The following is a 1073189-nucleotide window of genomic DNA, read 5'->3' as shown; positions in this document are numbered from 1 at the left end:
CTGCATCCTCCGAATTACAGGTAGATAATGTGAAAGGCCTTATTTCTGAGTCAGTAGATCACAGTTCAGTTCCTGGAGCCTTCAAATACTGACTATGAGCCTTAATCCCAACTTTCACTAAATGTTCACCAAGCCTCATTTCCTTATCAAACCATGAAGAAACATGGAGAAAGATCCTCTGGGCTTTACCGAGATTGGTGGACACAGAGCTGAGATGGCGATGCTGCCCTCCCTGTGACAGCTAAATCATCCTTGTGACCCAGAGACCCTCAGAGGTAGACCCACTGGGTTGCAGAGTATTTGCGTATGACCAAATGCTACGTTCTTCTAATGAGACTAAGAGGTGAGAAAGCTCAGAAATTCAGCAGGAATTGAAAAGTCAAAGATGACTGACCATCTAACTATGCAACAGATCATTGGATACATGCTGAACGTAGTCTTTCAATGTAGTCATCTTCTAAGAGTTTTAAGTTTAAGAACTTTAACCATGAAATTCAACTTTTCACAGCTCCCAGGATCTGACAAACTTGCAGTCCCTTGTGCATCCGCAGTTTCTTCATCCGTCAAATGAGGGACCAGCTTTACTCAATTGAAAAGTGATCAGATAATAGGAGGAAACTGATAGTAATTTGCAAGGTCTCTGCTGTTTCTGAGCTTTTGATAGAAAAGAATATATTTCCAAGATCATAAACATACAAATAACGTTATATGGACTGAGTGGGATATGTGTGTGTATATATATATATGCATATGTGTGTATATATATATATATATATATATATATATATATATATATATATGAATGATATATTTGTAAACAATTAGAGAAATAGAGACCATAATTAGATAAGAGGGGGCAGCATCAATACATAGAGAAGATTAGAGGTAGGAATCAGGGAAATTATGTAATTATACTTTAAAAATGAAGGAGAATAAAATGAAAGGATATACTCTTTCATGCTGCAGAGATGGCACAATGGTTAAGAACACATGTTGCTCTCTCGGAGGACTCAAGTTCAGTTCGCAGTGCACAGATGATTCCTAGCTCTGTCCTTCTGACTCCACCTCCAGGGTTCTTTGATACCTCTGGCTGCCTCAGCCACTGGCACCCTCATGAACAAACCCAAACAGACACATAATTAACGGTAAAATACACCTTAAACCATGAATTTTTTTTTAGAGCAGTAGACTATATACATTTATTAACATAAGCTACCAATTATGTATTTATTAATGTTTTATTAGCTCTTTATTAGTTTAAGGACTATACTAGGTAAGGACTAGCTATGCAAAGGTTGACAAGATTTAACCCTCGTTCTTCTACTTAGACCTTGATATGTGACAAGCAGTGAACAAGGAGTAGGATCCTGGGCAGGAAGTTCTCTAAGTGCCACAGAAAGAAAGCATTGCAAGCGAGGTCATCATCAGTAGACACACACCCTAAAGGAGGCCAGAGGAAGAAGAAACCCAACTGTTTGTCTTGATAGTAGAATGTGTTTCAAGGCTTTACACAAAATATCAAAGTTAATCCAGTAACCGAGGATGGAAAAAATACCAGGCCCTTGGCCAAAAATGTAATACTTTAAACATAATTTGTGATATAAAATTTGTGCACCAGCAACTGGATTCATCTATCCAAAACCCTTAATTGTATCCATTTCCACATAAACTCCAGAGTATAAGATTTATGATGGAAGAATTTTTGATTTTTCTGTTTCCCAATGGTTCTCCGGCAGCAACATTTGATAGTATGTTTCTTATGTTTTGAGGATCTTGTTTGAAAAATGTACTCTGCCACCGGGCAGTAGTGGTGCACGCCTTTAATCCTAGCACTTGGGAGGCAGAGGCAGGCGGATTTCTGAGTTCAAGGCCAGCCTGGTCACAGAGTGGGTTCCAGGACAGCCAGAGCTACACAGAGAAACCAGGTCTTGACCCCCCCTCCCCCCAAAAAAAAGAAAGAAAAGAAAGGAAGGAAGGAAGGAAGGAAGGAAGGAAGGAAGGAAGGAAGGAAGAAGGGAAGAAAGAAAGAAACTGTACTCTGTCATGTTTCTTTTATGTTGTCTCCTTTTTCTTTCTTCAAGACCTATAAGAGGAAGCATCATTCAAGAGATATCCATAGTTATTATTTCTAGTATTGATAAATTCAGTATCTTTAGCTTATGTTTAAACACTGGTAGAGAAGTATTAACGAGTCAACATGCATACTCTCCTGTTTTCATTAAATATATTTGTGGACTAGTATTTGACACTGTCATTCTGAGATATGGGGAGTCACAGCAAAGTGTCCTAAATTTCTTCTTGTGCTTGCATATTTGTACCCATACATGATTGCCTGGTCACTGAAGTTGCTAACTTCATGCTTCAACAGAGTCAGAGTGCTTGGCTTATTCACATACTATTTCTTTTTTATTTCTATTAGAGTTGTTGAAATATATGCAATTACATTTTAGTCTTATCCGTTTGTTTACCCAGTCACTATATTATTTCCTTAGAAGGCGTATTAGTGATTTAATTTACTGGTAACACATTTTCAATAGAATTAATTTAATTTCATAAATACCTTATTAGTCATCTCATATGTTCAAGGATTGGGAGTGTATTTGATATTCTCCCAGTCTTTCCAGTCCAGAAAAGTAGCTTATTTTCATTCCATTTTGGAGATAAATAAACTAAGACTCAGAGATACTGAACCATTTGACCTGGTAACATTAGCACCTATCACCAGGAGTGCCTATGTTTTAGGGGAAGAAAAGCTAACACTTTACCTTGTTGAATACTTAGTGTTTCAAACATTTATTTCAGAATCACGGGTGCTAGTCTCACTCACTGTCCCTCCTTACCCCTGCTAGCACTAGCCACTAGCCACTCTTCACATTGCTGGAGATAGAGTCAGAGGCAGGAACTTGTGGAGGCAAACATTCTGTTTCCAATGTAAACCACTACAGCTAATAATAAAACAACTGTCTGCTTTGAAATATAAAATCTGTTCTTGCTAGAAACTTCATTCAGAGCTAGTTAAATCCTCTTCCCTTAATTGAATCTTTTTAAATTACATGGCAGAATCCAGAAAAGGTTTGCAAAAGGCATTAGCATACCAAGAAAATATGTTTAGCCAAGTTTTAAATAGAGTATAACAAGCACAGTTTCATATGAGAAAAACAGCACCTTCTCAGTGAAACTCTATCAGCCTGAGTGTTAGGAATTATTTTTGACTGATTCAAGGTATCACCATAGATTTCCTAACTCATATAGCCTTGTCAAAAATGGCATTAAATTAAGAGGAAGAATCAACCAGTACTTCATTATGTAAATGTGTTAAACTCATCATTAGAAAACTATGTTTGTTTATTTTGCGTTAGTCATGATTTGCTCATTGCTTTAACAGAACCTTTGTATTCTTACTGCATGTTAAACATTGTTCTATGCACTTGAGGTCATGAACTATATGAAACAATAAATTAGAAACTAAATACTGGGTAGAGAATGAAAAAGCTGGCAATTAGAATCCATCTAGAATAACTTTAGGTTCACTAAGGACCAAGGTACAAAATATAACATCCCAGAGAAAAAGTGAGCCAAGCCCAAGAGGTAGATAGATATACTTGAATAAATTAAGAGTTTGTCATAGACTCTCAGAAAACAACAAGCCATTGAGAGCTAAATAGTGAAAACTCATGTAATTAACAGAAATACAATGAATCTTTCACTTCATGCCTATTATAAAAGAAACTACAAATAATAATGAATGTTAAGGGAAAACTTTTTGGTAGTATCTACAATAAAATGTGCTAACAGCAGAATGAAGATTTACTAATTCAGAGTTGGATATCAGAAAACCGAAGAAGAAGGGAAAATATTAAAAGTCAATTCTCATTATTTTTAATTTACCTCAAACGAATAAAAAAAAGAAGAGTTTTAAAGGGAGGAAAGCTGAAATCTGAATAATTGTTCTTCAGTTGTATGATCTTATCTGTATTTTCTCATATCATTATTGTATAAATTATAAATATAATATTTTTACTGTGCTTTCTGTGAGGGATAACATGATTCATAAAGTCTTTCTGATTTGTGGGTGTCTTGTTTATGTCTGTTTGGTTCACACAATGTGGAACAATCTGAAATTATTTTTGATTATTATCTTTAGGTGACGTTGTGATTAGTGTAAATTGAAAGGTTCGTTTTGAATTGGACGTCATTTTGAATTAAAAGTTGGCATCAGGGGTGATCTTGTAATAAAGGAATTCAATTAAAAACTTTTAACTTCCTTTTGTTATTATATACCCAAACCTCACATTTTCCTAAACTGATATTTATGTCTCTTTAGACATCACAGGGGATAAAGAGGCATAGTAAAACACAAATGCAAAAAAATAAAAACTGTACACAGTTCATCTTTCCTCATTATTTCTCCATATTTCTCATTTTTGGGGGGGGGTTCCACAATATTTAACATTTTTTTATCATTATGAACTAAGTTTTTTAGTTAACTCTGAGTAAAAGATTCTATCTGTTTGTTGTGCCAGATACTGAAGATTGGTAACAGGGCTACATGGGTGAAAGCCACATGCCCACACACTCTACCGCTGAGTTACTAAGCCACAGCCCCAGGCAGCCCAGAGTCAAAGATTTTCTGTTTATCCGATGTACCTTAACCACTTGCTGTGAACCAAGCACTAATCCGGAGCTTTTGCTTAGCTTCGATGAAGAGAGAAAACTAAATTATAAATATAAATCACCAATAAAGTAGATACCTTTAGGTTGAGTTATTCATAAACACTGGTCTGTAGGACCTCGTTTTATGTATTTTATCTGAGCAATATTTCCAGGTATGCCTCACTGATATTTTTATACTAGATGTGATGACAGCAAATACTATGTAGGAAAATTCCTCGTTTTTTTTTTTTTTTTTTTCTGGAAAGACAATTATTATGCCCTTATGACAGGGCCTATGTTGGGTTTGAACAAGAATGACTCCTATAGGCTTCTATATTTTCCATGCTTAGTCCCAAGTTAGTGAACTGTTTGGAATGATTAGGTGTGTCCTTGTTGGAGTAGGCATGACTTAGTTGTAGTAGGTGTGTCTTCATTGTTGTAGTAGGTGTGACTTAATTGTAGTAGATGTGGCTTAGTTGTAGTAGGCATGTCTTAGTTGGAGTAGGCGTGTCCTCATTGGAGTAGGTGTGACTTAGTCATAGTGGGTGTGGCTTAGTTGTAAGTGTGTCTTAGTTGGAGTAGGCATGTCTTAGTTGGAGCAAGTGTATCATTGGGGCTGGGATTTGAGGTTTCCAACACCAAGTCAGGCCCAGTACTGCACTATCTACCAGTCTGATCACAGATAAATATGTAAAGCTCTCTTCTACTGCTCTGGCACCACACCCGTCTGCCACCATGCTACCTCCCATGATGACAACGGACTAACCCCCCGAAACTGTACACTAGTCCTTAATTTAGTCTTATCTTTTATAAGAGTTGCCTTGCTTATGGTGTCTCCAAAGCAGTAGAATGGTGACTAAGACAGCCCACAAAAGGATCAAATTGTACTTGATAAAACTGATTTAAGCTCAAGAAGAAGGAAGACCAAAGTGTGAATCTTAGAAGGGGGAACAAAATACTGGAGGAGATACAGAGACAAAGTGTGGAGCAGAGACTGAAGGCCATCCAGATACTGCCCTACCTTGGAGCTATTTCATATACAGTCACCAAACCCAGACACTACTGTGGATGCCAAGAAGTGCTTGCTAGCAGGAGCCTGACATAGCTGTCTCCTGAGAGGCTCTGCCAGACAAATACAGAGGCATATTCTAGTAGCCAACCACTAGACAGAGCACAGGGTCCCCAGTGGAGGAGTTAGAGAAAGGATGGAAGGAACTGAAGGGGTTTGCAACTCCATAGGAAGAAAAACAATATCAAACAACCAGGTGCCACAGAGCTCTCAAGGACTAAACCACCAACCAAAGAGTACACATGGAGCAACCCATGGCTCCAGCTGCAAATATAGCAGAGGATGGCGTAGTTGGTCATCAATGGGAGGAGAGGCCCTGGGTCCTGTGAAGGTTCTATGACCTACTGTAGGGAAATGTGAGGGTGGGGGAAACGGGAGTATGTAGGTGGGTGGGGGAACACCCTCATAGAAACAGCAGGAGGGGTGATGGGATAGGGGAATTCCAGGTAGAAAATGGTAAAGGAGATACATTTTAAATGTAAATAAAGAAAATATCTAATAAAAAAGAAAAAGAAATTGCCTTCCAAATGAAAAAAAAAAAAAGGAAAAGAAAAAAAAGGAAAAAGGAAAAAGGAAAAAGGAAAAAGGAAAAAGGAAAAAGGAAAAAAAGGAAAGGAAAGGAAAGGAAAGGAAAGGAAAGGAAAGGAAAGGAAAGGAAAGGGAAGGGAAGGGAAGGAAAGGAAAGGAAAGGAAAGAAAAGGAAAGAAGGCAAGGCAAGGCAAAGCAAAGCAAAGCAAGGCAAAGCTCTTTTTAAACAGGATCCTTGTATTCTTTACTGACCAGGACAATAATGGACTTGGGATAAAGTTAGAAATAAGTCTCCATGTTACTTGTTGAGGGGTTTATGAAATAATTAGAATGGGTTCAGAAGCATGGAATTAGTTATTAATGTATCCCCAAGAAGAAATGATACCATACATTTGTATGTTTTAATCTGTATTGTGAACTGTTTTGGAAGTCGTTCATTTTCCTTCAGCGGAAACTAGGATATTTTCTTTCCTGCATGTAGATAATAAAGTGATTTCACCCCCTCTAGTCTTAAGAGATACACTTTCAGACTTTGATTAGGGCCATCTAGTTAAGCCGGCAAGATCTAAAGGATTTCATAGAAACTTAAGGCAGGCAGTGACAATGATGTCAGTGAATTTTCTGTTAGGCTGACAATTTACCGATGGTGAGCACCCACCATCCTTATCACCCGAGAGACCTTGCTTTGGGTCTCATCTTCAGGCAATTTTCATTGTGTTTATTTGCGGGGTGTTTATGTGTGAGGGAGGACTATGCAGAAGCACCAGAGTGCAAGGCTGGAGGTCAGAGCCAGTTCTCCCCTTCCACGTGGGTGCTGGGGATTGAACTCAGGCCATCAGTCTTGGTCACAAACACGTCACCCGATGAACTGTCTCCTGGGCCCAGATTTTAGCCTCCTTTAAAAGAAGATTCAAATAGCTTTCTCTTGACAACTTGTAGTTTTCATTTCTTTAAATCCAGCTTACCTTATTCCAGCCAGCAATATAATTTTCCTCTAAATTTGGCACTGTAGGATTAATTAAGGATATTAGGAAGAAAGAGACATAAAGGCCATTTCTGAATTCTTCTCACATTCTCTCACAGTCCAGTAATTGGGGCTGGTAACAGAATTTACACCAGGCACACCGACTAACATAGATGTCAGTAATTAGCAAGTTTAAGGGCTAAACTTGCCATTGACATGGTCAGCACATTCAGAAGAATTCTACCATTGGTTTTTTTGTTTGGTTTTGGTTTTTGTCTTAATTCTCTAATTTAGAATGGGAAAAATGGTACAATTCCAATGTGTTCCTTCTGGTCCAAAACAGGAATTTCTAAAATTAACTAGGGCAAATTATGCTCCTCTAAAGTGGAAAACCCACCCCACCAGCTCCTCACCTTTCTGACTTTTTGGGTACTGGTAGAACTCTTGCCATTCGGGTGGACTTTTCTGGATTTTGACTATCCTGCCTTTCACATATATCTGAGTCTGTGCAGATCTCAGGCAGATCTGCTTGCTGTACTGCAGTGTCTCCACAAACTTTCCTTCCTCAAAGATTTTAAAGAATTTTTATTTCTTGTTCAAATCATCCACTCCTGTGTTAGACCCACTTAAGGCTTTATGACAGCTTCTTGGAAATTCTACTAAGAATGAAAAGAAACGGAAAAATGAAAGTTTTAACTCTGCATCAGTGTCTCATGGTACCCATTATGTGGGATGTAGTATGGCTCTACTATGCCATGTCAAGCATAATAAATATTTTTATCTAGGCTTTCAAGCTGCAGCTGTCCTCTACAGTGGAGAGAATAGGAAACTCTCAAACCCTTACTTAGGTAAGATAAGGTAGGTACATTTTGGTTAGCTTTTATTTATCCTATTTCTCTCTCTCTCTCTCTCTCTCTCTCTCTCTCTCTCTCTCTCTCTCTCTCTCCCTCCCTCCCTCCCCCCCCTCTCTCTCTCTCTCACTCTCTGTCTCTCTCTCCTCCAGACATGGTTTCTCTGTAGCACTGACTATCCTGGAACTCACTCTGTAGAGCAGGCTGACCTTGAACTCAGAGATCTGCCTGCCTCTGCCTCTCAAGTGCTGGGATTAAAGGCATGTGCCACCATATGCCTGTATAGTCAATTTTATTTTTAATAAGGATTTTGCTTTGAATATTTAAGAATGAGTCAGTGCATATGGTAAACAATCCAAGGATTATTCCAAAAGCCCATTCACCAGGATAAACAAGTACAAAGCCTTTTCAGTATATACGTACACTGGCTTGAATGTGTGTGTGTGTGTGTGTGTGAGAGAGAGAGAGAGAGAGAGAGAGAGAGACAGAGAGAGAGACAGAGACAGACAGAGACAGACAGACAGACAGACAGACAGACAGACAGGCATAGATGAACCTATTAAAAAACTAAAATGAGATTCTGATACATATATTGTATTTAATTGTTACACTTATGAGAACAGAGTTATATAATCTTTCTTGCCTTGCCTACTTTCAAAATAATTCAATATGTTGAATATGTTTTCAGAGTATAACTAGAATTTTATTCTCAAATAGTACACACTCCTCACACAAATGACTTTTTAAAATTTATATTGCATGGAGGAGATGGAGATAGCTTGATGGTTAAAATTGCTTGCTTCAAAACATGAGGCTCTGTGTTTGTATCCCATAACCCATGAAAGAAGTGGAGTGTGGGCAAGTACCTCTAACCCAGCACTGAAGAGGGCATATAAGACAGTGTCGCTGGGGGGTTGTTAGCTACCAGGTCAACAACAACAACAACAGCAACAACAAACAGCTCACCTAAGGCTCTGTGTGAGACCTTGCTTCAAGGGAATGAGGCAGAAAATGATAGAATGAGACACCTCCATCCTCTGAACTCTGGAAGTTGTGGGTGCATGCATCTTTCCTCCTTCACACTCAGAGAATCCTTCTGTTTATGATTTCTACTTCTCCCTGGCCTTCTACACGTTAGTTCCTTGGTGTGAACGTGCCTCTTTCTAATTGTATAATTCAGGATTATAACAATAACAACAACAGCAGCAACAACAACAATACCTGAGACCAGCTTATTGTTGCCTTCCTATACACCTGTTGTATGCCAGTTGATTCCTCATGTTGATATAAATATCACAGAGATTTTGACTCTTTATATCTAAAGTGATTAAGTAAAACATGGATGCCACATAATGATCACCATTTTTTCCCTTAAAATGTGTACCATACACTTTCCAACGGTATAGTAAGTCAAAGTTATTATGTTAGTTTTCTGCTAAGAAGCCAATAGTGTGAGTGTCTCAAGAAAGATAAATTCTAAAAGCTTAAAACTCCACTTAAATTTTTCAGCATTACAGAAAAAATACGTACATTTATTATGTGAACATACTTTAAGGCATATAAATATTGTGTGTGTAGTGTGTGTGTGTGTATGTGTGTGTGTGTGTGTGTATTTTATCGAATGAACATATGCTTAGTCACACATAGTGTTTTCATAATTGAATATTTTATATCCAAAATATCATAGCTGTTTTAAAAATATGTTCTCATCCACTTTAGTTTTTATGTTGTGCAATAATGAGTGGATAGACACTTGTGCGTATTATGTGCTTGTATGTTGTGTTGACGTTTGTACATACATAAGTGCACATCGGCCGGAGAAGACCATAGTAGGACATCTTATGTCCTACTGTATTCCCTTCCCTTTTATCATATCAAGGTAAAATGTCCCTTACAAACCCTGGAGCTAGAATGCTTCCACACCGAGCAGTCATGTCTTTGCCCACAGAGCACTATTATGGACATGCACTTGACCTTATCTAAATTGTCCTGTGGACACTGGCGTCTGAACCCAGGCCCTCATGATTGTATAGCAAAGCCTTCTCACCCACAGGGCCAACTCTCCAGCATCTACCTAGATGCTGGTTTGTTCATTATTTTATTTACACCAAAATAAGTAACAGGAATACACGAAGGACATGGAAAACTGCAGGGAGATGCTGAAGTGCCTTAGTTTTCAAGGAAAAAGAAGCCAATCTCATTAAATGGCTAAAATATAAAATTTAAAACAATAAGGAATATGGTTTCGCTAATTGTAATTCAAAGTCTATTTTAAAAGTTAGTGCATGCACTGCTCTCTACTGGCCTCATTGTTATTGCAACTATAACCAGTGTCATATCTGTAGTTATGTGAGGTGATGAATCCTGTTTATATCAAAGGGCTCACAGAATTTTAAAGTCTATTGATTTATACAACATGGCTATGTTTATATGTATAGATGTGCACAATCATTCCTTGTATTTTTATAGTACAGTCAGTTGAGGAGTCTATAAATATGCAGTTAGCAAACAGACGTACACCTAACTATGTACTAAAGAGAAAATACAAAATGATAGATATAGAATATACGTTTAAGGCATAATGTGTTTCAGTTCAGCTAATTAATGGTGACAGTAGCTACACTGTTTGCTTTCTCTTTCTCTCTGGAAACAAGTGAAGGCTTCCATGGAGCAGGATGGGTGGCTCTGCATATTCAATAATTTACCTTGTGTTCACCACAATGGACTCCTGCTTCTGTTCCCTTTCTGCATCGTTTCCCTTCAACATCCTCATTGGTGTCCTATGAATGCATGGGAAAACATTTTACCACTAGAAGTTACAAAAGTCTCAGGGTAGGGGGGAGGGAAAATTTTACTCATTGTATAATTCTATGCTTCATCAAGCAATGAAGACGATACTTCATTCAACAATACTACAGACAGACTGTCAGTGTTCCAGCGAGATTCCTTGTATTTGTGGAATTACTCCTCAGTTAAAACAGTTGCAAATGCTGTAAAATTTCCTAATGTATATAGTGTAATTTACACTAGGGTAATTTGTGGAATGAGTGGGTTAATTGACCTCAGGATTGAGCCATTTCAGAAAAACACATTAGGAATTTAAGATATTATCCCAAGAGAAACAGGAGACAATAATGAAGCTACCTAGGGTAGTTAAAAAAAATAAACATATTTTAAAAGAATCATTTGAACAAAATGTGTAGAGTGACTGGGCCTCAGGGAATAGGTATAAATTTGAAGAGAACCATTTAAAAAGCTATCCAAGAATTCAGGTGAGAGAATTTTGGTGTCTTGAACCAAGACAATGGAAATAAAATTTAAGTAAAGTGAATGCATATACCAGACATATTTGGCGGTCATTGCTGACAAGTCTTGGTAAGGGCTTGAAGACAAGAAAGAAGAAAAAGAGACAAGATACAAGAAAAACTTATTGTAAATGTCAATTTTATTTCCACAGATGAAGAGATAAGATGAGAGCCATACCTAAGCTGTGCAAACAAACAGCTTGGGCTGAGCCCAGGTCATTTCTTTCTCTGTTCTAACTATTCCTAGATTATGGTTTGGAAGCTTATAGCCTCCATCCATACAATCTAATCTTCCAAGTTGACTGATTCAATCAGGTTTTTCTCAGCTTCTGACTGAATTGCTCTGCCTGGCTTCATCCTAACTTTGACAATATATTCTAATCTTCTGGTTTCTTTGTATTCTTTAGCTTGTTCTGTCTTCACTTGTGTCTTGCTTGTTCTTTCTGCTATCTCTCTCTGTAATATTGTCCCAGTAAAACTGTCACACATGCAGACCCTCCCTTCTTCTCCCATTCTCTCGCTTTGTCGCTCTCTTGCTCTTTCTCTTGCTCTCTCTTCTCTGAAGTAGTCTCTCCTTTTTTGTGCATTCTCATGAGAGTTGGGCATATCCTATCTCTGACTCATTCTGTCAAATCTTTCTCTGATTCTTCACTTTGTCTCCCTGTAATTAGATGCCACTTGCAAACATGATTGTTTTCTTCTACAAATTAACCTTACTTTCATTGTTAAGTATTAAAGGTAGTTAGGGCATGTCTGTATTCCAGCCAGATCATACTGTAATCCAGGACATATCTGTATTTCAGCCAGATCATAGAGACCTAAAAGGTCTTTGTATGTGATCCCTTGCCAGAGCAGCCATGTTGATGGATTAAAATTCCTCTACATCTTCCCAGGGTTACAGGAAGATGTTTTTCCCCCTTTGAGTGCATGGAATTTGATGTAGCTTTGAGGTATGGAAATGGTTATGATGTTTGTGATATATTCATTTGTAGCTTAGGGAGTTCTGAATTAAAGTTATAAATGTGAAAATAATAGAATTATTTGAGTTAAGAAACCACATAAAGGAAAAGTACTACATTTTAATTTTAAAATATTAATATACCATGAACTTCAATAATATTTAAGCCATATAATGTAAAAAAAAAATATCAAAATTTGACTAACAATGGAGAATGAAACCCACAGAAACCACTTTAGCTCCCCAACTTTTCCTGGATAATTCAGAATAGGGAGAGACCATGTATTGGTTAATACCAATGCAGTGTAATTCCATCATGCTATTACAATACTAGATTTTAAATTATGTGAGTAGATGGACAATGCTTTGTTTCCCACCATTTAGTCACTACCTGGCATAGAACTGATATTTAATAAATATTTTGGGTAAATATTTTGGGACACAAAATATATTCATATGTTTCAAACCAATCCCAATTGGCATAATACTATTGTGCACTATGTAAATATTATCCTTGTATTATTTAAATGCTGGTTTTTGTAACCCCATATTTGGTTGCAATCCTTATTCTAAAGAATCTTCTGTCTCAGTATTGTGTAAATATTGCTCCATGATTATTCTCTGATTGGTCAGTAAGGAAGCTGATTAGCCAATGACTGAGTAATGAAGAGAATAGGGCTGGATTTCTTCCCAGCCACTGGAGGAGGAGCAAGAGGAAGGAATAGAGATATTAAGGGAAACAGTGAGGAGATTGTTTCACTCCCACTCCAGATGAGTCTCACGTTCACTGGAGAATGAAGATGGACTTCAAAATAATGATATGATCATTTAGTTAACATGTTTGCATGAAAATGAAGTAGAGTAAAAGAGTGTGACTATGAAGATTCATCAGTTCTGTAGCAATTACCATTAACACCAATCTTATAATCACAGGGGAAGCCAGGGGAAAACAGAACCTACACCTCACTGAACCTGTAGAAATGATATCATCAAGTGGGAATCCTTTAACTTTCACACCCCACGCTTTTCACATGTTCACCAAGGATATTCCCCATAATAATATTTGGTATAGAGTGTCTGATATTTTTATTCAGACAATTGGACATATTAATCATAAACATATATATATGTGTGTGTGTGTGTGTGTATGTGTGTGCAGCATATTTTAAATATATAGGTTTATATTTGTATATATTGCATGTATATTTGTATATATATTTAATGTATGTATTATATAATTTAGGTTTCACTTTTATGTTGAGGGTATATAAACATTAGCTCTGTGAGACAGTCCATCTACATCTAGTGTCAGCAGGACTTTCACATTGGCTGATGTAATAAAATATTTAGGGAAAAGAAGAGATGGCAAATGAGCAAGTTCACAGTTTTCTGTAAGTGCAGCTCATAACTAGCGATGTGAGGAACTCATGCTGAGTCGATGCACATGTGGGTGGAGGTGAGTGCCAGGTTAATTGTTGCATTCAATATCATTCAGAAGAAAACAATAAGAGATGAAATTGCAGCGTTTACATTCCTGCCTTTCAATTTTACTCATCTCCTTTATTGCTTTTATTTTTCTGTTCCTATTATTTGTGCCTCATGTTTGATATTATTTCCCTCCCCTTTCTCCGCAAATTTCTTTTTGAAAGGATTTAGCTTGTGAAAAAAATCCTTTCCAGATGACTTGAAAAATAAAGAAAATACCATGTATTCATTTTCCATATAGAGTTGAAAAGATAGGTCCATGGAAAATATTGTCATGTTGTCTACTTGAAAAAATAGGTCTTTTGAAGGGAGGACTGTACTGTGAGATGCAATCATTGCCTGCTCTGGTTAGAGGGCAGAGGCAGCCTGAGAGCAATGCTAATTATCCTCGACAAGTCATTTTTCTTTCTTAGTAGTTTTCGGCCCTTTGGCACCCACTCCTCCATTTGATTATGGATGTCTCTTCCATGTAACAAAAGCACTGTGACCTCAGGTACTCACGTTCCCATTCGTCAGGCATGTTCATCTTTATGTTGTGATTTAGATATTAGCCATGACACAGTCATGTGGCAAAGATACTACACCCTAACATGACCCCAAATGCCAGGCTGAATGTCTTCTTGTGTTCAAAGTTTCAAATTACTGTAAAAATTTGTTAATTCAGGAAGCCCCCAGTTACGTAAGATCAACCATTCTGCTTTTACTTACTGTCTATGTACTTTCTTTTATGCCTCTTTTTTTTTCAAAATAGCTCATAAGCATGTTTGATTTTGCTGATATATTTGTAATCAGCATTAATGTTGATCTTCCAAATTCTTTTTTTTCCATTTTTTATTAGGTATTTAGCTCATTTACATTTCCAATGCTATACCAAAAGTCCCCCATATCCACCCACCCCCACTCCCCTGCCCACCCACTCCCCCTTTTGGATGGACCATGTAGAGACTGCCATATCCAGGGATCCACCCCATAATCAGCATCCAAACGCTGACACCACTGCATACACTAGCAAGATTTTATTGAAAGGACCCAGATGTAGCTGTCTCTTGTGAGACTATGCCGGGGCCTAGCAAACACAGAAGTGGATGCTCACAGTCAGCTAATGGATGGATCATAGGGCTCCCAATGGAGGAGCTAGAGAAAGTAGCCAAGGAGCTAAAGGGATCTGCAACCCTATAGGTGGAACATTATGAACTAACCAAATTCTTGATATTTGAGAAACTCATTGTCTGTATCTGATACTTCCTTGGGGGACACACGTGAAAGGCTTGGTGGTGGTCTGATTGGCTTTGGGGATGTGATGAAGCTACAAGTGCTGTAAACTCACCAGTGGGTTAATCCACTGACTGCAACCTTCCATGACTTTATTCAGGGAAGGTAGAAACTAGAAGGTGGTACCTACTTTGATGGAGGAGTTCATGCGATGCTTTGAGGGGCGTACCTTAATGCTCAGCTTCACTTTAATGCTCAGCTTCATTTCTTCTTTTGTGACTGTTTCCCAGCTGTCAGAAAGTGGCGATACCCTTCCTCCATAATGTCCTGCTACCATGGTGTCTCTGCTTCCTTACTGCCCTAAAAATGAGAATCTCCGAAGCCATCAGTCCACATTGTTCTGAAGGTTCTTTCACTTAGATATTTTGGTGTAGCAACAGAAAGCTGAATGGGCATTGTATTCTTGCATCTGAAAATAATTCACACTCATGACGAGGGAGTTGTCAGCAGAAAAAAAAAATGAAATATAAAATCTTCCATGAATTGTAAACTGCTGTACCCTTTAAATACAAAAGATCATTTGGGGGCACATTCTTACCAAATGCAGGAACCTACATTGCTTTTCCTGTTACTCTGACAAAATACTAGTGTTTCGCTTGGTTTAACCTTTCCATTCAGTTTAGGACCCCAATCCAAGGGATGCTACTATTTAGTGTAATTCTATCTTGGATGATCTAATCTAGAAAACCTTCACAGAGATACCTAGAGCTTTGTCTCCTCTCTATTTGTATCTTCTCAAATAGAAAACTAATATTAAAAATCATAGGCTGTGAGTTCAAATTCAGTCATTACAATTTTTAACGTTTGATTAAATGCACCATAATTATACGTATTTATTGTCTGGCGTGTGATGGTATAGATACATACATATGCTCTATAATAATTAAATCAAGCTATATAGCTTTTACATAATCTGAAACACAAATAATACTGTTTATCTCTGCCTCAACCTTTCAAGTAGTGCATTGAAAAGTAACTTGCCATTGAAAAACAACATTTCAGAGGTGTTTTATGGAAATAAATTTCAAAATAAATCTATAAGGCTCTGAGATCACATACATTCAGACTGAAGTTTCTTTTCTTCACAATTATGTTTTTGGGGAAAAAAGTCAATCCTCTTTTGGAGAGAAATCATCTAAAATTGCCAGTGAACTTACAAAATCTGAGTGTTTTCTATGGCTGAAAAGCTCATATTATTATATTAATTCATTAAACTCATGAGTAATTTGGAAGACTCTTTTTGTCTGTATAGAAAGTGTGATTATCAAATGGATGGACCTGGAGGGCATCATCCTGAGCAAGGTAACCCAATCACAAAGGAACTCACACAATATGTACTCACTGATAAGTGGATATTAGCCCAAAACTTAGTATACCCAAGATATAAGATACAATTTGCCAAATGCATGAAACTCTAGAAGAATGAAGACCAAAGTGTGGACACTGTGCCCCTTCTTAGAATTGGGAACAAAACACCCATGGAAGGAGTTACAGAGACAAAGATTGGAGCTGCGACAAAAGGATGGACCATCTAGAGACTGCCTTATCTAGGGATCCACCCCATAATCAGCTTCCAAACGCTGACACCACTGCATACACTAGCAAGATTTTATTGAAAGGACCCAGATGTAGCTGTCTCTTGTGAGACTATGCCGGGGCCTAGCAAACACAGAAGTGGATGCTCACAGTCAGCTATTGGATGGATCACAGGGCTCCCAATGGAGGAGCTAGAGAAAGTACCCAAGGAGCTAAAGGGATCTGCAACCCTATAGGTGGAACAACATTATGAACTAACAAGTACCCCGGAGCTCTTGACTCTAGCTACATATGTATCAAAAGTTGGCCTAGTCGGCCATCACTGGAAAGAGAGGCCCATCGGACACACAAACTTTATATGCCCCAGTACAGGGGAACGCCAGGGCCAAAAAATGGGAGTGGGTGGGTAGGGGAGTGGGGGGGTGGGTATGGGGGACTTTTGGGATAGCATTGGAAATGTCATTGAGGAAAATACGTAATAAAAAAAAAAAGGAAAACACTTGCTGTCCTGAATTTAGATAAGTAGAGCACCACTGCCCATCTCTGGGAACCAGAATGTAAAATATTTAAGTGGAATCCTTCCCTTGAATGATTCGAATGATTCGGCAGTGCTAAAACTTGTTTGTGCTACAAACTGATAAGAATCCAGGAGTCAAATAAATCTGGTGTTTCAAAAAAAAAACAAAAAACAAAAAACAAAAAAACAAAAAACAAAAAAACAAAGAAAGTGTGATTATTTGGTCATTTTTCTGCATACAAAATGATTTAAGCCAATTAAAATATGTTAAGATGTCTTGCTGAACCTCAGCAATATTATAAATACAAGGCAAAAATCTTTTCAGATGCATACTATTGCAATGAGAATGCAAGGTTTTTGTTTTCCTGCAGAAAACATCCTGGTTAAATTTCTTCATCTTCTTGGCATGAACTTCCTGCTTCCTCAGCAATTTATTAATAATGCCATGGCATCACTCATGATTCAGATGTTTTCATGTGGATAAAATACAAATTCTACTTGTGCCGTTGGAATATTGGAAAGTTAAGACCCAACAATTTTTACTTGAAATGTAAAGTGTGAAGATATAAAAACAGGATACAGACAGCCACAAATGATTCCCAAGGTTGATTACAGATAAAAATGTGTTAGAGCCAAACACATCATCTATATTACCCACTCATAAATAGAAAAATGCCACAATGACATATATTCAAATTACATTTTTATTATTCTAGCCACACAGTAGAATTTGCACATTGAAGTTCTAAAATATGAATACTAAGATTAATTTGGTGTATCTTAAATTTACCTGTAGGTTTAAGGAAGAATTGTTTTAAATTGTGTCTGTATGTGTATGTGTCTACATGCAAGTGTGTGGTGTGTGTGTGTGTGTGTGTGTGTGTGTGTGTGCATACAAAGATCACAGGTCATTCTGCGTGTCATTGCTAAGGTACACTCAACCTTATTTGTTTATCTATTGATTGATTGATTGATTGATTGAGTATAAGTATTATGTCTATATCTATATCTTTGTACTACATGTGTGTCTGCTTTCTGCAGAGAAGAGAAGAGGGCAGACGATCCTCTGGAACTGCAATTATAGATGGTTATGAGTCATCATGTGGGAGCTGGGAATAGAACCTGGGTCCTCTAAAAGAGCAGTCAGTGCCCTTAACCCCTGAGCAATCTTTCCAGCTTCCAACTTTCTATTTCATTGCACGTTTGTCTGGGTAGTAGTATGTTTGCATGTGTGTATGTGTGTTCCTATATGAGCGGGTGCACATATGTGCACATAGAGGACTGAATATGATGTCAAGTATCATCCTTGCTAAGTCTCCTCCTTAAACATGTAGACAGCATCTCTGTGGACCCAGAGCTCTCTAGGTTGGCTAATCTCACTAGACAGTTTGTGCCAGCTCTATTTCCTTCTTCTGCTTCTCCTGGGCTAGGACTAGAAGCAGGCTGCCATGCACACACAGCTTTTATGTGAATCCAAATTTAAGCAGTTCATGGCTTACCATCTGAGTAACCACCTCTACCCTCTGCAATCCCCTCCAACACACACACACACACACACACACACACACACACACACACACACTTTAAATGCCAAGTCTCTTATGAACTAGTAAATTTCCAGAGATCTATCTCTGGTTCCTTGGTACTGGGATTACAGTGCACAGAACTAGCACCTGGATACAAAAGAATTAATTCTGGAGTGAGAAGTTGATTTGGTGGGTTTAAGTGCTTTCCATGGAAGAGTGAAGACGAAGGTTTGAACTGCCAGAACTTTCATAAAGTGGATGCGATGTATGTATAATCCTGATGCTTCAAAGGTGAGATGGGTGACTGGGAGAGACAAGAAGACACTAGCAATCTCCTGAGTTCATCAGTAATCCACTGAAGTAACCCTTCATCAAATAGGGAGGAAGGTAAAGGGACTGACCCTCAAGTTAATTTTCTGACCTTATATGTGTGACATGTGCACCTCTCCCTCTCCCTCTCCCTCTCCCTCTCCCTCTCCCTCTCCCTCTCCCTCTCCCTCTCCCTCTCCCTCTCCCTCTCCCTCTCCCTCTCCCTCTCCCTCTCCCTCTCCCCCCCCTCTCTCTCTCTCTCACACACACACACACAACCATGCCATACACCGAACTTTATTATAAAGAAAATTCTGTTGTTTAGCATTCAGTCTGTTTTGAGTTAATACAATCCTGAGTGCTATAAAAGGTTGTTGCTCAGCAAAAGTGAGCATGGTGCTCATTAACAGAACCATGTACAGGTGTTGTATTGTTTGGTTCACAAAGTTAGTCCATGGATATGAATGAGTGATGAATAACCAGTGTGAAGAAAGGGAACAGGAAAGACAAAGCAAATGAGCAGATATGCCTTATGCAGATTAATTTTACTAAAATGTCTGACCACCGATGAGTTAGTAATTCATCTGTGATTAACATATACAATTGCATCGCTAAGGAGCACTGGTATTGCAGCCTGCATGCAATTCTGTGTATTAGGGTAAGATTGCTTCACAGGAGGTTTAATTTCTCAAGTTAGTAAGGCAAAATTGCTGTTGAAATCCCCTAAGGCTGCCAATCAAACTTGAGTTGAACATGTACACCTTTGTATAAGAATCTATGAATACATTAAAATTTGAGAAACACTACAATAAGTTTAGGTAAAAGCAAAGTTAAATCCCTGGCTAATAATTTACCCATCACTCAGTGAAAGTGTAGCTTTAACAGAGTCCTTAGTTTGAATTCAGCATGCTTTTTTGTGAGTCCCTGGTCCATAATTTAGTGGCCTTGTAATATTAGCCAAACAATTTGCTATCTCTTGCTTCATTTCCACATCTGTGAAACTACAGTGTGATTGCACCTATACATGTGATTGCAACCAAGAAGTCGTTTTGGGGGGGGGCATCACATGAGATGATGTAAAAGATCTGAAGCAGTATTTGCCATGCAATAGATGTGTTTGCTATTCCTCACAACTTTATGATGACGATAGAATTCCTAATGGTGCACAAATGATAGATGAGAATTTTAAAACATTTCTTATGCCTGAAGAATTGACTCCACTCTATTGTAGTAAGCCAACCACTGTAAACTTGAGGTACACAAATATGATGTTTCTTGGAAAGAGGTAATAAAGGAGATACACGTTGCCCAGCACACAGTAGGTGGTGCTTACTGGGCGTGTATTTAAATTTTGCTTGAGTAGATCGATGTCAACACTATTCCTAGAAACAATGGAGAGATGCCCTAGGCTGCTTGCACCTGATCTTTTCAGTACTATTTCGAGACCTTACAGAACAGGAACCTGTCCCATGGTTTTATGTATGAAATGCACCTGAATTCAGGTTAGATTCTCAATCCAGTCCAAAATTAAATTATACTGGTAGGGTGGCTCTACTTCCCTGAGATGGATTAACTGTGTGCTGCTGCAAATCTCTTTAGCTCCTACATTTTATCTGGTCATATATTATGGATGTGAAATCTCCAAAGGAGTGATTCCTCTATATTGCTGCGGAGCTACCAAGGTCTATGTCAGTGTGTGTGAATGTGTATGCATACATGTGTATACACACACATATGTGTATGTAATATACATATATACATATATATGTACACACATATATAAATCTTTCTATGTATCTATGTATGTATCAATGTATATATTAGATAGATAGATAGATAGATAGATAGATAGATAGAGAAAGAGACAGACAGACAGACAATGAGACAAACAGACAGATATACTTGTCCTGTCTCACTTATTGCTGACAGTTCTCTCCCTTTGTAGTCAGCACAGACTTTGAGCTGGCCTATGTTGGAACCACCAGACATTAGCAGACTCGCTGTCTCTGTTTTTGTAAGGGTCATGTTTCTCTTTTCCTGCTGAAAGAGTAATGGTACCCGTATTATATTACTGGCATAACCAGTCTCCATCTGATGCCTCTCAGTACTACAACCCCAGAGATTCCATAGTAGCAGCCTTAACACACCAAGTTTATAACATTGCTGATCTGGAAGGGAAATTTTAAAATAATTAAGGAAAGTTTGTTGTCCTGTATGCCTCTGGTATGAATCTGAAGCCTACCTACTCTGTAGATTGATAAGAAAGAAGCACATCCTAGCTAAATATGAAGTATTTGTGTGCACTCAAGTATGTACAGTACACTCATTTGCGTGACAACTACAGCGATTTGAAAAGTAACCACTCTTTCCTCTCCCATTTCTGTATGTGCAGGAGGGAGCTCAGGAAGACGTCTGGTGTATTTTTCCCATTCTGCCAGGTTGTCACGCAGCCACTCTGGGGTCAATCTTTCCTCCATACTTTAAACAGGATGAAGAGGAAAAACTTGTTTCTCAGAAGGTGACCTTCTTGCCACATATTTAAATACAAATTGTTATTTTCTCATCATTTTTACTGGTGCTAATGAGTAAGACAAGACCCTATAACAGCTAAAGAGTATTAAAACCCCTAATAAATATTAGAACGCTTTAAAATATCACAGCAATGTTCCTTTGGTATCCTGGGTTACATTGTTATCTTATAAAATCAGATTCATTATTGATAGAAGCGACAAGCACCATAGTTACTGAGGACTTACAGTGTGTGCCAGCTACACAAGGAATGTTTCAGAGTATCGTTTTATTTAACCATTCTTGAGTATCTGCGAGGAAGATAACATTCTATAGTTAAAGATAAGAAAGGCAGGATGTGGGCGATCAGGGAAACAGGAACATATTCTCTGCGGAGTTACATCCCCAAGCTCATCTTATTTTCCTTATCCTTCCCCATCGTATCTTTTAGAAAATTACATTTAAAAATCTACTGGCGCACTGTATTGTCTGGGCACTCTAAAGAAAACGAACCAAACAAGGTCAATATTACTGTGAAAAGGGAGATTTTAGGTTGAAATACAGGATCCAGGCTGAGTAGTCTTAAGGGTGAGTGTTTTCCCAGCAGTAAGGCGAAGAACCCGGTCCTTGCTCAGCCGATGAAGCTGAGTATCTTTCCAATCCTAACTCGGCACTAATGACCTGTAGATTCCTCAAGAGCTCCTGGACTCCAAAGTGTCTTAGGAGGTTGAAGAAGCAGGGTCCTGGTGTCAGTGATGATGGTGGCACCAGTAGCAGAAGTAGACGCTGAGCTGCGTTTATTATTTTGTCAACTTGCTACAAACTAGAGACATCTGGAAAGAGGGAACCTTTAACTGAGGACTCCTTTCAATGAGACTGACCTATGAGCATATCTATGGGGGCGTTTTACTGATCGCTAACTCATAGAGTGGGGCCGATACAACTGTGTTGTGGAGAGCTTTGGGGGCCGCTTCTAGAAACTTGGCAGCAATTTGACATTGGGCTGGGACAAAAAAAGATACCTTGGTTATCCTGATAAGCCCCTAGAAACTGATCACCGGACATTGTTATTGCCTTGCTTGTTCCTTAACCTAGAACTGACCTTATTTCTTGCATGTAATTAAAATGGTATAAAAGCAGACTGAGAAAAATAAGCCTGCTTCAGCCTCAGAACAGGCTGGGGTCATGCTACAGTGTTGTCTAACTGTCTTTTTCTTTTTAATCCTTGCTACCCCCCTGGAGAGCCCCTTGACTGACTGAGCTAGCTTGGTCACTGTGGGCAGCACCACCCCTGAGCAGATGCTGCTGGCTTTATGGAATATACTTACTCCATCCTCTATGCTTCTCTTTGGGTTTCTGTCACTTCGGGTGATGGTTATTATCTCAGCAACAGAAAAACAAAACAAAACAAAACAAAACAAAAATAGCAAAATACCTAAAGCCAGTGCTTGCCATAAAGAAGTGAAGATGGCAAGCCAAGAACCCTACGTTCCTTTTTCTTTGGTCCTCTTTATATCTGGTCTACTGATGGAAAAGGCTGCCCACTCTGGGGGACTCTTCTCCTCTCAGTTTCTTCTTCTCTCTTCTCCTCTCATTTATGGAAACAAGCTCATCAACACATCCAGAGGTGCATCCCTCAGTTGAATTCACGTTCAATGAAATGTCAACTATGGATGATACAGGTTTGAACACACTTTTCAGAAGCCACTTCATTTGACCCCATTATTTTATCTTTTTGGTTAGTTTGTCAGATATGATTGCTCAAGCTTGTCAATTGCCAAGAGTTTTCAAATTTATACAAACAATACTTTGATTAAAATTCTAACGGCAACAAAGTAATCTAACTGAAACAATGAGGCCATAATTAGATTTGTGACACCGCTGTTAGATTTATTTGATGTTCCACTATATTTCTTGTGAAAATTAGCACAAATATTTTCTTTAGCTGTTCTCACATGTATACGTAATTACTCTAAGAACCAAGTGGAGGTTTGAGCACTCCATACACACACATGAAAACAAGTAATGTTTCCTTTTCATTAAATTGTGCCTCTATTTAGGTTCCCATGAAAAATTTCCAAGAGTTTTCAGAGGATAGACCCAAGGGCTCACATAGTACTTCCACTTTATTTTTGGCAATTTCTATTACAGATAATGGCTCCCTTTAGTTTTTGCTCTGTCTTGAAGCTTTGTTCTGGTTTCCAAATGTCTTTGAAAAGTTTGAGATGTTCAGAAACAGCAAAGGACCACAGACTTTCATCTCAGCTGGCTCCTTTTATCTCAGTAATATCTCTCGTCTGGTCTCAAAAAAAAAAAACTTTTGGCATATGTTTTTGTTCTCTAAAATGATAGCTATAAGCCGGTGAGGACCATGAGCATAAGCATAGCGTATCAGAAGTTTGTTTGCAGCTATTTGCTTTTACAGTCTCTGGACTCTGTGACTGTGTCTTCCCTACTTCGAAAATTTGTACTTTATAGTTTTATTCTGAACATTTCTACTTAATAACATTTGGAAATTGACCAGTTTTCTAATTTGTATCTGGAATTATCATCTGTCCTATAAGCATAATGCATTGAAGTTTATTGTGGTTTCTTATTTTCATGATGTTTATTGATAATTATTAACTCAAAATCAAATATTTGAAATGTCCAGTGTCTAATTTTAAGCACAAATAAAGTTATAGGATTTTTACTGTCTCTACGTTTAGATGTTTCATTATTCCCAGAGGGGAGCTCATTCCAGTCAGCACCCCCTTCTTATGTCAATAGACCCTGGCCCATAATCAATCTCTCTACCTAGATTCACTATTCTGAATAATTAATGTTCATACAGGTTTAATATATATGTATATTTTTAAATATATATTTATATTATATATTTTAAAGCCTATTTTCATCTACTGTGCTCTTAACTGCTGAGCCATCTCTCCAGCCCCCTTCACTTATTGTTTTAATATTTTAAAGGTTTTACCATTCCATAGTATTTATAATGACCTCCTTGTGTGTGTGTGTGTGTGTGTGTGTGTGTGTGTGTGTGAGACCAAACATACTCCTTTGTATGGATATGTCATTATTTCAATCTACTGTTCAGTTGATGGATATTTATAGTTTCCGGAGTCTTTGTTGTCACAAGCCTGCTTCTATGACTATCCATGTATGAATTCTTCTGTGGATGCATCTTTACTTCCCTTGACCATAAAACAGAGTGACATCATTGTGTTGTAACACAACTTGATGAGTTATACCATTTTACTTCATAGCTCATCAGCAACATATGAAATCACAGTTTTTCACCTCCTAGCCAGCACTGGCAAGTGCTGTCTTCTGCTTATTTTATTCACTGACTGGTGATGGTGTGGTACCACGTAGCCCTTCCTATTTGTACCTTTTAGTAACAAGTGACATTGAGCATCTTTTCCTGTGTGTATTGATTACTTGTGTATCTTCTTTGAATATATATCCAATCACTTCAAGTTCTATAAATATGAATCTCATCTTCTGTTGTCTATAAAAGTTTCTTTACATATCAAAATACAGTTTTCTTACAGAATTTTCTAACGCTCCCCCCCCCCCCCACACACACACTCTTTTTATTTTCTTGGTGGTTGCTTTTGAAACACATTTTTTTTTGATGTAGTTAAATTTACTCTTTGTTTTTCAGAAGGGTCTCTTGTCAGCCTCAGCATGGCAAAAATGGCCTTGGCAGGCCTTGCTTTTCTCCCCTGTTCCCTCTGCCTTGCTAAAAGCCTTTAGATTACATCCCGAGAGCTAGCTGCCAAGGTCTATTCCCTTATTTGGCTACTTCCTCTTCCTAAGATTGACTACCAAAGTTCAGCTATCAAAGCATTATAGTCCACTCATCGAAAGCCCCTTTGACTCTCCTAATTAACATGCTTAATTGAAATTTAGCACCTCATCCTAACATGGGGTTTCTCCTTTTACTGTTATAAACCACCATTTGCCTTTGGGTTGAGTCTGTCTCCTCTCTATCCAAAGGCAGTCCTTTGTCCCCAAGGGACAAATACCCCTGACCTCTCCCTCTCCTTGTTCCTTTCCCCTTCTCCCTTGTCATGCTTCTACTGTCTTTCTCTCTTATTCCCTGTTCTATATCCCTCTGGGGCAGACAATATCTCCTTTGTGCTGAGAACTTGGTCTTGGGGTGTTCTGAGCCCATATGAATTCCTTTAATTTCTTTCTTTTCCTGTTCATGAATTTGATATTATGTCTAAGAGACTGTTGTATAACCAAAGGTCACAAAGATTTACTCCTGAACATTCCTCTCAGAGATTTATAAGTTCCGTTGTCACATACAGGACTCTGGTTTAAGAACACTTAAGTGTGATACCAAGGTGATTGGAAGAGTTCTTTCCACATCATTTTTTTCTGTATGACCTCTACACCAAATACTTTGAAGCATTGAAGAACCGTTTCAAGGTGAGTTTAATTTCTCCCTCACAACATACAGGACTCCAATATCTGTACTTATTAATGTACCTTTGCAGTTGTCATTGTGGTAGACAGAAAAGATTGGACACTGAGTTTTCATGCACTATTTGTTCAAAAAAATTTTCTTTGCATTGAATTGTCCTAGCAGTCTTGTTGAAAATAAATTGAACGTAAGTCCAAAATTTACTTTTTCCTGCTAGAATTTCTACTCCACTTACCTGTATTTTCTGCTTTATACAAAAAGCATCCCAGCATTTGATTACCACAGTTGTGCAGTAAATTTCAAAGTCAGAAAGGACAATATGTTCATCTTCATTCTTTTTCAAGATTGTTTTCATTTTTCTGTTCCCTCCGTATTTCAGTAGGGAATGTTAGGGTCCTTTGTTAAATCCTTCTGATGAGGCGGCTCTGATAATGAGAGAACTTTCAATGAATATGTAGAACAATTTAGGAGGCTGTTGTTACTTAATAGGGAAGAGCTTCAGGATTCATTACTATGTATCCTTGCATGTCTTTGCATTCACGATTCATAAGTAAAAATGTCTAGCTTTACCAGGAATGTCTACACTGTAGTTAGTCTATGGCAAGCTGCAGGTGTCCCAGGACAGTAAGTTACCAAGCATAACCTAGCACAGATGTAGATGAAAAAGTCATGTATGATGTTGGTTTTAACTGTCAACTTGACATGGTCTAGAATCACCTATGATACGAGTCTTGATCAGGGATTCTCAAACTGGGCTATGGGAATGTCTGCAAGGGATTAGCCTTATGATGTTAATTGACATGGACAGCCTCAGCCTAAAGGTGAACAGCATCTCTCCCTGGAACTGGGAATCTCATACAAGACTAGAGAAAGTGAGCTGACTGACAGGCACACCCACCCTCACTCCCTCTGGGCTTCTGTGTACGGATGTGATTGTCTGCTGAGACTTCCTTCTTGATTCACCTTTAGTGATGGATGGACTGTTGTTACCTGAAGGTGTAAGATTGTTAAAATCTGTCTTAAAGTATTTTCCTCCAGGGTATTTTATCACAATAATAGCAAAAAGACTGAGACGTGTTGTAATGTCAAGATGTTGGTTACACTTGATAATGAAAATGGTTACTAATGCAAATGAATCTTATGGTTAATTCAAGGGTTTTTTTGGGGGGGTGGGGGGCTCGTTACATGTCCATTCATATTTTCTATTTATTTTTATCTTATACTATGTCTATTTTAATAATTTTTATATTCCTAGGATTTGTATGTATGTCATTTAATTTAATATCTCAATGCTTTTAGTATTTGTTATGTATCTATTTTTATTTTTGAGAGGGAAGTGGTAGAATGCTCCTTGTTAATTTTGACTTCAGTCATTTGACTCTTCAGAATTCTAGTTCATCTGGCTAAAGTTACATGTTTTGTTGATAGTTTCAAAGAACCAACAACTTCATTCATTGCTTTGGAGTACTGCTTTTCTATTCTCTCCTGAGTTTGCACTCTTAATTTCCTTTCTGTAGGTTTTTCCCTGGTTATTTTAGTTTTAACTTTCTGTATTGTTTCCAAAAGTAAAAAGATAGGCTCTTCACTTGAGACGCTTGTGCTTTTCCAACAGGGATTTTATGAATGCAAGTGTAGCACTGACGAACATTTTGTCTGAATCTCATATGTTTCCTTATGTTGTGTGTTTTTTGTTTTCTGGTGTCTCAAAATAATTTCCTTTGGGATTTCATTTGTGTCAACAGTTGCTGAGGAGTGTGCTATTTAACATTTTTCTAATTGTATGTCTCCTCATTTGCCTGTATTTTCCTATTGCTTTTCAATTATGTTTAGGTAGATATGCAAAATCAGTATATCAATCCATAGCTATACAGAGAATTATTTGATAGTATAAAGTACAATCTATACTGATGGAAATTTGCTTTTTACTTGAAATAAATGTATATTGTGCTACTACTTGAAGTAGTCTGCATGTGTCCATTAAGTCCAACGTTTTGTCATCATTTTTGAGTCTTCAATTGGTTTGAGGTTTATATTTCTATCTTTGTTCTAAAAGTATTCCTTTTAGTGTTTCATTTTGTTCCTTGCCTTCCACCTGTCTGGTTACTGTATCCATTGTTGAAAGTTTGGTATTGAAAACACTGTATTTCCCAACTCTAGAATCTCATTCTTTTCAATATTTTCTGCTTTTTGTTGATATTCCATCCAATAAAGTGTCTTCATATTTTCATTTAGTTATTCAAACATAGTTTCATTTGGCTCTTGGGATGTTATTATAATAATTTAAGCACACTTTTCAATGGACTGTGTTAATCCATTTTGTTACTGAAACAATGTGCTTGACATAAATCAATTTTAATAAAGAGATTCCCAGATTTTTCTGTAAATGTTTGTTAAATCCATTTGATGTATGATGTGAGTTTATTCTGGCATCTCTTTTTTTCCTAGTTGACTTTTTATTAAAGAAAATGGGGTATTGAAATCACCTACTGAGATCTTCTTTAATTTCTTTCTTCACAGACTTGAAGTTCTTTTCATACAGATCTTTCACTTCCTTAGTTAAGCGTCATGCCAAGGTATTTTATATTATTTGTGACTATTGAGAAGGGTGTTGTATCCCTAATTTCTTTCTCAGCCTGTTTATTCTTTGTGTAGAGAAAGGCCACTTACTTGTTTGAGTTAATTTTATATCCAGCCACTTCACCCAAGATACAAGATACAAAGCAGATGAAACTCAAGAAGAATGAAGACCAAACTGTGGACACTTTGCCCCTTCTTAGAATTGGGAACAAAACACCCATGGAAGGAGTTACAGAGACAAAGTTTGGAGCTGAGACAAAAGGATGGACCATATGCGGGGATCCATCCCATAATCAGCTGCCAAACACAGATACCATTGCATACACTAGCAAGATTTTGCTGAAAGGACCCTGATATAGCTGTCTCTTGTGAGAGTATGCCAGGGCATAACAAACACAGAAGTGGATGCTCACAGTCAGCTATTGGATTGATCACAGGGCCCCCAATGGAGGAGCTAGAGAAAGTATCCAAGGATCTAAAGGGATCTGCAACCCTATAGGTGGAACAACAATATGGAGCTCGTGTCTCTAGCTGCATATGTATCAGAAGATGGCCTAGCCGGCCATAAGTGGAAAGAGAGGTCCATTGGTCGTGCAAACTTTATATGCCTCAGTACAGGGGAAAGCCAGGGCCAATAAGTGGGAGTGGGTGGGTAGGGGAATGGGGAGGGGAGGGTATGGGGGACTTTTGGGATAGCATTGGAAATGTAACTGAAATAAATACCTAATTTAAAAAAATCACCTACTAATAATGAGTAGTTGTTAACTGATGTCTTTAAACCTGGCAGTAGGTTTTTGTTTTAAATGAATTGCATACTCTAGAGTTTGTCACATGTATGTTAAGGATACTAATGTGTTTTTGGTGAACTGTTACCTGTTTTCTTGATTAGAATAAAATGCCTCACTTTATCTCTTCTGATTAGTTTTAGTTTGAAATCTTTTAAATCATAGATCAGGCTAGCAATGGCTGCTTGCATCCTTGTCTCATTATTTTTTGTCTGTCCTACATTGTAAAGACTGGATAGGATATGTGTGTGTGTGTGTGTGTGTGTGTGTGTGTGTGTGTGTGTGTGAATACAATTAATACAAAGAGGACATATATATATAAAAGAGAGAAAAGGGATTCTATAGAAGGGCTTGGCAGAAGGAAAGGGAAGAGAGAAAGTTGTGTTTTATAATCTTTAAAAAAGTAGAATGAAGAAGAAAATGTTTATTTTCGCTTCCACTTTCAGAAGTTTCCACTCATACTTAGCACAGCTTCTGATGATGAGAAAAACTGTTAAAGAACACTGTTCACCTTACACAGTACAGATGGAGAGAAAGGAAGGGGTCAATGTCTTACATAGTGTTTGACAGCTCCTCATAGCCCTGTGCTCCCCGCTAAAGCGTCCAACTGCCTCTCAAGAGTTGCATTTCCTGGGTACCAGCCTTTCAACACATGAGCTTCTGGAGACATTTACATTTAAATCATCCAACATTGACCCCCCAAGAGGGTCATGTCTTTCTCAGTGCAAAACTGCACCCAGTCCAGCTTCAAGATCTATTGTGATGATATGTCTAGCCTTGGGCCAAAAACTCTAGTCAACCTCTCCTCTGAGACACAAAGCAAACTTATCTGTGAGATCGCAGAAAAACAAAGCATTCCACGATATAATTTTGTAAAGTAAATATGCCTATTTCAAGAAGGAAGAAAAACAAACAGCATGAAGGAATTTGATCAAACCAAGAAGCAAATATATATAAATATTAAATCTTCACGTCTCTTTCTGACACTAGGATTGATTACATAGTGATCACAGTATCATGGGCATTCCAAAGCTATGTTCATGCCATATGATAAAGCTTTCACTTGCATTCAAAGGAGCTTGTACTTTGGATGGAGCTCCAGGCTAGAGTAAATGACATAAGGGGAGGTCACTTAAGATGGCAATCCTATTCAGTACTCAGCCTGTTTGTTTTAGCTGACTTTAAAACAACCAATCTTACTTGTCTAAGGATTTCCCATGTAACCAACATTCACAACCTATATAAACATAAATGAAACATAAATTTAACCTTAAATTATATATATATATATATATGTATATATATAAATGACAATCATTAATAATATCAAATATAGGTTAGCAAATATCAAGTATAGGTTTAAAGCAATCCTATGAATGGAATATCTACCATAAATGGAAAGTCTACCATAAATCCTCCATATTGCTTGATAAACACTGATATTTGTAGTACTATTAGTTATCTGTTCCTTATCTGGAGTCAGTTGGGGTCAGTTGGGATCAGTTGGAGTCAGTGGCTTAATAATTGTAAAATTCTATGAAGCATCCCTCCTTCCTTCCCCATTTGCTATTTTATGTGCTGTTTAATAAAAGAGAACATTGTCAGAGACAAGTATGCTCAGACAGAAAGTAACAGGCATAGACAGAAGAACGGGGACATAAATGCATGGCAGCCTTCAGGCAGGAGCAGATTTAGATTCATACAACAGGCCAATATGGATGGTGGAAAACAGAGGTAGTGCAAAGTAGAGAATTTAAATTTGGGCTCCATCATTGTTAAACAACTCGAAGGGGAAGTACTTGGATTTTTTTTTCCTTAATGTGAACCTAGTGCATTATTGGTTACTTAGTTCATTATTATGTTTAAAGTGCCACACAAAGTATATAGCTATTCCTGCTTTTATGGCCTTACTGCTATACTGTCACTGGTAGCTGTGGCAAGAATTCAATGTTACTGGCCTGCCCAGTTTCTTGGAGTCTCCACTCCAACACCAATTTCACTCATACAGCTTTACACACTGCCCACTCAATGCAAGTGTCAGGGACTCTAACCCAGCTCCAACTGCTGCTTCTTCCTTGTCTGTGTTTGAAATATGAGAGGAAATGTGTGACACTGTAATTCTTCCAGGCTTTGTGTTTGCAAAAGCAGTATTGCAGGAGCAGTGCTGTTACTGGAGATGCTGGGGTCAAAGCTAGGTTTTGGCATTCCCTATTCAACTGGGCTCAGCCCTCCATCCTCAGTGTGGCAGTTACAAAGTATTGTTGACAAGCAGAAAAAGGAGATTGATTCATTGTAGCCGTAACAAGAAGAGAATGATTCCTCCCCACTGATTCCTCCCCTAATATCTTTGGTGTTATAAAATAAAATATGGTTTAGTTTTAAATAGCTTTCAATAACTAAGCAGTCTTATTTAAGGTGCAGTCCTAATCTTCATTGACCCACCATCGTCTCCTGCTCAGTTTGTCCTACAAAGTCATATGGCAGATCATCAGATATGTGTAATCACTTCTCCTGGGAGAGAAGTTTCTCCTCTGCCTGGCACCAGGCTGCAGCCTTTTCCTTGTAGGCTAAGATTCTTGGAGAATTTTCAACTTTTTGCTATCTATTGTTTCAAAACTCTGAAAATTAGATATGTGGGCACAAGCCTCTCTTTAGAATCTCTTCATTCCTGGCAGGATGGCCAGGGTGGGTATTCAGCGTTCTCAGAATTACTCAAATGCTGAGTACAGAGACACAAATCTGGAGGAATGACATCCCTGAGTGGTGCCATTGTAGCAGGGCATCCAGAAGTCCTTATCTCAGATTGAAACTGAAATGTCTACATTTTTATAGCCCTAAACCTATTTAAAAGCTGTTCTCAAGATGAAAAAAATGCTTGAGTTTTTCTAAAATGAGGGCCCACTGTGTGTATTTTTGCCAAGTGTTCTGCTCTTGACCTACCGACCCAGCCTCCTTTTGACTTTCTGTTTTGAAGCAAGACCCCATTATGTTGTTCTGGCTTTCTTCCTGTGTAGCCAAAGAAGGTCTCTAACTGGTAATCATCTTGCATCAGCCACATAGTAGCTAAAGTTACAGAACTGGCTCCTTTCTAGTGATACTGATCTTTAGAAACCACATCTTCCTTGGCTCCAACTTTCAAAGAAATCCTCTTCTGGCCAGAGAAAGATTCTCAAATTTTTCCACTCATGGTTTTTTACTCTTGATTCTTACCCTAGGTCTAACTGAAAGGAGACAGCCATTCCTGTGGCACCTCTTGAGTACTGTGCGGCCCTGACATACCTTCCATCCTATTAACTAGCTGTCACCTTAAACTTAACTCTTTAAAGACTGAAGGCATGAACAGACTTAACTCATTCTACTCCAGAACAAATGACTTCTGTTCAAGGTGCCCAGTGTATGGCCTTATTTCAATCTGGAAGTTCATGAGCAGAGCCTTTATTGTCCACAGTTTTCATCATTCTGGTTTGAACACAGACCAAAACCACCCATTAAACTGTCATACTCCTTACTTTCCCCAGTCTTCTTATCCAGGCTTCCCCAAACACCTCCTGCAAATAAGTTGGAAAGACCTTGGATCATATGGCATGGTGTTATTATTATCCTTATTAATTTTCTGCATTAATTGCCTTTCTGTTGCTGTGACAAAATACTCCAACTAAATAAATTTAAAGGTTTTTGGATGAGGGCAGAAGGATAGATTAGTGGGGAAAAGTATTCATCATACATGCCTTGTGACCTGAGCTTCATTTGTGAAGCTCCGCATAAAATTTCAGATGTGGTTGTATACACCTGTGATCCCAGTTCTGATGCCTCTAGATAGGAAGCAGAGATAGAACTATTGCCTGAAAGCTTTCAAACCAGCTAGGGAAAAATAAGAGGGACAATAACAGATACCTTATCTGAACAAGGTAGAAATAAGAACCAACTTCTCAAAGTTGTCCTCTTATTTCCAAATACATGCTATATACCACACACACACACACACACACACACACACACACACACACACACACACACACATATGTATAACACAACAATAAGAAAGTAAATATAATTTAATAAAAATTTATTTTAGTTTACACTGTAAGTGGTGTAAGTCCAGACATGATCCTAGTACTTTGTAGCCAACGGCACAGCAGAAATATCATGCCAGGGGAAAGATGTGGTAGAGTAGGCTGTTAGCATCCTAGTATCTGCAACAGAAAGTGAGAGAGGAAATAGCCCAGGTCCAACCAGGCTTTTTAGGGAAATATTATCCAGAATGACCTTGCTTCCTTTACCTGGGCTACTACAGCTTTTGCATTCTCCCAGAGCACCATCATTCCTGCAGTAGAGATAATCTTGAGGAACATTTATGGCCCAGTACACGATATGCAAGTTCCTATTGACTATTTTATGTGAACATCCTTTTTATTCCCCTTTCTCCTCTTTCTCCTAGTTCTCCTCCTCCTCCTCCGGGTTCCATTTTTTTCTGATAAAATTTGACATGTAAAATCATGTAATGTAGTAACACTTCAGATTTGAAAGAATACTTTGTAACTTGGCTCTTTTGCTATTTGTGGACTTTTAAAAAAATCATTGCTAAAATTTCTCTTTGCCTATTTAATACCTTTCTCACCTAATTTTTGTAAGTTTGTGTTCTTGGTTCTGTTCAGCTATGAAATTTATTCTCTGTTAGCTTAATATTTGACTAATAATTAAATGGGAGTTTCCTTACCAGCCTTAAACCAATAAGCCAAATCTTTGCTATATTTACATGTAGTGTATACTTTCAGGGTTCTAGCCCATTCAAAACATCTTTAGTCTTTGTTCCGTGTTTAAGAAGAGCAGGAGTATAGATCACAGGTGAGAGATTGGGGTTTTCTTTTTTTTTTATTAGGTATTTTCCTCGTTTACATTTTCAATGCTATCCCAAAGGTCCGCCATACCCACCCCCCCCCCAATCCCCTACCCACCCACTCCCCCTTTTTGGCCCTGGCGTTCCCCTGTACTGGGGCATATAAAGTTTGCAAGTCCAATGGGCCTCTCTTTGCAGTGGTGGCCGACTAGGCCATCTTTTGATATATATGCAGCTAAAGACAAGAGCTCCCGGGTACTGGTTAGTTCATATTGTTGTTCCACCTATAGGGTTGCAGTTCGAGATTGGGGTTTTCTAAGGTCATCCCCAGCATGTGTATAGCTCTTCACGAGGAGCATGATATAACGTTCAGTGATACATTGTATCTGTCTAATTCCCCTGAGGCCAAGTCATTTCCATTTTCCCTTGTAAATAGTTTTGGTAAATTCCCTGTTAGCTTTTAATCACTTTATTGTTTCAGCCACCTGCAATATAGTGCATTTCCACTGTTTTCTCCAAATACCCTAAGGTAAGAGCCATTGAGGAAGAATTCTGCGTTTGTATCAAATAAAGGCAAGCCCTGAGACTAAGCCTTAATTGGGAGCTGCTAGGAAGAGAAAAATGAAATGTGTTTCCTGGATGGGCCCTTTAGAATCCTCCAAATGCACTTGATGTCTTTCTTGTCTGTTGCTATGCTAGCTGTTCCTCTGGCATATTGTGAACTTGCTGACTGTCAGAGCGGTTATGGAATTCGGAAGACAATGATGGAGGGAGTGGAGTGTGAGGCAAAATGTCACAGTGCTCATTGTCTTTGCTGACTTTCAGCCATCGTTCTTCTCCATGCAGTTTTAAGATTTGGGTTGATTTTCCAAGTTTTAAAGTAGCTAATTTAGGTAATTGTTTGTATTCTCATTATTTCCTGAGTGGATGATTTCAGAGTTTTTGGTTTCTGCTTTGTTGTGTTTTTTTTGTTGTTGTTGTTTGTTTTGTTTTATTCTGACACCCAGATGTGCCTTCACTCTTGTTTCGGTGGTATCTTAACCTTCTAAAATAGATGCATTCTATTCTACCTTGTCAGAGTTTACATCATATTGATTTTTCTAGTCTACCTGAAAGGACAGCGACAAAGATTATGGTTCAGTAGCCAGGATTCCTGAGGCAACTTTTACATTTGTTTGTCTTTATTTCTCTTCCCTTTTGCTCAGTCTATCACTAGGTACAAATGATTCTTTACATGATCCTCACATTTGCCCACTTTTTGGTGTCCTCAGGGAAAACAGTCTCGCTGAGGACCTCATTATTTTACTCCCCAATTCTTTACTGACCTTGTAACCTGCCTGTTCCCCTACCAGACTATTCTACCATTTAAACACTCTGTAGACCTTGGGAGTTTCAAAAAAACAAAAATAGCCCTTTGTGCTTTAAGTTTTCAATGCCTTCCTATTTTCTTAAGAGAATGGTAAGCATCCTTTGCCTCTTCTAAATTATTATTTAAGCGATTTCACCTTGGTTTGCCTCTTCTAGATTATTATTTAAGCAATTTCACCTTGGTTTGGATGAATACTTAATTAATACCAACATAGTATATCAGACTACTAGTTCTGTGATAAAGCAGACTGGCTTTCATGACAGTTCTGGCCTCAAAGTATTTGAACAAAGCCTGGTGCAAATGTAGAGGTCATTGGGTATTTGCAAGGTAGGATATTGCTAATTGAACTGTGCCCATGCTATCCTGAGACAAGCATATTAAATCAATGGAAACTATCTGTTTGCTTAGTTCTCCATTGGCATTTCCCTCCCTATTGACCAAAGTATCAAAACTGGTTCCTTTCATTGTTCACTTCAAACAATGGCATCAGGCAGAGGCACACAGGCTGAAGTGTGCTCAATTAATTAACATAATCTCATTTTGAGAATTATTTTGTCATATCATACCAACTTTCTGTTTTGTGAATGTTTTCTATTTAACATATATCTCAGGTCTAATATTATAAAATACATAAATACATAGGTGAAACCACTTTTTTTCCCCCAAATCGTGAGCCACATGAAGACTAACAGTGTTCTTTAAATATATTTTCACATCACAGTCCGGGTGACTTTTGATGATGTTCTATTATGCTGGAGAAGGTTTGAAAGTATTGATCTTTGGATAATAATATTCGTAACAGTGAGTCCCTTAGATTGCTTACTTATGCTTCTGTAGATTGAAAATGTGATTTCCTGAGGATTGAATGAGGATCCATCTCTTTGTATCTGACAGTAGAGGGCAGAGATGCCAATGACTCCCTGTCCTGATGGACGGACAGAACTTGACCCACCCCTCAAACAGTATCAGTTTCCATGTCAGAATGACTACAGTATGCTTAACTGGTTCACAATCGGTGCTTTATGTATGTTATAATGAACAGTAGCTTTGTACGCACCTTTCCTTGAGTCTTGAAAGCTTTCAAATTTCACCAATGCATAGGTTGAACTATGTGTCAATTTTAGATCTATTCTTGGCATAGAAATGTCCTTGTTTTATGAGCCACACATTTTCTACCAGGCAGTAACAATTTCTTTGGAAATACACTGTGCTTTAAAATGTTTTCCCCCCTTTAAATACAGGAATTTTCTCTTTCTTATGCTGATTTCCCTCCAAAATACAAATGAGCTGTTGAATCGCTGTGTTGCTCACTATAAAGTCCCAGAGGTTGTACCAGCACTTTTGTTGCTTTTCAGTTATTTCCAAAACACAGTCCTTGAATTAACTGTGTCCCCAGTAGACTACACCCTTTACCCACAGCCTCTCCTCTTTCTATATTGTTATTATGTGGAGCTTCTGAAGGACTCCAGTGTAGCCAGAGCGTGACTGTGACTTCCCACTCTTTTTGTCCTGTCTTGAAATAGACTACCTCATTTTTCTTGCACTTGTAGGAAAGGAGCCCATGAGTAATAAATAGGAAGACGGCAAAGGGTTTCCAGTGAAATGTTTTGTAACTTTGCAGCCACCTCACCTTGCTTTATTAAAGTAACGTAATATATTACCTTGAAATATGAAAGACACAATTGTCTGGGAGAATACATTTCAGGTGTCTTCTGCTGAACTTAAAAATAAACCTTTAATTTAAATTTTTAATTTAATATTTTTATTAATTTAATTTAATTAATTTAAAAAATAAAGGTTTTAGATTTACTGACATTTTTAGATTATAAAATTTAGATTACAAAAAATAATAATTTAGATCTACCTCACAGCCACTTTTCCTTATTAGCATTTTATATTTTTATGATACATTTGTTACAATGAACAAGATAAAATATTGTCACTATTTTATTATCTAAAATTTATCAAGATTCATATATTATTTTCAGATAATGACTCCTCGATGATTGCCAAACAAGAAATCAGGCTGAGTTAGGGATCTCTTAGCTTGTCTTTGATGGCAATGGAACCTGACACAGCGACACAGCAATCATGAAGTATCAGTTTCTACTTCAAAAAGACCAGAATTCTGCATTTTGGCTTAGAATTTTATTGCATCACCATCTGGCACTTTGGTTTTAGGCAAGCATAGCTATAGAATATAGTTAAGCTGAGATCTATACTATCAAATCCTTTCTCTAGAATAATAAAACAGTAATGAGAGTCACATTAATCAACAGCATTAAGTATTTGAATTAAAATTATATGTACTATAAGTAAATACATAAATTAAAATACATGTAACATATTATACATATATCTTAAACTGACATCGGAGAACTCAGGTGCCAGGGATATCCAGGTTTCACATTTACCCTAATAATAAAACTGTTCCATTCATGTATCCCATAATGCTAGATTTGAGATACCTTTACTATCTTTGAATGACTTTGACATTGTTTCCCATTTAAAAAGTACCAAAAAGGAAAAAAAAATCAAAGAAATAAATATTTGTTTTTTCTGTGCTTCATCATTTCAGGGATTTTGTTCATTGTTATATAGCACATAAGCATTAGTGTTACAGAAGTGTCAAGGAAGAGAATAGGACTGTGAATCACTTATTTTGTGACAACCAGGAAGAATAAAGCAAGAGAATGGGGAAACTACCCAGGAGAAAATACATTTTGGATGAATTTCCCCAGTGACCTGTATCCTTCCTTGAGGCACCGCCTCCTAATAGCACCACCTGCCAGAGAACAATCCTGTAGTAGATGAGGCACTGAGATACCACAGATTCAAGCTATAACAGTAATTGGCAGGTATTTTGCAGAGTTTCTCAATTAGGATTTATCTAATATTTTTCTGTTGAATTAAACTTGATTATGCTATAAATGGGTTTTTTTTGGGGGGTTACTAGCGTTTGAACCCAGGATCTCTTGCATCCTAGGCAAATATTTTACCATTGAGCTATATCCCCAGGAGAGGGATAAGGACTCCAATCCACCCACATTGGACAGAGGTCGGGGACTCTTATGGAAGAGTTGGGGGAAGGGCCCTGAAGGGGATGGTAATCTCACAGGAGGGCCAGCAGAGCAAACTACCTTGGACTTTTGTAAGCTCTCAGAATCGGAGTCACAAACCAAAGAATTCACATGGTCTTGAATAAGGACCTGGGTACATATGTAGCAGATAGACAGCTCACTCTCCATTTTGGGCCCCCCAAAACTGGAGCGGAGGTCCTACCTAAAGTTGTAACCTGATTGTGGTATCCATTTCCCGGCAGGGTTGCCTCTTCTGGCCTCAGTGAGAAATGATATGCCTATCCTGGGAGAGACTTGATGTGCCAGGGTGTGAGTATGGGAGGTTACATGGAGGTGGGGCACACTCTCAGATAAGAATGGGAGGGGGTAGAGGTAGGGTCTTTGTGTGGGGCAGGAGCAGGAAGAGGGGGTAATGTTTGATGGAAATCAAAAAAAAAAAAAAAAACAAATAAAAACAAACAAAACACCTGAATTATGTATTTTGTGGAGAAAGACCACAAAGTAAAGTAGCTATCTTAATCATCATTTCAAGGGTAGGCACTGTCAGCCTAAGTTTTGCCTTATGTCAAATTTACACGTTATTGTCAGCCTAGTGTTAGCCTTAGTTGCCTGGCTAAGGAAGTGTCTGTTGGGTTCTAGAACTGCAAAGTTACTGTTTTTTTTTCCATCCTGCTTTGCTCATTCTAAGGAAATGACTGTGTACAGTTCAGACAGAAGTAGACGGTGGTGACTCACCTTCCAGAAGTTAGATGAGCTATGTAAATGCTATCAGATTCCCTCACCAGTGTGTCTGCTATCTCCATTATTTCTTCATTCAGTCATTTCTTTATATTCAATCACTGTTCCAACTTGAACCCCATCCTGTGGCCAAGCACCAGCCTCTGACACTAGGAATGATACTATGTTATGCTTACAGACATGAACCTAACATAACTATTCTCTGAGAGGCTTTACCCACAGCTGCGGGTAACCACACGGAAATATTGGACAGAGGCTGGGGACTCTGATGGAATTGTTTGGGGAAAGACCCTGAAGAAGATGGGAACCTCACAGTAGGATCATAAGGATGTATTTATATTTTGAGTTAGAACCCAATATCACTGGGCTTATGCATTTCTTACCTTTCTCAGCTTCGACTACCTTGAAAATCATAATCGGCCTCATTTGTCTTCTTGATATCCCTATATTTATATTTGCTATATATTTTTTCTCTTGTTTTGTAGCATGCTCTTTACTTCTTCACAGGAGTCTTACAGGCAGGTTGGAAGTGATGATTAATATTCTGTGCATATTAATGCTGGAATTTTATATGGGTGACAGTTATTACTTAACCAGCTATTTCCTCAAAAAAGCACAATTTCAAAGCTTAGGTCTTAGCTGGGCAGACTCTCAACTAGTTCATTTCACTTGAACACCTAATCTATTCTAGCTATACCTTTCCGGTCCTTAGTCATGTCCAAAATCTCTCATGTTTTCTGGTGAAAGAGGCTTTCCTCTTCTTCCCACAGTTCCTTTCTCTGACCTAGGAAGTTCCACCTTCCACTTACTGCCCAGCTAACTAGACATTTACTAATGTTATTAGATGTTTACTACCGGAAATCTGAGAATGTCTTTGGTAGGTGAGGAAGGACAGAGAAACAATGTCACACAGAGTACCTCAACATTGGATCTTGTAAAGTTTTTATCCTGCTTCTGAAATCAGGTATTTTCCCACGTCCCCACTCCACCCCAGGGATGTCTAGTTTCTTTCTTGTTCATGCTGCTAGCAAAATTTGATGAGGTACTCCATTGTGTATTTCAAACCAAAAAAAGTAGATAAATAAGTAACTAAAATCTAAAGACCTGTAGTTTCTAGCATAATCTATATCAGAGGTCAGCCAGTGTTTCCTGTAAAGTGTCAGATGGTAATTATCATAGAATATGTAGCCACGTGGTTTTTGTCTCCATGACTAAACAACTTTAGAAGCAGCAGAAATGGCCAGTTTAGTATGTAAACGAATAGACGTGCCTATGTTCCAATATCCTTTTTATTATGAAATCAATAGCATGGTACGTTGGATGCCCATTCCACATGTGCTTCCCTGATACTTTTCTGTGGCTTCTCTGTGGGTGCATGAGGGGATCTATTGGAACAAAGATGGAGATGAGAATGAGGGCAGGGGAAAATGAAGGGACAAGAAGAGGACAGTGCAGGGGGGACAGGAGAGATGGGCAATTCAGAGTTGCAGGTTGAATTCAAATGCTCTCATTTTAGGACTCGTTCTGTTATTTTGCTCTCTCCGTATCAATGACTCTTCAAATTACATCCCAAGAGCTAAATGTACTTTTCTTTTTAAGTGATAGACTATCTCAAGTCTATACTAATCTCATACTCCAAGAGGTAAAATGGGGACAATGACTGTAATTCTACATGCAGTACTTTAATATCAAATCTTCTTTATTTATATTAACGCACTGTGCAGTTATATGCTCTAGTTCACTAGGAAAATGATAAACTTACCCAAAAGCTTATTTTCTAAAAAATGTTCCTGAAAAAGAATTGTTCAGTACAGACATCTTCTAGCTAGCAGGTTCAACGCCCAGCTATTTATAGGTCTAACTGCATAACAAGGAGCCTGTTGTCTGAAAGCACAAGCCAGCATCGAAGGTGACAAGTTCAGCAAATGTGCTCTTCAGAGCCTAACAGGGAAAGACAATGAAGACTGATGGACATGACAATTTAAAGACACAATTAAAGCCGTCAAGAAAGAGGAGAATGGGAATCAAGAAAATTTAACAAATAGACTGGTCACCACAATCACAAATGTCCACTAAATTCATCGTTATGACATATATACTCCCTCTTCTCATTACTGACTTTTCTGGAACACTCTTTGAACTATTCTTTAGTTGTAAGTCCTCACAATGACAAAATCTTGCATGAATGTATAGTTTTGGATATCTAATGCATTGACCCATGGGTTTTTTACCCAGACAGACCAGCTGTTAGAAACAAATTACCTTTGCTTTGCTGTGAGACAGTGTTATCTGTGGAGTATATATTTCCTCCCTTCAAACAGTTATAAGTCACGACTAATCAATAAAGAGCTGAAAAGATAACGTTTTAGAGGTAAATCACACAATATTTCTAGACAAGCTTGCCTTGTAGCACAGAAGGACTCTTCTTTTATTGATTATACATTTTTCTAATTGTCCAAAAATCTGTACTCCAAAATGCCAGTGACCCAGTGATCGTAGACTTATTTTAAATAAACTAAATCTCTCCTCGCATTAGACCATTGATGAGAGATGAAAATAAACCTAGAGGAGAGTTAAATGAAGCATCCGTTCATGTAACCATTAATTACCCAATGTACACACTTCTAAGTTAAGGACGGTTTCTGTGAAACAGCATGGGAGAAATAGATTGCAAAAGCTATGTGGGAAGGTTATGCTGAGAGATGTTTCCATCCCTAGAAAGTATTTCTGTGGGATACAACAATGCTGCTGCAATGGATATTAACAATAGTGGAAGCTGCTGTGTACAGTCTGAACAACAGAAACGAGGTACTTCAACTGTAGGGTGGTTTGCTGCAACGAATTAGTTACAAAAGAGAAATGAAATCAACTGTTGGTCCAGAACTGATATTATCAAGGCTCAGTCCTGCTTTACCACTACTTGCCTGAAGACTCTGCTCATGTGATAATAGCATCACAAAAGCACGTGGGAACTGATACATCTATCCTGATATTACATCTGCCAAATGACTTGGCAAGGAAAGTGGGTAATAGGTACCATTTTTCCTTCTTCTTTCCAATCTCAGAGCAAATCATAAATACCATGCAGTCTGCAAACCATCGTGCCTGTAACTTAAAGGTGATCTGTGCATATTAGGAAAAAAGGAAGACATGGAACTTATAATTAGAGAAAAACTGACAAAATGTGCTCAGGTATTTGAAGTATTTGTCTTTAAGTATTCGAAGACATGTGGCAGATATAAACTGATAGCCCACCAGGAACATACATGATATTCATTCAATTTTCTCCACAAGCTTTGTGGCAGAAGTGCTTTAGTCCATATTTTTAATCATTGGGTAACTGAAGCATAAATGGTTTTGTTATTTGACTAAGTTCCCATAGCTACTAAGATGTAGAGCTAAGACTTAAACACAGCATAGAGTAAATGCAGTGTTCATTTTTCAAAAAATATTCCACAATCCAGCATGCACTTACCCCATGTGCTCTCTTGCTTAACTGAAGAAAAGGTTCCAAGCTTTTTCAGGTCTTCGCCCAATATTTATTTTTATTTTTATTTTTTGATATGCATCTCCCTGCTATCTCACAGAATTCATGACCTTCATTTGCCTCTTCATGGCCAAGCTGGATCCAGGTGGTGCTTCTACTTTGGGTTCTCAACAGTGAAGTTAAATAATTCCATATTTGTTTCATTCTTCCAGACCCCTTCCCCTAAGGTATTCCATTATTATGTTTCCATTATAGGGAGCTACACTACAAAACAATCAATATCCCACTCTTTTTTTTTTTTAATTAGGAATTTTCCTCGTTTACATTTTCAATGCTATCCCAAAGGTCCCCCATACCCACCCCCCAATCCCCTACCCACCCACTCCCCCTTTTTGGCCCTGGCGTTCCCCTGTACTGGGGCATATAAAGTTTGCAAGTCCAATGGGCCTCTCTTTGCAGTGATGGCCGACTAGGCCATCTTTTGATACATATGCAGCTAAAGACAAGAGCTCCAGGGTACTGGTTAGTTCATATTGTTGTTCCACCTATAAGGTTGCAGATCCTTTTAGCTCCTTAGGTAATTTCTCTAGCTCCTCCATTGGGGGCCGTGTGACCCATCCAATAGCTGACTGTGATCATCCACTTCTGTGTTTGCTAGGCCCCAGCATAGTCTCACAAGAGAGAGCTATATCTGGGTCCTTTCAGCAAAATCTTGCTAGTGTATGCAATGGTGTCAGCATTTGGAAGCTGATTATGGGATGGATCCCTGCATATGGCAATCACTAGATGGTCCATCATTTCGTCACAGCTCCAAATTTTGTCTCTGTAACTCCTTCCATGGGTGTTTTGTTCCCATTTCTAAGAAAGGGTAAAGTGTCCACACTTTGGTCTTCGTTCTTCTTGAATTTCATGCATTTGGCAAGTTGTATCTTATATCTTGGGTATCATAAGTTTCTGGGCTAATATCCACTTATCAGTGAGTACATATTGTGCGAGTTCCTTTGTGATTGGGTTACTTCACTCAGGATGAAACCCTCCAGGTCCATCCATTTGCCTAGGAATTTCATAAATTCATTTTTTTAATAGCTGAGTAGTATTCCATTGTGTAAATGTACCACATTTTCTGTATCCATTCCTCTGTTGAGGGGCATCTGGGTTCTTTCCAGCTTCTGGCTATTATAAACAAGGCTGCTATGAACATAGTGGAGCATGTGTCCTTCTTACCAGTTGGGGCATCTTCTGGATATGTGCCCAGAAGAGGTATTGTGGGATCCTCCGGTAGTACTATGTCCAATTTTCTGAGGAACCGCCAGACTGATTTCCAGAGTGGTTGTACAAGCTTGCAGTCCCACCAACAATGGAGGAGTGTACCCCTTTCTCCACATCCTTGCCAGCATCTGCTGTCACCTGAGTTTTTGATCTTAGCCATTCTGACTGGAGTGAAGTGGAATCTCAGTGTTGTTTTGATTTGCATTTCCCTGATGATTAAGGATGTTGAACATTTTTTCAGGTGCTTCTCTGCCATTCGGTATTCCTCAGGTGAGAATTCTTTGTTCAGCTCTGAGCCCCATTTTTTAATGGGGTTATTTGATTTTCTGGAGTCCACCTTCTTGAGTTCTTTATATATATTGGATATTAGTCCCCTATCCGATTTGGGATAGGTAAAGATACTTTCCCAATCTGTTGGTGGCCTTTTTGTCTTATTGACGGTGTCTTTTGCTTTGCAGAAGCTTTGCAATTTTATGAGGTCCCATTTATCGATTCTTGATCTTACAGCACAAGCCATTGCTGTTCTATTCAGGAATTTTTCCCCTGTACCCATATCTTCGAGGCTTTTCCCTACTTTCTCCTCTATAAGTTTCAGTGTCTCTGGTTTTATGTGGAGTTCCTTAATCCACTTAGATTTGACCTTAGTACAAGGAGATAGAAATGGATCAATTCGCATTCTTCTACATGATAATCGCCCACTGTTTATGATCATAATGCCTCATCCCCAAGTGGAGCATTCCCTAGCTTTCATTTTGTAAAACACCAGTAAGGAAGAGGCTATAAAAACCTGGCCATAATTTAGTCAGACTCTGGGAAAACAAAAGGGCATTCGTGAGTCCTCAGTCAGACTTAGTTTCTGGCCTTCCCCTAAATAGCTGGGGTCAGGTGATACATGGAATGACTCTGAGTCTGTACTTGTCACCATCCTTGCTTGCGATGCTTGTTCTAGTCAGAAAAAGCATTTTTTTTCATTCAAGATTGAGATGGGATTTCTCAGATCTTATTTTATTTCTTCTACAGTGAAAAAGTATGCAAACGTTGGTGGTGAGAGAAGATGGTGGCCATATACCCATCCTTCACTAACCTTATCAAATTCTCTAAGAAGCGTCCGTTTGGTTTGATTTATATTACTACTGATAGCATTGCAGACTGTATAATTAAGTTTAACCTTTAGAAACCTGTTAGAATGCAAATGATTTTTATCCAGTTGAGATGCAAATGGTTCTTTCTGAGAGACAGGAAAAAAAGTAACCCAAAGGTCACTCTCTATGGTCTTGGTGCTAGAAGACATTTAAGGGTCTGGTAATTAATTTAGCAATGTTTTCAGCACTTTTATCTTCCTTTGAGTATACATACTTTTGTCCTCTTTATAATGTGTTGAACCAGTGTGACCTTTGGTGTAATCTCTTATTAAAGTGTTAACACGCACACAGGACCTTTCTTTGTTTGGCCGAGTTATAGTCCTTCCTTTTAGGAAAGTGCGTTTCGCCTATCTAGCTTGATAAATATTGAAACTTCAAAGTCCCAATGCAGTGATAAGACCATTTTTATCAATTTTTAAAAATGCAATTCTATACTGGAACACATCCCATAAGATTCTCAGATCTGTCCCAGAACTGGTCAAAGGAGAAATGTGTCCTTATGACAGAGTCTCAGCGATTTCGGATTTCTCCAGGAAAACATATGGACATTGTTTTGCAAGAAAATAGTTTGGTTCATTTTTTTAACACAGAATTCAGAGATTTGTCAGAGACTCCACAAATCTTTTATAAAAGAGACTCACCTGCCCAAGTTTCAGCTTCCTCAGCATCTTTTGAGTTCAGAGTGTGGCTTGACTTTCATCCTTGAGAAACTTCTGTTATTTTCTTAACCCTCTTTGTGTATCTAATTTTTGTAGCACTCAATTGACACTTCTATAATTTGTCTGAGAATGGCTAGAGGATGACATTTGATATTTATTTTGATATTTCAAAAACCATTATCAGGGCTGGGAAGATGTCTCTATGGATAAAGCTCTCACTTTGCAGCTCTGAGTCAGGTTCTATAGCACTCACACAAAATCTGGCTAATCACATAAAATCAGCACACAAGTGGTTCTGCAGTGCTCGGTGGGGTTGGGATGTGAGGCAGATCTTGGCAGCTTACTGGAGAGCTGGTGTAACTGAACTGCTAAGCCTTAGATTAGGCGTGATCACCTGTCTCAAAATGTAATGTGGAAAACATTATAGGAAGGCACTGATCATTAACTGCTGGCCTCCACACTTCAGCATGTACACCCGTATACACATATACACAGACGTGCATGTAGCACAAAGACAGACAGACAGACACACACACACACACACACACACACACACACACACACTCTTCACTGTTGCAGAGTGAAGCCGTGTGCGTTTGTTTTTATTTTCTTTGTAGCAGTTCAATATAACCTATATATAGCATACAAATGCTAATTTTCATAGTAGTTCTGTATATATATATGTATATATATATATATATATATATATATGCTAGTGACACACTGATATTTTATTTTATAAGGTTGCTCTTGAGAATCTTTTGTTTATTTTATCTTTGAATCAAATCACATATCTGTTATTTGCTGTCCAGCAAGGTTTTCCTGTGAACATTTGGTATCACCCTTGTGTTAAGAATAGAAAGCACCATCTAGTAGAAATTTGTGACATATACTGTACTCAGAAGGTTTTTATGCTTTACAATTCAAAGCAGCAAAATAAAAGTTAGAGTTAGTCTTAATGTAATTTATTCTATCCAACGTACCTAAGATATCATATAAACAAGTAATCAAGAGAAAACATTGATATATGCTGTATTTTCAAACCAAGTCTATATAATTCTGTTTATTTTGCAAGTCTTGTGCTTTCGCTAATGAGTATCATGTTAAATAATATCTAATCTATACTGAGGAGCAAATTTAATATTTCATGCTTCCAACTTTCACTTGTACAGCATTTTAAAAGTGTCTTTAAAAGAATTGAAAGCAAGCCAATACTCAGTGTTCTTGTTATTAGCAGCAGCAACAACAACAACAACAACAACAACAAAACAAAACGGTATCATCAAAACTTTATTGCATATCTGAGGGAAGGGATCTGGTAGGTTTGTTTTTCAAGCATCTCACCTTAACCACACAGTCTGCATCTTTTATTTATTTATTTATTTTTATTTTTTTATTTTTTATTCTTTTTTTTTCCTTCTCTCGTATTGTACATCCCAGTCTCAGTTTCCCCTTGCCGGACTCCCTGCAATCTCTCAACACCATCCTTTCCTCTCCCCCAGGTACCCCTTCCCCCAAGAAGATCAGCCAAACACAACATAATAATGCCACAATAGGACCAGGCACACACTATGGCATTAAGGCTGGATAAAGCAACCCTCTACCTTTTAAAGTAGGGCATCACTCAACTTTCTGCAGAAGCTTAAAGACAATTCTCTTCAAATGAAGGACAGGGCTGAAAGGAGCCCTTCCCGAGCTTTGGTCAGTGATTATGAAATGCAGAGGACTCACAACTGGATTCCCAAGTAGAGCTCAGAGGATGCTCCCCGAAAGTGTCTGTAACAGAGGCCAGATCCTTTTTTTCAGGAGCAACTGATGAAACAGGAATACTCGCTCCACATTAGGAAAGTACTGCATAGCCTGCTGGAGAGAAAGATGGGTAGGGGAGATGGATTTGGACCAAAGGGAAGCATGCAGAAATAAAGTTCGTAATTAAAAGGCACACATGATTTCCCTCAAGAGCAAGGAGGAGGCCGGATCCTTGCTTTATTTGTGTGTAAGCAAATACCTAAAAAAAACTCATTGTCCAGCCAAACAAGCTTGAACCTATGGTCTCCATTACACCATTTTATCTCGGTTTCTTTACAAGCTCCACCCTCTAATTCTATCTGACTTCTTTCAAAAACTGACCATTTGAAAGGGTTAATGTAAGGTGTTTTTCTAGGTGACTCATTTGTAGAAGATTTTAAACCACATCTGTTCCATCCCAGCTATTATTCTAGTCACTGGCGGTAAAACTGCACAATCCACACTTGTGGTCTTTTACAACGATATGTCGTTTTCTGGATTATTTACTTGCCTCGGTGAAAGTATTACTGTAGATAAGGTGCAGGAGGAACGCAGAAGGGACTGTTAGACAAATGGGCACAGCATCCATTCAGAGTGATTCCTCCAGGGTAATGAGAATTAAATTCAATTCCCTACATTAATCTGTATTCGCTCTCTGACTACTGATGACCTTGGAACCACAAATAGACACAATTCAACTTGAGAGCTGATCTCAGCTGGAACTCCCCTTCAATAATGTGCTAAAGCCACAAGGGGAGAAAAACCCAACTCAGTTACTTTTACCACATGTCTGCAATCCTCACATCTGTCCAGACAGCACTCAACTGTTTATTCTAATGGAGGGATCAATGGGTTGTCTGCAGCTTCTGATAACTTACATCATTGCCCCTCTTTGTTTAGGGATGGAATAGAGAATTGAATAGCACCATTAAGATAGAAAAAAAAAACAAAATGGCTTTTAGAAATTATTGCTAAGAATGTAGTTTGTTAGCTCTGGACAGCTGTTGACTTAAGTGGAATAAGACATTGTGTTTCTGAGCTCAGGCCCAACACTTTCCTGCATGTGCCAATGAATCATGGTTCTTGATGACATAATAAAGCAACTTAAAAAATAATGAAGTTGGGAGGAAAAAAAATTCAGTAGTATTCCCAAATAACCTGAATCATAAGGAATAATAATTCACTGATTTCTTTATTGGAAAACATTTATGGCATTCTATTTAAATAAGAGGGAAACATCTCATTAGATGTTCATTCTGTAGTTCCTCAAAGCCATAATGTCACTACAACTTACATGACTATATAAACACAGACACACACACAGACACACACACACACACTTCCAAGTACTTCAGAGTATCTTCATTATATTATCACACTACCTTCACAATGGACCTAGAAGGCACAGTGAGGTTTTGTGTGTCACTTCCTTAGAAACATGCGATATGAAAGACAATAGCTTATAGGAACAGAGGAAACCATAAGTTTCTTCGTAGCTTTAAAGCCATGCATAATGAAATCATGCTTAGTTTACAGTTTATTTTCTAGAAATAATGGTTTCCCAGATGTTGTAAAGGTTGTATTTATCACCCTACACCTTATCTGATAATTGTAAAATGTAGTGATTTTTGTTTGTTTGTTTGGTTTTTTTGTTTGTTTGTTTGTTTTTTCAGTTACTCTGGAGACTCATTTTATTTTACACGATACACAGTCACCTAAGAAAATAATATGCCCAAATGATATGTACCTAAATTCTAATAAAATTTTGATCAACAATTAACTAATGGAGAAATTTCAATCGTTTCTGCATATGCATGAGTCTGTGAGTAATTCATTTATGGGTAAATGTCAGCAATGCAATTCACATTTCCTGGTAAGGCTTTACTATTCTCAACATCCCTCTCACAATCATTCACTTTCAAATGTGTCATATTGAAAGGCTTCATGAGGATGTGAAACGGCTCATATACAATTCAAATTACTTTTATAACCTTGGCTCAAATCAAAAGGTGTGAGGGAGGACCATCCAATATATTTTAGTAACAACAACATCAACAACAATAGGCCCAGGAAAAACCCTTGACAATAAATAAAGAACCTCAAAAATCCTTTGTTAAGAGAATGACTGATCTCTGACTGCTGGCCTTGGGGAGCAGTTTAATTTATGTTCTTGCCTAAGGGGGTCCCTAGGATGCTTTCAACTCATGGCCCAGCATTTACCTCTGCTCTTCATCCCTTCTCAGCACCAATACTCCAGTTTCTTTACTGACATACTGGTTTTGTTGTTGTTTTGTTTTCTTGAATCTAAGTGAAGATGACAAAGTCCTTTCTTTATTTGCTCCTTTGGCTCTTCTAAAGAAGAGTACATATATGTATAATTTACACATAGTTAACACATTGGCTGTCCCTCTCAAATCAGCACAGATGTGGGTTGTGACTAGTTAAATACCCACCAGAAGAGGCACTTTCTCTGTTGTAGGATTCTGCAAACTGCTTTCCTGTACTGATTAACTGCACAGATTTGTTGGGGAGCCTCCAGGTCTGTGTCCAGGCAAATACTGAAGAATAACTGAGAACATGATCCAAGGCTGCTTGGACAGACAGAGACCAGTGCTCCAATAATTATGTCTTTCTGACATGGAAGGGTATAGAAATGGGAACTATCCAGCTTGTCTGAGGAACACAACGAAGGTTCTAAAGAAACCTGTCCACTTTCCCTCTACTCCTTTGGACTGTACATGTCAGCGTAGGATCCTTCCTTTGCCTTAACATGTAGGAGAGATGAAGAGGGAACATATTTAGTCTCCTGTGCATAGTGGCTCAAGAATAGCCCATCCTTGCACAGGCAAGAAGCTCAAACTCACTGTGTGTGAGAATTGCTGCATAATTTGCATTGCACTTAGCTTCTCCTGTATCATTGGTCATTAGCGTTATCTTTGATGCCACAAGGCACTGGAGCTTCTATCTGGCTGACACTTTAAATTTGGTTTTAATAAGAATAATTCCCCTTTGATCAGTCAGCAAAAACACTGTGGTAAGAAGGAGGGTTTTTGGTGAATGTCAGAGGGATGACATTTTCAAGCTGAAGTGAATTGACTTTGTACATCTCCGTGCCTGGAACACTGCTAAGAGCCAAAAACAGAGAATCAGATGGCAGTGTGATTCTCATCATCCCTAAAACCCTGTTGTGCTTCTCATGGAAATTATTATAATTGGACTTGTGGCAAGACTGAATACTGGAGAAGGTACACGTTAGTGGTTGGTAGAACCATTAGAGGGGCCAAACAGATCCTCTCTCTGGGGTCAAATTGGCTTACTATATGTTTCCCTACCCCCACCTCAAACTACTAATATCTTTTTTAAAGCACTTTTCTGTTCTTTGCTACTGTTGTTTATTTAGCTTCTTTATTCTGTGTAGCACAGATGTAGTTCCGAAGGAGGTTATATTGTAATAGGTGTACCTATCTCATGCAAATGACATAAGAATTGTCCTGTCAACTTGTCAATGTAAAATGAACCACTTCCCCCAAGCCCTGCACAACCCTTCATTTCATCTTTTGAAATTTTCAAGTTTACTTGACTTTCCTTTGATTTCCTGTTTCATATCTGTGGTTCCTATGAGTTCAGATCCCTTAACATATAGAAAACTGCCCCCACCTCAGCACACATATAATTGTGTGCATGTGTGCATGTGGGTACTTGTACCTGTGTGTATGTGTACTTGTGTGTGTGTGTGTGCGTGTGTGTGTGTGTGTGTTTACACGTGCATTGGTGCCAAGGCATACATGTGAAAGTTAGAGACAAAAATTGGTATAGTCATTTCTCATTCCATCTTTTATTATCTTTGAGAATTCCATTCATGTATATAGCATGGAACAACCCCAACTCCTCAGTTCATCCTCTCCAACTCCTCCCACAATCTAACCACCATTCTTCCCCTGTTGACTTTTTAAGAAACAACCCAACCTACAAACATTAAGACCATTTAGTGTTGTTACTATGTATGTGGGTGTGGGCCTCTCCACTGAGGAATTGGTAACCTTCCAGGTGCTACATCCCTGAAGAAATCTGACTCTCCTTCCCTCACCAACTGTTAACTTCCAAAAGCTCTTCAGGTATAGGTAGGACTCTGTGAGGCCCTCTCCAGTCCGTGCTGGATATTTGGCTGGTTTGATCTTGTACAGGCTTTATGTGTATAGTCACAGCCATTGTGACCCGTGTGTGCAATGGCCCAGTCATGACTAGAAAACACTGGTTCAAGGCAGTCCTCCACTACAGTTGGGTCTTTCAATATTTTCATTTCTTCACCCATGAGGATCCCTGAGCTTTGAGAGAAGGGTTGACACAGTTTGTTTCATATTTACCTGAGTCCTATTAATCACACTCATGTGTGACAAAGTGCTTTTAGCTGCTTATCATCACTGTTCGTGTTAACATCATCACAATTCTCGTGGCCATAAAACAACTTGCATGAATAAATGAACAAGAAAGAATAAAGTTTTAAAGAATTTTTTTTCTTGAGGAAATTATTACTCCAAGGCTAATGGTTTTAATTTAACTTTGGATTTTAGACACATCTAAGGTAAATTAAAGTAAAAATAACCTACTCTTTTAACATCATTGTTTTTTTTCTTAAAAAGAAAAAAAATTTAAACATTCATGTTCCCATATTTCTTAAGTCCTATGAGAATGCCCAACTTTTAGTACTATGAAATAGAAACCAAAGAAAATCTGGAGTTATTAGATCATAGGAGTTTAGCTGATACTGGGGCAAATAAGAAACAATGTGAGCCAAGTAAAATTTAACTTTTTATATGAAGAATGAAATATTTTTAGAAGGTTGCTGAACCCTACAAGAAGGCTCTTAGTCACCTGAATCCATTATTCATCAGGTGAACAGTTAAAATAGGGACAGAGACTGTTCTAGTTGTATTGTCTATCCACCATCATAAACTTTCCTAGATGGGTTTACATAACCTTGTGGGCTATATAACCTAGAAGGTCTTGCATTTGGTTCATAAATATAAGCAACAATTAATGATATCTGCTGTCTTAGTTTGATCTTATTGCTGTGATGAGGCAGCATGACCAAGACATGCTTATAAAGGACAACATTTACTTGGGGATGGTTTACAGTTTCAGAGGATTCATCCATTATCATCACAGCAGGAAGCAGGGCTGCTCTAGGCAGACTTGATGCTGGAGAAAGAACTGAGAGTTCTACATCTTGATCCAAAGGCCACCAGTGGAAGACTTTCTCCTTTAGGGAGAAAGTAGGGAGCTCTCTTCTGTACTGGGTGAAACCTGACCATAGGAGGAGACCTGCAAAGCCCATCCCTACAGTAACACACTTCCTCCAATAAAGCCACACCACCTAACTGAGCCACTCCCTATGGGCCCAGCATATTCATACCACCACATCTGCCAAAATACTGAGATTGAACAATGATGCTATGATGTTAAACTGAAATTCACTTTAGTCAGTAATCTATATAGCAATCAACCTTAGTGAGAAATATATGTCTAGGAAGTTGTTCTCCTCTGTAATCAAGTTGATGTAATGAGATCTTTTCTGGCACTGAAAGAATTAATATTGGCTTTACGACTTGTGCTAAAAATATGTATATAATTCAGATAATAGATGTTTAATATTATTCAGAAAGCTGTGCTACAGTGGAAAACACCAAAATCTTAATTATATAAACCGATGTCTGCTTCTTCCTTATGTTTGCATCCAAATTTTAAATAACATGGCAACATAAAAATCTACATGGAAAGTTTGTGTAATTAACCAGTAATGTCAGATTCAAGTGGAGGCTTGTATGTGTGCCTTGGCAGTAAAGGAGGACAAGGATATTGGCTATCCATTCTGAAATTCTCCTACCAAAGTGAGGCAAAGACACATTCACCTGGTACTCACATTTAATGAAATCAAGCAGGTCAGCCTGACATCACAGCCTTAAAAGAAAATACTTCTCCTTCTTCTTCTTCTTCTTCTTCTTCTTCTTCTTCTTCTTCTTCTTCTTCTTCTTCTTCTTCTTCTTCTTCTTCTTCTTCTTCTTCTTCTTCTTCTTCTCCACATTCATTATCACTTTTGGTTAAAAATCTGAGGCTCCTTAATTGTTGACTCCTACTATGTGAAGAGCATCCACTCTCTGAACTGTTGTACCATGAGCTAGAAGTGAATCTCCACAGTCTGTAAGTCTGCTTCAAATACTTGAGGTTTTTGTTTGTTTGGTTTGGTTTGGTTTTGGTTTTGGTTTTTGTTTTTTGGGTTTTTTTTGAGGGCAAAGATATAATAGCAACATTAACACATTATGGTAGCCAACAGCAACCACAGAGCTTATATGCTACAAACAAACCACCTCTGAGTCGAAGCTACATGCTTTTAACTTCTAAGCAACCAAACAGTTGAAAGTAGAGTTCTCTGTATTCATGAGGGATGCTTGGATAATGACTTCACTTCTTCCCAATCAATCACAATTATATAAGTACAAGTGCATATGCTCATTAGTGTGGCAAATTGTTTGGATATATAAATTATTTTTCAAATTTGGTTTGGTGACCTCACAAACAGTTTCAACATAAGGTGAATATTAGTTAGTAAGTCCTTCAAGGAATGTCTCTAGGGGTTTCTGTGGTCATAAGCATAAATATTATATAAAAGAGTTTGGAGGTATAAAATCCAGAGGCATATAAATGAAAGCCTACAAGACACTAAAAAATAAAAACATTAAAATGTGATATATATTAATATATATGCATATATATTCATATGTGTGTGTGTGTGTAGTATAAAAAAATACAGCAATTGATGAGTTTAGGAACATTCCCTGTGTGGCAGCCTTTTGGTTAGAGAGTCTTATTTAATCTTCACAGGAATCTTGATGTATATATTCTGTCATCATTGCTAAAGTAACACATGAAGAAGCAAGATAGAAAATAAATTTTGTTAGAGCTCATGACAGGACCAAGCTCTTTTATCTCAGTAATAGAACTTGTTCTTTGATAAATGCCCAAGAAGCAATTATAACAGAGGTACAGTTCTGCACAACTCTTCCTGAAGAATTCAAATTATATAATCTTCATTGAGAAAGGCAAGCTTTGAATAAGAATGCCCAGTGGCATTTTGACGTTTCCAATCATACATTCTAGGTAGAACAAAAATGCATAAAAAGAAGATAAACATTAGAGGAAGCATAGGAATGTGACTTAGTCAGTTAGAAGAAAAGAGTCCCAAAGCACTCTATTAGAATTTTTCTTTTTGGGTCTGTGTTTGCACAGTGGTTTTTGGAAAACCATCGCACAATTCTCAGCAAAATGTAGCTTACTAATATTTGCTTGTGATGCCTACTCATGACAATAAAATATTGTTATAATACAGAAGGAAAGTCAAGTTCTAGACACATTGTATGAAGGTAGGTTAGAGAATCAACTAATGTGAAAACCATGGGTTCAAAGCCACATAGGGTGAGATTGAAGCAAGTTTTTGCATAACTTGTAACCATAAGCATTCTGTACAACATTTTAAAGTCTGTTTTTCTAGTAGCAAAGTGACAGCATCAGCAGCTCTTATCCTATGGAAGATAACTTGATGACTTAAAAAAATACTGGTCATGAAAGTATTAGACAAGAAGCTGGGACATGCTCTGTACTGGAACTCATCAACTCTCAATATTGTGAAAATGCTTCAGAGAGTATTAGACACATAATATGTGTTTTAGAGTTTCATTGCTGTGAAGGAACACCATGACCAAAACAGCTCTTATAAAGGAAAACATCTACTGCCTTACAATTTTAGAGGTTCAGTCCATTATCGTTATGGTAGGAAACATGGCAGGGTTCAGGCAGACATGGTGTTTGAGAAGAAGCTGAGAGTTCTACATCTTGATCTGAAGACAACATAAGGAGACTGGACTCTACACTTGGTGGAGCTTGAACATAGGAAACTTCAACATCTGCCCACACAGTGACACACTTTCTCCAACAAGGCAACGCTTCCTATTAATGACACTCCTCATGGACCAAGCATTCAAACACACCAGTCTAAAGAGGTCATACCTATTCAAGCCATCATATCCCTATCCCTGGCACACACAGGTTTAGAACTATAACATAATGCAAAATGCATTTAGTCCAACTTCAAAAGTCCCCATAGTCTAGCGCATTCTCAACAATGTTTAAAAGTCCAAAGTTTAAAGTCGCCTCAGAGATTCCTGCCATCTTTTAACTGTAAACCTTATACCATGAAAATCATTAATCAGATCACATAATTCAAATATATCATGGTGCAGGATATATATTACAGTTCTAAAATGTAGGAAAGGAAACATAGTGAGGAAATACTAGACCGAAGCAAGACCCAAAATCATGTGGGCAAATTCTCAACTCTGTATCTCCATGTCTGATGTCAAAATGCCCTTCAGATCTCCAACTTCTTTTGGCATTGTTGACAGCAACATACTTATTTCTCTTGGCGTGATTCTACTCCCTGTTTTCAGCTTTTCTTAGCAGGTATCTCATGGTTCTGGCATCTCTAACTGCTTTGGGTCTCTAGAGACAATCCAGGATTCACTGTCACAGCTCCACATAATGGTCTTTCAAATCTTCACAAATGACCTCTCTGAGCCTTCCCATGCAGGGACACCCCTGCCATGTACCTGCCCTCAAAGACTTTCCTTTGTCAAGGAGGGAGAGTCTATAACCCCTTTCTTCTATTCTTGCTTCCAAAGCCACAGCCACATGATTGAAACTGCCAAGTTCTGCTGCTTTCTATGGGCTGGAACATAGCCTACTTGTTCTATTATATCTCTAATCAGCTTTCTGGTTTTGATGATTTCCTTCACCAAGGATGCTAAGCTTGGCTGTCCTGGAACTATCTCTGTAGACCTATCTTACACTCAGAGATCTGCATGTCTCTGCTTCCTGAGTATTAAGATTGAAGGCTTGTATCACCGTGCTTAGACCTAAGTGTTTCTTTAATTCCTTTTCACAAGATAGAACCTTGGTTAGGTGGGATCTTGTATAGAAATAGAGGTCACTAGTCCAATTATAACATTTCATATATTTAATGTGTTTATCTCGTTGAACTCAGGATTTAGGTCCATTCAACTTACTGGTGCTCCTTTAATCCTTGAACCATATATTTTTGTATTTTTCCTGGCTGAGTTTCCAAAAATCTCTCATCCTAAGAGTACAAGGGAAAAAAAATCCCTCATTTTCACCAAAAAATCACAAGTACAATTTCTAATCAATGTAATATTCTTCTCTGAAACCTCTTGAGTAAGGCTTCCATAGTCCAAATTATGCTCTGCATGACTGTCTTCCATGTCCCTACTAGTAAACCAATTGAACCCTGCTTAAATATTCCACAGATTTCTTAAATCAAAGTCCATATAACTATATTCCTCTAAATAAAAGCCTGGTCAGGCCTATCACAGCAACACCCCACTCATCGTACCAATGTCTGCCTTAGGCTGTCAAGAGACACCATGGCCAAGGCAACTCTCATAAAACATTTAATTGTGTCTTGCTTATATTTTCAGAGGTTCAGCTCATTATCATCATGGTAGAAAGCATGGGAGGTTTCAAGCAGACATGGTGCTAGAAGGAACTGATAGTTCTACATCTTGACCTGAAGGCAGCAGAGTCTGGACTCCAAACTGGGCAGAGCTTGAGCATAGGATAGTTTAAGGGTCATCCCCACAGTGACACACTTCCCCCAGCGAGGCAACATGTCCTAATAGTGGAACTCCCCATGGGGCAAACATTCAAATACTATAGGGACCATACTATTGAAAAGGCCAGTGTACCTGTAGAAAATGATAGCTTTTTCTTGCACAGATATCAACAACTTTATCAATCTGAATAAATTTTTTATGTTCAGTCACAGCAGCAGAGTATATTGTAAAGAAAGTATTCAAATACCAGACTGAAAACAATATGAATATTAAATAACCCTTGCAAATAATTTTTCTCCCATAAAAAAATCAATGTAGACCACAACATCTGGGGGAGCCATCTTGGGTTCCCAGATTCCCTGGAGACTGGTATGCGCAGGTGAGAGTATGGACTGCAGAGGTTAACAGCTTCTGGGACAGGCAGAAGCCACAGAGCTTCTGGGGCAGACCGAGTTTCAGGCTCCAGACATCTGGGCAACTTCCCTGCCAGAGGAGAGGTGTCCGCCCCACCCAGGAGGGCTTTACCACAGCATCTGGGGGAGCCATCTTGGGTTCCCGGATTCCTCCTAGATTGGTCTGCACAGATGAGTGTGTGGACTGGAGAAGCTAACAGCTTCTGGAAAAGGCAGAAGCCACAGAGCTTTTGGGGCAGACCCAGTTTCAGGCTCCAGACATCTGGGCAACTTCCCTGCCAGAGGAGAGGTGTCTGCACTGCCCCTGAGGGCTTTGACACAGCTTCTGGGGGAGCCATCTTGGTTCCAGGACTCCACCAAGACTAGCCTGCAGAAAGTGTGGACTGCAGAAGCTACACAGATTCAGGGACAAGCCCTGTTTCAGGCCTTCATCTTCTGCCAGGAGGCAGGTCCGAACGCCAGATATCTGTCCACCTTCCCTGCAATCACCATGCCTGACCTAAAGCTGTACTACAGAGCAATTGTGATAAAAATTGCATGGTACTGGTATAGCTACAGACAAGTAGACCAAAGGAATAGTATTGAAGACCCAGAAATGAACCCACACACCAATGGTCACTTGATCTTTGACAAGGGAGCTAAAACCATCCAGTGGGAAAAGACAGCATTTTCAACAAATGGTGCTGGCACAACTGGTGGTTCTCATGTAGAAGAATGTGAAATGGATCCATTCCTATCTCCTTGTACTTAGGTCAAATCTAAGTGGATCAAGGAACTCCACATAAAACCAGAGACACTGAAACTTATAGAGGAGAAAGTGGGGAAAAGCCTCGAAGATATGGGCACAGGTGAAAATTTTCTGAATAGAACAGCAGTGGCTTGTGCTGTAAGATCGAGAATCGACAAATGGGACCTCATAAAATTGCAAAGCTTCTGTAAGGCAAAAGACACAGTCAATAAGACAAAAAGGCCACCAACAGATTGGGAAAGGATCTTTACCTATCCTAAATCAGATAGGGGACTAATATCCAATATATATAAAGAACTCAAGAAGGTAGACTCCAGAAAATCAAATAACCTCATTAAAAATGGGGCTCAGAGCTAAACAAAAAATTCTCATCTGAGGAATACTGAATGGATGAGAAGCACCTGAAAAAAAATGTTCAGCATCCTTAATCATCAGGGAAATGCAAATCAAAAAAACCTTGAGATTCTACCTCACACTGGCCAGAATGGCTAAGGTAAAAAATTCAGGTGACAGCATATTCTGGCAAGGATGTGGAGAAAGAGGAACACTCCTCCATTGTTGGTGGAATTGCAAGCTTGTACAACCTCTCTGGAAATCAGTCTGGCAGTTCCTCAGAAAATTTGACATAGTACTACCGGATGATCCAGCAATACCTCTTCTGGGCATATATCCAGAAGATGTTCCAACCAGTAAGAAGGACACATGCTTAACTAGGTTCATAGCAGCCTTATTTGTAATAGTCAGAAGGTAAAAAGAACCCAGATGCCGCTCAACAGAGGAATGGATACAGAAAATATGGTACATTTACACAATGGAGTACTACTCAGCTATTAAACAGTGAATTCATGAAATTCCTAGGCAAATGGATGGACCTGGAGGGCATCATCCTGAGTGAGTCAACCCAATCACAAAAGAACTCACATGATATGTATCACTGATCAGTGGATATTAGCCCAGAAACAGAATACCCAAGATGCAAGATACAATCTGCAAAACACATAAAACTCAAGAAGAGCGAAGACCAAAGTGTGGAAATTTTGCCCCTTCTTAGAATTGGGAACAAAACACCCATGGAAGGAGTTACAGAGACGAAGTTTGGAGCTGAGACAAAAGGATTGACCATCTAGAGACTGCCATACTCAGGGATCCATCCCATAATCAGCCTCCAAACTCTGACACCATTGCACACACTAGCAAGATTTTGCTGAAAGGACCCTGATATAACTGTCTCTTGTGAGGCTATGCTGGGGCCTAACAAACACAGAAGTGGATGCTCACAGTCAGCTATTGGATAGATCACAGGGCCCCCAATGGAGGAGCTAGAGAAAGTTCTCAAGGAGCTAAAGGGGTCTGCAACCCTATAGGTAGAACAACAATATAAACTAATCAGTACCCCCCGGAGCTCGTGTCTCTAGCTGCATATATATCAGAAGATGGCCTAGTCGGCCATCATTGGGAAGAGAGGCCCATTGGTCTTGCAAACTTTATATGCCTCAGTACAGGGGAATTCCAGGGCCAAGAAGTGGGAGTGGGGGGGGGACCGGTATGGGGGACTTTTGGGGTAGCATTGGAAATGTAAATGAAGAAAATAACTAATTAAAATAAAAAAATTAAAAATCAATTTAATTATCATACATTCGTGATAAAGAACATCAGATTAAAGCAAGAGGAATATTGTGTGAACCATGGATTTGGAGTCCAGCTTTACATATTGCCTGCCTTGTAAGCTTCTCAAATGAACAGTTCTCCCACATTAAAGATGGCACAGAAAGCAATAACAATATCAAAGCATGGAAGACTGTGTCATGGGAGAGGAAAAGACAGGGTGACATCCTCCTATAAATGTTAACTTTCAAAATATAACATGTGCCAATAATATTCTAATACCATAATACACAAAAATAAAGATGGCATATACTCCAATATACACATATCAATTGGGCTTCAGTAATAAGCATAGAAAGGATGCCAAAAGGAAAAAACTATTTGCCAAAAAAGGCAGGTGGAGTAAAGAAGAGGAGAGCATCTATGCAAGATCAAAACCCTGACTTAGAAGCCAGCCTGGGTTAGAGAGTATGACTCTATTGCAAATAGGCAACAACAAGAAACAAAACAAAACAAAACAAAACAAAACAAAACAAAACAAAACCCAAGAAAACGCCTCCAAAATTGGCACATTCCCCCCCTAGCTTTCTCAACAGTCGCAAAGCATACAGCAATCCTCTCTCTCTACTTATAGCTGCATGGAGCTCCAGGGCAGGTATTTTCTGGAGTATCCCCAGAGGCAGTTGCAAAACTTCACATTAGCTTTAACTCGCACTATCCCACTGTTGCCCCAAGAGCTAGAGACATTTTTAGCCTCGTTTCTGCTTCTCATTTCTCACATGAGTGACTCTTCTTGGTGAATCTGGGGCAGTATCATCTAGACAAGGAGAAAAAGACAGAAAATAAGAATCAAGAATGCTAATGAGTTCTAAGTAATCCGATACAATGGAATTTTTATTTTTATGATATAATACATGCATATTTGCTAACCCAGGCTACTGCTGTCTTACAACAATCATAAAAATTTTACTGAGGGACTTTAAAACAATGAATAGTTTAACCTTTTATATTGATTTGTGCACTTAAAGCACTTTTACCAGTATTAAATGTATGTGATAAGTTATTTCTCCACCAGTGAAATGAGCCAATTCAAGTCAGATTAAAATATATAAAGGTTTATTGCCATGGGGAGCGAGGAAGAGGGGAGGGGAAAGAGAAAGAGAGAAAGCATGCACACAGAGAGAAGAAGGAGAGACAAAAGCAAAAAGAGGAGAGGCCAAAATGTCTGGGTTATATAGGGAAGAGCTTCTGGGGGGAAAGGGCAGCCCAGCCCCTGGGCTAGAAATTTCAGAGTTGTGGGCAGGGTATGCCAGGTAAGAAATAAGGGATGCTGGGAGAACCTGGAGGCCAGGTCTGCTTTGGTGTGTAAAATATGCACCTCAGTACCTTGTTCCAGGTCTGAAACTAAGCATCATGCATGTTCCATAGATGAGCAATAAACAGAAATGCTTCTCATTGATATTAATATCTAGTACAGTCCCTTCAACAAAGGTTAGGAAACAGCTGGACAGTCACAGGCAGATGAATAACGCTGAACCAAAAAAAATTTACATCATAACAGATAAAATGATGAGACATCACTTCAGATCAAACTCCGACAACTGTCAGAACATTTTTTTAAATGGGTTTGGATTAATCCATGTCTTCGTAAACATGAGAGAAGAGATTCAAGCTTCATAAGTCAACATAAGTCAGTGAGAAGAAAAAAAATGATATCTTCAAACTGCAGCATTCATAAAGTAAAATCATTACAACAGAGACACGTTGTTTATAGATCATATCTAATAAAGGACTGGCAACGTGTACCTAGAACATATAAAACACTTTAGCAAGTCAGCATTAAGTTGCCATTGATCTAAATGCAAAGGAGGCAAGGGATTTGAATAAACATATCTCCAAAGAAAATGAAAACATATGCATATGTATGTGAAAATAGGTTTAACCTTTGTCCATCATGAGGGAAATGTAAACCCAAATCATAAAATAATTACTGGTTCACACATCCTAGCATGACTGAATGGAACAGGAGAGAATGCCAACTGCTCCTTAGAGAATAGAAAAACAAATCCTCACACACTGCTGCGTTGCTGTGAAATGCCTTAACTGCTTTCAGAAGAATATTAGCATTTTCCCAAATGCCAAATATAGAATTAGTGTATGAAACGGCAATTCTTTGCCTTTTTGCATACATACATGACAGAAAACATTTATTTATAAGATGTATATGTAGATGATTGTTACTTTCTGTTCATCATTCAACCCCAATATCAACCAATTGATGACTGCCAAAAAAAAAAAAAAAAAAAAAAAAAAACAAAAATCAAGGTTTATCTATACTGCATTATTTGTTCATTAAAAGGAATTCAAGTTTAAAACATGCTTTGGCATAAACAAACCTTGAACATTATCCTGTTTGAGTGAAATCATATGCAAGTCTGAATGGTATGTGAGTCCATTTTTATGAGTAGGTAAAATCGCACAGAGGGAAATTTCATAGTGGTGTCTCATAAAGGGAGATGGAAGGACAAGTGATGAGGGATTTCTTTGGGGAGTAGAGTGGATTGATAGGAATGGCCCGGGGACTCACATGCTTGAGTGTTTGAACATAGGGAATGGCACTGTTAGGAGGTATGGCTGTTTGGGAGTAGATGTGGCCTTGTTTGAGGAAGTGTGTCACGGTGAGGGTGGAATTTGAGGTCATATATGTTCAAACTATGCCATTGTGATATACAGGTTTCTTCTGCTGCTTGCAGAGCAAGACAGAGAACTCTCAGCTCTTTCTTCAGGTCCACGTCTGCCTGCACAAGTCTATATTTCCATTCATGATGATAATAGACTAAATCTCTGAAACCGTTTACCAATTAAATATTTTCATTTATAAAACTTGCCATGGTGTCTCTTCATAGCAATAAAAACGTAACTAAGATAGGGAGAATTTTTTTTTGCTAAAATTACACCATAGTGAATATACTGAAACCCATGGATTACACCCTTTAATTGATTGAATTTTAAGCTACATAAACAATATTTCAGTGAAGACTGTCTTTAAAAAAATAACTGTGTACTGAAAAGTGAAAATATTTTCAGAAGAGAATTCTATGGATTTAACTTACATTAGCAAATTAATATTAAAAAACTATATTGAGAAATAAAGAAAATACTACACCTGATGAAAAGAGATGGAAATAATTTATCCATAGGTGTGTAAAATGAGGAAGATTTAGACTGATTTATACATTAAATCATATATATATATACATACATACATACATACATATAATGCATATGAATATACAGATTTCCACAGAACAGTGATTGTGTATTCTTTATACTGTAATAAATGTGGCATCAATACTCTGAGGATGCCTGACATATATTTTTAATGATTCTTCTTTCATCTGCTGTGTTGTTGTTCTAAGAAAATAAAATGCTAATACTTAGACCTAGAAAAATTAAGGCCTGGTAGAGGATTCTAAATTTTAAAAATCCACTACATTTACATAAGATATGCACCATAAACATGTACTATAAAAGAGATACCATAAAAAGAGCTGTAAAATAAACACAGGTAAAATATCATAAAGTAAGGTTATAAAATGCAAATTTTAAGATGCAAAAAGAATTAGTAAGAAGGATAACTTGTAGAGAATTTAGATAAAAACATTTTTCATCTATTTATTTTGTTTCAGTTGAATCAAAGAGTTTTGCTTCTAAAACAAGTAATAGTTTTCCCACTACAAACAGTAGTGTGGCTGTGACTAACCACACCAGCAGAGAATAATGAGAATTATCCCACAGAATGATTTTGATGTGTCAGAACAATGTTACTCTTAGTGAAAATGAAAGAACCTGTATATTTGGGTGTTAAATATATACATATCTTGCATACTTTTATTTCAAACTACATGTCTGCATTTCTTACCATCAACATTGTAAAAAATGTTATTTCTTATTCACCAATAATTAATAAATAGTAATTTGGATATTTTTGTTTGCATTTTTGCTGTTTTAAAAAGTGAAGGCAATTTTTATAGGAAGAATGACTCCATTAATTTTTCATTTATGACAAACAAATTTTAAAAGAGTTAGCTGCAGTTTGTTTCCACCTATCAGGATTTTTAATATATATATGTATATATAGGCTTCTCCATTTTCCAAGAATACTTCACAGAAGTCTTGATCATTTCTCTGTTCTAAAAGAGTTTGGGTTCACTACTTTGACGATAATCTGGCCCAGATTATCCTAGTTCTCTTGGAATATCATCTGTTACCAGAAGGTTGGTGTGGGGATTCTATATCAGGTCAAGTGGGGGTCTCTGAGCTCTTGGTGGTAGACTAAGAACATCTTTCTCTTAAAAGTTCTTTAATCTGTCAGCAAACTTGTCATTGAGCTAGCTAGAGGACCAATCACTATTGTACAACCCTGTCTGTCCAAGAATCCCCCAGATTCTGAGGCAAATGAGAGGTTAAACTCATGCCCATGAGATTTACTCGTCTCCCTAGGATTTCCACTACCTAGAACAATAATGGAAACGTAAGGGATTGGATTTGAGAAAATGAGCAGAATAGACCATCTTCATACTGCTCTCTCAATGCCTGCTGGTTTCTAAGTGAGGATAATGCAACATTCTTTTGAAGCTAAAAATTAAGTTTGCATCCTTAATGGCTCATGGTAATGAGCCCACAGCCAAAGAAAGGTCTTACTAAACAGTTTGGGTTGAATGATTTTGATTATTAAAAGAAAATGAGGTTGCTGTTATGCAATCGTAAGGGATGTAAAATAAGGGAAAAGTCTCTTGAAAACCTTTCGTTCCTTTTTCTGCAGTGGGATATGCTAATAGGAGACTATAGCATTTCGATGTAGATATAGTTCTAGGGGCTGGACACCACCACCTACTAAAGGCTCATAGCAGTAAAGATACCTGCTGAGAACACATGAGACAACACACAGCCTTCAGAAATAAGAAATGTTTTTATTCAATCATTGCTGCTTAATCAGGTTCAGGAATAACTGTAATACCCAACTATAACTTCATTTGTATATGCTAGATCTATAATTTTATATGCAGTAATTTGATAGGGAACAAACTAATATCTTGTGTGAAGGTTTGTGTAAATGTATTACTACTGAGCATCACCCAGATTTAAGTAGCTGATAGAGTTTAGGTTCTTTTCTTTGTAGACAGACTCCCTCTCCACTTTAATTAGAAATAGTTGCAATAGGCTAGATTTGAGGGTGCCGTTTTATTGCTATGCATAGGTTCTGAATAGCCACAGTAGTGAATACATTGCACAATATTTTCCAGAGAGTAATTAGCGTGTACTGTGGTTTCCTTTTCTGGCTGTCTCCATTTCACAGTGACTGGAGGCCGAAGAAACACATTATCCAGAATGCTTGCCAGCAGCTTTCTGGTTTAGAATCTACCAGGCAGAGGCCAAAAGCTCTGAAAGGTCAAAGACAAGAAGAAACGGTTATTCTCTGTCCAGGGAGTGAATCCTTGTGGGTTTCAACAGATTGTGACTCGTTTGTAACCAAAAACCGTGGGAATTATTCTCTTGCTGCTTTGGTGATCAAAGAACATGGAGGGAAGATTTCCTGGATGCCGGAACAATACTAGGCTTCTCACCGCAGCCCATGAAGCTAAGACAGGGTGAGCTCTGTGTTTGGCCCCCTCAGGTTCCAGCCCTTGGCTCGGTTAGTTTCTTTCTGTTTAAAATATCAAATGTGCAGTTACTATTCTCTTTTAGTAAAAATTTTCTTTCCTTTTAAAAATAATAGGTTTGACTTCTCCTTTGAAATTTTTTTATGGGTGTATGCTGCATGTCTTGATCATGTATTGATGTGCACAGCGGTATAGGAGTATCAGGCATGTGGGAGGTAACCAGCTGTTTTGTGCTTGGATTTGCAGTTTTGACAACTCTTGCAGAACAGGATTCATGTCTCATACTGCAAGAGTTGTCAAAACCCATGGGTATTGAGGACATAAGCCCTTAGGTGAATTTAATGGCTGTTGTTTTGCTAAATAAATGTGTTTGTCAACGTTTCTTCTAACTAGATGGTCATTTCCATAGACCGGAGCTGCTTTTAACCTTGATCAGGGAAGCTTCTCATGTAATGAATACTGGAATAGTTTACTTCTTAAACTATAAGTAATACCACAATATATACTGCAAACAATTCAGAAAATTTGAAATTTGGCAACAGCACTACATTTAGCTGTGTATTTAAATAAAAATTGATAGACCAGCTTTTGAAACAAAAAACTGGTAAACCTGATTTTTTAAATAAAAATCGATAGATCTGTTCTTCACACTGTGAAACTCCTTTATCTGGGCATTACAGGATGAGAAATGAGATAGCAGATTCACGGGATATATCATCAGAATCCTATATTCTAGGTTGGGGAGATGGCTCCAGCAGTAAAGTGCTTGATGTATGAATATAAAGACCTGATTTCAACCCCCAGAGAGCACTAAAAAAGGCCAGGCATATAGTGGCGTACTTTTATAACCTTTGTTCCCAGGGACATGGGAGGGGGTGATCCCTGGGGCTCAACAGTTAGCCAGCTTAGCCTAATGGGCGTTTCTCAAAGCACAAGGTGGACAGCCATCGGGAATGAAATCTAACGTTGACCTCTATCCTACATACACACACACACACACACACACACACACAAATGCATACACACATACACACACACATTCACACACACACACACACGCACTTTGCAACATAATTGCATGGAATTAACATTTTTAGAGCATGTACACAGTGCTAGACTGTTCTGGAAAATTCAAGTATACTGTAATTTAACTTACACCTCTCCTTGAAAAAAGTACTGTTATAAATATATGAGCACAAAGGCCTATGGAGAGAAACGTGTATATCGCATAATTTGAATGTGATGAAAACACATTGGTATTCAGGCATTTTGGTTTTAATTATGGAAGACAGGTACCATGTCCACTCAACCAGTACAGCTGGGATCGAGCTGAGCTGGAGTGCGTGTTAAAGGAGAATCTTTCAGAAAGGTATTTTGATTCCTGACCCCCTGCACTGCCCCACCCTGTTTCCCTGAAAGATTTAACTCCTGTTCACTTCTGTTCTTTGAAATAAACTAAAGGTCGGCCGAAAGAGATGCAATCAATAAAAAAAGTGGTTAGACCACAGCTCTTTAACTCAATGTAAAACCTACTCAACAAGAAGAAAATAACACTTGGGAGAAAGGGGAGAAGGCTTGTAACCGCCCGAGGAACAAGGATTTTGCCAGGACATCCTGTCTCCTAGTAATGTTAGAAGCTTCACCTATGAAGTCTCACAAAAACTGCCTGAACTTGGGCTGAGCAAAGATCACACCAGTCACTAATAGAAATGCTAATGCCAGAGGGAGAAATCACAGGAAGTATCAGCCCTACACAAGAACTACAGGCAGCTAAGCAATGCTGAGAACAGGAGAGATAGTCTTCCCCCAAGAAGAGCACACTGATTGGTTATCCAATACCAAATGGTCAGCCCCTAAAACATTATTTAGCTAAAGGTTATATTTAGGTGTGTGTGTGTGTGTGTGTAAAACATGGAAAAAGGCAATGAACATGAAAGTGAGTGGAAGCGGGTTAAATGGGATGGTTTTAGGCAGAGGAAACGTATGGGGGAAATGATGTAATTATAAGCTCAAAAAATAAAAAGAATTAAATGGGTAAAGTGGATTGTATAGGTATGTATAAGTTTACGTGGGTTGGGATGTGAAAGCACCAATTTCCCTTGGACCTTCACAAACACATTACTCTCCTCCTCTAAGGCACTGGCATTGGCTACGTTGACAGCTAAGATCGATGGAGCATGTATTGGCTAGTCATCGCATTATGCATTTCATGTATGTATTTTGTATGACTCATTTGCACTTAACTGTTGCTCACATTTTACTGACTGACAGTTTGAGGCTTAGGCAATTTATTTACCCATTCAAAGGGACACAAAATGATATTAAACAGCATTCCTGCCCAGTCACCCGAAACAGGGTACCTACTTGCAAGTTCTGAGTTCTCAGGAATCTTATAACACGAAGGGATTGCACTCTGCTCCTTAGACAAAGGTCTAATCGCTTCAATGCATTGAAAAAATTTCAAATGTAAGGTTCTCTCTCTTCTCCTCTCTATAAATACCTTTGTGAAAATAAACTCATACCCAGGACCTAAATTAAACTAAAGTGGCAAAGAAAACGAGGACAGTACCCTAAAATAACATATACTTTCAGCTTTGTTGATGGTAGTTTTCTGGGAATCTGCTGGTTCTCAAAAACTCTAGATTTATTTCCTCCAGAACGAAACCCTTATTCTCTTCATTTAGGAGACAATGAAGTCAACCCAGAGAATAAAAATACTCTATACTTTTAAGGCAGAATTTTACATCTGTCTTGGCTTTGGAAGCAACCTGAAGGCATTTATTTGTCTCCTCATTAGTGTCTTCCTCAAGTGATATGAACGCTTATTTGACAGTGTTGTGGGGTGAGGCAGAAGGCTTTTCAACTTCACAACCTTGAGAGGGAAATATGAAGGAATGTCAGCAGATGAACGTGTTGCAGATTGCCTTGCATTTCACTCTGACCTTCATTACACACACTAACTGGACGGCTGCCCTGCACCCACGGCTACCAGTCTCAGTATGGTTGGGTTTCCATAATTGCTATCTCTTAAAAACCACTGTTTCCCTCTAAGGCAGTCTTCCTCCAAGCGTCTCATTAACCTTCTCCACTTTCTATCACAATTTGTGGCACTTAGCACAGTCACTGGACATTTACAAAACTATTCATTTTATGGTAACCATCTTCTTTGGCCTGGGAGTTGTGTTATGTTATAGAGCAGGGAATTTGGCTTATTCATAATTCCTGCAAATTAACAATGGGAGAGTATAGCCATAAAGAAGATAGCAAAGCAGCACTTTTTATTTTTCAGGAGCGATATTGGAGACTGACATCTTTCTGTTTCAGTATCTTGATGGATCAGAAGACTAAAAGTCATCAGGGTTAAAGCAGGAGTTAAGGTAAGTACTGTCAAACAATGAAGTGATAAATCAAATTTACTTGGAGTTATTTATTATGTACACACAATTTTGAAGAAAAGCATCCAGAATTTTAAGTTGTGCTTGTCTGAAGATGGCCTAGACAGTAAAGGCACTTGTAACAAAGCCCAAGGAAGTTTTCTCCCCAGAACCCAGATGGTAGAGAGTCTAATTTCCAAAAGTTGGACTCTCCCTTCCATAGTTGCTTTGTGATATCTGCACACACATAATAAATTCACATAAAATTTAAAAACCTCACAATATATAAAAATAATCTGGAAGGGATCTAAATGATAGCCCAGATAGCCAGCTTTACATGTAAACAGACAACTTTTAAAAGTCACAATTACGAACTTTCAAGTTGATATGGAAGATGGTGGATTTTTTTCTGCATAAATTACCCTTTCCAATAAGTAAAAGACAGTACTATGGATCATACATTTGTATCAGCTGATTATAGAAAGTACCTTCTGTTGCAAAAGAGAGAAATGGACTCTGGCTTGCTTTAGTACAGAAGAAATTGGTCGAAGCATTCTAGGAACGTGTGAAATAACATTCCTGTGAACTGGCTTCCTTTGGGTCAATCAAAATGCAGGCTTGAGTCCAAACCTACTAATTTGTAATCAACATACCAAACTGTAGTCACCTTTCATTTCAGATTGACATAACTTTGAGAAACTAGGAATCTGCAGTGGTTTAGTATACCGGTGCCCTGAAGTTCTGAACAAATCTTTCTCAAGGGTGAAGTTACGTGGATGAATGGTAACAAATCCATACAGGGAAGCAAGTGATTAAGGCCAGTGTTTGAGGTAATGTATTGGATTGTGAATCTCTGGGATATGTGCTTATAGTGATATCACTTTTAAAGTTTTATTATTTTCCACGTTGCTCAATATGCTTGGCATCTGCTTTCATTTATATTCATTCCTTCACATTTGCAGACACATTTGTTAAAGTTCTGAAATTCCTCATATGAGTTTCTGCTTTAGTCAGAATTTCAACTCTGTAACAACAACAAAGTCTATATTTCTTAAGGCAAAATGGATTTAATTCAGCTTATGATTTTAGCCCATAGTCCTTGGCTCTATAGTGAAGAAAGTCATCCTGACAAGAGTAGAATTATTCTGCTCATGGTAGATAGGAAGGAGAGAGAGAGAGACAGAGAGAGAGAGAGGGAGAGAGAGAGAGAGAGAGAGAGAGAGAGAGAGAGAGAGAGAGAGAGAGAGAGAGATTTATATTTATGTGTTGGTACCCATGGAGAAGATAGTACTGGTTTCCTTGGAACCATAGTTATGGGAGGTTATGAACAAGAGACTTGGGTGCTGGGAATTGAACTGAGGTCCTTTAGAAGAAGAGCAAGTGCTCTTAATTACTAATTCACCTTTCTAAGCCATATATAGCTATGAGTTTTATTTCATAGAGGTCAAAAGAAATACAATTCTATGAATGGAAGAGAAATATCTGAAGAAAAGAAGATGACATTTTTGTTTGTTTTAATTTTGGTTATAACACTTAACATAAAATCAACCATCTTGACAATTTTGTTTTGCAGGGCACACCACAGAATCGTTAATCATAGGCACCATGATATGCAGAAACTCTAATTTTGATATTGCCAGAGCCTGAAAGTTCTTAAGAAAAGGAATCAATTCTTGATCTTACAGCACAAGCCATTGCTCTTCTATTCAGGAATTTTTCCCCTGTACCCATATCTTCGAGGGTTTTCCCTTCTTTCTCCTCTATAAGTTTCAGTGTCTCTGGTTTTATGTGGAGTTCCTTAATCCATTTAGATTTGACCTTAGTACAAGGAGATAGGAATGGATCAACTCGCATTCTTCTACATGATAACCGCCAGTTGTGCCAGCACCAAAGAGAGGCCCATTGGACTTGCAAACTTTATATGCCCCAGTACAGGGGAATTCCAGGGCCAAAAAGGGGGAGTGGGTGGGTAGGGGAGTGGGGGGGGGTATGGGGGACTTTTGGTATAGCATTGGAAATGTAAATGAGCTAAATACCTAATAAAAATGGAATAAAAAAGAGAAAATGCTGTCATTTTTCCATTGGATGGTTTTTGCTCCCTTGTCAAAGATCAAGTGACCATAGGTGTGTGGGTTCATTTCTGGGTCTTCAATTCTATTCCACTGGTCTACTTGTCTGTCGCTATACCAGGACTTTTGAAATAGCATTGGAAATATAAATGAAATAAATACCCAATAAAAATGGAATCAATTAGTTCTTAGAGTAGCTTAAACAAACAGCAGCCATTGTCCTTCTTACAGCATATAGGCAAGAGTAGTCAACATTTGTCTTTTTTTTTCCTTTTAATCGAAGAGGAAGATAGCCACAGAACACCACCATTCATGTTCATTTCACTGCAAATGTGTTAAGATATAAAGCATATTTTTTATTGCCATTTGTCATGTCCTCAGCTTGAAAGATTGGGAAAATTACACTATCCTGCTCTCCTGCTTGCCTTTCATTTTCTCTACGTAATTAAATGTGAAAATAGCAAGCTAGTATAAATGAACTCTGTAGGACCAAGGGACCATGTTAAAACCTCATCACACCAACCAACAGTCTCTTAATCAAGAAGAATGTATGCCTGACACAACACAGCTGAATTCTGACTCTGGGGCTGACAAACACTGCAAAGGAGAACTAGGGAAATTTAAAAAAAATGGCTTTTAATCTAATTCTGATTGACTCACAATGGAAAAATGGTACAAAGAAAATCAGGTGTGAAATACTCCACATTCTAGTCTAATTTTCTATGTTTTTCTCATCTGATGTATCAGTATAAATTTTAACTTATTTAAGAATTCATAGGTAAGTTAAATAGTATTTGATTGAATCAAAATTCAATTCAAAAAGTAAAGGTAAATCTAACATTACAAAAATCAGCTGTGATTTTTGTTGGTTAATGTTATTGTATATTATAATGAGCTTTTATTAAGTGCCTTCTAAGAGAACAGTCTGAACACATAATATTAAGTCATATACCTGGGTGATTAATTCAACTTCTGTACAATGATTTGAAATGCCAATTTGGTAAATGTGTCCCAGATGATTATATTGCAAGCAATTTGATGTAATCAGCTGGCTAAGTGACTTATCTCCACCTGGCACATAGCTACTTTCTTTATCTGCATCAGTCATAAGTGCCAAAATGAGATATGACTCCAGCTGCTTTGGTACTGTTGCCCCCGCCTATTAAGTTATAGAGTGCTTTGCTTCATTAGACACCGAGATGGGCCTTAGCTAGAAGAACCCCAGTTGTACGTGCAGCCTTTATTTCTGCAGTACTCCATGTATCAGGCAATCAGAAAATCAATAAGGGTGAAAGGTGTCATATTGTTTTTCGTAGAATACTCATGGTGCTGAGAAATGAGGCACAGTGAGGGTGACCGAATTGGGGGTGGTGGAGCATCTGAGAGAAACTAGCAGCTTATTGCTAGTACATCTGATTCACCATTCTAACTTCTTAAAATTCTCGTAGATCATAGCTAATGCTCATTACACTAATAATTAAATATCTGCGCTTTATTTATGAATCCAGAGTACTGAGGTCTGCATTGTTCTTCTGTTTCAAGATTTTTTTTTCAAATGCAGCTTGATAAAACAGTATACATTAAAGAGGACTATAAAAATTTGCAATAAAATAAAACAAAATCATCACCCCAAACCCTCCTTCTGTTATTAAATTAATTTGAATGTTATGTTACTTAACACAATAAAAATATTCTCGCAGGAGTGTTCTTCATTACAATTTGATCCCTCCTGATATTTTGTGCATATTTTATTCTTCAATGTCCATCTCATTCTAGGTTTTGTTTCCTGTTTATTCCATAAACTTTTAATGAGAATCAAATGTATTCAAGGAAATCTCCTCATATCAGTTGTTTGAAATAGAACAACAGTGGAAAGAATTTATCGGAAGCCAACATATGATAAAGACTAAGAAAAAGAAAACGATCACAACTCATTACTAGTTTCAACAGAGAAATGAGTAACTGTGGAGTGGAAGTTGAATTACATCAAAATGAGGAACTGTTAACATTATACAAATATTAGCATGATAATTATAATATTACTTTAACACCTTGTCAAAAATATTGTTAATTCTCCTAAGTAAATTTCATGTGACACTTGCTTGGGAACTGCTAAGCAAATAGCAATAGGATGTGGTAATGAAAACCACTAAAGTAGGATGCAGAGCAACACATGGTAAACACATGGTATGGTACAAATGTACCCTATATATGCCACTCAAATCAAAGCAAGGGAATGACTTTTCAGGGTAATGGTGCGTGATCATTTGAAATGTGCGTGAAGCATAAGACAATCTTAATTCATATAAATGTATCACCTGGAATCTTCTAGAATTTAGTAAGAGTTTAGCTGGGAAAGAGACTGCATAGCAGCAGTGAATCAAGATTTCAACTATAAAATTTCACCATAAATTGAAGAAGAATTATATGTGTGTGTGGGGTGTGTGTGTGTGTGTGTGTGTGTGTGTGTGTGTGTGCGTGCGCACAGGTCCTTTTATTTAAAGTCAAAATCACAAAAATATGAACTTTGGTCATGTTTCTTTCCTTATGATTTATAATAAAATAGGGCACTCAGGTATCTCTCTGTGATCCCAGCACTTAGGGCATGGAAGTGAGGGAGTTGTAAGTTGAGTCACGCCTAATGCTACAGAGCAGACATTGTTTAAAGAGAGAAATTGTAAAACATTCATTTCCTTGCTAGATTTTTTTGTTGTCTGGAGGATTTTTCTATTTAAAGCTTAATACAGTCCAAGATTGAAATTTTGTCCTGACTACATGCATAAATTAACTCTATTAGACTCATAAAAAGAACCCCAAAGTGGTTCTGGATGGCATATGAATGAAAAAGTAAAAACTGGTAGAATTTCCGATCATTACAATGATTTCCTTAGGATTCTAAAAATTCAAAACCTTTAAATAACTCATTGTGAATTTTTTCAGACTCACTTTATTTTTATCATTATTCTATAAACCATCATGCAATCCACCTACCCTTGACAGTGCAATTCCCTCAGCATAACTCCATTTAATTTCTAATCATACATTAAATAGGCTCAGGATACCTAAACATTAATTAACCTAAAATAGAATACCTGATGAGAAAGTTTAATTTGACATTAACTTCAGTATTAAGAAGATGCTATAAAAAGTACATTAATATATTTTTTAAAAGTGACAAAGTGCATGGTGCCGCCAGGCTGTTAGTCAAAGCTAATGACTCAGAGGATAATCTTAAAGATCATAAAAATAATAACCTTACAATTTATTTTACAAGCTACATATCTATAGTTATTCATAGTTAAGGGTAGACTGGTCCTATGATATATATTGATATCAATGTATCATAGGAAAGCTATTTCAATACACTCATATCTACATTTTATTTATAGTGTTAGTAAGTGCCTGGAAACTAATGAACTAGGAGGAAAATGAAGCAAGCGGGTTATCATGGAGACTTAGAATATATTTGTGTTGACTTGGGAGGTGTGTGATATTAATTTGAAATCTGGTACACACAGAACACAAGCCACTGTACTGCATAAGATGCACATGCTGTAAACAGTGAAATGGAGACAATTACAGGTCAATAGTTTCAGTAGAATCCAGGAATAAGAGAGAATGAGCAGAAAGTACTCAAAGCTTGTGTGCTTATCTATGTGATTAACAGGGCATAGATGTCATAGATGGCTGTAATCCTTTTTTCTTCCCAATATACCCAATGTTAATATACTTTGGTGAATATTAACTCTACAAAATAACAGGATTCATAAGGATCCATGGTTATACATTTTTTATTAGGTATTTTCTTCATTTACATTTCAAATACTATCCCCTTTCCTAGTTTCCTCTCTGAAAGTCCCCTATACCCTCCCCTGCCTTGCTCCCAACACACCTACTCCCATTTCCCAGCCATGGCATCCCCCTGTACTGGGGCATATAGTCTTTGCAAGACCAAAGGTCTCTCTTCCCATTGATGGCCGACTGACTAGGTCATCCTCTGCTACATATGCAACTAGAGACATAAGCTCTGGGAGGTACTTGTTAGTTCATATTGTTGTTCCTCCTATAGGGCTGCAGACTCCTTCAGCTTCTTGGGTACTTTCTCTAGCCTCTTCATTGGGGGCCTTGTGTTCCATCCAATAGATGACTATGAGCATCCACTTCTGTATTTGCCAGGCACTGGCATAGCCTCACAAGCGATAGCTGTATTAGGGTCCTGTCAGCAAAATCTTGCTGGCATATGCAATAGTGTCTGGGTTTGGTGGTTGTTTAAAGATTTCTGAAAGAACAGTGAGAGGGTTCTTAAAAGAGATAGACAGACTCGCTCCTTGGTTTGCCTCCACTGGATCGCTGATGCTACCTAGTTGGGAAAAGTTAGGGAGAGATACAGCGAGAGAGGAAGCTGAAGGGAAAGTGAAAGCAGGAACGAGATCACTATGGAAGTTGATTAAGGCTTGTATCCAGGACAAGAAATGTGAACTGGCTGTTAAGGAAGGGCAGTGACTTTTGCAGGAGCACCAGGAAAGCATGTCAGAAACAGAGAGAAATGAAAAGGAAGGAGCGTGCAGAAAAATAAGTAAAGGAAGAGATATAAAAAGAGAAAAGGAAAAGAAACCAAAACATAAAGATTCAAAAGATGATATAAAGAATGAAGATCAAAAAATTAAGTCAATTTACCCTCCTCTCGAGGACTTTGAGTTATTAGAATTATCTAGCTCAGAGGACTCAGAATTATCAGCAGGGGAGGAGGAAGATTTGGAGGAGGCTGCTACAGAGTATGAGGCAGAAAGATATGGTCCAATAGGGAGGAGTCTCAGTGCTCCCCCACCACCTCTGCCTTATACAGAAAACAATTGGCAATGGCCACTCTTTTTGCACTCCTAGAGGGTTGTGTAAAATATGTCAGGCTTTCCCTGTTTTTCAGGATCAAGCTCAACAGGGATATTATGAGTCAATATCGCATAAACAATTGAAAGATTTAGCAGAGTCAGTAAGGACATATGGAGTCAATGCCTCTTTTCTCAGTCCCAAATTGTTAGACTGGCTCACCATGCCATGACTCCTTTTGATTGGATGAGTGTGGTAAAGGCATGTCTTACTATGGGACAGTATCTAGACTGGAAGTCTATATGGCATGATCTGTATTTGAGTCAGGCCCGTGCTAATGCTGCTGCAACCAGCATGGAGCTTTGAAATGCTTACAGGCCAGGGTCAATGGACAAACAATCAATTAGGATACCCAGTGCAGGTCTATGATCAAATCAATCAGGCAGCAGTGAAAGCTTGGAAAGAATTGCCTAATCAGGGAGAGGTAGCTGGTAATCTGACAAAAATTATTCATAATGAGCCGTTCTCTGACTTTGTGGCCCACATGATGGAAGCAGCTGGATGCATATTTGGTGATTCTGAGGCTGCAATGCCATTAATTGAACAATTAGTTTATGAGCAATGTACCAAGGAATGCAGAAATGCTATCACACCTTGGAAAGGGAAAGGACTACAGGCATGGATGAAAGCCTGTAGAGAAATAGGAGAACCCCTTTCAAATGCAGGGGTGGCTGCCACAGTTTTAATGGCGCAAACAAAAGGAATAACCTGCTATAATTATGGACAAACAGGTCATATGCAAAAACAGTGTTTAAAGGGTAAAAAGAGTAGGCTTGAAAAGAAAGTACCAGGCATTTGCCCAAAATGTGGGAAAGGAAGACATTGGGCAAATGAATGTAGATCAGTCAAAGATATAAAAGGATAAAAGGAAGGCCAATACCTCAGTTTAAAGTGCAACAGCCAAAAAATGGAGTGAGGGGCCCCGTCCCCAGGGCCCCCAAATGTATGGGGCACTCTAGACCACATTGTCCGTGAGGCCACCCAAAGACCGAGGAGAGCCACTCCGGGTTCAACAGGATTGGACATCTGTGCTACCTCCAGAGTAATTCTTACACCTCAAATGGGGTGCCAACCTATTTCCTCAGATTTTAGAGGTCCCTTACTGAAGGATACAGTGGGCCTGCTGTTGGGTAGGTCCTCTTCTGCCTTGAAAGGATTGGTGATACATCCCGGAGTTATAGACTCAGACTATGAGGGACAAGTTAAGATTATGTGTTCTGCACCCTGAGGTATCGTGGCCATTTCTCCTGGAGATCGCATTGCTCAATTGTTGATTCTTCCTAGTTTGCATAACACGTTCTCTAGTAGCCAGAATTCCCGAAGGGATAAGGGATTTGGTTCTACAGGAACTAGTGTGGCCTACATATCTTTAGATTTGGATAATCATCCCACTTTACAATTACAGTTAGAAGGAAAATCCTTTAAAGGTATACTGGATACAGGAATGGATAAAAGCATTGTATCCAGTAACTGGTGGCCTGCTTCTTGGCCTGTTAATCAATCATCACATAGCCTACAAGGATTAGGATATGAGGCTACCCCAACCATAAGTGCAAAATCCTTACAATGGAAGGATAAAGAAGGAAGGACAGGGCTTTTTCAACCTTATGTGCTCCCTTTACCTGTAAATTTATGGGGAAGAGATGTGTTGTCAGCCATGAATTTTATATTGACTAATGATTATTCTCAGAAAAGCAAGGAAATGATGAAAGGAATGGGATATATACCTGGACTAGGTCTTGGAAATAATTTACAAGGCAGAATTTCACCAGTTGGAACCACAGAAAAAGCAGATAAGAAAGGGCTGGGGTTTTTCTAGGGGCCGCTGAGGAGCCTTTGCCCATTCTGTGGCATACAGAGGACGCGGTGTGGGTGCCTCAGTGGCCTTTACCCTCTGAGAAGTTAAAAGCAGCTAAAGAATTAGTACAAGAACAATTAGACCTGGGGCATGTGGAACCCACACAATCACCCTGGAATACCCCTATTTTTGTTGTAAAGAAGAAATCAGGTAAATGGAGATTGTTACATGACCTATGACCCATTAATGCACAAATGCAAGTTATGCAAGTACAAAGAGGACTCCCCCTACTCTCAGCTCTACCTAGGGATTGGAGAATTATAGTAGTGGATATTAAGGATTGTTTCTTTTCCATTCCACTAAATAAGAAAGATAAACCTAGATTTGCATTTACCCTGCCTTCTACTAATCATATGGAGCCTGATAAAAGGTATCAATGGCGGGTATTACCCCAAGGAATGGCAAATAGCCCTACCATGTGTCAGTTATATGTAGGAAAAGCTTTGCAACCAGTTAGAGATGGTTTTCCATCCTTAAAATATGTCATTTTATGGATGATATTTTGATATGTGGACCCGAAGAAGAAAGTATACAGCAAGCTTATGGCTTGCTTAATGAAACTTTAAAAAATAATGGCTTGATTATTGCACCAGAAAAGGTACAGCAGTCTAATGTTAGTCATGTTTTAGGAGCCACTATTACTTTATGGTGTGTTACCCCACAAAAGATTAGTATAAGAAAAGATCATTTAAAGACATTAAATGATTTTCAAAAATTATTAGGATACATAGATTGGATTAGACCTTATTTAAGAATCCGTACTTCGGAATTGAAACCTTTATTTCAAATTTTAGAAGGAGAATCACATATTACCTCATTGAGACAATTAACACCTGAGGCTTCTGAAATTCTTAGGAGGGTAGAAAGAGCTATCCAAAAAGCACAAAAAAAGTTAAATCGTATAAATGAGCAAGAACCTTTGTGTCTATGCATATTACAAACCATAAATTTGCCAGCTGCTGTGTTATGGCAAGATGGCCCTATAGTATGGATACATCCACATATATCCCCTAATAAGACTATAGAGCATTATCCCACCATGGTGGCAAATATGGCCCATAAAGGTATAAAAAGTTCAATTACTCACCTTGGAAAAATGCCTGATAGCATAATTATTCCATATACTGAGGCACAAATGCAAATATTGTATGCTACTATAGATGAATGGGCCATTCTTAGATGCACTTATTCTGGTTTAATTGATAATCATTATCCTAAACATCCTTTATTACATTTTATGTTATTGCATCCAGTGATATTTCCAAAGGTGACGGCTAATACCCCTATAAAGGGAGCCTGCCAGAAATTTTAAACAGTCTAGTCCAGTATCTGAAATTTTGATGAAAATACAAGATTGGATTTTGATGCATGAACACCCCTTTTATATTCAACATATTAGAGCCCATACATCATTACCTGGACCTATGGTTAAGGGAAATGCAATTGCTGATTCAGCCACCAGAGATATGGTTTTGCTATCACAAAGTTCTATAGAAGGTGCTAAGAATTTTCATCAACTTTATCATGTCCCTGCTTCTACATTGCGACAGAAGTTTAAGCTCACACGAACGGAAGCTCATGATATTGTCCTACAGTGTAGTAAATGTGTAGAATTTATTAATACACCTTCCATGGGCATTAATCCTTGCGGATTGTGACCCCTAGATGTTTAGCAGATGGACATCATGCATATCCCAGCTTTTGGTAAATTACAATATGTACATATGTCCATCAATACCAGTTCTGGTGTCCTACATGCCTCTCCCTTGACAGGGGAAAAGGCAGTTCATGTCATATCCCACTGCTTAGAGGCTTGGGCTGCATAGGGCAAGCTCCTGGTGCTAAAGACAGATAGTGGTCCTGCATATACCTCTTCTAAATTTAGTCAATTTTGCAAACAAATGCAAGTGAAACATATTACTGGTTTGCCCTATAATCCACAGGGCCAAGGCATCATTTAAAGAGCCCATCGTACTTTGAAACAATATTTGCAAAAACAAAAAGGGGGAATAGAGGCTATGACGCTCTATCCCTTACAATATTTAACCTTAATTTTTAAAAATTGGATGATGCTGGGAGATCACCAGCCGAAAGGCATGGACAATGGCCTCAACTGTCCAATGAAATGGTCAAATGGAAAAATGTCCTTGATAATAAATGGTATGGCCTGGATCCCATATTAATCAGACCCAGGGGAGCTATTTGTATCTTTCTACAGGGTGAAGGGAATCCACTTTGGGTTCTGACACGACTGACAAGAACCATGAAAGATTAAGATGAATCCCAAGATGATTCTGTTATTCTTACTCCTGATGATTGAGACAGGGATAAGTATACCTTTGTGGACCATAGTGAGATCATAGCCAGTACCTTACCGGTACATTCCAATTCTTCTATCTTGCCATTGTTTCTTGCAACTGAATGCTTTTTGGATGTGCCTTGTGCACAACAAACGCCTCAAGGGCCACAGGTGTATAATAGTACGAGTTTTCATTTAAATTATACACTATGCTTTGTGCATAATGTGGATAAACCTTTCACACCCTGTATGTTTTTAAAGAAAAAGATTATCTCTAATTGGGCAGGTCCCATTAACCAAAATAAAGTGAGCTCTGGAGTGTTATTTAATGCTTTAACGCAAGTTGTTCAAGGAGCACAATCAGGCTCAAGTGATGTTAGAAGTAATGTAACTTCACCTATAAACATCACCACTATTATGATAAAAGGAAATGTGACTATTCCCAAAAGATCACGATGGCCTGTTGGTAATGCTACAATTAAACGCAGCATGCCCTGGTGTCATCCAGACCTTGCATTTCCTATAGTTTTTTCACCTTGTCAATCAAAAATTTTTCCTCAGAAAGAAATAGCACAGGGTTTTGTTTTGTCACCTCCATTGGATTTCGCCGTAATGAATGATAGAGGAGATGCTACAGGAAAAGAAAATATTTGGCCATATTACCAATGGATTTTAAGTAATGAGGCAGGTGCTAGTACCAGTTTGTCAGCCTTTGCATTGCTGACTGGAACCTTTTATGAGATACTGAATGTTTCTGCCACATGTTCCAATACCTCTGCTCATTTAGATAATGTGACATCTAATTGAGTTATCAGAAATATGACTACTTCTCCAGTAGAAGTTTGTGTCGATCCTCCATTTTTCTTTATATTGGCTGAATTTCAAAATAATTCAGAATGGTTAGATTGTACAAATGTCTCTTGTTTTTTGACGCAATGCTGGAATGGAACCAATTTCTTAGCTTTAGTGGTACATCTACCAACCTTTGTCCCTGTGCCTGATGAGGCAGATTCAGAGAAGTTCCCAATCATGAGTCTTGTTCGGCAAAAGAGAGATTTTGGAATCACAGCTGTATGGCCAATCAAGTTAATACTGCTGACACCATAAATCAGGTAGCGGAAAAAACATCCGAGGCATTGCTTACCCTGCAAAGGGCAGATTCTCATATTGCCTCAGGATTATTGTTAGTAAATCAAAGAGTGGATGTTTTACAACATAACATGGAACAGATGATGGATGTCATACAAATGAGTTGTGTGGCATCAACTCTACATGTGTGCATTACTCCCATTAGGTATATTAATGATTCTTTTATTAAAAGTACAGATTTATCGAATTATCTGAAGGGGAACTGGTCACAGGAGCTGGAAAGGTTGCAGACAAAGCTGCAGATACAGATCCTGAACCTTAATTGAACCAGAGTGGAACCAGTGACCCTTGGAGAATTTACCTCTTGGCTTACCTCTGCATTTTTGTATTTTAAGGAATGGGTGGGAGTGATTTTGTTTGGTGCTGCCATATGCTGTGGACTGGTATTCATGCTTTGGTTGGTTTGCAAATTCAGAACCCAACAAAAACGTGACAAGGTGATTATAACTCAAGCACTTTTAGCCATTGAAAACGGTGCCTCCCCTAAAATTCGGTTATCTATGCTCAAGAATTAGTCGGCATCTGAGTCCTCTGCTCTTGCACCCCATGGGTCTATGGATCCATTGCACTGGGATGAGAGAGACTCAACGATCATTGATCAGCCCTTGCACACTGCTGAGGTTTCCTCATTGCACGAGGTAGGGTGATCATGCTTTGCCCTTCTAAATCCTTCTTGATCGTTTTGTGCTGAGGAAGTTTGAGACTAGATAGTCGGATTAGGCCTTTTCTATTAAATAAAAAAGGGGAGATGTGGGAAGTCAATAAACGCCATTACAAGATGTCACTGGTTTCAATAAGCCGACGACCATGAGTATGGGTAAACAACCAATGTGCGCATGTGCAGTAGAGTTTTTTCCTGAATCACTGCCTGGCCCAAGGCATGTAAATGAGGTACTGAAAGCATAACCAATCAGGTGTAGACACACCTATCCTAGGCCTATATAAGCAGCACTGGTTTTCGGGCTCAGGGTCTTTCACTTTCCTTATCAAGCTCTCCCAATAAATGTGTGCAGAAGAATCCTGTTGTGGTGACCTTCTTGCTGGCAAGTCGGGCGTCTACATCCTTCCTTCCGTGTCAGCTCTGAACTTTGTTCTGTATGCTTCCATTATCAGCCTCCTCTTCCCTCTGTCTCTACTATTCCGTGATTCTCCTTCCATGAAATGTTAAAGCCATACGTGAAAGACATCTTCATACTGGTCTTTCTCTGCCTGCCTTTCTTCACTTAACACAATAGTCTCCAATGTAATACATTCCCTTCTTAAGCACTTATACAAGTGCTTTCTTTTAATGGTCGAGTAGTACCTCATCCTTTATGTGTGCTGTATCTGATTTGTCCTTTAATTTGTTGATGGATATCCAGGTCGATTTCATGGCTCGTCTATTGTAAATAGTATAGTAACAAACCGAGGAACGCAGGAATCTCATATGCTTGCTTTGCTGGCTTTAATTGCATACCAGGATTGGTATGGGGGAATTAAATGAATATAGTAATATTTTAAATGAAATATTTTAAATTATAATATTGTAAAATTAAGTGAATATAGTAATATTTTAAATTAAATATTTTAAATTATGATATTTTAAAATTAAGTGAATATAGTAAATAGTAATATCTTTCAGTTCTTTTATGGGCATACAAAATATTTATTTTCATAGTGGTTGTTTTAATTCATCAAAACCAAAACAAAAGCCTTAACGAGCTCGTTTTGCTTTGTTCCTGTGTGTTCCTTTCCTGGGGAACACTTGCCAACTTTTGTTGTTGATCTCTTCTTCTTCATGATTGCTGCTGTCTAATGGATGTGGTAAAATCTCACTCTACTTTTGATTTGCATTTTCCCAGTGGCTTAAATTACTGACTATTTTTATATTTTTACTGATCTTTAATCATTCTTCATTTGAAAATGTTTAATTTGTAGTCTTATTGATTTATTTATTCCTTTAGTAGTTTATTATTTTGTATATTGAACATTTTATTTTTAGTCATTTAGTCCATCAGATATATTATTCCACTTTTCTCCACATTCCAATTTCATGTTGCTATTATGTTTTTATTTATTTGTAATTATTTACTTCACAAATGCTGACTCCTCCCATTCGCTCATCACAGAGACCCTACCCCATCCTCTCCTTCTCCTTAGAAAGGGCAGGGCCTCTGGGTATCGCCCCACCCTGAGTTACTATTACTTTAAATGTAACGTATCTTTTCACTTCTCAGACATGCAATTACTTGCCTTTCATAGTCATTGGTGATTTAATTATTTAATTATTCACTGTATCATCTTTAAATAAATGTGTGGTGAGTTACTCTTTGTTTTTGCACCAAGTTTATCACATGACTTTCAAAGTTTGTCTGGGTTATTCTTCCAATTCTTTTCTAGAATTCTAGCTCCATGTATGTCAGATTTAGTATTTATTGCAACTCACCGAGACTTTGTTTATTTCCATTTTCCATTAGTTTATTTATTTATTAATTTATTTCAACTTTCCCTAAGCTTATTTCCTACCTACAGATAGCATAATTTCAGGGGTTATGTGTTACTCTCTTCTGTTCTCTCCAGTTCGTTATTACACTCATTGAAACGACGTCTAGTAACTTCTATGGATCTCCTGTCTGCCCTATCTAATACTGTGGCCACCTTGGAGGTTTGAAAATTACCTTGACTGAAAATGAGTCATATTTCATTCCTTCTTTGAAAAGTGAACTTTTCACTGTATGTTCAGCTGTGAAGAAAGGCATACTCTGCTTTGATTTTTGTCCTTTGAAAGTATTGTTTTTTTTCTAATAAATAGTTATGTTTGTGTTCATTTTCTTGGCTGTGTGGAGATTTGATTAATATTTCCTTACACCATTTTAACATCTGAAATGTAGAGGTTTAATGATGATCTTAGTTAGGGTTTCTATTACTGCAACAAAAAAACTGCAACTTGGGGAAGAACGGATTTATTTGGCTTATACTTTCACATCGCTGTACATATGTACATGTATCCACCAAGGGAAATGAGAACAGGAACCAAGCAGGACAAGAACTGGGAGGCAGGAGCAGATCCAGAGGCCATGGAGTGAAGCTGCTTCCTGATATGTTTCCCATGGCTTGTTCTGCCTGCTTTCTTATACAGCTCAGAACCACTGTCCAGGGATGGAATCAGCCAACATGCCCTGGGCTTTCCTCCATCTACCAGTAAGAAGATGCCTTAGAGCCAGATTTCATGAGGGCATTTTTTTTCAACTGAGGCTCCTTCCTCTCTGTCACTCTAGATTGTGTCAAATTGACAAAAAAAAAAAAAAAAATAGCCAGTACAATGATGACATGCTAAGACCAGCTAAGAGATCCTTGGGGGAAGCTGTAAGAATAAATATGCACTTCCTATAAACTCATTTACTTGACCTTCTATAACCTTCCCTTTTGCATTCCAGAGTTTGAGCTACCTGGGCCAATTATGTGTACATTTTAAATAACATTCATTATAATATATTATTAGAATTAATTCCTTTATTTTATTATTAATGTTTTGATTGCTTACTGTACCCCAGTATATAAATTGAATAGAACCATAGGCATTTATATGCAAGAAATAATGTAGTATAAGTAAGATTTGCTACTAGCTAAACGTTTTGTCTCTATGAGAGGGAGTTGAATTGTCTCCTGTGGGAAAGGAGAGCGTTCTGTTCACTGAGACTGGGAAGGAAGTGAGGAAATCAACGCTCTTCCCCTTACTGCAGCATTAAATGCAGTCTCTTGAGATTGACACATACCACCCCCATTGCTCTACCTAGACAGTCTGTATGTTTTTCTCATTCCCTCTTTATTCTACTAATATCTAGCAGTAGAATCTCATTCATGTCAAGGCTCTGAGCTTTTGCAAGTGCCATTCTGCACAGTGTGGATCCTCCTGCAGTGAATATCTCTTAATGCCACTCACACGTGACTGCTTCAAAAACCTGGCCTGATTCTTTCAGGCAAAGTTAAATCCATCGCCCTGAGATTTCCCACAATACTTTAGAAAAGTGTGTATTACAGATCTTGTTCAACATATTATGTGTTTAGAGAAAGGCCTCTAATTCATTTATTTAATAGCTACTCTGCATATGTAATGCACAAGACCATGGTCTGGATTCTGAGGATCTAGTGATGAAGACTTCAGGTACATCTTCTCCCCTCACAGTCTTGTGCATCTTGCATCCAGATTTTTATGGTGAGAAGCAGTGTCAGGTGAGGACTCAGGGAATAGACCTAGAAGTAGCTTCTCTGCTTTAGAGCTCATCTCTATTTATTGAGCCATGCGGGAGGAAATTAAATTCCCTGTGGACATAAGTAAGCCCTAAATGGGAAACTTATATCACCCTCTCAGAGTCTGAAGGATCATCTAGAAAGAAAAGGTAGATGGAGAGTGGCAACCAGAGACTGGGAAGAGTGAGTTGAAGAGGAGGCTTCTGGATATGGCTAAAGTAACCATGAACATGTGGCAGCTATGACCACCAGCACAAGGTACACACCACACAAAAAGCATACACAAAACCTATGCACACCAATCTACCTACCTACCTACACACACACAATTATCTACCTAATACACACACATTATCTACACACACACACACACACACACACACACACACACACACCTACAGAGGATACATGGCAGAAAGAAGGAAGGAAAACTAAAGGAAAGGAAAGGAGGGATATAGGCATAGGAGAGGGAATACTGTGAAGAAGGTTATCAGTAGGAAGGGAAAGCAGAGGAAGTGAGTTAGTACTGGGAAGGTGGGTACCATCAGAGTGCACTGTTTACAAGCAAGGAATTGTCAATAAATAAATAAATAAATAATTTATTATTTATTTAACAATTAAATTATTTATCAAATCTATTAAAATATGTTTATTAAAACATGGTAATCATTTTAAGGGTCCTTGGCACATAAGAATGGAAAAATTTGAAGGGTAGCTTTTCTGTCTCTCCTATGGTGTCTAAAATATCACAACTACATTTGTTTTTGTTTTTGTTTTTGTTTTCCAGACAGGGTTTCTCTGTGTAGCCCTGGCTGCCCTGAAACTTACCCTGTAGACCAGCCTGGCCTCGAACTCAGAAATCCACCTGCCTCTGGCCCCTACATCTAATGATTGAATGGATGGGTATCCATGCTCCTGAGTACAAATGTCAAACTTCATGTTTAGCCCTTTCTAAAACAAGACTAGATAAAAGAAACCCTGTTTAGATAATACTCTGAATACACAATGACTGTATTGATTTCATTTCTTTAGTGACATCTGAATTAACCTCTTGTTGGCATGTTTCTCTACACATCAAGTCTCCGAATGCTGCATATATGTGTGTGTGTTTATCTTCATTATAAACAAAACAATGTGGCAGTATTTTTCATCAAAAGTCTAAAATATATGAGCCCATTGACATGCTTTTAAGTGTATACAGCAACACAGTATGAAAAGACTAGGATAGAATCAAGTAATCTTACCTCCAAAATCACATGTAAAATCCTTAAGCATCTATTAGTTTTGATGATATGAAATTGCTAACAACTTAAGGTTTTTTGCCTACTCACATGGAAGTTTCACATGGACTGAGAGAGTCACAGATAATAAAAATATTACATGCCTGAGAATACTGTCGGTTTTAAGAGAAGGAAACATTCAACTAAGATGAATAAGTAATATTTTAAGAAGACAATTAGAATAAATCAGAAAAGTTAAAGGCCAAAGAGTGATTTAAAGAAGCATGGTATGATATGAGCAGAACAGTTAATGATCAGAGAGAACCTAGCACAGAGGCTATTGTTCCTGTGTTTATAAAAATTGTTACTTCATGACACTGATTTAATTTCTTATGATATACAACTCCCTGAAGCTGTGGAGGTCAGAAAGAAACTGATAAACAACAGGTATAGTAAAAGACAAATTAGCTTAAAACTAAGAATTTCCAAATGAGCAACTAAATATTTCTGTAACTGGCAAAACTTTATAGGCTTGATAGCAATTTCAAATATCTAAGAGTGTTTTCAATATTGATACTCCATTTTTTCTTTTTTCTTAAATTATTTATTTATATTCCAAATGTTGCCTCCCTTCCCAGAGTCCATGACCCCCTGTCCCCTCCTCTTTGCCTCTGAGAGGGTGCTCCCTCACCCACCCAACCACCCTTCCCCTTCACATACCTCACCTCACTACCCTACCTCATGCCCCCCCCCAGCAAGATCAATGACAAATTGCACCTCATGAAACTGAAAAGCTTTTGTAAGGCAAAGGACACTGTCAATAGGACAAAATGACTACCTAAAGATTGGGAAATGATCTTTACTGACCTGACATCTGATAGAGAGCTCATATCTAAAATATATAAAGAACTCAACAAGTTAGACTCCAAATAAAACAGACAATATTTCATTTAGGCACTTTTTACAAAATCAGTATGCAAAAGTTAAAGTAAGTAAGGTATATTTTTAAAGTTCTAAAAATTGTCTAACACTAAAATATACTCTACTCAGTCGAAAAAGAAAAAGAAAGAAAGAAAGAAAGAAAGAAAGAAAGAAAGAAAGAAAGGAAGGAAGGAAGGAAGGAAGGAAGGAAGAAAGAGAAAGAAAAGAAGAAAGGAAAAGAGAGAGAGAGAGAGAGAGAAAGAAAGAAAGAAAGAAAGAAAGAAAGAAAGAAGGAAGGAAGGAAAATAAACTTCTACAGTTCCTTGACTTACTTAAACACTATCTGCAGTACAGATTCATCTCCTGTAAGGAGTTGGCCCTTTTATCCAAATAATTTATTTAATGAATAAGAAAAAGGCAGAGCCGCAGGGCATCTGTATGTAAGAACTGCAGGGAACTAAAATCAGTGAATTTATCAGAAGCATTTTCCCTGAAATGTCATGTTTTAAAGTGCAAGCGATTTGAACTCTGATTAAATATAGATGGTTGATGTTTTGCACATTAGGCCCGAATTTATGCTTTTTTTTAATGTGGAAATGATGTGTGTGTGTGTGTGTGTGTGTGTGTGTGTGTGTGTGTGTGTGTGTGTTGGGATAACCCTAACTAGCTATGGGAGAGTTTTGATTAAATTTTACAATAATTTCTATACTTCAATATTTTAATGCTATTTTTATATCTCCACATTAGGTAGGTGTAGCTACTTGTTTTGTTTGTTTGTTTGTTTGTTTGTTTGTTTTTAAAACATGCCACACGGCTATTAGGATCCTTTGCAGATTCAGAAACTGACAAGATAATCACACGGACTGACCAGTGCGTTATGCTCTTTGGTATATCATTACAGAGAACATTGAAAAATGATATGCTAGGAAGTGAATGCACCTTACTAGTTAGTTGAGAAGAAGCTAGAGATTTAAAAGTATTTGAATATCATGAGATGACCTCTGATCTGGGATGTAGAAGCCTTTAATCACCTCCTGGAAATGAGGCATTAAGCTTAACCTGCCTTTAGAAGGTTTAAAGTTTGTGCTGTAATACTGGATTCACAGAGAATTATGAGCTATGTAGCAATGTTGGGAAAACACAAAGCTTGTCTTTGCAAGAACATGAGCTGTGTTCTGTCCTGCCTGTTTCTTTTACTTCCCCAATTTAGCTTTATTTGGCACAGTTACTATATTTGGAGAGGTCTTTATACTTATAAAAAAATGCCTGTTTAAGTGAAAGAATTTAAAAACAGTAGAAATGAGCATTCTTTTCTACATTTAAACAATTCACAGGAATGATTAAAAAGCCATTTATTGGTTTGATAATAGCTTTCAGTGGATTTCATAAAACCTATATATGCATGCACGGAATAAATTGAAAGCAGATTCGTGAAGAATCTATAGGAGATGCCTTTTTGAGACAAATGTTTATTCCTAGGCCCCCCTTCCGTTCCCACGGCTTCTTTAACTGAGGCACTTGTGATCGTTCCCTGCTACACCTGGAATAATTTCCCAACTGGCCCTCTCCTGTAGAGCAGCAGACAGCAGTTTATGATCTAATTAGCCAGTGATGGATGCATAGATCTTCTGGGAACTGAAACAATTTGATTCCAACGTGACAAGATTTCAATATTATAGCATATTTTAGTAAGTCTTTCTATCATCAAACAAGCAAGATGTTAGGTACCAGGAAAACTGCTCACTTGTTTGTTGCTTTGTGTTAAATTTATGCAAGTCTTCTCAGTTGAATTTTTGGAGGGGAAACCTGCTCATGTAGGCATTAAAAATAAAAGACTTACAGGTATAAAATTATATATAATAAAGGATTAGAACAGTGTATGAAATGATCAATTTGATGATACAAAGAATGAACATTATTGCAACTACCATAAGCATTGACAGATATTTATCTAGCAGAGAAAGGAAAGAATCAAGGTGATTTACACATGGTGGGTGAACTGGTGTTTAACACATAGCAGAGAGCACTTAACACAGTTGAAGACCAGTCTTGTGTGTGCATACACACCCTCTGACTCCTCATTAATCCCTCCAGTAACTTCCCACATCCTTCAAGCATGCCCAAAATAAATGAAAATTCCTCCTATTTTTACTTCCCTGTTTTTGCCATCACTCTATGAATTAAAGTGAAAATTTTTTCCTTTACTTTTGAAGAAAAAAAGAATATTTTTCCTTGATTAGAAAAGGAGAGAATACAGTTTTTGCAAAGCTAGTTTCAAATACATTCAAGAGTGAGTTAATAGAAATATAAACACTGGTGATATATTAAAAAACAAGTATGAGACATTTGAATTGATGAGGCGGATCAATGAGTAACAGTGCAAACACATAGACCTGCATTTGTATCCTTGAACCCATATAACACGAGCAGTACCAAGCACAAGGTCTTGTCTCAGGAGGATAAAACAGAAATAGAGCAGGCTATCTAATGTCCTTCTTCTGTTCCCTGTACTTACACATGGATGGGCATTAGCACATGAACCTACATATAGCTACAAGTACCACATAGATACACTTGCAATATAACCTGGAATACTAAATGCACAAACTCACTTTTTGTCTCTGTTTCTCTCTATGTAGCATACGTTTTAGAGACCACAGATTCACCTGGCATTCTATTCCCTATGAATTTGTATATGAGAAAAAGGATTGTTGGGATACAAATACAAGGATAAAAAGAGAAATATCTTTGGAGTGAACACATCAAAAAATTGACGATGGGCACCACAAAACCAAGATGAATTTGATAGGGAATTATGTGGATGTAGCAAAGAGACACAAAGAATATGCAAGATGCTTGGATATATTGCTTATTTGACTATATCTTTCACAAATGAAGTTTTTATTTCCAATCATTCTTCACTTAAATATGCCACTTGATTTTGTTAATTGAATGGGAGCATTTAACAAGGGCCAGACAACCACGCTGGTATTTGAAAAACATGCTGAACATCAGTCTGAATTCTCCAACTGCTATGCTATATACTCTTCCTTACCATCTGTTCGGCCTTTGTCTTTTTAATATATCACTTTAAGAGAAAGACAAAGGACAACAACAAAACACACAAACAAAAAGTCAACCAAAACAAGAATACTTGTCATTTTCTTTAAAAATATATATTTTCAAGAACACTCAAATCAATAGATCACATGTGTATTTGCATATATGTATTCTCCCACCAAGGACATTTGCTACAAATTGGAACAAGCATCATTGAACATTTGATAAATAAAGGAAGTGTGGTACAAATATACAACGGGACGTCATCTAAAGGACAAAATCATGCCAGTCTTGGGAAAAGGGATGGGACTAGAGGTCATTGTAAAATGTGAAATTAGCCACACTCAGAAAGAAAAACGACCCATGTGGAATTTAGATACAAAGATTTTTGAGTTTGTGGGACAGGAATATTGAAGGGGTTCTATGAGAGCAAACGAAGCAGTTTTAAGGGAAGGGGGAATGGGAGAGTTAGGACATGAGTGTGGTGTAAACACCGAAGAGGGATATACTTTGACAGAAAGAGGACCATCCAGACGACAGAGGGGAGGAGGACAAATAAGTAAAAAGAGTACACTGAGATGCCTTTATGAAAACACAACACAGCAATAGATTACTTTTTATACTTTAAAAACTTTTAAAAGTATTTGACAGTAAGTCTTAGACTAAAAATAAAATGCAGGGTGATAATTTTATTTTTATCTCTCTCAGTGTCGACCTCAAGTTTTTCAGAACAATAATTTCATGATGTAGTGGTTTCTGCGCTCAGTGTCGAATCCATATAATTGCGAACTCCTTTCTCCAATTTGCATATTATTGACCTATTCAACTGTGCAACCAATTAAGAAAGTAACACATGGGTGGGAGGTTGAGGTGGGCGATACACTTTCCACATCACCATATTTATGAGTTATGAAAACAGTTACTGCAGTAACTTTAGAAACTAGGAATGTGAGAAGGACCCCCACCAGTGTGAGCGTTGAAGAGGAAAAGCAATAAATAGGGGAATAGCAAGGTACACAGCATCTGTTGAGGAAAATTAGAATAATGGAGGGGCTCTAATTAAGGAGCTAGAAAGTGACAAACACAGAAGGAGAGTAGCAAAATTAATGGTAAGAAAGCTTGGAAAGGGCATAAGGGATCAAACTATTACCTTTTTAGTTTAAAAAAACAGAATACACATAAATCAGTGTATAAATTATACATACAGTTTAAGTAAAAACTTTCTAGTCAAAGACCACCTAACAAAAAAATCCATCACCAACATTTTTTTGATCAGGTTGACCAAGATATTCTCCAAATATTACAAACTAATGCTATTAGTCGCCCTTAGTTGTTCCCAAAGCCGTCAAAGGTAAGCCTGTTTTGCTGAAGAGGCTATGTGCTTCAGACACAGGGCCTGAAGCTCCTGAGCTAGGACTGATTTTTGAAAGGCTCCTCAATGAGATTAGCTTTCATGATACCAGAAGGCACCAAACAGGTTTCCAAAGGAAAGAAGAAGCCAACAATCCTACACAACTATGATGCCTATTGACCATATCAAAAAGTAGTGTGTGACATTAATGGTACTCCAGAGGCATGCATACATGGGCAATGGCCAACAGATCTAGAACTTCGTGTAAGGTTTACTCAACCAGAGGAAGATTGTGCCTGGCACTGGAAACCTAGCCAACAACTCTGGTCTAGAGAAGTTATGGGTTTTCTAGGAGAATCTACAACCTATTCCTTATTAAAACAACATAATTCCTAACTACCTATTCTAACCATTAGCCCTTATATCCACAGATCAATGTATTCCTCCCACGCTCAGCAAGGAAGTGTCTCTTGGCAGCAGATGGAGAGCATTTCAAAAAACTACAACCAGTCAAAATGCAGAGCGGTGGAGTTTAGCGAGTTTGGTGTGAGGTCACATCCTTAGCTAGGAGTGTCAGAACTGGGTCCTTGAAGTTTCACCAACATCATTGCCTAAACCTGAAGTGAACAAAAAAAATCAGTAATAGACATACTAAGATGAACAGGGAAAAGCATAGGAAACCCCAGCCCTAGACAAAAATCTCCAGGTAATTCGGGACAGCTGAGCATGAGGGAAACATGAGGGAAACAGTCTTCCTTGAGAAAGGACACTCCAATTAGTTATCCAACACCGAATGATCAGCCCTGAAAACACACAAGTACCATTACACAGACTGATCAGGGTGCAATTATGTGTTTAGGAATATATGTATATAAGTATACGTATGTGACAACAATTGATGAAAAAAGTCACTGAATTGGAAGAGGGCCAGGAGAGGCCTATGGGAAAGTTATGAATGGGAAGTGGGAGAAATGATATAATTACTATAACCCCCCAAATAAAAAATAATAAAAAGATCAACTAATAATAAAGACATAGTTGCTTTAGAATATCGTGACACTGACTCCTTTAAAAGCCTATTGAAGTCACTAGAAGGCATTCTGCCTTAGGAATTAAGGCTTTGTGTTAAATAAGCTTTGAGTCATTTATCTATCAGTTTTGTATTTACTGAAGAATAGACCTTCAATTAATAGCTACCTAATTGTATAACCTCACAATCTGGGTTTATAAAGCTTTTGGGTGGCTTACGTTTTGTTTATTAAAAAATTGACATTTTGCAATATGTCTCAGTTACTTTTCTGTTCCTCTGGTCTGATAGTTTAGGAAATGGGCCTTTCTAAAACCATACCAAATAATGAGCTACAAACAACAGGAAGTGAGATCTGAATGGTTCACATTCAAAGTAAATGAACGATGGATTTAGACATGACATGTTTATTTGTGAAATATTTGAATTTACAAATTAGATAACATATTCATAAGTGTTCAAACTGATCAGATGACATTACAATTTCATATTATTTTGGTTATTCCTCTGAAAAATTCATTTTAATAATTTTGTGCCTTTTCATTACCCCTTATATCAACAATTAAATATATATATAATTCCCACTCATCAGGCATAATTTTAGATTTGTGATTATCCAATTATGGTATTGGAATTATTTATTTTCATAAACATACCCTAGAGGTGTACTGATACTAACTCATAACCAATGTATATTAAATTGATTCATCTTATCTTATGGCTCCACAGTGCAGACAACGAAACTGAGGCTTATCTATCATAAATTACTTACTCTTACAGAGTACACTAGGTATCTTGATGTCCAATCTAGTACTATAATTTAACCAATTCATGGACTAATATCAATATGGGCCATACTGCTCTGATGCAGTGCAGAGAGTAATATGAGAAAAGACTATCTATCATTAGTTGTAGATCTATTATTTGGATTGATTAATGCAATCAAAACAAATTAATAAGGACTTCTCAATACTAGCATCCACCTTCAACAAGAACAAAAAGTTAATTAGTGATTGGTATAAAATTTCTTGATATAAACAGTAAGATATAGCCAACAATCAAATTATTAAGTCTAAATGTTTTCTAATTCCGACTGGCAGTATGTGAGATATAAAATGTACAGAAAAAAGTGTTTAAGAAGATAAATTACAAATCAGATATGAGTTAGTGGTATACTGTTTGTCAAGCATACAAAAGGCTCTGAATTCTATCTCCAAATTTGGGAGAATGAAGTAAAACAACAAATGTAAATGAAAATATGTTTAAATGAAAAATTAAATGTAAATGAAACATTAAATGTAAGTAATTTGAGTCTTGTTTATCTCTTATTGATTATAACAATGAGATCTATGCCAATCACTAACTTATTGTTTATATTTGGAAGTGGGTAGGAGAATTGAGAAATCATTATTAGTTTGATTTGATTGCACTGATTAGTGGAAATAGTAGATTCACAACTATTGAAGATTGGCAAATGCACTAGGAAAATTCTGTAGGAGAGCAGAACTTATCAAAAGCACCACAAACACTGTTTAAAAGTTCTTCATCTATTGAAGAATTTGAATTTTAAGTTAAAATCTTCAGTGTTAAGAGAGTACTTCTTATTCTAAGTGTTCTAAGCTAAAAGAGAAACCCATACAGGATTCTCAAGTGGCTTGTGGGAGTGATAGTTGTTTCTATAACCTTGAGTGTGGGATGATTTTACAGTAGACTCAAAATTTGCATAGAGAAAATATGCATAGTTCATTGCATGTAAAATTTAGCCCAATTAAATTTCTTAAAAGAAATGCAGCCTTTGCAAATGTAAACCTCAGGCTTTATTGATCAACTCATTTAAATGTATAAGAAAAAATGCCAATGTGCGAGCAAACAAATTTTCAGGGCATTTAAAAAGATGGAGGACTTTGCAATGTGTTTTATGAAGTTGAAATAAATCTGGTACTAAAGCTTGACAAGAGCCATAAAAGAAGGAAAAATCACAGGCCACTGTTTCCCTTGACATGAAGAAGAAAATACTGCCATGTCACTAAAATAATATATGAAATATACAATCTATTGCATAAAAAGGATTTATTTAGTAAAGGAGGTTTTATTTAGTATCAGAAAGTTTAACATTATGATTATGTACATAAGAGAATGATGGATAAAAGTTACAAAATAATCTCCATTTGATTCATTGATGATAAAATAAAAACTTTTCAAACTCAATAATAAAAGTGTCAAAAGTATGTCTGTATATATATTTGTGTGTGTGTATATATGTATATATATATGTGTGTGTATATATATACATATATATATATTCAAACTTTCCAAAATCAACAATATAAGTGTCAAAAGTGTGTATATATCCTATATATATGTATAGATATACACTATATATATGCAAATATGCATATATAATGATGACGCAAGCTCAGTGGTTTGAGAGCTCACTAGTGTTTTCCAAGTGTGAGCAATGTCCTAGGTGTGTGTTCAGTACACCTGAGCCCTCTCCAGAAACCTCAACATTAGCATCCTATTCAATAGTAAACCACTAAATGCTCTCCAGTTGAGGTGAGAGCAGAGCAGGGATTCTTCTGGGTCACTTTTCTTAAGTCTTAAGCTGTAGGTCCCATCCAGTGGAAAGTCCATCCCTCAGACTATGTGATGAAGTGATAACATGATTCTATACATATAAAAGCTTATAATTCACAGCGCTAAACTATTACAACCAGTTAGGCAATGTTGCGAAGCTCCAAACTCCACATTAATATGTTTCTCTGGGTTAAAGTAGAGTTAGAAAATAATTATAACAACATCAAATTGTGAAGTTCAAAAAGTTAACTTTCTAAAAAGAAATGTTACCAAAGATGTTCGTGAGACCTCTACAAATGTAACTACAAGATGAAGTAAAGAGAACTTCCAAGTGGCATAGGTAAGATGTGGTGTTTCTGCATCAGGAGAATACTGCTTAGTATTGTAGACAGAATCCCTATATAAGACAAAGTATCCTTCGACTTTCCTACGCATAGGACATTTAAATTGCCTCTAATTATAAGAATATGGCTATGGCAAGGGACATATGACAGATGATTAAATTATGATGTATGGTAAATGTGGAGGAATCATGCAAACATAGTTATAGAGCTAACAAGTTGAAGTAAGACAAATAATTTTCTGACTGATTCCTTTCAAGACTGTTTTGATACCAGAGAACAAAGTCAGACATGTTTGTCTTATCATCCTGAAGCTGCTATGAATTCCATACACTTAATGTAAAAATGTATGGCAGTGGTATCCAAGTGTCTTAGCTAGGCTAAGTCTAATTCTAACATTTATAAGAAAAGGCAAGAGATGGCTGTGACCCAAAGTGTTTTTTTTAACAATAAAGTTGAATTATTTATGCTATCAAACATGGAAACATATTACAAAAACTGACCTCATTGTATGAGGTATCAGTGTGAGTACAGGCAGAAATTCATGACAAAGATGATACTGATTGACCCACCACATATGTTCATCTCCTTTGTGATATACTTCAAAAATTTGTGGTAAAAGGATGGTCTTTTTAATAATGATGGAAGCTCAAATGGATATTTTAAAGCAATAGCTGTCTTTGACACATAAAAAGTAATTTAAATGGACCATTGCCCTACATAAAGCTTCAAGAATAAAAATGTGGACTGCTTTCATGTGCTTGGGGGCTATACATATATCTGAAACAATTTCACATAGGGTATAAGAGAAAGGATTGACTCATCCTCCGTGATTAAGAACATATGCTCTATAAAGAAGATGTGGGAGAGGGAAATTCCAGGCCAATCTGTTGCCTGGGAAAAGATGGACGCTTCACATAATAAAACGCAGAACTCAACTGCAGAATATTCATGCCACTCAATTGACAGTGAGTTTAAGAGTATCAGCAAATAAAAATGTCCAATCTCAAGTACATAAGACAACAGTTGAAGAAATTGGACGATCTGGGTGGCCAATTGACATGAAAACATGCTCCCCATCACTAGTTCTGAGGGAAATGCAATTTAGAACCATAATGAGATTTCAGTGCAGATGCTGCAGTAGTTGACTAATGATACGAAATAAAATATTCTTACAATTTTAAGACTTTTCTCGCTTTCTCTTTGTCTGTAGGTCTGTCTCTCTCTCTCTATTTCTCTGTTTCTCATCTCTCTGTTTCTGGTTCTGGTTCTTTCTTTCTGTATCTCTTTGTCTCGCTCTGTCTCTATCTCTCTGTCTGTTTCTCTCACTCTCTGTCTGTTTCTCTCTCTCTCTCTCTCTCTCTCTCTCTCTCTCTCTCTCTCTCTCTGTGTGTGTGTGTGTGTGTGTGTGTTTACTTGTTGACAAGCCAGAGCACAACCTCAGGAGTGACATTAACATCCACCAAGAGTCACCATCCACCTTTTCCAGACATGTGCTGTCCTTTACCCAGATCTCACTGATTGGGCTAAATTTTACCCTGTGCTGCGATTAAAACAGGGGCACCCCATGCCTACATTTTAACATGGATTTAAGGCTCAAACTTAGGTGCTTACTCTTGTGTGTCAAGTGCTTTATCCACTGATCTATTGTCTCAGCCTATAAACATCTATTTAAAAGGACTTGTAAGTTAGGTATGATTTAGATTGTGTTTGAATTGGTAATGGAGGCCTAATAGTCACAAACAGGCAGTACAGTTGTACCCATTGACTCCCTGAAAGAAAATCTGCCATTCTTTATCTTCACAAGAGACACTGTGGTGCTTTTCAGCATAATAAATAGCCAAGAAAAGCAGATTTTTTTGGGGCAGGCACTGGTTAAAAAAAAAAAAAGCCAAGCCAAAGCCAAAACCCCAAAACCAAACACTAAAACAAAACAAAATACTCCTAGTCTAAGTTAGCCTTTATGAAACGGTACGAAAGAACTTTTATGAACATTATGTCCTAACAGCTGACTATTGTACTTCTGAATAAAAGTCACTGCTCTACGGGTGTTGTTTATATTCATTCTCTTTCAGGCACTTGTGTGTTTTAAACTAGTGGATATAATGGCAATGCTTCCAGACTTCCACATTATGCCATCTGACTGTGGTTCTCTATAAAAGTGGCTATTTTTATAATCTTCATTCTGAGCACAAGAATCTGAACTCCTCCTTCCCATGAAAGTCCCTATCCTGATCTAATATAATAATAACCTTCGACAGATTCCTTTAATTCACAGGATAAGAAACTGAATGAGAATGATTCAATTGGTACCACAGCAAAATTAATTAATGAGCTATAAGTAATTCACTGATTTCCCATGCTCATTACTGAATCATTTGCTAAGTTCCCCAGACATTAGCTAAGAAACTATAAAATAGCTTTCTTCCTCTGTGTCTGACAGCTGCTGATCTCAGCATGTCCCCAATTCTTCCCATTCCCCTAAGCTCTGAGAAGATATCACTTCTTTTTATCAGATCCCTCGTAAGAGTAAAACTAACCAGACTGTAATATGCTTCATTCTGGGTTTTTTAAGTATGAGATTCATTTTCTTGAACACAGATGAGTGAATCGCTCATGAACACTTAACCTCATCTGATGTAATCAAATTTTCTTTTCCAGGAATGTGAAATTATGATTCATAGAGATTGGCAGTCTATGTGTAAGTGAGTCTGAAATTTGAAGCCCAGGAGATGTGGGGTTCCTTGCATGGGCAATCATAACCATGCTAATTGAAGTGCTCTAGATCTCCAGATAGAGAACATAGCAGTGGTATGTGTGTGTGTGTGTGTGTGTGTGTGTGTGTGTGTGTGTGTGTGTGTGCATTCTTTCTTGTGGCAAAATGTTTAAACTGAAAAGAAAAGTAGCTTTGAAAGTTAACTTGCTGTAAAAGGCATTGCTCAATGTTTCACAATGATAGATGACCATCACTGTGCACATATAAGTTCATTAAACTCTTTCACAATAAATGCCACCATCGGATACCTAATGCACATGAAATACTTCAGATGGTCTTTGACAAAGAACAGATGCTATAGAAAGTAGGGTTTGGTGAAAGGAAACAGAGACTCATTCAATGAGAAAAGAAGAGAGGGGGAAGTAAAGGAGAAGAAAGGATAAAAGATGTGTTCATCAGAACATTCTTGAGAATGTTCTCAGAACAGAAAACACAACCATTGAGTAGCCAAGTTCTTAAGTAAGTAGTGAATAACAGTTCAGTAAGGAGTGTGCTTCCTTTCAAATTTCTAAAATGTGCTTTTATTTTTCTTTGTAAAAAGATGCCCAATTTCTTTTAAGTATGCACTTCAAAAATTGTTGCATGGAAAGCAACTGTGAACACTTATTACTTGGGAGTAAGTTCACAAGCTTGGGCCACAATTGTTGTCAATATTCACAAACCAACTGCTATTGATTGATTAATTTTCCTTTATTTTTAAATTTTTATCGAAAATAGATTTTTCTTTCACCCAATACATACTGACTTCAGTTTCTCTCCCCTCCATTTCTCTCAGCTCCCTGTCACCTCCACATTTTCCTCAGATCAACTGTTCATTCCCTTTCAGGAAAGTTCTGGCCTCCACGAGGTGACAGACAAAAGGGTTAAAATAAGGTAGAATAAGACCCAGCCAAGGCCCGAGGAAATGAGTTGATAGTGAAGTAAAGTTTACTGATCATCATAACCTGTCTCTTCATGGAAACCGTAGCCTGGACATAAAGCAACCTCAATCAAATTTAGTTATACTGAATAAATATTCTTCAAAAATTATTTATAAAATGAAATCTAAGCAAAGTCGATTTTAGAAGTCTATTTAATGTTTATGCATTTTTATTGTATCAGAGAGTCTCTGCTAAACATTATTTGTTTTTGTTTATTTTACTGCACCATCCGCTGAGATGACCTGAAGCGACATTGATTTCTGTGTGCACTGTGACATTCTGTCTCTTCCACCATCCTTAAGGCACTATTCAGGTCAAAGTTGTGTCTACCCATGCCCAACACCTTTTAAGGGCAGCTGCCATTAGGCAATTGTATCTTTATGTTTTTATTTAAAGGTGAGCAAAGGCCAGTCTTCTTATTCTACAGGGAGGATCATGAGAGTCAGTACTGTTGGTTGCTACTTTGTCCTATTGACAGTATCCTTTGCCTTGCAGAAGCTTTGCAATTTTATGAGGTCCCATTTGTCTATTATTGTTCTTAGAGCATACATAAGCTGTAGGTGTTCTGTTCAGGAAATTTTCCTGTTTGCCCATATGTTCCAGCCTCTTCCTCACTTTTTCTTCATCCTTCAGTGTGTCTGGTTTTATGTGGAGGTCCTTGATCCACTTGGACTTGACTTTGTACAAGAATATAGGAATGGATCTATATGCATTATTCTACATGCTGGCCACCAGTCTAACCAGCACCATTTGTGGAAAATGTTCTCTATTTTCCACTGGATGGTTTAAGCTCCTTTGTCAAAGATCAAGTGGCCATAGGTGTGTGGGTTCAGAAGCATAATATCCAATATATACAAAGAACTCAAGTTAGACTCCAGAGATTCAGATAACTCTATTAAAAATGGGGTGCAGAGCTAAACAAAGAATTTTCAACTGAGGAATAACAAATGGCTGAGAAGCTCCTAAATAAATGTTTAACATCCTTAGTCATCAGGGAAAGGCTAATCAAAACAATCCCGAGATTCAACCTCACACCAGTCAGAATGGCTAAGATCAAAAACTCAGGTGACAGCAGATGCTGGCGAGGATGTGGAGAAAGGGGGAACACTCCTCTATTGCTGGTGGGATTGCAAGCTTGTACAACAACTCTGGAAATCCGTCAGGCAGTTCCTCAGAAAATTGGACATAGTATTACCTGAAGACCCAGCTATACCACTCCTAGGCATATATGCAAAAGATTCTCCAACATATAACAAGGGCACATGCTCCACTATGTTCATAGTAGCCTTATTTATAATAGCCAGAAGCTGGAAAGAACCCAGATGCCCCTCAACAGAGGAATGGATACAGAAAATGTGGTACATTTACACAATGGACTACTACTCAGCTATTAAAAACAATGAATTAATGAAATTTTAAAGCAAATGGGTGGATCTAGAAAACATCATCCTGAGTGAGGTAACCAAAAGAACACACAGAGTAAGCACTCACTGATAAGTGGATATTAGTGTAAAAGCCCAAGATACAATTCACAGACCACATGTAGCTCAGGAAGAGGTAAGACCAAAGTGTGGGTGCTTCGGTCCTTCTTAGAAGGGGGAACAAAATACTCATGGGAGGAAATACAGAGAAAAAGTATAAAGCAGAGACTGAAGGAAAGGCCATCCAGAGACTGCCTCACCTGGGGATCCCATATAGAGTTAACAAACACAGACACTATTGTGGATGCCAACAAGTGCTTGCTGACAGGAGCCTGATATAGCTGTCTCCTGAGAGGCTCTGCCAGAGCCTGACAAATATAGAAGCAGATGCTCAAAGGCAACCTTTGGACTGAGCCCGGGATCCCCAGTGGAGGAGTTAGAGAAAGGACTGAAGAAGCTGAAAAGGTTTGCAACCCATAGGAAGAACAAAAATATCAACCAACCAGATCCCCCTCCCGTCCAGAGCTCCTAGGGACTAAACCACCAACCAAGAAGTACATATGAAGAGACCCATGGCTCCAGCCACATATGTAGCAGAGGATGGCCTTGTCCAGCATCAGTGGAAGAAGAGGCCCTTGGTCCTGTGAAGGTTCAATGCCCCAGTGTATGGGAATATGAAGGTGGGAAGGCAGGAGTTGAGTGGCTGGGCTGGGAAACACCCTCATAGAAGCAGGGAGAAAGGGGATGTGATAGGGTATTTCTGGGGGTTGGGGAAACCAGTAAAGAGGATAACATTTGAAATGTAAATAAAATATCAAAAAAAAAAGAGTCAATACTATTGCTGCTATTTGACTACCATGGCACAGAAATCTAAGGATATGGAGCCAGACCTGAGATTCAAACAACTGAAAGTACTGAAGAGTTTACTTACATGGTCCAATGTATTTTCGTTAAGGCTAATTTAAGTTATGTTTTGTGGCATGAACAAGAATTTCAAATTACATATAATTCTCAATATACAAATGAAGGGCACATTCAGAGTTGCTATGCATCATCTGAGAAATTAGTCATAATTCTTAGAGTTAACTGCATCTGGAAATCTGCAAAACCATGGAGTATGGTTAGAAAGATGGTCTTCCTAAAGCATAGGGCACATTGTGATATTTACTATTAACAGATTTAAAGAACTCACTGCTATCTTCCAATCTAGTTGAAATAAAATTTATGTTTCTAAAGGTAACATACAAAATAATAATTCCATTATAACATTTTTATACATGGATTGGTACTGTAAGTTATCCCCATTTTCTGATTTTATGTTTTATGTTTGGTGTGGTGGTGGTGTTTGTGTGTGTGTGTATGTGTGTGTGTGTGTGTGTGTGTGTGAATCTAGAGTCTACATGTAAATGTAAATGTGATATACATTTCTTTACCCCAGCGCAGTATAATTTCCTCCTTCTTAGTGTCTTTCATTCACAAATAGTTCCCCTTCTATTTTGTGTCATGTGTTTGTGTATATGTAGATATATTTGTGTGTGTTTTCTAAATTCTGTGTATGAGAAAAGGCATGCATATTTTAGACTCTACATATGAAAAAAGTGATTTATTTCCTGTAACTGGCTTATTCTGCTTAATATTATGACTCCCAGTTCCATTAATTCTCCTGTAAATGACATAATTAGTTCTGTGACTGAACTAAATTCTGTTGTGCATATTGACCAGTTTGTTGATAAGGCAGTTTGTAATTTGTTGGAAAGTGGAAAAAATGGTTCAGAAAATACATAGGGTGTTTGGAAATTAAAAAACATGGATGGCTGACTGTTTTTAACAGAAAAAATCATGCGAAAGATGAAAAATCAAAGTCAACTTTCAATTTTTCTAACTGGAAATCATTAGTATCCTGGGAGTGACCTGTACCTTTAATGTGTTGGACAGTCTGTGTAGAGAAAATCTCCTGTGTACTGTATGGATGTAACAACTGTCAATTAAAGCTGATTGGTCAGTAGTTGGGGCAGGAAATATGAAGTGGGCAGGTCATCTGATAGGAGAAAGGATCCTGGGATAGATCCAGGCTGGGAAGGATTCGGACTCTATATGCATGGAACCTGGGCAGGGTTAACTTGCCATGTGGCAGAACTTAGATCAGAATAATGGGATATTACCCTATGAGATAGCTAAAGTTTATGGCCTAGGTATATTCAAGATCTCATCTTATACATAATTTGAGTCTCAGAGTCATTTTTTCAGGAACTTGTCTCCTGGAAGAAAATAGCTTGTTACAATCTACTTAAAGAAATCTGGAAGGTGCTTTCAAGTTCCAATTCTTCTAAGCTTGAATACTTCTAACTGAAGGATCAGTTCTGAAGTATTTTGTGATAACTACCAGCCTTTGAAGCTCAGAATTCTCTTCTATTATAATTAATAATATTCACCTGCTTGTTGAAGGACTGAGACATGATAACACAACTCTGAGAAGCTAAAAATAATACCTCAACAAATAGTATCAAAATTATGAAATCTCTTATAAGTTCTATGTAATACAGGCTCTACTGAGAGTGCAGGATTTTTAAATCCCTAAGCAATTATGTTTGTCAGACAACTATTGCTGGCAGTATATGTATGATTTTTCAATAAAATAGAGGAATATTTGGAGCAAACTCATGTTGAACGTATTTGGACATTTCCATCCATTTTTCTGTTGCACAAGATATTGTAAAGGATTTTTGCCTGTGTACTACAGAATTCCACTCTTAATTCTTGAAACTACTGAGTGGATGAATTGGACCAGTTGGTTTTTTCTCTCTTGTCGTTTACCAAAAACAAAAGTTATGGTTTTATGGACTAAATAGATGGATTAGAGCAGACAGACAGCTTTGACTACAACCATGATGGCCTAAGTGATGCATGCAAAGAGTCCTGCATAAATTAGCAGTTGCTTTGATGTTCATTCAGTCCTCCCCTCCTGTCTCCTCACCACCATTACTGGAGCATAACATCAGAACCTTCTTTTACCTAGAGAAATTCAGCCCTTTTTAGTGGTGAAAATGTTCTTTCTTTGAAATAAGAGGAAAACCAGGAAATCCAAAAACATCCATCTGGAAACGCCGAATATAGCTCAAAGAGAAGTTTAAAATTAAGCCAAGAGCTGTGTCTCTTGTGCTTCTGACACACCAATGAGCATCTACCTATTACCAGAAAATGTTAGTTCGGAACTTCACCTAACTCAGAAATTTAGGGCACTTTGGAAGCCTTTGCAGACTTTCTCTTTTCCCTGAAAATTTAAAGCCAACTAGTTTGATCAGTAAAATACATAAAGGATCATGTCACACAATTTGGCTGTCCATGCATGTGTTCAGGGACACACACACATAGAGACATTCCATAACATAGCAAAGCAAAATCACACAGATCTTAAATAGTCTTTTACATTTACATATACTGGAAGATCTCATGTTAGAAACACAAATAATTGCTTCAACACGCTGTTTCTCATGGGCTTCAGTACACTTTAAATTTTACTCTTTTATATTAGCTCTGCTGGTTCTCCCAGTAGGTCAGAATGCAGGATTTATTAAACATATAAAAGAAATAAAACAAAAACAAAAACAAAACAAAACAAAAAATCCCGATGCTTTATAATGCATTGTCCTCACTACAGTGAATTAAAACGCTCTCAAAGAAACAGAAGTATGGGCAGAATGCTAAGAAGTTGCACATTTGTTGTCATAGCTCTGTATTTCTATGACAAATAGCAGCGATTCTTTAAAAAAAAATCAATAAAGGAAAAAGAAAGAGCCATGAAGTAACTGGGAAGACAATGAAGGCAGGTGCAGAAGACCACAGTATGCAGGACAGAGTAATGGCAGGCTTTCCCTTTGGGCATTTGTGCTTTACATATTTAGTATTAGCTCAGTGTCTTCTGTGGAAGACTGACTTAAAAGGACATGTAACTAAGCTGGTGGTAAAGGTTCCTTTAAAAGAGAGGAGTATCGTGTGGGGACTGTCTATCATCTGGCACTCCCAAGATCAGTTCTAACAAGGGACCATATTAGGATGCAGTCTTGTGTTTTCTTCCTTTTCCAGTTTTTGTTCTTGGAATGAGGTATCCCCATGAAACTCATTAAATCTCCTATCTTTGCAGCTGACACTCCACTCAGGCATGAATAATCAAAAGGGGTAAACAGAATGTTGATATACATATTCAAGTGTCTCCTGATGAACCGTGATATAATAGGTAGCTTAGAAAATGAAAACTTCCCTCACAAAATGAACTTTGTGCTGTTATTATGTGTAGTTATGAGAAACTATTTTCAGAGGCTTAAATGCTTGCCGAATTGCATGTCAGGGCTCATAAACTGTCAGTTCATCATAGAGGTGTCAGATATTAAGATTGTGAATCTTGACGGCAGAGAACGGAGAAGATTCAAATAAATAGATGTAAGTTTCATTCCTTTAATTATTGTCTGTCATAATTCTTGGAAGATATTTGTATATTATCAAGAAAGAAATAGGCTTGAGTTCACAAATTCATGTGTACTCAGAACAGCATCCATTCACTTTGACAAACAATTTTGCAATATATCTCAAGGAAACAAATCAAAAGAAAACAGATCCCCTGCAACAATTGACACATCAAAAGTGGCCAATATTTAACATTTGATCACACTTGTACTTGAGTAAATTCAGTCTGCAGGTAAAAATATCAATTGGAGAATTTCCTCAGAAAAACTGGTCAGTCTTTAATTGATTCCAAAGTAATGAAACTCTTTAATTCAATAGATCCATTCATATGGTATAACCACAGAAAATCAGTGTTTGTGTGTATAAGGGGACAAACTGTAGACTTTCTTGTACCAGAGAAAACTTTCTTATGATGTGTGCATTCATATAACAAAAATCATCATTCACATTATATTTTAAATGTATTTCTCATGGAAAATCATTTGTAGAATTAGTCTTTGATAAATTGCTACATATCAGATACGTGCATACTTTTTTTTTTATTATTGAGCAGTAAAGAAAAAGCACAAAATACACAGAAAGCATGAAAACTCTAAAACATACATTAATTTTAAAGGGTCTTTTAAAATGAGTCACGAAAAGGAAAATCATCTCTGTCACCCCATACCACCCTACCAAAGCTCTGGAAATGGTCTGGAGAAAGAAAGAATGCAAGAGCCCAAGGATTCGAAATGTGCTGACATGACATAACACTGTACTGAGTTCATAGCAGCTGTAGTTACTTGGACAAGGACCTGCACAAGATCAAGCCAGTCAAGATTGGAGCATGTGTTTGTGTTCCAAGATACAGGAACAAAACACACAGAGTTAACAATTAACATCTTATTAGGTTTTAAGTGTTGGTACCTTTCTTCTGCATTTCTGTAAAACAAATCTCATGTTGTAATTGCATGTATTTCCTCCTTTCTTTCTTGATGATGACATGCTTTCAAGTGGCAGATACAGCGTTGAGATTAGCTTTCTATGAATGTGTGTGTAAATGTGACTATGTAAGTAGCTGTCTGAAAGGTATCTTTTCTGTGTTTCTTCATTGCATTGATGTTACATTGCTCCTTCTAGTTGTCATTTAGAGTTTTATGTGAAATCATTGCCTTTCTTGAAATCAAGTCAGTTTGCAACATATACTTTTCTCATTTCTCAGAGTTCCCTTTGTTCTTTCCTGTAACAGCTTGCTTCCTGGGAATACTGCTTCTAGGGCTTCCCAAAGTGTACCTGGACATCCTCTTTCCTTCCCATCTTTGACTTAAGTCATGACTTCCTGTTCCAGTCCTGGAATTACCATCAGCAGATCATTATCAAACCATGGTCAGGACTACCACACTGTAATCACTGGACTTCTTTCCTACTGGCTACTGTGCACATCTACATTTGGGCATACCAAACTCTTTCCAGATTCAGTTCTGATGGGTGCTTGTCTGTCAGTACTTTCAAGTATTGGATCTGAGGATGTGTTCTTTACCCATATCCTGTCTGTGCACACATTGTGTTGCTCTCTTTCTTTCTCCCCAGTGCTTCTCTTGATCCTATTTGAAAACATAAGTACACACAGATTATATATATCCAGCTATAATATACCTAAGTAAATACTTGAAAGACTCAAACTCAGCATACCACAGAGATATTTGTATGCTGTATGTTCATTGCTTCATCATTCACATATGTCCATCAACAGTTAAAGAAATCATGGCATATGTATACAATGGAATTTTATGCAGTTTTAAAGCAGAATGAAATTATGACCCGCATAGGAAATGAGTAATAATGTAGGTGCTCATGATAATCAATATAAGTCATTTTTTCAAAAGACAATTATTGCATATTTTCTCTTGTATGCAGAATCTATATTTACATATATGTACATGCATGTGTGTAGATAGGTCATGAAATGAGACTGAGGGATGAGAGGGAAGCAAGGGATCTAAGGTAAGGACCAATGGGAAAGAAGAGAGGACACTTGAATGTAAGAAAAATAAAAGCAGAGGAAAGAGGAAGAGTAAAATGTAGAGAAATAAGGGTAAAGAAGACCAGCAGCAGAATGATTTATATACATAAAATGCTACATTGAAACCCATTACTTTGCATGCTAACTTTCATCGGCAGTAAAAATGTATTCACAGAGCTTGCAGCTGCGTCTGCTTTACCTCCTACTCATCAGTGTTGGGAGCATTTCATTTACCTTTTCAGGGTTTGTTTTTCTTTCAAATGTTGTTTATAGTTTGCCAGCACACACTTTTCCTGGTTTTATGCAAGAATTTGGGAAGACTGATAAACAAAGCCAGCATTGCAACTGCTAACTTCTTACAGACCTTTTAAATAATACAATTTTAGAACAATGGAAACATTCAGGCAAACGGAGGCTGGGTAAATGGTTTACAAGATGCAGCGAATACTGCTACAGGTTTTAAAATGGATTAACCAAAGTGTACCTTAGCCAATCCAGAAACATCTATTTTAAACGTTGGTCTTTAAATGTTGATGCGACTGAGCGGATCATCATTTTCTCATTTCTTCTAGGAATGATTTAAAGGCAAAAAGAGAAATTGGAACTAACACGTGCATACATTATCTACATGACAACACAGAACTCAGTGGCTTAAAATGACAATCAGTCATTATTGCTCCCACACCTGCCTGCTGGCTAGGCTCATCTGTGCAAGCCTGCTTCCTGCTCCATGGCTGTGATGGCTGGGTTTCCCACTGCAGGTCGGTGTGCCCCACAAGGCTGTCCAGCTTCATCTGACCTTTATCATTCTTTTCTTTTTCCATTTTTATGATTATTGAATAGCTATTAGGTCAGGATGCAGCAGCGACTGCCTTACATCATAGAGCTGGGGACACCACTGTGAGGATCTCAGTTCGGAATTAGCAGACCATTTCTTTTGTTCTTTACACAGGTAATGAAATCAGATACCATAGCCTTACTCAGGGTAAGAGATGACAATAATAAAAAGAGGGTGAATGCGGGAGAGGAGAGTTAGTGCCACCAAACATGATCTAAAGCAAAGATATATACTCTATTTTTGGTAAATCTGTGATATAAAAATTACTCATTTATTCAGCACTTCCAGTAAATCTTCCCTCAGCAATGGGGCTCAAATAGTAGCATCATGCAATAGACTAGATAAAAATCAGTGTTGAGGAATCACGGTAGGTGTTGTGCTACTAGATTTGTGTGTGTGTGTGTGTGTGTGTGTGTGTGTGTGTGTGTGTGTTTGTGGGATCTAAAACTGAGGTCTATTCTCAACATTAACAGTCAGATCCTTTATTTTCCACCACACATGGAAACAGATGTATCTAAGGACTCTGAATTTTAAAAAGTTGAGGCATAGCTTTAAAATGACTTACAGAAAGTACCCACACCCACAGGAAGTATGCTGTCTCTGCAGCCACAGGAATGAACCATTCTGACACGGTGGGAACTAAAATGTCTACAACTCTAAAGAGTGGCAAACATTTTAAAAGAAGGTCAAAATTTACTACAAAAATCACTCAAAGTCATGAGTTTACAGTTCATTCTGTATTTTTAAAAAAATGATAAAAACCTAAAAAATTCTAAAAGAATGCACAAAAGTATACATTGAGAAACATTAAATGATGAAATATAGAAAAGACTAATGACATACAATAACTGAACGTCAAAGTAGGGAAAAAGAATGACAACAATCAAAGAAATGAAAGCAAACCAAGAGGAGTAAAAGGAAAAGAGAAATTCTGGAAAATTCATGGATTATAGATGAGAAAGATAAACGACAGAAACTGATTGATTAAAAAGATTAAAATACAAAAATATAACCAGAGTTTAAATCAAGTTCAGAGGATTTACAATTCAGAAGACATCCCTGACAAACTACCAAAATAATGGATACAACAAATATAAGAATGTAAAATTCAGTGGACTATCATTTAACCATAAAGAAGAAACAAACATCATTTGAAAAAATGGATGAAACAACTAGTATGTGTCAACGCACATAAAAATAAGACTAGACCTCATTAAAACACAAAAGCAAAAGATACATTTTATGTGCTCTATTACCTAGTAATTTCCATATTTAAGAAATATCCAAACATTCAATAGTGCCTTTTATATTGATATTATAGATAGATAGATATCAAATTGGATTCTCAGTTCTACAATATAAGAACAATAAATACTAATTAAAAATGCACACTAGAAAAAAATTACTTTATTATTTTAGTTAGTCCTACTAATGATATGAACTTCTTTTTTGTTTGTTTGTTTGTTTTGCTTTTTTGTTTTGTTTTGTTTTTTGAGACAGGGTTTCTCTGTATAGCTCTGGCTGTCCTGGAACTCACTCTGTAGACCAGGCTGGCCTCGAACGAAGAAATCTGCCTGCCTCTGCCTCCAAAGTGCTGGGATTAAAGGCATGTGCCTCCACCACCTGGCATATGACATGAACTTCTAGCTATACATTTTCTTTAAAAGTTTCCTCATATGATAGACATGCTTATGTTTTCTCTCTTAGCAGTGAGAATAGAAACAAAGAAACTGTATGTATGTGCATTGATGAAAACAGAGGGTATTTATGGATGCATGGACAGGGTATAGGTTGCTTCACTATTGAATAAATGTTCTTTCTTTCCTTTAGTAGCAATTAAATTCTTGGGGAGCAGCATGGTGTCATGGACCTTTCTTCCTTGTAACTTTAAGTACCCATGAATTCCTAGGAAGCTGGGGACCACATGAGTCCTTTCCCCTTGTAACATTCAAAAGTTTATAAATCTTTGACGACAATGGGCAGTGTGTCAGGAGGCCTCACACTTTCATGAGGAAAAGTTAGTGTGCCCGTTTTGTGTAGGCCTCCTTCAGGTAGTCACTGCAGCTTACAGTTCAAGAGAACAGGCACTATGTCATGTCCAGAGGACAGAATTTCATAACAGTCATTTGGTAGGATATGATGTTTTAATTGACACTATTGACAGCTCTTTTATGACTTAAGTATATTTTCCACACATACATATATATATATATATATATATATATATATATATATATATATAACTTTAGCTTTTTGAAATTATTTTTCTGGAGTGTGTGTGTGTGTGTGTGTACCCATACACTTAATGTGCAAGATCTAGCTAGGTTTTAGAGGGTCATTTTCTATTGCTACCTTCCTTATTTGTTAAAGAAAGGGTCTTTGCTGAACTTGACACATTCTGTTAAAGCTAGACTACCTGGTTATCAATGCTAGTAAGCCTCTTGCCTCTGTATCTCCATCTCCAGGGCTAGGGATATAGATACACATTGTTGTGCTCAGCTTTTAACATAGGGCCTAGGGATTGCTACTCATGCTGTGTAGCAACCACTTTAACCCACTGTTCCATCTCTGTAGCCCTCACATTGATTGTTAATTTGACTGCATTGCAACCGTATAATGTTGATTATCATATCTGTATTTACAAATATTTATATAGATTTTATTTATGTCATACCAATCACTGAACTCATATGGATGTTGGATAGATGTTTGGAAAATCATATTTTATGTCTTCAATATACAGTATTGAATATACACTATATACATAAATATATGAAAGCCATTTTGATATTATATTAGATATAGTGTGTATGACTATTCTCTGAACTTATATTCCAAGAGTATAAGGTATGAAAATGATGAGCAATTTTGAGCAATGTACTAGCATTTTGAAGATGCAAACATTATAAAGACTCAGTAGCTCAGGGAGTCCAATATTGGTACAAGCATAGAGAAATAGCACACAGGGGAAAGTCCAGACCTAGATCAAAATACTCTAAGGCATTTATTTTTATAGGGAGCATATGAAATCTCTGAAAAACTATGCATTATTCAGCAATTCGTGTTGCCATAACTAGAAACTAGTGTTGGATACACTCTTTCCCAGCTTGTTACAGTAAATTGCAAGTAAATCCAAGATGAAATGACATAAGAGGAAATGATTAAAAGCAGGAGATGACTTTTATAGATGAGATTTTAACTATGAACCACAATAGAAAATGTTGACATTTGAAAAATATTCAAAATAGTACTAGTGTCCTCAAAATAGAACCCTAAGCAAGTGAAGCTGAAAGGCAAATGATAAAGAGAAACTTTTTTGAAGCTCTCATAATATTGACAAAAGCCCTAAAAGATAAAAATCCTCCTGTATTTTGATATGCCAAATGTGACAGTGCAAAATAATACAAGGCTGAGTTGAGAGAAAAAAAAATATATATAAATGCCTTTTATAAATTCCCAGCTATGGTTATAATAAAACTTCAATCGGGGAGATACCTGAAGTTCAATAATGTATTAGAAACATATGTAGAGATGGCATTTCCTCACATTCTTTTTGAAAGTGTAATTTGTTATTCATTGGGCTGAGCAATTTAGTAATACAGTTGTAATTTCAGACGCAGAATTGATTTGAACAATTACCACTCTAAGGACTTTTACTCTGCAGATAGAACCATGCTACTGCTAAATTGATCCTGGGATCCTGATCTGGAGAGGCCCTGTGTAATGACAGAGCCGGGAGTCAATGGATTCACTGACTTTTGGTGAATAACAAGTAGTAACAGAGTGGTGATGACAAGATGTCAAAGATACGGTTGCCTAAAAATGCCACTCTATTATATGCATGTGCCCCCTCCCTCCTCTCTCTGTCATCTATATGTCTGCCTATCATCTATCTATCTATCTATCTATCTATCTATCTATCTATCTATCTATCCATCCATTCATCCATCCATCCACCCACCCACTAACCATCCATCTATCCATGTATCTCTGTATCTATAATCTATGTCTGTTTTTCTATTTATCTACCATCTTCTATTCATGTTTTTTATATCCCACTTATATCTTGTTTCTCTAAACACTTTCAACAATCATGATTCGAAAACAGATTTTACTTTACTCAAGCCTTCAAGAACACAGGCCTAGCCAACCTCAAATCACAGCCAGATGGGCATTACTGAGTTAGAAAGAACTTAGTTACACTGTCCTGGATTCTTGTCCAACAGAATTATTATACCACAGAAGGTTATTAATATCACCTATGTGTCTAAAGGTACCTAAACCATATACATTTAATACATTATTTTTATTTGTTAAGAAAGCAGAAAGAACCTAATGTCCAATCAATAAATAATGGATTCAATATGATATGACATTTTCATTAAAAAGAATTTTATACAATGAAGAAAATGGATATCCCTTGTATATTGAAATGAAAATAAAACTATTAACTATTAGAAGCAATGCACAGAAGAGGACACACACCATGCTGCAGTTTATTTATACATTGAAATGTCTCTGGGAAAACACAGAAGAACACACACTGTTCTGCTGGATAAAGTGGGTGGAAGTTGATGGTTGAGATACAGCAGTAGGATCCTTGTCTCTTACATTTTTTATTGACTTCTCAATTATATGAATAGCTCAGATACTCCACAAACCATTGAAATGTTTACATAAGGAAAACGATACCTAGAAGGCATGTACTGTGTTTTAAGAAACAAAACTTGGAATAAGAAAAAGAAATGAATGTTGCATGTATAGTACATATGCATCTACTAGTAAGCAAACGGGAAAGAGAAAGAAATAAACGGGATTGAAGGAGAGCCCAGATGGCTTCAATCACATCATTTTATATTTTTACTTCAAATTGCGCCAGATGGATAGGTAAGTGAAATGTTGATTTCAGGGACAGGAATTAATTTAGGTTATTCAAATGTATTTAAACATTTTTATTAAATTTATTTATTTGTGTGTGTGTGAGCACATGCATGCTTGTGTGTGCATGTATGTCCCCTCCAATGCTTTCCATGTGTGGAGGTCAGAGGACAACCTTATAGAATCTTTTCTTTTCTTCACAATGCAAATCCCAAGGCTTCATCTAAAGTCGTCAGGCAACAAGCAATGGTCTTTACCTCCTTAGTCATCTTGCCAGCCTGATTTAAATGTATTTTATGATTCAATGTTCTAATATTAACATGTTTCTTTTATAAATCATATAAAGCTTGAGGAAGCCAATAAACTAAGGTCATTGTACTGATTTAAGAAGATTCATACAAAGAAACTTAGACGCTCATGCAGAGTTCTTCAGTCTTGGCACCTGTGAGGGTGAAAACCTTATCGTCATCAGGACCTACTGGTTATAAATGACTCTAACAAGACAGTCAGAGTTTATGTTCATAATAAGCATATCAATTTGAAATAGAATTAAAGTTCATTTAGTAAAAATAAAAAAAATTATCATCACATTAGCGAGGGAAGCAAAGTGAATAGATATTGTGATTTTCAAACATAAAAGAGCTACGAACACACACACACACACACACACACACACACACACACACACATATATATATATGTTCACTTTCACCAACTGCCTACTCTGCCTAATTTTAGTGGATTTCCTATGTAACATTCTAACCCCAAATGATGGTTTGTGTAACATTTCTGAAGGATGATTTTCTAGCTCCTCTGCCCCCTCAGGTGATCCTAATTATGCCCTCCAGACCCACACAGAGCAAATTCAGTTCCTCTTGCAGCAGACCTTTAAACATTTTGGATTCTTTAAATTATCATCTCGATTTTCTACTTTAGAAATGGATACATATCATCCTTAAATTGTTCTTTCTTTGATAAGTGGCCCAGCCTTTGGTAAACTGTGTTTGAGGGGCTTAGTTTTCTCATAAGTTTGGCACTCAAAACATAATTGTTATTGAGGCAAGATTTCAGAGATAAATGTCTTTTTAATTGAAAATAGATTTTTCCCCTCATACAATACATCCTGACCACAGTTTCCCCTCCCTCCAATCCTCCCAGTCCCTGCCTCCCCTCTCTCTCAGATCCACGCCCTCTTCCTTTCCCTTCAGAAAGGAGAAGGCCTCCAAGAGATAACCTCTCTGAAATAGAACATCTGTATTTCCCCATTTAAGGCTCAAGGAAGGTCATAGAAGAAATAGAAGAAGGATCAGAAAGCAGAGAAGAACATCACAGAAAGCTCTTTTCCAGGCATGCAATGGTTGTGAAAACATTAACTTACAACAGAAATGGTTGTCATCACAAAGCTTCCACACAGATGTCAACATTCAGTCATGATTGGGGTGGGGATCATGAAAACCCTTCCTCCATGAAGTATTGTATAACTTAATACAAATGTATACAAATTGTATAAGTTAATAACCAATGATCTCTGAATAACAGTAAGATAAAATAAGACAAGTCAAAGCCTTCATGTTGAGCTGGACAAGGCAACCAAATAGGTAAAAAAAAAAAAAAAAAAAAAAAAAAGTCCCAAAAGCAGGCAAAAGAATCAGAGACAACCTCCCTTTCATTATTAGGAGTCCCACAAAACCATCAAGCTAATAGCCATATTGTATACACAGAGGACCCAGTGCAGAGTAAAATGTCTTAAGTATTAATAGATATTTGATGGATAAATCAGCCTGGTAGAGATCAGAGTGAACTGCATTTCTGACAGCTGTCAGGTTATATTAACTCCAATAACAATCCCCAAGGCTATTAATTTAATAAAACAAATGTTTTACAATGCAGTCTACAAACAGGAATAACATGAGAAAGGTACCACAGAAGTGGGAAAAGCCATTATGTAGGAGGAATAGAGCATGCGGGAGAGGAAGGTAAAGAGATGAATACTGAAGTAAAAACCATCAACTGGAAAAGCAGGTAGAGGCAAATTACATGGGGAACAGAAAAAAATATGCAGAGGGTTAACCCAAGCTAATGATGCATGAAAAAGAACTCACATGATATGTACTCACTGATAAGTGGATATTAGCCCAGATACTTAGAATACCCAAGATATAAGATACAATTTGTGAAACTCATGAAACTAAAGAAGAACGAAGACCAAAGTGTGGACACTTTGCCCCTTCTTAGAATTTGGAACAAAACACCCATGGAAGGAGTAACAGAGACAGAGTTTGGAGCTGAGACGAAAGGACAGACCATCTAGAGACTGCCATATCCGGGGATCCATCCCATAATCAGCCTTCAAACGCTGACACCATTGCATACAATAGCAAGATTTTGCTGAAAGGACCCAGATATAGCTGTCTCTTGTGAGACTGTGCTGGGGCCTAACAAACACAGAAGTGGATGCTCACAGTCAGCTATTGAATGTATCACAGGGCCCTCAATGGAGGAGCTAGAGAAAGTAACCAAGGAGCTAAAGGGATCTGCAACCCTATAGATGGAACAACAATATGAACTAACCAGTACCCCCCAGAGCTCGTGTCTCTAGTTGCATATATATCAGAAGATGTCCTAGTCTGCCATCAGTGGAAAGAGAGGCCCATTGGTCTTGCAAACTTTATATGCCTCAGTACAGGGGAATGCCATGGCCAAGAAGTGGGAGTGGGTGGGTAGGAGAGTGGGGCAGAGGGTATGGGGGACTTTTGGGATAGCACTGGAAATGTAAATGAATAAAATACCTAAAACAAGAACAACAACAACAACAACAACAAAAACAAAAAGAAACAAACAAACAAACAAACAAAAGAAAAAGCTGCATGGAAGTATACTACACTGTGATGTAATGTAAAACTTACTACAGAAGGAGGAGGGGCTGAAGAGATGGCTCAGTAGTTGAGTGCCTACTGATCTTCCACAGGATTCAACTACCAACACTCACTTCAAGAGGATCATGGATCTGTGCAACTCCAGCTCCGAGGGATCCAAAGGTCTTGCTTCTAAGGTACCTATGATTTAGAGCTCATATCCTGTTGCAGACATGAACATGTACACAGTTAAAAATAAAATAAATCTCCTTTTTAAGAGAGTTTAAAGAGAGGTTACCTGCATAGGTAAATCATGTTGGTCACAGAAACTATAGGTTATCAATTGAAAATCCTAGGTCCCTTGGAATTGTTGGTCAACATGGCCCCTGAGGCAGGCAAAGCCCATTGCCACTGCTCAGACCTAGATAAAAGACCTACTGCTGAAGACATCTTATACTGTGGTGGCAGGACACAGAGAAAATATACTGGCACTGGGGCAGAAGCTCCCTGCCCGCTGGCTGGCATTGATGGTGTCAGAAGACGTGCTTCAGGTTGTTTAGAGGGAAAAGGCATCATTGCGATTACCTAACTGTAGATCCCCCATATACACAAGTCAATTGTCAGGTAATAGGTGCACATTGGTACAATAGCCCATGAATATTATGGCTGTAATCACCTGTTTTATTTATGTTTTTCTGAATTTGAGAACTGGGAGAGAATTTTCGCTTGGTCCTGTGAACCTGGTCAAAAGTCCTTGACCAGAGAGAACCAAAGCCTTTGAGAGATAACCTACTTCCAATGCTATGCTAAAAGGTTATGTTGCACTCAGAAAACTGCTATTACCACTGTTAATTTGCCTATGCCCCAGCAAATAAGCCTTCAGCTCATGGTCATGGGACCAAACCTAGTTAAACCCAATGGGTCATAAATAAATAAATTACATAAAAGCAGAAAGAAGTCTAGCTGAGAAGAAGAGAGTTCTGCAGGAGAAGGTGGAGGATAGGAGAAGGTAATGGGGTGAATATGATGAAAGTCCATTATACACACATACAACACTGTAAAAATAAACCAATAAAAGTTTTATTTAAAATGCAAAGAAAAACTCTTAATATGTTCACACAGTAAGTAGAAATATAGTTAATGAGAGGACTGGCAGGGATTTGTAAAGCTATGCTAACTTTTAAGTTCTCCCCTAACTAGTTTCCTGTGGCTACAGGCTGCTAATTACTCTTCAATCACTATTTAAACCATTTTCAATTTTAGCTAGATATATGACAATTATTAACTTTGTATTAGAGCACATGATGGAATTCCAGCTATTAATAATAAATGTAAGAACAAGGTGTTCAACTTGCAGGGTGTACAGCCATTTCCATCTCTGTTCTTACTGGGTAGGATGGGCAATTAAGTCTGGAATGTCATTACTTAGAAAGGGTCATAGATATGCCCTTGGACAGGTAGCCTGGGCAGCATCACAACAAAGCCAAGGAGCTTAGAACAGAATCCTGCTATCCTGTGAATAGGAGGGTGTTACCGTTGCTTATGCTGCAGTTATTTTGATGGTGTCTTATTTACCTCCTTTCCAATCTTTAATATATTACTCTATCTAATACTTCTACTAGAGAATGGAAGATCTCTCTCTCTCTCTCTCTCTCTATATATATATATATATATATATATATATATATATATATATATATATATATATCCTAAAGGATGCCTTTGGATTTTATCATTCTGTATCATTCAGCAGAAAAATAATTGAAAACGTACTTGAATAATTGTATTATGCCATAGCTGTTATAAAAAAGTTTATGTAAAAATATGATAATCCAGACTCTTACTCAAGTATATTTTAAAGTTCTTTCTATCTGAGGAAGTGTGCGATTCATCAAGTTGAAAATGTAATATATTTCAGTAGGAACCGAAACTCAGATGTACTCCAATTTAAGTCGCTGAAAGTCACACTTAAAATCCCAAGGTAAATTTCTAATAAAAATATAGAAACTTTAAACAGGTGATTGACATTAGGTTCTCCTGGGCTAACATTTCCAACTGTGGACTTTAAATCATCTTAAAGGGAAGTGAACAAAATGCACATATTTCATAAAAGAATGTTTATACCAAGTGCTGAAGACTGTCAAGTAAAAACTGTGTCCACGCAAGTGTTACTCCATAATACTGGACATCTGTATACGTGGTAGAATGATGAGGTGTTCTGCAGTATCAGACATCTGTATACATGGTAGAATGATGAGGTATTCTGCAATGCTGGATGTCTGTATACATGGTAGAATGATTAAGCTCTTACCCACACTAAGTACATTGGTGCCATCTCAAAAGGAGGACAACAGAAGTGTTTATCATGATTTAATCAGATACCTCTGCAAGGTTTGTCCATTGTAACATTTTTCTTTAGAAAAAGACGTGGGAAACTTACATAGCAAACTTTTCCAAAATCTCCTTTTTACATCTAATTGTTTCTCCATTTGGGAAAGTAAACAAAGCCCTGAGGCAGCTTCTAAGTTTAATCTGTTTGCTATTTCACTGCATATTCTGCAAGGAAACTGTTTGTAAACCCCAGCTTGTGGTTTCCAGAGGAGAATAGAGAAGATCAACAAGCTCTCTTCAGGCACCACACGCTATTTTGCCTTTGGGGCTAGGCTTCTTGCAGGCAGTGCTCTGTGGGCTAGGCTTCTTGCTGGCAGTGCTCTGTGGTTCATATTCAGAAGACTTACCATCGTATTGTGAACCCTGGTCGACACTGGACACCCATTCAGTCCCTTTATGTCTGTGGACAGATAATTAAAGAAGGAATTTTAGTGATTATTTCATGCCTTTCCTTACTTGTAAGTCTTACAGTCTTGCATGAGTAATAAAATAGTTGTTTTTTTTTTCCTTTGCATCTATTAAAAAAAAGTGCAGCAAGTGTCTTAACTTAAATGAATAAAGAGAGCAGCAGAACATAAAAAAATATAAAGCCTCAGTACTTGGAAACATATTCTTTTTAGTACAGTACCATGGTTTTTGTTCTTTTAAAATGTTTTGTCTATCAAGAAAACAGAAGTTTTCTACAGAGACTAGGAGATGCCATCTGGTAATTTTTATACTATATTACTAAAATAAAAAAAGTCTCTTTTTGCCAATTGTTAATGTGTCTAAAGACTCATCCTTCTGAGTAGTTAGAGATTATATCCCAGGAAACCAGACATTTTTCTGGTTTTGTTTGTTTTGTATTTATGAAAATAGGTTGAAGAAAAACCAGGAAGCCAGAATATATTTGTACTAAGAAGTCAGGAATAAATAGAGACTAAGATACATACCAAGAATCATAAAGTCTTAGAATTGCTCATACTCCAAGACTTTTGAAGACATGTTCTAAGAATGATAACAAACATCTTTCCTTTGAAATTGACACCATCAAAGTCCATGCTAAAAACACATGTAGTTTGATTGTCGACCAGATGGCAGGTTTTCATTTCATTGAGTTGTTTTACAAATTAGTGAATCAAACATCCAGTGAAATTTTTATTTTAATTTTATTTGCACTTATAAGCTGTAATTGCACATATTGGAGTGCTAAGATTAATTAGCACAGTCTCTTTATGAAACCAAAAATTATGATGTTGAATTATTGATTGAAAGATATTTTTCCTGTGGAGATTCAGAAATCAGTCAAACATAAGAATATGAAATCTTTTCTCTGAAATATCACTTAGCTTCATGTTCAAAAATGTCTGGGTTCAGTTATAGATGTGTTTGCCATTGATTAGCACTGATAAAAATGCAATGGTTAAAATACTGAACACAGTAAATGGAAGGCAAGGACATCTGTAAGAGATCACAGTGCTGACCACCTCTTAGGATTTTTAGCCAAACTGAGTGCATGAGTGCATGAGTGCATGAGTGCATGAGTGAGGTTGAGGGAACTTTTTGTACTTATTTCTAGAACTATTACATGAGTACCAAACGTAATAGTGTGTATGTAACCCAGAGTGGAAAGTATATTCTCCTGTCAGCCTTAGGGCTATAGTTTCAGTTTGAATGCAAATGTTACCTTGCCCAGAGCAATACTTTGTGAAGCCATTGAACTTAGGAACCCATCAGCCTACGTGGATGTCTTAACTTGCACAATGTTTGATTGTTGTTCTGAATAATTGCTAAAATTAAGACGTGTATATGCTTCAGAATATTCAATCTTGAAATCTGATATAATATTTCAGTTCAATCTATTTACTTCGCTCCCTAGGAAAGATAGTAACCATTACAATTTCAAAGCTTCACAGCGCCTTTCCAATATGTGGTAGAAATAATGAATTGAAAATACCCTCTTCAGGTTTCCTCAGGGGGTCTAGCTGTATTCTATTATATACTGTCCACTTTCTGACAAATAATATAATCACTGTTAATCCTACCCTTTAAAATCATTGTACTCATCTTTGCAGATGATAGTTTTAATGAGACAAGACTCTAAAGGGTTTTGAAGGCGCAGTGAAACTCTGTCAGGGTTCTGTACCTGCTTCTGTTAAAAAAAAACATCCTTTCAATAAGTGAATTTAATAGACAACAAACTATTTACGTAAATCTCAAGTATATTATTTTATTGCAATCTACATTAAATCCAACCCTAATAAGTGAAATAAAATAAAATAAATACCGACTGCCAGTTAGACCAACACCACTCACTGAAGATGCTTTCTCTTTTTCCATTGTATAGTTGTGGCTTCTTTGTCAAAGATCAAGTGTCCGTAAGTGTGTAGTTAAAGGTTGCCCCACCACACCATAGAAGCATGTGCTACACTCTGTTTATTTTGGCCTTATCTGTAATAGTCAGAAGCTGTAAACAACCCAGATGTCCTACAACAGAAGAATGGAGGCAGAAACTGTGGTTCATTTACACAATGGAATACTACTCAGCTATTGAGAATGAGGACATCATGAGTTTTCCAGGTAAATGGATGGAACTAGAAAATATCATCCTGAGTGAGGTAACTCAGACCCAAAATGACATTCATGATATGTACTCACTAATAAGTGGATATTAGCCAGAAAAGTACAGAATACCTGGGATACAATCCACTGAACTCAAGAAGGTTAACAAGCAGAAGGTTCCAAGTGAGGATGCCTCAATCCTACTTGGGAGGGAGAAGAAACAATTGTGGGATGCGGGGGGGGAGGGAGCTGGGTGGGAAAGGGGACAGGGAGGGGAAAGGGGGAACATGGTATGCGGCAGGGAGAAACAGGAGAGATGCCCTGAGGGTCAGCATAATGAATAGAATATACCCTCAAAATATTAATTAAATGTGCTGGGTGGAAGATTCAATTGCTAAAATGCTTGTCATGCAAGCATAGGTACCTGAGTTCAGGTCCTCAGAACGAATGTAAATGCTGAGTGAGGGGGTAATTATTTATAATGACAGAACTATGGGGGATGTTGGATTAAAGACAAGAAGATTCCTGGAGCTTGTGAGTCAGCTAGTCTATTAACTCCAGGATTGGTCAAAAACCTGCCCCAAACAAACAGAAACTAAAACAAAAACAAAAAACAATAAACAAAAACAAAAAACAAAAACAAAAATGGTTAGAGCATGATACCTCACATCAACAACTGGCCTGCAGACATGTACACACACACACATACACACACACACACACACACACACACAGAGAGAGAGAGAGAGAGAGAGAGAGAGAGAGAGAGAGAGAGAGAGAGATTCTAATTGTTCAAACTTCTGCTTGTGACCTCTAATTTATTTTAGCTGAGTCGGCATTAAAATATTGAGATTTTTTTGTGTGTGTGACATTTGATCATAATTCATTTGCTCAGATGGGATAGGAGTAGAAAGTCAACATAAACAGATAAGAGAAGAGGGTTCAATGCCCAGATCTATATAATTGAAATAGGAGTGCTAACATGGGCTCTATCATGGAGGGCACTGTCAGCTAGGTGGAAGTATTTGTAGTTTATTTGAGAACAGTAGGCAAACACAGTTATCTGCATTTCTATCTCTGGGGCTATTGGTTTTGTTTTGCTTTTAGGTCACAATTTGACATGAACACCTCCATGAATTATTTTTTTTTCACATGCACTTATGTTGCTTTTAAAATCTTCACCAATAACTGTATCTCATTTATTCTTTTATTCTTTTAACCACACACCGTTGGATTCATATTTGCTCCTTTCTGCATATGTTGAACAACTAAAATTACCAGATGATACTGTTCATGCACACTACACTGGGGCTGTCTGCAACTTAAATTGATATTTTTCAGTGCTGAGCATTCCATCGTTGTGTCTATTTTCCCAGCAGCCTGTAAAATTCCATTTCTGCTCCCTTCACCCTTGGAGATGGATTGATACTGTCTAGATCAATTTCAATTGGGGGACTAGTAACCTCCAAGTAATAACAGTCAACCACGTACACACAAACACGAGTACACACAAACATGCAAACAAACAGAAAAACCAGTCCAAATGAGTAAACACACATCCACATAAAAACACACATACAGATAGATGATTTAACAGCCTTCAGTGACTCCCAGTTACTGTGAAGATGAGTTCCATCTTACCCTCTGTAGCTTAGAGAGTGCTAATCTTATAAGTCCTGATTACTTCTTCACTTCACAGATTCACTGTCTATGCGTGAGGTGAGTTGGGGCAGCCAGTGAACAAAGAAGAAAGCTCCTGAGAGATGTCTTAGCATATGAAAAGAATGAGAGTTTAGGAAAAAAATATCCAGTTGAAACTATAAAAAATTGAAGTGTGATTTCAAAGTGCTGTTTTCTCTGTCTACAATAACTTTCAGCCTTGTTATTTCCTACCCGGTCCTTGCCCTTTATCAATTTCTGCTGCATCTTTAAGCAAGCAGTATTTGCTACTTAATATTAGAGAACGGCCATACATTCCTTCACAGTTTACCTTCTTAGTAAATTATAGTTTTATGTTGAAAATCTAGATAGGAATATATTTGTATCAGACATCCTGGTACATATCTGTTGGATGCTTGGATGGAAATCTCTGCCAAGTTAGCACCACTTTTAAACTAAGCACTGGACTGATTATGTACAGCCTTACCCAGATTTACAATAACTTTATGAAGGATAATTGTTACTGCCCTTATTTTACACAACTCAAGGAAATTGAGTCATAGAATGAAAAACCTGGTCAAAATCATGTGACCAATAAAACAGGGTTGAAATCAACATCTGACTGGAAAGTTTAAGTTCTTAAACTTTATCATATATATCAATTCAGTCTTGATAATATTTAATGTTTATACCTTTACTTTTCCTTTTCTGGGCTTTTTGAAATACAGCAAAGGATAGTATAGTGATGAGAAAATTCAGCACTTAAAAATGACTTTAAAAGTTTCTTTCTTTTATGCAATTGGATTCACATACTCATTGCATATATTTATACCTATTTATCAGTAGTATTTTCAGGGCATGTGCTTTTTAATTATGTTGAATTGCTCATAAAAATGATTGCATGACACCTTGGTCCACTTTTGTTAATTTTTTTAAAAAATTTTTATTGGTTATTCTCTTACTTTAATTTCTAATGTTATCCCCCTTCCTGGTTTCCCCTCTGAAAACCCCCTATCCTACCCACTATGCTTCTATCAGTGTACTCCCCAACCCACCTACCCATTCCTGCCTCAGCACCCTAGCATCCCCCTGCCCTGGGTCACCGAGCCTCCACAGGACCAAGGGGCTCCCCTCCCAGTGATGCCTGATAAGTCAGTCCTCTGTTACAAATTCAGCTGAAGCCATGAATCCCCCCATATATACTCTTTGGTTGGTGGTTTAGCTGCTGGGAGCTTTGGGGGAGGGGGTCTTGTTGGTCGATATTGTTGTTCTTATGGGGCTGCAAACCCTTCAGCTCCTTCAGTCCTTCTTCTAACTCCTCCTTTGGGGTCCCTGTGCTTAGTCCAATGGTTGGCTGCAAGCATCCGCATCTGTATCATAAGGATCAGTCAGAGACCCTAAGGAGACATCCATAGTAGGCTCCTGTCAGCAAGCACTTCTTCTTCTTATTATTATTAATTAGATATTTTCTTCATTTACATTTCCAATGCTACCCCATAAGTCCCCCAAACCCTCCCCCCTGTCCCCTCTTGACATCACCAATAGTGACTGGGTTTTGTGGTTACATATGGGATGGATCCCCAGGTGGGGCAGTCCCTGGATGGCCTTTACTTCAGTCTCTGCTCCACTCTTTGTCCCTGTATTTCTTTTAGACAGGAGCAATTCTAGGTTAAAATTTTGAGATAGGTAGGTGGCCCCATCTCACAACGGGGGTGCTGGGGGGAGGGCATGCTTAGCCTCATGCTGGTATAGGCCTATTCATACAAGTATAGGCCTACTTCATGACTGCCTCTTGTTAATAAATCACAAATAAACCAATACACAGTGGTGTAATTATATTACAATCCCCCCAAAATAAAAATATATTTAAAAAATAGGAAGATATATTTTGCAAAATCCACTCAGGTAAATGTGTACCCACTGGATTGTGGGGGTGTTTATTATCTGTGTTACCTATTTCCCCAATGTGTAGCATATAGTAACAAAAGCTCTCATTTTAACATTTTCTTATGATATGAATATAATATATAATCAAAATTGTCTGGGAATAATTATTACACTTATACTGCAGGAAAATTATTGTATTTCAACTGACCAGGACAATAACTCTCTAGGAAAAAGAAAACAGAAAGCTCATTTAGGTTTTCTTTTCTTTTCTTTTTTAAATACTTTTTTTTTTTTTTTTTTTTTTTGCTGTGCAGAGCTGAACTTTTTATTCTTTTTTTAAAAATACTTTTTATTAGGTATTTTCCTCATTTACATTTCCAATGCTATCCCAAAAGTCCCCCATACCCTTCCCCCCCACTCCCCTACCCATCTACTCCCACTTTTTGGCCCTGGCATTCCCCTGTACTGGGGCATATAAAGTTTGCCTGTCCAATGGGCCTCTCTTTCCAGTGATGGCCGACTAGGCCATCTTCTGCTACATATGCAGCTAGAGTCAAGAGCTCCGGGGTACTGCTTAGTTCATAATGTTGTTCCATCTATAGGGTTGCAGATCCCTTTAGCTCCTTGGCTACTTTCTCTAGCTCCTCCATTGGGGGCCCTGTGATCCATCCAATAGTTGACTGTGATCATCCACTTCTGTGTTTGCTAGACCCCGGCATAGTCTCACAAGAGACAGCTATATCTGGGTCCTTACAGCAAAATCTTGCTAGTGTATGCAATGGTGTCAGCGTTTGGAGGCTGATTATGGGTTGGAACCCTGGATATGGCAGGCTCTAGATGATCCATCCTTTTGATACAGCTCCAAACTTTGTCTCTGTAAGTAACTTCTTCCATGGGTGTTTTGTTCCCAATTCTAAAGAGGGGCAAAGTGTCCACACTTTGGTCTTTGTTCTTCTTGAGTTTCATGCGTTTAGCAAATTGTATCTTATATCTTGGGTATCCTAAGTTTCTGGGCTAATATCCACTTATCAATGAGTTCCCACTGGAACTACAGGGCTAAAATAAACCCTTTCTTCAAAAAAGTAATTGTGATTATTAATAAGAAATCTATAACATATCAAAATGCCTAGGCATTAAGTGTTTAATGTTGTTACTACAAAAGTCCTTTCTGTGCATTGTTATTTCAAAGAAATTGAAAGCTTTCATCGTGGATCATATTTACAAATTACTTTGGGCCATTACTACTTCCTTTTTATCAGCACATATGTATTTGTATTGTTGAAATTCAATCCTACCTTTTTATATGGAATCTTGGACTGTGACTCTAGGGAGCACTGCTAAAATCAGTGGGGAGTCTCTTTAACATAGACTATAAACAGCTATGCAGTAAGTCTTAGTTGATTTGCTATTCTGTTGTATAGTCTTCCAAAAGGTAACATTTTACTTTCATGAAATGTTTTTTTTTTTAATATTTTATTCTGTCACTGTTTGTGTCCCTTGCGACATCCAGATCCTCATTGTTCTCAGACCAAAGTGAGGACTTCCTTCAGTTTCTATTCCTCGAGCCCTAAGGAGACAAGATGTAAAGAAGGTGACCATTTACTTGAGATTCTGCCTCTTCTTTATTTAGTGGATGTTTTTGGTATACAATGTTACTCTAGGACAGAAGATTCAAATGGAAAAATCATTGTCTTGATAGCAGTAAGGAAAAGGTATATTGCGGTGGAGACAGAAGGAAAGAATATCTTTAAAGTCACTGATAATTTTATCTAAGATTAAGATCTGTTGGATACACTAAACCTAGAATATCCATTGAGAGTACTCCAGGTTGCAAAGCAATGAACAGTGTGACAAGAAACTCAAGTAATTGAGCACAATTTGGCTACCACTTTAGTTCATACCAAAGCCCATACAATTCATCTTGAAATTTCAAAAGACCCAAAGTGGGATCTGAGCTAATAAAAGTTTCTCTGTGGGTGATAAGTTCCTTTTAGCTCCACAGTGTAGGCTTGCAAAGAAAATTATCAAAGGTTAGGAATGTTTGAAGTATTAAGTGCTTGTCTAGCCAGTGGGTCGAACTACAAATCAGGGGGCAGAAGGCAGGGCTTCCTGTTCTTTAGTCAGAGTCAAGTGGGGAAACTAGCTTTGAAGTTCTGTTAAATTAAAACAGATTATAAAGGAAGCACACTGTATGATCTTTTTAAGAAAAGATGCAATCTGAGAAGAAGGAAGAGATGACTCATGAAAAGTCTCAGTTAATGGAAAACATTGTACCTTTTACACAACATGTAACTGTGAGTGGATGTGTGTACTCACCCCAGCTGTTATAAAGTATCTTATTTATGTTTGTACCATTTGGGGATTTTGACTAACCTTATCCTGTCTCTTACTATAAAGATTTGCTACTAATTCTGGCTTCCATGATTTTTATATTCAATCCAAAGTTGACTTGGATTTGCTACCAGTATGGTCTTTTTAATTTATATTTTAATTTGGTAGAAGTTCAGAACTGGTCCTAACTTGAGTTTACCTAATCTTCAAGAACCACTCTCAATAGAATTCATTAACCTACCTCTTAATCATATGGGAAGATAAATATATTTTGAGGATAGAGTTTTAATCTTTTAAATGTAATCATCATCTTTCAATAACTCATTGTAGAAATTAAATTTCAGTGAGTAGCAAATTTTAGAGAGGAAACCATATTCAAACACAGTAGAACATAAATTTGGACTTCAGTAGGAAAAGGAGAGGGGCAAAGAGATGGACAGGGAGGGAGGGAGGGAGGGAGGGAAAGAGAGAGAGAGAGAGAGAGAGAGAGAGAGAGAGAGAGAGAGAGAGAGAGAATTACCTCTTGAATGATGGAATGCTGGAACAGCTTGAATTGAAGTGCATCAAGTCAGTTCTCACTTCTTTTTCACACAAACACACACATATGTTGGTGTGTGTGTGTGTGTGTGTGTGTGTGTGTATTGCATTGCCATTTAATATAACACCATGCTTGCATATGCACATTGTCATGGTTTGAATGAGAATATTTGAATGCTTGGGCACCCGAGAGTAGAACTGATTTAAAGGATTGCCAGGATTAAGAAGAATGTCATTGTTGAAGTAGGTGTGTCTATGTTGAAAGAATTGTGTCACTGAGAATGACCTTTGTAACTTAAAAAAAAACATGCTTGGCTGCCTAGTCTTTCTCCTCTCTCCCCCCTCCCCCTCCAGCTCCCTCTACTGCTCCCACTCCCCCTCTCCCTCTCCCATCTCTCCTCTCCTCTCTGCTCTCTCTACTCTGTCTCTCTCCATCTCCTCTCTCTGTCTCTCTCTCTCCCTCTTTTCTCTTTGTCTCTTCTCTCCCTCTCTTCCTCCTTCCCTCCCCCTCCCTCTTCTTCCTTCTCCCTTCTTCTCTCTCTCCCTCTCCCTCTCCATCTATACTCTCCTCTCTCCTCTCTTTGTCTCCCTCCGTCTCCTCTCTCTCTCTCTCTCTCTCTCTCTCTCTCTCTCTCTCTCCTTTCTTACATCTTGGTCTCAGGAACTTCTTCAGCATAAACTCCTGTCTGTTTTCATGCTCCCTTCCGTGTTGACAATGGACTAAGTGATACTGTAAGCAAGCCCCAATTAAATGTCTTCTTTTATAAGAGTTGTCTTGATCATGGTGTTTCTTCTCAGCCATAGAACAGTGAGTAAGACACACATACACAGTTTTCGTATTCACTAAGTTAACTTGTATTTAAAAAGTATGTCCTACATTATAGCGCTAGGTAAAGTATGGGGAACATGAAGTAAACCGAATTATCCAGCATGTTCCCTCCGTGGGCTCACACCCTTCTGAGTATGTAGAACTGTTATCCTAACCTTTTTTTTTTCAGATTTAAGAAATATTTAAGTCAGTGTAATAAATAAGTTGGCAAAGATGTCAGTGGAGCAGACAAAAGCAGGTGCTCACTGTGCTTAATGAAGTCTGGAAGCATGTACTAGAAAAGATATTTATTTTAAGGACATCATGAAACAGGATTCGGAAAGGTTCCAAGTCGGTGATGGCGCTTCATAGATGCCTGATTAGCAAAGACAGAAAGGATGAAAACTTTACAGGTCCAGGTAGTCCATAAGCACATGCTTGTGAGAGAAAGGTAAGATGTCTGACGTACCCCCCCGACACACACACACACACACACACACACACACACACACACACACACACACATATATACACACACAAGTTATGGGAGCTATTTCAAGTTAATTAGTACCTGCTCTGTCCAAGTCTAAGTAATGAAATAATTTTTTTTTACATAGTGTACTGGCTAGTTTTGTGTCAACTTGACACAGCTGGGTTATCACAGAGAAAGGAGCTTCAGTTGAGGAAATGCCTCCATGAGAACCAACTCTAAGGCATTTTCTCAATTAGTGATCAAGGGGGAAAGGCCCCTTGTGGGTGGGGCCATCTCTGGGCTGGTAGTCTTGGGTTCTATAAGAGAGCAGGCTGAGCAAGCCAGGGGAGGCAAGCCAGTAAAGAACATCCCTCCATGGCCTCTGCATCAGCTCCTGCTCCCTGACCTGCTTGAGTTCCAGTCCTGACTTCCTTTGGTGATGAACAGCAGCATGGAAGTGTAAGCCGAATAAACCCTTTCCTCCCCACCTTGCTTCTTGGTCATGATGTTTGTGCAGGAATAGAAACCCTGACTAAGACAAATAGCAATAGATATGAATAGATTACTCATTTCTGTTTTCTAGGGGAGCAGGGAAAACTCTAAGTATGATCCACAAAAATATGCTAAAATCTTTGAATTTTTTTTTACTACAGGATATAGAAGACCATTGCAATACTTTAGGGAAGAATGCTATATAAGTTCTGGTGGTTTAGATTCATTGCATGAGGTTTGAACACAGGTTTTCCCATTCCTTTCCTTGGTTTCTTAATTTTTAATTTTTGAACGGTCACAGAGCTCTAAGAGACTATGGTACTTATAGACCCACTGCCCTCCACCTGTTCTGCCATCATCCTAAGAGCTGAGAGCTTTTGTCTTCTAAAAAGCATTTTTAAATGATTTTGTAAGTTGCTGAGCATAGTAAGAGTCTCAGAGTAAGAAATTGCTAATTAATCAATATATATGGGATAAACATATATTAAGGGAACAAGCTAGGTTAACAAGCTCACTGGAAAACTGACAAAGGAATGAATTTTAGACCTGCAAATAAAAAAGAAAGTAAGCAGAAATTAATAATTACACACACACACACACACACACACACACACATTTACAGTTAGTTTTGAAGGTACTTCTTTTTTAAAAAATCTTTTACATTCTGGTATTGTGACAGAGAGAAAAAGAAGTGATTCCTACATCTTAAATGCTCTGGTAGAGCCTAATGATGTTTCTTGAAAGTCAGAGTTTTAAAAAGAAATGAAAAAAAATAAGATTGTTTGCTTTTTGAGATAAATTATTTTTAATATATGAATATAGCAAAATTATAATCAGCTTCAGTATAAGTCAAATTATAATTTTGTAGTAAAGCACTATACACATATAAGGTTATAGAAAATACATAATAAAAAATTTTTTAAAAAAGAAAAAAACATCTTTTTTTAAAAAATTTTTTTTATTAGGTATTTTCCTCATTTACATTTTCAATGCTATCCCAAAGGTCCCCCATATCCACCCCCCTAACCCCCTACCCACCCACTCCCCCTTTTTGGCCCTGGCATTCCCCTGTACTGGGGCATCTAAAGTTGGCAAGTCCAATGGGCCTCTCTTTACAGTGATGGCCGACTAGGCCATCTTTTGATGCATATGCAGCTAGAGACAAGAGCTCCGGAGTACTGGTTAGTTCATATTGTTGTTCCACCTATAGGGTTGCAGTTCCCTTTAGCTCCTTGGGTAATATCTCTAGCTCCTGCATTGGGGGCCGTGTGATCCATCCAATAGCTGACTGTGATCATCCACTTCTGTGTTTGCTAGGCCCCGGCATAGTCTCACAAGAGAGAGCTATATCTGGGTCCTTTTAGCAAAATTTTGCTAGTGTGTGCAACATCTTTTTTTTTATTACGTATTTTCCTCAATTACATTTTCAATGCTATCCCAAAAGTCCCCCACACCCTCCCCCCCAACTCCCCTACCCACCCATTTCCATTTTTTGGCCCTGGCGTTCCCCTGTACTGGGGCATATAAAGTTTGCCTGACCAATGGGCCTCTTTCCAGTGATGGCCTATTAGGCCATCTTTTGATACATATGCAGCTAGAGTCAAGAGCTCTGGGGTACTGGTTAGTTCATAATGTTGTTCCACCGATAGGGTTGCAGATCTCTTTAGCTCCTTGGATACTTTCTCTAGCTCCTCCATTGGGGGCCCTGTGATCCATCCAATAGTCGACTGTGAGCATCCACTTCTGTGTTTGCTAGGCCCTGGCCTAGTCTCACAAGGGACAGCTATATCACGGTCATTGCAACTAAGGTTTGCTAGTGTATGCAATGGTGTCATCGTTTGGAGGCTAATTATGGGATGGATCCCTGGATATGGCAGTCTCTAGATGGTCCATCCTTTTGTCTCAGCTCCAAACTTTGTCTCTGTACCTCCTTCCATGGGTGATTGTTTCCAATTCTAAGAAGGGGCAAAGAGTCCACACTTTGGACTTCGGAAAAAAAACATCTTTTATTCATCCTAATATATGTGAATGGCTGAATTAAAGGGGGGAAGTGAATGTATCAGCAAATGCAAAAGGATGATGTGATTCTGTTTTTGTTTGATAGGAACATACTAGAAATTTCAAAGTCCTCCAGACCTCTGGATTAAATTCACACAAATCTCCTATTCGAACAAATATTCGTTGTAAGCTATTAGTGGTTAGTTGCTCAATTCTACAACAGGGCAGCAGTTACATTAGCAAGAAAAAAAAATAAAGGAGTCTCGAGATCCATCGGTGTATAGCATTCATTCAAGTAACGGATGAGAAAATGCATCCATAGAACTTGCCACACTTCAGTTATTTCCAGTTACTACTGTCTTCTTGGGGACCCAGGGTGTGGTATGATGGTGACTGTTGAGATATGAAATCCCCCCAAGGGTGCCATGGAGGCACACATACCTTGACAGTAACAATAGCTCTCTAACTGTTCTTACGGCTTCTTCAGGGAGAAGTCATGAGTCTTACTGGAAACCTAGACAAGTACCCATGGACCTTGGAGCAGAACCTACAGCGGCCACTTTACTATAGTAGAATAATCCCTTATTATATTCTAAATATTTATCTTTATACTCATAGACAACTTTAGGTCACTCCTCAAGAAAACTTATTTCAACAGAGACTATTACAGAAACCTACAGCTGATTAAAATAAAGATTTATGAAGCTTTGTCACCATTGACACATCTAAAATGCAAGTTTTGGACCTAAGGCTCAGTGATCACTGTGGAAAAGAGGACAGAAAGATTGTAAGATCCAGAAGAACAGAAAAGTTGACTGTGAGATTGTGTCTCCTAAACATTTTAGAAGCTGCACTCTGGAAGTCTTACCAACATGACCACCTCTGTAGGATGTGAAAAAGAATGGCATCAATGGTCATGTAACACAGAAAAAGGAGAACTATGGAGGCCTCAACCCTAGATGGAAAGGTACAGGAAATAAGGAATATTGAATTCAGGGGAAATAGTTCTGCACAGAAGAACAATTGGCTATCAAATAGGGAGTAATCACTCCTGAAAGCATAAATATATGAATAATATTATACAGAATGAGTGGGTTGTTTTTATACATTTAAGAGCACACACACACATGCCATGCAACAACAATTAAAAGGCCATGAATTGAAAGAGAGAGCACAGGTGTGACACACATGGTTAATCTGGAGGAAGTAAGGAGAGGAACAAAGGATATAATTTCAAAAGATACTATTCTTTTAACCTTTTATTGGTTCTTTGTGAATTTCATATCATGTACCCCAATCCCACTTATCTCCCTCTCCCCTCATACCTACTTTCCACCCTTGTAACCTCCCCACCAACAGAAAAAAAAAATCTCATTTAGAAGCTGTAGTGTGTCATGATGTGTTGTCCCCCAGTATACCCTTTGACCATACTTCTTTGCTTGCAAATGTTCATTGCAATGGCCCAATCTGGTACTAGGCCTATGGCTTCTGCTACTCTATTAATACTGGATCCTCACTGAAACTCCTCTTGGATATCTTGTTTTTGCTTTGTGTCATGGAGATTCTGTAGTTTTGAATCTGTAGGATTGGCCCCTTCATGAACCCCAGTAGTTCTTTGATGAGCCAGATGTTGGGTTGGGGCAATTCAAAGTCCTGGAACTGGGGCTGAGAAGTATCTGAGGTGGCCAGCCCTTCAACTCTCTCTGTCTCACCCTCTTGGGGCCTGCTCACGAGCTACTGTTAAAACCAGGGCCAGCTTTATCCTGCTGCAGAGGTGAGGTGTAGGGCCTGTTCTTTCGAGTGTGGCAACGAATGAGGAACACAGCCAGTTCCCTTACTCTTATGACCTCAGGCCAGTTTTCTTGCTTTCCATCAGTGGCAAGGGATGGGTAAAGGGAGGAGGGCATCGCTTCCTCTTCTGTGCCACATCAGAGCAGACAATAGGCAGGGCCTGCTCTCCTGCACTCATGCCCTAGGAATCAGCTCTACTGTGTTTCTCAGACAGTCATAGGGCCCACTCTCTCGAGGACTGTAGCTGGCTACGAGCAGGGTCAGATCTTCTACTCTCGTGCCCCCAGGGACAGCTCTCCCATGATGCCCAGGTGAGGGGCAGGGCCAGTTCTGTCCAGTCCTTAGACATCAACAAGTCCCCAGATGGCATTCAGACCAGGGATATCTGCCTGGCCTTTGGTCTCCTCCTGCTGCAGGGCTACAAATCCACTGTAGCACAGGTCAGGACCCCACCATGGTCCCAGGTGACATCACTAGCTATTCATATTAGGCTGTTCCTCATCACCCTCAGGTCTTCGGTTCTGCCTCTCTGTGCCCAGATCCTTTGGTTTCTCTTTCTCTTCCATTTCTCCACCACTTCCTTGCTCTTCACAGTGGTCCCTTGGGTATCTGAGTGTCTGGGGTCACCTCAGGATCTTTCTCAAGAAAGCTATGGCCTACTTGTGCAGGGCACAAGGCAGGGTGGGGCCTGCCCACTCCCTCTTCCCCACCTCTGCACACCAGCGTCAGGGTCATCTTAGGCAGGTGTTTTGTTTTCTTTTTTCAGGGAATATTAGGCTACTAATCATTCTGTTGTTCACAGTTCAGAACGCTGAGTGTAGACATAGCCTCTCTCCTCTCTGCCACCTGCAGATAATCCATTCCCACACATATTCACCAGGTTTCTGCTTGAATGAATTAGCAAACTCATTAAGCTCCTTAGTAGTGTAGCGAATTTCCTCATGGACTACACTTTCTACCTCCCCTCTAGGAGCCTGTTTTGCTTTGAGTCTGGTTACAGGTCTAGAAGAAACTATTGGTGGGCCGTGAGCAGACTCTGCAAAATTAATTTCCTCATGTGGGGAAGGCATTATTTCAAGGGGTGGGGCTGAGGGTACTACTTCCTCAGGTGGGGCAAACCCTTGAGAATCTGAAGATTCAAAATTCTCAGCTTCAACATGGTCTTCCCACACATCCCCGTCCCATGTTGTAGGATCCCATTCTTTGCCAATTAGAGCCCTTACTTTAACTGTCGACACACTCTGAGGCTGAGACTTGAATTTTCGCTGTAGTTCAGCCAACCTTACAATGAGAGTTTCTGTTTGATTTTCTGCAACTTGAGCTCTATTGCTACAAGAGAGAAGATTCTCCTCAAGGACACACTTAGCAACTTTTAGATCGTTTACTTGTGTCTGGAGCCTTTCGATTTTATCACACAACTCCTTCCTTTCATTCATCATTTTTTCCACAGATACTAAGAGCAGCCAGCCAGTAAAATCATTTTTCGATTTTTTCCCCATCTTGTAGAAAGCTTTGTGCACTGAATCACCTAATTCATTAAGAAAATCAAGGGCATTAGCTTCTTTAAGTTCGGAATATAGTTTCAACCATGGGTCTTCAAAATTCTCTGAGCTCCCAGGAGGGAGAGAATCTGGAGAGGTTTCAATAGTTGAAAGTGCTGGTTGATCAACAAGCCAATTCCAGAATTTTAAAAGATTCATCCTTGTACTTCTGTTACTCTAGAACCACCCCACTTCTGGTACCAACTTCTGTATTAGTCAGGGTTCTCTAGAGTCACAGAACTTACGGATAGTCTCTAGTTAGTAAAGGAATTTATTGATGACTTACAGTCGGCAGCCCAATTCCCAACAATTGTTCAGTCGCAGCTGTGAATGGAAGTCCAAGGATCTAGCAGTTACTCAGTCTCACGCAGCAAGCAGGCGAAGGAGCAGGAGCAAGAGCAAGAGCTAGACTCCCTTCTTCCAATGTCCTTATATTGTCTCCAGCAAAAGGTGTAGCCCAGATTAAAGGTGTGTTCCACCACACCTTTAATCCCAGATGAAAGGCATAGCCCAGATTAAAGGTGTGTTCCTTAACTCGGAGATTCAATCTTCTGGAATCCATAGCCACTATGGCTCAAGATCTTCAAACCAAGATCCAGATAAGGATCTCCAAGCCTCCAGATAAGGGTCACTGGTGAGCCTTCCAATTCTGGATTGTAGTTCATTCCAAATATTGTCAAGTTGACAACCAGGAATAGCCACTACAATCCACCCCTTGTCAACTTGACACAAATAATATCTCATGTTCACATGAAACAATAACAAGGTTGTAAATACGCCTAACATGATATAACTATCCCTCGTACAATCGCAAACGCATTAGTAAATTTACAATGGGCATTCATATTACTTTATAATCCTCGTTTCTGCAACTGGTTACGTGGCCTTAATTGGTATTTATAACTACCTTCCTCTACTACCCATTCTGTATTTCCTTCACCTTCAGCCAGCACCTCAGCAGGTCTTGGCTCTTTTCCTGGAGGATTGACCCATACCTTCATTCCTGATGGGTCTGCGTCCTTTGTCATCCTGCTTGGATTAGGCTGTTGTAGTTTCCCATTGACTTTAATCACAGGACATGGTAGTACTAAGAGACGCCCTAAGGGATCTCCTACACTCCAGACATAATCTTGCTTACCACCATTGTGAAGAGGTAATCCAATTTCCCCATGGTAATCTGGATCTATCACCCCTCCTAACACTGTTATTCCTTTTTTAGCCTGTTGGTTTAAGGGCATTAGAAGCCCAAAATGACCAGGGGGAAGTCTGAGCTTCCAGTTCAATGGAATGTTTGTTGTAGCTCCTGGTAGGAGCACTCCCTTCTCTGGAGCCAAAACTTCTAGGCCAGCAGAACCTAGAGTTATGGGGACAGGAAGCAAAAATTTTCCTAGAGGGTCACTAGGAGTGATAGTAAGTGGAACTATTCCGTTTTCCACCCCTTGATTCCTGGACCCATGAATCCTGGCTATGGGTGAAACTGTACCATATATCGAGCGCTGATTCAAAGCATATACTGCCTTCTGAAGAACTCTGCCCCAGCCTTCCAAGCTGTTACCACCTAATTGGCGCTGTAACTGCGTCTTCAAAAGGCCATTCCATCTTTCTATCAGCCCAGCTGCTTCAGGATGATGGGGAATGTGGTAAGACCAGTGAATTCCATGATCGTGAGCCCACTGTCGTACTTCTCTGGCTGTGAAATGAGTTCCTTGGTCAGAAGCAATACTGTGTGGAATACCATGACGATAGATGAGGCATTCTGTCAGTCCGTGAATGGTGGTTTTAGCAGAGGCATTACGTGCAGGAAAGGCAAATCCATAACCAGAATAAGTATCTACTCCAGTAAGAACAAAACGCTGTCCTTTCCACGAAGGAAGTGGTCCAATGTAGTCAACCTGCCACCAGGTTGCTGGCTGGTCACCTCGAGGAATGGTGCCATATCTGGGGCTCAGTGTTGGTTTCTGCTGTTGGCAGATCTGGCAATCAGCAGCAGCCGTAGCCAGGTCAGCTTTGGTGAGTGGAAGCCTGTGTTGCTGAGCCCAAGCATAACCTCCATCTCGACCACCATGGCCACTTTGTTCATGTGCCCATTGAGCAATGACAGGGATGGCTGGGGAGAGAGGCTGACTGTCCACAGAACGGGTCATCTTATCCACTTGATTATTGAACTCCTCCTCGGCTGAAGTCACCTTTTGGTGAGCATTTACATGGGACACAAATATCTTCACATCCTTTGCCCATTTGGAGAGATCTATCCACATACTTCTTCCCCAGATGTCTTTCTCACCAATTTTCCAATTGTGATCTTTCCAAGTGCCTGACCATCCAGCCAATCCATTGGCTACAGCCCATGAGTCAGTGAATAATCGTACATCTGGCCATTTCTTCTTGCAAACAAACTGTAATACCATGTGTACTGCCCGAAGTTCTGCCCACTGTGAAGATTTCCCTTCACCTGTGTCTTTCAGGGTTGTCCCAGAAAGGGGTTGTAATGCTGCAGCTGTCCACTTCTGGGTGGTGCCTGCATAACGTGCAGAGCCATCAGTAAACCAGGCTCTAGTCTTCTCCTCTTCGGTCAGTTGATCATAGGGAACACCCCATGAGGCTATAGGCACATGTTTGGGAGCAGATGGCATTGTAACAGGAGTAGAAACCATAGGCATTTGAGCAACTTCTTCATGTAACTTGCTTGTGCCTTCAGGACCTGCTTTGGCCCGATCACGTATATACCACTTCCATTTGATAATAGACTGCTGCTGTGCGCGTCCCACTTTATGACTTGCAGGGTCTGATAGTACCCAGCTCATGATGGGTAGTTCAGGTCGCATAGTAACTTGGTGTCCTATTGTCAAACGTTCAGTTTCCACTAAGGCCCAATAGCAGGCCAAGAGCTGTTTTTCAAAGGGAGAATAGTTGTCTGCAGATGATGGCAGAGCTTTGCTCCAAAATCCCAAAGGTCTTTTCTGTGATTCACCTACAGGGGCCTGCCAGAGGCTCCAAACAGCATCTCTATCAGCCACAGACACCTCAAGTACCATCGGATCTGCTGGGTCATATGGTCCAAGTGGTAGAGCAGCCTGCACAGCAGCCTGGACCTGTTGAAGGGCCTTCTCCTGTTCCAGGCCCCACACAAAGCTAGCAGCTTTCCGAGTCACTTGGTAAATAGGCCTAAGTAACACACCCAAGTGAGGGATGTGTTGTCTCCAGAATCCAAATAGACCCACTAAACGTTGTGCTTCTTTCTTGGTTGTAGGAGGGGCCAGGTGCAATAACTTATCTTTCACCTTAGAAGGAATATCTCTGCATGCCCCACACCACTGGACTCCTAAGAATTTCACTGAGGTAGATGGTCCTTGAATTTTGGTTGGATTTATTTCCCATCCTCTGATACGCATATGTGTTACCAATGAGTCCAAAGTGGTTGCTACTTCCTGCTCACTTGGTCCAATCAGCATAATGTCATCAATATAGTGCACCAATGTGATATTTTGTGGAAGATCCAAACGATCAAGATCCCTTCTAACTAAATTATGACACAGGGCAGGAGAGTTAATATATCCTTGAGGCAAAACTGTGAAGGTATACTGTTGGCCTTGCCAACTGAAAGCAAATTGCTTCTGGTGGTCCTTATGGACAGGTACTGAGAAGAAGGCATTTGCCAGATCAATAGCCGCATACCAGGTGCCAGGAGATGTGTTAATTTGCTCAAGTAAGGAAACTACATCTGGTACAGCAGCTGCAATTGGAGTTACTACCTGATTTAGTTTTCGGTAATCAACTGTCATTCTCCATGATCCATCTGTTTTCTGCACTGGCCAGATAGGAGAGTTAAATGGAGATGTGGTGGGAACCACCACCCCTGCATCTTTCAAGTCCTTGATAGTGGCAGTAATTTCTGCAATTCCTCCAGGAATACGATACTGTTTTTGATTCACTATTTTCTTTGGCAGAGGCAACTCTAAAGGCTTCCATTTGGCCTTTCCAACCATAATAGCCCTCACTCTACAGTTCAGGGAACCAATATGAGAATTCTGCCAATTTCTGAGTATATCTATCCCAATTATACATTCTGGAACTGGGGAAATCACCACAGGATGTGTCCGGGGACCTACTGGACCTACTGTGAGTCGGACATCAGTCAAAACTCCATTAATCACCTGCCCTCCATAAGCCCCTACTTTAACTGGAGGGCCACAATGTTTCTTGGGATCCCCTGGGATCAGTGTCAACTCAGAACCAGTATCCAGCAGACCCCGAAAAGTCTGATTATTTCCTTTTCCCCAGTGTACAGTTACCCTTGTAAAAGGCCGTAGGTCCCTCTGGGGAAGAACTGGAGAAAGGGTAACAGCAAAACCTTTGAGTGTCTTATCAAGATCCTTCCTCAGAGGAACCTGGCCACCCCTTCATTCAAGGGGTTCTGGATCTGCAAACTGTCTCAAGTCTGGAAATTGATTCACTGGCCGAGATTGCTGTTTACCACGATCTAATGTAGCCTTTCTTTCATTTGGCTGTTTACCACGATCTAATGTAGCCTTTCTTTCATTTGTTTGAGAATTTTTCTGCTTATACAGATCAAACAAATATGCAGTAGGCTTCCTATGTATTTCATTCCTGGAAACACCATGATTGGTTAGCCAGTACCAAAGGTCCAACCGAGTCATGCCATTATAAATTTCACCTCTCCTGTGCTGACCATTACTGGGTATGTTATTATAAACATTCTTTTGTCTACGCTGTCCATTATAATAACTAGAATCACCTTGTCTCCGGCGATTCAATGCTGCCACCTGGCCCTTGTTACCTCGGAATCCAACTAAACCCAGTGAATTTAATTCATCTAATTGAGCAGAAGCATCTCCAATGCTAAGATCTGGCACAAGGAAAAGGGAAAGAACAAAACCCTTCAAATGTGCTGGTGCCCCTCTCACCAATTTGCGTCTTATAGAGCTAGTGAAAGGCATATCTTCTGGACCTTCCCATTGTGGACAATTATGCTTTACACAATATATCCACTCTAGCATTGCAATTTCCCTAAGTCTTAAAATCCCTTCATCAACACTAAGCCACGGAATATCAGGCATCTCCAAGTCATTTCCAGTAGGCCATCTTTTGATAAACACCTCAGCCAACCATTCAAACAAACTTTTGACACCTTTTTTAACTATGCGAGCTTCCGTATTAAACCTAGAATCTCTACTCAGAGGACCCATGTCAATAAACTCAGCCTGCTCTAGTCTTATGTTCCTTCCACCCTTATCCCACACCCTTAAAATCCATTCCCACACATATTCACCAGGTTTCTGCTTGAATGAATTAGCAAACTCATTAAGCTCCTTAGTAGTGTAGCGAATTTCCTCATGGACTACACTTTCTACCTCCCCTCTAGGAGCCTGTTTTGCTTTGAGTCTGGTTACAGGTCTAGAAGAAACTATTGGTGGGCCGTGAGCAGACTCTGCAAAATTAATTTCCTCATGTGGGGAAGGCATTATTTCAAGGGGTGGGGCTGAGGGTACTACTTCCTCAGGTGGGGCAAACCCTTGAGAATCTGAAGATTCAAAATTCTCAGCTTCAACATGGTCTTCCCACACATCCCCGTCCCATGTTGTAGGATCCCATTCTTTGCCAATTAGAGCCCTTACTTTAACTGTCGACACACTCTGAGGCTGAGACTTGAATTTTCGCTGTAGTTCAGCCAACCTTACAATGAGAGTTTCTGTTTGATTTTCTGCAACTTGAGCTCTATTGCTACAAGAGAGAAGATTCTCCTCAAGGACACACTTAGCAACTTTTAGATCGTTTACTTGTGTCTGGAGCCTTTCGATTTTATCACACAACTCCTTCCTTTCATTCATCATTTTTTCCACAGATACTAAGAGCAGCCAGCCAGTAAAATCATTTTTCGATTTTTTCCCCATCTTGTAGAAAGCTTTGTGCACTGAATCACCTAATTCATTAAGAAAATCAAGGGCATTAGCTTCTTTAAGTTCGGAATATAGTTTCAACCATGGGTCTTCAAAATTCTCTGAGCTCCCAGGAGGGAGAGAATCTGGAGAGGTTTCAATAGTTGAAAGTGCTGGTTGATCAACAAGCCAATTCCAGAATTTTAAAAGATTCATCCTTGTACTTCTGTTACTCTAGAACCACCCCACTTCTGGTACCAACTTCTGTATTAGTCAGGGTTCTCTAGAGTCACAGAACTTACGGATAGTCTCTAGTTAGTAAAGGAATTTATTGATGACTTACAGTCGGCAGCCCAATTCCCAACAATTGTTCAGTCGCAGCTGTGAATGGAAGTCCAAGGATCTAGCAGTTACTCAGTCTCACGCAGCAAGCAGGCGAAGGAGCAGGAGCAAGAGCAAGAGCTAGACTCCCTTCTTCCAATGTCCTTATATTGTCTCCAGCAAAAGGTGTAGCCCAGATTAAAGGTGTGTTCCACCACACCTTTAATCCCAGATGAAAGGCATAGCCCAGATTAAAGGTGTGTTCCTTAACTCGGAGATTCAATCTTCTGGAATCCATAGCCACTATGGCTCAAGATCTTCAAACCAAGATCCAGATAAGGATCTCCAAGCCTCCAGATAAGGGTCACTGGTGAGCCTTCCAATTCTGGATTGTAGTTCATTCCAAATATTGTCAAGTTGACAACCAGGAATAGCCACTACAATATATATGTGTATATGTGTGTGTGTGTGTGTGTGTGTGTGTGTGTGTGTGTGTGTGTGTGAGAGAGAGAGAGAGAGAGAGAGAGAGAGAGAGAGAGAGAGAGAGAGAGAGATTTATCTGTATGTATACCTGCATGCCAGAAGAGGGCATCAGATCCCGGGATAGAATCTTATGTGGTTTGCTGAGAACTGAACTCAGGACCTCTGAAAGAGCAGGTAGTGATCATAATCACTGAACCACCTCTCCAGCCCAATTCTTTTGAGAATTTTATAGAGATAATTTGACCACAATCACCTTCCCTCCTGCACTCCTTCTGAATATCCTCCTTCTCCTCCCTACCTACTTAACTTTATGTTCATGTTCTCTCTCTGTCTGTCTCTGTCTCTTCCTGTATGTCTCTGTTTCTGTCTGTATGTCTGTCTCTCTTTCCTCTCCATTCAGCCCAATTTGTGCTGACAGACTACTTTTGGGTCTGGAGCCTGCCTTAACATACCAAGTGTCACAACATTAAAGAAAACTGACTGTCCCTTTTCCAGCTGCTACCAAATTCAAATAGATCCTCAGTTGGTGACAGCAATTCACACCTATCTCCTCCCCTCCTTCCTGGGTGTATTGGTTAATTTTGTCAGTTTGACACAAGCTAGGGTCATCTGGAAAAATGTAACCATAATTGAGAAATATTCCTCCATACTATTTGCCAGTTATCAAGTCCATGGCGGAGCGTGGGTGGGGGGATTTTCTTCATTAGTGATTGAGGAGAGCCTAGTCCATTATGGGTGGAGCCAGTCCTGAGCTGGTAGTCCTGAATTTATAGAAAAAGTTGCCTGAGCAAGATATGGTGAGGGGGCAAGCTAGTAAGAAACAGTCCTCTACAGTCTCTGCTTCTAGGTTTCTGCCCTGTTTGAGTTATTGGACTTTTAAATATGAGTTATCTGGGGAGCCATATACCCTCCTCTACCCAGCCTTCCCATTCTCCACCCTGTTAAATCCATCCACTTCTGTTTTCTATATTGCCATTGCTATGAAGGGCGAACAGAAGACATTTTCAAAAATTAAAGTTTACAATGTCATTAAATATTCGACTTCATTTTTAGAAGTTTGAAAACGATTTTAGCCCACAAATCTCAGCATATTTCCTAAATACGTTTTGCTGAATCCCAGTAAATCTCAGCATGCCTTTGATTTCAGCTCGCCTTGTGCCTTGTACCTGCTTCACAGATAAGTGCTTTCAACAAACACTTCTACTCATAGAGTTCTCAGTACTTTTGGGAAACTAGGCATGTAAGAGTCACAGGACGCTTGGTAATAGTTCTGATGCTTTCCTCTCGTTAGGCATTTTGCTTTTGTCAAAGCTAGGCAAAGGCATGATTGGCATGGCTAACAGTACGTACAGCCCAGGTAATTTATTAATAACTTTAGGCTCTCTCTCTTCTTTACCATTATTAGTCAAGTCCATTGCTGAATGAAAATTAGAAAGCGGAAATCACTGACTGGCAGATCGATGCATCTTTCTACATTATTTTCCTTGTTCCACCACTTTCTTAGGGATTTTACACTCAGCATCAAGTTTCTTCCCTTTTCCGTATAGTGGCTTGAACAGGTTTTCACAGGCTTCATTCTTTCTACTCTGCATTCTCTGTATTACTTTCCATCATCTTTATACTTCTACAGTGTATCACATATTTCAGAAAATCTTGGAATCAATGTATCATTGTTTAAGGCATTCTAAATGTCACTCAGAAAGTACTTTAATTAGAATGTTATATCAAGAAATACATAAGGTATATTTAAAAGCTGCAGTTTCACATGGTTTAAGCATCGATTATCTCATTCTCCAAAGACATTAGAGTTTTCTTTTGAAATAGTAAAAATATTGCATGCATGCTTAAAATCACACCATGTCTTTTGAAATAGTCCGATTGCAAAGGTTTAGCTATAGTAAAAAGATTTTTGGAGGGCGGAGTTGTTTGTTTATGAACTTTACTGCTATCTGGAATTAGCTTGGCTTACCATTGCCCTAATGCAATTTACATATTATTTATATATCATATCAATCATCTGGTATGCTATATCCATTCAGATTACAGCCACAGAAATTACAGCATGGGAAAGTTAGTGGAGCATTCCAAGTTTCAGCATGTAATGTTGTAGTGTTTGCACTATGAACAGACTCAGCAGTTGATTCTTTTAAGCATTTCCTGTGCTTAGTGATTTGTACACAGCTACCACCTTTATGTCCAGAGGCACTATCTATTCCATATAATTTATGTAAAAAATCAACATTATGTGATGTCTTGTATCTCCAGAGAAAGGGTTTTTATCTGACAACAAGGGGGTTTACCTTGCCTGTATTTTTATGGTCAGTTCTCTTGAATGAAGCCATAACCTTCATTCTGAATAGCCAAAGGAATCCAGGGCTCGAAGTCCTGAGATATTCCAGGTATTAGCAAAGAACTCAGGATTATTTTCTCTTAGAAGCTAAATCCAATTCTGCCTTCCTTGCTTTTAAGACATATGCTAGGATCTAAGTGGATCAAGGAACTTCACATAAAACCAGAGACACTGAAACTTATAGAGGAGAAAGTGGGGAAAAGCCTTGAAGATATGGGCACAGGGGAAAAATTCCTGAACAGAACAGCAATGGCTTGTGCTGTAAAATCGAGAATTGACAAATGGGACCTCATGAAACTCCAAAGTTTCTGCAAGGCAAAAGACACCGTCAATAAGACAAAAAGACCACCAACAGATTGGGAAAGGATGTTTACCTATCCTAAATCAGATAGAGGACTAATATCCAACATATATAAAGAACTCAAGAAGGTGGACTTCAGAAAATCAAATAACCCCATTAAAAATGGGGCTCAGAACTGAACAAAGAATTCTCACCTGAGGAATACCGAATGGCAGAGAAGCACCTGAAAAAATGTTCAACATCCTTAATCATCAGGGAAATGCAAATCAAAACAACCCTGAGATTCCAACTCACATCAGTCAGAATGGCTAAGATCAAAAATTCAGGTGACAGCAGATGCTGGCGTGGATGTGGAGAAAGAGGAACACTCCTCCATTGTTGGTGGGATTGCAGGCTTGTACAACCACTCTGGAAATCAGTCTGGTGGTTCCTCAGAAAATTGGACATAGTACTACCGGAGGATCCCGCAATACCTCTCCTGGGCATATAACCAGAAGATGCCCCAACTGGTAAGAAGGACACATGCTCCACTATGTTCATAGCAGCCTTATTTATAATAGCCAGAAGCTGGAAAGAACCCAGATGCCCCTCAACAGAGGAATGGATACAGAAAATGTGGTACATCTACACAATGGAGTACTACTCAGCTATTAAAAAGAATGAATTTATGAAATTCCTAGGCAAATGGATGGACCTGGAGGGCATCATCCTGAGTGAGGTAACACAGTCACAAAGGAACTCACACAATATGTACTCACTGATAAGTGGATATTAGCCCAAAACCTAGGATACCCAAGATATAAGATACAATTTGCTAAACACATGAAACTCAAGAAAAATGAAGACTGAAGTGTGGACACTATGCCCCTCCTTAGAAGTGGGAACAAAACACCCATGGAAGGAGTTACAGAGACAAAGTTTGGAGGTGAGACGAAAGGATGGACCATGTAAAGACTGCCATATCCAGGGATCCACCCCATAATCAGCATCCAAACGCTGACACCATTGCATACACTAGCAAGATTTTATCAAAAGGACCCAGATGTAGCTGTCTCTTGTGAGACTATGCTGGGGCCTAGCAAACACAGAAGTGGATGCTCACAGTCAGCTAATGGATGGATCACAGGGCTCCCAATGGAGGAGCTAGAGAAAGTACCCAAGGAGCTAAAGGGATCTGCAACCCTATAGGTTGAACAACATTATGAACTAACCAGTACCCCGGAGCTCTTGACTCTAGCTGCATGTGTATCAAAAGATGGCCTAGTTGGCCATCACTGGAAAGAGAGGCCCATTGGACTTGCAAACTTTATATGCCCCAGTACAGGGGAACGCCAGAGCCAAAAAGGGGGAGTGGGTGGGTAGGGGAGTGGGGGTGGGTGGGTATGGGGGACTTTTTGTATAGCATTGGAAATGTAAATGAGCTAAATACCTAATAAAAAATGGATAAAAAAAGAAATAAAAAACATATGCTAGGAGACCTAGTTTCTTTCAAGTCTTTCATTTGGTTTCTTCTTTCTCCTCCTCTTCCTCTTCTATCTCCTTTTATTCTCCTTCTCCTCTTCCTTCCTTGTCTTTCTTCTTTCTTCCTTCTCCTTCTTTTTATTCCTCCTCTCACTTCCTCCTTCCTCCTCTTTCCTTCTCCTTCCTCCTGCACCCCCTCCATCCTCCTTCTTCCTCCTTGTCTTCCTCCTTCTTCTTCTCCAGTTCTCTATGTCCTTGCTGAGTCCATAACACTACCATTACCCAGTTTGGTTCTTATGTGGTGTGGTTTTGCAAATGAGAATATATATGTGAATGTTTAATTAATTATATTTAGTTGAAATTATAAAACAATCTCACGGTAATAATTTGGAGTCCTTGAAATTTGTATGTCAGAGGGCAGCATTGAGTAGGAAGAGGGGGGTGGTAGAGATGGAAAGGATTTTGATTTAGGCGATGGCAGTCTTCTAAGAAAGTTGGGAGGAATAAAACATGCTGTGGGTGGGTAGGAAAGGTGTGGAGTCTTGCTTCTTAGTTAAGGAAAATAGCTGAGGGGGTTACTTAAAGTTATTTCTCTCCTGCCTTGGATTAGATTCATGCTTGCAAAGTTTAGCCTTTATCTCTGCATCATTTTCTGCCTGCAGGATCATTTGTTTACTGCTTTCGAATTTATGGTTGTTTACAGGGTCCAGGACATTCCACCATTTCTCACCTAAGACTTGAGAATACATTATTTTTACACGTAAAACTTCAAATATTGTGACGCTAAAACAGAGTGGGCTTGGCACGATATTAAAGCAAAAGATTGTGACTTTCATTGAATTGTGAGAGAAGGCAGGTCCTGTAGAAAGGCAAAAGCCAGGCAGGGAAACACACCTGTGTGTTTTAAATTTTCTCAGCTTCGTCTTTATTAAGAGTCATTTTATCTTTTGATTTGTTTGAGAATAGCCTTCTGAGACTTAACCCACACATTACACAATTCACCCTCTCAAGGGGTAGGTACACTACAGTGAATTCTAGTTTCTTCAGGGTTATGGTGTGGTTACCATATTCGATTTAAGAGTATTTTTATTACTCCAAAGAAATCTCACAACCGTGTGTTCTCTCAAAGAGAGTCAGCATAACTCCAAAGGGAGTTAGAAGGGAGGAAAGGTTCCAAGTCCTTTGTATTCCTGCCTCTAAATACTGTGGAATGGACAGGCAGGTGCCTCCTGCTCTCAGCTTGGCTGTTGTCGCTAGTGGCCAGACCTGTCAATCACTCCTGGAAACACGCCCCCCCCCCCAACCCTGCTGGGTAACCCTCCTTCCACACCTCCTCTAGGTTGCCAAGAAATCCTGGAACAAATGATGCCCCGGAGCTGCTTGTGGTTTTAGTAAGTAGGGTTTGAGTTGAATTTTAAACAAAGAAATAAATGTGTAAAGGAAAATGATATCCCAGAGCCTCACTATAATGTCCAAAGTTATATGCTTTTGCTTTAGGAAAGAGACACATGCTTTATTTTAAATAAGCCATTGGGCCCTTTGGGCTTTTTCTAGGCGTCTTTGTGTGTATCTAAGTCCTATTAAACTCTCTGTCAAATTGCAAGTGACTGTCATGGGCTGAAAATGCGTGTAAGAGTTGAATTTAGGGGTGACGCAACTCAACCCCTATAAACTCCTGGCCACTTTCCCCAGGCCTCCGTTCCAGCCTGTTGCTTTCTTGCTGACTCCAGGTCGGTTTTTATCGCAGACTTCAGTTTGACTTCCAAACTTCGGGGCTAGGGGCTCACCTCTTGATTAGCCCCGCCTCCTGCAGGCTCCCCCTCGGGGCTAGTGCCACAGCTGTTGGGACTGCAAACTGCTCCGACTGCAGCTAGGGACAGAGAGAAAGTATGAAGCCATCCTGGTTGCAATGTCGCAAAGTAACAGGCGCCGGGACGCTTGGGGCACCTCTGCCAGGATCCCCTTCAGTAAGAGGAGCCGCTGTGACCCGAAGGGCTTTGGTGGCCGGGTTTGGGGGCAGGGGCTGCAGGGCTCTGACCACCGGCAGTGGTGGTGAGTACAAGACCCACTTCGCAGCCTCTGTGGCTGACCCCGAAAGATTCTGGGGTAAAGCTGCTGAGCAGATCAGTTGGTACAAGCCCTGGACCAAAACTCTAGAGAGCAGATACCCGCCTTCCACAAGTTGGTGAGTGGTGTCTTAGTCATTTCCATTATCTCCTAACTTCTTAGATGCCAAGGCTGGAAGGTCTGGGACCAGGGATCTAAAGTTCTAAGAATGAAAAGAAAATCAAAATGTACGATGCCTTCAGCTATTGCTTGTTTGTTGGTTTCATTCTCATAGCTGTCCTACATTCTCTTTCTGAAGTTCTTGGTTATCTAGGGTGATCCCAGTGCCACAGAGGTTGACTTGCCAAGGCCCTGCTTGGCAGTGGGGATGAAGTTAAGTGACCAAAACAAAGGCTCAGGAAAACAAAGGCTTGGCTTGCATGGACTCTGCTGACTAGAAGAGGAGATCCTGTGTAAACAAATATAGAGTGTGTAATAGACTAGGGAATTATGGAGGGAGAAAGGGGGAAGGGCTGAGCAAGCCCTGGAAAGATTAGATCTCATCATTTCAAAGCTGAAGTGATCTTAGTATCAAAGTTCAAGGGGGTACCAGAGAGCCTGAAGTAACGGACACTGTAACTGTGTTATCTGGAGAAGTGAGAGAAAGGAGTTGGGGTAAAAGGAGGATTAGATAGTGTGCTAGGTACCATAGGCTTGTGCGTATGAAACCCCAGGATTGCCTAGGGGCTGATAGAGGCCAGGTGACCCATGGAGTCACAGTAGGAAGAAAGCTTTCATCTTGACATTTCAATTATAAATCCTTTCAAACATTGCTTTTATATTCAAAGGAGAAGACATTGTAGAAAAGTGTCTTTAGGCTACTGAGAGAGTGAGGCCCACAGACATGGAGTTTCTGGGTGCCTAGCCCTTTAAGGATATGGCTTCTCCCATCTGCTAGTTATTAGGAAATATTATCTGTAAAATTTGAAAAAAGAGCTTCGTAGCAGATGAGGGCAGTGCATTGGTCAAGCTGCCCTCTGTCTGTTCGGTTGATGACTTTATTCTCAGAACAGAGAATCTGTAATGAGAGTGAGAGGAGTCCCTTTTGCGTCTTCATCCTGCCTTGTTCCCTTTTGGTTTTGTTTGTGGGAATGTTTCCATGGTGATTCACATGCCCCCCCCCCCCACACACACACAATTTCATTTCTTATTCTAGTAGTATATGATCCATTCACTTTTTTTGTGGTGACAGCGAACTAGGCAGTAAGTATATAGCCATGGGTGAGTAACAGTGTTAGCTCTCTGGAACACATTGCCTGTGACTTAATCTCCATTTTTTTTCTTCCTTAAAATCAAGTCATTAGTTTGAGGATTAGCTGATTAAAGAAACAAGACTGGGTGACCCTGTGGATTAGACTGTAATTGTTATTAGTGGAAAAGCTAACTTTTTAGTTTTCATTTTGCAATCATGGTAGGAACAGGAAGCTTTTTTATTGCCCTTCATATGACAACAGAGATTATCACCCAAGGTTGTTCTCAAAGCTCAGTATATCTGTCATAAATTACTGCTCTCTAATAGTCTTATGTGGCTACCTTTACCACAAAACCAATATGCAAAGATTTCAGGTAGAAGGTCACTGGGGGCTGGTGAGATTGGCTCAGTTGGTAGAGGTTAGGATCTTGATGCCAGTATTGACAGCTTAGGTTCAGTCCTGGGGACTCTCAGGGCAGAAGAAGAGAACAGACTCCCAAAAGTTGTTTTGTTTTGTTTTGTTTTTTTTTTTTTTTTTTTATGGGAGGGGAGGGGATATCTGTATCCATGTTGTAACACACAGGTGCGCACGCGCGCGCGCGCGCACACACACACACACACACACACACACACTAAATAAACAAAGTTAACAATTTTACAAAGAGGTCACTGGGATACTGTCACTGAAACCTGAAGATAGTCAAATAAGTCTTGGGCAATGGCAGTGACAGAAGAGAGACTGAAGTGAGTCCATAGGCCCAGCATGGGTCAGTGAAGCTCCAAGAAACAGCAAAGAAAGAAAAATTAATGCCCGTGGCAGAAGGTGACTTAGGACACAAGAGCTCCTTCCAAAGACTTGTTTTTCTTCTTTAAACTCAAACTTTTAGTGGAAATTTTAAAAGTTGTGCAAGTAACATACTGCTTTTAACAAGAACTTTTGAAGATTTGTATGTCAATCATTTTAATCCGTGGTAGATCACTAGCATTTGCTAACGTTGCACCTGAATTATTCATCTTTGAACTCAAGGGTCAAGATCTCTCTTACCTCTTTCCTGGCATCCTAGATTAATACAATTTTTTAGTCTCATTAAGTTCAGAGGTTTCATTCAGTGTTTCTGAAGTCATTTGGTTGGCGTAGCAAAGTTGAAGTGGACAGAGATGGGGCAGCAAAGTTCCATTTCATTCAGTAGATGGCTTCCTTTTGAGTTACTGCTATTATTATACTGTATTGTTATATAATTTGTGGATATTACTGTTTGGTTAGTGATTACCAATAGGGCCAAACACTAAGAAAGGCAAATGTTCTTCACCGTCCTAAGTATCTCTGTGCCTAGAGTAGAGTTAGCATGCATTTTTAAAGACAATAGTCCAATAGCAGCATTTTCGACAAGAGGAGTTTCATTGCTGTATTTGAGTAGTAAGTGAGTGTAACCATGAGTTGATGTGAGGTAACTGCCTACTTTTCTCAAGCAGAACAGAGGGATTGCTTATAGGCAACTTCAGGTTTCCAGTTGTGGCGGACGTACTTTGGTTTAGTGTCTGATTTCTGTGGACTCACCTCAACCTACGTGTGTTCTCTTTCAGTAAAAGCCCATCTTGTCATTTTAATCATGAAACTTTTCTCAGAATGTGTGGGTCTGTCAAAGCACTTAACACACATGGCACAAAGTCTCTGACTATCTTACACGCACAGGCATACAAACATGGGATATAAGTTTTGAGGATGTCATGTACTTTTCGCAACATAAGAAGCTCACTGAAATTCATCTCTAGCTCTTTGCTCTGAGATGACTGAACAGGGAAGGCCAACATTAAACCGGTGGATTAAAGTTGCCAAAACAAACAAAGAAACAAACAAAAACCAACCAACCAAACAAACAAACAACCACCCAACCAACCAAACAACCAACCAAAAAAACAAAAAAACAACCAGAAACACAAAAAGCTTTGCTCATAGCATGGTCACGCCTTCTTGATACTTTGCTTTCTGGGTGATAATGTCTCTATTTGAGAGACTCTCATTGGGGCATTGTAATCAGAAGGGGAGCAATGTAATGTCTTTAATCTTGGAACACAATAGTTGACATTCTGGATCCTTTTTCTCGGAGGATTAGACATTCTTTTGCCTATCCTGAAATTGAAATGCCACTGCCCCACTCTCCAGTATTAGGCAATTTAGTTCTTTATTCAGATTGTAGTTTAGGTTCTGAGCTATCAAGATTGATTCTTCTCTATAGAAGCATCGGAATTCAATTTTTATCCCATATTTATTTAAATGATACTCAGTGTTAAGATTCTCAGTTTCTGGGAGGCTGATGCAATGACTTAGTGGGTATAGGCACCTAACACCAAATATGGGAAACAGTTCAACTCCTGGAATCCATCTGTTGGGAGGATAGAATCAATTCTGCAAAGTTGTCTTCTGGTCTCTACAGGTCCACCTTGGCGTGTTCCAAACTCAAATAGATAAATAAATAAGAGTCTCAGATATTGGATAAGAATCAAGTGTGTATCTTTATAAACTGAAAAGTATTATAAATGAAAAAGGGTATATAAACTAAATACATATTATTAAAAACTGAAAGAGACTAACTTTAGATTACTAGAAAATTATTTAATTTAGATTAACATTTCCTAGTGGAAATCGTGTGGTTTGAAGAAGTGCAAGGTGTTAATTTCCTGCTTTGGTTTTAATGTACAATACTTTAATCCTGCTAAGTCTTAAATTGGCTCAGAAGACTTTAAGGATACCAAGCTCTTATTCACTGTGTCTTCACTATAGAGAAAACAACTGGAGAGGTCATAAAAGGATTCAAGATGGTGATACATCAAGGACATCATTGCAAAACGATAATGGGGTGGACTGGGTGTAACTGTCAGGCAGAGAGCAGGGCAGATATTTTTATGAGCTAGTGTGTGCCAAGAAGGATTTAAAGAAAAAAAATGCTAGTCTTGGAATTCTAGATCTTTAAGTAGAACTCTGAAAGTTAGCAGAACATTTTTGTGTGGCAGACAGCATAGCATGGTAAATCCCTGGAGATAAGAAGGACTTAGGGCCCTTGGAAGTTAGTTAACAGTGCACCATGGATTTTACAGTGTTGCTTTTTTTTTTTTCCCTGAGTTGGCCATTCGGGCTTATTGGAGGCTTCAAAACGTGTGGAGTAGCAGTGAGCCAAGGCATTTACAGCTTCATAAGCTCTGGGTCATAACCCTGGGGAGGTCTGCGTATAACTGTGACTGGTTGAGGTGATGTTTTATTTATTTATGTTTGTGTGTGTTTATCAATGTATCCTTTCACAATATTGTACAAGCACATTATGCCCTCTGATTATTATAGTCCTCTCTCTACCATCTCTTATTCTTACCCTACTCCATCAGTTCCCATTTTCCCCACCAAGTCACTATCCCACTTTCATAGTTTCAATTTTATTTTACAAATCTTGTTTTGTGACCCATTGTATTTAGCCAAGGCACACATATGAAGCTATCTATCAGAGCATAAGTAACTCCAGAGGCTACCTCTATGAAAACAATGATCTCTTCCATGCCTTCCTACACTCTTCATGCCATGACTTCACAGGTGGGAAAGAGTCCCATGGACAGTCCCTCCTTCATCTATGATGGAATGTTTGTTTGCTGCCTCCGACATTGTACACACCAACAGGACAGTTGTGAGTTCCTGAGTGCTGTGGCCCATGTCTCACTCATAAGACAGCATTCCTTTACACCCTTGTCTATCCTTGGGCTCTTTCTGTTTTTCCATTATGGTTTTGAAACCTTGAAGGTACTGGTGGTGGTAGTGGTGGTGGTAGCAGTGCTGTGTGGCTGTGTGTGTTTCAAATTGTGAATATTGTTTAAATATTTGGTTATTTTATCTGAAATTAAACATTTTGCAAAGAGCTCTGTGTCTGAGTTTTTTGTTTGTTTGTTTGTTTGTTTGTTTTTTGTTTTGTTGTTGTTGTTGTTGTTTTGAGACAGGGTTTCTCTGTATAGCTCTGGCTGTCCTGGAATTCACTTTGTAGACCAGGCTGGCCTCAAGCTCAGAAATCTGCCTGCCTCTGCTTTCTGAGTGCTGGGATTAAAGGCGTGCGCCACCACACCCAGCTTGTCTGAGTTTCTCTTATAAACACCTCTAAACCCTACCCCTAAGAAAGAGAGGGAGAGAGACCGGGGTTAGAGGATGGGCAGGAGAGGGGGAGGGAGAAAGGTGAGAGGGAGAAAGATTTCTGTATGGTAATATTTGTCTAACCCCCTTGACTACTGTTCCCACCTCTGTTGCCTCATGTTCTCCTTGTTCTGCTCATTGGCTTTGACCATGGTAAGCACTTTCTTCTAAAGTAGAGAAGCTGTAGTACAGTGTTATGCTTAAGGCTAAAGAGATAAAATCATTCTAGGTCACATTTGACTTTATGTTTCTGTAGTTCTTGTGTAGTTGTAGAGTACAAAGCTTAGAGCTATTAGAGGAGCCTTAACGGTGGACCCAGTGAAGCCAGGCATGAGCAGGAGGAACGAAAACAGGAGCCTCAGAAACATTAAAGGAGAGAAAGGGCAGGTGGCTTGGGAATGAGATACCATAACAAGGGAAACCGAATCATGCATTGAAGTTTAGGAGTTGATTGGGGAATGAAAGATAATTGCCTGAAAACTATGAAATAACTTAATCTGGAATTTTAGATTTGAGTAAAAGTTGAAAAGAGGTGATATTTTAACTAGTGAAGGAGTTATGGGGGAAAAGGAGGTCAAGGGACAGGAAGGGAGGGACTGAGTGATTGACAGGGGAGGAGTAGAACAGGATGGGAGGGGGGAGGGAAAGGCCACATGTAAGGATTAAACTTTGTGAAGAAATCCAAGACATAAAAATGACTGTCATGGGACTGGATAGAACTTGTTCAAGAACATGTCAGAAAAGAGAGGAGTGTCCTTTAATGTTATGAAGAATAAAGAAGGGATGATTTAAGAATATCGGTTTGGAAGATACTTAATTCTTACTCAAAAGTACTTTGTGATGTGTAATCAGGCGATGGCCACAGAGAGAGAGAGAGAGCCGTGCCAAGGATAGAGCAGTGTGTTGTAGAGTGACCTGCTGGCAGGCAGAAAATTTCTGTGGACTTATTTGACAGTGACAAGAGAGAGAGGCAGAAAAACAGCTCACTGAAGTTTCTGTGTCAAGTGAAAGTTGATTTGTTCACTAGCTACCTTTTTCTTCTGTCCTCTTTGGGGGAAATGTGTGCTTCAAGGGTGAAGTGAAGAAACTAGGAAGGAAAGGAATTTTGTTTATTTGGAAACTCATTGCTTCAGAACGCAGTGATTTTGCAAGCTGGACATTTTGTGCTTTGTGTTTTGTTCTTTTTGGTGCTGGAAGTTCTTGGAAGAAACAAGATAGCAAAATCTAGAAGATGAAATTCAGAGCTACTTAGGTTTTATTTATTTATTTATTTATTTATTTATTTTTATTATACCCTGTAATGATTCAAATGAGCCTAACAGCAAAACATTCCATTATGATCCCGGCAGAGAAGATAAGGAAATAGTTTTTTTTAAAATTATTTTTAATGCATGCTCTTTAAGTTATGGACTAAACAAATGGGTTTGCATGTCTTTCCATTATTGTTTTACTGGGTGCTACAGAGTTAGTAATGCTCATGTGCTTTGCACACAGGAGGGGTGGAAGTCAATCTTCCCAAGAGGCCATACAGCCAGTTAGAGGATGGCAAAGATGGTTAGTTATAATATAACTTCAGTGGTCCTGGATCAGAGCCCAGAATCTTTGTCTACAAATACCTAGGCAACTGTTTCAGAAGCTGGGTGCCAAATCTTGAATCATTTCAAGGAGGATTTGGACAGAAAAATTGTTCTAAATTAAAAGAGAATAAAGAGACCTGAACTACTTGTGATAGGTAATTCAGAATTGGATATAGTTTGTTTTAATTGACATTTTTTTTAAGGACAATTAAAGACCCTGAACTGGAATTGAGGATTATGCTGTCATATGTCAGTGTGAGTTTCCTCGATTTGATGGTTAGATGGTGGCTCTCCAGGGGACCCTTGTTTGTACTGATTAGGAGGTAATTTATTCTGGAGTCATTTGGCATTGTGTCAGAAACTTGTTGGGAAGCAAGCTTTCCTGTGCTTGCAACTTTTCTGTGAACTTGAGTTTATTGCAAAGCAAAGAGAAAATAATATGAAACTAGGCTGTGATTTGTTCTCTATAATGAATTGGCTGTTTGTTAAGACAAATCTGATTACCATTAGGATTATATAAAATGTTGCTCCTATTTATCAATATGCATTTCCCTTTCACATTATATGTCTTTATCATGTGCAGAATTTTCTGAATTATATACAGATTGCAGAATAAATAAGCCTAATTAGCATAAACACTATTTCTCATAGGTCCTGTGTGTGTGTGTGTGTGTGTGTGTGTGTGTGTGTGTGTGTGTGTGTGTGTGTCTTAGGACTACCTGACATCTATGTTTCAGCATTCATCTTCAATTCTAGTTTGAAATGAGAGTTTTGTCTGAGGTTGAGACATGGGGCCCCTCCTGACAAGCTTTAAATTAAGCAGATTTATTCATAACACCTGTACAGGTGTACTTAAAATTTCAAATGAACCATCTTTACAGATGTAAATATGTTTTAAGAAGGCACATGGTCAGCATGAAATATCACCTGTTAGAAATAGTATCCCTCAAATAACCTCATCAGGGAAAGACCAATTTTAAAAGATGGGCCTTATTTTGTATTCTGAAGGTCAGGAGCTTGGTACTGTGCAGGATCTAATTTTCTCAGCCTGTCACACTACTGAACCTTCAGGACAGAACAGGGTGAACTACAGGAATGCTGCGATTACATAAGCAAGGATGGATTGCCTGGCAAATAGCACAATCAATGAACAATGGAAATTCAATCAGCTGGGACAGATCAACTCCCAGGTGTGGGGAGAAAATCTGAACTCTTAGTGCCTCCTGCAAGGGACCTTACTTTGCCTTTGTTCCAGCTCCTTGTTGTTAGAAGAGAGAGGGAGAGGAAGTGGAAGAGGGAGAGGGAGAGGGAGAGGGAGAGGGAGAGGGAGAGGGAAAAAAGAGAGAGGAAAGACAGAGAGAGGAGAGGGAGAGAGAGGACAGAGAGGAGAGAAAGAGAGGAATGGGAGACAGAGAGGAGAGACAGAGAGAGAAGAGGGAGAGAGAAGAGACAGAGAGGAAGAGGGAGAAACAGAGACAGAGAAAAAGAGAGGAAATAGAGAGAGAGACAGAGAGACAGAGAAAGCAAAGGAGAGGGAGAGAGGCAGAGACAGAAGAAAGGGGAGGGAGAGAGACACAGAAAGACAGAGAGGGGAGGGAGGGAGGGAGGGAGGGAGGGAGGAAGGAAGGAAGAGAGAGGAGAAAGGAGAGAGAGGAGAGACAGAGAATAGGGATGAGAGAGAGAGAGGAGAAAGAGAGAAGAGACAGAGAGGAAGAGGGACAGAGACAGAGAAAGACAGAGAGAGAAGAAAGCGAGAGAGGAGGGAGAGAGACAGAGAGAGGAGAGAGAGAGAAGAGAGGAGAGGAGGAGAGGGAGAGGAGGAGAGGGAGAGAGAGAGAGATGCAGTGGTGAGAGTTACTTGCTTCATTTTTTTTAAATTCACCTTCATAAGCAATTAGAAGCCATTTAATAGAAGAGATCATTGCTTTCCCTGTCGAGAGTCAGTGCAGGAGAACTTCTGGGAGGCCAATGGATCTTTACAATCAAGATAATCAATATAAATATATCTGTGCACACTAAACTCTGTAAATTACAGTGGTATGAACATACTTGTGTAGAACTCAAATCCTTTATCTAAACCACAGAGCAAGAGATTGTTATTCCAAGGGTGCTAATTATATTTGCTTTTTCTGCTATTGTTGCTGAATGAGGTCTGTGGTGGTGGATAAAAATAAGTTACTATTTTAATAAAAATTATTTTTTTAAAAAAACCTAAAGTACAAGAGCTCTGGGTGTGAAAGAATCCAGTTGAAGAAAAAGAAAAACAAATACAAACAAACAAACAAAGCCAGAAACATAAGGACTTTCAAACACTAAGCTAGAGAGGGGTAGGGTATAATTGTATATATTTTAGGTAAGTAACCAAGCTTAACCGACTTAACATAGCAAATGAACAAACTTGATATAAAACCAGCTAAAACTGTAAGCTTTGGATAATAGAATTACCTTCTGTTCAGGTTTGGCTATTAGGATAATAACACTTCTAATATATATATCTGCTAATATTTAAAAGGAATATTGAGAAGTGAAAAATAAAGAATTCTCAGTCTCTCTTGTTGATCTATATGGACACTTGTAAAAGTTAACTAAGATGGAATGATAACACTTTTCATTGTTGAGGAGACATAAAATCTGTATTATTGATCATTTGCTAAATAACATTGTGCTAATGGATGCATAGACACTGAGAACTAAGTCAACATTTTATTTAATGTCATTTTGTTTTCTCTATCTTCTCTCATTTTTGACTCTCAATTGAGAGCTAAACTAAATTTTCTGACTCTTCATTTAATCAAAATGAGATGAAGGTAGGCAGTCGCATCAATGGGGAAATCTCAGATACCCTACCTTTGGTAGCTAGCACAAAATAAAAGTAAAGGTTATTCAGTGTTATAGAATTTGTGATCTAGAATCCTGGATCTGTTTGCTCAACCTTGCCTTGTCCCAAATAATTATGAACTGGGAACATTGTAAATAGCATCTGGGATATACCTCAATGTTTGGTGTCTTCCCCTCTCATGTGTTCTCTACCTTAGGCTCCACAGAGTGGAGGGGAAAGGTTAGGTATCTCTGGACAAGTGTGATTGTGTGATAAGCTTTGGATAATTGTAGTAAATGAAATAAGACTTGTCACTTGAGTATGAAGCATGTCATTGCTACAAATTTAAGCCTCGTGGCTAACCAAGCAGGCAGGACTGAATAAATGTAGATTGCCTAGCAACATTGAATAGAATACAGTGCATTGGGAAATCCTCTCCGAACCACAATGTGGTAGCACGAATGACAGACAAATATTTTTGTAAGCTACTGAGATTCTAAAAGTTTTATTATGATACAAATTATCTCATTATAGTTGGTTAAGAGGAAATAATGTATAGGATGGTTGCCATTATTAAATATTTTAATGAACACAGACAGTGTTAAAACAAAACAGCCAACCTTTGTTATAGCCACATAGTCCCAGGGCACAATGCTGAGTACTTTAATTGTTTAATATTATCACAACCATATGATGTAAAAACAGCTTTCTGCCTATGGAAATGGAGGTGCAGACATTGTCAGGAGTCTGACAATGTCCAAAACTCCCAAGTAGATGACAAACCTAGATTTGAATCTAACCTACTTTTGTTCTAAATACACTGAATTGCTTCTATAACAATTTCAATTAATTTTAGTATTTCATTCTTCTTGTATCTGTTCTCCTCTGAAACATATAATACTAATTTATTTATGTATATAAAGACTAGTGGCATAAGATAAATACAAATATCTGGATTTGTATGGCAGAAATATTTGATAAATTTCGTACTAGCTATGCAACCATATTTGCACTCTGATAAAACAAGCTGTATTTTACTGCGCCCAACATACCGAACAGTAGGGAGGGAGCTTTAAATCAGCTGACAATTACTGTTTCCTGAGCAGGAGAACACAGTATTTATCTTCATCCTAAGAATTCCCCATTAGTTTCTGGCTTAAGGAAAATCTATAATGACCACATTATTCATCATGTGCAGTAATGCTTCAGTGTTATGTTTTATGAGAAGATGGTGAAAAATGGCTTACTTAATTCATCTAAGTATGAATATTTGAAATTTTTTTTCAAGCACTCATTAAAATGTTAGGACTCACAGTGTGTTTGTAGTTATGAAAGTTGTTGGTTTGGTTTACCTTCGAATACATTTATATGTAGTAGTCCTTGCCACCCCCATAACTCTGTCCTGATACATGCTTTCTTCTGCATATACAAGAGGCAAGATTCAAGTCAAACAGACCATGAGAAGTGGCATGCTTAGTAGAGTACAGAGATATATTTCTCAGGAGTCTTTACAATCAATAGTTTTTAAGCTTATATCTGTCTATCCATCTATCTCTCCACCCAGATATCTACCTACCTACCTACCTATCTGCCTGCTTGCATATCTAACTATCTATACTTATGTGTATCTATGAATCTATCATACCTCTCTCTCTCTCTCTCTTTCTCTCTCTCTCTCTGTCTATCTATCTATCTATCTATCTATCTATCTATCTATCTATTTATCTATCTATCTACCATCTACCTACCTACCTACTTTATTATCTGCCAACCTGTCTATCATATCTATCTACAATCTACACATCTGTGTATCTCTGTACCTGTCTATCATATCAATCAATCAATCAATCAATTTATTATCTGCCTATCTTTCTATCATATCTGCTATCTATCTATCTATCTATCTATCTATCTATCTATCTATCTATCATCTATCTTCTATTTACTATCTACCCATCTACCCATCTATCATATCATCATGCCTATCTTTCTACAATCTATCATCTATCTATTTATCTATCTATCTATCTATCCATCCATCTATCATCTATCTATTTATCTGTCTATCATCTCTTTCTTTCCATATCTATCTGTCATCCATATATCTCTTCCTATTTATCTATCTATAACTGCTCCTCTGTCATAAGTGATAGTGTAGCCTCTATCACTTTTATGTTATTCAATAAAAATTGTGGCAGTTTGGGGGAAATGAATGATCTAAAAAAAGATGATATGCTTCATTTCAATATGTTAAGGATGAGCCGAAATGTGAAGTAGGTTGCTGGAGTCCATGATTTATCAAAAGGAAATGCATATACAATTATTCTTTATTTTGTGACTGAGTCACCCCTTTCTTCTGTACTGGTGTGCTACCTCTCAATCATGACAATCATCATACCATAATTACAACAACAAACAATAGCAAACGTAGCAATTATTGAGCTCATGTTTTGATCAGCCTCCTTGCTAAGCCTGTCCCTTTGTTTTCTTAGAGCTGACTCACATGTTCTCTTCATTTTATTTCCTTCCAGTGTGACTAATGATTTTTAACCTAAAATCTTCACCAGTTATTTCCTAAAAAAGATACCAATCTTGTTATCCTTTGTGCTAGTTAGGCAAAGAAAAAAATGCTTATTGTATTCATCTTTACTTAATCATAGACATCTGCTGTATATATGCTCATGCCCTTCTGTGCTCTTCTCATACCAATAATTAAAAAAAAATCAATGCCAGGTAATAGAATGGTAGATTCAGATTCAAGTCTCTCTCTCTCTCTCTCTCTCTCTCTCTCTCTCTCTATATATATATATATATATATATATATATGTGTGTGTGTGTGTGTGTGTGTGTGTGTGTGTGTGTGTGTATGTGTGAGAGAGAGAGAGGGAGAGAGAGAGAGGGAGGGAGAGAGAGAGGGAGAGAGAGAGAGGAAGAGGAAGAGAGAGGGAGAGAGGGAGAGAGAGAGATTTAAACATATATTTAAGTCAACACTGCAGGTTGTTCAGGGTACATCAGTTGATAAGATTTTAATATGCCTTATATACATATTTACCTTCTTTATCATTTCAGGCATCTGAGCTCCAATGTAAGTTACACTCTGATAGTATTTGAATCTTTCATTCAATTAGATTTTCACATGGCCTATAAACCCTCTTCAAAGGCGTCTAAGTATAAAAGTTCTTCATGGGTTTAAGCTTTGTTCTGAGTCAAGTGGCTCACTTTTTACCTACCTGAATTTTAAGGTAGAGGGTCTTTTACAGCTACCAAGTATTTATGTTCATCAAGACCAAATGTGCCTACTACCTAAGGCAGTCTCACTTGTTTGTGTTACATAGAATTAGAAATGAATATGCAGTAAGAAAGTAGGCTGGAACATCGTGGTTCTCTACCTGTGGGTCACAGCTCCCTTTGGGGTTTGCAGATAAGCTATCCTGCATACCAGATATTTGCATTATGATTCAAAATAGAGGAGAATTACAGGTATAAAGTAACAACAGAATAATTTTGTGGATGAAGGCCACTACAACAAGAGGGTTATTATATTAAGGGGCTGCAGCATTAGGAAGGTTGAGAACTACTGCTATAGTATAATAGAATAAAAAGATTTGAAAGTTCAGAGCTAGGTTGATATTATGTTAATAGATCACTTTATTATAGGAAAAGTATTAAATGATTTAAAATGGTCTAATGGCTCACACATTTAATCTTTGTACTACAGAGGTTGAGGCAGGAGGATGTTCACACATTTAAGACCACCCTGTATTAGAATGTGTGGCACTGTATCAAGAACCAAACACTAAAAAAGAATTAAAAATGTTCATTTTATAAATCTTAGAATAGGTTTAAAATTACTGTATATTGTGAATTGTCTTATAGTTAGAGAAATAAACACTACTTTCATGTATAGAAACTTGATTTTATAAAGATATCAAGTTTTTAATTTGTTTTTGCATTTTTAAAATTCTGCATTCTAACATCTCCATGTGTCTATGGTAAACACTTCATTATCTCTAAAATATGTCTAATATATTATTAATAATAAGTCTATAATTATAGGTTAGATTTAAAAATTATAATTATAGTGTTATTAGGTACAATGTGATAAGTCTTTATTTAACTAAGTTTTCTTTGTTTATAAAATTCTTAGTTTAAAATTTATAATTAATGAAAATAACTTAATCAAGAATATTGTGTTTTCTTATTAAATACCTAATTATTCCAAAGGGCCATACTTTCTGGAAATAATAACATTCTTCAATAAAATTCTCTTCAACTAGTGCTTCTGAACTTATTTAATGCTCTGACCCTTTAGTAGAGTTCCTCATGTTGTGACATCCAACATAAAATTATTTTCATTACTACTTCATAACTGTAAATTTGCTACTTTTATTAACCTTAATATAAATATCTGTGGTTTTTGATGTTCTTAGCCAACCCATATATAAGGATTATTCACTTCTAAAGGGGTCATGATTCACAGGATGAGAATCTCTGAATACTTGTAAATAAGTATGTGTTGTTTTGAGTGTGTATTAAGGTACCATAGGATTCAAAACATATACTACTAAATCAACAGTATATCCTATAGTTGTTTACTTTTTCAACACCAGATAGTGTTAAAAAAATAGTTCAGGGTATTTACTTAACTGGCTAATGTTCTTAGCTTATAGACAGCAGATCTAGGCTGCAAACTCACACTTGTTAGATTCTAAGGTGCACCAGGTTCACTTCTTGTCACACTTGACCAGGGGGAATCCTTCTTTATTTATTTTTAATTTATTATAAATAAATGCCATAACTTTAAAAATAAGTCATATGCACATGTACCTGCATGCATACACAAATTTGTATTTATATTTGTGTAATATTTATGGGCTTGACATATTCATGAAAGTATATTTCTTGGCTCTGTAATTTACTTATTCTTTAATTCATTTCCCCCTTCATTTATACTTTTTCTTTCATAAGTTAGTCATTCATCAAATATTTATCAAGCACTTTTACAAGCCAGGTAGTATCCCAGGTGCAGGATTAAAGTCCAAATAAAGTATAAATTGGAACAACAATCTAATATATTAGAGAAAAAGTATTTTGTTTATAACAAGGCAGCAAAACAGATGAGCTATTTAATAAGGTAGGACTATTATAGGTGATAGGGACTATCTAGTTATTAACTTGTGAAATTATACATAATGAAGTCCATTTTGTTTTATAACCAGCTCTTGTCTGAATTGCCTTTGACAGTTGAAGTATGAGTACTATAAACCGATTCTATTCTGGCAGACAGTGGCTGCTTTCCATCTAATGGGCCCTTCAGTAGATAAAAGAATCAAGTCATTTTCATTTTATCCTTCTGGGGAGTCTCTCCTTTTTAGGTGGAGGTGGTAAGAAGTGGAAGGTAGAGGGTGAGAAAAGATAGGTAGCAAAAAGAGAGAATAAAGGGAAATAATGCCCTTGATTAGCACCAGCTAGATAATGATCTCTTGGAGAATTAAGTGGGCTGCACTGTATTCAGGCTTCAAAGTACTGACCTGCTAATGGGAAGTGTTTCATTTATGAATGTGGCCTGTGGAAGGTTAGCAAAGATGTAGCAAAGAGTCCTGTCTGGCATTATTTTCTGATGGTTTCAGGATGAAACTAGGGAAAAAAAGGGGCAGGATACATTCTTTTCTATTTGTCTCAGTAATTTAAATTATAACCAATAATTAGTCCAGTTATCTGTGTAACTTTGCATGTTATGTTTCTGTCTATGTGGAAGGTACTTTTATTGAGATGTGGAGTTTGAATGGAAATATGGGATTTAATTAAAAGAGGAGAGATTTTATAAACATAATCTCTTAGGTTTTACTGCTTAGGTGTGACTTAATTTATATTGACATTGCATAACTCAGAAATAATCATGGCTGAAGTTTATATCCTTGCCTTTTATTCAACCATAACTTTAATATTATTTTAAAATTTAAGTTGACAATCTCAAGAAATATAAAAATGGTAGAAAAATACAGTTTCCACATAAAATATGATTGCTTTATTAAATATCATCTATCAATTATCTATCTAGCTATCTACCTATCTACCTATCTATTTATCTATATTCTATAGTCTATCTATATACTATGTATATGATGTATCTGTGTGTGTTTATTATAATTCTTTTCAGTCTTTTTGTTTGCCTTTTAAGATTTTATCTTGAAGAAGCTGTAGACTAAGAAGAAATCTCAGAAATTGTAAAGATTGGATGATTGTACCACCACCCAACTTCCTTCACTGGCAACCTTTTGGTAACTATAGCCAAAAGAGGTTTAAAGCCCAAAGAGATTTTGGGGTGAAACCACTCATTTGTACACATTTTCTGTAGATGCTCCCAATTTTACATGAATTCACATTTTCTCATGTGTGTTTAATGTTGATTTTAAGATGTGGTACTTGAAATGTTAGCTAGAACAATAAGAAAACAAAAAGAGATCAAGGGGATACAAATTGGTAAAGAAGAAATAAAGGTATCACTATTTGCAGATGATAAGATAGTATACATAAGCGAACCCAAAATTTCTCCAGAGAACTTCTCCAATTGATAAACAACTTCATCAAAGTAGCTAGATATAAAATGAACTCAAATAAATCAGTAGTCTTCTTTTATACAGATGATAAACTGGCTGAGAAAGAATTTAGGGAAACAACTCCATTCACAGTAGGCACAAATAAATAATATAAAATATCTTGAGGTAACACTAACCAAACAAGTGAAAGACCTTTATGACAATAACTTCAAGTCTTTCAAGAAAGAAATCAAAGAAGATCTCAGAAAATGGAGAGATCTCCCATGCTCATGGATTGACAGAATTAACATAGTAAAAATGGCCGTCCTACCAAAGGCAATCAATAGATTCAATGCAATACCCATCAAAATCCCAACATAATTCTTCAAAGACAAGGGAAGAGCAATTCTCAAATTCATCTGGAAAGGCCAAAAACCCAGAATAGTGAAAATACTTCTTAACAATAAAAGAACAGTGGGGGAATCAACATCCCTGACCTCAAGCTTTACTACAGAGCAATAGTGATAAAGACTGCAACATATTGGTACAGAGACAGACACATTGATCAATGGAATAGAATCAAAGACACAGAAATAAAACCACACATTTATGGACACTTGATTTCTTTTACAAAGAAGCCAAAAATACATAATGGAAAAAAGAAAGCATCTTCAATAAATGGTGTTGTTCCAACTGACTGTCTGTATGTAGACCCATATTTGTCACCTTGTACAAAACTTAAGTCTAAGTAAATCAAGGACCTCAACATAAAACCAGATACACTGAATCTAATAGAAGAGAAGGCGGGAAAGAGCCTTGAACTCATTGGCACAGGGGGAAATTTCCTGTACAGAACACTCTTAGCTTATGTCCTAAGGTCAAGAATTGATAAATGGGACCTCATGAAACTGAAAAGTTTCTGTTAGGCTAAGGACATAGTCAATAAAACAAATCAACAACCTACATATTGAGAAAAAAAATCTTCACTAACCCCACATCAGATAGAGGGCCAATATCCAAAATATATAAAGAACTAAAGAAGTTCAAAAACCAAAAACCAACCAACCAAACAACAACAACAACAACAAAAAAAGAACAACCCAATCAAAAAAATGGGGTATAGAACTAAACTGAGAATTCACAACTGAGGAATCTCGAATGGCTGAGAAGCACCTAAAGAAATGTTCAAAGTCCTTAGTGATCAGAGAAATGCATATCAAAATAACCCTGATATTACATCTTGCACCAATCAGAATAGCTAAGACCAAATCCTCAGGTGACAACACACGTTGGAGAGGATGTGGAGAAAGAGGAACACTTTTCCATTGCTTGTGGGATTGCAAATTGGTACAAACACTCCGGAAATCAACCTGGAGGTTCCTCAGAAAATTGGAAATAGATCTAACTAAAGACACAGAGATACAATTCTTGGGAATATACCCTAAAGATCACCCACCATGCCACAGGGGCACGTGTTCTACTATGTTCATAGTGGCCCTATTTGTGATAGCCAGAAGCTGAAAACAAATCAGATGTCCCATGACAGAAGAATGAATACAGAAAAGGTGTTTCATTTACACAATGGAATACTACTCAGCTATTAAGAACAAAGACATCCTGAATTATGTATGCAAATGGATAGAACTAGAAAATATCATCCTGAGTGAGGTAACTCAGATCCAAAAGGACATGCATGATATGTACTCACTAGTAAGTGGATATTAGCCAAAAAATGTGCAGAATACTCAGGATACAGTCCACAGAACTCAAAAAGCTCAACAAGCTGAATGGCCCAAGTGAGGACACCTCAGTCCCACTTGGGAGAGAGAAGAAAACTATCACAAGTGGGGAAGGAGGGGTCTGGGAGGGAAAGTGGACTGGGAGGGAGTGGAGGGAAAGAGGAGAACATGATCTGGTATTGGGTGAGGGAAAAGAACTTAAGCCCTGAGGGCCAGCAGAAAGAAGGGAAACAGGCAACCTAGGAAGAAAAGAGGTTGGGGAACCCTCCAGTATGCACCAGAAACCTGGGAGGTGAGAGACTCTCAGGACTCAAAGGGAGGGACCTTAAATGAAATGCCTGACAGTAGAGGGAGGGAACTTATAGAGTCCACCTCCAGCAGGAAGACAGGGCATCAAGTGAGGGATGGGGTTGCCATCCTACAGTTGCAACTATGACCTATAACTGTTCCTGTCTGAAAGAATTACAGGGATGGAAATATAGAAGAGCCTGGGGAAAAGAAGGTCCAGCAACAGGCCCAAAATGGGATCCAGCTCAAGGGGAGGTCCCAAGGCCTGACACTATTACTAAAGCCATGGAGAGCTCATACAAAGGGATCTATCATGACCTCTGAAAGACCCAACAAGCAGCTGAAAGAATCAGATGCAGGTATTAGCACCCAACCAATGGACAGAAGCAGCTGACCCCTGTTGTTGAATTAGGAAAGGCTAAAAGAGGCTGAGGAGAAGGGCGATTCCGTAGGAGGACCAACAGTCTCTATTAATCTGGACCCCCAAGATCTCTCAAACATTGGACCACCAATCAAGCAGCATGCACCAGCAGACATGAGGCCCCCAACACAATATAGTAGAGGACTGCCGGGTCTGTGTTCATCCAGAGATTATGCACCTAACCCTCAAGAAACTGGAGGACCCTGAGAGTTTAGAGTTCAGGTGGGGTGGGGGGTTGTGGATATCTACGTGGAGACAGAGGGGAGTGGAGGAGGTATGGGATGTGGAATAGTAGGAGGGTGGATGGGATGGGGGGGTGAATAAAACATGGAGTAAAAAAATTTTAATTAATAAAAAATGTAGGTTTTATGTATGATTGCTTCTCTTCCTGTTTGTTCCAGAATTATTATAACTATATAGTTCTCATTATCTGACATCTATTCTTTCCTCTTCTAATTAATTTTTCTTTTTTTCTTGAATTTTTTTTATTGACATTTCAAATGTTGTCCCCTTTCCTGGTTTCCTCCGCAGAAAACCCCTATCCCAACTCCCTTCCCTCTGCTTCTATGAGAGTGTTCCCCCACCTACCAACCTGCCTCCTGGCCCTCACATTCCCCTACACTGGGGCATTGAGCCTTCACAGGACTAAGGGCCTCTTCTCCCATTGATGCCCTACAAGGTCATCCTCTGCTACATATGTGATTGGAGCCATGGGTCCCACTATGTATACTCTTTGGTTGGTGGTTTAGTCCCTGGGAGCTCTGGGGTGGGGGTTGGGGGGTTGGTTGGTTGGTTGATATTGTGTTCTTCCTATGGGAGGGTTTCCTTGTTGCAAACCCATTGGGGACCCCGGGCTCAGTCCAATGGTTGCCTGTGAGCATCCACCTCTGTATTTGTCAGGCTCTGGCAGAGCCTCTCAGGAAAACAGCTATAGCAGGCTCCTATCAGGAAGCATCCACAATAGTGTCTGTGCTTGGAGGCTGTATTGGATGAATCTCCAGGTGCGGCAGTCTCAGGATGGCCTTTCCTTCAGTCTCTGCTCCACACTTATCAGTTGTTACCCGCGTTCGCCCAACTGGCCAGGAAGAACGACGCTGCTACAGGATCCTTCTGCACACATTTATTCAGTCCTGTTTCTTCTTGTTTATATCTCCCTTGTTTATATCTCCCCTGTTTATATCTCCCTTGTTTTTATATCTCCCTTGTTTATATATCTCCCTTGTTTTTATATCTCCCTTGTTTTTATATCTCCCCCGAACCCTGGGCCTCTCACTCCTTTTATACTCTCTCTCATCCACGCACTGCAGGCCACGCCCCCTCGCCAGTCACGAGGCTTCAGCTAATCAGGGCAGCAGGGGCAAATCTCCACCAAATTGGATTCACCTGTATCCTGGTACACCTGCGCAGCACTCAAGATGTTTGTGTCTTATATGAGGAAGTCAGGTGCAAGTCATATGACTTAGCTGCAGTCCCTGGCACCTTTGGGACTGCCGCCACACCCGCTCCTAACATCTCCCCCTTTTTTCTTTTCTGGCAGAGAGAATGTCTGTAGATAGCCCCCCGCAGCCATGCCCCTTACCCGTCCTTGGGAGACAAACAGCATTGGTTTGATCCCTGTCTTAGGTTGGTGACATGCCCAGGGAGTCTTATCACTGACTACCTCTCTATCATGCCAAGCCACACCTGGGGAGATGGTGTTTTGCTTGTGGCAGGTGCATCAAAAGGCCAGGATGTTGATTAATCTATGGCCAGATCTTAATTGCTGCAAGCAAGCCTCATGGGTGAAGGTAGAGGTCTGATCCCCAGTGTGCAAGCATAGGGGCCCTACACAAAACCATCCCTTGGGCTCATCACCCAGAGAGGTCTTGGCCAGCTCCCGTGTCATTTTTCCTGAGGGAAGGGAACTAGGACACTGAACCTTCATGCAATCAGACGTGCCTTCCACAGGATGCCAACAGCAAGCTATCCTCTGTGCAGTGCTTAGCCTCGCACCCCACGGCATAACGCAGCATAATTTCTTTTAGAGCGGCAAACCGAATCTGAGGAGATTGTCCCGCCTCCACTGCAGCAAAAGCCTACGCTACCATGGCGAAAGTGCGGGCCGCACACTCTGCACCTAACACATGTGCCAAACACAAAAAACACACACACTATAACAAGCATACATCCCAGGGCTCTCATCCCCGCTCATCTTCCCTGAAGCAAGGGATAGATAGCCAGAGGGGCTATCTCTTTAAGGGAAATTCAGGGATCAAAAAGGCATGGAAAAATTTGAATGTCATGTTGAGCTGGTATCGGCTTCTGGAATACCGAAAGGATCTCTCATCTCGGCTCCATCCTTTGTGCTTGTGGGATCATCCACCACATCCACAGGGGCAACTGGATCAGGAGCCTCATTCTTGCAGCGTCTCACCAATCTCTCCGGCACCCAAAGAGGTTCCATCTGGTCCTGTGGAAACACACAAACAGACCCTCTCGCCCACGTCAACACCTGATCTGGTCGATCCCAGGGGGGATGGACACAATACCTCGTGGTGATGAGACCATAACCTCAATCACCTGTGTGTCCATCTGGGGAGTCAATATGAGAGTCAAGTTTTCACTAACTTCCCCTCTGTTAGGCAATGATTTCCAAGCCCTTATAGGAATCTGATTCACCTGCTCAAACACCTGCAGTGGATATCCTGTCTGTTGTTGTGCAAATCGACCTTGATCAAGCAGCATATCTCTATCCCATGCAAATTCAGCTTGATCAGTGAAAATAGGACATCCCAGCAAGGAGAATCTATCCTTTTTCCAGACCTCCGGACAGAAGGTCTGCCCATAGATGGCTGACGAGGAGGCATAGGGAGGGGGAGCAAAAGCTAATTCGCCTTCCTCCTCTGCCTCAGCTCTTTTATTTTGTCCTTTCTGTCCACCTGATAACACTGTGTCTCCTTTCTTTTTCCTTTTTCTTTTTAAGCCCTTTTCCTCTTCCGACATACTTTCTTGTTGCTCTGTAAGGATTTTCTGACCTGTCTTGACTGCCTCTACACACAGTTTCAAACAGTAACAGAGTCCATATATCAGAACAAACAAGACCAAAACTATCAGACCTACCCACAAAGGGTCAATGGGAGAAAAAAGCATAACTACACAGCGAGGATCTCTTGATCACTACACTGAGGTTATCATACTTCCTTAATCTATCCTGAAACCAGGAACCTTAACTTGTCCCAAAGCCGGGAACCTTTAGTTACCTTGTACCTGCTTCCTGGCAACGTTATATTCGCCTCTATTTTATCGGAGGTCCTTCCCAAACTCCTGGGTTACTTTGTGCCTACTTCCTGGCAACTTTATGCTCACCTCTATTTTATCCGAGGTCCTTCCCAAACTCCTGGGGTTGCATGTTTCACTCACCGTGAACTTACCCTGCCGGCAACCACTGACTGCTGAAAGTTCTGAACTCGGTGGGGGAGTCGGTTCCCCGTACGGGCCACCAATTGTCGCGCCCGCTCTCGACCAGCAAGAACGACGCGACCACCAGTCCTTCTAACAGCAGTTTATTCAGTCCTCATCTTTCTTCTTTCTCTTCATCAGTACCGTTCCCCAGCTGAAGAGTTCTGAATCCACGCCGGATCCTTCTCAACAGTCTGTTTTACAGGAACCTTTATTAACCCCTTCTTCCCCGTTATGCAGTTCTGAATCCTCCCTGTAGCAGGGGGTCTTCACTCTTGCCTGAAGATGTTTCTTGTCCCGGGTTTCGGCACCAACTGTTACCCGCGTTCGCCCAACTGGCCAGGAAGAACGACGCTGCTACAGGATCCTTCTGCACACATTTATTCAGTCCTGTTTCTTCTTGTTTATATCTCCCTTGTTTATATCTCCCCTGTTTATATCTCCCTTGTTTTTATATCTCCCTTGTTTATATATCTCCCTTGTTTTTATATCTCCCTTGTTTTTATATCTCCCCCGAACCCTGGGCCTCTCACTCCTTTTATACTCTCTCTCATCCACGCACTGCAGGCCACGCCCCCTCGCCAGTCACGAGGCTTCAGCTAATCAGGGCAGCAGGGGCAAATCTCCACCAAATTGGATTCACCTGTATCCTGGTACACCTGCGCAGCACTCAAGATGTTTGTGTCTTATATGAGGAAGTCAGGTGCAAGTCATATGACTTAGCTGCAGTCCCTGGCACCTTTGGGACTGCCGCCACACCCGCTCCTAACAATCAGTGAGTGCTTACTCACTTATCAGTGAGTGCTTACCATGTGTGCTCTTTTGTGAATGTATTACCTCATTCAGGATGATATTTTCTAGTTCCATCCAGGCAAGGGTTTGATGAAGACACCCCATTTAGGACTGAATGCTGCAAAGTCACTTTCTGCACCTTGCCAGTTTATGGGCCTCTGTGTTAATTCCCTTCCAGTGCAGAAGTAACCTCCTCTGATGTGAGCTGAGTGCAGCCCTATGGGCATAGCAATATGCCATTTTTGCAATAGAGTCTTTATTGCTGTTGTTGCTAAGTTCCTTTGGCAGAATAATAGTATTTTGTTCTCCCCCAAGCCAAGAACTATCTAATCGCAGGTTCTTGAGCAGTGTCAAAGGTGGGTTTCATCCCATGCAGTGGCTGTGACCTCCAATGTAAACAACAACAAAGTAAACAAACAAACAAACAAACTCCCCCAGCCCCCCAAAATGATTTGGTCATCCTATAACCTTTGTGCGACTATTGCAACAGTATGTCTGGTGGGCAAGTTACTGTTATAAATGTGAATACAAATAGGGTTCATAGCTAGGAATATTGATGGTGATCTTTCCCCTTCTGGTAGTGTGCAGAATGCCTTCTAGGGCCACAAATGCTGATCACTAGCAGTGAAACTTCTATTTAGGAGTCAGTTCGATTTCTCTGTGTTTTATGGCTTGGTGAGTGTTGTCTTCCACAATAGGCCTGTAGTCTCAGATTGTTGAGAAAGATCAATAACTTTCTCAGTAACCTGTGATATAGAGAGGGGTTCCCCTGGCCAATGGCCCAACAAGTTGTAACCCCCTTCTGACAGTGAAGGTTTTACTCTGTGTTTAAGATGGCTAGTTGGACATTATCTCCTTTTTCATGTGGTGACTTTATTTGAATTCCTAACATATGTGTTTATATTTTAAGGAAGCTTCTCAAGTAGGAATTTACCACATGGCTTTTCAAATGGCCTTTAGTTTACTGCCCCTCCCTCCACTTTCTCTCCTTTACCCGCCCACCCACATTCAGACCAACTCCTATTCTAGTTTTTCTTTATCTCTCCACAACACTATTTTATTTTTCTTTCCTTCCGAAATCCTCTTCTACCTCCTTATACTTTACTAGTTACCTAACTTCTGGAGTTATTCACATTGCAGCATACTATCAAAACCTTAAAAGCTAGCATCCACATGTAAGAGAAAACATGCGATATTTCTTTTGAAAGGGCTCTGGGTCACCTCACTCAGAATGAGTTCCTTTTCCTAGTTCTATCCATTTAGCTGAAAGTTCTATTTTCCTTTACAGTTATGTGAAAGTACAATTTCATTATTGATTTATATGTTTATGAACATCTAGGTTGCTTCTAATTTCATGCCATTATTGATAATGCAGCAATAAGTGAGGATGAGCAAGAATCTTCATAGTACGATGGAGAATCAGTTGTGACTATGTCCAAGAGTGGTATAGCAGGATCTTGAGGTAATTCAACTCCCAGATTCCTGTGAAACCTCCATATTGACTTCCATAATGGCCATACCATACCAGTTCGCCCTTCTGCCAGTAATGAATAAATTTCTGCATTCCCTGCATTCTCTCTTACATGGGTTGTCATTTGTTTTATTGATCATGGCTGTTTTGAATGGGACAAGATTATATTACCAAGTAGCTCTAGTTTTCATTTTCCCCCATGGCTCATGATGGCGAATATTTCTTTACCTATTTCTAAATGATTTGTGTTTCATGTCATTTTTTTTAGAACTTTTGGCTTAGTTCTCTACCCCTTTTTAAAATCTGTTGTTTGTTTTCTTGGTGTTTAGATACCAATTCCTATTAGATGTATTACTGGTAAAGACCTTTTCCCATTCTGTAGCCTGCAACTCATCTGGATATGTCCTTTTTCAGTTTCATGAGGCCCCATTTATTAATTGTTAATCTTAGTGACTAGGCTATTGCTGTTATGTTCATAAAGTCTTTTCCTGTGCCAGTGAGTTCAAGGCTATCTCCCCATTTCTTCTTCTATCAGATTAATGGTATCAAATCTTATTTTCGGTCCTTGTTCCATTTGGAATTGAGTTTCTTACACAGTGGTAGGCATAGATTTACTTTCATTCTTCTACATACAGTCACCCAGTTTTACCAACATCATTTGTTGAAGATGCTGTCTTTTCTCCAGTGTATATTTTCGCCTACTTTGAAAAATCAGGTGTATGTAGCAATGTGGAAACATTTTCTTGGTCTTCAATTTGATTCCATTAATAAATGTGCTTTTTTTAAAAAATGCAAATACCATACTGTTTATATTACTATAGCTCTGTGTAATTTGATTTCAGCAATGGTGAAGCCTCTAGCAGTTCTTCTATTAAGGATGGCATACTGGCTGGTTTTGTGTGTCAACTTGGTACAAGCTAGAGTCGTCAGAAAGAAAGGTACCTCAGTTGAGGAAATTCCTTCATAGATCCAGTTGTAAGGCATTTTCTCAATTAGTGATCAGTGGGGAAATGTCTGGCCTATTGTGGTTAGTGCCATCCCTGGGTTAATGGTCCTGGGTTTTTATAAGAAGGCAGGTCGAGCAAGCAGCGAGGAGCAAGCTAGTAAGCAGCACTCCTTCACTTCATGCTCTCCGCATCACCTCTGGCCTCCAGGTTCTTGTCCTGAGTTCCATCAGTGATGAACAGCAATGTGGAAGTTTAAGCTAAATAAATGGTATCCTCCCCAACTTGGTTTTTGGTCACAGTGTTTTTTTTGTCGAAGCAGTAAGAACCCTAACTAAGGGCTGGGGGCAGTGGTGGCACATGCCTTTAATCCCAGCATTTGGGAGGCAGAGGCAAGCAGATTTCTGAGTTCAAGTGAACTCCAGGACATCCAGGGCTACACAGAGAAACCCTGTCTCAAAAAACAAAACAAACAAACAATCAAACAAAAGCCACCACTACCACCACCACCACCACCAACAACAACAAAAACCTAAGACAGATGGTTTTAGTTACCCTGGTATTGGTGGTGGTGGTGGTGGTGGTGGTGTGTGTATGTGTATGTATGTATATGTGAATATGTGTGTGTGTGTGTTTCCATGTGAAGATGAAGAATTCTTTTTTAAATTTCTGTGAAGAATTGTGTAAGAATATCAATGGAGATTTCATTGAATCTCCATTTTCTCAATGTCTTCAATTTCTTTCTTCAGTGCCTTCATTTTTCATTATAAAACTTTTTGATTTGCTTGGTTAGAATTATTCGGGGACTTTGTTTTTGAGGCAATTGCGAAAGTTACTGTTTATTTTTCTGATTTCTGTCTCAGTATATTTGTTGTCTGTATATAGGAAGGGTACTGATTTTTGTGTGTTAATTTTGTGTCCTCCTTCTTTGCTAAAAGTGTGTCTTGACTGTAGACATTTCCTGATGCAATTCTTCATTTCCTGTTTAGTTTCTCTTTATCCCTCCAGTTCCCTTATTGCTCTACCACGTGGGGTAGGTTAACTCTATTCTCCCTCTCTTTTTCTTTACTTCATTGTGATAAATTCTTAGACGGTAACTGACTCGAAGGTAATTGTAAGTTGTTAATTCTTACTAAATTGTTCTCCAAAAATTAATACTCAAGATAAGGTCTCGCAGTCTTTTACAGAGTATTTAGCCTTTACAAAAGCAAGAAACTCTGAAAGAATACCTAATGTTGGCTTTGGAAATCTAAGCATTCTGCTACGTTTATCTGAATCATTATACTGTAGACAATGAAACAACATGGCAGCAAAGCTCCTTGTGTATCCTTTCAAGCTCTATGGTCATTTCAGGAACAAGCCCAGAAAATTATATATAAGGCTCAAAGGAAAAAAATGTCCATAGGTATTTGTAATTGATGGGTCACAATCTTCCTCTTTAATAACAGCTTGCACTAAGTGTCTCTCTGGACTTCTCTAAACAGTGAGCAGGATGGGTTAACAAATAGAGGTTGCCTCTGGTAGCCCTGGGTGTAGAAGTTAGCTTCATCACGATATTACAGAGTTCCCATCATTATCCTGGACAGAATGATGATATTTATATATTTGTGGCCTCCCTTTGAATACCACACTCTAGGAACAATGCATGCCTCAAATTAGAATTTCTCTTTATGAATCTTATCCCAGGAGAAGGACAAATATGAAAACTGGATATAGTTAGCATGGAAGTCTTTTCTCCAAAAGAAATTTCACGTTATTTTGAGCATCTGTGAGATCAAATTTATGATAGATTAGAACTGAATCAATGATGGATCAGCCATGAGAAAGACCACACCTCACCTCAGACTACTCTGTACTTAAAATGCAAACTTATATCATGATCCAACATCATGGATTTGTGCAAAGTAGCCCCTGGACACCCCTCTGTTTCTTTTTTAGCTGTGGAAATATTGAGTAAGCCTCTTGTTTCCACTCATCTCTGTTACTTCTCAGCTATATTGGCTGTAATTTCCAGGGCTCTCCCTGACCCTAACAGATCTCCTTCCATAATTCTCATGAGTTATAACCCCATACAGCAAGCAATTCTAGGAGACTGCACATTACATGGTAGCACATTTATTTTCATCTCTATATATCTGACCCGCTTTTCACTTCCAGTAATTAAGAATATTATAACAACAAGTAAATGAGTTAGACTCCTTCCTGATGCTGCCAGGATTGCTTTTCTCATCTTCCCTTTGCCTGTTCTTTCCTTCCTTCATTGATTCATGATTCTCACCATCACTGGGATTAAATTCTGGAAGGCATCTTCTTCCTCTTCCAACAAACACACATCAGTACTGATGAATACATTTTGCTATTAGCCAGCTTTTTATCTCACGGGATTATTCTGCAATCTCTTGCAGGGTGCCAGCTTGGAATCTCTGTGGCATCATGAGTTATAGGTGCTCTCTTAAAAAATAACTTGTTCAACTTTGCAATCTACTTCTCTGTGACCTCATGACATTTTATTTTCTGAGTCAGTACAGGGAGGAGCCTGTTCCTAACATATCGTACATGCTGCCATGGGGAGACTAGTTGAAGGAAGAAGTTTGCTCATCCTTAAGGAACTACTTTACTATGTCCATTTGGCTTATGGTTCATTTTAATAAACACAGAATTTAAATTTTTATTGTATTTGGTCTTACTATTTACTTCTGACCCTTTACATCAAGTTAACTGTAACATCTTTCTTCCACATTGAACCAAATCTTCTTTTTTTTCTACTTGAATTCTCCATTGTTCCTGCATTTACTAGTAGAATGCAAAGAACCATGATAAATTTGTGTCCTCACCTTCTTTTCTGAGTTTACCGTCAGGTATGACTCACAACCTGAGAATCCATTCATGCCTTTTCTCCTTACCGACAGTGGATGTGGTTCAGATCTCAGGTATTGATTTCCGGAAAGCCTTTCTTTCTATTCTTTTCACTTTGGGATGCATTTCTTGCCATTGCCAATTCATTCACCTTGCATCTGAGATGATCTGGCTGGGCTGTGGATGGGTGCAATGTCCTTTCATGCCAAAGAGGTCTGGTCCTTTCTCAGAACTTATGTGATAGGTTCTGAGGACAGATACTCATGGAAAAGAATAGGGAGGGATAAAGAACATCTTTCTATTTGCACCGAGTTTCTTTGTCAAACTCATTGTCCTTCAAAGAGAAGCTCTTTCCAAACAATTACACACACACACACACACACAATATCCCTCGTGGTTACATTAACATAAGGTTATTACTCTGCTGCAAGTAAGCAATTACCCAATTTGGAGGGTTTCCTGGAACAGCCAGTTGCTACTGCCCAAAGCCAAGTGCCTGTCATTTAGATAGGATGTCACTGTGTGAATAGAGCAACATGATGCTTTCTCAAATGTGCTTAATGCGCCCTCTGTTCATGGGTAATAGTAGTCTTTTGAGCTAGCCATTGTTTCTGTTGAACAGAAAACTTTAACTCATGAGTCTCTTTCCTTATTTGTGTTCATGTGTCAGAAGAGTACTGTTGATTTATGCTCAAATATTTATTTAAAAATATGTGTGGAGCATTTGCCCTTTGCAATGAATGGGTTACAACAGGCCTCTGGTTGTAGGAAGCTAGTAATCTAGCAGAATGCGAAGGTTAAATAAGTACCCAGAGACTTGAAACTGGAAACGCATTCATAGCATTCGCCTTCAAGCCAGGAAACATCCATGTTTTTTATTCTAGAAAAATTGACATTTCTGAGACTACTTCCTCTCTACAAAATGGGGAGACCATTGTCTATCCTGAGGGATATCATGTACATTAATAATTTCATATGCACATAAATTTTAAAATACAATAATAGTATGAATAAAATGTTTGTATACCCTCTACTTCGAAACTATTTCTTCTTATCCTTGTTCCTGATCTGAAAAGGGCATTTAAAACTGACATTTGCAGATCATAAATTCTCTTTCTCTTTGATGGCATAAATTCTCTCTCTCTTTCTCTCTCTCTCTTCCATATGCTTGTAATTCCTTTTGATTCAACTCCTTCCCACTCATGCTTTTATTTCTTATTATGACTCTCTCTCTTCCAGTCAGTATATCATTCCAGATCCCATTTCCTCATTTATTTCACAAGTCTTACATTCACTGTGATCTCCAGGACTTCTCCCCCAAATTCATTTCTGAGAAGATTTTTTTTCTGTGCTGAAAACCCTTTCTTAGTTTTCTGTTTATGCACACAGGGCTCTGGCTTTGGAGAAGAGGCTGACACTTGTCATTCCTGCCTCCCTCAGGATGAGGACTCCAGCTTCAAAGGAACCCCTTTGCTTGGCATTAAAGCACTTGACCTTCCCAAGCAGAACCTGTTGCCCTGTTTACACTCTCATCTCACTTACCTTGGCCACTGAAAAACATCCATCCCATTAATTTTCAGTTCCTCTCTCCTTAGTATTAAACTTTCCATTTAATATGGAAACCAGGTAGTAAACTTGTACACCCTGAAGTGAAGTCCCCTACTTCAGCCCAGTTTTTAAACATCCTAATTTTCATAGTCTCAGTTTCCACTCCATTTTCAATCCTATACCAACCCATCCATGGCTGTGGGGCAAGATGGTCCATCCTCTATCTAGAGTCATCTCCCAAGTTCTTCAATACTTGTCTGTCATTTTCTTTGGTGACTGATTCCCAACATGATCTTTCTTCTAATACAGGCAGTTGCCACTTTCTTGAAATTTTCTATAACTGTGATATTCTATAGATCTAGTTTCATAAAAATTAGATGAAAATTTAATGTCACTTCTCTGTCGCATTATTTGTGATTATTGCTTTGAGTACTTGATAAATAGCTAGGGTGGCCGAGGAAACCTGTCTCTGATACTCAGTATGGTAGGTACCTGGCCATTTAATGAGTGAATGGGAATGGGCAAGGCTTACTTACTAGAATTCTATAGGCTACAGGTTGAAGCTATACCATGTTTCATTCTTATAAAATAGGATAGTGTCATGGGATTGAGGGACAGAGTTTATATTTGTTCAACTCATCTTTTTGTAGCAGGATCATTAATGCTACAACTTAAATGCTATCTAGTTCCCATTCATATAAAGGACAGTATTTTTAGGGCAAGAATTATATTATCTTTTAAAATACTTAAATAATGAATGAAAATTTACATAACAAAATATCTTGGAACACAGGGGAAGAACAACATGGCATTAATAGAAGAAGAGGCTCTTGGTCCTATGGAGGCTTGATGTCCCAGAGAAGGGGGATGATAGAGGAGTGAGGTGGGAGTGGGTGGGTGAGGTAGCACCCTTTTAGAGGTCAAGGGAAGAGGGGTTGGGTGGGGGATTCATGGAGGGGAGACAGGGAAAGGGGATATCTGAAATGTAAACAAATAAAATGATTAATAAAAACAACTGAAAAAATGTGAAAGCTAATTTCCAGCTAGAGTTATAGCTTTAACATTGACCAGTGATTGAATAGAGTATTTTGCCATCATTCAACACATTTTATATTAAAAAAAATAAGTCAGGCCTTTGGGAAAGCTCACTGTACAATGCTAAATACAGTGTCAAAGTAACACATTATCTTTGCAGTGAGCCATATTTACACTTTGAAAGAGAAACAAAATTCTGTGAAGTGTAATTTTTGGAGTATTAGTTATTTTTATAAATGGGAAAGACTCTCATTTCAAAGCTACCCATGGATTTAGAACTAGCAGAGGCAAGGCAGCATGTAGCTTTTCAATTGACCTTTACTGACGTGATTTGATTTAAGAAGAAATAAACATCTTGCCATAGCAGAATAATCAGGATCTTTGAGCTGAGAAGTCCCTCACAGTTCACTTGATTCAGTCATGAACAGTGCATCCATCTCTCTGGCCAATTTGTGCTGCTCCTAAGAGCCATGTAGCCCTGCTCACTCCTGCAGCGAGGTTCAGCTGAACATTGCTTGCAAGCCCTTTTCCTTCTGGATTCTCTTCTTAAGTTCTCCAGAAGACATTATGTTTTTCCTAAATTGCTTTAAGCAGAGTCTCAAAAGAGGAAAGTATACGGTTATAGCAATGTGAATATTAAGCTATTCAAAATTTAGAAACAACAGGCAAAAAGCCAAATTCAGTGTGTGTGTGTGTGTGTGTGTGTGTGTGTGTGTGTGTGTGTGTAAGTTTGTACATGTGAGAGCACGTGTTAGAAGTCATATAATAACTTTGAGGAGATTGTTCTTTTTTTTTTTTTTTACCTTATTTATGTTTATAAGACAGCATCTCATGTAGGCCTGATGATTTGAACTCAATATGCAACCAAAGATGAACTTCATCTTCTAATAGTGCTGTTTGTACCACCAGGGTTCTGGAGTGACATGAGGAGGATGTCACCTTGCCACGTTGGGGATTGAACCAACAGCCTTGTGCATGTTAGCCAAACACTCTACAAATGAAGCTACAACTCTAGTCTCTCTACTTGATTTATGAGACAGAGTCTGATTTATTTCTGCTTATTCCAAGGTTGCTGGCGCACAAGCATCTTGAGAGTCTTACAGTCCTCTCCCCTTTTAACTTCCACTTAGGAGTGCTATGGTTACAGATATACGACTGCTTTGTCCATGTGTGATGAGGTTTAAAGGTTATTGGGTTTTTCTCTGAGCTATCTCACCGGCCTTTTGTTGTTGTTTTAATGGGTCTACACATGTGAAGAATTGACCTATGAATACAGATTAAATAAAAACTAGGGGCTTCTGGTTTTGATTTTAGGTGGAAAACACAATTCACTTTCTTCTCTTTTAAGCATAATGAAAAACCTGGAACTTTATAATTAAAGTCCAAATAGGAAGACTTCTGACAAATGAGTGCAACCAACTTAGAATTCAGGACATTAGAAGTGGGGTAGGAATGAGTTCTTTATGTTTTCTTTGTGCTTCTATAGCACAATCTGTTTGCTGGAGAAGCTGACAACCCAAAAGGACTACAGAACATACACTGAAACATGAACTACAATCAACAGTTCTCTCTTGGGGGAAAAAAGCGGAAAATAGAAAGCCTACCTGTACAGAAAACACTAAGTGATAAGTATCCTAATCTTTTCCAACAGTACAGAAAATATTGGTTCTAACAGAGTACTCACCAGGAAAAACAGAATAGAGGGTTTTTTGTTTTTGTTTTTGTTTTTTTTTTTTGTTGTTGTTTTTTTTTTGACCAGGCTGTAAGAAATCAACCCAATAGTCCTTTCTTTTCTACTGATGTCTGGTAAGTTTGTGAGCTAGTTTATTCCGATTAAGGAGGTCACATAATGAAGAGCCATATAGAAAAAAAAATTCACCTTCTCACTGGGGATGGAGAATGAGAACGGAGTTGAAAGCTGAAATTTCACCCCAGCTCATTTCCCAGGGATATCAAGGAATCCTGATAATAAGCAGAACTTAGACATAGGTTGGGGAAGAAGTGTCACCCTTTTCAACTACACTGTGCCAGAATTAAAAAGGAGATTGCAATTTTATATTTAAATTAGCTACAGAGAGATGTAACAGCACATCCATGATGTTCAAGGTAAAATCAAAACATGCTGTTATACTGAAGACCAGGAAAATGTCAGCATGCATGACAAGGATGATCAAATAGATATGAGATTTAGATGGCACCAATACTAGACTCATCTTACAAGGATTTTAAAGCAGACACCATTAAAAATGGCTCACATAATTCTCAACACATCTGGAGGAGTTAGAAGCCTACACAAAATTAATTAAAGAGAAAAAATTAATAGGATTGTGAAATGTAAAAATAGAAAAAAAGAAATAAAAAAAACCCATACTGCTGAATATAGCAGAGCTGAATGGAAGTGGGAAATAAGTTCATTAGTGAGCTGGAGAACAGGAAACAGCGTTATTTGTAAGTGATGAATAAGCATAATGCCATGACATCGACACCAGCCAAGATGTCTAAATATTTTTATTTCAAATATGGCTTTCTGCCATTCCTAACTAATTACACTTGGTTTTTCTAGGTCACTCTTGACTTTTTCTTAAAAGGGGAGAGTTAATGTACCTGGGTCCTTCATGCCATTTTCCTTGAAGAGTTACTAACATTTTATTGCACTCATTTGTCAGCTACTAGCAGAGTGCATAATGTATGGGAAGCACACAGGAGATTGTTGCATCAGTACAATGACATGGTCTCAGCTCTTAGGTAGTTTACAGTATAACAACAAAAACCCTATGGGTGGTATATCACTTGTTAACATGATGCAGCAAGTGCTATTGTAGAAATACAGAAGAGAGCTTTGGAAATGCTTACAACTGGTTTGTGTTAGGATAAAGTATAGACCTGGAAGTATTTCCTGACTGAATTGAAGAAAATACCCATGTTTAAATCAATATTATTTGATTGTGTAAAGTCAGTTAAAGGAAAAATAATCAGGAGAAACTAATCAGTTATTTATAATCATCTATATTATATACTTTTACTCCAAAGCTTAAGGAAAGATATTTAATTATTTCAAGTGTCACTTCACCTCCTACTGAGGCTGGGTTGGACAGTTTGAGAATACCCTTTCGTGCCTGCTTATATCTTCCACCTTGAATATATCAGACTCTTCATACACAGCGCCAGTCATGTTCAGTATTTCCAGAATTCGATTGCTGAATCCACATTTGGCTCACAAGTCCACTGAAGGAGCTCCCGCTATGTATCTTCTGACATGGTATTAGGTGAAGCACAAAACTAGAGGAATGACAATCAGTGATGGCATCTACTAAGAGCCCACCATTAACAGTACCTTGTTTCCCCTGTGGCAGTCCATTAGAGGAAACTAAACTTTCATTTGCAATTGGTTATCAATTTGGACACAGCTTCTTGGTTAAGGACCAGGGCATGTGTCCACTCCTCCTTTCAGCTAAGGATCTCTTCTGGAGCGGACTTACAACCATTTTGTGTGTTTTATAAGTTTGGGTATGCCGTCCATTCATTTTGATTCCATTTTAGTAGGTCTTTAATTTCTGCCTTGATCCATTTTTTTTTTCATTGAGTAGTGAGTCGTTCAGTTTCCTTGAGTTAGTCGTCTTTGTTTGTGTTGTTGATGTCCAGTTTTAATCCATGGAAGTCAGATAGGATGCAGGATGTTATTTCAGTCTCCTTGTACCTGTTGAGAGATGCTTTGTGTCTGAGTATGTGGTTGATTTTGGAGAAAGTTCCACAGTGTGCAGAGAAGAAGGTAGATTGTTTTATTTTGGGGGTGAAATGTTCTATAAATATCTGCTTGGTCTTGTTGGCTTGTCATGTTAACTCCAGCATATCTCTGTGAAGATTTTGTCTGGATGACCTGTCTATTGGTGAGAATAGAATATTGAAGTCTCCGACTGTCAGTGTGTGAGTCAATATGTGATTTAAGCTGTAGTAGTGTTACTTTTATGAACTTTGGTGCCCTTATGTGTGGTGTCTAGATTTGTAGGAATTGCAAGGTCCGTGGAGGATTTTTCTTTTGATGAGTACATAGGTAGCAGCCTTTCCTATCGCCTCTGATTCATTTGGTTTGAAGTCTATTTTGTCAGATATTAAAGTGGCTACTCTGGTTTACTTCTTAGGTTTACTTTCTTGGAAAATCTTTTCTATCCTTTTACCCTGAGGTGATGTTTATGCTGTTAGGGTGTAGTCTTTGAATGCAGCAGAAGGATAAATCCTTTTTTCATACACGTTCTGTTAGCTTGTACCCTTTTATTGTGGTATTGAGAACTTTGATGTTGAGAGTTATCAATAAGCAGTGTTCGTTGATTCTGTTATTTTTGTGACTGTCATTTTTTGTCTTTATTTTTCCATTTTTTGTTTCTCCTTCTGATTTGCTGGTCTGATATTTTTTCCAAATAATTTATTTATTTTTATTTTATTTGTGTTTGTGTTTTGTATGCATGTTTGCCGGTGTGATGGTATTAGAGTCATGGAATTGTAGATAGTTGTGAGCTGCCACGTCAGGGCTGGGAATTGAATCTGGGTGCTATGGAAGAGTTTTCAGTTCTTTTAACCACTGAGACATCCCTCCAGCCCCCTAGTCTGATATTCTTTATTTCTTATGCTTGTGGTTGTGGTTAACCTCTTCATGTTGATGTTTTTCTTCTTGTGCCCTTTGTAGGGCTGAATACTGCTTAAATTTGATTTACTGTGGAATGCCTTTCTCGTCCTATTGCAATACAAAGTATATAATAGTCTGGGCTGACATCTGTGGTCTTTGAAGACTCTGTAGCATATCTTTTTAGGACCTCTGGCTTTTAGACTCTTTATGGTGTGGTCAGGTGTTACTCTAACAGGTCTGCCTTTCTATGTGTCTTTATTAGGGTTTTATTGCTATAAGTAGGCACCCTGACCAAGGCAAATCTTATAAGGATAACATTTAATTGTGGCTGGTTTACAGGTTCAATTCGTTATCACCAAGGCAGGACAATGGCAGAATCCAGGAAGGTAAAGTGCAGGAGGAGCTGAGAGCTCTACATCTTCATCTGAAAGCTGCTAGCAGAAGACTGACTTCCAGGCAGCTGTGAATAGGTTATTAAAGCCCATGCCAACAGTGACACACCTACTCCAACAAGGCCACACCTCCAAATAGTGCCACTCCCTGGCCCAAGCATATACAAACCATCACCATATGTTATTTGGTCTTTCTCCCATGCATCTTTTAATATTCTTTGCTGTATGTCCAGTGCTATGATTATCATATCCCTAAGGGAGTTTCATTTCTGGTCCAGTATATTTGGTGTTGGGGAAATTTTCTTATATGATTTTGTTGAAAATGTATTCCTGTTATTCACAGATTTGGTCTTTTTATAGCGTCCCAGATTTCCTGGGTGGTTTTTGCCTGGCTTTTTTTTTTTTTTTAATTTAAACTTTTTCTTGACTGAGGTATCTATTTCCTCTACATCATCTTTAATATCTGAGATTCTCTCTCTTCTTCTTCTTCTTCTTCTTCTCCTTCTTCTTCTTCTTCTTCTTCTTCTTCTTCTTCTTCTTCTTCTTCTTCTTCTTCTTCTTCTTCTTCTTCTTCTTCTTCTTCTTCTTCTTCTTCTCTTCTTCTTCTTCTTCTTCTTCTTCTTCTTCTTCTTCTTCTTCTTCTTCTTCTTCTTCTTCTTCTTCTTCTTCTTCTTCTTCTTTTGTATTCTGTTGATGAGGCCAGCCTCTGAATTTTCTGCTGGAATTCCTAACTTTTCTTTATTTCCAGCCCTCCCCTCCAGTTTTATTTTTCTTTATTGACTGTTTCTGCTTGAAAATCTTAAACGGTTTTCTTCATTTCATTCTGGTGTTTTTCTGTGTGTTTCCTAGGTTTCTTTAAGGGGTTTACTCATTTCCTCTTTAAGGGCCTCTGTAGTATTCAAAAGGCTCTTATGAAGTCATTGTCCAGTGCTTCATCTACATTGTATTTCCCAGGGCCTACCATGGTAAGAATTTTGAGCTTTAGTGGAACCATTTCGTCCGAGCCATCATATTCTCATGCTGCCTTCTAGAATCTGGATTTATATTTGTTGAAAACTAGCTGGTGCTATCTGGACTTGTTCTTGTTAGATTGGTAACCCACCCCTGGCTTGCTGCTGCTCTCTCTGGTTCCTAGGGTACTGTGTTGGCTGTGTATTGACTGGTAGAGAATGTTTCTGAGGCCCTGGTAGGTGTGACCATGGGCGGGGCCTCAGAGGGATGGTTAGACTGATTCTTGCTATTGGAAGCTTCCACTCAGGGATGGAGATTGGTTAGAAGAGGGTGTCTGGAAGGAGGGAAGGAATCAGGATATGACACCAGGATCTGCTTAATCTCCTGGGATAGAGAACAGAGAGAGCAAGGAGGCCACAGTTTATAGTCTGCTACAGAGATGGGGTTGAGTGTCAGAGACTGGGTTCTGATGAGACAAGGGTTAATGAACATCTGAAGAGCACCTACCTGACTCATTGGCCAGTGTGGCCTGTGAAAGTGGTTTATTTTGGGGCAGGTGATTGTTCATCATGAAGACTCAAGGCAGGAACTTACCAGCAAGAGCTGCGGCAGAGACATGGAAAAATTCTGTTTATTAGCTTGTTTTATCTTGCTTGCTGTCTTAGTTAGGGTTTCATGGCTTTGAGGAGACACCACAACCAAGGCAAGTTGTAGAGATAAAAACATTAAATTGGGGGTAGATTACAATTTCAGAGGTTTAGACCATTATCATCATGGTGAAAAGCTTGGCTGTATGCAGGCAGTTTAGTTGCTGGAAGAGCCTAGATTTCTACTACTTGATCCAAAGGCAGCCATGAGGAGGAGACTATATTCTGTAGACAACCAGGAGGAGGGTCTCTTTCATTCCTGGGAAGAGTTTGAGCATATAGAATTCAAAGCCCTCCCCACAGGGGTACATTTCCTTTAACAATGCCACACCTCTTAATAGTGTCACTTCCCATGAGCCAAGCATATTTAAACCATAGTTCAGGTCCATCTGACCGTGAATGGGATAGTCTGCACTGGGTTAGATATACTACTGTTAACTAACACTTTTAAGAAATGGCCCCAAAGACTTGTACACAAGACATTCCAATGGAAACAATCTATCAGGGAGGGTTTGCCCTAAGTGTGTGTTTACAATTGAAGCTCACAATTATGATATATTCAAAGAACTGCTTTTGCTAGTGTTTGCCTATTTGTAATAGCTAGCAGGACTTCCACTGTACATCTGCCATTTTCCTATTCATAATTTTTAATGCTTCTGCACCACACTTACACAGGACTCATTTTACCTTTATAAAGTATATTACTCAGGTGCTGTAGACTCCACTTTCATCTTAAGTAATAATATCCACAAAGTGTATTTTTTTCTGTTATATGTTAATATAGATCCATATTATTCAAGTGAAAGTGTTCTCTGGGTGTCATTTTCAAAAATGTGCTTTGCCACCCTCATTTCCTGACATGAAGTTCTGTAGCCAACACTGTCCTAAGGAAATCTATGGCAGCAAGATACGGAGCAAAGTAGTTAAAGAAAAACTCTATTGTGAAAAGAATCATTCATTTTTCTATCTGCTGCGTTTCAGGTTTGTGGAAGGGATGCTGAACATTTGTTACAATGCTATTGATCGGCACATTGAAAATGGCCAAGGGGATAAGATTGCTATCATCTATGACAGTCCCGTTACAGACACCAAAGCAACTATCTCCTATAAGGAAGTCTTGGAGCAGGTAATATCATAAACTTTCTCTCTCTCTCTTGGTTATTATAGAGAAGTTATGTAGATACATATATTGTCACAAAATAACCATTTTAAATATGTCTTAGCACTTTTTATAATTTTTGAAGTTATCACTGATATCCAGGCGGACAAATTAGATACTTTTCTATTAATTCCTTGGCTTATATTTTATAGTACTGAAAGGTACCTGTTTTACTGGGAGAAGTGGCCAAATGCTCAGAATAATTTTAAATACTTTTCTTGCCCTTGTTCTCCATACCCACTGCTGCCACTGTGATTAAAAGAGGCCACACCTTAGTTTTATATGATTAATGGTCTCCTATTCGCTCTCCTTCTTACCTAGCGCTGCTCATGTTTTATTATCATATAATTTTATTTCTTTCTCATTTTCTTTAAAATTTCAAGGCAGTTTTAATTTCCATTTATCTAATTACTAAGGATATTGAACCCTTTCAGATTTATTTCTTGACCGTCTTTATTTCTTCTTTTGAAAACTCTGCATTGAGTTTGTTAGCCCATTTTTAACTGGGTCATTTGTTTTCCTGCCTCTTTGTTTTTTGAGTTCTTTGTATATTCTCGATATTAATCCATTTCTCATCTGGGCTGTGTCACTTGCAAAGAGTCTGATCCTGCAGGTTGGCTCTTCTGTTGATGGATTGGAGAGGCTTGATGGAAGAATCGAAAGGGAAGAAGTGATGTAAATATATTTTAATTAAAATGTATTTTCATCATACTGTTCATTGGAGAGTAAAATTCAGATTCCCATGGTGGACAAGACACAACAACATTATTTTCTATTTGTAATCTAATATTCACTTCCTAATATTCTTAGCCATTTATACCATGTTTCCTCTTCTCCCCTCCCACTTTCTCTTTCTTCTTGTCTTTGGTGGATGGGTGTGTATGCACATGATTGTGCATATATATGCACGTGCATTTTGGAGGCCTGAGGTTGATTTGAGTGTCTTCCTTTATTACTCTCCTATGTACCTGAGACAAGGTCTCCTGGTGATCCTGACAATCACTGCTTTGCCTATATTTGCTGGTTACTGAGCTCCTGGGATCTGCCTTGTTTCCTTCTCCCTGATGCTAGGTCACAGACATGACATGTGCCCTCATAGTCAGGTTTTAAGTGATGGCTGGGACCCCAATTCAGATTTTCAGCCTTGTGCTGTAAGTACTAAAACTATCATCCATTCCCTCAATATTTGTGTCTTTGAAGCTCTGCCTTCATTCCTTGGTCCCACGCACTCTTTTTAATGTGTGGTCTTAGGTGAATCATGTTGTTCACAAATGGATGACAATATTCTTTTTGCTACGTTAAAACATGCATAAAGTTCTAGAAGCAATTCTAAAGATGTTTGAGTATTTTGGATGATGGAAATTATTCCAGCCTTGTGGGCATTTCACTGTATATGATTTTAAGGGGAAATACAATTGCAGGACACTATTTCTTACCTCACTATTGATATTTTGCATTGGAAAAAATTTAATGGGGTCCTGCCGAGTCATCCTCTACATTGGACCATGTTTAGGAACACCCTGACTTCTACTTGCACGTTGCCAGTAGCAATCATGCCTGGGTTGAGATGTAAACATACACATTTAAACATTGCCTTCTTTGGCAAAATTTCCCCAGATTGTGTCTCATTGTTAGCTAAGCAGTCTAATTGGCCGCACTTAGGTCACATGAATAGAATATCGGAAATGGGGAGGAAGCATTTCATTCTTTGTTTTATACCATCAGTTGGGACTCTGCCTCACTCTAGCCAGCTGGTTCTCAACCTTCCTAATGCTGCAACCCTTTAATATACTTCCTCATGCTGTGGGGACCCACAGCTATAAAATTATTTTTGTTGCTACATCGCAACTGCAATTTGCTATTCTCAAGAATCATAGTGTAAATATCTGATATGCAGGGTATCTGATATTTGACCCTCGTGAAAAGGTCCTTCATCACCAAAGGGATCCTAGCCCACCCATTGAGAACCACTAGTCTACAACAAATACAAAGGAACTTCAGTCCAGTCAAAAAGACTTTACATGCTGAGTAAGCCAAGACATGGCAGAAGATAAAACCCAAATGGAATGTTTTACTATGTTGCTTGGTGTGTTTGTTGTCCTGCAAATAGAAAAATCTGTATTTGTGAAATGAAATACACAAGGAGTTGACACTGGAATCAAGCAAGGAAGTTACTCTATTACCAAATTGTTTATAATATATGAGAATCAAAGTGTTAATATAGGAGGAAATAACAAACTCTACAAAGTACCACATACCTTAGTATAGGTCCGCACTGACACATTTTAGAAGATGTTTCATCTGTGAGCAAAAGAGTGCTCCTGTGATTTGGGCATACTGCCACAATCTCACTTCGAGAATTGGAAAATTTAAGATACTGGTATACTTCAGTTGATGTTAGACTGTACAGAATATGATATATTTCTTCATGCACTGTAAAGCTATTGTCTCTATTAGCATATTGAGTTTGATAGATATGCAAACACTAGAGTCAAAGAAAGATCTGCAGTGAAAATTTAAATAATAAGAGTGGTGTCTTTTTTTGTGACTTTCTCTTTAATTTATGTAATTGGCTAAGATCATCCCATGCAGGTGATTATCTCAGAATTTTTTTTTTCTGCTAACTCATCTTATTTTCACGTGTCAAATCTGGACTCAGACTCTTTTGACTTCCTTGCTAGTTCACTGGTTTCAGTTTAGCCTGACATGAAAGTACTGAAGAGGACCATTTCTCTCAGCTGCTGACAGCCTCTGATTCTTTAGGCTTTCTTCTCCAAAGTATTAAAGGAAGAACTGTTCCACTGGTGTGTGGGGGTGGGTGGGTGGGGGCATTGTCCAGCTGCTTTGATTACCTGCTCCCAGCTCCCTACGGTCTTTATATTACTAAGTGAGGAAGACAGAGAAAGATTTAATGAGCATTGCCTTGAGAACAAATACAAAGAACAGTTTATTTTTTTGTACCAGGACTCATTTAACCTACTGGTGCTTCATTTTCATTTGGCCTTTCTGGATAGGTGAAACTTGATTTAAATTTCTTATTTAACTAACAATCTGCAAATTTCAGGCTAACTCACCTGTGTGATATGGAAGACCTGACAGTTTTAAGGGAGGAGCCAGAGCCTTTCCAAACTGCTGTGTTCTCTGCAGATCTGATTATCTTCAACAACCTTTTGGTAATTCCTTGTCCAGGGATTAGAGTCCTGCTTAAGGTCTACCTTCCATTCAGTAAAATGCTGACGATTTTGTTGTTGTTGTTGTTGTTGTTGTTGTCAAATCTTGCTTGGAACAAAGGAGGCCTTATAACTGGATGATTCTCTTACTGCCAAGTGCTGAGGATTTATGTAAATTCAATAAATAAGATGAATTCAATTGTAATACAAGAGTCAGAGTTGGGTGGAGCGATGTCCTCTGCAGGAAAAACATGGAGAAGCACTGGTGTTTTATGCTTATTCCTCAGCTGTAAACTCCTGCAGTGACTTGATGAGCCAGGGTGGGTTGATGCCCAGGCAGCCCTGCTCCCCATCAGAAGAGAAGCAGAGGGAGCATGGGTGGGGTGGTGTAAGGCGGGGGTTGGGAGGTAAGAGGGTGTTCGTGATCAGGATAGAAAGCGATTAAATGAATAAGTAAATAAATGAAAGAAGAAGTTACTCTTGATAACTAATTTATCATTTTTCCTTTTTTAGCTTTAATTTTTTAAGGGTACATGTGTTTTGTCTGCATGTATGTGTGCACATGTGCTCAGAGGCCATAAGAGGATGTAGAATCCTCTGGAAGTGGAATTGCATACCATTGTGAGCTGCCATGGCAGTACTGGGAATTGAACCTGAGTTCCCTGGAAGCGCAGTTAGTGCTCTTAACGACTGAGCTATCTCTCCAGCTAGCTCCTATAATGACTTATTTCTTAAGACAAAAGGTTTACTTACCATTCATCATTGCATGGACCTATTTATTTGGGCCTGAGCTGTGTAGGATCACAGTGATGGAGAATTTGTGGTGAAGCAATGTCCTCATATCTTGGAATTGGAAAATAAGCGAGATGCCAAAGAGCCATAAAATTCTCTGTAGATACGAAAGATCAGTGACCCAAGGAGGCTCCACTGCTAGTTCTGGTCTGTAAGGCATATAGAGTTAGAGGTGTTTGTTTTATCTGCAGAACATTGCCTGACACAGTGAATATTTATCGAGTTATAAATGCATAAATGAATGAATGAATATACTATCATTTGAAATTTAATGTCTACCATATTTACTTGAATGGAATTTTCGAGAGTACATTAGTTATAGAACTTGATCACCTTTCCCAAATTATTTTTATTCTGCTTGGTTATCAAAGATATATAGATTCCCTTTTGGTTCTTCATATTAGTATCTGAAAACCCTGAATTCTAGGAAGCACACATACGCTTATTTTACTCTTTTCATTTTATTTATATTCAAGTTAACGGATGATCATATTAAACCTCAGTGACATATAAGGCAAATGTACTTGTATGGGCACACATATATTACGCAGAATGTCACTAATTTAACATTGAACTTGTCTCTCGATTTGGATTTTAGTTTTTGTTCTCCCAGCAATTACGAATTTTTATATTTATCCACCAAGTAAAAAGGTGACCTTCCATGAAGGACATCTGAGAATTTTCATGAATAAAAGTATCTGAAGAAAATTGATAATACATAGTGTGTGTTAAATTCTCCTGATCTAATTCCTCTCAAAGTGCCTATTATCTTTATTAAAGGTAATTTTTGCAGTATAATTATAGCTGTAATTATGAAGGCTTAGTAATTTGGCAGAGGACATTACTCTGAAATCATTGGCTGTGGTTTGTGAAAAGTCCACTTCCAGCCCCTGCTTTTCAGAAGGCTCTCCTCAAAGCATAAAATCCATCTTCTGAGAAATAGTTCAGGGGAGAGCAGCCTGACGCTCCTTTATCATTGGAACCAATATTTTTTTTTAAATAGACACCTAAAAGACAAGGAATAATATTATATACTCAAATCTATCCCTGCTGGTGATGGACTTGTTGAGGGAAAAGGAAACAGTATTTCTTCTATTTTTTTTCTCAAGTTACCCAAATAAGTATTAAAAGCATCATTTATATTGCAGTCAGTCCCACGGAAAAATGTATATATACAAGGTAAATTATTGCTTTGATGCTTGGTGAATAGATGGGAATGATCAATATGTAGAAATTGTTATCATTCATGTAATCCCCCTCCCAGGGTGCAATGTGTTCAGCTTTATATACAGAAAACATATTCAAATAAAAGTAAAAATGATATCTATAGGCATTATTATATTTTTACAAATCATATTTATATGCAAACAGCTCATGAAGCACAGAATTCCCAAGCATGTGTAAGTCCTCATTATTAATTCTTTACTTATTTCTCATCTAGTTCCTATATAAGTATAACTCTGACATGTACAGACCATTCATGAGATATGCCTATGTTTAAACTTCATACAGATTGAATAATGCGAAATTGTTATATGTGTACAGGTTTTTCTGTCCCAACTTTCTGTTTGTGACATTCATTTCATCCCTAGAGGCTGTGGTCTGGTTATTTGGGAACTGCCTGGTTCAGAGTAGTGCCAACATGGGTGAAGATAGGAATTTGGATTGGGATACATTTAGGAATGAGGTGTTTAGTTCAATTTTGGCTCAAGCAGAGAATTATTTGTTAATTCACAGTTGTGTGATTTTATGATCTGAGACTGAGGAAGATATTCTTTTCTATTTTTAAGATAACTAATGAAAAAAAAAACCCAGAAATCTCCACCATGATATTTCCCCTTAGCTATTCTTTGAAATAATTTGGACAGAAATACTCTCCAGCAGAACGTCTTGAAAACAAAACAAAGACAAAAACCCACAAAGATAGACCTGTGTTGATTCTTTTACTAATTTAAAAATATCCAGGAGCATTGGAATTTCTGTGATGAGTTGCATGCATTTGGATTGGGATACATTTAGGAATAAGATGTTTGGTTTGATGTTGGCTCAAGCAGAGAGTGATGTGTTGTGAACTAATTTTGAGTGATCAAATGCAAAACTTCTTAAAATATTTTTCTATTTGTGAGCTCTTTTTATGATGTACTATTATATACACTATTATATACACTTGCCATGAGCAAGTAAATTTTACAAAATCACAAGGCTCTTTATTATTCTGGACTAAAAGGATGAGAAAAATGTATTTATGCAAAACACACAGGAGCTACCCATATATGATACCTTGGATACCTCATGAGTGTCAGTTGTGAATAATAATAGCTCTGTATTCAGGGTAAACACTTTGTTGTTGTTTTTTTTTAAATCATGTGTATTTAATTTAAAACAAGTTGTAATCAACTAAATACTAACTTGAATTGCTTCAAAACTCTTTACAACTTAGAAAATTTGTTAGAGTTGGAGACCATTCAAAATAAAGGGCACAATTACAAGTGCAATTATAATAGACAATACAGGAAACTATTAATAAAAGGGAAGAAACAATGATTTGATACTTGCTAGCTTCCTGTTTTCAATATTTGGAATCACTTTTTCTGAACAAAAGCTGTCTGTTATTTTTACATCAGTCTAAAATAGCAGCAATACAACCAATCTCCTTCAATTTTCTCAGCTTCATTTTTATAGACGATGTTACCCATGAAATCAAGATAACTGTTTGAAATAAAAACTAACTTCTTTCCACTTCCTGCCATGCCATATGCTATTTTACCCCTGCGAGACTGAGAGCACCTTCCTCGTAATTTTCTCCAAAGATTGGTTTATTCTCCATTTTTACTCTACTTGTTAATGTCCTAATGTGATCTCTTAGGTGGAGAAAAGACTCCTGTGAATAGGAGCAATAATCTATTCATCTTCTAACCTACACAGTAGCTACACCAGGCCTCCCACAGAGAAAGATCATATCACACACAGATAGAGTTCAGGAATAGAAATTCAATAGCGTTCATTAAAAAGTAAAGACAAATCTAGTCTGTGACTAAGAGAAATAATTATTTCTAAAAATATCACTGTCCTCCCACATTTTAATTTCCACACGAGGATTTTTACTTTTAATGGGGTGAGCACAGGCCCTGTCTTGATGTGTACCCTAACTTTGAAGATCTATATCCTGTCCTATTTAAACTTCGACTTATGACACTTTCCTTATGTTGTTGTCTTTAAAACCCGGAAAACTTGTCTTTATTCTTGTATTTTTTTAGTGAACACATCCTATTCATTGGTTGGTAGACCTTACTAAATATGTACCTTCGAGGTGGTTAACCTCTGAGCTATCAGCAAATCAATTCAACAAAGTCACAGGGCTCTTTTCTTTAATTCATTATTCTATACTAAAATGATGATACAATGTATTCATTTATGCAAAACACACATGAACGACCCTATATTGATACCTTGCGTACCTTTTGAGTGCCAATTGTGAATGACACTGGCTTCGTACGCAGGGTAAAGCCTTTTTGTGGAGGGGGGGGATATATTATGAAGATAGATGAAAACGCACTATAATGGAAGCAAAGGAAGAATCAAAGGCCAGAGAGGAACGTGGGCTGCTTCTTTACATATATATTCAGATAAATCTGAGCCAATCCATGAATACAATGTAACAAATAACATTTAAATATTCATGTGAGAATTTTATCATGCAGAGACTGTGAAACAAAAGTAGACCCGGCCCACTGGGAAATCTAGGGAGTGGTAGAAGTTGATGGTGGGACATCAAACTGTGTAGAAACTTATAAACCAGGATTTTATTCCCAGTTTAATACAAGATGTCAGATGGCTGAAGGAGTCATCTTGTCTTCTCAGTAGAAGCATGTGAGTACAAACGGATGGAAGCAGATGACAGAGGTTCAGCAGAGAAATGCATAGGGACAACTTAGACTAAATGACCCCAGAATAGCAGCTTCCAGTGACATACAGACAAAGGGGAGACAGAGTAGAGATAGTTTGTGTCATGGCTTTCTGCTGGCTGTTCCACACTTATTGTCATCTCGAATTTCTTACTGCAGTTAATGCATTTGCAAAAATCTCTGATCTATCAGTCACTTGCATGTGCCCCCTTTGCTCTCATATTTGTTCTTGTTCTTTCACCATAAAGGGCTGCTTGTTTCTATCTAATTTATTCGCAGGGAATCATTTTAATGATGATTTATTAGTTATTTTATTCTTTTTTATGTATCTATTTCTTTGATTCCACATCATAGACATACAATATGCATGTTTTTCATAATTTAAAGGGTTTGTAAGAACTTATGTAATTTTTTGAAAAAAAAAAAGTAATATCTTAAATGTTGTCTGAAGGCCAAGCTGCTAAAATTTTAATACTCAGTTTTCCTTTGTACTCTGCCTTGGACCTACACTCCCACTAACACAGCCAGGAGATATTCTTGCTGTCGTGCCTGCCCCACTGTGTGCTCCAACAGTGAGGCTAGAGAAATCTTTTATTATTCCTCATACAAATATGCTTGTACACTGGTTTAGTTTATTTTAATTTGATCCAAACCAATTTCAGAAAATCTTATTGTACCCTCATCTGTTCTTCATGGCTGTCATTTGTATCATTGAAGTTGTAATGAAGGCCCATATGTTCCAACTCTAGAAAAGGTGGGTGAAGATATAAACAGACTCAGATGGCCTTGCTAGAGATCTTCCATTTGACCATTATCCATAAGGAAAGCAAGAAAATAGAGTGTAGTCAGGTGGATTGAATGTAGAGTTACAAGTGTCAACTACAGAGAATCATTTCATAGTGTAAACTAAACATTTCAGTAATTATTGTCTATGAACATCAATAAATAATGAGTCTAAAGTGAGTTGGTGCTGAATACAAAGTATCATTTGCTGGCTAGTTAGAAATAAAAATGCATTTTGCTGCAATATTCCTTAGAGATGTAGTGCATGTTGTCTCTATATCATTATTGTATTAGGCAAAGAGATTATAAAAATGAATACATGTTAATTCTTCAACCAAAGTGTTCCATTGTTTTCCTGGTGAGAAAAACACAAAAACAATTGAAAATATTGTGGTGCTGTTGCAATAAAGCCCTCTATAGTGAAGCACTAATAATCTTTAGTATGAAGAAGGAACCAGCCCAGATTTAGTAGCTCCCAAATGACACATAAATCATTTGGGTCATGAAAGGTGCGTAGAACTATGTGTCTCTTACCTAAGTGGCTCTGGTAGAACTTGTGTAGATCCTACCATGACTTGCCTTTGCCATACTTATGAGTGATGGCACACATTCCAAAGCTAAAACACCTTGCTGGGTGTGGTTCTAAATCTATGCTCATAATGAGTCTAGTGGGGGCAGAAGACGTGTGGTTCTGATAGAGCAATGGAGGAGAGACCAATGTCAATGTTAAAAACCAGCAAGGAATGAAAGAAAGATACTTTTATGAGTAGAATTACAACAGTTGGATATAATTATGCCCTTTCCCTGTTGATTAGCACATGAGTCTACTGTATGCTCAGCAATAGCACAGCTGAACACCTCAGCAACTCAGTTTCTGACCTTTGATAATTAACATGGGAAATTAGAAAATCATTTTACCTGACATAAATGTCATAAGAACTAGAGAATAAAGCTCATTAACATATATTGAAGAACACTGAGTGGGTAAAGTGGTGGAAATAAAATCGGGGAATAATGTTGCCTTTTGAGTATGTGAAAGAGAATTTTTTATGAGTCTTTTTCAATTAGATGAAATAATAACATTGTGAAGATGATGTTATCAAAATTATTTAAATTAATTTTATTTGAATAATTTGCCTGTTTTATGTTCACATTTATGAACTTTCTAGGGCTGCATCATAAAGTAAAATAAATTTGAATACTACAATGGAAATTCACAGTCAATTAAATAATTTCAAGATTATAGATCAGGGGAAATTGATGGTTTATCATGTCATACATGATATTACAAAGCGATACAATTTTATTTTATGTGGTTTATGTGGGAAATTTTTATATATAAATATTTATGGTACATTCTTATCCTATCTGCTTTGTTTATCAGTTAATAATGTGTGTTTTATATCTGTTCTTTTAAAAATTTTTTTACTTACTTATTTATTTATTTATTTATTTATTTATTTATTTATTTATTTATTTTCATGACAGGGTTTCTCTGTGTAGTCCTGGCTGTCCTGGAACTCACTCTGCAGACCAAGCTGGCCTCGAACTCAGAAATCTGCCTGCCTCTGCCTCCTGAGTGCTGGGATTAAAGGTGTGCACCACCACTCCTGGCTCTGTATCTGTTCTTTAGTCTTCATTTAATTCCACAAAGAGTCTTTGGTTGATTGAGTCAAATGTTGTTGACTCAATCCATCCAACTATTAAGATGGTCCTATATCTTTATCTCACTCCTTCTTCCTTAGTCGAATAGTTTTTCATGAACACTTTGCAAGCATTGATGGACTTTCAGGATGTACCAAGCAACAAAACCATAAAGGTCAGTCGGAGCCTAGCCCAGGGCAGCAAAAATGTGCTTCCTGTGCCCACAGCAATGGTCATGGTGTGGACTGCTGATGGTGTTTGTTTAATTAGATGTTTAATTAAATAATGAATACAGAAGTGACCTAAACAGGCATGGTTTCTTCTTGTACCTTGTTTATTTTATACCAAACTTTCTTTAAAAGATAAGAGACCGTAAAAGAGGAAATGAAGTTATTAATCTATTTTCTTCAAAATCATGAGACATACAAACATTTTATTTTTAAAAAAAATGTATAATCTTTTGGTACTGACTGGTTCATTTTAACATGCAATTCAACCTCTTAGTCTCTCTGTTTTTTTCTCTTTCTACATACTCACACACACACACACACACACACACACACACTCAGTAACACACAAATCAGTCTGATAAGATAAAAGTAAACCTACAAATTATTGAACTACTTACTACCTCAATATAGTAATTTAACATAGTGAAATATGTCTTCCTAAACCTACATGACTGAAGATTGATATAGGTAGTTTTGACCTTGGAGACATGTTGTTTTCAATGCCTCAATACTTGAATCACATATTAGTGACTGAACTTCAATAAAATTTTTGATTATAAGCTGTTTTATGATGTCATTATTGTCTGAATTTACAAGAGATTATAAAATGTAGCACATAGTTAATTTAACTAATTACCTAGAGAACCTCAAATAGGATTCTACATTAATTTAAAAATTATTCTGTTAATGAAAATGCAAAAATTTAAGTTTCGTACAGAAAACTAAACTCTGAGAACATTTCTATAGATCCCTGTTAGAGAAACTCTGAAGTGAACATCTCTTTAGGGCAAGGGAAGATTAATCTGACTTCATTACCATCATAGTTTAGTATATTTAATGTTCTTCACTAGCTGATTGTTGTGGTTTGAATAGGAATGACTCACATAGACTCATGTGTTTGAATGCTTGGCCACAAGGAGTGGCATTATTAGGAAGTGTAGCCGTGTTGGAGTAGGTGTGGCCTTTTAGAAGGAAAGGTACCACTTTGGGGAGTGGGCTTTAAGGTTTTGTGTGCTCAAGATATGCTCAGGGTGACACATAGTCTCCTGCTGCCTGTCTTCAAAAGGTAGAACGCTCAGCTCCTTCTGCACCATTGCCATGTTTGTCTGGAAGCTGCCATGTTTCCCACCATGAGACAACGGACTAAAGTTCTGAAACTGTAAGCCAGACCCATTAAAGGTTTTCTTTTATAAGAGTTGCTTTGGTCATGGTGTCTCTTCAAAAGCAATAAAACGCAAATCAAGACACCAATAAATACAGGGTATGCAGAGAAAGAGAGGGTGCCATAAAATAATCCTTGCAGAGATTGCTCATTAGGTAAAGAGATGTTTGCATTAGAATGAAAACTTGAAGGTGACAGCCTTAACATGAAACCCTAGAATTAGGGGGTAGAAGGCAAAAACAAGAATCTTAGGAATTGCTGGCCAGCCATCCTAGTTAAACAGTCAAAACATTTAGTAAGCTCCATATTCAACAAGACACTTTTTTCTCTAAAAATACAGTAGAGAATGATGGAGGCAGACACTACATATGTAGGGACACACACATTTATGCATGCACACAAGTACATGTGCATATACATGTGTACAATACATGCAAATAAACTAAATAACTTTTCATGTTTGTTATTGCATAAAAAATATGTCGGTTTTTAAAATATCATTAAGGAATCCATTCAAAAGCCCTCATAGGATACAACCTGACATAGTGAGAGAGTATTTAAAATGCATTATATATCTGTGCACATTTTCTGACAATCAGTTTACTTAAAATAATACTATTAGTGCTTCTAGGAGAGAAATTATTTCATCAATAAGTGTATCTTAAAAATTTCAAAATAGCAAAAACTCTTTGAAGTTAGACATTAAAAAAGTGCAGTTTAAGACAGGGGTGACCTGACAGGGGGATTGTGATCATTTCAATCTTCTTGTATCTGTTGAGGTCTGTTTTGTGACCAACTATATGGTCAGTTTTGGAGAAGGTACCATGAGGTGCTGAGAAGAAAGTATATTCTTTTGCTATAGGATAAAATATTCTATAACTATTTTAGATCCATTTGGTTCATAACTTGTTACTTTCACTGTGTCTCTGTTTAGTGTCTGTTCCCATGATCTATCTGCCCATTTCTGAGAGTGGGACGATGAAGTCTCTCACTATTATTGTGTAGGGTGCGTTATGTTCCTTGAGCTTTAGTGAAGCTTCTTTTATGAATGTGGGCACTCTTGCATTTGAGCATAGATGTTCAGAATTGAGAGTTCATCTTGGTAGAAATGCAGAAAACAGTCTACTTTGAGTGGAGTAAATTTTAAAAATTCATTTGAGAACTTCAGTGGGAATTCATACATTATTTCTCAACATATTTGTGAATAGTTACTTTTGAGTATTTAAATTCTTTTTTTTTTAAGACAGGGTTTCTCTGTGTAGCCCTGGCTGTCCTGGAACTCACTCTGTAGACCAGGGTGGCCTTGAACTCAGAAATCTGCCTGCCTCTGCATCCCAATTGCTGAGATTAAAGGCGTGTGCAACCACTGCCAGTCTTAAATTCTTGTTTTGTTTTGTTTTGGTTTTGGTTTTTTTGTTTGTTTGTTTTTTAATTTTTTTAATGATGTATTTTCCTCATTTACATTTCCAATGCTACCCCAAAAGTCCCCCATATCCTCCCCTCCCCCCCCCACTCCCCTAACCACCCACTCCCACTTCTTGGCCCTGGCTTTCCCCTGTATTGAGGTATATAAAGTTTGCAAGACCAATGGGCCTTTCTTTCCACTGATGGCCAATTAGGTCATCTAGGCAGCTAGAGACACGAGCTCCGGGGGGTACTGGTTAGTTCATATTGTTGTTCCACCTATTGGGTTGTAGATCCATTTAGCTCCTTGAGTACTTTCTCTAGCTCCTCCACTGGGGGCCCTGTGATCTATCCAATAGCTGACTGTGAGCATCCACTTCTGTGTTTGCTAGGCCCTGGCATTTTCTCAAAAGAGACAGCTATATCAGGGTCCTTTCAGCTAAATCTTGTTAGTGTACGCAAAGGTGTCAGCGTTTGGAGGCTGATCATGGGATGGATCCCCAGATATGGCAGTCTCTAGATGGTCCATCCTTTTGTCTCAGCCCATAATTTGTCTCTGTAACTTCTTCCATGGGTGTTTTGTTCCCAGTTCTAAGAAGGGGCAAAGTGTCCACACTTTGGTCTTCATTCTTCTTGAATTTCATATGTTTCACAAATTGTATCTTATATCTTGGGTATTCTAAGTTTCTGGGCTAATATCCACATGTGAGTTCTTTTGTGATTGGGTTACCTCACTCAGGATGATGCCCTCCAAGTCCATCCATATGCCTAGGAATTTCATAAATTCATTTTTTTAATAGCCGAGTAGTACTCCATTGAGTAAGTATACCACATTTTCTTTATCCATTCCTCTGTTGAGGGGCATCTGGGTTCTTTCCAGCTTCTGGCTATTATAAATAAGGCTGCTATGAACATAGTTGAGCATGTGTCTTTCTTACCAGTTGGAACATCTTCTGGATATATGCCCAGGAAAGGTATTGCTGGATCCTCCGGTAGTACCATGTCCAATTTTCTGAGGAACCGCCAGACTGATTTCCAGAGTGGTTGTACAAGCTTGCAATGCCACCAACAATGGAGGAGTGTTCCTCTTTCTCCACATCCTTGACAGCATCTGCTGTCACCTGAATTTTTGATCTTAGCCACTCTGACTGGTGTGAGGTGGAATCTCAGGGTTGTTTTGATTTCCATTTTGCCAGGCTTAAATTCTTATCTAACCATTTTAAGTAGCTTGAATGAGAATGACCTCTGTCTTTTCTTCCTTCCTCACTCCCTCCCTCCCTTTCTTTCTTTCCTGATGTCTTAGTTATTTCTCTATCATTATGATAAAACCATGATATCCTTGGTCTTATATTTAAATACTTGGTTCTTAGTTGGTGGAACACTATGGAAAAGGTTAGGTTTTTGGAGGAGATGTGTTACTAGGAGCAAGGCTTTGAGGTTTCAAAAGACTATGGCATTCTCAGATTTCTTTCTCCCTGCCTCCTATTTGTAGATAAGGATGCACACTGATAACTATTGAAGACCAGTGTACCATGTGTGGCTTCCTGCCTACTGCCACAATCTGTAACATGATGGTGTTATACTCTCACCCTCAGCAACCATCAGCCCCTGTGGTGGTTTGTATATGCTTGGCATAGAGAGTGTCACTATTAGGAGGTATGGCCTTGTTGGAGAATTATGTCACTGTGGGGGTGAGCTTTGAGACCCTCCTTTGTAGCCACATGGGAAGCAGTCTCCTCCCATCTGCTTTTGCATTGACATATAGAACTTTTGGCTCTTCCAGCCTCACATCTACCTGGATGCCGCCATGCTGATAATGGGCTGAACCTTTGAATCTGTAAGACACCCCAATTAAATGCTGTCCTTTATAATACTTGCCTTGTTCATGGTGTCTGCTCACAGCAATGGAAATCCTACCTAGAAAAGAAGTTGGAACCAAGAGTGGGATATTACTGTGATAGGCCTGAGCATACTTTTGTTTGGAAGACTTTGGATTTGTAAAGTGGTAGAGTGCTTTAAGTAGAGGCCAATGGGCTATTGTAGCAGGAATATGGAAGACTTTGGTGTTGAAGGTGAGTTGAGCTGTGGAAACCTGGATCTAGAGGTTTCAGAGGAGAAGAATTTTAGTATGTGACTTGAAACTTTTTTGTGATATTTTGATGAAGAATGTGGCTGGTTTTACCCTTGTCTGAAGAGTCTGCCTGAAGTTAAGGTGAAGAGAGTCAAACTAACTGCATTGACAATGGAGGTCTCAAAACAATCCAGTTTAGATTCTTTGCTGTGGTTTAATTTCATGAAAAATGTTTGGATGAAGTGCAGCAGCAAGTTTAGGAAGGAAAAAAGTACAAAATGTGTAGTTTATGTAATAAAAGGGCACCAGGAAGTACCAGGAGCTGGATACTATGTTCAGGGAGATAAACATACTAACCTTGGGGCAAGAGAGAGTGGTAACCTTGGGCCAAGATCCCACCCAGCTAAGCTTATTTTTTATGTGTTTGCATTTGAACAAGCAATAGTTATAGCATTTTTATCTGATTATTGTTTTCATTTGGACTTCTAACTGGAAGGAATTACAATCCAGAAATGGAGAGCACACATGTGAACCTGATCTTGAGGCTAGAGGACACCATCTTTTGATCTGGATCTTGAGGAATAGTAGTCATGAAAAGTGGGCCATACCTTCTCCTAGAGGCCTACATAAGGCCTTTGGAAGAGGGAAGACCCTCTCATCTTTGCCTGTTTGCACTTACTTGCCAGCACATCTGTTGGAACCTATTTCTTCAGGATTCTAGCTTATACAGAAGACCAGCTGAAACTAGCCTTGTGGAACTGAGTAACGATTAGATTCTTGGCTTTCCCATTCATAGCGACACCATTGTTGGAATGACTGTAACTCATTCCAATAGTTTCCTTTAATGTATAGAGACATTCCATAATTTCTGTGACTCTAGAGAACCCTGACTAATATAGCTCCCAATTCAGTGTTTTATTTTATAAGTAGCCTTGGTCCTGGTGTTCTGTCCTGACAAAACAAAAATGTCTAAGACATCTTTAAACATTTAACTCATAATATAACTGAAGTGCTATGTGTTAAGTAATGAAAATTAATATAATTAGAAAACAAGAAGAAAAATGAACAAAAATGCAGGCCCTTGAACTCACATTTATAGAAATGTATAATTAAACTTATTGGTCACAGGGATGGTGTGGGTGAAGAATTGAAATGATCCAGACTTACAATTCCATCATGGAGCTAAGAATTACTTTCTGTCTCCATTCAAGAGATGTGACAATATTGGCAAGAGAGGAGTTCCATGATTAAACAACAATATAAAGCAATAACAAAAATCTAACCAGAGGAGGTGATCTGAATGAAAAATGGTCCCCTTAGCCTCATATGTAACCAAGGACTTTTCGACCTGTGCCCCAGTTTTCGAAATAGCTACTCTGAGACTTAATTATATATGAATAAATACTTAGGCCATAAGTTTGGCCTTGTTCCCAGACTATCTCATAACTTAATTAACCTATTTATTCTATTCTATGAGTGCCACATGGCTGGTTACCTCTTTTCAGTTGCATACATCACCTCAGAGTTAGATATGAATTTCTTTTGCAACTAACTCTATCCCAGAGTCCCTTCTCCCTACTGGAACTCCCACCTCCTATTTTCTGACTCAGCTCATTGGCCAATTGACAAGTGATGCTTCTACATAGTACACAAGACACTCTCTCTACACTCATGTATTTGAATATTTGGTTTGGATCTTTGTGAAAGGATTAGGAAGTATGGCCTTATTTGAGGAGGCATGTCACTGGAAGCAAGTCCTGAGACTTAGACTCCTGCCATTCCTATCTTTTTTCTGTCTGACTCTGTGGATTGAGATATGAGTCCTCAGATGTCCTTTCCTTCTACCATTATGGACTCTAATACTCTACAATCATAAGCCTAATTAGACACTTTAAAAAATACATTGCCTTCATTATGTTGTTCTATTATAGCAATAGAAAAGTAACTAAGATACTAGAACAATGAAAAGGAAGAAGGGATGTTAGGTAGTGAATATATATGATTAGAACCACTGAAATATACTGTTTTAAGAATATTGTGTCTAACATGCAAAGTGTTTGAAAATATGATGTGGTTATATTACTTATTACTCCAACGGGTTTTAAAAATAACCACATTAAAAGTTATAAAATCTGATGTCAAATTTTCTTCATGCACTTTCTAACTTCAATCTGCCATCCCCTCCCCTCAAAACAAAACCAAATTATAGAAGTCTGTTGTGCCTCAGTTTAAAGATTACCTCCACAGACATCTTTGCTCATTTTAACTGCATGGCACAATGGAAAACTTGAATCAGTTCTGTTATTTCCATCTTTACACAATGTGTTCAATACTTGGAAGAAAAAATCAGTAGTCAACCAAAGTCAGTCCTTCTTTGTTCAGACTCCAAAACCTCTGGAACCTTCATGCCATCTTTAAATATATATTTTAAACCAGCTCTAATAAATTTCAATTCATTTTAAACATTCGAACTTGTACATTCAGGGTAATAGAGAAAATTCTTTAAAACCCAGGAGCCATGATTGAAACTTTCTGTTATTAAACTTACAGACATTTTGCCTACAGACTTTCCTGTGCCCACGTGTTCTGTGTATGTTTCTCTCTGTTCACAATTGTCCTTTTTTGGGGACGTGAAAAAGCGGTCTTTGACATCTTTCTCATCCGTTGTTCTCTTGAACCGATGCAGCATGAACCAGTGCTGGGCCTTCCCTTTAAAACCATGCTTGCTGCACAGGAGGTTGTCCCATGTACGTATCATAGATTGCGTAGTTCCCATAGTGAGAGGATTATGAATGCTTTCACGATAAAGGAAAGGGTAAGTGTTTAAACAGTTAGATGTTTAACCTGACTGGATCAGTACACAATGTTTGCATGTATTGAAATATCATATGGAATATCATAGTTAGTAAGCACAATGTGTGTGCCCTTATATCAATGAAAATTAATTCAAATTTTAAAAGTAACTTAACTAGTTGATTTTGAAATGATAGCCAGTATGCTTTTTCCTGTTTTTTTTTAAATCACATTCTTCCCTAGAACTCTCTAAAAATATTTTACTTCTGAAGCTGCTTCAGATAAATAAACATTCTATTACTTTACGATATTTTATATTATTTCTTAGATTTTATATTCTTGGAAACTCAGCTCACCGTTCTGCCTGCCTCCATTTGCATCTTTCCTTGGCACTGTGTTCTCTCCTTGTTCTCTGTAAGTGCATTTCTCTCTGGCCCCTCCTTGCCATTCCGTTAGGCTTTCTCCTCTTGGCTATAAACATCTACCCTGTGTGATAACCCCTGACCTCAAGACTTCTGTTGATAATTTTACTGTGTTCAGCTCTTTCACACCATCCCATATCATTCTCTAAGCACTGAGATATTTCCTGGATGTGAATAGATATCCACACTTGGTACTCCATCTCCACTTAGTCTAAAACATGCCAGGTCCACCCTTCTCCCTTTGAATCCATGCTTTGTGATTGATATCATTTGGCAGACAGTTATTAAAGATGAAAACCAAGTCCTATTCTTACACTTTCTTTCCTTCTACTTCCCTGAATCCATCAATTACCCTTGTCTGTACTCTATAATGAACATTTCTTATTAGTTTATTTTTAACCACAGGTCTCACAGCAATAATTCAGGAAATAACCATCACATTGTAGGAATCTATAAAATTTCTTCAATTATTTTACCTTTTGTGTTTTGAGCACAAAGTATTTCATAAGTCCAGTATTAACGGGTTGGGGCCCAGAATGGCACATGGGAGATGATATGGATATTTAGGTTGTATGCTGTAATGGGTGATCGTTGAAAGTGTGCCCTTTAGAGGGTTATCGAATTCCATTATCATCCTGTCTCTCTGTCGCTCTTTCTACCTTATCTTCCCAGTATAATGTGCTACCCTGCTTAGAGACTCAAAACCTCGGGTCTGCATATTTTTAAACTCTAAATTCCAAATCCCTGAGCTGAAATAAATATTTGTGTTTACACGTTTAATTCCTCAGTTATCTTGTTTTAGAAGTTGAAGCTGACTAATAATACAACATCATTCTTAGGACAAATCTAACTCAATGGGCCTTAACAAGTTTGCATATTTGGTATTCTTTCCTGGCATTTCTAACCATCTCATATCCTCATGGTGAAGTGTTTCCAGAGCCACTCAGAACTGCTTTGATATTCACAGCTAGATGACACAGACAATGAGGACTAGTGATTTGTCACACGTTGTCATCTGAGGAGAAGTGGGAGAAAGTTATAATTCTCAAAGTATTAACACCTAGTGTTCAGGGATGTCAGACTGGGTATAAAACAGAGGAAGCTGAGGACCCATTCTTTGTCTGTGTATTTCCTTTCTGTTTTGTTTCATACACTGTATTTATTTTTTTAAACTTTTTTATTAGATATTTTCTTTATTTATATTTCAAATGCTATCCTGAAAGTTCCCTGTACCTACCCCCTGCCCTGCTCCCCTACCCACCCACTCCCACTTCTTGACCCTGGCATTCTTCCGAACTGAGGCATATAAAGTTTACAAGACCAATGGGCCTCTCTTCCCAATGATGGCCGACTAGGCCATCTTCTGCTACATATGCAGCTAGAGACACGGGTTCTGGGGGTACTTGTTAGTTCATATTGTTCCACCTATAGGGTTGCAGACCCCTTCAGCTCTTGGGTACTTTCTCTAGCTCCTCCATTGGGGGCCCTGTGTTCCATCCAATAGATGACTGTGAGCATCCACTTCTGTATTTGCCAGGCACTGGCATAGCCTCACAAAAGACAGCTATATCAGGGTCCTTTCAGCGAAATTTTGCTGGCATGTGCAATAGTGTCTTGGTTTGGTGGCTGATTATGGGATGGATCCCCAGGTGGGGTAGTCTCTGGATGGGCCATCATTTCGTCTTAGCTCCAAACTTTGTCTCTGTAACTCCTTCCATAGGTATTTTGTTCCCAATTCTACGGAGGAATGAAGTATCCACATGTTGGTCTTCCTTCTTCTTGATTTTCTTGTGTTTTGCAAATTGTATCTTGGGTATTCTAAGTTTCTGGGCTAATATCCACTTATCAGTGAGTGCATATCAAGTGACTTCTTTTGTGATTGGGTTACCATACACTGTATTTATGCTGTGAATTTGATAGGCATAAATTACCTTCAATTCCTGAGCCTTAAATTTCTCTTTAATGTTGAATTATTTTCTGTATTAATAATGGTCTGTTATATAACAATATTGTTAACAAGGTATTATTTTCAAGGTGTGATAAAATCTAATGCTCTATGTGTAGGTTTCAACATGTGCATATTAAAGAAATAGGAAAATATATCACATTCCCAGATTGCGAGCACATAAATATACAGAAATATGAGATTGAACTAATTTTCTGTGAAATATAATATGGAGTTCACATTAGTCGAAATGTGTTGAAAGCACACAGATTATTGAAGTTGAAGTTATTTCAAGCTTGAATCAAATGAATTGAATGATTCTTAATTGCACTGCCTGCAAATGTATAGTAATAAAATGACTAAATATTGATAGAAACTCACATGCGAAGAAAGCACAAATGAGAAAAATTATTATCAGTGATGATATTTACTTCTTTACTGGAGGAAATTATTTCACAAGAAGAAACATTACAGCGAATGTTTCAAAGAGTCACATAACTGTTTTAAGTGTAATATTTTACACGTTTTCTTCCAATATGAAAGTGTCATTCTTAAATATTCATTATTTTCTGCTTTAGAAAAACAATAGTAAACATCCCTCTTGAATAATATGATATGATGCTGTTAGAAAATTGTTATTTTTCTTTGTTTAATAATATGTCTATTTCTGCTGTTGGAAGATAGGAGACCTATATTAACACTGGTGTAATAATATATAGTATCATGTTTCTTGAAACTCGTTTTAATGTTGAATATAGTAAAGTCCCACTGTCTTCAAAAATGACTTTTCTAGAAGTGTATGTTATAAGAACAAATGCACATGCCAAAAATATTAGACAGTTTTGTCTTTTTTAAATTTTTAAATTTTATTATTTTTATTTTTTATGATTTTTTTATTTTTCTCTTTTTTAAGATATTTTCTTTATTTACATTTCAAATGTTATCCCCTTTCATAATTTTCCCTCCAAAAATCCCTCATCTCCTCCCCCTTCCCCTGCTTCCCAACCCACCCACTCCTGCTTCCTGGCTCTGGCTTTCCCCTATACTGGGCATAGAACTGTCACCGGACCAAGGGACTCTCATCCCATTGATGACCGACTAGGCCATCCTCTGCTACATATGCAGGTAGAGTCTTGAGTCCCACCAGGTGTTTTCTTTAATTGGTGGTCTACTCCCAGGGAATGTGGTTTACTAAACAGTTTTGTCTTAATTTTAGATATTAAATATTTTAAAATAGTGAGTGTTCATAGATATTTACCTGAATACTCAGTTGATACGTGGCCAAATTAAAAATCAATCATGAAAAATGAACACGTGTGGAAACATTCCCTGGGGTGCAAGGATGCATGATCAATGATCAGTATATGATCTGAAATAAAACAAAGGTATTTTCAGTAATTAAATATTATACCCAGAAGGTCTTCTGTCCCCAAAGGTAGTAATATGATTCTTCAAGTATTATTTGTCAAGTTGTACTTTTGTCATAGAGTGTTGATTACGATTGCTTGTGTGTAGCTGTCATAAAGCACTCTCACTTAAAGCAACTTGGAGAGAAGAGGATGACGGCTTCTTAGGCTGTTATCCATCAGTGTGGGAATTCAAGGCAGGAACCCAGAGCCGCAGACTGAAGGAGACCATGCAGGAAGGCTGCTCACCGGCTTGCTCCCCATGACTTACTCAGCTTGCTTGTTAATACCCAGGACCACCTGCCTAAGGGTTAAACCTTCCACAGTGGGCTGGCGCCTTCTACATCAATCATCAATAAAGAAAATGCCCAACAAGCAAGCTCACAGGCCAATCTAATGGATGCATCCCTCAAGTAAGGTTGTCTTTTCCCAGATGATCTTACGTAGGGTCAAGTTGGAAAAAAAATTAAGCAGATCCCCATTGGATAAAATAATATATTTATTCTCTTTTTGATAAATTTCTTTTATTTTTTAATTTGAAGTTTATAAACACTTCAAAACCCTGAATGTGCAGTAGTACTGGTGTATCTTTGCTATTAAATTTTCAATTGCACTGCTTTATATGAGCCATTATAAACTCTTAGATAGCTGGGGTTTCCAGATAGTTTATACTCGGTTGTTCACTATTGCTTACACATATTTTAAAAATAATTTTCTTTGCACTTGAGACAAGATTACTGAGTGCTTTGTTCTGGACCTTCCTTAAAAATTGACTCTAGATTTTATTTTATTTTACTTTATCTATCTTTCTTTCTTTCTTTCTTTCTTTCTTTCTTTCTTTCTTTCTTTCTTTCTTTCTTTCTTTCTTTCTTTCTGAGACATGATTTCTCTGTGTAGCCCTGGCTGTCCTGGAACTCACTCTGTAGACCAGGCTGGCCTTGAACTCAGAAATCTTCCTGCCTCTGCCTCCCTAGTGCTGGGATTAAAGGCATGTGCCACACTGCCTGGCTAGATTTAATTTTATTAAGAAATAGTAAATTGATAGAATTGAAAGAGTTCTAAAATGGCGAACCATACAGTGAAGGATTGCCAAAGCATCCACGGCACCAACCCTCAGTATATGGTGGAGAAGATCATCCAAACGCGAATCTATGAATCAAACTATGGGAAAGAAGGATGTTTTGGACTTACAGCTGAACTTGTAGTGGACAAAACCATGGAGTTAAAGTTCGTGGGTGATGTGTATGGTGGAAACATAAAGCCGACTCCTTTTTTGTGTTTAACCTTGAAGATGCTTCAAATTCATCCTGAGAAGAATATCATTGTTGAGTTCATAAAAAAATGAAGATTTCAAGTATGTTTGGATGTTGGGGGCACTTTACATGCGGCTGACAGGAACTGCAATTGATTACTATAAGTATTTGGAGCCTTTGTACAATGACTATTGAAAAATCTGAAATGGAGAGTTTGTACTAATGCATGTAGAGTTCATTTATGAACTACTCTGAGTTCATTTATGAACTACTGCACAGTGAGAGGGTCTGTGATATCATTTTGCCCCGGCTACAGAAACGGTATGTGCTGGAAGAAACTGAGCAGCTGGAGCCTCAAGTTAGTGCTCTAGAAGAGGACATGGATGACGTGAAGTCTATTGAGAAAGAGGAGGAAGAAGATAAGAAGCTGGAAAGAGTTCCATCACCTGACCATCAAAGAAGAAGCTACAGAGACTTGGACAAGCCAAGACGCTCACCTGTACTGCGCTACAGGAGGAGCCAGAGTCGTTCTCCAAGAAGGCGAAATAGATCCCCTAAAAGAAGTCCTTCTCCCCGAAGAGAAAGGCATAGGAGCAAGAGTCCACGATGCCATCGAAGCAGGTCTAGAGACAGACGACACAAATCCCGCTCTAAATACCCAGGTCACCACAGTAGTCACAGACATAGAAGCCACTCAAAGTCTGCTGAAAGGTCTAAGAAAAGCCACAAGAAAAGCTGGAGAGGAAATGAGTATGGATCCAGCTTGACTTTAGTCCAAATGACCTCCTGTGGATATGAGAGCATCTGTTTAAGTGGAATGATCAAGATCTCCTCTTCAGGCAGCTATGAGTATTTTGGGTTTTTCAAAATCAACTTCTTGTTTTGTTGGGTTTTGTTTTTATTTTAATATTACAGAGGTGCTAAATTCTGTATCTCTTTGGATTATAACCAACAGCTCTGAAGAGTGTTTTTAACCAAATCAAGGTCAAGTTTTGGCCTAACCAACTATGGTTATTCATACTTAACAGGATCAAGAAGACCCGGGAATTTGAGAAGTTCCTGAGTAAAAAGATGTGATCCTTTCATTTGTAAATAAACCTTCTGAAGTTCTCAAAAAAAAGAAATATTAAATTATACATCACAAATCAATATATATTGACTTTTATTATGAACTAATGTATTATGAACTAATACATTTTCATAAGCTATTTGTTAGAAACCAAATACCTCACTATACTTCTTCCTGTATATTTTTCCTGTTAACAACCTATTTAAAATTTCAAATTACAATGAAAAAATAGAGAGACACTTGATTTTGAAAACTATTTAAAAGGAAGTATCTGTATGTTTCTCATGTAAACATTTGTTTTGTACCAATTCTAGTGTTTACATAGTACCAAATGAAAGCCAACAGGAAGTTCAAACATACTCCATCTAGTGCTTGCACAGAACTATTACATCTTAATTTGATGGCATGTCAGTCAAAGCAGTGATTGACAGTGAAGTTGCTTGCATAAGCTAAGCACTTATAATAAATAGGTGAAGTAGGTAGTTAACAGAAAAATCAGTTACTGGTGTTTATCATATCATTTTTACAGTTATGAAACTATGACGTAAGATGCCAGTAGAAGCACACACACACACACACACACACACACACACACACACACACACCACACACACACACACACACACACACACACACACACACCACACACACACACACACACACACACACACACACACAGGTTTTTATAGAAAGTATTTTAAATTTTAATGATATAATATATAATATTTATATTAAATGCCCTCAGGAATAATAAGTAATAGCTCAGATGGCCATCAGTTGATTGATATCCTTCAGAGCACAGGCTCGTATCAGGAAACCTTCCTGCTTTTTAGAGAAATCCCTAGGTTCTCTGAATTTGTATAATATCGTAGTCTATTTAGTCTATCACAAAATATTTGAATCTGGGTAGCTTATACAGAGCAATGTGAGGGAGAAAAGATCACATAGTGAACAGGAAATAGGATAGATTCATAGCTTGGGTGATTTCTTTTTATAGCAGTCTGCTCCCACAAGATCCGACTTATATCCCAGGGGAACTACTTTTATCCCTGCCAACAGTGATGTTCATAATGACCTCATTTTCTCATCTGAGACCTCAACACTTAAAAGATCTGTTACAACTCAAAAAAAAAAAGCTATTCCTGGTACTAGGCATCTTGTTTGATAGCATATAATTTCTAGTCTGGCCTGTCTCCCCAATTATATGGCAATGCCATTTAAATTTGTAAAATTTTCTTCCTATGAATTTTAGCAAGCTTCTCCATTAGTAGATTTTCATCATTTAGCTTTAGCTTTTTGTCACTGACCAGGGACAGGACAAAATGCCATTGTTTTGTGTTACCATTATGAATTAAAGGGAAGCTCACACATTGTCTGGAGCCCTTGATGTCCTATAGATGAAGGAAGAGGATGTCCCCAAGTTCCTTGCCACAGAAACCCACTTACATGGCACCAACTTTGACGTCGAGATGGAACCCTATGTCTCCAAAATAAAAATGATGTTATATAGTTCACAAATCTGAAGAGAACGTTGGAGAAGGTATTGGTCAAGGTGAAGCCATTCTTGCTGTTCAGAACCTTGCTCATCTCCACACTGGTCAGAGAGCTGTGCTGAGGTTTACTGCTGCAATGGGATCCACTCCAATTGCTTGCAGCTTCATACCTGGGAATTCACTGACCAAATTCAAGCAGCCTTCAGAAAGTCACGACTTCTAGTGACTTTCTAGAGCCTAGGCCTGAACACAACTCTGTCAAACAGGCCTATTATGTCAACCTTCCCACCATTTCTCTGTGTAACAAGCTCTCCTTTGTGCCATGTATGGTCATTGCTATTCCAGGCAACAAGGGGGCTCATTCAGTGGACCTAAGGTAGTTGTTGTTGGACCATGTAGTTCTCCACATCTATGTCATGATCTCCCATGAGTACCCATGGGATCTTATGCCTCATCTCTACTACTACAGATATCTGCTCTGCTGTTGAGAAGTTTATGCCTAAGGAGGAATATCAGGGTGAATGGACTGCATTAGTTCCTATGTTTACTGATGCTCAGTCAAAGGCGGTCTCAGTGTGTGCATGTGCCCTCCATGCCTGTCCTACAGTGTGCACTGAACAAAGGAGTGGCCAGCCAGCCACTGAGGACTGGAAAGTAGCTTCCACTGCACAGATCATTCAGTGGATTGGAATTACTCAAGACTGGTCCTGAGCAGTATTGATGACTCTTGAGGAAAGAGAAATAAGGTAGAAGGAAAATAATGTTTTTATAAACTGTGTGGGGGTGGGGGCAAGTGAGCCTTTAGAATTATTCAGCCTTCCCTTACTTTATCCTGCCCTTCCATCTCCTTCATCTTTAATCCTCCTACTATGATATTCCTTTATATCCCTTTATAATAACACTATATTCTAATACCCTCTCCACAGTGGTCCCTTATGGTCTTCCTAACTTCTGTAGATATTCTAAATGAAGCACGTATCTAAAGCTTAAAAGAAAATATCCACATATAAGAGGAAACACACAGTGTTTGTCTTTTGGAATCTGGGTTACCTCACTTAGGATGATTTTTTTTCTAGCTCCATCTACCTGCAAATTTCATTTTTCTTAACAGCTGAATAACATTTCATGGTGTAAATGGACCAAATTTGCATTATCTAATCATCATGTGATGGGCAGTTAGTCTATTTCCATTTTCTAGCTATTATGAGTAGAGCAGTAATGGACTTGGATGAGCAAGTGTCTCTGTAGTAATACATCTTTCAGTTTATGTCCAAGAGTAGTGTAGCTGGACTTTGTAATAGAGACGTTTTCAGATTTTTGAAGATCCATCAAACTGATTTCATACCATTCTGTACTCTCACCAGCAATGAACAAGGGCTGTCACTTTGCCGTTTGTTTTATTGGTCTTGGTTATGCTGACTGGGACAAGATGTAATTTCAAAGTAGTTTTACTTTTCATTTCCCTGAAGACTAAAGGGGTTAAAGTGCTTCTTAGCATTTGTCCTTACTATATTGAGAGCTCACTGTTTAGTTCTACATTTCTATTTTTAATTGGGTTGTTGGTTTCTTGAGATTCAGGTTTTGAGTTCTTTATATTTTCTAGATATTAACCCTCTGTCAATACATATAATCAGTAAAATTTTTCTACATTCTGAAGGCTGATTCTTCTTGAATGTTGGTGTCTTTTGCTGCTCATAAACTTTACATTTTTGTCTTTATAAGGATCCACTTATTAATTATTGGTTATATACATAATACATATATGTGATATAATATACTATATACATTATATTTTGCATATATAATGTATAATACCTACATTATTAGGGATCTGTTCAAAAAGTCCTTTTATGTGTGAAGGAGTTCAGTTCTATTAGTTCTAATAGTTTCCTTTTTGTCTTATTCAAGCTTACTTTGAAGTTCCTGGTCCATTTGGAGTTGAATTTTGTGCAAATAAGAGATGTAGATCTAAATCATTTTTTTACATGTAGCTATCCATATAAATCACTCCCTTCTGAACTACAGTCTATTGTTAATGTTATTGATTACCATCCCCAACCTAATGGTAATACCCTACAGATGTGTCCACAAACAGAGAAATTGTTCAACAATAAGCTCCACCCCTACTGAGTAGCGTTTAGTGTGCAAAGGTAATATATATGTTACCAGAGGAAATGTTATCAAAACTGTAATACTGACCTGCCTATAAGATAATCATATAAGTACAATTGTGGCACAAACATTATGTCATGGGCCTAGGGTAAAGCTGTGTGTGTGTGTGTGTGTGTGTGTGTGTGTGTGTGTGATTGAGTGATATAAGTGATATATATGACTCAATGCACATCAGAGACGTTTCTTCTTGTAGTAGAAGATGATTTACATAGGAACTCACAAATAGATGGAAGACATTGGTGTGCTCACTACTAAACGAAATGCCCTTACTGTACCTCTACCCTAAAGGCTTAGGGATTTAGGTGGAATAGGAGGCAGGCTCACTGTAAGCGCCAGTGGTGATGCAAGATAACAAATAGTATTTAACAAAGACAACAGGACCAATGCACACAAGAACTCACAAATACAGCGGATGCCCGCAGAAAACTTACACCAGCTCAAGTTAGACAAATTCCTAACATGGAGAAGAGGAAGTGAGAACAAAGCATCATCCCTAAACAGGAAGTTATTTCAGTTCATTGTTGTTGGGAGAGGGAAAATCTTTTTTTTTTTTTCAACTGAGTAAGCCTGGGTACATCCATGACCCTCCAGGGTAGACCTCATTCTCAGGAATAGTTAGTTGGCCCACACAAACTAATACTCCGTGATTTTTGTGTGCTTGTTTTCTTTTGAGTTTTAAGAAAGAGAAAGAAATGAAGTTGGGTGGATCAGGAGCGAGGACCAAGGAGTGGTAAGAAGGGCAAGAAAAAGAAGAGGAACAAAACATATATCAATTTAAAATATAAATAAAAAGAAGATCAATAAGCTTCTGCCACTTCAGATCACCATAGGGGAACAAATTAATTTAAAGGGCTCACCAGCTCACACTCAAAGGAGAGCAAATATGAAGCCTAACAAATTGTATATGTTGCTTACCTGTTATTATCTGTTATAATTCCAACTGAAACTCATTGTGATGTCACATTAGGTAAATTACTTATCTCTACAAGATATAGGTTTTTTAAAGTAACTTCTTGAGTCTGTTGATTTTATTTCTTTCAGTAGACAGAAACACTGCAGCCATCTTCCAGTTTGTGAGTGAGACTAAAACATACAGTTCGGTTCATCATTCCTAGATCAGCCTTTATTGGAAGAATATTGTAATTTAATAACAGACATCATTTTATTTTATTTTTTAGGTTTTTGTTTTGTTTTGTTTTGTTTTTCGAGACAGAGTTTCTCTGTGCAGCCCTGGCTGTCCTGGAACTCACTTTGTAGACCAGGCTGGCCTCGAACTCAGAAATCCACCTGCCTCTGCCTCCGGAGTGCTGGGATTAAAGGCGTGCACCACCACACACAGCTAATAGCAGACATTATTCAAAATGTTAATGTTAAACTTGTAAACAAGCAATCTTGTCCAGCACTCCACTCTAAATGGTGTACTGGGCAGTGCCATGCCATGATTTCTGTAGGGATTACACGCTGAAAAGTTTGTCTACAGCTCCCTAGTGTTTATTTCCATTCCTGAGACTTACATGGAATTTAAGTTTGGTATATATATATATATATATATATATATGTATGTATGTATTTTTCATTTAACTTTCTCCTGGGTAGCACTTCACTATCAGATTTGAAATATTAGGAAAAATAAAATACTGTTTGTTTTGTTTTGTTTGTTTCACCTCTCTTTTTAAATTTAATTAGAAATGTTTTGACTTATTCACTCTACATCCAGCTCATTGCCACACATCCCACAATGTTTTCCCCATAACACGGTCCCTTCTCCTCTGAGTGGCTGAGGATCCCCTGGGTATTCCCCTCACACTTGCACTTCAACTCTCTGAGAGGCTTGGTGCTTCCTCTCCCACTGAGTCCAGACAAGGCAGCCCAGCTAGAAGAACATATCCCATGTACAGGCAACAGCTTTTATGATAGCCCAGGGCAGTCAAACAGCACATGTGCTAAATATGAGCAGGGAAGTCTAGGACCAGCCCATGTATAATCTTTGGTTGGTGGTTCAGATTCTGAGAGCCCCAAGAGTCCAGGATAGTTGTCCCCTTTCTTTTTTATCAGAGCCCTTAACATTAGAGAAACATGGTGAGAATTCAGAGCTGTTTGAACTCATCAGAAAGGAGAGGTAGAGAGAAGAGATGAGAACTGCCAACAGCTGTGTGCCCTAGTTCCTTCTCACAGGCCTCCTGTGCTCATTGTTTTTGAACAATCATTTTATTTTTAAAGCCATAATCCTTGTGGTTGCCCATTGGGCCCTTCAGGTTCCTCAGCTGTGGCTCTCTCTGTCTGAAATAGCATAATTGTAGATATCTACTTGGCCTTCTACATGTCTTTGCTAGAATGCGGTTTCCTTGGGGATATCTCTACTTATTGTCCCATTGACAGCTACTCCTGCCTCTCCCAGGAGACTGATGGTCTTTGAACAAAACACGTGCACACATATTCAATTACAAGTTTTCATTTTTCTAAAATTAAATATCAAGATGGTAGCGTCTTTTTTTCCACAGCTCTGCTCTATCATCTAAATGAAGAGGGAGCAAAAGAGTAAGGAGAAAGAAGTGGAGGGAGGGAGGTCAGACACTGTTCCTATTTTGGTAGAAACATTTTGAAGAACAGCTTTTAAGGGATAGAATATTGGACTTATACTGAAGTCTGGGCACACAGCCTGCTGTAATTGGGTGTAGAAAGTTTGCTTGCAGTAAATTACACATGTGTTTATGAGCTGTTTTGGTATATTTTTACTAGAAACTGCAAAAAAAAAAAGTTTTAAGAGGAAAGACATTTTTATAATTGATCCCAAAACACATGATAAACGTGTAAAGAGGTTTGTGTAGTTGGTCCAAAAGGAAATTACTCTGTAATTATTTTATATAAACACATAGCAAAAAAGTATAAAGAAAAAATTGGCCTGACTTACTAAAAAAGCCAAGAAAAGGTCAGCAACCCAGACAATTTCATCATGATTTCGTTTACTAGCTATATGACATTTGGTTATCCGTGTGTTACCTCTGTGCCTCAATTGCCTAGCCCATAAATGGGAAAAGCAGTGTAGTAAAATCTGCTTTAGTTGAGTTTACATTTTTAGCCATGTTTTCTTTCCTAATGCCTTTATTTTCACAGTTAGCCCACCATATGTCTACATTTATAGCTCTTTTATTTTCTCTTTTGCTTAACTGACTGCAAAAACAGAATGGAAATTCTATGAGGAAAAAAAATATATGTTCCTGTTTCAATTTAATTTATATGTTCCTGTTTCAATTTAATTATCAAGTCAGGCATGATAAGTTGCTGAGTAAACATGCTGTATGATGAGTAAGCAAATGGAAGTCATGGAGTTTTTCTGATCCAGTGATGGCAAACCTCATACGCAATCATTTAAAGTAGAGAGACACCATTGTTACCACATCTAAACCATTATCTTCATTATCAAGTCTATTCTCCAAGACTCGTGAGTTTGCCACAATGGAGACGGTTGGTTGTCTTCTAGATCTACTCCCGCAGTTTCAAATTTAGTGATATAATCCAGTTCTATAATGGTTTTCACAACAGGTCTCTAAGCTGGCTGGTGTCTTGGTCAAGCAGGGTGTCAAGAAAGGCGATACAGTGGTCATCTATATGCCCATGATCCCACAAGCAATATATACCATGCTGGCGTGTGCAAGGATAGGAGCAATCCACAGTCTCATATTTGGAGGATTTGCATCCAAAGAATTAAGTACGCGCATTGATCATGCGAAGGTAAGTGCTTTCTTCAGGATCAAGTCATCAGCTGCCTATAGCATATCTCTTAACTGGAGGACTATTTGGTCTTACTCTCTCTCTCTCTCTCTTCTTTTTTCTTTCATTTTTCTTCCTTCCTTTCTTCCTTTCTTTTTCTCTTCCTTTATTCCTTCCTTCCTTTCTCTGCTGTATCTATCTATTCATCATACACTAATATTGGAGTTAGTGACATATCATATACATCCTGCTAGGTGCTTGTAGGAATATAAAATAGGAGATGAAGCACGTGCCTTCCATGTTATCTAGTTATGTACTGAAATGTATAAGACACTGGAGAAAAACAAGTGACAAGTTATTTCCTCCCTAGACATCTCTAAGTCCCTGATACTTTTCTTAGAAGTGGACAATAAATGATTATTATAGAGATTGACACGTAGAGATAGGTTTTAGAGGGAACAGTTGTGAGATTGGTGTCATGCGATTAAATTTGGATACTAAAATAACAAATGCCTTAAACCTATTGTGAAAGATTCTAGAGGTTTCACTTTAAATCATCTAGTATACTATTTGTGGCTTATATGACTGGAAAAAAATGGCTTTTCATTTCATGAATTTAGCAGTAGTCACCACACATTTTTCTGTAAGCTGTTGCACAGTAAATACTTTAGGATTTGTATATGTCACCTTGCTTCTGGTGCAGCCATTCAGGCACTAGTGTAGCACTAAAGTAGCCACAGAGAAGGATGAAGTTATCTGTGTCACAGTAAAACTTAACAACAGCAAAAAAAAAAAAAAAAAAAAAAAAAATCATTGGCTTTTAACTTAGATGTAGGACATAGTCATTTTGTTGCGTACCTGAAGAGGAACTCCTGGAAAATGGAAATATTTAAGTGGAATCTTGACTGTGATATCCTGGTTGACCAAGATGAGACAATGAGATACACAAACAACACAAACCAATATCTAGAAGCAAAAAGGGAGAAGAGTAATTTGGGAGAGAGCATGAATATTAGTCTGTCAAGAGATAAGGAGAGAGCTCCCTAAATCAGATTCCACTGAACCTACAGAAATAACAGTGAATCCTTAGAGCAGGCAAGGGATGTATTTTAGGTGATGTTAGAAGACAGCCTTGCTGTGAGGGAAACTGAGATTGAGCAAGGATCTATTTGCAAAGCCAATGTGAATATATGGAGGAAGTGGTGGTGGGGAGATCTTGGTAGGAAGGAGGAGATGGCTTACCTTACACTTACACAAGCTCCAAATACACTCTTGAGAGGACTAGGGGTTAGTCTACGAGACATTGGGAAGTGGCACAGTGTAAGACTGCGCATCTGCCTCATCTGGAAAGCAATTAGTTATTAGAACTGGGAAATAATTTTGTGAATTAAGTACTTGAGTTTATTGCATTTTCTTGTTTGTTTACTTGTTCTTCTTTTTATTAAGTCTCATCAACAAAGAAACAGCAACAGCAGCTTAATAAAAATACTTTAATAAAAGTACTCTAAAGGAATTATCAGTCAGTGACTTGTAAACAGAAGGAAAAAAAAATGAGGAGACAGTAGACTTCAGTTTTTGGAACCTGAAATCCTGAACACTATTTTGACAAATGTGTTGAATGTGTTACTTGCTTTTATAAAAACTTTTATAAGGTATAAGAAAATTAATATAAAAAATACAGAGACTGTTTGTGCTATATCATTGAGTTTTGTTAACCATACACATGCATGCATACTTAACCCTACTAATAGGTTTAGGGCATAATGCATGCTATTATATGCAGAGCCATTTATCATGTCAAATTAAATAAATTCATGAGTTGAAATGCCTGTTTTCATATCATGATTAAACAAGTAGAATAAAAGTTATTTTGACACCATAGAAGCAGGGAGGAGGGGTGGGATAGGGGGTTTGCAGAGGGGAGGCAGAGAAGAAGGACAAAATTTGAAACGTAAATAAATAAAATAACCAATAAAAAAGTTATTTTGACACATAAACAAGGAAAAAGTGTATTCTGCCAAGTCAGTCCAAACACCATAAAACCTATAAATACTGATAATAGAAATGCAAACGGAGTTCTTACTCAGAGAACAAGTCCAATTCTGACTTCCTTTAGTTGTTCACATGTCTCAAGTTGACATGTGTTCTTTATTCAGTGCATAGCTTACTTTCATTTGTTCCAAATTCTAATATTAGAAAGTGCCATCAAGTGCTATGCTCACACACATTAAAAATAATGTGAACTAAATTAAAATATATATCATTTCAATTTAATAACACGAAGAGGCAAGTTATATAACTACAGTGAGCTTCAGCTCCACAAACATTAAGTGACTTTCAAATTGCAACATTGACTGCATGGGTATGTATTTGAAATAGTCTAAACCTTCCCAAAATGACCTATATTGTAACCAGAAGTCAGACTTCAAGAACAGATGCAGTACTGTAGAGTGACTATCTGTTTCTTGATTATTCATTACCTGCAAACTTGTCTTGGTTAAATTCGTTAACAAAAATAAAGATGTACTTGTTTCTCTAAACTTCTAAAAATTTTGGGTTACACTCAAGGTTGCTGTTGACATTGTAAGAACTTTATTAGGCATAAGAAGCATGAAGATGTTTGACATCATGTGCTTAACTGGAGTGCTTACTGTGTTAGGAGGAGAAGGAATGTGTGGAGTGTAGTTACATATCTGAGTTATACCCAGCATGCTCCAAAGGAAGATTAACATGGCCATTCCAGGGACACCGTTCTTTTACAGTTAAAATATGTAAACAAGTGTTCTTTAATGGAAGGAGGAAGTTCTGAACTTGTGAGATCTAGACAAGTTATTTGGCAGAAAAATAATTCAAGGCAGGTCTACTGGCATCCCTTTAATCCCAGCACTCAGGAGGCAAAAGCAGACAGATCTCTGTGAGGATGAAGGCGTTTTGCTCTAAGAAATGAGTTCCAGGACAGCTAGAGCTATATAGTGAGGCTTTTTCTCAAAATAATAACAATTATTATTATAATAACAATAATAAACTATATAATATGTGCTAGCACAATTATGTATTAAGAAGAAGGGAAAAATCAGTAAAATATATTAAGTTTTGGATTGCCTTCTTTGTCATATTTAGGAGATAACCCTCTTACAAAAAACCTGCTTTGTGGTTTCTGCTTGTTACCTTCTTGCCAAACACCCATAAACAAAAAGATCTGGATCTCACATCTCTGTCTCTGTCTCTGTCTCTGTCTCTCTGTCTCTCTGTCTCTCTCTCTCTCTCTCTCTCTCTCTCTCTCTCTCTCTCTCTCTCTCTCTCCCCTTCCCCCTTCCCTCCCCTCACCTTTTTTCTTTCTCTCTCTACCTCTCTGTGCCACCTGTGTGTGTGTGTGTGTGTGTGTGTGTGTGTGTGTGTGTGTGTGTGTGTATGTGTGTGAATGTCTCTGTGTGCATCTGTATAAGCATGTGGGTACCTTTGGGTGTATATGTATGTATATACTTGTGTGTGTGTGTGTGTGTGTGTGTGTGTGTGTGTGTGTGTGCATGTAAAAGAGCATTTTACTGGATGACAAGTGATTGACTTGGCTTAATGAATACTCTGGAAGGTATTTTATATAGTTCATATTTATGAGCCCTAAGTGTCATTGAATGTATAATTTTGAACAGGTGATATTTATGTATAAATAGTCAGGATTAAAAACATTTACATGAAGAACATGTTGGTTTTTAGGCCATTTGTTTAATAGCAAATAGAAACCAAACATTTCTTTCAAGACATTAAACTGACAGTCTACACTGAAATACTGTGTGATCACCTTCACTATGATTGTGAAAAGATTTCCTTTTGTTCTTTTTTCCCATTTTAGCCTAAGGTGGTTGTTACGGCATCATTTGGCATTGAACCAGGAAGGAAGGTGGAGTACATCCCACTTCTAGAAGAAGCTCTGAGGATAGGACAGCACAGGCCAGACAGAGTTCTCATTTACAGCCGTCCAAACATGGTAACATGAAGCTTAAATTTCTTCTTTCTGACAGGATTGTGCCAAAGACAAGTTTAGTTTTAGACTTTTGAAAACTACAGGTGATTCATAAACTATTAAATATCCTGAACATAATTTGCAATTATGGGAGGGAAAAAAGATGTGGATGATAGCGTATGTGGAAAACCAGATGAAAATAACTAATAATAAAACATGCAAATGAAGGTGACATTAGTGCTTGGGGCTTAGTAAGGCTCTCCTGGGCTGTCGTTTATTACTTTAAGCTTTATGATAATACTAGTAAATAGTAGCTAACTATCTTATATTTGGTTATCAAGATAATGTGGATATCTTTTTCAAGATTTTAGGAGGATTAAAAAAATAAAAAACAATTCCAAGAACTGTTTGAGTTAGAGAGCATTGTTACTCCTATTTGAGAAACAAGAATCATTGTACTTTAAGATGAAGTACCCTGCCTAATACTCCTAACTTGGCCTCAAGCACTTGTACTGTGTGTGTGTTCTTAAACCTTCCACTGCATGGTCTGTTAGAAATGTCTCATTAGTTTACACACAAATATCTTTTAATGACTAAGGAAAGTTCTGTTTGAGCCAGAGATAGATTACCCTCAGAAAATTAAAATTTGACTGTTCTACACAGATAAGTTGTTCTATAAATCATGGAGAATGAAAGATTGTAGTAATAAAAATGTTTCTTGTAATTTTGCTTGATGACCACCTTGAATCTAATCACAGTTGGTCAATTTTCTAGCTACACATAAAGGGACTAAGTTAAGTTTTTTTAAAAAACAGATTATTAATCTATTTGCCAAATATAAATTATAAAACCACAAACACCCATGTGCCCTTTTGTAGACCTACTGAGATCTTTACAGCAGAAGGTACTTAATCGACAAGTTTTGAGACAAACCTGTTAAGACTGTGCCATTGGGATGATTCCATAGTAAGAATCATTGCCACATTAAATTCTCTTGTGGAGTTTCAGTGTGTTGGTACAAGAACTGCTGCACTCCATGAATTTAATGTCCTTACTATCTCAGACTAGAATGATAAGTTTCTTTCAAGCACATATATTTTTTAAGGGGGTTTTGATGTCATTTAAATCAAGGAACACAGAGTCAGCAGCTCATCAGCGTCTAGGCAAGGGAAGGGCAGGGGAATGGCAGAAACATGACCACAGAAGTGTTTATTTGAATGCTTCCTCTTTACCTATTGATATGAAGTTCCTTAGGCTTTGCGAAGGTCTTTTGTTAGCCTGGGAACAAGGTTACATGCTGTCAAGGGCTTTGCTTATTTAGTTCTTGAAGATCAATGCTTTGCGTCTTATAACTGCTTCCATTTTACTGCTGAAGAAACAAGAATCAGCAAATACCCACAGTCTCACTAAGCGACAGAACAATGTTCAAATTCTGGTTTGATAACTTTTAGAGGACAAGATATACAGGATATATGCTATTTTGTCTGCCCTAAACACACATCATGTTTAGATATTCAGTCTCTCTATTAACATTTTAATATGATTCTCTTCATTTGATAGAATTGTTTTAGCTCCTTTTCCCGCACGACTGTTCCACATCCCTACACTTTGCCCGTTCTCCAACATGTCTCTATAGAGGTACAGATGAAGGCTTTTCGTGTATCTTGCCTTTATATGAGATCTATTGTTTAGGCAGTAATTAAACCCAATGGATTGGATTTGCTTTGAATTTAAGGGAAAGAAATGATGAGGTTGGGTATTGCATTTTATTAACCAGCATCCACTTTTGCCAAATGAGGTAAAAATTTGGTTGTTATTCCTAAGCCTCAGGCAAACTATGTCAGAACCAAAGGAACACTACTTGTTACCCTGGTATTCTTCCAATACTGACTGTTAAGAATTCTAATATCTAAGATGAATTGCCTGCCTATAGAGAGAAGCACACACACACACACATTGCATATAGTAAACATTAATGTTGCTACTTCCCTCTTTATTTCTTCAGATCTTTTTTTATTGACGCTTACAGTTTTTTACACCTAAGGAATAAACATTTATCCCAGTGCCCATTTCATGAGAGGCCTGTAAAAATTAAAAATGTTTGTAATCACAATTTGGTTTTCATTTTGCAGTATGATGAATTTTACAGCTCTACAATTATGATGTTAAGGCTTTGATGGTTTGGAATTGGTTACTTTTCTCTTCTGCATCTAAAGAAATGGGAGCATGATTTGCACAGCTAGCTGTCCTGTTTATTTAACTGATACCAGCTATTAACTACCCAAGGGAGGCAAGCAAATTCAGCTGTGCTTGAAACATAAAATTTACAAATGGTGTAAAATCTTCAATTTTTAAAAAATCTACAAGTGAATATATTCAGGCATATTGTATTTATGATACTGCCTTCATGCATAATTTGTAAATGTGAGTATTTAAATATATGACAAGTATTTATAGCCTGGTTAATAGTAGGGATCCTGGACAAGTGAATTTTAAATCTTTTTATTTTTATTTTATTTTTTAAATTTTATTTATTTTATTTTATTTTTTTATTTTATTTTTATTTTTTTGGTGAATGCCCTAGAAACTATTAGAGTAGCCCAGACATCATCTTGATGAAGTCAATAGTTACATACATGTTTGGCTCTGTTGTTTATTTACTCTTCTGAACTTGGTTCTGTTTACATATTTCTTAAGTAAAAATATGCTGCTATGTCTTTAATCAGAGAACTCTTCAGATAGAGGCAGGCAAATCTCTGGTCTTAGAGCCAAGTCTATATAAGGAGTTTCAGGCCAGTCAAAGATGCAGAATTTGACAAGGTCTCCAAACCAAACCAAACCAAACCAAACCAAACCAAACCAAACCAAAAAACAAAACAACAACAACAAAAAAAAAAAAACAACAAAGAACAACAACAAAAAAATCCCTTCCCTGGAAAGGAACTGGCTATTTCAAGAAGAAGCCTGTAGGTTCTCCTATCTACATAAATGTATTTTTTCACTAGAGCCACTTTTCCACCAGCTCACTCCTTACTCTTCACCTTTGTGCCCTCTTAAATGCTGCTTAAATTTATCTAAAGTCATATCTATTCATTGATATGGCTGTTACCACAAAATTTGTACCAACAAATCCCTGTTCTTAAGAAAGGAAAAATGAGACTTTTTTTCAACTATATTAATGACTGAAAAGGAGGAAAACATTTTGACTCTGTCACATACTCTAATTTCAAAAATTGTTTTCCCTTTTGAGAAAACACAAGTGGAACTCTTTCTTATCCCTGAAAGTATCTTTAATTGCCTCATTAAAAAGACATCTGAAGTATTACACTCAAATGTCCCTATATAAAAATATTTGAGGGCTGGAGAGATGGCTCAGTGGTTAAGAGCACTGACTGCTCTTCTGAAGGTCCTGAGTTCAAATCCCTGCAACCACATGATGGCTCACAACCATCCATAATGAGATCTGACCTCCTCTACGGAGGTGTCTGAAGACTGCTACAGTGTACTTACATATAATAAATATATAAATCTAAAAAAAAAGTAAAAATGTTTGTATATATTAGGTGATATTTCCTGTTAAGGTCAGAGGATCCAAATTAAAAAGTTAAGCTGGAACTTAGTTTTTCAAGTTACTTGTGCATATTTATATTTTGAACCATATCTCTGAGTTAATTAAGCCATGGATTCATAAAAACAAACAAAACAACAACAAAAAAGCAAAAGAAAATAACCAAATCAAACCAAAACAAAAAACAAGTTAACATCACATAGGAGTGCTTAAAGGTAATTCTAGAGTGCGTTAACAACACATGAGATTCAAACTAACATCAAACCCCTGAATTATGTTAAAAGATAGTTTATAAAACATCTACTTTCCCTTATAACTTTGAGATTTATTCACACATGCAATGTGAGTGTCATGAAAGATCACATTTCTATAAAGATTAAGCCCCTCCTTCATTCTTCTGTAACTTCATCTCCTATTCACTGTCCACGTTTTCCTTTTTTTTTTTTTTTTTTTTTTTTCTGTGTAGGAGAAAGTTCCTTTGATGTCAGGTCGTGATCTTGATTGGGAAGAAGAAATGGCAAAAGCCCAGTCTCATGACTGCGTGCCTGTTCTCTCAGAGCATCCATTGTACATTCTCTACACATCTGGAACAACTGGGCTGCCTAAGGTATTCATTGCCTTTGAGATATGCGCAATGGCGGGTTTTCATTGTGTCAGGGTATCTGTCTGATTAGCAAATGAAAATGTTTGCAGATTGTAGCTTGATGCTTAAACATAATTCCATTAACCCTCAAATAAAAATTGTACAAGTACTTTTAAAGGGAAAATTGCTCATCACATTTATTCAGAATTCTCAGTAGTCAGCAATAAATACTTAGTAAATTCATAAGGTCGGTATGCAGTTAACTAATATTGATTGGTTTAATGATATTTTGAAATATTGATATACATCACTTATTAGCAAATGATAATTTACTAATATAAATTGGTGGCACTATACTTGAACTGAAAGTAAAAGATATATTTGAAAAAGTATTCTTATTCTTTTAAATGGAGGATTACATTCTATACACTATGAAGTGGATTTTTTCAAGTATTTACATTGTATGTGTATGCGCATGTGTGTATCTAAGGGGTAGCCCTGTATGCCACAGCAGGCTTGAGAATGTGAGAGGACAGGAGATGAGAATTGGTTCTTTTCTTTTGTTACATGGGCTATAGTGATCAAAATGAGGACATCATACTGAGTGGCAAGTACTTTGACCTTCTGAGCCATCTTGCCAGCCTTGAAATACAACTTTGACCAAGGATCATTCAATATCTTGTTATAAATCAGAAGTGGAAACCTAGACAATTTGAGTCAGAGGCAATTTATCCAATCCATTCAACTATTTGATTTATAATAAAGAGATACTTGACATCCTTTCATCAATCTTTCATGAAAGGTGGTTTTGCAATGCAAAAAAAAAAAAAAAAAAGGAATGCATCAATATTCATGAATGGTGTCAACAGTCATGAGTGGTGTCAACAAATAGCATGTTGGTGATAGATCCTGCTCTCAACTTCATATTCATATTATCCTTGTTTATCTTCATTAGATGGTTCAATATTCATTAAACCAGAATTTTACAGGGAGACCAACCTTTCAAAATTCTGTATGCCTCTTAGTGGTATTTCTTTATTATCCTTAGGTATTTAGAGCAACAAAGTTTAAAAAAATGTAATCTAAAGCATACTAAGATAATGACTCCATTAAATTTCCTTTAAAGAGAAAACGTAAGGTAGTCCATGGAAGAGTTATGTGTGAGAAGGACAGCATCTGGTAGGAGAATACATCCCCTGTGATGACATGTTTCATCATATTGTTTTCTTTTATTGTGTTCTGCATACAGTTGATGCTCAATAATCTTTCGTTGCTTTGCTGGCTAGATATGTGCATATATAAAACTATATTTGTTTTTACTGAATTAAAATCTAGGACTTCTTTTTTACAACTCTACTTACCTGAGAAATAGATGTTTCTTCATTATTGAAGACCAAGATTTGTTTGTATAAGCAGTCCAACTGATTTATTATCATTTTGCTTTTCTTACTCACAAGTCCCATGCAGTTCAACTGGACATGAAATTACACTGAGTTCAGCAAAACTACATGTTTTTTTTTAAAAAAATCTTAATATGAAAGGAAAAACCTAATATTTACAATTGGATAAACTCAAGAGGCTCATTTCACCAAACATCTCAACTTTACATGGTTAAAAGCCTAGACAGTGTATATATATATATATATATATATATATATATATATATATACACACATATATACATAATGTATATATAATATAGACATATATACACATATACATTATATACATTATATATACGTAATACATATTACGTATATACATTATGCATAGTATATATGTACACACATAAAAGCATATATATATACATACACAGACACACACACAAGTATGTATGTGTGTTTATGTGTTTCTTTCATTCATGCCTGAACTGAAAATAATCTTTTGCTGTTTCTTCTGTATCGTATCTATTCACAATTAATGGATTATCCTGAAGAAAATTTATTTCAATGTTGGAGAAAACTAGATAAAATATGAGTAATTCATAGTTATTCTGACCTGTGAGGGTGTACATAGATATGACTAATGTAATACAGACAGTAATCAGTTGGTGGAGGAGATACACAACAGACACAAGGAGATTGTTTTCTTTCTTTCTTTTTTTTTTTTTTTCTTCAGGCTACATGGCTTAGAATTTTACTTAGAACAACACCAGTAGTTGGTATGAATCAGACTTGGTTCAAAGTTAGTAATGAGACTGAAAAGAAACCAGGACATTAAATACATGTGAAAGAAAAGAAGATGGTCTTGATGTGGGAATGAAGGCAGGTGCTGAGCATATTGTGTGTGGTGTATTTTGGGGCTATTAATACCAGTACAGTCAGTAACTGGAAATGAGCCTGATCCATTGAGCTACACTGGGACCTGAGTACAAGTCCTTGTGGATCATCCATGCGGAGGTCTGGCTTTCAAACCAGAGAGTGGGTGGATTTTGTAAAAGATGACATGTGGTATGCTGTTGTGTGATTTTTTTTTCCTGGATAGAGGTGAATAAATAACTCTTTACTACAGATGGGGCATTGTGACACATCAAAGAAATTATCCCAGTCAGTCTTGAGATTTTAGTGCTGTGGCTTACAGGAACATAGGTGAGGTGTCCTTAGGGGGAGCGTGGTGACGCAGAGGTCGCTGCATCACCACACTGATCATCTCAGCATGAGACAAAAGCTGTATCCATGGAAGCTCCCCATCTACTTCCTAGGAATTCTGTCAGAGACTTTTCACTTCTCTAGCAATTCATTAGAGTTCTTCTACCACCTCAGCGATGGTGTGTTGCAAATCATTTAACATCCGGGTCTTTCCAAGCTTTGTATATTTCATTAAGTTCCCACACTCTATGAACCTCATCTCTCTACCATAGGGAATATGTCAATTTGGAGGAAACAGCTGTAAAGCTCTTTGGCCCCTACCGATTCTCTTGCGTTTTTTTTTTTTTTTTTCCACTTGCTTTTCCATCATGTTCCCTGAGTCTTACAGGGTTTGCTATATTTAGTCTGGTTATTTTATTTCATGTGTGGTGGAGTATTGGGCCACAATGCTATGGTAATAGTCACTTATTCTCGGGAACATGACTTGTTATGAAATTGCAGTAATCACCATCTATTGGAGAAATAATTTTCCCTTCACAACCAACCAATGTTTAATGATCTATGTATAAAAATCAAATATTTAGACAGCAATTAACAGGCACCTCACATCCATTTAACAAAATAATAGTGATGATTTCCTTTCTGGGTCCTGACCTCCACAGGCATAGTTCTTTGTCTCAGGCTACAGTATTAAGAATAAATTCCTCAGTACAAAGATCCTAAAATTGAATCAGAAAACAGTTGTTTGAACTTATAACAGTCATGCCAAAGGACACATAGTGGCCTGTCATATTGGTAGTCTAGTATGCATGTTCCATACCAAGCAGAGCATGGGTGACAATTTACCCCTATAATGGTGTGCATAATATCACAAAAGCCATTCAAAGGAGAAGGACCTTACACTGTAATCTCATCTTGATTTCTCCATGTCCTATAACTAAAACATGTGAAGTTCTTAGCATTAGGGACCTACTCTCTAATTCTAAAATAGAATTACATCAGTCAAAACCTTTAATAGTTTATTGAGCTAACTTGGATAGAAATCCTTCTCTAGCAAGGGATTTTAAAAAAGTGTGTGTATGTGTGTATGAGAGAGAGAGAGCGAGAACACTTGTATTCTATAAATTTTCTATACAGAATATTTCTTTCAATCTCCTTAAATGCTGTCTATACTGTAATTACAAATGTTCCCAAACATTAAAAATTAGAATAATATAGTGAAACCTAATTTTACACATGTTGGGCAGTGTTGTCTCTTTTATGCCATTGTCCATTGGTCTTAAATGGTTAAAGGGACACGAAAAATAAATATTATCACCATTCAATACAGTATGGAGATATTCCCATGGTTTGTATCATTTATTTCACCCAATGAATGACATTTGCCATTGATAAGCTATCTAGTCATTCACCCTCTACTATCCACAATTAATTTCCGTCAGTCATCTGGCATTCAGATCTTGGGTTATTTCTGTATTGTTGCCACTATGCATATCCCCAAACCAGACATCCTTGATGGGGGTCAGATTGTATATTTGGGCCTGGTTTATGTCAAAGACAGAGTAGGGCCATGTTCTGGTTGCTTGCCAATGGAGAGGGCTTCCAAGAACTTATCAGTAAGTTCTGGAGAAGTTCCATAGCCCTTGACTTTCAATGAGCTACACCTGCTACTGAAAGATTCCTGGACAGAGTGGAAATCTCTACTACACCCAGTGCACTGGTTTTGCAAGAGAGAAAATGTAAACTTTAATGAGAGAAACTTTAAATGAGAAACGTTAATGAGAAAAACTTTAAAGAGAGAAAATGTAAACTTTAACCACCAACTCCTAGCACAAGCTCAATTTTTTAAAATTAATTTTACTTAGATAATTTTATCACGTGGATCTCCCATTATTCGTTGCCTAAGAGTTCAATCAATCCTGATGTAACTAGCTTAGCACCTGGTTTTCTGTTTCTGTTTTTGTTTTTTTTGTTTTTTTTTCCCCTAGCTCATCTGGCTGGACCCAGATCTTGCGACATTTTTTTTTCCACTCACTTGGACTGACTTCTTTTGTTTGTTTTAACTTTTGGTCACCATTCTCTTTCCCAATTGCTTCGGCACTTTAGATACCTGGTTTGCATGCCAGCCTAAATCGTTTAGATCTGCTAGAACCTTCTTCATAAAGCCCATGTCCCAACATGTGACTTGGCAAAGCTGCCAAAGCCTCATATTATTTGGTCTTCTTATTGCTGCTATAAAATTCCTGATCCCCCTCCCCCAAAAAACCGAAATGAAAAGAAAACACAAAACCAAACCAAAAGAAAATATAAAGCTTAAAGAAGGCAATTTAGTGCACACTCTGATTCACAGTTCAAGGCTTCCATCCATCAAGATAGAGAAGTCAGGAAAGCAAAATTTTGAGGCAGTTAGTTATGTTTTATCCACAGTGTGTGTGTGTGTGTGTGTGTGTGTGTGTGAGAGAGAGAGAGAGAGAGAGAGAGAGAGAGAGAGACTGTGTATGGGGGGGGGCATGTACATGCCACTGGGTATGTGTGGTCAGAGGATAACTGAAGATATTGGTTCTTGTCATCCACTTTGTTGAGATATGCCCCTCATTTACTGCTCTAGATTCTCATATCTCTACCCTCCATTTCTGTAGGACACTCTGATTACAGCCATACACTATTTAAAAGAACTTTCCCTGAGTTCTACCTATCTAAACTGAGGCCTTCATGTATACATGGCAAATACTTCCCCCACTAAGCCATCAGCCCAGCTCCCCAGTGGACAATTTTCCAGCCATTAACCTCTACTCCTTGTACCCTTAAGCTTCTGATCATATCATTGTGTAAAATAAATTCAGTCCCTCATAAAGAACTTATAGTCCTTAGCAACACTAATACTGTTGGAGAGTCTAAAGACTACGTCTCTTCTGAGAATGAGAACAATTGCTTGATTTTTGAGCTTCTATAAAATTAAAAATAAAAACATGTTCCCTTGTCCCTATATACAATGTCACAGAATAAATAGTCCAATTCTATACGGGAAAATGGGGACAGAGCAAGGAAAAGGGAAATAAAAAGACTGAAATTCAGCGGGGACACATTCTGAATCCTGCAGCTCCATGCCAGGCACCTAGACATTTCGATGAAATCACCTGAGATGCCCTGATTAGCTAACTCCTGCAACTCTGCCACCTGAAGCAAGTAGAACTTGGGCCATCTCTACTTGTGTAACCAGCTTTTCTTGGCAGCCTCTCCATGGTTTTGGCATCTCCCACATCCTTGTATCTCCGTTGAAACTTGGACTTCATCATCATTGCTTTACACAGTGACCTCAGGAATTTGCACAGAATAACAGCCCTGTTTCACATGGTGTTGGAGAACCTTTGGCATATGCTCCATGATTTCCTATCGCCCTCACTCTTGTATCTTTTATGTCTGTAATCAAATACCATGTATGTAGCACTGTCTAGATTGTTTTGCTCTTTGGGATTTGAGTCTGTCCCCCTTGAGCTAAGATTGCATTGATGTTCACTGGACCTAAGATCTTTGACAGTTGTTTTTAGCAGGAAACTTCATCCTATGTTGTACTCTGTCTAGGCTCTCTATGTTTTCAAATTGATTTCCATTTTCAATAGGTGGAGCCTTGCAAGGGTGGAATGTTATCCACTAGGAGACCGGTTCTATCAGTGCAGAACAGTTGATTTCTCTTTAATGACACTAAACAAAGACAAGTACTTTAGAACATGACATGCATTCATTAATACTGTTTTCCTTGAGATTTCTTCTGCCGAACATTAACCTTGCTTTTGGATTTAGCCACACTAAAGTTCTCATGGCACAGGCAGAATGCAACCAGATTATTTCCCAGAACATAACATAGGTGATCTCTAGCCCAGTTTCTGGTAGATTTTGGAACCTCATAAATAAGGCCACTGCCATCTGTATTTAGCACGGCATTGTGTCCTTCCAAACTCCCAGCAGATGGCATTAGCTTATCAAATTATGTCTGTGATATTCAAGGGATTTTCTAACCAGTATTTCAGACTCCTCAACATTTTTCTTGAATATCTAGACCCAAAGAACTAAGAACCACAGGGTCAGGTTCATCACAGCTGCAAACACTGCAGATTTCATGTTAGATACTCTTCCTGTTGCTTTAAATGAATACTCTATAAATAACTTCATGCACACATGTCTTTTGTATTTCCCTCAGAGTTCAAGGGCACACTGAGCCTTATCACACAGTATAGGATCCTAGGCCATGGAATGGTAACATACACACTTAGGGTGCCTCCTCCTATTTCAATTAATCTAATCTAGAAAACTCTTCACAGACTTACCAGAAGTTTGTGTGTTAGATAATTAAGAATGTAGACAAGCTGTCAATTGACATTAACTATCACAAAGCCCATGCCAGTCCTCTGTTATCTGATGAATCAACGTTTGCAACTCTCCTAATGAACACAGTCTTCTCCAGCCCAGTGAACTGGAGATCAAACTACCACCTCTCTCATAATTAGTGCCATTAGTAATTTCTGTCTTCCTCCGTGGTCTTCTTGCCTCTGATTCTTATGGAGAGATCAGTTAGTGATAAGCAACAGCCTTTAATGGCTCAGTCCAAACGAGCCAATGTACCATCTACTGATTTTCCTTATCCTGCCTCAGGGTATACAATCATTTTCCTTGAGGAATGAAGCAGTTAGGGAACTCCATTTCTCTACCTCCACCGCACCCAGACTGATCCTATTAACCCACATGTCCTACAGCCTCACAGAGCAGTCTGGGAGAGCTGCTTTCATTCTTGTTTGGAAATTCTTTACTAGTTCAGTCTCTTCAATGGCAGACTGTTCCCCGATTATCTCAGTTTCCTGCACTGGACTATTATCAAAGCCATCATCTACATGCTGCATGATGAGGCTTATCACTTCCTTTGTATTAAAGGCAAGACTTGAAGGGCATTTCCCCCCCTCATTTCAAACTTATTCTGTCCTTGACTCGTTCTCTGATTCTTCATTCGAGTTTCAAGAATTTGAGTGTTAGGTGGGAATCTGCTGCACACATCTGACCTGTACTGCCTTTCTCTTGCAGCCTCCCAATGTTAAGAAATGGCAAGCCAAGCTGTGTCCATTTCATCTTCTCTTTTACCCTACGCCCCTCCCCCACTCCCAGGCTTATGTGGAAGATAACATGTAAATGTCTGTTTCCATGGCAATTCTTCCTTTATATGGGCTTTTTTTTTTCCCCTGTGAAGACAGCTCTGTCTCAGTTGTATTTCTCATTGTGCACAGCGAAGGACACACAACAGGCATATATGCTTCCTGTCCTGGTAGATACATGGTATTTCCAGGGATTGCGATATATTCCCTAATCCATCCGGTTTTGTAAGGGCATCCCCATGCTCCGGAGGTGGACTTAATTCATCCTGGAGGCGTGTTTCTCCAAGGGATTCCCCTCACAGGCATTCAGTTGGAAGCACTGAAGAAGATTAGGCTTTCATGGCGGGACTTATCACTAATATCAGAAAGCATACAAACTCTAGTACTGTAAGAAGGCAGAGTGTCCTTTATAATATAGGGGAAGGTAGTTCAGTGGTTTGAATAGGAATGGCCCTCATAGACTCATGTGTTTGAATACTTGATGTATAGCAAGCTATACATAAAGTTGGAGTGGGTGTGGCTATGTTGGAGATCTCAGAAGCTCAAGAAAGTTCATTCCCTGCTGCCTGCAGATCGAGATGTAGAACTCTTAGCCACCCCCTCCAACACTACGTCTGCCTGCATGCTGCCATGTTCCACACCATGATAATTGACAAAATCTCTGTAAACCAGCGCCAAAGACATGTTTTCCTTTAAAAGAGTTATGGTGGTCATGGTATCTCTTTATAGCAATAAAACCCCGAAGACAGGTGGCTGTACAAATATTGCCTTCACAAATAATCTACACATGGATGAGTCAGCTACCATTGCATGTTCTCCCCCTTATTGCAAGGGCCATGCAGTTTCTCCTCCACAGCGAATCCCTGGTTCTGTCAGTAACTGTCCAGCTACCAATTGCATTTTGTAACATTCGAGGAAGAGATACCAACGAATGCTTTTTCCTCACACAGCACACTGATGAGAGAACAAAGAAACAATCTGTGCCACGTCTATGATGCTGGACTAATGAATTTGTTCGAGGTTGCTCTGTGGAGAGCATAAATGGTGTAAAGGCAGCTAGCTGCATTGGCCAAAGCATTGTCAAATGAGTGAATGATAGCTCGTGAACTCAGAATCCTTGGAGCTCCCTACACAACTTGCTGGCCGGTCTACTGGAGAGCGTCCTTTCCTCTTGCCATTGCTTATTGCCTATTCCTTGGGGTAGAGCATTTTTCAGTCTTGTAAATTCCTAAGCTCTTGGGCTATTTAGGTTTTACTAGTTCCCTTATTGTTATGACCTTCCTCTTTCTTGCAGAATGAATTGTTTAAGTTAGTAGAGAAATCCCACAGAACAAATGGCAAGATATCTCTCAGAACCTCAAACACATTTTCTTCCTTTCTGGAGACTTAAGACTTGTAATTGTTTGGTATACATTGACATCATACCTTTATGCAACTTACTTTATTATATACTTTACATATTAATGCTTGTCTTAGAATATATCCCAACTCTTTTTATTCCAAGCAATTTTATTATTTATGACCAAGACAGGACTTCAAAATATTTGGTGAACAATTTTTCTACAGTTGGTCTGTTTCAGAGCCTTCTTTTTCATGCCTATAATCCTTATTTCATTTTAAAAGCATAATAAAAATTAATTGTGTTGGAAACTATGAACATAAGATGAGTGTATTTGCAGTAATGAAACATTGACCTATAAATTTTATGCCACCATGCAGCATTTTTTTCCTTAGGGAAAAAAAAAGGTACTTCAAAGTACTTAATGTGTTTTAAAACACTCTTGAGCTGGAGAATGGCTCAGTGAGTAAGGACAGACCCCCAGATTTCACATAACAAGCTACACCAGGAGAACACATAGGTCTGTAATCCTGGGGTGTCTACCTGGAGATGGGAGGTAGACAGGAGAAGTACTGGAAGTTCGCACATATGTGAGTTTGGGTAAAACATCAGTGAATAGCAGCACTTTGTCTCAAATAAAGAAGATGCCAGGGATCAACAGCAGAGAGTTTCTTCTGACCTCTATGCATGTGCTGTAACTCATGTATGTCTATACCCATAGGTACCTACACATATCTCACATACTCTCTTGAGATTCTATACATTACATGCATATACAAAGTCTACATTAGGTAGTCAGCTCTTTGGTTAAGTTTGTAGATGTATGTCAGAGTGGTATTTTTATCTACATCTACCAGCCCCAGAGTTGACTGGGAGCTGCATGAGAGGTTGGCTTGTTGGCTGCTGCCAATATTTAAGCATCTATTGCTGAGCTACTTCTCATACAAGTTAGTTTTGTTGTGGTTTTCATAGTTTGTCTGCTACTCATGACTGCACTCAATAGAGTTTAATAATGATCACCTTTATCTCCACTCAAGTTTAATCAGTAAAGGATAAAAAAATTCAATTGCCAATTAATAAAGGAATAAGGGGGGGGGGAAACACAAGCAGAAGCATGGTGCTGAAATTAAAGCAGGGAAGGAAAGGCGGGGATAAGGCATTTTATAGGTTCACAACACTTTGGTAAATTTTGTTCCTTCTGTGTACACTTATTTCTCTTCCCTGCCCTAGGGAACAGGAGAGAGAAAGAGAGAGAGAGAGAGAGAGAGAGAGAGAGAGAGAGAGAGAGAGAGAGACAGACAGAGACAGAGACAGAGACAGAGACAGAGACAGAGACAGAGACAGAGACAGAGAGATAGACAGAGAGAGAGAGAAATAGAAAGAAGTGACTATTTTTCATCTCTGGTACAATGCTTGCCGGTAAAGTGCTGGACTTGTTACATCTTAGCCCCCTAACTCAGGGTTGTACAGATCAATAAGAAATTACAAAGCTTGCTAAAGAGTCCTCCCCAGGGATAGTCTCGGGTCCATAAGAACCTGTAGCAAGAGATTTTGTATTTGAGGAAATATCTCCGATGGAAACATTCCATCTCTTCTATGATGCTTCACTAAGTTCTATGACTTAGAGGGATTTCTTCAGGAAAGAAAAAGAACTTTTAAAAAACTATTGTCTTGTTGGTACAAATGCTTAATCACTTCAATGTTTAGTTTTTTATTCTATCAAAACATGGACCAATGGGCTGGTGAGATGGCAAAGTGGATAGGAGCACTGATTGCTCTTCCGAAGGTCCTGAGTTCAAATCCCAGCAACCACATGGTGGCTCACAACCATCCGTAATGAGATCTGACACCCTCTTCTGGTGTGTCTGAAGACAGCTACAGTGTACTTACATATAATAATAAATAAATTAAAAAGAAAAAAGAAAAAAAGAACCTAAAAAACAAACAAACAAACAAAAAACAAAAACAGAAACAAAAAAAAATCCATGGACTAAATGTCTATTCTGTGGCATACACAGTGCACTATGTCAGGCCTCACCCCTGAAGGAAACTGACTCTTTCTCCTCCTACACATCCTAAATGCTCATGCACATTGTGTTTGATTTTTTTTCCATACTGTATAAATCTTTATTTGATCAAAAATAAAATAATATCTAATTTTTGTACTTCTCATTCTGAGACAGTATTCATTTCAGGCCTTCTTTTAAGTACTAAGTGCTATAATCACATGAAGAACTTTCAGCTTTTCTATATCATAGAGTTTACCTCTGGTCCTGCAGAGTCCAGAATGTTGGTACTGCATGGGGTTTTTCTGAGATTGCATTAGATTCCTAAGACTTTTACATTTAAGATGGAGTATAAACACAGGTAGAAAGTGGTAAAAGACACTAAAAAGTCTGAAATACCTAAGGGAAGCATTATTCTTGAATAAATACTTTTACTTTAACCACAGTAATTAATATTTGCCTTAAAATTACACTCTTTAGCACCAAGCTGGGCAAACACATCTATAGTTTCTTGTACTTGATGCTGAAGGTAGGAGGGTTTCTTGGGATCAGGTGTTTGAGGCCAGCCTAGGCAATGTAGCAAGAATGACTCTTAAAAACATCTATTTTTAGATTCTTATTAATTTCTCTTCTGAGAATGCAATGAGTTGGTGTTCTGAGTTTGAACAACATTTCTCCTTCACATTGCAATTATCCTTACCTGACAACCATGGTTAGAGGCAAGAAACAAAACATGCTTCTCTTTTATTAGTGAGTTAATATTTATAATAATGTCTGTTAAAACCTAATATTTCTTTCTTCTTTTACTTATGAACTCATAAAATATCCACACTGTGAATAAGAGTCTGTGTAGTTCCTTATTTCTACACCATTAAGAAGTCTCAGAAATTTATAGTCTATTGTCTGAATATTTCAGGTTGCCTGGGCAAATTACATAACTATAGTTGATTAATGCACTGTTGCTGTCTAATTTTTTTAATTTTATTTTATCTCTTTACTTATTCATTTTACAACTTGCTCACTGCTTTGTCCCGATCACTACCTCCCACAATCCTTCCTCCAACCCCCATCTCCTTCTCCTCTGAGTGGGTGGGGACACCCTGGATATATCCAGACACTGACCCTGCAAGTATATGAAAGGCTAGTCACTTCCTCTCCACCTGAGGCCAGACAAATCAGCCCAGCTAGAAGAACATATCCCAGGTACAACCAACAGCTTTTGGGATAGCCCCTGTTCCAGTATAAGACCCCACATGAAGACCAAGCTGCCACTCTGATACATATGTATGGAGAGGCTTAAGTCCAGCTGGTGTATGTTCTTTGGTTGGTTCAGTCTATGAGAGCCCCAGGGGCCAGTTTAGTTGACTGTGTTGGTCTTCTTATGGAGTCCCTATCCTATTTGGGGCCTGCAATCTTCTTTATTTTTCCTCCAAGAATCCCCAAACTCCACCATCTATTTGGCTGTGGGTGTTTGTATCTATTTGAGTCAGCAGTGGGATGGAGCCTCTTAGAGGACTATATGTGCCTGTCTGCAAGCATAACAGAGTATCATTAATAGTGTCAGGGATTGGTGCTCGCCCATGGGATAGGTCTCAAGTTGGGCTGATAATTGAGTGGCCGTTACCTCAGTCTCTGTTCCATTTCCCCATCCCTGCATTTATTGTAGATAGGATACATTTGGGGTTGAAATTTTTGTGGGTGGGTGTCTCTATCACTCTACTGGGGCTCCTGCTTGGGTATAGAAGGTTGCCTCTTTTGATTCACCGCTAAGGTCACCCTCATTGATTCTTGGGTGTGCCTCCCTTATCCCAGGGCTCTGTCTCAACCTGGAGTTACCCCCTACCTCCTGACCTCATCAATTGAGAATTTCTGGTCATTTTCATGGCTATTAAGCCATCACTCCTGTCCTTTCCAACACCTTACCCTGAATCCCCCTTTCCCTACCCATTCCCACCTCTCTTCCAGTTTCCCCTCTCCATCTGCCCCTTATGACTATTTTATTCCACTTTCTAAGTAAGATTCAAGCTTCCTTGCTTAAGCCTTCCTTCTTGTTTAGCTACTTGGAGTCTATGGAGTGTAGCATGATACCTGTATTTTATGGGTAATATCCACTTATAAGTGAGCACATACCATGCATGCCCATTTGGGACTGGGTTACCTCACTCAGGATGATATTCTCAAGTTCCATCCATTTGCCTGCAAAATTCATGATGTCTTTGTTTTTAGTAGATGAATAGTATTGCATTGAGTAGATGTATATTTTCCTTATCCATTCTTCCGTTGAGGGAGATCTAGTTGTTTCCAGTTTCTGGCTATTATGAATAAAGCTGCTAAGTTGAACAAGTGTCTTTGTGGCATTTTGGAGCACTTTTGGGGTACATGCCCTAGAGTGGTGTAGCTGGGTCTTGAAGCAGACAAATCCCGATTTTTTGAGAAAATTTCAACTTGATTTCCAAAGTGGTAGTACAAGTTTGTAATCCCACCAGCAATGATGAAGTGTTTCCCTTGCTCCACATCCTTGCCAGCATGTTTTGGATCTTAGATATTCTGATGGGTATGAGATGGAACTTCAAAGTTGTTTTGATTTGTGTTTCCCTGATGACTAAAGACTTTGAACATTTCTCAGGCATTTGAGATTCCTATGTAGAGAATTCTCTCTAGAGTTCTGTACCCCATTTTTAATTGGGTTATTTGGACTGTTGGTGTTTAACTTCTTGAGTTCTTTGTAAATTTTGGTTATAAGCATTCTGTCAGATGTAGGGCTAGTAAAGATCACTTTCCAATATGTAAACTGTCATTTTGTCCTATTGACAGTGTCCTTTGCCTTACAGAAGCTTTGCAGTTTCATGAAGTCCCATTTATCTATTGTTGATCTTAGAGCCTGAGACATTGGTGTTCTGCTCAGGAAATTGTGTTCTGTACCAACATGTTCAAGGGTATTTTCCACTTTCTCTTCTATAAAATTCATAGTATCTCGTTATATGTTTAAGTTCTTGATCCACTTGGATTTGAGTTTTGTGCAGGGTGATAAATATGGATCTATTTTCATTCTTCTACATGTAGACATACAGTTAGTCCAGCATCAATTGTTGAAGATGTTTTAACTCTTCCATTGCATGCTTTTGGATTGTTTATCAAAAATTAAATGTCTATAGATGGGTTGGTTTATTTATGGATCTTCAGTTTATTCCATTGATCAATTTGTCTGTTTTTGTACCAATACCCCGCAGTTTTATAACTATTGCTTTGTAATACAACTTGCGATCAGAATTTTCGGGAGATCAGAGATGATTCTTCTCGAAATTCTTTTATTATTCAGGATTGTTTTGGCTGGCTTCATTTATTGTGTTTCCATATAAATTTCTCTTTCAAGCAATTACATTGAATTTGTAGATTGCTTTTGGTAAGATGGCCATTTTTACCATGTTAATCCTATTTATATCTATAAGCATGGGAGAGTTTTCCATCTTCAGATGTCTTCTTCATTTTCTTTCTTCAGGATCTTGAAGTTCTTATCCTGCGATCCCTGCTTGGTTATAGTTACATCAAGATGTTTTATAATATCCATGGCTATTGTAAAGGGTGTTTTTTGCCTAATTTCTTTCACAGTCCATTTATCCTATGGATAAAGGAGGGCTACTAATTACTTTCAGTTAATTTTGTATCCAGCCACTTTGCTGAAGGTGTTTTCACCTTTGGTAGACTCTTTGGGGTCACACACACACACACACACACACACACACACACACACACACACTATATATATATATATATATATATATATATATATATATATGTATATATATATATATATATATATACTTCATATAATCTGCAAAGAGTGATACTTTTGTTTCTTCCTTTCCAATGTGTATCCCCTTGATATCCTTTAGTTGTATTGTTGCTCTGGCTAGAATTTTAAGTGATAGATTGGCTACATAAGGAAGTGGGCAGCCTTGGCTTGTCCCTTATTTTAGTGGAAATATTTTAAGTTTCTCTCCATTTAGTTTGATGATGGTTATTGACTTCCTTTATGCTGTTTAATTATGTGTAAGTATATGCCTTGTATCCCTGACTTCTCTAACACCTTTAACATGAAGGGGTGTTGGATTTTATCATCATGTGATTTTTTTCTATCCCTTTGTTTATATGGTGGATTTGGTTGATGAGTTTTCATAGACTGCATCATCCTTGCATCCCCAGGTTGAAGCCTTCTTCATCTTGATGTATGATATCTTTGATGTGTTCCAAGATTTGGTTGTGTGTATTTTATTGAATATTTTGCATCACTGTTCATAAGAGAAATCAGTCTGAAATTCTCTTTCTTGGTTGAGTCTTTGTATGGTTTGGTTATTAGAGTGGCTGTGGCCCTGTGGAGCAAGTTTAGCAGTATTTGTTCTGTTTCTATTTTGTGGAATAGTTAGAGGAGTATTGGTATTAACTCTTCTTTAAAAATCTGATAGAATTCTGCACTAAAACCACCTGGCTCTGGTCTTTTTTTTTTTTTTAAGTTGGGCTACTTTTTTTTTCTTTCCATTTTTTATTAGGTATTTAGCTCATTTACATTTCCAATGCTATACCAAAAGTCCCCCATACCCACCCACCCCCACTCCCCTACCTGCCCACTCCCCCTTTTTGGCCCTGGCGTTCCCCTGTTCTGGGGCATATAAAGTTTGTGTGTACTTTTAATGACTGCCTTTATTTGTTTAGGGGTTATAGGGTTGTTTAAATAGTTTTCTTGATCTTGATTTAACTTTTATAATTTAAATGGCTAAGTATCATAATTTTTTTTCTTTTTTGATAGCATAGGCTTAACTATTGATTCATTTCTACAATAAATTTTTAAGCATCATGCCAAGAAGTAGTCATTTTATAGAGAAATAGAAACATTTTCATAGTTTAAATTTAACTTGTAGGTTTTATTATTGCATTAATACTTAGTTTTATAGCCCATACCTTTACTCTTCATAATATCTAGACATTGCATTTTACCATCTAAAATTTTAGTCCATTAATGTTAATAAATAATTCCTTGATACAATACAACAGCACTAAGATAACACTTATATGTGTCATTGTATGTGGAAAAATCTACTTCATGCCTGACTAGAAGCATCACCCTTACTAACTAGTGTATATGGTACTGGAAGGTACTCTGAATCCTCCTGGAAGAAAAATGTAACCATCAATATCAATAGCTATGAATTCTATGACCTAAAGCAGTGACCCACCTAAAATATAAACTGATGTAAAATCAGTAGAAAGGTTTTGGGAGTAACCAACCATATTTTTTGTTGTTGTTGTTTTTTGAGACAGCATTTCTTTTTGTAGCCCTGGCTGTCCTGGAACTCACTCTGTAGAACAGGCTGGCCTCGAACTCAGAAATCCTCCTGCCTCTGCCTCACAAGTGCTTGGATTAAAGGCATGTGCCACCACTGCCTGTAACCAACCATTGTTTTTATTTCTTTGAAGGTCTATTCCATGATGGAGCACATACCCAATACTGCACAATCCAAGAACATGATTCTAGATATGTCATGGGCCTAGGGCAAAGACTAATGTTATTATTCTGCTAAAGAAATATAGCAACAACATGACTCCTAATAGCATGCTGCTATGTCCCTAGATAAGTGCCCCACTTCACCCCCAACAGAGGAGCTGCTTCTTGCACTAGGTACACAGAGTCCTACAGCTGGGAAATTTGCAGAGACTGAGAAAAATTGGAGTACTTAGTGCTAAATAGGACACCTTTATCGATCCCATCCTCTCAAGTCTCAGCAATCTATGTTGAATGGGCATGGAAAGATTTTAAGAGCCAGAGGTAGAGGATAACTCCAAGGAAACAGCATCTTCCTTACCTAGAAGGACTGATACACATAGGAACTCATTGGGACTGTAGCAGTATGCTCAAGACCTATACAGGTTCAAAGCACATGGGGTCCCAGCAGTGAGAGGTGGAAATGCACATAGGTTATAAACCTAACTGAGAAGCTATATGCAATTGATATCTACGGACAAGGGAAACTCATTTTTCTCTAATGGAGTCAAGTGGGTTCATCAACTACACTATAGAGCAGGCTGCATGCCTACAAGTATTGGGGCAACACAAAATCAACTCAATTTTATTTTTGTGTTTTATTTCATTTTTCTTTGTTTTCTTTGTTTTGACATTTGTGATTTTTGTCTCAGTATTTTGCTTCTTTATTTTGATTTTTAGGGGGTTTGTGTGAATGGGTGTTTCTTTTTTTCTGTTTTTTTTTTTCAAATTAAATATTTGAATGACAGACAGAGAGAAAACATAAACTGGATGGGGAAGAAGGTTTGGAGGAACTGGGAGGAGTTGGGGGTAAAGTATGATCTAAATATACTGTCTGAATGAAAGTCAAGAAAAAAATACAAATTAAAACAGCCTTTCATGAACATTGGACAAAGTACTGAGTCCCACACACTGATGCTTCTTCAGATAAAGGACAAAGAAAAATGGAATAAACTCTATGAACCTCCTGTGCTCAAGCATCTCAGAATATGAGAATATCAGGCACTTTGGTCTACCTTATTGGAATTTCTCCTGAAAGTTGAGCTTAAAATATGATCACATCTGTTTCTCTTCTTTTCATAAGTAGTTGTCTCCATTTTTCAAATGTAACATAAGGGCTAATGGTTATATCTCACATATTTTGAGTAACAGTTAAAATAGTTTTACAAGGCTAGTAAAAAAATTAATAATCCCAGAATATGAAAACTGCTCACATCAAGCTTTTTTTTTCAAATAAAATAAAATAAAATAAAATAAAATAAAATAAAATAAAATAAAATGCTATGTCAGGTGTAGTGAAAAGAAACATCATAATTGAAATCATTGCTGGCATTAAATAGTGTTCTCTACTGTAATATACAAAAACATATAGTATACAAAAGAAACTCTACGGCGTTTTCTATTCAAAAGAATGGAAGGTTTTTAGGAAAAATGATTAATACCCAAACGTTACTTTCCTAGACCATAAAAAACACCAACATGTTTTAATTGAAACTAATTAGCAAATGGTGCTGGCACAACTGGCTGTTATCATGTAGAAGATTGCGAATTGTTCCATTACTATCTCCTTGTACTAAGGTCAAATCTAAGTGGATTAAGGAACTCCACATAAAACCAGAGACACTGAAACTTATAAAGGAGAAAGTAGGGAAAAGCCTCGAAGATATGGGTACAGGGGGAAAATTGCTGAATAGAACAGCAATGGCTTGTGCTGTAAGATCAAGAATCGATAAATGGGACCTCATAAAATTGCAAAGCTTCTGCAAGGCAAAAGACACCGTCAATAAGACAAAAAGACCACCAACAGATTGGGAAAGGATCTTTACCTATCCCAAATTGGACAGGGGACTAATATCCAATATATATAAAGAACTCAAGAAGGTGGACTCCAGAAAATCAAATAACCCCATTAAAAATGGGGCTCAGAACTGAACAAAGATTTCTCACCCGAGGAATACCGAATGGCAATGAAGCACCTGAAAAAAATGTTCAACATCCTTAATCATCAGGGAAATGCAAATCAAAACAACCCTGAGATTTCACCTCACACCAGTCAGAATGGCTAAGATCAAAAATTCAGGTGACAGCAGATGCTGGCGAGGATGTGGAGAAAGAGGAACACTCCTCCATTGTTGGTGGGATTGCAAGCTTGTACAACCACTCTGGAAATCAGTCTGGCGGTTCCTCAGAAAATTGGAAATAGTACTACCGGAAGATCCAGCAATACCTCTTCTGGGCATATATCCAGAAGATGCCCCAACCGGTAAGAACGACACATGCTCTACTATGTTCATAGCAGCCTTATTTATCATAGCCAAAAGCTGGAAAGAACCCAGATGCCCCTCAACAGAGGAATAGATACAGAAAATGTGGTACATTTACACAATGGAGTACTACTCAGCTATTAAAAAGAATGAATTTATGAAATTCCTAGGCAAATGGATGGACCTGGAGGGCATCATCCTGAGTGAGGTAACCCAATCACAAAGGAACTCTCACAATATGTACTCATTGATAAGTGGATATTAGCCCAGAAACTTAGGATACCCATGATATAAGATACAATTTGCTAAACACATTAAACTCAAGAGAACGAAGACCAAAGTGTGGACACTTTGCCCCTTCTTAGAATAGGAAACAAAACACCCATGGAAGGAGTTACAGAGACAAAATTTGGAAGTGTGACGAAAGGATGGAGCATCTAGTGATTGCCATATCCAGAGATCCACCCCATGATCAGCTTCCAAACGCTGACACGATTGCATACACTAGCAAGATTTTGCTGAAAGGACCCAGATATAGCTGTTTCTTGTGAGACTATGCCAGGGCCTAGCAAACACAGAAGTGGATGCTCACAGTCAGCTATTGAATGGACCACAGGGCCCCCAATGGAGGAATTAGAGAAAGCACCCAAGGAACTAAAGGGAACTGCAACCCTATAGGTGGAACAACAATATGAACTAAGCAGTACCCCGGAGCTCTTGTCTCTAGCTGCATATGTATCAAAAGATGGCCTAGTCGGCCATCACTGCAAAGAGAGGCCCATTGGACTTGCAAACTTTATATGCCCCAGTACAGGGAAACAACAGGGCCAAAAAGGGGGAGTGGGTGGGTAGGGGAGTGTGGGGGTGGGTATGGGGGACTTTTGGTATAGCATTGGAAATGTAAATGAGCTAAATACCTAATAAAAAAATGGAAAAAATCATGTGAGCTTCCATATTAAACCTAGAATCTCCATCCACTCTGTGGGTCCATATCAATAAACTCAAGCCTGATCTAGTTAAAAAAAAAAAAGAAAGAAAGAAAAGAAACTAATTAGCAAAGGAAGATAGGATACAGTTCTTCTAGGGTATTTAGATTTGGTGACTAAGTGTGTATTGAATGGTTATTGGAAAGAGGCTTACAATTTCTAATATTCCCAAAGTGAATAAGAGAGGCAGCTGCATGTTAATTTCATCATACAACATAGAAAATAGCTCTCAAATGCTAACAAAGCTATGCCTGATATTTGCCAAGAGACCAGGTATTGTTGGGGATACAATTTGTTCCACAGTTTGACGCCTACGTTTTATTGGTGGAAGCTGTGGAGAGCAAAAATACTAGGAGCTCTAGCAAAGTCACTGTGTTTCATTTATTTTTTTCTCTGCCATCTCCTAAACCATTTACATGTGTTAAAATTGCACGGTGATACCAAAAGTGTACAACTAAGAGAACATCCATCAATTAAGACTTGTTTAGTCCACTGAGTAGCGTAATGTTTTGAAGGCAACAATTCAGAGATGCTTTGAAGGGCAAATGAATTTTAAATTATTGTTTTTAATCTGTACACATTTGCTGTCTCCTTTCAATAGCCATGTCTTTTGGCACTAATGACCACTAATATTTACAATGATGAAATACACAGATCTAATTATATTTATCATTCATTCTTATCTTGGTGACTCATGTGCCCACATTTCAAATATTCTCTGTTGAGTTTGGATAGTTTCCAGCGTTAAGGCAAGGTACTGGAAACAGATTTGTGAAAATGTAGTAATGCCTTGATTTGCCCCAAATGCAACATAAAACACATCTGTTAGCCTTAAGGCTAACTCATCGGGATGCATTGTTCAGTGTTCTGGAAATCATCATTAAAGTGTTGCTCAACTCCTATATTGTTCCGTGTGATTTCCACTTAGCGGTGTAATTAGGTCTCAATTAGAATGTAACTTTGTTTCCTCTACACAGCATATTGTCATCATCATAGGGAATGGATGTTCTTATGCTGGTGGTCTATATTTCAAACTGATAACTTCATTTAGCCTTTTGTTAAATTTAATTTAATTTGCATTTAGTTTGAGTAATTTCAATTTTTGCTCTTTTAGTGCATTCATAAATGTAATATTAATACTATGTATTACCACAAACATTGTATTATATGACAGTGAAATTGAATGTTTTCATATACTATTAAGAATGCCATATAACAATGTTAGGCTATAAATAGTAATGATGAACACATATGCTCTGGAGTTTCTATTAGAGAATCAAAAACAGCAATTGAATTACTATTATATATGAGTCAATGTAATTTGTAATTTACAGAATATTGAATGACGTAAATCTGTAAATTTTATGGGATACTGTATGAAGACAGTGAATCTTTTAACAGTTTTCAAAATGTTAACTTCATTGTCTCCTCTCTTTAAGGGTGTGGTTAGACCCACTGGGGGCTATGCTGTCATGTTGAACTGGACAATGTCTTCCATATATGGACTCAAACCTGGAGAGGTAGCCACGATTTTACATTTATACCACATGGTATTTCTTTGACTAAGACATATCGTATTTATTTATCTATTTATTTATTTATTTATTTATTTATTTATTTATTTTAGGTATGGTGGGCAGCTTCTGACTTAGGCTGGGTTGTTGGACATTCCTATATTTGCTATGGGCCTCTTCTCCATGGAAACACAACAGTTTTATATGAGGTAACAAAATAGAAGTGATACTATATACAGGATCCTTATTTTACTGACTGTTCTTGATCAATAGACCTGGATAGTACCGGTGAAGGAAGAATGGCAACAGGAAGCATCGTTATAGATGTTTTTTACTTAAAAGTTATTTCAAAAGGGAAACAAATATGATGAAAATAACTGCCACCTGTTTTTATTGTGTTAATGCAAAAAAAAATCAATAGAAACAAAATTCGGGAGAAAACACAATAACAAACATAAAACCCATGCCAGGAGAGCTGTATTTTCAAAGCAATGTGGATTTTAGAATCCTAAGAAAGCATTATCTTAAAACGACCAATGTAGATTCACATTTTGTTTTTCTACAGAATCGGTGGACTTACAAAAATATCTTTGCCTATCTTAATTACATCTTTTCCATGGTTTCTAATAACAACTCTGGATGTAAAAAGAGGAAGAAATCTAGAGTGACTAGATTTGAAGCTGAATAGTTAACAACTTGAAAACCCCAGTACAGTAATTAATGTTGCTGTGAAATAAGATTTCTATATATGTGTTGTGGAATTCCTCTCAGGAGCCAGCTTTCCGTAGTTTATCAGCCACATACATCAAGGCTTATCAACATTCCCAACAACATACAGTGGTTCACAACCTGCAGGTCATGACCGCCATCAACCATCCAAAATCATGGGTATTTACATTACAATTCATAACAGCAGCAAAATTACCCTTCTGAAGTAGCAACACAAGTAATTGTATGCTTGGGGGGTCACCACACCATGAGAAACTGTATTATCAGACTCGGCCTTAGGAAGACTGAGAACCACTGAGTTAGAAGTTGGGCTCTCAAGGTGAAGCTCCTTAGTACCACGTACAATGACCTGAGTTCATTCGGCAGAACGCATGTGACAGAAAGAGGGAACTGACTCCTCCTGCGGGTGGTCCTCTGACTAAACCATAGAATGATACAAGCATGCATGTATGTGTGCACACAGAAAGAAAAATGGAGTTTTTAATACTTTCTAAACATCTGGATGTGATAACTAGTATCATATCATATTTAAGGTCATACTAGATTTTTTTGGAAAAATCCAACAAGATGGAAAATATAGAAATCTTTACAGATTCCGATTTAAAGTAAAACATAAGGAAGAGATGTCTCAGTGGTCACGAGGGCTTAATGCTTTTGCACACAATTGGAGTTTGCTTTCCCAGCATGCATGGCTGGCAGATCACGAAAGCATATAACTGCAGTTCTCTGGCATCTACCAGCTCCTCCACAGGCACATGCAACACACAGTGCACACACACATTCTTTCTCCCCTCCCTGCTCCTCTCTCTCTCTCTCTCTCTCTCTCTCTCTCTCTCTCTCCCCTCTTTTCCCTCCTTCCCCATCTCACTCACACATACAGAAGTAAAAAATAAAAAATAATATATAATTTTTACCCTAATAATATTATAATATTTTAACCATATCTTAGGAATAAAATAGGATGATCTTGAGTTGTCTACAGCTTTTGCCTCAAAATTTTCCAATGATTACCTATCACTCAGCAAGCTATTGGTATGTTGCTTTAAAAATATTCACCATATGCAGTGGTATAATCTTATGTTTCCACACTTGACATTTTTTCCAGTTCACATAACCATGTACTTTACTAAGGCCTCTGAATACAATTATGAGACATGGTTTATGAATAATCAGGCACAAATGAAATCTCTGACAGCAGATAGATAGGCAGCTTCTCAATAATAGACTGTCTTTCACACCAGCTGTCTCTCACTAGGGGATAAGGAATATCAGATCAATAAGTAGGGCGTGTAGGGAAAAGTATCAGATTATTTAGATATTTTGTTATATTAAGAATTGGCAACTCAACAATTGTATGGAAAATGTGAGGCCATTATCTACCTTCATGAAATTCTCCTGCACACTCCACCATTTTAACACTATACTCACTCTTATTTGGCTAGTTTTCTGTCTCGGAAAAAAAGGAAATAGACATTGAAGCAAGTGTTAAAACATCTCACACTATTTTGCTTCTCTTGCACCGTGTTTTCATATCCTGCAGACTTGATAGACATGTAGAGTTTGTAATATAACACATGAAATAATCTCGACACATCTGCTCCATACTAACGTTCTTGCAACACATCAAGTGTTTTTTTTTATATTAAGTCAGCCCTCTTGAAGAAAACAAAATAAATCCTAACATCAAATGCTTACTTTGAAATGTGACATGGCCTATTCAAATGTGACAAAGCAGAATTCATTAGTAAGCGTTCGTGCTCTTATGCTGACCTCAGAGTTGAAAAACCGCGACTATGAGTATCTGAGTTTGAATTGGTTTTCTAATATTTTTCTTGTTTATTTAAAACATGTGCTAACACTACCAAGAGAGCTTGACTGTTTATCTTGGAATGATGTTCTCAAAATCAGAAGAGCGATTCTATAAACATTTGTTGTGTGCCTGGCAAGATATATTTTAAATCTTTGTAAGTTTTCTGGATTCTTTTTTTATCCTCCTTACTTAGAATGTCTTGTTTTTTGTTTTCTGACCTCAAAAAAAAAAAAAAAAAAACAAAAACAAAAAAAACAAAAAAACAAAAAAACAAAAAAACAAACAAACAAAAAAACCTCTTGATTTTTTTTTATCCATTCAAAAGTTATCACATACTAACTTTCAGACCTTCATTTTCTTCTATACAACCTAGACTTCCTGAAAAGCAGCTCTCTCCAAATCATCTTGGCTTCATACTCCTTAGTCTGTGCTTCATCTCACTGTAATCTGTCTTCAGTCAATATCACTTCACAGAAGTGTCTGCTATCAGACATCACTATTGGTGTCATAAGTGGCAGCGTCAAAGGCCTTTGGAGTTTGCTCTGTCAGCAGGCATCATCACCTATATCTTTCTTCATCCTTACTTATTCCCCCCCCCCCACACACACACAGGCAATTAATTTTCCCTTGTGTATTTTCCTTGGTCTCTTCTTCCAAAGAATAGGACTTTTGTTTGCTTGTTTGTTTTGCTTTTGGCCTATGTGTATGCGTGAAGCAATGGATTTATTAAAGTTACTGAGAGTATCATGGGTGGGAAGTTAGTGAGAGGAGCCCAGGTGACAAAAAGGCAGCAGCATCACAGAAGCGCACATTGAGCATGGCTGACAAGCTATAGAATTGGAAATGTAATTGAGGAAAATACGTAATAAAAAAAATGCTAAAAAAAAAAAAAAAAAGTACAGCACATGCGCTCGGTGTGTAACTTGTATGCAGGTCAGCTGGTCAGCAAGTCTCTTCGATCAGAATTCTCTTCTCGTTCCTTTTCTCTGATATTATGTATATTTAAAGTAGACTTTTAGTGCACTATGCTCTCATTATCATTCCCTCTCTTCAACTCTTCCACAGCCTCCTAACTTTCTTATCCATGCAAATATACATCACTTCTTTCTCTCTCTCCTAAGAAAGGAAGCAGACATCTAAATGATGATGATGGTGATGCTGATATAAAAACTAACAAACCAGAATAGGAAAAAAAAAAATAAACGGAAAAACAACGCCAAAGAAAAAGCACAAGAAACACATATACATCCAGAGAGATGTATGCTAGCACACCCAGAAATCCCAAGAATACAAAACCAGAAATCATCATATATGTGCAAAACAAAACAAAAACAAAACAAACAAACAAACAAACTGTAATGGGGGAAGAAGTTCCCAGACAAATAACTATGAGACAAAATTTTCCAAAAATGCCACTGAGCTAATTTGTGTTGGCAGTCTACTCTTGGTTATGTACTCTGCCCATAAGTATGATTTGTTTCCTCAGTTAAAGCTTGTACTGTGTTAGGATTCCATATGACCCCTTAAATGGCCCCTAGCTAAATGGCCCTACTTCTATTGCCTCTTAAAACTCTCTTCTCTCCCCACCGTTGTTAAATTCAATTGTTTAAATCCTTCAAATGCCATCATCAGCATCCATCTATAACTACCTATTTAATTTGCCCTCCCTATGAAGATTCATCCCCCCCCCCCAGGCTCTTACTCTTTACCTAACCTCTGTAGTTATACAGATTGTAGCCTGTTTATTGAAGATTTAACAGCTAATATCCACATATAAGTGAATACATAGCTTATCTGTCTTTGGGTCTGGGTTACTTCTATCAGGATGGAATTTTCTATCGGCATCCATTTAGTTACAGATTTCCTGATTTTCTTCTCTTTAAACAGCTTACTAAGTTCCCATTGTTTAAATGTACCAAGTCTCTTTATCCATTCGTCTGTTGACAGACATCTAGGCTGTGTGATGTTTTGGCTACAGTGAACATGTGCTATCATATGTCTCTGTATTAGGATGGAGAGTCCTTTGGGTGTATGGCCAAAAGGTACTTGGAGAATGTTTCTTGTCTGTGAGACCTCAGCTTGAATCATACCATCCCTTGAAAAATGTCTCCGTACCTATTTGTGCCTTTTATGTGGTGGAGTTGCCTATTGAGCAGCATCTACTGCAGGACTGGCCACACTGTATTGCAATGACCTAATCAGATTTACAAAGGCACAAGGCAATCAAAAGCTAGTCTTTCAGCTTTCAGTAATGGTGTGCATTAAATACCTCATCTATATTTTGGAAATTAAGTTGAATTCTCTTTCTCACTTGCATCCCTTTTCTCTCAAAATTGTTGTCACCCTCCAGTCATGATTTCTCTTCCTTTCACCTAAAATAGGGGCTATTAATACCATTTTATTAGCTCTGTGTTTTTATTCTGCTTATATTTCCTAGATAAACTCTTTGCAGCATTACTATGTCCTGTATCTGTGCATTATTCTTTCTTCTCACATTATATTGACTATTAAACTGATTGGAATATGGAATTTGTGTCTTTTATTTATTAGATGTGTTTTTTTCTTCTATTATTACGTATTTTCTTTATTTACATTTCAAAATGTTATCCCCTTTCCTGGTTTCCTCTCTGAAAAGCCCCTATTCCTTCCCCCGTTTCACTGCTCAAGGACCCACCCACTCCCACTTCACCTGAGTTTTGCATAGCATCCGCGCCTTATTCAGATAGATTACATTCTTGTAGACAAAGGTTTACTGTTATTAGTTGAATACATGTGAAGACTCAATTTTGTATGTAATAGTTAAAAAAGATCCTCACAATTGATTTTCATACTCTTGAGAGGAACAAAATAAACAGAACCCTTCAGACTGCTATTTTATTGATGTAATGTTGATTGAAACAGGCCTAACTCCAGTATCATATGGATGGGGACAGAGGTTCATTATGGTAGCTACTTAGCTGTCTTTTTCACCTGTGACAAACTATCTAAGGTAATCATTCTAAACAGAAATACAAATTACTAATTTGGGTTCATAGATAGAGTGGTTTCAGTCTGTCCTTGCTCGGTTCAGTTGCTGTGGGCCTATGACAACACAGGAAGAGAGAGCAGGAAGTACATGGCAGCAAAGAAGCAAGGGCAGAGAGGAATGGGATACTGTCATAGTCTCCCCTTTAAGAGAATAAGCCTAGAATGAGGTCCATGGCACACAGGGCGGCTCAATCTCCCTGTGAGTCCTCCAACAAATGGAGCAGAGACTCTCCCTAAAGCTGTAGCCTGACTGAGCTATCCATTCCCCAACAGAGCTGCCTTGACTGGCCTCAGTGCGAGAAGATGTTCCTAAACAGACAGAGACTTGATGTGTGTGTGCAGAGGTGGGGTGGGCTGTGGGGGGTAGCCAGGGGCATTGCACCCTCTCAGAACAGGCAAAAGGTACCATCCTCTCATAAGAGAAGGGGGATGGGGAAAGGGTGGGTCACAGTGAGGGGGACTAGGAGATGGAATTATTTACTGCACTTAGGATATTAATTAATTTATTTATAAAAAGGGCATGGGTCCAATGACCAAATCACAAGTCTGCCCCCATCCCTGCCAAAAATAAAATAAAATAAGTTGTTTCCATCAGATCCTACCACTAACAATTCACATCAGCATTTGTGAACACAACAGACATAATGATAACATTTTTTATAGGAACTTTGATGCCTAAGCAACTCTAATATCTTAGTATCAGGCACAAAAGTGTCACATGGTGAATATATGCATATATGCTTTTTGGTCTCTCTCTGTCTCCTACTTATTTGCCTTTTCTTTCTGGCTGCTAAATGAAGAGTAAAGCCTAAGATTATTTCCCAAGAACAAGGAATTCTTGTAGAACCTGGGTTTGCTTTTAAATTTGTTGTGCACCAGCTGCATATGTGTGTCCTATACACACATTTTCATTTCAGAATCCAGTGTACCCATGTGTCTTCCGTGGCAGCAGTGTTGTTGAGCAAGAAACCAGCAGAGTATTCTTTAGCTCAGTTATTACCTGTGTCCAAAGGATAACATTAGTTATGGTTACTAGTCTATCTATCATGAGATTAAGCCATAACCTAGCTAGTATACTCGATTTTGACAGAACTGTTGTTGTTCCAATATAATAAAAAATTTAGGAGCCCTCAAAAAGCTGATGATATAGTTCAGTTGGTAGGCTACTTGCCTAGCTCAAGGAAAGCCCTGGTTTGCATCCTAGGCACCAGCAAAACCCAGCATTCTAGGACACAGAGATATAAGGAGTTCAAGGCCATCCTCGGAGTCACAGTGAGTGAGAGGCCTACTTGCATTCTTACGGAGGAGTTTAGATCTGGTTGCAGCAAGTGATTCTTTATAAGTTCTTCAATATTCTCTTCAGGCTAACTAGGATGGATGGCTGTTAATAATTCAATAATGAACTTCAAAGGATTGCTCTAAAAAAGTAAAAGACTTAACATTCTGAATTATGGTGTAGAAGCATGGTCACTGGTCTGGACCAGGAATTTTAATATTTCTCTTTATTTTACTATTATGACCCTGGGTAAATTCAGCTTCTTTTTTTAATTGGTTTTATATATATATATATATATATATATATATATATATATATATATATATATACAGCTTCTTTTTTTAATTGGATATATATAAAATGTTATCCACCTTTCTATTTTTTTCCCTCCACAAGACCTCTATCCTCTTCCCCCCACTTCTATGAGGGTGCTCCCACCCCTCTCTCTCTCTCACACACACACACTCCCTCCTCGGTGTCCTAGAATTCCCCTATGTTGTGTCATTGAGCAAATTCAACTTCTTTAGGAATGCATTTCTCATACATGAAAGGAGAAAACTGACACACATTCTCCAGCTTCCAATTCTGCAACTCCTTTTTGGATCATTTGCCTTTTTCAGAATAAAATGTATTTCTTGGTATATTGTTTTAACCTTTATGTTTGAAATTCATGCTAGCCTCTGGATTTCACTCTCGTTTCCTTCTAGAGATTACTGATAATAGTATATTTGTTGGAGAAACTGCTCCTTGTGTGTTACGGTCTCAATGGCAAGGATCCTAGCAGTTCTGTGTCCGTTCTGCTTCAGGCCAGTGACTTACCTACTGAGATTCAGATTAAATACAGCAATCCCTGTGCATCACTTAGCTGATCAATTCTCACAAAGCATGTAGAATAATTGGCACATCATAAAAATAAAGTTAATTTTTTGAGAGTCCTTATAAGTCAATACTCAAAAAATGCAAAGTATTTTTTCTCTGGGATAGGCTATTAAAAATTAAAATACAAACGACTCATTCCTCTGCATTCCAGCTATTATAAGATGAGGTGTTTTAAGTACTCCACATTTCTTCTTTCAAAGCTTGTTTGTCCTCACAACACAGGAGTGGTCACTGGAATACTGGAGGCAGCTCCCTTTGGAGCCCATTAATTCTTTTCTAAGCCAAGGCTGAAGGACCAGCACACTAGGTGCCAGTCATCGTGCTACCACCAACTTGGAAGAAAGAGGGGCAGTGTGGAGATTATCCCAAGGGTCTCTCTGCTCAAGGATCTGTCCTTTATGAGTAGAGCTTTTGAGAGAAATAAGTCTGGCTTTGAAGCTTTCATCTGAGAGAAACAACAGTTCTCATGGCTTGCCACAACCCACATATTTATAACCTCCTACATCTCATTTCAGTCTCTAGGTTAGAGGACCTCAGGACAGTGAGCTTGTTAACCTTTTATTACATGCCTGCTTTGTTCCTGAATAGTAAAATGAATTGAAAGTTGAGGTGACCCTGCCTCTGTTCTTTACAGAAGGAACAGCATAAAAATGAGCTCTGTGTTCTCCTGTATTGCATAGGATACCACTGGGATGGCATATGGGAATTCAACTTAAAACCTCAGGGAAATATTTGTATGTGAATGTGACAGTATAAGCACATTTTATAGATGTATAATTTATCAGTAAATTATAAGTAATTATAACCATTTCATAGATTTTATGATATTTTCAAGTATGAAAATTTCATATTTGAGAATATTAAAAATTAGAAATACTTAGCAGTTGCCTTTGTAGATGACAAACTTGCCTAGCTACCTAATCTTGGAATGTATGCTCTGGGATGTCTGTGCTACCCTGGATTTATAGTTTTCATGAGATTATGCTGTGTAGTGCTTTGCAAAACGTTCACTAGTAATGTTTCTTAATTTACTCTTAGAAAAACAAATAAACAAAAAAACCAATCCAACTGTTAAAAGAGTGTATAGTTGTATTCCATTATGCATTGTTTGAATTTTTACATATTTTCTCTTGTTTTTTATTTCATTCTCAAAGACATGGAATTTCACTTCCCTTTAAGACTTGTAGCTGTTATATAACTAAGTAATACACTTAATAACAGACATATAGATTTCCTGTTTCACTAATATGATGGAAAATTATTTTCCCCCTTTTTCTTAAATGTAGCATAGCAGCAATATACTGAGTGTTTGCAATGAGGAAAATCACTAAGTTATCACTGTGATTAGGTTTGTATAATTTGATCTTCTCAAATAAAAAAAAAGGAGCAGACACCAACACCTCTTAAATTCTTCAAATGGCAAGCAGTGCAGAGATATTTATTTTTGAGTTTGTTTTCTTTATATATACCTGTGTGGTGTTAGAGCAGACAGGTGAAATGTGTCATAACCTAATGGGCAATGTTTACAAGAGCATATTGTGAACCATGTTGTTTTAGAGAATGTGAAGGGGAAACAGAATAGGCATCAGATATGGTCCTTGCACTGTAGGAGTTGAAAATATAGCCAAAGAATTAAAATTGATCTGACAAATGGAAAGCAAACAAATAAGGACAGTATCAAAATAAGAAATCTCTCCTATAGTATGAAAAGTGCAAGCAGAAAAAAATCCTAGTCAATTTCACAGAGTACCAGCTATGGAAGGTATCCCAAAATAGAATGGAAAGCTATGTCTGATATCTGTCCATTAATTTTTAAGAGAACATTATGTCTTATAAAAGGGAAGAGTTTGTGTACAAGAAAGTAAGGGGAAAATCGCTATTATTGATTGAGTCTTGGGGAATCAGAAATCTTCTAAGCACTTTCCATATATGAATCAACACTACCAATCTATAAAACAGGATTTTGACTCTCTGACTTATAGTAATAAAAAACATGGGCCAGCAACTATTAAAGATCTTTACTAGTGGCCTTGCATGCTGAAGTTAGGTTTTCAAGTCTGCCTCCTTTGTCCTTTCTGCAGACATTTGGTAATTTCATAGCTGATCAGAATAACATAGCCATACTTTTATTAGGTATTTTCTTAATTTACATTTCCGATGCTATCCCAAAAGTCCCCCATACCCTCTGCCCCACTCCCCTACCCACCCACTCCCACTTCTTGGCCCTGCATTCCCCTGTACTGAAGCATATAAAGTTGGCAAGACGAATGGGCCTCTCTTTCCACTGATGGCAGACTAGGCCATCTTTTGATACATATGCAGCTAGAGACACGAGCTCTGGGGGGGGGGGGGGAGAGATACTGCGTAGTTCATATTGTTGTTCTACCTATAGGGCTGAAGATCCCTTTAGCTCCTTGGTTACTTGGTTCTAGCTCCTCCATTGGGGGCCCTGTGATCCATCCAATAGCTGACTGTGAGCATCTACTTCTGTGTTTGCTAGGCCCAAGAATAGCCTCACCAGAGACAGCTATATCTGGGTCCTTTCAGCAAAATCTTGCTAGTGTATGCAATGGTGTCAGCGTTTGGAGGCTAATTATGGGATGGATCCCTGGGTATGGCAGTCTCTAGATGGTCCATCCTTTCATCTCAGCTCCAAACTTTATCTTTCTAATTCCTTCAATGGGTGTTTTGTTACAATTCTAAGAAAGGTCAAAGTGTCCACACTTAGGTCTTCATTCTTCTTGAGTTTCATGTGATTAGCAATTTGTATCTTGTAACTTGGGTATTCTAAATTTCTGGGCTAATATCCACTTATCAGTGAGTACATATCATGTGAGTTCTTTTGTGATTGGGTTACCTCACTCAGGATGATGCCCTCCAGGTCCATCCATTTGCCTAGGAATTTCATAAATTCATTCTTTTTAATAGCTGAGTAGTACTCCATTGTGTAAATGTACCACATTTTCTGTATCCATTCCTCTGTTGAAGGACATCTGGGTTCTTTCCAGCTGCTGGCTATTATAAATAAGACTGCTATTAACATAGTGGAGCATGTGCCCTTCTTACCAGTTGGACCATTTTCTGGATGTATGCCCAGGAGAGGTATTGCAGGATCCTCCGGTAGTACTATGTCCAATTTTCTGAGGAACCGCCAGACTGATTTCCAGAGTGGTTGTACAAGCTTGCAATGCCACCAACAATGGAGGAGTGTTCCTCTTTCTCCACATCCTCGCCAGCATCTGCTGTCACCTGAATTTTTTATCTTAGCCATTCTGACTGGTGTGAGGTGAAATCTCAGGGTTGTTTTGATTTGCATTTCCCTGATGATTAAGGATGCTGAACATTTTTTCAGGTGCTTCTCTGCCATTTGGTATTTCTCAGGTGAGAATTCTTTGTTTAGCTCTGAGCTCCATTTTTTAATGGGGTTATTTGATTTTCTGGAGTCTACCTTCTTGAGTTCTTTATATATATTGGATATTAGTCCCCTATCTGATTTAGGATAGGTAAAGATCCTTTCCCAATCTGTTGGTGGCCCTTTTGTCTTATTGACAGTGTCATTTGCCTTACAGAAGCTTTGCAATTTTATGAGGTCCCATTTGTCAATTCTCGATCTTACAGCACAAGCCACTGCTGTTCTATTCAGGAATTTTTCTCCTGTGCCCATATATTCCAGGCTTTTCCCTACTTTCTCCTCTATAAGTTTCACTGTCTCTGGTTTTATGTGAGATAGAGAACTTCAGACCAATTTCCCTTATGAATATCGATGCAAAAACATTCAATAAAATTCTCGCTAACCGAATCTAAGAACACATCAAAACAATCATCCATCATGACCAAGTAGGTTTCATTCCAGGGATGCATGGATGGTTTAATATAGCCATATTATTCATCATGTTCAACATATAGCCATATTATTCATAGCGTTCAATATTAAGTAACAGGGCGACTGTGGAAGTGTCAAATGGGCAATATTAGAAAGATAAGAAGGACATTGAATATAGCTCTGATGGCTTCAACTAGGAGAACTCATAAAACCAGTTATAAACTGTAGTTATGTAGTGGGAAGAAAGGCCAGTTGAGGAGGACATACTGTTTTTTGGTTTTGATCACTACTTTCTTCATTCTATTCACACATCTGACTGAAACTGATGTGTCAGTTTTGAGGCTGCGGAAAGCTTCAATAGCTAGCTGATTTAATAATTTAATTCTCCAAGTTAATCAAGAAACTCATAGAAAAGAACATTAAGACTAGAAGTTGGGTGAACCACAGGAGGCTTAACAAAAGAGAAGCAGCATAAAGTAAAAATTGAAACCTGGGAGACAATAGCAGAAACTGAGAAGCAAAGCACACTGGGGAGGTGGGCAGTGGGAAATAGGTTCCAGCCTAGATGTGAAACATCATTAAATTCTAGGAACTTACAGCAGGATGGCTAAAGTGAACTTGAGGGACTAGTGTGTCTGGAGTCACCTTTATGACAAGATTTACATAATTTTGAGGGATCGATATGTGGGGGTTTTTTAATGGAAAAATATAAGCAGGTTCAAGGTGTGTGGGCAGTGCTGGACATGTTGAAGGACTTAAGCATCGTACAACGTCAGATAGTGAAGCTATAGTGCTTCACTGCTTGCCTAGAAGCCAGATTGTGTGATTAGCAAGAAGATATTTAACTTCTCTACTTATAGCCCACACTCAGTGATCACTGTGAATAAAAAAAAAATTCTTAATGTTTCCCTCTAGTACACTGTAGCAGAGTGATTGAAAATCAATTAGCATGGAAGAGCACAGGGGTAAAAAACATCCTACTGGAAGCTGTGAACTACTAGCTGTGCTGCAGATAAATGCTCTCTGTGACTACTGAGAATGCTAAATATGTCAGACCTCTAATTAGCTCTGCACCGGGCCTACAGAGTTGCCAATTGCATGCTCTGTATCATTTACTTGACACTAACGCTTCCAGAAGTAAGTTTCTATTTCTGGAGATACATAGATGCTAATCACCTAGATGGGGGCAATGGCTTCTTAACTGGGATTAGTCTCATTTTTAAATGACTTCCCAGTGTGCTTTACATAGCTGGCAAAAGGCAGGTGAAGAGCTAAATAAAAACAACAACAACAACTGGAACTAGACATCTACAGTTCTTCAGGATATATTCATTTAGAACTGCTCTAACAATATGCCACAGACTGAGTGATTTTAAGAGTAGTTATTTATTTCTCACGGTTTTGAAGGGTAAAGAATACCTACTGTTTGTTTACGACACGGAATCTTGTTATACCCTGCAAGCAGGGGGTAGGAACTATCCACAAGTTGTAGGAAAATAAATAGATGAGAGAACAAATCTACTCCTGCAGACTCTGGATAGCAGCGTTAATCAGTTTATGAAGGGGGATAGAGCTCCTGCCATCTAAATGTCTCTTTAAAGACCCTTCCTCCACAGACTATATTAGGTATTAAACTTCTGATATGTGGAAATATCCAGACCACATAGTACTTCATGTAATTAACAGACATGGATGTCATAGACATGCATACACACACACACACACACACACACACACACACACACACACACACACACTAGTACCCTATGATTACCTGGGATATTTATTCTAAAACCCTCAGTGGATGTTGGAAGCCACAAATAGCTCTGAGCCCTGTGTGTAAAAGGTTTTCCTGTAAGTATATATCTGTGAAAAACGTAAATTCATTAGTGAATAAAGCAAGAAATTATCAACAATTAGAAAACAGAAAGTCTCTACTAGAAATAGCTGAATAAACAAAACAAGAGCAATGACAGCATCAACAGACATCCTGATGAGGAAGTGGCCTAACTGGATGGGGTTCTACCACTATACAAAGATCTAAAAGCAAGTAATGGCTGCAGTGGAGGAGAACTAGCCTCTCTTGGGGAGGAATCTCCAGTTATTCAATAAAAAGCTTGTCCAGCTCTGAAGCCATGGAAAATTATCCCCATATATTAAAGCTTCCTATTTGATTGCTTCATGTTTCAGAGCATAGAAAAAGACAAACAACGGGAATTAGTCTTTTCTCCATTTCCAGATTTTTTAAATTCCTGTCACTTGAAGTCAATTTTTGGCTATATATGTGTATATGTATATACATACATATCATATACATACACACATACATACACACAAAATCAGGTAATTAGTGTATCAGCAATATGTTTTCTGTTTCATACAGATAGCTCTGAACAAACTCCATACTCTATTCTGCATTCTGCCTTCCACTAAATGGTAGATGTTGGAGATTTGTTTGTTTTCATAAGTCTCAAGTTTAAATGTTGTGAGCCAAAACTTTCATGCTTTGGTAATGGCATATGACATGAAGTAGAAACTTAACAAATGCTGTTGCCAGATCCACCACTATTCCAACATAAACAAAGCAATGCTCTGCAACACCTGTCTGCCGAAATGAAATTCACACTGACTGCTGCCGAATGTTGTTCTCTTCGCCTCAAAACCTCGGTGAAACATGCCTTGGGTGACATTCTCGAAAATAGTGTTCAAAAAGAAACTAGATGTATTTCCAAGCTTGAAAAAACAGAAGCAAGCACTGCACTGGACCCAAAAATGTTTGTATCAAAGCCTGAAAACCACAAGGAAGAATGGCCTCCACCAACAAACTCACAGAGCTTGTAATAAAGGGCTTCATTTTGTTTAGAGTTCAAAGATTTAACTTGGATGTTTATCATTCTTTTGATGAGGGTTTAGACTTTCCCACTTTCATTTTTTGAGAATTTAATATCAACAGTAAATATGTGTGGATTTGAACAGTTCTTTGGTTTTCTAACCAGAACCTTGTCTTCTGTGGTCCATCAATAACAGGCTGCGTCTTAATGTGGTAGAAAAATTATACAATGAATTTAATTTGGAGTATGTATACATCGAATATATATCTTTGTGCTTGTACTGTGAAATGTTACCACTTATAGGTCTAGTTAATAATAGTAACTGCTACTTTATGAAATTGATGTTAAAATGTTATGTTGTGTGGACTGGCAAGATGGATCAGTGGTTAGAGCTGTTTGTGTGGCAACCTGAGGATTTGAATTTGATTGTGGGATATCACAAGGTAGAGAGAGAAAGCTGACTGCTAAGAATAGTCTTCTTATTTACACATGTGTCCTGTAGCACACCTGCCTATGCATACTCTCTCTGTCTCTGTCTCTCTCAACATAGATACTTACTTATATAAGTAAAGAAGCAATGACATGGATTTGAGCATAGGTTTTTTATTTTTTATTTTTTAAATGCTGGGTCTTTTGGCTGCATTTTGCTTTTGGTGTATCTTTTCGTTTGCTTTTCAACATCACAACTTTAGAATTGTATTTTTAAATTGAGTGATTGCCTCTTGCGAGTCACTGAAATGAGAGATATGCAATTGGGGTCGTTTTCCACTGTCAGATCAGCATGGTTGCTGCATTATTGAGTTCATTTGAAAGGCATTACAGAGGTTCTATTTTGCTTATGTGCACATTTGTTGATGTGTATGTTTGTGCAGAAGGTGCATGAGAGGAAAGAGTAACCAATAAAATCAATAAGGTATTGACATCACTTTTATTTAATGTTCATAAAGAAACGTGTCCCTGGAATTCGCTTCAGGTGTGTGTGTGTGTGTGTGTGTGTGTGTGTGTGTGTGTGTTTAAACAAACTAACAGCAATAAACTGACAGCATAACACTCCCAAATGCCTTCTATTTATTGGACACACACCCTGCAGCATTGGTTATATGAATATTTATAATATGTATGTAATGTATGTATATGTTCTTCCAAATCATTTTGGTCAGATTACATTAGTGTAGGGGCTTCTCTGGATTTTTAACAAAATAGTCTCTATATCTAACCAACCCATAGTGAATGCTCAATAAATATTTGTTAAATCTATGATTAATTTAACATCTAGGTGTTTTATGTTTTCTAATGCAATGTCTATCCAGGTTCTGCTTGATGTTAACAAAAGTATTTACTTAGATATTAATAATTATGTTAATCAGCAGGCTGTTTTAGGAAAAATATTTTCTTTTATGTTATTTTGTTCTAATCAGTCTTGAGATATATAGAAGTGATTAGGAAAATAAATAAAATATATCTTTTCAGTAATTTTAAAATAAAAACCATTTTAATAATATCTAATTATCTTCTGGATAATGGGGAGTAAAATTCAAATCAATGGAATGTTTCTAGTTCAGTTACTGTACATTGGATCATGAGACTGTATATGTCACTTTAAAGACTCCTGGTAGTAAATCTACATCATGATTTTTTTAGGCTTATGCTCAATAAATATAATGTTGGTATATATTCATTTGACACATCATCAGAATTGTAACATAGTTATAATCCCATATTATTCATAAAATATTTGAGTAGTTTTTCTAATATTTAGTTTGTAATTTTGTTTTGATTAGATGTGACTAATTGAAGTCATTAGAAAAGAATCAAAGCACATCTTGTTTGTAGATAGTCCCACATGGCACACTATGTTCATTGTGACACTTATGTCTTCTTTTAGCTGACATAAATACAAGTATCAAGTTTGATGCAGTATCATTTTCTTCTGACCCTGTCAAGCAGTGAGATTCTATGTCAATTTGCCATAGATTGTTTCTTTAGTGGTGGCTACACAATTTTAAGAGATCATCTCGGTATTGTTGACTTACCAAGCAAATATTGACAAAGTGGTTTATCCTTACTTAGTGGGCAAGAGAATAAAAAGATAGACAGGGAAAGTCAATTGCATAAGGCTTATTTTATAAATCATTTCTATGTGGGTGAAATCTGGTTTACCAAATCACTATCCAGTGCTCACAAGATTGATTGATGCTTAAGATACTTTGAAGACATATAAATCAAGAGTGTTCACCTCGCTTTATGAGAAAGAATAGAGTTGTAATATTATTCCTGACCGATGGTCTTACAGCTTCAAAATTCATCTTACATTATGTGCGTGTGTTGTAGACTTGTAACAGATAGCTTTCTTTTCTATTTGAATTTACTAACCCATATAGAGGAGTAGTGATATAAAGGGAAATTGATTCTAGGATTCATTACAATGAGTTTCCAGCTGTAATAGATCATATTTAAACTATGAGTGAAAGCATTACTGGCCTATAAGAGGCCGGAAAGGTTATTCTGTTTAAAGAGAAGAAATATAGATACATTAAAGAACATTAATGGTGATTATTTAAAAACAAAACAAAAAACCTAAGCCCTAATAATGTCTTATCAAATACCCTCTCTGAAATAAGAACTGAATCTAAATTATTGTCCAGGTATGATCTTCCTCAAATTGATTGTCTTAGTTACATTTCTATTTTCATGATAATATAACACAACAAAGGCGAATTATAGAAGAAACAGTTTATTTGGAGCTTATTGTTTCAGAGGGTTAGACTCCATAATCATCGTTGTGGGGAGCATGGCAGGCAGGCAGGCATATCACTGGAACAGTATCTGAGGTCTCACAATTGGAAATATAACCACAAGGCGGGGAGAGAGAGAGAGAGAGAGAGAGAGAGAGAGAGAGAGAGAGAGAGAGAGAGAGAGGGAGAGGGAGAGGGAGAGGGAGAGGGAGAGGGAGAGGGAGAGGGAGAGGGAGAGGGAGAGGGAGAGGGAGAGGGAGAGGGAGAGAGAGAGAGAGAGAGATGAATATCATGGAATTTTGCAACCACTAAACCCTTCCCAGGGCCATACTTCTTCCAACAAGGCCACACCTCCCAATCTCTCCCTAAGAGTTCCACCAACTGAAGAGCATGTGCTAAAATATAGGGTCCTATGTGTTGATTCTCAGTCAGACCATCACACTGATTGTGAGTTCTTTTCGTGTTCTCTGGAGAGATTTCTCAGTTTGCTGTAAGTTTGCTGCCTTAGTTTAGAATTACCCTGTAAGTTTTCTAGAACCAAAGATGCCCGGGAAGCTTAGATTAGCTTTGATCAGTGGACCCCAGCAAATATTATAGAAAGTGCCCCATGTTTCACGAATGTCTAATGTTCTTTAGAATATTCAAGGCAGCAAAAATAAACTAAGGTAACTATTTTCTTTTGTTAATTATAATTTGTGCCTAATATGTTTTACACTGAAATATGTGTATACTTTTATTCAACATACATTAATAACCTAGGTACCTTGGTCTAAGAACAGGAGGTCTTGCAGTGATGAGAAGAGGTGGACAAAGGATGGAACAGGGATGAGTCAGGATCTCTGATCACTCCAAAAAGTTGGGAAATTACTGGCCTATTCTTCAAATCTTTCTTACTTGTTTTTAAAGAACATCTACCAAAATAGTTTGTGCTTTTGAATTACATAATTTCGAGCATTGCTATGTTCTTATCCATTATTCTTCAGTTGGTATATATATATACACACATACACACACACACACACACACACACACACACACACACACACACATACACATACACATACACATACACATACACATGCACATGCACATGCACATGCACATACACATACACATACACATACATATACATATACATATACATATACATATACATATACATATACATATACATATACATATACATATACATATGTGTGGTGTATAATCATTTAAAGATCAAATGGCATATAAAATGGCTAGCATGTGGAATGTTTTAATTTGTAGAATTTTCTTTCCTTAGAGTCAGAACTTTAATTGTGAAAGCACAGGAACCATTGTGATTTTAACTTTTTTTTTTCCTCAAGAATTGCTCTTATCACTTTTAATGTTGGAAAATATAAATTTGTTAATATTGAGAAAGTAATTATATTTCTCATTTACTTTACAGCAAAAATTCTCTCTATATAATATTTTATATATAAATACTAATATAGGAATATATTGTTTAGATATACTATGTAAAATATTAATACATAATAAATAATTGTATTGTATATGTAATTATTTGTATTTTTAGGTTTATACAAATTAAACATGTAATACAATATATAAATATATAACATAATATAGATACTGTCTATATATGACTTCTTGACATAGAGAAGATTCTATTATGCTTCTAATTTCACTGTGATACATACATCCAAATTTTATCCCTCAAAACATTGAAAAAAATTAATTTAAATTTAAAAGCTCCCAAGATTCTAAAAGGGAGAAAATAGCCTGGGTAATTTTCTCTTAGTTTTGAATTATAACAGAACAAGGTAATGTTGTAGAATCAGGATTTGTTGAGAAGCTATCTTTGTTAATATTGCTGAGTTGAATATGTATGCATAAAAGTGTCGTGGAAATATGAGACATTTACCCAGTGACATTTTAAATGAATCTCATCCTAGGGAAAGCCTGTGGGAACACCGGATGCTGGCGCTTATTTCCGTGTGCTTGCAGAGCATGGAGTGGCTGCCTTGTTTACAGCACCAACTGCAATTAGAGCCATCCGTCAACAGGACCCTGGGGCAGCCTTGGGGAAGCAGTACTCTCTGACAAGGTGAAGTAGAGATGAACAGGGCAAATGACATTAGAAGCTGACGTCCAAATGTAACTGCAGTCAAAATAACACTGAACATTGTTTTTTGGTTGTCTAGTACCTCCATAGAAGGAGTAAAGTATTTACAATATTGTTAAGAATGGCTCTGTATGTGTAACTCAGACTGCTGAAGAACCTCTCATATTTTAAGCACTATAGTCTTGTTTGTTTCAATCCAACTCTAACCATAACACTTTTATTCTCTCCCATTTCTCTCTCTCTCTCTCTCTCTCTCTCTCTCTCTCTCTCTCTCTCTCTCTCTCTCTCTTTCCCTTCCTCCGTCTCTCCCTCTCTTCCTTCCTTCCCCCTCTCTTTTTTCTTTCATTCTTTTTGGTGAACCTGTTTATATTTTAGTTAAGAGCAAAATTCTGATTCTGATTTCACATACATGTTATTTCAGTACCTAACTCTTCCAGAAATGTTAATATAATCAGGTCTTAAATGGAGAGATACATTGCCTGACTACACATAGACGGACATACTGTGAACATTACTGTCCAAATTCCATCTGTTTGTAATGAGACCAATTATTCCACTTTAACTTTGTAATGGTATCCTGTAGATACCATAGATACTTTTGTTACTTTGTGATTTCATTAGTTGTGATGTATATCTCCAAATATAAGTATTACAATTACATCCTCAAGGCTGTTTCCAACCCTGTAACATGGGTCACTGCGAGCATGAGCTAAAAGATGAGCTTTTGTTTTTCTTCAAGTTAAATATTAGGCTTGATTTAGACAGTTTGAATATTTGAAGTTAAATATCATGATACTTAAATTATAGGTTTCTGTGGGCTGAAGTAAATAGCTGAGATAAAATAGGATTTAAATCTGGCAGGATTCTTAGTTTTGTTTACTCATATCTAAAATTATTTTATATTGTGAAACAATAAACCTAGATTTACTAAAAATTACAGAATGTAAACATTACAGTCTTGCTTTTTAAAAGTGTGCATAATGTGACTCATGCACTACAATATTCTGTTTATCTCCATTTTGCGCCTTCATTTATCATACTCATGTTGTCCCTAACTTCAATGACAACTATATAAAATAGATTTTGGCAAAAATATTCTAGAACTTATGTAGTATACATATTCTTTTTCTTTTACTTCTATAGCTTTATTCTTTTTTTATTAGATATTTTTTTCATTTACATTTTAAATACATATCCTAGGACACCTGTAGAGGTTTTGAGAAGGCATTTATTTTCTTAAATGTCTATTCACTAACTTAATATACCCCAATTGAATGTAAGGCATGGAGTTACATTTGCCAGTAGACATGAATGTCTTTTGTTTTCTTCTGTGTTCCTATTTATGCATGGATTTTTATATATCATGTTCCACACAATAACGCTCATTATGTTAACACTTTTCACATAAATAACTACTCACAGGATATGAGTACTTGTCAAAAAAATCTCATCATCCTTCTCCTCTATTGATAGGAACCAATGGTATTTATGATGGCACATTTATCTGTCATTACTTGATATTTAGGAATACTTAAATGCTCAGAAGACTATTAATTTGTAAGCACCCCCAATCTTGAAAATATTCTTATTAAAGAGTTTATTGGGGTCTTGCTTAAAGTTTTAGAGTGTTAGTCCATGACCATCATGGCAGGGAACATGGCAGTAGGCAGGCAATACATGATGCTGTAACAATACCTGGAAGCTTGCATGCTGAGAAAACAACCTCAGGCAGAGAGAGAGAGAGGGGGGGGAGAGGGAAGAGAGGGGAGAGAGAGGAGAGAGAGGAGAGAGAGAGGAGAGAGAGGAGAGAGAGGAGCGAGAGAGGAAAAAGAGGAGAGAGAGAGAGAAGAGAGAGGAGAGAGGGGAGAGAGAGGAAAGAGGGGAGAGAGAGGAGAGAGAGAGAGGAGAGAGGAGAGAGAGAGGAGAGAGAGGAAAGAGAGGAGAGAGAGAGAGGAAAGAAAGGAGAGAGAGAGAGGAGAGAGGAGAGAGGGGAGAGTGAGGAGAGAGAGGAGAGAGGGGAGAGTGAGGAGAGAGAGGAGAGAGAGGAGAAAGAGATGAGAGAGAGAAGAGAGAGGAGAGAAGAAGAGTGGAGAGAAAGAGAGAGAGAGAGAGAGAGAGAGAGAGAGAGAATGCCAACTGGTGGAGTGGCATGAACTTTTGAAACCTCCAAATATACCTCCAGTAACACACTCCTTTTAATAAAACCACACTTTCTTTTTTATTGGGGGGGGGGGTTACAAAAGCCCTTTTATAAAGCCATTTTTAAACAAAACAAACCAAAAGGTTTACAAAAGAAAAGAAAAAGATACAGAAAAAGAAAACCACACTTTCTAATCCTTCCCAAACAGTTCTACCAATTGTTGCCCAAGTATTCAAACCTTCTATGGGGGCCATTCTCATTCACACTTCCATAGCACAGTCTATTACAGAAGAAAATCAGATGAGGAACTCAAGCAGGGCAAGGACTGTGCAGAGGCAATGGAAGAACACTGCTTTCCTGCTAGGTCCTCCAGGCTTCCTCACTCTGCTTTCTTATATGGCCAGGACCACCAGCCCAGATGTAACTCCACCCAGAATGTGCTGGATCTTCTCACATCAATCACTGATTAAGGAAATTAGACTTGCCCATATGCCAATCTGGTAGGCACATTTTCTCAATTGAAGTTTTCTCTTCTGTAATGGCTTTACTTTGTGTCATGTTTACATACAACTAGTTATCACAGACACTAAATAGATCATTTCTAATGATGAAATGGGAATGGCTAAAATATCAAGAAATAAATATTCAACATCTTTAAAACAAATTGAACCTACTTAATATATATATATATATATATGTATATATATATATTAAAAAAGAAAATACTCTTATTAATGAGTGAACAAAACGTGAACTAGACGCAAGTGGCTTAGTAACTCATTTAGCAGAATCATCTTCATAAGTAATAACTGTAAGCGTTATTTTTATTTGGCCACTGAGTAAATCTAGGACCTGAGGACTTATGTATCTTGCCAGGAAGAAACTAATTCAGGTAATCTCACACACTTACTTAGACCACAGAGTTGTAGTGGTACTATTTTAAAAAAATGTATCATCACTCAAAAGGTGTTTTGACCTTCATGTAATGAAAGTATCTTTTGAGGTCTGCAACACCATAGGAGGAACAACAATATGAATTAACCATTATCCCCCCAGAGCTTGAGTCTCTAGCTGCATATGTAGCAGAGGATGGCCTAGTAGGCCATCAGTGGGAGGAGAGGCCCTTTGTCTTGTGAAGGTTCTATGCCCCAATTTAGGGGAATGCCAGGGCCAGAAGTGGGAGTGGGTGTGTTGGCAATCGGGGGGGGGGTATAGGGGACTTTCAGGATAGAATTTGAAATGTAAATGAAGAAAATATCTAATAATAAAGCATCCTTTGCTTTTCATATTTATATCCCACAGAAATAATGCCACCATTGAACTGTTTTAATAGATTCCCATTTGGCAACTAAGGTTACAGGGAAAACAGAAGAGTTTCTAACTGTTTTATTCCGGGGGGAAAAAAAGCTAATCAAGGTCCTCAAAGGTCAAATTTGGGTCAGAGTTTGAGTACTGAAAACAATTCAAACCCTCTCATATGTGCATCAGTAACACCACGTTTAATACATTTAGTACTCACTGGATAAGACTAAAGGGAAAATAGAAACGGAAACAAATAGGCAACACTAACAGAACTTAATTTTAAAGCCTTTCATCAAGGAAAAATAAGCATATAGTAGGATGGATAGGGACCTAGAACAAGCAGTGCCACCGGGATCAGGTAGATCAGTGAATTTCCATAAACACCTATACAACCATGATGGGATGCTGTGTTTGAGTAGAAGCCAGAATCACTTAACAGTAAAAGAAAATAATCGTTAAGAGTTAGCTCAAAATGCAAGGATAATCTTTGTTGTATATTGAGAAAACATCTAAGATATCCCTTTGACTGTGGGGAGAGGTTGTAACCCATGGGATGTGAGAAGATCATGAAACCCTTTGACTTGGGAAAGCATTACTGTGCTGAGAACACTGTACATTCTTACACTTCTATGAAAGCTTGTTCATAGGAGAAGCAGCTGGACAAACGAGTGATGTGGCAGACTCAGATAGATGAGTACCAAATGGTTTATCAAGCACAGAAAAATAGTATTCCCCAAATAGCATTTAAAACTACATCAAGCCAGGAGTAGTGGCGCATGCCTTTAATCCCAGCACTTGGGAGGCAGAGGCAGGAGGATTTCTGAGTTTGAGGCCAGCCTGGTCTACAGAGTGAGTTTCAGGACAGCCAAGGCTACACAGAGAAACCCTGTCTTGAAAAACAAAAAATAAATAAATACATATTTTTTTAAATTACATCAAAAGTAGTTTGCTAGATCAAAGTTATAAGGGATGTGAGCTGTTGATGTTTCCCACAAGGAATGATTTGTTTATAAATTTGTGAGTTACACATCATGTACCCCAATACCAGTCATCTTCCCATATCTTTCTATCTACCTTCTGCCTTTGCAACTTACCCTCAAAAAGGAAATAAATAAATAAACAAACAAATAAATAAATAAATAGCATAAAAGATATCTCATCATGGAAGCTGTAGTGTGTCCCAGTGTGTCCCACAGTATACCTTTTTGTCCACACATCTTTAATTGCAAATGTTCATTTCAAGGTGTCAATGGACTGTTTCAAGGCCTCTGGCTCTTGCTATACTGTCCATACTGGATCATCTCTGGGATATTTTGTTGTTGCTCTGTGTCATGGAGATCCTGCAGCTTTGGATCTATAGGACCTTCATATGCTCCAGCAGATGATAAATGGCATAGATGTTGGGCCAACTCAAAACTCTGGAGTAGGCCTGGGGAGCAGCTGAGTTGTTCAGCCTTCCCGTTTTCCTGCTCTGCTCCTAGTAGGCCACCCAGGGCTGAAGCTGGCAAGAGGCAGAGCCAGTTCTCTTGTACTCAAGATCTTATGGCTGACTCATGCCAATAGAGCCAGTTCTACTGTGTGCCCAGTCAAGGAGTGGGGCTCACTCTCCAGAGGACTACAGCCAGTGAAAAGTGAGGCTGGTACTTTTGATCTCATGACCATATTACCATCTCTCCTGAATGCATCAGGTGGCAAAGGAGATAGATTATCTTCCCCACATTCACACCATCTCAGGGCAGGTGAGGGACAGAGCCAGCTCTCTGGTACTCACTCCCTCAGGTGTGGCTCACCTTCTCCCCAGCCACCAGGACCTGCTCTACTTTGCTGCCAAGGATAGGGTCTTCTCTCCCAAGTGCTACAGATGGTGAGAGGTGGGGCCAGTCCTCTAGAATGTCACGTCTGGGGTAGGGCCAGCTCTGTACAGCTCTTAGACATCAACATGGTCCTAAGTGGCAGCCCAGACCAGAGATGTCAGATGGAAATATTATCCATATCCATTGACCCAGACCCCTGCTGCTACATGGCTATTCAATATAAATACTGTTTTTAAAGTATGATTCACAAAACATTAAGGAAAATATGAAATTTGACTACCATAATTTGTATAATTGTCCATTAACTATTTTGAAATTAAAAGACATATACCAAGAGAAGAGGTTTGTGGCATATACAATTATTTATATTTAATATACAGGATATGTAGATATTCTCAGTATGGAAATAGACAACTCAATAAAGGAATGGACGAGTCATAAAATGAATTCATGAACCAGGAAGCTGGAGCATGACAGGTTCTTAACTTTCATGAATACCAAAGAAAATTCTAAATTAAGTGAGATTGTATTTTATGCCCATCATAAATCAAAAACAAGTCCAGCAGTGGTGGCGCATGCCTTTATCCCAGAACTTGGGAGGCAGAGAGAGGCAGATTTCTGAGTTCGAAGCCAGCCTGGTCTACAGAGTGAGTTCCAGGACAACCAGGACTAAGGCTATATAGAGAAACCCTGTATCGAAAAACATATATATGTATATATAACAAAATTACATATCAGTGATCTTCCTGACAAGGAGAAAATACACCTTACATTGCTGCTGAGAGTTTATACTAGAATTATTAGTAATATGTTTATACCCTATACTCAACCCTTTGGTAGTATGGAGGGATAACAATGAGAGGAAGGCAATGCTGCTCTTTGTTCCCTAACTCAGAGAATAGGCTGTTGCCATGGGATACTATTCCAGGGCTCAGAGTCAACACCATGTGCTTTCTCATTCCCCCTGAGTATAAGCTGTCACTGTGTCTTGTTAGTATTTATTCCTGCATTGCGGCTATGCTAGACTCACCACAGTATAGGCTCAGAAGCATTTTCTTTCCTCCCTGCACCGTACCAGAGCTGTGCTCTTCCACTTTTCCTATCACCATCATGAGAATCAGAGTCCACCCCCCCCCCCATTATTTGGAGCCTGTACTGCTGCAATATGCCATAGGCCTACACAGTGTAGTGTGTGAGCTGGATTCAGTTGCAGGAGAAGAAACTAACTTATGTTTCTCTTCAGAAGCACTATAGAACTTTTCAATATTCTTATTCCAGGAATCTGCCTCCACAGCTTCTTTGAGCATTTGGATCTCAGTGCTGTTATGAATGGCTACAAGCCTAGTCTGACTCATCAACAGCGCAACAAGCAATTGTTAAATACTTTTTCCTAATTACCTATGCAGCCAACATCACTGTCATCAACTCTTGTAACCCTAAAACATCAACACATCCATAGCCATTGTTAACACTGATCACCACTGAGTAACCACATAAAGACTAGACCTCTTGTCCATGCAGCAACAAATGTCTTATTCTGACCTACCAACCAGTATCGCAGGCCTTTATATCTGGAAGCGACCCTGTAATGTTTGGGCAAAGTGATTCTAGTGTTGAATACAGATATAATGAACAGACCTAAAGAATATGAAAAGCAGTTGTAAGACATCACAGTAGGACATGATTTTCCAGTAACTGACCTCACAGAAACAGCTCATGAACTGCCACAATCGTGTGTAACGTAATGGAAAGGTAGATTTCATAACAAACAAACAATTCTTGAAGCTAAAGAATTAAGTTGATTAAATAGAACAAACAATTTAGAGTTTTAACTGTAAACTAGATAGAACAGAAGAAAAGTTGAAGATGAAGCTAGTCCTTCTTTGGTGACTCGACCAAAAAGGAAACAAGAATTAAAAACAGTAGGGACAGTTGATAGGCACCAAGGATACCATTAGGCAGCCAAATATTCACAGATATGAGACTCAATAGGTACAAGAACAGGAAGATCATTTATTTAATGAAATAACTGGAGAATTGTCATTTTTATAAGCTCTCTAATTAGTAGAAGAAACACTACCTTCAAATATAACTATGCAGGCTTATTGTTTACTTTACTGCCTGCTAATGTTATGTATGCGTTTCAGGATGGTATTATTCATCAAAGTATTTTTAAAGCCTGTATCTGATAATCAGAATCATGATTTTGTGTCAATTTTCCTGTCTTCTTTCTGTCATGTGAGTTTAGTTCTATGATACTTTCTCTAGTAAAGTGAAAAGTAATGTAATGAATTGGGCTTTCTACAGAAAAATCATTATTTGGCAGCCAACTATCCTAAAGAGAAATATTTCTGTCCATTTAGACATTAAGTGGTTGGATGCTGGACTGAAGTCTTGTGGAGGAACATACATACATACATACATACATACATACATACATACATACATATACATACATACACACACACACAAAACATATATATATATATATATATATATATGTGTGTGTGTGTGTGTGTGTGTGTGTGTGTGTGTGTACCCTAGCTTTCTTATTAGGAAATAATGTCAGGTGCTACAGATGGACATCCATCCAGATTTATTACAACACCCTTTCCTACTGTAGGCTTGGAAATATAATTGCCTTTTCCTAAATCAGGATAACGATTGGGGACATATGAATATTCTTAGCCTGTGAACAGAGATATTTCTTACAGTTTCTGAGTGTTTAAAATCCACTTCCCAGTGAGACTCAAGTACCTTCCATTATGTCCTCCTTTCTACTTTTTGGGTCGGTCTGTGGATTGTTGCATGGTTATTTTGTACTTTATGGCTAATATTCACTTATCAGTGAGTACCTACCATACGTGTTCTTTTGGGTCTGGATTACCTAACTCAGAATGATATTTGCCTACAAATTTCATGATGTTCTTGTTTTTAATAGTAAATAGTATTCCATTCTGTGAACATACCATATTTTTTTTATCTATTCTTAATAGATGTTGAAGAACATCTAGGTTGTTTCAAATTTCTGGCTATTATGAATAAAGCTGTAATGAAAATAGTTTAGCAAGTGTCCTTGTGGTTTGGTGGAGCATCTTTTAGGTATACGTCGCTTAGTTTTTTATCTCAGCAATTCTGACAGGTGTAAAATGGAGTATCAGAGTCTTTTGATTTGCATTTTCCGATGACTAAGGATGTTGAACATTTAAGTGCTCCTCAGTCATTAGAGATTCCTCTGTCAACAATTCCCTGTTTAGCTCTGTACCCCATATTAAATTGGGTTACTGGTGTCTAATTTATTGAGTTCTTTATATTATTTGGATATTGGCACTCTGCCAGATGTAGTTTTGGTGAAGATCTTTTCCCATTCTATAGGACGATGTTTTGTCCTAATGCTGGTTTCCTTTGAAGGTTCACAAGGTCCCATTTATTACTTGTTGATATTAGTGCCTGAGCTGTTGGTGTCCATTCAGGAGTTGTCTCCTGTAGCTATGCATTCAAGGCTATTCTCCACTTTCTCTTCTATCAGATTTAGTGTATCCAGTTTTATGTTGAGGTCTTTGATCCACTTGAACTTGCGTTTTGTGCAGGGTGATAGATATGGATCTATTTGCATCTTCTACAGGCAGACATCCAGTTAGGCCAGCACCCTTTATTGAAGATGCATTCCCTTTTTCCATTTGTATAGTTTTGGCTTCTTTGTAAAAAATGAAGTGTCTGTAGGTGTTTGAGCTTACTTCTGGGTCTGTTGATCAACTGGCCGGCTCTTATGCCAAATCCATGTGGTTTTTATTACTATTGCTCTGTAGTACTGCTTGAAATTATGGATGATGACACCACCATAATTCCTTTTATTGTAAAGAATTGTTTTTGCTATTCTGTGTATTTTTTTCCATATGAAGTTGAGTATTGCCTTTTCAAGTTCTGTAAAGAATGGTATAGGAACTTTGATGAGTATTATATATTGCTCTTTGACTCTTCATATTCCTCTTGGTAAAATGACCACTTATATTATATAAATCCTACTGATACATGAGCATGGAAAATCTTTCCATCTTCAATCATGGGGTGGACAGAAGAGAGGAACTGAGTGCCAGAAGGAGGGGGGAAGAAACAGGAAGTATCATATTTGGGGAGGACAAAGGGAGGGACAACTGGGAGAAATAACTGGAATTGGTGAAAGAGGCATCTCTGAGATGAGCTAAAAACCTAGGACAATGGAAACTCCCAGCAAAAAATTGAGGGTGACCCTAACTAAGACTCCTAGCAATAGAGGATATATAACTTGAAACAACCACGTACTATAACTAGGTAACACTTAACAATGGAGGGCTGGAAACACAAGCCTAGCCACCCAAACTTAGACCCACAATATGCCCTACATATAAGTTGAGCAGAGTTAAAGTTGGAGCAGAAATTGAGGGAATGGTCAACCAATGACTCACCCCACTTGTGGCCCATGCCATGAAACAGAGCCCAACCCTGATACTATTAATGATACTCTGCTATACTTGCAGAGAGAAGCCTAATAAAACTGACATCTGAGAGGCTTTACAAACCAGATAATGGAAACAGATGCAGAGACCCAAACATTAGGTGGCGCACAGGGAATCATATGACTGTGGGGGGAGAAGAAATTAAGGAGCCAGAGAGGTCAAGGGTACCACCAGAATCAACTAACTGGGCACATGGGACTCAGAGATTGAACCATCCAGCAGAGATCATGTATAGAATGCCCTATACATGTATGTAACAGATATGAAGCTTGGTTATCATGTAGGATCACTAACAGGAGGAACAGGGGCTGTCTCTGATTGTTGCCTGTCTTTGTATTACCCTTATCTGTGATGCCTTGTCTAGCTTCAATAGGAGAAGATGTACTTAGTCCTATTATAACTTGATAGGCCAAGGGGTTGATATCCTTGGAAGGTTCCCCATTTTAAGGAGAAAGGGACAGAGAGGTAGGGAGAGCATAGGTGTGAGGATCAGCTGCAATTGGGATGTAAAATATTCATTATATTCACTATATTCATAAATTTTCAAAAGTTTCAGCAAACAGTGAAGCAGTAACTGGCTTACTCTTTGTAGCTTGCCTCCATTTTCTCTTTCCATGTCTGAAGTCTCAAACGTTTATTGCTCTTTACTGATGGATCCAAAGGATACTGCTTTTGTGTTTTGTTTTGTTTTGTTTTGTTTTGTTTTGTTTTGTTTTTCAAGCTTATTTTCTGGTTGTATTTTAGAGAAATGTTTACACGGATTGCTAGTTGTTCGTTGGCAGAATTTGCAAAAACATGTATGATATCAGCAGAGGAAACTTTACTTTCTAAAGGTGAATCCAAATGTTAAGCAGAGGGAAGGGAAATCAGATATTAACATGAGAATACATCGGATAAAAAAAATGGTGATCTGACATAGAGAGTGGAAATTGAGATGGTCTATTTAATATCTGTTGTCATAAATGAAGCATAGTTTTGCTTGTTTGGTATTTAGTAGACCTTGAAAGAAAGATTCACTTTTTCTTTTGCACTTACTAGTTATTTACTCTCTATTGCGAACAAAATTTATTTGGCAATTTACCTTCTTTCTTTGTTATGGTTCAAGGATCAGGCTCAGGACCTCATTTACACTACGCACACTCTGTACCATGAAGGCAACTCATGTGTAAGATAACTTTAAATTATAGGTTTTCCTGAGATAAGATCTTTCGATACATCCCTAGTTGGCCAGGAATTTAATCTGTAGCCTTGACTGACCTACTTTGAATCTCTCCACAACTCCCGGTGCTTGCATTATAGGCAGGTGCCACAATTCTCAAAAAATTACAGATGTATAGTAAGATATTCTTTTAAATGTCTCATGGTTAGAAAATGCTATGAAATCATCTAACAGTTTCTTTAACTAAAAGAAATTGGGAGCTAAATAAATGATATTTGATTGAATGTAATATTTAATATTATTTCACTAATTTTATTCTGAAACTTTTTTGGTGTTTTCAATTTTTGGTTTGATTTTCAAAAAGATGTATTTATTTTACATATATGAATGGTTTTCCCACATATATGTATATGTACTATCCACTTCTGGTGCCCATGGAGGCCAGCAGAAGGCATCCAATTTCCTACAACTGTAGTCTCAGAAGGTTTTGAACCGCTAGATGAGTTCTAGGAATTGAACAGGTCTTTGTAAGACTGGACAATCATTCCAGTCCCACATTTTTTATTTTATAAAAGCAGCAGGAGACAAATAATACAGAAAATAGATTTTATAGCTCTGGGAAATCTTAATTCATAGGTTCTGACTACTTTTAAATTCCTAAATCGTTAGTGATCTCACAATTTTGCTTATGGCAAATGGTAAAACCATTTTAATAAACATAAGGAAGGCTGGGGGATCTGGAGATGTGGCTCAGCAGTAAAGAGAAGCATCTTTCACCTGTAAATCCTAGCTCATAAGTGTTTGGAACTCCAGCCTAGGACATCCATCACCATTTTGCCATCTAGTATCCTATCCTACTTTGCTTGGTTTTTGTTGTTGTTGTTTTGTTTTGTTTTTAATTAGATATATTCTTTATTTACATTTCAAATGTTATCCCGAAAGTTCCTTGTACCCTCCCCCAGCCCTGCTCCCCTACCCACCCACTCCTAATTCTTGGACCTGGCATTCCTCTGTACTGGGGCATATAAAGTTTGCAAGACCAAGGGGCCTCTCTTCCCAATGATGGCCGACTAGGCCATCTTCTGCTATGTATGCAGCTAGAGACATGAGCTCTGAGGGTACTGGTTAGTTCATATTGTTGTTCCACCTATAGGGTTGCAGACCCCTTCAGCTCCTTGGGTACTTTCTTTAACTCCTCCATTGGGGGACTCTGTGTTCCATCCAATAGATGACTGTGAGCATTCACTTCTGCATTTGCCAGGCACTGGCATACACTCACACAAGACAGCTATATCAGGGTCCTTTCAGCGAAATCTTGCTGGCATATGCAATAGTGTCTTGGCTTGGTGGCTGATTATGGGATGAATCCGCGGGTGGGGTAGTCTCTGGATGGTCCATCCTTTTGTCTTGGCTCCAAACTTTCTCTGTAACTCCTTCCATAGAATAGGTATTTTGTTCCCTATTCTAAGGAGGAATGAAGTATTCACATGTTGGTCTTCCTTCTTCTTGATTTTCTTGTGTTTGCAAGTTGCGTCTTGGGTGTTCTACTTTGCTTGTTAATGCTCACATGCAGATTGTTACTACATCAGCTATAATCTAAAGACAATATAATAAAATTATACTATGAAACACTACAGTGCTTAAAATATATAGTGTTATAATTAGCACGCCTTGGATAATTAGCCATAAGATAACCCAGGGCCAATGTATTTCTCATTATTACTGTTAATTAACATAGTTTACCTTTGCTACTTAAAAATATACAGTGCTATAATTAGCACTCCTTGGGTAATTAACCATAAGATAACAACCCAGGAGCCAATATGTGTTTCATTATTACTATTAGTTAACATAGTTTACCTTCTGTCAGTAGAGACAAGCGTTAAAGTAGATTAAATTATATCAGTAATATATCCTCACTCCCAATATTCAGGAAGAAAATGCAGAGGGATCATGAATTTAAAACCAATCCTGGTTCTATGGTGGTTTCTAGGCCATCTTGGGTTACACAGTAAAACCATATCCAAAACCAATGCAAAATAAGAGCAATTATTTTAAGAAGTTCCTCATATAGACATTCAGTTTGACACAGAAGTCAAGAAGACAGCATCTGAACCTCCTTCACTTCTAAGAACTCTCTTGCTTGATAAATGAAAGATGTGTTTTTTTTTTAATTAGGTATTTTCCTCGTTTACATTTTCAATGTTATCCCAAAGGTCCCCCATACCCACCCACCCCCAATCCCCTACCCACCCACTCCCCCTTTTTGGCCCTGGCGTTCCCCTGTACTGGGGCATATAAAGTTTGCAAGTCCAATGGGCCTCTCTTTCCAGTGATGGCTGACTAGGCCATCTTTTGATACATATGCAGCTAGAGTCAAGAGCTCCGGGGTACTGGTTAGTTCATAATGTTGTTCCACCTATACGGTTGCAGATCCCTTTAGCTCCTTGGGTAATTTCTCTAGCTCCTCCATTGGGGGCCGTGTGACCCATCCAATAGCTGACTGTGATCATCCACTTCTGTGTTTGCTAGGCCCCGGCATAGTCTCACAAGAGAGAGCTATATCTGGGTCCTTTCAGCAAAATCTTGCTAGTGTATGCAATGGTGTCAGCATTTGGAAGCTGATTATGGGATGGATCCCTGCATATGGCAATCACTAGATGGTCCATCCTTTCGTCACAGCTCCAAATTTTGTCTCTGTAACTCCTTCCATGGGTGTTTTGTTCCCATTTCTAAGAAAGGGTAAAGTGTCCACACTTTGGTCTTTGTTCTTCTTGAATTAATAAGCATGAAAGCACTTCCTTTTGGCTGAATTTCAGGTGAAATGAACCTGCAGATACAATTGGCACTTCTTCACGTGGAGACATCATTTATCGGATATGCATTTGTACTTTGTTGATCAACATGCATTTTCCATCACGTGTCTCCAACTAGTAGTTTCTCCTTGAAATTTTACTATTTTTCTTTCTATGAAGGCTAAGCTAGAGCTTTGGGGTCAATATTAGCCATAACTGTAAAGGGAGATCATATCCATGAACATTGTGTTTATTTAATAACCCAATTTTTTATTTCTCCATATCATGTGTTTGAATCACTGATTTTCCCTTTTCCCACATTCATTCTGGGACTTCAGTCAGTTCGTTTGTTTGTTTGTTTGTTTGTTCAATAGTTAGCTCCTTGGATAGTTTTCAATATTTTGATATTAAATCTTCTCTCAATTTTATCATATTTCCTCCAGTGTCTTATCATGTTAAAGTTTCTCTAGCCCCTAAACTCTGTCCTTCATTATAGACAAACCGCTAAGATTTCTACCTTGTTTGACTTACTCTGCCTTCATTTCCACCAACATTTTAATTCTTTTAGGAATTGCATGCTTTTTTCCCTAATGTTTTCTCTTGAACCTTTTTCATGCTTCTCTCACTGTGTAATCACACTATTCTCTTGACCTGCTTTAATTCTCTAGATAGTCTTGCTCCTGGAACTTCCATTCCTTTTCCTCTGTTTCATACCTAACTCTGACATCCTTGAGTGGAACTCATTAAGTTTGTGAAAACTAAGTTGCTGGCCTAAATCCTCTCAAGGCTATATTACACATGAAAGATTCCCTTAAATGACCACTTAAAAATTTTTCTCCTCATATCACTATACCTTCATCAATCCCTGTGTTCTGCAAACCATATATTCTTTTCTTGAATTATAAGACTCATATTCAAACTGACACACATTTTTGCTCACACCAACCTTCATACCTCCCCGTGTTTGTGAATCCAGAAATCCAATAAATCTTCATGGGCTTCAGATTCATAAAGATGAATGTGCATAAGCAGGATTAGGTGTTTTGAAGGTTATATGTGCTGTTAGCAAATAGAAACAGAATGTTGCTGGATCACAGAGACAGGGTTCTTTAAAACTGTAAGATCTATGTGATCAATGTAGAGAGCAGTAAGATACTGTCAGTGGTAGACTGCATTGTTCAAGATGAGCAGGCAGGTTGTCATTTGTTGAATATTTTTCCTTTGACGATAACGAATTAACTGCTCATTCACACATTCTTTCTTCTGACAGACAGGCCATGAGGGCAATGACCATGAAAGAAAAACAGCCTTTCTTTCAATGAATCACTAACAGGGTCAGACTAGGTCTGTTTTTCTATTTTATTCTTTCTACTCTGGGGCACAGTTTGCTCTGTCAGTGATGTTAATTCTCCTTCATCCTTCAGTAATCCGGGTTCTTTGCGAGAAGAGTCTGTTTTGGCCCTAAAGGCTACGCCAATGCTTCTTTATTAGCCAGTTTTCATCTGTACGTTTCTCAAAATAGAGGAAATATGTTCTTGAGAGCATAGTAATCTCTCCCAAAGGAATGCATGAGAAAGACTCATGTGTGTGTTCAAAGTTGCTGCCTTACTGCGTATTTGTGAGTGTATTTCTGGGTACATCCTTCATAAAAATAAAGAAAGGAAATTAGGAGTTAAAATTAGCAAGGCTAATGTTAAGGGTAAAAGGCTTTTCAGGTTTGATCATTAGAGGAATGTGATAAGTACATTGCAAAGTCAACTCAATTGCCCTTTCCAGAGCTGAGCATCTATGTGTAGTTCTGAACTCTGCTTCTGAAGTACTGCAGTGCTGCAAATTGCATGCAATGACATTTGAAAACATGCACAAAATTTCTTTCATTCTCCTGCAACATAATATTCTTCATAAAGGGCCATTTCCCACAGATATAAATGATATGGTTAGATTCTAACAGAACAGCTTTTAATGTTAAAGAAATTATTTAGATTAACTGTCAGGAAACACTTTGACCTCAGTATCTCTCTTATATTCAGGTTCAAGACACTGTTTGTAGCTGGGGAAAGATGTGATGTGGAGACCCTAGAATGGTCCAAAAAAGTCTTCCGAGTTCCCGTTCTAGACCATTGGTGGCAAACAGGTAAGTGTTTTCTAAACCATTAATGGCAGCTATTCAAGTCCTCCAGAGTGCACAGAGCAGCTTTTCTGTGTGGACTGGAGGAGGCTCTTAGTTATGCCAGACAGGATCCATAGTTCTGGCTTTTGTAGAAATAAGCACTTTAACATCATATTGCTAACAGTGTTTGCATTAGTCACATAGACATGAGCATCCTCTTAGCCACAGATATACAGGTCTGATGGCACCTTGATCATCTTGGCTTTGTTTCTTTTACACAGTGAGTTGCTATATCTCAGCTTGCCCTTCCTCCGATCACCAGCATCCTCAGGGCTTTTGAGTTGTGACACATGGGCGGGTTCTGACCATTAAATGTCAGCTGTGCTCTGTGCTCTCTAATTCACTCAGCCCCTTGTTTCCATGGGATTTGTTAAAGCACAGTTCCAATTTTTTGGGAACTCTGTCAAACCTTGGCTCATCAAAGTCTAACTTCTCCTGTGTCATTCTGGCAGTAGATTCATTAAATTTTCTCCAAAATAATAATAATAATAATAATAATAATAATAATAATAATAATAATAATAATAATAAATGGTGTCATTCATTTACAAGTTTGGCTATGATATATTTTCCTCACACTAAGTGGTCTTTGTGAATCAAATTGTATATGAGGTAGATAAAATATAAGCTTTGGAAAAAAATAACTGGAAAAATAAAATCCTTACTTTTCACTTTTTTTTTTCTTTCTGTTTTTGCATGGATGGCTTGAGTGTATGTGCAAGTAACTCAGTGATCTGGAATCCAATTTCCTCTTCATACTTCGCATATTTTTATTTAGCCGTCTAAAAATAGTTGGCTAGTGGCCTTCATATGTTACTCTAAGTCCAGCAATTTAGATCAAACCAAAGATGTAATGTTTCATACTTCAATTTTCCTAATGTCTAGGATAGAATATTCACTTTGAATACAAATACTGAAGTTTCACATTGAAAATTACTAGTGCTCTTAGCTGTAGTTTAAACTTATATATGAACATTTCTAATCACTGCCAGTCTCACTTGACCTTACTGTGTATATAGCTTAGCACATTTGCAGACTGCATTGTGTCAAAATGTTGGTACCCTTCATAGGAAAGCAAAGAAAAACTAAAGCGAAACTTGATAGTTGAGATTTTTTTATTTTATGCATTTTTATTGTCTTCTTGTATGTTGCTTTTCAGAAAAAAATATATTTTGTCTTCATTTTTGTAATATATAGTCTAAAATAACTGACAAGATCATAATACCCGTTCCCTCTATAAATCAAACGAAAGACATGATGGTTCTCTTGTCTGAATATTTAGTTACCAAAGGAAAGCTTCTTTACCTGTGTGCATATTTTTAAGTACTTATGGACTCAAAAGATAGAACACATTACATTAAAATGTCAAGAAAGTAATTATGATGTCAATAAAAAAACAGTGTTAACAGTATCGGTGTATTCTCTATTATACATAAAGGTTGTTTTCCTGGCCATTACTGGAAGATACAATGAACTTTCAAAAAGGTTTTCCTTGCCTGGAAAAAATGTAGATGTGTGTGATTAGTGTTTTCTAAAATATGATAGAAACTCACCAAAGCCTGTAAAAAAATACATATTTCTCAAAGCACTAACTACATACATCTACATTGACTATTACATATAAAATATCTATTAGAAAAAGTAATATCATTTTATTTTTCAATTTTATGGCCTTTTAAAAGAGAGGTATAGGCATAGTTATATTTAATAATGTAAACTTTTAGGGAAAATTACTTAAAGTTGAGCAAATTATCCATTTTTTGAGGAAAGAATTGAGTGCAAGAATGAAGAAAAATATTTAATTTCAGAACTGAGTTGAAATCTAGATGATGCAAGTATCCACTGATAATTGTATGGATACATGTAAGCTCCCATTCTTACTTACCTGGTCAAGGTTACCTGATATAGCTGGGTAGAAATTAAACCAGACTTTGGTGGGTAAGGCCATAGCAAGACTGAAGTCATGACAATTTTATCAAGAGCAATCAAACATTTTCTACCCTTATGAGAAACAGAATATAGTGGTGTTTGCCAGGATCAATATAGTTGGAGTTGCCAGAATATACTGATGTTTGCTAACTATACTGTGGACAAACGATTAATGCCCAAGATCAATGATCCTATTAAATTTCTGTGTTTCCTTAACTTCCGAGGAAACATACAGAGAAACACAAAGCAACCTGAATGTTCACTGCCTGAGAGCGTGATTCTGTTTCTCAGGAACTGGAAGGCACATTGGGCATCAGGAGTCATAGACTGAAACATAAGAAGCATTTGATGCATGCCTCTTAAGGTGGCTAGGCCAGTCCAACTCTATGGTTCTCTGTAGATACATCGTTAGAATCTCAAATTATTTGCATAGGAAATTACTTTTTTCACTTCAAAAATTGTTGCTCTAACGTGTAAAGCAACACGGAATCTCACCATTTGCCAGTATTGATTCTTAAAGTATGAACTAGCATAGATGCTAGGAACCCAAATCTGGCACTCTGAATTTGAAGCAAGAGCCATCTCTCTAGCACCAACAGCTTTCTTTCTTAATGTGGAATTAAAGAAATATTAAACCCACATGAGATAAAGACAAAAAATTAAAATGGGTGATTATTAATTCACCAAGAAAAAAAGGTCTTGATATTTTTAGTAAATATATAAATGTCCTTATGTTTCTCTCAACAAATAGATGTTTGCTTCTCTTCACAGATACATACTAGAAAACACCAGGTAGTATTCCTAAGAAGGTTAAGCTTTGACCAAAGAGTGAATGTCATTGTTGTGAGTCTCAAATATTCTACTGGGCTCCTATTGTTATGTACATTGAAATTAATATTTTTTTAAAAATATAAACCTTGTTGAGTCTCCCATACAAATATTTGAGTGAAAGATTCATGGACTTTATTTGCTTTGTTTTCATTAATATATATGTGTGAGTGAGCAGTTTGAAAATAGTAAGGATTATATCAGTTACTTATGCATCTGTAAATAAAACCCATCATTTCATATGATTTCAGCTGCAGTCAATCTGTTCATTTAACCGTGTTTTTAAAAAATAATTTATTATTTGTGTGTGTTTGTTGACTATATGAAGTGTGTGTGTGCGTGTGTGTGTGTGTGTGTGTGTGTGTGTGTGTGTGTGTGTGTCTTTGTGTGTGTATGCCTGAAATGGCCAGAAGAGGATGTCCAATCCCTTGGAATAAGTGATTATAAGCCAATAGACTTGCATGCTATGACAGAACTCAGGTACTTATGAAGATCCGGGAGCACTCTTAACAAGAGAATCATGTCTCCATCCCTTTTAGAGATAACTATTCTCTTTTGACCCATTAATAGCAATATTCTTTGATGTTTGATTTAATAGCTACAATTTCCAATTGAAATCTAGTCTCTTTGTATCTGAGACTAGATATGCACCCCCACCACCACCCCCAAGATTGTTTCAATTAAGACTTTTTGCTGCTCAGGGCTACTGAAGCATTAAACTCCTGTTTTTTATTGTAATAATCTAAATCTTAATGCTATCATGAAGAAAATCAGTTTTGCTAAGTCTAGAAAGGTTACATCAAATTCACTCATTAGTCTCGATGGAAACTGAATTGCTATTCATTCAAGAATTTTATCTAAGCAATAACTTATCTGTACGATGATTGAAAACAGCTGGATTGTTGACTGAATTTTTCATTTTCATTTTCAGCATAGAAATATGGAAATGGGCAGTATTATCACCATTTAAAAAGGATAATTAACGGAATAGATAGCCATTGTACTAAAATATGGCATTTCATGTACAATGAAGCAGTGGGAAGTTCATTATCCCCACTCGTATAATCCCCAGATAAAATACTGTATTGTTATAGGTAGTTTCTAAGGACAAAAAAGAAGCTTTCCCATAAATCAGACAAGATCATAATTTTCAAAATAAAGGACATTTCATGTAGTAAATGGTGTTCCTTGCAAGAATTTCATTGTCTGACTCAAGATGAGGTAAGGAAGTTCTTAAGAATAAATGGCCTAAAACAACTTCCCTCACATTTCAGACTAACTTCAACCAGAATAGACTCTGTCCAAATGTAAGGTTTACTTTCTTCTCTCTTTTCCTTCTAAATTTCTTTCCTACTTGTTATAAAAGATGATTCACCTATAGGGTTGCAGACCCCTTTAGTTCCTTGGATACTTTCTTTAGCTCCTCCATTGGGGACCCTGTGATCCATCCAATAGCTGACTGTGAGCATCCACTTCTGCGTTTGCTAGGCCCTGGTGGAACAACATTATGAACTAACCAGTATCCCCAGAGCTCCTGTCTCTAGCTGCATATGAATCAGAAAATGGCCTAGTCAGCCATCAGTGGAGAGGCCCATTGGCCTTGCAAACTTTATATGCCTCAGTACAGGGGAACACCAGGGCCAAGAAGTGGGAGTGGGGGAGTAGAGGAGTGGGGGGAGGGTATAGGGGACTTTTGGGATAGCATTGGAAATGTAAATGAAGAAAATACCTAATAAATAAATAAATAAATAAATAAATAAATAAATAAATAAATAAAAGATGATATTACTTTAGAACTAATTACAACAGAACATGTCAGGATTATATTTTTTACTCTCTCTCTCTTTTTCTTTCTTTCTTTCTTTCTTTCTTTCTTTCTTTCTGTCTGTCTGTCTGTCTCTTTCAGATTTTTCATTTGTTGTCATGTTAAAAATAATGGACACTAGGCTAGAGAGATGGCTCACTCCCTAAGAGGACTTCATAATTTTGCAGAGGACACAGATTCAATTCATACACTCATGTGGTGGCTCACAAACACCTGTAACTTGGATTACAGGGTATCTGAAGCAAAAAATTAATATAAATAAATAAATAAATATTTTAAAATAATTTATTTATTTACATATTTGTTCTTTTCTCATATAATAGATTCCACTGCTTCCTCTCTTCCTAGACAACCCCCACTGCCTCTCTTTTGCCAATGTCCGCTCTTCCACCCTCGTAATTCTACTTTTTTAAAACTCTACTTTTAATGATGTTTTTCAATGCTTTAACCTTCATTGTAACACACCACTCACAATGGGTAGTGGAAAAGAAAGGATACAGGGGAAGTGAACATGTTTAGAAATGGGATTTTGGAGAATATTCCTGTCCGGCATAGATTAGCAGCAGCAGACAGCTTCATCTACACTAGAACATTTTATGGATATAGCAACAGTACAGTTCAGTAGTGTCAGGATAGCAGCAGGTGGGATGACATAGGAGGAATACCCAGGCAGGAGGGATTCAGATCAGCAGGAATGTCTGTAGCAGTTCTTTGCTGTGCCTCTTTCAATGAAGCGAAGATCAGAGAAGATGTGAGACCAACAGACATTACATGGCTAGCTCGAAAAGCAAGCCAAGCTCAGTCGCTGTTCACTGGCCATCAAGTCCTTTTTACACTCCCTGTAAACATCACCCATGTTCTCCATGAGTCTTGCCTCAGCAAATGTTTTGCCTCAGCTGACATCACTCTGCCAATCAGCCCAAGTCTGTGGAAGCAACAAGAAACAACAACAACCACTAGACGTTTTTTGGTGCATTTCTCTGTATGGAATCTAGAGAAATGAGGCTCAACTACCCTGAAAGGTGGACCAATGTATTGGTGAATTAGTTAAACACGATTGGCTTCCGGTAGGTTGCTCTTCTAGCCACCTGCCAGGGACCTCTAGATTATCAATGGAAAGACAGACACACAAGGTAATTTTGATGTGTCTTGATTAGTTCAGTAGCTGGGCATTTCAATCCTTCTTTTGGCTAAAAACATCCCCCTCTGGTATTCCTGAGTAAATATCTTTCAAAATGTATATTTTATCTTTGCTGCCCTGGCTTTTTCTTGTTAGCCCCTATCTTTGCTGCCCAAAATGCTTCTGAGCAGCCCTCTTAGGGGGCCACTTTCCTTCTTGTAGCTACAGTTTGACCTTTACTCCCTTCCTGGCCTGGTTGGTCCCATTCATTCTCCTGGGAGCCCTATCTTCCTCCTCCCTCGTGCCCCCTCCAGGAACCTAGAAATCCCACCTGTTTCATGTGTTCAGCCATTGGCCATTGGCTCTTTATTGATCAATCAAAAACCAACTGGGAAAAGGGACCATTAGCTTTTGGATATGTAGATTCCTGATTTTAGGGGCCAAATTAAGAAAAAGCATTAGAACAAGTTCCCAACATCTCACCTTTTCTATCCATTTCTTTTAAAAGCTCTTCTCTTATATATAAATTAAGCATAACCATAACAATTACATATATTACAAAATATAATATATAATTAACATCTAGTTTATCATAATTGCCAATTAGATAAAGCACTCTACCATCTATCCTAACTTAGAATAGAATTTATAGAATTTATATTTTTATACTTGAATTATGTTTTGATTTTAGCTTGTTTTACCATTTGAAAACCATCCTTTCAAATCTATATCATCTCTGTCAATGCTAAACAATGTGAATTTCATTATGAGCCTATAACTAGTCTATAACCTCGTTAGAAATCCAAGAACCAATTAAATATGATGTGAATATATAGGAAGAATAACACATAGCTTTCAAACTTAAACAAATCATAGAGAAAGCTGACTGCTTGGACAGTATCCTAATTTCTGATTACATCGGAGCATCTATCTTCAGCCTTCTGTCCTAAAACCATCTGACAGACTTTGAAATGAAGCAGAGACTATGAAGGACTAGTTTGCTCTGTATTGGCAGAGCAAAATTGTCAACAATCCCACATTGTGTGTCCTTTCTTGGATGTTATGTTTCCTCTGTAGATGAATAGGGCAATTTCTTTCCAGTAGCTACATTGTCAAAATTGGAGCAACTCTATATGGAGATTTTGATGTTCAAATTCTTTTTGAAGGGCAATGGGGAAGCCGCCAGTAGCAGACATGTCTCATTGTCAAATGATTCTTAATAATGAACTAACATTAAATGTCATATTCTGTGGATTTCTTATGTTTTTGAAGACTATTTTTCTATGTAAAGTTTATGTTAAACCTTAACTATTTTTAGTCATTTCTATTTGAGTAAATTGAAAAGCACTTTATTACAATTAAATCAGAATCTAATATAACCATGAGTTTACTCTCTGGTTCCTAAATTGTCTTGCTTACTCTTCTTAAATAGTTTGAAATAGCAGCTATCAGAAGGACTGGGTCAAACCTTGTATTCTTAAACGACTTGCATATGCACAATGCCTATCTAAGAGTAACAATATTAATTTTCATTTTGTATCAATAAATAGATTTATATTAATAAAAACCTTAGTTCTATATCAATAGATTTTTTATACCAATATAAGAAATGATAATTTCAATTTGTATCAATTATTTAAAAAAATGGGAATGGGTGGGTAGGGAAGTGTGGGGGAGGGTATGGGGTACTTTTGGGATAGCATTGGAAATGTAATTGAGGAAAATATGTAATAAAAATATTAAAAAAAGATTTCTATCAAGGTAAGATTATGGCTACAGAATGTTTTGTTCAAGAATAAAATTAGTAATCCAGCCCATCTATTTTCTTCCTATTCAGAATTATGACCATTTCTAAATTATCCTTTAAAATGATAACCTATATATAATTTTAAGATCATCATAACCAGATACCCAAACCCAAGGGATGAGGATAATGAGTCTCCATGGCTTTTTCCTGTTGAATAGGGTTAACAAGAAAAATTTTAAAGGGGTGGGGAGGGGCAGGAAAATTAGAAAAATTGGTTAGACTTAAAAAAAAAAAAGCTAGTTTTAGTATCTGCTATCCAGTCTCTGTATGCTTAGAAGGCTCAAGGGTTGACTGAAGTTTTGACTGGATCCATCTGAAAGTTTGGATGAAGCAAGATCATTTGGAAGCAGCGATAATTCCTGAAGCTGTTTTGCAAGTAAGTCTCAGGACAGCATCAGGAAGCAGAGGGCTGGAATAACAGGTCTGTTCAGCATCCCAACAATGAATCTTGTCCCAGTTGTACATTCTGTAGAATTTGAACATCATAACTAAAATATTAGTACTACTGAGATATTCCTATGAATTGTGCAAGGTGCACAGATTAGTTAAAGATGAATTTTGCTCCTTGTTTGGGCAGGTGAAAGGCAGCTGTCATTTTTAAGAATTAATTTGATCAATAACCAATTATAATAAATCTTTATTCATGCCATGTGAAGGATGGCATGATGAATCTTAAGAATTGCATAACCAACAAGATTTATTGTCTAAATTTAGTTGAAATTTGGGCTTGAAACATTTATATATCTAAACCAGTTATTAGGCTTTCCCCAGGTTGTGGAATCAGCAGATCAAGTTACCTGTCCTGTTTGGTCTTCTTTGTTTTTTTTCTTTTCTCTCTGTCTCCAAGATCTTTAGGTGGTCTTCCTCTATCATATGAGATCCACATAATTCTGGAAGGGGTTCAAAGTCTTTTCTCCTTTCCTGTCAACACAAATAAAGAGACTCTCTCCTAAAATAGTATGACCTTGGTCCAGTAACTAGAAACCATTAAAGTTATAGAATTAATTAGATTACTAGTTTGACCTCTCTCTCAGAGGGTTTTTAAGATCATAAATACCACCGAATTTATAATCATTTCCATTTTGATAATTAAAACAGTTCAAAGCAATTAAAACAACTCAGTAGGAGAATAATGGTCCCAAGAACAGTTAAAAAAAGTCAGAAACAGCTCCACTCTAACTCGTAAGAGTCGTAGAAGAAGACCACACCGAATAACCATAATATATATTCCGAGAACCTAGCTCAGACCTATACAGGCTCCTTAATTGCCTGTTAAGTCACTGTAAGCCCCTACAAGCCTTGGTTAAATAACCACTTAAAGGTATTCTGCGTGCTCTTAGGGTGACTTTGATGCCTCTGACTCTTAGAATCCTTTCTCTCCTATTCCAATAAATCTTAAAAAGAAATGCAATTACCAGCCAAAGGTGGTGGAGCACGCCTTTAATCCCAGCACTCGGGAGACAGAGGTAGACGGATTTCTGAGTTCGAGGCCAGCCTGGTTTACAAAGTGAGTTCCAGGACAGCCAGGGCTATACAGAGAAACCCTGTTTCGAAAAACCAAAAAAAAAAAAAAAAAAAAAAAAAAAAGCAAGTACCACAACGTGTAACCTCTAAGTTCTTTAATAACTTTGTTTAGGAGTACCATAGTAAAGGGCTTAGATCAACAATCCCTGAGTCTTTTTAGTTATGTGAATAGTACTAGTACTCTTGCTATTAGCAGTTACAGTGTTTTTATGGAAAGCACTTTAAATGTTTTTATGGCTAGGGACTAATGATGTAACTGAAGTTAGTTAATCACCACCTTCTTAAGCTTTTCTAGGTTACTTCGTTATTACTTTTTTTTTTTTTTAATTTTGGTTTCATCAGTCCAATAGGAGACTAAAATTCTTCCTAGTAGTTGAAAAGTCTTAAGAAATAATTTCAGTGAGAAAATGATAGTCTCATAATAGACATTGGTGGTAATTGAAATTATTGATTTCACTCTATGTGCCTTGACCATGGTTGTTAAGTTCTACTATCTTAATTAAGTAGATCATTTCTTGCCCTATTTGATTGAACTGCTACAATTTTAATTACAGCTCAAATTCTAACATAACTACAGTCTTTATACAGCCTAAATATTTGTCCTTTGAGAAAGAATTTGATTACTCTAAATTTTATTAAACTAGAGGTTAAGATGCTATAGAAAATGTTGGCATGCCAACACAGAAATCAAAGCCATTCTTCTAAATGGTGCCCACATGCTGCTAGCATGTTTTAAAGGACATCAAAAGCAGTTGAAGTGACAGATGCATTTTTTTCTCCTTTGGGTACTGTAGTGGTTTGAATGCAATGAATAATTGGTCCCCAGTTGGTGGAAATGTTTGGAAAGAATTAGGATGTGTGGCCCTGTTGGAGATGTATGACTATGACTTTGAGGGATCAGAAGTCTTGCACCATTTCCAGTGTACACTGTCAGCCTTCCATTCATAATCCTGAGATATTAGCTCTCAGATATTCCTGTCACCATGACTTCACTCTGCTATCACAAACGCTAAACCTCAGAAACCATAAGCCTAACCTCATTCCCCCACAATTCCTTGCTCCGGTGTTTTGCCAAAGCAAGAGAAAAGTATCTAAGACAAGTAGAGTATACTTCCAGACAATAGACTATGGCAGCATGTAATTTAACCACTATAGTTGGTTGGGCTTTCCAAATCACTTCTGTAAACTTAGGAAAATATATAGAAGACTCAATAGACCAGGATTCTTTCCTTTCTCCTTCCTTCTTATAAGAGAATAATTAATTGCAGATTCTTTTAACAACTATACTAAACAGAGATCTCTGTGGGAAATGTTACGAGCACATACTTGTACTGTCTATTTCTCATATAGGCATACATATATAATATATATTATTTCTCATATATGAGAAGTATATGTGAAAGTATGTTGAATACATATTGAAATATATTTATATAGAAATGCTAGGCCCCCAATGGAGGAGCTAGAGAAAATACCCAAAGAGCTAAAGGGGTCTGCAACCCTATAGGTGGAACAACATTATGAACTAACCAGTACCCCGGAGCTCTTGACTCTAGCTGCATATGTATCAAAAGATGGCCTAGTCGGCCATCACTGGGAAGAGAGGCCCATTGGACTTGCAAACTTTATATGCCCCAGTACAGGGGAACGCCAGGGCCAAAAAGGGGGAGTGGGTGGGTAGGGGAGTGGGGGTGGGTGGGTATGGGGGGACTTTTGGGATAGCATTGGAAATGTAAATGAGGAAAATACCTAATAAAAATATTTAAAAAAAAACAGAAATGCTAGGCTAATATTTGACAGTTTGATCCATAATGTATCAACATATAAGTCACTTACATTTCTGAATTATTCTTTTCCTTTCTTCTCCTTGTATTCTCAGAGACTGTGTCTTCTGCATGTGTACAGGTTGGTCTATGTATTGACAAGGGACTTCAGCTCACTAGTCTATCACTTTACATTTTGTCTCCTAGAATAAATTTCAGCTCTGAACGCTTTACAACTCCTCTTATTCCCCATATACCTTCAGTTTACCACTTTGCTGTCTTCATGGCTTTCTTCTAGTTTCAACATACCTGTGTCTGTATATAGCTTGCCCCCCTGAGAAGCTTCGTAACTTTTACTGCACAATACCTTCTCAGAGTGAAAGCATATGGGACTCCACTGAGCTGGCACAACAGAAGTAAAGAGCCTTTCTGGTGACTTTATCTTAAGGACTTTATTTACAATCCTATTTTCTGGCTATTGATTATTAATTGCCACTGGTCAATGTTTTGCTGCCTGTAAATCTGTGAGCAAAATATAACTGTAGATACTGAAATGCTGCTTTCTAAATTTATCTTATTAGCTCTTTGCTATTTTCTGTATCAGGGTTTGTCGCATTCTTACTGTCATATCAAATTTATGCTATGGTGAATATTTCTTCAGAGTATATTTCTGAAAATGCAAGAACAGTATATGCACATATACTGTTCTTGTTTGCATGTATGCGCATGGTGTACATGAAAGACTGGAAAACTAGACCAATATTGCCATTACTCGTGTGCTGGATTATCAAGAAGTTTCTCCATAGTATTTTCAAATAGTAAAATTCAAAAGACCTTGGGAAAATATGAATGAATTTCTAATGGATGGTTCAAATTTACTTCTCACAGTTTCATGCTCAAAATAGATTCATCTTCCTTTTTCTTCATAGAAAGGATCTTTGGGATATCATAGTATCTTATGCTGTGGTTGGGGCATAGCAGTTATACAGATGAACTGTCACCTCAGTAATGTGCAGCTAGAGAGACTGTACCTGTATCCCTCTGGAAAGAGAGAGACAGAATCTTGATGTCATCCCTGTTGCCTGGTAACTGGATTTTTCTCTCATTTAGAGCAGTCTTCATTAGTTCAAAGTAGGTGATTTTTAATGATAATTTGAAACATGGGAGCTTAGAGGTAAGCGATGTGAATTTTGTTTATGGAAAGAAGAATCTTTTGTCAAATGTAAGGCATGCTTGATAAGACTCTTGTTTGGAAAGTGAATAACTATTTACAAATTGTCAACCCACCTGAAAATGAATTCCCAAACCAAGCAATAGTTTTTGACTGAGACATGAATGACACAGTTTGTGACATTATTATATTAGTGATAATGTATTGGAAAGAGGCATTATATTAGAAAACTGATCAATAATGTTGCTGGCTTGGTTGTTGCAATATCACGTACTCTAATTCTCCTGCCTTTGACATGGATCCATTATAAGCTACCCTACAGTGATTAATATTGTTTCATGTTTATAAAGATCTTCATAAGAACAAAGGTTTCTAATGCTTTTCCTTGAGAAATAATGATCTGAAAATATATTTTCTCCTATATCACAAAACCCTTTTTTTTAGCCCAAGGGAATCAGCCCAGGTACTTTTTACTGTCATTCTTAGCTTAGAGAGCAGCAGGTGACAGTGTTCCTTGGAACAGCGAGGTAGGGAGGATAAAGTGCTATGGAATCCTAATAGAACAGTGTTTAAATCATAGTCCAGCCCTTTACTCTACTGCAACAAACGCATCCTTGATCTTCTGCTCAGTTGTTTCCCATTGTGGGCTTCCACAAATACTTTTAATAAAATGAAATGTGTAAAATAAATTAGAAATTCTCAGTTTATTACCAAAACAGATATTACTTCACTTTTCTTTTCTTGCTATGTACACCTTTTCATTGCTCTGAGGGTCGCCTTGGTCATTCTGCCCTGTAAGTACTCCGGATTCAGAAACACAGCATGCATGTGCTCTGCTAGCCCACACATAATATGCCTCATTTACATTTCCTGTCTTTTTGTTTTTCCTGAATGCTCTTTTATGCATGAAAAGGCCTGTAGACACTACACAGTTAGAAAATCTTGATTTGCATGCACATGAATGAAAGGTCAACATTTACCATACAGAATTTAATTCTGTGGAGTCATTGCAGATTTAGCTAGAACTACCTTTGGTCTCTTCAGTCTAGGGTGCTTTCTTCACAGGCTTTATCTCATGCCTTGATTCGTTCAGCTTTTCTTATCTAATTGAGCTGCTGATTATATATGGCACACTGCACAGAACCAACCACCGTATGCTGAGGTCAGTTTCGCAGCTCCAGAGAAGGCTCTGCATCTAATACAGACGTTAGATTGCTTTAAGTATTTTAAACCATAATTCTATCACCTCCTGAACACGGAGATTAAATTGATTTTCTTTCACCAGTGTACAGCCCACTGTTTCTTCTTTCTATTTGCTACCACCATTCAAGTTATTTATAGCTCACGGTATAGATTCAGAAGTGGGAGCGAACGATTTCTTTACAAATTGCCTCTGTGCCCACCATGATGCTATGATTAATATGACTCAGCAGTAGCCAGCCTGCTGAACTGATTTATCCCTGCAACTTCAACCTTGAACGTGGACAAGCAAGTTCTCATTCCAGATTGCCTGATGCAGCGTCTCGAGAGTCACCATAGGGGCAGAAGAGTAGTTTTTCAGATTCAGCAGGGACTCTGAATCACACCACTAGTTTTGTCCCCCTGCCACCTTGCCCATTCTCTTGAATGTCACTCACATTTAATGCTGATTGCTGATTTTCTGAAATAAATCCTGGGAGATTTAAGAGACATCTCCTCTTGCTCTATTTAACCACAGCCATCACTATGACCTATTGATTCTGAGTATAACTTATGTCAGTCTTATTTTTTTACCTCTGTTTATTAATGCTACATTATCATCTACTGCTGGTTTCATATTGGGATTATTAATTTAGTGCTCTAGAGTGCAAATAAGGAGATTATCTTATAAAGTAATTTAACAATGATTGCCACTGCTGATCTCTGTAGATCCTCCTGTTCTTGGGCAGATTTCTAAGCTTGGCATGGACAGTCCTTTGTAATTTTCCTCTTTTACTTTGCCATTTGTTTATCTTCTTTAATCCACTCATTCTCTCTGGACTTTGCTCCGCTGAACAAATGAAATTCTCAGTGGGCTCATTAGAGAACATTCACACATGCTGTTATTTCTACTCGGTGTGTAATTCCACCATAACGGTCCTTTATTTCAAAAAATAACTTCTTTGTGATGAGGAGACTCTATCCAACAAATATGTATTGAATGATAGACCTTTCAGTATTATTGTAGAAAAAAATCTGTAATGGGAATATAAACTACACACAATCTTTCTCTTTCTGAAGTCTTCAATATCTCTTTCTCTGTGCTACATTTGGGGAGCACAATCGGTGATTTCCGATTTATTTTTAAAAGCTCTGACCTCAGTAATGAAAACTGAAACCTAAAACATATCAGAGGGTGCATTTGCCAGTTGGGAAAGGTTTCTTTGGGACAAAGTGAAAAGAATTGGAATGTTCAGTCCTGATGATACAACTGATTCTTGGGTTCAAAGTCAAAATGTACCTGGTTCTAGTCAAAATTAGAAAATGTCTGCACTTAAGTCATACACTCATTGGATGTATGTATGTATGTATGTATGTATGTATGTATAATGTATGTATAAATGAATGTATGTATATATCTATGTATGTATCTATGTGTGTGTATGTATGACTGTATGTATGCATGCATGCATGTATGTATGTATTATTTTCGTGAGGATTACTATACAGGCTCTCTGCACATGTATTATGGTATTAGCTTATTATTTTATTGGACTCCTGAGTGTGAGACTCTTTTACCTGCATTTGGAATATTTTTCCTCCTGTTGAGTTGCCGTGTACAACTTTGACATGATAGTATTTGCTTCATCTTAATATGTTTTATTCTGTCAAAAAAGGGCCTTTGTAATATTTCAAATGATGTCTTCCACTTTTGTGAGCAACTACATAAAATCAGTAGGTACAGAAAACCAGTGACTTAATTAACAAAAATGTCTCATGGTTTTGTGGATCTGATGCTCCATGTGCTATTGAAAATACATCTCAGGCAATTCTTAGTACTGGATGGTTCATTCTGAAGAGCCAGACTTTGTAGAGTGGCTTTTTAGAAGCCCTAGGAATGACTGGAAGCCAGCTCTCACCAAGGACTACTGATCACAGTGTCTATAAACAACATGTCTACCCTGGTGGATTCAAATTACTGGCACATACATAATGGCTTAAGGAGAAGGGGTCCCAGAAACTTATATCAACCATCTCCATTCTTGGTCAAAGTAATCAAAATGACTCCAAGTTAAGTAAAGCTGGCCACTGCTTATTAGGAGGAGTATGGACATTTTTGAGTCAACTTTCTAACTAATGTGGGTACTTCTCAAAACTGTTGGTGTACCTCTCTAGAGTCAACCATTTCCTCTTTAAACACCAACCAAAAATAAATTCTCTTAATATTTTCATGTGTGTCTCACCAAGATGAATGCAAACATAAAATATCCATGTGGCTCAATGTACAATGTATTTTTGGAAAAAAAAGAAAACAAATCACATTGCACACTTTGTTTGACAACTTTATTCTAGATCTTGTTTTGTGAAAACCATTCTCTCTTTAGTAACCATTCACCTATGGCATTTGAATGACTTCACATTCTTTTTAAATATGAGACGATTCCCACTTGAAAAAACAATCTTCTATGCTTTGATGCAAACAATATAGTTGAAAACATGCTTGTCATTAAGTATCTATGAACGAAGCGTTTCTTCACATACATCCCTAGAATAAATGTGTAAACTATACGTGCTTTTTAAGGTTCTTTTTTTTAATAATTATAAACATACATTTATTTATATATAACTATGTAAAATACATAATTATAATGTTACAATACATGTAAAACTTTCTAGTCCTATTTTCTGAAGACTTCATCAATAGTTTAACATCAAACAATAACAAGTTCAACCCCTTCACCTTCATCAAGTAGTGGAATTCTTACCTGGGACAAAAAAATGAAGAATAGAAACTTGGAAAACTCATACAAATACTAAAGCCATAATATGTAACTTTTTCTCAAAATCATCACAGTATATATACACTGTTTGGTTTCCCTTTCAGATGCAAACATATATATTTTGAAGTTTAATTTTAAGTTCTTCAAAATATACCATTCAAGAATACAATTTGAGAAGTAAATTATTTTTATGCTTGAAAAAAACTCTCATATATGTATACAATATATCTTGGTCATAACCACCTTCCAATCCCTCTCTCCACTCCCCCCAGGTTCCCAACATATCCCCCTCTGAGCTTTACAACCTCCTTTTAAATTAAGCCCAACATGTCAGGTTAACACTGACCACATGTGCAGGGAATAGCCTCATCTAATAGAGCATGAGAAACCTATCAGTAGCCAAGACCCAAAGAAAATGATTTGCTGTCTCCCAACAGCCATCAACTGCTAAACACTCCCCAAGTGGGGTTGGACCTCATGAGCCTCTCCCACACCTACATAGCATTTCTTAAAATTTACTTTTGCTTTTATTTATGTGTTTTATGCATGTCTGTGTGAGTGTATACTGCCTATGTGTAGGAGTCCAAAGAAGCCAGAAGAGGATGGAAGTTGTATCTTTTGGAGCTGGAGTTACAGGTAGTTGTGAGACACTCAATATGGGACCAGGGAAATGAACTCTGGGAGTTTGCAAAAGCAGCAAGTGTTATTAATGGATGAGCCATCTCTCCAGTCAAACTGTTTTTCTTTTAGAGATTTATTTATGTTTAATTGCATACAGACATGGGTGTGTGTGTGTGTGTGTGTGTGTGTGTGTGTGTGTGTGTGTGTGTGTGTGTGTTGCTGTATATCCTACATGCATTCAGAGGCCAAAGGGAATCAGGAGCTATGGCTACTTGTTAGCCACCTGCTGACAGTGCTGAGAATCAAGGATTCTTGTTCAAGTATTGCCAAATTTACTTTCAGATATGCAACCATTATTTTTAAATGTGTGTGTATGTGTGTGTGTGTGTGTGTGTGTGTGTGTAAAACTTTACTTGCTGAACATGCATACTCTCTTTTCTACTCAGTGAGCTGTATTGCTTGCTCCAGAAAGGCAACAATTTATATACACACTTACACATAGAAAAACTGTACTATCTTTGGTCGTGTGGGCCATCTGCCCTTGCGACTCATGTCCCACTTCCCATTCAGGCTCTGGTTCTTTCAGCAATCTTTTGCCTTCTCCTATAATTGGCCCATTGATTTTCAAGAAGCCACAGAAATCTACCAGTCAGAGACTCTAATACACTTGCTATCAGCTTCTATATTTCCTCTATTATGGATGGAGGGGGTGGGTTTTTCTCTAGCTAGAAAGCTACATTATACTGGACCACCTTGATCAACACTGTGTCCATCAGGACTTGTGAGTGTGGTTGGTTGGACACCTGTTCACGTGATGGTGTGACAGAAGACTAAGTTATTATCTTTCTCAAGCTATTTATAGTTACAAAGATAGAAAACTCCTATGCAAGACTCCATATTACCCTGACAGTCCTTAGCACTGCCTTTTGGTGGCTCATATCATATGGCTGTCACTAATAATCTCTCCAAATTATTATAACAGTTAGCAAAAACCTAATATTCAAATTACTAATGTTACAAGTGTAAACCGCATCTAATTTAAGTGACAGAACTCAATTTTCTTTTTTCATCACCCTTACAATTTCTGAGTCAAACTAGTTATATAGAAGATGTGCTTTTCATAGCTTTTAAAAATAAAAAAATAGATGGCTGGAGGTTGAAAGAAAATAATTATGTAATAACTGAAACGTGACAGGAAGTGTGTGCACCTCCTTCTCCTCATGCAAGGAAGGACTGAGGAAGGCATCTCATTTACCCTTTACTGCATTTTCATTTCAGGAACACTTTGTTCTTCCATCTTTTTTCGACAGCCTATTTCTATGTGGAGTTGGTAGATCAGAGCGTTGACACCATTTATACGATTCTACAATGAGCCAGGCTTTCTGATGCCTGCCTTTAATCTTCACAACTCAGGAGTCAGAGACAGGAGGATCTCTGGAAGCAGCCCAGGCTGGTCTACATCAACATAGAAAGTTCCCGGTCAGCTAGGGATATATACTGAAACCATCTCGGAGTAAATTCCCCACTGTAACGGCACCAAGTAGTTTAGTAGTTTTGCTATTTGTCCTGAGGTTTGCTTTTTAGTATTTTGGGAGGCAATACTAGAGTCGGATAGGCACTAGAGACTCTGAATCCGTTGTAGATTCTCAAACTGTTAACAAGTTGCACAGGTCTTACATTGATAGAACCTGTAGAATTTGAACTCCAGTTGATTAGAGTGACCATTGTGACAAAACTTGATAAAAAATACTTTTAAATTAGATGACTGTAGCAGCTGATAGAGAAACAGAGGCATCTAATAAGGTCTGTCCTTTCTCCTAACATGTCCCAACACTCTGTTAGGTTGTGTTTGTGTATGTAGAGCACACCCACATCCTGTGTACTGTTCTTTAAGCACACCACTCCACAGTGGTCCTTCTTGTCACTATCACCAATCCTCTCTCATATCAGGTCTGAAGTATAGCTAAGGTGACTATGTTTTCCAAAAATAGGAAGGAGAAAACACACACAGTCTTTCCAGACATATGCATTTCCTTCTTTGCATTCAATATATGGTAAGGGAAATAAATGTAAGAGGAGTATTTCATGGATACAAAATATCATTTTATGAAAAAAATGAAATTAGTTATGACATAAAAATAACTATGTATTCTCCCTTAAGATTCAGGATATCTGGTCCTTGTAACTAATTATTTATACCATGTCAGATATCTTAATCTTTTTTTTTTCCATTTTTTATTAGGTATTTCGCTCATTTACATTTGCAATGCTATACCAAAAGTCCCCCATAGCCACCCACCCCCTCTCCCCTACCCACCCACTCCCCTTTTATGGCCCTGGCGTTCCCCTGTACTGGGGCATATAAAGTTTGCGTGTCCAATGGGCCTCTCTTTCCAGTGATGGCCGACTAGGCCATCTTTTGATGCATATGCAGCTAGAGTCAAGAGCTCCGGGGTACTGGTTAGTTCATAATGTTGTTCCACCTATAGGGTTGCAGATCCCTTTAGCTTCTTTGGTACTTTCTCTAGCTCCTTCATTGGGGGCCATGTGATCCATCCAATAGCCGACTGTGAGCATCCACTTCTATGTTTGCTAGGCCCAGGCATACTCTGACAAGAGACAGCTATATCAGGGTCCTTTCAGCATAATCTTGCTAGTGTATGCAATGGTGTCAGCATTTGGAAGCTGATTATGGGATGGATCCCCGGATATGCTAGTGTCTACATGGTCCATCCTTTTATCTCAGCTCCAAACTTTGTCTCTGTAACTCCTTCCAAGGGTGTTTTGTTCCCACTTCTAAGGAGGGGCATAGTGTTCACACTTCAGTCTTCATTTTTCTTGAGTTTCATGTGTTTAGGAAATTGTATCTTATATCTTGGGTATCTTAGGTTTTGGGCTAATATCCACTTATCAGTGAGTACATATTGTGTGAGTTCCTTTGTGAATGTGTTACCTCACTCAGGATGATGCCCTCCAGGTCCATCCATTTGGCTAGGAATTTCATAAATTCATTCTTTTTAATAGCTGAGTAGTACTCCATTGTGTAGATGTACCACATTTTCTGTATCCATTCCTCTGTTGAGGGGCATCTGGGTTCCTTCCAGCTTCTGGCTATTATAAATAAGGCTGCTATGAACATAGTGGAGCATGTGTCCTTCTTACCAGTTGGGGCATCTTCTGGATATATGCCCAGGAGAGGTATTGCTGGATCCTCCGGTAGTACTATATCCAGTTTTCTGAGGAACCGCCAGACTGATTTCCATAGTGGTTGTACAAGCCTGCAATCCCACCAACAATGGAGGAGTGTTCCTCTTTCTCCACATCCACGCCAGCATCTGCTGTCACCTGAATTTTTGATCTTAGCCATTCTGACTGGTGTGAGGTGGAATCTCAGGGTTGTTTTGATTTGCATTTCCCTGATGATTAAGGATGTTGAGCATTTTTTCAGGTGCTTCTCTGCCATTCGGTATTCCTCAGGTGAGAATTCTTTGTTCAGTTCTGAGCCCCATTTTTTAATGGGGTTATTTGATTTTCTGAAGTCCACCTTCTTGAGTTCTTTATATATGTTGGATATTAGTCCCCTATCTATGTTTAGTATCTTAATCCTTAAACCAGTGCTTCTCAACCTTTCAAGGCTGTAACCCTTTAATACGGTTCCCCATGTTCCACTAAATTACAGAAAATGTAAGTAAATAAATATATTTAGTTTAAATAAAAGAACACAGTTCCATTTTTGGTGCTACTTAGTAACTGTAATTTTGCTACTGTTATGAAGTATAAAGTAAATATCTGTGTTTTCTGATAGTCTTAGGCAACCCATGTACAAAGTGGTTCCACCCCTCAAAAGGGTTCAAAACCCACAGGTTGAGAACTGCTGCCTTGAACTTTGGCTTAGGACCTATGTTTTAATGTTCAAAATTCCATCTTCTGCTACCAATGACAAATGAGCCACTAATGATAATATGGGAATTGTAAACCTAGCTTTGGTTAAAAAAAAAAAGTTGTGAACATTTCCCAACCCTCAGTTAACATAGGTTTTATAACAAAGCTCATAGAGGAAATCGTATAGTCAGAATACTTGGATCAATGGGTGTTACAGATTTTTTATGGCTTGGACAATTATTGTCTTCACATTTAATTCTCTCTCTCTCTCTCTCTCTCTCTCTCTCTCTCTCTCTCTCTCTCTGTGTGTGTGTGTGTGTGTATGTGTGTTTATGTGTGTGTGTGCTGATCATGAAGCAAAAAGGGGACCAGTTCATTCACTATCATCCTCTTATACTGCCCCTCCATTACTATGAAAAATCCTTTTGATTCCAAATGTTTGTTACAAACAGAATTCTCCAAAATACAATTGCCTTCAGAATTTATGGTTAAGATCATCAGCTCTGGTTATTCTGGCAGATGATTTGGGGGCGACAAACTTAACACTTTCTAATTCCTTGCAGAGTGATTGTAAGCCAATGGGCTTGGTGCATAGTGCAGTATGCACGTGGCTTTCTGCGTTTATAGCGGTGATGGATCCGTGAACAGTGTAGTATGCATGTAGCTTTCAGTGTTCATAGTCATGTTAGATCCATGAACAGCCACCTAGGATCTTTTTAAATAAAGCTTGTGTAAGTTCAGCCCCAGATGTCTCAGGAGACAACAAGCTAAAAATATCAAATGAAATGTACATTGAAAAGTAAAATAACTTTAGATAAGTCCATAAAAATGTCTTTTCTGGTGCTCATATATCTTTTAACCTATGTTGTGAAGCTCTGAGGGTTGCTATAGCCCATTCTTCCACTTCCTGACCCATTACTGACACTGGAGCCCTCTTTTTATTCTTTAGAACAAACATACCACATGAAATACTCTAAACATATCTTTTAGTTTTAAAATTATGAATGCACCAAACACTGCTGTTTACATTTTTAATAATGTTTATGCAATTTCTCTGATTTCCCTTATGATATAAGAATACCTGAAAGCTCTGTTAAAGGTTGAGTGAGTCTGATTTCTTGTTGCTTCTCTTCAACACTGACCATAGCTTTAAGCATCTTAAATACTAGATTACAACTAGACTTGAGTCTATTCCTAATGAAATGAAATTATGTAAACGTATCTTGGTCCATTGCACAAATACCAAAGCAACACAATACTGAAGCACTAAGTGATAAGCCATACTTTTTTCCCCCAGAGACTGGATCCCCCATCACAGCATCATGTATTGGATTAGGTAACTCCAAAACACCTCCACCAGGACAAGCAGGAAAATGTGTTCCAGGATACAATGGTAAGTCACTACACTGGCAATTTGAAATGGTCACTTTCAGGAATTTGGCATTTTCTCATACCTAGTGAATAAAAAGTATTTGCTTTCAAGACAGTCGTACATTAGAAATGAATGCCTCAGTTTTTGCTATTGAAACTAATGATATAGTCTTTTAATGGGTTATTTCATATGAATAGCTAAAACAATCAAGAGTCTTTTAAGAGTATGAGTTTGAAATTATTACATGAGAAGTACACAGTACTTACATATATCATTTCATTTTTGATGACTCACATTTAATCTACAATGTTGTATTTAGAAATGAGTAAATTGAAGTGCATTGAGACTGCACATCATTGCTATGGTAACAATGATAATAGATTTTTAACAACATACAAATCACTGGGGTTTGTTTTGTTTCCTTGCTTCATTAACAAGAAGCTATAGCTTATTCCATGATGCTCTTTAAGATTATTGACAAAGTTTTTCAATCTTGTTGGCTGAAATTAAATGCAGAGTAAAGGACTTTTAACAAGCATTTTTGTTATGAGATATAATGACAATAATGTATCCTACCAATATTTGATTTTAATTTCATAGTAGTACCCGTTATAGCACAATAATTTTTACAAGACTCTTCTCCTTTGTTGCAAAATTTTTAACCTTTTAACATTCAGGATTATTACTTCTAAATGCCTATTATCATTGTATAGTCTTTCTTGGGATGTTGAATTGTGATGTGACACAACAAAGCAGTTACACAGGCCCCACAAGACAAAATGTGGAACGAGACCTCAGCTATTGGTGCTGCAAGCATTTCACAGACTCCTTGTGAGATTTTCTCATCCATGTTAGCATGCCTTTTTCTCTGTTCAGCTCAGGTTTATAATTCATGTTTGACTTTTTATTGTAGGACGATACCTGCTTCATCATTCTGCAGAGTCTCTGACTCCTCCTGCTATGGGAAAATGAGCCCATATCTGATGAATCCCTCAACTGAACAGTGGTTGTCCTCACTCTTTGATCAGAAAACTTGCTTTGTGTTAAGATACTTTTAGTGGTTGCCAATTGTGGGAGATGCTAAACACATTTTCCCCTAGTATATGTGTTCCATTCTTATACTCAGTAGTAAGAAAGAGTTAAGCTTTGATGCCTCCTGGAACATTAATACAGAAAATTTTCATTTCAAAAACCACTGGCTACCAGAGGAGGGATTAAACTACTCTAGTTGAAGCATCAGGGACTTTGTGACTGATACACTTTTAGTTTGTTTAATGGATATACATAACTTTGAAAGTATAATATAATACACAGCACGATAGTAAAAGAAAGCTACTTTGAGAAAGGAAAGGAAACCTTTCTTTGTGAAAGAATCCATGTGGTATTATATTTAATTTTATACCCATTCTCTAGATACCCCTACAATGAGAAGACATTGCTTTTGTTTTATAAAGAGGAAACCAGAAGGGTATAAAACAACATGGCCTGGGGCATGTAGTAATTAGGATGTTGTCTTTCATTTGATGAAACAAAGATGAATTTGGACTGGTTTTCTCTTATAATGAACTCATAATCAGCAAAACACGGATATTTATAACTTAAATAACTGTCATAATGTTTTCCAATAGTGCCCTCTAGAAACACAAGGGAAAGTGATTAATTTAATATCGGTTCAGTGCCTTCCCAAAGTTGTTTAAGAATAATCTAAATGAAAAGAACAATATACAAGACTTCAGAATCTAGATAATTGCTGTTCATTTTTACATGTGATGTGATGAATTCTGGACACCAGATACTTTATCAAACATTTTCCATATTCTATCAGGCATCATGAAAAATATTGGAATGATATATTTGGAAAAAATAAAATGACCCAGTTTACATATCACAAACAGATTAGCTTGCTCTGATTTCATTATACGTATATTTGGCTGTACATTACAATATCATTTTATTTGATTTTATTTTGGGGGTGAGGAAGTAGTTTACTTCGTTTACACTTCCAAGTAACAATGCTTCACTGAGAAAAGTCAAGGAAGGAACCTGGAAACAGGGGTGCTGAAGGATCACTATTCACTGGCTTCCTCCTGATGGCTTACTCAGCCCCTCCTCCTCCTCCTCCTCCTCCTCCTCCTCCTCCTCCTCCTCCTCCTCCTCCTCCTCCTCTTCCTCCTTCTACTTCGTGGATATTTTCTTTATTTACATTTCAAATGTTATCCCCTTTCCCGGTTTCCCCTCCAAAAACCCCTATTTCACCCTCCCTTCCCTTGCTTCTATGAAGATGTGTCCCAACACACCCACCTACTCCCTCCTCCCTACCATTGAATTCCTCTACACTGGGGCATCAAGCCTTCACAGGACCAAAGGCCTCTTTTCCCATTGGTTCCCAGCAAGGCTGTTCTCTACTACATATGCAGCTGGAGCCATGGGTCCCTCCATGTATAGTCTTTGGTTGGTGGTTTAGTGCCTGGAAGCTCTGGGGTGTCTGGTTGGTTGTTATTTTTGTTCTTCCTATGGTATTGCAAAACCCTTCAGCTCCTCCAGTCCTTTCTCTAATTCCTCCACTGGGGACTCTGTGATCAGTCCAATGGTTAGATGCAAACATCCATCTCTGTGCTTTTAGGCTCTGCCAAAGACTCTCAGGAGACAGCCATATCAGGCTCCTACCAGCTTGCACTTCTAAGTATCCACAATAGTGTCTGCATTTGGTAACTGTATATGGGATAGATCCCAAGGGTGGGCAGTCTCAGGATGGCCTTTTTTTCTGTCTCTGCTCCACACTGTCTCTGTATTTCCTCCAATGAGTATTTTGTTCCACCTTCTAAGAAGGACAGAAGCACCCCACTTTAGTCTTCTTTCTTGAGCTTCATGTAGTCTGTGAATTGTATCTTGAGTATTCTGAGCTTTTGTGCTAATATATACTTATCAATGAGCACACACCATGTGTGTTCTTTTGTGATGGGGTTACCTCACTCAAGATAATATTCTCTAGTTCCATCCATTTGACTAAGAATTTCATGATTTCATTGTTTTTAATAGCTGAGTAGTACTCCATTGTGTAATTGTACCACATTTTCTGTATCCATTCCTCTGTTGAGGGACATCTGGGTTCTTTCCAGCTTCTGGCTATTATAAATAAGGCTGCTACGAACATAGTGGAGCATGTATCCTTATTACATGTTGGAGCATCTTCTGGATACATGCCCAGGAGTGGTATAGCTGGATTCTTAGGTATTACTATGTCCAATTTTCCGAGGAACCACCAAATTGATTTCCAGAGTAGTTGTACCAGATTGCAATCCTACCAGCAATGGAGGAGAGTTCCTCTTTCTTCACATCCTTGCCAGCATCTGTTGTGACCTGAGTTTTTGATCTTCCCATTCTGACTGATATGAGGTGGAATCCCAGGGTTGTTTTGATTTGCATTTCCCTGATGACTAAGGATGTTGAATACTTCTTAAGTGTTTCTCAGCCATTCAGTATTCCTCAGTTGAGAATTATTTGTTTAGCTCTGTACCCCATTTTTAATAGGGTTATTTGATTATCTGGAATCTAACTTTTGGAGTTTATAAAGTGATAAACATATTTTTAATATTCTTCCCTTGTTATAGGGATGTAAACGTAAATGACCATAAAAATGAGGTTACAGTAGTCTTCAAAATGTAAATGAAGAAAACATCTAATAAAAAATATGTATTTTCTTTAGGAATGTCCTGAAAAACTTTATGATCTTGCTATATGTCAAATGCATGCACCTTTTATATTTTTATAAAATATGCTTAGCCTACTTATGTGTCTTCATGGTCTCATAGAAATACAAATATTATTTTTTGCTAGAAATTTTAAAATTTATTTTATAAAACACAAGGAAATATTTAATGTTTGGGGGTTAGTATTTGTGTTCATAATTATGTTTACATTGTGTTCATATTTTTCTTTATAGTTATGATTTTGGATGACAACATGCAAAAACTGAAGGCTAGAAGCTTAGGAAACATTGTGGTAAAGTAAGCAGTTTAATTTTTATTGGTTATTTTGTTTATTTACATTGCAAATGCTATCCCATTTCATGGTTTCCCCTCCACCACCCCCCCTTCCACCTCTTCTCCCACCCACCCTGCCTCCATAAGGGTGCTCCCCTGCCCTCCCATCCACACCCACCCACTCCCACCTACTCCTGCCTCGCTGCCCTAGAATTCCCCTATGCATCAGGCCTTTATAGGACCAAGGGCTTCTCCTCCCATTAATACCAGATAAGGCCATCCTCTGCTACATATGTGACTGGAGCCTTGGGTCCCTCCATCTGTATTCTTTGGTTCCTGGTTTAGTCTCTGGGAACTCGGTGTGGGGGGGTGTCTAGTTGGTTGATATTGTTGTTCTTTCTATGGTGTTGCAAACCCATTCAGCTCCTTCAGTCCTGATCCTAACTCCTCCCTTGGGGTCTCTGCACTCAGTCCCATGGTTGGCTGCAAGCGTCTGCATCTGCATTGGTAAGGCTCTGGCTGAGCCTCTCAGGAGACATTCATATCAGTTTTATTTTTAATGTGACCATTAAAAGTTAAAAATTTGGATACATTCAGAAGCACAAAGATTGATTGCGCTGGTATTACATGTGATGAGTTGTGTTTTGCTTGAAAATTACTCGGACTTAATTGTACTTTAGGGTGGAAACCCCTTAAGAGATAACACATTCAGAGAAAATCTAAAAATGGTATACCTTGTTCTTTTAAAGTACTTTTTTTTTCTTATTAGACAAAGTCATGTGTAGATGGTAAAAGTATCTTTTATATAAGAAGTATAAAACAAAACCAATGGTCATCTCTGGAAACATGCATGCAATTATCACTGTACTGATGGAGCTGGTTATAGTTAGGGAAATGTGTGTGTGTGTGTGTGTGTGTGTGTGTGTGTGTGTGTGTGTGCACAAATGCATATATGTGGGACCATGAAACGTAGCCCGTTTTCTGGTTGAGTTAGGTTTAAATCCTGGAGACCCAGCAGGTGTTCCTGCAAGAAGAGAAGGCGTTTGCCATGCACCCAGACACTAGGCTCCTGACAGGAGGCCTCAGCTCTCCATAATTCTGTGGCCATCAGTCACATAGGGCAACGTCCCAAGCCCCTCCACAGGTAGAGGTCATGACTACAGATCACAGAGCCTCAAGCTAGATCTCCATTTTAATGAGGCACCTAAAGGCCTGAAGGGCTTAGCCAATTAAGCTTCCCTTCTCAGACACTCATCCCTGAAAAAGGTATTCAACCTCAGGCTGACCCTGAGAAAGAGGGGTACAGTTTCACTCATCAGAACTCTCCACCATGACAATAAATGCCTTAAAATCATGGACTGTGTCTTCTCATTGGATCCCGCATGGGGAACAATGGAGCAGGTCTTCCTTTAAAGAGCCACATCTAAAGTCTCACACAGGAGGCCTCTGTGAGCTCACAGACATGGCCTCCACCAAGCCAAGCTGCCTGCCTAAGCAAGCCAAGGACTCTCTTGTCCCTGTAGGACCCTGCCAGAACTCTCCTTCCCCTCTTTTCCCTTCGCCCCTGGGTTAGAGCCCGCCTAAGGGTCCCCACTCTGTTCCAGAGGTGTCTGAGGTGCCCAAGATTGAGAACCTGCTTCCTGACCCCTGAAGTACAGTCCTGAGGCTTCTCACAGCCTGAGGCCTACCTGCTGGCAGTGTGGGGGAATGAACAGTCAAAACTTCCCGCATCCTGCCTCCACGAGTAGCCCTAGCCCTGTGGTGGACCAAATGCTGTATATCACTTTTAACCCACATATATGCATGCAGTAACAATTGGTGAAGAAAAGAGGATGTGATTTTGAAAGCTTTGAAAGGAAAGCTTATATAGAAGAGCTTCGAGGGAAGAAAATGGAGGGAGAAATGATGTAATTATATTATAATCTCAAAAATAATAGAAACATGCAAAGTGGAAAGTAGCTGCTGTGTTCCCTCTTGCACAGAAGCCAATTTTCTAGGGTTCAGTTCTGGTGACATATCTGCCATGCTGGATCCACCATGCTCCTGCAAGATTTTAATGCAAACTTCTTCCTGCTTACACCTTGTAGTGAATACAGCACTCAAGGGTTTGTGTCACGCTAATGCAGACAACCTGCTGTGTTCATGTATTCTGTTAATGTTTGAAAGTGCATCATACCTAATATGTATGGATTTTTATACTTGATAGATGGAACAAATATCTATGTTATAAGCTTCTGTATTCCATACGTTACATCATCCGTTCATCGCCTTGGTATTTACACATAAAGAAACATGACTGTAAAACAGTTCAATGTTTCACAGTGACCATAACTTATAAATGTCATGTCTTATTCTATTGAATACGTGTTCAATATTTTATCTGTATCATTAAGTTTGTGAAAATAAACTCTAGGATGCTCATAAATTACTTAAGAATATATATATTTTAAAACATGCTGCATCATTCCTGATTGAATATGATAGTCCATTTTTGACAAGCAGTTCATATTCTTAATTCAGTAAAATATTTTATTTGCTAGCATTTTCTGTCTCCAAAGCAGTCTTATTTTTTGTCTTGTCCTTTAAATTTTTATCTCCATTATGAAATTCAGTTCCTTTGGCACTTTTATTATTATTTATAATGTTGTATTGTATATCTCTTTAATTTCATCTTTTCTCATCTTTGGATGATCTGTATACTATTGAATATTTAATAGAATGTAAAATTATTCAGTCAAACAGTAGTATAGTATAAAATCCTGACAACAGTAAATACCACAATCTCTTTAAACATTCTTCATCACCGCCCCTTTTATTTATTGATGATTGATTGATTGATTGATTGATTGCAGGCTGTGGGCATCACTACCCCTTCAATTAGCAAAAATGCTGAAATTTGAATAAAAATATTTTAATTTACATTGATTATAAAATACTGTAGAGATATTATGATAGGATGATCTAAAATGGAGTTGATTAGGTTGGTAAATACATAATATGTGACATTTAAATAAGTGATACAGGCTCCCTTATAGTTCCGATTAACAATTTTCACACCTTTATTGGTATGTGTAAAGGGGCCGGCTTCAATAGAATGAGTTTTTATGAGTAAAGAATAACACATGTCAGATCTTAAACAAGATGTGACTTACGATTTATTTCTTCCTAATGAATTTTATTACTTTCATCTTCAGGTGGTATACGGTTCCTTTCTTTTAATAAAATGCATTGTATGCTATATGTTTGCTTGGAATGCTTTTATGCAAAATATGTCTTCATGTATAAATACATTGTGCCCCATAAAATGTAAGGAACCCATATAAAATTTTTAAAATTTAAAAAGATGGAAAATTTTATTATCCAAGTTCTTGCTTGTATTCACATTTCTTTAAATCACATTTCACTCCTGAGCACACACCCACAAAACTCTATATCCTACCCTAGAAATAATCCCAGCCATATTTATTGCTGTTCTACTCCCTATAGCAAAGAGCTATAATCAACCTAGTGGTAGATCAACAGATGAATGTTTAATGAAAGTTATGCAAATACTCACATACACACTCACACATACTGTAAACTACAAAAATAGCATAATTCTTTAAATCGGAATCCTTGTCTTTATAGATCTGGTTATAATATGATCTGCTGCGGGAAGAATGGAGAGAGAGCAGGGCTTGCTAGAGAAAATAAAGGCCAATTTGTGGGTGGATGCTAACTTAATTTATAAAAGTACACGGTTTTTGGAACTTTAAAAATCTCTCTAGCAGCATACACATTTATATAATCTAGCTTGAAATGAGTCATCTCTATCAAACATGATGTTTTTTCATGCTCTCTGAGGTGAGATTTGAGGCTTCTATGGTTTTAAAGCATTTATATGTTCCCTCTTTCTAATTACTGAGGGAGAGCTTTGCTCTGCATAAATCCAGAAGAGGTAAAATACAGTAGTGTCATTCATCAGCTATAATTCTTCCTTATGGCTATTACTGTTATTTAAGTCCTTGAAGATAAAACAGTGTTGGCCTAAAATCATTTCATGCTTAGCCTGATGCCTGGAGGAGTGGATGGTATTTTCCCTCTGTATCCACTTAGATTTTAATAGATTGTGAGTTCTAGATTTTACTCTAAAGTTTCAATGTGTCAAGGCATGGTGGAATTTGATCTCTTCTTTTGCTTAATGATGAAACAATGTATTTGAAAATAAACTATATAACTATATTATATGTGGACAATAGAGTCCTTCAGAAAAATGAGCACAAGGATATCTCTCTTTTTTCTCGTTAACAAAAGAGCTTTGGGAGATTTTTGTTAATAATTTATTTTTATCCATAAAGGAGAAAGAAACTTCTAGATTCACATTTCACTAGCCATAACAATCAATTCTTCAGCTGGGAACATTTGTGTAGTCTAGTGCCTGCATAACTTGTATTTGTAGGGGTTTTATTTTTTTAAATAAGACCCCTCCCTAAAACTTGTTTATACACCTCTTGTTTTAAAAACAGTATTATGTATGTATGGGGTTGGGGAGTAGAGCAACCAAACATAAACCCCAAAACCTTGTGGTAATCTTAGGTTCTTCCATTTGCTGTATACGAATTATAGCATTCTAGAAGTCATTTCTTTATGGGTGACTTCATCAGAGAGCATTGGCGATGTCCCAACTCCCGCGGGCCCCAGAATGAAATAAACAGGATCCCTGTGTCCTTACTGTTTAATGGTAATTACTTTCATTTATAGGATTTGCATTTCTCTTAGAAGAGAAAACTTCACATCCACGTGGTTGTTAGAAAATTCTTTTGATTTTGAAGCCTACTGCAGCCAGTTAATTTACTGCGGCAGTTATGGTGTGTGAGTAGCTATGAATACAAAATGCTCATGAATTTTAGAAGGGGCTCCTGTAATTGCATCGAGAGTTCCAATGTGCAGAAATAAAACTGTGAGTCGGTAATTTCCAGACAACAGACCGCAGTGCCTTTAAGATTTTAACTGCAATTGCCTCCCTTCAAAACACCGGGCTCACTGTTATTAAAGCCATTGGTCTTCGACTCTTCCCCTCTCAGGGGCATCCATTTTTTTCTGACCAGGTCTATTGCTTCTATGGAAAGTACGGCTTGCCCGCTCCCTGATGTTTTCTCCTGACCTTGTCCCGGGGCAGCGGTAGGATGGCAGCGAATTGTGTGGAGTTGTCCAAACGGCTTTGCGTTCACTGTCTGCCAATTTCTCGTTCTACAGATATCGAACTCCTGACATTTAATGATGTTTGTTCACATCGTGACAGTTTCACACCAGCTACTTATTTATTGGGCTCCCATCTAGGGAAAGAGGGGAGAGTGTTTACTTTTGGGGACATCTCCCGACTAAGAACAAGTATGCCACAGGGTTATCTGCTTTCTCATAAATCCCAAATCTTGGTTTTAGTATGATCTTTTTTGCCTGGTAATAATACTGTGAGGGAGATTAAGAGAGACATCGCATCCTCAATTTTGACATATAAAACAAACAGTAGTATCAAGAGTATCATAGCCGGAATCCACGCAGTCTTTCCTTCATCCAGAGAGCAGGAAATGTTCTGGGACCTGTCTTTTAGGAATACAAAGTAACTTTGTATTGAAATCTGAAGAAACACTACACTCTAGACCACTGCAGGCACTACCAAAGGGACAAACATCGTGTTTCATTCCAGAATTCTTCAGGAAATAGGGATAAGGTCTGCATTCTGAAGCCCAGGGTTTCTGCATAGAATAGAGAATAAAGTTTATAGTTCAAGAGGAATGGTAGGCACCAGGAAGCTCTGCATTTTCGATAACTTGGGACTTTGCTCCTGTATCTGGCAAGTGACTATCTTGTCTTGTTTTTTAATGATTTCATAACACTCTGGTCTCCTCACATACAGGCATTGTTGCTGCCGTGGCTATTTCTTTTCCCATTCAGTGTGGTCTCTTTGAAAAGGGTATTATCTAAACTGAACTACTAATTTAAAATTAGAGAAAAAAAATCTAATTTCACTCTGCTTGCAAAAGCTAAGGAAAGTATTATAGGGGAGTAGAATTTGAAGGATGAGACTAGGAACTAGCAAGATCATTTGAGTATTTTTACATCTTTCATTTCTTCCAGCCCAGCTTACTGTGTTCATTTTGTATAATATCAGAAAAAGACCACATTGTACCATTATTTCAGAGGGAAGACTTGCTCTTCATGCTAGATAGTACTTAAGATATAATACAGTCAAAGTGCTTGCTTGGAATATTGCCAAAAATGTTGTCTCTATCTTGTCTGCATTTAATTTCTCTATTTATCATGTGTCTATTTATTTATCTATTATCATATATATGTATGTATCTGTCTGTCCCTCTATCTGAATGTGTGTGTGTATATATATATATATATATATATATATATATATATATATATATATATGAACATGATATATAGGTGTATATGTGTGTGTTTGTGTGTATATGTATGTGTGTGTGTACATATATCACAAATATTTTCAACTCTGAAACTTTTCTGCTATGCTTTTCTCTAGTGTCATAATGGGTCTATGGGTCTTACCTCAAAGTTCTCTGTTTAAACACCTTTTTAATATTCCAGAGAAAGTCATCTGAATTTATATTTTTAGCAACCCACCCTGCTAGTGAACAGCAGAGAGCACTCCACTCTTTTATCTTTAAAGAATGTTGAATTTGTGAAGAATTAAGTTGTTTTCTTGAGGTGTTTTGCTGACTTGAGATAGCTCTAGTTGTCATTTCTAGCAACACACATCTATTTCCAGATAAAAATTTCATTCTGGAAGTCTCTGGAAGTACAGAGTGCAAATAACTGCTGTAAAGCATTCTTTTCAAAGTATCTTGGGTAATTGCATTTTACATTACTTGATGGCGAAGGCACCATTAACTCTAGCCTTCCTGCTATTTGTGTTTTTAAATATTAATTTTTTACACTTCACTTTATGCCAGGATCTCCATGCATCAGAGATCATATCTTATTCCATTGCATTATTGATGCATGGCGGCACTGGGTGAGCAAAAGCAAGCACTGAAGAAATAGTAAGTCAACTAAATTGAAGAAGAAAATGAATACCTGACTTAACACAAATGGGAATTTGTGAACCAATGTTATAAATGAATGATTACTCTGGCATCATTTTGCTTCTCATATCTTCATTTTCCCTCTACAAACTATTTCCTCAATTAAGCCATTAAGAGGTGCCTCTCCTAGTTAAGTACACTATAAAATCTTTTAAAAAACCATTTGTATTGGTTATTTTATTTGTTTACATTTCAAATGTTATCCCCCTTCCGAGTTTCCACTCCACAACCCCCCCATCCCATCTTCCTCCCCCTACTTCTATAAGGGTGTTTCCTCACCCACTCCCCTCACAACTGATTCACTGCCCTAGCATTCCCTTACACTGGGGCATCAAGCCTTCACAGGACCAAGGGCATGACCTCCCATTGATGCCAGATAAGGCCATCCTCTGCTACATATGTAGCTGGAGCCATGGGGTCCCTGCATGTGTATTCTTTGGTTGGTGATTTACAAATTATATGTATGCATAGTGTAAGCCAGGTATGTTAGCACATGCTTTTAATCTCAGCACTCAGGAGGCAGAGGCAGAGGCAGCAAGGCAGAGAGGCAGAGAGGCAGAGAGGCAGGGAGAGAGGCAGAGAGGCAGAGAGGCAGAGAGGAAGAGAGGCAGAGAGAGAGGCAGAGAGAGAGGCAGAGAGGCAGAGAGGCAGAGAGAGAGGCAGAGAGAGAGGCAGAGAGGCAGAGAAGCAGAGAGAGAGAGGCAGAGAGAGAGGCAGAGAGGCAGAGAGGCAGAGAGGCAGAGAGGCAGGCAGAGGATCTCTTGAATTTGAGGTTAGCTTGGAGTTCCGGGCCAGGCACAGCCATGCAGTTATCTGTCTCATCAAACCCAAACAAACCAAAGGATACAGTCTCCATATATTCAACTCATGCTTTTTCCAGTATATTTCTGTTTTCTGCCCTACATTTCAGAAATGACAATCCTAAGAATCTTCATAATATCTTACTCAGATACTAAGTTTCAACATTAAATGAAGAATCCTACTTGAAAGCAAAGTTTGTCATTCATTTGACCTTGTGGGATGCCCAGTCGCTATTAGTTTTTTCAGACTTCTATAGATACATACTGTACTCTACTAGTTCTTCATTTACCTGAATTGATGTTTTTCTTAAATTTTCTTCTTTCTCTTCCATAAACTTTACCTCGATGGTCCCACTAATTTCTTTTTTCTTTTTTCTTTTTTTTTTGTTTTTTGTTTTTTGTTTTTCGAGACAGGGTTTCTCTGTATAGCCCTGGCCAGGTCCCACTAATTTCTAAGTGTTTTATTCTTCCTGAGCCATTCATGCAGGTTTATTTTCAAACTTATAGACATAGGATTATTATTCTTTTGTGTGTGTGCATGTCAATCCAGGGCTGCCCTTAAAGTACTCCTTCTAAGGGTTTGAATTACAGACATCATTCACACTACCTCAACAGGCATGGCTTTATCAACACTGTAAATGACAGCTCTGCTTTTTCAGTGTGAAAGTCAACTTTGCCATCTCTGTACTCCCCCAGTTAAATGAAACACAAGGAAAGAGAAGTTTTTGGTCCAAATAGGAGGCTGACACATAATTCATGGTATTCTCCAGTAGTGAGGTTTATTAAGATGGAAGGGCCTCAAGGCAATGAATCAAGCTTCAAGGTGAGAGGGAAAGTGTTAGATCAAGGCAAGATGATATATGTGACGATCTAACATGATAGGGTCTTAAAGGGAAGGAATGAAGGAGCATCATTATAATAAGAGATGAGCAAGGTTTGTGTGTGTGTGTGTGTGTGTGTGCATGTGTGCTGGTGGAATGTGAGGAAGCTGCACAAATGCTTATGAAACAGAATTTTGTGTTTTGTATAGATACAGTAAGAAAAACAATTATTTAACAATATGCTCCTTAGTATGCAAAGTCTCATGATGGAGAATGCATGCGTAGGTAGCTGGCCCACACTCCTGTGTTCCAATACTCTATTATCCTTACAGCGGTTTGGATATTGGTCATCATCTATTATCATAGCTTTACTTTCTTCTTTTTCCTGCAATGTAATAGAGAAGTTATTTCTGAAACTCATGTGTCTGTACAAAAATGTCATGAAGAAGGTTAGAAGGGGCTTTGTATCATGAGATTTTTTTGTGGGAGCAATTGAAAATGACCTCTTCAGTGTTCTGCCCCCTGTTGGAGTTATTCTCATTTATTTATAGATAATCTGCTTCACTCATTATTGTTGTTCCTCATGGCCCTTTTTGGGATGTGATTTTCCACTTAATGTCTGTTTTGCTTTTCTCCTTCTGGCATCTCCATGATACCCTTAATTTGATTATTAGAAGTTGTTCTGTTCGTTTTATGTTTCGGTCGTTTAAAATTGACTTTTACTTCTATTTGCAAAACGTTACCACGCTGATCAAGAACAAACTGATGAAGCAAAATGATTTTCATGGTGTTATAGAAGAATTAGCATAGTAAAGTCATTTGAAAGGGCCTAGGGGGGTTATCACCTTTCAGCCTGCTGCCTTTAAACAGATATAAGTGATGAACAGTAATGGTTTTAAGGGCTACAGGGGTAGCAATGAGTCAGCATTTCTGGAGCCTTTGCTGTTGTTCTGCAGTTTGGGATAACTGGATGCTTTCACATGCATTTTCTGTAATCACACAATGTCCCGAAATAATAGCATAGTACTATTGTTTTTAAGAGAGGAAATTCAAAGTCCTAATAAGGGGGAAATTGAGATAACCCTTGGTGGGAAAGGGAAGTGTCATCTTGGATACCCAGGTTGGTAATCTCAGCTGCTCTCACTTGTGTTAACACCCTCTGACCAATGGGGGGTTAAAGATCAGTGTCAGGAGTGCCTGGTACAGGATGGCCTTCTGACTATCTTGCCCCATCTTATCTCTGCATGGAAAAGTCTGTATGGGATGGAGGTGACAGGATGCCTTGTATGGGCAGTAACCACATCTGCTTCACTTTCCCTTTTATCTGTCATAAAATTGTGACATCATCACTTGACTTAGTACATGTTTTTTAACTGAATGAGTTGAAAGTCCTCATGTTGTCTCTTATTTAAATTTCCAAACTGTAAAGCACCTGAAATTTTTCTGTGTCCAGTAAAGTACTTGAGGCTACGACTAGCCATATTTTATTAGGAGCCATAAGAATTTATGTAGATTTCTATAAGCACAGATCACCAGTACTAGAGGTTAAGCCTTTCTGTGCAAATAAAGCAAGTTTGACAGTGGAGAGGAAGGCATGATGTGATGGAATTGGTGGGATAGAAAAGAAATATATTGCCTTGTATTCCATACGTTTCATGTTTCTGTGTATTCATTAGTTATAAAATATACAGGACTTAATGGTCATGAGAAGAAAGAATATTCAGTGAAAAGCAACTTTAAAGGGCAGGGGAGGAGTAAAGACCACAAAGATAAGATTACGGTATACTATTTAAATGAAAATATTCCATTATTCAAACAAGGTTAAAAACTGACACCTTGGTTCTTTTCAAAGAATGAAATCATTTTCCTCTAAAAATAATGTTTTTTTTCTTAAAAAAAAGTAATTCACTTTGTGTGATCAATTGCTAGATATTATGGTTTCTGCTAAAATAGATTGTTCACTTGTACCACGATGCTGTATGTTTGTGTGTGAGTGTTGTGTCTGTGCTTGTCCTATTAAGAAATTATAATTCTTAAATAATTGTACTATGATATGGACTCTACTTACACTCAAATTAAACATGATCTTCCTAGCAAGATTAGGGTCTGCATGAATTATTTCATTATTTTAACCCAATGTAAAATAATAGTAACAGTTATTACTGATTGTTTTTATTATTTGGTTCACAGTACTTTTATCTTCTCTGTGTTTAAGGTTGCCATTACCACCTGGGGCTTTTTCAGGACTCTGGAAGAACCAGGAAGCATTCAAGCATTTATACTTTGAGAAATTTCCTGTAAGAGCTTTAATAGACTTTCAAAATTTTGTGTGGTTTTTTGCTGTTTTTGTTGTGGCCTAGTCACTGAAGCAACTAGCTTCCAGCGTCATAAATCAAAAAGAACTCTTCAATTTTAAACACACCAATTTGCAGATCTCAGAGACAACAATGACCAAGTCAAGTTTATCCAACCAAGTCATGTGGATAAATATCATTAGTCTCTACACACAGAAAATTTTCATCCACTCTTACTATGATACTAGAATATTGAAAAATTACGTCCAGGAAAGTTGGACTCCAAAAACGTTACACATATGATTAGAATCTGCTACACAGACTGAGAGCAAGCAACCAATCAGAGCCAGAAAGTCATTAGGAACCCCAGCCTTCTTCTCTACACTTATGTGAGTTAAATCTAATGTATTATTTTTATCCTATTTTGTTTTTAACAGCTTCCCTTGATCTTTTTCTTTTAAATGTCATTTTATTTTTAAATAAAGAAGTCATTAGAGACAGTATTCTTAAAGCTCCGGCCCTTGCCCCAGTAACCTGGATAAACAGGTTTTCTTCCTATGTGTCAGAGTGTCATTCATTTACTACCCTGTAGCAAGGCAATGGGTGCTGTGTCCATGGCAATTCTTTTGAGAGTGCAATCCACATCCTACCTTCACCTTGTCCTTATTATGTGCCAGGTAGAAATGAAGGAATCATGAGACTATCATAAAAACAATGATTTCGAGTACTTAGTATTCCATCATTATTGTGTGTGAAGGAAAGATGGATACCCCACTTAGCTAGGCAAATGGCAAGGAGTAAGATAGCTTTCTTTAGAAAGTCCAAGATTAAACATTCTCCTGGTCGAGTGTGTCAGAAATATGTGTCACTTGACTTGACTGCAGTCATCCAATTCAGTCTATATCATGGGCCACACGTAATTCAGCTGAGTGCCCATACAATTCTTTATCGCCTGATAATGGCAAGCACCATGTACACATGGTTTGGCATGCTTACCTTTAAGACCAAAAGCTCAAGTGCATGGCCAAACTTGATGAAGTACCTCTCCATTTTGCCTCGATTCCTGATTTCAGGTCTCTCCTATACAGGTTTAATAAAAGCATGTGTCAATCAACTTAATCAGAGTTCATGCAACTTAGATGTGCTTGGGCTGAAAGCTGGAACAGAAATGGACTGCCCTTCACTATATTTCTAGATGGTCTCTCTCCTAATTATAAGACGTGATAAGAACTATAGTTCCCAAGGGCTTGTGGGGTGTCTTCTCCTGCCCTTCTGCCTTTCAAACCATTTTGTAGAGCTCACTCTTCAGTGAAAAGAAAGACTGTATTAACTCATTTAAGAGTGGTCCATAACCAAGTATTACAAAGGTTAAGACATGCAAATAGTTGCTATTTTTGGATGTTTTTAGAGACTATGCTTAAAGATGAGTATCAAATAAATTAGAAGTATTAAAAAAATAATATGTACTTTTCTTTGTTCTTTTTACTCTTGAGTCTTCTTTCTATTGTGATTTGTAAACCAACAAAGATATATTACCTTCATATTGGTGAAATGTTATATTTCATACCAATTATTAAGCTTTGCTGAAGTCTGAGTTCAATTCCAGTCAATGTCAATAAATTAGTGATGTCTTTCTGTTTTTACTTTTGCTTCTATAAAATTGTAATGGATGTTAATAATCATAGAGACTGAGCTATAATCCTTAGCATTTACAGTCTGCTTTCAGAGCTTTTATTGGTGGTTAAGGCTTGCAGACAGACTGCCTGTTCTTGACATTTACCTTCACATCTTGATCAGAGTCCCATGCAGAGGTCCCTTCCATCATTTGCTTATAGATTTCATCAAACCTCTAAGCCTGAACCACAGTAAAGTGGTTTTTCCAATCACCCACACTTCCTTTTTTTCTTTTTTGTTTTCATGAAGGCAGAGATGGACTGGTCCAGGGTAGATTGGCAACAATTTGTCAAAGGATTCGCTTTCATTTCTCCAAATGATGTCTCCTGAACGATTGAACGATTTTACCCAGTACTGCTTCATCCAAGTTTTTGATATTTTTAAATTTTATTTATTTATTTATTTATTTATTTATTTATTTATTTATTTTTACCAAAATCTGCGTTACCTTCTGGATTTCATGGTTTGAGTCCATAATCATAGCTTCAGAGAAGAGGAAGAGAATCTGTTGTTTGTGTTGAATTTTCCAGCATTCCTCCTGGTCAATACAAGATCCCCAACTTACTTTTCCATTGATGAAGGTGTCCAAATACTCATCCCAGGTTCCTGGATCTCTGAGAACCTGGCTCATCCTACACAAGTGGTAGTAGGAAACCATGCATTCATTGGTGTTCCAAGCCACATAAAAGAACATAGAGTTATTTTCCAGAAAGATGGTGGCAAGCAGCTGAGCAGGAAGATGGATCCTCAGAACTGGCATCTCATTGGCTTCGTCCACACCTGATGTGTCGGGTGGCCACACCCACTTAATAAAGGGTGCTGGTGTTAGATGACAGCTCACTGGCACATCTCTACATTCCCATTCTGTTAAATAATGTCTATGACTTCTTGAATCCACGTTATTCTGAATTTAGCATAAATACAAATGAGGAGGTCATCTGGCTTGGCATTGAAAGTCTGAATCTGCCTTCAGTTGTCCACAGATGCAGCCTGCAGGGGATCCCTGCCTTGCTACCTCTTTCAGTTATATTTGGTCACTTCTGGACCAATAGGGATCAGGGTGAAAGGTCCAGTCCCTTCAAGCTCTAGTTGTGAGTAATCCCAAGGCTGAGTTGCTCCCTTTTCTGTAATATATAGAGAGAGCATTTGAAATATATACAATTTGAGATAGCTTCATTAAAAAAACACCCTTTTAACACCAAGATATATAAGAATTATTGAGCCATTCCTTCTCCATTAAAAAATTAATTGAGTTCACAAATGTTAGAAATCTAAGTTCAGATACCGAACTTGAACACACATAACAGCATTTAAAGTTTTTTTTCTTGTTGTTAAAAGGGTTTCAAAACCAATCAAATTAGGATTCAAAGCTAAAAGCAACTTAATCTCAAAGTCCAGCAAAAACCAGTTGAGTGCTCTCAGTAAATCCATCGAGGTCACATTCTAAATTTTACCCAGCTGTAAGATGATCAGACCTTTACCTAGCACTGCATGCTAGCTGCATATATGTATTCTTATTTCCAGGGATACTATGACACTATGGATGCCGGCTACATGGATGAGGAAGGCTACCTATATGTGATGTCCCGAGTGGATGATGTCATAAACGTTGCAGGCCACAGGATTTCTGCAGGCGCTATTGAGGAGGTATTGATGAACACTGCTCTTGTGCACCACGAAGTGACTACGTACCATGATGAACTGAAGAAATACTGAGTGTCACTTGTATACTGATCATGCCTTTATTAGTGAGAATTGCTCCCCAATTCTTACATCTCTGTGTCTCTCTGTCTCTTCCTCTCAATTCTCTACTTTCACATTTTTCCCCTTCATGCTAGGCAAGTCATTTATAAGCAACTGCACATACTTGCTCTTTGTGGAAATGCCTGTGACCATTTGATGCTTCTTATTTGATGCTTAGTCACCTCCAGCGTTATGGGTTAAAGTTCTTGTGTAATTAGGCTTGCTTTTAACCTTCAGGGGATTTGAATTTTTCTCTCTCTCTCTTAATTCTTGAAAGTTTTTTTTCCAGTGTCATTCGTACAACTATCCCAAATTGTTCTTTTACCATTTAAACTTAATCAAACGGTAAATATATTTCACTGTATAAAATCCGAGTATTTATATTTGTATAGATCCTTGCATCTATCATTAGAAGACTTAATATAAAGAATTTCATCAGTGTAGCTGAATTATTTAATATCATCTTTATATTCTAATCCTCATAACTCTTCGCAACCCTGGATTTTTCTTTGCTCCTAAAATAATGATAATGTAAAATTTCATATTAATGACATAAATATAGTACTGCAACCTTTGAGACTGGGGTATTTCTTATAGGCTTTTATGTTGGTAATCTATTGAAGTTGCTGTGGGCATCCATCATGTTTTTCTATATGTCCTGATGAGTTAAATATATCTATTCATCTATTGAAAAATTCCTGTGTTCTAATGTTGAACATTCAGTTTTAGATTCCTTGGGTAACAACTGTTTTATTGCTGTAGGCTAAATATTTACAGTATATTTATATGGAATATAAATTATATGGTTATATGGAATACCTACATGCATTTATGATAAAGTAACATACTCCTCTTGAGTAGATAAACATTTTGTGTACCCATTGACAACATTAGGTAATTATTTCCTTTTATCTTTTGTAGAACTTGATTGTGTTACTAGTCTTTAAGCCATTCAAGTAGTTATATAATAGTACGTCATTAGGTTTATTTTTCACTGAGGTAAAAAATATCAATGTTGAATTTTCCTGTGCTTATTAGCCAGAGAGAGAGAGAGAGAGAGAGAGAGAGACAGAGAGACAGAGACAAAGAGAGAGACAAAGAGAGAGATACAGAGAGAGAAATACACAGAGAGAGAGACAAAGAGAGAGACAAAGAGATACAGAGAGTGAGATACACACACACACAGAGTGAGAGAGAGAGAGAGAGAGAGAGAGAGAGAGAGAGAACATTTGAAAAATAAACTTGCTCTGTTTTAAATGACATAACTGGTGTTTTTGATAGTATTTCTTCTCTGGCATCCTTTTCTTTTTCCTAAGATGATAACACCTTAACTCAGTGGCTCTCATGCTTTGGGGTACATCCCCTTCACAGGGGTCACCTAAGACCACCAGAAAGCAGAGGTATTTTCATTATGGTTCATTTCACAGAAGCAAAATTATAGCTATGAAGTCACAATGGAAACAATTTTATTCACAGGGGTCAACACAACAGGAGGAGCTGTATTAAAGCGTCACAGCATTAGGAAGGTTCAGAAGCCCTCAGCCTTATCAGCCACACGAAACAGCTGATGATATTTGAATGGTCTGTGTTTGAGCTCATCTGTTTCATTAGTCCAGGTGTTGGTCATCTCCCCTGTACATGGCTGTATTGATGCTGCAGCCTGAGGAGTCTCTTGGGGTCAAATACAATGTTCTCTGCATTTAAAGCTCTTTCTCAATATCAATTTGGCGACCCTAGCTCTTCAGCTTTTACAGACACAATAAGCTTTTCTCTAGCTTCTATGAGTCCATTCACCAACGTTGATTGTTATAGAAAAATCCATAGCCATTAAATCTACCGGCCGCCTTGGGAAAATTTATTTATAAATGACTGACTTTCTAACCCATAAGCTTTATGTGTTTCCTTATTGTTTTCATGTTTTATGTTTCCATAATATATTTGGTGAACATATTCTGTCAGATCCATAGTCAAACATGTAATGTTTAGCTGTGGAAGGTAGGGTACATTTTAAAAGTAGTTTATGAATACTCACTGTAAGTAAATGTAAATATTACAGACTCTTCTAAACTCATAACTACTCTGCTATGTTGCTAACACCACAGAATTAATTCTAAATATTTTTTTGTCTTAGGTAACATAATACTGTGTGTGTACATTCATACTGTCTGTGGATGTAGTTTCTTTTTTAAAATCTTATGTTCTTATGCTTATTTTTCTGCTCTTCGGGAACTGCATGAAATTTCCCATGTAACACTGGTCAGAGTAGTGAAAGCCAAAAAGGTGGCAAAAAGAGGGGTAGAATTCTTTCCATTTCTGGGTTAACTTAGATGTAACCCATCAGGTTAGGCTGTAGCAAGGCCAGTTTTGTGTTTGCTTGTTTGTTTTTATTTTGTTTTGTTTTTTGAAAGTATGGCTTACATAGAAAAGTGGAATGTTCTGAAGCCTTTCAAAGTCGTGCTTTTCTTTATTCTGTGCACGAAGCAAGAGGGGATTTTGTCTCTGGCTTTCACCTTTGCTCTTAGACATGAAACTCAGACATTCCGAGGGCAGGGCTCTCTGTGAAGTTTTCAGCTCTCCTCCATATTGAACCACATCATTTTATCCATTTCTTACGGGTTTCCTTCCAGGACGGTGTGATTGTTTCTCCCTTTTGCCTTCGCAGTTTTTCTGCAGCGAACTGCCCTGTGCCTTCACATTTTAGTATACCCCCATCCCCCACCCCCACCCAATAAACATTGAAAATTTCACTTTTTCCCTTGATTGGCTGCCAGGATAAAGTACTGACTTTAAACCTTTAAAACAAAATCCAAGTGCCAAGCCTTCATTTACTCTAGCTTCCTGGTCTATTGCTAGCTAGCTGGTCTTCTGTGTGATAAGCTGACCCTTCACTTTACCATTGTGTTACCTGAATTCATCCCTTGGTATCCTTAAAAAATGATATCAATAGGAAGAGGACAGATACAGGTCTGTGTGAATCTTGTCACTTCCTGAAGTAGAGCAGGGCAAGTCCACAAAGACTCATTCTCAGGGTCTTGATAGATCCCGATGGGGAAGGAAATTAACCATGAGTCTCTCTATGTCTTTTTTTTTTATTACATATTTTCCTCAATTACATTTCCAATGCTATCCCAAAAGTTCCCCCACTTCCCCCCCCCACTCCCCTACCCACCCATACCCATTTTTTGGCCCTGGCGTTCCCCTGTACTGGGGCATATAAAGTTTGCCTGTCCAATGGGCCTCTCTTTCCAGTGATAGCCAACTAGGCCATCTTTTGATACATATGCAAGCTATAGTCAAGAGCTCCGGGGTACCGGTTAGTTCATAATGTTGCACCTACAGGGTTGCAGATCTCTTTAGCTCCTTGAATACTTTCTCTAGCTCCTCCATTGGGGGCCCTGTGATCCATCCAATAGTTGACTGTGACCATCCACTTCTGTGTTTGCTAGGCCCCAGCCTAGTCTCACAAGAGACAGCTATATCACGGTCCTTGCAACAAAGGCTTGCTAGTGTATGCAATGGTGTCATCGTTTGGAGGCTAATTATGGGATGGATCCCTGGATATGGCAGTCTCTAGATGGTCCATCCTTTTGTCTCAGCTCCAAACTTTGTCTCTGTAACTCCTTCCATGGGTGATTGTTTCCAATTCTAAGAAGGGGCAAAGTGTCCACACTTTGGTCTTTGTTCTATTTCAGTTTCTTGTGTTTAGCAAATTGTACCTTATATCTCCGCTATACTAAGTTTCTGGGATAATATCCACTTATCAGTGAGTACATATCATTTGAGTTCTTTTGTGATTGTGTTACCTCACTCAGGATGATGCCCTCCAGGTCCAACCATTTGCCTAGGAATTTCATAAATTCATTTTTTTAATAGCTGAGTAGTATTCCATTGTGTAAATGTGCCACATTTTTTGTATCCATTCCTCTGTTGAGGGGTATCTGGGTTCTTTCCAGCTTCTGGCTATTACAAATAAGGCTGCTATGAACATAGTGGAGCATGTGTCCTTCTTACCCATTAGGACAGAGAGGCTACTCTTCCCCCCCTCCCCTCCCCCTCTTTCCTCCCCCCCCCTCCTCCTCCTCGGTTTTGCTGTTTGATCATGAGGGGAAAAAAGATAGAATTTGGCTTACTTTGTGTTCACTAGGTGTGAAGTGTGGACAGTGTTGCGGTTAGGAATCTGGCCAGGTTCAGTAGGGAAGATAGAGCCTGTTTCAAAGCTCCTCTACTCCTTCTTGTGGGCCTCCGGCAAAACAGAGTAGGTGTTTGTTTGTTTGTTTGTTTGGTGATTTTAATTTTGTTTCTTTGCTTCCCTGCTTGCTTTTTTGGATTTCTTTTGTATATACCTATTGGAAGTTCCACATTTTGGAAAAAAAATCTATTTCTCTGGGAAGAGTGAGGAGAAAGGTGTAGGTAGGAGTAACAGGAAGGTGCAGGGCAGTGTGAACATTGACAAAGTATGCAAGAACACCAGGAAAAACATCCTTCTAAGCCCATCACTGCATATAAAATAAATCAAATAAAAATTAAAATCAAGCATAGAAAAGAAGAAATGGAAAATGTGGTCAACTAATTTTACATCAAGTGTGAAACAGCTTCAAACCAAAACTTCTAAATCACTATACTTACAGTAAGAAAAGTATATATATATATATATATATATATATATATATACATATATATATATATATATATATATATATATATATACATATATATATGTGTGTGTGTGTGTGTGTGTGTGTGTGTGTGTGTGTATAATTTTGGTGCTAATTTTCTAGAAGGAAGAAATAAAAATTAAAAGTTTATGCCACCAGAAACACGATTTGACAACAGTTTAAAATCCTTGAAGCAAAAAAATTTCTATTTCAGGTTGAGAAACCTCTCCTGTTTAAAAAAGGATAATAATATTATAAAATAAAATAATGGTTGTATTGGTTGCATGTTCTAGGACATTTAATGATATTTTTATTCAAAAATACCACACTGACTGACACTAAAGGAAAAACTACAGGCATCATTTTATATATATATATATATATATATATATATATATATATATATATACAGAGAGAGAGAGAGAGAAAGAGAGAGAGTTGGTTTCTGAGCTATAGTTGACTTCTGAGAGCTTCATGAAACACTCCAAAAACCCTGAGAGTTACCCTAACTTTGCCATTTGCATATATAAAATAATATATGGTTGAGAAAGGTATTTTGTATCATGAAACATCTTATAGGTATTTTAGCTTTTCAGAGTTCATTTTAATTAGAAAGGGTAAAGTAGCTCTAGTTTTTCAACTTCTTTTCCTATAGCAAAAAACTCCAGAATATTGCATGGAGTGAACCAAGAACAACTCAATGAAGGAGAGTGTTTAGGCTCACATGATCCACAAATCAGTGTACCAGGATCAGAAGATTCACAAGCCCCATTCTTCTTGTAATTGGCAGGTTCATCCTCTCTAATGGACCTGCCCAATGTCACACCAAATTTAAAATCTTAATTTATTTTTGTACTGATGTGATGACTGTAGTTTTTCCTTTAGTGCTATTTTTTAATGAAAACATCATTAAATGCCCTAGACTATGCAACCATTATTTTATATTATAATAATATTATCTTGTTTATAAGTAGGAGCTTTTTCTCATAACCTGAAATAGAATTTTTTTGCTTCAAAGATTTCAAACTGTTGTCAAATGGTGGTTCTGTTGGCATGAACATTTAATTTCTATTGCTTGCTTCTAGAAGATTAGCACCAAAATTCATATGCATTTCTTGTAGCCTAGCTAATCAAAATATGAAGGTGCTGTTCACATAGCTTTTATCAGCCTATTTTCATAGTTTTCTTACTTTTAGAATGAAAACTGCAATTATATGTTGTGAATTTTTATGTCTCTGCTGATATCCCTCTCACTGTGTGTTACAGCAGAGTTTAGACAAGCTGAAATAAGCAGATAAAGTGGAGAAATAAAAAGAACAGGCCAGTGTTGTTGACTTCCAACAGAAACATTGTTACGGGGTCTTAGAATATTTCTTAGCCCGTTAATCTAACATCTCTCTTTATATAAATACATGATTAACTTTTATTGAATATTTATGCTTAATAAGGCCTAATCACTTCATTTCATATCTGGCTTGGTTTTTTTTTTTTTTTTCTTAATTTGGAATCTCCTGTAGACTCGCTGAGTTATTGGCATTTGCCTGATAACATCTCTTAGAAAATTAATATACAGTCCTTTCTATGATTTTACTGTCTGTTATCGACACACCCAATTTTACGATTTAGTTTCTCATGTCTTTTTAGTGAGGAAAGCTCGCTTTTAAACACTGTTAGAAATAGAATGTGACATGTTTTAGCAAGAAGTAATTTGTGATGCACTCTACAGCGCATGACTTTTAATGTTATTATTGTATTAACTTGATATTAAATGGCTATAATTTGGGATAATCAGAAACATGTTTCAGTGTGTTTCAAAAGAATTGATATCAATATATATCTTTATTTATACATATATATCAACCTACCTATATATATTCATATTTCTGGGTCTGTTTAATATTGCTTGTGTGTATACAATGTTAGGACTGAGTATTTGGTATTGGATAACCAATTAGAAGGCTAAATAAAAATTTAAAAGGGTATTAAATTAGTAAACGTGAAATCAGTAGATAGTCTATGAAAAATTCCTGTCAGAAATAGCTGCAAAGAAATTTGTTCTTTCTGTCCTTTGTAAGAGAAAATGGAGCTGTCCCATAGATTTTATAAATTTAAAAGGACGTTATTATTCTTGCAGATCCCTGAACAAGAAATAGCCTTCTGTGACTGTGTAGTAATAAAATCTATTTTAAACACTGATTAATCTTTCAAAGCCTAGCAAGGAGCTGGAGAACTGAGAACCCTGGAGGAAGTTCAGAGCGCTCCCCTGAAAACTGTGACGTAAAATCTCTAGTTCAGGGTTAGTGTGGCAATATGAGGTGGAGCCAGCATGAGGCCTTTCTCTCAGCTCGCTCTTATGCTGTAGACAGTGTTCCTGGGAAAGAAGTTGGACTCTGAACCTTCATTCTTTCATGTGTAGCTAAAGTTTCCATTTGTTAATTAATCTAATCATATCGCTGGTAGTGTGGGAATCCACTCTCAATACGGAGCCTGGGCAGCCCAGGGCAGCCTCTTTGTACATCTCTCTCAGGAAAGAGCAATCTGATCAAGTACCCTGTTTTCAACAAGAAGGATTACACCAAGATAATCGAATATATTGTTGTGTAGTGCTGTGTCCTCTCTAAAGAGCCCCAGCAATTTCAGTTCCCCACAATGTTAAATGACTATTGTATGTAAGTAGTGACACAATTTCTGGTATATCGTGAGGATCCTGATGAAGATCCTGAACAACTGTAAGCACGTTGTAGAATACGCCAGTGGGAGAGGAACTGGAAAAGCATCCTCCTCCCTCCTGCTGTGGAGACCAAAAGACATAGAGAATGATTGATTTAAAAAAAAAATAACATTAAAGAAATTATTAAGGTTTTGCAACAGAAATTATCATTCCCCTCTTTTCTTCATGCCCTCCAGTTTTCCCATATGAACCCCTATGTCTCCTCTCTTTCCCCTTAAATTCTATTAAATTCATGGCATCTATTTCTATGATCATCATTGTTATATATGATCAATATTGTTATATATATGTGTGTGTGTACATGTGCATATGTGTATGTAAATATAAATACAACATAATGAGTCTGTCTAATGTTGCTTGTATGTAAAATTCTTTAAAATGTGCCCTCAAAAACTTGATTATGTTTCCTTCAGAACTTACGGATCTTATAAATTCAATAAAGTGGCCTATATAAAAGTGGCCATATTTGGAACAACAATGACAGCTATTTACCAAGAAAGTTAGTTGTGTTTTAAGTAGCATTCTTGTCTTAGCTCCTTAATGCAAGTCCATTATCAGTGCTTCATTGGCTTCACATGGAGGAAAAGCTTTCACTGTCCTCCTTGTGGGGTTTTGATTGATTTCTTGATCTCAGATGTTGTCAACATGCATTTTTGATGCTTTTCTCTTAAATTGTCCATTTAAAACTGCCATTTACGATGCAAATGTCATTAGTAGAACAACTAAGAAAGCCTCCCCTCTTCCTTTCTTGTTTCTACTGAATGGTTGAATGACATCATATTTTATCCAGTATTATAATGTACTTTATTTAGAGCTGACACGACATTCCGGAAAAATGAAACATTGTGATATTATATTCCAGGGGACTGTATGACTTATCCACAAATTATCTTTGGCTTTTAAAAATAATCAGCAGTTTCCTAACCAGATCAACATGTATCCCCATTAAAGATAGAAAAGCGAAGCAACTGGATGATAATTGGTAAAAAGTACACTGGAGAAGTTTTAGTATTTATATTTGGTTACCTGTATTGTCTTACTAGTTACACAACCAAATACCTGAAAGAAGTATTCAATAATGACCTTTGAATAGATCATAGCATCTTACAAATTAAGTTTCAGATGTTTGGAGCACTATTGAACACATTGTTGATGACCATTAACTCTAGATAACCAAGTAAAATGGCCATTCTTCATTCATCCAATCAAATAGACACTATCTAGCCTACCTGTATGTAAGTTGCTCTGGGTAAATATTCTGTTGTCAAGACTGGCAAGCAACTATAGTAACTACCTAAGAAAATCAGGCACTAAGTTATGTCTATATTTTCAATATATGGATTTTAAAAGTAAGATTCTAAAAAAAAAAAATTGTGAAGCAGTTTGGAATGTCTCCAGACAGAGAATGAATTCCTTTCTTAAAGCACTAATTTAGCATGCATTATTTTCAGTTGTGAGCATGGAAATTCTTACAACCCAGGAGTTTAGAGAAGGGATGCACTCATGACTTGTATATCCAAACAGGACCATGTGAGGTCACACATTGGATCTGTACCAAATGATTTTGTTTATCTTGAGTATTCTGAGTGTTTTGAAAAAAGAAACTGCAGTTTCACTATGACTTCATAAAAATAAAACCAGTAAAACAGCAACAGTAACAAAAATCACGTGGATCTTAAAGGTGGCACACTCCTCATTCTGTTGTGTTTTGTTTTATTCTGTCTTTCTGGCTTTTTATTCTACTTTGCCAACTCTCTCTCTCTGTCTCTCTCTCTGTCTCTCTCTCTCTCTCTCTCTCTCTCTCTCTCTCTCTCTCTCTCTCTGTCTCTCTCTCTCTCTCTCTCTCTCTCCCTTTGTGTGTATCTCCATTAGATATTGGGGTTTCTTATGTCCTTCAAACTTTCTTCTTGCTACTTTCTTCCTAAATAATCTGATCTATGTCTATAACTTCCGTTGTCATCTTTGCATGGATCAGAAGTAAATGTGATATTTAGATCGTGAATCTTCTTGGATCCCTGTATACAACTAACTCTTTTACTTGGGTGTCTTGAAAGCATCTGAAGGGACTGGCTGTCTCTCTGGTGTTTTTTCCTAAGTACCTTTTATAACAAATATGCCACTTTGGTACTGGTGAGTCAGGGATGTTGTGCATATGTGAGGGCACAATCTATATGGGAAGTTTCTACTTTCGGCTTAGTTTATTATAATTTTATGGCTGCTGTACAAAATGTGCTTTAAAATTTCACTCTGACCTTATGCTGCCTCTTCCTGAAGTTGCTGCATTCTTTCCCAGTTTTGCTAAAATAAAGGTTGAGTTAAGATCCCTAAAGAGCTCCCATTTAATAGGTAGCTGCTTCTCATCTACTGTCGTCACCAATGTCTTTCTGTGTTCTCCAGCCTCACCCACTTCTTCATCTGAATGCATGTTGCATAGTTTCGCTGAGATTTTCTCCTCCTCCTTATGTGGTAAATGTCTATCCATATATTCTTATCATCATCTGCTAAGGGATGAGGTCCATATTCTTGGGCCTAGATAACACATTTCCTTAGAAGCTGTATCCCTTTTCAATATACACGTTCATAAAAATCAAGCAAACATCTTCCCTGGTGGACTAAGCTCCATTAAATGATACTCTATGTATTTCTGCTCTTCCTTGAGCTTGCTGTATTAACACTGTGGTTTAGAAAGCATCCGATATTAGTCAAATGCATGAATAGAAGATAGAAAAATCTCTAGGGAAGGAGCTTTGTATTCAGATTATTGGCTGCTCTTTCTTGTTAGACTGGTGAGAAACCTGAAATATGAATCAATCTCAGAGGAGGACATAAAAGTAAAACAGGTACAGTTTTATAAGTCCCACCTTAGCATACCCTTAAACTACAGGCATTTATGTCCTGTGGTAGATCAATCTGTGTTCCTAGAGAGATGGCTGTATTGTTCTGTATAGCCTAGAGAGCTTAGGGGACCACTATATGTTGTGGTGCATACCTTTAATCCCAGCACTCAAGAGGCAGAAGCAGGCAGATCTCAGAGTTGAGGGCCAGCATGATAAACAGAATAAGATGCCTGACAGCCAAGGTAACATAGTAAAACCTTGTATCAAAATGAAAGGAAGGAAGGAAGGAAGGAAGGAAGGAAGGGAGGGAGGGAGGAATTACTTCCTATAGTGGTGATAATCTGATAACAGGACTACTCTTCATGACAAACCTCCCGTAAGTGCTAGAAAATCCTCTCTAGGTGGAAGGACAACCCACTGAGGAGAATACTGTTTATTCCTCAAAAATCAATCTACTCCCTCATCTTGGGACATCCTTATTAGGTAGGCGTCCCTGAAATGAAGTCAAATACACTCAAGGTTTCCCATTCGAGATGGCCCGTGTGCATTGTTTGCGTGCGGTACCCACAGCACGGCACGTTCTTTGATTTCGTTAATAAGCAATTAAGAAGCAGCAACAAGTTACTACTTTTCTGGGTAAGCTAAGCAAATTGTCTTTGTCTCCTTCAGCTCTTAGGAACAATCGTGGGAATCTGAACTGTTCACCTCAGATGCTGTGACATGAACCGGTTGGGAATTTCTGGACAGCAGCTCTGAATTTCGTCATTCTTTTTCTTACGTGTTAAGATTATAAGTGTATATGTCATCTAACGGCAGGTCTTTTCTCATTACAGTCAGTCCTCTCACACGGCACTGTGGCTGACTGCGCTGTGGTTGGCAAGGAAGACCCCTTGAAAGGTCACGTCCCCTTAGCACTCTGCGTGTTGAAGAAAGGTGAGGCATGTTTGTCATCTGTTACTGTTTGGCCCTAAACGAGTGGCATTAATTTGGTACTTAACGGCTCAACTTTCTCCCTAGACGTAAATGCATCAGAAGAACAAGTTTTGGAAGAGATTGTGAAACATGTTAGGCAGAGCATTGGCCCTGTGGCTGCTTTTCGAAATGCGGTTTTCGTCAAACAGTTACCCAAAACCAGGTCTGGCAAAATTCCACGGTCTACACTGTCTGCCCTGGTTAATGGCAAGCCTTATAAGGTAAATGATTTAGAATCTTTAATGCTGAGTCCTGCAATAATTTTCACAATGTCTTTGGCACCAGGAAAGCTCTATTGGATTAAAGTTTTCAACATGAATTTTATCTACACCAAGCCATCTTCATTCTCTATGAGGAGAGCTTGAGAAAGAAGCATTGGTTAAAACCACGTGCTTTAATCATAGGAACTGTTGTGTGAACATTGCTTTCAGCAGTTTTATAAACTTCAAACAGACTTGCAGAAATTCATTCCTTTGAACTAAATGCACACATTACTTGATTTCAGTCACTAATGACCATCCACGATGAGAAAGTGAAGTGTTTGAGAAGTCTAAAATGTTCTAACCTATCACTTCTAATTATTTTTACTATTTTGAGGGAAATCATTTTTGGAAACTTTAGACTGATTCAAGCACATATATATGTCAATGTCAAGGCATGTTATTGGCGTAGAGATCTATAATTTCATCAAAAATTTATATAATAATAATAACTTTCTAAGCAATTTTCAGAATAAATAAAATGCTGGAGAAATATGTAGAAATACGAGCAATTTTGCTAAATAAATTCTTTCCTTCATTATCCTAAAAGATCAGTATTTAAGTATTTGGCTTGAAGTTCCCTATTTTACAGGTGTTTTATGAAATAACTGGGGGTATAAATTCTTTGCACCTATAGTCCCAGTATTTAGGAGGTAAAGCAAGGCAGATAAGGAACCCAAGGCTGAGTTTTCATACCCAAGACATTTGAAGCCAACCTGTACTCCATGAGACCCTATCTCAAGAAAAAAAATCAAAACAAATAAAAATCAACAAAAATGAATGGTGAAACAACGCATGTCACTGTTTGTTGTACAAAGTCACAGCAAAGTTCACGGGAGGACGCGCATCTGACACTGCCTATTTATTTCCAGGTGACCCCTACGATTGAGGACCCCAGCATTTTTGGTCACATTGAAGAAGTGCTGAAGCAGGCTGTGTGATTTTTGCTTCCTACGTTCAACCACTTGGTCTTAACTTTCTAGCTGGATTTAAGTCATTTATTTTCTATAAATGAATACTTGAAACAAAATCCCTTATCAACTCAGATGTGAGCTGTAGTGTTTTGTCAGTCTAGTAGCCCCTGAAAGAGACTATATATATTGTTTCATGTGAGCCAGTTTGCACAATTACCTCTTTTCTGTAACATGGATCATTATATGCTATCTAGTGTATTGAGGAACGTGTCTTTGGTGTACAGTTTTACAAATTCATGTGCTTTACAAACACATTTTAATCAAAAAATATCTGAACTATAAATGTACTTTCTGGAGATAGGAATCAACCACACTTTGATCAAAATCTAAACTGAAATCAAAGTTGGAATATAATTTAAAAGGTTATTGTGGAGACTCAAATGTTGTCTATTATTTTATAGATGACCACTATGCTTTTAGGTAATTATCAAAACAGAGTAGGTTGCTTAGCAACACAGGACCCCAGGGTGGAGCACCCCTTCTATGTTACTAGTTACTGGGTAAGGAGAGGCATGTATCTGGTAGAGAATTTCCAATGCATTCACCAAATATTTTGAAGAGATGAAGACTTCTGGAATCCCCTGTCATGATTGACTCTATGTGTCTGGATGCTTTCTTTTTTCGATAGAATCAAGGGATGTCCTCCAATTGGAAAGGCACGACGAGAAGGATGCTATAAGAAATTGAAACATTTTCACCATCTGCTAAATGTCAATACATTTTCATGGCCATGCTAATATCAATGAGCCTTCTTTCTTCTCTGTCTCTCTGACTCTCTGTCTGTCTCTGTCTCTATCTCTGTCTCTGTCTCTGTCTCTCTCTCTCTGACAAGGATGTGTTTCCTAAGTTGGCCTCAGAAATCCTGGTCCTCCTGCCTCTTACTCATAGTTGCTGGGTTTACTTCCAAATTAGCACTTTTTCCTCTCATAAGGGTTGAACCCAGAGTTCTGTGCATGTTAGATAAGCACTCTTCTACTGAGCTGTACCACTGGTGCTCAATGAGTTTATAGTGGTTCTTGTGGTGCATAATCCAACAAGTGATTTAAGAACAATATATAGCCTTAAATACTAGAAATCATATATTCCAGCAAGGGCCATCCCTATCAGATCCCAAAGAAATATGGCTCAGGAGAGAGGCTTTACCTTACTGCAAGAGCCTCTTGTTTTCAAGAGAACCCCAAACATTTACTTGTATTGCAAGTTTTAATTTGAATTTGAAAAGATATTAAATATTCTAAAATTATGGTCTAACATACATTTCTTCTATAAAATGATGGAGTCTTTTCAAAAATTGGAGATAAGGCTTTATTAAGTTTAAAGAAATATATCCATTTGCTAGAGTAAGAAGTAGTAGTTGATTAACTAGCTTAGAGCTCTACATGTGTTATTTTTTAGAACGTACACTTAATTAAAAAAAAAGTATACTGTATTTATTGAACCTCTGAGAGGTCTTGGAAGAGTTTCTCAATTCTTCAGCTTTTTGGAAATATTATGAAGAGCATGATGTCCTCACAGAATAGTCCAAATAGATGAAAAATGGATAAGTAACAATATATTTGGATTTACTGGTCATAAAAGCTATGCATATCTTACATAAGGCTCTCATTTTAGGCCTCTTTGGTCTGTGTCCTAACAGATAAATCCAAATACAAGAAATATAGGTGAGAACTAACAGATGGCAACTTACTTGTCATAAATATTATTACTTGTCATATATATTATAAAGACTCATTTTTAGGCAACTTTGGGCTGCAGAGTGGATAATGAATGGCTTCTCAAAGGGAAGTTTTATTAATTAAACTACTTTCTTTATTGGTAATATTAAAAACAGTTTGTTATCATCTTTAATTATTTTGGTATTCCGAATTTAACCAACTGACATTTTGTAACTTGAAGCTCTTGAGTTTCTTGAATTATTAATTGTATATATACATTTTATCCATTTTCACAACTGTGGGGATTACAAATCAATAATTTTTAATATGTTAGCATGAAAATACAGATCATTACTTTCTCGACATGAACCAGGTACTTTAAGTTTGTCATTTTCGTATTTGCCCATTATAAACTCAGGCAGATCTAAGAATTGAGTAAAGTTTTCATCTTTGGATCATATGTAGATTTTCCTCTTTCCCAGATCTGAGGGGATACATCAGCAAGTAAGCATGGGTTATTTTCCCGTAGAGAGAATCTATAAAAATAAATTAATAAAACTGACAAAACAAATGAATAAACAAAAAAACACAGTTTCTCACACCTGGGAAGGAGCTGTTTTTCTTATGTTTCAATGAGGAAAGCCATCTCTCCTGCAGATAGAGGCAGTTATCACGGCTGTGGTGCTAAAATGAAGTCATCAGACTGCTTAAAACATTGGGAGAAAATTAAAGAACTTTCTATTTTAAAATCTCCCCATGAGGTTTCTGTTTTGTCTTGTTTGTCAAATCACATCTAAAATATTTTGAATTGAATGTGTCTTTGATCGCAATGATACAATCCAAGAAATGTGACCACACTTAAATTCACCTTGATGGTGTCCCTGTGATCTTGTACTTTATGAAATTTTTAAATTTGTAAGACACCTGCAAAAATGAAAATAAAAGTACCTTTAATATTTAAAGAGTGCGACAATTTATTTTTCCCCATAAAAAATACACTAACTAGCTAAAAGTGAAACTTGTTTTATTCGCCAAAAGGTTGTTTTACTTATATAAAGTTGTGTTTGAAAGGGTCCGATCTGATATTCTAACATGTTTGAATTCCTAACATTGATGGCTAAAGGGGAAAACCAAAACCAAAACACCCAGAAATATAGCTGACTACAATTTTCTTATACATTAAGCAATATTTTACATAATTCTCAAGGAAAGTAATTTGATACTTTGTATCACACTATCGGGGTCTATGACAGATGATCAGTATTTTGTAGGTGATTTCTAAAAAGACGAGACTGCTTTAGGTGACAGTGTGAGTGGTTTACCTAATTGGATATTGATTATTCCCCCAAAAGCTTCTGTGCTGAATGCGTGGCCAGGATAATGCTGATGCTAAGTGTTCAGGTCACAGAAATGTGCCCTCTTATGTGTCCCGAGCTGAGCAGCAGCAGCACCGGGCTCCATGTCTCCTGTCAAGGAAGTGAACAGTTTCCTCTGGTACAGGCTTCCGACCACGCCACTCGACCCCAAAGCCTGCAGACTGCCGGTTCTTGAGACGGAACATCAAATGCGCTGGGACAAAATAAAATGTTCTTCCTTGTAAGTTAATTATCACAAGGGTTGCACTACAGCTATGCACAACTGTTTGTCACACAGGTATCTAAATACGAGTATAAATCTTTCTGCCATGCAGGTATCAGAGTTTCTCTTATCTATTTCATTTTGATGAATCGAGAGTTTCAATGTTCTTTCACATTGTCTTTACTCAAGCAACATTAAAAAAAAAAAAAAAAAAAAAGCCAAGCCACCTCTATCAGCTGGTTTAGACCTCCCTCTAGTGGCAGACTCAATTTTGAATAGAATCGCATTTGAAATCGTTGAATGATTTTCTTGGTAATCGAAATAAATCGTTAAATGTCAGGCTACTAGAAAACAAAGCTTAAGCAGGAAACTGGAGGCATTTGTTGTTGTTGTTGTTGTTTTATTGATAATGGAGAGGTTTTCTGTTACCATTACCGTTTGATTGAATCTGTTCAACAAAAATAGACATCGAAACAAATGTACGTGCAAATACAACGAATTGAAATACAAAAAATTAATAATAATTTACTAATGACGGGTCTTGCATTAAGACCAAGCAGCAGGGAAACAGATCAATGGTATTATTAAATAGGTTCCACTTTGAAATCTCCCATATCAATAAAGAATAAACAGCAGTGACACCACCGAATAAAGCCACAAGGAAGAGATTACTCATCTTTACTTTTTATACACTATATATGTTAATCATTCTGTCTTTATTTCCTCTGATGAAAGTGAATTCAGGGAAGTCACAAAAAAATGGTTATTTCAGCTAAAGGCTCGTAATAACAGACTTGAGTCTGGCTAATGCCCTGTTAACAGTGATTTTTAAAATGGGGGTAGGTTATGGGGTTCTGCCCCTCCACCCCACACCCCAGTGGAAATGGAACTCAGACTCTACAATGGTTGACATTCACTGTCCAGTGTTGGCTATTTGAATGAACATGTAGTTTTTAGTAAAGTGTGTGTATATGCATGTGTGTTTGTGTGTGTGTGTGTTTCTTGGTCCACAGGCAACAAAATTAGGTAATGGTTTTCATAATATAAATTGTTAAAATCATTGCATTTGACTCTTGTAAACAGTTTGGCTTTGTTTTCTTTTGAAACAGGTTGAGCCATCACAGTGCTTCTGTAAGGAGAGAGAGAGGGTGTCACATCCCTGATGGCCTTTAAAGGTCATTTTGGGCTCCAGGTTTAATCACATGATCAGAGGCAGGTGTTCAGCTTTAAGGTTTGACAGACTTGAAGGAGAAGCATGTCGAAGCATGAAACACACTTCTAAGGAACATATTGATTGACCATTACAATTCAAAAAACCGTATAAATGGTGAAATGGTAAAATACAAACAGTACTTGGAATTGTTCAGTTTGCACTCGAGACTCCATGAACCATATATTTTATTTTTTTAAAAAATCATATTTATATCCATTTACAGAAGACTTACACATTTAAAAAGAAATGGTACACAGCAATACATAAATGCCTATTATATTACAACATGAAGAAAAACAAGTGGTTCCATCTCATAAAGGCATCAGACGTACGGAAGTTATGACGTAGATGATGCTCTTATATCAGATAACTTAAGCATTTTTATTACAATCATAGTAAACTAATCAGACTCAATACCCAACTCCCCCCAGAGTCACATATTTAATGTTTGGTAAACCGTTACTTATATTATTCCCTTAGGATTCAGTCTTCACAAAGGCTTCTCCATTTGTCTTCCTAGGTGGTAGTGCACTTTAGGTCGTGTAGACTGAAAAGATGACATCTGAAAGGGGACATACAGCATGAGCTCACTGTCAACTCCCAGCCAATAGACCCCACACCTTTGCACTGGCAGATATCTCCATGCAGCTTGTATAGGCCTGTCCTAGAACCCCAGCACAAGGAACGGTATGGAGGATGTAACTTAGAGTAGATGGTGTGACATTTACTAGTCTCCACTTACTTATTTACTTATTTATATTTTCAGGAGCATGAAGTAGACCTTATTCAACTTCAGGGAAAATATGGGTGTACTATAAGTGGTATAAAATGTCAGCATGCCTTCTCAAGTTTCTTTAGGTTGCTAATTTTTAAATTGGGTGGAGTTGGCATATTCCATAGGATAGATTTATATTCTAGTTCATATATTTTAGAGTTTTAAAAAATGATGCTTTTCTTTGATCATTATAGAACATAAAACAGCATATTTGATGTCTCTGTATGAGCAGTATGTATTACACTATAGATTCCAGCCATGACATCACATAGAAACAAATCTCACATTACTATTACTGACACAACAGACTAATATAAAGTATACTTAGGCTTACTTTTCATAATGACCATTTTAATTTCTCACTAAAATAAAATAAATATTGTCTTTTATTATCTTGTTAATATTTTTATTCCTTTTAGTGGTTAAAACTAAAAAAAATATGAACTAGAATAACATGCAGGAAAAAAATTGCAAATAGTTCAAGATAAATTCTACTCATGAGTCTAGAGCTAAGCAGCAAGCACTACTGAACATATTAGTCATTTATGAGCTAGTAAATTATTAAGTTTCTGAGAAAATTATTATGCTATGTGTTGGATGTTATAAACAGTGTTATGAAAAGTCTCTTATTTTAGCTAAATGATTATATATTGCAGGCCATGACTAATGAGACCAAATTTTGTATCACAAAATGTTTGTCTCATTGTACCATTTTGAGAAATTAAAGTATTTGTCTGAGTGCTTTTTTTTTGTTTTCTGCTTTCTTAATTAGTGACCCACGGAAGGCAGCATGTCAGCCTCTTTGTTCGTCTCCCAAGAGCCATGATGTGTTGTACATCGATGTTGATCCAAGGCTGTTTACTCATAGTAAAAAGCACAGGCAGACTGCTGCTCTACCCTTTCCTTCTCCCATCTCTGGGCACAATAGAGTTGAAAACTATTTTCTTTCAAATATCAGCTCATTGAATATGATAGAATAGTTTGGTATATCCAAAATTTAGGTTAATATATTTTTCACCCATTTAAAGTTTATAAATCTAGGAAACCAGTTTTACATATATGGAATATTTACTATAAAATTTCATGTTGTATTGATATAGCAATATTTCCCACCGATTAGCATTTTCTCATAAATATTATATCTTATATGTGTATAATGAAGTTTCATGCTATTTCTACTCCTAATTCTTATAATTTTTTCTATATTATACTTCCCAGGTTCTTAAAATTTATACTTGATTTCAGCAAATATAAATCATAGTGATAGGAAATAAGATGTTGTGATTTGTATAATTTTATATTCAACTTTGTTGTTAATATTAATCCACATCTAATTTCCTGTTTCTTGCACTATTTGTCTGTGAACTTGCACAAATTTCTAGTGCTCTCTTTTGACTTCCTTCTAAGACAGGCACTTGAGATCTGTTATGTTTTTTCAAATGCCAGACTCTTTATTAAGAAAACTTTATGGAGTAAAAAAAAAAAAAAAAAAAAAAAAAAAAACCAAAAAACCAAAAAAAAAAAAATGCTCCTGAAAGCAATATGTTTAGCAACCCGTTAATGTGGAATGACTGAGTGACAGACCTTCAACAGGCAGACCACCAAACACAGAAGACAGGTAATGATAGGAAATGCTATTCTTCGAGGGGGCGATCACCTCTGCATGGCTAGACCATACCAAAGGGCATGGACTATATTGACTAGACTCTGTGAATCCCATCTTTCTGTTGGTTTGTTGTTGGTCGGCCAAGAGAAACTACTCACAGCAGGTCAGTGCTGCCTCCTTTGAGTGACTTGTCAACATGAGTATGTGCGAACAGTGGAGTTGTCTAACCTCTGCAGTCTTGATGAAGCAACTGCAAATGAGAAAAGGGCTTTAGAGGTCTCAGACATTAGATGAGAGAGATTGATTTTTCTCCTCGTAAAGGGATCTGGAAGATATTAGTAGACTGTCTTGTCCCAGACAGAAGCCACTCACATTCCTCTCTTCTAGACCCAGAGACTAATGAAAATTTACCCGAGTGCAATTCAGCTGAGCTCTCTCTCCACTTGCTATGTATTCCTCCTTAGATGAAATCTGTAACAAAGCACCTCCCAGGGGTGAGTCTGCTTTTGTTGTAAGGATTGCTCTCAGGGAGCACAGTAGTGTGGATTGTGTTGTTCTTCTCTGTGTACTGGCCAACTTCTATGCTAATTTCAGTCCTGTTAAATTATTCATGAACCTTGCTAACAAGTTCCAAAATATTAACACGCTAAAAGAAATGTAGATCGAAGACCACACTTTATGCTCGGATGAATTTTAATTGCCATAACAGCTTGAGAAGAAATGAAGATTCTGGATTATTATCTTAATAATAAGAGAAAGACTATTTTTCTTTAATGCCTACCAAACAGAAATAATTTGGTGGTTTCTATTATTATTTCTAAGTTGTCTCTCCAGAATGACTTTTGTCAAAGATGTATCAAAAGTCTAATGTCCACAGAAGGAGATGTGATTGAGAAATCACTGTTGGTTTTGTGTTTGTTTAATTCTCTTCTCACGTTTGTGCTTGTTTATTTAAGGCTTTCTGCCTTGGTCAGAGACAAACATGTCTGATGAATCTGAATTTGAAAGATAAAATATAAAATTTATAATATTTCAACATGTAAAAGAACAAGAAATTTCCATATCTAGTGGGATTTGACTTCAAATCTAACCTCCATTTTAAATGGAATATTCAGTTTTGAAACAGAAGGAGTAAAGAAACACAAATCATGAAGATGCATGTTGCTTTTGCTAGATGTGGACATTAGTGGAGCTATTTTGGGGGGATGTAATTTATTTTTTTTTCAAATGCATATCAAGTGCATATCAAGTGTCATGGATTCATGCATTGGTAGTTTTCAAATGGTCTTCTTCTTTATAAAAGCAAAGTAAATTTCAAGCAAAGCAAACTAATTTAAGGAAAAAAAAATCAGTTCCAGAAAGGTATGCAAAGTTTAAGAATTATATAGCTTTGTCCAGACAAGATTTTTACTTCATAAACAGAAATGTAAAACTACTGTACCGTCTGTCGTCATTTTCCTGGACTGCCCAGACGTTGTGGTCAACCTGAATCCAGCTGGTAATGTTTCTGAGGACCCAGGCATCATGCTGATTCCATGAACTTCACGAGGAGGGAACTGCCTTCGCCAGGTTGATCCCCGTCTGAAATTCTTGTCGTCACTCTGCCAGTACAAAGGTAGAATTCAATGTCGTGAAAACAGATAAGGCCATAGCACATAAATCTCTGTGCTTGGGAGTTCCTGATAGAGTTCATTTACATTCAGTCTGTCAAGTACACACAGGCATGCTTTGCTTCATCTTGAATCCCTCTGTTGATTCCATACTGAGATAGTAAATATGAGAGAAATGTGAGATTTAAGGCCCCAAGGTGTAGGGAGGTCTGGTGGGGTGGAGATGGGGGAACAGAGGGGAGGAGGTGTGGGATGTGAAACGGTCAGGTCAGAGGGTAGACCTGGAAGGGGATAGAACCTAGACTGTATAAAAAAAAAAAAGGATTAAATAAAATTTTAAATTATTAACATGATTTCAAATCTAAAGTTTGTTACCTTTAAAAATCCTTGAAACTAGAAAATACTCAAAGTTTTCTTCTACCAAAATGGATCATTGGATTTATATTTTTTATGCATTGTGCTAGTTTTTCATTGTGAGATGATATACCTAATTGTATTATCTGTTACATAGGATAAAAAGGACTTAAATAATCGACAAGTATCACTTTCATGTACACAAAAGTGAGATAGTATGCAAAAATCTATATTGTAGACACCCTTGTTAGCATATGATACAATGGGCTATAATCTAAGTGAAAAATGTTGAACTTGAGATTTGTGAGATTTTAGGTGATTCCAAATTAACTGGAGTTTATGAAAACCTTTGTAGCCTGGGTTCTACCCTTTCAGTTAACACAATTGATTTTAACGTGATGCCCAAAGGAAAAGATAACTCTAGTTAATAACTATTACACAGTAAGGACTCGCTTCCTGGTTCCCCTTCAGAACCTGATGGAAAGATCCTATTGCTGAAAATAGCAGATATATGAGCCATAAATCTTAGTGAGTAAAACCTGGAATTCTAGGAACTTCATCCCTATTGACTACCTTTTATAGTTCTATAATATACTGTACTGATACTGGAAAAGAAAAAAACAATTATCAATCCATCATATACAGCTGCAAAACCTGTGAGTGTCAAGGACTGGGGGTTAAAATGGTGTCCTGCGTCTGGCCCAGGGCTCGGGCCACTAGACGAGGCAGGAAGTTAGACTGCACACACCCCACATCTGTGAAAAGCCACAGGACCTTGATCCATTGTTCCAGCATGGTGGATCCCAAAGAGAAGAGGCAGTCCATGGTTTTAAGGTGTTTATTGTAGAAAGGCAGAGAGAGGGAGAGATTAGGGAAGTAGAGGGTGGCCATGGCCATGTGTAGAGAGGGGGATGGGGGTGTGGAGAGAGGGGGAGCAAGAGAGTAGAGAGGCAAGGGTAAGAGAATAAGAGCAAGAAGAGTAAGAGAGGGAGAAGGGGCAAACAGCCACTTTTATAGTGAGCTGGCCTACATGGCTGTGGCCAGGTAACCATGTGGGTGGAGTACAGATAGAATACCACGAGCTTGGGGTATTGCCCTACGTGACTGATGGCCACAAAATTATGGATCTGGACCTTGTTTCAGAAGCCTAGTGTCTGGAAGCATGGCAAACAGACCTTCCATCCCTTGAGAGAACACCTGATGGGTCTCCAGGGTTTAAACCTAGCTCATCCAGAAAACAGGCTGCCTTTCACGGTCCCACAAAGGACAATAGGCATGACAACACATGCTCCATGGTGCAATGGTGGCACTCACATTATAGGAGTAAACAACCATTTTCACATTCAATTTAAGGTCTGTTCCATAAGTCAGGACTCATACTTAAAACTGCTTTCATGGTCAAGAATAGGTGGCTAGATGGAATAAAGGTCATAAAAGAGAACATACTAACAACGTCTTATACTGCTAAAGGGACAGAGTGTTATCGTGAGTTCTAATGACTTCCTCGTGTACCTGTGGATTGGTGTAGTTTTTCTAACCTCATTAGAAAAACTTCTACTTGCAGTTGATTGTGATTAACCTAGAGGTGCTCACGTGGTCAAGGTGCAAGGAATAAGAATGGACATCTGCATCACACCGTGTCCTCCCAAGAGTAGAAGGATGGTAAGAGCCGAAGGTAGAAAAGGCTTTAGGCACAGCAGGACAGCTGTACATATGAACTCACAGTGGTTGTGATTGCAGGCCTGAGCAATCTCAAACCAGACAGAATTCCAGTCTGGAGAAAGAGATGATCCTAAAACCCCACTTATATCTTAGGTGAAATTGATAACTGATAGTTTTCTCGAAAAGTGTGGCACTTGAGAGGTTGATCACTTTGGATAGTCAGGTTACCAATTGTACATACGCAGCATTAATTGGATTCTGTGTTTTTACAACAAACCAACAAAGAAGTATCCAAAGTTGGGGGACATATGTTGAGGATTTGGTGGAGCATTAGGGAAGGAGTTGGCATAATTAAGATATAGTGTTTGATGTTTTCAATAAAGAAAAAAATGTAATTCTGGTCACCAATTCTGGTGTGTCTCAATGAAATAACTGCTTTTGTCTTTCTGCATATACAAAGTTACTGTTCAAAGGCAATTATTCTCCTTTGAATTAGTGAGCCCACACATCTAATTCACCATTTTCTTTGTGTTGGTTTCTAACAAATATATAAATCATTCCACATACATCTTACCTTCTAATATCACCAGGACATACTCCCTGAAACTACGCAGCCACATGTATAATAAACTAAGTATTGACTCACTAAGGTAACAAGGAAGTATGGACTATGAACACACCCACTGTTTACACCAGAGCAGGAGAACAGGTAACTGAGTATACTGTGAGAGAGCGACAGCTTGATGAATGGACTGAAACATGCTGCAGAAGTCTCCACTTGGGACTCTTCTTCTTTGCTGATAATGTGTTTTTTCTCATTTTCCATTATCTGACATGTGATCTATACTGTGCAAAGGAACCGAGTTCCATAGGGCAGTGGGCAGGGCTAGGAGGTAGCGTGAGTGCATGTAGTTTTTAGTTTATTTATTTATTTTTTTACCATGCAAATAGAGACCATGAAAATCAAGGCAATCCTAGCCACTCGGTTCTGCTCAGAGGGTCAGGGCACAGGACACAGTGCAGAAGGCATCTGATACAGGACACAGGGCTGCTGCTCTGTGGTGTCAGAGTATAGTCTTCTTGGGCTAGAAGTTTGGATTTATTTTAACACACTTGTGAAAATGAGAGACCTGCTGCTCCATTTTCTGATCCAATTGGCAGTCGTCGTGTAACAAGACATCTGCCATTTACTTTGCTACCTCATTTTACTTCGTTCTGACATGTCGGGAAATAATTGACAGTACTGATTTTGAATGACTTTGGTTCTCTATGAACAATAGAGTTAAAATCCCTGTTGTCAATACCTTAATTTCATTTATATTTGGTAACAATTTTTAATTTAAATGATACATGCTATATCAAATGATTTTGTTTGACATTGTCCCACATCTTCTATGTTCTCAGATTGAGAAAATAACACATATTTTGACCTCTCTGACATCTAGATTTTTGGAGAAATTGTGTTTAAGTTAAAACTTATCAATTACACAAAACCCTATCTGACATTTTAAGGCTGTATGGTTCTTTATATTAACTATTCTATTTATTTACATCCCAAATGTTGTCTCCATCCCTTTCACTCCCACAGATTTCTAGTGACTTCTTTAATAGACATTCTTTAAATCAATGGGCAAATGTCTCAATTATGATACTCATCTACTGTTCTTTTACCATACAAAGGAGACACTGCAGAAAGACAATAAATGTTCAAGAAGCAGTAACCTAAGAGAAAGTCTTCAAGATACTTTTAAAAAAGCGTATCTGACTTTGTCTATATGTGGGTTTGTTTGTATGCAGTGCCTGTAGTAGCCAGAAAGATTGTCAGATTCCCTGGAGCTCACAGGACAGGTGGTTATGTGTTGCCTGATGTGGGTTCTTGGAACTGACCTATGCGTGGTTCTCTGAAAGAACAGGGCATGTTATTAACAGTGGAACTGTCTCCCTAGCCCTGAAAGGTTTCTTTTAAATTGAAGTCAAACTCTTAGATATACATTAGAACTTCAAAAATTATTTCTACAGAATATACATGGGTCAATTGAAATGCAGAAGTGATTTCACTACTGTTAAGGCAAGTTGCTTAACTAGATTTGTTCATATTCAAAAACTAGACGGCTGGCCATCATTTAGCCTTGTGTCGTGATATTGTGTGTGTACATGTATTGTGTATGGTGCATGTGTTTTCACATGTGTGTTTGCACATACGCATGTGCCCTTGTGTGTGAAGGCCAGAGTTTTTCATTTATCATTAACTGCTATGCACGCTTCAGTGAAGTTTGCTAGGCAGGCTGAGAGGCCGGAGAGCACTCACGAGGCAAAGATTTTCAGAGAAACCCACCTCCTGGATCTTTGGCATTCTCATAACCTGTATACTCATACCCTATCCCCGCTTTAGTCTGGTGTATGGATCCTCATGTTCTCTTTTAGAATTAGTTCATTATAAGTGCCTTTAAAGATTGAATTCTGACATAGTTAAGCCTTCGCCAGTGTTCCAATGTCCCAGAAAATCCTTGAAGCTGACAAACTTGGAATTCAGTAGGAATTCAGTGAGAAGGTTATCTATTCAGTAACATTCAAATTTACTTCTAGTAGAGACAGTGAAACTAATTAGGTTTTACAAAGAAGGGAGCTAGAATAGCTCAGGGCTAGTCTGCAGAATGATTTCTTAGGACAGTAGCTAGTCTCACCTAAACAAGGGAATACACAATGGCCTAGCTAATAGATGGGTTTACCAAGTAAGAGTTAGGGAATCCCACTGAGACAGGAATCTTCACTACAGCCAGGTATAGCAGGCTACATTGCATATTTTTTTTCCATTTTTTATTAGGTATTTAGCTCATTTACATTTCCAATGCTATACCAAAAGTCCCCCATAGCCACCCACCCCTACTCCCCTACCCACCCACTCCCCTTTTTTTGGCCCTGGCGTTTCCCTGTACTGGGGCATATAAAGTTTGCGTGTCCAATGGGCCTCTCTTTCCAGTGATGGCTGCCTAGGCCATCTTTTGATACATATGCAGCTAGAGTCAAGAGCTCCGGGGTACTGGTTAGTTCATAATGTTGTTCCACCTATAGGGTTGCAGATCCCTTTAGCTTCTTGGGTACTTTCTCTAGCTCCTTCATTGGGGGCCATGTGATCCATCCAATAGCCGACTGTGAGCATCCACTTCTATGTTTGCTAGGCCCAGGCATACTCTGACAAGAGACAGCTATATCAGGGTCCTTTCAGCATAATCTTGCTAGTATATGCAATGGTGTCAGCATTTGGAAGCTGATTATGGGATGGATCCCCGGATATGGCAGTCTCTAATGGTCCATCTTTTTATCTCAGCTCCAAACTTTGTCTCTGTACCTCCTTCCAAGGGTGTTTTGTTCCCACTTCTAAGGAGGGGCATAGTGTCCACACTTCAGTCTTCATTTTTCTTGAGTTTCATGTGTTTAGGAAATTGTATCTTATATCTTGGATATCCTAGGTTTTGGGCTAATATCCACTTATCAGTGAGTACATATTGTGTGACTTCCTTTGTGAATGTGTTACCTCACTCAGGATGATGCCCTCCAGGTCCATCCATTTGGCTAGGAATTTCATAAATTCATTCTTTTTAATAGCTGAGTAGTACTCCATTGTGTAGATGTACCACATTTTCTGTATCCATTCCTCTGTTGAGGGGCATCTGGGTTCTTTCCAGCTTCTAGCTATTATAAATAAGGCTGCTATGAACATAGTGGAGCATGTGTCCTTCTTACCAGTTGGGGCATCTTCTGGATATATGCCCAGGAGAGGTATTGCTGGATCCTCTGGTAGTACTATGTCCAATTTTCTGAGGAACCGCCAGACTGATTTCCAGAGTGGTTGTACAAGCCTGCAATCCCACCAACAATGGAGGAGTGTTCCTCTTTCTCCACATCCACGCCAGCATCTGCTGTCACCTGAATTTTTGATCTTAGCCATTCTGACTGGTGTGAGGTGGAATCTCAGGGTTGTTTTGATTTGCATTTCCCTGATGATTAAGGATGTTGAACATTTTTTCAGGTGCTTCTCTGCCATTCGGTATTCCTCAGGTGAGAATTCTTTGTTCAGTTCTGAGCCCCATTTTTTAATGGGGTTATTTGATTTTCTGAAGTCCACCTTCTTGAGTTCTTTATATATGTTGGATATTAGTCCACTATCTGATTTAGGATAAGTAAAGATACTTTCCCAATCTGTTGGTGGTCTTTTTGTCTTATTGACGGTGTCTTTTGCCTTGCAGAAAATTTGGAGTTTCATTAGGTCCCATTTGTCAATTCTCGATCTTACAGCACAAGCCATTGCTGTTCTGTTCAGGAATTTTTCCCCTGTGCCCATATCTTCAAGGCTTTTCCCCACTTTCTCCTCTATAAGTTTCAGTGTCTCTGGTTTTATGTGAAGTTCCTTGATCCACTTAGATTTGACCTTAGTACAAGGAGATAAGTATGGATCAATTTGCATTCTTCTACACGATAACAACCAGTTGTGCCAGCACCAATTGTTGAAAATGCTGTCTTTCTTCCACTGGATGGTTTTAGCTCCCTTGTCGAAGATCAAGTGACCATAGGTGTGTGGGTTCATTTCTGGGTCTTCAATTCTATTCCATTGGTCTACTTGTCTGTCTCTATACCAGTACCATGCAGTTTTTATCACAATTGCTCTGTAGTAAAGCTTTAGGTCAGGCATGGTGATTCCACCAGAGGTTCTTTTATCCTTGAGAAGAGTTTTTGCTATCCTAGGTTTTTTGTTATTCCAGATGAATTTGCAAATTGCTCCTTCTAATTCGTTGAAGAATTGAGTTGGAATTTTGATGGGGATTGCATTGAATCTGTAGATTGCTTTTGGTAAGATAGCCATTTTTACAATGTTGATCCTGCCAATCCATGAGCATGGGAGATCTTTCCATCTTCTGAGATCTTCTTTAATTTCTTTCTTCAGAGACTTGAAGTTTTTATCATACAGATCTTTCACTTCCTTAGTTAGAGTCACGCCGAGATATTTTATATTATTTGTGACTATTGAAAATGGTGTTGTTTCCCTAATTTCTTTCTCAGCCTGTTTATTCTTTGTGTAGAGAAAGGCCATTGACTTGTTTGAGTTTATTTTATATCCAGCTACTTCACCGAAGCTGTTTATCAGGTTTAGGAGTTCTCTGGTGGAATTTTTAGGGTCACTTATATATACTATCATATCATCTGCAAAAAGTGATATTTTGAGTTCCTCTTTTCCAATTTGTATCCCCTTGATCTCCTTTTGTTGTCGAATTGCTCTGGCTAATACTTCAAGTACTATGTTGAAAAGGTAGGGAGAAAGTGGGCAGCCTTGTCTAGTCCCTGATTTTAGTGGGATTGCTTCCAGCTTCTCTCCATTTACTTTGATGTTGGCTACTGGTTTGCTGTAGATTGCTTTTATTATGTTTAGGTATGGGCCTTGAATTCCTGATCTTTCCAAAACTTTTATCATGAATGGGTGTTGGATCTTGTCAAATGCTTTTTCTGCATCTAACGAGATGATCATGTGGTTTTTGTCTTTGAGTTTGTTTATATAATGGATTACATTGATGGATTTTCGTATATTAAACCATCCCTGCATCCCTGGAATAAAACCTACTTGGTCAGGATGGATGATTGCTTTAATGTGTTCTTGGATTCGGTTAGCGAGAATTTTATTAAGGATTTTTGCATCGATATTCATAAGAGAAATTGGTCTGAAGTTCTCTATCTTTGTTGGATCTTTCTGTGGTTTAGGTATCAGAGTAATAGTGGCTTCATAAAATGAGTTGGGTAGAGTACCTTCTACTTCTATCTTGTGAAATAGTTTGTGCAGAACTGGAATTAGATCTTCTTTGAAGGTCTGATAGAACTCTGCACTAAACCCGTCTGGTCCTGGGCTTTTTTTGGCTGGGAGACTATTAATAACTGCTTCTATTTCTTTAGGGGATATGGGACTGTTTAGAAGGTCAACTTGATCCTGATTCAACTTTGGTACCTGGTATCTTTATATTAAAAGCAAGTTGGTGAATTCTTCTGAGAAATGGAGATTCTTCACAGATACTTCACAGAACAGCCAACTTACACTCATACAAGAATGTATTAGGGCCTAGGAATTAGGGGGGTTGTGGTATTGCATTATTCATGAGACTCAAAGGAGTAGCACAAATTGTGACTAGGGTGTGAAATCCTTACCTGTCATTAGCTGACCCTAAGCAGAGGTGTTTTATCTTTACTGTAAATATTACCTGGTTCCTGTAAGTCCTTTTGAAGTCATTCCTTTGTTCAATGTACTTTGCCTGCTGTGACATCCTACCCCCCTTGGTTTTCTGTATTATATAAGATTGGTGTTCACTTTGTGACAATACATTCAGATTCTACACAATCTCCTGTGTTGCATCTGTTTGTCATTCATTCTCCGACTCCTTGTCCATCTGCAACCAGAGACCCGTTCTTCACAGACAAGGGACCAAAAGGGTCTGCGGCAATTACCCTTATTCATTTACTTATTTGTGTTTTTGTTTATTTTTGTGATAGGTATTCTCACTATATTTAAAGCTTACTGACTCAGCTAGTTTAGCTAGCAAACTGCAGCCATCTATTTGTCCCAACTGCCCAGTGCAAGGACCACAGATGTGTGGTGTCTTGCCTGTTTTTGCATATTGGTATAAGAAATCTAAACTCAAGTATCCATGCTGTAGTGACAAACAATTCAATGGCTAAGCTACCTACTGTGCATGTTAACTATGTTTTAGAAAATTATACATCATCCTCATAGGGCAAAATTATTATTCTATGAGTTGGTTAGGGTTATATTTATAAGGTTCTCAAATTAATTTTGCACAAGATGACATGGGATTATAGCAGCAAGGTCATCTGCCTTGTTCATTTAAATATAGAATTATTGCTGTATTGATATTTCAAATTAATTCTAATTTGATGCATCTCTGCAGAATTGAATTGAACCTAAGATCTTGAATTTTTTTTCTAGGTTAACCCCCTACACAGAGTTATACACATTTTCAGAATGAAAATATTTCCAGCAGCTGATTTTATGGTTAAGGAACACCAATACTTTGCACAGGAATTATGCAACACTGTTTTCTACTCTATCCCAAGATTTCATTTTACTTCTTCCATAAAAAAATAAAAATCTTAAAAAAAAAGAATCTCAAATGGGCTATTTGAAACATCTTTCAATTGTAGAGATTGTAAATCTTCATTGCATTCAAACAACTTAGGCATCTTCCTACATAGTCCTTGTCCTCCAAATCACTTAATGTGTGTTAACTATGCTCTGGGATTCTTATGTTCAATTTAACCATCATAGCCAATGATTTTTTAAAGATGTTCTCTATTTTGAAGAAAACACAGCATCTCCATATAAAATTACAACGTTTATCCAATTCAATTGAAACAAATTTTCTCCATTTTAATACTCTGAAATTGTTTTTGAAGATGTAATGACGCTGAGAAAATAAGCATATTCCTTATTTTGAAGTCAAATTATCAATACTAGTATAGTAATTGCTTATAATTAAAAAATGTTTCTTGAAATATGTTTCTTATGATCACTACACACACACACACTCATACTTTAAGTTATTTTCAATGTCTAAATATCAAAGTAAGAACATTCACTGGATCTTAGTCCTAAATAAAAAGTCATAACTAAGAAATATAACTTAAAATTAAGGAAGAAAAGAGAAACTTTCTAGATGTTAAACCTAGAACTTGCTCATTCAAAGCAGAGATGTGTTGTCATTCTTCCTTTAAGCTTGAAGGAATGTCTTTCATTTATTTATTTATTTATTATTAGATATTTTCTTTATATACATTTCAAATGCTATCCCAAAAGTTCCCTATATCCTCCCCCCCCCCCCCCTGCTGCCCTATCTACCCACTCCTGCTTCTTGGCCCTGGCATTCCCCTGTACTGGGGCATATAATGTTTCCAATACCAAGGGGCCTCTTTTCCCACTGATGGCCGACTAGGCCATCTTCTGCTACATATGCAGCTAGAGACAGGAGCTCTGTGGGTACTGATTAGTTCATATTGTTGTTCCACCTATAGGGTTGCAGACCCCTTCAGCTACTTGTGTGCTCTCTCTAGCTTCTCCATTGGGGACCCTGTATTCACTGTGAGCATCGACTTCTGTATTTGCTAGGCACTGGCATAGCCTCATACAAGACAGCTATACCAGGGTTCCTTCATCAAAATCTTGCTGGCCTATGCAATAGTGTCTGTGTTTGGTGGCTGATTGTGGGATGGATCCCTGCGTGGGGTAGTCTCTGGATAGTCCATCCTTTCATCTTAGTTCCAAACTTTGTCTCTGTAACTCCTTTCATGGGTATTTTGTTACCTATTCTAAGGAGGAACAAAGTATCCACCCGTTGGTCTTCCCTCTTCTTGATTTTCTTGTTTTGCAAATTGAATCTTGGGTGTTCTATGTTTCTGGGCTAATATCCACTTATCAGTGAGTGCATATCTAATGACTTCTTTGGTGATTGGGTTACCTCACTAAGGATGATATCCTCCAGATACATCCATTTGTCCAAAAATTTCATAAATTTATTGTTTATAATAGCTGAGTAGTACTCCATTGTGTAAATGTGCCACAGTTTCTGTATCCATTCCTCTGTTGAGGGACATCTGGGTTCTTTCCAGCTTTTGGCTATTATAAATAAGGCTGCTATGAACATAGTGGAGCATGTGTTCTTATTACCAGTTGGAACTTCTGGGTATATGCCCAGGAGAGGTATTGCGGGATCTTCTGGTAGTATTATGTCCAATTTTCTGAGGAACCTCCAGACTGACTTCCAAAGTGGTTGTACAAGCTTGCAATCCCACCAGCAGTAGAGGATTTTTCTCCACATCCTCGCCAGCATCTGCTGTCACCTGAATTTTTGATCTTAGCCATTCTTACTGGTGTGAGGTGGAATCTCAAGGTTGTTTTGATTTGCATTTCCCTGATGATTAAGGATGTTGAACATTTTTTCAGGTGCTTCTCAGCTATTTGGTATTCCTCAGTTGAGAATTCTTTGTTAAGCTCTGTACCCCATTTTTAATGGGGTTATTTGAATTTCTGGAGTCCAGCTTCTTTACAAATTAAAATACAATTACATCATTTCTCCACCCTGTTTTTTAACCTGCAAGCCCTCTGGTGCTCTAACACTCAAATTCATGACTTCATTATTTTTGAGATAGGAAAGACAATTACATTTCTTTTTTACTGCTTCTAAAACCTTCCTAATACTCTTCTTCACTCTTTTTTTAGTTCATCGCTTCTTTTTACCATTAATTGTTTTATATGAATATATGTGTCTTCATATGGATTCCTACATATAAGCTGGTGAGTCTCTATGTTGGTACTTGTATCTATGATTTCAGGATTGACTATTGTGGATAGCCCTGAAGCTAATTATATTTGATGTTAATTCTGTTCTCCTGTGAGTGGCTGTGGACAAGGAATGAGTCAGCACTCACTCAGGTGATTTCCTGTAAACCTGCTCCCCACCTTAATTTGTAAAATAAAGGAGAGCTGATGATTAGGCAGCTAAAAGGGAAGGTGGAGCAGAAGGTGAGAGGGAAATAAGGAGATAATGGAAGAGGGAGAGAGGATGCAGAAGAGGAAGGATAAGGAGAAAAGCTGAGCAGAAGCACATGGCCTGGAGAAACCGAAAGTTCTAAGGGGTCTCATAAGCTGTGGAAGATGGTAGTGTAGCAGTACATCTGCCCTATCTAGATGCACAGCATGTAATGGTATTTATTGTGTTGTGTTTTCATTGCCAGGGCATATCTGGGTTGGAGAGATTTATCCCAACACTATGTGGTACTGGAGAGTCAATCAGTGTCTCCCTCTCAGGGGTAGTGGGATGGGGCTGGGGGGGGGGCAGTGTTGTAAGATAATTTGGAAGGAGAGGTAAGAACTTACTTCATCCAGTCTCCGCTCAGTTCCCAGGGCCAAGAGGTTGTTGTACTCACGTTCAAGAATCTGCCTTGCCTGTTAACATCAAATAAAACCTACTGTCACTGAAAGTGCATTTTATCAAAAACATAAAACCAAAAAAGTTTTATTTATATGAAGATGTATTATAAAACAGTCTTTAGTTATAAGACTTTACAATCCTCTGTCTTGTCATTGATTCTTGTTGTTGTTGTTGTGTTCTGTAGACTATAGAGATAGATATACCCTTGTATGTTATAGTCAAGAAGCTTGCACTTCAAATGTTTATTTTATTTCAATTGAGCATTTTATTTAAACGTAAGAATGTTAAACACAGAGTAAAGTTGCCTTGCATTGGATTTTATCAAGCTTAATACGAGTTCAGAAATGAAAATAGATTTTTTGTTTGTTTGTTTAGTTGTTTTTAGCTCTTTTCTTCTCTTACTTTTTTTTTTTTTTTGAGACAGTCTTTCTATGAACCCAAAAAGATAGAAGGACCCTACCCCAGATTTGCTTTGAACTAGTGGTCTCCATGCCTCAGCCACCAAACTTATAGAATTACAGGCATGCAACACAGCACCATGCCCACTTTAAAGTCACATATTTAAGGATCCTGTTCTGTCCCTCTTAAAATGTTATTTTATGGACTGTAAAGCAGATTGGAGATATTTTTACTTGTGTGGAACTCTGCTGAATCATACAATTCCCTAGATTTAGGGAGAACTGGAACACTCAGCTAAATGTAAGTATAATTAGATATATAAAGAGAGGGACTTCCCCTTAGAGAGGTAGAGACCAACAGCCATCACTTACACATGCTGTATTGGGAAAGCATGGTATTCAGGTAGGAGATTTTACCACACAAACTCCAAGTCTGCTTTTCTAATTTTAAGATTGTGTTTAGATAGCAATTCATTACCTTATAATTAAAATTCCAGCATCAGAAATAAATCATGACTCTATTAAATGGGACAAGCCAGGTGCAAAGAGACACATGCACAATATCTTGGGCAAATGTCAGATTTGAGCTCACAGATTTTGAATGTAGGATTGTGGTTAATAGAGTAGATAAAAGGTGGACTGAAAGCAAGGTACTCAGTGGTCACAATGTCAGAAGGGAGCAAGTAATCAGTACAATTGCAGGTAACCATAATAAATTTTGAACTACTAAACTTAGAAGAAATATTCTAATTTCTTTCTAACAAGTCTTATCTATATCCCTGGCTGGCTTAGATCTTACTGTGTATACAAGGCTTGGCTTAAAGGTAAGAGGCTCTTGTTCTTGAGTACACAGATAAAGTGTGTGCAGAAAAGCCAGGCTGGTTTAAAAGTTTTTCCATAACAAAATGAAAATGTCTGAGAAACTATATGTACTGGCTGGTTTTATGTGTCAACTTGACACAAGTTGGAGTTATCACAGAGAAAGGAACCTCCCTTGAGGAGATGCCTCCATGAGATCCAGCTGTAAGGCATTTTCTCAATTAGTGATCAAAGGTGGGAGGGCCCATTATGGGTGGTGCCATCCCAGGATGGTAGCCCTGGGTTCTATAAGAAAGCAGCTGAGCAAGCCAGGGGAAGCAAGCCAGTAAGTAAAATCCCTCCATGGCCTCTGCATCAGCTCCTGCTTCCTGACCTGCTTGAGTTCCAGTCCTGATTTCCGTTGATAATAAACAGCAATGTGGATGTGTAAGCTGAATAAATCCTTTCCTCCCCAACATTTTTCTTGGTTTGTGCAGGAATAGAAACTCTAAGACACAATATATGTCTAATTGAACTGAAACAGTACTCTGTTAAATATATATATATCATATTATTTTAAAAAAATATATACATATATATTTCATATTATCTCATTTTACATATTACTATGTTTATATGTGTTAAATAAAATAAATTTAATAAAAAACAAGAGTAAATTCACAGCCCTCACTTTCTTAAAGGTTTTATTTGTTATTAACCAAGGCCCAGTGAAGAGCAGCACGAAGGAGCATGCTTGCCTGGGTGTTCTGTGTTGGAATCTGCAACAATAGAGCCAAGCTGCTGTAGTCAAAGTTCTCATCCAGGGCTATAAGTGAGCCATGCACGCCACTCTCAAGAATGTTGTTTGCATATTCCCGAAGTCCAATTGCTTGTATCCAGCGAATAACTCGATCATTGCTCCACACTAAAACATCTAGGAAAAGAGACACACACAACATGTCAAGATACGATACTTGGCATAACCAACACAATCCTAGCCACAGGGATCTGGCCGAGTCACATTTATGCTAATATCTCTGCTCCTTAAAAGCCACTGGTTCCTTTCTGTTACACAAACACACTGTTTTAATCATCAACTTCTGCTGCAATACATCCTGCAATGAGTTGGTATTTTCAGAATGCTTATTGTTACTGCAATGACAGCATATGCATCATGCTGAACACTGAAAGGGTTTCTTGCTACTATTAAATCAGGACCCCGGGGTCTATCTGCAGTTGCATGTTTTGCCACCAGATGGGGATAGTTCTCCTTTTCCCTGCCCCCCTCTCCGTGGTGTGTGTGTGTGTGTGTGTGTGTGTGTGTGTGTGTGTTTCCTTCTCTCTCTCTCTCTCTCTCTCTCTCTCTGTCTGTCTGCCTCTCTCTCTCTCTGTCTCTCATAGCATTATGGATCTAAATCTCTTCTTTCTTTGAAATGTTCCTTTACTACTTCACTATTGCTTATAATTAGATACCATTTTTCTACTGAGATTACATTTAAAACATAGTAGCAGCATAATAAAGAAAGTCCATTGACACTTTGGTATTATTAAGTCACTATTTTCCCAATAATGTATAAATGAAAAGAACTGTGGTGTGTACATTGACACACACCACAAAGTTGATTTTTCTTTGTTTAAAGGTGGCATTTTAATGAAGTGGAAAACATTTTTAACATTAACTTCCTAAAATAAAACCTACAGATGAAATGTCTTATATGCCTGTTTGAAGCAAAATCTGAAAAAAAGAAAAGATTTAATTCATTTATATTATCATATGTTTCTTTTATGAGTCAGCAGAGTGATGCATAAAATCTATAAAATCATTTATAGACTATAATGCTTTATATAAAGAATAAAAGATTAGATGAGAAAATATAAAAGACTTTCTTTACTTGTAGACAAAAGATCAAAGCATTTCCTAGTGGGAAACTGATAGCTGTATATCTGTAAGTATTTTTCTTGAGTAAAATGTACACTTAATATATATGTATGTGTGTATATATATTTACATAGTTACAGTTTGCAAAACTTTTATTAACTTGTTCTAGCTTACTTATTTGTCATTAGCATGGGCAAAACTATACAGGAATTTTAATCCAGTAGCATAACATGGCTGCTCTGGCAAGAGATCACATTCAAAGTCCTCCTGAATCTATATGATACTGCTGGAATTCAGGCACATGCTACAGTGCAGTAAGGTCTGACTGGACTAGAGACACATCCTTAGTATACTTCTTTTATCCCTAACAATGAACATAGGATTAGTTTGTGGAAGGAAGAAACCATGTTTGAAAGTGATGTCTAATTGAGGGGTAGACAAAGTGATGAATCAGAGAAAGATTTGACAGGATGAGTCAGAGATAGCACAGGCCCAACTTTCACTAAAACAATCGGGAGTAAGTGCAGGTGGGTGGAGCTGTTGGTGACTGTTCAGTTTGTGGAGTTCGGAGGCAGTTTTTACCCAGACAAATTTATACATAGGTTGCAAAGAAAACAAGCTAGACACAGATAAAGATAAAACAAGAGAATGAGAAAGAGCCAGAAGATTAGAACAGACTGCTAGAGTTAGTTTGAGGCCAAACAGAACAGTACAGCGAGAAGCTGAGGGAAACCAGTTTGAATCAGTCAGCTTGGAGAAGAGTATGAGCCTCCAAGAACAGAAGAGTTGAATCAGCTGACAAAATTCAGAAAGATCTAGAAAAGGTGAACTTATTGAGCAGTAAGCCTCTGAAACAGATACATCTGGCCAAAAAAAAAAAAAAAAAAAGTTACTTTTACTCAAAATGATACTACTGTCCTATTTATTTTCTCAGTCATGGATCTCATTCTGACATTAGCCTGTCTTAGCTCTGACTAATACTTATATGTGTTTCTCCATTGTTCTTATCTTATGGTGTATCTTCTATACATACCATGTCAATTTCAATTTTTAATTTCTGTTTTGAACATTTTAGTTAGTACATATATCTTATATTATTACTCAGATATCTCAATGTAAATCTATCATCATTATTCATGTCTTTACCTTTCATTATTCTTACCATTTTATAATTGTATATTTTCTTTTTAATTTTATTCTATCTCTTTAGTACAGTTCTTCTAGTTTATATTATTCTGCCGCAAGTTATAATAAAACTTAATGTACACATTCTCAACTTATTAAAATCTTCTATATCTCAGCCCTTTTATTATTTTCTAGATAATGTAGAGATCTTAAATTATTTAATTTCTTTTGCCCCACTACAATCATTGAATCATTTAAGTTGCTATTTCCAGTAATTCTGTGTAAAATCAAAGCCCTTTAGACGTTATTAACTGCAGAAGTAATAATAATTTCTAATACATTCTTTGGACGTTTATCCATACTACAACTTATATTATCTTCATAGTTTTTTTGTCTAGATTTTTTAATATTTATTTTCCATTATAACTTTGTCTCATATTCTGTTTCCCTGAAAATGTATTGATTTTGCCTTTACTATTAGTGTACTTATAGATTCCTAATGATTGATTACCTGCTGTGGGTAATGTAGACATGTTAATACCAGTAGTCCAACTTTTTTTTTTTACTAAATGAATATTTTTTTAGACTAAAGAGATAAATGTTCTTCAAAAATGACAATTCATAACTAGTTTTCAACTTCACATTATGAAGATGCAGATAAATGCATAAGCTTGCTTGTTCATGTTAGGTAATCTAAGACATATTGGCTTGTTTTTGCAATTATATAGCAAGAAAAATTTCCATCATATATATAGTTAAAAATAATTAAGTGAAATAACACATTCATGAGATTAAGACAAATAATCTCTAATTATAACTTTTCTTATTCAGAACAGCATCAGAGTAACTATAATATTATAAATATCTTTCACAGCAAAATTATACCCTGCCATTTATACTTAACAGGAATCCTCTTGACCTAAACAACAAATGGCTGGAGATCAGTGTCAACTGTTTCTTAGCAACAAGCTAAAAGCATGTTTTCAACACCTTCCTCACATCAGAAACCTGTTTTCTAATGTCGAGGTTAATTAGCACTTCCGATAATAACAGAGAAGTCTAGTCAGAGTTGAGAGCTATTTCTCTAAATGCCATCAGATCAATTGTTGGAAGCAAAAGCTCTTTATGATCTCACTCACAGCCACTTATCATATGTGGTTGTTTGTATGTAATCACAGTGAATCAGGACAGCTTTTTCTCCGGGCTCTAGCAACTGCCAAATAATAATAGAACATTTGCCACTGGGCCAAATGACTAATCCTTCTTCTTTCAGATTGATCCAGCTGTAAAGAAGTTCATGTAGTGTGAACAGGCAAAATGAAGTCTAACTGGGAAAAATACTTCAGAAAACACACTAGAAAGTGGTATCCCATGGCCAATAGCTGCTCATGAAACAAAACATCTTTTGTTAGGTCAAACACACTTCTTTCTAGGTTCTGTCCTCAGCCCATTAGTTCCAAATTTTAATTCAACTGTCAAACAATACACTTCAAACAACCTACAATTTCCTGGGGTCGGAAAAATAAAGGAAAATCAAAAAACTTGATTTTTGACAAAGAGAAAATGTATTCTTGTTTCTCCATAGCAAGCTAAATGAAGTGTTAGAAGAAACCAATTGTGTGTTTATCTACTCACTGAAAAATAGTATATACAAAAATATTTTCAAGTATTCATCCTCATAGCATTCAGGTATAGCTTTCTAGAAGTAATATCATGTTCAAAATTACTAGAGATAAATTTTTTGAAGTTCACAGAAATAAATACCTCAGAAGCCCGAGACAGGTAATCCTAAATAAAAGTACAAGGGTGTTAAACTTTAATATAGCAAGAGATGTCTGTAATACATGCCATATTCATATGTAAAATAAGCCCCAAAGAAAATTAAGATGAAAAAGAGAGTTGTACCAAGTTAAAGTGGTTAATGTGACAATGTGGCATACACAATTGATGAAGTGCCTGCAAGTGTCAATTCATGGGTAATAGGAAATGAGAAGATAACTGATAAATAATTTCATATCTGTGCTGGATATTTAATGTCAACTTGATACAAGCTGAAGTCATCTCAGAAGAGGGAAGTTCAATTTTAAAATTACCTCCATAAGACCATGTGGTTGGCATTTTCTTAATTAGCAATTGATTGGGGTAGGACCAGGCCCAGCCCACTGTGAGTCTTTCTATCCCTGGGCCAGTGGTCCTTCTTTAAGGATTCAGGCTGAGCAGGCCATGAAGAGCAAAGACAGTAAGCAGCAACCCTCAATGGCCTCTGTACCGGGCCTTGTGCCTCTAGGTTCTTATCCTTTCTGAGTACCTATACTGATTTCCTTTAATGATGAACATATGGACTTTGTAAACCAAATAAATGCTTTCCTCTTCAACTTGCATTTTGGCCATTGTGTCTCATCATAACTATACAAATCCTATCAAAGACAATATCTAATTATTTTTCTCAAATGCATTTAGACACAATAAGGATTTATCATCTTTTAACAAATATGCACAGATTAAAATTGTTGATTAAAAACAGAGGCCTGTGGATGCTCATATCTTACATACAACACTTGTTTTCCTTTAACAATTAGAAAGATCTAATGGTCCTTAGTGAAAGTCTCTAGCATATTGGCTTTTTAAATCATGTTTTCTCCTCTATATGATTGAGAACATGCAGTTTGATATGACAGTGTCTCCAAATTTTTCTGTGTTGGATGCTGGTAATTATACAATCTTATGTAGTGAAGCTAGCTAGCCTGGAAGCCTTAAGAGGAAAGTTATGAGAGGTCATTAGCAATGGATACATCGCTTAGAAGGGAAGAACATAATTATTGTGGATCTCTTGCTAATTCTCATTAGAGGGTTGTTTAAATGGTGGAGTCTGGTAAGATGCAGAATATTATTTCGCAAGGTAATTGTCTATAAGCCCTGTTTGTGTCCTCATTGCTAGCCACCATGTGTTTATGAGGGCAAGGGAGGTGCCCACAAAGTCTGTGCTATACTGTGTGGATCTTTAGCCTCCCAAACTGGGAGATTCATCTTTTCTTTTGAAAGTTAGCTTACCTTGGATATTTTGTTATAGTAATTCAAAATAATAGAATGGTTAATTATTAAATACAGTACTTTTCAAATGATCCTGCAACAGTGACTGTCTTTGTACAGAGAATGATTGCAACAATTAGCCTTGCATCATAACACAATTCTGAATAAAAACCATTAGTGGGCTGGTGAAGTTTAGAGGGAAAATATTTATAGAATTTATACATAAATATGTAATATATTTTGTAACTATGAAAAATAGTTGAGTGGTGAAATTAAATTCAAATGCTATAACTAGGATAAACACAGTAGCAACAAAATACTATGTTTCCTGAATTATAATGACAACATTTGTTTAAAAGTTTGACAAAAAGCTCTACTGAGAGCAATTTTTAACATAAGAAGAATACATAATGAATAGGTTCAGAAAGATAAATCTAATTCCAGAAGGTCAAAAGTATATCCACCAAATGATTACCCCTAGAATGCAGTAATATTCTTTTCTGTGTTATAATTGGGGACCATATAGCAGCAACACTTGGAACAAAATGTAAAATACATTCTGATGATGTCATCACATACATCACCTTCAGTTTAAATATGGAGAGGTATAAATCCCCACAGTAAAGGCATTTAGTACTAAAGGAGGGCATGTACCTTTTATTTCATGTTGACTTGCTTCTCGTCTTCTCTCTAGTTCTTTTCTGTCATAATTCAATCTTTTCAAGCACATAATTCCATACTGTAAACTTGTTCTATTTTCATAAAGGAGAAAAAATGAATATTAAATTGGATCAGTAAGTGAAGAATGTTCCATTATTAAATATGGTCAACTTTATGTTACTTCTGCTTGGGCATATTTATAATTTTCATTCACAACTGCATCATTCAGTTGGGAAGGACTACACTTATGTTGAGAATAAAATTTTTCTGAAAAGAAAATATTAGACTGGAATGTAAATAAATAAAATAGTTAAAATTTTATAAAAGGAAACTATTTGAAGTATTTAGTATTCATAGTTTAGAAAATAATTATCCATAGTTCCATATAAAGGAGCTTATACATTATAAGTCTAACTCCTTTTTTAAACATCAATGGAATAGAATTGAAGACCCAGAAATAAAACCACACACTATGGATGCTTGATCTTTGACAAAGAAGCCCAAAATATACAATGGAAAAAGGAAGGCCTCTCCAATAAATTGTGCTGGTCTAACTAGCAGTCAGTTTGTAGAAAAATGAAAATAGATCCATATTTGTCACCTTGCACAAAGCTCAAGTCTGCATGGGTCAAGAATCTCTACATAACACTGTATACACTAGATCTAGTAGAAAAGAAAGTGGAAAAGAGCCTCAAACTCATTGGCGGGAAGGTGGAGGTGATTTCCTGAACAGAACTGCAATGGCTCAGGCTCTAAGATCAAGAATTGATAAATGGGACCTCTTGAAACTGAAAAGCTTCTTTAAGGCCATGGATATAGTCAATAGGACAAATCAGCAACCTACAGATTGGTGAAAACAATTCACTAACTCCATATCACATAGAGGGCTAATATCCAAAATATATAAAGAACTCAAAAAAGCTAACCTCCAAAAGACTAACCCTTATATTGACTTTTGAAAACAGTTGCATCATAAACAGCTCTCCATTAGAAAACCCTTCAGTGTTATGCCTGAACACTTGTTGCAAGTAGAATTCACAAACCTTGTTAACAGCAAACATTTTCTTTCTACTGTTCTATTTCTCTCCCCTCTCCCTCCCCTCCCCTCCCCTCCCCTCCCCCCTCCCCTCCCCCCTCCCCTCTTCTCTCTCTCTCTCTCTCTCTCTCTCTCTCTCTCTCTCTCTCTCTCTGTCAGCTGCATATTGTTTATGGTTTCATTTGCATTATTCTTTGAGCACAACCTACCGATGGAAACTATCCACCATTTTTAAATGGACACGAAGATCCTTTTTTGTGAGGTGGTCTAACATTCTTGCATCAACCAAGCATTCCATAAAGTAACTTCTGTATTGAGGTAACCCCAGGCTGGGAAGCCATTCATTTCCAATCCACTCGTGGTTCATATCTCCATAAGCCAGGGTCTGTAGAAAAACCGGACACTGGAATTGTTTTATAGCAGTCAAGTTTCTTAGCCAATAAGATGAGATGGTAAATGGAAGATGTCAAACTGAAATGCCACTGCTATGATATCATGATACTATGTATCAGCAAAGAAGAGAAAATATTTAAGCTCCATGTATTTTCTTTAATATAAAACAAATTGCATAATTTCTTAGAATATTTGCCCATGAACTAATTAACATATATTTAAAAATAACCTTTTTTTTCTAAATATATGTATTGTTAATAAAAAAATATAGTTGATGTATGGTATGGGTTTTAAGCCTAAAGATTCCATCTCTGTACTGTTAGAATTTTTTTACTTCTTTTATTTTTAAAGTACTGTGCCATTTGCCTTTCATCAATGGTCCTGTTGCCAGTGCTCCTGTGTCAGAGCAAAGTATGATGTGAAACAGAAACCTCTGTAAACGGAGAAAAAACTGAATCTGAAAGACAGCACGCTGACACTTAAGTCAGCATTATGCTTTTAAGAAGAGTGTATATCCAGTGTTTCATTAGGTTCCTGGAAGAATCATTAACCAGAAATTTAGACTATGTATATAAAGTAGACATAATAATAATAATGATGATAATAATAAGGACACTAAGACAGATAAGCTAATTCCCTTTTGTAATGTAAGAACTGTTTCTGTCTGATAGTACTCAAAACAAGTGAAAAAATGTCATAGCAATTATCATTATGAAACCCAATATTTATAAAAGTATAATTCATTGTTAAGGATGCTAGTTTAAAAGATATAGATCATTATTTAAAAGATATTAATTTGAGACAGCTGTTTACTTAGTTCTTAATTATGCTATGAATCTGCAGTTCTAATTATAGTATGTAACTATAGAAAAAATCTGAATGGTTTTTAGTTATGAGATTTGTGTTAATTTCCAAATTGAGTACAACCCTGTGCTATAGCATGTTTAAATAAAGATTCTTATAAAGGAAACAGATTTAATTTATTTTTTCAATTTATTTCCCAGTTCCCCAATGTATAGAAATGCTGAAGTAAATGTATACTATCTTTTGTGCACTCAGGGTTATTTATGATAAATTTATGTCTCCTGTGATCAGTTTACCAATTAGGATTAATCCCATCTTACACTCTTTGCTAACACCTGTCACTCTCACACCCACACCCAAATACTACACATGATACCTTAAAGCATATGGGACACCAAAGATGTCTTTGAAAATTTTCCGCCGAGATAAAGCTTGAATGATTACATATCACAGTTAAATATATTACAAGAAACTGAAGTTATAGATCTATTTCAGAGGAAGAAAGAAAATTACCCTGTTATGTGCACAAATTTTAAAATGATATTCATCTTAGTTATAACATATGGTTCAAAAAGATGCACCTATAATATTAGACATAATATTGATTTAAATATAATCAGTATCATTAGTAAGATAAGTGATTATTTCAAATATGATGGCCTACAATTGTTTCATAGTTTATATCTGAAAAGTTAACTATGTCTTAAAGCATTTGAGTTTCCTACCTGGGCCCAGCTTCCTTCCTCAGATTCTTTCTGGGTTAGCAGCAGAAAGTGATTATAAAGCAGGTAAACATACATTAATTTCAAATTCTATTAGAAGCAGAATTTTAATATAGTATGTTAATTATCTTGACATAGGCAGACATGCATATTATACCCATTCAATATCCCAAATAAAGAGCCCAAAATAGAATTTAAATTAACTGTAATTTAAATATACATAAAATATATGGGAAGTTATCAGATTTGTAAAAATTTGGACTTGTCATTTGTAAATTTCTATACATTTTCTAATTTAGTACAAACTCATGATTATGTGTTTCAATATATAATGCAGAAAGGTTACAAATTTATGCAGAAAGGTTACAGATTAGAAATGAATGAAGTGAAGAAAAGAACTGTGTCTTTCTGACAAAGTTTATGGATAAACAAATCCAACAACAGCCAAACAAGAAACCAGAAGAAAGTATGCAACTAAAAAACACAATTTGGGATGTGACTTTGTGTTGATACTTTTACAGCATTCCATTCTAGATAATCAAAATTTTAAATGAGAATTAAAGTGAAAGTAATTTAAAATGAAATTGCTAGAGGTAAAATACATGCTGTGCCCAACTCTGATCCTTCTTATTAAGAGTAACTGCAAAACATCATATTTTTAAAGCTGGTGACTAGAGTCCTCAAAGTAATTTAAAAGTGTGTTTGTAAAACCAAATGAAGATAACACTTCAATTCTTTTTAAGAGAAGGCTACATGTGGGATGGCATAGCCCAAGGACCTACAGAATCACGTTAAAATTGAAGATTCAATGTATCCTTTCCTACAACTGGTTAAGATCGATTTAGTAACCGTATTCCTTTGACGTTTCCCAGGCCTAAGAGGCACTGACTACCAGTCCTAATTTTGACTATATTATTTATTATTGTCTGTGTGTAACAACACACAGACTCTTAGGATGCAAAGCAATAGCAATGTAACAGTTTCATTTTAAATTGTCAAACTAAAATAAATATATAGACAAACATCAGTTATCCTTGTGTTTAGTTACATGAACACATTCCATCTTTTTGGTTTGTGGTAAATAAATTTCTCTCTCTCCAGCCAAATAACTTAGTTCAGATTCAAGGTAGCTTTAAAGACTAACCGTTTTTGCTGGAGCTGTCAGATTTTCCATTTCTTCATGGGTCACCCACACATTGCCTGAAGGCTAATGAGAGCCAAATGGGAACAAAGCCATCCATGAAAGGGAACCGGGGTAGAGAGAAAGGAGGCACCTCTGTTAGTTAACAGCATTACACACAACAAATTCTGATCTACACATGTATCATGAGCAGCTAGCTGAAAGCCGCCTTTATTTTTATTCAATAGGCTAACTGGAGAAAGATATGCTATGATACTCATTTTGGTAATAATCCTTCAAATCTGCATCAAAAATTGCTGCGGTTAAACTTCACATTCTAAAAGAATGTGACCATCAGGTTCAACTTTGTAAAACTAACAACTTTGTCTTCGGTCATGGTGACCCAGTATACCAGGTGTTTATCAAGAGAATTCCATTCACACATTTTTATTCATCAACATCCTTGGACATGGTAAACTGAATGTCACAGAGAAGCTATAAACCTCACAGACTGAAAAACAGCATCAGCTTTACCTATTGGTTTGTGGTTTTTGTTTTTTGTTTTTTTTTTTTGTTTGTTTTGTTTTGTTTTTTTAAATCAAATAAATGTGTCCTTCCTTGCCTTCATGGAGAAGAAAAAGAACTGAAACATTATTTCCAGATACTGTCATTTAGAAAAAGGTATTTCTCAGCCTCCTCGTCAATAATGATAATTCCAAGTATTCATTTTCTTATTCTTCACATGTATCTCAGTACCAACTGTTGTGGTCTGAATGTGAAATGTCTTCCATGGGCTCAAGCATTTGAAAACTCAATCTCTAAATGGTGGCAATGTTTAGGAAGGTTGTGGAAACTTAGGAAGTAGAGCCTTAAGGGACAACTGTGTCACTGTGGTCAGGTCTTGAGGCTTTATAGGCAAGTTCCAATTCTGTGCTCAGTGCTATAGACTATAGACACAGCTGGTCAGCATTTGGTTCCTACCACCATGTTTCTCTGCCTACAGCCATGTCTTCCCCACCATGATGGCCCCGGTCTCTCTGAAATTTTAAGACAAAGTACATTCTTTCTTCCCTAATTTCCCTTTTTTCAGGTACAGAAAGATAACAAAGATACCATTATAATATGTTTTTCTTGTGCATTCAAGGTAAGAGCTTTCTCCAGAGTCATACCCATAATATGGTGGGAAACAGAATAAATTAAAATATTTTTTCTACCATGGACTACTCTTTTAAGAAGTCTCTCCTTTCTTTTCTCACAAAATAATCTTTAGTACTAGCTCTCTATATAACATATAATCAACAATTTGAATCTAGTATCTACTTGTTAACATAGAGATCATGGTATTATTTCCTTCAATTGGAAACCAGTTCACATCAAATGTCACAATATTTCTTTTTCCTAGCAAATCTATACACAAAGTTCTCCAAATCATGGAACTTCCTAGTTCCTTGTTTTCAAAGAAGCAGCAAAGGGAATGTGACTCCTGGAATTTTCTATAATTTACCTAATACAATGTTTAGCATTTTTAGGAATATAAAGATATAATTTTGAAATAATTTAAAATAATGCTATAGACAATAAAATAAGTATTACTTTATATAAGAGAAATCTCACAAAATTATATATCAGTGAATCATATATATTATTCACTTATATATATTTTATATAATGACATGTACAAATGTATTTCTTCAACAAACATTTATATAGTGAAGATTCATAATTTTAGTAAATCAGAAAATTTACAGAGGCTAGATGTCATTCATATATATATATATATAGACAGAGAGAGATAGACAAAATTACCCTACTTAACAGCTTCAGAATTTATACCAAGCCAATTTTTCCTATAAAATAAAATCACCCACTTATGAAACACATTTAGAATACAAGAGCTCCTTATGTCACTGAAAGTCTCATTAACTGTGAACTGTGCAGTTTCTCTATTGATTCTCATTCCCAATTGTGATGATCTTACTTTTCCATGATCAGTTTTATGTCTTAATTGAGCGGAACTGTTTCACAGATTTTCTGAAATTCTGCACTGGTCAGCATGCAAAGTATCCTGGGATTGGTAAGATTCTAGAAGCTAGAGTTGTATTTTTTTTAATCACTACTTACAAAATGAACACAATTCCAGGACAATGTGTGAAAATGTGATTGCCATACTTCCAGAAGTAGCATGTTCAGAAGTTGCATTTCATGTGAAGGTTTCTTCTTAAAATGTGCTTTTATTGATTGTTTTTGTGCATGTGTAGGAAACACAGTGTGAGTGGGTGTGCTATACACGCGTTTTCAGTGTCTGCGAAGGTGCAAAGTTCAGAGAGGGTGCTGGGAATCTCACTCTATCCTTTTCTGTCCATTCCTGATGGGGCACACTCTTTCCCTAAACACAAAGCTTGAGTCTTCTTAGCAGGACTGGAAGTCAGCAAGTTCCAATGATTCTTTTCTCTCTGTTCACTCCATTGAAGGAGTTTACAAACATGTTCAGGATGCCTGGCTTCTTATCTGATGGCTTGCATCACTTAAGCATTAAACCATTTCTCCAGCCCACGATGCTTTGAGCTTGAAGAACATTTCTTGCCTTAAAATACTGTGAGATAACCCAAAATGAATCTTCTATACAGATCTTTCAGGTAAACAGAAGAGGATGTTTGGGGATTTTGTTATGTGTTTTTGATTTTTTGATTGTTTGTTTGTTCACAGTATCTTATTCTGTATTCTTTCTTGGTCTGGAACTCATTAGGTATTCTAGGATGATCTCAAATTCTGTCTTCTAAGGGCTGAGATTAGATACATGTACTGCCATCCCAGAATAGCTATGGGTTTACTTTGCAATCAAGCCTATATCTACTAATTTATTGTATATCTATATTTATTGATTTATTAGCAAATAAATTAATCAATTTACTTTCCTCATTCTCCCACTATAGAGGACTCAATTCTCATCTGAGTGTATGTCACTTAGAGGTCCACGACTATATAGGAGGAGGAGAAGAACATCATATCTAGGAGTCTATGAAAAACCAAATCGTTATACGACATTGAGAGCAAGGGTAAAGAACATACTAAGAGTATTTTAGACAAGTATAAGGACAGACATCAGAGACTATGTGGCTCTCTGAGAAGCTCACCACCAAAGCAGTTTATGCTTAATACCCAAATATATGAGGTTCATGGAACAAAATTTAATAGCCTTCTTAGTGGCCAGCATTGTATAGCAGGTGATTAATGAGGCCACACGTGCATTACTAACTACAGTGTTGGAAGCTTAGATTCCTGTATTGCCACTTTTTAGTAATTTCTCAAAATGATGCCAAAATATCTTTGAATATCAGATTCTCTGTGTCTTAAGCAGAACTGAAATTATATACTTCATACTGGAAAAATAGCAAAAGTTTAAATCATAACAGAAAGGCAGAGGAGAATAAGGAGGGAAAGATGTCTTACGGGGAGAAACTTAAGGAAGTACTCATTTTCAAAGTAATGGAAATACAAGTTTGACACCCAATACTGAGTACCTCCTTCAACTGTATTTCCCTAGACTTGCTCCCCTGCTTTAAATGAAGATGGGCTAGAATACTTACAGCATATTACTAATTGAGACTTGAGAGGAAAATTCATGAAGGATGTTAAAAATTCTGATCCCTACCAAATTAAATCATCCTGGAAAGAGCTATGACAGAAAAATAAACATGAAACTAACTTAAAGAATAACTCATGACATTTAATCAGGAGAAGTAATTAGTTCTCTAGCTGTCAAAATGTAATGACTCAACGAGCTAGACCTCAGAATGTTCCTACAAAGTGTCTTGCTCAAAGTAAGATTGGTTAATAAGTAGATCATGTTGAAGTACTGTTACCTTTTATAAGTGAATAGCAAAGTAAAGTAACTTAAAATTCATAATTTAAATCTTCGGGAACTGTAATCTTAAAGTTGTGCATATGTGTGGGCATACATGTGACCATGGTAGTATGTACACATATATGTGCAAGATAAAGGTCTATCCTAGGAGCCATCTTCCATCATTCTTCCATCTTACTAATTTTTCATTCAACCAAACGCACAGATCACTAATATGGATTAGTTTCTCCTCTGCCCCATATATAATTTTGAATAGAATTATATAGGAAAGTTTTGTTTGGTAAAGCAAATTACATTTGAAATGTATCTGGGTCAATGGTCCTATGAAGATGGAGTATGAGGAAGAAAATAAATTTAGTAGATTAAATTTGAAAGAGGTATAGCATTGCTTGACATATGAATTTTGTATCAGTATATTGCCTGGTACATACAAGCCCTGAAACTAAAGGACTTTAATTCATTAGTTAAATGGCTGCCAGCCCTTTAATTCAATGGAGATTCTGAAAACATCCTGAAAAGCTCAGACAACTCTCAGAAACCTACTAAGCCATCAAGTTTACTAGTGATTTAAAAAGTTTAAATATATGCAGGATGATAACCAGATGCTAAGGCAGGAAGAATGGCAATAGAATTTGATGATTAAGGTGTTAGGAAAGTTCCCCATTTACAATTATTGCTATGGACATGAATATATTTTATACAACAATATATGTACATGTACACATTTTATGCATAATGTAATTATTAAATTACTTTTTGCTTAAAAGTAATGATTTTTATTTAAATAGTAGTAGTGTTATTTATATAAATTTTGTATAAATTTTATAAAGAATACATGCAACAATTAAATTTATATTTTAATGCTTGAAAATATAGATTCTGTTACTAATTTTGAAAGGTTACATAGTAATAGTATTATAATAAAAAACTCTAAAACATCTTTATTAGAATTGTGATGAAAATACTTTTTCTACAGTAAACTTTGTCATTTAAAAAATTGTAATTTTTTCTATTCTTGATTCTGTCTCACATGTTGAAATTAAACAATTTCACATTGAACTTACCATTCAATAAGCCTTCCTTCCCTAGTTTTATTTTACGAACTCACAGCCATATCTAGTTTATATCCTCTGTATATCTGGGAAGAATGTTTGACAAAATTACAGTGCTGTTTGTGTGTGTGTGTGTGTGTGTGTGTGTGTGTGCATGAGTGCATACACACATAGACAGATGTGCAAATAGAGAACAGAATTAGGCCTTAGGTGTCTTCCTTGATGGTGTCCCAACTCATTGAGGCATCTTCTCCTGTTGAACTAAGAAGTTAGAGGTTTAACTAGTCTCTATCTCCCACTTTGAATCTCTGCTTCTCAGAACTAGGCTTACAGGCATGCCAACAAACTCACCCAGCTTTTGACCTGGGTCTGAGTATTGAAATTGCTATGCTAAAGCTCACATGGCAAGAACTTTACCCATTCATACATTGCTCAGACCTGCAATGATTATTCTTCAGATGAATAGCTATAGGAATTACTATATACCTAATGATAATTTAATGTGACAAGCACTGACATTATGATTGTTTAGTTTACTCAACAATGAAGCAAGAAAAGGGATGAATTTTCAAAAGACCCTTAAGGGTACACATAAGTCAATGCATGGTTAAAAACAAAGCTCAACTTTAGGTTATTTAATAGAAAGTTTTTCAGAGATGCTACATACATAGATTAGTAATGGAAAGGTGTGTGGAGGTGGTTTTATAACCCTGTGAGTGACAAGAATGTTTTAGGAACAACAGCAATAACAACAGAAGCAACAACAACAACAACAACAAAAAACTTTTGAAGCCAACTGCAGGTAACTTCTGAGTATTTTAAAAGTTCTCCATTTTAAACAATTAAAATGTATTTTTAAACAATTTAATTTTAAATTTTAAACAATTTAATGTATTTTAATCTTTGGATTTGTAACTTAACTTGCTTCTATGTAAACATTTTTGGGGAAAGGTTAAATGTTCTTTAAAAAAACCATTTTCTGATAAGAATGGGATTTGTGTTTGCAACTGATGGAAATGAAATAGTTTACCTCATTTTTTTTTTTTAATCTGGAAGTTGGAAGTTTGAACCTTCTAATTTTTGCAGGATTTGAATTTATAAAAAATTTTTTTACTGTATTTACTTGTGGGAAATGGCCACTCTCTATAAACCTGTTGCAATGCTTTTATTGTCAACTGTAAATACCCAGGAAAGTCTTCAGATCTGAATATGGCTTACATTAATAACTATTTTAATGATTTCTGATTTTACTATTAGTGTATTCTAAATCACTTTTTATCTGGGATACATTAGCAGAGTATATTCTTATCTATTTGAAATAAAACTGTAAGTAGAAATCACACACACACACACACACACACACACACAAACACATTCCTTACATTGTACTGAAGTGACTTATATGTATTTATTCAAAACACAGCTCTTTGAAATCTTACCACGAGTTTCTGACTTTAGAATCTAGTACACTAGGAGTGAGGGAAAGCTGTATAAATATGATAGATTTGCATCAAATTCTTTAGGATTACATAAGGCCATCTTTAAAATATATTGAAGTCAGTTCTGTGTCTGAAAGCTGCAGTAAAGCAATATCACTTTTCTCCTTAGATTTTATTTTACTCTCTCACATGGTGCAATATTGTTTAAGATATGGGGGGAGGGACAAATCTAGTTCACAGGAGGGATTATAAATTTATCAGAAAAAAGTTACTCAATTGAGAGATAAAACATTTCAGACTATTTCTTGATGACTGTATTTGTTATTATGAGTGCCTGTTTTTTAGTAATATTCTCATTAGTGCTGTGTTATGGATACAATCATAAAAGGGTTTTTAGAAAAGAGAGGCACATCTTGAAGGAGTAAAGGAATCTAATTTATATTTCTAAAACAAATCATATATGATTGTTTTAAGCAAGAAATTTTCCTATCGGTAATAAATTCAGCAGTGCGTCTTCGGAAACTTGGGATGCTTTGGGCTAAGCCCAAGAAGATGCCTGATTAAAAAGAAAAGGAACTTCTGAGAAACTGCAAGGTTTGAGGTCTTTTAGCTAGGGAGGGAAATCTAAATGCTAGCACCAAAGTCTGTCGTGGTTGCAGCTTTCAAGTCTGATAGGCATAGGAGCTCCTTGATTGAAAACCGATTAAAAGGAGCAGCAAGGTTAATGAGGAGCTGGTCGCTTCTCTTTGAAATAATTCATCCTGACACTGAACTGTGCATTGCCACATTTTGCTCTGTGGGGTCAGGCTGCTGTGCGGTCAGCATAAAGGGAAGGAGGGGCGCACATTGACTCACAGTACGCGATGTCGGAGGCGCTGAAGGGCTGGTGAGAGAAACCATCTCTTGGATAGCTAGCCTGAGCTTTAAGCGGTGCAGAGGGTTGCTGATTCCAATCTCCCTTTGGATTTCAGTGTCCGATAACGCTGACATGATGGCACCACTTTTCACGTTGGCTCTGCATGCTGCCACGTACCAAGCTGGCATTCCCAGCCAGAGCTGTTGTATTGAAAGAAAAAAAAAAAGAATACAGAGTTTAGAATAACCATAGTGTTTATTTGTGATGGTTGAATCTTCGTTACAACTTAATTGGGTGTCAGAATCACCTACCAAACTTACCTCTGGTAATGTCTGTGACAAACTTCCTGGAAAGGCATAACTGAGCAAGCAAAACCAATGATGGATGTGGATAGAAAAACCCATTGGTGTGAATTTGAGAATGAATAAAACCCAGAAGGTAAGTTGAATATCAACAGTCTCTTTTTCTGTTTCTTGATTGATGGTGCATTGGACCACCTGACTCACTATCCTACCTTTATACCTATGCCCCTTCTAGCTGCCCACCTGTCTTCTATTCCATACGCTACTTGCACCATCAAAATCTGATCCAAAATAAAGCCTTCCTTTTTTTTAGCTGCTTTTGTTATTTATTTTTTTCCACAGCAACCAGAAAACTAATACATCATTTAGTGTCTTTTGTATCCTCCAGGTATTCAAGGTTATCTTGAATATATAAATTTTTTTGCTGTCTACAACTCCAGGAGATAAATTTTATTAATTTTGACTAGAGAGCTAGATACATAGAGACACTGAGTATATGTTCCAAACAACAGTCAGGTAGGAATTCATTTGAAATTGAAACATTATGGTATTAGTGCTAAACTTGACAGGCACCAAACTTCTCCTACATATAATAAAAATATCAGCTATCTATAAATTTCACTGAGTAAGTGGCTTGAACAGTCTTTAATGATTGCATTATAATTCTCCTTTTAAATTGTAAAGACAGTTTCTAGAGACAGTTTGTCTGTCACGGATTGAGACAGGATCCATTATTGCTAGCCTTGTGATTTTGACCAAAGCATAAACCTTAGCCAAACCAAATATTCTCCTCAAGTACTTATATCTTATCCTTAAAACTAGTGAGAAAACATATCCATGTTTGAGGATAGTTTATTATGTAAGACTAGATAACTCATACAGACATCCTTTCCTTCTACATATACTACAAAATAATGAGTCGATAATGGGAAAAAGACAATGAACAGAATTCCAGATCTGAATCAATGTGCCTTGGATTGTGGCTAAAATCAAACACATAATATAAAGATTTAATATAGGAATTGTATAATCTGTGCTGTGTTCCAGAAGGGCAAGCACAAAGGGATTAGGCTTATATTGACAAGGACACTTGAGGTGACACATGATCAACCATCTTTCTTGGTTCATAAACACAAATTCTTCAAGATAACTCAGCATCATATACCTTGACTGTTCCCTAACGATTTCCTATCTTCTAAGATGCTTGAGTTTCCACTTTGGTTAATATTACCCAATATTGTCTATTAATTCTTACAAGTGTCATCTGTGGTGAGAAACTTTAGAGTAGATAATGTATGTGGAGAGCTGTAGACTCACTCCCAATCTACATTCTTTATAGACTGTGCCCACAAGGATGAAGGAAAGAGCCCAAAAGTTATGGGCACCCATTCACAGGCTCAGAGTGACTGTTCTCCTCGCTTATTCCATTTGTCATTTGTGTCACATTAGGAAATGCATTTGAGCAATTTCTGCACCCAGGATGCTTTAATTAGCTCTGGCTCCCTGGCTGTCATTTCTTAGCACCTTAGTGTCAGTAAATCTGTTTTTTTTTTTTTTTTCTGAAAGAGTTGCTCATCCCTTACTAAAATAGCAACCAAGTCTCTGTCAAAATATAGCTCATTTTACTGAATTAGTATCTGCACAAGAAATACCTTTGTTGAGGTAAGATTTCTTAAACTGTTTGTCTAGTAGTAACTTCAGTAACTAATTGATTTTAATGAATATATCTAAAGGAAAACACAGGTTTATTTCAGTCAGTCCAAGAAAAAAAATCTTAAAAGTGTATTTTTTTATATCTACCTATCTAAGAGAACAGTTTTAAAGCAAAGTAGGCTTTAGTTTTTCTTAATTGGCTATTTTCTTAGCTCTGAATTTAATATAATAATAACGTTATTTTATAACCACAGATTATTTCATGTATGCTCTTTCTTGGAGGCAGGACAAACCTCAATGTTATCCTTTGACATCAGGTATACTAGGGGCCGTGAATGGAGAACTGAATTCAAAAGTCAAGCAATACTACTGTCGTGCTAGCCAACCTGGGGTCCAATATATCGTTTCCTCCCTTTTAGAATGCTGTCCTCTATCCAGATCAAGTACTTATGCATTATCCATAACATTGTATTGTGGAGGAAACACTAAATACTGTTCTTGTTATATCAAACTAAATTTAATGAATTAATTAACTAATTAATTAATCTATTTAATAATCATAAAGTAACCTGAATGCTCAAGTGATTTAGACAAAGGATGATACATAGTCTTCTGCTTTTTCATAGATGTCTAAATTTAGGCAATATATAGCCATTTTAGAAATACATTATACTCTAAGGAAGAGCATATTAAACAGTTCATCAGCGTTTAGTTCATAGTGAAATGAAGTGTTTATTTGTTTGTTTCTTTCTGATGAGAGGTGATGTACAGGTGCTGATATATCCTCAAAACTTCCAAAACATATCAGTAATTATTTCTTCTCCTATGCTAGTACAAATCAGGAGGACCAGATGTGGGTACACTTCTCTTGCACCCTTGCATAATTTCTTCTGTTCCAACACAAAAATAATGAGTCATATCTCACTGCTGACAAGTCTGTAGACTTCTCTTTATGGGAAGTTGTAGGATACTGAAGCCGTGGTTTCAGAATCCAGTCTTTACCCGTCTCTAAACAATCAGAATCAATGATTGACTTAAGTTTTGCTTACCTCCAGCCACGCAACCACGGTGGGTCCATCCCACTGGGCAAAAGGTAATCCTTTTCTACGAGCTTCTTCAAGAAGTTCATGCCTGAAGTACAGCAAAGATCACTAGTTAGGTCATATGGAAAAGGTGCCCGTGGTTGCTTTGAAACCACAGTAAACCATTGCAAGTATTTAATGATGGGGGGCACAGAATGGCTGAATTCCTTCTTGCTTTGAAACATATGAAAATTCCCCTTTGATTTCACTGAAACATTCATATTTAAAAAGGAAGTTTCTCTAACATTGGTTCACAAAGATTTGAACACTCTTAATATGGTAAGCTGAAGAGTACTATCAGCCAATATCATTTTGTTATAACTAGAGTACAGGTCGCATATTCATTTGTAATCATGCATTCTAAAATCTGATGCTTCTATCTGTCCTTCTCTATTTCTTACTCTCTTAGTGGTGGAGGCAAAGCTTGTACGTTGAGACATACCTAACCCATGGTGATTTTAATCAGTTCTCATGTTGTTTACTTTAAGCATGGCCTCTGAGACATTCTATTTTAGAAGTTACTTCCTTCTCTTAATCATTTTGAAGTCCTGAACAAAATATAAAGGAATTGGATCCTTTGTCTCTACCTCAAGATTTTGCTGGTACATATTTAAATACAACAAATATTGCCTCGAAAAAAAGAACATATAGTAAGATAAAAGTGAATAGCAGTGAGGGTTATGCCAAGCCAAGAAGTAAGCTAGGAGCCATGGACTTGGGGTACACAGGAGATAAGGCATGCTCATAAGGCAAAAACAACAACAACAACAACAAAATGTTAAACAACCCTTGCCATCTATGGTCTAGAGTTTAGGTCTTCTAAGTGAGTGAACTGCTGTGAACTCTTCGGGATTCCCCAAGATTCCACACTTGCTTCTGCAGCTATTTGCTTACCCACTCTCTGATCTCTTGATTTTATCAAGGACAGTTGAAAACCCAGGCCACACTTGGTGGAGTACACCAGTATAAATTGATTTCTTTCACTAGGAGGCAATGTGAAGTGTATAATTCACCAGAGATTTTAATTCATAATCATTACTATTTACTAATGAAAGGCTAATACATTAGTGAAAGCAAATGCTTCCTCCTGATAACTATAACCTTTACATATACATGAATTCATTGCCCTCTAAGAATTTAGGATTGACATCCATGTTTAAAATCAGATTAAAACAATTTACAACTGAAATAGTATACTCTAGCTGGGTGGTGGTGGTGGAACATGCCTTTAATCCAAGCACTTGGGAGGCAGAGGCAGGTAGATTTCTGAGTTCGAGGCCAGCCTGGTCTACAAAGTGAGTTCCAGGACATCCAGGGCTACACAGAGAAACCCTATCTTGAAAAACAAAAAACAAAAAACAAAAAACAAAAAACAAAAACCAAAAACAAAACAACAAGAAAAGAAATAGTAGAATCTATTTGTATGTAATCTCAAACTATTATATTCATCTGGGGCTATAGTGAGAAGTATATTCTCTGTACCTCCATATGCATACTTAGGTATGCAAAACTATAAGTGTTGTATAATAATTGTTTTATTGTTAATGTATGTCTTTCATGTTAACAAACATAGCATAGATTTCATGTATACCCCCCAAAAGCATGTGTCTATTTCCAGTTACTAATAGTTACTTAGTATTGAAGAATCATATATTAAAATATGTGAGAGAATGCCTTTAGCTACAAGATATATTGTGCTTTTCAATAGAGGTTTAAAAAAATACATGAAGACCTACTAGGGATAAAGAAAAAGTTGAAGGCATTAGCAACTTAAAAGACAAATAAGTTAACTTCTGTTTGAGCTGAGGAGACTGCAAAGGCAAGTTGTGCATAGAAACTATTCTTCGGCTGGAAATGTGTTTGGAGACATGGATACTCTGAATATACAGTGGAAAGCACAAGCCTAAATGTAGCTTTCTGTTCCATCATCCAATTCCCTTGGGTTTCCCAGCGACACCCTGCTGAAAGTCTGTTTTCAGCAAGTTCGTCTCCCTGTGACAGATATATTTATAGAAGTGGGGCAAGGTATCAGCTGCCCTGTGTTGTGCACATGCTACAAGCTGAGACTTGTGCTCAGTGAGGTAAGTAGAAGTATGGATGCGGTTTCCAAGAGAATCATGGCTAGACACAGCAAATGCACAGAGGCGCCCAAATGTATATTATGCACAGATAGCAGTATAAACCTGTGGACACACATCCTGACCCTAACAGTTTTGCTTATTAATGATTCCAAAGGTTGAACTGAATACCAGACACCATTTATATTTTAGCGAGTATTCAGTTAATTTGGTTCCATAATGTTTAAATTTTGATTATGTGTATTTTGGTAATTTTTTAATACAAGGACCATGTTTAGATTTTATGACTGAAGAGTATAAACATTATTATGTCTTGTCTCCCTTTGATTATTTATTTTCTCTCAGAATAGTAGTGGTTCTAGTTGAGTTCACAGCTTTGATCTGGTTTGAGGTCACTGAAAAAAACTCTAGTTATGATGCTACCTATGTGCTGAGATGTTCTATTCTCGTTTTGAACAGAAAATATGACATGATTATGTTGAAACATACAGAATAATCTTGTCCCTAAAAACATTCTTAATTTCAGTTAAATCACAACTTTCATAACAAATCTTCAGTAAGATAACTCAAAGAATGAGACAAAAGTGCCCAATCTGCCCCAGCTATCCAGTTGTTATAGCTAAATGCAAAGCAATGTCTTTAATGTCATGAATTTGAGATTATAGAAGTGAGTGACGTGGATTTTACCTGGACTTACACAATGGGAGAGTAACGCCAGACTACCTTAACCTTAACACAAGGGTTGTATCAGTTATATGTGTCTACTTGAACATGGTGACTTTTAAGAAATTCAGTGCTGAAGAGGTAACATGGGCAGTGGTAAATGTGATGCTCTTTTGACAAATACTAAAGAGGCCCACCGGACACAGGGAGGATAAGTATTCTTATGAGAAATTTCTTTTCAATGGCCAGAAAAATAGTGAATGCCCAAACCCTTCATAAAAACAAACAGACAAATCAGTTTACCCCAGAACCTACGATATTTGTGTATGCCTGCTTTCACAAAAAACATCTGAGAGTTAGAAATGGAAAGATCATAAATTTATGAGCTCTCCCTGCCTTCTTCCCAGTTACATAATGAGCTTGTCTCAAGAAATCAGTGGCTCAGATTGTAATTCAGTAGTGGAACACTTGTCTTGCATGGACGAGGCTCTGGTGTGAATTTGTAAGACCAACATGAAACAAAACACAAGCAGAATGGAAACAAACAACATTGATGATGCCTGAAGGACTCATTTATATATTCCAGAGTACTTTCTCCCCATAACTGGAATCCAGCCTTTTAAATAGCAAGTCTCAGTTTCACAATGGTGTATGGCCATTTCATCCAGAAATAGTTCACTTTGCAAACTACTCCCTTTTCCTTTCCTCTTCCGATAATTTAGTGTTTAATCATTCTTTCATCCAAGGATCCCTTGTATGTCATTGTAGGGATTAGCATGAATCTTAGTTTCCAGATATAGAGTAGACTTTCAAGGACATTGACTGATCTTTCTTTCCAGAGGGTAACATGTGCAAACTTGTCATTATCTATGTGAACCCCCCCCCCCAAAAAAAAAAGAAAAGAAAAAAGAAAAAAGAAAAAAGAAAAAAGAAAAAAGAAAAAGCAATGGACAAAGCAGCATGAGCTCGTTTTGAATGAATACAACTTCCAAGTCGTTCTGTAATTTTAAGAACTGGGTTCTCAGCTGGAATGTACTTATATCCTTTACAGTCCTGGGACTCTTGCCATCAGTGACAGATTATGTAATGGGATGTGACATGTTCATTAGGCTCAAACTGTGGTGAGCATGCAAGGATGTTGAATTTGCATGTCATCATATAGAGAGACAGAAGGATACCTGAGGCAGGAGTTTGAGGCATGCCTGGGCTAACTAATCAGTGGGTTCCACTTCAGCCTGGGCTATATAGACCTTTTCTCAAAAATAGTGATAAACAAAATAACCCGAGGCAACTGTATGTGTGACCAAGGAATCATGTCAGAGGTCATTGCCTTGCCTCTAGTCTCTGGGGAAGTCCCCTTATAAGAGGCATAATTTGACCATCAATATTTTTTTTCAAATGAGATGAAAATTTATGCTTTCAAAAACACAAGAAGTATTTCAAGGAGAATAAATGAAATGTATTTTGAGTGAAAGGTGTGGAATTAAATGTTTGGGCAAGAAAGACAATCAAGGCTGGACTATCATGAACAATGGGGTGAGGCACATGGAACTGGAGAGTCAAGAGATCACAGGCATAAGGGTGTTATAAGCAGAGGATTCTGAGTGCTAGCTGAAGCAATTAGATGCTGAATGCACAGGCCTCTTGCATGGTGTGTACATTATAAGGTTATGCTGGCTATTGACAGTGGAATAGACTTGGAACTGGCCAGAACTAAGAGTTATGCAGTTAAATAGCCGTGACAGTTCTCACATAACAGGTGTCTCTACCTGTATATGTAGCAGAGGATGGCCTAGTTGGCCCTTAGTGGGAGGAGAGGCCCTTGGTCGTGTGAAGATCATATGCCCCAGTACAGGGGACTGTCAGGGCCAGGAATCAGAAGTGGGTGGGTTGGGGAGCAGGGTGGTGGTGGGGGGAGTACAGGGAGCTTTGGGGATAGCATTTGAAATGTAAATGAAGAAAATATAAAAAAAGAACAACAACGATTCAACTGTGGGACTTGAAAGTATAAATAGTGAGAGGCTATTAGGACAAGGACTCAAGCATTTGTAATAATTTCAGTGAAATTTAACTGGATGACCAAATGATTCCCGTATTTTCTTCTTATCTGCTACATATCTCTGGTTACTTATTAATTTCTTTATAGGTAGTTTAAGTTTGTGCTTACAGATGGTTATAGACAAAGTCAATGTAAGTTATAGAAATGTGAGAATAATACTTATAAGACCATGTAACTGCCAATAGATATTTAAACATACTAATTCCTGTCCCAGCTTTTTCTTACTTTCCTAAAACAAGTCATTTTATAAGTCACTATCAGATCAAAATCCTTAAGCAGAAACATTTATCAAGTTAGCACAGAGCTCAAATTCCTGTAATAACTTCACTGACTACTGAATCCTGTTTTCCTAGTACTATCAGATTCTATGCTAAATTCTATTTCTTCTATGTGTTCTAACATAATATCACCAGCCTTTGCATTTTCCTTCCTCTGCCCTTGTGCCTTCCACTCCTTTCAGAATGGTCTTTACCAGTTCTTCTATTTCAACCTTCCTGGTTCTATGAATATGGCTGCTCTAAGTGGGAACATTCTATTGTGGATGAATAACCCTGGTCTCTTTATGGGCTTGTATCCAGAATATGAGCCAAGCTTCACCAGCCTTCATATCCCCACCTGTGTATGGTAGTTCAGTGACTATGCATATATATACATATATATATGAAATTTAAGTTTGCTGTAACATGACAACAAGCAGAGCAGCCTCTTGGATAAAATATTTAATTAACACAATTTGTTTGTATTTTGATCTACCATACCTAAATTGTAAGGAAATTTAAGAATTTCCAGACTAGATTTATTTAGAACCTTGGTCCAAAAAGGAATAAATTTGTTCACAATCTCCTTTTTCTCCTAATGTTATATTAGTATATAGATATCAAAACCGTTACACAGACAAAAAGACATAACAGATGGATGGGGAGACTGTCTGATTCTGTTATAATGTATTTACAAAGCAACACTACCATAATTTATGATTCTGAGCAATTATTTGTTAATAAATTTCTTTGAAATAGCTGCCTTTCAGAAAAACATATCAAATGGCAAAACCTGCATGATCAGTGTTAGATTTGCATCTCTGAAAAATGAAATGCATTATTTCCTTAGGAAGTCACACACTCTGTGGGGAATACTGCATGCTCACTATATATTTTTGACAATGTGGACAGGTCTGTCATCAAAAAAAGGACTTTATTTTCAGATTATTGTCCACAGAGTTATTTTAGGTCCATCGCTTTGTGGAATGACAGCCTCTCCAAGACACGGTACTATTCCTCTCTCTAACTTGTCCATTTCATTTACCTTTCATTCAATGCCTGCCAATCTTCCCTTACTGTTTTGTACTGCATCTTCCTTTGGTTTTGGTTTTTACTGGCACCATGCTTTTTAGTTCAGCCTATAATTGGCCTTTCTCCCCCTAGGCTTGACTCTTCTAGTGCCATGAAAAAAATATCTTCCTAGGAGTGCGAACATTTTAATAGAATACACGAGAGTTTAGTCTCTAAACTGGGATTGTCTCGTTTGATTCTTGTGTTTGGATATTTGCAAGTGTGTTTTTTTTTTTTCTTCTTCTGGTTACAGCCCTGTTTCCTCAGTGTATAGTGAAACTGAACTGTACCTATCTCAAAGGACTGAAAATTTCATGAGAATAAATGTAAAAACTGACATGGCTCACAGAAAGGAAACAGTCAATAGATGTGTCTTGTTACTAATAATTACCTAATGTAGTATAATCAGCCTATGTTTTACCTTAAGCAACCTTTAAGCCATTTTCCCATCTTTGAACCAGAGTTGAAAACTTTCCTTTTTTTCCCCTAAGTTATATATTGCTGCCTCTGTTTAACAGAGGGGAAGAAATAGAGGGGAAGATTTTGTTGTGTTAACTGTTTTTCTCTCTGTTTCAATTTTCAGATTTTTTTTTGGCACAAAATAATACTTTACACCATTTTTGATCACAACTCAAACTCATCCTCCAGCTGTATCTCATTTTCTATCCTTCTTGTTATGATTGCAGGATCCCTCCCAAGAAAACTCATTATTTTTTGGGTAAATACAATGTGAATAAATCCTAGCTATTTTACTACCTTTTTTAAAAGTGTCTGAATTGTTTTGGGTATATAAAAATGTATTATGTTAGGAGTTTATCTATCATTTTTCTCTCATTACAAGTGTGTAACTTCATATTCTTGCAAGACATTCCACAGTAGTTTGGAAGAACAAAGGTTTTAGGGGTAGATAAAGTAGTCACTGCATGTCACAAGATAAGAGATAACATTCATTCATCATTAAATATGTGTGAAGCCTTCTCTAGCATAAGTGCAAATGAATGTATATATGGTCATATAAATGAATTAACTCTCCACAGTAACTCATTGTGCTGTGTATTGACACACGTGAACACAGGAACAGATGTCACTTACAATCAGAGCCATGGAGGAGAAAATCAAAGTCTTAATCCCCAACAATCTGGCCACAAAATCTGAAAGTTTTAAAAAGCTAAATAATGAAGAGAGTAATTGTGTTTTTCTTGTTGTAGGTAAAAATAAAGATACGTCCCAGCTTCCCTTTCCTGCGGCTCACTCATTTACATCTTTCTGTCCAGTGTGATGCCTGGCGAGTCTTATCTGTGTACCACGGGAAGACTGCTTTACGTTGCCATTCCTACTGAGTTCTGTGTCTTGCCCAGAAGATGATGAAAATAGTTAATAGAACAAAAATCAAATCTGTGAACTTGCTGTTACAGTGATTACCTGTGTTACTGCCATCTTGTAGTTGAAAGGCATGACTTGAGAGTTTATGGTAAAGTGTACTTCATTGAAAGAACTTAGTTAAAACTAAGAGAAATAAATGTGTGGCTTGAGAAAAATTTCAAATGATTCGATGCTACATTCACTCCAGTAGTGACCTGTGTGACAGGCCTAGAAACCTGGACATAGTCCCGAGGTAAAAATTCACGGAAACTTAGTCTCCTGGAACCGTGGCATCCTGTAAAAACGAATGCTCCAAATCTGTCTTTGCTTTAGTCGGTGAACGGATCTGTGTGCTTTCCCTCAACATTGCTTTATTATAAGTGCCTCTAAGGATTGATTTTGACATATAGCTAAGTTAAATTCCTCACCAGTCCTAGGCAGTCCTTGAGCATGGATAGCTGAGCTACTCCCATACACACAGGAATTACAATGGCCTAGGGGGAAGGTGGACTATACAATAGACTGGAATTGGAACTATGGCTAGGGCATGAAGCCCTTGCCCCTGGCTTCCAAGATTAAGCTGACTTTAGGTTGGACTGCTTTTGATTCCAGTTGTTAACATTGATATTTATGCCATTTGGTTCCTGTTAGCTTTTTGTATGCATTCCTCTGTTTTGTGTAAAAGTCACTTTATAAGACTGGTGCTTGCTTTGAGACAAATCACATCCAGATACAGCACTCCCTTGTGTCCATGTCTGTTTGTCACCCCCTTTACATTGCCAACTCCTTGCCCACCTGTAACCGGAACCCCAAAATTTCTTCCGTGGATTGAGGGAAGCCGACTGGGGCCGGTCAGCGGCAATTCGACAATTTAATCATAAGTTCTTAATGTTGTGTCAGCAGCTATGTCTTCCAAATAAAGTGTTATTAGGAAGTGTTCCTAGATTTCATAGAGTTATTCATTGTCAAATCTATTAGAATCCAACAGATGACAGGGTATGATTTAATCTTCCTACAGTTCAGCTAAAGAGTGGGTATGCGATACACAAGCATAAAGTCACAGCCCTATAATGCAAATGTTGGAGAGGCCAAAGTAGGAAAATTATGAGTTTGATGCCAGCCTGAACTACATAGGAAATGAGGGTGCAATTTATTACTCTATTATGAAGGAATTTGTATTTCTTGATCAAGTCTATGGATATCATGCTAACATCTAAAACCAGTTGGGATTCTTGAATGCAACGGTGAATACGGTACGGTGCCACCTGATCTGTGAAACATCTGCAAACTGATAAGGCTTGTCATAATTACCATAATTATTCTGAATAGAAATACATCAAAAATCCCAATCAGATGCCTCAGAACGCTGATTACTTAAACATATCGTTGGCTTCATACATTTAAGTTTCAAATTCGAAATTAACAATGTTGATTGATTTTTAAACAACAGCATACAACGATAATATGTATGGGAAGGAGTTTGTAGGTGTCAGGTCACTGGGTACTTTCATACCAAGCTTTGAATGTATCCATATTTAAACCTTTTTTTTTTTTTTTTTTTTTTTTTTTTTTTAATTCTAGAACCTCTGAAATATAGGTGCTAGTATCAGGGAAGAAATGTAATTTATTTGTGAGTTTGAGTTTGGATTTACATAATTTCCTCCTTCAATTTATTTGAATGTAATCACTTTCAAAACCATGAAAAAGAAGTAAACATGTATGCTGACTGTGTTTACGGAATACAATTAGCCATGCTGCTTTTGAGAACGGGGAGGGGGGGGGAGCTTGTATTACTTTCCATTAAATGATGTCATTTTTATTTGAGACTGCAGTCTGAAATCTCTACTCACTTCCTGATAGACATTGAGCATTTACTGGAAATAAATTTACCAGATGTAATTGCTTTAAAAATGCTGTGCATATTTTGCCTAACTATTACTTTAAAACTTTGTTTATTATATGAATACCCTAATTTTATTTCTAAGAATAAAATTTTATTTTTTTCTCACTTTTAAAAATCTTTCCATAGTTTGGAGAAAAGAAAATTGAAGTTAAAATATACTTCCATCATTTTACATCTGCCTTTCCTTCCTCAAGTCTCTCTTGGGCTTCTCTTTGGCTTTCTGTCAATGTGACAACTTTCTTTTCTTTAATTGTTGTTACACAAACCCTGACTCTCCAACCAGAAAAGCCCCAATACCCAAATATGATTTAATATTCTAAATATATACCTAAAACCTGTTTAGTCTATATAATTATATATGCTCATCAGCCTAAATAATGTTATATGCTCAGTCCATACATATACACACACTCCACCATATACATACGTGCATATATATATACACATATACATACATATATATATATATATATATGTATGTATATGTGTATATGCATATTTACACACACACACACACACACACACACACACACACACACACACACACACACACACATGATTTCCAGATGATCATTTGCTATTGGATAAGCAGTTGGTGTGCTCTTCCCTGGAGAAGAATATTCTCTTTCTCAGTATTCATTAGTTGCCTATAGTTCTTTGTCTAGCAATGAGAACTTGTGTGATTTTTTTTTCCTTTCCATGAAAGAGGGGTGTTAAATTTGAAACTATTATTTGAGAAATATGTTTTGGATCACTAAGAAAATATCCATTAAAATAATAAACATTTGGAAAAGGCACAGATTTTGCTAAAATCTAGGGTTACCTTAGCCATCATAAAAACCTTGCTGGGAGGATGCAACCCTTAACCAGTTCTAGCTAAGTAAGTTCTGAAAACAAACAGACAAGTTTCTCTCCTGAATATAATATTAAAGAAGCACACCACATGCCCAAGGAAAGTGCATTTTCACACGTGCAGTACCGAGGGGTAAAGCTCATCTTGAAAGCACAACTTGATGCTTAGAGAGCTCCATTAACTCCCGAAGCCAGACTCAACTTGAGAGCTAGTGGGATAAAGTCTGCAGGGTCACTTTGCATGCATCCCATAGAAGTAAGCACTAACAGTGTCCGAAAGGCCAGTGGAATTCAAATGTCAATATTTCTCTGAACCAATGATCCCTTTTTTTTTTCTGTGGATAAATGAGTGAACATCGTGAATTTCATTTTAGGTCAGAGGCAGTGCAGTTTGTGTTACAACTGAAAAGAGAAGTACTAAAGGTAATAAAACAAAATAAAAGATGGTGCTGAAAATCAACACGGTCAGCAGTCGTTGTGAGTCAACTTACCCCGATGTGCTTTTCATGAGATGGGGGGAGGATGGGTGGAAAAGAAAAGCACACAAATGTTAATGGATACATTTCAATCCAAAGGAAGCCATGGAATAAAACAACAGCATCATTTCAGATGTGAGAAATCTCATGGGAGAACAACATGGTGCCTGAGAAAATAGTTCAGTAGTGGTAGTACTGTTTTTATTCCACCATGGTTCACAAACTCTGTCAGGAAGGCTAGTTAAGCTGAAGGCAGGTCTGGCAGTTGACCATTAATTAAGTCTATTATTTAGTATGAGCCACTCTGAAACATGCAGAGCCAAATTTTCTTAGCCTCTAGTACATCCCAGGAGGAAAGCAAAGAATATTGTTTACCTGTGGCCATATGTGCGTCATGTTATAAATAGGGACATTGCCTTACTTAACAGCCTACAGTCTTTGAAGGTCACTGTAAAATCTGAAGACAAACTTCAAATCAGAGAGACATACCTTAAGTGGAAAAAGCACTAATTTGAGGGTCAGAACATTTGGATCCATTTTTCATACATATTTTGATAAAACTGCTAGCAGGAGCTTTATACAACTTTATCCAGTTGCAGAAATCTTATACTAACAAGTTCTACAATAATTACTATTTTTAAAAGACATGTACACCTGTAATAAGAACTGAAGAATATACAAAAACAGCTTGATTATCTTCTGTTGTTTTTATTACATTCTCTCTTATCTACACTATAAAAAACCAAATACTAAATTTAATCCAATTATATGGATTTTAGAGGGAGACTTAGTTACTTGAATAGATATTTATAAATGTTGCTTAGAAAAGGTGTAAATGGGTGATTTTTCAATCCTACTAGACTGAGATCACTATAAAAGCAATCTCATTCCAATTTAGGTTTGAACTTAGCCAATTACTCCCTGGAGGTAGTAGAGGCATTTAGAAAATATGGCAGTTAAATAATCCAACAAAAAGTCATGAGAATAATATTTTAAAATTTCTACACAAAACATAGAATAATTTATAGAAAAATGAAACTGTGTCTACAACTTATAAACTATATTCAATATAACAAAATATGAGGCAGAAAAATCTTATTTCAGAAATTAGGCAAAGTAAAGCATTTCCTTTTTGATTGCAAAGCTATTATAAAGAAAAGCTGGATGCGTGGCAGAACACCCTGCACATGCCTCCCCCAGTGGCATTCATTCAGAGAAACCAGGGAGCTTTGAGAAAATGCATATTCTTTGGCCTCAGATCCGGGACAGCTGCAGCAAGCTCTTTAAGTTTTCTTATAAAGCAAAACGTAAATGTCTAAAAATTGGCAACACAATATCCTAAGAAACTTAAGTCATTTCTTTTCACATCACACATGGAACAGAAATAAGATGTGACCTAAAAGAGATAATTTTATACATGTTAACAGGGTTTTTTTTTTTTTTTTGTTTTTTTTTTTTTTAATCAACACATCTGTGTGCTGTATTGTGAACTTTGAACAAAAGGCATACAGCAGTTTCTGAGACTTCCAGGGAAACTGCATAGTGACCTGGGATGGGTTATGACCACGAGCAAAGGATTCACCCTTAGCCTGACTGTGATTGAGGTATCATTTGTCAGTGACATGAGTTGATTAAATTTGTGCACAGGGAAGCATTAATAGTTCTAAGGTCTTCATTTGTCATACTTTTAAAAATTATAGATTGAACAGTTATGGAAAAACAATTGAAATATAAAAATAATAGAAATTCTGAAAATCAACATAAAACACAAATTTCAAAGTGGAGTTCATGGTTGTTGAATTTTCTTATCAGTTTGTTTGATTTGTTTGGTATCTCATCAGTCGCCTAGAGTTTCTTCTCTTCAATACTTAATGAATTCTGAGTTGATATCTCACTTCAGAATATTAAGTACTTTAGCTCAGAAATGTGTTACACAAAGAACAAAAATGTGTAGATAAAGTGTAAAAAATGTCTGTGAGATTGTGTGGTATCAGCTTAACTAATTATATATATATATATATATATATATATATATATATATATATATATATATATATATATATCCTAGTTATGTTAATATAATATGTATACATACACACATGTATATATATATACATATATATATTCCTCTTTTATATAAGGTGTTTATTTTTTCTTTTATATATCTTAATTTACCCTTTCCTACAATTATTTGCTTACATTAAGTTATGAATATTATTATTTTAATATCTATCATATTGTTCCAGAGGTACGATGACAGGAATACAGTTTTTTTTCAAGAACAGGCTTTCTTCAGTTAAGGATTCATTGACTGTAACAATCAAAGATGGTTTTATGTATTCATAATGAAATGCATTTTATTACTAATGAAAAAATAAGTCTAATAGTGATATGTTTTAGAAACTTCAGTTTACGTTCAGCCCCAACAATTAACATATGGTTTTTGTGTGCATGTTTGTGTGCGTGCATATGGGTCTGTGTGTGTGTGTGTGTTTGTGTTTGTGTGCAAATCTGTTGGTGTGTGTGTTTGTATGTGTTTGTGTGTGTGTCTGTGTGCTTGTGAGTGTCTGTGTGTTTGTGTGTGTTTGTATCTCTGTGTTTATGTGTGTATCTCTGTGTGTGTAAGTGTATATGCTTATATTTTTGAGTCTGTGTATTTCTCTGTGTGTGTCCGTGTGTGCTTGTGCATTTTTCTGTGTATATATGTGTATCTTTGTGTGTATGTGTGTCTATGTGTTTGTGTGCATGTCTGTGTGTTTCCCTGTGTGTTTCTTTCTGTGTTCTTGTGCGTGTATGTCTCTGTGTGTTTGTGTATGTGTTTCTGTGTGCTTATGTGTGTCTGTGTGGGTTTGGGTGTGTCTATGGGCTTTATGTGCGTTTGTACCTGTGTGCTTATGTGTGTATCTCTGTGTGTCTGTGCGTGTTAAGTGTATGAGCTTTGTGTTTGAGTCTGTGTGTTTCTATGTGTGTGCTTGTGTGGTGGCTGTATATATATATATATATATATATATATATATATATATATATATATGTGTGTGTGTGTGTGTGTGTGTGTGTGTGTGTGTGAGTGTGTGTGTGTGTGTGTGTGTATGTGTGTGTGTGTTGCGTGCATGTCTGTGTGTTTCTCTGTGTGTATTTTTTCTGTGTCCTTGTGTGTGAATGTCTGTGTGTGTTTGTGTGTATCTCTGTGTGTATATGTGTGAGTTTGTATGTGTGTCTGTGTGTTTCCATGTGTTTTATTTGTATCTCTGTGTTTGTGTGTATATGTGTGAGTTTGTATGTGTGTCTGTGCGTTTGCATGTTTTATTTTTATCTCTGTGTTTGTGTGTATCTTTGTGTCTATGTGTGTGTGTTTGTGTGTCTTTGCGGTTTGTGTGTGTGTGTGGTGTGTTAATTCAAATAGTGGAGACTAACCTTTTCAATTGACCCAATGGAGTCTATACAGTCTGCTAAAAGTTAGGACCTCTGTTTTTTAATTTTTAAACCAGCCAAGTTTAGATTTGAATATTCAGACGAGAAGCTGCTCATTCAGTAAATCTCTTGCTTCCTGCGGTTCAAGTTTGTGAATCACAAATACTTTAATTCATTTATCATTAGCAAATTCAGGAAAGCGTAGGTAGGTAGTAGTTGGAATAGATGAGTGCAATAAAGATTGCACTTGAAATCACACATGCACTTGAACTTATTGTGAATTCTTCTCTCTTGAGCATTAATAGTGTATCTTTTAGTCTTGCAAACCTTAGAATTTTTTTGGCCTTGCTAAAGTCACAGATGAGGTAAGATTGGAATAATTAATCATAAAATGGCCTAGGAAATAGGTAGAAATAATCTTGGATAAGTAGAGTAGTCTAGATTTCTGGTGGTATTTTTCTTTCTGTCTTTCCATCTCTTTCCTTGATGCATTGTAAACTAATAAGCAGAAGATGAATGTTGAGTGATTGGAAAAAGAACGAACTCACTAAGAAGAATCATAGAAAGTGGGAGGAGTGTCAGTGAAAGAACAACACTATCCCAGAGGCACGGAAGGCATGAATGAACCAGGTACACTTCCCTACTGAGAGTTTTCTCCAGCAGCTCAGACAGCCTGAGTTACATAGTAGAACATGAGAATTCATTGATGGCTATGGATATGACTCACAGATAAAAGTAGAGTAAGAAAATTTAACATTTTTTTCTTCAGTTTACTGAAATTCTGTACGTGAAATATTAGTTACAGAAGGGGCAAGGGAGGACGTAAAAAGTATACTGAATATGGAAAGAAAGATATTATTAAAAGATCATTGCACTAAACTTAAGCAAAAAGACTAGTGTTAGGAACCAATGATCTGTCCAAACAGGTAAGTTCAGAAGAATAATTAGCATCTAGTGCTTAGTGATCCTTATTAAGGACAAACAACATATCTAAAAGGTATAGGTATAGCTCATCATAACAATACTTCATTCAACATTTGATTGTTAGTAATAACTTCAAGAAAATAGAATTCTCTAGGGTCTTTTAAAAAGATTATGAAATCTTTATTTATGAAATCTACACTGTCAGCTCATATTTAGAATATGTAGAATTTACAGAATATATTAGAGTATGTCTGCACATGTATATGTATATATATATATATTACATAAAATTTTAAGTGAGAAGCTTTTGAGTCTAAAAATTATTATTCCATAAAATGATGGAACGTTAGTGGGTCAACTCTGAAGAGAAATTTGCTTCAGGAGTGGCCATAGATAGGATATACTTCTTCAAAGACTTTAAGAAATGTAGATACTGGAGAGGAATTGAGAGCAGTGTGTGTGTGGGGGGGGGCGGGACCATAATCAGGATATATTATGTGAGAAAAAGTTTTGTTTTTCAATATAAGGGAACAAAAGAAAAGTAATTAGAAGAAATGTAGTTACTATTGCATAGCTGTGTTCTTCATATTGAATTTATATCTAAGAGACAGCAGGGAAACTCAGAAACAGGAAGCTCAAGAGAACTTAAAAAGTTCTGAGCTGATAAATCCTATAAGACTCTTTTGAAATTGTCTACAGCAGTGATTCTAAACTTGGGTGACCCCTGTTGGGGTTGAAAGACCCTTTCACAGGTGATACATAAGATGATTGGAAACCAAATATATTTACATTAAGATTCACTATAGTATTTAAATTACAGTTATGAAGTAGCAACAAAAATAATTTTATGACTGAGGGTCACCCCCGCGGGAAGGACTGTATTAAAGGTCATGACATTAGGAAGCTTGAAAGGTATTACTCTACAAGCTTCATGGAATCGTCTTCAGGAATCAAGTTTTCATGAATCCTGACTTATGTTGAGTGTCCAGGCTGGTTTCGTGTGACAACTTGACACAAGGTTGAGTTATCACAGAGAAAGAATCCTCCCCTGAGGAAATGCCTTCACCAGATACAGCTGTAAGGCATTTTCTCAATTAGTGATCAAGGAAGTAGGTCTCATTGTGAGCGGTGGCTTCCCTGGGCTGGTAGTAGTGAGTTCTATAAGAAAGCAAGCTGAGCAAGCCAGGGGAAGCAGTCTAGTGAGCAGTGTCCTTCCATGGTCTCTGCATCAGCTCCTGGCTCTAGGTTCCCGCCCGGCCGTGTGTGAGTTCCTGTCCTGACTTCTTTTGGTGATGAGCCACAGCAATGTGGAAGTGTAAGCTAAATAAGCCCTCTCCTCCCTAACTTGCTTCTTGGTCATTATGTTTTGGAGAGGAATAGAAACCCTGACTAAGACATTTGAGTTAGACATTTTAGTGATGGTAGCTACCTTGCAGTCACCCATTCTTTTGAAAGTAATTGAATAAACTCATTAGACCACCAAGCTAAACTCTAGATGGCTTTTTTTTTTCTTATTGTCAATGCTGTATGTGGGGTGAATAGATGCTGCTCTGGGTCTTCCAAGGAAAAGTCATTTTATAGCAGAGCTAATATGTAATACTATACTTGCAACAATGAATATATTGAATTATCCTTGGCTAAGGTCAGCACTGTATTTAAATGTAGCATAATTAATGGAATTCCTTCATTTGGTAAAGGAAAACAAATATTACTTATTACTAAATTTTAGATAGATAAGTTTTAAATAAATAAACACTATAGTCTCGCATTTCATGTGTTCAGATTATTGCATGGCTTTTTTCTCATGAATGTAATATTTTTATAAACAGAATAATATATGTATTGTATCTATACATGTATTATAACAGAAAGCATTATTTTTGTAAACAAATACATTTCCTGCAGTTTTACTCCATGTTGTACCTGGAACAGTATGCTTCCCTTTTAAAAATATTGTTTTTAGAGATGGTAGTATAATTATATCATTTCTGCTTCACTTTTCACTCTCAAAACTGTCTCATGTATCATCTTGTTCCTTTTTGAATTCTTGAATTTTTTCTTTAATTGTTCCTAAATTTATATATAGATATGTATATGTATGTGTGTGAATTTCTAAATCCACAAATACAAACTTCTCAATCTGTGTAATGTCTCAGTTTATATAGTTCTGTTTACTTGTGTGTATATGTCTTCAGGATTGCCTATTTGATATTGGATAATCAATTGTTGTGTTCTTCTCTGAAGAATTTTTCCTGCTCTGTTCTTATAACTTACTTGTAGTCCTTTGTCCAGAATTGAGACATCATAAGATTCCCCTGGCCACATTAACACATTTATTGATATCATCCTTGTTCAGGTCATGTATTGTCAACTAATTTTGGTGGGACTTCAAAAATGCAGCTTTTGAACTTTCTAGGAGACTTCCAGAAAAGTAGTTTGTGTGCCAAAGACTCCATGTGCTACAAGAGTAATATATGTTAAATAAACAGAATGATGCCTAGCCTTGCGAATTTTATTTGTTCACTGTTGTTATTGGTTGATGCATATAAAACAGATATACTCATGATTATGGAAGAAAATATGAAGAATGAACTTAAGCAGAGACAATGTACACAAAGCAGTAGAGGAAATCCTAACCAATCCATTGATAAGGGTTTCAAAACCATGAAGTTCAAGATGATAAGCCGAGCCAGGTGTGGGTAGTGAAATAAGTAGAAACGTGGCAATAAGGCAGTATAGAGGCTACTTTTGAAGGTATTTGAAAACTATTCCAAGGAATCCAGGCAATGACTGAAGGATTTTAAGGCATTCAGAAATATAATTTAGATAAATATGCTTATCTAAAATATGAAGAATGGATTGTAGAAAGGCATTCTGGAACAAGAGAGTCTGGTATAGAATGAGAACTGCAGCTGCAAAGAGACTCTGGTCTAAAAGGTCAGAAAGAGTTGTAACCGGCAAGATTTAAAGTAACATTGGCAGTACCGTAAGGACTCTGTACAGGGAAGTATGTAAACAAAGCAGAAGCCTGGGGCTTGGGTTTTGTAAACTTACTGGAAATTAGTATCCGTGTTTTGATTTGCTCTAAAGATCTTCTCTTTATCAAGTTCAAGATCCAAATCATAATTCCATGTATTCTGGTAAGGTACTTATGCAAGACAGCTGGATTTTTTAAAAAGGCATTCAAATGTTCTTTTGACTTACATTCAGCTCTGATTTGAACTCCAGCATCTTAGAGTAAGGACAACTTAAAGAGCAGTTAATTCAATCTCTTAGGTAAAGTTGATTCACCAATTAAAATCCTACCATATGGACATGTTAATTCAATTGGTCTGAGTTGTATGTAATCACAGGTCCATTCTCCCTTCCAGGTGTTGAGTACTTTCCTTGAAGAACTGCAATTACCAGTAGTAACTCTATGTTAAAGTTGGCTCAACTTTATCAGCTCAATGGCCTCTGTCTTTGGCCCCAGTTCTTATCAAAAGAACAGAAGAGCACATTTTTCATTGACACAACTCTTCACATTGCCTGGGGTCACATTCTACACATTCTCCAATCTTTCTACCAGAATTTGAAACCATGTCTTGATGTCTCCTAACTCTTTTTGACAATGTTTCTCTGAATTAGCACAAAATTAATTTAAAATATATTTCCCAGAACTTTACACAAAGTCCACATACAATCTGATTACTGCATAGAATTTTGATCCTTCACCACCTTTGCTGAGTGTAAAATTTCTTATTAGGCATTGTTAATTTACCTAATTTATAGAAATTATCTTCCCACCTCTGAGGAGCTACAAAGATGTATGCACCTGTAAGTAAGTACACTTATAGTAGTCCTGCAGTTGACAGAAGAATTATATAATTATTTCTATTGAAATTCATAAATTTTTGATACATGTATAAAGGAGCTTACTGAAATGCTTTCTCTAAAATCTCAGGTGCACTTTTTCTTACATGGTTCGACAAAAACCTGTTCTTATTTTCGTCACTTATAATAGCGCCTTGTGTGTACTTTTCATTTTCTTTAGTAATCATCAAATCTTTTGTTCAGCTTCTTTTGTCTGAAAGGTCATTGGTCTTAATCTTGAAGAATATGTTTCAAATAAGAGCAACAGGTGGCTTTCAGGCTGTGACACTTTCATTATTCCCTCTAAAGACTTCTGACTTAGATAAATGGTCGTGGAACCAGAAAAGCTTAAGTATAGTATTTTGTCTCCATGTGTGACTCCATGCAGACATTCCCTGTAAAATGGAAATGTCAGTAACCTTCATGGAAGTCACTGGGCTATAACAATCCTAAATGAATGGATGAAGTGTTACAATTCGTCAAATTTGTCCTGGACTCATTTTTTTTTTTTGGTCAGGACTTACTAAGTCAAATTAATAATAGGCTATTTAGTCAGACCAATAGTAGACTTTATTTAGAAAATAAAATTCTTCCAGAATTTGTAAAAACTTGGACTTTAGTATCTAATTAGCCCTTATCATTTTAACTTCTCTAAATCAAAATATTTCTTGAAAGCATAATGCATGTATATGAGTTCAATCATGCTTATCCTATAATCAAAAGTTACTCTACAGTTGGATCAAAATAACTCTCTCTCTTTTCTCACTTTTTTCCTTTCTTCGAATAGATCAGATATAGATAAACATAAACAGAAGAAAGCACTCCCATTTCCCTTACCTTTAGCTTTCATGCAAGAGCAGTAAATTATTATTCCTGGTTAGTCTTTATGTCTTACTTAGTTTCACAAAATATTTTTAATTCTTCTTGGCTGGAGCAAAACAGGTCTCTAATGTGATAGGTCAGTCAAGTACAGGCACAAATCCAATCTCTGGGTTCTGAGGAAGAGCGTGAGACATATTTCCCCGGAGAAATATTGGGTTTAGGTTCTAAGAAATTCTACTATACTAGATCATTTTAGTTAGCTGCCCACCAGAAGATTATAAGTAATGGTATGGACCCTTGACTGACATATACTGGCTGTAGAGAAAATTCTTACTTTTCATACTTTAACTGGATTTTAATAAACATGCTTATGAAAGCACATTGCAGAAATATGATCTATTATTTTGATCTGAATGAACCCTGGCTCTGATTTCTCATGAACCCGCTAAAGGTTCAGTCTTTACCAGTTGCTTCTCTTTTATACTTTATGTAAATGAAGTCCATTTCTATAGTGTACTTAGAAAATGGACATATGGATAGAAGCTCATCTGTTTTCCTTCCAAGTACACAGCACCACGTATAAAGGAAAACATCTTCACATCTTTGAACACAAGTTCTGGACTCCAACTCATTTATAAGTTAAAACTGGCTCACAGTTACTAGATAAATATTTATTTAGTGGAAAACGTTGCAGAGTTTTGTGGTACCTTAGAGTATGAATAATTTAAGTGGCATTTGCTTTGCTTAGAGATATATGCTTGCTCTGAACCTTTCAAATGCTAAAGATTAAAAGTGAAGCATCTCAAAACATAATACAAATTATGCATGGAAATAGAGCCTCAGGACTGTGATGGGAATAAATTAGCCAAATCTATAGAGCTTCACTTTGAGCTCTTTGAAGTTCTGATATAAAGATTCATTGGTGGTGATTAAGGTTGACTGCTGTGCTCCAAGGATATAGTTGCTTCTCTAGTGTGGATGCTGTTGCTAGCTGAACTGGAGTGTAAATTGATTCAAATACAAAAGCAATGTTCACTTAGTAGTGTTATCTGTTCAGGAGGATGCAAAAATTAAACAAAACTCATACAATATTTTTCAACTATACATGAAGATGTGGGAGATTGTTTTAGCACATCTACTCCTTTCACTGAAAATTGATACAATGGTTAGAAGCCATGGGGAATATAACCATAAAAAATTTTGCTAAAATTTCAATGACTAATGCCTTTGGAGATAAATAATCACTGAGCAACATTTCTATAGTTTTTGAAAAGTGCCCTGCTTGCTCATGGTTGTCTTCAGAGTTAGGTAGTGTTTTTCAAGCATACATCTTTAGCTTTAGTCCCATCCAATACCAAGTTTCTTGGGATCAAAGAAGACGCTACAAATGTAAACTCTTTGGATCAATATACGTTAAGTCGTCTAGAATGACAACTCTACAGAGTGAAGATATAAGGAAGAAAGGCGAAGTGTACATACAATTCATTATGGCTGGGTTTTAGGTCAGTGCTTCAGTGTTTGCTAGCACACACATGGTCCTCCACCATCACAGTAAAAAAAGGCAACTTGACAGAATTTAGAAACGCCATGGAGACAAACCTCTGAGTACTCATGGCAAGAGTTTTCTAGAGTAGGTTAATTAAATGGGAAGATGAACCCTCAATGTGGGTGGTGCTATATCCAGGGTTGGACTTCTCAGTAAGACCTGTGTCCTCTGAAACTGTGAGTCAACAGTGAACATTTCCTGTCTTGGATGGCTATTGTTAGATATCTTGTGACAGCAATGAGAAAACCAACGTAGGAAGAACCTTAGAAGAGTGTCATGGAAACTTCACATAAAATTTGGGTGAACTGAAGCTCATTCAGAAATCGAGAGATTTTGGTTTTGTTGGATTGCTTGTCTACACTAGTCCATATTTGGCTAATTCACAACAGTCTATGTTTTTGTGTTTAAGAGATGAATGTTTTAAAAAAATGGCTGGATGGCTAAGAAAAGCAAATAAGCACTTCATGATCAGCATGATAGGAAGGTGAAGATGCAAAGTTCTTATTCCCAGCTATTCCCATTGCCAATGTTTAAAAAGGAGATGTTTGTTCCCATTGATAGGAAGAGGCACCTATAATGCAGTTAGAGAAGAGGGAAGGATGGGTAAGATCTCACCATCCAACACATGCAGAGAGGTCACACGCTAAACATGACAACAACACTGGAGATGACATTCTGAGAATAAATGGCTCAATCCTTGAAAGACTCAGAGAGCAAAGGCAGGAACTGAATGAGGACTTCTGAGACTTTTGATGGGAAATATTCAAATGATGAAGTTACGGCTTAAGAACAAGCCACTGATTTGTAATGCGAATAACAAACCAAAGAGTATAAACTGAAAGGTAATCAATACACAAACTAAACATCACTTTTTGATAACCTTGCAACTGAGATAACAGTTTCATGCAAGTGCTGACTAAATGTAAGATTTAATCACATCAAGTCTTACTGCACTGACTGCCTACATATGCTGTTGAGTTCTGTAATGGAGTAGTCAATATAAAGGAAAATATTTTATCTTTGTGTATTCTTTAATAAATTATGTCCACTAGGCAGATTTGTTTTAAAATTTCTTCTTTTTTAGAGTTGCAGTAAACTAGCCAGAATATAAAGAAAGGAAAGAAAAGAAGAATGTGCTCCACAGATAGCTATGAAATTAATGATTTAACTTTCTTAATAGGATTATAGAAATTAAGATATTTGAAGCAGGTTACAAGAAATATTGATATATATCTTTAAATTATCAGTAACTAAATAAGAAACATTTCATGATCTGTCACTTATTCCTATTCAAGATATAACATTCTCAAAATATTTCTTTTCTAGATTGCATTTCTATTGGGTCTGGATAAATAATTTCAGTAAATTATTGCCAACTAATAAATTATTACTAATGATGAGCCTGTGTTTTGTAATAGTAGAAATATATCTATCACAAAATGATATCTAGGTTAGTAACTATTCTTTAGTGGGAGGAAGCAGAAACATAAAAATATTAAAAAAATAAGTTATTAATGTTTTAGAGAGTGGAGAAGGAGCGACTCACAAAGAGAATGTGAATAGAATGAGATTATAATGCTTTTAAAGGCTATACTCTCAGGGCGATGCTTTTTTTGTCACTGAAAATGTTACTACACAGCTAAAAATACGTTATTTATGGAATCCCTTTCTAACAGCTGTTGAAGCCCAAGATTTTTTTTTCCATTTTACAAGTCATTTAAATGTTCCATATTACATGTGAATGGAAAGATACACTATCGGTTTCCTGACAGATGCCAAACAGTCTGTTCCTGCCTAAGATAACTTTATATTCAGCCAGAGAAATATTTTTCCTTCTAAAGCCTCCTTTATGAAGACTAGACACATAACTGTCATAAGAGGGAACACAAAATATCACTCCCGTTTTGTCATGCCAAATCAGAACTTCATTTGACTTCAACAGTGCTGTCAATACTCCTTCTAAGTATATTGTAAGTAACGACAGTTTGAAATCAATGTCTTGGTCACTGGTTTCAACTGTGTCGTTTCTGGTGTGGACGAGCTTTATGCTGATTTGAATCTCAAGTTCATTACTATCAATGTAGAACATGGGCACCATGTGCCTGAGAGAATACCAGGAACACTGTTAAGTGGTGTTAGTTCCCATTTCTTTCTTCCTTGCAAAAGAGACAAAAAGTTAAAGGAGCATAACAAAGCCTTAGAACGGTGAGAAAAATTAACCTCCAAACCTACTTTTTCTTCAGCCTTCTGTCCTTTTCAGCTTGAGTTCCAAGTTTGCCTAAGCCCAGGGATTCCTGTGCTGCAGCTTCTGTCTCCATGAAGCCTCCTGTGGAGAAGAGACTTGATATCAAAGTAGAGCTATGTGTTCATTCTGAAGTCAACATCTTGAAGGATTATTGGAGCAACTAGTGAGAGGCGTGCTTTCTGTTAGGATTGCCCTGCTATTAGTGTCTCAACATGCATCAGAGAACAAAGTTACACACACACAAATGCACTGAGAAAATCAGTGCAAAAAATGTACCTACCAATGATCATTCATTTTCAAAAGCATGGATGTGGAAGATAGTAAATGTGTATGTGTACCAACAGCCAATTGTACAATATTCAAAGTCCAGGCCCATTCTGTTTGACTTTTCTAGTGAAAGGTAAGAGTGAGTAATTGAATAGCAAGCTTGTCATATCTCCCTTACATCAAGAAACGTTCTACTGAATACAAACCTAGACATATGTTTTCAGTCCCAAATTTAAACATACAGACACCCTTACTGGCTTCTAAATGTTCTGCATTCCGAGTTTCTAGAACTCACTGTGTACACCTGGCTGAGTCTTTTGTTTTTATCAGAAGACTCATGCATTCTGAAATGGCCTTCTCATTGTTAAATATATGCCTGAAACAATTTAGGTCTGTTTCCAAAAGACCCCAGTAAGAATATTATCCTTGAATTAGTGTCAGTACTAGTGGGGTAATTATAGTATGCAATATGTATATATATGCATGTTATAGTATGTGTAGTATGCATGGTCTTGGTGTGAACAAGAGAAATTTCATGTGTTTCAGTTATGGAAATACACATTTTATAATGTCATTGATTCATAAACTGCTAACCACAGCAAAAAAATATGTGAGCTTAATACTACATCTTTCTTTCTCTTTGATATTTTGTGTACATAAAAAAGACATTAAGTCACATTCAAAGAAAATTATTCACTATTTTGAAGTGGATGAAGATATACACATGCTTTTAAATAGAAAAGATTTAAGTTACATGTGAACATAAGATTAGAAATCTTCAAATAATACCAATCTGATATTAATCATAACTTCATTCAAATACCATAACAAATTCCATCCTCCACATTTAACCAATACACCAGAAACTAGTGCAGGTCTCTTCATTATTCAATGGAAGTTATTGTCATTCATTTTTTTCCATAAAGTGATTTTAAGTACATGCTAGATCTGAAAATAGATATGTGTGTGCAGTCAACAAAAGTGATGGCCAGGCAAGTTGATGGATCATATTATTATATGAGGAACAGACTTTTAAGTATAACTATTTTCAGGAAAACAGCAAATAGTGTCTACCTACCCTAAAATTCTGATCTGCATGCTTACGTTCATTTTGAGATCCTTTTTTAAATTTTATTATTTTTTTTATTGGATGTTTTCTTCATTTACATTTCAAATGCTTTCCCCTTTCCTAGTTTCCTCTCCCTCTGATCCCCAACCCACTCACTCCCACTTCCTGGCCCTGCATACCCCTATATTTATATTTTCTTGTTTAAAGGCTGAGGGCTTGACCATGATGTGATTTCCTTATTATCAGAACAAAAATGTTCAAGTAGTGACTATTGTTTTTCATTTATTTACTTTAAATTTATTTGTAAATTAATTTAATTTACAAACTGATTTGTAAAGCTGGAGAGTATCAATACAGAATCTTGATAAAAACTAAATTCTTAGCCTGACATCTTATTACTGGGGTAGATAACTGTTTTTTTTTAAGTCCCCTTTAATCAAAACACATCATTTACTTGTCCAGATTCAACTCGGCGTAATGGAGATAGAAGGCCAACTGCATTTTATTCCTTATATCCGTGTGCAATTAATTCTGCAGGAAAGAGTTTTATTATGTAAGAAACTCACAGTGTTCTTCTATGGAAAGCCACCCAGTGACGAACTGAAAGCCTCCTAGGGAGCATTTTCAGATCTGAAATTTTCCATTATGCACAGTAATAGAATATTTTGGCCTCGTTTCTCTTGTCTGTGTATATGCCTTAGTGTATATCCATAAATTATCATTTATAATCAGAAAGTAACAATAAAAATGTTCTCTTAAAATGGAAATGAAGTGAATGACTGACTTAAAAGTCATAGAATTCTGGATGGCTCCATATGGTTTCACCGCAGATTGATGAGACAGGTCTATCTGATTAGTGAGGAGTTGCTTTCAGCTTCCAGGTCGTTGGATGATTCAGGCATTTTGGTTTTCAGAGTAATAAGAGAACAATTAACTTGTGATTTAAAGCTTTTTTTTCAAAATATTAAACGTTTAAATAAAACAGGATCTTTTTTAAGCAATGGAATCTTTGGAAGAAAAGAAAAATTTTATAGTGAGACTAGAAGTGGGTTTTGCTACTTCCTGAGTTTGGAGGAATTGATATGACTATAACTATAACTGAGTATAGTTTCATATATTCTGATCTAAAAATGCACAGCCTCTGAACGTATAAAATAAATCTTAGATTGCTAAAAGACTGCATTTTCTAGGCTTTAAGTTATATCCTAAGTAACTCAATAAAACACAATTTTGTTTGAAAAAAATCCTAATGGTTTAGTATTTTCTTCTCAAATTCAACTGAAAATAAATATTAAAAAAAGATCTAAATGTAAAGGTCAACCAAAAGAATTTTAGAGGGAAAAGGTTAAAATATAGAGCACATGTGTTAAATAAAAATGTTAGTCAATAAATTACCCTCATTTTAGCAAGCATTTTTACAGCACAAATGTGGGTTATACTACAATATGTTAAAATTGACCAATCATTTGGTAAAGTCCACGATAAGTCAGCAAATTAGATAAAACAAACATTGTTGACTGGTTTATGTTTAAAAACAGCTTTTAATTTCCTATGTTATGTTTCCACTGACTAAGGATCCCTCCTCCATGGAAATGAAAGTTGAAGAGGATTCAGCTGCCTCATTGAGTCATGACAGTCACAAGTGTGCATCAGCTCTCCATAGCTTCAGTTGCTTTGTGTGGTAGCACACCATGAGTGCCCGGGAAAGAATAATGAAAACATTTACTGTCACAAAATTCAAACGTGAACACCATGAATCTAAGTGATGGGGCATTGAGTGTAGATAATCATTTTTTAAATTGAGTAATCCCAGAACATACCTAGATAGACATAAGATTTTCCATTAGAAGCATTTTAATCTTTTCCCAATAACTAATCTCTAAAGGGGAATACACTGAAAGATTCAACCTCCCACACCATTTTTTGCCTGCTGACTAATCAGGATGTAGGACATAAGGTTCATTGCCACTGCTCCAGTGTGATGTTTGTCTGACTCTCACCATGATGTTCATACCTTGAGCTTTTAAAGCTGTAAGCAAGCCCTCAGTTAAATAACTTTTTTTTAAATAAGAGTTACCTTGGTCATGGTATCTTTTCAACCAAAGGAACTTTGACTAAGACCATATTCTTCCCGAAGTATCAGGGCTATAGCTTTTATTTCAGAAATTTAAATAGTTAATTTTGGATAATTTTTATATGTATGGATGTGCTTATATATTCTTTTCATAGTTATACACTTATTTAGGATCATTTCAAAAATACTAATTCATATATTCCTATTATTAGTCACTCCTGATAACTTATCCTACTTTAACATCAAATGCTTCATTTCTTTATCCTAATCTTATTTATATTCCTTAGAGTTCTTAAGGAGAAAGTGTGGTAGCTTTTACTTTTGCATCGTATTTTATCCACTTGCATCTTATTTAGTCTGACATTCTCATTTCTTTTTTTGTGTTTTTAGGTTTCATCACTTTTCTGCCAAAAAATATTTTAAATTCACATAATTAAGATTTTATATTCTTACATGCTCTAAGTGACAGCATATTCTTCTATTTCTTTTGCCTGGTCCTTTTGTGTATGTTTATAACATGTCTATACATGCTCTTGTAGGTTTTTCCATGGGAATTGGCATGGATATATTGGTGTGTATGTGTGGCTATGCACATGCGTGTGCTTGTGGGTATCTTCCTTAATCATTCTCCAAACTTACCTTTGTATTGTGAGTCACCCAATGAACGTTAGGGTCACTGATGTATTTAGTATGGCTGCCCAGTAAGTGCCAAGAATCCCCCTATCTTTAACCCTACCAGCGTTGGAGTTACGTATATGTACTGTCAGACTGACTTTTACGTATGCACTGGCAATCTGAACTCAAGTGCTTATAACTGCAAGTTTAGTATCTTATCAACTGAGCCATCTCTCTAGCTCCTTTTATGGTGGTCTTTCTTAGGAAAATCACTAAGACATTGTTTCCTCGACAATAGAATATGCATGACAATGATAACATTTGATTCACAGTGTTAGTGCGATTTCATTAAATAAGCATTAATACACCCTGGCTTTTTATTTAGCCTTAGTTAGCTAAACTGACTTAACAAAGTTAACTAAACTGAAAGCTCACTCCTTAAGAAAAGGAACTTGCAGGTGAGAAATGAAATATGGGGAGGCTCAGAAGCGACAAATTCAAGTAGTAGGAGAAAAGCAAAACCCCATACTTACGAAGCTGCCCGAGTCGAGCCTTCTCTTTTTTCCCAAATAAGCGCCCAATTGAAGACTTGATTCCTTTCTTCTTGGGGGCTTTGTGGAGAGAATCTTGGCTGCTATTGGCACTGCCAAGCCCAAGACTGTCTGGCTCAAGAGAGGCAGATAAACTGCTTCAAAACACAAAAGAGGAAAGACTGTTCATTTCGATGCACTATCCACGGAGTACACAAGGTTTCTATCTTTTATAAGCGACAAAAGAAGGAGAAAGTAGATGTTGAAAGTGATTTTTCCACTTTTCTTCGCACCTTTCTCTACGTTATTGAAACGTATCTTCCTTGGTTCCTTGGGTCTCCAAATTTTGAATAGAAGTGAAACTCATTTTGTTCCAAACAACTTTTATTCCTGTACACTGTAAAATTACCACCTCAGCTCAGTTTAATAACTGTATGTTTAATATATTTTTTGTTGAACTTACAAACCATTATTTTTTCACATTTTTAAAAATTTAAACAGAATGACCCATGTCAATATGTTAATTGCAAAAATGAAGCTGCTAATTTAACCGTTGTCTTTATGGGTGATCATTTTAGCCATCTTTTCTTTCTTGATCACACATCTGAGACTAATTCACTTACTATAAATGACATCTTATTGGGATCTAAAAGCAAAACTTTACAAATGTTCAACACCCTCCTCCTGACCTACAGCTATCAGTAAGATAATACTTTTGATGCATGGCAAACTGAAACGACTTCTACATGGTTGGTCAGTTTTCAATTTTGATCAATATGTCTGGCAATGTTTTAATACAACGTGTTCACTATATATTGCTATATATTGCTCATATATACAATTTTTAACTTTACTAATCCTATGTGTTCTGAGTTTCTACACCCTAATCTTCATAAAGAAAGAATTTTTCACTTATAAAAATATAATCCTCTGCTTTTGAAGAATAAAAATGTACATTTGTTTGAAAGCAGTAATTGAAATCAACCTAATAGATATAAATGCCTGTGTGCAAAGAAGTCATACTTTTCAAAAGTCATTTCTCATGAAGCTACTCATTAGAAAATGCAGTGATCTTTACAGAATTCTGTTTGTGTTCGGGTATGTGGCTGCAATTGATAACCAAAGAGAAGGCCGGTGTGTAAGATTTAAACTGAATACTGAGATATAATTATGCTATAATTATTGAAATCAATGTGAAAGTTTTAGACATTTGGATAGAATGGGATTTGGATAAAGAATTATATCGCAATGTTAAATACTCTTTCAGTATGTTTTCTTAAATTTTGGTCACTGTTCATTCTCATGCTAAGACCTTTTTATCTGAGGATTTTGAATCAACTCAGTAGCACAGGATATACAAAAAGTGAGGCCCAGGGGAAGACTTTCCAGACCTTAATTCCTCTTACAATTAAAAAAAATGCAACACAATATAACACAATAAAAATTTATAATCTTTTCCTACAAATAATAAAATTATCACTAGTCATAAACTTAATAGAAAATGTCTTCTTCATACGGAAGAGTAATTCTTATTCTCTACTAGGCTGGTAACAGAACACAAAGACAAAAGTGTATTGGCTTGCTAATTTCAAAAGTGAAAGTGATATATGACTGGTAATTTTCAAGTGTTATAAGAGATATAGAAAAAGGAAAAGCAGGAAAGAGCATGGTGAAAAATTATATTTCAAGTCAAAATTATGTACGTAAATTTATTTTTAATTATGTGTATACATGTATGTCTGTATGTGAGTCTCTTGTACATGAGTACAGGTGTGTGCAGATGGTATTAGAGGATACTGGATCCCTTGCAGCTAGAGTTCTATGCACTGAGGAGCTGTCCAAAGTAGGTGCTGGGGAGCAGGCTCTGGTCCTCTGCAAAAGCAGTAAGCACTCTTAACAACCGAGTCCTCCTTGAGTCTTATTTTTCTCTAAGTTATCAAATAGTTTATTTGGCAATTGCGAATAAAGACAAAGAATTTGGGGGAGGAAGTATTGAATATGTGTACTGCTTGAGCCTTACCTCCGGGCATCATTGTGGTAGGAAGATGGTAAGGTGTGAGTCATTCTGACGGCTCTGGGTGTTGGGGGAGGAGAAGTCTCGCATTTAATTGTGGCTTTATCCTCCCGTCCATCTTCTTCCACCACTGCAATCTAGAAATAGGAGCCATACATTCAGGGAGCTAATTATAAGTCCAAATGAAAGTGCCTCAAAGGAAGACTCATTAAGGTAAGGATACTAGAGTGATTCTAACACAGACATACATGTCTTACACAGGCAAGCTCTTATTAGTAAAGATATGATCTTCATATCTATTTAAGAGTAAAGCTGATACATCTTGAAACTAATGAGCTATTACCCAAAAATGTGGTTTAAGGGTAAAAAGGTCATATATCCATAGGAAGCTGTTCTTGCCATTCGTGGACACATTTTATTTTCAATACTGTATATAAACCCAGCACCTCTCACATTAGGCAAGGATGCCTCTGAGCCGCACTGCCATTCCCTGGATGAATGCTCTCTACAAAAGGACCTGGACACATTTCAGGAAATGTATTGAAGAAAAGAAGTTATGCCCAGTAAGGGTCTTACAGCAAAGGCATCCTTAAGCAAACATATGGAAAAGGGGAAGGAAGACAAGTTGATAAAATATGCTTTGTCAGAAAAAGTGGTTTACATTAATAAATACAATGAAACACAGAGTAAGCATGTTTAAGACACGTAGGCAGAGTGCTCAACAAACATTTATACAGAGAAAACAAAATAAATCATGTTGTGGGTAATATGAAATATAGTTTTTTTCCCAGTGAGGCAAATGAAAGCTAAGAACATAATTCCTAAAATTGTTCAATTTTGCTACAATTGATGGGAAAATTTGAAAGCAAGCACAAAATATGTGAAGCTTGAGAGCAAAGAGCAATGTTGTTCAGAATCCTGAAAAACTCCAAAACAGCATTCAGTTTTCAGGAAATAGAAATGCAAAATGATTATTTAAATCCTTTGGCACAAATCAGAGTTCTCATTGCATCATACAGCATATGTAGAGAGAGTAAAGTTATGGAAAATTGGCTATTGATATATGAATTTGGAAATACACATGAGAAGTGCTTCTGTGGCTATAGCACCCACTTAAAGCTGTATACTGCAAAATGCCTTACTGGTTTCTACCTTAAGTATACTGGGCACTGAAGTTGTTATATATGATGAAGGCTTCACGCATTCTAGGGACATAATGCTGAATTTTTCCAACCATTTATTTGTTTGGCTTGGGTTACTCTTACAATTCATGGAGACTCCTGAATATAATCCCTTCCCTCCATTCAACCATATGACCCTATATGAAGAATGTTTTCAATAATCATTTTCAGCATGACTTCAGTGTGATAATATCAAAGATGTTTAAGCCTGCATCTATTCTAACCTGCTTGAGCATAGTTCAGATTCAGTCCCAGCTTATTAGTATTTTCACAGTTTCATGATGTAACCATAATTCTTTCCTGAATGGTTCCTACTAAGAGGATTCATTTCTGCTTCTCGATTTTCTCCCTGATTCATCTTCGAATAAAATTTACCTCTATGTACCATCAAACTACACTCTTCCCAATGTCAGATATTCAAAAACATTAGACTAAACAGATCCTAGGCCTTGAGGTAGAAGGATTTTGCCATCAGTCAATAAAATAATTATAATGCTTATATTAATTCATTTTTCTGATAAATAATAAATCTTTGCCCTTACACAACAGTTTTTGGTCAGTTTTTCCTCCTGCAATCTTTTGTTGCAGTCACCAATTTCCTTACAAAGGCATTCATCCAATCTTTGTTTTTTTCTTTTCAAACTTTTTAAAACATCAATTACTTAGATTTCTTTCTATATTCAAAATTGTGTTAGATCATTTACAGCATGTAGAGGAAGTCAAAAGCTGATGAACCTGAAGGCGAATTTGATCGCTTAGAGCCAACTGGGAATGTTAAGTTGATGTTCTATCCATATACCTGGTCATATATGTATAGTAAAGCTGTCTCTATGAACTAGTTATATATATAGAAACTTAGTTTTGTAGGTAGGTCATAGCTAAGAAAAGACACAAAAATTCCCACCAACCTAAATATTTTTAGTAGTAACATACATATATTTAAGAAATAATTAATGATGTTTTCTAGATTCAGATGTGTTTTAACATATATTAACTACCAAATATTTTTCATTATTTCAAGATATCAAAACTTATTTATTTTTATACCATAAGTATCAGTGTTTTCTCTGCCTGTATGCATGCACAGAAGCCTGCAGAGGCCAGTAGAGGTCCTTGGGTGTTTGTGAGCCAGCATGTGGGTGCTGGATATCAAACTCTAGTAAGCTGTAGCAACAGCAGGTGTTCTCAGTGCCTGAGCTATCTCCACAGGCCCTGATCGCCTCATCTGGAATATTGTGAGTGTCAAGAAGGAAGCTGTAATCTGAAATCTTTTCCATGTATATCCAGAATCAAATTTGTTGTGTTTTGTATTGACTTCATATCATATTTGGTGTCTTGATTTTATCCCATAATTAAGAAAATGGTCATTCTTTTCTCTATATAAACTCTCTCTCTCTCTCTCTCTCTCTCTCTCTCTCCCTCTCTCTCTCTATCTGTGTGTGTGTGTGTGTGTGTGTGTGTGTGTGTGTGTGTGTGTGTATGTTCTACTATGTGCCACTGTGTTCCTTTAGGTCAGAGGACAACTTGCATGTGTTTGTTTTTCGTTCTTTTCTTCCTCCATGTGGGTTCTGATGTCTTAAAATTTATAGTAAATACCTATCTTGGCTAAGTTATCTAATTAGATTGTGTCTTACAAGGCTAACTAATAGGTAGAGATAGTAAACTACTTTGTAAGTAATTTTATATACAAACCTATTAACTGAGATCTTGTTCTATGAATCACTCTCACTAGATGTTGTTTATACTCCCGATGGAATGATAACTTGACTGAATTGCCCAGGAAAAGATGTTCGACACCCTATGCCACCTGAACTTCTATCAATCCTAAACTTGCTTATCTTGCCTTTTCTTCATTTTCTGAAACAGAAACACACACATACACACACACACGCACACACACACACACATGCACACACAAACAAAACAACAACAACAACAAAAGCCCTAGCTCTTAAAAAAAAGCCTCTTGCATATCCCTCCTGCTTTCTCAGTGCACCGAGTCCTGTTCTCTTTGGAAATTTTTGGTAAAGAACTGTTATTTTTTGATAAGTGTGCCAAGATCTATTGGCACATCATTTAGTAACAATAAGTGAAACATGAAAAGCAGACAGCAGTGGAAAGAAATGAAAACAACCAGTGCTGTTCTAACACTGATTTTAAGGTATCTTGCTTTACCATGAGTGGCTTATATAAGTCACTTCTCATAATTGAATCTTTTCCTAACAACCAGAAATAATAGTATTTTAAATTATTTGCTGTTATAATCATATCTTGAAACTCAGCAACACCTAAATACATAAATATTTATTCCATGCTAATAAATAGTTTGGACAATAATATTTTAGGTGCTTTAAAGAAAAAAATGATGCCCAATTAATAAACATTTAAAAGTTTTTACATTACCTTTCTCCGATGTTTCCTTAGATCACTTGGCTGTTAAGGGCAGTAATAAAAGAGACATAAAAGAGAACTAATTAATGATTACTATTTGATGATGTTATAATTTGGCTAGCATCAATAACGTGATTATCATTTTTCATTCCATACTTTCCTAAATACACCCTAATATTAAATGAATAGTAGTCAAAAACAAATTAGTTTCAAAATGATTATTTTTCTACAACGTTTTATGTAGATTAAAGAACACCTAACTATAGATCTTTATACAAAATAGTGAAGCTGGTTATAGAGTATTATTGTGTGTTAAAGACTTCCTGGATTGCATACACTGCTTTTCTGGCATAGATATTTAAATTGCCATTTTCCTTTCAGAAACTGTTTTATGAACTAAAATTTCAAACCTAAGTGACCATAAATACTTCATTATTATAAGGTAAACAGATGATATGAATCAGAAAGAAGTAGTATCAGGTGGTGAGACAAAGAAAGCAGAGGAAGGGGTGGTAGATAGATAACTAACATATGGATGTTTGAAAACATCATGTAAAAACCTAGCATTTCATAAGTTTCTGAAATACATATATACATTCCTATGAATAGTTTGATTGGAATTATAGAGGGATAATACTCTTTCCTAAAACCAGAGGTTACCAAGTAAAACACAGTGCAGGTGTAGACTATCTTCCTTTGAGTTGCTGGTTGTTGATGTCCTAGAGACAGCCAAAAGTTTACAAATTACTGTCAATGCTTTTTCACTGCAAACCAGAACTCTATAAGTTTTTATTGCTAAAGACACCATACATTTCTTTTTAATCACAAGATATGGAGAAATCAGGTTGGAATGAATAAGAAATTTCCTCCATGTTGTCTAGCTTTTAAGGTACTAAAAATATTATTAACATGATATAGCAGTTGATCATCAGCAGTTTTACCCATCTGTGAATCCTCTGAACTATAGTGATGGGCTGTATGGTATGGCTATCTTGGTGCATTATAGTACATAATTTTTGCTATTATCTAAATTTATAAAGGTACTGATATACTTTTCAACTGATAAAAGATACCCATGGTTTAAGTAATTTTAAAGTTCTGATGTGTATTTAGATTCCTGCCTTCCTAGTGGCTCTGAGAAAGTTTTGTCAATGTCAATGGGTACTGTTCCCTTAACCCATAATGTGATGGATAAAGGATGTTAACTATCAGAAATGGCTATTGTGATAAACAAATTCACACACTATTTACATATGTAAATATGTAAATAATCAATGAAACGCACAAACAGCTAGATGAGAGGAAATATCCTGTAGCATTTCTAAATGTAATTGAGGAAAATACATAATAATAAAAAATATTAAAAAAAAAAGAATGCATAACTGTAAAAAGTCCAGTTTCTCTGGACGCATAATCATACCAGGGTCATCACTCCCATGCGGTCCATTTCCCTGGCAGGGCTTCTTGGTGTAAGCTTTGGCGTTGAGTGTCCACTTGGGGGAGATGAACTGGCCAGTGATGAAGCTGTAACAGAGGCAGTGATGGAGGTACCTGGATGGACCCTCGCCAAATTCAGCCCTTCTAAGCTTACACTAGCCACTCTATTCTCAATTTCTTCAGCACGCAATTCTGTCGATTCCTTTTCTTCTTGAATTAGTCTAGAAGATAGAGAATTAGGTCTTTTTATTATGAGGTCACTTAATGGCAATTAGATTTCGCCTAATAAATACTCAGTTAAGTATTGTGAAAATTTTATTTCCAACCAAGCTTTTTCCATTTCTTCTGATGTTGAACAACTTTAAATTTCATGGAATTACTGACTATGATTAACAAAAATAACTTTAGTCTATTTTCAAATTATTATAGTGTATACTTGAAATTTCAAATTCTATACCTTTAGCTGCATAGTGGAACTTTCCACTGAACAATCTCTTCTGTATATAATAGGTAATTATAAAACATTGTCATTTCTACTATGAAATAATTCATATAAAACACATATTCCATATGTTTCATTGGCTCTGTGTTTTCAAAGTAATGAAGGTAGACATAGTTGTATAAGACTATAATCCCACTTCTGATTTTCTGAAGATCTATCAAGGCACCAGGAGATGCTAAGCCTAATATTTTGAGAAACATATATAAAGTATTAAGGTTTTCTAAGCTGTTAACACAATCAGTATCGATACCTTATTTCTTTATTGATTGCATCCAATTGTTCTTGAAGCATCATAGCTAGAGTCTGGGCATCAGAATGGCCACTTGGAGAGAGAAGATCCATTGAGCTAAAAATTGTTTCTCTGTCATCATCATCAATATCAGACATTTCAGTGTCACTTTCGAAAGGGTGGCTTCCTAGTACTCCAATTTGCTGAGTTCTGTTCCACTCATGATCTCCAAGGGATTTCACCTGAATAATGAGCGAACAAATCAGATACTCATATTAACAGAACTAATCAGAAAATTGACAACCACAGCAACAACATCAGAATATACATGCATGCCTTCACAGCTGCCCAGTCAAATGCAGATTTTGAGGAAATATTTCAATGTAATGTTTCAATAAAATTTATCTTGACATCCTATGAAGTGCAAGCTATTAATTGTTCACTTAAATAAATATTTTGGCAGGAACAGAGATGATAGATTTTCATTTCATTTATATTCTAACAGCTTTCAAGATAGCAATTGTTATAAGCTCTCACACTTGCGACACCTTTTTTTTCAGACTTCTAAATGTAACAATCCATTTAAACTCAAGCATTATCGTTTCTTAATGTAATTAGTCCTGCACTTTTCCTATTAAAAGATGAGCACATAAACATTATTAGGTAACATATTGTATAATAATTGTCTTTTCAAAATTTACTTAGTAGGTTGATCAAAATATTATTTTCAGTATTGGAAAACAACATAATTTCATCTCCACTGTCATGTTCAATTGTACCCTCAGTAACCTTTTAATGCAAACATGGTAATTTTAATGGCTTAAGTTTTTAAATATAAATACTCTTCTGTTTGGGGGTTTTGAGTAACCAATAAATCAATTGCAAACTGTGATCCCAATAGAAAGGCTCTAGAATTTTATGCTTTTAATATAAATAATTTCACTGCTATAGTCATTCAAAATGAGTTATGTAGAAGATAAAATTGTACTTTGTGGTATATTTAATCAATGACTAAAGACCTGAAGTAGAATTTGTGCTTTGAAATATTTTGTTATAAAGAACATAAATTAATTTCTCTTAAAGTAAGAAGGGACAAACTGAGACTATCTTGTCTTTATTTGTTCTTTTATATTTTCCATGTTTTCCACAATTATTATATACTACTGTGACAGATTGATTTACATGTGACCTATTTATATTATCAACCAAAAGCATTAAGATCCTATTAAGGGAAAAATAAAATTTTGATATAATTTTAAAATGTTGTATAAACAAAATATGCTTAGGGAGAGAGGAAATTTGTTAATTCTCATACAGCTGTAATGATTAAACAGGGACACTACCTAAAGTTTAAGCTATATTCAATGAACCTCAAAAATATGTTTGCATAATGAAAAGCTGCTCATTGACAGCACCAGTTGACATGTCAATCTGGATGGGGGAGATCGCACAGGGCCCTAAAGCCTTGAAGAAGAGCTACATGCAAAGAATGGCTGCTGAGAGAGGAATAGTCTTCTCTTGGGACAAGTGTTCTGATGGGTTATCCAATCCCAGGAGATCAGCGCTAAACATGTCTATATACCTGAGCAGGTTATAGTTATAAAATGCATGTATTTGTATATGTCAATAATAATTAAAGTGCCATGAATTTGAGAGACAAGTGCAAATGACTCAGGACTTGAAGGGAGAAAAGGAATAGGGGGAAATGTTATAAATGTAGTATTCATACATGTAATTCTCCATAAAATTAAAATTTATTCTTTCATATTCTCCTCCTCCTCATTATTCTATATATACTTCTTGCATGTTCTGTAAAGAGGGTGTCCTGTCTTGACAAAAGATATCCTGGGTCTGTTGTAATAATGCAATAATGGACTCAGCAGGGTGCTTTGTATATACACATATACGTACATAGTGATAATTATTAAATATGAGGTTATGGATTTGAGAAGGAGTAGGAGATGGGGAGGAGATGGATTAGAGAGTGGCAGTGGTAGACATTACAAATATATATAGTGACATTCAAATACTAAATAAAATAAGTTATGAAATAAAGGAACAGAACTACAGTTTATCTTGAATAAGTCTTCATAGGTACTTTAAAAAATCCATGTGCATTTTTAAAGAGGTGTTTTCAAGATAGCAAATTTTAACAAATCATTTTCTAAATATTATAGAAAAATATAAATGTCAGTACTCAAGAATCCAAATACATAGAATACCCATTTGTCTGGAAACATAATATAACACTCTTCCAGTCACTATCTATATCTAGTTGCAATTTTGAATCAATCAGGGTGCTAGCCCCATAAGGTGGAACACTAAAACTTTTAGTGCCTAAATCTTAAAATTCCTGAAGTTGGTATAAAAATTGCACAAAAATTATAATGACAGATAAATAAATATGTGGAAAGCTCTAGTATATATATAACACATTAGGTAAATTTAAAACACATCATTTTTTATGCACAAAACTAACATAAATTACTGCTGGCATTCGGGTGTCTAGTAGAAATTCTATTTAGTATAGCATCCTGCATCCTCTTTTTAGCTAAAATGACTAAAGAAAAGCAATCACCTTTGGTTCATCTCTTCGCACACCCATGCGGCCTCTCCTTGGTCTTCGTATTACTTTAGTGGTTCTGTAATCAGACTGGCTGTCTACAAGGGACCCAACTGAATACCGCAACTCAGTGGAGGTGTCTATATGAGTTCTGAAAAACAGAAACAATAAGATTGAGTCTCATAAAGTAAATTTACAACCACCTGCTTCTAAATTATCAATGAGTCAAAATCTCTCAAGCAAATAAACTCCAAGAAAGAACAGCGTTATTCTTGTTAAGTTTTGGGACACGTGCATCAGGTGATAGAGCAGATATTTATTCTTGAATGTAAGGTGCATATTTTTTTCATTTTAGACTACACTCATAACCTTGTTTTTTATTATTTTCAATGTTTTACTACAATAAAACATGCTAATATTAATAGTCAATGTCAACTGATTTAAATTCTAGACATTCCTTTATTCATCATTTTTCTGTATCTGAATATTTCTCTATTTTAAAAAAGGTTTTTGGTTGTACTTACTGAAAAATGTATCAATTTCTGAGTTCAGAACTTTTAAGTTTTATTGATTATGAAGAAATATATTAAAATTTTCTAATGCAGTGTTCTGTTGTCCAATTTAGAGAAACAGTAATGTGCTCATTTTACAGTGAATAATCTCATTTTTGTAAATAGATAGGATTTTAAGCTTTGAGTAAATCATTGTTCAAGGTGGCAACAAATCTTGGTAATCACACTTGATGCTGCAATTTGCTTAGAGATAAAATAGGTGGAAAATTACTATTGGAAAATATCACCACATTCATTTTCAATAAACATGGTAATAAACTATACTGTAATCAAAATATAGAGTCAGGTACATTGTCTGTATGTAGATTTATAGCAAGTTCAATTTATTCCTGTAATCATGGCGATGATAACAAAAACAACCTCATGCTGTCCTATAAAATGAAATCCCAGATCTATCATCAGTAGGTGTTTTCTGTTCAACTTGAGGCTCCTACTGCTTGATCATATCACCTCCCTTAACTAACTTGGAGATTAGAGATAAGCACTTATATATTTGTCAAGATCTATAAAACTTAGATGAGCTCTGGCTCTTAGTCGCAGTGGGAGATGATCACATAACTTAAGGAAGACCTTGTTTTACCAGATCCTTAATGAGGTCTAATGAAATGAGGGAATCATTTTGCAAACTGATGACACAGTGTTTTTATCGCGGTAAACATGAAGTGAAACTCAACTTGTGTGTAGTGAATGAGTCATATACAAAAGTAAACTAGCGAAGACATACTTAGAATCAGCACAACTCTTGATCTTAGTCTGTTGGGTAGACCACTACGTTTCATATACATAAAGATTAAAAATTTTAATTGTCATTATTTACTCAGAGAGATGTGCCTTCCACACAGTGAAGACATCATCAGTTCTACTGAGCCAATGAGTGAAAGAAAAAAAAATTAGTTCACAAACTACCTATAACAACAGAACGTAGGTGTGTATCATCAATGGCTGCTCTTTGGGTGTCAGAGTGGATTGTCGGACATTAGAATTTGCCATTCAGAAAATGGCTTTCTTGTTTTGTTTTGCTTTCCATGAATTCTATATTATTTTTAAAATTATAGAACAAATCAAAACTCACACAAAAGTATTGTGTTTAGAACACACCAGTGTCCCTTTGCAGTCTCTATAATTTGGGATTTCCTAGTTTGCAGACTCACTTTAGCTACTTCCTCCTTTCCATCCTTTTCTACCCAGCTTAACTGACCAGCATTCGAGTCCCTCAACAGCTTACACTTTAGTTCATTTCTGTCCCTTCGAACTTGCTATTGTTTCTGTTGTAACAGTCTCTTAGCATGTTTTTATGTCTAGCACTCTTTGAGTTTCAGCTTAAGTGTCCACTGATCACATTCTATTCTAGTTTCCTCATAGTTCATCTTTGCAAGAGTCTCTAAGGTAGCATTTTTCTGTCTGCTTTTCAGTGGCATCTGTCTTACTCACAGCTGGAGTTCTAGTGCATACCTGTCTGGCAAATAAAACATGATTAAGAGATCTTTAGAGAAAACTTCTGAGCAAACACCAATCTAGAAGGGGCACTACACAATCTTCATGTAAAAATTACTGCTTACTGCTCGACATTTTGTCACAATTTTTATATTGTCTTCTAACAAAAGGAGACAGAGACTATATAGCTACTAATTTTAATTATATTTTCAAATCATTTCACACATAAACTAAAAGAGAGTTAGTAACTCTAAGTAAGTTTTACAAAATATCTTTTATTCATTTAAGCCATGAATGAATCAATGTAACTATACTTCCAATTTTTTAATAACTGTTTACCTATGATTTGACTGTGCAATAAAACCCTTTTCTAATACAATTCATTTAGACAGCTTGTGCAATAACCTGGGTGTTTATACATACATATATATATATACATATGTATATATTCATATACATATATATATATATGAAAAATCTAAAACATGAAAAATTATTCCCCATACCAAACAGCAAACATGTCCATCTGTGTAAGAATCTGGACTCTCACATATATGGTCTTGTCCCCACAACTTACTTCCTGAGATACTGGTATTTTTTTATTTTAATTTTTTATCAGATATCTTCTTTATTTACATTTCAAATGTTATCCCCTTTCCTAATTTCCCCTCTGAAAATCCCCTATTCCCTCCCCCCTCGCCCTGCTCCCCAACCCATCCACTCCCATTTCTGGTCCTGGCATTCTCCTATACTGAGGCATAGAGCCTTCACAGGATCAAGGGCCTCTCCTCCCATTGATGACCGACTAGGCCATCTTCTGCTACACATATAGCTAGAGCCATAAGTTCCACCATGTGTTTTCTCTGATTGGTGGTATAGTTCCAAGGAGCTCTGGGGGTATTGGTTAGTTCATATTGATGCTCCTCCTATGGGGCATCAGTGACTCCCTTCAGCTCCCTGAGTATTTCTCTGGCTCCTTCATTGGGAACCTTGTGCTCCATCCAATGGATGACTGTCAGCATCTTTTTATGGGCCCAATACAAATACAAAAAATATGGACATGGCATTTGAACATAATAGAATACACTTGATATAATCAGGCAATGATTGTTCTATGCATTGACCCCTATGATATTTCTATAGCTATTCTCTGTCTTCATCATCATTTTCATTATTATATCTCTCACACTTTGTGAGTATACATCACATTTAGTCATATTCAGGATTTTTGGTATCTTTGTGTCACATAACTTTATTTCTCTAATTTTAAAAACACTCAACTATTGAATACTGTGTTAATTTGTAGTTCTTCTGAAAAGGGTAAAAGACTGTTTAGTGAAATTTTTAATATTTATTTTATTGACTATATATGAGTGGCTTGTCTGCATATATTTATATGTCCTGTGTAGTTCCCTGCTACCAATGAAAGTCAAAAGAGGCAGTTTTTCCTTTAGATCTCAGTGACATATGGTTTTAAGCAACGACATAGTTTCCAGGGAAATAATATTTATCTATGCAGAAGAAATAAATGTTCTTATTCTACTGAGCTATCTCTCCAGCCTACCCCGCAGAAAAGTATTATTTTTGACTTGTCTGGTCATTTGAAACATGGAATTTAGGTAACCATTTATTTTACCAAGAGCATACTATACGTCAGATAGATTATGTGGTGCCCTGACACAGTATATTAGCAAAGCAGGCACACATTTTTGCTCTTGTGGAGATAACATTCTTAGCAAATAAATGTTGAGTTCTGGAAAGCAACAGTTTTTGAAGTTTCATATATTATCCCTCTGTTCTTCTTAGAAAATAGATGGCTTAATTAATTTCATTGCGTCTTAACAAACATAAGAAAAATCTAAATTATACGTATATTATTGTCAAGTGTATCTATCTATCATCCTAATATTTATCTACCTACTAAGTGATCATGTCATGTCTTCTTGCCCTAATTATGGTATGATAGAACAGATGAGCTTGGATAAACTCCACTGAGTGCTTCTTGTTTTCATAAGTAATTTTAGTTGCTATGTTAATCTTCAATTTATTAAAACATGGAGATATTTGTTCAGTCATTTTAAGGATCTATCATATTTATGTGTTGAATGAATTAAGAAAACTCAGACAGGTCCATCAATGAAATCAGATTGAAGGCTCGGACAAGAATCCATGCAGCTATGGATAACTGATTTTTGATAAAGAGGCTAAAAATACAAATTGAAAAAAAGACCACATCTAAAAACAAAAGATCTTGGTAAAATTTGATGGATCCAATAGAAGAAGTCAAATAGATCCATACCCCCCCTGCAAAAACCTCATCTCTTAAAGGGTCAAAGATCTCAACATAAAACCAGATGAACTAAATCTGTTATATGAGACAGTGAGGAATAGCCTTGAACTTGGCATAGAAATATTTTGTAAACAGAAGAACACCAATAGTACAGGTTCTAAGATCAACAATTAATAAATTAGATTTCATGAAACAGAGAAGATTCTGAATAGCAAAGAACACTGATGTCCAGACAAAGAAGCATACTACAAAATATGAAAATATATTTTGCTAACCAACTACATATCCAATAGAGGGCTAATATCCAAAATATATAAGGAAATAAAAATGTAAAAACCTAGATGTCAAGAGAATAATAACTCAAATAAAAATGTAGTGTATACATGAACAGAGAATTCTTAAAGAATAAACTCAATTGACTAAGAAAATTTTCAATGTTTAACATTCTTTTTTTTGGTAACATGATTATTTATATTATTAATATTTTGGACTGCACAATACTTTTAAGTATAAGTTTGAGAAAAATGCTTTCCACACAGTACCATGTAGAGGCTACTACAGCTGGAGGGACCCAAGAACCTCAGCTCAGTATGGCTGTGTCAGCAATTCACTCCACCTATACTGTGATAGTCTGAAAGAGAATGGCCACACAGCTTGTGTTTGAATACATGGTTCCCAGTTGGTAGAACTCTTGGGAAGGATTGTTGGACATGTGTCACTAGGTGTAGACACTTAGATTTCAAAAGACTCCTGTGTTTCCCAGTGCTTGCTCTCTGCTTTAAAGCTGTGGATCAAGATGTGAGCTCTAAGCTCTTAGCCATTAGGGAAATGCAAATCAAATTTTCTTTGACATTTCATCTTAAACCCTTCAGTATAGCTAAAAATCAATTTTAAAATGTAACAGCTTATGCTGGCAAAGGTGGGGATTAAGAGGAACAATCCTACCATGTTTGTGGGAGTACAAACTTGTACAACCACTATGGAAATAAGTACCATATTTTCTAAGAAAACTGGAAGTTAATCTACCCTAAGAGCCAGCAATATCTTTACTGAGCATATGCCCAAAGGATGCTTCACTTTTCCTACCCAGAGACACTTGTTCAAACTTGTACATTGCTATTCTATTCATAGCAGTCAGAAAGTGAAAACAACCTATATGCCCCTTAATACATGAATGGGTAACAGAAATGGGATGTATTTACACAGTGGAACTTTACTAAGCAGCTAGAAAAATTAAATCATGAAATTCACTGCTAAATGGAATGGAACTAGCAAACAAACTATACCTAGTCAGGTAACCAAGACACAGAAAGGAAAAAGATGGTATGTATTACATGTGGATATTAGCTTCTAAGGCAATGATAACCAAGATACAATCCATAGATCCGGAGAAGATGAGTATATAGTAAGAGACTAGGGGGAATACAAACATACTCAATACAAAGTTATGGGTGGGTGGGAATGGGGAACTTGATCAAATGAGGAGAGAGGAAGATGATGATGATGGAAGGAGTAGTGAGAGACAGCCACAATTAAGAGCAACTTGAGGGGTAGTTTGGAACCCTAGTACAATATGTGCGTGTGCGTGTGTGTGTGCGTGTGTGTGTGTGTGTGTGTGTGTGTGTGTGTGTGTGTGTGTGTGTGAAGTTGATATAAATGAAAGAACCCCAGTTGGACATCTTTTGTGATTAAATGAAATTTTCTGTACAGGATTGTGTTACATCTCATTGAATGTTTAGCCAAAGTGTTCCTAGGAGAACCCACAAACAACTCATGCTCTTGCCAGTACTGTAGACAGTTTTCTTGCCATAAACTTACAGGACTCCTTAGAGGTGAAGACTCTACCTGTACAGCTCATTAAAGATGGAGACGTTGAACTGGCGCTTACATAGAGCCTTCACATTGGTGCTAGCTTCTTTGGAACAGGAAAGGTACTCTGCACACTACAGAAGAAAATATGTAGCTACCAGCACAGCTAAAAATGCTTTGATCTACACTGGTAACTTGCCTACAGGATATGCTAGGAGAATGGTAAAACAAAATTGTGGGAATACCCAAGCAATATTTGATATGACTTAAGGCCACTTCATGAGATGGAAACCAACCCTGATGCTGCTTGACTGATCATGAACCAGAGAAGGGATAGCCCATTGACCTAGGGTAAAAACAAACACTATTCTTCTACAAAATGAAATGTCAATAAAGCAATCAAATGAGGTTATTTTATAATTATGGACCAGTTACTTGTTCAGCCATCACCAGACAAGCTTCATCCTACAGCAGAGGGGAATAAACAGAGATACCAGATGATATTCAGAGAATGAGTAACCTTGAAATGCTCAGCTCTAAATGGGATAAGTCCCGCCCCTAATGGCTCAGGGAATTCAATTGAAGAGGAGGTGGAGAGAGGGTAAAAACTAAAGAAGATAGAGTATGATTGGAAAACGAAACCCACTAAAATCAACTGGCTCAGTACCTCCATGAACTCAGAGAGACTGAAGTAGAATGCACTGGTACTTAGGGTATATATTAAGGCACCTGATAAGCATATATATATATATATATATATATATATATATATATATATATATATATATACCCCATGTGCCACTTTGTCTGCTTTCTAAATTTCATTTCTTCTCTTTGTCTATTCTGATGTGTTGCTTTTTGTTTTATCTTAGTATAGTATATACTTTTATCACTTAGAAGCCTTTTTACTTTGCAGTTAAGAGTCAGAAAGGGAGTGGATTCAGAGGGAGGAAAGGTGGTGAGTATCTGAGAAGCATAAAGGGAAGGGGACCATACTATAATCAGTATATATTATATGAGAAAAATATATTTTCAATATAAGGTGAAGGATTATTAATAAAAACAAAAAAGAAAAGGCTAATATATCCTCTTGGAATACAATGCAATTTTCATTTGTACTCCCAATTTTCATTAAAGAATCTTTATGCACTGTATAGTTGAACACAGAACACAAAAGATTTTCAGTTATTTTGTGATAGAAGTACTTTCAACAGGAATTCTAATTAGGGAAACAACACCCTTCTCAATAGTCACAAATAATATAAAATACCTTGGAGTGACTCTAACTAAGGAAGTGAAAGATCTGTATGATAAGAACTTCAAGTCGCTAAAGAAAGACATTAAAGAAGATCTCAGAAGATGGAAACATCTCCCATGCTCATGGATTGGCAGGATCAACATTGTAAAAATGGCTATCTTGCCAAAAGCAATCTACAGATTCAATGCAATCCCCATCAAAATTCCAACTAAATTCTTCAACGAATTAGAAAGTGCAATCGGCAGATTCATCTGGAATAACAAAAAACCAAGGATAACAAAAACTCTTCTCAAGGATAAAAGAACCTCTGGTGGAATCACCATGCCGGACCTAAAACTGTACTACAGAGCAATTGTGATCAAAACTGCATGGTACTGGTATAGTGACAGACAAGTAGACCAATGGAACAGAATTGAAGACCCAGAGATGAACCCACACACCTATGGTCACTTGATCTTTGACAAGGGAGCTAAAACCATCCAGTGGAAAAAAGACAGCATTTTCAACAAATGGTGCTGGCACAACTGGCGGTTATCATGTAGAAGAATGCGAATTGATCCATTTCTATCTCCTTGTACTAAGGTCAAATCTAAGCGGATTAAGGAACTCCACATAAAACCAGAGACACTGAAACTTATAGAGGAGAAAGTAGGGAAAAGCCTCGAGGATATGGGTACAGGGGGAAAATTCCTGAATAGAACAGCAATGGCTTGTGCTGTAAGATCAAGAATCGATAAATGGGACCTCATAAAATTGCAAAGCTTCTGCAAAGCAAAAGACACCGTCAATAAGACAAAAAGGCCGCCAACAGATTGGGAAAGGATCTTTACCTATCCCAAATCGGATACGGGACTAATATCCAATATATATAAAGAACTCAAGAAGGTGGACTCCAGAAAATCAAATAACCCCATTAAAAAATGGGGCTCAGAGCTGAACAAAGAATTCTCACCTGAGGAATACCGAATGGCAGAGAAGCACCTGAAAAAATGTTCAACATCCTTAATCATCAGGGAAATGCAAATCAAAACAACACTGAGATTCCACTTCACTCCAGTCAGAATGGCTAAGATCAAAAACTCAGGTGACAGCAGATGCTGGCGAGGAAGTGGAGAAAGGGGAACACTCCTACATTGTTGGTGGGATTGCAAGCTTGTACAACCACTCTGGAAATCAGTCTGGCGGTTCCTGAGAAAATTGGACATAGTACTACCAGAGGATCCCGCAATACCTCTCCTGGGCATATATCCAGAAGATGTCCCAACCGGTAAGAAGAACACATGCTCCACTATGTTCATAGCAGCCTTGTTTATAATAGCCAGAAACTGGAAAGAACCCAGATGCCCCTCAACAGAGGAATGGATACAGAAAATGTGGTACATTTACACAATGGAATACTACTCAGCTATTAAAAAAAAGGAATTTATGAAATTCCTAGGCAAATGGATGGACCTGGAGGGTATCATCCTGAGTGAAGTAACCCAATCACAAAGGAACTCCCATAATATGTACTCACTGATAAGTGGATAATAGCCCAGAAACTTAGGATACCCAAGATATAAGATACAACTTGCCAAACGCATGAAATTTAAGAAGAACGAAGACCAAAGTGTGGACACTTTACCCTTTCTTAGAAATGGGAACAAAACACCCATAGAAGGAGTTACAGAGACAAAATTTGTAGCTGTGACCAAAGGATGGACCATCTAGTGACTGCCATATGCAGGGATTCATCCCATAATCAGCTTCCAAATGCTGACACCATTGCATACACTAGCAAGATTTTGCTGAAAGGACCCAGTTATATCTCTCTCTTGTGAGACTATGCCGGGGCCTAGCAAACACAGAAGTGGATGATCACAGTCAGCTATTGGATGGGTCACATGGCCCCTAATGGAGGAGCTAGAGAAATTACCCAAGGAGCTAAAGGGAACTGCAACCCTATAGGTGGAACAACAATATAAACTAACCAGTACCCGGGAGCTCTTGTCTTTAGCTGCATATGTATCAAAAGATGGCCTAGTCCGCCATCACTGCAAAGAGAGGCCCATTGGACTTGCAAACTTTATATGCCCCAGTACAGGGGAACGCCAGGGCCAAAAAGGGGGAGTCGGTGGGTAGGGGGTTGGGGGGGTGGGTATGGGGGACCTTTGGGATAGCATTAAAAATGTAAATGAGGAAAATACCTAATAAAAAGAAAGAAAGAAAGAAAGAAAGAAAGAAAGAAAGGAAGGAAGGAAGGAAGGAAGGAAGGAAGGAAGGAAGGAAGGAAGGAAGGCAGGCTAGAGTCATCTCAGAAGAGAAAACATCCACTGATTAAATGTTTCCATAATGTAGGCAGCTGTGCTGTGTACATTTTCTTTTTTTTTTCCATTTTTATTAGGTATTTAGCTCATTTACATTTCCAATGCTATACCAAAAGTCCCCCATACCCACCCACCCCCAATCCCCTATCCACCCACTCCCCCTTTTTGGCCCTGGCGTTCCCCTGTACTGGGGCATATAAAGTTTGCGTGTCCAATGGGCCTCTCTTTCCAGTGATGGCTGACTAGGCCATCTTTTGATACATATGCAGCTAGAGTCAAGAGCTCCGGGGTACTGGTTAGTTCATAATGTTGTTCCGCCTATAGGGTTGCAGATCCCTTTAGCTCCTTGGCTACTTTCTCTAGCTCCTCCATTGGGAGCCCTGTGATCCATCCATTAGCTGACTGTGAGCATCCACTTCTGTGTTTGCTAGGCCCCGGCATAGTCTCACAAGAGACAGCTACATCTGGGTCCTTTGGATAAAATCTTGCTAGTGTATGCAATGGTGTCAGCGTTTGGATGCTGATTATGGGGTGGATCCCTGGATATGGCAGTCTCTACATGGTCCATCCTTTCATCTCAGCTCTAAACTTTGTCTCTGTAACTCCTTCCATGGGTGTTTTGTTCCCAAATCTAAGGAGGGGCATAGTGTCCACACTTCAGTCTTCATTTTTCTTGAGTTTCATGTGTTTAGGAAATTGTATCTTATATCTTGGGTATCCTAGGTTTTGGGCTAATATCCACTTATCAGTGAGTACATATTGTGTGAGTTCCTTTGTGAATGTGTTACCTCACTCAGGATGATGCCCTCCAAGTCCATCCATTTGGCTAGGAATTTCATAAATTCATTCTTTTTAATAGCTGAGTAGTACTCCATTGTGTAGATGTACCACATTTTCTGTATCCATTCCTCTGTTGAGGGGCATCTGGGTTCTTTCCAGCTTCTGGCTATTATAAATAAGGCTGCTATGAACAGGAGCAATTTGCAAATTCATCTGGAATAACAAAAAACCTAGGATAGCAAAAAGTCTTCTCAAGGATAAAAGAACCTCTGGTGGAATCACCATGCCTGACCTAAAGCTTTACTACAGAGCAATTGTGATAAAAACTGCATGGTACTGGTATAGAGACAGACCAGTAGACCAACGGAATAGAATTGAAGACCCAGAAGTGAACCCACACACCTATGGTCACTTGATCTTCGACAAGGGAGCTAAAACCATCCAGTGGAAAAAAGACAGCATTTTCAACAAATGGTGCTGGCACAACTGGTTGTTATCATTTAGAAGAATGCGCATCGATCCATACTTATCTCCTTGTACTAAGGTCAAATCTAAGTGGATCAAGGAACTTCACATAAAACCAGAGACACTGAAACTTATAGAGGAGAAAGTGGGGAAAAGCCTTGAAGATATGGGCACAGGGGAAAAATTCCTGAACAGAACAGCAATGGCTTGTGCTGTAAGATCGAGAATTGACAAATTGGACCTAATGAAACTCCAAAGTTTCTGCAAGGCAAAAGACACCGTCAATAAGACAAAAAGACTACCAACAGATTGGGAAAGGATCTTTACCTATCCTAAATCAGATAGGGGACTAATATCCAACATATATAAAGAACTCAAGAAGGTGGACTTCAGAAAATCAAATAACCCCATTAAAAAATGGGGCTCAGAACTGAACAAAGAATTCTCACCTGAGGAATACCGAATGGCAGAGAAGCACCTGAAAAAATGTTCAACATCCTTAATCATCAGGGAAATGCAAATCAAAACAACCCTGAGATTCCACCTCACACCAGTCAGAATGGCTAAGATCAAAAATTCAGGTGACAGCAGATGCTGGCGTGGATGTGGAGAAAGAGGAACACTCCTCCATTGTTGGTGGGATTGCAGGCTTGTACAACCACTCTGGAAATCAGTCTGGCGGTTCCTCAGGAAATTGGACATAGTACTACCGGAGGATCCAGCAATACCTCTCCTGGGCATATATCCAGAAGATGCCCCAACTGGTAAGAAGGACACATGCTCCACTATGTGTACATTTTCTTAAATAGTGATTTTTGTGGGACATCCGTGTCCACTGTGGTACAAACCCTGGGCTGGTGGTCTTATGTTCTTTCAGAAAGTAGGTGAGCAAGTCAAGAAGAGCAACCTAATAATCAGCACAGTTTCTACCTCCGGGTTCCAGCAAAGGTAATAGAGTGGAGCCAGCGTGAGCAGTGGCGATAAGATATATGTTCTGAGGCTTAGGAACAGTCCAGAAGATCAGGAGTTAATCTCTGACATTGGACACTGACTTACTTACACAGTCAGAGCTGGTTTTGCTTTGACTCTGCCCTGGTTATACCCTACTGGAATAAGAGATTATTTAATTTATTTGGATTTTACAGGGATCTGTAGTTCATAAACTTTGAAATTCTAAAAAGTTTTTTGGATCATTTAAGAAATGGGATTTTTAAAGAGAAAAAAAGGAATTCTAAATTAGGATATTATATTTGAATTCAGAAACTTGAGTCTTGGTTTATGTTATTACAATGTCTACTGCGAAATATAAGACCCTTTTATGGAAAAAACATTAAAATATAAGAAAATTTACATTGATGCTTGCTGAAAGCAAAATAAACATTTAACGTAATGTTACCTTGATATAGTGGGTTCAATTAGAGAACCTGTTCTCATTTTCATTTGATCAAGTTCAGACCTCAGCTTCTCGATTTCTTCTGCTAATCTTTCCTAAAAATAAGAAAGTAGTTACTCAGAAGATGGTCACACACCATGTATCGGCATTCCATTATGGCAAATAAATGGATACTCAAAAGAGAACATGATTTAATTCTATTAAAGGACATTGTATATTGATCAGAAAATATACTTATGTTTACCTTATATTATGAGTATGTCAACAACAGAAATCAACTCCCTGGTATTTATTAATCCTAAACATTTGCAAATTAGTGAGATTATTAAGATCCTGAATACTTATAGATATGTCACTTCAAATACAAAGGACAAATCACACCGAGTTTTAAATTAAACAACACATCTGTATGAATTAACTGAACGTGATGGTTACTGTTTTGTTTGTGAACTTGGTTACACATGGAATTATCTTGAAATCCAAGTGTTGTTTTCACCTGTGAGGAAGTTGGTTTTTTAATTAATTTATTGGAAGTGAGAAGACCCACTTTTAATCCAGAATTTTTGAGCTAGGAAGATACATTTTTGATCTGGGCCATCTCTCCTCACGGCAGCCTACATAAAAGTCGAGGGTGAGGTAAGCTTGATTGCTCCTTGCAGGCTTTCTCTCTGTCCCTGGCAAGTCTCTCTCACTGCCATAGGAGCCTATTTCTTCAGGATTCCAGTGTGTACTGGAGACAAGCTGAGACTTTGAGCCTTGTGACCGAACAACCACTGGATTTTTGTACCTTCCATTGTAAAGGAGCCGTTGTTGGAATAGTTGGACCACAGACTGTAAGCTATTCTAATACATCCTCTTATTTTATCAGTTCTGTTCCTCTTGACAACTCTAATCAATACAGTGAAGGATTTCATTTTTTTCCATCAGGATTGAAGGACACATCAGTAAAATAAAATGGGCAAGACAAGGACCCAGGATAAGAAGGGCACCCAAGAATCAATGGGAGTGATTCTTAGCTGTGACTCACAGTATTGGGTACAGTGAATGTTAAGAGGCCATCTCCTATATCCAGGCAGAAATTCTAATGGAGCAATAGGGACAAGAACCTGCAAAGAAAACTTTTTTATTTTGTCTACAAGAAATTTAGGGCTTGGGGATAGAGCAGAGACTAAGGGAATGGCCAACCAATAACGTGCCCAACTTGAGACCCATCCCATGGGCCAGCACCAATTCCCCAATTACTATTGATGATGCTTTTTTATGCTTGTAGACATGAGTCTAGCATGGCTGTCCTCTGAGAGGCTCCACCAAGCAACTGACACAGACTACATCTGAAGAGACTCACAGACAAACATTGGATGGAGCTTGGGAACTCTTATGGAAAGTTGGAGGAAGGAATGAGGGCCCTGAAGAAGATAGGAATTCCACAGGAAGACTCATAGAGTCAATGGACCTGAACCCTTGGAGATCTCAGAGTCTGAACCATCAGGGAAAGAACATACACAGGCTGGATCAAGGGCTCTCCACATGTATGTAGCAGATGTTCAGCTGGTCTTCATGTGGGAGTGGAAAAACTGGTACATGTGGCTATCCCAAAAGATGTTGCCTGTATGTGGGATATGTTCTTCTAGCTGGGCTGCTTTGTCTGGCCTCAGTGGGAGAGGATGTGCCTAGCCTCAGAGACTTAATGTACTCTGGTGGGGAATACTGGAGCAGGGGGCACCTGCTCAGAGAAGAAGCAGTGGGGGGAGGGCCAAAGGATTGTGGGGCAAGGTCACTTGGAGGGGTGGCAATAAGTTGGTTGTAAAGTGAATAAGTAAGTAAATAATTAATAAATAAATAAAAGTAAAACAACTGAAAGAAGCAGAAATTTATTATAAAAAGGAAGCCTATAGTCTTAAATTTAAAGTTTATTGAGATGTAAATAAGTGAATAAGTAAGGTACATTTATGATTGATAGACCCACAATGAAAGAAAGGCTGCCAATAATCTAATAACAGGCTTTTAAAGTTTATATTTCATTTCTCAACACAGTGAGACTGTTTTTAATGAGAATCTCCCCCACAGACTCATATGTTGGCATGCTTGGGCTCCAGTTTGTAAAACTCTTTGGGAAAAGTTAGAAGTATGGCTTTTTTGGAAGAAGTATGTCTTTGGGAGTTTGCTTTGTAGTATCAAAAGCCCACAATATTCCAGTTAGTTGTTTTTCCTCTTCCCATGTATGGATCAGATTTAAAATCTCAGCTATGCCTCTAATAGCATGCTTGTCCTAGATTCTGTGTAGTCTGCCATGATGATCATAAACTCAAATTCTGGGACTGTAAAATCTAACAAACTCTGCCTTCAGTAAGCTTCCTTGGGCATGATGTCTCTTCCCAGCAATAGAAAACCAGCTAGCACAGTGGCAATGCAGCATTTGTGACATTTCTCTTATATGTTCTTTATATTTTCAGGACTACAAAAATCCTATTTACTCGATGTTTCTTTGACATTTTTGTAAATTATTACTCAGGTTAAGTACCTCTAGCACACATTTTTATGCTAGTATATCACTTTGAAACATGTGGATAGTCAAGTAATTTTCTTAAACGATTTCTTGTTTAATAATGATAATTAATAAGTTTATTACTGATAATAAATACAGTAATAATTTTATTATTTTCAGATAAAAACCTATTCATTGAGCTTCTCTTCTGTGTACCTAGTGTACAATGCATACAATACATGTATTTCCTTAATGTACATTAGTAGAAAAGACAACCAATAAATAAAATTCCTGAGTAAGTTATATTGTTGGTAGAAAATAGAGCAACTGTGCAAGGATGATGCATAACATGACATTGCATAGAAGTCCTGAATAAAATGTAATAACCTATCAAGAAAAAAACTTTACAGATGGAAGTATATTTGGTGAGACAGGACCCATCCTCGGGGTTGTCACTTAGAGACATCATGGCAAAACACAGCTAGGATGTGGAGTTAGTAAAATTACCCCTGAAAGAAAGAAAAGCATAGTTCCAAAAGACTCTAAAGTACTTTAAAAGTCTATGGCTTTCTTACTAGGAGTAGGAAAGGGGAGCAAAGCGGGAAGATCTGGGCAGAGTAGCATTATAGCTCGGTGACCACAATGGCTCTGAATAAAGGCTTGCATAGAACTGGAAGGCAGGTGATAAATACATGTGGAGTTCTCCAAAATAATATCAGCAGAGTTATGAGATAGACATGAATCTTCACTGGAGAAAATGCATAGACTTTTGCTATGTTTTGATGATAGAACTAACAGAATTTGATGATTAGGTTCTACAGAAAAAAATATAAACACAAGAGTTAGCTATTGCTTACTCTTTTGCTGGCATATCACTCTGAAACAGATATATAGCCAAATAAATAAGTTCCTTAAATAATTTCTTGTTTGTTTACCTAATTTCATCATTAATGTATGTTAGTCAACGTTATTCATGTTTAATTGTGGGGAAGGATATATGTGATTTACTCAGAATGGTAATGGACAGGCTAAGTGGCAGTAGTGTTTGCTGTATGTGATATGGGCTAGGTAGGTAACACTGGAAAAAAATCAACATACTAAATCAGAATTTTTAAGTGTCCAGATGAAAACATGAGTTGGCCCTGAAATGCAAGATCTTCCTCTTGGAAAAATAGTAGGGGTCAAAGTTAGAAAGTACTCCATAGTGGTGTTGAGATCCGCTAGATTAAATAAGCCTGCCAGGAACTGAGTAAAAATTGCTTCAGAAATAAGTGTAAATACCTTAAATTTCAAAGATACATGTTATAAAATAAAAGACAGGGAAGACATGCAGAACATATTGTTCATAGTGGTTTGTGGTCATAGTAATTTTAGTGGACATTGGAATAAGTATAGATGTTCTAATATCAGTGGATGTGATATGATATAATATGATATAATAACCCCAAAATGAAGTTTGGCCTAGGAATACACTTTTTGGAGATTGACATTAGCAAGGACATATTGCTTAAGATGATTTGCAATGTTGGTAGCTTGGGTAGATTTCTGTAGCTGTAGGATTGTGTAGGTGCTGGGGAGTAGGTTTTGAGGATCTTGCCAGAAGCACACAGAATTTTAAATAACTTAACACTGCATAACAGGATCAAGGCCAAAATTCACAATATGGTCAGAACTAGTTCACAAAACATGTGATACTTCCAGCAAAATTCTGATGATTCATCTAGTCATCCATCTTTGATTCCTCAATGCTATTTCGTAGGTCTAGCTTCTACCTGGACCAGTAGCTGCTCACTAAATGGGTCTAAGAGCCTACTAAAATATTGACCCTTCTGTGCAATCTCTATTAACCATTCAGTAATAAATTGAACCAATCTTTTATCAACACCTGCAACAATGGTGTATATCAGAAGAGTATGGGCATCAGGCTGTGGAACCACATAGTTATTTTTTTTTTTTTTAATTATTGTCACAATATATAGCATTCTAGAAAAATATTAAGTTTACTTTTCCTGTCTCATTTTCGGTCGCCTTCTGTATTACTGTTCTGGTGCCAGATCTTTAATTCTTTGCTTTCTCCTTCTCCTTTCCATCCTTTCTACTTCTTTCTTACTCTCCTTTCTTTTCTTCATTTACCTTCCCCCTTCCCTTCTATTCCTTTTGCCGTGTTTCTAATACACAACTAGAGGATATACACTAAGCTAGCATTTTAAATGAAAACTTAACGAACTAGGCGAATGAAGTAAAAACTTCATATTACTATCACCACTTTAGAGATTTCACAACTTGTGCTTGGTCAGCATATTACCACAACTTTTATAAAGCGAATGGCTTGTCCTCACCAAGCTCCTGCTCATTTTCAAAGTATCACACATGTGAAAAACACCCTCCAAACTAACAAGATCATCTAAGCATGATATGTATTCTGTGCTTGCAAGGTCTGTGGATGATATACAATTGCCCATTTCTTGAGTCACATGACATATCCCTGAAGTTTCTTTATATCATCAGAATACTCTGATTGTTACTACCCATGGCTCATGTGGCCTTTGACTTCTGCCATTCTAAATCAGTGCTCCTAATATGTCCTTCTTCTTCCAATTTTAAATTACTCCAGAAGTAGGAATATGCTAGAAAATACTTAGTAACCCAACTAAATATAACAGTATTTTTTTTTCAGAAATAACTTCCATAACTTCACAAACTGTAGTGAATATATAGTAATAAATATGATCCAAAACAAGATATTGATAGTGATTTTAAGCTAACATGGATTGTTTTCAGAGTACTGGTTTGCAATGTGTTCAATGACAAAAGCTTTTCAGTATCTACATAAATATAAACTATGCTAAAATGAGTGAAAACTGATTTAAAATCCAACACAAAACTGTTTCTATTGCATTTATTTTATAATATATTCATGAATGTGAATAAAAATATGTGTTTCCATGATACCTTATCATGTAAGGACTCTTCAAGATTTTTTCTGAAGTTTTCTGATTCTTGAATCAAAACATTCTATGGAAAAGATAAAAGAAAGAAACAATATGCTGAAAATATTTAAATATGTACATGAATACTCTAACACTCAAAACCTTTATGATTCCTTCCCTGATAAATATATTTCCTGGTTTCTATGGAAACCAAGTTCTATTGAAGTTTTTAAAAGTAATAGTGAACCTTTTGCAAAATAAATTATTTAAACAAGAAATGCTACTTTGCTACACTTGAATAGACAGACAACATACATATTACCCTATGAGCTATTACTCTGATTCTTCACAGACTTTATTGTAGACAAGAATTAATCTATTCAATTATTACCCAACTATTCATAGTATGCTTCGACTTCCTAATGTGTCAAAAAAATCAAAGTTGGCTAACATTGTGTTAAAACATTTTGCTTGACTATATGAACATGGAAAATGCCTCAAGAACAGAGTGAGTGAAATTCTGTTTAGGTTTCTGAAATAATTTGTGCTTCTGAGGTTTTAGTGTTTATGTCTCTGTCTTATTTTGAGTTTGGTCACCATCTCTAACAATTCTGATTATTGTGATAGTTTCTAGTTATTAACATGACAAGCATGATTTTTGCATCAATTTTCAGGCTGAACTTAAGCACATTTCTTGAAACAATGCAGTTACAAATAGAGGGCTTAAAAGCCTCTATCTATTACAATATTACTCTTCTACCTGACATAGCCTCTCATGCCTTGGCTTGCAGTGTTGGTGGTTATTAGGCAGATTAAGCACACAATAATTTCAAATAAACACACACTCAATATTTATTTATGTCCTCCTCTATATTTAACAAACAATGAGAAGATAGGTGAAAATTTCATCATGTATTCTGGCATGTTTTCATACATGTGTTTCTTATAAACATACTAATATGTAGTATTTATTATGTGCCATCTGATAATTTGTTCAATAAATGATGTTATAGCATTTTGTTGAAGTTAGTAACTCACTAAGACTGTATTGAGGATCTTTTAGGCTAAGGAAAGCAGGTTGATTGCCTGATGCAAACAATGAGTACAGCTGGCTAGGAGCAGTTACAACCTAGACAATAGAGCAAAGCATCCATGTGATGCTCTTCCTGTGTGAGACTGTACCTTCTCTTCCAAAGCAGCCATCCTTTCCTTCAGGTGTAGTTGCAGGCGCTCATTGGATTCTGTCAGAAGCCTGTCCACCGTATCCGATAATCTCTTATTATGCTCTTCATTCATTTTCTCCCTTTGTCTAGCCTTATAGTTAAGGAAAAGAGAAAAAAATATATATTCGGCACAGTAAAATAAAACTCATTGCTCTTCAAGCTTAATTTTATAGTTTTGTGGGTTTTATGCTGAATGTAATTTTATGCATGTTTTTGGTTAAAGTTGTAGAAACTATTTTCTTTCAAATGCCTAGATCATAGGCAAATGATGTCAGCACAGCTTCTAGCAGGGGATGTTTTCCTCTTATATGCAGTCTGTAAATTTAAAAACACTAATGATAGATGGGAAAGCTTCATGCATACTCTTTGAAGTTCTTGATTCTTCTCTTCAAGTTGGCCCTCGAGGTGTCTCATACGTTCTTCAATATTTCCATGCCTCTCTTCAGCCTGTTAAGGAATACAAAGATTGGACCCAAAATGTAAAATGAGTTAATGCCTCCCATCCAAACAAACTGAAATAAAATGTAAAGCAAGCTACTGCCAACTGCAAACTTAGTTTCCAAACATAAACTTTCTTTAAACAGGCAGCTGAACAGCATCGCTTGAAATGTGTCAGCTAACAAGGGCCTGTTCCATCCAAGCATCAGCAGAACACTGGACTTATTTATGAGCAATGGAGTCAGCCAAATGTAACATGCAGAGTGTGCATGGCTTGAACACAAACCTGCCATTGTCCAATCTTAAGCTCCTGAAGCACTGAACTGCACAGATGGTCGATTATCAATAAATAAAAGTAACATAATCTTTTATAGAAATGAAAAGAAAAAAAACTTAGATGGATTCTATTCAGCAATAGAAAGTAAAGTCCACTAGGACTACCTTCCTACGTATGGAGATCATTTCCTGTAGTTTAGCTTCCATAACATATTGATAATCATCAGATGAGGTAGAAGAGGTTGGATCAGACTAACAAGTCAAGGAAAAGGAGAAGGACAAAATTGAAAAAAATCAGAACTAAAGACACTGACACCAAACAGAACATAGTACAGAATGCTTAAAATAAAAGTGACGGCAAATTCAATACTTTAATACACTATTCTGGTATCTGGTGAAGATAATGCAGTTGATGGTTATAAATGGAAGACAATGATATGCTCACATCAAAAGCTGTGAACCTGAGGTATGAAGGGTTAGTGACAGCTGGCAGTAATGGACTTTTACCGGGTGAGTTAAAGCAACTCTAGAAATGACATGTAATAACTGGAATTATGAGAAACCAAACACTAGAATATCTCTGATAGATACTTAAGAACATCTTAGTTTTGTTTTATCATGTACTTAGGAAAAGAAACCTGATGCAAATATTACATCTCAACTGCATTTCCTTATGACTCAGGAGTGCCATATTTGTATCAGGATTATAGAAGACCTGGTATGTAGAAATTAGAGATAGCACTAAGCCAACGGTATATATTATTATGAATATTCTTTAATTCAAATTGAATTGAGTTTCATCTGCAACAGAGCTGCATATAAAAGATGACTGCTGTACACAATGTGCATTGCTCTAGGATACAATGATCCCATCCTTAAGTGTAATTTAAAAAAAACAAATAAATGAAAATATTAAAACTTCTCTACTTATTATGCAATGATAATGTCATAAGGACAAGAAACTTTGTGAATGCTCAAAAACAATGTGACAAGAAGGACCACACCAAGGTGCATCTGCAATAATTTGTTGCTATGGAAACAAAATAGTTCCCTAGGGTGAAAAGGATGCACAGACTCTTTGTCTGAGGTTAGTTACATATCTTGCTGTCAGGAAACCACAGGTGTAGAGTGTCAACACATGGGACATTGCTATAGCTGAATTGTATTAGCATGTTATGCACAAACGCAACATTGAATCAACATTTTAATTTATAATTACACATTAAATAATTATGACACCAAAACAGTCTTATGTCAGGAATACAATTTTAACTCTAAAACATATCCTTTGACATGATATTAGCTCATGCTGAAATAGTAAAGAGGACTATATGCAAACAGTTCATACAGTATCTGAAAAGAAATAGTGACCAGTGACCATGCATTTGTGCTACTTTATACAACAAATTCTAACTTACTCTAAGGAATAACATTTAACATTTCAAATTTGTTATATTAAATTATAATTTCCTGTCTCATAGATTTATTTTATAAACACTGTGTGAGTGCTGGGAACTGACTGAGCCCAGGTCTTCTGTAAGAACTTTCTCCTTTCCAACTTGTTTTATGCCATCTAATATTTGCAAGTCATATTTTTAAAAGAGTGCAGCGACTTGGCAAAGCAGTTGTGTGAATTATGCGATTTAAGTTTGTAATTTGTAATTGAAGCTATATAGTTTATAGTCATTTAAGTTATTAAAACTAAATAAGAGATTGATCAAAAAAGTGGTGTGAATATTTGAACTTTTATAAGTTAGTCTTCAAAAGTACATGTTTTTTAATGCTTAAAAATTTTCATGTTTCTTCCTTCAGTAATGAACATGCAGAGACACTGAGAAAATTCATTTCAGATTTAAAACACAGGTATTGTCATGACTAAATTATGTTATTACTGATACTTTTATTAGTACTAAATAAATGAAATAGCTCATAAAATTCAAGAAGAATTATATCCTACTTGAGTAAATGTGGATTTTTAATTAGAAGAGTAGATATAACAAATCATAACAGTGGGAGTCCAGAATGATCTCTGCGGGTTAATTATATATAAATACATCAAATGTAGCTCTATTTATGGCCATTAAGCTAGAATTCTTAAAAGATTAAATGAGTTTTACCTACTTTACCTTTCTAGCTAGATGATTAATAACAAAACAGTCTTATAATACAAAATGTAAATTTAGTCAGCATCTATAAGCAATACTGGGACCAGTTTTTATGTTGCCCTTAGACCTGTCAGAGCAAAGTTTTAACTACTGACATTAGCCCAGGACTGGAAAGCACCAATCAGCTGCTATTTGTCCTTAACGAGTCCATCTTGGTTTTACTCATAGATATTGGAATTTTAAATGAATTAATATTTTATCAAAATAGTAACAGATATTATTATGGGAAGAATGTGAATACATACATAATGAAGAATATAGTTAGTAAGAGAAAATACAAACGAAAACAAAAAGATATAGATAGGTAAAAATAAGACACAAACATATACACGTCAAATTAAATACTTGATTAGCTGCTGAAATATAATTAAAAACTCAAAGGAAAACATCTAAGGCTTAAGCTAAGTAGATGTTTTGTAATTTAGAATGGTGGAAAGACAAAGAATAAAAAAAAGGCCATTAATAATAATGATGTAATCACTGTTTATTGAAATTGAATAAAATGGAAACACTGCCTAATTCTTCTCTGAGTCTTGTAAGAGAATCCAAGAATGAGTGGGGGAGAGTTGAAGTCATAGTGCTTAGAGGAACTGATTCATCCACAAACCTATAGACATGTCATAAACTAAGGGATATAATCTTATCAGTTTTAATTTACAAACTAAAACAACTATCCAATCATATAAAAACTGACTTAAACACTGAAAGTATTTGTAACTAACTGTTCAAAGCTAAATTCATAGGAAGCAAAGAATCAAATATGCACTAATAGAAGAATTTTAAAGAATGCTAAGTCTTTTCTGAAATACTAAAATTTCAGAGAGTTCTGATAAAGAGGAAAGTTATTCACCATAGTAATTAATTACATCATATACTATATAATTATAGTACATAATGCTGTTTGTATCATGTTCTAGATTCTAACAAAAGTCCTGAACTGCTTACAGAACAATGGCGATAATAATGGAGTCATTTTCTAGGGCTTTTATATCATAATAGGTGATTTATGACTAATTTAAAGCCATGTAAGTCAATTATTTCATTTTAAAGTATATTTTATTCTGTCAATCAATGGCTAATTTATGGTAGTGATTTAATAAATCTTAAGCTGTTTTTCTTTAGAAAAAGTTCTAAAGTTTGTTTTTCCAGTAATATTAATACTGATGATTAATCTACCCCATTTTAATGGATATTTTATTATTCAATCTCACAATAGCAAAATTTAGAATGGTTGCTCTTTATGCTAATGGCTTATATCTCTTGGATTAAAACAGAACAACTCTCTGTGTCTTGATCTATATTATAGTCATTTACAATAACTCTTTGTAAGGAAAACCATAATACTATTGGCATACTTGGGTAATTTTAATATAACTTAGGATCTATTCTGAAGTTACCTGATCATACATGCTAAATTTTGAGGCTCTATCTTTCCAAAGTACAGAGTGACTTACTGATGAGACCTATGGTTATAGAAGAGTGTAAATTTAGTAGTCTTGCCAGATAAGATTAATGTTTCATCAGATGGCACCTCAATACTACTAAATTCACCACGTAAATTCAGTGCTTTCTCCCCTGTCCATCTCTATGTGATATTTGATTTCTTATATAAACGCATTATTTTAACATATGAACACCATTAATGTGGTTATCTCCTTTCCTTTTCTAGCAAAGACAATGAGTTTGTGTCCCTTTCTGCACCACTGAACCGACTGTTTTGCATAATTTGCATTATCATAATGTGACTTCATGTTCACATATCTACAGTACCTACTTATTGTGCAGCCTACTGGACTTAGAAAACCACATCCGTCATATGAACATTTAGAATGTGTGCAGAGTTTCAGCTGACATAAAACAAGTCAGGACATAGTGACAAAAAGTGTACTTTTCACGTGAAATGGATGCAATTTCAATTTTTTCCCCATGGTTTCAAACAGCTTTGTTTGAGTGGCTTTATAATATATTACACCAAACAGTTTTATAATGTACAGTTCATATTATGGGAAAAAACAGTTCAACAGTACACTATCCCCAATTTAATTTCTCTTTCAGAAGAAAACAATTATAAACGTACTTCATGTGACTGAATGGCTTTCAATGGTACATTTTAAACTCTTTTTTTCTAACAATGTTCACCATCATACAATAAAATTGGAATCAACAGTTATTATATTTCTTATTATTCCAATAGCAAACCACTTAAAACAAGCTCATTCAATTGTTGTATTTCATATATTTTTGTTTAGATTTTATATACCATGATTATTATTATGTGCAAAAACTACCATAGAAAATTTCCTGTATCAGCAACATGATACTTTGCCTTTTTTTGTTAATGTTAAGTTAGGCAAGGATATCTTCTTACTCATGTAACAATCATTCAAGTCACAGTTAATAAGCTATATTCAATAAGGAAACAAAATGTTATGAAACGAAGACAACAAGGATCCAACTAATATAACTTTCATGTATTCTGAAGACAGTAACTATAGACCCCACTTTGATGGGCAGTTATTTCTGCAAATGCATCTTGGCTGAACAGATGTGTTTAGTGCAGTACCTTTGTTAGGGCTGCAATTCTCTGAGCAAGTTCAGCCTCTACTTCAGGTAAAGTTTCAGCTTTTCTCATGGTCTGCTGTAACTTTTGCTCAGCCAGTTCAAGACGCTCTTGCAATTGCCTGTTTTTTTCTTCCATCTGAAATGGGAACAATAGGGGGACCATTCAAACAGTGAGGAGTTAGAGGAGTTAGAGCAAGTCTATGAACTCTGTACTTCAACTGCTCTTGGAGCCTCAAAATCAACCATTACCATACTTAACTGTGCAAAGTAAATAGAGTTATCATGATTTCGTGTGTTGTCAATTTTAATTACTGAATTTTTACATGATAAAATAGCGACTATCATGACATTGGCAACAAACAGAAAAGAAACTTCTAATGAGTATGAATTTGAACAAGTGGAATATATTTCAGTATTAATTCTGCAGGGTACCATCATCACCATCACCACCACAACAAAAATCATATTGAAAATGAAAGTTTTAGACTGGAATAATATAAAGAATGCAGTAGTATAAGAGCTCAAACTCTAGAGATTGGATGAACACCTTCTCTGAATAGGACACATAATATTTTATGATTGCGCCTTATAGCCTCTCCTGTTCAATTCCTTCACTATGCTGTGGTGACACACAAACAACAACAACAAAACCAATTAAATCATTAGGTGTTAGTGAAAATTTAAGACTGGTCATTTTTTTTTTCTCTAACATGGCTAGCTCCCAAATAATTGAAACGGAGACAATTAGATTTAACAAACTTTCAGACACAATAAGAGAACATATATTAATCTATTCTAATTTTCTAGAGTAATCTAGCTACTTTGCAGCCCAAATCCCTAAGATTTTTGAATTTTAGTGTTGATCTTGGTCTCAGTGCTCATGTGTGTTCTCATGGAGGCTCCTGGTCTTTCACATGCTGGTGGAAAATCTCTTCTTTCCTTTATATTCCTCCCCTTACTGGCATCAGAAGTCCAACCCTATTAGTTCCCCTGCTCCATCATTGACTTTTTCCTTCATAAAACAGAGACAATTTTGGAGCAGTGTTTGAACAATACTGAGACAGGAAATTTATAGATCAAACATTATAATTCCATGACTGGATTGCAACTGGATGCAGAACCACAGATGTCTACATTTAAATAATATAAGGATAATCTTTACACAGTGCACAATAACAGTATGCCAAAAATTAGGAGTGTTTATTTGATTGAAACTGCATTTCCATAAGACAGCTTATAACCATCATTGTTTTATAGGCTGAAACTTCTCTTTTGCTGTAGGCCTGGGTACACCTTCCGGTCTGTAGTTTATCATGTATGGGACCTGGGGAAATAGTCATGTCTTTGGTCCTCAGAGTACTCAGTAGGTTGACTGCAACTAACCAAGTAGTTGGTAGCTAGAATTAGGTGAAGTAATGCAAGCAAACTCCCAATTGCCTGCTTCATAAGATTCAAAGTCAGTAGTTGCAATATCATTATTTTTGTATGTGTGACTTCTTAATTTTGTTAAAAATAAACTATAAAATAAGAATGTGTTTCATGAATACTATCCTAAGTTTTAAACCATAATTACTTATATGCTAAAAAAATATCATACTCTATGCTTTAAACAAATGACAAGAACACATACATAGTCCAAAACAAGCTCAAAACAGAGATACTGAACCTGCCGCAAGATGGCTTCCTTGTTCGCCAATTCATTTTCTAGTTTATCATTCATATCATGAATGGAGGTAGATTCTCTCTGAGCACTCAGGTAACGCTTCTCCAGAGTTGTGATTCTTTCTTCCATATCTTCCTTCTGAGCCATGGCCTGTAAATAACACTGTAAAGGTCATGTGCAAGTCTCTGATTTCAGCCTCATCAGGGCAAAACGCAAAAGAAAATCACAGTCTTAGACCTATGTAGTTTTCTTACTTATACATACACACACACACACACACACACACACACACACACACACACACACACACACACACACATATTAAAGACACATTCCTCAAGGCATTTCAAAAATTTCATGTATGCCATTACTGGTGGCACACACCTTTAAATCCAATATCTGAGAGCCAGAGGCAGGCAGATCTCTGAAATTGAGGCAAGAATGGTCTACAAATAGAGGGCCAAGGCAGGCAGAACTACACAAGGAAAGAATTCCTGTCTTGAAAAACTAAACCGAAAATTGTCCATATACATTTTTATTATTTTTATCATAAGTTTTTGTTTTTAACTGTTTAATCAGGAATTTTCAAATGTTTAGCAGAAAACAACAACAACAACAACAACAACAACAACAACAAACCCTTCCTGTTGTAGAATTAAGTGGCAGGCAAATTTTTTTTATTATAAAGTACATAGAATTAAAAGTATGGGTAGAGTTGAAAGCCAGGTAATTACTAAATTGGTTACTATCATTTTGCAACTATCTTTCAATAAGACATCTATCTGTCAGAGGGCTGGCTGGATGGCTTAGTGCCTAAAATCATTTCTTGCTTTTGCAGATGGACCATATTTGGTTCCCACTACCAACCAGATATCTAAGATCCATGTTTAACTCTAGGAGAACCTAACATGCTTCTCAGTAATGCCTGCCCCCAACTCATTGATCACACAAAGTATACAGACACACATTCAGGCCAATCACCACACACACAACTAAAATAAAAACAACAAATATTTTTAAAAATCTACTCAGTGCTAGTCCAGTCATGGTTATGAGAAGAGCATATACAACCACTAATGTAGTAATCCAACATAATTCCTACCAACAATCTATAAACATTTGTTTGTAAACCCCCAACTTAAGTGGTGCCTTCAGCCCTCACTGAGGAACTTTCTCCTTACAGAAGACACAACGAACTATAGAAAACCACAACTAGTTAAAATGTAAACTTGTGGAACATAGGACCAACTTAAAAGCTCTATACAACTGCACTTAAGGTGCAGGGAAGATTGAGAGAGAGGAGGTAGTAAGTTTGAAAGAGTCAGAAGATCAGGGAGTTTGCTATGAAATTGTGTCTCCTAGTAATGTCAGAAAGTATACCCATAAAGTCTCACCAACATGACTGTCTAGATTGGAGCAGAGCAAAGACAACACCAATGACCATGCTGAAGTGGACAGAGAAAAACCCACAAGGTCTCAACCCTACATAAATGTCGGTAGGAGAATGAGAGTAACTGGGAGCAGAAGAGAAGGTCTTTCCCAGGAAAATGAACACAACGATTATTTTCCAGAGCCAAATTATCAGCTCTGAAAATATGAACACAAGTAACATTGGAACTGAGCAGATAGGAGCATAAGGAATTGAGGGATGGTTGTAGAGTTTTTTTACATTATTACCAGGATTTACCATATCATTCCATTCTTTTTTTCTTTTTCTTAATGAGATCTTGCTTTACTCTAAGAGTCCAGAGCTCATCTGAAACTCCTAATTTGCAGCATTTCTTCCAAATTTCCAAAAGAAATAGAAACCTATAAAGGACAATCCATTCTTCTTCATCATCACCAAATATGATTATTTACATATAAATCCTTATTTCCTTTTTAAAGCTTAGATGACTATTCCCCCATTATCCAAAGAAAATCACTCTTAGCACTCTGGCTCTCCTTTAGAGACATCGATTGCTCCTTTTTCTGTTTTGAATTGTTAAGATAACACTTGTCCTATTTCATTTCTGTTGCTTTCAACCAGTATCCTACAGTCAGTAATGTGGAGTGGGAATTCATCTGGCATATAATTCCAAGTTGTATTTTACTGTTTTAGGGAACTCAAGGCAGGATATAAAGGAGTTAACCATATCACATCCACAATCAAGAGTTAGTGTCCTTGTATCCTTGTGCAAGCCCATTTAGATTTTTCCTCTCTTGCTATGAAGGGACCCATGTCTAAAGAATGGGGCAACTTCAAATGTGTGCCTTCCAAAACAGACATCCTTACAGGGAAACTTGAGTTAGAAAATCCTTCATTAAGACTCTTCTGAGGTGAGTTTACATTGTGTCAAGTTGAGAGTTAAACAGAGCTAAGTCCCATGACACAAAATGCTACAGACAATAAAAGGAAGACAGAGGAAAATGAGATGGTTCCAAGGAAATAAAATTCAAAGTGGTGCAGTCCCTTTCTGGTTTTAATGAAAAAATTAAAGGACTTTTGTCAAACTGCTAGATAGTATGACAAGATTCAACCAAGGATTAAAGGAAAAGCAACAGCATAAATATAAGAATTAGCTAATAAGATTCTAGAAAAACAGAAAGATGTACACAATGGAAAATATTACAGAAAACTACTGATTGGATCAATTGTAAAAATTATTCACAAAGTAATAATAATAGTACAATAAATTTGATTTTTTGTATAATTACAATGGAAATCAAATATAAGATCAAGTCATGCAGAGTATAAGCTAATACCTAATATATTAATTAGCAAGACTTATACTAGGTTTTAGTAGAAGAGAAAGCACTAACAGAAATGCCCAAAGGGTTGAAAATTAGAATTTAGGGAAAATGAGATAGAGAAAAATAAGGTAAGAGATTGTAAAGGAGCTATCTCCATGTCTTTGTTTCCTTCTCATCCATGACTCCCTCTGTGAGCCTCTTGACCTTTCCTCCTGTTGGAAATGTATATTTATGAAAGAATTAATTAAAAGATGATAATTCATGCTACCCTGAGCCTCTTTGTCCACATAGAAGCCAGCTGTTCTTTTGGAGCAGAGGTACCAAATGTCCTTGAAAAACAAATAGCCTCATTTACTATCATACTTTTGATATTCTTTGTCATACTATTGTGCTATTGACCAAAAGTCTATTCTGAATGCTAGTTTGATCATATTATTCCTTGAGTTAAAATAATGTATTTGTTTACTTTTATCTTCAAAGTAAAAGATGAGCCATGATACTCTTGCTTTTTTGGCAAATATATTCCAAATTCAGTGTATTGAGGTATATAATATTCATTCCAAAATTGTACCTTTCTTTTGATTTATGAAAGCAAGTTTATAAGCAAATAAGATGCTAAAGTTATAATCAGATAAAGGCAAAACAAAGTAGTGTTTGAGTAGACCCTAAATTGCATGATTGCATCCAGAGATAGGGAATGGGAGACAGAGAGGGAGTTGCAGATTTTGAAGTTAGTGTGCCACTTAGCCACGAATGCTATGCTCTGTAAACATTTACTAGAAGCTCAAAGGAACAATGAATGTATTCTTCCTTATTGCCCTCGGAGAGAACCTGATCGTGTTGAAACATTGATTTCTGACAAAATCCTTAGCATATCTGAGGAAATGAATTAGAGTTTCTAAAACAGAAAGAAAACTTTTTGACCAGGTAAGGACACTTGGTAAGCAGAAGCAAGTCAGAAAACCCAAGGTACATGACTAGAGTCCACACCAGAGTGGAAGGAGAGAACTATCACTATATAGGTGTCAACTGATATCCACATGGGAACTGTGATACGTGCATCCACAGAAATGTCACACACCACACAGTATTTTAAATGACAGTTATTACATGCTAATCATTTTGTACCAATTTGCTAGGGCCATCACATAAAACTATCATACAATGTGATGACTTCATTTCCATCTGCAAAATCCTTCCTTGATTTGTTTCAACCTTTCTGACCTTCAGAAACTAGTGAAAGAAGAGTTATTTATGTTAATATTAAAATATAAACATATAAAACCAAAACAATCCATTATTTTGGCAATAATAATCTAGAATAATGTTATAAAATGTTGCCAGGATTTCACTAGGTTTTAGAAAGCCCAGAAAATAATTATGGTTTTTAGTGTTTAAAAAGATGTTGAATCATGTTCTTTATTTCTGTTATTTTATATTTTTCAATTAGTGTGTTTATATTTTGTGATAATTTTCATAAAGACCGCTAGAAATATTTGTCAATTTCAAGGGATAAAAGAAAATTCTAAATCTATCATCCACATAAAAATTTCTCTCGATATTTTAAGGCAATATCTTCAGAAGTGAAAGACAGTCATTTCTTTTTGGGAAATGGAAGTTGGCAGGATGCACCCTTTGAGTAAATGTTTTCCTTTGGTTCATTTTATATCCTTTTTGTAGATTATTAATAAATACCATATAATTACTAGGAATGGGGTGATATAATAGCTTAGTTACTTTGTAGAGTTCCTAGAGTGGAATATACACTCATTAAATAGATACTTTGTATTAGTGATTACAAACATTTCCATGCTTAGCTGCTCAGATCTCCTGCACAAATTCCCTGCAGGAGTCAGTGTATGGAGATTTGGAACTGCATTTTTGACTCAGTGATTCATGTTAGTGATTCAATTTTTAACTACAGGCTGTGTTACCAAAAATAAAATTTGAACTTACAAGTCATAGAAATAGCTCTTCCTCTGTGTTATTTGAAGTTTCTAAAGAGAAAGCTTTTTCTTTAGCTCCTAAAAGCTGTTACGTAAAAATAAAAATAGCAAAGTTTATATATAACTGGATTTTTATTATAATAAATACATATAGTTTTATAGTAATGTAATGTAGTAGACTGAAAATATAATCCATGCCTCAACTAATATAAAAGGGAAATTATAGATTCATCCTTTGGTTAATTTGCAGATGTAAGAAGAGCTGTTTAGTGCAAAGTCAGAAGGATACATTGGCTTTATTCACAAAGTAAATGTAATCAAAGTAATTTACTGAGAATTTTAACCCTTCTCATACCTACATAGAGAGTTAAATGCTAGTATTCATATATGGCTGATATCTTCTCGATTAAAAATTGGAGAATAAAGGCAAAGTCTATAATTTCATTTTTGAATAATTGCATTATGTTTACCTCTGTCTATTTTAAGAAAAAAATTAATGCAAAGAGCTGGTAAAGGGAAACTTCAAAGATTCTTGATGAAGCAATTATAAACTGTGTTCAGAAGGCATTGACTACGTGCAATTATATAAGTCAGTTTAGATTTCTTAGATTTTTCTTAATAGACAAAACAAAATACATTTTAATTTGTAATTCAGTGGTTGTCTGCCTCTAATGGCCCATGTTTTTCCTTAAGTCATTCAATGAGTTGCTTTACTTGTTATATATTGATACCATACTGTGTTGCAATTTGAGAAACAAAAAAAGAATTATCTAACTCTCATAATATTAAGAAATTAACAATACATTAGAAACATATTTAAGAAGCAAAATCAGGACTTTGAGTTTAAGTGAGAGGGAGTTCACATAATTTTGACTTTGGGGGCAAAATGACAAAATATTGGTTATTTAATTGGTAGTATACTGTGGCTGAAAATTTGTATGATAGTTGCCATAGAGTAAAACTGTATTTAGGTTGAAAACATAACCCAAAACTAAAAGAGAGTAAGAGAATCAATTCTTGAAGCCAAACATAAGTGACGATGATCCAGGAATACAGATTTAGATTACCCCAAATTCCATGTTAAAATGTAGTAACAGATTGATGATTCTTCTCATAAAAGATAGTGATAAATAAAAACACTTTTCAAATATGTTGTTGGAACATTAGAAAGGAGAATTAGGGACACAGTAAAATTACACTGCTACAGGCCCTGGGTGCTCCTCTTAGGACTGAATGGTTAGAACGGTTAGAGTCTGTTTGTACATTATAAAGGATGTTCATAATAGTCACAAAAGCACTAGTCCAGGAATGGAGGGGTTAAGGATGCCCTGATAATTTGACTCTGGTCTGGAAAACATTTTAACCTTTTGAAGTGTTTTTGGTTTTTTCGGTATTTTTTGTTTTGTTTTGGTTTGGTTTGTTTTGGTTTGTTTTGGTTTGGTTTTGGTTTTGTTCTTGTTCTTGTTTTGGTTTTGATTTTGTTTTTTTTGTTTTTCTTGTTCATTTTGCAGAAGGTTCAGGGAAAGGTGTGGTCTTCTTAGACACTTTCCTTCTCAGAAGTATGAAGACTGGGGAAGCACCATAAGTGAGAGAAACACAAATTTGAGGACATAGTATTTCGTTTGCTGCCAGGTTCTAGAGTGTGGTTACTTCTCAGAGATTCTGAAGAAAGGATGGTAGCCCATAGGCCATGAGTAAGTCATGTTACCTCAGTGAGCCTCATGTTGCTCTTCTAAATGGGATTGGTGTCCTCAAGATTACTGGCAATTGAGGAAAACAAACATAGTATACTTGTGATGGGTTTACTATAATATTTCTTTCCGAGAAAGGAAAAAGACAGAGCTAAAGCATGTGGCTTTAAAATTAATACTCAGAACTATTTTATTCTACGTAGTATCTTCTGAGCATCTGTCTCTTGTTCTTCTCTGTGACTCTCTGTGTCTCCTCTGTCTCTCTGTCTCTTTTCTCTGTCTCTTTTCTCTGTCTCTGTTTCTCTCTGTTCCCCACCTTGTGTGTGTGTGTGTGTGTGTGTGTGTGTGTGTGTGTGTACTCAAAGTCCTGTTTTGTGCAGACAGCCAGGGTTGAGGAGTGAGTGCCAGCTCCTTCCTAGTTCTGTCAAGGATGTCCCTTCCTCCCTACTTCTTACACCTATAAGTTGTCCTTACACTTCCCTTTGCTGCCAGGCTCTGAAAACATTTTTTTTCTGGTTGTCTGTCTGAGGTGGATGATGGGATATGTTCCTTTTCCATAAGTCTTAACTAAAACATGCCGACCTAGGAATTAGGAAGCTTAGAAATAAAGTTATATGTTGCATAAAAATTGCTTACGATAGGAAAGACCTAACTCATTAAAATACATTCCTAATGAACCCATCCCTGGCAATACAAGGTTGATCGTTCCTGCCTCACCTGATTTTTGGTCACCTATATCTAGACACTATTTTTTATCAAGGAGCTATTTTAAAACATGCAACAAGGAAGGGAGAGCCGGAGATACTGTGCCCTCTCTGCAAGAGATAACTAAAAATAAAGTTGATGAGAGGCTAAAATGCAATTTAAAGAACTGAATCGCTGGAGCTACAAGCATGAAAAGCTAAATGAGCAAAAGTTCATGTAATGGTGTAACAACTTAAATCTTACATTTTTGTGAAGGATGATAAGTAACCATTTTTCCAACAAAGGATTTTGGTGTTATGTGCACAATAGTTATACAGGTAGGTAGAAAAGATAAGCCAACAGGACTCGGTGAAGGGAATGTTTTAAATAAGGAGGAATGTGTATTGTTATATTAAAATTGAAATGAAATATAAAGGAACATTTGTACCTGTAAAAGGCAAGGCCAGGGTGCATGCGCTTGAGAGGAGAGCATTTGAGCAAAAGGTCGAGGCTAAGAACACAGAATCAAGCAAGTCCTGCTTGTCAGCTTGTCAACATAAGCAAAATGCATGTGATGAAAAGAATAAAGATGTCTCAGAAAAAGGAAACAAACAAACAAACAAACAAAAAGAGTTCACTTTAATTGAGCAACGTGGGGTAGGATGACAGGGGACAAGACTGGATGCATTACACTTTAAATATTTATCAAGCACCTTACATGGCTTTAATATTACTACAAGTATATTATACAGCAATTAAAAGATTTAAAAATAATAGTGTGAGCCAGATATTTGTAAGAAGGCATAAGCCAACGTCGGCCCACTAAATACAGTATTGTAACCTCATGTTCAAATATAATGAATGCATAAAAGTAGGGAAAGCTGTGGAAGACAGTGAGAAGTCACATATTGAACTTACAGATTATAGGATTTACCACGGAATCAAATGCAGAATGGAACTTAAATAAACTTCCATGGAATATCTATGATTTAGGCCTAAGCAATGATATTGGACACATGAAACTGCTGAATAGTAAGGTTTATGGGGTGGGGGGAGGGTGAAAGAAGCAAATGTCAGGCTGCTTTTGCTGAGACCCCTGTTAAAAGGCTTAGATCTAATCTCTGGGAAAGAGAGAAGACAGAGAAATGGAGTTAGAGAAAGAAACTACTAGCCTATGGTGGCTTTGTAGCTCACTCATCTTTTTTAACATAAAGAAAGCAATAGGAGACTGGATACAGAAGGCATCAAGGCAAGAGAAGGAGAGTGAACCAGTTAAACACATGAGATGAGGGAACAGGCAAACAGGACATCAAGGAAAATTTGGCATAGTACTAGCCTAGAGAAAAACAAATGTTCCAAGGACAGACAAGTAGAAAATGCTAGCCCTTCAAAGGATGGAGCATTTATCCCTTCATTCAACAATACAAATCAATAAAATGCTTTATTATGACACCTTTCATGGGTCAATAGGCAAAGATGTGATAACACATCCTTAAGAAGAGAAAGAAACAGATTTGGATACAACAAATAGTGCAGCTATAGTAACTTGTTAAGCACATGGTAACATACTGAAGGATATGAAGATATGCTGCATAGGAAAATGTTAAAATGGAAAATGTCAAAAAAGCGAAATTTTCTGATATGTAAAGAATTGTATTTTTAAGAGTAAGAAAGAAGAAAAGTATTTTGTACTTTTATTCTAGTAGGTGAGAGAATTTGATGCCATAAATAAAATCTTTTCCTAGATCAATCATTTAATAAATCTGAAACTTTTCTTTCTTTTCTTTTTCTTTCTTTCTTTCTTTCTTTCTTTCTTTCTTTCTTTCTTTCTTTCTTTCTTTCTGTCTGTCTGTCTGTCTGTCTGTCTGTCTTTCTTTCTTTCTTTCTTTCTTTCTCTCTTCTCTCTCTCTCTCTCTCTCTCTCTCTCTTTATTTTCTCTCTGTTTTGGAGACAACATTATGTTAATCCTAGCAAAATGTAATATGCTATACATAAAAAGAAAGGTTATATTATTCATATGCATATCTTCTTCATACGCAGGCACTCACAGACCCAAACCTGAAATAAGAGACAATTTAAAGCAGTGTTTCTGAACACTCTATATTACACAAAAATCATGATTCATTTCCCCATGCACATTTATTCAAATTTAAAATATGGAGTCTTCAAATGCCATTACATCTTCAGAAAGACTTTATAATAGCTGAGCCTTGATTCCAAAGCTCTCCATTCATACGTATCTAAAGAACCGATAAGTAAACCATTTCTGTCTTCCTGAACAGGTATATAACTAAAATAACAACCCTAATTATGGTCTTCAAGAAGAAAAGACTATTGGCCATTAGGGAAGTGCATGGGTAGAGCTTCTCAGAGCAACATTTAGGAAGCCATTTAAGAAGCAAAGACAAACTGCTATGAGCTACCTACCTCTCGGATGTCCCTTTGATATTTTGTGTTCATTTCTTCTGTTTTAATGAGGTCCTTTCTTGCTGTCTCTGCTTCTTGTTCCACCTCTCCCACCCGGGAAGAGAGAGCTGTTAAGCGTTCTTTCATTTGGGCCATTTCATAGTTTTGCTTCTCAAGCAATTCTTGCAGCTCGACGATTTGGCTGGTGTCATCTGTCGAATCTATGGAGCCATTGGATAGACGCTGCAGGAAGAGACAAAAGCATGGCACTTAGGATCTTCTTTATTCATAACCCAAAGGATGAGAGGTAAAATGAAAACAAAAATGTCTTCACAATGAGAAATAAGAATTCTGAAACAAACTAGTGTTGGTGAGAAACTATGAATTGGGGAGTACTGATATTAATAGATAAAGAAAAATGGCATGGAGGAGCCAGATAGGTGGCTGAGCAGTTCTGCTCAGATAGAGGACCTGAAAAGTGTTCTGCTTATAGCCCCATGTAACCCTAATTCCAGGGGATCTTTTGCCTCCCTCTGGACTGCACAAGAACCTGCACGTGCACACACACACACACACACACACACACACACACACACGCACACGCACACACACACACAGAAAATAGATATTTTTAAAATATGAAAGCAAACCAGTAGTTTTTTAATTAGGGTGATAGATGCATTTGCACGATAATTTTATAAAGTATATATGAGAAATCTATATTATACGTGATTTAAGACAGACCACAAATATATGTGAGACATATAGCACATTGATTTAATTAATAGATAGGGATATAAAGTATGTAATGTTTTCACTTCTGATCCAAATTCTTTTGAGTTTCACAGACTTTATTTCACTTTGCGTTTGAAATAAAATATTTCATACACTTTAAACAGTTTATCTGGATCATGTTCTTTTGCTTCCCCAAAATATTCCCAGATCCTCCCACCCCAAACCTACCCAACGCTTGAAAACATGTGATCCTGATTTCCTTATGCTGGCCAACTTCTCCTAGGCACAGGGCCCACGTTAGAGGGTGGTTGGAATACTTAATGTCACTCCATTGGAGAATATTGATTTTCCAATTCCCAGAAGGTGTCGATTACAAGGAGCTTCTTGTTTAAGGATGGAACTTTGTTTCCAATTCACCTTCACAGGACTGAGATTATCTAATTTAAATTTGGGCATCATATATGTGACATTACAGTCTCTATGAGTTCATATGTGCATCAGTCCTGTTATGTATGGATGGTGTCTCTTCCTTTGAGTCATTAAACACTTCTGGTTCTCACAATAGTTCTCCCTCCTCTTCCACATAGATTCCCCAGCACTGAAAATGGGACCAGTTGATAAAGAAATCCCATTTCGGTCTGTATGTATCAAAATCTTTCACTTTGCATATAATGTCCAGTTGTGGGTGTCCATTTTAGCATCTACTATAAAAACAAAGTTTCTCTACTAAGGGCTATGTGGTGAAATGATTTATTCAAATAGCAATATGTCATTAGGAGTCACTTTATTGATATTTTTAGCAGAATAATAGTATTAGCATTTTCCTTAGAGACCATCACTTATGTAGCTTCAGGTTCTTGACCATTTTATCAATATTGGGTTTGGTTCCATCTCATACAATGGGCCTTAAATCAATAAAATATTGTCTGATTATTCCTATAACTTCTGTTCCATCACTGTACCAGAATATCTTGTAGTCAGATTCTTGTTGTAGATTTCAGGATCTTTATCATGGTATTATTTGATGATTATTTTTCTCCTCCTGTAGTGTGAAAGTACATTCTAGAACCATGAAAACAAGTCACTAGAAGTTAAGTTTCAAGCTGGGCACCAACTTTATTTCATGTTGTATAACCTAATTACATCGTATTTTCTGCAGTAGGGCCTTATCATCAGTCTGTGAATGGTAAGCAAAAGTGTTGACCATCTCTGATGATGCTTAGGCAATCTTAGGACAATTTCAGGCAACTATTCAACAAGATGTAATCCATTACTAGCACTGTTAGCTCTTGGTGGTTGTAGATGTCTAGTTGAGGCGTTGTCTTTTCCATCCTAGAGTGACTGCATTTAAAATTCTTTCATATACTTATAAATTCTAGAAACCTATAGTAGTAGGTTTCCATATGACTTGTCAAGGATCTTTGAATGACAGTAGGCCCTCCCCATATTTCCTTCTTTACTCAGGACTCCATTCTTCTCCCAACGTATTTTTATAGAGTGATGAATGGGACACCAAAATTACAGGTTTTAGTTTTCATGACATTCATACGAATAAAATTTACATTTTTGGTTGAAATAACATAACTTATATGATCCCTCTGAAATTCTGATTTCTGCATTATCAAAACTTAAACATTATATATGTACAATACACAGTGGAGGAAGCTGAAAAAGGTCAAATATGTTGAAGCAGTCATTTCTCCTTTTTGGGAAAGCTGTCTAGTAAGTAGGAAATCTATTTTTCAAAAATTTCTTTTAAAAAATATGAAAATATTTAAAGAAAGCAGAGAACTCAATAACAAAAGACTAAAAAAAATATATGGAGAAATCTTCAAAAAATCCAGAAAGACATTTCTTAAAATAAAAGTTATATATGACCAGATTTACGAAAATAGTTCCAACATTAGAAATCATCAAGGGAGGTACAAAATGAAACCACAATGAAAAATTATCTCATGATTATTCTAATGCCTGGTATACAAATGTTAGAGGACAGCACATGTTGGCAAGAATTTACATTAAGTGAATATAAGTTATACAGCCATTATGGAATGTGATAAGGTATCAATATAATAAAAAATAGAATTGCATGTAATCTAGTGAGCTCGCTGTTCAGTGTATTACTAAATATACAAAGGAGAATTTTACTATGCCATCTCTACCTTGTTATTCAATGTAGTATTACTCATAACACTCAACATATGACATCAAAGTGCTTCCTAACTGATCAGATGAGTAGAGAAAATGTGGTTATATGCTAATATAATACTGACTCTACAACGAAGAGCCTTTCCATTTTATGTACCATGATTGAACTTGGAAGAGATTATAAATATGATGAACCAGAAAATTGGTAACAACATAATCTTGGTTATATGCAGAATTTCATGTGTATGCAAAGTCAAACAAAGGTAACAAAGTATAAGAGAGTGATAGGACGAAAATTCAGAGAGAAAGGAAGGCTCATTAGAAAAAGAATACATTAATCCAAAAATGCAATGTTTCAGTTTGATGGAAGGAGCATGCTTTAGTGATCGATTGCATATGTGAGTAGCAGTTAAAACTTTCAAGTGAATTGGATATTCAGGCAGGGCAATGCAATTATCATGATATTCTTTCCTGATAACTAAATTATCAGGAAAGAATATACAGGAACTATTTTTCAATTAATGGAATGATTGGGATATCGGCTTTGGTGAAAAACACATACAGTGCATATACAAGGACCTGAATTCAGTCATCAATACAGTACACAAGCAGGGGTGGGCCTATGAGTAGAAAGAAAAGAATGGAGAGAGAGAAAGGGAGGGAGAGATAGGGGAGAGAGGAAACTAAGGGAGATAAGAAGAAGGAAGAAATGACAAAGGGAATAAATGACAAAGCAAGGAAGGAATGGAGGGAAGAAGAAAAACAGCGGTAGGAAGGATGGATAGATTGGAGAAATGAAGGGGAGAAAAGAAATATGGGAAGGACGAAAAGCAAGGAAATGAGAAATTTTGTCCCATAGATGCTAAGTTCAAGTTCTGCATCTAGAGAACAGAGACGGCAGAGGAGGAGATGATTTTCAGAAAGAGAAAGATCCTAACCAAGCATAAACAGGAAGGTCTGGGAAGATCAAAGCAGCACAGCTTGTTCCCCTAAGACACTCCCTTAACAGCATGAGTTTGTTCCAACCCTCCATAAATTAAGAAGCATTTGAATAAAAATGTAAATGTATCCTCCTCCCATGTGCAATTTTGTTCCTAAGAAGCATCACTAAAACCAGAAAATAGCCCCTTTTAAAACCCAACTGCCAGGCTCTCCCTGCCCATTGGCTACCTAAGTGGATCTGCGTCTGAGGCATGAGTTACACATTTGCCTCACAAGTCTCTGTGCCTCTACAGCTACAATTTAACAATTAAAAAAAAAAAAAGCTTTCAACTCTTGTGACACATGCATATACCTTTTTAAAAGCAGTGCTTTTTGTTGGTAAAGGTTTGTATTTTTCTCAGTTCCAAGATGCTTTTTTTAAAAATTTAAAACCCTGTAAAACTATCATAGCTACTACACACCTAACAAACAGTACCAGCCTCCCCTGAAATTCATCTCTGAATTGCTCTTTAGTGTTCTCTTTTCAGTCGTTGTTCAGATATTTGCATAATGCAAGAGGTCACAGTTGCCTACCTTTGTTTGTTTGTTTGTTTGTTTATTCATTCATTTGGCTATTTTCTTTATTTACATTTCAAATGTTACCCCCTTTCCCAGTCCCCCCTCTGAAACACCCTATCCCCTCCCTGTCTCCCTGCTTCTATGAGGGTGCCCCCCCACCCACTCACCCTCTCCCTCCTCCCCGCCCTCGAAGTCCTCTACACTGGGCATCAAGCCTTCACAGGAGCAAGGGCCTCTCCTCTCACTGATGCCCAACAAGCCCATCCTCTGCTACATATACGGCTGGAGCCATGGGTCCCTCCATGGGAATTTTTTGGTTAGTGGTTTAAAGAAAAGACTGAAGGATCTGAAGGGGTATGCAACCCCATAGGAAGAACAACAGTATCAACCAAACAGACCCCAAACAGACCCCACCCCCAGCCCAGGGCTCTGAGGGACTAAGCACACCTTATTCTATGAACTGTTCCTGGATAGTCCCTCCTTTCATCTTAGCTCCAAACTTTGTCTCTGTAACTCCTTTCATGGGTATTTTGTTCCCTGTTCTAAGGAGGAATGAAATATCTACCCGTTGGTCTTCCCTCTTCTTGATTTTCTTCTGTTTTGCAAATTGTATCTTGGGTATTCTAAGTTACTGGGCTAATATCTACTTATCAGTGAGTGCATATCTAATGACTTCTTTTGTAATTGGGTTACCTCACTAAGGATGATATCCTCCAGATACATCCATTTGCCCAAGAATTTCATAAATTCATTGTTTTTAATAGCTGTGTAAATGTACCACATTTTCTGTATCCATTTCTTTGTTGAGGGACATCTGGGTTCTTTCCAGCATCTGGCTATTATAAATAAGGCTGCTATGAACATAGTGGAGCATGTGTTCTTATTACCAGTTGGAACATCTTCTGGGTTTATGCCCAGGAGAGGGAGTACTGGATCTTCCGGTAGTATTATGTCCAATTTTTTGAGGAACCTCCAGACTGACTTCTAGAGTGGTTGTACAAGCTTGCAATTCCACAAGCAATGGAGGAGTGTTCCTCTTTCTCCACATCTTTGCCAGCATCTGCTGTCACCTGAATTTTTGATCTTAGCCATTCTGACTGGTGTGAGGTGGAATCTCAGGGTTCCTTTGATTTGCATTTCCCTGATGATTAAGGATGTTGAACATTTTTTCAGGTGCTTCTCAGTCGTTCGGTATTCCTCAGTTGAGAATTCTTTGTTTAGCTCTGTACACCATTTTTAATGGAGTTATTTGAATTTCTGGAGTCCAGCTTCTTGAGTTCTTTGTATATATTGGATATTAGTCCCCTATCAGATTTAGGATTGGTTAAAATCCTTATGTGTATTGTAAATGAATAAAGTTGCTTTTTAAAAACACTTTTCAAATCTGTAAAATGATTCAAACCTACTTTTATAATGGGAAAATTCTATTTAAAATCACGGAATCCTTAATACCTTTGGCATGCTAAGACTTACATAATTGTCTTTGTTCCATATCACTGTGATAAAACACTCTGATACAAAGAAACTTGGGAAGGAACGGGTTTGTATCATCTTGAACTTCCAGGTTATATTCAATAATCAAGAGAAGTCAAGGCAGAAACTCAAGTAAGGCAGAAACATGGAGTGAGAAATTCAAGCAGAAACCATGGAGAAATGCTCCAAATGGCTTGTTATGACTGTCTTCTAAGCTTCCTAGAACTTCCAGGCTTAAGGTAGCACTGCAGTGTGTGTGTGTGTGTGTGTGGTGTGTATAAAAATCAGTATGTTATATAGATATGATATATAAGTATATAGAATATATATGATCAGTTATGTGTGTGTTCATAAACATATGTATATAAATAATATAGATCTATCTCAATTATGTGCATATTTTGAGTATTTATTTCATATAAATGGTTGTAATTTTATAATTAGAAAAAAATTTATTATTGCAATTCTGTGCACCTGAAGTCCATTAAAATCTTGTTTAATACAGCAAGCTTTATTAGGTTTAAGATGAGATAATTTTAAATAAATATAAACAGTAATCAGGCAACTAAAATAAGACTCTTTTAAAATGTTAACCTTTAAATTCATTAAGCAGCAGAAATGCATTGCATCGCTTGGACACACCTGTGAAATTTAGAGCAGTATGTGAAAATCTGCTGGAGTGATCTGCCAATTTACCTTTACCTGAAGTGTTTGTGAAACTTCTCTGTTTATAAATATACAAGCTGATTTAAAATTCTATGCTATGGATGAAACCAGGGGATGCGACTTAAATACTATATCCCCCAAATTGCAGCTCAGGCCCCTAAAATAAAGGTTCTTTTAAAAAACACATTCAATTCAGATTACTCATATATTTAAATATTAGCTATTTATTTACTGCTGATGGGAAAGAATAGTTGGTGTCTTTCCTTAACACTAATACATTTAAGAGTTAATATATATTTTCTGTTATAAGAATATTCTCAACATGTACATGTACAAAAAAGCTAGTTTGTTACTTTACTATATTTCAAATAGATTATCATTCTCTCTTACTATTCTTACTTCTTACTATTTACTGATCTTTCTAAAAGAAAATAGAAATATGAAAGTAGAGGAGTCGGTGATTGAAATTGATCTACCTAGTAAATAAATTCTTGTAATAGAGGCATAAATATTATTAAAATTTACTAGCACATACAGAATAACCAATAAACAGTTCCATCCCATTTTTACAAGTAACTCTGGCATTTAATAGTTAGCAATGTATTGCCGATTACACTGTCAAGAAGTTATTATGACATTCACAGACATTCCCATAAATCATCAGACTTTTCTAGACTAGGAAGAATTATCTCTGTGAGCAAAAGAATGTATAAATGAAGGTATCTAGAGCTATAAAATAAATAACACAGATTCAGACAGGAAATATTGACAGGCATAAAAATAATAAGAAGAAGAATAAAAATGTAGGTGGTTGATGTACACTTAGCATAAATCAATATTGCATTAATATAAAGAATATTTTTGAATGAAATATTAAATATACTATTCAACAATCCAACACAAATATGAGTGAATGACATAAATAAATTCTATCCTAAGCATTAGTACAAGTAGAGATTTTGGAAGGATACAGGCAGTGGAGTGACCTACAAACACCACTGTTTCTTCCTAGAGATCATGAAGGTTCATGTAATATGCTAAATCTTGAGCTTCCATTTACATCCAAGTCATCAAATAAGACTGTATACTGATTACAATAGCTATATGAGCTGCCTTCCCCAGAAAATAGTCGTAAGGATTCTATCTCCAAGTGTGGGTTCAAAACAATATTTCTATGTTGCTCAAATTCCTTAAGTTCTCATTACATGATAGCCACAAATATAAGTGAATGACATAACTTAGTTACTTAATATCTAATAATTATACCAGATGCAGACTGTAAACTGATACACAAAGAGCAAAGTAGTTTGGTTGACACTTTAAAACATCACAAGATAAAGTCTTCACACTCGACATTTTGGTTCCAGTGTCTGCTTTAAAAGCTGTGTTTCTCATGCCCGACTCCTACTATTTCTGTACATTCTTCTTTCTTTCCCTTATTTACTAACTCAATAAACCACCACAATTCCAACTCTATTTATTTGTATTATGCCAGATACAAAGGAAGGTCCTTAGATGAGCAAAACTCCTGTTTGACAGTAACATAATGTGTATTCACTGAGTATGAATACAAGGAAACCATGTAACCAAATATGTGCAAGGAACCTGAAATAATTTACTGAATACAGACACAAAGGCTTTAAGGTTATAAGTCATAACTTAGTTGAACTTTAGGACTGTCTACAATATTGTTTTTTAAATTTTCTTATTCTGCCTTCTTTTCTTTTTCTTTCAAATATCTGAAATGTTCACTAATTTCAAATGTATCCAACATAGACCATGTTGTATCTGTTGTTTGAGGTTCTCTACCACAGAACCAAGAGCTGTTGTTTTCAGTTCTGCATTGTCTCTTTAAGTCTATTTTATACCATTAATGATGTGCATTTTTGCGTTTTTATAAATCTAGAGTTTAAGAGAGCAAAAACAACTTTTCATTCAGTGTCTGTGATTTTTGGAACACTTTGGAGAACTGAATCAGAAAATACCGATGCACTCCATTCTGGATGATTCAAAATGGTGAGATTTTCTGTGCAGTTGTTTTACAAATTTTCTTAGGTATTGATAATATTTAGATGGCACTAAGAATCAAAGACCAAGGTCATGGTTGTGCTTTATTGGTGGTTGTATCTTATTAGCCACTAAGTATAAAAACAGCACAACAGGAAAATGAAATAATAAGATCATTGAGAAACTAAGAGTAATAAAATGATAGTCCCCAAAATATTTTTCTTTAACTTAGCATCAATTAGTTACCTTTAAATGTTTCAAATTAAAAGTCCTCTATCATTCCTAATATTAATATGACCAGTGATGTTTGTTGATAAGTATAAAATACACTTTTTCTTATGCCACTCTTATTTATTTGTCATTTTTAAGTGACTGAGTTTAGTTAATGCTACCAATTTATACATGAGTGGTGGGGTCATCCACTGAACAAAGGGAATCTACCAGTTGCCAATAAATCTAAAAACTCTCCTTCCTTGAGAGCAATCAAATGTCAGGAAGCTCTCCTCTTATAAAGGTGAAGCCTTAAAATCCTGTTCTTTCATTTCTAAAAGTTTCAGTAGCAGGATTTGGTGCACGTCATTTGTAGGTAACCACAGATGTTATGTATTTGATTTTTTTTTTTTTTTTTCGAGACAGGGTTTCTCTGTATAGCTCTGGCTGTCCTGGAACTCACTCTGTAGACCAGGCTGGCCTCGAACTCAGAAATCCGCCTGCCTCTGCCTCCTGAGTGCTGGGATTAAAGGCGTGCGCCACCATGCCCAGCTTGATTTTTTGATGGCAGCCAACAACAACAGCAACAGCAACAGCAAAAATAACATCTCCTAGCTCTTTTGGCCATCTTCCATCTCTTGTGTTCTCAATCCCCTCTTCCCCCACACTGTTGGAGACAGAAATCCTCCTGCCTCTGCTTCCCAAGTCCTGGGATTAAAGGCGTGCGCCACCACTGGTGACCGCAATGAAAAGCCTATTTGACCAAGGTCAGCAGCAACACAAATATGAAGATAAACATAAATATTTATAGGCTACTTTGACAACATGAATAGATTCAGAAAAGCAGCATCAATAGATCTTTCCTTGGGCCTTTGACATGTTTACAGTAGGAGACATGAAGTTTTTTCTTTGAACCAGGTCTCTCGAATTTAATTAAGAGAATGACTGGCTCCCCTTATTAACAGTTTTGCCAGTGTTGCCTCTGTGAACTCATTAGTCTTACTATGTAAGTCAGCTTTGTAGCATACAGGGCCCAGTGCTGATAAGACCATTGATGACTTTGCTTTTCTGGAAACTACAAAGCACCTTCTAGAACACTGAGAGCTAGCCAGCAGGGAAGGCTCCCTGCTCAGTTCAAGGTTCATTTATCCTTTTAACTAAAGTGAGTTGTAAGATTAGAAATACTGTTTTACATTTAGGTAATGTTGAACAACTAAGAACAAAGGCTCTTAGCATCACTTTGGTACTTCTGAGAAAACTTGGACCACCAAATTATAGGCAGTTCTCTGTGCTCCACACTAATAACCAATGTTGCCTGGGAATTGAGCACTCTCTCAGTTCTCTCTCTCCTCTCTCTCTCTCTCCCCTCCCCCCTCTCTCTCTGTGTCTGTACATTTTTAAAAACATTTATTCTCTTTTTGAGAGATAGAACATGGGGCTGGTAAGGTAAAGAGCTGTTAAAAGATCTGGGAACAGTTAAGGCCAAAGAAAAAATATGATAAAAATATAAAAATTATTAAAAAGAAAAAATGTGTAATATCCCCATTAGACTATTTATAAGTGAGAATAAAAGTAAATTTAACATCAAAACTAAACTGCTATAAATACACAATGTTGCTGAACTTTAAATAGAAAAAATTATATTGAGTGATGTCACTCAAACACACGAAGATGAACAACACAGTATGAGAGTCATAGTTTCAAAATAAATTTTACTTATTTATAAAAATTAGAATATTTTAAATTTTTTCCAAATTTAAAATCAAGAGTTTGTTTCTATTAGTTTGTTTTTGTTTGTATTGTTCCTTCTAAAGAATTGTAGTGTACTTAACTTCTTTTATTCTCATAATATTTAAACTACCATGTAAGTAAACTCACTGTATTTAATACATTTGGATTGGTAGAACTATGGCATATTATAGCATTTTAAATCAAACATAACTAAGGAATTACTGTTCATCATTTTTATGATTAATGTTCATAACTATTAGAAGTTAAAATTAGTAGACTTATCCTATATTATATCATGAAATAAACATCTTAAGTGATTTACATGAAATGGACACCTATAACTTTTTCAAATCTTGTATATAGTTTGCAAGGATAAAGAAGAGAAATGACTAGAATTAATATTTTATTATTTTATTTATTACTTTTGTTTAGAAAGTCACTAACAAAATTTCAGAAATGATTCTATGCTAAACTAAGAACTAAAGAAAAGCAGCGGTTCTATTTTCTCAAATATATCATTATTGGTTGTTTAGATGTGTACAGATTGCCCCCAAATGGGTTATATCAACATATCAACTAGGTTCCTGTCAGACTTGCTATTATTAGGATCAATGAGTTCATTTTCATTTTGCTAAGTACAAAGACACTTTTCCCATCTGTGTCTTAACTGGGTTGAAACAATCCTATGTGTGAAGGACTGATGGCAAATGTAAAAACTATAAAACATGAATTAAGGAGAAGAAAGTTTATCTTTCATCTGTATAAAATATTATTCCCATCAGGGAAATGTGCATATGATTAAAATACAAATATAAAATTATGTATTCATAGAAACATGATTTAGCATCAGAATAACTGCCAATGAAATCAGCTACGTTGTCTTGGGGCAAAGGCAAGCACTTTATTTATTTCTTAGCTAGATATATAGCCCACATTAGAGTAAGCAATGATCTGTTGGGGATTTGAGGTACCAGCACGTGAGTGTAAATATTGGACCTTAGCTAAAGTTGGAGAGTCATACATACAATAATCAAGCATTTGGAATGCTGCTTCCTTGTGAACTCAGTTCTGCATTAAAAAACTATACTCAGGAGAAGTTGCAAGTCCTTTGTAATACTCTCACATAAAATAAGTATCAACTCTAGAAAAAAAAATAAGTATGGGTAATTCTGAAAACAAGAACACATTTACTATCTTGAAGAAATGTGAAGAACGTTCTGATGAAAACTTTTCTGTGAAGAAAAGTGAAATAAGTTGTGGGTGTTGAACACTTTGGTCCACACAGGTCATTTTATCTCTGTCATGTTATTTGAAAAGAAAACTACCTAGGTCTACCTACTGAAGAATGGAAAAGTGACAGATATACATTAACCCGTCATTCAGATTATTTAAAATAATGTAATTAAAATTCCAAGCCTAAAACCCTTTCAACCTTTTCCATTGCATAAAGAATAAAGTGAACTCTACCAGGGACTATTAGAATTTTGTTACCCACACTGTTCGCATTAGCCATTGCTATAAGCTTTCCTGTACACTAGTATAGAGTTGTTGTGATATTCTCCCATCCCTAGACTATAAAAAAGGCATGTCATCCATTCTTAAAACATTTGCATACCAATTCTTTACTCTAAATTCGCTCTAAGTTTTTTAAATGTCTAATGCCTTATCTTTTTCTTAATCTTCAATATAATATTTATTTAATGCCTAATACCATTTGATTTCACGTCTTATCAGGTTTTCAATATGACTCTTGCATGAATATTGTTCAGTCTAAGTTTTTACCAAATTTATCATGAGGATATGACTTTTGAATTTTTACCATTACCATTCTACCTATCGATATCTCTTAGTTTACTAAGAGACTAGAGCCAAAAAAAGGGAAGCAGACAGCTTGGAAATTTTAAACATGACTGTCTCAAAGAGCAACATGGGTATTGCTGTAGTAATTTGCAGATTAACTCCATCACTCTGAAACAGTAGCAAAATAAATCCTGTTGAGCCTAGTTTAAGCAAGGTAACAAGTAGTGTTCTGGAATTTTGTTACATGAAAATATTCTTTGGACAACACTAAATCTAAGATCACAAAGAAACCTTTAAAATTCCTTCATCTAATCTTATTTCCTCGCTTCTTCTTCTTTCTTTTCTTTTCTTTTCTTTTCTTTTCTTTTCTTTTCTTTTCTTTTTTTTTTAACTTTTGTTCTAGAAATGTTGACAATAATTATAGGGCACTCTTGAGTATTAAAATCCATTTTTGAGGGTACTTCCAATGAGACTATTTTGTTAACTCAGTCAACTGAATTCTCATGGTGCTATTACAAAATATCCCCAAATGGCTAGTAATCTACCCTGTTTATGTAATTTGAGTGATTTTATTACTCTGAACAAGAGGTTATCACACATTCACCAAACTAAATTCTGTTTTCCTATGCTTAGATAGATTTAAAAAGCAACGGTTAAATTATAAACCTATTATAATTTCTTGGTCGATGGTATTGCTATATCTCAAATGGTCATGCTATGAAAATAAGACTAAAAATAGATAACAAGCAATGCTTTTATGTGTAACTACCATACATAATTAAATGATAAACCTGACCTTATTTTTTTTATTTTGTATTTGATTAACATTCATCAGATAAGAAAATTTCCTCTAAATGCAGCATTTAATTGTGAAAACCCAATCACAGATTTAATATTCAATTGATCACAGTTTTATTATTAAAATTCAAATTTAAAATAATGTACAAATCATAATTTTTAGGTTTGTCCTCATGAGGGTTATCATCACTGTAATGAAACACCATGTTTCATTTGGGAAGTAAAGGATTTAGCTGGCTTATTCTTCCAAATCACTGCTTGTCACTGAAGGAAGTTATGATGTGAATTCAAGCAAGCCCGAAACCTGGAGACAGGAAAGATTGCAGAGGCCGGAGAGGAGTACAGCTTACTGGCTTGCTCAACCTGCTTTCTTACAGAACCCAAGACTAGTATCCTAGGGTTGAACCACCCACAGTGGGCTGGGCCCTCTTCCATCAATCACTACTCAAGAATATACCCTGCAGGCTTTCCTACAGTCTGATTATGGAGACATTTTCTTTATTGAGGATCAACTTACTAACACGATTGATCCATATTCATGTTGACACATAAATATCACCTTTCCTTTATTGTTCATCCCCAAGATCAGACATTGATATAAACACCAGGATAATACATTCTACAAACTCTAAAAGGTCCACAGTCTTAAAAAAAATCCTGACACTTTAAAAATTTAGTCTCTTTAGACAAAATCCACAGTCCTTTTTAAAGTCCAAAGTCTCTCACTTAGGCTCTGATAAAATTCAGAGTAAATTATTTCAAAAGGAAGAATGAAGGCATGGTCACAATGTGATACAAATAAAACCAAGAGTCAACAGTATAAATCACTCAGTGTCCAATACCAGGGATTCAGTCACAATTTCCTAGGCTCCTCCAAGGAGGGTTCACTTCTCTGACCCTGCCCTTTGCAACATAGGTAGCTTTTTTTTTTTTTTTTTTTCAGTCTGGGACCAGTTTCACCTCATACTTGCCACTGTTCTTGGTAGTTATCTCCTGGTGGTGGCCTCTCCAAAATGCTGAGGTCTTCTACTGCAACTCTGCTATTCTTTCACAAATATCTTTGCCTGGCTGTTCTTCACGTTACAAAGCCTCAACTTTCTCCATGACCCCTTCTTTTCTGGATTCCCCTACTTCTCCTACTTCGTGTTTACCAATGCCCCACAGGGCCAAGCCTCAGCTGACCCCTTCATGTCTCCAAAACCAGTAACACCAAGGAGACTCTTACACATGACCACGTTTGGCTGCCAAAACAAGACACACACTTGGCCATCTCAGAGACATAGCTTTGGTGTACTGACTAGAAGATTTCACCCCAATAAAGCTGGTCTCTGTTTAATCACTGCTAATTTCTCAGCTCCAGATAACCAGCACACATTGTCACAGCAAAGTACAAAGGTTTTACTTTAGTGTGTCTGGTCTCTTGATGATCACAGCTGATGTTTTATCTCTATCTAGCCAGGCACCACAGATTCTTCACACAAAAGCTCTGTGGAGTCTTTGCTGCCCTCTGATGCTTTACGAGCCAGGCCTCTGTTGTCTGTCTTGCTCTCCACATTCTTATCTTCTAAGTTTCCACAGAACATCTCACCAAGCTTTGAAAGGTCAATGGCTTTTCTCTTTCAAAGTTCCAAGCCCTTCCATAATCTTTCCCAAAATACATGGTTGTGTCTGTCACAGCAGTACCTCACTATCCTGGTACCAATTTCTCTCCTAGTTAAGGTTAGTTAATATTGCTGTGCTCAAACAACATGATCAAGATGAGTTGCATACAAAAGGGTTTCTTTGACTTACATATCCACATCTTAGTCAATCACTAAAGGAAGTCAGGAGAGTAACTCAAGCAGGGCTGGATGCTGGAGGCAGGAGCTAATGCACAGGCCATTAGGAACATTAGCACTTACTGGCTTGCTAAACATGGCGTTCCAGGCTTTTGTTTGTTGGTTTTTCTGTTACTGCCCACCTCCCCTCTCCTGCAACTGCCCTCACATTCTCACTCTCATTAGGAAATAGCAGGCTTCTAAGAAATAACAACCAAACATGACAAAGTTAGACACACGGTACCCCAATAAGAGGAAAGAGTCCCAAGAACAGGCAAAGGAGTCAGAGCATGACCCATTGTTACTCAGGAATCCCATAAAAATACTAAGCTAATAGACGTAATATATATCCAGAAGACCTGGTGCAGATCTGTGTAGGTCCCATGTCAGTCGTTCTAAGCTCATATGAGCCTTGCTTAGTTAATTTTGTGAATCTTGTTTTCATAGTGTCCTACATCCCCTCTGACTCTTACCATCTTTCTGCCTCAGGATTTCCTGAGCTTAGAGTGGAGGGATTTGATGATGAACTCCAAGTTAGACTCTCTCTGTATAATGTCTGTCATCCTTCTTTCTTATAGAACACAGGACAAACAGCCAAGGAATGGCACCAACCACAATGGCTTGGGACCTTTGTTACAATCACTAATTAAGAAAATGCCTTACAGGTTTGCCTACAGCCTGACCTTAAGGAGGATCTCTTCTTTCAGATGATTTTAGCTTCTTTCAAGTTGACATAAAGTTATCTAGCATAAGGCTCATACTGAAGGCTATTGAAGTGGTTTTATAAACCATGGTTGTACACTGCGAATCTCAAGCACATGGAACTATCTCTTCAACTGTCAAAAAAAACAAAAAATGAATATATAATCACAATGTTTAAAAAGTTTTATTTATATTTCTGCGAAAAGAATGAACAGAAGTACAAAGGTTTTGAAGTCACCAGTTTCTCAGCTTCTTCCATATGTATACCTGGAGCTATAAGGTCAGTTAGTTTTAGTCATAATGTTTTTGTATACTGTGTGTAAAGTATATGCTTGGATTATTCAAATGCTGATTTTCTGCCCTTATATCTCATTTCAACCTGGACAGGGCATTGTAATACTTATACTTATCTCCTGTCTCAAGTTGTGTAAACAATTCTTAGCCTCATCAATAAATGTTGATCACCCAATGCCTGGAGAGAATAGAGAATAGGCATGACAACCACCAGCCAGAGGAAAGAGATGAGAGAGAGAGAGAGAGAGAGAGAGAGAGAGAGAGAGAGAGAGAGATTCAAATCAGCGAGGGAGGAGGATGGAGAAATAGGAGCCATGAGGAAGGGGTCCCGAGGCAGATCATGGAAACACACTTGAAGCCCAAAGAGCCAGGTCAATATTAACTATACAAATATCATGGGATGGGCCTGGGAGGTAGCCAGATTAGCATAGAAAAGAAAAGGTAAATCATTTTACTGCTCAGCTATTGAGGTGCAGTTTTAAATTAATCTTGTTTATGTGCATGGATATTTTGGGGAGTAACACAAGGTAAAGAAATTCAGTCACCAGATTAAATTATTGCTACATTTATATTAAAGATATTGCATTTAGAGTTAGTGACAAAATCCAATTGTATAGAATTATTCTTCCTATTTCAGAAGATGCAACCTGTGAATTAATCTGATAAAAACTATCTATAGTTTAGCAGAAAAATCATGGAGCTGTGTGCTGTCTAATAATGAGAAATAATGAGTAAGTCTTATGAATTATGAATAATATATCATGAGACAACCTTGTCACACAAGAAATACAGCTTAGTTACACACCAGTAGTTGATATGCTCACTACGTACTATAGCTGGCATATATCATCATTTATGCGATCTCTCATTAATTGGGGCATCATTTTGTTGCTGCTAACAGCAAATGCATGCAGATACATGTGGATGTGTATATATGTATGTTAAAAATAGACAAGCATTTACGTTATTTATTCCTGAAAACGTATTTCTTGTATTTCTTCTATTTGAAGTCCAGTAGCACAAATGTTGTTATGTATTTTTGCTATTATAGATACCTAAGTAAAGATTATTATATACATTCAATTTTCATAACCAACTCTATGTGACTCTATAATTTTTGAAGAAAGGTCTATTCCCGATAACATCAGGTAAACAAATCAATGATGGCAAATTTTATGTTCCTCTCCTTAATATTCTTCTAAATACAAATACCTTGTTCTAAAAAGAATATGTGGTACACTTACTGACTTAACTGAAGAATGGGTAAATTTTTTTTTACTTTAATCTCATATATAGCTTGTGAAATTGTCATAAATCATTTATTATTAATATTCAGCTTAAGATTTCACGTAAACACATGGAATATTTCTAAATGTTGGTTTTAAATAAAGACCTGTCCAGTTGCCAACAATCAGATACGAAGGACGCCTCTGGAAACTCCTCTGACAAACTGAGTGTCCCTGACACTTGAAGGAAGACTGAAATTCCCATTCATCGGCTCTAACAGCATCAGTGAGCATGTGCCTACTTTAAAATTCAGCAGGAATTTAATGCTATTTGCTGTCATTCTGTCACTACGTTCTTAATCTCTGGGTTTTAGAACCTCTTGGCACTTGCAATTACACCAGTTTAGCTACCTGATTCATGTGGTCCTAAGGAGCTTAATGTCCAAAAATATAACAGGTTACAGCAAACTAGTAGATTCTCTTGAGTTTTAAGCCTAGCTTATGCAAATATTTAAGTAATTTTTGTCTAATTTAAGACCCACTTATAATTTATATTCCCTGTCTTATGCTAGAAACACAGGAACCATCTTTGGATTGTGGCCAAATAGACCACTGATATCCTTTTTCTGCATCTAAACTATATTGCAAAGAAAAACGGCTTCTTTCTAAAGGCGAATGAATGGTTGGATGGATTAATGAATGAAACTGGATAGAGATCAATGACTTCCTGTATTTAATTTCACAATATTATCAGAAGTATGAATAAGATTATTGAGAAAAGAAAAAGAAATTAATTTCTAAATCAAAAAGATCACCAAGAGCATTTTTATTAACACGCTATGACACCATTGCATACACTAACAAGATTTTGCTGAAAGGACCCAGATATAGCTCTCTCTTGTGAGACTATGCCGGGGCCTAGCAAACACAGAAGTGGATGATCACAGTCAGCTATTGGATGGATCACAGGGCCCCCAATGGAGGAGCTAGAGAAATTACCCAAGGAACTAAAGGGATCTGCAACCCTATAGGTGGAACAACATTATGAACTAACCAGTACCCCGGAGCTCTTAACTCTAGCTGCATATGTATCAAAAGATGGCCTAGTCGGGCATCACTGCAAAGAGAGGCCCATTGGACTTGCAAACTTTATATGCCCCAGTACAGGGGAACGCCAGGGCCAAAAAGGGGGAGTGGGTGGGTAGGGGATTGGGGGGGTGGGTATGGGGGACCTTTGGGATAGCATTGAAAATGTAAACGAGGAAAATACCTAATAAAAAAAAAGAAGAAAAAAAAGAACACTTATAAACTAAAATGTAGTGCCTTTAAAAAAGTACCATGCAAAATACTTTATATGTAGTTCAAATTATATATTTTATGTACTTTTAATATATAAATTAAATTGTACATATACTCAAATGAACAGCAATTAATAAAATGTCACATGTATGTAATTACTACAAATCAAACACACTAAAATTTAAAATAAACAATCTTCAAACAAATAAAATGTCTCATTAAAACACTGTGCACATACTATAGCTTTTTCATTACATTATTTTATCTTATCAAATGAATCAAGAAGTAAGCATATGCATTTAAATTATGTGCATCATACCTTTTCATGAACTTTCTGGCCTGCTTCCATTCCTTCAAGATGCTCTGACTCCGTGGACCCCTCACTTGATACCATTTTCCTTTGAATATGAACATTTTGCTCACGCAAGGCAACAATCTGAAAAATAAAAGAATGCTTTCTTTAAAGGATAATTTACATTAATGTAGCTAATGGCTAATGAAGGTGGCTAAATGATTGAAATGCAGGTATTAGATTTACCTGTATTATTATATCAAAAATGCTGTTATATAATTTAGGTTGGCATTTTGAATAACACTTTGGCAAATTCAAAACATTACTCTTTGAAATTTAAAGTCACTGCAAATTTTATCTAAAGAATATATTTTCCTGTTTGACACACTCTTATTGCCCTGCTAGAGTTCTGAGCACATCCATGAAAGGTTAGTGGCTATCGCAAGCACCCTACAGGGAAAAGATCTTCCACAAAGAAGAGGGACAATAGGGTCTCTATAGTACAACAGCCTGCTGCTTACTAAAACTCTTAAGCAATTTTGAAAAAAATGAAGAATACAGTTTCCATTGATGCATAGTCACTAATTGCAAAAAATTGCTTTTAAGTTGTGTTGTTATAAAAATTCTTGTGTGTACTTTCAAATCATACAAAAAGTATATGTAAAAATATACACTGAAAAATAATTAATTATAGTTCCATTTATTTAATCTACAGAGATAGCCTGTAGCAAATCCATGAGCAGGACTTACATGACTTTATAGATGATCCATACTTATTTAAGTCTGACCCACAGTGGTTATTTCAATGGTCATTTCTCTTCCAAATTTGCTTAATTAAAAAATAAGTCAGCAATAAATTCTTGTGATTCTCAGCTCAACTTTATGGCATGATATTCTAACAAAGAAATAGATTCACAAACAGCTCCAAATGTGATCCAACTAATAAGCTGAGAATAAAATATTATTATCATCTTTTCAAATGTTTTAAAATATAACTACTTATTATATAAAATAAAAAATATACATGATAGTGATAGTATAACTTCACGAAATTTTATTTTATTTTTTTGAGGCTGAAGCGAGTTTATTTTTTTCCTAGTCTTCTTTTATACCATTCAAGGTATTTGCAAAAAAAAAAAAAAAAAGGGTCAGTTCTCAGAAGAAATACAACGTACTCAAACAAGGCAATAAACAAAGGGGATCTTTTTTATATTATGTTTATATGATATGACTAGATCCAGAACAAATTCATTTCTGTGATAGTTTTGTATGTTGTAAATACTGAATCCTACAACAGTATATAATATTAGAAGTCATTTGACCAAAGGATCACACAGAGCAAGAATCACCAAAGAAGAGGACAGCCAGAATCTGGGGGTTCGATGTATTACTTGTCAGTTCTTCAAGGGCTAGGACCTCCATGCTGTGTATATGAGTTTGCATGATCTTCCATTTGGTCTTTAACATGTGAGTGTAGCGTAGTATTGTCTTATGGAACACATTACTACATAACAAAGAACAATTATTTAAGTATTGTCTTATAGGGAAACAGTTATTACACTATTGATTTTTTAAATCTTTCTTAATTCATTTTACTATCCATAAAACGGTAAGAATCATTTTGCAAGAATGTATATACATGTGTCTGTGTTTGTGCTGTATACATACATATTCATGTGTATGTGTGTGTGTGTGTGTGTGTGTGTGTGTGTGCATTCATAGCTGAGTTTGAGCATTTTGAGGCCAGAGGTTGACATTGGGTGCATTACTTAATTTTCTCCACATTATCCATAGAAATCGTTTCTCACTGACCCTGGAACATATACGTTGGACTCTGCTGGTTAGACTGAGCTCCAGGGATCCATATGCTCCTGCCTACCTAACACTCAACCACAACTCAGGACCATAGTTCCTGGTGCAGGCTTTAACACTTTGGATTATGGGTGGACTTTGGGAATCCCAGTGCAAGTTCTCGTGCATGTTAATCAGGGACTTTACCAATGGAGCCATTTCCTTGGGTTTGAATTAATTTTGAATAATTTATTTTATATCGGGTTACTCTACTTTTCGAAATAAAAGTGACATTGTGTCCCCAATTTATTTTCACACATCTAAACTTCTAACAAGTTCTCTTCCATATTATCTTGATTACTCTTTAGAATCCTATGTTATGAAATATGATCATATTTACTCTCTGAAACTCCCTAAATTTCTCCCCAAATGGCCTGCTCTCAGATTTATCTTATCTTGCCTTGACATGTCTCTTCTTTCATTTTAGCTTTGTCATCCCTCTAGGTTCATCTGACCTGCTGCCATAAGTATGGACATGGGGGCATCCACCAGAGCAAGAAACTTACACTATTGGCAACAGATTCAATTTATGAAATTCTTAGGCAAATGAATGTATCTGGAGGATATCGTCCTGAGTGAGGTAACCCAATCACAAAAGAAGTCACTTGATATGCATTCACTGATAAGTGGATATTAGCCCAGAAACCTAGAATACTCAAGATACAATTTCCAAAACACAAAAAATCAAGAAGAAGGAAGACCAATGCATGGATACTTCATTCCTCCCTAGAATAGGGAACAAAATACCCATGGAAGGAGCTAAAGAGCAACATTTGGAGCTAGGATGAAAGGATGGACCAACCAGAGACTGCCCCACCTGGGGATCCATCCCATAATCAGCCACCAAACCCAGACACTATTGCATATGCCAGCAAGATTTTACTAAAAGGATCCTGATATATCTGTCTCGTGTGAGGCTACGCCAGAGTCAGGCAAATGCAGAAGTGGATGCTCACAGTCATCTATAGAATGGAACACAGGGCCCCCAATGGAGGAGCTAGAGAAAGTACCCAAGGAGCTAAAGGGGTCTGCAACCCTACAGGTGGAACAACAATATGAACTAATCAGTACCCCCAGAGCTCTTGTCACTAGCTGGATTTGTAGCAGAAGATAGCCTAGTCGACCATCATTGGGAAGAGAGGCCCCTTGGTCTTGCAAACTTTATATGCCCCAGTACAGGGGAATGCCAGGGCCAAGAAGTCGGAGTGAGTGGGTAGGGAAGAGTGTATAGAGGACTTTGGGGATAGCATTTAAAATGTAAATGAAGAAAATATCTAATAAAAATTCAAAAAAAAAAAAAAAAGAATGGATCAATGGGCTTGGAGAGATGGCGCAGGAATTCCTAGTGTTTGATACTCTTGAGGAAGACATAGACTCAATTTCAAGGACTCACACTGGACTCTTTAAAACAACCTATATCTCTAGTTCAAGGGTAATTGACTCCTTATTGTGGCTTCCATAGATAAGTGGCAGGCATGTGCTATACATATGTAAGTTCAAACACTCACACACATATAATATGAAAAACTCTAAAATCAAACTACAGTTTTAATTTCCAGTATTTGGGTTGATTACCATTTATTTAGCAAATCATATGAATTTCAAATATAACTTATGGCTTAAAACAACACCAAAAAAAAACTATATGAAAATGTAAAGAACAAGTAACTGGATGGGTGAATTAATTTTTTGTCGAAAACATTTTTTTATTTGAAAACTACCATACACATGAATGCAATACTACTCTCTTTTTAAATAATTAATCAATTAATTGATATTACATCCCAGTCATAGATTCCGTCTCATACAGCCTCTCCCTCCATCCCCCATCGTCTTCTCATCTGAGAATGGGGGAGTCATGTTCCCCTCCTGATGCCATCCCACCTAGACAAGTCAAGTCATTCCAGGACTAGGTGCATTCTGTCCTGCTGAGGTCAGGCAAAGCAGCCCAGTTAGGGGAACAGGATCCCCAGACAGGCTTCAGAGTCTGGGACAGCGCCAGCTTCAGTTTTTAAGGGACCTGCATGAAGATCAAGCTGTATTTCTGCTACCAATATCAGGACAGGACGGTTGCTAGGCCTAATCCTTGTATGATATTTGGTTGAAGGTTCAGTCTCTGGGAGCCCCAAGAGTTCCTATCCGCCCCCCTACTTCCCTCTATATTTCCCCCAACTCTTCTACAGGATTGCTTGAGCCCCTTCTAGTGTTTGGCTGTGAGCCTGTGTGTCTTTTTTAGTCAGCTGCAGTGTGAAGCCTCTCAGAGGACAGTTGTGTTAGGCTCCTGTCTGCAAGCACGACAGATTATCATTAATAGTGTCAGGGATTGCTATTGCCCTCAGGTTGGGTCTCAAGTTGGGTCAGCCATTGGTTAGCCGTTCCCCCAGTCTCTGCTCCATCTTTATCCATGCACTTCTTGTAAGTAGGACAAATTGTGGGCTGGAGATTTTTGTGGGTGGGAAGGATGACACTACTTTCAAATGTCATATATTTCAAGTTTTTCAAAAAATATACATAACTTTGTTTGATGTAAGTCAACATTTTCAACCGCTACCATGAAAATCCTGATTTTAGATAAATCAAAATGTTAAAATAAGACAAAGAATTTAAATAATTTCAATCAATAATTTTATAATTTTATTCTGTTCTGTTTCTGCAAATAACAAATTTCTATAGGGGGCTATGGGAGTGACCTTTTATCAAGTGATTTAATTATTGGAGTTAACAAAATGAGTCTTCCTTTTACATTAGAGAAAGCAAGACATTCTCTCCTACCAATTTAATTTTGGAGGCTCTACTCCCACTAACATGCCTTGAGGAGTGAAGACATTGCCTAAGAAATGTTTGTTGATTGAGATATTTCATGCATTTTAAAAAATTGCCCATTGCCTAAGAATTGGAGTTAAGAGATGACGAAGGAATCAACTAGAGACACACACCATAATGAAAATTAGCCAAAGCTTTCAAAACACTTCATGATTTCTCTCCCTCATAAGAACACTGTTGGAAGGAATGCTACTTTGGAATAACACTAAAGTAGGTCCATGCTACTCATTACTGAATACCACCATTCCTTCCAAACACAATGAATCCAATGGGAGGAAACACTTCTGTCAATCTCTCACTCCCTATCCATTTCTTGACAAGCTTCAGAAAATGCAGACTGCTCACTGGGTGCAAACACTATATTAAACTATATTTTAAATCAGTGATAATGGTATTGTTCACTTTCAATAAATGATTAACACTGAGTTTTCTTAGTGATAAATGGTATCACTGAATAGCCTATGGAAACTATAAGGAGAAAAATGTAGATTAAATGATTAGATGAGAAAAAAAATCTTCCCTTCTGAATGAGACTGATTCTTTATTACAGAGCTTTTGAGAGAAAGAGGACCAAGTACCTCTTTGACTTTCCTCTTCAGCCATGCAGGAATTAAATGCTCACCATACCAACTTGGAAGAAGAGAAAACCATGAAACACACAATCAGGGGCTGCTTGACCTTTGACCTTCTAGTTTTCAAATGTATTCAAATACATCTTACTGTTCATAAAATGGCCAATCTTACATTAGAACAGAGCAATGAAAGTAAGTTATATAGTAGTAGTAATTCCAAGAATGGGATGTGGTTATATAAATACCTGAACATGTGGGAGTAGTTTGGGTCTGGATAGAAGATGAAGAAAGGTGAGACTTTGAAGACTAGTTTAGAATAAAGCTTACACTATTGCAAATGAAACAGGCAAATTCCGGAGGTGCCAAAAGGAGAGGGTGATAGGGAGCCTAGATCTGAGACCACTTGAATCATCCGAATCCGAATGCTGGTGCTAATAAAGTCTCTGGTAAGGTAATTTTAATGAACTTCATTAAATAGGGAGCAAGGTGTTCATTATGAGGCAGATTAATAGGATTCTATCATGGTCCTAGTGCTTTGTAGAGTGAAAGTAAGGAACTCTGTGTTGATATTTCATGGAAGAAATTTCCAAGCGAAATATTCAGTGTGTGGCATGGTTCTCCTTGACTAAGTAAAAGGGAGATGAATTTTAGCATAACCCATAACCAAATGGTGAGAAATACAGTTGGAAGGCTTTTAGTGTGGCCAAAGTATCATAGATATTCTGGATGCTCCAGTATACAGAGTCATTTGTGCTCAGATCCCATCCTCAAGAGCTATTATACAACATACACAGTTCCTGAAAAAGTCACAGAGATGGTTGCCCCATGCCTTGATTATCTAGCCTTTATAGCAATGTGGCAGGGTGTGTGTCCAAGATAACACCCTCACATAGAGATTTAATGTTGTTTTTCATATTGGGTTTGAATTTACATAGGAAATTTTATTTTCGAATGGGAAACTTTCTAATCACCATGGCATTGTGAGTACAATTTACTTTTTTAAAATTTTCATAGGCTCACAGCCAGAGGAAAAATTTGCATTAGTATAAAATACATGTTTATGTTTCACATTTTCAATTACTAATATATTTATTTTAATACAGAGTTGTACTGGATAGATTATTCTTTTTTGTTTTATTATTTTTATTTATTCTTATCTCATACAATATATTATTACTATATTTCCCCAGTTCTCTCCTCCCACTCTTCTCTTTTCTTACCCCCATATCACTACTTCTTCATTTCCCTTTCTAAAACACCAGGCCTCCCAGGGCTATCGATTGAAAACATAATAAGATACAGTAAGCAGTCACTACAGTCTTTTGAGAAGAGGGGACCTCAATTAAGAAAATGCCTTCCTAAAATCAGGCTATAGAGAAGCATGTAGGGCATTTTTTTTTTTTTTTTTTTTTTTTTTTACACAGTAATTGATGGAAGAGGCCCAGCACATGGTGGGTGGTTCGTCCTCTGGGAAGAATTGTAGAAGGATTTTAAGCCAGCAACATGTCAAAAGGATCCCATCAAAAGACCTATATGATCCAGTCAGGAGGCAGACATGCCCTGGATTACAGTACTTTCTGGCTAGAATAGAGACAAACTTTTTGTATTCACATTTAATTCCTAACAATGAGATAAGGCCACTTTGTAGAGAGAAACAGCAGTTTTTGAAAGTGATTTCTAATTGAGGAGCAACCAAACTGATAAATCAGAGAAGGATTTGTTAGAATAAGTTAGAGATAGGATATGCATAACTCACACAGGAACATCACAAGAAAGAAAGGCTACTTAACAGTGGGAGAGAGAGAGAGAAAGGTGATGTGTGACTTGTATGTTGTATGGCAGTTTTACTGGAACAGTTTGATTCAAAGACAGATAGTACAAGATAGAACAAGTTTACACAGATAAAGACAGAATGAGTCAGAGAATGAGAGGGAACAAGAAGACTAGAATATTGTCAAAGTTAGTATGAGGCCAACGAAAGCAATTCAGGCAGAAGCAGAGAGAAACTGGATTGAATCAGTCAGCTTGGAAGATCAGATTGTATGGATTCTAGAAGCTTCCAGGCCTAGGTATAATTGAGGAAAGGGTCTAGGTTCAGCCCAAGCCATATATTCACACAGCTTCACTATGGCTCTTATCTCATCTTTTCATCTGAAGAAATAAAAGCTTCATTCACAAAGGCTAAGCAAGTCATGTGGTGAAAACCAGTATGTAACACCCCACCATAGGCTCTGTATTAGCTCCTGCCTTCAGGTTTCGGCCTTGTTTGAGTTCTCGTCCTTATTTCCTTCTATAATAAATAGTACTGTGAAAGTGTAAGCCAAATAAACTCTTTTCTCTCCAACTTGCTTTTTGGTCATGGAGTTTCATTATGTCAATAATAACCTAAGACAAGGGTCTCATAAACCTAAGCAGGCCTCCAAATAACTGGGTACCTGAGGGTGTTTGAACTCCTTAACCTCTTGCTTATGTGTGCCTAGAGCTGAGGTTTGCACTATGCACCACCATACCAAGTCTTACCTGGCAGTGGGAATCGAACCCAGGGTATTGGGTATGCTAGCAAACATTCTACTAACTAAGCCACATCCTCATCCCATCATCTGTATTCAGTTTATATGATACTTCCAGGAGGTATGGAATGAAGGTCTTCAAGACATATTGGAATGACTCATGATATTGGTTATATTGTAAAAACAATAATCTTGAATTGCATGGATTGTAGGACAACTTGAATAGTGCTATGATGTTAACATTTTTGTCAGCCCACAATACTTATGCTGAAGATTCACGATGAGAATATTAATTTATAAGCCTTTAGGAAGTGATCAAATGATGAAAATTCTGGAATCAAAAGTAGGATTGAAATTTTATCAGATGAGTTCAATGAAACAAGGTAGGCCATTTGTCCTCTCTGTGCCTTTTTACTGTGTGAGGGGAAAATGTTCCCAATCTCATTTGGAAACCAGACTGGCCTGTCTCTTCTTCCTTTTCCTTAACATCGTTCTCTTAGATTTTCCAGCCTCCAGAATCATGACGAACAAATCTTTATTCTTAATAAACTACCCAGGCTTGGGGATTTTGTTATGAGCTAAGAAAAGATATGAGTAGGAAAATGCTACTATTTATATTTTGCTCCACAGATTGAATCTACTTTGCTATATTGCCTCACATAGTCTTGCATTTTCAGTAAAGTATTAAAAAGCCATAGCTAATACTCAGTCTAGTTGTGGAAAAGAAGCATGACCCCACCACATACACACACAAACACACAAACACACAAGTTCTGACATCATCTCACTCTAGAATATTTTATAGATCATGTAGTTTAGACTCTTGTGTAGACAGATGTAAGGAACGTCTTCAAGATGTTATATAAATATAAGGCAATTATTTCATTCTGTCTCTAGATGGTGTTAAAGTATTTTCACGTGTATTTTAGATTGGGTTATCAATGCATTAAGCATGGTGTATTCGGTTTCTCAATTTGAAATAACTTTATATTAGATGAAAAAGTAAATTTCCAATAATATCTAAGAATTTAATTTTTCCATAGTTTTCTAAAAATAGCACAAGAAAGGCCATATATACGAATCTAACTTTTATTCGATTTTTCCATATTTATGACTTTGAAAATTTCATTTATAGGAGATATTAGTAAGATTTTTCCTTATTCATAAGGAAGACAAGTATGAATTTTTAAATGTAACTCTAGTTAAAATACATTCCTAATTTAAAACTACTAGCATTAATAGTAGCTACCATAAACTAAACATTATGTGTCATGTACAGGATATAAACATTTTAATAAATATATTCTTTAATAAACATATTCTTAGATTTCCTGTAGTGTTATAAGTTTAGAGTTTTATTTTTGCTAATAAGGAAACTTGTAGAGTATGAATGCAAAAGCATACATCTATTTTTAGAGTAAGCAATATATCATAGCTAATTTTCCAATCTGTATATAATTATTTCAAAGCCTGAACATTTTCTACATTATTTGTTCATGATGTTGAATAACTAATGGAATGATTCCCTGTAAATGCAATCTAAATTCTTGCCTAGATCCGGACAATAGTTCTCTGTTCTGGGAGTAATATATTTTACCTCCTTACTCCTGGCAAACAATTTGAAGTACATATTTTGGAATGAGTTTGAAGATAAGATGTGTAGACTTTTTATTTTTTTTTTTATTTTTTTATTTTTAGAGACAGGGTTTCTCTGTGTAGCCCTGGCTGTCTTGGAGCTCATTCTGTAGACCAGGCTGGCCTTGAACTCAGAAATCCTCCTGCCTCTGCCTCCCAAGTTCTGGGATTAAAGGTATGTGTCACCACTGCCCAGCTTAGACTTCTTATAGTAAGAAAAATAATGCTGTCTACATTATTCAACTTTTTTTATTTCTAATTTCTAGGTGGCCCCTAAAGCAATTAATCTTGAAATTTTCCCACCTATTTTTAAAAATTAACTTGCATCCACATGAACCCAGAGCTAGTTCTACAGGGATTTTCATGCTCAGAGTTTAAAATTCATATTATTGTCCTCACCAATTTCACAACAATTTTCAGGCTTTATACCCATGTGATTAACAGTGATTCACCTCATCTATTTTTATTTCAAAATCCAAGAGTGAGACAGAGGAACTCTCACCATATCAACACATAATTAGCTTCAAAATGGATCCATATTTTAATTCTAGCTGAATTCCACGTTTATATAGCACTGTGATGGCAATAAACAAAAACAAAATGAAAATCAGCAGGCCAGTAGAGTGCTCCTGATTCAATGACTGTTTCAGTCTGGGCTGTTGTCTGCATTTGGAAAAACCCGATATGTTGAGTCTCATTCACACAGAATTTAAAGTCCTAAGCAATAACCATTTCAGTTTCTATCTTTGTTTTAGGGATTTCAAAAAAAAAAAAAGGTTTATAAAAACCACAGAAGCATATTAAGATTGTGTGAACACTTTTCAGTGATCTGCGCAGAATTATCAGTTTTCAGGCTCTATTCATTTTATAACGTTTCAGGAAGCATGGAAAGACGGTGAATACAAACTTTTCCTGTGATTGGCTGGAGATGAGAATACAAGCAGGCATGTGTATCCATCAAGTCAAGGCAAGGTTACTTTGTGAATGGCATATTCATCCTAATGAGGACTTGCACTTGATTGCCTTGAGTTTTGTTCATTTACTCTACCTTTTCTCGGACTACAGATATTTATTTAAATGTTCTCTTACATTCACCTTTGGTTGGTCAGGCCCTATACTTCCTGGACAGATTAGCTTCAATGCTAATTTTCAGAAGCACATTATCAGATGGGTTCTCGGCATCCTTTAAGGAGAAACAGTGTACCTAAAAAGTATGTGAAATTACCTACCTACTGCCAAGTTTACGACGGAACTGCTTTCATTTAGATGTAAGAAACATAATAATTTTTGACCAAGAAATGAAGTTTTAGTATCTGATTGTCATAAACAAACAAATAAATTTAAAAGTAAACACTTTTGAAGATTAGAAACGTATCTGCTTATTTTGTATGTGCATATTTGTGTATGTGTGTGTGTGTGTTGGGTACACTTGCTACTATCCCATTGTGGGGGTCAGAGGTCAGGTTGTGCGAGTCCATTATCACCATCTGCCATGTGGATCCCAGGGATCAATCAGATCAAACTCAAGTCATCAGGACTGGCAGCCGCAGCCATTTTGCCATTCCTTAGAAGCTTTTTTAAATGACACTGTACAAGCATTACGTTGTAAATGATTCCGCATTTGCTCTTCATTTTTGTTTAGTTTTAGGTGAAATCATTTCAATAGCAATAAAATATCAGCTCTGTGCCCATTATGCAGTGGATGCTTATGATGAGTACTTTCAATAATAGCCATTTTTAAGAATAGCTGTATTTTTTTAACACACACATTGATAAAATTTCACATAAATTGAAATTTTCTACCAAACTGACTTGTTTGGTAAATTCACCTAATAATTACTTTAATTATAGTTTCTCATTTTCTTGGTTGCACTCTATTTCTACTTTTGAAATAACTATCTGTTATATGTACTGGAAATGTAATTAAATACTGGGAATTTGGTGAGAGGCCACATAAAAAACAATATAACAGAGGCTAGAAAGAAGACTCAATGGTTAAAGAACATACTGCTCTTTCAGATGATGCAAATCAGTAGATTGTCCCTAATCTTAGGTAACTCTTTCCCAGGATCTGACATGCTCTAGACCATTGTAGGCAGCAGATGCAAGCAAAACACTTATACATCATAGACATAAAAATGAATAAATCTGAAAAAGAAAAACACAAAATATCTAAGATTATCTAGAAAAATTAATAGCAGGTTTTAGGGCACAGGTAAAGAGCTTATTGTGAGTTCCCATCTAGGAATGGCATGCAATGGGAATAGTAGTAAAAGCTGACGACAGACAATCTTAGATGTTGTTAAGTTCAAGAGTTAATTCAGAACATGTGAGAGAAAATAAAACTGTAAGCGGCTTTCAAAAAGTAGAAGTGTTATGAAGACACACTTTGTTACTTTACTTTGGTGATTTGTGACAGTATTGCACTACAGATAGGTAGCTACCTTCAGATTTGCCATGGTATTTCTGATTCTACCTGTCAAGTACTGGGGTTGCAAGGATATGGCACAACACCCAGCTAAAGAAACACTTAACATTATCTACTTAGCATTTTATGCAAAGAAGCCACTACTTAAAATATAAATAAACAAGAAAACAAGCAATAGATTATTCATTGTGGGTAAATAAGAGGGACAGAGAAATTCATTTTACATCAATATAAAATTGAGTGGCATGTATAATGTAGAGACCTCAATGTTGAGTTCTGAGAAGGCTAGCTATCACACAGCTAAAGGTTTTGAATTACATCAAGACATATTCTTAAATCTCCTAGAGGTTGTCCTGGCTAATAATTTTTCACGTTTAAGAAGCATACAGCAGAGTCCAACTTTTACAAAATGAACTTTGTGTCTAGCAGTGGGACTGAAAAATAGAACTGATTCGACGTCTTTATTTTTATAAAGTACTTCTTAGCAAGAAATGGGATCTTTCTTCAGCTACACTCCTCTGGAACGCACATGAATTGATCCTCTTGTATTCTGAAGCTACAGAAGCTACAGAGAATAAGATACGCTGAAGTGGTCTTGCCTTTAGCTAAGGAAGAGAAGACAACTGATTATATATGAAACTTTCTCCTTCATGATAAAAAATACAAAGAATCATAAACGAGGAGACCAAGCTAGGTGGAGAGAAACAGGAAAATGTCCAGTGGGTTCATAGGTTACTACTGTACAAGCAGAAGGTACATTCTGTGAATAAAATTCCCTGGCTTCAACAGTCTCAGAAAATATTTATCTTTAAATGATATGAATAAGAGTTCCTTTGAAATTTGTTCTTTTTATGCTAGGCTAGATACCATAAAACCCTGGCAACAAATATTGACTATAAATTAAAAAAGTATATTTTACATAATCCTAACCTTGTCCTTATCTTCTGGTTATTCAACTGTGGCTAGTTTGCTGAGAGGAACTTTTGACAGTTTAGAGTGAACCTTCTGTTTTATAACCAAACACGCTATAGTTCTATGAACAAATATTAGCATCTTGTAAAATGCCACATCCATGCCGATCTCTGTGATGATGGACTTACTCCTTACTGTCTTTCCCCTTTCAGGTTCATAAAATATGACCTCCTCTGGAAGGCATGGTAAACACTGTAAAAAGGCATTTTGGTTATTGTTTTGTTCTGTTTCCCAATCAAGGCAGATGTGGCAAAATAGCAGGCTGTGTTTTAGCACCATTCTTTTTAGCCCTATTGTAGCAAGTAAAAGAGTCTTAAGGGAAAAAAGTGTTTCCCTGTGTTTGAGAACCGCTTGAGCGAAATATAAGGAGCAGAAACAATATCCATTAGTCATTGCTGCATGTAAAAAGTAAGTCAGGGAGATGAAAGGGATTCATGCATGCAGTCTTTTCCTTAGAAATAACAAAAGCCCACTAAGCCCATTATTCTGAACAATTCCTTTTAAAGTAATCCATTTGCTTGGGTTCCAATGATAACTATTATGTGCTATGTGCATACGCATACATTTCAATTTTACCTTTATGTCATTGTAAGTGTGTTCACATGGCAAAATATCACTAGGGGAATGGAAAAGTGTGGTCTTAATAACCTTATTTAAAGCCAAAGGAGAAAAAAAACTCAGACAATGAGCAATAATCTCTTTTCCTATTGCCAAGAAATTGTCATCGATACAGTTCCATTTTGGCAGAGATTCCTTGGATCTTTCTTTTTCGACAGAGCTTAAAGAATATTAACTATATTGTCCAGGACAACGGTGACATTCATACTATCCTTTACCACTGTGATAGTTATCAATAGGTTCTTTTGTTATGAGAATCATTTTCATTTTATGACATTAATGCATGAAGCAATTTAAACATCACAACATGTTTGTGAGATGGTTTCTATCATTATGTCTGAGGCAATGGAGGAAAGGCAAATAAGAAGGTTTTTCTTGCTCATGGAATGACAGAACCACTATGGGAGGAGAGCTAGTTACCCTGAACAGGAATGACAGTTCTTGGTCTGTTTGTGCTTATCACATTCCTTTTTTCAGCCCATTCTCTTCAAGGTAGCATATACTAACAGCAGTATTATATCAGATATATTGCACAGGATGCTGGGTTATACATATCATTTTCTTTTAATATACCCATGTTAAGTTTTGATTATCCCTAACTATTCGTTTATCTTTTCATATTTTGTGTATTTCTACATTGTGTTTCTATTTTGACATTGTGAACAAGCTACAAATTACTGTTTTATTTTTGAATGGTTAAAAAATAAAAGGGTGATAATATTTTAGTAGATTAAAAATAGCAAGTCCCTGTATCTCTTTTCATTGGCTTCTGGGGGAGTCTCTCAGTAGAGGGTTATGCTCCACCCTGCAGCCAATGGAAAGAGAACAGAAACCATTAGACAAACATTAAACTGAGCTCAGGGGATCTTATGGAAGAGTTGGGCATAGGACTGAGCAACCCGAAGTGGACAGGGACTTCAGAGGAAGACCAATGGAGTCAACTCACCTGGACACTTAGGGTTTCCCAGAGACTGAACCACCAACCAAAGAGCAGCTATGGGATGGACCTAGGCTCCTGTCCTGGGCATATGTAACAGATATGCAGCTTGGTCTTCATATGGAACCCTTAATTACTGGAACAAGTTCTATCCCTGAATCTGTTGTCTGCCTGCCTACCTGTGGATCTAGTCTCCTAACTGGGCAGCAGTGAGAGAGAATGTGTCTAGTACTTCAATGACTTAATGTATAGGGGTCAAGGGGGATGGGGTGATAGTGTAGGGGTGAGGAGGGAGGAGTGGGAGGAGGATCTACATAAAGGAATATCAAGAAGAGAGGGAGGCTTATATTGGGATGTAAAGTGATTAAATAAATACAAAATGATTTTTTTAAAAAATTAATAAGATACTATATTTTTAGTAATACCAAATGACTTTCTTTTGGTTTTGGTTTTGGCTTTTCAAGGCAGGGTTTCTCTGTATAGCCCTGGCTGTCCTGGAACTCACTATGTAGACCAGGCTGGCCTGGAACTCAGAAATATGCCTGTCTCTGCCTCCCGAGTGCTGGGATTAAAGGTGTGTGCCACCACGCCCGGCTATGTTTTGTTTTGTTTTGTTTTGTTTTGTTTTGCTTTTTGGTTATGACTTTCTTTTGGAACACAGCTAAAACTCATGAGTTTGCATATCATTTCGGTTGTTTTCATTCTGCAAGTGTCATAAGTGTTCTAGACTCATAGTGTCTAAACTGTAGGTTAGTATCAGAAAATATTTATGTTGTTTGAGCCAGTAATTCTTTTCCATTTCCTTTCAAAAACAAAAGAAAATAGCAAAACACTACAAAACAAAATAAAACAGACAAAAAATGTCCATCATATAGATTGATGAAAACATCATGATCCAAATGGACAAAGCTACAGAAATCAAAATGCCTGGTCTCAAGACATAATACAAAGCCAAATATCCCATCTCAAAGAGCTTTGTGATAGCATAAAAATCAACACATAGACAATACAGTTGAGTACAACTATATATATCCATACAAGAGTGATCAAATGATCCCAAACAAATATGAAAGAAAAAAATATTTGAGAATGAGAATTCTCTTTAATCAATAGGGCAAAAAAAAATTGAATATCCACAGACAAAAGGGCAAACAAGAACTATTGTTAGAGGTCAAAGACTTAATTGTTAGAGCTGAAACTATGTGAAATTACTGAAACACATTTGGAGGAGTAAATACTTTAAGATATTGGTATAAAAATGACATTCTTGTTAGACTTCAATAGCAGAGATAACAAAAGCTAAACAGATGGGGCTATGACAAACTAAGAAGTATACATGCAGAAATATATCTATCTGCAGCATTGGAGTGAGGAAATAAACCGTACATCTGACAAGGTGTTAATAGGATGATTCATCAAAAACTAAATTAAATCAATGACAAACACGCAATAATCCAATTGAAATGGATTAAGGATGATAACACATATGTTAAAAAATTTAGAGATGTCTAATATTTGAAATGGTGAACACTAGAAATATTCTATGGGTGGTAGAATGTAGGTGAAAATCACAAGAAGTGAGTAGAAGAAGTATAGAAGACTATAGTTGAGTAGAAGACTATAATTTAAAGACTGAAAACAAACTACTTTGGTGAGGATTACAAAAAATGGAGAGCTTTTACACTACTGGTGAGAAGTTTAATTATTATCACTTTGAAGAAATTAATATGCACTTTTCTCAAAAAGCCCAAAATAAAATTACCATATATTTTACCCCTCCTTTGATTTTTCTATACAATGGAAAGAAATAAAATTATCACATGAAAAAACACTTATGCTCTCATGTTTATTCTAGATATGGATTCCATATTCGAGGTATAGATTCAAATTAAATATTGAACAATGGATATATAGTTTAAAATATAGCATGTGTACATAATGAGACACTGTTCAACTTTAAAAAAAACAAGTAAAACCATGAAATTCTGTATTAACTATAATGTTGATGGATTTGAAGGATGTTCAGTGAAATAGTACATGCATAGAAAAACATACAAGAAATTATCACTCAAAAGTGATAATATAATAGCAACTGTGAATATATAATAGTAATTTACTTTAAAAGAGTGTTAGTAGAGACTTAAATTAGTTAGGGTTTTATTGCTGTGAAAAGACACCATGACCAAGGCAAGTCTTATAAAAAACAACATTTAATTGGGGCTGGCTTACAGGTTCAGAGGTTCAGTCAATTACCATTAAAGTGGGAGCATAGTAGCATCCAGGCAGGCATGGTGCAGGAGGAGCTGAGAGTTCTGTGTTCATCCAAAGGCTGCTAGTGGAAGACTGTCTTCCAGGCAACTAGGGTGAGGATCTTATGCCCACACCCACAGTGACACACCTACTCCAACCAGGTCATACCTATTCCAACAGGGCCACATCTCCAAACAGTGCCACTTCCTGGTCCAAGAATATACAAAATATCACATTCCACTCCCTGACCCCCATAGACTTGTTCAAACACATGAGTCTTTCGGAGAGCCTACTTAAACATAGCATAATGCAAAATTTAGTCCAACTTTCAAAGTCCTCATAGTCTATAGCAGTCTCAACAATGTTAAAAGTCTAAAGTTCAAAGTCTCTTCTGAGATTCATCCAATCACTTAATTGTAATCCTCAAAGCAAGGCAGGAAACCAGCTGGGCAAATTCCAAACTCTGCATCTCCAAGGCTGATGTCAAAGCAGTCTTCAGATCTCCACTCCTTTTTCCATCTTTGTTGACTGCAACAAACTGCTTTCTCCTGGACTGGTTCTACTCCCTGTTAGCAGCTTTCCTCAGCATGTATCCCATGGCTCTGGCATCTTTAACGTCTTTGAGTCTCCAAGGCAATTTCAATGTTACAGTTTCTTGTTTCAGTGTCTAAGGTTCTACTTTATCTTTTGGGCTCCCCCTAAGGGCTGGCATCACTTCTCCAGCTCTGCTCTCTGTAGCACTCTAAGCTCAGGTTGATCCACTCCACTACGGCTTCTGTTCTTGGTGATCATCTCATGGTACTAACATCTCCAATACAATGGTGTGTTCCACTCCAACTAGGCTTCACTAACAGCCTCTCATAGGCTTTCTTCATGGTGCCTAGCTGCAAATCCTTTGCATGACCCCTTCAGTCTTGGGCCATCAACTACAGCTGAGGCTGCACCTTCACCAATGGCCTTCCATGGCCTCTCACAGTGCCAAGCCTCAGCTGCTCTTCATGACCCCTTCATGCTTTCAAAACCAGTACCACCTTAGTGACTCTTTCCCATTACCAAGTATAGCTGCAGCTGTAGGTGCAACCTAGGCTATCTCTGGAACACAGCTTCTATATGCTCTCAGAAAACACTTCCCAGAAAATTTCACCTCAGTAATGCTGGTCTCTTCTTAATCACCACTAGTTTCTTAGCTCCAGCTAACCACCATCGATTGTCCAAGTAGTCCCTTCTATTATTCACTCTAAAGCCAGAGTTACATGGCTAAAAATGCAGAGTTCTACTGATTTCAGGAGCTGGAATATGGCTCCCTTGTTCTATTACATTATCGCCAGCTTTCTGTTCTCCAACTCCTTCACTACCTAAGATTGGCTGTTCTGGATCTTGCTCTGTAGATTGACCTTGGACGCAGAGACCAGAATGCCTGTCACCTGAGATTAAAGTTGTATATCACCATGCCTGGATCTAAATTTATCTGGGTAGGATCTTGACACAAGGTCCCACTCCCTTAATCTGTTAATTCCTAGAACACAAGATTTTGCTCCATTTCACTTCCTGGTACCCCTTTAATACTCAAACCATATATTTTATATTTTTCCTTTCTAAGCTTGCTATGCTGGTTCAAACTTCTCTTCATAAGACTTAACCCGTGAACAAAGTCTCTGCTGGGCTTTTTTGAAACTTCCTTTGTCAATGTAATTAATCTGAGTCTCTTCACCTTAGCCTCAGGCAGACTTTTCAGATAAGGGCAAAAAGTAGCCACACTCTTCACCAAAATATCACAAAAACAGTCTTTATGTGACATTCTGAAATTCTTCTCCTTTGAAATCTCTTGGGCCAGCTCAACATAGTTCAAATCACTCCCAGCAACAAAGTGACACACCAACTCCAACCAGGTCACACCTATTTCAACAAGGCCACACCTCCAAATGGTGCCACTCCCTGGTCCAAGAATATACAAATCATCACAAGACTTGAGAGATTCCTAGGAAGGAGACAAAGCTGGAGTTGCCATCCTAATATCCAATAAAATTGACTACCAAGTGAGGGGCGGAAGAACACTTTATAGTCATCATGGATTGGCAGAATTAAAATAGTAAAATGGCCACCCTACCAAAGGCAATCTACAGACTCAATGCAATCCTCATCAAAATCCCAACACAATTTTTCAAAGACATGGAAAGAGCGATTCTCAAATTCATCCAGAAAGGAAAAAAAAAAAAAAAAAAAAAAAAAGCAAAAAACACCTGGAGGAATCACCATCCCTGACTTCAAGCTCTACTACAGAGCAATAGTGATAAAAACTGCACCTCTGTATTGGTACAGAGACAGACAGGTTGATAAATGAAATAGAATTGAAGACCCAGAAATGAAAACACACACTCATGCACACTTGATCTTTAACAAAGAAGCCAAAAATATACAAGAAAAAAAGAAAGTACCTTCAATAAATGGTGCTGGTCTAACTGGATGTCCGCATGTAGAAAAATGAAAATAGACCAATATTTGTCCCCTTGCACAAAGCTCAAGTCCAAGTAGATCAAGGGCCTCAAGATACAACCAGACACACTGAATCTAATAGAAGAGAAATTGGGAAAGAGCCTTGAACTCATTGGCACAGGGGGGAATTTCCTAAACAGAACTCCAAAGACTTATGCTATAAGATCATGAATTGATAAATGAGACCTCATGAAACTGCAAAGCTTCTGTGAGGCAAAAGACATACTCAATAAGACAGCAACCTACAGATTGGGGAAAAAAAAACTTCACTAACCCCACATCTGATAGAGGGGTAATATCCAAAATATATAAAGAACTCAAGAAGCTAACAACCAAAAAAACCAATCAACCCAATCAAAAACTGGGGTATAGAACTAAACCAAGAATTCACAACACAGGAATCTCGAATGACTGAGAAGCACCTAAAGTCCTTAGTGATAGAGAAATGCAAATGCAAATGACCCAGAGATTCCACCTTATACCAATCAGAATAGCTAAGAACAAAACCTCAGGTGATATCACATGTAGGTGAAGATGTGGAGAAAGAGGACCACTCCTCCATTGTTGGTGAGATTGCATGCTAGTACAATTGCTCTGGAAATCAGTCTGGAGGTTCCTCAGACAATTGGAAATAGATTTGAAGACCCAGCTATAACTCTCTTGGGAATATACCCAAAAGATGCCTCACCATGCCACGGGGGCACGTGTTGCACTATGTTGATAGTGGCCCTATTTGTGATAGCCGGAAGCTGGAAACAACCCAGATGTCCCACAACAGAAGAATAGATACAGAAAATGTGGTTCATTTGCACTATGGAATACTACTCAGCTATTAAGAATGAGAACATCCTGAGTTTTTCAGGCAAATTGATGGAACTAGAAAATATCATCTGGAGCGAAGTAACTCAAATCCAAAAGTACATGAATGGTATGTACTCACTAATAAATGGATGTTAGAAAAAAAGAAAAAAAAAAAAAGAATACCGAAGATACAGTCCACAGAACTCAGAAAGGTCCATAAGCTGAAGGGGTCCAAGTGAAGATGCCTCAATCCCACTGCCCTACTATGGAGGGAGAAAAAAGCAATCACAAGGGGGAAGGGAGAGACCAGGGGATGGGGGGGGGGAGCTGGAAAGAAGGGATCATGATCTGGTATTGGGAGGGGGAAAAAGACTAAAGCCCTTAGGGCCAGCAGCAAGAATGGAAACAGGCAACTTCAGGAGGCAGGAGGTTGGGTGGTCCCTCCAGTATGTACCAGAGACCTGGGAGATGAGAGACTCTCAGGATTCAACGGGAGGGACCTTAGATGAAAGACCCAACAGTAGGGAGAGGGAACTTGTAGAACCTACCTCCAGCAGAAAGACCTCCAACAAGTGAGGAATGGGATTGCCATCCCACAGTCAAAACTCTGACCCATAATTGTTCCTATCTGAAAGAACTGCAAAGATGGAAATGGAGAGGAGCCTGAGGAAAAGGAGATCCAGATCCATGCTCAGAGTAGAGTCCAGCTCAAGGGGAGCTCCCAAGACCTGACACTATTACTGAGACTATGGAGCACTCACTAAAAGGGACCTAGCATGACCACACTCTGGAACACCCAACAAGCAGCTGAAAGAGTCAGATGCAGAAAGTTTGCACCCAACCCGTGGACAGAAGCTGCTGACCCCTTTGGTTGAATTAAGGAAAAGCTGGAAGAATCTGAGGAGGAGGGAAACCTGGACCCCAGGGGTCTCTGACACTGGATCACCAACCAGGCAGCATAAACCTGCTGATATGAGGCCTCCCAACACATATACAGCAGAGGACTTCTGGGTCTGGTTTCAGTCAGAGAAGATGCACCTAACCCTCAAGAAACTGAAGGCCTCGGGGAGTTTAGAGTTCTGCTGGGGGGGGGGTGCATCCTCATGGAGAGAAGGGATGGGATGGGGAACAGTCAGGGGGTGGACCCGGAGAGGAATAAAATCTGGAGTGTAAAAAAAAATTAAATAAAATTTAGAAATAAATTAAAGGCACTGTAGTTTAAATAGTCTGATACCAACAACTTTCTTTTATACCTTTCCCCACTTTTATATTTCTTTATCTACAGTTTTCTTTTCTTTTTTTTTTTTTCTTTTTCTTCTCACAACACAGATTCTCATTCTAGTATAGGCTATTTTCCTATTTGTGTCCCAATAACATTGTTTTCTGAGGGGAAATGGTATGTTCATTTTAGCTATATGTTAGGAATAAAAGAAGAACTTAGTTACACTAATTGTTCACCAAAACTTTGATTAAGATATAAGTAGTTAGGCAGTTTGCAATTAGGTTTCGAATGGAATTATATGGGAAGATTTTTTTTCTTGTTTAATTTGAAGAGATCTCTTTGTCCTTATCTTTAAGTGGTAATCATTAGAACTCATAATAAGAGTGTGTCAGTTTAAGGAGTTTGACCACAAAGCATTTTAAGCAAGAGGATTAGGATGGGACAAGTTATGTGAGAAAACATTCAGTAAAATTAGGGTTCTTTGCATGCCACCAAAGAGCCCAAGAAAAACCATGTGGCTAGTCACTAAGTGGATTTTGTTATATAATGAAAGATAATAAAATATCTTGGGTGACCTTTCCTTGTTGATACCACTCTCACTAACAGAGATTTGGGAAAGCATTGCTTTAGTCAGCAAGATAATGGGCATTCCATGTTGGGAATTTCCTGAGTTCAGCTTTTTGATATTCTTTCCTTGTCTGACTTTAATGTGCATCCTTTAATGAGATAGATCACATCTCAAGAGAACCTGCTGGGAGTCTGGGAGTGTCCTGTATTTTAGGATTTTATTGGAGGTAGGAGTCTTGTGAAATACCATGCCATTGGGCTTTGCAGTTTGTTTAAGTTCTGATAAAAGCTCTGGTAAAGACTTGGCATTGGAATTCTAAAGAGTTATATTATTTCCTAAAAATCATATATTAAAGTATTTCTCATAATGATAATGTGCTGTGATTTTCTTTCACAATATTCTTTATATAAGAGATACGCACTTTTGGATTGTACTCTTTTTAATTTGTGATGAGTTTATTGGGACATATTTGTATCACAAATCAAAAAGTGTGGTGATTATTAATAATTCTCAATTTGATGCAATGAAGAATCAAATAGAAAATGAAACTCAATGAGAGGTTGTCTATCAGGTTGACTTCCCTCAGATGGATTGCAATCCAAACAGTGAGCTAAAATCAGCCCATTATCCTCTAAGTCAGTGTTTGTCAATCTATTTGTCAGAGAAACAGAAATGAATCTTCTATAAAGAGTATTGTAGTGCTGATTAAACTGTTATTTTTGGCTACCAATTACTTTCAAAATCAATTTGTTCAGTAATTAATTATTAGTTAAAATAAAACAATCAATGTCTTTTTTGTTTATTTCAACAATAAGGAAAATGAATGAGATGGAAAGTACTTAATTTACTCAAGCAAATGAAAGACCTGTATGACAAGAAATTCAAGTCTCTGAAGAAAAAATTTGAAGAAGGTATCAGAAGATGGAACGATCTCTGATACTCATGGTTTAGTAGGATTAACATAGTAAAAATGGCCATCTTACCAAAAGTAATCTACAAATATAATACAATTCCCATCAATATTCCAGCACAGTTATTTACAGATTTTGCAAGAGCAATTCTCATCTTCATATGGAAACACAAAACACCCAGGAGTGATAAAACAGTAATGTACAAAAAAAAAAAAATCTTCTGGACATATCATCATCCCTGATTGTAAGCTGTACTACGGAGCAATAGTAATAAAAACTTACATGATATTGATAGAGAAACAGATAGTTTAATCAGGAAAATTAAGTTGAAGACACAGAAATTAATCCACATGCCCATGAAAGCTTGATTTTTGACAAAGATGAAAAAAAAAAGTACAGTGGAAAAAGACAGCATCTTGAACAAATGGTATTGGTCTAAATGGATGCCTGCATATAGGAGATGGCAAATAGATCTATTTGTACCAAACTCAAGTCCAAGTAAGTCAGATAACTCATCATAAACTGATATACTAAATCTAGCATAAGAGATAGTGGGGAATAGTGCTGAGCACGTGGGTACAAGAGACAGCTTCCTAAAAATAACACCAACGACTCAGGCTCTAAGATCAACAATTAATAAATGGAACCTCAAGACACTGAAAAACTTCTGTAAGGCAAAGGACACTGTAAAGATGAGAAAATAGTAGCCTATGGAATGGAAAAAAATGGCAGCCTACAAAATGGGAAAAGATCTTCAGCAACTCTATATGTGACAGAGGGTGATATCCAAAATGTATAAACACAAAATGTTAGGCACCAACAAACAAACAAAAATCCAATTTAAAAATGGGCTACAGAGTTAAACAGAGAATTCTTAACAAATGAATCTCTAATGGCTGGGAAGCACTTAAATAAATGTTCATGTCCTTAGTCATTAGGGAAATGAAAATCAAAATGACTCTGAGATTCCATCTTACTCTTGTCAAAATGGCTAAGATGGAAAAAAAACTCAAGTGACAGCACATGCTGTAAAAATAATTTTTATTCATGAGATGCAATTGTTGTCTCAGAGGCTTACTGCTGAATAAGCTCATACTCTTCTAGTTTAGTTTGAACCCTGGTTGACTGGTTCAACTCAGCTATTCTGTCAAAAGTCCTCTCCAAGATGACTGACTCAAACTGGTTTCTCTTTGCTTCTCACTGAATTATGCTGCTTCGGAAAACTGCCCCTGAATTACACAAGCTTGCCTGCATTGACTGCACTTACTGCACAGACTAAGCAGGACTGGATAGACCTGCACAGACTCAACAGAATGTAACTGAATTCAATTGAACTGCACTCACCTGACCTCAGTGAAACCCATTGCATTGACTGAACCTCACTGAACTACACTCAATGAACTGCCATCCTCCTGACTCACTCTGCCCTCCTCTTAAGTAGCCCCTCTTTTACTGACTGTAATTTTTTGACATATTAAAGTTAGTTACCTCCACTTGTGCCTCACAAAGACATTTCTTATTTACTTTTCATTTGCTCTAAAACATTTACAAGTCTTAAAACACACACTTTAGAGATCACCACTCAGGCAAACAGGGAAGTGATTAAAACCATTGCAAATATTTTTCCCCTTCCATGTTAACATGTTCAGTAATACTGCCATTGTTCCCATCTCCTTGGTGCATCCATTTCTAGGAGGGACTTTATAGCAGACGTCCTGGCAATATGACTCTTGGCATTCTTTCCTCCTTTCCTGAGATGTCCCCTGAGTCACAGATGCTGGGGCTGTTGTAGATGTCTCCATTGAATCTGGGTGCCTCACCATGTTGATCTCTGCCTTGTGTCCAGCTGTGGTTTTCTGTGATGGTTCCTGATTACTGTAAAGGAAAGCTTCTTTGGTAGGGGTGTAAGTAATGCTTATCTTTGGAATTAGGATAAGATTTAGAATTTGGTAAGGCATTATGCTGGTCTAGTCAGAATTCTTTCTGTTAAATGATTTGAAATTGCTACAGTAGCAAATATTCATTGAGTATCTTCTATGTGTCACAAACATTGGCTCATGGGGTGTAGGGGTAGGAAGAGATCAGTTAATACATATTTATAATATTTTAGGGGGGTGTAATCCTGGCTGTCACTGAACTCACTCTGTAGACCAGTGGAGCTTCAAACTAAGAGATAAACCTGCCCCAGCCTCCTAACTACTACGATTAGAAGTGAGTGCCACCATCATCTTGATACATTTTTAATATTTTTAAATTTTAAAGAATTACATCGCTTTCCCTGATCTTTTTCTCTCCTCTAGCTCCTCCAAACAACCACCTATCCAACAATTCCTATGTCTTTCCACTCAGTGAGGGAAGTAATTCCTGATACTAGAGACAACATAGCCTTCCTGGGACAAGTCATATCAGAACTTAAGTCAGCATGGTACTTAAGAAAGAATCTATGACCAATACTTGACTAGGCCAGCACACTTTTTTCCTGTTCCTATGAGAGTTGGGTGTATCTTATCTCTGACTCATTCTGCTAAATATTTCTTTGATTAGTCACTTTTCCCTCAAGTAGTTGCCGCTTTTAAACATAGCTACTTTCTTCTATAAACTAACTTTACCTTTATTCTTGGTAGTAAAAATGTGCACTAAGGGCATATTCTTGGTAGTAAAAATGTGCACTAAGGGCATGTCTGTATTCAAGCCAGAGGGTTTAAAGATGTATCATTCTATCCAGATCACACAGACCTAAAAGAGTCTCTCTCTCTCCTCTCTCTCTCTCTCTCTCTCTCTCTCTCTCTCTCTCTCTGTGAGCGTGTGTGCGTGTGCGCGTGTGTGTGCATGTGTGTGTGTGTTTTCTTTTCTATTTTGTTTTGTTCTCAAAACTGGGTTTCACTGTGCAGCAATGACTGTCATAGAACTCACTCTGTAGACCAGGGCGGCCTCAAACTTACAGCTATGCATGCCTCTGACTCTTGGAGTGCTGGAATTGATGACAGTTATTGTGGATGTCAGAAGTTTTTTTTTTTTTAAGAGTTTAAACTTATGAAATGTTAGGAAAATATGTTTTCTGCCATTAATTCATAAGACAAACATCACAGGACACACATTATATTAATTATTAAACAAGCACTTAGACATAAATGTGATGGAAAAATTCCATGCTCTTTTGATTTGAGCACTGTGGAGAACCATTGTTTATTTGATGTTGAAACTTTATGAGAACTTCATGTCATCTTCTAAAATTCCCTTGCTTAGCATAACTGAGTCACTGGTATATTATCTTATTCATAATATCCTTATGTTGTTCCCACATGTTAGGAGATAAGGGTGATTTTAGGCAGAATATCTCTTATAAAAATTCCTGCATATTTCTCATTTTTCAAATAAAATCTCTATGACCATCAGTTGTAAGAGCTCCCTTGCTTGTGTCTATCTCAAAGCCATGATTCTATTCCACTGCCTTTTCTACTAGTAACTTCCTCTCATTTGATATTTTTCCTCCCTCCCCAATTGGTCATAAGTATTTTCTTTCTACTCTGAAAAGCATATCTCACCATATTTCAACTTTTATCTTGATAACTCTAATAAACAAAATCCTTTTAAAATGAAACAAAAATTGATAATATCCACCTTATAAACTTCAAATTAACAAGTAAGTTCTTTTCTCTCCTGTTCTGTTTTTATTATCATTCCTGGAAACTGTCTTTGCAGCCTATATAGTGATTATCTGATAGCAAACATGTCCCAATAACCACTCATGTGGCTATTTGACATATAGACTTTGGCATACAGACTAAGTACAATCTTATGCCCCTTTATTACTTAATCCCCTCTCTCTCCTCTCTCTTATGTTGGATTGAATTTTTAATATTTATATTGCTCCTCTTCTTCAGTCTTTCACTTGTATACTCAAAATGTTTTATGACCTCTGCTTGTGACTATTCATATTTTTCTACTTCTTTAAAAGAAAATTTTATTTCTAAGCATTCATTAAAGTACTGGGTTTTAATCTAGCTCGCAGGATTGATTGTATCAAACAAAGTATGGGAAGCCATGGCTCTAATCAAAAGTTCTAACTTGTCCTCACCTAAATATGAATACAAATCCTCTGATTCCTCTCACCATTCTGACCCAGGTTGCTTCTGAATGTTTGCGAAGGTTAATTTTATATCTGGGTTCTTTGTTTTCTCTTTAGGAAAAAATAAACAATAAGTCATATAAGACAGTAGAAGGGGGGCAATGAATTCTTTATTTTCTTAAGAAAAAGTTACTTGAATTTTGGTAAATTAAGTTACTAGAATGAGCATGCAAGGAATAAAATGCATGTTAAAAACAGTTCTGCATGCAGCTGAATGGCCTGGGTATTTTGATGTTTAATGCAGTCATGTGGAAAAGCTGTTTAAAATAAACATGCTTGCTTCTGTAGTCACTGAAAATTAACCTGCCAATGGAAGCTTTAGAGGTACTTCTGAATAATCCATTTTGTGTAATTCTATTAAATAATTAAATGACTATATGGGTTTCTGGTAATGGAAAACACACTTTTAGGATTCAATGTACTTTTCTTTGGACATGCTTTGTATTATACATCTTGTGTGCTTTTCTGATTTTAAGCTACAATAAATTTTCTATGAAAGAAACAAAGAAGTTTTTTGTACCTATTATATCTACATAATCTAGAGTCACTATTTAAAGATAACAACCTAGAAAATGGATTGTGCTAACAATGCAGTCTCCCTAGATAGAACTGCTCAGAGAGAGTTTGAATTCAGCAAATTTCAATTATGTGTCTGTGTATTTATAATAGTTTGTCTTTTCTAGTTGTGTTTCCCAGAAGTAAAAGGTTCAAAAATGCAGATTTTCAATTCAGTATGTTGTATTCGGTCATTGCCCTGAAAAATTATAATGATTCTTTACTGTTACAAATCGAGAAAATATAGCAATTCTTTTTAATCAACACTGTAATCCATTACCAAGCTCATCACATTTTATAAACTTCTCAGTTAATCTGCAGAATTAAACACAAGCTTATTTCTTGCCTCCGTAAAAACACTGTTTGGCTTATTATTATCCACAGGATAAAGTACTGTCACTAGAAACTGCCAACTCAAGTAGTGCTTTCTCTGGAGCCTGAATCCCATTTCTTCCCCACCCTGCTTCCAGATTCAGCTGTGTTAAATACATTTCCATTGATAGTCCCAGCATATATCTACAGAATTTTGTCTCCCAAATTGTGACTTCACTGCATTAAATACTGCCATCATAATTAAAGTGCAAGGCACTTTTCTCCTTTACACTACTTGATCTCCCATTTAGCAACAACAACAACTAGTATACAAAAACGGTTAGCTTTAAGGTTTTGCAATTAAAGAAACAGAGGCATATAAAATGTGATTTTAGTGCTCTTTTAAGATCTCTGCTGGACCTGAGTTCTATCAACCCTGTCATCGTCCTCGTCTTCCTTTTCTAACATTCTGTTTCTAACATAGCATCATCTACTGTTCTGAGCTGGTGTTTCCTGTTTCCCTAATCATACTTTTTGCTCACCTGGAAAGAGATTTCATAACTTATCAGTGTATATAGATTACGTTATATGACCACAAACACACATTACATAGTACAATAAAGGATTTTGAGTTTCATTCTTAGTATTTCTGCACATGCTCACATGTTATCTGCAACATGAATACAAACAATTGACAAACATGTATTAACCATGGGTTCAAGTTATTGTAGTGAATGAAACAAATAATGAACAAGGTGTATTTTACTTGTTTGGGAAGCAATGATCCAGCCTTGGAGAATGCTAGCTCTAGTGCTTATTGAATATTTACAATGCATGATAAAGCAGTGTGATTTAGACATTTAAACTAAGGATCAAGGTCTGGTTGTTGGTAAGGAATAATAAGGGGCTTCATGAGGAAGGTAGCTTTAATGATCTCAATGTCGTTGTTGGAGTTGCGGAATGATTCCAGGGGAGACATTATTAACACAAGTAAGATGTAGAGTCAGGACCCTATGGAATGTTTTCAACACCAATGTATGCTATAATCATAAACAATACTCTAATCTTCCATTGATTTGGACAAGGGGACAAAGGATCAGTAAAACTGTATTTGTTGGTCAAGATTATTTAGCAGTATATTTCAATTCTGTGTCATTATATCATTGCCCTGTTAGTATGTTTAGTACTGTATGTTGCATATTAAGATTGAACATATCACACACACACACACACACACACACACACACACACACACACACACATACACACATACATATCCAGCACAAAAATTACAAGAAATAATCTTGGTCAGGTTTAACCTTGCATGAGAACAGGTAAAGGCATTAGTGTGCATCTTCAATTTGATTCCACTAATCAATGAATATGGTTTTTATTTTTTGTGTCAATACCACAGTGCTTTTGTTGCTCTACACTTTGAGTACATTTTGAAATTGAGGATTGTGAAACTCTCAGTGTTATTTAGTATTCAGAATTGTTCTAGCTATCTTGATTTGTTTGTTCTCTTGTTTCCTTATAAACCTGAAATTTGTCCTTTAAAAATATGTGAAGACTTCTGTTAGAATGTCAGTGGGGATTGCATTATATCTGTGGATTACTTTTGGTAGGCTGGCCAAAATTACTATATTAATCCTAACAATCCATAGGAATGGGTGATGTTTCCTTCTACTGTAACCTTCTTCACTTTCTTTCTTCAGTGCCTTACAAGTTATTATCATACTGCTCTTACACTTGGTTTTTTAGAGTTACCCCTGGGTAGTTCATACTTTTTAGCTGATTAAGAAATTAATTGATTTTTTGACGTCTTCTCTCATCTATGGGCCATTAGTATATATGAAGGTTTCTGACTTTAGTGAATTAATTTTATACCCAGACAAGTGATTTTCCATGTGAGAGTCAGTGAATATCTGATCTATATGTATTTCAGTGCACATGTGGTTAATAAGAACAAATGGATGTGGGAAACATCACAGACATAGTCACATATGGAGGCTGCAATCTCCTGAGTACAGAATGAAGACAGTAATGACTTTATGGAAGGGTAGGTGATTAATACCTTAATGGAAATAATGATTTGGTCTCCACCATAAAGCAATTACAGTAAATAACTGTTAGGGTTATTATGCTCTCGTGAATACATTCACTAAGGAGCCAGAGATGTAAAATTCAGTAAATATTAGCTTCTGTTATTAAGGGTACACTATAATGATCTAATATTATTGTCATCATGAAAATGGCCTATGAATATAAGATGTTTTTATTTACTAGAATTATGTCATAAAACAACTCAAAATCTCTAAGTCCATATAATACATATACTCACAAAGACTGAAATCAACTAATAACTTTTATTACATATAAAATATTTTCTTTTTCTTAAAATGCTATGTCCTTGTAACTTGTAGTTACAAAATACTGGGATCGTTTAACAAAACCTCATGCTTTACATGAAAACAAAGCATTTTGGAGCATTTACAAGGTTGGAACTTATAATAGCTTCAAATTATTTTTAACAAAGCTACTTATTTCATTATGTTATTAGACCATGTATAGGCTAAAGAAAAAGTATATATAATTAATGAAAATATCAGAGTAGATGATGTCCTTGGAAAAATTAAAAATGGTGGTCCCAGAACCAGTTAGTCTTTTCGGGGTTTGAACTGATTAGCCAATTAGAAGTTGTATTTCTGTTTAACTTTCACATCCAGTTAGACACTTTTGGAAGAGAACACTGTATAAAACCTACAGAAATGGACATTATCTTTAAAATATTTTACAGAGATAAATAAACTCCTGTGTGAGAACAAGAAGCCAAGGTGGGAGAGTGATAGCTAGCAAGAGACAGAGAAAACACTGTTGACTGAATTATATAAGATGACATGAGACAAACTATCAGATTGTATTTACTCATATAAATACGTTTATGTATGAATGTGTCAAGATATGTCCCCACCAATCTGGATCTCTACCCTTTGCCTTGTCATTTCTGATCTCAGAGTCACTGCCATCAGAAACTCAGGGACCAAAGTGATGTCATAACTGTATGCTGACTGTCCAGGGTGGCTTCCTGTGGTCAGGAAACGATCCCTTTGACAAGGATCTGCACTATGTAGATGGAGAGAAAATGACCTGACCGGTAGCATGCAGACATTTATTGGTTGCTGTCTGTATGATTATGTCTTAAGGTGGCTAGGTTCTTATACTGTTGCTGCCTTGACTCTTCCACAGGGATGGACATTAACCTGCAAGTGTGAACTAAAATAATCCTGTTCTCCCTTACACTGCTTTTGTGCGAAAATTCTATCACAGCAACAGAAAGGGAACTAAGATAATTCACCTTGTTCTTGCATGGCAAGCTCTTTAGCCACTCTGCCATTTCTCTAGTTCATTTTCCAACTGTCTTAATGCTGCAAACGTTTAACATAGTTTCTTCTGTTATGGTGACTCACCCACCTGCCAACCATAAAATTATTTTTGTTGCATCTACATAAAGGTAATTTTGCTCATACAATGAACAGTAATGTAAGTATTTGATATTCAGGATATCTGATATGTGACCCCTATACAAGGGCCATTCAGCCTTCCCCAAAAGGATCATGACCACAGGTTCAGAACCACTGTTCTATCAAAAGTCCATTATTTTCAAGGTTTTAATTATTACATCTGAAGCCAACAAAAGCATAAGCAAATGTAGTGGCTATTCCTGGTGCTCAACTTTACTATATCTGGAATGACTACAATCTAAAATTAAAAGGCTCACCTGTGATCCTAATCTAGAGGCTGGGTGATACAAGTTTCTGACCTAGATCTTGACATCGAGATATTGAGACACAGTGACTACAAATCCCAAAAGATTAAGACAGGGAGATCCCTGAGTTCAAGGTCATCTGAGACGAAACAATCCCAGATCCAGGCATGGTGGCACACACATTTAATCTGGGCCACACTATCTACTAGCGATAAGGACATTAGGAAGAAAAAAAGAGAGAGATTCTCTCAATCTTCTTTGACTCCTTGCCTTGTGAGTCTGGAGAACTGCTAGATCCTTAGACTTCCATTCATAGCTGCTGCTGACCATTGTTGGAGACTACAGATTATAAGTCATCAACAAATTCCCTTACTATATAGAGACTTCCCATAAGTTCTGAGACTCTAGAGAACCCTGACTAATACAGCAAATGTCATTGTTAAAACTAAGTTATTTTAAGGAACCAACACAAAGCAGTTTGTAACAAACAGAATTTACTCCATCTTTCAAAACATGAAAATATTCTGTATGACTATCAAAACATCATCAAAAAAGAGTTTTGTTTAATATGTTTCAACATATTATTTTGTTGGTACACTTCTGGGTAGAGAGTGCATTGGTAAATAACCATAAAATTAGTGTAGATGGTACTATTTTATTTTCTAATAAAGACCCATACTTTTAATTGTGCACATATATTATAATTATTCTGGTTTACTAATAAAATAAAAATACAAACTGAAAACTTGACAAGAAAAAAATCTTTACATCTCCTTTTCCCCTTTTTATAGTTGAAAGTAGAGTTTTTCATATAATACATTTGTCATGAGTGTCCCTCCTCCAAGTCCTCTCAGAATCTCTTCACCTCCCTAGTCAAACTTTCATTCTTTCTTGCTCTCTCTCATTAAGAAAAAAAAATAAAGAAAAACAAGACAAAACAAGAATATAACAAACAAAAAGACATAAATGAATAAAAACAATTAAACTTGAATGGTACAAAACAAACAAATGTACAAAACAAATGGTACAAAACAAATGGTACAAAACAAACAAATGGTACAAAACAAACAAAAGAGGCAAGGAAAAACACAAGAAATATGGAAAGACTTAAGAGACACAAACACTAACATTTTATAAAGACATAAAACCATAAACTATGATACATAATCAAAAGGCCTGAAGGGTAAGGAGGAAAATAAAAAAAAAATCCCAGACAAAGCCTTATGAGGCAAAAACCTTCCCAAAATACCACTGAGTTCATTTTGTGTGGGCATCTACTGCTGCACATGAATCTTATCCTTAAACATGGCTTGTATACTCAGTGAGACTCCTATTGGAGGAAACTATTTCTTTCATTTGCAAGTTACTATCTATGGGAAATAGCTTCTCGGATCACATCAGGGAGACACGTCTTCAAACACAGCAAGCACAATGCACGTATGAACTCACAGAGGCTGTGGGAACATGCAATAGATCTGAGCATGTATGAACCTGATGGGGGTCTCACTCTTTGAATCTTAAAGCCATGCCTTTAAACAGTCTCTTTGATTTTTACAAAGATGCTAATTCAGCGGTGCCATAAGGTGTGGGCACACTGTTTTGCGAGGTGGATAAATAGGAAGAATCTGAGGGAAAATGTATAAATGTGTACATCTGTGTACAGATTTTCTTCATTTCTTGTATTTTCAATGTTTAATAGGTACTTAACACAAATTCCAGTTTCTGTGCTATTTTATCAAGGATGGTGTTTCTAACTATCTCACTAACCCTTGGTGGCTTTTATTTGGTCTTCTGGTGACAGATCTGAACAGCCAGACATCAGCAAACAGGCCTCTGGCAACTCATTTAAGTGGGCATCATTCATCAGCACAGATAGAACATAATTGATTTAGTGACAGATTTAATGAAAGCAACGTGTAACACAAGGGCCAGCATGTTAGTAAGAGTGGGCCTCCAAGGAGGAGAGGGTGGTGTGTTACCTCCTGATTAGCTGCAGCTAGTTCCTCTTCCAGTGCAGAGACTCTTTCTAAAGAAACCCTCAGTCGCTCCCTTACCTAGAAGAAAAATCAAAATATGTGCAGTAATGTACATTCCAAATATAGGAAATTGTGCTGAAGCCATCATTAACATCAGAAACCAAAGGTCATAATCTTTAAGCATTTGTAACCCTAAAATCTCAGGATGATCTTAAACCTGGCAAGAACAACTTGGAAACACTGTCACCTCAAAAGCATCATTGTTTCAAGGAACATCCTTGTAGAAAATCCTTTGGCATGTGAATGGATAGATCTTCCAACAGTGTTGTGAATTGAGTTTGCTACAATTTCTGATTCATACTAAGAAGAGGCAGAGCTAAAAGCATAACCAGAATACTGTAAATCATCAGCGATTAAGAAAGAAAATAGGCAGAATAGATCTTAAAAATAAGTGAATTTTATTTTGGCCTTTAGTGCCTTACTTCAAAAGTGATTTGTTTAAAAGTGAAGAGCTCTTGGAGACTGAAAACTGACTTGAATTTTTTGAGGGACTGCAAAGTGTTAAGGATATTTTGAATTCCCACTTTGTAACCAGATACCTGGAGAAAGGGCACTCCATTTTATAGACTAAATAGTTTAGTTTTAAAGCAGTGAGTCTTAGAATTGTTTCCTATGTAATTGAACTTCAGAGGACTGTTTCCCTCATGTATGTTTTCTGACAGCTTCTAAGGTTGAAAGGATGCATGGTGGCACATGACGGCAGACCTCCAACACTTGGAAGAGTCAGGAGGAAGGTTATAGTTCAAAGGCCAGACTGAGATGTGTAGAAGGTTTTATATATATAGGCTAGCTTGCTTTACTTAGTGAGACCCTGTCTCAAATGAAGCAAAAATCAAACGAAATTAAAATGAAACAGTAAAAGGCACAAATCTTTATATCTTTACACTGATGCATTATTATCTCTGGCTTACATTTATCAAAGACAAGCTACCCAGGGTAAAAATCAAGTCATTTTTCTTAATGACGATTGTAGTTTAATTTGCCTAAAAAGCTAATAAACCTTAGATCTGAATACAATTCATCACAAGTTTTCGATTTCTTATGAATTAATGTATTTTCTGTAAAGATATTATAGAATTGTCTCTATAAATATGAATTTTAATGCTATAGTTATATTCCTAAAACTGAATCTGTTATGTAACTGAGTGTTTTTCTCATTTGGCACAATCATTTTTTTCTCATTCTTACACAATAAGGTTTAAGTAAGAAATACAGGCTAAATATTTAATACACTGAGTTTTATTAAAATTTAAGGTTAAAGTAATTACCTTACTTATTAATTATGCAAGAAAACCAGCAAATGATTCTTCTTTAACTTTAAAGCCAAATACAAATCTTAAAGGTGTCAATCTTTTGCTTGAATGTTATGTTAGTGTGTTGAGTTAGGAGAAAGAGTGTTCTTCACTGCTGAAGCATAGGCCAAGGCTGGCATTGCATTCTAATTTATGGTGTACCATTAATATGAAATAAAATAACATTTATCATTAAAAATTTACAGATTTCTCTTTACCTCTATCATGATAATTGTCATGCTCCTTTGTTTAGATAGATATCAAGTCTATGTCTTCCTCAAGAGTATCAATAAAAACATCACGCAGTTAATTCTGATTAACAACTAAATTGGTGTCAAATAAAAGTTGCCTGAACAAAAGCAGTACTGTAGATTAAATTATCTTTTTAACTATTTCTGCTAGCTTGAATATATTAAAAAGTCTAAGCTACTGATTTCTTTTCCCAGAAGTAACACATATCAAGGCATAAAAGTCATGAAGTCTATCAAGAAATATGAATAATGAATTACTTCTTCATGAATTCATAAGTTTTTGAAAGCATTTTAATTACAAATAAAGGAATATAAAAACATCTTTATATGACAATAAGCACAATTTTGAATATAGTTTTGAATAGAGTTTCAATTAATATTATGAATGCAAAATCTTTGCTGCCACTTTCAAAGAATGAATCAATAATGATTAATTAATAACTTTGCTTCTCCATCTTAGACAACATTTCTATGAATAAATTGTTAACTTTATTTACTAAACTTTCTAAGGAAAAGAAAAGAATACAAATTCGTAACCTTTCCAGAGATAAGAAGTTGATCATTTTACTCTATCAGGTTGGCTTTTATTGTATCACAGGAAAAAAATTATTATGCAACAGAACTGTTCAGTTCTTTGCTCTGCCACCATCCGACAAGCCGAACATCATACTTTTTTCAACACTCTTGGTTTTTGTCGGATTATTTGTTCCTATATATTTAGGTAGATTGTATAAATTGTGGAAATTAACAATTGTTTAATTTTTGTCCAAAGAAGAAGTAAACCTTTGTAGTTGGCAACTATTCCTGCCTCTAATTCATCTCTTTTGATAGGACTGAACCACTAGTATCATGAAATTTCTCTTACTTGTACTGAATGCAGGCACATGGTGACTGACAATCTGAATTCGTATTCATCAAAAATTTTTATTTCTAATTTTTCTGTTACTTCTTCTGTTCTTTTAAATGGCATGAAAATTGCTTAGTGAAACTTTTAACACATATATGAAAGAGATACTAATTCTATCACTGAAGATTAAAAGAAAACAAGTCACTTTATAATGACAAATGCATCGCCCAATGAAGAGACTGATGGAAAGAGTGAATATTTCAAATTGCAAGGTTTTATTTTAGTAATTCCTGACTCTAAAATAGAAAAAAATGAGAGAAATTATTTTTGCACTAGAACACCAAGTCCAATTTGACTCTATGACATTTGACTATGTAAAAATAATTATATATATATATATATATATATATATATATATATATATATATATGTATGTATGTTTATGTATGTTTTCTGTTACATTTACCATAATATAGGATCAACAGAGGCAGATGCCAAAATGACTGTTGGTTTTAGTTATACATGAAAAGTCTGTCTGTATCAGTGAATATAGTAGTGAACATCAGTCTTTAAAACTGCTGGCCATTATAAAGGTGAATGCCCATGCTCAATCTTTCATGTTTTATTTATTTTCTATATTAACGTCTGAAGTTTACTTGCCTGAGGTATAGTTACATTTTCTTATCTTTTTCTCTCTACTTTTATAGCCATAGTATTTAGGTTAAAATGCTAATTAGTTATTTATACACCTGTGTATTTATGCTCTGTTTCACTCCCAGATAAACCGTTTATGAAGGCAATTGGGAATGAATTAGTACCTAAATAAACAAATTAAATATTATTTGGTCTCTGGGCCAAGAGGGAACTCAACTCCTTAGTTTCAAACTCCCCACAAACACTGACATTTTCTGATGCCAATGGGACTATTAATTAACTTTAACTGATGTGTTTCTTATTGTAAGGAGTGGTTCAAAGCTCTGCAGTTGTAGACGACTCTTTCAGCAGTTCAGGGTAGATACAGCGGTTATCTTTCTCTCTGAGAAGGAGTGTGACGTTAGTAAGGCTAAGCCACTTGCACAGATCTGTCTGTACCAGAGGGGGACCTCAGCATTTGCTCATAACCATCAGTTCAGTGGCTTGTAACCTTGCCAAGATCTATGACGCACGAGGCCAGCTCATAAACACTGTATCTGTTCATAGATTGCATTAAAGAATATTTATATTACGCTATATTTCACTTATAGAGCGTCTATGTGATAGTTTTTTTTTTTTTAGATTCTTTTAAATTTACTCACACAAGCAGATCATTGTCTTAAAAGTTATTTGTTAATTTCTACTCTGGTTAATCGCTCACTCTCTTAAGTGATGGCAGAGTTCTTATAGCGAACCTGAAAACAATTACATACTCCCTAATATATTGATTTAAATCATTAAATATAGTTGATTTCTCTGGAAATCACATTTTTTTCTTTCTGATCCAGGTCACTTTAGGTGTCCATCCTGTGTGTTAGGGTATCTGTCTCTGGATTCAAAATAACTGCCTTTCCTTGTTCTTTAATATTTAGTTAAGATATGGGATTCACTTTTAACTGCTTTTCCAATCCAATGAAGTCAGACAGTACTTTTGTCACACCTTGGGGCATTGTTCACTTGTGTTTGTAACTGCCTCTCACTGATGTGTGAATGTCTAGGACTCAGAACTCTTTAGTCATAAAGAGAATGTCTTACTTGGTATGAAAAAATCTGTCTCAGATTCTGACACAAAGCAAATGTCCTATAAATTCTTGCAGAATTTTATTTTATGGAACTAAATAAATTATAAATAATATGTATAATTATTTGATATTATACTTAACATGGCTATTTATATGACATGTAGTTTTGTTTCCTTCAAAAATTTCATGATTTTCTGCCTCTCATAACCAAGATGAAAAATGGGATACAATTTCTTCTTAATAATCTAGAAGACAGAAATAATGTTATCCTTGTCCATACATTTCACATATCCCTCTCCTAAGAACTATCTGGGAGACTGATGATAATAATATATAAGTATATAAATATTAAATGGAACAATTCTACATACTCAAAACCTAGATATAAACCGACAATAATCCCTAGTTTGGATATTAATGCTCAGAGCCTGTCATATATTTTACAGTGAAGTGCCCTAGTTCTTGCTATACTAAATCCTAATATTTTTTTAATTTTTAAAAAGCACTGCTTTGAACTTCTTTGAAAATTGAAATTGTGTCATAAACCTTAATTAATCCCTAAAGGATATTACCTCCAGATTGCCATATATTTGCTAGCAGATCTTACTTGAATAGCAGCTGAGAGAAGCTTACAGCTCCTTTTGTAAAGACTGAAAAATGAGATTTCCGTCTAATAAGTGTCAACATATATATTCGCAACTAAAATATTAGCAGCAACAACGCCACGCAGAAGGGTTTAAATACAGATGTCTAAAGGCCAAAGCGTGCCCAATTTGCACTTCAAAATCCATGTGATTTTCTGTTACTGGTATGCTATTTTGGGAACTATGGCTGCTAAGGGCATGCATGTAAGAGACTGAGAGATGGAGTGATGTTAGGTGTTAGAGAGAGAGAGAGAGAGAGAGAGAGAGAGAGAGAGAGAGAGAGAGAGAGAGAGAGAGAGAGAGAAAGAGAGAGAGAATGCAATTACACCATACTAGATTCTAAATTTACAATTATTAGATTATGCCTCTGGACACGGGGGAGGGGGCGTCTAAGAATGCAGTAATGTTTAATTATGACAAGTTATACATTTAGTGGTATGTATTATTAAAATCCACAGTATTTTAAGTAGTTTTTTTTTTTAAACTCAAAAGTGTTCCTTTGACCTTAGTTACTTGTTTAATTGTGTGAAATTAAGGCGTTTCCCGCTAATGATGCAAGCACGGATTGGCCTGAAATCATGTATCTGTACGATACCTTTTCATCCAAGGCTTTGTGGTGTTCAAACAAAGATTTCAGTGCCTTGAGAACCTCCACTTCACTGGACACTCCAGAGGGAGACTGGGCTTGCCGCTTGACCACCGTCATTCTTAGTGACCGTTCATGTCGGGACACAAGGCACTCCAAGTGTTCCAGTAACAGCTGTGGGATCAACAGGGAAGTTAGTTAATTTAAACAGTTAGTTTAAGCAGGCACTTGCTTTTTTTGCAGGCAGTAAGAATGCTTGGCCTTTTTGGTAGCATTGCTAAGAAAATTAATGTGGATACACTTGAGTTTTCAGAACTAAAGGCCAGAAACTCACTGCAAAGCCAATGAGGAAACTGATTCTCAGCTTCACTTCAGAACCAGGGCTTCTTTGCATACCCATGGATCAAAACGGATGCTTGCACATACCCCTCTAGAAAGCCTTCTATCTTGACAGACTATATAATTAGAAAAAAAAAATGTGTGGTTAAAAAAAAAAAAAAACAGGGCAGAAAATTGTAGTATTTTTGTGTGTGTTCTATGTTGGGAAAATGGAATCTGCAGTTTGAAGAACTTTCCTCAAGAAAACAGGGCGATGATGAGATTTAGGAGGACTCTAAAAACAGCTGTCTGTGGTAGGAGGATAATCTTTAATCATGTTCCATCATGTTAACCTGATATAACCTTCTCATCCTATCCTGGCCCCATGCCATGTACAACCCGCAAATATTAACTGAATCTACAAACCCCCATTTACACTTGGGGGGAAATGAATAGTAAGGTTCGTTTTTCCATGAAGATCCTCTGATTGAAATGTGCATGCATATGCATATAACCACCCTGATTAGCCTACGCCTTCAATGAGTGCAGTGCACCCACAGCCTCTGCTTAACTTAGACACTGAGGCGTGTGGGCACAGGGACACTGGCTTCACTTTTTACCCAGTGTGTATTTCCTCCTGTTGGCGGCTACCCAAACACACAGAGCTTCAAAACCTGGTACCTAAATACATAAAAGGCTCTTGCTCTGAGGCAACTTAACTCCATCAAGCAAATAAAGCAAACGATCCAAAACAAAACCAAAACCAAAACCAAACCAACAAACAAAACACCTTAAGCATCCTGACATAGTCTGACAATAATTCTCAAGTGAATAATAATATATACTAAAATTGTTATGCACTTGTGTTTATTTAAGGGAGAAATGCTGACTAGTCAACTATCCTCCTCTTGCAACACACACTTTCTTCAAGTCTTTCATTTGTACAGATTTGGGGGGGGGGGTCAAATGATCTTTACACAGGCGTCACTTAGCTAAAGGGATCTGCAACTCTATAGGTGGAACAACATTATGAACTAACCAGTACCCCGGAGCTCTTGACTCTAGCTGCATATATATCAAAAGATGGCCTAGTCGGCCATCACTGGAAAGAGAGGCCCATTGGACTTGCAAACTTTATATGCCCCAGTACAGGGGAACACTAGGGCCAAAAAGGGGGAGTGGGTGGGCAGGGGAGTGGGGGTGGGTGGATATGGGGGACTTTTGGTATAGCATTGGAAATGTAAATGAGCTAAATACCTAATAAAAAATGGAAAAAAAATATAAATGGAAACAGTGAAAAAAAATAAAATGGAAGAACTTAAAAAAAAATCAGGAATTACGTGTGTTTATATTATGATCTAAAACATTATCAAAATTCCAGCTATGAATTAGCAATGAAAATAATTCTAATGTTGGGGTCATTAAAACGTGAGGAACTGTGTCACAGGGTTCCAGCATTAGGAAGGTTGAGAACCAATGTGTTAGAAGTATTTATGCAACATTACGTATCATTCAGTGGTTTGTTACATGGCTGAAGGCAGCTTGGCTCTTAATGTGTTTTATAAAGATTGAACTGGCTACGTTGAGCTTCTTTTCTGTTCCCTGTTGTGTCTTCTAGAGTTATCATGGGCACCGTGAAAACTTGGCATAGTTTAAACTAGATTTCACGTACATATGCTGGTCAGCTTTACTCATAACTAATACACTAACTATACTGAATTCTGTTTTCTGTGACTAAGAGCACATTAACAACTAAGTTGTTAGGTTCTGTTGACTGTTAAACTTTCTTGTAATTATCAGTTCCCAGGGCTATCAATTGAGTATGTGCTAAGTCAGTTTCCTGATCATTCTGATTTCTTCCAGTGATTGTTCCATCCATACTTGTTGATAATCTTTATCTTTTTAAAAAAATTTTATTATTAATTATTTTATTTATTTACATCCAAAAAGTCTATCCTCCCAGTCCTCTTTCGCAGAGTACTCTCCCTGCCCCATCCTCCTCTCCTTTGCCTCTGAGAGGGTAGGGCCCCTGGGTATTCCTCCCTCCCCCAACCCTTGTATGCTCTTTGGATTGTAGCTTAGTCTCAGGGAGCTCAGGGAGAAGAAAATAATCATGGGAAGCAGAGGTTGGGACAGACCTCTGTGGAAGAAGGGAGGGAAAGGGGAAAAGGGGAACAGGATCAGGTATGGGAGGGAGAGACAGAAGAGAAGCCCAGAGGGCCAAGGGGATGAATGAAAATATCCAGCTGTGAGAGGAGGTTGGGGGTGGGGGGAATCTTTTGAAAGTCCAAGAGACCTAGGATGGGGTAGGTTCCCAGGACTCAATGTGGGTGACCTTAGTGGAAATGTCCAACAGTGGGGATATAGAACCTGAAGAGACCACCTCTAGTTGTCAGAGAGGGCCCTAAGTGGAGGGATAGGGACACAAACCCACCTTCAAATTTTATTACTCATGTAAATGATTTTTCTAATGTTTTCAATTTCTGTAAATTTCTAAATTTTATGTATTCTAACAATCTATATTTCTACTCTATCTAATTTCTCTAACTCACACACAATGGTTTTATTATAGACTGCCATTATCAGTAAAGTGTAACTCTTTCATAATTGTAGTTATATGTCCCAAGCATCACATGACATTTCTAGCTTGCCTATTTATATGCTCAACCACAAAAATTAAATTAACTTTCAAGTCCTTAACAAAGGGGATTTGATATTTCAATCCCACACTCTTGGCATTCCCTCCATCTTCCATTCCCCTTTGCATATTCTTCTGTGTTCTGTCAGCCTCCAGAATTCCTTCATCTGCCTTTACATCCACTGATGACATGTGGGTTCAGGATTCATTATCCTCTCCTGACTCAGTCCAAATACAGTTTGTGTTGATTTGAACATGTTTGGTCCAGGAAATGGTACTATTGGGAGGTGTGGCCTTCTTTAGGTGGGTGTGGTCTTGTGAGAACAAGTGAGTTATTGTGGGCGTGCCTTTAAGACCCTCATCCTAGCTCTTTGGAAGGCAGTCTTCTTCATTTTGCCTTTGGAACAAGAGGTTGAACTCTCAGCTACTCCATCCCACTTTCTGCCTGGATGGTGCCATGCTCTCTCCTTGATGATAATGGACTGAACCTCTGAACCTATAAGCCAGCTCCATAAAAATGTTGTCATTATAAGAGTTGAAGCAAAGGCCATCCAAAGACTGTCCCACGTGGGGATCCATCCCATATACAGACACCAAACCCAGATTGTCAGGAGTGGGTGTGGCAGCAGTCTCAAGATGGCACCCAGGACTGCAGCCAAGTCTTATGACTTGCACCTGACTTCTTCATACACCTGAAAATAAGCCGCATCCATCCATCGTGAGAACTGCACAGGTGCACCATGATGCAAGATCGGACCATATGACAAGTAATGATTCTGGCCAATGGACTGCTGTTACGTGGACTGGGCTGATGGGACGTGGTTGAGAGGATATATAAGGGATTGCGATTGGGGGCAGGTTGTTTTTTTCTGGAGAGATTGATTTCTGGAGAGAGATTCATGCATGATATTGAAAGGTTCCTGAATAAACTGCTTTGAGAAGAACATAGTGTTGTCATTCTTTTCTGCTGGTCGGAATAGGAGGCAACACCAGATACTAATGCTGATGATGCCAAGAAGAGCTTTCTGACAGGAACCTGTTATAGCTGTCTCCTGAGAGGCTCTGCCAGAGCCTGACAAATGCAGAGGCGAATGCTCACAGCCAACCATTGGACTGAGTTTGGGGACCCCATTAGAGGAATTAGACAAAGGACTGAAAGAGCTGAACGGGTTTGTATACCCATAGGAAGAGCAATAATATTAACCAACCAGACACCCCAGAGCTCCCAGCGACTAAACCATCAACCAAGGAGTACACATGGAGGGACCCATGGCTTCAGCCTCATATGTAGCAGAGGATCGTCTGTCGGGCATCAAGGGAAGGTGAGGCCCTTAGTCCTGTGAAGGCTCTATGCTCCAGTGTAGGAGGATTTGAGGGCAGGGAGGCAGGAGAGGGTGGGTGGGTGAGGGAGCACCCTCATAGAAGTAGAAGGAGGGGTTGGGATAAGAGGTTTGGGAGGGAGGTGGAAAGCAAGAAAGGGGATAACATTTGAAATGTAAATAGAGAAAATATCTAATAATAATAATAATAATAATAATAATAATAATAATGAGTTGCTTTGATCATGTATATGTTCACAGCTATAAAACCCCTAAGACAAGTTTATTAACTGGCTCTCATATTTGAATTCTTTCATCCATCAGGTTATTGCCCCAAACTCTTAAATTTAAAATATAATCTAGGCCATTTGTGTTTTAGCTTAAGTCTTTAATGTCTTCTCATTTGGCCAAAACAAAATTCAGAGTCCTTACACATCCTAAGTGAAATCTAAGTAACTCTGAGCTCATCTCTCTTCCTTACACATCGCCCGCATTGGCTTAGTTGAAGCATTTGTCAGTGGAGCTTTGCTCAGCTTTGTAAAATAGTGGATATGTGTCTGTTCATGTGCATTGTAATATAGTGGGTATGCATCGGTTCAAGTGCATCAAGTTTTCTTTTTCTTTTTTTTTTTTTTTTACTAAGCTCTTTACTTTTTGTAAACCTAAAATATCCCTTTCAGTTACCTGTATGGCCTTATCAGCCCACAATCCTTACTTTTTTTCAGTCAAGAGTCACTTATCTATACACTTCTCCAACTCCTTATGCTGCCTCTTTCTTTCCCCACTTGGCATTTGCCTCTAACTAACATTCCTATCCAGGTTTACGGTATTTGTTAACTACCTCCCAAATGTTAATATATCAATAAAGAAAGGAATATTATCTCTACTTTGCTAACTTCTGATTTGCCAATGCTCACAAGATTATACAAAGTCTATGATCATCCAAATTGATTGAACAGATAGAAAAAAAAACAGTCTATTAAAGCAGAAATTTATATATACTTAAGAGAACTGGGCATTTGGGATATGCATTCTGGATAGATTTCACTACAGTAAGTAAATGATTAATTTCACAAGAAAGTAAGATATCTTCCATGGTATATGAAGGAAAGATAGTTATGGAAACAATCAATAGCTCATGATTTCATCAAATGGTGGGAATGTAGAAACAAGACTTTTGATTTGAGTCACTGCTGTTATAGGATGCTTTGGAAAGCATGAAGAATATAACACATTGAAGTAAGCCTTATGCGTGAAGGAAAAATAAGAGAGAGAAAAGATGAAGAGATAAAATGTCCAATGATTCTATAGGTAGCATCATTCAGAATTCACACATTATTTCAAAGAAAGACAATAGTTTGGTATAAGAGATGATATTAAATTATAGCATATTACAATTTCTTATGCAGAACAGGTGTCTTCTGTGGAAATTCTTCAATAATACTAAAAAAAAAATGAAGTAGAAATTAGCAAAGAGACATTTGAGTAGTTTCAATTGTGTTAGCCACATACCCTGGTGATACCTGGCCTCTCAGAAGAGGCCAATCCCATTCATTTTAATGAATCTGTAAAAATTTCACTGAACATGGATGTCTTACTAACAAAATCTCTGCTTAGCGTGCCCTACTCTTGAAAACCTTTCCTGACCCCAAACTTTAAGAAGATAAATATTCTAAGTTTGTTTTGTTGTTGTTATTGTTATTTGATTGTTTCTTTGTTTTGTTTTACATGTGGTATTTCTACTTTGTAATCTCAGAATGCTGTGAATGTTTGTGAAAAGGAGCCAACAGAGATCACTAGAAATAGGGGGATAAAATGTTTGATCTGATTATATATGCATTTACTCCATCAAGCTGGCATCTATGTTCATGGAAAACAATGCTTTTAGTACCCAAGATGGCTATGCATAGTTTCTGAGATATGTGGGACTCATCTGCACTATTTGATGGGTTTACATACTGCCTTCTAAAACCATTAGCATGGAAAAAGATCAAAGCTAATAAAAAGTAAGAGGACCCAAGATGTCTGATATTCTGAAGGAAGAAGTGTATTTTAAAAAAGGAACATGTCACAAAAGGAAGACATAATAACAGTCACCCTTAGCATAAAGACATAAGCATATCACAACTACAGCAAAGAAGCTCTCAGCCCAGACCCCCTCCCCCAAAAAAGTGGCTACAGCAATTCCCAAAATGACACTTATCTCAGCCAAAGTAGATTTAGAATCTGGAGCTCTAAATGAGTGGAGTACACTAATTACAACATTATTAGTGACTCTGGTAAGTGTGAACCTGGCACTATAAGGATCTAAGAATGTAATAATAGCAAGTAAAATGTTAGTAAGGAAGATATTGGTCATGAGAGGCAGGAAGAGGAACAGGAGGAAGATGCAGTTACCAGATGAAGTCAGCAGCTCTTGTCCTTGCTGCAAAGGGCAAGTGCAAGGAACAGGACATGTCAGATGACAGTGCTATCATGATGAAGGTCAGACAGAGAAGAGATTGTAAGACTTCAGGAGCTAAAGGAAGGTAAGGTTCTGCTGCAGGTGTTCCTGGGAAAGCTGAAAGCATAGGTACAAGGGAGAAGTAAGAGAAAAGCTAACAAGAGTACCAAGGAGAGATGATGAGGAGGAATTCAGAAGGATGGGAAGGAAAAGAGCCAAGATGTAGAATCAATGAAAGATAACAAAAAGAAAGTGGTTTCAAGAACTGGAAATCATTTGATTCCCAACATATATACAGCAAAGGACTGCCTTGTCTAGCTTCAGTGAGGGAGGATGCACCTAATCCTCAAGACTCTTGAGGCCCTAGGGAATGGGGAAGTCTGGTGGTGTCGGGGCATGGGTGGAGTTGGGGGATATCCTTTTGGAGTCTGGAGAAGAGGTACGGGATGTGGAACAATCAGATGGCAGACCTGGAGAGGGGTAATGACTAGACTGTAAAGAAAGATTAAAGAATGAAAGAGAAAAAGAACAGAATCAGAAATCAGGGGCCCCAGAACCAACTACATCTTTCCACCTCTCTTCAAAACCTAAATGCTCACAAATCCAGTGTTAAAAATTGATACCAGTGATCTTTGCTTTTATCAGAAACTGCTTTTGTTACTGGGCTCAGAATTGGTACATCGTAATTACGTGGGCCCTCTACTGAGGGCCCAGTAAAATCTTTAGAACTCACCACTTTAATCCTTTGCTATTGAAATCATACTGGAGAAATTACAGAAAAACATGAAGTGATATTTGAGAATATATTAAGGCAAACCACTGCCTTACAAAGTCACTTGGGATAAATTAGCATAAGTGTCTGAAGATGCTCTGAAGATCAAATTAGTCAGCAAGCTGGAAGAAGATAAAACGTTTGATTGCTCTATTAAACCAAGACAAGAACGAACTTAGAACCAAACTTTTGAAGGGAGCAGGAACAGATGTAAAGTCAGCCTGCTTCCCTGGAGAAAAAGACTAAGATCAAGACTACAGAGTTCCAGAAAGAAAAGTATTTGGAGAGGTGAATCAACTACTCTGGTTTCAAGCATCCCTCCTCTTACAGAGCTACAGAAGAAACACTTCAATAAGTGTTTGAGGAAGCAGATTCTATCTAAATGGCCTAATGTCCTATGACTGTAATAAAAATCTGTGTGTGTGTGTCTAGGGGTGTGTGTTTGTGCACAATCAGGAGGGATTTCCCCGATGCTGTAATGGAAGCCAATAGCAATCCAAAATCTGTCAAAGGTCTATGTGAGGACATTACTGAGAAGCTGTTAAAGAAATCTTTTGATGGCTCCGTTAACCTAAAGATAGCCACTGCACAGGAAACCAGATCCCTCAAAGGGTTTGGTTTTGTACATTTCAATAAAGGAAGATATTTTAGTTTTCCAGGATGCCATGGGAGGTGGCAATGCCCAAAAGAGGACAATGGCTTGAGGGTTTTGGTGGCCACAAAAGTTGATTTGTAAGATAAGCTGGTGGTGCAGGAAGCAAGTACAGATTTGTTGGTAGAGGTTTGGGAAGCTGTAGAGAAGTAGAAAGCTTCTGAGAAAAATGGGAGGGAAGACCACAAGGTAGGAAAAGAAAGACAACGTTTGTATATTTTCTTTTGTGAAAATGTTTGGTTTTTTGTTTTGGTTTGTTTTGGTTGTCTTTGTTTGTTTGTTTGTGTGTGTGTGTGTGTGTGTGGTTATTGTTAGTTGACGTTTTAGCTAGAACAATAAGCAACCAAAGCAGATCAAGAGAATACAACTTATAAAGAAAAAAGTCAAAGAATCATATTTGCAGATGATAATGGTATTATACATAAAAATCTCACCAAGGAACTCAAACAGCTGATAAACACAGTTTAACAATGTGGTTGGATAGAAGATTATCCCCTCCCCCCCAAAAAAAAAACAAAAAATAAAACAAAACAAAAAAAACAAATAAAAAACAAAAACAAAAAACAAAACATTAACCCTCCTATATAAAAATGGCAAACAGAATGAAAAAAAAGATATCTGGAAAAAATTCCATCATAGCCTCAAATAATATATAAAATATCTTGGAGAAATTCTATCCAAGCAATTGAAGACTTGTAGAATAACCACTTCAAATTTTTGACAAAAGAAATTGAAGAAGATATGAAAGATCTCCCATGTTTGTGTATTGGTAAGATTAACATAATAAACCTGACCATCCTACCAAAGGCAATATACAGATTCATTAAGTCCTCATCAAAATCTTAAGATAATTCTTTAAGAACCTTGACAGACAATTCTCAACTTATTGTAGAAAAACAAAAACTCAGGATAACTAAAATAATTCTAAACAATAAAAGAATTGCTGGAGATACCACCATTCCTGGTTTCAAGTTGTACTGCTGAATTATAGTAATAAAAACCACATGGTATTGCCATAAATACAGATACATTCATCAATAAAATCTAATTGAAGATGATGACAAAAATCTAGATAGTTATAGATACCTGATTTTTTATAAATAAGTCAGACATGCAAACCTAGGGGAAAAAATAGGATCTTCAACAAATGGTGCAGGTAAATTGGATGTCTGCATGTAAGAGAATGAAAACAGATCCATATTTATCACCCTCTATGAATCTCAAGTCCAAGTGCATGGAAGACTTCAACATAGAATGAGATACACAGACAGAAGAGGAAGTAGGGTATAGCCTTGAATGCATTACTATAGGAAATGGATTTCTGAACAAAATACCAATAATGTAGGCACTATTTCACAAGTGGAACCTCATGAAACTGAAGAGCTTCTGTCTGTAAGGCAAAGGACACTGACAAAGGGGCAAAGCTGCATCCTACAGAATGGGAAAGTATTTTAACCATCTTTGCATCTGAGAAAGGACTAATATCCAAAATATATAAAGAACTCCAGAAAGTAGCTAAAAATAATCTGGTTAAAAATCCAAACAGAGAATTCTCAATAGAGGAATCTTAAATGGCTGAGAAACACTTAAATTAATGTTCATCATTCTAGTCCCCAGGAAAATGCAAATCAAATTTATTTTGATGTTTTATCTTACACCTGTCAGAATGACTAAGTTCAATAATGAAAATGACAGATCATTCAGGTAAGGACTTGGAATAATGGAATCACTTCTCCACTGCTTGTGGAAATACAAACCTTTGCAGGCACTGTGGAAATCAGTATGGCAGTACCTCAGAGTCATAAATCTATCTACCTCACCCAATGATACCACCCTTGGGCTTATACCTACAAGGGCACTTGCTCAACTAAGCTCATTGAGGCTTTGTTCATACTAGCCTGAAACTGGAAACAACCTAGATGACCCTAGACAGAATGGATAAAGAAAATATCCCTCATTTACACAATGGTATATTACTCAGCTATTAAAAAATGAAATTATGAAATTTGCAAGCAATTGGATGGGATAAGAAATACAAATAAATAAACCATCCTGAGTGAGATTAGGTAAAGAGGAGGTTTCTGGGGAGATGCATGGTTCTCTCTGGGAGGAGAAAGGTAATAGATTTTATGGGTGTCCTGGTGACAGGTAGGGGTAGAGTTGGAGGGATCAGATGGAGGAGGATGGGCTAGAGGTACAGAGTACAGAAAGTAGTTAGAATTGGAAGCACATTTGAGGGATGGTATGGAAACGTAGTGCAGTAGAAACTTCCTGGACACTGTGGAGGCAATCCTATGAAGGCTCCTAGTAAAGAGGTATATGTATTCTCTACTGGCCATGTTTTATAGTCAGGGGATGCTTCCAGTGATTGGACTAGGTTACATTCAATTCATTTGTTTGCTAAGGTGATTCCATTAAAATCCACAAACATCCCAGATTATTTCTAAGACAATGGGTTGTTCTCTGCAAATGACTGGCAGTCCCATTACTGAGGAGAGCACACACACACACACACACACACACACACACACACACACACACAACTTTTTGAACATGGAGATGTTTGACTAGTATCTACATGGAGAACTCATCCTCATGTTGTAATTTCTTTAGAGAAACACAGAAACCAACCCAGCCACAAAGCCTTCTACCTACAATCTCTCCTGCCTGCAACATATGCTAGGGCAGTGGTGGCACAAAGCTTATGGGAGTGACCAACCAATGACTGGTTTGACCTAAGGATCAAATAAGATAAGAAAGAAAGAAAGAAAGAAAGAAAGAAAGAAAGAAAGAAAGAAAAATAGGGTACTGATTTTTATTGTTTATGAGTGATTTATTTATGCTAGTGCCTTCTGAGGATGTTCTAATGTAGTTGAAAGTCACATGGGTTTCTAGAAACCCATAATTTTAATCCTTATACAATTAGAATCCAGTTTATATGATAATGATATGAACTTTTAAATGTATGGTATTGTGAACACTTATCTGCAAATTTTAAATTCATATTGCTTAAAACCATGTACAGTATTGCCTGAAAATATCTCTTTCCTTCCCTCAATTATGGTTGAAAACTATAATTTCCTATCATGAGTTTTTCTGCAGTAACTTTTTTAAACTGTACAATATTGGTGCAGGAAAAAAATTTCATGAATTGAACTGAAACATATAATTATACTTCTGTAGTAATGTGTATTTCTGTTGATGTCAAACTTTATCAAGTTGAAAATATTAACTAGGGCATGAATTTTATAAATAATTAATAAGATGTATTTTATATTATATTTTAATAAATTACTAAAATATAATAATATGTGGGTGAGAAAGTGCCTAGCATCACAGAGACTTTAGGTACCAGGGTCAGGTGATATCAAGTTGTTGTTATTGGGGACAATAACAAAGTCAATGGTACCCGAGGGCGGTATCCATATCCACAAGTCGATGACCAATAGAAAACCAAATGAACATTTTTTTGTGGGCATTTTTGTTTCATTTTGCTTTGTTTGGGTTTTCTCATTCTTCTTTTTCTTTCTTTTTGTTTTTATTTTCTTTTATTGTTCATTTGCTTGGTTGTTTTGATTTTTGTCTTTGGTTTTGTAGAGTTTTATTTGTTTGTTTCTTTTTACATTTTTGTTTTTGATGTTTTGTTTTATTTTTGAGAGGAGAGAAATAAGAACATAAAGTTAGGTGGGTAGAGATATTGGCAGAGTCTAGAAGATTTGGAAACGGGCAAACATACTCAAGATTTATTGCATGAAAAACATTTAAAAATTCAGTGATATCCTAGATTAAGTAATTATGTGAAAATAATTAGTTCTTTTGTTAAAATGTAAAAGGGAACTAATAATTTATGAAAAAAAAAAACATAAAACAGTGTCTTTAGAGGCTAAGGGATGCCTGAGGGTAGGAGAACTTGTGATCATCGTGTATAAAGATGCACATGGCCATGGGCATTTCTGTTACCATATTCTTGGGGGCTGGGCTGGGAAGGGATAAGAGGATTATTGGGGCTTGCTGGATGTCAGCCTAGCTGAAAATAGACAGGATTTAATGAAATATTGTGACTACAGAAAATGAGGTATAAAGTAACACTGGATATTTTCTAGCCTCCACAGGTGCCTACAAGAACATGAATACCTGAAGATACATGAGGACACAAATAGATCATATAACACACACACACATGTGCACACAGAATGAGAGAGAGGGGGGAGGGAGAGAGAGAGAGAGAGAGAGAGAGAGGGGGGAGTGGAGGGGAGGGGAGGGGAGGGGAGGAGAGGGGAGGGGAGAGGAGAGGAGAGGAGAGGAGAGGAGAGGAGAGGAGAGGAGAGGAGAGAAGAGAAGAGAAGAGAAGAGAAGAGAAGAGAAGAGAAGAGAAGAGAAGAGAAGAGAAGAGAAGAGAAGAGAAGAGAAGAGAAGAGAATTTACTCCCAGATAATTTTCAAGAAGGCCAAAGCAACACTGTCCACACTCAGGCATACCAGTAGGAAGGAACTTATAATGCAAACTTTTGATAACTCTAGTTCTCTAGGGGAAAAGAGGAAAAATCAAGAGGTGCTGGTCCTATGTTAGGACCTAACATAGACTCTGAGCTCCCTGGGAATGAAAGAATTTTTTCCGTGACAGAATCTATAGACCTAAGAAGTCAGATGGATGGGGTTACTCTATCATGTAAAATAGCATTCAATGAAGAACTTGAACTCTTAGTTACTACAATAAGACAAGAAAAAGTAATAGAAGCAAAATGAGCAGAAGAAGAAGCCAAAGGATCTTTGCCTGTGTTTGCAACATTTTATAATTTACATCTGTGTATTGCATATGGATGCAAATTAGATTTTAATCACAAAACTTGTGGACAAATATTTTCATTTGAAAATGGCACTCAAATAGACATGCATATTGTCAGGTAGATTAGTTTTTCTGTTGTATGATCATATAATACAACAGTAACAGTTGAATATCAATATATTTTAGTTATAATGTTCTGCATGAGCTTACAGAAAGCAAGAATAGGTCAGAATGCAGAGATCAATGGGTCGAATGCACCCTAGCAACAATGGGTCTATTTTTAACACAACTCTTGCTCTTAAGGATCAAAAACATCACAAAATAATAAGAAGAAATATCAGAAGAGCCAGAGGACCAGAAGTATGCTATGAAGTCGTATCTCCTAAACGTGAGAGAGGAGCCAAGCGTATGATATATAAAATATATAGCTGCATAAACAAGATATGCACAATAATAATACCAATGGACATTATTATTCCACTAACATGGAAAGGCAAAGTCTCTAAGAGTCACTTCCCTAGAAAAAGAACTACAGGCAACTGATAGATGGTAAAGTAGAGAGTGTGTTGGCCCCTAGAAAGAAGGGGCTCTCTGCTTAGTTACCCAATACAAAATGGTCAGTCTGAGTTAAACAGATTCGGTAGATTAAAAATAATAATAATAAGCGTATGCCATCAACTCTGAAGGACCTGGCCAGTGTTGGATCGTATGGATATGTGAGGAGCTGAAGTGATTACAGAAAAGAGGGAAGTGATGTAAACATTTTAAATAAGTATTTGATAAAATATTTTAATTTTGTTGATTTCATGCTCACGCAACTGCTTTACTTTTAAAATTATTTAATATGCTCAATTTTCCTAATAAGTATTCCTGACTATACTGTCAGGAATAGTTGGAACAACTGTTATGTCCTTTAGTTCTTATTTGCATTCTGCTGATGTGATAAAATACTGCCAAAAAGAATCTTGGGGCAGAAAAGGTTCATTTGTTTTAAACATTACAGTCTATCACCAAGTGAAGCAGAGAAACCTGTTTATGACCATAGTTGAGCATATGTCCTTGTGGGATGGTGGAGCATCTTTTGGGTAATGCCCAGGAGTGGGATAGTTGAGTTTTGAGGTAGAACTATTCCCAAACTTCTGAGAAATCAAGTAAATTGATTTCCATAGTGGTTGTACAAGTTTGCCATCCCAACAGCAGTGGAGGACTATTCTCCTTGCTTTAGAACCTCTTGTCTGGCCTCAGTGGGAGTTGATATGCCTAATCCAGCAGCAACATGATATGCTGGGTGGTGAGTAAGGAGCGGGAAGTGGAGGTATGGGGTGGCTTGACACCCATAAAGGGGCCTTCCCTTCTAAGAGGAATGAGTAGAGGACTTACATGAGGAGGTACAAGAAGGAGAAAAAGGGTTGCCATTGGGTTATATAGTGAAATAATGATAATAATAATAAATAATAATAATAATAATAATAATAATAATAATAATAACGATGATGCAACTATAACTAGGTAAAGCTGCATGAACTTGTAACTCCAGCATTTGACAGGTTGATTTGACAAGTTGAAGCCACCTTGTCTATATTGTGAGATTTTGTTTAAATATAAAAAGTATCTATTGATTAAAAAAATTACCACCAGCCGGGCATGGTGGTGCCTGGTTTACAAAGTGAGTTCCAGAACAGCCAGGGCTACACAGAGAAACCCTGTCTCGAAAAAACCACACACACACACATAAAATAAAATAAAATAAAATAAAATAACCACCATAACCACCACCACCAACAACAAAAGAACCTATATATTATGCAGAATGCTCTAAAGAGATTTGATACATTCCATCTTTCAGGGAAGCTCATTAAGCACAGGAAGCAAACAATGCAAAGGCTTCAGGAAGTTCCTGAAACTTAGCACAATCACTTCTCCTCTTACCTCCAAATCCATGTGTATCTAACTGACATGCTCAGATGAGCTGAGCTGTCTAGAAGGCTTTTAGAGATGTGGGCTACCTAGAAAAAACCTCTGGAAGGAGAAGATACTAACAAAGATCCACAAAAGAAGCTGAGACCAGCCAACATGCCTAGACTTAGATAACTGAGCTGCCTGGAAAAGATACTCTCTAATCTTTTGTTCTGCATGCAAGCTGTGAAGTGTGTTTCAGGTTCCCAGTTTCTGTGTACCATCACCTATGCTGTGGTGAATTTTGAGTTATGCAGTTGCCTTTGAGTTATTTCTACTCCAGTAAATATCTTCTTATATGTTCCTGTATTAATGTCAAAAAAAAAAAAAACAAACCAACAAACCAAACCAAAACAAAACCTCATTGGTTCCCCAAGTTAGACTTTGGTGTTATCCTCTATTTGGTCTGTTGTCAAATCACTCTCTATGGTGACTAGATACTTGTTTTCCTAGTAACAGTGTTACCCAAGACATACATATAACTTGCCTATGTGTTATCAGATAAATTTTATGAACAAAAATGCTATTTTATATTTTTCTATATTCTTATGGGGCATAGAAATATTAAGCAATAAAGCTTATATATATATAAGCTTTATTGCTTTTTATATATATATACACAAATGTCCATTATAGGTTTTGAAGTTTTATCACTGTATAACAATGCACGCTATCAGTTTACTTGGATACCTGCATTAAATTACTTGGGGAGCAGATGGCTTTTTAGAACAAGACTAAGTTGAACCTTGAATTCTTTCCATCACTCAATACTTGGCTGTGGCCTGGACATTTCTTCAGTGACAAAAATTATTCATGACCAAAAGTTTCAGCTTTGCCTGAATAAATGCACTATTCATGCACATATTATACGCTTCATTAGAACCGAAGTACAACATTTGAAGCAAACTCTTTATCATCAGATGTTAATTGTAGTCACATACAAATAGAATTTCTGAAACATAGAACCCATGGTTACTAAAGAAGCAGACTATATTCATATTACTTTGGTCATGATTGTGTGACTTTTAGAGATACTGAACTTGCTGGGACTTTCTAGTGAGGTAGCCATGTAAAAGTTTAGATGTACCCATAGCCCATAATTAATGTTAAATACAAGGTTTACATTGTTGAGTTTGTATATTAAACTCCATTCATCTATCATAGAAATTATGGTAGACAATAAAATTCAGTTAACTAGGATGATGTAGATTACTTTCTGATTTGTTTTGGATGACAGTCCGAATTTACAAGATTCATCACATCTAACAGTTTACCGAGTGCATTGTCCTTTTGTTACTTCAATTTTTAAGTAGATGCTAGCTCATTATTGTGGAAAGGTCTGAGTGTTTATCATATCCCTAGAAATTAGAACACTCTTTTCCAGTTAATCTCACAACTGTACACAATCTGGTTCTCCCTAGACGTGAGCAGGAAGTTTGTATGATGCTTATTTGCTGTCTTCACAGCAGCAATGCACAGGGGTTCAGCACCAAGATGGTAACACAACATACAGCAAAAATACTACCATATACGTCTCTCTGAAAGGCGATCCCCTGTAGCTATATCATGGTGTATTCAATATGGCACTCTGGAGGAACAGGAGGATAGGTTTGAATCCTAGTCCTGCAGTTTTTTTGTTTGGGTTCGTTTTGGATGTCATCAAGGAGATCAAAGTAGTATGTAACCTAAAGATTCATTGCATCATCAAAATTTTATATTTCCTAGAATCCAGAAATCTGTTTGCTTTGATCTAATCAACAACAAAACATCATGATAATACTTCTTTAAAGAGAACTGAAAAATTTTGTTTGTTCTCATTGTTAAATATTAGTGACTATTAATCTTGTTTCTAATTAAAAACTTTATTGTTGTCTTAAAGGAAACTTATATTCCTCTCACTGGTCTTGCCAGGTGTTTCAGACTAGCTTACCATACTCTTGTGATCCTTTGTAGATAAATACCTGAATGTGCTTGTAGACTCAGAGCATTTAATATGATAAAAAGGATCTGGCTATTAAAACAAATCTCCATCAGTGACAATTTAGGAAAAGCCATATGCCACACAGCAGGGGTTGACTCTTGAGCAAGGTTTCATCTAAGCCATGATAAATCTTTGAGGTCCTGAGTAGGTACAATGTGGGTAGCTCTCCCAGTGGCCTCATGGGTCTGTGCCAATGGCACAGGCTCTATGTACATTGGATTACCTTTCTAATCCTCTGCTCTTTTACTCCATGTGACCTATGGTACATTTGACTTGCTTTGTCTGGAAAGCAGGGATAAACACAGTATCATCTTCACATGAATGTATAAAGCAATACATGACTACAGAATAAAAAGACATGGCTAGAAGAGACACAGATGTGACTAGCAAAATGGTATGCTGCATTGTTTAATGTGAGTACTCTTTGGAAATAAAACCAAAGGATTTTATTTCCCAACTTTTCACTTTTCTTCTTTCAAATTTGTATGTACTCTGCTACATTAGGGAACATAGAATAACATTTTCCAGTTCAAAATAACAGGACAGGACAGAATAAATGATATGGTAGAAAGAGGTAAATTTGCATGGAAATGGAGTACTAGTTTTTAAAAAGAACTATACACAGGGAGAGAAACCAAAAATTCCATCCCATCACATAAACTGTCTTTGTGATACCCTATTACAGGCAATCTATGTGACTGGCTCATCAAACCCTTGATGAAAACGAATTCACATGCACAAAGCACATGTGAGAACTGTTTTCACCATACAACTAGATCCTGGTGAATGAAGGCAGAAATGAGTTTGATGGTATAGCCCTCATGTAAGGAAGCCCATTTCTTATGGGAGACACAGCACTGTCCCTGGAGCTGCATTTGTATAACACTCTAAGCACAAGCACAAAATAAGTTGGTTACTAATCACTTTATCTGCAGAGGATTAACCCAGGAACACTGTGATGCCAAATATAAGTTCACCTTCTTAATAGTAAAATTGCATTTATAATCTTATGAAAGTGGAATTTCCTTTTGTTTAACAATGAGAATACATTAATTTATGAATGATATATATATATATATATATATATATTCTAAGAAATTTAGTAATATTATTCTGGCCCATAAAAATACACCATCTTTGATCTAATTATAGGGCACATCACCTGACTGACAATAAAGAAGAATTTCTACTAGCAAAATGTATAAAGTACATATTTTATCATACAGCAGGATGCATGTAAAAGCTATCCATTCCAGAATATCTAATAAAATAAGTGTATTACATCTCTTTTAAATGGTAGGGTTTGTTCCAATACTTTTATAATTTGAACTCCTTTTTTCTTGAATTTTTAAGTAAATTCTTTCCCCAAATGAACTGTGGACCAAATGCAGGTCGCTGCAATACAGCAGCCCATCACTTAAGCTCCTTTAAAGGACAAGGAAGGAAAGACCAGAGGAATGGAAACATTTTGCAAGGCAACATAGTGATTTAGCAGAAACTATAATTTTGGTTTCCTTTCTTTTTATTTTGGGTATTATACTATGTTTCCATCTTTTAAAAGTAACTGACTGTGAATTGGAACCTACACAGTTTTAGGACTTTAGTTTACCACCCCAAAGCCTTTGCAAGCTTTCAGAATTGGGTCCTGATACTTGACTTATGGCAGACTATGCCTAGCTACCAAAAGATGGCTTTAATACATACTCTTGTGTTGTTTCTTTCGGCTTTCAGCTCTGAGATTTCTTCTTCCTTTTCTAGAAGTTGTTCACGGCAAGCATTCAACTCTTTAGTCAGTGCAGCAAACTCCTAGAAGTGGGAGAAAAATGTTTGAAGATGGACTTTAAATATAAAAATTAAAATTTTCAAGTAGGAACAACATAATATGAGACATAAACTTTGAAAGAAGTTTAGAAAACTCATCTAGTTGGCTGACTGGTCAAGGCATACTACTATTATTTAAGCATCTTGATTTTTGGTTCCAACAAACACTAATCCGTGACGTTTGTGACATGCATAATATGGTGCTTATTTATGTTTATCAAATATATATTTCAGAGGTATCACATTTTGTTTAATTTAGTGTAAATTATTGCTAGAATACTTTGATGATATTTTGTTCAAGTTATCTGATCTTGGAGTTTGATTCATTTATAGTTTCAGACATGATAACATAAATCACAATCACAATACATACCCATGATCAATATACTGTTATTTAGAGCTGTTATATAAGCTGATAGCACAGAGTTTAATTAAACAACAAACACTTTCATACTTTTCTTCCATCATTTGTCTGCATAAGAGGTTCCATTGTTTCTATTGTTATGAAATGAGCATTGTTTTATAAAAACGAATACCTTAACATATCAAGCAGTGTTAAAATGACAGAATTCTTAAAAATAAAAGAACATCAAGCAATTTATATTTTATTAATAGTGTATAAAGCATTATTAATTTATATATTGATTACAGAATACATTGATATTTGATTATTATATTTTATCATTGTATTTATCAATTTAAAATATAATAAAAAGTTTATTAAAGTGTATTAATTAATTTATTCTTTATTTTTAACAAGCTTAATATTCTTTTATTCATTAAATTAGGTGCATATTTTTTGTTTGTTTAATTTAATGTTTTACTTAATTACTTTCCATTCCTCTCACTACCTCCTTCCCAGTGAGCCCCTCCCACAATCCTTCCCATCTCTTCTGAGAAGTTGGGGGCCTCCTGGATATCACCTGAGCCTAGTACTTCAAGTCTTTGTGATGCTAGGCACTTTCTTGCCCACTTATTATTATATTTTATTAACTTATTAAAATATAATGTAAAATACATTTTATTAATTATTTATTAAATTCATGTCCTAGTAAATACTTTCAACTTGACACAGCCTAGAATCACCAAGAAGAATCTCAGTTAATAAGTAATTGTCTTTAACAGGATTGATTGTCTATGAATATATCTATGAGGGATTGTTTTGATTGTCTTAATTGATATAAGACTGCCCAGCCCTTTTGGGGTGGTACCATTTCCTGGGCAGGTTCTAACTCTTATCTGAAGTCTAGAGTGAGCCAGAAAGTGAGTTAACAAGCAGCCCTGCTTCATGGTTCCTGCCTTGAGGCTTTTCCTTGCGTTCCCTCAATAAAAGATGGTGACATAAGAATTACAACTTAAGATAAACCCCTCTTTCCCTTAACTTGTTTTTGGCATGGTGTTTATCACAGCCACAAAAAGTAAAGTAGAAACATGCCCCAAATGTAGAATAAAAATCTCATTGAGACCTTCAGAAGTTGTATTATTTTTGAGAGGTACATACTGAATCCATTGCCACAGCTGGCTATATATATTGGCCATTTATCTCCTAGAAGATGATTTCACTCTGTATGTTAATTTTCTTCTGGCATAAGTTTTTTTTTTCTTCTACTTTTTTCATCCCTTAATCTCTGTGGGATTTACATATTTCTCAAACTCACAAAATTTTGAGAGGTCTCTACTACCAAAAATTGCAATTATTAAGACTTTAAGATTTAAAATTTTAAACTATACAAAACTTGAGAACCTTTCAAGATTATGTGTTAGTTACAAACGCACATTAGAACTACCATTTTAAATGGTAGGCATTTTGTATTGCTTGTTGTGCATTTCTGCATTAAGAGTTAGACACTGGATGAACTATTTTTATAACTTTCTACTTTCACTATTTAGGTGGCAAAGCTTGACACAAATCAATAACCTGCTCATATGTACAAAACCTAAGAATTACCCTCTATAGTCCTACAACTCTGATTTCTGATGCATTGATTCTATATAAAGATGAACTTATCAAGTGAAAAAAAATTTCCCTCACTCTCACCCAAAATACCGTCTCTTCATTCATGAATGATTCCTTCATCCATCCATCCATCCATCCATCCATCCATTCATCCATCCATCCATCCATTCATCCATCCATCCATCCATCCATCCATCCTTCCATCTACTATTCATCCATAAATAATATCTATCCATCATCCATCTATCCATCTGTACATCTAAGGACCAAATATTTTTTCAACACATCTGCATTTCATAGTATATGCTGCATATTGTAGTTGTAAAAGTAACTTGAAATGGTTACTTCACTTTGTATAATTCAGTACCCAAAATTCATATTTGAGTGATTTCTACTATTCTTAAGAAAGCAGTACCAGTGTTCATAGTGCTATTCCTGTAATAACATTTAAAACCACTGGATATATGTGAGAGGTAAATGTAATACCGCTCACGGAAGCCATATGTCAGATGTATAGTTTGCACCTACTAGAGTATTTCAATTTCCTACATCTATTTCTAACTATCCAGTTTCTCACCTCTGTTTATTTCCAACAATATTCTTTCATAAACCATTAATATTTAAGCATCACCTTGCTTTGGTATTGTTCTGTAATACCTCACTTTATTTTATACTAACTTAATATGAACATTTAATAGGTTGTTTTTATTGCCTTAGGGCTAAGCATAATTTCGAGACTATGAGAAACAATAAGCAAATAATAAATCAATGTTGTAAGAATAAATTAAAGATTAGCTAATATAATAAATTTAACTTAAATAATGAGGTAGTATTTATTAGCTATATATCTTTCATTTTCTAAGAGCATTATAATTCCCTTAACATAAAGAAATGATAAAAAATTATCTCTTCTGCTATTATGTTCTTGTTGTTATCTGATATTTAAACTATACCAAGGTAATATTATCATCTGCTGTATCTTATTCCATGTGTGTAAGGGATTGGAGGTTGCCTGGAAACTTTAAGAATTCAAGAAAGTTTTCAAGGAATCTCCTCTGGTCCTCATAGCTTCTACAAGAAGGTGTGCAGTATGTCTAAAAGTTTGGGATCAGCCCACTCTAGTTCTAAAGCTCCTTTTCATGTTTGTGTTAAACATGAAGCACATTAACATAGATGAGAACCTATGTACTTGAGTGTGTGTACTTGTGAAGAAACAATAACACAACTATTTCCTGTCCTTCAACGCTGTGACCTGCAGGGTCTGGATGACTCTTTTATATACATTTCCCATTCGTTAATTTGTAACATTGCATTGTTCCTACTCCAGAAACACAGATATAAACAATATTTTATTTATCTTTTCTAGAGTACCTAAAATTATATTCTATAAACACATTTCTAAAAACATTCCAGGGAGAAAAATCCATAAACAGATGGATATGAGAAATAATATATGCTATATAGTTAGCCATTGGAAATTTATACACAACAGTGAGCATGTAGCTGATTGTGAGCCAAGAACTGGCAATCATTCCTAGCCATCACTATAGAAAATTAATAAATGGATATAGAAACTCCGCATGTTGACACCTCATACAAAGAGTACAATGCCTAGGTCAGATGCCCACCTATAAAAAGAAGAGTTCAAATTCTACAGTTGACAGGGTATTATAAGAAAGTGAAGTCAATGAAAGATAATTGCTAACTAAAACTTTGCCCATGTTTTGAGAAGTCTAATCAAAGGAGTCTACAGGAAAAGCTCAACTTTCTCTAAGGTAATGAGATACAAAAGCAGGCTCATTACCAGCAGAAGCACCCAGTTCTCCAGACTACTCATTTTATTCCCGACCAAATTTGGCACGTTCTTACTTTTCCAATAACCAGAATTATTTTTGTCCAGTTTGTTTTTCTTGGAATTTTAAACGGTGGTAGCAATCTGCACAACACAATTCCACAAAATACTCTCATACTCAAGGGCGTCTTTCTTTTTGTCCCGGAGTTACTGGTGCATATTGCTCACATGATTTTGAGCACATAGTGAAATTCACAGTTTTAGGTGCTGCCAAACAACATTAAAGGAAAAGTAGCTACAGTTAATAAATTTATGCACATTTTATCAAATATTTACACTCATAACATTTTGGTCAGAAGTAAGCTTTTCTAGACACATTTATATCCATTTTCACACAAAGTCGACTCATGATATAGAATGAGTTCCTTTTAAAACACAAATAAAATAACTGCTTTATAATTCACGTCTAAAAAATTGAAGATTGCATGGCATTTCTTATATACCAACACAACTCTTGTCATTTCTGTGTATTCCCATTTTAAAGACAATTCTCGGCAATCATATAAAATATAAAGTTAATTTTCCTACTTTGCCATTTCTTTATCCCAGCTTCTCCTCTACAAAGATATGGTGTTATGGTAACTTTATTTTAAACTAGAAGTGCCTTCAAGATGTCTTTGCATCCCCTATATTATTTATTGATCTTGGTAGTCTTAATTTTCAGAGAGTATAAATGGAAAAACTTGTATAAAATAGATTGGAGTTAGTAATGCTAGCCAGATTCATTTTAGTATGTGGTAGTATCTACCAAAGTGTCAATGTCCCCAAACTTGGCGCATGCCAGAGAAAAGTTCACCTAACCTGGGTCCTAACTGTGGAATCATGTACATTTCCATCAGTACTAAGGTGATCCTGAGTCATTCATGATCTTCGTTGTTCATATCTCAAATGATAACCCTTGGTCCCAAGAGTTGTATCCATTTAGGTTTTCTCTCATTATTTGTTTTGCTTGTTTTATTTTGCTTTGGTGAATATTGAGACAAGGTTTTGCAATATAGGTCAGGCTGGCCTCAAGCACATCTTTTCATTCCTGAGCCTTTTAAGTTTTGAGATTAGAGGGATGCACCGCCTCTCAGTGCTTCATAATCAGTTTATTACATCGAACCAGTTTTTGTATGGGTCCCTTCATACTTTGGAAAATAGACATTCATTTCACTTCTTGGGTCTGTGACACTCGATGACAGTAACCTGGGTAGAAGAAGGAAGAATGCATACTAAGAACAGTGCCATCCTTTCTTCTCTTCATCTCGGGCCCTTTTCCATCCTGCCCACCAATGGCAGCTGTCAGGATCCCTCCAACAGATGTGGCAATTCTATCCTCACATCTGTTCACATTGAATCTCATTTTGATGCTCAATATAAATGTATATGAGTCACTGACTATTCTATTTTCCTGACTCATTTCATATGGTTCATTTACTTGAGGTTAGTTGTGAAAGCAGAAACTTCACACACACACACACACACACACACACACACACTTTTGCTTACTAAATTTTAAAAGATTTTACTTAGCAGAAGAGTCCTTTATTTAAGAAAACAATTCAGGAGCTGCACACCGAGAAGAGAGTTCACCCTTTCTAGTGTGTGAGTCACTTAATTAACAAGCCCCACATTGGTCTTACTTTGTCAGTGATATATCTGAGTATGTAATTACCAGTTTAAGATTCATAGGTGTCCATTAGACTGAGAAGGATGACAAAATATAAAGAGTGAGTTGAGAATCAGGTTAACTAATTGTTGTCCATGCTCTCCCCAAATACAAATAATCATTTTTGTACTTTATTCATCAATCATTGGTGCCACTCAAAAACTAGCTCCCAGGAAAAGTGTTTATAGCACAGATACATACAGATATCAATATTTGAAAGTAAATTAGAAGCATCAACACTTTTTAACTTTAATAAGTACTATTGAAATTTTGAGATTATAACATAATAATATTATTTCCACATTCACTGTTTTCTCACAAAAGTCCCCTGCATGTCTATCTCTGCCCTTTTTACAAATCGTGATCTCTTTTCTCCATCAGTTGTTATATATGTGTATGCATAAATGTCATTGTGTGTGTGTGTGTGGTTGTATAGCCAATACCAATGGATTCTTCAATAATAAAACTGCAGTACCTCAGGTCAGGGATCATTTAGAATAGAGGACAGAGACATTGTAGGAGCTATAAAAGCATATATTTTGCTGTGAGAGTACATCTCTAGGAATACAAGTAGCTATACATAAATACTTTTAAAATATCCAGTAATGACTGCCTTCAGAGTGTGCGATTCCCTTCTACGAGGTTTCGGTATTCTTGAAAACTTGGCTCTTCTGGTGATTATTTTGTTTTGAGTACTAAGGGGAAGGTGCTCTTTTAAAATTTGTGTTTATTTTTATATAAGTGCACATAAATTTACATGTACAATGGTAAGTATACTGTTCTACAAACCTGAAGATGTATTTTTTTAGAATAAATTGAAAATAGAAACATTGTGTTAGTGAGATGAGCACAATGCAACACAATGACTATGCCCTTAAAACAGTTATAAGTTAAAATGTCTTCAAATGTTTAGTTTAGAAATGTTTTATGGCAACTGTGAGTTTGCCTTATATATTAATGCCCCAGTATTATACCAGTATACAGAATACATACATATATGGGTATTTGAATTAATGTTACATAATAAATTGTAGTACTTATGACCTCTGTTTCTAGAATTGGCTCATAGACTCAGATAAACCCAGGGAAAGCTGTCATGCACAATTACTTTGTAAAACAGCTATGTCTCATGGTCAGCTCTGGGCAAGATAGCTTGAAGGAAAAATCACTTGCGTAAATAATGCAATTGGACAGACACAACAGAACTCAGGATTTTAACCAAACTCTAAATAAGGCAGCCCAGATTAAAATGAAAGATATTCCAACTCTATACAAATGTTTTTTGCCTTTTGATTATTTTTGCATATCCTAACTACAGACATTTTTGCCTTCTCCATAAAACTGTCTGATGGATCATTCTACCCACCACAGTGATCTGGGGGCTGAAAGAGAAGCACGTGTCTAACACAGCAAGCTGCAGGCGCCTTTTAAAAATGACAGATATTTACATGAGAACTTGTTAAACTTCTGTTTTCAAAACTTTCCAAACAAGGCAAGTGAATTCTTGTAAATTATGGATGTTTGTTGAAATCAAACTGTGGTGCTGTCAGGCAGCTCCAGGCTGTGCAATCATTGAGCCGTGTTTCTCCCATGAGTCATTTACTGTCCTCCCACTGAAATGTGTCTTGTATCCTACTTGCACTTCACTCTATAAACTATAATTTGTTGATCACTAGCCCTTATATGTAGATACATAGGCAGATCCCCTAGGGGATAGTTTTTGTAATTTGGTGAATCCTCTATCATAGAGGGCAGATTGCTTGAAAACAGGACCTAGAGAAAAAAAATGTTTCATTTTCATTTTTAAAAATTTTTTGTAATTTTGTAATCTCCCTTGCTGGCCTTTTATTATATTTTCTGAGGGCCCTCTTTGGTTTTAACCATCACAGGCATGTTTGGAATTATCTTGCATGTATGGACAATAGAACTCTGAAAGGACTTGAGTGAGTATTTCTGGCATAATTGATATCCTTCTTGGTGACAGAAGCTCATTTGTAGGTAGGTTGGAGAGAACGGGCATCAATGGTATTATTGGTTCAATACTATGTGTGCTACAATATAGACCTTCCAGCCAAGATATAATGACTAGCATAGTAGTGGCATGACCATTATGGGACGGGATATCTAATGCCTTCTGATTGAATTTGTGGCTTACTCAGGATAAGAAAATTTTTATTTAATCCTGGTCAAAAGCTTAGTGTTGAGGATGTCATAGGGCTCTTGCAGATCTACCTTTCTAGTTGATCAGGTTGACAAATTAGCATTTAAAAATATTGATGTTTCTGGTGTTCCCCTGTACTGGGGCATATAGACTTTGCAAGATCAAGGGGCCTTTCTTACCAATGATTGCCAACTAGGCCATCTTTGCTACATATGCAGCTAGAGACACGAGCTCTGGGGGTACTGGTTTGTTCGGGAGTGGGTGGGTAGGGGAGCAGGGCAGGGGGAGGGTATAGGGAACTTTTGGGATAGCATTTGAAATGTATATAAAGAAAATAATAAATTAAAAATTAAAAAAAAGAACAGTCCCCAGGAACTCTGGGGTCATCCAACTCAAATGTGGCTCACGTGCCCAGTCAAAATGTAGACTGCCATTTTCTAGACTAAAAGAAGCTTTCACTATGTTCGTATTATCTTGCTTAGGACCACCTTATGGATTCTTTTAAATTATTTTATTTAAATCATTTGCTATATTTTTACATAGCATATACAAGCATACTGAATCAAGTGAACACTTTGATGATGATGGTGTTGCTGCTGGTGATGTCCCTATGCTGTAAAAGTTGGTAAATTATGGAATAAAAAAAGAAAACTAAAAAAAAAAAATGATGTTTCTATTCCTAGACCTAGGCTGCTCCAACCCTGGTCAGTGGGACATACTCAGAGATTTACACATGTCAAAATACTATGACTAGGAGACTGAAATATCAGCCCCAAATGAATTGTACTTCTTGCAATCACCCCAGATTGCTTAAAATTAAAGAGCAAGGAATGTTTCAGAAGATGAAGTAGAAAAAAAATTAGAAGTTCTGAGAATGGAAAACATCTGGACCTGGGAGTTTGCAGTTGATACCCATCAGGAAATGGAAAATCACTTTTCTTCAATGCAGTGACACTGGGTACATCAACCACAATATAGGGCAGGCCTTATACCCAATATCTTGCCAGCACAAAATGCAATTTTTATTTTGTTTTGCTATTGTTTTTGTCTTATTGGGTTTTGTTTGTTTTGACTTCTGTTTTAGTGTTTTATTTTTTGAAAGAGAAAGAGAGAGAGAGAGAGAGAGAGAGAGAGAGAGAGAGAGAGAGAGAGAGAGAGGAGGAATGGAGAGGGACAGGCACAGAGACAGGAAAGAATACAAATTTGGATCAGTGGATAAATAGGGGAAATCTAGGAGAAGCTGGGTGAGGGGAAACATGATCCAAATTTATTGTATAAAAATTTTAATTGGATATGTTTTGCTCACAACAGCACCAAAATTATAGCTATGAAGTAGCAACAAAATAATTCTATGGATGTGAGTCTTAACATGAGGAACTATATTAAAGTGTCCCATCATTAGGAAGGTTGAGAACCACTAGTTCAGAGTAAACTATCCATCCATGACTACTGTCATACAGATTTTTAAATTTCTTACAGAGCTCAGTTCTCCATATTAGGAAAATACATTAATGTATTATATGTGTTATAATGTATATAAACATTAGACATTTCTCCCATTGGTGTTACAGAAATACACTCGGAGAATCATCTTGAATCTGATTGGCACTAATCCTATGTTTACTCATTGTTCATTGCTTTAAGTTGTCCTGACAATGATCCTCATTACAAAGTAGAGAAAGCATAACTATCTTCAAGAGGAGAGGAAGTTGATCTACCCCATTATCTGACTAGTAATATAAATGAGACATTATCATGTCAATGTAAAAGTACTTGGCATATTTATGCAAGAAGGAATGTCTCAGTGTGCCCCTTTGCTTCATTTTACGTAGCAAATTTGTCCTGAAAACACACACACGCACACACATACACACGCACATATGTATATATATATGGTTTTAGTTTTATATATAACTAAAATATGAAAGTCTGCTTGACAAGAGTAATGTTGACAGAGATATAAAGCTATAAAGGAATCTTTTCAATATCACAAAACTGTTTTTATTTGTCTTTTCAATTCTTGTTTTGAGATAGAATTTCACTATGGCGCTCTGGCTGACCTGGAACTTGGTACGAATACCAGGATGTCCTTGAATTTACAGAGATCTTCCTGTTTCTGCCTCAATAGTGCTGGGATTAAAGATCTACATCACTACACCCAGCACAAAACTGTTTAAAACAAGAACAACGAAACTCTAACACACATCTTTGACTCTTTTCCATTTTGTTTCTGTCTACATGCTCTTCCAAGAGATCACAAAAGGCCTCAATTGATATCTAGTTGAATAAAATGATAACAAGGCATATTTGCACCATCTTCACTGAATCTAAGTGTTTGTTCTTACAAATGTCACTTTAAAAAATTAATATTTTTTTAATTAATTAAGTTATTTATTTATTTTACACTCCAATTTTTATTCTACCCCAACCTACCCTCTGACTGTTCTACATCCCATCCCTCCTCCCCAACCCCTGTTTCCATGAGAATGCCCGCCTCCCCAACCAAACCTCTAAACTCCCTGGGGCCTCCCGTCTCTTGAGGGTTAGGTGCATCATCTCTGAATGAACACAGACACAGCAGTCCTCTACTGTGTGTGTTATGGGGGCCTTATATCAGCTCATGTATGCTGTCTGTTTGATGGTCCAGTGTTTGAGACATCTCGGGGGTCCAGGTTAACTGAGACTGCTGGTCCTCCTACAGGGTCGCCCTTCTCCTCAGTTTCTTCTAGCTTTTCCCTAATTCAACCTTAGGGGTCAGCAGCTTAAGAGATCCTGTTACCTACTATTTTGGTAATGATATAAGGTTTCCTCACTAAAGTAAGTAAAATAAGGCTTTCTGAAGTAAGATAGTTCCTGGTCTCTGGCTCTAAGTTTGGGAGCTTCCTGGCCCCCTCAGCCTGTCATGATACATATGGAAAGATACTTATGGAAAGATATAAACACAGAGGCTTAGAATCATGGTGTAGTTCCCCAGTCCTAATTTACTAATCATTTGGTCTATTTCACCTCTCCTTCAAATTCCCTTAAATCTATGTTGGCATCTTCTGGATATACGAAGCATATGAAAGAAGAGAGAGGCGTCTCAGAGACAATTTTTCACCACGGAAATAAGGTTTCTAGCTTTATAATAAAACCAGAGTGCTGTTTTTTATTTTAATTCATCTATATGGAAAGGAAAAGAAACATTTTTCCTACTGCGATCTGCAAAAGATATCTTCTATTAGTATATGCTTGAATTATTTATAAATGTATTAAAATATAACCTTTTAGATGCATTAGTAGAAATTTCGAGTCCCAATAAGCACTATTGCTCACACATGTCAAGGCTGAACCCTTGCCAATGAGCAAGTCTTTTGGCAGGAAAATCCAGGTTTCCACAGGTCTGACAGTGTGAAGCAGGAGGCATGCTAAACAAGATGCTCTGTATTAATTTGAAAGGCTTTAGCATCTGGTCAGATAATACCTGCTGTGGAAGACACACAAAATAGCATCCAGGATGAATATTTGAAGATGCCAACAATGCTATATATAATCAAATCATGTCTCTCTTGCAATCAAGAGAATTATAATTACATAACCAACAATGTTTGGACTAGGACTGAGCTAAAAAGGTTGCAGTGGGTCCTGTTGAAATTGTAAAGACTAGACAAACATTGTCCTGCCTTTGAGCATCCTGCTGGTGGATTAGAAGATGCTCAGTGCTTAATGCTCAGTGTCCTGTATTTTGTGTTGTCATGATGTATATAATTCTCTAAAGAAAAGGGGGAGGATGTAATAGCATTGAATAACAGAATAAAAACAGGCATAGAAAAGAAAGCTGACTGGTTTCTACTAAACACTCTATCTGTGAAAAAGAATTCTGGCCTAAAGAGTATAGCTTTCTGTGACCAGAAGTATACACAGATGTATTAGTGTTCTGGAATTATCACAGAACTGTACCCCTGGATCACAAAACACTCAATGCAATGTGTTCTGATTGCATGTACGCCAAAAAATATTCCTAAAATAGTATAATGTTCTATAAAGTTTTTAAAGGGTTTGTCTTTTTTTTTCAGACAAGTTTCAATAAAATTTCTGGTTGGTGATTCAATTTTTTACTTCGAAGTAATCATTTTGACTTTTTTATTGTTTCTTCCAATTATTACTGGAAACTTAGCATAACACAATTCCATAAATTACTTCTGACAGTATAATATGTATAACTGTGAACAAGTGTGACAATTAAAGAGAAATGTCAGTGTCATGTGACAATTGTAGTGATGATAGGGTTTATGCAAAGTGCTCCAAATATACAGGCAGCATCAAACTATGCCCTGCATGCTAGATGCATGCTACAGAAACAGCTAAAGAGAAAGGAGGACTAGTTCGCTCAGAAAAATATACCCCTCGAACATAATAAAACTATATCATGCCTAGGATAAATGATAATGATACATCTTTATTAAGAAATGTTTTCTGAAATACAACCTCAAATGACTTAAGAGAAAATAGAAAAGAGAGTCACCACCAGCAATGGAGTGAGCAGAATCCCACAATTCATTATGTTGAAATTCCAACTATTACCTACTGAACGTTTGGAGACAAAGCTATTGGAAACTTCATATATTTAGATGAGTTTGTGAGGGATGGTTCTCTCATGACCTAGTTGGCTTTTTTATTAAAAAAAAAAAAGACATCACCTCCCTTCTTTTGCTATGATAAAAAGGCTACCATCTGCCAACCAAGAGAGAATCTTACCAGGACCTAATTAATAATGGAGGTACCTCATATGATACAGGCTTCCGGGCTGATAGAAGACTAACTCATGAGGACTAAATCTTTGCTGCAAAAGATAAATGATTTATGATATAGTATATAATATTTTTGTCATGAGATCTCAAGGTGATGTACTATTAACAATTTGCACTTGAAGTTAAATAAAGAAATTAGGAGACCACCCATAGAATAAGGGCAAGGATGTGAACATGCAAACATCTGAAAAAAGTAAACATTTGAACAAGAAAAGTTGGAGTATGTTTCCAGAATAAAAGCTCTTTGCAATCTTATAATAAAAAAGACAAATAACCAGACTTAAAAATACATGATCCAACTAGACAAACGCCTGAAGATGGACACATAAACATTGGGAGAGCATAAATGGAAATCTCAGTGAAATACCACTTCATAGCCCTAAGGATGGCTCTAAAAACACGAATAAGTGTGAAAAATGCCTAAAATCATGGATAATGAGAAGACTTAGCAAGTATGCAGAGAAAGTTCAAATATTGACAATGGAAATATGAATTAGTAAAGCTGCTTTAAAACAGACTGGCACTTTTCCAAATAGGAAAACATACAACTATGATATGACCTAGAAATTTTTCTTCCAGCTACATAGTGAAGAAACCAACATGTCTGCTTATAAGCTTATAGATGAGTAAACGTCCAATATAGCTTTTGTAGTACATTTTAATTTTTATTCAAGAGACTCAATATACTTTCATGCTGCTCTTCAGCTTACTATGTCACCTTGACTGACTCTGAAGTTGTAATCTTCCAGCCTCTGAGTTCTAACTTTTGGGATTATAAGTATGGATAATCACTATCAGATCTAGTTAAACAACAGATTCAGTCCTAGTGTCCATCAAAAGAAGAGTGGGTGTAATGAATGTTAGGGGAGCTTTTAAATTCTTGTCATGATAATAGGAATCTGGTGCGTAACAATTTAAAGTGCAAGCACTGGATAAATATGATGTGTAGGCATTATATGGTATCACATCATACTTGTCCATTGCCTTGGAACTCATTGCCTTGAATAACAGTGATTTTATACATAACAAGCTTATAATGCTAAAGAGATCATGAAAATAAATATATTTTCTTAAAATTTTGTTTTAAATCCTTTTGGATAATTACTGCAAACTGGGATTGCTGAATATTATGGCAAGTGTACATTTTAAGTATACTCAAACTGATTTCCAAAACAGTTGCAACTCTCTACAATCCCAACAAATTTGTAGTGTTTTTAAGTACATGTTATTGTGTTTACTTTATTACTGTTTTGTTATTGTTACTACTATTATTATTAGTTTATAAGAGAGGAGATTGCTATTATTTTATGAATGTGTATATATATGTGTGTTTGTGTGAGAAAGAGAGAGAGAGAGTCAGAGAGAGAGAGTGAGTATGCAAGTCCCATGATGTGTTTATAGGTTAAAGGACAAGCTCTACAAGAAAAGTAATTTTCTCTACTAATGTTATGCATAATATAAAAACAACTTTAACAACCTTAAAAATACAATTTAATTTTTATTAAATCGTGAAACAACACATTTTTTTTCTGAATTGAAAGACAATTTTAAAATTACAGAATCTGAGAATTCAAAAATTACACTAAAGACACCTTCTTCAGAAAGAATGCACTGAAAAATTGTCTATCTGTCTATCTATCTATCTATCTATCTATCTATCTATCTATCATCTACCTATCTGTCTGTCTGTCTGTCTATCTATCCATCTATCTATTTTAACTAGGCTCTATGAATCAAAGATCAAAGGCTAATTTTAAATTTCTAATACACCTTTGGACACCAGGTCCACTGTGTTCCAAATTTTTTTCTCTGGAGATTGTAACATGTTTAGCCTTACATTACTAGTCTACCAAATGTATTTCTGATGATAGTGAATTTGCTCCATTGTTGAGACTGAACCACATTAATGGCTCGATGATTTTGTTCCTTTTTTAGTTTGAAGGTCCTGATCCCTCACCTGCTGCCACAGTTTACGAACATCTTGAGATTCTAACATTCTAGATAATAGAATAAGCAAATATCTCAAGGAAGATCCAACATTCAGAACACTTTGTATTTTTTATTTAATAGTTCATTATAATTTCATTGTCTAGTTAATTTTGTGAAAAAGATGGTTTTATGTATTAAATAGCAATTACATTACATTTTACTTAGGTTTATTTAGTGGAATTTTTCAGATGTTCCTATTTGTCACACAGACAAAACCAAAAGTGAGCATGATGAAATATTTATAAATGTTGAAATCCCACATCAAATTAGCTTTATATGTGATCCATGCCATTGGGGAATTATTTTTTTTTAGAAATTTTTCTCTTCAGTTTATACTTTTGGTGAGACACATATTAAACACAATGCTTATCCTACATTCATAAAGAAATTCAGGTGTGTAAAAGAGAGAGAAAAAGGCACATTTGAATACTAAGCATGTTTTCAGTAAAGAAAATTGGCTTAAACTGAAGTAAAAGTTCATTGCTAGGTAGTGTGGAGAAGAAAAGCTGACTCCCACTACTGGAAAATCTTTTGTTTGGAAACTTGAAAGGGTTTTGTTATCAATGGAAAGAATGCCATCAAGAGAAAGATATGAAAATATACACTTACTAAAGTATAAATTTACTACAATCAAACTACCCATTATTTATTAAATGTTTTGCAAGTAACTCTCTTTGTCAAAAATCGCTGTGATAATAAACATGAATTGAGTGAGTCCAGCTTTGAATGTTGTGTCTGTGGTTTAAGGAGCAGTCAGGTCCTTACAGTAACCAAGATTATATTTTATGAACATTTAAGTCTAATCTACAAATGAATAGAAAAACTTCACAAATGGACTGAACTCAATGAAAATAATGAACTTGCATTCACGATTGTTGGCAGAATTGCAAAAATTTGTTACTTCCAGTAACTGAAATTCATCATTGCTTTTAAGTTTAAAGTGCTTCAAAAAATTAAATATTGGGCAAGAGCACAATCCAGAAATTTATTATGTAAGAGAAATGAGAATACATGTGCATATTTGTGAGCAGTTTGATGTAAAAAATTCTATCAGCATTTTAAATAATAGTAAATAAATTGAAAGTATCCAGATAATATATCAGTTGATTATATGTAGATTAAAAAGCTGATATATACATTCAATAGAATATAATTTGATAAGAATAAGAAATAAAACATTTATACTGCTATAGGAATAAGTCTTGAAATAGATACTAAGTGGAAGATGCCAGTCATAAGTGAGTACATATTGTATGATTTCAATTACAAGAAATGCTGAAAGCAGGCAAATATGTATAACAATAAATTACATTACGAGGCTGAGGACAGGGCTCAGTAAGTAAGAGCAGCATGCTTCTCTCCCAGAGGCCCTGAATTCAGCCACTAGTACCCATGTAAGACCACACACAACTACTTGTAACTTCAGCTTCAGAGGGATCAAATTCCTCCTGCCTCTGTGGATGCCTTCATTCATGTATACAAGCCCACACACAATGCATGCACAGAGTCAAAATAATAACAAAATGAGAGTGTAGATTAATGGTTGCTATATAAAAACAGTTGGATGATGAAGATAATTGTCAATGATACAGGTTATTTTGTGGTGGTAAGGAAGTAAGGTTTTGAAATATTCTAAAGTTGATGAAACACTGAAACATAAGGTAAGATTACTAACATAAACATAAAAACAGTGCGATCAACACATATTTTTAAACACCAATAGCCTCAATTTTCCATCAAAAGACACAGATAATTTGATAGATTAAGAGGAGGCAGAGGCAGGCAGATATCTTTGTTTGAGGCTAGCCTGGTCTACAGAGATTTCCAGGACATCCAGGGCTGCACAGAGAAACCCTTTCTCAAATAAAAACAAAACAAAAGAAAACAAAAACAAAAAAAAACAAAAAAGAAAACAAACAAACAAAAACAAACAAACAAACAAACAAACAAAAATCAAAATCCATTGGAGAAAAGTGATCAACTTTCCCGGCAGATATCAATTGCAGGAAGCTTCTTTGTTAGAGGGAGGCCTTCGTATACACTTCTCTTTCTCACAATGTGATTTTTGTTTGGTTTGCACCTGTGTGGATCTTGTGTGTGGAGATCACAGTCTGTGGATTCATATGTGTGTCAGTTTCTTGGGTCTGGAGGAAGCTGCTTTCTTGGAGACATCTATCAACGCTGGATTTTACAACCATTCTGCCTGATTTTCTGCAACTTCATAGATCCTGTTGTTTTGGTGTTGTTCTTTCTGTTATTGTTATTTTTTAAGAAATAAAATGAAAGGAGAGAGAGAGAGAGAGAGAGAGAGAGAGAGAGAGAGAGAGAGAGAGCGCTTCTGATATTCTGTAATTGAATTGAATGGTTAAGGAAGTGGGAAGATCTAAAAGGAACTAGTACAGTGAAAGTATGATCAAATATATGAAAAAGTTAAATAAAAAAAAAAAACAAAAAACAAATGCATCTTTATATTGTCTACAAGAAACTCACTTTTTCTTCACAGATAGAAACCAATTCAAAATGAAGGGATGGAAAACAGATCATTCTGAACAAATAGGAAATGGAAACAAGCAGGTACCTCCTCTCTCCTAATATCTGACACCTAAGCTTAAAAAGAAAACAAATCAGAAGAGACTGGAACAGAACACTTCTTCAGAAGTAAGCGAGCCATTAACCCAGAAGGCACTGCAATCCTAAACATGTAGCCATCAAATGCTGACATATCCAATTTCATACTGAACATAGACAAAGATGAGTTCTGACTCAGCAAAAGTTAATGATTTCATCATTATCCTCTCTCTGACAGACTCCATGTACACTAACATGCTCTCCAGCTTAAAATCAACAGCAAATGAATCTCTAGGAATATCCCAAAATTAGATAGTGGACATAGATAACTCTAGCAACATGGTAAAAAATACTGGCATTCTTTTTAAAAAGCAGATTCTACAGTATATATGTTATGTTTCAATACAGCCTACAAGCTATGAAATAACCATACAGGGCATTTTCAAATCAAAATGGAAAAGAACATTTAGAGGGGAAAGTTCTGTTCTATTTCCGAAGTCTAATAATTTTGGTTCTCTGAAATGTTTATTTAAACTTAATTAAACTCCTGTTGCACTCTTGGGAATCTTCGCTTAAAATTGATTCCCAGAACAAACTCTCTCACCATTCCCCACTCCCTCCTTCTTCTTTTTAGGTTAATGAACTTACAAAAGTAAATTAGTTCTTGTCCATATGTGTGAATCTGAAGTATTTCCAAGAGGTTGAAATCATTCAAAAATTACCTCCCTGTTCATCTCACAGTACTGAAATCTCTAAGGACACTGAAAAAAATTTTTTAAAAAAACCTGTCATATTTTGTGGGTGAAGGTCATTTCTTTAGTAGTAGCTGCAGGGAATTATTGTAATGTTAAGTTAGAGACTTATTTTACTGTTATACGTAAATCCAGGAAAAATCCTAAAATACCACAGGAGTGAAAGGCAAAAGCTCTTATATACAAATACAATAGACATATATATAAATGACTCTCATTGTTTTTACAGGAGGAGGGGGAGGGGATGGGGGGTTTCAGAGGAGGAAGCCAGGAAAGGGGCTAACATTTGAAATGTAAACAAAGAAAATATATAAGAAAAAAATAAATAAATAAATAAATAAATGGTTCACGGTGATTTTAGCTCAGATCTATGGTGGGTTTTGTGAAATTGGGTGTAATTCAGTGACACTTAGGTTATTGTCTAGTGACCCCAATAAGTTCAATGTCAGAGGGACACAGCCACTTGGACCTGTGGTGCAGAAGCAGTCAAGTTCATAGTCCTTGGAAATAAAATCCAATTCAGTGTTTGTCAACGCCCAAAGCAAAGATCCTTATAAACCGGATCTCATATCATCTAGCCATTGCACAGACTTTAAAAATATAATGCTTTAATAAATTGAAATGTTCATGTTTCTTATAAAGTGTTTTGAGAAGATTCACTCCTCTCCCTCCCTCTAACTCTTCCCAGATCTATCCTTTTACTTTTGCAAAAATAATAAGGGCCATGAGATGACTCAGTATGTAAAGATATTTCCTTATGGTGACTTGAATTCTAACCCTGGCTCTTACAAAGGCACAAGAGAGTACCAGCTTTTGAGAGTTGGATTATAACTGCATATTTGTGTAACTACACACACAACTATATACTCCAATATCCACATCCACACAGTCACATCCCTTAACTCCCCACACCCTCTCTCTCTCTCTCTCTCCCTCTCCCTCTCCCTCTCCCTCTCCCTCTCCCTCTCCCTCTCTCTCTCCCTCTTCCTCTCCCCTCTCCCCTCTCCCGTCTCTGTCTCTGTCTCTCTGTCTCTGTCTCTGTCTCTCTGTCTCTCTGTCTCTCTGTCTCTCTCTGTCTCTCTCTGTCTCTCTCTCTCTCTCTCTCTCTCTCTCTCTCTCTCTCTCTCTCTCTCTCTCTCTCTCTCCAGTCCATATAATGTCACTTGTGTGTGTGTGTGTGTGTGTGTGTGTGTGTGTATTCTCAGAGCCGGCCATTTGGTCCTGGACAACTAATTTGTGTGCTCCTCCCTGGGGAAGACCATCTTTCTGCTCTCAGCTTTGCCTATAGTTCTGTGTGTAAGGGTGAATTCTCTTAGGCTTTACCCTATCCACTTTGACATGAAAGCACATGCCAGAAAGTTCTCAATCAAACAATGAAATATATGAAAGTTTGTTGTAAATTATTTTAAAATATTATGTTACTATGCCTCTGTGTTTATTCAATAAATATTTATATGTCATGAAGCCTGGTGTCATCATTGACTTTAAGGAACCCTTTTAGGAAAGAAAATAAAACACTCACACAAAGCACAGTATGTTAAAGTTTGGAGTCTCTGGACTCTCAACTGGTCATGACTGGGATGGACACTAATGTCCACTGTTTGCCATTCGTCTATTTTCATGAACAATAAAGATATCTGTTGAAAACTGTGATTTGAATGACAATGGCTCCCACAGGGTCACATATTTGAAAACATTTTTCTTCTTCCAATACTTCCCATAGAGATCCACCATGTTCTCTTCAAACTCACATCTGTTTTGGGAGAAGTAGAAGATGTGGCCCTGTTAAAAGATGGTGCATCCCAACTGGAGGAGGTGTAGGCTTGCTGGAGGAGGTGTAGCCCTACTGGAGAATGTGTGGCCCTGCTTGGGGAGGTGTGTCATTGGGGCAAAGCTTGAAACTTCAGAGGCCTCACATCGTCCTCATTATCTCTTGCTGCTTCAAGAATTATCAGCTCTTCCTGCCATCACAGATTCTAACTCTATGAAATTGTAACCTCTGTTTAAAACTTCCCTTCAAAAGCTGCCTTGGTCAGGGTGTTTTATCACAGTAATAGGAACGGAATTCATACAAAGAGGACCAAGTAGTGAATTGGTTAAACCTCTAGCTCTCATGGCAACTGCTTCATCGGAGTTCAAGCATGGTTCTTCCTTCTTAGATGTGAGCCCTTGAGGAATTTGCTGTGCTTTTATGTCTCAATTTATTCATCAGTTATGGCAAAGTCACAGCAAAAATATACATTAATTATGAACCCACAAGTCCTTAATTATTTGTAAAATGTGTTTAGGAAAGTGTAAATACTTAAGAAATTTAACTATTTGGACTATTATCATAATGATATTGCAATGTAGGCACCTCGTCACAGGTGACTCTGTGGAAAACCCAAAGGTCAGCTTTGGTACTGATTCTGTCACATGAGAATTCTGCTTCCATGACTGATACCTCCCATGTCTGTTCCCAAGGACATTCTCTGAATTCTAGCATAATGGTTTCCAATTATTTATGTTATCGTCTTATGTTTGGCTCAATATCATGATGATGATTTATGTATCCTGGCCACTCTGATGTTCAAAGAAGCTGGTAAACAAGATAAATTAATTATTGTGAAGGTTATAGATGACTAATCAAATATAGACAGTTAAGATCATACACACATTTATATGAGAAAAAGAGTACTATATCTTGATTTTGGGATTAACACTTCCATTTATATTTGATATCTATTCAGTGCAGTTAAATTTAATAAGATTTAATAATCATATTCTTGACTTTGGTTTAAATCTTCTTTAATAAACTTGTAAAGATTAAAAATGTTTTGGGACAAGATTCAATAATTGAATAGCACTTACTTGTTTTAGTATACTATTCTATTATGTGAAATATATTGTGTGGTCACAATTCTTTAGCTATAATTAAAGTATATCTTTCACACAAATATATCTTAAAGTTTTGGATTAAATATCAATGTTTCCTAAAAATTATTTTTTTCCAAAACTATAAAGATTGATGAAAGAATGTAAATGGAAGAAAATGGTAAATGACAGAAGTTTACAGAGTGCCCTTGAATGCATGCATGCACACATAGTTTAGTGTCTCTGGCCTCCAGTATCAAACCCAGAACTGAATCCAAGGGATATGCTGAGTGAATGCATGTCTTGCAAAGCTGGGAAGCTCATGGTGCCATGTTATATGGATTACACAAAAATGGTAAACATGTGTCGAGGCACAGAATCTTAGAAGGTGGGTATCGTCTTTTGATACCAACCATTTGGTCTCCTTTATGATGTCATGCCACAGAATAATTAATAGAGGCACACGTGATAGATGTAAGAATAGTTAGAATTGCTGACATTTTATTTTATCTAGAGAACTAGCTTACATAATTTTATAATGTCAGTTATGAGTATATCTGTCATAGTTAAAGAACAAAAAGGTCAAAATGTATGTCCTGACCAACGTTTAGTTTGTCCTGATTGCAAGCAGCTTGGCATCAGTCCCACCTCCCTAGAGACAACTTAACGCTTTGTTTACCAATGAGAGTTGAGACTATAAAAATGATTCCGTCACAGAGAAATCTATTTGATTAGTTAAAATCAGAACAGAAAAAAATTGCAACATATCATCTTTTCAAGTAAAATCATTATTATTTTGATATAAAAATGAAGTATTAGAAAAAAACTTTTAATTTTCTAAATGAAGCTGGATATTTTATTTTTCTCTTCCCACATTTTATTATTTTTATCTTCATTAGGGCACAGGTTTTTGTAAATGCTCTTGGCATATCTGTATTATAAGCAAAACCATAAATTCTTAAAAGGGTAAGGTCTATCCCTTGAGTTCGTCCTGCATCTAAATAGGTGTCCATAATTCTTTTAGGTGCCCCGGAAAACTACTTAAAACTTTAATTGAAGAGTTCCTTTCACCTTTCTTGGTAAGGCTAAACTTCCTTTTCCATGTGATTTCTTTCTCATGCCTTTGGGCTCTGCCAGAGCCTGACAAATACAGAAGCAGATGCTCGCAGCCAACCGTTGGACTGAGCATGGGGTCCCCAATGAAGAAGTTAGAGAAAGGACTGAAGGAGCTGAAGGAGTTTGCAGCCCTATAGGGGGAACAACAATATGAACCAACCAGAACTCCCAGGGCCCCCAGAACTATACCAACATCAAAAAAATACACTTGGAGGGACCCATGGCTGCAGCTGCATGTGTAGCAGAGGATGGCCTTATCAGGCATCAATGGGAGGAGAGGCCCTTTGTACTGTGAAGGCTCAATACCCCAGTGTAGGGGAATGTCAGGGTGGGGAAGCAGGAATGGGTGGGTGGGAGTACATCCTCATAGAAGCAGGGGGAGGGGGGATGGAATAGGGGTATTCCGGGGTGAAACCAGGAAAGGGGATAACTTTTGAACAATAAATAAAGAAAATATCTAATAAAAAAGAGTTTTTTTTAAAGATAGCAACGGGGGGGGGGGTGGGATTCAGAATTACAGAGCTTGAAACAGTCTATATAGCTGTTATTCACACAAACACAGCTGGTGTGATCCAAGGGATCAAGTGTTCTAGAAGGGTGTTTTCCCCTTAACGATAGTTTGAAATAATTTTAGGTTCATAAAGGTCTTACACACATACTACTGTTCATAATCTCTTGATCCAGCTGCAGCTAGTGTTAACGGTGTGTATAATCCTGGCACATATATTTTTAAAAGCAATATTTGTGTAGGACTCCTGATTACATACTGCCTTTAAGTTTATCAATTTTTCAAGTATACTAAGAAAAAGAACATAACCATTATTTACACATATGAAACTGAGTTTTATAATGGTAAGGTAGGAAATATATTTAAGGTCACAAAGCAAGCTTATAACATAGCTAGTGTTCTAGTCTGTGTTCCAAACTATGTTTTATAGCCACACAACATCCCTTTATGATCATTGTTATTACCCTATGGAGGTCTGAACAACACTAGCTCTCAGTCTTTCTAGGAAGTAACTTACTTGGAACATAAGGACATCAGTGTATCAAAGTAAATAATTTCTGTGAACATATGCATTTTTTCTGTGTACAGTACTCCCCAAATTCTAGACCACTCAGTTAAGACAATGCCTAGAATAAAGAATACATATTTTATGCACGAGATTCCTTTAAGTACACAACTTCCAACATCATTTCAAACTAACAGTATGCTCCATGCGTTGCAATAGAAGTAGAAGCTCACATTTCTAAAGACACGTGAAATTATTTTTTTAAATGTAACATAAATACCTGCAATTAAGGTTTTGTTTTTTCATGTTAGTGTTTCACAAAGTAAATGTGTTAAAAAAAAAACTATGCTAGAGTTGATCTCAGATGAAAGGTGTTAGTGTCAAACACTTGATTTAATTTTATTAATCATGCACTTATCTCCCATTGCTCTGTTAGCAGTATATTTGAACAGTGATTTCTCAGAAACTTATCTTTTATATTGACACTGATTTCTGAACTGTTGCTTCTGTTGATAAATTCACCTAGCAGTTTGGCTTCTTACTGTTGCTCTTCATAATCAGATTAATTCAGACAAAGCTGCTTCGGCGAAGCAGCCAAAAGCACTGCCAATAATAGTCTTTGCCCTACTTCTGCCTGTTTCCAAAAGAGTTGCCAGTGGATCTTACACTATAGTCACATTAGCTCATTGCTGTCCCTGCTCACAATATAGTCACTACTGCAATGGACTGTGACACCAAGTCTGTGTGTGTGTGTGTGTCTGTGTGTGTCTGTATGTGGTGGGAGGGAGAACTCATTTAGACCTAATTTATAATTTCAAAGAAATAAATTATAATATCTTAAGGAATCAGATCTCTGCAACCACATGCGATTTAAATAGCAAGAATCCAGTAAGTGGATGCATTTATTGCCCAGTGGTTACTCTGCAGGGAATTTGACAGTTGTGGCTTAAAGAAAAATAATATGGCACCGCTGGTTTTCCCTTCCAGAATGAGCAAACCTGTTCTCTAGAATAAATCAGAACAAATAACATCTAGTATATCATAATCAAAAAAGCACTGGTGCAAAGGACAATTGGTCCTCACCATTTTGCCTGTCTAATACTATCTTGTGGGTGTTTCTGAAAATAAATTTGTGGGTTTGGTAAGTCTGTGCTTCTTTCACAACCAGAGAAATATGTCCCAGTAGGTATCAAGCAGATAACATTTTGATAGTTTTCCAAGGAATTTAGTGTGCCACATTACTGAGAAATACATAGAGGGAGAATAGTGCCTAAAGGCCTTTCTGTCTAGTGCTCTTTATTGATTCATCTGTTTTGAGTTATACCAAGGATTTACTATGCATTAGGAACATGTCTACCCAGTTCATACATTAGTTGATAAAAAATTTATCAGAAAAGCAGAAAACATTACAGGAAACATATATAAGCCACAGCTATATCCATTCAAAGTAATACTGATCTTTTATTTCTTTTTAATTCATACTCTTAGAAATTTTGATATCAAGCTAATGGTATGTTTTATTCTTTACCTAAGGCATATCATGGGCATGATAAAATGGGGCCACCTCCTGTAATTCATCACAACTGACACTACAGCCAGCTTTCTCCAAGTGAAAAGCCTTTTCCTTCAAAAGCCCCTGTATGTGAGGAAACCTTAAGTGGAAGAGAGAGAGAGAGTTTTCACTTCTGGTCCAGGCAAGGGCTCATCAGTGGTTTTGAAACCCTGTATGTGGTGCAGGACCTCAGCATAAGCATTCCTATTCTCCATATCCAAGAGTTCTCTCAGAGTATTCCTTTGTTTTCTTTTACTCCTGCCCTTTTTACTGCTCTGGTTCAAATAGTGTCTTAGGTTAACAGCCTTCCAGACCTTATTCTTTCTTTAAGAAGAATCACTTTCCATACAGAAATTACACACACACACACACACACACACACACACACACACACACACACACACATAGATATATATCAGAAAAGCAGAAAACTTTACAGGAAACATATGTAAGCCACAGCTCAACCCATTCAAAGTAATACTGACTTTTTATTTCTTTTTAACCCATACTCTTAGAAATTTTGATATCAAGCTAATAGTACATTTTATTCTTTACCTAAGGCATATCATGGGCATGATAAAATGGGGCCACCTCCTGTAACTCATCACAACTGGCAGTACAGCTCAGCTTTCTCCAAGTGAAAAGCCTGCTCCTTCAAAAGCAGACTCCTTCAAAAGCATACATATATATATGCTGTGCTCATTTTCAAAATCATACCAAAAACAAAAGAACTTCACTTCCACCAATGGACATGTCAACAAAACAGAAATTAAACAGCGTCAATAAAACTAACAAAAGTCATGAACCAAATGGATTCTACAGAACATTTCACCCCAAAACAAAATATACCTTCTTCTCAGCACATCATAGACTTCTCTCTAGAAGTTTTAGCTTCTGGAAACTGACCAAAAAATAAGATGCAAAATAAATCTCAACAGATACAAAAAGACTGAAATAACCCCTTGCATTCTCTCAGATTACCATGAGCAAAGGCTGAAATTCAAAAACAACAGAACAACCAAATACTAATGGAAATAAAACAACACTCCACTCAATGGTAATTTTTGTCTAGATTTTCTAGAATTCAGTGACAATGAAGGCACAATTTATCCAAACATATGGGACACCAAAGAAGAGTAGATAGCAGGAAATAGTCAAATTCAGGAGCTAAAATCAGCCAATTAGAAACAAAGAGAATAATACAAAGAATCAACAAATCAAGAGATGTTTCTTTGAGAAAATAAACAAACCCTTAGCCAAACTAATTAAAAGGCTGAAAGATAGTATCCAAATTATGAAAATCAGAAACCAATAAGGAGACATAACAATAGAAACTGAGGAAATTGAAAAAAATCATAGGGTCCTACTTCAAAAGCCTATACTCCACAAAACTGTAATATCTAAATGAAATGTATGATATTCTAGACAGATACCACATACCAACGTTAAATATGTCAAGATCAACTGTCTAAAAGGTTTGATAACCTCTAAGAAAATAGAAGTAGTCTTTACAAACCTCACAAACACAAAAGCCAGGGGTGGTTTTAGTACAGAATTCAACCAGACTTTCAACGAGCTAATACCAATACTCTTCAAACTATTCCACAAAACAGAAACAGAAGGAACACTTCTTAATTCATTCTATGAGACCACAGTGGAACGGAATGGAGGTTGTGGACCCCTGTTGAAGTGTTAGGGCAAGGATTAAAGGAACGGATGGGCATGGCAACCCCACAGGAAGATCAAGAGTGTCAGCTAACCTAGGCCACTGGGAGCTCCTAGAGATTCAGGCACCAACCACAGAGCATCCAGTCTGGTTCGAGGACCCAGCACATAAGGAGCAGAGGGCTTCTCCTCCTGGCCTCAGTGGCAAAGGATGTGCCTAATCCTGTAGAGACTTGATGCCCTAAGTGGATGAGATACCCAGAAGGTGGTCACCCTCTCAGAAGTGCAGAGGAAGAGGGATGTTGGGAAGAACTCTGCAAAGGGGACTTGGAGGGAGCAGCATTTGGGATGTAAATAAATAAAATAATTAATGAGTAAATAAAGAATTTAAAAGGTAAGGATTTGTCTGTTACTAGTGTTTACACAAAAATCAAGTGGTTAAGCCTGCTACACTACACACAGTTTTCTACAATCTCTCTCTCTCTGTCTCTCTCTGTCTCTCTCTCTCTCTGTCTCTCTCTGTCTCTCTCTCTCTCTCTGTCTCTCTCTCTCTGTCTCTCTCTCTCTGTCTCTCTCTCTCTCTCTCTCTCTCTCTCTCTCTCTCTCTCTCTCTCTCTCTCTCTCTTTCTTGCCCTCTTGCCCTCCCTCTCTCTTCTTGCTCCCTCCCAATAGGGATTAGATCTATGTGCTTATAGTTGTTAGACAAGCAATTGTTCACTAAACTACATACTTGACCCTGCTGTGCTGCTTTTCAAACATGAATAAGCTTTATTAAATGAAGAGGACACAAATAATGGAGGCACTGCAGCCATGTATACAATTCTCATAACACCACAGCTAAAAATTAATTTAAATTCACAGCCTTTGTACAGGATTTTCATCTTCCAGTCACTGAAGAGACTGGGTAGACACTTCCCTCCTTGCAATTCTCACACCATTTAAACTGACCCCATTGCCTAAATAATCACGAAAATGTCCATACACAAGCAAGAAAACTTTATTTTACTGATATACAATGCTTGGAAATCTAGGACAAGTCTAGCAAATAGTGCTTGGTCCCCTTTCTAATTATAATCACAATATTTGAGGTTGTTTAAATTTACAAAAGAAGAAATGAATCCACCTTAGCAAAGAATATGCATAAAATAAAATGATTAAATTTTTGCAGCTGTAACTTAGAGTCATTAATTTTTGTGATGAGATACAGTTGTGTGCAGTTAATAAATAATTTAATTGTAACCTAATTATAAATAAATTAGTTGTCTTCCAGATATTTAAAATCCTCTCCATGCATAATCCTCTTTTTTCCCCACAAATTATTGAAGCTTGCACACTTGCAAAATATGAAAAAAAAAAAACAGAAAGGAAGAAAGAGCCCAAGTACTCAAACTAGGGACCAAATAACAATTTCGTGGGAGTTTTAGTAGAGTAACTGTTTTCCTTCATCTTTACAGAGAGTAAATAATTTTGGCAGAAGCTAGAACCAGGCATTCTGTTTCCTTCAGTAAACTATTAACCCACAGTGCTTTTTGTCAGTGTGTTTACAGAGCTTTTTTGTTCCTGTACAAGTGGATTCCAACACACTTAGATTGAAAGGCATTCAGTGCTGGGGGTTATTTTCTGTTTCACTACAGAAGTATCACAAAGCAGTTAGAAAGACCACAAGAGACATACAAATGTAGCAGTTCAATAATGTCTACCTTTCTCTCCATTGCAGCTACCTTTTCTCCACACAGGGACCTCAGATGTGCATGCACGTATGTTCATCCTGGCTTATGAGTATAAAACTCTCCAGCACACGCTAGCTCCAGTGATGCACATGCTAGATGCAAAGTTTAAAGGTAAAAGAAGAGGTACAGCTAGGTTTGTAAAGAGGCAAAAAACAGAGGGTCAGGACTACCAGGTTCCTAGATCACAGAATTGCTCTACAGTGAGTAATAAGGTGTCTAATTGGATGTAGTTCATAACCTTGGAAACATTTAATCTGGTGTGGAGAATTGAGGTCAAAAGAAGATCACAGAAAAAGCATAACTTGCTGACACAGAAAGCCTATAGCCCAGGTGCCTAAGATTCATGGGGCCCTGAGGAAGATTGCAGGCATATTGCCAGTATGACAAGACAGTTGCTCTTACCATGAAAATGTGGCCATGCTTTGGAAATAGTAAGAGCTAGATTCCAGAGGTCTACAGAATCATATGGGTTATGGAATACATTCATACTTTCAACTGCCTTTCTCTTACTCTCTCTTCCAGTAATGCTCATCCGTCATCAGCAGTGTTTGCCTTTCTTGTGTGAAAATGCCCCAACATTTCTTTAAAAGCCCAAAATAACCACCTCTATTATTCCTTCTCTAAGCTGACAGCAGCAGAATTACATTTAGATACCACTATTCATGTTACTTTAATATAATGTTGCCACACAAAATTACATTAATTAATACTGTAGTCTCTCTATTATAGTATAACTTTCTTATGTTTTATAACATAGAACATTCATTCTTTGCCTTAAACCAGTCCAACACTTGTTGTATACAAAGGACAGAATTAATGGTGGATGCATTGGAAACACATTTTAGGTTTTCTTTTAATTACTGTGCTATTACGTCCATCTTTTAAAAAACCCCTTTTACCAAATTCTTTAAAGGATATGTGACATATTATAGTAAGTGTTGCAATCATGAGTGGCCTCCAGTCGGTAAGCGTGCTTCCCAGATCCAGGTCAGTACTTCCCTACTTTTAATTCTTATGTAAATGGACATCCTGTGAATAATACCCAGCTTTGCTTCCCTGTGACCTAACATTTCTGATATGTCACAAAAGCAGTCTAGATAATGTGGAAATGAATGTGTGTGGCCATGTCCCAAATACAACCTCACTTCTGAGAACAGATTGTGGGACAGATGCAGCCCAGATATATACAGCCTTTCTCGAAAATAATTAAAAGGGTGAATTAATTCAATTCCTGAAGTTACACATTTACTTATTTGATGGATGTCTATCAACATTATGTATCTAGATAACTGAAGGCTATTGTAACCATCTAAGGATTTCAGAATATGGCTGCTAGCTTTCTTTCTTCTCTCTCTCTCCTCTCTCTCACTCCGTCCTTCCTTCCTTCCTTCCTTCCTTCCTTCCTTCCTTCCTTGTTCCTTCCTTCTTTCCTTTCTTTCTTTTTTATTTCCTTATGCTTCAGATGACTAATCTGGTTGACAAAAATATATGACTGAGTCAAAGAACATATAATATTTTATCATACATAGGCATCATTTTATATTGATTTTTGTTTCAAGAAATGCTTGGCTCTTTCTTCATCACTTGAGTTATTTTATTTTATATAACTTGAAATTATACCTTTATCACTACTAATTCTTTTCTAGGCATACTATCAAGAAAAAATTGAATTTTGTGCAAATTATAAGTACTATTTTCCTTTAACTTATGAACTTGAAACCTAATAGAAGCAGCTCTATTCTAATACTTGAAAGAAGGAAGAGAAAAGAAAACATTCTGATTAATTTCCTATCTTGGAAAAGCTTTAACTAGATTTTTACAGGAAACTCATATGTAACTTTTTGATATAAAATAGTTAAACAAAACTCTTCAGCCGGGCAGTGGTGGCGCATGCCTTTAATCCCAGAACTTGGGAGGCAGAGACAGGTGGATTTCTGAGTTTGAGGGCAGCCTGGTCTACAGAGTGAGTTCCAGGACAGCCAGGGCTATACAGAGAAACCCTGTCTCAAAAATACAAAAAAAACAAACAAACAAACAAACAAACAAAACAAAAACAAAAACAAAACAAAACAAACAAACAAAAAAAACCTCTTCAGATATTATTTTCTCATTTTATGCAGTTTACTAGAAATTCTGTTATCTACATTAAAAAAAATCCATTCTTTGTTTAGCTCTGAGCCCCATTTTTTAATGGGGTTATTTGATTTTCTGGACTCCACCTTCTTGAGTTCTTTATATACATTGGATATTAGTCCCCTATCTGATTTAGGATAGGTAAAGATCCTTTCCCAATCTGTTGGTGGCCTTTTTGTCTTATTGACGGTGTCTTTTGCCTTGCAGAAGCTTTGCAGATTCATGAGGTCCCATTGAGGAAAATATGTAATAAAAAATAAATCCAGAGCATAACTACTTTTGATCATTTATTTAAGCAATCAAGTTGGTTCAAACCAAACTCCTTCCTGTCCGGCTATTCTTATTTTCTTTAATTCCCTCTCAAGAAGCTAGGGAACATAAAACTAGGTGGCTGGGAAAATGGCTTAGGGTCCAAAATACTTTCTGTGGAAACCTGAAGACCTGAGTGCAGACTCCGTAGACCTATATTAAGAAGAATGGGAGTGAGTTACCTTACATATATATTACAGGAATATATATTACAGGAATATATAAAAATATCAGATATGCATATGAACATTAGTATAGATTGGGTCTTGGTAGCATGTGCCTATAAATCCAGTGTAGGGACATTAATTAGAATCATATAAATCTAGGAGATTCATTGGCTTGAAATCCTAGGTGGAACTCAAACCTCCTAGACCACTGAAAGATAAAATTTCAAAATACAAGGAGGAAAGCAATAGAGGAAAAATTTCCTAAAGTGTACATCTTCTCAAACATGCATGCAGTTACATACTCATATACACATAGGTACATTCACATAATGCACAACAAACAACACACACACACACTCACACACATACACTCACATACACACACACATACATGCACACTCACACACACACACTCACTCACACACACACTCACACACACACTCACACACACACACTCTCTCTCTCACTCACACGCACACACACACACTCTCTCTCTCACAAAACACACACACACACACATACTCTCTCTCTCTCTCTCTCTCTCTCTCTCTCTCTCTCTCTCTCACACACACACACACACACACACACACACACACGTTTTTCTTTGATTTAAATCCAAAGTGTAAGTATGTCCAGGGGTCTGGCGTAGGGAAGAGGATCTAAGATCACACAGATTGTGGACAATCTGTTCTGTTCTGGAGACCAAAAACAAAACATCTGGCAATGGAGCTGCTCTCTAATCACATGACTGAGTTCCAAATTTAGGCTCATATGCTCTTTGTTTTAGTGCTATGAATTTTATAATCTCACAATATCAAATAGTCTTTATCCAAATTCTGACATGAATTACTTTTAGCATTCCTATGTCTAATTCTAGTAGCAATATTAAACTTCACAAAATGGCATTCACTTATAATTTTGTCTTAATATCAGAAAGAAAGCCCATGGTATAAATTCTCTGTCTCTCATGCCTTATCTACAGGAACCAAAAGATCAAATACTCATGACTGTAATTTGTTTCTTTAAAACTTTATTTACCTATAGAGTATAACTTTGTCATATTGCAGTCCAACTTTCCCAGATCCTCCTGGACTTTATTTCCATGTCTTTAAAAAATAGACACACAGTCCAATTAATGCTACACATATGTGCATGGGTACAGACAGAGTCATTTACTAGATCATGGGCAAATCTGCCAATAGCCAGGCCTCTCTCCCTATACATCCACCAACTGACATGCAATCTGCACCTAGGCAGAGTTGGCTATAGTGAGCTACTCTACATTCATATTGCAATTCTTCATTGGCTTAATCTTATCCATATAACCATAAATACTGTATATTCTTGTGTTGAACAGTCATTCTATGTTCAGGGACCAGAATTTCATGCTAAAGGATGACTTCATTTCATATTATAAAAATAATTGCACAATTGTTTTCATTGAAGATTTATACACAATAGCTAGAAAATAAAATTAGCCTAGATATTATCAGCCTAGAAATGGATTATGAAAATAGGGTACATATATAACATGGAATATTACTTAGCACTAAGGAAAACAGAAGCCATAAAATTTTCCTGTAAGTGGGTGAAACTAGATCCAATTATTCACAGCCCATCATCAAAACCCAAAGAGATAACCACTGTATGTTATTTTATATGGGGGTTAGCTTTGTCCTTGTATTGTCTGTTTAGCTTTGGAACATGTAGAACCTACAGACCTAAAAGTGAACCACTGACCACTGTAGTGTTGTGCAGAAGAAGGAGAGTGTTGGATGCTGAGGGCAGAGAGGTGAAGAAGGTAATGGAATCATTGCGAAGGAGAAACGAAGGTGGAGAAGAGTTAGGTAAACTGAAGTGTATATGAGAAAGCTCCATATATATGAAGCATATATGAGAAACCTCTGATCTTGGAGCACACATAAAATAAACTAAAATGGTAACAGTAGAACACACATGACATAACAGGATGGGGGGGTGCAGAAATCAAAATGGCTGAGGATGAAACAGAATTAGGAGGGAAAGAAGTGTGATGTGTTAACTGAATCTTGTGCTGTATGAAGAAGCCATGTGAAATCTCACTAGCTTGAGAGCTAATTAAACAAAACAATACACATAAAGATTCTCTTCTCTCTGTCTCTCTCTGTCTCTGTCTCTGTCTCTGTCTCTCTCTCTCTTTCACACACACACACACACACACACACACACACACACACACACTACACATATATACATATTTTTAAGGATTTTCAAACTTATTGCGCATGGTCAGACACTGCTGCTTCCAGAATACCTATGTTATTAAATGAAAATCAGCACATGGTCTAAATTTTTCAGTACTATAGAACTACAAAAAGAATAAGCACATAATTCCATAAGATGAGGCATGAGCAGGTTACTAGGGCTGAAGGCAAAGAAGAACCCCTCTGTAGTACTTCTCAGTAAAGCATATGGACGCATCTGTGATGTACAGAGCTGGCTTGTGATCTTCAGATTTCTGGTCACATAGGAACCCCAAAATTGTTAGGGCGGTGCTTAGTCTGTACTTTTAGCATGATAAGATACAGACTCACCTTAGATATGGGCCTCTATGTATGCATGCAGCATAATATATTGTTTAGTTTAATATAAGGTAGGAAGGTCCACACTTGGAGGTTGGAACTACTGCCTTGGGTGAAGTCTTGAACTATATACAAAGATAAAGTGGACTGAGCAGAAGTATTCATGGCTGTCTGCTTCTCAGATCTGGATTCAACCAGAGCATTTGCTTCAAACTCTTGTTGCTACGATCTGCCCACCACGATAGAGTGTAACAACCTCAAACTGTGAGGTAAAATAAACTCTTCCTTAGGTTGCTTGTGAATTTAATTTTTCCTCATCAAAATTGGAAAATTAACCAGGATCAAAAAGGAAAAGATTTGTGTTCCCATCTCTGGATAAAGGAACACAATTGAAGGAAGCTTGTGTAGCCACAAGCTTTTAAACCTGGCTTCTTTGTTCCCTGAGTAACAACAATGAGACCTAATTATTTATGAATAAATGCATAGGTTATAACCTTTGGCTCACTCCCTGACTAGCTCAGAGCTTATATAACCTGTTTATTATATTCTTCACGTGCCGTATGGCTAGATAATTCCCTTCAGTTACATTTATCCATCTTTTCTGAGTTAGAGGTAAAAATCTATCACTCTGAACTCTTTCCCAAAATCTTATCTCTCTAATAGATGTCCCACCTTCGATTTTTTTGCCTCAGATAATAGACAATCAGCTTTTTAATTAACAGGTGATGATTCCACAGTAAATAAGAGATTGTCTCTATAAGCTTATGCCATATTCCTTCTCCATCCTGCTCTAAGTGTCTGTGAACATATCACAGGTGCTTTTGTTAAGATTCAAATGAACAGACTTTTAACTTCAGGGCCTGGGGTAGGATGTTCCTTTCATCAAAGGGTCTTCTAGGTCCTTGATGCCCTCCACAGATGCTATTCTTCAACAATGACATCTTTAATCAGGGATTAGTTCATAGGTCTTTCTTTAAGAAAAAAAAATGTCACTCTACCTAAGCACTTCTTCCAGGTTTTGCTCTTGTTATGACATTCTTCACAGAGTTAAAATCATATAAAAATGTATTTCATAAGACTCAGTGCATACCTGCAAACACCAAGTTTAAAACTGTGGGCTACCTCCTCCCAGTCCTATACCCAGATATAGACTCTGTGGGCACATAGAACGTTAAGACTTTTGGAAATCTAGCCCAGTCAAACAAAACGTCAGATATATGATTTAAAATATTCTTCCTCTTCCTTGACTGCAAAATATTCAACAGCATTTCTATGAGAACATAATTTGTTCCCTTCACCAGAATTCAAATGTGAGCATGTTTCAGTCTATGAAGAACAAATTATATCTATAAGATATTCAAGCTGGAAAAGGAGTAAAGGAAACCACATGGACAGAGGCAACTTGGCCACTCCAAGTGGCTTAATAGCCTATAGGTTATATTTTAGTTTCTCTACCTAGTTTATTAAAAAAAACCCTTCTATGCAATTTTATCTATTAATGATAGTTTAGAATGTTATTAATATTCTAATATTATATATTCAAACTACTATTCTATATGTATGTTCTCTTAACAGGTTGTCGAGAAAGTACCCAAGGAGCTGAAGGGGTCTGCAACCCTATAGAAGGAACAACAATATGAACTAAACAGTACCCCCAGAGCTCGTGTCTCTAGCTGCATATGTAGCAGAAGATAGCCTAGTCAGCCATTATTGGGAGGAGAGGCCCTTGGTCTTGCAAAGATTATATGCCCCAGTACAGGGGAATGCTAGGCCCAGGAAGCAGAAGTGGGTGGGTTGGGGAGCAGGGCAGGGGAGATTAGAGGGGACTTTGGGGATAGCACTTGAAATGTAAATGAAGAAAATATCTAATAAAAATTGTTTAAAAAAAAAGCTTCACAGCAGATACCTAGAAAAAAAGTGTATGTATGTGTACTAGGCTCATACAGAGAAAGTGTGTATATATGTGTGTATTTGTAAATAGGGCTTGTGTGCATATGTGTATAGGGGACTTGTAAGTGGGTTTACTCCAATTACAGTTCCCACAAAACCCTACTCATATTCTTAATGGGCTCTTGGCAGTTTTAACCCTGTTTGACCAATCCTCCTGCTAGTTCTTTGAATTATCAATTATAAATTCAAACTTCGTCCATTTGTGCTTGGGCCCCTTGTGTTACTGACCTTTCTTGTTAATAGTTATATACCTGTCCTGAATTCACATCAATCATTCTCTCTCTCTACCTACCTACCTAGACTTGTTTCTATGCTCCAGTCTTCCCACAAGTCTTACTTACAGGTGCATGGCTTGTTTTATTTTGTTTTATTTTTTATAACCGATTGTAATTAACAGGGTCACTAATCCTACCATAGTTTTTGAGCTCTTTGTTGGCACTTGTTAAGTCCAGAAGTGTACCCTACTAGAGATAGTGACTTCCTTTCTCCCAGCCTGGCTTCCTATCCCTATTGTTCGGACATAAAATGTCGAATCCCATGAGGTCCTTGATTGGTTGCTAACAAGGAGTCTTCTCTTGTGGGCCTACACTATGAAGCTACAGTTGAGAACTGTGATTGCAATGGTTCTATCAACTCTAGATAATGCCATTTCAAAGTCTTGTATGACTCTTGTTTACTTCCCATCCTTTGTTTGGTACTATTCCCTGGGCTGTAGTGAAGGAAGTATAAATGAAATGTTTATATTGGTCCACACTACTACTTATTTTCTGAATTGTAGACAGCTACCATTCTCTATATTATGTAGTAGATAACTAATGGCCCTCAGGTTGGATTCAAATGCCATTCCATGGTGGGAGGGAGGATGTGTGATACTGTGAGCCTAGCTAACAAACCAGATCGGGGAAGGTAATAGACCCACAACATGAGCTTATTTCTGATGGTTAATTAAAGTGTTCTAGAAGCAATTACCCTTTAAATACCTGAGTTGATACATGTGGGTTCCTAAACATAATCAGAGAGGCCTTCCCTTGCTATGAATGTGGGGAATGTGGACTCATATTTGTCTTGTAAAACCTTGATGTAGTAACTCAGCAGCAGTGGAACCAAGGCATGAATCCTCCCTTTGCTCATCATATACACACTCTCTGCTGGCTCCTCCTTGCTTGCAGAGTAGCTAGCTCCTTTCTTCCATTCAGCAGATTACTTAACCATTTCTAATATAATACCTAACATTCATTTTCACTTTTTAGGTGTCAGAAACAATTCAGAAATCTTTACAAATTCTATTCCTTTAATCCCTCCAAAATGTCATAGGTCTTAGGATTTTACAGCTTTTTCAAAACAAAGAGTAGATACAGAATAATATAAATGTATGAGATACAGAAAATATTTAAACACAAAAATAACTCAAGAACCAACACCCCTAACTGTTTATATTTAAAAATCCACATTATGATGTGCTAATCTTGAGCAGTTGTCAAAAAACACTTCAAAGAAAATGGTCTTGTAAACAAACTATTCATGACCAGAAAGAATGAAAAGAAGTTCTATTCTGAAAACATGTCCACCCACACAAAGCATCAAACTCAAACCGAGGGAGGGAAGTTAATGTGCTTATTAAACTGTTCTTATTAACTGTCTTCTATTATCTACCTGGCTGCTCATCATCATTGTCCCCTTCATCTTCAAATGGCAGTTTAATAGATGGCCGTTGTCACATGTGCAACAATGATTTACTAAGTGAAAGAAAACTCATCTTCAGTAATATTTTCATTGCAGATTATATTCCAATTTTCTGAAAGCTGTATATATTCAACATGCAACGTAATTATCCCTCAGTAAGTTCATACACTGTTAAATATTACAGAGACTTGGTACATATAAAAATAATGGGGAAATTGTATGACCACTTTTGACTAATATCTGAACATGTTCCAATATCACATGAAGAGGTATTATTACACGTGAAATGTATAAAAACTGTTCACTGTTTCCATCAGTTATTTTGCAGGTTGTAGATTTAACCAACTGTATGACATGTAGTAAAGAGAGGGGCTTCAGGGGGGACAATAGAATATTTAGAGTGTACAACTGCTACTGGGTGAACTAGGGCAGTTCAAAAAAATCTTAATAATAAATTGAACAGAAATATTATACTATAGTAAATGTGAAATGTTCAATTGGCCATGTGTAATGATATATGGAAGTATTTAAAGAGAGTAAACACATTTGTAGCATCTTTTGATTAGCTCTAACTATGGTTGATCCAAACATCTGTCATGAAAATATTTCATAATGTTTATAAAACTGGCAGTGTTAGAGAAACCCAGAATCCTGATAAAATGAAAGATAACATAATTAAGTTAGTGGTGATCATAACTATCAGTCAGTGTATCTGCATCTCAACTCATTAAAGCTTTTGTTTGTTTTCATTGAATTATTTTGGCTGTAGGGAAACGTTTTATTTTTACTGATTAAACTTGTTCTTTGGTGGGCCTCTAACAAGGATAGCAGAAGTGTTACATTACAGAGGATGTGCATTTACAATTTAATACTATCAACCTTCCAAGCACTTACACCATTCTCTTGCACTTCCACATAAAAGGCATGGAGGTACTGACTTACACTTTCTTTGTATAAGGCCGTGCATAAGTTCTGTTTTGGACCATTCTGCTTATTCTCAATATGTAAAGTGCTATATGCATTTAATATATAAATGTTGATGATCTTGGAAATAAATATGTGCATGTAGAACTACACACCAGTATCACAGTTACTAATACATTTGTTGCTGCCCCAATTTTTACATTGCACCCTTTCTTACTGTGCTTTGCTGTTAAAATTCTAGGGAAAGAGCAAGATACAGTTAACAGGAAACAGGAAACAGGAAAATGAGAAGTGAAGAAGTGTGTCAAACCTCTGGACAAAACCTGTAGGAAGATAATGACTATGAAGAGAAGGAGACTTAGCATACCAATGTAAAGTGCTCAGTCCTGAAGCCATATACTCACAAATGTTATAATAGGATCATGGAGGGGTGTTTATACATAAGTTAATAGTCAGGGAAGAAGAGGCTACTAATTGAGGTGAGGTGTTGGAAGGAGTGGAGGTTTGGGAAAAGGGAGGGGCTGAGAGGGATGAAGGAATGTAATTAAAATTGTTTAACTCTTTTTTTACTCTTTTAAAATTTTTATTGGTTATTTTATCTATCTACACTTCAAATGTTATCCCCTTTCCTGGCCTCCCATCACATCTCCCTTCCCATGCTTCTGTGAGGGTGCTCCCCTGCCTACTCACTTACTCCAACCTCACCACCCCAGTATTCCCCTACACTGGGGCATCAAGTCTTCACAAGACCAAGGGCCTCCCCTCCTACCAATGCCAGACAAGGCCAACCTCTGCTACACATGCAGCTGGAGCCATGGGTCCCTCTACATGTAGTCTTTGGTTGGGGTTTTGGCCCTGGGTGCTCTGGCGGGGGGTGGTGGTGGCCATTGATATTGTTGCTATTCCTATGTGGTTGCAACCTCTTCAGCTCCTTCAGTCTTTTCTCTAACTCCTCCATTGGGGTCCCCCCATGCTCAGACCAATAATTGGCGGCAAGCATCTACATCTGCATCGGTTAAGGCTCTGGCAGGGCCTCTCAGGAGACATCCATATCAGGCTCCGGTCACTTCCTGGCATCAGCAATAGTGACTGGGTTTGGAGTTTGCATATGGGATGAAAACCCAGGTGGGGCAGTCTCTGGATGGCATTTATTATGAAAAACTATGGTTTATCTTTGACATATCTGAGATGCCAGCATCATTGGTGCTTGAGTAAAGCAATGGCTATTAAGCACAAGTCCTTGTATCTAATAACTAGTGATCAGATAACGACTATTAAGGTAATGAGAAGCAGGTGTGTATGATGGAATGAAGGCAGATGATCGCCTACATATAGCAAATAAGGATACATGAGATATCAACTAGGTACTCAGAACAGTGAATGATTTAAACATTATGAATTGTTTATTTCTGGAATTTGGCATTTACTAGTTTCTGCTCACACACATTCAACCGTGAGTGGATATTAGAAAGCAATAAGAAGGAAATAATGTAAACTTACAGCATCAAATATGTCAATATATCAGCTGATAATATATCTAATACACAGACATTGTCTCATCATCCCTCACTCAACATCACTTAACTGCACTTGATGCCTCCATGACAAAATATACACACTTCACACAAATACAAAAGACATTTGATGGATTACTTTCTTTTTCATTCCCAACCCTCAACTGTTCTTTTTATATAGTTTGAGCAAAAACCACAAACACACAAACACACACACACACACACACACACACACACACACACACACACACCACACACACACACACACATTTCATTACTGTGCAATGTTTTTGTCCCAAGCTAAGAATGAACTTTTTTCTTTTAACTTCTGATTGGCTTTTAGAATCAAGTTCTTCACTACACACAAGCTTCATTGCCCTGGGATGTTGTTGAGACAGTCTCAGGTGTATTTCATTCTAGACCAAGGTGAGGTTCTGTGTATTGTTGACTATTTTAGGTGTTTAGCATAAAATTCAAACCAAATTAAAGATGAAACAACAACTATAAAATCGGGTGATTGGCTACTTCCTGAATAGATATTAACTAGACAAATAGAGTTTGTGAAAAGCATTTAGGAGAGTACTATATTGAATTAGTTAGAAATTACAGAAAATGTCAAAGCTCATTATTTAATTAGAGCTACATTGTCAAAAGAGCCAACTGACCATCAAAATACCCAGAATATGAACCTGGTTTTGCAAGGTATCTTACAAATTAGAAATTGAATCCTTTATGTTCACAGCCATAAACAAAGCCCCGTGTCTTTCTGATAGAGTTCTTAATTGTTATGAGGTTGCTAACATGATTTTCTCTTTATTGTTAAACATATATCATAATCCTATGTTCTAGAAAAGCATTTGTTATAATCCAAAGGAAAAAAATGAAACAAAGCCAAAAAATAACCACAGCCTATTTTCCGAATAAGACAGAAAGGCAACATGCATGAAAATTTATAGTGTACATTTATATACTGTGATTTACTGTTTGCAATATATCAATACATCTAGCCTAGAGGAACTACTGCTATGAAATTAGTATTATGAATTTTAAATTGTCAAAATATTGTTTATTTACTTATATTTAAAATACTTTACCATCACAGTGAAAGTATAGATAAAACTAAACAGAAATTTTATTTCAACAATACAATTTTGATAAAATCTAAAATTCTTCTGACATACTATGAAATTCAAAACAATTTGTTTCCTAAAATTATTAACTTCATGTTTATTTTTAAAACAAATATGCTAAATTATCCTGGACCATTATTCCTTTCCTTTACTCACTGTAAATTCTTTGATAGCATATTGATAGGAATAAATTACTTGTTACTTGGATATTAGGAAATTTACCCTAGGTCTTAAAACTTTCGCAGCTAGTGCTGCTGCTCAGTAAGCCATCCTCCCAGTCCCCAAGTATACTTAATGTTTGACTGATGGCATTTGGGCCTTAAAAAAACCATGAGTAAATCTAACCCAGATTCAATGGAACCTATAAGTTTGGGTCTCTGTTTCTAACCAGCTGGATGCGCTGAAATGTTGGAATAAAGTAAGACAAAGAATATGAATATGGGACATAAAACATTTTGCTGCTCAAAAAATTTAAGTATTTACCAACAGGGTAACAAATACTCTCTGGGAAAAAAATTATTTCTACCAAAAATCAGTTGCATGATATTCATATTAATAAATTCACTGTTTATGCAATTAATCTTAAATTTAAATAGACTCATTAATACTTTGGCATTTCATGTTTTTATCTGATTCTTGATACAGGTTTGGATGGTTCTACCCTTCAGTGTCTACTCAATGGTAAAATTTTGGTTGTGTAGCCTATCTCTTGCCTCTGCCATCCTCTTAGTTGCTCATATTCTAACGCATTTCTGCATGTTACCTGAAATGTCACAAAGTCACGTCCAAAGCCGTGTCCTCTATACTTAAATTCATTGTATTTCTCATCTTAGAATGATGAGCTATACACAGGGATGTGCTCTTGCACAGGACTTTCTTCAAATCGTAAATTGAAGAGTCATTCTAAACTCTCTTTCTCTTCCTGTGCACTATACAGCGCCTATGTCTGAGATGCCAGTCTTTCCTGTTTCCATAGTCTCTGCAACCCATTGTCAAAAGTCTTAATTTTCCAGGATTCCAATATGCTTGGACATGCTTATAAGGGTTTAACTAGGTTAGCCACTGGCCATGACAGTGAAAGATTATCTGGATTAGGTTTGTTGAGGTGGAAAGACTGTTTATCTATGAGTGTCAGCATCTCATGGACTGGGGTTCTGGACTGCATAAAAAGGGGAAAGTGTGATATGCAACTGAATTAATTTCTCTTTGATTCCAGACTAGATGATGCTTAGTTAGTTACGTGGAGCTTCTGTCAGGGCTTTGCAGTAATGATGATCTAGAACCATAAATTATGAAACATCACCATGCTTTTCTTTCATAAGTTGCTTTTGTCAGTGATAGAGAAAAGGCGGTGAGAGTGACAAACAGAGCAGGACAGTCAGGACAGTGACAGGGAAAAGGGGTGGCAGTGGCTAACACAGCAATATATCAGGATAGAGGGAAAAATTAAGCTCTCACCATGTCAAGTATCTTATTCCTTGGAATTTTTATTTTCTATGGAATTAATATAAGTAGAGAAAATTATGTTTTTAAATTTATGATACCTATATATTTCCTGGCTAGGGAACTACTGTTAAAGAAGAGAAAGAACCTTTTGATTGGCCTTAGATAGATTGGCTTTAGTATTTCAGAGCTCAGAATCATAATCCTTATTTACACTTGGCATACTATAGCAAGCCACACATCCAGTTTAAAAGGAGAATAAACCTTTTTTTTATAAAGTTATTATTTGTATTAAATAAGGTACAAATTTGATGTTCTTTTATCTGTCATGTTTAGCATGTTATTGTTTATTATTTATTACTTATTATTATATCTAATATTATTATTTGTTTCACTTATTGGATAATTGAGACTTAAAATATAATGATTTGGTTTTATTTTGGGTTGGGTTGTGTCAATAAAATATATCATCAGCCCAAACCATCTGGACCTGTGAATGTGGACTTATTTGAAACCATGGCCTTTGAATATCATCACATCGATATCATTTAGTGTTTCCTAATTCAATACGACTTTATTGATGATAGAGCAATTGCGATGGATTGACACATGCAAGGCAAAGGCAGTGTGAAGTTAGGTGAGAACGCCATCCAAAACCAAGGAGAGAAAACTGGAGTGTACTCCGCTTCCCATCTCTCAAAAAGAATCAACTATATAAATACTTTGATTTAAGACTTTTGTGTGGTCAAAGCTGTGAGAAGTAACCTTCTCTTATTAAAGCCTTCTTACTCTAGTGTTTTCTTTTTTGTTTGTTTGTTTGTTATGTTTTTGTTTTTTTGTTTGTTTTGTTTTGTTTTGTTTTTCGAGACAGGGTTTCTCTGTATAGCCCTGGCTGTCCTGGAGCTCTCTTTGTAGACCAGGTTGGCCTCGAACTCAGAAATCCGCTTGCCTCTGTCTCTAGTCATTTCTTATAGCAGCTATTTAGTAAAATAAACTTGTTATATGTACTTCATTTAATACAACAAAACACGATTAGTGAAACAAAAATATGAACTAAGGTTGTTGATAAGCCAGACATTGAACATTGAATTCTATCAAACCTAAACAGACACAGCGAATTTTTCTTATATTCTATAAAGCCAAGAAGAAAGACTTCATAATCCAAAAGGAAGCTAAATAAAGTTGTTCATACTTTCTTTCCTCTATAGTCTTTCTCCAAGTATATCATGAAATTCTAGTCACTTCTACAGACTATCAATCTACATGGTTCCAAATTCTAGTAGGGTGACCAGAATCCGTTCCACCTAGTGAACTTTGACAGCATGTTGAATGTCATATAAAGTTTAAGACACCTTGAGTGCTGAAAAAATTGTAGAAAAAAAGAACCAGGAAACATGAGCTCTTCTTTTCATCAGGAACTCACAAATCCTCGTCTTTCATCACTCTGTCACACCGAGTAACAAACACTATGGTAGCAGTAACAGGTCCTGACTCCTGAAACATTTGCCAGAGTCTTCAGTGAAATCTTTGAAATTCTGCATCAAAAATGCTTAGAAAGATGGTGAGCCCAGTGCTGCTATTTCCAGGCAAGCTTTAGATGTAATTGCTGATAGATGCAATAGTAAGGCAGAGAAAATTCTAGAAAAGACATGGAATGGACCCTAAACCATGTGTAGAACTGAGTGTGAGACAATTATTTAAATATTAGTTTCTGCTATTCATCAATTTCCATCAGAAGGAGAATGGGAAAAGATGAATTTGGGGTAGACTTTTACATGTCATTTTTATATTGTTAGTAACAATAATAGTACTCTCAAACTGTTGATCTCAATCCTAAATGTCTTACAATCCCTACAGATAGCGGAATTTCATTAATACTCCAAATTTAACAAAATTTACATTTGTATCATTCTACCCCATTTAAATTCACAAGCTGAATTCCCTAACTATACATTGTGAATTCTAAAAAATCATTTATACAATCACTGATATGTAGAAAAATTCACATTTCAAGAATTCCCTCTCCCCATGCCTTCTCTAAACCATTTCCCCTGCCTTGTAATTTTTCAAAACTTCCTCTGGTTTATCCATCTTTCATCCATTTCAATATAATTATTAATAAATTAACTATTAGTTAACTGTTATTAACTCTTCTGCTTATGTGTTTGAAACAGTCTCTGTTGTGCAGTAGGAGCTCAATAAATATTTACTAAGTAAGTGAGTGAAATAATTACATTAATCTTAATTTAATTACAATTCATTATGTTATCAACATTCCATAAAATAGATGATTTACAAAGAATAAAATTTACTAAATTAATGTAAACTCCTAAAATTCTCTCTGTTCTTCTCATTAAAACTAACATCAACTTTGTAAATCAATGATATGCAAAAGATATACAATTATTAACAAGTTTTTATAAATCAATGTTATACGCTTATTCTAATTTCTTATAATGGTTTTGCAATATGTTCTGCTTTGAAAATGTTCTCTTAAAATATTATTCATAAATATTCCACATTTTAGTAGAAATTAATTCAGTTAAGATGATACATTTTTGTGATTAAGAATGTTTAAGATAACTAATTGGATGATTTTTAAATTGGTCACTTAAAACAATGTCGTTTTATATTGATGTTGTATTGGACCCCAGATAATTTTCATATTGAATCTGCTTCTAAGGAAGAAAATTAAATGGCTTGAAAATTTTTAAAGATTCATTTTAATTATGTAATTGAGCAGTCATACAGTGGTTGCCAAATTGTTAATTATTTCAGCTAACTCATCCATAATACTCTATTAGTAAGAAATAGAGAATAAAATTAATTTAGTAAAAATTATTTAAAGTGATTATCTTCTTATGGAGACACACATTCACAATCATGCAGTCGGAGAGTTTATAGAAATGCCTTGTGGGCAGAAACCATGGCTAGTTTACTGCGATGTTGCTCTCAGTAGTGTTATGAATAATATGTGAGTCAACAATATATTGAATGGCATGGAATTATATGTTTTGTTTTTTAGCTCCCATCCTCATATAGCTGATGAAGAGTTAAATCCTGCACAGCATATATTACATAAAATGCCCCCCCCACACACACAACTTAGCATCTTGCAATTGATGATGGTTTAATTTTACAAGGTTATTTTGTAAACAGGTTTGTGTCAAACTAGAGTATGTAATATAAATCACTAAAGTCAATTACTTTTGTGGGATTTGTTTTTGTTGTTGTTGTTGTTGTTGTTGTTGTTGTTGTTGTTTTGGCCTTCCTTCAATTATTGCTGGCTGTGCACTATGTGCCAAGAACTTTGACAGATGCAGCAGAATAAAACAAAAGAAGACAGAAAAGCTGATTGAAAGTCAAAGGACAGGAAGTAGTTACTCACACTGAAGGAAAAGAGGAGATAGAAATATTCACACATGTTTCTTCTGGTGGAAACAGGGTAAGTTTGAGAGTTGAAATGCTGAGATTAAAACAGGTGGCAATGTATGCAGCATAGGAAAAAAAGATAGTAATGAAAAAATCATACCCATACCATGCAATGCCTGAATAATAAGAGAATGTGTGTGTGTGTGTGTGTGTGTGTGTGTGTGTGTGTGTGTGTGTGTGTGTGTGTGTAGGGGGGTATGGCTATGTGAAGTTAAAGTTAGGAGAGGAGGGAATAGATAATAACACCTGAAGCACAATGGGTGAAAGAGAATTCTGACAGCTCAATGTTCTATCCTGATGATGTACAGGCATCAGAATGCATCGAAAATAGGTTGATGCTGAAATAAACAAATGAAAACTCTAGAAAAAAATGTCAAATGGTAAACCACATGTAGACTAAATTTCCTTACATGAGCAAGAATAAAACATGTCTGCTATTAGAACTATGTGGGGCTACTGAAGCCATGGATCTTGGAAGAGAAGCTTTAGTCAGGCCATTATGAAGACAGCATAATCCTTGACTACATTCTAAATATTATCCTTATATTCACAGGTGAGGGTATTTCCCACCCACAATAAAAGAAACTTCTCTTTGCAACACAGAACATTATAGAAAATTATAACTGAGCCAAATGAAGAGAACAAGAGACAGTACAGCATCTCGTTTATGAGTAATACTTTTGTTTCACAACAAAATTCCTGTACCTAAGGCTCAAGAATTGTTGTGATGAGGTGAAAATATTTGAATAATCAGAGGAACAGGAATTTCTATTTGAGTTTGTGACTCCTAGAAATGTCAGAGAAACTGGACGCATAACGTCTTGCCAGCATGGCTACCTACACATGACCTGAAGAAGGACTATACCAATAGATGTGCTAATGTGGAAGGCATAAATTCATGAGACCTCAGCTCCACACAGAATTACAGACAACTGTGGAATGCTGAAAGTGGGAGAAATACTTGTCACTAGGGAAAATCAGACCCATTGGTTATTCAATATTAAATGGTCAGCCCTCAATACCTACAAAAGATATACGTTTCTGAAGTTTAGTAATCAAGCGCAATAATCAATGTGTCTTGTGTCCTCCTGCAATTGGAAACCCAGCTTCACTGTCACCTAGGTCATTAGAAAGCACCTATCATGAATGACACAGGTGACCTGAAATAGTTCTGAAAGGCTTTGTCCACCTCTTGTGAGATAAGCTGCTATTCTCCAGCACTGATTTTTTTTTCATTCCAAAAAGATGGAACCAAAAATATTAGAGAAAAAAGTCTAATCTTTCCAAATATCTAAATTTATGGTATTAAATCTTTTACCTTAGCCAGAAAGATTAAACTCTTTAAAACTCTGCTATTCTTTTTACTGCTCTTCAGTCTCTTATGGCGAATTCATTCTTAGAATGAAGGTGATGACCTTGGCATTTTTCCCTCTGATACTTGGTCTCTATGTACACGTTCATCTAGACAGCACCTTGATTGGCTTATATATAACAAATTCCAGTAAAATGAGAGTGAATTTTTCATATGCATTCAACTTTTAATGGGTGGATTTTTATTGTAATCAAAAGCGAATATTATGCTGGTTAACTTTTAACTCAATTAGATGAAGAACTTCAAATAACAAAACCTTAAGGTATGTGAAGCCCCTTGAGGAATACTTTCCTCTTAAACTTGATATAAAGGTATTTACTATAGGCTGGGATGTTCAATACTCTGTGTGTAAGAACTTAATTTCTGTCAGTCACTGGTGAACTAGAAGCTATACTTCCTCTTGGTGGAATAGATCCCACACTTCACTCAGGTCAGTGTGATATCCTGATTATCCACTTGTAAGTCTTTGAATATAAATCCAACTAAATTGTGCAAAGTGATTCCTTACCTAAGAAAAAACATGAGCTAATGTGTATCATATTTACATATTTGTTTTATAATCATTTATCAGTACTATAAAGTCAATGAAGAACTTCTTTACATGTTTCCCTAGGCTGTGTTCTAACTTGGGTACCAGAACTGATGTGATATATCCATTGCTTGTTTATATATTTAATGAAACTTTGTGACTTCTTTGAAGGTAGTACCATGTCTCATTTATAAAATTTAATTACATTTGTGAATACTTTGTTGTAGGTTGTATGAAATGAACACAGCAAAATTTTTGCACATTCCATTTTAATGATCTGATTAAAAGATATTAAATAATGACATCAGAAAACTCTTAGAAAATTTAAGTCTCATTATTTGATACTGTTGCTACTATCTCTCATCAATATATTTGTAGTTTAGATTGGACAATTACCTCTGTCATAGCTAAGCTGAGTCTCTGAAATTATTATTCTAACTTCAAAGAATTGTTTTTTTGGCTTGCGATACATTGTATTTTCTTGATGTCATCCCTTGACCTTCAGAATTTGCCTCAGTGACTATTATTTGCAATATATGAAACAGAAAAGAGTCATTCGCTTGTTAGATGCAAATAAAGATACAGTGGCCTGATTTTAAAAGAAACTAGCTTGTGTCAGTGATTTTTTTCTCTCTCTTTGTAGATGACATTGGGGAGGGCAGAGCTAAAAAACGGAAAAAAAGTACATTTTATACTATTTTATAGCTGAAGAATCTACTGATGAATCATACCTTATTTCTGGACTAGATTTTAAACAGAGCTCCACATGATTTATAGTCAAAATCAGTTGTGGCTCTGTTAATGTAGCAGGATGTTCTAACTACTACCATGTCTAAAGCTTTATTTGCAATGCATCACTAGAACCTGTTATAAAGAAAAAAGAGCTCAAGCATAACAGAAGAAGACCCAAAGAGTTGATTAGCCTGGGACCATGGGGGCTCACAGAGCCTGGGCCACCAACCAGGGAGCATGCAGAAGTTGAACCTAGATACCTTACACATTTGTAGCAAATGTACAGCTTGATCTTCCTATGGCTCCCTTAACAATTTGAGTGGGGTCTTTCTCTGTTCCCTGTCATTGAATCCCCTTCCACCTATGTGAGTGAACTGCCTCGTTGGGCCCCATTGGGAGAATACATGCTTAGTACTGCTGGGAATGGATGAGCCAAGGTCAGGTTGAACCCAGTGGTGTACCCTTCTCTGAGGAGAAGGGGAGGGGACAATGGGAAGAGGAGTTAGTTTGTAATGGTGAGACTGGGAAGAGAGGATGGATGGGGGCTGTAAGCAGGATGAAAAGTGAATAAAAATTAAATATGAAAACTCAATAAAGGATTTGCAAATCAAATGAAAGAAGAAGAGGGATGGTACAAGGAGGCTGAGGAGGAAGGGAAAAAGGAGGAGAAGAAGAAAGAAATATTTCTATTATCTTATAATCCTCTAATTGCTTCCAGCCTGTTTTTGCCTCTCTTTAGAATAAAATTCTTTGAAAAGTTACCATTTATATTTTCTTCCACGTTCTATGTTTCTTAAGATTTCAACTAAGTTCATCTTGACATCTTCCACAATGGCCACCCCTGTAATTAACCCAAAACTGATATCCTTGTATTTCTACCCTCTTGCCTAGAGTTGGTATTTAAATGGTGCTGTCTCCCCTGAGACATCTCTCCTGTGTTCCTACTATTCTGTTTCATTATTTTTCTAGTACTTGATCAATGGACATCCTATATGATTAGTAATATTTGTAATAGATCCAAAGTTTGTGTGCCCTCCCCTTTCCCAATTTATACCATGGGACACCACTCCCTAACATAAGGCGGGAGGTGATATTTGGGAAGTTTATTGGAATTCATTGACATTAAGGTTGAATTCCTGATGCTATTTTGTTGTAATACTCTACAAGGTAAAGCCATGTTTTTTTTTATAATTACCAGTAACTTACTAGATGTAAGGTTATTTTTTAAGAATGAATCTTTGTATTTGTTTTCATTATATCATATTTCCAGTTCCTAGAATAACTAGAAATTGAGTTCTTAGCTCAAAATTAACATATTTTTTTTGAGTGAATAAGACCATCAACCCACCAATTCAGCAAAGTTTGGTAACCCCCATCTGTAGAAAGAAGATAAACAGTAGATGCCCCGCATGAAGAAAACAGCTCATATGAAAGGTAATAATACCTCAGATAAGCCATGAAAAGTGGCCCTGCTGATGAAAACCCTTTCTGAACAAGCCTAGAAACCACCTAAATGTCATCTCCCATAAGCACATGAAAAGCCGCATGCAATGATTCTACCTATAAGCTTGGTTAGTTGGGAGTAGACACAGTCAGGAGAACTCCCTGAATCTCAGTGATCTAATATTCTGTATTATTCAGTGTAGAAACAATTGAGACCTTAACTTTAAAACATACCAATAATGGGACAAACTACCTGAAGTTTCCCTTGTGAACTGTGCATACACATTCTGGCATCTTTGAGTCCATATGCATGTACACACAGTTAAATGAAGAAATGCAAATATGATGAGATGGACAGCAGAAATTCAAGGACTCAATATAATGACAGAAAAAGGCATAAGACACTTACAGAATAGAATTTGCCATTGCTTCAGTTATATCAGAACAATCATCAGTACCATACTCTAGGTACAATATTTTTTTTGAAGTAGACTGACTTCTTTCATTTCCCTTTCTTTTCTTTCCTCCAAATAAGAAGGCTTATTTCTAAATGGAAATATTACTTCTAGATGTAAGGGGAAATAGAAGGAGTCTTGAGAGTGAAAAAGAACATGAAATCTATTGACGTCTTGAGCATGAACTGATTTGAGTGTAAGCTTTATAATTGTCTATAGTCACAAAGTAGACAAAGTTCATCAGTTAGTGTACAAGGAAGTGAGTAGTCTCCCCCAAATAAGACAAGCATCAGAAACTGATGCTGCAAAGGGTATCATTAGAAGCATTTTCATTCGACCTAAGAATAATTATAATATTTATAATAAATATAATAAGAAGCTTTTATCATATCAGATTCATGGGGGATACAAGCTCATCCACAGCAGAATCAGCAAGAAGAACACCAGGGAATTATGTTTTATATAAAAAGTGTCATAGAATACTGCACACTTATGTGTAAGCCGATGATCATAAAATTTATCTCATATTAGTTACTATGAAAAATATTATGGTTTTAAATTTCAATGAACATATTTTTTCAAAAATTAACATTGAAACTATGGTCCCAATATTAGGCAAATACAAGTCCAAATAAAATATCGTAATTTATATCTCTATTAATATAAATATTTTCCTCTAACACTGGCAATATCTGTCTGGTTCTAAGCAAAGCATAGACTAACATAGCCAGTGACCTAGAAGTGAGTAAGGATCTTTACCTATCCCAAATCGGATAAGGGGCTAATATCCAATATATATAAAGAACTCAAGAAGGTGGACTCCAGAAAATCAAATAACCCCATTAAAAAATGGGGCTCAGAGCTGAACAAAGAATTCTCACCTGAGGAATACCGAATGGCAGAGAAGCACCTGAAAAAATGTTCAACATCCTTAATCATCAGGGAAATGCAAATCAAAACAACACTGAGATTCCACTTCACTCCAGTCAGAATGGCTAAGATCAAAAACTCAGGTGACAGCAGATGCTGGCGAGGATGTGGAGAAAGGGGAACACTCCTCCATTGTTGGTGGGATTGCAAGCTTGTACAACCACTCTGGAAATCAGTCTGGCGGTTCCTCAGAAAATTGGACATAGTACTACCGGAGGATCCCTCAATACCTCTCCTGGGCATATATCCAGAAGATGTCCCAACCGGTAAGAAGAACACATGCTTTACTATGCTCATAGCAGCCTTGTTTATAATAGCCAGAAGCTGGAAAGAACCCAGATGCCCCTCAACAGAGAAATGGATACAGAAAATGTGGTACATCTACACAATGGAATACTACTCAGCTATTAAAAAATGAATTTATGAAATTCAACTGTCAATTCAAATGAAAACTGAGTTTATAACACACCCCACCAAACAAGAACATATCACTTTATGTACAATGTATTTAATGCATAGACAGAAAGCAAAAGTAATGATAAATTCATTTTGCCAATCAAAAGCTATATATCTATGTAAGAGTATTTACTAGTGATCCATTTACCATTTTAGCATCCGAAGTAATATTTTTAATTTAATTTTCTTGTTTTTTAAAAAGGGAAGGTACCATTTTTGTTTCATATTTTATAATCTGGGAATCATGTCTAATACAGTTTTCATTTCTTTTACGACTAGAGATGGAGAGAAAAAGGAAGGCAAATTTTTAAAATAATAAGGTAGAGCCTAAACCAATGGCCTTCCATCACAGAATAATTTTCCATGGCAATACACCTCTCCATTCACTAATAAACAAAAGGGACAAGGAGACCTACAGATCTACATAGCAGGATTATTTTAGATATGTAAGTTTACACTAGTTATAAACAACTACTACTCCATAATGTGAGTCAGTTGAAATCATTTAGAAACTGACTTTGTGATAGATAGTTAGGCCCATAGTCAAAGCCAGCAGAATCTTTGATTTCACTGGTCACACCCTTACATAGTTAAAAACTAACAATGAAATAAGAATTATATGAAATTTGACTTTCAATGGCCAGCTATATACAGCTATTTTGGAATGTGGTAAAACCACCTGGTCCTTATGCCTTGTCTGATCTTTTAGAGACACTGGAGCAAAAGTGACTGGTTGTCATACAGACTTTCTGACATGCCAAATATGCATGTATTACTGATTTTGTGCTTTATATACTGTCAGTAGGTTCAATAATGGTTTGAGAGGCAGCGATTTAGAACATTAATAAATGAAACCTTAACCTCTATAATTGGCACCTGGAATCGTATGGAAATTTAAAAGGAGTTGGGCAGAGCAGTAGAAAAGGATTGGTAGTTAAAACTATTTTCAGGCGGTTCAGAGGACCTAAGTTTAATTCCTAGCAGCCATGTCAGGAGTAACCACTTGAAGTCCAGCTCTGAAAGATCCAATGTCCTCTGATGATCTGTGAAACACACACATACACAAACACACACACACAGACATACACACAATAAATAAATACATACATACATACAGACAGACAGACATATTTTAAAAGAGAAAACAGCAACCCATGAAAAAACAAGATATTTAGAATTAAAATCTTATGAGTTTAAATGTGATAAATTTGAACCCAATAATATAAAACAGATATCAGCCTCGTAGAAGGAACCCACACCTTAGGAATGCTAGAAGAGTAATTTAAACAAGATTTATTTTGTGATTTCTGGGAAGTTGCTCAGTATGGCAATGACAGAGAACAACAGTCATAACAGTCCATTGGAATGTGAGTGAAAGCCGTTGACTGATGGTTTAGTCAGCCGAAATGGCACAGACACCTTCTTGTAAGCAATAAAACAGGCAAAGGAGTCCAGCCCAAGGCAAATGAAAATCAAGAAGAGAAAAAGAGAACATGTACTGTATTCTATTTGTTGCAGAAAATAAACCTCTATGTTGAATATCATGTCTGTGTGATATTTTTATGAATTGTGCTTTTATTAGAACTAGACACGGCCTGATGTTTCTCACTAAGAATCTATACTTGAGGAATTGATCACTGTGTACAAAGAGTATCAACTGTAGCTTCTTCTTCAAAGATAGTAAGAGCTAGAGACTGTTAATTTACAGAGGCCTCCTACAAAGAATAGCCAACGCATTCTCCTGTGCCAGACTGAACAAACACATAGAGGCTCAGGGTCGTGGAACTAGCAGTACAGTAGCAAACTGAAGGCCGAGGTGGAAAAATGAACATCCTAAAAGTAGTAAGTACATCATTGTGCAAAGATTACATTATATGACTTAATTTCAAAAGCTCCTAAATTTAATCAGTAATCACAACACCACTGACAACTTTTATTTACCTCTGCATCAGATTAACATTGTAGACATGGCACCTGCTGTATACAGTAAATACACAATTAATCACTAGCTCAGCACCACTTGTAAACTTTAATATGCTTACTAATATATAATATTGTATGATACCATACCTTTAAAATCATTGACTGTTACTCAGTCTTACAAATAGCCTTGCAACCATTCAACTGTCATATCAAAAATGATCGATTACTACTTTTTAGATGTGTCCTATGGACAATTCAGTTTCCTACCTGAAAAACAGAGTAAACAAAACGCCTTCATCCAACTTCTAAAGTGTCTTTAAGGAAGCTCCGTATGGATGTCTATGTATGTTGATTTGGGGGAACAAATATCTTCACTTTTATTTTTTAAATGTATGTGTATCATTTTCCATTATTTGTAGAAATGTGGTTCTATGTGAGTGTGTGAACATGACTGTAGGAAGTAAGAATCACGGGATTCTTTGTAACTGGAGTTACAGAGTGTTATAAATAACCTGACAGAAGTGATGAAAGCCAAAATTGAGTCTTCTGGGAAAACAACCAGCACTGTAAATGGCAGACTCATCCATTATGCTCCTTAACTTGACTTTTAGAAAAGCTCCCTGGGACTAAATCACCAACCAAATAGTACACATGGTGGGACTCATGGCTCTAGCTGCATATGTAGCAGAGGATGGCCTAGTCAGTCATCCATGGGAGTAGAGGCACTTGGTTCTGTGAAGGTTCCATGCCCCAGTGTGGGGGAATGCCAGGGCCAGGAAGCAGGAGTGGTTGGGTTGGTGAGCAGGGGGAGGGGGAAGAGGATAGGGGGTTTTCAGAGGGGAAACCAGGAAAGCGGACAACATTTGAAATGTAAATAAAGTAAATATCTAATAAAAATGAAAAAAGAAAAACTTTTCTGCTATGAAGAGGAGGCTTGATGGAGGTTGTGGTAAAGTTTAACAAAGCTAGGTAAGAGGCTATATTTCAAATAGACTATAACTGTTGAGAAAGCAACATAATTTAAAATGCTATGCTTTCAATTAGTCACCGGCTAGCTTGCATTTTTTATGAGTTCTATTTTATTAGGTACAAACTGCAGAGCACAGGATTACCTTAATGCCTGACTAGAGAGACAATGGTAAAGGACTGTTTTAATGGATGCTCACAGTTAGCTATTGGATGGATCACAGGGCCCCCAATGGAGGAGCTAGAGAAAGTACCCAAGGAGCTAAAGGGATCTGCAACCCTATAGGTGGAACAACAACGTGAACTAACCAGTAACCCCCGGAGCTCGTGTCTCTAGCTGCATATATATCAGAAGATGGCCTAGTTGGCCATCAGTGGAAAGAGAGGCCCATTGGTCATGCAAACTTTATATTCCTCAGTACAGGGGAATGCCAGGGCCAAGAAGTGGGAGTGGGTGGGTAGGGGAGTGGGGGGAGAGGGTATGGGGGACTTTTGGGATAGCACTGGAAATGTAAATGAAGAAAATACCTAATAAATTTTTTTTAAAAATGTAAAGCAAGTATATTAAATAAGGAACTTAAATGTGTAAATGTTTGATGAGAGAAAAAGAATAATTTAAACCAAAATATTCCTGCAGAAACCGGGAAACAGATGATAATTATTTCATGTGATATATGGTTTTAAAACCTTATTTGCTGCAAAGTAATGTAGCATATGAATTTTAAACACTTGTCTTTACTTTTACCATGGCTTTATACAATCCACTGACTACTCATTAACTACTAGAAACAAGAAAGAAAATGAAGATGCAAGGGGAGATAATAGAGAACAGACTATTGAGGTCCTGTAAAACAGATGGGGTCACCATACCCCAAGTTCTCCCTCCATTTAGCTCCCCACTGTAATGTTCTTAGATTCCTTCTTGTCCTATTCTCTAGAGAATGGAGTTATGGTTTTGATGTACCCTTTGTATCTTCTATTAATATGTACAAGACTAAGTAATATTTTTATTTACCACCCCAAGATTTGGTAAAATGTCTTAAGAAGGGTTAATGGAGCAGAAGTAGACAAGAGGAAATGTGAGAGAGGATTCTCTAAATGATCTCTTCCTGATATTGTCGGGAGAGACATTTGGGAAAGACAGAGGTGGGTATCTAAATGAGAGCGACAGGAAAGGGGCTGACCCAGGCACGCTATCAAGTACCTGTCACAGAGTTCATTTTTCCAACCCCTAGCTCTAGTGTCCCACACATTCTGAAGGAAGCTGTTTGCTTGCTTCGGGAAGAGAAAGAGAATTCATTAAAAATAAAGTTCCCATGACACATTTTATTGTTCCCTTTATGAGAAAGAATTGCCAAATCTGTGTTTTGAAAGTAAGAGGTAAATTTCATCCCTCGGTGATTTTAAGAATTACATCATCCATTTTGAGTGGGATGGGAAAATCTTTAAAGACAAAGACAACAAAGGCTTGAGAGTTGTTGCTCACTGTTTCTGATGTGTAGACAACAAACCTGTGACAATTAGGACACTAGCTAAATTTAGGATGCATAGCTAGAAGACCATGGTATAACAACGACCTAAAAGATGAAAAGTAGCATCTTAAGTTAGGGAGGCAATAGCTTAAATGGTGAGATATGTACAGTCATATTTCCCCCTGGGGTGGACGGTGAAAGAGGACAATTTCAATATTTTCACACTAAGAAATGATGTGTGAATTATCATATGCTGGAGTCGGAGGTTGGGACAGAGATAAAGTATTTGAGAGTTCTGTGTTACAATGTTAGATATGAGAACATAGTTACTGACAAAGAAAATGAAATGTTAGGTGGGCATCTGCATATATATATATATGTGTGTGTGTGTGTGTGTGTGTGTGTGTGTGTGTGTGTGTGCGTGCGTGTGTGTGTGTGTGTCTAAATTAGCAGAAATCCCTTGGGAGAAAATAGTTTTGAACATCAAAAGATTTTCTGATATGTGGTAAGGTTAAAGTTTGGTTTTTTGGTATTTTAACATTATAAATTCTGGAGAAGAGAAACCAACAAAGATCATGGAGAAATAGTTAATGAAGTAAGAGAAAAATAGTTGCATTTTCACAACTAGTATTAACATAAATATAAGAGAAATCATGGCAATGCAATTTTTATGCCGCACTCAAGCCTCCATGAACCAATAGCTACAGAATGGGGCATAGGAATTTGTGTTTCAATAACCCTTTCAAGTAATTGTTATATAATCTGACAAATAAGAGATGCTGATGTAAAGTAGGCATATGAATTTAGCATAAAAGAGAATATTCTTTAATTCTTTAATTGTTAGTAAATTAACATTGAAATTATAAAAGAATCACCTACTTGGTATATATTGATAAGTCACTCAGGAATATACACAATTTCACTCTGAAGTGCTACTACACGTCCCTTGATGTATGCTTTATATATGTTTACATCACTTGTCTGGCTTTTATGGATATTAGACTCAGTTGCTCAAACTATTTTATTACCACAACTTAAACTCATCAACTTCAATTCCTATCCATCGAATCTTCTGATTGTAGTCCCTCAAATTTAACATTCAGAAGAATTAGTTTAATAAGATCAATTAGTATGATCTGGGGTCTTGGGGGGAGAATAAAGGGAGATATGAAAAGAAGAAATTGAGGAGAAGGGATGCATGGAGACAGGAGGCTGAGGCAAAGAGAGAGAAAAGAAGAAGGGAAGAGGAAGAGAATAAAATGGAGAAGAGAAGGCAGGAGAACGGAATAGAAGTGAGTCAGTGGATGCCTCGTTTGTTGATTATCTGTTGCAGGTAGAATCTAAACTTCTTGCTAATGCATATGTCATCTAGGAAAGCTAATCAGTCAACAAGTAAACAGAGGCAGGAACTGCAAGAACAGAATCTTGCAAGACAAGTGGCAAGATAATCTTTTGAAGTTCCTTAATAGGTAAAGAAGTTAAAAGATTGTTCATAGAATTCAGCAATTCATACCAAAAAGAATTGAACTGGCAAGATGATTCAACAGTGAACTCATTTATGGCATGTAAAAAATGAGGAGGAGAGTTCAGAACCTCAACAGCCACATAATTGCCAGGTATCGTGGTCAACCTTTAATCAGAATGAGGTAGTGGAATTAGGGTATCCTGGTCTAGTTGACTAGCTAGAGAGGTTGATTACTGTGCAACAGGTTCAATATGTGATCCTGCCCTTGTAACCAACAGAAAAAGGCTCTTTAATTCAGTCTTATATATACACATGTATGCAAAGCATGTGCATGTGTGCCCATGAACTTCAGAACACATATGCACCTCACGTTCAAAATAGTTGTACCCTTAAAAAAGTAATAATTTACAAAAATATTTTTATATTCTCCTACACCAAATTTACAAATTGGATTTAACTTGTTATCTCAACAGACACTGACAATTGGTACAATGATGCCTATATTCTATACACTTATATGAGGGCTGGTATTGGTAGAACTCTCAAATGTCCACATGCTTTGTCAAGCCAATAAATAATAAAAGGTTGTATCAATAATAAAACAGAAGATAGCTCTGTGTTCCAGGAAAGAAAGTGATTTTTAGGACAGGAAATATTTATTATTTACTTTAAATAAATTAAACTAGAACTTCAATAATCGTTTAAATACAGACTTCATAGATCCAAATGAGTCATTAAATGACAAGCATACTCCATATTTAAAACAAAGATTCACATAATTAGTTATCTATAATTAAATAATTACAGATAATTATAAATAACAGTGAATCATTTTAGAAAAAAACTCCAGAACACATATAAATTGAAACAAATATGTGACTAAAGTGAGTTTTGAAGAAATATCTCACATTATTATGTTTATTTTAAAATCTGTCATAGGAATAAATGTGTCACAAACCTGTGCTTATCATTTCCATTCCAAGAATAGTCACTATCTTGAGTTTGGGTTGTATCATTCTCATGCAAACCCATGTACGCTCTTTGCATATGCACGTACTCCTGGGTAACATACAGCATCATCCTGTTTGGAAAATTCTATAAATAACTTCCTCTTTTACTTACCATTGAACCTTTGAAGTTTATCAGTGCTGATATACGTTGCTAAGCAGTCTGCTGTTATAAGAATAGAATCATTTATTTATACACTTACACAGAATGTTGGGTTATTTCTACTTTCATTCTCTCCTGTTACAAGCACTATATTGGCAGGCACTTTCTCTCTCTCACTCTCCTTTTTTTTCAAAATGAATCCTATTCAAATGAATTCAGCTGTAGGAAATTGTCTGTGGCATATTCAAATTTGACAGTCCTGTCCATGCGCTCCTCCTCAACACCTGTGCATGCCCATGCAGGATGATTTTATGTGAAATTAATGTGTCCATGAGAAGTTCCCATGAGAGGCCCTGTCTTCAGTATTGGGAAAGCTAAGGTCACTGAGAAGTCAAAGCAGCCACAAAGAAATGTGCAATGAAATAGATCAGTTTGGGTGGTTTCCCACGCAATGCTTGCAGTGCCTACAATAATTGGGGAAAACTTATTTAAATTTTATAGAAAAATGAAACAGAATTTCAAGCATTTTTTTTTACTATTGGACAAATGGTATCCCTTTTATGTTAATCTAGGATATGTTCAAAACAATGAATAAGAAAAACTGTAATAGTTATTTTATACTTAGCATGGTTGTGATTGAAATCAAACCTTTTGGCCCTTTTGGTTGAAATGCACAAGGAGTTGACTTCCTTCACTGGTAAGCACAATGCTCAACTCCCTATACCAAGATAAGGAGAATGAACAATGAAACTAAGTAAGCGATGCTACTAGCAGCCTGGTTTTGCAGTGGGTGGTTATGAGTGGGCAAGATAATATAAAAGGTTGGAATAGTCAAGATGCGGCAGCACTGAAGTGAAATGCACAAGAGTACATGCACTTTTTATTTTTTTTCAAATACAGAATGCTGCTAGGGTGGGGTCATGGATGACATCCTAAAGGTTGTGCCTGTTTTATCCCAGAAACATTATTTTACATAGTAATAATTAGGTGTTTGTGTGTTTGTTTGTTTGTTTAAAATTGGGTTAATGATCTTTATTGAGGTCTTTTCTAATATACTTGAAAAAGCATTCATGAAATCAAAGGTTTCTTTTCTTTTTATAACATAGAACTGAGGGTCAGTGTATTGAGGCAGAGGAATTCCTAATATAAACACAGAAACAAAAATGTTGTAGGCATACTGGAAAAGAGTATCTGAAGCTACCGGGATTTTAGAGAGATACATGATACATTCTAAGGTTACATTGAAGAGTAAGAGGCTCTATTAACACTTGAATATAGAATGTCTGTCTTTATAGGACTAGATTGGGAAAGATTCTTGGTTCCTGCAATCCAGGGAGTTTTCAGTAATCTTCAAACATAAACACACACACACAAATATAATGATACTTTTATGGTTAGATAGATGAGAGACAAATGATGGATTACATACAGAGGATAGAAAAATAGACAAACACAAGAGTTAAAAATATAAATGCATTTACTGGCTCTGCCAGCTGAGAAAGGTGAAGACTCAGGACCCAGTGGACAGAGAAGTAAGGCACTGGCCTTTGATCTCACGTGATTCAAACTTTAGCCTGATCTTTTTTTCTGACTGCAGAGACTTCCTGAGAGTTTCACTTTTAGATATGCCTTTTGAAAACCCTCTGAAGAGTCTTATAAAGCAGCGATATCGTTCTTCAGGATCCAAACAGAGTACTTTTTTTTTTTTTTTTTTGTTTGCATGCTATACCTGATGTTATTTATTTAAATTGGATAATTGGGCGGGCAGTGGTAGTACACGCCTTTAATCCCAGCACTTGGGAGGCAGAGGCAGGCAGATTTCTGAGTTCAAGGCCAGTCTAGTCTACAGAGTGAGTTCCACGACAGCCAGGGCTACACAGAGAAACCCTGTCTCGAAAAACAAAAACAAAACAAACAAACAAACAAAAAAACTGGATAATTTTCATCTTAAAAAGCAATCTCAGGACAGAAAATGAAGGAATACTTGTTAATAAGACAACTGCAGTTTTGACAGTGATGGTCTATAATACAAGGCATATAAGAACACAATATAGGAGCACAAAACCACGAGGAAAGACCACGAACTTACAGTAAGCATTCTAAAGTAAATTTCATCACATAGTATAAAATGGAGATAAATAAATAAATAAATTGTGTTTATCCTATGAACACAACTTTTTTTTTTTTAAACACAGACACCAAAGTACAGGTTGATAAGTACAGTTCTTCAAATTAATAAGTTACGGGAGAAACAACAAATCCTACGGAGAGGTATACAATGTGAATTCAATAAAACTTAAGCATGATAAATGTTCTTAGCAAACTAGAGATAAAAGTGCTTTTAGTGTCCATTTATAAATCAGAAATTATTCTTGGTCTCCAATAGTCTTCGGGAAAGCCAAGCTCTCTTCTCATCTCAGGAGACGTGTGAGCCTTGTAACTTGTGCAGCACTCAGTCCCAAGTTAGAAACAGAACACTTCTGAATGTGAACAAGCTTTCCCTTTGTATAAAGACAGGTAGCACAGTGGTGGCCTAATATCCCCTTCCCTCAGTGTTCAAAACCTCCCAGTCCTTTGTCTTAGGGAAGTTGAGCTCAGCTTGAGTTCTGGTTACTCATGCCTTCTGCAATTGCCCATATTGTTTAGCTTTGCCAGGTGCAGTCTGTATTTTGACACTAAGAGCCCAGATTTTGCCCTCTAATGCTCTTCTCCAACAAAAGGAATGAAAACTCTGGTGATAAATAGCTCATTCTAGGACAGAGATGGGGAGTTATGGTTTTGTAAGATCAGTATCTTGAAGTTTTTAGGAAGAACATGCTGAGAAGACAGAAAACAGGAATAATAAACTGCATACAGGTAACACATGTACAAACACACACAGACATATAAACAAACACACATTGCTGACATATATACATAAATATATATATACATAATACACATACTATATACATATATATAGTATGTGTATATACATCAGTTATCAATGACCAAAATAAGAGCACTTGGAGCAAAAATAAGAAAGAAAATATTATTTTATTGTAACTCATGGTATAAAATAAATGCCCATAAGTTTATCCTGATGAAAATTACCAATATGTAATAAATACAGAGAACATGCAAATCTCAAAATATTTGCAGAATTCAAAGTGATTTGTGGAGATAGTCTTACTCAAAGGGTTATAAAGTCAATGATACATGCTTACACATGTTAAACATAGTGACATTCTTAAGAATAAATGCTGAAGATGGGGTTGGGAATGGAAGGAGCAGCCCTTAGACAGGAAGTCAAAGCAAGCACCATCAGTGAAGTGTAACATGTCCTTCATAAGCAAAGATGCTTGTTTATATCATCCACAGGATCAAGGTCTAAATAAAACAATTCAGAGAAATGCCATAGGTAGTGGGAACCAAAAGATAAGCTGAATTATGTATATTGTCCAGGCACACAGAAATTATAATAATAGAAAAAAATGAAATATGAATAGAAGTGTAATCTTAGCTGATAGTGCTGTCATGATCCTGGCTTAGTGACTGGGACAGATGCAGCGAACAACTGGATGATGGTAAAAATGAGGCAGCTGGGTATGGACAGACATACAGACATGCAAACTATACATTATCTTTGCATTTCTTCCCAATTAAAATTTCTAAAATAAGAAAGTTTTATGTTTGCTTGACTAGTTTAAGAAAATCCTTTATGCTGGAGTTGATTTTACAAGAAATAAAAGGGAAGATATGTTTCCTTCAAGAATGGCTAATATATTCATCAGCATAAATGGTGAAACCTAGACTACTGCCTACATGCCTATAAGAACAACAATCAATTATTGCTTCTAGTTCCTGAATACAGTGAAGTATATGGATATGACAATTGGTTATGAAATACCTTCTTTCTGTTCCTGAACAGTTTGATTAGTGTATCACATTGACAATTGCATTGTATAGGTAGATGGACTATGTTTACTTGAAATTGGCGTCAGGGAGGAAGGCACGTTATTTATTGTTTCAGATTCCTGCATCCAGAGCTTCTGTTTCACTGACTGTTTTCTCCTCTAGAGTGAAAGTGTTAGCAGGTTGTGACTTTCCAGCTCCTAATCATGCCCTGTGTCTGGCAGGAAGAAATGTGGCAGATGCCGGGGTGGGTGTGCTGCAGGGAGAGCGAAATAACATGTTCCAGCACCTAGCGTTTAGTGTTGGCATGGAGATTATTTGTCCATGACAAAATGCATTTATCTTTTTATAGAAATCATGATGGAGTTGGTGCATTCAGTTCTACTAATGTCAACTGGGGATCAGAGCTGCATACATTTTTATTTTATTTAATCACTCAAAGAGCATATTGATTAATCATGTACTTTAAATGATACCAAATTCAGATATAAATGTCCAGCTCTGAATTTTAGTCTAAAAAATTCTACATTCTTACTAGAAGGTAAACTAATGGACTAAAGTTTTCATACATTTATATGGATTGTATTTTATGTGAATTTTGCTTCAGACAATAAAACAATATTGTATTGGGAGACTATTTATTATGTATTGAAGAAACAGGGAGCAACAAGAGAACAAAGAGAATTGGGAATTTGAGTTCAATCCTTCTGTGGAGTTGCTCTGAGCTTTTTTTTTTAATCATCCATGGAACAAATATTTCATTAAGAAAAAGAAATAATAACTATTTTCTCATTATATCTAAGATAATTAGTAACTAGACAGAATTGAATATATAGGAAAATACATAAAAGCTCTTCTGCATTTTTCTAACAAAGGGGCAGAACACCATGAACACAGGATCTAACAACAATAATTAATGAAAGAAAACTCATAAAACTGAGAATTTCTCTGCATGACAAAGGATGCTGTCATTCAAAGTGACAATCTACAAAATTGAATAGGATTTTTATCAACTATACCTTTAATAGGGGGCTAATATAAAAAATGCATTTATTTTTTTAAGAAAACTTAATATCACTAAAACAAATAACCCCATTTGAAAACTGAAAATTACAGATCTAAACAGAGAATTTTCAAAAGAGGAATTTCAAATGGTTAAAAAAACATGTAAAGAAATATTCAACATCTTTATGTATCAGGGAAATGTAAATCAAAACTACTTTCAGATTTCAACTTATACCTGTCAGCAGGACTAAAATCAATAAAACAAGCTCATGCTGGCAAGGATCATGTGGGAGTTCAAATTCATACATTCTCTGTGAGAATCAGTGCAGTGGTTCCTCAAGGAGATGTGAATCAGTGTGCCTCCGGACCCACCTCTATCACTTTTGGGCATACCCAAAGATTACTTAATTAATCCTACCACTGAGACACTTGCTGCTGTATTGGTGATAGTCAGAAATTGTAAACAACGTAGATGTCCTTCAAGAAAATAATGGGTTAAGAAAATGTGGTACATTCACACAATAAATTATTATGTGGCTGTTTAATTATAAAAGTGAAGTCATGAAATTTGCAGGTAAGTGGATGGAAAAAAATCTAAAATGGGAGAGACAAAAATCACAATTGTCTATCTATCATCACCAAATGAAGTGTCAAGTGTAGGGATTGGATCACCTTCAATTGGGTCATTGCCCAAAGGGATCTATCCCACAGGAATCCCCAAACATCTCAGATTGTTGCCAAGTCTGTGAGTTTTTCTTCACAAACCAATAGAAGGCCTCACTGATGAAGACAGTAGCTAAACATGGAGAAATGGAGCTGGTATCCACATAAAGTATCCATGCCTACATTCTATTGTCTTTGTTACAGGGAAGTACTCTGCATCCTAACAAAAGAGAAGCTTAAGAACCAAACCAGATACAAACCTTTTGATTGACAATGGTATCCTGGTTCCAGGATATGATATTCCAATGGGAACAGGAAGCTTGGGGGAGTTTAGTGCCTTGCTCAGCGATCATCAGAGGAAGCAGAAAGAGTGTAAAGCCAGAGAGGGTGGAGGAAACCAAGAAAGCAATTCTCTCTAAATCAAGAAGATCAAACCTCACATGAGCTCACAGAGACAGAGGCAACATGCACAGATATATTACTGCTTCCAGTTTAGTGTTTTATTGGGATTCTTGTGAAGCAATGGGTCTTTGACTCTTGTGCCTTCCCTTGGGATTGTTTCCTTCTGTTGGTTGTGCTTGCCCATTTCCAATGCTTTGTTTATATCATATCATATCATATCATATCATATCATATCATACCATACCATATGTTATTATGTTATTATCATATGTCATATATTATTGTATTATTTCTTAGAATCCTGTATATTTCGAATAAGAGACAGAAAGGGGATCAGAGGAGATATGGAAAGAAACTGGGAGGAGTAAAGGGAGGAGAACCCATAATCAAATGTATTCTATGAAAAATATATTTTCAATAAAGGAAAAATATCTAAAATGTTAAAACATGAAAAGGTAAGAATAGTTTCAAGGCTACTAGAGTGATATCTCTGTAGCTGAAAATACTGGATATTCTTCCATAAGATCCAGGTTTGATACCTAGCACTCACATGGGAGTTCATAATTCTATGTAACTGTATTTCTAAGAGTTCTAATAATGTCTCTATCCAATGTGGCACCAGACATATGTGAGTGGTATACAGACACACTGGGAGATATTGATACATAAACAATAATAATATGTTAAAAAGATTTTAAATAAGCAGTTTTGAAAAAATACTCTATCAGATGAAGTTGAATAATATAAGATTTTATGGTAATTTATATAGCAAAGGAAAATTTTACAATTCAAGTTACTATATCAAACCTAGACATTAAGATATTTGCCATTCTGAGGGCTCTTACACACATACACTCACTATGATGATGAGATCATGATGATGATGATGATAACGATGATGACAACAACAACAACGATGATGACGATGCCAATGATGACTTTAAAAAAATTCCTATTTGAATGTCTGCATTTTCACGTTAAAAATATAGGTTTTGCAAATTTGTTCAAATGATGGAGACTAAACTATGATGCATTGATGTTAGTCAACGATTCATCTGTAAGTAGTTTTTAAAGCCTCGTTATAACATTTAAAAATGTAAAATAAAACATTTAAAATTTGAGCCATTTCCCAGATTAAATGTAATGTCAGATGTAGAAAAGAAAAGAAAGACATATTACTGAAATGAAATAATTGAACTGGTTATTAATTTTTCAGCTCAGTTGAATGGATATTCTGATTATACACATATAAACTGCAAATGTTTGTTATAAAACTACACTAAAACACTGAAAAGAGAATATTTGGGTTATTCACATGCTTTGGTTGGTAAGATTAAGATTCTCTATAACAATATACATATATATGGAACTTTGTTTCTCACTAAAGATATGATGTCTTTGAGATGAAGCTGGACTACATAAAAGCAGTGATTAATATTCCATCCATTTCTAACCTAAATCTAAACTTTAGAGCTTTCTGTCTATCAGGGAAAACATTAGCACATATATGCATCATCATTTCTCGTTTATAGATAGCTCTAATTTTGTCTCTATCTCTCTACAGCCATCTGTCCTTTTATGGTATTTAGTAAGGGTCATATGGCTTATTGAAAAGTTCACTCACTATTATTCATAAATGAAAGAGTCTTTAAATTGACTCATGGGGAAATTCACATAAATTATGAAGATATTAATGATGCATACTATAATTACTGTAGGGATTGAAAAGTATGTCTATAAAAAATATGCCGGACATGTCAGTTGGAATCTTTTTCCTTTTCATAGCCAAATAACAATTAACTCTTATCCATGTTATACTCTATGGATGCATTTCTCCTATTTTTAAAAAAATACAAGTTTTCATTTTTCAGTACTTAGTCACTCTAATGTCACTTTCTAAGTCTTTCAATACACTCCTTTCTCTTATAAAAAACCACCACCAACAACAAAACCAACCTTGTCGAGCATATAAACTATTTATGTATTTGGTAATAAAACAATACTTTCACAGTAATATTAATGTGCACAAATAACGACCGATTAATACTAGCCACACAACTGTCTGTTATACCATTCTACTCTGAAGATATTTGTGTTTGCCAGTTATCATAACAAAAGGTTTGTACCTTCCTAACTATTTCCTTGGCGATCCTTAGTCTCTCTCTAGACAGGGTCTGATTATGCAAACATTTGTTTTATTAATCATTCCATCCGTTTACATCTCAGATGATAACCCACTTCACGGTTACAACTCCATTAATGCCCCCATCCCACATTTGCCTTTCCCCTGTCCCTTTGCCTGTTTGAGGGTGCTCCCCAACTCACCCACACTCTCCCACCCCACCACTCCAGCATCTCCCTTGAACTTTGTAGGCAAATGGATGGAACTAGATAATATCATCATGAATGAAGTAACCCAGACACAGAAAAACGCACATGGAATGTATTTACTGATAAGTGAATATTAGCCTCCAAACTCACAATGCCCATGATACAACCCATAGACCATATGGAGTGTAGAAGGAAGGAAGACCAAGGTATGGATGCTTCAGTCCTGCATTGAGAGGGGTACAGGATGATTGTGGGAGGTAGAAGGAGAGGGGAAGAAGGGAGGGAGAAAGGAGGGGGAGAAATAAGTCTGGCAGTATCAGAAACTAGAGGAGATATGAGAAGGGGGTAGAGAGGGTCAGAAAATCAAACAAAAATAGGCAGCAGGGAGGATGAAGAACTGGAAATAGCCATTGGAGGGTCCCAGACACCAGAGAATCATGAGGCTTCCAGGACGCAATGAGATTGACCTTAGCCATAATGCGCAGAGAAGGGGGAGATAGAACCCGGGGAGACCACCTCCAGTAGATAGGCCACACACCCATCTCAAAGACTTTTTTAACCCAAAGGAGGAACAGGGACGAAAAATGGAACAGAGACGGAAATAACTTTTTACATGAAACCATTTGTCAATATCTCTCGCAGGTGAGCTAAACTATCCCTGAATTGTTATGTATGAGTAAACACTGAAATTAAGATACATTCTATGAGAAAGATGGTTATCCTTCAGAAACTACTCTGAGTTTGCCAGTATAAAAGGATATTTTATTTTTTAAAAAAGGGTAATCTTTAAAATCAAGTAAATGCTTGAGAAGCACCTAAAGAAGTGCTCAAAGTCCTCAGTGATCCGAGAAATGCAAATCAAAACGACCCTGAGATTCCAGATTACACCAATCAGAATGGCTAAGATCAAAACCTCAGGCAACAACACATGTTGTTGAGGATGTGGAGAAAGAGGAACACTCCTCCATTGCTGGTGGGATTGCAAACTGGTACAACTTCTCTAGAAATCAATGTGGAGGTTCCTCAGAAAATTGGAAATAGATCTACCTGAAGACACAGCTATACCACTCTTGGAAATATATCCAAAAGATGCCCCACCATGCCAGAGGGGCATATGTTTCACTGTGTACATAGCAGCCTTGTTTGTGATAGCCGGAATCTGGAAACAACCCAGATGTCCCACAACAGAAGAATGGATACAGAAAGTGTGATTCATTTACACTGTGGAATACTATTCAGCTATTAAGAATGAGGACATCCTGAGTTTTGCAGCCAAATGGATAGAACTAGAAAATATCATCCTGAGTGAGGTAACTCAGGCCCAAAGGGACAATACATGGATATTAGCATAAAAAGTACACATTACCCAAGATACAGTCCACAGAATTCAAAAAAGTCAACGAGCTGAAGGACCCAAGTTAGGTTGCCTCAGTCCCACTTGGAAGAGAGAAGAAAGCAACCATGAGTAGGGAGGGAGGGAAGGTCTAGGGAGGGAGAAGAAAGCAGTCACAAGGGGGTAGGGAGGGAAGGACCTGGGAAGGAAAGTAGACTGGAGTGGGGACAGGGGTGAAAAGCAGAACATGATCTGATATTGGGTATAGGAAAAGAGCTGAAGCCCTGAGAGCCAGGGGAAAGAAAGGAAATGGGCAACCTCAGGAAATAGGAGGTTTGGGGGGATCCTCCAGAATATACCAGAGACCTGGGAGGTGAGAGATCTCCAGGACTCAAAGGGAGGGACCTTAGATGAAATGGTCTACAGTGGGGAGAGGGAACTTACAGAGCTCACCTCCAGCAGGATGACAGGGCATCAAGTGAGAGATGGGGTTGTCACCCCACAGTCAAAACTCTGACCTATAATTGTTCCTATCTGAAAGAACTACAGGGATAGAAATGCTCAGGAGCCTGAGGAAAAGAAGGTCCGGTGACAGAGACTGGAAGCCCCAGGGAGTTTAGAGGTCTGGTGGGATGGGGGTGAGGTTGAGGGGGTGAGGACGTCCGTGTGTAGATAGAGGGGTGGGGAGGAGGTATGATATGTGCAACATTTAGCAGGTGGACCGGAAGGGAAATAAAATCTGAAGTGTAAAAATTTTCTAACTGGAACAATAAACAAGTAAAAAGCATATCAAGTAATATTCAAAACATTGCCCTACAGCTTTATATTTATGGAAAAGGGTACATATGGAGATTATAAACCCTGGACCTTGGAACGAATTCACACCCAAGGGAACATCTACAACATCTAGCTTTGAAGGTTGAAGCAACTTTAATTTGCAACATGGAGGTTGGGATAGTCTTGACCCAGGGAAGAGAGACCAAACAAGCAGTTGAAAGACTCAGCTGCAGATATTTACACCCAAGCAATGGACAGAAGCTGGAGACCCCTGTGGGTTGAATTAGGGAAAAGCTGGAAGACAATGAGAAGAAGGGCTATCCCAAGGGAAGACCATCAGTCTCAACTAACCCGGACCCCTGAGATCTCTCAGACACTGAGCCACCAACCAGGCAGCATACATGAGGCTCCCTGCCAAGCATACAGCAGAGGACTGCCTGGTTTGACCTCAGTGAGAGAAAAGGCACCTAACCCTCCGGAGATTTGAGAACCCAGAGAGTGGGAAGGTCTGGTTGGATAGAGGTGCCGGAGATATCTCCTTGGAGACTGGGGGGACAGAATGGGATGAGGAACTGTTGAAGGGAGGCCGGGAGAGGGATAACAACTGGACTGTAAGAAAAGATTAAAGAATAATAATTTAAAATAAAATAAAATAAAAAGAAGCACGTGTTTCAGAGAGCCCAATCTTCGTTAACTGATCTTGTTTCTTGCATGTACTTTCTTTGTGTGTTATCATGATGCTTCCAGAGCTAGAATTTTAGGGTTTTGACTATTGCTTAAAACTTTTTACTAGTTTTCCATATTCTATGTGGCAGGGAATGCAAATAGTTTTCATTTGCATATGTATTTTTATCATTACAAGTTTGAATGTATTTGTAATAAAGCACTTTATGTTATATATTATATATCACAGTATAAAATAGCATGTGTCAATCATATTATTATTTAAAGTCAACTGAATTCTATTTTATCTGATAAAGATAGCATCGCTGTGAATTATTTTTCTAGATTTCTCAGCATAAAAAATATCTCATTCAACAAATTCCTTTGAATGTATACTCTATAAATCTAAATGTAAGCTTTATATAGTGATACGTTTTATTATTATTATGAAATAAAGATTTAATCATAATTTTTCTCACCCTATGCACCAGTTTATGTGAGATAAACACAAAACATCACTATTAATATTAGTTGCATAGGAACAAGTTAGAATACAAACTGATAAAATCTTAATTTTCACTTAAATGAAGTGGGAGAACACCGGAAATCCCAACTAATAACTACAAGTCAATAAAATCCAGACACTTGCTTTCCGTATGTTATAGTTATGAATTTTCTAGGCATTTAATTATACCACTCACAAAGTCTAATGGTCTTGAGCTGACAAACAGGAATGCAGCAGGAAGAAGCTGCTCAGGTCTGTTTGATTATAAAACTTACACACACACTCGTACATGCACAGATGCATGAATGCATAACAGGCAAGTTTTAACAAATACATATTATCTCTACAATCCTTAGAAAATGCAAATGTATGCATGTAATTCTACTTAAGGTAATTGTCTTAGTCAGGGTTTCTATTTCATCACAAACATCATGACCAAGAAGCAAACTGGGGAGGAAAGGGTTTATTCAGCTTATATTTCCATACTGCTGTTCATCACCAAGGAAGTCAGAACTGGAACTCAAGCAGGTAAGGAAGCAGGAGCTGATGCAGAGGCCATGGAGGGATGTTCCTTACTGGCTTTCTTTCCCTGGCTTGCTCAGCCTACTCTCTTATAGAACTCAAGACTACAAGCTCAGAGACGATCCCACCCAAAGGGGCCTTTCCCCCTTGATCACTAATTGAGAAAATGCCTTACATCTTGATCCCATGGAGACATTTCCTCACCTGAAGCTCTTTTCTCTGTGATAACTCCAGCCTGTGTCAAGTTGACACAAAACCAGCCAGTACAGTGAGTGACAAATAACCACACAATTGAGTAACTGGTAATATCACCTCAGTTTTCCACTAAATTGAGCCTGCAGTGACAGCAACAGGATTGTGGAAAACAGGGAATTATGTAGGTGGGATATTAACTATGTTAATCTATAGATATGTTCTTATCCTCTTATCCAGTTAAAGCCTTCCTTCTTTGCTATAGTTTTGCATTTCTCTGTGATATACCTTGAGTGATTGCGTGATCGCATTTGTCTGTCCAATGGACTGAACTTGCAAAGAGGAGGTAGATTTATTTCCATTTAAAATAATATTCTCAGACTATTGTAAGTCTCTGGAGCAGAATGGGTTCTCCAAATGTCCAAATTCCCACATTTATAGGAATATCCCAGCCCTTTTCTGATATAGATATACAATGCCCAAGCATAGATCAATGCTTGGGCAGTGAGGCAGGAGTTGGTAGGTTGGTGGGGGTAATAGAAGCAGGGTAAGGGGGAATGGGATAGGGGGTTTGCAGAGGGGAAACCAGGGAAGGGGATAACATTTGAAATGTAAATAAATATTTTTTTAAAATAAAAGAAAAATTCATCTTCAGTGTAAAGCCATATGGATATCAGTGCAGTGCAATACAATATTCAATTCATTTTGGTTAGAATTTCCATATGCTTTCTGTTCCCTTTACCATGGTATAGAAGGAACTTCTTCCTATAGGGTTGCAAACCTCTTCAGCTCCTGGAAGGAACTTTAAACTGATCAGTATTAAGCAGTCACATAATTTTAAGAGTATATGCTTTCTCACGTGAAAGATTCATCGTAGAGTTATCAGTTGATTGGGAAAGCATCACTCCTGTAATTTTTATTATGTATCACTAAACACTAGTTTAAAATTTGTGAACAGGTAAATTCCTTCCTGGGTTTTATGTTAATTCATAGAAACTATACTAAGTTAAGGCTATTACTCAGTGTTAAATATTTTCAGATGATAGCTAGTCCTTCTCAAATTACATCATAGTTGTTTCACTAAATGTGTAAGTTATTTAAATGTGTTAATGGCCTTGAAAGAATAAATGCTTATGCTAAAATATTCTTACAAATTCTCTGGCCATAAATTATTCCTCTAATATCCACTCAGACTTCCAGAACACATTTTAGCGAACAGTGTGGTCTGATTTATATGAACTTCCCTATAAACAATTTAAATGCACTCAGCCTTGCTGAGATTTGCCGCAAGTACTGTACTTCTCAAGAGTCAAATGAATTATTAGTAAAATGGATGAACAAGACCTTGAAGAGGTGGATTTATGTTGTGTATTTGGCTCTGGGCCATTTAAAATTATATTACAGTTTCTTTTAGCTTTCATGTACTTGTTCTATATATTTTTTTGGTACTCAACATATTTTATTTTAGTGGAAGCTAAATATTTTAGTGATGTTCTTCAAAATGTGTCCAAATATTTCATATATGTCATTTAAAATTCTACATAGTCAGTGGATATAAAATCTAATCTTTGTCCAGTCCAGTCTTCATGTTATCTAACATGTATCTTTAAAAATTTCTGACTCTCATCTCTAAAATCTGATATGTGGAAATATAGAATTGCACATCAATTAATCACAATGATTGTACAGTTATCCTTTCAGAAAATATCTGTAAAATTAATTTGCTCATAATTAAACTTTGTGAAAATATGAATTTGTAGAAATATGGTATTAGAACATCTTATTTGATAAGAAAATAAGTGGTATTTATTAGATGAATAAGATTGTCTCTACAGATTTCTAAATCTCAATTATATATATATATATATATGTATATATATTTAAATATTTCAGTTTTTTAATACAAACATCTATGTGCTATCAACAACCCAAGTAAATAAATAACAATCTACTCAAATTTTTAATATTTTTTAAAATATAAAAATGAATGAAATTTATGTTTATTTTATTTAAATATACATGTCTTTCTGTTTTGATGCAAGTTCTCACTGTGTAGCATGTTGATGACTTGGAACTCATTATGTAAACCAAACTCTCTTTGAATTCACAGAAACCTACCTGCCTCAATCTCAAGAGTATTGCGATTAAAGTAAGGCACCACAACGCATGACCAGTTTCCTGTTGTTTAAAAGTAAGTGTGTATATGTATGTTGTGTGCAAAAGCTATACACTGTGAATGAAGAAAAATGTTATTGAAAGTATCACATATTTGTAATTGAGGAATACCAAAACAGACTCTATGGAGACATCCCCAGGACAAAATTTCCACATCTGATACCTGCCATAAGACAAGCAAGAGTAAGATATATGAAGCTTCTTTGTAGTTTCTTGTTGTTGTTGTTGTTATTTTAATGGAATTCTATCTGTATTCATGTCCCTGTGAAATATGAGATTTTATAAAATTATCAAATATGACATTATGGGACTTGAAGGTTGCATTTTGTTTCTTAAAAAAAAATCTGACTAGAACTTAAGTAATTTTACTACACAATATCAGGTTTTTCACAAGACAAAGTTGTGAACACATAGAGAACCATATTGGTGACGTTCTAAGTTTTCTGTGTACTTTGCATTTTGTGGAATTTGGCTCCTAAAGCGGCACTTAGAACACATAGAAGACTGAGGAGTTGTAAGGAAAAATCCTTAGCTGTTCTCCCTTAGGTAAACACATTTTCATATAAATTATAATTTTACATAAGATCGCTGTTTTAAAAAAGAGGAAATAAGGTAAACAAAACACAAATAACTAAATGATAATTGCAATTGGAAGTTCTGGAATATTATTTTTTCACATTTGAGTGGTTAATGCAGAGGTTCCGTGATATATTGTCATACTGGCATTAGTGAATTCCTAGTGGGATCATGGCACTGCAGAAGAATGCATATGTAGCACAGCAGCCAGGATAGCACTCGATGGGAACCTTGCCTGAAACATTTGCCTGGGAAGCTATCTAGGATGTCACTAGGTTCTTGTAATTTGCTTGAATGTGAGTCTTGTGCTACGACTGTGCAGTTCTGCAATGGAAACTGTGGTACTACACCTCCCACACAGGCTTGGAGATATATCTACACTGCACTATGTAATAGCAATCAATATGTGACTTCCATTCTTTATTGTACAATGGTGTTATGCCAACTCTAAAGAAGTATGTCCTACATGTAGAATGTCAGTTAATGTGGGGAGGGGGTTGGAAAGGTGGCTCAGGGATTAAGAGGGGTTCAGCCTCCGCTTGGGACTAAGGCCTCTGGACAGATTCGGGGAATCTGACTGTGTACAACCCCACGGAACCACTGAGTGAGCACTGGACTGCCGGAAGCCACAGGATCCCGCTCCAGGAGTGAGGAAAGGGCACAGTCTGGGGACCCCAAAGACCTGCCATAGTATGGCTCCACTCTTTGGCACCACAGATGCCACTGGGTACCACGGAAGAGCCGGTTCTGGGGTCCCTGGGCCACAAGGAGGCTAGGGACGACAGGTTCTCTCTCTCAGACATCGCAGATTGCTATATGTTGCAGAAGAGCTGAGAATGGGTGAGGACCCCAGGGCCAAAGGAAAGGGAGTTGGAAGGAGAGTTCTGGCATGTTACCACTAGGAGAAGAAAGTATGGCTCGCTCAGTCATCTTGCTCCAAGGCAGCACTTGGGCTGGTGGCTGGAACACAGGGAGGGTAGACATGCAGCTAGTTAGGGGAAGACCTGCTCCATTGCTACAGCACTGTGGATCTGATGAGAAGAGGCAGTCCATGGTTTTAAGGCATTTATTGAACAAAGGCAGAGAGAGGGAGAAGTGTAGAGTACTAGAGGGAGACTATGGCCATGTGGAAAGAGGGGAGAAGGGAAGGCAGGGGTAGGGGGAGCAAGGAAGGAAGAGAATAAGAGGTAAGAGAGCAAGAGAATGAGGAGGGGGCAAGCAGCTCCTTTTATAGTGGGCTGGGCTACCTTGCTGTTGCCAGGTAACTGTGGGGGTGGAGTCCAGACAGCCTACATGACTGATGGCCACAGAATTATGGAGCTGGAGCTTCATGTCAGGAGCCTGGTGTCTGGGAGCATGGCAACCTCCCATCCTTTGCAGATTGATCTGCTGGGTCTCTGGAGTTTAAACCTAGCTCGACCTGAAAACATGCACCTTTCACAGTCCCACATGCCTCAGGGAATTCTAAATGATGACACTGTAAGGGATGGCTGACAACAGTGTTTTAAAATAAGTATGTTGAGGAGCCTGGCAGGTCTTAATTTATGATGAATATGAGTTTAGGGATAGTAGTGACTACATGTATGTGTGCCTGAGGACACAGGGTTTTATGGGTAGGGATATTAAAAGGTAAACAAAACAACAACAACAACAAAAAACAAAAACAAAAAAACCAAAGGTGGTAATTCTAGATCTATTATGCATGATGTATCCTTCAAAGGAGGAATATTTCATTTAGTCCTATTGAGAGAAAAATGATTTTTATTCTAAAACTAACACTTTCTTAATGCATAATGAATATTATGACTTCAACCTAAGGTGCTCTCATAAGCACATAAAATTGTAGATAAGCTACTATGAGAAAAGATTCTTTTCTTTGGGGATGACCATTTTAGAGTTACATATGAGTTGTCTTGATACACCATCAAAATTTTATTGAAAATGTCAAAAGAAAAGTATGTTCATATCATGTCAGGATTCTGCAAATCTTGTTATTAAAAATTTTGGAATTAATTAGTTTTATATTTTTTTATTTTTGTACCCTATTTTTATAAAAGACAAGTTTTATTATCTTATGTCTTATTTCCCACCTCCCATGAAATGGTGTTCATGTGTAAGTTCTCCAGTAAATTAACATCTAATCACAAAAACAAACAAACAAAACCCAACAAAACCAACTAATTTGTACTGAACCAAAAGTTCAAGTATATATTTCTAGGCTGAGCAAGTGTGATTAGACTTTGCGCTAACACAGACTATAGAGCAATGAGACACCCTGAAAATTCTTCTATGTATGCATGTATGTATGTATGTATGTATGTATGTATGTATGTATTTGTATACATATTCTTTGAGAATTTCATGTATGGATGGATCATATCTACCTTTCTCCCTTCCTCCAACTTTCCCAAGAATGTTCCACAGTCTCTCTCTCTCTCTCTCTCTCCTCCTCCTCCTCTCTGTCTCTGTCTCTGTCTCTGTCTCTGTCTTTCTCTGTCTCTCTCTCTCCCAAGCTCATATTATTTCTTTATTTTTCTTCTCATCAAATAAATGCAGGTAGCCCTACCCATATGCACATGAATATAATGCTGTCTACTCAGATAGGCGACCTTTGAGGGCCACAGTCCTGACTCACACTCTTCCAGAAGCCTGAGATTGCCAAATGCTCCCAGCTAAGGATCCTGCTTGAAAGCTATTCCCCAAGTCACACTGAAGTTCTGATGAGAATAGCCCTGTGCAGGATTTAGAGTGGCAGTCACAATTGTAATTTCATAAATACATCTGTCTTGTTATGTCCAAAAGGCATTATTTCTGAGAAGTTTCTATCACTTCAGGGTCTTACAATCTTTTTATCAACTCATTTTCCATGTTCCTTAAGCTTTGGCGGTAGGAGTTACTACAGGTGTCCTATTGGGTGGTGAGAACACCATAATCACTCATTTGACTATTTGTAAGTCCCATTGATGTCCACTACTTGGATGAGGAAGTGAGTGACGTGCTAATGTATGAATATGAGGGTAAGTACAGAGAAGACTTTTTGATGTTTGCACATTTAGAAATTAGCTAAGTGCAGACTATTGAAACTTCTGATCACAGAAAAATAGATATCAACCAAACAGTTAACAGCTACCATTTGTGAAAAGGACTTTATATATGAATATGAATGTCTCTGAATTACCTATGTCCCTGCGGCCTGCAAAGAGAAAACGGGTATTGGTCCCCCTATGACTGGTGTTACAGGTACTTGTAAGCAGCTATGTGGGTGCTAAGATTTTAACCTTGGTACTCTATAAGAGTAGCAAGTGCTATTAACCATTGTACTATCTCTCCAGTTCCTATATACAAATAATCATTGTTTCAAAATAAAAAGAAATATGAAATGCACATAATTTTAATACAATGATTTTAATTCACTTTTTAAAGTTAGAACAAGTCTCCAAATTAGGCCTATATATAACTGCACATATTTCTATTGTGCCTTACAAAGGAAGGAAGAGACAGAAATCTTTTCCATGAGATGACAAAGCAAAACCCATGAGCATACCATGGTGCCTACTTCATCTCAAGTCTCCCTTTAGAAATTCAACTAAGTTAATTTTACCAGTTTTAAATATAACATTTACATTTTTGATATGGGTATAAACATACAAGACTCATTTAAGGACTTTCAGTGTGATAATGAATATGAAAGAATATGTAAAGGTAACACAACTCATTTTTTTCTTTTTAAGTTTACCAATATAATGTGGTTAATCTTGTGGAAACTTGGTGCCCCAGGGAAGAGGGATGCTGGTGGGGGTGAGTGGGGGGTGGTTGGGCAGTGAGAGAGCATGCTCTCACAGAGGGGAAAGGGGTAAGTTTTCAAGGAGGGGGGGACCAGGAATGGGGTAACTTTTGTAATGTAAATAAATAAAGTAATTTAATAATAATAGAAAAACAATAAGGCAGTGTAGGAATTGTAGTGTAAACAGGACAGTGTGGGAAATGCTTAAAGCATTCCTCCAAGGGGCTCAGTTGACTACTGCCCTGCTGTGAACTTCCATTTCTAGGAAGAAATGCTAACTGGGCCTTATTTCTGAGATTCCACTCACTGAGGAAGACTTTCTCTTTCTTCAGAGTTGCATTCTATTAGTATTTATCTAATAAACATATAAGTCCCCAGTATCAGGATTTAGGACCCTGTAGGTTTTTCTCATTGCATAGCTTATTCCAACTGGCTTAATAAATAAAGAAGCGATACATAAGATAATTTTACAGACAAAGTAGTTTATCCAAGTGATGTTGGAAGACATAAGGTACACAAAATAAGCAAGAGGCTTTGTTTGTATAATAAAACTAAGTATATGTAACATATTGCCTAGACAGCAGTAAGTACTGTTGACTATATCTTTCCAGAATCAAGCTTTAGGAGTCTTTTAAACTATGTTAAAGACAGGTTTGATGGTACCCATATGTGTTTCTAGACCTCGGGAGTTGGAGTCAGGAGGATCAAAGACACCCTGCTACATGAAAATTCAAGGATTAGTTGGGCTGTGTGAAAACTTGTCTTTAAAACTGAAACATAAAATAAATAAACAGACAAACAAAAAAACACTTTATGTTTAAAATGTCAATTGTCTCTGTCAATATGAATGTTGTGAAGGAGCCAGCTTTGCAACAAGGATAGATAATCTTAAAGGCTTCTCAATGGGTTCTAGTATCCTTGCTTGCATGTAGAAAATATTAGAGATGCCTAAAGAAGGCAACTCAATAAAAAAAAAAATCATACAAAATGCTACCAACTGCAGATTAGTATTCAATGTGTTTTGGTATTGCATAAGATACCTGACTACTAAGAGATATAAATTAGGAATTTCCTTAGACTTCCCAAATTGAAAAAGAACCCTTATTACATCTGAAAAATGGCTTATTATATTTGAAACGAGATATGTTATAGTTGGACATGCATAGCATAATTTACTAAAATATAATTAAAGAAATATTTTACTATTTAAAAGTAATTCTTGATAGGAGTTATATTATAACAGGAGGATGCCTACAGGAGAGAAATGGCTTAGAATGTATGTTAGGTTGACTAAAGCTACTTCACTGGCCTTACACACCTTGGAAGGATAAACTTTGAACTTCACCAGAGAAGATTGAATTATACACTCCCTGGGTGCTGATTAAGACAGCTTCAAAAATCACTTTTTGTAAAAATTACAACACAATGTTCTGATGAAATGAGTGACAGATGCAAAGCACCAACTTCTGTTTTCTATTTAAAAGCCAGCCTTTTGCAAAGCTTCACCACAGTTTCCCGAGCAAACTTTGATCAGGGAACATATTATGAAATATCTATCGTTGGGCATATGGCAGCTAATATCAAGTCAAAAATTCTGCCTTTAGATATTCATATACTTTATCAAAAGCATCGCATGTAGCTATTGAGCACTGAAGAGCTGCTAATAACTTTATAGGTGAGTAAAATTGCATCTTGCATTCACTCTTTGAACTGGCTGTGAGGAAGCCAAATGTACCCGAAAGAAGAGAACAATTTAGAGTGATGATCATGGACGTCTCCCAGGCATCAGAGATGGGAAAACTTGGTCTCAAAAATAAAGAATGTGGAATACCTACATGTCACGATATTGACTCCATTAATTTATACTCATCTATTTCTAGTTATTTTCCCTATATTTTTACAGTGCCCCTGCATACCTTTTTCTCACTTCAATACCTCCTGCTTCTCTTCTAAGTATTCCCTATTTTGTTAAAAAAATAATAAGACCTCACAAAACTCCAAAATTTTATGTGTATATGTGCAAGTTCATTCTTCTGCAGTTTTGTTCTTAAAACTCTCTTAAAATCTTAATTGGGGTACTAGGCTATAATGGAGGACATTGTTTGAACTCTTGAGTTGTAGGGATCGGTGAGTCTTGAAGGAAGAAAATGCATGAATTGAACTTCAAACTCCAGATGCTTCCTCTGGTGTTAAACAAATAACTTTCACCCGCATAAAAGATCTTTGAATGCATGTATCTGAAGTTTATAATGACACTTTGGAGGAAAGTTGAAGTCTCAACCCCTACCTGTGTCAGGTCTCATGTGCTACACTCTGAATGATAGAATAGGTATATCTGACCCCAATGACCCCCACAGCAGACATGGAACTATCCGGGAATAGCTTTTCATGCCTCAAGTATGGTTCTAGTAAAAGCTATGGAGACAGTGATGACATCATGGGGTGACATTGAGGAACATTTTTAGTTATGGATTTAATGTATAAAGCTCTGTTAGCTCTAGTTTGTACATGGAGATCAAACCTTAAGAACAACTCTAACAAACTTGTTAAATAGTAGTCTTGATTCATACAGCTTATCCTCACTAACTTGTTATGTGTATTTTTCTACCTGCATGTCCCTTTTAGGGAAATATGCTAATAAAAATTCTGACTAGGCTTTCCGTTACGTTTAACAAACATTTCATTTTTACATATTTTGATAGTGAAAGAGAATGCAGATGTTTACAAAAATGACAATCAGTTAATAAATTAATATTGACAAGGCTTCTAAAGTTTTTTTTTTAATTAGGTACTTTCTTCATTCACATCTACAATGCTATCCCAAAAGTCCCCCCCCCCTCGCCACTCCCACTTCCCGGCCCTGGTGTTCCCCTGCCTAAAGTTTTACTATCTCTCAAGAAGATAAGCTAAGGCCATATTATGCAGCATTTTTGTTGCTTTTTTTTTATTTACTAAGTGTTGTAATAAATAACATAACTCAGATAACACCAAAAACAATATAAAAACCAGTGAAATAAATGTAATATTTAATAATCAAAAAGTGGTAAGAAAAAATAATAATACTTTAAATTCTAGGGTCAATTACACAATGTTCTATTATTAAATTGTGTGTGTGTGTGTATGTGCCTGTGTAGGGTGTGTGTGTGTGTATGTGTGTGTGTGGTTTTATTCTCTAGCATTGTCTTACTACTTATCTCTGGCTAGCCCAGAACTCATTATGTATATCTGGCTGGCCTTCAACTCAGAAGATATCTGCCAGCCTCTGTCTCCCAATTACCAGTATTAAAAGCATGCTCCACTCTGCCTGGCTATAAAATTATATTTCAAATAAAAACTAACAATAACAACAACCTTAAAGTAACTCAGGGAATCCTTTGCTTTAGTGCTAAGTGCTAATTTGTTTTTTATTATATAAGTAAATACAAAACTATTAAATACTGTAAATGCTTAAATTTGATAATTTTTTGCATTTATATATAATAGAACAAACTATAAATGTACATTTGTGAGCAAATAAATATTTAAACCACTACTATGCATCACTGTCCAGGTTATGGTATGCGTCATTACTCATGCTACCATTTAACTAAAAATAATGATCTCTTGATTTTGAAAAAATGCAACACATTTTTCATTAAGTTATTGGCAATGTATCAAAAAATCAATGTTACTATTCAAGTAAAAAATCACTAAATTATTATACATAGATAATTTTATTTGAATAAAAAACAAAGATAAATCACTTTCAAATATTTTTATGAACAAGAAAATCCTACTATTTCATTTTGTCAAAGAGTAAAGACCATGACCTTTGAATAACATTGGATGTTTTGAAAATTTAATTAACAGCATAAATAGATCATAACACACAGTAAACTGATCATTCCTATGATGCTTTTCATGCAATGTATTTGATGTGAGAAACCTTACACAACTACATAACTAAAACTGAAGGACCTTTGGGACTACTGGCTAAAACATTATTTCACAAAGACGAGATTATTGTTCAGAAAGTTACTTGCTGCCTTATCGCATGGCTTCTGTGCTTCAGTCCAGTAATCTTTCAACTGTGCGATCCCTTTCTGAAAGTTTTTACAATTATCTAGAGAAAAGTATTGCAATAAGGTGAGTGCTTGCCTGCTTCTATAAACATGGTCAAAAAATCATGGCTAGGGAAGCCAGAGGCCTTAGGTGAGAATGCGCCTCTATGTTTTGCTGAGTCAACATGTTGTTCAATTGTCCTGTAATACTTATGGTTATTTTTATGAATTTATGCTGTTCTCAACATTGTTTAGAGAAGCTCCTTATTGTTCAAGATGCTGAGTGTAAGCAGCTGGGAGTGTTATAATGATGGAACATCTTTATGGACCACCTTTCTCACAGAATCAGAGAACATTATGGAAGAGGGGCAGAAAGGATGTAGGAGTCCGAGGATGAGAAGAGGTACTGGGAAAACCTAGCCTCTATACAGGGGGTGATTGCTGTACACATGAACTCACGGCAGCTGTGATGTTCAGTACATGACCTCCACATGTTCAAATGAATTAAAACTTTCTGCATGAAACCTATGGGAATAACAATGTCATATTACTAGCTGGGGATTTAGTAGTGGTTGATGGCTGCTGAGGAAGAAAGATTCACTTTTCTTTGGAGGGGTTGACAACTGATAGGTCTCTTATGCCCTGGTGGATGACTCCACACATGAGAATTTTGGCCAACACTATGAACTTAATGGTTACATATAAAATGATGAGATGTTTTTAGATGATCTGAGATAACCTTGGGGGAGGGAGTTAGGAATATATGTTTTCGAGATACATTGACTTCATGGATGGGTTTGCTAAAATGATATGTGTCAGCTGAACAAGGATGACAACAATGGACATGCTAAAGTGGATGAGGGAAAGGCCACAAGACCTCAACCCTACAGGAGAAACTATAAGCAACTGAGGAAAGTTAGTCATGGAAGGAATGGTCTTCCCTGGGGAAGAACACAATACCTTTTTGTTCAGTGTTAATAGTCAGCCTTGAGAAAACATAAAATTAACATTATAAACACTAAGTTACATTTATAAATATATATGAATATACATGCATGCAATAACAGTTAATGAAAGGAAATTAGCAGGTGAGAAGGAAGAGGCCAATGGGAGAGTTCAGAGGGTAGAAATCAAAGAGAGAAACTTGATTACATTAAATTCTCAAAATCCATTTAAAAGTGGAAAACCAGCTTACTAAAAGTCTAAAACAAGACAGCCTGAAAGTCACAAAATAGATTCACTTCAATGAGTCACAGATATTTTACTTATAAAATTATATGAAGTTCTTATAACTCATACACCAACTTGTCCATATGTATTTCATACTTTGATAACAGTTTTTTTCTCTCATTTTACATTTATGATAAGTGAAGGCTAAATGGAGTTTTAAAATTTATTTAAAATATCGCCTCTTGGCATGGACAAAATATCCTGTGATACCCTAATTGTTCCCTGCTATCCATTCCAGCCAACATTCTAGCCCATTTCCATTCCTTTATGACTCCTTTCAACCTGAAAGACCACTCTATCAGGGACCACGGCTGATACAATGGCTGTGACTTGGATCAGTGTGTCACTCAGTGCTCATCAGAGAAGTGTCTTGCACTTGATGTTAACACAGAGACCTAAAACTCAACAGTGTACAGAGAGAGAGGGGGGGGAGAGAGAGAGAGAGAGAGAGAGAGAAGGAGAGAGAGAGAGAGAGAGAGAGAGAGAGAGAGAGAGAGAGAGAGAGAGAGAGAGATATTCAGGAGCATTCACACCCAAACGAAAATCTTTCATCAAAAAGAAGAGAAATGCACACAAAGCACCACCAATAACTATGAAGCAATTTTCAGTTGATAGTGCAGAGAACATGAAAATCAGGTTTCTCCACTGGAGTGTTACTGGGTATGTCAATTACAATCCAGGGAAGGTTTTATGCCCAAGAGTACTTGATCAACACAAAATAGACTGTGTTATCTGTGTGATTGAGTGTGTGTGTGTGTGTGTGTGTGTGTGTGTGTGTGTGTGTAGGCAGCCATTTGTTTTGTTTTGTTTTGTTTAAGTATTTCTTTCATCATATTGGATATTTTGTTTGCTTGTTTTGATTTTTGCTTTTTGTTTGGAGGATAATTTTGATTTTTGGGGGAGTGAATTAGGTGAGGAGAGCGGTGAGGTGCACCTTGAAGGAGATGGGGAAAGGAAGTAATATGCTCAAATATTTTGTTCAAAAATTAAATAAAAATAAATTTAATATGAAATTTGCAAAGTAATAAATAAATTCAAAGTAAATAAATAAATTCAAAACCTTTGAATTTAGAAAATTTTATGAGCATTTATTTTTATTGAGTATGATTTAAAATATATTGCCCTTTGATTGGTTGTTTCTGTTTACCAGGCTAATATGTGGTATACTTATATGAAAAAAAATCATCCTATATTTGACAATAAGAAATGGTGATAGGTGGGCATAGATTAGAGAAGAAAGGAAGAAAGGTTGAATATTTTATTCTGAAGTACTTCAGACCCACACTGAGTAACTTACCCCACTTGGAGAAAGGCATAATCTATACATCTTATGCCCTCATACATTAAAATAGCTTTCTTTAATTTTTTTATTTCGTTGAAAATACGTGTGTATTGTATTTACATCGTTTCTAACACATGCTCTCTCTGTTGTAGGAAGCTACCTCCTGCCTGACACTGAGTTATTAATTTAATAACTAATCCCTAGGAAGCATCATCAGTGACCTGTGCAGCCTCCTTCTGTTATAATTCATTCTTCTGAAGGACAAGGCTTCAATTAGCTTACAGACTACCAAGTTTCTTAAATCTTCTTTATATAACTTTGGTTTTGTTTAATCACTCCCATCTGACTGTTAATTTCCCAAATAACCCTTTACATCCCCCTCCCTGTTCTATTCTCTTTTGTTTGTATCTCAAGTGTTTCACCATCCCCTTTGATTTTCTACTTTGGTTGAAAGATCATAGGCTACCATGTAGCTTTAGCATCCACACTTGGATTTGATTAACCCTTCCCTCCTCTCCCCTTCCTGTATGCCCATCACTTTACTACCAACTTCAACCTGTCTGTCCCCAGAACTCCCAATTCCTACTTTCATTTCAGTTCTAATCTACTGATGCTTTTCCACAACAAATGGCCCATCACAAGTTTCCTAACATCGTTTTAGTCATTTGACAACGTTTTTAATCTCTAACTGTATCTTTAGGTTGATATTTAGATATTGCTTACAATACAGCAACTTTGATGGAATTACAAAAGCATCCACACATCTCCAAGTTGTTCTTGCCCCATAATAGAAGTTCAGAGGTCACTTTACCTGCTTATATTTACATACAAATTTTATGTCCTACAAATCTAGACTCACGAATTATTTTTCTTCCATACTGAGTATAAATTGACCCTCGTAGACCAACAAGTTGTCTTCAGGATATCTTCTATTCAACACAGCAATATGGTAACTGATATTTTCATATTAAAATATTATGAACGCTACTGTTAGGAATAAACAGACTACAGCAGACAACACAACACATGCAGAGTCTACTCAAAGTACATCAGCATGAATGAAGCCAGGATTTTATGTGAGTGACAACTTATTATTTTAACATTCTGAAATACACTTTTAGTACTTAAGTGGAAACCAGTGATGGGTAATAAAAAGTCTACAAAATTATGAATATACAAAGTCAGAATATTAAAAGAAAATCTTTATAAATACTTTCAGCTTTCTTCCTACTGTTCTGTTTTAGATTGTTATCAGCAACAAGTTCATAAACCACTTGCTTGACAACATCACTAATTGGTTCATAGAATTGGAACCAGACTGCTCAAATTGAAATACCAGATGCCAGAGAATGGTTTTATAACCTTAAGCAAGTCACTCATCTGAAAATGAGATAATTATACCAGTTAGCAAAGTGAATTGTTATATAAAGTTCAACTAATTAATAGTTGTGGGTAAACTGCTCAGTATAAAACAACAAAACACTAGTGTATATATGCACAGCATTTATAATATAAATTAAATTCATTACTTATTTCATAATCTCTCAAATATATAATTATTGAATAATTGCTCATTCACCTATTCAAAAATATTTATAAAACTCTACACATATATTTGATTATTTTCTGGGCAGAGAACAATTTCTCAAAAGTGTCAAAGAACAGTATTTATTAAATTAGAAGTGGTATAAATTGAACAGAAGAGAAATATAGTGTGTCATATGAAATGTACCCTCTTAAATATTTAAATAGATTGATATCTTTTACTTTCTTTCTTTTTACCCTACATGAACTTGTGTAAATATATTACAGATTCTGGTTTTGTATATTTAAAAATTTCTGAGTGTGTGAACAAGTGGTTTTCTGTGTCTAATCTAGTGCCTCTTCGTGGCAACTTTTCCTCTTGTTTGTATATTTTGACCTATTCGGATGTGCTTGTTTTTTTTTAACTATCTTACATTTTATTAATATCCATTAGGTGCCAGTTTTATTTTCTAATGAGAGACAAAAAGCTGGTGGATCTAGATAGGAGGGAAGGTGGGGCCAAGCCAGGAAAGCAAATCACAATCAAGGTATCTGGTATGAAAAGTCTATTTTCAATAAAAAAAATTCATCTTTCTAAATAGGGCATTATCTAATATGTGTCCTGAATGAGCAGAGAAAATCCACTCCTCTATTATGCAGTCTTGATATCCAGGGGTGCTAAGGAAAAGACCTGCTCCAGGAGTTCCTTAGAGCTTGCCAGAGATGTATGGCTGCCTAACTGTCTTTGCTCAAACTTCAACAGTCACATTAGCCTTTCTCTATTAGGGCACATCAAGTGATGTTTTGCACAGGAATTTATATCTGTTGCCACTTCCTTCTGGTGTATTGTTTCCCCCATGCCCCATTCACAGTCTGCCAACCTTATTGCTATAAAGAACATGCCTGCATGCTCCAGCTATTTAATCCTCCAGTATTTAACACCATATCATTTGTTTGCAAGTGGCATGCTAAAGGATTTTCTTACTGTGTTTTGTTTATTCACCACGTCATATAAACTATAAGTCAGACAATAGCTACTTTCTGTAGGCATGTGCATCCTAGGTTATTTTCTTTCTTTCAGGCCAACCAAATCAGTCCTCAATTTGGCACCATACACAGTGAGCATAGTGTCTGGTGTGTACCAGCACCAGTGCACACTGTGAGACCCAGATTCTGGTTTCTAAACACCTTGTACATTAAATAGAACAAGAATCCTCTGAATAAATAGCTGATATGGAGAAGAGAAGAAATTTAATCTGCATATGCTATTTTGTTTGATTTTATTTGGAGTAGTGAAATAACCATTCAAACAGTAGCAAAGACGTGATATGTTAGGGTTCAAGTATCACTGAACAATGATACCCCAGACACAAATAGTATGAAAAGCGTATATTCTTCTGAATTTACTGCATGAAGGGGTCTCCCCATTTGGGAATGGTGACCTCTCCTGGAGTCTCAGGTCCAAATATTTTGACACGGCAATTCCGGGAAGGATTATGTGTCCCTTTACCTTGATTTGTGAGCTCTATCTCAAGAGGTTAGGTCTGACTGATTCTACAATTCACTAAGCTCTGGTAACTTCCCAGGGAGTTGCTTACTCATTCCATCTACCCATTCTTCTTGCGGACCAGATGACAAGGTGTCCACAGATTGGCTGCCCATGGATCTTGCAGCCAAACTTGGGCCTAGTCTCCCAAACTGACAATTTGCAGCCTGTCGTGGAGTTAGCCTGGCTCTGGCTAACTCAGTCCACACAGCTAAAAGACACAGGAGCTTCTCGATGGTCTCGTGTAGACAAAAATTGTGATGACTTCATGATTTAAAAATTATATCCCATGTTTCCTTTCATTTCTGCTTTCCTAGATTTTTGCATAGCTTCATAAAATCATGTATGTGTGTATAATATGAAAATAGAGATAATATTTTATGTAAATGAAAGAAAATGTTGAGTAGAGAAGACAAATGAAGATAATAATAATAAATAAACATTAACTTTAACTTATTTTTATGTGATAAAGAAATAAAAGTATGATAGTCCACAGCCAGCACTTGGTAGCCTAGAGAGGGACGTAGTGGCCACGTAGAAGTTTCAGGGGGAGTGGGTGAGTAGGGGAGTGGGGGGGGGTGGGTATGGGGGACTTTTGGTATAGCATTGGAAATGTAAATGAGCTAAATACCTAATAAAAAATGGGAAAAAAAAAAAGACTTAGGATCTTCATGAAGCACATCTCCAGTGAGATGATCTCCAGAGCTTCCAGGTAAATCAGAGACTGGCATTTACTTTGACTGCAGATAATCTTGTCTCACACTCAGTAAGATGTGCCTCATTTCCAGAGAGGAATAAATGAAGTAAAAGACAAAAAAAGAAAAAAAAGAAAAAAAAATAAGTTTCTGTCATATTGCTTCTTAATTTCTCATTCAGAGTACCTCCTATTTTACATGAAGTTGTGATTTCTACTAGAACAAGAAAGCTCTCCTTTACTGTCCATGATAAAAATTATCAAACACTTTGAGAACATATTACATTGCAACAGTTCGTGGAAGATGGAATACAGTCAAGTATCATCAGTGTAAACTAGAGTAAAGAAGACACTGCAGAATGGATACTTTAATAGGATGCATTTAGAAGAATAAAATAAACCATAAGAACAGAGGTCTAGAATAAAGTTTAAATCCTTTTAATAACAACTTGTTACTAGTGATCCTGAAGTGATGTTGGTTTTCACATGAGTAACAGGGTTGTAATTATTAAAGCAAATATTATACACTTGTAACTTTATGCAGAAGTGTAATGATGTAAATTTGAAAATGTTGACAAAGAATAGAGATAATATAAAGTAATATCACCAAATATTAGAAGTTGTTGGGTTAGTGTCTTTCAAAATCACCCTTATCAATAATATATGGCACAACATAGATGAATAACAAAAGGTTTTAGTTTGAGTAAAATGCAGGCAATACGAAGTAATGAAATCCACATTTCCTTTCTGAAGACCATCTTGAAAAGAAAAATAGTACAGTGATGAAACAAACCTTGAACTATAAGAGGAGGAAGACCAGAGAGGATTTCAGCAGCAGAACTTGCCAAGCCAATACTCAATTCTCTTCACTTCAGAGCCTATACCCTTGCATAGTAACCAAGGCCCTGGCACAATAAGTAATTAAGAACTGTATATCCCGAGGCAGAATGAATCTGGAGGAGGAACTGCCTGCTCTCTGCAGCGATTTTCAAGATGCTGAAAGCACCTGTGTTCCTGCTTGGTCCTCACAGCTGCCACATCTTCATCTCTCCCTCCTTTGTGTAACTGTCAGTTCATGCAATAAACCTTTTCTATGTCACCCCCAAGCTTTCCTTGGAACTTCATTTTGAAAGCCTCAAATTTAAAAATTAGAAATCCAGATGTGTTTTATCAATGAATCAAGGCTATGTAAATCTGAATATATTCTGTTCACCATGTGGGTTCTTGGATTTTGGCAAACATGCTTTCAACACACAGAGGCATGTGCAGTGTGTTGGTGATGGGGGTGGGATGTGTGTGTGTGTGTGTGTGTGTGTGTGTGTGTGTGTGTGTGTGTGTGTGCTTATTACCCACTGAGGAAACAGACAAACCAGGAACCTCTGAGTATAGATGGGAATCGCCATGTTACAGGAATCTGTCAACTGTCACTTGATTTTAAGCAGATTCATTTAGTTGAGCAACAATTCATTTCATTAAAGACATTTCTCGGAAATATATTTTCTGTTGTAAGATGCACTCTTCCAAAAGTCACTGGAGTAAAATTGATATATGTGCCCTTTGTAAACCTCATCTGGATTCTCTTCTATCTTGGAAATACGAAATACAAAAAGAGCAAAGATTGATGTCTGTCCACGTATATACAAATTTTCAATAAAATCATACTGACCATTCATGATAATATGCATAGTATCAACAACTCTCATGAAACTTAACACCTGATGTCAAAAGGAAAACCCTATTAAGAATTGAGAACAAGTGTAACTGCAATATTAAAAAGTGACAGTTTTGGCGTAGGAATGGGGAACTATACCTGCGTGAACATACCACCAAATGTTTACTAGAGCAATTGTTGTCTTGCATAAAGCCTGAGTGTAGAGTGGGACTCAGGGAAAGAGGAGAAATGTGTCCTGAAATGGCAGTATTCATTGTAAAAGCACAGAAGTAATAGAAGGAATGGAAACCCCCAGTAGAAGTTGAGCATTCCAGATATCCTTGCCCAGTGATCTGTCAGGGAAACTGGGTGTCTATCCAAACAGTGGTGGGATTCAACTGAAGAATGCACATATTAGACTCGACATACTTCACAGCACACCATAAACTTTGTGATCAAAACGAATCTGTTAACTTGAGCAAATGTTACTTATAACATAGCACCAGGAGCTGCAAGAACAATCAAGAAAAGCCTAAAGTTCAAAGACAAGCAAAGTGCAAGTGGAAAACAGGGACTCCATCATGGCAAATGGGTTTAATAATTCTACCATAAGCTTAAGATCTCTTTACAAGGGTCATTTAACTCTGCCAGAGAATGTGAAATCTGCATGAGACTTAATCTAAAGTATTCAATTGTAATGAGATGATGATGGTGGTGATGGTGATGATGATGGTGGTGAACAGACACTGGGAAACTGTAATGGCCAATCGAGTAGGGATTTCTTTTTTATTATTGGTTATTTCATTGATATACACTTCAAATGTTGTCCCCCTTCCCAGTTTCCCCTCCGTTAAAGTCCCTATCCCATCTTCCCTCTCCCTGGTTATGAGGGTGCTCCCCCACCCACCTACTCCCACTTCCCTGCATTAACATCCCCTGAGCTGCGGCTCTGAGCCTCTACAGGTCAAGTAGAAGTTTCTACACAATGGAATGGCTTTATGGCTGGATGCTGGTGTTGATTGCATGGTTCTACATGTATGCCAAATTTTATAGGTCTTACTGTAATAAAAAAAACTATGTTGATAGATATATAATGTTAGAAATCTAATTTTACTTTCATGGAAAATGACAATGCTTACTTAATGATGTTCCTTCTCTAGAAAACTTTATTTCCCTTCAAATCACATGGCTGAATCATGAATATATCAAATGTTTAAGGGGAAATCATGAATATATCAAATGTTTAAGGGGAAATCAATTTAAAAAAGTATAGTATAGATTTATTAGTAATTATGTAAAAGCACAGTGGGAACAAATGTAGCCTGACATGTATATGAAAATGACAATGTATTCATTCAGTTAGTTCATTAATTCAATCATACACCTGAATGTGACTATATTTATACACTATTTATGTACTCAGATTGCACCACAGAATTCTGGGAGGAAAGAAATCTCATTCATACTTGCCGTTAAATACCAAGAAATAAGACAATGGCCACAGATTTTTCTAAAAATTCTCACAGACCTCAGCCTTGCTTTTCCCCCAACTCATGTCATTTATAATGCTAAAAAATAGCCAGATCCTGGGTGTTAACACATAGAAGTTTTGCGTGTGGAGATTATATTGCCACTGTAGCATGTTCATAGCCTGTGAAGGACCATATTTAAAAAAAAACATTTACAGACATCCATTCTTTTCCTTCTTAGACTTTTATTTGGTATGAGTAAATTTATGTTCTCATAAAAAGACCCCGTAAGAGTCAGCACCTAGGCCCCACAGCCCATCTCTTGTTAGGTTCTTTCCAGTAAGTGTGAAGCCCTAAGCTCATTTCAGCCATTTTATCCTTTGATACCAATGCACTAATGACTCTTAAACCACAGCAATAATGAAGTAGCCTCTTACTCTCTAAGGCAAAATCACGAGAGGAAGCAGCATCATTTCAGTCCTCGATGTCAAGTTCAAGTATTGTCCGCTAAAATGCTTGAGAATGCCTAGGGTTGGCAGCAACATCTGAAACCCCAGCAATAGGTGGATTGAAGTGTTAGGATCACGAGTTTAAAGCCAACCTTTGCTGCAAAGCAAGACCTTGTCTGAAAATAATCAAAAACAGATGTCTCCCATGAAAAGACCATTGATAGTCTTTAAATATAAAATGTTAAAACATTTATTGCTCTTAAAGATAGTGCTGATGATTGCCTGTTTCTATATAGCTCAGGATTTCTTTTTAACATAAACACATTTTAATACTGTCTTGGAAGGTGTAAGAGTATTCCTGAATGTAAACCATTCTAGATCAGTGATGCCCTCAGCAAGAGCTGTAGCACTCATACCCACTATTAGATCTGTAGTTTGTAGGTCAAGTCTTTGGTCATGAGTTGCCTTGCATTTAGACAGATGGCATGCAATTGCGCATTTGATGTTACACTTTCTAATGTCACGATACAAAAATAGTTATCATCAGCTGCATATCCTTTTTCTGTAGGCATGCAGGAAAATTAATGTTCACGTTTCCTTTTTTTAAAAAAAATCATCCACTTCTATGTAGCCAGAAGGTTGCGTGCCCTGCCTCACCATCTGTCAGAGTATTGCTTGTTAATATATTTTTCACCATTTTTCAGAGAACTGGTGAGGAATTCTTAATAATATAAAAATATTGATAGGAAGAGATAATGAGCTCTTCAAGACTTAGGTTTTACTAAAGACTAAAACAATAGAAGTTACTATTGATTCTCATCTTGATCTTTCAGAACACCTACCAATATGTCCAAATTCTTGGAATTTAAAAAAAGGAAAAGCTTTTAAAAAATCCTACTTAATAAAATTATGATCACAATTAGAGAGAATATCTTCCATTTTTTACTACCGTATTTACCTTAGCAGACGTAAAACACTGTAGCCTTTTGTGAAGATCAGTAAAGTTTGTACATTGTGTAACACAGCAACTGCCCTTTTAGAGACACAGACCCCAGAAAATGCTGAGTCTGAAGCCCTTATGAATAATACGTATTAGAATGAACTTTCGCCTATAACATTTTTCACAGACATTTTGATTTCTTGGTAAAATCCTGCTCTTTTTTGATGGGCTGTGCCTTTAGTGATGTGCCTGACCATTTATAGAAAAAGGTTCCCAGTTTATATGATCGTATGGTAGGTCAACTGCTCTGGCAGTTGTCAAGCCTGCTAGCTGTCACATGCTCTTATGCTAGCTGGCATCAGGTAACATGGCATGGAAATATTTTGAGGTCACACCCCTCTTCTTTTGTAGATTTGTATTAAAACAAATTTGAATGGTAACTTGACATTTCCTTTGCTTCTGAAAACACTCTGGGAAGCAAATGAAATACATATTTTAATTATGTAGGACACTGAAGAATAACCATCTAAAAGGATGTCATCTAAAATTAAAAATGCAGTGTTTGTGAGCAAAGTGATTTTTAAATCACCGGAGTTCATGACATTTCCATCTGATAGCAGATTTATGAACAAAAAGCTGGTCATTATTTCAATATGCCCTTTCCCACAATAGAAACAGTGCTTGTAAGTTAATATAAATTTAAGGGAGGATGTCTGAAATTTCTATACAGAGAGTTTCATCATTTTCAGCCAAAATAATGTTCCTCACACTACTTATGATTAAACAGAAAATGAAAAAACTCTGTTCCCATTCCTGAGCAGCTATGTAGTTCTAAAGTTCTAGAGATTGTGTCTTCACTTAAAATATTTCATAAGAAATAGAAAAAAAACCAGTTAATTTTATAAGTCACTATACACACATCATAGTCCTTAGGTTCCAGGTATCAGGGAGATATTAACTGCATATTTGTTGGGATTGGTTCTAATACTCTGTCTTAATTTGGTTCCTGAAAGTCTCATTACAAGACCTGAGTGTCCCTGTCCCTTGTTGGCTTTGTTTGGTAATAAAGAATTGCCATATAGCCAGTGTCTGGGCAGGGAGACAGAGGTAGGGCAGAGGCAAGGGAGACAGGGGGAGCGAGAGAGGGAGAGAGAGAGAGAGAGAGTGGGGGAAGGGAGGGAGGGAGGGAGGGGGAAGGGAGGGGGAAGGAAGGTGGGGGAGAAGGGAGGGAGGGAAGGTGAAACAGAAACAGAGACAGAGAGACAGAGTCATACCAGGAGAGACAGAGAGACAGAGAGAGACAGAGGTATGTACTAGCTGTGGGGAGGTTTAGAAGTGCCCAATCATTAAGCTAGTCAAGGGATATCAAAATTAGCCTGCATGTGTGTCTTTCACTCATGAATCCAGAGCTCTTGGGTAGGTGCAGTGCAGGTGTGACCCGCTGGGAGCCAGAGCACTAAACTAATGCACCACTACACATATTGAAAACTATGATAGGCTCTAAGACAGCAGCGTGAGGCAACACACACATAGATCCTTCTATGTAGAATTTTCAGTCAAAACTCTAAAATAAATGTCAGTGGATTAAGACAAGGAGTACTTATCAGCCCTCCCTCATGAGGACTGTGTAGGTTAGGACTGGAGAGCAGTGTAGTTACCTTGTTCTGCCAACACACCTCTCATGAGCTAGCACAAGTCAGCTCTCCATGTGTCTTTGGAGACTTGATAATGTTTTGCATTCCCAAGGTGTTTTGTTCACAATTAATCCAACCTTCCATGACAGGAAGTTGGTACTGGGATGCCTGGCAGACCAGGGTACCTCTTAGCATTGCCAAAGGACTGCTTGGGTGTCTTTACAGTGTGAGTGTCAGTTTCTGAGAAATTCTAAGGAGACAAGATTTAAGTCTCAAGACCTTCATGGTCACTTTTGCAAGAGGCTCAGTCTACCACTGACATCATTCTAAGATTTAAACAAGTTAATTCTAAATTACTGACAGGCTCTTTAGGAAGCCATGGACTTTAAGAGATGAGGATCATTTGGGTATTATCCTGAAAGGTAGTATCATTTCAGTTCTTTTAATACTATTATTATCTACATTTGTTGTCATCAGTATGAGTGTTATGATCAAGATTTTAATAAACAGTTTCTCTAGAGCCAAGGTATAACTCAATGTTAGAGTATCTGCTTCACATATGTGTAGCTACTAACTTAATCCTAAGCACCACACATAAAAGGCTATGATTATGTTATAAATGACTATATTAACATCATTTCCAGTTTTCACAATGTTACAATAAGTTCTACAATTTCTTGTTATCATAAAAGAAATCCTAATCAGAGTAAACAGCTTGCTCAATATAGCATGCAAGTAGCAAATTAGATGTGAGTGAGATTTCAAATCCTACACCTTTCAACTAGACCATGACGCTACTTAACATACTCTTTCTGCACCGAGCATCCCTCACTGATATAACTCAGTGCCTGAACAGTAACTGTTTCATATTTTAAACACAGCACACAAAGATAAATATGAATAAACTTCATCAGAGCTTGTGATGGAGACATTTCCCAAGAGCAATCATTCAAAAACGAGGAGTAAATTGGTGTGTACTAGATTGAACACATTTTAAAACATTTATTTTACTTTAGATTAAGACTCCCAATTTTCTACTCATTGAACTTCATTTCAAAACAAATACATTTTGAGAGAACTTATAAGTGACTGCTTTCGCAGGCGTGAACTAACACTTCCTCCATGACTATTTTAAAACCACAATTATGAGGTGGAAGTGATTCCTATTAATTTGTATGAAATCAAATGCAATCATAAAGACTTCAATGAAATGCTAGACAAGACAGCTCAGGGTATTTGAGAAGTGCTTAGTGTGGAAACAGTGGCCACATGACTCCTCTCTTTTCAGGAACACTTGCTATGATTTACTTGTTTGCTTGTTTGATTGATTGATTGATTAATTGATTTCTAGAAATTCTGGAGAAGACACACAGCAAGCATTTTGGCACTATGCTACATACCCTGACTCACTTGCTATGCTGTGGATTCCCTCAATTTTAAGGGCTTGGGTAGTAAGCTTGTGATGCTATTAAAACCTGGTAATTAGTGTGAAAGGACATTTGGTTATTGGGTGCAAAGCCTTGAAAGGAATCCTAGATCTTTGAACCCTTTGATTTCTTACTTTCTTTACTCTATACACGCTTATGTGAACAGCTTACTGTACCATATCTTTCCACCACCATGGTTTGATGCTCCACAAGCTCCAAATGGGGATTATAAACCTTGATGTGAAACTAAGACCCAAGTAAAATGTTCATTCTTTCAGAGTTGTCTCAGATATATTATTACAGTTAACGGAAAGAAAAACACAACAGCTGTTATTTTAATCGTGTTATAATTTGAAGTCACAAGTCTAAAAGGGAAATTGTCACCCTTTTGGTATGGACTAAACTAACACAGTCCTTCTATTTTGAAATTTCTGAGTGACAGATGCATTACTAATTAACATCAGATGAATATCATTCCTGACATGGCAATCTATTCTCTCAATTTGGAAATTTCTTGACAAACTTAGGCCTTAAGGGAAATTCAACCTAAAGCTTATAATTACTGAGAGGTGACCCTTAATTTAATTAGTTTATTTATGTATTTATTTATTTATTTATCTATTTATTTATTGAACCCTCAAAATGAGTATATTAATTAGAGCTAGAAACGCCCATGAGAGACATTTCCAAATGACTTCATCATAACAAATCAAAGTACATTTTTCTGAATCGATGTAATTATACTTGAAGGGAGGCCTTGTAGATATTTAACCTTGTACACATTTGTTATCTGATATCCTTCACACAGAAAGCATCCTTTATAGTGCTATAAATACTCCATGTTCTGTCCAGCGTTATTCAGCTTATGACATGTCTGCATATGCATCATCACCTGATATTCAAATATTCCAATTCCATGGTCCCTACATAACTTTTGAATCATCTGTGGAGGTGGCAGTTGGTGGCTTGCATCTATTAAGATAATTTTGCATTCTAAACTTTGAGCATTCACATAACTCTTATAAAGATCTTTTACTTCAATTTAGGAGATATAAGAGATTAAAATAAACCCCAGTTAGTAGTGTAAATTCTGAAAGCTAATTTAATTTATGAAATTTAATCTACAATTGACATTAATTATATTTTTGAGGACTAATACATTACATTAAAACTTTTTACGTTTTAATATCAAAATTAAAGCTATTTGTTCATCTGGTTTACTTTTGTATATGCTCTGTCAATTATAATCATGTAACACACGGCCTTTTTTTTTACCTAAATAGTCATGTGTTGAAGTTGGTGATATCTATAATTCCTTATTATAGATAAGGAAAAGAAAGTCACAGAGAGGTGGCCATGTGTCCAGCATATAGTGTAAGAGGTAGAGTAGTAATCAGGTGTTTCAAACTTCAAATTTAATTATTTCAGTTAATAAGGACTTGTTATTTAGCATGTAATAGTTCAGGAAGTGTGAAATGCTAAAATAAAGCTTACTCTAATCTGAAAGCATGGCAATGCATGGATAAACAGATAAGAACAGAGCAGTCAACTTGTAGAATTGACGACACACAGGTATGCTCTCAGATTCCCATAGACATCTGACGAGGACAAGCAAGGGACACCCATTGGCACAGGAAAAGGTTTCTGAACAGGAAAGTGGTAGCACAAATGTGAGACCTCATGAAACTGAAAAGCTTCTGTACAGCAAAGCACAGGATCATTCTAATGGATATGCAGTCTACACAAGAGAAAACAACCAACAGCAGTCACACACCTGACAGGGCCACTAACTTAAATCCAAGAAACTCAGAATTTGTTTTTGTTTTTGGACATTTCCTCCATAGACTATTGCTTGAACATTCAGGGTAGAGTTGGCAGGGCTTTCTGAAAAGGGACTTTGGGGAGTGAGAGAGTAGCAGGAAGAGGTGTGTCACTGCTGAGCAAGCCCCAGGATTTTATATACCAGGTCCACTTCGGGTTTTCTATGTTGTCCCCACACCTGTACACTCCCTTCTTCCTGTATGGATTAGTGTGACAGTCCAGCCTTCCTGCTCATTTCCTGTCTGCTGCCATGTCTTTCTTGCCATGGAAAACTGCATTTTCATGAAAATGTGAATCAGAATAAACACTTTCAGACTTAGTGTACTTTCATCAAGGTATTAATGGCTGTTAAGACAAACTGGTCATTTCTATTTCTAGAATATCAGATTGGTTCATGTACTAGTATGTTTATTAAGTCTCTAATGGAAGAAGAATCATACGAATGGTATCATCATCTTTAGTGATAGACTGCATTGTGTGTATATACATATATATGAGCAAATATGGGCTCTGAGGTCATAGCATGTGTTGAAACTAAAGTAGAAAAAGACAGAATAAATCTAGAGAATCTCTGTCATGGCAAGATACAGACTAGGATGAGGCCTTAGATTGGTAGGTAGACCAGACAGACAGCATGAATCAAGCCCATAATTCACAATATTTTGTGCTTATGTTTGAGATATTTTGAAATTAATTAATGAATAAAAAATCAGGAATCCATCCCATAATCAGCTTCCAAACGCTGACACCATTGCACACACTAGCAAAATTTTGCTGAAAGGACCCAGATATAGCTCTCTCTTGTGAGACTATGCCAGGGCCTAGCAAACACAGAAGTGGATGATCACAATCAGCTATTGGATGGATCACACGACCCCCAATGCAGGAGCTAGAGATATTACCCAAGGAGCTAAAGGGAACTGCAACCCTATAGGTGGAACAACAATATGAACTAACCAGTACCCCGGAACTCTTGTCTCTAGCTGCATATGCATCAAAAGATGGCCTAGTCGGCCATCACTGCAAAGAGAGGCCCATTGGACTTGCCAACTTTAGATGCCCCAGTACAGGGGAACGCCAGGGCCAAAAAGGGGGAGTGGGTGGGTAGGGGATTGGGGGGGGTGGATATGGGGGACCTTTGGGATAGCATTGAAAATGTAAACGAGGAAAATACCTAATAAAAATTTTAAATAAAAAAAATCTAACATTCTTCCGTAAAGTCCTAAAGTTGAGAAATATGTAATGGATTCATTATTTTGGCACAATTCCACTTTATTTCAGTTTGACCTGATTTATATCACAACATTCACTCCTTGAAAATACACACCAAATCTAAAGCAAGAATTTCTCATTCCCTCCATAAGTGCATGTGTATGAAAAGATTTTAATAACATTATATCATTGTTAAAATGTGTTTCTTTGCACATTACATGCTATAAAACAAGAGCATTGAATAAGTTAAATAATAATGAGATATAAGTATAACAAATTTGTTTTGTTTTATTTATAACAGATTTGTTTTCAATTCTCAAAAAATGTGTTAAATGAAATGAATGAACACATAAGATGACAGAAAGTAGAAAGTTTGGTGTGTGTCACTGTGGTGGTTTGAATGAAAATGGCCTTGGAAAGTGCCTATGTTCAAATACCTGGAACCAATTTGGTGCAACAGTTTGGGAAGGATTCAAAGATAAATGTTTTTTGGAGGAGGAGTATTACTGAGGCTGGGCTTTGAGGTTTCAAAGAACTTATATCATTTCCAGTATTTGTCTGTATTTTTTGTTAATCTTATTTTATTTTATTATTATTCCTTAGATACCTGGTAACTTTCTGACAAGAAATTGAAAGTGTGTGGATCCAGGTGGGTGAAGTGTGTAAGAACAGAGAGAAGCAGGGCAAAGGAAACTATCATCAGAAAGAAAATTGAAATAGTTCTACCTGAATACATAGCTAGACCACTCCTGGGAATATACCTCAAAGATGCTCCATCATACCACAAGTACACAATAGCTGCATTGTTTGTAATTGATAGAAGCTGAAAACAGATGTCCCTCAACCGAAGAATGGATACAGAAAAATGTGGTTCATTTACACAATGGAATACTACTCAGCTATTTAAAATGAGGATATTATAAATCTTGCAGGAAAATGGATGGAGCTAGAATATAATATCCTGAGTGGGATGACACAGACCCAAAAGGACATACATGGTATGTACTCATTGATAATTAGATATTAGGCAAAAAGTTCAGAGATTATATGAAGCTTAACAAGAAGGGAGATCCAAGTTTTACTACTTCAATTCCACTTAGAAGTGGGGACAAAATAATAACCCTCCAGCAGAGGGAGGGAGGAACTTGGGTGGGAGAAGAGAGGGGTAGGGAAAAGGGGGCATAGATCTGGTGCAAGCCAGGAGAGAAGCCCAGAGGCCCAGGAGAATGAATAGAAAAATGCAGTAGTGGGGCCTGGGGGACAGGGAAACCTCTAGGAAGTCCCAGACACCAGGCATGTGAGAGGCTCCCAGGACCTAACAGGGATGAGCTTAGCTGAAATGCCCAACAGTGAGAAATGGAAACCCAAAGAGACCACCTCCAGCAGATAGACATGTCCTCAGTTTGTGACATGGGGCCACCCATCGGTCTTCTAAATTCTTGATCCAGAATTGTTCAGGTCTAAAGGATATGCAGACAAAAATGAAGCAGAAACTGAAGGAAAGGCTATCCAGAGACCAGTCCAATGTGGGATACATCTCATGTGCAGGCAATAGTTACTGTGGTTGGCATGACTCTCCTCTGAGGAGCTCTACAACAGCTGACTGAGAAAAATGCAGATACTTACAGACAACTATTGGACAGAGATCGGGGACCCCTATGGAAGACTTAGGGAAAAAACTGAAGGAGCTGTAGGGGATTGCAGTCCCATAGGTCTTACCTGGATTACTCAAAACTCCTAGAGGATAAGCTACTAACCAAAGATCACACATGGGCTGGACGTTGGCCCCCTGCTACATATGTAGCAGAGGACTGCCTTGTCTGGCCTCAGTGCGAGAGATGAACTTAATTCTGTAGAAACTTGATGTCCCAGGGAAGGGGGATGCTATTAGGGTGGAGTGGGAGTGGATGAGTGGCTGGGGGAGCACCCTACCAGGGTGAAGATTTCATGGAAGAAGGACCAGTAAGGGAGTAATATTTGGAAAGTGAATAAATAAAATAATTAATAAAAATCTAAATAAAATAAGAGTGAAAAATAATAACAGAATATCCTGTAAAGTGAATAATTTTTGTAGAAATGTTTAGTTATTTGTAAAATATAGTATGATATAATTTTAAAAGTATGTCAAGCATTAAACAAGGTGAAGGTAATATTTTTGTTGTTGCTACTCTTGACACTCTTCTTCACTGTCTTATACCATGTTAAAAACTCTCTTCATATCATATTCATATATTTATAAATATTATATGAATATATATTAACATATATATGGGATAGTATACCATGAGTAAAAGATTTCATAATATATTTGAAAATTGAATTATGTATCTTATCAATCAATTTAAAACAGAAATTTATAAGTACCTTTAAGTCAAAACAATTTTTATCTCTTTTTAGCTAACAGAATTATATGCTACTGAGACTTCAGTGGGGAAAAAAATCAAGTTTTACTAAACAATAAAAGTCTGATGGAATCAGCAAATTCTGTCAGTTATGTCTAATGATTAATGAGTAGCAGACTCATTTTAGCAGTTTCCAGTTCATACATTTATTAATTCATTCATTTACACACAAAGTAATGCCATCTTCTCTCCACATGCATTAATCTATGTGCCAGTAAACACATACATAAGACTAAGTAAAACAATATGCTAATGAAAAGGGGTCAGTGAAAAAATTAAATATAAGCCAGGCACAGTAACATTAGCACACTGTCCACTTATGTCTGAGATAAATCAAGTATATACAAAAAAGATCTTCTGTATTTAGGATCATATAAACTGAGGTCCAGTATAATACACAAGAAGTTGGGTGTGGAATAATGAGAAACACAAGAACAAACAAACACACAGCTTCAAACTGTCATAATACTACTACATGTATGTTTCTAAGGGTCTCCTTCATTTCACTCATGTCTAAAGATTCTTCCACTGTACAGATGGATACTATTTTCACATAGTCTTCTTCTGAGAGCCAAAGTTCTTTCCATTATCCACTCAGTGCACTCAATACATTGAGATTTAAACCCATTACCCTCTCTCCCTCTCTCCCTTTCTCCCTCTCTCCTTCTCCCTCTCTCCCTCACTCTCTCTCCTTCTCTCACTTGTAACTTTGGAAACTAAAATGCTACCTAAAAATCCCCTATCTCCTGTATTGAGTATATAAAATTCATTGAACATATTTCTAAGTCATCTACCCCTGTTCACATCCTTGATATTTCTGCTACAGCCTCGAAACTATGTATCTGTCTTAACTGCTCCATTTTCAAATCTCTGGCCAATGTACTTAGTATATTAACTATTTTAATTTAAGTGGCATGTACATCATAATTCTAATTGCCTTTTCTTTAGGAATATATGAAACATAGCATGATTTATCTAAGTATAGTAAATACTTTTCCAAGAGTAGAGATCATCAAGTAGTTGGTTTCTATGGAGATGATACAGTTACTAGGTCATTACCGATGAGTATGCAACAAAGAATAAAATGTCTTCTTTTCTCTTTAAAATCAAGTTGATCCTTATCTACATATCATAGCTGTAAGCAAGGCTTATGAGTCATACATTCATGACTTCCAAGAGATGAAGTACATGATTCCTTGTGCAACAAGCACATTTTAATTAAGTAGAAACTTCTTCAAATATAAGAGTTACAATTGATTTCCTATTTGGAACCCCAAGAATTGATTCCTTGTTTAGTCTCAGTGGCACAGAGTATAAACACACTGAAGATGTCTTTCATGTGTCTTCTGGTCCAATTCTGAGACATAAATATAATGGCAACATGATAATGAGGAAAACAGACAAACAATAAACATATTTCAATCCAGAACAAAACTGTCAGTAAATTTTAAGCAAGAATTGGGATATATTAAAAGACAAGATTTCTGATTAAAATCTAATGTGTATGTGTTACTATACTTGATGACATAAAATAAAAACTAAAAATATAGTAATTACTCCATTCAGGGAAGCATCAAATCTTCTCCTCTCTGACAGCTTTTTCCAATCCAATACCCAAGTCTTCTCTTGATTTCTGCAACAGAACACCTGCTGCCTCTCATCCTACCCCTGGTCCAATCTTCAATCATTAACACAGATTTGTCCACTCCCACCATCCATCCCTCCTTACCCTGGTTTATGCTGGCTCCCAACTCTTCAGGCACATCCTGATATCCTACAGGCCACTCCTGGCAACAAATCACACAGGGTAACTATATATCTTCACCTCTCTCTCCATTCCTCCAAGTCCAGTCCCACAGACTCATTCTCAGGTTTGTGTAGACCACCTGCTTAAGCCTCAGCTCACTTTCTGTGTCTGTTCCCAAGGCACAAGCAGATCCTGGTGGAACACATGTCTCTTCTCCCTCCTATGGAAACCCTCGGCCTCACCTCCTATGGTCCATTCCAGGTCCTCTCTCTCAATTCTCCATACCCAGAACCACATTTTACCTGGAACCCATCTTGGCCACACCTGTCAGTATCCCAGAAGAATTACCAACCAGATGACAAACAGCCACAACACTTTTCTATGAACCAGAGAGGACAACAAAATACAAGGAAGAAAGCATCCACCCACATAACAAAGACAAAACATATGTACATGTATATGTAGTTATATGTCTCCACTAGAGCACAGCAACCCTACCAAAGCAGGCTATGAGTATAAAAACAAAACAAAACAAAAACAAAAGAAAACAACTTAAAACAGCCTTTATGAATATGATAAGAATTCCTTAAAGAGGAAATAAATCCCATAGAAAAATCTATGAATGCAAACAGTAGACAGAAATGAAAGAAAATCATTCAAGACTTAATCATTGTTAATAGAATCAATATAGAAAACCCAAACAGGACAATTATGAAAATCAAAAATTTAGGAACGCCAACGGGAACCTCAGACACAATATTAACAAATAATATAAGAGGTGGAAGAGATAATTTCAGACACTGAAGACACGGTAAGATAAATGGATACTTTCGTCAAAGAAATTGTGAAATCTAAAATAATCTTGACACAAAATATACAGTACATCTAGAACATTATGAAAAGATTAAATGTAAAAGTAGTAGGAATTAAGGGTAAAGAAGAAACCAAGGTCACAATCTCAGAAATTGTTTTATTTTTAATAAGTTATTTTATTTATTTACATTCCAGTTGCAATAACCAGGGACACAGAAGATCCAAATTAGAAATTATTTCCAATAGAAAATTCTCTCATCCAATGGATATAATATAAAGTTCTCTTGGTATACAATAATCATAAATACTGAAATCACATAACAAAAAAGCTGTATTAAAAGCTGCAAAGGAGAAAGCACCAAGTGACATATGAAGGCAGATCTAACAGAATAATACTTACCTTATCATGGGGACTATAAAAGCTAGAAGTGTTCAGACAGATGATCTATAGACTCTAGAGACCACACATGCCAGCCCAGAGTACTATGCCCCAAAAAACATTCAATCACAATAGAAAAAGAAAATAAGACATCTCATGATAAAACTATATTTAAACAATATTTAGCTACAAATCTAGCCCCATGTAAGGTGTAAGAAGCAAACCCTCCAACCTAAAGCGACAAATCACCCCAAAGAACACACAAAATCAAATAATCCAAGATCAACAAACGGAAAATGGAAGACACCACCATTAGCACCACCACTACCACAATGGCCACAACAACAACAACAACAAAACAGGAATTAAAAAAAAATCAACTACTCAATGTTACTTATCAACATCAAAGTTCTTAATTACCTAGTTAAAAGACTCAGACTAACATAATGAATTCAATAAAAAGATCCATCATTCTGCAGCAACCAGGAAACAAATATTAACATATTAAGAATAGACATCATTTCATGGTAAAGGATGGTAAAGATATCCCAAGCAAACTAACAAAATAGACGTCAAACCTAACATAATCATGAGAATTAGGAAAGGCAAGTATATACTCACCAAAGGAAATATTCACCAAGAGTGCACTGCAATTCTTAATAAAACAGAAATGCACCCCATTTGTAAAACTAAACAAAATAAACCAAAACAAGAACCCTAGTACATCTGAAACCACATATTTACTCTCATACACTGATAGTGTGAGGCTTCAACAACTGATTTGCACCAATGGTAACACACCACCCTCAGCACCACCACTGTAATTCAGCCAAAACTAAGCAGAGAAATACTGGAGCTAATAGGTGATACTATTAACCATTTGATCCTAAAGTATTTGCAGAACATTTCTCCAAAAGACAAAAGAATATACCTTCATATCACCATCTTATGGCATTTTCTCCAGAGTCAACCACTTTTTGAGATACAAAAGCAAGTCTCAAAATAATGTAAGAAAATTGAAATAGGACCCTGTATCCTATCAGACCACCACAAATTAAAAGTGAATATTAACAAAAGAAAGCTTTAAAACTCATGAAAACAGAACTCTCTTTTGTATATTAAAAAAATGCGGGAGAGAGAAAAAAGCAATCACAGTTATGATGGATGGAGGGACCTGGGAGGGAAAGTGGACTTTGGGGGTGGGGGGAGGGGAGGGAGGAGTTCGGAGGAGAGGGAAACCTGATCTGGTATTGGGTAAAGGGGAATGATTGAAGCCCTGAAGGCCAGAAGAATGGAAACAGGAAACCTAGGGAGATATCAGGTTGGGGGGACCCTACAGAATGTACCAGAGATCTGGGAGGTGAGAGACTCTCAGGATTCAAAGGGAGGGACCTTGAATAAAATGCCAGACAGTAGGGAGAGGGAACTTATAGAGCCCACCTCCAGCAGGAAGACAGGACATCAAGTGAGGGAGATAGGGTTTCCATCCCACAGTCACAACTCTGACACATAATTGTTCTTTTTTGAAAGAATTACAGAGGATGAAAATGGAAAGGAGCCTGAGGAAAAGAAGGTCCAGTGACAGGCCCACAGTGGGATCCAGCTCAAGGGGAGGTCCCAAAGCCTGACACTATTACTGAGGCTACAGAATGTTCACAAGAAGAGACCTATCATGATTGTCCCCCAAAAGAACCAACAAGCAGCTGAAAGAGTCAGATGCAGATATTTGTACCCAACTAATGGACAGAAGCAGCTGACTCCTGATTTTGAATTAGGGAAGGCTGAAAGAAGCTGAGGAAAAGGGTGATCCTGCAGGAGGACCAGCAGTCTCAATTAATCTGGATCTCTGAGATCTCCCAAACACTGGACCACCAAACAGGCAGCATACACCAGCTGATATGAGGCCCCAAACAAACATACAATAGAGGACTGCCGGGTCTGTGTTCATTCAGAGAAGATGCACCTAACCCTCAAGAGACTGGAGGCCCCAGGGAGTTTAGAGGTCAGGTGGGGTGGGGGTGGGGACATCCACGTGGAGACAGGGGGGTGAGGAGGTATTGAATGTGGAACAGTCAGACGGTGGGGGGGGCAATAAAATATGGAGTGTAAAAAATTAATTAATTAATTTTTAAAAAAGAAAAAAAAGAAGTTAAGAAAGAAAATAGAGACTTTTTAGACTGAAAATAAATTCACAACATACTCATGGGGCAAAATAAAGATGGTTCTAAAGGGCAGTTGATAGTACTAAATGCCTATGTTCTTTAAAAGAGAGATTTCATACAGGTAACTTAACAGCACATCTGAAAGCTTTAAAAATAAGAGAATACAAAAAAAATAAGTTTGTAATTTCAGGCAATAACAAAATGGTAAAATATACAAAAATCTAGTACATTTCTAGACTCTCAGAATTACCCTGTCAATATCGTTTGATTATAAAGATATGTTATACACACTGTTATACACTCCAATTACCAATGATGTCTCCTGAGTGAGAGGTTTTATGCCAATTGGGACTTCAAGACTAGTCATTTTCACCTTTTTACAGACTCCAAATGCTAATCTCATCTATTAAATTTGAAAATATAGCTCAATCAGTTTTAAATCCTCTGGCTTGATGAAGGGAGAGTACAACACATACCTTTAGGTATAAAAATCAGAATTGAGAAAGGCAGTAGAAATTATACTAATTTAAGAAAATGGTCATAAAAGGTTCTATTCTGAGAGTCCATCACCACTCCAGCTGTGGGCAACTGGCTAGCTTTATGGTATGAGGTGTGGATTTGCTCCTATTGAGTGAAGGTTAGACTGCTCTTGGTTACTCTAAAACAAATGTGCCACTATTATTTGCAAAACCTTAATGGGCATTCACTGGTGTTTGTAAGCTTTACAACAGTATTGGTTGCTTTTCTCTCTTTGCACCTAAAATACTACTTTCATGTACTATGATAGCTAGTTCTCAGGGAGGAAGCTTTTAGTAACTTCTTGCTCAATTTCTTCATGTTCTGTGCCCTAAATATGTGGTATTTTCAGCAATGGGTCTTATCTTCAAATTCTGCCAGGCAACTAGATCAAGTGATATAATGTCGAACCTGTCTTCAAAGAAATTTCTTTGTATAACAGGTGGAGATGACAGATATTCACAAACCAGTCAGAATGCAGAGAATAGACTGTGGGGAGCCCAACCCCAATTGGTACATCTCCAATGGCAACCTTATATCCACTGTTCACTGGAAACTGATAAAGAAGGGCTGACTGAGGAAGACTGAGAACTAGAGGCCCAAGACACCTGCTAACCCACAGTTACCAGCTAATGTGACAATAAAGGAGAGCTGCACCCATGAGTGAATATGATTTCCTTAACATGACCTGCTTGATGACATCACAGGTTGTCATTGTGGATGTGAGAAAGCTCTCAAGGCTCTGTTCCTAGGTGAAAAGTTGAAAGCAGTCTATGGCTGCTGAGAGAGAGTATTAATCTTCTCCATGATAGGTTATCCAATAACTAGTGGTCAGACCTAAATACTTATACATGTGAGCAAAACTAAATGGGAGCAAATCTGGATTTATATATGCATACATACATACATACAGCTAGATGATTGGTATAGATAGATAATAAATAGATGGTAGATAGATAGATGTAAAAATAATAATTAGAGAATAAATCATGAATTGGAGATGGACTTGGAAGGGAACACAGAAGTTAGAGACCAGGGAGAGGGGCTACAATATAATACTCATGTATGAAAGTCTCAAAAAATAAAAAAAAATAGATTAAAAACTACTCCAGATTAAATATAGACAAAGAAGTCAGTAAAGTGACAAAGAATGTAAAGAAAATTGGCAAAATGGTATTGGCTAACTGCTATAGAAGTATTTATATATTGATAAAATGGGAAGTTTTCTTTGTTCCCTTATATAAATTAGTACATATTGAATAGTGTAGGAAGGGCTAGCATCAAACATTTTATTTACACAAACTATGTTCCCCTATTGTCTCTTTTAACTAGAAGTTATTCTTTATTATCTATGTAACTATTTTTAAAAGTGCATTGTTCACTTCTTTTTAATAAATCATCACAGCTTACTACATAGAGATATTGTTGGCATCCATATGTTACAGGTGAATGAATAAAATGTCCTCACAGATTATAGAGAAGACTAGCTTGTTCAGTAGTGGGATGAACAGGAAAAGGAGATCCAAGGAAACACCTTTAACACAATACGGAAGAATCCCTAAGATTATTTTCCCTTATGGAAAAAGCCGGTTTTTCAGATGGGTTCTTAAGGAAACATTTTTCCTATGCACAAAGGCAAGAAGCAAAGGCAACACAAAACATGCAATTTCCTAGTAAAGTAGAGCTGTGTGTTTCGTGAGTTCCAAGTGACACGGGGCATTTGAGGACAGACTAGGAAGAAGGACTTCCCTTAAGAAGAAGGGGTATGCTAATTCAACCACAGAAATGAGAGGTTATGCTTTCATATGCAGGAAGACATGTTTATTTCTGGAGGTCGCTCTGTGTGAGGATTCTAGAAAGCCTCTTCTACACAGGCTTAACACACAATTCACTTAGTGACACAAAACATCCTTCTGTGAGAGAAAGGAGCCAAAATATCTCCTGAAGTGAAATGCTTTCATTTAGGGAGTCTGTGAAAGACATTTTGTTTTCATAACTGCATAATGTTTTCTGGTTTGTTTTCAATAAACCAGTACATAGAATTATGATGAATGAAATACATATAAAGGCAGAAGAAAGGTCAGTTACTGGGTAAAAGTTGTTATAAGTCTAGGAAATGGGAAGGTACATATTGGACATGGGTGTTTTGGAATGATTAAAATGTTTTGTGCCTAGCACATCTAGAAGTTTCAGAAGGGTACATAGGTGGTTTCATGTAGAAAGACAGAGTTGGAAGGGACATAATGAAATCATGCTTGCATGTCTGTGTGTGTGCCTGTGTATAAAAGTAAAAAGAATTAAGTTGATTCTCATATGTATAGCTACAGATGATATATATACATACATATATGTATATATATGTGTACATATATATATACATATACATACTCAAACATTTGAGTATTATAAAGTTTTCTACAATTATGTATATAAATACTGCAACAGCTTGCCAGTATCATTTGTCTTAAATGTTTGACCATCCATGAGCATTACAAGGATCTATACCCTAGAGCTTCAGTTTTGCCTCAGTAAATATAATTTATAAACTGTGTACTGGGATCCCACTGACTCCAGGATCCTCTGAACAGAAATATGTAGACACCAGTATATTCATGGCAACATAGAAGTGAGAATTCACACATATAAAAATTAATTTAATTTGTGTCAGATATTCTGGACAAAATGTATTTGCGTGTATATATGTAAAAGTAATGGATATATTTTACTAAATTAAAATGCAATGGAAATAAACTCTTCTTTGCTAGTGTGCACTCCCGACTTCTCATTGGCCATTTGCCCTCTTACCTTTAAAATTATTCAATACAATTATTCTAGGTGCTAATCATAAAATTTGACAACATAATCTTCAGAAAATGGTAAGAATGGTTTATATTCTTAATGAAGTGATGGAACTAAAGTCCCGTGTCCTTCATGCCTGTGTGTCTAGTGTCCTTGCATGTGTTTCTTCTGTGATAGCATAATTTTAAGAACGTCAGCTCTGTAATTTCAAACTCCTTGCAGACGGTTCCTTTCAGATGCATAAGACACCACTTCAACAATAGTTACATTTTAAAACTTTAATCTTTGCATAAGATACTTTTTTGATATATGGTGGTGTTCTTTTTACAGCATTTAGTTTGATTTTTCTTTTTGCACCATTTAGGCCAAAGTAAACATACTGTCTTGAAAATAGATTAAGTCGAATGGGGTGGTGGTGGGGTGGACATCCTCTTGGAGATGGGGGAGGAGGAATGGGATGAGGAACAGTCAGAGGGCAGACTGCGAGGGGGCTAGTGACTGGACTGTTAAAAAAGATTTAATAATAATAATAATAATAATAATAATAATAAGGTTAAGTCACACAAGTAAGAATAATAGCTTACTTCTTCATTTTAAGGTAAAAATAAGGATTCAACTACAAAGTCTTTATGTCATGCTTTCGGTATTGTCTTGTCTACAACAAAATTCCTAAGTAATACCATCAAAAACATAATCGCCCAAACTTAACCCCTTGTGTTAACTGCATACTCCAAGATCAAATACTGTTTTATGGAATTGAGATCACTGAAAAAATGAGTTTGTATTTAGTAAAGCTTATGCACTGTCGGAACACTAAGAGTTTTTAGTGAGTATATTATCACGTCAGCGCAACAGTGGTTAGAAATTATTCCTCTGCATTTTTCAGAGAAAAATCACCTGCTGAGGAAGGTGTCAGCAAGACCTCCACTGAAGGGATTGCAAAAAGCCTGTGTCATGACCGAGCATGTGGAAATCGCTGATCCTTAAACTTTGAAACACTGGGGTAGAGCACCTAATGTCCCAAGCTGCCCACACAGTTGGCTTCAGGGTATTGTAAAGAGTGTTTATATCTCAGTGTACAGGGAAGGAAAAAAAAAAGTACTGCTTCCGTGCAGAGCCTTAGGGCAGTGGCATTTTGAATCACTGCCACACTAAGCAGATTGGCTCTGAGAAGAGAATATATTCCGGAACAACACAGAACAGACACGCGCTATCAGCAGACATCAGTGTAAAGCAGGAGAGGTGACAAGATTAAACAAATAAACGTATAGAGGGAAGAGCAAGCAAGAGAACAAATGTATTCAGACATTAGAGTTTGCAAAAGAAACTTCTAGAAATCCAGTATTCACTTACACAGAGGCTCCCTTCTAACATTCTGAATACGCTTTCCATATTTTCCCTCTGTCCATTTGCACCTATTTCAGAACATCATACACAGCGAAAATGATAGTTTTTCAATCAAAAATGATGAAAGGCATTTATTAGCTCCACAACACAAACCTTGCGGTGCGAAGAAGCCCATTGTCTCAGAAACCATAACACCGAATTATAAAGTCAGCCTTGGTACTTGAAAGATACACACATTTGAGCTTTTAAAGGAGGTAAAATCTGACTTGGTTTAGAATTAAGCCTTTTCTACATCGAGAACTGGTGTATCCCCAGGCGTTTGAGACACATTTAACAGGCAACACCTTTGTAATTCACATAAATCATTTTGACTCTGATAACAGAGAAAAATCTATCCTAATTAGTTTCTACTTTACCTCAAATTGAAAAGCATAGTAGACAAGATGGCTAAGTCTCCTGTAATCGTAGTTGTTTTTGCACAGTTAACAAAATTAGATAACAGGCATTATCTTTTGCTGTGTACGCGAAAGAGCAGATTTTGTTCTTCGCAGAGGACTTAGTTTGTAAACTTCTATGAATGCCTTTAAATTCTACTCTGTGATACATGAGAGACATAGCTGCACAGAATTCACTCAGTTGCAGCCATAAAAACACACAGCAGGCACGACACATCTCCATACCTTCCACGACATTATAAAAGAGTATTTTAAAATGCCCGTGAAATAAATCATTCATTATAATTTATCTGGAATTCACAGAGAAGGCTACCGCCATTCATTCTCTACGTTTAAAAACAGACTAATTGCTTGCACATTACCCACTAGGTACACCCACTTCTTACTTCCACACTGCCTACTTTTCCTTTCATTATTTCCTCTTTATTAAAATTTGACCATATATTGACTTCCTCCGTCGTGAAGCCATTTAAAGCACACTTACTTGAAAAGTGTAAAACCGGGTCCCATTAGGAAGATGGACTTTAGGGGAGCCAGAGACGGTGTTCATATCCGAGAAAATCATTTCTGATCACAGAGACAGTATAATCCACAGGAGCTACAGACGCCGAGCCGAGAGCTTAACGTGCAGATAAATCCGTGCATGCATTGAGGGAGACTACAGAGTAAAACGAAATCTGCCCCATCCTTCCTGGATACACAGGAATAGCTTTTAGAAGCTTTCTTCTCCGTTTGCAATCTAAGCTCTAAGGGCACCAGCTACTGACCTTTCATGCAGCTAGCTCTTTATAACGTGGAGTGTTTTTTTTTTTTTAAACAAAAAAAAAAAAAAAAAAAAAAAAAAAAAGGAAAGAAAAAAAGAAATTAAAAACACAGAAGGAAAGAAGCAAGAACCAGGGATAAACGGAGCCCGTGCAGGATCTGGCAGTGCAGTGGACCTGCCCATCTGTTCTCGGTGATAATCACCCCCCTCCACCACAGTCTAGCAGAGTGATTATGCTAAATATCCTGGTTAACCAATAACATACAGTTTCATTTCAGGGATGCATGCACAGTGTTATTCAGAGGACCTCTTCTGACGAACGTGGAGCTTGCTTCACACACTGTTAAAGCTGTGTTTAGTAACCAAAGCCTGGTTTTATCACTCTAGTTTTTGGTTGTTGTTTTTTTTTTTTTTTTTTCTTTTTTTTAATCCTCAATCTCTCTGTCTACTTTCAGTCTTTCTAATGGTGTCGATTTTTTTTTTTTTGTAAAGCCTTCATAAGGTGAGAATTCTTTCATATAGATCAAAATATAACTAACTACAACACTGGGAAGTAAGATCTACAACCCTTCAAATCTCTGTAATATCAGGAATATTTACTAATAAAATTTAAATCATGTCTCCTCTCTGGAGTATAAAAAAAAAAATCACAAGTGCAGCATGCTAATTATTCAGTCAGTTCTAACTTAGCTCAAAAATAATACTAAAACACTTAAAATGTCACACATTTTTAATAAAACCCATTTCTTATATAAAGCCACTAATAAATGTATTTATATACAGAGGAACTTTAATGGGGGATTCATTAAGTGTTTATAAGCATTGAAGTAGTTTGTTAAACGTGCTTATTTTTCTATGTCCTTAAACAATTATTCACTCTGTATAAAAGATCAGATGGATGACTTGGCAAGTTCTTGAGGTAAAAATAAATGTTCCATTTACACATGGTTCAAAGGGTGGAGATGTCAGGAATGAAAGGGATGACCCAGAAGACTGTCTTAGCAGAAATATCGAAGTTCAAACAGTGAGACATCATCAAGGTCTAGGAAGCACCTAGGAAGAGGCGGGTGATGAAAGGTGAAGTGGGGAAGGATCACAGCCTGCTACGACCAGGCACACACATAATATTAATACTAGATTGGGAGGCTGAGGCAAGCACATTGCCATGAGTTCAGGCTATTCTGGGCTAATATAGCAGTTTCAAATTATTATTTGCGTACACTTACAACACTTGGGAAGCAAATTGGGGGCCTCGGGTTTTGTCTCGGAAGGTACCTACCCATGTTAAAAGGAATCCACTGAAGGAGGTTTGCCAGAAGTGGGTAGACTGCTCCATGTTTAAGGCAAATGTGAGGTGGCATAGCAGCAAGCTGCTAATCCCAGAGACAGGATCTCCAGAGCAAGCTAGCTGACCAGAGAATGCATACTGGGGAGCTCTAGGTTGTATTGGTGATCTCTACCTCAACACAATGATTCTCAATATCAATCTCAGGCCTCCCCATGCAGAGACAGACAGACAGACAGACAGACAGACAGACACACACACACACACACACACACACACACACACACACACACACTGTAAACATACAAATGTTTACACATACACATGTAGAAATGTCAGAAAAGGTTTACCTATCCTTCATTGATTTTAATCATCTATTTGTATTTGTATTAACTGTTCTGTGTATCTGCTCCTTTGCAATGTTACTTGGTATTTAATATCACCCCTACCCCCTCTTCTGCTTACATTATCTCCTCACCAGTTTGGATTTTGTTTCCTTTTAACACGCTTGCCCCTGATATTTCAGTTTTGGCTTGGTTTAGATTTTTTTTTTAACTTAAATGAAATTCTAAATATTTTTCTCTACTACCAGTAACTTGCTAAGTATTCTTGCATTATTACAAGTAATTTTTAAGAGCATAATTTCAATAATTATTGAAGTACTCATAATATCCCTTTTTTTCAGTTAATATACCCCCCTCTTATTTCTTACCTCACGGGATTCTCTTAAATGGGTTTAAATTATAAATTGATTTTATAGTCTTACTGTCTGTGATGAACAGACCCAACAGAGAGCTCACATTTAGAGTTGCTCTTTCTACATAATGTTAATCGTATTATCTCATTATTCTGAAAACATATTTGGAAACAAGACAGTTGTGTTCTCTGCCTGATAGCGGTAGGGAAAGTGGTCTTCTACTCTGGATGTGGTCAAGCTGATGTAACGAGCTACATTCACAGAAGTTGCTGAGGCCATGGCCAAGATTTGGCCCACCATCACTGTGAAAATCATAGCATTGTACGAATTAGATCACTGAACAGGGAGAGGTTGACTCGTTAAAAAATGAAAAATACATCTACTTAGCCTGTGTGCTCCTTAAAGCAAGCATTGAGAATTAAAGTTAGCCCACCACATACATACAATTTCCCCACACTGCTCATCCTTCAGTCAGGCCTAAAGAGCCATGATAGTTCTGGACCTAGAATCCCTGAGGAGTTTCAATACTGCTCTGAGATTTAGGTCAAACACTATGTCCGAAGATATGGTTTTCAGCCACTTTATTCTCTTAAATTTATCCTAGTTTTAAAAGCTAAGTAGGACTTGTCCATCATAAACAATAGTCAGCTGACATTTAACTTAACAATGGATGTATTCATTTTTACAAATTAATCTGTTATGATATTCTAAAAATAAATTGAGCATATGAAGTAGAAACATCACTGCAATTTAGTAGGCATGATCTATTTTTACAAGAGCAAATGAAAGAAAGTTAAAACCGTTAAAAGTTAATATTTTCATACCCTTTTTTAACTCTTTAATTCCCTTCAATTCCCTAATCAATCACTTTGTGTTTAGCATAAATCCATGAGAAGAATTCACTTCTAAAGCTCAAGCCTGCAGCTTCATGGCTAATTGAAGTTCTAGAATTATTCTCTAGTACTATTCAAAAAATCTAAACATCATAGTTGATTTTTCATTCATACATTCATAAACAATAATTTTGATTTTTTTTTTTTGCAAAATCGTTAATGATAGAGTATAATTAGTTGTATAGTGTCTTTTGTTAGCCATCATATCGGTAATCCATACTTGAAAGGAAAGGAACTATGAATTATAAGAATAGAGGACTGAAGCACTGAGTGCCAGCATAAAGGAGGGAAAAAGGCGACCTAGGGAGATAGGAAGCTCATGGGACCCTCCAGAATGCACCAGAGACCTGGGAAGTGAGAGAGTCTCTCAAAGAAGGGAACTTAGATGGAATTCCAGACAGTAGGGAGAGGGAACTTACAGAGCCCACCTCCAGCAGGAAGACAGGACATCAAGTGAGAGATGGGGTTGCCATCCTACAGTCACAGCTCAGACCCAAAGTTGTTCCTGTCTGAAAGAACTGCAGGGATGGAAATGGAGAGAAGCCTAAGGAAAAGAAGGTCCAGGGAGAGGCCCAAGTTAGGGTCTAGCTCAAGGGGAAGTCCCAAGGCCTGACACTATTTCTGAGGCTATGGAGCGCTCACAAAAAGGGACCTATCATGACTGCCCTCTGAAATACCCAACATGCAGCTGAAAGAGTCAGATGCAGATATTTGCCTCTGACCAATGGTCAGAAGCAGCTGACCCCTGTTGTTGAATTAGGGAAGGCTGAAAGAAGCTGAGAAGGCTGATCCTATAGGAGGACCAGCAGTCCCAATTAATCTGGACCCCCGAGATCTCTCAAACACTGGCCCACCAAATAGAAAGCATACACCAGCTGATATGAGGCCTCCAATACACATACAGTAGAGGACTGCCAGGTCTGTATTCACATCAGAGATGATGCACCTAACCCTCAAGAAACTAGAGGCCCCAGGGAGTTTAGAGGTCAGGTGAGGTGGAGGGTGGGGGCATCCATGTGGAGACATGGGTTGGGGAAGAGGTATGTGATGTGGAACAGTCAGAATGGTAGGGGGGATTAAATATGGAATATATATATATATATATATATATATATATATATATATATATGACAAAAAATGAATAGAACAGATATTAACAAAAGATAACATTAGCAGGCTTGAGTTGTGTCTTTCCTACTCACATCAAAAACAAAATTATGCCACTGTTTAGAGAACTTTTGAAACATTTAGAAAGAGAAGATATTTGTAAATTCTTTATGAAAATTGCATTAAGTCTAACGAAATTCTGCCCATGAGGAAATCCATATAACATGAATGGTTAGAACTGAATTTGTGGAGGTAAATCATGTGAGGACATGAGAGTACTTTCATTAAGCTGTTTATGCTTCAATCATGTGTACATGCCAATATGATCTCTGTAGTATATTAATAACATATATGAATTTTTGACTAACCTAATTAGAAGACTATAGTCCTTGCTCTCTATTCACTTTCCCTCAACATCATAGATTTGCTTCTGCATATATCAATGGCTAATAAGCAAGGGTATTTATTCATTGACTGATCTTGTCCCCAAGCTCTGAAGAATGATTGTAATATATGCAGTATGATCCTATTTTATATTTGGTTGGGCCAATAGTAAATGACAATAGACAATAACTAAGAAAAGAATTGCAGTGCACTGTTTCAAGTACTGATCAATGTTGCAACCTGCAGGATTCTAAGTGATTTGGTTCAAAAAGTATCTCAAAAGAAGTCTGCATCAGAGTGGTCCCAGAAAATGCAGGTGGATGTCAGCTCCCCAAAGGGCAAGATTAACCTTCAAAAGGCATTGAACCAAGAAATACAGCTGATAGAATTTCAAGGCATTGGATGTAGGCTTGTGCATAAATTCCCAAGTGAAATTAGGAAAAAACTTTTATCTTGCCAGTATTATATTTCTCCACAATCAAGAATAATCAAACCATTCTTGTCTGGTAAAAAGATTTGAATTTTAGAGTTATATTTTCACAGTTGTGGTGAATATGTTTTGACATCATTCCTTAGCTTGAGAAACACCTTTTCAAGGTTATTTTAGAATACTAAAAAACTTAATTCTTTGATTATTTTCAATCTATCGTAAGATCATTAAGACATTTACTTGTAAATAAAAGAACATATATAACAAAGCCTGTGGAGTTATTACAATGAGGAAGCACCCTTGTTCTGCAAACATTAGAGAACTGAATTTAAAACACAAGCACACCAAGATTTTTTTAAAAAGCCAGATATTTCTTCATATGCCTGGATCACATGCATTGTGGGGAAGAAGTGGGAGAGTTGCAAGAGCTCACGGGCGAGTCGGCCTCATAGAAAAACTGAGCCAATGGTTTAGCAAGAGATTTTTGTCTCAAAGCAACAGGTAGAGCACGACAGAGGAAGACACCTGACATTTTGCAGGTGAATTTACCTGCACACCCATGTGTATGTACCATGCATACATAAAATAAATGTATAACACTGATACGCAAAATAATCTATATCACAGCACAACGTTATGTGTAGAAAATATATAGCATTGTTTTCCAAGCAGCATGAAAGAATCCACTACAACTGCAATACACAGACAATTGCAAAACATATTCTGAATATATACAGAGAGAAGTAAATGAAGAATATGAACTTTATAAAGTTTAAATATAGTTGTCCCAGACACTTGAAGTTTCATGGAAGTCGAGGGTAAAAGAAATATTTGAAATACATCTAAATAATAGTTTCTTAAAACTTGATAAGCTGAGCTTTGAATTCCAACACTGCTTTTAATTGACTCCCCCAATCATCTCCCATGTCATTCTGCCTTGGAGGATATCCCACGGCATTCTAACATGCTTATTATAGACTCGCACTTAGGAGAGTCCTAAAACACTTTAGAACTTGTCATTATGTAGTCTGTCAATATGAAGATTCGGCTCAAAGATGTTGTACAGTACTTCAAAATAATTTTCTTCTCAATTGGTGGTTTTCAATCTGTATGTTGCAACTCCTCTGAGGGCTGAGAGACCCTTTCACAGGGGTTTGTTAAGAACATTGGAAAACACCAGATATTTACAATACAATTCATAACAGTAGAAAAATATAGTTATGTTGTAGCAGTAAAAGTAATTTTATAGTTGGGTGTCACACCAACATAAGGCAGATATTAAAGGGTTGTAGTATTAGGAAGGTTAAGAACCACTATTGTAAGCAGTTGTGAAGAGATGGATCAGCAATCAAAGTGTGTGCTGCTCAGTGAGGACTCAGAGTTCAGATCCAAGAACCAACACTGGTAGGCTTACTAATGCCCACAGCTCTCGTCCTAAGAAACCCAACACCCTCTTCTGCCTCTGGATGGGCTACCACATGTGGGCATATATAAAAATGTACATAAATTAAATTAAATAAACATTTTTAAAAGTAGTTGTAAGACATATTCCATTTCATGTAGTCATTTGCCTTTAACGCATTCATTTATGCACATGGATAAGAAGCTCAGAAGTTTGCTATGGTGATGAGAATTTTTGAAACTTAAACAACATATTAAACTGGCTGCTCATTTTCTGTTAGTTTGTGGTAAACTCAGAGGTGAAAAGAGGACATGATGAGAGAAGAATGAAGGATGAAAACCAGAGAACTAGAGGGAGGGGAGGAAGGAAAGGGAAGGAAAAAAATGTCATATCGCTACAATATGCACCATAGCACTATATGATAACAAATAATTTTGCCAGTATTTATTCTCTATTGTACATCATGCCAGATGGAGTGCGTGGTGGAGCCCAGATGGACACTGATTTTGATTGAGTACATGTGGACTATGATAGCTCCCTAAGTTATTGCTAGCTAGCTATTCATTCTCCTTTCTCACACTTTCTCTGGGGTATTTATCCATTTCCAGATCCAGCAGTATGTATCTTTATGTTCATATCACATATGGTATGGATACAACTTCACACAGAATAGGCAAGCTTTTGGTGAATTAATGAAGAAAAGATTAGCTATAGTCTGAATATCAGTCTGTATTTTAATTTAAAAATGTAGTAGTTCTAAGTGTCTTTAAGATATTTAATAGGCTGTGTTATATATACAGGAAGGCAAGCATTTGCTAATCTATATGTATCAACTTCCTTACCTATATATACAGATTAGTTCATTTCTCTGCAACCACAAAGCATTGGGGGAAAGTGTCACTGAATAAGAGAAGTGTGATGGGAGGAGAGGCCCTTGGTCCTATGAAGGCTCAATAGATGCCTCAGTGTAGGGGAATGCCAGGGTGGGGAGGCAAGAATGAGTGGGTGGGTGGGAAAACACTCTCATTGAAGCAGAGGGAAGGGGTGGGAGAGGGAGTTTCCAGGGAGGACTGGGAAAGGGGATAACATTTGAAATGCAAATAAAGAAAATATCCAATAAAGAAGTAGTTTCTTGTCTTCTTTATGCAAAAACACTTCCTTTAAGCCATTTCATAAGAAAATGATGCAAACGATGGAAGGAAGGAAAGAGCCAAAATAGTTACCAGTCCTGCGGAAAGGACTTGGGTCATTTTGTGTTAGCATGAAATAATAAAGCTTTGTTCATAAAGACAACAGTCACAGTGAATTAACATTCTATTCTGCATCTCATGCTGAATAAAGATCAGAATATTATAGAAGCAAGGATAATGTTGGAACAACTGTAGACTACACTAATTCCCTATTCATGCATTTTCTTTCTTATTCTTCATGATATCTACAGCCACCGTTGCCATGGTAGAAAGAACATCATTTCCTGTTTAATTTTACTTTCCCCAAGAATTTTGTTTAGAAGATAAAGCCAATCACTGTCATGTTTTTAACTCAGCTAAGAATAATGGCAATAGGTCAACACCTACATTCATCAAAGGACTTTGTATGCCATTGTGTGGACCTCAAAAAATCCTCATGAAGAAGCATCTCTTCCTTTCTAGTGTATATAAAAAGTTATTTTATTATAATCATCAAATATATTTAAAATCACATAGCCAAAATGGTGTAAAGTCTTCATTTAAAATCCACTCTATTTGATTATCAAGTACCTTATTAAAGTAAGATTTGGCAGTAATTTATCTGACAAGATTTTTACTTGATGTATAAGAAACAAAAATAGGTTTCTAAATTTATTAATTAATGCATACTTCATATAAAATAATTATTAAATGTCATTGTATCTGATTTACTATGCATTTTTATTTTATGAAATTAAGCAAAATTTCCTAGCTCACTAGATGTGGATTGTATGGAAAGGGGAAAGGAATCAGAGACTTCTGTCCTTAATAGAGATTCACAATTTCAGGCTAATCTGTGGAAGGATAAAACAGCCATCATATGAGACAAAGATTGCTTTAGAGATTGGGTAAAATCCAAGTGTTTTGATTTCTGCAGGCTGTATTTGAGAGTACTATTACTCAGTAAATAAAAATGTCACAGTGGAGGATGAATATACAAATCTGGAGCCACAACTGAATATAAATTGAAAACAAAAGACTGGATGAGGTCAGTAAAGACATGAGTGTTCATAGAAAAGACACTCTGAACATTGAGCAATGAAAAGTAAAGAAGCAATTGATGACACAGGGAGCACAAGAAAGTGACGCACGCCTTTAATCCCAGCACTTGGGTGGCAGAGGCAGGCAGATTTCTAAGTTCGAGGCCAGCCTGGTCTACAGAGTGAGTTCCAGGACAGCCAGGGCTACACAGATTAACCCTGGCTCAACAAACAAACAAACAAACAAAAACAAAACAAAAAGAAGAATAAGATGGATGTGTACTTAAAGTCCTGTCAATCAAGTAGACGGTGGCAGTCAAATGAATTTCAAAGAGTCCTGTGAGAACAAATATGAGGAGGACTGAAAATTAGCAATAGGCTATTAAAATACAGAAGTTATTTTGGTGGAACAACACAGAAAAGCTGAACCTTATTGGTTCAAATATAAATGTGAATTGGGAGAACTAGAAGCAGTATTTATAAGCCACTAATTTTGGTAATTATGAGCACGTGATGGGCCTGAATAATGTGAGCACATGTGTTTGTGTGCAGTTGCATGTGACCATGTGTGTGCGTGCTGAGAAGAAAGGTTTGGTAGCACACGTCCGTTTCAATCACTACGCAGTATGTAGTGAGGCAGCGTAAAGCACTAAGCACAGAACTTGTCAGTTTGGCTCCATTAGCAATTCAGCTTGCTCTGGGGGATCCCTGTACGCTCCTCGAGCACTGGGATGCAGGACGCTACTTTGCCTGCTCAGAATAAACGTGGGTTCTAGGGATCCAAACACAGTTCTGCACATTTCCAGAACAAGGGCTTTATTTCCTGCACTATTTTCCTGGGCACATAAAATCACTCTGCAGCACGAGTTCTCAAAAAGAAACCGGTAAGTGAAGGATTTGCTAACAATGAAAAGAGAGGAAGGAACAACACATTCACATGGAAGGGGAAACCTCTAAGGGGGAAAATGATGCTAGAGCATGCAAAGAACCGAAGGTGTAGAGTATGATCACTGAGCAGAGGAGGGGGGAATCTGCGACACAAGAGACTAGCTTTCGGGAGGAGCTAAGACTCCCTTGGGAAATAGATGATAAAGATGGGCTTGGAGCTCAACAGCCACCATTAGCAGTTGTGGTGGTAGAAGTTTGTATACATTCTCAGGAACTTGGAAGCAAGGATATCAGCTATATAAGACTGAGAGAAAACGTTTTTTTCTTTCTCAGAACTTAAAATACTCAGAAACAGGCTTCAGCATTATTTTAGGTCCATATCACTGTATTATAAAAAAAGTATTATTGTCTTTGTAATAATAGGAACACTGAGAAGCATGGACCTGGTATACTTATCTGGAAACCTTGTTATTTGCTTTATAAAGATCTATATTTATTTTTTCCCAGTCAAATTTTGTCTCTTAGTCTGATCATCACTATTGTTCCGGTCATGTTATCATTTTCATGTCGTTAATGAAACTTGATAAGTATATTCTATGCCAGTAACTAAAGGAGAAATACGTGAAGTGCGGCTTAGGAAGGAATAACCTCTAGCACATCTTCAATGTACCTGCTAATGCAAAATTATTTAAAAATGTATCAGATCGTAACCTCTGCCTGTAAATATAGGCAACTGAAAGACAGCAATCAAGTCTTCGTTGTTCAGCTTTCTTAATAAGAGGTTATGAGACACAAAATTAAGAATCTGCTATGATATCAAAAATTATATGGCTACATAATATATTCAAATTATCTTCCTTGTACTTGACATTCACAACACGTAAATAAATGGAGGAAACAAATATTAACATTTCATAACTAATGTAGAAAGTCTTATTGCAAATGATCCCCTCTAATATCTCCAGAGTACACAATCAGGAATGTAATTATCGTGCCCTGAAAAGCGTTATCTACATTATATGTCCTATTCACATGAATAAATATTAATTTAATTGAACTGATTAGGTGCAAAGAATTGGATGTTTCCTTCAATTCTGATTGTACCGCTATTAAGGAGTGAACCAACTTCTGATTGAACCAACTCCTAAGAGCACTGGCAATTATGCCAAACAGTCTCGAGACTATATTCCTTTCTTTTTATTTTCTGAATGAATAAAACATTGACTTAGCATCCCTGAACCCAAGTTTTCTTCCCTTAAGAGTGGTTTAAAATAAGTTCTAACTCACCTGGATGCTCTGAAAACCGAGATGAGGCATGCATTCCTAATTACATCATGTTGGATATATGCATTTTAAAATGACATCTAAATCACCCACTGTTTTAAGGTTTCCATTGCTGTGAAGGGACACCATGTCCAAGGCAACTCTTATAAAGGACAACATTTAATTGGGGCTGGCTTACAGCTTTAGACATTTAGTCCATTATCATCATGACAGGAAGCATGGTAGCATCAAGGCAGACATACTGGAGACTGAGCTTAGAGCTTTACATTTTAATCCAACTTCAGCTAGGAGAAATTGTCTCCTGCAGGCATCCAGGAGGGTCTCTCTTCAGCATCTAGTGGAGCTTGCACATAGGAGGAGGCCTCTAAACCCCACCCACAGTGACACACTTCCTCCAATAAGGCTTCACCTCCTCTAATAAGGCCATACACCCTAATAGTGTCACTTCCCATGAACCAAGCATATTCAAACCACCACACCCACTAAGATCCAGTTTCAGTGTCTTTTTTTTTTTTTTTAATGCTTCAGCAGGCCAAAGTTAGGAATTCTTATCATCTCCAAACTACTGTGTGTTAGCTGCAATACTCTTTAAGATGTTCAATAGACTGGTCATAACCAGTCCCTATGCCTGCCTCTCAACGGAGACCTTGGGAAACTTGGCCAGTCTCTCTTGTTTCTGATTTTGCTCAACAGTGTAGGTTAGGACATGTGTGACCCTGCAAACCAAAATCATTCTCTTTTACTGCTTTCTATTCTCTGATAATTTACTGTAATAGTTTGGCTAGCACCCAACTTCCTCTTCATGGCAATTTATATTACTTTGGCTTGGGCCTCTATAGGGCAAGAGCCAAGCTCAACCACATTCACACCCCAGGCCTAGCTCCAGGCATGCTGCTTTGCTGGTAAACTCCCCAGAACCTTGCCCACCAACTCCATCTGTTGATTCCTAAGTCAACCTCTTCTCACACATCTCCAGCTTGGTTCTTGCTGCTGAGTTGTCCTAAAACCAAATCTGTCCACACAGTCTCAGTACTCACGGTCCTAGCTCCAGACACACAGCTTGTGCAGTGGTTTACCTGAAGAATACACCCAGTACAAAACCTACCAAGCTTTCTCTACACACCAGGTCACATTCTTGCTGTTCAGCTCCTCTACTGGCCCATGCTGAGGGATGTTACAATCTCATATCAGACTCACAACCCATTAAAATCTACATACCAGTGTAACATCACAAAACCACAAACAATATTAAGAGTGAAGGCATTATGTTTTATCCAAACTTACTAGCCCTCTAGAAATGTTCTTTGATAAGTATTACGTAAATGAACCCCATGATACAGAAGTTAAAAGAGCAATAATTCAAGGGTGGTAAGAAGACATGAAAAGAAACATCAGTGAACTTGGAGAGGATGAACAAAAACTCCTGGATCATGTCTGAGAAAGCACAAACCATTGATGAATAAACCAATAAAGGCGATACATAATCTGAAACTTGACTTCAGTAAATAAACAGAAATCCTGAAGCATACTCAGGCTGAAATGAAGACACATGAAGGGAAAACAAAAACATAAAACACAATAATAAAAAATATCAGAGAAAGTTTTAGCGGGAGAATAGATCAAATATAAGATAGACCATCAGAGCTTGAAGACAACGTGGAAGAACAATCTCTCTCAAGCACAAACTATGAAGAAATTTTAAAGCACACATATGAACATGGATAAACATTAATTATAAGGCATAGAAAGAGAAAAATCTTAGGTCATTGTCATAGACCTGACCGTTAACAGGTTCACAGAATAGAACTTCCTGCAAGTTAAAGAAAGACATGCCCTTGATGGTACACGAAGCATACTGAGCACTGAAGGATCAGGGTCAGTAAAGAAGCACCCTCCCCATAGTATAGCTAAAATATTAAATGTAACACACAAAGAAAGGCAATAAGAGTCCTTTCAAAGACTTACGCTACCTCTCATATCGAGGGTACATGATGAGGAGGGATGTACTAATAAAAGAAAGTTAACAAGCCAAATAAAGACAAAACCAAATAAAGCAAATAGTGGCTTAGCTATGCTCATAACCCTGAAAGTGATGAGGCATAGATGGACTGCGAGAACACTTGAAAGAGAGATTTGAATTCGAGGAAAATGAGAACCAATAATAAGTCCAAGAGGTTTCCTAACCACAGGACAGGACAAAGCTGCCCTAAAAGCAAAAGTCGTTCATGAGTGTGTCAGCTTCAGATGAAATCTCGGAGGTCCCCTTTTGCAATTAGCAATTTTAAGATACCAATTAAATGTAGTTACAAAGTGTATTTGAGTAGAGTCCTCACAGGAGACGGTCATTTTAGATGCCTTCGCCTTTTGGTGTAATGAATAAGAATGATCCAATGACAGACCCTATAGCACCATGTTATAAAGAGAGTCCAGAGAAACAAAGAGCTGACAGGAAAGGATGCTAAAAGGATAAATTGATTGGCATCATAGCAGCTCCAAATGTTTAAGCCAAGAACCTGCCACACACTGGCTCCTGAAATCCCAAAGTTGACATGTCCAGGACCCTGCCTGGACACAGTTCTTCCCACTCTGACTTGACTGTTGAATCATGCAGACGAAGAACGTTAGTTTTGTCAGTCGATCAGATCAGTCAGTTCAACTTTCATGACAAGTTTACATATGGTGACTCTCTTATTCTAATTTGAATGAGCTAACAGAACAATAATCAAATAAGGAAATAATGCACTTTCAATTCCATCGATGTCTCAGTAATATACCTTACTGACTCTGGAAGAGCCAGAAAGTCAGTTTGCAGTTCCTAGAGGACAGTGGTGACAGGATCCCAAGAGAGATAGAAAGCATATGAAAGTGAAGTGTGTTATTTTAAGCAGAGGTAATACAAACAGTAAGCTGCCAAACTCAAGTTCTCCCTGACACTCAGGCATCCTGACACTCCCAGAGCGTACATAAAGCCCACAGTTCGGCTTTTGCAAGATGAGGCTTGGCTTAAAGAAAAATCGGGGGGAAAAAAAACCTGGAATTTTAAGTAATTGGGGAAAGTCTATATTACACAAAAAGGAAAATGAACATACTGTGAGATGAGCTGCAAACAACACTTTAACACACTGAAGTGTAAACTCTTTACAAACTATGGATTTTCAGCACAAAACCCTAATTCTATGGCCATCACCACATAGTAGAAAAACTTGGATCTCTGAATATATTGTCTCATTTTTCTTTTATTATGATCACACAGTTTTCACATCCATTTTCTCCTTTCAAATCCTCCCATATATCTCTCCTTGCTTTCTTTTCAACTTTGCAGCCTCTTATTTTTAAAGATTATTACATGCATATGTATACATGGATAGCCTCATGTATTTCTAAATGTAGCCTGCTCAGGCTGAATAATGCTACAGGAAAGTCTCTGTTCAGAGTCAACTATTTGATACTGGCTAACCAAGTGGTAGGGTCTTGCCTGGAGAAGACTTATCTCCCATGCTGAGCATTCTTTAGTTACCTGTAGTTCTTTGTAGAGGTTTGAGGCCCAGTGGTCTTTGCCCCCGTCCACTTTGGCATGTAGATTAGTGCCTAGTTCAGCTCATGCTTAGACATTTGTTTTAGTGAAACAATTTAGGTGTGGCTTGGAACAATGCCAGGACACAAAGTCTCACAGTAAACTCCCTGATCCCCTGCCTCTTATAATCTTTTACCCTCTCTTCTGTAATGTCCCCTGAGCCTTAAGTGTGGGAGTGCTTTATAGATGTATTAATTGGGACTGGGCTCCACAACTCCACATTTTGATTGGCTCTGACTTTCTGTAATGTTGTCAATCTGTTGCAAAAGGGGAATTTTCTTGAAGATGGATAAGGACTACATTTATCTATGGGCACAAGAACAAATGTTTGAATGTAATTGCAGATTATGTTGGCCTAGGAAAGTGGTGGCTGTAGCTTGCCCCCTACGACATATGAGCCCTGAGGAACTAGCTAGGTTCCTAGTACCAGGCATGCTTCCTTCTTGTGTAGGTTTTAAGATCAGTTAGAGAACTATTGCTTACCACCACAATATGTATGTTTCTATGCTAACCTTAGAGTTACAGTGCCATGCTGTTCATTGCTGTGGTGGAAAAGGTATTATAACTGGGTAGCACTGTTTGTCGATTCCCTCTATTTGAAGTACTTATATCGGTATAAATATTCTGGTATTTAATAAATAAAATTATATTCGTGTATGATATTTGGATACCAAAAAAGTAAGTCCTTAGGGTGGTATCATTCAAGTCAGCGAACATTTATGATTTTTAAACTTAAATAAAGTGGGGGAAAGTTAAAGTACAGTCTAAACTGGACCATTTTGAATGAAAGAGTAAGCACACTGTGAAGTTTACCCATGCCAAAAAAGTGGACTATGAAGTAAAGAGGATTTAAAAGAACTTAAAGGATCCTTTTCTTTGAAAAAAAGAAAACAAAATAATGACTATTCTCATTCATAACACTCTTATTGTAAAAGTAGTTTCAACAACGAACAGATGGAATAATGAACCTATGATTTGTACCCAGTATCTGTCTGTTTTAATCAAATGGGAGATTAGCTTTGCAAGCAGCAGGCAGTAGAAGTATAAACAGAAAAACAATTATGTAGGGTCTCTCAAGAGAACTACTGCGGCTAATTTAAAGTAGAGAGAGTTTCAGTGGGCATTCAGTGGGAAAAACATAGAGATTCTAACAATGTATGGAACAGATTTTAAATGTTGGACAAAAAGAAGTAAGGGTCATGAGAAATACAAACCCTTGTTAATGAATGCTCATTAAGATAATGGGTATCTTAGGCATTTTAAGTGATCCAGACAGATATATCTTGACCTCATATATTTAATTATTTAGATTAAAGCATGAAATAGCAGTTTATAAACATAAGACAGTCAAATGGTGTGCTGAAGTTATCGGATGAATATGTCTTACAATGGAAGGCTACATCCTGTTTTCAGGATGTATTTAATACAGCTAGAGTGGTGTCCTCTAGGTGCATGTGCATCAATGTCATAAATGTGCGGTCTCTAAATGAGTCACTGACATCTGCTTACTCAAGGTCAATGCCAAACTAATTTCTGGAATTGGTGGAATGAACTCAGTCTTTGCTCCTGTTGAGTCCCTGTAAATAGGAAAGTCTTGTCTGCTCATGGTTGTGACATCAGTCCTTCGGGAAATTCCTCACAGAGAAAAACAAATGAATACAATATTTACTGAATAACTGAACTGCTTAGTAGACACAAGCCAGAACATCAACTCTGGGAGTTTTTTGAAATGCCACTTTAAACAAGCCATTAGCATGGCTGAATTACAGGCTTGCCTAGAAAGGGGGCCTAAAATATATATTTACTTTCTAAGGAAAAGCATTAGCTGTCCCCCGATTATAGATATTACGGTGTAGTTTCAGTGAAAATAGAAACAATAAATATGGTAATCAGAAGTAACAGTGGGTTAAGGAATTGATTTCTTTTTATTTGAACTGAACATGTTCAACCACAATAGACATGCCAAAGTGGACAGGGGAAAGAGCAGGAGGCCTCATCATAAACGAATAATTGGCCTTTCTAAAATTTTACCCACACAATAAGCAGCAGTACTTAGAGAAGCATGAGAATTTTAAATGTAACGAGGCAGCATTAGAGTTCTCTGTTCAGACTAAAGTAGGGCAAAACATGCAAGGGCATGAAAAGTATGAACAAAGAGACAGGAACACTCAATACTGGAATCTCGTTCCACCTCCACAGTGTGCATGTGTACATATGTCTGTGACCGACAATCAAAAGACAGCAAGGGTGTCATGTCAGGAACAGCTCTTTCCTGCATTAAGATGGGGTCTCTCATTGCTTTTGACTTCACCATTTAGGCTAGATTGGCTGGTGAATAAATCCAAGAGATCTTTCTGTCTCTATCAACCTAACATTGAGATTAAAACACACTATCAGTCTTGGCACTGTGGTGTGTGCCTCTGTGTCTCTGTGTGTGTGTGTGTGTGTATGTTTGTACTGAGTGTATATGTATGTATGATGTATTTGTGTGTGTATGTGTATGTGTGTGTGTGTGTATGTTTGTACTGAGTGTGTATGTATGTATGATGTATTTGTGTGTGTATGTGTGTGTGTGTGTATGTTTGTACTGAGTGTATATGTATGTATGATGTATTTGTGTGTGTGTGTTGAGTACTAGTGCATGTATGTGAAAGTCTAAGTCCTTGGGTACCAGTTCTCACTTTCTCCTTGGTTTGTTACAGGGTCTTGTTATTCACTGCTGAATAATAGCTGGAGTGTGAGCTTTTGGTAATCCTCCTGTCTCAGTCCACTGCAGGAGAACCATGAAACTGTAGACACTTGAAGTTCTGAATGCAGTTCTTCTGTGGCTCCCGAGGATATGAATTCAAGTAGTCAATATTGCATGGCAGATGTTCTATCCATTGGCCCATTCCTTAAACCTCACTCTTGTCATTTTTTACATAGATTCAGAGATCAGACTCAGGCTCTCACACTTGCAAGACATGGTCTTTACCAACTAAACTGTTCCACCAGCCCTTTGATTTTTATTTTTTTTTATTTATTTTTTTTTACTTACAACTTTAAATTTTTGAAAAAAAACATTGGATGAATAGGTTGGTGCCTGGTTTTCAATGTATGGCAAAGGAAACCCTCTCATTCTCTTTATTTTATTTATTTGTTTATTTATTTATTTATTTATGGTTTTTGGTTTTTTCGAGACAGGGTTTCTCTGTGTAGCTCTGGCTGTCCTGGAACTCACTTTGTAGACCAGGCTGGCCTCGAACTCAGAAATTCGCCTGCTTCTGCCTCCCAAGTGCTGGGATTAAAGGCGTGTGCCACCACACCCAGCTTAAACCCTCTCATTCTTAATAGCTCAGTTTACCATGGCAACAGTTCATCAGTTGGGTGAGACTGCATTGCTGCGGTTGTCATCAGTGTGCAAATATTCACAAAATAATTGCTATTTTTCATGGTAAAACATCCACCCATAATGGGATGATATGCCTAGGTCATTCTGTTGATAATTTGGTAAATTTTATATTAGAATTATTTGTGTATCTGTCTCTCTCAAATGAGTATCAGTATTATTAAAGAAAATCAGTAATGACTTGTGGACAAGTCTCTTTAGCTTCTATACATCTAAATTGAGACTACAAACCTTGTGGTAATGAAAATCCTTACTCTAACTATATCTTTTATACTTAACTGGAGTTAAGCATAAAAATAATGTCTATGGATCAGCAAATAATGAGTTCAAATTTGCTGTGTTGTTGGGAAGAACCATAGACACAGGGGTAGGTCATATAATGGAGTCACGTTCATTAGTTCGAGAACCGTCTTAAACTGAAAACAAACAGACTTCAGCGAAAAGAACTTCAAGCACTTGAATGGTTTTTTTAATTAGAACTCTCATGTGTTAGCTAAGGATACTGGCTTTTGAAAAGCAGAACGCCTATTTTGAATAGAGAAGTGTTAACCACATCATTTTCCACCCAGATGTGATGAATGTAAGACTGTGATATTTGGGTTTAAAAAGGGCAAATGTGACTCACTCCATTTATGTCCTCTGAAGAAGAGCAGCAATGTGGATGTTTCTCCAAAATCTGTAAAACCTGACCACAAAGATATTGCTTTTACCACTATGTCTTATTTGTTGGATATTATATCAAGAACTATGATCAGGGAAGCGCTATCATATTGTTTTTGTGCTGAACGGTTTCACCTATCTGTCTTTCACTTGCTAAGGGAAATTATTCAGTGCAAAACGGTGAACAGGAAGCTCCAGGTGCAGTGCAAAGGCAGGTGGCTGGAAGAAGGATATTCACGTCTACCAGCTCGAAATGTCAAAACACATGATCCTTGCATCAGCTGATGGCAATATATAGCCTTACATATACAGTCCAGGTGTTTTCTTTACATTACACCCGGGCCAATGTACAAACCTAGAAAAGCAGACAGTGGCTACGTGCATGTTAATTTCTGTTAGCATTATTCCTGAAGGATTATTTTCTTATGCTCTGTGCCAGGCCAGTATTATATTCTGTGGACTGCTTTAGCAACTACCCTAAGATAATAGTGTACAGAAATGATGGGTGCCATTGACACAATTCGTCAATTAAACAATGATGATTAATACTATAAAAATCAGTCTTCATCTTTTATATTTACAACACAGAGAATTTAGAAGATGATATATTGTTTTATTGGCTGTTAGTCTTTTTCAGAATTCTTGTAGCAGAGGTAATTTCTGCAAAGGCATAGGCTATATAAATAAAAATATTTCCACATTCTAAAACTGGTTACTAATGACAAGCAGAGGCTAAATTCTAATATTATTTTAAATCATAAAATAGCTTAGCTTGTCAAATATGAACTATTGAACACATTTCATCCAGAATGTTATTAATTTAGTATAGTGTTTTTATGCTTAATATAGTGTTTATATACTTTATAGAAAGTAAGCATTTTATGCTGGTATTTCTCGCATTAATTACTCAAGTTTTACTCTCTCTAGGGACACTCAATTTCTCTATATATAGTCTTTAAAAGAGCTAGCCTAAGCCAGAGGGGAACTTCACTCAAAAGTATATTTCAATGAAAATTTATCAGCGTATGAAAAACACATTTCCATCAGAAATAAAACAAAATTGATTTACTTCAAGCAACATATTATTTGTGGTGTATTTACACAAGTACAGTGTTTATAAGGATTTGGATATATGATTGTATAAACCATGATGACCACAAAGAGCAGGAATTTCCAGACTATCTGAGATGTGACTCTTCTGCTTATGAGAATTATATAAAATCTATAGGGATGAATAGGCCAGTAGATGATCTGGACTTCTGGACTCCAATCTATCAATTCGGGGAACTCTTTTCCAAAGCCAGGCAAGTATGCCTAATTTTCATGTGCATGTTCCAGGTATTTGGAAAGAGATATGAATAAGGAGCGTAAAACCTTTATATAACTAACCTGACACAGGAAAATGGAACTCAAAAACATTATGCACAACTTCAGACACAATGTTCTGGATCATTCAGCTTTTAACTGTCCCTGGATGGAAGCCCAGGTAAATAAAGAAACTCAGTGTGTCAGAAATAAACAACAACTAAAAACAATCAAACAAACACAACAACAACATCAACAGCAACAAAAAAAAACCTGAAATCTATGACTCAAAATTAAAGAAATAAAATTATAAATATAGAAGTGGCATGATAAAAGATAGACAATATACACACATACAGACATACACAAATACACACACACACACACACACACACACACACACACAAAAGAAAGAAAGAGGGAAAGGCATGAAATTGAAGTAGGACTCCTTTGGAAGTCAAACAAGATCAGTAGATGTGAAAGAGAGAAAAGAAAGATTAAGGGGGAGCCAGTACTCTCAAAATACACTATAAACATGAGTTTGCTTAATGAAACCTGTTGTTATATGTATTAATATATGCTAATAAGACTAAAGAATTTTTTAAAACAAAGAGTGAAGATTTCACTGTCAGTACCAACTGAGAGGAAGTGTTCCTACATTTCATGACAAGACAAAGCCCAACACAGACCAGCTTGTTCACGCTTGGAGCATGGTAGCTGAGCATGTGTCTGAAGAATCCTTTAGCAGGAATAAGGAAATGATGGGCGAGAAGCCTCTTGTTTCTTGATTGTGCATTGGAGCAGAACGCAAGATGCAGACTCGAGTTTCTTTACTTCATGGTCTGGTCATCATTTTCTTGTTACTTGCACTCAGGCCTTGCTCCTTTTGTCTCCTCTCCCTTCTACTTTGCTTTTCTCTTAGGCAATGGGGATGCCATCTGTTAATCTCAAACTTCTGATGGTTTAGTGATCATCAGTGTACAGTTTTTCAATGGCACATGCAGGCACACAAACATACAATAAAATGCAAACAAACCATAATATATGTAATTACCTAACTTGAAGTATGACAGCATGAGTTGGCTCGCTGCATCTTTGCTACTTTGTGCAATGTCTAGTTTCCCTAACACTCAAATTTCAAAGCCGTGGATCAAAGGCTGTTACCCAGTGTAGCAATGCACCCAGCCTATCTTTTTTGTTGTCTGTTCTTGTTTGAAACAAGGTTCCTCATGTCTCAGATGATCTTGAACATTTGACTTCCTTCCTCCATCTCCTAAAGGGTAGGATTAGCACCACACGGAGCCCGAGTGGGTTCTTAAGACTCTAACAGTTGAAAAAGTGGAGTATAATTTAAATTTTAGATACTTAACTAAAAATATTTTGGCTATATTTGCATTATTATAATTTCTTGCGTTGCCTGTGCATTTTATAATTTCCTGATTATTCTCTTTTAAATTTTTCACTCCATGCAATTATGTTATGTACTATTCCATAGATTTCTCTGAAAAAAGAGAATTTTGGATATGTCTTAGAAAAAGAGACAAGCAGTTACCAAAAGCAATTAGTGTCCTGCCAGGTCTTACCACACTGAGCAAAACCCAGTTTCCTGAGCCAGATAAAAAAAAGCTGGTGTTTGTTATTTCTGTAAGTTTGACCCATAGGTCTTTAGATAATCAACTCATGTTGCTGTCATTTACAAAATGGTTGGTAATAATTTGCTTTGCATGTCCTTAATTACAGAAACATTAAATAATACAGAAGATTCCAGGTTAAAGGACAAAAAGAAAAATAAAAAGGTGTAAAAGCTCACAGAAAGTGTTCTCGACTGATAGAAAAAGAAGGTATTTTCCAGATCTGAGAGTCAAACAATATCAAAGGACAACTTTCTGTTGATGTAGAGTATGTCAGCTTATAATATATCAAAATTTGAAGTAATTCTCTATAAAACTAGAGATGTATGTATAATCCTATAAAATATTCAATCCAAAATGATCACACCCAAATTAAAATTTATAAGGTCAAACTTTGATTATTATTATATCCTGTAATAAAATCAACATGTTGAGAAACAGATAGAATCTTTTCCTCTGTGTGTCTTGGTCTCTGTCTCAGTCTCTCTCTCTCTTGCACACCACAGACACACACAGATACACACACATATATACCACATATACACATGACATTATATATATGTATAATAATATGCACACATACATATACACATGACATTTAATATATATGTATATATACATACATACATATACACCCAACACATATATGTACACACACATATATACCCGCACACATACACATACAAATATACACATATATATAAACACATACAACATACTACACACACAGATACACACACACACACACACACACACACACACATATATATAGACACCAAATACACGAAAAAATATATAAACATACACACATATATATACATGCATGCACACACACATATATGTATACATACACACAGAGAGAGACAGAGCGACACAAACAGACAGACATGCATGCACACACACACACACACACACACACACACACACACACACACACACACACTTTGAGTCAGGCTGCCAGGGAAGCACTTCAAACAATAATGAAATTAATAAAAGTGTAATTTGGAACTGAACATGCTGTTCTTGGCAAGACTAACAGCGATCCTATCATGAAGGACACCTGCTTTCAAAAATTCAATTAGGGGACACTGTTCCATCATTTTCCTAAGAGCAAAAGCTAGGTGCATTTCCAATGGAATACAATGTTTGGTGAGTGCTAAGGTGGGAGGGGGAGCAAGTGGTTTTTGAAGTATTCATTGTAAATTATCCTGTATCCTGTAAATATTTTTCTCCTCGTTGATGTAAAACATGGTTATTTTATGGTCTATTATATGAGCATCAGCAGTACACGCCTGCATAATCAGTCTCCTCTTTCCTATCAACATGTTTTAATCCATAATGGATCCTGTTTTTTGTTTTTTTTTTTTGTTTTTTTTTTTTTTGCTTTGGTTATTATGAGACTTGTTTGAAAGTAGGTAATGGTATTGTTAGTGTGAGGGAACTTAGAAGATATGGGTGGGGACAGAGCTCAAAGCGCTGCGGTCTCAGAGTGCTGGTTCCTTTGTCTTCCAGAGAAAAGCTGTGTTGAGAAAAATCCAGCTCAGGAAAAAACATCAAACATCCGGAGACATGGGAGAGCCCAGGGGTCTTATTAAATGTTTACTCCACAGCCCCACCCCCATTCACTACTGACTTGGAACTCTGTTTTGTTCTCCCAACCCAGCCAACAAAGAACTCTTTTGTTTTGTTTTCCTTTCCTCTTTCTGGCCTTTTGTCTTCCTCAAGACTTATTCTCTTTCTGCCAGACAGTCCCTTTTACTTGCCTCATGGAACTAACCAGGGCAATACTACAAGCCCCCTTCCACAAAGGGTCACAAAAGGGTGAACAAAATTCATGACAATCGTTAATAAATAACCTTTATTAACAACCTTCTCACAGAACTGCCAATTGTTATTTGATCCAAGGCAGCACAACTAGAAACATATAATCGGACATCAGTCTCAGACATACACGGGGCGTATCTGTTGCTAGCTGTCAATCAACACCACAACCAACAGGAATGGGTAGGGCTCATTTTTCTCTGCAGGTTTTCTTTCTTTGAGTAAGACATTAAATTTCAATAAGTTGGAACATTCTTTATGCCGCCTAGAAGAGATACAATGACTTTATAGATTGATGCAGTAACCATTGCTAAATTTGGTATCAGTGCTGCCTTCACTAAATCTAAGAGAACACCCACGAAGATTTTCTAAATTTTAAAATGTTTTCATTGGTTGCCCTCTTGTGGCCAAATGTGATACTACTACTACTACTACAAAAAAAAAAAAAGAAATTAGCTAATAACAAATACTATGAGTACTGGAATAATCCATCATTTATACAGACAACTTACAGGATAGGTTGTATTTATGTATAAAGGCTTATTGTAGATACATATACATATATACACACATGTATATGTGTATATATATATATATATATACACACACACATATATAGCAACATCATTGTGTGTGTATATATATATATATACACACACACACACAACAATGATGAGTGAATACAGAGGTCATGAGTTTGAAAAAAAACAAGGAGAGGTATTATTGAAAGTTTTGAAGGAGAAAAAAGGACATGAAATATGGAATCATATCATAATCTCAAAATCTAAAATAAATATTTTAAAGGTGTTCCATGCTGTTATTTTACTTTTCTTCATAATATATATTGTGTATATATCAAAAATTAACTTTACATTAAGTTAAATTTTTATAAATATACCTTCACTTGAATAATAAGCAAAGTCATGATATTTTTAAAATTTGTACATGATACAGTGAAGTTATTCAACATATTATAGCAAATAGAGAAGAGTTTATTTGATTAAATAATGAGCATTTATGAATGCAAAAAGTTATCATAATTAGTTGATATTACAGACTAAAATTCTAGTGAGATAGGTATAACATTATATAGATGAAAGACTAAAGTTATTATATAAATATTTTAGTTATGTAACATAATTAACTGAGAATTTCTGTTTTGTTTTGTTTTGTTTTGTTTTTACAAAAAGACAGTTTCAGTTATCATTAATGTGTGTGTGTTTGTGTGTGTGTGTGTGTGTGTGTGTGTGTGTGTGTCTGCAGATGCAAACCAACCACAGCACACATGGAGGACAGATTTCAGGAGTTGGTGCTCACATTCCAATGTGTGTTCCAAGACTCACGGTCAGGTGGGTACTCTTACCCAGAGAATAGCCTGAGCCAGCTCCCAGGATCATGCTTCTGTTCTCAACGATGGCATGATGAATAATACCAATATGGTCAGACACAAAAGCTGTTGAGAATTAGATGAATCTGGGCTACCTTTGTTTTGCTCTCATCAGGCTTAGAGTCTTGATTTGTAAAGTGATAACTTGGGGACACATGACAGTGTATGATAAGAATCATGTGAGATGATTCTGCATTCCAGCTGACAAAACGTTCCCAGTATTCAATATGCAACGCTTCCTTTTCTTTGACCCCTTTACCTTAATACTACAGTGTGTTCCTTCTTACCTTCCTCCTTCCTTCTCTCCTTTCCCTCTCTCCCTACCTCTTTCCTTTCCTCTTTCCCTCCCTCCTGCCTTCTTTCCTTCCTTTCTTCCCTTCCCCCATCTTTCCCTCCTTCCTTCATTCCCTCCTTCCCTTTTTCCTTTCTCCCTTCCTTCCTCCCTCCCTCCCATCCCTTTTTCCTTCTTTTACTTCCTTCCTTCCTGCCTTCCCATTACACGTTGAGGGATCTGAAGCAGTCTATTCTATTTAAGGAGAAAGGGCTCTGGCTGCCTACGCCATACAGTCATAATTTTATTTTCTTTCTGTTGTGCACATCGGGCCACGTTTTAACCAGCTGTTAATGGACAGCCAGGTAGATTTCCATCCCTTTCTTTTGTGAGTAGAGCAGCAATACATAGATGGGCAAACCCAGATGCAAGTGTCCTGGTGATAAGATTTGGAATCTTTGGGGTTGGCATTCAGCAGTGGTACAGGTGGGTGTTATGATAGATTAATATTGGCTTGAGGAGACAGCGTCATACCTGCTTCAGGATTTTATGCCCCTACTAACAGTGATCAGGGTTGCTCGCTCTGTAGCATTTGTTCTTATTTGTATCTCTGCCAGAATTTGCTGTCATTTTTAATTTTCTCATAAAGAAAGTCGTCTTAACTGGAACGAGATGAATACCTCTAATCTTTAAATACCATCATCTATGCCGTCTACTACCTTCTCCATTGCATACCCTTCCTTTCATTTGTTAGTATATTGAATAATGTATGAAATAATTAAATTACAGTAAATATATTCAATAACTCATAAAAACTTCCTAACAACTGAGGGACCGGACTTTTTAAAATTGTGAAGAAAGCAGGGAGGCTTGGGTGTAACAAAGATGAGATCCTATCACCAGTACACTCACGTTTCAGAACCCAGCAAGTTAGGGCACACCTTACAGAAGGCAAGGCCACACTGCTTCCAGTTTTGCACATTCTTTGGATGTGACTAGTAGAACCTAACTCATTACATCCAGTAATAAATGAATATCGCTGCTACTGAGGAGTCATTGGGGAAAAAAAATCCTGCAGTAGGCAAAATAAGGAGGCTTCAAAGGGAGTTCACATCTTAACCTCTGGTACTTGTAAATATTTTACTTACTTTACATGGCAAAAGAAGTTGGAGGTGTGAATAAGTTAAGGGTCTCAGATTTTTTTATATATATTATGTATATATACATACACACACACACACACACACACACACACACACACACACACACACACACATATATATGTGGAGAGCCGTGCCGTGAGCAATCGCGTGCGTGCTGTGAGCAATCGCCATTATAAGATAGCGCTGGCTTCCACTGCGCCTAAATAGTAAACAAGCCTTATGCGCAAGTGCAAGAGTGAACTCACGCCTAGTCACTGCCCATCTCGGGCGTAGTAATGGGGTGATGGGCGAGCAAAGAACCAGGAGCTGTCACGCCACATCAGGCGCTGAAACGTCACGCTGCGGGCTATATAAGCAGCACCATTTTCCCAGTTCGGGTCTTCCCTCCTGATAAGTAAGCAATAAAAGCTTTGCCGCAGAAGATTCTGGTTGTCCTGACTGTTTTCTTGCCAGCGGGGACAAAAGCTCGGGATATATATATATATATGGAGTTTCAGTGGCCTCCCATTGCCATGACTCTTGTCAGAGGAAGACAGGAGGGCAAATTGCTAGACCAATTCTAACAACAGCACCAGCAGAGATGAATACAGGAAAGTGTAGGCTTTAGGAGTTGTAGTAAGTGAGGCAACCTCTTCTGAAGAGCTTTATATTGTTATAATTTTTACAGAGTCAGGCTACTCTCAGGGTTTTGCCAGGTAGAAGAATAGAAGATAAAGCTGTAGGGCTTTTAGCTACTACACTGGATGTACAGTAAATTGTTGTACTTGTAGAAGGGAGTAAATCCAATTGCCCACTACAAATACTTCATTGATTATTTGCTTTCCATTCCAGATGAGAGCGAATGAATGCATCAGCCATGCCTGGTCAAGAGTGCAACTGCTCCCGACTGCAATGGCTGTGTGGCTTCAGAGGGCACAAAAGGTTGTGGTTCACTCTAACATGCATGTGCTGAATACCTCTTCAAAGACGGGTAAGGTTTTCCAGTGTTGAGAAACCTGAACAGAGAACAACATCTGGCCACTATCACACTTTCCTTTAGACCCATTTCCAGCCAGCGTTTGAGTCACTACCTTGGAAAGTTCAAAAGAAAATTATGAAACTTCAAAAGGGAAGACGTCTGACTCAGCCAGGAAGAAAAAAGCAAATTCCTCAAGGTACAACTGTTTGTGTGCACATCGTAAAAAAGAAGGATGCCATTTTACATAGTTGAACAATGCTTTATTTTAAAAATCAGTTTTCTCAGTTCTGTCACAGTTTTGTGAGAATATTTCTGTGACAAAGTGGTTGACTTTTTAAAACCCATTTCCTATGACTAGGAAATAGTATGTATGCATTATATTATACTAAACTATATTTCCAAATATTATACTGAATACACATCATGAATTATGTAATTAAAATGACCAGTGTTTTCAGGTTAAAAAAAATATTATCTTAACAGGATCATATACTAACAATAAATTTCCTTTAAATGAATGGCTATGATGATGATTCTTTCTGTTTTAGTACCCTGCTTACTGAATCCAGTGGCTTGCCAGTGAGATAAAAAAACATAACTCCTAGGATTATACAAAGATAATGATTGCTAAATAAGCATACTTTGGAAAAAGGAAAAATTCAAAAGACTTTTCCTTCTACTAAGGTGACTTTTGCCTGCTTTGGGGCCTTTCTCTTCCTACAGGGTTGACTCTTCAAGCCTTGATAGGAGGGCATATGAATAGGCATATTGGAAATTGTTATGCCATGTTTGGTTGATATCTCTAAAAGCTCTGCTCTTTTCAAGGGAAATGGGGTGCAGTAGATCTGGGAAAGGAGGGGAGGTCTGGAAAGAGACGAGGGAGGAGAAACTGTGGTCTGGATGTAATATGCCAGAGAAGAATGGATTTTAAAGTAGATGCTTTCAAGGTGACTGGTAGATAGAACACTTATAAACGACAGGTTAAAACTGAAGATTTCATCTCAACTAACTTGTGACATGTATTCATTATTCACACCTTATAACAGGTGCAGAATGCTTAATTAGCATAAATCTGTACCCAATAGCAATGTCTCCATTCCCAACAAACATAGTTTCAAATGTTCACCTTGAGTTATTACCACTACAACTTATTTTAGTACTATATCCACACACTTGTCATTCCATGTGAAAAATGATACTTCCCAGATACCTCAGAAGTTGGTAACATAATTTCCTGGTATGAAGTAATGTCATCAGAGTTTAAAACCAAGAGGGTGATAATTTCTTAATGCATGTCCATTATTGATAGTAACAATGACTAGTCAAATACAAGTTAGGTATGTATTTAGCATAGCATGCATATGTCCATGAGATACACAGTCATTAGTATTGCATGTGTTTCAATAGTTGAGTGGATAAGCTGCACCTTACAGATTTTACGTAGAAATACAACTCTTCAAAGTACTCATTAACAGAAACAGTAAAGGTAAAATATTGGCTTGTGTTTTCAAATTCAAGTAATTTAGACAATGTAAAATAGTGGCTTTGTTGCATTACCAGGTCATATCATTAATTTTTTTTGTAAGCAGAATTCTAACATCATTTCAAAATATACAACAGATTGTACATATATGTGTGTGCTTATGCAAGCTTGTGTGTGAAGGTTTCAATGAGAATAAGCCACAGAGTCATATATTTGAATGGTTGATTTGTCCCCAGTTCTTAGAGCTGTTTGGGCAGGATGAGGAAGTATAACCTTGCTAGAGAAGGTATGTCATCGGGGTTGTGCTTTGAAGGTTCAAATGCTCAAGGTGCAGTTTGGTTATCCGCCTCCTACTTAAAGATAATAACATAAATTCTCAGCTGCTCTTCCAGCACTGTCCTAGTTAGGATTTTACTGCCATGAACAGAAACCATGACCAAGGCAACTCTTATAAGGACAACATTTAATTGGGGCTGGCTTACAGGTTCAGAGGTTTAATCCATTATCTTCAAGGTGGAGAGCACGGCAGTATCCAGGCACACATGGGACTGGAGCTGCTGAGAGTTCTACATCTTGTTCTGAAGACAGCTAGGAAAAGACTGGCATCTAGGGAGCTAGAATGAGGGTTTTAAAGTCCACGCCCACAGTGACACACCTACTCTAACAATGCTACACCTCCTAGTAGTGCCACTCCCTGGGCCAAACATAAACAAATAATCATTTTCCACTCCCTGACCCCGAAAGGTTTGTTCAAACACGTGACTCCATGGGGGCCATACCTAGCCATGACATAATAAAAGAAAACAAAAATACATTTAGCCCAACATCCAAAGTCCCCTTCGTCTATAGCAGTCTCAACCATGGCAACAGTCCAAAGGTCAAAGTCTCTTCTGAGATTCATTCAATCATTTACCTGTAATCTCAAAACAAGACAGGAAATCAGTTGCACAAACTCCAAACTCTGCACCTCCATGTCTGATGTCAAAACAGTCTTCAGATCTCCAGATCCTTTTTCATCTTTGTTGATGGCAACAAACTTCTTTCTCCTGGGCTGGTTCCCCTCCCTGTTAGCAGCTTTCCACAGTAGATATCCCATGGCTCCAACATCTTGACCATCTTTGTGTCTCCAACTCCAATGCTACAGCTTCTTGTCCTCATATCTGGCATCCACACATGGCCTTCTGGGCTCCTTCAAAGGGCTTGGGTCACATCTCCAACTCTGCCCTCTGTAGAGCTCAAGGCTCTGGTTGAGTCCACTCAACTGTTGCCGGTATTCTTGGTGATCTTCCCAAGGTACTGGCATCTACAATACACTGGTGTCTTCTGCTGCAACTTGGCTTCACCAATAGCCTCTAATAGGCTCTCTTCATGGTGCCAAACTTAACTTCTTTGAATGATCCCTTCAGTCCTTGGCCATCATCTACAACTGAGGCTCCACTTTCGTAGATGGCCTTCTCTGACCTCTTACAGTGCCAAACCTCAGCTCCTCTCCATGACCACTTCATGCCTTCAAATCCAGTACCACCTGGGTGATTCTTACATTACCATGTCCAGCTGTAGCATGTGGTATATAACCTTGACTATCTCAGGAATATAGGTCTGTGCTCTCAGAAAACACTTCCCAGAAGATTTCACCTCAGTGATGCTGGTCTCTTCTCTCTCACTGAAATTCCTTAGCTCCAGTTAACCAGCATCTATTGTCCAAATAGTCCCTTTTCTTCACTATAAAGCCAGAACCACATGGCTGAAACTGCAGAGTTATGCTACTTGCTAGGGTTGGAACATGCTCCCCCACCCCCCACCCGCTGCATCTTGTTCTATTACATCCTTTGCTACCTAAGAAAACTGGACATTCTGGAACTTTCTCTGTAAACCAAAGATCAGAATGCTTCTGTAACCAGAGTTCTGGGATTAAAGGCATGTGTGTTATCACCATGCATGGACCTAAGCCTTTCTTTACCTGGAACTTGCTCTGTTCCAGAATCGCCTTGAAGGCATAGGTCTGTTTGCTTACTCTGTCTCCTGGGATTAAAAGTATGTACCATCATGACTGGGTCTAAGCTATTCATGCCCACTGTTCCTCAAGGTGTGTATAAAAAGTCTGTGTCTTTTATTTCTGGGCTTTATTTCATTCCAGATTAAAAGTCCAAGAGATAACAATAATCAAGTAAAACTAGTGTCTAATGTGATATAACTAGTTCTTGTTCAATGGCAAATGCATAAACAGTAAGCTTAGCTGGGTGGGATCTTGTCTTGAGAATACCACTCCTTTAATCTGTTATCTCTGGGAACATGGGATTCTGCTCCATGCTGGTTCCCCTTTAATACTTGAACCATACATTTTGTATTTTTTCTTCCTCAGCTTTTCATTAAAATGTTCTTCATAAGAGGTGAATTTTAGTAACCACAACACAGAATTTATACCAGGCTGCTTTAAGATATCCTTTTTCAAAACAACTGATCTAAATCTCTTCACCTTAGCCTCAGGTAGACTCTTTAGACAAGGACATGAAGCAGCCACATTCTTTACCACAGTATCATAAAAACGGTCTCTCTGCCACATCTTAAAATTCTTCAACTCTTATAAGGACAACATTTACTTGGGGCTGGCTTACAGATTCAGAGGTTCAGTCCATTACCATCAAGGCAGGAATGTGGCAGCATCCAGGCACACATGGGGTTGGAAAGGCTGAGAGCTCCTCCTCTTGTTTCCAACACAGCTAGGAGAAGACTAGCCTCCATGGAGCTAGGATGAGGGTTTTAAAGCCCATGCCCAAGGGGACACATTTTCTCCAACAAGACCACACCTCCCAATAATGATACTCCCTGGGCCAAGCATACACAAACCATCACAAACACCATGCCTGTTTATCTACTGCTAATGCTTCTTGTCATAAGAGTCATGAACTAAAACTCCATGGAGCTGTAGCCACAAAAAATTCTTTAGTCTATAACTTACCTTAACTACAATGTCTTATTTTAACAGTAGAAAATTAACTGAGAAAACGTACATAAAATATATCATAAATATGTGTGTGTGTGTGTATGTGTGTGTGTGTGTGTGTGCATGTCAGGTGTAAGTTGTCTTAAAATGCAAAGTGGTCAGCAGAGATTAAGTCAATTTTTACCCAAAAGAAAACACTCTATTGAGCAGAAGTTTTGTTACGCTGCTATTTCTCTCATGGTCTTCCCAATTCTCTTTAGCATTTTATTACATTACCTAATAATAGGGTTTATGTAATAATACAATTGCATTCACATAAGGATAAATACAGATATATGTAAGCTACAAATTCCATGCCTCGCCATCTTTGAGCCAAGGAGCAGTAAGCAGGCTATGTCCATGGGATGCTATATTTACCTGCAGAGAGATCCTTCTGTGTCCTAGAGGTTTGTGTGCTCTGACTGCTGTAACTTTCTGTACAGAGCCGTGGTGAACTGGTAAGCCTATGCCATAGATTTGGTACTCTGAGTCTTCAGTAGGCATGAACCCTGACTGAAGCCTCACATTAGTTTTTGCCTGATAGTGAAACACAGAGATGTCTTAGCATGAATCACTTTGTTATAATTATTTGCTTTATTACATTTAATATTCATTCATACCTTTCTTGATATACTTTTATTATTGTTGAGGGAAAACAAGCTTTCAGCTTAAATTTTTTTTATAAAATCACTTTTGATAAATGCTTATTGTAGTATTTGTGAGCAAGCTGTTATTAATATTTTCTATTGAAAATAATTTTTCATACCATGGACACTGTTTTCCTTTTTTCATTTTCTCCCCATGTCCCTCCACCTATACAGTTCACACCTTCTTTCTGTCTCTGTTTAGAAAAAAAATAAAAATAACTTAATATATTCTTTTTTAAAAGATTTATCTTATTTATATGAATACACTTTTGCTGTCTTCAGACACATCAGAAGAGGGCATCAAACTCCATTACAGATGGTTGTGAGCCACCATGTGGTTGCTGGGATTTGAACTTAGGACCTTTGGAATAGCAGTCAGTGATCTTAACTGCTGAGCCATCTCTCCAGGCCACTATATTCCTTAGTTTGGTTGTTTTATTGACAATTATAGTTTCTCACAATATCTTCAGAATACAGCTTACTGTCTTTCACTCCCTCCTAAACTATTCCCACTTCCCCACCTATCCAAATCCATACACTTTTTTCCTCTTGCCTTAGAATACACACAGGCATCTAAATAATAATAACAATGATTAATAATAAATAAAAACAAAGAATAGGTTAAAACACAAATAGAAATACTGTATTCTTTAATTTTACTGTTGTTTTATCTTAATGTAGCTACAGGAAAAAGAAAATGCTGTCTCACTGTTTAATACACTTGTAACATGCCTGTGATTTCTTATTATTATTCAGAAGATAAGAGAGTGGTTTCTACATCGATTACTGGCTATTAGGAAAATATATTCATTAACAGAATTTATAGTCAGGTGGTGTGCATTGGTTTATGTGCTAGAGGTCTGGTAACTGCTTCTCATTTTTAGATGGATCCATTTTAGATTAGCAGTTTTGAAGGAGAAGAGAAACATAACAACTGCAAGTCATTTTAGCCAAAATATTCTGGAAATTGCCTGGAGATATAGGTGAGAGAACTATGCTACGGTTTTGATTAGCTTATACAAATAGAGAACCAATGGTGCAAAGAACAGACCATAACAGAGAGAAAGCAATTTGCATATTGGTTCTTAAAAGCTACAGAGGCTCTTTCTTGGCAGAGAAGGAGGCATAAGGCAGGGATGGAGTATCCCAGAGATTTTTAAAAACAGAGATAAATCTCAGCAAATGAAGGATTTAAGATTTGCGTGAATGAAAGGATGGAATTTTTAAACTTAAATATATGATGAAAATAATTGAGAGAGAAACAAATTATAGTTCACAAAGATGATGGCAAAAATAATTTTGTTTGTGTTTTGGGGGAAATGGGGGGTATTCAATAACAGCATGAATTTTTATATTCTCATAGGAGTGGAGAATATACATTTTTAAAGGAGAGATTGGAGGAGGTCAGTGAGCAAAGCACTTATAGCATATTTGTGATGGCCTGGGTGTGGATCCCCAGGCCCCTGAGAATCCAGAGACAGCAGGATTCCTGGAACTCACTGGCTAAACAGTCTACAAAGATCTGTGAGCTCTGCGATCAATCAGATAATGTCTGAAAACCTTAGGTAGAGAACGACTGAGAAAGACACCCTCTTTCACACCCCTTTTCTGTCATCCATATACATGTTCACATGTGTTCCTTGTAGCCTTACCCACTAGTGCACATACAGGTGCACACATGTCACATACACATAGAGTCTAGGAGAAGCTTTGGCCTTTGACAATGTTTAGAGGAAAAAGATCTACTTATCACTGTCTCCTGTGTTAAGGTAGTGAATGGAGATCACATAATGATTAGAACACAACCAAAAAAGACAATTTTTTTCACATCAAATATGGGTCAGAATAAATGAAGATGATTCACCTCAGAGATGTAGCTTTTACAATGGCCGGTGCAGTTCTTACAGCCTCCATATCCACGTGCTCTTCAACAGTTGTATCTTTTTTTGTAACAAATTCTGTTCCAAGGCTTTGACTTGAGGCAATAAATAGCCACCCTGCCACTGAATGCTCCTGGTTCACATGACAGATTGATTTTTTTCATGAAACCAGAATGATTTCATGGAATTTATATAATGGGATGCAAGCATGTTGAATCCTTCACCTTGTATCCTTCAAACCAAGTGGCTCCATCCAGTCTTAGCTTTGTTACTCTATGGAGATGGAATATCTATTAACAATATTCCATGATTCTGGTATTTCCACATCTTACCTATCTCGTGGTCAGAATCAGTTTCTCTCCTAAAGGCTTTTGTACTGACCACTTGTGATGAAAATAAAATAAAGTTTCTTTGAAGGAACTATAATAATAATATTTTCATCATAAGAAAATATAATAGTAATTGTTATTAAAATGTTTTCAGAAGCATTGCTTGAGTTATTGCAGTTAATTGGCAGAACCTCCTTAGATAAGTGCTAGGATTTGAATAGAAACTGCCCCTATAGGGTTATGTGTTGAGCAGTTCAGCTGATTGTGCAGTTAGGAGAGGTGAAGGACACTTTACAAGGTGGGGCTTGCTGCAGGAAATGTGTTACTGAAAGCTGGGTATCAGATGCTACACCTGTTGTTTCTTTTCTTCTTCCACTCCATGCTTAGATGAGTGCCTCTGTCATATGTTGTCACCATCATGACATTATTATACCTTATCACTGGATCAATGAAGCCAAAAGTGGTAGTCCTGTAACTAAAACTGTAAGCCAAGACAACACAAACCCTTCCTCACTGAAGACCAGCATGTTGGGTATTTTTCTCCACGACGAAAAAATAAAAATCTGATTACAATTTTTGTTTCAAATAGTAAGCAATTTGGAAAACTCCAGTGTCAAGGGAAAAATCTCTGATATTCACCCATATTTTTAAATCTTCTTTGTTTCTCCTTTCTGATGTTTCAATTCCCCTTAGCATTTCCAATGTTATTCCCAGAGTAATATGTCCTCAAAAATGTGTTGTATATGTTGTGTTTTACCAAATAACAACATATGAACTCTTTTATCATCACTAAATTCCCATAGTAATTATCAGGTTCCATGACACATTAGTTTAGAATACAATTCCCTTCCATCTCAGAGTGTAATATATTTTTATTTTCATTACTATATAATTGAGACTATCAGATCCCAGAAATGGAGCAACTATGAAAATTTTAAATAAAAAAGAAATCTAAAATCTTCCCATTTATTCTAAACACAGTACCTCTCATCTTCTAAATGTGAGCCATGATGGAGACATTTTAGGTTGAAAAAACTCTGGGATGTCCCTGACTTTTAAATGAGAGGCAATAGAATAATTAAGTTGTGGTTTTGATTTTAAAAGTAGAAAGGACGGTTATCCACCAACACTGAATTCATTCTACAAAGAGAATAAATATACAGCCATCCTTCTAGTGGATACTGTATAAAAAAAATTCTCATAGGAAAAATGATGGTCTTCATTACTGCACGTGTTTTGGGGGGGGGGATTGGCAATTTCAAAAGATTACAATAAGGTTTTCCTGGCTTCCTTCAATGCTATCTGCTGCCTCAACCAGTAATAAATGAAGTGACCTATGGCTGAAGGGGGAAGTCATCTGGAAGTGCTCTCTTCTCACTTGCTGGATGTGCTGACTGTCAGCTGAGCCCCCAGCTGTGCCTTTAGCTGGAAAACCCTGCTTGACTTGTTCATGCAGCCTCTTTAAATGCACCACTTTGAGTTTTCTTTCTGAAAAGAGCCAAATAGAAGCTATATTGCTTTCTGTGTCCTAGGAATAGAAGCCAAGTGGCATGATTTCTAGTCAGAATCACTCTCAGACACAAGGACAGGAAAGATAGACTTCCCTTGGGAGTAATATGAAAGTCTCACTTTAAGAAAAACATGTGAAATAGGAAGGGATGACTGTGGCTATTTTTATCAAGTACTATCTACCATACAACACCGCATCTCACGCTTGGATTTTAGAATGAAGATGTCATATGTTAGCAGGTATTCATATAGTATGCTTTACTGTTAGCTCTTATAGCTACTCAATTCTCTGTGTCCTTTTCTCTTCAACTTTGTTTCTGCCCAACATGATGGTTCTTGTTAACTGTGAGCAACATTTGCAAATACATTGCAAGATAGTACCTGTCTGGTGTGCTTTCATGGTGTCAGACTCTATTCACTCTGTTAGAAATTAATCTCTGTGTTACCACCAGTGAATTACTTTCAACACCAACTTGACTGTATCAGTTGACAGTGTGAATTAAAGAAATGTCAGTTAAGGCAGGGCTTTCAGGATAATGTTCAAAATCCTTACAGTGAGATTGGATAAGTCTTCAGAATTGTCCCTCAGCTTTCTCTCCTCATGGTTTATCTCCTTCTAGACCTTCACGTCCAGGTGGCTTATACACAGTAATAAAATAATACACAATAATACAAGTCCTGTGGACCTTTGCTTGTGACATTTTCGTTCACTAGGTGACTTCCGCTTTCCTACACCTTACTTCCCTTGAACAATATGAGGGAGATGTGCCTTCTTCTTCATCTAGTGCAAGATATGACTCTCTCTAGTTTCACCTGTGTGGTGTCACGTTATACAACCATGCCTTTGGATAGTTACTACATCATGACTATTCATTTGCATAACTGACTCCATCTGTTAGAGTTTAGACCATCTAAGGCTGGGAATCAAGTTAAATAATAACATCTATTCACCAATTAGTGGTGAGAATGAGAAATAATGTTGTTGCGTAAGAACTTACATTCAATAGTGAGAAGAGAAAAATTTTGACATCTTTCTTTTTATCCTGAATGTGTGCCACATTCCCTAGGCCGTGACTTTGTGTTGCATGGAAAGGCACCAATAGATTCAACCTATCTAGCATCTGTGACAAACAAAGGAACAGGGTCAGTAGCTTACTGGAAAATAGAAACAAGTCGTCTGTGATAGTAGAGTTTGGCAATGTCTACAGCTCAGATGGAAACAGAAGACAAGCATCTATGTCACCCACAGGTCTGGGAATTTGTTAAGCAGGATTAAGATGTATTCAAATTTACTCTGCATATTAATAATGCTTTGTTGTTGTTTACTATTGATTTTACTGACATTTTCAACATCAAATCCATTTGGATGGATAACACAAAATGAATTCCGTGGTTTCCATGGTTGTTTGCTAAGATTTTGGTTGGCACTCTTTCCTTTTTTTCAGTTCATGTTTTGAAAGAGAGGGAAAGGAATGAAATTGGATGAGTAGGGAAGAGAAAATATTTGGGATGAGGAAATATATTATAAAAATATATTTTATGATTTAAAAAATTTGAAAAATAATTTCTGGAAGCATTCTAGTTAAATTTCCCTGTAAGGAAGCAATGATAGTATGCAGTGGTGAAATGTAACTCTCTAAAAAGTAAACTTTTTCTCTTGCTAATTTGCATCTCTGAAAAAAGGGACTGTAGGCTGAACCATTAGCTTAACTCTGCTTTTTTTTATTATTAATCATTTGATTTGTTTGCATTTCAAATGTTACCCCTTCCTGGTCTCTCTGATTCAAACCCCACACCCCATCCCACTCTACTCTGCCTCTAAGAGGGTGACCCCTCCCACCCACCCACTTCTGCCTGACCCCTCTAGCATCCTGAGCTTTGGGACCCCCATGAGGGTTAGGGGAAGGGCTGAAGGAGCTTGACTACTCTTAAGCCAGCACTAGCCATCTTGAGCACACCACAGATGCCTTGAGAAAATGACTTCACAATCTCTCCTGATTTCCCTTAGAAACTTACAGCCTCGGTGAGCACTGCCTGAAACGACCTGTACAGACTTTCATCTGTCACAAGCCTCAACAAACTCTGTCCAACACTAGGACTGGTAGCCTAGCAAAGGGACTGTGTGATCTGCAATTATCCCAAATATATTAGGTTCAAACACCCCTGTCTGCTCTATATACACAGGGTGCATGGGCTAACTAAGGAGCTGTCTGAGTAACAATCTCCTGTGCTACCTGCCCTGGTGTTGAAGCATAAAGTCTTTCTTTTTTCCTTTCCTTTCCTTTTTCCTTTCCTTTTTCCTTTCCTTTTTCCTTTCCTTTTTCCTTTCCTTTTTCCTTTCCTTTTTCCTTTCCTTCCCTTCCCTTCCCTTCCCTTCCCTTCCCTTCCCTTCCCTTCCCTTTCCTTTTCTTTTCTTTTTTCTCTTCTCTTCTTTTCCTTTCCTTTTTCCTTTCCTTTCCTTTTTCTTTTCCTTTCCTTTTTCCTCTTTCCTCTTTCCTTTTTCCTTTTTCCTTTTTCCTCTTTCCTCTTTCCTTTTTCCTCTTTCCTCTTTCCTTTTTCCTCTTTCCTCTTTCCTTGTTCCTCTTTCCTTTTTCCTCTTTCCTCTTTCCTCTTTCCTCTTTCCTCTTTCCTCTTTCCTCTTTCCTCTTTCCTCTTTCCTCTTTCCTCTTTCCTCTTTCCTCTTTCCTCTTTCCTTTCCTTTCCTTTCCTTTCCTTTCCTTTCCTTTCCTTTCCTTTCCTTCCCTTCCCTTCCCTTCCCTTCCCTTCCCTTCCCTTTCCTTTCCTTTCCTTTCCTTTCCTTTCCTTTCCTTTCCTTTCCTTTCCTTTTTCCTTTCCTTTCCTTTTTCTTTCTTTCCTTTCCCTTTCTCTCTCTTTCTTTCTTTCATTCGTTCATTATTTTATTTATTTACATTTCAAATGTTATCTCACTTCCCAGTTCCTTGCTTTAAACCACCATGTCATTCCCCTATAATGGCGCGTGGAGCTTCACAGGACCCAGGACTTCTCATCCAATTGATGCCAAACAAGGCCACCCTCTGCTACATATGCAGCTAGAGCCATGGGTTCCTCAATGTGTAATATTTTGTTGGTGGTTTAGTTCCTGGGAGCTCTTGGGGAGGGGATCTGGTTGGTTGATATTGTTGTTCTTCCTATGGGATTACAAACTCCTTCAGCTCCTTCAGTCCTTCCCCTAACTCCTCCATTAAGGTCCCTGCACTGAGTATTCTATTCCAGGCTGATTTCAGTAGTATGGCCTGAGAGGATAACATAGAGAAAAAGCAGGAGAAAGAACACAAGACTAACACAAGAACAGCAATACTGGCAACAGCTGGCAGGCTGCATAGTAACAGGCTATGTGACAGCTGAAGAGGCAGCAGCTAAACAATGAAAGGATCCAGGGCAGGAAGGGGGACCACTTCAGGAGGAGCAGTACCAGAAGCAGAAAGGCTAACAGGAGCTCCAAGACTGTTAAGTAGCAACTACAGAAGGAAAATTGTAGTCCTCATCAATGGATAGATCCTATAAAACTATCAAGTACTTAAGGCCAGTGGCCTCAGACACTAGTCTGAGAGCTGTAATCCGAGCTTATGTGACTGTCTAATGAATTGCAGCCTCCTGGGTTCACACAAGGGTGATGACACTGACTGCTGTCAATCCCTAAGCAATCTCTAATCGTACCTTTCTAGCCCGGGAGCTATACCACCAGTTGCAAACAATAACTGAAAAATCCTGACTTCCTAGGGAGGACCATCCAATGGCTGTGACACTTGTAGGAATAAAATCTCAGGACCCCAGGCCTGCAGCATTGAACAGCACCACCTCCTGCCACTCTCAGGTACATGGCGCTGCTTCTCACTGTTGTCAACTGCATGGGAAATGGAAACAGCCAAACTGCATGAGGGTCTCTTTCAGGTCCAAGCAAGGCAAACGTGGAGCCAGCAAATCCTGTCCCTTCTTCTTCCCCCTCCCTTGCTAAAATGTTAAATCACGTTCCTAAAACTATTATTTCCGATAGCCACAAAGGTCTATACTCTTCTTTGACCACTTTTTCTTTCGTGAGTCTGATCATCAAGATCCATCTATCAAAAATTCCAATCCCGCTTCCTAATTAACATGTTCAATTACCTTGATTTATGATTGGGGACTTAGGAACTCATCCTAGCTCATTCTACCAAGTACCTCCCTTATTCCTCTTAAAACTACACTTGAAAAGCTATTAGCTGCTGTTTCTGCCCGATTCAGATTCAGCTACCTTCTTTTTACCTTGCTTAGTAGAGAACCTCTTTGTTTTGGAAATCTGCATCTGGGTGTGGTGTGTGCCTAATATCAGGTCCAGAGGAGAGTACCCCTAGAAGACAATATTCTTACCCACCTCTGACAGCTGACTGCTTGACAATAATGCCACTAATATTATCAGTCACCATTCTTCCTTCTCATGGTTATCTAGCCCTCCTACCCTGCATCTTTTCTCCATAACTCGTTTATCGTCTAGTTTATCAACTATAAGTCTTTTATAGTTCAACCTCAACACCTATTATTGTTCCTTATGACTTGAAATCTACTCAGGAAACCTGTTGGACACTGCCCTTTTCCAGGTGTGTGGTCTGTTCATATGCATTAGATCATCCCTGATGTCAACAGCCATCTCTTGATATTGTCCCCACAAGGCAGAGCCTCATCCCCTAAATCCAAGCTTCAGGAATGCAAACCCCCACTGTCTTCTATGCTGCCAATGAATTTTCTCTAACATGCCATTGTAGCTATACAGGAACAAGATATGCTTATCAGAGGGCTGTTGATACCGAGTTTATGGACCAGTTTCACATCCAGACTCAGTGGAAGGGCTCTACTGTAGAAACTAATGCGGAGGTACACATAAGAGACATCAGTAATGGCACCCAGCACAGTGGCATTTAAAAGAAAAACAGTGTTTGGAATTGGGAGGTATTTCATAAATTGAATTGATGCAAGTTGATAATAACAGAACAGTTCAGATAAAAGGAAGATTCCAAAATGAGAGAGAATGTTTCAACAGGAGTCACCATCATTATCTTTTTTATTCTCATACATTCTTTATCTGAGTACATAGTGATCCTGGTGGTGATTGTGGATTTTTATACTCGGAGGTCTTAGGTGTCATTTGTGTAATGTGGTTTCAGATTCAAAAAATAAACAAATAAACAAGTAACACTGCTATCTATAGGGAAATAAGTATTTATAGTGAGAGATCATTCCTTCAGCTACACGAAGAGCTGTGGATTTGGAAGGTCCTTTGCATAGACAAAGATGTAAAAATTCATCCAGGAAAAGCAATTGCCTAATATATTTCCCTAGTATGAGAGCAAGGCACGATGCTAATCACTTGATGAATCTGGATTCTCTGTACAAGGAAGTCTTAGAGCATCATAATTACTATGAAAAAAAAACTGTTTTTCTGTCCTTGTCCTTAGTTCCTCTCTCTCTCTCTCCCTCTCTCTCCCTCTCTCCCCCTCTCTCCCTCTCTCTCTCTCTCTTCCTCCCTCTCCCCCTCTCTCTCTCATTAATTTTTGAACTGCATTCATTCATATTCTTTAGGTTTTTTTTCATGTATTTCTTTTCATTTGAAGGAAGTATTTTTCACTAAGGATAGAAAGCATCAAAGCCCCGAGTGTGTCCAAGATTAAAGCAAGGTGCATTTTATCACCTGATGTCTTTCTCATGGAGAAACAAAATAAAACCAGAAAACAATAACAACCACCAGCTGTGTAGTGTAGGAGCATGTGTGACTAGTATCAATTTTCCCACATATTTTTCTCTTCAAACCTGTTCCTCTGGATCATATTTCCAAATACCATTTGCAAGAAAAACAGAATAACAGATCCCTATGCATAGAAAATAGAAACTACAATAGAACACTCACTCCCAAACCTGGAAATATTCCCCAACATATCAAAATACCACCCACAGGCTACAAGAATAAAATAAACCACCTACATTCTTTCCAACCTCCAGCATGATTCAAGCACACACATTTGCTTTATCTACAGTTAACATCAACAAAAAAATCTACTTACTGCATAATATTAGTCTCGTTAATGTTAGCAAAGAAATATAACTCAATGCACAGAAGAGCCACCACAGGCTCTACCAGTGCTGAAACTGGTATTGGATTTAAATAAAAAACCTTCATATATATGTGTGCTTTCTATTAATGTTAAAAATGTATTAGCTGATAAATAAGAGCATCGTTCATATAATTTATACTAAAGCTTTCAGTGCAGTCAGACTGAAAAAGAACAGACTATTTCACTGCAGTTGGCACTGATCTAATAACAGATTCTACACATGGCGCCATTTCTCTTGGAAATCTGGTCCACCTCCTCTCTGTAGTGTATAATTTTGGAAGGCCTTTCCTTTTACAAAGCAATATACATCACCTTAATATTAATGAGCCTTCTCTTGAAGAAGATGATGCCATGGTTGCACACATCTATTACAACTAATATTATGTTATGACTTTTTTCTATTTAGTTCACCAAAGAAGATTTGGGTATTTTTTTTTTTCAAGTTTGTCACAAAATAGCTTTGTTATATAAGATGATACCCCGATATGAATGATACTACATATAAATATGTGTGCATGCAAGAATACATGAATGTCATAATTAAGCAATATTTTAAAGGGGTGTCAAGATTTTGGATTAATTTGCAATATAAAGGTTACATTTTCTTAATCAATGGTGACATTTGCCAAGTTGTTATTTACCTACACTGAGGACTGAAAGCAAATAGCACATAAATGAAGTCTTTGCTAAAGATTAGAATTATAAGTTAGTGCTGCTGGGTGGGTGGCACACTTTCAAAAATGTTTCTTTATTTGCTTTATATATGTAAGTACACTGTTCCTCTCTTCAGACACACAAGGTGAGAGCATTGAGTTCCGTTACAGATTGTTGTGAGTCACCATATGGTGGCTGGGAATTGAAATCAGGACCTCTGGAAAAACAGCCAGTGCTCTTAACCTTTGAGCCATCTCTCCATCCCCTGTTGTACAGATCTTTAATCCCAGCAGTTGGGAAGCAGAGGCAGGTGTATCTCTGTGAGTTCAAGGACAGCCTGGTCTTTAAGAGCAAGATTTAGAACACCTATGGTTATACAAAACAGGGGGAAAATAGTATAGCATTGATGGTAATGTCTGGGAGCACAATGGGCAAAAAGTTCCCCAAACAACCAAAAGCTCATCCCACATATTTGATCATATTTGTCCAATCAATGATAATGACATCTTCTCAATACTGGAATTTCCTTTTTTTTTTTTCAGCCACTCCTGCTTTGCCATCTCTCTAAGGGAGTTCTTTGATTTTCATTAACAACTCTGCCACCATCCCATTCATAATTCAATCAAAACTCCTGGGATGGCAGCTGTCATAGTGGTGGTGAGTATGTATGTGTGTGTGTGTATTAGTGTATTAATGTGTCCTTAATGTGTGAGTTCGCATACACACTAAGGATATTAGATATCTCCAATATTGTTCAATGCCTTATTCTCTTTGGGGCGGAGGGAGGGCGTGGCTCTCACTGAACCTGGAGCTCACATTTTGTGTTCCAGTCATCTCCAGCTCTCTCCCTGTCTCTACCTCTCTCTCAAGTGCTGGAATAACAGGCAACAGATACCAAGCCTGACTTCTTATGTGGGTGCTGGGATCACCTGATTGTCCAACTCTCCATCCTGAATGGCCATATGCTTCCTGTAAGGGGAATAACTTTGTAACTATTCTTTGCCAGGCTTGTTGGGTGGCATCTGTCTATTCTCATTAATAAAGAAGTTTCTAACAGTTTTTCTACTTCTAAATCTTTTCCTCAATAATTCATGGTATCTAATAAAAATATCTCACAGGGAAAGACTAGAAATGGTGGGTGATTAGACTGTACAGTTTCTAGAAATCTGTATGCATCTCTACGCATGGAGGGTTCCTAGCTTGGGGCTATGAAAGCATTTTTGTATGTAAAGGGTCTTGAGTACATTTTAATTTTTTTATTATTTATTAGAAATCAATCCTTCAGAGCGAATATATGTAACCATAACTTATCTTGAATTCATTCCAAATAATCTCTTTTATTCCGATAAAGGAGAAATTATTAGTTGGTAATATATCACACATTAGATTAGTATTTTCAGTGTACAACACTTGAAATAGGAATGATTTATTACAATGGAATGCTTAATTACCAAGCTAATGTATTGATTCTCCTTTCTGTGTTGTGCATCATTAACTTCTTCTCATATAAGCTGAGCTTCTGCATGTATGTTTGTTTGTTTATGTTTATGTTGTATGTTTTCTTGATGTGTATCAATAAGTTCATTGGTGTCAAAATCTTTCTGAATTTAAATTATTTGAATTCTGTTTATTCCTTTTCTTTTCTCACTTTAAATAAGCCATGCATAATATAATACATTCTTTGGAAAATCATAGAATATATATACTCTATATAGAGATGATATATATATTTATTTATTCTTCATAATATATTAGAATAGAGATGTAGATACAAGAAGAGCGCTGGAGTTGACTGGCCATGAGATGAGCAAGAACGCAAAAAAGTGTAAGCTCCAGGTTCAGTGAGAGCCCTCTCTAAAGAGAATAAGGAATTGAGCAATTTATTCTTCAGTATCTGACATTATAAGCTTAGGGTAGCACAAGCTATGCAATATTATATGAAAATATTCACCAATTTTTTTGTATTTCATATTTAATTAATACAAAATCATTAGAGCAAGAAGATACAAAGTGAGAAATACATTATGCAAACAAAGAAGTGCAAGAAAAAGTAGGTCAATCTAACTAGAACAGTGTTCGCAAGTCATTAAGCTGTATTTTAAAGCCTAAGACGGCACCCAATACTTTGTGGCTCAAAAAAATACACGTGTTTAAGGTATGATTCTATTCAATTACAGTTTATTAGGGGATGTATAGGGCAGTTATGCTGTGTGGACTGTGCTTAGCTGAGTTTAGCTGCATTTGTTCCTGAGACTGACATCAGCCACTGGCTCTAGGGAGCTTCCTACTCGGTGATGGTTCTTCTGAGATGACACATCTTGTGATGGTTCTTCTGAGCTGACACATCTTGTGTGGGTTGTCATTCCTTAGCAGCTGAGAAAGGTTTGATGGGCAGGAAGCAGTGCCAGATGGCTGGAGGACCTGAGTTCAAATTCCCAGCACCCACGTAAGAAGTCAGGCTTGGTATCTGTTGCCTGCAATTCCAGCACTTGAGAGAGAGGTAGAGACAGGGAGAGCGCTGGAGATGACTGGAACACAGATGGCAGCAGAGCAATGTGAAGTCATGGGGTTCAGAGTGGGGTTCAAAATTTCAAAATTTTGAATTTTGCTTTTATTCATTTTCTTCTCTCACTTTGAATAAGCAATGCAGCTTCTCATTGCTCCTTGTCCTTTCATAGGAAAGAACAAGAGTGAGCTATATCAATTATAATCACTGATCCTTGGCTTTGGTAAACTCATTTCAGATGACTACACATCAACTTACTCAGTCACATTGCTCTGCTGCCATTTGAATGGGGTTGGATGATGTCCACCATAAACCTTTGGCACTTTACACTTCTGCCAATCCTCCCGCTCCCTAACATGGTAGACTCAGATATCTGCATCATCCAACCTCCTCCTGGGGCAGGTACTTATTGCACAGTGGTATGCGGTCTGTTTGAGATGCTTGCCAACCCTTAGAACCTAGAGGGTACAGATATCCATATCTGTTGGATCATGGCTTCGTGCTTGTTTTCATTGCACCAAGTACAAAATAAAATTCTTGCTGAGAATTTTGGATTATATGCTGGAAGGCATTGTACCAAAATTAGAATCTTCCTCTCCCTCCCTCCCTTCCTTCCTCCCTCCCTCTCCTCCTCCCCTTCCCCTTCTGCCCCTCTCCTTTTTTCTCTGTCTTTGTCTTTCTCTGTCACCTGACCTCCTCTGTGTGTCTGGCTCGTGCCATCACCATGTAGCCCACATGGCTTATGAGTATTTCAGTCTTTTCTCCTTATCTTAAATCTCTCCTACTCATGGTGGTAGAGTGGAGGGTAGATTTCATCTTCCATCTTAAACAAAGGAAACTGAAGAAGAATCAATGCTCAATGAAGAAGAAGTATGGCACAAATTAACTCTCGTAGAATGAGTTTAGAAAACCCCTAACAAAACACTTGCTATTAAGAAAGGCAGGGAGAATTTTGTCACTCTATAGCTCCAGTCTAGAAATACACAAGACACTTAAAGTGAGGTAGCTCAGGATGTAAAGCATAGTCACGGAGCTGACTGTCAGAGGGCAATGTTGTACACTTTCCATAGATGGAGATAGAACTAGTATTTGGGGTTGGGCCTCTGTTGAAGAAAAATCTCAATGCAACTTGTTCCAAGCTTTGCACCCTAACAGAAAGGAAATGATTTTAAATGAAATGGAAAAAGTGACATTTTCATATTTTTTTCAATCAAATTCATTGAATGGAATATCTGATGTTTCGAAAATCCATTACAGAAATATCAAAGTAAATAATAAGTTCTTTATTTAAACAATAGTTCATTGTGTCATACATACTTTTGCTAGGGTGACACATTTATCTCTTTTTGCTGCATCTATCAATGAAGTTTAGTCATATTCTAGCATCTAATAGTTGGTATTAAAAAAAATCAGCCAATTCTAAAGAAGTGATGCTATTGTGACTTTACCTCATAGCACGTCAGGAACACATTAAAAACCTCCACTCATATTCGAATATTTTCATTCCATATTTTTAATGCAATGTTTTTGAGCTTTATGTCACTTAACGGATCCTTATAGCCCTATTTGTTATTTTATTGTACTAAATTCAAGGTAGCAAATGTTTACACAGAACAAGTTGTTTGCAATGGCAATTTTGCAAACAATTTTTATTGACTCGTAAAGCATTAAAATTTGAATTCATTCATATTATCGTCATCATTTTTAGGAAAACAGATAATGTCTTCTTTTCATATCAATAAATTAATATGGTATACATTAGAAATATTCTAAGCAAATTGTTACACCACACCGCCAGCATTTCTATTTCCTCTTCATGTAATGTGCACATATGTCCACACAGTGGCACTATTTCTTTAGAAACGCCAGTGGGAACCGGTTTTGCTTTGTGTTTGCATAGTGCTCCCTGATAAGATACTGGCCTCAGAATTCTAAAAGTTCTCAGGAAGGAAGTGAAATGCATTTATTTTAAAAAAAAAAATTGATTGGCTGTTCATTGTCTAAAGGTATTAATACCTGAGGAAGTCTTGATAACAATCCATGTTTAAATGTTAAAATCTGAATCCAGTAATGTGGGCTCAGGCCTCAGCAAGAAATATGGAGAGGTCATGGTAGGAGATAAGTTTATAACCCAGAAGCTCCTCCAAAAATACACAGAAATTAAACACTAGGATGTAACAGGGCTGCACATATCTAAATCCTTACACATTAAACTAAACCAACAAAGAAGTCATATGTTTAAGTCATTTCATTAGCTGGAATTCTGCTAGTGGTGAAACCACCAAGGAATATAGGTAGAAGTGCAAGGGAGGAATAGAGGAAAGAAGAGAGGAAGAGAGGGAGGGAAGAAGGGAGGATATGACAACTGCTTTCCCACTACCACTATCTCAGAGACCTTATTTCTGATGCAGGGGCAGAGGACAATCATCTTTAGGTCCTCAGATTCAAACGCCCCAGCTTCTTAGTGTGTCACACCGGACCCTGCTGGGACTCAGCCAATGGTTTAGAATTTTTAATGCTTATCTCATCCCCAGCACAGGCCCAACTGCTTGCTTGGCAACAAACCAGAGGTAAAGTGATAAAAATAAATTTAATAACTTCTCTGTCCCTTCAAGCATTTAAAAAAAAAAGTGTTGAGGGCACATTGCTATTATTCTAACATGATCCCGGTTATATAAAAAAGGGGGGGAGGGGACCTTTTTTTTTTTCCTTTAACAATTAGAAAGTAGAGGACTCTAACGCACAAAGGAAAAAAAAATGGAAAAGATTCAGTCTGGAAGATTTTTTTTCACAGGGCAGATAGAGTCTGCCAGATCACATGGCCCAAGAGACAGAACAACCTGTTCAACACTCTGGATTAAAGCACCCTCCTGTGTCCAATACCCCAGGTTCCATTTAAAACTAGCAGCTTTCCTGGTCTCTTGGTATATGAGCTAGAGTATTATGCTCAAATTTGGAAATATGGTATCTCCAAGCTCCTAATACAGTCAGTAAGCCTCTTACCCCCCCCCCCCATCCCCCAGTGGCAGAAGAACGCAGCTATAGCAATGTCCACACTGGTTCTCAACCTGTGGGTTGTGACCATCTGAAAAAACATATATTTCTGGTGCTTTTAGCAACGCCCAGCCGTAAACTTATTTCCATTGTTACTTCCTAACTGTAATTTTGCTACTGAGCCATCCATGTCTCAGTCCCTAAAGCCATTGGAAATGTGTGTTTCCCCTTGGCTGAGACCCACAGGTTGAGAACTGCTGCTGGAAGGACCATCTCTGAGTGCTCTATACCACTGCAATGTTGGAAGTTAACTGGGGTAGAAATACCCTTAATTTTTGTTGAACTTATTTCTCACCTGTTGATGTCCGTATGCATTAACAAGTCCAAAGGGATTCCTACTACCTCCCCACTTGGTCCAATCAGAAAAACATCAATATAATGGATCATCGTGATATTTCGAGGTCACCAAGTTGGAAATTGTAAAATTTTTACACAGGGCTAGAGAGTTAATAGTCCCTTGAGGTCAGAGGTAAAGCAGTGCGTTTGGTCTTATAAGCTGAAGGTAAGTTGTTTCTGACAGTCCCTAAAGACAGGTACGGCTATAAAGGCACTTGCTAGTTTATCAGCTTCATATAAGGGACTCAGAGATACATTAAAGTTCTCAACTACAGAAGACACATCTGGTAAAGTTCTCAACTACAGAAGACACATCTGGTAGAACAGCCAGGTGGGATTACTGCTTAATTACGTTTCAGATAATCACGTGTCATTCTCCGTGATCTTCATGGACCACACAGGAGAGTAAGAGGGAAAGGTGGTGGGAACCAGCGCCCTTGCTTACTTCCAGTCCTTGACCATGGCACCAAGGTCACTTCCTCCAAGGATGCGATATTGTTTTGGGATCAGCATTTCCCTTGTAAAAGGAAATTCATCGTGTCTGTTCTTGTCTTTGAAACTGTAATAGCCTATAACACCTATAAGCACACCATAGGATCAGTACTAGTGTTAGGCTTTAGAGCCTCCCCTTGAGCTGGATCTCAATTTGGGTCTGTCACTGGACCTCCTTTTCTTCAGTCTCTTCTCCATTTTTGTCCCTATAGTTCTTTTAGACAGGAAGAATTTTGGGTCAGAGTTTTTGATTGCAGGATGATAACCCCATCCCTCCACTTCATGCCCCACTTCATGCACCACCGTAGGGATGAACAAAGGGCAGAACACAAACAGTATAATGATAATGACTGGACTGAAAAAAAATTAAAGATTAAAAAAAACACCTATATTCATGAAATGCTCGAATTAATACTGTTAATACCATATATTACCAATAATCACCAACATAGGCTTATTATAATTCCTATAAAAATTCTAAACACATTCATCATAGAAATAATGATAATAATAATAATAATAATGATAAAAACAATAATAACAATAATAAACCTTAGAGTTGACATGAAAGGACCAAACACTACTAATAGCAGAAACAAATCTCAGTGAAAACAAAGATGCTACAAGTTATATTACTTGAACATAGATTAGTTTACACTACACAGCAATCATAATTAAAACAGTATGTCACACACACACACACACACACACACACCAGACAAGTGAGACCACTGGAATACGATACAAGACACAGAAATGAACACATAGAGCTGTAGTTATTGAGTTTTTTTTTAAAACAACGGTACCAAAAATATACCTTAGAGAGGAGACACCTTCTTTAAGGATCAGGCAAAGTGGATGGAAATATATGAGAGTAAAATGTGACCCTACGTGTCACTTTGAAAAGTAATCAATAGAAAGCAAAGCAGGCTTCAGTATAAATCTGAAACTTTGAGGTACTCAAAAAAAATTAGAGGGAACACTTCAGGTATGAACATAGGCTACAGCTTCCTAATGGTTGTACAATAAAACCCACTATACTATTGATACACTACTAGGAAAGGCTAAATTAAAAGAAATGATTTATTCTCATCACAGTCTGAAACATTGAAAACAATTTTTAAAATTTTCAGTGAGGCTCTTCCCCATTTTCTCCCCTATAAGTTTCAGTGTTTCTGGTTCTATGGGGAGGTCTTTGATCCACTTAGACTTGAGCTTTGTACAAGGAGTTAAGAATGGATTAATTGTAATTCTACATGCTAACAGCTAGTTGAGCCAGCATCATTTGTTGAAAATGCTGTCTTTTTTCCACTGGATGGTTTTAGCTCCTTTGTCAAAGATCAACTGACCATAGGTGTGTGGGTTCATTTCTGGGTCTTCAATTCTATTCCATTGATCTTCCAGTCTGTCTCTGTACCAGTACAATGCAGATTTTATCACAATTGCTCTGTAGTACAGCTTCAGTTCAGGCATGGTGATTCCACCAGAGGTTCTTTTATTGTAGAGAATAGTTTTTGCTATCCTAGGTTTTTTGTTATTCCAGATGAATTTGCAAATTGCCCTTTCTAACTTGGTGAAGAATTGAGTTGGAATTTTGATGGGGATTGCATTGAATCTGTAGATTGCTTTCAACAAGATGGCCATTTTTACTATACTAATCCTGCCAATCCATGAGCATGGGAGATCTTTCCATCTTCTGAGATCTTCTTCGATTTTTTCTTCAGAGACTTACTGGCACAGGGTGAAAATTCCTGAACAGAACACCAATGGCTTGTGCTGTAAGATCAAGAATCGACAAATGGGACCTCATAAAACTGCAAAGCTTCTGTAAGGCAAAGGGCACTGTCAATAAGACAAAAAGGTCACTAACAGTTTGGGAGAAGATCTTTACCAATCTTAAATCTAATAGAGGGCTAATATCCAATATATACAAAGAACTCAAGAAGTTAGACTCCTGAGAACCAAATAACCCTATTAAAAATGGGGTACAGAGGTAAACAAAGGAACTGAGGAATACCTAGTGGCTGAGAAGCACCTAAAAATGTTCAACATCCTTAATCGTCAGGGAAATGCAAATCAAAGCAACCCTAAGATTCCACCTCACACCAGTCAGAATGGCTGAGATCAAAAACTCAGGTGACAGCAGATGCTGGCAAGGATGTGGAGAAAGAGGAACACTCCTCCATTGTTGGTGGGATTGCAAGCTGGTACAACCGCTCTGGAAATCAGTTTGGTGGTTTCTCAGAAAATTGGGCATAGTACTACCGGAGGATCCAGCAATACCTCTCCTGGGCATATATCCAGAAGATGCTCCAACATGTAATAAAGACACATGCTCCAGTATGTTCATAGCGACCTTATTTATAATAGCTGGAAAGAACCCAGATGTCCTTCAACAGAGGAATGGAAAGAGAAAATGTGGTACATTTACACAATGGAGTACTACTCCGCAATTAAAAACAATGAGTTTATGAAATTCTTAGAAGTATGGATGGATCTGGAGGATATCATCCTGAGTGAGTTAACCCAATCACAAAAGAACACACATGATATGTACTCTCTGATAAGTGGATATTAGCCCAGAAGCCCAGAATACCCAAGATACAATTCACAAACCACATGAAACTCAAGAAGAAAGGAAGACCAAAGTGTGGATACTTCGATCCTTCTTAGAAGAGGTAACAAAATACCCATGGAAGGAGTTACAGAGACAAAATATGAAGCAGAGACTGAAGGGATGACCATCCAGAGACTGCTCCACCTGGGGATCCATCCCATATACAAGCACCAAACCCAGACACTATTGTGTGTACCAACAAGTGCTTGCTGACAGGAGCCTGATATAGCTGTCTCCTGAGAGGCTCTGCCAGTGCCTGACAAATACAGAAGTGGATGCTCACAGCTATCCATTGGATGGAACACAGCGTCCCCAATGGACGGACTAGAGAAAGGACCCAAGGAGCTGAAGGGGTTTGCAGCCCCATAGGAGGAACAAAAATATGAACTAACCAGTACCTCCAGAGATCCCTGGGACTAAACAACCAACCAAAACCAAAACAAACAAACAAACAAACAAATAAAAAAACAAAAAAAACCAAAAACACATGGTGGGACTCATGACTCCAGCTGCATATGTAGCAAAGGATGGCCTAGTTGGTCATCAATGGGAGGAGAGGCCCCCTTGGTCCTGTGCAGTTTCTATGGCCCAGTATAAGTGAATGCCAGGGCCAGGAAGCAGAAGTGAGTGGGTTGATGAGCAGGGCGGGGTTAGGGGTTTTTGGGAGAGGAAGCCATGAAAAGGGATAACATTTGAAATGTAAATAAAGAAAATATCTCATAAAATAATAATAAAAACTGTCAATGAACTCTTGAAGTTGAGAGTGTCCCGGTTGTGTTGTATGAAGGGGGAATTAAAAGTTGAAAAGAAAGTTTTCTTCTTTTCCCTTTTCTCATAAATCTCCCTCTCTCCGGGGTACTCAACTCTTCTCTTCAAGGTGAATTTCTGACAAAAATGGTTTACCTTGTGTTACCTTTATCTTCCTATGATTGAATCTACAAGAGGATCAGTCTTAAGTTTAGTCAACAAGAATTATCACAAATAGACTCATAACAAACAAAAGCAGGTTTAATTTTGTTTATGCTATACTGATGCTCTGGTATAATGAGTAGCTTGTCAAAAATCAAAGAGCTTATAAAACAATCAAATAAACAAAAGCACACTGGTTTATGGTCATTAATCAGACTTCATTCGTAGCTCACATAGTTACAGTATTTAATAAAGATTGTTGTCGCCTTCTATGAAATTAGAGACGATTATTTGAGGGAAGCAACCCCTCTTGATTTATTTCACAGAGAACTGGATATTTTATCAGCCAAAAGATTAAAATCACTTTTCTTCGTCCCATTTCTTCCACTGACAGCTTATGACCACTTGTTTCAATGTTCTCACTGAACCTGGAGTGTACGAGAAAGTGCAGGCATGACCTAGTGGCCAGCCTTCCTGGCACGCTATACTTCTAACTAAGAAGCATGGCACCCCATGCTACTGAGTATTCCCAGAAGCCTCAACTCTGAATTCTGTAGTAATGGAAAATGGTAAGTTGGCCCATTGATGAGTTTGCACTCTCCATGTCTGCTTTCATATGCTTCTTCCACACAGAGACATAAAGCAGACACTGAAGCCTGAAACCATCGCAATGGTTCATCTCCACAAATTTTGCTGACCCAGAGGTCTAGCAGTCTTATCAGGGGATGCCCAGGTAATGACAGCATTGAAGCTCACCGAATAGACTGGTGACCCACTGTACCCCTGGGGTCATTCAGTGTTGACTTTCCCGCACTAATGTTATAAATGCATGCCACCACACTCAGACTTTCATATGAGTGCCAGCCAGTGATGGAAAACTCTGGTACTGATGGTACAACATGTGTCTACCTACTGAACCATTTATCTATCACTCTAATGTTTTAATATAGAAACATTTTACAATTTTCTCACATAAAAGATGCTTATAGCATGTCTATCCATGGACCTGGGAAAACAGACCCAATTCTTACATGACTCAACATGACCTGGCTGTGCTCCTTCATGACTCAATACAATGTAGTTGCTGCCACAATCTTCTCATGTTTAATGTCACTTTGCCTTCAGTTAACTCGACGTCTGTCACATTAAGTCCTATCATCTTAGGGGCATTGTAACAAACTCTACAGGACCTGATCACTTATAGCAACAGGTATTTCTTCTGCCATAGTTCTGGACAGTTATAGTCCACACTAAAATTCCACAGGTTTGACACTTTCTGGTGGTTCTAGTAGCTAATATCTGCCACGTCTTTCTACCCATTTCCTCGTATTACCATCATCTGTCTTTCTATTTCTCATCCACTTCTCATGAGGGCACCAGTCAGCAAATTTAGAACTCCACATCCACAGCCACTACATCTTAAGATACTTAAACAGTTATAGCGGCAAAGAAGCTATCACAAAATAATATTACACTTTGAAACAGTGAGTGGGCATGAAATCTGAATGCTGTGAGGACATATTTACTCTGCTACATATTTGTTCTGATCATGTCTATTTTTTACTCTTAGAAGGTAAACCTTTAAATTTCACAGTGGCTCAGTTAGGATTTTACTGCTGTGAACAGAATCCATGACTGAGACAACTCTTGCAAAGATGGAATTTATTTGGTGCCTGCTTACAGATTTGGAGATTCATTATCATGATGGCAGCATTCCAAGTAGACATGAGGCTCAAGGAACTGAGAGTTCCACCTCTTGTTCCAAAGGCAGCTAGGAGAAGACTGGCTCCCACATGATTAGGAGGAAGATCTTAAAGCCTGTGTGACACTCCTGGGGATAAGCATATTCAAACTACCTCATTCCACTTCCTTGCTCCCATAGGCTTGTACAAACACATGAGTCTATAGGGGCCATACCTAGCCATTCTATAATAAAAATGATATTTAGTCCAACTTCCAAAAGCCCCATAGTCTATAGCAATGTCAACAGTGTTAAAAGTCCAATAATACAGTTGCTGGTAACTTTTGTCTCAGTTATGGTTGTACCACTTTGGACAGACACCATGACCAAGACAACTCTTATAAGGATGACATTTAATTGGGGCTGGCTTACAGGTTCAGAGGTTCATTCCTCATGTTCATTATTATAAAGGCAAGAGCATGGGAGCATGCAGGCAGACGTGAGGTTGGAGAAGCTGAGGGTTCTACCTTTTGTTCTGAAAGCAGCTAGTAGAAGACTGGCTCTCACATGACTAGAAGGAAGATCTTAAAGCACATGCCCACAGTGACACACTTCTTCCAACAAGGCCATACCTTCAAATAGTGCTATTCCCTGGGCCAAGCATAATAAAACCACCACATACAACATCAAAGTGGCTTGCTTAGACTCTTTTCTCCAATCATAATCATATTTTTCTGTTTTTTCTAATAAGAGCCCTAAATATAATTTTGGATATTTATATTTAGATAAAAAGTTTAGATAGAAATATAATTTATATCTATCCCTATAAAGGTTGACATTTTTGATTGAGGGTATGTATGGTTTCATACTTTGCTATTAGTTAAAACCATAAGAATATTTATTAATAAAATTTAGTTTAAGTCATATACTCAAAAGAAAATTGCAAGGAACTACTTGAGTATTTAAGATATAAAGAAAAATGATTTCATTTGGACAGTGAGGACTACTACCAAGAAGGAAAAGAAAAGAATTGAAACATTGGAAACATAAATAGGCATTTATGATAACACAGAAAAAGTAATAAAAAGGTACAGATGCCAGATTTACAAAACCATTCATAGATTGGAGAGGTTCTTCAATCCAATCAGAGAGCAGTTGTGATAGTTCCATGTTGCCACTATTAAACAGGTGGGCACATCTTGCTACACAGATTGCTCTAGTAGATCTTTGTATTGATAGTTGTCTAAGAGCATTGTTGAAGTTTCTCCCTCAGTAGCCTGCACAGTACCTCTTAGGACTTGTAGTAGAAAGGAAGCTCTCAGCTCAGTTGCAGCTTTCTACCTGATGCATACACACAGAGTGTGTTGTTTTCAGAAATAATTTTCTTTGGGGCAAACAAGAGGAATGACAAGAGTCAATGGTCACACGGATTGACCAGATGAAACTAAACAGTCCTCCATATAAGAAGAAAAGCTATAATTCTGAGAAATGTCTGGTAAAGCCTGGGAGGTGATTTGTAGAGACAGGAGCAAGACAGGAAAAGGTATGATACACAGTGATTTTACTTTTATTCTTTACAAAAATGGATTTATCATGCAACAAATCTAATTATGCAACAAATCTAATTATGAAAAAATGAATAAATCAAAGTGAATAAGAAGAAAAAAATGAAGACATTCTAAATGACTTAAAAGGTAAACTAAAGAATGAGACTATTTTCTAGTATGTAAAATGTTTTTTAAAAGTTGTTATGATTTGAATTTAAATATTTATTTTTAGTTTTGAAATTATGTGTCTCTAGGTAGATGCTTGTACCTGAATCTAGGTGCCTATAAAAGCCAAAAGAAGGTGACAGATACCTTGGAGCTAGGAGAGAGAGAGAGAGAGAGAGAGAGAGAGAGAGAGAGAGAGAGAGAGAGAGAGAGAGAAGAGGAGACAGGAGGGGAGCGGAGGGGAGGGGAGAGGGGAGGGAGGAGAGGGGAGAGTGGAGGGAGGGGAGCGGAGAGGGGAGGAAGGGGAGGGGAGGGGAGGGGAGAGAGGAGAGAGGGGAGGAGAGAGGAGAGAGGAGAGAGGAGAGAGGAGAGAGGAGAGAGGAGAGAGGAGAGAGAGAGGAGAGAGGAGAGAGGAGAGAGGAGAGAGGAGAGAGGAGAGAGAACTATGAAATGAATTCCAGTCCCCTAGGAGAACCTCAAGTATTCTAAACAGCTAAGCCACCTCTACAGACCCTGGTTTGGATTTTAAATGTTTTATGAATGCTCATGTGTTGAATGTTTACTCTCCAGTAGAGCTTTGTGCAGAGATGGGCCTTTAGAAAAGTTATTGTGTCATACTAACTGGGACCACATCTGTAGACTAAATGATTTATGGGTTTATATTCAGACACTTTATCAGGGGGTGAAGGAAATAAAGGAGGTTAAACAAAAGTCAAAGGAGTAAGTCCTGAGGAGCATTCTTTGGAAGCCCATATCTTTCACCCTCCCCATTTTTACCTCTCTCTCTTCTTTCCACAGTTGACCATGAGATACACATTTTTGTTTGTCACAAGCATCCTATTGTCATGTTCTCTCTTGTCACAAGCCCAGGTGACTCTTGATCCAAACCTCTCAAAACCTGAACCACAATAGATCCATTTCTCTTAAGTTACCTTTCTTAGACTTTTTGTGTGTTTGTCTTTAATGAAATAGAAATGAAGACAGTGGAGATACTAAACAACAGAGCTGATAGAAGTTTTGATGCATTTAAATAAGGAGATTTCAGCTACTAATCTCAGTTAGGATTATAGAGATCTTTAACTCCAGGCTGAAACCAGGGTCTCATGAATGAGCATCCAGCACTCCACTCTCAATGAGCTACATCTCCATCCCTCTCTTTACTTGGATAAATCTTTTATTTCAAGCTAAAGTCTCACTAAGTAGTGTAGGCCATAACTTGTATTCTAGGATAGTCCTGTAATCCCCCTGCCTCACACTTCATCCTCTTAGAATTCTACTATTATGTTATAAAGACATACAGGGATGGTTGACTGATTAGTTGAGTCATTGATTTTGATGCCATTAAAAGGGGATCTGCAATGCCAAAAATATTCACAGCCTAAGAAGGGAACAAAAAGGAAAACAGCTTTCTGAGGTGTTTCTATCATATGTAACCTTGAAAGGACACAGGCAGCTTAGATGTGGGTCTGTGAATATTCAATCACAGGATTCAGATGGATCTGTACATAGAGCCTTCACACACTTCAGGAAAGCCATTTTCAAAATTGCATTATAGAAACATATTTGAATTCTTGGCACTTCTCCAACATTAATTCAAAGGAAATTTCCTTTTGCATACCTACAGATCTTTACTTACAGTGTTGTCTTAAAAATGGAATAATTTTGTATTTAAATAATTATTTTTAGATGTTTAAAGAACATTAATATATGTGGGGTTATTTTAATATGTTGGTTAATTTAGAATTATGCCTCCCACAGACTAGTACATAAAATTCTTATCTGTGCTTATGTGATTATTATATTTATAATCAACTAGTTTAAATTAGCAAAACATTACAGTGTAATTTAGTACAAATAGTTGCTTACAGTCTACAAAGAAACTCATCACAAAGGAAGGAGCTTTAAAGCTGTGGGAAGGAGGAAAGGGGAGCCATGGAGGATGGAGGACATAGATTTTGCTATATGAAATTGATTACACTTTCTTTTTCTTTCTTAAAAGTCATGCCCACATCAAATTTTATTGACAGAGTAGTATATATTATATTTGCCCAAAGCTTAACACTGTAAGCTCTTGGGAAGTTAACTCATGGTTATTTTAAACTATGCATAAAAATTGATTACTCTCTTTTTAAAAATTTTTTATTAGGTATGTCCCTCATTTACATTTCCAATGCTATCCCAAAAGTCCCCCATAACCTCTCCCCCACTCCCCTACCCACCCATTCCCACTTTTTGGCCCTGGCGTTCCCCTGTACTGAGGTATATAAAGTTTGCACTACCAATGGGCCTCTCTTTCCACTGATGGCCAACTAGGCCATCTTCTGATACATACGCAGCTAGAGACACGAGCTCCGGGGGCTACTGGTTAGTTCATATTGCTGTTCCACTTATAGGGTTGCAAATCCCTTTAGCTCCTTGGATACTTTCTCTAGCTCCTCCATTGGGGGCCCTGTGATCCATCCAATAGCTGACTGTGAGCATCCACTTCTGTGTTTGCTATGCCTGGGCATAGTCTCACAAGAGACAGCGATATCAGGGTCCTTTCAGCAAAATATTGCTAGTGTATGCAATGGTGTCTGCGTTTGGCAGCTGATTATGGGATGGATCCCTGGATATGATAGTCTCTAAACGGTCCATCCTTTTGTCACAGCTCCAAACTTTGTCTCTGTAACTCCTTCCATGGGTGTTTTGTTCCCAATTCTAAGAAGGGGCAGTCAGAATGGCTAAGATAAAAAATTCAGGTGACAGCAGATGCTGGTGAGGATGTGGAGAAAGAGGAACACTTCTCTATTGCTGGTGGGATTGCAAGCTTGTACAACCACTCTGAAAATCAGTCTGGCAGTTCCTCAGAAAATTGGACATAGTACTACCAGAGGATCCCGCAATAACTCTCCTGGGCATATATCCAGAAGATGTTCCAACTGGTAAGAAAGACACATGCTCTACTATGTTCATAGCAGCCTTATTTATAATTGCCAGAAGCTGGAAAGAACCCAGATGCCCCTCAACAGAGGAATGGATACAGAAAATGTCGTACATTTACACAATGGAATACTACTCAGCTATTAAAAAGAGTGAATTTATGAAATTCCTAGGCAAATGGATTGACCTGGAGGGCATCATCTTGAGTGAGGTAACCCAATCACAAAAGAGCTCACATGATATGTACTCACTGATATGTGGATATTTGCTCAGAAACTTAGAATACCCAAGATACAAGATACAAAGCACATGAAACTCAAGAAAAAGAAGACCAAAGTGTGGACACTTTGCCCCTTCTTAGAATTGATTACACTCTTAATACTAAATATATCCCTTTATAATAATGAGTTAAATCCTTTTAACACCAGAAATCATTTCCAGGAGGAGGGAAATAAAATTTCAATATTGGCAAATCCACAATAAGTAAAATGCAACTACCAATTACATGTTCAAATCTACTGACCATGTCATAGCTATTGAAATCATGAACTTCGGTTACTTGCACAAGATCTACAAAAATCACACCAGCCAACATTCCAGTTTAGATGAGAGAAATGTCCTCAGGCCTTGGTATTCAAGAGCTCTTGTATATAGGTAGTTTCAAGAAAGGAGAATCATTATTTCTTTAGTGTGTGTCCCCTACATAGATGTCCTGTGCTCCAGTGGATGTTAGGCTCAAGAGAAACAAATTACTCTGTTAAAAAAACGGGGTACAGAGCTAAACAAAGAATTCTCAACTGAGGAATACCAAATGGCTGAGAAGCACCTAAAAAAAATATTCAACATCTTTAGGCATCAGGGAAATGCAAATCAAAACAACCCTAAGATTCTACCTCACACTAGTCAGAATGGCTAAGATCAAAAATTCAGGTGACAGCAGAGGCTGGCAAGGATGTGGAGAAAAAGGAACACTCCTCCATTGCTGGTGGGATTGCAAGCTGGTGCAACCACTCTGGAAATTAGTTTGGCAGTTCCTCAGAAAATTGGACATAGTACTACCGAGGACCCAGCAATACCACTCTTGGGCATATAACCAGAAGATGTTACAACATGTACTAAGGACACATGCTCCACTATGTTCATAGCAGCCTTATTTATAGTAGCTAGAAACTGGAAAGAACCCAGATGTCCCTCAACAGAGGAATGAATACAGAAAATGTGGTACATTTATACAATGGAGTACTACTCAGCTATTAAAAACAACGAATTTATGAAATTCCTAGGCAAATGTATGGATCTGGAGGGTATCATCCTGAGTGAGGTAACCCAATCACAAAAGAAGTCACCCAGAAGCCCAGAAGCTTGTAATACCCAATATACAATTCATAGACCACATGAAACTCAAGAAGAAGAAAAACTATAACGTGGATACTTCTATCCATCTTAGAATGGGGGAACAAAACACCCATAGAAGGGGTTACAGAGATAAAGTGTGGAGTAGAGACTGAAGAAAGGAGAATCATTATTTTGTTACTGTGTGCCCACTAGATAGATGTCCTATGCTCCAGTGGATGTCCATTCATATATGGAGAGCATTAACTAGACTTAGTTCATAGTTAAAAGAAGGGAGGAGATGAGCATGTTGAGGAGATGGTCATGCTGAGGAGACATGGAGAGAATTAGGGGCAAAGGGAGGGTGGACATCCTACTTCATTGTATACATCCAAGAACGTCTCAAAAATAAGGAATGTTTTAAAGAGAGAAAAATACTTTCCAATACCTTAAATTGTTAAGCACACTAATGTAAAACTTAAGTTATCATTAATAATGTTGGCATTTTGCTTTTCTATAAAATTAAAGAGTTTTGTACATAGCATCCAAATGGAAAGAATGGAGTATTACCTTATAAATAACCATTGTTTCTTTTTCTGTCTCTATAATAAATGACGATGCAGCTACTGCTTTCCTGTTAGTTCCTGATGTCATACATACTAACCCACTTCTCCATTTAAATAACTAAACTTTTGCTTCTTAAACTTGGACTTCTGAGACTTCCCATTTGGAAAATTGACTTGTATTTGATTTTTGATGTGTTCATATCGATCTTTGTTTACATGTGTCAAGGACATCTCATGGTGGGGTCCATGTTCATTCTTTTTATCATTTTACCCTCTTGAAGTTATATAGAACCTGTGATAGGGATACATTTTATTAAGACATGGGAGACAGACCGAGGGAGAGGGAGGGTGGGAGAGAGATGTGGGGGACTGAGGGAGAAGGACAGGGGGAGAGGGGGAGAGGGGGAGAGGGGGAGAGGGGGAGGGAAGGAGAGAGAGGGAGGAGAAGGAGAGGGGGAGAGGGAGGGGGAGGGGGCAAGAAGGAGGGGGAGGGAGAGCAGTATATGAGTACTCAGGAGAGAATTAGAACATACATATGAGAAAATACCCAAACTACTTTTACCGTGCTTTTGGTTAAGCATTGTACAGACAATAGAAATAAGCAATTTTACAAACCCTGACCCTCAGAAAATTTAATAAAATGTGTTGGTTTTAGTCTATGGAGGTTGTCATAATTTATTGTGCATTAATAGAAAGCCATAAAACAACCTAGGGAAGTAATTTTGCTCTCTGTCATTTGGAGGTTATAATGGTTGGTATAATTCCATCATTAAGCAATTGCAGAATTCACTAGAAAAATTCAATGAGTCCAAGAGTATTCTCTTTAAGAAAATTTTTGTTTGAAGATTTCATTTCCTTTATGTAAAGTATTGTTTGATTCTATTTATTTTTCATGCAATGTTGACTTAAGAGTTAGCTTTCCAGGAATCTGTCAATCTTGTCTATCATTTAAATCCATCAATATAGTAGGTGGTTAAAACACTCTCCCTCTCACTCTTGTTCTCATTGCTGTCTGCAAGAATTTTATATATATATAAAGTTAAATTCTGCTCTAGTTACATATTGTAGGGTTTGGGGAATAGACTCAAAGCTTTGCACACGGTTCAACAATTTTCTGCCCAGACCCTCAGATATCTTACTGCTGAGTTATTAGATGAATCTATAAGAGAGTTACAAATGTGAATGCATTTTAAATAATCCTGTTATTTTATGTTCTACAAAAAAAGTTATACTTATTTTTGCTACTACTTGTATTTTTATTTTTCCTCTTTATTTCTTTTTAACTATTTTGGCTCCTTTCCTCCAGTTTCTTCTGACAAATATATCATCTTTATTTCTCTCTCTCTCTCTCTCTCTCTATATATATATATATATATATATATATATATTTATATATATATATTTATATATATATATTTATATATAAAATTGATTTGTAAGGTTTGGCTGCCTTCCACATGGCAACCTATAAATAGCTTAGTACTATTGAAATTTAAGAGGCCCCATTCTCATTTTTTAATTCCTCACTGACCAATGAGTTACGTGGAGGTATCTGTCTTAATTACTGAGAATTTAAGTATTTGTAGCTACCCTTTACATTAGTTTTTAGTGTTGATTTGCATCTGAATTCTAATATTAAGAGAAAACATCCTAGATTATTTTAATTCTTTTAAAATATATTGAGTCTCTGTGTAGAATTCATGTATGGCAAATATTGAATAAATAGAACAGATTTTCATACGCCCATACCCAAGCTTGCTTATCCTATTTGTCTTTACAGACGCTACCTTGAGTACACTCAATTACTGGAAGACATCTATATTAAATTGATAACTATAAAATTTATGAACATTTGAAATTATTCCATTTTGGTAGTACATTAATATTCTGTTGAAGCTATCCTCTTTGCATGTTTGGTATTTTACTGAAAGACTGTGGTGACTGAAATTCACACACTACCCAAGCCTGTGCCAGGTATTATTTCACAGCATGTGTTCTCTCTCACTTGAGTTTCAACTTTTCTGTCTTATCATGTATTTACATAAAACTGTATTCAGAAATTCATTCTTATGAAAATTTTTCTGGATTTATTATTTTCCTGCCTTTAGGTAATGCAAGTAAACAACTCATTTAAAAGTTAGAAACATGATAGTTGTTGGAATACCAACTTTTATTTAAATGAAATTGCAAATCAAAATGGCATCCATACTCCATTTCGCTCTTATCATCTAGCTATCTACAAGACGACAAACAGTTGATACAGGTGAGGATGAGGACTAGATCCTTCTACAGTGCTGGTGGGAGGGAATTTGGTCCAGCCACCATGGAGACAATATTAAATTAGTGCAAAAAACATAAAACTTCTGGGCTGGGGAGATGGTTCAGCAGGTAAGAGTATGTAAGACTCTGGCCAGAGTACCTAGGTTTGGTTACCAAAATAGAATACATATCAGGTAGCTTACTACTCTATGAAAATTCAGCCATCTGCACAGCCCCTCTAGCTCCTATGTATTAACTCCATATTTATAATTCACCTCTACAAGTAGTATAATTTAAACCCAATTATTCTTTTCATCATTTTTGTGGTGCTACCTATCAAACTCAGGGCTTTGAAGTTGCTTGGGAAGCACTTGACCACAGAGCCACAACTCCTCACCCAAACGTGTGATTGCTCATTCTAAGTAGAGTGAGTTTAGCAAAACTATAGCTATGTCAATTGCCCTGAGAGCAAGCATTCCAAAAATGAACATGGACATGAGCACTGTGCAGAGCATTCTGCATTTACTAACTCATCAAGTGTAATGTGCCTTGTGAAAGAAATTCTATAGCTATCCTCATCACAAAATCCAGGAAACTGTGTCACAAGACAGAAACACCAGTCACCCATTGATTAGCATGACTAATAACAGGCAGAGTTAAAAAGCAAATTTGGAACTGATATTCCTGAGTTCAGAGATTTTATTTAAATTACAACTTGTATACAGTACTGGACGCGTTCTTACATTTTTTTAGATGGTGTTAGGGTAGATAGGGTCCTTTCGTGTAGTCCAGGCTAGCCTACTCTATGTTCTTGGCTCAAACTAGGCTTGAATTTGTGCTGCTGCTCTTCCCTCAGTCTCCTCACTGTTGGGTCTACGAGCATGCACCATTATAAGCCATCATCATTCTATCATCAAGTGAAGACAGCTTCCATTTCCTCTATCATCAATAATTAAAATTGTGCAGGAGAGATTGGAAAGATGGCTCAATGGTTAAGAGTACTTGCTTATCTTCTCAGAGGTCTTGAGTTCAGTTCCCCAGCACCCACATCAGATGGCTTACAAGTGCTTGTAAAAGTACTCTCTCTGGCCCCCATGGTCACTTACTTATTACTCTCATGTGCATATCCACATTCAGATATGCATGCTTACATACAATATAAAATTTTAGACATTTTAATGTTATTAATATGGCATGACAATTTTCCCAATGTCAGAGAATGTATTAAGTGAGACTAATTCAATTTAAAGAATTAACCACATGAGTTAGATAGATCTCAAGTAATGAACATTCTGTTCTTGTTTATTTTACTTTTAAACAGGCTTTTTCCTAAGCTTCACTTGGTTAATAAATATTCGTCAATTCAGAGTTTCAGGAACAAGTATTACTGGGGCATTAAGATGTTTTTCATACTAAGGAAGTTCAGCAATGCTCATATGAAAGCTTTAATCCCATTCAGCTTTCACGTTTCTCTGTGAATTCTAACTCAAAACTGAGACAAATCTATGAACGAAAAGGGAGTTGGTCCATACTGTTTTACTTGTCTTCTCTCTGCTTCATGTATTTTTATCCCAAGTTGGGACAAGGATAAGATGCTGGCAGCTATGTGTCAGGCACTTAAATTCTAGATTTGTAAATTGAGATTAATTATAGTCAAGCCATTGGAAGTTTTCCCATGAGAACACTATTCATCTTCGCCATGCATATTTTCTATGACTGTGGCAGAACTTCTGAAGAAAATAACTCAAATGAGGAATTTTATTTTCTACAGCTGAGTTTTAGAAGATTCTGTCCAGGGTCATTTTTCTCCATCACCAGCGGGCTGAGGGTGAGCAGAACAGCATAGTCAAGGGGATGTGGTGGATCAGGAAAAAGAGAGGGGAGAGTGAGAAAAAGAAGGCATAGACAGGGAGAAGTAAAGAATAGACAGAGGGAGAAACAAGATAAAGGAAGGAGAGAATTGAGAAGAGAGGTGGAAGAAAGGGAGACAGGGAGGGAGAGACAAAATGAGGATGACCGAGAAAGAGACAGAGAGGGACAGAGAGAACAGAGAAAAACATGGGGCTTTGGATGAGCAATACTAGCCTGCAGAAGTATGCCCTGTGACCTACTTCCTTCACTAGGCTCTACCCACTGATTGTTACCCATTGGTATAGCTAGAGTGCTCACAATCCAAACACCATTCAGTAGCCCATGATGACATGAAAACCAAGCCTCAACATATGAGCTTTTAGTCCAGTATTTTATTTTAAATCTTAACTGTCCATTTATTCCAATTCATTGATATAAGCAGTTTCCTGTTTGTTCCTTTTGCCCTTCCAGCTCATGCACCATTTTCTATGACTCTTGGTCCTGCAACATAAGTAACAAGTTAATGGGGAATTTAAATCTTGGACTTTCCTTCGCTTGACACATAGGAAATGCACTCCCATTTGAGCCAGTTTTTAGCTTAATTGTCAACTTTATATTGCTATGGCTTCTCACTCATCTGACAAAAGACAGCTCAAAACAGATTTCCATTTTCTAAATTACTGGAAGTTAAGAAAACATTTGGGCTGGAGAGATGGCTCAGCCATTGAAGGCTAGGCTCACAACCAAAAATATAAGAAAACATTTAGTTGTACATGTTCCCAGACACCCACTAATTTAATTTACTCCTTACTTTTAATTACTCCTTACATGAAGTCTCTCCCATTGAGTCACCTATTCTTTTCTGCTCATCCGAACCTGGACTTATATAATTGTCCATTCTTTGAGGCACTGCTTTGGGTCAGTCTCATTGCATGGAGGACAATTGTTCTTCCTTGTGTCACAGAATGAAAAGCCTCTGCAGCTCTGCTTACCAGCTGACAAGACTTTTCTGTCATCTTTTAGACCACTGATAACTCACATTGCCAAGGCTTGGCATGATTATTAGTTACTAAGCTTGTTGTGAATACACTTAATCTCCCAAAAGACAGTGGGGAGCTAATTCCTGCCAATGGTACAATTTAGGGCTTGTTCTGATTTAGATGTTGTTTGTTTCCCACAAGGTCATGTACTCAAGGACTGAAAGGTAGGTGGCAACACTATTTAGAGAGGTGGTAGTGATTGCATATGGTAGAGTGTAGCTACAGAAAGCAGATCCCTGGACTGCTGCCTGCATCTCTGCCTACCCTGTTCACCATGATGCACAGAAGTTGTTCTACCACACTCTTCTTGCCATTGTGACGCTCTGTCCAAGTTTACTATCCCAGTTAACACTTCCAGAGCCCTCTGCAACTCTGAACTGAGATAAACCTTTTCCTCTTTACATTCTTTTGTGTGTGTGGGGGGGGGGGTCTGTTTTTTGGCTAGAATTTTGCCTTTCAGTGAAGCCACAGAACTTCCACTCTGTATTTTTTGAGCTGCTTATTTATTGAAGTGTTAGAAGCCTTGATCAAAGTTATGCCATCTGCAGATCTATTGTTGCCAGGTTGATGGACTGCCTTATTTGTTCATCAAATATTCATCAATGGCATGAAATATTCTAGCCATTCTTGAGAGTATTGGGCTTCTGACCACAAAGAGAACGCACTGCACTAAAGAGAACTCCTGCACTAAAGAGACATAGATAAATTGCCCTTGTTCTGCTGAGTAACTTCCCACCCACGCTCAGGCAAGGAGCTCTAATTATCAGTAGGCCACACACAAAAAGAAGATGTGAATGTAGGAGGGAAACTCGTTGGAATGAGAAGCGTCAGTGGGTGAATAAGTGGGATTTTGGGGGTGAAGTACAGAGTGAAAATGACTAAAATTCATTAAATAAATTCATGAGACTGTCAAACAATTAGGAAACTCAACTAAAAACAGGCAAAAAAAAATGGTTCTCATATCCAAGTAATATTAAACAGTGGAGAGATAAAAGAAATGGGTCCATGGATAAAGTATAAGTTTGCAAAGATGAGTACCTGAATTTGGATTCCAATCTACTCCTGCTTTCCCTCTCAATAAAACCTGGACATGACAGTGAATATCTAGGATGCCAGCATTTTATATATGGAAACAAGTTAATCTCAGAGGTTTGTGGAATAGCCTGTCCAGCCTAAATGGTAAGCTCTAGACACCAGAGACTGGTGTCATATTAAAATGATGATAAGGAACAGAGAAAAACATCTATAAATCTCTGTTTTCATTTGATTTTCTTTGTTATTATTTCTCCTAATAAAAGGTATTTGAAGTTTTCTTGAACTCCTATTTTTTCCCTCAACATAAGATGTCAATGTACAAGTTTTATAGTTTCTTAATTCTTGCTTTCATTCTTATAATGACCAAAACTACAAAATCAACTTTTACCACCACTGAGCTAAGAAAATTTCATATTAGTGGGAACCCAGCAAAGATTTAAGCATAAATGTGCCATGATCTTACTGACATACGAAAATGTTAATCCTCCTGCATTCACTGAAAACAGATGTTAGGAAAGATTGTAGATATGAGCATCAAGCTAGTTTGAAAGATGTAGTAAGAACCTGGTATATTCCAGGATAACTGTGAAGAGATAGATTATAAATCTGTAGTTGTGGTTTCTAGATAGAGTAGGTATGAAGTAGCTATTAACAGATCCTGGTAAACTCTAGTAGCCTTGCAAAAAGGCGAACAAAAAGTTGGAAACATGTTTTTACCTTGCAGTGGTTAAAATAAAACTGAATAACTCAGATAATGTGTCAGATATTTAGTTGGTCATAAAAGTCTAAATGTTATCGATACGGTTTATATGTCCTCAGTTACCTATTCAGTTGTGAAGACTAAAGACTATTTAATTAATATTATTAATAAAGTAGTTTAGGTTCAAAAGAGTAAATACAGGTAGAAGGGTGCAATGTGTATATAAGCAGCTTCCAACAACCTAGCCGGTAAGTTTGTTGATGTAACCCGCTCCAGTGAGGTTAATTCACACTGTGCTTCATCATACATGTCCATAAGCACACATGCATATTCCTGATACCAAGAAGTGTTTTCATCCTCAGGTTTATGACGTGGACCCGTTCAAATTCATTTTTCATTTCATATCCTACTTTATATACACACATTTCCTTCATAGCAGAGCTTAATATAAAATTCTAAATCCATTTTTTTTGTCTGCTTAATCTTTTAGGCCATTGCAAATGTGATTTCCTGTCAAGTATTCCACAAAAAAATATCATTCTCAGCTACATCCCCATTTATCTTCTTGTCACCCGATGCAAAGGACAGTACTCTTCTAGAGCCTTCTGTAACATGGAACTGCTAATAACCTTTGCAATCAATCTTTGTTCAACCTTGGTATTTATCATTCCATGATTTCTTAGGATTTGTGTGACATTCTCTCCTCTGCTTTGTCCCTTAAGGGCATATCTTCAACATTTAACTTTCTTCTGGACTTTATTTAAAAACTTTCTTCCTTAGCGCTTTATTGGGTGGTTCTTTTCTCATCTACCTTTGTCTACAGCATTATGGCAGAATGATCTCACCGTCTCTGAAATGTCAATGAATTTTTCCACATATCCAAGTCAACTGTGTAAAGACAGACATCATGATAAATTCCAGAACATTCATTTTTCTCAACTCAGCTATCATGAATTTGTCTATAGATTCATCATATATCCTAGAAAATTTGTCTCTACCATCAGTTTGTCTCACTATGAAAGGTCCCTTCTTTGCTCATTGACCAAAGTAGAAAGCTAAAATATATATTTTTGCTAATTTTTGTTCACATTTTTCTGAATAAAAATCTATTTGTGAGTAACTGCTGTGACCTCATGTCTCTTGAGTCAATCCATTCTTATCTGTTCACCCTGATGAAATGCTTATATTACTATGTATTTGTTATTTTAATGCATTTATTGATTCTTGATAATTTCATACAGTATATTTTGAACCAATTCACTTCCTTTCCACTACTTCTCCCATAACCACTCCCTTTAACCTTCCTTTTCTTCCTATTTTATAGTGAGTGTATTTTATTCTTTTCCCTCTCCTTATCAAGTCCACTTGTGCTGTAGATCTAATTTAGGGAATGGAACCTGTCCTACTGTGGGGTTAGCCGACCAGGAGGTGCATTATTTGAAAATGGTGACCCTACCTCCACAGATACTCAGACACTTAAAATCTTCTAAAACAGTGCTCTCAATTTTTAATTATTCAGTTTAAATGTTTTTAATACAAAATTACATGTAATCATGGAGCATGATATGCTATTTCAATATGTTCTGATAAAAATCTATTGTATATGAACTAACCAGTACCCCTGGAGCTCGTGTCTTTAGCTGCATATGTATCAGAAGATGGCCTAGTCGGTCATCATTGGGAAGAGAGGCCCCTTGGTCTTGCAAACTTTATATGCCTCAGTACAGGGGAACGCCAGGGCCAAGAAGTGGGAGTGGGTGGGTAGGGGAGTGGGGGGAGGGGAGGGTATGGGGGACTTTTGGGATAGCATTTGAAATGTAAATGAAGAAAATACCTAATTAAAAAAAGAGCAGGAAAAAAAAAGAAAAAAATCTATTGTAATTTACATTTCTATTCTTTTATCATTATGCTGTGCATGGAGCTTTTTAAGTTCCTCTTCCAATGAGCCACAATCCCTGATCTGTACTCCTCCATGACTTAGAACTTCCTGTTTCTATCTAAACTCTTTGGAACCCATTATAAATTCTCCTCTTCTATTCCTTCCTCCTTTGCTAAGCTCTCATGATTACTATTCCACACAATATTTAGTTTAGCATCTATATACGACAAAGATCACAAGGGATTTTTCTCTCTTACATTTTATTTATTAAAACATCACCATGATAATTTTGTGCCATTCCTGGAAGACTTCAAGATCTTATTTACTCTTCTCTGATTTATTCTCTAAGTACAGCCAAGAAAATATCATGTTACAAAGAAACATCCAATAAGGTTGTTCTCATGTTTGAAGACCCCAATGTTTCCTAAGAAATGAATAGAGATACCTCCCATGTGCTCCCTCAAACTTCTAGCCCTCAGTCTAACCATATCTCCCATCCCAGGTTATTCCATAGTTGTGTGCACACACATATATTTTACTTTAGGTCTGTATAGGTACAGTTTCCGACATACCACATCTCCTCACTTGGAAGATTTCTACTCATCCTGCAATTCTAAAGCGGTCCTTTACTTTGTTGTCTCTGTGTTTTCATCAACTGGACTTTGCAGTCTTTTGACTGGGTTTACTCCTGATGCTTCAGTAGACCATTACATGATTCTGTAATTAGTTGCTACCAAGTTGTCTGCCCACTACATTGTAAGATTCTGAAGTTAGGAGTTCCTTATCTGAGAAGTCTAGTTGCCACCATGTGGGATGGGCAGTTTGGGAGCCACTCAAGATGCATACCACAATGCTGTGAGTCAGATACCACTAGGATGGGCAAGGGTGCCATGCTGAGATAGAGGAGCAAGAGAAATGGATGGTTTCTGCAGTATGAGGGAAGGCAGAACTGGAGACATGAGATCAGATGCATGATTCAAAGGTCACAATAATAAGTTCTTTTAAAAGAGGCATTACTCATCTCTAAAATTTAGTCAAATATTTAGCACATAATTTAAAACCAAGTGTTCACCAAGTTTGAAGTAGAGAGAATGAAAAATCTACCTCAAAGTGTTCAACGAATTTGAAATAAAACAGAATAAAAATACTAAATATGAAATTTATAATGAAAAAAACTGAATTAGTTCAAAACTAAAATCAATATTGCCTCATTTATTGACATGAATAAACTGAGGAGACTTTTGAATTATAAAACTCAAAATGAGTTTGGGAGGTTTTAAATTTTTAAGTACATTTACAGTTAGAAAAACATATATAACCTCATCTCAGCAGCAGCCTCGGGAAATTGAATTTCTAAAAGTTGTGCTGTGTGTGTACCGAAATTGCAAGAACTATTAAGATGCTATAAAATTTGAACAGAAAGTACAAAAACACAGAATGTGCAATTTCTGCTACTCGGTGGGGGAAAATTAACAGAGCTAAAGGATGTTCGGGACACTGTGTGCTTCAAGCTCAGGACAAACCGAATGGGGACTCATTTATTCATTGCACTCCAGACTGGAGAGATCCATTGGCATTTAACAAGAGTCTTAGAACAATTAAAAATAAACCCAGTCCAATATTCAGCAAACACAAATCTTACTGCTTATGGTGGGGAAAAAAAAGAAAGAAAAAAACAAAACACATTCCCACTGGCATTCTTGCTGTAATTTCTGGGTGAGGCAATGAGATAGATTTAAAACTCACTTACATCCTGGAGTAGAATGAAATGTTTGTGTTTGCTTCATCTATGATATATGTTATAATGTATTCAGGAGCATGCTTTCTGTAGTCTACATTCTGACCCACATCACTTCTTATCAGATGTTATTCACAATGACCTTAAGAAAGATCAGATTTTTTCCATAATATAAATGCTTATTAAAGAACAGAATATATCTGGAATATTATCAAATTATAAAAATAAATCCTCTGGTACATGTTCTGCTGAGATATGCATTGCTACCATTGCCTTTTGTTTTCAACCTGATTTCCTAATCCCAAATGTGGTCTTGTATTGAGCTTGCAGTTTAGGAGCATGCCAACATTCTTAGGATGATAGAATTCATGGCAGGGATGCTTTCTACTGTGTGTGCCAGAGGGAAGTGCACATAGTTACCTGCATGCCAGATGCCCAGTTCTTCAGTTTCAAATTCTCGTGGCTCCCTGAGAATTCCTAAGATGAGATTCCTAATGCCCACCCCAAACTTTGTACAAATAAGGTAATAATTGGATCACTCCAGTTCTGGTGGGTTACTAAGTATCTTTAATAATTTACATCTTAAATTTGGTAGCAATTTTGAAATGCAATCATCTCTACCTCGAAAGGGACATTTGGTTTTGAGATTCCCTGCATTCAGAGACAAAAAATTCTCCAGATACTCAATTATTTTACAATAAATAATCTATTTGAATGTAACCCATGTACAACTTCATTTTCTTTTTGTAAATTACAGGTCATCTCTAATACCTATTATAAGGTATATTCTATGTAGAAATTTATTATACTCTATTATTTAAAAGATCTTGACAAGAAAAACATCTGTGACTGTTGAATATGTATTTAGTTTGCATTTAGTTAAATATACAGATGTAGGAGATATATATTTTGAGGGAGAAACGTATTTTTTAATTAAGATTTTTGGACTGAAAATATAGCTTGGTGGTAGAACACATACTTAGCATGAACAAACAAAACTGTAGATTTTTTCACTACTGTCACAAAACAAGTCTATGACCATTATTTAGCTATTGAATGTTGCTCTTTGGTGAGTAATTATCTAATTTGCTTTACTAACATTTCTACCTAAGCATCTACCTATGTAAGCATGCTTATGCTGAGCAATTTGTGATCTAATTTCTATGAACTGAAAGCATATGCTGAATGTAGAGAACCTTTGAGATAATTCTTTGAAGACAGCTTTAAGTTTTTTTTTTTTAACAGAAATTTTTCTCAGTAATAGAAGTTATTATTCTAAAATAAATCTGAGACTTAAAAGTAACAGAAGCCCCATTCTCAGTGACATCGTTTCTAGAGTCTATATTTTAAAAGATCCTTAAAAACACTTTTGAAAATATAAGACCATTCTAAAACGTCCTTGAATTGCATGTGAAGATATTAACTTATTTTCTCTTTAGTGATGAAACAGAGGCTCCTTGAATTTTCAAAAATTGTACTGAACATTTATTATCAAAAATACTAAGCCTGTTGGTGATAACACATGCCTTAATCCTAGCACCCTGGAGGCAGAGGCAGGCAAGTTCCACAAAAATTAGGGATAGACAGAAAAACACTGACTCAAAAATAACAATAATGAAAATACCAATACCAAACATTGCTACAATCCTGAAAATTTAACCTTTCCTGATACCCCATTTTATCAGTACTGTCATTGGATACACTAATTGAACAACTGTACTCTTTGAAATGAAACAAGTTTTATAGTTCCAATCTTTAAAATTAATTCTTATGTGCACCTAAAACATAACTTTCATTTCTAATTATTTCATTAGTGTTTCAAAATTTCTCAGTGCCATGTTATATTAAATAATAAATTACTACACTGTATTGCATCCTTATAAGAGACCATTCATCTAGTAATTCACAGATCCTGCTCCTTAAATTTTACTTGTTAACTGAGGTTAAATAATTTAGCAATGAAAATGTCATTGGTAAAATTGATAGAATGGTATTATAAACATTTAGACTTAACTGTTGAAAATGGAAATTAGTATTTTGATGATTTATTTTGCTATATTTTAAACTGAAAGAAACAAAAATACCACCTGGGTTAAAAATACATGTAGTTTGATCTAACTTTCAGTTTTCTTACTTTATTTTCATTTTATAGTTCTAGGGTTCAAACCATGAGCCTCAGACATATTAAGATGATAGTTTATCACAACAAATGTTAATCAGGAAACATCTGCAAACCTGATGCTTTAATGGATACAATTGACTTATCTAAGTCTAATAAACTTGAGTAATGTGTTGTCCTAATTGTGGCATTGCTATGATGAAACATCATGACCAAAAGCAAGATCTGGAGGGAAGAGGTTTTTTGGTTTACCTGATCACACTGTGTCCCATCATTGAAGGAAATCAGGACAGGAACTCATACAGGGAAGGAAACTGGACAAGTTCTGATGGAGAGGTGCTTTTAACGCTCTTGTTTCTTATAGCTTGCCCAGCTTGTACAACTCATAAGGACAACCACAGCTATGGCATCACCCACAGTGGGCTAGGCCCTTCCACACCGATCACTAATTAAGAAAATCCTCTCGAGCCAGATTTTATGGAGGGATTTTCTCAATTGAGATTCCCTCCTTTTAGATGACTCTAGTTTATGTCAAGTTGACATAAAACTAGCCAGCACATGCATACCACTCATTAAATCTCACCATATTTAAATAAAGCAAACAGTGATAAAGTTCATTCATTGGCTATTTGCTAACATAATCTGCATATGACATTACTTGATTTAAATACTTTGAATTTTGTTTCTCAAGACTGAAGTCACAGGGAAATAAATCATCATAATTAATGTCTGTTAAAATCAGTTGCTCAGAACACCCACACACAAAGCTATAATGTTCCAACACATTAATCTTATCTTACAACTTAAATTTTACCCTAAAGGGCTGAGGAATTTATTCAGTGGTTAATCCATTCCAACACAGATATTAGGACCAGAATTTAGGTGCCCAGAACCTATGTAAATGCATAGTAGACACAATGCCACCAGTAATTCTCAATTTGGAAGGGTTTTCCAGAGCAACCTGGCTAATAAATATGGCTCTACAACTAACTTCTGGTTTTCCATGAGAGACCATACTTTGTTGAGAAGATGAAAGAGTGATTTAGGGTTGTTTATAACATTCAATGTGGGTCTACATGTACACATGTTTCCACACCCATGTACCCTAAAACATGTGCCCATATACATGTAAACATGTATGTACATACATACATCCACATATTAAAATGGAAAAGTACAAAAAACTTGACAACTCATTCCTTAATTGTGTAAAGTACCTTTGAGATAAAAAAGGAAGAAACAACAGTATGAAGAATCAAAGCAAATCATTGCTGTATTTTTTGTCTGTAAATTCAAAATTGTGTGAAATTAGAATCTAATACTTGTTGAGGCTTGCCCCCTTAGCTTAGCTGTAACTCTTGTGTTTAATGCCTGCCAGCAATCCTGTATTGCTAACATAAGAGCAGTTTGACTCTAGGCAGACAAAAATAGTTTGGCTCAGAGTAAGGTCAAGTTGATCATATATTCTGAGGCTTATTATTATTATTATTATCATTGTTATTGTTGTTGTTACTATTGTTGGAAAATCCTCAACTGTTACCTTCTCTCAGGACCCATCAAAACAGAGGTCAGCCTGAATTGTTATATCTTACCCACTAAAAATCTTGGAAAAAGGCTGATGACTCTGTAGCTCTCCCTACAATCATGTATGAGTGTATAAGTTTTTTCCCTTTGCAAACTGGCCCTGAAAAATGTTCGAGGCTATAGCTTTCAGCTTTTACTTTGAGCTATGGCCCTGATCAATCAGTTTGGTTTGTGTATTCAATAATCATTCCTGTTGAACTGGATTAATGTCTGAGTTGTTGGTACAGCAGTTCTCAGACACCAACTATACTCAAATTTAGAATTACAAAGTCTCAAGCTAATAAGCTAATAAGCTAACCTCAAAGTATGTAAATGGAATAGAAATTATTTATCATTTCAGAATAAAATATTCATTTCTCTCTTTTTTACTGGAAATTAAACCTAGGGCATTGTGTCTGCTGACCATGAATTCACCAGTAAGCTAGAACCCTAATTATTTTATTTTTGTGCAACCAGTTCGGATATAGATTAACTATTTGATAAGGTACCATTTTTAACCTGGCAGAACACTCTTGAAATCAACTTTACACTTTTTGTTACTTAATGCAATAACTGTATTTTAGTAACCCTCAGTACATGGTATAGGATACAGCAATTCTCTGTTCAGTTCAGTACTTATATCTAATAAAGAGTCTAACTTACCGGTGGATCAGCCCCCTTAGAACCAGTCAGCCCTCCTGTTAGGGATTCGATGTCCTGGAAAGGGGAAAAGTGATGATTATAAATGCTACTCAATATAATGAACATTACCCAGTCACACAGTGTATTGTCAATGGCAACAAAGCTCGGGTGCTTCAATTGTGTGTGTGTGTGTGTGTGTGTGTGTGTGTGTGTGCGCGCGCGCGCGTGTGTATGTGTGTGTGTAAGTGTGTGTATGTGTGTGTGTATGTGTATTGGATCCCACAAAACTAAAAAAATAGACTATAGGAAAACATCATTACTATTTAATCTGACTCTCTACAGTACGTAAAAGCAAAAATAAATGTAAGTGGGCAATTATTTCTGAAATATGAATAGAAAATAGATCCAGATTTAAATAAATATATATATTTAGTCTTAAAGATCTAAAGTGCACAGAACAACTGAAGAAATAACCTCAATTAACTTATTTCCAAAAGCATAGCTTCATGATGCTATTTTACCCACAAAACCTTTAAATTATTTATGGTCTACTCTATTAATATATGTGTAAAATGTTAGAAGACATGACTAGATTAGGTTTTCTTGTACAAAGATCAATTCTTAATTTTGAATTAACAGCCATAGAAGTAATACATAAATAATGATCATATATCTCAGAGTTATTATGAATGGAAAAATAAAAGATACGATAATAAGTTTTATAAACATTCAAACTTATACAAATGATAACACCTGTCATAGCAATTCTGGTGGTTTGATGCAATTATTATCAATCATATAACATTTACAAGATAAAATTCAATGTCAGATTTTAAAATAAAATCTCACAATATTTTAACAAATTGGCAACTGATTTAACTTTGGAATCACCTGTCATAAATGAAACTGCAAACACATGCGCGCGCGCGCACACACACACACACACACACACACACACACACACGAAATCAGAATGTTCACAGGCATCCTGCTACTAGCCATACCTGACACTAACATCTTGAGATGTTAAAATATTTTATCTCTTGATATATGTGCATTCAGAAAGGTCTAATTTTATCTTGATAAGTTTCTACTTATCAGTGAGGAATAAGATCTCCCAGAAAAGGACAGAATAATGCTTTATTAATTTAAAGTTTTTTGAATGCCAATGAAGCAGGAACAAAAGCTACTGAAATATACTGGATTATAGAAAGAAAGAAAAAAACATACTGAATTGCATCAACCCATATATTTTAAAGATGTTTCAACATCAGAATGGAATAAGGGAACATACGTAAGACATTTTGTTTATATCTCCACAGGTGATGAAAAACTATAGGTTCCATAAAAATTGAAACAAATCTTATATGAATAAGAGAAGTGTCTACATGAGAGGCTGGCTCATAGGAGGAAGGGATGCAGAAGGAAAGCAATCCAGATGACACAGAAACCTGAAACCCCTGCATGCAGACAGCTCAACATACTGGCTGAAGAAAAAAAAAAAAAAAAAACAGATCATTCCTCAGCCGGGCAGGCTGGAAAAGCTTCAGTTTACCTTCTGATTTTCATATGAGCTATCCAATTTATATATTAGTATCTCTCTTGAGTTCAATTTTATTAAGTTGATTGGAATGTCAAATCATGTTTTCACCTCAACTTCTCCAAACTAGGAACCTGATTCAGTGACCGGACACTAAACAACTAGTTGTTCAGGTCCAAATTGATCATCATATCCTATTAAAATATACAAAGAATTTTCAACTGAGGAATATCAAATGACTGAGAAGCACCTAAAGAATTGTTCAACATCACCTAGTCATCAGGGAAATGAAAATTAAAACAACGCTGAGATTGCACCTCACACCAGTCAGAATGGCTAAGATCACAAATATGCTAATGAAAGAATTTTAACTGAATCATCTCTCATACTACTAGTACACTAATCTCTTGGACTTCTTCAGCAGTATAATCAGCAATCTAATAATTATCTATGGACCTGCTCTTAGCTCCCAGTTCATCCTACATTCTCTACTTTGAATTTAAATTTGAATATTTAAATTCTTATCCAAAATCAATTTGTGTTTTTTTTTTCAAAAATCATGGAATGAAACTTAGCTTCTTATTGTGCTCTGCCTTGCCCTGTGTGATCTTGATTCAGACATTTCCTCTAATGACATTTTTTGCAATGTTTTTTGACTCCTATGCCAATCAAATCATATTGATCTTAACAAATTTACTAATTAATAACCAATCCAAATGAGGCTTCTATATTAAGGACACTGCACTTTTTTATTGTTATTCTATACAAGGTACACATTCCTCAAGTGCCTTTCTAGTTCATTAACTGGCTTACTTTACTTACAAATATGATTAATTGCCAAAGTGAACTTGTATAAATCAGTCAATTTTTCAACTAAGGAAAAATGGTTAAACTCAAAGAGATTTAAAAGCTGGGTATGGTGATGCACGCCTTTAATCCCAGCACTCCGGAGGCAGAGGTAGGGGGATTTCTGAGTTCTAGTCCAGTGCCTGGTCTACAAAGTGAGTTCCAGGACAGCCAGGGCTATACAGAGAAACCCTGTCTCGAAAAACAAGAGAGAGAGAGAGAAAGAGAGAGAGAGAGATTTAAAGAAGCATGTGTAATGAGGGGTATCTCACAATCTCATAGAGGTATGAAGAGTTTGGCAGGTCCAGGTGAATGGTAAGTAGCTGAAAGTACTAGTATTTTTAAGTATAAAAGAATACAGTATTTAAAAAAAAAAACGCTGTTTGTCAGTGTCCAGTAAGTAATGAATGCCTCCCCGAGCCTCTAACAAGATCAGCACACAGGGAAGTTCAGTAAGTATTGAATGTAGAATGACTGAGAGAAAGAATACTCATACGCCATCATTCTGATACAATCTCTGAGACTCCGGGTATGTGCGGATAAACATTTCTTACTTTTATAGAAATGCGTTCTTTGGAAAGTACAGAGCAAAGCTATTGTGTTTGCACAATGAATCTTCATAAAACTTAGAAATGAACAAAATAATGAATTGCCTTCCCAAGGTCACACAGCTGTTGAATGCAGGAAAATACTTTCAAACCCCTGTGTTATAACCTCAAGCCTAGTTTACTTCTGATTCTGTCGTATATCACTAATGAGACAGCTACTCAAAAGAAATGCTCTCGGCTCTGTGTGATCTCATCTTGATTCAATAAATTTCTATACATACAAAGGGTTTTATGGATCATAGGAAGGGATTTTAAGAAGGACTTAATAGGTAATACCATTGTACAATGAATAAATCAATATTTAAACCATTTACCAAACAAAAGTGCCTAGTATAAGGATATACTTCAGAAATATTAAACTAGTGTCAATAATGTTTACTTTGTGCAACATTTTTTGTAAGTTCACAGAAGAAGGAATGGGTAAAAGAAGACAAATTTCCTTTTAAGGAATCATTTTTCCCCCACATGCTGCTTAATGAAACAATCGTTCATCAAAAAATCCCATCTCCTTAAGGTAAACATCCAAAAAAAAAGTTGAATTTCTTAATGAGGTTTAAGCTGGTAGTGCTTCCTTGGCTACATTACAGGGCTAACTCCTTGGGGGACAGAGAATTAGAAAATATACAAAACAAATATTATAAATCTTACTTGGAGAAGCAAAATTTCATTGCTCAAAGTTCGAAAGAAAGAAAGAAAGAAAGAAAGAAAGAAAGAAAGAAAGGAAGGAAGGAAGGAAGGAAGGAAGGAAGGAAGGAAGGAAGGAAGAAAGAAAGAAAGAAAGAAAGAAAGAAAGAAAGAAAGAAAGAAAGAAAGAGATTATTTTTTAAGGCTTTGAACATAGTCCATTGCAATCTGAATTGTCCTCCAGTTCTATAATTAGCTCATGTTAAAATGAATGGCTGAGTATATATTGTGAATTTTTCATGGGAGAAAATGATAGTAAATAAACCAAATCAAAGCTTTCATAGCATTTGGGATGTTGTGGGGAATCATAACAAAGAAAAGTCAGTCAACAAACATACTTTGAAAACTTACAGACATGAAGTGCCACACCAAACCTGATGTATGGTATTCAGTCTTTGAGATACGTGTTTTATTTTAATCTAAGGAAGAGCCCAGAACAACATATGAAGGAAATCTGAGAATGAAATATTAAATTAAAACACAGTAGTTGTGGTAGTAAATTGAATAAGGTGACAGTAGTTCAGATTTTGGTATTTCCATAGTTGTTTTTTTTTTTTTTTCTTTTAGAATACATATTGAATTCCCACAGAAACTAGTTGGGCAACACTAATTGGCACTGACTGGGTACTTACTGACACTCACCACATTAAGCTCTCCATTTCCTCATGAATTAGCATCCCACCGCTCTTAGCTTACATTTTCAAGATGGTCAGTCCGGGACATTTAGAGTTTAATGACTTGACAAAAGGTCACACAACTAACTACTAATGGTCCAAAACCAAACAGTACCTTCTGAGGCAGTATATTTCCGTGGTTATGAGCTCCTGAATCAGATGGCGTATGAGAAAGGAACTGGAAGGGATTGCTGAGATGCTCTGTACTGACTTGGGAAACAACACTCATATGTATTTACTATTTGAAGAACTGAAACTTGGAGAGGCACCATTTGAGCTAAGCATTTGACTGGAGAAAATAGAGAGCAGGTGCTGACTTTTCAAAAACACATAATTCACACTTTTACACAAGCTAGCCTAGAGATACATTTCAGATAAATATTAAGTACTACATATGCATAGCTTAATTTTGGAAGTTATAATGCAGCAAAATTGGATAAAGCTAGATAATGAGGTGAAAGCTTTGGGCAATATCCAAAAACATAAGTCAAATTTTTCTAAGGAATTTGAATTTGAATCTAATTGGCGGGAAAAACAAAACAACAAAAACAAAATTCTATTGATATATCTTTCCTGAAAAGTGAATCAAAGCTGGAGTTACAAGATGTGTATTTATAATTCAATTTCTTATTGTAGTTTTTAGAGTGACAAATTTATTATTATTATTATTAATTACTATAAACAGCAGTAGGACACATGATATGTATGCTTCTGTTTAGGGAGCTGTTATAAGGGATTCTACTAATGACTGCACTATTATCAGCAGCTTTTTTAAAAAAGATTTATTTATTGTTATATGTAAGTACACTGTAGCTCTCTTCAGACACACCAGAAGAAGGCATCAGAACTCATTGAAGATAGTTGTGAGCCACTATGTAGTTGCTGGGATTTGAACTCAGGACTGCCAAAAAGAGTAGTCAATGCTCTTAACCACTGAGCCATCTCTCCAGCTCCCATCAGCACCTTTTTTAAAACCATGAAAGGAATGGGAGCTATAATTCTACACTACTAATTTAACTGAGTCTATAGCATAGAATAGGATTATTAGAATAATGAATAGTTGAGGTTTAGCATCAGTGACAGAATATTTTATGGCCATGGTATGGTACAGACAATTTTGTTTTCTTCTATGCACACAAATAAATAAGAAATCAAGCTTCTACACTAGCAGCCTGACAGCACACCCGAAAGCTCTAGAACAAAAAGAAGCAAATATATCCAAGGGGAGTAGACAGCAGGAAATAATCAAACTCAGGGCTGAAATCAATCATCCAAATAGAAGCAAAAAGAACAATACAAAGAATCAACAAAACCAGGAAAATGAACAAGATAGATAAACCTTTAGCCAGACAGAGGGCACAGAGACAGTATCCAAATTAATAAAATCAGAAATGATAAGGGAGGTATAACAATGAAATATATCTTAAAATAATTATTCTGTCTGTTGAATATTAACAGTTGAAAATATTAAAATCACGTTCTACAATCAAACAAAAGAAATCGAACTTCAAAGTTTGCTACTCTGTAAGTTTTAGCGATTATCTTGTAATATTATTCATTCAGAATGCCTCTTAGTATTTTTCAAACACGTTTTAATTAATTACTACTCTCAAATGTGACTATTATTACCATTAGTTGATAATAAAGAGTTAGTATTGCAGCTTCCCAGTTGTAATTGACAATGTCTGATGGAGGCACACAGACAGTTAAGACTTCTGAACAGCACACCTACTGTTTGGGGTAGTGCTATGGCAAGGAAATTAGAATCCTATTGCTTAAAATGAGGCAGACAGAGAAGACACATAACCTTGTACTTGCACACTTGCACAATACAGCACTAACAGAAACTATGGGATGTATAATGGTGTCTTCAGTGTGAATAGCTTCATTGCATGTCACTTGTGTAAAATTACTATGTAGAGTGAAGATATGGTTTACAGTTTGGGAGGATAGAAGACTGGAAAATTAAAGCGTTGTGCTTCTTTTTTAAGAACTCAGAGCAGAGTAATTTTCTTGCCATCCCCTGCTTCTAGAAACCACCTGCACTCCTTGGCTTATATTTCCATCTTCAATCATGAAAAAAAAAAGTATCCCATTTCTAACTCTAACCTTCTTGCTACCTTCTTTTAAGAACCCTCAGGAGTACAATGGAGCCAATCAAGTAATTCTGAGTAACCTCTTCAAATTCGAATTCTTAAATTTGCCTGATAAATCTCCCTTAACACTGAAGGCAGACAGTGCGAAGTCCTGTGATTTATGACATAGAAATAAATGTAATTAAAAATATAAGGCATGATGCACTTGTCCTGAACTCAAGAAATATGTAATAATATCTCAGATCCCATATAAAATAACACTTCCTAAAACTACCCAGTGGGAGTGTCTACTTCATCTACTGAATTTCCACATCACCTGTGACTCTCCACACATACTTTAACTCCTTTAACAGACAGTTTTACATAATTCTCTGTATTATCAGGTTCTCAATCTATATGGTTTTTGTTAAAAATAATCAAATAAAATTCTGGCTGTAGATGGATGTTCTGCTCTGAGAATCCTGGGAATGCAGAATACTAGATTTTCTTTTAAAATTATGTGTATATGTGTATCAGGAAGGTATGTGTTGTGGGGTGTGTGTGTGTGTGTGTGTGTGTGTATGTATGTATGTAGATGTCCATAGAGATGAAGATAGGGCAACACATATTGGTGATTATGAGTGACCTTATGTGAGTTGTGGGAACTAAACTCAGGTTCTCTACAAGAACAGTGCTGTTCCTAACTTCTGAGACACCACATCTCTAGCTACAATTGTAATTTTCTTGAAAACTCTGTAAAAACACTATTTGTGTGTAGTAATAATTCTCTTAGGATATATCCCTTTCTGTTCTAAGGCTTTGAGACCTTAGCAACAATCATGTGATTTTCATTACAAGAATTAGTCCCAGATTTCAAGACAATCATACCAACAGATTTTCACCAGTTAAACACCTTCACTGCAAACTCATTAAGAAGTGGGGAGTGAATTTACTTTATTATTTTGGCAATGTAGATAGGGCCTTTCACATAAAACAAGAGTACATCAATATAGCTTCACTAAATACCTTAAACAGAAAAATTATGGTTTTTAACTTTTAGTGAACATATAGAGCAAATGACAGATGATAAATGTGTAGCCACATAATTGCTTTTAATGGATTTGCAAGTAAGATTTCTATTTTGCAAACTCCTTATTCAATTTATGATTTAAATTTATGTGAAAACTTGTGATGAAGGTTTTACCGTGTGATCATGTACTCTGAAAGACATATGAGAGCTGTGGACAGAAAGAAAAGGAATCCCCTTTTTTCTCACAGAACTGAGGAAGGATTTTTTAGAGAGGAAAACCTTTGCGAGGACCTTTCTTAGAGAACTTTCATAGAAAGATTTTTAGTGAGAACCTGTTAGAGAGAACTTAGAAATAAAGATGAAAATCACTTTTCGGAGTGTCCCTCTTTTCTTTCTGTGACTTCAACTAGCAGACTAGAAGTTAGAGTCAGGAGGTTCCTGAGGAGATAGAACAAAGGATAGTTTATTCAATCCCATTCTGTTTTATATAGAGATGCTAAACAACAGAGGCTGCATTTTCTAGCCTCAGAGGAACTCAGGCAGGTCAGGTAAACATTTTATTATTAAACAGTAACCCTAAATATTTCACAAAAAACAAGTCTTGCTCCTGCCAATGTTCTTCCCTGTCTGCTACACCAGGAGAGAACCAAGAAGAAAGAAGAACAGCTGGGGGGAATGCCAGGGCCAGGAAGCTGGAGTGGGTTGATTGGGGAGCAGGGTTGGGGTAGGGTATAGGGGACTTTCAGGATAGCATTTGAATTGTAAATGAAGAAAATATCTAATAAAAATTGTTAAGAAAAATAAAAAATAAAAACCAGCAAGCAAGCAAACAAACAAACAAAAAGAACAACTGGGTCTACCCGCTCTACAGAGCTCCACCATTCTTCCTGTCTGCACTGCCAATTGAACCCCTGGCAGATCAGTGTGTCTGACCCTGAAGCCTGCTTTTTACCCAGAAGGTCTGCCCTAATGAGGGACAACACTGGCTGCCTCCTAGGAGGCCTGCTCTAACCCAGGTCACATAAACCTACCTGCCTCAAAGGAGGCCTGCTCCAGGCTGAGACACCCAGGCCAGTTAATACCAGAGATAAACAGATAGCAAAAGGCAGGTACAAGTACATAAGCAACAGAAGCCAATATAATTTGGCACAATCAGATCCCAGTTCTCCTACCAAAACAAGCCCTGGATACCAAGCACAACTGAATAGCAAGATTCCAGTCTAAAATCCTACCTCATTAGGATGATAGAGGTCTTTAAGGAGGATATCAGTAACTCTTTTAAAGAACTCCAGGAAAATACAATCAAACAGGTGAAGATATTAAACAAAATGCTCCAAGACCTTAAAATGGAAATAGAAAGAATGATATCACAAATAGAGTCAACTCTGAACATGAAAACCCAGGAAAGAGATCAAGAGTGATGAAGGCATGAATCACCAACAGAATATATGATATGGAAGAGGAAATCTCAGTATACAAGATACCATAGAAGATATCAACACACCAGTCAAAGAAAATACAAAGTGTAAAATGTCCCTAACCACAAACATCCAGGAAATTTGGGACACAACAAAAAGACCAAACATAAGGATATTTGGAGTAGAAGAAGGGAAAGATGCCCAGTTCAAAGGCCCAGAAAACAAACAAAAGGTTTGATCTTCAACAAAATCATAGAAGAAAACTTCCCTAACTAAAGAAAGAGGTGGCTACAAATGTACAAGAACCTTACAGCACACCAAAGAGATTGTAATAGAAAAAAGAATCCTCCTGCCACATTATACCAAAACACTAAGTGAACAAAAAAAAGAAAGATTATTAAAAGCTGTAAGAGAAAGGGGCCAAGGAACATATGAAGGCAATCTCATTAGAATTATACCAGATTTCTCAAGAGAAATGCTAAAAGCCAGAAGATCCTAGGCAGAGGTCATGCAAACCCTAAGAGACCACAGATGCTCGCCCAGGCTAAAACACCCAACAAAACTCTTAACCACTATAGATGGAGAAACCAAGATATTCTCTGACAAACAGAACTTAAGAAATAGCCTTCTACTACTCCCGCCCTACAGAGGATACTAGAAAATATTTCCATCACAAAAAGAGTAACATCACCCAAGGAAACACAAGAAATTAATCATGTCACAACAACCCCAAAAGAAGAGGGCCATGCATATGTAATACCACCTCCAATAAAAATAACAGGAAATAACAATCATTGTCCTTTAATATCTCTCAACATCAACAGACTCAGTTCCCCCAATAGAAAGACACAGGGTGATAGGCTGGACACACAAACAGAATCGATCATTTTGCTGCATACAAGGAACACACCTCAGGAACAAAGACAGACCTCAGAGTAAAGGGCTAGAAAGAAAGTTTTCCAATCATATGTTCCCTAGAAACAAGCTGGAGTAGCCATTCTAATATCCAATAAAATACATTTTCATCCAAAAGTAATCAGAAGAAATGGGAAAGAACACTTCACACTCATCAAAGGAAAAATCCACCAAGAGGTAGCTTCAATTGTGAACATCTATACTACAAATGCAAGGACATCCATATTTGTAAAAGAAACTTTACTAAAGTTCAAAGCACAAACTGAACTTCACACAATAATACCAGGGGACTTCAACACCCCACTCTCATTCTCACAGGTCATTGAAACAGAAACTAAACAGAGACAGAGTGAAACTTATAGAAGTTATGGACAAAATGTATTTGATAGATATCTACAGACCATTTCATCCCCAAACAAACAAAATAAATAAACATTCTCAGCTCAGTGCCTCATAGAATCTTCTCCAAAATTGATCATATAATCAGACAGAAAAGAAGGTTCAACAGATAAAAGATGTTGGAAATAACCCCATGAACTCTATCAGATCACCAGAGACTATAGCTGAATTACAAAAACAATAGAAAGCCTACATATTCATGGAATCTGAACAACTACCTACTCAAGGATAACTTGGTTAGGGAAGAAATAAGGAAAGTAAGGACTTTCTAAAATTCAATTAAAATTAAGGCACATCATACTCAAATTCATGGGACACAATGAAAGCCTGGTTAAGAAAAGTCATAGCACTAAATATTTTCATAAAGAAATTGTAGATATCCTATACTAGCAACTTAAAACACAATTGAAATCTTGAGAACAAAAATAATCAAATACACCCAAGAGGAGTAGATGACAGGAAATAGCCAAATTCGGGGCTGAAATCAACCAATTAGAAAGAAAGAGAACAATATAAAGAATCAACAAAACCTAGAGCTAGTTCTTTGAGAAAATCAACAAGATAGATAAACTCTTAGTCAAACTAACTAAAGGGTACAAAAGGCAGTATCTAAATTAACAATATCAGAAATGAATAGGGAGACATAACAACAGAAACTTGGGAAATTCAAAAAGGTCACTAAATCTTACTAAAGCCTGTACTCAACAAAACTGGAAAATGTAGATGGAATGGATGATTTGGGTGACAGTTACCATGTTAAATCAAGAACAGGGTATAGATCCGACCACCTTCAGGGCCAGAGGACAGGTGTCCACCCGGCCCAGGAGGCTTCTGCCTCAGGTTCCGCAGGAGCCACCTTGGTTCCTGGACTCTGCAGAGGGCAGTCTGCACAGGTGAGAGTGTGGACTACAGAGGCTAGCAGCTTCTGGGACAGGCAAGAGCCACAGAGCTTCTGAGGCGGCACCATTTTCGGCTCCAGAAAACCAGCCACCTTCCTGGCCAGAAGACAGATGTTCATCCAGCCTGGGAGGCTTCTGCCTCCTGTACCGCGGTAGCCATCTCGGTTCCAGGACTCCAGGAAAAGTAGTCTACACAGGTGAGAGTGTGGACTACTGAAACAAGGGCTTCTGTGACAGGCCAAAGCAACACAGCTTCTGGGAAAGATCCTGTTTTGGGCCTTCATCTTCGGCCAGGAGGAGTTCCAAACTCCAGATAACTGTGCACCTTCCCTGAAAAAGGAGAGCTTGCCTGCAGAGACTGCTCTGACCACTGAAATTCAGAGGAGAGAGCTAGTCTCCCAGGTCTGCTGATAGAGGGTAACAAAATCACCAGAGGAACAATCTCTAAACAGAGACAACTATAACAACTAACGCCCGAGATTACCAGATGGCGAAAGGTAAACGTAAGAATCTTACTAACAGAAACCAGGACGACTCACCATCATCAGAACCCAGCACTTCCACTTTGTCCAGTCCAGGGCACCCCAACACACCCGAAAAGCTAGACCTAGATTTAAAAGCATATCTCATGATGATGGTATAGGACATCAAGAAGGACTTAAATAATTCACTTAAAGAAATACAGGAGAACACTACTAAACAGGTAGAAGACATTAAAGAGGAAGTACAAAAAAATCCCTTAAAGAATTGCAGGAAAACACAACCAAACAGGTAGAAGACATTAAAGAGGAAGCACAAAAATCGCTTAAACAATTGCAGGAAAACACAAGCAAACAGGTGATGGAATTGAATAAAACCATCCAAAACCAAAAAAGGGAAGTAGACACAATAAAGAAAACCCAAAGTGAGGCAACACTGGAGATAGAAACCCTAGGAAAGAAATCTGCAACCATAGATGCGAACATCAGCAATAGAATACAAGAGATGGAAGAGAGAATCTCAGGTGCAGAAGATTCCATAGAGAACATCGGCACAACAATCAAAGAAAATGGAAAATGCAAAAAGATCCTAACTCAAAACATCCAGGAAATCCAGGACACAATGAGAAGACCAAACCTAAAAATAGCAGGAGTGGATGAGAATGAAGATTTTCAACTCAAAGGACCAGCAAATATCTTCAACAAAATTATAGAAGAAAACTTCCCAAATCTAAAGAAAGAGATGCCCATGAACATACAAGAAGCCTACAGAACTCCAAATAGACTGGACCAGAAAAGAAATTCCTCCCGACACATAATAATCAGAACAACAAATGCACTAAATAAAGATAGAATACTAAAATCAGTAAGGGAAAAAGGTCAAGTAACATATAAAGGCAAGCCTATTGGAATTGCACCAGATTTTTCACCAGAGACTATGAAAGCCAGAAGAGCCTGGACAGATGTTTTACAGACACTAAGAGAATACAAATTCCAGCCCAGGCTACTATACCCAGCCAAACTCTCAATTACCATAGATGGAGAAACCAAAGTATTCCACAACAAAACCAAATTCACACATTATTTTTTCAGGAATCCAGCCCTTCAAAGGATAATAACAGAAAAAACAAACAAACAAACAAAAACAAACAACAAACAAACAAAAAACCAATACAAGGACGGAAACCATGCCCTATAAAAAGCAAGAAGATAATCCCTCAACAAACCTAAAAGAAGACAGCCACAAGAACAGAATGCCAACTGTAACAACAAAAATAACGGGAAGCAACAATTACTTTTCCTTAATATCTCTGAATATCAATGGGCTCAACTCCCCAATAAAAAGATATAGACTAACAAACTGGCCACACAAACAAGACCCAACACTTTGCTGCCTACAGTAAACTCATCTCAGAGAAAAAGATAGACACTACCTCAGAATGAAAGGCTGGAAAACAATTTTCCAAGCAAATGGTGTGAAGAAACAAGCTGGAGTAGCCATTCTAATATCTAAAAAAATCGACTTCCAGCCCAAAGTCATCAAAAAAGACAAGGAGGGGCACTTCATACTCATCCAAGGTAAAATCTTCCAAGAGGAACTCTCAATTCTGAATATCTATGCTCCAAATACAAGGGCAGCCACATTCATTAAAGAAACTTTAATAAAGCTCAAAGCACACATTGTACCTCACACAATAATAGTGGGAGACTTCAACACACCACTTTCACCAATGGACAAATCATGGAAACAGAAACTAAACAGGGACACAGTGAAACTAACAGAAATGATTAAACAAATGGACTTAACAGATATCTACAGAACATTTTATCCTAAAACAAAAGAATATACCTTCTTCTCAGCACCTCATGGTACCTTCTCCAAAATTGACCACATAATTGGTCACAAAACAAGCCTCAACATATACAAAAATATTGAAATTGTCCCATGCATCCTATCAGATCACCATGGACTAAGGCTGATCTTCAATAAAAAATAAATAATAGAAAGCCAACATTCATGTGGAAACTGAACAACACTCTTCTCAATGATACCTTGGTCAAGGAAGGAATAAAGAAAGAAATTAAGGACTTTTTGGAGTTTAATGAAAATGAAGCCACAACATACCCAAACTTATGGGCCACAATGAAAGCATTTCTAAGAGGAAAACTCATAGCTCTGAGTGCCTCCAAAAAGAAACTATAGAGGGCACACATTAGCAGCTTGACAACACACCTAAAAGCTCTAGAACAAAAAGAAGCAAATTCACCCAAGAGGAGTAGAAGGCAGGAAATAATCAAGCTCAGGTGTGAAATCAACCAAGTGGAAACAAGAACTATTCAAAGAATCAACCAATCAAGGAACTGGTTCTTTGAGAAAATCAACAAGCTAGATAAACTCTTAGCCAGACTCATTAGAGGGCACAGGGAAAGCATCCTAATTAACAAAATCAGAAATGAAAAGGGAAACATAACAACAGATCCTGAAGAAATCCATAACACCATCAGATCCTTCTACAAAAGGCTATACTCAACAAAACTGGAAAACGTGGATGAAATGGAAAAGTTTCTAGACAGATACCAGGTACCAAAGTTAAATCAAGATCAGGTTAATAATCTAAACAGTCATATATCCCCTAAAGAAATAGAAGCAGTCATTAATAGTCTCCCAACCAAAAAAAGCCCAGGACTAGATGGGTTTAGTGCAGAGTTCTATCAGACCTTCAAAGAAGATCTAATCCCAGTTCTTCACAAACTATTCCACAAAATAGAAATGGAAGGTACTCTACCCAACTCATTCTATGAAGCCACAATTACTCTGATACCTAAACCACAAAAAGACCCAACAAAGATAGAGAACTTCAGACCAATTTCCCTTATGAATATCGATGCAAAGATCCTCAATAAAGTTCTTGCTAACCGAATCCAAGAACACATCAAAACAATCATCCATCCTGACCAAGTAGGTTTCATCCCAGGGATGCAGGGATGGTTCAATATATGGAAACCCATTAACGTAATCCAGTATATAAACAAACTCAAAGACAAAAACCACATGATCATCTCGTTAGATGCTGAGAAAGCATTTGACAAAATCCAACACCCATTCACAATAAAAGTTTTGGAAAGATCAGGAGTTCAAGGCCCATACCTAAACATGATAAAAGCAATCTACAGCAAACCAGTAGCCAACATCAAAGTAAATGGAGAGAAGCTGGAAGCAATCCCACTAAAACCAGGGACTAGACAAGGCTGTCCACTCTCTCCCTACCTATTCAACATTGTACTTGAAGTCCTAGCCAGAGCAATTAGACAACAAAAGGAGATCAAGGGGATACAAACTGGAAAGGAAGAAGTCAAAATATCACTTTTTGCAGATGATATGATAGTATATATAAGTGACCCTAAAAATTTCACCAGAGAATTCCTAAGCCTGATAAACAGCTTCAATGAAGTAGCTGGATATAATATTAACGCAAACAATTTAATGGCCTTTCTGTACACAAAGGATAAACAGACTGAGAAAGAAATTAGGGAAACAACACCCTTCTCAAAGTCACAAATAATATAAAATATTTTGGCGTGACTTTAACTAAGGAAGTGATTGATCTGTATGATAAGAACTTCAAGTCTCTGAAGAAAGAAATTAAAGATCTCAGAAGATGGAAAGATATCCCATGCTCATGGATTGGCAGGATCAATATAGTAAAAATGGCTATCTTGCCAAAAGCAATCTACAGATTCAATGCAATCCCCATCAAAATTCCAAATCAATTCTTCAACAAATTAGAAAGGGCAATCAGCAGATTCATCTGGATTAACAAAAAACCTAGGATAGCAAAAACTCTCCTCAAGGATAAAAGAACCTCTGGTGGAATCACGTTGCCTGACCTAAAGCTGCACTAGGGAGCAATTGTGATAAAATCTGCATGGTACTGGTATAGTGACAGAGAAGTAGACCAATGGAACAGAATTGAAGACCCAGAGATGAACCCACACACCTATGGTCACTTGATCTTTGACAAGGGAGCTAAAACCATCCAGTGGAAGAAAGACAACGTTTTCAACAAATGGTGCTGGCACAACTGGCAGTTATCATGTAGAAGAATGCGAATTGGTCCATTTCTATCTCCTTGTAGTAAGGTCAAATCTAAGTGGATTAAGGAACTCCACATAAAACCAGAGACACTGAAACTTATAGAGGAGAAAATAGGGAAAAGCCTCGAAGATATGGGTACAGATGAAAATTCCTGAATAGAAGAGCAATGGCTTGTGCTGTAAGATTGAGAATCGATAAATGGGACCTCATAAAATTGCAAAGCTTCTGCAAGGCAAAAGATACCGTCAATAAGACAAAAAGACCACCAACAGATTGGGAAAGGATCTTTACCTATCCCAAATCAGATAGGGGATTAATATCCAATATATATAAAGAACTCAAGAAGGTGGACTCCAGAAAATCAAATAAACCCATTAAAAAATGTGGCTCAGAGCTGAACAAAGAATTCTCACCTGAGGAATACTGAATGGCAGAGAAACACCTGAAAAAATATTCAACATCCTTAATCATCAGGGAAATGCAAATCAAAATAACCCTGAGATTCCACCTCACACCAGTCAGAATGGCTAAGATGAAAAATTCAGGTGACAGCAGATGCTGGCGAGGATGTGGAGAAAGAGGAACACTCCTCCATTGTTGGTGGGATTGCAGGCTTGTACAACCACTCTGGAAATCAGTCTGGCAGTTCCTCAGAAAATTGGACATAGTACTACTGGAGGATCCAGCAATACCTCTCCTGGGTATATATCCAGAAGATGTCCCAACCGGTAAGAAGGACACATGCTCCACTATGTTCATAGCAGCCTTATTTATAATAGCCAGAAGCTGGAAAGAACCCAGATGCCCCTCAACAGAGGAATGGATACAAAAAATGTGGTACATTTACACAATGGAGTACTACTCAGCTATTAAAAAGAATATATTTATGAAATTCCTAGGCAAATGGATGGACCTGGTGGGCATCATCCTGACTGAGGTAACCCAATCATAAAAGAACTCACATGATATGTACTCACTGATAAGTGGATATTAGCCCAGAAACTTAGGATACCCAAGATATAAGATACAATTTGCTAAACGCATGAAACTCAAGAAGAACGAAGACCAAAGTGTGGACACTTTGCCCCTTCTTAGAAATGGGAACAAAACACCCATGGAAGGAATTACAGAGAAAAAATTTGGAGCTGTGACGAAATGATTAACCATCTACTGATTGCCATATCCAGGGATCCATCCCATAATTAGCGTCCAAACGATGACACCATTGCATACACTAGCAAGGTTTTGCTGAAAGGACCCTGATATAGCTGTCTCTTGTGAGACTATGCCAGGGCCTAGCAAACACAGAAGTGGATGCTCACAGTCAGCTATTGGATGGAGCACAGGGCCCCCAATGGAGGAGCTAGAGAAAGTACCCAAGGAGCTAAAGGGAACTGCAACCCTATAGGTGGAACAACAATATGAACTAACCAGTACCCCAGAGCTTTTGTCTCTAGCGGCATATGTATCAAAGATGGCCTAGTCAGCCTTCACTGGAAAGAGAGGCCCTTTGGACTTGCAAACTTTATATGCCCCAGTACAGGGGAACGCCAGGGCCAAAAAGAGGGAGTGGGTGGGTAGGGGATTGGGGGGTGGGTATGCGGGACTTTTAGGATAGCATTGGAAATGTAAATGAGGAAAATACCTAATAAAAAAAAAGAGAGAAAAAAAAAAGAACAGGGTATACTATCAAAACAATTCCATAACCCCTAAGGAAATACAAACAGCCATTAAAATTCTCCCAATAAAAAAAAGAAAAAGAAAAATTTAAAAAGCCCATAGCCAGATGCTTTTAGTGCATAAATCTAAAAGCTCTTGAAAGAAGAGCTAATACCAATACTTCTCAAAATATTAAACAAAATAGAAACAGAAAAAAAACACTACCTAATTCAGTTTATGAAGCCACAGTTACTCTGATAGCTAAAACACACAAAGACTCAACAAACAAAGAGAACTTCAGAACAATTTCATTTAAGAATATTGACATAAAAATACTCAATAAAATTCTTGAAAACCATTTACAATGATCAAGTAGATTTCATCCCAAGGTTGCAAGTTCAATAAATAAAAACCTATCAGTGCGATCCTCTATATAAATAAACTAAAGACAAGACAAAGCATCCCACTATTTCCATATCTATTCAATATTGTACTGGAAGTTCTTGCAAGAGCAGATAGACAACAAAATGAGATCAAGAGGATACAAATTGGAAAGGAATAAATCAAGGTATCACTATTTGCAGATGATATGATAGTCTACATAAAATACCCAAAAATTCTACCAGAGAGCTCCTACACCTGATAAACAACTTCAGCAACATGGTTAGATATAAAATTAACTCAAACAAATCTGTAGTCTTCCTTTATACAAATGATAAATAGGTTGAAAAAGTAATTACGGGAACAAAACCCTTCATAATACCCACAAATAATATAAAATATCTTTGTGTAATTTTAACCAAGCAAGTGAAATATCAGTATGATAACTTCAAGACCCTGAAGAAAGAAATTTAAGACTATGAAAAAATGGAAATCTCTTCCATTATCTTGGATCAGTAGTTAACGATCATTTTACCGATAGCAATCTACAGATTCAATGCAATCCTCATCAAATTCCAACACAATTCATCACAGGCATGGAAAGAGAAATTCTCAACTTCATAGGGAAAAACAAAAAATCCAGGATAGCCAAACATTTTCAACAATAAAAGAACTTCTAAGGGAATCACCATCCCTGACCTCAAGCTGTACTACAGGGCAAAAGTGATAACTGCATGGTATTGGTACAGAGCCAGAGAAATCAGTAGAATAGAATGGAAGACAATAAATAAATAAATAAACCCACAAATCTATGGACACTTAATATTTGACAGAGAAGCCAAAAAAAAAAAAAAAAAAGCATCTTCAACAAACATTGCTGGTCTAACTGGTGGTATTCATGTAAAATAATACAAATTAATCCATATAATTACCTTGCACAAGCTCAAGTCTAAGTGTATCAAGGACTTCAACATAAAACCAAATACAACAAATCTAATAGAAGAGAAAATGAGAAAAAGCTTTGAATGCATTGACATAGGGGAATTTTTTTTCTGAACACCAGTAGCTCAGGCTCTAAGACCAACTATTGACAAATGGGACCTCATAAAACTGAAAAGCTTCTGTAAGACAAAGGACCCTGTCAATAGGACAGAATGGCAGCCTACAGATTGAGAAAAGATCTTCAATAACCCTATGTCTGATAGAGTGCTAATATCCAGAATAAATAAAGAACTTAAGAAGTTAGAGTCCAAATTAAAATAAAAAAGAAACAAAAAGCATATAACCTACTTTAAAAATGGGATGCAGAGCTAAAAAGAGAATTCTCAACAGAGGAATTTCTAATGACTGAGAAGTACTTAAAGAAATCCTTAAATATCGGGGAAATGTAAATCAAAATGACCCAAAGATATCACCTTATACCCACCAGAATGACTAAGATCAAGAACTCACAGGACAGCACATGCTGGTGAGGATTTGGAGAAAAAGAAACACTCCTCAATTGCTAGTAGGATTGCAAGCTGGTACAGCCACTCTGGAAATCAATCTGGCAATTCCTCAGAAAATTGGAAATAGTTCTACCTGAAGACACTGATATATTGCTTCTGGGCCTATACCCAAAAGATGCTCCACCATACCACAAGGACACATACTCCATTATGTTCACAGCAGCCTTATTTACAATAGTCGGAAACTCAGAACACCCCAGATGTTCCTCAACCAAAGAATGGATAATAAAATGGGGTTTATTTACACAGTGGAAACTATTTGGCTATCAAAAATGGGGACATCATGAATTTTGCAGACAAATAGTCAAATGCAGAGAACAGCTGACCCTGAGGGTCCAACATCTGATACATCAACAACAGGACCCTATATCTAAGGCTCAAGGAACATCATGAAAGAGGAGAAAGATAGTAACAGGGAAAACCCAGGATGTCTGCTGAGAGACAGTGTGTTCTATCTAAGACAAGGAAATAGGCTACCTAAACATGTCCTGAATGATGATAGCACCAGTTGACATGCTATCATGGATGAGGGGAATCTCACAAGGTTCCCACCTCATCTCCATGGCTGCTGAGATTGGGAAGATAGTCTTTTGCCAGAGATAACTCTCTGATAGGTTATCAAATCTCAAGTAGTCAGCTCTAAGCAAATATAAACACAAGCAACACTAATTGAACTCAGTGTGTGCGTGTGTGTGTGTGTGTGTGTGTGTGTGTGTGTGCAAATTCTGTAATATAGTACTCTCGTAGGACAATTTCAAAAAAATAATTTTCTATTGGGTAACTGGGAAAGGAGTATTTTTTTATTTTGTTATCTGAAATAATTAATGTTATTGTAACCCAGCAAGTGTTCCTATTTACACAGGAACAGATTACTAAAAAAAAATAAATATTCATACACTCCTACAATTCATGTGCCCTTACAACATAAGTGTTTATTATAAAATAAAATGCTTTAAATTATGAATACTATGTATCAATGAATCAATGAAAGAAATAAAAACTAGAGCAAGGAAATGTTTTTTTTTTCTATAAATTATATTTCTCCCATCCAAGTACTAACCAAACCTGACCTTGCTTAGCTTATGAGATCAGTTTCTGGTGGTTTGACCATAGACAATTAATTATATTTTTCCATGTGAAATAATATTATGAAAAAATAAACTAGAGTGATTAATCACCCACTTATATTGTTGCTAAAATTATCAACACAGCTCAGAAAAATAGTATAGACAACTTACAGTATAGTTTATTGCATACACATCTTTATTTCCTTGGCCAGTTCTGAATATGTAAGGATTGCTCAGTTTTTCTGACAATCAGTTTGTAGTAATAACTGTTAAGTTGAGTTCTGATACCCAAAAGCTGTATGACTATCCAAGCAGATTTAGAATCTCATGAAAAAGTGTTGCGTTTCAATAATGTATGAATTCATTGACTCACTCTGAAATGAACTGACAAGAGACAAGAGTCAATTTTCTTGAGAGTTAAAGGATTCCAAGTTGAGAATTGTCCTTCATGAACAAATGACTCATGTTTACTTTGCATAGAAAGTCACCAATCAAAATTGCATATGCATTATCTTTAGCACAGTGAGTTTCAGTTCATACTGCCCTCTCTATGTATCAGTTGGTTTTACCTTTTAATTGGATTTTTATTTCATATTTTCCAGCTCTAGTTCCCTTAGGCAAACTCATGACCTCATTCTACAATTCCCAATGTTATGTTATATAATAATTGTTTGCGCAAGCAGGGTTCCCAAAAATCAGAATTTAACTTAGTAGTTTATAGCCAGAAAATCAGTTGAAAATATAATTTGGAATCGCGCGGAACTTGAGACTGCAGTACATAGGGAAGCAGGCTACCCGGGCCTGATCTGGGGCACAAGTCCCTTCCGCTCAACTCGAGCCCCGGGCTTCCTTGCCAGCAGAGTCTTGCCCAACACCCGCAAGGGCCCACACGGGACTCCCCACGGGATCCTAAGACCTCTGATGAGTGGAACACAGCGCCTGCCCCAATCCAATCGCGCGGAACTTGAGACTGCAGTACATAGGGAAGCAGGCTACCCGGGCCTGATCTGGGGCACAAGTCCCTTCCGCTCCACTTGAGACTCGAGCCCCGGGCTACCTTGCCAGCAGAGTCTTGCCCAACACCCGCAAGGGCCCACACGGGACTCCCCACGGGATCCTAAGACCTCTGGTGAGTGGAACACAGCGCCTGCCCCAATCCAATCGCGCAGAACTTGAGACTGCAGTACATAGGGAAGCAGGCTACCCGGGCCTGATCTGGGGCACAAGTCCCTTCCGCTCGACTCGAGACTCGAGCCCCGGGCTACCTTGCCAGCAGAGTCTTGCCCAACACCCGCAAGGGCCCACACGGGACTCCCCACGGGACCCTGAGACCTCTGGTGAGTGGAACACAGCGCCTGCCTCAATCCAATCGCGCGGAACTTGAGACTGCAGTACATAGGGAAGCAGGCTACCCGGGCTTGATCTGGGGCACAAACCCCTTCCACTCCACTCGAGCCCCGGGCTACCTTGCCAGCTGAGTCGCCTGACACCCGCAAGGGCCCACACAGGATTCCACACGTGATCCTAAGACCTCTAGTGAGTGGAACACAACTTCTGCCAGGAGTCTGGTTCGAACACCAGATATCTGGATACCTGCCTTGCAAGAAGAGAGCTTGCCTGCAGAGAATACTCTGCCCACTGAAACTAAGGAGAGTGCTACCCTCCAGGTCTGCTCATAGAGGCTAACAGAGTCACCTGAAGAACAAGCTCTTAACAGTGACAACTAAAACAGCTAGCTTCAGAGATTACCAGATGGCGAAAGGCAAACGTAAGAATCCTACTAACAGAAATCAAGAAAACTCACCATCATCAGAATGCAGCACTCCCACCCCACCTAGTCCTGGGCACCCCAACACAACTGAAAATCTAGACCCAGATTTAAAAACATTTCTCATGATGATGATGGAGGACATCAAGAAGGACTTTCATAAGTCACTTAAAGAATTACAGGAGAGCACTGCTAAAGAGTTACAGGCCCTTAAAGAAAAGCAGGAAAACACAGCCAAACAGGTAGAAATCATTAAAGAAAAACAGGAAAACACATCCAAACAGGTGATGGAAATGAACAAAACCATACTAGAACTAAAAGGGGAAGTAGACACAATAAAGAAAACCCAAAGTGAGGCAACGCTGGAGATAGAAACCCTAGGAAAGAGATCTGGAACCATAGATGCGAGCATCAGCAACAGAATACAAGAAATGGAAGAGAGAATCTCAGGTGCAGAAGATTCCATAGAGAACATCGACACAACAGTCAAAGAAAATACAAAATGCAAAAGGATCCTAACTCAAAACATCCAGGTAATCTAGGACACAATGAGAAGACCAAACCTACGGATAATAGGAATTGATGAGAATGAAGATTTTCAACTTAAAGGGCCAGCTAATATCTTCAACAAAATAATAGAAGAAAACTTCCCAAACATAAAAAAAGAGATGCCCATGATCATACAAGAAGCCTACAGAACTCCAAATAGACTGGACCAGAAAAGAAATTCCTCCCGACACATAATAATCAGAACAACAAATGCACTAAATAAAGATAGAATATTAAAAGCAGTAAGGGAGAAAGGTCAAGTAACATATAAAGGAAGGCCTATCAGAATTACACCAGACTTTTCACCAGAGACTATGAAAGCCAGAAGAGCCTGGACAGATGTTATACAGACACTAAGAGAACACAAATGCCAGCCCAGGCTACTATACCCGGCCAAACTCTCAATTACCATAGATGGAGAAACCAAAGTATTCCACGACAAAACCAAATTCACACAATATCTTTCCACGAATCCAGCCCTTCAAAGGATAATAACAGAAAAGAAGCAATACAAGGATGGAAATTACGCCCTAGAACAACTAAGAAAGTAATCATTCAACAAACCAAAAAGAAGACAGCCACAAGAACAGAATGCCAACTCTAACAACAAAAATAAAAGGAAGCAACAATTACTTTTCCTTAATATCTCTTAATATCAATGGACTCAATTCCCCAATAAAAAGACATAGACTAACAGGCTGGCTACACAAACAGGACCCAACATTCTGCTGCTTACAGGAAACCCATCTCAGGGAAAAAGACAGACACTACCTCAGAGTGAAAGGCTGGAAAACAATTTTCCAAGCAAATGGACTGAAGAAACAAGCTGGAGTAGCCATTTTAATATCGGATAAAATCGACTTCCAACCCAAAGTTATCAAAAAAGACAAGGAGGGACACTTCATACTCATCAAAGGTAAAATCCTCCAAGAGGAACTCTCAATTCTGAATATCTACGCACCAAATGCAAGGGCAGCCACATTCATTAGAGACACTTTAGTAAAGCTCAAAGCATACATTGCACCTCACACAATAATAGTGGGAGACTTCAACACACCACTTTCTTCAAAGGACAGATCATGGAAACAGAAACTAAACAGGGACACAGTGAAACTAACAGAAGTTATGAAACAAATGGACCTGACAGATATCTACAGAACATTTTATCCTAAAACAAAAGGATATACCTTCTTCTCAGCACCTCACGGGACCTTCTCCAAAATTGACCATATAATTGGTCACAAAACAGGCCTCAATAGATACAAAAATATTGAAATTGTCCCATGTATCCTATCAGACCACCATGGCCTAAGACTGATCTTCAATAACAACATAAATAATGGAAAGCCAACATTCACGTGGAAACTGAATAACACTCTTCTCAATGATACCTTGGTCAAGGAAGGAATAAAGAAAGAAATTAAAGACTTTTTAGAGTTTAATGAAAATGAAGCCACAACGTACCCAAACCTATGGGACACAATGAAAGCATTTCTAAGAGGGAAACTCATAGCTCTGAGTGCCTCCAAGAAGAAACGGGAGACAGCACATACTAGCAGCTTGACAACACATCTAAAAGCCCTAGAAAAAAAGGAAGCAAATTCACCCAAGAGGAGTAGAAGGCAGGAAATAATCAAACTCAGGGGTGAAATCAACCAAGTGGAAACAAGAAGAACTATTCAAAGAATTAAGCAAACGAGGAGTTGGTTCTTTGAGAAAATCAACAAGATAGATAAACCCTTAGCTAGACTCACTAAAGGGCACAGGGACAAAATCCTAATTAACAAAATCAGAAATGAAAAGGGAGACATAACAACAGATCCTGAAGAAATCCAAAACACCATCAGATCCTTCTACAAAAGGCTATACTCAACAAAACTGGAAAACCTGGATGAAATGGACAAATTTCTGGACAGATACCAGGTACCAAAGTTGAATCAGGATCAAGTTGACCATCTAAACAGTCCCATATCACCTAAAGAAATAGAAGCAGTTATTAATAGTCTCCCAACCAAAAAAAGCCCAGGACCAGATGGGTTTAGTGCAGAGTTCTATCAGACCTTCAAAGAAGATCTAATTCCAATTCTGCACAAACTATTTCACAAAATAGAAGTAGAAGGTACTCTACCCAACTCATTTTATGAAGCCACTATTACTCTGATACCTAAACCACAGAAAGATCCAACAAAGATAGAGAACTTCAGACCAATTTCTCTTATGAATATCGATGCAAAAATCCTCAATAAAATTCTCGCTAACCGAATCCAAGAACACATTAAAGCAATCATCCATCCTGACCAAGTAGGTTTTATTCCAGGGATGCAGGGATGGTTTAATATACGAAAATCCATCAATGTAATCCATTATATAAACAAACTCAAAGACAAAAACCACATGATCATCTCGTTAGATGCAGAAAAAGCATTTGACAAGATCCAACACCCATTCATGATAAAAGTTTTGGAAAGATCAGGAATTCAAGGCCCATACCTAAACATGATAAAAGCAATGTACAGCAAACCAGTAGCCAACATCAAAGTAAATGGAGAGAAGCTGGAAGCAATCCCACTAAAACCAGGGACTAGACAAGGCTGTCCACTCTCTCCCTACCTATTCAACATTGTACTTGAAGTATTAGCCAGAGCAATTCGACAACAAAAGGAGATCAAGGGGATATAAATTGGAAAAGAGGAAGTCAAAATATCACTTTTTGCAGATGATATGATAGTATATATAAGTGACCCTAAAAATTCTACCAGAGAACTCCTAAACCTGATAAACAGCTTCGGTGAAGTAGCTGGATATAAAATAAACTCAAACAAGTCAATGGCCTTTCTCTATACAAAGAATAAACAGGCTGAGAAAGAAATTAGGGAAACAACACCCTTCTCAATAGTCACAAATAATATAAAATATCTTGGCGTGACTCTAACTAAGGAAGTGAAAGATCTGTATGATAAAAACTTCAAATCTCTGAAGAAAGAAATTAAGGAAGATCTCAGAAGATGGAAAGATCTCCCATGCTCATGGATTGGCAGGATCAACATTGTAAAAATGGCTATCTTGCCAAAAGCAATCTACAGATTCAATGCAATCCCCATCAAAATTCCAACTCAATTCTTCACCGAATTGGAAGGAGCAATTTGCAAATTTGTCTGGAATAACAAAAAACCTAGGATAGCAAAAAGTCTTCTCAAGGATAAAAGAACTTCTGGCGGAATCACCATGCCAGACCTAAAGCTTTACTACAGAGCAATTGTGATAAAAACTGCATGGTACTGGTATAGAGACAGACAAGTAGACCAATGGAATAGAATTGAAGACCCAGAAATGAACCCACACACCTATGGTTACTTGATCTTCGACAAGGGAGCTAAAACCATCCAGTGGAAGAAAGACAGCATTTTCAACAATTGGTGCTGGCACAACTGGTTGTTATCGTGTAGAAGAATGCGAATCGATCCATACTTATCTCCTTGTTCTAAGGTCAAATCTAAGTGGATCAAGGAACTTCACATAAAACCAGAGACACTGAAACTTATAGAGGAGAAAGTGGGGAAAAGCCTTGAAGATATGGGCACAGGGGAAAAATTCCTGAACAGAACAGCAATGGCTTGTGCTGTAAGATCGAGAATTGACAAATGGGACCTAATGAAACTCCAAATTTTCTGCAAGGCAAAAGACACCGTCAATAAGACAAAAAGACCACCAACAGATTGGGAAAGGATCTTTACCTATCCTAAATCAGATAGGGGACTAATATCCAACATATATAAAGAACTCAAGAAGGTGGACTTCAGAAAATCAAATAACCCCATTAAAAAATGGGGCTCAGAACTGAACAAAGAATTCTCACCTGAGGAATACTGAATGGCAGAGAAGCACTTGAAAAAATGTTCAACATCCTTAATCATCAGGGAAATGCAAATCAAAACAACCCTGAGATTCCACCTCACACCAGTCAGAATGGTTAAGATCAAAAATTCAGGTGACAGCAGATGCTGGCGTGGATGTGGAGAAAGAGGAACACTCCTCCATTGGTGGTGGGAGTGCAGGCTTGTACAACCACTCTGGAAATCAGTCTGGCGGTTCCTCAGAAATCTGGACATAGTACTACCGGAGGATCCAGCAATACCTCTCCTGGGCATATATCCATAAGATGCCCCAACAGGTAAGAAGGACACATGCTCCACTATGTTCATAGCAGCCTTATTTATAATAGCCAGAAGCTGGAAAGAACCTAGATGCCCCTCAACAGAGGAATGGATACAGAAAATGTGGTACATCTACACAATGGAGTACTACTCAGCTATTAAAAAGAATGAATTTATGAAGTTCCTAGCCAAATGGATGGACCTGGAGGGCATCATCCTGAGTGAGGTAACACATTCACAAAGAAACTCACACAATATGTATTCACTGATAAGTGGATATTAGCCCCAAACCTAGGATACCCAAGATATAAGATATAATTTGTTAAACACATGAAACTCAAGAAGAATGAAGACTGAAGTGTGGACACTATGCCCCTCCTTAGATTTGGGAACAAAACACCCATGGAAGGAGTTACAGAGCCAAAGTTTGGAGCTGAGATGAAAGGATGGACCATGTAGAGACTGCCATATCCAGGGATCCACCCCATAATCAGCATCCAAACACTGACACCATTGCATACACTAGCAAGATTTTATTGAAAGGACCCAGATGTAGCTGTCTCTTGTGAGACTATGCCGGGGCCTAGCAAACACAGAAGTGGATGCTCACAGTCAGCTAATGGATGGATCATAGGGCTCCCAATGGAGGAGCTAGAGAAAGTAGCCAAGGAGCTAAAGGGATCTGCAACCCTATAGGTGGAACAACATTATGAACTAACCAGTACCCCGGAGCTCTTGACTCTAGCTGCATATATATCAAAAGATGGCCTAGTCGGCCATCACTGGAAAGAGAGGCCCATTGGACTTGCAAACTTTATATGCCCCAGTACAGGGGAACACCAGGGCCAAAAAGGGGGAATGGGTGGGCAGGGGAGTGGGGGTGGGTGGATATGGGGGACTTTTGGTATAGCATTGGAAATGTAAATGAGTTAAATACCAAATAAAAAATGGAAAAAAAAAGGAAAAAAAAAAAAGAAAATATAATTTGACATCAATAGGTTATTATTTCAGGTCATGTATTTAATGCTGATATTACTGCTTGAGATGTAGTCACAATTATGAACTTTCAAGTAGCTATACTTATGTCTGTGCACTCTTTAATGGTCTAGATATAAAACCTTGGGATAGTTCTGTTGTTTAATTCTCCATAAAGAAGTCATAGAAAATAGTATTAATCTCAAATTCTTTTTTTAAAGGAAAATGTGTTTATGCAACAGAAAGGAAATTAATTTAGCTGGTAGGTTCATTACTTAAATTTTAATCTACATTGGAAGAATCCAGGCTTTTTGGTGTCTCTATCAGATCTGTGGCCCTGGTCTCTCCACTGTCATCAAACTGCAAAGGGCACAGCAGCAGAGTTTCCAAGAGAGGCCCTGTAACTTAATGAGTGATTAAGAAAAATGTCACATACTGTACAGACTCATATCTACACTTAACTCACACAATCCCAGAAAGTAAAGGTTTGGTTTATAATGCAGAGACATTATCTCAGCATTTCCACAGATTTGATTGGAACCTAATTAAACAGGGTCTTTTTGAGGACTTCCTGTGTGCAATGCTTTCAACAAAGCCCATTTCTTTGTAAAGAGCATATATTTATGATTTTATTTGATTCACTTTATTTACATCAAGTAGTTTTATGAGCCAGGTCATGAATTCTGTGAGAAATAAATTAAAGCTTATTTTGGACACTTACTTGAAGATATTCAGAAAATAATTTAGCCTATTAAAAAGGGATCCAATTATCCGTCTCCTAACGGATCTCCTGCTGTGCTTTCCTGCACAGATGAAAAGATACAGTCCTCTAGATAAACATCAGCCACTTGAAAGGAAACAGGGTTCTACCTTCTGACCTTGAATTCCCTTCCTTCTACAGCAGTGGTTCTCAAACTGTGAGTAGCAGCCCTTTGGGAATCAAATAACCCTTTCACAGGGGTTGCTTTTCAGATATCCTGCATATCAGATATTTACATTATGATTGGTAACAGTAGCAAAATTACAGTTATCAAGTAGGAACAATATAATTCTAAGGTTGTGGGTCACCACAATATCGCAACATTAGGAAGGTTGGGAGCAGCTGCTCTGGAGATACACAATTCACACTTACTGTTAATCTGGAATTTTTTTATTACTGAAAGACCCATAACCATGTAATGATCAGGAAAAAAAAGTGCCTAACTTGCTAGAAAAAAATACAGATTCTCTTGATTACTTCAGTGTTTTAATATAATGAAGTAAACAAAAATAAATGCCCTTCCTTCTTTTGTTAAGTGGCCCATTCCCATTGAAAATGTTCATTTCAAATGACATATTACCAGTTAATTTTTCTAAGACCTTAGTATGGTGCTAACTTGTTAAATTTTACATTCTATGAAGTGACAAACTTACCTTAAAATATTAAAAACCTAATTTATAAGAAAAATTGTTTATTATACTTATAATATAATGACTCTAAGCTCAGACCAAACACATACTGAATTTCTCAGAGGAAGGAAATGAGTAGCCATAGAAAATAGATAATTGTAATTTAAAAAAAAAAAGAGTTTTCTAGAACATTTATGCTGAAAACTCAAAGCATTGAATTAAAATCTGCTTTGTTTAGAACTGGAAATTTTATAGTATTTTTTAATAGTATCAGAGAGATGTATTAGAAACAAAACAAAACATGGTATCTCCTGTAAGAGCTGCAAAAATCAGTCACTGGAAAATTTTCTGAATGTTTTATGTGTTTTCCTGGGTCTCCCTCCATGATTGCTCAGTGCTTCTGTCTTACTAGAGACTTGCCAGTTACTGCGCTATCTTGTGACACCCAACTGCTCCTGTATAAGACAGGAACTCAAATATGACTGGAGCTGGAGGGGACTCAAAGTTCTGTAGCATTAACTACTCTTACAAAGACCCGTGTTTGATTCCCTGTGTCCACTTGGAAGCACATGACTCACTGTGACTCCATTTTAGAAAAAAAGTAAAACCCTCTTCTGACCTCCACCAGCACTAGGCACCAACCTGTGCGGGGCGGGGGGGGGAGGAGTGGGGGGAAGCAAATCTACCTATAAACAAATCTAACGAAGGCTTTAAAGAAACATGAGCTTATGTGAAGATGAATATATTCCTTCGGTTCAAGTAAAACTAGAATGATCAATCACATAAATGTTTATCACGAAGTTTTAAACAAATTACATACTATGTGTGGAACCTGAGCACATGGTGAACATGGAAATAACATACATGTGAACACTGGGACAAATGCCGTGAGAATAAATGAAGACGGAGGCATTTGTTTAGAAATGCTTCTTCTATGGTGATGTTACTAAAAACTAACATATTCTATTCTGTTATATGCAAAAAAACCTTACATATGTATATATTGTATATTTGCATATGAATGCTAATGAATTTTACTTTACTCTCAGAGTAATGTTTGGAATCTAAGTTCCCAAACCTTCTTCTAAGACTTACTGATTTATTAGATCAGAGATTAAAACTTTGTTATACAATAAAGACTTTGGTCTTCAACTGAGTATAAAGTTAGAGAAAGAAGTTTTATGTTTTGGGACCTATTGGGCTTAAATATTTTAAGTTTTTTGTCATGTCCCTTCTGTAAATTTGTTTATATAATTTCTTACAATTCTTATACCTATAGAGGGAAGACTAGAAGATGTATGTTTAAATTTAATTATACTTAACCTATTTACTCTCTCTCTCTCTGCCTATCTTTGTCTCTCCCTGTTTCTGTCTCTCTGTCTCTGTTTTCGTCACTGCCTTTTTTTCTCTGCCTCTCTCTTTCTCTCTGTCTCTGCATCTCTGTCTCTGTAATTCTTTCTCTCTGTCTCTCTCCTCTCTGTTTCTCTCTGTCTCTGTCTCGCTGTGTGTGTGTGTGTGTGTGTGTGTGTGTGTGTGTGTGTGTGTAGTGTATATATTTATTGGAATGTATGTAAGGGTGACTCTGACCATGTATATGTGGACATTCATATATAGGCCAGAGTTTAACAACAGTTGTCTATCTTACTATGTTGCCCCACTCTTGCCCTTTTGAGGTCAATCTGGAGTCAGAGTCAGTGAGCTTCAAGAATTGTCTTGTCTATCCAACACTGGAGTTATATATGTGCTCAGCCTTTAGCAGCCTTTTATGCATATGCTCTGGATTTTAATGTGTCCTTATGCTTGAACAATAACCATTTTATTAACTAAGCCATCTCCCAACCCACAGAAAGATATTAGAAAGGAAATATTATAGGATTCAAGAACTTGTGACAAACTACTAATGATTAAATAACTTTTCTTCATGAGTGAATAATCTAACCATTTTCAGAAACATGAGCCAAAGGTTTAAAGGTATTATTTTTATAGCAATCCAAAATTTCTGTGATAGAGACTTTAGAATATGTTATATATAAATATTTTAATGAATATATTATTAAATCAAACTTACTTTAAGTTTTTAATGATTTTAATATTATAGAAACATGGCTTGTGTGGAGATAATTTTGTTTGTAAGAATTTTCAATATCAACATAAAAATTTTGTGTAACCAAATTATGTAGTAAATTACATTATTCATGAGGGTTATAATGTAAGCTCTTCTTAAGGGTTTTCAAGTGTATAAAAATATTATGATTTCAGCAACAAAAGCTAGTGTCATCTTAAATTGCTAGGAATAAACATAGCTTAGGTTTTTGTGATCAAGTGAAAGGAACAAAAATAATTTATTGAATTAATCCATGAACTTCAACCTAAACATCTACTTTAATCCCATCATCATGACTTTTTCCATACCTTATAGCATTATACATCAACTAATATCTGTGAGCAAATATCTCTTAACCTGCTCAATCCTTCAGGCATCTACTTGTCCTGTCTATTCAGTCTGGCTGTTAAAAACACTATAGATGCTCTCTTCCCTTGTCATTCACTTTCTAACCTGTTTGTTTCTGACAATATATTAGTATAAAGTCATTGAGAAAAACAATTTCAACTAAATATTGATTTTGGCTCATTTTCTGAGCCTTCAGTCTGTGCCGCATCACTCTCCACCTGACAAATGGAGGATGTTGTGATAGACATGGTCTAGTTCAGAAAAGATGCTTCTGAATAATGTCTAGAACCCAGAAAGTGACAAGGAGTCGCTACCTTAAAGTCACACCACAGAGATCTACTACCTCTGACTAGGTCCCATACTCTAATAGCCCGTTCAGTTAGCAAATTCATTCATGAATTAGACAATTGATGAATTCAGCGGTCTCAGAAACAGATCAATGCTGCCACCATTTGAGGACCAAGACCTCAACATGTTACCCATGAGGATATTTTATACTTGAACAACTACAACTATTCTATCAAATATTATCTCACTCAAAGCTATTCTATCAAATATTATCTCCTTATACAGCTAACTCATTGTGTGTGTGTGTGTGTGTGTGTGTGTGTGTGTGTGTGTGTGTGTGTGTGTGTGTGTGAGAGAGAGAGAGAGAGAGAGAGAGAGAGAGAGAGTGAGAGAGAGAGAGAGAAACTTTGAAATTTTAATCTATAAAAATAATGTCATTCATAAATAGGCTGTCATTGTTCTGTCCTTATAAGCCAGTATTTTAGGAGACAATAATGATAGCTCTTCTTCTCATTTCTCCTCTTGTGCTAGATTTCCTCTCAGTTCAGTAGCTGACCTGTCTGGGGTGTTTTCATTCATTTGTATTCATTATCACAACATGAGATAGACTAAGGATTCTCCAATGCTCAGAGACATTTCAATGGAATACATCCATACTGAAGCTCCTAAATGTTTCATTTTGATCTGCCCTTGTTACTTCAATTAATAATTAAATTATTAGCCACCTAAGCCAGGCTTCTAGAATTACTTCTTTCCACATCATATTTAATCATTCACCATGTCCTACTAATTTTACATCTCATAAATGAGTCAAAATTTTCTGTGCAAAATAGGAATTCGTAGCACGGGTGAAGGTGAGAATTGCATAGGTCATGCAGAAGTTTCTAGCTCAGAAGATTCATATACAGAAATCTAAATTCCTAGCGAAGGAGCTTTATTTTACATGATGAGCAAGACCTGAGTATTCCTGTAAGGTATATTTAGGATAAGACTATTCACTTGTGGAAAAAAAAATGTGTTGTTAGGTATTTAGGAATCTTCTGTCCTGTGAAAGTACTCCTATATATTTTGATGATTTACTGTGCACTGGAAAGAATGGAAAACAAGTTACATCATTTTATAATTTCCTCCCTGCCATAATTTATTGTTTTAAATTTTGTTCATGACTTTTTTTATTATCATTGTGTGTGTTTGCATACAATATGTATATTTAAGGTGGAAGACTCTGTGTGTGTGTGTGTGTGTGTGAGAGAGAGAGAGAGAGAGAGAGACAGACAGACAGACAGACAGACAGACAGACAGACAGACAAAGAGACAGAGACAGAGACAGACAGACAGAGAGACATAGATACTTTAGATTCTAGATAGAAGAACTCAACCTCTAATCTGTGTTTGAAAAAGTATGCCTGAGAAATAGCCTGAGAAAATTATGAGGGTGATATAGGAACTGAAAACAGTCAGAGGAGAAGCTAGGGGCAGCTTAACAAATTATGCTAGGGAGTTCTTTAGTACACAGACTGAGCTTCTTGCTGAAAGGTAAATCCAAACCCCAGAGCAAACAAGGCTACCCAGTTGGTTGCTTTGCAATGACACAGGGCTATTTAACTTACCAACTGACTCAAGGCCAGCTCACTAGAAAGAGGCATTAGGTTTCTGGGATAGTCAAGTCTGTGGATATACGTTTCATTTGCTTGTTCTAAAGTGGCTCAGTTCAATTTGAGAGCTACTAGCCACAACGTTTTGACACAAGTTGATTTATATTTTGCATGCATAGGGCTATGCAAAATGTGTAATTAAATTCAGAAAACAGTAAGACAAAAATGTGTAAACACAAAACACACACACACACATAGAGAGAGAGAAAGAGAGAGAGAAGAAAAGAGAGAGATAGAGAGGCTTTGTGTTAGTCAATTTCTGTAGGACCCCCAAGTATTAGAAAATATGTTTTGTCAAAGTTATTGTTTTATTGAATTAATTAAATAGAGAATTTTTGAAAAATTCTGTACTAATCTGGTGAAAATGGTTTTAAATATCTACTATGATTATCTTTACCTTTTTATTCAGAAAGTTATTAAAGTCTAGGGGCTAATAATTTAAAAATAAAATCATATAAAGTGTTCATCATTTATTTGCAAACATTGAACCAGACACTTTCCAGCTCCTTTATCAATTCTTCTAAAATTAACAAAAATTCCAATGAGAATTTACTTGTAAGTCAACACACCACATTTAAAACTCTTGTTATCTTGACAAAAATCACCACTTCTAGGAATATTACAATTAAAATTTGCTTAACAGAGTTAATGAGAAGAGATAGCATTGAACCAATAATGTAGCACAACATTTATTTCTGTTAATTCCCTTAAAATAAAATTGCTTGCTGCTATCTGCTGTGCTTAGTGAATCTCTGCTAATAAAGAGACTCTCGGTGTACAGCCTTCCTCAAGTGCTTGGGCATAACACAGCTGTTAAAATGCATGAGACTATATGGTGGTGGCATTCTTTACCAAATCACAAATCAGGCCTCAAATACTAATAACCGTAACCACTGGGGCCTTAATGGAAGATTTCTGCAAAGAAAGCTTGATGGTTATCAGCGATAATGGGCCTGTGTATCTCTGCTAAATTAAATTCTTGGGGAAGCCAAATTGAGTCTCCTGTTTTTAAAATACCACGTTAACAGTTGTAGAGCTGAAATTTTATTTTTCAAGCAAGGTATTGTTTAAGATAAAATTTATTTTTATCCTTTTACTTTTTGTACTTATAAAATTAAATCCCGCTGAATCTATACACTGTAGCAGGACTAAAATTCCATTTCTTTTTTGTTTCAGGTTCATGACCATCAGGCCTCTCAGATTGCTAAGGTCCTAGAATCCCCACCCCTACCCCTCATTTCACTGATAGCCCAGACTGCATCCATCTCCAGCCTGCATGCTGATCTTAGGCTGAAGTTCTCATCTTTGGTATCTGTGACCTCTCTTGTAGAGGAGTCCAGCAACATGGCTGCTCTGGCAAAGGATCACATCCAAAAACCTTGTAGGTCTATGTGATCTGGCTGGAATACAGAAATGTCCTGGATTGCAGTATACAGAATACAGATACCCCTTTAAGATACACATTTAATTGCTAACCGTGAATGTAAGGTTAATTTGTAGAAGGAAGCAGCCAGATTTGAAAGTGCCATCTAATTGAGGGGCAGACAGTGTTGAATCAGAGAAAGTTTTGACAGAAGGAGTCAAAGGATATGCCCAATTCACATGAAAACAGACAGACAAGAGGGGCTACTTAACAGGAGAGAAAGAGAGAGAGAGAGAGAGAGAGAGAGAGAGAGAGAGAGAGAGAGAGAGAGAGAGAGAGAGAGAGAGAGAGGAGGAAGAAGAAGGAGGAGGACAAGGAGGACGAGGAGGAGGGAAGTGGTGGTGTGGATTGTGTGTGGCAGTTTTACCAGAGCAGTTTTTTAAAAAGTATGTGTCAGAGAGAGAGCAAGCTAGACAAGGGTGAAGACAGAACGAGACAGAGCATGAGAAAGAACAAGATTAGATCACATTGTCAAAGTTAGTATACGGTCAAGTAGAAGTTAAGAGAAGGCAGGTTAAATCAGTCATCTTAAAGAGGAGCTTGGACCAGAACGGCTGAGTTGACCCAGCCAGCCAGAGTTCAGGAAGAACCAGAAAGGGTGTGCTTATTCAGCAGTCAATCTCAGAGGCTGAAACATTCTATGCCTAGGTTAGCAGATGGAGGCTGGAGCTGAAGTCTTCAAAATTCAGGTTTGCAGAAGATTAGATTGTATGGAGGCTAAAACCTTCCCGGAAGCTTAGGGACGCTTAGAACAGAGAAAGGCATGTTTTGTGAGCTGCCTTGGGTTTGGCTCATCTCACCCCTCCATCTGAGGAAATAAAAGTGACGTTTACATCCTCCTTCTAAGCTTTACTTCCCAATCCTCTCACCATAGCTTCTTTTACATCTTTGCTCATTTACATCTTTGTCCAATATTTAATGCAAAAATCCCTTTAAAACTGTTACCATTCCCTCTGACTTAGAATTTAGTGTTGTGTGTACATGTGTGAGTACGTGTGTGTGTGTGTATGTGTGCATGTTGCTTACAATATGTATATTTAGTTTTGGTTGTTGAACTTTTTCCCATGGGTTATATGTTCTAAGAGCAGAAACTTACTTGAGTCAACCATTTATCACTAATCAATCACTGCTGATCAATTGATTGTATACACAAGCATACTCATGCACATTACACACATACACAAAATGCCCATTATTTATAAGTATATTTAACACAACACATGCCCTATTTTTCTTGCTATTTTCAGCAATTTTTCATTCTAATCAAAATCAATTATGAAAGCCTTTAAAATCTATAGGTGCCATGTGGTTGTATTTGGAAAAAAATCAAATTGCCTATAAAAAGAATATTTAAGTTAGTATCATATATTTAACACTAATGAGCAATAGTAAAGTTTCTTTCATTGCACAAAGATATTTCATCACCTTCCTGATAAATCTCTATTAATGAAATTGCTGAGCAAATGTTGTGTAGGCATGCATGTTTCTATGTATGTATGTATGTATGTATGTATGCATGTATGTATGTATGTTTAGAAAGAGGCAGTTCCTGCTGCACACTGAACTCAGAACATATTTACAGTTACCTCCACAATCAGTGTTGTATCAATGACTCACCACACTTAACATGACGAAAATTATGACTATTTGCAAACTCAACAGTAGATGACACATTCATTTTCACTTAATTCTTTATTGAGTTTTTCCAATTATCTATTTGAATATTTATGGGTTGGGTTAATTTAAAAGTTTCATTTATATATTAAAGACATTTAATAAATATAGTAATAAGCTCACAGAATTTTATTGAATTATTAATAATATCACTGAATTATGAATTCACAACATTATAAATTATACATTTATACTTATAAGATTATAAGTTTTTCATATGTGATATATCAATTTTGGGTTTACAGCTTTGGCTCTTTCACACTTAACATTTATTCTCCATCAAGATTTTTCAAAGTAACACTGTTTGAAGAGGTCCACTTTCTCCAAAGACTACAAAAATTGCACACAAACATACACTGTATAGATAATATATCACATGTACATTATGTAACTACACATTATTCTATAAGCATAGTCAATGTATTTTTTATAATTGTGTAATTTGTGTGTGTGAGAGAGGTAGGAGATATTTGTGTGCCATGGCACATTTTAGGGATCAAATTTGGATAATCAGCTTTGTGTGGCCAATGCTTTTTTCTTATGGTGCCATTTTGGTGGCCTGATTGATGTGCCTTTAATATCAATCAATAAGTGGTCATTTTAAAAATGTAAGTAGTGTGTATTATAATACATACTACATAAGTACAAACTTTTATTTTCATCTGTTGTTATTACAGTTTATGTCATAGAAGCCATGTGTTCTAGAAATATGTTAGAGTTTTTGTGGATCTGCAAATGAAAATAAATTTTCCCCCAGGGAAAGTATAGATTAGTAGACCCACACATGCAAACACATATAGTAAATCTTACCCTAAGAAATGGAATGCACACTTCCTATTTGTAACTATCTATATATAATTCTTATTTACATATACATATTTACTATTTTCTCAATATGTCTTTTGTTACTATTATTTCTGCTATTATTTATTTCTATTACTTGTTATATTATTCTTCTAAAGGAATGTTATTCTAGAATGATATGTGTGATGTTGCCATAAAGCTTTTATAATATGATATACAATTTAACCATTTAACTTCCATTTCTGCAAACATTTCTTCTAAATAAATGTGAGAGTAATTTTCTGATTAAAGATTTTATTAGTACCTAACAAGAATTTACAAGAGTCTAATGTCTACAATGCATTCCTCTTTGTTGAAGCTATATTTTTTTATTAATCATTCCATTCATTTACATCTCAAATGATATCCCCCTTCATGGTTATCCTCCATAACTCCCCCATCCCACATATGCCCTCTCTCCCCCTCCCCTTACCCTCTATGAGAGTGATTCTACATCCATACACCCACTCCTGCCCCACGGCTCCAATTTTCTCCTGCGATGGAGCATCAGACCTCCACAGGACCAAGCACCTCCCCTCCCATTGATGTCAGATAAGACCATCCTTTGCTACATATGTGTCTGGAACCATTGATCCCTCCGTGTGCACTCCTTGGTTGATGGTCTAGTCACTGGGAGCACTGGGTGGCCTGGCCTGCCAACATTGTTCTTCCTATGGGGTTGCAACCCCCCTCCACCCCTCTAGTCCTTCCACCAGCTCCCACACTGTGGATCCTGAGATCAGCCTGATGGTTGGAATGGTCAGGTGCTGGCAGAAACTCCCAGGGAACAGCCACACCAGGTTCCTGTCAGTAAGTGCTTCTTGGAAACAGCAACAGTGTATGGGTTTGTTGTCTGCAGACAGGATGGATCCTCAGGTGGGGCAGTCCCTGGGTGGCCTTTTCTTAAGTCTCTGCTCCATATTTTGCCCCTGTCTTGACTTTGGACAGGAACATTTCTGGGTTAAAAACTTTGAGATGGGTAAGTGGTCCCATCCCTCGACTGGGGGCATTGCCTGTCTAGGGCAGGTAGTCTCTATAGGTTCTATCTCCTCCTTCTCTGAGCATTTCTGCTAAAGCTCTAAAGAATTTTGGTTGGTCTTAATGGGTCCTAGAAGCCTCTTGCTTGCATGGCTTCTGGAACCTTCTAGTGGTTATCCCCAGTTCCTCATCTCACACTGTTACAGATTTTTATTTGATTTCCTGACCCTCTGTACCTCTCATGCCCACACTAGTACCTGATCCTACCCCTCTTTTTTCATCTCCCTCCTCCCTCTCTCCCAGATCCCCCCTCCACCTCCCATGATCATCCTGTTCTCCCTTCTATGCAGGACTGAAGCATCCACACCCTGGTCTTCCTTTCTCCTGGCAGAGTACACTATCAGAATGACAAAAGAGCAACCCACAGATAGGGAAAAGATCTTTACTAACCCTACATCCAATAGAGGACTAATATCCAATACATACGAAGAACTCAAGAAGTTGGACACCAGAGAATGAAATAACCCTATTTTTAAAAATGTGGTAGAGAGCTAAAAAGAATTCTCAGCTGAGGAATCTCAAATGACTGAAAATCATCTAAAGAAATTTTCAACATCTTTAGTCGTCAGAGAAATCAAAATGACCCTGAGATTCCACCTCACACCGGCCAGAATGGCTAAAATAAAAAACTCAGGTGACAGCAGATACTGGAGAGAATGTGGAGAAAGGGGAACACTCCTCCATTGCTGGTGGGATTGCAAACTGGTAAAACCACTTTAGAAATCAGTTTAGCAGTTCCTTAGAAAATTGGAAAAAATTCTACCTGAAGTTCTACGACACCTGGGCATATACCTAAAAGATGCTCCAACATATAACAAGAACACATGCTCCCCTGTGTTTATAACAGCCTTATTTATAATAGCCAGAAGCTGGAAGCAACCCAGATGTCCCTCAACAAAGGAATGGATACAGAAATGTACATTTACAGAATGTAGTACTACTCAGCAATAAAAAACAATAACTTCGTGAAATCTGCAGGCAAATGGGTGGAATTAGAAAATATCACCCTGAGTAGGGTAACTCAGACATAAAAGAACATACAAGGGATGTACTCACTGATAAGTGGATATTAGCCCAAAACTCACAAAGCCTATGCTACAACCCACAGACCATATGGAGCTTAGGATGAAGCTAATTTGGGGATGGAGCCTACTCTTTAAAAAAGAGTGAGCATTTCCAAAGCTTCCTCATGAAACCCAGAGAATATAATTTTCTCACAGAAAAGTTCCAACCCATACAAACAAAGAAAGATATATTATAAATATTTTATGAAAATTTTCTTGCAATTCTTGCACACTGAAAAAAATAAATTTTTCATAAATTCTCACATAAAATAAATAAAAATCAAATACTTAATAATAATAGAGGAATGTATTATTGTATTTTACTAAGTTATTCTTATACATTTTATTTTAATACATATATTTATTTGTGTGTACAGTGAATTCATGTGTGCATAAATACATGGTAAGAGCCAATGTTCAGTGCCTTGTTATGTTGTTACTTTGTTAATTTTATTTTACACATTTTTGGCAAAGTCTCTCTTTGTCTTTCTCGGATTCCTCTCTCTCCCTCCCCCTCCCCCTCCCTCTCTCCACCACCGTTCCCCCCCACCCCAAAACTGATTGTGCTGGCTCTTCCAAATAGACTGGCTGAGCAGTCAGTAAGCTCTGAGACTCCTCTTGTCTGAATCTCAGTACTAAGATTCCAGGCAAACTATACTGGGAGTTTTACTGACTGTCAAATAACTTACCACTAATCCCACTTGGTCAATAAACAACAAGAGAGTATACAATATAGTGTCAATATAAAAATAATTGTATTCACAGTGCTTGCACTCTCTACTGATAGAGTTCAAAGAGAACTTTGGTAACAATGTCTCTGCAGAGGAAAAAAATGCTATAAAAGGAAAGAGAAAAATAGCAAATGAAAACAAAACACAAGACAAACAGTCTTTGCTATGTCCAGATGGGCTGCTTTTATCATGGACCACACAGGTAGCTGTCCTGCTGAGGTGTGGGCCTTCCCCAAATGTTCTGATATCAGTCATTCCTCTGAAAACAGGTTTGAACCTGTTCAGCTAACACTGATTTCAAATTTATGAAGATTTATATGAGGACCAGTGAGATGGCTCAACAGGCAAAGGTGTCAATGACAACTAGTGTCTGGGGTTGAATGTCTGGTCCTGACACAGTGGACAGAAAGAACTGACTAATGTAAGTTGTTCTCTGACCTCCACTCCTGCCTACGACTTGGCACATAGACAATCACACCTGCACACACATACACCAATAAATAAAAGTAGTCTTTTTTTTTAAACATCTACTTGAAAAGTTGGATTGTCTGTACTAAATTAACAAGAAAACTTAGAGTGAACTTAGAAAAAAACAAAGAAATATAAAATGGTGACAGTGCATGCAAACTAAGGGGATATTTTTAGGATTTAATGATGAAACAAGAAAAATATAAATACAATGTTATTTATGAAAGTAAAACTGTAGTGAATGAGGAAATACATAGTAATTCTTGATATAGCACTCCAAGTACACATCAACAATTACTAGTTGAGATGTAATGATGGACGACATGCTACAAAGTTATCTGTAATGACCAGTGACTATTAGTGAAGGGAAAAGTTTGTTTTCTAATTTCATACTCATATTTCTTTATATTGTTCTGATGGCTTGGAGGAGATCAAAGTGGTAAAAGGCAATGAATACATTCATTAATTTTGATATCACAAGGTGGCACAAAACTTTAGTTTAAATATCTGATAATTTCATTTTTTATGCTTTGTTTTGGGGCCTTTGGTTTATTGAGGCAGAGTCTCACATAAACCAGATTAGCCTCAAGCTACCTATGCAAGAAAAGAGCTAGGGCCTGCTGACTATTCTTGATCTACCTCCTGTTTTCTAGATTACAGACCTGTAACACCAAGTCTAATAACTTCATGATGTACATGTGAGGCAGTAGAAATAAAAACACTATAACATAAGTCCTGGTAAAAATGTATGTTGGATAAAATTCTTAACCATTTATTTTCATATATATCATCAGTCCTTTATTAGTCATAGGATACTTTAATCATTTGAAGAAATGATTACAGAAAAATTCCTGCATAGGAATAGCTGAATCTCGTACATGATATTAAACATTTCCTTATCTCTAAGTTTCAATGCAGAACTTCGCTACTGGTTGAACAGTGAATTACAGACAAAGTTGTGTTTTCTCAGATGCTGTCATACTCCAGCCTTAGGACAAAGAGAGACGCTAGAGATGAGCAGTTTGGGATCTGGTCAAAGTCTTATGTGATTTTTTTTTTCTCAGCTTTTTTCACGGCTTTGAGAAAGATGTAGCTGTACTGTTATTTTCTGTGAATATCAATGTCAATACAAGGGTAAATAATGGCAAACACATTTATCACTTGAGAAACTTTGAAAAGAAATGTGAATTATGTGAAAGAAATGTACAGTCATTGATAAAACTTCATAATTCAAGGATAAGCATGGTAAAAAATAACCGAAATTCTAGGTCTTAAACGTATGATATATGAAGAGGAGGAATTATTATAAGGCTGAGACTACATAGAGAGTTTGAGGCCAGCTTAGTGACTCCTACACCTTCAACACACACACACACACACACACACACACACACACAAAACACATACACTCAAACATACACGTGTGACTACATAGAAAAGATAAAGGCAAAGGCTTCCTTGATTTCATTTTACATATCTGTCTAACACTCTAAACATAAATAATGAAATCAGGCTAAAATATTATTCTCAGCACGATTACGTTTTTTGGTTTGTTTGTTTGTTTTTGTTTGTTTTATAAGAATAGGTTTGTGCCTCAGAGTCACTTGGTACAGAAGTTCAGGGGCACAACAGATTTTTTCTGTTTTGTTCTGTTTAGATTTATTTATTTTATGTATGTGTATACAATGAAGCCGTCTTCAGACACACCAGAAAACGGCATCAGATCTCATTACAGATAGTTGTGAGCTACCATGTGGCTGCTGGGAATTGAACTCAGGACTTCTGGAAAAGCAGTCAGTGCTTTTAAATGCTGAGCCATCTCTCCAGCCCTCACAATGATAGTTTTAATGTGACTAAACTTACTACACACAGAACTTTAAAGTATTAATCAAAATTCAATGGAAATGTTTGAATAAGACCCACAAAGACAAATGTTGTATCTACTCACACACTTGTGTTTCCTGGCTCCAAGTTTTCTGATGTGAATATCTAACCTCGAGCAACCAAATAAACTGGGAAAGTGGAAAGAGACCATGGGCAGGGACATAGAGAGAAAAACAACAGGGTAGGAGTGATATAAATAAAAATTGAAAGAAAAAAGGGAGTCTTTAATTGGGGAGGGGGAGGGAGGTCAGTGCAAAAGAGAGTGTGGGAAGAGAGATAAATAACACTAAGGATTTTTAAGAAGCATATGAATCATTATTTTATATTAACCTGAATTACACATAATAAGTATAAATTAATCCTCAAGAAGGAAGCTATCCTGACCAACCCAGCTCAAATACTTTTGAGTCCTGTGTCCTAAGTCCATAGGTTTTGGAGTCTGTTGGACTCCTCTGACCTACTATTTGAAGGAGGCATCTTATGCCTGCCACTGAATTTTTTGCTAGTCTGTGGCTCTTGGTCACAGGAAGTGACACCACTTCATTAAACCACACACACACACACACACACACACACACACACACACACACACACACACACACCTACATTTATACATAATAGCTGTGATGTGAATGAATCACAGTAATGACCAGCAAGATAAGACACTCCTACTAGGACAATTGTGTCACCTATGTCTTGGCAGCAACCAAAAATGTTTCAATTAGACTTAAGCCCGCTCAAATGGAGGACATAATGCCTAAGACTTTCAACCTAGCAAACTACTCTGGCCTAGAGAGTTCATGAATCTTAGAGAAGAACCTACTCCTATCACTTTGCTTAGCTAGCATAACTTTTTGGGGGGGTGGGTTGGGGTTTTAGAGACAGTGTTTCTCTGTGTTGCCCTGGCTGTCCTGGAACTCACTCTGTAGACCAGGCTGGCCTTAAACTCAGAAATCCCCCTGCTTCTGCTTCCCAAGTGCTGGGATTAAAGGCGTGCACTACTAACTTTTAACTGCATTCTAAATACTTATCCTTATGGCCACAGGTAAGTATAACTCTCATCTCTCATCCTTGAAACATATGGACACCATTACAGAAAGCCACTACTGGTCAAAATGCAAAGTTTGATTATGAGATAGTCCTGTTGGGCCCTATTTGGCCTTGGTTTGGGTCTTGAGGTCAAACCGGAGCCTGGCTTGATTTTCAAGACCTATCCTTCTCCTCTGCTTGAGAATAACTCAGCACGGCCTAATGACCTGAATGAGACTGTCTCTGCCTAGCTACCATTGATGTGTCAATTTCTTATAGGCCCCGTGAGAACACCCCACACCCTTCATCATCACACTCCACCCATACATCATCTCACTCCATACACCTATCTCCACCTTCTTGCCTTGCCTATATAAACAAATTGCTGCCACATTAAAGCAAGTTCCTGCTTCAACAAGACTCCTGGCCCCATGTGTTTCTTTTGGGCCATTGACACAATCCCACTCAGCGCTGGGCAGAGCTGGCTGGACTGGGTTCTCTTCTCTTGCCTGGACCTGCCTTCAAAGAGCTGACACAGCCCCATTTGATATGTCTACAATAGGACCCCCAGATAAAAGGCTTAGGGAATATCACAGAAGATATGCAGAAGAACTGGTGAGTCAGAGGACCTGGGCATCTGCTGTGAAATTGTGACTCTTCAAAGTGACAGGGGAGCTACAACCATGAAACCTAGGCAATATGGCTGCCTAAACAATAACTAATAGACATGCTTATGTAGGATAGGCTCCACCCCTAAATAAAAAGCTATGGTCAATTAAGCACTGCTGTAGGAGTGAAGAATAATCTTCTTCAAGGATGAGTGCCCTAATTGGATATTCTAACTGGTTATCCAATACCAAGTGACAAAGAAGGTTGTATTTATCTATTTATATTTATGTATTTATATATTATATTTATGTCCCCTCTCTTATCTCTCACATTTGTATGAATCAGTTTTAAAATAGAAGGCTATACATTTGACAGAGGTTGCAGTGGTGAGTGGGAAGGAGAAATGATGTATTATGTCTTAATTTTTAAAATTACAAATAAGCATGTAGAGAAAGAATTTTTTGAGTACAAATCAATTAGGTGCCTTAATTACACCTTCTTTTATAAAACCTTAGATTTTTAAAAGAAAATAAATGACATGTAACATCAATGCATTTGCAAAAATATTTGTTTTTGTACTAACTATCCTGACACTAGCTAGTAATAATGAGTCTTTCTTGTTTTTGAAATTTTATTTGTACACAATCTGGAATATGAGTTTTAGAAATATTCAAACAGATCAAATATTGTCATTAAAGTTATCAAATATTAATAAAAGCTGCAATATTAATTATATATATTACTGAAATGCTTTAATTTTTGTACATATGTATTGGATTTTTAACAGTAAAATATTTGGCTTGAAGCTGTTAGGGCCTAAGATGGCCATAATGCTATTTAGTCTTTACAGAGGAGAAGTTCGTGTAGCCAGACATCCTAACACCTGCTATAGTTTCCAACATTAGAATGTTGACGCAGAAAGATTATAAATTTGGGACCAATCTTGGCTGTCTAGAGAGAGAGACTTCCTCTCTGGATAGGGAAGAGAGAAGAAAACAAAGTAAAGCCTATACTATCAGTTCAGGACAACAGTCTAAACACTATCTAGGTAAGTTTAGATTTGAAGTTTAAATTGACTCCTTTCTTTTTTATCATGTTTCACACATGTACTGAATGCACACAGAGTGCTCTCAGGTCCTCATCTGCTGCCTGCTGCTATCTCTCCTCTTCTTTTTTTTATTAGATATTTTCTTTATATCTAATAAAAACATTTCAAATGCTGTCCTCTTTCCTGGTTTCCCCTTTGAAAACCCCCTCTCCCATCCCCCCTCCCCTGTTCACCAACCCACCCACTTCAGCTTCCCTGCCCCGGCATTCCCCTACACTGGGACATAGAACCTTCACAGGACCAAGAGCCTCTCCTCCCAATGATGTCCAACAAGGCCATCTGCTGCTACATATGCAGCTGGAGCCACAGGTCCCTCCATGTGTACTCTTTGGTTGGTGGTTTAGTCCCTGGGTGCTCTGGGGGTACTGGTTGGTTCATATTGTTGTTCCTATGGGGCTACAAGCTCCTTCAGCTCCTTCGGTCCTTTCTCATGGTCTTGACCCGCAGAGGTTAATCAAAGTCACCTGTGTGACTATGGATTTGCAACTAGGTGCTGGAGCCTCCTGGGCTTTTCAGTGATTGCACATCTCAAAGACGATAATTTCTTCCCATCCCAGATTCTATCAATAGTTGGTATCTCAGTGTGAAAGGGAGGGATGGCACTGGGAGCTGTACCCCTTCCTTTTAAAAGTCACATTTAATATCAAGTATAAACTATTCATGACCGAATTTCTACTTTTTTTATATGGAGTGGAGTGGAGTAGAGGAGAGGAGAGGAGTGTACGTGCCTGAGTGTGTGTGTGTGTGCGTGTGTGTGTGTGTGTGTGCATATATGTGCGGGTCTGTTGGTATCCAGATCATTGCAAGACATTGGATATCTTTCTGTATTCCTGCCCATCTTATTTCATTAGAGAGGGTCTCTTATTGATCTGGAGTTAACTGATTTCCTTCAGCAGACTAAGAAATCCAAAGATGTGCTTGTCTTTATCTCCCAAGTGCTAGAACTATAGATATAAACTGCCTTACTGAGATTTTTAGACACTTCACATATGACCAAGGCTAAACTATCTCTCTAGATTCTTGAAATTACATTTCTAAACTAAAATTTATTCAACAAATGTTAAACTATGTCTTAATTGGAAAACATACACAAACACACACACACACACACACACACACACACACACACACACCACACACACAGAGAGAGAGAGAGAGAGAGAGAGAGAGAGAGAGAGAGAATATTCTTTCCATTTCTTTTGAAGAAACAAACAAAAAATATCCCTCTTTTAAAAAATATTAGAAGTCTTTCTATAAATACTGTTCTGAATAAGTTATTGTATAATTAATATCTGAAAGTAATGAAGATGTATCAGAAGAAAGTTGTCCTAAAGGCACTTTTTTGTTTGTTTGTTTATTTGTTTTGACTTTTGGGCAAATTCTGATCCTGAAATTTTCTTTATAGCCCAGGCTGGCTCGAACGTAGCAATCTCTCTGTCTTTGCCCCCAGGTAGCTTGTAGTACACAGGGATTAAAACTGTGTACTATCTAGCAATTAATATATGAGGGCTTTTTCTGTTTTGATGTTTTCCACATTTTGACATTGCTTCTGGGTTTCAGATTTCTACAAGTAATATACCCAGAGGTCAGATAGCAAATGTTCTTAAGATTGAGAAGGCTTGGCTTAAGTAAGAAACTTTGCCAGATGGACAATTAATTATGTGCTGACAACCAGGACAGAGATAATGAAAGTTTGCCTATGAAAGAATGAGGTTTACTCTGAACATCCTGAAGAGAACAGGTTGGTAACATACAAGGGAACAGAGCCTTATTTCAGTTAAGAATCTTCCTCATTGGAAGAGACAGTATTTTAAGAAGCCAAGGGGCACTGGGACAGAATGAAAGTCTCAATATGGAATCAGAAAAGGTTTTCTGTGGTGACCCAGATAATTATTTTAGGCAATGTGGGCCACATGGTCTCTGTTGCAATGACTCAGCTCTGCATGAGTAGCAGCCAGAGAGAATGCATAAGTGGATGAGCAGAGCCGAGTCCTGACACTACTGTATGAGTCTGTGCTCCATACAATTTTCATGTATCCCGAGACAGTGCTGGTGTTTTCATCTTTCACAATCTTTTTAAAATGTGAGGAAAATATCATATCATGAGTGACTCAAAGCAGCTCCAGATTTATTTAGATATCAGCTTACTAGCTTCTGCCTAAACCATCACACAGATGCAGAAAATAGAATACTGGTGAATTGTCATAGTGTGGTACTGCGTGAGAAATTTGAAGAGATGGGAGGAAATTAAACCCAGGGTGTGCAGTTATCTGAAAGAAAAACCTTGAAAGCAAGACAGACCTGGCCTAGGAATGTTACACAGATGGACAAAGAGGTGGTAACTGAGGCTGAAGATGAAAGGGGTGGTGAGAAGCTCTCTGAGGGTTGCCTGGCAGTGTAGACCGCTCAGCTGTTGTGCCAGTAAAACGAAATCACCATGTTCTACAAGATCGCTGCATCATAATTTTAGAACCAGAAGGGCTCTTAAAAGACATCTGGTCTAACTTCAGATTTTTAGAGCATTTTTATAGTGGGAAATCTCACTGAAACTAAAAGGCAAGGAGAGTTTTAAATGTGTGCAAAGTGACTTCCCACTCAATACATTTGGAGAAAAGTCTGTTAAATGTTTGAACAGTTTCTACACATTATATTTCATTTGTTTAAGTCCTGAGTCTTAATGTCATCCCATCAACGCTGAAGCTGTGAGAAGAGCAGAAGTTGCTGCTGTGTACCGCAATTATGCTCACAGGCTGCCCCTAGCTTAGCATTTATTCTAGCTGGAATTTCAGCACCTGGGAGAAACATAACGTGATAATATTTTCAAGTGTGTAAGCCAGATTTTCTTTACATATAATGGTCAACCATTGCCAAGATGAGTATGGCCAGGAAATTATTGTTTCTGCTAAATTCAGTGGGTATTTTTTTTTTTGTTTTATCATTTTAAGAATGTAGAAGGGAGCACTATCTATGAAAACAACACACTGAACATGGACACATTGTATCTTATCAACTTGAAAGAAATAATATACATTAGTATTGGACACATAAAAATATTTATGACAAGCCTCAGATCTGCTGTTGTTAAGAAATCACACTCAGTGTCCTGCGCTCTAATGCAAAGCTACAGCTCACTTCTTTTCTTGAAACGGAATGTTCTAAGTTTCCAGAATTACTGTAAACAACTTGTATTTTAACCTAATCCCACTTCTGTCCCCAGCATGAGCTTTGTTTTCTAATTCTTCCTCCCTATTATTTGACTTTAATATCTTCCCCTCTCATGATTGCCCCTTAGCAGTGTTTTCCTGAAACAGAAAACTAAATTTCACGTCAGTGTTGCACATCCTTTTCTATAATGTTCGCCTTGTAATGTCATGTAAGATTAAGATGAATGTAATTATGGGAGTTAAAACATTTCAGCATAATATATTTATCTAGATAAATTAAATTTGTATATGAAACAAATCTAATCATATATCTTAAAAGAGAATAGAATTAGATTTGACATTTAACATAATTGTAATAGACATACACATACAACATGAAGGAAAAAAGCCATTTTGCATTAGGGTTATCAATTTTCACTAGCAATTGAACTATGTTATTTTTACAAATCCTAGCATAAAATTACCTTAATTTACTAAAATATTCCTATTTCAGACATATACAGAATCGTGCTGAGGCACAACACAACATGAGTTGTTTGATAAACAATATTTGTCCTGTGAACATTCTAATTACATTTAGATCTAGCACATTTCAAAATCCCAGTGCCATTTAATGTCTGGTAGTCACGACTTTTAGAGATCAACCATAATTCTGTTTTGAAAAGAAAGAAGTTCAGGAGTGGCTTGTGAGAAAACACCGGCTGCATGTGCCATGACTAAAATTTCAAATGTAACCAAATCTCTTAACTGTCACTATGTTCTGTGCAGAAACAGTTGCGTTCAACAGAATCCTTTAATTAGGAAATGAAGTGGTTTGAGCAAAGCCTCTTACTGATTATAAAATATGTTTTGGGGAAAAAGAGCTGAAAATGACATGTATAAAAAAATGTGGTTGGGTCTGCCTATGAAATACGTACACATAATGAGTATCACTGATGGCAACGATTGGACCCTCCTCTCTCTCTCTCTCTCTCTCTCTCTCTCTCTCTCTCTCTCTCTCTCTCTCTCTCTCTCTCTCTCTCTCTCTCTCTTCTCTCTCTCTCTCTCTCCCCTCTCTCTCCTCTCCTCCCTCTCTCTCTCCTCTCTCTCCTCTCTCTCTCTCTCTGGAATGTGTTAATATGAGGCATCTTAGTTCAAGATCCAAGTCAAACTGAGGCTTAGTAGGAATGACACCAAATATGTGGACTCTCATGGAACTAAACCAAAATCTAAACCACAAACTTTACCATTTAACAAGGAACTAATACATACAGCCTATATGTTATTTTAAACATTATTTAAAATACGCATACATAAAATAAATTTTCATTTGTGGAGGTTTTCCCTTGCGGTGTTGGTGCTTCAAATATTTCAGTTAAAGCATTTTAACATTCATCGTTTTCAAATTAGAGATCACCAACTTGAACACTTTGCTTGAGAGTATTTTATTTAATTGCCACAATCGGGCCATAGAAAAATATTGGTGACAAAATTTCTATCAAGATAATGGTGCTTTTGAGGGACTTGCATTTTTTTTTTCTGCTTTTGTTTAAGTTTTGTTGGATTCCTTGTGCATTGCTGGGGCAGGAGTGGTAGTTATTATCTGTTCTGTATCTGGCAGAGTAATTGTTCTGAAACAGCATGCTATAACACTGTTGACATGTCAGTCAGACACACGCACACACATTATAAACCAGCTAAGATGTAGCTACTGTTATCTCACAGTTTAAAAAGAATTGGTCATCTCACAACCATATTTATCTTCATGTATGATGCATGGTCTATTTCCTAATATGCAAATCAAATCTTAATAGCATCTACAAATTTTACTATTAAAATAGTATTTTTACTGCAATGCCTTTAAAGAAACTTCACTCCCTTACCTATAACCTCATACAGTATCATTTATAACTATTCTGTCAACATATATTTTCATGACATGAGCCTCTTAAATTCCACAAGAGCACTCCTGATTGGGTCGTTTGAACCTGAATGGCCACCATACGCTCATTCGTTTGAATACTTGGTCCTCAGTTGGGGGAGCTTTTGGAGAAGGATTATTATTCCTGTTACAACACCATTGTTCTGCCATCATTACCTGTCACCTCCTGAAACCATAAGCCCAATTACACACTTCATTTTGTAAGCATCTTAGTCATGGTGCTTTATTACAGCAATGGAAAAGTAGCTAAAATACCCAAACAATAAATGTTGCAACACTGTTTGGACAGCACCGAAGTGCCAGTTTTTAAATCAAAGGTCATCCATTTGTTCAATTCACTCTTATATGGCCATGAATAGTTATATATAAGTTGATCAAAGAGAGAAAGAAAAAAATACCCTAGCAGGAATGTCACAGATGTCTTTCCCTGAACAACCTTTACACTTCTGTACTGCTAGAGAGACTTCCACTGTTCTAACACATACACAAGTAATGCCCATTAGCTCTTTCTGGCCAAAGGAGACCAAATATTCTATGGAAAATCTCAATGAGTATTTAAAATCCAATGGCTTTGTATAAAGATATCATCCTGTATGACTTTGACATTTGACTGATAAAAATCTTTAGCTATCTTGGTTAAACTCAAAACAGGAAGGAGAACATGAAACGAAGTTGCAGGTGCACACCTGGTCACTGTGGTTGACATGGAACTGCCATTCACAAAGGTGGTTCTGAGCAGTTTAGTCAGTAAAGAACAGAGAACAGTCACTATTGTCTTTAAGGATCCTATCTTTGAACATAAACTATTCAGACAATGTAACATATCTTTAAGACCCATAGCTGCCCAGCTCAGACTCACCTGTTCCAGAACAAATGTTAGCCCTAGATATCAGATTACACAGAGTTGGAGAGAGACTAAAATTATAGGCTTTCAGTGAAATCTCTCACGTTTCCAGCTTTGCAAATAATGCAAAGTGAGAAAGGTAACATAATTCGATATAGTTAGATGGCCTGGTCTTATATTTTAGCTTCCTTATTCATCTCATCTGTAACCATTTTCTTTACTCCTTACTTGAAAATATGAAATAGTAGAAAAATTAACCTCGTGGGGGAAATTCTGAGTATTTCAGTGTGATATAATTCAGTATTTGATAGATCATGAGCATTTAATAATTATGAACAAATTTTTACTATATATAAAGAATATTGCAAAACCAAAATGTATCTTTATATGTTATAGTTTTATATGTTTTATAGTTTTCCAAATTTGATTTGTTTCTAGAAGTTAAATAGCAACACAAACGCAACAATGCCATAGGCTTTTCAAGGAAGACTTTTCTATGGTGCTTATCTCTAAAGAATCATTTTTCCTGTAGAATTTCTGTCCTTAGTGCAATATATGAAGTAGGTTGAGCACACACAGCATTTGGCACTATTACTAAACCCTCACTTTTCATCACAAGTTCCACATGTCAAAAATTGGATATTGGCATCAACAAGGACCAAGTGGTCTCAAATATTTCTGTAGTATTACAAGACGATATACAGCAACCTATATTTAGAATTGGTTGCCATGTATTGTAAGCAGAAATCACTGCTCATGTAGCCTGGTGTGAATTCTGCAAAGTTTTCAGGGCACTGCATCCTGTCTCTAAGTCTAAACTGGATACATCTTACATTGACCCCATAATTAAATATTATTAAAATAGACACGAGTTGAACCTCTTCAGCTTCAGTGTAAAAGTGAAAACAAAGTTCCTCATCCATCAAAAAAGATTTCCCTAATATGACAGACTCCAAGAGAAACAGGAAGCACATCTCACTTCTATTTTAAGTTCAGCTTTCCCAGAAAAATCCCTTGAGGAAATGTTCTTTATTTCCTTCCTTAAGCCTCCAAAAATGCAAATAAGGACATGGCTGTAGGCAACTCCTGCTCCCAGAAAGGAAGGTGTTTGTACATTTATTTTTCCAGATCACCTCATTTCAACCCTGATAAGGAAGATCCACATTCCAAAAAGAACAAAAGATATTAAAAAAAAAAAACTATGTGATGCTGATATTAACTGGCAGTATGGTCTGGCCCTTTTATCATTTATTTTTGAAATTTCTCCTCAAAAGTTTCTATGAGTGCATGAAGGATACAAATTACCCTCAGTGTGGCAGGCTTCCAAAACCTATGACTTACTGATCAGCTGCAATAATTCAATACCAAAGTATAGATCCCAGCCTTAAGTTATGATGTTTTATTCGCTACAACCTTCAAATAAAACTATAGATGCACTTCTGTACATGTTGAAGCATAGAGGCTAATGTATGAAAGCTTTTGTTATGCGAAGGCTGTGATCTATGTTGTTGCTTCATACATCACTAGCCTACTAACTCCATGCAACCCTTTAAGCCACAGAATTAACCTGTCAAAACTGGCTAGTTCAGTGCACAAGCTGCAGCACACAGATGCATAGCCACGACATCGCATATTATTGCAGAGTTGTTGGTGAAGACTAAATTAAATGACCCATGACATACATGCAATTATTTCAAGTACAGAAAGGGCATTACTAAACCCAATAATAAACAGAAATAAATAACCAAATAAAATATAAAGAATAATAGGCAGTAAATAGAATGATTAATAGGCAATAGATATATGAGTACTACTATATAGAGAGTTGATGAGTTTTAAGTGTTTTCTAAATATTTTAAATGTATTGCTCCACAGGAAATTACCCATATTGAGATATCTAGAATCTATGAAATACAGTCTCAATTGCCATTATAGTCAACTGTTCTGTCGTTACTACTTTAATTTTAACAAATTGCTCCAGGTGTCCACAGAAAAATAATGATTTTTCTACCAAAAATTAAACAAACAAAAAATTATGTCACTAGTTTATAGCCTACAGCTCTCCATGTACACCGAAATGCTTCTTGTAGAGCTTGTTCAATCCTTGCAAACATGTGTATTGTTATGTAAATTATGAACGATAAAGATATTCTACAATTTCTGCCTATAAAGCAAGCTCATTGAGAAAATTCTTCATGCTACAATGTGATAATTCCCCCCAATTACGGTGCTTTATTTCTAAAAGCACAAATTAGAGAGCAAAATTGAGACACATCTCCTTCAAGATTATAGATGAAATAAATAGCAAAGGGTATTTTCTCTAATTCCTTATAAATTTATCAACTAAAATATCTCCAATTGAAGCCTATTTTGGGATCGCTCATATTATTCATAACTTATCTTTTTTTCAGTAGTAACATTATCTGCAAAGAGAAGAAAAAATAAAACCAGCTGTTCTGGCTTGCTTTCTGATAAAACATTTACCAAAAACAACTTGAGAACAAAGGGTCCATTCTACTGAGGGAAGCCAAGGCAGAAACTCAAGACAGAAGCTTGAAGCAGGGTCTATTTACTATAATGCTTAGAGGAGAAGAAATATCCATTATCATTTATTATAATAAAATTTTAATAATACATGTTTAAAAAAAGAACTTTAACTTAATGAGTGAATGAATAGGATGAAAGATTATTAAATAAAATAATAGTTAAAATCATTAAACAAGAACTTTAACATAAGTGGGGGAGTTTTGTCAGGTAAGAACATAGAAATGGTATTTGATCACGCCTATGTTACCAAGCTATACAGAGATCTTGATGCCTGTGTGACCTGATATACAAACTACACCAGTAATATGTACTTCTGAAATCAAGGAACTGTAAATCTGAGAGAATATGGTCACATTGTAAACCAAAGGATTATATATAGCAACATGAGGTTCATATGAAATTGCTGCTAACAAGTGGCATTTTGCAGTCACAAAACTGAGGATGAAATAGAGCTGAGTCATGTATTGAGGGTGGGAGATGGGGTTGTTTTCTATCACAAATTTCCCAAACATTTTTGGGTTAACAACCATGGGATGGCAGAGATTAATGGAGTATATATTGCTGAAGAAGTAGTACATGGGTTTGTGCAGTGGAAACTTTACTGATTCAATGTGAACCTGCCCAAATTCCCACCAGAGTGAGTGCATAAGTTCCTATAAAAGTAGAGGAAAAAGGCAGCTGAGAGTCTAGCTTCTTAGATAATTCAGTCAGAATGAACTCATGCAACATGCAATATTGTCCTATTGCCAAATCCCCTGTTAGAATTCTTGAAAAGAGAGAAATGTATATTTGTTAGAGTGATTTTGTCATTGTTTTAAATTTACAATAAAACTCTTAATGTTTAAAAAAAAAGTTGCATATTTTCAGTCCTTGGCTTATTCCGCTTGCTGTTTTATTTTTGTTAATCTTTTTTTTAATTGGATATTTTCTTTATTTGCATTTCAAATGTTTTCTCCTTTCCAGGTCTCCCCTTTGGAAACCCCCTATCATCAGCCCCCCCCCTTCTCCTGTCTCTATGAGGGTGCTTCCCCATCCACGCACCTACTCCAGCATTCCTGCCCTGGCATTCCCCTACACTGGGGCATCAAGCGTTCACAGGACCAAGGGTTGCTTTTCCCACTGATGTCCAGCAAGGCCAACCTCTGCCACATATGTGACTGTTAGAGCTATGGGTCCCTCCAAGTGTACTGTGGAGCAGAGACTGAAAGGTCATCCAGAGACTGCCCCATCTCGGGATCCATCCCATAAACACCCACTACCCCAGGAATGGCACCGCCTTCAGTGGGCTGGGTTCTCCTATATCATTAGAAAGCAAGAAATCCACAGGTCAGTCTAAACTAGGCAGTGCTTCAGTTGAGATCCTTCTTTTTTGGTGACTGTAGATTTGTGTAATTTGAAAACAAAAAGTAACTAGGATTCAGAGAAAATACCATTTATGTGTGACAGTATTCTCTGTAATTGTTTGCCTTAGCAACAAATTTGAATACTCAAAGTACTATCAAAAGGTTTGCAAGATATCTATTTTAAAGTTATATTAAACATTATTAACAATGTTCATTAACTGCTCTAATATTTTAAACAATTTCAAAGTTTTAGACACTGTATGTCTGGCAATAACTTGAAAGCTCTATAATTATAAGCAATAATATCAATTAATGTTATTCAATATCTTGTACAATTATGTATTCTTCTTACTTCAAGCCAAATAAAGGAAGCAAAAAAGAAATATTTAGAAAAACCTAACAACAAACATATTATTATCATGCAAGATAATCTTTTTATAACATAGCATACGCTAAAAAATATATATATTCTACATAGTTTATACCCAAGTTCTCCTCAAATGTTCTATGGGCAGTAAATATATGAGTACCACTATATAGAAAGTTAATGAATTTTAAGTGTTTTCTAAACAATTTAAGTGTATTGCTCCCAAATAATTCACAACAGTGAGCTATCTGGAGAAATGTGTGAAATACAGTTTCAATTTCCATTATGGTCAAATGCTCTGTGTTACTATTTTAATTTTAACAAACTGCCCCATATCAGAAAGTATATTTCTTTTCAAAACACAAATCAAAATTTACTGAAAAAAAATCAAGAGTGTCAGAAAAATAAAATGTTAGTTCCTAAGTAGGTCTTTAATAGTCATATTAATATAAATAAAATAATAAATACTAGAGTAGAAAATGGACAACTTAAACTTGCAGGAGGTAGAATGAAATATTTTGAAATAATAAAATCAGGAACTCATGCATAAGACAAGTCCTGAAAATCCAGAGATATCATCATAATGACGAAAAACAAACCTTACTTTGAATAATATAATAAAGGGACTGAAGCCCCATAGGATGAACATCAATATGAACTAGCCAGTACCCCCAGAGCTACTTTTTGAAGTAGCACCAATCAAAGAAAACACATACTGGAACTTGTGGCTCTAGCTATATATGTAGCAGAGGATGGCCTAGTTGGTCACCAATGGGAGGAGAGGCCCTTGGTCCTGTGAAGGCTCTATGCCCCAGTATAGGGTAATGCCAGGACCAGACATGGGAGTGGGTGGGTTGGGGAGCAGGGGGAGGGGAGGGGGGATTTTCACAGGGGAAACTAGGAAAGGGGATAACATTTGAAATGTAAATAAAGAAAATATCTAATAAAAATAATAACTGTCTTTTATGAAGAAAAAAGAAAAGAAAAAAAAAGAAATTTGACATGGCAAATGGGAAAAAAAATAGCCCATAGTGATCTGTAATAGGCACTGTCAGCACTGTGAGATTTTGAATCTTTCTCTCTCTCCATAAGAGATCACATTTTCTCTACGACATGCCCCACATTCACTCTGAAAAGATGCCCCTACTTTCTACTTCACCAAGAAAAAAAAAAAAACATGCTACTCTTTCTAGAAAAATAAAATAACTTTTCCCTTGAATTCACTCCATTAACCAGCTAGTACACGTTTATTTATGTTTTCTATCTTTATAAAATTCCTTGAGGATTCTTTGAAATATCTGTTGCTTGTCAGTCTGTTTTTCTCTTGAACCTACTGACCCTGTATTTTGTCCGATCTAATCTACTGAAAATATGAAGGAAAATTATAGTGTTGTCAGACTCTACAAATGCTAGGAATGCTCCAAGTTGAATTTAACAGAGGCTTGGAGTTTCTGATATAAAATAGTCAAGGCTTTCATTAGGATCAAAGATTTCCATTATGTACTGAAACCAAGTATGTATAAGGAAGTCACCAATGGTCAATGTCATATTAATCAAAAAGTATTATTTATACTATCATGGTAGTTTGTATGGAAATGGACCCAATAGATGCATAGGGAGTGGAACAATTGGAGATATGGCCTTGCTGGAAGCTCTAAGGTTTCGAATACTTAAACCTGGTCAGTATGTCACATCAGTCTTTTCCTACTGCAGTTCCAGATGTAGCTCTCTCAGCTGCCTCTTCAGTTCCAAGTCTGTCTGCATGCTACCATGATTTTAGTCATAACAACACTGTTAGCCAGCCTTAGTTAAATGTTTTCCTCTACAAGAATGGCCATGGTCATGATGTCACGTCACAGTGATAGCAAATTTAAGACAACTACTACTAACTGTGTGGAGTGCCTGTTTCTAGGCAAGAACTGTCCAGCTTATCACTTCTGAACTTGGCCTTGGCAAATTGAATACAGGGAAAAGTGCAGCTGGCACACTACAGATTCAGTGAATATCGTTGCAAGGCTGGCCAGTTACTGCTTCTCTTCCCTGATGTGTTTTATATCTTGACAAGAGCTAAAGTTTTCACTAGATCTTAGCTTGTGAAGGATCATGAAGCCAAACCACAGACAAGATAAACAGCATGATATAAAAATGGAAATCAATGTTTTCTTTTACAAACTAGTGAAATTGGCCCTTGGCACTTTCATGGTGGTTTAACTGAGCAAAAAGTAACATGTGAATGTGGGCACATCCCTCCATATTCAAGGGTGCCTGAACCATGAAGTCAAAGATTCTAGACTTCTCATACCCATTTTAGACAACCAAGTGTCACATCAAATTAGAGTGACATTATTCTTCTTGTCACAACCTTACTTAAGTGACTAAAATTCCATATACACCTTCTGAATTGATGCCACTTCCAATTAGAAATTCCACTTTTATCTAAAAATTACCCTGCTTCACTTCCTTCTTCCTTGTGACTTAGAAAAATTAATTTATAAAAGACTTTCTCACTGAGGACCAGATGAAGAAATTTTATTCTAGTCAGGTTGTTAAAAGTCATTCGCTTAACAAAGCAGTCAAATTGGTTTTGTGGAAAAGTAGTCCAGTTGGTAAAGCTAAGCACCAAGGAGACCTGAATGGCCTGTCCCAGAGCAGGAGCCAAGAATTATAAAAAGTAGAATGAAAATAAACGTTATCCAATTGTATTGAAATTTAAGTTTGCAAATCTACCTAATTTTAATCTGCTTTGCGCTTTATTCTTTAATATTATATCTAGATTTCTCTTACATTTCTCATAGATTGACTTTAAAGCTATAGTTTTAGCTGAAAAGAGAATATAAGTGTTATATAAAGTAACAACTATAATGTATAAAATAAAAAAAAATCTGGCTCTAAAAACTGCTTTAATGGCACAGCTGTGTGCTATAATACTGAAACAGAGACTCATACAGTGGGTATCTGAAATATTACAGACTTATTTCTTAGATTTTTAGATTATCATATTTTATGCTCTTGTCAGAAAAAAATCTAACACCAGATACTATTTATCAAAGGAACGTGCAATTATAGACTATAAATATGTAGATATAAAAACATGGCTTCACTAGAGAGAAACAAAATTATTTTTAGGAATGAATATATTGTCTCTTAACCCAAAACTCTATTAATAATATTACTCATTATGATATGATAATTGGAAACTAGGCAAGAACCATAACCTTTCCCCCAGAATCAATTATTTTCCACATAACCCAGCAAAGTGTTTTATATACAGATGACTACTTCAGAATAGTCAACTCCACCACCAAACTTGAATAAATAGGTTCATTTCACATAATTGACTCTTACAGACACCATCTTACTCATGGTCACACAGAAAGATTCCATAGCTAATAAAACATCCAGAACATCTGGACTGAGTTTTAAAACAAGCACAGTGCATATTTGCTAAATCAATCAAGACATGCTTAATAAGAACCTGTCAAGTTCTGGTGACATGGTAAATTCACAACGTGAAATTTATTTTTTCTTCTGACCAACACCGTACTTCGAAGTGAATTCCTGACTGACATCATAAATGTTACACTTATTTTATCACTGTAGACTTTGTAAGAAGTAGTCCCACCTGAGGTAGGAAGAATGGCCTCACAAGTTATGGTATGGTACATTAATTCCTGGAACTTGTGATTGTATTACATGCTTAGAAAAGGGGACTGGATACGTAAGTAACCTTAGCAGAGGATCGGATCCTTGGCTAGGGATCTAATCACAGGAGCGCTTGAAAGATGAAACATTTCTCAAAGAAGCACCTCGTGGTTTTATTGATGCTTTGTTAGTATTTTCATTTCCATTTCATTAATTTTTGTCCCAAACTTGTTTCTTTCTACCTAATATTTCGGGGTTTTGTTTGGTACGAAATTAAGTTATATATTTAAGTGATTTCTCTCTCTGTCTCTGTCTTTATCTGTTTCTCTGTTTCTCTGTCTCTGTTTCGGTGCTTCTGTCTCTCTCCTTCCCTCCTTTCTTTCCTTCCTTTTTACGGAGGCCACAAGCTTTACGAACCTTTTTCTTCATTGAGTCCAAGAGAGTTTGGCAAGTTATATTTACACTTCCATTCAGTTTTAGATTTTTTTTAACCTTTTGATTTCTTCAGTGACCCATTTATCATTCACAAGTCTGTGGTGTTTGTATATAGTCTTCCTGTGTTTATATTCCTTGTGTGATTTCTATTACTGTTTATACCTAACTTCATTTCATAGTGGTTAGAGAGAAAGCATGGCATTATTTCAGTTTTCATCTATTTGTTAAAAATCGCTTTGGTTCCTAAAATGTGTTCTATTTTGGAGACTACCCTATGCGCTATGACAAGGAATGTACTCTTCAGTGTTTGGATGGGATGTTATGTCTGTTAACTCCAAGTGATTTATTATGTCACTTAATCTCATTGTTTATATTTTATTTTTGTGCCAGTGACCTGTCTATTGATAAAATTTGGGCATTTATATCACCTCAATTATTATGCTGAGGTGAATTTGTGAGTATATAACTAGCTGTGCTAGTTTTATTAAATTTGATGTATCTATGTATGGTGCTATCTGTTTAAGGCCATGATAACCTCTGGATGGGCTGTTCACTTCGTGTGGATGAAGTAGCTTTTATCTCTTCTGAATAGTTTTTATTTGAAGTCGATTTTGTCAGATATTAGAAAATGTATGCAAGCTTGTGTTTTAATTCAAATCACTTGGAGTATCTTTTCCTATGCTTTTAAATTCTAAGGTTGTGTCATGGGTAGAATGAGAGAAATTTGAAGCCAGTTAGACTTAACAGAGTATCCTGGGTTGAACACACAGGAAATACATAGGTTGCTATGAGAAATCTCCTACCAATAGCCAAAAAAAAAAAAAAAAAAAAAAAAAAAAAAAAAAAAGCATCGTGATTTCAGTTGCTGGGACTGGATTCCACTTACAACTAAAAGGATTTTGATATCTTATAAAAACGTATCTCCACTGAAGCCTGGATTTTGGCTCTGTGAGACTATGCAGAGGATGTCAAACTAAGTCAGGTTGTGTGTGTTATGTCTTGGCTACACAATTGTAAGGGGAAAATTGATTCATGTCTAAAGCCATTAAATTGATAATCTCTTCTTATAATGGAAAAAATAAATAAAAGCATATTGCTTGTTTAGATATTATGCTGCTATATGAATGTTTCTATTCTCCATAATAAGTTCAGTCTAGGAAAAGTCAATGATTTTTTAAGGATTATTCAAATTTAAAATAAGGATATTCTTTATATTTGCACAAATAAATCCTTTAACCACAATTTAGGCTTCCTCCTTAAATGATAAAGTAAAAATCCCCTCTCTTTCCTTCTCTCCCTCTGTCTTTCTGTCTCTCTTTCTCTGTGTTACTGTGTGGGTGTGTCTGCATGCACACACACATGTGAGCATGTGTTATATACCAAACAACATATTAGTGAGATTACTAGCAATCTATTATGTAAATGTCATAATGTGTCATCGGTGTTATTACTACCAAACCTGTGTTAGTCTAACCATCAAAACCTGGTTTTTAAAGGGAATTTATGTGAGGAGCATAAAAAGTATATGAACAAATCCCCTTGATAACAGAAAAGGAAAAAGAACGGGGGAAAAAAAAACACTTCTGAGTCGTCATAACTGAAACTATTAGGCACTAACACGACAATCTTGATCAAGAATAGAATCAACAATATTTGCTTATACTTTTGGATGTTTGGGTCAACTGTCCCTGCTCCTATTGCAAAAATCAATATGTTCACACATCAGCATCACTACCAACTACCAACTACACAAGTTTTTCTTGAAATTCCATCCCAACTTCAGAAACCCTTCTCGGGACACTGTCACCTTGGCCCAATGCTAGTTGTTTCAAAATGCTTTCTTCTCTTACTTCCCACTTTTTCTTTATCTGTATGAACCCTGAAATTAAAGGGAGTCCTTTTACCTGCTTGGGAAGATTGCAAGACATACCATACCTTCTCCTTGTATTTCTGTTTATCCAGATAACAATGTAAAATAAGCAAGGCTGATGGCTCAACTATTTCATAATCTTCCCTAGCTATGGATGTATATCTAAATAAATCTTCAAAAACAGAGTAAAATAATCCGTTAACTAAAATATTTCATAAATTGAAATTATAATTCCTCATGTGCTCTATGCAATAATATTGTGTTTTAAATTTATTATAGTTAAGGGTATGGTTCTATTTCTTAAGGGAAATTTGTCATTTGTGTGACTTTATATAATGTATATGTAATATATATTAAATTTGCATCGTATATTCACATAAAATAGTTTTTACCGATATAGAAAATGACTACAACAGAGTGTTTAATCCTTGTTTTTGATTATTGACTCTAACATCTTAAATCGTTCCAGAGAAGCTGCATGTCAGAAGTGCAATGGGCATGCATTTTTCAATTAATCAAGATGACCATGTTCTAGAGATCTACTCTATGACCCAGAGCACGTAATTAAAATTGCATTCTGTGCTCAAAAATTGTTGAGGTGCCATGATAAGGACCTGTACAAAAATGACAGCACAATTAGTAAACCCCTCTGACACCTGTGATATGCCTTTAAGCGGCATGTGTTTTTTCAGAGATTTTTATCTTGCTATGTGTGAAATTAAATTAAGTGGTTTAATCTCACGAGTCAATGAAGATGAAACATTCAAAAAGGGTAACTAAGATGCTGATCGACAGATAATTTTTTTTTTTTTTTTTTTTTTGGTAGCCCACTGAGTTCTATGCTCTTTACTCATTCTCTCTCCCTCTCTCCCTCTCCTCTCCTCTCTCTCTCTCTCCCTCTCTCTCTCTCCCCTCCACTGTCCTGTCCTATTACTGTCCTATCACAGATCATTGTAAATACTGTCTTAATAATCAGTTACCTCAATGAAGTCAAGCATTCTTCAAAGAAGAGTTATTTGCCATTTGTGGTACTAATTTCCGCAGGCCCGGGTGCAGCATCACAAGAAAAAGGAAACATCCTTAGATCATCAACTAACTGCCTATATCATATGGAGCTCTCCCCAAATCAGATATATGAAATTTGAAACTATGTAAAAATCACTGAGTGCAGGAAGATGCATCTGTGCTGTTATATCACTAGTGGCTGCATTCTCAGGATCAGCTGAACCTAACTTGTTGGGTTGTATGATGGCCCAGGTGATCTCTTCCTGTCCTGTGGAGTGCTTGGTACCATGGCAGGGCCTCTACTTGTGCCTATGAAGGGTGGAGTGACAGCTGGGATTTCCCTACACCTGTGGAAGGAATGGCCCTGAGAAACTAACAGCAGCTCTCCCTGAAATTATGAAATGGCAGCATGACCACAGCAAAGGCTTCGCCCCTCTGTATTTACAATTCACAGTCTGATTTTACTCTTTACCAAGACAAAATTTTTCGGGCATTTCACAATGATTAACTAATGATAAAATCTGCTTCAGGGACTAAATTACCAACCAAAGAGTACACGTGGAGGGACTCATGGCTCCAGCTGCATATGTAGCAGAGGATGGTCTTGTCAGGCACCAATAGGAGGGGAGTGCCTTGGTCCTATGTAGACTTGATGACCCAGCATAGGGGAATGCTAGGTCCCTGAGACAAGAGGGGAACGAGGGGTAGGAAGCACCCTTATGGAAGTAGTGGGGACAGGTGAGAGGATAGGGGGTTTAACTGAGAAGGGGATAACATTTGAAATATAAATAAATAAAATAACCAATACAATAAACACAAAGACTAGAAAATAATCTGCCTCAGGATTAGTTCCTTGTTTGGTAAGATATGAACCTAGAGATAGAATCAGTATAAGAGATTACATTGTATTTATACATTACAGAAAACCAAACAGGTGATCTGATATCAAACAGTAGAAGAAGAAGTTCAGTCTTGCATTTAAGTTATAAGTGTGGGTGGGGGGATGGACCGCATAAAGGAGAAAGGGAAGAGAGGCAGAACAGAAATGTGACTTTAAGGCATAGTAGAATTATTCATTTATTTTTCAGATTGGAATTTTGTAAACCCAATTCCCTGTTTGCCATCTATTGTAAACTCTGAATTATCAAAGGTAATTGAGGAAAATGCAACATAAAATCAAAATTTCCTAGCTAAGTTACATAATTGTCAACACAAGTGATAGAAATGATTATCTTTTCAGAAATGGTTGTGAAGGATCACTCTAGATGATAGAAAACTGTAGAAAGAGACTTGAAACAATATAAAGGAATGATTTACACAATACAAAGTGTAACTTCTCTATATAGCCAGTATCATGATCTTATATTTGTAAACTGTGTAATCTCCATTATAATCCACTTGGAAGCAAGTCGTGTGGATTTGAAGTTACTTCGTATGCATGGAACCCCCCCTCCCCCACCAAAGTAACCACTATTCTTTACTGCATTTTGTAGCTTTCCCTTTTCTCCATAGTTTATGGGTGTTGACTTACTTCACATGAAACATCCAGCTTCATCTCTCCTGTAATTCTAGTAGGTTTTTAATCCTAATTGCCAAATAGAAGTTTGCTGCACATTTAGCATCTCTTTATTATTTGAAGGATATTTGTATTGTTTCTGTTATTTTTATGTTATAAATCATGCTGTTGTGAACATCTGTGACAAGAGTATGTGTGGAAATATGTTTTCAATATCTTCGTTAGGAGATTAAGAACACTGATCCTTCCATATTATATGCCTGCTCACAATTTCTTAAAGGCATAAAGTTCGCACTAATGCTTGCATTGCCTTTCTAATTATAAATATTAAACTGACTATATGATCTCATTGTGGTTTCTATATGAAATACCTAATTACTGTAGATGTTTAGTATATTTCCCTGGGCATAATGAAATCTAGAAACAAAACCAATGAAATGTCTCTTTGTGCTGGATTGCAAAAGAATGGCCCTCACCGGCTCATGTAAATGAATGTTTATTCACCAGTTAGTAGAACTGTTTGGGAAGGATTAGGGGATATGTTCCTATTGGAGTAGATGTGACTTTATGGGAAGAAGTGTGTCACTGGGAGTATGCTTGGAGGTTTGAAAGCCCAGTCTCTCTGTCTCTGTCCCTCACTGTTTCTGTCTGTCTGTCTGTCTATCTATCTATCTATCTATCTATCTATCTATCTATCTATCTATCTGCTTGGCTATTGCACAAGGACTATGTTGTAAAAGTTCTCATCTACTATACTAGTATACTGTTATACTGCCTCTCCCCATGATGATAATGGATTAGCCCTATGAAACTGTAAGTAAACCCTAAGTAAATACTTTCTTTTCTATAAGTTGCTTTGGCCATAGTGTCTCTTCATGAAAATGGTAACTAAGACATTATTCAAATAGTTTATGCATTAAAATAAATGGTATTGTCTTCATGATGACGATTTTAGCAGTCTTTATTTGTAATATGAGGTTTTAGCTGATATGCCTCTTAGAATACTTTTTCTTCTTATCTTTAAGTTTTCTCATATTTAAAAAAATTCTTTTTCTGCTATTAGGTGCCAAAGATTTTCTTTCCTAGGATAGGCATGATACCACATTTCTGTGTTTGCAGTAGATCATGACAGAAAGGCCAGTCTGTGTTACAAAGAGAAACCCTATCAGAAAAAGTAAAATGCAAACATAAACACACACACGCACACACACACACACACACAAACAAAGAAGATATTTTATTATATTTTCAAATACATATTTATGTGTTTACATATTTATGTATATAAATACATTATACACACACACACACACACACACACACACACACACACATATATATATATATATAAAATTTGTTTTAGTTAAATTTTTGTTCAATGGGTTATGAGAAGTACCTTAATTCATTTTATACAAATGTACAATAATTTTAGGATTATAAAACCATGTTAAATTACGTTGGGATATTTCTTGAGTTGACAGTAAACATACATAAGAGAGTGACGTTTTATTGTCTTATGTGCTCCATTGATCTGTATGTCTAATTCAAGCTCACCCAATTACTGAATTGATACTGGTGAAATCAGTCAGCCTAGCTTTGGAGCTTTAGCAGGATATTTTTAGTCATTTGTCTTTTTTTATCTATTTTGAAATCAAAGCATCCTTTAATAATAATAAAACATGACTGCTGATGCTTTTATGTATCTATGAAAAGATTATTAGACAATCTTAGCAGACATTACAGGAGTGTGACTGGAGACCGGGGACATGTACCATTAGAACACCTGCCTGCCTTGCCTAACAGTGTTTCAAACCATGACACTTCAAAGGACACATAGTAAAATTAATAATAATAATTTTTATTTAATTTTTATTTGGACACAAGGTTTCTATGTGTAACATCCTTGGCTCTCCTGGAACCTGATTTGCAGACTTGTCTCAAACTCACAGAGATCTCCCTCTGCCTCTTAAGTGCTGGGATTAAAGGCATGTGCCACCATGCCCAGCAATTTGTTTAGCACTTAAATGACTTTTATTAGTACTTCCTAGCTTTCTCTGGGTTAGACTTAAAGATGTTTTTTGTTTGTTTGTTTGTTTGTTTTTTAGAATTATTTTTAATAGTCTATTCTCCTTTATGTGAGATAGTTCACCAATGATCAAGACTGCAAATGGGATTATTTTATTATGGTTTTTGTGAACAGCTTTTCATATACTATAGAAATAAAAATCCACTTTTATATCTCCATCCATTATCCTAGGCTCTTGCAGAATTTGTTTATTCATTGTAGTAAATATTCTTTTTGTACTTAAAAGTATTTTAACACAGGGAGTAAAATAGCCGGATTTTCATTTTAAATAGAGAGTGCTGCAGCTGTGGGGAGGATGTATTTGAAGGAGGGGGAAAAATCATTTCCCAAGACTCTTAGGACAGTCACTGGTATCCAGGATTTTAAATATGGCTAAAATATGCCAAGATGAGGACAGTGTACCAGAAAGTGAATAATGACAAACAACTGCTTATTTTTCTCAGAAAAATAATGTTTAAGTCCCTCTTCAATTAGTACTATGCTTATGGAAGTTCAGAGACTTCTCCCATAATAGATTATTGTGCACTGTGGATCAATGCTATCTAGTTCGAAGAATCAGTGATAAAAGTTGAGTAATTTTTAGCATTAATTTTTGAAACATGTAAAAATACAATAAAGTTTTCAGAGTTTTGGAAACATGGGGAAATGGAGATTTGGTTCCATAGGCCAGTGCTTACCCAAGTTTTATGTTTGTTTGGTTTTGGATTTGTTTATCTTATGTTAAGGGTGTGAGCATTTTTCCTGCATATATGTACACACCACATGCATACCTGCATATTTGTACACCCCACGTGCATACCGGCATATATGTACGTACCACATGCATATGTGATACCCGTGAGGTCAGGAGACATTAGATTCCTTAGAACTGTAGTTGTGGATGGTTGTGAGCCACCATGTGGGTACTGGGTAGCAAACACAGGTCCTTCGAAAAAGGGGCATGTGCTCTTAACATATAAACTGTTGCTCTTGCCTCATGAGATTAGAACTGGGATCAAATCCTGACCAGAACAGGGGTCCCAGAGAATCTTCCCCATTTGGTGTGAGAAGCGTAAAGACTATAGCCTAAAAATAATGGGATTGTAGCTGTGCACATTACAATTTCTCAGGCATCTGACCAATTAAATAAATAATCCCTCTGTAGGGAAATAAGAACACCTAAAGACTTCTACTAAGAATTTTTCAAATCCACAAAGTCAAGGAAAGTAATGATGAGGCAGAAGGCGAAGGATGAACCACACACCATAGGATGAAAGCCATTGTTAGATCTCCCAGACTGAAAGACTTAGTGACTGCTGGTAATGTTAAGGGTGATAAAAGTAAGGCTGCATAGCCAAATGAAACAAATGGTGATAGTGGATTGTAAAGGAGAAGACACTGATCAAAACAAAGAGCCAGACGAATACATGTGTTTAAAAAATTAGTGACATTTAGAAAAAAAAATAAAGAACAAAAAGCAAGTCTGAAAACAAAATTCCAAATAAAATAGAGAGAGAGAAAAAAACAGAAGGAAAAATACAGAAGAAAATGTGAGAAAGAAATTCTCTGAAGAGAAGAAGGAGATAAAGAAGAAGAGTTCTAGAGGGACATGAAAAAATGTCACAGAAGCAATGCTTTCTAAAGTAATGGTTTCCCAAATGATAAACAGCATTAAGTAATTCCAACAAAAATACTTAAGATGATAAATAAAAATAAGGGTGCTCTTCAAGTATATCAAGACTTCTAAAAATGATGTTTGTGTAAATGTCAAAGACAGAGATAGGGTTGCCATCCCACAGTGAGAAACTCTGACCTCGAATTGTTCCTGTCTAAAAGAACTACAGGGACGAAAATGAAGAAGAGACTGGGGGAAAGGAGGTTCAGTGACAGACCCAAATTGGGATCCAGCTCAAGGGGAGGTTCCAATGCCTGACACTAGTACTGATGCTATGGTGTGCTTACAGATAGGAACCTTGCATGGCTGCCCTCTTAGAGACCCAACAAGCAGAGAAAAGAGTCAGATGCAGATACACCCAGCAAATGGACAGAAGCCAGGAACCCCTGTGATGAATTAGGGAAAAGCTAGAGGAAGCTGAGGCGGAGGGAGGCTTCCTGGGGAGACCAGTAGTCTCAGCTAACCTTTACCCCTGAGATCTCTCAGACAATGAGCCACCAATCAGGCAGCTTACACTAGCTGATAACGAGACCCCCAACACATATACAGCAGAGGACTGAGAGAAGATGCACCTAACACTTGACAGACTTGAGGCCCCAGGAACTGGAGAGCTATGGAGGGGTGGGTGTGGGAGGTTGGGGGACATCCTCTTGGAGACAAGGGAGGAGGAATGAGATGAGGAAGAGTCAGTGAGCAAACAGGTAGGAGAAAAAAAAGAAAGACAACAGTAGTAATACAACTTACCTTCAGAAAGAGAAAGCTGATGACTGCTTCCCATATATATAAAATCAAGTAAATTATAGTACAATAAACTACAAAAATGTGTGGTCAAATCATTGCTAACCTAAACTTTTATATCACAGCAAACACCACAATGCTTTAAAGACAAAGGTAAATTGAGATATCCTAAATATATTTATTTTAAAAATAAAGATGGAATAAAGACATTTTCTGAAAATCCTAAGTGAAAAAAATGACTTATCTGAAAAATTTACACCAAAGAAAGCATTAAAACTAGTTTTCATGTAGATTGAAATCGACTCAGATGGAAGATCTGAGGTCTAGAAGAAATAGTATGTGAGTCAACTTAAAGAGATGTCATTCTGTAACATTACAATGTACATATTCTGTGTAGAAAATACAATAAAGAGACTGGCACAGTGATAATCCCATGTTGTTAAGGATACACATTTCAAATTATAGGGAAGATATTAAGCAATGTAAAGTGCAAACTTTCTAGAGTGGAAGAAGTGAATGTCTAATAAAGAAAATATATTTATTCAATTCCCTTAAAAGTAAAACAATTACTAAAAGTAACACTGAATAGATAAGACAATAGAAATGCTATAGATAGTAGGTTAAACATATGCATGTAGGTAATTATAATAATAAAAAGGCCACATAAGAGTAAACCCCCAAAACTGATATATATATATACACACACACACACACACACACACACACACACACACACACACACACACATCACACACATATGTGTGACACACAATTTAAACATACAAAACATTGCTTTTACTAACTGTCCTAGTCACTGTTATATTGGTGTGAAGAGACACTGCAACCAAGGTCACTCTTATTCAGGAAAGCCTTTAATTCATAGCTTGCTTACTGTTTTACAAGATGAGTGTATGATCATCATAGTGGGAAGCAAACAGGCATGATGCTGGAGCAGTAGATGAGAACTTTACCTCCTGATCCACAGGAAGCAGATAGAAACGGACTAGGCCTAGCATGGGCTTTTGAAATCTCAAAACGTAGCCCTAGTGACACACCTTCTCCAACAAGGCCACACCCACTTCAATATGGTTACTCCTCATAATTATTCCTAAACAGGCTGTGAACTGGGAACCAAATATTAAAATACCTGAGCATATGGGGGGCATTCTCATTCAAACCACCTTACTAATAATTAAATAAGCAAGATAAAATGTATGGGAAAATAGATATCTAAAAATGAACATGAACACTGTGGTGATAAAATTGAGCTCTTCAGTCATATCAATGATAGAGTTGAATGAAACTAATAATTCCAAGATATAAAAAAAGAATTAAAAGAATTGAAAATTAAAAAGAGTGATTATGTAAATGTTATTGTAGGTGCTAAAACTTGTGTCTATGTGAACACAGAATTTCAGGTAGTAAAATTTCAAATAAAGTTATATTTTATAAAACATGACATTTAGTACAGTCATTAAAATTTGTCACTTCAGGACTCAGACAATTTCTATCAAAGACCACTAATTTGACTGGCTTCTTTTAACCCAATCAACATTGGCTGCTACTATTTGCCAAGCTTGAAAATAAGATGGGACCATGTTGATATTTTATCAGTAAAGTCAGATAGCACACAGATGAAGGATTTCATTATTTTCACACATGTGTATCACTGTACTCCCCATATTCTTCCATTAACCCCTCCTCTCATATTTCTGATCTTCTCCCTTCATCCATTCAGCTTTCATGTCATATGTATTTATTTCAATTCAGATTTCAACATGAGAAAAAACACAATATTTTCTCCAAATATCCTCTTTCCTCTCCCTTCATAGAGCCTTTGCTCCATGTGAACTCTCCCAGTACACACACACACACACACACACACACACACACACACAAGTCAATTCAGTTTGGTCAAAAGTTCTAATTAGAAGAGAGTTTCTTTCTATAAGAAAGACATCAGTTAAAAATCTTCTGCATGAAAATTAGCATGCATTAATTTTTAATTAATTTATTATTTAAAGAGTTGAGCAACAAAACATGTAGCATAAGTTACCAAACTTTTAATGAATTGTTGGGAACAAAATAAAGGGGGGCTCTGGGAAAAGTGGGGAGGAAAAATATGCCACGTTTGGCCAGAGTACCTGTGCTCTGGGCAGGGGGACGTGGAAAGACCCCCAGGTGGATATCTAAGCCTCTGACCCACGCTGCAGAGGGAGAGTGGTGAAGGGGCAGACCCTGACCAGGGACCCTGAGGCCACACCATGCAGCCCTGGGGTTATAGGAGAGAGGGATGAGGGAAGGAGTTCCCAACACTGACCAGAGTGTGCAGTGGGTCAAGAAGGAGCAGAGACTCTCTATGGTTAAAGAGCTTTAATATAGAAGTGCATGGAGAAAGAGAGAAGGTAGAAAAGAGAGAGGGGGGGAGAAGACAAAGAGAAAGGGAAGAGGAGAGAAAAGTGAGAGAAGTGAGTGATAAAGGAACAAAGGAGTAAGAGTAAGAGAGCAAGAGAGTAAGAGAGTGTGGTGGGGGCTGAGCACCCCTTTTTATGGTCTTCACTGTTGCTAGGTAACTGGGGAGGAGTTTAGCCTGAAGGTCAGAAGCTTAAGCCATTGTCTACATGACTACTGACCATGCTTCTCTTGTGGGGGCTGTGGGAGGTGGTACCTTAGGCAGAGGCCAGAGTTCCAGGAGCATGAGGGAATGCCTAAAGTGTCATAAAGGTGATTTATGACCATTGGGGTTCAGACGTCAGCTCGACTAGAGACCAGCCTGCAATTCCCCTCAATGAATGTTATAAACCATCACCAGAACACATGAAAAACTAGTTTGGAGCCAGATAATAAATGTTTTAATTGAAGCAACCTTCAAAGCAATTGTTTTCCAAAAGGGGAAGATAGGTGCAGTGGTAGTTAAATACAGTAGGCTGTTAATTAGTTTTATTTATTTTTGATTTGTAAAACTCATTGCTAAAGAACATACTTTTGCAATGCTGTTTATACTCTATTAGTACAGGAAATATATATGATGTGGCATAATTTGCCTGAGACAAGAAGAAGGTGATGCCCTAGACTCTGAGAGCACTTCTGATTCATCACAGTAGGGGGATGAGCAGTGAAAGCAGCAAAAGCCACTGCCATTTTCAAATAATTTATATATCACTGTGCTATGCAGTAGAATGACATCATGTGGTTACTAAGGGTCCCTTTAGAGTGGAACCTGACACAAAAGGAGTCATGGGATACTTAGCAAATCTAAACAACTACTTTTTAGACATTCATGATTAAGTTTACATACTACTAAAATATGCATCCTTTATAATCACTTAAAATTTGCAAAAGAAAAAATGTAAATTGATGGGAGCAGGGCAGGAAGGTCCTTGCACCCACAGATCTCTAGAGATACCAGGGTTGTTAAGCACACAGGGTTATCTTTCCAATGGGAAGGATATAAAACCTGTCCAGAAATCTGCAAATTGAATGTGATTAATAGCCTGGCAATCTGATGTGCTAGGCCATGTCAACCAAACTCATACAACCAAGAAAAGGGTTGTAACTTAAATGACCCTTACAGCCAAGGGTTTCCTCAAGTTCCCATAACCAGGATCAGTGGTGACGAATAGCACAAACGACCTCCCTGCTATCTGTATGACCAAGACCCTTCCATTAGGTCCTTAAGCTAGCACAGGTAGCCTATCACTAGAACCCATCCTCTTGGAAGAAATTACATGTACTCTGAGTTGAGTTTTGATGCAATATGTTTCCTTATGCACCTGTGACTATACTATGCCAGGAAACTTGCTTTCAAATAGTATTGCATTTCAAATATGCTGACAGGAACCATCTGGTATCATACTCCCTGAAGTCTTGATCCAGGTTGACAAAGTCAATATGAAATGCTTTCCCGTTCACACAGCTTTGTGGTTTGTTTTCCTGCCTTCCTTGAACACTTGCTATGTCTTCCTCAGTAGACAGGACTAAAATTTCTTCGTTTATGAGTCAGAAATCAGATCAGTTTAATGGCTTTCCAGCAACATGAATTGAGATCACATTTAGTTGTGTAGACAGTCACGACAATTCAGTAAGCCACAGACTCTTCTCTGGTTTGCTTGGGTGAATAAATAAACCTTAATGAAACTTTGGACAGATGTCTTAACTTTCCTGCTGTGATTAGATAAACTATCTGTCCTTTACTCTTTGAATTTTAAAATCCAGTTCAGATTGATGATCTCCTTTTTCTAGTTCTCTACAAGAACATAAAATGCAGCTTGTCCTGGAGTCCTACCCAACCTAGGTCTTATACTTTGATACTCAGTTTAGGCTGTTTCAAGATCCTGGGAACATGACAGATGGTCTTGCTCTTCTCTGGCACTTTCCACTCAGGGATCTCTCTTCATCTCACCAAAGTCAGAGAATTTGGGGTAGAGGAAGGGCCACAGCAGGATGAGGTTGCTCTCCTCGTCACCCCTAGTCTGCACTTACATAATAGCACTAATATAATCAATGGTCCTCTTCCTTTCCCCAGGAACTTATCTGTGGCTATCTCAAAGAACTGTTAGTACATTCTTCTACATTTTAGTAGGCTTTATCTGTTTTCTATCTGAGAATCAGTCCTCCAGTAGGTCAATTATATTTAGACATAGAAGTTGTGCATGTGACAATCGGTTACTCTGGTGGTTGAAGATAATCCTAAGGGACATCCATTGTGTAGGCTCCATTGGTACTTTAAGTGCTGACTACTTTATATTTGCACTGTAAGACCAGAAGTCTTCCTTTAGCTTGCTATAGAAGCAAGTGCTTCTTCTGCCTCTACTGTGATTTTATTTTATTTTATTTTATTTTATTTTATTTTATTAGCTTTAAGCTCTACCTATAGTACCTGCAAAATCTCATCAAGCTTTCTGAGTAGTTTCCCTGAGACTCTTCTCTTTTTCTAGGTAGAATGCTGTTTACTCCTTAGCCTGTGGTATATAAAGCGATGCATAATGCATAGCAAATAAAAAAGCTCTCTGATACAATAATGTTCCTCTTTGACCATTTCACTAGAGTCTTTGCAGGATTGGAAAGAAACAAGCTGCAGTGGAGAAGATGAAGAAATTTAGACAGACGAATAATCTGAGAAATAAGGTTAGAAGATATAGAGGGAGTGGTAGGTTTCTAAAGGAAAATAGGATCCAGGGTTGGGGTTGTTGTTACTATACTGAACAACAAGTTGATGGAGTAGATTTGGATGCTACAATGGCTTTCAGTTGAGAAGAAGATCATTTGAATTACTTGATCCTTTGGATAGGAAACCAAAGGAGAAGATAAAAGGAATGGTCGAGAGTAGAAAGACTGGAGAACTTTGGTACACAAAGGAAAATATGAATAGAGACAATTAGGAAGAATATGTAGGGTAAAGAAATGACTCTAGGAAAAAATGATTTTCAAGTAAGGGAAGGGGAGATTCCAAAGGAAATAACTTACAGTCTTGTTGGAGTATTCAGGGGCATGAGAATATAGTTGAAAGGATCAGAAAAGTAAAAGAAATAAAATCTTCAAGTAGATACTATTTTGTTTAGCTGTTCAGGAAAATGACTATATAGAGAAAAGTATAATAATGGCTACAACATAGGCAGTAAGAAGAGATGTAGTCTCTATGAGAGACACTTGGTAAAGCATTGTTAATGTGTTGGATTAGTATATACCACAAATGAGTCTACTCAATCCAAATGTCATTTTCACACAATATGAAAAGATCATTTGTGTCACAAGGACCATGTGACTACAGTTACTATAGAAGCAGAGAACTTGAGAAAACTATTAAGAATGTAATTATGGGACTGGAGAGATGGCTTGGTGGTTAAGAGCACGGATTGCTCTTCCCAGAGGTCCTGAGTTCAATTCCCAGCAACCACACAGCCTTCTGTAATGGGATCTGATGCCCTCTTCTGATGTGTCTGAAGAGTGACAGTTTACTCAGATATATTAAATAAATAAATCTTTTTAAAACAATGAATATAATTATGAATACTTTTAAGATTTATTTTTAATAACATGTATATGTGTGTGGAAGTGTCTGTTAAGCATTCATGAGTGCAAGTACCCATAGAAGCCAAAACAAGGCATTGGGTAACCTGGATCTGGTGTTACAAGTAGTTGTGAGCTGCCTAATGGCATATAAACTTGAGTCCTTTACATGTTCACAGTAAGTTCTTATCTGCTGAACTATTTCCCCAGTCCCCAGCTAACATTTCTAATAGTCAAAAATAGTTAACCATAGGATATCTAAATCTTGATTAATATTTATTGAAGTTAACATTTCTAAGTATTCCAAACTGTACTGGTGATAATTACCTCTGAATAAAGCCAGTACAGCAACGATGCTAAAACTATATAGTTCCATGTAGCATTTATTGAGTATACAGTATCTGCGAGTGTGTTTAATTTAATTAATTATTTAATGTATTCCAATCCAAGTATTTCTCACAGTGATCCAGTTGTAGCATTTTATATCGTTGCAATTCAGCAGCTGTCCCAAGAAAGTTATTGAGTTTTTAATTCATGAGACATAAGGATAGCAAGACATGTTCCTAGACCAACACTACCTTTAGTGCACATCGAGCCCATTGCAAATTTCCCCTAAGTATTTTGCACTTGAAAATATTTTTTGCTATTTTGAAATTTTAAAAATATACTTACTGATAAAATAGTTTCTCTCCTAGAAAAGCAAAAACAAAAAACTCAGGTGACAGCAGATGCTGGTGAGGATGTAGAGAAAGAGGAACACTCCTCCATTGTTGGTGGGGTTGCAAGCTGGTACAACCACTGTGGAAATCAGTCTGGCCATTCCTCAGAAAATTGGACAGAGTATTACCTGAGGACCCAGGTCTAATACTCCTGGGAATATACCCAAAAGATTCTCCGACATATAGCAAGGACACATGTTCCACTATGTTCATAGCAGTCTTATTTATAATAGCCAGAAGCTGGAAAGAACACAGATGCCCTTTGACAGAGGAATAGATAAAGAAAATGTGGTACATTTACACAATTGAATATTACTCATGTATTAAAAATTATAAATTTATGAAAATCTTAGGCAAATGAGAGAAACTAGAAAATACCATCCTGAGTGAGGTAGCCCAGTTGCAAAAGAACACACATGGTATGCATTCACTGATAAGTGGATATTAGCCCAAAAGCTCAGAATACTCAAGATACAATTCACAGACCACATGAAGCTCAAGAAGTAGGAAGACCTATTTCTGAGTGACTTGGTCCTTCTTAGAAAGGGGAACACCTTCACAGAAGTAGGGAGAGAGGGAGGGGATAGAGGTTTCTGGAATGGGAGGGACCAGGAAAGTGGATAGCATTTGAAATGTAAATAAAGAAAATATCCTGTTTAAAAAAAAAAAGGAAAAAGAGAACTTTACCTCAATAAACAGTCTTCTCATAATGATTCCTCAATGGGTTGTACAGGGTTGTACACCAGTGTGTGTTAAGTCACCTTGATAAGCCCACCTGACAGTTTTTAATGTTTTCAAAAGTGCATTTATATACCTCCTCACAGTTCTTCTCTCACGAATGAGAGGGTTATAAAGAATTGAAATAACCTGACCAAAACCATATAGATATAAAAGAGTCCCAATTCAAATCTCTAACCTCTGGCTAGGGTCTGCAGTCTTGGACACAGCGAGCTATGAGTTATGAACATTCTTTTTCTTTAGTGTTCTCACATTTCAACTATCTTGTGGAGTTTGATGCCTTCACAATCCTGTTTCAAATATTGTCAATGTCCAACAGTCTATTTCTTTCCTAATTATTTTTTCATAGCACAACAATGTCCTAGACAATGATTTGCTACACTTGGGATAGACCAAATGGGCTGATTTTCTGTTTGACTGTCAGTGGAACACAATCTCTCTTCTCTGTGCATGTATCTGGTATTTTTTTTTCCTACTGAATCTCTGGCCCTATGCAAAGGCAATACAAAATAAAGAGAGAAGCAGAATTGTTGGACAGAGCACGAACAGGGTCCCCAATAAAGGAGCTAGAGAAAGGACCCAAGAAGCTGAAGGGTCTACAACCCCATATGAGGAACAACAATATGAACTAACCAGTACCTCCAGAGCTTCCTGGAACTAAACCACCAATCAAAGAAAACACATGGTGAGACTTGTGTCTCTATCTGCATATGTCATGTCGCAGAGGATGGCCTAATCGGCCATCAATGGGAGGAGAGGCCCTTGGTCCTGTGAAGGTTCTATGCCCCAGTACAGGGGAATGCCAGGGCCAAGAAGCAAGAGTGGGTGGGTTCTGGAGCAGGGTGAGGGAGGATGGGATAAGAGGTTTTTGGAGAGGACACTAGGAAAAGGGATAGCATTTTGAAATGTAAATAAAAAATATCTAATTTTTTTTAAAGAAAAAAAAAGCAGTTTCTGCTCTGTTCTTCCTCCTGAACCATGAGCATGATACAGTATGCTTTTATGGTTCATGAAAACACCCAAGATACAAGCCTGTCCAAGGACTTGGCAAGCACAAATACTGTTCTCCACTGGGCATAATCAAGGTCCACCTGGAACAGTCAACAAGCAGGTGATATACAGCTACCTGAATACTTTGCATCATGAGTTAACCCATCCAAGGACCATCCAATCCAAGTCCAGATTAGCCAAACTCCACAAACACAGAGCTTTGTACTCTACTGATAATTTTATGGTATTTGTTACCAAGAATTATTCAACAAGTGGATAACTAATACTTCAGCATTCTGGTAGTCTGGAAAGGTGTGGAAGTTTAAGTCATGTTTCTGATGTCATGAAGACAGCAGTTCTCAAACATGTGGGTTGTAACCCCTTTTGGCAAACCTCTATCATCAAAATATTTATTTTAGGATTCATAACAGTAGAAAAATTACAGTTATGAAGTAGCAACAAAAATAATTGTATGGTTAGGGGTCTCCTCAACACGTGCAACTCTATTAAAGGGTCTCAGCACTAGGAAAACTGGGAATTCCTGCCTTAGGAAGTAGAGGATACAGAGCTAAGTTATTGGCCATATGGTAAATGACAAAGTAAGTAAGACAGGAAACATACTTAGGTTTCAGAAAAGGATTCAAGCAGGAGAAAAATTCTAATGTAGACTTCACTAGTTTTGATGATTAACTGCTGCAAGGAACTGTGAACAAAATAAGCCCTTTCCTCCTGGTGTTGCTTTTGGCCACAGTGCTTCAGAGCAGAAATAGTAACCCTAACTAAAACAGCATACAATAAATGTTCTGTAAAGACAAGGAGTTTATTGCTGATCTAGGTATAGTTTGGGGTTGTTTGTGGATACAATATGACCAATTTATAAAAAGGGAGATATTATGAGGCATGACAGAGAAACTTAAGGCAAGGTGCAGAAGAAAGGGGCAATCTGAGGTTTATTTAAGAGGTAAAGGACTATGTCTCCTTGAGGAAGGGTATCAGAGTTGGAACACTAAGCATCATCTATGAGGTTGCTTTGGTTTTGTATAGGAAACTAGAGAACTGAGTGGAGAGTATAAGGCAAAGGAAGCTTGCCAGTGAGAGATGTTTAATGGATGGTTCTGGTTCTATAGAATAGGAGGATGGATCTGTAGATTAGAAAATCAGGTAAGTGGATATAAAGCCAGAATATTATGGTGGAATGTGGAAGGATGTGAAATTAACAGAGATTTTCAAAGACTGAGAAATGGAATATACTATGAGGCAGATATTGATATAGTTAATATTGTTAAAATATTGCTACATTTCTCCCGAATGTGTACAAAAGAAAAGGGGATGCCTAAATCAAAACTCTAGTCATCAGTGCCTGGAAGCCTTGTATAGTCAATTTAGAATACCTTTATTGTAAGGTTTATGTCTGATTTCAATTCTGCTTACTCCAATAATGTCATTTTTATATCGCTATAGTAGATTTACATTTGGTATGTTCTATTTATTTCTGCCTCAAACCTCACATTTATGACAGCCATTTCTTCCTTCTGCTTCCCAATACAATGTGAATGTCCCCCAAAATACATTTCTTAAAATCATCTACAAATTTTCAAACATACCAATTAAAGAGTGTCTATTGACTACTTGAATGTAATCTATACAACTAACAGTACATGCTGAGATATTAAATATTCACATTAGAAAAATAAGAGTGTCATTCCTATGTTTAAGAACTGTGGAGGCCTGTGTCTTTCAGGCGTTTGTAGCAGTAACATGCTGATTAATATTTTAAAAATGTTAAATAATGCAAAATAGCTGGCTATAGTAATGTAATGGTACGTTACCACAATCTATATCCACAATTCTTCAAAAAATGTATCCTCAATGAAAGTATACAGCAAGGCTAGATCTTAAAATATGAGACCATAGACTCAATTTTTCTATAAAGTATGACTGTGTATAGTGTTCTCTTCAGAGGTGTATATTTATAATTAAGAATGCGCCAAAATACAAATTATATACAAGTAGAAAATCTGATTAAAACAATACAATCAGTGTAGAAATGAAGAGATTGTTTAGCAGTTAATGTGTCTGACATACGAGGAGCAAGCATGCAGATTGTATGTTTCAGTGCTATATTGCATGAAAGCCTGTTTATCATTTAGTGCATAGACAGGAGGAACAAGGGCTGCTTAAGGTTAGCCAGCAAGCCAGAATAGCCACATGGGCTAGCTCTGGGTACAAGTTAGAGAGAATATACTTTGATGAATAAGTTGGAAAGTAGTGGAGCTTCCAAAGGAGTATTTGGTTTGGACGCTTGCATTCACACACATACACTCACACACACACACACACACACATACACACACAAACACAGACATGAAAAAGAAAAGAATGCAACTAAAAGAGTTGTTAAACAATTTGTACATTTGTATAGTAAAAGATAAAATGTAAATTATTAGGCATTATAATCTCAATATTTTATTTATCTACAATTGGTAGGAATGGTTTTCTTACTCTTTTTTTCCAGTATATGCAGAAAGTACAATGGGGCTTCTTAATAAAACACTATCATGAAATAGAAATAATCACCCTATGTGACACAGATAAGTAAGGTATGATTTACTGTAGAATACTGTTTAAAAACATGTGTGTGCAAATGGAGCATTCTTATAAAAGAGTGAGAGAGACTATAGCTTGAGAAATCAAGAACAATTATCAACAGATTCCATCTCACACCAGTCAGAATGGCTAAGATCAAAAATTCAGGTGACAGCAGATGCTGGCGAGGATGTGGAGAAAGAGGAACACTCCTCCATTGTTGGTGGGATTGCAAGCTTATACAACCACTCTGGAAATCAGTCTGGTGGTTCCTCAGAAAATTGGACATAGTACTACCGGAGGATCCCGCAATACCTCTCCTGGGCATATATCCAGAAGATGCCCCAACCGGTAAGAAGGACACATGCTCCACTATGTTCATAGCAGTCTTATTTATAATAGCCAGAAGTTGGAAAGAACCCAGATGCCCCTCAACAGAGGAATGGATACAAAAATGTGGTACATTTACATAATGGAGTACTACTCAGCTATTAAAAAGAATGAATTTATGAAATTCCTAGGCAAATGGATGGACCTGGAGGGCATCATCCTGAGTGAGGTAACACAATCACAAAAAAACTCAAATGATGTGTACTCACTGATAAGTGGATATTAGCCCAGAAACTTAGTATACCCGAGATATAAGATACAATTTGCAAAACACATGAAACTGTAGAAGAACGAAGACCAAAGTGTGGACACTTTGTCCCTTCTTAGAATTGGAAACAATCACCCATGAAAGGATTACAGAGACAAAGTTTGGAGCTGAGACAAAAGGATGGACCATCTAGAGACTGCCATATCCAGGGATCCATCCCATAATTAGCCTCCAAACGATGACACCATTGAATACACTAGCAAGCTTTGGCTGAAAGGACCCTGATATAGCTGTCTCTTGTGAGACTAGGCCGGGGCCTAGCAAACACAGAAGTGGATGCTCACAGTCAGCTATTGGATGGAACACAGGGCCCCAATGGAGGAGCTAGAGAAAGTATCCAAGGAGCTAAAGAGATCTGCAACCCTGTAGGTGCAACAACATTATGAAATAACCGGTACCCTGGAGGTCTTGACTCTAGCTGCATATGTATCAGAAGATGGCCTAGTCGGCCATCTCTGGAAAGAGAGGCCCATTGGACTTGCAAACTTTATATGCCCCAGTACAGGGGAATGCCAGAGCCAAAAAATGGGAATGGGTGGGTAGGGAAGTGGGGGGGGGGGAGGGTATGGAGGACTTTTGGGATATCATTCTAAATGTAATTGAGGAAAATACGTAATGATAAAAAATATTTTTTAAAAAAGAAATCTCTAAATTGTAATAAACTATCATTCTGATTAAAGATCAGATAGCTGCTCTTGGGAATTAGTCAACATATACAGGATGCTGAAATAAAACCAAGGTTTTCAATATATTGGAGTCCCTTGAAAGTTTATTTTCCATTGAAACCAACTGAACTTGTGTAGATCTAGAGCAGAGTTCATTTGTATAGGGGTCTGGGTAAGATGAAGTGTGCAGGTAAGAGTGATAATTATCTTTAACCAAACACAGAAAGTTAATGCCAGCTCTGGAGTTGGCTTTGAGTTTTATTCACCTTATATAGTGGAAGGATACATATTATAAGATAAATGGAGATAAATTGATTGTTCATAATTTGCTATTCCATTTCTTAATTTTAAAAAAAGTACTTAAAATTTATTTTATTATAAAAAATTATTTTAAATGGCATTTATATTCTACGCGTTGTTTTTCTACCAAAGAGCAGTGTTATCATGAAAACCAATAGGTCACTGATCCCTATTATTAACTCCCAATGCAAATAAATTTGGAATCACTATTTTTTGTATAATATTCAAAAATAGTGAAAATGACAGAAAATTAGTTTGAACAAGTTTCTAAAAGTTGCCATTTATTACTTTCCTTCTTTTATTTATTGACTCATTTGACTTTCTGAGTTTTGTTACATAGTCTAGCCTAGCTTTAAAATCTTGATCCTCTTTATTCAAGTGTTGGGATAACAACCACAAGATCCACATGGTTGGCAAGTTCCAAAATGTTTCAAAAATAAAAATAAAACTGCTTTGAGTATTATTTTTTTAAAAAATAATATATGAATATTTATTAAAAATTAATCTAATACTGGATATTTTTGAAGACAGGCGAATTAAACACTAATTATGGAGTGAATTCCCAGACTACTACCATTTTCAAAGACAGACCACACTCATGAAAACTGAAAATAAGATTTTTAAAAGTCATGACCATGTTTAATTAACAATTTGAAGAAAAGATTATCCATTCTCCCTACATTATGGTTGATGAAGAAGTGTTTTTCTGTCTTCCCCAAAACATAGAGATGAAATTTTCAATAGCTGAAAACCCAGATACTCAGTCACTAATACTTCCAGTCTACACACACACACACACACACACACACACACACTACTCAGATTTTGTACAAGGGAAAGTTGGATACACAGTAATAATGTATTATGAATTTTAATCAAAACCACATTAAGTATTCAGTAGGAAAAGCAGTTATAGGAATGAACTTGAGGGCTGGAGAGATGGCTGAGCAGGTAAGAGCACTGACTGCTCTTTCTAGAGGTCCTGAGTTCAATTCCCAGAAACCACATGGTGGCTCACAACCATCCGTAATGGGATCTGACTGTGGCAGTGTACTCACACGTATAAAATAAATAAATCTAATAACAACAAAAACAAAAAACAAAAAAGCCAAAAAACAAAAAACAAAAAACAAAAAACAAAAAAAACAAACAAAAACAAAACAAAATAAAAACCAAAGTGGAATGAACTTGAAACAGACATTATTAAAGTCTTGCTCCATTTTAACACTCTACAGGAAACACCTGTAAGTACAGACTCGTACCTGAGGTAGGGCTGAATTCAGCTGTCTCTGGAGTGAATCTCTGTCATAGATGACATCCTGGAGCCTTTGCTGGGCAAGTGAGAGGCTCTCCTGGGTCTCTCGGAGTGTGTCCAGTAGGCGGTCCCTTTCATCCAGCATATTGACCATGAGTTGCTCAAAATGGGAGTCCGAGTCGGAGCCACTGCTTTGGGAACCCCGTTGGCTCATTGGGGTGTCCTCGTTAATCGTGGGCATCACTTCACACATCATTGCTTAAAAAACATACAGGGAAAAAGATTAGTGGACAAATTCGTTTTAGTAATGCATCCCCTTGGTTTTCACCTCACTCAAGTATTTATAGGTTATTAACCTCTTCCCCCTACCCTCTGCCTCCAGCCCAATCCAGAGGGAGGTGTGGACCTCAGGGCACTCTCTCTTCACTGTCTGCAACCTACACACTTCCACCTGTCATGCCAATCCAAAGATGTCTCATATACAATACTTAACCTGCCATTTGTTTCTCTAGTTTCTTCTGCATAATTTATCACACATCATTTGATTGACAGACACATATCATTTCAATAACCTCTCTTCCCCTTCTTCTCTACCCCTGAAAGTTTACAAATGTCTTATAACACAACTGTACCTTATTTGTCAACAAGTACATCCTTGTGCTTCAGAGAAGTAAGAGTATATGATTTTTGATTGATGCACTGATAAGTGACCTCATTTAGTCAGAAAATTCCCAAATAATGGACAGTTTTAGATAATAGAGTTATTTTATTACTTCTTCAACAGATTTCCTCACAACAGCTAATTCAAGCCTTTGAGATTGATCTTTTTTTATTTATTTTCATGTTCCATCTTTCACAACTGTGCCCAGATTTGATAGATGATTCAGACTGAATTAGACATAAACTTTAAGAATTAGTCTGAGACACATGAATTTGTCTCGATTATTATACTGCTAATTACACTTAGTATTCCTGTTAGATGCATTGTCTGGTTTCCATCCAAACAACACAAACTAACTCTTTGAAACATTCCACAAACAGATGCAGTAAATTACATTAACGAATACAGTCGCTTCACTTCTCAGCTGCTAATCACAAACCCCCAGACGTGGAATTAATGGACTGTTCAGAATACTTTTTACAATTATTTACTGATTTGATTTAAAGTAGATTATGCAGACAGTGTCATGTATGACTGTCAAGAGTGTCACTATTAAAAAACAGAACTTAGGGCACTTCCATTTCCATCCCCCCCCACCCGCCGCCGCGCGCGCACGTGTGTGTGTGTGTGTGTGTGTGTGTGTGTGTGTGTGTTTAAGTTTTAAGTGTCTAATTTTTCTCAATTTTAGTTGTGTGATGACCAGAAGCTATTGGAGAGCCTGATTTGCAGAAGGTCCGATTTGAGGAAAGCCTGGTTTGGTTGTGGGTCCCAGAGCTTTCTCGGGACTTTATAACGGAAGGTCAATTCACTTTTCTGTCTACATATATGTCCTTAGGGAAACTTTCTGGTGATATTTTGAAATAAAATGTCAAATTTTAACAGTTCAATATTTAATTACTTTTCATGTGCTTCTTCGTGTAAACTTAGTCGTTAAGGAACAAAACTTAATTATTTCTGAACTCTTGGGTCCTGACCCATTGGAAATTGAGAAAAGCTTCAAGAAAGAGAAAGGAAATCATTTTACGATAAGTATTCTAGGAAAAGGAAAGAAAGGGTTGACCATTTCTCAAAATAGCTCAAAATACTTTGAACAGTGTTCATCACTTAAAACATGGAGCTATCCGAAGACAGGACCTTGACTCATTGAATTCATATCTACTGTAGCATAAGTTCCAGAGCAAACATGTAGAATGTCTTTACAGACACGCTCACACCCCCTTTCACGCCGACAAACATTTGGTACTTGATGTATATTTTACACTTTTTATCATTTAGATTTTCATTCATCCACTATCACAACGGTTAAGAATCCCCATTCCTCTACTTTAACTGCTACACATTTATTTTTTCACTAATTGAAAAACACACAAAAACTTTTCAACACATTGGCTTATTTGAAAGGGTTAGTCCTCGTGCCGTGCCATGCATGGCATTCACACATGGAATAACTGTGACACTCTTGAGAGACATGGCTGTGAGCCTGTGTGTTTATTTGTGACACTGAAGGTTAAAGCGAAGTAGCAGAACAAAGTGTGCAAGGAAATACAGTTATCTACATATTCTTCAATCTTTTGTAAAGGTATTTTAAATCATACCTTTACAAAAGGAAAGGCATTGCTAACAACTTTAAGTTCCAAGGAGAATTTAACTGTTTCCATTACTTCAAGCATACATTTCACTCAACTAAAGCAGACTCCTTGGATGCAACCCCGTGCTATTAGCAGGAGACATTGGACAGTCACAAACTTAAGACTTAAGATTAGTGTGAAGGATGGCTGTGGATTTGGTCAGCCAAAAGATACTTGGATGGAAAGTTTAGAAAATCTATCCAATCTACACTGTGATAACACAGGACTATCTGACCCCTGAAACATGAAATGGAGCAAGTTGGTTTGCCTTTGAAAAACACGTTTCCTTCCTTAAAGAATTATAATTTGTTTATAAAATTCCCACTTTTAGCATTCCAGTGGGTTATCCAACAAAGAACACACAGTGTCATATATAAAAAATACTATAAAAACCCAAGCATGCTCTCTGTTACAAACTGGTCACCATTTATCCTTACAGAAATAATATTCTACATCAAAACTCTTGCTTGTAGGTCTATAGCCGTAATCCTAGCAGATACTTCTGAACTCTCCAAATTCAATTCATAAAATTCAAACCATGCAAAATTACATAGGACAGAAAATGAATGCATGCTACTTTCTTCCAAGCCAACACAAATGGCTAAATTCAGAATCTTCTCCTCTAAAACGAAAAGTAAACAAACAAACAAACAAACAATAAACAGTCTACAAAAACCAAATCAACTTTTATGGGCTAGGTTGGTTAATATGTGAGACCTCAGATTCTGATGTAATCTTATAAAGTACTTGTATGTACCATAAAACATAGTCTAACAATTCCCAAATGCACAGCTTGAGTGTATTAGGAGTAATTAAAATCCTATGAAGAGTATTTTATAGAACCCTGGCACAGTGCAGGTATGGTTATCCAGTATCTTGTGTATTGCACCCAGATATATCACATTTTGCTTTTATAGCCATTTTTGGAACTAAAATTGCAAACATTACACCATCACTGAGAGACGAGTGAGCTCACAGTTTGCTGAGGTAATTTGCCTTTTCATTATCCCTCTTTTATGTCAATGTGAAATATAATTGCATTAACCTCATCTAGATAGAGATGACTTGACACGTAAACTATTGAAGGTTTCAGGACCCAGTTTCAGACAGTGTAAATTTCATTTTTAAGAGAGAGAAAAATAATAACCCTGATTGGTTTAATTATCTCAGTGCTTAAATTTAGCACGAATAATTTTATATCAAGAAAACCAACTCCCACGCTGTCAGGATATAACCTTGACTGTCTTCTAAACCTCTCAGAATCCAAAATAAAAGTTTTGAATGCCCAGTGGAGTCATTCAGCAAGAATTTTGAGATCCAGTGTGATCCTTGGTAATATGTGTTCTTAGGAGCTATACCTATTCAGACAAGAACATTCCAAAAGACTTTTATTTCTGTAAGTCGATAACTTCATTTAATTATATTTCTAGAAATTATACACTACCACAGGCAAAGAAGCAGTCGTTCTCTGTAACAAGTTTCTTCTTCGGCAAAGGCTTACTTAGTCTTCGGAACCCTCCCAGCTCTGTCTCCGTTAAAGGAGTAATTCAGTAAGAGAAAGCCTAGCCATTGTCTGATTACATTACACGAATATTTCTCCTCCTCTTTAACTCTTTGAAATCCCCTGTCCTCGGGAAATATTCCTACCATGTCTAATGGAAGCATTTTCACTTTCTTTACCTCTGTGCCTGCTCGGATGGTCAAACAGCAAGCGTACCCCACACTGCTGGACAGTTACTGCTCAGCCACACCCCCACCACCCCGAAAGAAGTTGACTTCATAATTTCCACACTAAAATTGTTCATCAGCCCCAGGAGAGAACGAGCTAGGCAGGAGCTAGAAAAATCGGGGATGGAGAAGATGGGTGGAAAGCAAAGGTAACTAATACCCACAAGGAGGACTTTGCCTCTCCTCTTCCCTGGGGGCGGGGTGGGGCTGGGGAGGTGGTCAAGGGGGGAAAAAACCCGAAGCGGAAGAGAAACCATGCAACTCGAATACAGTTTCTGTACCTAATGTCTCTTATTTCAGGTCCTGTTTCTTCAATTGTCAATGACAACCGCAGTCTCGGCTGGAGGAGAGGTGAGGCTCACACCCAGCAGTCCTGGACCATTTCCTTAGCAACGGGAGGAGAAAGACAGCTTAGACACTCGCGAGCCCCAGCGTTCTCTTGGAACGTGCCCTGGCTTCCTAACGTGGCAGCAGTTCGGCATCTTCCCGTGGCTCCGTCAGCAGCCAAAAGGAGAAAGGTCCATCGGAAAAATGGCATATTACAAATTTTGCTTTGGGAAGCAGGGCTCGGTTCAGACCATTGTCAAAGGGAAGAGAGGGGGAGGCGGTTCTTAAAGCAGCCGCGGTCCCTTTGCCGCCCAAGCAGCGGCAGCCGCCGCCGCCGCCGCCACTTTCGCGTGCAGCAGGAGCCCCGGGGCGGAGAGATGGTAATCCGGGACTGGATCTGACTTTCAGAAACTTAACGTAGCATAACTTCTCCCCTTGGCATCCCGGGCCACCCAGAGAGGGTGAAGACGTGTCCCTCCAAACAGGAACTTTGGGGTGAAGTGTGGGAAGTACCTATATGGAAGGGACATTCTCCACCCAATACCCCACCCGGAGCCCCTGTGAAGTTTATGGTAAATGTTGGGAGTTTGATGGTTAAAAGGAAGTGAGTCCCCTGGGGATGCTAGAAGCAGGACAGGTCTTCTCTGGGTGCCCAGCCTACTTCTATTCTAGGGTGTATCCTTTCACTTAAAGGAGGTGCTTCTTTTCTGGGAAGGTAAGCAGAAACACACACACACACACACACACACACACACACACACACACACACACACATGCACACCACCCACCTCCGAAGACACCCCCGCCCCATCATCGCGCGCTGCCTCCGCCCGCTGCAACAATTTTTTTTTCCTTCCAGTCCCTCTGCAATTCATCTGCTTGCATCAGTTGGCCGACAGAACCAACCTGCTGGGAACTGAGTGAGGATGCTACAGCATCTTCTCACTTGCCTAGTGCAAGCCTAGGATACTCCTCCTTCTGTGTCTCCTCCCCTCCTCCTCCTTGGCAATCTCCACCTCCTCTTCCTCTGGAACAAGGGCTTCCCCTGGAAGCTGCCGCAGTGGTTTCCACCGGCGGCCCTTAAATAAATTCTGAAGTCATCACGTCTTTTCTCTCCTCCTCACGCACACGCGCTCGTGGATACATTCCACTCTTCTCCCCAAAAGCTTCTCCGGGGCTGCTGAGGATCACTCTGGTCTCAATGCTCCTGATGAGGGCGAGGACCACGGGTGATCTAAAGTATAAATGGGTTCTCTTTGCCCTGCCTGCGCTTTTCCCACACAATCATCTTTACAGGAAAGCTTGTGTTGGCATGTGCTTTTGAGAACTGGGAACCTTCCTGCTCTGTGGCCTTCTGTGTTTGCTGTGGCTCTCTGCCGCTTTCTTCTCTTGAATCAGAGGCAAGGTAGTCAAGCTCACCGGAACCTGAATCAGTCTAGGGTGTGGCTGGGTCTGTCACTTTGCCTTACCTCTTCAGGTCGCCTCCATTCATTGCCTTAGCGCTGAGGATCTCATGTTAAGTGTTCCCTGTCTGCATGACTGAATTTCAGCTTTCAATAGTCTGGCAGCCCCAAGAACATGTTCTAGTCCCCAGAAACTTTCCCCTCCCCCATTTCTCCTCCTCCCTCAAGCATCTCTGTCTCTCTCTGTGACTCTCTCCCTCCCTCTGTCTCTTTCCTCCCTCTTTTCCCTCTCCCCGACCGTGTGTGTGTGTGTGTGTGTGTGTGTGTGTGTGTGTGTGTCCATTCATATAGATCAAGAATAAGGAGACACCAGTAGATAAAAACCAATACATTAAGGAAATGTTTGAGAGAGGAAGATACTGATGCACTAAAGGAACACAAAGAGAATTAAGCATCAAGTAGACATTGAATAGAAGTTACAGCAAGGGTCCAGAGTAAGCAGTATTAGAAGCCCCAAAGAGCAGAATCCAGATTTCACTGAGAAATGATGTGCACATCCTGACTCACTGAAGTATGATCACTAGATGAAGTTCTTTTGGGGGAAGAACTTAACTAGTTGATGACTCTACAGTAAAGTTTAAGATGAGCCATATGATTTATATCCCTTTCTCTCCTGGACTGTTATTCAAGTTTCGCATCACAATGTAAGAATTGAGTGTAAAAATATTAAACATTAGTAGATGAATAGTATTATTGTTATATGCTACATAAAGTACTATTTCTCAAACATGCTCACTTGAGTGTCCTAGTTCTTTGTAGATGCTGGGACTCTAAGCCTCGGGTGGATCCTGAGAGGCCACACTCTTAACAATGTCTATACAATACACTGCATTGGTGTGAACAAAATCTCCCCCCTCAAAGAAGCTGTGTCTGTTGAGACTAATGGACTGATTGGAATGTTCCAGGTCCAGAGGCTAATTATTTTGTCTCACGCTAACATTGGCCGCTAGGAACAGTCATTCCCTATCAAAATGGAGAAAGGTTCGTATAAGAAGTTTGCAAAAGCACTAGATTATCCCATTAGCAAGAACACAAGAAACACCATTGTGAATGTTCCTATAGCTTATTGTCCATCCAATTCAGCATACAATATATATATATATATCCAAGGCAGCTTCTTATAATGAACCTTGCTTGGTCTCAACCCCCATAGCCATGCATCCTTCAGGTCAAAGGTGCTGTCTGTCTCAACCTTATAATTCCTGAGAAGTTCCAAAATGATACTAGTCCAGCTATCTCAGCATCCCACATTGATAACCACTGCCTAAATATTCACAGAAATGTAAAAAAATAAAGGAGCTACTAAATATCCATTCATGAAGTGAAAAGTCTTTTTGTACTTTTTATTATATATGAACAGTTTTAATGTTAAGGCCATCACTGGCTTCCACTGATTTTAATAGATGGTAAATTAAACAGTATGGTGAACTAAAACTATCTCCATATAATTGTCTACATTTAGTAGTATTAGTGCATAAGATGAAAATATGAATTTAGTTCGTAGATACATATAGGATCATGGTCATAGATATATAATGCTTCTTTTGTACATTTTATTACAAATATTACTTTCTATATTTATTGTTTAAAAGGAGTATAGCACAAAACTACTTTTATGTATACTATAGTGGGTGATTTTTCAATTATACATGTCCTGAGTATCAAATGAAATAATAGTATTAGCCAGAATCTCTAAAGAACAGACCCAATATAATGAAAATACATAAATGGATTATAGATTGTGGTCTGGCTGGTTTTACAATGCCTGTCTCTCAATGGAAAGGCTAAGAATCCTGTATTCTTTGAGTGCACCAGGCTGTATGCGATGCCAAAGATATAAGTTCTGGTACCAGGAAAGGAATTTCTCAACCACAGGATAGATGAAACTGTCCATGAAAGAGAGAGCAAGCAGGGAAAGTATCAACAGCTTTGTGTTTCCTGGTCCTTTTATGTGGGCTGCTATCAGAAGGTATGACCCTGGTTTAATGTGTCTCCTCGAATGACCCAATCAAGAATATCCCACAGAGGTATATTCAGCAGCTTGGGTTATAGTTAATTCCAAATATGGTAAAGTTGAATATCAAGATGTCAACTTGTGAACTTGACAAACAAAATTCCACCTCTTTATGTCATACATAATTTCCAAATGAAAAAAATAGCCAGCATAATTCTACCTAGCATGACACATCTGTCCCACTTAGAAACCTCAAATGAGTTATATATTTTATCACAGGTGGCAATGGGCAATGTCCGCGGTGGAATGATTGGCCTTTTAGTACATTATATCTGCTGTGTGTGTGTGTGTGTGTGTGTGTGTGTGTGTGTGTGTGTGTATGTGTGTGTGTGTGTTTATGTATATATATATATATATATATATATATATATATGTATGTATATATATATATGCAATGTATATAGTATTTCAAACTGTGATGGAAGCACATTATTGCAATGTGCACTTCTGCATATGGTCATGTACCCTCTACTAGTGGCTATAAATACCGTCTTCTATTACACATTCTATTTTCTCCCACCCTTAGAAAGCGCCTCAGTAGTTCTTGAGAACTGAAAGGAGTGACTCTTACCTTCGTTCATGAAGAATTCAGATCTGTTGTGTCCTTCCTGGATTGGATTTTTTTAGTTCTCGATTGACTTTAAACACAATACATAACAACAAGAAATGCCCTAAAGGATTCTGTGCAGCTCCTGCATAATCTTCCTTATCTCCATTGCAAGGAAGCAACACAATTTTCCCATGCAGCATGCGTGCAATAGACTTTCCCATGGCATCCAGCTGTGTAAAGCCTATCCCCATAGAACTTCCTTGACTCCCCTGCAATTAATGTCTCTACCAAAGCAATGATGCTGGCAAGAAGTGTCCTCTCCTACCTTTAGCAATGCAGCTTAGCTTTTTAGAGACACTATACTGAAGTTACCATTCACCATGAGACCTTCAGTCTCCTGAGAAAATCTGATGATCGTGATGAGAAATATTCTGTAAGTTTTTCATAGTTTCTCTGTCTCTACTTTGAACTTTGAGATATTGAAACAGAAGGTCCATGAAATGCCCATAAAGCACTATGGTGTATCATGGCTTTGAGCCCCTTAATTCTGTTAAATCTTAAATTCCACTACAGTTCCTCTGCACAAGTCATTCGTAGAATCTCAATACTGGGTAGTTTGGATCAATAAATCCTCCTAACACTGTTATTCCTTTCTTAGCCTCTTGGGCTTAAGAACATCAGAGGCATAACCAGGGAAAGTAACCAGGGGAAGGAAGTCCATTGAACTTTTTATTCAATGGAATGTTTGCTTTGTCTCCTGGCAGGAGGACTCCCCTGTCAGGACCCAAAACTTCTAGGTCAGCAGAACTTAAGGCCACAGGAACAGGAAGCAAAATCTTTCATTGTACATCACTAGAGATGTTGTGATAGTGAGTTGGAACACTGCCAATTAGTGATACAAAAACAATTCATGATGTGTGCGAAAAATGTTTTATGTTAATGCTAATCAAGATGGATTCGAATGTATAATACAGTTTCATAAGATAATGCGCCAAAGAAAATAAGTAATTAAGGATAAGCAATGAAAATAACAAAGATTTAGTAAATAACAAATTAATTTTTCACATATAAGGATGGTTTCGATACAAATACAAGGCAAGTAGTAACTGAATAGAACAAGTGTATATCTCAGTATCTTCTAATTTCAACTATATAGGTAACCATCTTGGCATTTTGGCAAAATGTGTGTGTGTGTGTGTGTGTGTCTTACCACATATGGCTACGAGTTAGGATCAGATAGCTTATCAGGGACTCATCCCAGAAGACTAATTCCTCTCAGCAGCAATTAATTGTAGTGGCAGGTGGTATTAAAAAATGAGCCAACTCACATGATATGTACTCGCTGATAAGTGAATATTAGCCCAGAAACTTAGAATACCCAAGATATAAGATACAATTTGCGAAACACATGAAGCTCAGGAAGAACGAAGACCACGGTGTGGATACTTTGCCCCTTCTTGGAATTGGGAGCAAGGCACCCATGGTAGGAGCTACAGAGACAGAGTTTGGAGCGGAGACGAAAGGATGGACCATCTAGAGACTGCCATACCCGGGGATCCATCCCATAATCAGCCTCCAAACGCTGACACCATTGCATACACTAGCAAGATTTTGCTGAAAGGACCCTGGATTAAAATTCTTCTATTCAAAGCAGACTTTGTGGTCTTCTGTCTCTCACGATTTTTCTCCTCCTCTTCCATGATGCTCCCTGAGCATTCTGTTTATGAGTTAGATTTTGGACTTACCAACTGAAGATGGGTACCAGAAAGTCAGCTGTCTATACTTTTACTCTTTATAGTTCTCAGTGATGATATCCATCTCCTCCAAAAATAAAGTTATTTGATGAGAGGTGAAAACCACAGACAAACAACTGGCAAATAGGATTTAAAAAATATTACTAGTTCTGTACATCAATAGAAATGGTCAACCAATTGAAGAGGAAGCTAACAGCGTGGGATTCACCCTTGACCAGCTAAACATCTGATTGAGGATCAATATTCAGAATATACTAATGACTTAAAGTCAGAGTAAAAGCATAAACAAAATAAAGACTTAATTTTTTAAAAAGGACTGAAGATACAGTTATTTCCACTTTTTTAAGAGGCATGTAGTGTGTTGAGTCTTGTAATGTATGCCTTTAATTCCAACACTTGGAAGGCAGAGACAGACACTTGCAGATGTCTGACTTCTAGGCTCCATAGGCATTCCAGGTAAGCCAAAGCAACATACACATTTTCTAAAGAAAAGGCTTACAATTTTAATATGCTCTATTACTTTGAGGAAGTGAAAAACAAGTCAATGCATAGAGAAGGTCAGATACAAATGCAATTAATTCTTCTCTTTTTCAACCTTCAAGAATTAGGGAGCAGTTACTTTCTACTGAAATGTAGTTCAGGCTCCTTTCCCCATTTGTGTCCTGCTTTTTGCTTCTTATATGGAAATAAAGGAGAAAGCATACTTCCCAAGAAAACCAAAAATGGCACACTTCCCTCACACCACACTAGTGAGAAGAGCTCTCTTCATAGTATCAAGAGGGCCTGCGAAAGCCTTAAACTAACTCTGAAGAAGAATAAAGACATTTTGGCAAAGACTTAGCCATGACTTCATTTTCTTCTTGGGACCAAAAAAAAAAAAAAAAAAAAAAAAAAAAAAAAAAAACACCTAAAAGAGGAAAAAAATTAAACTTTTGCTAGTATATAAAAATTTAAACACATGTAAAATGTTTTGAGAGTAACCAAATACTTTCTATTTGTCATTTAGACTTGTTCCATAATATCTAGTCCCAATACTGAGACCATGATCAGTACCATAAACCTGTTCTGATAGGTTATAAACCCTAGAAGGAGAACCAACTACTGTTATTCTCCTACATGGAGAATTAAACCAAATTCTAATGGTTCTGGTGATTAATGATTTCTCCTAACCCTCAACAAAGAAACTTCCTTCTGATATAGCTGGTGATTTATACAGAGACTAATAACTGCTCAACGTGCAGAGAATCAGAGCCTCCTTTCTAAGCGGAACATTTATATCATGTCCCTCTCCACAAGGCTCATGATGATCATCGAAGAGGGAGCATATTGATTGTCAGAGTCACAAGGGGCAGATGATGACAATGAAACTGTGCTTTCCAAACACAATACAGCAATTTTATGTACGAAATCACTGAATTTTTTGGGAGCATGCACAAGACAGTAAAAGCCTAGGCTACACAAAACCACAGCATGGACAGGGAGGTAGGCACAAAGTCTTTACCCCCAGCAGAAGATATATTGTTAAGTGATAGCTGTTGGGAAAGAGAAAGTAAGGATACAGAAAGAGAGAGAGAGAGAGACAGACAGACAGACAGACAGACAGACAGAGATAGACAGTTTTTGAAGGGAATGATCCCTGGTAGGTTGACCATTCTCCAGTGGATGACCATACAAAAAGATTATATGGACATCACAAATTTAATTCCATGGACCTATGAAATAAAAAAGAAGACAATCAGATATTGGAGTTTGGGAAGTTTGGTGAATATAAAAAGTATTGGAATGAATATAATCCAATTATTAAGAAATTAATAAAAAATAGTAATAACAAATTAAATGGAGATTGATGGAATAGCTTAGTGGTGGAGAGGACTCAGGTTCAATTCCAAGCATTCACATGGCAGCTTACCATGTTCTGTTCCTCCATATACATGGTATCTGATGCTTTCTGGTCTCCTTGGGTACTAACCATTCATAATATGTACACACATGTATACAGGCAATATACTCATAAACAAAATAAAATAGACTAAATTAATTGGTTTATTCTGATAACAAAACTCATACTAAATACTATTGTAATAGCCAACTTTTGTTTCATTGCCTTTCGTGTTTACTGTAATGCTCATACTGTATACTAGTTGTTATCTCTACAAAAATACTGTTTAACATAAAAATTACAGTGTGCATGGTTGCTGACTTGTGTACCTGTACTGCCACACAAACAAATAAGTATCTTCTTACTTGATCAATTAGTGCGTAACGCTGTCATCCTTTATGCATACATATGATTACTGTAAACTAGCAACTTGACAAATGTGTATTTGAATTTCAAATAAAAACTTAGACTATCTTAGTGTTCTTGAAGAATGTAGGCTGTTAGTTATTTTTTGAGAACATGATAGAAAACAAGCTACAGAGAGTGTTATATCATTAATACTAGGTGACACTGGACCTAAGAGAAACACATGTGGAGATACGTAAGTACAACAATTGTTCTAAAATAATTTATCCTTTAAAAAAATAATTTAGGTAGGAAATACTCCATGGCTAGTTATATCTTATCTCATATCTCCTTAGACAATTATAAAGTCTGCTATGGGAGAAAGAAAATTCACAATAGGTTCAAAATTCTAGGTAGAAAAAAATTCTAGCGTAAACCCTCCTGTCAGACCTTTTTCCTTACTGTGATCCCAATTAGAGGTTGTTATTTATAGTTAGAGTCATGAAATCTTATGTACATCTTCATTCTCTTACACGAGGAAACCAAGCTCAGTTGTGTTAATTTCCCCACTAAAGAAAAAAAAAATCTTCTCAAGACACTGCTTGGCTTCTCATTGATAATGAACACCAAGTATCAAATACAAGCCATCAATACATGTCTCTTATTTCATTACTTTGATCACTGATATTACTGAAGCCAATTGAACCTTTAGCTTGATCAGCAAGGAAAGAAAGTGCATGGTTACCTTTGTTCTTTGGGTAAAATCCGCTGGATAAAATATCACATACATATGCAACCAGGCATTGAAAGTACACTGACCAATTAAAATACCTGATGAGGATCGTTCTCATTTCAGATGGAGTTTGGACCCAGCGAGCAACGAAGAATAAAAATATATGTTTTGGAAATAATATGGAGAAATAATTGTATCTTTTCTTTATTTATTCGCTTTTCATCCCTATTGAAACCCCGCCTTTACCTTCCCTCCATTCCTCCCACCCTCCCACACTCCTATCTCACCATCCCCCTCCCTTTCCCTTCTGAGAAGTGAAGGCTCCCCATGGGTATCAACTCACTTTGGCAAATCAAGTCACAGCAGGACAAGGAGGATCCTCTCCCCGCTGAGGCCAGACAATGCAGCAGTCATGGAGGAAGTGCAAATCAAAACAACTCTGAGATTCCATTTTACACCTTTCAGAATGTCTAAGATCTAAAACTAGTGACAGCATGTGCAGGGGAGGATATGGAGCAAGGGGAACACTCCTCCATTGCTGATGCAATTGCAAACGTGTACAACCACTTTGGAAATCAATTTAGTGGCTTCTCAGGAAATTGGGAATAGTTCTACCTCAAGACCCAGGTTTACCACTCCAAAAGATGTGCGACTATACCACAAGTACATGTGCTCCACTATATTCACAGCAGCTTTATTTGTAATAGCCAGAAGCTGGAAACAACCTAGAGAAATAGTAGTATCTTTAACATTAACATAGTAAGTTTAACCTACTTCAAAGATAAAGGAATTGTTATGCAGGAAAATCGTTCTAAAATAGTGATATAGATTTTATCTGTCTCTGAGCTGTTTTTTTTTTTTTTTTTTTTTTTTTTTTGCCTTCCGATGTGTCTTATGTGGGGTACCTGGATTGTATGTCAAGAAGGTTGAGAAATAAGATGTGAAAAGAGGAGTCAAGCCAAAGTTAAAAAACAGCAGGGATCCCAGTATCTACTACTGAACAATTGTTAAAAAAAAATAATAATAAAAATAAATAGATTGAAAGTCAAAGCAGGCAAGGTTTCACAGTACAAGTTCTGAATGAAAACCATCAGAGACACTGCAAACAAATCATGTTGAAATCCAGAACACAGGAATGGAGGGGACCTGAAGCAGTTCAGTATGTGTAGGGTTCCTTCCGGTTGTATGTGTGCCTGTGGCATTATGGACTCTTCACGGAATATTATGAAGTGGAAGAGTTTGGGCTTCATAAAAGCAGGGTACCCTCTAGGCAGTCAAATACAGAAGGAGCATCCAGCAAGAACAAGTAATGAAAGAAGGCAGAGTTGATTCATGTTTCGTAGCCTACCATGGGCCAATACTGAATCATAATCTTAAGAAAATCTTGCTTGAAGAGAAAAAAAAAATCAGAGTTATCTACCTCCTCACCCCACCCCCCAAAAAACTCCAAAAAAGCAGCATCAAATTATACGGTTAAACGATTCAGTTATCCTCAGCAGGCCATTCTACTACATGAATAAATCTCTGGTGTGGAAAAACAGAGACTAAGCTTTTAAATTATTTTAAGAATGATTTATGTACCCAGGAAGCAAAATGTTTAAGTAGAACACATGAGAGTTGTTCAATATAAGATAAATGGTTTGTAGAACATGTTAAATATACATAAAAAGGAATGGAAGGCAAAGAAATGCTTGTACTCACATGAGTTCTTTGTACAAAGTACTTTGATAATATGCACACAGGTTCTAAGAATTCTGGAATCAGAACTCATAAAAAAATTACTTGTATTGATAAGGTCATTATTTTGGCTACCCATTGGTGATCTCAAAAGTGATCCTATGCCTGGCAGTGGTTGCATCCACATTTAATCAGTATATACCGAAGCAGAGGCAGGTGGGTCTCTATGAATTTGAGGCCAGCATGCCCTACAAATGGACTTCCAGGACAGCTAGAACTGTTTGTGCCGAGAAACCCTGACTTGAAAAATATGGTCTCATACGTTCTTCGACCAAAGTAACACAGATAAAATCCATGGCGCCCAGTTAAGCTGGAGAACTGCATCCATGAGCAAGATATATTTATTCCTGTTTCTTCAGAGTATGTAGCATCAATTGTCATTCACATTGAAGGCTCCATCTCAGATCTCTCCTCCAGCGGCCCTTACTCACTTCATTGGTGTGTTCTGACTTCAATGTGACACGTTCTAGGTCAGGATCATTGTTTGAACAGGTCGCCCACCATGGAGTACATTTTGAGAAGCTGTGCAGTCCTTAAAAAGCGGGAATTACTTAACATATAAGTCACAGCAGGTGGAGATTAAGGGTTATATATAGGCCTTGGCTCTCTGTGTCTGGTCAGCTGTAAGCTTTCCTACTACAGACAAAGCCACTTCAGCTGCCATCACCACCACCCCTTCCTGCCAGAATGAAGGGCATCCCCTGAACCTTGAGCCAAAATAAAGCTCTCATTCTGTTCTTTCTGTAAGGTACCAGTCAGTATGTAAAAACAAAACCACCAAAACAAAACAACAATAAACAAACAAACAAAATGTATTGCAGTATGGAAGTCTGATGTTACGAAATACCAAGGTGTGTGGGTGCCTCAGGACTCGGGCATGGTGTGCCCAAACTATTTGATGCTGTCCTGTAGGTGGTAACTTAGGGTTTTCAAAACTTTCTTCCTTAATTTCACATTTTACTTATGTTTCCATAATCATTTCATTTTGTTTGATTCATGTCATTCTACTCCTTAGTTACCCCCTGTTCTCTCTCCTAAGCCTTATCTTGTTGTCTCTGTGCTCCTCCTATTAGATTCTGCAGTCTGCCTAACCCTCTCCTTAGATATACTTCTATTTCAGTAACAGTCCTCTTTACATTTTCTAGTCATTTGGCCATGTTTTTCTCCTGCTTGAATATACATATTTACTAGGCTAGGATCCATATATGCATTAGAACATATAATATTTATCTTTCTGAGGCTGGATTTCTTTCCTTAAAATAGTAAGATATAGTCTAGTGACATCAATTTTCCTGCAAGCTTTGCGATTTCATTTTTCTCTCCAACTAAATAAAACCCCATATTACATAAATACCACATTTCATTATTAAGTCACCTATTGTCCATGTGGGATGACATCATGACCTTGCTATTGTGAAAGCACCAATGACAAACACAGGCATGTAAATGTCGCTGTGGTGGATATAGACTTCTTTAGGTATAAGCCCATGAGTGGAGCAGCTAGGTCATATATATGGTCGTCTAATTTATAGCTTTTTGAGAAGGTTCCATGCCTTCAAACATGCATTCACAGTTTTAATTAAATATGTGAATAATATATCAAAGAGAAATGCTGACAAATATCAAGAACGAGGGATAGACTTCAGCACAGAGGTGGAGAGGGTGAGCCTGAAACAAGCATATGAAAATCTAAGTTTGGACAACACATGTAAGAACATACAAATCTTTAGAATCAGATTAAATACTATCCTGAAAACCAGAGTCCTGGTAAAATTCTAAGTTAAGAACATGGGGTATGTTCAAGAAAGTGGCTATTGTGAATACTGAGCCAATTCTCCAAGAATGTATATGAAGAACATGAGGCAAATATGTGGGCTAACAAAATGGAACCAGTTTTGATTGTGTTTAGTGTCATTGTCCCACTGTGAGCTCTCAAAGCAGAGATATTTACAGAGAGTTCAAAATGTCACTTCATAAGTAGACACCTAGGCTGATGATAAATGCTTGTAAAATATTAGTAGTACTTGAAATGATGGAGCTGGGTGAAATTGGTGATGAGGCATGTGCGAATGAGATGAGACAAGAGAAGAATGGTGGACTCCAATGATTATTGGTATTGGGGAAATCACTCAGACAAGAAAAAAGCAGACAGAATTAATAAAGGAGCAGAGGAGGCAAGGGTTGAAAGAGGAGACCCAGATCATTCCAAGAAATCAAATAGGTAAAAACTGGATGTCATTCTTTGAGTTAAGCAACAATAAGTGCATTTACCCAAGTGGTTAAGGAAATTTCAGGGAAAAAATGATGATTGCAGAAAAGAAGTTATAATGATTTGAGATCATGGAAGATGCTTAAGTGGAGCTACTGACTTTCTAACAAATGTAACTGCTAATGGCATAAGAGAAGGAGGCAAGCCGCAGAGAGATAATAGCAGTTTTTGACTTGAGAGCCAATGTAGCTCTAAGTGGTTAGTTCCAGAATCTCCTGAAATAGGAAGCAAAGTTTGCATGTATACACATAAGTGCTTTTCTTTGAGATGTTATAGTTCCTGTTATGTGATATTTTAATGCAATTAGATAAAATAACTACAGCTATGTAGCTATAATACTGATTGATGTCATACTGTGTTGATAATGCTAAAACATGCTAGGACCCACATCTATTCACAGCAAACACATATTATAATAAGCTTTTTTGGCTAATGACAAAAATTATTATAATACTTATTTTGGTATGCATTACTACTATTTACTAGTATTCAGTCCTCCTGAAATAAGATATAATCACCCAATATCGCATTCATTGCACAGACTTGTGTGCATGGAGCAGTCTTCATGTCTGTATTGTCTTAAGCTGGTTCATATTTGTTGTTTATAAAATGTAAACAGAAGTTGTCATGCCATGTCCTCATAGAAATGTGAAGCCGTTTTATAATTTGCCAAAAATCTTTTCTCCCTTCCTCAGATCCAAAGTAGCTGACAGCTTAAAGACAGAGCAGCACAAAATACATATTCCTTACATCCACACCTTGCCAAGTAGTTTTGCACAATGACACCATTTGAAATTGACAGCATTTTCAAGTGTTTGCAGCTTAAACAGAATAAGAAAGGACTACATCAAGCATAGAAGAAGTCATTACAGAGTAAAGGCAAAACTAATAATATGCACATATAAATGTATACATACATACAATATATGAATTATATGTACCTATATATGAATAGATAGATAGATAGATAGATAGATAGATAGATAGATAGATAGACACATAGATACATAGATAGATATATACATATATATATATATACATACATACATTCATACATTCATACATACATACATACATACATACATACATATGTAGATGCTAGATACCCTGCCAAAAGACAGCTAAAGCTACAGTTCTTGACCTGTAGAAGGAAACAAAATAAAAGACAAATGACTTTAGCTTAAAGTAACTAAAAATATGATTGTGTGATTTTTGTGCTAACCAAATGAATAATGACTATATATGAAACTATGTGAATTTGATTTTAAATGTAACATTAAATTGGTTATAGAAATACAATATATTTGGGACATTGTAGAATTGGAGAAAGAAATGCTAAAAAAAAATCACCTGATAAGAATGATGTATTGCAATTTGTAGAGAGTGAGAGAGACAGACCTTGGAACACTTAGTCCTAAATGGAAAGTCTTCATCAAATTCCTCCATTCTGATTAGAAAGCTATGCAGAAAATGATGCAGAAAGTCTGTAAGAGCCAGAGGGCATGGATGACACTAAGGAAACTGTGTCTCCCACAGTAGGACTGACACATCATATAGAGACTGTTAAGGCAAGCACAGGCCTGCAGTTTCAAGCCAGAAAGAGTACCAGTTCTAATAAGAAGCAGACACTGATACCATATGTAGCCAAGAAGCTATGTACAGTTGACTTCTGCTTGCAAAGGAAGAACTAGTCCTCTCCACTGGTGTCTCACTGGTTATGTAGGGTAGATACATACTTAAGGGAAAATAGGCCTCATGTCTTGCAGTAGATGGCTAAAAACAAGACAAACTCAACAGTATTTTGATAGACATTTAGTTTCATTTGGACATTCTTGCCATATTGGTCTTCTGCTTGCATATTAATTATGCTTCATGATTTTGTGATTTTTGTGGATTTTGCTTGTGTGTGTATGCATTTGTTTGATATACTTTCTTTCTTTCTTTCTTTCTTTCTTTCTTTCTTTCTTTCTTCCTTCCTTCCTTCCTTCCTTCCTTCCTTCCTTCCTTTTTTCTTTCATTCTATTTTCTGTTTCTACCTCTTTGACTTTTAAATAATGAGAAATAAAGAGTGTGTCATTGGATGGGTAGGAATGAGGGGGAAGATCTGGAAAGACCCATGGAAGGAGAAGTATGGTCAGAATACATTGCTTGAAAAATATTTCTCGCCACTCGAGCCCCAGGCTACCTTGCCAGCGAAGTCACCTGACACCCACAAGAGCCCACACAGGATTCCCCACGGGATCCTAAGACCTCTGGTGAGTGGAACACAGCACCGGCCCCAATCCAATCTCGCGGAACCTGAGACTGCAGTACATAGGGAAGCAGACTACCCGGGGCTGACCTGGGGCACAAGCCCCTTCCGCTCCATTCGAGCCCCAGGGTACCTTGCCAGCGGAGTCGCCTGACACCTGCAAGGGCCCACACAGGATTCCAAATGGGATCCTAAGACCTCTAGTGAGTGGAACACAACTTCTGCCAGGAGTCCGGTTCGAACACCAGATATCTGGGTACCTTCCCTGCAAGAAGAGAGCTTTCCTGCAGAGAATACTCTGCCCACTGAAACTAAGGAGAGTGCTACCCTCCCAGGTCTGCTTATAGAGGCTAACAGAGTCACCTGAAGAACAAGCTCTTAACAGAGACAACTATAACAGCTAGCTTCAGAGATTACCAGATGGCGAAAGGCAAACGTAAGGATCCTACTAACAAAAATCAAGACCACTCACCATCATCAGAACGCAGCACTCCCACCCCACCTTGTCCTGGGCACCCCAACAAAACCGAAAATCTAGACTCAGATTTAAAAGCATTTCTCATGATGATGATAGAGGATATCAAGAAGGACTTTCATAAGTCACTTAAAGAATTACTTGAGAGCACTGCTAAAGAGTTACAGGCCCTTAAAGAAAAGCAGGAAAACACAGCCAAACAGGTAGAAGTCCTTAAAGAGAAACAGGAAAACACATCCAAACAGGTGATGGAAATGAACAAAACCATACTAGAACTAAAAGGGGAAGTAGACACAATAAAGAAAACCCAAAGCGAGGCAACGCTGGAGATAGAAACCCTAGGAAAGAGATCTGGAACCATAGATGTGAGCATCAGCAACAGAATACAAGAAATGGAAGAGAGAATCTCAGGTGCAGAAGATTCCATAGAGAACATCGACACAACAGTCAAAGAAAATACAAAATGCAAAAGGATCCTAACTCAAAACATCCAGGAAATCCAGGACACAATGAGAAGACCAAACCTACGGATAAGAGGAATTGATGAGAATGAAGATTTTCAACTTAAAGGGCCAGCTAATATCTTCAACAAAATAATAGAAGAAAACTTCCCAAACTTAAAGAAAGAGATGCCCATGATCATACAAGAAGCCTACAGAACTCCAAATAGACTGGACCAGAAAAGAAATTCCTCCCGACACATAATAATCAGAACAACAAATGCACTAAATAAAGATAGAATATTAAAAGCAGTAAGGGAGAAAGGTCAAGTAACATATAAAGGAAGGCCTATCAGAATTACACCAGACTTTTCACCAGAGACTATGAAAGCCAGAAGAGCCTGGACAGATGTTATACAGACACTAAGAGAACACAAATGCCAGCCCAGGCTAATATACACGGCCAAACTCTCAATTACCATAGATGGAGAAAGCAAAGTATTCCACGACAAAACCAAATTCACACAATATCTTTCCACGAATCCAGCCCTTCAAAGGATAATAACAGAAAAGAATCAATACAAGGACGGAAATCACACCCTAGAACAAGCAAGAAAGTAATCCCTCAACAAACCAAAAAGAAGACAGCCACAAGAACAGAATGCCAACTCTAACAACAAAAATAAAAGGAAGCAACAATTACTTTTCCTTAATATCTCTTAATATCAATGGACTCAATTCCCCAATAAAAAGACATAGACTAACAAACTGGCTACACAAACAGGACCCAACATTCTGCTGCTTACAGGAAACCCATCTCAGGGAAAAAGACGGACACTACCTCAGAGTGAAAGGCTGGAAAACAATTTTCCAAGCAAATGGTCTGAAGAAACAAGCTGGAGTAGCCATTCTAATATCGGATAAAATCATCTTCCAACCCAAAGTTATCAAAAAAGACAAGGAGGGACACTTCATACTCATCAAAGGTAAAATCCTCCAAGAGGAACTCTCAATTCTGAATATCTACGCTCCAAATGCAAGGGCAGCCACATTCATTAAAGACACTTTAGTAAAGCTCAAAGCACACATTCCACCTCACACAATAATAGTGGGAGACTTCAACACACCACTTTCTTCAAAGGACAGATCGTGGAAACAGAAACTAAACAGGGACACAGTGAAACTAACAGAAGTTATGAAACAAATGGACCTGACAGATATCTACAGAACATTTTATCCTAAAACAAAAGGATATACCTTCTTCTCAGCACCTCACGGGACCTTCTCCAAAATTGACCATATAATTGGTCACAAAACAGGCCTCAACAGACACAAAAATATTGAAATTGTCCCATGTATCCTATCAGACCACCATGGCCTAAGACTGATCTTCAATACAACATAAATAATGGAAACTGAACAACACTCTTCTCAATGATACCTTGGTCAAGAAAGGAATAAAGAAAGTAATTAAAGACTTTTTAGAGTTTAATGAAAATGAAGCCACAACGTACCCAAACCTTTGGGACACAATGAAAGCATTTCTAAGAGGGAAACTCATAGCTCTGAGTGCCTCCAAGAAGAAACGGGAGAGAGCGCATACTAGCAGCTTGACAACACATCTAAAATTTCTAGAAAAAAAGGAAGCAAATTCACCCAAGAGGAGTAGACAGCAGGAAATAATCAAACTCAGGGGTGAAATCAACCAAGTGGAAACAAGAAAAACTATTCAAAGAATTAACCAAACGAGGAGTTGGTTCTTTGAGAAAATCAACAATATAGATAAACCCTTAGCTCGACTCACTAAAGGGCACAGGGACAAAATCCTAATTAACAAAATCAGAAATGAAAAGGGAGACATAACAACAGATCCTGAAGAAATCCCAAACACCATCAGATCCTTCTACAAAAGGCTATACTCAACAAAACTGGAAAACCTGGACGAAATGGACAAATTTCTGGACAGATACCAGGTACCAAAGTTGAATCAGGATCAAGTTGACCATCTAAACAGTCCCTTATCCCCTAAAGAAATAGAAGCAGTTATTAATAGTCTCCCATCCAAAAAAAGCCCAGGACCAGACGGGTTTAGTGCAGACTTTTATCAGACCTTCAAAGAAGATCTAATTCCAGTTCTGCACAAACTATTTCATAAAATAGAAGTAGAAGGTACTCTACCCAACTCATTTCATGAAGCCACTATTACTCTGATACCTAAACCACAGAAAGATCCAACAAAGATAGAGAACTTCAGACCAATTTCCCTTATGAATATCGATGCAAAAATCCTCAATAAATTCTCGCTATCTGAATCCAAGAACACATTAAAGCAATCATCCAACCTGACCAAGTAGGTTTTATTCCAGGGATTCAGGGATGGTTTAATATATGGAAATCCATCAATGTAATCCATTATATAAACAAACTCAAAGACAAAAACCACATAATCATCTCATTAGATGCAGAAAAAGCATTTGACAAGATCCAACAACCATTCATGATAAAAGTTTCGGAATGATCAGGAATTCAAGGCCCATACCTAAACATGATAAAAGCAATCTACAGAAAACCAGTAGCCAACATCAAAGTAAATGGAGAGAAGCTGGAAGCAATCCCACTAAAATCAGGGACTAGACAAGGCTGCCCACTTTCTCCCTACCTTTTCAACATAGTACTTGAAGTATTAGCCAGAGCAATTCGACAACAAAAGGAGATCAAGAGGATACAAATTGGAAAAGAGGAAGTCAAAATATCACTTTTTGCAGATGATATGATAGTATATATAAGTGACCCTAAAAATTCTACCAGAGAACTCCTAAACCTGATAAACAGCTTCGGTGAAGTAGCTGGATATAAAATAAACTCAAACAAGTCAATGGCCTTTCTCTATACAAAGAATAAACAGGCTGAGAAAGAAATTAGGAAAACAACACCCTTCTAAATAGTCGCAAATAATATAAAATATCTTGGTGTGACTCTAACTAAGGAAGTGAAAGATCTGTATGAAAAAAACTTCAAGTCTCTGAAGAAAGAAATTAAAGAAGATCTCAGAAGATGGAAAGATCTCCCATGCTCATGGATTGGCAGGATCAACATTGTAAAAATGGCTATCTTGCCAAAAGCAATCTACAGATTCAATGCAATCCCCATCAAAATTCCAACTCAATTCTTCAACGAATTAGAAGGAGCAATTTGCAAATTCATCTGGAATAACAAAAAACCTAGGATAGCAAAAACTCTTCTCAAGGATAAAAGAACCTCTGGTGGAATCACCATGCCTGACCTAAAGCTTAACTACAGAGCAATTGTGGTAAAAATTGCATGGTACTGGTATAGAGACAGACAAGTAGACCAATGGAATAGAATTGAAGACCCAGAAATGAACCCACACACCTATGGTCACTTCATCTTCGACAAGGGAGCTACAACCATCCAGTGGAAGAAAGACAGCATTTTCAACAATTGGTGCTGGCACAACTGGTTGTTATCGTGTAGAAGAATGCGAATCGATCCATACTTATCTCCTTGTACTAAGGTCAAATCTAAGTGGATCCAGGAACTCCACATAAAACCAGAGACACTGAAACTTATAGAGGAGAAAGTGGGGAAAAGCCTTGAAGATATGGGCACAGGGGAAAAATTCCTGAACAGAACAGCAATGGCTTGTGCTGTAAGATCGAGAATTGACAAATGGGACCTAATGAAACTCCAAAGTTTCTGCAAGGCAAAAGACACTGTCAATAAGACAAAAAGACCACCAACAGATTGGGAAAGGATCTTTACCTATCCTAAATCAGATAGGGGACTAATATCCAACATATATAAAGAACTCAAGAAGGTGGACTTCAGAAAATCAAATAACCCCATTAAAAAATGGGGCTCAGAACTGAACAAAGAATCCTCACCTGAGGAATACAGAATGGCAGAGAAGTACCTGAAAAAATGTTCAACATCCTTAATCATCAGGGAAATGCAAATCAAAACAACCCTGAGATTCCACCTCACACCAGTCAGAATGGCTAAGATCAAAAATTCAGGTGACAGCTGATGCTGGCGTGGATGTGGAGAAAGAGGAACACTCCTCCATTGTTGGTGGGATTGCAGGCTTGTACAACCACTCTGGAAATCAGTCTGGCGGTTCCTCAGAAAATTGGACATAGTACTACCGGAGGATCCAGCAATACCTCTCCTGGGCATATATCCAGAAGATGCCCCAACTGGTAAGAAGGACACATGCTCCACTATGTTCATAGCAGCCTTATTTATAATAGCCAGAAGCTGGAAAGAACCCAGATGCCCCTCAACAGAGGAATGGATACAAAAAATGTGGTGCATCTACACAATGGAGTACTACTCAGTTATTAAAAAAACGAATTTATGAAATTCCTAGGCAAATGGATGGACCTGGAGGGCATCATCCTGAGTGAGGTAACACATTCACAAAGGAACTCACACAATATGTACTCACTGATAAGTGGATATTAGCCCCATTCCTAGGATACCCAAGATATAAGATACAATTTGCTAAACACATGAAACTCAAGAAGAATGAAGACTGAAGTGTGGACACTATGCCCCTCCTTAGAATTGGGAACAAAACACCCATGGAAGGAGTTACAGAGACAAAGTTTGGAGCTGAGATGAAAGGATGGACCATGTAGAGACTGCCATATCCAGGGATCCACCCCATAATCAGCATCCAAACGCTGACACCATTGCATACCCTAGCAAGATTTTATTGAAAGGACCCAGATGTATCTTTCTCTTGTGAGACTATGCCGGGGCCTAGCAAACACAGAAGTGGATGCTCACAGTCAGCTAATGGATGGATCACAGGGCTCCCAATGGAGGAGCTAGAGAAAGTAGCCAAGGAGCTAAAGGGATCTGCAACCCTATAGGTGGAACAACATTATGAACTAACCAGTACCCCGGAGCTCTTGACTCTAGCTGCATATGTATCAAAAGATGGCCTAGTCGGCCATCACTGGAAAGAGAGGCCCATTGGACACGCAAACTTTATATGCCCCAGTACAGGGGAACGCCAGGGCCAAAAAGGGGGAGTGGGTGGGTAGGGGAGTGGGGGTGAGTGGGTATGGGGGACTTTTGGTATAGCATTGGAAATGTAAATGAGCTAAATACCTAATAAAAAATGGAAAAAAAAGAAAAATATTTCTCTAGTTAATAAAACAAAAAGAACAATGTCCTAGGCACTAAGACATAACATAGGTTAAAGGATTACCAGTTTGAGATTCTTAAATTTTTCTAATAGGTGAAAAGTTTTAATTAGAAAACAAAACTGAAAGGTATTTACAATAAAAAAAACCAAACACCTATCATTTATTCAATTGCATGTGAACATAAGGCACAGGAAAAGGAAATAAAAAGATTCAATGTGTTATCTGATGGCTAAGAATTGGACAGAGGGGCTTAAAAGAGGAGAGCCATGCATGTAACTCAAGAATCACTTTTCTGTCTAGACCACTTCTTCCTGACTCAGATTTTTGTTTATTAATATTTTTAATTGTATCCTAATTACCATGTTAAGTATTTATAACGTGTTAAACCCTGCTTGTGGGCTGAAGGAACAGGGGAAAAAAAGGAAAAAAAATTTGTCCTTGGGGATCTTACATTCTAAATTCATTGACTCCAAAATACAGATTACAAATTTCCTTTCATGAGACAATCCATCTATGTAATGTGTGTTCACATAGAAACATGAGTCACTGTACAATAGTACAATGTTTTTAAAGCAGGAAACTTTGTAGTGTGTGTCTCTGTGTCTGTATAGATGTATAAATGCACACACACATACGGAGAGAGAGAGGAGAGAGAGAGAGAGAGAGAGACAGAGACAAACAGAGACAGAGAGACCAGTGAGAGAACTTAACAGTTAAGTGTTTACTATTCCTAGAGATGAATAGAATTCCAACTCCAGCCCCCACATCAAGTGGCTCAAATTCATCATCCAGGGCACCTATGACATCTGCCTCCGTGAGCTGCTGCACTCATGTATATACCCACTGCTCCCATAAACACCATGAATTTGGTTTTGAGAGAGAGAGAGAGAGAGAGAGAGAGAGAGAGAGAGAGAGAGAGTTTGATCAAAGGAACATGTAACAACTACTGTGGTTATTCTTAAGTCAAAGGGAAGTTTAAGCACAAATGCAATTTTCAAAAGGATGTATTTTTTATTTTGTATGTGCACAGGTGCCTGTGTGCATGCATACAGGTTCCCATAGAAGCCGAGGAGGGAATGGAATTCCTTGGAGCTGAAGTTACAGGTGAGAATGAGTCACCTGACTTGGGACTGAACTTCTGTGATCTACAAGAGCAGCAGTTACGTTTAACAGCCAAGCCTGTTAAACAAATGGTATATATATATATACACCATTTATATATATGTAGAGATAGTGTAAATTTTAAATGTTTGTTGTATTTTTACATCCAAAAAGAAAGTGAGAAATTGCAATAATTTAATATATTTTATTCAATTTTAAGTCAATTGTCATTGGAATTAGCAAAATTAGATATTAGTCGATGCCTTAGTTAGAAAATTAAAAATCAATTATAATGAATTTCTTGAACACATGCTATTTACCTTTTAATGCAATTTACTGAGCTGTCTCTCAATATAGAATATCTAAAAACTGTTAAAATTAAAATGTCCTGCGTAATGAACAAATAAGTTTGAAGACACTGTGATATGGTTATGATTCTGTTTAAATGTCTTTCTTTTGCCTCGAAGTTGATGTATCCAAAATAAAGTTTATGCTGTCTCCTTTCATGTGTAATTCCTCTAAGGTGACCCTTCTGTATGGCACATGCATCATCTCAGAAACTAAAGCTTGTCCTTTTCAAAGCCCCACCTAATTTCTAATTTTTACATTTTTTTAAAAAATGTAATTTAGTATTTGTGGAATTTTAATTGCTGAATATTAGTTTCCTTCTTTTCATTTTTCTATGATTCATTATGCATATCTTATTATTGTAAAAGTCATTTACCTGGGGCTAAGGAGATACCTCCATCGATAAAGTACTTGCAGTGTAAGCACAATATCCAAGAACCCAGGTAAAAGCCAGGAGTAGCAGTGTAGAAAGTATTAGGGCCAGGGGTCACAGCTGACTGGATGCCTGTAGTCTCGGTGGCCCACCAGTTTGGATCAAATTGGAAAACTTCAGGTCCAATGAGAGACAATATCTCACAAAAGAAAGAGGGTGCAATTGAGGAGGCTTCAGCTGTCACTTTCTCTTGACCTCATATACGTGCATGCTGAATGTTTATGCCATATATACTAATGTTGTTTACTGACTCAGAAGGAGTTAAGCAACTTTAGGATACACAATACAAAAGTAGTTTATAGTTCATAGAAAACAGGCAAGAAGTACACCAGTGAGGTACAAGGATGGTCTTTGTAATGATTTTGATAGGGAAAGCATTTGAAAATTCACCCCTTACAAAAGAAGACATGTGACTCAAGCAAGTAGATAAGGGCATGGAGGTAGCTTGGCTGGCAGCATGTGGGATTTACACAGACATAGACAAAACAGAACTTCAACTAGAGAATGTGCAAGAGCTAGGCACATAAAGGTGCTTACCTTTAATACATCTTAGGATGAACATTCAGTGAACTAAACGCGATCCTGAAGAATGCTTTAAGCATATTGCCTGGGCAAATCTTGTCTGCTGCTTTCCAGCAGGTATAAAGCAAACTGTTTAATCTTTCTGTATGTCTCAACTTACTGTGTGTAAAATAGGCATAAGATGATGTCTACATTGTAAGATTAAGAATGCATTCACATGAAAAGCTCAATAAGGGATGAGCCACCATCTGTGGTTCCTGGACTGAGAAACCTGGAAAAACTTGGTCATAGTACCTGAAATAAAAATTACAAGTCCTCACAAAGCTAATGTGTATGAGCAGATGAAAGTCAGGATGGCCTTAATAGATAAAGATACCTGACCTAGGCTCATGCTTCTGTAATGCTTGATCAAGAATGTACAAAGCAAAACTATGTATGCTTGATATTGACATGAAAAAAGGTACTGTTTCATTTAGCTTAATAATGAATACATATAATGCTTTCAATATTAATTATCAAGATGTTATTAAAATAAATATGAGATATTTAAAATTAACTTTTAATTTTAACAATAAAATTACATTTCGTCCTGTTGGAACATAGGTCCAAGAATGGAGTCATCTGAGGAGAATTATGAATGCTTGTGAGAAAACTCTAAGACAACAATACAAAACTCTTTTGACTTCAATTTCTTCAAGAATAATTTTTAAAAAATGTTCTTGGGATGTGTTTTTATGTGCCTCCCAGGTGTAGCAGATAGGAGAGAGTTTATTTCAGATTACTCATTATAGCTGGCTATTGTTATCTGTGTATATGCCTCTATGGAAAAACATGTTTTTACTACATGCATTTTTCATGAAACATAGGACTTGTTTGCTATGTGTGGCCTGTCCTTGTGATTGGATGCTTTACACCCTCAGATCTTCTTAGTGCTCAAAGTACAAATTTTCTGATGTTCTGAATAAAGTTGGCTATTGCATGAGCTTTTAGTCCACCTCAATTGTCAACTCCATTCTTCTAGGTCATACCACCTCTAGAATGGTGAAATTCCCTCTTCCCTTTCCCCCTCCAATTTCTATGTCTCTCTTCCATTCTTTGTCAAATACTTAATCCTGTTGTTGTTGTTTACACACAAGCACACATACATACACGTATGATACTGAGTCCATTTAATGTGGCTGGAATATACATTATTTCAGAGCTGTGCTGAACAACCAATTAGGAGCCTCCTCTTTTGGAAGAGGCTAAACTATCCTCTTCTTGGCAGTCATTACTTACCTGTACTTATTTTTTTTTTTTTAGGGGTAGAACCCTGTGAAATGTTCTCTTTCAGATTAAACATGTCTATCGATCCATATTGGATTGTTGGCTCTTGTTTAGTCAACCATATTCCTGAGGTATCTTGGGTGAAGGTTCCCTGTCATTCTGGAGTGTATACTCACAAAGCCGACTTTGAGGTCTTCTGGCTTTTACCGCCTTTCTATATTTATTTGGGAAAGTGAATCAGAATTGTCTGTTAGACTGCAGAGTATTTTCCTCAAATGTGTCTTGTTGAATTCGATATTTAGTAAGTAAATTCTGTCGGCAGGTTAGGTACCTGCATCAATTGTCTATGTTCCCAAATGAAACAGACAGACAGACAGACAGACACACACACACACAGAGAGAGAGAGAGAGAGAGAGAGAGAGAGAGAGAGAGAGCCATTATATTTTGATATGTCTTAAACCGAGGAATAGTTGGGCCACTTCCTAACCTTCATGACGTTAATCCATCTCTCTGCCCATAATTCCAAGTTATTACTAAATTCTATACTCTATCTTGGCTGCCCTGGTCCCAGTTGGGCATCCCTCTCGGGTTGCTCTACTGACTCCTTTATATGGCAGCCATCCTCTCTGTTCTGCCTTCTTCTCAATCATGGCTTCTCTCTTCTCCTCTACACTCTCGCAGCCTTTGTCCTCTGAAAATGTGCTTCTCTGGGTGGCGCTTCTACTGAACCCAGGTGCCCTTCTTTTCTTCCTTCTTCTTCTTCTTCTTCTTCTTCTTCTTCTTCTTCTTCTTCTTCTTCTTCTTCTTCTTCTTCTTCTTCTTCTTCTTCTTCTTCTTCTTCTTTTCTTCTTCTTCTTCTTCTTCTTCTTCTTCTTCTTCTTTTCTTCTTCTTCTTCTTCTTCTTCTTCTTCTTCTTCTTCTTCTTCTTCTTCTTCTTCTTTTCTTCTTCTTCTTCTTCTTCTTCTTCTTCTTCTTCTTCTTCTTCTTCTTCTTCTTCTTCTTCTTCTTCTTCTTCTTCTTCTTCTTCTCTTCTTCTTCTTCTTCTTCTTCTTCTTCTTCTTCTTCTTCTTCTTCTTCCTGCCTCTGCTCTTCAAAAGTGCTTGATGTGCTCAATCCGCACATTGATCCTCTTGGCCAGAATCTTGCCCTTAACTTGTTTGTTCAAAATGACATCCATTTCACGCTGGTTGACATTATAGACTCTTCCGGTTTTGCCGTGGTAACACTTACGGGACATTCCTTTTTTGAACAGTGCCCCTTCCCTTGATGTCTACAGTATCATCCTTCTTGTACATTCGCAGTTATGTGGCCAAATAAACAACTCCATGGTTCCTAGAAGGCCTAGAGAACATATACCGAGTGCCTCTCTTCTTTCCCGTTCTGGTCATCATTTTGGCGAGTTATCTTAGAATTTTGTTCATCTCAGAAAAGGTATTATATTTTCATTAAATGATATGTTATACTATGAATGAGTAATCTCTATGTGAATATATGTTAAATACAAATTATATGTAAATAATATAAATATAACTGTATATGAGAAATCATGCATAGTTTTAAATTGAAAAATTAATTTAAAATTGGACTGATAAAATGGGCATTTTTCTTTCAGCTTAAAGTTAGCTTGCCGTTAATGAATAAGAGTTTTCTCTTATTAATTTCTCATTCCATTAAATGATCTATATTCATTCACTACATATTTTTCAATCTTTTTTCTATTTCATTTTGTGTATTTTCTCTACTTTGCATATTTTTAAATGGAAACTATTATTTCCTAAATGCATATGCATAGTTGATATACAAATTTAAATCTTCCTAGATATTACTTTACAAAATCACATTAATTGAAAAGTTTTCATAGTAGTATTTGCACTTACTTATTTTCTTTTTTTCCAGAATAATGTATTTTTTCTATATTTGTGTCTCTGTAAAGGTCTTTCAAGTCATTCAACTAATTCCTATCCTGTCACAGGAAAACACATTTAAGTTATTCAAGTTAGAAAAATATAGAAACTTCCACAGTTGCATTGATGTTATCTATTTGAGAAGTTTTGGATACAAAGATTGAATAGAGAAGAAAAGGCATTTTAGGAAGGACTAAGTCCATTGCCTCATCTGGATAAGATTACCAAACTACCAAGTCATCAATAGACTGTAAAACTGTGTATATGAGCCCCAGGTAAATGTCAACAATCTATTCTAATACAACATACCTATCGCAGGACAGTAGGGCTCTAAAGACGGACTAATTTACCATTATCTTGTAACGATTAATGACTGCACTTTGTCCTCTAGAGATTTCTCAAAATGTTGAGTTTAACTTCCAGTTGGTGACCTCTGCTCCTTGTCAACCTTGGCTATTTATAGGCCTTGGTTTCAAGGTTAATGACATCATATCCATTATGCTGTCACTTTTTTTTTAGAGATAAATCAATTCTTAAATGACATCACTGAGAGCACTTTTTTTTCCCACATCCAGAGTCATTCTGACCATTCACTTCACAATTTAATCATAGTGAAAGGAAACCAAATTGAAATGCCATTATATCAAATGGCATCTTTAAACAGAGTGCTGCCACATTTTCATATTTAAATTTTCTGTGTTAAAAGTGAAGCCACTTTTAAATAACTTAACTTAAAAACATGAAGCTATGCAGTTTTTAAAAATCAGCACAAGAAAGCAGGTTCTTTGTACATTTTATAATATGTATTTGAAAGAAAATAAAATTATACATATTCTCTTCAAATGATTTCATCTATAACTATATAAGTAGTAATGGAAAGTACAGTAGATTGAAATATATGAGACATTTTAAATTTCTTTGGAGACAAATGCTCACCTAGAAAGACCTTTGGAATAAATGACTGTCATTTTGAAGACCTTTCATATTATAATATATGCCATGACTCCACGACCGCATTGTGAATTTTTAAAAATCAGTAACCATTAGAAGAAAGTATGTATAAAATGACTTTTAAATTTTTATACTGACTTAGGATATGGGTAAAATATTTGCTCTTATGATCTACATGTCTGATGTTTTAGGAACATTTATCAAGACCAGAAATTATTTAAAAACTAGGCACAGCCCTTCCGCTCGACTCGAGACTCGACCCCTGGGCTACCTTGCCAGCAGAGTCTTGCCCAACACCCGCAAGGGCCCACACGGGACTCCCCACGGGATCCTAAGACCTCTGGTGAGTGGAACACAGTGCCTGCCCCAATCCAATCGCTCAGAACCTGAGACTGTGGTACATAGGGAAGCAGGCTACCCGGGCCTGATCTGGGGCACAAGTCCCTTCCGCTCGTCTCGAGACTCGAGCCCCGGGCTACCTTGCCAGCAGAGTCTTGCCCAACACCCGCAAGGGCCCACACGGGACTCCCCACGGGACCCTAAGACCTCTGGTGAGTGGAACACAGCGCCTGCCCCAATCCAACCGGGCGGAACCTGAGACTGCGGTACATAGGGAAGCAGGCTACCCGGGCCTGATCTGGGGCACAAGTCCCTTCCGCTCGACTTGAGACTCGAGCCCCGGGCTACAATGCCAGCAGAGTCTTGCCCAACACCGGCAAGGGCCCACACGGGACTCCCCACGGGATCCTAAGACCTCTGGTGAGTGGAACACAGCGCCTGCCCCAATCCAATCGCATGGAACCTGAGACTGTGGTACATAGGGAAGCAGGCTACCCGGGCCTGATCTGGGGCACAAGTCCCTTCTGCTCGACTCGAGCCCCGGGCTACCTTGCCAGCTGAGTCGCCTGACACCCGCAAGGGCCCACACAGGATTCCACACGTGATCCTAAGACCTCTAGTGAGTGAACAAAACTTCTGCCAGGAGTCTGGTTCGAACACCAGATATCTGGGCACCTGCCTTGCAAGAAGAGAGCTTGCCTGCAGAGAATACTCTGCCCACTGAAACTAAGGAGAGTGCTACCCTCCAGGTCTGCTTATAGAGGCTAACAGAGTCACCTGAAGAACAAGCTCTTAACAGTGACAACTAAAACAGCTAGCTTCAGAGATTACCAGATGGCGAAAGGCAAACGTAAGAATCCTACTAACAGAAATCAAGACCACTCACCATCATCAGAACGCAGCACTCCCACCCCACCTAGTCCTGGGCACCCCAACACAACCGAAAATCTAGACCCAGATTTAAAAACATTTCTCATGATGATGATAGAGGACATCAAGAAGGACTTTCATAAGTCACTTAAAGAATTACAGGAGAGCACTGCTAAAGAGTTACAGGCCCTTAAAGAAAAGCAGGAAAACACAGCCAAACAGGTAGAAATCATTAACGAAAAACAGGAAAACACATCCAAACAGGTGATGGAAATGAACAAAACCATACTAGAACTAAAAGGGGAAGTAGACACAATAAAGAAAACCCAAAGCGAGGCAACGCTGGAGATAGAAATCCTAGGTAAGAGATCTGGAACCATAGATGCGAGCATCAGCAACAGAATACAAGAAATGGAAGAGAGAATCTCAGGTGCAGAAGATTCCATAGAGAACATCGACACAACAGTCAAAGAAAATACAAAATGCAAAAGGATCCTAACTCAAAACATCCAGGTAATCCAGGACACAATGAGAAGACCAAACCTACGGATAATAGGAATTGATGAGAATGAAGATTTTCAACTTAAAGGGCCAGCTAATATCTTCAACAAAATAATAGAAGAAAACTTCCCAAACATAAAAAAAGAGATGCCCATGATCATACAAGAAGCCTACAGAACTCCAAATAGACTGGACCAAAAAAGAAATTCCTCCCGACACATAATAATCAGAACAACAAATGCACTAAATAAAGATAGAATATTAAAAGCAGTAAGGGAGAAAGGTCAAGTAACATATAAAGGAAGGCCTATCAGAATTACACCAGACTTTTCACCAGAGACTATGAAAGCCAGAAGAGCCTGGACAGATGTTATACAGACACTAAGAGAACACAAATGCCAGCCCAGGCTACTATACCCGGCCAAACTCTCAATTACCATAGATGGAGAAACCAAAGTATTCCACGACAAAACCAAATTCACACAATATCTTTCCACGAATCCAGCCCTTCAAAGGATAATAACAGAAAAGAAGCAATACAAGGACGGAAATCACGCCCTAGAACAACCAAGAAAGTAATCATTCAACAAACCAAAAAGAAGACAGCCACAAGACCAGAATGCCAACTCTAACAACAAAAATAAAAGGGAGCAACAATTACTTTTCCTTAATATCTCTTAATATCAATGGACTCAATTCCCCAATAAAAAGACATAGACTAACAGACTGGCTACACAAACAGGACCCAACATTCTACTGCTTACAGGAAACCCATATCAGGGAAAAAGACAGACACTACCTCAGAATGAAAGGCTGGAAAACAATTTTCCAAGCAAATGGACTGAAGAAACAAGCTGGAGTAGCCATTTTAATATCGGATAAAATCGACTTCCAACCCAAAGTTATCAAAAAAGACAAGGAGGGACACTTCATACTCATCAAAGGTAAAATCCTCCAAGAGGAACTCTCAATTCTGAATATCTACGCTCCAAATGCAAGGGCAGCCACATTCATTAAAGACACTTTAGTAAAGCTCAAAGCACACATTCCACCTCACACAATAATAGTGGGAGACTTCAACACACCACTTTCTTCAAAGGACAGATCGTGGAAACAGAAACTAAACAGGGACACAGTGAAACTAACAGAAGTTATGAAACAAATGGACTTAACAGATATCTACAGAACATTTTATCCTAAAACAAAAGGATATACCTTCTTCTCAGCACCTCACGGGACCTTCTCCAAAATTGACCATATAATTGGTCACAAAACAGGCCTCAACAGACACAAAAATATTGAAATTGTCCCATGTATCCTATCAGACCACCATGGCCTAAGACTGATCTTCAATAACAACATAAATAATGGAAAGCCAACATTCACGTGGAAACTGAATAACACTCTTCTCAATGATACCTTGGTCAAGGAAGGAATAAAGAAAGAAATTAAAGACTTTTTAGAGTTTAATGAAAATGAAGCCACAACGTACCCAAACCTATGGGACACAATGAAAGCATTTCTAAGAGGGAAACTCATAGCTCTGAGTGCCTCCAAGAAGAAACCGGAGACAGCACATACTAGCAGCTTGACAACACATCTAAAAGCTCTAGAAAAAAGGAAGCAAATTCACCCAAGAGGAGTAGACAGCAGGAAATAATCAAACTCAGGGGTGAAATCAACCAAGTGGAAATAAGAAGAACTATTCAAAGAATTAACCAAAGGAGGAGTTGGTTCTTTGAGAAAATCAACAAGATAGATAAACCCTTAGCTAGACTCACTAAAGGGCACAGGGACAAAATCCTAATTAACAAAATCAGAAATGAAAAGGGAGACATAACAACAGATCCTGAAGAAATCCAAAACACCATCAGATCCTTCTACAAAAGGCTATACTCAACAAAACTGGAAAACCTGGACGAAATGGACAAATTTCTGGACAGATACCAGGTACCAAAGTTGAATCAGGATCAAGTTGACCATCTAAACAGTCCCATATCACCTAAAGAAATAGAAGCAGTTATTAATAGTCTCCCAACCAAAAAAAGCCCAGGACCAGATGGGTTTAGTGCAGAGTTCTATCAGACCTTCAAAGAAGATCTAATTCCAATTCTTCACAAACTATTTCACAAAATAGAAGTAGAAGGTACTCTACCCAACTCATTTTATGAAGCCAAATATTACTCTGATACCTAAACCATAGAAAGATTCAACAAAGATAGAGAACTTCAGACCAATTTCTCTTATGAATATCGATGCAAAAATCCTCAATAAAATTCTCGCTAACCGAATCCAAGAACACATTAAAGCAATCATCCATCCTGACCAAGTAGGTTTTATTCCAGGGATGCAGGGATGGTTTAATATATGAAAATCCATCAATGTAATCCATTATATAAACAAACTCAAAGACAAAAACCACATGATCATCTCGTTAGATGCAGAAAAAGCATTTGACAAGATCCAACACCCATTCATGATAAAAGTTTTGGAAAGATCAGGAATTCAAGGCCCATACCTAAACATGATAAAAGCAATCTACAGCAAACCAGTAGCCAACATCAAAGTAAATGGAGAGAAGCTGGAAGCAATCCCACTAAAATCAGGGACTAGACAAGGCTGCCCACTTTCTCCCTACCTTTTCATCATAGTACTTGAAGTATTAGCCAGAGCAATTCGACAACAAAAGGAGATCAAGGGGATACAAATTGGAAAAGAGGAAGTCAAAATATCACTTTTTGCAGATGATATGATAGTATATATAAGTGACCCTAAAAATTCTACCAGAGAACTCCTAAACCTGATAAACAGCTTCGGTGAAGTAGCTGGATATAAAATAAACTCAAACAAGTCAATGGCCTTTCTCTATACAAAGAATAAACAGGCTGAGAAAGAAATTAGGGAAACAACACCCTTCTCAATAGTCACAAATAATATAAAATATCTTGGCGTGACTCTAACTAAGGAAGTGAAAGATCTGTATGATAAAAACTTCAAATCTCTGAAGAAAGAAATTAAGGAAGATCTCAGAAGATGGAAAGATCTCCCATGCTCATGGATTGGCAGGATCAACATTGTAAAAATGGCTATCTTGCCAAAAGCAATCTACAGATTCAATGCAATCCCCATCAAAATTCCAACTCAATTCTTCAACGAATTGGAAGGAGCAATTTGCAAATTTGTCTGGAATAACAAAAAACCTAGGATAGCAAAAAGTCTTCTCAAGGATAAAAGAACTTCTGGCGGAATCACCATGCCAGACCTAAAGCTTTACTACAGAGCAATTGTGATAAAAACTGCACGGTACTGGTATAGAGACAGACAAGTAGACCAATGGAATAGAATTGAAGACCCAGAAATGAACCCACACACCTATGGTCACTTGATCTTCGACAAGGGAGTTAAAACCATCCAGTGGAAGAAAGACAGCATTTTCAACAATTGGTGCTGGCACAACTGGTTGTTATCGTGTAGAAGAATGCGAATCGATCCATACTTATCTCCTTGTTCTAAGGTCAAATCTAAGTGGATCAAGGAACTTCACATAAAACCAGAGACACTGAAACTTATAGAGGAGAAAGTGGGGAAAAGCCTTGAAGATATGGGCACAGGGGAAAAATTCCTGAACAGAACAGCAATGGCTTGTGCTGTAAGATCGAGAATTGACAAATGGGACCTAATGAAACTCCAAAGTTTCTGCAAGGCAATAGACACTGTCAATAAGACAAAAAGACCACCAACGGATTGGGAAAGGATCTTTACCTATCCTAAATCAGATAGGGGACTAATATCCAACATATATAAAGAACTCAAGAAGGTGGACTTCAGAAAATCAAATAACCCCATTAAAAAATGGGGCTCAGAACTGAACAAAGAATTCTCACCTGAGGAATACCGAATGGCAGAGAAGCACCTGAAAAAATGTTCAACATCCTTAATCATCAGGGAAATGCAAATCAAAACAACCCTGAGATTCCACCTCACACCAGTCAGAATGGCTAAGATCAAAAATTCGGGTGACAGCAGATGCTGGCGAGGATGTGGAGAAAGAGGAACACTCCTCCATTGTTGGTGGGAGTGCAGGCTTGTACAACCACTCTGGAAATCAGTCTGGCGGTTCCTTAGAAAACTGGACATAGTACTACCGGAGGATCCAGCAATACCTCTCCTGGGCATATATCCAGAAGATGCCCCAACTGGTAAGAAGGACACATGCTCCACTATGTTCATAGCAGCCTTATTTATAATAGCCAGAAGCTGGAAAGAACCTAGATGCCCCTCAACAGAGGAATGGATACAGAAAATGTGGTACATCTACACAATGGAGTACTACTCAGCTATTAAAAACAATGAATTTATGAAATTCCTAGCCAAATGGATGGACCTGGAGGGCATCATCCTGAGTGAGGTAACACATTCACAAAGAAACTCACACAATATGTATTCACTGATAAGTGGATATTAGCCCCAAACCTAGGATAACCAAGATATAAGATATAATTTGCTAAACACATGAAACTCAAGAAGAATGAAGACTGAAGTGTGGACACTATGCCCCTCCTTAGATTTGGGAACAAAACACCCATGGAAGGAGTTACAGAGACAAAGTTTGGAGCTGAGATAAAAGGATGGACCATGTAGAGACTGCCATATCCAGGGATCCACCCCAGAATCAGCATCCAAACGCTGACACCATTGCATACACTAGCAAGATTTTATTGAAAGGACCAGATGTAGCTGTCTCTTGTGAGACTATGCCGGGGCCTAGCAAACACAGAAGTGGATGCTCACAGTCAGCTAATGGATGGATCATAGGGCTCCCAATGGAGGAGCTAGAGAAAGTAGCCAAGGAGCTAAAGGGATCTGCAACCCTATAGGTGGAACAACATTATGAACTAACCAGTACCCCGGAGCTCTTGACTCTAGCTGCATATATATCAAAAGATGGCCTAGTCGGCCATCACTGGAAAGAGAGGCTCATTGGACTTGCAAACTTTATATGCCCCAGTACAGGGGAACACCAGGGCCAAAAAGGGGGAGTGGGTGGGCAGGGGAGTGGGGGTGGGTGGATATGGGGGACTTTTGGTATAGCATTGGAAATGTAAATGAGTTAAATACCTAATAAAAAATGGAAGAAAAAAAATCTAGGCACAGGCATATCATTGTAGTTTAAATGTACTCTAAAATTTTTTAAATCTTATTCTGGAGTCTATATTTGCCTACATAGGTAATCAGATGATCATTAAAATAAACATTCCTCTATGTAGAATGCATACACTTTTTAAAAATAATCTTTAAAAATGCTAACTGGGGTTCCTCATACAGCATTATAAAGCCTTAGGTGTGTTCTTTGTTTATTTAAATATATTTATGAGAACATGGGTAATTATTCATGAAAATCTTCTCTGTGTATATCTTTGTTTGGCCAACAGGCCAATGTGGATTCATTTATATCTTTGAAGGTTTTAGTCTGCGAGTTTAATTTCTACTTCGTGTTGCAATAATTAATGCAATCAATTATTTCACCTCTATCTGACAATATCAATACATAATATCATTACAATTTAACTTCATCATCATGTAACATTTTCTTGTATTGTTTTTAAAAGACGCAGTTGATGTTTCCTATTTTGTGTCTTTTTTGAGAACATGAATTCCTTCCAGGCACAAAGCAGATCGCTGCCTGAGGAGCTCTGGTCCATGCTGAAATTTCTCTGCCATTGAGTGAATTAAGGTCATGTTTTGTCATTTTTATCTATGATTTTCCCTCACAGATTGCCTTTCTTCATTTTTACTTAATGCAGCAATTGGACAGTGGTAGGATCTAAAGAGATAGATAAATCTAAGTATGTTAATTAATCTGTGGGACACAATATTTAATGTCATATAAATTTATGAGACCAGAAGTCAAGAAAAAGTTATCTCTTTTCCTGAGTAGCAACCGTAATCACAATATGTAAGCATTAATCCTAACAGTTTGCTTTGATGTTTTCATCAGCCCTTCCTTCTCCACAGTAAATCTGAATTAGAGCCGTAGCTTGATGTAAGAATGTATAAAACTTTAAACATTAAAATAAAAATATTTTATCCATACTTACATGAAGTTCAGCTAGCTTCCTTTTGTATTATATACTGCCCTTCCTCATATATTCATTATATCCTGATATAAAAAATCCTGCTGTTTGCCTTTCTCCAACACAATAGAGGACTAACAATAGAAATATTCAATGGTGAAACCATGGTTACATTTGAAGATGTTTTTTACACATTAGTCAGAGATTCTATTAATTTGTGTGTGTGTGTGCGTGCGTGCGTGTGTGCGTGCGTGTGTGTGTGCGTGTGTGTGTGTGTGTGTGTGTGTGTGTGTGTCCTTCATTGGAGCCCCAGTCTAGTACTTTAAAGAAAATTCTACACTTAGGGAAAAATGAAATAAGAGATGATTTCTGAAATGCAACTACTTTTATTAAATAATATTGGAGGCTCTTAAATAAGATTTTTTTTTAAAAAAAAAAGCATAATGGTTTAACACATGTGCAGTTGGAACCTTGTTATTGGCACTACTTGTTCTACTCCAGTGAAATGTTCAGAGTGGGCATCGTAGATTCTGGCATCAGCCTGATTAAGACATATTTTGAAGCTCTTGCCTCAAAAGATACCATACATCATTGCTCTCAACACATCATCCTGACCATACATAGCATCATTCTGTCAGAAAGGACATGGTTTAAACATGACTATGCTAGTATGCTGTTCTGCTTTGCCGAGTTGGAATTCTTCCCTAACACTCTCCATGAAGCTGGTGCACACATTTGCTGAGTATTCTCAGTTTCTACACTCTAGAAGTGCCCTGCTCTTTGGCACTGGTTGCCTTACAAGGAAGGAGTTGAGGAATCCTAAGACCCCAAAATGTCCCATTGCTGGAATGGAGCATTGCTGTGGCCCATTAGCCCTGAGATAAGCTCTACTTTTTTTTTAATTCATCAGCCCTCTCAATATCTTCATGTTAATAAACACCATTTTCTATCCTCAATTTAGGATAAATGTTCTCCACCATACAAGTTATCTGTTCCGTATCCATTAAAACCTAACTCACCACAGAATAACAAATAAAATCCTCAATATATGAGTTACTAATTTTGGAGTTCTTGGCCACTGATGTCCCAAAGATTCCCAAACATTACAACCTTTGCCATTGCTCATGGTGATCATCCAGAACTTGATGGTAAGACCCTCTTGCTGAGGGCACGATATGCTTGAGTCACAGAGCGTGTTGAAATCCAGCTGGTAGAGACCTGCACTTTCAACACCACAGTCTAGCTTTCATAATGCTGGAATGTGAAATACAAGGTACTAAAGGAGAAAAAGTAATCATACTTTGTATGTAGCTGTTGATCCTGGGAGGTACAAAAAGTACTTGTCTGGGAAGATATGCTTAATGGTACAAAAGAGACATAAACATCATGTGTATAACCAATCACCAATCAGTTGATCCTTGAATTTATTCTTTTGCTATATATCTGGTACCACTCCTAGGCTGAGAACTCTGGTTAGACAGACCATGTGCTCTAAAGAGAACCTACCATTGTGCTGCTAAATGCATCTAGTACTGAACTGACTCACAATGTCTTACTATCATTCCCTAGATCAATGTATCCATCAACCTGAATCCTAGAAGCTTCTATTTTGCTTCAAAGAGTGATTAACACAGTAACTCTGACCAAGGTGCAGATAATAAAAGGATGCAGTATATTTAGCCCTAAAGGTGAACTTCTGCTCCAACGTCTTATGGATTATTACAGAAGATGTAGACAGGAAGAGAGAGTGAGGTTTCGGGCATCTGCAAGGAAACATTATCACCTGCGCACAGTGGAACAGCTTCAAACATAAACTTGGAAATTGTAACACCATGCCCAAAACCTGTGCAAGGCCAAGCCAATCTACAACACTTCATAGAGAGGGCACTTGGGAACTTTAGCTCATCTCAAAGCATACTGTCATTTTTTAACACTGGGTAAGAACAAGACAGCATTTTTGAAATATGTAGCCTCTGAAAAGTCAGGCTCTCTAGTAGAAGATCATGCAAACATAAAGTTGGGAAAGTATGGGAGGGGGGGAATGAATCCAGGAAGATTTGGGGATGGAGAGATGAAACTCTTACCAAGCTAATAAAACATCTAAAAATAATCTTTCATGTAATATTTTTTTTATTTTGTTGGATATGTTCTTTATTTACATTTCAGAAGTTATCCCCTTTCCCGGTTGCCCCATACGGAAGCCCCCTATCCCATTCCCTGTCCTCCTGCCTCTTGAGGGTACACCCCCTCCCACCTACCCATTCCCACCTTCCTGCCCTTATTCCCCTACACTGCCACATCAGGCGCAAGAGCTGCTCCTCCCATTGATGTCCAACAAGGCCATCCTCTGCCACATATGAGGCCGGAGCCATGGGTATTCATTGGTTGATGGTACAAGTTGAGACTGTTGCTCCACCCCCCACCCCCATGGTTTTATATTATGAGTGATGTTTCTAAAAGAAATGTTAAGATTATTTTTTTAAAGGAAAAAGTCACAAGAAGGCATTACAGTAAGAGGAAAGTATTAGCAGAAGAAGGAGAAGAATCAGGGCTGAGATAAGCTAATGGGATGTGGTTCAAATGACAAACATTGATTTAATGCATACGTGAAACTTAGCAAAAAATAACACTCATTGGAAAAATACCAACGTACATTGAATAAGTAGTACCCCTAACAGTGACGCTGTTACTATAGTTATTGAAGGACTAGGATGGCTAGATCTGCGAAATTTCTTCTCTTCTGAGTGCATTCAGTGTTGACTTTAACTCAGTTTTGCCTGTGGTGGTGAATATAAAAGACAAGGCTGCACTTTTATTGTTACATGGTGAGACAGTCACATCCCTACAAAACTACAACTTGCAGTTTTAGACTCCGACTAGATTCACTACATCACAGTTCTTAAATTTAAAAATCCCTTGTCTTTTACAACTAGTTAAAAAACTTTTTATCAGCTACAGCATATATGCAGATGTTGATTTCCTTCCAGTCGTGGTAAAAACAATAAAGGTTGGTGAGACAAATATAGACCATAAAGGCTCTCTAATCAATATTCTTATGAAAAGGTCAAATAATGGTAGAATTGAGCCAAAAATCTTTTATTAAAAGATATTTTTGTGTACTATATATTTCCCTCCTCCTATTTCCTCCCAGATCAACCCACCTTCTTAACAATCCAACTATATGATTTTTCTCTCTTAACAATAAAACAATAAAATAAAAACCCAACAAAACCCAACACACACACACACACACACACACACACACACACACACACACACACACATCAGATAAACACAAAAACGAAAATCAAAATAAACACTCAAAAGATCAACAAATAAAAAAAATACTCAAACAAAGCAAAATGAGACAGAAACTCTACAAAATTAACATCAAGTTAGTTTTGTGTTGGGCAACTATCCCTGGGCATGGGTCCTGCCCAGAGGTATGGTTAATATATCCAATGGGACTCCACTGGGGAGGGAGGGAACAGATGGTTTTTTTTTCCCTTTGCCAATATGTAATAATTGTAGGTAGTTCCTTGATTAGGGGTGGGGGTCTCATGAATACTTCCTTTTTCAGTGCTGGTACCCTATCAGGAACCTGTGCTGGTCTTGGGTATACTAGCATAGTCTTTATGAGTTTATGTGTACATCAGTCCTGTTTGTGACTGACAGACCTGTTCCTTATAGTAATTTCTCACTTCTGGCTCTTAGATTCTTTTCTTTGATTGTTGTGCCGATGTTCTCTATGGAATCTTCTGCACCTGAGATTCTCTCTTCCATCTCTTGTATTCTGTTGCTGATGCTCGCATCTATGGTTCTAGATTTCTTTCCTAGGGTTTCTATCTCCAGCGTTGCCTCACTTTGGGTTTTCTTTATTGTGTCTACTTCTCTTTTTAGGTCTAGTATGGTTTTGCTCATTTCCATCAACTGTTTGGATGTGTTTTCCTGTTTTTCTATAAGGACTTGCAACTCTTTAGCAGTGTTCTCCTGTATTTCTTTAAGTGAGTTATTAAAGACCTTCTTGATGTCTTCTACCATCATCATGAGATAGGCCTTTAAATCCGGGTCTAGGTTTTCAGGTGTGTTGGGGTGCCCTGGACTGGCTGAGGTGGGAGTACTGCATTCTGATGATGGTGAGTGGTCTTGGTTTTTGTTAGTAAGATTATTATGTCTGCCTTTCGCCATCTGGTAAACTCTGGAGTCAGTTGTTTTAGTTGTCTCTGGTTAGAAGTTGTTCCTCTTGTGATTCTGTTATTTTCTACCAGCAGACCGGGGAGACTAGCTGTCTCCTCAGTTTCAGTGGTCAGAGCACTCTCTGCAGGCAGGCTCTCCTCTTTCAGGGAAGGTGCACAGATATCTAGCTTTCAGACTTGCCTCTTGGCAGAAGATGAAGGCCCGAAACAGAACCTGTCCCAGAAGCTGTTAGCTTCTGTAGTCCACACTCTCACCTGTGCAGACTAGTCTCAGTGGAGTCCGGGAGCCAAGATGTCTCCTGCAGATGCTCAGGCAAAGTCCTCCCGGGCTGGGCAGACACCTATCCTCTGGCAGGGATGGTGCCCGGATGTCTGGAGCCCAAAAAGGGGGCTGCCTCAGAAGCTCTGTAGCTCCTGCCTGTCCCAGAAGCTGTTAGCTTCCTTAGTCCACACTCTCACCTGTGCAGAGTAGTCTTGGTGGAGACCAGGATCCAAGAATTCTCCCAAAAATGATCAGGCCTCTTAGATTTTTTTCTGCTTATCATTTGCACAGATACTGGACACTTGAGACGATAATGAAGAGATCTCATTAGAGTCATTCCTCACCTCCAGCTCTTAACATTCTTCCACCGTGTCATTCACATAGATCCCTAACTCTTGAGGCATGATGAAGATATCTCATTAAGAACTATGCCATTGGAAAGAAGTCTCACTAACTTTCAAACTAAAAAGAGAAACGAAAGTTGCTTTTCAAACTAGCTCACATCCAAGTGTTCTTATTCAGCAACCATAAAAATTATCATAAATTGTTTTTCTTCCTATAAAATCATGTTCATTGCATATAAAAGAGATCTGGGATGATAAATGAAAGGTTATTATTTTTCTTCCACTGTTGTATTTATCTGAGAACTTTAATAACATCCTGGAATTTGTTTCAATGACTATTTTACATTTCCATAGATGATCACTCTACTTCCACTTGAAAGTTCTGACCTAATTATCACATCATTTCATAAAACTTAAAATCCATTACTGCCACGATCAGCCTCCTTAATATTTTCTCATTTATTTAATTCACTTTATAATGAAATTCATTTCAAACTACTGGAAACTTGCCTTTGTAAATCATTATTGTATTCTTTTAAAAAATAAGTGCAGGTTATCCTTCTGTTATTTCTGCTAGTTCTAATTCACTCCCCTTGCTTCACACATGAGCAGATGAATTTTGCACAGAGAAATTGTCTGGGCTTCAGAACCTCTCGTCTGTGATGTTCTAAGCTTTCCCAGAGTTTCCTTTTGTTGTCCTTGTGATCTTTGTTTTACTTTTGCTGTTCTGATCAGAAAATTGAAACAAGCACACATTAGGAATGAGTTTTGCTCTTGACACTCAGCCCTCTCTCCCCATTTTTTTCTAGTGACCCCTCCTTCTTTCCCTCTAACCCCCTTCTCTAATTATTATTAATCTCCCCATTTATTTTGAGTAATCACTACAAGTGTGCAAACCTACTCACAAAGTATACTCTCTCCATTTTATTAGCTCTTGTTCATTTCTTAATGCCAATGTCCTGTGAGTAATAACACATTTGAACTCCATGTTTCTAAGCCTCTTTAGTGAACATTAAATATGTTCAGACGTTATATCTACAGATTTCCTATAGCAGAAGAGGTGATTCATCTATTCCAGGCACATACTTCCTTTTAGGATCAGTGGTACATGATTGTTTCCCCAGATGACTCAGTCTGTAAATAGATGATGAGAAATCAAGTGTTCTGACTTGGTCATCAGTCCCTGAACATATTGTGTACAAGCCAATTTATATACTCATACAATACTTCCTATTTCTTGGTTGCTTTCATTTAGAGTTCAGGAAATGCCAATATCCTTCTGTCCAGACCTATGTGAACATATTAGATCCAAATCCAGGAATTGCATAGGTCAGGTTGAGACATAGAGGAAATTGTTTTTCTGTTACCTATAATCTTCAAGGTCTACCCCAAAACATGTGATTTTAGTTTCTTAAATAAAACCAAGATTCTCAAGATTTACAGAAACTTTTCTACCAAAGATATAATTATCCTAGCCAAACTTCCTGCATTCCTACTTATCTAATATCTCTAAACTAGTGATTTGAAAGTGGGTGAAGTTTCTGCTTTCTTCTTTAATACCATCCACCCAGATATTTCAGAAATGTGACTACTGTGTCTTTAAAATAAATATTCAAAAATTTAGGGTAGTCAACCACAAAGTATTGAATATACATATGATTATGACTTGACACCTCTACAATACTAAGCATGTGTGAAATAATAGATACAGTGTTTAATGGACAATTCACACTAACTTTTATTCCTTCTGCCTCTTGGACAGAAGGATGGCAAGGGTGAAGAGATGCCCAGGATTGTGGGAACATCAAATCCTAAGGAACTTCCTGTGGATATTAGATATTCTTATGAGACAGCTTGGAGAAAGCCCCGTATGACCCTGCTCTGCTGTGCAGAGCTAAGAGACACGTTTCAATTGCCAAAACTTCTTTGGCTTTGTGTTATTAAATTCAGCACTAGTATCAAGATGTGAAGTTGCTAGGGAAATCATTTCAAAACTATTATTAGCCACAATTGGTTTTCTTTGGGTTAATGAGTAGTTGCATACAATGTAATGTATTTCAAATCAATCATGTTATCAATTCAGTTGTGGAGAAAATTAGGCTTATTTCTGTTTAATATTGGGGTAGCAGGTCATGTGTTTGTGCTCTCTCCTCACTTTTGTCAATCCTTCAGTGCATTTCATTACTATGTAAACAGTTTTTTGTTTGTTTGTTTGTTTGTTTGTTTGTTTGAGACATGGTTTCTCTGTATAACTCTGGCTGTCCTGGAACTCACTTTATAGACCAGGCTGGTCTCAAACTCAGAAATCCACCTGCCTCTGCCTCTGGAGTGCTGGGATTAAAGGTGTGCGCCATCACACCCGGCTAACAGTGGATTTTTTGTTTGTTTGTTTGTTTGTTTTAATGTATTATTCTAACCTGAATATGTCATACAATCTTTGCAATAGGCTTTCAAAAACTCTGATAGCCATTGATAGTATATTGTCTAAGCTGTCATCAATAGGATGGCTAAATTGTATTTATGTATATAGGAGCGAAGGAGAGGAAAAGAGAGGGGGGAAGAGAAGAGAAGAGGAAAGGAGAGGAGAGGAGAGGAGAGGAGGAGAAGAGAAGAGAAAGGTAAAGAGAAAGAGAAAGAGAAAGAGAAAGGTAAAGAGAAAGAGAAAGAGAACGAGAAAGAGAAAGAGAAAGAGAAAGAGAAAGAGAAAGAGAAAGAGAAAGAAAGAGAAAGAGAAAGAGAAAGAGAAAGAGAAAGAGAAAGAGAAAGAGAGAGAGAGAGAAAGAGAAAGAGGAAGAGGAAGAGGAAGAGGAAGAGAAAGAGAAAAGAGGGGAGGGGAGAGGAGAGGAGAGGAGAGGAGAGGAGAGGAGAGGAGAGGAGAGGAGAGGAGAGGAGAGGAGGTGAGAGGAGAGGAGAGGAGAGGAGAGGAGAGGAGAGGAGAGGAGAGGAGAGGAGAGGAGAGGAGAGGAGAGGAGAGGAGAGGAGAGGAGAGGAGGTGTGAGGAGAGGAGAGGAGAGGAGGTGTGAGGAGAGGAGAGGAGAGGAGAGGAGAGGAGAGGAGAGAAGAGAAGAGAGGAGAGGAGGTGAGAGGAGAGAAGAGAGGAGAGAAAAGAGAGGAGAGAAAAGAGAAAAGAGAAAAGAGAAAAGAAAGAGAAAAGAGAAAAGGAGAGAAGAGAGAAGAGAAGAGAAAAGAAGAGAAGAAGAGAAGAGAAGAGAAGAGAAGAGAAGAGAAGAGAAGGGAGAAGAGAAGAAGAGAGAGAACCTGACATGTATTTTGGTAAAGAAAAGGCCTCTAGCTTCTGAATGTCACCAAATCTTGCATGTTGGCTTCTAAAATACCCTAAAAGTTATCATCATCATCAATAATCTGAGGAATTGTTCTGTGTACTGATTTGTGTGCCCTTCACCACCTATTTCATGTATCTCCAATCATAATCTAAGTCATTTAAAGGTGGCAACTTTGGGTTTTCTTTCGTATTCCAGCTCATTTATGACATATCTGCTGTGCAACTTATCCACATAGCAGGGAAACTAAATCACACAAAGATTTAATTTGTGCATGTTTGTTTGGATAAATGACAAATCCATGATAGACACTGAACACCCTCAGCTCTGACCCCCTTCCCTCCCAGGAACACAAATACTGTCACTTATAACTGAGGAATACTTTTAATACCACGTGGTTTCAAAAGACCAAGGCATCAAGTTAATGCAATTTTTAAATTTTTCACTAAAGGTTGTTGCTACTCTTTCTCTCTGCTTGCTTGATTTTTAAAGCCAGGTGGGGGTGACAAAAAAGAACTATGTAGCAGATGGCAAGGTGTGCCCAGCAGACTGGGAATGCTACATATTGCATATCTTTCTGATTCTGTAAATGCCCTGAATTAGTGATGGAAGTGAGTACCAGGTTTTAAAGTGAATGGGGAGGAACAATAGCCAATAACTATCAGCTAACCATAACGATTCATTTCAGAGGAAAGAAAGGAAGCAAGACTTTATCAGGCCACTTGTCCTAATTGTTGGAACACACAGAGCAGAGCTTTTCTACTAGAAGATGCCAGTGTCTTCTAGAATTGTGGTTAGTGGTGGGTGGTTTTTCATAGACACATGGAAACCAGCAAACATGAAGAACTTTTGCTGAAATTCTAGATCAATATAAAACAAAGGAAGTACTCAATAAGTATTTGTTAAAAAGCAGTTTGTCTGATTTCAAGCATGATCTGTTAGTAAAAACATTCAATCACTTTTAAAAAATTATTTTTTTTATTTATTTTAAACTACAGATTTTATTCCCCTCCTGGTCTACCCTCTGACTGTTCTCATACCTCCTCCCCGCCCCCTGCCTCTGTGAGGATGTCCCCCCACCCCACCACCACCCCACCAGACCTTTAAACACCCTGGGGTCTCCAGTCTCTTGAGGGTTAGATACATCTTCTCTGACTAAACCCAGACCCAGCAGTCCTCTGCTGTATATGTGTTGGGGGCCTCATATCAGTGGTGTATGCTGTCTGGTCAGTGATCCAGTGTTTGAGAGATCTCAGGAGTCTAGGTTAATTGAGACTGCTGGTCCTCCTGCAGGGTAGTCCTTCTTCTCAGTTTCTTATCACAGGGGGAAGGGTGAGCAAAGATCTAAGGAAATGCCATCCAGAGACTGCTCCATCCCCATCTCCTGTGCAGATACCAAACCCTGACACTATTGCAGATGCCAAGATGTGCTTGCAGACAGGATCCTAGCATGGTTGTCCTCTGAGAGGCTCTGTCAACACCTGACTAAGACAGATGCAGATACTCACAGCCAACCATTGGACTGAACTCGGGAACACCAATGGAAGAGTTAGGGGGAGGACTGAAGGAGGTGAAGGGGATTGCACCCTCATAGGAAGAACGACAGTATCAACTAACAGGACCCCTCAGACTCCCTAAGCCATCAACAAAAGAACATACACAGGCCAGTCCCTGGCTCCAACTAAATATGTAGCAGAGGACTGCTTTATCTGGCCATGTGGAGGCTTGATGTCCCAGAGAAGGAGGATATTAGAGGGGTGAGGTGGGAGTGGGGGAGCACCCTCTGAGAGGCAAAGGGGAGGAGGGATGGGGTGGGAGATTTGTGGAGGTAGAACCAGGAAGGGGAACAACATTTGAAAAGTAAATACTTTTCAAAAAGGCAATTTTTTTCTTCCATTTCATTTTAATACTGGAAGGTGGCAGATGTGAATTCCTTGGGTTAGGACAGATTGGTTAGAGGTGAAGGGTATATGATATTCTTCCAGAAGCTCATCTATTTGGTTAGACTGGTTGGCCGGTGAGTTTCAGGGTGTTGCCTGCTATAGGTACTTTTCATCAGGAGTACATGGTTTCTGTATATTAAAATTGAGCATCATTCCTAAACATCAGAACTTTTCTGACTGCAGCATCTTCCAACCTTCCAGAAATACAATGTATTTTTACTTACACAAATAAAAATATTGCCATAAACCTGTATCCACTCACTAATCAAGAAGCACATAGAATAAAGTTCCACTCTAATTAGGAGAAACAGTCAAAAGGACTAATCTGTTTCCCTTCTGAAGTAAAATGTTGCAACGAATCATGATGTAAACTTTCAAGACCTGAAGACGTACTTGCAATATATAGTGCAAATTACACTGTGCAAATGTAAGTTGCTGCTATAATCACTATAGCTATGAAGAATGCTCGGTATCAGCAGCTCACTCACTTGTCTGTATAAATGACCCTTCAGACATTTGCCCATGTTTCCCACGGTAGATACAACTCTAGGAAGCTAAGTTACAGTACGCTTTACTGAAAATGGGGATTACTCTTAACTATTCAGAAAAATGGCATCAAAATTCTCTGGCTGCTGTACCCTTTTCCTTCAACTTTGGTTTCTACACAGACATCCCAGAATGCAAAGCATCAGCCAGCTTTACAACCTCTGGGGTGTACGCTTAAAGTCACCCACCTCCTATTTCTTTACATTGTACTTCACAGTTTTCCAGTTCCTTCTTTCATATTACTTGGCTCGGCATGTAGAGCATGTTCCTTGTAAACTAGTGGGGTTTTAAATAGTTAATATTTTCGTTTGTTATAATGAGCTCTTATTCAGAAGTTAATTATCAGATGACAGATGTTTGAAGATAGGAACAGGAGAGCAAGAATAGTTTATGGGGCAGAATTATAGAAATATACTTTTAGAGTGAATGAGTCGTGAAGAGTTGTTACATAGTATCATCAAACATTAACCTATAAAGAATTAGTTAAATGATCAGGTTTTTTTAACTACTAACTAAACATTTTATTATATATATTGGAGCTTCAAGTCTTCCCTTCACTTCCTAGTACATCCACAATCCATACACTAAAATAATTTCCTTTAAGACACAGTCATATCACAGTTTGTGAGATTAGCCAACAGATATTTGAGAATTTCTTTACAGGGGAACAAAATAATACAAATGGAGATTCATTATCACGGACAACCTAACACTATCTGAGAAAAAAAAATCAACTTCTTCTAAATGCAGGGATGTTTTTGCTTTTACTTTCTTCACACAGTTCAAGCAACAAAACTGTACAGAACGTGAATGTTACTGGCACGTTCAGCATTTTGTTACCAAAGAAAACTGGGGCTTGGCTTCCCCTAAGGGACATGTCACATCCTACATGTTATGCTGCTTTGATTTGTCTGAAAATTTCTTATTCGACATGCTGGGAAATTCTACTATAACTCTGTCCTACTTTTTGTCAGAAGCAGACAAGTAGGTAGTGGTAAACAATATATATTTTAAATTTCCTGGGGGTTGCTATCACTTATATGCACTATGAGAGGTGCTCTGAATTATTTGGCAAATACCCAGAATGAGTAAAAGACTAGCTTTGGACCACGGAGAGGATTGGACTCAGTTGCTATTACTTGATCGATAAACGGGGGGGGGGGGGTGAAGATTATGACAGGAGAATAGTCTGTGTCCAAGAATCACAGCTTTAACCATGGCTGTGAGTTCTGTGAGCTCCAAGACTAGAGGCTTGCTCCAGAGGGATCACTATCTCTGAAGTGTTGAGGGAGGAAGAACGTTGGAGTGTTATGGATAAACACAGCAGAATTTACTGGGCCCCTGAAATATCTAGTCTCAATTGTTGCCTCAATATTTAGAATCACCTCAGAGACAGACCTCTGGGCATGAATGCTGGGTATCACTTGCAGTGGGAAGTCCTACCCTGCCCACTGTGGGGAGCACCATTATCTTGCTTGGATCCTGAGTGGTATGAAAATGTAAAATTGAGATGAACACGCACTGCTCTCTGTGTTCTGAATACATATGCAAGGAAATCAAGGGCCTCAAGGCCCAGACACCTGGATGTACCTACTATGGTGGACTGGACCCTCAAGCTGTGAGCCAAATTAAATTATTTCTCCTTCAAGGAGGATTTTGTCAAGAGAGTCACAGCAACAGGCAAAGTAACTCAGACAGCATCTTTTATTTAAAAAAGGCATTTCACATTTCTCAAATGGATCCACAGTAGTGTTCTTGTCAAAATTAGAGAAACCCCAAGGTGTGATTTTTTTGTTAATGGTTATTGAGCTAAAGAGGTTTTCTTTGTGACTACTGTGTTTTGGCCCTCTCCTCTGTTCATGCAATCATCTGTGTAACTGCCACCTTCTGATAGTTGTAACTAGGCACTCATGTTGTGTGTGTATGTGTGTGTGTGTATGTGTGTATACATGTTAATATATATGAATGTATATATGTCCATAATCACTCATAGGCTTTTCTTACCAAATTGTAGCCTTAACATTACTGATGTCATTATATTTGGTTAGAATTTTTTATTGTTCATAATGCCTTTCCTTTTTATATACTTAGTATTTAAAAAGTTCTGCAGCAAAAACAAAAATTAAAAACTTAATTTGGCCCATATCATAAATTTCTTTAAGAAAAAACTACTACGAACAGCTATAGACATATTTGTAAATAATTCTTTCAACAAATACACTCCTAGGCTGTCCAATTTACTGACGCATACTGTTCAATGGATTTAAATAGATGCAAAGTATAACATAACATTCTCCTGCATATAATTCTCAATTATTAGTGATCTGAAAATTCTAATTATATTATCAGTAAAATAATAGGGGGTTAATAGAAATTAGTCAAGAAATTTATCAGAGTCTACTAAGAGGTTTAGAAATTTTATGATTTCTTTTAAATCTTTCTTAGCTATAATGAATAGCAGCTTACTTGGATTTTGTCAAGCATACAAATAATAATCACCAATTCTTTCTTTCTTTCTTTCTTTATTTATTTATTTATTTTAAGCTCCAGATTTTATTCCCCTCCTGATCCAACCTCTGACTGTTTCACATCCCATACCTTCTCCCTCCCACTTTGTCTCTGCAAGGATGTCCCCATACTTCACCCACACCCTATCAAACCTCTAAACTTCCTGGGGCCTCCAGTCTCTTGAGGGTTAGATACATCTTCTCTGACTAAACCCAGAAACGGCACTCCTCTGCTATATATGTGTGTTGGGGGGCCTTATATCAGCTGGTATATGCTGCCAGGTTGATGTTCCAGTATTTGAGAAATCTTGGGGGTCCAGGTTAATTGAGCCTGCTGGTCCTCTTACAGGGTTGCCCTCCTCCTCAGCTTCTTCCAGCTTTCCCCTGATTCCACCACACAGGTCAGGAGCTTCTGATCACTGGTCAGGTGCAAATATCTGCATCTAATTCTTTCAGCTGCTTGTTGGGTCTTCTGTAGTTAAGTCATGATAGGTCCCTTTTTGTGAGTGCTCCATAGTCTCAGTAATAGTGTCAGACCTTGGGACCTCCCCTTGAGCTGGATCCCATTTTGAGCCTGTTGCTGGACCTTCTTTTCCTCAGGATCCTCTCCATTTCCATCCCTGCAGTTCTTTCATACAGGAACAATTATGTGTCAGAGTTTTGACTGTGGGATGGCAACCCATCCCTCATTCCTTGCCGTTTTTCTGCTGGAGGTGGGCTCTGCAAGTCCATCTTCCCACTGTAGGGTGTTATACACAATGGAATACTACTCAGCTATTAAGAATGAGGACATCCTGAGTTTTGCAGGCAAATGTATAGAACTAGAAAATATCATCCTGAGTGAGGTAACTCAGACCCAAAATACATGCATGGTGCATACTCACTAATAAGTGGATATTAGCCAAGGGGGGGGGGCAAATACCCAAGATACAGCCTACAGGACTCAAAAAGCTCAACAAGCTGAAGGGCCCAAGTGAGGATACCTTGGTCCCCTTTGGAAGGGAGAAGAAAGCAACCATGATGGGAGTGAGAAGGATCTGAGAGGGAAAAGGGTTGAGGATGGTGGAGAGGGGAATATGATTGGGGATTGGGTAGGAGAAAAGGACTGAAATCCTTGAGGACCAGCAGAAAGAATGGAAACATGCAACCTCAAGAGGTAGAAGATTGGGGGAACCATCAAGAATGTACCAGAGACCCGGGAGGTAAGACACTCTAAGGACTCAAAGAGAGGGAGCATAGATGAAATAATCACCAATTTTGGGTTTTTTGTTTGTTTGTTTGTTTGTTTTGGTTTTTCAAGACAGGGTTTCTCTGTATAGCCCTGGCTATCCTGGAACTCACTTTGTAGACCAGGCTGGCCTCGAACTCAGAAATCCACCTGCCTCTGCCTCCCCAGTTCTGGGATTAAAGGCGTGCACCACCACACCCAACTATAATAACCAATCCTTAATGAGCACCGCGAATCTATGCCAGACAATATGGTGTCTACTTCACACCTATTGTCTCGTGTCCTCCTCTTAAATCAATTGTTATGAAAACACATACTTCTAAAGTAACATTTTTACCTTTGTGAAGGATTTGTGCAGTGCCCTGATGAATCAAAAGTATATTTCATATTTCATATGAAAAATGTTGTCTGTATTAAAGGTAATCTTCTAATGAGGCAATTATATCATATGGAAATTTAAACTGTCAATTAATAAGATAAGCTTCCTTCTTTTATCCACTTTGGGATAAAACTATTTTGGGTATGTTACTGTGAGGAAAACCTGAGAAATTAAACATTTTTTCCCTCTAAGTATTGAGAAAAAAATTTCAAGTAATTGCTAAATAATATCAGAGTGGGCAGCAAGAAACAAATTAGAACAAACCCCTGAGCAGAAAACTCTTGACATAATTAGAGGAGCTGGCTTCTTAAACCATAACAGAAGGAAGAGAAAATGATGCAAAGGTTTCTAGAGTGAATGTAGCTTATGTCTAAATTCTCATAAAGAAAAGAATAGGCACAAATGGGGATGATTTGATGTCTTGGGACAAAATTATAAGAATAAGGCCTTTTGATTATCAACTTGCAAGCATTTATTATGTTTCTTATAATTTTTCACAGCACTGACTTCTACAAAGGGAAAATAGATTAGAAGTGAAACACAGTTTGATGACGATTAAAAATGGCTAGCCTTACAGATGAGCTTCTTTTCTTTAGGGTGGCACAATAGTAGCATGCCTCCTCAGGAAGACAGGTATGTAGGAAGAGGCATTATAAGAGTGTTATCATTCAGAGCTCTTAAAACTCTAATTTAAAAGAAAGTGTTTTTTTTTTTTTATTACATTTATCTATGTGTGAGTGAGAGTGTGTGCCCATACACGTATGCTCACATGCCTATGACTTACTTGTAGAGATCAGAAGACAATTTTTGAGTGTTGTTTTTTTCTAGCATTTGGGCATCAGCCCCAGGGCTTTAGCCTAAAAGATAAGCAACTTCACTGCTGGACCATCATGGTGGCTTTATAGCTGCTTGAATCCTTAAACAAGATGACAGCCTCCTTTTTCTTACACTGGTGACTGTCACACATTCCAGTTATAGACTCACTTTTCTTCACCAATTTATCCTCAAATTATGAACTTATTAGTGCCCATGTCTCCATGACTGTGGAAGTAAGAGAGTTAGTGGATTTATGACAATCTGTGAGTAATTTTGTCTGCCAAATGACAATGTGCCATATTTCACAAATATTCAAATCTAATCCACATTTTAATGAGTTGATCAAAGAAGATAACACAAGACAGTCCTGTGTAGACAGGCCATGAGCAGGCTCATTGTGGATTTTATATGTGAGGCTCATGAACAGTCATGCAGTAAAATGAACTCTGACAGAAGGGATCTGTGCCACACACATGTGAATAAACTTTCTTCAGTTGCATTCTGACCCTCCATATGTTCAATATTCTCCTTGGAGTCTAACTACCCACTGGGAGCACTTTTCTAGGGAAGCCAACACCTAAATGTGAACTTCACTATAACTTTGGGAAATCCTTGTGAGGCTGGCAAAAGAACTACAAATATTTCTAAGTATCTAGTGGGAAAGAATTTCATCCTTATGGGTTGAAAGAATAAGCAAAATGATAACCAAATTATTTTCTAATCTTACAGAAACACACTTCCTAAAGCCTGCGTGGCAGTAGAAATTTGGCAAGGGCTTTGCACATCAAATTGTTCTCAGGATAAATATTGAGGTGAGGAGACATTTTGAAGGCCTACAATGCAATGTGGGAGATTCCAAGTGGGGGAGGGGACAAAATGGGCATCTTATCAGTCCTGAGAAGTTAAATATTTGGATAGAGAGAATTCTGTTTTTAATAAATAAAACAAAAGAAAACAACCAAAATGAAACACTGTGTGGAATCACAGAGTAGAAATGGGTTTGCATTAATGAAATAACATAAATATAATTAGGACATTGTCAATAGAACTCAATAGAACACTTGCTCTTGCAATGTGGAACATCTAGACAGGAATTGGTAAATAGCAGTCACTGAGTCATAACAATATTGTAAAAATGAACCTTCTTAGACAAAGGGAAGAAAAAAATGAACACAAACAAGCATGTAACATATCTTGGAAACTTTAGTAACATCTAGGTTTCCTAACTCTATTTCATCTTATGTAGTTATTTATATTTGTATAGCCATCAGGCTACTTATGTGTGTGTGTGTCCATGTGGAGGGGAAGAGGGATGTGGGGTGGGGGCGGGGCTGGGATTGTAACAAAATGTTAGAAATATCCATGATAGAGAGATAAACTCAAAGAAGCCATAATAAGAAAAATAGACTCATAATATTATCATTGAGAACAATTATAGTTTCAGATAATAAAACCTCGATTCTATCTTGCTGATCAATGTTTCATTATGCTTTTCAGTACCATGTTCTTTTGATGATATAGTTCTATACTATACTTTGATATCAGGGATGGTGATAGCAACACTGGTATTTTCATTTTCAGGATAGTTGGGCTGTTTAGCTATCCTTGATCTTATGTGTTTCCATATGAATTTTATGATTTCTTTTCAAATTCTTAGGATAATTACATTGAAATTTTGATGAAGATTATATTCAATGTGTATGTAGCTTTTTGGTAGAATGGCCAGTTTCTCAATATTAATTCTTCCCTTTTTTCATTAATTAATTTATTAATTTTACATCCTGACTGCAGTCCCCTCAGTCCTCTCCTCCCAGTACCCCTTAAATCTCCTTCCCTGTATTCTCCCCCTTATTCTCCTCAGAGAAATGGAACCTCCTTCTGATTCCAGCTAACAACCTATCTTGGCATATTAGGTCTCATCAGGTCAAAGAGCATCCTCTCCCACTGAGGCCAGACAAGGCAGCCCAGCTAGGGGAAAATGAATCAAATAACAAATGCACCTTTGTGAAATTAAAAAGAATCTGCATAGTAATGTAGCTGTCCAGCAGCTATGGAGAACTGGGTACCTGAAAGGGAGGCTGGAAATGAAAAAGGATGGGTGAACTAGAGAAGGATGAAGCCAAGACAAAGTTTTCTGATCAAAGCTCAAAGTTTAATTTTCAGCTCTGTGTTTATATAGGGAAAACCCCACACACCCATCCTTTGTTTGGGTTGGACTATGTTGCTTTGTTTCAGTTGGACAATGTTGCAAAGCAAGCTCAGCAGGCAGTCTGCTCCTGCAGGAAACTGCAAGTGTGACAAAGCAGAAGACTTCCACCTACCTTGGAAGACTCCACCCTAGGTGGGTTAGGTCAAGGAAGACCAACTGTGGCAAATAATTAAGGTCTTTTAGCCTGCTCAAGGCTGGGGGAAGGGCACAAGTGAAAACAACATCATTTGTATGAAGAGTCAGCCTAGAGAGCTGGCTTCTTTTTACAGAAGACTTTATTTTGGGTTATGATTTCAAAGGAGAGATTCATAATTTCAGGGAGAGGCATGCATGACAGCAGGTAACTGAAGCAGTAAATTGAGGCATCACATCTTTAGCCACAAACACAAAAGAGAGCCAACTGGAAGCAGAAGAAGAAATAAACTCCCCAAACCCACTCCCTGGGAACAAACTCCCTCGAGGAGAGAAGAACTGGGAAAAGATTTCCTTGCTACAAATCTGACATAGGATTAAAGTCTAGAATATACAAAGGGGAAAAAAGTACACACCAAGAAAACAAACAATCTAATTAAAAAGTAAGATCTGTAGCTAAACAAAGAGTTCTTAATAAATGCAAAAGTATGAAAACTATGTTTTAAAGGATCAAGGCTAAGCATCCTTAGCCATCAGAGAGATAAACATTAAAATTACTTTAAAATGCCACTGTGTCCTGGTCAGAGTGCCTAAGATAAATATATATATATATATATTTTAATGACAAGGAATATTGACATTGAATTGAGGAAAGGAGACCACTTAGTGTTGGGTGTGTTGAAACTACTGTGAAAAGTGATATGAACACCACCTCCCACTCCCCCACCCCACCCCTCCATCCCCGCCGAAGCTAGAAGTTATTTTGTGAACAGGTACTACCGTTCCTTGGCAGATACCCAAACAATGCTACATCTTATTACAGAGATAAATATCTCATCCACAGTAACGCTGCTCTATTCACAATAGGCAAGAAATGGAGACAGCCTAGACATCATAGATATCGATATCAGCAGCTAATAAATGGAGCCTTATGAAATTAAAATGTATAATTACTTGGGATTTTTCTAAGCCTGTCCCAGCTCCCGGATAAGGACATGGAGAATTATCTATGTATTTATGACTTTGGCTCTAGCTTAGACTTGCTCCCCAAGTAACTCTTAATGTACATCAACCCCCTTACACCATTTTATGTCTGTCGTGTTGCTGGTTAGTTACCTCTCCCCAGTTTCATATGATGTCTTACCTACTCGCTCCCCCTCAGTGATCATCAGACTTTTATTGACAAGTGAATGCTTTCACACTGTGCATAAGAGTTTATCCCTGCAAAATCATTTATGCCCATTAAAGGGTACCATGGCTTGTGTGATGAGGCAGCCCAGAGAATGGGAAAATGGCTTTACATCTGCCAGAGGGTTATGTTGCAGGATATTGGACCATCTCGTGAACCCTGAGATGGTGAACAGGGTAAAATCTGTTTCTAGTGATATAGCTCAGCACTTACAGACTCCTTTAATCCAAGAGCTATCTGTTTAGTGTAAACAAGGCTTTGTGGTGTCCCTCAGCTCTAGCATACACCTTTAGCCCAAGAGCTCTATGTAAACAAGAGCTAAATAAAGTCAATGACAGGCAAAGCAAGCAACCAGTTGAGAGTGAGTGAACACAGGAAAACTCAGGAAAGAGACAGAAGGGTCTTTGAGTGAAAGGGTATTTAAGACAGTGTGAAGAAGGAGAAAGGGCATTTTTCTTCCTCGGTATCACTGGAGTAGGAAGGTCAGCTGGGTGCGTTCTCTGCCTCTCTGAACTATCAGGCTTTCACCACAGTATCTGGCTCCTGATTCTTCATTTGATAAATCAGACATTTGTGATTTCATATTAAAAACAACAGGATTAGATTCTAGAATATACACAGAGCTAAAAAACAAAAATTAGACATGAAGAAAACAAACAACCTAATTAAAACTGGGCCGTGATTTTAAAAGAGTTCTCAAAAGAGAAAACATAAACGGCTGACAAATTTAAATTTAATGGAGAACATTTGTAAAAATGCTTAACATCATAAGTCATAGGAAAAATGATAATGAAAATTACTTTGAGATTTTTATCTTCCCCCAGTCAGAATGATAAAGAGCAAAGAAACAAAGCACCACAGATGTTGGTGTGGATGTCTGTCCGTGGAGGGGGAGCAGTTAGTCACTGCTGGTGGGAGTGTAAACTAGTATAGCCACTATGTAAATCAGTGTGGAGGTTCCTCACAAAACTGAAAATAGACTTACCATATGATCCAGCTATCCACTTTTGAGCATAAACAAAGGATTTTATAACCTACTACAGAGATAATTGCTCCTCCATGTTCATTTCTACTCTATTCACAATAGCCAAGAACTTGAGACTACCTAGATGTCCATTAACTGATAAACAGATAAATGAAATGTGGTATATATACAGAATTTCATTCAGCTGTAAAAGAAAAATAAACATAAATGGGTGAGTTAGTGATAATCATTCCCAGGGAGTCAACTAAGACCCAGAAAGCCAGATGTGGTACATGTTCCCTGATAAGTGGATGCTAGCTTCACTCTTTTGATATGTGCCCATGGAAGACAGGAAGCTAATAAGGGGCCATGGAGAATTTCATAGGCAGGGGATAGAATATAAGTGATTTGAAGATGGGAAGGGGAATAATGGAACAGAGCAGGTTAAGTTGTGTGTGTGTGTGTGTGTGTAGGTAAGTGGGTATCTAGCACTACAGTCTTGTAAAGTAGCTGTATAAAAACATGCTAGTTAAGTTGTATGTGTGTGTGTGTGTGTGTGTGTGTGTGTAGGTAGGTGGGTAACTAGCACTACAGTCTTTTAAAGTACCTGTATAAAAACATGCTAGTATAGAAGTTTCCAAAAACATATACATGTAAACATAAAATGTATTTCACTTGATGCTGCCCCAAATAGGGGCTTGTCATTGAATTGTTCCACTTGGCCTCAAACTAACTCTGGCAACTTGTTCTAATCATCTGGCTCCTTCTTATGCTCTGGCTTCAGCTGCCTCTGCTGACCTGCCCTGACCTGCATGAACTCACTAAGGAACTCAACTCCCCTGCACTGCACACACTGCACTGACTCCCAACTGACTGCACTGCTTTTTGAAAGCTTCTCTGTGCTGTTCTCATGAAAATTAGGCATATCCAATCTCTGACTTATTCTGTCAAATCTCTTTCTGATTTGTCATTTTGCCCCTCATTTAGACATTGATTTCAAACAGGACTGTTTTCATCTAAAAACTATCCCGACTTATATTGTTTGGCAGTAAAAGTATATTCTAAGGGCATGTCTGCATTCCAGCAAGAGGGATTAAAGGTGGCGTCTCTGTCTTCCAATTAGATCACACAGACATAAGTCTGTGTATGTGATTCCTTACCAAAGCAGCCTTGTTTGCAGGATTAAAATTCCTCTACAATTTATACAATAGAAAATGAGCTCAAAAATTCCCACCTCTGGCTGAGAAGATATTAGCAGTTTATGGCTACTTGGGCGAGAACACTTGGATTTCATCAAAGAACCAGTCATTGATAGGTTACTTATATTCCTGTATATTAATATAGATTGTCTCATGCTCATGCAGCATGCACATACTGGCAACACTAAGTAGGCTTTTGTTGTTGTTGTTGCTTTTGAACTCAGAAATTTGAAAGGGTAAAATGGTAGAAAAGGACAGTACCCGACTGGGAGAGAATGGAGAAGAATGTGAGCAAAAACGTTATATTCATGAATTAAATCTCAAACAAATGCAAAACCAGAATAAATAAAATGAGAGGCAAAGTTTACTCAAGGGAAATATTACATCAGAATGAAAAGAGTGCAGTAATACTTGAGAGGCTCTCACAAAGCAATTTCTGAAATCACACCTTCTCTTATTTTAAAATGGTAATCATAGCTGATATAATAAATATTATATGAGCAACGAATATAGAAAACACAAAGATTCAAGAATGAGAGTGAGGCGTAAGCCCTCAGGTTTGGCACTCACTCGTGCTTGGAACAGAGCCAAGAACCTTCTTTCTGGGAAGCAATTTCATTTCAGCCATTTTATAAAAAAATGTCTTTAGCAATAATACATACCCTTTGACCTACAGTGTTCTTTTCTGTTATCCTATTGAGGACAACAAATATTCTGACAAAGATTAATGATGTGGCATTACTTTTAATATCGAGGTATTGAAAACCACTTACTCGTTTAAAGTCAGAAAGATGATGAAATGTATATTGACACATCCGTTTGCTACTTGGAGTCAAGATTATGGATAGACAAATCCAGATTCTCTGTCTGTACTTGTCTTTCAGTCTTTCTTCCTTCGAGAACAAAAAGAGTTTAATTAATTAACCCACTTCAGGACATTTTGTAAGGATGATATTTGTATGCTCTCTCAAACACATATGAAATAGAAATGCTAGTTTAAGAAGTATTACATGTAGCAGAGGATGGCCGAGTCGGCCATCAATGGGAGGAGAGGCCCTTGGTATTGTGAAGAGCATATGCCCCAGTACAGGAGAATGCCAGGGCCAGGAAGCGGAAGTGGAAGGGTTGGGGAGCATGGCAGGTGGACGGTATAGGGGGCTTTGGGGATAGCATTTGAAATGTAAATGAAGAAACTATCTAATAAAAAAAAGAAGTATTATAAGTAAACGTTGTTTGAATAGAGTCACATGACACTGTCCACTCACTCATACAAAAGATATAGTACATTATCCCATTTTCATTTTTTCCTGTCCATCCAGTTCTGAGGATTTGTTCACATGGTCTATATCTTCCTGTATTTGATCTGAATCTGGAGCTAGTGACTTGTAAACTGAGCTCTGTCAGGTGTTACTTCAGAGCTGTCATTGCAAACAAGGCTAGTTTGCCTCAGTGTAGGAGTTAGAATGCAAACAAATGGTATTTCTGGGGTGTTTCCTCAGGGAAGCATGCAGGTTGCAGAAGTCTTTATGATCAAGCAACTTGTCAAGTGGGTTGAGTAAATGGAACAAGTAGTAGGCTTTTCAGTTAGGTTATGGGAGCTAAATATTGTTGCACAAAAGTTCAGAAAAAAAGACACATGGCAGTTTATAAAGGTTCTCTGTGTCCTTAGACAAACAAAAATGAAACCTTGCAAACTGAAAAGGTGTAATTCAGATGTGGTAAAAAAATAAATAAAATAAAATAAAATAAAATAAAATAAAATAAAATAAAGGGATATGAAGCAATTCTCACTTTAGGTAATAGGAAGTATTAATATGGCCATGTCAGAAGGTTTTTGTAGGATATTTTTTGACTTGGCTTTAATTCATCCATTAAGTACAGCATCTATATGTGTCTGTTCATGGAATAATACCAGTTTATAAAAGAGGGAAAAGAAGTAAAAGAAAAACAAATGACACCATCAGAACCATATGCCTATCAGGCATGTATATAAGGATCCAGAAACACACAATGTTACTTCGAAATCTAAGGTCTTGACAGTGTATCAATGTCATTAACTGACTCTTTTACTGCAATGTTAATAGTAATAACTGTTAGCCAGCTCTGATGAGTGTGTGTGTGTGTGTGTGTGTATTAAACTGGCAATAAAAAATATCAATGTATATATTCTGAGATCATAGGCTGTTTGGTGAAACCCATTTGACAATAAATAAGCATCCGTACCTACACAGTGGTTGGTGCAAAATATATATTTTATTCCATAGAATCCTGAACATCATTCATTCAGAAGTTAAAGTTCTTCATGTACTTTCCTAACTACAGAATTTAAGTTAACTGCCGTGTTGAGTGTTCTAACAACTTGTATCCATTCCCAAATGCCTCTTTCTATTACTTATTTCACAAATGAGATTCCTCTTAGAACTAAAATTACTGTTCCTATACTGGTGATAAGTTACAGATTACACCATAAATTCAACTTCCAAAACCAGTACTTCACAAGCTGGGCAGAAGGATCAGAAGATGAAAGTCATCTTGGACAGTACAATGCGTTCCAGATTACTCTGGTCTATGTAAAACCCTGCTTTAAAACATAAACATCTGAGTTTTTAGAGGACCTGGGTTCGGATCCCAGCACCCACATGACAGGTGACAATTATCTTTAATTTCTATGCCAGGGAATCTAATACCTCTTCTGACCTCCTTGGGCAGCAGGCACACACGTGATGTGTATACAAACATATATGTGATGCAGACAATCATATAAAACACAATACACATCAGACAAAATAAATAAATAAAAATAACTATTCCCTGAAGAATTCTGTTGATGTACAAATTTGCATATAGTGGTTTCTTTGGTTGTAATAATAGCCACAAATTTAGTGACTTAAATCTGCAACTTTTTATCCTCTTACAGTACTTGAGGTCGAAGAATGAAATTCGTTGAACCTTAGCAACACGAAGGTGGTTGTCTTTCAGTTGCTAAGGAACTCTCCATTGTTCTCACAATTCTCCCATCATCCTGTAGAGAATTATTCTTTGTCCAATGTCCCTTTCTCCACTTTCAAAGCCAGCAGGGCAACTTCTTGCTTCAGAATCCACCCTGCTTGTTTCTGTCGCTGATTTGTATGCAGGGCTCATCAGAATAATCTAGGACAGTCTTTTCCTCACAAGATTCTTAATTTAATCATATCTGAAAGTCTACAGTGCTACATTCTAAAGTCACAGGGATGAGGCCTGGGTAATCATTGAAAACAATTATCGCATCTAGCACATTTCAGAAATGTGATGACTTGCAGCAATAGTAAACCATGAAATTGTAAGTTAGGCAGATGGAAGATAATGAGCATACAGCATTTGTAGATACAATGGGAGATTCATTGCTGGGTTTATCGCAAGGATTCATAATGAAGTAGGAACAGATTTTATTAAATACAAGTTCAGGGAATACAAGCCAACCTTCTATCCTCAAAATCACCCATTTACAGTTAAAATTTAACCTTAAATATTTATCTTCTAGAAAACTTAATTTTCTCTTTATTGGTCAGTTTTGTGTTGCTGTGATAAAGTATCTGAGATGAACAACTTGAAAGAAGAAAAGTTATGTTTTGGCTCATGGTTTCTGAAGTATAATGTCATAGTTATCATGCCCATGATTTTAGACCAACACAGAGCATTATATCCATTGTATATGATAATTCAAAGCTATTTCTTTTATTGCAACAGGGAAACAAAGTCAGAAAAAGAAATTCATCCAAACCCACTGAGCTAACTAATCTATCCACAAAATCAAAGCCTTCATGGATTAAATTCTCAAACATCTCACAGCTAAATTGCTTCATTGGGGGATATGAACTTTGGCTGGAGAAGAACTACAGCTCAAATCATAAACCTCATGTGTTACTTTCAGAACAAAGAGTGCTTCTCAGTCGCTCTGGAAACCAGTCCTGCTGTTCATCAAAAGGTGAAACACCTAGATATCACGCGACTCGGTGATTTTATTCCTAGATATTTACCGTAAACAAACAAGCCTATCTCCATACCAAAATATGTACACAAGTGTCCATAGCATCATCTGATTGATAGTAGGCAAATGTCAAATTAGCTGAAGATCAACTACCCGATGAATAAGTAAATAGTGCATGGTTTATCCATACAGCAAAATATGTGTGTGATGAAACGAAATGAAGTACTGTTGAATGTTACAAAAATGTGATCCTTCAAAGTTTCATGCTAAATGAACAATGAACCACAAAGGTTCATAGTGTAGCATCCATTTCTAGTAAATATCAATGTTTTCTTGGGGCTAGAAAAGAAAAAAAACAGGTTGGAGAGGGATATGGTGAGAGAGTGGTAATGGTTAGGTGGCTTCTTTCAAGGGAGACCATAGCAGAGACAGTCACACAACCTGACAAATATACTAAAATGATTGAACTATGTACCTATGAATGACAAAAGTAATAATTAGTAAGTTATTTTGCTTTACAATAGGTCTTTTATATACTGTTTACATTTATAAACATTTTACATAGTTAATCTGCAAGGTCATTTAAAGTGACCACTGTCTCTCCTGAGTTATAGAAGATGATGTAATTCTGTGAAAGCCATGGCTATTGTTTCCTTTCTTGACATAGTCATTTTTCAAGGCTAGCAGTCTCTTAGTTTTCTCAAATTGGTTTATGCATGGTTTAAAAAGAAAGCTCTCTCAAATCCTGATACTAGACAGAAACCTTTAGAGCATCTACTTTTTTGTTGTTTGCTATAACTTACTATGTTATATTATATAACTATATTTTATTCAAATCAATCATGACCTCTTCAGGGGTATTTCCTGAGTAGGCAACAATGCAAATTTGTGTATAGTGATATTTATTTATGTGCTGTCTATTTGTTTTCCAAGAAGGTAAATTCCACAGAGTAGAAGAAAGTTCAGTAATAATCTTGCCTGATTTAGTTATGCACAACTTTCCGTTTTTTTAGGTTTTATTTTTGTATGTGCTGATTACAGCATCTGTCAAAATGCTTCAGATAGCACACTTCTCTCCCACGGCCTCTCTCCATCTTCACAGTTTCGCTGTTAGATCAGAATTGAGAATTCTTTCAGGCCAATGTTGTTACATGCCTGGCACTACTAAATATGTGGTCATTAGTAGACATAAAATAATTCACAGAAATTACACTGTACATCCAAATAGTAGGACCCTGTCTCTTCCAGGTCTCCAAACACATTTTGAACAAAGAATAGACAAAGCAATGCCATTCTTTATACATAGTCATCTCCTGGCAATTAGCTATCACCCTACTAGAGGCCACGTGTAAGATGAAAGGATACCAGATTCATTAGATCTTAGATTTCTTTGTGTAAAGACAGAGATGAGCTCCAAAACATTTCAGTCAGTGGATGTTTTTGACAATCATTAAATTCTCCAATGACAGTTCAAATGTTCAATTTCTCATAGTTGTGAATTGTCTCTATTTTTTATTAATATGAACCTATTTTTGATATCCAGAATACCAATTAACAATCAACCCAATGATCAAAATAGCTCCTTTCTAAGAATCCCTAGTCCATGGGCCTTCTGAGCATTAAGACTGATGATCCATGCCATATTCTTTATCCTGACCAGGAACTTTTCTTAGCCATTGTGTCTCAAGCTAATCTTTGAAGGAAAATCCCATCCTTTCTGAGCTGATTGTATTTAAAATAGGGCAAGCATGCTACCCCTGCTGCTTAGTTACACATTCTTGGTATCTATAACTATGAACAATGTAGATGCAATACAGGTATTTCTAGAATGAGTTCCTGGCACTAGTTGACTTATAATTTGTCTGGAAATTTGAAGATATTTGCATATTATAGTCTTCATAGTGAGATTGTTTTATATCTGCATTTATGAAAAATTATTATATTTTTATGTATTCCAGTCAGCACTGGATGGTCTCCAGGTCCAGGTTTTGGGGAGTCTGAAGCTAGGGTTTTGTTACTGTTTCAATTATAGATGCTCATGAAGTACAAGTTCAATCCCCAAACACTTGCTATATTTTTCAGAAAGAATAAAGAAAGTACCTCGAATGTGTATTGATTATTCCTATAAATCTGTCCCTGGGCCCGGGGTAGGCCCACATCCCACACCAGTAGTTACCAGGCTATGATCTGCCACTGTGTATTCTTTCCCAGAACCAGGAACACTTACAATGGATAGTAAAGCTCTTCTCTTGTGCATCACACTTGTGGTCATTAATGCCATCAAGTTGTGGCACACCCCAAGTCAAGCACATCACTGAGGTATAATAATTCCTGTGTTACTGTAGACTGTCTATATCAAAGTAGACTCACGGAGCAAGAACCATCAGCAGACCACATTTTCAGTCAAAGTAGCACTATTATCCTCGTCTGTGACCAGAACATGGGATCTTATGCATATTATCCTGTCTGAAGTTGAAGTAGAACCACATGTAGTCCCCAGGGCTATGATTTTCCCTTTCTCAAGCCTCTCACTGCACCCATATTAAAGGACAAAAGTGGCTTTTTACCTTGGCAGGCACTTCAATTTACTACAAGATAGAGGTTGTCCCTCACTGTGTGTGCTAATAAACACAGTTCCAGAGGCTGTCCCTCACTCTGTATGCTAATAAACACAATTCCATCTTTTGACATCACACCCTCATTTCTTTCTACCTCATGTCTCTTTACTCTGTCTCGGCAATTTGGCGGGTCTCTTACTTGATTTCTTTACCTCTAACAGAGCTATTCTGGTAGATGAAAAGCTGCTGAACTTGTGTCATCTCCTCTGTCTCCGTTCCTTTGGATGTACTGACAAAATATTTTTTAAAGAAGTGTCAAGCAGCAGAATTTTAACTTAAAATAGATTTTTATTTTCTGAGAAAAAAAGTTAGTAATGCATATAATACTTTTACTCTATATTTTGAAATATTATCTGATCCCATAGTTTTGCAAAAAAAAACTGTCATTATATATTCAGAATTAATCATTTTATTTAGTGTCTCATGGTATATAAATATTGTGCAGTGTGTCTTTAATATAGTATACCAAAACAAAATGAAGCAAAATCAAAGCATTTATTCTAATGGAAGCATTGAGTTCACACCGAAGGAATCATGTGAGTGTAAACTCTGGTGGCTGACTTAGACATAACTATCTGCAAATCTTTTATCTCCTACTGATCTTAAGTCAGAAAGCAAACCAGTAATTATTCACCTTTACATCTTCTTTAAAGTATAGGGTTAGGGTGTCTGAGAGCCTTATGTTGCTGCAACAGGTGTCAGAGAAGGGGTGACTGACCAAGTCCAAGATGCTCAGGTAACACAATTGTTCTGAGCTCTTGTTAGGATGCCATATTAAGGCAGAAATGTTCCTAAGAGCATTCACACCTTGAGAGAAGAGGCAAAGGGAGAGACCGTGTTGAATAACCTAAAGACTACCCACTAGGTTCAACTTCTTAAAGGTCCAGCATTCCTGCCTCATTATACCCTTGTGAGCACCCAGTCGTCATGTTTGGGCTTTAGGAGAGAATTGCCAATATCAAACCACTTTCCTGGGATAGAGTTTGGCCAGGAGAATGTGAACTATTATGTAGGAGGCTTTATTTCCTGAATGAATGTGCTTATCTTTTGAAGAAAAAACAGGCATTAAAGTTGTTGGTCTTTGACCAACTTCACTTTTCTTTTTACTTCTGTCTCTGTCATGAACATGAGGATCAGAAAGGCTGCAGGGAGGAGAGGCATGCACACAGCAGAGTAGATGGGAGAGGGAAATGCACACAGCAGAGCAGATGGGAGAGGAGAAGCAGAGTGAAGCTTGGTATGATGATGGCAAGGAGACGTGCTTCCCACCTTCAGATTTTTGGCTAAAAATAAATAAATAAATAAAATAAACTATTATTTTGCCTTGATAAACAAAATATATGAAAATATGAAAAGCATAAAAATTAAGACAGGTGCAATGACAGAAAAAAACAGTTCTTTGTTTTCTTTCTATCAGGGCACAAAGGTCAACTAAAAAGTTATTAAAGTTTATTTTTTCATCATTTTATTTATTTATTCACTTGACTATCATGGTCCAAGCCCTCCTCTCTTCATCTTCCTAGCCCCATCCTCCCAGGAGCAGAAGAGAGAAAGAATGAGAGCATGGATGATTAAATTTAGTTGATTTTTCTTTTATAAGTTTTGGTGAAGAAAGAAAAGACCATTTGGATTATAACTTCTTTCTTTTTATTGTTTTATTTATTTAGATTTCAAATGTTGTCCCCCTTCCTGGTCTCCCCTCTGCAAACCCTCCATCCCAAAATTAAATTCTCTCATAGCTCCTATCTACCATAGGTCCTGATTATACACATCATGATACACCCATGGTAGTAGACAGAAGATATACGTAGAAAATGAAGATGGAGTTCAAAACCACCAAAATTCTTTCATGAAAGAAGGGGCCCTAGGAAGCTAGGAAGCACACTAGGATATAGAATCTGAATTTCTTTGCTCAATAAAGTTGGCCACTCAAACTGGGGATCATTTAAGTGGAACACCAAAATTGTCCTGAGATAAAATGAGATGGAGTCACTTATAAAAAGTACATAACTTGGGAATTTTACAGGTCAATGACTTAAGATTTAATGTTTATTAGTATTGGCCTATTGGCAAACAAAGTCAGAACTCATCAATTTAAAGCAAATCCTGTCTGCCTAGTTTGTATTTCTACCTATGATCTTTTTAGTCTGTCCATAAAAGTACCTCTGAAATGTTACATATGACTACAATTAGATCTATGATTTCATTGATTATTTTTACCTGTATAGACTTTAGATCTTTTTTAAAAAATAATTTTCTAAGTCACTTACACTTCTGTTTTCTGGTGCAATAAAACATGACTCTCGCTCAGAACTCAGTCAATCTTATGAGCTGGCAAGCTGTCACAGGGAAGAGCATGAGAAACCATGTCTACCAAAGGGAACCTAGCAGACAGGACAATGCAAAGGAGTAGATTGTTTCTCACAAATACGCCTCTCAATCTAAACCAAACACATCTCAAACCTAATTATTGCTTTGGTGAAGCTTACAATGCCAACACCCACCCATAATTTATCCAAGACGTAATAAAAGTAATGTTGTGTTAAACAAAGTAATTTTAACTTGTTGCAATTAAATATTAACTTCCTTTAATAAAAATGTGATTTAAAAGATGTAAAGTCAGACTGTGGTGAGGAACCAAGGAAGGGTTATTGGCTCTCATTTCTTCTATTGAAATGAGTACTATTGAGGCACATAGATTATATCTTTGACTTTTGTTTCTTTATATTAATTACAATGATAGAAAGTAACATCTTTACTCAGATAATTAGATTGCTTGTTAATTTTAGAAGTATCTATTTTATTTTCTGAAGGTTCATCTTTCTGATATGTAGTTAATAAAGAAAAACAGAGAAACTATTCATACAAGAAAAAGTCCACGAGCCCTATAAATGACAGAAATTTATCAGTGTTTGAGTTAATAACTGTACATATGCACACTCATCTATTTAAGCTATCTAGAAACCTTTCAGTATGACCAAAGGCATTGTGAATTATCAAATGTTTCAAATAAATTATTATAGATATAATATAAAAATTTATAAAAATAAATTATAGATCTCAAAAAATAAATACCAAGACAAAATTTCATTATAATGAAGGAGATTAAGAAAAATAAAACTGGTCACTATGCACTAGATTATTATGATCATTAATTTCAGTAGTGTGACCATTTATTACCTATGCTTATACTGAATATATACTTATAATTATCATTAAAACTATGTCATAAAATGCTAATGAGTCAAGGAGACAGAACAGTGGTAAAAGTCACTTGCTGCAGAGCCTGACAACCCCTGACCACTTACACAAAATCTTCTATTCACTACATGAGACTTAAAGTATGTTTTAATCCATATTTCACTTAATCAATAAGTATAGATAGTCTATTTTAGTTCAAGAAAAGTGATTTATTCTGTTAAAACTCAGAAACAAAACAATAAAAAGAATATACTCAACTCAAATGGAATATCATTTATTATTAGAAATGGAATTTGATTCAGATTTTATATTTGAGAATGTCTAACATATAAACAAAAGGGTAGTTCCTGAATAGAACACCAATAGTGCAGGCACTAAAAACAACAATTAATAAATGGGTGCCGCAGACCCTCTGGGCCCCTGTGCCTGCGTAGGAAAGAGTCTCTAGAGTAGATGGGCAAGATTAGGATGTAGTGACAGACAGCCAAACACACAAGAGAGGTGTTTAGTCTGAATGTAATTTTCCAGTCGAGCATCAGACTTTTATAATACAGAGTAAATTGCAAATTATAACAGAATAAGGCACATTGAATTTTTCCAGGTGCAAAAGGAGTGACTTCAAAAGGAACTAGATAAATGTTTAACACTAGAGATTAGCACAGATGCAAGGGGAGTGACTACAAAGGGAATTTGTAGGGACCAGATAAATGTTTACCTTAGAGATTAGCACTTTCTGCCAGGCAAGAGTTTTACACTTAGAGTAGGTAGTTAACTCTTGATATGCCTCAAGACTAATGTAGTGTCTCTGACCCCAAAATTCTCTAGGCCTCATTAATTCTTATCTATATCTGGAGACTGTCCATTTTCAGTATAGTATACTAATTTGCTCTTGGCATGGAATGTAGTCTATAATACGAATTTCTATCTCAGTGAGAATTTTAGACTCTGTAGACAACTGAATTAATGGCTGTGCTTTATTGTTTTATGGTAGTGCTTAATTAGTTACTGAATGGGTTAAGCTCCTTGCTGCTATTTGGGATCTAAGAACACTGGGAAAAGGCTTTAGCTATTGTTAGAATACAATCTTTTTTTTTTTTTTTTTTTATTATTATTTTTTTATTTTTTTTTATATTATTTTGTTTTTTTTGTTTTTTTTTTTAATTAGGTATTTAGCTCATTTACATTTCCAATGCTATACCAAAAGTCCCCCTTACCCACCCACCCCCACTCCCCTACCCACCCACTCCCCCCCTTTGGCCCTGGCGTTCCCCTGTACCGGGGCACACAAAGTCTGCGTGTCCAATGGGCCTCTCTTTCCAGTGATGGCCGACTAGGCCATCTTTTGATACATATGCAGCTAGAGTCAAGAGCTCAGGGGTACTGGTTAGTTCATAATGTTGTTCCACCTATAGGGTTGAAGATCCCTTTAGCTCCTTGGGTACTTTCTCTAGCTCCTCCATTGGGAGCCCTGTGATCCATCCATTAGCTGACTGTGAGCATCCACTTCTGTGTTTGCTAGGCCCCGGCATAGTCTCACAAGAGACAGCTACATCTGGGTCCTTTCGATAAAATCTTGCTAGTATATGCAATGGTGTCAGCGTTTGGATGCTGATTATGGGGTGGATCCCTGGATATGGCAGTCTCTACATGGTCCATCCTTTCATCTCAGCTCCAAACTTTGTTTCTGTAACTCCTTCCATGGGTGATTTGTTCCCACTTCTAAGGAGGGGCATAGTGTCCACACTTCAGTCTTCATTTTTCTTGAGTTTCATGTGTTTAGGAAATTGTATCTTATATCGTGGGTATCCTAGGTTTTGGGCTAGTATCCACTTATCAGGGAGTACATATTGTGTGAGTTCCTTTGTGATTGTGTTACCTCACTCAGGATGATGCTCTCCAGGTCCATCCATTTGGCTAGGAATTTCATAAATTCATTCTTTTTAATAGCTGAGTAGTACTCCATTGTGTAGATGTACCACATTTTCTGTATCCATTCCTCTGTTGAGGGGCATCTGGGTTCTTTCCAGTTTCTGGCTATTATAAATAAGGCTGCTATGAACATAGTGGAGCATGTGTCCTTCTTACCAGTTGGGGCTTCTTCTGGATATATGCCCAGGAGAGGTATTGCTGGATCCTTCGGTAGTACTATGTCCAATTTTCTGAGGAACCGCCAGACTGATTTCCAGAGTGGTTGTACAAGCCTGCAATCCCACCAACAATGGAGGAGTGTTCCTCTTTCTCCACATCCTCGCCAGCATCTGCTGTCACCTGAATTTTTGATCTTAGCCATTCTCACTGGTGTGAGGTGGAATCTCAGGGTTGTTTTGATTTGCATTTCCCTGATGATTAAGGATGTTGAACATTTTTTCAGGTGCTTCTCTGCCATTCGGTATTCCTCAGGTGAGAATTCTTTGTTCAGTTCTGAGCCCCATTTTTTAAGGGGGTTATTTGATTTTCTGAGGTCCACCTTCTTGAGTTCTTTATATATGTTGGATATTAGTCCCCTATCTGATTTAGGATAGGTAAAGATCCTTTCCCAGTCTGTTGGTGGTCTTTTTGTCTTATAGACAGTGTCTTTTGCCTTGCAGAAACTTTGGAGTTTCATTAGGTCCCATTTGTCAATTCTCGATCTTACAGCACAAGCCATTGCTGTTCTGTTCAGGAATTTTTCCCCTGTGCCCATATCTTCAAGGCTTTTCCCCACTTTCTCCTCTATAAGTTTCAGTGTCTCTGGTTTTATGTGAAGTTCCTTGATCCACTTAGATTTGACCTTAGTACAAGGAGATAAGTATGGATCGATTCGCATTCTTCTACATGATAACAACCAGTTGTGCCAGCACCAATTGTTGAAAATGCTGTCTTTCTTCCACTGGATGGTTTTGGCTCCCTTGTCGAAGATCAAGTGACCATAGGTGTGTGGGTTCATTTCTGGGTCTTCAATTCTATTCCATTGGTCCACTTGTCTGTCTCTATACCAGTACCATGCAGTTTTTATCACAATTGCTCTGTAGTAAAGCTTTAGGTCAGGCATGGTGATTCCACCAGAGGTTCTTTTATCCTTGAGAAGAGTTTTTGCTATCCTCGGTTTTTTGTTATTCCAGATGAATTTGCAAATTGCTCCTTCTAATTCGTTGAAGAATTGAGTTGGAATTTTAATGGGGATTGCATTGAATCTGTAGATTGCTTTTGGCAAGATAGCCATTTTTACAATGTTGGTCCTGCCAATCCATGAGCATGGGAGATCTTTCCATCTTCTGAGATCTTCTTTAATTTCTTTCTTCAGGGACTTGAAGTTTTTATCATACAGATCTTTCACTTCCTTCGTTAGAGTCACGCCGAGATATTTTATATTATTTGTGGCTATTGAGAAGGGTGTTGTTTCCCTAATTTCTTTCTCAGCCTGTTTATTCTTTGTGTAGAGAAAGGCCATTGACTTGTTTGAGTTAATTTTATATCCAGCTACTTCACCGAAGCTGTTTATCAGGTTTAGGAGTTCTCTGTTGGAATTTTTAGGGTCACTTATATATACTATCATATCATCTGCAAAAAGTGATATTTTGACTTCCTCTTTTCCAATTTGTATCCCCTTGATCTCCTTTTGTTGTCGAATTGCTCTGGCTAATACTTCAAGTACTATGTTGAAAAGGTAGGGAGAAAGTGGGCAGCCTTGTCTAGTCCCTGATTTTAGTGGGATTGCTTCCAGCTTCTCTCCATTTACTTTGATGTTGGCTACTGGTTTGCTGTAGATTGCTTTTATCATGTTTAGGTATTGGCCTTGAATTCCTGATCTTTCCAGAACTTTTATCATGAATGGATGTTGGATCTTGTCAAATGCTTTTTCTGCATCTAACGAGATGATCATGTGGTTTTTGTCTTTGAGTTTGTTTATATAATGGATTACATTGATGGATTTTCGTATATTAAACCATCCCTGCATCCCTGGAATAAAACCTACTTGGTCAGGATGGATGATTGCTTTAATGTGTTCTTGGATTCGGTTAGCGAGAATTTTATTAAGGATTTTTGCATCGATGTTCATAAGAGAAATTGGTCTGAAGTTCTCTATCTTTGTTGGATCTTTCTGTGGTTTAGGTATCAGAGTAATAGTGGCTTCATAAAATGAGTTGGGTAGAATACCTTCTACTTCTATCTTGTGAAAAAGTTTGTGCAGAACTGGAGTTAGATCTTCTTTGAAGGTCTGATAGAACTCTGCACTAAACCCGTCTGGTCCTGGGCTTTTTTTGGCTGGGAGACTATTAATAACTGCTTCTATTTCTTTAGGGGATATGGGACTGTTTAGAAGGTCAACTTGATCCTGATTCAACTTTGGTACCTGGTATCTGTCCAGAAATTTGTCCATTTTGTCCAGGTTTTCCAGTTTTGTTGAGTATAGCCTTTTGTAGAAGGATCTGATGGTGTTTTGGATTTCTTCAGGATCTGTTGTTATGTCTCCCTTTTCATTTCTGATTTTGTTAATTAGGATTTTGTCCCTGTGCCCTTTAGTGAGTGTAGCTAAGAGTTTATCTATCTTGTTGATTTTCTCAAAGAACCAACTCCTCGTTTGATTAATTCTTTGAATAGTTCTTCTTGTTTCCACTTGGTTGATTTCACCCCTGAGTTTGATTATTTCCTGCCGTCTACTCCTCTTGGGTGAATTTGCTTCCTTTTCTTCTAGAGCTTTTAGATGTGTTGTCAAGCTGCTAGTATGTGCTCTCTCCCGTTTTTTCTTGAAGGCACTCATAGCTATGAGTTTCCCTCTTAGAAATGCTTTCATTGTGTCCCAAAGGTTTGGGTACGTTGTGGCTTCATTTTCATTAAACTCTAAAAAGTCTTTAATTTCTTTCTTTATTCCTTCCTTGACCAAGGTATCATTGAGAAGAGTGTTGTTCAGTTTCCATGTGAATGTTGGCTTTCTGTTATTTATTTTGTTATTGAAGATCAGCCTTAGTGCATGGTGATCTGATAGGATACATGGGACAATTTCAATATTTTTGAATCTGTTGAGGCCTGATTTGTGACCTATTATGTGGTCAATTTTGGAGAAGGTACCATGAGGTGCTGAGAAGAAGGTATATCCTTTTGTTTTAGGATAAAATGTTCTGTAGATATCTGTCAGATCCATTTGTTTCATCACTTCTGTTAGTTTCAGTGTGTCCCTGTTTAGTTTCTGTTTCCATGATCTGTCCATTGGTGAAAGTGGTGTGTTGAAGTCTCCCACTATTATTGTGTGAGGCGCAATGTGTGCTTTGAGCTTTACTAAAGTTTCTTTAGTGAATGTGGCTGCTCTTGTATTTGGAGCATAGATATTCAGAATTGAGAGTTCCTCTTGGAGGATTTTACCTTTGATGAGAATGAAGTGTCCCTCCTTGTCTTTTTTGATGACTTTGGGTTGGAAGTCAATCTTATCAGATATTAGGATGGCTACTCCTGCTTGTTTCTTCATACCATTTGCTTGGAAAATTGTTTTCCAGCCTTTCATTCTGAGGTAGTGTCTATCTTTTTCTCTGAGATGAGTTTCCTGTAAGCAGCAAAATGTTGGGTCTTGTTTGTGTAGCCAGTTTGTTAGTCTATGTCTTTTTATTGGCGAGTTGAGACCATTGATGTTAAGAGATATTAAGGAAAAGTAATTGTTGCTTCCTGTTATTTTAGTTGTTAAAGGTGGCATTCTGTTCTTGTGGCTGTCTTCTTTTAGGTTTGTTGAGGGATTACCTTCTTGTTTTTTCTAGGGCGTTGTTCCCGTTCTTGTATTGGTTTTTTTCTGTTATTATCCTTTGAAGGGCTGGATTCGTGGAGAGATAATGCGTGAATTTGGTTTTGTCGTGGAATACTTTGGTTTCTCCCTCTATGATAATTGAGAGTTTGGCTGGGTATAGTAGCCTGGGCTGCAGTTTGTGTTCTCTTAGTGTCTGTATAACATCTGTCCAGGCTCTTCTGGCTTTCATAGTCTCTGGTGAAAAATCTGGTGTAATTCTGATAGGCTTGCCTTTATATGTTACTTGACCTTTTTCCCTTACTGCTTTTAGTATTCTATCTTTATTTAGTGCATTTGATGTTCTGATTATTATGTGTCGGGAGGAATTTCTTTTCTGGTCCAGTCTATTTGGAGTTCTGTAGGCTTCTTGTATGTTCATATGCATCTCATTCTTTAGATTTGGGAAGTTTTCTTCAATAATTTTGTTGAAGATGTTTGCTGGACCTTTGAGTTGAAAATCTTCATTCTCATCCACTCCTATTATCCGTACGTTTGGTCTTCTTATTGTGTCCTGGATTTCCTGGATATTTTGAGTTAGGATCTTTTTGCATTTTCCATTTTCTTTGATTGTTGTGCCGATGTTCTCTATGGAATCTTCTGCACCTGAGATTCTCTCTTCCATCTCTTGTATTCTGTTGCTGATGCTCAAATCTATGGTTCCAGATTTCTTTCCTAGGGTTTCTATCTCTAGTGTTGCCTCGCTTTGAGTTTTCTTTATTGTGTCTACTTCCCTTTTTAGGTCTAGTATGGTTTTGTTCATTTCCATCACCTGTTTGTATGTTTTTTCCTCTTTTTCTGTAAGGACTTCTACCTGTTTGATTGTGTTTTCCTGTTTTTCTTTAAGGACTTGTAACTCTTTAGCAGTGTTCTCCTGTATTTCTTTAAGTGATTTATTAAAGTCCTTCTTGATGTCCTCTACCATCATCATGAGATATGCTTTTAAATCTAGGTCTAGGTTCTCAGGTGTGTTGGGGTTCCCTGGACTGGGCGAAGTGGGTGTGCTGGGTTCTGGTGATGGTGAGTGGTCTTGGTTCCTGTTAGTAAGATTCCTCCGTTTACCTTTCGCCATCTGGTAATCTCTGGAGTTAGTAGTTATAGTTGACTCTGTTTAGAGATTGTTCTTCTGGTGATTCTGTTACCGTCTATCAGCAGACCTGGGAGACAGATTCTCTCCTCTGAGTTCCAGTGCTCAGAGCACTCTCTGCTGGCAAGCTCTCTTACAGGGAAGGTGCGCAGATATCTTGTATTTGGACCTCCTCCTGGCCGAAGAAGAAGGCCCAAAACAGGACCTTTCTCAGACACTGTGTTGCTTTGGCAGTTCCCAGGTGGTACAGACTCTCACCTAAGCAGACTAAATTCCTAAGTTCCTTGGAGTCCCGGGACCAAGATGGCGACCGCTGCTGCTGTGGCTTAGGCAGCCTCCCCAGCCGGGCGGGCACCTGTCCTCCGGTCCGGAAGGTGGCTGGCTGTCCCCGGCCCACAAAGGGTGCTGCCTCAGCGCCTCTGTGCTTCCGCCTGTTCCAGAAGCTGTCAGGTTCTCTGGCGCACCCTCTCACCTGTTCAGACTAATTTCCTAAGTTCGGCGGGTCCCGGACCAAGATGGCGACCGCTGCTGCTGTGGCTTAGGTCGCCTCCCCAGCCGGGCGGACACCTGTCCTCCGGTCCGGAAGGTGGCCGGCTGTCCCCGGCCCACACAGGGTGCTGCCTCAGCGCCTCTGTGCTTCTGCCTGTTCCAGAAGCTGTCAGGTTCTCTGGCGCACCCTCTCACCTGTTCAGACTAATTTCCTAAGTTCGGCGGGTCCCGGACCGTTATTTGATTTTCTGAAGTCCACCTTCTTGAGTTCTTTATATATGTTGGATATTAGTCCCCTATCTGATTTAGGATAGGTAAAGATCCTTTCCCAATCTGTTGGTGGTCTTTTTGTCTTATTGACGGTGTCTTTTGCCTTGCAGAAACTTTGGAGTTTCATTAGGTCCCATTTGTCGATTCTCGATCTTACAGCACAAGCCATTGATGTTCTGTTCAGGAATTTTTCCCCTGTGCCCATATCTTCAAGGCTTTTCCCCACTTTCTCCTCTATAAGTTTCAGTGTCTCTGGTTTTATGTGAAGTTCCTTGATCCACTTAGATTTGACCTTAGTACAAGGAGATAAGTATGGATCGATTCGCATTCTTCTACATGATAACAACCAGTTGTGCCAGCACCAATTGTTGAAAATGCTGTCTTTCTTCCACTGGATGGTTTTGGCTCCCTTGTCGAAGATCAAGTGACCATAGGTGTGTGGGTTCATTTCTGGGTCTTCAATTCTATTCCATTGGTCCACTTGTCTGTCTCTATACCAGTACCATGCAGTTTTTATCACAATTGCTCTGTAGTAAAGCTTTAGGTCAGGCATGGTGATTCCACCAGAGGTTCTTTTATCCTTGAGAAGAGTTTTTGCTATCCTCGGTTTTTTGTTATTCCAGATGAATTTGCAAATTGCTCCTTCTAATTCGTTGAAGAATTGAGTTGGAATTTTAATGGGGATTGCATTGAATCTGTAGATTGCTTTTGGCAAGATAGCCATTTTTACAATGTTGGTCCTGCCAATCCATGAGCATGGGAGATCTTTCCATCTTCTGAGATCTTCTTTAATTTCTTTCTTCAGGGACTTGAAGTTTTTATCATACAGATCTTTCACTTCCTTCGTTAGAGTCACGCCGAGATATTTTATATTATTTGTGGCTATTGAGAAGGGTGTTGTTTCCCTAATTTCTTTCTCAGCCTGTTTATTCTTTGTGTAGAGAAAGGCCATTGACTTGTTTGAGTTAATTTTATATCCAGCTACTTCACCGAAGCTGTTTATCAGGTTTAGGAGTTCTCTGTTGGAATTTTTAGGGTCACTTATATATACTATCATATCATCTGCAAAAAGTGATATTTTGACTTCCTCTTTTCCAATTTGTATCCCCTTGATCTCTTTTTGTTGTCGAATTGCTCTGGCTAATACTTCAAGTACTATGTTGAAAAGGTAGGGAGAAAGTGGGCAGCCTTGTCTAGTCCCTGATTTTAGTGGGATTGCTTCCAGCTTCTCTCCATTTACTTTGATGTTGGCTACTGGTTTGCTGTAGATTGCTTTTATCATGTTTAGGTATTGGCCTTGAATTCCTGATCTTTCCAGAACTTTTATCATGAATGGGTGTTGGATCTTGTCAAATGCTTTTTCTGCATCTAACGAGATGATCATGTGGTTTTTGTCTTTGAGTTTGTTTATATAATGGATTACATTGATGGATTTTCGTATATTAAACCATCCCTGCATCCCTGGAATAAAACCTACTTGGTCAGGATGGATGATTGCTTTAATGTGTTCTTGGATTCGGTTAGCGAGAATTTTATTAAGAATTTTTGCATCGATGTTCATAAGAGAAATTGGTCTGAAGTTCTCTATCTTTGTTGGATCTTTCTGTGGTTTAGGTATCAGAGTAATAGTGGCTTCATAAAATGAGTTGGGTAGAATACCTTCTACTTCTATCTTGTGAAAAAGTTTGTGCAGAACTGGAGTTAGATCTTCTTTGAAGGTCTGATAGAACTCTGCACTAAACCCGTCTGGTCCTGGGCTTTTTTTGGCTGGGAGACTATTAATAACTGCTTCTATTTCTTTAGGGGATATGGGACTGTTTAGAAGGTCAACTTGATCCTGATTCAACTTTGGTACCTGGTATCTGTCCAGAAATTTGTCCATTTCGTCCAGGTTTTCCAGTTTTGTTGAGTATAGCCTTTTGTAGAAGGATCTGATGGTGTTTTGGATTTCTTCAGGATCTGTTGTTATGTCTCCCTTTTCATTTCTGATTTTGTTAATTAGGATTTTGTCCCTGTGCCCTTTAGTGAGTCTAGCTAAGGGTTTATCTATCTTGTTGATTTTCTCAAAGAACCAACTCCTCGTTTGGTTAATTCTTTGAATAGTTCTTCTTGTTTCCACTTGGTTGATTTCACCCCTGAGTTTGATTATTTCCTGCCGTCTACTCCTCTTGGGTGAATTTGCTTCCTTTTTTTCTAGAGCTTTTAGATGTGTTGTCAAGCTGCTAGTATGTGCTCTCTCCCGTTTTTTCTTGAAGGCACTCATAGCTATGAGTTTCCCTCTTAGAAATGCTTTCATTGTGTCCCAAAGGTTTGGGTACGTTGTGGCTTCATTTTCATTAAACTCTAAAAAGTCTTTAATTTCTTTCTTTATTCCTTCCTTGACCAAGGTATCATTGAGAAGAGTGTTGTTCAGTTTCCATGTGAATGTTGGCTTTCTGTTATTTATTTTGTTATTGAAGATCAGCCTTAGTGCATGGTGATCTGATAGGATACATGGGACAATTTCAATATTTTTGAATCTGTTGAGGCCTGATTTGTGACCTATTATGTGGTCAATTTTGGAGAAGGTACCATGAGGTGCTGAGAAGAAGGTATATCCTTTTGTTTTAGGATAAAATGTTCTGTAGATATCTGTCAGATCCATTTGTTTCATCACTTCTGTTAGTTTCAGTGTGTCCCTGTTTAGTTTCTGTTTCCATGATCTGTCCATTGGTGAAAGTGGTGTGTTGAAGTCTCCCACTATTATTGTGTGAGGCGCAATGTGTGCTTTGAGCTTTACTAAAGTTTCTTTAGTGAATGTGGCTGCTCTTGTATTTGGAGCATAGATATTCAGAATTGAGAGTTCCTCTTGGAGGATTTTACCTTTGATGAGAATGAAGTGTCCCTCCTTGTCTTTTTTGATGACTTTGGGTTGGAAGTCAATCTTATCAGATATTAGGATGGCTACTCCTGCTTGTTTCTTCATACCATTTGCTTGGAAAATTGTTTTCCAGCCTTTCATTCTGAGGTAGTGTCTATCTTTTTCTCTGAGATGAGTTTCCTGTAAGCAGCAAAATGTTGGGTCTTGTTTGTGTAGCCAGTTTGTTAGTCTATGTCTTTTTATTGGCGAGTTGAGACCATTGATGTTAAGAGATATTAAGGAAAAGTAATTGTTGCTTCCTGTTATTTTAGTTGTTAAAGGTGGCATTCTGTTCTTGTGGCTGTCTTCTTTTAGGTTTGTTGAGGGATTACCTTCTTGTTTTTTCTAGGGCGTTGTTCCCGTTCTTGTATTGGTTTTTTTCTGTTATTATCCTTTGAAGGGCTGGATTCGTGGAGAGATAATGCGTGAATTTGGTTTTGTCATGGAATACTTTGGTTTCTCCCTCTATGATAATTGAGAGTTTGGCTGGGTATAGTAGCCTGGGCTGCAGTTTGTGTTCTCTTAGTGTCTGTATAACATCTGTCCAGGCTCTTCTGGCTTTCATAGTCTCTGGTGAAAAATCTGGTGTAATTCTGATAGGCTTGCCTTTATATGTTACTTGACCTTTTTCCCTTACTGCTTTTAGTATTCTATCTTTATTTAGTGCATTTGATGTTCTGATTATTATGTGTCGGGAGGAATTTCTTTTCTGGTCCAGTCTATTTGGAGTTCTGTAGGCTTCTTGTATGTTCATATGCATCTCATTCTTTAGATTTGGGAAGTTTTCTTCAATAATTTTGTTGAAGATGTTTGCTGGACCTTTGAGTTGAAAATCTTCATTCTCATCCACTCCTATTATCCGTACGTTTGGTCTTCTTATTGTGTCCTGGATTTCCTGGATATTTTGAGTTAGGATCTTTTTGCATTTTCCATTTTCTTTGATTGTTGTGCCGATGTTCTCTATGGAATCTTCTGCACCTGAGATTCTCTCTTCCATCTCTTGTATTCTGTTGCTGATGCTCAAATCTATGGTTCCAGATTTCTTTCCTAGGGTTTCTATCTCTAGTGTTGCCTCGCTTTGAGTTTTCTTTATTGTGTCTACTTCCCTTTTTAGGTCTAGTATGGTTTTGTTCATTTCCATCACCTGTTTGTATGTTTTTTCCTCTTTTTCTGTAAGGACTTCTACCTGTTTGATTGTGTTTTCCTGTTTTTCTTTAAGGACTTGTAACTCTTTAGCAGTGTTCTCCTGTATTTCTTTAAGTGATTTATTAAAGTCCTTCTTGATGTCCTCTACCATCATCATGAGATATGCTTTTAAATCTAGGTCTAGGTTCTCAGGTGTGTTGGGGTTCCCTGGACTGGGCGAAGTGGGTGTGCTGGGTTCTGGTGATGGTGAGTGGTCTTGGTTCCTGTTAGTAAGATTCCTCCGTTTACCTTTCGCCATCTGGTAATCTCTGGAGTTAGTAGTTATAGTTGACTCTGTTTAGAGATTGTTCTTCTGGTGATTCTGTTACCGTCTATCAGCAGACCTGGGAGACAGATTCTCTCCTCTGAGTTTCAGTGCTCAGAGCACTCTCTGCTGGCAAGCTCTCTTACAGGGAAGGTGCGCAGATATCTTGTATTTGGACCTCCTCCTGGCCGAAGAAGAAGGCCCAAAACAGGACCTTTATCAGACAGTGTGTTGCTTTGGCAGTTCCCAGGTGGTACAGACTCTCACCTAAGCAGACTAAATTCCTAAGTTCCTTGGAGTCCCGGGACCAAGATGGCGACCGCTGCTGCTGTGGCTTAGGCAGCCTCCCCAGCCGGGCGGGCACCTGTCCTCCGGTCCGGACGGTGGCTGGCTGTCCCCGGCCCACAAAGGGTGCTGCCTCAGCGCCTCTGTGCTTCCGCCTGTTCCAGAAGCTGTCAGGTTCTCTGGCGCACCCTCTCACCTGTTCAGACTAATTTCCTAAGTTCGGCGGGTCTCGGACCAAGATGGCGACCGCTGCTGCTGTGGCTTAGGTCGCCTCCCCAGCCGGGCGGGCACCTGTCCTCCGGTCCGGACGGTGGCTGGCTGTCCCCGGCCCACACAGGGTGCTGCCTCAGCGCCTCTGTGCTTCTGCCTGTTCCAGAAGCTGTCAGGTTCTCTGGCGCACCCTCTCACCTGTTCAGACTAATTTCCTAAGTTCGGCGGGTCTCGGACCAAGATGGCGACCGCTGCTGCTGTGGCTTAGGCAGCCTCCCCAGCCGGGCGGGCACCTGTCCTCCGGTCCGGACGGTGGCTGGCTGTCCCTGGCCCACAAAGGGTGCTGCCTCAGCGCCTCTGTGCTTCCGCCTGTTCCAGAAGCTGTCAGGTTCTCTGGCGCACCCTCTCACCTGTTCAGACTAATTTTCTAAGTTCGGCGGGTCCCGGACCAAGATGGCGACCGCTGCTGCTGTGGCTTAGGTCGCCTCCCCAGCCGGGCGGGCACCTGTCCTCCGGTCCGGACGGTGGCTGGCTGTCCCCGGCCCACACAGGGTGCTGCCTCAGCGCCTCTGTGCTTCTGCCTGTTCCAGAAGCTGTCAGGTTCTCTGGCGCACCCTCTCACCTGTTCAGACTAATTTCCTAAGTTCGGCGGGTCTCGGACCAAGATGGCGACCGCTGCTGCTGTGGCTTAGGCAGCCTCCCCAGCCGGGCGGGCACCTGTCCTCCGGTCCGGACGGTGGCTGGCTGTCCCTGGCCCACAAAGGGTGCTGCCTCAGCGCCTCTGTGCTTCCGCCTGTTCCAGAAGCTGTCAGGTTCTCTGGCGCACCCTCTCACCTGTTCAGACTAATTTTCTAAGTTCGGCGGGTCCCGGACCAAGATGGCGACCGCTGCTGCTGTGGCTTAGGTCGCCTCCCCAGCCGGGCGGGCACCTGTCCTCCGGTCCGGAAGGTGGCCGGCTGTCCCCGGCACACACAGGGTGCTGCCTCAGCCCCTCTGTGCTTCTGCCTGTTCCAGAGGCTGTCAGGTTCTCTGGCGCACCCTCTCACCTGTTCAGACTAATTTCCTAAGTTCGGCGGGTCCCGGACCAAGATCTAGAATACAATCTTAAAAGGCATTTACTATAAGGTAATGCTATATAGAGAGCACGTGGATCCATACACTAGCCTAATGCGGGAATGGAAAAATTAATTTTATGGTTTATATAGATTAGGGAGAAAATGCCAGGCCCCCGGGAAGGGAGTTTCCTTGAAACTCTTTGCTTCATGAACCAGCTTCCCAGCTTTCGCTTTGTCAAGCTGACTCCACCAGAGTGCCATGACAAATGGGACCTCATGAGGCTGAAAAACTTATGTAAGGCAAAGAACACTATTACTAGAACAAAACAGAAGAGTTCATCAACCCCATATCTGATAGAGGGCTGATATCTAAAATATGTAAAGAACTCAGGAAATCAGCATAAACAAACCAAATAATCCAATTAAAAATGGGGTACTGATCTAAACAAAATTCCCACCAGAGGACACTCAAATGGATAAGAATCACTTACAGAAACGTTCAACCTATTTAGCCATCAGAGAAATGCAAATCAACATAGCTCTGAGATTCCATTTTACACCCGTCAGAATGTCTAAGATCAACAATGAAAGTGTCTCCTTCACTGCTGGCTGGATTGAAAATTTGTACAACTCCTATGGAAATCAATATGGCATTTTATCAGAAAACTGGGAATTGATCTCCCTCAACACCCAACAATACCACTCTGGGATATATACTGAAAGAATGTTCCACCCTATCATAAGAACATTTGTTTTACTATATCCATGGCAGCTTTATTCATAAACTAGAAACAACCTAGATGTCCCTCAACCCAAGAATGGATAAAGAAATTGTGGTATATTTTCACAGTGAAATACTACTCAGCTATGAAAAACAATGATTTCAAGAAAATTTCAGACAAATAGGTGGAACTAGAAAAGATCATTCTGAGTGAAGTAACCCAGACCCAGAAAGACAAACTTGGTGTGTCCTCACTTATAATGAATGATAGCTGTAAAGGAGAACAGTGCTACAATCCACGGACTCTGTGAAGCTAAGTAACCAGGAGGTCTCAACGAGGGGTCTTAATGTCCCTGTGAAGGGAAAATAGACTAGACATCACAGGTGGACTGGTGAGGAAGGGGTGTCTGGGTTAGGGGACTTGAACAGGAACAGGAGGGATCAGGTGGGGTGAGGATTGAGGAAGAGAGAAAACTAGGAGAGACAATGAATTGTGGGCATCTCTGGGACAGTCTAGAAATCTACTGTAATAGAAACAGCCCCATAGGAGTAACAACAATATGAACCAACCAGTAGCCCCAGAGCTCCCAGGGACTAAACCACCAACAAAAAGTACACAAGGAGGGACTCAAGGATTCAGTTGCATATGTAGCAGATGATGGCCTTGTGGGACATCGATGAGAGGAGAGACCCTTGGCCTTGTGAAGGCTCGATGCCCAAGTGTAGGAGAATGCCAGGACAGGGAATGGGGAGTGGATAGGTAGGGCAGAAGTGGACAGGGAAGAGGGACAGTGAGAAGGGGAAAGGGGGGAGGACTGCAGAACTGCAGTCAGGATGGACAGACAGAGAGAGGTAGACAGATAGACAGACAGAGAAAAGACAGAGACATACACAAAGACAGAAATAGATAGAGACACAGATACATAGAGAGGTAGAATATATCAACATATTGAGCTTGTGGAGTAGACATACTAGTTATGTACATGTTTTGTATCTGTGCATCATCAGAATAGTGAAAGTAGAAAGAAAAATTATTTAAATTTCTTTTTTTTTCCATTTTTTATTAGGTATTTAGCTCATTTACATTTCCAATGATATACTAAAAGTCCCCAATACCCACCCACCCCCACTCCCCTACCCACCCACTCCCCCTTTTTGGCCCTGGCGTTCCCCTGTACTGGGGCATACAAAGTTTACGTGTCCAATGGGCCTCTCTTTCCAGTGATGGCCGATTAGGCCATCTTTTGTTACATATGCAGCTAGAGTCAAGAGACCCAGGGTACTGGTTAGTTCATAATGTTGTTCCACCTATAGGGTTGCAGATCCCTTTAGCTCCTTGGGTTCTTTCTCTAGCTCCTCCATTGGGAGCCCTGTGATCCATCCATTAGCTGACTGTGAGCATCCACTTCTGTGTTTGCTAGGCCCCGGCATAGTCTCACAAGAGACAGCTACATCTGGGTCCTTTCAATAAAATCTTGCTAGGGTATGCAATGGTGTCAGCGTTTGGATGCTGATTATGGGGTGGATCCCTGGATATGGCAGTCTCTACATGGTCCATCCTTTCATCTCAGCTCCAAACTTTGTCTCTGTAACTCCTTCCATGGGTGTTTTGTTCCCAATTCTAAGGAGGGGCATAGTGTCCACACTTCAGTCTTCATTCTTCTTGAGTTTCATGTGTTTAGCAAATTGTACCTTATATCTTGGGAATCCTAGGTTTGGGGCTAATATCCACTTATCAGTGAGTACATATTGTGTGAGTTCCTTTGTGAATGTGTTACCTCACTCAGGATGATGCCCTCCAGGTCCATCCATTTGCCTAGGAATTTCATAAATTCATTCTTTTTAATAGCTGAGTAGTACTCCATTGTGTAGATGTACCACATTTTCTGTATCCATTCCTCTGTTGAGGGGCATCTAGGTTCTTTCCAGCTTCTGGCTATTATAAATAAGGCTGCTATGAACATAGTGGAGCATGTGTCCTTCATACCAGTTGGGGCATCTTCTGGATAAATGCCCAGGAGAGGTATTGCTGGATCCTCCGGTAGTACTATGTCCAATTTTCTGAGGAACCGCCAGACTGATTTCCAGAGTGGTTGTACAAGCCTGCAATCCCACCAACAATTGAGGAGTGTTCCTCTTTCTCCACATCCACGCCAGCATCTGCTGTCACCTGAATTTTTGATCTTAGCCATTCTGACTGGTGTGAGGTGGAATCTCAGGGTTGTTTTGATTTGCATTTCCCTGATGATTAAGGATGTTGAACATTTTTTCAGGTGCTTCTCTGCCATTCGGTATTCCTCAGGTGAGAATTCTTTGTTCAGTTCTGAGCCCCATTTTTTAATGGGATTGTTCGATTTTCTGAAGTCCACCTTCTTGAGTTCTTTATATATGTTGGATATTAGCCCCCTATCTGATTTAGGATAGGTAAAGATCCTTTCCCAATCTGTTGGTGGTCTTTTTGTCTTGTTGACGGTGTCTTTTGCCTTGCAGAAACTTTGGAGTTTCATTAGGTCCCATTTGTCAATTCTCGATCTTACAGCACATGCCATTGCTCTTCTGTTCAGGAATATTTCCCCTGTGCCCATATCTTCAAGGCTTTTCCCCACTTTCTCCTCTATAAGTTTCAGTGTCTCTGGTTTTATGTGAAGTTCTTTGATCCATTTAGATTTGACCTTAGTACAAGGAGATAAGTATGGATCGATTCGCATTCTTCTACATGATAACAACCAGTTGTGCCAGCACCACTTGTTGAAAATGCTGTCTTTCTTCCACTGGATGGTTTTAGCTCCCTTGTCGAAGATCAAGTGAACATAGATGTGTGGGTTCATTTCTGGGTCTTCAATTCTATTCCATTGGTCTACTTGTCTGTTTCTATACCAGTACCATGCAGTTTTTATCACAATTGCTCTGTAGTAAAGCTTTAGGTCAGGCATGGTGATTCCACCAGAGGTTCTTTTATCCTTGAGAAGACTTTTTGCTATCCTAGGTTTTTTGTTATTCCAGATGAATTTGCAAATTGCTCCTTCTAATTCGTTGAAGAATTGAGTTGGAATTTTGATGGGGATTGCATTGAATCTGTAGATTGCTTTTGGCAAGATAGCCATTTTTACAATGTTGATCCTGCCAATCCATGAGCATGGGAGATCTTTCCATCTTCTGAGATCTTCTTTAATTTCTTTCTTCAGAGATTTGAAGTTTTTATCATACAGATCTTTCACCTCCTTAGTTAGAGTTACGCCAAGATATTTTATACTATTTGTGACTATTGAGAAGGGTGTTGTTTCCCTAATTTCTTTCTCAGCCTGTTTATTCTTTGTATAGAGAAAGGCCATTGACTTGTTTGAGTTTATTTTACATCCAGCTACTTCACCGAAGCTGCTTATCAGTTTTAGGAGTTCTCTGGTAGAATTTTTAGGGTCACTTATATATACTATCATATCATCTGCAAAAAGTGATATTTTGACTTCCTCTTTTCCAATTTGTATCCCCTTGATCTTCTTTTGTTGTCGAATTGCTCTGGCTAATACTTCAAGTACTATGTTGAAAAGATAGGGAGAAAGTGGGCAGCCTTGTCTAGTCCCTGATTTTAGTGGGATTGCTTCCAGCTTCTCTCCATTTACTTTGATGTTGGCTACTGGTTTTCTGTAGATTGCTTTTATCATGTTTAGGTATGGGCCTTGAATTCCTGATCTTTCCAAAACTTTTATCATGAATGGGTGTTGAATCTTGTCAAATGCTTTTTCTGCATCTAACGAGATGTTCATGTGGTTTTTGTCTTTGAGTTTGTTTATATAATGGATTACATTGATGGTTTTTCGTATATTAAACCATCCCTGCATTCCTGGAATAAAACCTACTTGGTCAGGATGGATGATTGCTTTAATATGTTCTTGGATTCGGTTAGCAAGAATTTTATTGAGGATTTTTGCATCGATATTCATAAGAGAAATTGGTCTGAAGTTCTCTATCTTTGTTGAATCTTTCTATGGTTTAGGTATCAGAGTAATATTTGGCTTCATAAAATGAGTTGGGTAGAGTACCTTCTACTTCTATTTTGTGAAATAGTTTGTGCAGAACTGGAATTAGATCTTCTTTGAAGGTCTGATAGAACTCTGCCCTAAACCTGTCTGGACCTGGGCTTTTTTTGGCTGGGAGACTATTAATAACTGCTTCTATTTCTTTAGGTGATATGGGACTGTTTAGATGGTCAACTTGATCCTGACTCAACTTTGGTACCTGGTATCTGTCCAGAAATTTGTCCATTTTGTCCAGGTTTTCCAGTTTTGTTGAGTATAACCTTTTGTAGAAGGATCTGATGGTGTTTTGGATTTCTTCAGGATCTGTTGTTATGTCTCCCTTTTCATTTCTGATTTTGTTAATTAGGATTTTGTCCCTGTGCCCTTTAGTAAGTCTAGCTAAGGGTCTATCTATCTTGTTGATTTTCTCAAAGAACCAACTCCTCGTTTGGTTAATTCTTTGAATAGTTCTTCTTGTTTCCACTTGGTTGATTTCACCCCTGAGTTTGATTATTTCCTGCCATCTACTCCTCTTGGGTGAATTTGCTTCCTTTTTTTCTAGAGCTTTTAGATGTGTTGTCAAGCTGCTAGTGTGTGCTCTCTCCCGTTTCTTCTTGGAGGCACTCAGAGCTATGAGTTTCCCTCTTAGAAATGCTTTCATTGTGTCCCAAAGGTTTGGGTACGTTGTGGCTTCATTTTCATTAAACTCTAAAAAGTCTTTAATTTCTTTCTTTATTCCTTCCTTGACCAAGGTATCATTGAGAAGAGTGTTGTTCAGTTTCCACGTGAATGTTGGCTTTCCATTATTTATGTTGTTATTGAAGATCAGTCTTAGGCCATGGTGGTCTGATAGGATACATGGGACAATTTCAATATTTTTGTATCTGTTAAGGCCTGTTTTGTGGCCAATTATATGGTCAATTTTGGAGAAGGTCCCATGAGGTGCTGAGAAGAAGGTATATCCTTTTGTTTTAGGATAAAATGTTCTGTAGATATCTGTTAGGTCCATTTGTTTCATAACTTCTGTTAGTTTCACTGTGTCCCTGTTTAGTTTCTGTTTCCACGATCTGTCCCTTGATGAAAGTGGTGTGTTGAAGTCTCCCACTATTATTGTGTGAGGTGCAATGTGTGCTTTGAGCTTTACTAAAATGTCTTTAATGAATGTGGCTGCCCTTGCATTTGGAGCGTAGATATTCAGAATTGAGAGTTCCTCTTGGAGGATTTTACCTTTGATGAGTATGAAGTGTCCCTCCTTGTCTTTTTTGATAACTTTGGGTTGGAAGTCGATTTTATCCGATATTAGAATGGCTACTCCAGCTTGTTTCTTCAGACCATTTGCTTGGAAAATTGTTTTCCAGCCTTTCACTCTGAGGCAGTGTCTGTCTTTTTCCCTGAGATGGGTTTTCTGTAAGCAGCAGAATGTTGGGTCCTGTTTGTGTAGCCAGTCTGTTAGTCTATGTCTTTTTATTGGGGAATTGAGTCCATTGATAGTAAGAGATATTAAGGAAAAGTAATTGTTGCTTCCTTTTATTTTTGTTGTTAGAGTTGGCATTCTGTTCTTGTGGCTGTCTTCTTTTTGGTTTGTTGAGGGATTACTTTCTTGTTTGTTCTAGGGGGTGATTTCCGTCCTTGTATTGCTTCTTTTCTGTTTTTATCCTTTGAAGGGCTGGATTCGTGGAAAGATATTGTGTGAATTTGGTTTTGTCGTGGAATACTTTGGTTTCTCCATCTATGGTAATTGAGAGTTTGGCCGGGTATAGTAGCCTGGGCTGGCATTTGTGTTCTCTTAGTGTCTGTATAACATCTGTCCAGGCTCTTCTGGCTTTCATAGTCTCTGGTGAAAAGTCTGGTGTAATTCTGATAGGCCTTCCTTTATATGTTACTTGACCTTTCTCCCTTACTGCTTTTAATATTCTATCTTTATTTAGTGCATTTGTTGTTCTGATTATTATGTGTCGGGAGGAATTTCTTTTCTGGTCCAGTCTATTTGGAGTTCTGTAGGCTTCTTGTATGATCATGGGCATCTCTTTCTTTATGTTTGGGAAGTTTTCTTCAATTATTTTGTTGAAGATGTTTGCTGGTCCTTTGAGTTGAAAATCTTCATTCTCATCCACTCCTATTATGCGTAGGTTTGGTCTTCTCATTGTGTCCTGGATTTCCTGGATGTTTTGAATTAGGATCCTTTTGCATTTTGTATTTTCTTTGACTGTTGTGTCGATGTTCTCTATGGAATCTTCTGCACCTGAGATTCTCTCTTCCATTTCTTGTATTCTGTTGCTGATGCTGGCATCTATGGTTCCAGATCTCTTTCCTAGGGTTTCTATCTCCAGCGTTGCCTCACTTTGGGTTTTCTTTACTGTGTCTACTTCCCCTTTTAGTTCTAGTATGGTTTTGTTCATTTCCATTACCTGTTTGGATGTGTTTTCCTGTTTTTCTTTAATGATTTCTACCTGTTTGGCTGTGTTTTCCTGCTTTTCTTTAAGGGCCTGTAACTCTTTAGCAGTGCTCTCCTGTAATTCTTTAAGTGACTTATGAAAGTCCTTCTTGATGTCCTCTATCATCATCATGAAAAATGCTTTTAAATCTGGGTCTAGATTTTCAGTTGTGTTGGGGTGCCCAGGACTAGGTGGGGTGGGAGTGCTGCGTTCTGATGATGGTGAGTGGTCTTGATTTCTGTTAGTAGGATTCTTACGTTTGCCTTTCGCCATCTGGTAATCTCTGAAGCTAGCTGTTATAGTTGTCTCTGTTAAGAGCTTGTACTTCAGGTGACTCTGTTAGCCTCTATAAGCAGACCTGGGAGGGTAGCACTCTCCTTGGTTTCAGTGGGTAGAGTATTCTCTGCAGGAAAGCACTCTTCTTGCAGGGAAGGAACCCAGATATCTGGTGTTCGAACTAGACTCCTGGCAGAAGTTGTGTTCCACTCACTAGAGGTCTTAGGATCCCGTGGGGAATCCTGTGGGGGCCCTTGCGGGTGTCAGGCAACTCCGCTGGCCAGGAAGCCCTGGGCTGGAGTGGAGCGGAAGGGGCTTTTGTCCCTAGTCAGGCCTGGGCAGTCTGCTTCCCTATGTACCGCAGTCTCAGGTTCCGCACGATTGGATTGGGGCAGGCGCTGTGTTCCACTCACCAGAGGTCTTAGGAACCCGTGGGGGGTCCCGTGTGGGCCCTTGCGGGTGTTGGGCAAGACTCTGCTGGCAAGGTAGCCCGGGGTTCAAGTCGAGCGGAAGGGACTTGTTTTATTTAAATTTCTTATCTGTTAGTGGAATAGAGTTTATACTATCACACAGGCCTGTGAAAACACACTTATTTGTTTTTTGTTTTTGTTTTGTTTTGTTTGTTTTGTTTTGTTTTTAAATGGGAATGAAGTTATCTTGTGTTAGTTCAGACATCATTTAGGTCAAAACGTATGCTTTTTTTTTTCTCCTCAAGCTAATTTGAGGGCTTTAAGATGAACACTATTTTGTATAAATAGAAATACTTTCCTCTACAATCCATTTAAAATAGTACAGTAGAATCCATATGAGAAAAAAAATAGATAAATCAGTTTGGAATTGGGTATACAGAAAAAAATATCAGGAGTAGAGTATAACTCAAGGAACTTGAAGTAAATGGGTCTAACAGTCAAATTCACCCAAGGACTGCTTATTAAAGAAACTAATTAAAAAGACAGGAAGGTCACAATTTTCACTCAAAGGATTCCTTATGGAAAAAACTGGGGCAGTAAGCAGCTGCCATTCTTTCCACAAATCCACAGCTGGGGGTTGTTTTTATTTCAAACCAGTTAGATGTCAGAGAAGAGAATAGCTTGATAAAGCATTCAATACAAACTCTTTCCCTGGAAGATCAAGTACTACGAATCTAAAGGGACACACCATAGACGTTCCACATAGACCAGACTTTGTTTTTTCAGCATACAGTTCTGTGTCTCTAGCCCAAGTGACAGGTGTAACGCTTACAAATACTCAGAAACTCTCACAACACACCAATTCAGTCTTAATGCCTTTCTGAACTCTATAAAACCAATGTCAACCATTGTTCTTACAATGAAGTAAAAAGATTAGCTATGTATCGCATGACTGCAAACTGTACTTTGTAGTTCATTGGAAGTTCTAGGCTGAGGAAACAGATCCTTTAATCTATAACATGTTTACTTTCTGTAATTCCTTCTGTCTGTCACTGACCAAGCCCCTTCCTGTAGACTTGGGAAGTTTGCTTCACTAGAATTCCGTTGATTCAGATGAGGAAGCTCTCATTGAATTTGCTGGTTTCTTTTTTTTTTTTTTCCATTTTTTTATTAGGTATTTAGCTCATTTACATTTCCAATGCTGTACCAAAAGTCCCCCATAACCACCCACCCCCACTCCCCTACCCACCCACTCCCCCTTTTTGGCCCTGGCGTTCCCCTGTACTGGGGCATATAAATTTTGCGTGTCCAATGGGCCTCTCTTTCCAGTGATGGTCGACTAGGCCATCTTTTGATACATATGCAGCTAGAGTCAAGAGCTCCGGGGTACTGGTTAGTTCATAATGTTGTTCCACCTATAGGGTTGCAGATCTCTTTAGCTCCTTGGGTTCTTTCTCTAGCTCCTCCATTGGGAGCCCTGTGATCCATCCATTAGCTGGCTGTGAGCATCCACTTCTGTGTTTGCTAGGCCCCGGCATAGTCTCACAAGAGATAGCTACATCTGGGTCCTTTCGATAAAATCTTGCTAGGGTATGCAATGGTGTCTTTGTAACAGGTTTACAGATCAGTTGCCTTCCTACCAAAGACCCAACAACCCCAGCAAACTCTCATTCTGTTGATATAGAAGTAGTAGATTTAGCTTTCAGCTTCTTGGAATTGTGTCTGTCTTTAATTTAAAGGAACATTCTTGCTTTGGTCCATGGGACCAAAATTTCTCTATTTCTGAATCTTGAATGTGAAATTACCCTTTCTTAATATTTAACGGGAAAGAAAACTCCTCAGTGGGAGACTCCCTTCACAGTTAACATTTGGTTTCTATGACTGAGTATGATAAGAACACAGGAGGCAGGTGGATAATCATGTCTTTCAGTTTCTCAACAATCAAGGTTATCATTACATGAACAGACACTCTTAAATTCTGTTAGTCTACTGCTGCCAGAAATGCCACTCAGTCTCAAAAGAGGCAATATCGCCCCCAAGTGGGGGAAATTGGATTTGGGGTATATAAATTTCAGTTTTTTTACAAGATGAAGAGGGAGAGTAAGTAGAGAAATAACACTTAAACTCACTAGGAGAAACAAGTTGATGAACATATTTTTCCTTTAGTAGGTCAGAGTCCAAGGATCACTCAATTAAAAGACTGTTTAAGGATATGAGTATGAAGAACACCACAGAGAGTAATGTAGCAACCTCAGGCTGTAGTGAGGGCTATTTCCATCTCTAAGCCAAAAAAAAAAAAAAAAAAAAAAAAAAAAAAAAAAACAGAGGCAAGCAGTCATGTATTAAGAACTAATTTAAGAAATTGGAAGCTCCCGTTGCTAGCAATTAAAATCCTTTGGAGGAAAACAACAATGCAAAGCTATCAAATCCCCCAACCTCCTTTTTCCACATATTCTGAGCTGGCTCACCGATTCTCACCTCAAGGGAAAGGGGAAGCAATGACATCATCTACTCAGGGCATTTCATGTGATAGAAACCCAAGTAGAAAATGGTTTCTGGATAAAGAGTAGTCATTCAACGTAATGACGTGGAGAGATACCCACAAGAAGGGAACATTTATAACTTTTTCTCTGTATAATCATGATGATGTTGACTGTCTCTAAAGTGAATGTGGAACAGAACACAGAGCCCAAGGATAGCAGTATAAAAAGAGTCAACCCAAAGTAGCTAGCCATGAATAAAGAGGCACGGACCCATGGGTCAAGAAATGTGAACGACTTCCAGAAATAAGGATAGTAAAAGAGGAAACATTTTGTTCTGTAAGTCTCCAGAAGGAATCTATTCCAGAAACTCCTTGATTATAACTCACTGAGGGGTTGTTGTTGTTGTTTTATCTTGTTTTTTTGATTTTTTTCTCTGAGTTCTTAAAAATAAGATAATAAGTTTTTGTTTGTTTGTTTCTTTAATTTAATACATTTGGGATAATTTGTTACAACAGCAATAAGTTAGAAACTAGTATAGTTCCTTTGCTCTGAGCATCTCCATTTAGGACCTGTTTTACAGTTCCTTCCGAGTTCTTTATGATAATAACTTTCTATGATAAATAACCGGAAAGTACATTCTCTGCATGCTCCATGTTCCCTCCTGTCCATCTTTAAGCAGTGCTTTTACAAGGCTGACATAGCACCGTATAAGGATGTTGATGTCTGTATGCTATCATTCCTAGACTAATCAACAGATCCAATCTTCACATTTTCCCCCAACTCCTCCATTTTTTCTTTCTCAAGTGTGGGTTGGGTAGAATACCATTCCCATAGATTGGTTTTTGAAAACACTTGAATAAATGTGTCTAGAAAGATATTCAAACTCACACATAATATCTGTCAGCCTTCATGAGCAGATAGGAAATTATGGAGTGATTCATTTACTTCCAAATGCTTGACTATTCTTAAGCAATAATCTGGCATTTGTACCTAAGTGTGTTACAGCCCTAGCAATTGGTTTTTGGGGATCACAATTAACATGAGATAAGGTAAGAGAAACCATGACATTGAACCCAACTCTGTCATTTTGGCCACTTACTTTAAATATTATCCTTATTATTTTATTTCTGAGATATCCAGTAAAGGAAACTAAGATACCTAAGCCATTTTGTCTAATTCCTTGTTCCATACTAGCCCAAAATATATTTTTCTAGTATAAAGTAAATGCAAAAAAAATCTTTGTCCTATCTGTTTATGTCTTTTATCTTCAGATCTATTCTGTCCCTTTTTTAGCATCCGTGGATCTGAGCAGTAAACAGAGCAATAACCACTGACTTGATATCTGTAATAATCATACTCCACATTATCCAACTGCGACATTCCCTAGTCCCATGTTGAAATAAACAGGTCATAACACCGAGAGACGCCTTTCAGAGATGGTTAATTAGGGTGACTTCCTCATGGGTGAGATTAGTGTACTTACTATGGGGCCTTAGGAAATGGGGCCCTTCTCTTCCACATCTTCTGCGTGATAACATGGCACTGGTCTCTTCCTTTTTCCAATATGGGAGTATAATTAGTCTGATACCAAGCTCCATAGGAAACCAGAAGAAAGTCTCTCAGAAAATTCCCAAAGTGCTTGTGCTTGATCTTACAACTTCTCAGACCTCAGAACTCTAAAAAGAAATTTTTCTTTATAAGTTATCCAGTCTGTTATGTTTTAATAAAGCACCATAACAGATTAAGTAATTTCCTGACACCATCTCTTGGTTGTCTGTGCCACAGTGATGTTGTATCAATCAGTATACTTTACTCAGTGTGTCTTTGTGTAGAGTATCTTCATGGCCTAAATCTCATTGGACTATAGAATAATAAATTGTATGGGTGAGCTAATAATTCTGAGACAGAATTGTGCTTATTATTCATCTCTGAGAAGCGCTCACTACTTATGACCCTTCTATGACTGAAAGGAGTTAATTTTTAAATGCATTTGTGAAATTCATGACCACATGTCATGTTCTTGGTACACTAATTTGCCCTGACAGAGATAGCATGCTCAAAAAAATATATAATCATGCATGGATTTGTAGACTCAGTGGGATTCTGTAAATCATACTGTCATTGAACCATTAGCTCCCATTTGAATAGGAAATTTTTTTAAAAACAGAAGAAGATGACAAGACATTGGGCGTCTGGATAGCGGAGTCTATTCAGATTCTATTTGGGATAATTCTGTAAATGTTGATGCAAAAAGACACATACGCGATGTCTAGCAAAGCATAGGAAAGTTGACAGACTGTGTTTTAGATTTAAACTCAAATAAAGAAGAGGATGAAAAGTAGTTAAAATCTAAGATGACTGGGGAAGGTCATCTCACTATGATCTATCTGTGATTTTAATTTACATTCCCAATCATTCCTTAGAGAAACATTATATATATATTCAAACACTTTATAAGGATATGAATTTAAAATGGCAGGTCTTCTTTTTCCCTTTCTTTCTTTCCATCTTTCTTAGAGAAGATCTTCAACATGCTATTTAAGCTATGGTTCAATTATTATTCTGTGAGAAAAAGGAAAAGATAGTTTGGGTCAGAAAAAGTAGAAACCATTTTCTTTGCTAGTTATGATATTTATTTTTATTTGTAACAGGTATTGAGTCACATAAAATGTTAAACATTGAACCATGTCTTTGAAACATATAATTGTTCTTTAAAATATTCTTATTTAAAATGTAGATATTAGATTTCTTAAGGATTTAAAATTATATGTCTAATTGTACTTATAATTTTTCTTATCTTTATTTATTGAATAAGTGTGTGTGTGTGTGATAACACTGATAAATTAGAGAATTTTGGTATATATTCTGAAGCATTCCTTTCTTTTGCCTAAAGTAAGTAGAAATTATAAGGGGATCACTTTAAGTAGTTTTATTGGATTTAATCATTCAAGTAGCTAACTTTAAGTTTTACAAAATAGTCACATAAAAAAAGAACTGCAAAATGAGAAATGCCCTGTGTCTGGTTCTCCCAGTTCAAATGACATCACATGAAGCAACCTAAACAATTAGTCATTTCGTACAAGATTAAATCAATCTGACTAAAATGCATTAATATTCTGTGTTGGGCTGAAAACAGCACTAGAAATAAAATCAGAACATTTTCATTAATAATTCTGGATATGCTGCATAATAGTTCCAAGAACACAAGTCCAAGAAACATTTAGTCAGTGCTGCCTTTTCATGAAAATGGAATATTAATAGTTCTGACAGTACAGGGAACATGATGATCAAACAGAGACAAAATTGACCCAAGACTTGTATAAAAGTCACTTGTTGCTTTATTGAAATGATGATAGATGACAGAGATGGATAGATGGAGATATAGAGGATTTATAAATGGCAGGTATTTAACTTGAACTTGGTAGAAAAATAAAGATGAATTTGTTTTTAACAATATACACTTCTGGGAGACCAACACTGTAATAAAAGCAGAAAACTAACCTAAACCACAATATCACAGACACGTTGTGCAAGAATAATATAGGGTGAAGTACAGCATCCACTAACTATGCAATTAACACTATGCTGAAGGACAGGTAACAGGAAGGAAGTCAGTGGTAGTAGATGTGAGAATATTGGTTGTCTCTGGAGGATGATGCAGTACAGCACCAGAGATGTTTCTGGGCTTTGATATCTCTTTCCATGCAGTGGTTACGCAGATACATTAACATGGAGATGTTCATATGTTAAAACCTTCCCAGCCACTTAAAATTATCTTAATGTCAAACCATAATCACTGGATAGGCAGTAAACTAATGTAATGAATTATAAATGCGTCTCAGTTTAGAAACTAAACACACACAATCAGCATATACACGAGGAAAAAACTGCAGTAGATATGATGAAAAGGCTTTCAAAATACAGAGGAGAAAGTCATTCCACCCTCTATGGTAAGCCCATATGAAAAGTAGCTAAACCCTATTCTTACCAAATGTTTTATATATTCAACAGAGTGTGCAAATTCAGTAAACAGCAAATTATGTTACATTTATGTTAATGCATAATGACTGATAGTTTCTTCATGCTTCGGGAATTTTTGTTGAATCTGTTTTAAATTCATGAGCTGACATGATAAAATCATTTTGGAAGCTACATTTTTTTTAAAATGTGCTTCCTTCTTAAGCAATTAATAATTTTGCCCTGTAACATTAATATTCTTAAATGGTTCCTCCTTTTCCTTCAAAAATGAAACAGATAGTTGTTAACCAGCATTTGGTTTTTAAATGAAAAGGGAACACGAAATTAATTTTTTTGGCAACCTATGTTTTCCAAAGTACTATAATTCCCATATCAAGCCCTATGATTGACAGCACTTGAGCAATGCTTACAGTAGTTTACTTCATTGCATACTTAATGTTGTAATTCTGATTGGCATATAGCTAAATCATGACTGAATGAATTTAAAATAGTATATATAACAATTGAACCTAGCATCTTCTGGACAGCTGAACATATGCACTCACAGCAGGCATGACAGCATTCACAGGACAAGTCCAGATCTAAACATGGAGGGGGGTGGGCACAAATTCCATCCCTAGCCAAGTACTTGCAGACACTTGTCTTGGTTTGGGTTTCTTTGCTGTGATGAAAAACAATGATTAAAAAGAATTTGGGGAGGAAAGGCTGTATTTAGATTACACTTCCTATCATAATCCATCATTAGAGGAAGTCAGTACAGGCACTCAAGCAAGGCTGGAACCTGGAGGCAGAGGCCATAGAGGGCTGTTGCTTACTCTTGCTACCCATAGCTTGCTCAGCCTGCTTTATTATAGAACCCAGATCACTAACCCAGGAATGCCACCACCCACAGTGGGCCAAGCCCTCCCTTATCTATCACTAGTTGAGAAAATGGGTCTCTCACGTAGGTATTTCCTCAGTTGAGGCTCATTCCTCTTCTAGTCTAGCTTGTGTCAAGTTGATACACAAAACCAGCCAGTACAACACTTGTTAGCTGCTGGGAAAGAAAGGCTCAATTTTCTACGTTTCTCTTGATAACGTATCACGCTCCAGTGGAAAGCCATACGTTCAAAGTATTTTGGTACCGCAAATTGGATTTGATGAGAAGCAAGCAAACAGAATGGACAAAAGATTGCATGGTAGAAGAGGGAATAAATCTGGGAGGAGTTGGGGGAGAGAGGGTGACCATGATCAAAGCTCATATGAAATTCTCAAGTAATTCAAATACATTAAAAATAACAACCTACGAGTCAAAATGGAATTGAAAGAAAATACTAATTTGTACAAAATTGCGCTGATTTTTCTATAAATTTATAGAAGAAACTCGACATCATAATGTAAATTTTCAAGAGAAATGCATTGAACTTTTAAATTATATATAAAATATGAATTGCAATGGCTCAGTGTCTTAGCCTCCTCTATATTTTTCTTTAATTGTTTTATTTATTTATTCACTTCATATTCCAGTCACAGCCACCCTTTCTTCCTCTCCTTCCAGTACCACTTTCACAAATCCCTGCCCTCATGACCTCCTCCTCTGGGGAAGCCCCTCTGAGGTACCACCCTGCCTGGGACATCAAGTTGTAGCAGGACTAAGTGCATCCTCTTCCGAAGCAGCCTGACCAGGCAGGACAGCTAGGGGAAGGGGATCCAATAGGAGGCAACAGAATCAGAGACAGCTCCTGCTCCATTTGTTAGTGGACCCACATGAAGACCAAGCTGCACATCTGTTACAAATGTGTAGCAGGCCTAGGTCCATCCCTTGCATGCTCTTTGGCTGGTGGTTCAGTCTCTTGGAGCCCCAGCGGGCTCAGGTTAATTGTAGGTCTTCTCGTGGTGTCCTTGACCCTTCCTGCTTACTCAATCCTATGCCCCACTCTTCCATGGGACTCCTTGAGCTGTTTGATATTTGGCTGTGGGTTTTTGCGTTGTTTTCATCAGATGCTGGAAGAAGTCTCTCAGAAGACAGTGATACTAGAATTCTCTCTGTAAGCATAGCAGAGTACCATTGATAGTGTCAGGGGTTGGCTCTCTCCAGTAAGATGGATCTCAAATTGGGTTACTCAGTCTAGTCACCCCCGTCTCTCACCCAGGTCCTTCTTTCCATTCACCTCTGATGTCTATTTCATTTACCACATACTTATAGGTAGACATTAGCCATAAAGTAGAGGATAAACGTGCTACAATCCAAAGACCCAAAGAAACTAAGGAATAAGGAAGGCCAAAGGGAGGAGAGCTCCTCTCTTTTTAACGCCATCATTGAAATCTAATTTTTATATAAATGCACATATTTAATAGACAAAACCAGATAAAATATTTATATATTCAGTTTAAAAGATTATAATTATTTTTTTCTTTGCAAACATTAGAAATACTCAGTCTCATTATGCATGAAGTGGAGAAGACTGAGCAATAACGTATTTTATAATTCAGAAATTACTTTAAATGTGAGAAATTCCATTTGAATAAAAGAAGCAACCTGATTGAATTTAGAAAATAATAAACAACTAGAATGTAATTAATCTTCAGTTTTCTGACTCAGAATAAAAAAAATCTATGAATCTAAAATATCACTTGAGATTAAGTATGTCCATCCAAAAATTATTTTCTTGTTATTTATCTTGTCTATTCCTTTTCCAATCGTTTCCTCTCCAAGTCAAAAAATTTAGATATATTAATTCAGTAATAATTAATACAGTATCAATTTGTGATATTTATTATACTTGTGTATTTTATGTCTACCACCTTGACAAGACTTATCCACTGAGTGAAATTATTGTGAGCAGGAGCAGTTTATTATCTACACTGGGAAATGGCTGTTGTTTACCACCATGGTCGTTCATGTTCCTAGCTCTGACTGTGACCTCTGTCTAAAAGGATTCTTTGAATTTCTATGAAGAATTAGCATCTTCCTTCTCCCATGATGCTCTTCTCTGTGACTTAGTGTTCACATGCCTCAGGAAGTAAAGTCATCATACTGCCTAGTTAAGATGAGAGAACAGATAGTCACAGAGTTCTGTAATAAGAGTAGAGTGAATTTCTAAACGTTATTCCAGGGCAGATAAAATGGCCCAATGGATAGATAAAGGCACTAGTTCTGAGCCAGACAACCTGAATTTGATCCAAATAGAAAGAGAAAACCAGTTCCTACAAGTTTTCTTCTGTCTTCCAGATGTATCCTATGCCACATACATGAGCATACAAATACATTTTCTCTGTGTGTGTCTCTGTCTCTGTCTCTGTCTCTCTCTCTCTCTTACACACACACACACACACACACACACACACACACACACACACATACACATACATACACATATAGTGCAATTCAAATTTTAACATATATTTCAGTTCCCTGTTTCTATTACATCTACATTTCTATTAAATCTATTACTTATTCATCAAAAATTATTTTGAAATGAGAATATGATATTTTTTTTACTGTTTAACAAATGCCATGTTGATATAGTTTTTCAGGAATAGAGAAGAAAATTGCCTGAAATAAAATGCTTTACTTACATATTATGAAAAAAATTTTGTTTTGTTTTGTTTTGTTTTGTTTTGTTTTGTTTTGTTTTGTTTTGTAGAGACTGGGTTTTTCTGTGTAGCCCTGGATGACGTGGAACTCACTCTGTAGACCAGGTTGGCCTTGAACTCAGAAATCCTCCTGCCTCTGCCTCCCAAGTGCTGGGTTTAAAGACGTGTGCCACCACTGCCTGGCTATGAATAATGTTAAATAAACTATTTACAATTGGATGTTGGCCTGGCCTAAGTTACCCATCTTGTCATTCTAATCTGAGTGATGTCCATCTGTGTTAGCCTTTGGGCATGGTAGTGCATTTTATATAGTAGGGTTATTATGACTATGCAAACATATTTATAACATGCATGCTAAGCAAATAAATTATCTACTTATTATTAATAAATATAATTTACACATATTTTAAGATATGATTAGAAGAATTAGCAAATCTGTAAAATATTCTATCTATACTTTTAACTGAGAACTTGTTTGAATGTAAAAAGCTATGTCAACCCAAGTATATCTAGACCATGGCTTGTATTGGCATACTGGGTGATCTGCTGTTGTCTCAAAAAAATTAAAAATGAAAATTTAAATTAAAAACCTTTCTCCAGAAGACTACACAAATGAATGCAAAGGCGAATTGTATGTGATAAATTTCAAAAGAAATAATTTACTGACCATCATTCGGTTAGCAATAGTAAAAGTGGGCAAAGAGTTAAGACCACACTTAAATATCATCTCATTCATATGTGCTCATGCCATTCATCAGCAAACATCAATAATACAATTTAAATTACTCTAAAATCCACTTATGTATACACTATTATGCTTTTGTATGTTTTTTTTTTCCTTCTCGGTACAGCCTAAAGTTATTTTTAGCTGTGCCACTCTGACCAACAATTCAAATCCCTTTTAGAATTTGGTAGTTTTGACATGTTTTCTAAGATGATTCAAAATATGTCTCAAAACGACAAGTTTAAAGGCTGTAATGGGTGTTTGATTAAAACACAACAAAAGTTATTCTTACCAAATATACTTAGAAAATTCCAAGTAGAATAAAAGAAAAAAAACTGTTTTAAATGCTTGTCTTACTTTCTTTTGTTTTTCCAAGAAAGAGTTTCATGTTTCATGTTTCTCAGCACTTGGGAGGCAGAGGCAGGCAGATTTCTGACTTTGAGGTCACATTTCTGTACAGAGTAAGTTCCAGGACAGCTAGGGCTATACAGAGAAACCCTGTCTTGAAATAACAAGTACTTACTGAACAAACTTGAGGACTGGGGTTCAGATCCACTCATTTGCCTAAGAATTTCATATATTCATTGTTTTTAATTGCTGAGTAGTACTCCATTCTGTAAATGTACCAAATTTTCAGTATCCATTCCACTGTGAGGGACATCTGAGTTCTTTTCAGCTTCTGGCTATTATAAATAAATATTATAATATTATAATGCTATGAACACAGTGGAGCATGTGCCCTTATTACAAGTTGGGACATCTTCTGGGTATATGCCCAGGAGAGGTATTGCTGGATCTTACATCCAATTTTCTGAGGACCCACCAGACTGATTTCCAGAGTGGTTGTACCAGCTTGCAATCCCACCAACAGTGGAGGAGTGTTCCTCTTTCTCCACATCCTCTCCAGCATCTGCTGTCTGACAGGTTGTTTTGATTTGCATTTCCCTGATGGTTAAGGATGTTGAACATTTTTTCAGGTGCTTCTCAGCCATTTGGTATTCCTCAGTTGAGAGTTCTTTGTTTAGTTCTGTACCTCATTTTTTAATAGGGTTATTTGATTTTCTGGAGTCCAGCTTCTTGAGTTCTTTGCATATATTGGATCTTAGTCCCTTATCGGATTTAGGATTGATAAAGACACTTTCCCAGTCTGTTGGGAACGAAGACCTCTGTTGGACTTGCAGGCCCACCTTTACTGTCAGTGAGATGAATTCGGGGGGGGGGGGGCGAGAGGGTCCTTTATCTTGATTGGTTAGCTCTATCTCTAGGCTTCTGACTGGTTCTAAGATTGGTTAGGCTTGGAGACCTCCCAAGGGGGTCATCAGTTACTCTTCCCAGTTTATTTCAGGCCTGTTGGTATTCTCCTACTGGGTGCCCACGACTGTGGTTAGCTGACTACAGGTTCCTGGATTCAGGTTCTCATTTCTGTGAAACAGGCCTAGTCTCCCAAACAGCCAGTTTTGAGTCTGTCCTGGAGTCAGCCTGTCTCTGGCTAATTCAATCCTCTCACAAACAAAACAACACTTAGGATTTATAATAGGATTGTTTTAATAATTAATTCAAAGCAGAAAGTTAAAAGATATCCAACAAAAAGAAAATGGGCAAGTAAAACTGGACATGTACTCACAATAGAATTCTGAAATTCGATGAGAATTAATTAATTATGTTAATCGATGGAACTAAAAATAATTTTTTGATAAAAAGCCTCATACAGGCAAAAGTGGCAGAATGAATCAATGGCATCATGAATGAACATGCGAAGCTTATTGCTTCCTATAGCCCTTTGGTTTCCGGTTTGTTCCAATTAAAATTTATTAATCCATATATATATATATATATATATATATATATATATATATATGTACATATATATAATAGTATATAAATGTATACTAAAAATGTACTGTTACAGATATTCTTCAACTAATACTTTAATTGTTAGTAAATGTCACAATCAAATAATTATTCTGGATAAATATTCATAAATGTGTCTATGCATATGTGTGCTCACATGTGTATGCGCACACGTGTAAAGTGTATGCAAAGCACACATTTGTATGAGCAGAGAAGTCCTTGTCAGGAATCATTAAGAATTATTTCCTTCACGTTATTCACTGAGGCAGGATCTCTCAATCAAAGCATGAGCTAGCAGATATACTGAATCTCACTAGTAAGCTTGTCCTGGGAATCTGAGGCTGGGATTGCAGGTGGACACTCACATTTTTCTACATTTATGTGTAGTCTGTGTATCTGAACTCCAGTCCTCAAGTTTGTTCAATAAGTACTTTCTCTCACAACCATCACCTTAACCAGCCCTTCCTGTTATAACACTCTCTTCCTGTTTCCTGTAAGATAACGTTCTTTCATTATTTTATTTCTTCATAAAGCTGTCTAAAATTATCGACAAACCCATATTGATGTTGAAGGGTGATAGATATGAGAAGTTTCACATGTTGAATTGGAATTCTAGAAGTAAAATTGTCTTATTTGAGAATATCTCTCTATCCATACTGAGTGGAGCATGTTAGAGAATAGTCCTACCAATAGGATATATTCCCATTTATAGCATTTTCAATTGAGATAGACAAGTTATTCAGGTTATGTTTTCAAATATAAATAGATTTCCCTTCATTATGAGAGATGTTGCATTATGAAAAACCTTAATAAACTGTCTACTTAATTTTTAACAAATTTTAATAATTCTGTGGTTATTTATTTATTTATTTACATCCCAAATGCTGCCACCACCACCACCACCCCTCCCCCCCACACACACACACCGGTCCTCCCTTACAGAGTTGCTTCCCTGTCTTCCCTCTCCTTCACCTCCCAGAATTTCCAAAGCCTATGACTGTAAAGAAAACACTTATTTACAACTAGCTTCAGATAAACACAACAAGAGTTTAGAACACTGAATAATTTACACAAGGACTCGGTAGTACTCTCGGACACCAAGATTCACATACAAGGTAGTCATCACATGGTAACTTGAAAGTCAATAGGTGGTGGACAGTGACAAAAGAAAAGCCTGACATAAAGTATCACTGTAGAGAGCTGGTCTGGCATGCATGAGGACCTGGGTTAGGTCTCTGACATCTTCGGGGATTAAGAAGAAAGAAGGAAGAGAATAAAGAACAGAGGGAGGCAGAGGGGAACTGGAAGAGGATAAGTATAAGAGTGGATATTATTTCACTCGTTTTTTAGTATTTAACAGAACTTCACTACAAAATACATAGTTCAATAGGTCAGCAAAAATAATAAATAATAAAAATGATTCAAAATATTTGTTCTCCCGTTTTCTGTGTGTATTATCATAGCATAAACAACAATAGACTGTGCCGGGCATGGTGGCACATGCCTTTAATCCCAGCACTTGGGAGGCAGAGGCAGGCGAATTTCTGAGTTCCAGGCCAGCCTGGTCTACAGAGTGAGTTCCAGGACATCCAGGACTACACAGAGAAACCATGTCTCAAAAAACCAAAAGAAAACATAACAAAACAACAACAACAACAAAAAAAAAAAACAATAATAGAATGTGTGCACACTGTAATCACATCTAAACAGGTTACTTTTACAAGAGTTCCTAAGTTTAATAACAAGAAAAGTTTTCTATGGCAACTCACTTTCTTGAAACTTGTGTATATATTACCATCGCAAAACTGCTTATTTTGTGTTTAATTGTAGATTTTGAACCAACTTACTCCACCTTTCACACTAGTGTATATTCCAGCTGCTACAGAGTAGCTTTCTAAAAACTTGACTTTCAGTCACAGAATGGATAGAAGCAATGGTTAATTGACCCAACTTTCTCTTTGCAATCAGTGGCCATTGATCTGACACAAGTATCCTTCACTTTCTTCCAAAATTGTTTCACTAATGAACCAATATGCTAGCAGAATCATGAACTAGAAACTTGAACTGAAAGAAAGGGGGGATTAATGAAAAATCATTCATTGCCATCAGTAAAAAGCCCTCTTTCAAGAGTGATCCATAACCAAATCTCCTCTCTCAACATGAGCTAATTATTGATGTTCTGGAGAACAGATTTCTTAAGATAAAACACTCACACGTAAACTATTCACTGACCCCATTTCAGCAGATGTGACAGTCTGGATAACATCATACATCAAGCAGAGGTTAAGTTTGTTGCCTGGATTATGAATTCCTAGAAAAGGTACCAATAAGTGTTTGACTTAAGTGTGAATGTAGAAAAGGGAGGAGAAAAACTTCCTTGTCTTCATGGGTCATCGATGCCACTCTAAGCCCCACTGTGCTGGTTAAATACTTAGAAAAATTGTGGATTGGGTTACATGTAACATCATAATTTCCTTTAGCACTAGGACATCAGAATTTAATATGCTTTAAATAAACACCTCTGCTTTAGACTCATCGTCATAATAGAAATGTTATGTTAATAAGCATGTAATATTGTGCCTTTTAACTGGTATTTACACTAAGTAATAAAAGTCAAAACTACCTACTATGAATAAGTCACCTCCATGGTGACTACAATACAGGTTTAGCATTTACATCTTTCTAATATTTAAACAAATACCTATAAATTGCTAATCACTGCCTTACCACTTTATGTATCCATCAAGCCATGGGATAGGTCATGTTACAACTGCCTCTCACATTAAAATCCTGCAGAGAATCCAGAAGCCTTGTAATATTTCTGTGCAAAAATGTGCATTTTTGTATTTTATACTTGCAAAGAACAGAAAGACAGATTCTCACTCGCTATCTTTCAGTTGTGTGTGCATTTATTTATTTTAGGTGAGATTTCTTCACTCTTCATGTTTAATTCAAATATATCAGAAAGTGCTGTGGCTGACAAGAGTGGGAAACAGAGGCAGTCAATGGCTTTGGGTTCAATGTTAAGCAGATGTCAGAATGAATCTTTAGTTAAATAGAGTGAACTTGAGATGTACCCCAAATCAGATGACAGCCTGCACTACATCATACATCAAGCAGAGGTTAGGCTTGTCGACTCATGTGTTCCTAGGAAGGTTAGCACTAAGTTTTGGGCTTCAGTGTGAATGCACAAAAGGGAGGGAAAAGACTTTCAATGAAAGCTGCATCCTCCTACATCCTACCTTGCTGCTAAAAAGTAAGAAAGTTCTTTTGCTTTTTGTAACAATAATAATAATAAAATGAGTTTAAGAAATATTCCGATGCCTAAGCAGCATTAATGCTTTCAGTGTCTTCTCACTGAATTTTCTGGATGCATCCTGGTATATGGAATCATTTCAGTTGTAAAAACAAAAAGAAAAAGAAAAAAAGAAAGTGATTTTATATAGTAAACACAATGATAAATAATTAAGTCAAGTAGTGAGACAAGCATTTTTTTGATCATTTTAGTCATAAAGGAAAAAAAAATCTCACTTTACTGTTTATACTTCTATTAAAATTTTATTATCCTATTTTCAATAACATATCTGATAAAGCTTTAATAACAATTAAATCATTAGCTTAATAACCTATGAATTTATTTAGTGAAATTAGATTAATATATACTCTGACATTTGTTTAGCAGAAACATCTTATGTTTTAAACAATGGTATAAGATTTTTCTTTTAAAATAAATCTAAGGAAAATAGTAAGTTGACCTAGATTTAAAAATAACCCTCCTTTAATGCAATTTTAAAAATTGAAAAAATATTTAGAGATCACCTAAAATTGGAAAAATTGCATCTTCAAACTTGGAAGTGATGTCTAAACAAAATTCTGAATGTGAAAAAGCCACTACTAAGCATTTTGTATTTATGAACATCTCTGTGTAGGGGTGCACATATATGGGTTCACTCGTGTGAAAGCTAGAAGAAAACTCCGGGACTACTCTTCAGGTGTAATCTATCTTGTTTATTGAGACAGGGTCTCTCGTTGGCTTGGGACTGCCTGACTAGGCTGGCAGGTCAGGAAGTCCAAGTGATCTGCCTGTCACTGATGCCCAGAACTGAAATTAAAGGCACAAGTCTGTGACACCACACCTGCCTTCAGGTGCCTGCTGAAAATTACAAATGCACAAACACATGCCACATCCCAGTTATTTTTCTTCTTGCTTTTGTAATTATAATGTAATTACATAATGTCTCCCTTTTCCCTCCTCCTTCCAAAACCTCCCATATGCACCTGCTTGCTCTTTTTCAAATTCATTGACTCTTCTTTTTGATAACCATAGTTACAGCTTGAGAGGCAGAGACAGACAGAAAATGAAAAGCGAAATAATCTCAATTCATATCCCAATTATGATCACATTGGCCTGGAGATATAGAAAACATGGGACCCTTGGTTCAATTTGTAGAACCACAAAAATAGAAAGATTAAATAAATAGATGATAGATAGATAGATAGATAGATAGATGATAGATAGATAGATAGATGATAGATACATAAATAAATACATAGTCACTGTGTAATCTTCAAGTTTTTTTTAATAATCTTATACTTTTTTTTAGCTAAATGTACATAAAGTTAACACCTACCTAGCAGGTTAGCTTCAGTGCAAAAAATCTGACCCACCTCTTTATGAGTTAACCAAGTTGTTTTGAGAGATGTTAATCCACTGGTGAATCTGATTCTTAATTCCATTTTTCCAGTTCCTGTTAAGGAAATATTAAAATAAATCGAATTTGTTTCTTCAGAGCAAAGATTATTTTTATATTTCCCAAGACACCACTGGGAAGCAGCTGGATTGCAGTCTTGAGGACAGATGCCTGTCTGTGAGAGTTTCACTGCTGCTGTAGACAAATGCTCCACAGAAGCAGCCTCAGGGAGGAAAGAGGTGCTCTGTTCATGGTTTCAAAGATCTCAATCCATCAGTTCTAGGTAGGGCTTGTATCATTTTGGATAGGGAGCTGAGAAAAAGAGTACCAGGAAGAGGCAAGGACATGGTAACACCTCCTACAACATATACCCCAAATGACATATCTTGCAATAGGCTCCATCTTCTATAGTTATACTCCTATTTAATATGTTATTCATATTTTTAATCCATCATTAGATTAAACCATTTTTTAATGTCTGGGCCCTCATAGTCTAGTCATCTCTGAAATGTTCCTGCTGACATGTCTAGAGACATGTATTCCTAATCTCTTGTGCATTTCTCCATCCAGTCAAGCATATAATAGAAATTAACTACCCTACCATGTGCCAGAGGTATTGTGATTTGACTATATAGCTGTTCCAGTCATTCTATGATGTATGAATGCTATGGTGATACAGTCATCCTGCCTTTGTTGTGGAGAACAACTTATGCTCTAACCTGACAGTCGAAACTTAGAGATTGTGAATAATTTGTCAGGAATACTGTTTTGCCTCTATTAGCCATTTATTGACAGTACTGTGAACTACTTCTTGATATTTATTCTTTTTTATTTTAAGCCATCAGCTATTTTGGCTAGATGACTGAAAGAAATGCCAATCAACCTTATAGAAATACAATTTAAATATATCCAAATTTTAAAGACCATTATTACTAGCAAGCCACAATATTCACACGGTATTTCCTTTCTAAATAAAAGATAATGCTGCCAACAAATGCTTGCTTCTTTTGGTTTTGTCACCATGTTTTTCTGATAAATAAATGCTCTAAAATTGAACTCACCTTTAAAATGCATCTATGCCAGTCTGTGATAGTTAATGGAAAATAATTTAGAAGTTTAGCAATTCCTTTCCACCCTTGCTTAATGTGGAAGACATCCAATATTTAAAATAATTTATTGTGAATTCAATGAAGTACTCAGATCAAGTTGTTTTCTGGTTACCTTTTTGTTAGAGTTGAACTGAATTTTTTTAATACTTTTTTTAAAAGTTGGATATTTTCTTTATTTACATTTCAAATGTTATCTCCTTTCCTGTTTTCCCTCTCTCCCAGAAACACCCTATCACCTCTTTCCTCCCTCTGCTTCTATGAGTGTGTTCCTCCACCCACCCACCCAAACCCATCTCCCACCCTCAATTCACCTACACTGAGGCATCTACCCAGCCTTCCCAGGACCAAGGGCCTCTCCTTCCATTGTTGCATCACAAGGCCATCCTGTGCTACATATGCAGCTGGAGCCATGTGTACTCCTTTGTTGATGGCTTAGTCCATGGGAGTTCTGGGGAGTCTGTTTGGTTGATATTGTTCATCCTATGGGGTTGCAAACCCCTTCAACTCCCTCTAAATTGCTAAATTTCTAAGTTATTTTCCATGAACTATCATAGAGTGGCATAGATGCATTTTAAAGGTGAGTTCAATTTTAGAACATTTATTTATCCTTCTTCTCTATTAGGGACCCTGTGCTCAGTCCAATGGTTGGCTGCTAACATCTGCCTCTGTATTTGTAAGTCTCTGGCAGGACCTCTCAGGAGACAACCATATTAGACTGCTTTCTGCATGCACTTCTTGGCATCCACAGTAGTGTCTGGGTTTGGTAACTGTATATGGGATGAATCCTGAGGTGGGACAGTCTCTGGATGTCCTTTTCTTCAGTCTCTGCTCTACACTTTATCTCCATATTTGCTCCTGTGAGCATTTTGTTCTCTTTCTAAGAATGACTGAAGCACCCTCACTTTGGTCTTCCTTCTTATTGAACTTCATGTGATCTATGAACTGAATCTTTAATAATCCATTCAGATTGCTACAGACTACCAGTATTATTCAATACACTCTCTTCTAAGAGTTGCAATTAATGGAATGGATAACATAAGCTGTTTCTGAGAAGTGTCTTCGGCTATCCTCCCAGTCATCCACATTCTGTTGTGAAATTTCTCCTGTACCCAAATACCCTTTCAACAACCTGCCCTCATCCAGGTCTGTGCCTTCATAAGGTTTCTCTTATCCTATGAAGTTCCACTACTCTAAAATATTTTAAAGCAAACTAAATAGCCAACAGACATTATTTCTATTTCGTTCAGTGGGGAACATTGTAAAGGCAAGCCCATGAAAATGGCTATAAATGGAATCATCAAACAGATTGACTTAGTCTTCATACACCATTCCATTTTCATTCCAACATGGAAAACAACTTGTATTCCCAACCAAACATTATGCCTGCATATATTTTTTTTCTGTTTCAATACACCATAACCTTCATTTTATTGAATTCAAATGCCAAAATACTATATGTATAAAATAATAATGAAAGCTCTTAAAAGATTAGTTATTTAGCTCTTGTTCTAGTTGTCTATTTGTCATTGTCTGAACCCTGACCAACACTAACTTGGAGAATAAAGAGTTTATTTTCCTTGTTATTTCTTCCATCATTAAGAGTCGTCGGGACAGAAGTTCCAGCAGGAACTATGGAGGAAGGGCAATAACTAGCTCTCTTCATTGCTCACATTCAGCAATCGTTTTTACAAAGCCAAGGCTCACTGGCCTGGAGATACTACTACTCACTATGGACTGTATCAACCAGCAGTTGAAAATAATGCTCTATTGACATGCTCCCAGGCCAAACTAGTCAAAGTCATTCTGTAGTTGAGAATCACCCATAAATTCCAAGCTGTGTCAGGTTGACAGCTGAAGTTAACCAAGAGAATGTCCCCTTACAGGGAGGATATAAAAATATTGTGTGAAAAGAAAATACATAGAAAAAATATTATCATGCGATACTGCTTGTGGATCTCGTTCAGTTTTGTCTTCCTGAGTTTCCATTTGGCTTCCATCCACTATTTATTCACTATGCCCCCTTCTAACCTTTGGGGCATTAATGCATATTCTATGCTATTGTACGAAGTTTGCCTTTTGATTTTACAAATGGCAACAATTAAAGAGCTTTCCTTGAGTCTCAGAAGAAAAGTTAGGTTTTTGACTTCTAAAATGTGTTCACCAAATACATTTTGAGAACTTTTGTGTTTGCATTGTGATATGATCTTAAGACAGGAAATGGAAAATTGTAGTTCAGATGAGAATGTCTTGCGTATGCTTGAATACTTGGTTTCCAGTTGGTAGAATTGTTTGAGAAAGATTAGAAAGTATGGCCTTGTTGGAGAAGGCTTGTCACTGGGTTTTGAGGTTTCAAAAGCCTATATTATTTTCAGTTAGCTCTCTATATCTCACACCCACTCTTTGCTTCCAACTTTCAAATAAAATACAAGCTCTCAGCTGTTTCTCCAGAACCATGCCCACCTCCCTATCTAGTGTGATTTTTCCCTGTCATGACGATTACAGACTAACCGAACTGGAACTATGACCCCCAATTTAAATCTTTCTTTTTAAAATTGCCTTGGTAATGGTGTTTGTCATGGCAATAGAAAACCAGGGCTGAACATCTTAGACTCATTCTGTATCTAGTCTTCTTGGCTCCAAATGGCTTGGGTCGACTCATCTCCATTTCTGCCACCTGTAACAAACAAATCTTCTCTCTTAGACTAGCTCTATCCCATACCAGAAATTCTCCTTAGCAGATACTCAACAGTCCTAGTATCTCCAGTAGCCTGAGGTATCCTATTGGAGTATATCTTTTACTTCACCAATAATCCCACATAGCCTCTCCATGGCCACTTTGACCCAACTATACAGTACATGGCCTTAGCTGTTCTCTGGGATCATTTCATGCATTCTAAAACCACACCACATGAATGACTCTTACATTACCAAATTCTGTTTCAGGCTTGTAATGTAGCCTTGTACCCTTGGGCCACAGCTGCGTCAGTTTGTATGTGCTGTTGTTGAGTAAATACATTCGTATTGTACCAATGATTCACAGGAAATTTCATCTCAGTGTTGTTGGTCTCTTATCAATCACAGATGATTCTTCAGCCACAGTCTTATGATACATACCAACTGTGGTGGTTTGTATATGCTTGGCTCAGGGAATGGCACTATTAGGAGGTGTGGCCTCGTTGCAGTAGGTATGGACTTTTTGAGGGAAGTGTGTCACTGTAGGAGTGGGCTTTGAGATTCCTTGCTCAAGCTCACACAGTGCAGAAGAGACCCTTCTCCTAGCTGCCATCAGATCAAGATTTAGAACTCTCAGCTCTTCCAGGACAAAGTCTACTTGCATGGTGTCATTCTTCCTGCCATGATAATAATGATTGAAATCTCTGAAACTGTAGGCTAGCCGTAATTAAATGTTTTCTTTATAATAGTTGCCTTGGTCATGGTGTCTCTTCACAGTGATACAATCCTAAGTAAGACACAAACTCTTCTATACCTGACAGAATCCCTCTTTTCCTCTAACAAAAGTTGAGCCTCCACTGTAAATGTAGCTCTCAGCATTCTTATCTTCTCAACACCCATGATACTTTAAGCATCAAAGGCTTTTATTACCACATATTCCATACTCTTCTGTATACTTACCTTCCCCAAAAGCAACATGGCTGACTATTATCCCACCTCCTCAGTGTCAGTTTCTGTTCTAATTTCTCTCTGTGGCTGTGAGAAAATACCATGACAAAAACTTAATATGGGTGATAAAAGCATTGCAGTCCATTATTACAGAGAAGTCGAGGCAGATGTTTAGAGCGCTATACCAAGGTCAAGATCAGTGATTATATACATTACCCCCTTTTTGGTGCTTGATGCTAGATTTCTTTTCTGGTGTATTGTCTAGGACACCCTCCCAGGCAATAGTGCAGTCCACAATGGACTGGGCCCTTGTATATTGATGGATAAAATCTCCCACAGGCATCCCCACAAGCCAACCTGCTCAAATTAATGCCTCATTAAGACTCTTCCAGATGACTCTAGATTGTATCAAGTTGGCAGTTAAAAATTATTCACAGAGCAACCCTTATTCTTCAAATTTTGGCCAAAATACCAAGTTTTCTTTGTCCAAGATGATGAAACACCCCAATTGAATTTTATGTACCCTAAGTTTACTGAAGGAACATTTTGTGTAACATATTTTAAATGTGTTCCTAGTGTGGAGGGGTAATTCATTATTGTGATATAGTGTAAATTGAAGTATAACAATAAAATTGTAATTTACAGTTTACCCATGAAATATTTAATTCAAAGGGCTTGCTCCTCAACTTTGACTCTTAAGCAAGAGCCATATGTTTCTTAATCATTTCAATTTATAAGTTGACTTTTATTTTGTGATTGGTCTAAAAATAACCCTCAGATGATTTTAGTTGTATTTTCTGTTGGGTCTGCATATTAGTGACTTTTTTGCCGGTAACAAAAGATTTGTCAAATAACAACTTAAGGAAGAAAGAGGTACTTTGGCTTATAATTTGAAGCAATAAAATCCAACATATTTGGAAAGCACGGTGGCTGGAGGCACAATGGTATGCAGTTGCAACTCCTTGCCTCCTAACAAGAAGTAGAAGAAAAAAAAAGACAGAATTTAACAGGTTATCAAGCTTCAATTCTGTCTTCCAGTGACCCATTTCAGACTGAGAGATTGTACCAACTAAAGGTACCACAGCCTTCCAAAACAGTACCATCCTCTGGGTACCAACTATTTCATGGTGGTTATCCCAACCATGAAATTATTTTTCTTGCTACCCCATAACTTTGATTTTGCTACTGTTGTGAATCGTATTGTAAACATTTTTGGAGATAGAGATATGGCATCGGGGTCATGATCCAGAGGTTGAGATTCCTGATTTAAACACACAAATACTTTCTTTGGAAGGTATTTTACATTCAAATTTCAGGCTACCATTGGTTACTTTTCAATAGAGCTTTCTGGTTAAAAGTTATAAATTTATTCCATTTAATCTTCATTGGATGTTTAAAATTTTAAATATTTTATATATATTTAAAGGACAAATATCCAAATAAATAAATTATGCAATAAATATCAAAATAAAGTGTGAGAAAGTTTTTTTTCTTGAAATCCAAGAGGTAAACAAGACAGATATCTAAAGTTATTTTCTCTTTTTTTTATTACGTATTTTCCTCAATTACATTTCCAATGCTATCCCAAAAGTCCCCCACACCCTCCCCCCGCCACTTCCCTACCCACCCATTCCCATTTTTTGGCCCTGGCGTTCCGCTGTACTGGGGCATATAAAGTTTGCCTGACCAATGGGCCTCTCTTTCCAGTGATGGTCGACTAGGCCATCTTTTGATACATATGCAGCTAGAGTCAAGAGCTCTGGGGTACTGGTTAGTTCATAATGTTCCACTGATAGGGTTGCAGATCTCTTTAGCTCCTTGGATACTTTCTCTAGCTCCTCCATTGGGGGCCCTGTGATCCATCCAATAGTTGACTGTGAGCATCCACTTCTGTGTTTGCTAGGCCCCGGCCTATTCTCACAAGAGACAGCTATATTACGGTCCTTGCAACAAAGGCTTGCTAGTATATGCTATGGTGTGTCATCGTTTGGAGGCTAATTATGGGATGAAGGTTTTATTATATCAGTGAAAATGATTAGCACTTTTCTCCCTTGTCTTATTTTTCTAGAATTCTCTTTTCCTTTCTTGGCTTCCAAGCAAGAGTTAGCTTTCTGTCAGGATGATGTGATACATCGTGGCTATGGACTGAGATGGATGGCATCACCCAGTCTGTCCTCCACACTTAACTAAACCCAATAGGAATAATAAAAGCTTCCAAAGTCTAGGCTAAAGTTTGATTTGTCATCTGGCTTGACCTTCCCAGTGGCATCTATTTTTGATAGTTTGTTTTCATGACCAGCATACCCAATATCTTCAAAGTTCTCAGTAGCATCAACCTTGCCTTGTTCTCTTAGGAGTTCTTTTCACCCAGAATGTTCTAGAAATTTGGTCAAGAGGTACATCCTGTGGTGCTTTTGCTGTCTTTGAGTTTCTGAATCGCTTTCAGATTGAAGTACTACACAGGCTTCTCTACATGCCCAGACGTCTTGATTCCAGGTTCTGACACACTACCACCTCCATCCAGGATGTCCCAGAACCCTTTGGAACATTTAACAGGAATCAGGTGGTAGCTGAATGCATGGACTTAAACATCTGTTAAAAGCATTAAAGAATTATCTCATTGTATAAAACAAAATTGTGCTCACTAGTTTTATGTCAGCTTGACACAAGATAGGATCATCTGAAAGAAGGAAACTTCATTGAGAAAATGCCTTCCTAAGATCAGGCTGTAGAACATTTCTTAATTACCGATGTATTGGGGAAGACCCAGCCCACTGTGGGTCGAGCCATCCCTTGTCAGGTGACCGTGCATTGTGTAAGAAAGTAGACTGAACATGAGGACCACCCCTCCGTAGCCTCTGCATCAAAAACAAATAAGAAAAACACAGTCCGTGCAATCAACTTAATAATCATCATTGTGGCCTGGCAGTGGTGGCGCATGCCTTTAATCCCAGCACTTGGGAAGCAGAGGCAGGTGGATTTCTGAGATGGAGGCCAGTCTGGTCTACAGAATGAGTTCCAGGACAGCCAGGGCTACACAGAAAAACTTTGTCTCAAAAAAACAACAACAATGAAATTATCATTGTGATAAATTTCTTTTGTGAACCATTTTTTTTTCAAACTTGAAGTATCTCTTCCCTTTTCTTACAGTTGGAAGGATTTTTCTTTGTATAACAAATTGCTGATGCCGTTCGTTTCTAGGCATGTGAGAGTCTTATATAACAAACTAGTGTTTATGTAAGAATCTCATCATTAGAGCATTTTTGCATTTGTTTAGATGTTGGATTCAACTCATTAACTAAGATGCATGATATTGATGTTGCTGGACCAAAGACAGCAGAAAATTGGTTTTGATACAGATTGCCTAGTGTAGTGTATTATAAATACAGTTTAAAAATTAGAAAATCACAATTAGTGAAATACAAAACCACTTCTCACACTCTGCACTCTATATATTTGTTATATATTGTATTAAGTGAAAATGTCAAATTTTATGTTAATTTGCATATTCCTATAGTTCAAATTAATGTACTTAGGTATTTCCTCTTTTCCTTCACATTTTATTGTAGTTTCTTTTCATTAAGTTGTATTATTTATAAAATAGGTTATTTGTACTATTATATTGGCAATAATTTTAATGCTAGTTACCATATATTAAAAACAACAATTATTATGCCTCATAAGTTCTGTGCTAATGGGTCCCCCACACATTGCATTTTCAAAATGAAATAAAGATAGACATTTTTACCAGTTACCCTCCTTTGATAGCCAAAGCTCAGAGCCTATAAAATAACCACATGCTCCATTCACTTTTATATCCCTTAATTAGAAAAGCACCAATAGAAATTATTTATGCTTTACTTTACCATGAAATACAAACACACATGGAAAATACCTACATTCTGCTGCATGCTATTGACTCTAAAGCTCTATGTTACCTGGGAAGCATGCACACAGAAGTTTCTTACTTACTTAATATCATATAATGTAGTTTACATAGCCTCAATATCCATAGTATCAAATTTGCATATTGTGACCCTGAATAACTATACATTGATATTCAACTACTAATTTACACAATCAGAAAAATAAATAGTATACATTGTGGGGCAAGTGGAACCATGCTACTAGACAGAAAACCTGGTAAGGTCAAAGCAGATTAAAAATTGCCTGCTAAATCTTATAATTGAGGATGGTAGGTATTCAAGTCATTTCCTGGCCACACTACTTGTCTTAGAGCACATGGCCATGACACCTCACTAAGAGGACCATGGCAACTGGTCACATAGCATAAAAACCTAAAGTTCTCTACACTAATAAGATAGCTAGATGAGCTTCCTTTCCCAGAAATCCCTTTCTGCAAAAGATTCATCTTGCATCTCTGTTTCATCCTGAGTAAGACATAGGCATCTTCATGTGCTATGAATAAAATAGTTTGGACAAGCAAGATCTGTCTCCACCATCAAGGAACCTGGTGTGGGGGTGGGAAGTAGTGTTTGTTCTGATTTTTACCCAGAGAAACAGTGGCTGCAATCCCTATCATGGACTGCTTTTTGCCTTTTCTGAGCAGCCTTTTGGCAGCCCATTACCCTAGCAGCAAGGAAAAATTGTAGCTTAACAACCCTTCATTTTACATCCCCTGAGCAGCCTATATCAGTGGTGTTCTGACACTTCAGCAGCAAGGCAGAAATGCAGACCAACAACATATTACCTATGGGGTAATTTTAATGATGTCTTGTGGGATATTTTGATCATAAATACATATGTGACTTGGTTGTGGCTGCTATTTTTGTAAGCATATTAAATAATTCATTTGTTTGATAGCATCCCTCTCTTTTGAAACAGTCTGCCTATATCACAGTGTCTGACCTAGAATTTTCTATGTAGTCCAAGTTAACCTCAAACTTACAGAAATGCACCTCCACAGGATTATGGGAAACCAAGTAAGAGTGGAAATATTAGTTGATCTATGCTTACACCGAAATTAAGAGTAACTCTGTAGGAAATCGGGGTTTCAGCTATAATAACTTTTCTTCTGATTCAGGAAGGCTACAGAAGTCCAGGACTTGCCATTTATCACGTGACTTTGTGCAAGTCTATACCTGTCAATTTCCTTATGTTGTAAATGGGGACAGTGATAGATATTTTATGTTCTAATGGTAGCATTTAATGCATAAGTCAAGAAACATAGAGATTAGCTTTTTTTTTCCTCTTTGAGACAGGGTTTCTCTGTGTAGCCCTGGCTGTCCTGGAACTCACTTTGTAGACCAGACTGGCCTCAAACTCAGAAATCCGCCTGCCTCTGCCTCCCGAGGGCTGGGATTAAAGGCATGCACCACTAGAGATTAATTTTTAATAAATATTTTAGTTGTATGAAATAAATTCAAGAATTAGTAATAAATCTAGAATATATGAAATAAGTTGAAGAATTAGTAATCAATCTAGAACATAACCATTAATTACTATACTAAACAATGGAACTGTTTGAGTTTTATTCTGGCATCTCTTTAATTCCCCCTAAGGTGTTTACACTTGGGTCAAGGTAGATGATAGATAGATAGATAGATAGATAGATAGATAGATAGATAGATAGATAGATGGATGGATGGATGGATGGATGGATGGATGGATGGATAGATAGATAGATAGATAGATAGATAGATAGATAGATAGATAGATAGATAGATAGATAGTACAATAATCAATAAGTTAGGCTACTTGATCTGGTTGTATCAAGCTCACTTCAGTTTGCTTCAATTGGGAGAATGTTTGTTCCCTCACATTAACTGTTTTTCAGTTAAATCAAAACTGAAAACATAATTATTCTAGTTGATTTTCCAGACTGCTAGAAGTGATGACTTCATTCATTATTGAACAGCAGCTGGTAACTTCATAGAGCATGCAAATTAGCCGGGCCACTCTTATTACTTCTTTTCTTTCAACAGGCCTGCAGCCTTCCTGTTGGTGGGAAATGGAGCTCTGGTCATTAGTAGACAGAGTCAACATAGGGGCTATCAGGGGTTTTCATAATCAAGTATATTATGCTTACAAAAAGACAGGATTCTTAGCTGGAAGAGTAAGAGCTCATGCTTATTTATTATAACATTTGAGTTTGCTCTATGTTGGCATACTGCTTTTTAACGTGATAGATTGTTTTAATATTGCTTGGCCTGACATTTGTCATCTGAGATCAGTATATAAAATTTAATTATATTTCCTATCCCCAGAAAAGAACAACAGAGATTGTATTCTTGGCGATGCCTTTTGTGTGAATCTGAAGACTGCCCTTTTCTTTACATTTGAACTGCAAACTTATTTTGTTTTAAGTAGTGGTCTAAGACAAGACAGGGCTTTGGAATGTGAAATTATATTTAATAAAGTTCTTATCATATCCTAATTTGGTAACTTTAATAACTTTTTTTGATGGGTAAACATTTCTTTAGAAAAAGATACCAGCAAATATTTGTGGAGAGAAAATTGTCTTTAATGAGAAAATTGATATGAAAGGAGTTGTTTATTTTACCAAAATAAATTGGCCTTGTAAATCTAAGCCTTATAACTTAGTGTCACTTGGTGAAATTCCTGATTAGGGTTGAGAATATATGATGAAAAAGGACACAGTGCCCTTGTAGTATCTCTATAAATGTACTCAATAGAGTTTGAGATTCAGCATGACAGAACAGGCTAGCAACAGTACTTTATAAGAGGGAATTCAAGCCTTAGAGGGGTTTCAACAGGCTCTGTGTCCAAGAGTATAAACACTTTAAGCAGATGCACAGGAGCATCTCTAAGAAGAACCTCTAGGAGTCCATCCTTCAGTTGGTTTCACCAGTCTTGCAGCAAAGTTTATTCAACGCCAAATACAAATGATTTATCCTGTGGGAATTTATGTTTTGGAAAAAGGCCACATAGACTGGCTACAGAACAAAAAATTATTAGTTATAAAAATAATTTTTATTTTTGTGAAGGTGTGTGTGTGTGTGTTCCCATTGTGTTCCCATGAAGGCCCATGAAGATGGTGTTGGATTCCTGGATCTGGAGATACAGGCAGTTGTGAGTAACCAAACATGGGTGCTGGAAATTGAACTTGGGTCCTCTGAAAGAACAAGAGCTCTAAACCACAAAGCCATCTCTCTATTTCCATAAACGTAATTGTTAAATATACATTATTATAATCTAGAAAAACATATCACGCTGTAATCAATTTATGAAGACTAGTCTTACATGTGGTGAGTAAATATGGTAAACATTATCTAAAATTGTTTTCACTAAGTTCTCATTAAGCGTTTCCTTAAAATAATTTATAAATATGTTAGTTCTTGCTCTAATATATTGAAGTCATATAAGTATATAGAAGAAAGTGGTTATTATGTAAATCTACAGAAGAAGCACATAATTATTCATGCTCGTTGGTTTGGTATTTAATTACAAATTATATGGTGCTGGAAATATCTGTATCATATGGTAAAATTGCCTTTGATGTGATATGATTTTAATATTAGTTATTTTATTCTTTAGGGCATGCACAGTATAATATTAGTACATTGTCTTAAACATGGACTCAGATCGTACAAGTGTTTTTATAACTGTAGTACTCAAGGAAATCATAATCACTTGCTAATCATTTTCCTCAAGCTACTTAAATGTGTAATGGAAAACAATTATTATTTGACATATTAAAATATTCCTGTAATATACGATATGTATATCATATATTCTCAGTTTAGAAAAATGTAGCAATGAAGAAAGAAGATGCATTTTTCCTTAGCCTTAACCAATGCACAAAGATAGTAGTGACAAAGATATCCAAGCAAAACAGAGATATGAAGTAAATTGTATTCTTAATTGTACACAAAGTAAATTATTATAAATGCAATGACAATATTCACTGAGTGTATACCATTAGGATCACATAATATTTGCTGAAGTTATCAGGAATATTAGTTCATTGATCCTTTACAACAGATATTTAACTGATCCATGACTGAGAAAAACTGCATACCTAGATATTAAGCAATGCACTTGCTAAGAATGAAGTAGTTATTTATTAAAATTCATTTTTCTAAAATTATCACATGATTTTTAAAGCTATTTCATCACCTCACAATGGCACAGAAATTACTGTGTGTGTGTGTCTGTGTATGTACACAGTGTGTGTATATTCATGTGTATATATATATATATATATATATATATATATATATATATATATATATGTGCATATCATTGTGAAGACAAGAGGGTAATCATTTGTCTTATTCATCAGGTGCTGTCCATCTTGTTTATTTTTTTGATTGCTTTAAAGAAAATATTACATTTATTTATGGTGTATATAGGTTGAGGTTTGTGCAGCTGTGCCACAACATACACGTAGAGGTTAGAGGAACTATTTCTCACCTTCCACGTGTATATTGAGGACTATAACTCAGGTCAACAAACTAGGTGGTCAATGCTTTTATTGGGCCTACCTTGTATTTTGAGATCCCATCTTTCCCTGTAATGTGTAACTTGGCAATTAGTTTAGGAGGTGTCTTAGTTACTGTTCTGTTGCTGTGAGGGAACACCAGGACCAAGACCTCTTGCAAAACTAAGCATTTAATTGGAGGTTTGATTTGGGTTGTAGAGGGTAGATACATGATTATCATGGCAGGGAGAATGGCACCAGAGCAGTAGAGAGCTTTGCATCCTGATTTACAGTAAGCAAGAAGAGAGAGAGAGAGAGAGAGAGAGAGAGAGAGGGGGGGGGGGGAGCGAGTGCCTGGGATTGGCATGGGATTTTGAATCCTCAAAGCCCATCTCCAATGGTATACCTGCTCCAAAAGAGTCACACCTACTCTAACAATTTCACACCTCCTAATCCTTCCCAAACAGTTTCACTAACAATAGACCAAGCTTTCACACATATGAGTCAGTGGGGAGAGAAGATTTTCCTTCAAGCTAACAACATCCAGAAAGCCAGAAGGACCTAGCTGTCTCCACTCTCCCAGCTCAGAAATTGCAAGCATTTACTGCCCTGCCCATGCTTATATATGGACACTAGAGAGCTAACCCAGGTTTTTATGGGATTTTTATTTTGTTTTGTTTTGAGGCAAGCACTTCAGAAGATGAATTATTATCTTTTACAATGGAAAAAAATGTATTCTTTTAGGAAAACAGCTTTTGCTACCTTGGCATGCCAAGCTTCATAGAGTGATTGCTGACAAATATGAAAATATATTTTTAAATTTAATTTTTCATAGTCCTTTTTGGATTTTTTAAATGTAAAATTAACTTCATTGTAATAAACTCAGAAAAACATTATTATGAGGTATATTTCCTAGATTATTTTGGGCTAAGGTATATACATTTTATTTCATTTCATTATTAGCAAATACTAATAAAATATATAACTGTAGTTTAAGTTGCTAGGTTTAATACATCTAAAGCAGTGAGCCATAGTCTTTGGCTAAAATTAACTTTATCTTCTGATCCTATTTTCTTTTTGGTTTTATTTTATTTTACTTTTTATTATTTATTTATTTTTTAACACTACAGATTTTATTCCCTGCCCCCCCCCACCTCGTCCACCCTCTGACTATTCTACATCCCATACCTCCTCCCCACCCCCCTGTATCCATGGGGATGTCCCCACCCCATCTAACCTCTAAACTCCCTGGAACCTCCAGTCTCTTGAGGGTTAGGTGCATCATCTCTGATTGAACACAGACATGGCAGTCCTTTGCTGTATGTGTGTTGCGGACCTCATATCAGCTACTCTATGCTGCCTGGCTGGTCAGCAGCTTCTGTCCATTGGTTGGGTAAAATTATCTGCATCTAATATTTTTAGGTGCTTGTTGAGTCTTCCAAGGTGCAGTCATGCTAGGTCCCTTTTTGTGAGTGCTCCATAGTCTCAGTAATAGTGTCAGGCCTTGGGACCTCCCCTTGAGGTAGATCCTACTTTGGATCTGTTGCTGGACCGTCTTTTCCTCAGGCTCCTCTCCATTTCCATCCCTGTAGTTCTTTCAGACAGGAACAATTATGGGTCAGAGATGTGACTGTGGGATGGAAATCCCCTCCCTCATTTGATGCCATGTCTTCCTGCTGGAGGTGGGCTCTATAAGTTCCCTCTCTCCACTGTAGGACATTTCATCTAAGGTCCCTCCCTCCCCTTGAGTCCTGAGAGTCTCTCATCTCCCAGGTCTCTGGTGCATTCTGGAGGGTTCTGTAGCTTCCTACCTCCTGAGGTTGCCTGTTTCCATTCTTTCTGCTGGCCCTTGGTGCTTCAGTCCTTCTTCCTCACCCAATACCATATCAGGTCCCCCTCTCCAAACCCTCTTGTCCACTTTCCCTCCCAGGTCCCTCCCTCCATCCCCGTTTGTAATTGCTTTCTTTTCCCTCCCAAGTGGGCCGGAGCCATCCTCCCTTGGGCCCTTCAGCTTGTTGACATTTTTGAGTTATGTGGACTGTATCTTGGATATTCTGTACTTTTATTATTCTGGCCAAAATCTACTTATTAGTGAGTACATACCGTGCATGTCCTTTTGGGTCTGAGTTACCTTACTCAGAATAGTATTTTCTAGCTCCATTCATTTGCCTGCAAAACTTAGGATGCCCTCATTCTTAATAGCTGAGTAGTAGTATTCTATTGTATTTTCTTTTTTCTTTGTTATATATTTTATTACATTTTAAATGTTGTTCCCCTTCCATGCCTCCTCTCCACAAAACACCCATCCTATCCACCATCTCCTTTGTCTCTAAGAGAGTGCTCTTCCACCTACCCACTCCCATATCACCACTCTAGCATCCCCCTTCACTGGGGCATTGAGCATCCAAGGGACTAGGGCCTCCCCTTCCATTGATGCCAGATTAGGCAATCCTCTGCTACATATGTATCTGGAGTCATGGGTCCCTCCATGTATACTCTTTGGTTGGTGGTTTAGTCCCTGTGAGCTCTGGGTGGTTCAGTTAGTTGATAATATTGATTTTTCTATGGAGTTGCAATCCCCTTCAGCTCCTTCAGTCCTTCCCCTTACTCATCCATTGGGGTCCCGGGACACAGTCAGAGTCTCTCAGGAAACAGTTATACCAGGCTCCTGTCAGCAAGTACTTCTTGACATTAGCAAAAGTATCAGTGTTTGGTATCTGCAGATGGGCTGCTATGAACATAGTGGAGCACATGCCCTTGTTATATGCTGGAACGTTTTTTGGGTATATGCCCAGTACCAGTATAGCTGGGTCTTCAGGTAGAGTTATTTTCAATTTTCTTAGGAACTGCCAGATTATTTTCCAGAGTGGTTGTACCAGCTTGCAATCCCACCAACAATAGAGGAGTGTTCCTCTTTCTCTACCTCCTTTCCAGCGTCTGCTGTCCCCTGAGTTTTTTTTTTTAAATCTTAGTCATTCTAATTGGTGTGAGGTGGAATCTTAGGGTCATTTTAATTTGCATTTCCCTGGTGACTGATGATGTGGAATATTTCTTTAGGTGCTTCTTGGCCATTAGCGATTCCTCAGTTGAGAGGTTTTTGGTTAGCTAAGTACTCCATTTTAATAGAGTTATTTGGTTCTCTGGAGTTTAACTTCTTGAGTTCTTTGTATATTTTGGATATTAGCCAAAGATCTATCTGCCTCTTTAGACAACATATGCTATTCAGTAAGCATGTTTCCCAAACTGATGACAACAGTTAATTTATGTAATTTAAATTCCTGTTTCAAAAGAATGTTCAAAATGCTTGTTGATAACTTTGTTCAGTAAGAAGTTTGGGCTTCCAAAATGGCTGAGTGGGTTGATCCCTGGAACTCACGTGGTAGAAGGAGAAAAACAACTCCTAAAAGTTACCTCTACACAGGCTTCATGTATAAGCACTCATATATGTATACATAACCACATTCATACATGCACACATACATGCTAAATAAATACATAATAAATTACAGAAAGAATTGTCAGTGTCTTATCACAATAAAGAAGTCATAGATATGTCATAGATCTAAAATCAAAAATAATATAAATGAAGAAAATTATATTTTTTCCTTAGTGTCTTAGAAAATATAAAAGCTTTAAAAAATAAAATTATATCAATGGAACTTTGTGTTAATCACCTTTCTAGCACATAGACATTGGAGGATACATTTCTCAAACAACAGAGTCTTTCAGTGTATGTAACAAATAAAACACCAGTATAAGACAGAGTCTCCTACATTTTTTTCATTATTTTGTCAGTGAAATAATTTACATTATTTTGGTTCGCATAGCACATGTACATGAAGAAAAGCACATTTAACTTTTCTGCTTTAAAATGTTTATTCTTAAGTCATATATTTCTATAAATTTTATGTATGACAAGAGAGAATATTTTGACTATTATTAAGCTTGAAAACGGAAGGAAAAAACTATCTGTCAGAGTCTATGCCAGAATCCCTAAAATCATCTCATCGTTTATAATAGATACTACTTTCCCCATCTGGCACATAGAAAAACTGGTGCCAAAGAACAGCCAGTATAATATAGTACACACACAGCATCTTCAAAAGAGAGAGGGTGTCCTTTTGTCTCTCTAAAAGTGTGTATAATTATAAACTTTGGAATTTTTCTTTAGGTTCTAAGCTAGAAGTTTTTGCTGATATTCTTCTTAAAATTTGATTTATGTATTTATGTATTTATTTATTTATTAGGTATTTTATTCATTTACATTTCCAATGCTATCCTAAAAGTCCCCCGTACCCCCCCCCACTCCCCTACCCACCCACTCCCACTTCTTAGCCCTGGCATTCCCCTGTACTGAGGCATATAAAGTTTGCAAGACAAATGGGCCTCTCTTTCCAATGATGGCCGACTAGGCCATCTTCTGATACATATGCAGCTAGAGACAAGAGCTCCAGGGGGGGTACTGGTTAGTTCATACTGTTGTTCCACCTATAGGGTTGCAGACCCCTTTAACTCCTTGGGTACTTTCTCTAGCTCCTCCATTGGGGGCCCTGTGATCCATCCACTAGCTGACTGTGAGCATCCACTTCTGTGTTTGCTAGGCCCCAGCATAAACTCACAAGAGACAGCTATATCTGGGTCCTTTCAGCAAAATCTTGCTACTGTATGCAATGGTGTCAGCGTTTGGAGGCTGATAATTTGGATGTATCCCCAAATGGGACCTCATAAAATTGCAAAGCTTCTGTAAGGCAAAAGACACTGTCAATAAGACAAAAAGGCTACTAACAGATTGGAAAAGGATCTTTACCTATCCTAAATCAGATTTGGAACTAATATCCAATATATATAGAGAACTCAAGAAGGTGGACTCCAGAAAATCAAATAACCCCATTAAAAAATGGGGCTCAGAGCGAAACAAAGAATTCTCACGTGAGGACTACCGAATGGCTGAGAAGCACCTGAAAAAATGTTCAGCATTCTTAATCATCAAGGAAATGCAAATCAAAACAACCCTGAGATTCCACCTCACACCAGTCAGAATGGTTAAGGTCAAAAATTCAGGTGACAGCAGATGCTGGCGAGGATGTGGAGAAAAAGGAACACTCCTCCATTGTTGGTGGGATTGCAAGCTTGTACAACCACTCTGGAAATCAGTCTGGTGGTTCCTCAGAAAATTAGGCATAATAGTAATGGAGGATCCCGCAATACCTCTCTTCTTAAAATTTTAAGCTCTCTTTGATGACAAGCTTCTGACTTATTTTTTTTTCTGTTTCTACCATTTTTAACATGTATTAACATTCATGTATTTATATAAAGACTTTTAGTTGTTTTTACTCCCTGTCAAAATTTCCCAACCCTCTCTGTCTCCTACTGAAAACCTTTCCAACAAGGTCTCTCCTAGTTTCATGCCTTTCCCTCTTTCTCTTGCCCTGTTGAGTTTAATTGGCATGCCTTGGTGCATGGGCTATTTTTCAGTGGACACACATAGAGATAACAACACCCTCTTCTTCTAAACTCATCGACTTCTCCATAGGACCTTAGGGAGGAATGGGTCTTTTGGGAACCTTTGTTACCCAGGATGATATTCTAGGCCTGACATATTTTTTAAACCTTATTTATATGTTCACTTTACATCCTGATGACAACCCCTCACTTCTCTCCTTCCCACCCTCACATCCCTTTCTCTGTATCCCCCCATCTCCTTCTCCTCAGAGAAAATGATCCTCCCCTCACATCCAGGTAACAACCTACACTGACATATCAAGTCTTATCAGTACTAAGCATATCCTCTCTCACCGAAGGCAGACAAGGCAGTCCAGCTATAGAAAAGGAATCCAAGGGTAAGTAAGCAACAGACTCAGAGACAGCTCCTGCTCCAATTGTTAGGAGGCTCACATGAAGACCAAGCTGCATATCTGCTACAAATGTTCAGGACTCCTAGGTCCATCCAATGCATGCTTTTTGCTTCCTGGTTCAGTATCTGTGAGCTCCCATGGGCCCAAGTTATTTGACTCTGTAGGTCTTCTTGTGTCTTTGACCCTTCCAGCTTGTTTCTTTCCTTTTTTTCTATAGTATGCCTTATTTGCACTTATTTTTTTTTATTTTTTGATATTTTATTTACATTTCAAATGTTTTTCTCTTTCTTGGTCCTGACCCCACCTCTGGAAACCCCTTATCCCCTCTCGTCTCTCCCTGCTTCTATGAGAGTGTTCCTTCACTCACCACCACACTTCTGCCTCCCTGCCCTCACATTTTCCTACACTGCGGAATTAAGCCTTCATAGTACCAAGGTCCTCTCCTCCCATTGATGCCCATCAAGGCCATCCTCTGCTACATATGTGGATGGAACCATAAGTCCCTCCATGCTTACTCTTTGGTTGGTGGTTTTGTCCCTGGGAACTCTGAGGGGGAGTCTGGTTGGTTGATATTGTTCTTCCTGTGGGGTTGCAAACCTGTTCAGCTCCTTCAGCCCTTTCTCTAACTCCTCCATTGGGGACCCCTTGCTCAGTCCAATATTTGGCTGCAAGCATTTGCTTCTGTATTTGTCAGGCTCTGACAGAGCCTCTTAGAAGACAGTCATAAAAGTCTGCAAGCACTTTTTGGCATAAACAATAGTATCTGAGTTTGGTGACTAAATATGGAAGGGATCCTCAAGTGGGCAGTCTCTAGGTGGCCTTTCCTTTAGTCTCTGCTCCACACTCTTTCTCTGTATTCTCTCCTATGAGTATTTTGTTTCCCCTTCTAAGAAGGACGGAAGCATCCACACTTTGGTCTTCTTTCTTCTTGAGTGTCATGTATTTTGCAAACTGTATCTTGGGTATTCTAAGTTTCTGGGATAATATCCACTTATCAGTGAGTGCATATCATGTATGTTCTTTTGTGATTGGGTTACCTCCAGATCCATCCATTTGCCTAAGGATTTCATGAAGTCATTGTTTTTAATAGCTGAGAAGTACTCCATTGTGTACATTTCTGTAAGCATTCCTCTGTTGAGGAACATCTGGGTTGTTTCCATTTTCTGTTTATTATTAATAAGGCTGCTATGAACATAGCGTCACAGGCATCCTTGTTATATGTTGGAGCATGTTTTAGAGATATGCCCAGGAGTTGTATAGCTGGGTCCTCAGGTAGTACTATGCCCAATTTTGTGAGGAACCACCTGACTGATTCCCAGAGTGGTAGTACTGGCTTGCAATCCTACCAAGAATGGAGGAATATTTCTCTTTCTCCACATCCTCATCAGCATCGGATGTCACCTGTGTTTTTGATCTTTGCCAATCTGACTGGTGTAAGGTAGAATCTCAGGGTTATTTTGATTTGCATTTCCCCGTTGACTAAGAACTTTGAACATTTCTATCCCCAACTCTTCCACAAGACTCCCTGAGCTCAGTCTGATATTTGTCTATGTGTCTCTACATCTGTTTCCATATGCTGATGGATGAAACCTCTCAGAAGACAGTTATTGTAGGCTCATGTTTGTAAGGATAATAGAGTATCACCAATAGGATCAGGAATTGGCTCTCTTTCAAGAGATGGGTCTCAAGTCGTTCCATCATTGGTTGACCATTCTCTCAGTCTCTGCTCTATCTTTATCACTATGCATCTTGTAGGCAGGACTAATTTTAGTTGAAGGTTTGTGTGTGGGATGTTGTTTCTGCCTGTCTACAGAAAACTTCCCTTTGTTTGATATGTTCGGGAATATGGATCATTACATAAGTACATACATGATTATATATTGTTCAACTTTACTGTATTTGATTTCAAAAGCTATTAGAAAGCCTCTAGCATTGTTTTATGTATTAATTAAAATGTTTTAATTATATTTGCCAATTTAATATTTTTTTTTCCGGTGACAAAAGTTCTGTCCCCAGATAACTCTACAAGAATGCCTGTGAGGAGCCGCCCTTGCAATTGCCATTACAAGATGGCACTGATATCCAGTGGCTAACTGGTAAACAAGTAGTGTGCGCATGTGCTGGGGTATTTTTCCATTCCTTGTGTCCTGCCTGTCCTGTGGCATCATCTGGGCTGATAGTGAATAGCCAGTCAGGGTAAAATATGTCTCCAACCCCTCTTATGGTCTATTTAAGGACCGAGTTTCCTGTGTTCTAAGCCTCTTTCCCCAGAAGCTAATCATCTTTCTCTCGAGATGGATTAAAGCTATGCTGCAGAAGGAACTGAGCATGTCCTGTGTGTGTCCTCTCCGGTGAGACTCCATATCACAGACACATCTGGTGCGGAGATCCCGGGAATGCAACAACATCGCCGGCATTGAGGAGGTCCCTCAGAAACAGGGCAGATCCAGAACTGCAGTGGAAGGTAAGTTCGGAGAGTCATGGCTGACCGTGAGACACCATGTCAGAAACCGAACTGAGCGAGAGATAAAGAGCTCGTGAGAAAAAAGACATGTCTAAGGAAAAAGGACCTCCCTGAAAGTTAAAAGAAAAAGGGGGAGTGAAAAAGGAGAAAAGAGAAAAACAAAAGATAATATAAAATATAAAGATACAAAAGATAATATAAATTATAAAGATACAGAGGATAATATAAATTAAGTCAATTTACCCTCCTCTCGAGGACTTTGACTAAAGAGGCAGCCTTCATTAAAGGCTTAAAGATAGCTCTCAGGGTCAGTGTACCTCCTCTCTCTTCTCTGGCAGTATTCCCAGAAGAAGAAGATAAGGAAGTAGAGGCTGAACATGAGAGAGAGAAAATAAGTTTCAGAAAAGCAGTTATCCCTTGTTTGAGATCTTTTAGCAAAAAAGAAAAAAATGAAAATAAGCTATTTCAGAGCTCTCCTGGGAACAAAAGAAAAATGGGAGACGTCCTGTTTTCTCTCTAGCTCCTATGGAGATTTTCTTAGCTCTGGTTAAAATATCTGTGTCCCTTTGAGACACCAAGTTCTATTCCCTGTCTGTCTATTGTTTGTTTTTGGTGCACCAAAACAAATTGTCCATATATCTGTCAATTCATGTTTGTTTTTGTTTTGTGGTTTGAATGGTTATTGTTCTGTGTTTCATGTTGAAAAATATAAATGGTTAAAACTTGTTTAAAAAGCAGTTTCAAAATTACACAGCACAAGCTGATAAGTTAGCTGCACGGTGGCTGGGAGCCAAGTACAGCTGAAAAAGCTTGCTAAGAGCCGATTACAAACGGAGCTCTTAAAGGGGCAGACAGCCTTTTGCTTGTAACAGAAAGTTAGCTTAAAATTGGGAACTCAAGGTTAGAGTCTTTCTAAACAACATGAACAAACACAAGAAAACAGGTCTTTAAAAATACTTCAACATAGGGATAATCTTTGAGCCAAGACTCTGGCTGAGTGTTTAGATTGAAAAAAGTTTGCATTTGGGTTGAGACAGAGCTCAGAGGGGAGCAGCTTCAGCTTGGCTTGTGTGGAACTTCTTAGAGCCTTATTACAGACCTAGCCAGATGTTGTTCTAAATAAAATTTAAATGCAAATGTTTATAAAAGGTCAATAAGTCTATAAAACTTATAAAGGCATTTCAAAATAACTTGCCTACTTCATATAAAATTATTATAGATTTAAAAGTTTAATTTTTTCCATTTGTAAAGAGTTTACTTCTAGTGAACTGGTGACCATTAAAGGTTTTTGCCCCTAGGTATGGCTAACATAGCTTAACAATATGTAAAAAATTTTTATTATCGGCTTCAATATAAGAAGCAAAAGGTTTAAATCTTTCAGTATATATTGTTTCCTAAGTAAAAAGTATTTTATTAGCTAATGTCTCTAAAGAGAAGTTTAAAGTTCTGGGAAATAGTTGTTGCTTCATAAGATTCAGAGGCAATATCTTTTTTAATAATTAGGGTTTCAGTCATACTGGAAAATTGGTACAAATTTACTTCAAAATTTTATTTCCAAAAGCTTACAGGATATGTTAATTGGCTAAGACCTCACCTTAAACTCGCCACAGGAGAACCTAAGCCTTTGTTAGCTGCTATCAAGTGAGATTCCAATTAACTGGTGAGAACCAAAAAGGCTTTAATAGAAAGTAGAAGAAACTTCTGTAATCTATTAGTATCAATTATAATTAGTGGTAATCAAATATTAGTTACATATTCTAGTTATATTTATTAAATGTGTCCACAGCTATTTTTTGACAAAAATAAACATTAATGTAAAATCATCCTTTTTCACCTCAAAGTTTTAACATCTTATTATAAGGCTGCTGTGGTGCTAATTAAGAATTAAGAATTCCTTGTTCCAAACAGCAATTAGTTATTACAGAATATTGATGTTTGATTTATTACATACCATCATATAAAGTAAAATTGATAATCATCCTAAGATAAGTTAAAAAAATTATAAATTCATACATGCATACATCCCATTTACTGTGTTTAAAAAATAGCCTTTATATGAGAGAAAAGTATATGTGAATTAAATCACATGATTATTCTTTTGAGTTTTCTCCTGTTTCAGCACAGGTAATTAAATTGTGTGCTAAAGATGGTGTTTAAAAATGTTGAACAATTAAACTTTAAGTTGTATATTAATAGTCAATATTACATCTCAGAGCTTACAATTGCTTATGCAACTTATAAGAAAAAATACCGTTTCTTTAAGAAAATTGTTTTTGGACAGTTAAGAAATTGTCCTAAGTTGCCTGAAAAAGACCCCCAGGATTTGCTTTTGTGTTATAGAGGTTTACATAAAGCTTTAACTAATAAAGATTACAGATATCTCTTGAAAAGATACAAACTCAAGATTCTCATATTTATTTGGGTTTTAAAAGACAGTTATTTACAGAGACAACTTAAAGACTTTCTCTAATTTCTGATTAATAAATAAATAAATTATACACAAGTGACTATAATGACTTTTCAAGCATTCTAGTTACAATCTCTCTTCAAGAGAAACAATTGAAAATGTAATTAGTCACTGTTCATGTTATATTAAAATTGACTAACAGTTCAGTATCTAAAATTTTGATGAAAATACAAGATTGTATTTTGTTGCGTGAGCACCCCTTTTATATTCAACATATTAGAGTACATACATCATTACCTGGCTCCTATTCAAGGGAAAAATTCCTAAGCTGAAGTTAGCCACTGGCAAGAAAGACTAAACAGGTAAGTCCTAGCTGTTTATTTTGTAAATCTAAATAGTATATATGACTGGGCTGAAAAGCCACCCTACAAACAAATGTTCTGTTCTTGTTAGTCAAAAACATTCATGACAGTTTTGCCATCAGATAAATGTAACTCATCTGACTGGCCTTCCTTATAATCCTCAAGGGCAAGGCATTGTAGAACGTGCCCATCGCACTCTCACGTCCTATTTAATTAAACAAAAAGGGGGGATAAAAGCTATGACGCCAAAGATGGCTCTATCCCTTATAATATTTACTCTTAATTTCTTAAAATTGGATAATGCTGGGAGATCACCAGCTGAAAGGCACAGACAATGGCCTCAATTGCTCAATGAAATGGTCAAATGGAAGGATGTTTTAACTGGTCTGTGGAAAGGCACGGATCCTATTTTAATAAGATCCAGGGGAGCTATATGTGTTTTTCCACAGGAGGAAGATAATCCCTTTTGGATTCCGGAGCCCCTCACTTGAAGGATCCAGCTCTTGGACAATGGGTCACAGGAACAAGACCCCAAGACATCGATGGATCATACTTCTCATGTTGGAGATTCTGGTTCCTAGTATATCTGGAGAGTTAAGATGGGGAATTATGTCAACTTTCCCTCTTCTTATGCCAGTTATGCATAATGCACAAATATTTCCACGATTTTTCACTACAGATAAAGAACTGGGACTTCCTTATTTACCCTTAGATGAACAGATTCAGGCTTTACTAGAAAATAGAACCTTCTTCCTATAGGGAAGCCTGTGCTTTATGTTAATTTCCTCGTTACAAGATAAGAGCCAATGTATATCCTTACATTATCAATCAGCAGCCTGGTTAAGAAAGAGCTCTTGGGGCGTAACAACTGATATAAAGGCTGATACCATAGTTATTAGAGGATGGTGGCCTAACTGAAAACCTGGAAATAAGCTGCCTTCACAACCTAGAATGGCACCCTTTTACAAGGAAGGGTCCATGGAAGATGTAATGTTACCTTGGACAGTTTGCCAAGCTCAAAAATATACTTGGGCAGTAGAGAAATATTTTTCCTTTTCCCCATATATTAGTAGAGAGTATAATGATACTTTTGCTAGATATAATTTTAGTACTATAGACCCCCTCAGAACTAATACTAACCCTTTTGATCAGTGGTTGCTTTGTGGGGTTAATGGAAGCTGTACTGATCTCGCCCCCATGGCAATGATTGGAGGAGGTTCTAGTGAGAAAGGAGAATTGACCTTTGATTGGAAAAGTACCTTGAAGACCGGTCGGTCTGATAAGCAGAGTCCAAATTCTTTTAAATGGACCACCTCCAATGTTAGATACAAGAAACAGAAAGAGGTAAATTTTACCGCCACCCCGGTATGTGTATGGCCCCCGTTTTTGTGGGTGGTAAGTAACACAAGCTTAAATCAAAATCAGATAGAGATAGATTGCTCACAAGAAAAATGTTTTTATGCCTTATGCTGGGATGCTAAGAAATATCCTTTTGCTTTGGTTACCCACATGCCTAGATTTGTTCCTGTTCCTGTAGATGCCCCTAATAGCTTGACTTTGTTTCGAGGAAAAAGAGGTTTTGGTATTTCTGCTATCATAGTTGGACTGGTAGCCACAGCGGTGGTTGCAGCCTCTATCATGGCCTCGACACTCGCTCTATCTACTACTGTTCAAACAACACAAACTATTAACGAGCTTTCTATGACAGTCACAACGGCCTTAGATAAACAGGCCAGAGCCAACTCATAGATACAAGGAGGGTTGATGTTGATAAATCAACTCATCGACCTAGTCCAAGAACAAGTGGATATTCTTTGGCAGTTGGCTCAATTGGGCTGTGAATACAGATGCCTGGCCTTTGTGTTACTTCTGTTCAGTTTAAAAATTCTACAAGAGCAGCAAATTTGTCAAAAACTTTGTCTCGTTATATGTTACAGAATGGGATCATAGAATTTGAACAAACGCTTCGAGAGTTGAGAGTTACTATTCTACAAAGTAAATTCTATGCGTCTCAACCCTTCGCTGACGAAGGGCTTCTCCACCTGGATTTCCTCTGCATTTTCCTACTTTAAGGAGTGGGTGGAGGTAGGCTTGTTTGCCGTGATCCTATGGGGTGGAGCATTGCTTTTGCTCTGGATGGTCTGTAAACTTAAAGCCCAAACAAAAAGGGACAAGATGGTGATAGCCCAAGCACTTGCAGCATTAGAACACGGTGCCTCCCCTGATATATGGTTATCTATACTTAAGCAATAGGTCGCTGGCCACTCAGCTCTTGCACCACACGAGGCTAGTCTCATTGCACAGGATAGAGTGAGTGTGCTTCAGCAGCCCGGGAGAGTTGCACGGCTAAGCACTGCAATAGAAAGGCTCTGCGGCACAAAATGAGCCTATTCTAGGGAGACATGTCATCTTGTATGAAGGTTGAGTGTCCAAGTGTCCTTCCCCCAGGAAAAACGACACGGGAGTAGACCAAGACCTCTCCGGGTGACGAGCCTGGGAGAAGGTTTTGTGTAATGCCCCTATTTTTGCACACTGGGGATTTGACCTCTATCTCCACTCTCAGTACTGGGTGGCCTGTTGCCTTTTAAATAAAAGAAAAGGGGGAGATGTGAGGAGCCGCCCTTGCAAGATGGCACTGATATCCGGTGTTCTAACTGGTAAACAAGTAATCTGCACATGTGCTGGGGTATTTTTCCATTCCTTGTGCCCTGCCTGTCCCGTGGCATCATCTGGGCTGATAGTGAGCAGCCAGTCAGGGTAAAATATGTCTCCAACCCCTCTTGTGGTCTATTTAAGGACCGAGTTTCCTGTGTTCTAAGCCTCCTCCCCCAGAAGCTAATCATCTTTCTCTTGAGATGGATTAAAGCTATGCTGCAGAAGGATCTGAGTGTGTCCTGTGTGTGTCCTTGCCGGTGAGACTCCATATCACAGACACAAATGCCTATTTCTCTCCTAAAGCTTCTCAGACATTTTATTCTGTTTCTATCATTGAGCTACACTAAAGTATCAGTGTCTTACACAGTCTCACAGAAACAAGAAAAACTACTATATATTGTGTTTAGATGACTTAAATTTAACAGATTGTGTAATTATAAAATAGAAACTCTGCTGTAAAACAAGGATTAAACATCAAGCTTTGTATAGATATTTCCATTTTGTCTCCTTTTCTCTTCTCTTTCTGCAGTTTGTCTCACAATATACAATCTTGTAATTATTAATATAATTAAATGTAAGATGAGTAACTAATAGCCAGGGTATGTTGGTGATGATTTATCATCTTTAATGATGCTTTTTATATTATTTTGAATCAATAGAGGCAGTTTATTAGTTACCATAGCAACTTGGAATTCTATTTTAAAATGTGACATTCTATTTTCTCAGAAGACATTTTAATTAAGACATACTTGTGTTTACTGAAATAAATATCTAATCTCGTCATTATAGAAGGAAGGCATGTGATGTAGTTATGTCTAATAATGTAAGGATTACTTATCACAAAAAAGATGAACTTAATTGAAAACCTTTTTTATGAGTTTAAGTGTTTCAGTAATTGGGTTAACTTTAATTTAGTTTTGCCATTATTACCAATAATTAAACACTCCAAAAAACTGTTCACCAAATCTACTGGACTATCTAACATCTAACTATCATAAACTATTTATTGCATCTTACAATAGTCTTAAGAATACATCAGATACATATCTTTCATCTCATATACATAACTCAGCTCATATTCTTTAAGGAAGTTTGCCCATTCTAACCCTAGGAAGTACTGTCCATTTCTCTGTATACTCCTGATGGTTTCTACATAAGCTACTAGCATGTTAAATTCTGCTTCCAAATCACTGGGTTGATAATTATGAATTACAGGCTGAATTTTTTCTATTATCCTTTAAAGCACACATAATGTACCTTCCATAATAGAATTAATGCTAAAAGTTTAATATATATGAGAATGGATGGATGGAAAGAACCAAATAATAGGTAGGAACAACTTGCACATTGATAAACTTAGAAGCTATTATTAAAATGCTATCTATATAGTCTAGAACATAATGCTGTGTAAAAATTAGTACTAATTCCTGATATATGTACTGAATGGAAATTTACTATGTGTTTCTATAAATTAGGTATCTTAAAATGGTTGTAAAAATATTTGAATGGTTATTATACAGGACATTAATTTTGTCAGATTATCTTTACTCCATTTATAAATATTATTTGATCTTTCAGATTTATTAAATAATTTAAAATATACTTCATGAATGAAAGCATGTTATCAAATATGTATACTAAAATAAAATATATTGGTTGAATATAAATATTAACATTTAAAATTTTTAAATAGCAATATTTTTTGGGCAATCAGTAATTGTAAATTATTTTATTTTTCATGTAATAACAAATAATTATTCAAGTATGACAATTTTCTACCATAAGAAAGCAATATAACATTTAAAATATGAAATGCAATTTATTTTCATGTTTTAGAAGTTTATGGCCAGGGACTTCCAATATTTTTAAAAGACAAAGAATAATTATATATAAAGTGGAAGGCATAGCACATGAGTGTCCCAGATGATATGGAGAGTCTAACAAACATTCTGGTAAAAAATAAGGATTAGTACATAAATACAGTTAATGTGGTTTCTGTTTCCCAAATTATAAGAATATTGATAAGGCATTTCCACTATTGTTTAATTAGAGCCCCTGTAGAATCTTCCCATGCAGTATACATTTTTCAAGAGGTATTAAAAATTATTCTCATTATCACAAAAAGAAAGATTTGTTCCTCCAACAGTGCAGTGGTTCCAATGAGTGGTTTGCTAATGATCCTACTGCTAGGTCCTAGCAGAATGAAGCATGAGTTGAGTCTGAATATCCCCATTGCATAGGAACCACAGGAGACTAAATAAGACTCACGGAGAGTTCAACAAATGCAAGAAATAATCCTTTCTAGAAGAAAGGTTTCTGAATTAATTCTTGCCCTGGGTTGAATGGAAGTTCCCAAGTCCACCAACATCCTCAGAGACTGTCTCAGGAAATTATTCATTGTTGAGTGCTCCTATCTAAATGAGTACTATTGTGTGTGTGTGTGTGTGTGTGTGTGTGTGTGTGTGTGTGTCTGTGTGTGTCTGTGTGTGTGTCTGTGTCTCTCTCTGTGTGTGGTGTGTATTCCATATTACCACATATATTCCATATTGTCATATTTTTAATAAGGGCTCAGAAAATATCACAGAAGGGAATGAAGAAAGATCTTTATATAAGGCTCTGCTGTGTTCTTCAGTGGCATAGCCATAGAGAAAGCTAGTTGGGAAGTATAGGGGAAAAAAGGGGACAAATGACAGTAGTGATGTATGAATGCCACCACTGTGTGTGTGTGTGTGTGTGTGTGTGTGTGTGTGTGTGTGAAACTGTAAAAAAAAAAAAACCCCAAAAGTATCCACTTAAGATTTTTAAAAACAGAGTCAAATGAAATAATCAAGAACAAATTGGTTATAGAGAAAGTAGAAGAAAAAGATTGTGGAGCATAGAACCACTGCATAGAAAATGCAATTTTGAAAATGTTTTTTTCTGCAATTCAATAATCAAAACTTAATATCTCAAAACTACCATATACCATATGGAAATTTCAAACAAAAAGAACCATTTGGGTAGGTTTAAAAGTAGATTAGAGAAAACAAATATAAGTGTATAATTCGATGGAATGCTTATCCCCATATAGCTAGAAAGTTCCACATGGGTAAGGTGAGACGGCTACTAAAAGGAAATCATATAAGGAGGAAGAAAATGAAATATCTAGTGACAAGCACTAGAGTTAAAAAAAAATCAATAAAGTAATGAAACCTTAAATATCATCTAAAAACATATTCAGCAGATATTTCTGAATAGATAATATTTGAAAATATATATCAAGTGTAAAATTGCTGACCTAGCAGAAATAATGTGTGCTTATAATGAATGTTACTTAAGAAAAAATTGCTTCATAATATAGAAGTTAACTGAGATTTGTAGAGCTTGGAACTGAACAGGTATATGCATGGAATTTTTATTAGTGTGGTAGTTAAAATAAAGTGATTTTAATTATTAAAGATAAAATAAAATATGCAAAAAAGTTTCATATGAAACAATGTCTCACAAATAGATATTTTATTATAGTTTTGACTTCTTATCAGTGCTAACTAGATCACAAATATAAAATAATTTCTTAGTCAGACTCACTACATGAAACATTTCCCTCTGTATAATCTTTTACTACAGCCAAATCATAGTTATATAGTTAGCATTTCTGCAAATATATTGTGAATAATACACAAATTTTGCTGTCTTAAGGCAATTGGGCTACATATCAAGAAAATGATATTTGAACTGTAACATCAACTCTACACTCCACTCTGTCTTAATTATTTCAGGAGGAAACTAATATTTAATTCCTACAACCTTAGACATATTTCCTAAAATGTTGCATACTTCTATCTAGAGGTGATTTGTGTAAAAATTATGTTGCCTCTCTTCACTCCCTTTATCATCAACTCTAGACATTTCTTGTGCATTCTCCTTCTTATTTCCTCTACTAATGTCTGCCTCCTAACCAAATGTCACTTACAAACAAGAAAACTAGTGTTAAGCAATGGTAGTATAAATTTGTCCCAAAGACTACTCAGAGTAAGTACCTGAAAAGTCAGGCCACCATGGTACTGTACCATGTTGTTAATGTCTGAGTCATGTGAGGTACTACTATAATTCTTACCAAAGCTAATGTTTCCTTAATTGTGGCTTGATCAAATTATCAAGATCTTATTTTGTGTAGTTTCCTCACATTATAACTCAGATTTAGACCCCAATATGTTGCAAAAATACTTAGAAAATGTTCACACTTTGGTAGTTCAGTAATTTATAAATCCAGTCAAAATATCAGAGCATTATAGTATCTGAAGAAGCAGAATTTAAAAATTTGTTTTAATTTATACATTTAAAATTTTATATTTTCTGCAAATACAAAGATTAACACTGAAAATAGTCAATGTCCTCTTCTCTTATTTATTGTCAGTACAACATACAAAAAATAACTTTTCAGAGTCATTGTCAATTACCACCTTTCTCACCAAAAATCAAACAAACAAAAAATCAGTTCATCAGTAGACAGGAAAAGTGGGAGTACGCTTTTCATCATATGGTTGTGTGTTAAAAATCTTTTGTGAAGGTATGGATTTAAGATTAAAATTTTTTACAGGGAACTTTATTTCAGAACTATAATCCATTTTTACTGCTTCAAAGATAAAAGTGTTTCTACTAAGATACATGTATGTACATATGTATAAGAATGTCTAAACATTAGGATTGAAATAGTCCTAGCAATATAACTATCTCTACATATCATTTTATTGAAACCTACTGGAAGTTGGGCAGAAAATCAGAACAAGTTTCTCATATTACAACATCTCTACTTCTAGCACAGACTCAATTGAGACAACTGATCATTCTGCATTCCATTTGTTTCTTCTTGGCTAAAATAAATTCATGCCAGCTTTGCATCAATGTATCTAGTGTGATAATTAGATAAGCATGAAGAAAAAAAGAAATGTTTGCTGTTCTCACTTCTTAATCATTAGTATCCTAGCAACTAAAATTGGCTCTTAAGCTTAGAAGACAAAATAAGCCTCTAACAAAAGGTTTGTGAAAATGATTGAAAGAAAAAAAGTTGGAGAATAGGATTTGTATGTACATATATGCACACATACCCCTAGTGTCTTTGTTACAATTGAAAGTGAGTGAGAAGAGTAATGGAAATTTATCATTTGGTTATTGAATAGAATATCAGCCTTTAACAACTAGTTGAAAATATCATCACCACTCAGTATCAAGTATCAGCCAGGTATTTTCTTAGAATCATATTCTTCAAAGGCACCAGTCAAACTTGAAAGATGACTCCTAACCTGTGAAACTGGCTTCCTGATAACTTCTTAGCAAATGAGACACATTGAATTCTTCAGTCAGTAGTGGAGAGAAATTTTCAGTGAAGTTAACAGCATTCCATATCATGCTTACTCCTGACATTATTTATAGAACTTAAAAATTCATAAGGATGTGCGTATATATTTAAATGCTTATACTCTCGTTAGGAACTGGCTTTTATAATGTACGCAACTAAGGGAATGGAAATAAATGAGATCTAAATAACACACCAAGTCTCACATAAATAGTCAGTAGGAACTAAAATTCAGGTTATTTAAAGTTAAATTCTCTCTTTTTAGACAACTCTCTGTCTATGGGAGTTTTGCTTTCATGGATGTCCATGCAGCATATAGTTGTCTCTGCCTGTGAAGGCAAGAAGAAAGCTTGAGATCTTCTAGGACTGAAGTTACAGATTGGTAGCTGGAAGCTGCTTCATGGCTACTGGGAATGACTCCTGGGTCCTCTGAAATGGCAGCAAATGATCTGATTGCTGAACCACTTCTCTAGCCTCAAAGTTGCACTTCTTTTCTTGATTCATCAATATCTTATAATTACAGGGTACATTTTTAGCCAAATCTGAAAATAATACCAGGATCACAAAAGTCAGAGTCAAATTCACTAAAAGAGGGGAAAAGAAAACAGTCTATCTAAGTCTAAAATCTTAATTTTTTCTCCAAAGGTATGCACTTATAAAACATGAGAGAAAGTAGACGTAGATGGGGTATTATACCAAATTCATGAAATGTTAATTTAGTAATGAATATGAAATTATTTATAGATATGATTATGTATGTTAGATTTAGTTTAAAACTTTAGTCCAAAATATTTTTGAGGGAATTCTAGGTCTGATTAAAATAATGTATAAAATATAGACATGGATCCACTTCCCAACCTCTTGGGGGGAAGTGCTCCCTCCTAGGTGAGACACTCACAGCCCAATTCCCTGCCTGCACAGGTCACAGCAAGCCCCGCATGGTGAGGTCTGCCCAGTCTTTTCGAAGTGCCAATTTATTTTATTTTTTTCTGGTCCATACCTCTAACTGTAATCAAAGGTCTGCATTTCATGCCCTAGTCCACAGCTCTTCCTGACTTTTGGAAAGCCTGCTGCCACCAGGGACAATCAGTCCTAGAGGCCTGCTACTCCCAGGGACTGCCAGTCTAGCCAAAACCAGAGATAACAAGATGGGTAAAGATTAGTGCAAGAACACAATCAGCAGAAGCCACTGCAATATGGCATCATCAGAACTGAGATCTCCTACAACAGCAAATCCTGGATATCCAAACACACCTGAAGGTGTGACCTTGATTCTCATGAAGATGATAAAGGATGTTAACCGGGAAATGAGTTAATCCCTTAAAGAAATACAAGAAAATGCAATCAAACAGGTGAATGAAATGAATAAAACTGTTCAAGACCTAAAAAGGGAAATAGAATCAATAAAGAAAACATAAATGGAGGCAACCCTGGAGATGGAAAACCTAGGAAAAAAGAACATGAACTACAGATACAATCATCACCAGGAGAATAAGAGATGGAAAAGAGAATCTCAGGTATAGAAAATACAATAGAAGAAAATAATATGTCTGTAAGGAAAATGCAAAATCCATAATTTCTAATTCAAAACATCCAGAAATTTGGGATACTATGAAAACACCAAGCCTAAGAATAACAGGAATATAAAAGATAGAGGATTCCAAGTTCAAAGGCCCAGAAAATATCAACAAGATCACAACAGAAAACTTCCTAACCTAAAAAGAGAGAGAGAGAGAGAGAGAGAGAGAGACAGAGAGATGGCTATAAACGTACATACAGAACACCAAATAGATTGAACCAGAAAATAAAAGTCTCCCATAATAACTAAAAACATTAAATGGATGGAAGAAATAAAGAATATCAAAAGCTGCAAGGGAAGCTGGGAGTGGTGGCGCACGCCTTTGATCACAGCACTCGGGAGGCAGAGGCAGGCAGACTTCTGAGTTGGAGGCTAGCCTGGTCTACAAAGTGAGTTCCAGGACAGCCAGGGCTATACAGAGAAACTCTGTCTCCAAAAAACAAAAACATACAAACAAAACCAAAACAAAACAGAAAAGCTGCAAGGGAAAACAGTCAAGTAACATACAAAGGCAGACTTATCAGAATCACACCTGAAGATTATGGGCAGATGTCTTGAAGACTCTAAGATACCACTGATATTAGCCCAGACTACTATAGTCAACAAAACGTTCAAACATCATAGATAAACAAGCAAGATATTCCACAACAAAACCAAATTTAAATAATGTCTTTCTACAAATCCAGCCCTACAGAGGACACTAGAAGGATAACTCCAACACAAGGAGAACTACAACCCCAAAAAACAAAAGAAATTAAGCAACTCACAGCAAAACCGAAAGAAGACACACACACATACACACACACACACACACACACACACACACACACAGTAACACATCAAACAACAAACAAACAGGAACTATCATTGGTCATTAATATATCTCAACATTAACATACTCAGTTCATCAATAAAAAGACACAGACTAACAGACTGGTTACATAAACAGTATCTATCATTCTTCTGCATTTAAGAAGCATACATCAGCAACAAAGACAGACACTATGGCAGAATAAATTACTGGAAAAAGATTTTCCAAGCAAATAGACTCAAGAAACAAGCTGGAGTAGGCATTTTAATATCTAATAAAAGTGGACTTTCAATTAAAATTAATCAAAAGAGACGTGGAAGGAAACTTCATGCTCTTCAAAGGAAAAAAATCTACAAAGAGGATATTTCAATTCTGAATATCTATGCCCCAAATGCAAGGACACCCACATTCATAAAAGAAGTAATACTAAAGCACAAATCACACACTGAACCCACACACAATGGTAGTGAGAGATTTTAATGCCTCACTCTCACCATTGACTCTCAAGGTCATCAAAACAGAAACTAAACAGAAAAGTAAGAAAACAATATGTGTTATGGACCAAATAAATCTAATAGATATCTGTAAAATCTTTCACCCAAAATGAAAAGAACACATCTTATCTTTAGCAGCTCATGGAACCTTCTCCAAATTTGAGCATATTATTGGACACAAAGCAAGCCTCAACAGACACAAGAAGATTTAAATAACCTCTTGTGCCTTATCAGATCACCGTGTATTAAGACTGGTCTTCAACACCAGCAGAAACAACAGAAAGCCCACATAGTCATGGAAACTCAACAACTCTACTCAATGATCACTTGGTAAGGGAAGAAATAAAGAGAGAAATTAGACTTTCTAGAATTCAATGAAAATTAAGGCACAACATACCAAAACTGTGGGACACAAGTAAAGCAGTGCTAAGAGGAAAGTTCATAGAACTGTCTTCATAGAGAAATTGGAGAAATTTCATGCTACCAACTTCAGGGCACAAGTGAAAGCTCCAGAACTAAAAGAAGCAAACACACTCAAGAAGAGTAGACAGGAGGAAATAGTCAAACTAATGGCTGAAATCAATCAATTGGAAACAGAGACCAAGAGCTGGTTCTTTGAGAAAATCAACAAGGTTGACAAACTCTTAGCCTAATTAACTAAAATTCACAGAGAAATTATCTAAATTAACAAAATCAGAACTGGAAGGGAGACACAGCAACAGAAACTGAGGAAATTCAATAAATCACAAGATCTTGCCTCAAAAACTTGTACTCCACAATATTGGAAAATCTAAATGAAATGGATGATTTACTAGACAAATAACACCTACCCAAGTTAAATCAAGATCAGAAATCTATCTAACAAGTCCTATAATACTTAAAGAAATAGAAGCAATCATTTAAAGTATCCAACCCCCCCCCCCCCAAATAAAAAGCCCTGGGCCAGATGGTTTTAGTGCAGAACACTACCAGATTTTCAAAGAAGAGCTAATACCAAAACTTCTCAAACTATTCCACAATATAGAAACAGAAGGAACACTGCCAAATTCATTCTATGAGACCAGTCATTCATATAAGTAAACAACACAAAGACTCAACAAAGAAGAAAATTTCAGAAATATTTTTCTTATGTAAAAATGTTCAATAAAATTCTAGCAAACTTTTTCCATGAAGGCATCAAAATTATCATTCAACATGATAAAGTAGACTTCATCCCAGGGATGCAGGTGTAATTCAATATATGAAAATACATATAAACAAAGTGAAAGGGAAAAAATCACAAGCTCATCTCATTAGATGGTGAAAAGCCTTTGACAAAATCCAACACTGCTTCATGTTAAAAGTCATGTAGAGATTGGGAATGCAAGGTGCATACCTAAACATAATAAAAGTGATACAGCAATCCAATAGCCAACATCAAATTAAATGGAGAGAAATTAAAGCAATACCACTAAAATCAGGCATAAGATAAGGCTACACTCTACCAATTCAATATAGTATTTGAAGTTCTAGCTACCTCAATAAGATAAAAGAGATACAAATTGGAATGGAAAAAGTCAAAGTATCACTATTTGTGGATGATATGATAGTATACATGAGAGACCCCTGATACTCTACAAGAAAACACCTACAGCTGATAAGCACACTTAGCAAAGTGGCTGGATACAAAATATCCAATGAAATCAGTAGTTCTCCTTAATACAGATGATAAATGGGCTGAAAAGGAAACTAAGGAAACAACAATGGCCACAAATTATATAAAATATCTTGGTGTAACTCTAACCAAGCAAGTGAAAGATTGGTAAAATTAATATAGTGGAAATGGCTGTCATACCAAAAGCAATCTATAGATTCAGTGCAATTCCCATCAAAATCCCAACACAATTCTTTATAGACCTTAAAAGGGCATTCTCAAGTCTATATGGAAGAAAACACAAAACCCAAGATAGTGAAAACTATTCTCAACAATAAAAGAACTTCTGGAGGAATCACCATCTTAGATCTCAAGCTGTACTACAAAGAAACGGTGATTAAAACTGCACCATATTGATATACAAATAGACTCTTTGATCAATAGAATCAAATTGAAGACCAAGGAATAAATCCATACATATTCCCATGGAGGTTTGATTTTTAACAAAGAAGCCAAAATGATACTATGAAAAAAAGGACACATCTTCAACAAATGGCAATGGTCTAACTGTATTCATGTAGAAGATGTATTTATGTAAAAGAATGCAAATTAAGCCATGTTTATCACCCTGCACAAAACTTAATTCCAAGAGTTAGACCTCAACATGAATATGGATACACTGTCTTGTATAATAGAAAGTTGAAAACACTGGTGAAGGAATTGATGCTGGAGACAATTTCCAGGACAGAACACCAATGGCTCAGGCCATAAGATCAACAACTGATAAATGGGACCTCATGATACTGAAAAGCTTCTATAAAACAAAGGGCACTGTCAATAAGACAAAGCATCAGACTACAGATTGGGAAAAGATCTTTACTTCCAACACAGGGCTAATATCCAAAATATATAAAGAACCCAAGAAACTAACCTCCAGAAAAACAAACAACCCCATCAAAAATGGGGTAAAGAGCTAAACAGAGAATTCACAACAGAGGAACCATGAATGACAAAGAAGCACTTACATAAATGTTCAAAGTCCTTAGTCATCAGGAAAATGCAAATCAAAATGACCCTGAGATTTCACCTTACACTAATCAGAATGGTTAAGATCAAATCCTTAGGTGACAGCACATGTTGGCAAGGATTTGGAGAATGGGGAGCTCGCCTCTATTGCTGGTGGAATTGCAAACTGGTACAACCACTCTGGAAATCAGTCTGGAGGGTCCTCAGAAAATTGGAAATAGATCTACCTGAAGACCCAGCTATACCACTCTTGAGAATATACCCAAAAGATGCCTCACCATGCCACAGGCACACATGTGCAATGATGTTCATAGCACGTTGTTTGTAATAGTCAAAAGCTGGAAACAACCCAGATGTTCCACAACAGAAGAATGGATACAAAAAATATGGTTCATTTACACAGTGGAATACTACATACCTATTAAGCATGAGGGCATCATGAATTTTGCAGGTAAATGGATGGAACTAGAAAACATCATTCTGAGTGAAGTAACTTAGACCCAAAAGGACAAGCATGTTATGTACTCACTAATAAGTGAATATTAGGCAAAAATGTACAGAATACCTAGGATACAATCCACTGAACTCAAGAAGGTTAACAAGCAGAAGGGCCCAAGTGGGATACTATAGTCCCACTTGGGAGGGAGAAGAAAGCAATCACGGAGCAGCAGGCAAAGGGGGGTATGTGTGGGAGAGAGGAGTGTGAGGGGAAAGGGGGAACAGAATCAGGTATGGGAGCAACACAGAAGAGAAGTCCTGAGGGCCATCAGAATGAATGGAAATATGCAACCTCGAGGGGGTGGTGTGATTAAAACTGCATTGCATTGATATAGAAATAGACTCTGATCAATAGACTCAAATTGAAGACCAAGGAATAAATCCATTCTGTGGATATTTGTGAAACACATGAGAAAGATAATATGTACTGCATTAAAATAATCTAAACAGACATAGGAATATTGAACACATAAAAAACACAAACATACTTTGTGTACCATGTAAAGACTCTGTAAGAATAAGTACCATTGCTTTTGTTTCAGAGAATACTGTGTATTAATTTCCTCTGAGTTTAAATATCCTATCCGGGGAGATACTCTTAAATGCTCAGAAATTCTTAGTTTAAATATTTCATGCAGGAAGACAAGGAGGAATCTGTCAACTGAACGTAAATGTGTGATTCTGAATGCCTTTGAATCTCTGATGCTGTAAGCAAATTCTTGCCTAGAAATAGCTGCAATAAGCTTACCAACTTTCAACATTGGATTTTTATAGAATCTATAAATTCAGACTATATTTAAAAGCTTGAATTTTATTTGTTTTAATAACTGTAGATAAAAATTATGTTACAATTTGTTTTCTGATTTACTTTGCACACTGGTTTCTGTGGGTAATTTACACAGTCAGAAAGGTAACTGTAGCTAAAACTCCCAGCATCTCAGTATGAATTTAAGCAGTATTATTCAGTGGCATTACTAACCAGAATTCTTATTTGCTACACTGGAGGAAAACATCTGACAAGATATCTTGTGATGATCTAAAAGAACAGTAATTTTATTAACTCTTCTTTCAAACTCTTTGTTTTTAAATTAAAATTTTCTTTTACAGCTTAAATATTTCAGAGTTAAAATGTTAACATTTTTGTTATAGTATTATTTCACATTTCACTATTCTATATTATAATATTATTTTATATTATTATATATTATAATATTATTTGATAATATTACACATATGTAAATTTAATTATATTTACTCCATTACTGTCCCTTATCATTTCCTATTCACCTGGATTCCTTATAACAGATGGTCCTCCTGTTTTCATGACTTTTCAATGCTCTTTTGAGTTTAATTATAATTAATTCCAACATGGATATATGGTATTATTTATTGGGGCATGGGCAACTTACCCATGAATATCCCAAAGGGAAAAAGAAATGTTTCTTCTTCCCCTAGTTGCAGTTAGCTTTTAATGGCTCCTTGCCCAGAAGAGAGACCTCATGAGTTCTTCCTTTCATGTTACTAAGCCTTAATCATTAACTATGTACCTCACTAATGTTTTTGGTATGAAGTGAGAAGTGCATATAAAGTGTTCTTTTCTATACATGCAACATTTAATGGCTAACTGAAGGAAAATTTTCACAGTTAGGTTTGAGAGCTAAATTCTATGGTGGTTTTTTAAATCAAATATTTTTATTTGAAGAAACAACTGGTAAACAAAGGCTTTCAGTTTTTGGTTGCTTGGTAGACATTTATTCCAATTGAATTGGAATGAGCTGGCTGCTTCAAAACACAGCGATCTACATTTGGTGCCAATGATTAAATTTAATCCTTCAGATAGAAAACAGATGTGTTGGTGCTCTGATCAATAAGTTCCCCTTAGTATTTGAGAAGATGCTTGAAAAGTGAAAAAGTTGAGTCATGTTGTCTTCTGTCATCGATGTCATCTAGCCATTAAGTGCTGAATGTGTGTCTTCATATTCCTGTACTTATGGAGAAGATAACACATGCTTGTTAAAAATATGCAATACATCTCTGAATAGTTATATTTTACTGAACTGTGGCACTGATTATAGATTTTTTTTTCTGTGATGAAAAATAACTTCCTCCTTTGAATGTATAATGTCCATACCTAAGTCTGCTTTGATGAGTCTTAAACTAGCTCTAAGATAGTGGCCAATATATGTGCATGACATCTGTTTTCACTTAGCTTCTACCTATTTATTTCTGTATAAATCATCTTGAATTAGGGGCCCTATAAGACATACATATATTTCCATGTCTTTCTCATGCAATTAGATTGGTTCACTATAAGCATCTGTGAATAAGGAAAGGATTAAGAAGGAAAGAAACAAGGCTATTGAATAGCAAGCATGTTGGGTACCTAATCTATTCATGTATTGCAACAACTTTGTAAAGTACCAAGTTTACAGGTGAAAGTGGGGCTACAAAAAATGCTTGGGTACAGGGTATATCTAGATCAGTGGCATTCAGCTTTCCACACTGCAAGAATACAAATGCTCTGTTTGCACTGTGCAATAAAATAATGGTATATAGCTTTGAACACTTGAAAAAAAGTTACTATGACCAAGGAACTGAATTTTTACTTGCGGTTCTCCGACATTGCCACAAAAGAAGCCATGGGGAACAGTAAGAGAAAACTACCACGGAAATTTTGTGATGAACAAGAGGCAGCAGCATAAACACAAAAACATGGAGTTTATTCCTCTCATAGCTTCCAGCCCAACCACTGAATGCTCACGATCCCTGTCTAACCGGACTGTTTGAAATACATGATTTTTAAAAGTTTTACTTAGGGCAGTATTTAGCAGCAAAGTGAGTAACTATCTCAAATAAACAGTGCATGAAACTCCAAGTTCTTCTTTCCCACATTTTTCGTGTGATATTCTCTCTTAAATTTTACGTACTTTTTAGGTATATTTGTATATTATAGATATATTTTTCAAGGTTCATTTGATAAGAAGCTTCTTCAGTAGTAGGTCTCCCTGTTGCTTTTCAAAAGGCCTTCAGTGTGAGTTGTCATTCCCAATGTTATTGTATATGAGTGTATTGCCTGCATGTGCCTGGGTTCATTACATGTGTAGATGGTGCCCACAGACATCCAAAGAAGGCATTAGATCCCCTGGAACTCTAATTACAAGTGATTGGGAGCCATCATATGTATGTGTGTGTTGGGGGCAGGGGTTGTTTCCCATTACTGTGAACACTATTCAGTAGGGGAGAAACGTCTAGTTAGTCACCAGCTCAACTTCTCTATGCTTGGTGAAACATTTTCTTCAGCAATAGGGGCTTACTATCAGGTTCTGTCTGGCATCAATAGTCTTTATAATAGTCTGTGATATTTCAGTGTTTCTGTGAGGCCCCTTGGACAACTACTCAACAAAATGTAACGTGTCCCTGAAACTGCAGGTTTTATTTGAGCAGCATGATAATGTCTAGTTTGGGGGGATTGTCTTCTGTAATTAAATTTCCTTTAATTCATATATATGTGTGTGTGTGTGTTATATGTGTGTGTGCATGTGTAAGTGTTTATATATATATACATGTGTAAGTGTTTATATATATGAAGCTTCTAATAGTAGGTTTCAATATGGCTTTTTAAAATGGCCCTCACTTGGCTCTTCCCATATTTCCTTCTTAGTTTTTCTCTTTTAATTTCCTTTCCATTTCATCTTCCCATTTACATTTCCCTGCTGTCACTCCATAACTCCATGTCCTTTATTTCCCCATCATTGGGAAAGCTGCTTCTCCCTCATAGCACTGCAATAGGTACACAACCTCTGTGTTTATTCAGATTATAGCAGGCATTATGAATGTGTAAAAGCTAACCCCACATATAATAGAAACAATACAATATTTGTCTGTTTGGGTCTGAGTTACCTTATATAATATCCTTTTCTATACTTCCATTTGTTTACCTTTATATTTCATGTTTCTTGAAAGCTACTCAATATGCCACTGTATAAAGATATCACACATTCATTATCTATTCATCATTCAATGGACATCAAGGCTATTCCTTGTTTGACTTTTATTAATAGAGCAGCAACAAACAGATGAGCAGGAATCTCTGTAGTAGGGTGTAGAGACCATTGGGCTTATGCTCAAGTGTTGTATATTGTGTATTCTGACTGGAATAAGATGAAATATTAAATTAGTTTTAATTTGCATTTGCCTGATGGCTAAGGATGTTAAGCAATTAAGTGTTTCTAAGCCATTTGTGTTCCACCTTTTGAGAACTCTTTGCTTAGTTCTATGCCCATTCTTAATTGGGTGATTTGTATTCTTTATGTTAATATTAGATGCTTTTAGTTCTTTTAATACTGTAAATAACCTTTAATCATGTGTATAACTGTCTATAATTGTTTTCTACTCTGTAGACTGAAGCTCTGTTCAAATGATGGTGTCATTTGTCATAATGAAGCTTTTCACTTCATGAAAGTCTCAATAATTGTTGGACTTAGTGCCTGTGCTATCAGTCTCTTGTTCAGAAAGTGTTTTCCATTAACCCTGAATATAACTTCTGTTTCTATCAGATTAAAGGTATGTTGACTTATGTTGAGGTCCTTGATCTATTTTGGAGTTGAATTTTGTACAAGATGGTAAGTATGAATCTCTTTGCATCTGTTTACGTTGTCTATCCAGTATGACCAGAACCATTTCATGAAAAATGCTGCCTTTGCTCAAGTGTGTGTGTGTGTGTGTGTGTGTGTGTGTGTGTGTGTGTGTTTACTTATTCTGGCATCTATGTAAAAAAAAAAGATGTCAATGGTCATAAGGCATGTGGAATTATGTATGGGCCTTAAGTCAGATTCTATTGATCAACATGTCTGTTTTTATGCTAATACCATGCTGTTTTTATTATTATAGGTTTCTGGTAGAACTTGGGATCAGTGAAGGTGATACCTCCAGAAGCTCTTCCCTTATTTAGGATTGTCCCAGCAATTGTGATCTTTCTGTTGTGTTTCCTTATAAAGGTCAAAATTGTATTTTCAATTTCTGTAATAAATTCTGTTAAAATTTTAATGCTAATTGTATTGAAACTATAGTTTGCTTGTGTATAATGGCCAGTTTCACCATATTAATCCTACCAATCCATGAGCATGGGATATCTTTCCATCTTCCTATTCCTTCATCAATGCTTTAAAGTTTGTATTATACAAGTTTTTAATTTGCTTGGTAGAGTTACTTTGAAATATTTAGTTAGTTAGTTACTGTTTACTTAATTACTTACTTTTTTAGGTTATACTGCTATGTATTCTTTCCCTGATTTCTTTCTCAATATGTTTACCACTGGTGTATAGGAGCACTATTGATTTCTGTGAGTTAATTTTGTAACTTGCTACTTTGCTGAAGTGTTTATCAACTGCAAATAATGATGCTTTGACTTCTTTCTTTCCTACTTGAACTCCTATGGGGTTAGAAGCTGCCTCCTCCATTTTTGCCTTTACTGTTGATTTTAATATGGATTATATAATATCAGGGATTCCATTCTTCCTATTGTCCAGTTTCCAGACTCATTTCCAAAGTCTTGATATTTGTACTTGTATTTCTTAGGCAAAACAAGATTTATGTGTCTACTAGGTAGACTGTTTTTCAAGACGACAGACCACGAGACCTTCTGAAAACCAGATTGATTTCATTTTAAAAATAAAGCTTTCTAAAATGTCTGATCACAATGATGTTAAGGACTTGTTTTTTTTTTCTTTTTTAATATTTTTATTAGGTATTTTCCTCATTTACATTTCCAATGCTATCCCAAAAGTCCCCCATACCCTTCCCCCAACTCCCCTACCCACCCACGCCCACTTTTTGGCCCTGGTGTTCCTCTGTACCGAGGCATATAAAGTTTGCATGACCAATGGGCCTCTCTTTCCATTGATGGCTGACTAGGCCATCTTTTGATACATGTGCAGCTAGAGACAAGAGCTCCTGGGTACTGGTTAGTTCATATTGTTGTTCCACCTATAGGGTTGCAGATCCCCCCAGCTCCCCTTCCTCCAGCTCCTCCATTGGGGGCCCTGTGATCCATCCAATAGCTGACTGTGAGCATCCGCTTCTGTGTTTGCTAGGCCCTGGCATAGTCTCAGATGTTAAAGACTTGTAACAACATGTTTTTGCTGCTGCTCATTGCAAAAGTTCTGCTTTTGTTAAGCTTTGCTTGTTTGAAAAGGCCATGAAGGATCTATGTAAGAATGCTCTTTCTGCAACTTAGTCATTACTTTTCTCCTACTCTCACAAAGCAGGAGAACAAATTGGCCTGGACATAACAAAAATGTTTGCCTTTCAACACTACTGTCTCCAAATTGTTGAGATCTCTTCTTCAACACTGAACATTCAGTTGTCGGACTGTTCCAGTTAAATTTTTGAGTACTATATACTAGCTATGGTGTGAGAGGGCATCCTAATCATATTCTTGATTTTAGTGAAAATGCTTTGAGTTTGTTTATGTTGATACTATGTTACCCTTTGTAACCCTTATGTCTCCAGGACTTTTATCATGAAGGGACATAGGATTTGTTCAAAGATATTTTCTGCCTCTAATTCAATGATCGTGTAGTTTTTGTCTTTTAGTCTGTTTATATGGTAGACAACATTTCCTGATTTATGTATGTTGAAGCATCCTCACATTTCTCAGATAAAGGCAGTGGTAGATATTTTAGGTGTTCTTGGATTTGGTTTGCAAGTTGCATGTATTGTACTGAGAAAATTTTGCATGTATGTTAGTAAGGGAAATTGGTCTACAATTTTCTTTTGTATGGTTTTAGAATTGGATAATAGTAGCTTTGGAAAAAATTAGGAAGTGAACATTTGTATTATATGTAATAATTTAAAAGGTATCAGCCCTAATTCTTTGAAGATGGGGTAGAATTTTGCACTGAATACATCTGGCTTTGGGGGAAAGAGGAATTTTAATTTCTGTTTTGAATTTGCTAGGGATTTGTTGGTCTGTTTAAATGGCTTGCTCAGTCTTTATTTATATTTGATAGGTTATATATATTAGTAAATTTATCCCCTTCATTTAGGTTTTCTAGTTTGATCGAATATGGAATTTTAAAGTATGCTCTTATGATTATCTGGATTTCCTTGTGGTTTATTATTATGTTCTCCTTTTCAACTCTAAATTGATTAATTTGGATTTTTATTCTCTATATTTTAGTTGATTTGGCTGAGAGTTTATCAATCTTCTTTGTTTTCTCAAAAGAACTCATTATCATTTCATCATTTCTTTGTGTTGCTTTTTGTTGTCATTGCTGTTTTATTTATTTCAGTTTGAAGTTTATTTTTGGCATCTGTTCTTCTTGGAGAATATATCTTCATGCTAACTAGAGCTTTCAGGTGTGCCTCTAAGTTGATAACGTGCAAATCTGCTGAACTTTTTATGTAGACACTTAATGATGTGAAGTTTTGTCTTAGAATAATCATTGTGGTTTACTTAGCTTGTATTTTCATTTATACCCACTTTTTAAAAGTTTTTTTTTTCCTTGATATTTGTCTTGACCCAGTTTTCAGTCACTAGTGAGCTGTTTGGGTTCCATGACCTGTAATCTCTCTGCTATTTCTGGTATTGTTGATGCCAAGCTCAACAGTATTGTGATCAGATAGGATTTATGATATTACTTCATTTTCTTTGTATCTATTGAGACTTGCTTGTGTCCTAGTTTGTGGAGAAATTTTCATGAGCTTCAGAGATAAAGGTTTAGTTTTTAGTGTTCAGGTAGATACTGGTCTATTTTTTTAATGGTATTATTTAACTGCAGCATTTCTCTTGTTTAGACTTATCTATTGTTGAGTATGGGATATCAAAGTTACCAAGTGTCACCGTGTGGAAGACAACATGTGGTTTTTGCTTTAGTAGTATTTCTTTTTTTTTTTTTCCATTTTTTTCCATTTTTTATTAGGTATTTAACTCATTTACATTTCCAATGCTATACCAAAAGTCCCCCATATCCACCCACCCCCACTCCCCTGCCCACCCACTCCCCCTTTTTGGCCCTGGTATTCCCCTGTACTGGGGCATATAAAGTTTGCAAGTCCAATGGGCCTCTCTTTCCAGTGATGGCCGACTAGGCCATCTTTTGATATATATGCAGCTAGAGTCAAGAGCTCCGGGGTACTGGTTAGCTCATAATGTTGTTCCACCTATAGGGTTGCAGATCCCTTTAGCTCCTTGGCTACTTTCTCTAGCTCCTCCATTGGGAGCCCTATGATCCATCCATTAGCTGACTGTGAGCATCCACTTCTGTGTTTGCTGGGCCCCGGCATAGTCTCACAAGAGACAGCTACATCTGCGTCCTTTCAATAAAATCTTGCTAGTGTATGCAATGGTGTCAGCGTTTGGATGCTGATTATGGGGTGGATCCCTGGCTATGGCAGTCTCTACATGGTCCATCCTTTCATCTCAGCTCTAAACTCCGTCTCTGTAACTCCTTCCATGGGTGTTTTGTTCCCAAATCTAAGGAGGGGCATAGTGTCCACACTTCAGTCTTCATTCTCCTTGAGTTTCATGTGTTTAGCAAATTATATCTTATATCTTGGGTATCCTAGGTTTGGGGCTAATATCCACTTATCAGTGAATACATATTGTGTGAGTTTCTTTGTGAATGTGTTACCTCACTCAGGATGATGCCCTCCAGGTCCATCCATTTGGCTAGGAATTTCATAAATTCATTCTTTTTAATAGCTGAGTAGTACTCCATTGTGTAGATGTACCACATTTTCTGTATCCATTCCTCTGTTGAGGGGCATCTAGGTTCTTTCCAGCTTCTGGCTATTATAAATAAGGCTGCTATGAACATAGTGGAGCATGTGTCCTTCTTACCTGTTGGGGCATCTTCTGGATATATGCCCAGGAGAGGTATTGCTGGATCCTCCGGTAGTACTATGTCCAGTTTTCTGAGGAACCGCCAGACTGATTTCCAGAGTGGTTGTACAAGCCTGCACTCCCACCAACAATGGAGGAGTGTTCCTCTTTCTCCACATCCTCGCCAGCATCTGCTGTCACCTGAATTTTTGATCTTAGCCATTCTGACTGGTGTGAGGTGGAATCTCAGGGTTGTTTTGATTTGCATTTCCCTGATGATTAAGGATGTTGAACATTTTTTCAAGTGCTTCTCTGCCATTCGGTATTCCTCAGGTGAGAATTCTTTGTTCAGTTCTGAGCCCCATTTTTTAATGGGGTTATTTGATTTTCTGAAGTCCACCTTCTTGAGTTCTTTATATATGTTGGATATTAGTCCCCTATCTGATTTAGGATAGGTAAAGATCCTTTCCCAATCTGTTGGTGGTCTTTTTGTCTTATTGACGGTGTCTTTTGCCTTGCAGAAACTTTGGAGTTTCATTAGGTCCCATTTGTCAATTCTCGATCTTACAGTACAAGCCATTGCTGTTCTGGTCAGGAATTTTTCCCCTGTGCCCATATCTTCAAGGCTTTTCCCCACTTTCTCCTCTATAAGTTTCAGTGTCTCTGGTTTTATGTGAAGTTCCTTGATCCACTTAGATTTGACCTTAGTACAAGGAGATAAGTATGGATCGATTCACATTCTTCTGCACGGTAACAACCAGTTGTGCCAGCACCAATTGTTGAAAATGCTGTCTTTCTTCCACTGGATGGTTTTAGCTCCCTTGTCGAAGATCAAGTGACCATAGGTGTGTGGGTTCATTTCTGGGTCTTCAATTCTATTCCATTGGTCTACTTGTCTGTCTCTATACCAGTACCATGCAGTTTTTATCACAATTGCTCTGTAGTAAAGCTTTAGGTCTGGCATGGTGATTCCGCCAGAAGTTCTTTTATCCTTGAGAAGACTTTTTGCTATCCTAGGTTTTTTGTTATTCCAGACAAATTTGCAAATTGCTCCTTCCAATTCGTTGAAGAATTGAGTTGGAATTTTGATGGGGATTGCATTGAATCTGTAGATTGCTTTTGGCAAGATAGCCATTTTTACAATGTTGATCCTGCCAATCCATGAGCATGGGAGATCTTTCCATCTTCTGAGATCTTCTTTAATTTCTTTCTTCAGAGATTTGAAGTTTTTATCATACAGATCTTTCACCTCCTTAGTTAGAGTCACGCCAAGATATTTTATATTATTTGTGACTATTGAGAAGGGTGTTGTTTCCCTAATTTCTTTCTCAGCCTGTTTATTCTTTGTATAGAGAAAGGCCATTGACTTGTTTGAGTTTATTTTATATCCAGCTACTTCATCGAAGCTGTTTATCAGGTTTAGGAGTTCTCTGGTAGAATTTTTAGGGTCACTTATATATACTATCATATCATCTGCAAAAAGTGATATTTTGACTTCCTCTTTTCCAATTTGTATCCCCTTGATCTCCTTTTGTTGTCGAATTGCTCTGGCTAATACTTCAAGTACTATGTTGAAAAGGTAGGGAGAAAGTGGGCAGCCTTGTCTAGTCCCTGATTTTAGTGGGATTGCTTCCAGCTTCTCTCCATTTACTTTGATGTTGGCTACTGGTTTGCTGTAGATTGCTTTTATCATGTTTAGGTATGGGCCTTGAATTCCTGATCTTTCCAAAACTTTTATCATGAATGGGTGTTGGATCTTTTCAAATGCTTTTTCTGCATCTAACGAGATGATCATGTGGTTTTTGTCTTTGAGTTTGTTTATACAATGGATTACATTGATGGATTTTCGTATATTAAACCATCCCTGCATCCCTGGAATAAAACCTACTTGGTCAGGATGGATGATTGCTTTAATGTGTTCTTGGATTCGGTTAGCGAGAATTTTATTGAGGATTTTTGCATCGATATTCATAAGAGAAATTGGTCTGAAGTTCTCTATCTTTGTTGGATCTTTCTGTGGTTTAGGTATCAGAGTAATAGTGGCTTCATAAAATGAGTTGGGTAGAGTACCTTCTACTTCTATTTTGTGAAATAGTTTGTGCAGAATTGGAATTAGATCTTCTTTGAAGGTCTGATAGAACTCTGCACTAAACCCATCTGGTCCTGGGCTTTTTTTGGTTGGGAGACTATTAATAACTGCTTCTATTTCTTTAGGCGATATGGGACTGTTTAGATGGTCAACTTGATCCTGATTCAACTTTGGTACCTGGTATCTGTCCAGAAATTTGTCCATTTCGTCCAGGTTTTCCAGTTTTGTTGAGTATAGCCTTTTGTAGAAGGATCTGATGGTGTTTTGGATTTCTTCAGGATCTGTTGTTATGTCTCCCTTTTCATTTCTGATTTTGTTAATTAGGATTTTGTCCCTGTGCCCTTTAGTGAGTCTAGCTAAGGGTTTATCTATCTTGTTGATTTTCTCAAAGAACCAACTCCTCGTTTGGTTAATTCTTTGAATAGTTCTTCTTGTTTCCACTTGGTTGATTTCACCCCTGAGTTTGATTATTTCCTGCCGTCTACTCCTCTTGGGTGAATTTGCTTCCTTTTTTTCTAGGGCTTTTAGATGTGTTGTCAAGCTGCTAGTATGTGCTGTCTCCCGTTTCTTCTTGGAGGCACTCAGCGCTATGAGTTTCCCTCTTAGAAATGCTTTCATTGTGTCCCATAGGTTTGGGTACGTTGTGGCTTCATTTTCATTAAACTCTAGAAAGTCTTTAATTTCTTTCTTTATTCCTTCCTTGAGCAAGGTATCATTGAGAAGAGTGTTATTCAGTTTCCACGTGAATGTTGGCTTTCCATTATTTATGTTGTTATTGAAGATCAGTCTTAGGCCATGGTGGTCTGATAGGATACATGGGACAATTTCAATATTTTTGTATCTATTGAGGCCTGTTTTGTGACCAATTATATGGTCAATTTTGGAGAAGGTCCCGTGAGGTGCTGAGAAGAAGGTATATCCTTTTGTTTTAGGATAAAATGTTCTGTAGATATCTGTCAGGTCCATTTGTTTCATAACTTCTGTTAGTTTCACTGTGTCCCTGTTTAGTTTCTGTTTCCACGATCTGTCCTTTGAAGAAAGTGGTGTGTTGAAGTCTCCCACTATTATTGTGTGAGGTGCAATGTATGCTTTGAGCTTTACTAAAGTGTCTCTAATGAATGTGGCTGCCCTTGCATTTGGTGCGTAGATATTCAGAATTGAGAGTTCCTCTTGGAGGATTTTACCTTTGATGAGTATGAAGTGTCCCTCCTTGTCTTTTTTGATAACTTTGGGTTGGAAGTCGATTTTATCCGATATTAAAATGGCTACTCCAGCTTGTTTCTTCAGTCCATTTGCTTGGAAAATTGTTTTCCAGCCTTTCACTCTGAGGTAGTGTCTGTCTTTTTCCCTGAGATGGGTTTCCTGTAAGCATCAGAATGTTGGGTCCTGTTTGTGTAGCCAGTCTGTTAGTCTATGTCTTTTTTTGGGGAATTGAGTCCATTGATATTAAGAGATATTAAGGAAAAGTAATTGTTGCTCCCTTTTATTTTTGTTGTTAGAGTTGGCATTCTGTTCTTGTGGCTGTCTTCTTTTTGGTTTGTTGAATGATTACTTTCTTGGTTGTTCTAGGGCGTGATTTCCGTCCTTGTATTGCTTCTTTTCTGTTATTATCCTTTGAAGGGCTGGATTCATGGAAAGATATTGTGTGAACTTGGTTTTGTCGTGGAATACTTTGGTTTCTCCATCTATGGTAATTGAGAGTTTGGCCGGGTATAGTAGCCTGGGCTGGCATTTGTGTTCTCTTAGTGTCTGTATAACATCTGTCCAGGCTCTTCTGGCTTTCATAGTCTCTGGTGAAAAGTCTGGTGTAATTCTGATAGGCCTTCCTTTATATGTTACTTGACCTTTCTCCCTTACTGCTTTTAATATTCTATCTTTATTTAGTGCATTTGTTGTTCTGATTATTATGTGTCGGGAGGAATTTCTTTTCTGGTCCAGTCTATTTGGAGTTCTGTATGCTTCTTGTATGATCATGGGCATCTCTTTTTTTATGTTTGGGAAGTTTTCTTCTATAATTTTGTTGAAGATATTAGCTGGCCCTTTAAGTTGAAAATCTTCTCTCTCATCAATTCCTATTATCCGTAGGTTTGGTCTTCTCATTGTGTCCTGGATTACCTGGATGTTTTGAGTTAGGATCCTTTTGCATTTTGTATTTTCTTTGACTGTTGTGTCGATGTTCTCTATGGAATCTTCTGCACCTGAGATTCTCTCTTCCATTTCTTGTATTCTGTTGCTGATGCTCGCATCTATGGTTCCAGATCTCTTTCCTAGGGTTTCTATCTCCAGCGTTGCCTCGCTTTGGGTTTTCTTTATTGTGTCTACTTCCCCTTTTAGTTCTAGTATGGTTTTGTTCATTTCCATCACCTGTTTGGCTGTGTTTTCCTGCTTTTCTTTAAGAGCCTGTAACTCTTTAGCAGTGCTCTCCTGTAAATCTTTAAGTGACTTATGAAAGTCCTTCTTGATGTCCTCTATCATCATCATGAGAAATGTTTTTAAATCTGGGTCTAGATTTTCGGTTGTGTTGGGGTGCCCAGGACTAGGTGGGGTGGGAGTGCTGCGTTCTGATGATGGTGAGTGGTCTTGATTTCTGTTAGTAGGATTCTTACGTTTGCCTTTCGCCATCTGGTAATCTCTGAAGCTAGCTGTTTTAGTTGTCACTGTTAAGAGCTTGTTCTTCAGGTGACTCTGTTAGCCTCTATGAGCAGACCTGGAGGGTAGCACTCTCCTTAGTTTCAGTGGGCAGAGTATTCTCTGCAGGCAAGCTCTCTTCTTGCAAGGCAGGTACCCAGATATCTGGTGTTCGAACCAGACTCCTGGCAGAAGTTGTGTTCCACTCACTAGAGGTCTTAGGATCACGTGTGGAATCCTGTGTGGGCCCTTGCGGGTGTCAGGCGACTCAGCTGGCAAGGTAGCCGGGGCTCGAGTGGAGTGGAAGGGGTTTGTGCCCCAGATCAAGCCCGGGTAGCCTGCTTCCCTATGTACCGCAGTCTCAAGTTCCACGTGATTGGATTGGGGTAGGCGCTGTGTTCCACTCACCAGAGGTCTTAGGGTCCCGTGGGGAGTCCCGTGTGGGCCCTTGCGGGTGTTGGGCAAGACTCTGCTGTCAAGGTAGCCCGGGGCTCGAGTCTCGAGTCGAGCGGAAGGGACTTGTGCCCCAGATCAGGCCCGGGTAGCCTGCTTCCCTATGTACCGCAGTCTCAAGTTCCGCGCGATTGGATTGGGGCAGGCACTGTGATCCACTCACCAGAGGTCTTAGGGTCCCGTGGGGAGTCCTGTGTGGACCCTTGCGGGTGTTGGGCAAGACTCTGCTGGCAAGGTAGCCCGGGGCTCGAGTCTCGAGTCTAGTATTTCTTTAGTAAAGTAGGGATCTCTTGTTTTGGTGCATAAATGTTTAAAATTACAGTGTACTCTTGGTCATTTTTCCTTTGACAAATATATAGTATTCCTCCCTATATCTTCTGATTGATTTTTGTTTGAAGTCTATTTTGTCAGATATTAAAATAACCACATCAATTTACTTCTTGAGCCCATTTGTGTAGAATATTTTTTTTCATCCTTTTATCCTGAAGTTGCGCTTATCCTTGATGTCAGGGTATATTTCTTGGATGCAACAGAAAGATGCATACTCCATCTAATATTTTACTTTGTGATTTGCTTACAAGGGAATTGATATCATTGATGTTGAAAGTATCAACAGGCAGTGTTTACAGATTCCTGTTACTTGGTTCATAGTGTTTGGATTCTCATCACCCCATTTCATTTACTGTAATGATTTATTTCTTTTATCCTTCTGGGTGCAGTGAACCTATTCATACTGAAGTTTTTCTTCTAGTCCCTTGTGTAGAGCTTTATAGGCAAATTTAAATTGCTTAACAGTAGCCTTATTGTGAAAAGCTTTTTATTTGCCATCAATTCTGGTTTATAATTTTACTGGATGTAGTCGTCTTGACTGGCAAGTATGGTCTATCAGAGTTTATAGAGCATATATCCAGGCCCTTCTGTCTTTTGGAGTCTCAAGTGAAACGTCAGGTGCTATTCTACTGTGTCTGGGATTATGTTACTTGGCCCTTTTCCCTTGCAGGTTTAATACCCTTTTTTTGCTCTGTATAATTAGTTCGTTCGTTTGTTTTGATCATGTGTTTTGGAAATTTTCCTTTCTGTTCCTGTCTACTTGGTGTTCTGTATGCTTCTTGTACCTTGATAGGAACCTCATTCTTTAGATATGTTTTGTGCATTTTAACTGGCTTTCTTTTCCTTAGCCTATCCTTGATCATTTCATGATTTGGTCTTCTCATAGTGACCCAGCTTTCCTTAATGTTTTGTAATTATAATATTTTAGATTTCATTTTTTTTCTTTTTGATTGGGTATCCGTTCTTCTACCTTATTTTCAAGACCTATTATTATCTCTTCAAATATTTGTAATTTGTTGGTAAGGTTTACCAACAAATTGAAACTTTTGGTTGACCTCCTATGTCTTTCATTTCTGGCATTATTATATTGTGGTTTTCTGTATTGCAAATGTTTCTAGTTTCATGTATTAAAAGGTTTTAATTATTTCATTCAAAAGTTTGTGTTTCCATGGTTTTCACTGGGGCATTCATTTATATCCTCTTTAAAGTCCTTGAATATATTCATAATGTCTATTTTGAGACCCTTGCCTTTTGCTTCAGCTTAATTGCATTTTAAAGCCTTTTGCTGACTTCCAGAAGAGGCATTTAGTCTTGACCCTTCATATTTGTGGCTTTGTGCTGGATTTATACAGCTGGAGTTATGATATTTGTGATGTTTCTTGCTATAGACATCTGGTCTTATCTTTATTGGTGGATGTTCTGTTCTTTGATTGCTGCTGTTCATTCCATATGCTAGACAAGTGTGACCCCTGGTCCCAAGAGTGTTTTTGTGGTTCCTAAGGTGACAAAAAGTAACAGAGATAGGCTAAGGGGGAAGGCTGAGAAGGTTAACATCATAACAGAGCTGGGGAACTGGGGTTAAACAAAGAGGTGGACTCCCCAGGGATTAAAGGTTGGGTGGGAGGAAACATTCCAATAAGAAAGATTGCTAAGTGACTAAGTGTAAACTGTGAGAGACGGGAAGGAAAAAAAATACAGTTTAGCATGATTTAGTTAGTGGGGCTAGTTCAAATTTCTGGAATCTGACCCAAAGAAAGCTTAAGGCATGATTACGAAGAAACTCCTTTACATGACGTTTGTAAAGTACATAGGGCCTGCTTCATAAGAACAGGTTCTATTGTCTGAGAAACAATGTTCAGGCTAGGGAGGAAGGCTAAGTATAATAGCACAGTTCTTTTGCAAAGTACACAAAATGTCTTTAATAAGAATGGGTTGTATTGACTGAGAAGCCATGCTCAGGATTCTGAGAGAACCACTTCCCTTGAAGAGACAACATTACATATTCAATATTTCTGGCTTCTTTGGTGCTTTTCTGTGAGCACTGGGATGTTGTGTCCTTCTACAAAGTGTAGCTTTGAAGAGATCAGAACAGAGGATAGGAAAGATAGTGAAAATTACCTACCTGTATCTCAGCCTCATGTGACCACTGGCAGTTTCTGGTAGAAAGTTTTTCTGTAGATTGGAAGCTGATACACAGGAATATAGATGCACTAGAAGAGAAGGCTAAAACCCTGCATCCATATCAACAGTAGAAAATAAATTGTGTGAGAAAATAAAATAATAATTATTGAATAGATATTTTAAGATGGAGGAGATATTATGTACTATTTATTTAAGAATGAATATCTTTCATGTTAGCATCCTATTCTAAACACTGATACCACACTCAGCTATGAGTTATGATATCCATATTGAGTAGATAAAGTGTCAGGTCCTTATCTGTTGTAAAAGGAAGTCAACACATCCTACAGAACTGTATGAATTAAATAATGGCTTTAGCATACTGTACAAAACTGTGTAGAAAATAATCTGAGTAGACAAAGAATTTGCCAAGGATGTGAACTAGGGGTTATCAAAAGAGTAAAATTTTCAAAATTATGTGTTATTAGACTATGTGTCCATTATACACACACACACACACACACACACACACACACACACACACATATATATATATATATATATATATATATATGAGAGAGAGAGAGAGAACATTACCTAATTATTGGAGAAAAATTACAACAGCTTATGAATCCAGTAACAACCTCTGTAATGAAATGTTTTAATATACCTACTGCAGCAGATATCTCAAAACCTAATTCTATATAATTGCTTGCTATACATATAAGGAATATTATCTGGGCAAATATGAAATTTAATGAGTAATTTAGTGTCTAAATTGAAATGCCAGGCTCTGAGCAGACTCTCACTGCAAAGATTGTCTCTGCAGTTTGAATTTCTCTTCAAAAATTGTATTTGATTTATCTCTTCATTGGACAAAAACAAAAATACCGACTTAAGAGCAGTGCAGTGTAGATGCACACAGAGCTACCTTAGAAATATAAAAATGTGCCTACAATTCTGCTGATTGACATTGATATCAGAGATATACATTTTAAACATGTTGTGATTAATAATTGTTATTGTTAAGAGGAATTTTTTTAGGTTATCTCTAAAAGCTTTTTTCAAATTCATTATTTTAAATATTCACAAATTTAGTTTATCTTTTATTTAAAAATGATTCCTAGCAGACAATCTAATAATGATGTGGGTCTTCATAAACCCAGCTAGATTAGACATACCCATTGTAATCAGGATAATGAATTATAGTTTGCTATAGAGTGAGAACTGTTAAGAATTAAATTCAGGGATGGTGTATAAGGATTTTTATTATCCTGTGTGATCTGGTACACACTGATGTACTACTGAACTGGGCAACTATGGTATCTTTCATTGAGGATTCAATTATGGTGTCATTATTTTGGGAATACTTCAAGCTTTTGTAGGTATTAGCATATCTTAGTTTTACCATATTAGGCATGGTCCTTTTTTTATTCTTGAAGATTTATTCTTTCCCGCTATGTGTATGTATGTGTGTCTGTGCATATGACTGCAAGTGCAAAAGTTGCAAAAAATATCAGATTCCCCTGGAAGTAACCAGTTAGTTGTAAGCCACCCGATCTGGGAGCTGGGAAGAAAACACGGGTGCAGCCTAAGAATGGTACGTGCTCTTAAACCTGCACCATCTCTTCTGCCCTTTAAGCACATTCTTATTAAAGCGTTTTTACAGGGCTTTTTTTTTTCTTCCATTTTACCGGAAAATTCCACGGTACTAGCTAAAGACAACAAGCACTGGCCTCAGAACTCTCAAACCTGAATACAAGCCTGAGACTAAAGTGGACGGCTACCATATTCACTGAATAAGGAGATATTTGGAAACTAACTAAATATAAATCTGGAAAACAAATGTCATGACACAGGAGAATCTGATTTGAAGCAACTCATGAAATATGAAAGCTCCTTTCCCTTCTGTAGTCACCGTGGGCACAAGTGAGAGAGAACCAAACTTCCTAGAGCATACTTATATAGAATTTGAAGAAACATTTGGCCTTTATCCTTTATTTGTTATCATGAACTATGTACTGTTGAAAAAGTTACTTTTGTAATTAATAAAATATAATTACCTATTATTCAGCTTGAAAATTATAACTATTATATTGCAGTATGAGGTAAATTACTTCTATGCGGGGGGGGTGGGGAGTCTTAATTTTCTTAACTTTGTAGCCTAGCCAAAGGTTCTTCTGTCTTCTGTTTTCTTTCCAACTTCCATGACTCTGGTGTAGTCACTCTTTTTTTGGTAACCCTGGTCAATCTCATTAAGGAACTCCTGTGAACATGAGGGGTCATTGTAGCAATTGCATCATGGTAATGTGTGAATTTAGCAGTGTTCTGGAACAAAAGGTGGCAAGGCAGGTTTAAGTTCCACTGGAGAATTCTTTCTCATGGCATTGATAGCATCGTATACATTTACCTTCCAAAAATATAATCATAGACAGTCATTAAACAGCACAGAAATCAAAGCATATGTCGAACACCCTACAGCTTTGGAATTGGTCATTTGTATTCTGTGACCATGCGCTTTTTCCCTTTGATAAAACCTAGGGAGCTGGCAGGTAATCACGGTATATTTTTAGAATCCTAGCGCTATGATTTATCTTCTTGTTCACATCATATATTGAGCTCTGTTTGAACTGCATCGTTGTACACAGAGGAGTCACCCAGCTGACACAAAACAAAGCAAATGTATGCCTGCTTCTGCAGCAGCTTTAGAGGGTGCGCTTGAATTTTTATAAAATGACAATAAATTAACATAAGACCCAGTAAAATGACAATAAAGTAATCATAAAGACCCAGTACTTAACAAAGTTATTATAAAACTACTTACTCTCTGATGATCGTTAAAATGGTTGAACATGAAAAAGGGCGACTAAATTTAGTAAAGGATTATGCTTATGTGCCATGGTATTTATTAAAATAGTATATAGTATGCATGATTCCACATGGAATTCTATTAAAATGTCAGCATTAAGAATACATAAGCTTCGGAAATACTTTGTTTAATATTTTATGCACCTGGTTTTCCAACAATATAACTTATTAGCAGGGTTTTATTGGTGTGGCATACTCCTGGATGCTTATTTTATCTGCCAGGATTCCAGCAAGAAATAGTAGCACATCTGAATGGAAAAGTGAGAATGTTTTCACAAAGGAACATAGCTCCCCCCCCCCACTGTTCCCCAATCCATGTGACATTGGTTCCAAGGCAAAGCCTTACTACCTCAGACCAAGACATGCAGGTGCACCAGCCTCTTATAAAAATGGGTAGTGTTTACACAACAGTTCAAATACACATGTCCTATCAGATACTCAAAATTCTCTCTCCATTCAATGTCCTTCCTGATACAATGTGAACGCTGTCTAGATCGATACTGTGTATGTTTTTTAGTGTATAATGACAAGAAAAAATATGCACATATTTCTTCTGCAATTAGCTTAATTCATGACAGGAGAACCTGGGAATACAGAGGAGGAATCTGTAAGATACAAGAATGGCTGGAAGAATGAAAGGAACAAGATGGAAGTGAGGCATGAAAAAGTGGAGGCTTCCCCCACTTGAAGGACCTGCAAAAGAAACAAAGTTACAGTTATACCTTAGCTTCCTCACACTGAAGGAAGAACCATGGAAACTATTGACACCTGAAGAAAAATCCAGCTATAGTGGAGGTTACAGAAAGTCCTAGTCAGTGTAATTTTCTTTTCTCCCTGGTACGCTGAAAGCAGAAACTTATGTGTAAGGGATTCTGCTAAGCAATCTGGAAGACGGCCACTGGGGCATGAGATAGAAAGATACAATTTATGAAACACATAAAACTCAAGAAGAACAAAGACCAAAGTGTGGATACTTTGCCCCTTCTTAGAATTGGGAACAAAAAACCCATGGAAGGAGTTACAGAGACAAAATTTGGAGCTGTGATGAAAGGATGGACCATCTAGTGATTGCCATATCCAGGGATCCATCCCATAATCAGCTTCCAAACGCTGACACCATTGCATACACTAGCAAGATTTTGCTGAAAGAACCCAGATATAGCTGTCTCTTGTGAGACTATGCCAGGGCCTAGCAAACACAGAAGTGGATGCTCACAGTCAGCTATTGAATGGATCATGGGGCCCCCAATGGAGGAACTAAAGTGACCTGCAACCCTATAGGTGAAACAACAATATGAACTAACCAGTACCCCGGAGCTCTTGACTCTAGCTGCATATGTATCAAAAGATGGCCTAGTCGGCCATCACTGGAAAGAGAGGCCCATTGGACTTGCAAACTTTATATGCCCCAGTACAGGGGAACGCCAGGGCCAAAAAGGGGGAGTGGGTAGGTAGGGGAGAGGGGGTGGATATGGGGGACTTTTGGGAAAGCATTGGAAATGTAAATGAGGAAAATACCTAATAAAAGAATTTTAAAATATTTTTAAAAAAAGAGAAGGAAGTGGAAGTAGTTGTATTGCAGCAGTGGAGAACAGCCAGTACTCTGACACATGCGCACTTAGGCTGTGCAATATTAACAGTATATGGAATGACATCACTGCAGGAGGCAGTTTTCATTATAACAGAGTAGTGAAGAAAACAAGCAAAATGAATAAAATATATGTTATGTTCAAATTATAAACAAAACATATAGTGAGAATAAGAAGTGAGTTAGAGGGATGGAGGCTTTCCAACAGAATGGCCTGGAAAGCTTGCCCTGAGGAACTGATATTTGAGCAGAAGGGTGAAGTTGGAGGTGATGGGGCTCTGTGACCATCGAGTGAGAAAAGCTTTAATAGAGAAGGACCATCAAACATTGCTCTCTAGATGAAGTCATGACAGATAGTACTCAGTGACTTAGTAAACGGAAAAAGATAACTAGGATAGCTACTGAGAAAGCCATGAATGGAATAACTTGCCAAGATAAAAGGAACCCAACCAATGCAGACCCTTGTAAGTATGTCTTATTAAAAAAAATTCTGCTGTAATTCAAAGGCACAGACATGCCACCAAAAAGTTGATATAAGAGATAAGACATTGATATTATCATCAAATTACATTCTCAAAAGATCTCTCTTTCTGTAGGAGTATTTTGGTATCTTGATGTGTTTGGAGCTTGGCTGAGAAAATCAAGTGTGGAGAGATATAAATGGTCTACCCACCAGGTTGTGACAGTCACGTCTAGGTCAAGCAGTGACACTGCAAAGAAGGGAGAGATAGGACCTGTAAAGGCAAACACAAGAGCTCAAAAGATGGGCAAGATGTTCATGAACCATGTCTCAGTAAATCAGTAGATGTGGACAGTGTAGAGGGAAAGGGGAAATATCAGTAGTGTGCTACCAATCCAAATGTTGGTGTTAGGTAGTCCCAGCAGTGGACCATCAAAATGTCCAGACACTCTTCTGACTTCCAGAAGATGGTAGGCAAAATTTTCATGTTTGACATAGAACTTAGAGGTCAGAGCTGTGTAAAACATTGGCCTGTTAAGTATCCAGGCAGCTTACCTCATGGAGTAAATACAACATGAATGAGAATTCCTGAGAAGAAGCTATGTTGCCAACGGCTCACTGGTTGGTTAGAACTTCAGTGCTTTGACGAGGTTGGGATGCTATGAGTTTAATTATCTTTGGGCATCTTTAATTCTTTTATTGCCCTCTCTGCACAGGATCTAACATTCTTTGTGACTACAAGGTTAAAACAGTGGTATTACAGTAGCAAAATTGTAGTTATGAAGTAGCAATGAAAATAACTTTAAGGTTGGGGTCATCACAGCATGAGGAACTGTATTAAAGGGTCACAGCATTAGGAAGGTTGAGAACTACTGTTGTAAAATTTATGTTTCATTGATTTTTGTTTTATTATTATGTTGCTGTTTCTGTTTCACTGATTTCATTCCTGAACTTAGTTATTTCTTGCCAGCTACTGCTTTTGGGTATTATTTTTCTCTTTTGTCTTATAGCTTCGATGTGTGTGTGTGTGTGTGTGTGTGTGTGTGTGATGTTTAAGTTACTAAATGAGACATTGCCATTTTTTTTAAATGTTCACACTACTAACTTGCCTCTTAGAATCATCTTCATCATGTGCCATAAAATTGAGTATGTTGCCCTTTCATTTACATTCAGTTCTAAAGTTTTTAGTTTCCATCGTGACTTCTGTCTTGAGCCATTTTTCATTCAGTAGTGAAGTGTTCACTTTCCATGAGTTTGTAAGCTTTTTGTTGTTTCTGCTATTGTTTATTTTTTCTTTCATTTTTTATCGGGTATTTTCTTTATTTACCTTTCAAATGTTACCCCTTTACCTGGTTTGCCCTCCAGAAACACCCTCCTCCTATCTCCTCCCCCCCCCCGCTCACCAACCCACCCACTTCTGCTTCCTGGCCCTGGCATTCCCCCACACTGGGGTTATTGTTATACAACTTTCATCCATGGTGGTCAGATAGAAATCAGGGTGTTATTTCAATTTCCATTTATCAGTTGAGACTTGCTTTGTGTCTTAGTTTGTGGTCAATTTTAGAGAACATTCCATGAGCTGCGGAAAAGAAGGTATTTCTTTTTTTGTGTTTGGGTGAAAAATGTTCGGTAAAGATCTATTACGTTCATTTGGTTTTAGTATGCCATTGAGAACATATAGGACATATAGAAGTGTCCATCACTTCTATACTTAGTTTTTGTTTGGCTGATTTTCTATTTTCAAGAATGTGAAATTTGCCAATAATAGGAGAGATGGATTCCCAAGTACACATCTCTTATCACTAAATGAAGCATCTAGTGCCCCAAATGGGTCACATTTAATGAGTTTTTGACCAAAGAGTACACATAAGAACCCATAAACACTCCAGGCTATTGACAAACCTGTTGGTTGATAGCCACAAAACTGATTGTAAGGCCCTATTTTGGAAGATAAGACCTATATAGCTCATTGAACAGAGGAAATTAAGCTGATAACTATCTAAAGCATTTACTCCTATGGACTAGTATTCATGTTTGTGCCACTGGAAGATACTCTGCATGTTACCAATGGAGAAAGGTAAACACCAATATAGCTATAAACTCTGATCTACAATATTGACCTGCTGGAACTAATGCAATAGTGGTGCAAAGCTAGTGGGAATAACCAACCAATATGCTATTAGATTACAGACCATTCAATGAGATGGAACACATACCTGATAGTATTAAGAAGACTGAAAAAAAAACAAACCAGATATTAGGCCAGGGACCTAGAAGAAAACCTAACACCATTGTTATGGTAAAGGAAAGTAGCCATGAAATGACTCCTAAGGATATTTTGTTATATGAATAGATCAGTAGCTCCATCAGCCATCACCAGAGAAGCTTCCTCCTACAGTAGACAAAAAATACAGAAACCCACAGACTGACAATATGATGAGAGTTAGACCTTGGTTCCCTCAGTCCTAAGTGGAATGTCTTCATAAATTCTTCCCCTCAGAGCTCAGCGAACCCTGTAGAATATTAAACTTAATGAGTGCAAGAGCCAGAGGTGATAGAAGACACCAAAGAAGCAAGTCCTTATAAACAGATGTGCCAACATACATATCAATTCACAGACACCGTGGTCTTGTGCACAGCAGTTGCACAGGTCTGCACCAGATGGGATCCCATTCCTGAGAGAAAAAAAATGGACACATGCCCCCATCCCTATCTCCAATTGATATTTATTTACAAATGAAACATAAGTTTTCTCCAACAGATATCACTGAGGATAGAAACTACTCTTAGAGGCAGGCCACATGCTCACCAGGAGATAGCCAACACAAAACAAACTCAATAGCAGTTTTGGAGGTTCTTTGTCCCATAATGTTTGGTCAGGGCATTTTTTTTAACCTTACAGGTCCTCTGAGTATAAATTATGGCTTCCAGATTTTTTTTCTGGGATTCCTCTGAGTAGGAACATATGTGTCCTGTGTGTGTTTGGTTTCCTTGTACTTTCTCCTTTTTGGCTCTTTTTCTTCTGCTTGTTTGTTTTGTCTTACTCTAGTATTTTTCATTTTTGTTTTATCATATTTTGTTATTGTTATCAGATGCCTGATTGTTTCCTTAAGAGACAGAAAGTTGTTTAGGTCCAGAAGGAGAATGGGGGTGATCTTGGAAATGTCGGGGGAGGAAAATATGTCATCAGAATACATTGTATGAAAAACTTCTATTGTCAATAAAAGAAAAATAGAGAATTATGTGAAGAGTTTCGAATAGACTTCTAGAACCAAACCCTCAACTAAGGCTAAGAACACTGTCAGATAGCATCTCAGGCCTATAGTGGAATTTTCTCTTTACAGTAAGTGACCTGCCTAACAGATATGCCCAACCATGTTTAGAAAAGTGTGTTGTTTTATGATCTCTTTTGTTCTGCTACTATAAAGTTCAAGGAATTGCTACTTGATTAGAGCAGGGTATGTAGCCTAAGTCTGTGCTTGCAAGCCTGCATTACTCATACTGATTCCAGAATAAACCATCTCTGTATCATTTGAGGTAAAAAGTGAATAGTATACACAGTGTAATTGAGTGTGTCAGTGTGGAGCAGGAGAGGAGTGTGCAAGGGACAAGTTTTGAATAACTTCACCTTGGACAACTTCATGTTTAATTGTAGGTAGAGAAGAATGACTTATATAGATGTGTGCGTGTGTGTCTGTGTGTGTGTGTGTGTGTGTGTGTGTGTGTGTGTGTGTGTGTATGTGTGTGTGTGCATGCACTCAAGTGTGCTTGTGCACACATATGCACAAATATATATGTGCAATGTATGGAATACCAGCATTTACAGTTTATAATACTTGTCAACTAATAGGTTAATGGACTGTTACTAGGGTAATAATTGATATTAGCACAAATAGCTGTATAACTAAGAGTGTGGAAAAATTACAGATGAGTACCAATAAAATGATCTATTTTCCTCCCTCAGATGGATTTCAGAATAGCAGGAAATAGCTTCTCTTTCCCGTATTTCTCCCACTTTTCACCATAATCTTTCATGTCATTTTGTTCTCGCCTTTCTGTTCTTAAGTGTTTTTTAGAAGGGTGTCTTCCAAATATCTTCAATTCTAGCATTGCAGTCATACAGAAACAAATATAAATATAACCTTAGATGTTTGCCTGGTTTTGCTCAAGAAATGAAACACATATTTTCGTGCTTATCTTTTCTGAACAATCCCAGAGATCTATGTCCTTAAACATTTTGTGAAGACTTTCTCCTGTGTGCTTTCTTACTCATCCTACAAAACATAATCAGGTCAAAACAGCAGTTATCAAGTTTATAGGCAAGAAAAACTGGAGACCTTGGAATGCAAATGGGATTTAGTAAGAAAAAAGAGGGGTGGGGTTCAAACCAATCAAATAGTTTTGATTTACAGTTATATGCCTAATTTTTTCTCACAAAAATAGCTGTTGGTGCCTCAAGTTGCAGTTTATGTTACTGGCTAACATCCCACAAAGGACCTTAGAAATACAAGTGACCTTTCCAACAGTTGGGTAGTACGTGCTCTTTTTGTCTATGATAGCAGATTATCTGCTTTTTTTCACCCTGAAATAATGAGCAAGAGCATTTTTTCCAGTTATATGAAGACCTTAATTTGATTTAAAAAAAACATGATGTTTTAAAGCAAAATAAGTTACAAAATAATCCAAGTAGATAAATTTGATACAGTGGGCTGTTATTTATCATCAAGCATATTTAAAGTAAAAGTTACAAAATACATCATTTTATGAAATGTTTCTGGGGCAATAATGCAAAATTAATATAATTTTAAAATTTATGATACAATTGATTTAGTTATACATCTTAACACCCGTCAAGTTAACACAAATTTAGGCAGACGTTTCCTTCTTTGGAACCCTAAATGTCCCCCCTTTTTTTTTAAATTAACTAATTAATTTAATTTTTTTACACTCCATATTTTATTCCTCCCCCTGTACACTCTCTGTCTGTTCAACATCTTATACCTCCTCCCCACACCCCTGTCTCAACGTGGATGCCCCCACACCCCCCACCCCACCTGACCTCTAAACTCCCTGGGGCCTCCAGTCTCTTGAGGGTTAGGTGCATCTTCTCTGAATGAACATAGACCCTGCAGTTCTCTACTGTATGTGTGTTGGGGACTTCATGTCAGCTGGTGTGTGCTGTCTGATTGGTCGTCAAGTGTTTGAAAGACCTCGGGGGTCTAGATTCATTGAGACTGCTGGTCCTCCTATAGGATTGCCCTTCTCCTCAGCTTCTCTCAGCCTTCCCTAATTCAACAACAGGGATCAGCTGCTTCTGCATTGGTTGGTGGTAAATATCTGCATCTGACTCTTTCAGCTGCTTGTTGGGTCTTTTGGAAGGCAGTCATGATATATTCCTTTTTGTGAGTGTTCCATAGTCTCAGTAATAGTGTCAGGCCTTGGGACTTCTCCTTGAGCTGAATCCCACTTTGGGCCTGTCGCTGGACTTTCTTTTCCTCAGGCTCCTCTCCATTTCCATCCCTGTAATTCTTTCAGACAGGAACAATTATGGATCAGAGTTGTGACTGTAGGTTGGCCCCCTCTCCTTCACTTGATGTCCTGTCTTCCTGTTGGAGATGAGCTCTATAAATTCCCTCTTCCTACTGTCGGGCATATATTTGCTTTAGAACATTTACACTTTTAAAATATTTCTCTGTTCCTTGAGATGTACAACTTGAACAAAACAAGAAGGTATTTGTATAGTACCTGAAAGTCATCCTTGAATTTTTTTAATTCAAATAACTTTTAGCTTCTCTTTTACTTTAGTACTCTAAAAATGTTAGAAATTGTACATGTTATACACAGTGAAAGATACTACATTACTTTAAGATACATGTCTACTATACAAATCGTCATTAAAAAAAGAAAATTACATAATTATAATTTCAAAAATTAAGATAGTAATTAAAATGAAAAAAGAGGGAAAATAATAAAATTTCCATATATCTATATGTTCACTCAGAATATTTCTGGAAAAATATGAAGTAATATAAACATGTAAATAAATATTCCTTCAATGAATTATTTTAATGTACTACATGATATTGTTTATAGTCATTCTCTTAAAATGCAATCATCTTGGAAATTTGAGCCTCTTTGTCTCCCCTGGAGGAAAAGAGTCTAATTGCTTAAAATGACAGTAAAACACAATTAGCACACTCTAATGGCCTAAGTCACATTGAGTATTCTCCCTATGCACCTAGGTTTTGGGTAATTTTCTTCTCTTTCTTCCTTTGGTTTTGTGTAAGTTTTCTTCTGTCTTCTTTCCATTCTGTAATCCCTGATTGTAATAAGGTTGAATTAAGTCAATCTTCACTTTTCAGATCTTCTGATGCAATTTTGTTTTAACATAGCAGAAACTACGTGACTATCTAACTCAGATGGGAAAAGATTCACTGATGGTTATAATGTTGCTTTCATTCAATTAAGAAATGCACATACAAAATTGAAAAACACTATGATATCCAAAGTTTCTTAACCATATTCATTATTTTTTCATTATCTTAAGCAAGAGAATGCTTATGAAGTTCATCCAAATGTAACTGGCACAACAGCAGTTTGGGACAAAACTCTTTCAGAAAAAATGTAATTTCTTATCAAGAGAATGAAATATCTGGCCTATGTGGAGACTTAACATTTCAGTTCAGTGGGATTAAAGACCTGGCTAAGGGACCAATCTCTTTAGGAAGGCAAGGACTATTTCTGGGAAGGTGGTTTTGCCTTAAAGGATAGTAAAAAATTAAGAATAATACTTAGCTTTTTTTAATTACATATTTTCCTCAATTACATTTCCAATGCTATCCCAAAAGTCCCCCACACCCTCCCCCGCCCCACTCCCCTACCCACCCATTCCCATTTTTTGGCCCTGGCATTCCCCTGTACTGGGGCATATAAAGTTTGCCTGTCCAATGGGCCTCTCTTTCCAGTGATGGCCGACTAGGCCATCTTTTGATACATATGCAGCTAGAGTCAAGAGCTCCGGGGTACTGGTTAGTTCATAATGTTGCACCTACAGGGTTGCAGATCTCTTTAGCTCCTTGGTTAATGAGATATTATATTTGTCTTCCCAGAGTTCACGTTCCCTATCCCAGTTCTTACAAGATAAGATAACTTTCTGCTGGGTCTTTCCAACTTTCCCAGAACATGCAACTTTTCCTTTTATGTTTTATCCCTGTCTATTTATTTGAAAAGTTGGACAGATTGTAATTGTGACTTTTACAAAACTTTGGGTCCCCTTACTTTTATTAAAGATCTCTTTATTAAGTGGTAGTCTGTAGTCATGTGGCATACCTTCCTGCTCACTTATCTCAAACCGCAACAGCTGTGGTTTTGCCTTTGTTACAAGACAAAACATTGCACTAGGCTATGATAATTTGATTATAATTTAACTTCCTTGATGGAAAAATCCCATGGAAATTACCCAACTCTATTCTAGGAACTTGAAGTGAAAGTAACCCAGCTAATTTATCTTGGCTTCTTTTAAATTGTCTGCTTATCAAAACTCTCTAGCTAGCTAACTGCTTATCTTAGCTTCTGTTAATATGTTTGCTTGTTCAAAACCTCCCCATGTTGTTCCTGAGCAGTATAAGAGTACATGGGTTTTTCCAGTAGAAGCCCCTTGCTGTAAACATGAGGGTGTATAACTGGGTTCCAAACACCTGAATATAGTCCCAGGTCGCTGGAATAAATAATTTCAACTAGTGATAGACTATGTTTAAGTGGTCTTCTCTGGTGGGCTCCCCATAATACCTTCTTTTTCATTCTCCTTTGGAATGCTCCTGAGATTTACAGCTTCTTTCTTCTGGCATTTGTATTTTAAACTCCAGTAAAATTGTCTTCTAACTTCCATCTGACTTTTCTCAAAAATTCATTTATAAATGAGACTAAGAAGCCCCCCACACCCCAAGGTATCATAAGGCAATCACAAAGGTACTTCCATAAATTTCCAGTAACACAACCCAATTCACTTTCTTTTCTTTAAATTTTCATGTTTAAAATCTTCCAACATTTATAATGTTATTCTAAAATCTATAAATGCAATTTTGTTGAAACAAAGAATTATAAATTTCGTAAGTTATAAATTCATCTAAAGAAGTACAATGGCCAGGATTATAGATGACATGCATCTATAATTCTAGTTCATTGGAGGCCAAGACAAAAGGATCTAAAGTTCAAGGCTAGGTTATGGCAAAGTGGCAGCCTCATTCCACAGAAAAACAAAACAAAAGAACAAAACAAAACAAAAAAACAAACAAACAAAAAACTTATTTTTACTTCAAGCTGCTTTTTTTTATTTTAATTTAACCACATCTATTAGAAATGGAAATGAAATGTTGATTTATTTACACGTAAGAGGTGAAACATGTAGAAAATAAAGGCATGCACTTGCCTTAAAATATAGAGGCCAGATCAAATACTTTAAGAATTTAACATATTAGCAATCCCTCTAGACAAAATGAACACTTTCTGATTTCTAAAAACACAACTTCGACAACTATTCAGTTAAACTATAAAATTACTAAGAACCTTGCCAGGCGGTGGTGGCACACACCTTTAATCCCAGCACTCGGGAGGAAGAGGCAGTCAGGTTTCTGAGTTCAAAGCCAGCCTGGTCTACAGAGTGAGGTCCAGGACAGCCAGGGCTACACAGAGAAACCCTGTCTCAAAAAATAAAATAAAATAAAATAAAATAAAATAAAATAAAACCCTTATAAATTTTTGCTTTAAAATAATTTAATTTATTCAAAATAATTGTCAGAGTTTTAGTGAAATGGGTGTGTATGTTGGTAATTTCTCCTCATTGTGCATTCTCCTCTACCCAGACTATCATTCATTCTATCTGCCTTTGCTTTATCTTCTGTACCTACAACCTGAAGTCTGTGTGTTGATGATTCTAACTGATTCTCATCTGAGCTTCAGCAAGGCACATACAAGCAATCACATGATAATGTCTTTTCTATATGTGAATTGTCCCCTCAGCCCCAGTTCCTCTTCGCTGGCCTTTTATCAGGACACTGGCTATCACAGATTCACAATACTAATCTCACAACATAGACAAAATATGTATATTGCAGTTTCTTTGTATAAAAGATATGGAAGTCTGAGGCATACAAAGGGCAGAACATTTAAAGTGAGGTAAGGAATTATAATAATAATATAATAATCTGAAATTATAAACAGGGATATGTAGGCTTATATTCCTCAAAACCTACTTTAAGAAAGCACCCAAGGAGCTGAAAGAGTCTGCATCCCTATAGGTGGAACAACAATATGAACTAACCACTATCCCCAGAGCTCGTATCTCTAGCTGCATATGTAGCAGAAGATGGCCTAGTCGGCCATCACTGGGAAGAGAGGCCTCTTGGTATTGCAAACTTTATATGCCCCAGTACAGGGGAATGCCAGGGCCAAGAATCAGTGTGGGTAGGGGAGCAGGGTGGGGGGAGGATATAGGGAACTTTCGGGATAGCATTTGAAATGTATATAAAGAAAATATCTAAGAAAAATAATAAAATGAAAATATCTAATAAAAATAAATAAATAGGTAGGGGAGGAAGATGGTTAATAGAACAAGGAGGATATGGACCTGTTTAGCAATAGTTCTTTGGGGGGCGATCCCAATCTTTGTTGTCAGCAGTCCAGTCCACTAGCAAAACAACAAACACAAATCAGCAGTGGCTAGATCCAGAAGAATCTGTGAGTCTCTGCAGATCGCACAAGTTTGTCATGCGCTTTCACCAGGCAGCTTCCAGAATACAACCACATGTCTATACTCAGCAAAACATCCTCTTATATATCTGCTTCAGCAAAACGTCTTCTTATCAAATGTCTACTATCAAAACATCCTCTCAGAAGACATTGCATAACAATGAAACCAGAAATTCCCACCTGAGTGATGCCCATGAGTCTTTCACTATCTGGGTTGAAGCATGTATACATGTAGGGAAGACACCCATATGAATAATATAATAAAAATGTAAAAGAAAGAAAATGCAAAGGGAAAGATGAAGGGCTACGTATACGTATTTGTCAGAGTAGACTACTTCATCCTGACCAAGGTGACTAGAGGTTAGGAATACTGCCACTTAGGAAAAAAAAAAGACCAATCAACCAACCAAAAGTAAAACTTAATATTCAGGACCATGGAGAGAGCAAAGACTCCTAAATAGTAGAATGGCCCGAAAAAGACTAAAATATTGGTAACAAAGTCCTCTGAATACCTACTTGCAGGAACAAAACTTAATATTCCCTTTTCACTTCTGAACTCAACATGATACAGCCTTTCTATGAAGTGTTATCCACAACGTTGTCCACAAACACATCAAAAATGGTTCAAAACGCTTACAATTTGTGATTACAAAGGTCATAGTCTTCACTTCAGATGCTGTCACTTTTTGAAAATATTCTTTTGAGCAATGTTAAGATTTATTAACATTTTCAAGGCCTTATCCAAACTTGACTACTTCTTTTCATTGTTAGAAAGAATGAGGCAATAAGGGGTAGTTATGTATAATTGTATTATGCTTTTGCTTTACTTACGTTGTTTTCTGATGATAAAAATTCAATGACCTAAGTTTATATAAGGTTTCTTTTCATAGTGAAGCATTTCCAATTTTTAAACGTTATTTTTTGAGTTACTGGAGAGTTATCTCAGTCAGGAAAGTGCTTGCTATTTATTCATAAGTGAGTGCCTAGGTTTGATTCCCAGCACTTCTATGAAACAGGACTACTAGGAAACAGAAACTACTCTGAGTGTAGTTGAGTATAAATAAAACAGCAGCACTGGGGAGTCAGAAACAGGAGGATGCCTGGATTTGCTCACACTCAGTGTAATTTAATCAGTGAGCTCCAGCGTCAGTAAGAGATCTTGTCTCAAAAAATAAGGTAGAGATGAAGACATCCAGCCTTATCCTCTGGCCACCACAAATATCTATACATGAATACATATGCATGGTGTATGCTCTTGTCTTTCTGTCTCTCCTAACCTCTTGTCCTCCCACTCCCTCTTTCTTTCTCCTCACACACAAGCAGATTTAACACTGATAGTGAAACAAAGTATGGTTTATAAATTCTCTTGAATTTATATGAATAGCACTAAATATTAACATAATAACACTGCAAAGGTAAGAAAACCTCATTATATGCTTGAGGAAAAAGCAAAATAATCACACATGACCCATAAATTTTGATAAGTCTAACATATTTATTAGCAAATGTCCATAAATTCTAATAAGGTGAAATGACATAAGGCAGCAATGACTTCCATGATGCATGAAGATATAAAATAATCACATATAATTTATGTCATTTAGATTGCTTTCTCGACTTGGCTCTTTTATTTTTTTCCTTCTTTTATTGATTGATACAATATATTTTTTTTAATTTTACCAAACATAGGGATAAATTTTGACACTCCCTGAGAGTGTCCAAAATGTAGAATACACTCTGTAAATATAGCCATCTATGCTGTTTTTCTGTTGCACTCTTTAAAAAAAATTCATTCAAAATTCAATTGTCTTCAGAGTTTTGGGATGATAAAATACTCCCAGCTATTATTAGTACATGCCCATTCTCTTAACATGATTCCTATCAGAGAGTGCACTCTCTAGCCTTTGCTTTACCACCCTGTAAGATACTAGTTTCTACCTGATATTTATCTTTATCACACATGCTTTTTCATATTCTAGACTTTCTGTTCTGACAATTTCTCACCTAGGTTTCACTTTCATGCAAAATTATCTTCATATCTGATAAAGGACAGTGCTGTATTTCATTTTTATCTTTAAAAGCAAAATAAATTTTTCATGTCTATACTATCTTTCCTCTTTAATTCTATTTTGCTTTTTTTGATAAAGAAAACAACATAAAACTTTTTATGTTTATAATCTATAGTTACTCTATTCTATTTACAAACCTCAGATGATGCAAAGCTTTTAAAAATGATTATGTATGTATATATATGCATATATATGTATATATATATATGCACACACACAACATATATATATATATGTATATATATACAGTATATATATATATATATATATATATATATATATATATATATATATATATATATATACTGTAGCTGTCTTCAGATACACCAGAAGAGGTCTTCAGATCCCATTACTTATGGTGGTGAGCCTCCATGTGGTTGCTGTGAATTGAACTCACGGTCTCTAGAAGAACAGTTGGTGCTCTTAACTGCTAAGCCATGCAGGGCTACAATGCAGAAACTTTTACATGTCACACCTTTATATATACATCCATCATTTCACTATTCACTGTGATAGAGCTAGTTGTAGTGTTGGGTTATAGGTTATCAGCCAGACATGGTAGTCAGTACCCATAATCTATACTTGGAATGCAATTATATGAGAATCCCTGTGGTTTCAAGGCCAAGATGCTTCACTAGGTTCCAGGAGAGCCTGGACAACAGAATGAGATCTTTTCTCAAAATAACAAAAACAGCAAAATTATTTAATAAAGTCACCAAATAATAGTTTTTTATCATAATCTATCCTACTTTCTCCCCATGCCTTCAAAGAAGGGTGTCATATTTACCTTTTAGAATAATATCTTTAAATATTGTTAATGATGTCGTTATGGCTGCAGCACGTTTCATACAAAATGGCATGGTAAAGCTTAAGAGAGGTTATTTTTCTTCTTCCCCAGGTGCAGGCTAAGGCAAGCTTCCCACTTTTCTTCTGACGCTGAATTGTATGCCATTCTGATTACCAGTACAGTGGCTGCTCCCAGGTGTATACAGGCGTCTTTTTTAAATATCCCTACCAAATCTAGCTTCCTCCACAGCACTCACTACAGTTTTTCTAACTCCACCTCAAGCATGAGAGCTACACTACAGTAGGCAATCAGCCCATTGTGTCTTGTCTGATCATTGGGATTGGCTCATGGTTATTCATCTGAGCATGAGAAATAAAAAGCCTGATGGTAAAATCGGAACACCTGAAGAACAGGGTTTGGTCTTTGCTAACATGAGCATTATGAAATCCCAAGGATTGGAGAACTAACAAATGGTGGGAAAATGCAATGAGACCACAGCAAAACTGGAGTGAAAAATGAAGCATAAGAATCCAGAAAGTCATTATGTGTGAGTCCATAGGTTCAGCAACACCTGAACTGCTCTCAGAGTGTCAATTTATATGAGTTGAGATCTTCTTATATTGGGTTTCTGCAACCTGAATGTGAGAATTATATCTGTCATAATAGTACAATAGCTATTCCTAGCCGCTTCCCCACTTTGTCTTTCTAGCACATGGTAAGACTATGAATTTGACTGCAAATGGTAGATAACAAGAAATAACTTAATCATCCAGCAAGTAGCCTTTCTATATACTCTTAAGTCAGTATTCACTAAAAGAAGCAGAACTAGAAGGACACACACACACACACACACACACGGAGTGTATCTTGCTCAAACTTGTTTTCTTGTGGGAGGAATGGTAAGACATGCATGAAATCTCTGGGGCAGGCTCTCAGCAAATGAGACCCTAGAATCTTGTGTAAAAACTGAAGCTGCCCTGCTAGGTGGGGTGTTTTCATCCTCAGTAAAGCTTTAGTTATTAGTTCTGATCTAGGGGATTTTCAGTGTTCTGAATCAATCTCAATTTAGCGTTTTTACTAAATGGCAACAGGAATAACAATGACAGCAACAACATAATAGTTTATATGAATGAAGACTGCAAGTCATCCATTGTAATAGGTGTGAGCAATCATTGCATTGCCTTTAGACCTTCCACAGTTGAACACCTTCCCCTCATGTTTCCTTTTGAGAAGCACCAGAAGTTTAGTGCCTTATCAATATAAACATATCACAGCACAGCACTCTAAGAACAATAGAAAATTTCTAACGAATCATATTAATTTTATAGTTTCTCTTCTTGTTTAATCCTTTGTAGGGACTGCTGAACTCATGCCAGCAATTCTTCTCTCTAATCTGTCTTCCACATATAGAAAGCTAATTCTCAAATCACAGGCAATGTATGAACCAAGCATAGTGGCATATATCTGTAGTCTCAGAACTCAGAAAGCTGAGGCAGGAGGATTGCTACAAGTCTGAAGACAGCCTGGGCTGCAGTTTGAGATCCTCCTTCAAAAATCTGACTTAAGAAATGTTCAAATTTTCACAAACAAATCTCTGTTTCAAATCTCACTTATGAAGCTGAGTCTGAAACATGTCCCAGCTTCCTCTTTTCCTTTCTTTCTAAACACACACTTCAACAATGCTCCATGTGTTTTCCTTTAAAAACATTGCAGAACATTAAGACAATAATAATTCCGCAGGATAGTCTAACAATGATACCTTAGGTATGTGGTTTAAAACTATTATAAAGATCCATACAGCACCTAAAATATATTCAATAAATGCACATGAATAAAATAAACTGTTAGTGAAAAATGCATACTCATAAAAGTAGAAGCTAAGTGTTTGTTTTAATTAATATCTAAGCTTATAATACTTTGCTATTATTTTACAAAATAAATTATTTTACAAAAATATTCTATTTAAAATAGGGGAAGATGATTGAATAAATTTTTAGTACATTATAAATGACCAATATGTTATATCAAGAATCCCCAAATTGGCTCATGGTGCTTATTTTCAGTCAATTTAAATTCTTGTCTGCTAGAGTGGAAATGAGCCTGAATTTAATGACACCATTTCAGTCAATTCTCTTAGTGCTATCATTATGAGTATAATAGCTTTTATATTGTATTTCTATTATTCCACTTAGACAGAGAAAAAAAGAGAACCCATGTAAAAATATAAGGTGAGGCTTCCACTTCATCCAAATAAGAATGTGAGTATTTTTGAGTAATGGTGATAGCACATATATTTACATTTTCCTTACGTCATGCTGTGGGAGCTGGCAAAATGGTTCAGTAAATACCCTGTCAACCTGAGTTAGATTCATTGCAACCATGTAAAGGTGGAAGGAGAATTCCCAGCTCTACAAAGTTCTCATTTGACCCGCACTAATGTGATATGCATGTGCATGCTCACTAATAAGTCAAACTAATACATACAAGCTAATAATTTAAAATATTTTGGGAAAAATTAATTCTAAGAAAATGACATTTTTTGATAAGTAAATTAAGTCTGGTCATGATCACTGCTAGACTAAGAAAGAGAAATATAACAATTTTCCAAAAAGTATATTTATAGCACTAAAATAGGCAAATGAATTTTTCCAATAACTTATCTCTCCATATATTCCAATATGTATCCTAAGACCCCCTCTCCATTAAGTGCATGAACCATCACGTTTTCTTTCTATCCTTTGTCCAAATTTGGCCAAACACTGAACAGTCTAAAAATTAATACTGCAGGATGACTAAGTTTACCAAGTTTATATTAGTCTGTTCAAAGTAGTAAAATCGTGTTCAAGAATGTGGGTGTTATGAAACAAAAATCAGCACATATGTTCAAACATTAGCAATGCAAAGACAGGGTACAGAGAATACAGAGAAAATGTTTTTGCTCAGAACTAGTCAGTTCTTACTAAGGAGTTTATTACTTATGGAAAGTGGATAGTACTCCAGCATTTGAAGGATTAAAAGCAGAAGAGATGACCCAATTTGTGCATGCTCTTCCATTATTTGAAGGATTAAAAGCAGAAGAGATGACCCAATTTGTGATCATATGTTCATAAGGAAGTACAAAGTGTGCATTTTGTTGATGATAATGATATATGACATGCACATAATTCATCATGGAAGCAAAGCACATGGTCAGTTAAGGTTGAATTTAAACACACAACACCATTGCATTCAATGCCTTCCAATGGTAATTCATTTAAGCTAAGGAAAATCAGAGATCCCTGTTCTGACAAGGAAAACTACACATGGTGTTGCCTTCATGAGTAAGCCTCTTCATTGTCTACTCTATTGAATCAGCTTAGAAAAGTTCCTGCTGATACAGTTCATGCTCACTAATGTCCCAATGTGTTCACTAGCATTTACCAAGATTTGGTGGGGAAATACATAAGTCCCTTGCCAATTTCATCATTGGTAGTACATTTGTTTTTGCAGATATCATCATTCAAACCATCATAGTTGCACAATAATACCTTGAGTATGTTGAGTACCTCGCTGGGAACAAAGTTCTGTTTCTACCAGGATAGACGTGTTCTGATGCAATCCACCCAGTAGCATATCATTGCCATGTATATCACACATACACAGAGTCATCATTTAGCTTTAGTCCTTGCTGTTAGCAGAATGGGAATTTAGAAGTGATCATAAGTACATAGGCACCTGATGAGCATTCACAAATAACAAGAATAGTGCCATACAAATGATTAGGTAGCTCAGATAGTGAGGAGTTCCAAATCGTACCTGCTGTTGGGCATGAGACTACTGCTATTCATTTCATTTGCTCATAGTTATGATCACCCAGAATGTTGGTGATATTATTATTATTATTATGATAAATAACAATGTGTTAGATGTATTAGATGAGTTAATAACCAAAATTATATATTTTATATTTTTTTCTGTAAATTTTGTCCTATATGTAGAAAGAGGTTGTGTATATGTGTGTGTGTGTGTGTGTGTGTGTGTGTGTGTACATATATGTGTGCGTGTGTGTATATGTGTGTGTGTGTGTGTATGTGTGTATATATATATATAATCTCAACCTCTCCACTCTTATTTTTTTCTTTCTTTTCTGAGGAATGCCTTTATTATTTCTCAAATTTGGGTGGTAAATTAATTAGTGTATGCCTGATATAGAAACCATTTCTCTTCATATTTGAAGAGTAATTACATTAGGTATAGAAATGGAGACTGCTGGTGGTGGTGGCTTTTTCTTGTTGCATTTGTTTTGATCAGTCTGATATACTTCTTAACTGTATTCCTCTTAAGCAAATGTCTTCTTTTTCTGATTTTATATAATATATTGGTTGCCTTTGATTTTATTGAATTTGGATACAATACACCTACATGTAGATTCTTTTTTTTTGATTGATAGTTTATTTTTATTAGATATTTTCTTTATATACATTTCAAATTTCAAATGCTATCCCAAAAGATCCCTATACCCTCCACCTGCCCTGTTCCCCTACCCACCAACTCCTGCTTCTTGGCCCTGGCATTCCCCTATATTGGGGCATATAAAGTTTGCAATACCAAGTGGCCTCTCTTCCCAGTGATGGCCGACTAGGCCATCTTCTGCTACATATGCAGCTAGAAACATGAGCTCTGGGGGTACTGGTTAGTTCATATTGTTGTTCCACCTATAGGGTTGCAGACCCCTTCAGCTCCTTGGGTGCTTTCCCTAGCTTCCCCATTGGGGGCCCGGTGTTTCATCTTATAGATGACTGTGAGCATCCACTTCTGTATTTTCCAGGCACTGGCATAGCCTCATATGAGACAGCTATACCAAGGTCCCTTCATCAAAATCTTGATGGCATATGCAATAGTGTCTGGGTTTGGTGGCTGATTACAGGATGGATTCCCAGGTGGGTTAGTCTCAGGATAGTCCATCCTTTTGTCTTAGCTCCAAACTTGTCTCTGTAACTCCTTTCATGGGTATTTTGTTTCCTCTTCTATGGAGGAACGAAGTATCCACCGTTTGGTCTTCCCTCTTCTTGATTTTCTTGTGTTTTGCAAATTGTATCTTGGGCATTCTATGTTTCTGAGCTAACATCCACTCATCAATGAGTGCATATCTGATGACTTCTTTTGTGATTGGGTTACCTCACTAAGGATGATATCCTCTAGAAACATCCTTTTGTCCAAGAATTTCATAAAGTCATTGTTTTTTGTTTTTTGTTTTTAATTTTTCATTAGGTATTTTCCTAATTTCCTCATTTACATTTCCAATGCTATGCCAAAAGTCCCCCATACCCACCCCCCACTCCCCTACCCACCCACTCCAATCATTGTTTTTAATAGCTGAGTATACTCCATTGTGTAAATGTATCACATTTTCTGTATCGATTCTTCTTTTGAGGGACATTTGGGTTCTTTCCAGCTTCTGGCTATCATAAATAAGGCTGCTATGAACACAGTGGAGCATATGTTCTTATTACCAGTTGGAACTTCTTCTGGGTATATGCCCAGGAGAGGTACTGCTGCATCTTCCAGTAGTACCATGTCCAATTTTCTGAGGAACCTCCAGACTGATTTCCAGAGTGGTTGTACATGCTTGCAATCCCACCAGCAATGGAGGGATGTTCCTCTTTCTCCACATCCTTGCCAGCATCTGCTGTCACCTGAATTTTTGATCTTAGCCATTCTGACTGGTGTGAGGTGGAATCTCAAGGTTGTTTTGATTTGCATTTCCCTGATGATTAAGGATGTTGAACACTTTTTCAGGTGCTTCTCAGTCATTCGGTATTCCTCAGGTGAGAATTCTTTGTTTAGCTCTGTACCCCATTTTTGATGGGGTTATTTGATTTTCTGGAGTCCAGCTTCTTGATCTCTTTGTATATATTGGATATTAGTCCCCTATCAGATTTAGGATTGGTAAAAATCCTTTCCCAATCTGTTGGTGGCCTTTTTGTCTTATTGACTGTGTCTTTTGCCTTACAGAAGCTTTGCAATTTTATGAGGTACCATTTGTCAATTCTTGATCTTACAGCACAAGCCATAGGTGTTCTGTTCAGGAATTTTTCCCCTGTGCCCATAAATTCAAGTCTTTCCCCCACTTTCTCCTCTCTTAATCTCAGTGTCTCTGCTTTTATGTGGAGATCTTTGATCCACTTAGACTTGAGCTTTGTACAAGGAGATAAGAATGGATCAATTCACATTCTTCTACATGATAACTGCCAGTTTTACCAGCACCGTTTGTTGAAAATGCTGTCTTTTTTCCACTAGATGGTTTTAGCTCCCTTGTGAAAGATCAAGTGACCATAGGTGTGTAGATTCATTTCTGGGTTTTCAATTCTATTTCACTGTTCTACCCGTCTGTCATTGTACCACTACCATGCGGTTTTTATTACAATAGCTCTGTATGTAGTACAGCTTAATGTCAGGCATGGTGATTCCACCAGAGGTTTTTTTATTGTTGAGAATATTTTTTGCTCTCCTAGGTTTTCTATTATTCCAGATGAATTTGCAAATTTTCCTTTCTATCTCAGTGAAGAATTGAGTTGGAATCTTGATGGCGATTACATTGTAAGTGCTCATCTAGGTCCATAGAGTAGTCTAGATCTGTGATTTTGTTTGTGACATGAATGTGGGAAAGTTTCAGCCATTTTTATCTCAAATACTGTTTCCTTCTTTGTGTCTCTCTGGTTTCCCCATTGCCCATATATAACTCCTGTTGCAATTGTCTATAGTTCTGAGACTCTAGTCCAGTTCTCCATTTCTTTTCTTTTTTTAATTAGATATTTTATGTATTCACATTTCAAATGTTATATCCTTTCCTGGTTTCCTGTCCTGAAATCACCTATTCCTTCCCCCCACCCCTGCTTCTATGAGGGTGCTCCCCCTCCCACACACTCACTCCCAGCTCCCTGCCCTGGCATTCTCCTACACTGGAGAATTGAGCCTTCCCAGGACGCAGGGCTTCTCCTCCTATTGATTCTAGCCAATCCCATCCTCTGCTACATATGAGGCTGAAGCCATGGGTTGCTCTCTGGTTGGTGATTTAGTCCCTAGGAGCTCTGGGGCCAGGGGTCTGGTTGGTTGAAATTGTTGTTCTCAAGAGAGGCACCAAAGTGTGGACACTTTACCCTTTCTTAGAAATGGGAACAAAACACCCATGGAAGGAGTTACAGAGACAAAATTTGGAGCTGTGACAAAAGGATGGACCATCTAGTGATTGCCATATGCAGGGATCCATCCCATACTCAGCTTCCAAATGCTGACACCATTGCATACACTAGCAAGATTTTGCTGAAAGAACCCAGATATAGCTGTCTCTTGTGAGACTATGCCGGGGCCTAGCAAACACAGAAGTGGATGATCACAGTCAGCTATTGGATGGGTCACATGGCCCCCAATGGAGGAGCTAGAGAAATTACCCAAGGAACTAAAGAAACTGCAACCCTATAGATGAAACAACAATATGAGCTAACCAGTACCCCAGAGCTCTTGTCTCTAGCTGCATATGTATCAAAAGATGGCCTAGTCAGCCATCACTACAAAGAGAGGCCCATTGGACTTGCAAACTTTATATGCCCCAGTACAGGGGAACGCCAGGGCCAAAAAGGGGGAGTGGGTGGGTAGGGGATTGGGGGGGTGGGTATGGGGGACCTTTGGGATAGCATTGAAAATGTAAATGAGGAAAATACCTAATTAAAAAAAAATCTGGCACTTTTTTTTCTAATTTCAAGATCTTTATGTTCCCCTAAGTCATAGGAAGTCTATTGATGAGCCCTTGAAAGAAATGTTTTATGTTTCATTTCCTCCTCTCAGCTCCCATTCCCTAGCAGCTCTTGAATATTTCCCATAATAATGGTTATTTACAATTTCTTCTCCAGAACCTTAATACTTTGTATTGTACCATATGTACCATGCGAATCTTGTTGTGATTTAGTCTTCATGGTTTCAGACTGGGTTTATTACTCCTGGTCCTTTTAGGTTTTTTTTGTTGTTGTTGTTGTTGTTGTTGTTGTTCGTTTGTTTGTTTTTTGTTTTGTTTTGTTTTTTTCTTTTTTGGTGCAAGTTGAAAGGCACTGAGGTATTCACCTTTGATATACCCGACTAAGAGATAGGATGTGTTTACCATTTTGTGTGACTTTAATATCACAAGTTAAAATTTCCTTTGAGAGTTTGTGCATTTCTCTCTTTCATCGCATTAAGTTACTACAGAAAATATTTCAGAAACAAGACACAAGGCTTACAATCTTCCACTTGTAATATGCCTTTAATATACTGAACCCAAGTGATGGTATGGTTGAATATAGAATTAAGGGAGCTTTGGCTAATTCTGTGACTACTTTCACCTCTAGTGAACCTCTCTATGGAGTGTAACCTTTATTTGTGTTTCTCAGGTGGTCTCATCTTTTGAACATGGGATAGGAGTAAACAGGGCTTAAACGATGCATGTCTGTGCCCTTCCCATTGCTCCACCCATCAGTGTGCTATGGATTAGTCTAATTTGATGAGGCTCTTATCAAATGATTTCACTTTCATATGAGGTCTTTGGTAAGGAGCACAGAGAGCTCTCAGTACATTGCAGAATTATGCTCTTCTCTCCCCAAAGAAGAAAAAGGGGGTATTTCCCCGAGAACTTTGTAGAAGTATATACATAAAAGTGTAACATCCCCTGAGAAACTTTTAATTATGCAAGCAGTCCAGGATCTGTGTTCAGCATTCAAGTGCCCTTCAAGTCTGACCTTCTGCTCTCAGTACTCTATGGCTTTTCTCTACAGTTTCAGTGCAGAGATTTGCCCTGTAAGCTATTTCCTTTGCAGTTCTAAGATGAATAGCGGCTCCCATTTCTGTGTTTTCCTCCCTGTGAGGGAGTGCATGATGACTTCTAACTTATTCACATATCAAATCGGAAGCCTGCTCTAAGAGAAGAGGGGAGAGAAAAATAAACCTATGGGAATCTGATAGTTTGATAGTTCATAGGAATACCTTACTGTCATTAATGTATGGTGTAGTCAACTCTTCTTCAAACAACAGGCTGAAGAATACATACATTCATTATCTGTGGCTGATTATGAACCAAAATCAAATAAATATGCTAATTGAGCTAATATTTATTGGAAATGAGATTAAATTGGCATTTTCATAATTATGCTATAAAATGAGGAGAAAATAACAAATCAATCTTTATAATGTAGGAATCAATCCTAACAACCTAAGTAATCTAGGAATGAGTAACAGCTGGGATACACACACAAACACACACACACACACACACACACACACACACAGCTGGGATACACACACACACACACACATTTGAAAACAATACAAGAAACATTTCAAGCTAGAAACAGTGGACCAGTTGTACTTATGAGGATGAGCAGGGGAGTGGATTACAGCTGCCTCAATACGTGACTTTTCCTTTGACTGTCAATGACTATATGCTACCACAGTCTCACTGCTATATCTGTAGGAAATACTTTTAAAGAAGTTATCGGCTACTCATCTAATTTTAGTAAATATGTCACTTCTCTCACCTACTGTTGAAATCCTGACCATCATACATTTAGCTTGCTTAGGGAAATAGAAGTGACATAATAAATTCAGACCACAATAGATATTATCTGAGAATTTGAATACTGTGGGGTTAGAGAAGTTGTCTAGCTTTTACAAATAGCACATTCCTATATTTGATTCTTTCTTGAACATAACATTAAATTTGTTTTGATCAGTCTTCATGTGCTTTCTTAAAACAATATCATTTCCCAGGGTGCAAGTTTTAGAACAATTCTATTTGAATAAATTTTTAGTGCCTTCCCAAGAAAACTTCAATCTGAGTATCATTTTGGAAACTATATATCTATTTTTGCTCTTCCGAAAATAAATGGTCATTACCCTTAACACATAATTTTTGGAGAATTATGTTCTTTTTTGTGCTTATATATTAATATATGCAGTGCTTATTTTTATGCTTTTCACATTAAACACAAACAGACAGTAAATGTTACTACTTGCTCAAATATGTATTACATATGACATGAGACAGTTAGCCAACTGCTAGGAAAATCTAATAATAAATGGATACATTTTGACTACAAATTTAAACAACCAAATAATAACCTCTCATAAAATATAATATGCTAAGTTGCTTAGGGAAAAATCCACCAATTATCCTAACAAATTTTATCTAAGCCCTGCGTGAAAAACAATGACTATGTCACAGAGTATCTTGTAGAAAATTAATATGGCTTCTGTAAAACATTTCTTCGGGAGAAGAAAAAGAGTGCCAACAACATTTTTGTTAGTAATTTTGGTAGATAATATTGTTACTGTGAAGAATCAAACAGTTGCACATATAATTGAGAATGTTTCTCTCTTCTGAAACAGAGAGCATCAGTGATGATGTTCTCAATCTATTTATGATTACTTAAAAAATAATTCCCAGAGAATATAGAAATGAAAGCCATGCATGATGAGTTGAAACAATGTAATAATAAAGTATGATTCCCAAAACCAACTTTGGTAATATTCTAATAAATGTTAAATTGACAAAATAGAAATTGCCTAATATTAATTAGTCCCGTATAGACTGATTTATTTGTATACTACATTACATATCGTGATTGAATAAGTATCACAAATGGCAATTAGCCCTTATGACATTTAGAAAGAAGTTCCTATAACTTGAACACATTTACACTTATAAAAATATAAACATGTTTATTTTATTAAGCAATATATTCAATCTAAACATCTACCCATCCACTGGAAAAGAAAACAAGCAAAATGTTGAAATTCTGCTATCTTCAATGCTGCATGAGTAGCAACAAAAATTCCCAGTCAGAACTTGAATCATTGTTCATAAATTGTTCAGAAATTCTAGTACAGTGTCTGGTATGCTGTGTGTGTGTGTGTGTGTGTGTGTGTGTGTGTGTGTGTGTGTGTTCCCTGAACCCTTGGAAACCACAAGATGTTTTTCATTTTTCTTATAGCCTTCCATTTGTCAATGACTATACTGAATAATATTCCATAGGATAAGCCTGAATTCTTTAAATATTCACTTCATCAAGTATGTTTTTGCTGCTTTCTAATTTTTCAAGTCTGAGTAAAACCACCATAAACATGAATGTATATGAATTTGTGCAGATATAAACTTTTAGTCAATTAGGAAAATACAGGGGTAGTAGAATAGCTGAGTCAAAATGATCATAGAGGGTTTTTTTTTATCATTCATTTATTTATTCACTTTACATCGTGATTGCAGCCTCCCTCCCGCCCTCCTCTAATCCCATTCCCACCTTCACCCACCCCTCCTCACATTACTTCTTCCCGGTCTCCTAAGAAAAGAAAAGCACCCTCTGATGGGTGCCATACTGCCCTGGGATATGATATTGCAGTAGAACTACACACCTCCTCTTCCACCGATGTCCAACCAGGTGGTCCAGGTAGGGGAAGGGGATCCAATGGCAGGCAATAGAGTCAGAGAAAACTCCTGCTCCAATTGTTAGGGAACTCACATGAAGCCCAAGCTTCTAATCTGCTACATATGTGTAGGTGGCCTACGTCCAGTCCCTGCATGCTCTTTGGTTAATTAAGAGTTTAATTGCTGTGAGAAGACAGCACATTTTACTCCCTTGCCCCCACCGGCTTGTTCAAACACACGAGTCTATGAGCACCATAGCTACCTATAGCTTAAAGCAAAATGCATTTAGTCCAACTTTAAAAGTCCTTGTAGTCTATAGAAATCTCAGCAATGTTAAAAGTCAATCTCATCTAAGATTCTTGTAATCTCTTAACTGTAATCCACTATAAAATCAAACTAAAGAAAGCAGATTACATCCTTCCAGCTTCACAGGATATATATTACCATACCATAACATCATAGTGAGGAAATACTGGAATGAAACAAGGCTTAAAACCAGCAGGGCAAATTCCAAACTCACCAACTCCATGTCTGATGTCTACTCTTTTCATCTTTGTTGACTAAACACAATTCTTTCTATTGAGCTGGTTCTGTTAGCAGCTTTCCATGGCAGATAGCCCACAGCTCTGACATCTCTAACATCCAAAGCAACTTCAACTTTAATGCTTCTTGTTCCAATGTCTAGGATCCACACATGATCTTCTGGACTGCTCCAAAGTGCTTGGGTCACTTCTCCAACTCTGCCCTCTGTAGCACTCTGGATGCTGGCTGACTCTACTTCTGCTGCTCCTGCTCCTGCTCCTGCTCCTGCTCCTGCTCCTGCTCCTGCTCCTGCTCCTGCTCCTGCTCCTGCTCCTGCTCCTGCTCCTGCTCCTGCTCCTGCTCCTGCTGCTGCTGCTGCTGCTGCTGCTGCTGCTGCTGCTGCTGCTGCTGCTGCTCCTGGTGATCATCCCATAGAACTGGCATCTCCTTTATGCTGAGGTCTTCCAATGCAACTAGGCTGCACTTTCATCAATAGCCTCTCATATGCTCTCTTAGTGGTGCTAATCCTCAACTTCTTTGCATGATCCTTTTACTCCTGGGCCTTCAACTACCACCGAAGCTGCACCTTCACCAATGGTATTCCATATCCTCTCACAATACCAAGTTTCAGTTGCTCTCCATGACCCCTTCATGCTGTCAAACACTTACCACCTGGGTGATTCTTAGACATTACCAAGCCTGGCTGTCAGAAAGGTCTGTCTCTCAAACATAGCTTCTTTGTGATCTCAGAAAACACCTCCCATAAGACTTCACTTCAGTGATGCTAATCTGTTCTTTTTTTTTTCTTTATTTTTTTTATTACATATTTTCCTCAATTACATTTCCAATGCTATCCCAAAAGTCCCCCATACCCTCCCCCCCACTTCCCTACCCACTCATTCCCTTTTTTTTTTTTTTTGGCCCTGGCGTTCCCCTGTACTGGGCATATACAGTTTGTGTGTCCAATGGGCCTCTCTTTCCAGTGATGGCCGACTAGGCCATCTTTTGATACATATGCAGCTAGAGTCAAGAGCTCCGGGGTACTGGCTAGTTCATAATGTTGTTCCACCTATAGGGTTGCAGATCCCTTTAGCTCCTTGGGTACTTTCTCTAGCTCCTCCATTGGGAGCCCTGTGATCCATCGAATAGCTGACTGTGATTAAACACTGATAATTTCCTAGCTTTAGCTAATCAACATCAGTTGTCCCCGTGACCTGGTCTATACTTGACTTAAAAGATAGAGCCACATTTTCTTATTATTTATATAACATACCAGAATATGCTTTGGGCAGTTGAAAGCATATGAAAGGCATGTTTTGCCCTCAAGGATGTTCTTATACCCTCAAACTGACAAGAAAACAAGGAAGACTATTTCATAAAATATAAATGATGGAACTGCTATCTTCACACTGGTATTTACTCTGTAGAAAGTTGCTGCAGGTTATCAGAATGGTAAAACAGATTTTATATTTTTCGTTTGTTCCTTGGGTTGGCTATAATTTCAAAAATAAAATTTTCTATCTCATTGGAAAAAAAAAAAATAAGATAGAGCCACATGGCCGAAGACGCCAAGTTCTACTGCTTGCTGGAACTGAAACATGACTCCCCTTCCGTTTTCAATTATATTTTCATCAGCTTTCTGTTTTCAATACTTTACTATCTAAGCTTGGCTATCATGGAAATTGCTCTGTACCAGACTGGCCTTGAATTCAGAGGTATGCTTGCCTCTCTCTCCTGGTATTAAAGGCATGAACCACTATGTCTGGATGTAAGCTTTTCTTTAATTCCTTTTTACAAGATCTTTATAAATTTTGGATTGTATTTCATTCCTGATATAGTCAAGGTGACAACCAAGACTAGCCAACACAATCCATCCCCTGTCAATTTGACAGAAGATTATATCTCCCTATGTCCAAATGAAAGAATAATCAGGTCAAAATAATACCTAACATAATGTAACTATCCCTCATTCAACAATAAGATTAGCTGGATGGGATCTTGCTCCAAAGTCATCACTCCCTTAATTCTATTTAATATCCTTGAACACAGGATTTAGGTCCATTCTACTTCCTGGAACCCCTTTAATTTTTGAATCATAAATATTTTATTTTTCCTTTCTCAGTTTGCTAATCTTGATCAAAATACTCTTCATAAGAATGAACCACAGGATGGAGTCTATGCTAGATTTTTGGTTTTGGGAATTTTTTGAGACTCCCTTTGTTAATACAATTAATTTGAATCTCTTTACACTAGCCTCAGAAAGAATATCCAAAGAAGGGTAAAATGTAGCTACATTTTTAACCAAAGTATTATAAGAACAGTATCTAGGACATATACTAAAATTCTTCTCAGAAACCTCTTGAGCCATACCCCTAGAGTTGAAAACCCTCAGCACCACTGTCTTATATATTTCTCCTAGTATGGCCCATAAGCCCTACTTAAAGCATCCCAATGCTTTCCAATGTCTAAAAATCCATATTCCACCAAACAAAAGCATGAACAGGCCTATCACAGCAATATTGCAAACACTGGTACCAACTTCTATCTTGGTTAGCATTATATTGAGATATCATGGCCAAAGCAACTCTTATGAAAGACAACAATTAATTTAATGGGCCTGGCTTACAGTTTCAGAGGTTGGGTCCATTATCATTTTGTCAGGAAGAATGGCAGCATCCATGTAGACACAGGGTTGGATGAAAAGAGACTTCTATATCTTGATCTGAAGGCAGCCAGGAGGAGCCTGTCTTCTGTAGTCAGCCAGGAGGAAGGTGTCTTCCACACTGGGCAGAGCTTGAGCATAAGAGCTCAGAGCCCACCCTCATAGTGAAGTACTTCCTTCAACTAGGCCACACCTACTCCAACAAGGCCACACATCCTAATATTGCCACTTTCCATTGTCCGACCATATTCAAACTACCATATTCATATAGAACAAATTTTTATATTTGTTGGTTCAGGGAAATGAATTCCAACATGGCTTTTTCAGAAGCAATGATTTACTCTTTGTTCTACATTCCCATTTGGTGTTCTATGCTTTGTTTTCATGCATGTACAGTGATATAAATGTGTTTTGATATCTCCAATGTTGATAATATCTACCAATGATATATCTTCTCTTAAGATTCTAAATTAGTTGGCACTGCCAATGTCTGAATTTCAGGTGCATCTAGTTACATGCATTTTCTCTGTAAACCTAGGAAGGTCCTTTTTCTCATGGCAACATTCAATTTCAAGACCAAGACCAAAGCAAGCAATGACAGAGAGTGTAAGTATGTATGTTCGTCTCCCAATATCTTTTTCTACTGCTAAAAGTTCATTGGGTATAAAGTTTATTTTATCATTAGACTATCTCAGAACACAAATTCACCAAATACTTTGCTACAGTTTAATATCGATCATCATTTCATAATATAGAGTAATTTATGTCTAGCCACTGGTTAAGAAAGTATCGTGTGTGTGTGTGTGTGTGTGTGTGTGTGTGTGTGTGTGTATGTGTGTGTTCTGGAACTTGTACATTATCTTCTAATTTCTGAATTCATTTAAAAACTGGCATATTTTGTAAAGTTCCAAATCATAGCTATTTTTCATTCTGTCTCATGCATATCTTTGGTCAATATGACATTTTGTCCACTCTTGGGGCTTTCGGCTCTGGAAATTCTACCTCTTGAAGAATGGCTTGTCACAAGAGGCAGAAAGGGAAAAGGATAAATGCGGCATAAGTTCTCAAGGACTTTGACTTCTCAAGAGATCTACTCTTATAACATGTTGCTCCTAGTCACTGTTTATTCATCACAAACCTATGTCTATCTTCAACAATGACAACAAACACAGTCTTGAACTATGACCAAGAAATGATAACCAGGTATCATTACATAGTTTTCAGCACATAAGAATAATAGAGTTTTAAGGAAACAAAACATCCCCCAGATCCTATTAAACACTATTTTTTTAATTAAAAGGTTTTTTTTATTTTAATACTTTTTTCTAAGAAAGATCAAAGTATTCCTAAAAGATATCTGATAAAAACTATGTTATTCAGAATGGCTTTGCTTAACATAGCAATTATTACCAATTATTGAGATCAAGGGTAACTAAAATGAAATACATACATTTTAAAAAAAACTAAAGTTTCCAGGATATTTGTAATCTTAAGCAAAAGATAAAAGACATTTAAATTTTTAATTCACTTTGTATAAAGGAGCTCACAAACAGAAAAAAAGATGGAGCTAATGGACTCCTCTTGAAATCATAGGAGACAAAAAACAAGGCAACATTAAAATATTTAGAATCAAAACAATTTACACATATTATGATCAAGTCCATTGTAGAAGAGTGCCCTTCAGGTCTCTGAAGAGAGGAATAGAGTTGTTGTTTGCCTACATTAGGAAAGAAAGAAGCTAGAATTAAAAAATAAAAATAAAAAAGTCTCTTGAGGCCTCAGGGAGTGTGGAGGTCAGGTGGGGTGGGGAGGGACATCCTCTTGAAGATGGGGGAGGAGGTATGGGATGTGGGACTGTCAGAGGGTGGACTGGGATGGAGATAGAGAATGGACTGTGAAAAAAAAAGGTTAATATTTTTAAAAAAGAATAAGGAAAAAAAGAAAAAATATTTTTAAAGCAAGTATTATAATTTTTCCAAAAACTCCCAATGTTTTGATCAAGCCAAGGACACATTTCAATAGCAATAAAGATAAAGAGCTCAGTTTAGGGTCTCAAGACACATTGCTCTAATAGTCCACCTTAGTCTGAAAGTTGTAGCAGTTTGATTGATGATAACTTATTTTAATAATTTCGGTTGCTCCAAACTAAGAAATTTTCATGAAAATTCTTCAACTAATTCATGCAGAAATGAACAATTGAGGTAAATATTTAAACACATTTTAAATCATTAATATTACTTATTCATGAGGAGATCATTCTAAGAGTGGGAAAGAATATCCATAGTAAGTACTACACCTCTCTCATGAGGGTCTTCAGTTCTTAGAGAAAATATATCTGTGAGTCAAAAGTAGATGTAGAAATCTCTGTAACTCCTCATCAATATTTCCATGTACCTATAACCACTGCAAAAAAACAAACTCCGTCTGATATGCTCTATTCTTTCCAGGTTATGAAGTTGCTATGGGACATATGAATTGGTAGTGTGCCTTTCCCTACATTAAATATGGATTTCAATAGAAAAAAAAACCAAACTTCTTTTCTTTAAAACTTATCTTTCTTCTCTGGATCTTCCTCTCATTCATCTGTGCAAAGAATTCATTTATTAATAAATGCCTCTGCTCACTATCAAAGTCTCAAATATTGCACAGTTTCTATTATTTGTGGCACCTTATGCTATTCATTGAGGACACAATAACTCTAGAGAACATGTTGAGGAAACCAAAAAGATTAATTTTGGATTGGGGTTTAAGTATGAATATCAGTAAATACAATCAAAACAAAATATTTACACTACAAATGGAATTGTCATCAATCCTTCATATTTTGTAAAGGAGTGGTTCTCAACTGTCCCAATGCTATGGCCCTTTAATGCAGTTCCTCATGTTGGAGAGACCCCCAAATATAAATTATTTTTTGTTGCTACTTCATAACTGTAATTTTGCTACTGTTGTTCATCATTATGTAAATATCTATGTTTTTCAATGATCGTGGGTGAGCCTCACAAAAAGGTCATTTGGCTCCTAAAGGGATCATAATCCACAGGCTGAAAATCACTGTTGTAAAGAAATTAAGATTTGCACTGTATCATATTCATCATAATTGGGCCAAAATATTAACTTTCAGTGTAATTTGGCAGGATGTCATCCCTCATTACAACTCTCATTCTCAAACCGTGGAATAAAGTTTTACTGGGAAAAGAAGAAATAAGAAGTGAATGGAGTCTCTCTCTCTCTCTCTCTCTCTCTCTATATATATATATATATATATATATATATATATATATATATATATACCCTTAGATATCTTCTTAATATTTTTCAGCCCTAGTATTTCTAGGGCAAAATAGGAACATTGTAGAAGGACAACCACTGACCCAGAAGTGATGGTCACTATTGAATCTTGAAGTAACCTCTATTCTAGTGTCTAAACCAAATGGACAATCACTATCAAATAATGCCAAACTGTATGCCACAAAGTCTGGATTCAGATCTGTTAGGTAGACTCCTAGAAGATGGATAGGAGGCTAGACAAGTGCAGAACACTTTTGACTGACTCCATTATAAAATAAGCAGCCATTTTGCATCAAGTTTATTGGCACCTCTTTTTCATCCTGCTTGGTACATTACAAAGGAAAAGGAGCTAATACAAATTCTAGTGTTTTGCATCTTTGCTGTTGAGGAACTGAAGAACTTTCTGCCTAACAAACTCTTTTTTTTTCCAGAAGGAAGCAAGTTCATGTGATGAGGACACAGGTAAGTCATACATTCAGACATACTCAAATCATTAAGATTTTAGAGATAAACAAAATGGAAAATTATCCCTACCTTCCTTGCAACTAACTCCTCAGCAGACGCTCTCTTTCTCCCTCCTGCTGCTGAGACCTTTTAAATGTCTCTACTTCCTGACAGGTCTATGGTTCTGTCCTCATGCAATGTGCTTATTCACTCTGAGTAAGCCTTCAGGGGATTGTTTCAATCTCTTTCCATTCTAAAATGCAGTTTCTTAGAAATGAGTATCAAATGGGACTTGTTTGGCTCAATTAGAACCACCTGAAACAGTTGGCTGTCACCAGAAGTCGGCATCACGGCACACAGATGGTCAGTAGTAAGGAAGAGGGCTATTTATATAAAGGAAAAAAATGGTCATAAATAAGAGACAAACAAAATATTTCTGAAACAAACAGCCTTCTTCTTGCCATTTTTGCTCTTGGCACCTTTCATTTCCAGGTGGCTACTCCTTTTATTCTGGCATTTATTCAGAATCTTTGCAAAGTCCTTTTCATACTCCTGGATCACCGTCTAGGAATTTTACTTGTCCCCAAGAATACAGATAATGTTGACTTCTGCATTGAATTACTATTGCATCTCTCACTCCCAAGTTTCAGATTTGGCAAATGCCAGAGAACCTGGGGAGAGAGAGAAAAAAGAAAAGAAAAGAAAAGAAAAGAAAAGAAAAGAAAATTCTTGATGGTGTCGGAAATGTCAAAGAGCTGGTAGTAGGTGGCCTGAAACAGATCTGCTCTGGGAGCCTTCTTAATAAGAATTCTTGTATTTCAGCCAGATTAAGCTGGTTTTTACTAAAGCTCCTTTTCTTCTTTTCTGAGGTCTGTCTGATATCATACCACAAGTAATTTTCAGTCCTCTCCAGAAAGACTCTCACAATGCTCACACTCTAACCCTCTTTTCTCAACTCCACCCAACAAGCACACTGAAAATTGAACTCTGAGTGTTATCGCTTGACAATTAACAGTTTACCTGAGTGCACAGAGATCAAATTTAACCCCAACACAGTCATTTGATTTCTGGACAGAGACTCTGGAGGTCTGCATGACATATTGTGAAACAAATTGAATAAAATGAGCTCAAGCCCTGCCTAAGTTAACAAAATTATGTGGAAACATGCAGTGTTAAAAAAAATTATACCTTTGTATATCCTTAAAAGAATTAATATCTGTTCCTCAAACCATTACTTCTAACTCTCATTAATAAGAGTTTTCGTTGTGGGGCACCCACTAGAGAAGACCAGTCATATATGGTTTCAAGCCAGTAGAAAGTCATTATGAACCTGGATGGCAACTACACTGGGTATTTGGGACCCAGTGCAATCTCAAGAGTCTCTCAGGGTAAGAGTTTAGACACACATACACGCACAAAATCCACACATCCTGGCATCCTGTGTTGACATACTTCAGTAAGCAATAATGATTAACCAAGGGTAAGTGATCTACAGAACTTTCCCAGATCTATGAACTTTAATAGACTAGGTCTTTGTTCTCAGGTGAGCAAGTGTTATTGCCTGTGTGATGGATTGCAAGGCTGTTAGCTGAATGGTATGGTCATCATAGCTTCTCTTATGCTAAGGTCTAGGATCTAGACTCTTACACTTTGACATGGTTTGAAATTTAGAAACTGATGTCTGGAAATATTATTACTGGAGGGATAGATTTTTTTAGTACCAAGAAAAGCAATATAAATAATATTAAGTGGGCCCCTGGGTGATACTGGTGGATATCACTGGAAAAGGGAAATAAAATAGTTTTTGTAGTTGACTGGGGAAGGTGGGGATGAAAACAGGAGGGATCAAGAAGGTGATGGAGGGATGGAGGGAGAAAATATGTGGAGAAACAACTGAAATTGGGGAATATGTCAGGAATGAAGAAATCTAGTGCAATGGAAACTTTCTGAAATCTGAGGATGACCCTTGTGAGGACTCCTGTGATGGAGGATACAGAGCCTGAGGTAGTCATCTACTGTAACCAGGCAAGACATCTAGTGGTGAGAATGGGACAACCCAGCCACAGAACCTTCAACCTACAACCTATCCTACTTGTAAGATGTGCTGGGGCAGTGATGGCTCAGAATCTGTGTGAGTGGCCATCCAATGACTGGTCTAACTTTAGTACCACATCAAGAGAGAGAGAGAGAGAGAGAGAGAGAGAGAGAGAGAGAGAGAGAGAGAGAGACAGAGACAAAGACAGAGAGAGACAGAGACAGAGACAGAGACAGAGAGAGAGACAGAGAGAGACAGAGAGAGACAGAGAGAGACAGAGAGAGACAGGGAGAGAATCCATGCTTGACACTGCCTGGATAGACAGGAACTAGAAGTTGGGTAGCCCAACAACCTAGGATACTGGCAGGAGGAGAAGGAGGAGGAGGAGGAGGAGGAGGAGGAGGAGGAGGAGGAGGAGGAGGAGGAGGAAAAAAGGGAAGAAGGAAGAAGAGAAGAAAATTAAGGCTTTACCACAGCATCTGGGGGAGCCATCTTGGGTTTCTAGATTCCACTGAGACTGGTGAGCGCAGGTGAGAGTGTGGACTGCAGAGGATAACAGCTTCTGGGATAGGCGGAAGCCACAGAGCTTCTGAGGCAGACCGAATTTTGGGCTACAGACACCACAGGAACCTTCCCTACCAGAGGAGAGGTGTCCGCCCTGCCCAGGAGGGCATTGCCACAACATCTGGGGGAGCCATCTTGGTTCTGGGACTCTATGGAGACTAGTCTGCACAGGTAAAAGTGTGGACTGCAGAAGCTGCACAGATTCTGGGACAAGCCCTGTTTCGGGCCTTCATCTTCTGCCACAAGGCAGGTCCAAATGCCAGATATCTGTCCCCCTTCTATGCAAGAGGAGAGCTTGCCTGCAGAGAGTCCTCTAACCACTGAAACTCAGGAGAGAGCTAGTCTTCCAGGTCTGCTGGTAGAGACTAACAAAATCATGAGAGGAACAAGCTCTAACCAGAGACAACTATAACAACTAACTCCAGAGATTACCAGATGGCAAAAGGCAAATGTAAGAAACTTACTAACAGAAACCAAGACCACTCACCATCATCAGAACCCAGCAGTCCCACCTCAGCCAGTCCTGGGCACCTCAACACACCCAAAAAGCTAGACCCAGATTTAAAAGCTTATCTCATGATGATGATAGAGGACATCAAGAAGGACTTTAATAACTCACTTAAAAAAAAATACAGGAGAACACTACTAAAAAGTTACAAGTCCTTAAAGAAAAATAGGAAAGCACAACCAAAGAGGTAGAAGACCTTTAAGAAAAACAGGAAAACACATCCAAACAGGTGATGGAAATGAACAAAACCATACTAGACCTAAAAAGGGAAATAGACACAATAAAGAAAACCAAAAGTGAGACAATGCTGGAGATAGAAATTTTAGGAAAGAAATCTGGAACCAAAGATGTGAGCATCAGCAACAGAATACAAGAGATGGAAGAGAGAATCTCAGGTGCAGAAGATTCCATAGAGAACATCGGCACAACAATCAAAGAAAATGCTAAATGCAAAAAGATCCTGACTCAAATCATCCAGGAAATCCAGGACACAATGAGAAGACCAAACCTACGGATAATAGGAGTAGATGAGAATGAAGATATTCAACTTAAACTGCCAGCAAATATCTTCAACAAAATTATAGAAGAAAACTTCCCAAACCTAAAGAAAGAGATGCCCATGAGCATAGAAGAAGCCTACAGAACTCCAAATAGACTGGACCAGAAAAGAAATTCCCCCCGACACATAATAATCAGAACAACAAATGCACTAAATAAAGATAGAATATTAAAAGCAGTAAGGGAAAAAGGTCAAGTAACATATAAAGGCAGGACTATCAGAATTACACCAGACTTTTCACCAGAGACTATGGAAACCAGTAGATCCTGGACAGATGTTATACAGACACTAAGAGAACACAAATTCCAGCCCAGGCTACTATACCCAGCCAAATTTTGAATTAACATAGAGGAAGAAACCAAGGCATTCACCAACAAAACCAAATTCACACAATATCTTTCCACTAATACAGCCCTTCAAAGGATAATAAAGGTAAAACACCAACACAAAGATGGAAATTAAAACCTAGAAAAAGCAAGAAAGTAATCCTTTAACAAAACTAAAAGAAGACAGCCACAAGAACAGATTCCCAACTTTAACAACAAAAATGACAGGAAGCAACAATTACTTTTCTTTGATTTCTCTTAAAATCAATGGACTCAATTCCCCAATAAAAAGACATAGACTAACAGACTAGCCACACAAACAGGACCCGACATTTTGCTACTTGCAGAAAACCCACCTCAGGGATAAAGACATACACTACCTCAGAGTAAAAGGCTGGGAAACAATTTTCCAAGCAAATGGTCTGAAGAAACAAGCTGGAGTAGCCATTCTAATATAGAATAAAATCGTCTTCCAACCCAAAGTTATCAAAAAAGACAAGGAGGGGCACTTCATACTCATCAAAGGTAAAATCTTCCAAGAGGAACTCTCAATTCTGAATATCTATGCTCCAAATTCAAGGGCAGCCACATTCATTAAAGAGACTTTAGTAAAGTTCAAAGCACACATTGCACCTCACACAATAATAGTGGGAGACTTCAACACACCACTTTCATCAACGAACAGATCGTGGAAACAGGAACTAAACAGGGACACAGTGAAACTAACAAAAGTTATGAAACACATGGATCAAACAGATATCTACAGAACATTTTATCCTAAAACAAAAGGATATACCTTCTTCTCAGCTCCTCATGGTACCTTCTCCAAAATTGACCATACAATTGGAAACAAAACAGGCCTCAACAGATACAAAAATATTGAAATTGTCCCATGCATACTATCAGCTCACCATGGGCTAATGCTGATCTTCAATACCAACATAAATAATGGAAAGCCAACATTCAAGTGGAAACTGAAAAACACTCTTCTCAATGATACCTTGGTCAAGGAAGGAATAAAGAATGAAATGAAAGACTTTTTAGAGTATAATGAAAATGAAGCCACAACATACCCAAACTTATGGGGCATGAAAGCATTTCTAAGAGGAAAACTCATAGCTCTGAGTGCCTCCAAAAAGAAACTAGAGAGAGCACACACTAGCAGCTTGACAACACACCTAAAATCTCTAGAACAAAAGGAAGCAAATTCTCCCAAGAGGAGTAGAATGCAGGAAATAATCAAACTCAGGGGTGAAATCAACCAAGTGGAAACAAGAAGAACTATTCAAAGAATCAACCAATCAAGGAGCTGGTTCTTTGAGAAAATCAATAAGATAGATAAACCTTTAGCCAGACTCACTAGAGGGCACAGGGACAACATCCCAATTAACAAAATCAGAAATGAAAAGGGAGACATGACAAAAGATCCTAAAGAAGTCCAAAACTCCATCAGATCCTTCTATAAAAGGCTATACTCAACAAAACTGGAAAACCTGCATGAAATGGACAAATTTCTAGACAGATACCAGGTACCAAAGTTAAATCAGGATCAGGTTAATGATCTAAACAGTCCTATATCCCCTAAAGAAATAGAAGCAGTCATTAATAATCTCCCAACCAGAAAATTCCCAGGACCAGATGGGTTTAGTGCAGAGTTCTATCAGACCTTCAAAGAAGATCTAATTCCGGTTCTTCACAAACTATTCCACAAAACAGAAACAGAAGGTGCTCTACCTATCTCATTCTATGAATCCACTCTGATACCTAAACCACAGGAAGACCCGACAAAGATAGAGAACTTCAGACCAATTTCCCTTATGAATATCAATGGAAAAATACTCAATATAAGGAAATCCATCAACTTAATCCATGATATAAACAAACTCAAAGACAAAAACCACATGATCATCTTGTTAGATGCAGAGAAAGCATTTGACAAAATCCAACACCCATTCATGATAAAAAGACTTGGAAAGATCAGGAATTCAAGGCCCATCCCTAAACATAATAAAAGCAATCTACAGCAAACCAGTTGCCAACATCAAAGGAAATGGTGAGAAGCTGAAAGCAATCTCACTAAATTCAGGGACTAGACAAGGCTAGTCCACTCTCTCCCTACGTATTCAACATTGTACTTGAAGTCATAGCCAGAGTAATTCGACAACAAAAGGAGATAAAGTGGATACAAATTGGAAAGGAAGAAGTCAAAATATCACTTTTTGCAGATAATATGATAGTATATATAATTAACCCTAAAAATTCCACCAGAGAACTCCGAAACCTGATAAACAGCTTCAGTGAAGTAGCCGGATATAAAATTAACTCAAACAAGTCAATGGCCTTTCTCTAAACGAGGATAAACAGGCTGAAAGAGAAATTAGGGAAACAACACCCTTCTCAATAATCACAAATAATATAAAATACCTTGCTGTGACTCTAACTAAGGAATGGAAAGATCTGTATGATAAGAACTTCAAGTCTCTGAAGAAAGAAATTAAAGAAGATCTCAGAAGATGGAAAGATCTCCCATGATCTTGGATGGGCAGGATCAATATAGTAAAAATGGCTATCTTGCCAAAAGCAATCTACAGATTCAATGCAATCCCCATCAAAATTCCAACCCAATTCTTCAATGAATTAGAAAGGGCAATCTGCAAATTCATCTGGAATAACAAAAAACCTAGGATAGCAAAAACTCTTCTCAAGGATAAAAGAACCTCTGGTGGAATCACCATGCCTGACCTAAAGCTGTACTACAGAGCAATAGTGATTAAAAAAAAAACTGCATGGTACTGGTATAGCTACAGACAAGTAGACCAATGGAATAGAATTGAAGACCCAGAAATGAACCCACACCCCTATGGTCACTTTATCTTTGACAAGTGAACTAAAACCATCCATTGGAAAAAAAGACAGCATTTTCAACAATTGGTGCTGGCACAACTGGCAGTTATCATGTAGAAGAATGGGAATTGATCCATTTCTATCTCCTTGTACTAAGGTCAAATCTAAGTGGATCAAGGAACTCCACATAAAACCAGAGACACTGAAACTTATAGAGGAGAAAGTAGGGGAAAGCCTTGAAGATATGGGTACAGGGAAAAAATTCCTGAATAGAACAGCAATGGCTTGTGCTGTAAGATCAAAAATTGACAAATGGGACCTCATAAAATTGCAAAGCTTCTGTAAGACAACAGACACTGTCAATAATTCAAAAATGTCACCAACAGATTGAGAAAGGATCTTTACCTATGCTAAATCAAATAGGGGACTAATGCCCAATATATATAAAGAACTCAAGAAGGTGGACTCCAGAAAATCAAATAACCCCATTAAAAAATGAGACTCAGAACTAAACAAAGAATTCTCACCTGAGGAATACCGAATGGCTGAGAAGCACCTGAAAAAAATGTTCAGCACCCTTAATCATCAGGGAAATGCAAATCAAAACAACCCTGAGATTCCACCTCACACCAGACAGAATGGCTAAATCAAAAATTCCGGTGACAGCAGATGCTGGTGAGGATGTGGAGAAAGAGGAACACTCCTCCATTTTTGGTGGAATTGAGAGCATGTACAACCACTCTGGAAATCAGTCTGGCGGTTCCTCAGAAAATTGGACATAATACTACCGGAGGATCCCGCAATACCTCTCCTGGGCATATATCCAGGAAATGTTCCAACTGGTCAGAAGGACACATGCTCTACTATGTTCATAGCAGCCTTATTTGTAATAGCCAGAAGGTGGAAAGAACCCAGATGCCCCTCAACAGAAGAATGGATACAGAAAATGTGGTACATTTACACAATGGAGTACTACTCAGCTATTAAAAAGAATGGATGTATGAAATTCCTAGGCAAATGGATGGACCTGGAGGGCATCATCCTGATTTAGGTAACCCAATCAGAAAAGAACTCACACTATATGTACTCACTGATAAGTGGAGTTTAGCCCAGAAAGTTAGAATACCCAAGATGTAAGATACAATTTACTAAAGACATGAAACTCAAGAAGAACGAAGACCAAAGTGTGAACATCTTACCCCTTCTTAGAATTGGGAACAAAACACCCATGGAAGGAGTTACAGAGACAGTTTGGAGCTGAGACGAAAGGATGGACCATCTAGAGACAGCCAGATCCGGGGATCCATCCCATAATCAGCTTCCAAACCCTAACACCATTGCATATACTAGCAAGATTTTGCTGAAAGGACCCAGATATAGCTGTCTCTTGTGAGACTATGCCAGGGCCTAGCAAATACTGAAGTGGATGTTCACAGTCAGCTAATGGATGGATCACAATGCCCCCAATGGATGAGCTAGAGAAAGTAACCAAGGAGCTAAAGGGATCTGCAGCCCTATAGGTGGAACAACAATATGAACTATCCAGTACCCCCCAGAGCTCGTGTCTCTAGCTGCATATGTATCAGAAAATGGCCTAGTCAGCCATCAGTGGAAAGAGAGGCCCATTGGTCGTGCAAACTTTATATGCCTCAGTACAGGGGAATACTAGGACCAAGAAGTGGGAATGGGTGGTTAGCGGAGTGGGTGGGGGAGCGTGTGGGGACTGTTGGGGTAGCATTGGAAATGTAAATGAAGAAAATACCTAATTAAAATTAAATTAAATTTAAAAAGAAAAGAGTATTAAAAAGTGATGAAATGATTCCTAATGATATTCTGATATACTCATACACCAATGCCTAACCTGGTTGTCATCAAAATAACTTCCTCCAGCCGCTGATGTTAGATGATGGAGCATTGGGAGCCCTGATAAAGATGGTGAGGAAAGATTGTAGGAGCCAGAGGGTTGAGGACACCAAAAGAACACTGACTACAAAGTCAACTAAGCAGGACTCATAGTGGCTCAAAACAGCTGAAGAGATGATCATGGAGCCCTTGTGGATCTGTGCTATGTGCTCTGCATATATGTTATGTGTTATGGTTATTTAGCTTGTGCTTTTTTGTGTTAGTCTCACAAGAATGAAAATAGTGGTATCTCTGATGTTTTTGCCTGTTCCTGGGACACTTTTCCTCCTACTAGGTTGCCTTATTTAGCCTTGATATGAAGGTTTGTGTCTAGTCTTATTTCATCTTTTTATGCAATGTGGCTTGATATCCCTGAAGTCCTGCTCTTTTCTGAATGGCAATAGGGGAGCAATGGGTCTAAGAGAGAAGGGGAGGGAGGAAGCAGGAGGAATGGAGGAAGGAGAAACTGTGGTTGGGATGTGTTGTATGAGAGAAAAATGAATACACAAAAATAAAATATATAAATAAATGATTTTCAATGAATATGACCTTTAAAGAAATGCATGTGTAAGTATTTATGAATGGGCCATGTTCATCTTGACAGATATAGTATAATAGTATTCTTACTTCTATAGACCAGTGGTTTGTAATAATGCTTTGCAGGGCCTTTTCAAGTTGACATGCATAACAAAATAGACAGCACAACTCATAAATAATATGGCACCTTGATATATACACAAATGATGTAATTTAAAGGAAAAATAACCTGGACAGTGTTCAATATTATTTAGACATATTTGTGTCTTGAGTGCATGAGTATTGATCTAGTTCAAAATGAGAAATTAGAGTGTTCATAAAGATGCTTCTCTTGTTTGTTGATTTATAATAAAGACTCTGCACAAGTTAATAATATGTTGCTATCAGGTCCAGGAGACTCTTTTAGATTATGAGTTAGCAATTCTGAGGGCACAATTCAATTTAAATACAAATTACATCTGGATAATATTTTTCATTTTTAACATAGATCTTTCTTCCTTCACCTTGTCTGCTGCTAGCATTTGTTTGCTTCTCAAGAGGACATTCCAATATGCATCCCAACATATCCCAAGAAAGATTTTGTATATATTAAATAAAAAGAAGTCTTTATAAAATTTGATCAGATGATTGCAACACAAATGCAGACACATCTCTTCAAAATCAATTTAGTTGAGCTAAGAAAAAAAACTTAACATTATTTGCATATACAAAAAAAATCTTTAAAACAATTGCTTACAAATCAGGCAACTATGGGGTTGGAAAGATGGCTCAGTAGTTATACTTGTTTACTGCTTTGAAAAATATTTTTGTTCACTTCCCAGCACCCACATAAAGCACTCACAACAGCTTTTAATCTAGATCCAAGGGATCTGACATCATCTTCTAGATTCTGAGGGCAACAACATTCATTTTGAAACTACACACACACACACACACACACACACACACACACACACACACACAATTAAAGAATACTAAAGCTAAATCCTTAAATATAACAATAACAAAAAGTCTGCAACAAAACAACATGTTATACCAGAGGAACAATTTTAGTGTTAAAATTATGTAAGTGGCGTATAGCCCATATAGGGAGAAAATTAAGTGTTTTGCCATGGTTTGGTGGTGGTTGTTTTATAAAATTATTATTATTTGATAGTGTATGACCTTGACCTGGCTCTCTTGTTTCCCAGAGCTCCAGTTTGCTCATCTGATGACAGAGAGTATTAGCTTTTACCAAGCAGATCCCCTGATCGTAAGGTGCATTTTCAGTGTGTCAATGATGATTTACTTGCATAAGGAGAGAAATGAACATATATATCATCAAAAGCATAAGCTCAACTCCCAACATTACAGTGAAGAATGAACAAAGGGTGAGGGGTTTCTGCAGAAAGCACATTCACCCTCTAAATTATCAAAGGCATCTATGAAAAGGTATCTTCAATTTATTTTTAAGAAATAATACATTTTAATTATCCCACAGGTTGTAATTTGTCACTTTCTACTGTGTTTTCATAAGTAGATCATAGGTTTTATGCCATTTTTTACCCTAAAGAGTTAAGAATTTATAAAATTGAGATGTAGTTTAAAAGTATGCAAAGGCAGTAGATGACCTAAAATTGTTTAGAATGCATTTGTGTTCCATTTTAAGAAGCATAGTATGTCAGAGAATAGTAACTAATGGCTTGCCTGGGGGCAACTTTAACTTATGCACCAATGGCACTTACAAGATTCACATGACATTTGGTATAGTTATTATTTTTCTATTTCTATCCAAAAGCAAACATAGCAGGACCCACTTAAAACGTAGTCCTGTCAAATCAATGCTGGATTTCTCTTTACTCCTGAAGGCCATGATACTAACACAATATTATCATTGTTATGGGAGAAACTGGGGCTGATTCTGGCTTCAAAAATGCCCAGATAATTTTGTCTCTGCCAAACAAATCATTTAGCATTTTACAACCATAGCCTTACTTGGACGAACCCTGTCTTTTGAGACTGTTCAGGAATAAAACATAAGCCACCTGCTCAATCAACAAAAGCAACCAGAGAGAAATGAAGTCAAGCTTCACTACAAATAAAGGTTAGGACAATAACATCTGGGGAGGAAGTAACACCAAGCGCTCTCTTGAGAATTATTTTGAGAACAAAGGAAAGCAATTTAGCCCTTTTAGAGGAAGAACACCCTAATAAGACTTCAATAATGGAAGAAATGAGTGTCTCGAGGCTTAAGTGAGGAAGTGCATCAAAGTCCTGGCAGTGAATATTAAAACTACCATGCTTTGAACACTTATATCCCTACTCAACTCACATAACAATTACAAAGCATCTACCTCATGTCAGCCACTCCTACACATGAAAACAATCTGCTCTGTAGGTTAAAAAAATGTGAGAAAACTTACGCAGAGCAAGCTAGGAGAATGAAGAGTAATAGTTGAACAGTTCCAGAAACATCAAGAACAAGTTTCAGAAAAGATTGGTTACCAATGCTTAGGAAATTAGGTCTTCTTATGAGAAAAACAAAATAACTGTCATTAAAGCAAGATAAATCCAGAAAGACATTAGGAAAAATAGAGTATATATATATAAAGCAAGAAAGAGATCTCAGGTTACAGAGGCAACATTAGATTTTTCTAAGCATTGTAGATTAGTCTGGTATCTCTCAGCAGGCTCTGGAGAAAATATGTAGAAGATAATAGGATTTACATTTTCCAAGATTTTCTTTCCATCCAAGCTTAATATTCAGTTAATACACTCAACAGAAGTTTTCTGCACGTCTACTGTGAGCAATGTACTCATTGCTCTATGAAATAAGAATGCAGCAGTAACTAGTAAATTTGGGGTCATTGTTTTCATGAAGATTACAGTTCCTTTAAGGACAGCAGTAGCTACTCACTGGGAGACTGTTTAACCATAGTGAAAACATGTGCAGTTAAATTAAGAATGCTCGCTCAGAGATAGACAAGAAGAAGAAAGGCTGTGAATGATTAAGAATGGATGAAACAAGGTTTACTAACCCTGATGTATGAAACCCAGGTATTACTTTCTGACAATAACCATGAACCAGATAAGGAGATACTACTCAACCATACTAGTTCAATACAGAGGAAAAAAAAATCTCAGGATGGAAAATAAGAAATGAGCATGAACTCTCTGCATTGGTTGAGAGACCACTGACATGTGAATAATACAAAAAGAAAGCAAGCCAGTTTTTGTTTTGTTTTTGTTTTTTAATAGTATGACACCTGATATACTGACCACACTCCAATGCATGTTCAGTACCCAAAAGAAGTTCTCCAGCACACTCTGGACTGGAAGGGATTGAGAAATACATAAAGATAAATAGAGCGATGTAGACATCGATGTAGGTTTAGATGTAGACATAGACATAGACATAGACATAGACATAGACATAGACATAGACATAGACATAGACATAGACATAGACATAGACATAGACCAGACAATGGAGATGCATAGAGAAAACATAAACTTTGGTTTGGCAGACAGGTAGAGAAGGTTCTAGCAGCAGTTGATGGAAGGGAGTTAATATTATTAAGATACACTATATGAAGTTATCAAAGAATTAATAAAAATATTAAAAAATAGATTAAAAGATTTCAAAGACTTTTTGAAGATTACACAGAATACCTGTAATAGTCATTACAACAAACAACAATGAAAGCAGACATCTGGTAAATCAATGTATATATTACAGAGGTCTTTTTGGACAAAACCTGTCTCAGAAATATTCAAATGCCAGCTGATGACGGTGTGGGAAGTCTGCTATGTGATGCATGACTTTCTACAAACAAAGCTGATGGGAAAAGACATAGATATTTCTTGACCAGATAATACTTTCACATGTCTCCTAGAAATTTATTTTTTGAGATCAAGGGACTAAGCTCAATGTTGGTGTTGGTTCTTGGGGTGATGGGGCGTTTTGAGTGTATTAGAGTACCTGCCATAGAAAGCTAAAGATGTAGTGCTCACTCAGAAATCTGAACACTGGACTTTAAGAAGAAAAAGCCAGTGAGGCAGAATATGCCCTTTACGTTTCTTGAGAAGAAACTAAAGTGATGAGGCAAGGGGATGGGGGAGGGGTAGGGAGGGGAGAGGGGGAGGGGAGGGAAGAGGGAGGAGAGGGATAGATTATGAACTCGTTGATACGTATGAAACCACCTCTGTTTCCAAGAACCATTACTTGTGATTTTTCTGCTTTAGAAATGATTTATCTGTCGCCAAATATACAGAACTAATAAACTAGGTTCTTATTTTGGAATCAATTGAAAGATATGTTGGGAAGCCTGGATGACATCAACAGTCAGCTTTAATTAATGATTAATCCTATATTGGAGAAATGCAAGCTGGAAATATCTCACTCCAAATATGTCAACTTTACTTGCACCACCAACAACCTCTTTCTTTCAGAGGCCAAGTTTTATCCGAGGTATTCTTAATTCACTTATGCACTGCACTGTCATAGGGACTTCGGGAATTGACCTGCTGGGCTTCTTTGTGCAGCCAATAATGGCATTCTTCAATGCAGGCATTTGCTAGGGAAGAAAGAGTTGTAATATATACCTGTTGCATTCTTACCTGTTGGTCTGAGATATCTGATTGAAAGAAATTAAAGTTTGGAATTGCTCAGGTAAACATGTCAGGAAAATCATACTTCTACACTAAAGAAGTCACCAGGAGTATGTCATGGAAAGCACTTATTTAGCTCTTTCTAGCTCTGAGAGAAAGGATTTTTTAATTCCTCAGAAGTTTTTAAATATACTACGTTTTCGGAGCAGTTTTAAGGTTATACAAGTGAATGGGATAAGGAGTCCCCATGTGCTTTCTTAATATTCACCTCCTCTGATAGCTCTCTTGGTTGTTAATAACTTACATTTATGTGTTTCTTTGACAGAACATTGGTACAGATATTCATTGATATCTATAGTTATGTTGGCGTTCATTCACTCCTGGTGTTACACATTCGATGGAGTTTGGACAAATGCATTCGTCATTACTGTGTCACATAGAATGCCTTACTGACCTGTGCTATGGCTATTCATCCATCTCCTCACATGAAGTCTTGGCCATTCTTGACTTTTCTTCTGTTTCATATTTTATTCAGAAGATTTCCCTAGCTAGATTTAGACAACATGCAGCCTTCTAAGATTAGCTTCATTGGGGGGTAGTTCAATTTATTGCAAATTCCTCCACGTCACTTGCAGTTTAAAAACACATTTGTCTTTATTGCTAAGTAACATTCCTACACATGGATACATCTGCCTGATTATTCACTCACCTGTTGAGAGTCATCATTATCCGGGATAGCCTCATGTCTAACTAGAATCAAAAATTCACGCCAAAGACCATATGGTAAGAAGGGTGATTCCATTTATGGGAGCCACAGTGATGTGATGATGTGACATGCCCCCAGTGATGGTGTATATTTAAATATGCAGAAGTGAATCACATTGGGAGAAATTTCTCAATGAGAAGCATATATATATATATATATATATATATATATATATATATATATATTTCTAAACCATATATATATATGGTTTAGAAAGAAAAGCAGCTGCTTGTGCTGGTGTCTCAGACCGACAGCTGAGCTACTGCTGCCTTCTTGTGAAGCTTAGAATTTTAAACTGGTAACAGCTCTATTCACCATATGGTGTCTTACTCCCCTCTCTACGTAGATTCTAAATTTGATTTAATCTGCTCTAATTCCATTTAACTTTTGGCGCTGTGATTTCACACCTTCCTGTGTAGCAGCATTTGACTGTTGTGCTTCAGATCCGTCATTTAGTAAGGTTAACCTTAAAGAATTTTTAAAGATATGGCACAGGAAACTTTTTCTCCTTGTTATTTCATTTGTTTCAATTGGACAATACCCCTGGCATACTTCTAATGCACAATTACATTGCCTTTTCTCTATAATTTGGTGCCCCACTGACCTAAGATTGACCCATTTCTTCTGTATGTTTCTCAGATAGCTTGCCTTCCTCTGATTTGGACACCTAAGGTCTTATATAACATTTCCTATCCTTTTCTCTTTTTATCACAATATTTATTGAGATAGAAATATTGTAATTACTGGAGTGGTCTCCACAGGTTCTAGCTCTCCCTTCTCTGCGTATTATGGCTAAAGTCAATCTCTGATATCTGGGACCCTCCAGTGGCAATCCCTAGTTCCTTATCCCCCTTGCTACCTATTTTTATTTGATTTCCTGACCCTCTGTACCTCTCACATCGCCTCCAGATTCTGATACCAGCCACCCTTATTTCCTCCTCCTCCTCTTCCACCTCCTCCTCCTCCTTTCTCCCTCCCTTCTCCCCCTATTCTTCCATCTCTCACAAATGTCCTATTCCCCCCTCAATGTAGGACTGAAGCATCCACCCCTGGTCTTCCTTCTCCATATGGACTGTAGGTTGTATCATAGGCATTGTGAGCTTTTGCGTTAGTATTCACTTATTAGTGAGTATATACCATGCATGTTCTTTTCTGTCTGAGTTACCTCACTCAGAATGTTATTTTTTGGAGACCACCTAAGCATGCCCTCTGGTCAAGGGATGGGGCCACCCACCAATCTCAAAGGTTTTAACCCAGAAATGTTCCTGTCCAAAGGAAGAACAGGGACAAAAATGGAACAGAGACTGAAGGAAAGGCCAACCAGGAAACAACCCCACCTGAGGATGCATCATTTCTGCAGATACCAAACTCAACACTGTTGCCATGGTCAAGAGGCTTGCTGACAGGAACCAAGTGTAGCAGTTTCTGGGGAGATCCAGCCAGCAACTGTCCAATGCAGATGTGAATGCTTGGAGCCAACCATCAGACTGAAGTCAGAGAACCTGGTAGGGGTGCTGGCAGAAAGCCTGGAGAAGCTGAAGGGGATTGCAACTCCATTGGAAGAACAAAATAGGCTGGCCTGACCACCCAGTTCTCCCAGAGTCTAGACCACCAACCAAGGAATGTACATAGAGGGATCCATGGCTCCAGATACATATGTAGCAGAGGATGGCATTGTCTGACAGCAATGAGAGGGGAGGCACTTAGTCCCAGGAGTTTTGATGATCCAGAGTAGGGGGAGGCTAGAGAAGTGGGGTTTGAAAGTGTGTGTGAGTGGTGGAGCACTCATATACAGGCAAAAGGGAGAGGGGAGGGCAGATGTTGGACAAGAAGGTGGCAAAGGGGTAACCAGGAAGTGGGATATCATGGGATGGAGAGCTGGTGGAGGGAGTAAATGGGAAGTGGATATCATTTGAGATGTAAACGGATGGAATGATTAGTAATAATAAAAAAAGAAAAAAAGAAATATTGTTATCAAATTATAATCTCCAAGATAATAAAAATAGATTTATTGAGATAGAATTTACTTACCATAAAACTCACCCATTTTACATGCGCACTTGACAACTTTTTCAATATACTTAAGGGTTTGTATATCTATCATCATAACTAAAGTTTAGAATGTTTGGATCCCTTAAAAGACTGCCCTCTGAAAGACCCAACGAGCAGCTGAAAGATTCAAATGCATATATTTGCATGCAACCAATGAACAGAAGCTGCTGATCCCTGTTGTTGAATTAGGAGAAAGCTGGAAGAAGCTGAGGAGGAAGGTGACCCTGTAGGAGAACCAGCAGTCTCAATTAACCTGGACCCTCGAGATCTCTCAGATACTGGAATACTAACCAGGCAGCATACACCAGCTGATATGAGGCCCCCAACCCATAAACAGCAAAGGACTGCTGGGTCTGGGTTCAGTCAGAGATGGTGCACCTAACCCTCAAGAGACTGGAGGACCCAGGGAGTTTAGAGGTCAGGTAAGGTGGGGGATGGGTTGTGGGGACATCCTCATGGAAACATGGGGACAGGATGTTGAACAGTTGGAGGGTGAACTGGGAGGGGAATAAAATCTGGAGTGTAATTTTACATATATATATATATATATATATATATGTATGTATGTATATGTATATGTATATATGTATATATATGATAAAAATTAAAATAAAAGTTTAAAAAATGTACTCACTCTTATTGACAGGCAATTCTCAATTAACCTATTTTGCCCTAGCCTTGGAAATCCATGAATACACATCTTGTTTTCATATATCTTCTTACCCCTATAACTTCATATACATGGAGATTTCCTATAGTCTATCACATACTTCTATGACTGGTTTCTGTGATTTAGATTGATCCTTACAAGGGTGATCACTATTTATAAGGTAGTACTTCATTCACTTCTTACAATAAAAAGGACTTCAATGATTCAGATACACTAAACATTTAGATATTTCCACTAGTGTGGAATTAAGGGTCGTGTGATAAACCTGTGCTTCTATTTAGAATACTGATTATCAACCTGTGGGCCAGGTTCCCTTAGGGATCAAATGACTCAGAAGGGTTGCCTAAAACCAACAGGAAACACAGATATTTTGCCAGTGATCAGGTTTTGGAATCCATGTGGTGGGAAAACTGAGGCAGGCAGCTGTTTGGAGTGCTTATTGCCACTGATAGGGTGAATCCAGAGACTTACAGGGGCTGATGCCAAAGGCAGCTGACAATTAGAGAAGTTACTCAGTAGACTTTTCTTTGAGGGAGCAAAGCTTAATTTACTGGGACTGGCACTTCCTATAGCCAGTAGAAAAATTATGAACTCTTTTAAGCCTTTGAGGACAAGAAAGAGAAGAGAGAAAATTCACACACACACACACACACACACACACACACACACTGAGTAGATGAAACAAAATGCAGAGTCCAATAACATCCTACACACAAACATGTACATTTGTGCATATATACGTACATACATTCACATTTATAACACACAGATGCATATTCACACATAGAATGGTTAGAGCAAAGCTTCAGAAAGTTCCACACATACAGCATTCTATACATACATATATACATGCATATTACATACGTAAATACACATAACTGGTAGATGGAACAAGCTCTAAAATACACCCAGAAAAACTTTACATATATACATACATGCACATAGTTAATGAGTGGAAGGAACCGTGTGTCAAACCCTGTGATACAAACCTTACACATGTACATAAAAATAGCTGATGAATGAATGTTCCAACACACTCAAACAAAACCCTAACATACATACATACATACACATAGTTGATGGATGGAAGGACCAGTGTTCCAGCCCTGCACTCACACAAATTTTACACATACACATAGTTGGCGAATGCTCCGACCCTCATAGTTTATTCTTTCTTCCATAGCTTATAATCATAGAAAATCTTTCAAGCAATATAAAATTACAACGTGATTACTTTTTAGTTTTTCTAGTGAGTGGCTATGAAAAAGCAATGTTTTCCAATACCTTTCCAAGAAATAACATTGGGTGGTACAAGTAAAGGAACAAATTATTTCCAAAAACCCTTGCACATTACTAAGCAACTTGTTACAGACTAAGAACATGTAAGCAAGCTAGGGAGTTTGCTCAGCCAGTTTCTCTGTTGGGCAGCAAACTGCGGTTACAAAGAAAGAAATAATTATTTTATTATTTATCTATAAAGGTACTCTTATAAGAATCTTAAAAGAATCACAAATCTAAAGTTTTATATAAAGATCAGTCACATTTACTCTAAATTCTCAGAATATGTATCTACTCATCTGCAGTACTTAACAAATCATGTCAGAGAGCAGAGGGGGGAAAATGGATATAAGAAATCAGTCATCACCAGTCAGCCTCAGTAAGAGTCACATCAGACAGTGCTGTCATTGTTCTTATTCCCTGGCCATAAAGATCCTAGCTTAACTGGTAAGAGTGTACCTCTCTGAACTTCAAATTGATCCCTAAGATTTTCTACATCTGACCCAGTAATGAGAACATCTCAACCTAGCTTCGCTAACAATTTAATTTTTCCAAATGTTTTCTAAGTGTGGTAGTCATGGCTGACAATCTATGTCTCTTAAGTTCTTTCCTAGGGTGGTGATTGAATCATTAAATCTGTTCCAGCAGCAATGACTGAAAGAGGTCAAGCAGTACTATTTTGAGTGCCAGAGATACTGTCCAGTGAGGGGCTGGAAGCCTTGTTAAAGTTTTCATACAGTTCTTAGAGTAATCGGGATGTGAGAGCAGCAAGCAGAGCAGAACTCCATAACAGCATGAAGTCCTCAGAATACGTGGTCCTCAGGGTCATGCCACACCAAGGCTCACCATGAGCTGTATTCCATGAGTTCTAAAGCCTTTTATCATTCCTCTTGCATGGCCCTCGGCAATGAAAATCATGTTATGGTTAGGGGTCACCAAGCTATAAGTGGGCAAAGCATTGGTTGAGAATCACGGACATAAAAGTACTACCAAACTGTTTCACAAAGCACCTGCACCATTTTCTGTTCCCATCAGCAATGCGTGTGGACCAATTTTCTCCATATTTCTGCCAAACTTGCTGCTGTCTTTCTCAGTCATCCCAGTCAGTGTAGAGTGACTCAGACTTAAAGCTTCAAACTGAGTTTGAACTAACAGTTGTCTTCTATGTACTTATTGGCCACGTGCATATGATCTTAGAGAAATAGACTACCAATCCTTTTCTCATTTTAATACCATTATTGGCATATTATTATCAAATGGCAAAGCTTGCTTAGATATCTAGGCAGAAGCCACTTGCCAAAAATGATTTGCTAGTATGCTTTGCCATTCAGCTATTTTATTTTCCTTTGAATCTCAAACATTTATTTTTTTTTTGAAGCACATACCCCAAAAAAAACAATTTTATTAAGTAGAAGTTAGACTTACTTCATGGTAATTAACCAGTTACAAGTGCATCTAAATTCATGTGTGCGAACATCATAGAAATCAGAATGGTCTTTCTGAAAGACTTGTGTTCTGGCTTGGTTTGTGTTGTGGTCCAGGTATGGTTTTATTGATGTTGATATTGTTGTTTCCTTTGTTCTTTGGGTTCAGTGTGTTCCTGAGACTCTGTCATTTATCTAACAGTCACAGGGGTTTTTGCATGTCTTCTTCCAAGAATTATAGAAACTATTCTTGTATATAGGACTGTGGTCCATTCTGACTTTTTATGGGGGGGGGGAGTTGTCTTGTCTTCTATTTATGTTTGTTTGGTTTTAGTTTTGTATGTATGATGTGAGGTGAGGTTCTAACTTTATTCATTTGCATACAGTCATTCAGTTTCCCCAGCACCATTTGTTGAAATGACTATTTTTCACCAGTCAGTTTTCTTGGCACCCTTTTCAAAAATAAATTGACCATATGTTTGTAATTATGCCAGTACCGCCTTATCTTGATTACCGTAGCTTTTCTGCTATGGTTGAAATCAGAGACTAGTAGGCAAGATTGTTTGGCTATTCTTGGTCCTTTGCAGTTCCGCTTCGGATTTAACTTCAGCTTTCCAATTTCTTCCTAAACTCCCCCAGAGACTTCGCTGGAATTTACACTGAATCCTCAAATCACTTTATAGTCTTGCCATCCCAACAGTGTTGAGTCTTCCAGTGCAGAAGCATGCAATATCTTCCTGGTTTTGAAGTCCTTTTAGTCTCTTCTTCCATTGTATTAGCATTCATAATACAAATCTCACACCCCTCTATTTAAATTTATACTTATAAATTTTATTTTTATAGTGCTATTAACATTATAAACAGAACTGTCTTAGAAATGTAACAGAATTAATTAATTTTTGGTTTATTGTCTTAAGTGTTGCCAAGTTAGTAAACTTGTGTTTGTGTGTCTGTGTGTGTATCTGTCTTTCTCTGTCTCTTTCTATGTCTCTGTCTCTATCTCTCTCTCCGCCTCTCTCTTTGTGTGTGTGTGTGTGTGTGTGTGTGTGTGTGTGTGTGTGTGTGTTCTCTAGACACGGGGTCATATAATCCACAAATAGAATTCAATTTGTTTAGTTTGTTCCAATTTTCATACATTCCAATCTTTTTCTTGCTCAATGTAGACTGGAGACCCCATTAAAATGTTAAGACAAAAAGTGAGATTGGACATTCATATCTCCTTCTTAACCTCAGGTTGAAGAATGCATCCTTTGGTCATTAATCTTAACTATTTTTGGTAGGTAGATGTTCATTATCTAATTGTGGATGCCTGTTTTTATTTCTAATTCAGTGAATGATTTTTAACATAAAATACAGATTATCAAATGATCATGAAATAATTATATTTTCTGTCTTTTATTCTGTGAGTAGTGTATATAAACAATAGATTTGGGGATGTTAATACAATCAGGCATTAACTGAATAATCCTGGTTGGCATTTGTGTGTAAACATTTTAATATATATTTGTATTTGGTGTGATAATATTTTGTCGAATAGTTCTGCAAATACAGTCAGAGGGAAGATTAGGCTGTGTGTGTGTGTGTGTGTGTGTGTGTGTGTGTGTGTGAGTGTGTGTGTGTGTATGTGTGTGTGTGTGTGTGTGTGTGTGTGTGTGTGTGTGTGTGTGTGAAGTTTTATTTACTTCTAATACCAGGATAATGCTGACCTTATAGGATATAGAAGAAAATACATTTAAATCCATCTATTTTGAAAAAAGTTTGTAGTAATTTTTCTGTTGATGCTTGGTAAATTTCACCAGTGTTAACACTGATATGTGTTTTGGAAAGGTTTTAATATGATAACTTCTATCCTTTTAAGCATAATTAACATTCCATTTATATCAGAATTCGAGGTAGCTGCCAATTATATTCAGAAATGAATGTCTTTTTTATTTATTTGTATTTTTGAGATTTATTTTAATTACAATATCATCTCCTTCCCTTTATTCCCTGCCAGCCCTCCCCTAATCGCTTCCCAGCTGTCCATCAAATCCATGACCTCCTTCTGTCATTCATTGTTTTGGCATGCATTTGATGTTTATGTACACACACAAGACACACACACACACACACACACACATATATGGTTTTCTAAGAGTGTACTTCACTCAGTTTATCTAATTGCAGGTGTTATCAGCAATAGTGTTTTCATATTCCCTTCAACTTCCATACAGTCAACAGCAATGCCCCTTCATTTCTTATTCCAGTAATCTAAATCGTCATTTTTTTACACTCATTATGATTAAAAGCTTGTCAATATCATTATCATTTTCAAATTAGCCCATGTTCACTCCATGTTCACTCCATGTTCACCCCAGCTTTCCTTCGTTCCCCGTTTCCAGGTATATCTTTCTCTTCCTCATTACCTGAAACCTGTTTATATCTCTGTCCAATATATAGCTAAAGCTTTTTAACATTTTGTAGATCATGCTTTTACTGCCACAGTATAATTATACCTGATATTTGGAATTTGGGCTCCCCTGTCTCATGCATTTTGTTTCTTTATTAAATTACTTTAAATAAAACAGATTATATATATATAGTACCATACTTTAAATGTATTTGAGTTGTATTGGTGGTTGTTCTAAGGGGTTTAATGCACATCATAACTTAGAATCTATCTCAGCCCCATGCAAATTTAAATCCTATAAATTATAGTAAACTTGTTTTGTACAGTTACATTTTTCCCTGTATTTTTCTGTTTGTTCTTATCACATATGCTACTTGTAGTCTACATGGTGAAGTCATAAGTTGTCACAAATACAACTTCAAGTAATCTTACTGTTTTAAAAACTGAAGAAATAAGAGCAAATATATGTTTAAAATTTGTTGTTGTATGAGCTTCCCTAGTTATTCTGTCTGATTTGACTTTTTTTTCTATTGAATTTAAGATATTTTGTAGTTACTTTACTATAGTATGACTGTATTCCTGCTGACTTACTTTGTGTTCTTACTGTCAAATATATTATATTTCTGCTTGCTATGTGCCCATTCGCTATTGTCGTGCAGTGAACTTCACAGTAACTCAGAGATGAAAGCTCACTTATCCTGCTGCTGTATAGTATACAGGTGCCTCATTTCTCAGGACTTTCAGTTATTTTTAGTGCTATTTATTTTTAATCCAACGAACTTTAACGATTATTTTAAGGATAGACTATTAGACATAATATTTGTTCATTTTTTTACTTGGTAAATGTTATTTCACTCTTATGTTGAAACACACTTTTCTTAGATATTCTTCTGACACTTTTTTGCCACTAATGCTTTGATGATGTCACCCCACTGCCTTTTGGACTTCTTTATTTCTGAGGAGCAGTCACTTTGATGAAACCATTCCTTTAACTGTTGACTTCCACGATTTATTTTCTTTGTCTTTATTTGGCATTTTACTATGCTGTGCCTGGTGGGTTCATGGGCGTCACTCTGACTAGACCAATTTATGTTTATCTCAGCTCAGCCAAAAGTTGTATTTAAGCCTAGTTCCTAGAAAAGCTTTGGCAATGTGATAATTTGTGTGTGGTCTGGGAAACACTTTCATGCTTACCCCTCTCCTTACAGTGAATGCAGCTCTCCCTCTAAATACACAGTCATGGTTTTCCCAAACACTGCATTGTCTATGATTCCAAAAGGTCCTCTCTAGTTGTTGCATATTTCTTTTGCATGTCTACCTACATCTCCCCCTTGTGTCTATCAGTGCTTCCAACATTTCCTTGGGTCTTGAGATAAACATATTGTGTCTTTTCTTCTGTGATAACCCTCAACAAAAATTACTATTTTATAAGAAGAGATATTTAAAGTAACATTCAGAATTTGCCGATTGGAAAATTTACAAACAATTTAAGAGTCTTGGGTACGGTCCTACTGCAACCAAGGTTTGTGCTGGCGTCTGATACGCATGCTACCACTGAAGGCCATGTGGCTATCTATGATCTGTGCTGCTACCTGAAGCATGTTGGTGCCCAGGGCAGCACTACCGCCAGTGCCATATTGATATTAGTGGCCTGAGGCCATGGTGATGTCCTGATTGTAATGCCACAGAGGGCCATGTCTGGGTCCAGGTTCCTACTGAGACAGTGAGCCATATTGATGTCCATGGTCTGTACACTGGAGACCATGCTGATGTCCATAGTATGTGCTGATGCCTGAGACTATGTAGATGTCTGTGGTCCATTCTATCTCCAGACACCATGTGTCAGTCCATGACCCATGCTCCTGCTGACTGTAAAGTGCAAGGATGCTCCTTTTGCCATGGAATTGATGACTGCAGACTCACAGTTGAGAAAAAAAAAAGACATAGAAGTATTCTGTTCCAACCCCTACCCAGACCCCACTGCACCCCAACCACCCTTAAAAAGTAGCAGCCTAGACCGAAAGCTATTGAAGATAATTTTGAAAAATTGTAATAAGGATGCTGAAGTGTAGCTCTTCACAACAGTTGAGTTCTTGCCAGAGTACAGGTGGGAAGGACTCAGATCTTTTAAGGGGCTGGTCATCAGGAGTTTGACCATGCATCTTCTATTTCTTCTTCTTCTTCTTCTTCTTCTTCTTCTTCTTCTTCTTCTTCTTCTTCTTCTTCTTCTTCTTCTTCTTCTTCTTCTTCTTCTTCCTCTTCTTCTTCCTCTTCTTCTTCCCTTCTCTTCTTCTTCCTCCTCCTTCCTTTTCTAGTCTGCTTCTCCCTCCTACTCCTTCTCTTCCTCCTCCTCTTCTACCCCACACTTCTTCCTCCTTCCCTCTTCTTTCTCCTCTCTCCCTTCCCTCCTATTCTCCTCCTATTCCTACTCCTCCTATCTTTTCTCTTCCTCCAACTCTCTTTCTCCTGTTCTCCCATTCTCCTTCTCCTCCCCTCCTCCTCCTTTTCCTCCTATTCTCCTCCCCTCCTCCCCCTCCTTCTCTACAACACCTCTCCTCCTTAACCCTTCGACCTCTCATCCTCCTTTACCCATTTGCCTCTTCCTACTCTCCGCCTCCTCTTCCTTTTTTGTGGAAGGAGAGAAATCACAAGGTAGAGTAACCATTTGAGGACTGGGAACAGAGTATGTTTAGAGTTCATGATGTGAAATCCCCAAATAATAAAAAATATTTTAAAATAGTTTAATGGAAGGAGGCTATTTATTTGGAGGCATTTTATCTAGCTGGATACCTGACATTAACTGTTTTAAATATGAAGGAAGATTAATTTTATCATTTGAACCACAATTGTCTTTGTAAACAGAAGCCTAAACCTCAGCCTTTAGAGTCAGCCAAGCGAAAACAGTTTAAGCTACTGAAAAATAATTTCTTAATACCTTCCTAAAGAAGACTCCACAGGGTAGACAGTCACTAGTTATTCCTTCTACTTTGCTTGATACTTTCTTTGAGTTATAAAAAAACCAAAAACTTGTGCTACTTCGGAGGGTTTTCTGAGACATAATTTAAATTTTTAATCATCAAGTGGCAATTCAGCTCTGACCCATTCAGGAAAGTTCTTAGAAAATAAAAATGAAAGAGAAGACTTTACTTTTTAATCAAATGGTGAGTACCGTCACATCCTAATATCTATCATATTGTCTTTATCAATCCTTCAGTGTGCAACTGGGCTGTTTCAATGTCATGAGTACTGTGAAGGATACTGAATTAAACCTGAGATTTAAAATTTTAATCATCATTAAATGGATTTTTGAGTGCCATATAAGGATTTGATATCATTATGTTTTATGTAAGTGTGTAGCTTTCTCGATGCCATCAGACAGTGTAGATGATATAGAAAAATAGTAAGATGAGTTTAATTTACCAGTCACAGAAGTACAAATAACACTGCATGATGTAACATATTTAAAGTCTCAAAAACAGTCAAAATGAGAAATAGTGGCTACAACAGTGTGCCCTGGAGCTGCTGAGAAGCCTAAATGGGGCAGTTACAATTATAGGAAGTGAAAATGTTATGGAGATCTTCTAGCAATAATTTGTGTACAATTAACCATACCATATTGTGAGTTTGAAAACTTTATCATGTCATAAATTGCATGCTAAGTATTTATTACATAATTAAACATGATGGCAATAACTATGTAAACAAATCAACAAATAACAAATAATAAGATAAAGTATAATGCACCTGGCCTAGAAACACTTGCTTTCATCAATTTCCTTTCTGCAAATCTACAAATTTGGTCAACTGTGAGCAATATTGGTATAGATCACCCAGCTTGAGATGAGAATAGAGAATCCTGCTGACACACTGATTTTATTTGATACCTGGGCAGAAAATTATCCAACCCTTGCACATAACATTGACTCATGGGATGGTGAGATTGGATATTTGTATTATTTCAAGTTGGTAAGGTTGTAGAAATCTGTTATATGTCACAAACTAATGAATTGTTTTTTTATATATTACATAATACTACAGTGCATATTCTAGGTCTTCTTGGGTAGTCTTATCCATGAAAAGTAGCTACTTGCTTGAATGAAAGGCACTCTTATAAATGAAGATTTCTAGAAACCTATTAGTGTGATAACTTGGATAGTTTATAAGCACATATAGACAGCCCTTATTAAAACCCGTGTTAAATAGTATCTCCCTAGACTGTACAACAGAGACAATAAGAATGAGATCAAACTAAAACATTCAGTAAAGCAAGGAAGGCAATCAATGGTGATAGAGAAACTAGAGTAGGAAAAAGTTTGCCAATCATGGGCAGCATGGCATACACCTACTCCCACATCATGTATTGGCATAGGGACAATGTAAATAATTAGTGTTAAAACATGTAATTGTTTACTTTTATGAGAGCATATTTTCATATGCACTATAGAAAGACAGCATTCTAATTCTAAAAGTACAAATAATATATCATAGTATGAAAATGTAGAAAAATTATCTACATGAACATTCTCTTGATTTATGTGGAAACTGGGTGTTCATACCTCTATTTTTTATAGGTCTCAAGGAAGAATATTCATACTATAAAACAACTGAAAACAGGATCCAAAAAGAAATAAGAAGTCCACCCTTTCACAGTTCTCTTCCACATTATAAACTTTTGCATTATGATTTCTTATAATATAGACAAGTTATTTACCAATAGTAACAAAAAGCTTGAATTCATAATTTACTATTTTAAGTATAAATTAAAACACAAAGTTTACCTAAGAACTGTAAAAATTAAACAAGCTATAAATTAAAATTTTAAATTATAAATTACATTTTGATAAACAGATACTATATAGTATACTATTATTGTTGATTGTTTGTGCTGAGGAGGTTTAAGAAGAGAGGCCTTGATAGAGAAATAGAATATTTGTGCCAGGCTGTAAGAATATGTAGTATCTCCCCACCTCCAACTTGCTCTCTCTGCTTTGTGTTTACAGTTGAGATGTGATCTCTCAGATTCATGATCAGCTGGGGTACTGAGGAAGAGATGTCTGGAAGCAGAAAAACAAAGGACTTGAAGACCATTGTGGGTCCAAGCTGACAGCCTATGTCCTACTAGAGATAGCTTTCGAGTTTGTTCTCTCTTTGTTCTGTGCACTCTCTCTCTCTCTCTCATCCCTTATTCTCTCCCCCTCTCTCTGGAGATTACCAGATAGGTCTCTCTCTATGTTCTGCTCATGAGAGTTTTCCAAGCAGTTCTCTTTTGCTATCCTAAAAATTTCTCTGGATAGCTCATCTCTTGCAGATGGTAGGCCCAGTTTTTTTTATTTTACACATCAATCCAGTCATCTAATCCAGGTTCATTTTGATTATCTTATGAGTCAGCATCCCTTAACTCCAGCTCTTTGAGTCTTAGAAGACAGCAAGCACTTTTTTTTTTCACATTACAAGAGAATTTAGAGATCTGCCTGTCTCTGTTAAGCACAGACAGTAAACCATACCCGGACCTGGATTCATTTTGTCCTAGGCAGATCCTGAACTCAGGAATCTGCCTGCTCTTGTAAGCATAAACAAAAAATTTAGCTGGGTGGGATCTCCTGTGATCACTACTCCTGAAGTTTCTCTAACTCCTTCCTTAGTATCTTTCTAACAAGTTGGCTAACAGCACAGCTGACTCTGTTATTTTAGATTTATGAAGCCCATCATATGATTCAATTCATATTTCATCCTTATATTTTTCATATAGTTGAAAAATCACATATTTTGAACTCTTGTTTTTAGAGTTCTTTTCCATAGCCTTAAGGGCTGTCCTGAAAGTCCCAGAATTTATCATTTGGTTAAGACATTAGGCACACTTTACCTCCCAGACATTTGCTGTCTCTAATTATCATAGAGTCATTAACATAAACAGGGAGGGCATGCCTTGAAGAAGAATTTTAAAAATATGTACAGCATTATACAAACAAGCTTTACACACACAGCAGCCACTGATACTCATGACAGCCCACACTTGCTGGCCCTGTCCTATGGGCAGGACCCATATCATTCCCATATCATTCCACCTCTAGCAAGGCCATGGTGAACTTGGCAATGGACTTTTACCACTCTGACATCATAAACCACAGTAAACCCTTCTTTCTGTAAATTACCTTAGTAATTGTATTTTATCACAGCAATGGGAAATAAACTAGGTCACTGAACTGTAGCTGTTATTTGCTACTTTGTGGGTTCTTCTTCTTCCATCCTTCTCCACCACCCTTCTTCCACCTTTACAAACTCCTAACACTGGATAGATTTTGAAAAAGGATAAAGAGGAAAGGAAAGAGATCCTTGAATAAACTCGGAGGTGGACATTACCACTTCCTGCTGATTAGGGACACCGGAGCTCGCTAGGGGCAAATTTGATCTTCACCATCAAGATATATATATATATTTCTTGTTGTGTTTTTTGTTTGTTTGACCATGACTACTTAACAAACCATGACCAACAACCAACCAACACACTCTGCCCCAGCTTCCTGTGGCCCCTGCATTTATATACCTTCTAAAAGCCCCCGGAATTCCAAACATCACACAATCACAGAAACTATCTGCAGCTGGCAAAATCCCACCCCTGCTAGAGCACAAGGCAAATTATTGTCAGCTGCTGTAAAAATCTGAAGCAGCCCTATATCCCACACCTGGGACTAAAATGAAAACATATCCTTATAACATTTCTGTGGTTTTCTAAGGAACCAAAACAACGAAATTGTCATGACAGTAACTAACCGTTTTCTTATTGGATTTAAGTTGCACACCAAGGGAGAAATTGAACGTCTGGCACTGAAAACCTAGCTGATAGGTGAGGACATCACAAGCTCTGGTAATGAGTGTACTACTATTATTTTCTTAAATGGACATAGTATCAAACCAATCTCTAAATTCATTTCTCCCATGCTCATGGATTAAGATAGTTTTCATATTTCATTGGAGAATTTTCTTTGCACAGTGACTTTTCAGTAACTCACAAACTCACAATTCACCGAAGTTCAAAGATGTCAGTGGAATACTCAGTCACATAAGGCACATCTATTCATTCTTCTTCCAGCTGGTTCTGTCTTTACCCACCAACTCCCCAGCAGAGCTCCCAAGTTCCTCTCACCGCACAAGAACTGCGCACCCCACAGTCAGCCATCACAATACCCAATTAATGGGTAGAATCAAAAATCTTCAGGTTTATAATTAAGGTTAACAATCAGATTTATGTACCAATAAAATCGCAATTTACAAGATGCTCATATAATAATTTCAGAACCAAATGATAATGACAAAAACTTTATTCCAACTACTCTAACCTTATGATATCTTAACTACCTGTTGCTGGTTCAAGCCTTGCTCCTTCTCTCTCCCCTTTACTTCACTCTCCATCTCTGCACCTCTTAGCTATGCATCCCTTCTCCCTGTCCAATCACATGACCCCTGATGCCCTAATGTAATTGGACAGGGAAAATACTGCAACACTTAATGTTTAACAATAAGAAAATAATTAAGCTAAATGTTGACCAAATTTTTTAACACTTTTTGGAAAGACTCAAGTATACAGATTACAAATTGTCTTCAGAGAACTGCCAACTAAAGTAATTGTGAGAGAGCACGATGTGATTATTCAAAAGGAAAAAATGCAGAGCTAGTATCATCATCAACGGCTAGTGAAATGGTGAAGTCACAGAAACTCTCATTTGCACGGAGAATGAAAAATGAAATAGACAATTTGAAAGATGGTTTATTGGGTTTTTATGAGATTAGACAAACTTTTAACATATAATCTACACAGCAACTCTATTTCCTTGTATTTCTCAAAAGAATTTAAAATTTCTATGCATATAAAACCCAGATAGGAAGGTCTGTAGCAGTTTTACTGATAAATGACAAACCTAGGAAAAATCTACTTCCTTAATGTAAATAGAAAACAAGTAACATGGCATCGAAAAAGGAATATTATTCATCACTAATAAATGATCTGCCATGCAATGAAAAGACATAAGGGAAACATGAGTGCATATTACTATGTGAAAAATATTATTAGCTTAAAAACAGCTAATCCCCAAAGGTTACATACTATATTATTGAAACTTGAAGATAGTTGATAAAAGGCAAAATTAGAAAGGGGGGGAAGAAAGGAAAAGAAAAAAGAAAAATGCTAGTTGTCATTGATTAGTAAGGAGGGGAGGATGAGGATGAATAGAGAGAAAATAGAAGAGCACTTGGGAAGTTAAAATATTCAGGAAGAGACTGCAGGGAGGGACACATGCCATTATAACTTGTCTCAATCTATTCTATGTCGGGCATCAAGAGGAAACCCTGGAGCAAACCTGGAGAGTGGGTGATGAGAACGTGTCAGTATAGACAAACGTTGTGTAGGCATGATATGACTCTAGGAGCCAGTGTTAATAAGGCATGAATCTATATATTTATCAGACAAAGACAACCCAAAAGCCTCTGTACTTTTTGCTCAGTTTTGTTTTGAAACCAAGAAATAGATAAAGTCTAATTTTAAAATTAATAATTTCTGCACACAAGGAAATGCTGGATATCAAAATAGCCACACAGTACAGAAACAAATCATTTATACTACGTTCTCAGTCCCTGTTATCATGTTTGAAATACCAGTAAAGTAAAATAAAAACTATTGATTATATTAAAATTTAAGCTTTAGTTGCCTGTGGGTGAAGAAGAAGGAGAAAGACTACAAAGCATCATTAGAAGGAAGTGAATAAAGATGATAGTTTTCAATATCTTGAGTTTGACAAATCTTATACAAATGCCAACACAGTAAATTTAATATTTTAAGTATGTCCAGTTTATTGTGTAGTAATTATATCTAAAATATTAAATAAACAAACTTTTAAAAAAGATCAGTATTGTTACTAGGCTTTTAATATGAGAGATGGAAGGGGATGTTTCCATTTGGTTCCATGAAAACCAATGGTAACTTAGTATCATGTACAGAACCAAAGTGATGACTATATCCCATGAAGACCTGTAAATGTATATTGCAAATGGACATGCCATATGCCATTTGTCTCTCTGTGGGAAAGACTAGAACCTCTGTCACACATTATCCTTGAATTTACGGTGGTAGCAAAGATACAATATGGTCCCTGTGCACCAAAATCCTTGCAGAAATTCCCAGCAATGACATCGATGGTTCACTCATTCTCCATCTCAGCTAAACTGTGGATTCAGAAAGAAAACATATTCTATAATATTAAGATATTATAAACAAAGGCATTTGCAGTTTGAATTAATATATTCATACCTAAATATTCTCAGAAACAAGTTAACACATATATGAACTTACAGAAATATTTTGGCATGGCTTAGACAAAGAGTAACCTCTCCTGGCTCCAGGCCCAGGTTTTCTCCAGTGTCTCTATATCACTTCCCTCTAACTGAACACTGAAATCAGTATACTGAGTGACCAACAGATCTTTGTGTATGCTCAAAACTGACCAAGTAACCAGGCATGGTGGCTCATGTTATTCATCCCCAAAACTTGGAAGCAGAGGAAGGTAGATATTTGTGAGATCAAAGCTAGTCTGGTTTACATAGTGAGTTCCAGGAACTCCAGAGATCTAAAAGTATATAAAGGGAACATTCTTAAAAAAGAAAAAAAAAGAACAAATAACAATAAAAGCCACCACAAGCATCTAAATCACACCCTCCTCAGAGTGTGGTAGATATATATGTTGTAAGAATAAAACATAATGGCAACTCCTTAGGACTCTTGCTCCTCTGGTTCTTCTTATTCTCTAAGATTAGACATGTTTAGCTACAGATGTTCCAATAGAAACAAAAAAAAAATGAACAGACAACACTATATTAACCATAAAAGTATTCAGTAATTAGAGTCAAAATTTGGGAATGACTATGAGCATCAACTTATGAATGAGTAGATAATAATCAATCTGATGAAGAAGCAGAGGGAGACCTTAGAGAAGATCCATGCTATTTATAGCAAAACCCAGAAGCTGTGCTGTTCTATTCTGTTAGGTAACAGCATTAGTACTACAGAAGCACTTTGTAGGATCTATAGCACTTGGCAGGAAGAAGGAATTGGTTTCAAGCCAAGGAACTGACAACACAGTAGAGCTGCGACTGAATGGAAAGAAGATGGGAAGGACTGGGTAATAATGGATGCACCTGGGGAGACTAGGGAAAGTGTGAAGAGCTCAGACTAATTGCCAGTCCAAATCCAGTGCCAGGGACAAGTTCCAAAGGCAGCAAGATGAGTGGCAGGGACATCCTCATAGATATGCACATAAGTAAAATTAAATCTATACAAATCAGTAAGTTGTCTTAGGACTTCTATTGCTGTGAAGAGACAGAATGACCATAGCAAGTCTTATAAAAAAGAAACCATTTCATTGGGGCTGGCTTACAGATTCAGAGGATTAGTGCATTATCCTGGTGGGAAGCATGGTGGCAGGCAGGCAGACTTGGTGCTGGATGAGGAGCTGAGAGTTCTACATCTGGATTGGCAGGCAGCAAGAAGACAGAGACACTGGACTTGGGTTGAGCATCTGAAACCTCACACCCCACCCCTGGTAATGCACTTCCTCCAAAAAGGCCATACCTGCTCCAAAAGGCTATGCCTCCAATAATGCCATCCTCTATGAGTCTACGGAGGCTATTTTTGTTCAAACAACAACATAAATAAAATATAAATTTAAGATACCCATTCCTAATATGATCACTTATTACTCTTCAAGTGCATTACTCATTTAATTCACTCTTATTAACTATATAGCCTATGTTCATGAGAATGAAGAAGCAAAATTACTAAAAACTCCTTGGCCCAAATGTACATCAGATAATTCAAGAACTTTAGTCATAGGACCAGTACTCAGAGTATAACTTCTGTTTTATGATGTCAGTAAAACTGTGTTCTTCCCAGCAGTTACAGAGCAACACATTCTTCAGGAGAAGGGCTGATATAGGAGGTTAAGAACAAAATATTATGGGGAAAAAAACACATAAAAGAGTCAAAAACTAAAAGACAAGACTTTTTAAGAGAGGGCAATTAATGTAAAACAATATATAGATGTACACCAATTATAAAGACAGAGTATGCTATTACATAAGACAATTTGTGTATTATATTACATTTATATTCTGAGTGGCAACTGTAGGCTACAGAAGTGATTGAAACAACCAAAAAATCATTTTTGCATGCTTGGTAAGAACAACAGAAAGGAAAATATAGTATGGCATAGAGACTTAGGGTTACTATTGCTGTAATGAAACACTGTGACCAAAATCAACCTGGGGAGGAAAAGATTTATCTTGCTCACAGTTCCTTTTCGTCAAAAGCAGTGAAGGCTGGAACCTGGAAGCAGGAGCCAATGCAGAGGCCATGAAGCAGTGCTGCCACTGGCTCATTCTCATTGCTTGCTAAGCCTGCCTTCTTATAGAATCCAGGACCACTACCCCTGTGATGTCATCACCCACAATGGGAAAAGGTACTCCACCATCAATCGGAAATTTAAAAGATGCTCCACTGACCAGCCTCCAGACTGATCATATGGAGGCGTTTTCTTAACTGAAGTTCCCTCCTCTCATATGACTTGAGTTTGTGTCAAGTTGACCTAAAACTACCTAGCACAAGAGGGGTCCATACAAAATGACTAAAATGAATAGAACTGCCTTAATTTATACATTTTACACAGTATATATCTTTATGAGAAATATCTCATTGTTCATGTGACATCGTCTAGACTAACATCAGCAAACTCAATGAAAACAGTTATTGTAGATATGCTCTGGGTCTCTGGCATGGAAGCAGGAGAGCCTAACAATCCTACCACTGAATATTTTATGTGGAAAACAGCAATATGAAGAATATTTAACATCTGTTTCTAAGTATCTTCCTATTTGAGTCAAGTCTATGGGCTTTGGCACTTAATGTTTGCCGCAAATCATGGCTAAAACTATCAGTCATTTCATAGATGTGTCACGGTTTATGTTAGTGTAGTATTTTCTCAATGTGCTTTTGACAGGAATACATAGCACTTATGATTTCCCCCCATAAGTTTATAATAATGATGATGCAATATGAAGATCTTATAACCAGCATTCCTGACCATGAAGATTGTGTTATGGTTTGGTTCCCCAATCAGATTTTGCATTGAAAAATTAATATTTTTTCTATTTGTAACTAATAAGTTATGTGAGAGACACTCGAAACTTTGCCAATATCCATTTTCTTCTCAACCATTCACCCAATAAGATTAGCATCTATTGCTGATCATTGCTTATTCCATTTATTCTAAGGTATTTCAGATGAAATTTTTGTATTAGCTTCATTCTCAAAAAGACATTGGTTAAGAATTAATGGCCACAACAATTCTAGAATTAAGTCAAAACTTCCAGTGTTGCCAACATAAAGAACACCTTCATCACCAGCTGTAACAAAAGACCTAGTATTATCAATTGTGCATTTCACTTGAGACATACATTACTAAACAATGAACTTTTATAAAAGATTAAAAGTGTTTGTCAAAACGCAGAGATGAATAGATTCCTATCCCTATACTCAAGACATAAGTACCTCATTGTGAACACTGAACTGAGAGAAACAGAAAAGAGAGTTCTGAAAGGGAACACTTAACTAGACTGGAGAACACACATAGCAGGACAAACACAAAGAGACATTGCCACTTAAGGTACAACTGTTTCTCTGTGCCCTGAAACCTACATTTCTAAAAAACAACTGCTAGCCCCATCAATTCTTTAGAATAAAAACATTTAATTGATTATTGCATTTATTTTAATTATAAAACTAATATTATTTTACAATCCATTTTAGTTTGTTTAAGGTACTGTAATAGTCTGTCTTGGAGAAGTTAGTAGTAATCCTTCTTTAATATTAAGAGACAAAACTTAAAAAAATACATTGCACGTAGATGAATACTCCAGATATTATGATTATTACTATTATTAATATATTTACCTTGGCACATATTTATGAATTGCCTGTCATATAGAATTCATTCCTAGATTAAAAGGAACTCAAAGATAAATAAACTAGATATCTGATTTTAAGCAACACAAACAACGATGTAGTTTATTAAATATGTATAAAACTCTGACACCAAGCAGAATTTATCAAGTGCTTATGAAAGATGCATGGGCACCTTGTTTACCATGCTTGAGTGATTTACATATTAAGCCCTTACTTAATCTTCTTTTCTTAACTCATTAGACAAACAAAGGACTGCATTTTAATCTGGCTTTTCTCAAAAGATTAGCTCATATAGGTAAAAGATTAGCTCACTTAAGGTTTTGGATATAAGTTTGATATTACAACTGAACCAGCAGACCAAAAACAGTTGACTTCATTTGTATCAAGTCTTAAATAAATGGACTTAAGCATCTCAACAAACAATGTGATTTCCACGATGTTCAAATGATTGTGCTTTAGACAAAACACCAGACTACTACACTTTCAGTGAGAAATGAAAGTCTAGAGTATTTGGTTTCTTTTCTACCGAAAGCTTTGTAGCTTGGAAAGAGCTTTGGAATTAAATGACCAGATTGTTGCTAGGCAACATTGTAAAGCAATTTTTAAATATGGTGATATTCTTACAATGTGAGCATGGTAGGCAATGCATCTGACTTTTTCAGAGACAAGTCCATGGCTTTACAAAAATATTATTTTTAAATTACTTTACAATGATTATGTAAATGTGTGAATGTGTGCATATTCAGATAACATAGAGAGTTTAATATGAAAACTAAGCAAATCCAAATTATGATTGGGTTACCACTAGTTAAAATTTCAGCTTTGCTTTGTCTGTGTTAGTGTGCGAGTGCATGACTCTTTTCAAGTTAGTTTTAGTTATAACTCCTGCAACATTCTAAACAAAAGGCCATCCAGATGTTCTGGGTCAATGAACTTGCTCTGGAAATAGAGCATTCTACAGATGTTACAGAAGCGTGATCCTTTGTGGTCAGAGGAAAAGACTTTACTTATTTGTCTGTGAACATTCTGATCTTGTATTTCTTCAAAGATAAACTGACTGCAGGATGAGCCTGGCAAATGTTACAGCAACCACTGTGAGGAGTTGGGTCAGTAATAACATCTAATTCAAGACACACTGTTGCCTGTTGGTGTGGTTCACTTATGTGTTCAAAACACTGTGAAGTCCTAACCTAGGAATAGTGAAGTCAGCTATTATACAGGCACATGAAGTCTTTGGTGTAGTGTAGGTAATTTTGTTGTTTAGAATTATTTTGTCTGCAAAATGTATTGAATTGCTATTTGGATTAATTATCTAGGACATCAGTAAGTTGTCATATGCCACATAACCATAATTCTCAGGCAATTATGCTTTGTCCCAGTGTGTTTTGTGGCTTTTGCATCTTTGAGATGTGGGTCACTGTCTGTTCAAGTCAAATGAAACTCATTATAACTTTAACTACATAATTATGTAGTTCCCTATGTTAGAATCACACAAAGATATTGCTTTACAACAATAATATAAGTACTAGTTAATAAGGAAAATTTACAAAATGTGAGTCAACTGGAGTAGTGTTTAGAGAATAAGAATAAAATACTAATTTGTAAGACCTGTGGCAAATGGGCAATAAACAGTAAACTGCATTTATGCTGATCCAAAAATACAAAACAACCTAATATTGAGTAATATGTGTCCTGCTAATACCTTCCCTAAGAGTGAGGGTCCCTTTGTTTCTTATCAAATACTTTCTCAATCAGAAAGTGTCTGATGTAATCAAGATTATTTTAATGAATAAGACTGCCGTCAATATTAAATATTAAAATAGAGGTTAAATCATAAAAATTAATAAGGAGAATAAAATATCTCATTGGGTTGCTAAGTTAGTCGTCAAGTGGTCATGAAGCAAATACCATACAGTATTTCCTCCATGTCACACTAGAATAGGTAAAGTGATCTTTAAATATTTTAGCATATATGACTAATTATGAGGTAGAAATTTAAATATAACTCAAAAGAAAATTGAGTTATATTTAAGTTATATTTGTCAATATATCTCACAGTGTATTTTTAATCTGTATACATTGCTATGCATCTTATTAGGTTACCTCACTTTGTTACAATAAGTGCCCAAAGCAATTGGCTTATATAACTTCAAAATCTTTTAACGGTATATGTATAATAATAAAACCGTTTTGCCTTCATATATTGATCTTTATGCCACCACTGCTCCCGTTCCTCCATATTCCACAGATTTTAAATGATAGTACCTTAAGAGAAGACTGACACAGTATACTTTAAAAGGAATTCAGTGTATACTGACTACATAAGGGAAATGTTCCTTTTTACTTCATCTACTGTGACTTCTGGAAACATATTTTAATATAAAGTGTTTCCAGGCAACTGAAACAGAAGAATTATAGGCATTTAATTTTGTAAGACATATGAAATCATCCAAGTGCTGTTATTCTGAGCTTGGTTATATGTGTGTGTGTGTGTGTGTGTGTGTGTGTGTGTGTGTGTGTGTGTGTAAAACTCACAATGCTCATACTTGAGTATGTTTCTTTAATGTAGCAAAGGGACTTGAGAATAAGCCTGAATATGAATATAACTTTCTGGAAGGAAACAGCATTTCCTCATGAAGATTAGCAATTTAATATAGCACAAACTTTAGCATGTGTGTAGTTTAAAAGCTGAACTAAATTACATAGGAAGAATTATAATGATTATAATCAATGGTGTACACATAGACACACACAGAAAGACAGCCATAAAGAAAGACTCAGACATGCTACTCAGTGGTTTTCTATAAAAGTTTACATCAGTGCAAAAGAATACTAATGCCTTATAACATTGAAATTTTGCTGGTAAGTACTGAAGATAACTTTGTCATAGTATTATTGTTTTTATTGAAAAGTTTGATTTTAATTTCATATTACATAGATTTTTTCCATTTTACTAAATATCCATTCATTTCTCTACAATATATCCTGATTACAGTTTTCCCTCTCTCTACTCCTTCCAGTTCCTCCCCCCCTCTCTCTCTCTCCTTCCCTCCAGATCCACTCTATTTCTGCTCTGTTTATAAAAGAACAGACTTCTAAAAGATAACAGCAGAACATGTCAAGATAAAAATAATAAGATGAAGCAAAAACTATCATATCAAATCAGACATGACAACCTAATAGGAGGAAAAGCATCAGAAGATCAGGAAAAGTAGTCAGAGACCCACCTGTTATCACAGTCAGGAGTCCCATAAATATGTTAAGGGAATAGCTATGATCAATAGGAAAAGGATCTGGTGCAGACCCATGCAGGCCCTGTCCCTGATGATTAAGTTTCTGTGAACTCATATGTTCCCTGCTTAATTCATTCAAAGGGCCTTGTAGTCCTAGTGTCCTCCATCCCATTTCCTCACAGCTTATGGAAGAACAAATGGATTTATTCAATAGTAATTGTACTACATGTAAAATCAATTAAGGAAATAATTAGTAAAGTAGATTTTTAACATGTCATTCATCTCAGAAGTGAAGTAAAAACTACTATGCTCCTAACTCCTGTTGCAGTAGGAGAGGAACAAAAACTCTCTATGTTAAAACACCTAACCATTGAGAGACTTGAGGCCCCAGGGGATAGGGAGACCTGGGTGGGACATTCTCTTGGAGATAAGGAGAAGGAAGAATGGGATGAGGAACTGTGGAAGAACATGCCAGGGATAATGACAGGACTGTAAAAAATAAAGATTAAAGATAATAATAATAACCTATGGTCACTTGATCTTCGACAAGGGAGCCAAAACCATCCAGTGGAAGAAAGACAGCATTTTCAACAATTGGTGCTGGCACAACTGGTTGTTATCATGTAGAAGAATGCGAATCGATCCATACTTATCTCCTTGTACTAAGGTCAAATCTAAGTGGATCAAGGAACTTCACATAAAACCAGAGACACTGAAACTTATAGAGGAGAAAGTGGGGAAAAGCCTTGAAGATATGGGCACAGGGGAAAAATTCCTGAACAGAACAGCAATGGCTTGTGCTGTAAGATCGAGAATTGACAAATGGGACCTAATGAAACTCCAAAGTTTCTGCAAGGCAAAAGACACTGTCTATAAGACAAAAAGACCACCAACAGACTGGGAAAGGATCTTTACCTATCCTAAATCAGATAGGGGACTAATATCCAACATATATAAAGAACTCAAGAAGGTGGACTTCAGAAAATCAAATAACCCCCTTAAAAAATGGGGCTCAGAACTGAACAAAGAATTCTCACCTGAGGAATACCGAATGGCAGAGAAGCACCTGAAAAAATGTTCAACATCCTTAATCATCAGGGAAATGCAAATCAAAACAACCCTGAGATTCCACCTCACACCAGTGAGAATGGCTAAGATCAAAAATTCAGGTGACAGCAGATGCTGGCGAGGATGTGGAGAAAGAGGAACACTCCTCCATTGTTGGTGGGATTGCAGGCTTGTACAACCACTCTGGAAATCAGTCTGGCGGTTCCTCAGAAAATTGGACATAGTACTACCGGAGGATCCAGCAATACCTCTCCTGGGCATATATCCAGAAGAAGCCCCAACTGGTAAGAAGGACACATGCTCCACTATGTTCATAGCAGCCTTATTTATAATAGCCAGAAATTGGAAAGAACCCAGATGCCCCTCAACAGAGGAATGGATACAGAAAATGTGGTACATCTACACAATGGAGTACTACTCAGCTATTAAAAAGAATGAATTTATGAAATTCCTAGCCAAATGGATGGACCTGGAGAGCATCATCCTGAGTGAGGTAACACAATCACAAAGGAACTCACACAATATGTACTCACTGATAAGTGGATACTAGCCCAAAACCTAGGATACCCACGATATAAGATACAATTTCCTAAACACATGAAACTCAAGAAAAATGAAGACTGAAGTGTGGACACTATGCCCCTCCTTAGAAGTGGGAACAAAACACCCATGGAAGGAGTTACAGAAACAAAGTATGGAGCTGAGATGAAAGGATGGACCATGTAGAGACTGCCATATCCAGGGATCCACCCCATAATCAGCTTCCAAATGCTGACACCATTGCATACACTAGCAAGATTTTACTGAAAGGACCCAGATGTAGCTGTCTCTTGTGAGACTATGCCGGGGCCTAGCAAACACAGAAGTGGATGCTCACAGTCAGCTAATGGATGGATCACAGGGCTCCCAATGGAGGAGCTAGAGAAAGTACCCAAGGAGCTAAAGGGATCTTCAACCCTATAGGTGGAACAACATTATGAACTAACCAGTACCCCTGAGCTCTTGACTCTAGCTGCATATGTATCAAAAGATGGCCTAGTCGGCCATCACTGGAAAGAGAGGCCCATTGGACACGCAGACTTTGTGTGCCCCGGTACAGGGGAACGCCAGGGCCAAAGGGGGGGAGTGGGTGGGTAGGGGAGTGGGGGTGGGTGGGTAAGGGGGACTTTTGGTATAGCATTGGAAATGTAAATGAGCTAAATACCTAATAAAAAATGGAAAAAAAAAAAAAAAAAAAAAAAAGAACATCCCTCCATGGCCTCTGCATCAGCTCCTGCTCCCTGACCTGCTCAAGTTCCAGCCCTGACTTCCTTTGGTGATGAACAGCAACATGGAAGTATAAGCCAAATAAACCCTTTCCTCCCCAACTTGCTTCTTGGTCATGATGTTTGTGCAGGAATAGAAACCCTGACTAAGACAAATTGGTACCAGGAGTGGGGTATTCATGTGACAACCTGACTATGTTTTGAGGAGGACTGTGGAAGGACTTTGGAACTTTGGGCTTGAAGATCCATTTGTTGTTAAGAGCTCTGTCAGATGTTGTGTAGGAGCTTGGAAGATAATGTTGAGAACAGTGCAGAAGATGGAGGTCTGGCTTGTGAAATTTCAGAGGGAAAATTAAAGACTTTTCAGGGCCATTGCTGTTTTGATTGTGAAGATTCTGTAGTTCTGGTTAGCTGGGGCTGAAGAATCAGCTGTGATTAACAAGATACCGGAACTACCAAAGCAAAAACTTTGCATTAATAGGACTATTGATGCTGGTTAGCTGGAGCTAAGAAATTAGCAGTAATTAAGAAGAGACCAGCATCGTTGAGGTGACATCTGGGAAGTGTTTTCTGAAAGCACAAAGAGGCTGTGTTCCAGAGATAGCCAAGGTTGTACTCCTGCTGCAGCGGGACTTGATAATGTGTAAGGGTCACCCAGGTGGTACTGGTTTTGAAGGCATGAAGGGGTCACACAGTGCAGCTGAGGCTCACAGTGTGAGAGGCCATGGAAGGCCATTGGTGAAGGTGCAGCCTCAGTTGCAATTGAAGGCCCAGGACTGAAGGGGTCATGCAGTGTTTTGGAGATGCCAGTACCATGAGATGACCACCAAGAGCAGCAGCAGCAGTGGAGTACAGGCATCTGGAGCCTAGAGGACAACGCGCGTGCTACAAAGGACCCAAGCCCTTGGAGGAGCCCAGAAGATCCCAGACATTGGTCGATTGGAGATTGATTTTTGCTTTTGATTGTGACTGTGCCCTGATATTTTCCCTCTTGAAGGAAGAAACTGTTTTAGTGGAGCCCACAGTTAAGAGACTTTTAATTGTAAAAAGACTTTGGATTTTAAAAGAGATGGATATTTTAAAGAGATTGAAATTTTAAGAATATGTAAAGACTGTGGGACGTTTAAAGTTATTTATACCTTGGGGATGAATAAGAATGTAAGGGTTGAGGCTTACTAGTGGTGTGTTTGTGTGTCAAGTTGACAAGGGGTCAATTGTATTGGCTAGTTTTGTGTCAACTTGACACAACTGGAGTTATCACAGAGAAAGGAGCTTCAGTTGAGAAAATGCCTCCATGAGATCCAACTGTAAGGCATTTTCTCAATTAGTGATCAAGGGGGAAAGGCCCCTTGTGGGTGGGACCATCTCTTAGGCTGGTAGTCTTGGTTTTATAAGAGAGCAGGCTGAGAAAGCCAGGAGAGGCAAGCTAGTAAAGAACATCCCTCCATGGCCTCTGCATCAGCTCCTGCTTTCTGACCTTTCAGTCCTGACTTCCTTTGGTGATGAACAGCAGCATGGAAGTGTAAGCCAAATAAACCCTTTTCTCCCCAAAAAAAAAAAAAAAAAAAAAAAAAAAAAAAAGATAATAATAATAATAAAGATCATAAAAAAAATACCAAGGTAATCCAAACCTTTTTATCAAGTGGCATTTCATGTGACTCCTCAGACTCTATTAGACATAGAACTTTGAAAAGAGCATCAGCAATTATTATGCTTCAAGTTTTCTAGTAATAGAACAACTAAATGTCACTATATACATGCCCTCTACACAACACTTCAGACGAATACTCAAAAAACAATTCTGAATTTAATGCTAACTGTGATAATATCAAACTAAACCAAAGATTCCTGTGAAATGTTACCTGATATGTAAGTTTATCTTGTAGTATATCTATGTAAGCTAAGCTATCATAATTTAATATACTCACGTATATTTTAATTTGTATATTTATTTTGCCTACAAAGGACTTAAGAAGATGCAACTGGAAAGGCATATATTATATAGGAAATAGTGAGAAGATAAAGCGGAGGCAGAACGAGGCTAAAACTCACTAACCATTAATAAAGGTTCATAAATTGACACACAGCTTTGAGAGAATTGCATTGATTCAGTTGCATACATCTTAGTGTCCTAAGATAAAATAATCATTTTTTCAATGAGAGAAATATTCTTTGTAACTCTGATACCGGAGTAAAAGTTGCCCTTCTGTCTCTCCTAAAAGACTTTCTTCAATAATTATACTCAGTAACACGATTTCAATTAATAGTGTAAATCTTAGCCTTATTTTCTGTAAGGAAATAGATGAATAAATCTTCAATTTCCAAATACACTGCAAGAGTGGTATTTCTTGTTCTTATTTTAAATTGCTTTTGGCACAAAGAGTAAAACAGTAAATAGTTTAGATTGTGGTTTCAATAGCTTGAAAAATGATATCAATAAAGCCTCCAGTCCCTCAAAGGTCAACACTACCATTTACACTCTAGCGAAGAAATAGAAGTTATAATATAGTAATTGAATATCACTAATTCTGTGGGAGAAAAGATCATATGAATATATGTGGCAGAAAAGACATTTCTATTAATACTACCTCTATTTCTATTATTACTAAATGGTGAATTATGATTCTGAAATAGCACAGAAAAATGTTCCACCTTTATACAGAGCCAACTATAACCCTTGTAAAAATGATTACCAATCAGTGCTAAAACAAGCAGAGGTGACAAGTTTCTTCCTGTTTTCTGGGTCAAGAATTCCTTTGCAATTAATTTGAAAACTAGGGTAATATCAGTTCTAAAGAGCAAACTGTAGATTGTAGACAAACCTAGATTAAAAAAAAAAGAAAGAAAGAGAAGGAGAAGAAGAAGAAGAAGAAGGAGAAGAAGAAGAAGAAGAAGAAGAAGAAGAAGAAGAAGAAGAAGAAGAAGAAGAAGAAGAAGAAGAAGAAGAAGAAGAAGAAGAAGAAGAAGGAAGGAAGGAAGAGGAGGAGGACGAGGAGGAGGAGGAGGAGGAGGAGGGGATAATGGTCGTAGGAATGGAAAACAGAATAGTGTGGGACAGTTCCAGCTAGATCAGAGAGAGGGAGGTCAGTACAGAAGAAGGTGCAGGGACTAAGGACTGAACACACCAAGGTTGTTTGATAAAGCCTCGAGGAATCATATTATTTTATTCACTTGTGTGTATGTATACACACACATAGATAGATAGATAGATAGATAGATAGATAGATAGATAGATAGATAGATAGATAGATAGATAGATACATAGATAGATAGATAGATAGATAGATGATGTAAAGTTAATCAACTTGGCCTAAAAATGCTCTTTTTTTAAACAGCCAATTTAGACTAAAGTTTACAGCAAATTTAAAAAAGAAAAAGGACTTTCATTTTCTTGGAATTTACATCTATGAAGTAAGGGAATTGGCACTGAAAAAATAATTTCCTGTAAAAAGAGATAAAGGTAACATCATTAGTTTCAATATGAAGATACTGTGTATATAACAGTCACAATAAGGATGCCAGCAAATATATCAGCGGTAACTAACTGGACATTTAAAAAGTGTAGTGGTTTAAATAAGATTATTCTTCATATGCTCACGCAATTATACACTTCTTACCCTCTTGATGGTGCTGTATGGAGAACTTTAGGCGATATTGCCCTACTGGAGGAGGAATGTTGGGGTGGTGGGTTTAGAGTGGCACCAGAGAGAGACACAAGGTTTCAACCAATCCCTCCCATGCTCTAATCTAAATGGTATTTTTATTTTCCTGATATGGTAGTCATGGTGATACATTGCAGATCTCTAGCTCTAGATCTTGTCCATCCAAAGGCATTATTATTGCAGTCTGAATCCACCAGAGCATTTTCTTTTCCATTAAGGCCCTATTCTAATTGATTTCCCTTGACAAAGACCAAGCATACAGGGATCCTGAACAGGCTGATTCTCAAAAGGCTTATCTTTTATGACACTCATTTTTGGCTCCAGAGCAATGTACTTATATTAATTATGATACTTCTTACTATTATATTTCTTATATTATTGTTATTTGAAGAGTTAAAATTGCATGTTCTGTCTTTCCCTAGCTTGTCTTCATTTTCTACTATAGGAGAGGATTACTTTTGCTGGTTGCATCCTCGCCTGGCAAACACATCTTGATGTCCTTTTCTTATTATACTTGGTTGTAAATCAAGTAGATTCATGCAAGAAAAATGAAAGCAATGACAGCGATTGGGAATGATAGAACCCAAAAGTTGAAGAAACAGTCACTCCGTTGATAATTAGTAAGTGACTATCCTCTTGTGTAAAGCGCTGGTACAATTACTAAAATAATTATCTATAATTATCTAAAAGAAACAAGCAGGGGTGGAACTAAGGAAGGAAATAAAGAAGAAAGAAAAGAAGAAAAACTTTCTGTAAAGCACAGTAGTGCTTTGACGTAGTGATGCAAGCTTTTAAAAATGTCGGGTGGGGGATGATTACAAAAGGAGAAGAGTTGGCTGGGTTTTGCTAAACTGTATTGATTTTCTACAGAAAAAATGAAAACTTGAAGCCCACAATGTGTTGTTAATAAGTGAATGGAAAAGCCACAATTTTTGAGATAGAATTAATTATGACATGCTGTAGAAGGATGCATACAGTGTTGGAGGAGTATAAAGAATTATTGAAATTGCAGAGTTATGTAAGGGCTTGGATACTTGTTCCTAGAAGGCTCCAATAGCCTATTGAACATTTCAGAGTACATTGTATTATCAGGAAGACGAGGCTAGATCTGTGTTGGACCAGAAACCCTGTGAACATCAGGAGACTCTATCCAGATGTTTGGGTTTGTTTCTTGTTTTGTTTTCTCATCTTTTCTCAGCCAAGGCTGATATAGTATAGTTAATTTAACCGATTGTGGTAACCATCAAACCATTAAGCAATTATGGTGTAATGGTTGATATCACTCAGAGGATCGAGGAGTCACATCATTCACAAGTTTTTCAGAAACTTGTTGGTTATGGGTATACCAACAAGCACTGCTAGACCCCATGGTAGATTTCCTCGGCAGTTCAAGAAACATGGTAGAGAGAAGACCAGAAGTATAGGATGGTTAGACTTCATTTAATACATATCAGAAGCCTTGCTTAAACACAAGAGGCACAGACACAGTGAGTGAAGATGGTGTTGGAAGAACAGTGAGAGAAGGACCATTAGGAAGCTGTGAAGGTAGTCCAAGAAATAAAATACATGACAGCCAAAAAAAACTTTTAAAAATGGAAATGAAGCAAAAATGGAGAAACAGGTGGCTGACAATTGTCAGAGTGAAATAATCATTATTTTTATTCTATTCTATGTGAGCCCATTTTTCAGACATGACATCTATTTCCTAAAAAAAGGCATTGAATTCTGTGGACAAAACAATCTTGCAATACTATATGAAGAATACGAAATAAAACCTGTCCAAGGGGATTTTATTAGTTACTTTTCCTATCATTACAGAAAAATTGCCAACGTACTGGAGATTTAATTTCCTTTTTCGGCCTACAGATATAGTCTGTCATGATGGGAAAGATATGAAAGAATCTCCCACAGTATGTCTTGTAACTGCTTCACGTGCTGGCAGATACAAAGCAGAGACGTTGAATTTGAAGGAGAATAGGGAAGATTTTATAGGACTGCTTGAAGGGAGAGAATAATAATAATAATGCTATATATTAATTATTGTTTTAAAAATGAATAAAGATTGATTATAATCTTCAAAGGTCAGCCCATATTGGCTGACATCTTCCAAGTAGGCTCCATATCTCAAAGGCTTTAGAAACTCCCCAGATAACATCATCATCTGCTATGGTTCAAAACATGAGCCTGTGACATTTCAGATACAATATATAACAAGGACCTTTTTATAAACATTTATTCATTTTCAATTTAAAGAAAAATAACCAAAAACTTGATGACTATTACATAGGTTGAGATTCCTTATTGAGAATGCCTGAAGATAATAGTTTCACCACAAATCCATTGTCAGGGTGATAATCTTTGGAAAACAATTAGTAAATAAGAACTTTGATAAAGCCCAACCTAAAATATGTCCTTTGGACTAAGGAAACTGACACAGTTGTCATTTTCCCTGCCCCTGGGGATATATCTGCATTGAATACCTTTTAACCACTAGATCATTACTCTAGGTCATGATCATCATTAGCAAAGTCCCAAGGGAACTTTTGAAAATGTCCATTCTTCACTCATCCACCTTCAGACAAGACAATACACGAAAACCAACATTGGATTCTCAGGGTTATGACTGAGACTAACATGGCTAAATTAAAGATGCAAGCTCCTGTACCATAGCACCTTAGTTAGGGTTTCTATTCCCGTGAAAAGACGCCATGACCATGTCAACTCTTGTGAAAGAAAACACTTAGTCCAGGCTGGCTTACAGCTTCAGAGGTTTAGTCCATTATCATCATGGAAAGAAGCATGGTAGAGTACAGGCAGATATGGTGATGGAGAAGCAGAGAGTTTTATGTCTTGCTTAGAAGGCAACCGGAGATTGTTTGCCACACTTGGCATTGCTTGAGCATCAGGAGATATATATCCTCCAACAAGGCTAATAATAATGTCTCTTCCTATGGCCAAGCATTCAAGCAGATAATAGGCCATATCCATTCAAAACACTACATATATATCATATTCAATTCACCAACCATAGCCCCCCCACTGAGATAAATACAGAAAATAGATGCATATTTAATAAAAATGTAGTGCTTAGATCAGCAGCCATTCTGGACTTGTATCTTCATTACAGAAAATTGTTGAAGCCACATTATTAAAGGATTTTTAAAAACATTTATTGGGTAAATGTAATTTTAACCTTTCAAAAGTAGAATGTCTCCATTTTTAATTTGACTAGATTCTAAATTGCCACAGATGCACACCTTCTGCTTTGTAGGTAAGAATGTTTCTGGAAAGGGTTAACTAGGAATGGAATAGCCACTCTATGTGCCCAGCATTTCCCATGGACCAGAGTCCTGAACTTAATAAAAGGAAAATCTAAGGTGAGCACCAGCATTCACCTATGTTTTCTTCATTCTTCAGGATGCAATGTGGCCAGCAGATCCTGCCCCTTTTACCCTAACTTCTCCACCATAATAGACAATACCACCAAACTATGAGCCAAAAGAAGACCTTTCTTCATTAAGGTACTTTTACCAGGTATTCTCTCACAGTTATGAGAGAAGTAAACAATACATAATCTACTTTAAAAAAAACAGTATCAAATAGTTCATTCACTTTGTCTTAAAGCTATGTCGTACTATTATCTGAAAAGGTTGTACAACATCATAATCTATGGATTATCTCATCCTGCCACTATGTTAGTGGGAATCACTCTGTTTGTACAGATTAAGCCCTATAAGCTAAAAGCTGTGATAAGCAGTGTGCTCCAAGGTATAGAAATGGAACCCTAGAGGATATTTCAAAGACATTTCCTCAATTATAATTTTATAAAGATTTTGATTACCTACCACAAAGAATAACATACAATACATCAAAGGCAAGAATTCTAGTGACCAAGACTTATGAGGGCATTTCATTCAGTCCACCACATTGCATTCCCTGGGTCCTGTAGTCCCAAAGTCTTGTACATTCTTCCCTCCAAATCCACATGATCAGGTCTGTCACAACAGTACCATGATCTCGGTAATGTTCTCTATAATAGTTGCACTACTGTTCGCTGTGATAAAACAACCAAAACAATAGTTCATTTGGAGCTTAGGGTTCCTGAAGGTTAGATCCATTATGGCAAAGTAGGGGTAGCAGGTGACAGGCAGCTGGAACAGCAGCTGAAATCTCACATCTCACACCACAAAAAAAGAAGCAGAAAAGGCTAACTCTAAATGGTACAGACTTTTGAAACCTTAAAGCACACCCCAGGAAAATAGGTTCTGCAGCCACACTTCTTAGTCCTTTATCCTAACAGGGGACCAAGTATTAAAATGGCCAAATTTTGTGAATCTTTCTCAAACCACCATAGTCATAATCTATTATCACAACATTAGAAAATAGTAAAACAGTACTATTGGTAGTGAATGTAGATAAATAATAGTACAATATGATAGAGAAACATTAAAATAAATCAATCAGAAGTAAGCATTTCTTAATTCTAATTGAAATCATATACATACAAGCAATAGTAAATAAACACAGCATATAGATCTATGCTTCTAAGTTGTGGTAATTCTCCAACTCAAATAAGCCCAGCAAGGAAAAACACAACTCAATTAGTATGAATACAAGCTGTGCACCTAGATTGAGCAGATCTACCACTACACTATCATCTTCCCCATCTGTTAGACCCCTTACAACTTGTGATTTCTTCAGGCCACGGGCTTCTGCTCCACTTCCTTTCCACTCTTCCTCCATTGTCCTCTTCTGCCTCCTTCTTCTCTCATCCAACTTTCAGCTCAACCTTCCCTTAATCTGCCCAATCACCAGCTTTAGCCTTGATTTTACAAATTAAGGTGAGAAGGAGGTTTATAGGAAATCACCTGAGTGCTGACTCCTTCCTTGAGAACAAAATTAGCATCAAATTACAAATAGCCCAAGGGCTATCTGCAACACTTCTATAAGTGTAATAAAATAATTATAAAAAGAGTTTATAAAATTGAGACAGAACGATATGGAACATGGCAGATATTGGTATAAGGTAAGGAAAAAGGGGAAACAATGTAATTAAATTTTAATTCATAAAAATTAAAATTACATAAAATTTTAAGGATAGCTCAGTGAAGCAAGACTATTCAGTGAGTAAAGAATTTTGCCACCAAATCTAGTGATTTAAAGGGAGAAGAAACTACCTTATGTTTACATACCATGATATGTGTATATCCACACACATATACACATGCAATTCAGCAAATAAATATTAAAAAGTAATGAATGAGCTGGGCAGTGGTGGCACACGCCTTTAATCCCAGAACTTGGGAGGCAGAGACAGTCGGATTTCTGAGTTAGAGACCAGCCTTGTCTACAGAGTGAGTTCCAGGACAGCCAGGGCTACACAGAGAAACCCTGTCCAAAAAAAAAAAAAAAAAAAAAAATAGTAATGAATGTAGCTTAACAAAAGGCATAAGTGTTGTTTTTAGATAAAATGAAATTATTAAAATATGTTAAAATAAAAATATTGTCCTACATTGACAAAAATTGCATGTATTCAAAGCAGTCAATGGACATAAAAGCTTTCATTAATTTTAAAAATAAATTTAAATGGAAGTCTATAGGAGAAAACGATTCACAACAAACAAAAACAAAACAAACAAAAAACTAGAGTATAACCACCACAAAGTCAAACAAATATTCAAAGAAGTACTGTAAAGAAACAAAAGGTCTGGAAACATCAGTAATGATACATGTTCCAGAATACAATGAGTCATATTTTCAAATTAGCAGCTACACTCCATTGAAATTCTGCCTGCATGTGCCAAATGGAACTTTGCCATGCTTCCTTAGTTTGATCTCGGGAAGGCTAATTGAGACCCAGGTACAAGATGTCATTGAAAAATTTACTATCCCAACAGCAAGCAGCTACTCAGTATCAACTGCTTAAGAAGCATTCAAATTTCAAGGACAGATTCTGTGTTTCCAGAATGAAAAGCGGGCAAAATCTCTACAGAAAGGTAGCAAATCATAGAATCGCAGCAATGGAGGTGCTTACATCAGGATGAAAAACCACGGTAAATGCATGGATTGTATACAGAATATTCTCACGTACTGTGAAAATAAAAAAATCTTCTTTCAAAATCCCCCAGTTTATTTGTTATTTTATCCATAATTCTCATTTGCATAAAGAATGTACATAGTAGAATTTTCATTTTACCTCCTAATTATTAATGATTGCATTTCTACTAACACAGCCTCACAGACAAGCATGCACATTAATTCAATGAAACCCTTTGTATGGCTGGATATATCTGGGTTTTGAAGGAGAGAAAGTCTTCAAGGTCTTGTGCATCAAGTAGTTGAAATACACAGAGACTGCATAGTGAAAGGTAATGGGGAAGTAGAATGGCAATAAGTAGAGCCAGATTTTCACATAATAAATGTTGGGTTTAAAGAGATGATTTGTAGTCAGGTAAGATTTTGATTATATTCTGTGAGTGCTACATGGCTGGTTACCTCTACTCAGTATTAAGTAAATGCCCCTTCAGTGTGCAGGTGAAACTCCTCTGCATGACTCTACCCCATAATTCCACTCTCCTTACGGGAACTCCTCCCATTTCCTGCCTCAGCTCATTAGCTAATCAGCTTTTTATTGACAGGTGATGTTTCCATACAGCACACCGGAGAGATTGTCTCTACAGTGGAGTAACTGAATGGAGTAGCAAAAATAAGACAAAGGCATGTTAAATTAGAAAATGGCACAATCGGCTAGGATTTGGAAATGGGGGGGCTATACTTCATACAGCAGATTAGAAAGTCTGCTTCCAACCAAATTATGCAAAGTAGTTTAATTAAAGATGTGTCCAGTGTACAACAATAAAAAGCCACTGGTTCCCATCACTAATGTACACATTAATGAATCTTTGTTTTTGATACCAGTTTTTTTTTTAGTAATATTCCAGTTATAACCAATTGACTATGAATGCATTTTCTAAGTAGAAAGATTTTAATAATTACTGATAATCAAAGACTTGCTTTTTTGGGATTATCAATATTTCATTAAATTTTATCCATATTATTTGCGGGTTTATTATAGGTGTTTCTTGATGCTATACAAACTATTTGACATTAACAATGTAAACAAAACCATACAAGACCTACAAAGGGAAGTAGATACAATAAAGAAAACCCAAAGTGAGGCAACGCTGGAGATGGAAACCCTAGGAAAGAAATCTGGAACCATAGATGCCAGCATCAGCAACAGAATACAAGAGATGGAAGAGAGAATCTCAGGTGCAGAAGATTCCATAGAGAACATCGGCACAACAATCAAAGAAAATGGAAAATGCAAAAAGATTCTAACTCAAAACATCCAGGAAATCCAGGACACAATGAGAAGACCAAACCTACGGATAATAGGAGTGGATGAGAATGAAGATTTTCAACTCAAAGGACCAGCAAACATCTTCAACAAAATTATAGAAGAAAACTTCCCAAATCTAAAGAAAGAGATGCCCATGAACATACAAGAAGCCTACAGAACTCCAAATAGACTGGACCAGAAAAGAAATTCCTCCCGACACATAATAATCAGAACATCAAATGCACTAAATAAAGATAGAATACTAAAAGCAGTAAGGGAAAAAGGTCAAGTAACATATAAAGGCAAGCCTATCAGAATTACACCAGATTTTTCACCAGAGACTATGAAAGCCAGAAGAGCCTGGACAGATGTTATACAGACACTAAGAGAACACAAATTCCAGCCCAGGCTACTATACCCAACCAAACTCTCAATTACCATATATGGAGAAACCAAAGTATTCTACGACAAAACTAAATTCACCCATTATCTCTCCACGAATCCAGCCCTTCAAAGGATAATAACAGAAAAAAACCAATACAAGGACGGGAACCACGCCCTAGAAAAAACAAGAAGATAATCCCTCAACAAAACTAAAAGAAGACAGCCACAAGAACAGAATGCCAACTTTAACAACAAAAATAACAGGAAGCAACAATTCCTTCTCCTTAATATCTCTTAATATCAATGGTCTCAACTCCCCAATAAAGACATAGACTAACATGCTGGCTACACAAACATGAATCAACATTTTGCTGCTTATAGGAAACTCATCTCAGAGAAAAAGATAGACACTACCTCAGAATGAAAGGCTGGAAAACAATTTTCCAAGCAAATAGTATGAAGAAACAAGCTGGAGTAGCCATCCTAATATCTGATAAGATTGACTTCCAACCCAAAGTCATCAAAAAAGACAAGGAGGGGCACTTCATTCTCATCAAACGTAAAATCCTCCAAGAGGAACTCCCAATTCTGAATATCTATGCTCCAAATACAAGGGCAGCCACATTCATTATTGAAACTTTAGTAAAGCTCAAAGCACACATTGCACCTCACACAATAATAGTGGGAGACTTCAACACACCACTTTCACCAATGGACAGACCATGGAAACAGAAACTAAACAGGGACACAGTGAAACTAACAGAAGTTATGAAACAAATGGACTTAACAGATATCTACAGAACATTTTATCCTAAAACAAAAGGATATACCTTCTTCTCAGCACCTCATGGTACCTTCTCTCAAATTGACCACATAATTGGTCACAAAACAAGCCTCAACATATACAAAAATATTGAAATTGTCCCATGCATCCTATCAGATCACCATGGACTAAGGCTGATCTTCAATAACAAAATAAATAATAGAAAGCCAACATTCACGTGGAAACTGAACAACACTCTTCTCAATGATACCTTGGTTAAGGAAGGAATAAAGAAAGAAATTAAGGACTTTTTGGAGTATAATGAAAATGAAGCCACAACATACCCAAACTTATGGGACACAATGAAACCATTCCTAAGAGGAAAACTCACAGCTCTGAGTGCCTCCAAAAAGAAACTAGAGAGAGCACACATTAGCAGCTTGACAACACACCTAAAAGCTCTAGAAGAAAAGGAAGCAAATTCACCCAAGAGGAGTAGACGGCAGGAAATAATCAAACTCAGGGGTGAAATCAACCAAGTGGAAACAAGAAGAACTATTCAAAGAATCAACCAATCAAGGAGCTGGTTCTTTGAGAAATTCAACAAGATAGATAAACCCTTAGCCAAACTCACTAGAGGACACAGGGAAAGCATCCTAATTAACAAAATCAGAAATGAAAGGGGAGACATAACAACAGATCCTGAAGAAATCCAAAACACCATCAGATCCTTCTACAAAAGGCTATACTCAACAAAACTGGAAAACCTGGATGAAATTGACAAGTTTCTAGACAGATACCAGGTACCAAAGCTAAATCAAGATCAGGTTAATGATCTCAACAGTCCTATATCCCCTAAAGAAATAGAAGCAGTCATTAATAGTCTCCCAGCCAAAAAAGTCCAGGACCAGACGGGTTTAGTTCAGAGTTCTATCAGACCTTCAAAGAAGACCTAATTCCAGTTCTTCACAAACTATTCCACAAAATAGAAACGGAAGGTACTCTACCCAACTCATTCTATGAAGCCACAATTACTCTGATACCTAAACCACAAAAAGACCCAACAAAGATAGAGAACTTCAGACCAATTTCCCTTATGAATATCGATGCAAAAATCCTCAATAAAGTTCTTGCTAACCGAATCCAAGAACACATCAAAACAATCATCCATCCTGACCAAGTAGGTTTCATCCCAGGGATGCAGGGATGGTTCAATATATGGAAATCCATCAATGTAATCCAGTATATAAACAAACTCAAAGACAAAAACCACATGATCATCTCATTAAATGCTGAGAAAGCATTTGACAAAATCCAACACCCATTCATGATAAAAGTCTTGGAAAGATCAGGAATTCAAGGCCCATACCTAAAAATGATAAAAGCAATCTACAGCAAACCAAGAGCCAACATCAAAGGAAATGGTGAGAAGCTGGAAGCAATCCCACTAAAATCAGGGACTAGACAAGGCTGTCCACTCTTGCCCTACCTATTCAACATTGTATTTGAAGTCCTAGCCAGAGCAATTAGACAACAAAAGGAGATCAAGGGGATACAAATTGGAAAGGAAGAAGTCAAAATATCACTTTTTGCAGATGATATGATAGTATATATAAGTGACCCTAAAAATTCCACCAGAGAACTCCTAAGCCTGATAAACAGCTTCAATGAAGTAGCTGCATATAAAATTAACTCAAACAAGTCAATGGCCTTTCTGTACACAAAGAATAAACAGGCTGAGAAAGAAATTAGGGAAACAACACCCTTCTCAATAGTCACAAATAATATAAAATATCTTGGCGTGACTCTAACTAAGGAAGTGAAAGATCTGTATGATAAGATCTTCAAGTCTCTAAAGAAAGAATTTAAAGAAGATCTCAGAAGATGGAAAGATCTCCCATGCTCATGGATTGGCAGGATCAACATTGTAAAAATGGCTATCTTGCCAAAAGCAATCTACAGATTCAATGCAATCCCCATCAAAATTCCAACTCAATTCTTCAACGAATTAGAAAGGGCAATCGGCAGATTCATCTGGAATAACAAAAAACTGAGGATAGCAAAAACTCTTCTCAAGGATAAAAGAACCTCTGGTGGAATCACCATGCCGGACCTAAAACTGTACTACAGAGCAATTGTGATCAAAACTGCAATGTACTGGTATAGTGACAGACAAGTAGACCAATGGAACAGAATTGAAGACCCAGAAATGAATCCACACACCTATGGTCACTTGATCTTTGACAAGGGAGCTAAAACCATCCAGTGGAAAAAAGACAGCATTTTCAACAAATGGTGCTGGCACAACTGGCGGTTATCATGTAGAAGAATGCGAATTGATTCATTTCTATCTCCTTGTACTAAGGTCAAATCTAAGTGGATTAAGGAACTCCACATAAAACCAGAGACACTGAAACTTATAGAGGAGAAAGTAGGGAAAAGCCTCGAAGATATGGGTACAGGGGAAAAATTCCTGAATAGAACAGCAATGGCTTGTGTTGTAAAATCAAGAATCGATAAATGGGACCTCATAAAATTGCAAAGCTTCTGCAAAGCAAAAGACACCGTCAATAAGACAAAAAGGCCACCAGCAAATTGGGAAAGGATCTTTACCTATCCCAAATCAGATAGGGGACTAATATACAATATATATAAAGAACTCAAGAAGGTGGACTCCAGAAAATCAAATAACCCCATTAAAAAATGGGGCTCAGAGCTGAACAAAGAATTCTCACCTGAGGAATACTGAATGGCAGAGAAGCACCTGAAAAAATGTTCAACATCCTTAATCATCAGGGAAATGCAAATCAAAACAACACTGAGATTCCACTTCACTCTAGTCAGAATGGCTAAGATCAAAAACTCAGGTGACAGCAGATGCGGGCGAGGATGTGGAGAAAGGGGAACACTCCTCCATTGTTGGTGGGATTGCAAGCTTGTACAACCACTCTGGAAATCAGTCTGGCGGTTCCTCAGAAAATTGGACATAGTACTACCGGAGCATCCAGCAATACCTCTCCTGGGCATATATCAAGAAGATGCCCCAACCGGTAAGAAGAACACATGATCCACTATGTTCATAGCAGCCTTGTTTATAATAGCCAGAAGCTGGAAAGAACCCAGATGCCCCTCAACAGAGGAATGGATACAGAAAATGTGGTACATTTACACAATGGAATACTACTCAGCTATTAATAAAATGAATTTATGAAATTCCTAGGCAAATGGATGGTCCTGGAGGGTATCATCCTGAGTGAAGTAACCCAATCACAAAGGAACTTGCACAATATTTACTCACTGATAAGTGGATATTAGCCCAGAAACTTAGGATAGCCAAGATATAAGATACAACTTGCCAAACGCATGAAATTCAAGAAGAACGAAGACCAAAGTGTGGACACTTTACCCTTTCTTAGAAATGGGAACAATACACCCATGGAAGGAGTTACAGAGACAAAATTTGGAGCTGTGATGAAAGGATGGACCATCTAGTGATTGCCATATGCAGGGATCCATCCCATAATCAGCTTCCAAATGCTGACACCATTGCATACACTAGCAAGATTTTGCTGAAAGTACCCAGATATAGCTCTCTCTTGTGAGACTATGCCAGGGCCTAGCTCACAGTCAGCTATTGGATGGGTCACATGGCCCCCAATGGAGGAGCTAGAGAAATTACCCAAGGAGCTAAAGGGAACTGCAACTCTATAGGTGGAACAACAATATGAACTAACCAGTACCCGGGAGCTCTTGTCTTTAGCTGCATATGTATCAAAAGATGGCCTAGTCGGCCATCACTGCAAAGAGCGGCCCATTGGACTTGCAAACTTTATATGCCCCAGTACAGGGGAACGCCAGGGCCAAAAAGGGGGAGTGGGTGGGTAGGGGATTGGGGGGGTGGGTATGGGGGACCTTTGGGATAGCATTGAAAATGTAAACGAGGAAAATACCTAATAATAATAATAATAATAAATGTAATCCTTAGTCTCAGGGAAACAACCAGGAGGAAGAGGACAATCAATGAGGCACTTTCATTGTGAGGAGGGAAATCCAAACGAGGGAAATTAGTTGACTTGAAGAAAACAATGAGAAGCCTGCTGCAAGCTCATTTTGTGATCACTTGTCCCTCATAGTGAGATAGCGTTGAGACCTTAACATTCATTAAACTCACAAAATTTCACTCATCTTGGGTACCTCTTTTAGAGATATTGATTCTGATAGAAATTTTTTACAGTGTTCTTTGAACCCCAAAGAACCCCAAATATCCTTCCAAATAGCTTACGGACAAAGTGAAATGAAACAAATGCACTAATTCTTTTTGTGATCTCCAAACTGACAAATCCTTTAGCCAGTTACGTTCTGCTGAGAGATCTGCTAATGCTAAACATAAAGGGACTTTGGATTTTCTTTTAGACTTTTATTCTCCTATTGGGCAAAAGGTGGTCTACATGTTTATTAATGTTATTACTCTTAAGTATTTGCATACTATTGATAAAGGAGGATTAAAATATGTTAGTAGCAGAAGACTGTGATGTCTTTTCACCAAACACAAATGAAAATATTATTTCAAGTTAAATTACGAAAGGTCAATTGCATGCATTATTTGTTCATGTGGCAATATCTCAAGGTGGATAGGGTAGGGGCTTATGAATTTCCTAAAGGAGCTGAGAGGCTATTGGCAGCTGATAGCTGTTGGGGAAAGAAGAGTCAGTTTCTTTAAGGATGTGACCCCTGACAGACTATCCATATTGTGGTAGATGGTCCTACACCAATGTACATAAAATTAGTAGACACATTTGGTTTTAAAGAAAGAGCATGTTCGAGGCCAGCCTGGTCTACCGAGTAAATTCCAGGACAGCCAGGGCTATAACAGAGAAACCCCGTCTCGAAAAACAAAAAAACAAAAACAAAAACAAAAACAAAACAAAACAAAAAAGAAAGAGCATGTGAAGTTAAAAGAAGCAAGTAGAAGAGGAATAGGAAAGATAATGGGGAATGGTTTGATAAAAATGGGTTATGAACACAGGAAATTATGAAAAAATAAAAATAGAAGAAACATTTTGTGTGAAAAAAATAAAAGTTAACAGTTTATGGGGAAAATAACCTAGAGGCTATTAACACAATTCAACATGCTGTAATTACTCAATTATTTTTAAGGGGTTTTAATAAGATTATTATCAGTATTTTCCAATTGTCATTTTTACCAATTGTCCCCTAAACCTTATTTATGTAGTGGTTCCTCCATTTAACCAGATAACTGCTTAAATCTCTACTTCAACACCATACACCTTGGCTGCATTACAGAGAAGTCAACCTGGAATTGTGCTAGAAGCTTTTTTCCCTGGCAGCTTCTTATATGATGTTATTTCCTCCAATCATTCTTCTATAGATTGTGCTGATCACATTTCTTCAATAGTTGTGAGTAAAACTATTGTTATCATTTAAGATGATAGTGTCAACATTTTTAAAGTATTCTTCTTCTTCTCTAATCTTTTTTTACTGTCCAGTCATTGTCCCCCACCCTGTTCGCCCTCTGACTATTCTCTATCCCATACCTTTTCCCCCATCTCCCAGAGGATGTCCACCTGTGGGGCTGTGGGTGTAAGGAAAGAGTGGGGAGGGAGAGAGTCCATGTCTGGCCAGAGTTCCTCTGCTCTGGGTAGGCTGAAGCGGGAGGACTTCAAGACGCTTTCCACTCGGCCCTGGGTGGGCATCTGGCTGTGTGAAGCCAGTGAACCCACACAGTAGGGGGTGGACAAGCGGCAGCCTCTGGTACCAGGTTCTCAGTCTCTGGCATCCCACACTGGATATGGCAGAGGAGCTGAAAACAGAATAGGGGCCCCAGGGCTACACTCTCGGCCTGGAGATACAGAAAGCAGGTAGAGGGAAAGAGGTTCGCACACAGGCAAGAGTCCTCAGTCTGGTCCATGGCTGGAGCACAGGAAGGCCTTCTGACGGGAAATTAGGCACTGCTCCTTAGGAGAAAGCCTATCCTATCGTCCAAGCACAGAGGGCCTTGATGAACAGAGACCATCTATGGTTTTAGAGCTTTACTGTAGAAAGGCAGGGGGAAAGAGAAAAGGTAGAAAGAGAGAGACTGGCCATGGTCATGTGGAGAGAGGGAGAAATGGAAAGAGAGAAAGAGAGAGAGTAAGAAAAGTGAAGGCTTAGAGAGAGAGCTTATAGAGTAAGAGACAGAGAGAAAGTAAGAGGGAGAGTAAGAGGGAGAGAGCAAGATGGGGCTGATCAGCCCCTCTTATATTGGGCTTGTTATCTTCTTGTTGCTAGGTAACTGGGAGGAGTCTAGCTTGAAGGTCAGAAGCTTGGGACATTGTGTACATGACTAAAATTTGCATGCTTCTCCTGTGGGGACTGTGGAGAGTGATAACTTCAACAGGAGCCAGGGGTCCAGGAGACATGAGGGAATAATGCCTTCCATCCCATGTAGATGGAAATTATCACCACCAGGTTTCACCAAGGTTCCACACCTCAGCTCAACTGGAGACCAGCCTGTCTGTGCATAGCCTATTGCCCCACGTGCATCCCCCACCCCCACTCCATCAGAGCTCCCCACTTCCTAGGGCCTTAAATCTCTCAAGGGTTACTTGCATTTTCTCTCACTGAAGCCAGACCCTGCAGTCCTCTGCTGTATATGTGTTGGGGGCCTCCTATCAGCTGGTTTTTTGCTTCCTGGTTGGTAGCTCAGTGTCTGAGATTTCATAGGTCCAGGTTAATTGAGACTACTGGTCTTCCTCTAAGGTCACATTCCTCCTCAGTTTCTTCAAGCTTTTCCCTAATTCAACCACAGGGGTCCCTGGCTTCTGCCCATTGGTTGCGAGTTAAGTATCTGCATCTGACTCTTTCAGCTGTAAACATCTTTTTGGGGTGCTGCTGACACTTGGATCTGATACCCCTCTATAATAACTGCATGATTTCACTTCCCCACGATACTGTGCAATGATCTCAATTTCTTGATCTTTCTATTCTTTACCAGCTGTTTTGTTTCTTGTTTCCCCTGCTTTATATGACTCACATGGTCATATAAATGCAAAGTATAAAATGCCTGTTAATGTATCAGTGTTTTTTTAAGTTAATTTTTTATTAGATATTTTCTTTATTTACAATTCAAATGCTATCCCAAAAGTCACCTATACCCTTCCCCTGCCCTTACCCACCCACTCCTACTTCTCAGCCCTGGCATTCCCCTGTACTGGGACATATAAAGTTTGCAAGACCAAGGGGTCTCTCTTCCCAGTGATGGCCAACTAGGCCATCTTCTGCTACATATGCAGCTAGAGACATGAGCTCTGGGGGTACTGGTTAGTTTATATTGTTGTTCCTCCTATAGGGTTGCAGACCCCTTCAGTTCCTTGGGGACTTTCTCGAAATCCTCCATAGAGGGCCCTGTGTTCCATCCAATAGATGACTGTGAGCATCCACTTCTGTATTTGCCAGACACTGGCATAGCCTCACATGAGAAAGCTATATCAGGGTCCTTTCAGTGAAATCCTGCTGGCATATGCAATAGTGTCTGTGTTTGGTGGCTGATTATGGGATGGATCCCAAGTGGGGTAGTCTCTGGATGATCCATCCTTTCGTCTTAGCTCCTAACTTTGTCAGCATTTGCTACAGATGTATTGGATTTATAGGATGTAAGCCCCATGCATGAGCGGAGTCAGGCTCATAAAATAGGCCTTTTGCTGCCTTAAAATCTCCTAATGAACTACATGCAGACAGAGTATATGCAACATTCAGTGTAGGGGTAAACAGAACCATGCAATAAGGATTGTGCTAACAACAGAACACTTAGATGCAACACGTGTTGTCTTTGTAAAGATTTTATATGATACAAAATCTTTATCTTTTACGTTTAAGATTGTATCTTTATTTGCTCAAAACCAGACTTGTAACACCAATATCGAGAGAGCTATAACAGCCTTGTAATATACTGAGAATTTTTTTCTCTTATTAGGATTAGTTTTTCTCTTACTCTCATGTCTTCTCTGTTATAGCCATCACTTAGCCAAGCACTTTCTGATTTCTGCTTATCAATATCAATAAATGGAAAGAAAATACACACAGAGTATACTCTAGACTACTCTGTGTCATAGACACAAGATAAAAAGCCTAATAAAATAAATGGAGAATGGTAGAATTGACTTTAAAAGAACATAAGGAAATCAGTAATTGATTTCACACTTTTTTTTTTTTCCATTTTTTATTAGGTATTTAGCTCATTTACATTTCCAATGCTATACCAAAAGTCCCCCTTACCCACCCACCCCCACTCCCCTACCCACCCACTCCCCCCCTTTGGCCCTGGCGTTCCCCTGTACCGGGGCACACAAAGTCTGCGTGTCCAATGGGCCTCTCTTTCCAGTGATGGCCAACTAGGCCATCTTTTGATACATATGCAGCTAGAGTCAAGAGCTCCGGGGTACTGGTTAGTTCATAATGTTGTTCCACCTATAGGGTTGAAGATCCCTTTAGCTCCTTGGGTACTTTCTCTAGCTCCTCCATTGGGAGCCCTGTGATCCATCCATTAGCTGACTGTGAGCATCCACTTCTGTGTTTGCTAGGCCCCGGCATAGTCTCACAAGAGACAGCTACATCTGGGTCCTTTCGATAAAATCTTGCTAGTATATGCAATGGTGTCAGCGTTTGGATGCTGATTATGGGGTGGATCCCTGGATATGGCAGTCTCTACATGGTCCATCCTTTCATCTCAGCTCCAAACTTTGTTTCTGTAACTCCTTCCATGGGTGTTTTGTTCCCACTTCTAAGGAGGGGCATAGTGTCCACACTTCAGTCTTCATTTTTCTTGAGTTTCATGTGTTTAGGAAATTGTATCTTATATCGTGGGTATCCTAGGTTTTGGGCTAGTATCCACTTATCAGTGAGTACATATTGTGTGAGTTCCTTTGTGATTGTGTTACCTCACTCAGGATGATGCTCTCCAGGTCCATCCATTTGGCTAGGAATTTCATAAATTCATTCTTTTTAATAGCTGAGTAGTACTCCATTGTGTAGATGTACCACATTTTCTGTATCCATTCCTCTGTTGAGGGGCATCTGGGTTCTTTCCAGTTTCTGGCTATTATAAATAAGGCTGCTATGAACATAGTGGAGCATGTGTCCTTCTTACCAGTTGGGGCTTCTTCTGGATATATGCCCAGGAGAGGTATTGCTGGATCCTCCGGTAGTACTATGTCCAATTTTCTGAGGAACTGCCAGACTGATTTCCAGAGTGGTTGTACAAGCCTGCAATCCCACCAACAATGGAGGAGTGTTCCTCTTTCTCCACATCCTCGCCAGCATCTGCTGTCACCTGAATTTTTGATCTTAGCCATTCTCACTGGTGTGAGGTGGAATCTCAGGGTTGTTTTGATTTGCATTTCCCTGATGATTAAGGATGTTGAACATTTTTTCAGGTGCTTCTCTGCCATTCGGTATTCCTCAGGTGAGAATTCTTTGTTCAGTTCTGAGCCCCATTTTTTAAGGGGGTTATTTGATTTTCTGAGGTCCACCTTCTTGAGTTCTTTATATATGTTGGATATTAGTCCCCTATCTGATTTAGGATAGGTAAAGATCCTTTCCCAGTCTGTTGGTGGTCTTTTTGTCTTATAGACAGTGTCTTTTGCCTTGCAGAAACTTTGGAGTTTCATTAGGTCCCATTTGTCAATTCTCGATCTTACAGCACAAGCCATTGCTGTTCTGTTCAGGAATTTTTCCCCTGTGCCCATATCTTCAAGGCTTTTCCCCACTTTCTCCTCTATAAGTTTCAGTGTCTCTGGTTTTATGTGAAGTTCCTTGATCCACTTAGATTTGACCTTAGTACAAGGAGATAAGTATGGATCGATTCGCATTCTTCTACATGATAACAACCAGTTGTGCCAGCACCAATTGTTGAAAATGCTGTCTTTCTTCCACTGGATGGTTTTGGCTCCCTTGTCGAAGATCAAGTGACCATAGGTGTGTGGGTTCATTTCTGGGTCTTCAATTCTATTCCATTGGTCCACTTGTCTGTCTCTATACCAGTACCATGCAGTTTTTATCACAATTGCTCTGTAGTAAAGCTTTAGGTCAGGCATGGTGATTCCACCAGAGGTTCTTTTATCCTTGAGAAGAGTTTTTGCTATCCTCGGTTTTTTGTTATTCCAGATAAATTTGCAAATTGCTCCTTCTAATTCGTTGAAGAATTGAGTTGGAATTTTAATGGGGATTGCATTGAATCTGTAGATTGCTTTTGGCAAGATAGCCATTTTTACAATGTTGGTCCTGCCAATCCATGAGCATGGGAGATCTTTCCATCTTCTGAGATCTTCTTTAATTTCTTTCTTCAGGGACTTGAAGTTTTTATCATACAGATCTTTCACTTCCTTCGTTAGAGTCACGCCGAGATATTTTATATTATTTGTGGCTATTGAGAAGGGTGTTGTTTCCCTAATTTCTTTCTCAGCCTGTTTATTCTTTGTGTAGAGAAAGGCCATTGACTTGTTTGAGTTAATTTTATATCCAGCTACTTCACCGAAGCTGTTTATCAGGTTTAGGAGTTCTCTGTTGGAATTTTTAGGGTCACTTATATATACTATCATATCATCTGCAAAAAGTGATATTTTGACTTCCTCTTTTCCAATTTGTATCCCCTTGATCTCCTTTTGTTGTCGAATTGCTCTGGCTAATACTTCAAGTACTATGTTGAAAAGGTAGGGAGAAAGTGGGCAGCCTTGTCTAGTCCCTGATTTTAGTGGGATTGCTTCCAGCTTCTCTCCATTTACTTTGATGTTGGCTACTGGTTTGCTGTAGATTGCTTTTATCATGTTTAGGTATTGGCCTTGAATTCCTGATCTTTCCAGAACTTTTATCATGAATGGGTGTTGGATCTTGTCAAATGCTTTTTCTGCATCTAACGAGATGATCATGTGGTTTTTGTCTTTGAGTTTGTTTATATAATGGATTACATTGATGGATTTTCGTATATTAAACCATCCCTGCATCCCTGGATTAAAACCTACTTGGTCAGGATGGATGATTGCTTTAATGTGTTCTTGGATTCGGTTAGCGAGAATTTTATTAAGGATTTTTGCATCGATGTTCATAAGAGAAATTGGTCTGAAGTTCTCTATCTTTGTTGGATCTTTCTGTGGTTTAGGTATCAGAGTAATAGTGGCTTCATAAAATGAGTTGGGTAGAATACCTTCTACTTCTATCTTGTGAAAAAGTTTGTGCAGAACTGGAGTTAGATCTTCTTTGAAGGTCTGATAGAACTCTGCACTAAACCCGTCTGGTCCTGGGCTTTTTTTGGCTGGGAGACTGTTAATAACTGCTTCTATTTCTTTAGGGGATATGGGACTGTTTAGAAGGTCAACTTGATCCTGATTCAACTTTGGTACCTGGTATCTGTCCAGAAATTTGTCCATTTCGTCCAGGTTTTCCAGTTTTGTTGAGTATAGCCTTTTGTAGAAGGATCTGATGGTGTTTTGGATTTCTTCAGGATCTGTTGTTATGTCTCCCTTTTCATTTCTGATTTTGTTAATTAGGATTTTGTCCCTGTGCCCTTTAGTGAGTCTAGCTAAGGGTTTATCTATCTTGTTGATTTTCTCAAAGAACCAACTCCTCGTTTGGTTAATTCTTTGAATAGTTCTTCTTGTTTCCACTTGGTTGATTTCACCCCTGAGTTTGATTATTTCCTGCCGTCTACTCCTCTTGGGTGAATTTGCTTCCTTTTTTTCTAGAGCTTTTAGATGTGTTGTCAAGCTGCTAGTATGTGCTCTCTCCCGTTTTTTCTTGAAGGCACTCATAGCTATGAGTTTCCCTCTTAGAAATGCTTTCATTGTGTCCCAAAGGTTTGGGTACGTTGTGGCTTCATTTTCATTAAACTCTAAAAAGTCTTTAATTTCTTTCTTTATTCCTTCCTTGACCAAGGTATCATTGAGAAGAGTGTTGTTCAGTTTCCATGTGAATGTTGGCTTTCTGTTATTTATTTTGTTATTGAAGATCAGCCTTAGTGCATGGTGATCTGATAGGATACATGGGACAATTTCAATATTTTTGAATCTGTTGAGGCCTGATTTGTGACCTATTATGTGGTCAATTTTGGAGAAGGTACCATGAGGTGCTGAGAAGAAGGTATATCCTTTTGTTTTAGGGAAAAATGTTCTGTAGATATCTGTCAGATCCATTTGTTTCATCACTTCTGTTAGTTTCAGTGTGTCCCTGTTTAGTTTCTGTTTCCATGATCTGTCCATTGGTGAAAGTGGTGTGTTGAAGTCTCCCACTATTATTGTGTGAGGCGCAATGTGTGCTTTGAGCTTTACTAAAGTTTCTTTAGTGAATGTGGCTGCTCTTGTATTTGGAGCATAGATATTCAGAATTGAGAGTTCCTCTTGGAGGATTTTACCTTTGATGAGAATGAAGTGTCCCTCCTTGTCTTTTTTGATGACTTTGGGTTGGAAGTCAATCTTATCAGATATTAGGATGGCTACTCCTGCTTGTTTCTTCATACCATTTGCTTGGAAAATTGTTTTCCAGCCTTTCATTCTGAGGTAGTGTCTATCTTTTTCTCTGAGATGAGTTTCCTGTAAGCAGCAAAATGTTGGGTCTTGTTTGTGTAGCCAGTTTGTTAGTCTATGTCTTTTTATTGGCGAGTTGAGACCATTGATGTTAAGAGATATTAAGGAAAAGTAATTGTTGCTTCCTGTTATTTTAGTTGTTAAAGGTGGCATTCTGTTCTTGTGGCTGTCTTCTTTTAGGTTTGTTGAGGGATTACCTTCTTGTTTTTTCTAGGGCGTTGTTCCCGTTCTTGTATTGGTTTTTTTCTGTTATTATCCTTTGAAGGGCTGGATTCGTGGAGAGATAATGCGTGAATTTGGTTTTGTCGTGGAATACTTTGGTTTCTCCCTCTATGATAATTGAGAGTTTGGCTGGGTATAGTAGCCTGGGCTGCAGTTTGTGTTCTCTTAGTGTCTGTATAACATCTGTCCAGGCTCTTCTGGCTTTCATAGTCTCTGGTGAAAAATCTGGTGTAATTCTGATAGGCTTGCCTTTATATGTTACTTGACCTTTTTCCCTTACTGCTTTTAGTATTCTATCTTTATTTAATGCATTTGATGTTCTGATTATTATGTGTCGGGAGGAATTTCTTTTCTGGTCCAGTCTATTTGGAGTTCTGTAGGCTTCTTGTATGTTCATATGCATCTCATTCTTTAGATTTGGGAAGTTTTCTTCAATAATTTTGTTGAAGATGTTTGCTGGACCTTTGAGTTGAAAATCTTCATTCTCATCCACTCCTATTATCCGTACGTTTGGTCTTCTTATTGTGTCCTGGATTTCCTGGATATTTTGAGTTAGGATCTTTTTGCATTTTCCATTTTCTTTGATTGTTGTGCCGATGTTCTCTATGGAATCTTCTGCACCTGAGATTCTCTCTTCCATCTCTTGTATTCTGTTGCTGATGCTCAAATCTATGGTTCCAGATTTCTTTCCTAGGGTTTCTATCTCTAGTGTTGCCTCGCTTTGAGTTTTCTTTATTGTGTCTACTTCCCTTTTTAGGTCTAGTATGGTTTTGTTCATTTCCATCACCTGTTTGTATGTTTTTTCCTCTTTTTCTGTAAGGACTTCTACCTGTTTGATTGTGTTTTCCTGTTTTTCTTTAAGGACTTGTAACTCTTTAGCAGTGTTCTCCTGTATTTCTTTAAGTGATTTATTAAAGTCCTTCTTGATGTCCTCTACCATCATCATGAGATATGCTTTTAAATCTAGGTCTAGGTTCTCAGGTGTGTTGGGGTTCCCTGGACTGGGCGAAGTGGGTGTGCTGGGTTCTGGTGATGGTGAGTGGTCTTGGTTCCTGTTAGTAAGATTCCTCCGTTTACCTTTCGCCATCTGGTAATCTCTGGAGTTAGTAGTTATAGTTGACTCTGTTTAGAGATTGTTCTTCTGGTGATTCTGTTACCGTCTATCAGCAGACCTGGGAGACAGATTCTCTCCTCTGAGTTTCAGTGCTCAGAGCACTCTCTGCTGGCAAGCTCTCTTACAGGGAAGGTGCGCAGATATCTTGTATTTGGACCTCCTCCTGGCCGAAGAAGAAGGCCCAAAACAGGACCTTTCTCAGACACTGTGTTGCTTTGGCAGTTCCCAGGTGGTACAGACTCTCACCTAAGCAGACTAAATTCCTAAGTTCCTTGGAGTCCCGGGACCAAGATGGCGACCGCTGCTGCTGTGGCTTAGGTCGCCTCCCCAGCCGGGCGGGCACCTGTCCTCTGGTCCGGAAGGTGGCCGGCTGTCCCCGGCCCACACAGGGTGCTGCCTCAGCGCCTCTGTGCTTCCGCCTGTTCCAGAAGCTGTCAGGTTCTCTGGCGCACCCTCTCACCTGTTCAGACTAATTTCCTAAGTTCGGCGGGTCCCGGACCAAGATGGCGACCGCTGCTGCTGTGGCTTAGGCCGCCTCCCCAGCCGGGTGGGCACCTGTCCTCCGGTCCGGAAGGTGGCCGGCTGTCCCCGGCCCACGCAGGGTGCTGCCTCAGCGCCTCTGTGCTTCCGCCTGTTCCAGAAGCTGTCAGGTTCTCTGGCGCACCCTCTCACCTGTTCAGACTAATTTCCTAAGTTCGGCGGGTCCCGGACCAAGATGGCGACCGCTGTTGCTGTGGCTTAGGTCGCCTCCCCAGCCGGGCGGGCACCTGTCCTCCGGTCCGGAAGGTGGCCGGCTGTCCCCGGCCCACACAGGGTGCTGCCTCAGCCCCTCTGTGCTTCTGCCTGTTCCAGAGGCTGTCAGGTTCTCTGGCGCACCCTCTCACCTGTTCAGACTAATTTCCTAAGTTCGGCGGGTCCCGGACCAAGATGGCGACCGCTGCTGCTGTGGCTTAGGCCGCCTCCCCAGCCGGGTGGGCACCTGTCCTCCGGTCCGGAAGGTGGCCGGCTGTCCCCGGCCCACGCAGGGTGCTGCCTCAGCGCCTCTGTGCTTCCGCCTGTTCCAGAAGCTGTCAGGTTCTCTGGAGCACCCTCTCACCTGTTCAGACTAATTTCCTAAGTTCGGCGGGTCCCGGACCAAGATGGCGACCGCTGTTGCTGTGGCTTAGGTCGCCTCCCCAGCCGGGCGGGCACCTGTCCTCCGGTCCGGAAGGTGGCCGGCTGTCCCCGGCCCACACAGGGTGCTGCCTCAGCCCCTCTGTGCTTCTGCCTGTTCCAGAGGCTGTCAGGTTCTCTGGCGCACCCTCTCACCTGTTCAGACTAATTTCCTAAGTTCGGCGGGTCCCGGACCAAGATCGATTTCACACTTTTAATTGGCTTTCTGAACATATCAGGATGAATATTCTCCAGTTTTCAGAAAAATGTCTCTTGTATTGGGGCATTGGCTGTACTACAATGGTTTGCTTTCTTTATGGAAAACTGAAATCAATGAATAAGGTTTATTCTTCATTTGTTATGTTGAATGGATTAAACATTTAATAATATGCCTGATTAGAGGATTCTGATCTAGGCCACATTTCTATTATATTAATATGTAACAATTACATGGGTGATAAGCAAGAAGTGGTGGTCTTCAGTTGTTTTCTTCCAGCAGTTTATCGACAAATGAACAGAATTTAATAAACATTTAATTCAGTTTTTTTACATTCCCCCCTTTCTGAGTTTTCTCTATTTCAAGGTAATATATAGTGTGATCTCAGCATACTGATATTTAATAGAGCTGTTTTAACTTTAATAATTTCAATTTCAACTGCATTTCATTTGTATCTAAAGTCTTCAATGAGCTATTTAATGAGTACATCATTAAAATACTCATACATTTATCATTTAGAAACATTTTGTAAAGTAGCCTAAAATAATTTAAATTTGACACTGCCATGTCTATAAATTCACAAGCACCCATGGTGAATATTTTCAAATAAGAAATCCAGTAAAATCAATTTGTTTTAAAATATTTCATGAACTGTTTCTCATCTATTCAAATTTCTGATGAAAAGTAGTATCATAAATAAAATCACATATGCTGTTTAATAAGTCTGTTGATGCTTATATTTGAGATTAGTAAACCAAAGGTCAACTAGATAGCATATACATGTGTATGCATACAACTTTTCTGACATACACACATATACATATTACTTTAATGTCATGAAATGGCATTCATTACACTTCAGTTTGGTCATTATAATTCTTGTATAACTCATTTTCTTTACTATAAAAAGTTTTAATGGTTGCCAAAACATTTTAAGTATCACTTAATTAAATTTATGTTTATTAACCATAATCAAATATGTGAGATGTGTAAGCTATATAATCATACTTCTATTAATGAGATACAAAATTAACATAAGTATTATGTCATTTTAAATGGTGCAAAACATATTAAATATAGTAGAATTTTGACTAAAATTAAGATATATATATATTAATATTGCAATAACATCATTAGTATTATGCAAGAATTGTACATGTGATTGCTTACAATTTTCACTTTTCCTTGTGAGTTGGCAAAAATCTATTTTGAGCAAAGATATTTTTGAATTATATAGAGAGATAGTAGGCATATGACTTAAATAAGGTATTTACTCTCTACATAAAAATATGAGTAATTTATAATATTTCTTAAAGCCTTCTTCCATTTCACATTTAATAAAAATTTTAAACAAATCTACAAATGGATCTAGTTGATATATAGATAAGAAATATATCTTACATACATGTTATATAGATAAATAGATGATAGATAGATAGATAGATAGATAGATAGATAGATAGATAGATAGACAGATAGATGATAGATACATATGGATAGATGATTAGATAGATAGATTATACAGATACATAGATAGATGATAGATTAGGTAGATAAATTGATCGATGACAGATTAGATAGATGGATTTGATAGATAGATGGTAGATTAATGATACAAATTATTTCTATGATAGAAGGGCAGATATGTGGTACATGGATAGATGATAGTTTTGAAAGTCATGCATTGTTCAGATGAGTTATTAAAATCTACAGCAGTACCCCTGGTTAAATAAAATCTATAACTCGGTACCATATAGGATTATCCCATAGTTCATAATGTTCAAGAAATGAATTCTGATCCTATTTAAATTTTGAATGTAAAATTAAAAGATATAGAATGTGTCCAGTCTAATAAGAACTTGAACAACAGGCTAATACTTTTCTGAAAAAAAAATTAACAAAATTCTCCTTTCACCTGTACCTATTTTTCTTTTTCTCTTAAATAACTTATTGCAATTATTTGCTGTGCGTAGTCCAATAAACCCATAAGTGGGTTTACAGAATCTAAACAGGTGAATATAAATTTACATAGGCACAATTTCAGAGAGAAGTAAAAGCATTCCCAAATTGTAAAATTTTGAAGTAAAATATTTTTCCTTTGCAGCATTGCTCAGCTTTTTCTATAAACAGACAACTGAAAACAATATATAAAAATATTTTTGGTCAACCACAATGACTTTCAGAAAACATTAGCCACCAAATTGTCGCTGAGGAAGATAATGTGAGTTGATGCTTTCGTATCATTTTTAAAAATGATTTTCAAAGAGGTGGCATTTTAATTATGTTTCTGCCTTCCTCTTCCTCTCCTGAACCTTTCAATATACCCTTTCCACTCTGCTTCAAATTTAAGGCTTCTTTTTTTTTCATCAATTGCATATGTATTTGTATATACACATATGTACTGAAATATAACCTGTTGTATGTATATAATGTTACTTTTAATGCATGTTTTCAAGGTTGATCATTTGGCACTGGACAGCTAGCTAACTCTTCCACATCTCTTGGTTACTCATTTTGAATGAGGTTTGATCCCAGAAGTCCTAACATAACACTAAAGGATTTTTGCTCTGCTGAGAGTGACAGGCAGGCCAGGAGAGAGGCCAGAAAGAAGAACTTAATCAGTAACCAAGTGTCACACATCTGAAGCTTGTAATAGCAAGAGAGGCAGGAAGTCAATTCCAGATGGATGTACATGAGGCAGGAAAATTGGGGGCCATAACTCAAATATTTAAGTTCTGCACTCTGTGTGGCTGACAAGAAAGCCCTGGTAGAAACTCTAAGAATTCTATTGGAAAGAGTTAGGAATGTCAGCAAAAAGAATTGCAGAGACTATATCAGGGGGAAAGATATCTCTATTGTTTTTTGTTGAGAAGAACAAACAAAATTAAACAAGAGAATATTATGTCATAGTGTGAGCTTTCTTTAAAATCTATGTAATTGAAGATACTATATTCAGATTAATAGCACAAATGGTCTTCTTACAAGATACTGATAGCCAAGGTAGTAAAATTTAGGAATATTATTTCTAAAACATAATAAGTTAAAATTATAAGCTAATTAATTATATAATAATATGTATAAATCACATAGAAGAGTCTATAAAATAAAGGTAATACACAAATAACTCTATCATTGTCATGCTCACATGAAGAATATATTAAGAAGATATATCAGTGTACTAAAATGAACTGCTTATAATTTTAATTTATTCTTAAAATATACTATACAAAAACTCAGCTTATTTTAAATAAACCTAGTTGGAATATGTCAACTAGTACTATTTAAATGAATAACTATGAATTGCAAAGCATTCTTGAAATACTTCTTAGTCTATACATACAATATAATTATTTTAAATGCTTATGTACATATACATATATCTACAAATTCACAGAACATTTCAGGAAAAATATAGAAATCTGTCTATCATGTGTACCTCTGAGGGAGAAATAAAATATTTGTGTATGTGTACTGAAAAGAAATTTAATTTTCTTAGAATATGTTAAAAATCTGTTGACATTTTAAATATTATTTCAAATAATATACAAAATATTTTGTTTCCTTGTATGTCTATATGTTCATATTAACTTATAACATACATTTTGTTTTGGTATCACTTGCTATCATAGGCACAATCCACAGAAATTAAAGATGTGTACTGAATTATGTATGAACATTAGAAAGCTGATTCTGGCACTGACAGCCATGTGGTGAGGCAAGACAGGAAAACACCCTGTGGATTGATGACCTGCCAGAGAAAGATTAACAGAATGTACCTTGCCAAGAGGGGCATTCACTCTTCCGGGTTATTTTAAAGTATATAGTTCCCACATACAGAAAGCTATATTGGGATCTTAGGACCATTGTTATCTCAGACATCAATAACTCAAAGTATGTTTGCAGCAAAGACGGGTGATACATAGCAAGCTTATAATGGATACTTTTCATTCAAGGAACCACAGTACCACAAAAGGAAAAATACAATTTTATTCGGAGGGGAAACAGCAGAGAGCTGAGAGGCCTTTTCTATTGCAATTTGCAGCAACGTTTTAAAAATATTCTTTTTTTTTAAATAAAGTTTTCACACTAATCACTGTATACTAAAGGACATACACTTGTATCTCTTATTCTTAGTATCTTTCCATCAATCACTATCTGATTTTTAACCTTGTGATGTAAAAGCACTTCAAACAGTTATTTTAAGGTATTAGAGTTAGCAATAAAATTGGGGACTAGATCAACTATTGTGTCCTATAAAAAGTAGTTCAAAAGTATAAATTGGATTTTTCAATCATTAGTCTAGACATTTTATAGAATCTAAGTAAAAAGTTATTTTGACTTTCTTAGAATATATGAGATATTCATGTTCATAAAAACAATGAAATGAGTTGATAAGAGTTATAATTATGAAAGAAATGATTTTGTCTTGTTACTATAAAAATTTAATAATCTAATCAACATTTTCTGTACTTATAGAGAAATTAAATTTTCTTCAAAATAATCTAGTTTTAATAGGTTGAAGATATTGGCCCCATTGTAATCTTACATTAAAAGTTTGGTTATTAATAACTTTTATCTAACAAAGCCATTTGAAATGTAATGTGCACACTTATCTTTATTGGAATAGCATTCTTGTCCATTATACAAAATAACAGAATACTTAATGCCAATAGAAACTAAAATTTTTCTTAGCTTTTAAATTTAAGTTAGCTTTTTTCTCTGTGTAGCCCTGGCTGTCCAGTAACTCTGTAGACCACGCTGGCCTCGAACTCAGAAATTCACCTGCCTCTGCCTCCTGAGTGCTGGGATTAAAGGCATACGCCACCACATTAGCTTTAAATGAAACCTACCTTGCAGAGATTTTAAGTGAAACCTATCTGCAGAGGTTGCCTATCTGACCTCCCGGGGTTTCCTCCTATTCCCTTCAATACCTGATCATGTTCCCCCTTTCCCCTTTCCCAGAAAGGTCCCTTCCCCACTGCCCCTCAGTGACTGCTTTCATCTCCCTCCCAAGTGGGACTGAGGCATCTTCACTTGGGCCCTTCTGCTTGTTAACCCTCTTGAGATCTGTGGATTGTATCCTGGGTATTCTGTACTTTTTTGACTAATATCTACTTATTAGTGAGTACATACCACGCATATTCTTTTGGGTCTGAGTTACCTCACTCAGGATGATATTTTCTAGTTCCATCCATTTGCCTGCAAAACGTATGATGCCATTGCTCTCAATAGCTGAGTAATATTCCATTGTGTAAATGAACCGCATTTTCTGTATTCATTCTTCTGTTGTGGGACATTTGGGTTGTTTCCAGCTTCTGGCTATTACAAACAAGGCCACAGAACATGTGACCTTGTGGCATGGTGGGGCATCTTTTGGGAATATGGCAAAGAGTGGTATAGCTGGGTCTTCAGGTAGATCTATTTCCAATTTTCTGAGGAACCTCCAGATTGATTTCCAATCTTTTTACAAGGACTCGGGGGGGGGGGGAGGGGAGGGGTGGAAGAAAACTTTCACTGGTTCTTTTCAGTTTAATGGAGGATTTATAAGCCACATATCCATCAAATAAAAACAATTGTGATGATGTGGCCTTTCTTTCTTCCCCATTAACCAGCACATGATTATGCAGAATACAGATCACCATTCCTACACATCCCTTGCATTCTAACCAGTTATACCATGGCTTCATAAATATCAGAATCTTAGACACTTTTATCTTTAGTTAATCCCACTTTTTTTCTCATATAGTTTTTCTCTGTGTGCTAGCAATGTTTCAGGTAAGGCTTGAGGCATCCTTTAACTTTCACTGTATTTATCTAAAGCATCTTTACTGTACCTTGAATATTGTTATGACTGGCTAACATCTTCCAGAATGGTAGATGTCAGCTCTATGCAATTTAGAGTTATGTTCAGACTGTCATTTCGCCTCCAATAGTGCTTTGGAGAAATGATCTGAATTTCTGTTCTGCATTTCAAAAATGCTCTTTTTATGACTGCTTTAATTTTTTATCACTTTATGCTTACCTTGGTTTCTTTTTATGCATTATACTTCGAATCCCTTGTTTTGTTACCTTCCATCAGTTTAGGAATGTTTTTTTAAGGACCTTTCATATTAAATGTTATTATCAGCCCACGTTCTCTCTATTTTCATTGGCAATCCAATTTCAAGGATTTTCAATTTCTTCAGTGTTTATCTGCTTGCACTTTTTTTTATGCTTCATAGTTTGTGTGTAGGCTTAGTCTGACTATTTTCCCTCATTAACTCATTTTTCTACTTTTTCTAAAATTATTTTAGAACACATACTTTAGTTTCATACTCAATCATTTATTTCCTACATACTTTATGTATTTATAATATAATGAAATATTCACATATTTTAAAGTACATGTTAGATAACTGGTATCTGGTTACATGTATCTCTTAAATGTTTTAAAATAATTTTCTCTCTTTATTTTCATTCAAATTATGCCTTATGTAAGTAACATTTGACTAATGTTAATATTGTATCTGGAAAAAATGTAGAGTTTTAGATAAGATACCATTTCTAACAATTTGAGATCAAGACTTAAAATTTAATTACCCATCAAAGAACCAATATTTTTTTATTTGTCTGCCATAAAAAATGAATTAATCTTCATTATAACGTACAAAAATAAGTGCCATAGAGTTCTTTAAAATGCACACTGCTATAAAGTGAATCTAAATAAAGAGAAATATATTTCTGGATGAAACCGACTGCTTACAAATTTGATGCATATCACAGGGACCAAAGATTGAATAATTACATGCAAAATTGTAAAGCTATACAGTGGCTGTATTTTTTTCTTTTTTCTTTTTCTTATTTTTTTTTTTTTAGAACTTCATGATGTGCACACTTTTTCATCATGTTCATCAGCCACCCCCTCCCATCCTTTGTCCATAGACCTTCATGGCTCTTTCCTCCTAACTTCATATGTTCTCTGTCTCTCTTGTCTGTCTCTCTGTCTCTCTGTCTCTCTGTCTCTGTCTGTCTTTCTCTCTGTCTCTGTCTCTCTGTCTCACACACACACACACACACACACACACACACACACACACCACCGATTTCATTTAGTGCATGGCTGTATGCCCATGAATGTGGGACAATCTCCTGATGCACAGGTACCTTTTCAGGGCCTGTATCATTTACTTAAATGTATGCAGCCCTCTCTCTGTATCCCTCCACTGCACACTGGCTTCTCAGGTAAGAGTAGAATTTCATGATCCCCCTCTCCATCTTTGTGAGGATTTTTAGCTAGCTGGATTTTGTGAGAGTCTTATGTATAGAGTTATCATCATTGTGAGGTCATATGTGCAGCAGAGTGGCTGTATTCAGCAAATATTATTTCTCTGAAGATATCCACTACTTTTGACTATCACAATGTTTTTTGCTCTCTTCCATGATGATCTCTGAGTCTAGCAGGAAGGGCTGTGATACAGAGGTCCCATTGAGAAGTCAGTATTCTACATTTCTTATTCTCTGCATATTGACCAATTGTGAAACTCTACTAATTACTATTTAGTTCAGAAAAAAAGTCTCTCTGAAAAAGGTTGAAAAATTCACTAACCTATGGGTACAACAAATTTAGGGAACCAGTTTACTATGGTATCTGTTTATCAAAGTAATAGTATTTGGCTCACCCTAGGCTCTGTGACCTTATTAGACAATAGATTTGAGGTCCAGGTAACAGTAAAAAGCACAAATTCCACCCTACCATGTGGTGATTGGTTATTCTCATAACTTCTGTGTCACTACTACAATAGTAAGTCTATCATGCCTGGCCAGCTGTTATTGTAGTTTGAAGTATTCACACCTGGGTAGAATTATTGAATTCTTTCATAACTTGTAGTATAAATAGAACCGTCTAGCACTATGAAAGTTATCCAGTAGAAATGACACCCCCAGGTCAATACCTGCTTGATTTCTGTTTCCTGTGACTTAAATAGATGTCATCTTTAGAAATGTGGTCTTACTGTAAAGTTCTGTAGAATAATAAAGAGTAATGAAAATAGACGGCTATGTCTGAGAGGCCTGTGAGTTTCTACCAACCAGCAACCTTGAAAGAGGCAGCCCATACCAATCACTGGGCCTTTTATTTGATAGTCTGTGGTGTTTGGAGAAAGGATTATCTCTTCATTAATGGGTGACTCCATTTAAGCATCTCTTATGCATGTATATGTTTTAGGAAAGCTCCCATGATAATAAATTTCAATATGGTATTTTCAGAGATCTTTAGTGTTAATTATTGTTCCCTATACCCTTACCCTCTCATCCTCTCATTTCTCACTCCATTAACCCTTCATGTCCCATTATGTCCTCATTTTTCTCTTCATACCCCCTGAGTACTATCCACTTCACCCTAAGTTTCCCCTTCCTAGCTCCAGCCTTCTATATCTACTCCAATCTAAAGAAAACATATACACATCTCAAACGTACCAGACATATATGAGAGAAAATGTGCAGCATTTATCTATCTGGGACAGGGTTACTTCATGAAGAATAATTATTTCCAAGTCCATTGATATATCCTTACATGTGAATAAAATTTTTGTTTAGCCTATGTACCACATTTTCATTATTCATTTAACAGTTGATGGATATCTAGACTACTTACATTCCCTGGCTATTGTGAATAGAACAACAATGAACATGGATGAGCAGAAATCTAAGTGGTAGGA

At 37.2% G+C, this 1073189-nt stretch overlaps 2 protein-coding genes, 2 long non-coding RNA genes and 6 pseudogenes across 61 annotated transcripts; 6 read left to right on the top strand and 4 right to left on the bottom strand.

The window, feature by feature from the left end:
* Window positions 1-65298: 65298 nt before the first annotated feature.
* Window positions 65299-70866, top strand: Gm29674. Of its 5 annotated transcripts, XR_380759.3 has the most exons (5): window positions 65299-65782; window positions 67887-67961; window positions 69040-69127; window positions 69804-69954; window positions 70698-70866. It is a non-coding gene; the product is annotated as a predicted gene, 29674 (long non-coding RNA). The 5 variants fall into 5 exon arrangements; XR_380763.2 differs by lacking the exon at window positions 70698-70866 and having other exon boundaries at window positions 69075-69127; window positions 69804-70332; XR_380760.3 differs by lacking the exon at window positions 70698-70866 and having other exon boundaries at window positions 65300-65738; window positions 69804-70332.
* A 63073-nt stretch (window positions 70867-133939) lies between these two features.
* Gm24745 lies at window positions 133940-134024 on the bottom strand (annotated as a pseudogene).
* Window positions 134025-147236: 13212 nt separating this feature from the next.
* Window positions 147237-337484, top strand: Acss3 (acyl-CoA synthetase short-chain family member 3). Of its 3 annotated transcripts, none has more exons than XM_030245151.1 (16): window positions 147237-147255; window positions 186047-186191; window positions 217482-217670; window positions 221500-221634; window positions 225645-225785; window positions 247061-247141; window positions 247249-247344; window positions 266183-266334; window positions 282089-282192; window positions 303955-304050; window positions 307973-308036; window positions 318943-319024; window positions 322220-322342; window positions 333495-333594; window positions 333679-333854; window positions 334766-337484. In XM_030245151.1, the coding sequence occupies exons 2-16, from the start codon at window positions 186060-186062 to the stop codon at window positions 334832-334834; spliced, it is 1740 nt and encodes a 579-aa protein (XP_030101011.1). In that variant the 5' UTR covers window positions 147237-147255; window positions 186047-186059; the 3' UTR covers window positions 334835-337484. The 3 variants fall into 3 exon arrangements, with proteins under 3 accessions (XP_030101011.1, NP_001136276.1, NP_941038.2); NM_001142804.2 differs by lacking the exon at window positions 147237-147255 and adding an exon at window positions 147361-147710 and having other exon boundaries at window positions 334766-337481; NM_198636.4 differs by lacking the exons at window positions 147237-147255; window positions 307973-308036; window positions 318943-319024; ... (2 more) ...; window positions 333679-333854; window positions 334766-337484 and adding exons at window positions 147361-147710; window positions 304943-305921.
* On the top strand, window positions 209015-209955 carry Gm19181 (predicted gene, 19181; annotated as a pseudogene).
* Window positions 211644-212474, top strand: Gm18040 (predicted gene, 18040; annotated as a pseudogene).
* Window positions 320829-321703, bottom strand: Gm19007 (predicted gene, 19007; annotated as a pseudogene).
* Window positions 337485-337529: 45 nt separating the features above from the next.
* On the bottom strand, window positions 337530-801498 carry Ppfia2 (protein tyrosine phosphatase, receptor type, f polypeptide (PTPRF), interacting protein (liprin), alpha 2). Of its 51 annotated transcripts, none has more exons than XM_030245137.1 (34): window positions 801241-801498; window positions 800407-800510; window positions 796116-796366; window positions 713699-713752; window positions 527410-527511; window positions 508851-509015; window positions 503450-503524; window positions 470145-470261; window positions 451441-451662; window positions 441963-442121; window positions 440298-440432; window positions 435219-435302; window positions 434815-434946; window positions 433655-433717; window positions 428221-428312; window positions 415926-416061; window positions 413369-413589; window positions 412600-412837; window positions 411192-411221; window positions 407614-407744; window positions 405597-405751; window positions 401026-401119; window positions 388254-388262; window positions 377485-377566; window positions 374480-374680; window positions 367293-367355; window positions 366152-366181; window positions 364439-364632; window positions 363188-363285; window positions 357258-357433; window positions 355249-355317; window positions 343136-343295; window positions 341853-341944; window positions 337530-339875 (listed from the first exon to the last, which is right to left on the bottom strand). In XM_030245137.1, exons 3-33 carry the CDS (start codon window positions 796362-796364, stop codon window positions 341886-341888), a joined length of 3795 nt encoding a protein of 1264 aa, XP_030100997.1. In that variant the 5' UTR covers window positions 796365-796366; window positions 800407-800510; window positions 801241-801498; the 3' UTR covers window positions 337530-339875; window positions 341853-341885. The 51 variants fall into 51 exon arrangements, with proteins under 51 accessions (XP_030100997.1, XP_006513839.1, XP_017169461.1 ...); XM_006513776.4 differs by having other exon boundaries at window positions 441963-442109; window positions 801241-801497; XM_017313972.2 differs by having other exon boundaries at window positions 405597-405748; window positions 800407-801348.
* Window positions 516092-517186, top strand: Gm17848 (predicted gene, 17848; annotated as a pseudogene).
* 4930532I03Rik (RIKEN cDNA 4930532I03 gene) lies at window positions 668518-715803 on the top strand. Of its 2 annotated transcripts, NR_131026.1 has the most exons (7): window positions 668518-668704; window positions 677708-677801; window positions 681267-681381; window positions 691033-691207; window positions 700632-700825; window positions 700960-701114; window positions 715000-715803. It is a non-coding gene; the product is annotated as an RIKEN cDNA 4930532I03 gene (long non-coding RNA). The 2 variants fall into 2 exon arrangements; NR_131027.1 differs by lacking the exons at window positions 668518-668704; window positions 677708-677801; window positions 700632-700825; window positions 700960-701114 and adding an exon at window positions 669943-670059.
* On the bottom strand, window positions 767628-768285 carry Olfr1556-ps1 (olfactory receptor 1556, pseudogene 1; annotated as a pseudogene).
* Window positions 801499-1073189: the final 271691 nt, after the last annotated feature.

The sequence above is a fragment of the Mus musculus genome, chromosome 10 (assembly GCF_000001635.26).
Source record: "Mus musculus strain C57BL/6J chromosome 10, GRCm38.p6 C57BL/6J".
NCBI classification, from domain to species: Eukaryota; Metazoa; Chordata; class Mammalia; order Rodentia; family Muridae; genus Mus; species Mus musculus.
This window is presented reverse-complemented; position numbering and strand designations above follow the sequence as displayed.

Coding starts and splice junctions, on each gene's coding strand:
- Ppfia2 (XM_030245137.1), bottom strand. CDS start 796,364: ATGATGTGTGAAGTGATGCCCACGATTAACGAGGACACCCCAATGAGC. Junction 374,681..377,484: donor CCGTGGTTGCGTGGCTGGAG/GTAAGCAAAACT, acceptor TCAATACAACAG/CTCTGGCTGGGAATGCCAGC. Junction 343,296..355,248: donor CTGAGCGGAGACTGGATGAA/GTAAGTTCTTAC, acceptor TTGTACTGGCAG/AGTGACGACAAGAATTTCAG.
- Acss3 (NM_001142804.2), top strand. CDS start 147,415: ATGAAGCCATCCTGGTTGCAATGTCGCAAAGTAACAGGCGCCGGGACG. Junction 147,711..186,046: donor TACCCGCCTTCCACAAGTTG/GTGAGTGGTGTC, acceptor GCTGCGTTTCAG/GTTTGTGGAAGGGATGCTGA. Junction 308,037..318,942: donor TTAGGAAACATTGTGGTAAA/GTAAGCAGTTTA, acceptor TCTGTGTTTAAG/GTTGCCATTACCACCTGGGG.